At 33.3% G+C, this 1,136,761-nt stretch overlaps 97 protein-coding genes, 9 long non-coding RNA genes, 3 other non-coding genes and 4 pseudogenes across 226 annotated transcripts; 53 read left to right on the top strand and 60 right to left on the bottom strand.

Annotated features, from left to right (window-relative positions):
• Positions 1–342: 342 nt before the first annotated feature.
• Positions 343–6,055, bottom strand: LOC113004402. The gene is made up of 2 exons (XR_005576224.1): positions 4,005–6,055; positions 343–1,553 (listed from the first exon to the last, which is right to left on the bottom strand). It is a non-coding gene; the product is annotated as an uncharacterized LOC113004402 (long non-coding RNA).
• A 1,526-nt stretch (positions 6,056–7,581) lies between these two features.
• On the top strand, positions 7,582–10,726 carry LOC105202208. The gene is made up of 4 exons (XM_026137582.2): positions 7,582–7,810; positions 8,218–8,532; positions 9,268–9,507; positions 10,080–10,726. The coding sequence occupies exons 1-4, from the start codon at positions 7,583–7,585 to the stop codon at positions 10,296–10,298; spliced, it is 1,002 nt and encodes a 333-aa protein (XP_025993367.1). The 5' UTR covers position 7,582; the 3' UTR covers positions 10,299–10,726.
• Positions 10,727–10,952: 226 nt separating this feature from the next.
• LOC105202211 (zinc finger protein 260) lies at positions 10,953–15,741 on the bottom strand. Of its 5 annotated transcripts, XM_011170612.3 has the most exons (8): positions 15,442–15,715; positions 15,230–15,303; positions 14,744–15,008; positions 14,281–14,630; positions 13,609–13,960; positions 12,824–12,991; positions 12,403–12,570; positions 10,953–12,335 (listed from the first exon to the last, which is right to left on the bottom strand). In XM_011170612.3, exons 3-8 carry the CDS (start codon positions 14,964–14,966, stop codon positions 11,347–11,349), a joined length of 2,250 nt encoding a protein of 749 aa, XP_011168914.1. In that variant the 5' UTR covers positions 14,967–15,008; positions 15,230–15,303; positions 15,442–15,715; the 3' UTR covers positions 10,953–11,346. The 5 variants fall into 5 exon arrangements, with proteins under 5 accessions (XP_011168914.1, XP_011168911.1, XP_011168912.1 ...); XM_011170609.3 differs by lacking the exon at positions 15,230–15,303 and having other exon boundaries at positions 15,460–15,741; XM_011170610.3 differs by lacking the exon at positions 15,230–15,303 and having other exon boundaries at positions 15,442–15,728.
• A 206-nt stretch (positions 15,742–15,947) lies between these two features.
• On the top strand, positions 15,948–18,045 carry LOC105202212 (39S ribosomal protein L39, mitochondrial). The gene is made up of 3 exons (XM_011170615.3): positions 15,948–16,191; positions 16,678–17,329; positions 17,638–18,045. The coding sequence occupies exons 1-3, from the start codon at positions 16,181–16,183 to the stop codon at positions 17,977–17,979; spliced, it is 1,005 nt and encodes a 334-aa protein (XP_011168917.1). The 5' UTR covers positions 15,948–16,180; the 3' UTR covers positions 17,980–18,045.
• A 106-nt stretch (positions 18,046–18,151) lies between these two features.
• On the bottom strand, positions 18,152–22,594 carry LOC105202213. 3 transcript variants are annotated; one of them, XM_011170616.3, is made up of 8 exons: positions 22,324–22,594; positions 21,996–22,244; positions 21,312–21,527; positions 20,934–21,128; positions 20,159–20,264; positions 19,555–19,746; positions 19,079–19,275; positions 18,152–18,558 (listed from the first exon to the last, which is right to left on the bottom strand). In XM_011170616.3, the coding sequence occupies exons 2-8, from the start codon at positions 22,157–22,159 to the stop codon at positions 18,351–18,353; spliced, it is 1,278 nt and encodes a 425-aa protein (XP_011168918.1). In that variant the 5' UTR covers positions 22,160–22,244; positions 22,324–22,594; the 3' UTR covers positions 18,152–18,350. The 3 variants fall into 3 exon arrangements, with proteins under 3 accessions (XP_011168918.1, XP_039312831.1, XP_039312832.1); XM_039456897.1 differs by having other exon boundaries at positions 21,996–22,594; XM_039456898.1 differs by lacking the exon at positions 20,934–21,128 and having other exon boundaries at positions 21,996–22,594.
• Positions 22,595–22,729: 135 nt separating this feature from the next.
• LOC105202220 (zinc finger protein 782) lies at positions 22,730–27,316 on the bottom strand. The gene is made up of 4 exons (XM_011170625.3): positions 26,888–27,316; positions 24,793–25,040; positions 24,112–24,409; positions 22,730–23,881 (listed from the first exon to the last, which is right to left on the bottom strand). The coding sequence occupies exons 2-4, from the start codon at positions 25,008–25,010 to the stop codon at positions 23,339–23,341; spliced, it is 1,059 nt and encodes a 352-aa protein (XP_011168927.1). The 5' UTR covers positions 25,011–25,040; positions 26,888–27,316; the 3' UTR covers positions 22,730–23,338.
• Positions 27,317–27,377: 61 nt separating this feature from the next.
• LOC105202219 lies at positions 27,378–36,741 on the top strand. 2 transcript variants are annotated; one of them, XR_005576223.1, is made up of 5 exons: positions 27,378–27,474; positions 32,256–32,426; positions 33,591–33,841; positions 34,110–34,269; positions 36,613–36,741. It is a non-coding gene; the product is annotated as an uncharacterized LOC105202219 (long non-coding RNA). The 2 variants fall into 2 exon arrangements; XR_003269019.2 differs by lacking the exon at positions 36,613–36,741 and having other exon boundaries at positions 34,110–34,598.
• On the bottom strand, positions 32,033–36,796 carry LOC105202218 (chymotrypsin-like elastase family member 2A). Of its 2 annotated transcripts, none has more exons than XM_011170623.3 (5): positions 36,676–36,796; positions 35,215–35,476; positions 34,141–34,286; positions 33,619–33,890; positions 32,033–32,389 (listed from the first exon to the last, which is right to left on the bottom strand). In XM_011170623.3, exons 1-5 carry the CDS (start codon positions 36,770–36,772, stop codon positions 32,216–32,218), a joined length of 951 nt encoding a protein of 316 aa, XP_011168925.1. In that variant the 5' UTR covers positions 36,773–36,796; the 3' UTR covers positions 32,033–32,215. The 2 variants fall into 2 exon arrangements, with proteins under 2 accessions (XP_011168925.1, XP_025993375.1); XM_026137590.2 differs by having other exon boundaries at positions 33,619–33,905.
• A 2,510-nt stretch (positions 36,797–39,306) lies between these two features.
• LOC105202217 (polyribonucleotide nucleotidyltransferase 1, mitochondrial) lies at positions 39,307–44,239 on the top strand. 2 transcript variants are annotated; one of them, XM_039456891.1, is made up of 7 exons: positions 39,307–39,547; positions 40,565–41,482; positions 41,750–41,923; positions 42,109–42,302; positions 42,386–42,546; positions 43,162–43,473; positions 43,610–44,239. In XM_039456891.1, exons 2-7 carry the CDS (start codon positions 40,647–40,649, stop codon positions 44,009–44,011), a joined length of 2,079 nt encoding a protein of 692 aa, XP_039312825.1. In that variant the 5' UTR covers positions 39,307–39,547; positions 40,565–40,646; the 3' UTR covers positions 44,012–44,239. The 2 variants fall into 2 exon arrangements, with proteins under 2 accessions (XP_039312825.1, XP_011168924.1); XM_011170622.3 differs by lacking the exon at positions 39,307–39,547 and adding an exon at positions 39,554–39,980.
• Positions 44,240–46,181: 1,942 nt separating this feature from the next.
• Positions 46,182–48,727, top strand: LOC120356865 (leucine-rich repeat-containing G-protein coupled receptor 4-like). The gene is made up of 2 exons (XM_039456896.1): positions 46,182–46,392; positions 47,093–48,727. The coding sequence occupies exon 2, from the start codon at positions 47,093–47,095 to the stop codon at positions 48,467–48,469; it is 1,377 nt and encodes a 458-aa protein (XP_039312830.1). The 5' UTR covers positions 46,182–46,392; the 3' UTR covers positions 48,470–48,727.
• Positions 48,728–49,948: 1,221 nt separating this feature from the next.
• Positions 49,949–54,279, top strand: LOC105202267 (leucine-rich repeat-containing protein 15). Its single transcript, XM_039456893.1, has 3 exons — positions 49,949–50,081; positions 50,978–51,777; positions 52,498–54,279. The coding sequence occupies exons 2-3, from the start codon at positions 50,978–50,980 to the stop codon at positions 53,339–53,341; spliced, it is 1,644 nt and encodes a 547-aa protein (XP_039312827.1). The 5' UTR covers positions 49,949–50,081; the 3' UTR covers positions 53,342–54,279.
• A 2,510-nt stretch (positions 54,280–56,789) lies between these two features.
• LOC105202216 (sodium/calcium exchanger 1) lies at positions 56,790–142,062 on the top strand. 3 transcript variants are annotated; one of them, XM_039456890.1, is made up of 9 exons: positions 56,790–60,204; positions 63,798–64,070; positions 81,840–81,931; positions 112,245–112,463; positions 115,359–115,520; positions 121,888–122,046; positions 128,719–128,890; positions 132,163–132,465; positions 134,190–142,062. In XM_039456890.1, the coding sequence occupies exons 1-8, from the start codon at positions 58,853–58,855 to the stop codon at positions 132,365–132,367; spliced, it is 2,634 nt and encodes an 877-aa protein (XP_039312824.1). In that variant the 5' UTR covers positions 56,790–58,852; the 3' UTR covers positions 132,368–132,465; positions 134,190–142,062. The 3 variants fall into 3 exon arrangements, with proteins under 3 accessions (XP_039312824.1, XP_011168922.1, XP_011168921.1); XM_011170620.3 differs by having other exon boundaries at positions 56,791–60,204; positions 112,281–112,463; XM_011170619.3 differs by having other exon boundaries at positions 56,792–60,204; positions 112,272–112,463.
• A 1,285-nt stretch (positions 142,063–143,347) lies between these two features.
• LOC113004404 lies at positions 143,348–187,948 on the bottom strand. The gene is made up of 4 exons (XR_003269018.2): positions 187,174–187,948; positions 186,927–186,973; positions 185,851–185,883; positions 143,348–143,908 (listed from the first exon to the last, which is right to left on the bottom strand). It is a non-coding gene; the product is annotated as an uncharacterized LOC113004404 (long non-coding RNA).
• On the top strand, positions 152,314–157,215 carry LOC105202215 (alpha-glucosidase). The gene is made up of 10 exons (XM_039456892.1): positions 152,314–152,544; positions 152,763–152,942; positions 153,174–153,331; positions 153,569–153,727; positions 154,089–154,294; positions 154,412–154,610; positions 154,773–155,227; positions 155,532–155,672; positions 155,912–156,003; positions 156,167–157,215. The coding sequence occupies exons 1-10, from the start codon at positions 152,373–152,375 to the stop codon at positions 156,316–156,318; spliced, it is 1,914 nt and encodes a 637-aa protein (XP_039312826.1). The 5' UTR covers positions 152,314–152,372; the 3' UTR covers positions 156,319–157,215.
• Positions 163,091–179,518, top strand: LOC105202268 (collagen alpha-5(IV) chain). 4 transcript variants are annotated; one of them, XM_039456888.1, is made up of 7 exons: positions 163,091–163,247; positions 173,899–174,022; positions 174,240–174,572; positions 174,680–174,745; positions 174,840–177,170; positions 177,490–178,388; positions 178,822–179,518. In XM_039456888.1, the coding sequence occupies exons 1-7, from the start codon at positions 163,212–163,214 to the stop codon at positions 178,945–178,947; spliced, it is 3,915 nt and encodes a 1,304-aa protein (XP_039312822.1). In that variant the 5' UTR covers positions 163,091–163,211; the 3' UTR covers positions 178,948–179,518. The 4 variants fall into 4 exon arrangements, with proteins under 4 accessions (XP_039312822.1, XP_039312823.1, XP_039312820.1 ...); XM_039456889.1 differs by having other exon boundaries at positions 177,490–177,784; positions 178,822–178,979; XM_039456886.1 differs by having other exon boundaries at positions 177,490–179,518.
• LOC105202214 (keratin-associated protein 19-2) lies at positions 179,830–184,300 on the bottom strand. Its single transcript, XM_011170617.3, has 4 exons — positions 183,656–184,300; positions 182,603–182,762; positions 180,900–181,092; positions 179,830–180,540 (listed from the first exon to the last, which is right to left on the bottom strand). Exons 1-4 carry the CDS (start codon positions 183,671–183,673, stop codon positions 180,147–180,149), a joined length of 765 nt encoding a protein of 254 aa, XP_011168919.1. The 5' UTR covers positions 183,674–184,300; the 3' UTR covers positions 179,830–180,146.
• Positions 187,949–192,125: 4,177 nt separating the features above from the next.
• Positions 192,126–200,681, bottom strand: LOC105202221 (ankyrin repeat domain-containing protein 13C). Of its 3 annotated transcripts, none has more exons than XM_011170627.3 (9): positions 199,727–200,596; positions 198,956–198,997; positions 198,072–198,176; positions 197,621–197,752; positions 197,291–197,502; positions 196,776–196,907; positions 196,411–196,572; positions 195,697–196,097; positions 192,126–194,523 (listed from the first exon to the last, which is right to left on the bottom strand). In XM_011170627.3, the coding sequence occupies exons 1-9, from the start codon at positions 199,851–199,853 to the stop codon at positions 194,508–194,510; spliced, it is 1,329 nt and encodes a 442-aa protein (XP_011168929.1). In that variant the 5' UTR covers positions 199,854–200,596; the 3' UTR covers positions 192,126–194,507. The 3 variants fall into 3 exon arrangements, with proteins under 3 accessions (XP_011168929.1, XP_039312835.1, XP_039312834.1); XM_039456901.1 differs by lacking the exon at positions 192,126–194,523 and adding an exon at positions 194,548–194,989 and having other exon boundaries at positions 197,303–197,502; positions 199,727–200,681; XM_039456900.1 differs by lacking the exon at positions 192,126–194,523 and adding an exon at positions 194,551–194,989 and having other exon boundaries at positions 199,727–200,615.
• Positions 200,682–208,489: 7,808 nt separating this feature from the next.
• On the top strand, positions 208,490–217,287 carry LOC105193074 (lipase 3). The gene is made up of 9 exons (XM_026137599.2): positions 208,490–209,005; positions 211,149–211,446; positions 212,008–212,209; positions 213,302–213,416; positions 213,750–213,993; positions 214,784–214,942; positions 215,108–215,192; positions 215,333–215,475; positions 216,268–217,287. Exons 2-9 carry the CDS (start codon positions 211,252–211,254, stop codon positions 216,466–216,468), a joined length of 1,344 nt encoding a protein of 447 aa, XP_025993384.1. The 5' UTR covers positions 208,490–209,005; positions 211,149–211,251; the 3' UTR covers positions 216,469–217,287.
• Positions 217,288–217,361: 74 nt separating this feature from the next.
• Positions 217,362–241,353, bottom strand: LOC105202222 (ankyrin repeat domain-containing protein 6). Of its 2 annotated transcripts, none has more exons than XM_039456899.1 (11): positions 241,070–241,353; positions 239,437–239,823; positions 232,008–232,113; positions 230,389–230,487; positions 222,547–222,756; positions 221,769–221,867; positions 221,014–221,251; positions 219,830–220,749; positions 218,755–218,998; positions 218,279–218,521; positions 217,362–217,644 (listed from the first exon to the last, which is right to left on the bottom strand). In XM_039456899.1, exons 3-11 carry the CDS (start codon positions 232,098–232,100, stop codon positions 217,481–217,483), a joined length of 2,310 nt encoding a protein of 769 aa, XP_039312833.1. In that variant the 5' UTR covers positions 232,101–232,113; positions 239,437–239,823; positions 241,070–241,353; the 3' UTR covers positions 217,362–217,480. The 2 variants fall into 2 exon arrangements, with proteins under 2 accessions (XP_039312833.1, XP_011168930.2); XM_011170628.3 differs by having other exon boundaries at positions 241,054–241,353.
• Trnal-caa lies at positions 226,660–226,780 on the top strand. The gene is made up of 2 exons: positions 226,660–226,697; positions 226,736–226,780. It is a non-coding gene; the product is annotated as a tRNA-Leu (tRNA).
• Positions 229,140–229,212, top strand: Trnar-ucg. Its single transcript has one exon. It is a non-coding gene; the product is annotated as a tRNA-Arg (tRNA).
• A 644-nt stretch (positions 241,354–241,997) lies between the features above and the next one.
• Positions 241,998–245,649, top strand: LOC105202269. Its single transcript, XM_039456911.1, has 2 exons — positions 241,998–243,774; positions 244,122–245,649. Exons 1-2 carry the CDS (start codon positions 243,499–243,501, stop codon positions 245,277–245,279), a joined length of 1,434 nt encoding a protein of 477 aa, XP_039312845.1. The 5' UTR covers positions 241,998–243,498; the 3' UTR covers positions 245,280–245,649.
• Positions 245,650–246,042: 393 nt separating this feature from the next.
• LOC105202223 (nucleolar pre-ribosomal-associated protein 1) lies at positions 246,043–253,960 on the bottom strand. The gene is made up of 9 exons (XM_011170630.3): positions 253,446–253,960; positions 252,777–253,368; positions 252,300–252,593; positions 248,862–252,219; positions 248,348–248,475; positions 247,960–248,169; positions 247,523–247,743; positions 246,517–246,913; positions 246,043–246,317 (listed from the first exon to the last, which is right to left on the bottom strand). The coding sequence occupies exons 1-9, from the start codon at positions 253,880–253,882 to the stop codon at positions 246,048–246,050; spliced, it is 5,907 nt and encodes a 1,968-aa protein (XP_011168932.2). The 5' UTR covers positions 253,883–253,960; the 3' UTR covers positions 246,043–246,047.
• A 126-nt stretch (positions 253,961–254,086) lies between these two features.
• LOC105202270 (pentatricopeptide repeat-containing protein 1, mitochondrial) lies at positions 254,087–257,140 on the top strand. Its single transcript, XM_026137607.2, has 4 exons — positions 254,087–254,348; positions 254,621–255,849; positions 256,197–256,502; positions 256,897–257,140. The coding sequence occupies exons 1-4, from the start codon at positions 254,258–254,260 to the stop codon at positions 256,990–256,992; spliced, it is 1,722 nt and encodes a 573-aa protein (XP_025993392.1). The 5' UTR covers positions 254,087–254,257; the 3' UTR covers positions 256,993–257,140.
• LOC105197082 (protein virilizer) lies at positions 256,993–263,267 on the bottom strand. Of its 2 annotated transcripts, none has more exons than XM_026137606.2 (5): positions 262,866–263,267; positions 262,163–262,275; positions 261,700–262,066; positions 257,575–261,193; positions 256,993–257,421 (listed from the first exon to the last, which is right to left on the bottom strand). In XM_026137606.2, exons 1-5 carry the CDS (start codon positions 262,917–262,919, stop codon positions 257,129–257,131), a joined length of 4,446 nt encoding a protein of 1,481 aa, XP_025993391.1. In that variant the 5' UTR covers positions 262,920–263,267; the 3' UTR covers positions 256,993–257,128. The 2 variants fall into 2 exon arrangements, with proteins under 2 accessions (XP_025993391.1, XP_025993390.1); XM_026137605.2 differs by having other exon boundaries at positions 257,575–261,196.
• Positions 263,268–264,843: 1,576 nt separating this feature from the next.
• On the top strand, positions 264,844–266,413 carry LOC105202224 (active regulator of SIRT1-like). Its single transcript, XM_011170631.3, has 3 exons — positions 264,844–265,254; positions 265,591–265,739; positions 266,168–266,413. Exons 1-3 carry the CDS (start codon positions 265,089–265,091, stop codon positions 266,285–266,287), a joined length of 435 nt encoding a protein of 144 aa, XP_011168933.1. The 5' UTR covers positions 264,844–265,088; the 3' UTR covers positions 266,288–266,413.
• Positions 266,414–266,609: 196 nt separating this feature from the next.
• Positions 266,610–267,736, top strand: LOC105202225 (nicotinamide riboside kinase 1). Its single transcript, XM_011170632.3, has one exon. It carries the CDS (start codon positions 266,832–266,834, stop codon positions 267,405–267,407), a length of 576 nt encoding a protein of 191 aa, XP_011168934.2. The 5' UTR covers positions 266,610–266,831; the 3' UTR covers positions 267,408–267,736.
• A 1,297-nt stretch (positions 267,737–269,033) lies between these two features.
• On the top strand, positions 269,034–278,721 carry LOC105202226 (histone deacetylase 6). 3 transcript variants are annotated; one of them, XM_011170633.3, is made up of 19 exons: positions 269,034–269,385; positions 270,010–270,177; positions 270,605–271,024; positions 271,145–271,242; positions 271,549–271,722; positions 271,809–272,001; positions 272,092–272,151; positions 272,621–272,710; positions 272,793–272,899; positions 273,020–273,163; positions 273,299–273,405; positions 273,781–273,950; positions 274,157–274,497; positions 274,577–274,772; positions 275,047–275,176; positions 275,644–276,225; positions 276,312–276,475; positions 276,777–277,064; positions 277,217–278,721. In XM_011170633.3, the coding sequence occupies exons 1-19, from the start codon at positions 269,383–269,385 to the stop codon at positions 277,301–277,303; spliced, it is 3,522 nt and encodes a 1,173-aa protein (XP_011168935.2). In that variant the 5' UTR covers positions 269,034–269,382; the 3' UTR covers positions 277,304–278,721. The 3 variants fall into 3 exon arrangements, with proteins under 3 accessions (XP_011168935.2, XP_025993378.2, XP_025993376.2); XM_026137593.2 differs by lacking the exons at positions 269,034–269,385; positions 272,092–272,151 and adding exons at positions 269,447–269,573; positions 272,201–272,260; XM_026137591.2 differs by lacking the exon at positions 269,034–269,385 and adding an exon at positions 269,449–269,573.
• Positions 278,722–279,120: 399 nt separating this feature from the next.
• Positions 279,121–282,293, bottom strand: LOC105202227 (GPI mannosyltransferase 4). The gene is made up of 5 exons (XM_011170635.3): positions 282,282–282,293; positions 281,550–281,721; positions 281,082–281,482; positions 280,428–280,966; positions 279,121–280,372 (listed from the first exon to the last, which is right to left on the bottom strand). Exons 1-5 carry the CDS (start codon positions 282,291–282,293, stop codon positions 279,442–279,444), a joined length of 2,055 nt encoding a protein of 684 aa, XP_011168937.1. The 3' UTR covers positions 279,121–279,441.
• Positions 282,294–283,060: 767 nt separating this feature from the next.
• Positions 283,061–290,175, top strand: LOC105202228 (YTH domain-containing protein 1). 2 transcript variants are annotated; one of them, XM_026137627.2, is made up of 7 exons: positions 283,061–284,186; positions 284,286–284,707; positions 285,234–285,450; positions 285,806–286,010; positions 286,433–286,700; positions 286,913–287,059; positions 287,335–290,175. In XM_026137627.2, exons 2-7 carry the CDS (start codon positions 284,364–284,366, stop codon positions 287,507–287,509), a joined length of 1,356 nt encoding a protein of 451 aa, XP_025993412.1. In that variant the 5' UTR covers positions 283,061–284,186; positions 284,286–284,363; the 3' UTR covers positions 287,510–290,175. The 2 variants fall into 2 exon arrangements, with proteins under 2 accessions (XP_025993412.1, XP_011168938.1); XM_011170636.3 differs by having other exon boundaries at positions 283,062–283,327.
• Positions 290,176–290,691: 516 nt separating this feature from the next.
• LOC105202231 (carbohydrate sulfotransferase 11) lies at positions 290,692–294,230 on the top strand. 2 transcript variants are annotated; one of them, XM_039456906.1, is made up of 6 exons: positions 290,762–290,954; positions 291,035–291,347; positions 292,099–292,295; positions 292,650–292,769; positions 292,908–293,054; positions 293,382–294,230. In XM_039456906.1, exons 2-6 carry the CDS (start codon positions 291,096–291,098, stop codon positions 293,794–293,796), a joined length of 1,131 nt encoding a protein of 376 aa, XP_039312840.1. In that variant the 5' UTR covers positions 290,762–290,954; positions 291,035–291,095; the 3' UTR covers positions 293,797–294,230. The 2 variants fall into 2 exon arrangements, with proteins under 2 accessions (XP_025993413.2, XP_039312840.1); XM_026137628.2 differs by having other exon boundaries at positions 290,692–291,347.
• Trnad-guc lies at positions 291,681–291,752 on the bottom strand. Its single transcript has one exon. It is a non-coding gene; the product is annotated as a tRNA-Asp (tRNA).
• Positions 294,090–298,317, bottom strand: LOC105202229 (SUMO-activating enzyme subunit 2). The gene is made up of 8 exons (XM_011170637.3): positions 298,090–298,317; positions 297,112–297,266; positions 296,745–297,032; positions 296,494–296,561; positions 296,055–296,273; positions 295,728–295,979; positions 294,779–295,374; positions 294,090–294,711 (listed from the first exon to the last, which is right to left on the bottom strand). Exons 1-8 carry the CDS (start codon positions 298,231–298,233, stop codon positions 294,472–294,474), a joined length of 1,962 nt encoding a protein of 653 aa, XP_011168939.1. The 5' UTR covers positions 298,234–298,317; the 3' UTR covers positions 294,090–294,471.
• Positions 298,318–298,632: 315 nt separating this feature from the next.
• LOC105202232 lies at positions 298,633–323,507 on the top strand. Of its 11 annotated transcripts, XR_005576225.1 has the most exons (21): positions 298,633–299,032; positions 303,244–303,347; positions 303,520–303,582; positions 303,759–304,033; positions 304,676–306,519; positions 308,026–309,103; positions 310,154–310,174; positions 310,830–311,054; positions 311,443–311,617; positions 312,198–312,461; positions 312,640–312,998; positions 313,481–313,748; positions 314,597–314,650; positions 315,696–316,001; positions 316,074–316,460; positions 316,644–316,902; positions 317,048–317,257; positions 317,370–317,522; positions 317,936–318,042; positions 318,276–323,099; positions 323,211–323,507. XR_005576225.1 is itself a non-coding variant. In XM_026137619.2 (20 exons), exons 3-20 carry the CDS (start codon positions 303,562–303,564, stop codon positions 318,525–318,527), a joined length of 6,258 nt encoding a protein of 2,085 aa, XP_025993404.1. In that variant the 5' UTR covers positions 298,633–299,032; positions 303,244–303,347; positions 303,520–303,561; the 3' UTR covers positions 318,528–323,485. The 11 variants fall into 11 exon arrangements, 10 of the variants coding, with proteins under 10 accessions (XP_025993404.1, XP_025993405.1, XP_039312837.1 ...); XM_026137619.2 differs by having other exon boundaries at positions 318,276–323,485; XM_026137620.2 differs by having other exon boundaries at positions 313,484–313,748; positions 318,276–323,485.
• Positions 323,171–331,656, top strand: LOC105202234 (dynein assembly factor 4, axonemal). Of its 6 annotated transcripts, none has more exons than XR_005576226.1 (9): positions 323,171–323,465; positions 323,803–324,040; positions 324,246–324,444; positions 324,614–325,337; positions 325,606–325,706; positions 325,780–325,933; positions 326,300–326,624; positions 327,125–330,628; positions 331,078–331,656. XR_005576226.1 is itself a non-coding variant. In XM_039456905.1 (7 exons), the coding sequence occupies exons 1-7, from the start codon at positions 323,223–323,225 to the stop codon at positions 326,504–326,506; spliced, it is 1,866 nt and encodes a 621-aa protein (XP_039312839.1). In that variant the 5' UTR covers positions 323,171–323,222; the 3' UTR covers positions 326,507–326,628. The 6 variants fall into 6 exon arrangements, 1 of the variants encoding a protein (XP_039312839.1); XR_005576227.1 differs by having other exon boundaries at positions 327,125–327,530; positions 328,405–331,656; XR_005576228.1 differs by having other exon boundaries at positions 327,125–327,530; positions 330,478–331,656.
• LOC105202233 (vascular endothelial growth factor A) lies at positions 326,623–327,833 on the bottom strand. The gene is made up of 2 exons (XM_011170640.3): positions 327,717–327,833; positions 326,623–327,505 (listed from the first exon to the last, which is right to left on the bottom strand). The coding sequence occupies exons 1-2, from the start codon at positions 327,782–327,784 to the stop codon at positions 327,160–327,162; spliced, it is 414 nt and encodes a 137-aa protein (XP_011168942.1). The 5' UTR covers positions 327,785–327,833; the 3' UTR covers positions 326,623–327,159.
• Positions 331,657–331,831: 175 nt separating the features above from the next.
• Positions 331,832–348,512, bottom strand: LOC105202235 (nucleoprotein TPR). 3 transcript variants are annotated; one of them, XM_011170645.3, is made up of 13 exons: positions 348,132–348,512; positions 347,662–347,824; positions 347,283–347,504; positions 346,625–347,184; positions 345,814–346,205; positions 343,858–345,618; positions 341,337–343,772; positions 340,829–341,227; positions 340,391–340,744; positions 340,124–340,298; positions 339,527–339,847; positions 338,974–339,118; positions 331,832–333,197 (listed from the first exon to the last, which is right to left on the bottom strand). In XM_011170645.3, the coding sequence occupies exons 1-12, from the start codon at positions 348,319–348,321 to the stop codon at positions 339,003–339,005; spliced, it is 7,089 nt and encodes a 2,362-aa protein (XP_011168947.1). In that variant the 5' UTR covers positions 348,322–348,512; the 3' UTR covers positions 331,832–333,197; positions 338,974–339,002. The 3 variants fall into 3 exon arrangements, with proteins under 3 accessions (XP_011168947.1, XP_011168946.1, XP_011168945.1); XM_011170644.3 differs by lacking the exon at positions 331,832–333,197 and adding an exon at positions 335,085–335,276; XM_011170643.3 differs by lacking the exon at positions 331,832–333,197 and having other exon boundaries at positions 338,643–339,118.
• On the top strand, positions 333,395–335,392 carry LOC105202236 (platelet-derived growth factor subunit A). The gene has a single exon (XM_011170646.3). The coding sequence runs from the start codon at positions 334,677–334,679 to the stop codon at positions 335,172–335,174; it is 498 nt and encodes a 165-aa protein (XP_011168948.1). The 5' UTR covers positions 333,395–334,676; the 3' UTR covers positions 335,175–335,392.
• Positions 348,513–349,051: 539 nt separating the features above from the next.
• Positions 349,052–367,386, top strand: LOC105202237 (DEAD-box ATP-dependent RNA helicase 20). Of its 2 annotated transcripts, none has more exons than XM_011170648.3 (3): positions 349,052–349,389; positions 351,732–352,200; positions 352,437–367,386. In XM_011170648.3, exons 1-3 carry the CDS (start codon positions 349,349–349,351, stop codon positions 354,126–354,128), a joined length of 2,202 nt encoding a protein of 733 aa, XP_011168950.1. In that variant the 5' UTR covers positions 349,052–349,348; the 3' UTR covers positions 354,129–367,386. The 2 variants fall into 2 exon arrangements, with proteins under 2 accessions (XP_011168950.1, XP_011168949.1); XM_011170647.3 differs by having other exon boundaries at positions 349,053–349,389; positions 351,726–352,200.
• A 468-nt stretch (positions 367,387–367,854) lies between these two features.
• On the bottom strand, positions 367,855–371,082 carry LOC105202238 (prohibitin-2). Its single transcript, XM_011170649.3, has 6 exons — positions 370,829–371,082; positions 370,209–370,471; positions 369,530–369,847; positions 369,292–369,369; positions 369,075–369,171; positions 367,855–368,336 (listed from the first exon to the last, which is right to left on the bottom strand). The coding sequence occupies exons 1-6, from the start codon at positions 370,956–370,958 to the stop codon at positions 368,158–368,160; spliced, it is 1,065 nt and encodes a 354-aa protein (XP_011168951.1). The 5' UTR covers positions 370,959–371,082; the 3' UTR covers positions 367,855–368,157.
• A 118-nt stretch (positions 371,083–371,200) lies between these two features.
• Positions 371,201–380,728, top strand: LOC105202240. The gene is made up of 7 exons (XM_039456907.1): positions 371,201–371,651; positions 372,224–374,209; positions 374,751–375,237; positions 375,269–376,460; positions 376,997–377,312; positions 378,109–378,325; positions 378,779–380,728. The coding sequence occupies exons 2-7, from the start codon at positions 372,248–372,250 to the stop codon at positions 378,979–378,981; spliced, it is 4,377 nt and encodes a 1,458-aa protein (XP_039312841.1). The 5' UTR covers positions 371,201–371,651; positions 372,224–372,247; the 3' UTR covers positions 378,982–380,728.
• A 307-nt stretch (positions 380,729–381,035) lies between these two features.
• LOC105202241 (syntaxin-18) lies at positions 381,036–383,217 on the bottom strand. Of its 2 annotated transcripts, none has more exons than XM_011170652.3 (2): positions 382,963–383,217; positions 381,036–382,447 (listed from the first exon to the last, which is right to left on the bottom strand). In XM_011170652.3, exon 2 carries the CDS (start codon positions 382,343–382,345, stop codon positions 381,356–381,358), a length of 990 nt encoding a protein of 329 aa, XP_011168954.1. In that variant the 5' UTR covers positions 382,346–382,447; positions 382,963–383,217; the 3' UTR covers positions 381,036–381,355. The 2 variants fall into 2 exon arrangements, with proteins under 2 accessions (XP_011168954.1, XP_011168953.1); XM_011170651.3 differs by having other exon boundaries at positions 381,037–382,452; positions 382,963–383,216.
• An 829-nt stretch (positions 383,218–384,046) lies between these two features.
• On the bottom strand, positions 384,047–391,072 carry LOC105202243 (mitochondrial assembly of ribosomal large subunit protein 1). Its single transcript, XM_011170655.3, has 3 exons — positions 390,686–391,072; positions 389,944–390,204; positions 384,047–384,303 (listed from the first exon to the last, which is right to left on the bottom strand). Exons 1-3 carry the CDS (start codon positions 391,017–391,019, stop codon positions 384,116–384,118), a joined length of 783 nt encoding a protein of 260 aa, XP_011168957.1. The 5' UTR covers positions 391,020–391,072; the 3' UTR covers positions 384,047–384,115.
• LOC105202242 lies at positions 384,752–389,203 on the top strand. Its single transcript, XM_011170654.3, has 6 exons — positions 384,752–385,150; positions 385,446–385,528; positions 386,311–386,482; positions 387,013–387,201; positions 388,272–388,380; positions 388,845–389,203. Exons 2-6 carry the CDS (start codon positions 385,450–385,452, stop codon positions 389,034–389,036), a joined length of 741 nt encoding a protein of 246 aa, XP_011168956.1. The 5' UTR covers positions 384,752–385,150; positions 385,446–385,449; the 3' UTR covers positions 389,037–389,203.
• Positions 391,073–392,697: 1,625 nt separating the features above from the next.
• On the top strand, positions 392,698–397,120 carry LOC105202244 (cell division control protein 6 homolog). 2 transcript variants are annotated; one of them, XM_026137613.2, is made up of 5 exons: positions 392,698–393,131; positions 393,330–393,714; positions 394,402–395,361; positions 395,909–396,120; positions 396,380–397,120. In XM_026137613.2, the coding sequence occupies exons 2-5, from the start codon at positions 393,435–393,437 to the stop codon at positions 396,611–396,613; spliced, it is 1,686 nt and encodes a 561-aa protein (XP_025993398.1). In that variant the 5' UTR covers positions 392,698–393,131; positions 393,330–393,434; the 3' UTR covers positions 396,614–397,120. The 2 variants fall into 2 exon arrangements, with proteins under 2 accessions (XP_025993398.1, XP_011168958.1); XM_011170656.3 differs by having other exon boundaries at positions 392,706–393,131; positions 394,399–395,361; positions 396,380–397,116.
• A 1,573-nt stretch (positions 397,121–398,693) lies between these two features.
• Positions 398,694–401,381, bottom strand: LOC105202245 (annotated as a pseudogene).
• A 703-nt stretch (positions 401,382–402,084) lies between these two features.
• On the top strand, positions 402,085–405,820 carry LOC105202247 (metallophosphoesterase 1). Of its 5 annotated transcripts, none has more exons than XM_011170659.3 (10): positions 402,085–402,167; positions 402,285–402,402; positions 402,515–402,657; positions 402,988–403,058; positions 403,365–403,505; positions 403,660–403,827; positions 403,901–403,983; positions 404,408–404,530; positions 404,604–404,744; positions 405,122–405,820. In XM_011170659.3, exons 1-10 carry the CDS (start codon positions 402,100–402,102, stop codon positions 405,281–405,283), a joined length of 1,218 nt encoding a protein of 405 aa, XP_011168961.1. In that variant the 5' UTR covers positions 402,085–402,099; the 3' UTR covers positions 405,284–405,820. The 5 variants fall into 5 exon arrangements, with proteins under 5 accessions (XP_011168961.1, XP_039312476.1, XP_025993388.1 ...); XM_039456542.1 differs by having other exon boundaries at positions 402,085–402,158; XM_026137603.2 differs by having other exon boundaries at positions 402,085–402,137.
• LOC105202246 (transmembrane 9 superfamily member 4) lies at positions 404,854–410,717 on the bottom strand. Of its 2 annotated transcripts, none has more exons than XM_011170658.3 (10): positions 410,563–410,717; positions 409,830–410,080; positions 409,279–409,425; positions 409,060–409,215; positions 408,696–408,970; positions 408,061–408,279; positions 407,821–407,978; positions 407,430–407,689; positions 407,175–407,358; positions 404,854–406,930 (listed from the first exon to the last, which is right to left on the bottom strand). In XM_011170658.3, the coding sequence occupies exons 1-10, from the start codon at positions 410,563–410,565 to the stop codon at positions 406,691–406,693; spliced, it is 1,893 nt and encodes a 630-aa protein (XP_011168960.1). In that variant the 5' UTR covers positions 410,566–410,717; the 3' UTR covers positions 404,854–406,690. The 2 variants fall into 2 exon arrangements, with proteins under 2 accessions (XP_011168960.1, XP_025993386.1); XM_026137601.2 differs by lacking the exon at positions 410,563–410,717 and adding an exon at positions 410,238–410,422 and having other exon boundaries at positions 406,691–406,930.
• Positions 410,718–411,755: 1,038 nt separating this feature from the next.
• On the top strand, positions 411,756–417,823 carry LOC105202248 (neuroguidin). 2 transcript variants are annotated; one of them, XM_011170660.3, is made up of 4 exons: positions 411,756–412,100; positions 412,844–413,381; positions 414,224–414,574; positions 414,665–417,823. In XM_011170660.3, exons 1-4 carry the CDS (start codon positions 412,092–412,094, stop codon positions 414,688–414,690), a joined length of 924 nt encoding a protein of 307 aa, XP_011168962.1. In that variant the 5' UTR covers positions 411,756–412,091; the 3' UTR covers positions 414,691–417,823. The 2 variants fall into 2 exon arrangements, with proteins under 2 accessions (XP_011168962.1, XP_011168963.1); XM_011170661.3 differs by lacking the exon at positions 411,756–412,100 and adding an exon at positions 412,268–412,677.
• Positions 417,824–418,861: 1,038 nt separating this feature from the next.
• LOC105202250 lies at positions 418,862–423,975 on the bottom strand. Of its 3 annotated transcripts, none has more exons than XM_011170663.3 (6): positions 423,726–423,975; positions 423,380–423,539; positions 421,872–421,917; positions 421,654–421,737; positions 421,285–421,368; positions 418,862–421,199 (listed from the first exon to the last, which is right to left on the bottom strand). In XM_011170663.3, the coding sequence occupies exons 1-6, from the start codon at positions 423,773–423,775 to the stop codon at positions 420,808–420,810; spliced, it is 816 nt and encodes a 271-aa protein (XP_011168965.1). In that variant the 5' UTR covers positions 423,776–423,975; the 3' UTR covers positions 418,862–420,807. The 3 variants fall into 3 exon arrangements, with proteins under 3 accessions (XP_011168965.1, XP_011168966.1, XP_011168964.1); XM_011170664.3 differs by having other exon boundaries at positions 420,414–421,199; positions 421,285–421,350; positions 423,726–423,974; XM_011170662.3 differs by having other exon boundaries at positions 420,414–421,199; positions 421,285–421,374; positions 423,726–423,974.
• A 191-nt stretch (positions 423,976–424,166) lies between these two features.
• LOC105202251 (transmembrane protein 64) lies at positions 424,167–427,282 on the top strand. The gene is made up of 4 exons (XM_011170668.3): positions 424,167–424,508; positions 424,601–425,206; positions 425,840–426,001; positions 426,312–427,282. The coding sequence occupies exons 2-4, from the start codon at positions 424,670–424,672 to the stop codon at positions 426,474–426,476; spliced, it is 864 nt and encodes a 287-aa protein (XP_011168970.1). The 5' UTR covers positions 424,167–424,508; positions 424,601–424,669; the 3' UTR covers positions 426,477–427,282.
• Positions 427,283–427,599: 317 nt separating this feature from the next.
• LOC105202252 (muskelin) lies at positions 427,600–433,968 on the bottom strand. Its single transcript, XM_011170669.3, has 12 exons — positions 433,786–433,968; positions 433,521–433,587; positions 433,298–433,440; positions 432,966–433,170; positions 432,704–432,896; positions 432,366–432,601; positions 431,014–431,294; positions 430,650–430,812; positions 430,329–430,535; positions 430,025–430,216; positions 429,649–429,891; positions 427,600–429,504 (listed from the first exon to the last, which is right to left on the bottom strand). The coding sequence occupies exons 1-12, from the start codon at positions 433,872–433,874 to the stop codon at positions 429,277–429,279; spliced, it is 2,247 nt and encodes a 748-aa protein (XP_011168971.1). The 5' UTR covers positions 433,875–433,968; the 3' UTR covers positions 427,600–429,276.
• Positions 433,969–435,229: 1,261 nt separating this feature from the next.
• LOC105202253 (RUN domain-containing protein 1) lies at positions 435,230–441,292 on the top strand. The gene is made up of 10 exons (XM_039456685.1): positions 435,230–435,531; positions 435,631–435,887; positions 436,820–436,913; positions 436,993–437,166; positions 437,694–437,865; positions 437,934–438,028; positions 438,284–439,108; positions 439,300–439,397; positions 439,515–439,609; positions 439,683–441,292. The coding sequence occupies exons 1-10, from the start codon at positions 435,529–435,531 to the stop codon at positions 439,787–439,789; spliced, it is 1,920 nt and encodes a 639-aa protein (XP_039312619.1). The 5' UTR covers positions 435,230–435,528; the 3' UTR covers positions 439,790–441,292.
• Positions 441,293–441,826: 534 nt separating this feature from the next.
• On the bottom strand, positions 441,827–451,439 carry LOC105202254 (tyrosine-protein kinase transmembrane receptor Ror2). 3 transcript variants are annotated; one of them, XM_026137597.2, is made up of 8 exons: positions 450,730–451,439; positions 450,421–450,611; positions 449,895–450,156; positions 449,201–449,443; positions 448,621–448,805; positions 447,648–448,296; positions 446,869–447,247; positions 441,827–445,909 (listed from the first exon to the last, which is right to left on the bottom strand). In XM_026137597.2, exons 1-7 carry the CDS (start codon positions 450,791–450,793, stop codon positions 446,883–446,885), a joined length of 1,959 nt encoding a protein of 652 aa, XP_025993382.1. In that variant the 5' UTR covers positions 450,794–451,439; the 3' UTR covers positions 441,827–445,909; positions 446,869–446,882. The 3 variants fall into 3 exon arrangements, with proteins under 3 accessions (XP_025993382.1, XP_011168973.1, XP_025993380.1); XM_011170671.3 differs by having other exon boundaries at positions 441,828–446,495; XM_026137595.2 differs by having other exon boundaries at positions 441,828–447,247.
• A 155-nt stretch (positions 451,440–451,594) lies between these two features.
• On the top strand, positions 451,595–454,798 carry LOC105202256 (tRNA methyltransferase 10 homolog A). The gene is made up of 5 exons (XM_011170673.3): positions 451,595–451,995; positions 452,709–453,018; positions 453,260–453,406; positions 453,471–453,576; positions 453,885–454,798. The coding sequence occupies exons 1-5, from the start codon at positions 451,862–451,864 to the stop codon at positions 454,232–454,234; spliced, it is 1,047 nt and encodes a 348-aa protein (XP_011168975.2). The 5' UTR covers positions 451,595–451,861; the 3' UTR covers positions 454,235–454,798.
• LOC105202255 lies at positions 454,745–465,970 on the bottom strand. The gene is made up of 6 exons (XM_011170672.3): positions 464,777–465,970; positions 457,447–457,554; positions 457,049–457,127; positions 456,790–456,964; positions 456,170–456,307; positions 454,745–455,955 (listed from the first exon to the last, which is right to left on the bottom strand). The coding sequence occupies exons 1-6, from the start codon at positions 465,052–465,054 to the stop codon at positions 455,663–455,665; spliced, it is 1,071 nt and encodes a 356-aa protein (XP_011168974.1). The 5' UTR covers positions 465,055–465,970; the 3' UTR covers positions 454,745–455,662.
• A 4,036-nt stretch (positions 465,971–470,006) lies between these two features.
• LOC105202258 (integrin beta-PS) lies at positions 470,007–479,199 on the bottom strand. 3 transcript variants are annotated; one of them, XM_011170674.3, is made up of 10 exons: positions 478,713–478,873; positions 478,318–478,501; positions 477,863–478,175; positions 476,861–477,089; positions 476,699–476,783; positions 475,619–476,263; positions 475,120–475,428; positions 474,586–474,783; positions 473,724–474,227; positions 470,007–473,500 (listed from the first exon to the last, which is right to left on the bottom strand). In XM_011170674.3, exons 1-10 carry the CDS (start codon positions 478,724–478,726, stop codon positions 473,435–473,437), a joined length of 2,547 nt encoding a protein of 848 aa, XP_011168976.1. In that variant the 5' UTR covers positions 478,727–478,873; the 3' UTR covers positions 470,007–473,434. The 3 variants fall into 3 exon arrangements, with proteins under 3 accessions (XP_011168976.1, XP_011168977.1, XP_011168978.1); XM_011170675.3 differs by lacking the exon at positions 478,713–478,873 and adding an exon at positions 478,997–479,199 and having other exon boundaries at positions 470,905–473,500; XM_011170676.3 differs by having other exon boundaries at positions 470,905–473,500; positions 478,604–478,744.
• Positions 479,200–479,585: 386 nt separating this feature from the next.
• Positions 479,586–576,447, top strand: LOC105202260 (DNA ligase 3). 3 transcript variants are annotated; one of them, XM_011170680.3, is made up of 21 exons: positions 479,586–480,715; positions 481,099–481,197; positions 504,713–504,936; positions 526,806–527,202; positions 527,723–528,007; positions 529,815–530,053; positions 530,505–530,584; positions 530,957–531,034; positions 531,123–531,291; positions 532,081–532,236; positions 532,949–533,080; positions 533,321–533,400; positions 533,509–533,596; positions 533,682–533,759; positions 534,057–534,180; positions 534,785–534,855; positions 534,932–535,078; positions 536,016–536,645; positions 539,315–539,406; positions 541,135–541,234; positions 543,774–545,525. In XM_011170680.3, the coding sequence occupies exons 4-21, from the start codon at positions 526,866–526,868 to the stop codon at positions 543,918–543,920; spliced, it is 3,033 nt and encodes a 1,010-aa protein (XP_011168982.2). In that variant the 5' UTR covers positions 479,586–480,715; positions 481,099–481,197; positions 504,713–504,936; positions 526,806–526,865; the 3' UTR covers positions 543,921–545,525. The 3 variants fall into 3 exon arrangements, with proteins under 3 accessions (XP_011168982.2, XP_039312616.1, XP_011168983.2); XM_039456682.1 differs by lacking the exons at positions 479,586–480,715; positions 481,099–481,197; positions 504,713–504,936 and adding exons at positions 520,749–520,902; positions 576,319–576,447 and having other exon boundaries at positions 543,774–543,928; XM_011170681.3 differs by lacking the exons at positions 479,586–480,715; positions 481,099–481,197; positions 504,713–504,936 and adding an exon at positions 520,749–520,902.
• Positions 485,558–511,888, bottom strand: LOC105202261. Of its 3 annotated transcripts, none has more exons than XM_039456683.1 (4): positions 511,480–511,888; positions 495,562–495,767; positions 494,205–494,463; positions 485,558–485,746 (listed from the first exon to the last, which is right to left on the bottom strand). In XM_039456683.1, the coding sequence occupies exons 2-4, from the start codon at positions 495,745–495,747 to the stop codon at positions 485,736–485,738; spliced, it is 456 nt and encodes a 151-aa protein (XP_039312617.1). In that variant the 5' UTR covers positions 495,748–495,767; positions 511,480–511,888; the 3' UTR covers positions 485,558–485,735. The 3 variants fall into 3 exon arrangements, with proteins under 3 accessions (XP_039312617.1, XP_011168984.1, XP_011168985.1); XM_011170682.3 differs by lacking the exon at positions 485,558–485,746 and adding an exon at positions 486,530–490,804 and having other exon boundaries at positions 511,480–511,883; XM_011170683.3 differs by lacking the exons at positions 485,558–485,746; positions 511,480–511,888 and adding exons at positions 486,530–490,804; positions 498,873–498,956.
• LOC105202259 lies at positions 522,048–525,985 on the bottom strand. Of its 2 annotated transcripts, XM_011170679.3 has the most exons (4): positions 525,890–525,985; positions 524,695–524,877; positions 524,345–524,516; positions 522,048–523,239 (listed from the first exon to the last, which is right to left on the bottom strand). In XM_011170679.3, exons 2-4 carry the CDS (start codon positions 524,857–524,859, stop codon positions 523,208–523,210), a joined length of 369 nt encoding a protein of 122 aa, XP_011168981.1. In that variant the 5' UTR covers positions 524,860–524,877; positions 525,890–525,985; the 3' UTR covers positions 522,048–523,207. The 2 variants fall into 2 exon arrangements, with proteins under 2 accessions (XP_011168981.1, XP_039312618.1); XM_039456684.1 differs by lacking the exon at positions 525,890–525,985 and having other exon boundaries at positions 524,695–525,003.
• On the bottom strand, positions 546,542–568,743 carry LOC105202262 (allatostatin C). Of its 2 annotated transcripts, none has more exons than XM_011170685.3 (3): positions 568,573–568,743; positions 557,471–557,597; positions 546,542–547,963 (listed from the first exon to the last, which is right to left on the bottom strand). In XM_011170685.3, the coding sequence occupies exons 2-3, from the start codon at positions 557,585–557,587 to the stop codon at positions 547,790–547,792; spliced, it is 291 nt and encodes a 96-aa protein (XP_011168987.1). In that variant the 5' UTR covers positions 557,588–557,597; positions 568,573–568,743; the 3' UTR covers positions 546,542–547,789. The 2 variants fall into 2 exon arrangements, with proteins under 2 accessions (XP_011168987.1, XP_011168988.1); XM_011170686.3 differs by having other exon boundaries at positions 546,542–547,960; positions 568,573–568,735.
• On the bottom strand, positions 572,834–579,484 carry LOC105202263 (ubiquitin-protein ligase E3C). Its single transcript, XM_011170688.3, has 6 exons — positions 578,811–579,484; positions 577,341–577,796; positions 576,317–576,852; positions 575,089–575,894; positions 573,710–574,978; positions 572,834–573,569 (listed from the first exon to the last, which is right to left on the bottom strand). Exons 2-6 carry the CDS (start codon positions 577,754–577,756, stop codon positions 573,402–573,404), a joined length of 3,195 nt encoding a protein of 1,064 aa, XP_011168990.1. The 5' UTR covers positions 577,757–577,796; positions 578,811–579,484; the 3' UTR covers positions 572,834–573,401.
• A 119-nt stretch (positions 579,485–579,603) lies between these two features.
• On the top strand, positions 579,604–591,423 carry LOC105202265. Of its 8 annotated transcripts, XM_026137615.2 has the most exons (7): positions 579,612–580,296; positions 581,684–581,867; positions 582,471–582,661; positions 587,275–587,315; positions 587,394–587,484; positions 587,790–588,793; positions 588,924–591,423. In XM_026137615.2, exons 1-7 carry the CDS (start codon positions 580,080–580,082, stop codon positions 590,211–590,213), a joined length of 3,018 nt encoding a protein of 1,005 aa, XP_025993400.1. In that variant the 5' UTR covers positions 579,612–580,079; the 3' UTR covers positions 590,214–591,423. The 8 variants fall into 8 exon arrangements, with proteins under 8 accessions (XP_011168993.3, XP_011168994.3, XP_025993400.1 ...); XM_011170691.3 differs by having other exon boundaries at positions 579,604–580,296; positions 587,275–587,484; positions 588,927–590,213; XM_011170692.3 differs by having other exon boundaries at positions 579,607–580,296; positions 587,275–587,484; positions 587,790–588,769.
• LOC105202264 (carbohydrate sulfotransferase 11) lies at positions 583,155–586,550 on the bottom strand. Its single transcript, XM_011170689.3, has 4 exons — positions 585,555–586,550; positions 585,104–585,432; positions 584,314–584,500; positions 583,155–583,891 (listed from the first exon to the last, which is right to left on the bottom strand). Exons 1-4 carry the CDS (start codon positions 585,681–585,683, stop codon positions 583,382–583,384), a joined length of 1,155 nt encoding a protein of 384 aa, XP_011168991.2. The 5' UTR covers positions 585,684–586,550; the 3' UTR covers positions 583,155–583,381.
• A 1,169-nt stretch (positions 591,424–592,592) lies between the features above and the next one.
• Positions 592,593–603,732, top strand: LOC105202266 (mediator of RNA polymerase II transcription subunit 1). The gene is made up of 8 exons (XM_011170696.3): positions 592,593–592,623; positions 593,723–593,868; positions 593,935–594,068; positions 594,187–594,325; positions 594,408–594,627; positions 594,768–594,993; positions 595,098–595,329; positions 595,402–603,732. The coding sequence occupies exons 1-8, from the start codon at positions 592,593–592,595 to the stop codon at positions 600,280–600,282; spliced, it is 6,009 nt and encodes a 2,002-aa protein (XP_011168998.1). The 3' UTR covers positions 600,283–603,732.
• Positions 603,733–604,072: 340 nt separating this feature from the next.
• Positions 604,073–605,682, bottom strand: LOC113004406. The gene is made up of 3 exons (XM_039456379.1): positions 605,594–605,682; positions 604,990–605,258; positions 604,073–604,826 (listed from the first exon to the last, which is right to left on the bottom strand). The coding sequence occupies exons 2-3, from the start codon at positions 605,237–605,239 to the stop codon at positions 604,762–604,764; spliced, it is 315 nt and encodes a 104-aa protein (XP_039312313.1). The 5' UTR covers positions 605,240–605,258; positions 605,594–605,682; the 3' UTR covers positions 604,073–604,761.
• Positions 605,683–609,669: 3,987 nt separating this feature from the next.
• On the bottom strand, positions 609,670–616,159 carry LOC113005162 (sterol O-acyltransferase 1-like). The gene is made up of 9 exons (XM_039456377.1): positions 616,012–616,159; positions 614,607–614,677; positions 614,408–614,499; positions 613,552–613,722; positions 612,693–612,841; positions 612,227–612,366; positions 611,764–611,927; positions 611,155–611,428; positions 609,670–610,242 (listed from the first exon to the last, which is right to left on the bottom strand). Coding segments are annotated over exons 1-9 (1,563 nt in total). The 5' UTR covers positions 616,013–616,159; the 3' UTR covers positions 609,670–609,741.
• Positions 616,160–622,970: 6,811 nt separating this feature from the next.
• Positions 622,971–630,358, bottom strand: LOC105197445 (sterol O-acyltransferase 1). Its single transcript, XM_011163804.3, has 9 exons — positions 629,811–630,358; positions 628,519–628,589; positions 628,311–628,411; positions 627,290–627,460; positions 626,705–626,853; positions 626,228–626,367; positions 625,787–625,950; positions 625,177–625,450; positions 622,971–624,154 (listed from the first exon to the last, which is right to left on the bottom strand). The coding sequence occupies exons 1-9, from the start codon at positions 629,872–629,874 to the stop codon at positions 623,657–623,659; spliced, it is 1,632 nt and encodes a 543-aa protein (XP_011162106.1). The 5' UTR covers positions 629,875–630,358; the 3' UTR covers positions 622,971–623,656.
• A 51-nt stretch (positions 630,359–630,409) lies between these two features.
• On the bottom strand, positions 630,410–638,014 carry LOC105197466 (sterol O-acyltransferase 1). Its single transcript, XM_039456378.1, has 9 exons — positions 637,998–638,014; positions 636,691–636,782; positions 636,509–636,612; positions 635,764–635,934; positions 634,777–634,925; positions 634,305–634,444; positions 633,855–634,018; positions 633,234–633,507; positions 630,410–632,194 (listed from the first exon to the last, which is right to left on the bottom strand). The coding sequence occupies exons 3-9, from the start codon at positions 636,592–636,594 to the stop codon at positions 631,757–631,759; spliced, it is 1,422 nt and encodes a 473-aa protein (XP_039312312.1). The 5' UTR covers positions 636,595–636,612; positions 636,691–636,782; positions 637,998–638,014; the 3' UTR covers positions 630,410–631,756.
• A 258-nt stretch (positions 638,015–638,272) lies between these two features.
• On the bottom strand, positions 638,273–648,384 carry LOC105197475 (sterol O-acyltransferase 1). Of its 4 annotated transcripts, none has more exons than XM_039456375.1 (12): positions 647,943–648,384; positions 645,847–645,917; positions 645,642–645,739; positions 644,806–644,976; positions 642,695–642,843; positions 642,232–642,371; positions 641,754–641,917; positions 641,155–641,428; positions 640,477–640,677; positions 640,155–640,295; positions 638,631–638,679; positions 638,273–638,485 (listed from the first exon to the last, which is right to left on the bottom strand). In XM_039456375.1, the coding sequence occupies exons 1-10, from the start codon at positions 648,004–648,006 to the stop codon at positions 640,221–640,223; spliced, it is 1,407 nt and encodes a 468-aa protein (XP_039312309.1). In that variant the 5' UTR covers positions 648,007–648,384; the 3' UTR covers positions 638,273–638,485; positions 638,631–638,679; positions 640,155–640,220. The 4 variants fall into 4 exon arrangements, with proteins under 4 accessions (XP_039312309.1, XP_039312308.1, XP_039312307.1 ...); XM_039456374.1 differs by having other exon boundaries at positions 640,062–640,295; positions 647,943–648,383; XM_039456373.1 differs by having other exon boundaries at positions 640,062–640,677; positions 647,943–648,078; positions 648,202–648,380.
• A 5,251-nt stretch (positions 648,385–653,635) lies between these two features.
• On the bottom strand, positions 653,636–662,672 carry LOC105197438 (sterol O-acyltransferase 1). Of its 2 annotated transcripts, XM_011163793.3 has the most exons (9): positions 662,221–662,672; positions 660,800–660,870; positions 659,909–660,045; positions 658,847–659,017; positions 656,860–657,008; positions 656,392–656,531; positions 655,864–656,027; positions 655,261–655,534; positions 653,636–654,809 (listed from the first exon to the last, which is right to left on the bottom strand). In XM_011163793.3, the coding sequence occupies exons 1-9, from the start codon at positions 662,288–662,290 to the stop codon at positions 654,378–654,380; spliced, it is 1,608 nt and encodes a 535-aa protein (XP_011162095.1). In that variant the 5' UTR covers positions 662,291–662,672; the 3' UTR covers positions 653,636–654,377. The 2 variants fall into 2 exon arrangements, with proteins under 2 accessions (XP_011162095.1, XP_039312513.1); XM_039456579.1 differs by lacking the exon at positions 660,800–660,870 and having other exon boundaries at positions 662,221–662,355.
• Positions 662,673–666,502: 3,830 nt separating this feature from the next.
• On the bottom strand, positions 666,503–672,499 carry LOC105197482 (nucleolar transcription factor 1-B). Of its 2 annotated transcripts, none has more exons than XM_039456582.1 (8): positions 671,429–671,545; positions 671,190–671,352; positions 670,990–671,118; positions 670,262–670,478; positions 669,904–670,152; positions 668,886–669,017; positions 667,537–667,626; positions 666,503–667,128 (listed from the first exon to the last, which is right to left on the bottom strand). In XM_039456582.1, exons 3-8 carry the CDS (start codon positions 671,104–671,106, stop codon positions 667,064–667,066), a joined length of 870 nt encoding a protein of 289 aa, XP_039312516.1. In that variant the 5' UTR covers positions 671,107–671,118; positions 671,190–671,352; positions 671,429–671,545; the 3' UTR covers positions 666,503–667,063. The 2 variants fall into 2 exon arrangements, with proteins under 2 accessions (XP_039312516.1, XP_039312514.1); XM_039456580.1 differs by lacking the exon at positions 671,429–671,545 and adding an exon at positions 672,054–672,499 and having other exon boundaries at positions 666,504–667,128; positions 671,027–671,118.
• Positions 672,500–809,915: 137,416 nt separating this feature from the next.
• Positions 809,916–813,341, top strand: LOC120359441 (annotated as a pseudogene).
• Positions 813,342–818,812: 5,471 nt separating this feature from the next.
• Positions 818,813–846,438, top strand: LOC105194172 (chitin synthase chs-2). 4 transcript variants are annotated; one of them, XM_011158942.3, is made up of 14 exons: positions 818,813–819,158; positions 831,591–831,704; positions 832,094–832,344; positions 832,606–832,899; positions 833,643–833,852; positions 834,475–836,391; positions 836,617–836,771; positions 837,289–837,594; positions 838,985–839,232; positions 839,620–839,923; positions 841,117–841,293; positions 844,138–844,299; positions 844,451–844,679; positions 845,007–846,438. In XM_011158942.3, exons 2-14 carry the CDS (start codon positions 831,592–831,594, stop codon positions 845,342–845,344), a joined length of 4,704 nt encoding a protein of 1,567 aa, XP_011157244.1. In that variant the 5' UTR covers positions 818,813–819,158; position 831,591; the 3' UTR covers positions 845,345–846,438. The 4 variants fall into 4 exon arrangements, with proteins under 4 accessions (XP_011157244.1, XP_011157245.1, XP_039312563.1 ...); XM_011158943.3 differs by lacking the exon at positions 841,117–841,293 and adding an exon at positions 841,552–841,728; XM_039456628.1 differs by lacking the exon at positions 818,813–819,158 and adding an exon at positions 829,818–830,141.
• Positions 846,439–848,327: 1,889 nt separating this feature from the next.
• Positions 848,328–850,362, top strand: LOC105194171 (nucleoside diphosphate-linked moiety X motif 8). Of its 2 annotated transcripts, XM_026139277.2 has the most exons (4): positions 848,328–848,493; positions 848,830–848,885; positions 849,114–849,356; positions 849,432–850,362. In XM_026139277.2, the coding sequence occupies exons 3-4, from the start codon at positions 849,150–849,152 to the stop codon at positions 849,918–849,920; spliced, it is 696 nt and encodes a 231-aa protein (XP_025995062.1). In that variant the 5' UTR covers positions 848,328–848,493; positions 848,830–848,885; positions 849,114–849,149; the 3' UTR covers positions 849,921–850,362. The 2 variants fall into 2 exon arrangements, with proteins under 2 accessions (XP_025995062.1, XP_011157243.1); XM_011158941.3 differs by lacking the exon at positions 848,830–848,885 and having other exon boundaries at positions 848,333–848,493.
• Positions 850,363–850,908: 546 nt separating this feature from the next.
• On the top strand, positions 850,909–860,154 carry LOC105194170 (splicing factor 3B subunit 3). 2 transcript variants are annotated; one of them, XM_011158940.3, is made up of 13 exons: positions 850,909–851,288; positions 851,450–851,956; positions 852,557–852,729; positions 852,936–853,432; positions 853,530–853,695; positions 854,128–854,296; positions 855,447–855,598; positions 856,091–856,246; positions 856,678–856,969; positions 857,094–857,760; positions 857,835–857,951; positions 858,095–858,473; positions 858,937–859,425. In XM_011158940.3, exons 2-13 carry the CDS (start codon positions 851,560–851,562, stop codon positions 859,423–859,425), a joined length of 3,654 nt encoding a protein of 1,217 aa, XP_011157242.1. In that variant the 5' UTR covers positions 850,909–851,288; positions 851,450–851,559. The 2 variants fall into 2 exon arrangements, with proteins under 2 accessions (XP_011157242.1, XP_025995061.1); XM_026139276.2 differs by lacking the exon at positions 850,909–851,288 and having other exon boundaries at positions 851,560–851,956; positions 858,937–860,154.
• An 8,029-nt stretch (positions 860,155–868,183) lies between these two features.
• On the top strand, positions 868,184–880,504 carry LOC105194169. The gene is given in 7 exon segments (XM_011158939.3): positions 868,184–868,360; positions 869,289–869,962; positions 872,088–872,952; positions 872,954–873,193; positions 873,432–873,586; positions 874,243–875,400; positions 876,469–880,504. Coding segments are annotated over 7 exon segments (3,201 nt in total). The 5' UTR covers positions 868,184–868,357; the 3' UTR covers positions 876,575–880,504.
• LOC120359397 lies at positions 875,240–883,244 on the bottom strand. The gene is made up of 3 exons (XR_005576162.1): positions 883,150–883,244; positions 875,680–875,785; positions 875,240–875,377 (listed from the first exon to the last, which is right to left on the bottom strand). It is a non-coding gene; the product is annotated as an uncharacterized LOC120359397 (long non-coding RNA).
• Positions 882,999–886,269, top strand: LOC105194165 (NKAP family protein CG6066). Of its 2 annotated transcripts, none has more exons than XM_011158933.3 (5): positions 882,999–883,399; positions 883,478–883,613; positions 884,702–884,801; positions 885,092–885,531; positions 885,945–886,269. In XM_011158933.3, the coding sequence occupies exons 2-5, from the start codon at positions 883,510–883,512 to the stop codon at positions 886,120–886,122; spliced, it is 822 nt and encodes a 273-aa protein (XP_011157235.2). In that variant the 5' UTR covers positions 882,999–883,399; positions 883,478–883,509; the 3' UTR covers positions 886,123–886,269. The 2 variants fall into 2 exon arrangements, with proteins under 2 accessions (XP_011157235.2, XP_011157234.2); XM_011158932.3 differs by having other exon boundaries at positions 882,999–883,394.
• A 37-nt stretch (positions 886,270–886,306) lies between these two features.
• On the bottom strand, positions 886,307–888,217 carry LOC105194167 (rhodanese domain-containing protein CG4456). The gene is made up of 4 exons (XM_011158934.3): positions 887,803–888,217; positions 887,085–887,285; positions 886,811–886,973; positions 886,307–886,535 (listed from the first exon to the last, which is right to left on the bottom strand). The coding sequence occupies exons 1-4, from the start codon at positions 887,936–887,938 to the stop codon at positions 886,475–886,477; spliced, it is 561 nt and encodes a 186-aa protein (XP_011157236.1). The 5' UTR covers positions 887,939–888,217; the 3' UTR covers positions 886,307–886,474.
• Positions 888,218–889,449: 1,232 nt separating this feature from the next.
• On the top strand, positions 889,450–899,745 carry LOC105194168. Its single transcript, XM_026139278.2, is given in 15 exon segments — positions 889,450–889,665; positions 889,783–889,908; positions 890,030–890,211; positions 890,637–890,896; positions 891,578–891,764; positions 891,872–892,155; positions 892,235–892,635; positions 892,712–892,857; positions 893,083–893,405; positions 893,480–893,614; positions 893,966–894,150; positions 894,275–894,429; positions 895,470–896,228; positions 896,231–896,327; positions 896,330–899,745. Coding segments are annotated over 14 exon segments (3,516 nt in total). The 5' UTR covers positions 889,450–889,665; positions 889,783–889,829; the 3' UTR covers positions 896,653–899,745.
• A 310-nt stretch (positions 899,746–900,055) lies between these two features.
• Positions 900,056–904,544, bottom strand: LOC105194164 (peptidyl-prolyl cis-trans isomerase sig-7). Its single transcript, XM_011158930.3, is given in 5 exon segments — positions 900,056–902,358; positions 902,507–902,763; positions 903,279–903,769; positions 904,312–904,342; positions 904,345–904,544. Coding segments are annotated over 5 exon segments (1,524 nt in total). The 5' UTR covers positions 904,402–904,544; the 3' UTR covers positions 900,056–901,670.
• Positions 904,545–905,175: 631 nt separating this feature from the next.
• Positions 905,176–908,153, top strand: LOC105194179 (annotated as a pseudogene).
• A 1,520-nt stretch (positions 908,154–909,673) lies between these two features.
• LOC105194159 (inosine-uridine preferring nucleoside hydrolase) lies at positions 909,674–913,009 on the top strand. The gene is made up of 6 exons (XM_011158921.3): positions 909,674–910,091; positions 910,783–910,966; positions 911,034–911,150; positions 911,610–911,749; positions 912,113–912,447; positions 912,680–913,009. Exons 1-6 carry the CDS (start codon positions 909,858–909,860, stop codon positions 912,684–912,686), a joined length of 1,017 nt encoding a protein of 338 aa, XP_011157223.1. The 5' UTR covers positions 909,674–909,857; the 3' UTR covers positions 912,687–913,009.
• Positions 911,540–912,287, bottom strand: LOC113004828. The gene is made up of 2 exons (XR_003269243.2): positions 912,150–912,287; positions 911,540–911,728 (listed from the first exon to the last, which is right to left on the bottom strand). It is a non-coding gene; the product is annotated as an uncharacterized LOC113004828 (long non-coding RNA).
• Positions 912,792–918,735, top strand: LOC105194160 (potassium/sodium hyperpolarization-activated cyclic nucleotide-gated channel 2). Its single transcript, XM_011158922.3, has 10 exons — positions 912,792–912,842; positions 913,566–913,804; positions 914,458–914,673; positions 915,011–915,170; positions 915,252–915,385; positions 915,517–915,704; positions 916,094–916,299; positions 916,816–917,025; positions 917,180–917,485; positions 918,617–918,735. Exons 1-9 carry the CDS (start codon positions 912,792–912,794, stop codon positions 917,465–917,467), a joined length of 1,692 nt encoding a protein of 563 aa, XP_011157224.2. The 3' UTR covers positions 917,468–917,485; positions 918,617–918,735.
• On the bottom strand, positions 917,520–923,845 carry LOC105194161. 4 transcript variants are annotated; one of them, XM_039456725.1, is made up of 5 exons: positions 923,613–923,750; positions 921,462–921,581; positions 920,960–921,327; positions 919,915–920,403; positions 917,520–919,068 (listed from the first exon to the last, which is right to left on the bottom strand). In XM_039456725.1, exons 3-5 carry the CDS (start codon positions 921,129–921,131, stop codon positions 918,653–918,655), a joined length of 1,077 nt encoding a protein of 358 aa, XP_039312659.1. In that variant the 5' UTR covers positions 921,132–921,327; positions 921,462–921,581; positions 923,613–923,750; the 3' UTR covers positions 917,520–918,652. The 4 variants fall into 4 exon arrangements, with proteins under 4 accessions (XP_039312659.1, XP_011157227.1, XP_025995068.1 ...); XM_011158925.3 differs by having other exon boundaries at positions 920,960–921,581; positions 923,708–923,845; XM_026139283.2 differs by lacking the exon at positions 921,462–921,581 and having other exon boundaries at positions 920,960–921,406; positions 923,708–923,823.
• Positions 923,833–927,410, top strand: LOC105194162 (ninjurin-2). 2 transcript variants are annotated; one of them, XM_011158927.3, is made up of 3 exons: positions 923,874–923,965; positions 924,060–924,169; positions 925,578–927,410. In XM_011158927.3, the coding sequence occupies exon 3, from the start codon at positions 925,612–925,614 to the stop codon at positions 926,272–926,274; it is 663 nt and encodes a 220-aa protein (XP_011157229.1). In that variant the 5' UTR covers positions 923,874–923,965; positions 924,060–924,169; positions 925,578–925,611; the 3' UTR covers positions 926,275–927,410. The 2 variants fall into 2 exon arrangements, with proteins under 2 accessions (XP_011157228.1, XP_011157229.1); XM_011158926.3 differs by lacking the exon at positions 924,060–924,169 and having other exon boundaries at positions 923,833–923,965.
• LOC105194163 lies at positions 926,908–931,779 on the bottom strand. Of its 2 annotated transcripts, none has more exons than XM_011158928.3 (5): positions 931,385–931,779; positions 931,183–931,267; positions 929,906–930,117; positions 929,044–929,409; positions 926,908–927,801 (listed from the first exon to the last, which is right to left on the bottom strand). In XM_011158928.3, the coding sequence occupies exons 1-5, from the start codon at positions 931,748–931,750 to the stop codon at positions 927,454–927,456; spliced, it is 1,377 nt and encodes a 458-aa protein (XP_011157230.3). In that variant the 5' UTR covers positions 931,751–931,779; the 3' UTR covers positions 926,908–927,453. The 2 variants fall into 2 exon arrangements, with proteins under 2 accessions (XP_011157230.3, XP_011157231.3); XM_011158929.3 differs by having other exon boundaries at positions 927,520–927,801; positions 929,007–929,409.
• A 123-nt stretch (positions 931,780–931,902) lies between these two features.
• On the top strand, positions 931,903–940,926 carry LOC105194156 (protein spaetzle). Of its 3 annotated transcripts, none has more exons than XM_011158916.3 (6): positions 931,903–932,105; positions 936,060–936,324; positions 937,289–937,536; positions 937,941–938,003; positions 938,127–938,230; positions 938,906–940,229. In XM_011158916.3, exons 1-6 carry the CDS (start codon positions 932,046–932,048, stop codon positions 939,138–939,140), a joined length of 975 nt encoding a protein of 324 aa, XP_011157218.1. In that variant the 5' UTR covers positions 931,903–932,045; the 3' UTR covers positions 939,141–940,229. The 3 variants fall into 3 exon arrangements, with proteins under 3 accessions (XP_011157218.1, XP_011157217.1, XP_039312660.1); XM_011158915.3 differs by having other exon boundaries at positions 931,958–932,105; positions 936,057–936,324; XM_039456726.1 differs by having other exon boundaries at positions 932,063–932,178; positions 938,906–940,926.
• LOC105194157 (CDC42 small effector protein homolog) lies at positions 939,757–942,358 on the bottom strand. The gene is made up of 2 exons (XM_011158920.3): positions 941,387–942,358; positions 939,757–940,291 (listed from the first exon to the last, which is right to left on the bottom strand). The coding sequence occupies exons 1-2, from the start codon at positions 941,651–941,653 to the stop codon at positions 940,283–940,285; spliced, it is 276 nt and encodes a 91-aa protein (XP_011157222.1). The 5' UTR covers positions 941,654–942,358; the 3' UTR covers positions 939,757–940,282.
• Positions 942,359–948,265: 5,907 nt separating this feature from the next.
• LOC105197354 (cell growth regulator with RING finger domain protein 1) lies at positions 948,266–1,002,206 on the bottom strand. Of its 3 annotated transcripts, none has more exons than XM_026139281.2 (6): positions 1,001,042–1,002,206; positions 989,147–989,304; positions 957,338–957,509; positions 956,780–956,918; positions 954,733–954,840; positions 948,266–953,838 (listed from the first exon to the last, which is right to left on the bottom strand). In XM_026139281.2, the coding sequence occupies exons 1-6, from the start codon at positions 1,001,149–1,001,151 to the stop codon at positions 953,350–953,352; spliced, it is 1,176 nt and encodes a 391-aa protein (XP_025995066.1). In that variant the 5' UTR covers positions 1,001,152–1,002,206; the 3' UTR covers positions 948,266–953,349. The 3 variants fall into 3 exon arrangements, with proteins under 3 accessions (XP_025995066.1, XP_025995065.1, XP_025995067.1); XM_026139280.2 differs by having other exon boundaries at positions 951,585–953,838; positions 956,780–956,921; positions 1,001,042–1,002,187; XM_026139282.2 differs by having other exon boundaries at positions 951,585–953,838; positions 956,780–956,921; positions 1,001,054–1,002,180.
• Positions 1,002,207–1,003,631: 1,425 nt separating this feature from the next.
• On the bottom strand, positions 1,003,632–1,005,111 carry LOC120359399. Its single transcript, XR_005576166.1, has 2 exons — positions 1,004,970–1,005,111; positions 1,003,632–1,004,841 (listed from the first exon to the last, which is right to left on the bottom strand). It is a non-coding gene; the product is annotated as an uncharacterized LOC120359399 (long non-coding RNA).
• On the top strand, positions 1,004,972–1,006,612 carry LOC105194153 (acylphosphatase-1). Its single transcript, XM_011158909.3, has 4 exons — positions 1,004,972–1,005,370; positions 1,005,460–1,005,476; positions 1,006,191–1,006,300; positions 1,006,378–1,006,612. Exons 1-4 carry the CDS (start codon positions 1,005,067–1,005,069, stop codon positions 1,006,490–1,006,492), a joined length of 546 nt encoding a protein of 181 aa, XP_011157211.2. The 5' UTR covers positions 1,004,972–1,005,066; the 3' UTR covers positions 1,006,493–1,006,612.
• On the bottom strand, positions 1,006,587–1,029,063 carry LOC105194155. 4 transcript variants are annotated; one of them, XM_039456722.1, is made up of 15 exons: positions 1,028,469–1,029,061; positions 1,026,742–1,026,981; positions 1,025,007–1,025,067; positions 1,024,243–1,024,514; positions 1,023,964–1,024,165; positions 1,023,489–1,023,651; positions 1,023,337–1,023,414; positions 1,022,833–1,022,990; positions 1,022,591–1,022,719; positions 1,022,377–1,022,509; positions 1,021,597–1,021,899; positions 1,015,735–1,015,830; positions 1,015,026–1,015,255; positions 1,012,495–1,012,627; positions 1,012,225–1,012,365 (listed from the first exon to the last, which is right to left on the bottom strand). In XM_039456722.1, exons 2-15 carry the CDS (start codon positions 1,026,849–1,026,851, stop codon positions 1,012,352–1,012,354), a joined length of 2,082 nt encoding a protein of 693 aa, XP_039312656.1. In that variant the 5' UTR covers positions 1,026,852–1,026,981; positions 1,028,469–1,029,061; the 3' UTR covers positions 1,012,225–1,012,351. The 4 variants fall into 4 exon arrangements, with proteins under 4 accessions (XP_039312657.1, XP_039312654.1, XP_039312655.1 ...); XM_039456723.1 differs by lacking the exons at positions 1,012,225–1,012,365; positions 1,012,495–1,012,627 and adding an exon at positions 1,006,587–1,006,722 and having other exon boundaries at positions 1,028,469–1,029,058; XM_039456720.1 differs by having other exon boundaries at positions 1,010,465–1,012,627; positions 1,028,469–1,029,063.
• On the top strand, positions 1,007,874–1,017,819 carry LOC105194154. 5 transcript variants are annotated; one of them, XM_011158910.3, is made up of 2 exons: positions 1,007,874–1,008,102; positions 1,016,809–1,017,819. In XM_011158910.3, the coding sequence occupies exons 1-2, from the start codon at positions 1,008,043–1,008,045 to the stop codon at positions 1,017,151–1,017,153; spliced, it is 405 nt and encodes a 134-aa protein (XP_011157212.1). In that variant the 5' UTR covers positions 1,007,874–1,008,042; the 3' UTR covers positions 1,017,154–1,017,819. The 5 variants fall into 5 exon arrangements, with proteins under 5 accessions (XP_011157212.1, XP_025995079.1, XP_011157215.1 ...); XM_026139294.2 differs by lacking the exon at positions 1,007,874–1,008,102 and adding an exon at positions 1,009,970–1,010,159; XM_011158913.3 differs by lacking the exon at positions 1,007,874–1,008,102 and adding an exon at positions 1,012,109–1,012,271.
• Positions 1,029,064–1,029,298: 235 nt separating the features above from the next.
• Positions 1,029,299–1,036,876, top strand: LOC105194151 (chromobox protein homolog 5). Of its 9 annotated transcripts, none has more exons than XM_039456727.1 (7): positions 1,029,300–1,029,790; positions 1,030,081–1,030,501; positions 1,030,942–1,031,126; positions 1,031,802–1,031,860; positions 1,031,937–1,032,017; positions 1,036,302–1,036,500; positions 1,036,623–1,036,876. In XM_039456727.1, the coding sequence occupies exons 3-7, from the start codon at positions 1,031,056–1,031,058 to the stop codon at positions 1,036,741–1,036,743; spliced, it is 531 nt and encodes a 176-aa protein (XP_039312661.1). In that variant the 5' UTR covers positions 1,029,300–1,029,790; positions 1,030,081–1,030,501; positions 1,030,942–1,031,055; the 3' UTR covers positions 1,036,744–1,036,876. The 9 variants fall into 9 exon arrangements, with proteins under 9 accessions (XP_011157209.1, XP_039312661.1, XP_039312662.1 ...); XM_039456728.1 differs by having other exon boundaries at positions 1,030,137–1,030,501; XM_039456729.1 differs by having other exon boundaries at positions 1,029,300–1,029,666; positions 1,030,042–1,030,501.
• Positions 1,036,877–1,037,448: 572 nt separating this feature from the next.
• On the bottom strand, positions 1,037,449–1,045,360 carry LOC105194150. 5 transcript variants are annotated; one of them, XM_011158899.3, is made up of 9 exons: positions 1,045,100–1,045,360; positions 1,044,205–1,044,396; positions 1,043,261–1,043,470; positions 1,042,764–1,042,936; positions 1,041,985–1,042,316; positions 1,040,955–1,041,559; positions 1,039,904–1,040,394; positions 1,039,338–1,039,582; positions 1,037,449–1,038,877 (listed from the first exon to the last, which is right to left on the bottom strand). In XM_011158899.3, exons 2-9 carry the CDS (start codon positions 1,044,337–1,044,339, stop codon positions 1,038,675–1,038,677), a joined length of 2,394 nt encoding a protein of 797 aa, XP_011157201.2. In that variant the 5' UTR covers positions 1,044,340–1,044,396; positions 1,045,100–1,045,360; the 3' UTR covers positions 1,037,449–1,038,674. The 5 variants fall into 5 exon arrangements, with proteins under 5 accessions (XP_011157201.2, XP_039312653.1, XP_025995073.2 ...); XM_026139288.2 differs by having other exon boundaries at positions 1,038,675–1,038,877; positions 1,045,104–1,045,360; XM_011158901.3 differs by lacking the exon at positions 1,045,100–1,045,360 and adding an exon at positions 1,044,729–1,045,057 and having other exon boundaries at positions 1,038,675–1,038,877.
• A 135-nt stretch (positions 1,045,361–1,045,495) lies between these two features.
• On the top strand, positions 1,045,496–1,048,554 carry LOC105194149 (LDLR chaperone boca). Of its 2 annotated transcripts, none has more exons than XM_011158896.3 (6): positions 1,045,496–1,045,621; positions 1,045,895–1,046,129; positions 1,046,242–1,046,316; positions 1,046,654–1,046,814; positions 1,046,910–1,047,042; positions 1,047,829–1,048,554. In XM_011158896.3, the coding sequence occupies exons 2-6, from the start codon at positions 1,045,953–1,045,955 to the stop codon at positions 1,047,889–1,047,891; spliced, it is 609 nt and encodes a 202-aa protein (XP_011157198.1). In that variant the 5' UTR covers positions 1,045,496–1,045,621; positions 1,045,895–1,045,952; the 3' UTR covers positions 1,047,892–1,048,554. The 2 variants fall into 2 exon arrangements, with proteins under 2 accessions (XP_011157198.1, XP_039312666.1); XM_039456732.1 differs by having other exon boundaries at positions 1,045,552–1,045,617.
• LOC105194148 (mitotic-spindle organizing protein 1) lies at positions 1,048,020–1,050,678 on the bottom strand. 3 transcript variants are annotated; one of them, XM_039456734.1, is made up of 4 exons: positions 1,050,531–1,050,671; positions 1,049,472–1,049,662; positions 1,049,161–1,049,396; positions 1,048,020–1,048,450 (listed from the first exon to the last, which is right to left on the bottom strand). In XM_039456734.1, the coding sequence occupies exon 4, from the start codon at positions 1,048,426–1,048,428 to the stop codon at positions 1,048,186–1,048,188; it is 243 nt and encodes an 80-aa protein (XP_039312668.1). In that variant the 5' UTR covers positions 1,048,429–1,048,450; positions 1,049,161–1,049,396; positions 1,049,472–1,049,662; positions 1,050,531–1,050,671; the 3' UTR covers positions 1,048,020–1,048,185. The 3 variants fall into 3 exon arrangements, with proteins under 3 accessions (XP_039312668.1, XP_011157196.1, XP_039312667.1); XM_039456733.1 differs by lacking the exon at positions 1,048,020–1,048,450 and having other exon boundaries at positions 1,049,472–1,049,675; positions 1,050,531–1,050,653; XM_011158894.3 differs by lacking the exons at positions 1,049,161–1,049,396; positions 1,049,472–1,049,662 and having other exon boundaries at positions 1,050,531–1,050,678.
• Positions 1,050,679–1,050,738: 60 nt separating this feature from the next.
• Positions 1,050,739–1,053,638, top strand: LOC105194145. 2 transcript variants are annotated; one of them, XM_039456731.1, is made up of 5 exons: positions 1,050,742–1,050,914; positions 1,051,536–1,051,571; positions 1,051,661–1,051,948; positions 1,052,449–1,052,651; positions 1,053,421–1,053,638. In XM_039456731.1, the coding sequence occupies exons 3-5, from the start codon at positions 1,051,677–1,051,679 to the stop codon at positions 1,053,459–1,053,461; spliced, it is 516 nt and encodes a 171-aa protein (XP_039312665.1). In that variant the 5' UTR covers positions 1,050,742–1,050,914; positions 1,051,536–1,051,571; positions 1,051,661–1,051,676; the 3' UTR covers positions 1,053,462–1,053,638. The 2 variants fall into 2 exon arrangements, with proteins under 2 accessions (XP_011157193.1, XP_039312665.1); XM_011158891.3 differs by having other exon boundaries at positions 1,050,739–1,050,914; positions 1,051,536–1,051,948.
• Positions 1,053,594–1,058,084, bottom strand: LOC105194146 (ADP-ribosylation factor GTPase-activating protein 1). Of its 3 annotated transcripts, none has more exons than XM_011158892.3 (9): positions 1,057,890–1,058,084; positions 1,057,450–1,057,537; positions 1,056,387–1,056,668; positions 1,055,470–1,055,675; positions 1,054,930–1,055,044; positions 1,054,764–1,054,853; positions 1,054,488–1,054,547; positions 1,054,170–1,054,351; positions 1,053,594–1,054,046 (listed from the first exon to the last, which is right to left on the bottom strand). In XM_011158892.3, exons 2-9 carry the CDS (start codon positions 1,057,507–1,057,509, stop codon positions 1,053,830–1,053,832), a joined length of 1,212 nt encoding a protein of 403 aa, XP_011157194.1. In that variant the 5' UTR covers positions 1,057,510–1,057,537; positions 1,057,890–1,058,084; the 3' UTR covers positions 1,053,594–1,053,829. The 3 variants fall into 3 exon arrangements, with proteins under 3 accessions (XP_011157194.1, XP_025995075.1, XP_025995074.1); XM_026139290.2 differs by lacking the exon at positions 1,057,890–1,058,084 and adding an exon at positions 1,057,294–1,057,323; XM_026139289.2 differs by lacking the exon at positions 1,054,488–1,054,547.
• Positions 1,057,900–1,066,050, top strand: LOC113004831. Of its 4 annotated transcripts, XR_003269245.2 has the most exons (9): positions 1,057,900–1,058,038; positions 1,058,314–1,058,557; positions 1,058,739–1,059,076; positions 1,059,262–1,059,497; positions 1,059,743–1,059,803; positions 1,060,079–1,060,199; positions 1,060,471–1,060,514; positions 1,065,240–1,065,490; positions 1,065,747–1,066,050. It is a non-coding gene; the product is annotated as an uncharacterized LOC113004831 (long non-coding RNA). The 4 variants fall into 4 exon arrangements; XR_005576164.1 differs by lacking the exon at positions 1,059,262–1,059,497; XR_005576165.1 differs by lacking the exon at positions 1,058,739–1,059,076.
• A 742-nt stretch (positions 1,066,051–1,066,792) lies between these two features.
• Positions 1,066,793–1,082,996, bottom strand: LOC105194144 (multiple inositol polyphosphate phosphatase 1). Of its 2 annotated transcripts, none has more exons than XM_011158890.3 (9): positions 1,082,655–1,082,996; positions 1,073,522–1,073,721; positions 1,072,342–1,072,467; positions 1,071,141–1,071,334; positions 1,070,482–1,070,592; positions 1,069,783–1,069,933; positions 1,069,074–1,069,284; positions 1,068,087–1,068,296; positions 1,066,793–1,067,544 (listed from the first exon to the last, which is right to left on the bottom strand). In XM_011158890.3, exons 2-9 carry the CDS (start codon positions 1,073,697–1,073,699, stop codon positions 1,067,298–1,067,300), a joined length of 1,428 nt encoding a protein of 475 aa, XP_011157192.1. In that variant the 5' UTR covers positions 1,073,700–1,073,721; positions 1,082,655–1,082,996; the 3' UTR covers positions 1,066,793–1,067,297. The 2 variants fall into 2 exon arrangements, with proteins under 2 accessions (XP_011157192.1, XP_011157191.1); XM_011158889.3 differs by having other exon boundaries at positions 1,072,336–1,072,467; positions 1,082,655–1,082,707.
• Positions 1,082,997–1,083,777: 781 nt separating this feature from the next.
• On the bottom strand, positions 1,083,778–1,085,851 carry LOC105194177 (annotated as a pseudogene).
• A 1,413-nt stretch (positions 1,085,852–1,087,264) lies between these two features.
• On the bottom strand, positions 1,087,265–1,090,707 carry LOC105194176 (multiple inositol polyphosphate phosphatase 1). The gene is made up of 8 exons (XM_039456912.1): positions 1,090,593–1,090,707; positions 1,089,979–1,090,151; positions 1,089,806–1,089,910; positions 1,088,897–1,089,004; positions 1,088,578–1,088,710; positions 1,088,267–1,088,477; positions 1,087,959–1,088,180; positions 1,087,265–1,087,518 (listed from the first exon to the last, which is right to left on the bottom strand). Exons 1-8 carry the CDS (start codon positions 1,090,705–1,090,707, stop codon positions 1,087,356–1,087,358), a joined length of 1,230 nt encoding a protein of 409 aa, XP_039312846.1. The 3' UTR covers positions 1,087,265–1,087,355.
• Positions 1,090,708–1,093,642: 2,935 nt separating this feature from the next.
• LOC105194175 (multiple inositol polyphosphate phosphatase 1) lies at positions 1,093,643–1,099,478 on the bottom strand. Its single transcript, XM_039456756.1, has 12 exons — positions 1,099,351–1,099,478; positions 1,099,038–1,099,257; positions 1,098,365–1,098,575; positions 1,098,127–1,098,279; positions 1,097,854–1,098,026; positions 1,097,088–1,097,183; positions 1,096,703–1,096,816; positions 1,096,118–1,096,247; positions 1,095,474–1,095,684; positions 1,095,187–1,095,393; positions 1,094,090–1,094,293; positions 1,093,643–1,093,840 (listed from the first exon to the last, which is right to left on the bottom strand). Exons 3-11 carry the CDS (start codon positions 1,098,552–1,098,554, stop codon positions 1,094,098–1,094,100), a joined length of 1,470 nt encoding a protein of 489 aa, XP_039312690.1. The 5' UTR covers positions 1,098,555–1,098,575; positions 1,099,038–1,099,257; positions 1,099,351–1,099,478; the 3' UTR covers positions 1,093,643–1,093,840; positions 1,094,090–1,094,097.
• Positions 1,099,479–1,099,689: 211 nt separating this feature from the next.
• Positions 1,099,690–1,101,079, bottom strand: LOC105194173 (dynein light chain Tctex-type protein 2). The gene is made up of 3 exons (XM_011158944.3): positions 1,100,783–1,101,079; positions 1,099,975–1,100,168; positions 1,099,690–1,099,864 (listed from the first exon to the last, which is right to left on the bottom strand). Exons 1-3 carry the CDS (start codon positions 1,100,828–1,100,830, stop codon positions 1,099,699–1,099,701), a joined length of 408 nt encoding a protein of 135 aa, XP_011157246.1. The 5' UTR covers positions 1,100,831–1,101,079; the 3' UTR covers positions 1,099,690–1,099,698.
• Positions 1,101,080–1,101,552: 473 nt separating this feature from the next.
• On the bottom strand, positions 1,101,553–1,106,260 carry LOC105194143. Of its 2 annotated transcripts, XM_039456540.1 has the most exons (6): positions 1,106,075–1,106,226; positions 1,105,176–1,105,184; positions 1,104,574–1,104,794; positions 1,104,396–1,104,486; positions 1,103,953–1,104,183; positions 1,101,553–1,103,207 (listed from the first exon to the last, which is right to left on the bottom strand). In XM_039456540.1, the coding sequence occupies exons 2-6, from the start codon at positions 1,105,182–1,105,184 to the stop codon at positions 1,103,094–1,103,096; spliced, it is 666 nt and encodes a 221-aa protein (XP_039312474.1). In that variant the 5' UTR covers positions 1,106,075–1,106,226; the 3' UTR covers positions 1,101,553–1,103,093. The 2 variants fall into 2 exon arrangements, with proteins under 2 accessions (XP_039312474.1, XP_011157190.1); XM_011158888.3 differs by lacking the exon at positions 1,105,176–1,105,184 and having other exon boundaries at positions 1,106,075–1,106,260.
• Positions 1,104,419–1,122,173, top strand: LOC113004094. The gene is made up of 13 exons (XM_039456539.1): positions 1,104,419–1,104,556; positions 1,107,811–1,107,977; positions 1,112,687–1,112,767; positions 1,112,963–1,113,344; positions 1,113,556–1,113,749; positions 1,115,084–1,115,154; positions 1,115,262–1,115,353; positions 1,116,049–1,116,090; positions 1,116,241–1,116,273; positions 1,117,062–1,117,279; positions 1,121,217–1,121,573; positions 1,121,688–1,121,909; positions 1,122,014–1,122,173. Coding segments are annotated over exons 5-11 (753 nt in total). The 5' UTR covers positions 1,104,419–1,104,556; positions 1,107,811–1,107,977; positions 1,112,687–1,112,767; positions 1,112,963–1,113,344; positions 1,113,556–1,113,748; the 3' UTR covers positions 1,121,513–1,121,573; positions 1,121,688–1,121,909; positions 1,122,014–1,122,173.
• On the bottom strand, positions 1,108,975–1,109,234 carry LOC120359368. Its single transcript, XR_005576138.1, has 2 exons — positions 1,109,189–1,109,234; positions 1,108,975–1,109,089 (listed from the first exon to the last, which is right to left on the bottom strand). It is a non-coding gene; the product is annotated as an uncharacterized LOC120359368 (long non-coding RNA).
• On the bottom strand, positions 1,117,956–1,119,289 carry LOC120359367. The gene is made up of 3 exons (XR_005576137.1): positions 1,118,524–1,119,289; positions 1,118,127–1,118,328; positions 1,117,956–1,118,030 (listed from the first exon to the last, which is right to left on the bottom strand). It is a non-coding gene; the product is annotated as an uncharacterized LOC120359367 (long non-coding RNA).
• Positions 1,122,174–1,124,299: 2,126 nt separating the features above from the next.
• Positions 1,124,300–1,132,064, bottom strand: LOC113002721 (sterol O-acyltransferase 1-like). Its single transcript, XM_039456538.1, has 11 exons — positions 1,131,798–1,132,064; positions 1,131,453–1,131,505; positions 1,130,048–1,130,118; positions 1,129,849–1,129,940; positions 1,129,112–1,129,153; positions 1,128,929–1,128,961; positions 1,128,070–1,128,218; positions 1,127,598–1,127,737; positions 1,127,145–1,127,308; positions 1,126,536–1,126,809; positions 1,124,300–1,125,624 (listed from the first exon to the last, which is right to left on the bottom strand). Coding segments are annotated over exons 2-11 (1,467 nt in total). The 5' UTR covers positions 1,131,454–1,131,505; positions 1,131,798–1,132,064; the 3' UTR covers positions 1,124,300–1,125,123.
• Between the last annotated feature and the right edge of the window lie 4,697 nt (positions 1,132,065–1,136,761).

The raw sequence follows: 1,136,761 nt of genomic DNA on the forward strand, positions 1-1,136,761 counted from the left end.
TGTAAAGGTATAAAAATGAACTTGATAGTTTTCATTGCATATATTATTTATACACAGATTCACATTTTAAAATTATTTCTATTTGAAATAATTTTTGTTAGATTTTTTAACAAATAATTTATTAAGATGCAACGTATAAAAACTTTTTATTTTTTATTATCTATATTTACTGAATTTATTATGTACATAATGCTTTTGTAATAACTTTTTATTATACTTAAAGATTAAAATACCTAACTTTTATTACACTTAAAGAATTAAAAAAATATAAAAACTAATAGATGTATATGTAAATATAGATTTTAAAAGATAACAAATTTTGTATAATTACATCATAGTCAATTATTTGGTAGAAATATTTTATTATATTTACATAATTCTATTTAAATAATAATCGATTGTCCTCTTATTATTTCTATTAGAAATGATGATCAAATTCTAGACAAAAATAGTAACTAACTTTTTAATAAAATTACAATAATTAATATTTTTTAAGAAAAACTTGCGATGTATTTGGGACGTCTCTTCTATTTGTATAGTTAATTTTTTATAAGAGTAAAATATCTTATAATGTATTAAATTGTTATTTAATATTGTTGTCTTCATATTCAATTTTTAGAAAAATTTTTTAAAATTTATTAATTTTTTTTATTAATATTTAAATAGAATATAAAGACTACTGGAAAGTTTACATTTTGTTTTCATCATTCTGGAGTAAAATATCAATACTTTTCATCGAATTTTTAATTAATGAAATTTTCTTTTATTTAGAAATTTTTTAAATTTGGAAAACTTTGCATAATAAAATTTAATACTTAATTAATGCCTAAGAATGCGATCGATATGCTCGGGTTAATGACTGCGCTATCGAGATAAATGCGATTTAAATACTCGACTTCCTTATCTCGCAATCAAATGATTTCGCGGTGCGCCTAACCGGTTCTCGTTGGCTGCTCACTAGGCACGTGTCATAATTCCTGTTACACCGTGCGTGACCGAGCTAATTTTATAAAATTCTTGGAGTTGGCGGGTTCTTGAAGTCCTTCAACATATGCCTCGCGACTTGAAACAATGTTGCTATCTTAGAGAAAGTAACTTCTGTAACACGCCATCGCGCATGTTCGAATTCACTCATATTTCCCTCTTTTTTCTTTCGCGCATTTGCACATGCACAGATTAGCTCAACTAAAACATGGAAAACATTTTTTTATATATATAACAGGATTAGATATAAAAATAGAATATGTGTAAATAATATTTAGAATTATATCAGCATGTTAGAATATTACAAGCAAAATATAAATTAAACAAATACAATATTTTATAAGAAATTCTGTTTTGCTTAAAATACCATAAATACCAGGAGCCATGAAGTTAATAACTATGATATCGAATATAGCTATTTAAATTTTGTCTTTCCGTTAATTTTTAGAATTTTAACTTTATTAAATTCCTCTTTCTCTTCACTTGTTTTCTTCTTTTTCTTTCTCTTCCTTTGCGCATTTTCACCCTCAGCATTCGTGGCCCCGTTTGAGCCTCAGTTTGATGAAGAGCTGAAAGATAAAACCAATTTTAAATGTAAATATCAATATATTTAAATTTATATTACATTTGATTAAAAGATCAAATATAATACTGAGATTAATTCAGAGTTATATATTGAACTGTAACATTTTCGAAACTAAACAATGGATCTGTAATAAGATCGAATTTAGATTGGTCGACAAATAAAGCTACCACGTCATTTTTATTAAAAATCGAATGGCGATTATTAGAAATGGTTCAATTATCCAATTTTTAAAGTAAAATTTCAGTAAACCCTGTTAACGTCAGTCTAAAAAGATATTGCGATATGTAATCAATATCGTTACGATAAAAGGGCAAGATTAACGGCGATGAGAAGCGGGTTGATTGGCGTATCGTATTTAGCGAGGAATTATAGAAAAATGTTGCCCGGCGGCCGGCTATTTCAGATTTCCTTAAGCCAACCGGTCGAGTTATGCGCATTACACTATACAGCCGCCTTTGATAGTTACCGGACAACTATCTCTTTCCATTATGCAATATATTGCTTTCTTTGCAGGCGGGAAGTCGGTTGCCGCGAGGAGAACGCCCTTCTGATATACACATGCGAATATGTCATGCAGACTTTGTTAAAAAGATTATTACGCATCACACTGCCGCAGATTATATCAATAGTAATAATCATGCGATCCGCTTGGTGGAGAAAGTTTTCGAGATTTTCCTAATGACGAAATTGGAGAAACCGATCGAACGAGCAAAAACGATTAACTGGAATCAACGCTCGGTCGCTAAAAAAAAAAATAAATAAATAAAATAAACGTGACGATCAGATCTTCTGGAGGAGAACTGAATTTAAATATTTAGTGTGTTTACACTACGTAAATAATAAAGAATATATACGCGGAGAGAACGACTTTGCTAAAGTGTCTAAAAATTTAGTTAGACATAAATTTGAAACGAGTTTTGTTGCACCGTTGAAATAATTATGCAAGTCCCCGGTCAATATTTTTCATACAATTTTTTAAAGCTTTTATATAAATTTCAGAATTTACGTATAATTTTATAACTTTTCAGAAAATTTCTCAGATTTTTTATACAAATTAGAACACTTTTGAAGAAATGTTAAGAAAGTCTATATTTTTTCTAGAATTCTTTATATACGTGTATTTTGAAATATTCTAAGATTTCTGAGATGTCTTATTTTATAATTTCTAATAAAATCTAATAAAGTTTCAAGTAATTTTTAAAAATTGTACTGTATTTTGTTATAAAATTAAAAAAAATTTCAAGTATTTTTTTAAAAAATGTACGACGAGAAATCTTAGAATATTTTAGAAATCACACATGTGAAGAATTAAAAAAAAAGTAGCTGATTTTCTCAATATTTCTAATTGTAAGAAATGTTCCAATTCATTCTGAAAAAAATTTTCACATTTAAACTGTTAGAAAGTTGTAGCCTTTACATCCATTACTCATCTTGAGCATTCTGCAGAATTATTTTGCTATTTAACAAAAATTATTTTTACCTCTGTATCTATCTAAATATTTAGATTTTTTAGACTTAGAATTTTTAGGCTTTAGCAAAACCATTGTTTTTCTGCCTATAGTGTATAAAATTCCGGTATTAAAATAAAAATCGGAAATTCTGATATATATTTTGTATCTCAATAATGTTAGTTTTTTTATTTTATAAACATTTTAATTTAACAGACAAAAATTAAATCTTACGTCTAAAATGGACTTGAATTATTCTTTCAATATCTCGTGTTCTTTATATATCTTTAGTTTTGATGTTTATTAATTTAGAAGAAGTGCCTAGAAAAAGTATAACTATAGTAAAGTAAAAAATAAGCAAATGAAGTGAATTTTAATTGCGTCTATGAATGATGACCATGACCTTGATCAATTGTATAAAGATTTATGTCTGTTTCGTAATCTTCGGCATCATTTCAACCATTGTGTCGTTTATGGAGATGTGAATTGAACTTTGATGTAATATTATGTCTCATGTGCCTCGTCGAACGCGTTACATGCCATTTTTATACACACAACGCCTCTCACTTTCACTTTGCTCGGATTTTAATCTGGCGAGCGAACATGGCTAGAAAAAGACTGGTACAGGATTTTCTTTAAACACACACAGCTAACACACATACACACCCTCCTTCCCTCTCTCTCTCTCTTTCTCTTTCATTGCACTAATGATTATTAATTACCAATGTTAGAACATTTTGCCAATTAAATAATATTATACGGAAAGAACAATTTTGCTAAAATACAGATCTGAAAATAATTATGTTGAACTATTTGAAAAATTGTATCGAATATTTAATTTGGTTGTCAGAATGTCAAAACTATTTGCAGCATCATTACTGTCACGATTGGGTGTCTTACAAAATTATTTTGATGGCCCAATATAAAATTATTTTCCAATCTATTTCTAGCTAAATTTTTAGATATTGTAATAAAATTATTCTTACCGTGTAAAACGTTTTAAACGATATTAACAGATTTCGAGCATTAATAGTGGCATTTCTCTGATGTAATAGAAACGTTGAAACTTCATCAAAGAGTGTCAATGATCCAACTTTTCCTTTAACGTAAGGGCAATACACTTTAAATCTTGCGCACTGGAGATAAATAATAATTATGAAGAAAGGAATGCCTTTCAACTAACGCATTTAGAAATATTTGTGTAATTTATATAAGTGGATTTAATGAATAATAGGAAAAAAGTAGAGCCGTTGCCAATAGAAAATTCAAGTGCACTTTGTCTATTTCGCCGGTTCATTCCGATTATTTAATCATCATTTATGTAACATTCGCATTGCACAATTTACTACCCCTCCATATCATTTACAGAAAATTACTGTGAAATCTAAACTGACATGAATCGCAATGTCACGAGAGAGCACAGTCGCGTCGTTAAAGTTCAATCAAGTTTCTTTAAGCACATCTGTGATTAATATTTTTTTTTAATTTATTTAATAGGCACCTCGCAATTTATTTACAATTCAAATAAATCAAAGTGTTGTTTGTTTAATTCACTGTAAGATCTAATTAGTTTGAATGATTTATCTACGTAATGACGATTTGCAATCCATTCATCATATGATATTAATCTTAAATCTGATGGGGCAAACGACGGGTCCGAGTTCGCAGAAAAAATGGTGTTGCGCAAGGTGTCTTATTACGTGAAAAATGGTGACTTACCTTTGACCTATATTCCTTATGTAACTAATGTTGCCCTTTCGATGCGCTTGTAACTTTGTTCCTCGTCGACTTATTGTTTCTATGACAATTGAAAAAATACATATGGAGAAACGTGATTTTATCTGCCTAAAACGATATATGCAACTTTTTTTTTACTTTTATATTATCTTTATTCTTTTTGAAATATATTTATATCGTGACTTTTGAATGGACAATAAACTTATTTCAAAATTTGTTATTAAAATGCACGAATATGCGCGAATGTGTGTTGATACTTCGTTAAATGTTTGTCAAGTCAAGACTTACATTGCATTAAATATGTTTGCCAAGTCAAGACCTACATTATTGCGTCACGAGCGTGACAAATCTGTCGCTTTAACTTGCCTTCTTTTTTAGATTTCTTATCTAAAATTAAATAGAAATTAAAAATCCTGTTATCTCTTTAACATTTATATTTTTTATCTTGTTTCTGTTCGAGTGTGACTTGTTTTGCAATAATCAAATTAGTTGTAAATTAAATTATTTTTCGAAATAAGAAAACATTAACCGGATTTAATTTACGTTTTAGGAACGTTGACTCGTATGTTTGTAAAAAAAAATATGTATATACTATCTGAAAGCGATTTCAAGGCGAAAGGAAATTCGCTCAGTGGCGAGCACGTGATCGGCGATGAAGTTTGAATAGGAGCAGCGATCTTGCAGGGAGCAAGTGCGAGGAAAGCGTGTTACTTTCTATGTGTGCAAAACTCGGACGGCGGCGGTTTCACGATCGGTTAAAGCCATTTCGGTCATGACGATGACGTGCTCGACGGGCTCGAGTGCTTTCCATAATAATTCTCGAACGCGGCATGTGGCATACATGCGTCTTGAAAGCTAGTTTCTAATTGCTTTGGTGCTCGAGCTAAGTGACAAGAAAACGAGAGAAGATAATAAATGATATCAGGAATTTTTATCCTCGTCATTGAACGTTTGACACCCCCGACAAGTTCATAAATTCTGGGTTTCTGCTGTCAATCAATTCTTCAGATCTTTCATCTTTTAAATTTTTAGAAATCTTGTCCTGTCTCACTTATCTTCACATGTCGCTTACAGCACTACATATTCAAATTTAACTTTTTGAATTTAATACGTTTGCCCTACAGGGTCTTCAACTTTTTTAAAAAAAAGTAAAACATGCCAAGTACATAAAAATCAGGGTTAGATAATAACTAGTTAAAAAGTTAAAGCAACTTCATCTATTTATTATTAAAATTATATGAACTTTAACTTGTTAACTTTTTTCCTAAGTTAAAAAAAGTTACTGGGTAAACGAAAGAAGTTGTAAAAGAAAAAATATAATTCCATATAAAAACATTATTTCTTTGTTATTTTGTATAAACTGAATTCACAAATAAAATATTAATATTTATTTAATGATTCATGTTATAATGTTTTGTTATTTGGAATAATCTAACTTTGAAAAAACACGACATTCTAATTTAATATAAATAAGACTTTTTAAAATTAACTTTTAATTTAATTTAAATTAATTTAAAAGTTAATCCCAATGCAATTTTTAACTGAGTTAGTTTTTCGTTCAGGTAACTTTCAATGGAACTAAAATTAATTTTATACGTCATTAACCTTAACTTAATTTAGTTAAAAAAAGAAAAAATAAAAGTGAAAAAATGAAGCTATTAAATATTACAGCTTTTGCTATTATCTAACATGTTTGATGTATGTGAACGTTGTAAAGGTTCTTGGAGGGATAAAATTGTTTTACACGTTTGCATGCATACACGAGAATAAAATTGCAACTATGAGAGATAAATTATTACATTCCTTCTTCAGAAAAAAGTTGTAATACTTAAATTTCAGATGTCGGAATTGATCGCATCAGTTTTAATCAGATCACAACCGAAAGCTTGTATTACAAACTTTCGATTCTTATACAATACCGATAACAGTTTATAAAAAGTGTTATTAGAATTTATTACAGTTTTAATTTCTTTATATAAGCACTTTATATATAAAGTATTATAGTATATATTTTATTTGTATTATTTTTTTACTTTCACTTATATTTTATTTTATTTTTTTATAGCAAGTTTGTGATATTAATGCTCAGAATAAATTATAAATGTTTTATTTTCTTCTCTCTGTTTTTATACGTGTGATCTCAAAATGTTCTTAGCCGTTAATCTCTTCAGAGTATCGGGGATCGTTTGTAAGAAAAATTCCGTGAAAAGGGGACTCTCTCGGACAATGACCCTGGTAGTTTAAACCGAGATATGGATTGGATTGTAATCGTATACCAGTGCCATTACAGCAGCAAAAGAACATTTATTTGAGAAATCGCAGCCGCTTACTTTCTCGCAAATCGACGTCTATTAAATTCGTACGCACGTACGCACGCACGTGTACACGCGAGAGAAAGTGATCTTGGCCATCGATATCCTCAAAATGCAGCCATTTGTATCAAAAAACCACAAAATCGAAAGTGCAATACTTATAATGCAATTGTCGTTTAATATCTATCATTCTATTGAAATGGCGTGCGAATCATTTGATTGTGGAAATTCAAACGTGTTATAAATCAATATGATCTATAGAATTGAGGGAATTTTTCTGATAAATCACGTTTTTATGGAAACTACAAAATATGATAATTTCAAAGATATAATTATTATAACAAAAAATTTATGAAATAGAAAATAATAATAAAAAAATGTATAAATTAAAAATCATAAATTTCTCATCTGATAATTAGTTTTTCTATTTATTTTGGCTACAAAAAATTTTATCTTTTTCATGAAATATTTTTTTCTCGTTGAATTACAAGCATTATTTTCTGTATTTTTACAGGATGTATTGGGTGTTCCTAGGATTGCTCAGCACCGCTATTGCGGCGCAGAATTCTTACGATTTAGAAACTAGAGCTGTTTCGTTTCCCGGAAAGCCAAGTAGCTTAGGACCACTTTATTCGCCCGGGTTAAGTGCGGCCCAGGGATTCCGTGATAACAGTTACGAGGACAATGCAGTGACACCCACGCCATCGCCGACGCCAATCTATAGGACTTCTAATCAACAACCGGTTAGTTTTTAAACTAGATGGATATTTCTATCTATACACGTGCGTGCTCTATTTTTTTCCGTTTTTGTTTTCTATTTTTTATTAAATTTTATTTATTTCTCTCGCACGCATATGCACGCTCGGCAGGCAGTTTTGTAAATTGCGCAAAGAAAGAAACATTTAAGAAAAATATCTTAAATTTTTTCAGAAATTATATAATGACAGAAATCTTAGAATTGCATATATAAAGAATTTAAAAACAAGATGTGGATATTTTCTCAGCACTTCTGAAAAATGTAACAAATTCTAATCAGAATTCTCTTTTTTCATAGACACGTTAACAATGACAATTTTGAAATTTATATTATTGTCGTAGCATGTAAATGATGTATGTAAAGCATATTACGTTACGTATGGACATGTTACAGTTATATCGCAAGCCAACGTCATCACCGATAGATCGCGATTACACTCAAGCTATTCGCGTTGGTCCTCCACCACGTGGCTCCTCTCGGGGCGGGCAGTCCCAGTTAGGTCCCAACGGACCTACTCAGGAGGAACTCGAAGAGGAGAAGGAAGAGCCCGATCGTCTCAGCCTTCTTCTACCCCAAAGCAGATTCGACTGCGTTAACAAGCAAACCGGTTACTACGCTGATGAGGACCTCAACTGCGAGGTCTTCCATTATTGTCAAGACAACGCCAAGCACTCGTGGATCTGTCCTGAGGGCTTCACTTTCCATCAGGTCAGTGAAGTAACCAGCTACATTCTTTTTTACACATTTAAATTTCTGGTTTGAAAGTATTCTTCGATTTCACACATATTAATTTTTAATTTGTTATTTTTAATTCTGACCAATAGAAATATTTTATTGATGCCATTGATTGCTGTTTTAATGAGTAGTAACTAGTTATAAAATTAAAAGTTAAATAATAATAAAGTTAAAATAATAATAAAGTTAAATAATAATAAAGTTAAAAGTTAATAACTTTTAATTTAATTAATTTTTAACTTCAAATAGTTATTTAAATATTTTTTAAATACATAAACTTGTTAACTTATTTTTCCTTAAGTTAAAAATTTATTTATGTAAAAGGAAAGATACATTTCATATAAGAAAACAGTATTTTCTTGTTATTTCACATAAAATAATTATTTATGATTTATACTGTAATTATTTTGTTATTTGATGCAATTTAAAAAATTACAATATTCTAATTTAACATAAATAATACTTTTTAAAATAAACTTTTAATTCAACTTTCAAACTAATCTTAATGCAACTTCTAATTGGATTAGTTTTTCATTCGAACAATTTTTTTTATGTAACGTAATCAAATTAATTTTATAAACCATTAATTTTAACTTTAGTTAAAAAAATATTACCCAAGCTTCTTATTGTTGAGTCTAATACTAAGAAAAATATCGCACACTAATGTGATTAATTTTAATGAAACTAAAATACATTTTATTACCTCAGGTACATTTAATCTGCATGCCACCCAGCGGTGATATCAGCTGCCAGAAGAGCTCACAATATCATTTCGTCAACGAGTATTTGTATAAGCCGCTGAATCTTCAAGAAGCCGAGACCAAGCCCAATGTAACTTTAAGATACAGCGAGAGGTATTACCCCTCGGACATTTACACAGACGAGAGGGAGGTCGGCGATTATCAGATCACTCCTACGCCCGCTCCGGTGCGTCGTCCTGCTCCACAGGTGTGATCCTTGTTCTTCAATTGTGACGATTATTCCAATCGTAATCGTTTAGAAGCCGTGTCAGCAATCTTCGAATCTGAAATTTTAACTTTTTTTATGCTAAGAAACTTTCAAAATCAATCCTATCTTCGTAATTTAATAATTCAATATAATGTACAATGAAATAATCAAGTTTAAAGTTTCGAAATTTCGAAGCTTTGCAATTTTTATTTTATAATAATTTAATGTTTTACAGCTTTAAAATTTTCAGATTTGGAAAACTTTTGCAATTTTTTTTGTTTGTTTGAAATTCCTACATCTGTCTTTAAATTCTGAGTAATAAAGTTCCAAAGTTTTGAAATTGCAAAATTTAAAAATTTAGAATTCTACAATTTTTGATTATATTTTTGACTACTATTTTTGCGTCATTCACGAAATTAGATCAACTTTCCTTTGAGTCATCGATAGTTAATCGACAGATCTCTTCATTTTGTTCACTGCTTCCGTTTAGTCATGCCGAGTGCGAAATAAATTGTGCGATTCTCTTTCAATCGACCGTGTATTGATATGTTAATGGGTCAGGTTTTGTACAGGTCCTTGTGAGTCCACAGCCAAGTTTGAATAGCATCCCTACGGCGGCTCGTCCTCAGCCCACAGGACTCCCGCAGTTTCGTTTCCCGGTGAATCAGGTATTTCGCAGCCCCGAAGAAGTCAACATCCCCCTTCAGCACAGACGGCCGCAGCAGCAGCACCAAGTTCTCAGACGGTTTCCTCAAGTTCAAGTCCGACCTGATGAAGACGACTACGAATAGATCCTTAGATTCACGAATTCTTCAGTTTACTCAAATCATTTCGTCCCTCTGATTGTCTGTAAATCCCGCAAATCAATGATTTTTTTTTTAAATAGGCATCCTTCGATTTACGCCTTCGGTACTTGCTTTGCGAAATCAACTGAAAATCGCAATATTTAACATACCTGAATATTTTCGTTAAATAATTAGTGAATTTTTGTACTGTTACATTTTTATATATAAGAATTATAAATAAAAAAAGTAAAAAAAAAACTGCAAAGTTTATAACGCATACAAGACGTTATTGAGATTCGCTTGCGTATAGCGAGAAACTTGTTTTCATTATAAGTTTTTTATGTTGTAAATTTTCATTCTGTAAAATTTGTCCAGTAATGTGGGTATCAAGAAGAATTAGTGTTAAGAGACAAGAATAAATCTTGTTAAATTAAGATACGCCAATAATTAGCATGTCCTTTCTTCTAAATAATTAATATTTGTACAAGGCTGACACAAGGATAATTTAATTCGCAGTACAATTATTGTGAAAGTAATTTAATTATTGTAAATAAACCATCAGTAATAATTATATAAACGACATACTAAATTTGCCTCTATTTATAATGTAAAATGACTTTAAGAAATGAGAAAGAGGATAACTAATAAATTGTTATTACGTTATTCTTAACTGCATCCGTATTTTTCATATGGATTTCATAGTTTATTTTTATCCAAATTCCAATAATTGTATACATAATCAATATTTCATAATCAGTCTTAGTTTGCAAGTCCAAATTATATATCATTGCACATTGTATATTGCACATTGTAAACCGTATATTGCAATGATTTAAGTCAATACAATTTATATTTAAAAAAGTAGAAAAAATGGAAACTTGTTTCAGTCGTAATAAATTTCGTATAAAAATTCACAAGAGAGAAAGAGATTTACTGTAAAAATTTCATATGATTTTAATGAAACTATATAGTTATTAAACGAACACGAATACGTTCGCTGTCGAGTTTGCTTTGGTTTTAATCGTAGCGCCTGAAGGAGACAATTTGCGTGCGATCAGCACGGCTTCAGCTTCTCCGCAATTCTACGTCTCCAATGTATATCACTTTGTTTTTTTTCACAACTGTTCTGAGAATTCTTCGGCAGTAACGTGTGATTCGTTGCGTCCAAATTACTATTATTTGTTGAGTTTTTGCTCGGATATCCCTGCGATTGCTGTGTAATATGTTTCTTGATCGTAGAGACGCAGTGAGATTCTCGGAAAGAAACGGTGTTCAGATCCTGAGAGGGATCGTTGAAGTTCCTTCTTTCTTCACGATTGCCTTCATTCTCTTTCGCATTCTCGTCTTCACTCTGATCACTCTTTTCCTTTTCGCATCTTTCAATCCTCTTCTCGTAAACGTCAACCGTGGGATCCTTCTGATCCACTGCTACTCTTGGAACGAGTGCCTCGATTTGTGAAGATGTAGTCGCTGTAAAATCGTGATTTTCTCGAGACACCAAATTATTATTGGGATACGAGTTCACCTTGGAGTTTCCGTCTTTAAGACAGCTGTCTACAAAGTAATTGTGGCTACTGGCACTTTGTGGATACAACTTCTCCTCGATTCGACGGTTAAGTACCACTGCCTCGGCGATCGGGATTGGCTTTATGTACGTAAATATCTCCCTGTCGGTGCTGTCCTCTAGCCTCCTGATGTTGATGGGCCCGTTGATCACCGGCACCGCATTACTCACTTCGTTGGTGGCTCTTATCACAGGCGTGATGTTGCCCATGGAGTCGAGTCGTGAGTTAATCTGTTCGCGAGAGTTGGTGACTGTCACAGTGACTTTACCGGTGCTCTTCGGCTGTGCCCTTTTCGGCTTCTGTTTCTGCCGTGGCTGACTGCTCTTTGCTGCACAAGATTGATTCGCTTCGATAACTGTTGGTGTTTTGCGTACCTCGCAATCGAAGTCTTCATTGTGATGGTGCCTGATGTGTCGCTTCAAGTTGTCCTTACGTCTAAACAACGTCTGGCAGTATTCGCAGGAAAACGGTTTCTCGTCTGTAAGAAATGAGTAAACTTGCAGACTCGATACTTTATTATTATGTAAAAATGGTATATAACGCACCTGAATGCACAGTTAAGTGTCGTCTCAATTCGCTTTTTGACAGAAAAACCTTGTTACAGTGAGCGCAGGAAAAAGGTCTTTCTTTTCCATGGGTCCGTTTGTGTCGTATTAACAAAGATTTGTCTTTGAAGCCCTTGTTGCACTGATCGCAACGATGTGGCCGTTCGTCTGTGGCAAAATTCATCGTTATCACATTTATGGACTTTTAAAAATTGAAAAGATCAGATAAATGATTTTATCATAATAGATAAATAAAATTTCAGTTTGAGCATAAATTTCAGTATTAGTCATATATTAAATCATCGTATTCTTTACAAAATAATTTATAATGATCTACAAGAATAACAAAAAAATGGGTAGTTTTCAAAAAATGACTTAAATGTACAAAATTTAGGAAAAAAAAGATCTTTGTAATGCTTACTTGTATGTGTTTGCATGTGGCGTTTCAGATTAGTTAATATGCAAAAAGATTTGTCGCAGGATTGGCATTTGAGCACAGCCGTCGTGTTGTGTATGTGTAAGTGGATCTTTAAATCATCCTTCTTACTGTAGCGCTTATTGCATTTGGGACAGACAAAGCGCTTCTCCTCTATATATATAAAAGATATAATTACGATTGTATACATATAGGGTAGTTTGTATATAATTAACTAAAATATTATCTTGAATAATTATATTTTTGAAACAGGAATTTTATTTAATAATGAATAAAATTTCTTGATAAAATTCAGTTTTTATTTAAATGGATGAAAATTAATAGTAGACATTTTGAACATATTCAATTATATTAAAAAATCTTTTTATTTTTTTCACACTTAATATCATGTTTCTCAAACATTAATAACAGTTAAAAGAATCTAGAATTTATGACAAAAAATTGATGGTTTTGAAAAAAATGACTTTCATATTTACGTTAAAAATTTATTTAAAGAAAATTCTTTTTTATCTTTGTCCGTTCCATAAACTAAACAAATGTATGAAATTAATTTGTAGCAAATATAATTATTCAAGGTAATATTTTCAGAATAAAACGTGGACCACGCTATATAATATAGATCCTTGTCTTACAATTAAAAAAAATGTGGCCTATAATTTCTACGTTCAAACATTGTATCTTTAATATCAATTATTTATTTATTTTAATTTGAATTAATTTAGTAATATTAATACACTATAATTAATTGGTCAAGTTTAAAACACACTTACTGCTGTGAGAAAACATATGTCTATTGAGCTTATTCTGCTGAGGGAAGGCCTTTTCACACAAGTTGCACTTGTATGGCTTGTATCCCCTGTGAACTCTCTCATGATATTCGAAGTGAGAACGTTTAACAAAGCTCTTGTCACACAGGGTACACTGATAAGGCTTGACACCTGTTACACAGGCATCGTGATAGCATTTGCCCTTCTTGTTGCGGAAGATCTTACAGCACACATTGCATTTGTATTTTTCTGGAACACCTGGCACTGTTATTATGTGATTACGATTATGAAATCTAACAATTTTACTCTTTTCTTTTTCGGGATCTTTACTGATTTTCGCTTTCTCTTGATTATCCTGTAAAAAGACAGTATGATCTATCCAATAATGATTATTCTGTTTTATTAATAATTATTTCTTAATCCAGTTTTGATTTTTCATATACAGCACTGAGAGAATAATTTAGAAAATTTTTGTACCAATATACACATAATAAATATAATAAAGCTTATATAATAATATAATTAAAATACAACATGTATCATTGCATAATATAATTATATTGTTATATAATGGTATTAATATAATTAACATAATAAATCTTTGTATAAAATTGTGTCAATATAAAAATAAAATGTATAATTATAAATATCTTAAAAGATTAGATTGATACTTACATCTTTTACATGCGGATTCTGTGAATCCTTCAAATCACAATCACTATCACTTCTCAAGTGGTTCTGAATGTTCAACGCTACATCATAGGACTCTATTCTTGGAATGTATGTTTGGCTGGATTTATCAGTAGTGATTGCATCATTTGTCACAGATTCGTACGACTCTTCGTTGTTGTCAAAAGTGGTGTTCTCATAGATATCAGATCCACTTTCGGCGGAGTTCAAATTGACTGAAGAATCTTCCTTAGATTTGAAATCTTTATTGATGACCAATTCTAATGGCAGCACAATCTCCTCATCTGGTGACTTTTGTGCTCCATTCAGCTCTCCGTTTGCGATGTGAGATTCTTCTGTGTCAAAAAAATTTTTATTATCAATGCATGGAAGGATCAGATAAGATGACTCAAATAAAAATAAAGTTAGTTTGGGAAAAAATTTTGACAAAAACAACGCTTAAATTTACTTAAATAATCTTCAGCATCTTTTCCTTTTACGCAGGATTCAGTCTGACAGAGTTTACATCCATGCTCCTCGTACAGCAGGCACATTCGGCACTTGGTATGACCACAACTGTCTTTCACGAGTCTCGAAAAAGATGCGTTTGCGGGTTGTTCGCAATTCGGACACTTTTCGCTTGTTGCGGCACATCTTCCAAATTCATTGAAGATTATCATGTTCCCCTTCATCACACCATGTACTCAGGACTTTTAGTCCTCGCTTGTGTAAACCTAAAAGAAAGATATGATTAATATATCACCAAGTGTTCTACACATCATAGAATGGTATAATTTCTAACGACAGTGGACTTTGTTAATGAATGCACAATTTAATCATGTAATTATAATTAGAAGCCACTGAATGAATTTGTCCAACTCCAGTCCAAATTTTCTATTTAATGTGAGAACAAAATTAGAATGATGTATTGTCTGACAATAATGACAGTAATTACATTAATAATTAAAAATCTCAAGTTGCGTTATTTTTTTTCCAATTGCTTTCCGAAGACGATTTGACAACAGCTAGCTGTAAATGTCACAGTTTGTTTACATGTCCTTTACGTGTTCACTTACATTTATATTCACATACGTAATATATATATCGCGAGTCTATTTTTAATTTAACATTGATTAACAATAGATAATTGATTTGTTATTCATATACTTTGTTTTATCTTATCACCTGCTCCTTCACCAGACCTCGTCTGGCCTCTCCATCGTCCCTCATCGGGACGAGTTTGTTCCACCTTCAGTCGAACTCCTTGCACATTTCATCTTTTAAGCTTGTTCAAACATTCCAAACTTGCATAACTGCATAACCATGTGCATAAGGAAAGTGATTGGTGCATTTTATAATGCATTTCTAATGGACCAATCAATTTCCTTATGCAAATGATTATGCAGGCAAGCAAGTTTGTCTGGATAGGCCTTTTCTTTTTTCCTTTCCCGAGTGGACTGCGAGTTCGAAATAGTTCAGAAAGGAACAGAGGCCCGATTCTTGAAAATGTGCTAATAATAACTTTATCTTATCAAAACTAATAGAATAGCCAATAAAATTATTTGATGGTATTCTATCATTGGTTACATTTGTTTACGTGTCATGTGAAAATTATTATTAGAACGTCTTCAAGAATACGGCCCTAGACTTACTATTTACCGCCATCTGCCGCCATCTACCGAGTTGAGGTTGAGATTGTGCACCATTGATTGCCTTTGATACACACGTTTTATTATTGCTAAACGTTATAATTTTTAAAAGATTTACAATACTAATAAAAGAACACAATATAGCTACTGCTGCATGCGTAAAAAATCATTTCGATGTTCTTCAAATAAGTAAATGCGCATGCCGGGCCGTACGAAACTTATGAAAGTCTAGCCTGCAGTGGTCTAACCTCAGCAACATGTTTCATGGGTATATATTCTTTTGCGTAAAATATTGCGAACATTTTAAATAATTCGATCTCAATTCCTTTAACAATAAATGCCAATTGATTCGTATTTATCTGCATTCGTAGAATTGAAATCTGGATTGCATTAAGCCCCTTATTTAAAATAATGTTTCTGCGATATTTTACAGCTTTTTTAGCCGTTTAAATTATTTTAAGTTTACCGAATCAAATGTGTATACTGTACTTTTTTTATTTATGAATTAATATCTAGTTTCAGACAAATATCTGTGTCAAAGGCTTTTATGTAGTTGAGTTTCTGCAATGTAATTCAGTTAAAGCTAATTTGAAGACTTAAAATGCTTTAACTTGAGTAATCGTTAAGTGAAGAACTTGAATAAAATTTATTTCGAAATACAGCTTAAATCATCTTTATGACTCAAAAGTCGAGAAATTTAATGGCCTTGAGAGAAGATGTGTATTATTACAACAGTCTTTGTTTAATTATACAGGTGTACACGGCTCTGCGCAAGTGGCCTGAGGCTACCTGCACAGATCATGTCATCGAGGTACGCTGGCACTCTGTCCAAAGCAGAAGCGAGGAAACGGAGGAATCAGCTTTTCGACGAGGAGAAGCGGAGGCAACGATCGGAATTGGGTAGAATCGAGAAGATAGAGGTCACATATAAATCAGTGGAGGATGAGATTGTAATGGTGATGAATCGGAACATCTCCACGCCGTACGACTGTGCCAGGCACATTTCCGAAAGCGTCGCCAAGATGTCAGCAATTGCCTCAGTGAACGATCAAGTCTGGGACATGCACAGGCCGTTTACAGGCAATTGCGAGTTGCAGCTGATGACCATGCAAAGCCCGCGGTTACGCCAGATCAATAGCGCCTTCTGGCGTACCTGCTCGTTGATCCTGGGCGCTGTGGCGGACAGCGCATTTAAGGATAACGTGAATGTCCACCTACATAGCTTTCCCATCCCAATAATCACCTCTGGCAGCTTCACTTACGACGTATTCATCGATCTGCCGGACTGGCGGCCAACTGAATCTGAATTACGCGCCATGTCCGCACTCTTTGTCAAATTGACGAATCGCGAATTGCTACTGGAACGATTGGAAGTACCCTGCAGCATTGCGCTGAACATGTTTCAGGTAGTTTTCTGTAACATCCATTCTAAATTTACAAAATAACATTAAACAAATCTTATAACTTTCTATGCTTCAAATTACTGTAATTCGAAAATTTGCAAACATTTAGTAAAAATTAAGACATTGTTTTATAAAAGATTTTTGTTTCTTTAACATTTTGTATCATAGGATTACAATGATAAAGATGTTTCATAAAACTGGATTGTTAGATAATATAAATTTTTTTTTACAAAATTAAAATACTATTTTTTGGGCTACTTACAAAGGATTTGATTATTCATATCTCTGGAAATTTTGATCTCTGCTTTCAGGATAATCCCTTCAAGTCCGAGCAGATACCCAATATCGCCAAAGACAGCGACAACGATATGGTAACGTTGTATCGCATGGGAGACCATGTGGATATCAGCAAAGGCCCTATGGTAGGCAACAGCGGCCTGATAGGACGCGTTACTGTTTCTGCGATACATAGACTCACAGACGGGCCCGTGGACGGTCTGTATCGCTTTCAAGGCATCGCCTTGCCGAAAGGTATTCTGCTTAATCACTTCGCCTATGGTATCCTGGAGAAACGCGCTAAGAAATTGAACACTACCACGTGGCAGCCTCAAGTGGAGGACGAAACGGTCAGCATGACGGCATCCGCGAATTAAAGACACTCATCACGTTATTTAAGAACGTATTCGTGTAAATAAATGCATCTTTCAGTTGGTTTTAAACATATTGTTCTTCAACTTTTCTTGCTGCGTTTATAGATTAAGGTTTATAAACCATTTTTTTATTACAGCTATTTCCTTACTATTGAAATATGGCAGAAGCGAGAGCAATATTGTTGTGCAATATACAGCTGTGTTCAAAATTATTAAGCATCCTAACATTTTTTTTTTCTTCATCTTAACATCTACGATAACATCTCTCGTATAAAATGTGCGGACAATTTTATTTCATATCTTTTGCACGGCAATAAAAATCGGTCTAATCGCTAAATATTATTATACATAAAATATAAGAATGTATATATAATTTAACGACATTGCAACGATTTGCGACGGTTTTTTCGACGGCCGTGCACCTCCCAAGTAAAAGTATTTGGCAATCTGTTGATCTTGGATATCGCGCATTTTATATTCAATTTTAGATACAATTCCTGTGGCGAATTGGTATCGCAACCTTCAAAAGTGTCGGTTTTCAGATTCATCTTTGCTGTCAGCGGCGCCAATTCCGGCGAACATCTAGACCAAATAAAATTACGATTAATAATTTCTTTACAGAATTCTTATAGTTTTATCTGCGCTCTTGAAAAGATAATGCAAACTTTGCCGAGAAATCGTTCTCTAAATAATAAAATTACTATTAAATAAAATTAATATAGAAAATTAGTTATATGAATTGTTATATCATATATTAGAGAAACAGAATAATAAATTATATATTATAATTATTATATATTAGAAATAGAAAATCATAGTCATTGAATAATTATCTTATAATATTTTATAATATATTAAGCAATGCAAAGAAATTGAATTGTTTTTTAATATCTCTAATATTTTAAACATTTTATTTTACAATATGGAAATTTATTGAGATTTTACTTTTAAGAAAAAGGTAACATCATCTTGGAATATAGTTGTAGTTTGAGGAAAGACAAAGATTTTTAAACAAACTATACAAGAAGAAATTAAGAAGGTGTAATCATTTTTGAAATTATTGCGATCTTTACAAATAATTGTTTTATTCTCATTGAATTGCCTTAATTGGACTCCGATGATTACGTCGAAGCAAGGCGGTCTATTAGTCGCCTCTTCCAATTCTCTGCCGGTGTTCTCCGCGCTTCTGACTCTTGCGTGCCTAAATCTATTCTCGTAAGCGTACTTGCTCATGTTTCCATAGTAAAAAAACTGTCCTCCGTATTCTCCGTATCCCGAATACGTCCAGGCCGGTGGCGCCTGTGAAAATGCGAGAAACTTTAATCGATGAAGAAATATGCGTTTTCCACTGTATATCGGAAAAAACAAGTTTTTGATAAGTTAATAGACATTGTTAGTGTAAGAATTAATAATGTATTGACAATCTGTAGAACCTTTCGCTTTTATATTATAAGATAATGATCCTTCAATAATGATTATGATCTTCTGTTTCTAATATTACGATATAATAATATAATTTTTTTTTCTATTATTAAGCGACTTGGCTGTCTGAGTAGCAACGAATTAAGTTTTACGAACCGTTCGAAGAATGAGCTTGCGCTCATAATGCAGCTTGTGAAACAGATGCTTGTTGTAACTGCCGACCAGCCGCCGCAATCTCAGATACATATATCGCTGCTTGTCCCGCCAGCAATACTCGTTGCTCGCATTGGGCACCCGTAAGCACGTGAACCAGGCGCGTTTTAGAACATATTTGAGATGCATGCAGATCTAGCAGATTTAGAAGGATTTACGAGTCAAGTTCATATGTGTATAGTATATGATATCTATAGATCTATAGTACAAGTTGTTCTGATTTAAGCTAATATTAGCGGGATGAGAACAATTTGTCAGCAGATTGCCATCAACCGCAATTCTTCATTAAGTTGGTGTTCTGCCAGTAAAGCCTATCAACGTAATTTATAATATACTATTAAATAGTAGATTCTATTCAGTTTCTGCGATCAGTCATCACATTCTGTTAGCAAATTCTATTATATTTCTGTGTTAGCAACTCCGCTGACAAAATTTGCAGCAGACCTTTCACAAAATCTGATTTAGATTCTGCTGTCTGGGTTACCTTCTGTGTACGAAGAATATGTTTATTTTTGACGATAAAGAGTAATATCGAGGTGTTCCTTACCATTGGGTTGCCTGTCCTCGATGAGGTTCTAAACGACAGTACCTGTCGACCCTCCTCCAGACAATCCAGCACGTCGACAAGCTTGCATCCCGAGACTAGCGCAGAACTATTGACGATTTGTCTTTACTGATTATTGATTAAATGAACATGAGCGATAACTATTCGTTAATCTGATTTGTTAATCGCTGGTAAACAGTCACAAAACGGTTATTGCCTCAATAAGATGGTGCATTGAGAAAAAAAGTTCTTAATTTAACTTTTAAAAAATTTTTCAATTTAATTAAATTTCTCCAGTTCAAGTATTTTATATATTTAAGTTAAATATATAAATACTTTCCTGGTGAAAATGTTTCATATTATTTTAGAATTTTTTAGAAGATTTCTCAAATCTTTTATACGAATTGAAACATTTCAAAAATGTTGAAAAAGTTTACATCTTTTCTAGAATTTTTCATAAATATGAATAAAGATTCTGAAATTTCTGAGAATTTTCATTCTATAATTTTTTATGAAATCTTATAAAATCTGAAAAAGTTTAAAATATTTTTTAGAAATGATAGAAATTGTGTAAAATCTTAGAATATTTCAAAAATTTACCTAGATGAAAAATTTACATAGAAAAAAAGTGGATTTTCTATGTTTCTGAAATGTTTTAATTCGTATAAAAATTCTGACAAAAATTTTTACCAGAGTTGAACTAAAAAAATTTAATCGAATTGAAAAATTGAGTCAAGTTAAAAACTTTTTTCTTCTCAATGTGGAAAGAAAATATTACTCATTTAATCTGCGCTCGGTGACCTTCTCGAAATGATCCATGAAATTCTCGCAAGTGCGCGCAAAGATCTGCAAATCAACGTAACTGAAGACGCACGATCCTCGACAAGGGGAATTGAAGATAGAGTGTAATAAATAGTTGAGATTATCGAGGATCCTACCGCCGTAGAAGCACGAGACGGGTGAGTCGCGCGACCTTTTCAACGTGAATAAAATAAACAAGAGAATATTGATCCTTTTCTTGTATATTTAGGTAATATTGAATTTTTTAAATAGTTAACAGTGATCTAATGTTAGAATCAAACATCCAATATTTTTATTTTTATTACCGCCAGTTTTTTTTATTATCAAAGATTTAAAACTGAAGAAGTTTAGAAACCTGGAATGAGTGTATCGCCACGTGACCGCTTTCAACATCCGATATTGGAGCCAAATGAGTTCCAGCGCGTTAAAAATTTTGTTGCACTCTAGTAACTCCATGCCGGTCTTTACACTCTTCTTGAGGTCTTCCGTGCGCTTCATTGCAATCCTTAGCCTGGTGCCAGCTATTAGAAACTCGCTGTTCAATACCGTGGCAGCAATGTCATAGCAACGTCTGTTTAGGAAGCAATTAGTCAAGGAAGAAATTAAGAAAGTGTGGATTCCGTTACATGGGCTCTATACTTTTTTGGGGAATATAAATCTTTAGGGAAAGTTGGATTTTAAGAAAAAGGAGAGATCTTAGAATGATTATAGAATTTATAAGACTTCCAATTTTTCAGATATGAAACCATCAAAAAGAAAAACATTCAAAAATATAAATCAAATTTAGAATCGCCATGTTTTACAGTAATATAGAAATCATTTGTATAAGATCTCTCAATAAACAAATTGACAAAGTTTTTTCTAAATAAACAAAATTTATAAAAATTCTAAAAATTTTTTTCCTAAATATTCAATAATTAAACTCATAATTCTATTTTTTCGTTTGTATATATTTAAACAATTGTAAACACAGATGATTCCGGTAAAATTTTTCCGCAATTTTTAAAGCTGTCTTTATTTTTGTAAGATCGAGATTTACCTGGAAACTAGGCGAACGGTGCAGGCAACATCATGTAACGGCAGCATCTTCAGGATGATGCTGAAGATTTCCGGCGGTAAGGTGTCCAATGTGCATTCGGCAACCTTGCATCTTCGTGCGTTTTGCCTGCATCGCGAGGACACCCTTCGCCGTTTCGCGCTCATTTCGCTCCTTTTGAATTCAATTCTCTTCTGGCTCGCGATCGCGATCAATCATGAAGATCGCGTGCGTTCTCGCATACCGATGACGCTTGATGAGAAATTTTTTTCGGTAATAGTGCAGGAATTCCCGAAATTTTACAAGAATCTTTTGAGGAGTGAGAACTCACCAATTTACGTGAAACAAAGGAATCTTATGTCATAATCTTATCGTTGCGATGACAGCTTCAGCCTGAAGACAAGTGAGAAGCTATGATTAAAACGGAATACATCTTCCCAAGGTAATACAAAAGTTAAAAACATGCAAATTTTTTTCTTTAAAAATTTTTTAGCTTTTTTTACAATATCATAATATTCACGCGATTTTTATTGCTGTATCAATATAATGTTTTTAATTTTTTACAATCATTTTTTCCTCAACTAATCTTTACATTTATTTACGTACAAACGTCTCGATATTATTTTCAAAATTTGCTGCTGAAAAAATTATTATATAATTTTATATTTTCCTTTTAAAGAATCTGTGAGAAAAAATGCAGATGTGGAGAGCAAGGTATAAAACACATACAAGGTAACTTGACTGACTTAAGATTTATTTTTTTCAATATATTTTTTGTAAAGTATAATAATAAATTGAATATAATTATAGGGTTATGGTTTTGATTTATTAATTATTAAAGTCAATTAAGTTCTGGTTCGCCATCTAACTTGAAAAAGTTATCGTTTGAAAATATTACTTTCTGGTCATTGAAAAATATTGGAATTATGAGAATTTTAAAATAATTTTTACTTTGTTAAATCCTTCAGAACTCCGAAGATACGAAAGAAACGACAGTTTGTAGGATCCAAAGCTCTAAATACATAGGTTGTTATCGATCCACAATTTCAAGGATCTAAAAATCACAAGCAATTGGAAATTTTAATTTTCAAGAAATTGAAATTTCCAAAGATTTCTTAAGCAACCAAATTTTCAAGGATCCCAAATAAGGATCCAATTTCCCAAGCATTCAGAGTTTCAAGGATTTAATTTTTTTTTAGACCAAAACTCCAAGGACCCACAATCTTCTAAGCATGCTTCCAAGTTCTGAGAAATCTGGATCCTGTCGTTTCGGAAGTTCGAGGAATCAAAACTCTTACTTTACAATGGATTCGCAGGAATCTCTAGACGTCAAAGGCCTCCAACTTTTATGCGCCATAATTTACATGCGCCGGCATTAACAAAGTGAATGATGATTTGGTTTGGTCATTGTTCGTCTCTTCAGTCGTGCACGATCCGATGCTGTCTAACAAACTCTGTATTGCGTTCTGGTTACTCGGATGCTTCCTCCTGGCATGTTCGCGGCGGTGTTTCAGCTCTTTGAACGTTTTACCGCACTCGCAGGCGTATGGTCTAGCGGCCTCGTGAGAGCGCACATGACCCTCATAGTGGCTTTTTCTGACGAATTTCTTACCGCATTGACCACAGTCGAATTGGAAACGGCCCTCATGAGCGGCCACGTGCGAGCTCAGAGTCCACTTGGTTTTGAAAGTCTTTGAACAATAATCGCACTTAATTTTCCCGTCGTTCTTCGAGTTGTTCTTATTCATATCGTCCTCGTGTGGGAGCCTTAGAGGATCCTTCTTTAGCAACAGCATCTCTTCCAGAAAAAATTCATCTTCACCAGAATTTTTTGTCGAAGATTTCTTGGTATGATCCATATTCTTCAAGTGATTGTTCTTTGACGTTGCCTAGACAAATAATAATACACATAATTATATTTATATGAAAATTATTGAGAAATATGTAACAAATCTCATGTACAGATATGTATTTTCTTGCTGAAAATTGTGGATTGTTTCAAATTTGTCTGCTATTGCTCCAGTTATGCAAAGATCTACAGATATTGTGACGAGTGATGTTGTTTGGAACTAAGAAGCGCAAGACTTCAAAAACTGAAAGAATGTTGAATAATACGTACTTTGTTATGTGAGGCCAGATGAGCCTTGAACTTGTTCTCATCGTTGTACCTTTTCTTACATCGCGGACAAGAATATTGTCCGCCCTTGTCCTCCGTGTCGTGCAGAAGGTTGCCTCGTAAAGTTGCATCGCTCTCTGTGTTCTCGACTTTAATATTAACTTTCGATTGGTTGTTTTGCTGCAGCTTCTCCATACGCATCGTATGCCGAGCTATGTGCCGTTTCAAATCATGCGCTCTGGAGAATGATCGTCCGTATCGCGGACACATGAGAAAGGGACAGCCTTTCGTTCTTTCGTTCCTGGGAAAAAGAAGCATGTGTTAAGTTTACCTTATACATTCATTGAATTTAATTGATAAAAGAGAAATGGAAATTGGAAAACTTTTAATGAAAAAATTGTTGGAATCTTGACGCTAGATATTGAAGAAATTCAATAAAGAATTTAATAACTTAAAATTAAAATTAATTAAAAATTAATTAATTTAAATCAGAGAATCCGAAAATTGTTAAAAAAAATCTAAGAGTTCAAATTAAAACTTTATTCAAAAGTATATTAGGAATCGAGTTGTATCCAAATCAAAATGTGTACAACATATGTATCTTTCACCCAATATAGGTATTGTTCAATTCCTATCAAAAGATCTAGAATTCGCAGGTAGTGAAAAATCTCTTATTTCCTGTACCTTCGAGGAGGAATGGGACCCGTTGCAATTGGTCGCTTTGGGTCCTTCACACTATCCTTATAATTCTTGTCAACCTTCTGACTAGCCATTGTGGTCAGCTGTGCTGATAACGGTATCACGATGGAAATCGTTTCGTTGGACCCTGGTGTGACGATAGGCCCAACGTGGATCGCTGGTGACGTTGCTAACGACATACCACTTTCGTTGTTCCTACTCATACTGATCTTGTACAGCCAGAAAAGCGTTCACTAGAATTTACACAATATGTTACAAGTATTAATGCAAAAATTTATTTTTTAAATTAATAATAGTCTTTAATTATACTTTATTAATATTACTTCTTTTATTATCTTTATATCTACCTATTATTAATCACATTATAAACGTAAAATATTAAATTTTCAAATAACATAAATGAGAGGCCAAGAAAGTTTAATTAATTAGACTATTGCATGAATACTGATAATATTTTCATATTATCAAATTGAGTTATTAAAACTCTGACGCAGGTCATTTAATTAATGGAATGTATGTATTAAGTGGTTGGAGAACTTAATATCTATTTACAACGTAACTTTTTAAGAGTATAATTTAAGCATAATTGTTTCTCATAAATTAATCATAATTATAATTTTGTAATTTGAACAGAAAATGCATGTATATAGATACCTATTTACACATATGTGTTACAGTTAAAGTGTAAAATTGAATTGTATACATCTACTAAAAATGTTTTAGAGTAAAGAATAAAAATAAACGCGTTTACTATTATTAGTAAATGTATAGGCTTATTAGCAACTATAATTACTAAAAAGTTGTAGTGAAGGTGCCCTAATATAAATTCTTTACAAATTGCATACTTTGTTAACAAAATTTTCATTAATTGAATTCGAGATGTGCAATTTGATTTGATTTAACTATTCAAGAATAAAAGAATAAAAATTATAATACTTATGTTTTATATTTTGTTTATTCTGAACTCGAAATAAACATATCAAATTTTATTATAAGTATTAATGTAAAATTCAAATCAACAATTTTATTGATAAAAAATAAATACAAGAAATAAACAATTTTTTAATAAAATGTGTTTTTTTAATTGTTATTTGTATGTACTTTTAATAAATTAGAATGTATTGTAAAAATGCCAATTGAAAAATTCTTAGGTATAAGATAAAAATTATTTTCATAATGTAGTGAAAATTTCTCTTAGAACTCTTTATGTAAATCAAAATGTTTATATAAAGTTCGAAATGTCTGTGTAATTTTTTAACTTCTTGGAAAATTTCTCATATTTTTTATAGGAAGTGAAATATTTTTCAAAAGTACACTCAAGTACTTGCATTCTTCTTTATATACTTGAAATATTAAAAGATTTTTAGAATTCTCTTTTTACCATTTATAAAGAAAAGTAATCCCAGAAGTTTATAGGTATTTTTCCGAAATCTTCATAAATTTAATCTTCATAAAATATGAAAAATTCTTAGAAATATGAAATATAAGAATTGTTTTTATCCAGGTAGTAAAAAATTTTTTTAGAATTCTTCATACACAGAATTATTATAAATTTCAGAATCTCTATGAAAATTTTTTTTTAAATATTAATATGAGGATTCTTTTACACTTTATACTAATTTCACGCGTTTACTGTTAACCCATACTGGAAACATACTATATATACATTCCACGAATTTCGGAAGGGTTAGCGTAAACCGCGATCGATGGGAGGTTGTCTGTCTACGCGTACCATCAATGCATCTCGCCTCTATAACGAATGAATAAAAAACAAATAATAACCAAGGCTCGAAACCAATATTACTCCAAATTTCTACGTTCGTAAATTCGATACAAGACAATTGAAACGCGATGATTCACCTCGATCAAAGTGGACCCGACGCGTCGGGAAATTTGAACCCGTCGGGCGCGTGTATCGTTTTCGATTTCACAATCGCGATGGGGTTACGAAAGCGTCAGGAGAGCGTTCGTCGCCGACGCTTGGATCGTGAGATATCTCTTGATGCACGCGACCTGCGTGATAAAAGGTGGAAAAAAAAGGTAAAGAGAGAGAGAGAGAGAGAGAGTGCCGCGGTATTACCGAGAGGTCACTGAGGCGCCACACGGAAGCGTCGCCAATGGCTCCAGTGTCACAGGACGGGCGAGAGGTATCCCTTCGGCGTCGCGGCGGCTTGAAACCCGTCGATGGCGTCGAGAGACGGCGACGAGGCGTACGTACATACACGTACTCCGGCACGACGACGAGACGACGGCGCGGCGTCAGCGCCGGGCGCCGCGGAGGCGTCACTGATGCCGCGCTCCGAACGACGCCTCGATCGCGAACGCTCTTCCCACCTAGGCGTAGCTTCTGGTCCTGTGTACCTCGAGCTCTCGATCGCTTCCTGCCGTTCGGACGATCGACGAGCTTCCGCAGGGCGAGCTGAGTCCGCGCGGACGCAGCAGCGACGCAGCGCGGGGACGTGGTGGCGTAACGTTGCTTCACGTAGCACGCGCGACACCAGGAGTGGCCATTTTAAAGCCTGCTCCAGCCTGCTCTGCTGGCTCGCCTCCCTCGTCGGCAGTACAGCTCAGAAGCGCCTCGTGCGCATGTCGAAACGTCGCGGTGGCGGTGGCCGCGTCGCGTCCCTGATCGAGAGTCTCGAGAGATCGTGTCTCGCTTTACGGAAGGTGATCTGAAACAAATTTTTTTAATTTATCGCAATGACGAATCGCATTACGCGCAGATGCAACTTTGCTCTGTAAAAGATGCATTTGCGCATAATGCGACTGATTGTAATGATAAATTTAAAAACTAACCTCTGTTCTCTGTAGATCTCGTTTGCGTATTTTTTAAAAATTGTTTGCCATTTTTTCTTCTCTCCTGGCTATACAATTGAGTATGTTACAGCATTAAAAATATTCCTTTGTTATTTCATGAATTTACAAGTAAAATATTAAATTTGTTTAACCATTTATGTTAATTGTTTTGAATAATGTACCTTTAAAAAATTACATTTTCTACATTAATATAAATAATACTTTCCAAAATTGACTTTTCGTTCAATTTAATTTAATCTTGTATTTTTTAACCAAGAAACGCAAGTACTTTACCAGGCGAGAAATGTAAGTGGAATCGATATCGAATCGATATCGATTCGATGTCGAAGTTATCAAACTATATCGATGTCGATTCGATAGATCATTTCTCGCTGTAGTTTTTTGTTATATAACTAAATTAGTTTTGTATATAACTAAATTAATTTTATAAACCATTAACTTTGACTTAATTTAATTAAAAAGGAATATTAACTTATTATTCAACCATACATTATATGTGATATGCATGCGTGTGTGTACAAAATAAACTAAAAATTTTAAATGAATCTTAAATGTGAACGTGACATATTTAAGATCATATGTACACTTCAGATTTTTACATCTTATTTTGTTTATATTTACAATGTATAATGTATAGAGTTAAAATTTAAATTTTGTGTATATTTATTATACATTTGAATTTGAAGTTTATTTTACAAACACACATTCATGTCCGTAACAATCGTGTACGAGCACGCGTGCATGTGTATGCACTTTCCTACGTACTTTTCATGCGGGAATATCGAGATTATTTCTTTTTTCTTTGGCAATTCCTTCGTTGGGAATAGGAAAGCCACGTGCGCGAGACGAGCGGCTCGAGGAGCGCCATCTTTCCAGTCGAGACACTCGCGCTATCCCATTTCCTTTCTTTTCTCCCGTCGACCAGGTTTCTCTCTCACTTTCTTCCGTGCGATGAAAGTGTACTGCACGATCGCACGTGAAGTTCGATCTAAATACGATGGCGCGAGGTCCGGGCGCGGGAAAGAGGAATGGACGGAAACGTACGCGGTCGATGCGCGCGCATTCAATGATTCAATCATCGTAAAGCGCGGTAGCATTCGCAACGGAAATTATGTTATTATGTTTGATTTTGCACAGCCAAATAATACAGATTTACATCCAGCGTCGGCGCAAATGTATTTCCGACTGCCTGATTTCAGAGTTAATCACGCGTATGATTAATTATCCGATCTTCTCTACAGATTCCAAATCATCCGTGTTTCAAAATATTAGCTGCAAGAATTCGAGATATCGACGCGTTGAAAATCTCGAAAATCGAACTCTTGAGAGATAATCTTTCGAGAATTTAAATAAATACATCCTTATTTAAATTTTGTCAATTTCAATTATAATTTCGAGCCATTTTTCGAGAAATTGGTCACTAAACAATTAAAAAAATTTTGTCTCTTGACTCATGATTCCGAAATCTAGAAATAAAATATTTCTCGAATATCTGTACTATTTTGAAATACGAGTTTGAACTTACTGTATGTATTACTTTTTATATTAGTCACGTTACATCAGTTTACATGAGTTTTATGTTTCGTATAATATAGTACGCAGGGCACTCCTTTCTGTCCCATGAGACTCATTTTTTTTCATCAACTAATGGTATCGTTAATAGATAGAAAAAAATTTGGTGAAAAATGTAAAAATGTACTTGGTGAAAAAGACTTTTGAATATCGGAAGAAATTCCAAAATATATGTGCGCGTGTACATTTTCAATACACATTTTATAATATTATTTCATTAATTTTTAATATGGAAGATTTTAATTGAGAGACTTTGCTTTTGTATTGAAAGATTTGGATACATAATTTTCTGAAAAATAAGTATGAAGTAGCAAGAAGTGGCATTTCTGATTTATTTTGGTTTTATTCAACACACCTTCTTTCGCTGTTGCGTTACATCAGAGCAAATAGAAATGTATATAGGGAAATGCGTATTGAAAGTTCGAAAGAAAAGCTATTTGCCATGAGAGAACGGATACGGAAGATATCTACATTTATATAAGGACAATTCAGAGGAACCACTTCTGTTGTTGCGCAACTGTGTCGAATGAGGTGATATCTGTATATCTATCAAAACACTCATGTGTTGCATTCCAAATTGTAATCTGATATAGATATAAGTCTATTTTTATTTTTATTCCACAAAACTTGCTTGCTTAAAGAAAAAATAATTAAAATTGTGCAAAATCCTGAATTTTTCGATTCCACATATGTGCATACATAGAAAAAAAAAAAGAAAAAAAATTTCTTATATATATGAAACAATGATTGTTAAAAGTATATATTATTTTTATTATACAATTATTTTTATATTAACCAAATATTTAAATAGCATATTTCACTCAATATTTGGTAACTATTACTAAATCCCTTTTTCAGTGTACTGTAACAAAGTACAAAAAATTTGCCAAAATAATTTTAAATATCACATGAAATGGGCGGTACTACAATATTAAATATTTATAAATTGCTGTTGAATAAAACCAAAATAAATCAAAAATAAAAATTTCTGTTTACAACTTTTTTCATCATTATTTTTGTAGATGTTAAGATAGAAAAAAATTAAGGTGTCTAATAATTTTGGACATGTCTATATGTAGAATATATATATAACATATGGTTTATACACCCTCTACATTTATATTTAGATCAACTATAGATATTTAAAGATTATCCTTCGCGAAATGTCTCTGGGATATCTGAGAATGCCTTTAAGCAAACTGCTCTTTGTCGTGCGAATTGTTTGCTTTATGAGTTATCTCTGAATATAATGCAATGCCCACGTAACAGAATGCGATACACACGAAGTGCTGCGCAACTGCAATTAATAATTGAGGCTAATTAAACCAGTAATCGAATATGCTCTCGCGGTGTGTCACGTGCGTTCTCCATGAATCAATACCTGTAACTCCATCGTCTGTATCGCCGTGCAATCACGTTATTAAAGCACCATGTTACGCTTAGATAATTTAAAATTATGTAGATAAAGATAATATAAATTACATGCACACAATGTAACACAATATAAATTAATTATACGCGTATATCTTAAATTAGATGAAGATGGTTTAATTTTAAATTTATTTAGATAAAAAATGAAATTATATATCGTTTGATCTAAGCAATTTTGAGAAAATATTCATATATTTTTATACAGAAATCTTTATTTTAATAATATCTTAAAAAATATTCTTGAAATATTATTTGAATATTATTTTACTCTTTAATAATATTCGTATATTATTTTAGCAATATTATAGCGATCGTAGGATTATTATCTAAGATAAAGATAATAAACATTCTAATAATCTAAATAAACGTAAAATAAAGCCACTTTTTCATCTAAATAATTTTATATAGATAACGGCAAACACTGTCGAAGCATTGTATATATTCTAACAGAACAAACAATCGTGTTATACGATTTATCTGTTACTCTCTCGATACAAAGCCGCATAATGATTACGGACGTATCCTACATAGCGGGCAGGGGATTTTAAGGAAATTTCAGCGTAATGTCTATTTCCAGGAATTTTACTACATTCGACAAGTCGCGTGATTTCGAGCGAGATAGAAATTCATGTTTCTCCGACATAATTTAAGCGATTTGAAACGAGATCGTCTCATCTTTTCCGGTTGAATGAATAACCGTGAAAGTTTTAACCGACCACGGCCAATGTTCCGGAAAGAATCTTTACGATCCTCGGGACCTATCATCTTATTTATTTTGATTCCGACGTTCAATCGACTGGATCGTTTACGAATACTTATGATTACAATCTGTAAATAAAATGATTATTATAGGCGGCTGCATAAAAAGCTCTTACACGTCGTTACCTCAGTGTTCTCAGCTTTCTATAGCCCGTTTATTATCTTTATTAGACTCACAACATGACCTAAATATATTATATATAATTGACGTTTTCTTGATTTTTAATTAACGTTTGTTTTTGTTGAATTTTTATTCATGCACTAAAAACTTTCTTTTTTTTCTACATAATATTATAAATATATAATATACAAACAACGCAAATATACAATCGAACAAATGTGATACACTATGTAAAATGCCACGTAAAAATGGAGATCATTTTATGATAACACCTTGTACATAAAAAATGAAATATTTTCTATTATATTATCGCACTATAAAATAATCTCATTGAATAAATTTTTATTATATAATGTAGTGCTCTTAGTTAACTTCTGTATATATAAAAAAATTCTTTTTTTATCCATTTCTCTATCTCTCTATATAAATAACATACATAAATAAATAATAAAATATAACGTATATTTTATATTAATAAATAATAAAATTAAAAATCACGCAATAATATAATAGAAAAAAAAACGGTAAATTACATACACAGTCTTAAAATACAAAATAAATATAAATGATTTCTATGTGTAACACGAATTAGCGCACAATATACAAGAAATGCGAGTGTAATACACTATATACAAATACAAGGAACTGAACTAGCGCTGTACAATAACATATTTACATCGGTATTTACATAAACGAACTTCATCGTTGCTAATCGTCGTTGTCGGTATCGATTGTCTTGTTAATCCAGTGCAAGTAATGCTGTATCTTGGTGTATACGTCTGGGTAGCCCGGTCTGGCGCAACCGGATCCGAAAGATGTGACGCCGACTAGCTGCCAAACGCCATCAGTACGACGACACTGCAGAGGTCCTCCGGAGTCACCCTGAAGATTATGATTGATAAAAAATTCAGATAAAGAGGTATAGAATATTTCTCAAAGTATTTGGAAAATTATGAAAAAAATGACAGATTTTATATTGCATTTGAAAATAGTAGAAAAAATTTGGTGACGGTTTTCTAGCTGGATAAAAAGTTATTTCAATAAGAAGCAGACATATGCTCTATTGAAAAATATAACTAATAATGAAATAAGAAATCATGAAAAAAATCTGAATATTAAATATATTAATTTTTGAAAATTGTCGAAGCTCTTTAATATTTTTAATATCGCAAGAAGCTTTTAAAAAAAAATAACTGTCAAGTAAGTACAAAGTCACATTTGTATTTGACATATAAAATGTTAATGACGTATCTTCAAGATTGTTTATTTTTTATAAATTTTAAATATCGTGGATTTGTATATTTAAAAAATTGTACGTTTTTTTGCACACATTTAGAATTCTGAAAATTTATTTCGAGTCGATAGTAATTCTTGGACATAAGAATCTTCGCGCTTTCGTGCGCCGCCGACCGCGCAATCTATTTTATTATGGGAAAGTGCACGGGCGACGTAATTAACAAACAAATCGACGCTTTCAGATAATAAAACGTGTTTGTGTGCGACTCGTTTTACGCTCGGTAGCCGGTACGCATCTATTAACGCGTTCGCGCGTTTGAATCAATGAATACAGGGTGAATCAAGTTTCCCGTTTCACCGTTCAATGATAAAACGTTCTATCGTACGCGATTATAAGTAAAAAACCGAGACTTTCGACAGCCTTTGAGAAAACTGGTTACCTTCTACATACACAGTCACTAGTTCCAATAAATAACGTCACAGATTAATAATATAAATGATAATGATTATAAATTAATAATAATGAAAAGTGGTTATACGTCCACGCCTGATAATGTTGTATGAATATTACATGAGAAGTAAATAATATTATTTACCTCAATATTTTAAATTATCGGAAATATTATAACTTTTAAATAATTATAAAGTTTATGAATATTTTACGCACTGATTTTGACCAAAATAATACTCGTAAAACATTTTTATAATATTCCACGAATACTGAAATAATATTACCACAAATATTATATAAAAATGGACATTTAACGTTAATATATAATATTAAAATAGTAAAAATATTGAATAATATTCTCGGATTTGATGTTTAATAATATTCGTATAATTCCAGGAACATCGTAACGCTTATAGGGATTTACCACGCAGCTTCCCGAGGAGCCGTCGATCTGACCGGCGCAGAGGTGGCCCTTTCTGATGGGTACCGAGGTGCCGTAGGCCTGCAGGCACTCCTCCAGGTTGAGAAGCGGCACGCTGGCCTCCAGAAGAGCGGTAGAGAGCGAAGGCGAGGGACCGTATCGGCCCCAACCCGAGGTCACGCAGTGCCCACCGCTGAGATCTTGCCCGGGTCCAGGCAGACAGATGGTGCGTACAACCTTGGATAGAGGTGCCGGCCTGGCGAGTTTCATCAAGGCTGCAACGGCGAGATCTTTTACAGGATTCTTGAAACTTTCGATTCGCGAGATTTCTCCAATCTTAGAATTAATTCGTGAAGAATAAATAATGTGAGACATAAATATGAATACATAGTAATATAAATGGAGATTTAACGGAAGGCTCGAATTGATAAAATTGGGTTGGTGAAACTGAGGATCTCGTCGAATTATTATTATTTTTTTTCTTTTCCTTTTAGATCACCGACATTCCAGAGGACAAGGACTCACCTATGTCGTGCACGTAATTATTGAATCTCTCGTGAAGAATCACTTTCTCGACGGGCAAGCGCGCGGATCCGCGTCCTCCTGAGTCCAATTCCCATTCGCCGACCACCGCCGTCCATAGCGCGCCGATGGGTAAATTGAACAGTTCGCTAATAAATAAATATCCACTTGAAAATACGAAGCATAAGGTAAATACTCGAATAAACAAGGTGCAAACTAAGAATATCCTCTTAAACATGAAGAAGATACTGGAATAGTATCCACTTAACGATTTTAAGTTAAGAGCATATTGAATTGATGGAAGTTTGACGAGAGAAAAGGAGATTTTGAAACATTTGCTGAAGAGTTGTAAGAGTTTGAAGTTTTAGACAATTCAAGGAGTTATGGGACCCAGCGAGAAGTAGAGTATTTTCATGTAAAACTTTGTTTAAAGAGATAAAAATATAATATGTTTGTGTTTTGAAAATATATACAGTTGTTGAAAAGAAGATGCAAAATTACATTGAAAAAGTGTTATGTAAAAAGTATTAGAAAAAGTATTAAAATCTGAGCGCATTTTTTTTTCAAAATAAACTATATACATATAAAAGTTGTATAAATACGATTATATTTTAAGTACATTAAGTATTCAAGATGATTTGTACAAAGTTTTATTACGATTGCTCGGTTATTTTGTAATTAAATAAATTTTATTTACAGAAATGATCTCTGTAATGAAACTTTACATAAATCATCTTGAATATTTAAAATACTTCAATAAAAAAATTCAAATTGTTTATATTTTCATTAGAGCACACGCCTACTTCTTATTGAAATAATTTTTTATCCAGATCGAAAATCGCCGACAAATTTTTTCTACTACTTTCAAATGCAATTCATAATTTTCTTAAATATTTTGAAAAATGTCTTATACATCCTCGAATAAAAGTTTCACGTGGTGTCGAAGAGCACTCTATTTTTCAATTCGCTCGAAGATTCTGTAATTTTTCAAAATTGAACTGATTAAAATTCGGCTCGCTTTTCGCTTCTCAAAGTAACTTTTCAGAGAAATCTATCATTCTGAAATATCAGGCTCACTTGTGAATGCAGTGGGCGGCGGTGATCACCCACTTGGGGTCGATCAGCACACCGCCGCACCAATGACCGATAAAGCCCAGTTTCGGGTGCAACAACTGCAGGGACACCTGCCAGGGCCACGCGCCCCTCCTGCTGGGCTTGCCGTTGAAGATGCGACCGGTGGTGGTGGTCGTTGTCGACAACGAGACGCCGTCCATCGGCTGAATCTTCGGTGAGAGAATCGATCGCGGCTGTCTTTGTGACGCTGCTGGACATCCGCACTCTGTTATCCGAAGCCGTTTGTATTTGTTTAGTGCTTCCACACTGGTAGCGACATATAAATTCCACCAAAATACTATACTCGATAAAATTTTAAGAGTGCGATGGAACTCGAGAATACGTGAAGTACTTTTAAATGTTTAGAGGATTGATTTGTGAGTAATCGGTAGATAAACGTAAAATACACATCTGGAATTATTGTAATAGAATATTGCAAAGGACATTTTAGGATATTATTAGGATTCTTGCGAATATATTTAGTATTTTATGAATTGTTCAAAAATTGTATTCTGGTGGAGAAAATTCCACACACATTTAAGAAATGCTACAAAAATGTGCAAACAAATGCTAAAATTAATACACTTATTAATTTTAGTAATTGAATATATATTTCTAAAAAAAAAATAATAAATATTTCTACGAAAAAAAGTAATAATTTCTACAAATTTCTATTGTTAGTAGAAATTTATACTTATTCATAAAACATTTTTTCGCCAGAGTAAGCTACGTAGAAATGTGTAGAATGTTGTAGTTTGACGTGGTTTCACCGACAAATTCATCAAAGTTACAGAAACAACGTAAAACGACTATAAAAATACAAAAATTTACATAAATTTAAAAAAGGTGTTCCAATTCTAGTATTTTCATATAAATTTTTTTTTGGCATTTCTTAAATTTATGTAGAATTTTGTAGGATTTTTTCCACCAGTATTGAAGTGTGCGGATCAAAAATCAAAATATGAACGAAGTATAACATTTTTAAGTATCGGAGAAATTTTAAAATTTAATGATGCTAAAGTTCCTTTAAATTCTATTTGAAATCTAGAATATATAAAGTGATAAAAAATGTATAATTTTAATCCAGAAATTGAGAATAAACTTTATAAATTTCAAAAATTGGAAATATCTCACAAAAAATCTTAGAGAGATAAAAAATGTCAAGTACGTAAGGTACTTTAAAAGTATATGTATCACTGAATCAAAAATTAACTGTTTAAAATATGAAATCGATCTCGTTAGTCTCTAGTATTGCAGAAACAAATTTAAATCTTAAGAAAAGATAACATTCTTAACAACGATACTACATATATTTAATTAACAGAATTTTCTTTTTTTTTCTCTGTGACTTTATTACTGAAGAGAAGAAACGTCCCTGGTAAGACAGTGAGGAAAGTGTTGTCACAGTGTCGAGGAATTACTTACTATAATGATCCTCTCGGATAATTCTTATCATGGCACAGTGGGCCTCTGCTAGAACGAGCACCAGCAGGACGAGCAGATCACAGCGAAGTCGACACATCACCAGCGAAATCAGGAATATCCGCGCTGGATCACCACACCGATCACTATGATCTATGGATCCGCATAGCCTGACTGGCCTCGGCGACGCCAATCGATCCTCGAGTAGGATTAACGCGAAGCGAAGAGCGGATTCTTCGGTACGAAGCGATCTCGAAGAAAGTGATCGTTGAACAGCGCGGTAGAGGGGAAAAGCGAGTGATGCAGTCTAGCAGATGTTGAAGAACACGAGGCGCGTTTAAGATCATAATTTATGGAATGGAATCCCGACACGAATTTTGTTATAAATGAGTGAAGATTCTTCGAAATGCTTAAGAGCGTCCAGTGTAAAATAAATTTGAAGAAGATAGTTCTCGCGTCCGAAGAATTTAGACGATTAAAGAACTGTAACTAATATCTTTGCTAGTGGCCTATAAGCTACAACATTCCTAGAATATTATTAAAAATTAAAATGATATTCCAAGAATATTATGTGATCTATTTAATATTATTTTAATTTCATAAGAATATATTATATTATAATTATATATCCGCTTTATATAATATAAAGATGATATATTATTTTACAATCCGTGGAATATTATGAAAATGTTCTACGAATATTTTTCTTCAAAAATTAATGCGAATTATTATGCATCAAGTATTTATAAACTTTATAATTATTACATTTAAAAGTTATAATATTCCTAATAATTTAAAATATTGAAGTAAATAACATTATTTATTTTTAATGTAATATTCAGGAATATTATTTAATATTAAATAATATTGTAGCGTTTGTAGGATGACTGCGAACTTATTTTCAATTTATGTGGAATTTTAGTCTTTAAATTTATTTAAAAATTGATATTTTCAAAACAGAGGATTCCCAGACTTTGATTTTTCGATTTCAAATGTGCTTTTTCATTATTGATATTCTCGATATTCGGAATCTGGGATTTCATGAGATCTTTGAATCCCCAAAAGTCATTGAAACATGAAAAGTCATTTCAAAGGAATTGGCATTGCGATGAAAATAAATAAATGAGATTTTCCTTTCATTTCGAGAGGCTCAAATGGAAATCGACTGAAAGAAATCCTTATAATCCGTCGAGAGCCGCGGTAAAAAAAATTAGCGAAGCGAATCGATTAAAAAGGAAGAAGGTGAGAAACTTTCTCTTGCTACCAGAAGACAAAGCTTTCGCAGGATTATTCGAATTCGGAGGCCTTTCTTCCTTGGTAAAAAATTTCGTCGCTGATACTTGCAGAGAATTATGCGAATAGTTAAATTGCATATTGTAATTAGCCTTAGATCAGGTTGCAGGAGGAAAGAAACCGAGGGAACCGAGGCGCAATTCAAGTCTCTCCTCTCTCTCTCTTTCTCTCTCTCGTTCACACACTCAAACGAGGCGACAACTTTCGAGAGCGAATCACTGTACTCGTACGAGCTAAGAGAAACGCGGTCGATATAATGATATAATCGCTAAGACGATAATCCACTGTTCTGATTTGCGTTGTTACTCGGTTGCAGGATATCGCGTTTATAGGGATTCTATAAACATATAACTAGAGATTTCTAATAATGTTCGAATTATATTCTAAAAATATATCCAATTTTGTACATTTTGGTATGTGGTCTTAAAGGAGGGACAGACAGATGATTAATCATTACGTTTAAAATAATGAAAGACTATCACGATAAATAATAAATATAATAATAGGTAAAGATATATGGCTTTGAGATTGGTTGATGGTATTTTAAAATAATACTTAAAACAGTTTTGAACATATGAATCGACTATGAATATCAGCCTATATTATTCATACGACGCCTTTTATTTCTCGCCACTTTTATTTAAACAGCAATTTTATTTTGTACTTTGTATTTTGTAATTAAAATGTCTTATTTTTCATTAAACACATTACGTTAAAAGTTACAAAAAAATCAACTTACAATTAGTTAAAAGTTAAATTTAAGTCAAATTAAAAATTTAACATGTAAATAAAAAGCTATCTTTTAAATTTTTTGAGATACCTTGCAAATTTTCGAAAAATTTCGAAAATATATTTTTAGAAATTCCATAAAGTTATCTTTGAAAAAGTCTTCTTAAACATCTTTTAGACAACTTTAAGAAATCTTCTAGAATCATCTTGAAAATATATTTAATAAGATATTTTTGAAGCATCCACAAGATTTTGTTTTCTAGCATTTAATTTTGACAAACATTATTTATATTAATTAGACAATTTTTTAAAGTTAAATTTTACATTCCAAAACAATTATAATTATAGATCATCAAATAAAATTCATATTTTATTTCTGAATTAAGTTTACATGAAATAATAAAGAAATATTTTACAAGTTTTTTATGAGACTGTATTTTTTCCTCTATAATATTCTTCTTTTATATACAGTTTTAAATTGGGGAAAGAAACTTTTAATAAGTTAAAATTTATGTGTTTTAAAAATAACTTATTGAAGCTAAAAATTAACCAAGTAATTAAGTTCAAGAGTTATTAACTTTTCAATTTCATTTAACTTTTTTTTATTTAACACACTTCTTTAACATTTAACTAGTATGTTTACTACCCAATCCTGGATGTCAATGCATGGATCCACAGGCAAGAACCACTCCTGTTCGTGGAACTCCGGTCTGTCCTCTATAGCTGAACAAGCTAGTGCTGGCACTCTTTGTACTTAAAATGAAATAGATGTATATATCTCATGCTTAGTGAAAGTGAGAAGGAAAGGTTTAGTGCAATTGAATGTAGCGATTCGTTGGTCGGCCGCGTATCAGTAAGTGTGTTTGTAATAGAGTGAAAAAGCGAGGTTAGGATTGCTGATGCAATCCTCGAGTTCTTCACCGAGTTTTAACTCGAGTATACTTCTTGGCATTCTTATTTACGTTTTTGTGTTCCTAAATTGTTTTGTTTTGGTCGTATCACTCCCGCCCAACTAATGTACAGGGAGTGGGTACCATTAATCAAGAAGAAGAATCGAATGTAGCGACCCGGAGTCGACCTATGCAGGCCTATGCTCTCACGTGTCCGCGTGCGTGTTCGTAGCCGCCAAAGATGATAGCACTTACGTGTTTTAGGTTACCAAAGTACCGTAGATCGGTGTTTTTGACGTTTAAAAATTTACGTAAAAATGGAAATGTGTGTTACGTCAGGTTTAGCAGTGCAAGTGACAAGAATGTCGGTACAGAAACTGTCACGTTGTCTGATGGGTGAGATTGTTACGTTCATGCATCCTAACCTATATCTCGGACATGATTTTATACCTCAGCGAATATTTTCAACAAATTTCGTTGAAATCGTTAATTGTGTGTATTTCGAATCACAAAATATTCACATGTCTTCGAAAAGTAAATTAAATATAATAGTTTATATGAAAAAAAGTATGAGAGATGATTCCCATCATAGAGATACTTTTATCTTTATTTCTATATTTTGTCTGACTTGCAGCGAATTTCCCTTTTGTCACTCTGTCCTTGCGTTACTCTTTAATAAACATTTTTGATTATCTTTTTTTCTCCTTAAACATTGCAGAGAATAAACAAGTATTCTAAGTTGTAAGTTTTAAATTATTAATATTCTTTCTGTAATTTATATTTTAAATTAATACTTGCTGAAAAACCTATCTGAAATTATACATCTGAGAAATATGATTTTGTTATTCACAGAAAATTTCTCATTAATTCATCATTTAATAAAAAAATTGAATGTTTAAAAATTACATAAAAAGAATTAACTGTACAATTAATTTGCAAATATCCCCAATAGACTAATGCATGTGTTTTTATCTATCTAGCAAGCATCTCCACTTCTCTACAGGCAGGTATGCACGTTTCGCTGATGGTTGCGCAGTTGCATCTTTGGGAGACACTTCTGTCATGGTTACGGCAGTCTGTCAGCGTCAGTCTTCCACCTCCTCGTTCCTGCCACTCGTCGTGGACTACAGGCAGAAGGCGGCGGCGGCTGGTCGCATACCGACCAACTTCCTGCGAAGGGAACTTGGCCCAAGCGAGCACGAGATCCTTACCAGCAGGGTCATTGATCGATCCATAAGACCATTGTTCCCAGAAGGGTTCTACTTCAACACTCAGATAATGTGCAACATGCTGGCCATCGACGGTATGAACGACCCCGACGTGATCGCCATTAACGGCGCCTCCGCGGCTCTCAGCGTTTCTGACATTCCGTGGAATGGCCCTGTGGGCGCCGTCAGACTCGGTATGATTGACAATGAGATAATAGTCAATCCTACCAGACGTCAAATTCAGGACAGTATATTGAATCTTATTATCACCGCGGCCAAACAAAATCTAATTATCATGCTGGAAGGTTCAGCCAATGAGATACTGGAGCAACAGTTGAGAAAGGCGATAAAGCTCGGTGTCAAGGAGTGCCAGAGTATCGTGGCAGCAATAACAAATTTGCAGAAGACGTGCGGCAAAACGAAAAGAGTACTCGAAACTAGCGAGCAACAACAGGACGATAGTTTGAATAGTTCCGTGAGAGAACTCTCTGAAGCAAAGCTGCAGGACATATTTTCGAATCATACGCATGATAAAATATCGAGAGATAACGCAGTTAACGATCTCAGAAATAATGTTATCGAGATATTGCGAAACGATAACGCAGATTTGGATGTTAAACTGGCGGAAAGTATCTTTGGGAAAGTTGTTAAAGACGTATTCAGGACGTTGATTTTAGAGAAGGGAGTCAGGTATATTTTCTTAGATTTTTTTAAGCCCTGCGCACTTAATAGAGGATATATTAAGAACAAAAGATAGTAAAATTATAAATTTCCATATCTTGTGTCCAGATAACTACAGTTTCATGACTATATCTGTAATGTTCATTGAGGAGGATTGATTCTAAAACTCTAATTCCTATTTCTATTATCGATTCCTCCATTGTGCGCAGGATTTATTGTCGAGCTTTGGATGATGACCTAATATTTTAGTCAATACTAAGAATTGACGTTTTGCAGATGCGATGGTCGTCCAATGGATGGCATACGCGACATATCGTGCCAAGTAGACCTTTTCAACCCTCTTCATGGTTCGGCTTTATTTCAAAGGGGTCAGACCCAGGTCATGTGCGCCGTTACTTTGGACTCTTTGCAAAGTGCACTTAAAATGGACACCATTTCAATGTTGATTAGGTATATTAATAGTGAAACATTAAGCTTCAATATTTTTTATGCCAGGGTGTGCATTATTTCACTTTAAGATATTTACAATCTATTACCCTCGATTTCTACTTGGATCCTCTTTAAATTGATCATTCATTGAATTTGTTTTATTTAAACACATAATAAATGTTTGAAATTCAATTTTTTTGTGGTAGCGGCATGAAGGAGAAGAACTTCTTTCTTCACTACGAATTTCCACCTTATGCAACTAACGAAACGGGACACGCGAGTCGAGCGGGTCGCCGAGAATTGGGACATGGCGCTTTGGCGGAGAAAGCCTTGCGGCCGGTACTTCCAAAGGATTATCCGTTCACTATAAGACTGACTAGTGAAGTTCTAGAATCAAATGGTAACCTGATACGATCAAAAACGCTTTTGGCTGCGATATGATGAATTAGAAACTTTACAAATTAAAATTTATTCTATGAAAAGGTTCCTCCTCAATGGCTACCGTCTGCGGTGGAAGTTTGGCACTGCTTGATGCAGGTATACCAATATCTTCGCCTACGGCTGGCGTGGCTATTGGCCTTGTGACTAAATGTAATGAGACCAATACAAATATTGAGAACTACAAGATACTGACCGATATATTGGTACGCATTTACACAGCTGTTACACAATTTAGACAACTAAATAAACTCTCTATTAACTAAATAAACAAACAACTGAACGATCTCATTAATATAAACACGCGAGATTTTTTTTATCAGAATTTACCCACAAAATCATGGCAATTTTTATTATTTTCATAATATTTTAGAAAATATATTACTGTGAAAAGAAAAATACTTTATACAAAAATTATATGATGTAGTGTGATTTATTAATTGAATATGTATTGTTTTGTGATCTTAGATTGTGTAGTTGAAATCACATAAAAATTATCTACATTTTTCAAATTAAAACCTGTAAAATTAATCACTTCTAATTTATGTTAGAAAACGAGCAACCTTTAATATATTTTTTCTTAAGTCGTTTTCTTTCAATAGTTATAAGTGTTTGAAATTCACAGAGATATAATATATATGTTAATCAAGTTTATTTGTCTAAATTATATATTCGTTTAGTTGAAATGAAGATCAAATCAGAATACAGTTATTGATCGCTTTGGCATACATTTATTTTGAATCACGAATTGCTACAGCTGGAATTAGGTATTAGTATTTAAATCAGTAATATCGATAATTGACAATTATTTTTGATTGCAGGGAATTGAGGATTACCTTGGGGACATGGATTTCAAAATAGCAGGTACCAAGCGAGGATTCACTGCGCTGCAGGCCGATATAAAGATATCAGGAGTTCCTTTAAAAATTATAATGGAGTGCATACAGCAAGCAACAAATGCTAAATTGCAAATAATTAAGACTATGAACACGGTAATACGGGAACCGCGACAAACAAGGAAGGACAAGATGCCGGTGGTCGATAACTTAGAAGTTCCTATTCATCAAAGAGGAAAGTTTCTTGGAATTGGTGGAATGAACCTGAAGAAAATACTTTTGGAAACCGGAGTGCACGTAAGATTTTTATTATGATCTAAAAAGTGCATAATGAAAGTTTTTGCGATCACTGATATTGTTAAATTCAAAATGGAAAGACTTATTGATATTATAATTTGAAGTGTATTAATTTGATATTTTAATTTTTGTTCAGATATATCCACACGATGAGAACACCTACTCGATATTTGCGCCCAACGAAGACGCGATGACCGAGGCCAAAGAAATGATAGAGAACGTTTTGCAAAAGGATCGTGAGCCGATTTTGGAGTTTGGCGCCATTTATACTGCGAAAATAGTGGAGATTCGGGAAACCGGGGTCATGGTGACGTTATATAACAACATGATACCGACATTACTACCCAATTCTCAATTAGATCAGCGTAAAATCTTGCATCCTAGCGCTCTATCACTTGAAGTCGGTCAAGACATACAAGTCAAATATTTCGGACGAGATCCAGTGTCCGGACAGATAAGGATATCGCGAAAGGTACTGCAAAAACCGACTTTGACTCCGAAAACTTTGCATCGCGATGACGCGACGGAAAAAACGTGAAATTTACGTTGTATAGAATTAAGCTTTAAACCAATACGTTTATGACACATGCACACATACATATTGTTATCCTTACGTGGAAAAATAGCTCTGTACATTTTCCGTCATTTTGTTGAAAAATGGTAATTGTTTCATATGTAGCAGATTCCGGCTGTATATACTTGTCTTGTATTTTTGTACGATATTGTTATTAAGAATAGAAATATAAAAGCATTGTGATCAAATATTCAACAATGTGATTTATTTGTCCTAATATCGCATATGATATCGTCGGTATTGAATTACTAGAAGATTTAATTAAAAATAGAACAAATCATTCACTATCGCTTTCGCTATCTTTTCCTAGAAATAGATAAAGAGAAAGAGATAAATTGAAATAGTATAACAGGAAGTTAAGTCGTCATCAAACTGACAACATATATAAAGAATTATATAAAAAATCAAATTAAAAGAAAGTAAAAACGATTTATATGTTTATGCAGTTCTAAATATCTAATTTGTTCTTGAAATAAAAGATTAATTATAAAATTTCAGCATGTGTTAAATTTTTTCCGTCTTTGTACTCTTTTCTTTTTATTAATAATATAATTTTAAATAATACTTTTAAAGGGAGATAATTTTGGCAAACTGCGTGAATATGTTTTCTTCGAAAACATAGCAAATAAATGAATGATTTGACGATCTCTATTTCAATTATTCAATCTACATTGCACTTCATGTAATATAATTCATGTTTTCATGTAATGTTTTTCGTAATTTCTGATCATGAATTTGAATACGGTTGGACGTTTCTTTTACCGATATGTATTCAAGCGGAGCTCTACGTTTACACTTGGCGTTGTGATTACTACAATGTTCTTTGAGAGAGCTTATGACCAGGCTTGCAATTGTATATACGAAACTGTAAATAAAGGGGTATGATTCATATTATAAAGTACACAGCTTAGTAAGCGATATAAAATTGTTATATACTTAAAGATATTATATCCTATATTTGTTTAATTACAAAAATTTTTATTATAAAGTCATTAATTTCATTAAAATTAATGAAGTTAATTTATTTAATATTTACTATAGAGACTTTGGAAGGATATAAAGCATCGATATGAAAATCCAGTTACAAAAACTCAACATATACACAGTGATAAACCAAAATCTTCCACTAATAACACAAATCATTAAGAATGCAGGTATATTTTATACGTTTCATATTATTCAATGAATTTCAGAGATTTATTCAATATATTAATATTATTGTTATTACTATCAGCACACTGTATTTCACCATAGAATTGAATAACTTTTAGTAACAGCAAATATGAGAACTCAATAACGTGTGTACAAATCTTTCATATTAAACCACAGATAAAAGAACTTTACTGTAAAATTCCACTTAAAATTTTTACAAATATATTTTCTCAGTTACACTTATTGATTTTATAAGTAATGATGCTATCAATCAAAGTATCTTAAATGGAATAAACAAAGAACATTTCAATCTAGAGAATTAACTTATTAATAATTATAAACTATTTAACTATTTTTCATGTATTAAAATAAAGTAACAACAGATAAACATAGTAATAATAATTAGATTTAATTCCTATAATTAAAATCGTTTTCGTTAATTTAAAGTCATATTTTAGCGGACAAAGCATTTCCTATATCTCAAAATTTTCCTTTACTTTTAATTTTTTATTCTGTATATCTGTATAAAATAAAAAATATGTGACTTTAGTCATCCATTTGCTTTCTCACTACATCCTCATGCGATCATGTAGCAAATATGAGAGCAATGTAACGGGAGAAGAAGTGATAGTGTAAGAGGAGACTCTTGGTTTGCAGAAAAAAATTAAGAGTAGAAAAATATGTACACTAGAGAATTGTAACACAGATGAAACCAATTTTATATATTATTTCTAGAAAATTTTCATCGACTTTGAAGATTATAATATTTAAGATATTTTTGTTAAGTGTTGATAAATATTCTTAAATTAATAATTTTTTAAAGTTACAATATTTTTGTAAGTATCATAGTACGTAATTTCTACGATTTTGTCAAATATAAATTTTTTACAGCTTTCGTATTTGTATTATACATCACATGATTATACACATATAAAAGAAACTTTCTATTTATATTAGATAAATGCGTTTAGATATCTAAATATCGTTATCAAATTTTGCATTTGTGTTGCTTGCAACATCCTGTTGATAGAAACTGAGGAAACTGAGGATTTATAATGATAACGTGATTATATAAAATAGGCAAGTTGCACTTTCAAACTGCAGTTTTTACGAGAAAGGCAGTCAAAGTGCATACATCAGCTAACTCTCTAAATTTCCAACATTTACTGCTTGACATCAACTGTTTAAGAAACGTATGTATATATGATATTCTTTTTCTATTTAACTGTTATTTTGTTTATTTTTCAATTTTTTGAACAAATTAAAAACTGTATAATTATAATACTTATATTATTATATTACAAGATAATTTAGTTTATTTATGATTCTATAATATGTTTGTTAGATAATTATGTTTCAATCATGTTTGTTATTCATTTTATTTAATATACATAATCCTAATAATAAATTTAAAGAATACTGTTGATTATAAATTTAAAGTATATAGATAAATAAAAAGAAACATCTTATATAATACTTTTTTATACTATTTTCTCATGCTGAAGAAAATATATTAGATCATTTAAAAATTTATGAGATACAGAATTTTCATAAATCCAGATTTATATTTTCATTTTAAATTATAAATAAGATCAGTGAAGCTAATTTTCATAGGCAAGAACAAGTTGTTACTTTTCATTTAATTTTAAATAGGGTTTTTTAATTTTTATGTAACACATAATCTTCAAGATATTTAATGTTAAAAATAAAGAAATAACGTATAAAAACATCGAGTTATTTTGTCGCAAAGAAAAAGTCAAATTAATAAAAGTTTTTAATTAATAAGGTTTAGTATAGTTTTCTTAATTATAAAATATAGCATAGTTTTTTTAAACTATTGCACTGTGCACTAACTGCGTATAATGTCATGTTATATTTTTATTATTTTTACAGATGAAGTCCATTTTAATTCTGTTTGTGTTAATGCTATTCTTTGCTGTAAGCAATTCACAGCAAACAAATATTAAAAGTATATCGATTAATTCACAAGAATATGTGAACGAACATCATGTAAAGATAACCAGTAAAGAAAAAAATAATTGTGAAATGTCGGAAGCACTCAATTTGGATGAAATGGCTTTGAACGAAATTAAAAGTAATATAATTAAAAGTGAAGCTATACGCCACGTATCGCTGCATAATAATCGTTTAAAAAAGGTCCCTCACAACATTTTGGATCAAGTGCCACATTTATCGTGCCTGAATTTATCTCGTAACAGCATAAACGTCTATAAAAATAATGTGATTCGACATTTGAATCTTCGAGTATTGGATTTGAGCTATCAGGACAGCGAAGATACTAACAATACATCGGAACCAGAAATTTTCGAAGAAACTGAAGTCATAAATAATGGAGTGACGCTAGACGCTAATATGAACAAATATACTTTTAACAGCACTAATATAAGATTGTCAAATTTAGAATACCTCGATTTAAGCGGAAATGATATATGCTGTTTTTTGTGGGATTTTCACTTGTCGTTCCCAAAATTAATACGGCTAGATTTAATGAACGTTAATGCTCAAACTGTATATCAAAATTTTTTTGAAAAAATTCCGACAAGTTTGCAAATTCTTCACCTGGAGAATAATTATCTTCAAAATGTGACATTGCAAAACTTAGCTGAAATTACTGCTTTGTATTTGGACGGAAATCCCTTAGAAAATTTGATAATAAAATCAACGACGTTGCGAATATTATCTTTGTCTAATTGTACAAAATTAAGCGCTTTTGAAGGACGAGATCTTCCGTATTTGCAGGAACTTGATTTATCGAAAAATAATTTTAATGATGCGTCCCCATTTTATTTGTATTTTTCGTCATTGCGTAGGCTGGTATTAGATTATAATGAGCTAACAAATATTCCTGTTTTACACAATTCGCAATTGAATGAGTTATCTGTTCGTTATAATAGGATCAAACAGATTCAACCGAACAGCTTCAGGAATCTCAGAACCATGACAAAATTATCATTGGAAGGAAATAGGATAGATAATATTGACAAAAATACCTTTTCAGGCTTGGAAAAATTGGAATATTTAGATTTATCTGAAAATCAGCTAAGTCATTTGCCTACTGACTGGGCATGGCCTTTGAAAAAGCTGAAATATTTAAATGTAAATTCGAATAAATTTGCAAGCATCTCTGAAATGGGAGCTTATTCAATATTTTCACTGAAACACTTATTTGTAGTGAATAATACCTTTACAAAAGTATCGACCCTTGAAATAGAACCCTTGCCAGACTTCATAACAATTTACTTACTCTAAGAGATTATTCCGTTTATGACTATCAATTATTACTTTTTAGCTTTATTATTTTGAGTATTAATCGTACATTTAGCTTGTATTTGTTATTCTACGTACATGAAGTATTTGTAAGTCTTATATGTTTATCACGAAGCGCAAAAATAATTTGTCATGCCATGTAATTCTTACACTTTCAATTTTTTCTGTCAAACATATTGTAAACTTATTTCAATAATTGTGTTTTTCTAACGAAAAATAAAAACTATTTAACATATGTAACTCTGATCTTGGTTTATTTGAAATAATAATTTATACTAAAAATGTGTGGTATAATTTATGTAATAAGAAGACTTCTGCGTTAAGCTGTTAGTTGATACTGGGGCTATAACTTTGCTAACTGCTGAGTGTGCAGCTGAATTTCTCATTAAAAGAAAGAATGGACTTTGGCTTGTAGAAAATCCTGACTGCTAATGAAGAAAATGCATAAGAATATTCATGGAATAATTTTATTCGTTAAAAATTAATGTTAGAATATAATTAAATATAATAAATTGTACATTATACATAAATGTAATTTCTTCTATTCTAATATTAATTTTTAACATTATTCCATGAATGTTATTATTTTCTTTTTCAGCAGTTAGGATTTTTTAGTAAGAATTAAATATCTAGATAAAAAAATGTTTAGGACTCAATACGAGGGAAGAATACAAATTAGCTGTTGTAAAATATGTTCAATCCTTCAAAGATTTCAAGCCTTATCTCATTATTACGATGATAAAAGTTTATGAGGGGTCTGCGTTTCACAGAATTTTCCTCTCGACATTCTTGATGGTTCTGATTCATTTCTATCATTGGGTGTTGATGATAACTAGTATGATAATTGTGTAAGACTAGCCGTAAGAAAGAAGTTCACGAGAAGTCACACCCGTGGCATAAGATACGTTTTAATCGCTCGCACTCAGGAAAGTGCGACGGTAGTCTTTGACCCTGCAGAAAAAAATATTACACACATAAAATTTACCACCTTCGACATTTTACGTGTATGCTTTTATGTATTTTTTATACATTTCATGGAAAGAAATATAATTAATGTACATATAAGTATACACATATTTTACTTTTATGTCGAGAATTTTAACTTCTTTTTTATCTTTAGTACATTAGTATATAGTTATTTAATTTTATGTTATATAATTAAACAAAATACATATTTATTTGTTCGAGAGTCGAGTATAACAATATTTTTGTTATAAATTATAAGTAGTATTTTACAGCCAAAATAAATTAATATTTTGGCTTTGAAGAGAAACATATTATACTCGTATCTATTAAATTGTATTTCTAAAAAAGTATGAACATTACTTAGCTGTCTCATCTCGAATTCTACTTGCGATTGATTTAATTAAATGAATTTGAAATGACTGAATTACTTTCGACTGGTGTACGATGCATTATAAAGACGGCACTGTTATTCATGCGAAGACAGACCCCATGAAGCCCATCCACAGTATATAAGAAGATAAGTTTGCCTGCTTGCGACAAAAGGTGTTAGACCGCTTGAGTGAATTAATTCGCGAGTGAGAAGCGTTTAAGAAGTGCTTAACAACTTTGAGAAAAAAATCGCAGTATAGTAAGTAAACCAGAAATTTTATAACCATTCTCAAACTTCTTTTCAAACACATTTTTTATTTTTCTTAATTTAACGAATTATAAATCTAGAACGTTTCTTTTTTGAAATTTCAATTTATTCTTCGATTTACGCGGGTTTTTTTTCTTGTAATAAATAATCTCTAAACAATTTACGCAATACTTTTTATACACGGTCTCTGTTTTATGCAATTTTATTTTACGCGATCAGAAAATATATATTTCTTTACGATTTACTGAAATTATTCTATATCAGTGTGCCAACAATTCTCACTTGATTATACTTATTACATCGATTCACTACTTTGGAGCACAGTACAGACAGCGGTATCAAATAAAATTTAACTTGTTTTTCTTTACTTTTATTATTATTGTTTTTATGTGCAAATGTATAAAACAAGCATTTTTAAAACATAAATTTTTTCTCTTTTTTTTTATTCTATCAAACTTCATTTATAATTCTCAACCTCGTAAAAAATCTATATAAGACACACCGCATAAATTGAGGGACTAATTAATATGTATTAAACAGTAAATGTATGTAAATTTAATATATATGTATATTTATTTATTTTTATATTTATCATTATTATTTTTTTATATAAATTTAATAACTATTACAATAATCTGCTATTTCATTTCTTAATTTTGAAATCAACTTATTACTAATTTATATTTATAATTTTCTTATTAATTTCAATTTTTTTAAAATTTATTAATATGTTAAATTAATAATATTATTATTTTAACATGTTATTTTTCAATTTTATTATTATTTTATAAAAACACATTAAATTAATTTGCATTTTTTACTTTTAAGTACTGTTATGTTAAATTTATTTGTATTATTAAATACATGTTTTTTCTTCTTTTTTTTAGATGGCGCCGGGTCATAAATTTATAATTTTTTTCCTGTTTACCATCATATATTTAGCAAAAACTGAACACAACAGACATAACACACGAGATGATCCCGATTTGTGGACTACTCAAAAAACAGGAGGAAGCGTGTATCGATATCCTTCATATTCTCCTGTTACAATTCCACCACATCTTCCTGAGACAGATCCAACTCCTAGACCCTATCCTCGTGTGACAGATTCAACTCCTAGACCCTATTATCGTGTGACAAATCTAACTGAGTCTCCTTATAACCCACCAATTAACTGTGTTCGGCACGATCACGACTTCAGTTTCATTAACGTTGGTCTTCAAAAAATCGGTCCGGACTTCATCAAGAGCACCGACACTATTCGCCTTAGTCTCAATAGCAATAACATAAGCGATATTTCACCATCCGCCTTTCGCAATATAAAGAACCTGAAGTATCTGGATCTTTCCGGGAATCGAATTCCGAAAGAAAAGTTATTACTGTTGGCCAAAACCGAAAATCTGCAGACATTGATTATTAACAACAATAATGATTCTCATAATCCCGCTACAGACACCATGAAAGAATATAACGTTTTTCCAAACATGAAACATCTGCACCTGTCCAGTAATCAATTACGGAATTTTCAAGTGCATTTTTATCTAGCAATGCCCTACTTGACGCACTTACATCTGAACAATAACAGCATCAGTTCCAGTGATGCAGTATTTGAAAATATTCCGGCAACGTTGATTCAACTTCATCTAAACAAAAATTCTATTGACCGAGTCAAAAAAGATAAACTCAGGTACTAACGTTTATTTAATTCATTTCTCATTTAATTAATATATATAAATATGAATTGATATGTATTATATTTAATCAATTTCCTATAAGCGGATAACATTATTATTTTTATATTAAATAATATTCCTGAAATATTAATAAAAAAATGGTTATATGTCCACTCCTGACAATATTATATGAATATTATATGAGGGAATAAATAATATTTAATATTTCAGTATTTTTTTAATATTTTAAATTATCGAGAATATTATAATTTTTAAATATAATAATTATAAGGTTTGTGAATATTTTTTATGCATAATAATTCACATTAATTTTTGACCACAATAATATTTGTAGAACATTTTCATAAAATTTCAAATATTAAAGTAATATACCACAAATATGATATAAAAACAGATATGTAACATTAATACAATATTCATATAATATTAAAAGTATTGAATAATATTCTCGGAATATTATTTTAATTTTTAATAAAATTTGTATAATATTCTAGAAATATTGTGTGCTTATAGGCTTTATAATTATTTTATCTAATTAACTTATAAAAAAATTGAAGAAATAACTTTTGAATAGATACATGTATAAACTGACATTTTTGTTACTTCTGTTATTGCTATTATTGAAAATATCTTTAATATTATTTTTGCTATTTGTACTTTTGTTATTGTTGATGCTAGTTATTCCATTTTTTAATTTAGATTATTAATTACAGAAGTTTGCAAGAACTCAGTATGGACAATAACGTCATCACCCAAGTATGCTTTGAGAACTGTCAAGACACATCCATATCATTGAAAGGCGCTACCGAAATGCAGAATCTGTTTTTATCCAAGAATCTGATCTCAGAGATAACACTCGATGCCTTCACTGACACGAGAAGCCTGTCGACGTTAGATCTATCGGGCAACAAGATCGCTGACATAGCCAAGGGCACATTTAATAATATTAACTACATAAGTAATCTTTCACTGGCTAACAACATTCTTGCCACCGTACCGGACGTGTGCTCGATATTCTACATCGTGAATCTGGATCTGTCTGGGAATCGCATCAGCGCTATTCATTCCGACGCTTTCTGCGCCCACCTGCGAAATCTGGAATACTTACATTTATCAAACAACGTTATAACCACAATTGAAGCCCGGGCTTTCCGTAGTCTCGAGAAACTGAAGTATCTGGACCTCTCCGGAAATCGCCTTAGGCAACTACCGGCGCATTGGATATACTCGTCGTACGTCCAGGAGCTGCATCTAGAACGAAACAACTTTACCAACCTAGACAGTATATCGCTGATCCACATTAAGACGTTGAGCGATGTTTATCTCGATGAAAACCCCATGCCAATACTGAACACACAATCTTTCCAAGTCCTTCCAGGACATTTGAGAGTGCACTTGAAGAATGTACGTATTCAGGACGAATGCGAGTGCCAATGTGAGAATGATAACGAGGATAACGATGATGATGCTGAATATAAGGATGAAAACGATGCTAGGGATGATAATAAGAATGATGGCGATAAGTCTTCATACGAAAAATCGTCTTGGTCTTTTTAATTGTATCATTTAAGTTTTATTCCTTAATATTTTTTTTACGAAATACGTTAATTAGAGATAGATTATCTGGATTAAAGTACAATCGTGATAAATTTTACTTGAAATATCCTTTAACTGATTTATTAAAACAACGTTGCAAACAAATTTTGTTTGAATATAAATACGAGAGATCACAAGTGTGAGAAAAAAATTTAAGAATCTCAGTTTGTATTCAATTAAAAAATACTGATAAACAAAAAGTAATTTATACTAAAATTCTTCAAACATTTGAAAAATATATTATATAAAAATATATATTAGCAAAATTACAACTATTTTTGAAATTATTTTTATATCACGTTTTTAGGAAGTATATCAATTATGTTCTTCACTATACAGTTTCACTTGACGTTTTAAATGCTTCGAAGCATTTAACTGACCAATTGGAACAAAGAATTTTATTAATTGATCATTCAAAAAATGTTTCGAAGCGTTTGTAGTGCCAAGTGGACCATAGCCACAGATAAATAATTAAGTTTCAGTAGCACATACGATTATTTAGTTGTACAAATGAATCATTAAATAATAATTGCCGGATTATATAATACATACATTAGCCAGTATATCAATTTGCAAGCAATTTTGTTCTTTTACTCTACAGCTAAATAATTAAGGTCCATTATCATGATATGTACTTATTTAGTTTTATAAACGAAGGCCATATAACAATCATTATCGCTTTGTAGTGTTCATATGCTTAATGAATTACCGAAGCGAAGTACATTATTCGAATTTGTTCTATTACGACTGTACTTTACTACTGCTTCGTTAAATGCTTCATCACTTATTATATGTAGTGCTACAACACAATTATATAATATTCGTGCGTAATTACGTATCCTACTTATTTTTTTTTTAATAAATGCTTTTTTTAATAAACTCGTGTTAACATGTAAAGTTATGCCCATTTAAATATTTTTATATACCCTGTATCACAATATGAATATAAAGATTTATTTAGTTAATCTTGCTAAACTCTTATATTTCTTCAGAAATTATTAAATAATTATTGTTTTAAAATCTTATTCATGAAATAATTCAACTGTCTTCGGTTGATGTTTTCAAATTTTTAAATCTAATGCTTTCAAAAGTTTTTGATTATAATTATTTTACAGTGCGAGCTAACGATAGCGACATTGCAAAATTAATGCAAACACGGTGCAAGAAACGAGCGCAGTATTTAAGCTCGTGCATATCAAATTCTAGAGGTCATTGCGATTTCCATGAAAACGGTAAACTCTTCTATTTTGCTTCTTTTTATTTCAAAATCGATCTAAAAAATTAAAACTTATTAAAAATACTTTACATCATGTAAAAGTAATCAAAAACATCTTACTTTTATGTCGCATTTAAATTACATTTACTATAGATTACGTTTATTCATAGTAATATTCATACGTAATAAATATTAAAAATTACAATATGAAATTAAAATAATCAAAACTACAATCGTTATCAATTATAATAAAATTATTAATCATTAATTAAAAAAATAATTGCATTATAATTTTGTATAAATTCCATAAATATAATTTTGACATAAAATAAAATGTTATTAAATCAATCAAAAAGATACTGAAAACCTTTTATGAGATTCACACTTTTGAATTATAAATAAATGTAAAATAAATTGATTGTGCCATGTTGATTAATATTCAATTCATTTTAACACAATGTAGTATTTCATTAATAATTTATACAACTTTATTAAATTCTTCATAACCCTAAATAAGAATTGCTTTTCAAAAGTTAAAATGCGTCATGACTTTTCCGAAAACCTAATAATAATGACAATAAGATAATGTAAATATATTTTTTTATTATAAAATATCAATTAAAATTATGCAATAAATATGCAATATTTAATAAAACAATAATAATCTCTTGTTTCATGATTATTAAGTAAAAATTACAAATGTGTATAAATAATGCTGAGTTTTCAATAATATAATAATATTTAATTAATAGTTACTTCAATTTTTAAAATAATTAAAAAAATAATCAGGTGCCCTCCATGTTCGTATAAATTCGCTATTGCTCTTGATCTAGAATTAACTGCGCTAGCTAGATGCAAGATACCGAGACGAGTTTCTAGTTTCTACCCCTTTAAGGGTGTTGCTTGCGCACTGGGTGATGCACATGCGCAAACGTGCAGCGAAAATCGAGGTATGGGAAGAGGGCGCGGTGCAACGAGACCGGGAAGGGGATGAACACCCTAGCGCGATAAGGATCGACTTCAAAGCAATAGCGCATGTAGGAACTTTGTAAGAAGGAGAGATTCATTCAGTAGAGATGCACCCAAATTTAAATTTTAATTTCTTAATTTTCATGGAGATTCTTACAATGTTTTATGCTGAAATTTATTTTAAACTGATTTAAAAAAAGAGTTCATGTTACTTAAAAAAAATATATTAATGATAACTTTTTAATGATAATTAGTTGTATTTCAAGGATTTGATTTTAGATACGTTAAATTGCCTTTTTTCCCACGTTCCTGGCACGAAGAATGGGAATGAAAGAGAAAGAATTCAAGTAACGTGAGGAGGATGAGCAGACATAGAGCAGTTTGAAAGAAGAATGGGAAAGGATCTAAGAACGAGAAAGATAATGACTTTAGAAGGCAAGTTGAATAGATTCATTTAGAACAATAGTAATTAAAATTAAATTATTTATGAGACTTACTCCATGATAAAAGTAATGTCAGAAAGACCATTTAAATTAAACTTATATGAGAAGAAGGAAGACATAGATTTGAATAATTATTTTCAGAAAAAGGCTGTGAAGATCCGAAATTATCAATTGAGAATGTACATCTTTAAAATAGATAAATTAAAGATATATATTTTTAATTATACAAATTTAAAGAAAACATCCTTCATATTTACTTAAATAATTTTAATTCCCTCTTTTTCTTACTTTCTTCCCCATACACATTTTCTATTTACTGAGAAAAAAAAATTGTTAACTCGATTACACTTTTCAACTTGATTAAATTTATTCAGTTCAAAAAAGAGAGTATTTAAGTTAAATATATAAATGCTTAAACTGAAATTCAAAGATTTTTTATGTATTTAAGTCAAATACATAAATACTTGAGCTGAACAAATTTAACCAAGCTAAAAAATTTAATAAAGTTAACAATTCTTTTTCTCAGTGTATAAATTTTTATAAACTGTTATTGATAAATGTATATTTTATAAAAATTGTTTAGATATTATATAGACATAAAATATGAAAAAGATCGACAAAAGTCTGTATATACTGTCTTTTCAAATAGAAATATATTTATTTTAAATATATGTACAGAAGTTTGTATAACATTTATACAAAATTTGTATATATATTTCAAAAATAGAAAATATAATTATATCTCTAATTTTCTTACTTTATTCATCACTTTCTCCACGCTTTATATTTATATCACTGTCGAATTTTAATCTGTCTTTATCTTTATTATTCCTTAGCCTCTCTTCCTTTTTCGCTTTCCGTATGTATGTATATGTATGATCCATCTCTTCGTGCACAGAAGAAATTAATTTTAATTATTATTTTGTAAATGCAGATTTTATTACAAGAGAGTGTGGCACGATCCGTCTGTGCATTTGTCAAACACAGAATTAAATTGTTTCATTACATGGTGAGAACAGCATGAGAAATTTGCTGCCGCTATAACAGCCACCCCTGATATAGAATGCGAGAAAGAGAGAAGGAGCAAAAGAAGGAGAAAGAGGGTGGAAGAAGAAGGAGGGGAAGAAAAAGGAAACAGAGTGTGTTAGGGTTCGACGAGGACAATGGTATAAATACGGGGCGTAGAAAAAGCGAGGGATGAAAATAGAGAAAGTAGGGGGGGGGGAGGAAAAAGGAGGGTTGCTAGAGAGGTACACATACATTCTCGGCACTGCGAGGGTACGAATGGATACAAGATACCACTGCCGCGCCACGTAACCAGAGAGACGCGTGTAGATACACGAGCAGCGGCTGTGCATCTCTTCGCGAGCGATGCAAGCGGAGATACCCGGCTCCGCAAATTCGGCGGTGCAGCGAGGTCGACGAGGAGGGCTGAAACGTTCGCGCGATGAAGCAGGCGAGGACAGAGATACTCGCGGCGGCGACGGTGGAGGTGGAGGCGGCACTGGCGAGGGCGGTGGTAAAACACACCTAGTGGGGTAGACGAGGACGGTGCGGTGGCGTGGATCCTCAGCGCTTCAGGTGGGGTGGTGAAGAGAAGACGAAGAGGGACCGTCACACTGTGTGTGAAGTTGAACGAGAAGAGGAGCACTGCCGGCACCGTGGAGCAGATAAGGACGGGAGCACCGCCGAGACAAGGTCGGCGATACCGTCGCGGTGGAGAAGACCAAGATAGGAGTATCGCCGGCGCGCTGCCGCCGACGAGGACACGGCTAGAGAGGGAGAAAGAGAGAGAGTGAGCTGCGAAGGGCGGAGGTGGAGGGCGAAGAGATGGGGTGGCCACGTCTGGCTAGCTAGCGAGACACCACTCCCCACTCGGTCTGGCCGCCTCTCTCCACTAGCCTCCTCTCTTTCTCGCTCTCCTCTTTCAGTGTTCGTTCGAGCGCGGCCCGGTGCGGTTCTGCTACCCCGTGATGCCAGAGGGTCCGCTTCGTGATGGGAGCTCACTGCCGCGGTAATATCGGTGGCTTCCATCGGTAGCCGATTCCCAACGCCGGTACACCACCCTCCGTTGGTTGTCATTCGCGCGCGGCTCCAGCTCGTCTCTTTCCAGGAGTGAGAGAGAAAAGGAGAGGAAGAGAGAGAGAGAGAAAGAGATAAAGAAGAAAGAGAGAGCGGGCGTGCTCGGGGAGGAGGGGGTGTCAGCACAAGGGAGTGCGTGAGTGCAGGGGAGGCCAGGGCAGTGACACACAGACGAAAATACTCCAAGGCCAATTTCACGAGGGGAAACGATGTCGGAGATTTGATCGGAGGGAAAAACGGAGGGGAGATTAGTTCGCGACTGGTACAGGATCGGCAGCTGCAGACAACCAGACGATTGTCGCTGTCGTCCCCGGGGGGAAAGTTCCGAAACGTCATCGCCCTTCTCTCGGTGAAAACAAACACGCCCGCGCGCGCGGCAGATCAGCTAGGCCGTTCGTCAGCGTGAAATAGGGAGCGCGAGAGGAAGTCGTGAATGACAGAGAGTAGTCCTCAAGTCCGATTGTTTTTCTCCAGAGAGGAGAGAAATCCGTTTCGCGTCACCTCCCTCCTCGTCCCTCCTTCCTCGGAGGGAGAATAAATTTTTAGAATTCCCATCTCTCTCGCGGAAACAAGTCGGGAAGATCGCCTGCCAATCTGAATGAGAAACGGGACTTTGCTCCGAGCAGAGTTTTATTCCCGGAGAGAGCACAAGTGAGCTACTGAGAGAGAGAGAGAGAGAGAGGGAGAGACACAAAGAAAGAGAGCGAGAGAAAAAGAGACCGCGCCAAGTTCCAGTAATTTTCAACAAACAACTGTGACAATATGCCTGGAAACTACTCGGTGACCTGCGAGCCGGGCCTAGTGATACCGCTCTGGCGGCCGCAGGAAAACCTGCATCTAATCGACATCATCTTCCGTGGCCTGGTGTACTTCTTCCTGTTGTTGTATCTGTTCATCGGCGTGTCGATCATCAGCGACCGCTTTATGGCTGCCATCGAGGTGATCACGTCTAAGGAGAAGGAGTTGGTGGTGCGCCGTCACGGGAGAGAGCCACAGATCATCGTGGTGCGTGTGTGGAACGAGACGGTGGCCAATCTGACCCTGATGGCGCTCGGTAGCAGCGCTCCCGAGATCTTGCTGTCCATCATCGAGATCTGGGCGAAGAACTTTAACGCGGGCGAGCTGGGCCCGGGCACGATCGTCGGTTCCGCCGCCTACAATCTCTTTGTTATCATTTCTCTGTGCGTGTTCGTGATCCCCAATGGCGAGACCCGGAAGATAAAGCATCTGCGCGTTTTCTTCGTCACCGCCACCTGGAGCATCTTCGCCTACGTATGGCTCTATATCATCCTGGCGGTTTCCAGTCCCGGCGTCCTGGAGGTCTGGGAGGGCATCCTCACCTTCTCCTTCTTCCCGGCCACGGTACTGACGGCATACGTCGCCGATCGGCGACTGTTGATCTACAAGTATCTGAACAAAGGCTACCGGATGAACAAGCGGGGTGTGATCGTGCAGGCGGAGGCCGGGGATTCCGACCTAGGGGTGGAGCTGGAGATCAAGCCGCAGCAAGATGGTCTTGGCGGCATGGTGGACCGCCTAGCCGACGCCGACTCCCCCGAGGCGCGAGAGTTCGAGCAGACTCGCAGAGATTACATCAACACCTTGAAGGAATTGCGCAAGAAGTATCCTACTTTGCCTCTCGAGCAATTGGAGGTCATGGCCCACGAGGAGGTGTTGGGCAAAGGCCCTAAGAGCAGGGCCTTCTACAGGGTGCAGGCTACGAGGAAGATGGTAGGCGCGGGCAACCTCAGCAGGAAGATCAGCGAGAGAGCGCAGAGCGACCTCAGCGAGGTCAAGGCCGAGCTGCAGAAAGCAGAGGCGGAGAGCATCGATATCGAACAAGTCAACGCCATGAGAATATTTTTCGAACCTGGTCATTACACCGTGATGGAGAACGTTGGTACCTTCGAGGTGGGCGTTTCCAGGGCTGGAGGTGATCTCACCAGACCCTGCACCGTGGATTATTGCACGGAAGATGGCTCCGCCGAGGCGGGATCTGATTACGTGAGTGCCAAGGGCACTTTAACTTTTGGGCCTGGCGAGACTATGAAGACTATCAAGCTCTCAGTTATCGATGACGAGTTGTTCGAGGAGGATGAACACTTTTATGTCAGGTCAGTCGATTGATAGTCACTTTTTTTCGCAAGAACTTTTGATAGTACAATATACAGGATGTTAAGAAAATGCTGATAATTTTAGCGATATGAGGCGGAGGAAGATACAAAGGCGCGTGTATCGACAGTATTTTAAACGCGCTGGAAATGAGGAAAATGCTAAACATAGAATATCGTTGCGGTTGATTATTCCTTTTTTATCATTAATAGTGAGTTGAATTAAAGTAAAAAATAGTTTAATAGTATTATTAATTCAACGTATTGTTCATACTTAACAAAATGAAAGCGTGTGAAATAACATTTTTATTTCAAAATTTATAACTGTAATTATGACAGGTGGCATGTTTTTACATAAAAATGTCAAACTTTTTATCGTAAATTTAATGCTTATGATTTAAAAATAAAAACATATTCCGGGACTTTTTGTTTCGTTTTTTACCAAAAAAGTTTTAAACAATTATTAAAATTGTATTGTTAAAGTTATCAAAATTATATCAAGATATTCAATATCAAGAATTTTCAGTGAATAGAATAATATTTTTTTGATTAATTTTTTATTCTGACATTATAAAAGTTTAATTATTTCACGTATCATATTTCTTTGTCGTTTTGAAAACTTTAACATTAAATATTTTTATAACTATAATGTGCTTTGCTTGGAACAAAATCATATTCTATTAAAATTATTAATAAAATAATAATTTCATTTGTACAATATATTATAGAATTTTATTTAATTTCATATATATATTTTTATAGTTTTATTAATATTATGGATAAAATCCATCTACAATTAAAGAGTAAGCTTTATTTGATTTTTATGTATCTATATGTCTGATATCTCGAAATTTATTTTGAAACAAATTTTCAGTTTATTTTTTCTCTCTACCTCGTTTTTATAATTTGTAAGGTGCGTGTGCCCATTTAATGTTGAGATTTTTATCTATAATTTATTTCAAGAGTCTGTCATCAACGCGATGAGACATTCAGTGTAATTATCGCGCTAGTTAAGAGTTGAAATTACTTCAATTTCAACAAATTAAATAGGATAGGCGGAGAAGGTCATAGAAAGATCTTCGCGCTGAAATAATATTTTATATATATTTCTATTCATTTCGAACTGCGCGCCGTTACTTTTGGTTTCAAACATTTCAATTTCTTTTTAAAAGAAGTCTGATCTTTAAAGCACATTGTGATCGCAAGTCACATTAGTCAACGGTGAAAAGGCAATCATCCAATTGATTTCAAACAAGCAGCGGTTGCAATTTAATCACTAGATAAGCTGCAATTGATTGATTCAATGAAAGTCATTAAAAGCTGTTAACATGGCTATTCTTGATACAATTAAAGTTGTTAATTTTATACAATTTACGAGTCTCAAGGATATCAGATATCGCAGACACATTTGGAATTTAAAAAATTAGAATCGATTAATCGATAGATATTATTACATTATATTCACGTTGTATGTTCAACCGATTTGTACCCATTCAAGTATTTAATTATTTAATTAACATCTATGTTTAATACTATTAGACATTTGTTATTTTAAATTTAAAATTTCATTAACAAAATAAAGCAATTAAAATATGCAAAAATTAATATTAAATTTTTAAATTTATAAATAACATTATAATACATATGCTACATACTTTATACATAATTTAATGTTGATCTTTTATGTGCTCATCTCTTTTTATAATTATGTTTGATTCTATTTTTGTTTAAATGTTTCAATTTCTAAAACTGAATGACGACATTCTAAGAGAAAATTATATTTCTAAAATTATTATTATATTTTTATATACAAAGACTATAATTTGACTTTCTTAGCTCGAGCCAGATGTTTCTACATACAACTAATAAAAATAGCATACTTTTGGCAAATTTTTATTCCCAGCGGAATGTGGAAATTGCGTAAAATCACTGATTTATGTCTAATGGAGTATACGTTACATTCCATTTGGTTTCTAGAAAATTCGGGAAAATATTTGTGCCGCACAATTCGTAAACAATTCAATGTGTGAACATCGTGTTCTTTAAACTTGTAACTTCCTTTTACCTAACGTTACCAAGCTCATCAATTCTTAAGAGTTCTAAAGGCTTAAAATTTTCACCACATGTCAGATTCACGGGTGTAATCCTCGGATTAAAGTAGCGTGTTGGGAAGGGAATCGCGACAGGACGATATTGTGTGAGTAAAAAAAAAATATATATATTTTTTTTTAAATGGTGAAGAATATGGAATTAGTTTCTCGATACGTGTGTCAATTTTAGATCTGTGTCAGTTTTTTTATATTTTATTGCTTTTTCTTCTCTCCCTTTCTTTCTTCGCGTCTTTCTTATCGGGGAGATGCATACATCTCTTTTTAAATGCAGTAAGTATTGTAACTAAAACGAACGGATTCTTCTTTTATTTCACGATTAAAAATTGCAGCTTCGTGTTGATTTGGTCAGGTGACCCGATTATTTCTGTTACTTGAAACTTCACCTCGCATGACAGATTGTATCGCGAGGTCGCGCGGGAACCACACGTGCATGCGCAATTAAATCCACAAGGAAAACTTGCGCTGATAAACGTACTTGATAATTCGCATTACTTAAGGAAAATCGGAGAAAATAACGTGCGGAGAAGTTGCACTGTGTTTCTGCATCAATTACAATAATAAAAGACTGCAACAGAGACTTGTGCGCACTGATTATCAGCGATATAGGTCGAGGAGAAAACTATTGTTACTCGCAAATCTTTGTACGTGTTATAATTTTTAAAGAAATGCCAAAGTTTTCGCTGTCATTGCCTATTATCTCGCATGCACGTAACTTGTCGTAATAATAAAAAGTAACAGAACGGCATCGTTTACGTTGTTGCATTTCACAATGAATCGTTATATCAGAATTTTAAAGACGTTTTATTTCTGTACATAATATTTCTGTATGTAAAGGAAAAAAACTTGTAAACGTAATACATAATTTATATAAAAATCAATTAACGATACAGAAAAGTCAAATGGATACGACAATAAACGTGATGTTGCAAAGATAATTCTAACAAATTGTTAATAAAAAATTGTACATGCCGTGTGTCGTTGAGAGGATGTAAAGAGTTCAATAATATATTAAAAGTGAGTAACACAAAAAGTGCCTTAGGAAGGGCGTCAAAGGAGACCAATGGATAAAAATAAAATCTTGGATGAATGCTCTTTTCAATGGCAAATATTCAACGTCGAAATTATAGACGAGCTTACCCTGCGAACTTGATTAAAGTATTCTACCGAATGACATTTTTAGATAGAAAATCAAGGATTAGAGAATCAAGACCGTATGCCGTCAAAAGTCGAAATGCGAGAGATGAGAGAAATAGGGTAGCTCGCACATTGAAGTGAAAGTTACTTTACATTAATCATAGCAAAAATGATTAATGAACAACGTTTATATAAATTGAGATATTTGTAATACTTTCGTTCCGAAAGCGTAGATCTGACAATTTGCACCGTCATTTCCTGAAAAATGTTATATGAAATGTATAAAAGCGATTTGTGCTAAAGTTTCTCGTAATTTTGCATGAATTAATGTTATTATTTTCCGATTTCCAGACTCAGTAACGTGTCGCAGCCAGCAATGCTCGTCTCGCCGAGCCTGGCGACGGTAATGATCCTGGATGACGATCACAGCGGCATTTTTGGATTTCCCGAGAGAGATGTAGAGCTAGTGGAGAGCGTAGGTGCGCATCCTCTGCGGGTGGTGCGCTATAGTGGGGCCCGGGGTCGCGTTATTATCCCTTACCGTACTGTGGAGGGCACTGCAAAACCCGGCAGGCAATACGTGCACACCGAGGGCACCCTGACTTTCGAGGATAATCAGACAGAGTGAGTGACAGTATTTTTCTCTTTTTAAATTAGAAAATTAACCGAGCAAAATTGATTATTGCAATGAGACTGAATCCATTTCAATCCATCATGCGATTCTGCTATTTTCTACATTGCCTTTGGACTCACTTAATGGATGGGCTTATCAGCAATCTCATTTCTTTAATGGTCAAAGGAAAAAAAGTCTACGTCTTCGAAGGGAATCAAAATAAAGTATCACGAGATCGTGATATAATTCTAAATTTCAAGAAGAAGTAAAACAGTTTATAAATATTTACGAATCACCATTGCTTTAATGATCAAAGAAAAAATTTACGTCTTTGAAGGCAATAAATGAAGTATCATAAAGTCGTGATATAATTTTAAATTTTAAGAGAAGATGGAACAGTTGATTATTTATGAATAATCCATGAAAATAATTAATTAATGCATATTTTATTTTTTTTAAGGAGAAGAATACATAATGTAAATTATATATAATAATTAATACAATAAATAAGTAAAATAAACTAAATTTAATCAAACACGTGTAGGATGTTCGTTACTTAACGCCATTTAAAATGTCTTTAATTCCATTTCTAACCGATATTTATGTTGAATTAATAAGCTCAATTAAATGGAAATTAAAGAAGATGTATTAGATTTACATTTAAAAAGAAGCTGTTTACTGTTCTAAAGGAATTGGATTATGAAGTGCATTATAAAAGATTATGAAATTTAACAATCTTCACACGAAATAGTGCACTTGTTATTTTCGGTTAATAGAGAAGAAAAAAAAAACTTTTTTAATTTTACAACTTAAAACGCGAGATTATCTTGTATAATTAAAAAAAAAGTTGCTTCTCTTTTAGTAAAAAAGATTTAATAAAATGTAATAAAATAGTAAAGATATAATCAAATGCAAATAAAATATATCTTTCTAGATAAATTTTTATTCCATTGAAATATTATACGAGTGAAATTTGATTTACGTTTCTCTACGAGTAAAAATAAGATGTAATAAGATATAGATATAATAAAATATTTTATCAGCTGTAGAGCTCTTTCGAGTGCAAAATAAAATATCTGATTCTGGAATAAACTAATTAGTACGGATAATGAAATTTCTTTAAAATTCACTGTTAAACTAAAAACAAAAAAACAATACTCTGAATATTTAAATGTAAAGTTCAGTGTGCTTTTAGGAATAAAACTTGAGAAACAATATAATTCGTAGTTGTTATAAATTCAAATTAGTTTTACGGGATATTATTACTCATCATATCGAGGGCACGAGTTATAACCGTAATGGTTAAACTCAATGTAAGGATCGATCGTCATATCGCGATACGATCGGTAATTAGACTCGCCGTATAATTAGATTGTCAGCTTGCAAATTGACAGTATAAATTATATCTGCAAAGAAATTGCACGATGACGTTTTAGAAACTGTAACTGATAAATGTATAATTAAACGCAAAGTATTGAGCATCTGTTTACTATTTAGCGACGTTCGACTCTTTTAAAAATAATAATAAAACCAATTTCATTATTTTATAAGCTTGTAAAGCTAAATAGGCGAAAAAATGGCAAATATAAAGAACAAAATATTTTCAAATAATGAAATTGCGATTTGCTGAATTTTTGGGGTCGCTCGATATGAAAATTATGTCAAAAGTTTAAAATGATGGATTTAATATAAGGAATAGAAGAAATAAGGTATTTTCAAATTGTGATAAATTTCATATATATTCGTAAAAATATTTATGCATCAATTGACGTAGTATTTAATTCATGTATGATTAAATATGTGATTCAAATTAACATCAATTTTGGAGCTTTTACAACTGTTATAGTACAGATATAAATGTACTGAAATTTCCTACACACGAACGTTCGATAGAATGCAGATCGCTTGTCTGCTGCAATTAACTGTACAACATGGGATACTGTGCGATGCTGCAGCTTGCACAATGCACTTCTATCGTAGCTTTATCAGTAATTAGCGACTCGTGCGAGATAATCAGAAGACCTAACGCTCGCGTATCAGAACCTCGTTTCATAAAATACGATACTTGATAACGACATTAAATCTCTATTAAGAAATACTTTATTATATATTCATTTTTACGATAGATTTCGTTTCTTAATACTTTTATATACCAACACTCGAATCTTCCTGACCTATTGTAGATTTCAAGTTATTTAAAAAATTTTTTTAATTGTTAAACTTTATATTAATGATCATTATCGCGTGAATTTTATTTTTTAACATTATCTCTATACTACTGGTATAAAAAATTATTTAAAATTTAATAAATTACTTTGCTCTGAAACATTGCCATATTCATTTATATTAATTATTATACTTATTTATTTTTTTGTACTTTAAAATATGTCTTTCATATTTATAATAATATGTTATAATTATTATATAACATATATGTATTATATAATTTAAAATTTTTATAAATGCATTTATTGTATTTTTCGAATCATATATATTTTTCAAATAAATATTATTTGAATTTTTATTAAATCTTTATTTACAAGTGTAATACATAATACAATTCATCCCCGTAAACTATCTTTATTCTTAATCTGAATAGGGAAAGCGCCGTAATACTCGCTTCCAATGTGTACAACTCTCCAATTTCTCGCAATTGTTCGCAGTCTCGCATTGCTTCGCAAATAATGTTGCACGGGGATTGTTGTGGAGATTTCTGAAAGCGTTCAAATTGGGGATTTGCCTGGCTTTGTGCCATAAAATAGAATTTTGAGGAAATCTCTTTAAAAATTTTAAAAACTACGGAGAAATATACATAAAAAAACCATGACGTAGCAATTTCTCTTAATACATTAATATTAACGTAAGATTTTTTCTTAACCAGATGGCATATTTTAAAGAAAATAACGACAGGAATTGTACTAAGTACAGATAAATTTTTTCTTTTTCTCTGTCATTAAAAGTATAATATCGTTGTTTATTAATTTTAATTTTGTTTGTCATTATTTAACTCGAACAGTTTTTTTAGAGATGATATATTACATTTTTACAATGATTTTAAAATTATCTCTTGAAAAAAAGATAGAGAGAAAGGACAAGAAAGGGAAAGATTGTTATATATACGTATATACTGAAGAGATTTCCTTCCAATAACTTGAAAATAAATCTTTCGTAAACTTTCCACTTCAACGGTCTAGTTAAGGAATGTTCAGAATTTGCGAGATTACATTGTCTTTCGGAGTGACCTACAAGCGAGATAGTAATATTCTGTCATCGTAAAATATTACGGTCTTCATCTATTGTCACGAAGAGTAATTTTAAAACAGGTCATAAAGATTTTGCCATAAAAATAAATAATCTTATATTAGTAAAATTATTCATAAAACAAACTTAGAATTTGAATTGTTGCTGTAAAAAAATTAATATAAACCGCATCGATATATATTATAGAATTAATTATATCCAAATTTGTTCTTACGGCACAATCCACTTTACGGGAATTTCTTCGATCTCAATATTTATATTTTAAATCTTTAACTTTAGGAATGATTCTTTGGCAATATTTATGTCGTTATTTGATTTAAGAATAGAATCATACTAAATCTGAATTCGATAAAGAAAAATACGATTTACGTTCACAGAAAACTCAAGTTTATTGATTTAGAAGGGGATAGAGGGGGCGTGCTCATCTAATATTAAATTGTTAAATATAAAAATGTTCACCGAGGGTGGGATTCTTATTCTCTAAAGGGCACTTGAGAATTTCCAGTGAGACTTCGATGTGAGTATGCTATATCAAATTCTATTTTTTTTTTGTTTTTTTTGACAATACATAAACAAGTATTATTTTGTCTCCTGCCTATTTTTTAATTGCTTAAGAAATAATTTGGTCTATTTTATAATTTGAAGCAGTGTCTACGTAGTATTTCCTTCGTACAACTAAAAATAGTTTAGAATTAAAATAACAGCTAACAAGGAAACACCCGTGCCTGACTGATATTACGTTGCTAGGAACGCGCGAAAAGTGCGTTGTATTGAGGTCACTAGGTAATTCGCGTTTTGCACGAAACGTGCGATTTCACCTTTACGACCTTATTAGACACGTTTTTCCCATGTCTTTACTCCGTTTCTCCTCCGCATGAGCGTTACCGCGATAAAATTATCGTCGGCAGAATTTGCGATGAAATTTACCCGACGTTGGAAAATATGAGCAAACGTGTAAACCAGAACTGCATATATGCGCTAACATTAATCAGAAATTAGTGAAGAGACCAAAAAGTTGTTCATTCATTATCTACAAAAATATATCGAGATTAATTCAATATGGACATTACTTCAATTTATTAAAGTAAATTTTCCTTATTCTTTTTATTATCGTTATATCACTGTTTATCTACTCCTACGTGTTCCTGGACTTTCACTCGAGATTACGTAAAAGTCATATTTTCACAAATCACTAGATTGTTCTCTTGACCTTAAGTATAACAACACGAACAAAAATGATTCCATTTATAAAAATCTCGAAAAAATACTCGTTTGAGCAAAATTAATTTTTTTCTCGGAAAAAAAAAATTTTTTTTTCTCTGACATATTTTATATCGTCAAACCAGAGGTTTAAAAATGTATTACATTTATTTTAACAAATGTATTAATATTTATATATTTATTTAAATATCTATTCTTTAAATAAACTGTATAAAAATTATGTTTATTATACGACATTCTACTTTTATTAAACAATACATTTTTATAATTTATCCATTTCATTGTTATAATACTAAAATTTTTAAAAATAATGAAAAACGTTTATAAAACAATCTCAATTTTTTGTAAATGTTTTTAATATACAAAATTTTTGTGCTATTCTGTATTTAAGTGTTCTATAAATAAATAAATAAATAAATTTGATTTCTTTATAAAACAATTCATCTTTGCATAAAAAATTTACATAAATCCTTGAAACTCATCAGGCAAATTTACACAAATCACTTTAAATAATTAAAATACTTGAAAAAAAAACGTTCAGATTTGTGTCACTATTTTTGAATACATTCCCATCAGAGCAGACATTCATTTTCTTATTAAAATAATTTTTGATCTAGGTCGCCTAATTTTTTTGTATTATTTTCGAGTACAATATAGAACATGCCGTAACTTTTTCATTATTTTGAAAATAGATGTAATACATCTTTAAGATGTTCGGATAAGACGAGATAACCTGATTCGTGTACGGTGCACGTATATCTTTAATTATTTTATTACATTAAGACGATAATATTTACTTGCACGTGAAAATAGAAAGGCATCCATTATTGCGTGGTGGATTTTGACGGGTATGAAAACCTCCTCGAATTGTGATTTTAACTTTACCATTCCATTAGTCACTGTTTTGCTAAGTCTGCCATCATTTCTGCCTTTCTCGTTTTGTTTGATATAAATGATCGATCGTATCGTCTAATACAATATCTTGTATTAATTTTGGCAGTAGATTCTTCATTGCACGTGTCGTTTTTGAAAACGATCTGTCCATCAGACTGTCCATCTGTAATTATGTGTAAATTTACGTCACTTGAATTTACGGTTTAAAGAAATTTAATCTTTATGCAATCTCTAAAAACTAGCTAAGTTTAATTTTTTGAATTTTCGGCTTAAAAATTTTAAATAGAAAAAAAATTTTAGTACTATAAAAATTTTTATATTTTCGATGATCTTAATATTTTTGTGTGCAGAGTAGCGGGAGAAATTTGTTTATGTAAAAAAGATGTATGATTTCGTACAAGAGAACAATGAAATTGTGTAACTAGAACTGAAAATTACTTCTCTCATTAATATAATTTTATTAATCAATGTTGATTAATCAATGCGTTGATCATCAATTGCTTAATTTTCATTTTGTGATGAATGTCATCTATTCTCTAAACATACTGAATCCTTTTGCCAACACCTTACTTAATATTCATGAAGAAGCGTGATAACTCAACCACTTTATTTGTTAAAACAAGTGAACTTATGTCACAGTGAAATTTGATCGCAGGGAAGAGCGCAGGGATGCAATATAGGGCACATTTCAGAGGCTTCCTGCCCCGCCGTCATTGGTTCATTTATGGATTCGTGCGACGTTTCGCGACACGATATCGAATTTTATGCATCGCTGTCTTCATTCCATCAACAAAATAAAGCCCGAGACAAATTATCTTCTCCAATAATTTGTCTCTGTATCAGAAAAAAATGTGCATTTTGCATAACGCACCTTCTTACTTAGAATGGTTTCCGGAAGGTTGCTAACTTGTACGGTAGCGAACTTGTAAGAATGATAGATCTGGTTAATCCGCGAACACTCGCGTGGGAGGTCAAACTGACTCAGACACAAGCTGTAAATTTACTAATTACTAGGGACAAAATTTTTTATATATAATTATATATAGAATAAGTACAATTATATGTATTTTAATTATGTATTTATACCTATTCTATATATAATCATATATAATTGTAAATATATATATATATGAAAATTATATAATTACATATCAAATACATATAAATTTTTTTCCGGTAAACATCTTAAGTAACAAAGTATTTCTTTTTTATATAAATTTCTTGTAATTTTTAATACTTGAAAATTTTTATTTTATCTTTGAAACGTGTCTCGGTTTACGATTACTCGCAAAGAAAAATAAAAACGCGTGAAAGAAGCCACGCACCCATTTACAGGTTGAATTGGACAATTTTTGTCAAGTACAACAGTTTAGTGTTTGGCGACATCTTTTCAAGGCGTCGTTGATTTCCGAACACTGTTGATGGTTGCGCAATCTCTGTCCTTGACACAAGAGCTTGCAATGTAGACTCACAATCAATCATTGTTTACTGAAAGCTGTACAGTATGTGTAACTCCCCTATGTATTTATATCCTGATTCTCTTGCAACTGATATCGTATTTCACGTTCTATCGTTTTTTAAATTAATTTATTAGCCGAATTACGCGTTATGGAGGGCGAAACAATGCAAGATGAGTACGAGTGAAGGGTGGGAATGAATGTTTGCGATACATTATGTGCCGACGGCTGCAGAGCATGAATAAATACAGAGGCATATTCCGCTTTCGAGGATGGCCTTGATTGCCAAAGCAATACGCAACATTCGGGTAAACATAACGCCGCTGTATTGAACATCCTGGAATAATTTAATAATACTTGAAACACACGCAGCTGATGCAGTTTACTCTCGTTGCAATACGCAGCCTCGGAAGAAATTTTCACCGTTAAAAAAGGAATTCGCAGAAAAGTGGAATTTGCATCGAGTTTTCGAGTTTACAGTTTGGAAACAATAATGTGTTAAAGTCGATATTTCAATAAACACAGTTTCATTTCAAAATTGAAGATTCTCCTGAAGCGTTTAAAGAACATTTTGCAAAATAGACATAAAGTGTCAAGTCAATCTTTCTCTTATAATTTGTTTTTAGCTTTATAGAGTTTCTTTGTAAATATTTTATTTTAAAAAAAATAATTTTATAATTTAATATTCTTCATCTTTTATAAACTTCAAGCAACCGTTTGAAAATAAACTATTCAATTTAAAGATTAAAAAATCGAAAATTATATGAGACTGCAAAGATTATTAAAAATTAAAGTTTCACCTTTCCTTCGATTTTAAATATAAAACTTTAAATATCTAGTAAAAATTTGTGTTACAAATTTCTATACATTATTAATAAATTAAACACTGAAACGCAATGGAATTTATGATAAAATTTATAACAAAAATTTGTGATAATAATTTGCAACAAATTTTTGTACTAAAGATATAAAAAAAATCTGTTTTTATCATCAATATTTAGCACAAACTATATAAGTCTCAACTAACTTCTTTGAATTCTTCTCGATCCCGTAAATCACGGGATCCGTTTATTTATCCTTGAAATTTGGGTTTTACGTAATGCATACAAGCTTGCGGATTTACGTTGCGATTTTACACATGGCCCATACACTGTGTATATATTGATAGATGTAGTATAATGAAGACACATTATGCGGTGTGCGTACTGCCGCAAGAGATGGTTACAATGCAGTTAAATACGACCGAAACTAACTTCGACTGTAATTTACAACTTGGTACTTTTGTGACAAATTTACGATAAAATTACGCAAATATTCGCAATTCGGAAGTATTCAAATTTCGCGGTTGATTCGACAAAATATGCATAAATTTTTTTCACAAAAATAACTAAGAATTTAGTCTTATGCAATATATTATATCACTTAACAAACCGTATATTGAACGTTACAATGTTATGTAACGTTATGTAATATGAAAAGTATAGCGCTATGCGATACAAGGTTTTATTCGATAAAATAAAATTTTAAATAATAATTAATAACTTGTATCTTGATTTTTAGTGATTATTTATTTATACGAAGTCTAATAAATATTATAATAAATTATGATTTTTTATAAAAATATAAATAATAACTATAATATCCATAAGTTCAATATATAAATAAATAATACTATATTCTATCGATTGTGCTAATAATTCAAAAGGTATCCTTTATTTCTTATTCAATAAGGGAAATCATTCTGAATTTATCAAAAGGACTGTCTCTCCTTTTCAAATGGGTCCTATATATTGCGACATCGTATATCTTGCATAAACATGGTTATTTACTTTGTTCTCACTGCTCTTTTCTCTTTTTTCAAAAAGGAAATTTTCTGCTTCGCAAAATAGTCACGAATACTCAGGCACTCAGCGACACACAATTTCCTGCAAATCCTCTTACTACCTAGGAATTTACAGAGAAATATAACCGGATATCAACCGTTCGATATCGGCAAGATTCGGTTGGTATACGGATGAGAAATAAGACGAATAGGAGATGAGACGCGGCTGCTCCTCCGCTCCTTCCGAAACTCGAATATTACCTCTGTATTCTAAAATTCCGTGTGAAAAATAAACCGATCAATTTTTTTTCGGTCAAATAAAAGTATCACAACCATAATACGTGTGCCACTGTTGCTCGAATATACGAGAATATCCCCTACAAATATACAGATTAAGAAAATGCATAGGTATTAAAAGGACGATAGATTCAAGACTTAGAGAGCAGATAGTAATAATGGATATCCAATAAGTAAATAAGATTATATTAAATTGCGAATACTTACTGAGACAGTTATTATCTTAAAAGTCATTAAAAGCCAAGATATAAGTTATTAATTACTATTAAAAAATTTCACTTTGTCAAATATAATCTTATACTAGGGAAAACATTTTTTATATTTAATTATATATCAAATATGTCCATATATATTAAAATATATAATACATAATTATTTTACATATAATTATATATAAAAAACTTTCTTTCGGGTAATGCATACTATACCTTTTACATTAAAAATGTTAAATATGATTCATTGCAGATATTTGTTTCAATACGTTTTTACACATAAAATTAAAATATTTCGTTAATTCGCTATTCAATATTTGTACCTTGAGATTTGTATAAGTAAAATGAGCAATCGATTTATGCAAAAAGAAAAACAGAAATGCGAGTCGTCTCCATTGTCGAAGGCGAAAATTACGTTTTGCATCATCGCCTTCGACCATTTTTCAATTTACGTTGATTTTCGTGCAGTTTGCATTACGTGATCTCTTTTTTTAAGCACTCCGTTCATTTGTTTTTAAGACCCATAAATATGACGCGGCAATCGATTTGCGTGAGTACCAAGCAAAACACCTACCCCATTATTTTCTTAAATTGGGGGGTGGGGGGGGGAGGGGGAGGGTAGTATACTGCCGAACTTGATACGTCCATACACCCTTAAATTTTGTGCAGCACGTTCATTACCGTTGGATCCCGGGCGCGATTGAAGAAGCTATAAATAAGTGAATTTCCCTCTTCAAGGAAAGAGATCAGTGTTTATCAAGCAGTAACGTAAGACCTCATTGTAACGGGTAGAGGTCGATCGATTTAACGTGCGTATGGGCTTAAATGGATATTCTAACGCTATTTATAGTTAGACCTTCTCCCGCCGGCGCTCATCCGTTGTCTCAACTATGTGGAAAGTGCTTATCTGCCCTCGATAAAGCGCCGCCGCGTTATCATTCCGTTATCGCGCCTTCGGTGTCATTTTTGAAACTTGAGTTAATTTAATCTGGCCTATCATCACGACGGGGAGGGGAGAGGAGAGCTTCCACGTGGGCACTAATTAATTTAACTTACAACGAAAGTGTCAGTCGGCTGCCAGGAATAGCTGTCGGTTATTTAATCTGGCGATGTTATTTAAATTCATGCAAATCAGCGTTAATGATCTCTCGTACGTTCTGTGACTGTGATAGATTACTCATACGTGATGTGTAAAGGTATCGTTGCGCGCTTTACCGATATTTAATCCTGTACGAAACTAAACGTTTAAAACTTGGCCCACAGAAAGTTTTCTATATAAATACTTTATGAGATTTTAAATCGTTGGCTAATAAGAATTTTTTTTTACAGAAATATAATTCATAGTTCGTTCGTTGTTAAATTAAATTTATAGATAAGTAAAAGAAGCTGTAAAAAGTATATCATGTTTAGGCAGTAAAAGATCCTTAAGTTTCGGATCTGATCCTTCATAATAAACAATGAGTTTTGCCACAGTTTGATTAACCAATCAAAACTTTTCACTAAAAATTTGGGAAATGTTGAATGTCAAATGGAGCAGTAATTAAATCTTTAACAAAATAAAAAGAAAATCAATCATTGGAGATTAAAGAGCGCCCGAGAGCCATTTGTGGGACCCTTCTCTCTCGCATTTCACCGTAAAAAAGGGCGAAACTCCATTTGAGAGGGGATTCTATTGAAGACGAACCACGCCAACCAAAACCGTTGACAGGAAAAGCAAGAATATTGCAAAGAGGGAAGTATTGGAAGATAAATGGAATTAACAACAAGACGTGTTATGAAAAAAATCACTTTACAGATTCCATATAAAAATCTAACATAAATAAGGTCAGCTGAGGACGAGTGCAGAAACTTCTTTCAGCAGTTGAGAGAAACCGCGGGTGAGGTATCGCAGAGAGCTTTTATCTCTTTGAGAATGCCGAGAGCAAAAAGTTATTGACTCTGGAGAAACTATGGCATTTACTATGCTCCTCTGGCAAAGGAGAATTCATGGAGAATTCATAGCTTTATTTTGGTTCATCAAGGCTCGAAGGTAACACAGTTTCACAAAAAGAGATCGTAGCCACAATTTTTGGAGATTAAAGACCGCCTGGAGACAATTTGCGAGACCCTTTTCCGCCTTTGTCTTTCACCGTGAAAAAAAAGGGGGAAATAATTCGGTTTTAGTGGAGAGTCTACTGAAGACGAATCACGCAAAGGCAGGCTTACGCAACAGTTACCAAAAACAAAAGAAAATAAAAGAAAAGTTATTGTGAAGAGAGAAATGCTGAAAGACACATGGCTAGAATTAAGGAATTAAGTGAGTGAGATGTGTTGTGAAAACCCACCGCGTTATAGATCCTACATAATCTAAAATCATAAATAAAAGGTCAGTTGAGGATGAGTGCCGAAACTTCGGTAGTTCTGGAGTAACAGCGAGCGAGATGTAGCGGAGAGTTTTTATCCCTTCGGAGGATGAGGAGAAGAAGTTATTGAATCCGGGGACGAAACTATGGCATTTACCATGATCCTCTGTCAAAAGGCGAATTCATGGAATAGCGTCATGGTTTACCGAAAGGCTCGAGGGAGCAAGGTGACACAGTTTCAAAAGAAGATGATAGCCATGATTTTGGGGATTCTGAAAGAAGATCCTTCTGACCGATTCTATAAAAAAAATGCGCAACGCGAGAGATAGCACGTTTTCTTAACGTATCGGTCGAGGGTTTTGCCATTGAAGAAAAATAACGTGGCAATGATGTTGCACGACACGTGACCGTGCGTTCATCGATTCTAGGCAAGGTTGCTACTTAAGAACATGCTCTTTAAATCTGAATCGGTGAAATCTTACGGATTTGCTGTGTTATACTTATAACTGTGATCATCAGTGACTATTCACTGTCTTTCAGTGAATAATACACTGATTTCGAGAGTGGTTTCGAGCTCTGATTTGGCTTCAAGCGATTACTTGTTCATAAAGAGTAGATTTACAAGAGAAAAATATTCAAGACAAATACAAAGATAGTACCATTTGAATTTTATTTATTAAAGTAATATCATTTTTTTTTAAATTAAAGCTGCAACGATTTGGTTTGGAATAGGAAGATCCTTAAATGGAAATGCAGAGATAGTACCACTCTAATTTTATTTATTAAAGTAATATCATTTTTTTTTTAAATGAAAACTACAACCATTTTGTTTGGAATGGAAAGACCCTTGAATAGAAATGCAAAAATAGTATCACTTGGATTTTATTTTTTAAAAGTAGTACAACAGTCATTTCAAAGAACAGTATGTTCTTTTTATAATTGGTGTAATTTGAATATTTCATATATTTTTTTAGAAAAGTACATAAAATGCTCCCAAATTGGATTACACAATTTTAAGATATTATTTTTTTCCAAATGCATACCACTTGGTTTAAGATTGGAGTAAGATTCTTCAGTGAAAATACAAAGATAGTATTATTTGGAGTTTTAAGAAAAATTAAAGATATTATCACCTGAGTTGGAATAAAAAGATTTTTCTATGAAAAGATAGTAACACTTGGGTTTTGTAGAATAAATAAAGATTTGAGGTACACACACACACATACACACACTGGCGTCTTTTTTACCTCAGATATAAAAAGGAAAAATTCAACAAATAAAGAAGTACATTCCGCATATATTTTGAAGAGGAGAAGCTACAAACTATTTAATACAAGGTGAAATCAGCGTTGAAATACAAGGTGATTTTATTAAAATAAAATAAATAAAAAATTTAATCAAATTAAAAAACTTGTAATTTTTTTCTAACAAACTTCGATAGAAAATTTTTTTTTTTTATCTTACTACGTACGAAAAAGATCCAGAGATAGCACAAGGCGCTGATGTATGGTATTGATGAACAACGTATTGATGAACAACCCAGCTATTCTATCACGACACATCGGATTCGATTAACGTTTTCTGAAATAAAATAGGAAATTGCCAGGCAGTAGTGGGTTTCGTGTATGCGCTTGCGTGTGTGTAAAATTCGTTTTCTTTCTTTTGGACAGCACTGCGCGTTGGCAACGCTTCGAGCGTATGAATTCCGTGATTGCTCTGGCCGTTACGCTTGTTATGTTACTTTGGCTCGCACAGGGTGATCGGATCAATCTCACGGCATGGGCGTCGACGTTGGCATCGTCGAAGGAAAGCATCGCCTCCCGCTTACTTCCCTCGAATGCCGTCGAGGACGTTGCATTCGATTGCACTTGATCTTCAACGCGTACCTATTCTCACATGCGCGCGTTTATATTGCACGCAAATGAAAGTTATTAAAAAAAGAAGCAAGCCGTTTAATTTATGTAAAAATATAGGCGAGGTGAAACGTGATATTCTTCACGGAAGGCGCTGACGTCATATTTAATCTCTTTTCTTCGCCAAGGGTGAAAAACCCTCCCTATTCCCCTTCTGTTCGCATGAGCGACTCAATTCGCATGCGAGAATGGTTCAAACGACATTTTATTTCGTATGCTCGGATGATGGCACCGAAATATTTGCCCTTTCACTGAAGTGTACTCACGTAGGGGATGTTTTTTAGAGATGACAGATGTGAATTATTTCAGACAGAAAAAATTCAAATGGGCATTCTTCACATATATAAAAATTCCATATATAACGACCTAAATTTTGTAAATACATTTATTACGGGGAAAGATGGTGTATTGTGATCCATTTCGAATCTTTCATTCCGCAAGTTTTATTTTGACGTCTAAAAATATAAAAACCATTCTAAAACATTCTTTTAAGTATTGACATTGATATATATTTTTTGGTAGATTTAAATTGTCATATACTTTAAAAAAAATTAAATTTTGGTCAAAGATACAATACCCATAATGTACCTCTCAATTTATTCTTTGGATCTTTTTCATGTACGTAAGGTTTAAAACTTCCTACCGAAGTTTCCAGTTCAGTAAAAAAAAAAAATTATTATTTTATTTTAATATGATTACCTTGTATTACATAGTTTCTAGTTTCTTCCCTTCAAAATATATTCGGATTGCATTTTTTTTATTTATCTTGAATTTTTTCCCTCGTAAATTTAATTTTGTGAACAAATTAAAAGTGTATAAAGAGAAGTTGAGATATTTTTATATATTTATATTTATATTTTAACCTTATTTTGCATTATCTAAAGTTTTGCGCGTATGAAATGTATAAAAATTAATTTGAACGAATTAAAATAACACGATAATTTGGCAGGATAACATGGTCAAAGATACAACGTTCTAAAGGAACCCTATCTTCCTCTAAAATATATTATGAAAAATTAAATTTGGTTTATCATTATTTATTTTTTATATTCAACATATGTACAATGTAACAATTAATTTCTATTTTTTAAATTATAATTTATGAAAATGGAGATTGAAAAAAGTGGAACCTCATTTATCTGTACACAGCATTTTATAATTGTTCAAACAGTGTTACTTCTGCAAAATTCTACTCGAAATTTTTCAGGTTCTCTCTAGGAAAGTTTTCAGCGACTTTGAGATTGTTAAAGAAGTTCGCTGATTAAGAAAAAAGAAAAGAGTAGACTGTTTTTAATTTTTTTTTTCCAGACAGGCTTGTTAAAGCGAAAGAACTCATTTCAGTAAGACGCGACCAAGTTATATGATGTAATACAATTTGCCTCGAGACCCTAAGACCTTCAACATAAAGGGTCGGTTAATCGCGTTAGACGATATCTCGGACTATTAAAAGCATTACGCTGCTTTCCGCAGCCATTTGTAGTCAGTTAACTCGCAATTAGGTGCAAACTCGGCGTTGCCCCGGATTCGTGGATTAATAAATCACACCCGCTATTTCTCTCGCCACAAATAATCGACGTGATTTGTTTACGTCGGGCACAATGATGCGATTCTACATGGCAGTTAGTTCCATCTCGTTAATACGACGTAAAAAATGGAGATCTCCGCAGAAAGTTGCCGTTAAATATTAGTGGGCGATTTTTTTTCCCTTTTAAAGGGACTAAATGAAGAGATTCCGGCGCGCAAATTAAAATTCAAAGGTCAAGAGGAAATTGTGACATTCCTAATCTTATCTTTTCCAAGCTGAGAGCCAAAGATCAGGAGGGGAATTATTCGTAATCCCATCTTCCGTTTCCCTCGTTAAACGCGTTCTCCGAGGCGTATCTATGGATCTTTCGAAAAGAAAAAGAAAAAAAAGGGCATGCAAAGCGCGCAATTTACATCCACTCCGTAGGGACACTACGATTGTCGCGTTGAAGAGCATTACACCGCAACAGATTCGCAATAAAGCAAAAGGGATAGCCGCATGCACAACATGTATAAATGAACGCGGATTAAGTCTCGCGTGCAACGGTGCTTCACTGTCAAGATAACAAGCATTAGTTGGTTTAATTATAACGTTGCTAAATGAAGTTCTCCGCCTTAACGAGCTTTCGTTCCGTTGCACTTGTATAGTTTCACATTACTGCCCGACTGAGCATTATGAAAGCACGACACATGCTATACATAACTGATATGTCTCGGCTAATTTCTTCACGTGTGCATTTCCCAAAGGAATTGTCTAGGAGAGCCTTCAATACTCGAGAAATTCATTTTCGCGGAATTCTTTCCAGGAATTTTTTGATAAAAATTTTTTTCTCACTAGTCCCCCTCCCCCCGTCTCTAATACGATCCATCTTCTCATCGCACGGTACACGAATCGCTCAGATATATCTAACACTTCAAATCCATCAAAGGTAGCACAAATATTGTTTTCTCTTTAAAGAGCACATTTATATTTAATTATATTAATATTGAATTTATATTTATATTTAATATAATTTTTGTATAAGTACATTTTATATTTTTTCGATACATAAATCGCTTTGATATATTGGACCTAATTTGATTTTAAATTTATTTAAAAAACATTGTAAATATTTTTTTCTTTAAACGATATATTTACTGTAACATAATTTTTATAAATGCTCAATTTTATCGCTGGGCGAATTATGTTACCAAGCTTGTCAATTTTTCTCTTATAGTGTCATAGTTAATGGTGCTAGCATTACTTGCGTGTTCGTGAATCTTAACGGTATGCTACCTATTATAGAAGTTTATTAACGGAATTTATAGGCAAGACTGTTTACATATTACATAAAGCGGAATGTGACGTATCGGCCTGTGTGTGCCTACGCATTTGACATTTTCATGTTATTTCACACGTGTTATTCGTGCACAAAATAGCAAATTTACATTCTTCACTATTCTTCTATATATATGTATATTCGTTTTTGCAGAAAAGAATAATTGTAACAAAAAGTGGTAACAAAATAATAATAATTGATACTCGTGCAAGAAATTCATTAATTTAAAGTAGAAGGAATATTAATAATTAATTACAATGAAGGAGATAACACTGATTTGTCGAGCGATTTTGTTTCGCGTTGCAAGATAAGTGATCTTTTAATATTATACATCGTAGAGCGGTGTGGTAAACATAACGGAATAACAACAATTTATTAAGATTCCGCGTTGTTTGTCTTTCGCTTCGGGGTGAATTTTGATTCAATCTATGCAACTGAGAGTATTTTGCATACCGAAAGGTGTTCTGGTTTCCGCTCTCAATGAAAATTGATGACTACCCCGCCGAGACTATACCGGCAAACAATGTAGAAAATAGTACGCTTCCCAGAAGAAGTCTTCAATTATGCCTCCTGACGCTAATGCGCGCCTGCAAGTTGTACAGTTATCCAATACTTAATTATCTAAAGTAATAAATCGATTTCCGCAGCGTTGTCCCGTCGCGTTGTCGTTCGAAACAGTTGGAGACAGTTCGCGTTTAACCGACGTCTTTTAACGTTTCCAATGAATTACGTAATTACGCATAACGAGGATTGAATCTGATATAACGAAGTTTAATTTCCTGTGCTAGAAACTTTGACGGGCGATCTAAAAATAAGTAAGGACGCTCATTTATAAAAAATCTTTGTGTTCAAGGATACTCGGACCAATAATTTATCCATAACATTTAAAAAATTAAGAAAAAATTTTTTTATTTTATATAATATAGCATTTAAATTAGCGAAAAAAAAAGAATAGAAATTATATATGCCAAAGACGGTGTCACAGAATGTACAATCACTTATAAACTTAATTTAAAAAATCCTCAGACTTTTAATTAATTATAAAACTGTTAATAAATTATTTGTATATTTATAAAAAAGCAATCACACGATTTACAACAAACTTATTCATTTCTTCTTCTTTCGTTAATTTAAGTGAAATAGCACAACAATAAAAAAAAATAAATAAATAAATAAATAATATAAAATATATTGTAATTAGCCTGTAGTGTCTGACTTTTGGCACATTTTCTGTATTTATAAACAACATATATGTAACAAATATCAGGAAAAAAATTAAGTGCTTTCAGTAAAAGTTTGAGAATTTTTTAACAGTAACTAAATACTTTTTTATTTACATATATTTTGCAGAAGCAATTTTTTACATGAAATATCTTGTTGCTATCAAAAAATCCTCAGCTCTGGCCAAAGGTTCTAAATTTTTTCTTAGAGCACACACACATATATTTTTTTTCTTTATAAACCATTTTCACATACTATTTTCATAACAATTCTAAACAATTTTAATAATTATTTCAGAAAAATGATCAGCCTGGAAATAATCGAAGAGGATTCCTACGAGAAGGATGCCCTTTTCTATGTCGAATTGGGCGAACCATTGCTGCAAGGAGGTGAGGTTAAATTTTTCGATTCGGGATTTCCCGAATCTATTATACTTTAAAATCGTTACGATAATCTTTTATTTCCTTTTGTGCCGTCTCTTTCTCTATCTCTCTATATACAGGATCAGACATTTAAATCGGTACACGAAACAAAGAAAGTTTCTGAGAAGAGACAAAAAATTTGCAATTAATGATATAAACGTGATAAAAATAATCATTATTGTACTTGCAGATAAGAGTATTTAATGTCACCACAAATGTTTCACTTGTCCTTTTTTTCTAGAAAAAATTTCGTAATAAGAAAAAGATATCAGATAATTTTTTATGAAATTCATTTTTATCCGAGGACCTTCCTCGCGTCCTCGTAAGAAAATCTGGTAATCGGATTTAAGTCTTATTTTACGAATATGTACATGAGCGAAATAAGAAAGAAAATCGCGATTCAAACTTTCGGCGTTTGATTTCGATAGCGCCGTCACTTGCTTACGTTGTTCTTTTCATTTGATCCAATGCAATTTTTGCTGATACGAACTTCGGCGAAAGACCTTTCAGACCTCCTGACGAGTATAAATGTGATGGGAAAACTTTAAATCTAAGGGAAGCGCCACACGAAAACTCGTCTATTTCTCGGTAATCACATTTGATAGCGATAAAAACGCAAGTTATAACATTTCAATGTGCACAGACATCATTAAAAACGTTTTAATAATATTTATAGGAAGACCTATTAGATAATATTTACAGAGAGCAATATAAAAAATTATATCACATAAATGCACAGTAGAAAATATTAAAAACGGTCCTCCTTAAAATTTTTGTGTTGAATTTAAAATATAGCCAGATATTAATTTAACATAATGTCATTAAATTATTTAAATATATTATGTTAAGCTGATATTCAAAAATTTTCTTAGTGTCAAAATAATACAATTTATTTATGGATAAATGAATAAATAGTATAAAAAAATAATGCAGTTTTGAAACCTTAATTTTAAGATAAATGAATAAAAGGTCGATATTTTATAATGTTAATTTTAATGAAGAAATACGCTTCCACAATTGTGCTATATCAAAGTGTTACATTTTTTTTTGTTAATTTCGTACACAATATTTGTGTTCCTTTCTAATAATATTTTTCTATTTTATCTTATGTTAAATTAATACAAAAATTGTAAAGTGAATCGTTTGGAGCACGCAACATAAGTTAAATTTTTCAACTGTTTATCTGTTTAAACGATTCTTATTTGCCTACAAGTAAAGTTTTTATAGTTAAAAAGCTATAAAGAAGTTTTAGTAGCTTGGGAACGTTCACATTTAATATATTTAAAAGAAGAGAAGAGTAACGAGAGGTAAATGTCGAGATCGATAAAAGTACGAGCGTGACAATTGGCGACGCTATTAAGTTTGATCGCTATTAATTATGTGATTAAATCGCTATCCATTTCGCGATAAGAACGCTGACAACTTGTTCTTGATGAAAAATTGATTTCCACGTGTCTCTTCATGCATGTATCACGCGCTGGTTCTCTACCTGGATCCGTCATAATTGAACGTAAGTCTTGAATAAACGGACATTTTTGCGCTTGTCCAAATTTTTTCTTGCGCATCAATTAGTTCCGCGCTGATTGATTAATTAATTAATTGTCATAGCAGTACGTACACATTTTTATATAGACGGATTTTTTCATTCATATCGTGACATTTTCAAAACTTTTACGGGCTTTCAACATCAGAAAGGAATATTATTTTTTATAATTATTAATGTACATAATACATTTGTCAATATTAATGAATTTTTTAAAATATGTTATGAATATTAATGTCACGGTTTTGTCTGTATTATTTTTTTGATAAAAAAAATTCTTATCGTTTTACATATCTTTAAATATAAATATTTTTAATTATATATAAATTAAATATAAGTTTATTAATAAATCTTTTATGTTTAATTATTTCATTGGACACATTTTGTGCACATTTAAAAAGAACGATAATCTTTTTCGTTAATCACACAAGAATAAATTTTCTCCTCAGTTTGGATAAGAAAATTGAGCTTTATTTATTTAGTTCTTTATCTTTCATGAAACTTGTAACACAGGCTTAAGTCAGGTAACATCCGCTGTAGTGCTTCCCCTGTAATTATTAATGGCTTTGCCATATTACACAAAGCTTCGTTTATAATAATTAGTAGAATAGAACGTTCCTGAAATAGATCTTGTTTGGCACAAACTAAAACAAGAATGTGAAGTTCATAGTGACAATTGCCGATTGTCTTATTTTGTTCTGATAATTTGACAGTGAGATAAATTGACGGGTGTTCGCATATTCCTCCAGATTTTTGCGAATACTAACTACTACTGTACTAACAATTTTGCACCCCGTGATTACAATTAATAGAGATATTTTTAAGTCGAATTATACAATTTATTGATTACTACTTATGTCAACTCTATAAAAAGTGTACGTTATATACATGTTTTTCACTCCTAACGTCATCAACAGAAATATCTCTGTTATTTTTAATAAGATCTTTCAGGAAGAAGTTGCAATTTTAAAGGATAAATATAACGTTTCTAAATAATTTTAGTATGATGTTAATGAAAGTACACAATTTTGTTTACAAAAATAGCAGTGACTGATCTTGAAATAATTTCATTATTTATATTTACTCTTTCAAAAAGTACAATTTTTTCTTGGAAAATTTCCCTACAACGTTAGATACAACGGAGGCGTTTAAATAGTCACGTTAGATGTACACATTCAGTATATTGTTATTTATTCAACTGTATGTAATGAGACTCAGAGAAGCACCTTATGGATGATACTAAAGAAAAAGAAATTTTAAAAAATATTTCCATTTTTAACTTTTTGTCAATTGAAATATTTACGTACATTTTTTTAGACATTTAATTCTGGCAATGCCACTAAATACAAACAAGTAACATAAAAAAATAAGTAAAAATATTTAAAACTGCAAATAAAAAATAAGTTAATAGCTGACTGGATGTTTAAACCTTTTGTCAATAAAATATTAAATGTATAATAATAATAATCTCGGAAATGCGTCTGCAAAGCTTATCCAAATGTCTCGAACAACGTCATATAGGACATTTCGCTATATTTATAAACGTTTTTTATATTTCAATTGACTTTTTAATTTTAACTTGATATATTGGCGAAGATTGCGCAAACACAAAGCTTTTGATCTTGTTGTCTTTTTCTCATTGCTGAATAAAAGCTGTCATCTGAATTTGTTTCGCTCTCACATCCACGTGCAAGTTAGGATTTACATAGTACAAGACCGCGGAAACACGTGCAACAAGCGATGCAATAATGCTCATGCATATGCATATATAGAATGCACCGAAACCGTAAAACCAAAGAGATCTCTTAACTTCTTTAGTCAATTGGACAATAACTTATCTGCTGGAGAAACGTTACGAGAAGTTGTAATTTTCATTCCCCACTTTTCAAATTTTCTAAATTGTAATACCTTGCTATTAATAAAGAAAGATCGTCAACTTAGAAATTCAAAAAATTATGAAACTTTGTCAACACATAGAAGATATAATGATATGTAATAAATTATTTATTTTGCTCCTCAAATTAATTAATTCTGAAAAGTTAATGTCAATCCCTAAAAATTGATCCATTTTTGGTTTTTATTTTATTATTAAACAATCACGTTTTGAAAAGTTTCTTAATCAATAAATCCAAATAATATTATTTAAAAGAAATGAATTTTCTTGAAGTATAAAATTGTATTTTATTTTCTTTTATTGATGAATAATAAAACAATTTTTAGGAATTGATTTTGCTTCTTTAGAGTTTTGGGCAGTAAAAAATAACAATTTATGATATATCAAAATGTTCTCTATGCCAAAATTCTCTAATTTTTTGAACTTCCGAGGTAGCCTTGTAAATTACAAATAAAAATTTGGTTAAACTAGAGTCCACATTCAGAAATAAAAGTTATAATTCTACATTCTCTTTTGAAGTTCATTCACGAGTTTCATATCTTCAATCATCAATCACTACACAGCGACATTATACCAGCGACTTTTTTACCTCAGATTTTTTTATTGAGAAAATATCGAGAGACGTGAAGGTATCTCATGTCAAGAGCACGTGAGCAATGCATGTGCGGTGAGACCGACTACGTGTACTTCCCCGATTCATCTCATTGAGACTCCAATCGCGATATCTTGAGTAACGCTAATACCAACGATACTTAAACTTTAAAGACCCATAACTCAGAAAGTTCTTAACAAAATCGATTGTACCCACTGTACCGAAAATGCCTCAACATTAACTATAAGAGCAAAAATAAAGGTAGTCATTAAAAAAGTTTTAAGCTGACCTTTGCAAAGCCACTTCAAGATTATTATTTTCTTCGTCTATTGCAAAAATGAAACTAATATATTCAATTTAATGATTGTTTTGTATGTAATTTACATTCATGTTTGTATAAAACAACGATAATCTTGTTTACATATAATTTATTCTTTTTTAAAAAAGATTTGATAATCTTAAATTTTCAAATCAAAATATTTTTATATTTTTATTTCAATATTATAATAGTGGTCTAAAGAGCTTTCTAATTTTTTTTCTCTCATGAAAATTATTATTGAAAAATAAGAATATATTTTTCTTAAAAAATAAGAATATACTTTTCTTCTAAAACTACACAAAATTTCTGTCTAAGTAAATTATTTTAACGCTATATAATCATTTAATTATTTCTTTCTGTATACTATATCAAAATATAAATCGGAAATACATAATAAATATTTTCATGCTTCGTTTTTTATAGAAATATATTTAATGTCTTTATTTATTAAAAAAATAATAAAATATTTACGAGTTTTTGAGTTTGAAGAGAGTAAAATGTGTTCGTCAACAAAACGATTGCCAATAGCGCCATTTGCCTGCTATCGCGTTGCCTACAATCTCAATTGCATAGTAGACAGCCCCAATTGCATACTAAGAGATAGTCCACAAGCGTTATTGTGCTTAAGTAATAATTTAGAATACGAATGCAGATTTGTGCGCAAGCTGCAGTGTACACATTACTTAACATGCACATACTGAAGTAATAAAGTCACGCCAGTAACCCGTATACGTCTCGTCGATAATTATTTTTACCTCGTCGTAAAAATTATTTTCAGCATTTTGTGCGATAAATTCCGATGCTGTTTCAATTCACTTTGCGTCAAAGTTACAAACCTATACCTGAAATCGTATGTAAATGGTATGCTTAATCAATTACAGGTTTAGATAGATTTGCAATTTTCCATGCAAAGTGAGGGTTCACCCCAGAGAGGGTTTGCACAGCGGTCGCCCGTTGTCTTCAATGCAAAACGAAGTCTATGATTGTACGGCTCCATGGGGATTTTCAACTTTCCGCGCTAGGCGGAATCCGGATGTCAGGTCCATCCGTTTTCCATACATAAGATCTAGAAACTTAATCATTTCTAAAACATGTTTATAAACTTGACTATTTATATTGAAATTAAATACACGAGACATTTTTGTGAATGCAAAACAATTAATTTTCTAATCTTAAGAAACGTTAGCTTTTTATCATCTTTTACAGTGACAGCTTAATTATTTTTTAAACATTTTTTTTACAATAAGACCTCGATCAAGTGTACTCTTATCAAAATTTAAGTAAAATATCTTAACCTTCACTTGGATTTAATAAAAACATCAAAAATAACAAAATCAAAATGATTTTCGCGAGTAATTGCATCCTCGCAAAATGTCTAAAACAATTTTTACTAATATAATTAATAAAAAAATAGTAAATCGTAATCGCAAATTATTACTTTGCATGAGAGATTTAACAAAAAATAGATCAACCTTCAAGTAATTAGTTTTTTATAATCGACAACTTCTCGATTAACGAACATCATTAATAATCAGTTATAATTCGTAATTTCTTTTTAATAACTGTTTAATAATCGACACAAATGTTTAGAGTAAAATTTCTAATTCTATAATTTGTCATTCGTAATTTAATTCTCTTTTCCATGTGTCCACGATTAAGAAATTAATAATTCTACCTATAAAGAAAAATACTGTGGATATATTCTTAACCGTCGATTACGTTAATCGAAGTTAAGTTCGGTCAAGGGCAATCACTCTAAGAGTTCAATGAACGATAATAAAGAACGAGGAATTAAATACAATAAATTAGGAACATGGAAGAGTAATTTCTACAATAAAGACGCGCACTTTTGTCTACAGTAAAGAAATAAATTTATATGTTCGCTATACCTTTAATAAAATCTAAGAACAAAGAACAAAGTATAAAAAAACAGGTTCGTTAGTTTAAAAACAAATATGTTGATCTAAAGAGCATAAAAGCCACAAACGTTCTGCAAACGTTTCATCTTACGCTCGGTGTGTTACGTTTAAAATTAACTCGGCATGTTACAAGTTACAACTGTCAATTAATAAGAAATAAAATATAAAAAGTCATGATTAAATTATTTATCTTAAAGTGAACATTCTTTTTATTGCAAAAAAATGCGTTTTCACATTTAAGTTCTTTTACAAACAAAAAAATTATTTTTAATAATAAAACTTTTTAAAAATTTGTTTTTAATAATAAAACTTTGTTAGAAATTTGCTTGTAACAATAGAACTTAAACTTAACAAAAAGATGAACAAAAAGATTATCGATATAGGAATTAATTGAATTCAAAAAGATCGGGAAACTAATTAGTTTCTTGACAAAGAAGCGTTGGCCGTTGATTAATTCATCGACTTTTGTTCGTCTCTACCTTTGTCCGGTGCTTGTAGGCTACCACGGTGGACAATTGAGACCGCCGACAATTGAGATCGTACGCGATATAAGCAAGTTGTAAAAGCAATCGTTTTGTAGACAAACTGAGTTCCCCGTTTAAAGGATTTTTGCACACCGTTAAATTTGTCTTAACAACGATTATTAATTTATGAATAAGAAAACGCTTTATTTCTCAAAGCAATTTAAGATAATTTCAATTATTGAAGAAATGGAGTGTAAGAGAAGATTTTTTTGCATTATATATCTTTTTGTACAAAGTTCGACAGTTGTTATCAAAATAATAATTTATAATAAGAAAGGTAAAGTTCCATTTGCATTAAACTTTTTTCATTCTTAATCAATTTTGTCACTCTTAATATCATGCAAATATAATTTATCTATTCGAGACGTGGAATATAAAATGAGAAATATTTTTCTCCTTTAATTTTTGGATAACTTCACTTCAATAATTTTATACGTAAAATAATGAGAGAAATTTATAAAAGCAAAAAGACACTTTTATGATAAACAAAAATTGTTTGTATTACCAAAAATCTATTCAACTTTTTTTATTATTACTATTTGCTCTCCAAGTGCTAAATTCTTTGTTTAATTATACCGTTTAATTTTAACAGTTTAAAAACTGCATAAATATAATTAAAAAATAATAATGTCATAAATACGTAATAACTGGCGTGTAAAACAAACGCGTCTTTGAAACTTCAAGCAATATCGCATCCCTTTAAATGCGTGTTGAGTCTGCATGCGCTTCTCTCGCTTGGAGATACTAAATTTTCGCGTATCTATCTATAAATACCAGCGGAGCTTGCCAAAATTGTGTCGGTGTCTCCCGGATCGAAGCATATCTAGAGATGTTCGCGATACTTAAGTAGCAGCAAAGGACCCCACAACTCTTCGGTTCTTGAGCATTCTTGACATTGATATCGACTATTTTCCAGTAGTGGAATAGCCGTTATTACCGAGTGCATCAAAAGCACTTAAAGTATCGAATTTAAATCGTTATAACAATTATTTGCACACACAAGTTGTACAGTACAAAATGGACTGTATTTTCGTAACATTCGTTTCTAAATTCACAATTTTAACTTGTTAAAAATTCGGTATATTAAATATAATACTTTTTTTGCAATATTTGCGTTGGGATTTCATGTTTTCATAACATTTACATTTAAAACCACTCATGTGGCATGTGTCGAAAGGATTAGAAGGAACAAATGCATTTGGCTATATTCTCAAGGGCGTTTAATTTTATACGTTGAAAAATGCTCTTTCTTCGTTCTCCCCTCTTTCTCTCTTCTCCTATTCACGATCGAGCTAATTACTGAACTAATAATTTAAGAGTTCGATAAAGGGAAAATCGATTAATATTTCTGGAAGTGAATGGAGGTGGAGAGTGCTCCAGATAAATCTTGAATAGAACGTTAATAGTTGGAATGACAAATTATAAAATCCTGCTAAATATGATATATGAATAATTAGCGGTTTCTTTTTATAGCGTTCGTAACTCTTTTACTGTTTATTACAAAAAATTATACAAAAAAGTGAAGAAAGTTTATGTTATCAAGATTTTTTTTAAACTTGTCTAAACAAAGGATCATTTTAGCATGAAACTCTTTTTTATTAAACACGTCAAGCAAAGTGTTTAATACAACATACAATAATCTAAAATATATCGAGTTTCAGAGATAAAATTTCTGCAAACTTTCTGACATTTCTAAAACTTCCGGATAATCTTTAAAAATAAATGGAATTATTTACTTACATTTCCGGATTTCGTTTTTATAATTTTTTTCTGTTGTTAAAAAAAACAAACCACAGTAGATTTAATTTATACATTAATATAAAAAAAGTATAAAGCAATCGTAAACTATAATGATAATTACATAATGACATAACAAAAAATAGAATAATTTAAGGGGACATATTTTTTAGTCTTTTGTTTCAAACAAGCGTTTCTCACCACAATGTTTTATTTTATTTACCTACATGCACGAAATTTTGCGTCAAATATTCCTGTTTAGTTTCAACAACATAATTGTTGTCAAAATAAACCATTTGATAAACTGGTAAATATTATGTGAATCAATAAATGAAGCAAAAAAGTCGTAAAAATATAACCGGATCTGCATTACTATCGCGTATTAGCTTGCACTATTATTAGGCACGTGCCTACACGTTTGCACTTATTTCTGCATCGGTTCAAGGATCGTGATCAGACGGCTAGAACACGTGTCTGTCACAATTTTCCATTCTAATTACAAATCATATCTATTTGCTATAAAAACAGTTCACATTTGATAAATAACAACCAATAAAAATTCTGAAATTTAATGTTATAATTGAATTCGTCATTCAATAAATATTTAATTATTTATTTATTAAATACAAACAAATGAAATAGCTTCTCTTGTATAATTTAGTACGTCCTTGTAATAAAAATACGAGTTTGAACATTATTTCGATATAAAATCTAACAAAGAATTTTATAATACAATTTAATACAGTGTACTTATTTCAAAGTTTAAATTAATTATATGTATAATCATACGATTGAATTTAACCTCTTGAATCTTTCCATATTTTTAAATATTTATCTTAAATATTAATATACTATTATTAATACAAACTACATTACATCTATTTATATATCTTTTGTTAACCGAGACAAAAGAGAAATTCAACAGTATTATTAATATTTGTGCAAACATGCTAATATTAATATAGTATCGGGTACAAATGCCTATGTATCTGATGCAAATGCAATATTATATGACAATTTATATTATATTATGCTCTAGTTACAGGCGTTTGAAATTTCCAAGCCGCAAGGCGTAAAATAATGCAAATGCGCTTGGCGCGTGCACCCGTGGCGCTGCATCGGCGCAGTAGCGGGTCGGCGAAAATTTAAAATTATCCCGTAGCGTCGGCGCGTAATGCCTAGTATAAGACGGTAAATACCGTCTGACACCAATTATAAACCAGACTGACGAAGTTCACCAACCACCGACTCCGTCTGCGTCTTCTCCGAGTGCATATGAACGCGCACGAAGCGCTTGCGCCTCCGTCGCGCCGGACCGGGCAATACGCCGCGTATAAAAAGGGCAACTGCAGTGGGAGAAAGGCGGTGTGCAAGGAAACCTTTCATGCAGTTCGAGCTTTAGCAGACGACTGGTGAAAAATATACCGGGCATTACATTACCGATGCCACGTTGGAGTAAATTTTGCCACAATGTTTCTCAAATAAATCTGTTGTCATTTCTCCAAACAAAGAACGATAATTTGTTACCAGTACTTTGGTGAAAATTTCTCTCATAATTTTTATACGAATTGGAACATTTTTCAGAGATGGTCGGAAATATTTAGAAAGTCTGCAGCTCCTCTTAGAATTTTTCATACACGTGAATTCTGAAATATTTTGAAATTTCTGCTCCCATTAATTCTAAAAAATATTTTTGGCTATTTTACATTTCATAATATTTCGTCAGAAATTATAGAATTAAAAATCTTGGGATAATTAATACATATGAAAATTCTGAAAAAAAAATGTAAACTTTCTGAATATTCCTGAAAAGTGTTTCAATTTGGATAAAAAGTCTACAAAAATTTATAAAATTATACAGAAATTCTAAAAATTTTTGAAAAATTCGATGAGAAATTGTGAGAAAAATTTTCATCAGAATCTACTATATTCACTGCCTACGTACGTTGGATAATGATCGAGTAATTTTTTTCCCTGGGACGGAAACGTTGATTGAAAAGTTTTCAATTAACTTCGATGGTAAAAAATTTCACCTTGCACATTTCCGCCCTAGGGAACAAGATACAGACTCGCTATCCTGAATCTGTATAAGCAATGCGTATTATTCAAACTGACTAAACGTGCATAAAGAATAGAACCTTTTCATAATTCATATAATAAGCTTCATCAGATGATAGAGAAAATATTACGGCCCTCCTAATTACACTTTACACTGATAGCAAAAATTCCTAAATTTCAATAAATATATATATTCATTTGAACAGAGTTAATGAAATATTTACTTACAGTAAATATTTATTCTATAAAAAAAAATATTTAAATTAAATTAGTGGTTTTTGTATTAAATAAATATACATTTACATTTGGTGAATATTTCATTCTATTCGTACTATTCAAATAATTATTTATTAAAATTTAATAATTTTTCATCAGTGTATAATAACTTATTAAGAATTAATATTTCTAATTAAAAACGATTACTTCCGTTAGTTTAATCGATTCTAGACACCGTTATGAAATATTTATTACTTGAATTATTATTTATAAAAATATTCAAAATGCGGTGACATAATGGGATCGAAGAGAAACAGGAAGGCGGCAATGTGCCTCCCCTTCCCTACAAAAATAGAAACTTGATTTTGTTTTAGAAACACATTGTTTCGCTATAAAATTATATATTTATTTATAAATAATAAGTTTATAAATAAATTATATATTTACTGATAAATAAAGGGGATATTGCAGAGTATATATGCAAATGTACACATAGTCTCTTCCGCATATAGATTGCAGTACTGAAAATCTATAATACATGTAATGTAAACTGCACATTACAGTGATGGAACTGCAATTAACTTAAAACCGAGTGACTACTTCGACAACTGAGAACTTTGAGAGAGAAGACGTACGTGTTTATAACTTCTGAATAGAAAAGAAATGAGTTGTCAGTTTGAAACTAATATAGAACCCATTGACAAAATTCCAGCCAGATTAATAAAATCCGTGCCATTCAGCTCTTGATGCGGACTCTGTGAGATGATACGGATGGAATTTCTCCGACGGTGAAAGATGCGGAGTACGCCGGCTCCGAGCTAATACCGTATTCACGTGCAATTTAACCCGAGCTGAAATGAGAACGACCACAGTGGCTGGAATATGGGTTTTATTTCTTACGACGTTGGTCGCTCGCTTTCGGCGGTCTCTTTTACGAACAGCTGAACTGCCTGGTTTCTTTTAATTTATGGCGCGCATTTGGAAATGTTTGTAAGATGAAGATATACCGTTCGGTACGTAAAACTTCAGCTCCGTCATTAAATTTTAATTACTTTTCTTTCCGTGGAAAAATTTTTAGATGTAATGTAAGTTTAATAGAAATATTTAGAAAAAAAAAACAGGTGTTTTTACATGGGAAGAACATCGTTAAAGCGAAAGTGCTAAAAATTGCACGAAAACTGAGACTTTGAAATGGCTTAAATAAATTTATGACAATAATAAAAAGTAAAAAAATATTTATAGCAAGTTTTAATATTCAATAAATTGCTGCAAAATGGTACACCTTGCATATTAAATCTTTTATTACCCAATTACGAGACATGCTATAAATTGCACGAACGACAAAACTTTAAATCGATCACATAAACTTATGAGGAAAATAAAAGAACATAACAAGTTACGGGAAATTTGCCAATTTTTTGGTGTTCAATATTTTTTATATTAAAAAAAAATCCGCTACAAAAATGCTACAAACGTCTCTTGCGTATTATACTTTTTATTATCGAGCTATAAGACACATATATAAAAGTTTTGTATCCTTGAGATTTTCATATTCCGCGGGATACTAGTACAATTATTCGTAACGTATCAGCCTATATTAGAAATTCTTATTAGTGCTGAGTAACGATGGAGAATAAACGAAGTTGAACGGCAGAAGAGAAAGGCGTGTTGAAACTTGGACATTGTAATGGGATCCCTTGCGGCCCGTATGAGTCAGGAAAATCCACGATGAATATCGCGTGACTGTGATCTAACTCTATGTCGACTGTATAGAACTTTAAATACAGTCTGACGTCAATCACTGACTAGACGGCGTCCAGAATTGTGTAACAAATTGTGCACCGTATATTCGACACAATGTGTATTCGTGTATGTCAAAAGGCAGAGACAAGGATTAATTAGTTCGGTACTTTCTACTGTTGTTAAGATTTACTTCGATCAACACAAATGTGGTTTGATCAATTTTTGTTAGTTGTAACATTTAAAGTAAGCATTTTACATTCAGTAATACAAAAAATTAATGTGATAATAATATAAATAGCAAATATGAAAAACGAGAAGAGTAATAATGAATAAATGAAAATAATATGTAGAATAATAATGATGTTGATAATAATTCATTTTTATCAAGTACAATATTTTGAAAAGTTCGGAAAAATATAATTTACATGCAGTTATATATCTTTTCGTATCAATTAATTAATTTGATTATTCTGTGCGTAAAAATATTAAATGTTAAAGTTAAATACTAAAATATGCACAATATTTTTTATCGACTTTAGTATATTTAATTTTATATATTATTCGCAATTTTCGTGATCTTTTTATTATTTTAATAGCTTTTTACATACATAGAGTAAACGCGCGATAAGTGTAAGAATAAATTTACGTAAAAAGATTATATACCATAGTTTTATTTAAAAAAATATATATCTTTATTTATTTATTAACAAAGAAATTTTTTCATTATTAATGTTTTCATTACTGTATTCTTTCAATTTATCGCTATACATTACACGATCATTAGCCACAACTGCGATCTTCTTAACAAGACTAGAGAAGCAGCGAACTTACGGACGACCCATTATTACATTTCCAATAATATACGCCCAGAGAGCTACGTCTCGTTCGGTCGGTGTTGCAATTTCATTTATTTTCTGAACTCCGTCCATTGTGTAACGAACTGCGCTTTACGTTCAGGATATCCCGTATTAAACCCAGGTGATATCGTCCTTCTTTCTCCCATATAAATCGTTCGAATTAAAAACTTGTTTATGACAGCAATCTTTTCCGTTTTTAATTACTCGGGATGTAATCCACGTCACGTACGATACGGTACGTACAAAACATGTAACCGCGTATAATGCTTACATTGTATCTTCTTACACGCTACATCGCGTGATTGAAGAATGGGACATTGCATTTTTATCGCGGTTATTTTCAAAACTTCAGGACGTCCGTCTTGAGATGTTCCTGTAAACGCGACAATAATTCAAGGCGACCGCGGCCGTTAAATTATGGATGCAAAAAAGGTATTGCTATAGCGGACTGAAAGTTGTTTTCTGGGTGCAAGTACTTGTCACGTCGCAATATGCAAAAGTTTACGTTCCGCGAAGCGATAACGCCATTACGATTGTACGCACTATTCAGAGAAAAGAAATGATACTGGCAACTATAAATTTGTGAGCGAGTGCCACCTCAATTATGTTTCATAATATTGTCATGAAAATAATAAGTCGTACAAACTAATCCGGGAAAAATTTTTTATACATAATTATACATAATTGTCATGTATGATTCATAAAATAATAAAGATCAATCTCATAATTAAAAAAATTTTGTTTATCTACAAATATTCGTATATCAAAGACGTATTTTATTTCTCTATTATAATTGCAATCGCAATTATAAACAAAAATTCAAATGCAAGTGACGACAAAATTGATTGAAATTTGAATCCAAGATCTTTCGTTATCATAAGAAAACTTGCTGCAATAACCATAAAATAGTTGATCTATGTACATTAATTCTACGTACAAAACTTGTATAGTTATTGCTTTTATAGTTGCCTCCGGCAAGAATTTTTCTCGGAGATTTTTCTCCGTTTTGCGGTAGGCGTGTTCGTAAGTGCCATCAAGACGCAATCAAGAATGCGATATTGCTTATAAAAGCGCGTTTACGCGTTGGACGAACGTTAATGTTTGTTTAATAGCCGCGTCAGATCATCGTATCATATGTACATACGAACGATCATCTCGATATCATTGCCTCGAAATTCTGCGAGCGCGGATTTTACGATTTTACATCCATCATCGAAATGTCGCAATACGAGCTGGCAATCTGGAAAGGCCGAACCTTAAATCGAACCGAAAACATAATAACGTCTGTTATGGCTGTGCGAGAATCTCGCATTTATTTCCGACGCTTTGAATAATCGATAAGGCGGCGTTCATCCGTCATGATTAATCATACGTAGCTCCGATGATAACGCGCGCTGTGAATGAACGTAGAGTAAAAGATAACGTGCCGATTACGGGGCACAGTTTTACGTCTGCACGTGCACGCGATTCTGTTTTGTGGCTATCTTCCACAGCCAAATGAATTACTGGCTACGCTGCGTTTATATTTAGCGATAATGTATGCATTTCCCGGTGATATATATACATTTGAAGCAGAGAAGGAGAGAAAGATAGTCTTCCAATTTATATACACAGTTGCGCGATTTAATCGCTCGAATAAACAAAAAAAAGTCGATAAGTCGCTTATCGTAGACTTTTCGTAGATGTGAACGCATACATGATTAAAGTGGCTGATAAATAATAACGGTATAATAGTAATTAATAATAATAATGATAAATAATGAATCATTAAGTTATTAGATAAGTGAGAAACGTGCGTTTAATTATTTATCTGAATCAAGTGAATGCTCTTACTGAATAACACATTAATTTATCATTATCTATGTAATTACTATGTCATGTATGAATTATGCAATTGACGATCACGTATTACGTGAAATATTCCGAGTATGCAGAGTAATTAAAGCTTTATAATTTTTATTCGTCATAATTTTTGTCATGTTTTATAATTTTTGCTATTGCTCTCACAGTTAATGCTTTATTAATATTTATCCACGATTCTTATTTACTAAACACATTTGTCATTTTCCATTCGTATATTTTACTGTAAACTATTGTTATTTGTATTTATGATTTATTCGATAAAATTTCATAAGCCTTATTTATGATTTTTTCAAAAGAAATATTTTATACATTTTATTTACGATTTTTATTATTTCACAGTTCGCATTTTTATTTATCAATTTCTGATGCATTTATTCATGATTTGCACATTTAATGTATGGCCTGTCAGGAGACAACTGAAATAAAGTCGTAATGCACATAGTTGCTATCATAAAAATCCGTCGAAAGTAATAAGTGTAGGTTGAGGCAAATATCACTCGGATTGGAGCAACGTATTACTCATGAAATAATGAGTCACGAAATAATCAGTACCGGTGAATAATCGTTTGGAACACAAATTCTAGACAGAAAGCTTGGTTTCTCTGTGTTAAAATCATTTATGTATCAAAATAAAAAGAAAATTCTTATAAAAATTTAATATAAAAAATAAATTGAACAATAAAAATTGCCAGACAATAAATGACTATACTAAATATATTTCTTTTGATCCTGCGCAAGATATTTGCAAAATATTAAAATGTATTACGAAAATTGATTGAATAAAACCGATTCAACAACGCAATGCGCAACGAGCGTAGTTAATAATCCACGAAGCTGCGGTGATATTGTAACGCATAAGATTTTAATTAGTTTTCTCGCCGATAGTTCTTTCGGTGCGCTAACTTCTTAAGTGGCTGTCATCGCGGAGATCGCGTATTTTGATTATGTGTATGTATTAAGAGATTAATAAAGTAATATTAAATTTGTTATTTGTATGAAATTATGTAATATTAAAAGCTTGGTAGCGCGCATAGCATAGCGCGCGCATGTTTTGTTTAGTATATATATATATATATATATATATATATATATATATATAATAAATATATTTATGTATCTTTATATTATATTATATAATATATAATATATATAAAAACTTTTATATATAAAATACTGAAAATATATCTATAATTTTTGAAACTATAAAAGATACTTTGTTTTTAAAGCAGTGATAAAATAACAATTCCTCCACTCGTGATCTTTACTCGTAAACTAAATTTGTGACATAATATTGAAACAAATGATGAAGTTGTATAAACATAAGCGCTAAAAACAAGGTAAATTTGTGTCGGAAAGTTAGTTTTTGTTTCGTCTTGCGGCAGACTTGCAGCTGATAAAAGTGACGAAAATAGCCTCTGCCATAATGAAATATTCTCTCATCCGCGACTGGCCATGTTATTCCTGCTAACGAACTTGGATAAGCGCGGGAGACTAATCTCTATGCCTTGAAAATATAATACTTCCATTGAAAATGTAGTCTGCCATCTTTGAGAAAGAACAATAAGCGATAAATTATTTGTCAACAACAAACTGAGAGAAAAAAAAAAATAATTGCAATTACCATAATTAATTTAATTACAATTTAATAAAATTTTGTCATTTTCGGTATCAATTATATATTTATTTATATGGTTATTCAAATTATAGGTATTGATTATTAGTACTACGTAAATAGTAAGCAAATGGTAACAAAATACTTATATTAACTATAATTGAGATTGCATTTACTTTATACAAATGCTTAGTTTATTTTTATTATACAAGTCTTAATATTTTACTATATGTATTAGAAAATTTTTAATTATTAAGATTTGTAATGCATTTGTATTAAAACTTTATTATAATTGATACAACTATATAATATATAGGTTTTTGTTACTAACATTCTAACAATAATAAAAATGCAACTTTTAATCATAATTATTTACCATGCAATTGTAATCATAAATATCGTACACTTTGTTTTCAATGCACATACGTGTGTTTCTAATAGATAATAAGAATAAAATAAACAATAAAAATTATACACACGATGTAAAATCAGATCATCTACATGATTTAGCTTAAAGTTTGTATAAGAAAAAACACATTTTCTTAATAATTTTACATATAATATAATCTCGATTTTAATGTCACAAAAAATTTATTATTTTTAAAATTTAATTAAATTAATCAAGTTATCTTATTTAATTAGTAAATTGAAATCTGTACAAATATGAGAAGAAAACGAACATACGATGTGCAAAACGAGAGTATGCGGAACAGAAAGAAAATAATTCATACTGGTCAAAATTATTTGATCAGTATGAATTGTTTTCTTTCTCATTTTCTCGTTTATTTTCTATTCAATGATAATTTATGAAATTCCACTTTGTTATTTAACTGCACTTTTGCCTATTTGAGAAGAGCAGAAACAAGTATCAAAATTCTAGTGACTTTATGCTTACGTTTTCACGTAGCAATTAATTATCTCGCGTCTGTTTGCTTTTAATTAAGAAATTAATCAATCTCCCCAGGTCATGAAAGTTTCGAATCTTACGTTTACATTCGAGATCTTTTTTTTAACTCGCTTCTGTCAAATGCGGCTGCTACTCTAACAAGCGGGATAGTTTACTTTTACTTGTATAACTTGCAAAATTTTTCCGATAAAAAAATTTCCTTTTATTTTGTTTAAACACTTGAGAAAGTAACTGTATCATTTTCATCACTATTTTCTCACTCGCGGGTCGGAAAAAGTTTTTTTTTTATTCCCGAAGAGTCCTGGCAATAACAGTGATAACAACAAAGACACAGCCAAGTTTACCGTAAACTCTATTCTAGTTTTAATAAGTTGTTCGTTGAATCTCTGTTGACCGACCTCGAAATAACGCGCCTAATTTACTACTTAAAAGTAACCTTACCGTAGCATAAGTTACTTTGGCCGCACAGGGCGCCATACGTTGCTTCTAAAAATGGATTCCCGGGCTAAAGCCGAGCGAACAGGTCGGCAAAGTATTGGCGAATGAGTGACGCATTTATGCAACAATGCGTCTTTACAAAGATTCAATTAAAAGAAATGTGATAACAAAAATGCCGCGGAAGTGAAGTAGTAAAGATAAAAATGAGGGAGACAATCGAGCGAAGTTAAGACAAATAATACGCTATCTCGAAACATTCCAGACTTGCTACAAAATACTTCTTTTAGTAATTAAAAACACTTTACTCCGTATATTTAATTACACAATGTAATTACGGAAAATATTCGAAGTACAAAGTACAATTAAAGGTAACTGAGGAATGAAGGAAGAAGCAGCAAGGAGTAATTAATTAACGATAATAAAATTATACACATAACTTAGGCGATAATAATTCATCCTACGGAAATAGTTTAAACATCGTAACAAGTTGTAAATTAACTTTATGCGCGCCAGAGAAAGTGCGCTCGAAGATATCATAGTTTTAAAATATATCATGAATCTATTTATACGCTCTTTAATAATTGAGAAAGCACTTATAATTTTACTCGGTAATTTTCCAGCGCGGAATCTTTCCCAGATTTTCAATGCTTCAACATTTATGTAGAATATAATGCTAGATAAGAGTATGAAGATTTATACACAAAATATAAATTTATTTCGCCAAAGTAAATATTTAAGCATGGTGAAATAAAAAAATTTTTTTAGCAAAAAACCAATTAAAAAAAATTTTTTTCACAGAAAAGCATATTTTTGATAATCAATGACTATCGAAAAATGTTACAAATAACATTTGCTTCCGAATATTTCGACTCGTTTTCACAGTGTAGCTTTTTTATTAATATTCTATTGATAACTCGTTATTAATAGATTGACACAAATATTGCGTCATCTGTTAACTTTTTTTCACTGAGATTTCTTTTATAACTTCTATCCTGGATGATCCCTTAATTACAGCAGCCGGTTCGGGAGATCCGTGATAAGTCCACTCTGACGCATTAAGCACCCCCTCCCCCTCATTCCTAACTCCATCCATCTCTAGATCGATCTATTTTACTCTTGCAATACCAAGAGTAATTTCAGTTGCTACATCAACCTATATACGTGCTGGACTACTCTGGTAAAAATCGCGGCGTACAATTTCTCCGAGTTTCGCTTCCAAATCTTGATGCAGCGACGTGGCATTTTCAATTTAAAAAAATTTTTCTTCTCTGCAATTATATAATAAAATTGAAAGTTTTGTAAAATTGTAAATATCAGTGCTTTCGTTATTTAAATTATTTTGAAAAATACGCACGTGAAATATATCGAATAAATTAATGAAAAATTTATAAAGAAAATAAAAGTGCGAAAAAATGTACGTACGTGTGTAAAGAATGAAAAAATTAATGGCTTTATTTAAATTGATTTGATTTGCTCAGTGCACGTAGTCTACAAAAGTAATGTCAATGTTAATTTTCTCCTTTTTATTAAATTGGCAGAACTGTAGAAAATGATAGAATCTAGCTTTGATTAAAGTGATATTTATTTCGATATGTCATGACCCTCGTGTACGGTCATGGCCCTGAGCAAGTTCGCGTGTATATGTATAATACTATTAACTTATACCCCTTTCAACTTCACTAAACGATTCTGCAACTGTTTTGCTAGTCAATTAATTATGCAAATTAGTAGACGCAGTACTGGAGATTTAAAAAACAATTAGCAAAGGTTTATTCCGTTTCAAATTATTATGTAGCTTTTGCAATAGCAATTAGAATGACATTTAAACGTTAACATTTGTAAATAATAATTACCGCGATACACAACTGTCGCGTTTAAACTCTCGCATGTTAACCGCCATATTATTCTGACGTTTATTTCCATCGTCTCTTTCTAACACACGTGTGACAGTATGAAGATTGATTCCAATTATTGCTAGGGCAATTCTTCTATTAGAAATTGAAGAGGAAATTCTTTTGTCCGCGATAATTATTAACAAATATGTAACAAATTTGAAATAAAACTTTGTTGCGTGAAATTTGTTGTTGTGTCGGGGTTTCGCACAGTTCAGTACCTGTACTCATGGAATACAGAACAATGTTAAAGGCACGTTCGTTACATAATCGAAACTACAACTATCGATCCTATTAGAAACTCAATTAGCGCTACTGAGATACGCTAATCTAAAGTACTTTCAACTTGACAGCTCTCGTGTATAAATATCGAGTTTCTCACTGTTTACTATCATGTTCCGTTGACATTTCATGTAATCTAGTAAATACTTTTAACAATTTCCTTTTTATCCTGTATTTTATTTGTCGTTTATATTTATAAAATGTTAAATATGACTTTACTATTACTTGTAAATCATTTTTTTATATTTTCTTAAATTAAGAAGCTATAATTAATAAGTTATTATGGTTAAAAATCAATTTGTAATTTTAAAAAAAGTTTAAAAGCGCTTTTATTTTTAAATAAAGTACATTCATTTTTTTGGCGAATATGGATTTCTGAAATTTTTTAAAACGACTTTCCTTACTACGTCCATATACTGAATTTTTAGTTTGCTCTCGCCAACCATTTCTTATGTTTTCCGATAATTCCGACGTTTTGATCGAGAAGCGCTCGTAAAAATTCCACTACCGTTCATAAGTTAAAAAATCTTGTGAAATGAGACGGTTTTCCACCGCCATTTATTTCTGACTCGCCGTCAGCAATCAAGTTTAAAAATATTCCGATGGAAAAGCTTGGACCGTATTTAGTTATCAGTGCTTGTATTCAATCACCGTGTCCTAGTTCTGCTGCGGCTAGAGATTTTTCGATTTAGTTTACCCAATAAAAAATGGAGCAATTTTTTCTTATCATAAATGTCCTGTACTTTTTCTTTCAATCAAGCTCAAATAAGCATTTGGAGATCTTGACAAAATAACAAATAAAAGTAACTTATATTTTACATTTAAAAAATGTATTTGAAAAAGAAACAAAATTTTATTCTCTATTTATTTTGAATTTAAATCGAACGAATTTACAATCTCATTCACGATTGTAACAGAAGAATATCTTAAGAAGATACACCTGCAGATTTTCAGATACACTGTATCTTAGCTTCAAAAGCGACTAAAAAGAGATTTTCGAATTTATTGAAAGTCAATAATAAATAAATACAAAATAAGAAAATTTTTAAATTTTTAAAATGTGTTTAATTAACATTAGTTAATTGCATACATTTTATGCATGTAAATATGGAGAAATCTCTTAGACTTCATGCGAAATTAGTACACAGTTAACATATTTACATTTATCTGCTAGACACACATGTAGAATGTGTCTTTATCGGGTCAATTTGCACCGTGACAGAACACAACTCACTTAAAATGCACCGCAGTGCGCAACATTCAAGCGGAGGAAGCGATACTGGGAAATGCGTCAGGAAGTTTGCGAAACGTAGAACAATTCCTGAAGCGAGTTACATTTCCGTCTTTACTTTAAATTTTACGCACCGACTTTTTCCTCCGAGATGGACGCATTTCGAGGACGCGATAAATCGCACCTCGACTGCATCTGGCGTTCATCGACCGATCGTTCGTTGATCTTATCCGTGTCTGAGACACGAATGACCTATCGTTGCTAATCTCTTACCCTCCCTCCCTTTACGGCTAATAAATTATATTCTCGCTTCTTTTTGTTTGAATACGTCCGTTCAATAAGCCTCGAGTTTGACGACGCATTACGTCGAACACGGTTTTGAAAAGCAAATTTAAATCAACTTGATTAATTCGCTTTCTTTGCATTAAAATTAATCAATTTCTTTCAGAATATGATTAAGAAATACCGTAGAATCACTACACCAGTCGTTAAACAATCACCAGTAATGACTGTTTAAGAAAAATATTTAAACAATGAGACTTCATAGTAATAAATTCCAGATTAATTAAGATATTTTTTAGATTTAATATTCATATATATTTGATTAAAATATTATTCAATTGTCGTTTTTATTTGACCATTTACTAGATTAATTTTCTATTTGTTGACTGGTACAGTGATTACCAAATTGCCACAAAATATCTCACTGTTATTGATTTTGGCCCGGGTTTAACCGGTCACACAGTTTTTGAGATCTAGTTTTAAAAAAGTCTCCTCTCTGGTTTTAGTAAAATACAGTACCGGTCAAAAATTTAGACGCATCTGTATAAAACGGCTGTTAAAAAAAAAATAAAAAAATAAAAAATGAGGTTTAGAAAATTTATCGCACTAAAGACTATATTTGAACACAAACTTTTCCCTAAAAGAAAAATTTGTAACAAAAATAAACATCCTGTGGTAATCTATTTTTTAAGTTTTAGCAGAGTAGGTCAGAGCTTTATTTTCATCGCTGTACCCTCCTCGGACTTTTATCAGAGCAGTACAAATTTTTGGACGCGTCCTTTTCATTAATTTAAATAACGTTTTTGCCGAAATAGCCTCACGGGCAATTTTTAGAATTTTTAAGTGTTATTTCATTCTTCAAACGCGCCTATCTAATTCATCCCACAAAAATTTTATTGAGTTTAGATTTGGCGATTCAGGAAGCCAAATTTATTTATTTTTCGTATTTTAAGTTTTTTTTTATTTTTTTTTATTGGGATATTCCCGGTACAATTTTGATATATGATTTAGGATTGTTGGTCTGTTGAAATAGAAAGCTCTTTGGCCCTTACAAATTTAACAAATTGGCTTTTATTGAACGAATAGAGAAAATCACGTGGTGCATCCAAACTTTTGACCAGTATTGTATATTGAAAGCGGGCACTCCGAACGATGTTAGTTTGGTTTATTTTTTATTTTTTTTCTAGATATTGTGACAGTTCCGTAACTAAACCAAGAAATGATTCAAACCCATGTCATAATTAGTAATAACTTGTGAATAACATAAGCATTCCCTAATGAAATTTTGTCGCAAAACTTTTAGACAAATTGGAACATTTTTCAGAAATATTAAGAAAATCTACATCTTTTCTCAGAATCTTTCATACGCATGAATTCAATCAAAATTTTTCATATATATGCACAATTTTGAAAAATGCTAATTCTATTTTAAAATAAAAAATTAAAAAAAATTTTTTTTTGAAATTATAAAATTGTATAAAAAATTGGAAAAATATTAAAATTTTCACTAGGATTATAAAATTTGACTCAGAATTTCTCAAGTAATTTTACAAAATTTTTACATAAATTTTAGAATTTTTTCAAATTTTTATACAATCTTATAACTTTTTAAAAAATTTCTTAGATTTTTTTATCTTAGAATATTTCAGAATTCACATATATGATAAATTCTAAGATAAAATGTAGATTTTCTCAATATTTCTGGAAAATTTGTATAAAAGTTCTGAGAAAAATTTTCATAAGGGAATGGTTGAGTTATTCACAAGTTATTACTGATGATGACATATGATATATGGGTTTGGTACACTTCTCGGTTTAGTTAAGGGGCTGCCGACATCTAGAAAAGAAAATAAGCCAATCGTTCGGAAAGTACTCAGCGTTCAAAAGATCCTCAAATCTGTATGCAATTCTTTTCTTTGCATAAAAAAAATTATGTAATAAAATGTAATAAAAATCACAAACAACTAAATGGCAAACAGCAAATTTGTTTTGTGTTGAAAATACGATATATTGATGAAACCGTACCCCAATAATGGATTGTTTATTATATTCTGCCTGAATATCAATATGATGCAAGCTAATTACGAATTTAAATATAATACAATACTATTTTAATATTATTATATAATTTTACTATTATTAAAAAAATAATAACAATAAAGTTCCTCATTTTAGTTTATTTTATAAACTCATCTTGTTTTCTCGCAAAAGATTTTACAATTGTTACAAAATATTAAATACTATACTTCGTTTATTGTAATATATAATTCTTATCAGAACATACAAAATTTAATTCTGAAAAATATAAGAATACCAAATGCAAACTCAATAAAATGTTAATAAAAAAATACTTAAAAAAAAGAGAATTAAAAAAAATAAATTAATATATTCAAACATTCACAATCTTTTTCTACATATAGTTTTATTTTCGTGAAAAAATAAATACGTTACACAAAAACATCTTCTTGCAGCAGTCATAAAATATGAGAATCATAATAAAAATTAAATTAAATTTAAAAGCTTTTCATTTATCAAAAAATGTATCAATATATTTACTACAACGTTACAGTTTAATTTCAATTCTCTCTTTTTTTCATTTCTCCTTATTTTTCTAAATAATTAATTGGAATATTTAATTGTAGTGCATTTAATACCATAATTGTCCAGGTAATATTATCAATATATTTTATTCTCATAGTTTTTTTTTACTGTGCTTCCTGAAATTGTCAATGTAAAAGAAAATGCTTCAAGATTAAATATTGACCAGTTGCAGCCCATTCATATTAAGGTAACGGTTTCATACAACTTATCGTAACTTTGTATTATGTTAATTGAAAATATCCCTCAAATACAAAACGTCAAATACATTTGTTACCTTACTGTATAATAGAGAAATTGTTTCACTCACCGATACGATGCGCAGCAGCGGAATTACAAACAGCATCGCAGACCAGTTGATCTGTAAAATACAAAAATATACCTACGTTAAATATTATAAACGTCTTATTAGATATTTAAGTATACACTCACACTTTAATTTATGGAGAGATTTATCCGTTCCACATAATTTTTTATACGGTGGAGAATCGGAGTCTGCCAGTATAAATAAGAATACGTAAGAGAAAATCTCCCAGTGCGTTGTAAAAATATTTATTTTATTTATATTATATTCGCACAAAAAGAATAACGAAAATTAAGAAAAACAAATTTTAATTTTATTCGTTGCCGCGTACTTTTCAGTACTGTACTCGAGTCAACCGAAAAAAGATCGGAATGTTGCAACAAGTGCGATCGAGTAAAAAAACTTTTGATTCACTGATATCGAACAGTTTCAATAAATACCATTGAAATATTTGTATTTTCCGGTCGAATGAAATGGCGTACAAAAAATACCGTGTAAACGGAGGGATTATTTATCGCGTAAAAAAACCGCGTACAAAAAATCGGAGGATGAGTATATTCCGAAATAACGAATGGCGAAAAGGTTAGGTTAGGTTAGGTTACTTACTCCATGGTTGTTCCGCCGTCGCCTGATGCCTCCCAGGCCTCCTCCTCCTCCTCTCAGACACAGTGAGGGGTCTTTCGTTGAACACTCGCACAACACTTCCGAATTCCGTATCAATCCGAAAATAAATCACACGCCCGACGACGCACCGACGTTTTCGATTGCCCCGACGCCGTGTTTTTCCTAACGCTCGTTCGTCTCGCACACACACACATCGCAAATCACACGCAAATCGGCCCAAGGAACGTCAATCCCGCGGATTAATATCAACGCGACGCGATCGTCGTGATTTCCCCGACAGTTACTGCGCCCGAGTAAACACGGGACGACACGCAAGGACACGGCCACATTTTCTTTCGTCCGACACACTCGACTTTCGAGCGTTATGTGTTGTCGCGCGAGGAGTACGAAATGACAGGGCAGCTTTACGCCGGTCGAGAAGTTTCGCGAGCCGACCGATTACGTCGCACATGACGATTAACGCGGGAGACCAACGGGATACCCTGGTCCTTCGTCGAACACTCGCACAACACTTGCGAACTCGTCTTTGAATTAGTCTGAAGATAAACGTAAACCCGGCGATGCATCGCAATTGTCGATTGCCCCGACGCCGTGTGACGAGCGAATGCCGCGTCTTTCCCGGCGCTTGCTAGTCACACTCATATCGCAAATCACACGCGAAACGCCAATAGCGGATTGATCAACGCGACGCGATCTCCGATCCCCGAAACTTATTGTGCCGGAGGTAAATACGGAAGGACACGCAGTGACACGGTTACATTTCCCTTCGTCCGACACACTCGCGACTTTCGGTTACGTCGCACAACGAACACGAGATGAAGGGGCAACTTCACGTCGCACGCCTCATGCTTCGAGAAGTTTCGCTTCGAGAAGTTTCGCGACCCGACCTATTACGTCGCACACGGCGACCAACGCGAGAGGTCAAGAGATAAATCGCCGCCCGATTCGGTCACTTCCGACATCCGAAAGTATGCTTCAAAGCTCAGAGTTGTCGAACCGCGTCGGACGGAGCATCCGGAGCACTCATCCCCTCCTCGCGCACTCGCTGTCCGCGACCGCCGCGCCGCCGGTGGGCCGCCCGTCTCTGACCGGTGACTGCTGATGAATGGCGACGTTCACGCCAGAGGCGAGTGGTGGGGGATGATGCGCGCGCAGCGGCTCGGGCCCGAGCGGACACCGGCGTGCGTACACGTGCGTACACGTGCGTATCCCTTCTGTTCGTCTCTCATGAGGTCCTCGTCGTTAATCTGATTGATAAATACACGACTCATTGACAGTAAGTGATTCACGTCGCCGCTGCCCGCCAAGTAACCACCGTGACTTTACGTAAATGCGTACCGTGCGTCGCATGTCAAAGACCTTTTAGCCCTGCAAAATATTTAACTTACAATAAATACAGTATTCACGTACAGTTTTTTTACGTTTGAAATTAATTATAATGTTAATTCACGATGGATATATGTGGCTGTTCGATATAACATGTCGCCTTCGTTATTTAAATTATACGATCGATCATATCCAAAGTGTACGATTTCAATTTGAAATTACGAATTAAAGTTGAGTTCCAAAACGTCCTTTTCGAGAAAAATTTTCCTCGAAGAGGATGTTTTCGAATGTAGTTTAAGCAAAGAAAATGTGCAAAAGATGTACGACATATTCGAGTACAAGTATCATAAGAAAAACGATTACAATTTCGACGAGTGTGCTAGAAGTATCGTGGATTTTATTTTTCATAGTCTGTAGAGTAGACAACGTTGCTCAAGGCACTGATTAATTACGGTGAAGAAATTCCGCGTTTTGAAAATCTAAGAAATATTGTAATTTAAATTTCAATTCGAACGAGGTGCTTCGATTAATTTATATGTCAATTACTAACAACAGATTTTCATTGCTATTTGTAAATTGCTGCATATTTTTTTAACTAAAAATGTAAAAGAATTTAGAAATAATTGTTAAATCTAATATTAAAAAATAAAATTTATTTTCGTTTCGAGAACGAAACAAGATTCATGTAATATAATATTTATTACTATTATACATTTCGTTCTCTAAACACTTTTGCATTCCATGAGAAATAAAACTGTAAGTTTCGTAAATAAAAAAAGTTATGATTTTAATATAGAAAAAATAAAATTGTATTGTTGCAAAAAAGAGACTTTATCTCGTTTTATATAAAATAAAAAATATTTCTTTTTATAATTTTTAAGCTATTGTATGTTGGCGAGACATAATAGTAGATCTGACAAAATATATCTTACGTGAGATACGAGGTTTAGGAAGGTTACCGAGTATTACGGAGATAACGGAGGATATATCGATCCAGAATCAAGGAAGAGTCAAGTGAAATTGAATTTGTCAATGCGGAAAGCTAACTCACCGAGCTTTAGTCGAGATATGAGCTATAAGAGGCTTTTGCTGAGTAATACTAGAACACCAAGTGAAACTCTAGGAAAACAAACGTATATATACTTATGAAAGGATTTCTGAATAAAGCTTTTTGAAAAAATTTAACAAGAAAATTGAATAGTGACACGTTTTTCTAACAAAGACCCTTTAACTTTCTTGCTTTGTTTGGGGTTCTGTTTATCTATTGATCGCTTTTTCATATTGAAAGCATAAAAGCAAAGACTACAGAATGTTTTTTTTAAGCGGTTTTAGAACAGACATATATCTACAAATATAGAATAAAATAATTTTTTTAAATATAATTTTGCTTTCTTTTTATGAGAAATTATGTATTAATATATTCAAATTTTTTATTTGAATAAAAATTCTTAACTATATATGGTAAAATATTTCTCTCCAATAATACCAATAATACTTTTTTTCTTTTTCGCTCTTTTTTCGTTTTTTCCTTCCATCTCATGGCTGCCTCTTATTTTGACATGTACCTTGGATTTATTCGTATTTCCTTTTATTCTTGTGATGAAATACGATCATACACTATCACGGCTGTGGACAGGAGATACCAACAATAAATGCGTCATTCATCATCGATCGAAACACCCTGTGCAAAGTATCGATCATCTCACGATTGACGGAGATAAATGTGGTCATTGAGTATTATTTATACATTGGTAGTGCAGCAGATATACTATGTGTTAAATCTTACACTACATTGCAACGCGCCGAAATTTTCATTACTAATAACATTTGGGTATTTAATAGATCGCTCTTTACACATTAACATTTTCTCAGATAATCAAATAATCTAGCTTATATATATAAATGTTTTTGTCAAAACTAACTGCTGTACTAACAATATAACAATGATAAAAATTAAGGTAATAAGACTCTGACAAATCGAAAAATAATCTAATATTTCCACACCATGTAAAACTTTTATTTAAAAAAATGAATGTTTTTTTTCTTTGAAAATATTTATATTTATTTAAAAAAGTAAAGTGCAAAATGACATTAAAAATGTTGGATTTTGGAGGCACTTTACTTAAAGCATCATTTTTCAATTTAAAATTTTAAAGTAATATTTTTAATAATATTCGTAATTGGCTCAACTTTTCCCAAAATTTAATTTTAATTTTTTCCAAGTTACAACAAAAAAGAACATTTTTGGTAATATTTAAATTTAGATGTGTGCATGTAATTTACAAAATATAAAAACAAGTCTTAAAAAATAAAAAAAGCTTTTTTAATTTCAGATACTTTATCGAAGCTGAATATAGCTATCATGAGCATGCTTCGATTATTATTTAGAACGCTATTATCATTTATTTACCTTTATGATTTATTTTGATTTTGCATCTTATTTTTGTTAACAAAAATACGTGTATATATTTTCAAAATAGAAACATGTTATTTATCCATCCCTTAAAAAAACTGTTTTACATAGTGTTGAAAAATACATTATTCTCTTCGATTCACTAAGGTTCTGTAACCTTAATATATGTTGTTGTGCATTAATATTTGTGTCTTCATTGAATGCAGCCACATAGAACAGTCTTTCTCGTCTAGGCCGAATTAGTTTCATACTACGCACTAGTAGAAAAGTGTTAATGCAAGTGATGCGAGTCGATGTGTGGTCAGACATGGAATACGAAGTACGGAATTAGCTTAAGAGAGGTGTGCGATACTATAATTCATGAGTCCAATCGATAGTAAAACCGCTACCATGCGAGAAAGCGGCTGTTTGTCGCGTTTGTCGTCTGCATTTAAGGTCTATTTAAATGGATTTCCATGTACGGAGAATATCGATCAATCAGTCTTGTCTAATATTGTTTCCGCACTATCAATCTTTACCGAATGTTACGAGCTCATCTTGACAAAAGACAGCATAAATTTTATTAAGCCTTCACTGCCGCAAATTCTATATATGTGCGTTCATACACACATTAAAAATTAAGGATAATTAATATATATCATAAATAAAAATGATAATAGGGCCGCCTTAAAAATGATACTGTTATTATGAGAAAATAATTTGAGCTGAAGTTACAAAATAAAATATCTGAAAAAAAAAAAATTAATAATAATTTTTAAATACTGTAAATCTACAATTTCGTTGACTTCTTTCATCTCTTATATTTTCTTTTTATATTTCTCAACTGACTTAAAACTGTCAGTATTTATACGTTTCAATGTTGAAACTCTCTTCTTGAAATTACTTGAAAAATTCAGCATTTTATTAATGCAAAAATGGGTCGTTCAATATCTGAAAATATCCAATAAAGAAGTTTCCAACGATACGTCGCGCATATTTATTATGCCAGGCTGGAATTAATTAAAACTGTTAATTAACAGAGACTGTTCCGCCATTCCTGAATCTGACCATGAATCGGCTCTCCACTTATTCCTGTTACGGAACGTGTCGCGACATTATTAAAACAGCAAGACGTTGCGATTTTCTGTTTTCAGCGGAAGCAGGAATGGCTGCAGCGGCGGAGATGAAGCAGCCGGAGGAGAGAACGGAGGAAGAGAAAATGGCACTGCTGGGCAGACCGCGTCTGGGTGAGGTGTCCCGAGCGCAAATCAGGATTAAAGAATCCAAGGAGTTCAAGAACACTGTGGATAAGCTAGTCCAGCGAGCAAACGCCTCCATAATACTCGGTGAGCTCCTAATATGATCTCTTCTTGGAACATCTTGCTGTAAGGTATAAAGATTACACTCACACTCGAGCGTGTACACCTGTTAAGTCCCTTTGAATTCTCTCGTGCTGAAAAGTGAAAAATCAAAGTATATACACCTTGTTTCTAAAAGAATTGTTTTTTAATATCAAAAAGTTAAATATATTATAATATGTGAAAAAATAACTTTTACTCCTTACGTTTGTTTATATGTAAATGAATGTACATAAGTATATCTAAATATATATAAATGTTGCACATATGTAAACATATGTAAATTTTTTTAGACAAACACTTGACCCCCCAAAAAATTGTTTTCGAAAATTAAAAAGTTAAATATATTTAACTTTTTAATTTTCAAAAATATTTTTTTTAGAAACAAGTACGTTGTTTAAAATTTTGGTTCACGTGTTTGACTTTTTCGTGAAAGAACACGCCCTTCTTGATCAAACTGCCAGTTCGAAGACAGCTCACGTATATATATGTATATTATTTACAAATTTCTAAATAAATATACAAAGACAGTAAGGGATGGGTTGTTTCTTCGTATGTAAAGAAAATTTGGGAAGAAATTCTTGTAGCTTAGAGTTTGATTTTCAGGTATAAATATAAAATATATATAAATTAGAATTATGTGATTATAAATGACATTTATGACTGATTTGGAAACAAATACGTGCCTTCGGTGCCTTCTTCAAAAATATAAAACGAAAGGAAGAAGAGTGATAGATAAAAATGTCAATGGACAAAAATTGTGGAAAAACGTGCAACTAAATCTCGTACGATTATTTATAATTCTATAAAATGTAGTAAAATTTCTTACGCGTCGTTTTTCTCACTGCAAGGAATTTTCTTCGTTAACTGCCATACATTTATTATTGAATGGCACATACGTTTAACTCGAACTAACTTGACCTAATCTTTCCCAATGGAGGATAAAATGCGTATCACGGGACGCGCGAGCATCTAGATTGGGTCTCTTCAAAAATGTAACCCGGAGGAATGCGGCGTTATGTAGGCGCTCGTGAAATTCAAGACTCCCTCGGCACCATATGCATGATTCTCACGTTTCTACATTTCTGCATCTACCGTCACCTTAAATTTTCACCGCATTCGCTATGCAACCGTTTCACAGAACCGTACTTTTTACACTTCTCTATATCTCACGTAGCATTTTCTATCGTGCTACTAAATTAGAATAACACGATGAATTAAAAACAAAAATTTTGAATTGCAATAAATTCTCGACATTTAATGTACTAACCGTGAATTCGTTCAAATGTAATTATTATCTTTGTAACACTGACACACAGTGTTTTTATTTTACAAAGAAAAACGAAGATTTTTTTCAAGTGAAAACTGGTAAATTTATAAATATGATTTGCACACCTTTTACGCGAGATAGATGTTTTATTTTATAGAGAAGAACGAAGATTTTTAAAATATAAAAGCTTATGAATGTGTAAATAAGGTACTTATTTACATATTTCGCACAACTTTTATATGAGACAGACACATTGATACGAAACAATAAAATCCCTTGGACGTGATGCCGCTGCGATCTCTCCCTACGAATACCGTAAACTTCCGATAGAAACCTTGAAAATGATCGTACCAAATTGCGATATTGACTTCACAAAGAACAATAGAAAACGCGAAGATGTTAATAACGAGCTGTTTTCCTGTATCATTTTTGCACATTTTCAAAAGAAAAGCCTCTTTGCATTCGAAAGGCTTTCCTTGTCTTCATGGCTTTCCTCTCTTTCCGGAAATTATTCCACGTACTTCGTGTTTCTCAAAAGTATCTCTCAGAAACTTCGCTCTGAGAAATCAAATTCGCAAAGCGTGGAATTTTTTACGTGATAATCCTTTCAATATTTTCCCTATTTAATCCAACAGTTATTATTTATAACAATATACATATAATATGAAAATTTAATAAACAAAATATTTGCACAGTAAAGAATAAAATGTAAAAAAAGGTCCACTCTAAATCTTATGTTAAAATAACTCTTATTTTAAGTTGTTTTAGAATACCTTTTGAAAAGAACTCTTATTTTAAGTTATTTTACCTTCACTTTTGAGTTACTTTAACATGAAATTTAGAATGGACCTTTTTGTTACTGTGTGATGCTTGCATGAGAAATATTATATTGCAAATATTGTAAACATGTAATAAACAAATATGCTAAAAAATATTGATCCAAATGGCTTATCTTGTAGATATTCGTTGCAAAAATTGAATTTTATCCTCTCTTTTATAGTGTCTCCCACGCTCTTTTTTTTCTGTATTACTATCTTTCTCACTTTCTTCCCTCTTCTCTTTTTCTCCCTCTTCACATGTTTGTACATATATGTACATGTGTAGAAATGAAATCGATTACAACTAGAAAAGAGTATCACATGGCTCTATTATAGTGGCGTTCTTCTTTGTTCGGTTTTCCTTTCTGCATTTTCTGCTTTCACCCGACCTGTAAAATGGTATCGCTCAAAGCATTTTTCAACTTTTATCCGTGATAAAGCGCTTCATTCGCTCGCTCGTCACGCTCATAGATTTGAATGAGTACAAAAAAAGTTATTCTATATAACATTTTTTTTCTATTACAGTCAGTATTGTCTTTGTTAAAGAAATAAATTCAATCGTTCGTTTGTTTGTGCGATATATATAAAGTAGATTGAATAGACAGAGATTTAATGTCATAGATAATTTCTGAGACATTAATCATTGTTTTAAGAAATTAATCCAGAAATCATGATAAATTTATTTTTAAAAATTGTTAATAAAAAGATTTTGAAAATTGCAATATTCTTTTTCTTCTAAGCTGCATTTTGTCTCTCTTTCCTTCTGATATACAAGTTCTGAAATATTGCCTTTAGGCACGAGTTCTTGGAAAGAGCAATTCACGGAAGCGCTGACCGTCAGTGGGGGCGATGAGGACGAAGAGGGTGGACGACCTTCCTCACCATCCGCGACGGATTATCTTATGCACTCGCTTACCATTTTCTGGAAGATCCTCTTTGCCTTCGTTCCGCCCACAGGTGAGTAATAATTTTCTTTATATTAATACCACGTGTATATATGGAATGGAATTTAATGTACGCTCTATTTTTATTACTGTTTTTCTAATTTTTTAAAAATGCTTTACTAATAAAAAAATTATGAAAAATCTTTATTGTCTTTTCTTCAATTTTACGTTTTAAATGAAATGTCACACTTTTACAACATGCGTTTTATACGAAATGTTATTGAAATTTTTTAAATAGATATAAGATATTTTTTATCAATATTTTGGCTCTTCTGCCATTTCTGTACATAAAAAAAAGTATTATGGTAAATAATCAATTGTTTAGAAGACATTTTATTTTAGTCTAAATTTTGACATGTAAAGAAATATAACAATAATCTATTTGTTATTTGTTAGATAAAATATCTTTCACACAGATTGATTATATTATTTTATACGTGTGTGCAGGGATTGCACAAGAAAATTGTTATCGATTATTCTCGAAACGAAATTTTGGCAAAAATACGTGCTCGTTCAATTGATTGAATCATCAACTCATTCAGTTTTATTAACACGCGAAAAGATGTTTTCAGCACGTTCTCGAAATAACAATTTGCTCGTGAATGCGAATGGTGGCTCAATCTTACATGAAAACAACGTTGATAGATACGAAATTGCCATCGGCTTTAACGCGATGGGAGGTAAAGTGAATTCTGATCGAAATGTGTTTATGATGGCGCAATCTGCAAAACGGAAAACGGTACACCTGAATTCTCTCACGACGAGATAATATTTTTTTAATATTCCCGTATTTGGAAAGATTAATTACGAAATGTTTTCTATTACGAGAAAGAACTGCGAAATTTTTAAATCAGCACGAGTTTTGCAATAATCGAACTTAACGGTTTAAACGATGTAATATTTTACACATGGATATTTATTATCTTTGAGCAAGAGCAATTAGAGAAACTTTTACAGCTTCTCGTGATGTAATAAATGGAAAAAAAAATCAGTTATTATTTGTGTAATAATATTTGTTGAATGTTTTTATTCTTCTCGCGTTTCTTATTTTTAAGATTTCTTTAATTTTATTTTAACTTTTCTCGCTTTACTTCTTGAGATACGGAAGAGCTCTTTAGTCATGGCTCTACTTCCATCCAGGTGGAAGAAAACGAGGAAAGACGGTAAGGGGAGGATAAAGGGCGAAGGAGAAGACGTGCTTTATTTCAGCAAGCACAATCGCAAAGGCCTGCTGAACTGGCAAAAGCCCTGGAAACTACTGTATCGAGCAACGTAATTTCACCTTGTTTATCTTTCCCTCCTCTTTTTTCCCCTCCGTCGCCCTTATAGATCAACGCTTCCATGCAGAAGCAGAAGATGCAGAATTGTATTTACTCCTTTTCTTCTCGCTTCATCCTCTATAAAGGAGGAAAGCTTAATTTCCGGATAGAAATTACCGAGGTGATCGAGGAATTTCTTTGATACCGTTGAAAACAAATCCCAGGCTAGAATATAATAAGCAGACTTTCCAACTTTGTGCAAAAAATGAATAACTGAATTAACGCAAAAACGCAAAGAATTGAAATGTATATGAAAAAAAAAGAAAATAAAAAAAAAGAAAAGAAAAAAAAATTCTTTAACGTGACAATGAAAAATGTTTTCATTTTTTTTTTTATAATTGCTGATTACACGTGGAATATTTCATTCACGTTTACAATATTTTTCAAATAACCCAAAATTTACAGTTACACAAGTGTAAATTATGCAACTTTAATATGCGGTTGCAATAATACGACCGCAAGATTTATGAACACGTCATTTTTCTTAAATGCAATTTTCCGCAGTGAGACATGTTACCGGAAAAGCTGAGAAAATCCAAAGATGACAGTTGAATACTCAAGAACTTCATTTGCAAGTTATGTGTACAGAGTGTCAAAAGTTGAGAAAAGAAATATGAAAATTTCGAAAATATAGTGATCGCATACAGATATTTTTTAATCAAATTTGGTGTGCTTTCACATGTGGTATTAAAAACTATTTTCTGTATTTACTGTATTAATAAAACATTTTTGATTCAGCAGAAGCGTTCGTATAATCATATCAAGTTTTTTAAATTAAAAACTGCTGTGCCACCACTTTTTTTAAGAGTCTAACAATTTTTAAAAATTTCGAATTAAAACTTTACAAAAACTGCATTTTTTTTTCTTTTTTTCTTAAAAGTCAAACAGTGGCGTATCATTTTCTCAAAAACTTTTATAAATTACCCATGTAAATACTCCCCGGTTGATTTAAAAAGGTTTCATTAGTACACCGAGAGAAAAAAAAATCTTAAAAAAATTTACTCAATGAGTCTTAATAGCTTATTTACTTGCAGTTGATTAAAAATTTCTTAAATGAAATATTTACATAAATAAAATGAAGAAATAATTTTTATTCAACTAATTTTTTTACAGTTCTAGAAAATACTTGATGTTAAACTATTTTTATATTCAAGACAATTCGATTATTTAAGAAAACAATTTAATTAAGTTTAATAACGTTATTGTAAAATCATTATTTAAATATAACGAAATTTTTTAATGCAAAACTATGATAATACATTTATTTATTTAGAAGTAAATATTTTTATTTAAACAGAGCAAACAAATGCATGCGTCGAAATATATGATTTGAAGAAAACGTATTTTTCTTCATTCAAAACAATTTTTCTCTCGGCGTGCTGAAAAATAGTTTTTAATATCACGTGCAAGCATTCTATTTCATTAAAATATCTCTAAGCGTTTTCGAGATTTTCATACTTCTCTCCTCAACTCTGACATCCTGCATCTTGAAAACAAAGCCACTTCAGGATACATGTTTATAGAGGACCTTTTCTTTCTAAAATAAACCAAGGAATATCTCCTTAAACCTTTTACATTTACTTAGGAGTCATTCCGTATAAACGCGAAGAAATGTCCACAATATCGTCAGTTTTATGGCTTTCTAAGGACATTCGAAAATCCTGTGGACATGTATACATGCAGTTGAATACGCGCGCACATGCATATACGGACAGATGGATAAAGAGCGTTACACATACGGCGTTCTCTTTCCTCTCGTGAAATTTCCACGAAATTTCTGCGTGATTTATGGCGACCTGCGCTTCTGCACTCTTTTCCAAAGTAAATTTCGTTTAAAATTTACGGCAATGGCTGCCTGTGCGGAGTAGCGAGGCACTTAACAAATTTTTTACTAATAAAAATTAAGAATTGATCAATTTTTCACAACAAACTTTAGTAAAGTAAATAAATTAGTGAAAGTTTGTCTTCATTAAAAAAAATCGCTTCCTTACGTTAAAGACAATTTTCATTTTGTTTCAAACTCTTAAAACAAAAATAAAATAATATATATTGTAGACTGGATTACTAAAAATTTAATAAAATCCTTTTCTTGTATATAATTTTACTTTGTATTTTAGTTAGAAATTAATAATGTATTGTATATAAGAGTGCCCTTGTAACTTGTTTAAATATTTTCAGACTTTCTATTCGACATCGTTAGCCGAGTTTACTCGAACCCGAGAGAGTTCTCTAGCGTTCTCGATTTTCCGATAATTACATAACATAATCAATAAGAGAGAGTTTTGCTTGAAAAAGACCGCGAAACACTTTAATGAATCAGCCGAGTTTAGCAGGAGAGTTGCAGACAGGCAAGCAGTGTTGCAATAATACACATCGGCCACGTGTTAACAGTAAAACTAACCGCGTGTTTACAGACTCTTTAGCTATATTAACGCCCACGTTTCGTCGTAAACGTATCTTCGTATACAGATTTCTAATAATAATTTTCTTTTGTTGTCACGTACCCACGTACATGTGCGCGCGCGCGCACAGAAAGAGAGAAAAAGAGGCAGTGAGAAAGAGAAAGGGGGAAAAAAAGCGCTTCACTTGTGATAAGGACCGCTCTCAAAGAATTTTAAACGTCTTTGATGACACTTCTATCGAAAGTGTTTCGCGAGTGTTTTCAATTGCAGATATCTCGGTCAACTGGTTAGACGCTGGCTATATGCCTCGTGAAAATATTTATTGTCTGATTGTGAAATGCAATTACAATTCCACGTAGATGATACACGCAATGTGCGAGAAGACGCTTTCTTCTCAAAAACATTACTGTGAATATTACTACATTTATCAAGGGAGAATTGTTTTAATTTTCGCAGCGTTCTTTTGGATTGCAAAATATTTTTCAATCTTTTTCAATTCGGCGCATTGAATAATTATTTTGCCAAAATTGTAAAGTTTCTCTCCTTCTAACTTAATTTCATCATAACGGTTGTCATGTACATCGCCACCGCGACATTTAAAAATAAAGAATAAAGTTCTGAAGTTTTTAGTTTTTATTTTATCGTCGCAAAAGTGATTTTATTGCAGTGATGATGGCAGTGAGAGGAGACACGGTATAATTTAGCTTATTCTTACAGCTGTAAAAATATTTTTTACGTCTTGCGTTACTCGCATTTTTATTTATTTCTCACTCCTTTGCTTCTTTTTAATTTCTCTAAAATTTTCCCGACGCACTGGGAGACTTGCACATCAGTGTTGAAAAATTCTGATACGTGGGATTGAAAAAATTTACGTAGTTTTCCAACATACAGTTACAGTTTTAATGTAATGTGTGCAATGCAAAATCATAAGAAAGAAGAATACGATTGCATAGTGTAACAAATATGAAAGTAATGCCTTCACAAAAATTTGTCAATTCAGTACTGATTAATTACTTATTTTAAGTATTGAAAGCGCTAACGAGCAACGCATTTAATACTCAAAATAAGTAATTAATCACAAACTTCCAGCATTAAATTTCAGTAAAGTATAATATTTTTTTAAAAAAAAGCTGCTATCAAAAAAATTGTCGAGTCATTGAATTATCAGCACAAGATTTGCGATACGAGCACGTAAAGAAAATTTTTTTCTCGCTATTTACTAAAAATGAAGTACGTCGCCTTCTTAAATTTCATATTATTAGAGAAGTTACCATTCACATTTAAAAAAAAAAAAAAAAAAAGTGTACGAAAACAATACGATTCAGATAGAAAGAATACATTCTTAAATTACTTATGCAATATTATTACCACACTTTTTAGGTGCCCTACATTCTGACAGCTGGCTGAACGTAATTTAAGAAGGCACATATAAGAACGAGAATATTTCTTAAACCCACATCGTTGAAGAAGTTGTCAGGAGCAGTGTAAAAGCTGTATTTTTAAAAGAAGTTCTTTCGATTAATAAATCTAATAAGACTGAAGAGCTTTTATAAAATTATATATGAAAACATGTACGAAATATTTTCGTATACTGTACGTATATTGCAAATAAATTTGACATAATTTTTATGAAACTCGTCGTAATTTGTATACTTTAACATAATATTTATTAATTTATATTCATTAAAATAGTATGTACAAAAAAATATAAACATTACATTAAATTGCTGAACAAAATGGTACTGGGATTATATGTTCTCTAGGAATAGTATACGTTTGCAAAATTTGAACAGAAATTACGTCCATTCATGATTTGAAAACTAATTTTTATAAGTGATATTTTATTTATCGAAAACAGTCGATTACGGTAAAATGGGGCTTTTAACATCACGTGCTTCTCGCGATTTATGAAAGCCAAGCGGAACTGAGAGCTGAGCCAGCGTAATTACTCCCGAGAGTGAACGTAAATGAGGAAAAATTGTGGACTTTTAACTGGACTAATTAAGCTTTCAAACGTGTGGTCATGTGGTGGTGCATGTTTACGTAAACGGAAAGCGTCACTTTATAATTTGCATCTAGCTCATCGTACATATCGTGCAAAACGATTAAAATTCTTTACTGCTATTACGCAATGTTTTCCTATTAGGTCCCAGAGGTGTCACCGATTTCATTCCAAATAAATTTTAACTTTCAAGTTATTTTAATTACCTCTTTACAGCCACGCCATGTATGTTTACACATGTTACTTTGTTTCTTCCATTTTATAATATAAAGAAATGCGTATATACGATATTACCTGACAATCCAATTTTGAAAATCATTTTACTGTAATTACTTTCGCAAAAATGAGAAAAATTACTTATTTTGAATATTAAAAACGCTAACAAACAGCGCATTTAATATCGAAAAAAAAAAGTAATTAATCGCAACCATCTAGTATTAAATTTCTGCAAAGTATATTTTAAAAAAAAGCTGTTATCCAAAAGAATTGTCGAATTATTAATACAAAATTTGCGATATGAGCACGTAAAGAAATCTTTTCTCACTCTTTATCCAAAATAAATCCAAAATACATCGCCGTCTTGATTCCATGTTATCAGTGAGACGTTACGATTATCACTTTTATCACGATAAAATAGAAACATTTAAAAAATTTCAGACATCGCCGGTGGCTACTTGTGCTTCGTCGTCAGCATTCTGGGGATCGGGGTTGTTACGGCGGTGATCGGCGATGTGGCCTCGTATTTCGGTTGCACTTTGGGTATCAAGGATTCTGTCACCGCGATCGTTTTCGTCGCCCTCGGTACCAGCATTCCCGGTAAGTAGCCCAAAAACGGGAACGGTGTACTGGAAAAGGAGGGTAATATCGCGAAAGGGGACATTAGTATTAGAAAAGCGGCTAACATGTCCCCCGCATTAGCCTCACCTCCGCATTTCGCATTGATCGCGTACCACTTATGACGCCTGCTATATTACGGCAGACTTTTAGGATTAAGCGAGGCGAGCAATGATAATTTATTGCACTTGGTCTTTGTGTCCGAGAATAATAGCCGTCGGCGGCCTAGGTTCTGCTGTATACCGGGTGGAACGTTTAACACCTACAACCATAAACTGGATGGGTTAAATATACATTGAGGGTATACTGTCTGATATTCATTGTGACTATAATACTTGGTAAATAATCATAGTTAGAAGCTCCATTTTTGTAGTTATTACATTAATGTTGCTAATACACTGAGGGGAAGATTACTAAATTTTAATAAATTCGAATAATATTAATGAATTTATTTACTAATTAAATATATATTTATTTAGTACGAAAACCACTAATTAAAATGTCATTTTTTTGTCAAATAAATATTTATGTAATTGGTAAATATTTCATACTATTCAAATAAATATTTATTAAATTTTTTCTCAGTGTAATATTTTTATAGGTATAAACTAATGTATAATTCATAGTCGTTTTCAGTGCCAATTATATATTTACAGTTGTTTTGCGTGCAAATTATGATTATTAACTATTATTACTATACGAAAAATGTAAACAAATGTTTAAAAGTTAAATAATCATATTCGTTGTAACTGCGATTGCATTTATTATACAAAAATGTTTACCTCGCTGTGAAAAAAATGCTGTAATATGAATCAAAATATTAAGTAGTTTAATTCAATTAAACATCGGAACATCAATATATGTAGTTGATTCAAATTTTATTCTTTCATCATATTTGTTATTGTCTTTACTTTTAATCTGTTGTTTCATTAATACTGTTATTGAATCAACAAGCTATTTCCAATTAGACTGATGCCGTTGAATCAACAACTTTTTCTCTGTATACTTTTTTATCCACATCTTGATATTTTGCTATATTAATATTTGAAATTATCGTAACTTATAGCAGTAATTTTTTTATAATTTGTGGAATTACAAACACAAGGTTATTATTGACATTGGCATTAATAATTATATAAATGGAGCTATCATAATTATTTTACATGCAATTATAGTCACAGATATCAAACGCTTCTCTCTCGGTGTGCTTTCTTCTTCCGTAGCAACAGAAGAAAGTTGCAGGACTGCTACAAAATTTTTATTGTACAATTGCAATATTGTAAATATGTCACACAATATTTCCGCGATACTGTCGTAAAACTGTAGCGGCAATAAAAAAGTTCGCCCTTAGAAGACTTACACTGTAGCAACGTCGCGGCGCAATATGTTTATGTTAAGGGATTACAAACGTTCAAAAAATATATCAATCTTCTTTCTGCCTTCCACTCTGAAATACAGGGAATTAAACTCGATATGTGCGAGGGAAAACGATACGTTACGAGGAATTTCATTCTTTTTTTTTTTTATTCTACACAGGTTCCCAATATTACTATATCCGTGTCAGAATTTTTCATTTCTTTGTTTGTTCGCGTTCGACGTTGCATTTTGATTTATAAAATTGCATCACATTGCTACATTCAAGTTAATACATTTTATGATAGACTTTTTCACATATTTTCAATTTCCGAATATATTTTATACTTTCTGTTTTATATTTAAACTCGGATGAGTAACAGAGAGGAAGAGCAATAACTTGATTAAAGAATGCAATTTTTAATAAACTGATTACGTGAAAATTAATTGTGCTTCACGGTGCATCCATAATTGAATAAAAAATCTGAGTACGCACACATATTTACTGAAATCAATTACATAAAAAAAAAATCTTTAGAGGCAATTACGACCTGACCTTTGTCTTCTGCTATTTTTATACAAAAATCACGACAAGGGCATTTAATAAATCACTTGAGTGGGCGTTATCAAAAGCTATTAAAAGCGTAACGACAGCCGCGTCATTTCGAGTTTCTGGGTCAATAGGTTACGTCCAAAATTTACATCTGAAACAGCGGCTCGAAATTGATTATCTTAAATATGTCCATAAAATCTTAATGCTCGAATGCAGCTACTTCATCAGAATGGTACTCAGAAATACGAAAGGAACGTTTCTAACTACGGTAGTTTTAACTACATTACTTTAATTCACGGAATTCAAAAATATTTCGGAATGTTTTTCGTTATAAATTTACGTTCCATAAATAAAGATACGCCATAGGTTTTAATCAAAGCAGCGGGGGTTTTAAGCGTAACTTTATTTTGCATCGTAATGCGTATGAAATATTAAACACCCCCAACATATTGTACGTTTCGTCGGAACGAGCACACACGAAATTTTGACCAGCATTTATCTTATAGATATTATACTCTAACATGTTTTAGAAGCTTTAATTTATAACATAAAGGGTTATGAGCCAATACACAAGCAAGTTGGATGTTAACTCTAACTACATTTTAATAAAAATTAATTTTTATATTTTCATTCGTTATCAAATTTCTTATAAAAAATTGGTTATTTTCTCTAATTTTTATTATGATTGCTATTTTGTATATCAAGAGGAAAGTCATCAATACCAACATATGTCCTAAAGCGACATCCTCGTATTTCACGGAAATTAAACTTGAAATTTACTAATAATAATAAAAACATGATGCTTCTTAAGTAATTAAAGCAGTAAAAACCATAATTCATATATTCATGGCTTTTTCTATGTAAAATTTACCCTCTTATTTTACGGAAATTAAACTTGAAATTTATTAATAATACAAAAACACGATGCTGCTTAAATAATTAAAGCAGTAAAAACTATAATTCATATATTTATGGTTTTTTTCATATAAAATTTACTAGAAATAAATTATTCAAAAGTAAAAAAATTTAAACAGTTTCTTTTTGTAAATTGCATAGTTTAAACAATAGTGAGAGTTTCATTATTATTGACGATATTAAATTATATTATACGTTTTAAGCATCCTAAAAGTGTTTTACTTATATATTTTTCTTTCTTATTTTCCTTATAATGCGGTTTAAACATAAAATCGGGGGTGCAGCGTAAATCGGCACCCCTATCGGTAAGGAAAGCTCTAAGGCAGTAAAAATCATATAGAATAGAATATAAAAGTTGGCCTTTCTTTCGTTAGCTTTTCTCTACAAAATTTCCGTTACACTTTACAAATCTTTTTCAATTGCACACGCAGAATACGCATTTCGAAATTACATTTATACTAAAAATGCCGGCCAGGTCGCGGCATCGACCGAATATCGACGAGATTTGCGTGACGCGCGGCTTCTTGGCTGGATTACTTAAGCTACTGTATTTCTTCCATCTTAAAATCTTTACAGAAAACTTTCTTCTCCCAGGACCTCATCAATATTTATGCCCGAGGGTACCTCCGATCTCACAAAGTACCGCTCACCGAGATCGGTTTGGCGATCTTCTTCTCCGTATCAACACCAAAAAAGAAAACTAAAGGGGGAGTTGCTTTGAATACTTATGCACGGTATTCCAAGATTGCATAAGGTGTCCTTAGAACATGATAGCAAGAGGCATTCTGTGTCTTGTTAAGTCACGCGGAGCAAATAGCGAAGCAAATCGAATATCCTTATCTCACATTCTTTTTTACATTCAATCAACTCTTATTTTACATCTATATTAGATTTATTATATAGAAGAGAAGAGGTGTGTGATATTGTGGCTTTTGTACGTATAACGGCCATTCGTAATATTTCTGTTATAAAATGACGAATTCTACACGGAGAGAATTTTCTTTTAGAATTTACACAAAGCGATAGTCGTGAAATTATACAGATTCCGAAGAATTTTATTATACATTTGGTATAAAAGAATTTGATAAAATTTTAATAAAATTTAATTTTGAATTAATTTATAATATAAAATAGTTTGGTTAAATTTTACCAAAATTACAGCAAAATTCTTCAAAGTCCGCATTGTCCCACGGCTATCATGATTTCGGGGGTGAATGAAAGTCTAAGAGAAAATTCTCTTCGCGCAGTGATTATGGAATCATTTATTTAGTAGCCAGTTATAATACTAATCTATCAAAATGCCGACATTTGTTACAATCATGCATCTCTACTTTCGAGCACTTCGAAACTTGTTCACGGTATAATTAAACACTTAATTGCACTTATTTTTTTATTCTTTTTAAATCTGCAAGTGTCATCACTCGAGTGTTTCTTCTTTGTTATTTAACATTTCATTTGTACACCTTTGACAAGTTACACAAACAGTGGCATCGGATTTTCCTAATGCAGCTTCTTAAGCATGCTGACGTCTCAGCAGGCCTCCTTTTCCAAGTTTTTTTATCGAGTTAAAAGTAGTTATTCGATAAGTTGTTTGTAGTTCTACTATGAATCTACAGCTTACATTATATGTATCAGAAATTTTCAGTACTGCAGTTTATACGCGGAAGATGCGTCGCGTGTGGGGTCATACATTTGTATATATTCGAGTTAGTTTATAATTATTGGCCAACTATAATCGTTATTACTAATTAATTACTAAAACGGTCATTAAGATAATTAATTACTGTCTCATGCTAATGCGTGGCAAGGTTGACTATCATTCACGGTGGATGAATTACTGAGCGTTACTACTGCAGCCAGTAGTAATGTAATACCAAAGGCATACACTGTCGACGTAAGCTCAGCATAAACAATCGTCCTCGCTAATTCGACTAATTAATTGTACTCTCCGTACATACAATAGCGGATGCAGAACGGCACAGCAACGGCAAAGCAAAGCGGAACGGAAGACGAAAAATTACAAAGCAGCAACGTGTCTAAAATTTTACACGCGCTTCGTTGCATCGCGGATCATTTTTATAATAACGCGCTTTTTTTTTGCGAAAATGTCTGAACTTTTAACAGAATTATTTTCTCGAAACATTTTTCCAACGCGTTTCGCAGACGATTTCCATCTCGCATCTCTTTGCACCAACATATTACATAATTTCGGAAACGCGAAAATTTCGAGCGCGCGTTTCATCACGTTATTGTTAAACTCGCAAATATGTGTTTCACATACGTGTTCTCCAACTACGGGATTTTCCTACCCTTTGCAACAATCCGTGCAACAGGGAGAGGGGGGGGAGAGAGAGAGGTATAGGTTCAACCCCCTCGCGCGTCAACTCCACCAGGCGAACTTACACTGTCATAAACTGCAAACTGGTACAAGCCGCATATTCCAGTGCCGTTACCGCAAATCGCGTCCTGCAGCGAAACGGCTCAAAGTGCAGTTGACGATCTTTGATTCCCGACAGAGTGCGTACTAAAAACCCAGTTTGTTACTTGCGTGGGTCGTACACGTGGTGCCGGCGGCGTGAAACACAGTTTTATCTCACGTAACATTGCGAGTGAGGTATTAAACTTGCAGGGAATAAATAAAAAGCGATATCGGTTAAATTACAAACGCAGACTCGTTAGCCTTGACCATTCGGTAAGAAAATCCATGTATTTTCAAGCATGAATTGAATGAGAAACACGACACCCCGTGAGCGTCGGAAGTTAAATTATTTTTGCAATTTTGTGCCTAAGAAACTACAGAACGGTAAAAATTTCAGTTTCTTCATGTCTACCATACGTCAAATGTTTAGAAGAAACGAACAGGAGGACAAAAATGTCTCTATACACAGCAACGATAAATCTGAGAGAAAGTCTATTAAAAGTTCTAATAAACTAGGACAGAAGTGTGTGATATAAATTTGGAAGTATATGATTTATTTTTCATCACTTCTTCGTGAGGAACCACTCTTTTTCCGATTGGACTACCGGTTACCGGAGACAGTCTATTACAGATAATTCTCACTTTCTACTAAAAAAAAAGTAAAAGTGAATTGTACAAGTAATTTAAGTTACATTTAAGCGTCATAACGTAAGGGAAAGGAAATTTACCTCTAGAACCCACCGAAATATTTTAAACGTTTAAAAAAATTTTCTAATATTTTTAGTCGAGTCTTACATTAAGGCTGGTCTGAATAACATATAATTTTAAAATGCTTTTTTAGTTTATTTACATCTTAACCCCATCTTTCAAACTAATCGATATTTAAATACCAACAACAACAACAACAATATTTCGTTTTCTTTAAAACTATTAATAGGAAAATTGTGAAAAGAAATCAAGTATACTATTTTTATATTATTAGGAATAATAACTAGAGAAAAAGATTTTTTTCAATAGAATTAATTCGGGGTTGAAAGGGTTAGGATTGTACTGATCCTGAGAGAAAAGAATCGCAATTATAATAATTTAAATCTAATTCATAATCATTTTCTATAGTAAATCCAATCACAATTAATATAGTAAAAAATTTGTTATTAACATTTGCTCACTATTTTTACAGCAATAATAATAACTAATTTGCATAATTGAAATAATTATAAATATATAGTTGACATCGACAGTGATTATGGTTTATAGTTAAATTATAGTAATTGTAATTATTTTTTCTCTCGTATAGATCATGAAAATTGTGAAACGTTCAAACGTGACAAAATTCTAACAAGTAGTAAGTTATATTGTTATTCGTGCAAGATTGTATATTCGTCGAGACAACAAAGGCTCCGAATTATTTCAGACACGTTCGCGAGCAAAGTGGCCGCTTGCCAGGACAAGTACGCCGACGCGAGTGTGGGCAATGTGACTGGAAGCAACGCGGTAAACGTCTTCCTGGGAATCGGCGTCGCGTGGAGTATCGCCGCAATTTATCACGCTTTCCACAACGAGCAATTCACCGTCAATCCTGGCAAGTAAGTAGCAGAAGCAATTACGAACACCCGGTCTCGTAAAAATGCACGAGCGTCACCAAGTGCCTATCAACTAAGTTCGAATTCAAAACACAGCGATTTCCGAAGCTGCCGTTTAAATCACGCTTTTCCTAAAGCACCGCCCAATGCAACAGGTAATAAAATATTATTAATAAATTTATTACACTGAGAGAAAAAAAATTTGCGTAAAACTAAAAAAAAAAATTATTTACTCGACGAGTTCCGATAGCTTATTTGCTTGCAGTCGAGTTAAAAATTTCTTTATTGAAATTTATGTAAATAAAATGAAGAAATAATTTTTATTCAAGTAATTTTTTCTTGCAATTTTAGAAAATATTTATTGTACAAGCTATTTTTATATTCATGATAATAAGATTTTTCAATCTAAGAAAACAATTTAATTACGTTTAATTAATATTATTAGTTAATTTTTAAATTTATTATTTACAAATTAAATGTAAAAAATGTAAAAATACAAAATTATACTTAAGGTAATACGTTTATTTACTTAAAGATTTTTATTTAAACGAAACTAGCAAATGCTTGCATTAAAATATATGATTTGAGAAAATGTTTTTTTTTTCATTAAAAAAATATTTCTCTTTACATTAATTAATTTTTTATTTATTATACACAGAAAGAAGATAAATATATAAATGGCAATTGTCATTTACCCTCAAAATCACGATAATAGTAGGATAATATGGACTTGAAGAATTTGGCTATACTTCTCGGTAAATTTAGTGAAATTTGGTTAAATTGTAATAAAATTTAACCAAACTATTTATTTGTGCTATAAAACAATTTTATATTATAAAATTAGATTATATTATAAAATAGTTAAAGTACATTATAGTAAAATTTTTCAAAATCAAGGTTGTCCCACAACTACCATAATTTTGAGTGAATATTTTCTGCAGGTATATTCTTTATTATATACATAGATATTAAATTGATACTGATACATATTGTAGTTTTTTTCGAATACCGAGTTTGAGCAAAACTGACGCTGGTATTTGCGCGTTTCTGAAGAGATACCAGTGAACACATTTACTTCTCGTTACCTTTCTGTATATCTCTAATAAATATGTATTTTGCGTGTACACGCATGTATCAGCTAAGCCAACAAACAGAATTGGTTTTCGATTAAGTGAGTCGTGAGCCGTGAGCGCATTTTCGGACAACGCAGTTTGGAATTTGCGCCGGACAGGATACACGTCGCGATGACAAGGGACGTGACAACGTTACGTCAGATTAAGTAAAGCGTGGCCTCGATAACCAACCATCATTCCCCATTTACGATCCCGTTCGTCAAACTATTTCTAAGATATTTGGTCGAGGCACGGCGACAGCAGCCTGGCTGACGTCGCCCTCGCGACATTTAACGCGGCCGCCTTTGTTCCGCGTTATGAAATTGCCGTCGGTGAAATTTCAAAGAAAATGCTCGACATAAATCGATCTCTCGTACAATTCTACAAGCAATAGATACTTGATGACGTATTAAAGCAAAAATAAAATAATTTATAAACTTGATTTTTTCGCCACTGCCCCGGAATTCGTTTAACTCTATCAGTATGAAGAGATTATCCAGCAAATATAAAGTTATAATTATATTAATGTTATTTGCAATTTCTCACTCAACAATATAACTGTTATACAGCAGATACATTGTTGAGTGAGAAATAACAACCAACATTTATGTAATTCGGTGTTTGAGTATATTCCTCCCGTTTTTCAACATTTTGCGTACATCTGTTCGCAACGGGAAATAATACCGTTAGAGTACAAAAAAAAAAAAAAAAAAAAAACTATTAAACGTCTCTATTTTATGGCGTGCAATTTTTTACGCTGCAACGTTAACGCCGTATCCCATTTCACGAGGATTTCGACGAATTGTCGGCCGCGGAATGGGGCGTTGTACCTGACCTCATATCGGATACCGGGGTATTCTCTAGCAAGGACACGCTACAGTACATTGTGTGTTGCACCGTACGCGATACTTGTGGCAACGATTGTGGAAACTCTGGGCTTGCTTTCCGGGAGTGCGTTATTTAGGGTGCACTGCAGTTCCATATTTTTATTGCTAATCATTTAGGTGTTAGCACGATATTTAATATCGTAGAAATATATTATTTACGATTTGTATTATATTATTTAATATAATGCCAGCGAACACCAACTGACAGTTGTAATTTCCAACTGTCCAACTGTCAGTTGTAATTTTCCACTCAATAATATAACTGTTATATAACATCCTTCCCAGATAGCAATGTTTGCAGCAATGTTTCATGCTATCTGGGTTGCTATATTGTTGAGTGAGAAATTATAACTGACAGTTATACGACTGTCAGTTGGTATTTGCTGGGATTATGATGTTTTTTTACTGTAATAATATAAAAATCACATAATATAATTTTAATATCTAATTATTAAATTATAAAATTCATAGTTAATATATATTATACATTTCTTGAAATATTGAACACTTTACAGTCGAGCAATATAATATCGTGTCACGGTTGAAACACTTGATGTCAAATTCCTGTTAGAAAACAGTCACTTTCATGAAAATCAATATACAGGAAATATCTTTGATCAATTAAATTATTGCGCCCAAACGATTTAGCTAATTAACGTGATTACTGCGAAGTACAGCTAATTTTTTCAAATAGGAGATTTTTTTCTTGTCAGTATCAAAGTTAAAAGATTGGAATAAATCGAGGAACAATAGATTATCAAGATGGCACAGAGAGGTGTCTCTAAGATGTAATCTATTGTAGAGACACAGATGGTACCATAATGGAAGCGCTTGAATTCGCAAGTGCTCGAGTCGTCGATTGACTTTCAATGATAGTTCCGACATCGCCAATCGGAATTGGAAATGGAATCTGTGGTCGCACCAGGAAAGTTCTGTCATCCATTTTCGAAGAGAAATTTCGACGAAAACGCCAGTTGAAAACCTTGAAAAATTCGTCAGGAAAATAAAAAGATATCTTCTCGAAGATTTGATAAATTTGTACGCAAAGGTGAATCAAAACGCTTGAATTTTGAAACATTTCTGCCTTGTGAACAACGTTGTTTCCAGAATGTGCAAGGCAGAGATTGGTCGACGTAAAAGAATTCTACGCTTAATTTCACGCTCGGTTGCTTGCTCTCGCTCGCTCGCGTCTTCGCGCAAACGTTCCAGACGCAACACTTTTGCTTCCTACGCTGCCACATCCCGTATACTACAATGACTTTCTTTCATGACGCAGCCTGGCCTTCTCCGTCACCCTGTTCTGCAGTGAGGCTTGTTTCGTGATCTTGGTGCTGCTGGTGAGACGAGTGAAGTCGATCGGCGGTGAATTGGGCGGACCTTTTATACCGAAAGTCATCACGTCCGTGTTCCTGTTCTCCCTCTGGCTGCTCTACCTCATCATGTCCACCCTTGAGGCCTACGGCGTGATCCAGGGTTTCTAAATCAAGGCCAATGTGACGCCATTACGTCGGCCTATCCACTGCATATATCTTAAGCTCTGGCGTCCGCCAAGGCATGTGCTCAACGAAACTATTAACCGGTGAGTACGAAAAAGTCCTCTAGTTCTTTCAACCTGTTGGGATACAACTGTTTGCCATGCGATATGCGTCAAGATTCTACTGTGCCATCTTTGAGAAATAAAAATCCATATTATGTACCTCAGTAATCTTATTTCCCACTTGAATTTAATTACACAATGTAATAATATAATTAAATATCACAATAATAAAAACAAAATCATTTGAAGAATTTAATATTAATTAATTAATAACATTAATAATTAATTAATATTGAAAATTTATCACGTTAGGATTAGATATAGCGAAGAATTTCGTCACACAATTTTACAATCTAAAATATTTTAAAACTCAACATGTATAAAACGAAAAATAGTATTTTATATTGAAACGTATCGATAATTTCTTGTTCAGTAAAGATAATTTCTTAAGAGATAAAAAGAGATGTCTCAACATTTTGCTGTTGAATAGTTTTACTTGTTTAATTTGTAAATGAGTGCAGAAGACTAATTGTTAGCTCTTTGCAACAGATGCCGTCTGGCAGTTTGCAATTGCAGTATTATGCCTACGTATTACACAAGATTGGGATGATGAGGATGTCAGCTGTTATCATAAACGGATTACGTCTGATTCAGTTATATTTTCATTATGAAAAGAGGATCGCCAATTACATTTCTTCAGCTTTTTACAATTGGCCATCTTTTACGATGAAGTTGCTATTGCCAGAAGATAAAAGATTAATAGAACAGAAAAGTAAAGATGGCAAAACAGAAGCAATTAGATGATTAAATAGAACATTTTATTTATAGAAAAAATAGTTAAGCTTCTGGTAAAAGTGCAAGACTTTTTGCGCTTATCCAATACTTAATCCGATATATAGCTTCTATTTCCATTTAACAATTGAAGGGTTTTCTACAAGCTTTTAATGAAATCTGGGTTATGGCGATAAAACATTTTCTATCAGTTGCGTTATATCATAAATAATTTTCCTACAAGCTTCTAATAAAAACGGGATATATAAATATAAATAGATAGTAAATATAAATATAAAATTTATTTTTACCATCTTTTTATATTTTCTATCATAGGAACCAAACAAGTTCAAAGCTTATTTAATACTTTTTAAAAGTATTAATATTTTTAACATATTAATCAACACTTTTTATGTTCTTATACTTATTATACGGAAAAAAATTACCATATTGATACAAAAGGAAAAATAAAAGATATATTTTTGCTAAGAACAATTTGTAAAAATTTGTAACTAAGTGGAAAAAAAATTATTGCTTTACATTTCACATAATATTTTCTGCTTTATCTTTATCGTTATTAATGTTATAAAAAAAGATAAATGTAAAATATTGTAGGACAAATAGATAGTAAATATAAAATTCTCGCAAGAAGCAAATAAGTCTAGAGATCTTTTATTATTATTTTTTTTTCTTAAATACTGATCACAGCCTAATTTTGTTTTTACATTTATTATACATTTGAAGAAAAATCACCATATTTACAGTGATTAAGGATGAGAATTTTTTCTTTGAACTTTAATCTTTTTAAACTTGTTTGATCCCCCTGTAGGAAATTCTTTCATTCTTTCAATCATATTCTTAACTCATTATCTTCATGATACTTTAATCCGAGTTAATTCCTATTAATCTTATCTTAGCACAATGTAACTTAATTTTCTTCTCCTGTTTATATAAATACGTTACGTCTTTTAAATAATCCTCGATTTTGATTGCAGGACACAGAAGCGGTATCGGGACGATACGATTTCGCGAAGAACGAACTCTAATTGTGCCGGGAAACTCACTTATAAGTTCATCCTCTGAGACGATTAACAACGAACATGTTCGCGTGACGTATTAAATGGATATGTGTATGTATGTGTATGCATGTATAGGGTATATCCGAGAGCGCGGGAGTGCCTGGCGAGTGTGTCCGGTAATGAGAAGAAAAGCGAATCGATTGGAGGAAAGGGCGAACGAAGAAGGGCTGAAGAAAAAAGAAGGAACTGGAGAAGAGAGAAGAGTGCGCGCGCGAGAAAAAGTGTGAGCTTGCCTTAAAATAATTCAAAGGGAGAAAGAAGTAAGTGCGTTCTAGTCATGCCATATTCCCCGCAACACGAAAGAAAGAGATTTGGCCGTTATAAAAAGAAAACCAAAGAAAAAAAGAAATGAAGAAAAGAAGGAGAAGGGAGAAGAAGGGCGAAGAAGGGGCAGATGCGTACGTATGTACTGGTCGGATCGCGGGTACACACACACGAGATACGTGTACATACTGTATTTATTTAAATCTAACAATAAGAGACACACAGGTTTCTATATAATGGTAATTCAGTAGCGGGTTGTGTATTGCGATTCTTTTCATTTTCTGCCAGGGAAAAAAAAAACAAAAACAAAAGACGTCAGTAATTTTTTATACATACGCGTACGTATTACTGAAACGACACGTTACTTTTATCGAGGGGAACCTTCGATGCCGGATCGATTGTCGCGAGGGGATCTCGCGAGGGAAGAGAGAAAAGTGCGCAAGCACCTGAGCAGAAATGAGCGACAACCGTTGGCACGGTTGCATACGATATGCCAAGCTAGTCAGTGACCTTCGTTCATTGCCATTTTATAAAGTTTTAGAAATTTATTTCTGATATTATATACCAGAAATGATGAAATTAGAGTTCACTAGGCATGCGTTCTTTCCTTAATCTCCTCAGCGTAATAATATATTTTAATATGTATTAGATTTATACACGTTACGATCTTTCAACGAAAACCGGGAGTATAAAAACGTGCGACGTACATATTACTACATCCAAAAGTTCGAGGCAAACGACCTGCGATCGATCGGATATTGCATGACTGCGTCGAATTTGTAAACAGCATAGAGTTGAGAAAGAACGTAATATAGTGCATTTTTATCAATTGCAATAATTGCATGGATGCTCTCTAAATCGCGTAGAGCGAAACGTCACTACGGAAGAAGTGTGAAGAGTGTGAGCAATTTTTACCACTCCGAGAAGAATCAAGATTCACTCCTGTAGAATGAAAATTGAGCTCGCGCGATTTTCCGGCTTGACTTTTCGCTCTCTGCGAAATTTAAAGAGTACAAAAATGTGCGCGGTGGCCACACACTCGTGAAACTAGTTGACTTTACCGTTTCGATGCAGCTGATTTTGGTTGCTACTGATGAGGGTTGCCGGAGAGATCTCTCTTTGCGAGGTCTCCGTCTTCTTTAGATCTAGATAGCCTGTGTGTCACTGTCGCGTCGCGAAACGAATAAATTGCATGACGAGCAGCTCGATAACAGGAATGCACGTGCGGTTCGTTCCAAAGTGGCGAAATTGCATTTTTAAAAGCAATTAAGGTAAAAAAAATACACGACAAACGATAAACGAGCAAATTAAAGGCTAAAAAAAGAAAAAACATTTATTTATTCTGAATTCGTTGGAAAACACGAGAATAATTAATATGACATATTTATTAATGAATGACACACATATTTCGAAGAAAATCAATATATCATATTAATTAATTATTCATGTGTTTTCCAACCAATTGAGAATAAACGGTTATTCGTTTTTTTATCCTTTAATTCGTTGACCTATTCTGTTTTTTTTTTTTACCTTAATTGCACATATCGAGCTTATTGTTTCTCGATTATTTTTCAAATAAAATTCTCGTAGCGAAAAGTTTCCTTTTTTTTTATACGAACGCAGTCTAACGGAAGCTAATAAATAATTTAAGTTTCAAGCCGGGGACACACGGCATCGCTAGACGTAGAGGATCTAGATTATCTAGAATCTTTAGGCAATCCTATTGACGATCGATAAACGTCTCTCAGCGCGTTTATTGTGAAATACATTTATACATTTTTCTCGTCAGATTGAACCTTTTATACGGGAGCGTGTGAATTTTTTTCCAGTGCGACCTGGGCATCGAGCGGAGTTTTTGCGACGCCGTGCCATTCAAAATTGACGTAGACGGATAATTTATAGAATGTTTATAGGTGAGCACTAATTACGTCGATTCACAGACCGTTTATCATCACAGCTGTTGATCAAACACTTCATCAATTTCCTCCGGCGCGGATCACTGGCTCTTGAAAATGGCAGTACCAATTAAGGTGTGCATAATTAAGATATCGCACTGTTCATTTAATCTCAAAGTAGATCAATTAGAACAATTGCGCGTTAGAGCCCATAAAAGTGCATAGCGAATGACATTAAATTATAAGCGTTAATTAATTTATTACAGCATTAGAGGAAAGTCGTCAATACGGACGTGGATCTCCTGAAGCGACACTCCCTTGTTTATAACATAAAAACTTGGCCTGCTTAGATAATTAAAGAAGTAAAGATTCGCAGTTCGTGTTGTACATTCGTGGCTTTTTTTTATATACAATCTGCTAATAACGAATTCTTCAAAAGCAAGAGTAATATTTACACAGGTTTCCTTTGCAGATTACTTAGAGAAGGAAAATGTAGCATTGCTGCTTACTGCAACGGCTTTGAAGCTCATTTTTGCTTACCTTAATTATTAAGAAAAACTCAATTATTGCAAAATTTAAAACGATATTACAAAAACTTTTGATAGAGGACTTTTCAGTTTGTATTAAATGTTTTTAAGTTTAATTTTTAGTTTTTACTTAAGATTTACAATTTACAAAAGCACACAAAGTGGTGACCTGTGTCGATATCGACGATTTTCCTCTGTTAATTTATTACCCGTTCAAGATAGGAAACAAAATTGTCGCGAAAGATTTTGGCAACTCGGATAATACGCGATAACACGTAGTAAAAAGTCTAAAGAGACCAAGTGCAACATATTCTAAAATTTTCGACGTTTTTCTTGTAAGTGTGATTGATTTCGCATGAACGCTACTCGAGAGGGATTTCGAGATCGTCGTCAATCAGAGCAGCACAAATCGTTAGCAGAATTTGATAACCGTCTTGTCAGCAGAATCGCGTTATTGAAAAAAATACCAGCAGAAACATATTTAAAAAAAAAACATATTTACTTGTTAAGAGTAGTTATAGAAAGTGCGACGAGTATTAAATTAGACTCACCTTCGCGAGTTGTATCGCGGCCTTCGTTCGAATGAGAATTGCATTCTCCTTTAAAGATTACAACGCGAACATATTCCAACTTCAAAATGTTCAAATTTTTGTCTGTAGACTCCGTTTGACATTAGGTTAACTTTAAACTCGATTTAGCTCATTTCCCTAGACACGTTGCAAACGCTGCAAATGACATCGCAAATCGACGTAAATTTCGCAACAATCGCGCTGTAACGCGGCAGTTTTGTCGGAATTTCTGAATAATATTTGTCAAAAATTAGACAAATTCAAATACTGAAACTATAAATATTTTGACAATTATTTTAATAAAAATCGTTTAAGTCTTTATTTAAAGTTTTGTCATGCTTGTATAACATTTCATGTTGCAATATTTTTACATTTTACTTTAAGAAAAATTATTCGTTTGATAAATGTGTATATGAATTAATTACAATTCTAAAATAGTGTTTTACAGCGAAAATATTTTTCTCAATTATTGAACAATTTCTTTTTTTCAAATTTAATTTGAAAAAGGTTTCATGTAACTTAATAAATGCTATTTTGTCAAGGTTTCCATCTTTTCGGAAGAATTGAAAAAGGAAATAGAAAGCAAGTTGAACCGAGATTAAGGTCAATCAACATTGAAGGAACGAGTCTTGAATTTCGCGTTCGCGAAACTTTTCCAGACAAAAATTCAAACACTTTGACGTCGCACGATAAACGAGGGAGCACGAGATTTTTCGCGTGTTATTTTTGAAGGAGGAATTTGCGTGAAAATCGTTCACGTCGAGTCTGAGATTGACTATATTGGCCCACACTGCCTTTGATCGAGGGTCGCACCCGGCATTGCGAGGCATCAACGGTTATACAAACAAGTTATCCGGATCAGGCGGACTACACACCCCCGACATCCGTTTAAAGACGGAACGACTCCCAATACGATATCGCTTCACGAGATCGTATTCCGAATTCGAGAGAGAGCACGAGTCAGCATCACGGATCTCTCGCGACCGCAGACGCGTTGAATTTTATGTTTACCGTTGTTACGAGAATCTCATATGATTATGGAGATTTTTAGAAGTACGTCTCCGAACGGGCGTCCGTTCTTAGCCGATGTTCCGTGAACATCAGGGATATACCTCATGGTACGACCCTATAAGCGCGTAATATTATTTAAATATTAGATAATATTACTCAAATATTAATAAAAAGTGGTTATGTGTGTCCACTCCTGATGATATTAAAGGAATATTATACAAATATTATATAAGAAGTAGCATTGTTTACTTCAATATTTTTTTAAATTATCGGAAATGTAACTTTTAAACGTAATAATTATAAAGTTTACGAATATTTTATACATAATGATTCATATTAATTTTTTTAATATATTCACAATAATATTCATAATATTACACGGATATTGTGTTAAAACGGACATAACGTTAATGCAATGTTCCCATAATATTAAAAAAATATTAATTTTCGGAATATTATTTTAATAATATTCGTATAATATTCTAGGAATATTGTGTGCTTACAGGGGACACGAATTGAATGTTATCGTTAGCATTTTATAACGTTAACCGAGGCTTTTTGTAACGTTAGAGGAAGAAAAATTGTTTCCATTCCCTCGATCCCCCGACAAATTTCACCAGCGAATTTTACATGTTGTTGTTGTCGTGATCTCGAGGCGAAGATCACAACGAGGATGGAAGCTACGATTGATGTCGCTTTAAAAGGCATATTACACCCCGAACAAACTTTACGGGCTGTTACGCGCAGCACTCGCGTATGTACAAATTCGTTACGCCTGTTTGTTCCCTACGGGTATCAACCTAAACCTTAAAGGAACGATTTTATGACTATTTAATGACTGCTGCTCAGTATTACAAAAGCGCGGAGATGAGCAATTGGAAGACGAACACACCTATCGGGTTAACCGCACTAACGACTGGCGATTAGTGCCACAATCTTCTGATTCTCCTCGGTAGAAAAATTTTAGTGAAATTTTGATAATATTTATTTTCCTGAATTTTATGTTCATCTGTGGAATATTTTGACGATTTCATCAAAAATTCATCGTTCATTAAAATGTTATTATGTGCGTTTGCGACTTTTCGTTGCAATTTCATAAAAAATTCATTACAATTTCAAAAAATTCTCTCACTTTTTCGTTAAATAATATCAATAACTTTCTATAAAATTTCGTTACTTTTTTCATTAAATTCTCATTTCTGTCTCTTTGAATAAACAAGTTTTATATGACGTTTGAAAGTACTGTATCTTTCCATTCACTAGGGTCCTTTAACGCCTCAAAATGTCATCTGCTTTTCATAAAAACTTGGAAAATAATTTTTACACCAAAGTATAATTAAAATTTCGTCGTTGCATATTCATTGGAGTTTCATTAATTTAAATAAAATTTCAATAAACATGCAACGACGCCAAGTTTTTCGAATTTCATCGAAGTTTTATTGAAATCTTTCTATCAGGGATCACTCAACCTAACTCTGCGTTATAAAAAATAATCGAGAAAGAAATAGAGTGGAATTGTTACTTTCGGATTACTTAACGTCTGTAAGCGTACTTCTGCTCATTTGCTCACGGATAGGATTTTCTTGTTCTCTCTTTCTCTCCCTCCTTTCATCTTGCTCTCTTTCTCTTTCTCTCTCGTTCTCATCTCACTTCACTTCCTCTCCTTCCATCCTCCTTCCTCTCTTTCTCTCTCTCTTTCCAGTCATATTGGATTATGACATCAAATAAAAGATTATACGTTAGATTCTCTCGCGGTATAAAAATTATCGCACATAAATTGACATGAGAATGTTTTCGGGTACCACGTAAAACGTTACAAGTGACGCTACACCGTTTCGCAAAATTTCAGCTGTACCTTTCATCGTTGATATCGATACGCTACATGTTCATTGTGCTTATGTTGTGTGTGCTGCATAGATTTTAAACGATGTTGATTATGAAAATGCCATTATTTATGTTTAACCGATGCCAAATATGATAACGATTTATTTCTGTTAGCAAGTAGTTACGTTAATTAGCCTCGCTTGTCAACTTTTTATTTTCCAATTTGTTTCTATTAAACACAGAATGGAAAAGGACCCTTTTACTTCAAGCTATAATTCAGAAGAAAAAAAATTGATATGATCTTTCGATTATGATATCATAATTCAACATGCCTGTGAGATCTAACGTCTAGCCGTTGATCTGTTCAGAAATAATTTAAAGGACGTAATTTAAAGGAAAAGATTTTGTATTAATAAACCTGCATTCGTATATTTCGCCCTTCTCGAATAACACGAGATTTTTCTCATACCCTGGAAAAATTACTTTCGTTCGATCTAACATTTCAATGTAGCTGACATGTGTACATCGATGTCCACTGACATTAATCGAGCTAATTTAGATTTGCGGATATTAAATTGGAAATATTTTCAAAGATGTTATTGACGATGTTATAATATTACGGAACTTCCATTAGAACACGATGGTTTAGTTATTCTTGTTATATTAATCGTATTTTTCGCTCAATACTTTCTGCAACAATTATGTTAAATTAATTTATTTTTTATTATACGATAATTTATACGTACTTACAGTGCAAGAAATTCTCTAACAAAGAAATTTAAATGTACGATGAATTATTTAATGTACGGCATATCAAAGTCTTCGAGGGGCGCGTGAGACAATGTTTTACTACAAAAGTTACGTACTCTAACATTGCACGTACAAAGACACTGGAATCGACATTGTTAAATGTAGTCGTCGAATTAATATGATTTATATTATTTCGATTTAATCATTTAAGCAATCGTATGATTTTTAAATAATTTTTTTTTTATGTTAAGTTTATGCCAATTCAAAAGTTGAGATAATAGATAACAGATGTGGACCGCGAGAACAAAGCGGAAAGCATCTTGAAAGATATTTTTGTCAATCAAATACACTATGGCGGCGTTAAATCTCACAATTTTCTAGATCGCAAATACTGTCAGTTTTTATTTTTTATTTTTTCCTTATTTTTACGAAGATGTTTGTAATGATGAAAATAACCGTTTTACGTAGCTTTTCAAGTTTCACATCAATCCTCATTAAAGAAACATTCGGTGACTTTTTAATGAATCCAGAATTGACGCTGCCATAGTTATTAAGTAAATTTGGCTGCAATTTGCTTTGAAACAGTTTCGTTTGCTACATCAATATTATGTTTGGCGACTTCAGTTTAATAAATCTTTTGAAATTATTATAACGTATTCTTTGTTTTTTATGTTCCCGCAAAATTTCCTTCATTACTTTTATTGTTCCTATGGTTAAACCAATGAGTTTTGCGATGATTGAATTTATGTTAACCAATTAGAAGAGAAAAAGACTTTGCGGCATTATTCAAAATGTTTTACTTCATGTTTTTTTTTTTTTTTTTAATTGATTTTCAACTTGACTACAGATATGAAATCTATACAAAACGAGCCTCGAGTAGTGTACACGTGGAAAGCGTAGTTAAAAAGTATTTCGAAAGAGAGGAAGAAAGACGAATGAAAAAATGAGCTGGAGAAAGAGAATAATACAATTTAATTTAATGTTGAAAAAAAGATAATTTAATTTAATGTAAAAAAAAAAATAATTTACTTTATCATTTCAAAGCAAGTCAAACGCAACAATTGTAAAATTGTTTCGGTACGCTTAACTTATTTTTCGGCATGTGAAAAAACCGATTGTGTTTATTTGAGGAACCTATCAAACTTGGAATTAATCTTAAAAAGAAAAAAAGAAAAAAGATACCTAACATATAATCCCCTAGAGGAAAAAAAAATAAACGCTTATGAAAGAAAATGAGGGTAACAGGCACATAGATATTTTATTAATCCGACGATTTGCGATAGCTGTATTATAAATATTTATACGTACGGTAGGACGTATATACACACAGAGGCACTCAATAGCAAAGCGTTCAAGTGATAAAAAGAAATAATAAAACGGGATTCCGAGCGTGTCTATACGAACCTTCGTCGCGCGACTGCTCGGCCGATCGAACGCTGTCCAATAAAAACGCGAGAAAGTCCCGGCGACGGCAGCCGTATTAATCTTATGAGTAAGCTCGTTGATGCAAATGTGCGATTCCGATGAGAGCATTCTGAATGCATAATGTCCTCTCTCGGTAAAAAACCGTCCGTATATTTTTTCAATCTCTTTGAAGGTAAGTTGAAAGAGAATTCTACCCCTTTCGCGGTGATTGATTCCTGAGATAGAGATAAACCACCACGTCTTGTTTTCCCTTAATTATGCTGGGCGAATTGTGGCTGTGGTTTTCACGTGATGCAGATGATATCAAAAGGCGAAAACCGTCGTCCGCGCGCGCGTGAGCTTGTTTTCTCACGATAAATTTTCCACGTTCAACGCACAGAGGAGAAAGGAGCAAAAAAATATATGGTCAAAAGTCTTACATTTAGTTACTTAATTTTACATTCTTAATTTTATTGTTTGCCATATTTATTTATTGTTTCTTAAGTTTTATCAGCGTTTCCCTACAAGCGCTACAATATTCTTAAAATAATATATAAATATTACTAAAATATTATTCAAAAAAATATATTTTTTTAATATTATAGGGATACTGTATTAACGTTACATGTCCGTATAATATTCGTGATATATTATATTAATATTAATGAAATATTGTAAAAATGTTTTACAAATATTATATTTGTTCGATAATTAATGTGAATTATTATGTGTAATAATTACATTTAAAAGTTAGAATATTTCCAATAATTTAAAATATTAAACTAAATAATATTATTTACTTCTCATGTAATATTCATATAATATTATCAGGAGTGGTCATACCACTTTTTATTAATATTAAATAATATTTCAGAAATATTACACAAATATTATTTAATATTAAATAATATTGTAGCGCTTATACGATCATAATGTGATTTATATTTTACACATAATTTGCATGTATTTTACGATTTGCATGTGTATTTTAATTTATTTTAATGTTAAATATTAATTAGACAAAAATGCACTGCAATATTAGTTTTGACCATATTTTTTTTCCGTGTTCTTCCCGTGCGACGCCTGAACTCGATTTTATTGCGCTCGAGGCGCCAAAGCCGGCGGGCAGATAAATGCAAGCGAGAATAATCAAGTGTGTAATCAAAAGTGCTACACGTACCTCAGCGTTCGTATACGCGTCGGCGAGAGAGCGTCGTAGACGAAGGTTCACCTCGATGTGCGATCTCTCCATTTCCGTCTATTCCTCTGAGCTTTCTGCATATTCTCTTCTTGACTAACCATTTATGCATCTATCTACCTATTTACCCTGGTATCTCCTCTTCTCCATTTCGATTTTCCCGCTCTCTTCCCTCGCTTCTCTTCTCGTCCTTCTGTAAAGATATTTACTCCGCATCACACAAAGATTTCAGAACAACAACGCAATAAATATATATATATAAATTGTTAAATATAAAATCTTACAACTTAAAACAGATCTCTTATATCCACGGACTTCGCTGTTCTGAATTCTTACTTTCTTTCCCCAATTGTCTCTAACCATATAATAAATTGTATAAAATGAAAATTAATATTCCCACGTAATTGTTGAAAAATTATTCTATAAAAAAGTTTCTTCAATTATATAGTTTAGTTTAATGTTTAGACACGGATTCATTCAGATTCGATGTGATCAAAGTGTTTGAACAGTCAGAAACAGAAATATTTAAACAAATCTGAGCGGTTTTGATAGAAAACAGAATCGACAATTGCATAATTTGATTAATTCACTTTAAAATTCAATAATCCAGACGCGAAAGAAAATTCGAATGAAATAATATTTATCAGAAACAGAAATAATCAAATTTTAAATTTCTTCGTTCTCAAAGTTAATTAAATTGAGATTTAAAAATATCTTCAGTCTGGAAAGGACCAAATAATTTCAATTACGACTGCACGATTTATACTGAACAATCTTCTATTATATGTTTCAATTTATTAATAAATCTAGAACAGACCTGTCAATTTTATTAATTTTGCAACGAATAGACAATGAAATACAACTAGACTTACAAAATCTTCCGTCACTGTCAGAAAATAATGAAATAAATATATTAAATATAGAGATGAAATTATTTATCGACGATTTAATTCTTATTTTCATACAGTAAATATATTGCTAAAGAAATTATTTGCATTTCTGTTAACAAAATGTAAGACCACATGTAATAATTTAATTATACTTTAATGGTGACTATAAGTGACAACATTTTATAATATTGCACATGGTCGAATTACTCTTTTTATACAAAATTAATTGGGAGAGATGGCTTATACAAGATAAAAAGTTGTAACATATTCCTGCAATTAAGAAACATATCTATAAAAATAATAAAAATGTGTGAAATAAATACTAACGTACTTATTAAACAATTTTCACATTTTCTAAAATTTCTTAATATTTGATTCTAAAGTTTGTATCTTATACAATTCATTTTCTTAAAAATTCCTTAATACATTTATAACTCTTTTCCCTCAAAATTAAAAAAAAAATTGAATAAATAAAAACAAGTTCTTTAAACTTTAAATACCAAAATAATTTTAATCTCGATACAATCGCTTGAAACGCTCATATCGCTAATATTCGACGTCATTGACCTAAATATCGATACGCATTTGAAATCAGTTAAACATGCGTATCCGCACTCCAACATTCTTTTCCCTTTGTAAACCTCCGATCTGGGCCGACTGATAACAGGCCGAAAGTTTATTGCGCAACGTCACAATACCGTGCGTAGGTCTGGTTAGATGAGCTAAAAAAGCCGTGTTTAAAAAAAATATGTGACACGCGCGAAGCCACTCTGTCCCATAAAAAGAATACTCGAGTTTCTTACGCATTCTCTAAGAATTTCCGGGGAAATTCTGCTGTCGCTCGGCGTTTCGAAATAGTGATTGAAATCGAATAGGTTTCTTCGCGAGAAATAAATAATGAGACATTCGAGAATCCACAAAAACTCGATGTACAAAATGTTAAAGCCATGCCTCACCGAGAGAAAAGGATTTATAAGAAAAACGACTTTTTTATTTTAATTAGAAATCTAAGTATTAAATGTCAAACTAGAAATTTGCTTTGCTGATCACCTCAACTATATTTATATTTGTAGCGTGACACGATTCTGATAATTTCGACGATGCGATGATCGTTTCTAATTTTTTTTTTTTTTCTTCACGCAGAGAAATATATAACAGTGCAAAAATTTATCCCGGTAGTCAATAGCTTCGAATTAAGAATTGTTAAATACAATGAAATGAAGACATATGGAATTTTGATATATACAAAGATATTTCTATTATTTGAATTTGATTATATGCAAACTGAAAGTGAAGTTATACAAATATATAAATTATATAATTACCTAAAGAAAATTTTTCAGATGCATAAACGTTATTAACATTTCGAAGGCGGCGCGGGTCCCGCGAGAAATGAAGTAACTGAACACAAACTATATGGTTTGAGTCATTTTCCCAACCATCAGAATTTTACGGAATTGCAGACGGGCGTTCGCTTTAATTACTTTCGAACTTTCTAATGATTACTACTTCCCCTTTTTGCCGAGACGGAAAAAAATAGAGCGGGAGAAAAAGAAGAAGAGAAATAAGGGATGGAACGCTCCTCCCTCTATTTAATGTTTAATTATCATTCGATATTTAATTATTACTACGAGCACGTTTGCGAATGCAAAGTGGTTCACACGTGGCCGCCCGTGAATGTAAATATTGACGGTGTAGCACGCAAGGAGGAAAGTAATAATTAATAGAGAAAGTAAGTTCGCGCAGAAGGCCCGGCTGTATATCAATTTCCAATGCCTTATTCAAAATAGAAGACAGACTGTCATTACGCATGGCCAGCCCCGTATCGATTATTCGTACAAGCACCCGATTACGACCGTCTATCAAGGAGAACGTTGAATTCCGGCATTTTGAAAACAACGAATATAAAATGAGACCGTGTAGATAGGCCAGTAGACGACTGCGCGTCGCGTCGCTTTGATTAAGAAGCTGTTGATTGTTTCATATTGTATGTTTTTTATACTCTTAGTTTTTAATACTTTAGAGACTAGAATTTAGTTAGGGATAGGTACATGTTGTTTACTTAAAGGTTATACATGCTATAAAAGTTATGTATTAAATATATTATAAACTTATGATAATTACATATTAAGATATATATGAGATATATACATATACATATATATACATATATATATATATATATATATATATATATATACATATGTCCGCCAAATAAAATTGAGACGTTAGAAATAAATAAGTTTTACACACACAAAATTATACATATACATACACTCACACTCGCCCCATAACACGAAATCAGTTCTCTGCAAGGAGTTATCAGACTGGCCAATTTTGCGAGTTACATTACATTCCGTCACACAATAGCGTACGGAAGGTCGTATAACAGCCTTAAAAACAAAATTATTTTATATGGATTGAAGAAATAATACATCGTTATGCCATTGTCTGACATAAAATCGTAACACACGTATGACTATATTGTATTATCGTTGAAAATGTAGTATGAAAAGCATAGAGAAATCCTATCGAATAATAACTGATAACAATGGAAACTGAATTTTATGTTAGACAATAATGTTAGATATATATCTTTCAAAACGTATAAAAATTTTTATTTTGAGGTTCCAACGATGACATACGAAAATATTGTTCGTACCTTCTTGTGTAACGGACTGCGCGTAATAAATGTAGAATTGTAAACAATTCATATTAACTCATATTAGATCCATGTTAAACAATTTTTATCTCTGGCGCGATTAAATCACAAATGATTCAAGAATTATCTTCGAGGGTGATTTAACGAATGATCCAATGATTTTCCATGAATAATTGATATAAATAACCTGATAATAATTTACCTTTTAATACCTACAATTAGTTGTAGATTGATTAACAAGAAATCTACATCGATAATCAGCGTTCGTGGAAATCAAAATTGAATACGACACGCATAACAAGGACCAGTAGAAACAACAAGAGAAACATAACAAAAACAAAAGTCTGAAGTAGAAGTTTAAGTAAATTAATTGTTTGCACTATTTGCTATTATATATTATATATAAGTATGATTTTAGAAAATTGTTATATGAAAAGGAACATCCAGATTACACACATAAATTATAAAGAATATCAGACAAAAATGAAGGAGCGACGTAAAGAGACGAAATGATGAAAAAGAGAAATCGAAAAAGAGAAATAAATAATTATAATTATGTGATAATGAGTGTAGGATAAATTAAAAATTTTAATAACCAAAAGTATTACATTTACAACTACAGTTTCAGTAATAATAATATTTATTGGCCTCGTTTCTTATGTTTATTTATGGAAAAATGTCGTTTATGTAAAATAATTGCAATTTTTGATAAATTTCTTCTAATAAATATTAAATAATAATCTCAATATTTTTTTGTGAATAATTTTACAATAATTTATTATTTTAAGCGCCAAGAGATTATTATGTGCTTTAACTGAATAATAAAATAAATTTATATGTGAAATATAAAGAAAGAAAGAATATAATAAAAAATGTTTGTGCACGTGAAATAAATAACAATATCAGGTAAATAATAATTTTTTTCGATTGAATTTTATTTTATTAACAAGTATATGTTATTATAAGTATGCATTAATAAAAAGTAAAAAATGCAAGAAGTTGAAATATCGATAACTTGAATGAGATATTTCACATGACTGATCGAAACTATCTATATTTAATTATATTTTACACTGTTATAGTTTCCCAATATAAAAGTCATAGTTTTCACCACTTTGGTCCAATTAATTAGTCATTGCTATACACAAAAAAGACCAACAACCGACAAAAAAGTTTCTATTTAAATTTTGGACCAAAGATTAATCGATGATTGTAAATTGTAACTGCACAATGTTAATTGTGAATGTCATTTTTTTCTAAAACCGAGTGCAAAATTTTACTTGCAAATGATAAAATTAAATACTTTAATATATTTAAAATTAAAAAAAAAAAAATTATGAACGATAAAAATCTTTCAAGTTTTTTCAATGTTATTCAATTAAATCTTCTAATTATAATATTAAAAAAGAAATACTTTTAATTAATAATGTAAAATTATTTAAATATTTCTATAAGTTATTGTATTAGTTTAACAAAATTTTTGAAATAATATTTAAAAATTATCCAAGAATGTATAACAGAAATAAGTTTAACGTTACTTAAAAACTGTTTAATAATATTACAAGATTGTTCTTATATATAAATATCGTTATTATATTTCATATTATTTATTTGCGTAATTTATTGTAATTATGTAAAAACATTGTTAACTATCAAAGCAGACGATTCACGATAAGTGCATCTCTTTGTTCAATCCTTTATGTACAAAACGAAAGAAGCAGTAGATTTATCAAAAGTAGGTATCTATTTCAAAAGAAACGTACTAAAAAAAGTTAGAAATTTTTTTATAAGCATAATTTACAAGACTCGGGATAATTTTATCCTTTACTTTCGTATACACTGTTATACTGGGGGCTGGCCGCACTGTTTCTCAAACATCAAATTTTCCCATTTCTACATCTTCAATTTCTACAATATATTTTATTGAAAATGTAGATTTCAGTAGTATTCTTCTCTTCCTCCTTGTTTTCCTTTCACTCTTCCCTTCTCTTGCATACAAACAAATAAACAAACAAACACACATATACACGCACACATCACACGTGACATGTAATGCATGTATGTATTCTATAACTAATCTATATTCCATTCTATCGTGTGAAGGATACCTCATACTCTATGCTACTGTTCAATCTATCATCCTATCTTTACTGTCTTTACATGTCTCTAACGACGTAAACGATATTGTTAGCAAACTTATGACTACAGCTCTCTTGCGAAAGGGAACGAAAGTTGCAGAAATGGAAATATGAAAGATTTAGAGCCGGAATGGACCAATTTCAAACAATTTACTTGAAACATTGCACTAATGCTTTGCTCTCTGGTACGAATATAGTGACATTATTAATACTGCTAGTGGTATTAATTAGTAGAATAACTCTAATGATTGATATTGATAATTGATACTAGTACTTAGTTTAAAAAGTAATTATCAAAATTATCACTTTTATTAATGAAAACGGGTAAACTACAACTATTGATACCCAATTAATTTTTTACATGTTTGATATTGACATTTATACCTTTCTGATTTTTCACTACAATTTTACTAACATTTTTCCATTAGTACTTATTAAAATAAACAATACATATGCGTGGAACATGCATTCTATTCAGGTAAATTCTCAAGCAATATTATTTTTATTCTATATCTGTCCATTATTCCTCTCTCCTCTCTCTCTCTCTCTCTCTCTCTCTCTCTCTCTCTCTCTCGCAAATTCTATTAATATATATACTTGATGCTATTCTCGAATATTCTGTTGGTACTAGTATTTTACTAGTAATCACATTAGAGTACCAGGAGAGTTAAATATCTTGCAATTCATGGACTTGGTCCAACTATGCTTTAAACTTTTCGTATATAATTACGAAGTCCATCGACGATCTCTATCTATCAAAGGATAAGAATAAATTACGTACAAGATAGTCGGTGTGTTCCTTAGAGAAACAGTTCTACGGTTAGGATTAAGTGATTAAAAGGTGGTTCCACCAATGGTGGAACAGTGAAGAGCGCTCGGTGTATTCGCATAAGTGTATACATCGCCTCACTGTAAAACTGCTTTTGAAGTTAAATATAGTGAACTGTTTTATAATATGGAAGTATAAGCGTGGCTATCGTCCTACACCACGAGTATCATGATTTACAATCAGTATTAACGAGTCACCACCGATACGGATCGTTTAATCTAATCTGATCTAATTACCAAACAGTTTCCCGAACGAAATCCACTCGAGCTTCGTCATTTTAGAGAGACAAGAAACTAGACGTCAATCTGCGAAAGGAGGCAATCTAAATTCAGAGGTCATTGGCGCACGTACATACGTACATACATACGTGGTGTAGGACGATTCGGAATTAATTAATTCGGCTGCATCGGGCAGCAGGCGCAGGAAAACGCACGTTGTGAGTTTTATACCGTGTAAGCGCGAACACATACATACTGCTCGCCAGTAGACATACATATACGTGTATATATGTATTGTTATGTTATTGCCTAATAATTACGAAATAGACCGTTATGACAATTATAATTCATATTCCTTCTTTCTCCCCTTCCCCAGAGTCGTTCGTCCGAAAAATTGTCCGTTCTAACGTAAGTTGCATCTCGAATCAATTCAGCGTTCGTTCGGCACAGCTTTTACAGGTGATGGTCGCTGTATACCAGTCGCTGAACAGTCCTCAGTAAATGATTCTTTCAGAAAAGTATTGAAATAATAAGACTTTGAAATAATAAATTGCGAATTAATTGTATTTTTTATGATCTAATTTTCATAAAGATTTTATTACAATATCATTTTTTAATTTAAAAATGTAATTACATTAAATTAATACGACGTAGTGAATTACGTCAGTGTTTGTCAGTGATTATAACTATGCTTTTGAAACGACCGCGATAAATAAAGAAAGCTATCAACGTCAAGTGATATCAAAAGGATTATCGATATTAAGGATGATTACATTAATTATATCATATTATCGGTAGATCGGTTTATAATCATTAAAAAGTTTTTCATGTCACATTTCATTTGACACGCGATTCGATAATAAAGTCGCAACTTTGATGTATTCGTCATCGCAAAGATCTAATTATATATCGCGACATAAAATGGATTTATTTTCTTCTCTCTTTCTCTTTCTATTCTCTTGCGTCTTCTGTCTTTTTTGCCTCTCTTTCTCTACTAGAGATAAATATTCTATATTCATAATTTTAGAAAGATTTTTCTTCGAACTTGTACATTAGAATTTTGATTTTTTTTTTTTTTACTAGAATCAAACATCCCTATCTTAAATTGCATTAGAGTTCAAGCACGATCGGGGCAGCGATATTGATAACATATATAGTTATCAGTGTCACTGTAGAAATTTAACGCGTGATTTTTTCCTCATTCACGAGTAAACCACGCCGGGAACAACATAGTAATGTTGATAATAATAAGCAATATTTAAATTGATCGTGATCATCGCGAAAGGTGCAATTAATAAAAGACTCAAGAATACGGATGATATCGATTCAACAAGAACCTGCTGTCCCAGGTGAGTCTCTTAAGAAAAAGTATTGCGTTATTATACCAATTTTAAACGAATTTTTGTAACATATTGACTATTTTTTTAATTTTTGTATTTAAATATACAAAAATTGAAAAGAAATGAGAGGCGCCAAGTTCATATAAAAAGTATCATCATAAAAAACACAACTACTTCTTTTTAATACCTACATAAAAAAAGATTTACAAAGTGTAGTCGGATAACTTGAAAATATGACTGAAGTGTTCTGCTGTACAAAAATAAATTTAGAAGCATTTAAAAACTTTAAAAATCAAAAATGTGAATTACGTTTGGATTGTATTAAAGTTTCGATGTTCCTTTATGCATTAAAGTGACGTGCTAGATAATTGTGTAGACATCGCTCAAAGAAAAACGAAATGTTTCTGACAAAATTATGTCGAAAAAATATAAAAAATTTAAAACATTGTTACTAATTTTGTTTTAATTTGCGTGATTACAATTGTGAAGTCTTTGTAATAACTTCACATCGATAAAATTAATTTGCTACTTCTGAAAAATTATCGTAGTGAGATTGGAACTTCATCAAACTTAATACGCAATGTTAGCGTTTATTTGTTACGCTACATTGATAAGTATTTTTGTGCTCCGGACAAATGGGATAAATAATGAGGCACTTGCATCTAGAGAATGGTGGGAAACCACATTAATTTATCAGATCTGGCCTAGAGGATTTCAAGACAGTGACGGTGACGGTGAGGGTGATCTAAAGGGTAGGTTTTTCATCTACTATCACAAATGGAAAATTAAAATTATGTTAAGATATTGCCGATTGGATATATAAATATATATACTGAGAGAGACATAAAAAGGCATTTTTTTCTTACTAAAATATTTCGACATTGTTGCATCGTTTATTAAGTAATTTTTTAAGAACGTACAATGTATTATATTCTATATTTAAATTTATTTAACGCATTTTTGTTCATAGGTATTATTAGCCGACTCGATTACATAAAAGATCTTGGAATCGAGACGATTTGGTTGAATCCTATTTATCTTTCACCGTTAATTGATTCTGGATTTGACGTCTCCAATTATACGGACATACATCCTGTTTTCGGAAATTTAAATGATTTTGATAATTTGGTGCAAGAAGCGCACGACCGAGGTACAAAGTAGTAAACAATAGTTTAAATTGATATACAGCTGGAAGTTTATGACGTTTTCAATTTTTCATTATAAAAAAAAGTTCCAACAATTTTTTTCTTTTAATCTTTGTAAATATACATATAACACCTAATTATATATTATATTATAAATAATATTTCCGGTGTTTAGTATATTTTATTATTTTTTTAATTATGATTATTTATTACAATGTTATTGTCAATCGTTTTAGGATTGAGAGTCATTGTGGACATTATTCCTAATCATTCCAGCAATCAGCATGAATGGTTCAAGTTATCGGCAAAAAACATTAAACCGTACACTGATTATTACATCTGGGCAGATGGTAGCATCGATAAGACTGGCAAAAATATTCCACCAAATAATTGGGTATATTTTTCTCCATTTCGATTAGTTTTTTAACTTTAATATATACAATCTATTAATTAGGTTGTTTTTACGAAGATCAATAGTTGAAAATTTTTTTTAACAAAATTGTGTACAAAATTTTAGAAAAAAAAAGACATTGACTCTTTACAATTGATGAATTTTTTAAATATTTAATTTACCAATAACGATAAAAAGATTTTAGTGATACAAATATACCGTTTCATATCTTTTGTATAGACAAGCATTTACGGAGAAGACTATAAATGGTCATTGCACGCTGCAGAAGAATCTGCATGGACATGGCATGATGAAAGAAAACAATGGTACTATCATAAATTTCATAGTTCTCAACCAGATTTAAATTTGAGAAACGAGAAAGTGATCAAAGAATTAATGGTAATATAAAATTTTAACTAAATATTGTAACATTTGCTGAAGTTTTTAGAAATCCAAATTAAAAAAATCTAAATATAGATTAAAAAAGATTGAAAGAATTATAACAGAATATGATTAATTTTCTTGCATTATAATAATTTGCACTTTTCAAATGATTTAATATACAAGTATAAAGCCTGGAAAAACATTTTCTAACAATTTAATTATTTATACATTTTTAATTTAAATTTACAATAATTTTGCTTCAAGCTTAATTAATCAAAATAGTTAACACGTAAATTTTCATTTAAAAAATAAAAGATCCTTGAATAATTCTTATCCTTTGTAAAATAATCTACAAATAATTTTTTTCTACAAACAGGATATATTTGACTTTTGGCTGAAAAGAAATGTCGATGGTTTTCAAATTAATTCAGTGCCTTATTTTTTCGAAGACGAAGCTCTAAGAAATGAACCCTTTGACGAAAGGGGCAAATACACTTTTGGTCTTCCTGAAAGTACTGCTCTTCTCTATACATTTCGTGAACATATTGATAACTGGGTATCGGAAAATAATGCTCAGTCAAAGTATGAGATTTCTAAAGATACCTTTAAAATTTTATTTCTTTTTTTTTCATCTAATATTTTTGTTAATATATTATTATTAATTACCGTTAAGATTAATCCAATTTAATGCATTATTAGATTGTTAATCGCGGAATCGTATGATAATTCTGATGACAATTTAATGGCGTATTACGGCAATGGCACGCACAAAGGGATCGCACCGTTTAATTTTAAATTCATCGCACGTATTCACAACAGCACCGATGCTAATTTGACTAAGCACGTCTTGGAGACATGGCTTAAACGTCTTCCAAAGGACACCAGAACCAATTGGGTGGTACGGATTATAAAAATAAATAATGATAAATTAAAATGAATTTTAAATAAACTGAAAAAAATGTATATTGTTTATCTTATAATTGACTTATACTTATATCGTTTCTACTGTTAAAAACAAATTTACTTTACTTTACTGAAAACCTTATTTTTTATAATATAGCTTTCAAATCATGAAAATTCGAGAGCAACTTCAAGAATTGGGCTTAACCGAATCGACGGTCTTCACATGCTTAGTCTACTCTTGCCTGGGCAAGCGTATACGTACTATGGTGATGAAATAGCCATGTTAGATACGGATGTATCTTGGAGAAGTACCATTGATCCCTTAGGTTGTGCCAAAGGCAAAGATGAATATGAATATTTCTCGAGAGATCCAGCGAGAACTCCCATGCAATGGAATTCCAAAATTTCAGCTGGTTTCTCTACGAATAAAAACACTTATCTCCCTGTTCATCCTAAGTATATTGACAGAAATGTAGAGATACAACAAAGAAATAAAAGAAGTAATTTGAAGACGTACAAGGAACTGGCTATGCTAAGGAAAGATCCAGTTTTTACTGACGGAGATTATGAATTTGCAAGTTTGAATGATGAACAAGTTCTCGTATTAAAAAGGTTAACTGCTATAAATATTTCTATAATATTAGATAAAATATATTAAAAAACAAATATCAACAGAATGCCAATTAAAATAAAGTCTTCTAAAATAGAATAGAATAATTTTCTCAATAGCAATTTAGATATTTTTACAATTATATACTTTCTTTGAAAATTAATAGCTCATATTTTTCTATAGTATTTTTTTTAAGTTACTTAATATTTTTTACCTTAATTTATATTATATTTGTAAATTATTTAATTTTTTACAAAATTTATATAAAAATCAAAAATTTTTAATTATTTTTTTATTGATGACCAGATCTCTGGAAAATCATCCGATATATATTATTGTGATTAATTTGAGTCTATGGCCACAGAAAGTTAATTTGACTTCAATTTATGCTAATTTGAGAGATACTTTGGATGTCGCGGTGGCTTCTAGCATTGCATTTCGCATCACGTAAGTACAAATATCCAGAATATTAACGTAAAATGTAAAAAAGAACAGTTCTCCAAATATTTTATCACTTTTGTATAAATTTATTTTACTAAAGAGGAAAGGACAATTGCATTAAGTCTTAAGATTGATTGTAATTAAATTTAAAGTTTCATTATCTTTGAAGCATAAACATAACAAAGAAAAAACTTCTTTATACGATAAAACCGCAAATTATCCTATAAATCGGTATATATTTTCAGAGATACTGTTTCAAGAGATAATTTTGAATTGACAGCAAATGCTGCGGTTGTATTAAAAAGCGACGAACAAAAACAGACAACAGTTACCACAAGTATTTATATATTTAATATATTAATATGTATAAATATATATCAACATAAATTTATTAATTTATATTAATATATACTGAAGTGAACACACATTAATTTTGATGCATATTAATAACTTTATTCCACCAGAATAATCAACATTGATTATTGGAAATATCATTTTAGCGAGCGAAAGTACGACAAAAGAAGAAGAGAGCTCCACCACAAAGTCCACAACAAAATCAGATCAAAAAGACAAGCCTGACGGTGCAATGTCGAGTTGCACCCCTGCATTATTGTTAATAATAAGCAGCATTGTAATATCGTGCAGATTTTGAAAATAATGTAGAAGATAAGAAGCGAGATACGATAAAAAGTAGAACTAGATATAAAGCTTAATCGGACATAGAGTGTTTTATATCTTTTATCTATTTTAACTAATTTAATTTAATTTTAAATAATTAGATTGATTAGCGATTAAGTTTTCTGGTCAATTACTAGCTATGTTCTGATTTTTCATGCAACAATGGTCACATTCAAATAAGTCGTCTGTCTTCTTATCGCAATATTTCTCAAAACAATGCTTATTTTTTAAGATATTTGTATATTATATGCGTTTATTATTTATCTTTTAAACCACCTTGTTCTCGTTTAAAAGAAATGTTAAAAAAAAACAGACTTCATGAAACAGCAAATCCTTATTAGTCATAGAAATCCATAAATGGATACGCGAAAAAATGCGTAGAAAAAAGGAGAATCCTCGATTCGCGTCGGGAGTTCGTAGAATGTGACCATTGCAGCAACCTACATTGATCTACGAGTATGTATGACCAATCGCGGTGTTGATCAAATGCGGAGCGAATGTGCTTGATCCGTGCAATAGATCGATCAGACGGCCGTTGTCTTATATGTTCTTACCAGAAACAAAGGATAAAGTCCTTTGTTAAAGTCTTTTATCTCTCCATCGATATAATTAACCTTTTACTATTCGCAACCTTTCATCTCTTATCTCATTAATATCGAAAGTAACGACAACTTTATGTGGCGACAAACGTATTAATTTTATCCATCGACTTTGTAGAATCGATTTCTTTCACACAATAAACACTGTTTCTCGATAAAAATTTGAGTTCATAAAAAAACAGGGTAATAACTAGTTAAATGATCAAATAAACTCAAAAAATTAATAACTTTTAGCTTAATTTAGCTAATTTTTAACGAGTTAATTTGTAACTTCAACTAGTTGTTTTTAAAGTGCGTCAACTTTAACTTATTAATTTTTTTTCTCTAAGTAAGTTAAAAATTTACCTGTGTTAGAAAACATTATACAAAAATAAAATGTTTCAATATAAAAAACAATTTGTTTGTATATTTCACATTAATTTATAAAAAGCATTAAATCTATTTGACTTATATAATTGTTTTATTATTTAAAGTAATCTAGTTTTTTTTTAATTATGACATTCTAATTTAAAATATAAGTAATACTTTTCAAAATAAACTTTTAATTTAAGTCAATTAAAATTTTGATTTTGATTTTTAACTGATTGTGAGTTTTCGTTCATGCCGTAAAACTTATAATTTTTAAAATATTTTAAAATTTTAAAACTTCAAAAAATAAAATGTTATGAGCCATTAATTTTAACTTGATTTAGTTAACAAAAATTTGTTAAAGCTTACTCAACCCTAACAAAATATAATAACATAATGGCATGTGACACAGATTTAAATACGTCAGCACAAAAAATAAAGCCAACCATTGTTCCGTTGGCAGGTTGTCAGTTGAAAAGGATCTGCGGGCTTCCTACAGCAATTTCATGTTACGAAGAATATCATGAAACCGGTTTGCTCACCCTAATAGCCTGGGTCCTTAACCTTCTCGCAAAGACAATGATTTAACTGTAGTGCGCCGAGCTCGCGAGATAAGCCCATGCACTTTTCAACATTCTGCACGCGTCGCGAATATAAATTCTCAAGAAGTTAGATTCCAACAGAAATTGCGCCGGCTAATTGCGAGAAATTATGTGTGTAAGATATTAAACGGCTGCCACTCTTTATCGTTAACATCAAAGTTAAAGCTGCACTGAAATTTATTGTACTTTGTCGTGTTTTACTAACAAAATAAATAATTCTTTTTTATTTTTTTTATCTACATAATAAGACGACTTAAACAATGTTGCATTAATGGCATAAAACATATTAAGTCACTCGGTTTATCTCGTACATCGTACATCGTCATATTATATGCCAAAATTCAAATGATTAAATCTGTCAAAATAAAGCTCATTTTCAGAGTATAGAGCGCATACATTTTTTTAAAGTCATTTAAACCTTTTAAACCTCTGTATAAAATATTTTTTAAATAAAATAAAAGTTAGAGAGAATCCAATAGAAATTAAATATTTTTAAAATAAAATAAAAATTAGAGACTCCAATAGAAATCAAAATTTTACAATCTTTTGATTCGCGAAAGAGCTAACTTTTACTCGGTCCGTATAAAGGAGAAAAAAATCTTCGTGTGAATAACCTGGCATTCCAAATGTAGCGGTCAAGGTAAAGAGAATGACACTTGTACATTATAATTGTACAATATTTTCTACGTTTTTCTTCCCTTTTTACTTCAAGTGAAAATTATTACGTTTCATATTATTTTTATTTTATTTATAAACGTTGGAATAAGGAAGAAACGGATCTTATACGCACGATACGCAAGCACTTTCTCCGATAATAAAATTCGTCTCCGATGTTGCGTCTTTGAGGCAAATTCCTATCATATATTAGCACATCAATTTGTCGCGCCAGCTCTCAGATTCCTTCTTATAGGTATCAATAAATTCCGATTATTTATTTCCGGCATCTGGTTACTTAGAATGAATTAATGCAAGCACCACACAAAAATATCTGCATAATTACGAATTGACTTAATGGATCTGCTCATTTTACTTGCACTTTCTATTTTACATATTATATACGCATTACGGTAATTTACTTTATTGCGGAATTTTAGCGAAACGCACGAAATATCGGAGAAATTTAGTATCTTGGACAAAGTCGTGGAAAAGTGATGTTTGTACAAATTTTTGTAAAGAAACAATTTCTAGATTGTTAAAGTAGGATTATTAAATCTGTTAATGTATTTTGAAGGAAGCGAAAGGAAGAGAAGAAAAATTATATCAAAAATAAAATATTAATACTTGTTTTAAAATAAGAATAGTATTTCATATCTACTGATCCAGCTAGCAGGGTTCAATAAACCAAAATTAATTATGTATCGATGTTTTACAAGGTATTTCGCGCGCGCATGTGTATACCGCGTTTTACTTTAAGTCTGCAGTAAAAATTCATCCTAGAAATGTTAATTCGATCAGAGGATGATTGTTTCCACGATATCACCATTATATGCGATATTTCATCTTCTCTACTCGGTGAAACCTTGTTTACGAATGTAAGTGACACGGTAATGATGAACCGATGATCGAAAAATAACGAATCGACTTAACTTCGCTCGTATAAATTTTCAGATTGAGCGTGCCAATTAATTTCCTCAATCTTGCTAGTCTCCTGCCTATACGAGAGATATTCATCAAATATTCTACAGTGAGAAAAAAACGTTAATTTGTCTAAAATTTTCAACGTAAATAAAATTTTTTTAGTTCAACTATTTATGTATTTAATTCAAATACATCAAATACTTGACTTGAATTTAAGCATTTATATATTTAATTAAAATACATTAATACTTCAATTGAAAAAATTTAATTAGGTTGAAAATTTTAGTCAACAACTTTTTTTTCTCATTGTAGAGTTTTCTCATCTCAACAAACACAAAGTTACAATTATTTAAATGTTTCTTTGTGTTTGCTGGGATAATGCAAATTAGCCTAATCTAACAACTCATCCTGGTATATTTTGGACTGTAAATCTAATCTAATCCTAATCTCTCTCTCTCTCTCTCTCTTTGAAGTAATGTAATTATCGAGTTTATGTCTTCATCCGTTGTGAAGATATCTTTACGTTTCGCATATCTGTAACAGTAAAGCGAGCAGGAAACGAGTGCACTCTAAACGGCGCATAAATATTCATATCAATCCGCTGACATCTTGAGGAACTGCCTTACGTCAACGGCATGCGAAGAGCATATAGCTGCTACTGGAATGGCAACAAGCATGCTTGAAAATTTGTGTGGGTTTCAGTGTCTTTCTCAAGCCGGATTTGCTACAACAAGACGTTCCGTGTTCAACAAGGTTTATACACATTTTACCTTTAGAGATTCTCTCATTAATGCAAAATGCAAAAGCGTTGAGGATGTAGTCATTTTGAAATTATTAGCGATTGAATTGAAAAGAGGAACTTGCTGCATGATGATGAAACACAGGTACGCTGAGTGGCGACGATGTTCGTCAAGAAATTAAAGAAAAAACTGAAATTTGAGAAATTTTTACAAGAAAAAAAGAAGCATAGATACATAAGGAAGAGGAGCCCGTTGCGATTAAGCAAAGTCAAGTCCAGGGCTTGAATATTTCGCGATAAGTTTTTAGATCTTTACCATATAATTAAGATAATGTAAAGCAATCGGTATGTCTCAGAGATAGGCGCGATCGTGAAGGTGTCCTCAAGAAATCTCAACTTTAGCCGATAACATGAAACCGTGCTTGAAAAAAGCAAAAAGACAGAAAGTGAAGAGATGAAGAAAAAGAAAAAGTTGAACGTCGAAAAATTTCAGGAAGTAAAATTCAAAAAAGGGGTCGCGAATTAAAACGTAAGCATTCGAGGAAGAATGCTACACAGAATGGTCGATACAGGGTCAAAGGTATTTCGATTCGAGTTATCTCACGATATTCTTTATTCTTGTAGCGTCAGAGGTAGCCTGATTCGCGATATTCAACATTCTCTTCGACGTTCTTTTTGATATTCATGCGCTCTCGTTAGTAGACAGGCAGTCGTATAAATAAAATGCAAATAGATGAATAAGAAATACAGATAATTCTTTATATAGAAAAATGTATAAATTCTTATCTCCTCGGCTGTTCTATGTTCCGCAAAGATTACAGGTTCAACTTATTTAAATACATTTTCATTAAATTTTTAACATAGAATATTTTCTTCTTCATACATTATATTATTAATATAATTATTAGGTATAAAAATGATATAAGGTTATTAATTACATCAAAATATGTATAGTATATGTAATAATAATTATATATAAAATTAGAAATCAAGTAGTAAATAATAAAAAATGAGATGCCTATCAAGAGAGGTGCAATACATTGCTTATTAAATGTACGTAGCATATAAATAAGTAGCGAACGTGTATCAAGTATTCATGAGACATTAAACTGACTTCTATTTCTTTAGATATTCTTAGACGGAAGATTGTTTTATCAAAGATCATTTTACATAGCTCAAAATGTGGAAATAAAATTTTCTTAAATTAAATTAACTTGATTTAGCCATTTTCAAGCGCATCCTCGCGCTTAAGAGAGAAACATTCTACACATTCGTTAGACACTGATATGACCTATAAATATATGCCAAGACCACAACGTGTGTCATTCTGCAACCAAACAATTTACGCAACATAGACACACGGTAAGTAACTTAAGCAGATTATCTCCCAAAAAGACCTCGCACATATCACAATAAGAATAAAATCTTGCTCGGTATAAAAGTGACTCATTCTTAGTCCGCATTAGCCATCACTAAAATTAAACTTCAACTCAGTTTTTGTAATTTTTTTTACAATTTATTCTTATTTTGTAAAAATAAGAATAGATTTCTCACTTTGTAAAATTACAAAATTTTTTAGAATTTTTTATTAAATTATATTTGCATTTGAATCTATGTGTTATACAATTATATATTATATATTGGTATATTTATTATATTTTATGTAATTAATTATTTTTACAATATAAATCTTTTTTTAAAATAAAGAAATTAATAAAATCATAAATTTTAAATATACAATAATTGATCCGTGCGTTATCATTTAAATTTTCTATTCTTCGTCATCGTTCGAGTCTCACGGCGAGAATGGGAGTAAGCTCTGCGGCTGGCACACACCACAGTGTCTAGCGCTTCATTAATAACGACAAAGCGCATTAAATTTCGACGAGGAAGCTATCTCTAGCAAGTAAATCCGTAAGTTTATTAGGAGCAGGATTTCTCACGGGCTGAGAGATTATACTGAATATGCACAAAGCCTTATAAAAGTCAACTGTGCTTAAACAATCGCACGAGAGACATTGAAAGTTTTCTTCGAATCCAATTAAACGCCATGACCCGTAAGCAATTGATTCTTGTTCATCATTCTGACATCTCGCCAAGAATTCGCGTTGCCACCGCCGTACAACCATATATGAAGAACTTACTTGAATTAATCGGGATTAATTCGTCTGGCTGTTCGGTAAGCGTGGGAGCCATAAACCGAAGAAACCCAAGTACACTTACGTAAGAGCGCGCACCTGAACTACATTTCGAGCAGCGCATTTTTAATCGAGGTCTATTCGTCATTTAGCGGAGACCAAAGAGTGCGTAGTAATGGAAACAATTCGTCGCAGGTGGTATCAAACATCGATACTAACTTTAATCCTTTATTTGACGGGAATAGAGCCAAGTGTAAGAAAATTATTCTATGTTTGGACCAAATTAATAATAATAATCCAAGATAATTAACGTATTGAATAATAATAAAATAACAAAACGTTTTTAATTTTGTCATTGTTATATTTGTTTTATTAATATACCGCGTTAATAAAACAATTACAAATGCTTTTTGCGTTTCATGAATGAGAGGACTTTGAGAGTAATGTCCTTTCCAAAGTAAACGATTCAAAATGCCTACAAACACCTGTAAAACGAAATTAAGACGTGACAATAAAGTTGACAATTGAATAATACGTCGAATTAATTATATTAATAATGTTGGAAAAAATATCGTTCCGCACGAACCAAGAACAAAAGAGAAAAAAAAAGAGCAGACGAAAGAAAGTGCAGGAGCTATTCTCGAGAAATCGAAACGAAAAGAATAGAGAAAAGAGAAGATAGAGCGAGGATGAGACGACCTGTTGGGGGGTCGGCGATCCCCACCCTGTATAAAAGTCTTTTTCTGCCAGCGACGTGTTCAGTTCGAACGACGCGCTGCGTGCGATTATCTCTGGGGATCATCCTCGTCGTCACTACAGAGAGGCTGCGGACAATGCCCTGCTGAAAAAGGATTCTCGCCAAAATGCTGCGGCGTACTACTGCAGCCCTCTTTATCTTGGTACGTAATCTTCTATTTTTTTAGATACATGTCTCGCAGAGTGTTTAAGAAATTGATTTAATTTCACATTTGTTTTCTGTTAAACTTAATTAAATCCAACTTTCATGAGAAGTAAAATATTATTATTAAAAATTGTGCCACTTGACTAAATTAATTAAATAAATTTATTATTATTTGGGATAATATATTTTCAACTATTTGCCATGATTGACTTCTTCAATTATATATAAAGTTTCACTAATAAAAAGAATCATGTAATTATAATGTAGAAAATATGAATCAACCATCATTCATAAAAAATTATCATTAAAAAAAATTATTTTTAATAAATTTAATAACAAGTTCATATAATTTAAATATTTAATAAATCTGTGTTGAAATTATTTCATTACTAATTATAAAAATACATTTTTAATTAATTATTTTTAATAATCAGAAAATAAATTTCAAAATATATTTTTGCAAAAAAAATTTACCAAAATAAATTAAAAATATAAAATTAAAATTTTTTTAAATAATTAGCTAATGAACTTTAATAATTATACTTTAGTACTCATTATTTATGTGTGTATAATTCATAATTTTTTATATAAAAATGCTTATATGTTTTCGTAATGCCTGTAATTGAAATCTTCATTACCGATAAAATCTATTGGAACTCGATCCAGGTATTACTGAGATATGTTAATATGTAAAATATTCTCAGTTTAAATGTCTCATAAATACTTGATATACGTTCCGCTACTTATTTATATATTACGTACATTTAATAAGCAATGTATTGCACATCTCTTGATATGCATCTCATTTTTTGTTATTTACTATTTAATTTCTAATTTTTAATATAGAAATAATATTACATATACTATACACATCTTAATGTATCTAACAACCTTACATAATCTTCATACTTAATAATTATATTAATAATATAATGTATAAAGAAAAAAATATACTATATTAAAAATTTAATGAAAATGTACTTAAATAAAAATATATAAGAGACACATATAAATGCTATGACAATTTGTCAGAATTATTTTTAGCGACTATTTTTACGGATTATTAATATTATTATTTATTACAATTAATTTTACTTTTACTATTATTATTGTTACTACATTATTATTATTATTATTATTAGTGTTTTTTTTTATATACGCCCATATACCGTTACTATTAACACATAGTAATTATTACATAGTACTAGCATTACTTATGTAAGTACATAATAGAAAGTAACACTGATTACAACTTAGTAATAGCCGTGTCCGTCGTGACTTGTTATCTAATCGAGACTTCCATTCATATTGACACTCATTCAAGTGAGAATGCCGTTGCACTACATATCATTCATAATGCATTTCAATGTCGTGACATTGCAACAATATGCATTGTACGTAATTTTGATTATCACGAAATTACAATTCCTCCATTAATATTAAACTAACAATTAAATTAACAATATCTTCTTTTTAAATGTAAAACATCTATTTACTTCTATTTAAAATATTTTTCCTAAAGTAAAATTTAATGTAGAGCAAAAACAAGTCACGGTAATTAATACGCAAAAATAACATAAACAACACATTAATTCATTATTTAAATAGAAATGTATTGTACGTTACGACTTTTTTTACGAGTATTTTACGATCTTCAGCATGTGTTGGCAATGATACAATTGTATTGCAACCACTGCCAACACGCTAAAAGGAAGAGTCGAAACGTACAAAAATTTATTAATTTCTATTTAAATTATTAATTAATGTAAATAAATAATTAATTATGTCGTTCCTGCGCACTAATTATCGCGTCTGATTCGCCGCTCTACATGTATCTAGTTTACACCAATTACTTTGATACGCCGTATCATATCGCTTGATATTCTCATTTATACCGAATACATCGAGCAATTTGATGCTGATGTATTATAGTACGCGTATCAAAATGCTCGGTAAATTAGGTAATTTGATCTTTGTCATTTTCACGAATCTTAGTTGACTTTTCCTAAAATAAGAAACAATGGAAATAATGTAGATAATATTAAAGCAGTGCAATCTACGTAACAAAGAATGGCCTTTTGACAATTATTCTGTTTTTTAAATATATTTTTTACCAACACATATTTAAGAAACTTTATTGTATTCTTTTTATGACAAATAATTAAAGCTATATCATTTTTTAAATCATATATTTCTTAATCATATAAATATCAATGTCACTTAATTAAAAATGTTTTTTATTGCGAATAAAATTAATTTGTATGAACATATAACAACAATCCTTATTTATTGTTTAATTAAAATGGAATTTATTTAAACAAAGAGAGAGAGAGAGAAGAGAGAGAAAGACTAAAAATTACATATAATTATTAAAAAATCTAATATTAAAAAGTAAAACAAAAATATTAAAAAACAAATTTAAATAAAGGAATGCATAAATTGATGTATTTTAGCTATTCCGTAGCTTTGTACTCGGGTATTCTAAGTAACAGTTTCTTTGTCTCTTTCAACAGTATTTATTACACGATAGAAACACATTCATGGAAAAGTTCATTGCCAAAAGAAGATTGTTTCGTTCCAAGTAATATCATGATTCAAGTGGATACAGTTGTCGCCACAAGATGTGTGCCATTTACACATGTGTGAAACGAAGTTTTGCCTTAGGCAACGTACGCAAGTGTAATCTGGATAAGTTTAAAATAGAAAACGCGCATTTCTAATCGATCCTCTACGTGTCATTGAATTCCTGCGTTCTATTGCAATTTAATTGAAATCTTAATATAATCAACATCACAAAATTCATCGCCAATAGAATTTATCATGTTTAAATATCAATCTAAAAATATATTAATTACATTTTACAACAAAACATATAATAAAATAATGCCTCAAAAAATTTTGCAGAATATGATCAAAAATATATAGGCAGTTATCTACGTTTGTCCAATAAATTCCAAATTACAATTGTCTTTTTCCTCCAGAATTATTTTATTAATTAATAAAAATCTGGAAAAGAAAACGATTATATAAATTATTTGTAATTCAAATTAAAATAAACTGCTTACCTACTATTATAACAAAAAAAGAAAGAAGTTGGAAATACAAAATTTCATTAATGAGTATTTTACTTAACTTTAACATATTTTTATAGTCATTTAGAGTTTAGAGCGTACGTTGCTTTAACAAATTAGTTTAATAATTAACAGCTTTTTGTCCAGCCGTGATATAAAATAGCGTAGAGATTAAGCAACTGTTCCATTTCGCCCTACATGATTACTTTATCGAAACATTTTTTCATTACAATGCGATTCCACCGAGATCGATGCGATTGACATACAATTATGTATGTACCAGAGGCTTCGCCCCAGGCTAAATCACTCTAGTCCCTTACGCAATTACTTACAGGTGACTTTCACTGGGAGATGATCCGGCCCGTACGCGTGATTCATAAGGTGATACAGCTTTGGCCATTTGACTGGCAGATTTGCCACGAGCAATTAAGATATCCGGCTGCATCAAATGCCATCACGTTTACCTTTACATCTCGAACGCATATTTTGTTTACTTCGATTGAGTCTCGATAATGTTTAGATGTGCAAATACTAGATGGAATTTTAAATATTAGTTACCCGCGAGATATTATCTCCTTTACATTTTATAGAAAAACATTTGCAGAACAAATATAAATAAAAAGATTAGAAAGCAAAAGTATGCAAATTACAATACAAAAGAATTAAAAAGGTATTCAAGTAAATTGATTTAAAAATTTGATCAAATCACGAATTAATTAAAAATGCATTTATAAATTTTCTGTAATATACCGTACGCATTTTAAATATGCAATATGCAATAACAGTTTAATCATAAAATAGAAAAAAGTTTTTGTTTCAGCATTATAATAATGTTATTAAAAAATGCCTCTGTTGAATTTAACTAAATATCTCTAATTAAATTAAATACCTAAATTATTAAAAGTGTTTAATAGATTATAAAATAATATAATAATAAATCTATATTTTAATAATAATAATAATAATAATTTTGTTCCATTGTAATACGGAATAATTGTAACATATAATCTTATTTTATTTCATTATAATGTGACAGGTGATTGCAATAATTCTGTCAACATTATAATAATAATATATAATTAGAAACATTAGTATACATACATGGCATTGCAGTTATACATTATAATGCTGTGGAATTCAAGTAATTATATATATTAACTAAATCAAAATATAAGTTGTGAGCAATTTGATCCATCATTTTGAAGAAAAGGTTGCATAGTGATTCTAACACGATAGCAAAGATCGCCTTGCACTCTTTGCATAATCAAGGAGTTGCAATCCTGTAAGGTTAGTCTTCGATTGAAACGATAGGGCAGTCACTTTTTTGATATTCCTGGCGGATTCTCGGCGTCCCTGAACGAAATCTGTAATTCTCTTATTCTCTCTCTTATTCCTCTCTTTCTCATTCTCTCTTACCGCTTAGATAAAAAATCGCGGTAAATAAATACGAGATTAATGGATTCTAAAATCTCAAAGATGCAATTAAATTAACTTTGCATGTCTTCAATTTATGTACACATTTATTGTGTCGATCATCTTATCATAATCATGATACGAAATAATCGGCAATCAACATCAAAATATTAAGATCAAATAATAAAAAAAATTAGGTAAATAAAAAAAATATATAATGCAGTTCTAAAAATCATATAAATAAATTAATGAAATGTGACAATGTAACATATAACTTAATTAAATAATTATATCAACTCCAAGAAAAAAAAGTTATATAGATTACAAAATAATATTGTAATAATTATTGCCTTCACGATTTTTTCAATAATAATCAGCGATTAATAATTATAAGTTAATCATGCAAGACAAATCATGAATCATTCGATTATTTCATCGAAAAGGTTTATACTCACAAATTTTCGATTAATTTAATTGGTATAGATAAAGGGTGATTCTGGGTTCTAGGACAATCGCGTTTTACATTACGTACATATATTAGCTGCGCACACGAATGGTTTGACTTACAACGACGCATAAATTAACATATTTTATCGTACAACCGATGACATCATATTTTCTTCAAGAAAAAATTGAACTTTGTTTAATTTTAAAAAGATTAATAATTTATAATATTGTTACGTAAACAAAATTTATTTTAATTGTTATTATTGCAAATGCTACTTTTACAAATTTATGAAAGTTTTAATTCAGCTTTTAGTCCATTTAGCATTTAAATAAACGTACTTTAGACACATGCGTTTTACATCACTTTTAAAGACATAAATAAGTATGAACAATTTGTTTAATCGACACCATTTTTTGTCATAATTGTTATGGGCAATATACATCTGTGTTATATTATTGAATTTAATTATTAGAATATTTCTTATAAAAGATCACACAAGAAAATTAGAGATATAAAATTGTCAAGAGGCGCGGTCGCGACTCGGCGCCAAGACAACGCGTTAGCAAACCGCCTCTTTTTACGAGAATCAACAACTTCCAAGCATACAAAATTTTAGAGTTTACGGGAATTATTCATAAAATCGTTAAAACATTAATTTATTATTTATTAACTATCTGCTATTCGATTCGATTTAAACCAAAATATATTTTGTTTTCTTATTTTATTTAAAGCTTTCTTTCGCTATTTTAATGACAGTGTTTGTTAATGTAACATCTGTTTTCTTTAAAACTTTTTTTCTCGAATATTATTTTTTAGTAAAATTGTTTATTAAAAAATGTGTTATATTGATCCAAACAATATATCGTATAGTAAATTCGAACAGAAGAAGAGGGTTGAAGTAGATTACAGGTAATTACAGGGATAACATTCACTTTGAGTCTAAAGGTATATGTTAGAATCGCCTTGAAAAGTAAATAACTGCAGTTGGATGTTATGATCGCTTTGACTGAAACGATCTTGCTATTGTCCACTAAAATATCGCGACATAAATACCGTAGGCATTAATCGTCACGGCAACATTTGACGCTGTAAATACGCGTAGAGAAGGGTTAGGTCGGGAGCTAGCATATATTAACCTTTCGTTATATAGTCTGTCAACCCGGGACAGAAAGAAAAAGACGACGAAGAAGAGTCCCGCTCGCGTAGCCTTCTTGGAATCGCGACTTTCCCTTCTCGTGGGTGGAACAACGGTTGAGATCATCAATCGCGACCATGGATCCTGGCCAAACCTAACTCAGTCGACCAGGATACGTGCCACTTTTGCGACATGTCCATATGGTAGTGGACAACCGAATAAAATCGGTTATTAATGTACTAATGATTTAATAAAGTAGAATATTGAAAGATCAAATTTATTGGAATTTGAATGATGTATTAATAGTTTTATTGTAAAATGGTATGGCATCGCAGGTGAGAGTTTTTCTCAGAACCTTTATACGAATTGGAACATTTTTCAAAAGTATTGAGAAAATCTACATCTTTTTCTACAATTTTTCATATATATCAATTCTGAAATATCCTTAGATCTTTAAGATGTCTCTTTATAATTTCTAATAAATCTTATAAAATTGAAAAGTTTGCAGTATTTTTTAGAGATTACGTAGTAAGAGAAATTTTAAAAATCTTAACACATTTCAGAATTCATATATAAAAAATTCTAAAAAAAGTAGATAAAGACTTTCTGAAAAATGTTTCAATTCAAATAAAAGTTCAGAGAAATTTTCTAAAACAATTACACCATTATGTAAAAATTCTAAAGAATCGAGTGTATGAAAAATTCTGAGAAAAGTTTTCACTCGTGATAAAATCTGAAATTTTTTAAGAGCAAAGTGAAAAATTGAGAGAGATAATCTACATGAATAATACATAAAGACAGTTTGGATAAATATGACGCTCAGCTTGATTTTCATTCAAATCAAAGAAATTGCGAAAGAGATCTTTTTATTCCTTGTATGTATCGCCATTTAGGGAGTTTGCAGATATGGCAAGCTTTCTGCCGGATCATCGTTATTTCTCGCAACAGCAGTCAGCGACATATCCCGTTATTATTAAGCCATAAGGCTTGTCGGTGGTAAAACAGCAAGATGGGATGGGCGAGTATTCGAATTCGACACCGGATATGCCAAATTTTATTTCTGAGCTGGCTCACTCCAATACAACACAATGTAGCAACTACGTAACTGTTATCAGTCCTTATATTTGCAAATTGTAACTCTTATAAATTTATTATTGACAAAATCTTGTAAACGGTGTAATTGAAATAATAATTCAATAAATAACAGTTAAAAGATTACATTTAATATATTTAATTATATTTAATATAAGGAATTGTCGAAATTTTAAACATAAAAATTAACATGCTTATATTTAAAAAAAGTACAGAAATTTGTAAATCTTATTCTTACGAAAAAATACTACTGAACTTGGAAAATAATTAATGATTGAAAATTATTGAAAGGCTATTCGAATTTGATATTGTACACTGTTATCCTGGAGCGCTACTCTTATTTTTTCATATATTAACACTCTGAATAAAAATTTAGCTACAAAATTAGGAATATTTTTTTTCCATTTTTAAGAATTTTTTTCTACTTCGTAATCTGTAATGTAATATAATAACTGAAAGATTTTAATGTAAACAAAATCTTATTAAATGTCACTTTAAGATATAAAAATTTTAATGACAAAAATTGTATTAAATTAGATTTAGCACTTGGATGAAATAAGACTAGTTATGCAAGGCGTCAAGATGATTGATTACTTAAGATTATCAACTAAACGGACATTATATAAATACACTTTGGCTTGAAATATGATCTTGATAAATTTGTAAAACTGACGTCGTTACAAATGTATCTATTTAATTTTTTTCTATTAAATTACTTAAACTTAGAAAAAATGTTCTCATTTACTTTTTTTAATTAATTGCTGTAGACAAAAAACAAAAATTTCAGTTATTTTTGCAATTCATACTTGTCTACAATGAACAAAGACAATAATTAATGTACATATAAGAACACGTGGAATGTATAACACAAATAAAATTAAGAAAAAAAATTAACAACGATCACAGCAGATTTCTTAGTGCTCAAATAATAATACATCATTTTATTAGTGATATTATATTTCCATTTTATATACGATAAATGAAAGGCATTTAAAATTCTAAAGTAGGTTAAATAGATTTTTTTTACTTACAAAATTTAAATAAATTCAAAGTACCGTAACGTTTCCGTTATATATTTCGTATGCAGGAAAGGATAAACATACCATACGAATACAAATTCCCGAAACGTGAATGCAGAAAGCCATCGTTTCGTATTATATTATGCACATGTATATCCCTATATCGTGAACAGAAACTAAATGCACAAATCGAACAGAAAACAGGAAACTTGAGGAAAAGATAAATCTAATACTCAAATCAAATCCTTAATTAAATTGAAATAATCCAAAATGATGCATCCATTATAAAATCACACCACGACGGCCACGTATAAACTGATCACATGCATCAAAAGATTATAAGATAATAGAACCCAACAAATAGAAAAATAGAATATTTTTCAATACTTTCATCTAAAATTTAAAATATATTAAAACTTGTTATATATTTAAAAAAATAGATAAACAATGCGATTCTACTTTAAAACTATTTTTATAAAAAACATGCAAAGTTAAAAGACATATAAATATAAATAAATAATAAACGTTTCTTTTAAATAAATAATAGGCGATTTAGCCTGGATAAATTAAAAAGTAAAAATTTGTTTTCTACATTTATCATTTTCGAATCACGGAATTTAAAGATCCAAATAATTTGTCTATCTATTTTGGATTATTCAGTCAAATCTGCCCCAAATTTGGATATGAGCAAAAAAATAAAAAAAACGTTTCGGGTCATATAATTGTACGATCGCATTTCTAAATATTACAGAAAAAGTATACCAAATTTTTTTACATCATTTTAGAGCCGAAAAACTCTTTCAAAAACTCTTTCTTAATCATTTCTCAGTGACTCAAGTGTCAAGGTCTGAATGATCTTAGAATAGTCTGCGGAGGAAGTTAATATATATTCGCAAGTACGTGTATGCTAAATTTTTCTAAATTATTACCTCATGCAAATTGAAAATTGAATAAGAATTTATACTGTTAATTACTGATCGCTTTCGACTTTCGCTTATATGGAATGGATAATTAATTGAGATCAGAAATGATGGAGAGAGTTATAGTGTATTCACCACATCTGAAGAAGTGAAAGCATATTACTTCATCTAAAAGTAATAGCAACATGTACAAAAATAAAAAAAATCTATTATTAGTAAATTTATTAAAAATATATATATATATGAACAAACATTCTCTCAATTTTGTTTACATTTTTAAAATTTACATTTTTTTTTGTTCAGTCACCTATGAACATATAATAAAATGTTTAATGCATATTTCATGATAAAATTAATAAACTGAAATAAACACTTAAGTTTAAGACTAATAAACTCGTTTATAATAAATTAAAATGTTAATATATAAATTAATAAAACAAAACATAAGCATATCTAAATATCGCAAATATCTATAACATTTTAAAGTTGAATATAATTTTAATAAATAATACAAACATACGATAAAGTAGCAAAAAATTGAAAAAATGTAAATCAGATTACATTTTGGTAAATTATACTCCTTTTCCATTAGTCTTCCCTGTTCCTGCTTTCTTTCTACTTTCCTCTTATTTAGATTATAGTGTAATTTGCAATACTTTAGACAACGTGTTACCAGTTGCACAATGTTTGGAAAATTAATAGCTTAGAATTACAAATCGTTCTAACTGCAGAAACTGGAAAGAGCGACTATGATATTTCACGATGCACGCGCTTACAGATCGCATCAAATACTTAATTCTACTGATATTAAAGGCCAACTGTTTTTAAACACAACTCGATAATTACATCATGCTTCATTGCAAATGTCACGCGCCTTGACAAAGCAAATTATTGCGATTAGCAACTGTTTCTTATTAGTAAAAGAGTCTTCTATATAAGGATAATATAATATTTTATTGTTAGTAAATATAGTTTGCGCAAATTTATATAGAGATGTGTACAATTATAGCTTTACAAGTAAACCTTCAGAAATATCTGTGTATAAGACACGATCATTTTTGCATTACCATCATTCATAATAATTCAAAGATTACTTTTATGATCATTGAAATTATTGACAATTTGATAGCGTCAGTTCCTGTAGATGGAACATTATTTTCTTCTACTTTTACTCTTCTTCTTTCTATGTATTTATCTCACAATCCAATTTTAGTTACTTAGGCTTTTATAAAGTATTTAATGGCGCGTTCCATTTGATGCTCGCAACAATCGCGAGCATTATTTGTCCTTGTTTAATATTTAACAAACAACAAGGATGAAATAATTCCATGAGCGTTGCGAGTATTAAGTAAAACGCGTCCTAAATAAATTATCTTATTGTCACGGTTTGCATGTTGTTATTATCAGTATATTCTTTATTCCTTCTTAAAACGTTAGATGTAATTTATGAAATAAAAAGATTAAATAAAGAACGTTTATAAAACAAATAATTATGTAGCATATTGATTTTATTTATATTTCTATTAAATAATAAAAATAATTATTTTTCAGGTGATTGCTACATCCAGGTCGCAACTCACTCAGGAATTAACAAACTCCAATCAGGATGGCGAAATAATTTTGAATATAAGCGATGAACAAAAAATTCAATACTTAAGCCAAAACTTTGAATCAGGCAAGTTGAGAAATTAAAAAAATAGTAAAAAAAATGCTGATAACAAATTTAATACACAAATAAAAGATAATTAACACGTTCAATTTTAGGTTTAAAATTGAACATGTAAATATAATCTAAAATAAGTAATAAAAATCTTGGATGTCTCTTTTATTATTTAAATAAAAATCTAACTATAAGAAATTGTGATTATGCAAATAATAATTGCACTTTACAGATGCATACAAATATGGTTACGATATCAATCCACATGGGCAATTCCACCATGAAACACGTGGCCCAGATGGCATTACCTATGGATGTTACGGCTACGTCGATCCCTTTGGCCACTTAAAAGCAACTTTTTATATCAGTGATGGATGGGGTTATCGCGTTGTTCAACAAGGGAAAGATGTGGAACTTTTCCTTCACAAGCATGAACATGGCAATCATCATGATCATCATGAACATCATGGTGTAATTACACCATGGAGAGAGTTATATTTTCCCGAAGTGTGTGCAAAATACACAAACGCTAACGTGCCACCTGTCGCAATACCAAGTGGAGGAAGTACGTAAACGACAATATATAAATATATATATTATATAGAAAAATTAATATACATGTAAACATGTAATTGTGTTAATAAAATAAATATGTGTTTGATTTTTAATAAGTAGCACCTATCGGAAGTGGATCAATGATTGAAATAGCACCAACACGAGCGCCTCCATATAGGCCTGGTATAATTTTTAACTATTATATTATGTTTCATTATTATATATTTAAAACCGAACAATATATATAGAGTATCTTGTTTTATTTATGTCAAACCAGAAAAGCCGTCATATCCTGGACACCCAGGAACGCCACCCCATCCCGGACATCCAGAAACGCCGCCTCATTCCGGACATCCGGGAATGCCGCCCCGTCCCGGACATCCGGGAATACCATCACATCCTGGACATCCAGGAACGCCGTCACAACCCGGACATCCAGGAACACCTCCCCATCCGGGACATCCGGGAACGCCGTCACAGTCCGGACATCCGGGAACGCCGTCACAGCCCGGACATCCAGGAACACCTCCCCATCCCGGACATCCGGGAACGCCGCCTCATCCCGGACATCCAGGGACACCTCCCCATCCCGGACATCCGGGAACACCGCCCCATCCCGGACATCCGGGAACACCGCCCCATCCCGGACATCCAGGAACACCGTCACAGCCCGGACATCCGGGAACACCGCCTCATCCCGGACATCCAGGAACACCGTCATATCCCGGACATCCGGGAACGCCGCCTCATCCCGGACATTCGGGAACACCGTCCCATCCCGGACATCCGGGAACACCGTCCCATCCCGGACATCCGGGAACGCCGTCACAGCCCGGACATCCAGGAACACTACCCCGTCCCGGACATCCAGGAACACCTCCCCATCCCGGACATCCGGGAACGCCGCCTCATCCCGGACATCCAGAGACACCTCCCCATCCCGGACATCCGGGAACACCGCCCCATCCCGGACATCCGGGAACACCACCCCATCCCGGACATCCAGGAACACCGTCACAGCCCGGGCATCCGGGAACACCGCCTCATCCCGGACATCCAGGAACACCGTCATATCCCGGACATGCGGGAACGCCGCCTCTTCCCGGACATCCGGGAACACCGTCCCATCCCGGACATCCGGGAACACCGTCCCATCCCGGACATCCGGGAACGCCGTCACAGCCCGGACATCCAGGAACACCTCCCCATCCCGGACATCCAGGAACACCTCCCCATCCCGGACATCCGGGAACACCGTCCCATCCCGGACATCCGGGAACACCGCCCCATCCCGGACATCCGGGAACACCGCCCCATCCCGGACATCCAGGAACACCGTCACAGCCCGGACATCCGGGAACACCGCCTCATCCCGGACACCCAGGAACACCGTCATATCCCGGACATCCGGGAATGCCGCCTCATCCCGGACATCCGGGAACACCGTCCCATCCCGGACATCCGGGAATACCGTCCCATCCCGGACATCCGGGAACGCCGTCACAGCCCGGACATCCAGGAACACCTCCCCATCCCGGACATCCAGGAACACCTCCCCATCCCGGACATCCGGGAACACCGCCCCATCCCGGACATCCGGGAACACCGCCCCATCCCGGACATCCGGGAACACCGCCCCATCCCGGACATCCGGGAACACCGCCCCATCCCGGACATCCGGGAACACCGCCCCATCCCGGTCATCCGGGAACACCGCCCCATCCCGGACATCCAGGAACACCGTCATATCCCGGACATCCGGGAACGCCGCCTCATCCCGGACATCCGGGAACACCGTCCCATCCCGGACATCCGGGAACGCCGTCACAGCCCGGACATCCAGGAACACCTCCCCATCCCGGACATCCAGGAACACCTCCCCATCCCGGACATCCGGGAACACCGCCCCATCCCGGACATCCGGGAATACCGCCCCATCCCGGACATCCGGGAACACCGCCCCATCCCGGACATCCAGGAACACCGTCATATCCCGGACATCCGGGAACGCCGCCTCATCTCGGACATCCTGGAACGCCGCCCCATCCCGGACATCCGGGAACGCCGTCACAGCCCGGACATCTAGGAACACCGTCATATCCCGGACATCCAGGAACACCTCCCCATCCCGGACATCCGGGAATACCGCCCCATCACGGACATCCGGGAACGCCGTCACAGCCCGGACATCCAGGAACGCCGCCCCATCTCGGACATCCGGGAACACCGCCTCATCCCGGACATCCAGGAACACCGTCATATCCCGGACATCCGGGAACGCCACCTCATCCCGGACATCCTGGAACGCCGCCCCATCCCGGACATCCGGGAACGCCGTCACATCCTGGACATCCAGCAATTCCTGGTAGTCCAGGAATAGCCATATTACCATTATATCCAACATATCCTGGCACGCATGGTACTTTGGGAAAACCCGGTATACCATCATATCCGGGACCTATAGGAATTAGTATCGCTAGCACTTCTGGCCCTATCGGTATATCAGAAATATCCGATCTAGAAAAACCAGGAATACCGTTATATCCAGGATATCCTATTTATCCCATCACTGAAACACCTGATGCACCGTCGCATTCTGCGACACCAGGTAAATCGGAAGATTAATTATATCCTCAGATAAATATTGATGAAAACGGACCCAGTTCTGATTAGCTTAACTTTAATAGATATTGTCCAAATCGTTCTGAGTAACAACCAAAAAAGTTTTAGCTGCTTCTTATAATTTATATAAAAAATTATAAACAAAATATAATAAATTATACAATATTAAAGTACTACAAATATATGTTAAAGTCAAGCTGATTAAAGATGAATCTGTTATTATTAATATTTACCGCATAAGATTAAAATTATTTTAGTAATTTTTTATGCATGTTGTTCTGATTACATTCCTATATATTATTCAGGTTATCCTACATACACAGAAGATTCAAAGAGTCCAGAAGGACCTAAAGGGCCAGTGGGAAACGTAGGACCAGTTGGTGGTATTGGTGGCATAGGAAGTACAGGTGGTATAGGAGGTGACGGGGATGTTGGAGATGATGGCCCCAACGGACCATGGCCAACTGGATCCCCGGGTCCCGATGGACCATGGCCTGGAGATCCAAATTACGTATCCGGAATAAAACCAACAAGAAAGCCTTCCCGTAAAGGACCAATAAGATATCACCAGCCTACAATTTATTCATTTGACACAGACAAGTATGACTCCATCTCGCAATATGATTTCAATAACAAAACTGATTCTTCGTATACAGGCCACACTCTAAAGGATATCGAATTATCAAAGTTGTCATATCCAGCAAAAGTTAATACGTTATTATACGTAAATCGTAATCAGTATGTACCTCAATATGAAACGCAATACACATTACCAGACTACAGAAAAAAAGAAACCATCTACAACGCAAATAAAATCAACTCACTGTTGCAAACAGACTCAACACCGTCACCATTAAATTACGAGACCAGAGATCAATATACAGACACGTTAAAATTCAAACCAGAAAATTATAATCATCTAACACATACGGAGTTGCAACAAGTGAAGAAACCACCTAAAAATGACTTCAGGCAATTTTATGTGCACGACAGGAATCAGTATCAAAAGTCAATATTTTATCCATCTTATAATTCACAACGGCAGCCTTCTAAAAGCTCAGACCAATTTGATCAATTAGATCGACAAGAAGGCGTATTTAATGTGGAACATAATGATTCTGCCGATGTAAATGGCAAAATTTCAAACGTATCCTTTCAAACGGATGGATCTTCCGCTCTGGAACCTACTGCTCCGAATAGACAGGTAAATGCACGCCTTGAGCAGACATTCAAGACGAATCCCGCTCTCGAAGCTATCGGGGTTCAGCCGCCCAGCTCCATCAACGTCAAGCCCTTCTCGTTACCTAGAGGGCCAAATTCACAAGCATGTCCCTGTTACTTAGTCGAGCCAAATAACAACACAAACGTAGCAAACAGCTCGACTCTCACTTCTGTCATTGGTCAGTTGGGATTCATTCCTGTTATCTTCGTACCATACTGTCCTGGCAAAGAGATGGACAGGAATAAGATGAAAACTATGTTCCCGTCCGCTACTCCTGTTCCATATGCATGTGACACATGTGATACACAAGACAGCAAACTCATTGTAAAACCGCTCGACATAAATCAACTTGGCAATATCGATTACCTCAAAGAGGCATTAAATCAATCCAATCTTGGTTTTTTGAATGTTCCAGTTAAGAGCAACGTCGAACGAAGAAGAACGAAAAACAGGAGGGCGAAATGAAGAGTGTAGCACTAACTTATTAAGCTTAAGTTGCGATCGTTCTAAAAAGACGAATTTATCTTCTCCCGGGGAATAGAAATAAATATAGGATATTGACATTGCCCGTCCGTCAACTGCTGGTTAGTTGATGGATGGCCAAATTAAAAATATTTGTAATATTTAACGGTATAATCGAAGTCAATTAAATACATAAAAACTTCAAACTAAAAATTGAATTGATTCAAATTTTTTAAAATATTATTTGTCTCCTTTCAGACTATACAACATTCGTTTAACACAATTTTTAAATGCTTTGTCTTTTAAACATTTAAGCATTTAATATTATTTTGAATTAAGACAAATTATACAAAGCTTATATTAGATTTATCGTAGTTATTCATTCAATATTTAGTATGATGTAAAAGTAAAGAGAATATATAAAAAGAGAAATCTTTCAAATGTCATTCCTAGATTCTATGCGTTTCGATACACACCACAATATCCTAATATTTATTATTACAATTTCTAATAGTGATTTAAAATTTTTGAATCATCCATATTCGGTTCTCCGATAAAAGCTAGATTAAGTAGTATATATTAATGAGTATATATTAAGTAGTATATATGAATTAAATGTGTAGAGATTATTTCAATAAAAAACAAAAATTGTATAAATAGTTGTTAATTTTCTATTCTTTAGATAATCTTATAATATTAATAATGTTAATAATATTAATAATTAGTAAATAAACGATATAAGTTTTTATTAAATAGTAATTCAATAGTACAACAGCTAATAAAAATAACTTTAAATCAATAAACACAAACACAACAACAAATAATAGATCCTATATTAAAAGTCGATAAAAAATTATATAATAAATATAAAGCTAAATGTAATAACAAAAATTAAAATAATATTAAATAGAAAAATACAAATATATAAGAAACAAGAAATATCATAAATATTACAATTATAATAATTATCAGTTTTTTTTTATTTTAATGCAGTATATATTTTACAATGCAGTATTTTACATTATGATCTTTCTTTTGTTACATCAAGATATGTTATTGTACAGTTCTTACGTATTTCCAAAAATCCTAAAAATATAATTAATTGTTTATTATTAAAATATATGTTAACATGAACATATTAATTTGTAACATTTTTAATTATAATATTTGTATATCATGTGTAAAAATGTACTGTCTAAATCTCAAAAAGTCAAAAATTGTTCAGGATCTTTTAGAGTAACATTTCACTCTGAGATTTAGAGAATATTTAAATCATGATTACGAATAACCACGATAACCAGATGGATTACTGAGGGAAGTGCCATAACTATCACTACGATAACTGTATGGATTTCTCGCTGCATATGTTGAACCATAACTTGTACCATAATTATCGTACCCATCATAACGATTATAACCACGTCCATATCCTAAATAACTATCGTCGTAACCCGTATAGCCACTCCCGTAGCCTCCATAACCACTTCCATAACCCCCATAGCCCCCATAGCCCCCATTACCTCCGTAACCCCCGTAACCACCGGGATAATATCCCCTTCCATAATCTCCATAACCTCCATATCCTCGGTAACCCCCATATCCACCATATCCACCGTATCCACTATATCCGCCATATCCACCGTATCCAGGATAATTACCCCCATATCCGTATCTGCAATGAAAATTTTTTTTGCCTCACTTTAATTTATTTTGCATTTAATTAGATGCATTGTGTAAATATAAGTTTTTTACCTTTTTTTATACTTTATTTTTTTAAATAAATCTTTATATTTTTCTTATTTATTCATATTGATTTGTTTTTTATATGAACAAAGTAAAAGCCCAAAATTTATGGTAGTATAAAATTATATATTATATTTAATAATTTTTTAAATAAATATATAGTAGATGCAATATCTACTGAATATTGAGTTTAAATAAATAATATACTCATGTTTTAAATATATTCTGCTTTTTTCTTCTAAAATAATCATTTTATATATAAAAAAATGGGATAAAATCAAATATTACCCGCCACCAAGCCCTCCAGGCCCAGAGTATTCATATCCTCTATACCCTGGAATCAGACTGCTACCACGATATGGTACGCCAGGATAAGCGGATCCAATGACTCCCGTTCCATATGGATATCCTCCAGGATATCCTCCAGGATATCCAGGATATCCACCAATTGATCCCGGATAACCTTTATTTATATGAAACGCTAACACAAATATTTTATAAATGAAAAAGTTCTAAGGATATCACTGGAATAAAAGATCAATTTTATAAAAATAACTTTTTAAAGAGGTTTTACGACTTAAAAACTTAATTTGTAATTTTTTTAACAGCCTTTTGAAAATCTTAATCTAGAGAATATGTCAATAAAAAATTAAATAAAAATTCGAGAAAATCACGAAGTTATAAAATCAGAATACACACAGATATTAATTAGAACACTCGAGATGATGCAGGTACTTCACAAAAAAATATTTAACATTCTTTTTAGAAGTAGATTATTTTCTGATCAATTTTCCATCTTTTAGATAAAAGGAGCCGTTACAAAAATGCAGAATTATCTCTTGTTTATTCGACAACCCATATAGAATGCATTTAAAACGTATTTTAGATTTAAGAAGTCAAAAACCTATCGTCAAGGTTTCTCAAAAAGAATTTTGAAAAAGCGATTTTAGCGGAAATAAATTTACCTAAAAAAACATTTTGCTCGCGAGAAAATTATTGAGAGATAAGAAAACGGCTATTATTGAATTAAAATTAAATTAAATTTTTTTCAATATCTACACTCGCTTGAAATCTATTTAATTTAAAAATATGTAAAATTAAAATTTCCGAAATGAGACATAGCTCGAAGCTTAAAATTAAAATTTATTATAGAATATCCACGTGGCAAGCAATGCATCATTCTTCCATTAATTGATAGAGTTTCTAAAATAAATTATATTTTCCATGCGTTCGATAAAAATTAGTTGTAAATGTATGAAAATTAAAACACGCACAGATTGCGGAAGTTACACGCACAGAATGTAGAATAAAACTGTAAACGTAACAAGTATAATAATCGATCATGATGATATGATATAAGGTAGTAGTGCGATGAGTAATCAGCATATTAAGTAAGTGTGTCACTGCCATTCTCACGCTCTGACTTTGAAAGTCTGGCGCTTCCCATTACAAAAACGGAAAAAACATCACTATTAATAAGATGCTAATATAACGAGCCACCCGAAGGACTTCCTCTCTGGAAGAAATAGAAGTGATTCACGGAACTTCAAAGAAAATGCTTCAATATGCGCTTATTGTCGTATACTTCCGTAATGCATTCACCGTGCGACTCTTTAAAAGTTTCGAACGCAATGGACAATATTTCAAAAGTTACAGAATAATTAATGTAATCATGTTTGGAATGATACCCAATGTACAATAAACCCTATTATATTATGCAAGGTGCCATTAAATTGTCATATCAAAAAAACTTGCTTGTAGTCTAGTCATGCGCTAGTGATCTCCTTGACTTGTTCTGCATTTAATCGTTTATCATTACAAGCAGGAACTTTTTATCCATATATAGATAAAAATATGTCCATAGTACACAAGTAATAATAATAAGAGCATAGATAAACAAGGAAAATGTCGTAACCATGTATAAAATTATATGTATAAACGTTTATGAAATATATATAATATGTACGTATAAAATATTACTATTCTCTTACTTCGATCGCTCGCAGAAGCGGTCAAATCTCCTCGATTATCCCGTGTGTTTTCGGAGTATATACGCTGTTCACCGTTTATTGGCGTTAATTTTGTAAGCACTTTTAAATCCGAAGATTCGTCCGCACTACGGCATAGTGCAATTAGACTGAAAGTCGAAATCTAAAAAACATACACAGTATATAGTACGTAAATATATTATAAACATATACCCATACAAATTTAAGAATATTGTAATATATATTAAATTTATCTATGTATTACTATGTTTTTAAATTTGCATAATTATATTATGAAAATGATAAAATAATAAAATGATGAAATGCACAGTATATTATAATTTATATATAAAATTATATATACAGTTAAATATATATAATTTATATATAAGATATATAAAATATAAAATAAAAACACAAAATAATTGTAATATATAATATATGTATATTATCATAACTTACCGCATGTGTAGAATTACTAGTAAGATATCTGGGATGAATAAAAGGCTCTTAACTTATTTTACTTTTTAAAAATTATTTATCAGAATATTAAAGTGTACTCTAATTCCCATTGTTTTTAAAAATAAAATGAATTAAATAAGACTTTCAATCCAGAAATCTTACATTTCATTTCGTGATATTATTTTTGGTTCAACTTAACAACTGCATTTTAAAAGTCCAGCAAATATGGCGCGCAGTTTGAAGAAACTTGCAAATGCATATAAATTCACTATGATATTATTATTGAGCACTAAGATCCGCTTTCGACCGACATAGCCAAGTTCTTAATTTAAATTAAATGTGTTGATACACTTCGCGGTCCAAGTATGTTGATTATGTTTAATATCAAAACTTGAAAGAATTTTAGAATTTATAACATTAAATCAAAAACTATTTGAAATTAAGCTAGTGCTTTAATGTCAAATTTGACATTTTTATTTATGATCACTCGGTATACTACTCGTGGAAAGTACAAGGAAAAACATTGAAAAAGATTTTATTTTAGTAATGCTACACAACCGGATTTTCGAGGAAAAGAAAACTTAATTTACTTACAACAAAGAACAACTTCATTTTGCTGATGTCACTACTTGCATTTTTCGGAGAAACACAGTGTTCGAGACACGGAAAGATAATCTGTTCTCATACCATGCAAAACCTCTATATATCCTCTCCTCTAACGTGTCAATATGCCCCTCTTCATACTTCAAGGTGGTCGCGGTTGTTTGAGCTTAGGTCGCTCTTAGGAGTTGTGCTGACAAGGACATTGGACAAGAATCGACGAGACACGCCCAAAGATATGGAAACTATCTTTCCGCTTTACATTTTTCCGTTCAAATATACACACACAATAGTTTCTTCTGAGACATAGTATCTTGTTATATAAGTATCTCGTAAGTCTTCAATATGTTCTATATATGGAGTCAAAGCATTTTGCAATAGTGATTCTTTTTTCTAAGAAAGTATAGTCGAAAAGAATGGTATTATTCGCTGTTTTTAGTCACCATCATTTTTCTAATTTCGCAATTACCTGTTTGTTGCATTTAAAAAATTATGAATAAGTTATGAATATCTCATACAAAACACAGACTCCAAGAGACCCTAAAAGAATAAAAATGTCCTACGGTTCTAAAAAACGTACCTAGGGCGTCTCTCGGATAAAGTTCTGTATGGAATTATTTGGAACATTATTTAATTCGAACTTTGCTTTAACAAAATACATTTTAAATGTTCATACTTATTTATTTAATATAGAAAATTAAAATACGGATAAAATCATTATCACCAATGCTTTCAGAATTGTTAACTCTAAGATATTTAAAGATACTGATTTTCTTTTGATCTTATATATTATATGTTAAAAGAAATTCTTTCTTCCATTTTTTTAAATAGAATTTATACGACACTATAGAATTACTTTTTTTGTACACGTTAGAAACGTTAACTCATTTTGCATATAATCTACATATAATTTCTACATGATTTATTATATGTATTATTATATTTCTTTTGTGCTTGATAGAAGAATTAAGTTCTCTTTATCACACAACTACTTTCACTTTCATAAGTTTAAAGTTCAATAATATTTCATAAATTGAAACGTTTTATCATTTTCTTCCTTTTTTTAGTTTATTTATTCGTGTGGAATTTCATTTCTGCTAATCAGAAAAATAGAGTTTGCTGTTCTGGCGTGCTACATATTTTGGAGGTGTTAGTCTTACGCAAAGCGCATACAAGTCGTAAATACAAAAGACAGCCGGAACTTTCGCAAATTATTGCGACAACAGATAACAGGTAAAGACAACACTTTCTCTTCCCGGAAACTTTATCAGCACCTATGTGTCCATCCTAACTCCGTATTGTACATATGTGCATTCTTACTACAGAACAAACTATGTTATTTCCCAAAGCAATTATAATTTTTTCATAACGTTAATTTATATTAAATAACTATTCCTTTGTTTTTCACTACAGTATAATTTCTTTAAGAATATGCATCATACTTTTAGAACAAAAAAAAATTGTGAAACAAATGTCGCACACATTTGGCGAAAGTAAAAATAAGACAGTGGACGTAAAATACAAAAGTTTGGCCCAAAAGTTGAAATTAAATTCTAGCTCTATTTTATATTTATCTGTATGGCGCAATATATATTTACATTGTTAATCATTCAAATTGTTATATTTCATAAACATTGTGAATAAAACTGAAATATTCTGAAATAAATATTCAGAAAACGTAGAGAATTCAAAATGAATTCTTTTTTTAATTTCCGGAGTTATGAAATAAATCCCGCCCCACATTTTTGTTGTATTACAAAAACATTCTTAAGAGTTTTAAAAGATTTCATTCTTATGTCACCAATGTCTCTCATTCTGAACGCTCTTTTTCAAATACAAAAAGAATTCCTTGTAAAAAGAATTGGCAATAAGAATGAAATCATTTTTAAATATTATCCCCCAGTAAACACACATATATAACTTTCAACAATATTAAGTATCTAAATTAATTTTTACACAAAACTAAACACAAAACTGTATTTTATCGAAATACTTATTCACTTTTATCTCAAAGCCCAATTTTGGGGCTTCAAAAAGCATCAAATTTAAAATAAAAGATTTGTCCTTCTTCCACACCGCAAGTTTACTTTTTTTTCTCTCCAATATGAAAGAAAAAAGAAAAATAAACTATGAGAAGTTCAATACATTGAGACGTGGAAAAATACAAGCCTAAAAATAATATCACTCACCCACACAGATGCATAACAGCAGACTGCATTAATCTGTAACACATAATAAAAAACACCCTCAAGTTAAAATAATTATTGTACCGCAAATCTCGAACGCATATTACAATCATTCTAATTAATATTTTACGTTTTATGTAATTAATATTACATGTTTATTTTCTTAAGACTTCAGAAAAAGCGAATCTTGCTAAGACCCTAAAGAAGTGAGTAAGCTACGAGCATTACAATTGCAACAAGTTCCTTATTTTATCATTATTTAACAGTTTCAAATTCGTGCCCTCACCTTTCTGCCCTCGCCCATTTGGTATCACATTTTTTATAGTAAGAATGATGTTCGTTTTTACACATCTGTTTTAAAATAATTACATTCTAGGCTCTAGCTTTAATATCACATAATGTCTGTCAGTACAGAAATCTGACATTGTTAACAATTGATAAAATGAAGAGCTTATTGCAATTGTAATGCCTGTAGCTTGCTTAATTCACAATTATGGACCTTAAGAGTCTTAGCGAGATTTGCTTTTCCTGAAATTTTAAGAAAATGACATGTAATATTAATTAAAATGATTAAATTTAAATATACATATATCTTTAAAAAAGGAGAAACGAAAAAGAAAAATGATGCTGAAGCTAGCAGACGAAATTAAAAAATAATTGGTATTGCTTTGAAAATTCAAAATGTCGAAAATAACAAAAAAAAAATAGTGATGGAATTACTATAAATCATTATTTAATTAGGCTTGTTTAAAAAAAAATTTACTTTAAGTTTATTATGTTAAAATTAATTTAAGTAATATTCAGAAAGATTTAACATATTTTTGAGATGTTTAAAAAATGACAGGAATCAAAAAAGAACAAAAATCTTGTAAATGAAATTGTTGGAATATTTTAAGATGATTCTAATAAAATTGAGAAAAATATAAGATTATGTATTCCTTAAAATGAATCAACAGAATTCTACAAAATCCTATTGTACCTCAAATTGGAAACAAACATTTATTTTAAATGGTGTTTTGTTTTTTGAAGAAATATCTTCGTATTTCAGTTAATGATACTTGAATAATTAATTTACTCACCGATTGTTGCTGCTACTGCTGCTGCTATAATCCCTCTTCAATTGATTCTGAAGAGATAATAAATATATATAAAATATACTGTTTATTGAGCTATTATGGTTGTTTTCCGACAAGGTACAACACAAATAACACTGTGTAATACTGTGTCCAACACAAAACATTCCAACTTTGAGACAGTATTATTGCCCTTTATTAAAAATGAAAAACACGCAAAGAAATATCTCAGTTAATAAAATAATATATTTACCGAGTCGTTCCGATGAAGGCTGCCATCTTGCTGCAATTTTCTCGTTCCACAATACTTTAATTTGACCAATTAAAGCAATGTTAACTGGAAAGTTTTCTTTCTTCAGGATCGCGCAATACTTCGCATGGCACTCTTTATACATATGTCACACTCTTCGTATGGCACTCACGAATTTAAAACTCAAAATAGTAATTACGATCGCGTGAAAATAAAATATCAGGCGATTTAATGTACAGTTCGAGAAGAGCAGGGTTCGGAATGAACGTCCGAATACACCCAGATATCATTCTATCCTTGTTTAACATTCGGTAAACGAAGATAAAATATCTGGGTGCGCTCGGACGTTCATTCCGAACGCATTCCCGATCTCCTCGAACTGTACATTAAGCCGCCCGATATTTTATGCAGTTCTGATATTGCGGATATTGCACACGAAAACAAATAAAAAGCAAAACGTAAGGACACCGGCGAAAGCAGCGGCAGCAGCAATGGCGACGCAACAATCGTCAAGTCGTAATCAGACATGAGATTGAGATCGAGATTGTATTGGAATTTAATCAATCGGAAGAAAACTAATTTCAAGTTTAGTTAACATTGCTTTAAATGATCAAATTCTAATTCAATCTCGATCTCTAGTCTGATTTCGGCTTTAGCAAGCGGCAGCAGGCAAGCGAGCAAGCAAGAGACGAGGTGAATAGGTGATCGAACAAAGAACAGCGATAGCGATGGCGGCCGAGCGGCGATGACGGCCGAGCAGCGACGAAGGTGACCGAGCGGCGACGACGGCCGAGCGGCGGCGGAGGCGGCCGAATGGCTCGAGTGACGTAATACGCAATGGCGCAGTAGCTGTGGAATGCCGTGGAACGCTGTAGAACGTACGATCGTGTGCGGTCGACCCCACGACTCACGACCCAATATAACAGCATGCACATGCGTCTCAGCGTCTTCAGTAAGATCCGTTAACGTCGCATTGCAACTTTTCGAACTCGTAACATTTGTTAAACCTGTATAATCTCTGCTGTTCTCACCTAACCTAACTTCAACGCGGCGGTCATTACACGCGTATTGTACAAGTATCACGCGATCGTAATTACTATTTTGAGTTTTAAATTCACGAGTGCCGTACGAAGAATGTGACATATGTATTAAGAGTGCCACGCCAAGTATCGCGCGATCATCATTGCCCGCGTTTTCGTGCGTTTTGTGCCATCGTGAGTGTTGTGAGAATATGCCTACAACGTTGACATCTCGAGCTGCATTCCAAAAGATCCTTTGCGAGAAAAATTTCACTCGATATATTGCAGTATACGTTACATATACTATGTACTTCGAGTAAAGTTTTCCTCGGAAAAGACGTTTTGAAACGTAACCTCGGACAATCTAAAACGAGGAGGTGGCCTTGGATAAAAGCATTGGGCATCGATGGAGCAATATACAGTAAATATAATTCATTTATATATACTATATCTTATGTACGAAAGTATTGTTCATTTTTTAATTGAATATTAAAAAATAAAAACTAGAAAAAAATATTTTTATGAAATCCTCTATACGCTTGTGTTCGTAATAAGATATTTTTCAAAATTACATTATTCTAATGATTAAATTAATAATAATTAAATATTTACTTAATGAATATGTATGGAACTGCATACAGTAATTATTATTTAAAATATTAGTTGTCTTTTCTTACTTTAATTTGTATTTTACATTTGTTATAGAATCATAGTAGTGACATTGCAGAACAGCTCCACTGCTGCCCGTAGGTTGGTGAGTGATAAATAAATTTTTATAATTGAGGTAACAGATCTATGACAATACTTAAAATATAATAAAAGTTGATTATATTGAATTATGATAATAAATTACATATATATTATATTTCATAGCTCTATTGCCTTAAAATGGGTAGACAAACACATTAGGATTTAAAATTTAATCTTGGATAAATTACATAAATTGATTTATGAGTATTTATTATATATTATTTAATTTATAATTGCATTCTTACGAATATATTTTATGCATTTGTGTAACATAAAAAATAAAGAGAGTGTAAGTAAAATAAGCATATAAAGTGAGGTAAAAATGAAAGAAATAAATAAAGAATAAATAGGAACATAAATCAATAAATACAATTGCTGTAATATTGACCACAATAGAATGAAATTTGTAAATTGTTAGTTATTGAATGACAAATACTTTGTTTTGTTTTCCCATTCTTTCCATTTCTTAAATATTGTCCAGGATTAAATATTACATAAATTGATGCAAGAATACAATATCTTAAATACATTTAAAATTTTTAGTATGCATATATTACAAAGCAAAGTTTTAATGTACTATAGTGAATATACATATAATCTATTTAACAAAATTATGTGTTCATCATCAATAAGTAAAATTATTTATTCTTCTAATACGCCAATTTTAATCTTAACGTTCATAGATATCTATTCCTAGATAACTAATTTTTAACTGGTCCAATTAAAGTTATATGACGTGAAAACTAATAAATATTATTCGTGGAACAGAAATATTTTTTTTTACACTTATTTTAAAGTTGATCAATTTTGTGTAAGTTTAAATATTTGATTTTAAAAAATATTAATTATTGGAAATCTATGATTTAAAATTAATAAATTAGATTACAATTAAATTAGATTAAAATAGATTAAAATAATGTTGCAATTATTACGTTCAGTATATAGTGTCGAAATGCAGCTATCAAAATTCAAATTATCTTTGCTTGAGTGTGTAAAATATTCACTCTGGTATGATTGTACGAGAGATTTATTACTTCTTTTTGATTTCACGTTATTAACTCTTTATTTCTGGATTAGTGGCGATATTAGATATTCGAAACGATAATTCGATGAAACTATAGGCTTTAGAGATTTTCTCAATTTGCATTTCAATTTTTATTCCTTTACTATTTATAGTTATTAAAGTTTTGCATGTTCACAACATATTTAAAATAAAATTCACGAAAAATAATTAAATTATTTAAATCATACGCGGTTAATTGAAAGTTTTTCCAAAGTTAAAAGCCTCTCATTAATTTTTATCATGATACTGAAGCTAGCAGGCATAGACGCAGAAACCTTATTGAGAACCGCTGCATCCGTCTACTAAAGCTGTCTGCTAGCTTCAGCGTCATAAATTATTTATATATAAAAAATTACACCTACCATTTTGATTGCTTTATGCAAAATAATAAAAAAGAAGTTAGTGCGAACTATGATGTACTCCAAAGGTTTTAGATTTTTTATCTTTATTATATCTATTTTTCTTTAATATTGAAATTATCGATTAATTTCTATTATTAAGTATTGAATATATTTTTTAAAGGGGGATGAAAGGGGAGGGAAATAAATAAATTTAATATCGTAACAAAAATTAATTGCTATGTAACAAAAGTCACGAAAAATCTCAGAAGATTAAAATGGAGCAATTTTTATAAAATGTTACAAATCAGTTTTTTTTACAAATCAATCATTTTAACTACTTTAATAATTCTATATTAAAATGACAATCGCGCGTACTTATGTTCACGCACAATTCCTTAGTTTCGGCTGCGTCAGCCAAAGAGAAGGCCGTAAAATTGGTCTCAAGTAGCTCAAGATCGCACGACGCGTAACACCGCGACTTTGTTACAGGGGATGACCGTGTTCGGATTACATGGCGATTAATAAACTCGCGTGTTACACGAAGTAATATGCGCGATGATTCCATATTACGCTTTGTTCCCACGTATCGCAATTGTGACCGCAATTGTGATCCATGCCCTTTAAATTAGATACAATTCTGCAATCGAAAAAGTTACCGCGCTTTTTTCAGATTTTTTTTTCTTTTTTTTAAATCATTAAATCAATTAATTTTTTCACATTTTTTTAGTAATAACGAAAAAGGACTAGACGTATTAAAGAATACTGAAAATGAGTCCACTAGGCTATAACAATTTTATTAATAACGATATTGGAATAATTTTAGATTGTCTATCAGCTGTTATCATCAAATACTATTATATTAGAACATATTAATATTAGAGTCTGTATTAGCTGGAATTAAATTTCTAAGAAACTTATTGTTAGAAATTAATCGAGAATAAAAGTTTCAATGGGGAATGATTCCATTTTTCGTATTATAAACATTTAGGTAGAAATTTTTGCTATTATTAAAAAAATGTGAGGTAATTTTATGATTTTTTTAAAATTGCGGTAATGTTATGTGCTTGGAAAAAAATGGTTTGACCAAAGTATCTAAAAATGTAACTAGATACAAATCTGAGAAAACAAACAACTTTGTTGGATCCTCATAATAATTATGTAAGACACTCGAGCTGATTGCGAGAATGTCAAAACTTCTTGCCGCATTATTGCCATGCTTGAGCGTTCTACATAATTATTTTGATGATCTCAACAAAATTATTTTCAGAATTACATCTAGCTAAATTTTCAGACACTTCAATAAGTCCGTTCTTTTCGTGTGTGCAACGCGTGAATATTTAAACTTTATTAAAGCAATAATACATCTTTCGGTAAAATTTATACTACGAACGAAACTAAAATAAATACTGAGCAAAAATATAGATAGTAAAATTATGCGAGCGACAAAATCTTTTTCAAGTCTTGAGTTTTAACTTTACTTTCTAAAACAACGAAATGTTCTTTAAGATCAATAATTAATAGCGGTACTATTAGTCAAAAAGTTTTTTTTCAATAGAGAAAAAATATACAGATAATACAGGATCTCAGATAACACATCTGATCCTTATAAACTTAAAAAAGAATTCATCTTTTTAAATTCTTTATAAGCTGGTGTAACTTGTAAAATGAAGAGAACTCCTTTCCAATAGGTAAAAAGAAATTCTTAAATTTAAGACTTTATCTAATATTTTCATACATTTATAACAGCTGGTGATTAAGGATTATAATCGATGAATACCGACATTAATTATATTACGTTTTTTATTTCATATATACAACCAAAACCTAACTGCAAATCTATATTAAACAAAACATAACGGAGTTTATACAACTAAATAACAGGCAAGGAAAATCCACTCTCGTTTATTTCGAAATTTGTGTCTATTCACTGAAAAATCCATAACATCGTAAAAACATCATCGAGCTAGGTTTCATTATGATTGTTCGAGAGTCATTCGATAGCGAGGCAGATCAATCCGCACTCATACTTTCGCATTCTTCGACAAGTGCCCATTAATCATAATGCAAAATGCATCTGAAATCATCAATGCCTTAAATATATGAATGAATGTGCACTCCTTATGTCTTAAAAGTGGTCGAATGTCCCCCGCCCCCTTTTTTTTATTACTCTCATCAACAACGAGTTACCGATCACGCGTAACTAAGGCTTATTAATATCGCTCTCCGCATTAGGAGAGCGATCATAATGAAGGTCATGATATTATAATTTTTATTATAATTATAACGAAGGTCGTGATTCTATCTATAATTATAATTTTTTATACAAGTTGACTTTTAACTTCAAATGCATTCAGCGGCGACTCGTTATTAAGACATGAGCGGTAAAAGAGAGTACTGAGCGAAAATCAGGTCAAAAATTGCGTCTAAATCTGACTACTGTTTAAGGGCATTAATGATCTTAGATATATAAAATGCTGAAAACCTGCATTTGTAAAGTTCAAAATTATGTTAAGTATGGAATTAAACGTAAACCTTATTCTATTTTAAGACGCAGAAAAACTTTATAAATGCAGATATTGGAAAACTTTTCTCTTTAACTTGATTTATTAAAAAATCAAAATCAAGTCATGTGAATTTTTAGTTCTATGAATACAAATACAAATGTCATATTCTTATTTTTCTTGTAATTTGTAGTAAACTTATTCACTTTTTCAACATTTTAATATAATTAGTATTAAAATATCAAAAATATTAGAAACTTAACATGCGATCAAATTTTCACATAAAAAAATATAACTGATCAAAAATATCTGAAATTTGCAGATATAGTTTATATACTTCTCGCAGTTACAACATCTAGAATTACGTAAACAACAGTTAGTACTGAATGCAGTATGAGTACGAATCGTTATATTTAATAATGACTTTATGCATCGATTCATGCAAGGTTAAAAAGCCAACTCCATTAAAAACGGTGTTTATACTAGAAACAAAAAAACGTTACAATCGTTATAGTATAAACTACATAATTGTAAACTGGTAATACTGAAGAATATATTTTAGACTAATATTGTTTTACATGACCAATTGTTGACCAGATATTATAATGTTTACGAAATTTCAATAGTAAAAATACGTATTGCTCGTGAGAATAGCGAAGAAATTAAATATGAACAATTATCTTCGCCCATTAGAATAGATAGATAATTCGCGAAAAGTGTAGAATACAAATATAGCAATATTCGTTATCTAATCTACTCTGCTTGATTATTAAGCCCTTCGGCCCATCCTTGTAATCATACTGGATTATAACGTAATAACAAATTTGTAACAGAAACATATTTACATACTTTGACTAAAGTTTACATATTTATCAAAGCTATTTCTTTTTTCATCTGTCACTATCAACAAGAATTTATACATACTGCAGAAATAAATAATGCAATAATCTTTTTAATCTGATGTAATGACCCAACATGATTGCAACGATTAAGGCCGAGAATAGTAAAGACCGTGGTCAGACCAAACGCTGAAAATTAAGGATTGTTAATTGGAGATTAAAATTTTTATCAGAAGATAATTTTAATCTTACAATTCATTTTGTTTCAATTGGTTGAATTCTAATCTCCAGTTTATGATTCTTAATCTCCAACGAGTGATCTCACACGGGTTTAAGAAAGACTTTCTGAAAAATTATTAATTTAATTCTCAAACACAGTCAAAAGGTGGGGAATTCCTGAATGTGATATTTTGAAATATCGAATTATATCACTCATCGTACGTAGTATATACTTGTTTGAGTGCAGCACAACAGTACGATTGATTTTTACTTCTATAAACATTAACATGCTTCGCAAATCAAGTAGACAAACGTGATTGAGTTAGGTATTAAATAGTATGCGAGTTTCACTCTCTGATTTTAGTGCAGATTTGTCTCCTGAAGATTTTACTTCATTATCGAACATCCCATTGTAAATATTCGACACTATTCGCTGTTAGATGTGTGATCAAATTATGATGACAAGTTATTCAATGAACAACGTAACGGCTCGCGCAGATGCTTTCCAGACTGGCTGAAATCACGAAAGCCAGATTGTCCCCTAGCATAGAAGAAAACAGACCCCGACTAGGCTGGATCTTGATTAGTATTAGGATGTCGAAGCGTCATAAGTCTGGAAATCTGTAAAGCAATTGTTAATGATTAGTAAAAGAAATGTCATGTACAGTGTGAGCGCTGCAAAATGAAAAATACTTGCATGGACGAGTATATACATACAAATGTTAAATTACATCATACACAACTATATTATTACAATATAAATTATTTAGATTTTTGTGAACATAAAAAAATCAACCCTTTTAAGGGCCGCAGGCAGTCGGAAAAAAATATGCCAAAAGTGCCAAGCAAAGCACAATGAACCCACTGTTGCATCCGATTTTTATCAATTATCAAAAGTTAATGGGCCGAATAGTTCTATACTTATTCTATTAGTACTGATAACACAAAATTTAATTTGTTAATGAGACGACGAAAAGTTTAAAATAATCACGCATTAAGCGCTTTTTATTTTTATCTTGAAGTTTATCCTCAAACACATGATGCGGTATGAAGAACCATCATCATAGTTAGATACGCACCGTAACCTCTGAAATGTATTATTGTGTGTTTCAGACTTGATATATACGAAACGAAACTTTTGATGAATAATTTATTTTGTTCTTATGTTCTAAGAAAGTTTAAAAATCATTGTATATTTTAAAGATTTTTTAAAAATATAATACTAGTTTATGACACCAATCAAAATTTTCTTAGATATTTATAAGAAAATTAGAAAAATCAATTCTAAAATAAATAATATTTAAAAAATTGTAAACTAGGATTGTATTGGACAATTTATGATACAGCAAGGAGGATGCCCAAAGTATGGGTCGCGATCCATTAATGAATTGCAAACTGATTTTTATCGGTCATTTCAAAATAAACATCTAAATAATTATTGCTCTTTGTACATGAAAATGATTTACTTAGATACGATGTCAAAAATATTATCAATGATTCACTTCGATACGATGTCAAAAATATTATTAATAGAAAATAAGTGCATTCTTCAAACCTTCGTACTTTATATTTTAAATAATAGATTTATATAATTATATTCAATAAAGAATTAAAAAGTAGGAGGATTAAAGTGATATACATAATCAATTTATTCTCTTCCCTTTACTTTTTCACAATCTCCAAAGCTAGATGGGTCACGGATGTTTTTCGTTTTTTAAAAAATGGATCGCGACCCATATGAGTGTGGAAAACCCTGTGATATAAAAGTCTATTTTATAGCAAAAGTATATTTACCTCATTGGGTCTTCAAAGTAGTCGGATGGCACTTGAAACAATTCTGGATCTATATCATTTCGGAAGGCAAACTCTTGAAAAGTTATTTTAGCAGTGACTGTAGGCAGAATTGGTATGTCGATTTTAACTGGAAATCCAGGGGGCAACTTCATAAGTACGAATTGGCGCAGCTTGCTCAGGTGCTTAAACGGCGTGATCACTTCCAGAACATTGAGTAGCATATCGACGGTGAGGGGAAAATCTGGACTCATCGCCACAGTGGCTTTAAAAGATTTACTACTTTCTTTGTAGACAAGATTTCTTCCTAGAAGCGGACACTGACCAGGTGGCGCAACGACGTATTCTTCCCACGTTATATTCGATTCTGGAGGTGGATTCAACGATGCTCTTCTCATAGGAGGCTAAATAAATAAATAAATTTATTTTATTAATAAGTTTATTGAAATCTTTTCATTTATATTATAAATGAAAAGATATAGTAATATATATGCAACATAATATATCTCAAAATTTATTTTATATATTTATCTTTTATATGAAAAAGTAATGAGTTATAGTTGTAACATTTTATGACTTTAGTGTATATTTTAAGTTGTAAGAAAAAAACATTGCAAAAAGATATTTATAGAATTTGTTGCTTCATAATTTAATACAGCTGCAAGAAATAGAAGCTGTGACACAATAATAGATTTTACAATACCATGAAAATCTTACCTCGCCATTTTTAAATCCTTGAGAGCTGCCTTTAATAAAAGATTCCATAATGGCTTTATTTTTTTGAAGATCCTCCTCGCTTAAATGCTCACGACGTTTTCTACTTTCTAGTACCATACCATTGATTTGATAAAAATCAGCATGGAAAGCGCCTACCATTTCCTAATTTTAAATATTTCAATATTTTACTTTATTCATATTCATATCATTTTTAATATTTGTTAAGTTTGTAATTATAAAAAAATTTTTATTTCAGAATTGACTAAATTTTCTTAATTGTTAAACAATTCTATAATAGTGTATTTAGCTTAACTGAATTACAGTACATAATTTATTATTGTTTTAATACAGTGGAATATGCTCACCCTTTTGTCCTCTCTAAAAATCCATCCTGTCTGTGCTCTAGAAAACGTGATACTTTTGGTAGACATTTGTGCTGCCATAATATCACTAGACATAAGAATATCAACTTCATCCTCTATCTCAAGCTCTGTTTCCTAAAGTGCATACAAAAAAGATTGTTTTAATTTATGATATCGATATATTTATGATATCAATAACATTAATACATAATTTTAGCAAATATATATATAGGATTAATATAATAAAAATTTATAAATATGAAACTAACAGCTGAATTTCGCTTTATTAATGTTAGGATTGTTTCAACATAAAATAATATTCTGAAATTCGTCATATTTATTCGAATATTACTCTTTATATGCTAAAAACGTCTATCAAAGTTCTGAAGTTGGAGTTTTCAGTATAAAAAATAAAATTTACAAATACAAAATAGAAGTTTTAAAAATATGTGTAAAAGTTTTACTATATATGTAAAAGCATAAACATAAAAAAAAACAGATTTAAATAGATTGTTAACCTCATATCTCACTCTTTGGAAAAGTTTGGCTTTATTGTCGAGGACAGTCAGTGAATGGCTAGGCTTTTGGTCACCATTGAAGATGAAAGATATGTCACCCCTTTCCCACCTCATATCGTTAAAATCTACAAGAGTCGTGTCCATCCTAATCGAAGCTCCACTTTTATGGATCTTACATATATCTGACGGCAACACTCTTGAAACTAGCGGTACTGAAAAGACAAATTTACCATTGACTAACAGTCAGAGAAAATATAAGAAATTAAGAAATCGAAAGTAATCACGCTAATCACCAATTAAAGACTTGAAAAAGTCCAAGGAAAGACTCACCCCAACTCTGAAAATCCCATTTTAATTCCATATAAAAATCTCCCATTTGGTGCAACGCAGCAACTAAATTCGGCCTCCTTTCTTCCATTTGCTCTCTCGCTTGTTCCTTCAATTTACGTACTAAAGATGATACTGTAAAACAATTTTAAATATCAATTGGCCTCACATATCATATAGAATCAGTAGATAATAAAAGTAAAATTCTCTTTGTGCAAATACGAATTACATGTAATAAAATATACAAGGTGTAAATATAATTTAGAAAACTAAAGAAAGTTAAAACTTAAATCTTAAATAATTCTTTTTACAATCTATATATTTCTTACAAAAAAAAGGTAACACTAAATCTATATCAATAATTTTAGTTATACTTTGAATCTATATTATATAACAATCTTAACGTTTCTAAATCTAAATTAAAATAATAGCTATTATTGTATTTTATACGAACTGGTTGTTCTATCTCCGTAACTGACCGCTTCAGCCAATGGACTCCAACCAGCTAAATTCTTCACCTTTACAGGTGCTCCGTGTGCAAGCAATAATTGAACACATGCTGTAACATAACAAAGCAAACTATGTTGAATCAAACATCCGACTAAAAAATTTTAACTCTTAACATGTATAGTTTTTTTATTATAAGGTATATCGTAGAGACTCCAATCTATTTTACGTTAAAGTAAATGTAAACTTTGGATTTTTGTTTAAGTTGTAAGTTCATTGAATTAACAGGCAACTTTAAAATAATTAGAAATAATATTTTGTCTAAAAAAATAAAATAAAATGAAAGCAGCTTGCATCATCTTACAACTGAACAAAATTGGTCCATCCAAACAATGTTGGTATTAGAGAAAAATTAAAATAACAAAAATCACTAATGATTCCAAGATAGCAATTAAAGGTTAACATCTAAATTTTGTTACTAAATAATTAGTTATCAAATTACTATATTATTTAATATCTAACTCATTTAAATGATTTAGTGCAAAGTTTCCTAAAGTGTGGATTGTAAAAAATTTTTCAGTAATGGAATCAAAACTAAATTTTGAAATCAATTACAATCATCAAAGCATGAAAATGATCACATTGATGTCGATATCAAAGCTCATCAGAAGAAAATAATTTCTTTCTTTATATCTCATTACAGGAATAGATTTACAAAATTATATTCAATAAAAAATTAAGGAGTAGGAGTAATGCAGTATAAAGTAGTATAAATAATAAATTTATCATAGATTTGCTATTTTAAAAAATGGTCATTGTCTACACAAATTTGAAAAACCTTGCTTTAGTATAATAATTTAGTGTAATAAAATAATACAAAAGTATCCGTACCTTTTCTTCCTAACATCACAGCTAAATGCAAAGGTGTATTTCCTGCAACACAAAATACCAAAAAGTTAAGCACAAGACTTATATCATTCTTAAATAATTTTGATCGTCTTTATTTATGCACACAAATAATGTCCATTTGCACCAAAGTAGATTAACTTTGATCTCAGTTTAACTCACTTTTCAACTTTTTCTAAATTCTCAGGCTAGAAAAAGAGAAAAAAACAAGCTAAAAAGTAAATTAAACCAAGATCAATCTAATCATGAAAACAAATATAAGAAACACAAAACGTATTTGAAGTGGAATTATCCTAGATAACAAAGTGTAAGCAAACTCGATAACGTATCACTCACAATGCGATTTGTTTTATATATTTGTCTTCAATAATTTCAAATATATCAACACTGAAGCAATACACAGGCAACAGTGTATTGCCAATTATTTAACAGCAGCAAATAACCTTGTGCTGTTAGCAATGTAACACTGGGCAAGCTTATCAGCAACATAATGGCAAGAACACAAATTTTAATGATGATTTCAAAGTTGTCTGCAAGTTGCCATTCAAGCCTGCATTTTAAAACTTCACTCTCAGTAAAGGAGTAAGAGCATGACATTGTCACATCGTAAAGGTATCAATTTGCCAATAAATGCTGACTCAGCTGCCACAATTCTGACAGCAACTCAAATTACGATTGCAAACAACATATACCAACAGCAACACAAACACCATCCATCACTATCTGGAATCCACTTCAACGTTAAAAGCAAATTACCTTGCTTATCCTTCCCTGTAATATCGTGCGTCCTTATCAAGGTGTTCAACGTCTTCACATCCCCCTGAAATATACATCTGTGAAGAGGATACTTCTCACCCTCCTGCGCCATCATCATCATTGGCATCTGCGGCACCTGGTTGTGCGCGCGTTACCAAAGCAGCAGCAGCAGCAGAACCAGAAGAACTGGACACAAGACTCGACGTTCCGTGTTGCAGCAGCACGTCCCGTGACGCGTGGTGACAATCATCACGTGTACGGTGTATCGTGGCGTTACTGCAGGCATCGCGGTGCGCCACGCACCGCGTTTCCATGCCACCCGGGCGCGAGCTCGCGACTCGACATTGCCGATCTGTCTGACTTCTTCGGTCGTTGAACACCTCTACGTAATCGTCATGCTTCTCTCTCCTCTTTATCGTACCCTATCTCTACCTCTATCGGCGCTTCCTCACGTCAAATAACACTTCCGTGAGCTCGTACCTCGTCGTCAGCGAGGAACTCGCAATTAGCATTATGATATACTTCCGTGAGCTTGCGTGCTGACGCAAAATTAAGTGTAGTAGTACGTGTGTATACTTTGAGGCCTAACCGCTCCTCCCCAGGAGGCGGGACGTCAACCTGGCAGCGTGTCGTGGCCGGAACGTGTCGCGCGCTGCGACGGCCGATGACGATAACGAGATTGGGTATCTCCTCGAGCTGCTTCAACCGCTCGCTCGCGCGGCGGACAACGACCTTGATTCCGCTAGTTCCGCTCGAACGAACCGTGTCACGCGCTGAACGTAGAGAAACGTGGTGGATCGTCCATCGTCCATAGGACTCGGTGGCACTCGGTGGAGTCGGAGGTGCTTCGCTCTCGTAATATGGCGTTCGCTCGCCGCTCGCGCGGGGGCGACACGCGCGACCCGGGCAACCGCAGAGTGCAGGCGAAAAACGCGTTGGATCGGCGTTTGATCGGTTGCGCTTTCTCAAAACGCACGCGAAAATCGCTTTACGTTACACACGTTACGTTTGCAGAGTTCGCAGATGTTCGCGTCTATTGGCGTCTATGACGCGCGCCCCGATCACCTCGGCGTTGGCGTTTTTGCGGAACCTCGTCGGCCTCGCTGCGAAGGTCGCCGTTCAATATCGCCGCCTACACTCGTTTTAAAATAGGCGAGCACGCAGCCACGGTCCGTTGGACGTACTTGACCGATACGTTAGCTAGGTGGACGTTTTAAAAATATTTTGTTTAAATTATCGAAGTATTTGTCATATTTTTTTTCAGCACCGACGGTAAATAAAAAGGAAAACAAAAGGACAATTAACCTTAATTATTCAAGCGCGGAGAGTGGCCGAAGGTGCAGGAGGTGTAGCACTCGCATCACGTTAGTTGCTCGTTTCCCCGCAGCGTCGCAGTGGTCGCAGTTCGGTGAGCAGCGTGAAGTTGGCCGCGCGGTTTACGAATGCTGTTCACCATGTTGAATTCGTTCGTTAATTCTTCGTAACTTTGCAAGATCGCGACCACCCTCGCATTATTCGTCGCGCGGAACAGGATCGAGCGCGCGTCGCGCGCGATTGTCGTCGAGGGATGTCGCGTGAAGTGTCGCGCGAAGTGTCGCGTGAAGTGTCGCGCGAAGTGTCGCGTGAAGTGTCGCGCGAAGTGTCGCGCTACGGATTTTAGTGGTTAGCGCACGAGTGATCGTCATTAACGCGTCTTCGCGAGTGAACCTTGTCGAATAGAGAGTGAAGGAATGTCGCGTTACTCCGTCTCGATACGTAAAGTCACGCGTCGTGTGGTGATCGTTGTTGGAGCGTGGCACAAGATATTGTGCGATTTTGTGATTTGGTGGTTAGGGTGCGCGAATAATCAGTGATTCGCGCGCGCGCGCGCGCGCGAGTGAATCTTGATGTGTGAATACGGAGGCGTCCACGACATGGGAACGTGACGACATGAGCGAACTCTGAGAGGAGGCGGGGGCTCGGGGAGCATCAGGTGTCGGCGGAACAACCACGGGTAAATAAATCATATTATTTGATGTTCAGAAAACCGTGGTCGGACATTTTCAAGCTTTTGTTATCTGAATTATTTGAATTTGATGATAATCGCGAGGAAAAAGTGCGTTGTCCTACACAGCACATTATTTATCCAAAGAACATTCCACGTCCTTTTCATACAACACAAAACTTGCAGCAACATTATTGTTACAACGTTGCAGCAATGTTGCAAATCTTTTAAAATGCTGGTTGCTTTGGGCACTTTATTAATTTGTATAACATATTTATATGTTACAGATTAATGCAGTTTCAACTCCGCTGTTGCGCATCGGTGTCGGTAAGTTTGAAATTATTTTTATGTATTTATTTTTATTCGATGTGCAGCATATTTTCTTATGTACATACACATAAACACGTTAGACACATATACGTCGGAATAAACATGAAATAGTTTACAACACGTTATGGTAGATATTTTCAATTATCATTAATTAATTCGTGTCGAACCAATGATAAGATGTATCTCGCAACTGTATTTATCGTCTTTTATCGACGTTGTCGACTATCGATATTATCGACTATCGACAATTTTCAAACGCTGACACATTTTGAATAAAGTGGGAAATTTATACGCGTAAAATATAAATATTTTAAATTCTGCGTATCTAATGTAAGCTGTGTAAACTATATTTTACGTAGTTTCGAGTAAATACATTTTTTTTAATTAAATAAAAGTTGGCTTATAATTAATTTACAGTTACACGTTAAAAAAGTTACATAAACAATTAAGTTAAATTAAAAATCAATTTTAAAATTTAATATGAAATTTATTCATGTTAAATTAGAAATTCTAATTTAAAATTAGATTACTCTCAAAACAATTATAGCGTGGATCATTAAACAAATTTGTAATATTTTGTTTGTAATTTATCTCCTCGTAGACTAATGTTATCTGTATTCATTTTCAAAACGCCGCGAAACTAAGTTTATCGTCTACCTTTTTTTAATCTTATTTTTATTATTAGCTTATAATGCAGTATTGAATGCAGTTATATAACCGTAACTTAATGTTTGCTGAATATTATCATACAGTCCTAAATATTTTTTTTACTTGTGAAGCTATATAATATAAATATATATTATATGGACACTTCAAAAGTGAAAAAAATATTTAGGATTGATAATATTACCGATAAAAATGAATAAGATCAAAGTAAAAATTCAATATGATGACTCCAATATCGTTGATGCAAAAAAAAATATTTTCAATAAAATATTTCTAATAAATTTGTTTATTATAGATTTAAGCAAAACAACAGAGCACATTAATATCAAAATGACGTATTAAAATAAATCGTATTTGATCGAAAAGTGATTTTTAATAATCATTTTGAAACCATTTTAATATTATTTTGTTGTCATAATTATTTTTTCCTCACAGAAAAATATTATTGAACTTGCGAAAAAAATTCGAAAAAAGTTTTTCTCTATCGAGCAAATACTTATGAAACGTGAGAATAAAAGGCCTTTGTCAGTCACAGTGGATTTTGGTGCCGTATAATAATTTTTAATTTATACAATTTTCAATTCAAACTGCGTTCCGCATACTCGTCGGACTTGAAACAGACAGTCATAAAGCCGGAATAATAATGTTAATACTGTAAGAAGCAAGTACGATATCCCCTTCCTCTCCCAAAAAAAATTTTTAAACTTATATCGCTTATCTTTAGAAAACATGGAAGAAATCGTGATTAAAAATAAATCTATCATGCTGTCATAGTTATTAAAAAAAATTATTTATAAAAAATTACAGTAAGTTATTCCAGAAATTAAGAACTGTATTGTTACTTAAACACGTATAATTTGATAAGCATGTTCGTTACTCAAAGCCAAACGATTATTTTGACTCGTTAATCGCTCGAAAGTCTCTGAGTTATACGTGTTTAAGTAAAAAAAATTGTTGCTGTTTAATTTTTGTAATCTTGATGTCTTTCTTTTTATCACGTCACTTTTTTTCACATATGCACGCAACAAGTGATAGCAGATCAGATTTGATATGTATTATCACGATTTCTTTTCGATGTTTCTTCAAGGTCAGTGATACCCCACTTGATTTTGCTTAAGCTATTCTTTAATATAAAATACTAAATAAAAAAATTTCCAAATTTTAATAAATATTTATTCGAATAGTATTAATGAAATATTTACTACTTGCTATTAACGGTGCATAAATATTTATTCTATAAGAAAAAATGCTATTTAAATTTTTGTAACAAATAAATACATATTTACATTTAATGAATATTTTATTAGCCATATGCAAATAAATATTTATTAAAATTTAGTAATTTTTTTCCCCAGTATATTATTGTCTAGGAATTTTTTTTCTTATTAGCCAGAAAACAAAAAATTTAATATTTTTTAATATATTTCAGCAAAACTGTCCTTTCCATTTATATTCGCAAAATAGCATCTTTATATTGAGTTACGAAAAACTCAAGAATTTTAACATTATTACTATAGTATAATAATGAGATTTTCGAATTTAACATTTGTGCTACTGTTATCGTTGGTATAAATATTAAAAATTATTATTATTATTAAAATTGCACATTGAGTAATAATGGCAATAATAATACCGTGCTCCAATTATTTATGATTAATACAAAAAAAATTATCGGATCTCGCTACGCAAATAATTTTTTATATTTCATGTCAATGTATTTATTACAATGCGTTTCTTTATTAAAACTAAGATATCCCTTTTAAAGCTCTACATAATCTTAATATTGATTAAACAAATATGACAGATTTGACAAATATGATTTCTTTAAATATACTGCAACTTATATATGCCATTGGATATAAAATCGTTAATTATTTCCCTCAATTAAATATTAAATTAATCGGTCCCTGCACATGAACTTTCTATTAGTCTCTATACATATAATAGTTATGTCAACAGTGCGAGGCTACGCGTGATTGAGCGCACGGTTACCAAGCCGGTTGCTCATTATGACATACAGGAAATATAACACTACATCTATAAATGTATATTATGAAATTGGATTTACAAGAAGTTATTGTGAACGTTATTGAGAAGGCGTATTATTAAATAACAGGAGACCGGTATACGCGTAGTAAAGTTTTTTATGTCCTTGGGTTAATTGGAAAAAAAAATCAAATATGATTTTCTTAAATAATAATACAACAAACGTGGATAGTGTTACATAAAATGCGTTATAAAACAATATAATCATGGCGTGTATACTAAAATAGCTTTACACTCGATTCAATTTTTTTCTGCTTTGATAATGAATACGAAATACACATGCAATCTCGGAAATGATACTTAATGATATCCACTCAAAGAAGAATTTACACTTACAGTGGAACGTATGCTAGAATCTCTTTATTTTAAATATTGATCAGACGAATCTTTTTTTAAGTTGATATATACACATTTTTAGAGATGTAAAATCGCGTGTTAGCATGGCTAGCTACAAGTATTGTGTTGCAGAAACGGAATGTGCGTAAATTTAAATTATATTTAAATGAAGATGTTTTAATAAAAATACAGATTTTAAAGACATATTTGCTTTTACCAATTTTTCGAGGTATCACATTATCTTTAGAAGGGAATTAATTTCTCGTTGTCACAATTCTGTTTCTACATCGCGGAGGTATAACTCATCTCTATATATATACAGGGATTATTAACTTAAATTATTACTACACATGCAGAATTAAAATATAGACACTCCTCGGCGGAATAACAAACGTAAATCTACAATAATTAACACTGCATAATATAAAATATTCATACGAGAGTTTTTCTTACTCAAAGTGACCTTAGCTCACATCACTGCAAGTGATATATACTTTGAAAGCATTAGTTATAAAATGCATTATCATCTAGTAATTTTAGATTACAACAAAGTGTTTAATTTGTAGTTCGTTGTTCAAATATAAGTGTTATGTATAATTAAAAATGTAGATGATTAAAATAAATATTAATGCGATATTAAAAATCGTAAAATACCTGTGTAAAATCTTTGACACGTGAATGGTTTATAAAATTTAATGAACTTTGAAATGCCGAGTTTTATTCAGAATTACCAAGAATCGATCAAGGTGTATCGTTGCTGCAAGCAAAAAATTCGTTTTTGACATGTCATTTTTTGCTTGCGGCAACAATACGCCTTGATCATTATGTCTGTTATGATAATGTGTATTCTATTAGAATGACCAATGCGTTTATTTATATTGCGAGATGAGCAGGCAAGAAGTTGCCAGTTTGGATTGCGACAACGAATCATTATATCAAGATCTCGTGCGCCACAAATGTCAGATGAAAAAATTATTCTGTTTAGAAAATCAGATTAATAATGATCTATTAATAAATGATAAATAATATTTTTTTTTTAATAATCAAGAGCTGATCGAGAATTCTAATCTTAAGCAAGTCTCATCGACGTTAAGTATAGACGAAAAATTTCCGAAAAATTTTATGTGATTATTCCCACTCAGAGACGCTTAACTCCTTAGCGATTATGTAAATGTACTACTGCATTACATTTACATAAGGAAATAAGCTAAAGAAGATAATTTACATTTCCGCAAAAAGTATGAGGTAAAATGAGGGAATCGAAAGTTATTTTTTAAAACTTTTTAACTCGTTATCGTTACTCGTTACCGAATCAAAAAAGTAATTAGTTACCGTTACTCGTTACTGACTCTCAAAAGTAACTCGTTACCGTTACCGTTACATAAGTAGTAACGATTCGTTACTTTGTCGTTACTTTTTTAATTTTAAAATAAAATTAGATTATGTTTCAAAATTTTCATATAATTCTAAACCTACAGTTCATAAAATAAATAAAACTACAAAAATTATATAGGATTTTCTATATAGGATTCATATAGAATTTGTTAAATATAAACTACATACATTTTTTATCGATATTTTAAATAGAAAGTTAAATAATTACGTCACAAAGATTTGACTTTTGTCTGAAGGTTTTACTTAATTTGTAATGTAATGTAAAAATTAAACCATTAAAATGTTTTACTTTATATAGTATTACATTTTTATCGGTATTAATTTACTATTTACTTTTAACAAAAGTTGACATCTGTAAAGTTCGTTTTATGATAATACAATTCTGTGGTTGGTTTATTTTTGGGAATTATTTTTCAAAACGATCTTAAATATAATATAATACAACAAACTATAAATATTGATTGAATAATAAACATTAAAAATTATATTATAAATTAAAAAGTAACGATAAAAGTAACTATTAAATTCGTTACCGTTACTAAAAGAATGTAATTACGTTACCGTTACAGTTACAAAAAATAAAAATTAACGCCGTTACTAATTCGTTACCAAAAAAAAGTAACTGTAACGGTAACGCCGTTACAAGTAACTCGTTACTTCCAATCCCTGGGTAAAATACATTTATTATACAGTTAAAGAAAGAGATAAACTATTTTTAAACTTGTTCTGGAATAAACAGTGTTTTCGAAAGCGCTTTATTTGTTATATGAATATTGTAATATTACCAAAGGATGTAAACACAAAATAATCTTAATATATACATACTATTTTAATTTTATGAATTTAATGAAATTTTAAAAATATGTGTTTATAATGGTTGAAGATGACTTAGTTAAGTATTTCCTAATTGTTAATTAATATTATTTATATAGTTAGAAATTAATTATAATTATTTTATATTATTGTTGTTAATACGAATCAAACGAAATCTTAATTCATCATTATCCATTGGCTTCATTTTACTATTTCATAATAAAATTCCTCGTATTTCAAGAATGAAGCATTTCTAATCTAAAGTCTTCTATTCACGGTGTTAGAAACAGGTACGAGATCTCAGATGAAGAAAGAATTGACTAATCGCATTTGAACAATTCGGCTAATGCAATTGGGCAATTCTCTTTCCGTCCGAGATCTCGAAACGATTTCTAGCGAAACGATTTCGTGAACACAAGGCTGTTAATTTATGTTAATGATTTTTGTGAATTTTTTCTAATGTTTGTTTATTCCAAAACAAGTTCAAAAAAAGTTTATTTTTCTTTAATTGTGTAAAAAATATATTTGTCTCACACCTTTTTCAGTTTTTTTCGGTGGGCCCCAGGTTATGAATACAAGTTTCCGAGACTGAAAAATAAAATATACAATAATTATTGTAGTTACGGTTGTTAAAAGAATAACGAATTATTTATCTGTTATTTTTCTGTAACGTTTATGCTTTGCTAATGTAAATATAAAAATTTTACATATTTTTAACATTGCTAAATTATTTTACTTATTATACTAAATATTCAATTATATGCTACATTATTTTGATGAATCACAGTAATTTTAAGAACTTAACACAAAAATATATTTAATGTATTAAGTAAATTAATAATTTATAATAAATTAATATTTATATTTAAAATATATGATAAAATCTTATTATCAAAATTATGAGAGCTACAATTTTTAGCTAAAAAATTCTCTAGCCATATTCATTCTACGTGATAAGGTCATCGTAAATCAATGATTCAATAGTTACTTGTTTTAAAGTCTCAACTCTAATATTTATATAATAGCTATTTTCAAAGATGATTTATCACTTCATTTCGCTGAACGCCATACGTTGACGAATAAATTTGAAATATTATAAAGTAACTACAAAAATAATTACTAAAATAATTAATAATTAAAAAATGTAACTAAATTAAATTACATTATAAATAAAAAGAAAAGAATAAAATTAAATTATTAAGAAAATATAACTCTGACTGGAACTCCGTTATAAGTAACGAGTTATTTTCGATTTCTGGTTGTTTGTCGATTAAGCACATTTGCAATACATCCGCATAACAATGAATCAACGCATGCCGACTAAACGGACCAAGTTTGCTTAATCGAAGCATTAATTTAATCGGTATAATAATCGATTCATTATTAGAACTGGCTGGCCTTCCCGTATAAAACTTGATTGGCGTGTCTGTGAAGTGTCTGAAAATTTCACGCGACCCTGAGGATCCACATAGTACTCGATTATCGTTATATGCAACGTTCCGCTCGTATATATTTGTCTGAGCGCAGCAGTTCGTCGTTCACAGTTTCGACTTATCCGCCGTATGTAACAGTTAACGTTTATAAACTTTAGTAAAACTGACATACACATGACAGTGAACAGATAGAGTATATCGAGTAACTTGTTGCTGAAGATGTGTGTCTTTTCAGTTTTTGACTGCTAGTTTAAAGTGCTTTATATAATCATATTGGTGAGTACGTTAGTGTAAAGTGTAAATTATGCGTGAAAAGTAACGGGCAACAAAAGTAGCAGAGATGTAAAAACAAAAAACATACCTTCCCTGTTAAAAAAAAATTTGTGACATAAACAGTTTGAATTATCGACAACGTTTATAATGTCGTTAATAGTTTAAACATAATGAATCGGAAATGTGACATTAAGAGAAGACGTTGAGAGAATTTAATGTTTGGAAAGGGTGTCAAAGACGAAATTTATTATACAAAAAAAATTTTATTTGCGACAAGAAAAAGTAAACAGCAAGACAAAGGATTTATTGCCTTTAGATGAAATGTCAATATTTATTTATTAAAAGAAACTTCTATTACGTATTTTATGAATGTGATAAAATCTTATTTGAATGGGATAAAACGTATTTTATGAACGTGATAAAAAAAAAGAAAAAGAAAAGTACTATGCGCTCTTACGTCCACGAGCGGCTGCGCATATTATTTGTATATGCATACGTACAAACATACATTTTATTATGTTTGAAGAAGTATGTCGCAATAATATAGAAAATGATTTTGTGAATTATTATTTTATTTAGTAATTAATCTTTTTACAACTTTGTTTTAATATTTTTAAGCAAAGTTACTAAAGAGATCAAACTCTATAAAAAATGGTATTTAAGCAAAAATTAGTGACACGTCCTGAAAAAAAGCTATTCAAACATAATTACATATAATATATAATGAGATATATATAATATATACATAGCATATATATTATTGTATATAATAGATAATATATATTTTTTATTTTATATACATTTTATTATATATTATAAATATATTTATATATAGATATGTTTGATATATATTTAGGTATGAAAAATTTTTCTCGTAACTAATTTTATAAGAAGTACCTATCATATTTTTTTCTTAAATTATAAAATTTCTATTTAAAACTCTTAAAAAATAAGCCAATAAAAACTTGTTTTCTTTAGGTACAATACACTGAAAAAAATTAGTATGAAATTGACAATTCATTATTTTAAATCTTCTTGAAGAATTTATTATCTTAAACAAACATCATTTGATTACATAATTTTTTTCTTCATGTAAGCAAACTATGTCTGTTTAAGATTATAAATTCTTTCAAGAAGATTTTATATTCTCACTTATATATGAAATAATAAATTGTTGATTTAACACTAATTTTATTTATGTGTACATATATAAAAACATATAGCGATGATAACTTGAAAAATAATTGCACTCCTAGTGTGTGCACATATATTTTTATTAACCTTCTTAATTCTTTATCCGTCACAATTTTAAAAGTCTTATAGAATTGATCTTATAAATTTCATAAAATAAAAATTATGAAATAATTCAGGATGCTTACAAAAATTAAGATTTATTAAAGCAATTTATGTAGAAAGAATTAATTTCGAAAAATAATTAAACTTGTTACAAAATCTTGTTTTGTATTAATCATAGATTAATGACAAATTTTAGTCGATAATGAACACTACGTTTACTTTTTATTATTTGATTAACTCGAAGAATTCTTGCTTCACATTTACAAATTTTCATGTTAATTTAAATTTTATTTGCACAAACACATAAATTTTAAAAATGACGTGCTTCATAAACCGTACGTATAATTACGTATCAAACTACGATTGATTACTATATAGCTATTGATTGCTGTAACATTAGCAATTTTCGGATAGAATCTGGATGGCCTCTTGTCACCTTTCAGCCCTCTCTACCCAATATTTCAAGAAACTTGCCAACACGTAAATTCCTGTTCTGCATATTAAAACTTCTTAACTGCACACGTAAATTCAAACAACGATTACGAAATATTGATTAGGAGTCTAGTTGACCATAAAAATTACATTTTTCTTAAATTTTAATTTAAAATAGGTCACCGTCTTAATTACAACACGTTTCATAATCGATTAAAACGCAGGTGATCGTTATAAAGTCAAAAAAAAGTTTATCTTTTTAAATTCTTGATAAATTAGCATAAGCTGTCCAAAATCAATTTATGAAGAATTTACCTTTTTAAATTCTTTATAAATTAGCGACTTTAAGAAAAAAATTAACCCAACGTGGCAAATTCATTAAATAATGAATAAACTAATATTTTCATTACATTTGTAGGTTCTTGAAATGTAAACAAAAACGAGTGCCATAAAACTCATATCGAATAATATTGTCAGCACTTGAGTTATTATTTACAATCGCGAGAGAACAGAACATTATAATGGGCGGAAAACTCGTTTTCCTCATACTTGTGCTTTCTGTAGTATCGCTGGAAGCAAAACTACACTTCCAGAGAGACTTCCCATTCTCTCAGAGAACAATACTCAACTATTTGTTTCCTAAGTCTCCCCATATAACAAGAGTGAGGAAACCAGAAGAAGTCAGAACAGGGAAGAATGCAACTGTATTAGATTTTGTAAGTGTAAAATTGTCTTTTAATATTTTGTTTCATTAGAAACAAATAATATCTTGATTAGAAGATTAATTATTTAGACGAAAGAATCGCGTTAATATAAAAAACATCTTGCTGTATTAATGATTGTATAATAATCAGTGGCAGTGGCAATCAAAGTGTTTGTGTTTAAATAACAAAAATAGTGAGTGTTGAATATTTTCTATGAAATAAGAAACGTTTCAACTCTATTCTGAAATATTTTAGAGAATATTTTAAAAAAGGTTTCAAGTTTCTTGTTAGAGGATATAGTCCTCGCCAAACTAACGTGCATCGTAAAATTAATGAATTTAGTTTAATTAATTAATTTAAAAATTAATTAAATAACTGATTAAAAATTTAATTAATTAAAAAATTGTTTTCTTAGATAATAATCTTTGTCTTGATAATGCAGATTAACTGCGTTTTTGCATAGGACATTGTTTCTTCTGCATAAATTACTTTTTTTTTTGTTATTTTACAAGAAATATTACAACAAGATCGTTGAAAGACCTTGAACCCTTTTTTATTTAACATTATACGCAGATCGGTTTGGTAGAGAGACATGGTTATTCCGCCGAGGAGCATTATGTTACAAGCGAAGATGGTTATGACTTGGTGGTACACAGAATATCGAGAAGTCCTTTCTTTAAAGACAGTCCACAAAAGAAACAGGTTGTATTCCTTCAGCATGGCATTTGGTGCACCTCTGATTGCTGGGTGTTGCTCGGTCCTGACAAAGACCTTGGTAAGTGACCTTGGTCAATACATCGGCAACTTCATTATTTAATTAGATTCAGAATCATTTCGTCATCTGGGCAATGATATAACTTCAAGTGAAACTCCTCACTTTTCACTTTCTGCTCGTCCTGCGCACGAAACTTCTCGCGAAACATCAGGTGATTCTGTTCCTGCACGGAAAAAATGTTCTCTTAGAGTCTATCTTCTAAATCGTGGTAATTGTATGAAGTAATACGAGCACTTTGCAGAACTCTAGGCGATATTTCTTTGATTTATTAGTCCATCACAATAAAGTATAAAATAGTTCGGTTAAATTTAGAATCATTTTACTAAATTTTATTAAAATTATAATAACATTTTTTATAATATCGTATTATCTCACGACCATGATTTTTAGGGTAAATTTAAAAAAAAAAAGTTCTCAATATGTCGTTTCGGGGAAATTGTTAAATATACGTACATTGCTTAGATTAATATAGAAATTAAGAGCAGTACTATAAATAGTACTATAAATAGTAAACCATGGACTTTTAATATTTGAAATCACAATTCTCGATATAATATTGGATACTTTCATACGCGCACGTACATACCTATCGAGTTAAAAATAAAATTGAAGATTCGATATGTTTACCTTGATGTCGTTTAATTTCAAGAACATATAAAGAGAACAAGCTTACAATCAGTGAAAGTTTTGACGAACATCTATTGCAAGAAATACAGTTCAAGAGCAACCGGTTTAAACAAACGAAATAAAAGTAGTGAGAATAAAATGCAATAAAATAATAGCAAGTGCAACTAAATCCATTAGAAGTCGTTATACGTGTTAAACACATTTTATATTACTGCAAATAAAAAATTTTTTGACAATAGTAATAATTTTTTTGTTAAAACAAAATCTTTTATTTTCTATTTTTAAACAAACTTAGATTTAAAAAAATTAATAGTATGAATACTCACTAAAATAATTAAAAAATTTTCTAATAGTCCCGATAAAGAGAAAGCAGCTACATTTTTATCGGAAATTTTGATTAATAAGACTTAATTCGATAATATCATTAGAGATATTTTACATATGCATCATTATCTTGTACTGTAGCGTTTTTGTTGGCTGATCAAGGATACGATGTGTGGCTTGGAAATTGGAGAGGAAATTCTTATTGCAGGAGACATAGAAAAATATCTCCACAAGATAAAGAATTTTGGCAATTTAGGTAAAATTTTATTTTTCAGATTCTCTCTCTCTCTCTCTCTCTCTCTCTACTTTAAATAAATATTATATTTTTTGTTAATATAAATATTTTTCCGTTATTTTTTTTGTGTTCATTTTGTTTCAGCGTTTCCTAAAATTTCTAATTAAAATCAATTTTTAGTAATAAAAAGTATGACAATTCGTCTTATGCAATATCGGGCATAAATACAGCTTGATGTAGTCTTGTTAAGAAGAAACCATACTAATTGCGCTAAACATTTTAAATAAAAAGTATACTCGATCGTTTTATAGTACTGAAAGTTATAATGAAACTTATAATACTTTCACTGTCTAGCCAAGACGAGATAGCAACGAATGATCTACCAGTTATGATCGATTATGTACTTCATACGACAAAACAAAAAACTCTGCGTTACATCGGTCACTCCATGGGAACTACCGTATTATTGATTTTACTGTCCACGAAGCCTGAGTACAATGCAAAAATAAAAATAGGTGTCCTTCTTTCTCCAGTCGGTATTCTCAAAGACGTATCTGCTATAATAGAACCTATTCGTCCCAAAATTCCACAAATTAAGGTAAACAGATGTGAAAATTATTTAATATATGAGCACTTTTTTTCTTAAACTTTTCTTTTTATGAATAAAACAATGAGAGAATTAACCCTTTAATTATTATTTTAATTGTTCCTCTTACTTTTTTTTGTATATACGAACAGAAATTATACAAAGAAAAGGAAATTATTAAATTCTAGCTGAGGTGTTGTTTTTTCGCAATAAAATTATTTACGGTTTTCTGGGAGGGAGGAGGGGGGTTTATAAGTATTTTTGAAGCAATAATATTATGTATTCCGGCTTTATAACTATGTTCCAAATTTCTATGAATATGCGGCATGCAGTTCAAATAAACTGGAGATTGTAAAAATTAAAAATTATTATTCAGCATCGCGACTGACACATATAGGCCTGCTAACCTTGTGTTTGACATTTTCGTCAATCCGGATTTAACTTGTTATTATTTATATAATTATATATTTACATGAGCGTCTAATGAGCGTCAACTTTTAACAGAGATTTTGATTTTATTAATCTTGTATTATTAAAAGAAGTTTTTAGATTGAAATGTTCAAAGAAGCGATCACCACTATATTAATCATCTTTTCTATATCCTTGTTGTATAGTTTGTATATTTTATAATATCTGCTCTATATTATTAATTATACGTTGTAGAAGCTGTTATATTATTTATAGATAAGTTAATTTTGATATATTATATTTTATAATTTTAATCACAATTCTTTTGTGTTTACATGTTTTACACTTATATTATAATTGTTAATTAGAAATTACATATATATTTTTTTATTAGGAATTTTTTGATTCCAATGAAATATATGAAGTAGTTCCCTTAACATCGACGAGCGTTAAGATCGCAAGAACACTATGTGCAGAGAGGGCAATTACTCAGCCTGTTTGCACGACAATTATGTTTCTAATAACCGGATTCGATGCACCACAAGTGAACACTGTATGTTGTATATCTTCATTTCAGCACGAATTTTTGATTAATTATATTATAACAGTACCACTATCTTTATTTTTTGTAAGAATTGAAAATTACAAAATAATGTTTTTATATTTTCGTATACAATACATAAATCAAAATTATTTTTAACGAAGTCATTCCTTGCAGACGGCATTACCGGAAATACTATCGTATTTTCCGGCCGGTGGTTCCACGAAAAATTTATATCATTATTATCAAAATATCATGGCACGTAAGTATTTTTTTCTCATTAGATATATAATAACATAAATTATTGTGTTAATTACTTTAATTACTAAAGAAAGACCTTTTTCAAATATCTTTTACTTTTAATTCCACGTTTATGTAGATAATTAATGTTAATTGTTGCAGAAAAATTTCAAGCCTATGATTATGGACCTTTAGGCAATTACAAGCATTATGGGCAAAAAACACCCTTAATATACGATCTTAAAAAAATCGTTGCGCCTTTAGCTTTATTTTACGGCGCTAACGATCAGATTAATTTAAGATCAGTAAGTTCACTTTTGATTCTTACATATAAAAATATTCTTTGATTAAAAAATGTATATTGAAAAGAAAAGAAATGGAATTTTATAAATTATATACTTATATATACGTATATATCTCGTTTTATTTAAATAATTTGAAAATAATATTGCAAAACAATTTAAGATATAAAAATAATATTTTTATATTTTTATTCCTTTTTATTTTGTTGTTTTCACATTAACTTAGATATAATTTGGAAAAGGAAAGATAGAGATAATATACATTTTAATCTAATTAAAAAAAAAATAAAACATTTCTTCATCATTAGATAATTATCAAGTTAATTTTATATACATACTTAACACTGACTATGCTTGTATTAAAAAATCACTTATAACGAAGTTAGCGCACTATTATGTCATTCTATCATTATCGTATATTAGAAGTACTTAAAACAAATTTAGAATGACAAAAATGCGCTAATCATTATAAGTGCGTACTAAATACGGGTCACGGTATATTTATCTGCATTTTATGCAAACTAAAATTTACTTAGATAAAAAAATCAAAAAAAAAAATATATATATATATATTTTTTTTTTTAAATAATTTAACATTGAACTTTTAAATAAAACTATAACTTTTTTTTCACAATATCATTTTTCTCACTTTTCTTTCTTTTTTTATGCCTTTTTTCTATCTCTCCCATTCATTTCTTTAACCTATATATATAAAAATAGCTTTTAAGAAATAATTGCTTATGTTTCTCATGTCATTGTTCTAATTTTGTCATTTTTTGTATTTCTTTTTTCCAGAATGTTCTCGAGACATCTAAATTTCTGCCGAACGTTGTCCTACTGGAAGAAAATCCATATAAAATGTTTAATCATATAGATTTTACATGGGCCAAAGATGGAAAATTTTTATTGTTCGACCGTCTTATAGGGCTACTTCAGGCGTTTGATGTACATACAGAGAAACGAAATAATTATTCTAATATTAATATTATCTTCTAGAAAAAATTTATGTTTAGGTTACGTAAAAGATACTTTTATCTTGAGAAAAAAAAATTGATATGAAATTACTAGCCAAAAATGCTTATCCTTTTTTTGACAAACGAAATATGAAAATGTGACAACGCTATTACTGCCGAAAAAGTTTTTATTAGCTCGTCACAAGTCAAGTAAGAAATAGAACTGAAAGATAGTATATATCAAATATGTACTGTATTATATTTCTTACTTTTTATTCGAAAACTTTAATATAATATATCCATTGAAATGTTACTATTATTATTAAATTTATTTTATTATTTCATTATGTAAATTTTACATTTTTATATAGTTTATATTTCTGTATAAATTTTTCTTTATTTAAATTGTAAATATGTCTTCACAAATGTAATATTATAAATACTTGTAAATACTTTCGTATATTAATATACATATAATGAATATTTGTAATCTCATTATTACTCATTTTGTTATTAAACTTTGTACATCTATTTTATTACAATATTTTTCTATGTTAATTGCTATTTGAGATACTGCTGATTAATTATTACTATTTACATTGATTGAAAATTTTAAAGTAGTAATTGAATTCGTTTTATTATTAGCAAATAGTTGAAATTAAAAATTTATTTTGTCTTAATTTACAGCCTCCGCGTGTATGATTTTAATAATGACCTGTGTAGAAACTTACAGAAATGAGCCAGTTACAACTTCGTTTTTTCTCATTTGTTTTAATAATCACTCATTATACATATCTACTTATACATATACAATTTGTATATATAATATACAAACAATAAATATTATTGCTTTCCTTTGTAACATTTATTTTTACTTTTGTGGAATAATGTCATGGCAACGCGGACGGATATGACACTTACAGTGACAATAATCAAACAGTCATTACTTCAACATTTCTAGAATGACGTTGTTATATATTATGTACATTGTGACATACAAACGTATTTCAAAAATTATACTTTCTTCGATTGAAGCTACAGTCTCTCTAGCTATGCTAAACCAGACTGGCAGTACCGATGTTGATGACGACGTTGTCAGCATTTCTCTCGTAAACCGTTAGGTCGTGCCTTCTGGGCTGCTCCAGTAAGGCAGCGAGCTGTTCTCCACTCGTGAATGATCCTGTCGAAGGTGATAAGATCACGTCGCATTCTAACTGACCTGCACCGAGATGAAACAATATTATTTCACGTGATATCTTTTTTCTATAACATATCAATTGTTTTAAACGTCTAATTAACTTAAAATTTCAGCTAATTTGTTTAATAAGAATACATAGTGTTCAGCAACAGGTGGGAGAAAATTTAAGCAGTGATTTTAAATGATAAAATAAAACAAAAATCAAAAGTATAACAAAATTGTTGTATTTTATGTAATGTAACAAAGTTGATTAAATTTCTGTTTTTTATTATTATTATTATTATAAATGTTTATTTTTACGTAATATTCTATTTCAATATTATAAAAATGTTGGAATATTATAAAAATGTTGTACAAATATTATTGTGGTAAAAAGTTAATGCGATTTATGTATATAATTTCCATAAACTTTATAATTATTATATTTAAAAGTTATAATATTCTCGATAATTTAAAATGTTGAAATATTAAATAATATCATTTATTTCTTCATTTATAATATTTACGTAATATTTTCAGGGATTTATGTATAACCATTTTTTATTAATATTACGGGAATGTTACTTAATATAAAAATAACATTACGCGATTATAGGCTTGCATCTTATTGTTTATATCTAAACTATTAGTGCATAATCTTTTATTATATTTTTACCTGATAATGAAGGCGACGCGCCTTTGCTGGAGCCATACATGCGGGTGCTGTAGCCGGAATCGTTATGAGTGTCGTGCAGAGGTGGTGTTGGACTGTACACGGGATTACGAGATCGATACGGCATCCTCGCAATATTGTCATAAGGCGCGTCTTTGGAGATGTCCTCTCTACAATTCATCTCTTTATATGTTTTGGATTGTTCGACGTCGTCGTCTTCCCCTTCGCTGCTCTCGCTTTCGTTATCTGCGACGTTAACGTCGATTAGGACAGACTATTCGAATCAGAGTGCATCATATAAGAGCGACGGTATAAAAAGTCGACACGTGTTTGAAAACGAAACGTTCTACGGCAGTTTTACAGTTTTTAAATTACAGTAAAATTATTTTTTTCTTACAGCTGTATTGTACTTCACGTTAATTTTTACGATCTTGTGTTAACTTGAAAGTATTGTGGTTATTCACGAAACATTGCGTCACCTTGAGAATGTACCCTCTGATTTTGCGTGCACTTGGTATGCTCGTCCAGACTGGCCTGTTCACTGCCTCCGGAGCGGATTCTTCGCCAACCATTATGCATATCAGGTACTTGCTGAAACCGCTTGATCATCTCGTGGACGCTGCGGCGACCATTCCACTCCGTCATATTTCCATCGCTAATCTTCTGGATCTTATTTTCATCCACTGACATATTCATGACGTGCATGTCGTACGACACGCAATTCTTAAAATTAAAAGGTAAACGTTAGATTAACATTCGCTATGTTTATTTCAAAATAACTAATAAATTGTTTAGATGTAAATATATACACTGAGAGAAAAATTTCTTGTAAATGAAGAAAAAATACATTTTCTTAATACCGTATATTTTTAACTTTGTATTTTTACATTTTTCACATTTAAATAGTGATTTTATAAATAATGTTATTAAACTTGATTAAATTGTTTTCTTATGTTAGATTAAAAAATCTAATTATCTTGAATATAAAAATAGTCTGACAACATTTTCTAGAAAGAAAAAGTAATTTCTTCATTTTATCTTGGCTGTAAATAAATAAAGAAATGATTAAGATTTATCGAATAATTTTAATGTTGTAAGATTTTTTCTCTGTTATAAAAAAAGAAATTTTTTTATACAAGATCTTTTATTACATCGACAGATGCATTTTCAGATAATCAAATTTATTAAAAACGGATTTTGTTCAGCAATATACCATCAAAGAAACAAAAAAATTATAGTATATTTTAATATATTTTATTATTTTAATTACACGGTTTAATTTGCAAAATAAAAACTGAGTAAAATTTTTCTGTCAGATTATGTTATCAATTCTGCTAGAAAATTACGAGTTTGATATGGATGCAGTTGATCCGGAGCAATCTGTTGCAATTTTCTACTCCAAGTAAGCTATCAATAATTTATTTCTTTTATAAACAGTTAAAATAATTTATTAAATCTCAATTTAAAAATCGCGTTAACATCTACTATTTTATTATTAATTTCTTAAAGAAAATAATAATTATTACAGTGAACGATAATATAGTTCAATCTTACTCTTTGCTGACGTCTGCCCTTCACAGGAACTGAGTCTGCTGGCATCATGTCTAAGGGCGAAGTTCCACTCGGCCCAATGACCCCATCGAACGTATCGTTCAATTTCGGAGGAATGTCCAGCACTCTGAGACTTGATTTAATCATTCCAGATCCCGAGGGTAGGTCCCTCATGGACGTGCTAAGTCTAGGTATAGCCGGTATATCGAGATCGTCTAGACTTCCCCGGTGAATCGGCGTTTCTCCAGGAATCTCGAAGCTGCGATCCTGCGGTCGGTCGTCCAACAGGTCCTCCAACGATCTCGTCCTCGTTGGCAATATCACATCCTGACTGTAATTGGTTTTCGCTGGTCTCTCGCTGTATCTGCCTCTGCCGCCTCGTTGCAGATGTTGCTGAAGGTGCGAGTACCTCTCGTCGCACTTGGAGCGCTCCTCCTGAACGCACCTGGTCAGCTCTGAGATTTGGCCCCTGGTCCTCCTCTCCAGATTGGCCACCTTCAGATCCAACTTCTCGTGAGCCTGATCCTCGTGAGCCTGATCGATGTGCGCTTTCAGTTCAGCCTTGTCCCGCTCCAGCTTCGCTTCCATGTGTCGGAAGAATGGTGCGCAATAGCACGTGTATCCCACGCCCACCGGGCCCTTTCTGATATTGCCCGCCAGGTCTAGGTAATACTGCTCACCCCGACCCAAAGGGTCAGAGGGTAGCGAATCTAGACGGGGTTGAGGGAATGCTTCCGGGTCCGGGTAGTAGTGACAGCCGTAGGGCGACCACTGCCGGCCCATGATAGCTTTTTCAAAACGCACTTTGTGCTGCTTGCTGTTGGACTTGTACTTCTTCCGGTCTTTCTTCGAGCTGCTCCCGCCGCCACCGCTTGTACCACTTCCGGTCTTTTCTCGCTTTTTGTCCGACTTCATTGGCTTGCCTGACAAAATGGTCAAAACAATGAAATAGTTTTAACAGTTGGTTGATGAAATTTTATATAAATTATTTGATGCAAAGCAAACTAATTCTTTGTCAATGTTATGTCAATGTTAGATATTTAATTGAAAAATAATGACTCGCAAATAACATTCTTCGTATATACAACAATTATTAACAAATTAATCTTTAATGTCTGTGATTAATTTATATAATTATGAATAATTTTAATATGTATAATTATTTAATATTTAGACTTGGTTCTTACCGTCGTCTATTTTGCCATCTATCGAGTCGCCTTCCCGACTTTTGCTGCGCGTCCGGCTCTTACCACGTGCCTTGGAGATAATTTCCAGGATTTCTGTATGATTCTTACGGCGCGCAATATCCTTCGCTGTTTCGCCTTGCTTATTCCGTAAGCTTCGATCACAACTAGCTTCCAGCAGAATGCGCGTCAATTTCCGGCGACCCATCGCTGCTGCTATGTGCAAAGCAGTGTCGCCGTTCTAGGATGGGAAAACAATTTTTATTATGAAATAAAATTAAATGTACGTGTTATAGAATTGCAAAATAGTTTTTTGACAACAATTCGAACAAGATTATTAATTACTTTTTCTTGTAATTATGTTCACGATGATCTCAAACCATTAAAAGTTTAAAGACTCTGAACGTTACATTGATTTTTAAAATTACATTAAAAAAATTAAAACACACTTGTTTTTTTTTTTTAATGAATAAAACTTGTTTAAAAGCGATGAAAAACAGCAACAGAAAGCAAAACACAAAACAGTCATGAACAGAATTAACAATGAAAGATATAATTAAAAAATTTTAATATTATATTAAATAATTTTCATGATTTATATATTTATAAAAACTTCTCAAAGTTCTTGAATAATTTAAAAAGACAGAAAAAGTATAAAGAGGAACGAAGTTAACGCTAAACAAAATTGAAGAAATACAATTCTGAGTGATACAACAAAATACGTATTATTTAACAGAGATCTATTATTTCATACTTACTTTGTTTTGATCAGACACTTTGCATAGAGCTGAGATTAGTATACGCATTACGCCGGCGTGGCCATAACGTGCCGAAGTATGAAGTGGTGTATCACCATACTAAAACGAGTAAATTAAAGATTAACTTTTTCATGAACAAATACAATTAGTCGCATTCTAAACGGAACAAAGTTTTTTACTTTTAATTATTTATGTGGTAATTGCAGAGAATTTGAAATGTCATTGTCAGCACATCATCATCTATTTACATCATCGAAAAAAATTTTCCATATTTTATATAATTAAAAGTATTGCATCATATTATTTTCTGCACATTTTTTACCACTTTAAATATCATTATCTTTTTATATTTTTCTGAATTGAAAATGAATTTTTAAATATAATTGGCCGCAATCTAAAAAAAATGTATTTTTTTCCAGAGCTTTTTACTTTTAATTATTTACACAGTAATCGCAGAGAATTTGAAATATCTTTGTCAGCACATCATCATCGTCTATTTACTTCATCGAAAAAAGTTTCTCATATTTTATATAATTAAAAATATTGTATCATATTATTTCCTGCATATTACTATTTTACATTTATCTTCCTACATTTCTCTATGCAAACGAATTTTCAGTACTATAATACCATTATCTGCAGTTGTTTCAGTTCTAAAGGTTTAGCTTCATACACTATTAGCGCTAAATCCCTTGTTTTACTCTTATCGTACGATCCACGCGCCGATAAGCACAATAACGGACGGTTGGGAAAAAAAAAAAATTGGCAGATCGCTCACGTTGTTCTGAAGATCGGGATTGCTGCCGGCTAGGAGGAGCTCTCGACAGCTTTGATTATGGCCGTTTTGACAGGCAAGGTGAAGCGGTGCAAATCCGGCGAGATTCCTGGCGTGCAGTGGGGCCCGTTGGGTCCCGAGGGCCTTCGCCAGAACCGCCACGGTCCGACTGTAGCCACGCCATGATGCCTCGTGCAGCGCCGAGTTTCCATGCTGAAAACACGCAGACATATTCATCGACGGCTGCCCGGTGCCCGGCCCAAACTACAAGGTGTCTCGGAAGAGGCACGAATCAATCCCGGGGACATGGGATTTACATAACTGTTCACATAATAATCTTTGAATTTTTTTAAGGAAGAACCTCTCATGTTAGCCCCACGTCTCTCAGTTCTTCCAGCTGTCTTTCAGATTTCGAACGGAGATTATTATACCTATTTCTTGTGTTACAGATCAAGTGTCACCGGTCCATTCGGTTTATAACTTTCCTATTTTCTATTTTGCTCTCTTCATTTTTTCAGAATAAGCAAATGAAAGCTTGGAATATTAAATTTATGGAGATTTATTCTAAATGTCTATTAGGATTTGTTTTATTTTAAACGTTTAAATAAAGAATTGCATTATTTATAATTTAGCCTCGAATAAAACTATCATTTTTCACAGTGGCTCATACTTGAAAAAAAAGTTTTGCGTATAAAACTGAATTAAAACTACATAATATCTATCTCCCTCTCTTCTCTTTGTTCTTTTTTTTCTCTTCTTCTCTCAATTTGGAATTTTTTAATTTACAATCGTAGACGCGTTTACATAGATTTGAAAAATCAATTTTTCCGCGACACCCTGTATACCTTGAATATAGGTATGAATATCTGAGTTGGGTTTTACCTCACGTTCCGCGAATAGTGAGGTGTAATATCAGTTAATGATGGTTGTTACCATTAGTAACTAGTAACACGAACACTAGTCAGCCCGTGCAAAGCAAATGCGGCATTAATTTATCTCTAGCATGTTTTTTAGCCTTCTATTATCTTTCTTCTCGCCCTCTTAACAGTCATCCCTATTTTCAATGCCTCATTTAGCGTTAAATGGCGCGAAGCCATCTTATAATTAGCACTTTATCTATACAATATAAAACAAAGCGATATTTTAATATGTATTTGAAGATGATCTTCAGAAAGTCAATCCACATTTTAAAACTGTATTGAACAATATAGTCCTTGCAAAATAAATAAAATTTGGAAATGTGTTTAATATATTAACGCTTCAAATAAATTATATACATATGAAAGTTATGAATAAGATTATATTTTTATTTAATAACATATTTTTGTAACTTATTTACTCTATTTGTTATTAAAAATTAAATTATTTTTTACAACATTAAAAAAAATTTCAATTTTTTTGTATAAATACTTTAAGTAGGTATTCAAGATGATCTGTACAAAGTTTTATTGTGATTGTCTGTTTACTTATTCTATAAATGAATAAATAAATAAATAGTGTTTATTTTACAGAACTGCATTGCAATAAAATTTTACAAAAATCACCTTGAATATTTAAAGTACTTAAATAAAGAAAATTCAGATCTTTTTTATTATTTTATTATTAATTACATTTTTATTAGAGCACATGTCTTATTGAAATAATTTTTTATCCAGATAAAAAATCGCCGTCAAATTTTTTTTACTACTTTCAAATGTAATATAAAACAATCTGTAATTTATTCATAATTTTCTTAGTGTTTTGAGAAATTTCCAATGCATCCTCAAGTTTAAATATATTTATTAGATTCAAAATTAAAACTAAAACATTTGTTCTCCAGATAATTATATTCATGCAAATCAAATTTTATCAAGCTCAGAAATTAAAAAAAAAAATTTTTAAAGAATATGAAGTATTCCGTGAAATATTTTATATTGACAAAGTAATAAATTACGCGAGAAACATTTTTTATTATATCTTTTACATAAAGTTGCATAACTTTTGTGAAATATAATGCATAACTATTTAAAACAAAAATAAAAAATTTAATATTATTGGGCGAAAAATGATAGCAAATTAAATTCCGCGTTATCGTAGCGATATTTAAATTCGATTTGCGGATTTTAATGGCTGCGCTTTACTTTGAAATCATTTTACGACTTAAAAATTAAGTCAATTTTTAGCATTGTTACAATAATATATAATTAAGCATTTAATTCATAACATCGGCTCTCAGGATGTCTATCACGTCGTGCTAAAATTGAAATCCCCGGTTCGCCATCGTCTTCACAAAAGTCGCCATGACATGCTGTGCGCACAGCGCGCAGCTGGTGCTCACAGAACTGGTGTACGGTACACGGTGTAGCGCAACAAAGGAAAAAGGCGGATGGGCAAAAGAGGATGACCGAGAGACTTACAACCGCTCGACCATACGCGGCGAACAGTCGCTGGTCGATGAACCGTGCCATGCCACTCGCGACAGCATCGCCGCACACATTTAACCCATACGTGCACAATGCTGTCTGATATACAGGGTGTCCCGTTGGAAACATTTGAGACTCATGTAATTTGATAATGCTAATTATTTCTGTCGAAAAAAACGGAGAGTAGCTCTAATAACCAGGATCGGATAGTAACTAGTTAGAAAACTAGTTAAAAGTTAATTAAAAAGGTAAAAAGCCAATCATTTTTAACTTAGCTTGGTTAATTTTAAACGATTTAATTTTTAACTTTAACTGTAATTTTTCAAAAATAATTTTTAATTTATCAAGTAAAGTTGTTAAAAAGTTAAAAATTTATCTACGTAAAAAAAGATTATAAAAAACAATACATTTCCACGTAAAAAACAATTTTTTTGATATTTTATATAATCTTAATTTACAAACAAAATATTAAATTTGTTTGATGATCCATATTATAAATGCTTTGAGTAATTTAACTTTAAATATTACAAATTTCTAATTTAATATAAATGCTAAATAATACTTTCCACAATTAACTTTAAATTTAATTTAAGTTAATTAAATAATTTTTTTGTTCAGGTAACTTTTAACATAACTAATTAATTTTATAAGCCATTAGCTTAATTTAGTTTAAAGAATATATTCACTTATCCAACTCTAGATAAATACAGATTATTAAAACATTAATTAATACGAGTTTTTGTAATTTAAAAAGCTTCTAAACAGGAAAAAATTAAAAAAGAGAGAAAAGTTAAAGTGAACATAAACTACAAAGATAATTTTTTGTTCTAAATGGATCTTATCTTTCTCCATAAGAGAAGTAGCTATCGCTTTACCTTGAACTTTGTTATCTCTGATTGTACAAAACAAAACATGGGATAATCAATTGACGAAAAGCCTATGTATATTTCTAATTCATCGATGAGAATTACAGCAGTTACTAATTCACTTGAAATTTTTAATTAGATTAGATGATATCTTTTATAAGTTTTTTAACTAAATAATAACAAATTTTATAAAACTTTTAAAATTATTAATTTTTAATTAAATAATTTTAATTATAAAAATTATAAAATGATTAATTTTAAAAATTTGTTACATTCTTGAAATAAAGATAATTTATATGCGATCAAGTGAAAAAATGATCAATTAACATGTGTACCCACACACGCACATATAAGTAAAATTTTAAAGCATTTTATACTATAATAAGTTAGATAATAATAATAACTTTATTGATTGATATTAAGATTTGTTATTAAAATTGTTATTAAAATTTTAAATATAATAAACCATTGTTATATTTAAATTAATTTATTTTTTTAATTTTACATATATAATTACAATCTTTAAGCATTAAATTTTTATATATTAAATTATATTGTTGTTAAAATTAATTTAATTTATATTAATTTATATATTTATTATTTTCACACATAACTATAATTTTTAAACATTTTTTAAGTATATTGAATCACATTATTATTAAAATTTAAATTATTTTTATTTTATTTTAAAGCTACTCGGAATATTATAAATTATGCGCGTTAATTTTTACTCATAATGTGCGTTAAAAATTCGTTTTATCATTGATTGTAACTAAATATGACTAAAAACTACGAAAATGGAAGCATCTGTAGGAGGTGATTTTGTTTTAAGCTCTTCCACATCATATGTCAGGATGGCCGAGCGGTCTAAGGCGCCAGACTCAAGGTTTAAACCTTACCCGTCTTCGACGGGTGTCCCGAGGCTTCTGGTCCTCTCTGAGGGCGTGGGTTCGAATCCCACTTCTGACAAACTTTTTTTTTCTATTTGCATCGTTATTTTTACACTGCGTTATCATCTTAATATCGTTATTTTGTTATCCGAATATCTCGCCGTGACGAATTCCGTGCAATTCCGAACGACGCGAGTTCGAATCCCGCTGATTCAAACAATATTTTTTTTTTTTTTTTTTATCTTTAGGATTTTCACGCATTACATGTATTATCTCATAAAACGTGATTACGCTTTCAATTATTTTTTATTGCTACATTTATGTCGTAAAAAAATTATTTTGCTATTTTGCTAATAGGGAGTGTATCTCTCTGCTTCAATTAGGGTTGTCGAGGCGCTGATGTATAATATATTTGTTTTGAAAAAAATTAAAACTAACAAGAATAATTGTTAGAAATGGAGAATGTTAATTATAATTTAATTTAATGGATTTAATTAAAATTTTTAAATTTTTAATTTGATGCTTGTTAATAACGCGCCTGTGTGCATCACTTGCGCACTTGCTTACGACGGTACTGGCTTCAATTGTCGCTGTTTTATTAATTAGTACAAGTTCATGCCTTTGAGAGGAAAAGAAAAAGTATATTAATTTTGTAGATACGGCTGAAGAAAGGAAGGAGATGATTTTAATTTAGAAAAGCCGGTTGATGACGGATCAGGTTCTATCCAGTTTCTCAACAACACCGATCAGATAAACGGGTTAAGCATCTAAACACTTAATCGCAACCGATACCATCGGTCCATTCTATTATTTTCCATTGCTTAGAACCAGCGTGTAACTCATCGACAGATATTTAATAATGCCGATGTATACCCAGGTATATCAGCGGCCAACACCGCTTGTTCGCTCAAGGTCACGTCGTAATAACGGATATCAAGAGTATATCAGGTACGTAACTACGCCCGGCCGTGTTGTGTACATATACCACGCATTTGGTCGCACATTTGCGGGTACACACACGCGTCTCTCCCACGCCGCACTCGCCGCACCGCGGGTATCCGGCGGGATGTACGACGTTCGCCGCCGACCGGAGCGTTTTAATGTATTCACCCCTCCTATGAGGCAGGAGAATCGGACCGGGCATGCTAATTGCCAGCGGAACAATAGTGGGATTCTTCGGAACGGGCATGCGATTCCCCGGCCCGGTTGTATCGTACATCGGGAATAATTTTGTTTTATTTCAACCCACGTATGTATGTGCGCGACACGAGCGCGGTACTCCGGAGCTTTTACGGAGCCTCGAGCTCCGTGCCTATGTATGTTCGATCCAGCGTGACAATCGAACGATGTCAACGTACCCACGAGTCTATAAAAAGTTATTTCCTCTGTTATAAATTTTCATGCTGGATAAACGATTAATTATTCATGTGTACACTGAGGAAAAAATTATTGAATTTTAATAAACACTTATTCGAATAGTACTCATGAAATATTTATTAAATGCAAATATAGATTTATTTAATACGAGAACCACTAATTCAATTTAAGTATCAGTTTTTCTTATTGAGTAAATATTTATGTAAGTAAATGTTTTATTAGAACTATACGAATAAATGTTTATTAAAATTTAGGAATTTTTTTCTTTCAGTGCAGAGAGCACATATTAATACCGTGTGCGTGCAATTATCAATTATTAATTAGGACATCAAAGTATAGAAAAACTTCTCTACAAATTCTAAAATAATTTAAAAAACGAAACAAACTTAATTTTTGCAAATTGCAACTACATGCAAAATATAAATAATATACGTCTGAAATATATAGGTATAATTCTAATAATTTTCTTGTTTATGTTTAATAAAGAGTAATATCGATTTATCTAACTACGTCATCCGATATAATTTGCGTTAAATAATTTTATAATGCGAAGAAGAAACGAAACGTGAAACATATATATTTTATAAAATTGCTAAATAATCTTTATAAACTGCAGTCAATAATCTTACTAAATATTTTTATATTAAATTCAATACTCTTATATTAAATACAATTACTAAATATTTTTTAGTAAAAGTCATTATTCATTAACAAATAGTTTGTCAAAATTTTAGACAGAAAATTGCTTAAAAAATTATGTTTTGGGTTTAAATAAATAATCTCATAATGTTAAGAAGTAAAAAATATATACACGTTTTATAAAACCGTGAAATAATTTTTCTACTAAATATCGTAATAGTAAAAATCAATATTTGTAAATAAATACCTTTTTCCCCCCAAAATTTTAATTATTCTATAACAAATTATTTTAAAAAATTGTTTGTATTAAAATAAGTATGAAACAAAGATATTAATATGAAAAATACGTAAATATGTCATGAATATTGGTTTTCATAAAAGTTGATCATAGGTCTTGATGTATAGGGTAACTACCCCTCATGGACCGTGTGGCCTAACGGATAAGGCGTCGGACTTCGGATCCGAAGATTGCAGGTTCGAATCCTGTCACGGTCGAGTTATTTTTTTTTCCTTCTTTTTTTCAATAAGATATTACCAATCTCACACAGACCGATTTTGCAAAGTAATACGTAAAAAATATATGCGAGAAGATAAAATGTACTGCGTACGAAAATTAAAAACGGAATGAGCACGAGCTATATGTTATCAGGAATGAATCAATATCAACCAACAGTTGATTATATGAACGCACAATAGATCATATAACTCTTAGATCAATCATAGATTTTTTTATAATTATAGAATTTATTTATTTAAAGGTAATATTAGAAATTGTCTTTTTTTAATAATAAAAAATTAATATTAAACCAACAATTATTATCTTCAAAATACAGAGAGAGAAAGAGAAAGAGAGAGCTAGCCAGTAAATTATGAAACGATTGTCATAAAAATTAGAAAAAATATCGAATAATGGAATTTATGCTAAGAGGAAAGAAAATCGGAATTGATTGGAAATTATGTATACGAGAAAAGATGCAAAGAAAATTGTGATGTTTAATCATTTTTAGCTTCTTTCATAGGTCTTGATGTAGTTTAGTTTATTCTTACATTTATACATAAATTAATTCTCTTTTTTATTTTTGACTGCTCTGCTCTTAACCAATTACAGTATGTAATCGACATTATCCATAATCAAAAATTTTGATATTTTTTTACAATACCTATATTTTAGCACAAAGCAATTAACCAAAAAGTCTGGTACATCACTGTTTTTATTTCCAGTATTTTAAACGTGTTGTTCGAAAGCTTAAGCTTTGAGCTAAATCAGCCAGTAATTAATTATTTATTTTGAGTATTAAAAGCATTATTGTTGGTGCTTTTAATACTAAAAATAAATAATGAATTACTTGCGAATTTAATACTGCTTAAAGTCGATATCTTTCTTGACTGCGATTAATTTTAATTATTTAAATGCTAGATCAGTTTCGATATAACACCTAAATTAAATATATAAATTTCCTTGTGCCAGAGATACTTTTTGTAAAGATTACTCGTTATGTAGCTCTTTATCAGTCCACGCTGAGAAATATTCAATATTTAAGCTGTCAGTATTATACTGCATTTTTATAATATTTGCTCATTTTTATTGTCTCATTGCTGAAGCTAATAGTTACTATATATTTTATGATATGCAAAAAATATTTGATAAAACGGAATTTATACCGTACTCACATCGTCAGGGGCGCTAACGTCGACGCCCTGCAGCAACAGGATCTCGCACACTTCCACGTGACCACCTGCCGCGGCCAGCAATAGGGGCCCCCGGCCATTCTGAAACGCGACAAGAATCTTGAATATCTTCGTGCGACCGTGCACGCTCGATAAAACTTACTAATTAAGAGCCGCGCACCGAAAGCATTCGAAAATGACAATCTCCTCTGGTGACGCCTGATGAAATTTCTTAATCAACTGTATTTAATTCTTTTAGCACAAATTAACGTTGCGCAAAAATGCCTTTTGCAGAGTTAAACTTTTTGATACAAATTATAAGTTTTCAGTGATAAATAAACAAATTAAATTCTTCAATTTCGTATCTTTGATACTTAAAAAATATTGGTTTTTTTTTTCTTGTAGAAAGTCGCACAGGATGCCATTTTTTTCATGACTTATTTATTCACAATGTTAATTGATAACCATCTTATCAGTTAAAAATTAAATTAAAAGATTCTGTCTGTTGTTTTAAAGTAAAATGCGTACATACACACAAAGTTACTGAAAAAATAAAATTTTCGTGTTTTATTAGCGACTATAAAATATTATTAAAACAAAAGAAAATTTTTTTATGTTTTAGAAAAATTTATTGTGATCAAAATTATAATTATATGAAATTTCTATCAAAATTACCATTATATTTTAGGGATATAGCAAATAATAAACCAAATTTGATGAAAAAAGTCTTCGGCGCAAATACTTTTAATTATATGCCAATATATTTTAAATTACGAATTATTTAATTCAATAATTCAATTATTGGCAATTAAAAAAAAACACGAAGATCAGTTGAGTAATTCATCCTTTCATATCCAGTAATACATTAAGCAGATGTACTACGTCGTGCAACAAGCCTATTTGCATTCTAAATCTAATTTAACACACGCAGCCATAGGGAATCGTACAAGAGCGAGATAATTAATAGATGAAATTAATATATTGCTGCCAGTCGGCCTCAAAGCCGTTAATAAAGTTTTCCAGTCAACATCGCGAGCAATTACAAGCGGAATTCAATTTAACGCTTTGAGTTTTCTTAATGATATTAATTAATTTACTGAGAATCGTTTTTCTACTTTGTTCTTTCGACCCAAGTTCCTTGCTTCGAGATACATGAATGTATAAACAAAAGTACGAAAAATAAAGAAATAATTGCGATCGTAAATTCGAAGGAAAGCAATTTTGTTTAATCTTTGACAAAGACTATTTGTAGCGTCAATTTAAAATTTTGAAAGTTTACAATTATTTTCTCGAAAAATATAATCGTAAAAAATTATTGAAGTTCTATTAATAAAAATATTAATAAAAATTGCAGATAACAAAATGTGTAAGGATGATCCGTTTAACGTTATTTAGAATCCTTGTGTACAATTTATAAAAAAAAAATCTAGATAAAAAATTACTTAATTTCAAGAAATAATATTTGAAAGAGACAATAACAAATAAAGACTTTCTTCTTCTATTTGCCATATGAATTGGCATGAAACTTTGAATAAAGAAAGCATTCTAACATTTATATGTGTCAAATGAATCATCCCGTTTGTGCGTGTGTGTTGAGACTTCGAGAATTTAAAAAATCATACTTCATCAGGCAACGGTTTAACGTTTTCGTTGAGCAAGCGTGCAACTCGATCAACGTCACCATGGGCAGCTGCCTCGCGCAACTTTTCTGCCATTCCAATCGCACATCTGTAACCAGAACAATAAGTATTATTTTAAATTGTCAAGTAACATACGTTTCGAAATTATTTTGCAATTTTGCTTAATGCACTACGCTTTACATTATCCATTTTATAAACAGCCTTATTATTTGTTTAATTTTAATGATTTGGATCATCCCGAATAAAAAATCGTAATCTTGGTTGCTTTAAATTTATAGATTCAAGAATAACACGCAAGTGCTTTATTTTCCAAATTTGTTATTAATAATTAATTGTACATTCCTTCGCGTTAACGAGTTCTATCCGTGTTTACGGTATGAACAAAACGATACAGAAACATTGATAGAATACAAGCATTAATTAGTTTTACATGACAAAAATAGTAAAAAGAGCTATTTGTCGCACTTTTGTAAAAATTTAAACGAAGATGGGTTTGTACATTGGTCGAATAAATATATTTAAAATAATGATGAGAATTCCAATGGCAAAACTTTGCAGTACTTTTCTGAACGCAAAAAACTAAAAAATAATTGAAATTGTTATGTGTTTGCCATCTCTTACAAAAATTTAATATTGGCAGTATTAAATTGATGCAGTGAGTATTAAAAACTAACAACAGTTTTTAATGCACTTGTAATACTTGTAATAAATTAATTAGTCGTTGTATTAAATTTCTGTAAGAGACAAATACTTTCAATAGCAATAATAACAATTTTATTTGTTGTACATTTAAATACGGTCTAGTTAAATGAATTTTATAAACCTTATATAGTTCACCGAAATAATTTTAAAATTTGAAACATCTTATTTTTAGGTGTCCACCGAGATAATCTAAGCTCCGAACAGCAATTTAAATGTAAATTCTGTATGGAGGTGAGTTAACACGCTGAAGTTCAAGAAGACATAAACCGAGATAGGCTCAACGGGATTCTCGTTAAGTGAAGAAAAAAAAAAGTAATCAATTTCTCTTTCTCTCGAATCCAGCAGAGAATCTGTGGGTGAAGGTTTATATCGTCTGTGGCTTTTTCAGCGCCCGGTATTTATTTTATCTCTTGCATTCGCGTCGTATAATCCGTGTAACGTGCGGACAGTAAATTACCCCGATGCCTGGCGTGGCAGTATATGATCTAGGATCCGAAGTGCGTTCGCTAATGAGATAGACCTGCACTTCCCTGACGGGTGCAAGAGTAGACTCTCGTCGTCCGTTTGTAACATTAATCTCGGTCGTGGTTATTTCTTTATAGCGGCCTCTCTATAACGACTCCAGAAATAACGTTGATGCGAAGCAATGATAGTACAGCGGCGGGAGAGAATTTACGAGCAGCTCGTGAAAGTACCGTGAGGCGCGAAATAAATATGTATTATAAGTGAAAACTCTCTCTGCCGATCATTTCCGTGGTTTTTTCTTAAACAGAAAGCATATGCTGAAAAGGCATGCGCTCTGAGATTTCTGTCGTATTTGTCATGTTTGTAATTATAAAGCAATAAAGCGGGTCGTGAAAACATGCTGACGTGCGAATTAACATAAAACTGAATTTATTATCTTATATTTATCTTCATTTATTGAGATGCTCTGTGAACGTACTTTTGAACGTTAATTTCTGTGTTGCCAGTTTGGCGGATTTTCTCTTAAATTTGTAAGTTTTTTTTTTGCTTTTATTGCACACGGAATAGTATTAATTTTTTTGCTAAGAAAAGCAATTATTTATAGATGTTTTAGTTACACAATCGAAATTTACAAATTGAAAGCTTTTCTAGGTTTATTTTTTTTAACAATAAAAAATTTTGGTTGCGAAAGCTTTTAAACTACATGCAAATAAAAAAAAATTTTGATTTATAATTTTTGCAACGAATATTAGTGCAGTTTTAAGTAAATAGCTTTTAAACGTTTACGGGATTTTTTTTCTTTTTTTTCACCTAAAAAACTTTATATAAAAGCAATAAAATCTCAACTTCAAAGGAAAGTTCGCAAAACTGGCAACACAGGCCAGATTAATTCGTGGACGCGTTAATGGTTTTAGGAAATGACATTACAGGCTGAAGATTATCAGATGTAGCGGACTGAATCAGATGTAGCGGACTGAAAATGTTGCAATTATATTCGCTATATCGCGTGGTCATTGGTCCGATTGCGTCCGTATGCTTCCGCGTCGCGCCCTAAAATAATCGCCCGCGTCCGGTCCAGCTTAATTTCTCAGTGATATAACCGTTATGCGTCGCAACGTCGAGTTCTGATATCAAAACGATATACACACAGCGGAATCACGCTTCATCGACCGCTGCTCGGATGCAGATGGACGCCAATTGCTGTGAATGCATGCGTGCATAATGTTTTCCTTGTTGGCGCAAGTCGTAATTTTTAAATTGCTTTAATTGAACGAACCGTACCTGACTGATGGTACGGGTGTGAATCCGAAAAATCAGTTTTTCCCAAGAAGAAAATAAAGATTCAAAATCATAATCACACCTCTTTAGGATAAATAAATTCAACGAAGTACAGTTAGATCAGATTAGAACTTTTTCTCTCTCATGCATATAAAATATGCGAAGCTTATCAGTTAGCGGTTCTTAAAAGGTTGCTTCAACGATTACCATTTTTATCCACACATATTTTTTATCTGTAAAATTAAGGAGACCATCTTTTTTTCTACAGTGTTATTTTTCCGCATTAAAATTGTTCTCAAATTTGCAGATTTTTGATTTTAAGCCTTAACTACACCGGCAAATTACAAATGTGTATACTCCATCTCACACAATTACGCTAATATATTTTTGGCACATTTATTTATTTATTTATTATTTGGTTGTTTAAAGAAAAATATCCTAAAGTTAACGTTATCGAAAATTTTTAAAAAATCTTTAAATATACTATATTTAAAGTCTACAAACTTTATTTTCTATTATATTTGTAATAAATAATTATCTGTTAGCTTCAGAATGTTTAATTATTACACCGCGTTAAAAAGGGCATCAATTTTTTAAATTTTATTTCAGTTAAAACTCCTCATCAAAATTTGGAATATAAAACTACCCCGTGATTGTGTAAGGCGAGATTTAATCAGTGTAATCGAAGATTAATATTTTGAGACCTTTGTAGGTCTTCTTTTTTTTGTAAGTGTTGTAAATCGTCTTATTAAAAAAATGTTTAAGCACAAGCTTTATTAAAAAAAAGTTAATAATTTTATTCCATTACAACAAAGTTATTAAAGTTTTTTAACTTATTTATTTTGCTAGTTACTACACTAGTTTGATATTAAAATACATGCATAGATGATCTTATTCAGTACGAAGTATAGCATTACATATAATATTTTAAATATAATGATTACATATTATATATGATATTTATATCATCCGCTTTTTCTCCAAAATTATTAACTGGTATGTGCTTCCTCATAAATATATGTATAAGAAACCGGGAAGAATATTTTACAGATAACGACTACTCCCACTCTCTCTTTTTGTTCATATCAAGATTATCTGGTATAAATAGCTCTAGTCCTTTTCCCTCTCTTATAGTACTGAATAAAAAGGAAAAACAAAATACGTCTCTCCAATCATCGTAATTCCTTTCCTGCTTCTTTTTGCACACGACGGAACCTAACTTCGTCAATAATCGGCGTTGCGGCGGTTGAAACCAACAATTTTATGTTGTATTTATTTTATGTGTCGATGATGATGCATCTCACGCATCACGTGTTTCCTGTAGCGATCACGTCGTGATGTTATGACAAGCAGAACTCACTTTTTTGTATTTTATTTGTACCCTTATAAAAGATTGACAGAACTACCCTTAAATAATGTCGACGTACTAGGCGAATATTGTCAAAATTTAATTAGATATTCATAGGACACCGAAAAATTATGTACGTAAACTTTATTTACGAATTCTTTATTTATTTAAAATTAATTTTTTTAGCAAATTTTTTTTATCAAATTTAATCAAGAACTATTTCTAAATAGTGTCAATTTACTAGATGAATGTAATCAAAATTTGATTACATTGAATTAGATATTAACGTTGGACAATTATGCGAGTATAATTTTCACTTACAAATTTTTACTTATTCGAAATTAAATCTTAGCAAAAATTTGATTTAGAAAAATTGTCTTTCTTACGCTACTTTAATTCTCCATTTAAAATGCATTTGTGCACTGAGAAAAAATTTGTTGAAAATTTAAAATATTTAGTCTGATAGGTGCAATTGAGTTGGTTTAATAAATTTTTGATTAACAAATGGTTGATATATAAATGAACTATAACTTTTTTCTGCAACTAAATTTTCGAATTAACTCAGTGTTTAATTGATCATATTCGATTAAATATTTTAGTGAACTAAATAATTTTTTTAATAATTTTTTTCAATGTGATTAAAAGAAAAATCTGTATGATATCTCTTTACTGACAATTACTAAAATTGATTCATGAAAAAATATATTTCGTTTATTACTCAAAACTAACAAACTACCTTCTTTTCCAGTTTAATATTTGTATGAAGACTTTTTTTCTCATTTTTAAATCTCTTCAATTTTAGCTCTCTTCACAAATTATAAATATATTTTTTTATGTAAAACGAAATAACATTCTAAAATATTCTACGAATTATTAATAACAAGGTTGAAAGATATGGAATGTACAACGTTTCTAAAAGAACGCGAACAGTCCTATTTCGGTAGCAAGATCATCATTGGCAGCTTAACGAAATCGTTGTCACGTTTCCGATCAACTTAACGACTTAATACCATGTTAATGGTATCAAGATCATATAATACTGATTATTAGTCTGCGTACACAGAAAGCGCGCTGTTGATTAGTTCAGAAGAAAATTTGCAAAGAAATTTTGAAAGAATCAAATTTTGATAAAAAAATATAGGAATAATAAATATACACAATTGTTTGACATTTCTCTTTGGATTTTTTTTAGAAAATATTAACAAAATATTATAGTATTAGCAGAATATATTGTGTAAGTTTAACAAGTATAAGATCCTTGACAATAGAACTTGGAAAAAGCAGCAAAGTTAATACTGTGAAATTTGCACGATTAAATAATTTAATTAGAAGTTTAAAACAGACAAATAATAAATTTACAATCAAAGTAATTTATAAAATTATTGAATACTAAAAAATAATTGTACAACAGTTGAATTGCCAGTAAAATTTGATGTTTTTATCTCGTAAATTGAATAATATCTTCATTATTTCGTACATTATTAAATATCGTTGCATTATTTTATTTAAATTTTTTTTCATAGAAAATAGAAAACGAGATTGTAATAAAAAGTAAGATTCGATGATTTAGATTAAAAGAAAAATTATTTCGTCTGTTAATTGCTTAATCATTCGCACTGGATTAATGGATGGAAACATTCTTATCCTCGCACTGGATTGAGGCACAATTTTGAGGCCTGCGTGACCGTTCCAGAAAAATGCGACGCACAAAAGCACAGCCCGGGCTCACCGAGTGTTGCGCACGTATCCTAAAACGGAAAAATACTTGGCAATTATCTTTCGTTGCCTTCAACCAAACCGACCGTCCAATCTCGCGCATTCCTGTGCATTTCGTCCATTATCCGGCGTTACAAGAAACGACTTTGTATCATAATGACAGCGGACTCGAGTCCACTTCATCAGAAAATTAAATGCAACAAATTACACTTGACCTCTCATCATAAAACGGTTTCCAGCAAAACCAACAGTTTAATCTAGATAATAGCAATAGCGAGGCATATTCAACTATGTATACGTAAGATATACAAATAGGAGAGCAGTTTTATAATAATAAAAAGTAAATGATTAAGAAAAATATTAAAATAACGGAGTTTTAAAATAATAAATCACAAATTAATTTTTATCACTTTTTATTATTAAGATCTAATTTTCATACAGATTTAATTCAAAATATTATTGTTTACTTAAAAATATATTAAGTTATTTTAAATGTAATCATTTAATTACTGTCTAAATATAAAAAAGTTATCCGCGAATTTTGATATGATAAATTTAACAATGTTTGTTTATCAGAAATATTTTATAGATTGCATATACATATAAGGATAGTAAATCCTAATTTACATTGTGAAACAGAAGTAAGAATATTTACTGCGCCTTTTATATTTAAATTAAAATATATTTTTATTATATAGATTTGGAACAGATTTCAAAAAATATGAATTCTATTTTATGTAATTTAATTAATAAAGCTTACAATTATTTCTGAAGGTAAAATTAAGTATTTGGATGATAAAATTTATTCTTACATTTCCGCATATTAAATTTACTCATATGTATGCTGTTTTGTGAAAAATGAAAGATCATGATGATTCTAAAACGTATTGTATAATATAAAAAAATTGTGTAAAAGTAATTTAATCTTATCTAACATGAGCCTTATTTTTAAACCTTCAGAAATAATTATAAACTTTATTAATTAAATTACACGAAATAGAACTCATATTTTTTTAAATCTGTTCGAAATCTACTACATAGATCTATTTAAAGATAAAATTAATAATAAGTAGTTTCTGTTTCATTAAAAAAAAAAAAAAAAAAAAAAAATTATCTGTGTTCCTGTCAATATCGACTGACGTTTGCAATTGATTTTCCAAGATTAAACATATATATTATATATATTATATACGATTGCGTAATTTGCTTGTAGCGCACAAGCATTGTCGAACGGGTAGTACCGGCGCCGCCACGTGTGAACATACACGTACAACTACGTGCGCGCGCACGAGCAAATACTTGCGTCTAACTCGCGCGAAACCGGTATTTGCGCCTTCTAGTAAAACTTTACGGGGATATACAGGGTGCTTCAACAAACCTTATAAGCATTAAAGACAAAACTCTAAACGCAGACGCTGATAAAGCACATGCACGCACTTTGAGAGTGTGCCGAAGATTCAGAAGTGAATTATAAGCGATTGAAAATAAAGAAACTGTCGCAAATTAATATTTAAAAAACTGCATGAATTTTTGATTCTTTATTTTTTGATTCTTCGGATGGATTTTGATTATTTCAGATGGATTTCGTTTATAAATGGGACCTTAATAAGAGCATTTGGTTATCGAGATATATTTTTTGTTGAAGATTAAGAAGATGTAAGAAGGTAAATTTAGAGAAGAAGATATAAAAATACGAAAAGAAGATGTAAAGAAGATGTGAGACGCGTCCAAATTGAAATTTTGATGAAAAAAAATTAATGTTAATCATCAACAAGAAAGCTATCTCTTCTCGTTGGATGTGTTCTTTCCTTGAAGAACACCAGGTATAATCAAATGGAGCTTCAATACCTTTCTGTGATCATTACACGCCCTTACCGCATAAAGGCTCACAAATACACTTACCGGCCATATACGCTTATCCAGAGGGCGTCGCTTGCGAAAGTAATCCTTAATCCGTATTGAAATCCGTTGGACAGTACGTCTTTTACAAAATCTACCACCAAGCGGAAAGCACAAAGCCACACATCGCTGTTTTCTTACAACACTCCGAATGAACTATCGCACAAAGACTCGATCTTCTCGCCGATATCACGCGGCATAAAAGTCATGGAGCACCGTGTATAAAGGATCATCATCGTCAGGGTAACGATACTCGGGATCCGATGGAATTTAATTTATAACGAGATTATTTATCGCAAAATGGCATCCCGCGTCGCAAACAGCGTCGTTAGGCCCTTTTGAGAAGACGGAATCCCCGCTGAATTCCGCGTAAAATAAACGATACCGTCGCTGTGAAACAAATTGGTTATATATTTTTATTAAATAATTTTGACAAATTAATTTGTTATTTTTTAGTGAATTGTTTGCGTAGAAAGTAGTCCGTATTTAATTGGATAATTGCAGCAATATAGAGCATTGATTAAACTAAGAATTTTCGTATACACAGATATGTTATAAAAATTTCAATTTATTAAAGTATAAATAATTGTTACTATTTATTAATAAATATAAATTTTGTAATATTTTTTATACAAATGCAGCTACGAATATTACTCACAATATACTGTGAGTATATAATGATTTATTATCATATATAAAGTATCAATATTTATTAAAATCGAGAATTATTGTCAGAATTTTTTAAAAATATTATATTTTACTGGAGAGAATCATTAAGACATTTTTTATTTAATAAATTAAACAGATTTACTTCTTTGTATAAAAATAACGGAAAAATCAGTAAAACTGATACAATAACGTTAGATTTTTAAATAAAATAAACCTTTCTTCTCTCACTCTCTCTTCCTCCTTTTTTTCAAGTTTAGTTTTATACAAATTAAGAGCTACATTGAATTAATCAACGAAAATATTTAACGCTGTCGAGATTCCGTCTGCCTGGTGGAGATTTCAATGCCCGCATGATGAAGTCGGTAGCGTTAGTCGCGGCACGCTTCGTACAATTTTCCAAAGAATTTTGATTTTCCAACAAATTTTACATCTCTCTCCGCTCAGTGACTGGCAATTACACTCGAGATAGAAATTTTTATTCGGCAGTAATGAAACACAGGTTATTCTCTCGAATATATTTTTCGTACGGCGCGCGTATAATGTACGGCAGAATTTTCGCGTGATCCGACGGCAGTAATTCCGTGCCGCTCTCGAGCAACAACGATACGTTACGTACACCTTTGCAAGTGGATCGCGTTGTAAATATAATTTTTTTAATTTTACGATCATTGAATAATTATGAAGCACACGAAGAGTTGAAAAAATTTAGAATTTATACTCGTTTTACCCCAAAAATTCTACGATACTTCGCCTCAGAACCGTTTTAGCGGACTTTCCAATCCTCGGAGAAAATTTCCAAAACGGGCAACGTTATTTCTGGTATCGCGGTTCAATCATGCTGCATTCCTCCATGATTGCAACAATTACCCTCGGGATTATACAAACGGATACACTAAGTAATTCACCGGATCTGTGTGAAATTTTGGGAAATTTTCCCATGAGCACACTTACGATCCCTTAATCTCACCCTTTAATCACTTTTTATCAACCGTTTTTGTTTTCTTTCCGACATTTTCAGCACAAAGATCACAGATCATTCGAGGCTATTCGTTGTACGAGTATATACGCGCGGGTCTCACAGCCTCGATTCTTTCACTTTTAACAATATACTTGGAACTCGCGACGCACGTATCTCACGTATCGACGTTTATTGATACAATTAATTTTTCAGTGCGCACTTTCGTGGACGTGTTCTCTCGATCGGAAGAGTCGAAAAGGCGGCCGCGCCGAGACTGGTCGCGTCGGGAGAAAGCTGCGACTCGCGGGCGAGTGGTTCTTCGAGAACCCACTTCAGTGCCGTCGCAAGTTACCGACTCGATCCGAATGAGAAACGAAAGATAATAAAAAATGAAGACGATAAAAAATGTTTCTAGTTAAAGCCTCTGAGAAGAGACATAAAAAAAACGAATTTAAATTTTATCAAAATTGCACTGTGAATTATCAATACATCTTTCTGATGACAGAATCACTTAGTGTATCCGTTTTTAGTTATACTATACTTTAGTTAAATAATGTATTATATTTTTTTTATATTATGTAACGTATGAATCATATCCAATTAATGAATAATTAGATCATAATCTATTTTATCGAGATTTTTATCGGAAGATACATTCCTCAGTGTGCATATAAATTTTATGTACAATATAAATGAAATATTTTGCATTTTAAAGAGACTTAAAAAAAAGGAATTCAAACTTTACGAAAATTGCACTATAAATTATTAATATAAACGTATTTTTGACAACAGAATCATTTATTAGTATCTGTTTTTTTTTTGTTTTTGTTTTTTTATCAACCGTTTTTGTTTTCTTTCCGACTTTTTAGTTAAATGATATATAATCGAATATACATATATTTATATACTTTATTATATAATATACGGATCCTGTCCAATTAACGAATAATTAGATGTTATCATAAATCTAATATTTCATCGGATTTTTATCGGAAGTTATATATGCATATGGATTTTACAAACAATATAAATGAAATATGTTGCATTTTATATATTTTTTTATTTTTTATTTTATCTTTTATGTTGCATTTTTTTAGGTATTATTTGAAATACAAATAATTTAGATAGTAATTTGAATAAAAATTCATGTTGCTTACATTATTTATATTGCATTCTATCATTGAAAGATGTATTTGAAATTCAAATAACTTAGATAATAATTTAGAGGAATGCAGTAAAAATTTTTTGCCACCCGTTATCGATAATTTTTCAGTAAATCAAACTTGAATTAAAATCCATACAAAAATAAATTTACATGATTCAGAAAGACTGATTGTATTTTATTTAGATGTGGGTAACTAAAACTTGGTTAGCCAGCACTGATCCCTACTATCGGAGTCGGAGCAATGTCACTCCTTCTACCGTGCCCTCACCAACCCGCTACAACCACCTATGAATCTGTTATGTCTCAACCAACGACATAACTAATGAAGACACTAGAATCAATCCATTCGCACGTAAAGAAAAATGTATGTGACCTCTTTTTTTGAAAGTAATTCATGACACAATCTATCTTTCGTGCCTAGTGTGGCACATATACTTATACATCTTCCAATCCTTCTGAAATTTATATCTACCACAAAAATAAAGTAAGTTCTTCCTTATTTTAAAGATAAAGGATAGGACTCTTCACAAAAAAATTAACATTTATATATATTTCATTCCTTGAGCTGCATTTCGTCAGATATTATATAATGGCCATTATAAAGATCATACTTTTCTCTATTCGACATTAAAACATTATTACAAAATTTATATACAAAATAATGTCGCTATTAAAGTTTTATGTTTTTAAAAACAACAATCGAATAAACTAAAATGACTTCTCTATCTCTTTTCAATTTTCCAAAAAAAATTTAGAAAGCTAGGCCTTAGTGATTATTGATTAATTTTTTAAAACATTTTATTATAAAATTTTAGCAATAAGAAACAAAATATTCAACTCGGAAAAATTTTATATTAAGTAAAAACGTATTGATTCTTTGTATGAAGAAATCGCTTGGCAACGGAAAATCGGTATGAAATGTAGCAAAACAATTACGTCAATGTCAAAAACAATTACGAAGCAACAAAATTTATTTTGGACATCTCATTATATCATTTATATCACCCGAATCAGCAAAATTTTAAGTGAAAATCCATTTTTACAATAAAAATGGATAACAAAGAAAAATACATTGCTACTAATGTAAATCTTAATAAAAATTATGAGATAACGTAATAGATTTTGTACACGCCAGTGATTGAGTATGTTAATTTTTAAATCTTCTTGACTTTTTATATTTTAATAATTCGTTTAACGATAACATATCATTCCACAAATTTTAATATTAAACAATTAAAAATGACTGAAGCTCAAAAAAAATCTGCGATAGAAGATGTGTAGAATTCGATCAACAACTAGTTATTCTAATTATAAAAATAAAAACAAGATTCACAAAATGAAATACGTAAAGGATATAATACAAGATTTAAAACATTACGGACCAGCGGGTTTAATACACATCACTGCTCTAAGTAACATAATCGAAAGACCCATTAGGATATGGAATGCTAATGGTAGTTTAAATAAAATCATCGGCAGAAGAAAACTGGGGCAACCTATAGATATTGAGTATCATGCGACTGATTCGGAGCAAATTGGTAAGCGTTCTTAATTTTAACCCTTCGAAATACCGAAGTAGGTATGGGAACCAGTTTTCTTAAAACTTAATTACTATCTAAGAATTTTTTAAGTCACTGCAATCTGTTTCAATATCATTCAAATAATTTGCACATTTTAATTTTTAATAAACAATAGACAGTGTTTAAAATGAATTTAAATATTACTCAAGATTTTAACAATTTATGTTCAAGATCATTGAAGTTCTTTTTATCACATTATTTTAATGTGATACACGTAATATGATCAATTATCAAAAGCCGGTGGTTTTTTTAATAAATTGTTTCATCCCATTACCTCCTCTTGTAGATATTATAATACGTGTATAATTAAAATTTTTGTAAGTCGACACTCTTTATACACAAGAACATCTTACGTAAGTTCTATCCCAATTCTTGTGCGAACTTTTCTAATCCTTCTCTAGGTCATTGGACCCTGAGAGGTGGCAAGGATCCTAACAATGTCATCATCGATTTAAATAGCTGTCTTTTTTCGGTGATCGCTTCTCAAATCGGACAGAATCCATTAAGGCTTCGTAGGTGGACGGTGTTAAAACTGAAGAACAACTTTGAAAAGTTGGCCGAATGGTCAGACAAAATTTTTCTTCAGTTGGAAGGGAACAAAGGAATAAGCCTGATGATTGGCGGAGCCCGTTACATTGTTTCAAACGCCGCAAGAATTATGACTATTTCAGAGGGCAAAATGGGCCAAGGGACAAAGGGTGTAGGCCATTCTATAACTCGACACGTTGAAACTCCAGTCTGCAGATACACTAGGGCTTATCCGACCGAAGTTAAGACTGCTTTCCGGTCACGAAAAGATCAAAACTATGTCGCTAATTTGGCATTGAAATCAGATTTAGTTCAGAAGGCCATAAATTCCCTCAATGAAGGAGCTATTGAATGTACAGTATTAATAACGGAAAAAAACATTCTAAATGATGATTTACCCATGGCAAGAAAATGGAAAAATGGAAGGGCAATATCAAATTCAAGAAGTATCAAAATGGTGAGATTAACATTAAGACATCAAAGAAACCAATTTACGAATAAGGATGCAGATGTTCTCGTACATACTTTTTATCCAATAATTACCGAATGGACTGAACTACCTGACTGGGCTGAATGGTGGCCACCAGTCTCTACCATCTATCGACCATCAGCAAGAGAACCAGATACTTTAGTTATAAGTCAAAAGAGTCCACACAGGCACTATGGAAAACATGAAGGGAGGCAAATAGAAGAGGTACTGGGAGAGGAGATAGGACAACAGGTACAGGAAAAGAAAGTAGAACAACAAGTACAGGAAAAGGAAGTAGAACAACAAGTACAGGAAAAGGAAGTAGAACAACAAGTACAGGAAAAGGAAGTAGAACAACAAGTACAGGAAAAGGAAGTAGAACAACAAGTACAGGAAAAGGAAGTAGAACAACAAGTACAGGAAAAGGAAGTAGAACAACAAGTACAGGAAAAGGAAGTAGAACAACAGAACCTATAGGCACAAGTACCTCAAATGTACCTTAAATATATCTGGATACTTTTATTCATTAATATAAATTTTCAAAATAAATAGGCTTTTATGGTTTCATGTTTCTGCTCATAATATTTACGTATTATACATATTTTATGAGAATAAGTTTAGCAATGTTAACAATAAAATGAAATAACACTTATAAGACTATAGAAATTAATTGTTTCAAATAATTTATTTTACATTTATGCAGGATATTTTAGAAACGTAAAACATTACAAATTGTCATCGGATAAATTATTTCGCCGTGGCATTAAAATTTATTGCCCTGTACTAAATGCACGTTTGAATAAATCCAATTATATTAAAAAATTTATATAAAATATAATATACTTTTACCGACTCTACACATGTTGAACGTGCATTTAGTGCAAAAAAGTATTATCTGAAAAGTAATTAATACTTAAATTTTTAACGTTTTACGTTTCTATTACAATTCTAAAACTAATTAATAGCTTTATAAGTGTTATTTCATTTTATTGTTATATATTAAACTTATTCGCATAGAATATTTATGTATGTATAATATATAATATTACTGCACTGGCAATATGTATACAACTGATCATTTCATAGATAAATATTAAGCTTATTAAAAATCCAATTTAACTCTATGCACTTTCTATGATTTACTTATTTCCTATTTGCATCAAAATTTTGGATTTATATTTATTTAGTTTCAACGACAAACATAACTATTGTAAAAAAGTAAAAACAATTAAACGGCGTGTACAACTAAAGTTTGTGTCTATTCTTTGAATACATTTGTAATAACAAAAGAATATTAAGTAACAGGATTTTATAATAGTTAATATTCTGTGTCGAATTATCTAAAGTATTCAGTAGATTTTCAATTATAATAATAATGGTTCTGATTTCGGTTTTACATATATCCAAATGACTGACCATCTCGTGCAACCAAGGAAGTATGCCATATCCTTGTGTGAGAAGCAAAGATGCTTTAGAAATTTTAGTAGTAGAAGCGATAACTTCCAAAATTAGTTTCTAAAAGGAAAAAAATGATTAGTTTATATTTTATGTACTTAAGTGAAAAAATTTGAAAATCTTGTAACATAATCTTGTAATGAAGATTACAATTGATTACTTATTTCGAAGATGCATGAATAATATAAATCTTGAGTTATTAAAAATAGGGATGTTGAGACTTTAGGATGTTCAACTTTATGTCGAAGAATTATCTCACCTTGGTCTTGGCATCCGACAGTACACAAGTATGAAAATCAAAGAGAATTTTGAACAACACACATTTCAGGATCACATTTAAGTCATTTTCATCCCTCATGCCATCCCGAATGTTCTCCAATACCCAGTGCCGGTGTGCGTTATGATCTACATGCGAGCTGTACAACAACTGCAGCAACTCTGGTATAGTATTGAGGTCCAGTGCGGATTTAGCCATTAAGAAGGTATGCAATGGCGAATAAAGTGGATGCAGAGGTTGACTAGCGACCAGCGAGGTCCTGGCCAAGAAGGTTGTCATCAGGCAACTCAGACGGAGATCCTTCAATGGACACTTTGAAGAAACGATTCCGTTTTTCAAAGCGTCAATCAGACGCATCCATAATAACTTTTCTTTAAACCTGACAAATAAGAAAATTTATTAATTGTAAGATTTTTTTTTAATTTGATTTTCCTTAATCCTTTGTTTTTTTTAATGATTGATTTATTTAAGGTCTCGAAAAGTATGCTTGTACTTCTAATCTAGATGATAATCAATGAAAAAAATATTTGTGCTTTTAAATGCTACGTTTAAAATTGCAAATCTGAGAAACAAGCAGAGTTAGCTTGAATCACGTGATCTTCGACGAACCCGAGCTTCGAAATTAATTCCGAGATGTGAATTGCAGAACAAATAGATGTGTTCGAGTTACAAAATCGAATGCAGTCAATATAAAACTCAGAAATTACAATCATTGACTCCAAATTACAATTACAAAATTGCATTAATACACAAAAGAATAGAAACATGAAAAAAAGAATCAATATAATACAAGAAAACTAGATATACACAAATTGAATTTAAAATTTGATATTAAAGTAATTAAATGAATAATTAAATTACTAATAATAAACGAGCTAAATTGTGTATTATGATAAATAATAAAGTTCTACATTGTAAAAGATCTGTTATTTATCATAATATACAATCTTCAGTTTCAATCGCTTAATTATTAAAATTGTTATTGTACTTAGATGCTTCCAAGTGAAAGTAGTATCTAGAGATGATGGTATACGCTGTCATCCGAACGTCACTTGAATTACTGCAGCATGCAGCAAACACTAACGCTAATGCACCACTCTGGCTTATTTTGTAACACGCGATTATATTATTTTCTGCTAATAGAGTGCACAGCAGTGGCAGATAAAATGCCGGATCATACACATTGCTGTCCTCGTGTAATTTATCGCTCTGCAAAAAACAAGACAACAAAATTGTTAACTATTCTTCAAAGAGAGTCAACAAAAATCCAAGTAATATAAAATCCCGCAAGATATCTAATTAATTCTATTATTTTTGCCTTTGCAGTTTGCATAAAAATTCGAGAATTTTATTTATAAAAAATTATATTTTAAATCATAAATTTGTCTAATATTTTGCTATTGTTGCAAAAAAATATTTACTTACCCGCATTGTTCTGTGTATGGGATAATTTTTTATAGTTTTATTGACGATGTCCTTATTGAGCAAATTAAAGACCTCAGAAGTAGTAGGTTGTCTCCACAGAGCAGTATCCGTTTCTCCCCTCACGCTGTAACGTGTCGCTGCGGCGCTGCCCCATAAGTATGGCCAATACTGTTGGAGCTTAACATTATGAGTTTCATAATACTGAAGAATCTGGAAGAGAACAGATATTATAATTTTAATCAATAATCCAGGTGTATCTTTCATTTGTTACAACAGTGATATAACTCAAAAATGATCATTATTGAGTTGTTTTGCAATAAAAAAAAGAGAATTCTAATGAAAATTTAATACACTGAATGAGGAACTACAACGATATTTTGATTCTTACCTGCAAAATGCGCTGATCAACGTGGCAAAGGGTGGCATTGTAAGCCGCAAGATAAAGCGGCACGTGCGAGGTGGTCATCACAGAATGATTCTTCCGAATAAGTATTCTCAATAATTCGACAAGGTCACCTGTAATCAATGAAATATTTAAGAGAACTGATCGCCTCTTGAAATTACTTAGTTGCAATTTGTATCAAAATGGAGAAAATACTTTTATCTTCACACCTTTCTATAGCTTCCTTGTTACTAATAGAATATCTCTATAAGCGCTACAATATTATTTAATAAAAAGTAGTTATATGTCCACTCCTGATAATATTATTTGGATATTATTTGAGAAATAAATAATATTTACTTCAATATTTTAAATTATCAGGAATATTATAACTTTTAAATATAATAATCGTACAGTTGTGAATATTTTACAGATAATGATTCAGATTAATTTTTTAATAAAAATAATATTCTAGCAATATTGTAGCACTTATAAGAATATTACGCGATAATAAACTCACCTTTAACAATGGATGACCCGAGCATGATATTAACAAACTCCGAATGAGACGTCGTCATTTCGAACAACGTTTTCGCGTATTCATCGTTAACGTTATCTCCATAAGCAATATCGCATAAATTATTCAGAGTTTTCAATACACTCGATTGAATCTCCTCGTCCTTGGCATCCTTCATACCTAACTTTAAAGAAAATCTGGTAAATTGCGGCCACGAGTAACTCTTGCTCAATGAGCTGAAGACAAAGTTATCTTCAGTTTTCTTCAAACGAATCACCGCACCGTTCAGCTTTTCGCATAAGACTTTGATCTTCTCTATGTTTTTCGATTCTCTTTTCAATGTTGATGTCATCACGTGCAACAATATCTTTATCAGATCCATTAAGGATTTTTGTTTATCCGTCATTAAAGCTTCATACCTCTTATATACACTCTCCAGCAATTGCACAAAACAAACGGATACCATGTCCAGTTTGTCACCGTTCTGAGAAACGGTGTCGCAAATTTTCTTGCACAGGGCAAGATCGAAAGTACTTTCAACGAGATAGACAATCGCCGCTGTATTTTCTTCGATCCAGGGGACGGGATTTTGCGGCTCGGTCATATATGTAGCAATGTCGCTGCCATAGCATTTGTAAAGACTCTGCAGAAATTTTTCGTTCCATTTGTATTTCAAATTGCTGCCTAATATTGGGAACACAACATCCCCTTGTTTCACATTTTCCACCTTGAACAAGTATTTTACCAACGTTGAGATCAGTTTAGTGTCATTGTTGATCAAGATCGTTATCAGCTGGATCGTAGACGCGGAAATGCCTTTCTTCAGCAACAGCGTGAAAGTATTGGCATTGACACCGGAAACATTGTGCGGAAAGATGGATAAGTACTCTGCCAAGGCTTGCTCCCACCTGTCTGCGTGATTTATTTTACTAGACTTCAGGTGAAGCAGGTGTAAACTGAACTTGTCTACGAACTGCTCGTTCAACATATCGCGCGATCTTGATGTTTTGCTGCAATACATGTCCAGCAACATCGGAACGATATATCCGAATATGGACGGGTTTTGCTTATCGCTCGAAATAAATGCGATCTTCTTCAACTTCATCAAAGCGAGCAACAGGCTCGCGATATCTTTCGCTCCTAGTTGCAATACCTTCAATAGTTCAATGGCAATGCCGTAATTACTACTGAGGACTTCCAGGGGATTCCTCTCAATGATATTCTCCAATTGCGCGAGGAACTTATCTTTAAATGCAAAGAAAATATTGTAACTCCCCGAATTATCATACAAATTTCTTGCATTTTTATACAATTGCGAAACGGACTCACAGACTTTCAAGATAGTTTCAGTGATCATATATTCCACCGAATCTTTCAAGATTTCTCCACAAAATGGCGAAAAGTAATGCAACAGAATAGGATGAGTGAAGATACATCTTGCGTTCTCTTCAAGTATCGCTACGTTTACTTGATTTAATTCGTTAGACTGCGGAATATTTAACAAAAACGTGAGTACAAGCTTGTAATTTTCGTTTTGGGTCTGCTGCAAGATTTTCGATTGCGCCAGCTGTGCTAAATAAAATACTGTCATCTTCAACAGCATCTTGATGTCATACAAAGATAAGGAGTGTTTGATGGTGATTTCTTTGTCGTCATACTTGAAACAATACGTCGAATGACCGTCATCAAACAGTTCAGAAAGTTTAGTTACATCCATTTTGGAATTTGCCAGCAACACATGGCTCAGTTTGCGCAACAATCTTAAAGGCGGCAGCTTGCTCTTCAAAGAAACAGGTTGCTCGCTACTTGACCAACTTTGCAAGTATTTGTAAGTTGGTAAATTGATCAGATCTTTCGCCATATAAACCAGCAGATCCGGAACGACTTGATGGTGCAGAGTGTGGACCGTCACGTAGGATAAATAAGCCAAGATCGTGGCGGTGCAATTTTTCTCATTTACCTTCTGCAGCGCACAGCATAGAAGCGGCGACACCGCCGTGCAGGCTTGCATCCTGCAAGGATTGATATTCTCTTTATCAACATTGTTAAACAGGTTATCAACTGCCTCATCAGTTTCTTTTAGTCCTTCAAAATTATTGAATTTATTTATTAAAGACGATATTGATGTAGACAAAATTTTACGGAGGTCACGTTTACTTGAATTTGTGTTATAAAGTAGCTGATTAATTACGTCCTCTATCTCATTCGCGTCAGAACTAGTCAATTGCTCGTTCCTCTGTGTTATACACTTGATGTATTTGATAGTATCTTTCAGATCTTGTTTCAATTTTAAATTATTATCAATTGCACTATCCTTTTTTTCATCAGAACTAAATTGTCCATTAATTAAAGACGATTTTGTTACAGAACATTCTTCTTGGCAGGGAGATTTGCTTCTGTTAGCTTTATCAAACAGTTCATTGATTATATCATCCGCCTTTTTAATGTTGAGATTAGTCTGATCGTTTGTCACTCCTTCCGCTTGTGTTATGATATTTATATACTTGTCAATGTGTTTAATGGCACTCTTCAGGACGGACATGAACCACTGCGTCAACTGCTCACTATCCTCAGAATCTGTAATTACTGAAAAGCCATTAATCCAAATATCCAGCTGATCTTCACAGGTTTCAAATAGACCAGTTGCGTTTAACAGCGTTTTGGTAACATTGTAGCTGTCCGACGGTGAATCTTTTTGACGGATTAGAGATATTAAGAAGACGAGAGCTTCTTTGAAAGCCTTTTCTCTAGGCGCAAAAATAGAAGAGTTTAAGGCAAGCAGGAACTGTATTGTCTTGACCTTCATGCAATTAATTTTCTCCTTAGTTTCTTCATTGCCTTCGTCATCCTGGAGATTATTTAAACTCGATAGCAGCAAACTCGGTTGCAAATTTGTCGAAGTATCTAACAATTCTGGACATATATCTTGGTACAAATGAAAAACGCTTAAGATTACATCAAGATGATCCACTAACTCTGGACTCTGAATGTTCTCCGCACTTTCCGAAGCTTTTACGTCGTTGGTATCATCTTCGAAAGCACGATTCCACATTCGTAAAATAGTTTCCAAGGTGGGGACGGCTCTTAGAACAAAATCTTTTATCTGCTTTTGGATTGTAGATGTTGTGTAGAACTCTTTTGTAGCTGAAGAAATGGCTTTCAGCTGGTTAATCATTGTTAGAAGAAGAGTCAGAGCCTCGTGTCTAACAGAAAGACTATCGTGATTTAACCCTGGTAAGATAACAACTTTTATAATTGCACTTGGAACCGCCAGAGAAAGTAATGTATTTATCAAATCATTCGCTTTCAGTTCCGCGGCGCAAGTTTTGATGCAATTAACCGGGTTAACTGCTTTCACTATCTATGAAAAGAAAATTTAATAAGATGAAAATATGGTAACATGAAACAATAATTGACGCATTACACCTATAGACATCTTACCTTTCCTACAAATTTGAGAAGACAAACCCATTTGGGTGACACTCGGGGTTCGAGAAATGGCTCGACGGCACTGTATTGCGAACGAATTAAATCCGGGCAAGCACCCATTATCCTAACAATCAGATCCGATGGTTTTTCATGTTCCCAAGGTTTCTCTAGATTCTGAAGAACTGTATGTACCAGCTGATTATGCGTACCTCGCGAACCACTCAGCATTCGATTATGGAAAATAACTCCGTAACGATGTGATGTTAACAAAGTAATTAAGAATTCATGAGCCATGTCACTAACGACCTAAATTAAAACCAGAAAAAAAATGATAATACAAAACTCCCAATCGTTATAAATAATATATATAGTAATATAAAAAATTATTAAAAAATTCAATAGTCTTTCAATAAATTAAAATAAAAAATGTATAATTATATATATTTTTAGAATAAATTCTTTTTTATATTTTTTTATAATTATATTTACCTCTTTGTCTGCTAGAAAGCTTTCACTGTTGTCAGAACCATGAGTTTTGTTTTTATGCCAATTGTAAGGACCTTTCCAGTTGTACAATGATACCAGATTCAATATAGCAGATGTGGAGAATACATGCATCTTTGTTGTTTTATTAATGGTGATATTCTCCAGCACATACGTTTTCACAGTGGTCAGAACTAGACTGACAACGTCTTTCGAATCGTACAGCAGATCCGCGAAGATGCAGCAGAGCAGGTCGCGCTTATCCAAGAGCGCTCTGATCACCAGCGCATTTCCCTCCACAAGGAAGGCGAGAACAAAATGTATGAAACATGTTCTAACGCTTTGAGGATCCATAGGCTTAGTATGCCGCACTAAACTCTGTAAGGTTTGCTGCTGCAGTGACAGGTGGATGAGCAGTTCCCTGGACAGACCATTGTCCAGGGCGACTATGGCTGCCAGCAGCCTCAGCACTGCTTTACGCTGCCTGGGATTGCTCTGAATCGAGAGCATGGAATGCACACTGGACATGTGCGAGTTCAGCAAATGACGACAAGCTTCTATAGCACTATTTCGGTACTGAGGATACTCCGTCAAGATCCTACGAGCAGAGAAACATACTCGAATGAAGCGAAAGATGTGTAGACTTCCATGCATGGTGTCTCATGGTAGACTTACCTCATGAGCAAGATGTGGATCGCGGAGAAGACAGTGACGGTGTTGGTATTATTTTTCTTGTCGGAAGACTCCAGCAGCCTCAGAACCTCGAGAACACTGCCACCGGCGAGCAGGTACTCCACCGCGAAATCCCGTTCTTTGTTCTCGTTGCATATCGTCACGAACTTTCGGAGCGCAGCCAAGTTGGCGGCGGAGGAAGAGTCAGAAGAAGAGGAGAAAAGCTTTCTCAAGGACTGTCCATTCAATACGTCCTGCCTATCATCGGGAACCGCGTCCTTCGTGTCATCTCTGTCAGAATCTTCATTTTCTCGTACGTCATGGTCGAGCACTTCCTTGACAGAGCCGTTGATCTTTGCCTTTTTTACTGACGCTTCACTCTCGTTTGTCGAATTCCGCTTACGCGTTTTCTTCGGTTTTCTAGTAGCCGAAGTATCCATCCTTGCGTATTTACCCGCGTAATCTAACCTATGTTTATCTGCACACGTGCCTTGTGGGCGCCGCCATATTTTCTAACTTTAAAGACGATTCACAAATGTGTCGCAAAAACACCACCACCGCTATTCGTAAAATAATTGTGACAACCAATCAGAATTGTACAAAATCTAAGCTGTGCAGTTGGCTATTCTTAAATTTCAGCCAATCAGAGGTAACACTAATGTGTTGAATGATGCAAATGTGGAGTAGTGCCATGTGTTTATAATTTTATCTCGCTTATCCTGTTGAAATTCAATATAGCTTGTTCCACTGTTATAAAAAGCAAATATACAAAATAAATTCTTTTTTTCACAAATGCAAATATTTTTATTTATAAAATGTTTTGTCAGAAAATTCGCGCGTTAATTAAACTCAAAAGCGTCATAGGTTATGTCAATGAATTAAATCACTTGATCATATCAAAACAATGTACGTAAAACAATTTAACGACTAAATATTTTTATTTTTTGTTATATATATTCGCTCTTTTCTAAATATTTTTAGAAAAATAACTTAATTTTATGCATATAAAATTTTTTTCATATTTCTTTTATTCATTTCTATATCTTTATTTTTATTTATTTTCTTGTACACGTAATATGTTGAAAAGAATTTAATAAAAATAACTACATTATATAACAATTAATAGGCAAACAATTCTTATATAGAAATAATGTTAACACAATGCATTTATTTTGCAGATGGGATTGGGCATTTACAGTTCAGATTGCAACACCCGGTCAGCAATTTTTGTACGCAGAAACTTCCGAAGAAGGCGGATGTTTTTGGAGATATCTCGGGCAGGAAATTCGAGCGCTTTCCATTGGACAAGCAGGAAAAAGAGGAAGAAGAATTTCAAGATAAAGAAGCAATTGTTCCACGTCGACTGAAACCAAGTCCAGGCCAGTACGCCAAGATGATCAAGTCGCATATAAGTAAGAACGATTTGAACTCCGCTTTGAAGGTGCTGAACTTGATAAAGGAGAACCGAGACAAGCCCACGCTGTACCTGTACAACCTCCTGTTGTATTCGTTCGCCAAGCAAGGTGACATAAAGCGATGCTTCAGTTTGTACAACGAGGCGAAGAAGCGTGGGCTGCAGCCGAATGCGGCGACCTACACCAGCCTGATTAACGCGTGTGCTATGGCCAACAACAGCACAATGGCTCTGGACCATTTAAATCGGTTGCGACAGTCGCTCTATTCGGCGCAGTTCCCACTGAACGAGACGCACTACAATGCCATGGTGAAGGCGTACAGTTGGCACGGTCAGATCACGGAGGCCTTTCAATTGGCGGACGAGATGAGGGACAGACGTATTCCCATCGGAGAGATAACATACAACTCCCTGTTTCATGGAGCGATCTCGGACAAAGAGGCTGGCCTGCGACACGCCCTGATCGTCTGGCATTTAATGCGCTTGAAGAATATCAAGACGAGCCTGATTACTTACAATCTTCTCCTGAGAGCGATCAGAGACACCAATCTGGGAAACTTAAAGCCTGACGATGTTCTTCTCTCAGGACTGGACCAAACTAGAATTTCAATTATTGAAGGCGACAGGCCGGATTTGTTGGCCTCTCCGCCTGTTGTGAGCACACTTTTACCATTAGAAAATAAACAGAATGTTATGCAAAGCGATACCGATGCAAATACGCAGAAAACGTTGGTAAATTTGAACGATGTATTTGTCAGCAATCGTCTGATTCTGTTCGGTGGCTTAGAAGGATTTCTGAACCGGATGTTCAACGACGGTGTTAAACCAAACGCCAAAACCATTACGCTGCTCCTAGATTTAATCCCCAATACGACATCCGCTGAAAATCTACTCACCAAAATTGCAGATGAAAAAAACATCGAACTGGATATCGATTATTTTAATATGCTCATTAAGAGACGTAGCATGCGATTCGATTATAAAGCTGCAAAGGTAAAAAATTTCTTATATAATTATGATTCTTAATATAAATTGATTTGTGATAATAATTATAGGATCACTGCACCTGTCACTAATTTATCAATAAATGAGTGTTTAAAAAAAATATATTAAAATTAATGAGATTTCAAAATAATAAATTGCAAATTGATATTTTTAGATCTAATCTGATTCTATTAAAATATTTTTTCACTTGAAAATTATATTAATATAAATTAAATAATTATATTAACTATATTAAATTGTTTTTATTTGTTCATTGACTGATGCAGTGATTTTACATAATTCCCGATATAAATATTAGGCGATTCGAATGTTATTAACGCAACTTGGTAACTTAGGAGGTGATAAGCATAACAGAGAAAAAGCAGCTTTCTCCAAACGTAATGACCTTTGGGGTCTTGGCGCTCAGTTGTCAAGAATGCAGAGATGCCAGAGAGTTCCTGGAAGGACTAGAGGCTTATGGATACAAACCGAATTCTGTAATCGTGGGCACTCTCATCGATACGGCTTGCTATAAAAAAGATTTTGAATACTTGTTATTTGTAATGAAGTATATGACGGAGAACAAAATGAAACCCGATAAGAAGGCCATCAATTGTCTAAAGGAGTTTTCAGAAGAATTATCGAAAATAGAGAAACCTACAGTACGTCAATCAAATTTTTTATAGCTGTTGTTAAAAATTAATATTTTTTTCCTATGCTTAATTCTCTCTCTCTTTTTCTCTCTCTCTCTCTCTCTCTTTCTCTCTCTCTCTCTTTCTTTTTCTCTCTCTCTCTCTCTCTCGAAAAATATATGTACACACTAAAAAAAGTTATTAACTTGACTAAATTTTTTTACTCAATTAGATTTTTTCAGTTCAACTATTTATTTGATTTAAATACATGAAATACTTTAATTTCAGTTTTAGCATTTATGTATTTAACTTAATTACATTTAATTTAAATACTTGAACTGAAGAAATGAATCAAGTTAAAAAAATTTAATGAATAATTTTTTTTTAGTGCACACACTCAAATTTGTATAAATATATTTTCCAGGGAAAATACAAACTCCGAAAACTGAAGCGTTTGGAGGGAAACGTCGAGAAATTCGAACAGGAGTATCCCAAATGGCAAAAGATGATAAAACAATAGTTCATTACAAGATAAAATATTATTTCTGTAAAATACAGCCCTTGAAAAAAAATTTGTATACTGTTGTTGACACAATTGATATGTTTTGTAAATATACACATATGTACGAAAGGAAAGGAAATGGACAGTAAATAAATTAGCGAAGATACGTGGGACGTATTTCCTGTGTCCAAGGTCGACTCCTGGTACCGCTGCTGATAGTGCGCGACGGGCACGTTCCACGAATATTAAGCTTATTGTATCCGGTGGGACCGGTTGGTTGTGCTCCACAAGTTTCCAACGCCACGAATTCGTCCACGTGAAGAGACGGAGGTCTCGAAGTGTTGGGGGGCCTCGATCGAAAGGGATCAGATCCTCTGCCTACCCCTCCGCCTACTGGACCACCTCGTAGGGAATTTGAGAACTGTGTCCGCCCTCGTACTGGTGTCACTAAAAAAAAAAAGAAAAAAAAATTCGTCAAATCTTCAATCAAAAGCATCACGTATCTCAGCAAAAAAAAGATATTTATTAGAAATTGTTTACTTCTTTGGACACTTTTCAATATGAAAAAACAAAGATCGTCTATCAAATACTTAATCTTACCAAACGGCTGTTTCGACTTGGCCATTGGAGAAATCTGCTTTTCCACCCTACTTTCCTGTTCTTCATCCTGGGGTTTTGATTGCAGAGGTTGAATGGCGTCATCAGGAGGTATTTTAGAACATAAGTTTTGCGCCTCCGCTAACAGATTAAAGTCAGCAGGCAATAATTCAGTAGCGAGCGCCAACAAGTCTACCGTAACTTCGGTTTGCGTCTGACTGGCCGCGAACGAGAACTTCTTGGGTCGAGCCGGGCTGTTATTAGTGCAAAGACGTCTTTGTGAGAACTGATTCAATAATGCCTCCGGAGTGGGCAACAGAGGTTCCAACATCTCCGGGATAGGTTCTTTTTCTTCTTTCTCTTCGGCGGCTCTCAAAATTTCTATTAGCTCCTCCGCGCGTTTCAGTTTCTCTAAGGGATGATCGTTCTTCTCCCAAGAGATCAAAGACGTCAATTGCTGCGCACGCAGATGCAAGGTCCTCGTTTCCGAGTCGGAGGCAATCAGATTCTCCAAGAAAGTCACGGTTAATTTCACAATGGGGTTCGTTTCGGAATCTTCTAAACTAGACACGTGGTCCAGTAGCGCGCGCAAAGCGCCAGGATTGTTCTCCAGACAGCTCTTTACATGATACAGACCATAATTGTGGCTGCTGAGGGATAAGAGGATATGCAGCGTATTTTTTATCACATCCGTCTGGAACTTGGTGCTGATCGCTAAGATATCGATTAGAGCCGCGAGAATAGATAAAAGAGGTTCCTTGCTGGGCACCGAGTGCGTCAGTCTCTTCTCTAAAGGTTCGTTATCGTCTTGCACTAGACTGAGATTACAATTGCATAGAGTTTCAAAGATGCTGAGGATCTCGTATTGCACATTGACATCACTGCTACTTTTCAGAGTGGAGCACATCATCTCGATGACCGGTGGGTATTTTTGATCAGACTTTACCTGCGCTCTGGACGCTGGACTGGTCAAAGTCAGCAAAGTAGCCTTCATAGGCGCGTGTCTGGCCAGGTCGCTGATCAGAGCGAGAATAGGAACATTGTTTTCCAGAGGAGTGGCAGCTAGAATACCATCTAAAAGGCACCTACCAACCAAGAGAGCCGTCGGTGCTGCCAGATCGCTTAACTGTTTGCAAACTGTCGATAAGAGAAGTAAGACGTCGCCGTTCCAACTCGTGCAGAGTAGCCGAAGAGTTTCAGTGAGATTCGCGGCCTGAGCTTGAAGATGTGCCGACCAGAGCTTTCTTAGACCTAGAATCCTCGTCGCATCTTCAGTGTTGGTCTCTTTTGGTGTCAGAACAGACGGTAACAGGCGAGTTAACAACTTTAGACCCGGCATAAAGTTGCAAGGACGGAGAGAGATCATTTTTAGAACTTCGCCCAGCATCTGAGTCCACAGTGATTTAGCCACGTTGCCGGAACCGTCGGAATCAACGGCCTGGGTGAATACCAGGAGCGTTCCCACGATTTCTTCGGACAGAGTCTGTACCATTAGATTAGATGGAATGGCTTCAATCAAAGAATATACTCCGAGCAACGGAACGACAGCGGTGAGATCTTTGAAGTCAGTCGCCATGCACTTGACAAGTCGCTCGAGCAGCGCTCTGGTCAGCTTCACGCAAGGAAGCAACAGGGCAATTAACGCCATGCCTCTGCGACCAGTCAGGGCAGCACGATGAAGGAATGGCTGTTCGTAGAACTCGGACACGTTTGCCATTACAGCAACCAGAGCGGTGAGGCCGTCGGCGGCGAATAGTTGGGTCAAAGCATTCCTGTATTTAAGTTCAATGTATGGCTCCAAGGGATCGACGTCGTTATTCGATGGGAAGATGAGATAATGCAGGATTCTACAGGCGGTGATTAGCTGACCGGGAAGTGACGCAGCCTTCTCGGCGCTTTTCCTGATAATCGTCACCAACAGAGAAACGTCGCCGTAATCCCAATGAGAAGCTTGAGCTGCGACCGTTAAGTACGGTGTCACGTCCCGTAGGGTGACGTGCTCGCGAGTTTTGTCCAGTATCAATTCTGCACGGTTCTGGAAGATCTCTATTCTGTCGGAGTAACGAACGACCGCAGAGATCACCTCGGCGGCGAACTCGCAGAGATTCGAATCCGACAAGAAAGGGATCAGAATATCTATGAAATCGCCCAGAGGAATTATTGTGAGAATGGCACGCAAACCATCTGGAAAAATGAGGAAGGAGTGTAGTTTCTTCAGGATTGTCCAGTCGGAAGTCTGTTTCAGGCGAATCAGGCATTGTGCAACCTGAAGACGCCATGCCAGAATACGTCCGGCGCCTGGTTGCTCGTATTTCAGAGCTTTCAATATCAATCGAACTACTTCGACCTCCTTTAACAAGTAGAACAGGCCCTCCTTGGTATTCGAGAGGTGCAACAGGAAACGGCGGATTAACTTGCTCATTTGCAAATCGCAACCGGGAGAAGATAACGCCAGTAGAAGATGATGGGCCAGCTTGTGGTATTCGAAATAAGCGATCAGATGAGCACGAGGGTTGCGGGTACGCTCTCGCTCGAATTCCATCTGGGCGCCAGCCGGCAACTGGCGTTTAGGCTGCGCCATCAACGTCGGTGCGCACACGTAAACATTCATCAACTCCGCTAAACCAAACTCGTCGAAATTCTTAATCTCTTCTAGATATTCGTACACGTGGACCTTGCGGAAGAGCGAGCTCAGGGCGTATTTGAGCCTAGCCAGCTTCGCCGTGTCGAGCATCGTTAGCGCATTTCTGTACAGATTATTTCGCAGAAACTCCTGTACGATAATCGGGCTGATCAGTGCGGCATCGAGAGCTCTTAGAGCAGAGAGTTTCACTGGTAACGCCACGTTCTCGCGCATACAAAGAGATAGTAATTTATACGGAGCTTCGACTTTCAACAGAATCTCCGGACCCCTCGATAATCTGCAGAGAGCTTCCGCCAGGCGAACTCCCACCTTCACGTGACGCACTTTATATGCTGGTTGTGGTTGGGCCCTCGCGAGCTCCATATCCAAGCCAGCATTGACCACGTCGGTCAAGTCATTGATATCGTTTTCGTCGGAGTCAAACGGGCCTAACATGGCGCACAGAGTCTCGCAATTGTGAACGAATGTTTCCTTTTCCTGACCGGACGCATTGTAGAAATGCGAGACCGATTTCGAAAGGGACTGTAGAATCTCTCTGATTTTCACCAGGGTCTCGCGGTTCACGCAAGTGTCCTCCAAGCTTCCCAGCTTCTCTAAACTCAACAAGTCTGGCGGCACTATCGAGTAGATTTCATCGATCTGGGACGCCTCGCACTCGAATTCGGCTGTGGATGGGACATCGTCGGTCATTATGTCCTCATCTGATAATATTGGCTCGAAAGGCTCGCCAGTTTCCAGTGGCTCGCCAGCTTCCTGTTGCTCCGCTTCCTCTTCCTCGGCGGAGATGGACTCGGGGCTCAGAGAGATCAGAGATTCGGTGGGAGGGGACAAAGGTCGCTTCGACGATTTTTCACCCGCGTTAGACGTCTCTTCCTCCCATTGTCGCGAGTCCGTCTTTCCCGCGTCCGAAGTGGATGTCCTGGATGGCTCCACCACCTGGATCGGTTGTGGCGATGGAGTTGCCGTTACACATGTTTCCTGCTGATATAGTTGTGTGTTCAAATTCGAGTGAAAATAGAATTAGTTAAAAAGATAATGAGGAAAAAATAATTACGACATAATTATCTATCTTATAATTATCAAATTAATATGTTATCAAAATTAACCCTAGAATGCTACTCATATTTTTCTTACTGCTCTAGATGAAAATTTATTTCGTTATTTATATATTTATATTTACTTGAATGTAGGTTACAGTTTATTCATAATGTTATAAAATCCATTAATTTATTTTATTTTTTTTAAATTCTATGGGGATACTAAAATACACTGTATATTAAGATCTCTCTGGAATTTTTAAAAATAAAATAAATTGAGACTTATTTAATTCAGGTACCTTATATTAAATTACATACTGTATCAAAATTAAAAGACATCTAAAGCATGATATGTAACATTTTTTGCACACTTTCTGAATATCTTTAAACATTTTTATTGTTTGAAGTTTCGTTCAAATAGACGTTAGCAGTGTTAGATTTTCTTACCGATAAATTCGTTTGATGCTGATTCTCGTAATACCATTCAGACTGCTGTTCGGAAGAAATCTGCACCGTGTTTTCAGGATTTTCTTCTATGGAACTGACGCACGCGGTGGAGCCAGCTGCCGAACTGATGGCTTCCTGGGGATTGTTCAGAGATTTTGTCAAAGTACCATACACAGCCAGTGTTATAGTGGTGTACCATCCTCTTAGCACCAATCCATCTGTCGGTATTTGCTTCCGTTCGCATTCCAGTTGAATATGGATATTTTGTTTGTACTCTAATCCACCTAGAAACTCAAAAGTGGAAGCCCCGGGTTTGCTGAGATCGTTTACAAAGAATTCAATCTCAAATTGCGAAGGATTGGTCGCTCTAGAAGGAAGAATAAACCTCATTTTATTTCACAGGTTTAAATGCTGATATGATTAATAAAAACAAAACTACGTTTTTTATATCAAGCGTAATTACCCAAGTCGTACTCCTCCTGGAAAGTCTGCCTGTACTCTGGCGCCCAATGGAATTATTCTAACTTCACTGATATAAACAGGCTTGGGAAATTGCACCAGGTCCAAATTCAATTCCTGAAAAAATAATTTCTTTAAACATCGCATCATTTAATACTTCATAAAAATTTAAAAAACAGAAATTATTTGTGGAGTAATATATTCTTATACAATTTTGTAAACAGTTTTATTTTTGAAAGCATTGTTTCTAACTTTAGTGTATACATACATTCAAAAGAAAGAAAAATTAATAGATCAACTAACTTTTTTCTACATATAATGCGTATAATACAAAATGTAACTAAATTCGTAACAAACGTACATTTCAAATGTCGACAATAATTCTAACCATAAGAAATCAAACCTTTAAACATAAATAATAATTATCATAGTCTCCTTTCACAGATGTTTTGTTTTATGCATTTTTCAGGCAATAATTACAACATGCATTACAATAAAATTTGTGAAAATTATTCTTTCCGGTAAGTCACAACAATTATAACCTCAAAAGCACAATGTTTAAATATGTTGTGAGATAAACCGTGTTAAAAAGAAAAGTATTTCTTGTTAATAAGCAAGAAATATTGTTTCAATTTCAATATATTATTCGTGTAAATTTTATCAAAATAACTCTTTTCAAATTTAATTAACCTAAAATGTAAACAAACCTCCGAAATGTCGTGGGAAAATGTATCGAAGAACAGCAATTCGATGTTATCCATGTCTCACGAGTAAACACGTTTGGTTAGCATAACATCTTAACAATAAATAAATTTAATCTATTCTATCTTCCATCTATCCTTTTTTTATTCCGCCGTTTTTATTCAATATTCGTATTCGCCTTTATTTGGTTATAATGTCAAACTAACACATTCTGCACGTCAAACGCTTTTCCGTATAATTGATAACTTAATATATCAATATACGTGTTATAATAAATATTACACAATATCTCGTTATATTTTTACTGATATCGAATTGTTATGTACAAATCAAAGTTTGGTATTACTCCATATTACTTCGTATTTATCATCTTTTCGCAGCCATACGGTGGTACATCAACAACTCGAGGTGCAGCACCATTTGCTCTTGCGAGTGTGCAAAACAATTAATTTTTAATAAGTTTTGTTTAGTATATGATAGATTTTTTCATAAATTTACCAAGGCGTGGTTTCAACATTATCATATTTTAAATATAGTTATTTTATATAAAATTTACGAGTTCATCATATACTAAAATAGAAAACATTGTAAAAATTAATATTGTTGTTAAGTAGACATTTGTTGCTTGCTTTAATTTAATATGTTTTATACTTATTAGTTCAGTAAGGCAAAAGATTTTAGCAATAATTTTATGAAATGTATTGTTCTGTTCCACATGGATTTATGACTTAAATTAATTTTAATAAATTTGTTTTATACATGCCATTTAACTTTAATTTAATTTAGATTATAAAAATTTTGACTTTAATTCTGATTTTACACAGTAATTACAAATTTCTTTACACAAATAAAATAACAAAATTAAAGAGGGCAAAGGATAATTTCATATTGTTAATAAAAGAAAATTTTAACTCGTTAAACAATTTTTTTAATGTAGTATTAAATGTCAAATAAAAAGATTTCTCTATTCTACTAGTAATTAGATCACGTTGCATGTGTCTCTCAAAGCTTCGAAAATTCGTCAAAGTTATTAGGAAAGTAAAATATGACAGGAGGAAGTAGGTAACACCGCAGAAATGGCACCGTCCGTCCGATTAAACGGCTCGAAAAATCGTCAGAGTTATTAGGAGTACAGAATTAGCAAGTAGGTTTACTGGAATAGAGGTAGAATTTCCCCCCTCCATAGGGAGAGAAGCTACGCGGTAATTGGCTAAACCTACAATGATGGCTTCCGGCGCCGGCCAATAAGAGCGCTGACTAATCAGCGCGTTGATACTAAGTAATATAGACGCCCTCACCTCGAAGACGCTGACCAATCAGCGCGCCCGTACTGAGTGATAGTCCTTCCCACCAGGACAACGCTGGCCAATCAGCGCGCCAATACAATACACACCTAGCGTACTTTCGGGCAACTTCCTTGCTCATTCTGCTCTCCTGATATTTCCTGATATTTCAGACAATATTTTTCGGTATTGTGAACGCTGCAAGACGCAATTCTCGCTTACCTTAATTTATCAACACACCTTCTAATAACTTTTACCGAGTTTTTAAACGACTTAAGAAACGCATCATTAAATTATTAATTTAATTTAATTATTAACTAATTTTTCTTGTAATATGTATAATAAAAATAATCTTTATTAAAAATTATCTTGTCCAACGTAACATCGAATGGAATCTTTGAGAATTTAAGTTTCATATAAGGCAAAAGATTTGAGCAACTATATTTAATGAAATTATTAATGTAGCAATAGCAAGCGAAAGATTTCAATGATAAATGAATATATTTATTAAATTGTTTATAATTAAATGAGAATAAATTAAAATAATTAAATAATAATCTAATACTCTATTTTAAAAACACAAATTCTTTGCTTTAAAAACACAAATTATAAAAGAAAATGTGTGTTTTTAAAACAAATAATTTAAAGCAGAGAATTTGTGTAATTAGAGAATATAATTTATTATTTACACATATCAAACTCGTGCACTTTTTGCATACGCATATGGTCACAGACGCATGATCAGTTCGTTACTTATGTGCATGTGACAGATTTCCTAACCTAGTCGTCAACTTTAGTGCTTGATATCTCGGTGTCTCGTGCGATAACGTGCCGAATGAGCCTAATTTTGTTAAAATTAGAGGTGGTGGAGTTATTCTGGATAATTACTGCGATTTTTAACAAATAATTTGCATTATTATAAAAGTCAAGTTACTGTATCGTGAAATGTCAAATTCTCTCGTGCATAAAAGCTTAGAATTGTTAGGCTACGAAAGGGAGGTACAGAGGTTACAAGGTGAATCGAAGAAAAAACGGAAGAAACGTAAAGATACCAAATACAAGGGAGTCTTAGATTTGATTCCTATTAAGCACAGGATCGTCTCTAAAAACGGTAAGACAAGTTATCAGTCGTTTAAGCATATATGATCTGATAGATAGAAATGATAATGGGACTATCAGACTCTCTACATCATCTAGATCTAGAGTTCCTCTGTGACTCCCACCAAAGATTACGAATTTAAAAATCCATATGTATGGGTTTGAACTCGTGACCTGTCACATGTTGAGAGTCTGTTGCTCTCACACAAAATTACACGACTTTCTGTAACGTAGTAGATGTATTTTATAGAGATTTACTGTTTCTATCTTTCATATAATGGAAATTATTAATAATAAAATTATAATGAATTATTTTATTACAATCAATTTCATATTGCACTTTTTACAGATCACGATACAATTTTGGACCGATCCAGCAAGACTACAGTTTATGAAACCCAAAAACGTTTAGCTGAACAAAAAGATCCTACCGATGAAAATGTACAGCGACTCCTTTTACTTAGCAGTAATCATCTAAATCCTAAAACAGCAAATAACGTATGAAAAGTCAATCATGTTTTATGAATTTATTAAGCCTGTTTCTTACATATTTTATAACTATAATATCTTGCTTCTATAGAATATATTAATATGTTGAGAATTCTATATAACATATTGAGAGAATATATAGAATATATTGCTTCATTATATTAGCCAATAAATTTTGTATTTGTATTCTATATTGTACTTTACACTATCAAATATATAAAGATGTGATCTATATGATATGACATCTTTAGATATTTGTTTTAAGTTACAAAAGTATATGTATATATATCTGTATTGAAAGAAACTTGAACATCTATTTAAAATTTCAAAGAAATAATTTTTTTAAATGGAAATATACAACAAAAAATGGGCTTATTGCGAATAGTGTACACTTTTGAAATATTCTTGATTAATCCATGAGATAATTTATTTTTTAGCTGCTGCAACGTGCTGTGGGAAATAAATACATTCCAGAACAGAAGAAACCTAAGAAATCAGAACAAACAGCTTTCACGGAGGAAGACTTTAAGAAATTTGAACAGGAATATATGGAATAATATTACAAGGAATAGTACAATGTGAACAAATTTTTAATAGAAACATTAATAATGTTTGATAGCGACCGTCAAAGAGGGAAAGTGATATTAATATTGACATTAATTTTGTTTCTCTACTATAGTGTGTGGGTAATCGGTTTGCCTTTCATCGACGATGATAGATTGAGATCTCTATTTTATTCGCACGATTTGGCCCTAATAATTCCTGCGAGTCTAGGATTAGTTTTTATTGGTGGTTTGATACTTTTTACCATGTATCATGTGAAACCATACTTGTTTCATAAAATAGAGAAAGTAGAATAGCTATTTAGAGTAGCAAGTTATCGTACAGCGACTATGTTATCATTGTAACGCGTCATCATGTACATTGCGTTGTGTAACACTTATACATACACAACACGTATACATGCACAAATATGAATGGCATAACAGTAAATTGATTATATAACGAAACTACATCGTTCCACATTGCTTTGTATTATTCAGTAAGAAAGATTCTTCTCTACACCACGTCAAGCACTATTACAGAAGTGGCAAATTAAAAATGTCGAAGCAGTGGCTTGTCGTTGGTATATCTGGAGCAACTTGTAGTGGAAAAAGTACGTTGGTTAATAAGATTTACGACAATTTTCCAACATCTATTATGGTGCGTCAAGACGATTATTTCTTGCCACCGGACGATCCGCGTCACGTTAAGATACAGGAATTAAATCACATGAATTGGGAATTAATAACGAGCCTGGATATACAGAAAATGTATTCAGATGTTATAAGGATACTTCAATCTCCTGAAAAAAATGCAACGGATCTGAAGACACTACTGATATTGGATGGTTTTTTGCTCTTTAAACATAAACCGATTGCAGATTTATGTGACCGTAAATACTTTTTAACGTTAACAAAGGAGCATTGTTGGCAACGAAGAAAAAATCGTGTATACGACCCCCCTGATGTACCAGGATATTTTGACAAAATAGTGTGGCCCGAATATGTTAAGCACAAAAATGAAATTGTACAAGACAAAGAGTTGTACGAAAGTATAACGTTCATCGATGGAACCAAGGATATGGAAAAAATTTATGAAATGGTTTCCAAGGAAATCAATCAATTATTATCTTAAAATTAAAAAAAAAATGTAATTTAGTTTAATCTTCTTATAATTAAATTTAACTTGTATAAGTATTATCAATCTCAAACAAAAAAGTTTTTTTTATACATTCCGAAAGATATAAAAAATTAAATTGGCATTGTAAAAATGTTTAGTGTTGCAAATTAAAAAATTTCAATAATTTATAATCTTGTAAAGAAACGTCTATTTTAAATAAGAAAGTCTATGTTCCATGTAATATTTACCAATCCACTTTTATATATGCGTGCACATGTGTAAAATTAAATGTGTAAAATTTTGTGCCTTAAGTAATATTAAAAATGCAATCATTTGCAATAATATAATGCTGTATATTAATTTCTATAGTCATAGCATGTATGTATAGTAATTTTAACAAAGAATTTTTTTGAACTAAGCAATTAAGTTTTGCAAATACTACAAGCTGGCTAGCAATTTGAAAAATTTAATTATTTTATAACAATTCAAGTCTGTTTATTGCATGCACTACTGAATTACATAGCGCTTTCGAGTGCAATGCAGTACAGTGAGTTTGAATCCAATCCGAAGTGGGTTTATGACATTAATAATTATTATTATTCAGAGAACGCCCACCATTTTCATTTTTGACGAAATTATAAGGCTCATTTGCTTGCTAGTGTTACATTAATGAATCTATCATATATTAACAAAGAAAACATAATAAAAATTAGCAAAGGCTTCTACACAAAGTTTCATTGTAAAATAACATTTTATAAAATTGTTGCTAAAATCTTTTACTTTACTAAAACTTTGATTCTCAAACGTTCCTTTTAATGTTACGTAGGCCAAGAAATTTTTCAATAAAAATTGCTTTTATTATACATATTGCAAGAAAAATTAGTTAATTAAATTAAATTAAATTAAAAATAATAATTGAATTATGCGTTCATTAACATCGTTTACAAAATCGGTAAAAGTTGTTAGAAGATGTGACGATAAATAAGGTAGGCAAGAATTGGGTCTCGCAGCGTTCAAAATACCGAAAAATATTATGTTTGAAATATCAGGAAGTATTAGAAGAGCAGAATAGGCAAGGAAGTTGCCTAAAGTACGCTAGGTGAGTATTGTATCGGCGCGCTGATTGGTCAGCGTCTTCGTGGCGGGGCCACCTTTATCAATCGTACCGGCGCGCTGATTGGTCAGCGTCTTTGTGGCGGGGGCGACTCTTACTCATGTACCGATGCTCTGATTGATCGACGCTAAGCGCTCTCATTGGCCGGCGCGGAAGCCATCATTGTAGATTTAGCCAATTACCGCGTAGCTTCTCTCCCTATGGAGGGGGAAATGTTCTACCCCTAAATATCTAGTAAACCTACTCGCTAATTCTGTACTCCTAATAATTCCGACAATTTTTCGAGCCGTTTAATCGGACGGACGGCGCCATTTCTCCGATGTTACCTACTTTCTCCTGTAGTAATGACATCATATTTTCTATAATAAGTTTTAATTGGCCGATTCCGGCATATGGCGTCATTAACTGCCGGTTAAGTATCAAATGTGATTGATTATTTCAGGTCAATTCTACTTAGCGACACATGCGATTGATTAATTCCGATAGAAAAATCAGCCGATTAAGTTAATCGGCGTTGGTGCAAGTGGCTCTAATCCAATTCGGATTGGATTAAAAAAACCCACTGCACTCGAAAGCGCTGTGTAGTCCAGCATACAACGAACATACTTAAGTCACAACCATCTTGACGTCAACTACCCACGCCGCTGTATCTCGTCAGAAATAAATACTGGCGTAAACAAGAACAAAATAGGAAAAAGCTAAAACGATCCGAATGTTAAAGTGTTTAACTCCCTTATCATTTTCTTAATTTCCTCATTAACTTGATTTTGGGAAAAAAATCGAATCAAATATGTGACTTGTGTTGTCCGATGAGTCAATGTTTACCTAAAAATGTATTGTTTCGACATCTAGATCCTCCTTTAATAATTAGAACAAATGGTAAGTGCTATTGTCAATATCAGAAATTTCTGCGCGTTCGAAGTTTATCGCTATCTTATCGCCGGCTTTTAATAACAGTGATAACGCATATGTGGGGAGGGGTACACCTATATATCATGTCATATACCCATAGAAGGACAGTCTGTCTGTTCAACGCCTGTATCTTGACCAATAGTCTTTTTTGCAATGTAAAGTCTTATATTTGTTGGGATAGATCTTAGCGTCGTGTACAAAAAGAACGATATTATTAGAAATATAATTTTAGTTGATCAAAATTTCTACAGGTCTATTTTGCTGCTCTCCTTTTATCTGCCAGAATTTTCCTTTATCGACTCGCACAGAGCTAAGAATTGTGTGATTGTTGCACGTTAAAGATTGTAGAAACTATTTTTTTTTTTTAATAAAAAATTTCAACATTGAAACAAATTTATTTTTTTTTTTAGTTAGCAACTCAAGGCTTTAAAATTTTTGTTATAACTGTAAACTATGTAATTTGTATTGTAACTGGCAAGCACTGTGTTTTATATAACTATGTTTTATTTAACTATATTTTAACTATATTTTATAAAACTATAACTATGTTTTATTTATTACATTAAAAATTTACTAAATGAAATTTTACAGACTGAATCTACAGTGAATCTAGATTTGTTTACTGCTGCTAAACAACTAGCAGACAGCGAAATTGAGCTGTTAAAAGTGATTGAGAACTCCAGCAAGTGCCAAAGAACTGCTACAAACATGTTAACTGCGAATACTAAGAAAATGAAGAAACCTGGAAAATCGAAAAATGTAAATATATTTATTGCCTTGTTAAAAATTATGTGCACATCATAAAAGTTTGTAAAAATATCTTTTTGAATATATAATAAAGTGTTTGAGCTTAATTTATTTTTCTAAAAAATTATTAAATAGAATTTTTTAATATTCTATTTTTAAAAATTGTATTACTAGAGTTTTCAAAAAATAAAACCAATTAAGTGAATCTTCAACTCAAATATTTTATTTTTTTTAAACTATTAAATGAAACTTAAGATTCTATTTTTGAAAACTATATTGGAGAGTTTTCAAAAAATCACAGATTAAGTAAATTTTGTTTAACTCAAGTACCTTAGATTGTAATGATTAAAAGCATTTATTTTTTTCTAAACATATTTCAAGATGTTTTAAAATTTTTGTATTACATAGTGTTCTGATAATAATTTTGTTAATACAACAGGCTCATCCATCGGCTGCGCTATTAGCCGCTAAGCAAGAGGCAGTCAGGCGACAGTTATCAGACAAGAAATCCAACAATAATTTTATACCAGACATATATCAACGAGTGATTGATACGTACAAAACGATGCGGAAAGAGACTGGTCTCGTTTTCGATCGGAGCATGGCCGAGCATGAGTGCATCTGGGATCCAAATTATCCTGAGTGCCCAGCCAGATTTACGCGAGTTTTGCAAAGATGTGAGGAGCTGGGTCTCGTGCAGCGATGTAGACTCATTGAACCAAGACTCGCCGCGGAGAGCGAGCTTTTGAGCAAGCACAGTCAGAAACAGATTGATATCTTGAAGGCAACGGACGGTTCTACAGATTTTGAAAATTTGGAGTTGCTCTCGTCTAAGTACGACTGTGTCTACATCCACCCGGTAAATGCAGAAAGTTTTTTTTATAGGATTTTTGATTGATATTATTTCTTAAATATTTACAAAAATATTAGAACAATATTAGATCTTGAAAACATTTATGATTCTGTTTTATTTTTACAGTCTACTTATAGATTGTCTTTATTAGCTGTGGGCTCAACGACCAATTTAGTAGAAAGCGTCTGTAAAGGCGAGATACAAAATGGCATGGCTATTATCAGGTAAAATAATATATGAAACTATAGATAAAAATACAAATTTTTACAAAATATAAATATTGTAAATAACTTTAATACAAATTATGAAAGTGCTATAAGGTATATATATTTTTGTACTTATATATTTTCTATAAATTTTTATATAAATTTATAAAAAATATATACAAATTATAAATATTTAATTTAATTTTTTTGCAATCTATCTTTAATTAAAAAATATATTTGTGTTTGGTTAGTTTAATTTATATTAATATTTATATTAATATAATATTCAGTAATTAATGTTTGTAAATAATAATATTGTTTTAGACCACCTGGTCATCATGCAATGAAATCGGAATATTGCGGTTACTGCTTTTTCAACAATGTAGCTTTGGCAGCAGAGAAAGCTTTAAGTTCAGGTTTGGCGAATAGAATTTTAATTGTAGATTGGGATGTTCATCATGGACAAGCAACGCAACAAATGTTTTACAATGATCCGCGGTACGTTTCTTTTTTTTTAAATAATGAATATTTTTTAAGATATTGTTCCAATAAAATTAACAATTTCTTAAAAATTTTTTTTACAGTGTAGTTTACTTTTCGATACATCGTTACGAGCATGGCGAATTCTGGCCTAACTTGAGGGAATCTGATTTTCATTATGTTGGAGAGGACCTCGGCGAGGGTTACAACTTTAACATTCCTTTAAATAAAACCGGCATGACTAATGCCGATTACATCGCGATTTTCCAGCAAGTTTTATTACCAATGGCTTACGAAGTACGTAGTATGCAGCCTTTACTTTATTAGTGTATAATAAAATGATCAATTAATTAAATTAATCTTTTAATAAAAGTATTAACATTGTAGTTTCAACCGGATTTGATAATAGTATCAGCAGGTTACGATGCGGCTCTGGGTTGTCCAGAGGTAAATTTGCACATATTCACTACTATTCTTTTTTATTTCTCTTCTCTAGTTTTGTCCAGATCTCGTTCTTGTTTCTGCTGGTTATGATTCCGCATTGGGCGATGAAAAGGTTATAATAATATTATTTATTATTATATTGTGTTATAGTGATGTATTGTGCATGCTACTTATGTTGTATTTATTTCTTTTATCAATAACACTTTTATTTGATATAAATTACAGAAATTGTTTAGAATAATCTTTTTTTGTAATTATATATATTTTCTTTATAAATTTTTGTACAAATTTATAAAGATAAAAAGCAGAGAAAGAGGAAAGATATGAGGCAATAAAATTACCTAATATAATAATATAATGAATAAATATTAAGTAGCAATGCTTGATTTATTATATTATTGAAATTATAATTTTTGCTAGAAATTATTTAATAAAATCCACTTGAGATAATTAACTTTGTATCAACGTACAGGGTGAAATGCTGATAACTCCAGCATGTTATTCACATTTACTGTCATCGTTATTAAGTCTGGCAAATGGAAAAGTCGCCGTGATTTTAGAGGTAAGAAAATATATTTTAAAATAAATATTTATATTTTATTTGTGTATTATTTAAATATTAAATACTATGTTCTGATATACAGGGTGGTTATTGCCTGAAATCATTAGCAGAAGGTGCGGCATTGACTTTAAGAACTTTATTAGGCGATCCATGTCCGATTTTACAAACACTTGATTTACCATCGTTAAGGTAAACAGTCTGTTGTATATTGAATGTATTTAATTAATAATTTTTATTGTGTGAGTGCATCGACATTAGGAATAATATCTCCTTTCTCATTATATCCTATGAAGCTTCTTATTGTTCCAGTATACGTGAGACTATCTTGAATGTAATCTACGCGCATAAACCATACTGGAAGTGTTATCAGTACCAAGACACATACAGCATCAATAATATAACACATAACAAAGAGGAAATTGCCAATCGACATGTAGTCATGGTTACATACAAGTAATTACACAAATTACCAATGTTTTTTATTAATATTAGTTAAAAGCATATTATTTTTATTTTATTGTATCTTATAATTATTTAAATTATTAATGTTAACATATTTTATAAATTGCTTGTTTCCTTCTGTTTCAGGGGTAATGAAGTTAAACTGGACAAGTATGACACTCGAAATTGCTATCCTGTACAAAGCAAAGAAACGTTAGAGACTGTGGAGAAAAAATTGAATGAACTGATACAATGTAAGTGTTAAAAAATTGCACTATTTTCTACATAGAAAAAATTAGAAACGCACATTTAAATAGATTCTAATATATGTTTTATTTGCTATTTATTGCATGTGGTAATGTGATTTTTGCACCAATTTTTTGATATTCTAACATTTTGTGTCTTATCATTGAATTTTATTTTATTGCACTATTTAAAAGATTTTTATTTCATTAAAAATAAGAATTGTCTTTAATCTTTATTAAAATTAAATTATGTTAAAGATAAATGTGAATGGATTACTCAAAGATTTTTACTAAAAGAAAAAATATATGATTTGTATTTTAAAGTTATTTAAAATTTGATTATTGTTTAATTATTATTATTAAAATTTTAATTTATTTTTACAGTAACGAACTTGCGTAAAGCACCCCATAGAGTATGTATCGTCTATGATGAAAAAATGCAAAAACATTGCAACGTTTCTGACAATTCTCATCCAGAAAAACCAAGTCGCATCTCCAGCATTTATAAGAATCACGAAGAACATGGCGTATTACAACGATGCCATTTATTACAAGTACGACGATACATATCTGTGTATTTGATTTAACTTTAAATTTAATTTTATCTATTTATAGTGATTTAGATTATTTAATTTGTATAATTCAATTTACTTAAAAAAATTCTTGATTCAATATCAAATTTTTTAATTTAATATGAAAATTATAAAAATCTTATAGAAGAAAACCAGAATGTAATTTACGATTTCTTTGTGCCACAAAGGGAAGGAGTGCAACAATAGAAGAGTTAGCTTTGGTCCATTCAAAAGACTACATCGACGACATTAAACAGACATCAACTTTAAAATTCAAGGAATTAGACAAGCAAGCTTCGGATTACAATTCCGTTTATCTTCACACCGAAACGTGGTCGAGTGCCTGCATGTCCACCGGCTCTCTGCTGCAAGTAGTGGACGCAGTTTTAAATGGAGAGTGCCAATCCGGAGTTGCTATCGTGAGGCCGCCTGGACATCATGCTGAAAAAGACAATGCGTGTGGTTTTTGTATATTTAACAACGTTGCCGTGGCTGCAATGTATGCTGTACAATTTCATCTTGTAAAGAGGTACATAATACTATTTAAAAATTTTAAATAGTAATAAAAATAAATTAGGTTAGAAAAATATGATATAAATTTTTTATAGGGTATTAATAATAGATTGGGATGTGCATCATGGAAATGGGACGCAGTCTATTTTCGAGGAAGATCCAAGAATTCTTTACGTCTCCGTTCATCGTTACGACAACGGAAGCTTCTTTCCAAATTCCAAGATCGCTAATTATACGAACGTTGGCTTAAACGCAGGCGAGGGATTCAATGTGAACATACCGTGGAACAAGGTGAAAAAAATATACATACATTTATTTTGTTTAGAAAAGTATTAATCTTAGTTTCACTATGTCGCTTTACTCTGTGCTCGGTCTGTGCAAAGTTCTATACCTACTGTTGTTTGTATACATTTCTTATATCAGGTTCTATTTATTTGCCATTCGAAAATATTTCTCCCGGTACGTGATCTCCGAAATTCGATGAGTAACTGTCTAGCACTTAGTACTGTCAATATTGTAACTTAATAAAGTGTACATCTCTGAGGTATCGAATTCGATTTTACAGAAAGGAATGGGAGATGCTGAATATATAGCGGCCTTCCAGCAAGTTGTGATGCCTATCGCTTACCAATTTAATCCAGAGTTGGTTCTGGTTTCGGCCGGATTTGATGCTTGTATTGGCGATACACTTGGAGGTAAATATATTTGATATAGCATGATTAAATTACGTATATTTACTTAAATTGTACTTTAAAGAAACAACATAAAAGAGCTTACACATATGTACATAAAACTTATTATAAAAGTTCTTTTATATTAAAAAACCTTTTCTACATGTATTACATATTTTATATATAAATATATATAAATAGAAATATGTACATAAATAATTTAAAATGTATTTGTACTTTTTTTAACATATTTTAAAACATTTTAATGTTTAAAAAAAATTTTATTTTCATGGCGCTCATGGTAAGAGCAACATGTATATGTATGTATATACACACTACGTATGTATATACAGTCGACGCGACTCACACTATTGCCTAACTTCATTAATTTACTATGACAGTGATAGAGCGCCAAATCTAGCGTTTCATTTTTTGCTTTTACAAGATTATTTACTATTTTTGTTTTATTAATTTCTTTTTTTTATTATAAGGTTGTCTTGTAAGCCCAGAACTCTACGGTCATTTAACTCATTGGCTTTCGTCCTTGGCCAATGGTCGTATAATCTTGAGTCTCGAAGGAGGTTACAACATCAACTCCATCTCGCACGCGATGACCATGTGCACCAAGACCTTGCTGGGTGATCCGTTGCCGATGCTAGATCCCAGTCTTATTCCTTGCACCAGCGCGATCAATTCCATCAATAACGTATTGAGGACTCATAAAAAGTTCTGGTCCAACCTGCAGTATGGAATGTCCTTACCGAAAGAGAAGGTACTTCCTAAACTCAAGACGGTTCCTAACAAACACGAGGAGCAAGGAAGAAACGCGGATAAACCAAAACAAATGGAACCAAAGATTGCTTTGGAGGGAATTGAAAGTGAAAAACTCGAGCTGAACTTGGCTATTGACAAGAACTGCTTGAATCTAGTGACGGACGAGGAAATCTCGAAGCTAACGTGCGAAGTGGAAAATATTAAGATAAAAAATTTCGAATTGCACACGATGAAAAGTGAAGCGATCGAGGCGAAAAGGAATCCTGAATTGAAGCAGAACGAGGCGAAAAATCTGGATGGTATATACCAAATTCACTTTAATTAATTTATAATTAGAAGTAATTATATTGTATTCTGATAGAGGTAAACGATATTTGATTGGCAGTTTCACAAAGTATACATAAATGCGTGAACGAGACGAACCAGTCGAGAGACAACCAGCAAGGAGATTCTAACATACGCGAGGACCGTGATGATCAAGCTGCGTCGTCTTCACAGCGTGGGACACAAGCCACTACTCTCTCAGAGTATCTCTCTGAAAATCTTCGGGTAAAACTCTTACGATACAACATACAGCCTTAGCTATTATTTTCTATTGATCATCAAATATTATATATAAGTTGTATATTAAATAATATTAATCATCATCACTTGTGTCAGTCAGTCAGTCATTCATTCAGTTAGTCAGTCAGTCAGTCACAGTCTATCTCGCGGGTCCGTTGTGATTTCATATATTTGACTCCAACTTTTCTGGATACTCTGATATTTATTATTTTGTATATGTGTGGATAACAAATAAAAGACTGAAAATGAATGTAATGAATGTAATATTTTTTTTTGTTTTGCGCAGGCTCTGAATGCGGGCGAAATGTTCGCTGTCTACCCCCTGCAAGACTGTCCGCATTTAGTCACGCTCAACGATGTTCCCCCGGGAGGGATCAACGTAAATGTACCATGTGTTGAATGTGACAGGACCGAGGAAAACTGGATCTGCCTGCAATGTTACACCGTGCACTGCGCCCGCAATATTAATCGGCACGCGATGGAGCACGCGGAGGAACACGAGCATCCTCTTACGCTCAGTTTCAGCGATATTTCAGTCTGGTGTTACGGTTGCGAAGCTTATATTGATAATCCTGTAAGTATCGTTTAAACGTTTAAATGTTTAAAACATTTAAACGTTTGTTTTTTTTTAAATAGAATAATTGAAGTAAAAAGTAACAAATAGTAACATATTTTTAAAGTAGAAAATTTTTGTAACAATTTTTACATTAATTATTACATTTTTAGCGATTATATGCAGCGAGAAACGCGGTTTACCAAAGCAAGTTTAATGAAGAGCTTCCCTGGACTTATAGCGAGAGCCGCACTGAATAAGCACGCCTTAAGCAATTAAAGAAATATATTTAAGATAATTCAATAAAAAATATATATCTTTCGGGATTGTGGTTTTTTAAACATGATGCGCAACAAGATAAAAATTTACAAGAAAATGGTTAATAAATAGTCTAAAAACAATAATAAATATAAAACAATATCGCAATGTAATTAAAGTCTATAAATAGTTGCTATTATTTCTTTTATAATTTTGACAATTAAATCGAAAATTTAAGAAGATAATTAATTTTAATAATTTTCAATTAACTGCAATGTTCAATTTTTAAAGATATGTGTACTGTATGAAAACAAATAGCGATTTCTCATAAATTAAAAGATATCCTTAAAAGAAAAACAAAGATATGAGCCAATGAAAATAACACGACTGCTGAAAATAATCAAACTAAAAATGTTACTAATGTACTGAAATAATTTATTATTAATGATTTAATAGAAATTATTAGATGTACTGAATTAAAAATACCTCGTATTGAGTTAATTGTAAAATTATACATGGTGTTCCGAAAAAGTTTAACGCTCAATAAGAAAAAAGTTCCGAGATGTCTATTTCTTTCACAATTAATTTATAGTATATGCAATATTCCTTTACTGAAATTTTTCGGTACACTGTGTATATTATATTTTTCTATATACATATAAAAAATATATATATATATATTTTATTCCGATGAAAGAATAATCTCTACTAATAGGTTCACTAAATCACTCACATGACATAATAGAACAATAATAAGGTTAAGTATTATACACATCATTATATCAGAAAAAATTTAATTTTTGTAAATATATAATTTTAACTTTCCAATGTCAAAATACTCAATTTTACATGTTAATTTTCAAACGAAAGTAAGGGAGAGAAGGGAAGGCAATGGGAGAAAATATCTTGTTATTTTTTTTTGTTTTATTTATATGCCTTCAATCTTATCATTCACAATGGCAATACCTAATTAGTTTTTATATAAGAGAATCACAGATTTCAGAGATGCTTAAATATATATCTTGTTAAATAATTCTCAAATTGAACAAAAAAGAAATAAAAATTATTTTCAATTAATTAACAGTTTATCTTCATATTACTATTTAATATTCTATTAGTCCTTATAAGATGTCTTATAATCATAAATCGCGCATATAATTTATATTTTTTATGTAGGAATGTGACGTAGCAAAACCTCTGTCTCATTGTCTTCCATGCTTGATCTATTCTCACTCGCAATTTAGATTGTTTGCCTTTACTTAGGAAACGAGTTTTTCTCTCTGTATATAATATTGTATATTTGCACAGTAAAATGCTAACGTCTTGAACTATTTGTTTTAATAAAATATATTTATATACAAATTATTTTTTGTCAAAGAAGCTGTACTAAATAAAATAAAAATGCGGAACTTTGTACTCATGCCATTTGTTAATTGAATTCTGCCTATTATTTTTAATACATGTACTTAAAATACTATGCAACTAAAATAGTTCTACATATATGTAGTTCTACATATATCAGTAGCAGTTTTTATGTTAATAATTGCAGAACTTATTTTCAAATTTTGTTTGATTAAATCAATCGAATTCAATTGTCATAAAAATTTACTAAATTTATCTCGTATAGCTTTTATTAATATATATTATATAATTTTTAAAGATTTGACTTAAAATTTTTTAATCACCAAAGAAATTCATTTTTTAATTAGTTGTCTTCTTAATATATACAAAATATATTTTTTATTTAATATTATCTTTTATATAATTTCAATTAATTGTAATTAAAATTTAATTATTTTGATATACTTTCTCCGTTAATCGTATAAAAAGTTACAAAAATTATACAAATGTCGCTAAATAACATTTTCTTCGAACACAAATATATAATATTTATTTACTATATAATATTGTAAATTTTTTTATATCTTTTAATTTAATACTCTTTGTTTTCTTCGCGTTGATTAGTTTCTTTGACTAGTTAACTTTAATATAATTATACACCATAAATCATCAAATAATTATTACTATTTATAATATTACTATTATGTTGCACATCTTAGAAGTGTAGAAATAATACAAATTTTCGAGTTAATTTAAGAAATGATTATAATATAATTATTAACCATTTTCTTCAATTTATTCATTTATTGCGCCTATTTTGTTTTGATTCAGGCACTAAGTACTCAATCTTTAGCAATATTAATCTAAACTGTTCGATATATTCATTAACATCCTTCGCAACTGCAACGATACTGCTAAAAATGCTGTTACCTTGCAAACTTAACAAATACCTCAGTCTATCGAGTAAATGCAACGATGGCAATTTTTCGACGGAGATATGAGGATAGAAAGTCTTGACTATGTGAAACCTAAATGGATACGAATTATTGCGCGATAACTCCGTGAACTTGTTCGTCGCCGAGGCCGGTAGCGCGTAATACAGTCTGTAGGGAATTCTCTTTACAGTGAACTTCTCCTCGCAATCCCTGATCCTCCAAGCAATGCTGTCAATCACCCACGGCAGAGGTTTGGAACCTTGCTCGTACAAGTGAAAGTCCTGCGTCAGTTTATACTTGTGATTGCTACTGCTGCGGTAGATCCTGCGGGTGTTGCGCAGCTGTAACAACGCCGTGGGCAGCGAGTAACTGTACGAGGTGTACAAATGCACGTGAGTGAGATGTGGTTTGGCTTTTAGCTCCGTCATGACGTGGGACGTGAGTGGCAGAATTCCGCCCTGATGCGCGAAAGCGTAGAAGAAGGCCAGCAGTAAGTTGCTGATGTACCAGAGGATCAGTTTTCTAGACTTGTGCCTCGTCGTCGGTTTGACATTACCGTTGTTTTCGTTATCGTATCTTTGATCTGATATCTGAATATCTACGATATCCAGATTGGGAACTTGACTCAGCTCGGGCGCATAGAGAAACACCAGCGGGAAAAGCACCGGAATTATAAATCGGGGTTCCTGATGGGGGAAGAGAGACAGCAGAGCGACCGGACCGATAAACGTAAATGTCATCAGGCCTACGATGCTCTGCAGGCGTGGTAAATGCAGCCATTGCCCCTTCAATCCGCTGAAATTAAACGTTATTGTCGATCAAACATTTCACATCGATCGATGTGACTCACCTGTGTATCATTTTCGCGAACGTCAGTAATCCGATGATCCCCAGAATGCTAAACAGCAGCGGAACATTCACTAAGAAGTGCAGGAAACGGGGATGCAGTCCATGTAACTCCAAATTTTTTGTGTTCACGTTGTACTTGAGGAAATTGACTGGCGTCACCACAAAATTGTTGATTCCGATCTCAAAGTGGCTTATCTCGGCTACAGTCAAGTATCCAAAGTAGAAACTGTCAACCAGAATAAAAAATAGCACGGCCGGCAATCCACAGAGAATAAAGACGAGCATTCTGATGTGGAAGTCTTTAAAGCCGACGCTCTGCGAGTTCAGTCCTCTGTGCAGCCAGAAGAAGATCGGAACGAGAGCAAACGCGACGAAAGTCGGCCTGTTAAATATCCCTATCACTGTTATCGTGGCTAGTGCAAAACAGTCGTTCAAAGAATGCGAGGGCAACATCGCCTTGAGCTTATAGTACTTGACTCGCTCTATTGGGGTCGTCGCATTGTTGTACTTCATGGAGAGGTAATCATTCTGCAACATCACCTGATAAAAAATGGCAAAATTATTAAAACAATGCAAACAAACAATAATTGAAGTTTTTTTTTATTAACGTTAACGTCTATCATGAAAGATTAATCTTTGAAGAAATTAGACGTACTTTATCCGAGTACACCATGCAGCGGGAAACAAAGTACAACAGCGCGGCGGTTAGCACCAGTTCGATCGAGTTGGACAGCGTACGGGTGGCATAGGTGAGCATTACATAGGAGCTGGCGTACGTGACTAGTCTGACTCTGTAGTTCTGCCCGTACATGTAGCATATCTTGTACAGAAAATAATCCGACAGGAAGGAGAGCGCACACATAAAAAGCCGGGGAAAGAGCACAAAGAAATATGGTGACCTCAATGACAATCCCAGGAAGTGAAATGTATATGGAGACAATCTTTTGAGAATTGCATAAGGAAAACCAACAACAATTTGAGGAATAAATGGAGAACGTATTGGAAAGGTAGCGTTGAATTCCCATGGTTTGTGGATGTCAATATCAAAATGGTCTCCTGTGGGAAAAAAATAAATGTTATTATTAATAAAGGCAAACTGAAATATAACAGAATATTGACATACCAGAGATAACTTCGATAGACTGAAAGAACTCATCAGGATGAATGTACCCGGTTTGTGGAGCAAAAGTAAGGGCTACTCTCAATGTGGCCAGAATCCAGTAGAGACCAATTCTACGCTGTACAGGTGCTGTAGTTTGGTAGTCTTCAATGGACTTGCGATACTCGTTTTTGGGCTGGCCAATAGGAAAATTTTATATGTATAGATATAAATGCATAAAAATAAATTTTAATAAACAGGAATAAATACAAATAAAATGCAGGAACAAGAACACGTAAGTGTTATTGAAAATTTTTGTAAAAATTTAAAAACAAATTTTAAATAAAACAAAATTTAAAAAAAAGTATTGACCATTTTTGGAATTAGTTTCTATTATTTTTTAAATAAATTCATTATTCAGCTTTATATCAGCTTGCATTCAGTTTTATAATATAACTATACACTTAACAAGTCATCTATTGAAAAAAATTTTGTTCAATGTATATGTATCCATATGTTTATGAATAAACATATGGATACATATACATTGAACAATATAAGTTTAAAATACAATATAAGTTTATAAGAATTTAAATGAATATTGTATGCAGCTAAAGACATTCAAATTAAGAATTAATATTAATAAAAGAATATAGATTAAATATAATTAAAATATAAAAATTAAATATATCTAAGCAAGAATTATATACTTTGAGATAAAAAAATTACATGAATATGAAGAACGTACAAAATTACCTTCAATGACATATTTTTTTTTACACGTATTAGTTCACCATAACTTAACCTCAACGACAGATCTTGAACATTTATTTACAAGCAGAAAAAATTATGGACAACTTCTATACTTTATTACGACCGAGATACACAGAGAATCGCATTGTAATTACAATATTCGTAATCTGAAGCATTGTTTGCTAAAGAGTTCTTGAAAAAAGGAGGAAAACCTAATACTTGTCAATCGATAAACAGCATGAAGCTGGCTACAGCTGACTGCAGCTGATTACGAATTCGAGTTCAAAATTCAGAGCGAAGTTGGCCACTAGTCGTCAGGTCTGTTCTATGTCGTTGTGCTACGTTATGTTTTTTGCACTTAAAATAACCAACGCTACAAATAATTACAGTTATAATTATTATTGTACAATTATTTTAATTATTATATTAATAAACAAAGTCTGAAGAAGGAATTGACTGAAAGAAGGAATAACGGGCTGAAATGGATCGACAAATCCGAAGCGCGAATTCGAAAATGTCGAAATAAATTTATTTCAATTCATTTTCGTTTGCTGGGTCATAATACACATTCCAATAATCTAAGTTAAAGCTAAGATAAAGTTATATAATTTTTTATATGGATAAAAGCATGGCCAACTTCACTTTTCTCGTTGGCGTCAGTCGAATTTTCAAATGCCGCGCTGCGCGCCGTCGCAAAAGAGAAAGAGAGCAGCGCGGTGCAGCTAGGTGCAGCTACGCGAGAACGCAAGTATTTATTGATTCGGAAAGGGAGAGAGAGAGAGAGAAAAAGAGGCACGTCACCGATGGACGACAATGGACGCCATGACGCGTGAACGTATCGTCCAGTATCGTCCGTGAGCGAGTGTGAGCGAGTGTTTATCGCTGTCGGAATTCCTCTGAGACACATCGCTCTCGCGCCGCGACTGCCACGAGGCCGGGAACCGTGTTCCGTGCTCGTGCTCCGTGCCCGTGCCGTGCTGTGCGTCGGACAAAATCCCCCGAGCGTGCTTCGGTGTGAAGTGTGTCAGTGAAGGGACAAAGGGTGTCACGTAAGTGTGCGCCGAGCCCTCGGGAGGACTCGTTCAAAAAATAAATAAATAAATAAATAAAAGTAAACCGAAAGATATCGCGAGGACTTCGAAAAGAGAGAAAGAAAGAGAGAGAGAGAGAGAAAGGGAGGGAGAGCACTGTATATCCACGAGAAAATTTCGTATTTAGTGACCTAAATCGCTTTGCGACGAACTCTTTCCTAGATAATTAAAGTTTAAAAAAAAAGAATGAAAAGGGAATTGTAAAATCCACTCAAAACAAAAAGTCTTCCGACGGACTCTTGACGTGTTCGGTGACGCGGCGAATAAAAACGGTCGTAAAGTTGTTGTTCATTGAGTAGACCTCTGTTCGCGGGAAGGAGAGAGTGCGCGTAGAGGATTAAGTAACTAGGACGAGGCGAGATGAGAATCCGGGTGAAAAGAGTATAAGATAACATAAAAAAAAAAGAGTTCTTCCCCGTGCTTTCAGAGAGACTCCTTAGAGAACAGCTGCGAGTTCCTTCTCCGTGCACGGGTTGTGTCGCCGCGACGTTGTTGTTGTTGTTTAAGGACTCTGGTAGTAGAGCCTCCGTCGTAATCCTCTGTCCCATCCGCGGATCTCTCTCGCGGATCATCTTCCCCCTCCTCCCCCGAGCCTGTGGGCGATGGCCATGTGTCGTCCCCCGCTGCTGTCGGTTTGTTGTGTTAGGCTCGATGAGAGTGCCGGGTGCCGCCGCGGCGCTCTCCGGGACAGTGTGGACTCTCCGCTCGATTCGGGAACCCCGAACTATCCTCGCTGTACACTACTACTACTACCGCTACTACTACTACTACTACTACTATATAGTCCCTTGTCGCTACCGCATTACTGTCGTAAGATGTACGAGAAACGTCACGATACGTCGTGCCTCTTGCCAGAGTGCCCCCGCGCGCGTCACGACATAGTAATGAGGCTTCCACCCCCGTCTGTGCGTTGCAGGACGCCCAGCGACGATCGACCGGCGGCAGCAGACGATTACGGTGGGGGGACAGTCTTCCCAGGTGAGTGACAGTCATCATGGGCAGCAGCAACACGGACGACAACCTGAACCTCAACTGCGGTGAGAACGACAACGGCGACGAGCTGAGGATCGCCGCGGACGAGACGTACGACACGCGCAGCGAGGTCTCCTCCAGCAGCTCCAACTCCGACTCGAGTCATCCTACCATCAGCTCAGTCTCCAGCAAGTCCTCGCGCGGTGACAACAAACGCAGTAGGAGGAATAGGAATAAGCGGGGGAGATCCAGAGACTCCAAGTCATCCAGTCCTGAGCCCAAGCGGGCCAGGTCGAAGGAGAGCAAGGGCACTACCAAGAGCTATGACTACACTACCAAGTTGAATTACCTGTTTAGAGACGCAAGGTTCGATGAGGACAATAAGTAGCTGTTGCTTTGAATTGATAACAAGATCCTGTTTGAAATGTTTTTAAAATGTTAATTTAATTTTACATGAATACACTAAATGTGAATTTAGTTTCAGCTATGGCATTGTTTATTAATTTGTGTGTTTCCAAGAATCTGAAATCTACCAGCCCATCTAATCAATTTGACTCATTGACTTTCTTTTATTTTCTTTTCATTTTTAATTTATTAAATTAAGTTTTGAAATTGTTTAAATTAATATGGGCATTGCTTATTAGCTGTTACATATTGATGTAAAATTGATGTCTGTCATTAAAATAATGCTGCATATCATGTATGTAGTTTAAAATTTTATTCAATTTTACATTGAATCAAATAGGATAATCAAAATTATATATTTACCTTAACAGCATGTTTTATACAATATAAAAGGAATTACATTCTTAGAAATTATGTATTTTTAATGATTTTAATGGCTTTTAATTATTTAGAGTTGGAATAAATATTCTGAAGTCTCTTTTGTCAGATTCTTCATCATCAAGTCCAATAATGCGGAGAACGTGACGCTGTCCAAAGCCAAGGGAGTGTGGAGCACTCTACCACAAAACGAAGCAAATCTGAATCAAGCCTATAGAGAATCGCGAAACGTCTTGTTAGTATTTTCCGTGAAGGAATCGGGAAAGTTCGCTGGCTTTGCGAGACTTAGCACGGAATCGAGAAGAGATGCTGGCCCAGTCTCTTGGGTATGCACAAATGCATAACGTTATAATAAACAATCATATAACAACAGTTTCATGATTAAAAACTTTCATACAGTTATCTCTCAAATTTTTTACATTTACAAGATGCTGTTGTCTAAAAATGAACTAGTAGATTATAACGAAGCTACCCAAGTGTTTATTAACAAGTAATTAAGATTAAATATTAATTTTAAAAAAGTAAACATTGATAGTTATATTTAAAAAAAATCGTTTCTTATCATCTATTATTGAAGTTAATTTGTATTGTAAATAGAAGGATATCTTTTGATTAAATTCTTATTAATTATATGTATACATTGTAAAAAAGAGGAATTAATGTTATGGAAATATATTTCAGGTTTTGCCTCCTGGACTGTCAGCAAAGGCTTTAGGTGGTGTATTTAAAGTCGATTGGATCTGTAGAAAAGAATTGCCGTTTACAGCGACGTTACATTTGTACAATCCGTGGAATGACGGTAAGCAAGTCAAGATTGGCCGAGACGGCCAGGAAATCGAGCCCCGAGTTGCTGAAGAATTATGTAGATTATTTCCAGAAGATGAAGGTAACTGCTAATAACAGAACGTTCTTCATCCTTAATCTTTTGAGAGATGATCCCTCAATATGTTTTTGTGCTTTGCATTTTTTACAATTTATATTGATATATCTATAGTTTAAACGCCGGTTCCGAATATCGGTTTTTACTTAAAGATTTTTACGGGATAAAAAATTTTGCAGTAATTTGTGCTCCGAAAGATAGCGATCGGATAAAATCCGACATTGCTGATTGAATTTAAATTTTGCATGGAGAGTAGACACAACTCTCCGCGCCACGATTATATATGCGAATATTACCTCTTAATAAATTGATAAATTATTAAGATACTTTGTAAATCTTATTTTATTCTAAATATGTTGTTATAAATCATACATACAATTTGTATATATTTATCTCATATTGCATATAAATATTGTTTGTGTTTACAGGAATTGAAATGACGCCTATTTTGCGAAAGTCCAAGGAGGCAGGAAAACATGTTGTGAAGTCATCGCGCTACCGTGACAAAAGGCCCATAGGCAGTTCTAGTAGATTTTTACGAAGAGGCGGACGAGGACGCAAACTGTTCTTGACCTCGAGATCGCGTTTAGCATCGCTGGCCAGAGGATCTCAGGATATTACGGGAAATAGGAGCTCTAGGGATCATTCTTATCGGTATACGCCGTGGTTCAATCGAGGCGATTCGCCTTACTCAAAGTACGATTATCTAATATATCGATTATTTACAGCATTTAAAATTGTACAATGGATACATATTAGCTTTGAAAATTTAATATTGTAATTTAGTATTGTAACACTATTAAATGCTGAAATATTTCACGCTGCAAAATTATTAAATTGTCTTTCAGAGACAGATGTATAAATTCTCACAATTTACTAATAATGCTTTTCCTTAATTTCTTTTTTAGGGGCTATGGAAGTGGATTGGGTGTTGCCGCGGTTGCAGAAGCTTATGTGGCAGACTACATGCGTACCATGCAACATCAATTGCCTCCATTACCGCCTTACGGCCCGCACCCGTACGATACTCTGCCACCACCCCCTCCACCTCCAAGGTAATAGTTCAAACTACATTAGAAACTGATTTATCTAATATTACTTTTTAAATCTGTTCCACTTGAATTATTTAATTTTTGCGTGAAGCACAAATTAAATATAAATATTTAGTGACATAAAATTAAATTAGAATTAAATATATTTATTTTATAATTAAGGTACATAAAAGTGGAATTTTAATATTAGATAAAAAATTTTCTTGTGTGCGACATTAAATTTTAAACAAAAATTTTTCTATTACGAACGTAAAATTAAATGGATGTTTTTTTTCCAGATATTATGATGGTCTACCACTGCCTCCAGATTATAGTGCGACAGCATCGGCACTAGAGAAGCGTAGCTACGAAAGAAGCGTCGACGAGTTTCTATGGAGGACGGCTAGTCGTCACAGTCGGCACAGCGATCACCGTTCTTCTCGCGATCATCACAGATATAGGGATCGCAGATAAGGATCTCGACTTTAGTATTCCCTTTGAGAATCCGTTGGTTCCCTAATCCTTCATGGTACTAATAGTTGAAAATAAAATTTTGTTGATAAAAGCAATGAAAAATTGATTGCACATTCTCAATGAGAAATTGAATTAACATATCATTTATATTTATTTGAATTTATAGAATGATCTTGAAAGATGTAAGACACAAAAGATATAATTTATATACAGGATGTTCCGTAATTCGCAACTCAAAATATAACCAGTTCTAGAAAAATTAAGGATAGTTCCGTATAAAAACGATTGATTTGTAATCGGTGAGTTTTTGGTTTAATCCCGGTCCTCTTTTCTGTGTATGTTTCTAATGTTATAAAAATTTGATTAGAAAGTTGAAAGATCTTGATAAGTAAAAGTTATTAGAGTTATTAAAGAGTTGAAGGATCATAATAAGGAGTAAAAGAGTTTAAGATAAACAGTAGCATATTTCGGGGATAAATATTTTATTTACTGACTTCTCGAAAAATTAAGTAAAAAAATAAATTTTTACTTCAAGTAGTTTTTGAAATATAAGATCATAAAACTGATCAATTACATACACACATACACAGATTACGTTTAATGATTATGCGATCACTAATACATTATAGTATCTGAAATTGCGAATTTCAGGAGACATTTTGTATAATTAATGTATGTATTATAATTAATATTATACGTTTATGTCCAAAATGATTAGGCATTCTAATTTTTTTTATATCTTACTCAGATGGCAATTTACTGAGAGATTGTCAACAAATCGATCAGATTTTGACTGTAGAGAATAAGATTCACAAATGTTCGATAAGGTTGAAACCAGAACTCTTGATCTAAGGGTTCATCTTGCTCAAACCACACTTGCTTGCCATGTGACACGAAGTACTATCCTATTGAGAAAATATTTGACTTCATTTTCAAATATTTTCTTTATGGTAAAGTAGGAAGATGGCAAAGTATGCTCTAACATTACTATAAGTAACAGAACTCATTTGTCTAATATATTTCGCCTAATAATTGTATGGACATGGCTGTATATATAATAATGTTTAAGGGAATATTTTAGTATAGAGCATGAAAAAGTGGCTAATTTTTGAGAATTTTTTGGAGAAAACTTCTGCACAACTTCTACACGTTTACTTGTATATATTGAATAAATATCTATAAATTTTGGTTAAATATTTATCACTTTTTATGTTATATGAATTAAATTTTTTTTTAAGTTGATTGACACCATTTTTCAGAAACTGTTGAAATTATCAATTTCAATTTTTGTGTACATTACAATTAATGAAAAATATTGCAAATTATTAAATAATGCGGTTTTAAAAAACAAATATCAATTTTTTAATAAAATTCAACACATGAAAAAATAGTTAATTCATGGATATTGCAATTTTAGTTTGGACGATTAAACAAACGTGTATGTTATATCCAAAAGTTATAGACGTATTTGTTCTTTTACGCTTAATAGCACGATAAAGCAATGTGTACTCGTTTTATGTCTGGAAATTATTAAATCATTAATCGTTGTTTTACGATTGATACTCTTGGTTAATACATTTTACTAATAATAATACAAGTGAATATATAAAAGCGTAAAACAATATGTGCATTAATTGTTTTTAAAGTAATTCTCCAAAATTAGCAACCTCGTTCTCTAAGCTGAAATATCCGTTTAACTCTTTCAGTATGAAACAGCGCAATAAAAAAATATTCTGTGCAGACAGAGTAACAATAATAGTTCTTCTTAGCGCATTTACGCGTCAATAGTACTTAAAGGGTTAATATGTATAATATTAATTATAATATGTACATATTTATTAAAAATGTATAATTTAATATGTACTTAATATAATGTTGTAATTGTAAATTAAATTTGTATATAAATTGCTTCTATAAAAATCTAATTTAATTGAAATGTTAAAATATTTAAATATTATCAAGATTCATGAAGAACTCTGGAAATCGGCGGATTCGACTATTATCGGCGGATTATAACTATTAACATAAAGGCAATTTTAATCGATGATGTTTAATTGTCATTAATTATCACACTGCGTAACTATGACGCGATTCCAAACGCATTCTCGCTGTTGTAAAATAATGTAGATTAATTAAGTTTTGTACCATTGAGTATTGAAACTTGCAATTTCTTTACCGACGTCTTTCGCAATCACACAAATAAAACGCAATAATACTGAAATATTCTACCAATCAAGAAAAGGAAAATGAATTCAAATATACAGAATAAAGATACTTGTTCTCTTATTATCTTTTCTCAAACACATTTTGTACATTTTATATATTGTTTCATATCTGTGCGAAATAACCACATTGGTTTTACATTGTGATCTCCGTTTTATGAATCGGCAAAATGATGTACTTTTCTCTTATTTTATTCTTCCGTTACTCGTGTTTTCCACATGTTCCATTAGAGTGAGAAAACAAAGTGAAACGGAATGCGCGCCACATTTTCGTTCTCTATCATTAGAATAAGACTGGAGACTAGAGTAAGAGGAATTGAAGATAACAGAGACGTCTCGGTGACTTCACAAAACAGAAATGATATTCATGTGTGTATGTGTGTGTGCGTGTCTGCGTTTATATGAAATAGTTTCAAAGTATATATATATAACACATGAAAATCATGAGCATTATCGTATCATCTTATTGCAAATCCTTTTTTCTTTACCAGATTATATATAATTCAAGAGAAACATTTCTAACAAACGAAATCAGGACATCGGCCGGTGATAAGAAATATCACTCACACACACCACCCACACGAAATGAGTATTACCAAGCGGATATCTCGTCCTATGCAGAGACAGACGTGCGGAAAAGTTCTAACGTGCTGCAGCTGTTCTGACACGTCTAAGTTTATTTCTAATATCTTTTGTAAATTTCAATTATATTATAAATATTGAAAATTTTTCAGGCTGCACTTTAAATAATACATTTTAACAAAAATGGAAATATGTCATAATTATTATGAAAGTGCATTTTATGAAAAGAAAAGATACGATAAAGGATATTGAAAGTCAGCGCGATCATTAGTGCACAAATTATTTAAGCAATAACAAATTTAATGAATCTGATTAAATTCATGTAAAATAAATTAATAAAAATACTATTCACATAAATACAAAGTTTGAAAATCAGACACTACTTCGACTTATTGTAAGATAATAATAAAAGTAGCAAATTAAAAGTGTATAAAAATTTATAAAAAATTATGATAAATAATAAAATTAAGATTTAAAAAATATACTAAGGTACAAAGTTAAAACTAAAATGTAAGTCAGAACTTTTGACTATTACAGTGCAAAATGACGAATCATATCAGTGTTATCACCGAAATAAAACTTAAACAGATCATATTGTCATATAATAACAAAAAAAATAGAGCATTATAAGTTGACAACAGGTATAGTCAAGAGAATTGGTATCTATTTGTAAACTGAAACTCATTTTTTGCATTTAATAACTACGACTTTTTTCTTCCAGATTGAGAGTCATCTTATACGTCGCGTGATTGAAAATCACAGTGTGTTTAATTACATTCATTATGTCCGTTAGGGTGCAATTTTTCAAGTATGGTTTGTGCACCGTACTATATTTTATTGTTTGCGTAATTTTTATTAAAACGAGAAGCTGCGACGTAAAAGAAGCGATAAGGGTGACAACGACTGTGATCAAGTATCAGCCGCAAAAGCCTTTCTTGCCAATTTCAAATAAGATAATTAAGAAAAAAAATGTCGAATTGGAGATCCGCTTGTTGCGGAAGGACGAGTTGGAAGGTGGTACTATTGACCTGCAGGTATACTTTCCTAAAAATTCAAATGAATATTTATGTGCGAGAAAATATAGCTGAAAGTTATAAAGAAAATATAGCAGAGAAGAAACTTGGGATAAATATTAAAATCAAAAAATAATAAAAATTAAAAAATTTTTTAAAGTCTTCACTATATTGTTTAATTAAACCAAGACAATACAGCCAAGGCTCAAGATTTTTTCATTCTTGATAATATTCGAGATAAATAGTTAAAAATTTTTATATATGAGTTTATTAAAAATTGTATATATTTGAAGTTTATGACTATATAAAATATATAATTTAATATTAATAGAATAACACAATGAAAAAAAAATTCTCCCCGACGGGGAATCGAACCCCGGTCTCCCGCGTGACAGGCGGGGATACTAACCACTATACTATCGAGGAAGATATTAAATGTCTTCCAAGTTGTGGTACTAGTATTAAATGAAATTTATATTCAATTTTTAATGATTTTATATACAATATAAATTTTAAATTATCTCGAATGTTATCAGAAATAAATTCTAAAAATATTAATTATATTATTTTAATTAATTAAACTTTTTTTTGAAGACGTACACAACTTTACATGTATAACTTTTCTAATTTTATGTGGTATTATTTTGAGATTCATCTATTTTTGATCATCAATAAGAATTTTATTTTTACGAATATTAAACCTTGTTGAAAGTATATCCAATTAACTTATCTAAATTTCTATTTTACATATACATATTTTTTTATTTAACAGAAGAGTGCGACATTGCTCCAACAAGTATCGAACATCTGCGCAAAGTATAAACTGAGGACTCCTCTTGTCAAAAGGCATTTTTTATATAATGTCGAACATAAATCGTTATACTGCTGGATCCGTAAGGCCGCGTCCACCAGTTTCACCAAATTATTTTCTGACATGAGCAACCGTCAAGTTGATCACGATCTTTACAAGTAGTATTAATCATAATTTAAACATGTTTTAATATATATTATTTTGTTATTAATTAATTAATAATATAATTATTATTAAAAATAATTATTAAATTAAGAAATTAATAATAAGTAAATTGATATAATAATTAATAGATAAATTCAGAATTTATTTTGTTTTTAATTAAAAGATCAAAATCATTTTAATTTATTACTTTACATTTTTCTCATCATTTATTAAATTTTTTATTTCAACCATTTATACATATATTTATCTTTTATTTCATTAATTTTATTTTGGTGAAAAAAAAATTAATGATGTTCAATATTTTAAGACGGTGATATAATGTTAATGATTCGATAATACATTTGTAGAGAAGTGGACTTCTTATCGCCAGAGAGTTTAAAAGATCTACAGCGTTTTGCTGATAACAATACTGTTTTCAAATTGCTTGTTGTCAGGCATCCGTTTCAACGGCTGGTTTCGTCATATCGGTAATTAATCTTGTTAAAAAAAATACATTCAATAATTTGAATTGACCATAACCGATATCACTTTGCGAGTTGAAGAGAAAAATGCAGATTCTATTATTTTCCAATTTACATTACAAAATTATACAAAATTATTTACAGGGACCGCATCGAGGACAATAGCAAGTACACTGCGCAATCTTGGCTTTACGCTCGCCAAATTCTTCATTTGTCGAGGCCGGAACTCTTTCGTTTTAATGCAACGTTAAGTGGTAATATTCTACAAAGAATATTTCTACCGGATAAAAGGTAGGACGTATATACAGCAAACGCTATAATTATAATTTATCAAGGTTGAGTAAATTAATATTATATATTATTCTAAATTAAACAGAATGGCTTCTTTTATTAAATTATTGGGTATACAACTTAGTTCGGTCCATTTTCAAAAGATGGCTCTAGGTTATTTTTCATATATATTTTATGCATTAAAGTTTGCATTTTAAAAATAATTATAATAGTTGATTTCAAATTAATTTGTTTGAAATAAACAAACTTTTTAATGTTATTTAACTTTTAATTTTTTAATTAGTTACAAGTTTCAACCCTGTATAGAATACAGATCCTTCTCCACAGATTAAAAGTGATACCCAGCTTTCGAGAATTCTTGGAGTGGTTGCTGAAACAACCATCGAATCACGATGACGTCCACTGGGCTCAATATCACACCCATTGTGCGGTCTGCGACGTGAGGTACAATTTCATTCTAAAACTAGACGAGTACACTTTCGGGGAGGTCAATTACATTCTGACGAAACTGAGATTAAATAAGGACAAGATCTATTTGCCCAAACTGCAGCGTACTCGTACAGGTATCACCGATTTTGACACAACATGCAAATACTTTCACAATTTAACCACCGATGTGGTCCTAAAACTGTATGAAAGGTATAAAGTGGACTTTGAGATGTATAACTATAAACTAGACAAGTATCTGCACTGTGCCAAGAGCAAGAAATTGATCTTGAGACAAAAAGATAAGCATAAGTAATATTTTAAAAAATGATAAAAATCTTTTTAATGAAGATAAACACATTTTTATATGCTCTTTCTGTAAATTGGATTATAGAAAATATATTTTGATTAATAATCTTTTTTTTTACAAGTTTTTGTGGCTTTTATATCGTCTTTATAAACGTGTGAAAGAAACAAATATATAAATTTCTTTTTAAAAAGATCAGATCTAAAAATGATTAAAACCATGCTTGCATATTTTTTTCATCAGACGAAAATTCCAGAGTATAGCGATTAGATGAGAATATTAATCAATAAAACTTCAATATATAAAAAAGCTATCTATTTATCTTTCCTAATGATTACAAGAATGGCGTAGTAATGACAGACTGATGATACGTTACAACGTATATTCATTAATATACAAAATAAAATTAAGGGTACAAAACACAATCATTAACAAAAAAAAAACTTACACTTTTTTGCATATACATCATGCAACTTTCAAAATAAACTAAATCTCACACAAAGTTCCTCTTATTCTTTACGTTTGTATTTCTGTCTCTTCTGTTCAAAATATTTCTTTAGCATTTTTGGATCCCTTTATTACTTTTCTCATTTCGATTTGAATTTCAAATGTTTTTGAATCCCTTTGTTTTCCATCGTAAACCATGTTCGTCTTCATTTCGAAGTTCTTTCCTTACTTTCGCAATTAATCGTTATCGTCATCAGACACTATCAAACAATCACCGTCATCAGAAAGCTTTCGTTTTCTCGACGTTGATTTCTTCAATTCGGCTGAATTATCATGGGATTCATCGTCGTTATTGATAATGCAAATGTCATCACTATCATCGCCATTATCGATATCCAGCTTACGTTTCTTAACTGTCGCCTCAAATTCATCATCATTTTTGCGCTTTCTTGCTGCCTCCAACGTTTCGGTTACATTCTGCAACAATTTTTTTTAGTAAATAAATAAATGATAAAGTAATCGAAAAAAATATTTTCTAGCTTACCTGTCCATTAGAACTGGAAGACTTTTCCGTTTTCTCTTCCTCCTCTTTCTCCTTCGGTTGAAGCGCGTTCTTGTCCGCCAGTATTAAAAATTGCGGGCTATCGTCCTTCGGGCCAGGTTTCTGTCGATAAACTACGAAGACAGTTAGTGAATAATTCTGCTGGAAGTCATCGACCTTGAGAATCGCTCCGTCCTTGATCCCCAGCTCCTCCAACTTCTTGTCATTATTGCTCTCCGTTTCGCCCTCCTCGCTGCTAATGACGACGGCGCCGGTTCCGTCGATCATGACGTCGGGGGCGATCATGTTGAGTCTATTCTTAAGTACTAGCTCCTCCAGTTCTTTAATAGTCATGCTAGAAGTGTCAACCGCTAATACTGCTTGTGGAGTAGGCGCGCAGACGTAGCACTGCGGATTAGGAGGATTCACCGCCTTTTCTGGAACCAGCAGTTGATTACGATGATTCATTTTCAAGCGCAGATAGACGGATCGGCAGGCTTGCAGATTGTTCTCAAGAACCCGGAACGCATGGAGTACCACCATACCCGCGATGATAGCATTGGTGGTGGCAATCGCCGGAATTATGTTGCCAGCCATTGCTAAAAAAAAAAAAATAAAAAAAAAATAAGAATAATATATTAGAAGGAAAGATTTCATTGACAGTAATTGAACAATTTGAATAAACTTTATGTTTCTATTTAAAACAACATGTAGGTGTATTAAAACTTGGAAAGAAGAGAAAAAAAACCAAGATGTTAGGTGATTGCGATTTCCATGTGAAAACCAACTTATAATTCCTCGTTTTAATTATTATGCTATATATATATGTATCTATTTTATAGGGTTGGAAAGTTGATATTATAAAAATATTGTAAAAAAGTATGGAATGAACCCATTCGAAGAGAGAGAATCCGAAAAGCAGAATGAAGAAAAAATAGGACATGTTACAAACATTTAACATCAAATCTGCTCTTCTGAGGAATTCCAAAAATGTGCGCGCGAATGTTGGCGCATGCGGCGACGAAATCCATGGCATGTTGGTCGTCCTTGTCCCAAACCAAATGATTGTCCGGCACTTTCTCTTGAGAAGACTTTAACATCTGACTCAAGTTCTTTATCGATTCCGCAAATATCGAGCCGCATTTGGAGATGCTCCAACGTTGCTGGTCCTTTAACCCGCTGAGCTCTTTGCTGCATCCAGCCACTTTTCAAAACAAAAAATAAAAAATAATATTCTCACCAAGAAAAATAAAAAATATTTGTGTGAAGGACGGTATACCTCCGTCTGGCAGTTCTCGCCAATTCAATGGCGTTGGAGGTCGGCGCTTCTTCCACAAATTGTCCATACTCAGCAAATATTTAATGTCATCATGGAAGAGTTTAGTGAATAGTTTTTCTGGGTCGTATTCGCAGGACTGGGCCCAAGCTCGTGTGGAAACCCTATCAATATTGCCTTTATCATTGGATTCCGCTTGCAAGGCCTCTTCTCCCGCTGTATCTGCAATATCAAAATACTGTATTGTATCTATTTATATTTTGCTATCGACGATAATTATTAATAATTGATAAAATAATAAAAAATCGTAAGTAAGAAATTTAATAATTAAACATTAAGAACATTGTTTGCAATTCTCAAAATAAAAAATTATCATAAATAAATAAAATATTAGTTATTATAATTATATAATTATAGCAATATTATAACAATTTTTATTTACCAGCCGCTTCAGGATCTGCAGTATCCGGAGAAACATCCTGATCAGGATCCTCTTCACCAAATAATTGACTGCAATATTTATCACACATAAAATTAATTAAGAACTATTGTTTAGAAAATTGACTTTTAGAAGCATGAATAAAAAATTGAATTAAATTTATACATAAATTTAATCAGTGAATAACATAAAATATCTTTGTAGGTACATTAGTTATGGAATATCATATTTTAATGCAGGTTTGCCATAATTACTTGAAGAGATGTTTAGCCCACACAATACAGTGAATGGGTTCACTGGGCGTGTTGCGGATGGTACAACCGGGATAAGTCTTTTGCGCGGCTTTCGGTGTACACTCATAGCACTGACTCAGACCTTTCTTGATGAGTTCGACTTGGCCCTCATAGCCCGCAGTGCCAGATTCGATTAGTGGTACATCAGCTGCTAAACACATACGGTTCACATGATTTCTGGCTGCTCTATTATCAAGAGCGTTTAAAACTACTGTGAACCTCTTGAAGAAAGTCAAGCCAAATTCTGATCTGCAAGTACACAAGATTAAAACATCAAATAGATCAGCATTGCTGCAAATAGAAAACAAGTGCGTCGAAATAAACTTACGACGTAATACTATCATGGTAGTATATCACTTTGACATCTGGATTAAATGTCAATGCCGTTTCACACGCTATGCTGGCTTTTGATTTTCCCACATGTTTCTTTTGGAATAGAAACTGTCTGTTTAAGTTGCTCACATCAATAGTGTCCAAATCAATCTGAAAAACAATAAAGTGTTTAACTGAATACAAAATTAATGATAAAAATATTATGAATCAAAGTACAAAAAATAAAATAAATTTCCAAAATTATAATTATAATTGGCAAAATTGAATGCACTAACCCTAATATAAATTGGTAATCAAGATAAAATAGTTTAATAAGATATTATTATTATATATTAAACAATTTAATCTTTAGCAAGTTACATGGGTTTTGCTGAATCCTTAGGTATAATCAATAATGAAATTAAACAATAAGTTGTTATTATTTATAAAATAATATAAAAATAAAGAACATGTATAATAAATATTGCTAACAGGGTGACGCGTTAGCGTACCACGCTGGATAGTGGACTACAATTCTACAGGTTCAAACTCGTCTCTCAATTTCGCATTTTTTTTTTTTTTATCCACTGATAAATCAGTGTGATAAAGATTACAGGTGCTTTCCAGCTACGACACAAGTTGACACTGTGTAACAATGTTCATTAGTGCGAGTAAGACAACTAAAATTTTCGCTTTTACACTAATGGACACTGTGTTACACAGTGTCGACTTGTGTCGTAGTTGGAAAGCACCCTACAAGTTTCCTCGATCAAGAGGTTGTGGTTTAGGAGTGACATATTCTTGATTAAAAGTGAAATATAAAGAACTAGAGACCCTGTGCTATTTATAATCATAACGATAGGTTGAAGACACATAAATTCTGAAGATTTTTCCAAAAACCCTCTGTCTAAATGTTGATAGACATAAGTTAATATAAAAAACATGTAGAAAGTTGAAAAGTGAGGTTACGTCGGCTACTACAGAATATACTTACAATTTCAATGTCGGCAAACCCGGACATAACCAGGCTCTTCAGGATTTCGCAACCAATACCGCCGGCGCCGACGACGAGCACTTTACTATGTAAAACTGCATCGCGCAATTCCTCGCGAAACACACCACTTATACTCGTCGCCATTTTGCCAACTGAGTCGCTTTCGCGGCGAACAAGCGGCAAGCCGGCATCGGGCTTCCGGCAAATCGCGTGTGACACTAAAAGCGGTCGAGGGGGGGGGGAAAGCAAATCAATGGACGCATCCGTATGTGCATTAAGCGACCGCTCATCGCGCTCATAGGGTGCATTCCAAAATTCTACTTATCGGATAGAGTAATTTTGAGTGATCAATTAGAATAAAAAAATTTTGACTCAAACTATATTGAATTCTAATTATCGGAGATTGCAAACTTTAATATTTTTTCTTAATTATAAAAAAAAATATTTCTAAACTGACTGAAAAGAACAGACTCATAACGAGCAGCGCAGCAACGAACAGACCGCGAAAGTCCCTAGAACCCCGACGGCCATCTTGGCTCACCTTATGCACCATTGTCAACGGGCGGTCGGGCAGTGTCCGTCGGCTGGGGCAGTTTCGCGCAGGTTCGCGATATGGAACGGCGTGTCGCGGAACCGTGAGATCGTTAAGGCGTCGCGGATCGGGATCGACGACGCGGCCAGAGCGCCCGCCGCTACGGATATGGCGGACATGGTCGCGCATTAACGTCACGCAGAGGCACCGTACTCACGTACTCCACCTCCTCATTATCATCCTCGTTGTCATCGTCGTCGTCGTCGTTGTCGTCAGTCGTCATCCCGTGTCGTGAGAACGCGACGCGAGAACCGTAAACTGCCGAGGGCGCCGCAGAGCGGAATCGTGCCAAGTCGTGCGGCTCGCCCGTCCAAGAGATGCTTGCGCGCACATGGTGACATCGTCTTCCGGGTCAGTTTTGAAAGTTTTTCCGCGGCAGAGGTTTCTCACGGCGGCGGCTCGCGCACCTTCCCGGCGACGCCGCTGCCGCCGACGCCGGACGTCGGCGGCGTTTCCGTTGGAGGCCCCGGCGAGCTCGGCGTGGCGGCGCGCCTCCATGGGGAAGTCATGGGGTGTAATGGCGATCGGGAGGATGTTTCGTTTCGCGAGCGCATTTGCGGGCTCCGGACGCCACGTAGCGATTAGCCCCTGCCAATTGTCACTCTCGTCAATTGCCAATTATCCGTATCGACGCTGACGTTCGTCTCGGTGCTTATCGTAAAATTGAGTCAGGCGATTTGCAGGTAGCAATGTCCGCTGGCGATTAGGAGTCTCCTCCGCGTTTTTTTCCTCCCCCTTTTACGGAATTGGTGAATTTAAAAATGGGGACTCTTGTTTGAATATCTTTTGTTTATCTTTGCGAATGCTCGCAAATTTTTCGTGGCTCCACTCGTGTTTTATCGTAAGACGACACTGTTGACGTTCTTATCAGAGCTGCATTAAAATTGATAACAGTTTGCAAATTCTTTGCTTCGATATGCTTGATGCTCTATTAGGTAAAGCTACATTGTTTGATAAAGTTGCTGAATTGATTATTTGGGAGATATCTCTAATGTGTTAATGTTTATTTTTTTTATGTTATTATTGATGTTTTAAATCAATTATAAAATTTGTGAGGCAATTTATAAACAGTGCCTGATGGTTAATGTGGAAAATGCTAGGAATTTATGAAATTTTGTAATTTCAAGATTATATTTAATTAATGTATTTCATTAAAGAGCATTTATTTTATTTTTATCTTGCAGATCATAAATTATGATTTTTTTTATTGACAAAATGATTAGTACAGTTCTTTGTACTGTCTAGCACAATATATTTGTAAAAGTATTGCATTTGAAAATCTATGACAATTTTGAAAAAGAATCTGTAGCTAAATTATGTCCCACAAGTTTAAAAAAAATTAAATGACCTTAGTAAATATGAAGGGCTTGTTTGAAGAAAACTCAACTGTGACGTTACTACTTATTTTTACAATTTTAATTAGTTCAAAAAACTTGGGAAAAATTTTTGCGCATATTTAATGGGATTCTCGATTGTGTTTAGCTAATTTTAACAATTTATAACTTTACTATACTTTCAACATAATATTAATTCAATGGACATTGGAAAAGTATAAAACAGTTTACTTGTACTACAAACTACTAATCAAATTTGGTATTCACTAATTGTAGAGACAAGTTTTACGCCAATAATAATAAATCAGATTGTAAATATGAAATTATTAGATTAAGATTGCTTCTGTAATTATCAGTCAAGATTATTAAGTAATTAAATTGATAATAGATTGATATCAAAATTGTTATTGGGTATTTATATTAGATATTTAATATTTGAAGTATATACACATTTAATAATTCAGAGATTAAATTTCATTAATTTGTTAAAGTGTGTTTTATTATTGTTTACTTTTGAAATCAATGATAAAATATATGAGACAATTTATAAACAATGCTTAATGGCAAGAATGGGAAAATGTTATGAATTCATGAGTTTTCTGAATTTATAAAAATTGTATTTAATTAATTTAATTCATTAATGCACGTTTATTTTATTTATAAATCATAATCATAAATCATGATTTATTTATTTATTTGTGATTTATTTTATTGACAATTTGATTAGTATAATTCCCTGTATTCTCTAGCACAATACATATATGAAAGTACTGCATTTGAAAATCTAATGATTTTGAAGAAGAATCTGTAGCAAAGTTAGGTATATGTGTCACAAGTTTTCTAAGATTTTTTAACAATTTAAAAGTGATACAACAACTTATTTTGTTACTTATTTTTACAATTTTAATTTGTCAAAAAAATCTTATGTACTAAGAACATTATATTTAATATTTGGGATGATTTAGCTAATTCTAGCTAATTTTAACAATTCATAATTTTATTACATTTTTATCGAAATATTGATTCAGTGGACACTGGAAAGATATAAAGTTTATCGGTATCGAATTTAGTGTTCAATGATTGACAAGTTTTACATCAATAATGATGAATCAATGAAGATTGTAATTTGTTAAAATATTAAATTAAGATTGATTAGGTAATTATCAAAACAAATTATTAGGTAATTAGATTGATATTAGATTATTAGGTAATAGATTGACATAGATTTAATATTAGATTTGGACACATTTAATAATTTGGATATTAAATTTTATTAATTTGTTAATGTATGTTTTGTTATATTGTTAATATTTTAAATCAATGATAAAATTATGAGATAATTTATAAACATCGCCTAATGACTGCGAGGAAATGTTATGGATTCATAAGGTTCCTGAATTTTAGAGGTTGATTTCATTAATGTGATTTCATTAATTTTATTTCTATTGACCTATTAATTTATCTATTGATTAATCTTTCATGTGCAATATGAAAATATATATTATTTGATATGCAATGATGATTTTGAAAAAAAAAAATTTATCACAATATCATGGAATTTGTGATGTTTAATTAATTTTATATATTTATAATTTTATTAATCTATCAAAATATTAATTTAACGGATGTTGAAATACTTTCATCGAAACAAGTTTTGTATAGTAAAATTCAATCAGATTTTGCGGTTTTATGTGAGATTGTTAGACTAATCTATAAGATTGATATTAAGTATTAGATATGTGATTAGACATACACACAATAAACTATAACATTTAACGTAACTTTTATACACACGTGTGATAAACCTGTAACATTTAACACATATCTTTTTTTTCAATTCCAACACAAGTATAAGCAAATATGAAAATACAAACAATATAGGCAAATAAAGGCAATGCCTGTATGAAAATACAGGCAAGGAAGAAAAACTAAATTTTTAAAGTTAAACAATTCACAGAGAAAACTTTGTATATAAAAATAGATTAATTTATTTTTAGCAAATCTCAAGCAGAGATTTGCATCTGTAGATATCTAGAGTACACACCTTGATAACAAACGTTGTGAATGAACCCCTCCCCCCCATAGCATTCAGTACAATACAAACGTATATAATTGTGTCTATAGTCATGCGTGGAATTATATGATCACGTGAGCGATGCAAAATTGCAGCTCTTTTCTCATCTATCTACCATAGGGACAGCATTCAAGTATTGATTACAGCAACATGGTGTGCTATGGGAGGAGGGTTGAAACCAGGCATGGCAGACCCACCTATTATATCTTACACCTGTCATTCAGCTTTTATTTCCATTAACATTTTTCTGACACATAAATTGGTAACAATTATGCATAAAAGTGTAGGAAAAAGAATGTAATTGTAAAACAAAAATATTTTTACATAATTTGTTGTTAAAAAGATTGAATATTTTAATATTAATTTGCAAATTATAATAGCATAATTTTTATTTGCTTCAATTACTTACATTTATAACAATTAAAAGTGATTTTAAAGTTTGTTTTATTATTGTTATTATTTTGAATGATTTTAATAATTATACGTATATAATAATTACACATATTTTAATTATTTATAATTTGATTAAACAAAACTAATTTTTAATGTTATTACATGAAATACTTTGTACTTTTTTTATTTTTGGAATTTTTATTTTGGTATTTTTCAAGAACATTTTTTCAAACATTTTATATTTTAATATTTTTTATTTTAGAATGTTTTTAAATAAATGTTATAAAAATAGTAAAATTAGGGGAAAATATACGGTATTAATTCTTTAAGAAAGATAAATATTCAAATTCTGTAAAGGTCAGAAAATCCAATTGACTGTGTTAATGTGCGATAGCTATAAGCAACAATGGCAGAAAATGTATGTTCTTTGCTATACTATGAAAGCATGAAGTCTAAACAGATTTAACTTGTAGAACGTTAATCTTAACATTGTTTTAAAATAATTTCTTTTTCTCTTGACAATTCAATATAATTTATTACATTTACTAAATTGAAAGTTTGTTTGGCAATAATACGATAAATAAAGCAAGAAAAGATATTTTATAAATCAATTAAAATTATAATCGTAAATTAAATTTGATTAATTAAATGTATATAAAATATTAAACTGCTGTGCATGTGTACACATATGTATATTTATATATCTTAATCTTTTAACTTTAATTTCTAATTGAATTTAACATAAATATATTTTTTTACAGGTTACTGCAATGAAGTATATCAAATGCGTATGAATGACAATGGGCTGAAACACTTAAACGATTAGCACTTATATATAAATATCACTATTTCTTGTCAGCTGTAGGTAAAGTATCAATCAAGTATTTCATTAAATATTATTAAAAATATTTTGTTAAAACATAAAGTTTTTTTTTTAAGAAATTTTAGATATTTTAAAAATATTTTTTTATATTTAAATATGTATAAAATTTGTTAATGGTATATTAAGAAGATATTTTCTAATAAAATTATTTCAGATTAATAAATAACTGCGATTGGACCGTGAATAACACAATTAAATGGAGGAGAGCCAAGGAACGGTAAGTGAAGAACTATGTGTATATAAATTCGCACAAGATATATCATCAAGCACGAAGTTCCTGCTGTGATTGTTCCCTGGCACTCCTCCATTTAATTGTGTTATTTTAGATTGAAAAGGCAAGATAATAATTCTCTAAATAATTCAAAATATACCAAGTATATTTTCTTTTGCAAGCTTGAGCCAGACATGGCAGCGATAGAAGAGAAAAAGCGAGTGGGTGGCTCCAAGGTGTCAGCCATCGCGAACATCTTCCAATCCAAGCCGCAACTAGACAATCTGAGTCACAGAACGAACAATATTCTCTCGGATGGATTTAAGGAGCCAGCTGTTCCATTGAAGGAGTCCCCGACGCAAGTAACGGTGGTCAGAACTGAGAGCCATGTGGCACGTTTCAACAATGCGCGAGCCCTCTTCGAGAAGCTTGGCGAGGAAAACAAATCGAACAGACCGTAAGTATGCAGTTTGAATGTGTAGAAAATTTTATTATATTTTTTAAAATTATTTTATTCATTTTTATTAATTATCAGCGTTTCAAATTTTTTATTTATATTTTGTATAGATTTATGTTTAATTTTATTTATTAATTTATTATAAATTATTTTCGATTATTTTTTAACTATTGTTACAATTTTTAATAAACTTTGAAATCATACAGATGGATCTGTAAAATACACATTAAATTTTTATAATTTTATATTAAAATGTAACTTTCTGTTATGTGATCTATTAAAACAAAAATTCTATTATTAAAAAAATTAATTTTAAATTAAAATTACAAAAATTTTTTTCGATAAATATGACATAAAAGAATCATCTTAGCGTTTCAAATTTTTTTTCAATTAATAATACTATTTTGTATAAATTTATCTTTGATTTTGTGATTTAGCGAGCATTTTGATTCCGCAGTATATATTTTATATCATCAGATTTCTCTGAAAATATCAAATTTATTGAAAAATATGCAGCTTTATCAGAATTATAAAATACAAAATATCAGACTAAATTACGAGAAATTCAGGAAAGTTTACATGTACAAAAATATAATTGTAGAATTATTTCAGTATTAATTTGCATGCTTATTTAATGGACAGGGTGGAGCGGGTTACGAAACCGAACAATCTGCATGGTCTTCGGTCTCGCTCCAGTTCCGCGAACTCGGGTTCCGGGTGCACCTCGCCCGCGAGATCGCCCCGTCCTCACTCACCCTCTCCCCCGGGTAGCCGTGAACACCTGAGCACGTGGAGCGCCAGCGTACCGGCCCTGAACGCTGAGCGGCATTTTGAGAACGGCCATTGCGCACCAGAGCAGCGACGTCCTGGCGCAGGCGTAGGTAAAGTCGAACGGACGGGCAAGGAGAACGATCGTCCGGAGCGGCCGGAAAAGCCAGAACGTCGGCCAAATTCCAAGGAGCTCATCGAGAAGCAACGGAATTGGACTAGCCACTTCTCCAAAGCTAGACCGAATCGCTACAATTCCGATCCGAATCGTTCGCTAGTCCAAACCTCCCTGAATTCCCAGAATGCTCAGGGTCAAGCGCAGCAATCGTCACCGTTCGCTGATACGTGCCAGAGCGCGGCAGCTGGCGACTCGGCCAGCCCAGCTGCCAGATCGGCGAGCTTCTGCTCGGCACGCTCACCCCCACCACCACCTCCGCCTGTCAGGAACTCGTCCGCAGCTAGTAGAAGGGAACGACCGGCCAGTATCGCCGTCAGCTCGTCCGAGCTGCTGGAGAGTCCGGAGTATGCAACGGTGGAGAGGTTTGACGAGATTTCGCCAACGATTCCGGAGTATGCCGTTGTGCAGAAGAAGAAACCTCTGAGCAATTCGAAAGATGTCAAAAGTGACAGCGTTGATAAGAGTCAGGACTCCTCAATGCCAGAATATGCTGTCGTGCAAAAGAATACTTCGAAAGCGGCTTTGAGGTCAGCGGAGAATTCCAAAGAGGCTTCCAAGGCACAAAATTTAAAAGGCGTAGCAGCTACGGAGGCAGTTACGGGAAACAAAATCTTAAGTTCGAGGTCGATGGAGGCTGCCAAGGACGTTTCTAAGTCTACCGTGCAGAATTTGACAAGCTCTGCGATTGCGGAGCCAATTTTAGCAAACAAAACTATAGTTTCAAAATCAGTGGAAGATGCTAAAGAGACTTCTAAGAGCTCTGCGCAGACTGTAAAAGGCCCACCAGTTGTAGAAGTAGTTCCAGTATGCAAAGACACGGTTTCGAAGCCAATGGAAAATTCAAGAGAGAACTTGAAAAATTCTACATCTACAGAAGAAGCGCCAACGTTTAAAGCTATAGTTTCTAAACCAACAGAATCTTCAAAGGAGGAGACCACGGAGGTTGCAGAGGAATCGAAAGAAGTTACGAAAGGCTCAGCGGTTCCAGAATCCAAAACTGCCATCGCAAACGAGTATAGCGACGAGAACACCGAGCAGACAAAAGCGTCGCCTGTAGCGCACTACGAGGCTTCTAGTCCAACTCGAAGTGCCTCGAAGGACAATGTTTTAACGAGGAGGGAAAGCGACCTGCTAGAGGCTCCGGAATACTTTAACTGTCCCCCAAGCCCGATTCATTCGCCGGCGAAGACATCCGAGTGGAGGAACGAATGGCTGGCGAAAAACGACGAGATTCTGAAGAGGACTGTGGACTTGAAAGATCTGAAGACCTTGTCGAAGGAGGCTCTGGAGACGGAGCAGCGTGGCGAGGTGACCAGGCCGGATCCGAGACCCGATTGGGCGAGACCAAACGCGAATGCGAAGAGAAAAGAAACTGTGGACGATAAGAAAACTGAGCTGATACGATCACCGGAATCTGAACTGGGTTTGCCCTCTGCGGGCACCGACAGTGCCTCGTCCAGCATGAGTTCACCTAGTTCACCGTCCAAGGATAGCAAGGAGGAAAAAGCAGAGAAGGAGATGTCAGAAAAGCATCAGACAGGTAAGATGTCAAAAAGAGCCTTGTGAGACGGAACTTTCGTAGACAGAAAAAAATGCAAAAATTATCTCGATGATGTACAATTTGGTTTCTTTAGCTTCAGTTTAAACATAAGACGAGAAAAAAATTAAGAAAATAATTATTGAAGAATTATTAAGTGATTTTCGAAAGCATATTAAAAAATAATTTTTATCTAAAAAATATATAATTTTGATCATTATATTAATCTTATGTAATGATTTTAATTTATATTTAGATGTATTAAATATTTTTATGACAAATACTTGGCTTCAAAAATAAATCTTTACTTTTTTGAGAGGCGTGCGATGAAGCCAGGTGACTTTCGCTGTCGTGGGCTGGCAGTGTGCCAAAATGCCAAAAAGTAAAAGTACAGACGCGGCCCCCTCCCCTTCTTTCCCCTTTTCTCCTTCCCTTTGCTCTACCACCCCCTCTTTACCAGTGTGCCACGGTATTATTTATAGAAATCATCGTGCGGCTTGTCCAGCGGCCAAACGCTCGTGCCTCGTCGCGTTTACTTTGCAAAAGTGTCTCTGAAGCTCTCTACGGAATTTTTGGGATTTAAAAATTGTCAATGTTGTGCTCCAAACAGTTCTAATCAGTACAGTGACTTCTTCGAAGAATGAATTATAGTGCACGCGTTTTATAAATACGAAAAGAGCAAGTTTGTAGAATGCTTCGCTATATAAATATGATAAATTTAACAAAAAAAATAATAATAAATTTATGAAAATAAAAAATATAAAAATGTTAATTTGATAATAAATATGCACAAGGCAGTCTAAGTATGTTAATAATTTGGTGAAAAAAATGTATATTTTTGCAAGTAGAATTTTTCAAATCTAAACATTCTTTTATATCATAAAATAGTAAATTAATAAGAAATAAAAATTAAATATTGAATGATTAAAATGAAAACTAAATAATTCATCATGAAAAAATGAGTCTTTTGATGAATATAAATCTTTTACAGCTTGAATACGTTGTAGTACAGGAGTTAAATAAAAAAGGAATTAAATAAAAAAGAATTTTACAGAAATTATGTAAACACGGAATGAAGATTTACACATTCTAAATATCTCTTATTACTTAAATTATACATGGTTGATTAACAAAAGCGAGATAACAAATTACTTTGAAATGAAATGCTAAGTAGCATTAAATGGCTTAATGTAAGCTCCCCAATGAGTGCTATAGTTTAATTAATTAATTTGGTTAAAGGCTATATTCTGCGCGAGTGCGTGATCTCATAATAGAATACACAAGACCAGTGTTTATATATGCAACGCTGCGCTATATTTTGTATCAATATTTTTATTGGAGCGCGACGTACTCCAGAAAGACATAAAATTATGTGCCTGCGATTACTTTGCATCGATTGTGGAGGTACTTCGGCATTTGTGTCTTGGTTCGATAAGCTGTTCCAGCACTTTAACGTATACGTTCTCCAGTATCTTTAATGCCATCGTAAATTTTATTTTTCAAATTCAGGTCGCAACAGTTATGACTTGGAAGCGGAGGACCAGGAGAAGCCGGCTACGTATCAGAGCTGCGTCTCTGGCACGGAGAGCCTCGCCGAGAAGGATCAGTTCAAGTTCAGCGAGACGGATACTACCACGGTCATTCGACGTTCTCACGTGCGCCTTGATCTTCAAGCGGCGGGTCTGGGTCCACGGCCACCCTCTGTCATCAGTTCCGACCAGGAGTATCCGCCGCTAGAGCACAAGGAGATTCCCGTGCCCTCTCCGTACGCCAAGAAGTTACAGCAGAGTGAGGAGATTGTGTCGCAGAGTAATACCGAGTGCAAAGTTCAATCGAAACCGAACACGGAGGCGAAGAGCCTCGGCGGCACTATAGAAACAATGAAAATCAATACCACGTCCGCGGAGGATATGTTGGAGGCTAAAGTGAAGTCCGGCGACGGAGTGTGCCAGAAGACGGTCTCGAATGCGAAAAATGATCAAATCAAAATCAGCGTGAGGGAGAAGATCGCAAAGAACCGGGAAGAGGTCTCCGGCAAGCGGTCCAGCTTTGTCGAGACGGAAAGCAAGGATAGCATAGACAAGGCGAGCCTTCGCAGCCAGGAGATGAATAGCTACGGACTGATTACGAAGGAGAGCAAGGACGAGGAGAAGTATGTGACGGAGATAGCGAAATCCGAGGTCAACCGAAAGGAGTGCATCGCGGCGGTAAATAGTGTCCTGAGCAAGAGGCTAGAGAAGGAGGCGGAACAGCAAACGACTTGGGAGCAGGAGAAACAGAAGGCTGAGTTGGCGAAGCTCCGGTTATCGGAGAACAATCAGAGTTCTTCGCTGGCGCCTAGTACGCAGAAACATTCCAGCAAGAAATCCAACGATCAGTCCGTGTCGGAGAGCAGCCAATACGAAGACAGCGACTCCAGTGACACGAAGACTGTTACGAATGTGGAATGTGTAGCGAAGGAGTTACAGAACAATTCTGCTGCAATCGCGGAACAGCAGGTAGCCTCGAAGAACAATGTCAATCACATCACTCCGGTGACGCCAGACACCATGACTCCAGATGAGGCTGAAAACCTGCTGAGCTCTCGGTAAATATATAGCGAGTAAGAGAGAAGAAAAATTTATGGAGTCGATGTTGTGTTCTAAATGATACATAGAAAGAACAAGAATTTTAGAAAAAAAAACAGGGTGTTTACTACTGAAAAAACCCAGAATTTTCAGGAAATTTTATCTTTATTCTCGATACTCGTTAATTTTTCTGAGATTTTAAATTAGGAGTATTCAATTGTTGGAATTTTAAATTTAAATTCTATTTCTCTTTTTATGGAAAAAACTATTTCTTTGATCTTTCTTTCCTCGAGAAATGCCGATAATCGATTAACAATAAATATGGTATATATCTACGTACATTTATATACACAGCTCAGCTACGTACATTTATATACACTTTCGTGTAACTCGCAAATTTTTATAAAAAACTCAGTGACAATAAAAGACACATTGTTTTAAATTAGCGTATGTTCAATTATTTTTCGAATTCTGTATTTCCGGTGAACTAGCCGTGTATTGCAGAGAGATCGTTGTATGTCATTAAGTTTATATTTTTTTTACTTTCTCAAATTTAATATTTAAAATTTAAGTAGCTTTTTTTTGATTATATGATTAAGAATGTGTATAATAAAATAAATTTTATTTTAAAGCTACATTAAAAAAAAATTTGTAATTTTATTTGGAATCTTTATAAAGTCTTTAAATAAAATTTCTAGAAAATCTGGGAATTCTCAGGAAATTTTTATAAAATTTAATTAAACACCTTGAAGAGTGAGAATTGTCATTTAAAAAAATTTTAATTCTATTGATATTGACGATTTTAGTATCAATTTAAAACACTGATATCTTTTGGAATGATGCTGTTTCTAGACGCTGCTTTTAGCGTATAACTTTCGCATCTTTATACAGCAATTTTTCATAGCGTACCTACATTTAATGGCATAATAAATTTCTTTTGCTGCAATTCTTGCATCTTAGTGATCTTTAATTTGAGGCTTAATATTAATAACTTTGTTTTCTTTCATTTTAATTCTAATACGTTCGTGTTTATTTGAATGCAAATCTGCTGATTGCCATGGTCCGTACAGCATCCTAGAAAAGAAGATTAGGTGAGTACATTGACAATTCTGTAACTTGATAACGGAAGCAGATATGTTGTCTTATAACAATTGCAAAATATTACGTTGACATTTTAATAGATTTTATTATTTGCTCAAGTGACCCGATGAGAAAACATATAGTTATATCTTATAAAAACCAGTTTTAAAAAGAAACAGACCTTATTAGAAAATTTATATCAAAATATCTTTGTCCTTAAAATGCCACTTTTTTTGGTTTGATCATGTTTGTAATAAAAAGATCGAAAGACTGAAAAAATATAACTATCTTAATCGTTTTCTTATTTTATGAAGAAAAATAATATAGAGAAAAAAATAATAGAGAAAAAAAATAATAGAGAAAAAAAAATAATAGAGAAAAAAAAATTTGTAGAAGTATCATATAAAATCTATATATTTTTAATCAGTTAACATTTAATTGTATTTTTATGATGAGAAGATTAAGATAACAGAAACTACTTTTTTAATTGTGAGCAAAGACTTTGTTGAATTATACAGATTCACCTTTAGTACGAAAATGTTCTAAAATTTTTTTTTTAACGGATATAACTGCTTTTGTCATTCGACTACAGAATTGATTTGCTATCAGCGATCACGTAATGTCGTGCGTAAGATAAAGTGAATGATTCGTGAACGTACAAATTAGACAAGGTTCGGCGTTGCTATCGGACGAGGAAGCTCAGGAGATAGCGAGGTTGCTGTCTCCCACCTGTGCCAATGACGCAATAATAGGTGATGGGATTTCTAATGACAAGGATAAGGAAGGACAGGACAGGGATAGGGATGACCAGGACAACACGCCCGACTGGCTGTCCGATGTCCTGTCTGCTCCTGATTCCAGTCTTATCAATAGTGCCACTCATGATTATAGGTGAACGAGCTTATTTTTTATGTCCTTTCTGTTGCATCTTTTTGCAATTTTATTTATATCCTCTCTCCATTTTCTTTAACGATTTTGAGCGAATTTTCAATCTTAATGACAATTATTTGGTGGATTGTTGAATTTTTGAATGGTAGCGTTTTTAAAATTTTCTTTTTTCTGCATCTTCAGAGGATTAAAAATTTTTTTATCTCCTTCAATATTTTAAAAGTACTGCATTTCTTGAATTTTTATCTGGGATAATAGATGCTCGAATTCTTGTCAATTCTTGGAAACTGGAGGACTAATGGTCTTTGGACTTTTGGAATTATGCTAAAATCTTTAGATCTACACACTTAGCTTTTCTGTCGATTCTTCTTTAATTCTTTATTTATTTCAGTTTGTCTCATAGATCTCGCAGTGACCTGACGATAGACTCGTTGACGGAAAGCCAAATAGGATCAGTCACGGGAAGTGAGAGCGGACTGTTGGGCTCCGTCAGCAGCTTGAACGAAGCTAATGATGACACCGAAACCGAGCATCAAGACGAGTATATCCCAACGCCAGGAAAAATCGTAATTATACATATATATGATTATCTCAGCGTTATCTTCTTTTTTTTCTCAATTGAATTGAATCAGAAAGTAAATATATTCATGATAAAAAAAGTTAGCAGATACAAAATCAGAAAAAAGAAATGCATGGTTTTTTACAACAACTTTTTAATAGAATGTTTTATTTCTATATTTTTTTATTTTTGTTTGTTTAACAATTTTTTTTAGTTTTTTTTACTATCTCAATTTCAAATAGTTTTGGGGTATTCTCGCTTTTGTGTTTTAAAAGGTTATTTTTTTTTTAGTTTTTTTTTATAGATTTTAGTAATTCGAAGCGTAAGAGAAGTTGCAAATTTAAGGTAAGAGACTTGTGCAAAAGTTTTTATCAATGTGTAAATTGTTTGCAGAATTTTAAACACGTTTTTCTTGTAACTTCTCTTGAAATTATTGTTACGATAACTCACCTAATTTTAATGTGATTAACTTAAAGTTTTTAGAAAATTTTACATTTTTTTCTCTCTTTCTAAAAGTGAGTACAAAAATGATATGATAGAAAGTGAGAATATCCTCATAACTTGGATCCTCATTTCTTATTAATCAGGTACTTGTGGAGAATGGCGTACATTATTTCGAGGACGGTCATTTTTGGATGGAAGTAGCGGGACTTCCGGAGTCGGACGAAGATGATGAAGACTATCCGTCCACCGTACCCGTCAAGAAAACTTCCAAAGTGTCCTTTGACACCGGTCCCATGCGAATTTATTCCACACATTCTGTCAATGAGTACGATCGCCGCAACGAAGATGTCGATCCTGTGGCAGCCAGTGCAGAGTACGAGCTGGAAAAACGCGTCGAAAAAATGGAGGTAATTTTAAATAGTTTCTTTTTTTTTTTTTTTAATATTTTATAGAGCAAAAATAATAGCCCGATTGAAAATTTTATTGGGAAGTGATATTACTAAGTTTTTGATGCAAATTTTTATATTTTAACGCCTTTTTCCTCGGAAAAGAATTCGTTATTACTAATCTTGAAAAAAAACCCAGGTGTTTCCTGTCGAACTGATGAAGGGCCCAGAGGGTCTAGGCCTGAGCATAATCGGGATGGGCGTGGGCGCGGACGCGGGTCTAGAGAAGTTGGGCATCTTCGTGAAAACTATCACGGAGAAAGGTGCGGCCGCGCGCGAAGGCCGAATCCAGGTGAACGACCAGATCGTCGAGGTTGACGGCAAGAGTCTGGTCGGCGTGACGCAGGCTTACGCCGCTAGTGTACTAAGGAATACCTCCGGACTTGTGCGATTTGTCATCGGCAGGGAAAGGGACCCCAAGAACTCGGAAGTGGCGATGCTAATCAGGCAGAGTCTCCAGGCGGATAAAGAGAGAGAACTGGCGAACGCTGCCAATAGGTAAAATAGCACATTTATGTAACTTGAACTTGGAATAATTATCATAATTAAGATTGTGCTTTATATTTATTAGTTCTTATATTGATAAATTTTATTGTAATATATAATATGAAATAGCCTAATAAATTGTGAAAAATCTATTTTCTAAAACTTAGATATTTTATATTTAATATTTATGTAATCAAAATTTTATTGCTTAAGTCTCAAGCAATGTCACGAAAGTATCATTTTTTTTTTTTTGTTACGTTTTTTCTGTTCCGATTTGAAGACTTGCGTTTTCTTTTAATTTAAAGTTGTGTGTGTGTGTGTGTTCCCAATGATGCCTTAATCCTTGCTCGCAAAAATTCTGTGACGAAACTTTATGGCCACTCCAATGAGAGCCTGAGGCATCTTGGAGTGCTGAGGGAACCACGTTTTCTGTAACAAGCGCATCTATTATAGCGTTACAATAAGAACGAATCTTAACCGACATTGAAAAGAAGAAGTTTTTTTTCTGCGAGCAGGAAGCTCAACTTCTCTGACGCTTCTCCTGACGGCCAGCGAGGAAGCGAGGACATCTCGGTCGGCAGCGGGATGAGCGGAATTCCCGGATCGCCGGCGATGTCCTCCTGCTCGGAAGGAGAACCGGCGCACAGTCCAATCGAGAACTACCTGTCGCCTTCTAGTCGCAGCCGATCTCCGATACTCGGGTCGTCACAACACAACACCACGCAGAACGACGTAGACAGTCTGAGATTGCTCTTGCAAGAGGTATTTTGCGCATTTACGTTCTGTGCTTCGCGATTCGAATGTACCCCTCTTCATCTGTTTATTTAAGGTTGTATTGGCTATCGATGAAAATGGCGATGAGTTAATGAAATTTACTTAGTAGATTTTAGACACATATTTACATGAAAATATGTATGTTTACTTTTAAAACTGTTTACAAGCTTTTTTAAAAGTTATTGTAATTATTAGTGATTTTTTATGGAGATTCGCGAAAACCTACGACCTAATAAACTCAATCTCTAAGGAAAAGATTAGAAAATGTTATTGAAAAAAGTTATTATAGAGATATTAAAAATTAAGCTTGTAAAGTCCCAGGAATAGGTAAGCACTGAAATGTCGCAAGTTAACTGTACAGTAAGAATACATATAAACCGCATGTAAAATCTTATTAACGATTATTAAAACATATTATTATTAAACTTTATTTAGCTAAAGCTAAAATGAGTCTCGAATCCAGAGTACATTTCAAAAATCTTGTTGTACTTGTTAATAATATAAGTAACTCTTTGCTGAGCTTGTGTAGCTAATACATCCTTAAGAATCTTATTCATTTAGCAAGATGTTCATGCACCTTTTTATTTATATACGTGTGGTGTCAGTTTGATTTTTTTTTTGTAAATAGTCATTAGGTTGATAATGCATTGTCCAACAATGATATTCCATGATACGTAGCGTATATATTTGTACATACTTTCGTGTGTATATGTGTAAATTAAGAGAGTTGGGAGATGTCACATATGTAAGTTTATTGCAATTGCACAGTGTGTATTTATTGACTTTTTTTGTTTTTGTTTTGCTTATGCGCTATGCGTGCCGTTGGTTGCTTACAGAGTCAATATAAACTCTCATTAGCGGACGAGGAAGTGGAAAGACTCAAGGCGAAGGTAACGTAATATTATAATAGTTACCCAAATAATGTCAATTAATCAGACTTATTTAAGTAATTAGTAATTGTTTAAATTAATAGAAAATTTAATATGCGATGCACAACTTCTTTTAGGCGTAAAAGACTTATTTTACTTACACGTATACTTAAGCATGCTTCACTTATTAATCTTTACTTTCACGCTTTTGTCTCTGCACTGTATTAAAATGCGTGAAATATTAAATGTATATAGCTTGCAGCTTGTGTGTATATTAATGTATATAAATAATCAAATTTAACCAAGGGGCTGTGAACCAAGCAAGGTATTCGTCTTAATAAACTCGAACTATATTTAACATAAAATTAAAAATTATAAAAAATAAATAATTAAAAATTCTTTTTATTATTATAATTTGTAATAATTTACTTTCTACGTATTACTTTTTATGAAAAAATTGAATATTTGATGTATCTTATTTTTTTTTATTTTATACAAGATTTTTCTAAATAAAAATATTATCTCGAAATTTCGTTAAAGGAAACTATAATAAATAAAAATCCTGAATAACACACGTTCTTCACTTATAATGATGATAATTTATTACAAGTTACTTAAACGCTTTTAAGCAGTTTTTTTATAGCTTACAAACATTTCCTGCATTATATTATTATTTTGTTATATATTTACTGAATCAACTGAAGCTGTTTCTTTCATACTGCATGCTTTTATTATCTTCATAGATAATTTTTTTTGTGCTAATTGATATTGAATAAACTTCACCATTTAACTTTTGACATAAATATTTTGATTGCATCTTACGACAAATAGCATAGTTGAATTTAAGAAAATATTACAATATGCTTGTACAAAGTTTTTAACGACAATTTTAAAAGGTAGTATTTACAAGTGTATTTATTGAAATTTTTGTAGTTTTAAAATTTTATTTTCTATCAGATCTCAAGGTAGTTTCATTTGAGAACATTTTGTCTGTGATGTTACATCATGTATTTTATAATTTTATAAAATTAGTTGTATTATAAACTCCATTTTACGTTTTGAACAGTTAGTAGAATTGGAGAACAGCGGAGCTGGTAGCGAAGAGTATGCGGCCAAACTACGGGAATCAGGATTGCGCCTTCACGAGTCGGAGAGAGCATTGGGTACCGCCCGCCAAGATCTGTCGACAGCCAGGGAGATGCTGTCACAGGCGACGGGTCAAAACGCGGCTCTGCAGCAGAAGTACGCCAGAGCCAGGAGGGCTGCCAGGGAGCTACGCGCAGACATCGCAGCCAGAGACGAGTTCTATCAGCAATTGTTACAGGAAAAGGACACAGAGTACAACGCGCTGGTGAAAAGTCTCAAGGACAGAGTACGTATTGAAATGTACGACTGTTATTTGGTCTTTGACAGAAAACAAGTATTTTTTTAAAATTTATTTCAGGTAATCACGTTAGAAGTGGAACTGACTGAAACTCAGAGGCGATTTGGCCAACCGGTACGGTTACCATACGATAACACTACTACTAGGATAGTGACGCCGCAGCTCTCCCGCAGACAACTGCCACCGCCGCCTTCATCGACCAGCTGCCAACTCTCCGATACGGAGACCTCCGACCTCAGTAGCCCGGATGATGGCGACAAGACTGCAACTGTGGAGAGGAAGCTACCTCTGCCGCTACCAGTGAAGGAGGAATTGGATCGTGCCGTACCGGCCCATCGTCTGCTGGATAATTCTGCTGGCAAGAGCAAGGCAGAGCTAGCCAGCAGAGGCGGTTTAGCCAATCGTCAGTTGCCCAGGCGATCCGGGGGCCTTAGCAACAGTAGTTCTGTATGTCATTGATCTTGTATTAATCCGTTAAAAGTCGTAATTGCGACGCACAATGTTTGTTTGAGTGCTAACGCCCAAAAACTAAAATATTTGCTAATTTTAAAAATAAAAATTAACACGTACGCTTTAAGATTTTATTTTTCTTATGATGAAGTTCTTATGATAAAAAAATTCTTATTTTAGGATTACGGTTTGGACGAATCGGGCGACAACACGGACGATGATTCCTCTTCAAAACTGACCTCGCAAGACAGTAGGTCGCCCAATGACTTAACCTCCAAGCAATCCAACCTGAGTTCCTATTCCAGCACTTCATCCATCAGTTCGCTCAAAGGAAAATCGCACATGGATCCTATACATCCCTCTGCGATCCGGCAGCACAGCACCATTAGCTCGCAAGTTAGGGCGATGACCGAGCAGAGTTGGCCCCAATCGCAAAAAAGTACGTTAATGCGTTCGTTTTGATACTGATCGACTGTTATTATTATCATAATTTTATTATACATGCGATATTATATAATTTTTTTTATATGTATCCTCTAAAATTTGTTTTTTTTAATATTAATTAAAAAAAATTTTTTTCTTAGTATCTTTGACTGGACCTCCCGCGTCATTGGCCGAACAGCTGAAGCAGGTTTTGGCCGAGCGAGAAAAGCGACTCGGTGGAAACGACTCCTCGAGGGAGAGCTCCGGAGATTTCAGTGATCTCAACAATCCTCACAATAATGATCCGACTATGGTTACGCATCATCTCGTAGAAGAGATACGACAAGCTGTTAATGAGGCTAATCAAAGAGGTAGAATAAAACTCTTGAAATGTGATGAAAATTAATAGTTAACAATTTAAATTATCACCAATTGCAGTAATAACAATATGATCATGTTGTAAATTTATACTTATATTTTTAGTGAAAAAGGTGGCGATTCCTCCGTCGAATTTGATTGGTAGTGGAGGCGCCCCGTGGCATCATCCGGGAAGTTCTCCTTCAAGTTTGTCCTCCGGCGGTTCTGTGAGTCCTCCTGGCCTTGATCCTAGTCCTTTAAAAGCTGGTGGCCTCCCAGGTACTTGAGAAACTTTACGTGTTAATGTTTATGTGTCAGCACTAACGCTTCGATCACTCGGTCAGGAATTAAAACTGAAATTTTTAGATTCGATTGAAATTAAATATTTTCTAAAATGACTTCCCATTAAATTCTTTTTTAATTATCTCTACGCAATTAATAACACTTTATCTAAGGACAATTTTGTGCTTTATTCACTTAAATTTGCTTTGAACGCATGATTTTCTTCGATATCTTTTTTTATGAAAAATGATATTTAAAGCATTTAACGAAACAATTATTAACAAAATATAAAGTATGCTAACATCTAGAGTGTAGATAACTATTAATTACTGATAGAGTGATTACTAATAGCGTGTTAAAATCTTCACACCTTATACTTACTTTCCGTCATGCATGCATTATCAATATAGATTCGAGCACAGTTTGGTTGCCCGCTCACCTAAGCGACTTTGGTTTAGGTGACAAGAAGTCCCACTTCTGGCAGAATGCGCCAATCGCAGATTGGTCCAAGGAACAAGTGAGTATTCCATCGATTAATTTCATAAAATTTAATTCGCAATTAAGAAACATATTTTCCTTAAATATTTTAAATGTATTTCTTTAAGAAATAAACTTTAGAAAGCTTTTTCAAAAAATCTAAAATTACCTTGTTATTGCTTCTATTTATTTTTCGATAAAAAATTTCAAAAATAAACGGGTTTTTGTTTATAATAGCTCATATTTTTTTAAAACAAGAATGTCTCTTTTCAGGTGTGCCAATGGTTGACAGGAATTGGTTTAGAACATTACTCGCCCCAATTTTTGGACAATGGCATTAACGGAAATAATCTGTTGCGTTTGGAATCGAGAGAGCTGAAGGCCTTGGGGGTTTACGGCGAGGCTAAGGCTCATCTTAAACGTAAATTGAAGGAGTTACGGACGCAGGCCGATCGTGAACGCAAGGAGCGTAAGGAGATGGAGCGAATGCGACGGAAAGCGGAGAAGGCCGCGCGGAAAAAATAGCTCGCGAATAAATTAGACGAGTTTGGTATCAGTTAGACATCCGGTAGGTTAATGCGGATTTTTTGAGCGCGAAGTGCATCAGGGTATCTCGAAAGAGGTAAGGAGAAATTAACAATGGAAATTTATTGGAGCTTATTGCAAAGTCGTCGGGAATATTTATGGTCGTAAATATTAGTAGTTTGAGAGAAAATTGAAAAACAAATTTTCCGTGTAAAATTGGAAAGAGGTTTGCCAAAGAGATGAACTGTGGAACTGGAAATGACGCCGTCCATTTCATACAGGGTGTCACCTAGAAAATTATATAAATTCTTTTTAAATTAAAAGTGTCACATTCATCAAGAATTTTATATAAATATATCTTTTGTCTTTACACTCGCTTTTTCAGGTTTTTTCTTTTACTATCTTGTAATATATCTGAATTCCCAATCTGGAATTCTAAACATAATAATTACGATTATATTAAATAATTGATGCTCATAAATGTTATTATAATTATTTCAAATAATTCTTAACAGTACTTGTGTGAAATGATAGTATTAAACTCTTATAGTATTAATAAAAAAAATTACTTTGTGCATATTTAATTATGATTATGCGAATTATTTGAAATAACTAATAATAATTACAAGTAGATGTTTCTCATAAGGAAACATTTTAATATTACTTATCATTAGGAATTAATCTTATTTAAAAGAATTATTGTTTTAATAATTAATCACAGTAATTTTTGATGAGTTTTTAAATTATTCTTGATGAAACGAGTAGTTATTAGTCTTATGATTAATTTTAATTATTTTTTAATGATAATTAGAAGCACGAAATAATTCGGAATAATTTCTGTGGCTAATCGAAATTATTTTTATTTATTTTTTATGCTAGTGACTTAAATTGCGCCTCTTTGGGGACACCCAGTATATCCTGGCGTTACCTTCGAGATACTCCGCTTCCGTTCGATTACAATCTGTTTCCTTGAACGAGGTCCATGTATTGCGCCTCCGCATTTACTTGTTGTCGCCATACTTATATTGTCGCTATTAAGTATTTTTTTTTCCTCAGTTATTAATATACTATTTAAAAGTGAGTATGTGTGAACAGGCATGCGTGTGTGTGTTTGCGCGTGTGTATGAATGCGTGTAAAGACTCTAGCAATGTAGCTAAACGATCGCGTTCTAAATATCAGTTGGCGGCTGCTCGATTTTCAACGAACACTGTTATTTTATGGAAGAGGTAAAATCGTGAGCCGCTTTTTCAATTCTAAATTGAATCATCTAGAGAACGCGGAAAATGTGTAATAAAACATCGTGTCATACACTCTTTTGTAATTGTATGTACGTATATATAGTATACATACTTATATATATTATATATATATATAGGCACATAAGGATTATTCCGATATTTATTTCTACTACCGCGTTTAACGGCGCTTTTTCCACTATTAAGAATCGATCTTTCAAGTAGACGTTTAAACGTCTTTTTTGTCGTCATCTTCAATTTTATATAAACAATGCGTCGTCAATTATTAATTAATTATTAATTACTTATTAAAGGTATGTCTCTGATCAATTATGATGGACATAAACTGTTGAAGATTTTGTAATTGCCAATGTCATAAACAATTCTATTGTATGTTGAATAATTATGACATTTTGCGTCACAATTTTGCGGAAAATATCATGGACCATTCTGTACAAGTTTAGAGGATGGAAGTATTTGGAGCGCTTACGAGCATTAAGCGGTTTTTATATCGCGCGTACTCTTTATATTAATAATAATATATACACAGTTTATCAATGAGATATATTCATATTTTTTATTAATAAGTATTAAATATTAGCATATATCGTTTAATAGACGTTTTTTTTAATTAAATTGATGTTAAATTATAAATTTGAATATTAATAATGTTTTAATATTGACTAATGTAATAAGGAAATAACGCTTGATATATAATTAATATTTATAATATGAAAAATGTAATTTATAGTAGCAATAGACTTCACAATTTTTTTCTGATATTTAATACCATATCATCGTGTTCTCTACGATTGAGATTTTCCGTAATAAATATTTTGTTGCAATAAACCGTCTGCGCTGTTTGAAGAAATGAAATTGATCAGAGACAGCCCGTACTTTGCAGACTTGTTATACTTACTTTATATAAGAGACTACTTCTTCGTAATTTATATACTTATTCACTCCAAATTTGCTCAAGGCAATCCTTTTATGCACCGAGTCAGATGTCAAGAGAGACTTTGTATTCTCCGCCCCCCTTATTTCTCCGCACAGAATCGTTACAAACGCTCGCGAAAGACTCGAGGATAAGTCCTTCATCGTTGAGCTATAACTCGCGAATCGACTCGAATCGAGTCGCTGTAAATTCTGCGACAGAATCCAATGACATTCCACGTCGGATAAAACGAAACCGAGCTCTAAAGCGGCTCCCACACGAGAGGGATCCTGAGCAAGCAAAGCCGGAGCTATAAACGCGAGGACGAGCGTACTTATTTATAGTAACGTTGAACATTTTTCGCGCTCCACTTTGAACATTTCGAAACGTCTCGTCGCGAGAGTAGTAGTCGGAAATGTTGAAACCTCGGGGTGCGTAGCGTGTGTAAATATACATAATGTACTGAAATATAATTAATAACGATGACTGTAACCGGTGAGATAATATGTACGTGTGTGTGTGTGTGCTGCATGGTTGTGCGTGTGCGTGCGTGCGAGTCGCGGAGCGACGGAAAGCGATTACAGTGTCATAATGTTACTCCACGAGGCATAACTCTGAATTTTTATTGATCGTAAATCCTCATTAGAAGTCCTCCATTAGCTGCATCATTACCCGGCGATTGCTGCGACGCGACACTTGTTGTTTTTGTTGTTACACTCACAACGAATTGCGGGAATGAATCGTCCGTGTTTCTTATAAAAATTGTAATATGATATCAGTTGCTATTGTGGTGAAACGTCAATGGAACGATCCTCCTGCACTTCGATTACCCATAGCGAAACATTGCTTTCCTTCCTTCCTTCGAATACTTCCTGAATTAAGGAGTACAATTGTACACTTGCTAAGGACTTTCTTTTTTAGATCTCGAGGATTTCTCACGCGTTCGGGTGTTCGAGAATCTGAAGGAATCGGAATCTTTTCGTTCTTTGAATTTTCGAACTTCATGATCTTCGTGTCTTTAAATCTTCAGATTTATTCTGAGAATTATTTCTCATATTTATTTCTCAAAACTTTTTAGTTTTTTAAAATGGAAAGTTGGAGAATTTCGTGTTTTTGGAACTAAATTCTTCCTTTCTGGATTTGTTAAATCCTTTTAGACTTAAGAATTTTTGAAATTCGGATTCTTTAATCTAAGAACCAATTAAATGTACATTGTTTTAATTTCATTTAATGTTAAAACCAAATCTTTTATTTTGAATTGACTAAACCCTTGAATTTTAAAACATTTTCAGTTGATCGACTAATTGCTGATCGATTTAATCTCGATTTATTAGACTGCTTAGTTCTTTAATTTAAATTGTTGTAGTCTTTTGCTCCTCGATTTTTTTAAGTCCTCAAATCCTGGATGTGTTTCCGTTCCTTAAGGACCTTTCACAAAACTGACTGAATTATCATAAGTTATATAGCCAATTTTCAACGAATCACTTAGCCACGTAATTACAAGAAGCGCCTCACATACGATCTGATTAATCGCAAAATATCTAGTAGAAGTTTATACAAAAATTTCGCCATTTCTCCTTAATCATATTGCTCGATTGTTTAACACTTTTATATCCGTATTCATAGTTCCTCCTTAAGAAATGAGGATTTTTTTGTTTTTGTCTGTCTTTGTTTGCATAGGGTAAAATGTTATATATGAGACAAAGACAGACAATAATAAGGAATCCTCGTTTCTCAAGGAAGAACTATGAATACGGTCGTTAGCAATTGTACAATCAAGAGGCTAATATGCTTCTCAAGAAAATTAAAAACCACTCGAAATCGGTAAAAACGCAATATAAATATAAATTTGTAACTTTGTAAAAAATAATTAGAGAATTTTATATTTAAAGAAGCATTTTAATGTTTTTAATCTCAATCTTTTGAGGGTTTAAAATGCTTTTTGAATACTGCTCTATGAGACAATTTTTTACATAGATACATTTGTATTTCATTAAATTTGGTTCGATTCGAATGGTTTCTCAATTTTGTTAGAGATGTATTTAAACTTGTGTACTGCTAGAACCGTAAAAATATAATTTAGCGTGATTAGTCGTGAGTGGCAGACATGTTTGATTTTTATGTTATAAATATCTTGAGCTTCAAAGTATGTTGATAACATTTTTTTTATCAAAAAAAAGGAAACGTTGTCACGCGCTTTTTTCATTCGCTTTTGTCAGATCGCGTGTGATTTGAGTCATGTACATGTTTCCATTGATTTTGGAATTGTTGTTCACGCGTAGGAAAAGACGATTGATAAATGTGAGATGAAGACGATATGGAGGTACATGCGGAACGGCAGCTTTTTAATATGTCTACGAAAAGTATTGTCAAACAAATACTCTTGAACGTTTTAATTAAAGGTAATTCGTACAGTACATAAAACTCTAGTTTCTCATTTTTAATTTTTAATGTAATAATACGAATGATTTGACAGTTCATTTATTTAAAAGTATATATTTGTGTTATTAAAGTAATCAATCTGCATGCTCTTGCGGTTGCTTGGATATATTTGTTTGATCGATATTTTACATAAAGCGCTTTGCAAGGTTTTACAACGAACAAGAACGAAAGTTATACCGATTCGAACGAATCTAAATTCGGCTATCATGGCGATAGTTATAAAAGATTATCAGTGGCGACAAACGGATAAAAGAATAATAATTTACGTGCCTCTAAAAGGTCGCCCTAAAAATGTGGATTTATTTGTTATGGACAATTACATAAAGGTATTACGAATTTTTTTTAATATTTACAAATTTTAAACTTAAGTAATTAGGATACTCTCTTCCTTTCTCCTTTTCTTCAAAGTCTGAACCTTCCTCTAGATGTAATTTTTAAATATTTTATTATAATAAGTCAATAAGTAATATATTTAAAATACTTAACCAAATTTTTGAAAGATTTTTATTGAGAATGTGTTTTTCTTGTAATATAAAAGTAATGATAATTTGAATGATTTCTGAAAACAATACATATTTTAATTAAAAAACTTAAAAATATTAAAATATGTATGTGCAAGCATTTAGAAGCAATATTCGAAATGACAACTAATTTTCGTTGAAGATTAGCTTTTCACCTTTTATTTTGGAATTATTTCTGTGGGAAAACGTGCTTGAAGAGGAGAGCGAATGCACTTTGACGGATATTGAGGCTATTTTTTCTTTGCAAAAAGCGGACATAACTATTGATTGGCCAACACTCGAGGTGAAGAACATTACCAAGAGTGAAAAGTGTCACATTAAAAATCGAGTTTTAGAGAAATTGCAAAGCGTTATGGAAAACCGTGCAAAATTAAGGAAAGGTGAGGATTATTAATAATAACAAACAAAAAAATTTCTATTTTTTAATTATGGATAGAGTGATAAAAAGGTATAATTATATATGTAATATTAAATATATATAATTTAATAAGACATTGAACTCTCATGAGAAGAAATAAAAAAAAACAGGACTTTAAAAAAGATAAATGCTTCCATTTTAAAAATAAAATTGATACTCTTTTACAGAAAAACTTCAAAATCTGCAAAAGGAAGCGATAAAAATACAAGTTAATTTGGATACTGAAACATCGAATAAAATAGAGGTTTTGCGAAACAGTCAACGGAAAGCTGCAATGCAAGAGTTCGAAGAATGGCGATCAAATGCGGAAATGCCGATCTTCCAGGACATTTCGGGAAAAGTGCAAAAAAATAGGAAAGCGTATAGGTAATGTTTTAATAAGAGTATACAAAATTTTCAAAGTATTTAAATTATTTTCAAATTTTTTAATAATTAAAAATATAATAAATAAGTAAAATATTAAGCGACAAAACGTAAATTTGAAGATAAATTTAATTGGACTATTTTATATTAAATCAGAGAATTTTTTTAAAAGGCCTCCACTCAAATGGTTCAAGGATGATCTCGACATAATACAATGTCGAGAAATTGATGTAGGAGAAATAAATAAAGAAGGCGGAACAGAAGAAAAACAAAATGAATCTATAACTATAGAAGAATTAAAGGAAGAATCAACTACTGAAGAGAAATTCAAGAAAGGTTCAATCGTTGACGAAGGTATGAAAAAAAAATTAATTGTTGAAGAAAACCTGAAGGAAGACCCGAATGAAATTACTGAAGAAAATCCGAAAAAAGCAACAGTTGAAGAACGTCTGAAGGATGATCATCAATCAATCAATCAAACGGATTTAAAAAAAGACATAAATCTCAACGGAAATGTAGGAAAGAAAAGGGATGTCGGGATAAAGGCAACAACGAATCTGAGCAAAAATGTTAATTTTGAAGAATGTTCCAGTTGTTCCGAGGATTCCTCATCAGATGACGAGATTACATCCTCCAAGTCTCCAACAAATTTTTTAGTTAAGGAAATGGATCAGAAATCCTTGCAGAAGTTCTATACGAACATGGAGAAGCAAAGACCAGATCGGGATTTGATTGATAGAATACTGAAGGGTCAATATCCTAAAATAAATCAAATATTTGATGACCCTACAAAGGCGATTCCACTTCCTAGAAAAAGCGGAACGATCAATGTAACTTTTTCCGAACGGGCCTTCCCCACTCCGGCGAGAGAGAGTTCTCACGTAGAAGAACAGGAAGTATGTATATCTCTAATAGTAAATTTATCATATTGTAAAAATTTTATGAAAATTAGTTTTTCTTTGCGAGAAGCAGAAAGTATTCAATAGATAAATAAAACGTAGAAATATAGAATTTATTTCAGTGAGTATTAGAAATTTATTTCATCATAGAAGAAAATCTTGATAAGAATTAATTTCTTCAGCAACAGTTTAAATTTAGACTTTTAAACTTTATCAAGCATAATTTTTAATGTGGACATATGTTTCAAATGCAGTTTGTTTTCAGTGGCTCTCCAAGCAAGCGGAAGCTAGAAGAAAAACAGGATTCGTTGCTGAAGATCTTTGCCCTGAAGAACAGGATCCGCAATGGCTTAAAGACAAGGGCGAGTACGTTGACAAAAATGCACGTTGTCACATATTTTCTAATTTTTTAATTAATTTTAATTATTCTGTATTACAGTGAGTTCTTCAAGGTGGGAAATTACTTAGCTGCTATCAGTGCATATACACATGGAATTAAAATCAGCGACAAGTTGGCGGCGCTTTATGTGAACAGATCCGCTGCACATTATGCTCTTGGAAATTATTATAGGTGTATCGATGATTGTTCTAAGGTAATGGAAATTACAGTGTTATTTATACAGACAATTTTTTCTAAAAATATTTCCCAGGTTTAAAAAATTAGTTAAATACATTTTTATAAAAATACATTTAAAAATATGTATGTTTTAGATTAAATAATAAAAAATTAAAAGTACAGAAATTAAAATGATAAAAAATAATTAAAATTATAAAAATATAATATAAATATAATATAAATATAATATAAAATTAATTAAACATTACATCAATTAAAAATATAATTTTAAAATAAAGAGAAAATAAATATAACATAGAAGAGAACTTCAATTTCTAATATTTAATTTTTGATTTAAAATACAAAATATACTGCGGTTTAAAAAAAGACACTTTTTTTATAGGTATTAGAACTGATGGAACCAAAGTGTGAAAGCAACAGGGTATCGCGAGCAAGGTGTCACGCTCGTCGAGGTGCTGCGCTTTGCAAATTATCCGCACCACAGCATGGAATCCCCGAACTAGAAGCTGCGTTGAAACTAGATCCGAATAACGAGAGCATTAAACGCGATCTTTATACCGTTAGACAATATTTTAATGTAAAGGAATGAAAAGAAGACGACTGTGGCTTAAATTTTCCCTCTGTAGAAATTTTAGAATTTTTCAACTTATTTATTTGCCAATAAGTTGCTGTATATATGATTCATACAGATAATTAAAATATAAAAAGTAAGTAAAATGCTTCTTTAAAGTCTATATAAAAAAATATTGCTTCTTATGTATTTATCATACAGTATTTTCTATTTTATGTGATAAGCTTTGTTTTAAACTTAAATATTTATTTAAAAAAAATGAAATACAAAACAAAAATATTATTGACGTAAAAAGTTTTCAACTTTCTTCTTTCTGCAACTTGTTAGTTTAGAATAAATCTATGAATTTGTCTATATTGCTTTTATATATTTCTAACGTTTAGATGCAATATTTTCCCTTGCTAATGCAATTTGACATAATCTAGTCTAACTTAATTAATCTTAGATCTACGTATACAATTCCAAGATGGAAAGTTAAATTAACTTTTTAAAATAAACGAATTTTTGATGCATTCCAAAAAACATCTAGAGTGAAGAAAGATCATTTTTTCTTTAGTTTCGAAAAAGAGAAATTCTCTTTTGAGAAAATGAAATTCTAATTAAATAAATTATCATTTTAATTCGTCGTTTGTCTAGAGATCAGTTGCTGTCTTCGAGATAGTTTTCCTTGTTCAAAACCTGGAATTCTTCATAGCCAGAATTTTATCCATGCAGGCGCACTTGGTATGCTCGACAGCATGGATGACTTCATGGTGACGATCTCGTTGTTGATCAATGCGATGTCTGACCATGAAAACGAGGCTGACATTTCTGGTTTCGATCGGGATACAGATCTGTTTGGAGTCGGGACAGCACCCTGATCCAACGCAGCGTGTCAGAACCGTAAATGCAGGATAAAAAGCTTCGTCCGGTCCGAGGCCTACGGTCAGGAGATCCTCCACTGGGATTGCTCGTGGTTGGGGCAATGAACATTGAAACTGGTGCACCAGCTGCACATGGCTCAAAAAATCACTGTCTCTATATCGAACGAGAACGTGTACAGGTAATTAATTAAAACTGAAGCAAGTAAAAGAAAGAAAAGACAATGAAAAAAAAAATCAAGAGAAATAAGAACCAAAAATTCAGAGATGAAAAACGAAACAAAAAAGAAAAGGTTAAAAATTAAAAAATTTGATGAATAATCATGTTGTTAAAGAAATTGAAAAATCTGAGTACATTGTCCTCTTACCTATGATGCTTGCCAACGACAATTAATGCAACCTGAATGCAGATTACCAACAACAAAAGTTTCTTCATCTTTGAAATGAGACTCTCTAAATGAGCTTTCACAAGTTGTTAAATCACTACAGTATCTTATCGATAAGTATAAATCAATGATTACTGTAATATTTGTAAAGACACACTTTCGTAGAGGTAATCAATAACTTTGCTCAAAAATTGAAAATAAATTGGGGTTATTGAATAGCGATCACACTACAATATTTTTCGAACTTTAATTTCTTTCGTTGATAATTATTCTTTCAAAAGAATGGTTTTATGAATGAAACAGTCTTATTTTTAATTAAACGCGAATTAAAACGGAATAATTGAACTTCAGGTGTGCGAAATCCTTTAAAGATCTTTAAATCTTTTTAAGATTTTTAAATTTGTTTCACTCTGGGTCGAAGAATGAAAGAAGTAAATAATCCAGGAAAGTAAGACTTAAAATCTTTTTTCAAGTCAAAAAGAGATTTTTCTTTTAGGAAGAATTCTTCTTTCACTCAATTCCAAACTCTCATAAGTTAATTTTCACACTTCCGTCAATTTTCACTTTAGTCAACTTCAAATTTTATTTTTGAAAGTATCCCTTCTTTCCTTCAGAAGTATTTAATTAACCATTCCGATGAATTTGATACGCAGTCGATTTTCTCTTCCAGAAGCCAACTTTCTTCAATCTTTTCTTCGAACTTCACGGCTTTTTGCACCGAAGAAGACCACTGCAACTACCGCCAAGTTCTGAGATCAGAATTCTTTCATTCTGTGTATATACGTAACTGTTATCCAGCTTTCGCCTCGCCTACCTTCTCGTCTTCCCTTCTCCGATTTCTTCTCTCTCTCTCTTTCTCTCTTTCGTTGCCACTTGCTCCTTGATTTCTCTTCGCGAAGAGGTCTTCCTGCGACTTCCCGGTAAGAGGAGAAGATTTAAGAAGGGATCAATCTAACCGTTCCAAGAAGCTCTTCGAAATAACCGTAATTACTGAAAGTACCTCGCGTGACTTTTCTCTTTCTCGCTTCATTTCCTTCATCTTCTGAGTGCTTTCTTCTTCCTTATTTTCTCTCCTCCTCTTATCTGGCCACCTGGTTTGGGATGCAGGAATCGGGGGAGCGCAGCGAAATAAAGTGAAGAGATCACGTTTTTAAATTTAATAGTTAATTGAAGATACTTAATCGTATGAGCTACTCACAATCTTAAACTTTGCGTGTCATTACAAATTTTATATTAAATCTTTTAATTTTCGATTTTTTTTAAATGATATAATTAAAAATTGATTGGTCTTTAAAACAATTAATTATTAGATTTCTAAGGAAATTTATAAAACATCTCTCAAAATGTGGATCTAATACATTTATACTGCAGTCAAATGTAAAGAAATAAACACAGAAAATAAAAAGTTGTTTTAATATGTGAAAAATAGCTTTTGGCTGCTCATTTTTAATAGTGGAATATTTAACTTCTAATAACTTTTAATAATGGAAACGATAAGGAAAATCACCGCACTGCTGTGTATATGATTCATCTACAATAAAAGAACCAAGAATATCATTCATTTTTGTGAACGGGAATCACCTTTGATGGGGATGGCAATTATTAGCATTGCGACTTATATGGCTGAGATACAATCTATTACAGTAATATGTATATATAAACGTCTACGTCGTGTCTAGTCGAGTATTCTGAGAGTCATTCTAAAGACTCATTTCCTTATTTCCATAAGAATCGTGGATTCCCGGCTGTCGTTTAGATATAATTAAATATACAATAGGTCTATAAATAAGCAAAAGAATTGCAGAGGAAAGTTTAATGCGTGAATAATTACAATGCTTGTAACTATAATTAATTTATTCTTGTAATGTATACAAAATTGCTTTAAAAATTTTTGAATATAGGGAACAAATATATAAATATAAAAATAAATAAATAATGAATATTAATTTAAAAATATTAAATTATGCTATTGTGAGTGTGCGAAATCAGAGAATAAAATAATATTTTTTAATATAATTTGTATTCTGTTTTTTTATAAGTGGACAATGTTACAAGTTGTTTTTGTAGAAAAAAATTGTTACTTCATTAATATATGAATTTCTAAAATCAGCGCACTTGTAATCGCGCAATTTTATTTCTCTCATTATAAATAATTGATTTGTGCGCATAAAGTACGATACCCATGAATTAAACACAAATCCGGATAATTGTTTCACACGATTCAAATGAGGTAGGTTCTTTGTTATCGCGTCATCAATACTCAGATTGAGGAAGCAAATTAAAATTCCTTACACAGATTGGACCAGAGTGGGTCATCGAAAGTCCTGACAAAATTCGCAATGCTTCAACGATCATGTTTCAAAGATTAAGTCATCGTTGAGTGAGTCATAGTATTCATAAATAAGTGGATGACCATCACAAAAAATGGTGGCAATTATATTACTGAATATATAATAAAAAAATGAAGATAAAAGATTTCATGGTTGAATTAGGAAAATAAAAGAGCTAATGCTATCGTGAAAGATTCGATAAATATCTATTTGAAATTTAAAGTCAATGGGGTTCGTAACAAGATCGTTGATGATAGTGTGATAGTCACTGTTAATGGTAGCAATTAAGTCTACGAGTCATCTTCACTACCATAGAAAAATCAGAAACAGCGTTCACAGTCCAGATTCAATTATAGCATAGATTAATCATTTCGTGTAATTATAAACTAGGCCGTATCACATTTTATTTCTAGAACAGGAACCTGGTCAATGAGTTACAAAGAGGAAGTTACGTCTGCGATGAGTATACCCATGGTATTCGAATAATTACGTCAGTTTATACGTCATTCTTACGTACTTTTGATTATAACTTACGTATGAATGACTTGGCAAAATAAATCCTTGGTAAAACATTTTTCTCAGTTCTTCCAGAATTTTTCAAAATTTTTATATAATTTTATAATTTTCTCACATTTTTTATACAAATTGGAACATTTTTCAGAAAGTTTACATCTTTCTCAGAATTTTCATATATATTATTGTAATTATGAAATATCCTAAGATTTCTAAGATTTTTTGTTTTATAAATTTCTGATGAAATGTTACAAAATCTAAAAAAGTTGAAAGTATTTGTTAGAAATTATGAGATGAGAAATTTCAGAATATTTCTTATGTATGAAAAATTCTAAGAGAAGATGTAGACTTTCTGAGTATTTCTAAAAAAATGTTCCAATTTGTATAAAAATATACTTAATTGGAAACTTGAATTTTTTTCCCCTGAATAAATTTAAATTCTACTCTTTAAGTAATATAATTTACAAAGATGTTTGACTTTTGCATATGTTAATGTACAGGATAATAGCACGCTGTGAATGACGTCATTAATAAGGGAACTCCCGACATAGGAAAGAAGACATCTACGGCTACGTGTTCCCATCTGCGTCACAAAACGGGGAACGCCTTCATGATGATTAAGCCTTTCTCAACAGTCGCAATATTCCGATGAAATCCCTTTGCAACTTTGATCTGCACCGTACACTTACTTGTGTAACAAAAAATAGGATTGAAAACGTAAATCATCCTAATCACAATATTAGTAAGATCGAAAGGAATGTTATGAAGATGGTATATATCAGCTAAGATCCTTTGAAAAAAGGAACTGATGAAAGTGTTTTAATAAATTGATTATTATATCAGTAACTAATGATATTTCATCAGTTGCTGAGCACTGCTAGAATTCGAGCCTAAGCCTTTCCGCTTTCTGAGGTAGACACTGTCGTTGAGTTATAATTTATTGATTCTATATTTATCTAAATGTCCTACATAAAATTACCTATTTATATATTATTACTTTTATATATATTTAAATATGTAATAATATATTTTAAAATAAAAGTATATAATACATGCTTGTATACCTTGAGTATACAGAATATATGCATTTTTCCTACTTTTTCATTATCATACTTTTATAAAAACGTCACAAATAAAAATAATAAATTATAATAAATCTTAACGTACAATTTAATACTCAAGAATTTGAGAGAGAGAGAGAGAGAGAGAGAAAGGGGGAAAGACGAAGGCGAGGGGAAAAGAAAGAACAAAAAATATATTTCTTTTTTCTTTAATGATAAATTGATAAAGTAGTTAATTACACGATGCTATGCACATGGACACAGGATTTCTGATAAAGTGGCGCCTGTACGGTAAGAAACTCCGGTTGGGTGCCGCACCGCACGTATAATTAGCCAAGCGCGATAGAAATCCTAGAAAAGCTTAACTAGGTAATCAGACATATTAGATTCACTCGAAGAACATTCGTTACGTCTGAGTCATCTATCACAGTGATAGATTAGTTCTCGAGAAAAAAAGCGGAAAGGGAAGGAATTCCTTATTCTATTTTTAAAATAATTTTAAAACTAGATAAGCATGCAGACAGAAAATAACTTAAATTTAATTTTTTTAATAATGTATATTATATAAAAAGAAATTTATAACGTTTTTCAAATTGTATATATTGCCAAGATCTATAATGCAATTTATCATTAGACTAAATATTAATTATAATAAAATGATCTTACACTTGATGCATTTACTTATGTAATTTAAACGTAAACATATTAAACAGGAAGTATAATAACTTTATTCTTTATTAATGCAATTCAAACTACTTCTCGGATGCAACCTTGACGCAATGTAGTTGACAAAAGCAAGTGTTGCAAAAGACTATTTAATTGCCTGTTTGATAGTCGATGGCTGATTTGCGTAAAAAAAAAACCTTTGAAATGCAAATGTATCGCGGGTATTGCATACTATTTCATCGTTAGTGAGAAAATGAACGTAATTAACATTGATTTCTTCTGCATTTGGTTATTCACCTGTCAAGATGAGAGACACAGATATGGCCGTTATCATATCTTCGAGTTCTGATTTCTCGCGGATTTATTACATTATTCTCGTAGAACGAGTTAACGCGTAGCTAATCTTAAAGGAAGCCAAAGGCAAAAATGCGTCGCGTACAAATAAAACTGAAATTAATAATGAAAAAGAGAGAAAAGAGCATTAAAAAATTAAATTTCAAGTTTTATCAATGTACATGACAAGTAAAATTTGTGTAAAATATTTTTATAAACAAAGAGTATGTAATTATATTATTTATTATTGAAGAATGGAAAAATTGTGCGACATTTTGTTTATTCTTCTAGCATTCTGTATTTATTACCAACAACAAGCCTTCCGCGAAGATAGTCGCGCTTTTTCCGCGTGAAACGAAGAAAAGGTCATTTTACAGTTCGTAGAAGTCGGTAAAGCAACCGAAATACTCGAAGTAATAATCATTCGAGATGATTTCGCCTCCCCGTTGTCGCTAGAAGCACTCGGCCGCGAAAGATGACCGTCCGCGGAAGAACGTAGCAATTGTCCAAACGAGTTAAACGTCTCACGAATATTCCGAATTATTCAAATAATTAATTTCCTGTAAAAGAAGAGAAATCCAATTATTATTCATTGATTATAAAAATTATTCGTTTTTATTTAAATTATTATTACATCATCGTATCACTTGACTGCATTTTGCTGTGACAATTTTATTTTATTCATCATTCCTAAAATAATACATTGTTAAAATAAAAGTTTATTATCTTTTCTTGTTTCAAAAAAATTGTTAATTCATATAAACGTTTTCTTTTATTGCTTATTTATATTTATAATTAAATTTTAATATAATAATATGCAATTAATGCACATATATTTAAATTGGAAGTGCTTTTCGTAAGAGATTTTCAGAGTAGAGTTCTTTCCCAGTGAAAATATTGAAGCATTATTTTTTATTTACATTGAATTAGTTTAAGTAATAATTTTGATTAGTATAAGCGAAGATTTTTTTCGAATTAAATTTTGGAGAGCTAATAAATAACAAAACTATATTCTTGAGTTAATTTCAGATAAAGTTTATTTCAAGAAAGATGTTTAAGACAAGACATAATTAATTAAGATGTATTACATTTAAAAAGTTGGAAAGTTGCAATAAATGATTTCCATTTTCTCTAAAGAATAAAACACTTGACTCTAAAAATCATAATTTAAATTAGCTAAATAATCTGTTAGTAAGAAAAACCTTTTTTTTTTAAAATAAAAACTGTACAAGTAATATCGATACAAAACATGTCAATTTTAGATACCAATACTTGCCGTCGTTATTTTATTGTCTTACATCACATTATTCATCGATATCATTACGGTATCAATATCGATGCCCGACAATCTCATTATCGGCTGTGACAATTATTATTCCAAGTGCAAAGGGTTAAATAGCAATGACTGCACACTCGCCCGCGAAACGGTTGCACAATAAAGCGGAATCATCGTAGAAGGCACGCGCGATCTGGACTTTACGCGTGAGGCATGCGTGCAAGCTCTCCCATATATAAATACTCGTGTGTCAGTGGGAAAATCTCAGTCAACCGATACTTGGTGCTCGTGTAGCTTCTTCTCTCCCGTCCACCGGAATCGTCTCTATTCCAAAACCAGGAGTTTACCACGTGATTGCCTTTCGAAAGGAACGAAGCTTCGAAAGTTGGAAAGAAAAAGGATAAAGATTTCACTTTCGAAGAAAATCCTGTCTGCGCCGGCACACATCCTTCTCCGAAGATAAATTTATAAAGAGAAGAAAATCCAAGAAGATAGATTGGTGGTAATTTCACTTTTAGAAAGAACTTCACGTCGGAAAAGGAACAGGAAGAAATTGTTATCCTTCCTGCGCTCTTGATATCTTCAGTTTCATCGAGCTAGTGATCTAGTGTAAAATAGTTTCTTCAGTGAAGAATTCAATGAGATCGAGTCTTCATAAGTTCAGTAATCAATAACGATCGATTTGTTGCAGCCAGGGATCGCTGATCCGGTAAAACTTGCGAGTGGACGATCCATTTTGACTTCGCTTTTGGGCTAGAAACCGATGATGAAAGGCAGACCGAGGGGATCGCTTGTAAGGTTCTTAATTCTGATCCTGACGGCGGTGAATCAGGGGATGGTGGTTCTGACGGCTCACCACGGCGGTCATCATCAGCAGGTCCCGAGGAGGATACATCTGCCGCGCGCGATGGAGGCTACCAAGAAGTTCCTCTGCAAAGAGCCCCAATCACGAGCCTACAATCTGAGAGACCTGGTGCACACTATGCATTCTAGCGAGATCGTGGAACAGCCGATGTACATTGTAGTGAAGAAGTGCGACAGTCATTCGGGCTGTTGCGTCAGTCCCGATCTCAGCTGCGCGCCGGTGCAGTCGTCGATCTATCACGAGGATATGGAGGTCGAGGTCTGGAGTCTGCTGACGAACAGCACGAGGCGGGTGTGGATCAGGATCGAACAGCATGGCAGGTGTAGCTGCGAGATTAGCAGCGTTAGCGAGAGACTTAGGGAGGACACTCGACTACCTAATATAAAGATTCTTTGATCCTTAAGGTTCCTTGGATCCTATAGATTCAGCATCGAGGCAGAAGACTACAAGTGGATCGATCAGCAACCGACTGATCAGCTTGCATTTCAGTAGACGATTCTGGAAGAAGAGTAATGTCAATTGCAGTTGATTAATCAAGACTAGGACTGATTTTTAAAAAATTTTTATACCTTAATTTTTTAAGATGCGTGTCGAGGTAGGACGAAGACTAGAAACGCAATATTAGCACTTGCTTGCAAAAAATTTTTAATACTACAGTGCAATGGTATGAGAAAATAAAGTGTCGATAAATGTTAGTTGAGTGTAGTTGAGACTGAGGATAAATAGGATTATATAGAGAATGAATTCTCTTGGTGCTAATCGTCCTATTTACTTCGTTTATGGCTATATGACAACAATAGCGAGAAACAAGAAGTAATAAAGTGAAATTACTTAGCAAACATTATACACACTTTGATACTTAATATTAAAAGAATCAGCTTAACAAGACTAATGAAGAAGTTAAGAACTGAGAAAACGTGAGTGAAAACACGGAAAAAGAAGACGCCAGTCTAAGTTGTGATTGTGATGATTATAGATTACGTTATGAAGAATTCTTTAAATTGTTGTTTGGATGATTACTAACAAAAAAGTGAACCTTTCGGTAGTTTAAGTATTCAACGATCTGAAGAGAGAGAGCACCGATTTCGCATTTGGTTCTTCGAAAAAAGGAACTTCAGTCAACGAAAATACACATAAATATCTCACAGATATCTACCTTCAGTAAGGATATTTATCTGGTGATGTGATACTTTTCGATGTCATATATTATAGTCTTCTAATTGTGCCAACTTATTTTTTTACGCAATATTTTTTATGATACAATAAATTTTAGGATTAACATATTTTAAAAAAATGCAAAAACTATGTAAACATCTCTGTAATGTGATATGTGATACACATTACATTTCTTCTTTTATATTCCTTAGAGAATATAAGAGAATGTGAAATTCTAACGAGGTTGAGCGATGATTATTTTATTAGTATTTCAAGGTTAAGAACATTAAAAATAATACGTTATCGTTACTTTTTTGCTAAAAAAAAATTATGTATTAAAAAGTAGTGTTAAAAAAGTAAGATATTAAATTTAAAAATTACATTATTTAATAATCAATATTAAAACTTGCAATTATAAACTAGTCTTTATGCAATACAAGTTAATATGTTTTATAATCAAATTTTTTATAATCATTAATATTTTTATTTTTTTAGTATACTGATCTTTATAGAAATCTAGATTGTAATTCATAAACATAAATTTGATAAAAAATTTTTATTGTTTTTAATTCATTATTATTGTTATTAAGAATGCATTACAGTATTCATTCCAGTACAAAAATTCTGTAGTTACATATGAATTATAGACCCTCAGTACTGGTAGTGACTATCAGAAGATAGCCTAAGATATAAAGTACAAAACATTTCAATATTCAAAATATATGATAAAATATAAAAATAAATAAAATTCATAATTGCTTTTAATTTAATTTAATCTCTGATCTGGCACGCCGATTACTGTATGCACTAAAAAAGTACGCGAATTTATTGAACAAATATAAAGATAATAAAGAACTAAAATAACGATAAGAATAACGACTAAATTTTGTTTCGATTGTTGTAAAAATGTAACAAAGTTTACGCGTATTTCCCAACCTTGTAATTTATATCTGCCTCACAGAATGTGATCGTGAATATTTTAGAGATTCTAGGCATTTAAGAATACTTTTAACTGACATTGTGATAAGATCATATCAATTTGTTAGCGATTAAGTGAGAGGAGATGTATCCAAGAGAGAAATGTATATAAAACGGCACCACTCCGTTCGTACATTCAGATTCGTTGATTTCCAACGTGATTCTCATGGGAAACTTAATAACATCGCAAAACTAACATGTCATGTTAAATATAACTTTGTTATAGATTTGCTAAGTACGATACTGTTCGTGTGCAGAGTTTACATTAGTTAAACAAAGTCCAGACGCGGCGGAAATAACTGCGTTTGTATGTAAAACCACACCACTCCGTTCGTGCGTTTGGATTCGCAGTGATTTCCAACGTGATCTTCATAAGAAACTTAATAACATCGCGAAACTAACATGTCATGTTAAATATAATGTTAGCTATATACAACGCGTGTCACAAAATTATAGGAGAGTACTTTAGGAATCGAAGAATTTTTTGCGTTGTGAGCAATTTTTATAACTTCTATAGGTGTAGATAGGCAATAAATTTTTTGTATTTCGAATTAATTTATGTATTAAATGAGTGAAATGAAGTGATCGCGAATATCGACGGATGTAAGAAGAAACAATTTAGTTTATAACACAGTATTTTGATATCAGTTTTAAATTTAGCGCAATTTAAAAAATCTAATTGTTCATATATATTTGTATTATAATTAATTAGTCGAGACGTATCGAAAGGATTCAACAGTATTCCTGTAGTATCTAATTAGCATCTAATAACTCAAATATTATTTAATTTTTGTATTAATTTATATATCAACTAATTTATGAAAAGAGAAACGAAGAAAATGTTTATATATGAATAAATTGAAGCTTTGGCTATTTTTATACTAACTCCGACAATTTATTTTTATATTTGTTATTTTTTTAAATCTTTTTATTTAAATTTTAGTTATAAATAATAAATAACCTATTTACTTTCGACAGTTTTCGACTGAATCTTTTTCGAATACAATTATTTAATAAGGAATAATGTTAATTCGAATTTACGCTTTCTAGAAAAATAAACAAATTCAAAAATATTCAGTAAAACATTTTATAAAATAAATAATTTAAACAATTAAATTTTATAATTTTTTTTCTTCAAAAATTTTATATTTATTCTTTCTAAAAAAATTGATGAATTCGTAATTTTTTCTTTTCACTGATAAAAGAGATGAATATATGGACCTTCTCTTTGTATGTAATTTCTCCACGTGAATTTTTTTCAATGCAATACCTTCAAACAAATTTTGTAGTCTGTATTTAATTTTGAATAAAATTTCTTGGAAATCTAACATTGATTTTCACGACTATTATTTCACTATTAACTGTATCGTTTATCCGTCTGTTCGTCTACGAAAGACAAAAATAGCGAAACAATACGTATTCTCAATTTAGCGCGTAGACATGTGAAAAGAATTGGACTCACGCCCAAACGAGAGCCGGCGGCGCCGTTATGTCAATCCCGATGCTTACAGACACCTGTGAGTGTCCGCGAAGTCAACCATGCCAAAAAAATATATCAGTTCGCGAACGCCGAATAAAAAAACCAAATCGCGTACAAAATTATATAATATGTTAATCACTAGAAATTTAATATTTTGCATGCCCATTTTCAAAACGGTTTTCAAGAATTTTTCATTAAAATTAATTTCAAGTAAACAGGCCAACTCGGAAATAAAATAAATAGAAATCTAATTTTATTTTCTTATAAGTCTAAAATTTATTAATTTCTTATAGTATTTAAAAACATGTCACAAAACTACAAACTGCAACTCCATTCTTTATCGATTCTTAAACTCATATAAAAAAAACAGATTTTTAAAGACTCTATTGAGAAAAAAATGTGCAAAAAATAGTGTGAAACTTTCTATATAACTTTTCTGTATATTTTTTTAAAAGAAATGGAAGCATTAAAGCATTTATCATATAAATGAATGAACCAGTTACTGAAGTTTATCATTTACTTGTGTTTAACATAAATCGACAGTATAAACTACATAGAATGTCTGATGAGTAAAAGACATACATAAAACGCTGAGAAGACGCTGTGCGACATTATGAATATCGGGCATAAGGATATTTCGAGCGCATTCGTCGCCCGCGCGCTCCTCGTCCTCGTCCCCCCTCATTGGCAGCCCCTCTAGTTGCGTGTCCTCGCATCACGGGTTGTCCTTTGAAAATAGAAATATCATTATAGCATTATAGGGATATTATAATATTTCAGATTCAAATTATTTCAACAAAACATTTTATGAAATTTTATTCGAATAATCGCTATTTTGATATTTTTTCATTATAATATTATTATAAACATCGATGTTAACTTTATTTAAAATATTTGATAAGGCTATCAATTCTTTTCACCGATCGAGAAAGCATTAAAATCTAATATTTTATCTATATTGAAGAAAAATGGTAATTGTATATGCATATGTTATTAGCAGTAAAGCAATCATTTAAATGAAAAATTAAAAGAACTTCTCATTATTTGAACAAAAAATTAATGCAATAGAAGAAATAAGATTTATTTTGTATCGAAATAAATGGATAAGAAGTTATTTAATCGCTACTCTATTTACCTCTACCCGATTGGCTGTCTCCCCATACAATCGGTGTAGGCCTCGCGCCTCTTGCCGCTCTGAAAGGCGACCTCGGCGATCGTCTCACTGTCACTCCTCTGGCATTATTGGAATCACCTGCGGCAGCCAGGCTGGCCGCCATCGTTCTTTGACGAGTATTACTGGAGGGCGACGCCTCCGCTTCACGATTCTCCTCTTCAACCTCCTCCTCAGCGAGTTCGCTTCCCGCTTCTTCCGTCGCGTCTGCCGGGTCTATGACATCATCCTCGCTGGATGCTGCGGCTACCGGTTCTTCAACTCGTTTGTCACCCTCCGAGCTCACTGCGAATATCAAAAAGGAAACGATAGAATTATCATCCATGCAGTTCTTATATTATTAATTTTTATTAGAGTAAAACAGCTCTCCCCGCTTGAAAATCAAAGAGCTAAATATTTAGTAATTATATTAACAGTAACAGAATTATTAAATCTTACTAAATATTTGGTTACATTATTGAACACTTAATTAAAATTATTTAAATTAAAGTTTAGTATTTATCATCTATCATCTTGATTATTATTATCAAATTTTGTTTCAGAGTAGATTTAATGAAATACCTTCGCTTGGTGTTGCGCTAGATTCTGTAGCTTCAGTTGAACCACGTTGCGGGTCGTCAGCACTGACGATGCGAATGCTGGGAATGTTAGGGTCTTCTACACTGTCTCCCGAAGTTGCCGTTGCAGAAACATGCGTCACAGTATTTTCTTGTTCTTCAGATTGACTGCTACTAGTCTATTGCAATGAGAATTGTGAAAAGAGACATTAAATATAAGAGTACTAATGTTTTCATAACAAATTGTAATAAAAAATAAAAATTTTCTTACCGAAGGAGGTAAATCTGCAGCTGGGGAAACTTGAAGAGGAGTCGTGGGAACACTGCGACCAGTTCCACCATCCTCCAACTGTGTCAGATCTATTCTGCTATCGTCCAGGCTCTCTTGGACAACTACAGCGGAGTTAGTCGAACCGAAGATCCTAGTGTTAGAACCTGCAGGCGTCGTCAAAGATGGCGTAGAGGAAGCTGTCGTAGGAGCCGAAGGGTCTCCAAAGGTGAAGCGACCTTGCGGCACTTGCGGAGAACTCACAGCTTCGCCGAAACCGTCGCGACGAGGAACGAAGAGAGTAGGAGTGCTTGGTACAATGCAATCGTCACCGCCATCTTCGTAACCTTGTTGTGGCTTTGAGAAGAAAAAAATGAAACGGTAAGTTGTAGCGATGTAAAGTAAATTTTATAAGCTTTGATAAATAAAAAATAAAAATACCAGAAGAAGATGTTGCTGTTGTTGCTGCCTGGGCATAGGTGCAATTCCTCTAGATCTCGTTGTAAATGACGTGGCGGGCTCTCCGGTCGGCCCAGCGCTACTAATGGCTTCAGATTGCTGCTGATTTGTAGGAATAATAGCTTGACCTTGTCTAGAGATCTCAACACTGGAATCCTCCTCCATTATGATCTCAACCTCGTTATTATCTCGTTCAACCTCAACTTCGACTTCATACGGCATTTCTTCCTCCTCCTCTATCTCTTCATATGTGTCGTTGTCAAACTCTTCTTCTTCCTGTGCTTGATGGTTGCCCCCACCTTCACCCTCATCACAGTCCACCACTACTACGCAACCTTCTTCTACTTCTTCATCTTGATCCCTCTGGCTTGACGTGGGCACCTAAATCATATTAATATTAAAAAGTTAAAATAATTTTCGAAACTAAATTTATAGATAAATATACAATTGTTTATTCTTCTTTTTTATCTCTCTATTACATCATCCTTACCTGATACTCTACTTCCGAAGCGCTGGCGCTTGCAGTCGCACTAATGTCTTGTCTGCTCCTTTTAGTTTTTGGACTCTGCGATTGCTCCTGACGCCCATGATCCAGTCCTTCGACTATCCCAGAACCAGAGGCGGTTGAATCTAAGACTCGAGCTCTCTTGAGTCCCGTGGAAGCTTGAGAAGTACTGACCGACTGCGTAGAGCTGCTCGCCACCGTCTGTTGTTGGTCACTGACAGTGATCTGCTGCTGTTGCTGCTGTTCTACTCTGGGACTCACCAGCGCTACTGTTTGTTGTTGCTGCTGCTGTTGCTGTTGCTGCTGGCATTGTTGCTGTTGCGGTTGCAAGTTAAGAGGCTCTGCACTCTCTGGATCCTCTCTCTGTGTCGATTCCGCCGATTCACTCAATTGCGGTTGCACCACCAATTGACGCAGACTGCTAGTTTGTGCACTCTGTGAAGAAGTACTGGTACTCGCCGGCTGGAAGTCGGTCAGGCTACTAGTTGGCGAGCTCGTCTCCGTAGTATGCACCACCTGCTGCTGCTGCATCTGATGCGGTGCAACCATGACTGGCGCACCAGCTGTAGTCGGCAAGACGGCAGCTGTTCGGGACTGTACAACAACGCTCATCGGCCTAATACTGGCCAATGGTGTCTCCGCTCTAGCCGACATAGGCTTAATATTTGCTGTCGGTGGCTCCGTAGTCGCGCTCACCCCGCTTACTCCCGACAACTGTCTCTGGAGTTGAGAGACTCGCTGCAAGAGCGCTTCCTTCTCTGCTTGTATCTCCGACTTCTCATGCTCCAATCTAGAGATACGACCTTCCATCTGCGATTTCAATGCCAGTAATCGTGTATCATGCTCAGCATCTCCTTGATCTCCGGCACTACCTCCTGCAGATTCTAATCTAGCTTTTAGGTCTAATAATTCTTTCTCGCAGATTTTTTTGGACTCTGTCAGTTGCATGATTTTCGTCCTGGCGCCTTTAAGGACTTGTTTCGCTCTGTCCTCCTTCTCTACGCTGCTACGATTCATAGCCTCAATTTCCTTTCTCAGATTATCAGCCTCGCTTTGAGCTGTTGTCATTTGGCGAGTTACTTCATCTATCTTCGTCGTGAGCTCGATGTTCGCTTGGCGTAGTTCTTGGCGGCCTTCCTCTCGCAGCTGATTCTCACGCTCTTGCGTCACGTTGGAGGCATCCGCGTTTCTGTTTTCCTCGTTGCGACTCTTCTCTTCTTCAACATTTTTTGCGAGTTCTTCAAATTGAGTTTTATACTTCTTGGCTATTTTGCGGATCTGAATTTCTTTGTTTCTAATGTCATTAAGAATGACCTCTTTTTCGCTCAATTCCTTTTTAAGAGAAATCAAGTCCTTCGCTTTCAAAGAGGAATCGGCTAGTGCTTCATTAAGCTCTTGACCCAATTTGCGAACCTCTTCCGATGCTCGCGATATTTGTTCATCTTGGGTTTGTAACTGTTTTTGCAGCTGCATCAATTGCTCCTCAAGTTTCGCCTTCTCTGTTTTCACTTGATTAAATTCCTCACTTCTCTTCGCATGAGTTTCCCGCTCTGATGTTAACAGCTTGCTCAAATTTTCTCTTTCAGTCTGAAGTCGTCGCCAATCCTCAGGACTGGCCTTATTCGCTTTTTCCAATAACATGTTCGCCCTCTGCCTCCATCTGGTTGCCTCGCCTTTCAAGCTGGTATTTTCTTCTGTCAAAGCTTCCGTTTTGGCTGTCAAATCTCGAGATACATCCCGAAGAGGTATTACTTCCTCCGATAAAGCGTTTACTTTGGCTGTAAGCTGGTTCACCTTCGCAATGAGACTATCTCTTTCTTCTCTGAGGATTCGATTAGAATCCGTAATGGCGTTTAAGGTCTCCACTTTACGCAACAATTCCGCATGCTTAGAGGTTGTCTTCACATCGATCTCGGCCTTCTCTCGTTCAGAGTTCAGCAAAGTTTCTGTTTCTTTCAATCGCTTCTCTACTATCTCTGTCTGCGATTTCAATCTGAGATTTTCGGCTCTAAGAACATCAGACTTAGCTATAGCCAGATCCTTTTCTCTTCTCAAATACTTCATAACTTTCAGCAATTGTTCAACTGAATTGGAGTCTTCCTCCATAGAGCTGAAACTCTTATTTAGAGCTTCCATACTAGTATCCGGGCTGTCTCTTCCGCTTATCTTGGTCTGCTGACTTTGCATGATAGATACTCGATCACCCAACTCCTGAATTTGATTATGCAGAAGCGCATTCTGCGTATCAAGATCTGTAATTCTCTTCTGGCATTCTTCAATCTCGTTGATGTATTTCTGCTCTCTTTGTTTCGACGCTGACTTTTCAATTTCCAGAGCTTCCACTGCTGCGTTTCGTTCTTGAGTCAGACTATCAAGTCGATATTGAATTTGTTCAGTTTCCTCTTTCAACTTTGCCAAAATCTACATTTATGTAACAAAAACATTTATGCATAGATAATACATTCACATAAAATAATATTAAATATCTCTTTATTGCTAGACTTACCTGCAAATCAGACGAATGCTGCATCATTTCTCTGGCATATTTATCCTCTGCTTCTTTAGCACTGACGGAGACAGATTTCAGATCGCTCTTGAGTAATTCCAACTCACCCTTCAACTCGTCCAGCTCTTCGACCTTCCTTTCAGCCTCAGCTAGTTTGTTTCTTAATTCCGAGTCAGTTTCATGCCTGCCATTTGATATCTTCGCCAGATCATCACTTAAATCTTTCACTCTCTTCTGCAGCGAAATGATCTCCACACGTGACTCTTTCAGGGCGTTCTCCAGCTCTTCTTTGCATTTGTTATACTCGGTCGTCATTTCTCTCAACTGCGTTTCAGCGCTCTCAGCAATGTCGCAGTACTGCTGACTTTGTTGCCTAGCTGCCTTCAATTGCTCGGAAAATGATTTTGCTTCAACTTGAGAGGTACTCAGTTGCACTTGCAACTCCTTCACGCGCTTTACAAGATCCTCCTCGCCTGTCAAGGGTTTAGCAATAGAATGGGCAGTTGCTTGTCTCAATTTATTGGTCAATTCATCAATTCTTTGACTACATTGAGTCTCAATCTCTCTCGCTTGATCCAACTCTGTCTTCAATCTCTCGCTCAATTCGCGTTCTTCTTTCAATCTTTCTTGAGCGGTCGTAAATTGTCTCTCTAAATGAGCCGTCAATTCCCTGAAGCGATCTTGCTCTTCTTGAAGACGACGCCGAAGAGCAGCGCATTCTCTGTTAGCGTCATCGAGCCTTTGTTCTGCTCTAAGCTGTCCTTCAGCTTGGACTCGCTCCAAACTAGCCTTAATAGACTCCACATCCGCATAAAGCAGTGCTTGAGAGTGTCTTTCCCTTTGGAAAACTTCCCGCTCTTTTAGGAGGCGTGTCTCCGAGTCCTTCAAAAGTTGACGTTCCTGACGAATATTGTCCAATTGAACTTCCGCTCGAGATAAGCGAGATTGAGCGGCGAGCGTCTCGTCTTTTAGCATCATAATACTTTGCTCATGTTTGCTGATAGTGACACTGTAATTGTTGCATTTGTCCTCGAGTGCTTTGATCTGAGTCTTGTAAGTAGCGATATGAGTCTGCAAATTTGTAAATCTGTCGTTCGCAGAGTCCAACTGCGCTTTCAGTGCGCAACATCTTCCTGATTTCGCTTCCGCCTCTTTCCTAAGCTTTTCAACCTCCTCGCTCAACATCTTTTCATGCGCGGTTCGGTCTTTTCGATATGTCTCATACTCATCTGAAATATGTTTAAACTTATCCTCAGCCTCCTTTAGCTTGCTGGACAACTTTTCTTTTTCCTCATCACTTTTCGTCTTCGACTTCTCTTCCGACTTGGACTTGCCTTCTTCGATATCTTTTTCCACTTCCTCTTTCCTCTTCTCGCCGGAATTCTTTATCTGGTGGTACATGTTCTTGTACATGTCTCTCTGCTTCAGAAGACCGTCAAACATCCTCGACTGCCTATCTTGTGCAGCCTGCATGTCTGCCAACTGTTCCATGTAATGGTCCAGCTTCTCCTTCATCTCGCCCGAATTTATTTCGTTGGTGGCCCGCTCGATTTCTTCCTGCCTGGATGACAACGCACGAACAACTGCTAAAAGCTTCTGATTATTCTCCTGCAGTTCCTCGATATTTCTAAAGGTCACCAATTTCTTGCCAATGATCTGCGAAGACAGGATATCATCTGTGTCAACGGAAGAAGACAAATCTCTAGTTTCGACAGGGGTACCGGTGCGGTTTTCTTGAACTTCTTTGAGCAAGAAACATACCTATAATAGAGAAAAAAAATTTCATAATCACATAACATGACGAAAATATTTTAAAGATCAGAATCAGATACAACAGCTCAAAAACTATAAAAATCACACCGCTTTTACTTGCATTTCCGGGAGCTCATTTTACCCACTGTTCTTTATTACTATTAAATACCAGTTCGCTACAATATATAAAAAAATATAACCCACTTGTCTAGCCAGGTCAGCCGATTGAGTTTTTAACACAAGGTTTTCTTTAGTGTGATGCTTTGCAAGACGGTTAGCCTCGTCGGAGTTTTCATGAAGACGCTGATTTTCCGCAAGAAGTTCGTCCACCCTATTTGTCAGCGTCGCGATATTTGTCATAGCCGCTTCATAATCTTCACGTTGTTGCTGCAGTAATGGCGCCTTCTGCTCGAGTTCACGAAGAATCGCGTCCATCTGACACTTTAAGCGTCCATTTTCTTCCTTCGCCAAAACTAATTCATTAGTGGCTTCGACTAGTTGGGTATAAATTTGCGTAAGGCTTGCGCCCTTTCGTAGCACTCGACTGGTTATAGCTGCTGTAGGTGCCAACTGCTCTACCGCTTGATTCAATTGCTCTGTAAAGTTTGTAAAAATTATAATAAATGGAATGCTTCCCTAGTAATAAAAAAAATAATTAAAATATGTGTAGAGATTCAAATGTATGCTTTCAGCATTAATGCATTAAAAGAGTTTTTCTTTGTCGCGCTGATTGTTCGATTTTTAGAAATTTTGTGGGGAGAGAAAAACAGATATTTTAATTACTTTTTATCATTTGTTTTTTTTTTAATTAATTTCCTGCTTCTTTAAATAGAAAATTTAAATAACAATTTATTAACAATGATCAATAAAGCACAAAAATAATTTTGAAAAATATTTACCCATTTCTAAAAAAAAAAAATAAAAAATAAAAGAGAGAGTTCTGCAAATTCTTTAAAAAATCAGCAACAAAATAAAAAATCTTTTTAAACACGACAAAAAATTTAAAGCTGCCCACCTTGTTGGATGTTCTTCAGTAATTCATTAGCATGTTCCAGTTCCTTTGTCAGTTCTTGGATATTCTGCTCCTTTTCATCAATATCTTGCTTGTGCTGAAGTAACAACTGATTGTACTTCGTCTCTAAAATTCCGTACTCTTCCGCGGTGCTATCTACAAGTTTCTGCAGTTCGCTCGCCGCGTTAGAAAGTTCCTCCGACTTGGAGTTAGCATCATCCTTCATCGACTCGTATAAGCTGGATAAATTTTTCTGTGCATTGATTTCTTTCTGATAGGAATCATTTATGGCGATTTCGTGAGCTCGCTGCTGTTCGACTTTTTGCGTCAGTTCATCGCAAAGCTTTTGAAGAGAGGACACCGACTCTCGTAGCTGAGAATTGGCTTCATTGGTTATTCTTAATTCTTCCTCACGCTGGGACAGCTTGGTGTCAATTAAAAGAGCTCTGGCCGAGGCTTCAGATCTTACTGTCTGAAGTTCAGAGGTCCTCTTAGCTAGCTCTTCTTCGAGACCTGCTATTTGTTGCGAGAAAAGCACTCGTTCTTGCTCCAGTCGTTTCTCCCTATACACACATGATTCAAATTAAAAATGTATATTATTAAAATTAATTGAAGAATTTCCTTAAAAAATTGTACTTAAAAAATTTTTTTTTTAACTCACTTGTAATCTAAGGTCATTTCGCGACTGCGAATTTCCTCTGTCTCCGCTAGAGTTTGGCACTTGGCTGCAATAGCAGTTTGAAGCTGAGAGCTATAAGATGATAATTCAGTACGCATTCTTTCGATTTCAGTATCTCGCCTTTCGACTTGTAGTTGTAAGGCATTTGCCTCATCTGTAGCTGTATCTCTCTGTCTACGTAATTCCCCATTTTCCTTCTCCAACCTGCAAGTCACATTAAATAAAATTGCAAGAAATTATTAAATATTAATAATGCTACATTAAAAATAAACCGGTTTTTACTGCTTCACATAATTAAATCTCTTATTATTAAAATATATTATTTTTTTAAATATAAAGATATCACATGTAATGCTGTTACCGTTTAACAGATTCCTGTAATCGATGAACTTCTATTTTCACCCCTTCAAGATTGCTACACGTTTCTGTGTTGCTCTTTTCCGCTAGCTCTAACTTTCCTTTGTACTCCTCGAGATTTGACTTGTGTTCAGCAAGTTCCTTCTGTGCCTTGCTCCAATTTTGCTCTGTATGTAAACATAACAATTAAAATTCTTGTTCGCCGTTTACAACATTTATTTATGCAGGATTCTTTATTGTTTTATATAAATTTGAAATTAAATTTAAAATTTAAATTTTCGCCGAAAATCATACAATTTCAGGCATTCAGGAATACAAAAGCTTGTGTTATGAGCAAATAATGAAAACGTTACAAGGGGGGAGACCAAGGATAAATAAGAAACCGCCAGAGCTTCGAGAACATGTAAATAAAACAAGTATTTCGCGAATATTTGGAGATGTACAAAAAAAAATTGAAACCGGCGTCCAGCTCACCCAGGCATTTTCGGTTGGTCTCGAAAATCGCTTTGGCGGTTATGAACTCCTCGAATTTTGCGTTAAAGTGCGCATTGATCTTCCTCGTTAATTCTCTCGGGATTTGCGCCAGCTCCTCGTCGCTCACTATTTCCCGAAGAACGTTGGGCTCGCTCTCCTCGACCGCTTCCATCCCGATCGAATTATTCATCGACTGGTTGGGTTAACCGAACTTAACAAGCCGGTGTTCTCAAATTCCAAGGTTATGGCATCAAATTTTCGCCGAACAAGCACGACATTTGCGTTATCACGTTTCTACAATGAACACGAACGTTTACCGCTCTCGACCGCCTCGCACCGCCTCGTCCTCGCGTAGTGCAAAAGAGAGAAAATAGAAGAGTAGAACCAGGAAAACCAACACGCGTGAAAACCGCAGGTCTGTTCTTTTTGTCCCGCTCTACAAAATGTCTCAAGCCTCTTTTTCACTAGAGTCCTATATAAAGAGAGAAGCGACATTGATGTCCAAAGCTCTGATTGGTAATCTGATTGATACTTGATTGGCTAAGCGAGCAGCCATATTGTGACCACAGCTATTTGCAGAATGATATGAATGGTGTTTGATGACGTTAGAGCGGTCCCAAATTGGCGGTGGAGGACTCAATTGGATACTGAAGGTTGTGGTGGGGGTTCGATGTCGCTTCTCTCTTTATATAGGACTCTATTTTTCACTAATCTTCGTTGAGCTAACCAACCGGTTAGTCCAATTAGAATTGACCAATCGCATTTGTCATTTCATATAACAAGCAACGGCGGTTGATCGATTCCAATGAGAATTTTTGGGTATCTTTTCAAGCAACGAACCAAAGTACCTAGCGGAGTTCAGAATATCAGCGCATTGGCAACTGTTGGCAACGCTGGATAGTAAGACTGATCGAACCAGAGATAATATTCTTACCTCCATGGATTGAACTGGCCTCATTGCCTGTCAGCCATTAACAGCTCATGTTCGCCGGTTCTGTGGGTTGAAGTTCGTGGAATCGCTGAGCCGAGCCAAGCCATCGTGAGGCACGTTGTTTGCCCGCGAGTTTGTTTCGTCGCTCACGAATACCCGGAAAGACATCACACGAAACACAAGATCCTCAACATCCACGAGATTTCATTCCATCAGCAGTTGACATACTGTGCGCCTCGCAACTACGAGATTCAGCAAACTTCTGCTGATTACGACACATCTTAATATGTACAACGCGTACTCTCAGCATTCTCAGGTTCAGAACAAGTACGTTTCGATATTTTTTCCGAATTTTAGACGGCAGATGTGTCTACATCGAGACACGACTGTGTGCTTCGCTGTAGACACGGGCTCGATTCAGAAAGCGCTTGTGAAGATGTGTAGCGCCCTGTTACGTTGTTCGTAACGTATTTTGTACGCTCATTTTATAGCATTAGACATAAAACAAGAACTGAATGATGCAAACAATGCGCTAACATCGTTGCAAGTGCGTTTTAAAATCGGGCCTCGACTGCGTTGCTCGGGCCGCCATTTTAACACTTCACGCTTTTTCGCTCCATTTTCTATGAAGGAATCCGACGGATTTAAGAGTTCTGAGCCCGGCGGATTTTTCCTAATAACCACTTATTTTAGATAAATAAATTATAAAAATGTACCATTGCTTCAAAAACAATGATGAACACATAGCGTGGAAAGAGTGAAAAGTAATCAACCAAGAGATTATGTCTGCTCATTACCATGTCTAAAAGATGTCAAATAGATACCTTAAATATGTCTTTTAGACGTGTGTGCTACTTGGGATAAATCGTTTGTGCAAAAATTTTTACCTCGAAACAAAGTACAATTAGTATTTCAAACGTTATACATTATTAATTATTTGGATTATTAATGTAAATTCTTGCATAAATATAATTATTCTTTGAATAAATATAAATGTAAAAAGTGATTACATTTATATTCCTTACATAAATATAGAGCGATTATACTTGACTCAAATTTAAAATGATTTTCATAAAACACATTGGACAAATAAATTATTTAACTACAAACATTCATCTTTGTGAGTGTCATCTTTGTGAGTCGACACTGGATGTTTATAGTTAAATAATTTATTTTTTTTTTTATAGAACAGTACAATCATAAGATTTTAAATAGAATTGGTAAATAGAGACATAGCAACATTGCATTTTTAATATAACTAAAAATAAAATTAATACATATATTTATGAACATATGTATTATTTGTAAAAATTAAGGATACTTATGTCTTTACTTTTATAAGTCAATACAATACTTCTATAAGTCAGTATGGCTGTACAACATGGAGAATCTTATATCTGTGCAACAATAGTATAACGATATCAAACTTTTGTCAGGTTTTTTCTAAGGTTTTCTCTCTTAGTCAGAGATGATCCACTTTTTCATTTATGTTTGTTTCTTTTGCATTAAAAGCAAATAAACTACTTTTATTTAACAGAGCTTATTTTTTTTGTGTGTTCTGTTTCACATTTGTTTTAACTCTTTGAATGATATGATTCTTTTTAAAATTCTTTTTTTTGTGTGATTATTTTTAATTAACAAATCATGTTTGAAAAATACAGCCAATTGACTCAATATAATTGGTCTCTTTTTGTTTGAAATTTCGGAGATTTTTGAGGGAGTGAGACTTTAAGGTAACTTGTTTCTCTGAATTAAATTACTTGGATTTTTTTACATAACAATTTAATATAAAAGTATTAAAGTAGAATTATCAAAAAATCAATAGTTTATGAGATATTTTATACTTTATTCTGATATATTTGGACATAAGATATAAAATATCTCGTAAACTATTAATTTTTAAATAATTATTTTAAATAAATATTTTAAACAAAAAAATAAGATGAATCAATTGTAAAGAAAATACATAGTTTTTAAAAAAAATTATGTAGTTTGCAATATGCAATTACATATCTTTTTGAAATTCATTACGCGTTTTTTTTATATTAATTGATTTATCTTATAAATCCTATTTTAACAGCTTAAATATATTTAAGCTGTTAAAGCCTTACGTTACATTTTTTAACGTTATATTATTCTTTTCATAGACATAGACTGAATATCTAGTGTTAGGTAGTGAAGATTAGATAGATAAAAAATTGTTTCTTTTTCACGGAACTGCCTCTTCTTTTATCTCATAATGCGAAAATTTACAGTAGAACGATTGGTTCTGCACTTTAGGACATTGCTTTACTGTTAATTATCTTTTGTCCCTTTCATGATCATCGTGTATCGCGGTTTATGTACCAACTAATCGATCTTGCAAATATACCAATATATTGAACTGTTTCTTATTCCTTGTTGCTGTTTCGTGTAATGTTCATATCACTCTGTCGACAATGCTTGTCAATGTGCCATGTCAGCAGATTAGTAGCAGAAATCGAGCAGAAGCTGCAAATCTTGTTGCTTGATTACTATAGTTGGTTATCATATTTTGAAAACAATTTGTTAATATCTACAGACTTTGTATACAATTTGTTGCTTTTTTATCATCAAAAATTAGTAGCATGCTTTGCTCAAAATCCGTCTATAAGTTTCGTTTTTTAAATAAAGATTTTAATTAGTTACAGATTTAAAGGGAATGCCCATAGAGACGGCCATCGTCGAGAGTTTAATAATACAGCTGTTAGCGGAACATATTGGAATAGTCATCAACAGAGTCAAAGAGGAGAGACTGGCATAAAAAAGCAAAATCACAAGAAAACTCCGGGCGAATTTCTGAAGAAGCCTAACTGGGATATGCAAAATATGCCTCCATTAAAGAAGAATTTTTACGATCCTCACCACAATGTCTTGAACAGAACACCTGATGAGATCAGCAAATATTATGCGGGCAAAGAGATTACTGTTAAGGGTAACAATACACCTTTTCCCGTCCAAGCCTTCGAAGAGAGTAACTTTCCCGATTATGTGATGAACGAGATTAAGAAACAAGGTTTCGCCGAGCCGACTGCAATTCAAGCTCAGGGCTGGCCAATTGCTCTTAGCGGACGAGATTTGGTTGGAATTGCTCAAACGGGTTCCGGAAAAACTTTGGCAGTAAGTATAGCACTTTAGTTCATAAAATTAATTGGATTATAGAAAAATTGATAAGATTAATTTAGAAATTGATCAGTTTTTTTTTTTAACTCAGAGAAGACTAATATAAATAAAAAAGCATCTATTATTCTTGGATTTTTGAAAGATACTTAATTTTCTACATAAGTCAAATTATAAACAAAATACATAGAAAAATTAGCTCTTTATTTACAACAATATTTTCTTTTATTTTTTAGTATATTCTTCCGGCAATAGTGCACATTAACAATCAACCTCGTCTTAGCCGTGGCGACGGACCAATTGTCCTGATTCTCGCTCCCACGCGCGAATTGGCTCAACAAATCCAAACGGTTGCACGTGATTTTGGTTCGTCCTCGTGTATCCGCAACACCTGCATCTTTGGCGGCTCGCCGAAGGGACCTCAAGCACGCGATCTTGAGCGCGGAGTGGAAATCTGTATCGCGACACCCGGTAGACTGATCGATTTCCTCGAGAAAGGTACCACGAATTTGCGTAGGTGCACATATTTGGTTTTGGACGAGGCCGATCGAATGCTTGATATGGGTTTCGAGCCGCAGATACGCAAAATCATCGAACAGATTCGACCTGATCGGCAGGTACTCATGTGGTCTGCCACTTGGCCCAAAGAGGTGCAGGCTCTTGCCGAAGACTTCCTCACTGATTACATCCAGATAAATATTGGGTCATTAACTTTGGCAGCCAATCATAACATTCGACAAATTATCGAGATCTGCCAGGAACACGAAAAGGAAACAAAATTGTCGCAATTGTTGCGCGAAATTGGGGCCGAGCGCAGCAAGATGATCATTTTTGTGGAGACGAAGAAAAAGGTCGATGACATTACGAAGACGATTAAACGCGATGGCTGGCCAGCAATCTCGATTCACGGTGACAAATCGCAGCCGGAGCGCGATTACGTTCTATCAGAATTCCGTAATGGAAAGACTATGATCTTAGTCGCGACAGATGTGGCGGCGCGCGGCTTGGATGTCGAGGATGTCAAGTACGTTATTAATTTTGACTACCCCAATAGTTCCGAGGACTACATCCACAGGATCGGCAGAACCGGTCGCTGCCAGAGCGCAGGCACTGCCTATGCTTACTTTACACCGAACAACGCGAGGCAAGCGAAAGAATTAATCGCAGTGCTGGAGGAGGCCGGTCAAGCTATAAACCCACAATTGGCGGAAATGGCGAATTCCGTCAGGAACCAATACGGCAAGGGACGAACACGGTGGTATAACTTGCGATCAACGATAAACCATTATAATAAGGATAACAATTCTCACGGAAGTCCTAGAAACAACATCAGCCCAACGACGAACAACTGGCAGCATATGTTGCAGACGAACACACAGCATGGGCAGCAGCATGGTCAGCATGGACATCATAATCAAATGATGAATCAAGAGAAGCCCGTAACACGTCATCCACGCAACAATAGCAATAACAGCTATCAAACCAATCGGCAGAATCAACATCAGAATTACCAACCACAGCATTCCTATCAGCAGCAGCATCAGCAGCGACAATCCATCACTGGCTATCCAAACAGCTATCAAACGACTAACAACACTTGTCAACCTACGCATCAGACTACCAGTGCGCCCAGATACCAAGGCAGAACTGGATATCAGGGTAATCGTTTCCAAAATAGGCAGAACGGCTTCAGCAGCAATCAGAATCAACCAAACGTTTATTCGATGCCGCCGCACTTCATGATGCCGTCCGGTGGACCCGCGGACTCTGGTATTCAGAATCTCATGAACAACAAGTTCTTCCAGACCAATCGACCGCCGCCCAACGCTGGTGCCTGTGCCTATCAATCGATGGGCTATGGCCACCCAACGCTTCAAGCAGTGCCGCCGTATGCTTATACGTACCCGCCCACACCGGTACAGCAGTGACGCCTCCCGCGATGCAAAACTATCGCGGTACGGGCTAAGTGAAGTAAGTATGTGTCCCGCTTATCGGGCTTTAGATAGACTGTCGATAATATTAAAATAATTTGCAGAGGTTGCAAAGTTTTATTTTGCAATTTGTCATTCTTGAACTAAAGTTGCACAGTTCAATTAATTACGATCTTAGAACGTATCTTGCTTGCGGAATTTTAATACTTTCTGAGAAAGAAATTACCTTTTTGCTAAAAATGAAATTATTATGATTTTTTTTACGATTTTTCGAAACAGATCAGAAATGCGCTGTTTGAATCATAGTTTCCATTTTTTTATTTTTCATTAACACCTACACTTCAACGTATCGACAGTCTATTGTACTATTTTTAACGTAATACTTGTTCTCATTTTGTTTTTCATTTATTTTTTCCTGGAATTGTGCCAACAACATCTTTATTTCTTATTAGATATTAATCACGACGGAATCACACAATAGGTTCCGAATAGAAAATAAATTTCGATGTTTGCTATCATTTAAAGAAAATGATTTAAACATTTTAACAATTTGAGTTTGATTAACGATACTGAGATATTAAGACGCATGATAGCTCGCGTCACTGCCAAAATTTAAAGGCCAAAACACAAGAGAAAACTCGAAAGATATATTTTGATTCAAATATTGATTTAAGTATAAAATTTTGTAATTACTTCAAGTTGCAAATGACTAGAGCATTAAAAAATTATATAAATGTGCAAGTATAAAAGCTAATGAAAGAATATGTCGAAAATTTGAGCAAAAATGGAAAAGTGAATTAATGGTTTTTTATTTCTCCTTGTCGAGACAATTTCATTGAAGTTAGGTACTCTAAGGTAATAAAAATAATTAAAAGTATAAAAATATATAAAAAAAATAAATGCAAAAAAATAAAAACTGTGACTTGACGTGAGCCACGGGTTGACCTTACGAATAGAGTGCTTGCCTAATTTCTTATGATTTCATGCGATTTTCAAATGATTGTAATGTGATTTCGATTTTTTATAAATTTGAAATGCTTTCGAATGATTTCAAGTGATTTCAATTACGTTATTTCCATTTAATTTCTTAAAGAATTCATGTTGAAGTGATTTCAACCGATTTCTGATTTCAAATTGATTTCAAGGATTGATTTTGTGAATGACCCCTTGATGTAGGCTGCTGAGCGATGTCGGTCACTGTGCCACCGATCACCTTAGAGTATCCAACTTTGTTGGCCATTTTGCCTATTACAACCACCGATTTAAAAATTATTAATTCATTTTTCTATTTTTACTCAATTTTCAATATACTCTTTTAAAATTTCTTAGCTTACAAATATAAAGAATGCCCGAGATTTGTTACTCAGTGAGTATATATAAATATAAAAATATATATTATATATATTATTTATTATATTTAAAATATATTAAATATAAATAAATTATATTTATAATTTATATATTTATATATTTAAATTTAGTAGTAGAATTGCTCACTCACAAACTTTTCCAACAAAGTTCTTTATTATATATATGTATATAATTTTTTTATTTATATGTATATAATATTTTAAATAATATTTTATTATATTAAATTATATAAAAATGAAGAATGCGCGGCTTGTATAAATATTTTTGGTCAATTTGTCTTTATGTATCTTGTCTCTTTGCTTAATTAGAAAATTTGACGAGTTAAACGGACTCAAATTGTTAAATCAAGTAACAGAAGCAACAATTAATTCGAGGCACATTCCAGTTTTCAAATTCTCGATGTAGTATTTAGCGTTATTAGCGGTGTTCGTATATTCCAGCGAGCATAGATATCACTGCTATATAACATACATGTAAATGCAACGGTTTTACATCTATGTTACTTGGCAGTTGTATTTATGATTTGGTGGACGTTATAATATCGATCCTAGATTAACCATCGCACTGATGGTGGATTCACGAATCCCTCTCTACCGATATAATTGAAAATACATAATAATCCTCTTATGCGAGTATTATTGTAGCTATATTATAAATGCTTTTTCCGAAATGCACGAAACATATAGAAGGGGGTGGATTAAGACTATATATCAAATATACTAATTTATAATTTATTTATATATAGTTAGCGTGATTACACATACGCAAAATCCAAGGAAATAAAACGCGCGATATGCTCTATAGGAAGGAAATTTGTAAGGCCTTTTGCATAAAAATTAAGCCGTTTTTTATGTGCCCCGGCATAACGAACAAATTGTCGTGCCCTTTGTTTCGGGAACGGGAAATTTAAAAAAAAAAAGAAAAGAGAAAAATGCAAAGAGAAACGACACAGAGAGAGAAAGATAAATCAAACAGGGATCTATTTATCTACAAAACGGATCTATGAAACAGCTTTCCTGATGGCAACTGAACTGATCTTGAACACACACACACTCTTTCTCTCTCTTTCTCTCTCTTTTTCTTTTTCTCTCTTTTTCACTCTCTCCCCGATACAACTAATCGTAGCGTTAAAAATAAATATCTCGTGCTCCGATGATCTTATAAACTTTAAACGAGCTTCGAGATCTCTGGATTCTTGAAGATGTGAAATCGGCGGCTTCCGGATTTGCATATCTGGAACTTGTACTTACAGGACCTCCAAGTCCGCAGAACTTGAACACTTAGACGCTTCGGGTTACGTTATGTACATTGGACTGTTCAAGCGCACAATCTATTTAAGCTCCAACTGCGGAATCTTTTCAGAACGTTAGTTTCTCATTCTAGAATATCCCTACGTCTTTAGATTCCAATTCGCATACTTTTAAAGATTCTTATCTTTTTTTCTCGGATATTCTTGAACTCTTTTTCTCAGACACACCCTTCACCCTTGCGCCTCTAAGTAGATTCTAATTTTCTAAGCGAGTATTTAACTTCTTGAACTCCCCCTATCGTCGCGAATCCAGAGATAGAGAAAGAGATCCAGGAGAATCCAGAGATCCTTAGCGGGGTTTAACGCTGGATCCTTGAAGATATGCCAGATGGCTTATTAGAGGACAACGTAAATTAAGCACGTAGTCATGATGGCTGTGTATCTTGCAAAGTTTGATACCTTATTTTTATATATATATCGAAAGTGATTTGTTGTTAAACCAACGAATGATTATATGATACATTGTTGTTTGATGTTTATGCAATTGGCCACTGAGTGGTCTTGTCTCTGCGCACCGTGCGCGCAGGCTGGCCGCCATCGAAACAGATTTTCAGTTAACAAAATGTAATCCTTAAAAACTAATCAGACTATTGAAAACTATTCAATTGTACCTGCTATTTTAGTTGACAAGCAACGGTCCAAATTACTGTGCCGTCACCTATCACTCCGGTGAATGATAACGAGTATGCTACTTTTTGCTAATGCTTCACGCTTCAACCAGTAACTTACTTCGTTTCCCGATTACTTGATTTCGCGATCGGACGAATCTTGAGCTTGCGATTCTGTTTCTGGGGAACGTTACATTCTAAGAGCTGAAACGGCTCAGGATCGTTTTTAACATGTGAAAAATTCTTGAGCACCGAGAGAATAAGATCCTTGGAAACGTGAATTTTTGAATTTTTCGCCCTTGGACGGGGCTCAATTTTCGAATTCTGAATTCAATTGACCCGAGAAATCCGTATTTCGTGAGGTCAGAAGATACTGGTTGAAAGTTGAATCATCTTACGCATAATGAATTAAGGATATAACATATTGTTGTATTCTGAAGCAGCCCTTTGTGGTACCGGAGGACGTTTTTTGATCAGCATGCCCGGTTAATTATTACGATTGGCGCACGCTGTTGGGGCATGCGAGCATTTTATTAGCAGCGTGTAGCAATTTTGCGAGCCTCCAGATTACTCTGCACATACCACCGTATATCATGTAATTATCGAGAAGGAAATAGAAAGACAGTAATTTTTAAAAAATGAAAGAAAAAGAGAGGAAGATAATTCTCTGGTCTCAATCAGGAAAGAGAGGCAGACGGTAAAAGACTTTACTCACTTCCTTGACTAGTATTCACTTTATTGATTTTGTTTCCTTATAACACACACACACACACACACACTCTCTCTCTCTCTCTCTCTCTCTCTCTTTCTCTCTAACCAACTATACCGTTTCATGATTACTCCTCTCTTAATTATTTTCGTATATAAATTTTATTAATATATAATTCTAATATAAAATATAAGTTTATTATTTCTAACGAGCGCGATAAGTTAAGGATTTAGTTTGTTTCTTTATTGAAATATCTTGAAAAGGGACCAGAGAATCAAATATCGGATAAATAAGTGTAGAAACACCTCTCGCGCAGGAAAGTTATTAATTAATGATTGTTAATTGTTGCCGCGTGGCGATTATTCACTCGCGACTCGCTTTTATAAAATGATTAACAACTCGTCACGCACACACGGTGCAAATGCTGGGATGCGAAGGTCCCGTTTGCAGAAAAGTCCCATTCGACTCTCGTTTAGATATCCGTGTACTCTAGAAGATACGTACTCGGGTGCGATCCGCGGATTGATTTCGGACATCGTTAATTGTCGCAGAATCTCCGGTGTTTTTTACTAAAGAAAAAGAAGAAAAAACGATAGTCAATAATGTTCAACGAAGTGGGATATATATTCGTGGTTCCTGGATCGGAATGCTCGTGTTCTCGGATCCTTGCGTCTTTGAAGGTTCATCGCTGATGTCTTTGGAGTTTTGTTTCACGTTTTCTTCACGCTCGGTAGGACGGTTGGATCTTCAGAACGAAAATTAAAAACGGGATTGTTCACAAGTCCTGGATTTCTTGGCGCTGCAAATCTCTCCAGCTTCAGATCCCTCAGAGGTTTGGAACTAGAAACGTATTTGACACTTTAATACCCCCAAAAAATTTAGTTCAACAAATACTTTAGTAACTGTTGGAATTTCAGAGCTCCGGCACTCTCGAGTCTCGAAGCGTGGAAGCTTCGAACTTCCGGCAACTGCGACATCTTCGAATTTCGTGACTTGGGAAATTTGATATTTCACCGGTCCGGCATCCTTGTGGAATGAAAATGGAGATTTTAATTTTTAGCGATTAAAGAAATTATTTCAGAATTTCTTGATCTTCTGAATTCTTAAAATCTTACCTCGAGCTGCTAAGAACATAGGTACTTAACGGGAAATCGTGGGAGATTTAATGTTTCAATCTTCATTTTTCAGTCTCCTCAAAGGAAACGTGGCTCTTATTTCTCTCTCTTTCTCTTTCTCTCTCTCTTTCGAAGATTAGATTTGATTGCTCCGATCGCTGAATCTTCGAATTTGAAGGATCCTTGGATTCTAGGATTTTTGATCTACGAATATAAAGCTCGTCGCGCCTACTTTGTCAATCTGACTGCGTACGTCGATGAATAGTGATATAATAATAGGAAACATGTGTTGCGAGCATGAAAAAAAATATTGAATACTCTCGCGCATTGCGTATGCTCGCTATCACATCGCGACAGTTTCTGGTACAGGGCGATCGAAAGAGATAATAATTCAGAATAATTTGTAGAATTAACCAATAATCGATAATTAACTAATTGTAATCCTCTTGTCGAGAAAGACCATCATCATCAACGCTATTGATAGCCTCTACATTTTATTTCGTTCTAAAAAATAGATTACATTAAAAAAAATATCGCCAAATATAAGTATACAATAATATTGAACAGTTGTGTTATTATATAACTGCGTTAAATATAAAAAAAAAATTTTTTTTAGCTTGTCTTAAAAAAAATAGCAATTTTGAATAAAATAAACACAATGTGGATAGCGGGTGTACGCGTAGCTCTGTGATATGTAAGACGTAGCATATTTCTAGCTCTACCTATCGCGCATCATAATTAAAATAAGGGATGTATCTCATCAGTTTTATATGCGGTATCAGTCATCAGATCTTAATGATGCTTAATGCAGGGTCGTCGATATCTATTTAGCTAAACGGGAAAGAAAAGGGAAACGACATCCCATCGAATACACTTTTCTCTCACTTTCCCAGAATAACGACGGGCGATGGATGATGTATCTGATTAGACTGTGTAATAAGTTTCCGATGACAAGACAGGATGATAATATTGTCTCGTAAGATTAATAACACTGTCAACTTCTTTAATAATGTACGCATCGTTTCTTTCCGCAATACAAATCGACATCCGCAAAGTGATATATACGTGATACAGCACTCGCCTATATTTTTCTGGTTTTCTGAGCAAAGAAATGGTCAAATCGTTTTCCTCAGGTCCTGAAAAATCCAGAAATACTTTTACGCGATCTTAATTAACTATTATTGAGTTGTAGCGTGTCTCATATATATATTCTATTGTTAACTGCAGTTATGTTCCAGATAAAAAGTTTTCAAGTAAGAGGTTTATTAAATTTCACGATTAAGAATGTTCACTTAACTGGCTTGAAGTGAGTTGTGAGAGTTAATTTATACGGTTCTTTTTTTTCCAAGTGTTACAGTGAAATACGAAATAAGCAGTGGCTTTTATTAACACAAAAGGAAGGGGCCAAGAAGTTCTTTAGGACAGTTTCTTATCGTATCCTCGCGTGATCGATAGTTCTGTGAATGTTTGGTGCTTGCGACTATAATGTTTATCCTACTTATTATCATAGTAAACACGTTACTTTTAATATTTAGTATTTTAGCGTTCGCACTACGATTTAAATTTAAGTTACATTCAAGCGGTTAGAATATAGGTGGAATTTTAACTTATAGTCTTATTACGTATTAATGAAATATACGAGTTTATATTTTGGCATTGAAGCTATACTTCACTCCGATGTCAGCGTCGGGCAAAGTATTCCAAAATAATACACGCAATCTGAGTAATTTTTGATGTAATCTCATATATTTTGCTGATACGGAATGCAGTTTATGTTTTCTCGTTCGTTTCCGTTCAAACTAGTTCTTTCCCGTAATGAATTAGAGAATTGTAGTAAGTTAGATTCGCTGTTTTATTCGAATTTTTGTTAGAAAATCGCTCACATCTCATTTGAAATTTATTTGATGAATCGGTGTGCGGCATCGACGCGTCCTCTACGATGGAGCCGAGAATCCTTAAATTGATTGTTCTGCGACGGAACAGAATATCGATACGATCGCATATTCCGGGGAATACCCTCTTCTATATATATATATTTTTTTTTTCTCTCTTTTCGTGATGAACGCTGTGATATCACGTGAATAAACATTTTAATTAATCGCAAGCATAAATATCATAAATATCGTAATGTTATAGAAACTATTCTTTCTTTTTTTACACACAAAGACTGAATCTCGCCAGCTTGTATATGAATTTAGTAATCCCTTACCCCTCCCCCTCCTCCCCTCTCCCATCCTCTCATATCTCACCTGGACGTGTGTCGATCAGTGACAAAAGAGTTGCGATGTTTTCTTCTTTCGATGAGTCTCAGGACACACGCGAAGAGAGTCGTGTGTCTACGTAGAAAATTGCGGTCCGGTCAGCGTTAGGCTGAATGAGAAGCTCGCGAGATCGTCCTCGCTTATCTTGAAAGGGAGAAAAATGTCGCGATCTTCTTTCTCATCGCCGACCGCGCGTATGCGCCATGTTGTATAAGCAACGAGGTCCTGTTGATAATTTCGTTTGATCGTTTCGTATATATGATTCGCGCCGTCCCGGACGGTCGAGGTCGTATTGTTATTATTTAGTTTCGATTGTTCGTATTATATCCGCTTTTTGTTAAAGAAACGCTCGCGATCTTCAAGCGCTTTATAGTCACGTATATTAAGGGGACTATAGGCAGTCTCGGGTTCTTCCTTTCTTCCCTCGAACTTATCTTACTCGCTTTAGGAATATGTTTTTCGCGTTGCGGAACCTTCATTTACACCTAGAAACCGCACTACGACGCAGAGTAGTGCGTCACATGTAATTCCACAGACGCCTTGAATGTTTTATTAGGAAAAGAAAAAAAAAACAATTTGCCTCTATTCCCCTACAATTGCGTTAACATTCGTTAGCAAGACAGTATTGAAGTCCCGGAAGTGTTCAGCGATTATCCCGCGTTAAATTAAATTCGCTGTATTAAATGTATCGATAACGAAACTCGTAGGGCGTAACGAAATCCGTGAATGAGAAGAGGAGCTTTCGTTTAAGGCGGGAGAACGAATTCGTATGGATTTCCTCGCGCGTGGACATAGAACGCACCCTATGTCCGTTCGGAAGAAACAGTCTTGAGGTCCTGGAAAAAGACTGCGATGTAACACACTTTTAATTTAAAACGTACTTTTACAATTCAACGAGCAATGCTTTCTTTTTAATCGTAATAATACATAACGCCAATTAAGTTGTTAGGGTATTTTTTTTGTAGCTTGTAACGGCTTGCATCATCCCCGTTGTTGCGCGAAACCTAATGATAATGGACGAAGACGATCGAATTGTTCAGGCCGCTTTCCCCTCCCCCAATCCCTCAGCGTTTCGTTTTTGTAACTCGCAGTATATTGTTCTAGCGATTAGCGCGCGTTATTGAAACATAAAGAGGCCGCTGCGAACTAGGGGAGAAAAATAAAACGAGCCACCATAAGAATAATATCGAATCGAACCGCCGCGAGACACACAAGCGAGGTGGAAAGAAATAAAAAAAAAACTAAATAAATAAAGTATGTGCCGAAGATGTAACCTGTTGCTCTCAAAAGTAAAGTATCGCGATTATTGATATTCCTCTTTACCGGCGCACACCTCGAAACAGGTGTGTCGAGAGAAACCTGACCTGCTTCATTTTCCGTCACATTTTGTTTTGTGGTCCTTCGACGGGTGAATCCTTCAACAACAGTATGGTATAGCGCGTCAATCAGCCCGCACTCCTGGCACACCTCGCCTTGGCCCTTTGGGGGGAGGTCGATGAACCCAAACGCCCCCCGACTCTCTCTCTCTCTCTCTCGAATTACAAGATTCAAATTCGCGAATCGTCGCGAGCGAACGAAAGTACTACTTCTCCCCCTCTGGGAGAGCCTCGGGTGCCAAGCTGCGCATGCCAGGAATGCGGTATTCGTTGTTTCGAATTCGAATGTTTGATGAACGATGAATTCATTACGAAAAAAAAAAAGTGTGATCTGTTACGATTGATTTCTGTAGCGCATAATTTCTTCTTTAATTTAATTTAATTTAATATCTCTTTTTTTCATTGTCTCATTTTCGAATCCGTTGACTCGTACGCGTGTATGCTTGTATGTGTGGGTGCGATTGCTCGTGTCGAGTCGAGATCCTCGACTGCCGGATCGAATTGCTTGTGAATTGCGAATAATATGTATCTACAACGTGTGTGGAAAAAAAAAGAAAGAGATGCGTGCGCGAGAATACGCAAGATGTGTGTACCGAGATGTAAAGGCAACATCGCGCACAATGGCGGCCGCGCGTTGGTCCCTAAAATTTGGGATAGAGAGATTTCCGATTGGACTTCCGGAGAGCGGCCGTCGCTTGGACTTGCTGCGCGTTCAATGTGGGAATGTTACGCCTAGCCGGTTTATTCTTACATCATGGTGTGTGTGTACGACGTCGCTTTTGTTAATGCGATTCAATGTGAGGCTAACGCAGCACCGTTCCGATGTAAGGTGCCATCCGTGTGAACGTCCTGCGAATAACATTGCGAATACCGAAAGTTTGTTACGCGAGGCGTGAATTATCACGCTTTAGCGCGAATACGTCGAGACGTATAGTTTCTCAGATTTCTGATGTGTTCTGATGTAATTGATGTCAAAGATCCGGTATAGTAAGAGTTGCGACGATGTGGGTAAACAAATAGCGGATAGAAAGAGAGATAACAGTGTTTCTTTCTTGCATAAACGCATGAGCGGGAAGAACAATGAGACAACGATGTAAGCTCGTCTCTCTTATAGTTATCTGCGTCCTTTCTTCTCTTTTATTTTCCTAAAATGTACGAAACTATCCGAAATGGATCATAAAAGCCGGACCAAAATGCTGGATTGTCGCAACTCTGATTATAGGGTCTCTATTAATAGCGGCGTCATGTTTACAACGCGGTGACGGACCGCAACAGCGTCGAACAGTGTCTCTCTCGAGGGAGAATTCATGTTAAGAGTGAAAGAGCAAAATGCCGAAAAGCAGAATTTGTTAGAAGCAATCAGAACGGCAGAAAATCAAAAAGCAGCAGATCTGCTTTTCCCACAGATGTCTACGCCATTCCTAGATCGCTTGCGGCTTTAAAATTGTCGCGATCCGATTGATACTCAATGTATTACTGGCGTCATTCTACTTTTGCTAGAATATTTTTATGCCAGTAACGCTTTGAGTGTGAATCAGACTGCGGCCAATGACATGAGAGTGCATTCACGTGAGCAGCAGAAAATCAGAATCCAATCATTGATAGGAGAAACTTGTGAGTTTTTCCTATCAATAAACGCAGCAAAAGATCAGAATTTGTCTAAGCAAATTTGAATAGCTGCCATTAGATCATTTTCTTTATGCATACGATTTCTTTACATAGATTCTTAATGTATGGCCCTGTTAGGCAGCTATTTTATCCTAAAGAAAAAGGCGACAGTATGTAACTGACGCGCAAATGATTCCCATCAGTTCAGTGAGAGGAATCACACCTCGTTACTTATTTACTGTCTTTTTTTTATAAAATGGCTGAAACCGGATATCCAGTCCACTGTTAGCGATCTAGGTTCATAGACATCTGTGACTTTGCCGCGTTCCTAATTTGAATGCATCCTAAGGTTCTACAATAGTCGTATGTCGCTGTTGGATATCGCATGCGTGTTGTACTGTTATTTAAAGTTTACACTTATGTAGAATACGTTCGCTCTTAATGCACGCAACGCTCTTGTCAATTCGAAATCTCGGATCGATTTTTAGCATCGTGGAGATAAACGTGGTCGTGAGCGTTAAGTGGAACGCGTCTATAGCAGGTATAGATTACAATTCAACACCATGCGTCCGATACTCAACAGCGATACACTTGTATTGCAGAATGATGCTCGAGTCGGCGACACAAAATCTTGAGCGGCAAAATGGAGCTGTAGCAACAGCATCATGTTGCTAACTTTTCATCTCAATTATTCATGAAATATGAAGAACAAATTTAATTTTATTACAAAATTGCGCGGTGAACGATTTTGTTATCGACTTATACAAGTTTTTTTTCCGCGCTCTAAATATAACGCTTGATTAGAGTGGACAAGAGAGATCTTAAGTGTTGCCAGTCAGTCACTTTGGTCACTTTTTATCACTTTCTTGACAAGTCACTAAAAAAACTATCCACATTGAAGCTCTGTCAGAGAGCTTGTGACCATTTGATCAAGAAAAATCGAGACTAAAAAACTATCGTCCAAAATGGGTCACTACAGTCACCTTTTTTTCCCGAGCCGATATGAAATTCGTAAAACGCAAGTGTTCTATTCATATTTTTCTTGCTTCATCTGATACACATCTAAACAATTGCTGTTCATTTACTGTAGGTACTGGTCCAGTGTCTCAGCATTTGATTGCTTTGAATCGAATACTTAATCGTTCTATAATACTTTTTTTCATTCTCCTATTATCTTTTCTCTCACTCTATTGTTTCATATTTTTTTTATTTTTATGAAGCAACGTTAACACAACTTCGCCCAATTTTTTCCTAATTTTTTGTGTATAAACGTACAAAAGTTCTTGCCTCTTCTGAAAATTCTCAGAACTTTGATTTAGAATTTTCACAAAAAAAAAGAAGAAAAGAAAGAAATGCTGCCCATACCGCAACGGGGACATCGTAGATGCTTACAATTAAATGTATAATATTAATCTAGTCAGATTGTATTTCACCTATCGATAACGAAAAATTCAAATGTGTCCATCTGTCGTTTTATGGCAGCAGAGTTAGTGGAAAGTTATTTATATTGTTCTCGTGAAAATTAGAGAAACGAAACGTGTACCTGCAAAAATGAGCAATTCATGGAAAAACGTCTAAAATTCATTTTGACTATCTAGTCTTTAAACTGTACACTGTAATTAGAAGGACTCGGATCGAGCTTCTAATATTGAAGGAGCTACTCTTAGATATATTAGAGAACTAAATAAATTTTGTAATGTCATTCTTGCAAAACGATTTATCCTTGCAAAAAAAAGAACGTGGCAGAATTTTGCCAAACACTAAATTCACTCCTGTCTTGGAGCGATCCTATTACTACTTTGCTGTCGATCAAACTCACTATGAGGATGATTTCGTGCGCTTAAAGCTGATTTATATGAGAATAATTTATATGAGATAATATAATAGTTATATATAAACATAGAAGAAAAAAAAGTTATTAATTACACCGTGTGAATCGTAACGATTTCATATATCTGGCATATAGAAATCTTTATATGTTTTGATAACATTTTGCGGTGTACAAAGAGCGTAAGAGTAAAAATAAAGCCTGAGCGGAAGATGAGGAGACGAAATTTCCCAATGGTCGATCGTTTTTTAACTGCAGTATCGTTCGATTGATTTTTTTTCCACGACCAGAGGTAAAGTGGCTTCTTTTTAATTTTCCCACCATGACATATTTGAGAACAGCAAGTATGGTGAATGTTGCGTGACTGTATGCATGTGTAAATGAGAAGCGAGGGATGACGAGTTGGTTGTCGTCGTACGAATCGTTACTTATGTCGATCGAAAAAAAAAAAGAGAAACCGTGGAAATAAAATGTTCAACGGAAATAGCGTTTGCGTTTGTTGAGAAGGAAAAAAAAGCGCACGTTTGTTATGTACGTTACGGACACGTGAACGTTAAACGCAAGACATTAAGTGCCACGAGGCATTCTGTAATTGGCGTGTCCGACTTTATATTCAGATTCTCTTCTGTAGGTTTCATTAAAGGCTGATGGCAGAGAACGAGACGTGAGTCTGTCGTAGTCGTGGACGTAGGGTAAAGCTAGACGCACGATGAAAAGCACAGGTAATAAAAACAGGAAATAAGGAATGATTCAATATGTTGAATAAGGAGTATACTACGTACGTTTTTCTCACTCGACGTATTAAACTGTTTCCTTATTCCTGTTCTTATTGCCTGTGCTCTTCATTGTGCATCCAGTTTTAGACAGACAAAATGTATACGAAAGTGTGGCGCGTGAAAAGCTATGTTGCCCTTATATGTACGTCTTTCTTTGCCTTATCCTACGTCCATGATTACAGCAGATGTAAGCGCTCACGTCTCGTTCTCTGCCATCAACCAACGTGCATTTCTTGTATGTTAATACCAGTATTAAAGTAGAACATAAGAAAATAATTGAATGCAATAGTAAAACGTGTTTTTCATTGCCAATATCCCATGATATATTTAAAAAATATTTAATGTTATATTTAAAAAATACATATTTAAAAAAAAATTATATTTTGTATTTATGGGCTTTCTAAAAAAATATTTTAAGCTTATTCAGATTTTTATAAGTTTTCTCCGGAAATTATGAAATAAAAAGAAATGTTAGAATATTTCTGAATTCACACGTATAATTTTCATTCACTAATATTGCATGTTAATGTCATGTAAATATTAATAATTCATTTATTAACGTATTTTCTTTTCAAGTTTTTTATTATTTCTTTAGAAGATTAAAAAAAACGATAAAATTATGATCATCAATATTAAATATTTAAGAAATACATAACAGAAAGCCATTCACATTTAATTAAATTTAGTGCAATTATGATATCTATGTACAAATGTATAGAAAAATTTATAGTAGAGATTGAAGAAGAAAAAAACAACACAAGCGACAGAGAAAAATCACGCTTCTTAATCAAAATAGTCTCTCTTAACATACCTATCTTAATATATTAATTTTGGATTCTGTATCTCTACCTTATCTTTCTATCTCTTTTGAGTATTTTATTTTCAAGGCAGAGAAATTGTAAAAAATATAGTCAGAACAAACAGTTCTAACGATATCTCTTTCTAATTATATCATTTGTCTTATTATCAGCAGACGTGAAAAACGTACACATAAAAGGATGCTTTACGACAGGAGACAGCGGACATAGAGGATTTATGTTTGGTGGAGACAAACTCGTGTCATGATTATCGTAACGGTACTATTCGTTTAGCACTATCGTCAGCTGATTCCAGGAGGGACGGAACGACAGAGGGTACTGGTGTCTTGATGGCGGACCTTTCGGCACTCGACAGTGCCAAGCTTGTATTTAGGCTCCGGACGGCACAGTCGGCCGCGTCGTCCCAACTCTTCCAGTTCGTGTAATCTGAAAAAATCAGTATTGGGCGTCTATGTGTAGCCTAAACGCGACAAGATCGATGTACCCATATTAAATTATTAGATAATTTTTTACAAATATATTAGTTTGTGATTATATTCCTAATTTATTATCTTGAGTTCACGTTTTTGTACAGCCACATTTTTTTGTGTATTGAAATATTTTTCTTTTTTGCAGGGGAAAATTTCGAAAAATACAGTAAGGAGAAAAACTCTCTAAAAAATCATAAATAAATTTTTTTGCAATTTTTATATAAGTTTTTCATATAGGTTTTGTTCTTGGGGAAAAAAAAACTGATCTTTACAGTAAACTAATATCTTTTTAATTTAATTGTAAGATTTTCAGTAATATCTAATGTCTTATATAATTATTAAATGTTTCAACGATCTCAATGATTATTTTCTCGACTAATGAATAATTGTTTGCTCTATCCTATTTTATACAAAATATTAATTCGTTACATTAATTTAGGACACAATGATGAAACGAGCGGATATCCATGAGTGAACACGATCACGAGGACGATGAAAAGGAGAAACGCAGTTGTGATGGGAAAATGTATATATATATAATCCGTGCGTTTAAAACACATGATGCATCTTATTCACAGTATTTCAACATAATTATACATAAGCCGATTACTCCTCGGACTTAACAAAAACTTAATTCGAGAGAAGAGGTAAAAAAAAGATGAAGACGCGCACTTTGACGATTTTTAGTTCTTACTTTTCAGCTTATCTGATCCCTCATCGAAAGTAGGATCTTGAACATTTAACATCAGACTATTGCCACTGAGGTATACTCTATTCTGGGAATTAGCAATCTGGAATAAAACAAATAAATTACAATAATTACGTATATAGTATTTTACCATACAACTTCGTGAAATATTAATATCAATAATCAACTGCAAATTTATTATATGTTACACAAAGATACTTACGGTACGTGAAATAGCCTGTGCAGCTCGTATTTTACGCAGCTTCAGATATCCAGGGTTCCGACCGACTGCTAAACCAAGGTGCACTGTAGTTAAGGCATTTATATTTGAGAAGTAATGCAACATTTTATTAGCATATTATTAATTGTATAAGGTATAACTAAACCAATCGTTAAACAATTGCCAATAAACGGCTGTTCAAGAAAAATACTAAAATATATTGAAATAAATTAAAGGATATCATTTTGGCTGCTTCCGCTTCTCCTTCAGCTTGTACGATTTTTTGTTGTCGTTCCTGCTTGGCTCTTTCCACAACAAACGCGGCTCGTTGAGCCTCCTGTTGGGCCACCTGTTTAGCTTCAACTGCGGCAGTGTATTCCTTGCCAAAGCTAAGCTCCGTTATCGAGACATCATCTAGAACGATGTTGAAGTCTCGTGCGCGCTCTGTTAATTCCTTGCGCACCATATTGGATACCTGCTGTCTTTGCGTAATCAGTTGTGAGGCGTTGAATTTAGCGACAACAGACTTCAGCACCTCATTGCAAATGCTTGGCAGTACCTGGATATTAATTGAAGATGTTTACTCAAATTTTGTCAAAGAGTTTCTTAAAAATTCTCAAATTTGATTCAAAATTTCACTTATCCAAAATTAAACTTACAGAATTTTTTAATGTAACTTTATATATATTTTATTATACACGCCTTTCAATATTTCTTACTTGTACAATCATCAAAAAAAATCCATTTATAAATTTTAAATATTTAATTTGAGAAAAAAACTAAAATGAAATAATATAAACTAAATAGCATGACCTGTCCACGATACTCGAATCTAGTTCATTGAAAGTACAGAATTCGAAAAATATTTAAATACAACATTGTCAATTTAGAACAAATTGTTATTAAATTTTAATAAAAACCTTTTCATCATAATCAAGACCCAGTTGCCGATACATGATTGGAAGTGTGGTGGCGTCGGGACGCGAGAGAACACGCAGCGAGATATTGACCATTTGCAAGTCTTTGGATCCTGTGGGCGAGGACAGCTTTCTAGGTCTGCTCCTAATATCGTAAATTATTGGATATTGAAACCATGGAATGCGGAAATGCAAACCCTCAGTCAAAATGTCCTTCTGAATGCCTCCCAGTCGAGAAAATATGATTGCTCTGTGGCCAGCTTCCACTGCAATTTATAATTTTGATTTTCTAATCAATCTATTAAAATTAAAAACTAACCAATTTACCCTTCATCATAACATTCTCGACGTACAATTTTTTATTCATATTTCAGGAATATTATTTAATATAAAAATATTACGCGTTTATAGAGAAATTGCATCAGTTACATCGCAAATTACATAATCAAAGCCGCTTGTAATAATGACAGGTGCTAAATAAAAAATATATATATATAAATCCAAACATCAGTCTCGTCCGTTGATTAAACTGAAACTCGAAGTCGTAATTTCTTTGAGAGTGTTCAGGAAGAGCAATCATCATCGCAATTACAAGTAAAAATACACGCGAGATTGAGGTTAACCTGTGTACATGGCCTTGGAGACGCTGTAAGCTGCAACACCCGCGGCGGCGAGAAACTTCAGGCTCATCGGCACGCCGTTCGTGCCCTTGCCGAAGCGCGAGGCCATTTCGTTGAATTTATTTTGTGCCATTTTTCGAAAAATCACCAATCTCGTGAAATAATAAATCGACACGCAGCGAAGCCCCGGCGACGAGAGCTGACGAGAGCCAAGGAGAACGTGAGACAAGACAGACGGCGAAAAAGTGGAAAGATCCGGTTCAAATGTTATGAATCATTATTAGCTCAAATTTGATTGGCTGCTGCGACGCTACTTCGCCGCCATTGGGCGCTACTCCTGTTTTTTACCACGTCATGGTCGCATCTATAGATATGGCGTTATACATGATTGTGTTCCCCTCTCCTTAACGCCTCGCGCCTACGCGCGCCATCGCGTCACGCAGTGCTCCGTGCAATGAAAGTATGGCGGGCGTCGACTCGCTTTCGTGCCGTCCCCTGAGCGAACGATAAAAGAAGAGAAGAGAAGGAAGTGGTGTGATCCGCACGCCGGCTGTTCCACGGATACCCGGCTCCCTCGATGCGTCGCGCGTTCTCGCGCGCGAGAGTGCTCCGTTCTGCGTTTTTACCGCGCGCCGTCAGAAGAAGCGTACCCGGGCCGCCCGACGACGAGCCGTGCCGACTCGACGAGGCGACGACGACGACGACGACGACGACCAGCGGCAACGTTAGTTTGCGGCAACATAAGTGAGGCCAAATGCGATATTTCGTGTCCGCGACGAAGATACTCCCGATCAGTAAGGACACGAAGCGCACGCATTAAATTTCGGTGAGTCTCGTGCCGGCATATTTGCTTCGGCTCGGCAGCTCCGTTCCCGCCGTAACCTTCGTCGCCATTGTAAACACCAACACCACTACACGCACGCGGTGTAGGCCCGCACGAAATCGCCGGGAGTAGGCCCTTGTGTTGCCGCGCTTTTTTTGCAGTCTCGCATTTCAATTGATGAGATAACTCGTGTATGTCGTTACGCAATTCAAATTGTCATTTTTTAAACGTAAATTACGTACTTGCCGATTTAATAATATTTATCTTCTCATTTATAATTTTTGCCATTTTTCTAATTTAAATTTGTATTAATTTACATTAATTAATTTGTATTACATTAGTTTACGTTAGTAAACTGATATTACATTACATTGTCTCCTTAAAAGTTTACAATTGGCTTATTTTTATATATTAATTTATATTTATTTTTTAGATTTGTTTATATTAGTAAATTCAAATAATTACATTAAATTATCTCTTTAAATGTTTATAATTTTACATTTTTCTATTTTTTTATGTATTAATTTCTATTTGCTAACATTGGTTTATGTTAGTTATATTAGTTTTATTTTTAGAGCACCTACCACAATCCATTGACAATGTCTAACCCAGAGGAAGCTGACACTTGTGTGTCAGACACGCAGGAGACCTACTATGAAGGTGCCAATGAAAGCTTCAAAATTATCAGCGAGACTCAAAATGCAAGCTTGAACGAGAGTCAAGATTTTAATCTTGTTGTATCTGAGGGGGATGACAGCATGGTGGAACGGAAGAGGAAACAGGATGAGGAGAAATCGACCCAGCAGACGGATCCGCCGCAAATCTCGGCTGCACCGCGGACGGCTGATAATAATGCAATAACTACGAAAGATAAGGAGGCTGAAACTATTGTAGATGAAAAAGAAAAGGCTATTGAAGAGACTGAGGGGAATGTATCTAGCGAGCTGTGCGAGTCAGAGAAGAAAGACGATCTTTTTGACGAGGACGAAGTCATTCAGGGTACGCCACCTGAGAGTTACTCGCCGTCCAGGAAAATAGGCAGCGTCGATGTTGCTAGCCTGAAGCGCAAAACCAAGTCTATTGACGAGCCACCTACTAAAATCCTTAGAACGACGTCCGCGGATGATGTAAAGAGCATTAAGAGACAGCTTGAGGAGGAAGAGGAGAGTCGTCAGTCTTGCAACTCTGACGATTCGTACCAGGACTTGTTCAAAAATATTGATAAAAATGTTATAATAGAGGAGACCCAGGATCCGACCACCTTGGAGGTCACTCAGAATTCTCTGAAATTTCCTACCGAGCACCCAATGGAAACGACGAACGAAGACAAGACCCAAAAGCGTACCGAGCAGACGAATCAACAGTGGGACGAGGCCTCTTCCGAGAAACGCCTCGACGTGAAGAAGGACGAGAATCTGAAGGTTTCCGTAAAACCGATTGACTCCCACAGCGCAAATGACAACACCGTTGCCCTTAGAGATTATAATGGAGATTCCCCAGTGGAAGACAATCTGTCAGTCGAAACGAAAGGGGACACAATAGTTAACGAGAATTTGAATGCTTCCGCGAAACTGAATGACACCAACGACAGCACTGTTGTCAATGTAAATTTTAATGGAAGCGATTCTCAGCTAGAAAAAAATTTGTCTGTCGAAATGGAAGAAGGTGTTGCCATGAGCACTGTGATAGCCGACGAGAATCTGGACACTTCCACAAAACTGAGTGACAACGACAGCGCAGTCAATGTTAATTCCAATGGAGATCATTCTCAACCGAGAGACGATCAGTCGATCGAAACGGCAAGAGTCTCCACAAGCGTTACAACATCCAATAAAACATCTGGATTTGGAACGTTAGACGAAATGGAGTCTCTAAAAGATACAGAGTCGATTTCCGAGAAAAATAACGAAACAGAACAATTGAATTGTGTCAAGTCCACCGAGAAGATTGTTGACGACAACGACGAGGAGCTTCCGTCCTCGCAGACGAAATCGCGAACCAGCGTGGAATGTATATATGAGAGGTCGAACCGAGCCTCTAGCGACAGCGACAGTAGATCGAAGCCGCAAGTGGTGCAGATTGATGACGATGGCGAAAAAATATTGGATTCGTCAGCCGAAGTGGTATACGATGGTCAAAGTGCGAAAACGAAGGGACGACCTTCGGTCGTTCAGATCGACGATTCGCACGAGGACTTGTTAAAGAAGAGTGCCGAGATCCAGATTATGGAAAAAAGCAGTTACGAAAGCAAGAGCAGCAGCTACGATTTCAGCTACAAGTCCATAGAGAGCACAAAGGAGACATCCCTGTCCTCGAAATTGACGGACAAGCTGGTAAACGGCAGCTCTGAGTCGAAGAAGAGCGACGGCGACGTGACTCTCAGCTTGGACTCGGATACATTCTCAACTGACGAGATAATTGCTGTGCACGATGCGAAGAAGATCGCGATCAAGGACGTGGACAACATCGATCACATTAGTATAAGCGACCACGAAACATCTAACATGGAAGAGAAGAACAAGTCTGAGCTAAACTATAATTCGCTGGTTAAGACCGTGCAGGTGAGTGACAAATAAACGTATAAAATTATGTGATCTCATATAATATATATTTAAAAAAAGAAATAAAATCTTTAAGTTGTGCCAATTAGAAAGAGAACATATATATATATATATTTTTTTTTTTTTCTTCCTTGAAATAATTTAACTGTTGTACAACTACTTTTAAAAAATAAAATCCAAGTGATATATATCTTTATATACACTGAGAAAAAAAATTACTAAATTTTAATAAATATTTTTCGAATAACTGCAATGAAATATTTACTTATGATATGCATAAATATTTACTCAATAAAAAAAATGATAAATTAGTGGTTCTTGTATTAAATAAATATTTATTTACATCTAGTAAATATTCCATTGCAACTATTCAAACAAATATTAATAAAATTTAATAATTTTTTTCCAATATATATATATATATATATATATATAAATATTAATAAAATTTAATAATTTTTTTCCAATATATATATATATATATATATATATAAAATATTGTAAAATTGTGTCTAAAATATATGTGAAAAAAATATTACAGGTAGAGCGAGAGATCGGTGTATACTTGAAACTCAAGTGTCTGTTACACGTGGATGAGAACACCAAGGAGCCCATGAGCAAGGAACTGACCGCAGTGCACTGCGAACCTATAATAATCGAGTCCAGGCCGAAGAATGAAGACAGTGGCTCATTTGCAGATATCTCTGACAAGGAGTCACCTGGTTCCATAAATAGCAATATCCAGCCATACCCGTTGCCATCCCGAATGTCTATCATGTCATCGATCAGCTCGTCCAGCTCGGCGTCCAGCGCTGCTTCCTTGCAATCAAGGCTCGCTCGCAATGCTGGTTTTTTCCCACCATTGGGCATGGCAAAACACGCGAAGAAATCTTCCCAGGACGTTCCGTTGTCAGCGGACAAGTTGAATGAAACCTACGATCGTTTGACACGCGAGTGGAAGAATCACCGCTTGCTTACGACGACGGTTCTGAATTACACAAACGTGGAACTGGGCAATACTACGATAGGTAGGCAATACTACGATAGGTACAGTTGCAGTTGATGTGGAGAACGTGAATAACGAGCGGTTGGACGATCACTTGGTTAAGACCAATATGCGCTCGTCGACGCCGTCAGATCAGCCCATAATAAGTTCAAAGATGGACGTCACGCCAAAGGGCACGAAAAAGGGCAAAACTTTAAAGAGATCAAGGAGCAAATTGACGAGATCAAATGGCGAGAATGGCGCCGACAATATTCCAGACAAGTCGACTCCGCACACGGACTCACGGAAAAAGAATAAGATAGACAGTACGTTAGACATAAGCAAGGGCAGTCTTATCGAACTTTATCCGAATTCGATGCCATTAAGCTCGCTGAGCTCTGACCTGATCGGTAAGAATGTGTTCGCCAAATGGTCAGACAAAAATTACTATCCCGGTACGGTGAGCAGTCAGTCGAAAGACAAGTATAAGGTAGACTTTTATGACGGTGAGACCAAGCTGCTCATACCCGAATTTGTGATACCGATACCAAAGACTCTGAGGGAGGGCTTGTCCGTCTACGCGACCACGAAAACTGACGATTACCGTTCCTGTGGTATTATCGTCGACGTTCAAACTAGCGATGTGCACGATACATACTACATGGTGGAAACCGATGAGGGCGAACAGTTGCGCGTACAATTGTCGGACATATCCTTGTCTGCCGATCAGGCGCAGGTGCTCAAGGAGGAGATGGACTCTGCGGACAAGAACTCCTTGCCGAGCACGCCGAAGGCGCTCGGTCAAGTGACCTTGGACAACGTAGTTGATGGCAAGCGACGTTCCAAGAGACTCGGCACGCCACTCTGTTCGACCCCCAAGTCCAGGAGCGCCGCTACCGCGATAGCTGGGACAAACACTTCGATTATAATAACCAAATCCGAGCCTTCAGTATCCGGTATATCCACTAAGCTAAAGAAGGAGAAGAGCGCGTTGTCGGAGAATGACGGCATTTCGAGCGACTCAAACGTCGAACCGATTCAAGACGAGTATGCTTTAAGAGGTGTGCAGAGGGAGATAATCGGCACGCCGTACGACCAGATAAACGCGAAAGGACCACAGAATAGAATCAAAAGCAAACCACGTAGCAAGAAGAAGCTAGAAGATGATCCACAAATGATTCAGGATCTCGGACCAATTCCGAACTCCAAGATCTTCAAGGGCATGTCATTTATTTTTACTTGCGCAACCGTAAAGACACTGGACAGGTATTTTCTTATGTCACTTATGTATGCATTTGATACATAATCGAACAAGGCTATCATTATTCTAGTAGAAATGCTGGAAATACTGAACAGATATCGATTAGAAAAATATTCAGCAAAATAGTGATTTAAAATGTTAAATATAGAAACAGAATTACATAACACAAATAAAGATTTTAATTTAACAAATATTGAATTATAAAAAGGTATAGATACCCAAGTAAAAGCCTACATAGGATCGAAACGGTCGAAATAAGCTGTTGTCAAAAGTCATGATACAATTGCCAAAATTTCAGGCATATGTCTGGCATTCAACAGACAATTTGTCACATTCTGGTAATAATTTTAATTTTGGAAGATTCAGATATTTTATTTTATCTCCATATAGATTCCATTAAAGCAAATTCACTTTTGATCTATTAATGCATAATACATATGAAATTGTCTAGCTATATTTATATCTTTTATCCGCATTTCTCCCTTTTAAGCGTTTTAAGACTTCTATTCAGCATCCACTAATCTAGTCTGCGTCATTTCAGGTTTTTGAGCGCGAAGAGTGCTGCGTCAAGCGCAGATGAGGCTACAGAAACGGACTGCGAGACCGAGAACGAAGAGGAGTGGGATGGAACACCTTTCGTACGCGACAGGCTGTATAAGCAGATCGAAGAGGGTGGTGGGAAGATCTATCTGCCAAATATAGATGATGTAAAAGAATTTTCACAGATACCGAAAAATGAATACAAGAACATAACGCTTGTCACAAATGTACCAAACACCACGGCAAAGAATATATTATGTCTGTCGGCCGGCATCCCTGTGTGCAATCACAAGTGGATCATCAGATGCTGCACAGAGGTAGCGTAATATCCTTTGTTCTATTAATTTAATCATGCTCAATGTTTTCAATATATGTAAATGACAAGATATGAATTTTTGAAGTAGATCATTGTCTTTTTAACATTCAGCTTTATAAAATATACATGAGAGGGTCGAGAATAAATTTAAATTTTGAACCGGGAATCCATTGACTATGAGACAATCGTTCTCGATTAGAGCCACACATCATTCTATGTACAGAAATGTAAGGCTTTACGCTCAATAGAAGAATATCAGGAATTAGAATTTTAGAATCAGTTTCCTCAAAAAATATTAAACATGACGCACATTGGATACAAATAAGATAGAAAACATAAATGTGTCGTATAAGATATAACTCATTATTTATTTGTAGCATTTATTGAGGACACTGATACTAAAATTTTAATTCCTATTCCTAGGCTACGGTCCACTTAATGCTCTACGAAGCATTCTGATTAATTTATAAAATTATTTATTTAGGTTGATCAATTAAACACTTTAAAGCATTTACAGCATCAAGTGTACCGCAGCTGTAATATTTAATATTCCTCCATTGTGCACAGGACCTAATAACATACTTTAATATTAAATTTAATTAAAAATTTGTTGTTGTATTTACTGTATTTTATATACAACAAATTTATTATACACATCTTTTTATAATCCTCGATTCATTGTATTTTTTTTCACATACATTTATATCATGACCTTGATTATTATTGTACTTGTAACAATTTAAGTCGCCAACTGGCGCATCGTGTGTAGTATCTTATACTTGACCGTACGTTTTTAGGGAAAGATCGTAAACGCGGCGGAACATGCTCTGCCAAACGGCTGGAGTTTACAGAAAAAAGTCTATATAGAAGCGTTTCAGACGCAGAGCAGAAAAAAACCCTTATCAGAAATGGTTGTAATAATTCCTAGTGTGGCGTTTGAGAAAGAATATGTTACATTCTGGCGACAAGTTTGCGAGAACGCGGGCGCGGTTGTTTTAATCGCGGAGGACTCAGGTATCTCTCATTTCATCATCATATAGATTCCGTTAAAGCAAATTTACTTTTGAACTATCAACATACAGGATGTTCGACAACAGGTAGGAAGCAAATTTGAAGAGTGATTCTTAATAATAAAATAAAACGAAAATTAAGAATAATAAAAGTGCGATTAAAGTGCTTCGTTTTTTTTTATTATAAATATTTAACTAGTCACATAAAATGTGTCTAAAGCAGGTGAATACTTAGGTATTAAAAAATAAAGCCTGCACCGAAATTTTCTTATTTAAAAAAATTCAAATTTTCTCTTCTATTGCCAAACACCCTGTATATTGAGATAAAAAATATGTATATATTCTTTATTTAAAATTTGTAGAAACTAAACACAGTTTCATGCATGTACATTATATACATATATCTCAATTATTGTGATTCATAGAAAAGTTTACAAAATTGTGCATTTTTTTTCAGGGGCCATGGAAACGATGGATTTTGACAGTGATAATGCAGTGGTCCTGTCTAATCGGAAATGCCCGTCGTGGGCACTAAAGAGGGCGACTGAGCTACGAATTCCAATACTAGCTACCACGTGGGTGGTTCAGTGTATAATCGAGGGCAAACTCTGCCCGCGGGACCAGCATCCGCGTTATAGATATAATTATACGCCAAACTAGGGGAGCTTTCGTTAATTAGAAAGCCATTGTTTTTACAATCGTGAGTACGTCGCCTACGATCAGTGTTGTTACTGAAATATAGAGTATATATTTTATTTTGTTTTTCAAACTTTCCCATTTTTTGGCCTTTTACGTTGTCTTGCATAAGGCGTAAGAGAGAAGAATAATTTTATAATCGTGAATCTCGAAATTTTTAATTTTATTGTTTTTTTTCTAACATTTTTAATATACTAGCATTATGTAACGTGTCGACACGTTTCTATCATATTTTCCGATAAATCTTCGAGTTATCTTTCTTCCTTTACGTCTGTACATTTGATGTAATGACTGATGTTCGAATTCACGCATTTTGATGAGGCGATTTATCTTCGCGTGGTCGCTACATGTAAGCAATTATCTTTCTCCACGAATTTTCGATTTAAAACAATAAGCTTTTTTTAGGCAGGGTTAGGTCTACAATATGTGGAGTAAGCTTGGCGTAAGAAGTAGGTGTAAAACTACGTATTTCCGGTGTAAAGAGCTGGAGTAAGGTTATCAACGAATAAATTCATTTTATTTTTTACTCCAATTTCAGTCTTCACTCTTACTTCATATATTGTAAACGGCTTACATGTTGCTTCTTGCGTGAAGACACGTATATAGTGATTTATACTTTTGTAAGATTTTATATAAAAATGGACGTGTGCGGGTACCGTCAATATTAAACATGGACGTGAATCGTTATCATATGTAAAGTGGTATCTTCAAGAGATCGTACATTTTTTACGATAATTCGATCATGATCGTATCGCGACGAATCGCGCTTATACCTCGATCAGAAATGCGGTATTAATTTCAGTCAACGCGGCCAAAGAAACGACGAGATTTCATATCAGTAAAATAATTTTTACTCCTTTTCCTTCCTATCGATTTTTTAATAAACGGGCACATCTACTGTAATCGTCTGTCATCATAGATCTATAACCGATTGTAACATTGAGGTACCTGTTTTCTCATCATGTAGAATTACATCAGAAGTCGGAAACAACGTGATTTTTTTTTCCTTACATTCTGGATTAATAAATTCGAGATAAATTAATTTTTTCGCACTTATTCGATATATTTGCTTTTTTTGGAAATATACAAAATATTTTTGCATGCAATAAACAAATTGTACATGAAAATACGAATTTATTTCAATGTAGAATCAGCGTACCAGTCACTGAATGATAAATAACAGTTTTAGAAAGATATTAAAATAACAAGACTCGAAATGATTTACAAATTAGTTGATAGTTGATTTTAGATCTGATTTGTACAATTTTTATATTTGATTAAATTTTTTTTACTTGAAAATGTAATTTATTAAGTTGTTTTAATTTATACATTGACTGATTCAATTTCTTACTCATTGATTGGCGCATTGATTCTATATACAAAGTTCACACAGTTTCCAGCTTTTGATCTGTCATAATTCGTTACGTACAAGGGAGAAAATAAGAGCCTTAAAAGAATATTTTTATGAAAGACAAAGAATAAGTACCTTGATGGACGACAACGCGATTGACGTTAATGTAATACAATTGGCAAAAATTCAAGTTTTGATTAAATTACTGAGTAGATGTATGCTTTTGTACGTGCGTATGTGCGCAAAGACGCAATGTATATAAGTAAATATATATTATACAAATTTTATTATTATATATATTATAGCTATATTATGTACAATAATGACCAGGGATAAAATATAATGACATATTTTGGCAAATGTGCTTTGTTTTTCTTTCGCTTCTTCCAATCTTTCAACATTTTTTTTTTGTTTTTATAAAAGTACATCCCTCTACTTATAACGGAAATACGTTTCGAATTGATTATAAGTCGAACAGCATTTATATTTCATATAAATAAAATATTTATGCAAAATAATAATTTTATTACTAAAAGCAATTATATTTTCATTTAAGAAAAGGCTAATTCTTAATATGATATTATAAAATTAATATTTACCTTAAACACAGATTAACATGTGATTAAATAAAATACTATTTTTTCAAAACAACTCTTAATGTAACATTTAGTATTATAAAATTAATATTTTAATTTTAAAATCACCGATTAATGAGTGTTTAATATAAACATAAACATATAAATTATCATACAACATATTATATATATAAATTATCTACTAGTTAATTTTTAGTCAATTACATGTCAGTTATAAATAAATTTAATCGAAGTAGTCATAAGTAGAGGGATAGTTATAACAATGATCACAAATTGGTACGATCCGTAAAATTCAATAATTTAGTAGTTCGATGTACAGATCGCACCATCTACTGTACATACATTTATTGCCTTGTCTCGCTCAAATTTTAAGAGCGACCGGAGTCCCTCCTTATGGATTATACCAATCGAGGAACAACAACGAGAACGACATCACCAGAAGGAAGAAAAGGATCCACACCCTGAGACCGGCGTTTCTCTGGATCGCCTGTCGGATCTGCTCGTTCGCCTCCTTTACGTTCTCTGTCGATCCGACCACCGTCGTCATCAGCCTGTCCAGATCTTTGTCCTGATCCAAGACCTTCTCCGTGAAGATCTCCTGAAGCTCGGCGATGTGGACCACCTTGCTCTCAATCTGTTTGACTTCCTCTGTCATGGTGTTCAGCTCATTGTAGAGCTGCTCGTTCTCCGACTCGAACATCTGAATGTCCTCCGCCGACGGCTCCTCCTCGTATGTCAGTGTATTGACATCGCCATTGAGCTCTTGAATCTTCAGCGGGCTCGAGTCACTCGAACCGTCTCTAATCTCGTGATCTATCTCTGCAATTCTCTCTACCGCGTTTAACGCTGATTTCCTGACCACTGTCGCAGACGATGAGTGTTCAATGGATCCGGGATCTGACTGCAGCCTGGCGATCTTTCGCAACTCCATGGCCCTCTTCACGCGCATCGCCTTCTGCTCCGAGTATATCTTGCAGACGTTCTTCAGGTAGTCCTCTATCAGCAGCAGCATAATCTCGCGGTGTTCGATGTTCTGCTGGCTGATCTCCGTGGACGTGGCAACCTCCCGCTTCAAGTCCTTGACCAGCTGCGAGCAGGTGCTCATTATTCGCTGCGCGCCCAGGTCGATCTCGTCGCGCTCCGCGTCTGTCATGTGCGGCGCAGTGGACAGATAGTTGGAAAAGTTGAGGTAGGCCTTCCGGTTCTCCAGCAGGAACTCGCGCAGCTTGGAGATCTGCCCGACCACCGCGTGCGCCTTGACGCAGAAGGTGCTCTTGTCTCTGGCCTGCCTGCGGGAAGGCTGGCTGTCCGTCGTGCCGAGATCCTTGTTGCGCAGATTCACCGCCTTCACGCTGGCTTTGAACAACGCACTCACGTCCATCCCGGCAACCTTGGATTTATCGGAGGCAGCTCGTCCAGGCTTCTCCTCCCCAGCGTGAATGTAATGTTGCAACGTTGCGACAATGTTGCTGTAGTTTTTATGCTATACTAGCGGGTAAACAAAGAAAATAAATTTTAATAAATATAATAAAAAGATGTAAAATAAATTTAATAATAATAAATGGTCATTAGTGATGATAGGAACGTATATATTTAAAATATGCATGGTGCAACGATTCTGTAAACAGCCAGATGTGCTCGAAGTATTAACCACAGAGTCATATTGGTTAATCCTGGAGTGCTGCTGTGAATGAACTTTTACTAGAATGTTGATTTCAGTTTGGTACAGTTTTTATAATTAAAATTTTGAATAATAGCTTAAAATAATATTTAACAAGGTTTTCTTTACACTAAAACTTGTGTTAATTCAGTATTCTGATCACCTGTAACCAACTCTGGAGCAGAAGAAAGAGTTAAAAACCATTCTTAATCATACGAGTGAATTTTCACCAAGAGTAGTGTTAATATATGAAAAATAAGAGCAGCATTTCAAGATTAAAAGCCCCAAAAATGAGGTCGAAATGTATTAGAACGGAAATATTCGCTTTTGCGACTTACCTTACTCTCTCTCTGTCAACTCATTTATTGTGTTTATAAATTCGCTGATTATATGAGGTGCGTCAACGCGCATGATATCATTTGTAATTATGCAGTACAGTAATGCCTCTGCATTTCCTTAACGAATGACTTAGTAAAATAGCGAATGGATATAATCGCCAGTCTTGTAAATACTTATCATGCATTGAACTGCTGGAAGCGAATCGAAATGAGGTTATGTATAGGTTATGAGCATGTACCCTTTAAACATGTGAAGAGCGTAAGAACAATGTAATTTCGGTTAAAATAAAAATTAACATATATATCTTTGTCTCATAATTTAAGAAAAAAAATTATTCTTGATTTTATATTTGATATTTTAAAAATAGTTTTTATAAACATATTTTTATAATTATTTTATATAGTTTATAACTATATATTACAAAAGGGATAATTACATACCTTTTGCAATAATTTTAATGTTACATAAGTAGGTAATGCATACATCAATATATATTTTTCTATTATCAGTAGATAGTACACTGCCATTTATTATTGAAAAGCATTTTTTTTCTAATCTTAAAGATATTAACTTATTAATATTTTTTATAAAATTAAAAAATATATCTATATAAAACAATACTTTGTTTTACATAAATTTAATTTACAAATAATATAAAATTTATTTAATGATCTAAGCTCTAATTATTTTGTTACCTATAAGGGAATCTAATTTTTTAAGAATTAATTACTACTCTAAATAACAAAATAATTAGTTTAGATCATCAAATAAATTTAATATCTTATTTTGTAAATTCAGTTTACATGAGATAAAGAATTATTATTTTTATAGATATCTTTTTAATTTTAGAAAAATAGAAAAAAATAATAAGTTAATATTTTTAAGTTTAGAAAAAAGTTAATTTGTTTTAAAAACATCTAGTGGAAGTTAAAACTCGTTTAAAATTAACGAAGTTAAATTAAAAGCTACTAATTTTTTTAACTTTATAACTAGTTACTATACTTAATCCTAGAACTCAATAATATTATGAAATAATCATTATACTTATGAAAAGCACGATTAGTGACAGTGATAATACCTTCATTGTTAATTATAAATTATTTTTTATTAGACTAGTTTAGAATTTATTACATTAAAGTAAACGCGTGCGAATCATCGATTGGTTGCATTAGTGTCATCGGCTGGTTGAAGATCAGCCAAGAAATCATTGTATTGATCCATAATGTTGAGATTCTCGGATTCAGTGGTCTTATCGTCGTATTGCGATCCGACTGTCCATAGAGTCTCCAAATCGTAATGCTCTCTGGCAGACTGCGACATGATGTGCAGAACGATGTTTCCTGTAATATAAACCGAGCATAATTTTGAAGACTGTTATATAAATACAATTACAATTTTGTTGAACGATTTTTATAAATTGTTCTAATAAATTCATAATCTATAGTTATTAACGTATTCACTGTTCATACACACAGCCACTTTAATTCTCTATGATATAATTAAAGGAGTTTATAATATGTACACGGAATGATTATAGAATGATATGCAGATATAATTATTTGTTAACACTCTAACGAATAAATCTAAGATATAGAATAGAATACGAAAAGAATATTAATATCAAATTATTACATTACACTATAAAAATTGTTTTATAATCGTAAAAGCAAAAATTTATATTCCTACTTATATAAAATGTAAACTTCTTTAAAAAATTTTATAATCTTAAATTTGAGCAGAATACTTTTTTTAATATTTTTATTGCAACATAATAAGTTATCTCAGATCTGAAGCCACTCCATCTAGAAAGAAAAGCATTACCACCATTAGACAATCGTTTCTGTATCATGCAATTTCTGCTAAATAAATTTTTGTTATTTATTCTCATAGTTTCCTTGTTACTTATTCTAATAGCTTCAAAGATATTCAAAGTAGTACCCTGCCAGTAGTGTAATTTTTGTACTTACAACTCGTGCAATGAATGTAGATATTATCGCACGACATGTGCAAGAATATTTATAAGACTCAACTTATAAATAATTTGTGTGTAATTATTACCAAAGTATTCCCATCGAACGTATATCTCTATAAATAGTGTTAAACGTATAGACATTCGAGTAATCTACGGTGTCGACTTAAGCTCAACACGTCTGAATCTACCAGGATCTCTTCGCCAAAAATATCCAGGTGTGTTTCCATGCTGTTTAATGCTAGCTTCTCGTCAAATTTATAAGTAAGAATTAGAAAATGCGATTTTACATAAGAGAGAAACAAGAAATTAAATATCTTTTACACTAATAAGAGGATTGTGAAATTTTACACAGATATTCAAACGTAGTAATAGAACAATGCACGAAATTTTTATATATTTGGTAATACTTTAAAATGTGAATGATATAGATACATCCTTAAAAAAATATCCTAACTCCTTCCATTTTTAAAAGCAACAGCCTCAATTGATTGTGTTTTCTAATTTATCCAGAACAATGAACTTCGTAGTGTTCGCGTTTATCCTGATCTGTTGCCATGTCTGGGCAATTGAAAATATTACGAGAAAGAATAACTGTAAGTAATATCCTGCAAATTTTGTATTTCTTCCCGCCTAATATTTTTTCCTGAGATAAAGCATCTCTCCAGAAATATTATTTCTACAATTATATCACACACAACTATTTCTGCCTGTTTTTGAGATAAAACTATTTAAAAAGCTGAAAACTATACGTGTGCAAAATATCATCTACATGTACACAAAATTTTAATTATAATCAGAATTTGATACTTAGCGATGTTCCCTTCTAAGTTAGTTTTAGATACTTCAATAAAACTGTTTTTTTCGTGTGTGATTCTAGAATATTGCGTACTTTATATTTTTTCAACTTTGTAAGTTTTTTAAATGATAGTGTTTCTTCCAGCAATATTGTATTATCTTATAGTACTGAATATTTATTAACATTTTTTTCAAAGTTTTTACATACATTATTTCCATTGGTTTTACATACCGTTGATTAACGGTGGTGTTCATACTTCCAAGGAAAACACAAATATAATTTTGAATTTCAAATATTTCGAACGATAAATATTAAAAAGAAATTAATAGGATGTTTCTAATTTCCATAACAGTAATTAAAAACGGTAGTTTAACGAATTCAAAATATAATTAAAATTCAGATACTAGTAGTTTTAGTTTAAAACTTCATTTAAAAATTAAAATTTATTATAAATTGTAATTTCATAGTAATAAAAACTTTTTATAACTAACTTTTTTTCTGCATTTTTTTTTTACAAAAAATTCAAAACTAGTGTATATTCAGCATTGAATTATATATCAAGCGAATGTTTGATTTTAGTTGGACAAGCCAATAAACCATCTGTTACGCACAGTTCAGTTATTATGACCAATTTCCTTGAACGACTTAGGCCCATTTTACGAACCGGAAACAGTACACTCGGAATTCCGATTATTGATCCGTTTACTGCAAAATATATGTTTTTCAATTTTAACGATACTGGAAATATAGAGTACGTGTCAGTTTGATTTTTGAAGTAACACATTGACTGTTAACGCAAATATATTCTTCTCCCTAGGCGAATATCGTCATGATTACAAATTTTTTCTCAACTTTATTTTATTGTCTTTCAAACTGTTGCGATATATTATCGCTGTGATATATTATATGCACCTAAATAGAAGTATATAGGGACATTGCACTAGTCGCTAAAGACATTGCAGTAAATGACTATTTAAGGAAAATATTAAAATAAGATTTTTAAATGATAAACTGCAAATTAATTGATATTGTTTATATCTAATCTTCATGAAGGTTTTATTAAAATTAAAAAAAATTAATTGCATTGAGTTATTTTTGTTTACTCATTGACTGGTCCAATTTCTTATTTGTTCATTGGCTATATGTCTTAATTTTACGTGTATCACATTACGTATGATTATGACAGTCAACGTATTACAGACGATATTACTTATTAGACATCATAAAGAAAACTGTTTAATGATGACTGGTAATTTCTTGTTTTTTTCGTCATACCCTCAGACTCGAAACGCATTTGTCAAATGTTAAAGTAGATGGATTGTCCTTATACGAAATTATTAACGATGACTGTAACTTATTTGATATGGAAGCCGAAATTGATTTGTGTTGGCAAGTGATTAATGTGAATACAAGTTGTCACATGAATGGCAACGCCTTCGGCTACGATGTTGATGGAAATGGAGATGTAACGTGAGTATTTGTTTCTTTTTAAAACAATGTAATTATTGACGTAATTTCAAGAATAAGTTCGTGATTTTTTTCAATATTTTTAGTACGCAAAACCTTTTTCTTCCTTATCTCGCTGTCGAGTGTTATGTTTTATTTATTCACCAATAAAATACAAGGAATTCAATCTAAACTTTAGTAAAATTATATCAGCATCAATCATTATCAAAATTTCATCAGGATTGAATAGTAATTAATTAAAAAGTTAATAACTTTTGAACTTAATTTAATCAATATTCAAATTTAACTAGTTTTTAAAATGCAAACTTTAACTTATTAACTTTAGTTTATGAGTTATTAAATTTATTTGCTGATTCATGTTACTCTGTTAGTCAGAATCTAATTTTAAAAAATTACGAAATTCTAATTTAATATACATAAAGCTTTTAAAAATTGATGTTTAATTTAATTTGTGTTGATTTAATCTTAATGCAGCTTTTGAGTTATTTTTCTGTTTATGAAACTTTTAACGTAATTAAATTAACTTTATAACTTATTACTTAATTTAGTTTAAAAAAATATTAACTTTAAATGAATTTTAGAAAAATATTAAATTTACACATTATACCATAATTATATTATTTACTGTAAAATAGCACGTTTACAATGTATCTTTTGTCTTGAATTTATTACCTAGATTAGGTATCTCCTTTGAGACATGTTTCCCTTCCACATTTCTCTGAAATATTTTATCGCTTCACGTGACAGTGCGAATGTGATAACATTGTACAATATGCAAGCTGAAAATAACACTATTTAAACACAACTATAAAGAGTACTAATACTATTTCCCAAATTATATTCCCAATTTGAAATATACATGTGAAGAAAGAGCTCGAATGACTGATGATGAATTAACTGGTTTTTTATTCTGGCATTTTTGCGATTTTATTAGATGATTGTCAAATATTACTTGTTTATAATTAAGTTCAAAATTGCTATAGATCATATCTCTTTCATTTTTTTCAAAATAAAAATTTGAAATTACAGAGAATTAAAAATTTTAGATATATATGTATGTATTAAATTTTCAGAATAGCCATAAAAAACTACAGATTTCAAAGTAAAATTTGTATGGAACTGTATCAGGGCCATATCCAAATTATATCAATGTCAACGAATATGACTATGACAGAATTTGATGTAAGTACCTAGATAACGAAATTTTAGACAGAAACGTTTAGAACAGAACATTAGATGTCTTAAAAATGTTTTGAAATGTTTTGATAAAAATATTAAAATAACGGTATAAATAACGAAAAAATATATAGTTTGTATAAAGAGAAAAAAATTAACTGTAATTGAAAAATCAGTTAACTTGATCGTGTTTTCGTAAAAAGTGATTTAATTTTTTCCATGTCTTAAGAAGTTCAAAAAATTATAACAAATATACAGCTGAAATTATTGGAGTTAGATATTTTTAACGACGACTCAATAAAAACTAATTCAAGTTATTCTTATCACATTCATAGCATAGCTTACTCATTCCTCAATCAGCTTGATTGTACAGAATGTAATAATTCTAATTAAATTCGAATTGTTCTCTGTTACTGATTATTTTCTGTTTTCCTTAATATTAACAAATTTTTCTTTTCTATTATTCGCAGTTTCATGTAACAGGCCTCTTTAATAATGATAAACAATCTACAGAGTTCAGCAGGACAATCTCCGAAATGGTGCCTAAAGTGATCAATACTGATCAAACGTTTGTGGATAATATTAATAATTACACCATGCAGATTATAAATGAATATCTGTCCACTACTTCGTTTACGGATCTATTAAACTTCATAGAATAAGTGTGTACTATCTTTTTGTCATGTCCTTGCCACACTATCGTTCGATTAGTCATTTCTATAATCAAGATTCCAATCAATTGAACGATACATATGTATGCACAGAAAAAACGTTAACGGCAAATTAAAACTAATATATTCTGTTCACAATCATTGTTTCATATATAAGCATAAAATTATATTCTTTCTTATACATGAAACAATAATAATTTCGTTTATATAAAACTTAATCTTCTTTAAAGAATTTGATAATTCTTTAAAGAAGATTCAGTTTTATATAAATAAAATTACTGTTGTTTCTTAAATTTATATAAATATTGTCGATCTTAATTTCAGCAGCATATTTAAAATTTTTATTTTAATATTGTAACAGTCATCTAAAGAGCATAGTACAATTGTTTTGATAATAATATTTAAAAATTCTGATTCTTTGAAAAAATATTGTTATTGTCCATTTGATATTTTTCTGGTCAATTTGTAAAAATTATTGTGAATATATTTTTTCTTAATAAAACTATACACAATTTCAAGTAGATAAGCCATGTGTTCTGTTTAACACTATATAATCTTATTCCAATGTTTAACATTTCGCGCAAAAATAAAAATATTATAGAATCAAGAATGTTCTTTTTTTCTGTATGGTAATGTACTTTAAGAGCGTTTGTTGGTAATATCATCAAGAATAAGAAATTCTTAACAAAACTCGTTTTGTGAACTAAATTTATTTCTGTGATGTATCAATAAAACTAGCACCGATATATCCATAAGTAGGAAAAAACTATTTTTACTTTTATACTAAAAGGTTCCCGTTTAAGATTCCTATACTAATATTAAAAATAATCATATCATCTTTCCATAACATAATTAAGATTAGATCTTTAATTCAATTATTTCTAATTTAGAAAATTACCTAGATCCAGAGCCATCCAATCCTTTGAATTCTCTCCCTCGATTTTAGGTATCTGCTCGGTCTGATGCCTTTTCAGTTTGTAAACCTTGCGTACGAAGGTGGCCAAAGCGTTCATGTGCTTTTGTGAACTTCCGTTAACAACAACAATGTAGTCCACATAAGTGTACTCCTTGGGAACTGAAGCGACGAAAATGTTTTTGGCCTTCTCTCTTTCCAGCAATTCGACAAGATCCTCGATATCGTATACTCCAGTGATACCATCTAAACATTACATAATTTTATTATTACTATAGTCATCGTTTAATTCAATAATTAAATAATTTTATATATTTATATTAAATAAAAAACAATTTTTAATTTATTTAAAAATATTTAATTAAAATAAAAGATTACATTTAAAAGTAAATTAAAGAAACTATATATTTACCTTATTAATACAAATTATGAATTTAAATATATAAATTTTTCATATATTTAGTTTTTAAAAGTCAGTTTTAGTTTCTGTAATTAATATATTATATTTGTAATAAAATGGTTTAAATAATTTCATATACATTTATCTTCTTAAAAAATTTACATATGTAAATGTAATTAGATCAACTATATAATAAATATTAAATATAATAAATACAATTGCACTTAAAATAATAAAATTGTGTTGCGTTCAATGTTACATTTCATTAAATATTATTTTTTAATAACACAATAAATTTACATTTTTGGTCCATACTCTAGTACTCACGGTTCAGATTTAGGTTGCTGTAAGGATCGTGGGCCTCCTCCTGCTTATTCAGGTTCTCGAGAAGGATCTGTTGCTCCTCGCTCACGTCCAGGATGACGTCCGCGTCTTCGTCGTGAAACACCTTGTATTTTGTATTCATAGCGGTCGCGAGGTTATAACCGGCGCCCTTCTTTGCGTCATCGTTCTCGTCGCCGCGATCCTTACCCGCATTGCTTGCGAACCTCCTCGTCAGCCTCAGTCGCGAGTACGTTAGCCACCTTGTCGCGTAACCGCCAGGAATCTCGCGAGACGATGGCCTCGCGAGAAACAGACTTCTCAGGATGCATGAACGCATGACGAATTTGAAAAGCTAGGTTAGGTCACAATGCCGCCGAAGTGATCGGGTGGCTAGAGATAAAATTACGCAATATATATAATTATAATCTGTTAATTATATTTATATCAGATATTATGTTAATGTGAATTATGTAGATATCTAACGTAATGAAATATAAAATTATAATAAATATATGTATAAATTACAATGATTGTATTGTACGTGCGTTTGCCTAATTGTTTGGTATTTAACATATAAAACTAGTTTTGTTTGTATATTATTTGATACTTGTGCATAAACACAAAAAGAACTTTCAAATGTAAGAGTGTATCCTTCACAGATAAAACAAAAATATACAATAATTTATTTGTGCCAGACTACAAGTTCCAAGTTTGAAATTGAAGCAAATGATTTTTTCTCATAGCAATGTTTTAACATTCTATTTTAAGGATAATATATTTTAGGTCTTTCATAGAAATCCATCCGCAGGATAGAAACAATCTCTTGATCAATTGGCTCTTATGAATTGTATAAAATTACCATGCAATTTATTCTAAACCCAAATTACAATTTAAGAGGAACATAGGGGTAACAAGATAGAAGTCTCATAGTCTTGAGTAGTCGATGTATTTAACCAAACAAGATTTGCGTGTACAAAAAGCTCTCTATGCGAAAAACGGATCCATTAAAAATTTGTTTCCTCAGGATTCACAATTGGCTAGGAGTGTTCGTCGAATGGTGAAACATCTGTTTTCCTCACTGCTGAAATAGTTTACAACGAATAAGAATAAAGTAACAGTATTAATCGCGCGGTTACAATGATTCAACCAAAATTTACACTTACAGAGATTCACGGTGGGGAGCCGCTTACTTGGACCTCGCACGCATCTTCCTCCTCTTGCGCTTTAGCCTGCGCATCCTCTTCTTACGCCACTAAAAATCAGGTACATCGTTAGTTATTTTAAGTTTAAAGCGCCTACTGTTTAAATGCGGATTATTAACGCGCAATAACGCGCCACGTTATATCCCTCGAGATGGAAATTAAGGTTATGTTCATTGTTCATTTTAAAGTAATCAAAGAAAAAAATTAATGTTGTCAGAAAAACAATAATAAAAATAATGTAATGAATTAATTATCGAACATGTCATTATGCGACGCGGAAATTTCCCTCACATGGTTAGCGTCATATTGACGAAATTGTTCGCCATGCACGATGGTTATCGTGGATCAGAAACTCGTGCATTTTACGTGACGAAATAATTGCACATGTTGGAGGAATGCGACGTAATTATCAACAGTAATCAATGACGGCTTACCTTGGCTCTCATCTCGTCGTTTAGACGATTCTAGATCTCTCCGGAATCGCCGGATTACTTTGGATTTTCGATCAACCTTCTCCAAGAAGTTCTCGAGATAAAATGAACGATCGATATGTGAAAAGGCAGAACGTAAATCGCGCATGCACGGCGGATGCAATCGTGCGATTGTTGGTTAACGCGCGCAACTACGTTCAGTTCGACCAATAAGAAGCTTATATAAAGCAATATGGCGACTTCATGCTGGTTGCTTATTGGTCCAGCGATCTCTTGTTTTTGCATTCCATGTAGAATGGACTTACAGATTTCATAGGCATGGGACCTGCGTTCCGCCGTTCGAAACGCTCGTTCCGGACAGACGGACCGTGCGTTCCGCGTTCCCTGTGTCTGTCTTCCCGCCCGTTTAAAGGCCATCCCGCCAAAAATGCTGTCGCAGCTGTGTTGCGCGGGATATTGCCTGTTGCGCGGTAAATGACGTGTCTCGTGAATTCGGTGGATGATCACTCATCAATGTGTTAATCGTTGACGTGGACGAACCGTTGACGAATTATAAGCAACTATAAGACGATTTGTCGACAAATATTTCGGAAACTTTTGATCATTTTCACACGACAACGTTGTTCGCACGGCCAAGTCGTAGCCGTCGTTCTTGATATCGCGAGAAGATAGCACAGCGAACGGAATAGTCCCGAGGGTGCTTATAAATCTTGCCGAATTCTCTCTTTCCTCGTTTTCCAGGAGCTCGCGTGTGGAGCTGGTTGAGGAAAGGAATTGGAAACGATTGAAACAATATTTGACGACGAGAAAAATCATGTAAGTCTGTAATGAATCTACAAGTTGAAAGTGGATTTTCCATCGATATAAATTAACTTTCTTGGTTTAACTTACTCTACCTTTGTCTAAATTTTAAGAAGCTTTGGAAAAATATAAAGAATAAATCACACCGAGATTAAAGCTGATCTACATTAATGAAAATGGATGTGAATGTAATTGTCCCATGTAATCTTTTAGAATTGGAAGCACTCGCCCTGAGAAGAGGATTCGTCGACCACGTGCTGCTCCAGCTTTTGTATTTGACGATAGTTTTAATTTGTTGGGGAATCATTTGCGAGAACGATGTCAGGCATGCAGACCACCATTTCCTTTCCTGTGCGGAAGAAATGCAATTTTTACAGTCGCAAGGAGGAAGTGAAGGAAGATTTTACGAATGCTACAGCGAAGCAAACCCCGTCGAGGTACGTCCCGACTGTCAAGAAGATTGTCACCTTGACTAGTAGCGAGTCAGAGTCTGATTCTGACATTGAGAATACAATAGAGAGGCGCAAAGCAACCAAGGAAAAGGTGACCGAGAATGCATGCCGTACGCCGAGACGACGAAAGTGCGACGAGTTGGATAGTAAGTCTGTGCAGAATACTTTATTTAAAAATTAAAGAATTGTTTTGAGGATTATTTTATGTAACGCAGCTTTCTTTGTATATTGTGGTAACATACGTTTACTTTGTTTATTGTAATTACCTTGCTAACCATTCTTAGAATTTGTTATACAATTTTTCAGAATTTCTGTAACTATAACATTTTTGAAAAGTTTTCAAATTTTTTATATAAAGTGGAATTGGAACACTCTTTGCAAGTTCTGAGAAAGTTCTTGAATTTTTTATACAGGATGTTTGGCAGCATATTTAAGCATGTCTGTATCACATCTTAAAGCATCAAAAATTAAAATATTTACGTTACATCAAGCACTTTTAATATGAACATTTAGATATTTATAATTAAAAAGAACAATTATAATTAAATTATTTTTTATTTGTATTTTATTTTAACATCTAGAATATAAAAATTTTTTTCCACCTATTACGGAACTTTCTGAATTTGTAAATTCTAAAATATTTTAAAATTTTTAAAGAAAGCTTATAAAACCTGAAGAAGTAATTTTTTTAGAACTTTTCATAAATTTGAAATATGATTTTTTTTTTAATTATGTGAAATTTAAGAATTTTTTGTCGAGGTATACTATAGATATTTTTATTTTATTTATAAATTTGTTGTCGAGATACAATAAATTGCGTTTTATTCCAGAAGAACACACTCCCAGTCCACCCAAGCAGAAAAAGGACAATCTTCAGTCTTCCTTGACGCCGTCCACTCTTCTCAATAAATTAGTTCTATCCCCTAAAAAAGAAGGCAAATTAACTCCAAAACAATTATTTGACTTTTGTCTTTCTGAGGAGGAAGACGAGCTACCTAAGCCAATGTTCAAATCCAATAAATATCGGAATGCGCGTAAGTCGTTGCACAGTTCTATAACGGATGACTTGCCTGGAAGGGAAGAAGAATTAATGAAGCTGCAAAAATATCTTCTCGACCATTTGGACCAAGAAATGTCAGGCTCCTTGTACATCTCCGGTCCACCAGGCACCGGCAAAACCGCGTGTCTGTTCAAAATCATGCAACATTCAGACGTAAAATCAAAATTTAAAGTGGTTTATATTAATTGTACCAGCATGAAATCCGCGGCTGCTATTTACGCAAAGATAGCTCAGGAGCTATCACTTCTTGGTACGACAAAGTCAGGGAAAAACAGTAAAGCCGTTATAGAAAAATATTTGAAGTCCAAACATAAGACACTGCTCCTGGTGCTTGACGAGATAGATCAATTGGACAGCAGGAAGCAGTCCGTGCTGTATTCCATATTCGAGTGGCCTTCCATACCAAATTCCAAGTTGATCCTCGTCGGGATCGCAAACGCTCTGGATCTGACTGATAGGATACTGCCAAGACTGCAGGCCAGATGCGAACTGAAACCCACGTTAATGCACTACGCGCCGTACTCCAAACAACAGATATTCGACATCATATCGGCAAGGCTGAACGAGGCGGACGCGACCAACGTTTTTACTCCGCCTGCAATACAATTCCTTGCGGGTAAGGTAGCTGCGATCTCTGGAGATATCAGGAAAGCCTTGGACATTAGCCGAAGGGTGATAGAACTGGCAGAATCGCATCAAGTGGCGCAAATACTGCGTCCGACAAACGATAATGGTAATTAATTTTTGTACGACACGATATTAGAGCGATATATCAATAAAAAAATATTAATATACATTATTGTATGATATAGAGCTATGTATAGTTAAAAAGTTAAGTTATACTTTTAATAAAATTGAAAAGTTAATAATTTTAATTTAATTAACTCTAAATGAATTAATTTTTCTTTAACTAATTATTTTTAAAACGCGTAAACTTTAACTTTTATTAACTTAGAAGAAAAAATACATTCTCACATAAAGAAACAATATTTGTTATTTCATAAATCTAATTTAGAATATTAAATTTATTCGATGGTCTATATTATAATTGTTTTGAGTTATGTAATTCTAAAAAAATTTTTTTAATTACGTTTTAATCTGAATATAATGTTTTTCAAAATTAACTTTTAATTTAACTTAATTTAAAATACATATATGTATAATCTTATCTAACTTATTATTATGTACATTAAATTAATGTAAATTGTACAAAAAATTGATAATTGTAATTAATATAAATAATGAAGTAAAGATGTGTAATGCAATTTTTTATTTTTAAGATATGAATATAGAACCTTCAAAGAAGGAGACAGAAGCAGTAGACAAACCGGTTGATTTGAAGGAAGTGGTGACGGTTCTAAATGGAGTCTATGGAGGTTCACAAAATCTCAATGAACAACAGGATACATTTCCTCTTCAACAAAAGTTGTTAATTTGCTCTTTATTGCTTATCCTAAATAAAGGGAGAAACAAGGACATCACTGTTGGAAGAGTAAGCTTGTTACGCATATTATAATTATATTTAAATGCATAAAGCAAAATTTTTTACTTTGAATCATTAAAATTTTGTAATACTATTTTTAAATGCGATTTTGGTATAACAATTTGATCTAGTCATTTGAAAGGAATGAAAGTATTATAAATCTTTAGTGCATTGAAGAATTCTTATCAAAATCCTGTTTTTTTTTCTACAAACAAGTAAATAATAACATTTCGTCATTTTTTTTTAAACAATATTTTATTCGTTTCAGTTGTACGAAGTATACGGAAAGGTGTGCAAGAAGCGCAACATATCCGTCGTCGACATTTCCGACTTCGTGAACATGTGCTCGCTAATAGAGACCAGAGGCATCCTACGAGTGGTAGGCAGGAAGGAGGCACGTTTGTGCAAAGTGAACTTGCAGTGGGATCAGGAGGAATTAGACGCGGCCTTGCAAGATAAGCAGATGATGGCTGCTATAATCAACGACACAAGTTGTTTGTAGAATAATTAGAAAAATTTTATGTTATACCATCTTTGTTACACCTAATTTATTTCATAGCTCTTTTTACTTGTTGTATATATTGCAAACGCGACATCTTGGTTGTTACCAATCGACTGTTACATCATCACAATTCATTTTTGTACATATCATTCAGAGCAGTCAAATCTTAATGTTTAGCACGAATGTTAGTTTGGATGCCACTATTATATTGCATGAGACTGATTGTACTTTATGTACTGCGCATTTTATACTATGTTAATATTTATGCGGAATATACCAAGTTTAATACTGCAGATATTTTTCATAATTGCAAGTAAAACATTTTTAACACAAGTATATCCATTTGTGTATTAAATACATCAAAGTAATTTTTCCGCCTGCGATTTTTCATACACGACAATATATGTGAAAAGAAAGAAAAAGATTTATTGACGATTCTATCTTTTGTATGTATTTTTTTTACAACAAAAGTTTAGAGAGGAAATACATGTTAAAACTTTAAAATAATTAGAGTGAATTAAATAAAAAAAAGTAGAAAATCTTTCGGAAATCTGTATTTACAACGTTGTAAATCCTTTGTAATTAATTTTTTAATAAAAAGACAAAATACAAATTTTTAGCTTTTGTGATACTTTATTGTAATAATTCCTTTCATATTTTTTGTTTCTCTAATACTGTCTCGGAATTCCAAACGATTAAAATACACATATATATATTCTTATTTGATTTATTTGGATATATATAGAATTAATAAAAATTGAATTTTATTTTTAGATTAAATAATAAATAAATCAGTTTGTTTTATTTGCCTTATTTCTTAGAATTCTTGCGGTCTTAAGTATATGAAAAATTAAAAAATTGGAAAGGTTTATAGCGTCTCGCCATATTTCTGCGTTTAATATGTATATTTTTAATAACTCTTACGAAAAATACACGCAACTAGTGTCCGAAATGACACTCCATTGAATGTTTGATAATTCTCAAGTTGGAGGTTTATTTGAGAGTTACCACTTATTTGAGTGTCATTTCGTACACAAATTGGGTATATTTTTTGTAAGGAAAGGATGTATATTATTTAATATTAAATTATTATTAAATAATAACAAAAAACATATTCCGCGTTCGTTGAAGTGCTGAAGAGATCATAAAAACAGCCAAGAGATTGATTTTGTATTATAAAATGGGTGAGAAGAGAGTTCAGTTTGCACTCGTTCCGAGAAGAAATCCGGGATTTCGGGCTCGAGAAAACGCTCCTGATACGCGGGGATCATGCAGAGCAAAGAGGTAGCAGGAAGTAAACTAGTACTTACCCCGTTTTATTCACTTTCTACTTTACCGACTCTCGATCACGTAGATAATTATAATTATTTATTGCGCCGCCATCGAGAGTCGGTAAAGTAGGAAATGAATAAAACGGGGTAAGTACTAGAATACTTCCTGATACCTCTTTGCTCTGCATGATCCCCGCGTATCAGGAGCGATTTCTCGAGCCCGAAATCCCGGATTTCTTCTCGGAACGACTACAAACTGAACTCTCTTCCTCACCGATTTTATACGAAATCAATTTCTTGGCTGTTTTTATGATCTCTTCAGCACTTCAATGAACGCGGAATATGTTTCTCGCTCTTATTTAATAATAATTTAATATTAAATAATATACATTCTTATTAAAAAAAAAAATATATATATATATTAAACGCAAAAATATGGCAAGACGCTATGTAAACTTTTCCATCTAATCTTATTATTTTTGATATAAAACCGCAAGAATCCTAGAAAATAAGTAAAAATGGGCAAATAAAACAAACTGATCTACTTATTATTTAATCTAAAAATAAAATTTAATTTTTATTAATTCTACAATAAATCACGTAAAAATACATATGCATTTTTAACATTACTTAAGGCACAAAATTTTACACATGTGCACGCATATATAAAATATTGATTGGTAAATATTACATAAAACGTAAACTTTCTTATTTAAAAGAGAAGTTTCTTTACAAGAAAATATCTAAAAGCTTATCAATTATTGAAATCTTTTAATTTAATTTTATGTTTTTTGAAATGTATAAAAGAAAACTTCTCTTTTTTGTTTGAGATTATACTTATGATTATACTTATACAAGTTAAATTTTATCATAAGAAAATTAAACTAAATTACATTTTTAAGATAATAATTGATTAATTTCCTTGGAAACCATTCTTTCATATTCTTGGTTCTATCGATAAACGTTATATTTCCATATAACTCTCTATGTACAATTTTATTTTTATGCTTAACATATTCGGGCTACATTGTTTTATCAAAATATCTCAGTGCATTAGGAGATTTGTACAGACAATTTTTTCTTCGTTTCCGACAATACTCCTTTGTTAAAGTTAAAAAGTATTTACGGTCAAATAAATCTGCAATGGCCTTATGTTTAAAGAGCAAAAAAACCATTCAATATCAGTAATGTCTTTAGATTTGTTGCATTTCTTCCAGGAGATTGAAGTATCCTTATGACATCTGAATACATTTCTGCATATCTAGACTCGTTATTAATTCCCAATTCATGCGATTCAATTCCTGTATTTTAACGTGATGCGAATCGTCCGATGGCAAGAAATAATCGTCTTGACGCACCATAATAGATATTGAAAAACTATCGTAGATTTAATTAGCCAACTTTTTTCACAAGTTACCCCAGATATATCAACGACAAATCACTACTACGACATTTTTAATTTGCTACTTCTGTAACAATGCTTAACGTGGTAGAGAAGTTTTCTTTACTGAATAATTCAAAATAAACGTGAAACGATGTAGCTTCGTTATATAATCGATTCATTGTTATGGCATTCATATTTGTGCATGTATACGTGTTGTGTACGTATAAGTGTTACACAACGTAATGTACATGATGACGCGTTACAATGATAGCACAGTCACTGCATGTTTTTGATAATTTCTTACTCTAAATTGCTATTCCACTTTCTCTATTTTATAAAACAAGTATGATTTCACATAATACATGATAAAAAGTATCAAACCACCAATAAAAAAAGCTCGAGATTCGCGGAAATTATTAGGGCTAAATTGTGCGAGTAAAATAGAAATCTTGTTCTATCATGGTCGATGAAAAGCAAACTGATTACCCACACATTACAATAGAGAACCAAGATTAATGTCAATATTAATATCGCTTTTCCTCTTTAACGCTAGCTATCGAACATTATTAACGTTCTAATTTAATTTTTTTCACATTGTACTGTTCCTTATATTATTCCACATATTCCTGTTCAAACTTCTTAAAGTCTTCCTCTGTAAAAGCTGTTTGTTCAGATTTCTTAGATTTCTTCTGTTGTTGAATGTATTTATTTTGTACAGGTACAGCACGTTGCAACAACTAAAAAATCAATTATCTCATGGATTAATCAAGAATATTTCAGGAATGTACACTATTCCCAATAAGCCCATTTCTTGTTGCATGTTTCTAATTAAAAAAATTATTTCTTTAAAATTTTAAGTAAATGTTCAAGTTTCTTTTTATACAGATACATATACATATACCCACTTTTCTAAAACAAATATCTAAAGATGTCATATCATATAGATCACATCTTTATGTATATCTGATAACATAAGGTAAGTGCAATATAGAAAACAAACGCAAAATTTATTGAAGCTAATACAATCAAGCAATATATTCTATATATTTTTTCAATATATTTTACAGAATTCTCAACATATTAATATATTCTATAGAAGCAAGATATTATATTTATAAAAAGAATAAAAAATAGGCTTATTAAGTTAATAAAACAAGATTAACTTTACATGCATTATTTGCAGTCTCAGGATTTAGATGATTACTGCTAAGTAAAAAAAGTCATTGTACATTTTCATCAGTAGGATCTTTTTTGTAAGTGTTTTTGGATCTCATGAACTGTAGTTTTGCTGGATCGATCCAAAATTGTAATGTGATCTGTAAAAAGTATAATTTGAAATTAATTGTAATAAAATAATTCATTATAATTTTATCATCAATAATTACCATTATATGAAAGATAGAAATAGTACATTTTATATAAAATATATCTGTTAGATCATGGAATGTTGTGTAATTTCATGTGAGAACAACAGACTCTCAGCACGTTACAGCTGAGTTCGAACCCATATACATATACACTTTTAAATTCGTAATCTTTAGTGGGAGTCACAGAGAAACTCTAAATCTAGATGATGTAGAATGTAGAGTCTGATAGTCCCATTATCATTTTTATCAGTTCGCGGTAATTATCCAAAATACCTCTACCACCGACGATTTTGACAAGTTTAAGTTCAATCGACGCGTTTTCTACACCAAACGAACGAATGTGGCAGAAAAAGTGTTATTTTGCCCCGCGAAACAAGTTGTCAAGCGTTAAAGTGGATAACTATTGAGGTTAGGAAGGTCTTATCTATGCGCGATTCGTCCGATTTGGTCCGACAAAACGGCTCGAAAAATCGTCAGAGTTATTAGGAGTACAGGATTAGCGAGTAGGTTTACTGGATTTATGGGTGGAACAACATCCCCACTCTATATGAAGAGAGGCTACGCAGTAATTGGCTAAACCTACAATGATGGCTTCCCGGCGCCGGCCAATCAGCGCGTCGATACGGGAACGCTAAAGACGCCCCCGCCATCAAAACGCTGACCAATCAGCGTGTCGGTACTGAGTGATGGAGACGCCCCCGCCTTCAAGACGCTGACCAATCAGCGCGCCGATACAATATACACCTCCCGTACTTTAGGCAACCTCCTTGCCTATTCTGCTTTCCTAATACTTCAGATAATATTTTTCAGTTATTTTGAGCGCTGGAAGATCCCGTTCTCGCCTACCTTTATTTATATCAACACATCTTCCAACAACTTTTAACGATTTTTTAAGCAATCTTAAGGAACGTATAATTAAATTCTCATTATTTTTAATTTAATTTAATTATTAATTAATTTTTTTTGCAATTTGTATAATAAAAACAATCGTTATTAAAAAATTATCTTGTCCTACGTAACATTGAAAGGAGTTAGCGTTTAAGAATTTAAGCTTAGTAAGGCAAAAGATTTTTGCAATAATTTAATGAAATGTTTTACAATAAAATTTTGTGTAATAATCTTTGCTAATTTTTATTATGTTTCCATTGTTAGTATATGATAAACTCATCAGTATAGCAATAGCAAGCGAAAGATTTCAATAATGATTCAATGATAAATAAATAATATAACTATTATATATATCGAATCGTTTATAATTAAATAACAATAAATTAAATAATAATCTATAATGTTTTAAAAACACAAATTCTTTGTTATAAGAACACAAAAATTATAAAAGAAATTTTGTGTTTTTAAACCAGTTTATTTGTATAATTAAAGAATATTTATTTACACATTTCAAATTCGTACACTTTTGATTATAGCGCGTGATCAGTTTCGTGAGAATGGACTCCAAGATATGACATGCGTACGAACTACGGTTATGCAAAATTAAATGTGAGGTTAGACCAGAATTCGGTTAGGTTAGGCAGGTTAAGTTTATTGCATTGTTTACATTTTACATATTGCATAGATAATAAAAAAAAATGTTATCAGAGCTTTACGTCTAAGATAAGATTACTTATAAGAATCTCGTATGAATTTTGAAGAATGTCAAAGATGCATCTCAGGGCGCCTCTCCCCAGGACGCTTTTCAACGTGGGTTTAGGTTTAGCATTTGTATTATTTTTCTGCGAGTATCTCATATATTATGTAGTGCTCATACAGGTGAGTCCTCGTGACGCTTTTGCGCATCACGTAGAAATTTACACTTCTCGGGAACATATAATTTCCATCCTTGAGGAGAATTCAGAAGTCGCTGCTTGATTCCTGTTGTTAGTGCGAATGGCCCGCTCTGGACACTCGCAAGGAGGACCCTGCTCTGCATGGGGAAGCAACAGACCGGCCTGTCAGAGCTATGTTTATAGCAGACACCCACTTGTTGGGTTCCAGAGAGGGCCATTGGTTTGACAAATTAAGGAGGTACGTATCGCCAAGCCTGCTATTTTCAGATTACACTGCCCTGGCGAGAACAAAATTTTTTCACATCTTATAGTATAAACAGTAAAATCTTATTAATGATTATCAGAAATATTTTATGAATTTAATTTTATGCAGTGAAAACCAATAATAATGTCATGGAATCTAAATATAAATTTATTAACCAAAGTTTCAGTAATTGCATTTTCAATAAGTTACTTTTTGTTGAGAGCTACCATATCTTCTAAAGATTTTTCTTTGGAAATTATAAAATGAGAAATTAAAGATTTTTTTAGTATGTTTATATATCTAAGAAATGATGTGTTATTTCAGGGAATGGCAAATGTACAGAGCTTTCCAGACTATGATGACATTACATCGGCCAGATATAGTTTTTGTATTGGGTGAGTTTTGTATACATTGTTTGCATCTTCTAATCCCGAAGAAAAAAATTTTTATATATTTTGTAATATTTGTAATATTTTTAAAAGTTTTTTATATTATAAATTCATGAAAATTTCTAAAAAAAAAAATATTTTTAACTTCTTTAAATTTTTTCTTTGGAAATTTATAGAATGAGAAATGAAATATATAAAAAATCTGAGTTGTCTAAAAAGCAAAAATTTTGAAACTAAAAAAAAAATTGCGAAAACAATTATTATATAAAGAATACTAAGAAAATTTTCGTTATTTTATTTCATAATGTTCAGGTGATGTTTTTGACGAGGGGCAATGGTGTGGCTCCGTGGAGTTCGAGTACTACATAAAGAGATTTCATTCCCTATTCTATGTGCCTAAGGACACTCACATCTACGTCGTCGCTGGAAATCATGATATGGGATTTCATTATGGTATGGCAAAGGATATATCTTCAAAGGATCTATCTCGGACAACAACGAGAATTCAGTATAATTCCTGCTCCGTATTTAAATCGAGAATGCAAATACATTTTAACAATGTATTTTTATCACGTTTGATTTAATTCTCGGAACGTTACGTTTTCAGCGATCACGCCTTATCGCAATCAACGCTTCATTAATGGCCTGAAGAGCCCAAGCGTGCGACGATTGAGTATAAGGAACAATCACTTCGTGCTGATCAACAGCATGGCGTTGGAAGGGGATGGCTGTTTCCTGTGTCGGCCGACTGAGATCGCAGTGAATAAAATAGCCAGTGAGCTATCAGTCTATGTACTCTCGTATCAACTTATCTTTCCGCAACTGATTGTTCTATCCCCGTATTGCAGAGGATCTGAAATGTGCGAGAGGAATCGGCGATTGTCGCAACGCAAGCGCGATTTCCAAATACAGCAGACCTATATTGCTGCAAGTCAGTCATCACAATTCGTAAATAAAATAATTTGTTTCTAATAATAGAAACAAGAAATTAAAAAAATTATAAGACTAAAGCAGCCACTAGATGACTATAATATTGTTCAATATTCTTTTAGACAATTTAAAATAAACTGAATATAGTTTCCAGATAATCAATAATTTGAGCATCAGGGGATAGTTTAATAGGAAAAAAATTCTGTTTGAAAGAAAATTTTAAAAAATAATAGCCAATAAATAAACCAATTAAAAGATTTTAAAAATTATTTTTTTGATTGAAAAAAAAAATTTATGAGTTTCATAGTTTTGAAACTATACCTTTTTTAATATAGAATAATAATTAGAAAGGAGAAAGTAAAGATTGAATGATGAAATAATACATAAATTCACTTGAAAGACTAATAGAAGTAGTCCTTTCCCAGCATTATCCGATGTATCGGGAATCGGATGAGATCTGCAACGAATTGGATCAAGCCCCGGATGAATTAAAAGCCATCAAGTTCCGAGAACGGTGGGAGTGCTTGTCGAAAGAAGCGTCGGAGCAGGTACACTTGATAATTTCACTGACGTCGTACAACTACTCGATATTCATGCAAAGCTCAAACTTGTTTCTCGCAGCTTCTGGATATATTAAATCCGCGACTGATCGTCGCCGGTCACACTCATCATGGCTGTAGGAGGATACATCGGGATGACGTTCTGGAATTTACAATCCCATCCTTCAGCTGGCGCAATAAGGTCAACCCATCCCTATTGATGGTAAACTTCTTAACTTTTAAATTTTGATGTTAATGTCTAACTTTCGGGATCATTTTAAAACTATAGAATGAGGAAGTAAAAATAGAGTAAAAGGATGCAACATATGTCGTTGATAATTTAAGGAGTATTATTTATTATTTGCCAAAAATAATATTGGTGATAAATAATATTCCTCAAACTTTTCGTCATTCCACTTTCAGGCATAGATTTTTTTATAATGACTATTTAATAACTCTGATATTATAAACTGGATTCTTTAGAAGACAAAAGCATAATGTTTAACTGGAATTCTTTGTATTATCATATTATGGCTTTTTCAATAGGTTAATTATCTTCCCGTTGGGACATGATATATCTGTGAATTATTTCTATTTCAGGGTACTTTCACTCCCAACAATTACTCCGTCTCCAAGTGCTACATGCCCGTGGAATCTACTGTGATCACTATTTATAAATGTAGTCTCCCATGCATACTGATATATTTGATTATAAAACTCAGGCCGAGGCGGCACGCGTACTCGCGCTTGAAAATGCCTTGACTAACTCTATCATGAGACACATTCGGACACGAACACGCGAGCATATAATAATTCTATATACAATGCAATTCAATGGAGGCTATAATTGTCGAGATTAGGACATATCTGTATACATTTTTTCGTACACGCTAGCCATCATCGTATTATTTACAAGTAATAGTATAAAATACTTTGTGATATATTCTTAATTATAACGATCTCGATGTACATAGAATTCCATTACGGAGAATTCGAGACACACTAAAAGACTTTATATAAGTATTGACGTAATTTTACACGTGTCGTTAAAAAAAAAAATTACAAATATCAAATCTTAGCAAGTCAACTTGGGCGCGCGGAAGTTTGCAATAATATTCAAAGTTGAAAAATGAAAATGTGTGTATGTTCGTACGAACGTAAATTATGTATAAATACACAAACTATATTACTACTCATATACATCGCGTACTGCGCTTACCATTGCCATAACAATGATCGGCCGAGACAGTTGCGAAACTGCATGTTGCATTCTTACAATTAAAGGAAACGATGATAACACACTTTAGACTGGCTCATTTTACCGGCTATATAATACTTTCGTACATTGACTGTTACTAATATCACATCACTTGAATATTTTTTACAAAATTCCTTGTCTTGGGACATGGAACATTATTGATATAGCCAACATCCAACTGTTCCGTGGATTAGATCGATTATTTTCTTCTCTGTGTGTATGTGTGTATATACGTCGTAAATTATAAGTACTCACGGGAGAAACCTTGCATCTAACAATAAGAGTTAATTTATAAATAAAATAGAGATTTATTATACATTGGAGCTCCACATTCGCTCCACAATTTCTTATACACATATTTTGAGTACATTTGCAAGTACAAAAAATTTATTTTTTCTTATGAAAAGTAGCAAACAGAAAATCGCAATGTTTTCTTTCAAAATAAAGATTAGAGAAACTTTTTTCTTCGCAAATATTTATTCTAAATAAATGAAAAATGAAATTTGAAAAAGCAAAAAATACTTTCTTCAAAATGCAACAACCTTTCAATACATCTCTTTTCCTACACTGTCTTTTTTTTTTGTACATTGCGGATTTCACAAATTTCGAATTGTGCGGCAAACGTGGAGCTTACATTGTACTCATGACGGACGCAAGAATAGACACGTAACCATGTCAGTACACCAAATGTTCGTACACGTCAGTCATAAAGTCATGTGCAACGTTCGCAATTTCGAAATTTCGTGGAAGATGAGATGCATCTGCTGCGCTTCACCTATCATTCCTACGATGCGAAAACCTTAACTCTGTCCTTTCTCACTCTTTCTCTCTCGCTCATACTCGCTTTCTCTCGCTCGATTAAATTAAAAGTCTAAATTTATTCGGTCGCATTACTCTAATGATAATTTTGACTAGTCTATTTTGACGGCCGCATATATCTTCCTGATGAAAGCGTATGCGGCGAAGAAACCGATCGTGCCAGTCAGTAGCCAGAACGTGAGGACCATCAGCGCGGTGTAGCCGAAGTACATAAGAGTCGGTACTAGCTCGGTGATTTTTAGTTTAGTGACAAAGTAAAAGATAGAATATGCCAACACATAGACCGCCGATCCGCCGCTTACAATAAAGCTGCGCCACCACCACCTGTAGTCCTAAAATCAGAGCATCAAGGTTTGAGAATATTACAGAGGCATAAAAATGTTTTATGAATAAATTTTAAAAATTATGAAAAAGTTTATAAAATTTTCCAGAAAATATGTATACATTTAAATTATAAATGACAAAAAAATTCAAATTAAGTTATAAAAATATCTCTAAAGTAAAAAAGATTGCATATTGCATTGTATGTTTAATCGAAGAGGCTTTTTTGATCATTTTTTTTTTTGTTATACTTACTTCGCCGCACAACTGGAAGTAGACCATGACTATTGATATTTGCGAGCACGAGATTACAAGGATACAGAAAACGAGGAATAGAAATCCAAAAAGATAGTAAAACTGATTTTCCCAAAGCGCAGTCAGGATGAAGAAGAGTTCAATAAATACCGCGCCGAACGGTAAGATCCCAGCCATTAGAGTACTGCAAGCAATATTTTCTTCATTAATAGTAAAAAATTTATTAATAAGAAATAATTAAAATTTTAAACTTACCATAATATTGGATTCATATACCACAGCTGGTCAGGAACTTGTCTGGGAATTTGATTCGTTCTAACTGGATGTGTAAACGGCTGCTTGCGATAGCCAAAGAAGTAACCGAGATAGACGAGAGGTAGCGAGATGCCGAACCAAAGGCACAGCAGGGCCACCATCGTGGTGAAAGGGACTGCACCAGAGCTGTGCTTCCCCCATATGAAGAAATTTAGGAAGAAGCATGTCGTGAAGACTATACCTGGATAGAACGTCGCCGTCTACAACAATAAATTTTCACGTTAAAAACTAGAATATACACATATTTTATGAGAAATTAAGAAAATTAATTATGCATAAAAATATTTGCGTTGTATGAACAGTTGTGTTATTCTAAAGTCCATGCTTTTACCAGTAAAGCGGCTCTTCTCCACTCTCGACCCCGCATAGTTTTGTACAATCGGGCCGAGAAGTAGCCGGCGATTAATCCGGAGAACACATACAAAAATATCGCGCAAGTGCCCAAGGCTCCTCGACTCGCCGGCGACAACATTCCCAGCATCGCAAAGACTGCGGAAATACAGACGGTTTTAAGCAAACATAATCGTTGTACTTTACGTATTGCGTTGGATAGGATTCCATGTGTTCTTACATATTGTAATCAGTGCCATGAAAAATATCTGGATGCCGCTGCCGATTACGGCGGCGAATAAGCGCGAGTTGGTCGGCGGCCGGAACACGTCCCCGTGGACCAGTTTCCAGCCGGTCTCCTCGATGGTTTCATCCAGGCCCGCCAGACTATCGCTCTCGCCTGCATTGTAGCGAGCTATGTCCCTTCTGAGCGTTCTTACCATGATCATCGTAAGAATTCCTGCGACCAATATATAATCCAGAAATTAACATTTTAAATTGAATTATAAAAAATATAAAAATCATTGACTTTTATCAATTATAGGTACCTAGGTCAAATAAGGCTGACTTTTTTTTATCTATTTTAAGAAATTACTTTCTATAGAACTCAAGAGCTGTTATTTTTATTTAATAAAAATTTTTTTAAAATAAAATAAATTAAGATAGACCTAGTTCAGTCCGGATACCTTACATATTTTGCTTCCTAAAAAATCGAGGAAACAATTTCATATTTTATCGAATAGTTTCATAAAATTTAACGTCGTTGTGTAATACATTGCAAAAGTTTGCAAAAAGGTAACGTTACATTTCGAGCAGTAGAGTTTCTCAAACGTGAAAAACTAGTTTCGTCTAATATCAGAGTTATTGCATTCTCACCAGACAAGAAGAAAACGACAATGAGAGAATTGATGATCGAGAACCAGTGAATTTCGACGTCGCTCATGCCAAGATACACGTCCCATCTGCTCGCCCAACTGACGTCTGACTGCTTCCACTCCACCGAGTACAGGAAGAGAAGGCTCGTGCCCTTCGGGTTGACGAACTGCGGGCTCGCCTCGCTCGGTAGAATGCAAGTATTCCCATCAAACTTCAATTGCGACGTATCGATGGATCGAGCCTCGACTTCGAATCCGACTACCCTAAATTCGTTTCTGCAAATAAAGACAAAGCGATTATTTTTAGCCTAGTTTTTGCCATCTCTGTAAACTATCTTACGAATATGAACAGAATAAATACTAACTCGCCGTGTTTATGGTAGCTTAACTTTAGCTTAAGATAATTATTGATGTACACTTGATCATTCATAGTTCCACCTAGGCGATACCCTTGGTAAACCACTACGTTATTCGTTTCTTTGTGCTTCTTCTTAGTAGCTGCTGGTAGATTGTCTATCAATCTGAAAAAATCCAGGATAGAAACACGACACAAAATGCTAAAGACAACATAATAAGATACTAACAGGTGCACGAAATATTCATGCTGGACCATCTGGATGACGTGTTGGGAATTCGCCTCATCCCAGGTCATCAACTTGGTTGGCTTGTGACACAGTAGCCTGCAGGTGATATCTTCCGCCATTACGACTTCGTATGGAGTATTCACTATCCTGAGAAGTGACAATAAAAATTGTTAGAATATGGCAATTGGAAAAATCAGGAAATGCTGCCTTAATCCTTCTGAGCCAATGTTAAAATCTGTGATGCAGTTACAGGCTTTGGATATGAGAGATCTATTTAATTGGTGGAAATAAACATAAAAGGCACTGATTAATTTCAAGGGACTGAAATAATATATGAACTTATATAAAAAGAAGTTGAATATTAAATCTATTTTAATAACAATAACACAAAATTTATAAACCTATTTTAATAACAATAACTCATAATTTATAATTGTCAGTAAGTTCAATGGATTCATTGTTATCTCAAGATTAAAAGTAAATTTAAAAGTAGAATTAATATAAAATGTTTTCCCTAGTTCCGATATACATCTTCCTTTGGAGAGTCTCACCTGTCGCCACGCAACACCTCACCCAAATTCTCAGACTTGTAAATGAAGGTCCCATTCTTGGGTAAGCAAAACGGGAGGGAATAATACTCGTATGGTAGTTGAGTATGAGTGCTAGTCATCTTGACCGCCTTGACATCAATCTTCTGGCCCTTCTTGAACTCCACTGGAGCAACTCCAGGCACATAGAAGCCATTTGTCTCTATCAGGAGGCATATCACCACTAGCACAGCACCATTTCTCTGTAACCTTCCCTGCATCGAAAGATTCAACCAATTTACTTCAAAGCAAAGCTTAAATCGCCTAGTCAACGACAGTTGCGAAAACGTTTGATAAACGCTTATGCAACCAGCGTGCGACAGTAAAAATCCTTCGCAAGCGGATAAAAACATGAAACAATCAACGTTTTACGTTCGGATCTACAGACGAGCTCTCGTGGAAACCCGACGACACGCAATTGCGCTACCGTAAACACCCACGGCGGAGTGAATCATCGGATTTACGCAGTGGGAAAGAAACGCGCGAGACACGATCGCGCGATAAATCGCGGTTGTCAATCTATGTCAGTCTCGTGAATCCGTTCGTGCGACGAACGCGCGGAAAGCGAAGGAGAAGAAGAGGCTACCGCGAGGAGCCAATGTCATCAAGTCCGGCCACGTAGCAACTCCCGTACGACGAATCTCCCCAGGGAAACGAACTCCGACGAAACAAGAGCGAGATGAACGATCGCACCTACCATTCTACGCGATTACGGTTACTCTTCGACAAGGGCGCGCGCGCCACGCTGTCTCTCGCAATCTCTCGCCCTCGGTCTCTCGCCACCACCTCGCCGCCAAGCTCGCCCACCGACAGCCCCGACGTCCAGAGTGAAGTTGCCGCCGTGTGCGCGCCCGCGCGCTGAAGCTGGCCGCGGAACGGACGCGCCAGCGCGCAGGTTGCCACTTGCCCAATCTTCTTTGGACAAAAGTATTTCCACTTGCAAAATTTTCTATAATTATTTTTTGGTTTTACAATTATTTATGTTACGGTTGGGTTATTAAGAAGGTAAAAGTTGAACAAGAAAGTTAAAAAGTTAATAACTTTTAACTTTACTAAGCCAATTTTTAATCATGACTAATTATTTTTGAAACACAAACTTATTGATTTTTTTCCCTGAGTTTTACTGAATGTATATAAAAGAAAAAAATACAGTCCGATGTGAAAATAATATTTCTTTGTTACTTAATTTAAAATATAAAATTTATTTAATGATTCACAATAATTATATTGTAATTATTGTGAAATTTATTTACAATTTCATTAATTTTAATTTGATTTAATTAAAAAAAATATATATATAAAATTAATGTAGCTAAATAAAATTTATAAAATTAATTCAGTCACATTAAAAGCTGCATAAAAACTAACTCGGTTTTGTGAAATATTTCCACAACAATAATAAAATAATTATAAAATGTTCAAATAGTTATTACGAATATTTTACAAATCTTTTATAAATATCGTGTGCTGTCTGGGATAAAAGTTATTACCTTCTTCAATTAGTTATTACCCCTAAATAATTATAAAATAAAAAGTAAAAATATTTGCATACAAACAAGTAGAAATACTTTTGTCCAACCAATCGAGCAGAAATTGCACACTGTGCAGCGTCGAAAACGTCAGGAAGAAGAAAAATTCCTAGCTCCTCGCGGGCGCCATCTCGACAAGAACGACGACGACGACGCGTCTTTCTCGCGGTACAGGCGGGAGAGGGGATGGAGAAAAAAAACAACCTCGGACAGGAAGTCGCTCGAATCCGAGGACGGGAGAGTCGCGGACACCCGTTGTTTCCCTCGGTCGCTTCGCGTGCGTTGCGAGTCGCGCGAATCCAGGTCGATCGGCGCCGTCGGCCGTCGATCGCGGGTCCGTCGCGCGGACGATCGCGCGCGTTTCGAAGATGGCGCCGCGCCGTCTCCCCGTCGCTCGGCCGGAAGTGCCACCTCGTTGAGCCGCGGTGACGCGACCTTTCCCACGACGAGCCCGGTCGTTCGTCGTGCCGCGAACGCGAAAAAATCTCAGGACGTCGAACACGAGGACGATCCCGGCGGAAGGCGCCGGCTCGCTCGGCCTAGTGACCCTCGCGACGGACGCTCGGCTGACCAGAGTTTTCCCTTCGCGAAAAAATACACCCCCGAAAGGAAAATATCGTCCCACGTGGGGACTCGTTTAATTACAAGTTACGTTGTTTGGATATGCGTCTGTCCGGCTGATTTTTGACGCGGAAGCATGGTGCAGGTGAGTGGCGTATCGTCCGCGCGTTATCGCCGCGTAATCGGGCCGCGCCGCGCGATACCCGCCGCGTTTCGCTCGGCCGTGTCGCCGTCGGGAATTTTTGATTGTTTTTTTTTTCCCTCCGCTGTCATCCATTAGTAAATAGGAAAGATGGCAGCAGATTATTGCGCTTTTTTCCCCGTGCCCGCGGCCCGGGCGGACATTTTTCCGGGCTCACCGCGGCGGCCCGGGACACCGTTCTCGCCGTAATTACCGCCGAAATCGCATGCCGAGCGCGTTTCCGCGCACGGGACCCGCCGCGCCGACCGTTTTTCCTGAATGAAACGTCGCGGCCGCCGAAACGTGTGTGCGTATACGAGACGCGACGCCCGCCGCCCGTACACTCGGCCGCCGCCGCCGCACGGGGCCGCCCGCGTTACCGCCGCGCGGGGCTCGCGTCGTGGGCGTTTTTCGCCAGGAGGAGCCGTCCCGTCGGCGGCACGCTTAACCTATATGCGCGCGGGAAAGCGGGACCGCGTACGTACGTAAATAAACGCGACGACGTGACGCACTTGGAGCAGTAGCCTCGCCGACGATGATCGTAAGACCCGCGAATTATTATTATTATTATTTTTTTTATTTGTCATCCTCGCGTACTTGTCTCCTCCGCGACTTAAAATTTTTTTGTACATATAAATGAATAGATTGTCACTCGAGGACGAGGATGAATGAAAAATCTTGAATTGAATTTGTTTGATTTTTTACAGGCTATCGACGAGATGGAGCAGAGGGACCTCCCGCAGGCGTTCCGCCTGCTGGGGGAGATGAACGCCAACGTCCTCCAGGTGAACCAGCTCGTAGACAACATGCTGGTTCGCGTGAAGAACGGCGAGATCTCGACGGACAAGGGCCTGAGCTTCCTGGAGATGAAGTACCACATGCTGCTCTCGTATCTCATCAACCTGACGTACGTCGTCCTGAGAAAATGCTCGGGCGAGCGCATCGAGGGTGACCCGTCGATCGACCGTCTGATCGAGATCAGGACTGTCCTAGAGAAAATCCGACCAATAGACCACAAGCTTAAGTACCAAATAGATAAGCTCGTCAAGACGGCGGTGACCGGCACCATCAATAGCGACGACCCCAGTAACTTCAGGGCAAATCCTGACGCGCTGGTTGCCAAGCTCGACAGCGAGGAGGAGGACAGCGATCAGGAGGAGGATGAGGACGGCGTCAAGTCAACCACGCAGCAGTCCAGGAAGTCTAACGTTTACGTGCCGCCGAAGCTCGCCGCGGTGCACTACGGTCAGTCCTTGATAAAATTCTTATCTCTCACAAAAACCTAAAAGTCAGTATTATTTACTTGTTACAATTACACAATCAAATATAAGAAAAATGTACTTAGAAAATAATGTATGTTTCAACTAGCAAAGCTTTTTTTTTTATCAACACTAAAGAATAAGTTAAATTGTAACACATAAGCATGATAGTTTGATACAATGGAAATGTTATTGATAGTTAATATAAGATAAAAATTTCAAATTTGAAATTACATGAATTATGTTATCGATAATGTTCCTTGTCGAAATTTAAAAATTTTAAAGGAGCTACTCTACTTCTGATCCTCTTAAAAAAGAGCAATCCCTTGAAATAATTGAACACATTTTTTATGGTTTTTATAATTTTGAACAGTTTTTGGTATATAAAGAGGAAAGATGGAAATATATAACTCACATTATAATAACTGACAGAGTTTGTTGTATAAGTTTTTAAATCATTTCTAGTTTTGGGACAATTTTTACATTGTTCTATTATTTTCTGATCTGTATAATCTGTAATTATCACTTCAAAAAATTAGGTGGTTGAAGCTAAGGACAATACTTCAGACTTGTTCACACACACACATACACATTAACTTAGTTTGAAAAATATAACATTAAAAAAATATAGAGAAAATATACAATCTACTAATTTAAAGATAAAAAGTATCTTTTTTTAACTAGATAATTTTATATAGATAATGGTAAACACAGCCTATATACATCTCAGATTACATAATTTATTGGCAATTTTAATTGTAAGTTAAAATTATTTTTTATCTCCACTCTCGTTTGCTCGTTAATCACGCGGGGTCATAATTTCTCCAGATGGCGATGAGACCACGGCAGAAAAGATTCGCAAAGCTGGCGAGCGAGCCCGTAGACGCGCCGTGTCGAACACGGTGCTGCGAGAACTGAAGGAGGAGTATCTGGACGCGCCCGTGGAGGACAGTCAGGGCCTGGGTGAAAAGCGAGCGATTCTGGTGCGCGAAGACAAACGGAAGACCGAGTACGAGGAGAACTACATGACACGTTTGCCCGTCACCAAGCAGGAGAAGCACAGACGTCGCCAGATGACGACTCTGGGCACTCTCGGCGACGAGATTACCACTTTCGGGGAGTCGTCCACCAAGGCCGCCAAGAAGAGAAAAGCTCAGAGGAAGGGCAAGGCTAAAAAGAGTAAGAGATCTCCTTTAACGATACAAATCGCTTTGATATAAACCGCTTTGGGAAGATAAAATGCTAAAACTGTATGAATTCACGTTGCAGGTTTCAAGAAAAAACGGCATCATTAAGAGCATGATGAAGAAACGACTCCGGGACTTTGGACGAAAACCCCGGAGCTTCATAAGCATTAACGATTAAGGTAAAAGGTAAAAAAAAGAAAGAAAAATAAATTTACTCGACTTCTTCTTCGAAACAAAAGCAGATGCCACTAATACTCGTTATTAAGTTAAGCTAAAGATAACATCGTAACATCTAGTAATAAAAAAAAAGACAACGTGTGTCGATGGTGGAGTAAAAATAGCACGATGGTAATTTATTACTGTATAAGACATACTAATGGTCGTGTAATTGATAATTCTAGTTAATAATGATTTTAATCTTTAACTGTTGTCTGAGAGATCAATTTTGATCTGTGGAGTTGAGAAACGATAGAGAGAGAGATCCATCGAGAATCAGGGGAAAACGGTATTCCACGCGAGTGTGAATGCGATGAGAGGAACAACGTCAAAGTAACGTACGATGGCACATACGAGCTTAATGGAAATTATGTGTCGTAATAGCGTAAATATTGTATCGTAATGTTGGATCGAGTAGCAGACTCCAGGATTGAAAATTGTGAAGTACACGTAAAAGTTGAAAAAAGCAGAACATTCCTCTGCTTTATTTTGAAATATTCTCCGGCTATATAGAGATGGAGTGGAGAGAAGGGAGAGGAGGAAATCAGTAAACATAGCAGGAGAGACGATATTGAATTAATTGTTAACGAAGAGCGTAAAAATCACAAGACATTCAGAGTAAAAAAAAAAAGATGCGCAGAAGTCACAAAACTCGAGCAAAAAAAAAACCGTGAAAGAGGAAAACAAAAAGCCATTCTTTAGGAACTGCACTCGGCGCAACTTCTGAAAGCAAGTTTCGGAAAAGGGGAGGAAAAAAAAGAAGCAAAAAATGAAATTTCGTCGATATCGCATGTCTTAGGATTTTCTCGCTGTCTTAGAGTAGTGAAGTAGTTACTAGTTTTACTATATTATATGTATGTTTCGTTTGTGTTTTTCCCCTGGTGAAACTGTTGAGGCTATTATAAAACATTTTGAATGTGAGTCATGTTTTTACGTTAAGTCTCATTTGTCTTATTATTAACAATGTGCTCTTGTGCATTGTACATCTGTTGTTTTTGCGTTGGTTTTAAGTCGTTAAACTTATATTGATGGTAATATAAGGATAACACGAGCGTGTCAAAATTCAAAATTGTCGTCATGTTCTCAGATTTGATTTCGATTGACCGATTTGTTTGATTTCTCAGAGGGAGAGAGAGGGGGAGCTTGTCACGTCACACTGTAACGGAAATAGAAAGAACGAAGGGACGAGCGAACGAACGAACGAACGAAGACTTCACGGGCGAAAATCACTTCTGCAAGCCTGATACATAGGATACTTGTACAATCAAATCGCGCGCGCTGGGGGGCCTGACATGGTGAGATTCAGATAAGTATTTCGCGGATTCTGGAAAGTTCGATATTGAGATACAGAATTTGACGTCGTAAAAGTAATATGTAACATTCAGGTGCTAATGGGTTGAAGTTACAATGTTTTTTTTTTTTTTTTTTTAATGTTCGAAATTGATCGACAATCTCTTTTTTATCTTCAATATATTTTTCATGTTCTTATTTTATGACTATAAAACAAATTTGTTTTAATTTGCTTATTTAAAAAAGGAAATAATGATTTAAATAGATCAAAATACATTAATTTCTAAACGTGCATTTAATAAAATCTGTGAATTTGAGAGTTAGGACTAGACTGATTTTGTGCAGCTTTAGCCATTTACTGAGATACGTGTCACGCGTGCGGTCATTCAAACTTTACAATCTAATAAATTTTTAGCACTTTGACCCACTGGCACCTGAATGTTACATATTACTTTTACGATATCAAACCCTGTATCTCAGTATCAAGCTTTCCAAAATCCGCGAGATATGTATCCTGGATCTTTCCTTGTGAGAATCACATTGTTGATTGCGATCCCCCCTTAAATAATAGGTTGCATTTTTTTAACGTTGTTAGACGCTCCGGGGCGTCGCGATGGCGTCCCGCGGGTGGATGATGTTCCTTTAAATGTAGCGAGGTTGAGCGACACATATTGTTCTACGCAGAGAGAATACGTACGTTAGATATATACGTTATATAGCCACATTGCTCATTCCGTGCAGAAGTGATCCCACCCTCCCCCGTTTGCCTCCCCCGCGAAGAAGGGAGAGGCAACTCAACTCGGTTCGCTGCGTATACGCTGGCCAAGGGCTCAACCATCCATAGATATTATATTTTTTACAGAAGTGTTCATAGATTGAGCCAACTTGGCGCGGCCGCCGACACGACGTGCCACACGGCCTCCCCCTCTCCTCGGCGCTCTGCGAAGGCGATTAATTAAAGAAGAAAAAAAAAGAAAAAATGTGATAATGATTATTCATGAAATAATAGTTAAAGAGAAACTTAAACAAAATAGCACAATCGCTGGGCATTATTTACAAAGTGCTAGCAAGCCTAATGTCAGCAGCCTTGTCGTATTTGGTATTTAAAAGAAAAAAAAAATGAAGTTGAAAAATGCCGAATTGCGGACGGATTTTTTCGCGCGGAGCCCAACCAACGCCCCGGGAGAGACGCGCGCGCATTATCGATACGGAATTAATTCCCGGGCGCGCGCGTGGAGAAAGAGAGGGACATGGAAGAGAGGAAAAAAAAATAATCAGGATTGAGAGAGACGTGGGAGTCTCGACGGAATTTGTCCGACGTTCGGCTTCCTCATACTCCATTGCATAGACGATAATTTTGTGAAGCACACCTACGGCCGGCGCGAACCGCGAGCCCGAAAAAGAAAAAAGAAAAGAAATATATACATATATATATGTACATGTCGATCAGCATGCTTTCATACTCCGCCTCCCGTCAGGATTTCGATTACTGCCGATAACAATAATTCTGCAATAGGCCTGTAACACACCGAAACTTTTGTATACGTATATTAAATGATACACACATACACACGCGCAGCTTTCTTCCGGGCTCGCGGTCGCAAGTGCGGTAGGCGCGCGAAAAAGGAGTAATTCATACGACACACAACATATCCACACACGCAACATATAGCAGCAAGGTAATAGGATTACATTGAATACACTACCTCAAATCAATAGTAATATGGATTTACAGTAATACGGGAAAAAAAATAAAGAAAAATGAGAACTCCGCGGCGGTCGCGCTCGCTCCTCGTTGTTGTTACACGATTCTTTACACGGTCGCCGACGTTTTTTTTTTACGGGATGTATTTCCACCGAGACTTTGTTGAAGGATGTACGTACAATGGATTAATTCCTGCCTTGAACATACTCTCGCCTATCTATATTAACCCTGAGAGACACAGGTGTGATTTCAGATCCGTAGAGAACGGTGGGCTTCTGTTGTCATCCTAAGGTAGTCGGAAATCCATTAGAGAAGAATTGTAGTTAGAGATTTAGAGCAGATTTTCTGCATTTTGTTGATCCGAACAGTAATATAGGAGTCCCCAGTCAATTTAATCCTGAAACTATCGTGGATGATTTTTTATCCAAATATTAATTCAAGTTTCATTCTAACACAGTTTTTGTTATTACAATTTGGTAGTTTAAAATGTAATAAGATTTGTTTTGTTTATATTAAAATAGTGTTAGAGTTCAGTTATAGAGTTCTAACACTTTGCAACCTACACAGTTGAAAAAGTGTAAGAAAATTCTTAAAAGAAATTTTTAATTTTGTGAGTGAATTTTCATTCAAGTTAATTCAGGTTTAATATTATAGAATTTTATTATTGAACTTTGATAGCTTTTAAATGATATTTAATAAGATTTTATTTATATTGAAACGGTGTTGTTTCAGTTATTCTAACACTTTGCAACCTATAGCACACAGTTGAAAAAGTGTAAGAAAATTCTCAATTTTATAGGTAAATTTTTATCCAGAGTAGTGTTAATATAAGAAAAATATGAGTAGTAATCAAGAGTTAAATTTGTTTATCGAGATTTATTGAGCAGAAAATAATCATTGAATGTAAGATCAGGATTAAATGTTTGATAGTTTCATGCAGGATATAGAGGATCCACAGGATCCTCGCCCGTGTTTCTCAGGGTTATAAGAAAAGGACCTACAAATGTACAAATATATATTAGGGAGATATTGCGAGAGCGTTGCCGCTGCGGACTTTTAAAAGAGTAGTCCTTCAAATCCAACAACGCTGCCGAATGCCGAACTGAAAAAAAAAGAAGAAAAAGAAAGAAAGAAGAGTATCAAGAAGTATCTTTGCAGCAGAGACGGAATGATGATAGGGATGATTTATTGACTACATTCATAGTCTTTGAAGAGTAACGACGTTTGATTTATATATTGGTGAATTTTTCTGTAATTTTATCTATACACTATATAAATAACAATTCTCAACGAGTGTGAGCGAGAGAGATTGCGAAAACGAAGAGCGAGAGAGAGAGAGAGAAAGAGAAATAAAAGGTGAGACAGAGAGAGAGAAAGTTTACCTTGTACATTTACAAATGGTGGTTATTACGAATGAATTATTATGATTATTAATTATTATTATTATTACCACGGATTATACTATGATTATTATTATCATCATGTAGAATGCTTCTTACTGACTGAATAAAATGTTTTCAATGTCTAAAATTGTCAATGATATACAAAACTTACATTTCTTTAATACGTGTAGGGCAACTGTCCCAATTACTGTCGCTTTTTTTTTTTCAATTCTTGTTGTAAGACTTTGTCCTGTTATTTCCATCATTGCAGCTCTTACTAGGACGTTTGCTATTTCTGAGATGTCGATGTCCAGATCTCGTACCACCGTTTTGGTGATCTCCTCTTGGGGTCGTGATATTTCTAGTCTGCTGTATATTAGAATTTACTCTTCGTTTTTAAGATTTCCTTTTCCTCCCTTTTTTTTATTTTCGAGAGGGCACATATTTTCATGTCCCTTCACTTTCATTTTTCTTTTTGATCTTGTCGGGTCGTTAATGTTCCCGATCTTTTCTGAGAACCTTACATTTTTGGTTTTGGGAACGATGGTTTTTCCTGCGGGTAGGCTGGCCCGTATAGCCTCCTTCTTTATCTCAGCTTGGGATCAGTTAAGCATGTTAAGGGTGTAGTCTACGCGAAGTTAGTTTTTTTCAATTGTAGTACTGAAATAAAAAGTATAAGAGCTTCATGTATTAAAAATATTTTAATGTTAATTTAAAACACTCATGTAAACATTAATAAATGCATGGCAGTAAATAAGAGCAAAATACATGTAGTAATTGGGGGAGAGAGAAGGAAGACATAAAACATTGACTGACAGAAGTAAATGGCAGTAATAAAATTAGAGAGTAGATTATATACTTGATGAAAATTACAAAAGTAAGTAAATTTACTAGAATATAAATTTATTGATCAAGTTCTAGTGAATTTGCTCACTTTTGTAATTTTAGATTTGTTCGCGTCGTATGCTCCAACTCCTACTCACTCCAACACGTTCCAATACGTTCGCATCAATAATGAAAGTGATTCAAATGCTCTTAGAGCATGCGATGCAAATAAATCTTTTTATTTAACTTATGTATACACAATCAATCCCGGTACTATTTTTTTTTTAATCTTCTCGACACTCTCTACACACGTTGCGTCACGATACTTTTAAATTAATTTTTATTACTTTTGTAAATATAAAATATTCTTCTCTTATATATATGTATATACTTTAACATGGCTAGGTAATATCTTTCATAATTCTTTATTTAATAAATCGTATATAAATGTTACAACTAATTACATAGTTTTCAGTTTCTCGAAGAAAAAAAAATTCCAAATCGAGAGAGAAATTGTCAAGTGTACAATTGTTAAATGATCAATCAATCTTCGAGCTTGTTTTATTTTATGTATATTAAAGTATTTTTTATTCGAATGACAAAAGAACATAATTATATATAGTGAAGAATCATGTATATATATTAAATATATATTAATATGGTTTCAATATATTTTTAATATATTAAAATTATATTAATATATTAAAAATATCTTAAAACCATATTAATATATATTTAATATGTATAATGTTTTAAAAAAATAAAATAAGCATACAAACTTGGGACAGTTATGTCCTGCATACATTCTTACATCATATTAAAACATTCCTGGATAATACGTTTCATACTATCAATTTTCTCATTTTTTCGCTTAATTTGCAGTTTTAACATTTTGATTTTTTTTTCTGCATTCTTGACTTTTTTAACTGTTTTCACTTTTAAAGAATTCGTATTCAATATTCTTTTGAACGAGTTTCTCGTGGCTTGATCCTCAGTTGATTTCTGTTCTTCTGGTAATGAGCAGAGCGAAGTATTTGTCCCTTTGTCACATTTGGAAGCTGCACTCATTGTGTTGGTACTCACTTCCCGAATGTTTGAAGAATTCTGTGGCCTTTCGAGCGGGACTTTTATTGTCTCGTTTCGAGTTGGCTCCCGCGTTTTCGATGAGGAAGCATTCGTCTCTTCGTTATCTCTCGAACCTGCAATATATATCATTATTTGAATTCCACCCATATAAAGTTATTCTAAATAATATTTAAAAAATGTATAATTTGTGAAGCTTACAAATGACAGAAGATCGCAAACCACTTTCGTCACTTTCAGCATTATTTTCTACGTTTACTCGTACGCCTGAAAATTCGTATGATGCTGACGCTGAAATAAATCGATGTAATACAAAATAAATCAAAACTCAAAAAAAAGTATATTTTAGCCGATTTTCAGCTAATGTTATCAAGAAACTCAGTAGTGTCTCACGCCAAGTTTCCCTTACCCTCCTTTATTTCCTGTGCCAGTTCAAATGTCAATCGACATGTGGACTGGCATGGGAAGTAGTGAGGTAAGGGGAAAGATTTGAAGCTGGAAAATCGGCCCAAAATGTGCATTTTTTACTGAGGCTTGATTAATAAAAAATATGTAATTGCCGAAGCTTACAATCATCAGAATCACTTGGCGGATCGTGTTCATCGACATTTTGTTCTACTTTCACTCGCACATATGAAGGTCCGGGCATTGAGTCTAAAATTAATAGTTTTTTATTACTCAGATCAATCTAGAAAAATTTTAAGTTACAGCAACAGAAAAAAAATCATACAAATTTCAGTTATAAAGAATTAATAAATAGAACAATAAACAATTTTATTTTGTTTTACCTGTTTTGTTTGTGTCCATTCTGTTAGTCTCCATATTTTTAATTAGCTATAATTATATATACATTAAAATGCTTTCTTGTTAATTTCTAGGATTAGATAATATTTTTTTTACCAAATTGAATTAATAGATCAGTGAATAATTGAAGGCCATGAATGAGCTATATCTATCCTGTTATGTCATTATCATAACGGGTAGATTTACATAAATATATGCGCTCAAGGCTGCGTTCAGATTCCCCACCAGGGTGCACCCAGATATCATTCTATCCTTGTTTAACATTTGGTAAACAACAAAGATAAAACGACATCATGGTGCATCCGGGTGAGGAATCTGAACGCAGCCCAAAATCGTGGAAATTTTCGCATTGTACGGCTGAGGAAAGTCAAGTAGACTGAAACATTCGTTCTAAATTGTAAATCATAATAAATTATTTTAAAAAATTCGTATAACCGATACAGCTCGTTCATGGCCTTCAATTATTCATTGATTTGATAATATGAGCGTAAAACCATTGTTGTTATTAAGTTAATAGTTTATAAAATTAAGTTAGTTACAGTTAAAAATTCCGTTAAGATTAAATTAATTTAAAAGTTAATTTTAAAAATATTATTTTTGTCTAATTTTTGTAAATAAGAATTTTATATTTTTAAAAAATTAAATTTATTTCAAATAACAAGACAACAATTGCAATGTGCATCATGAAGTAAGTTAAATATTTTATTTGTGAATTCAGTTTATGTGAAATAACAAAGAAATATTGTTTCTTTATATTAACATGGAAGATGTATATTGAATTGGAATTGTTATGATTCAAAGCGTTTTTATTTATTTACAATCATTTCAGGTGAGTCTCATTGCTAGACAATTTAATTAATATAAAAATCTAGTATCTTATTATCTCTCTTTCTCTCGAGAGACGCGGTCATGTTTTGTATATATTTACAAGGGGAGCATTTCATCTCCTCTGATATCACATTACATTTGAAAAATGCCGTCTTGTGGAGAGTTGCCTGATACCTTGCTAATGACTCATCAGTTATTGAGCTGAGGCTGTTTGTGAGTAATGGTCTACACACAGTTTGGAAATATTGTTACTAAAGGTGACTAAAGTCAGTCATAACTTTTAAGTTCAGTCATTATTTTAATTATTTTTGTTTAGTAAATTTGCAAAGTTAATAATTGAAACTGTTCATTAATAATCACACGTAACTCTCATTAGTTCTCCTTGAGTTTTATATTCTTAATTTAATCTTGAGAGTCCATAATTTTATATCATTAGGAAGAAAGTTAAATTAATAAGTTAAAATTTATACACTTTAAAGATAACTAGTTGAAGTGAAAAGTTAATTCATTTAGAATAAACAAAATTAAATTAAAAGTCAATAACTTTTTAATTTTATTATTTAACTTTAACTTTTTTAATTAGTTATTATCCAACCCTGCTAAAAATTTATAAAAATTCTATTGTCTACTATATATATTTCAAATATTTTTGTAAAATACTGACATATGGAACAGCATTTTCTTTCAGCTTTGGTAATAATCCAGTTTGATCTATGTATTTGTCTTCGAAATGGAGAATGCACACATAACTGTTGCAAGGAATAGTTTTATTAATGTCCAGTATTTTTTTCCATACAACTCTTCTAACAAAATCCGAAGGAAATCTGCAAAAAGTGACATAAACTATATAAAAAATACACATACGCAGTACGCTGTAACATATTTGCGTATATATCTAATTAAAGAACGATAAAAAATGGTTTTTTTTCTAATAAAAGTAGTATGTAATTTATAAAAACTATAAGAACTAAAAAAAAACATTATTTTGAAGTTACATCGGAATAACTCACGGAAAAAGTGCACATTTGTTTTGGCATCCCGCAACGGCGCAATGTTCCATTTCTTAAAAAGAATCTCGTCTCGCGAAAACAACGTGCTGAGTGCTGCTCCAACTGTTTATGCTGCTGGCGGAGTTATTTCTTTCTTTTTCATACGCGTTGGAACCACACAAGTAAGGGTTTGATTTACAGCCACGTGCAAGAAGTGGCTGCGACAACCAATCAGAAGCGTCAAGCTATAGCACGTGACTCGCATAACAGCACACTACATGTGACCAACAGACCAATGAGAATCTTGTGTAAATCAGTATGGCGACTTTATGCTGGATGCTCATTGGCCCATCAGTCTTGTTTTATTACGCATTTCAGGTGCGTCAGCATCATCTACTGGCTCGCTCTGAAACCTTGCTCGCAATGCGGACGTTCCCTTCTTGTCCGATTCTCATTGTTAACGACTGCCTGCCACGCTCCCGAGAAATTGTTTACATCGATAGAGTTAATTAATTAAAAAATTAAAATGGCGCGTTTTTTATTTACGGCGGAATGATCGATGACAGCCTTATGCGCAGTTGGGCCGGCAGTTGAATCGTTATCAGTCGTTACGTTTACGCTCATATTTTCCGCTCGTTCTCCATGTTTTGCATCTTTCAATAGGTTTATTGAGGTTGACATGCTGTCAAATACGTTTAGCAACCGGAGTTTCACGTCTTGCGTTCTTCCCGAGCAGATTTACATGGGCTTCGTATTATAGGCCGAGATGTAAAACTATTCACCTCCATCAACCAATGTTGCAAGGTAAAAATTAACACTTGGCTCCGAGATTATCAAGAATCGTACGTCTCTCTAACTTGATCATTTATTATTCTTTAAATCTATTTACTTTCAAGAGCACGTTACTGTCGAGGGCCGGCTGCTCGTTGATACGCCGCGGAGAACGTTAGAGAGGTCGTTCGAACATGGATCAAATCATTGACATGGACGATGACGAGACTGGGTCGATGCGCTCTTCCGGGAAGAGCTCGGCGATACCCTTCGGCTGCATTAGCTCGAACTCGATATGTTATGTCGCGATCACGATCGCGACTCTCGCCTTCCTCGGCACCATTGTCTTCATCTGCAGGGACTACATAAAGCTGCTTCTCTACTGGATCGAGCATCAGAACGCCTGGGTCATCGCCGTGATCTTCATAGGCCTGTTCACGGTGGTGTCGTTCCCAATCGTGATCGGCTACCTGTTCCTCATCGTCGCCAGCGGTTACCTATTCGGCATGGTGCGCGGCATGGCGATCGTCATACTCTCCGCCAATCTCGGCATCGCGATCGCCCACGTCACTTTGGGTCTGTTGTCCACCAGGCTGCCGATAGGCGCTCTCCTGCAGAGTGACACGGCAAGGGCAATACTCCGGGTGATATCTGGGCCCCAGGCCTTCAAGATCGTACTGTTCGCGCGGCTCACTCCGATCCCCTTTGGTCTTCAGAATACTATTTTTGCAGTATGTTCTTATCGGTGTTGTGTTCGCCATATATGATAAAGCATACCTTGGTGAAAAAAATTTTAATTGAATTTTTTATGAATATGTGATGAAACTAATCAAGTTTTACTAAAGATATTTTCTGCATTTAAAACAGATTTTAATAAGAATTTTATTAAACTTGAATGAAAAATTATTTATACCATTTAATAAAAAAACAAGAAAATTCTATTAAAATTGTATTAAATTTTTTATGAAATTTCAAATTATATTTCTGAATCTTTTTCTGCATTTAATGAAAGAACAATTTTAACGAAAATTCAAGGAAGATGTAATAAAACTTTAATGAAAAATTATTGATACTATGTAATGAAGTAACGAAATTTTATTGAATAAATTGCAACAAAAAATTAAAAACATTTTATTGGAACTGTAATGAATCTTTGATGGAATTTCCACAAAAATTGAAATTAATCCATGACAAATTAATGTCATTGAAATAAATTCTTGAATTTGAATTCACTGATCAAAATATTTTAAAATGAACATAAAATTCAATAAAATGTTATCGATATTTCATTAAAATTTCATTAAGATTTTTCCACCAGGGTCCGCGCGTAACTCATGACAATTTATATAATGATGTGTATGTAGGTCAGTAACATAGGTGGTTTTCATTACCACATAGCCAGCGCAATAGGTCTACTACCCGCCCAACTCGTCAACGTTTATTTGGGTAGTAGTCTGAGGTCGATGCAGGACGTACTAGAGGACAAATCCACAGCGGCGACTGGTTACGTAGTGTTTTGCTTTCAGGTGCGTTGCGTATCCTCTCTTCAACACCTTAATGCACGCCTTGGAGCTTCTGCACATTTCTTTGAAATGTCTTATTGGCTATAATTAGTTATAACATTTTTATACAATTTTTTTTAACACAACCATCACAAATATTTTTTAAAGTACACATGAATGTCATTTAATAATTTTTATATACTTGTAAAAGTGATGAAAATTAACGAGGAACACGAATTGCCTATAATATAGTGAGGGAAACAAAGATGTACTTTAAATCTTAAACCTCACTAAAGTAACAACCAAAGTAAAATAATTGTTCACGTTGTTGTAGATATTAGTAGGAGTCTCGCTGATGGTCTACATTGTACAGAAGGCGCGAAAGGAGCTTCAGTTGACATTGCTCGAGGCGGATCTCGCGTCCCTGGCAAATTCTCCTCATTACATTCTGGACGGTCTACCAGATTCCAAGATCATTTTAACGAATTTAATCGCGTAATTCTTTCTTTTATTTTTTACTGAACTTTACAAGCATTTTGACTGCTCGTGATTTTATTTCGAGCAACAACTCCGACTTCTTATTTCTTCATAAGTTATATCTCTAATATTATTTCTTCCAGAAGTGTATTTCATGTATCTTCCAGAAATGTATTTCACTAAGACTTGTCGATGATGCTTTCGAAAAGTTAGGCTTTCGAATGTGGAGTCATGTACAGGAACCAGTTGTCACAAAAATCGTGCACATATTTATAAGTCTTACCAAAGCTAACGTGATTCTAGTACCAAACAAAGCTCATAGAGCATGTGGTGCGTGCATGTATATTTTGATAAAAAATAATAGATGGAAAAGGAGATGACACGGAAGTGCAGATCCAATGTATAAAGCTTCCTTGCAATAAGAGCATGCTGTAATTTATATATTGCTCACATATATAGTATGTATGTATATATTATATATATATATATATATATATATATATATATTTATACACACATATATATATATATACACACATACACAACTAGGATTAATGATAGAGACTGAAACTTTACATTTATATATCTTTGCACTGTTATCTATTATTGGTCTCTCTTGTTTTTTTAGTTCCTCATAATTCGAAATTTGTTAACGATATTAATGTGCATTTGTCCGTTATCTTAAGCGATATTCCATTTGTACATTGTATTATATTATAAAGAGAGATACTGTTATATCTGTACGATATAATCTGAAAAGAGAATGCGTCCCAATGATGAAAGAAAGAGAAAAAGAAAGTGAATAATAAATTTTGTCATTCTTTAACCGAGCTTTGCGTGTGTAAATAAATTCCCAACTCATAGTCCTTTTCTCTCTGTCGTGTACTTTGTAAACATTTATTAGCTGACTAGAACTTCAGATGTATGTATATCGACGTATTCTCGTCTCGCTCGCGTCCCGAAGCTCGAAGAATTCCGCATGTGTTTCCTGGTATGTCATGTATATGTGTATAAGCGATACCTTGTCCTTCCAGCTTCGAGACGTTCAATATACGTCGTAAATTATGTATTATTTAGAGGAATGGCGGCGGCATCTCGTTTTTATACCTGCGTACATTTTCGTCTCTACTCTTTATATATATATATTTTTTTTTTTCTATATATATTATATATACTCTCCGTTCACACCTTTTTCTCCTTTTTACAGTTCCGTTATCTTAAAACTTAGCGTAACTGGAATCACATTATAAAAATCGTCTCGACGTTCCTTACATCGTATATAATCGTATATGTGTATGTACAAATATAATGCGCGCGCGGCCGGACATTCTCAGCGGCTATACAATTTCGTTTCTATTGTTTCACAATATACATATATAATTGCATCGTTCTCGCATACGCACCTCTCTCTTCGTTTTAAGCTCGCGAGGTGGATTTACGTATGTACAGGGATACACTTCGGCCGACGAACAATAAAGTGCAACGCACCGACACAATGATAGATCATTATCGTGGATATTTACATGCTAACGAAAACAAAGTTCCTGAAATGTACTCCGTGTTGGGTATTCTACCTCGCGGACGATCGTTCGGAAAGGAGCGTTGAAAAGAGCTAATGGAGAGGTCAAAAATGTGAATAGATTATTATTTAGCTCGCGTCGACACTTGCGATAATACACTTTCAGATTTCATGTCTCGTCATTAGAAGGCATTTTCGGTGAATGTGAACTTATTCTTAGATTATAAACAAAAGGATGCGAGGAATACGGAGATATTATTATCTAAGAAAAAGATCATTTTACAAGAGAAAAATGGGTCGAGACACGCGTGACATCCCATTCAACTCGACTATCGGAGATATATCCCTATTGCTCGTGACAATGTGGAAAATATAGCGATTATTCAGTTAGAAGGAACATTATGGTCACAAAATTTCTGTATTTAATTAACCATAATATTTAAATAACTTCCGAAATTTCCCTATTTAATTAATTATAATTCCAAATCGTAATTAATTAAATTAAGTACAATCAATTGAATTAATTATAATTCAAGATTATAATTAATCAAAAAAGGAAATATTACGTGTAATTGACTATAATAGCTGTTTTTCTCCGCCTCCTTGTAAGCTTGTAAGAAAAGATCATTTCTCGTTTCGGTAGACTTCAGATTAAGCTCTATAATTTGTTGAGTTTAGCGAAGCTGCGTCATGATTTCTTGGCTTACGTACTTTCGGTAGAAAGCGGCGTATATCGCGGCGATGTCGAATTGCATGAAACGTTCTAATAAATCGCGACGCTTTAGTAAAAGCTTTCCTCTATGGCGCGCATCTAGTCTTATCTTTCTTCCATTCGCGACGAATACATATATTATTTTAGCAAACATAATAACAACAACAACTTTATGGCCACATTATAAACACATAGCTATAGAATATCAGGAGAGATTACATATAAAACCGAGTTTCTAGTTTATTTACGTATCAGCTAACCAGTCCGTTAGAAAGCTATCGATATCACAAAGTTCCGCGGGGTCGATTTGAGATAAGTCGCAGGTAGATAAGTATAAATAGCACGTGGAATAGTGCCTTGTCTTAAAGAACTGCTTTAGATTTATCAAAAATTAAAAAAAAAACGAAAGAAAAACCAATTAAGGCTTTGTTATAACAGAGTTGAAATAAATAGAAAAAGGCAGTTCTGTTAACGTAGAATTCAAAATGTATACTATAATCAATTCTTTTTTCCCCGTAATTAGCACACAATAAAAATAGAAAAACAAATGACGGGTCTCGCGACCGGCTCTCTTACTCGCCGTCTCTCGCATTACAACGGCAGGAGATCGATTAAATTCGTCCGCGGCTGAGTCAACGATTCCGGGAAGAATTCTGAGAGTTTGTCGTAAAGCTCGGTTCGCAAATTGTGTACATCGCGTGAGTTTACGCGCTGTTGCGCCGTTACGCCTGTCGTTAGTTCGTTTAAAATCGTGTTCGAGTGAGAAGCGTCCTCCGAGTTATTTTGTTTCCGGAATAGAACCGCCGTCAAGAGTTGGAACTGCGAAGAGAAGCGATTAATGAGCGAGACAATGTCACGTTCAGCGATCAATAGACTCGCCATACATATGACGGTGTTGAGCAAAATTTAATTAACTTATCAAATAATAAATATGAATAAATATAATCACACACGTCGATATACCTCTTTCGTCTGCTGTGTGTCATTGTGATCAATAATTTCGAAGATTTTCGTCTGCAGATATTCGAGAGCTTCTATGCTGTTGCTCAAAGCAAGCTCCCTGAACTTGTGTTTCCTAATAATCAATTTGCACCTATTCAAAATCTGTTCGTTCGTGGGTCGACGCAGTTCTAATTGCCAAAAGTCGTCAAGTCTCAAATTTGGAAGGCAAGATCTGCCCGGATTACCTCCGAATAGAAAGTGAACCTGAGGAAGAAATGATTTGTGAAGTATTGCTGAATCTATCGTGTGCGAAGATTTGCAATAGTAATAAGTGGACACATACAATTAAAATTATTTATGTACCAAACAGAGATTTGTATCACGATTTGCAACGTACCCTTCTAGTGTGATCATAAACAAGCTGATGCGCGAATCGTGGGCACGGTTCGTAATCTTGCATCTTGCTCCAATATTTTTCACCAACGTTTTCATTACGATATATGCAAGACCATTCCCTGTTTCGGATATTGTACACCCAAAAAGAATTTTGCACGTTGTCGTCCCTCTTGTCCTTGTCTTTGCTCAATCCCTGGAAATTATTGTTATATAAAATATTATCAAATATATATGTAAATAATACAAAATATATAAATTCAATTCAATGAGTTTTAAATCATTGTGTCGATCGGCTTGATACAAACCGATAGCACGTAGATCTCGCCAAGTTCAGGATCGATGGTCGCCCTCTGCGTGAATCCGGCCGCGGGAACGTGATTAGTATCCTTCGTCGTGCCAAACTCGTTATAGCCTATATATTCGACGTGCTGCGTGTCGACCTCGTAAGTGAAGAAATCACTCAGATACTCCTTACCTCTCTGACCTGCGAATATGTACAACTTTCTGGACAGCTGGAACAAAAATTCCTCTTTTCAAATATCTCGTCACGTGCGTTTATCGATTTGCTCATTCTTATTTCTCTTGCAAAGAAAGAAAAATTTTACAGTTGAGAATATAATACCAACCGGGTGAAACAGCATGGAGTGACCGGCGCGGGATCTGTAGATCGGCATGTCTTTCGAGCATGGCTTATCAGCGATATCACAGGCGAGTCTGATCCAGGTGCCAGTCGGCACGTGATAAGAGTACAGTCCCGAGAAATGGTGCTCCTGACTGTGTTCGTCAGAACTGCGCAAAATGGAAAAAAAAGTGTCGGAGAAAGATTAAAGAAGTACATATCAAGTAACCGTGTTCGTAAATTTTAAGATTACGTCTACATGGATTAGTTACGTATTACTTGTGCGTACGTGAATTTTTGCAATAGTGATATCATTAAAAAATAGAGCGTGCAAAATTGCTACATTTTTTTCTTCTTTTAACATAACTTACCTACTCGAATGAGCCAATATTCGTCCACCAAAAACATAGATAGTTCGCTTGTCGACATCCATCGACATCTGATGATCAAATACAAGCGGTGGCCCACCCATAGTCCCTGTGTCCTCCGAGATCTGCGTCCATTTGTTCGACTCGATGTCGTAAACGTAAAAGTCGCTCTTCAAATTTTCACAAGTACGAACCTGTGTATCTAAGTACCTGCCCAGCGTAAAAAGTTGTCGTCTCTGCGGATCCAGGCACATTTTGTGACATGAACGCGCGCTCGGTCCGCCCTACAAGTAATAAATCGTGACCGATGTGATGATGAAAATAAAATAGGAACATGTACATAATTTGACAATTCGTAGACAAAACGCAGCGAGAGACATAACTGCAAAATATATTTTACAAATGTCTTCACATAGTTTGTAATATAACTGGATGATATAAATACGTGTAAAAAATTTTAAATTTTTTATTGAAAGTTAAAAACAGATATATCTTGGACACAATTATGTATTTCATTTTGTTACTTGAAAACTTAATTTTACGAAAAAAATAGAAGAGATAAAAAAAATTTCTAAAGAAATCAAGCTTTCTAACATTTTTAAGTGATCATATTCCGTTCCATTAAAAATTTTTAATAAAAAATTAAATAGATGCTGCTGCCCTTATAACAATATAGAATTAAAATAATATTAATATCCTTTTTATTAGTAGCAAATGTCCAACAAAGTTCATTTTTTAAACTTGATTTGAAAAAGATTCCAAAATTTAAGAAAAATAATAACATAATTTTTATCCTTTTGAAGAATGTAACTCTTTAAAAAGGCACATAAAAGTATATGAAAGATCTCTTTTAATTTGCAACAAAGAATTATGCCCACAAAATTTTCCCACTTATTTAGAATCATCCAGTATAATTATATTTTATATCTTGTAATTGTGTTTTTAATAATTAAAAAATAAGAAGCTTGATATGTGCGAAATTAAGATAAGAAAATGGTCAACAAACAAGTAAATTAAAGGATGAAAAAGAGTAACTGTATTCTCAATTGATTAAAATGGATATTAATTATTCTGTTTTTCAATTGACAATAAAAATATTTATATCTTTTTATTCTTTAATTTACTTGTCTAATGATCATTTTCTTACCTTAATCGTACTTTAAAAATCCACTTTATTTATGAAAATATTCATTAATTATCTATTCTTTCAAAACATCAACGTTTTACTGAATAAACAATCATCGAACGCATTGTTTACATTACTGTCTGAGCGAGATATGCGTGCAACGTGAAGAGATAAGAGAGTAATTGCATATTATCCCGGTGTCGAGTTAAATTTATCAAACACTACCGACCACTGCTTCGGTATCCTTGCATATGAGCGTCCATTTGCCGGCCTCTATATCGTACGACCATAGGTCAGAGAGATCCTGCGTACCGTCCCATCCGCCGAATAGATACAGCACCTCAGCCGTGGGATCGAGCACCATCTGATGGCCGCCCCGCATCCCGGGCTTGGGCTCGTTGGACGATAATTTTGTCCAAATTGCTCTATAAGTTTGAGCATTGATATAATCGTTTAAGAGCCCCACTAAAAAGCGGATTTAACAATGTATAAGCGTCACGGCTTCATAAAAATGAAGTGTTTGAGGGAATCGGGGAGGTCGACATGGTCGGGCCACGCCACACTTACTCGTGATCGCATTGTCGATAAAATGTTCCGCTTGCAAATGGTCGCCCTTGGTAACCAACAAATCGTACAACGTCGACAGCCGCGAATCCTCTAGCGGCACGCCAGTGACCCTTTGCAGGGTCTCGACAACCTCGGGCTGCTCCATTTGTCGGAAGTGTTTCATACATAGCCTTATTATTTCCTTCTGCCGGTACTGCAATATAAAAAGTCCAAATTAGTCTCATCCTGGGATTTTAAGTCATTCACTCGACAACGCATTTACCGTGTTGTACCACTCGATACAGGGCTTTACAAACTTGGGGTCATTAATACCAGTCAGTCTGATGTGCCATATGGAAAAGTTAAAGTTGGGACCCCACGCCTGCAGTGGAAGCACCTTCAAGTATCTAATGGGAAAGTAATTCCCTTTGTCTCCCAAAACATGCTTGAGATCAAACGTTTCTGGTATGGAATCGTTTCTTAATCCACTGAAACGAATAAAGCATTTGTTAGGTGGCAAACAGAACAAAGAGCAGCAAAGAATTAATGTAGACAGAGAGAGAGAGAGAGAGAGAGAGAGAGAGAGAGAGAAAGAAAGAGCGATCGCCGGCAAACCTTTCGAGAAGCTGCATCATATTTTCAGGCTCGAGTCCACCGAAAATCTTGAACTTCTTTATATTACATACGTGCGTCTTCTCATACTTGCCGAAAGTGATGTGCTTGACAACGGAGGGGCATTGGAGCTTGAGGATGAGGTACTGAAAAACGCACGGTCGGCGAAACGTGAGCGCGGGCGCGACGAGGGGGCGCGATGACGCGTACATGCGACAATACATACCTGCGGGACACTGTCGTCGGAGGACCATCGCGAAGACTGATCCGACGGTACGTCGACGATGATGTTTCTGAAACGAGAAAAAAAAGAGACATCGCTTGAGTGGCGACAAACTCGCGCGCGACGATTTCCGAGACATGGGGGAGCGAAATGTCTCGTGTGTTTTTTAGGTTAGAAAACTTGGTCGTGTCGACGGGGTCGAGAAGGGGGCGTTTCCCGACCGTTTCTCGACAACACGACTTACGGACGATACGTCGGGGACACTCACTCGGGTATGTAACAGGAAGAATAACTGGAGCATTTGTAAATCCGATACTCCAACACCTTTTGAAAATCACCACTCTCACTCGACGCCATATTACACAAATGACATAACCTTCAACGTTCACGGGGATGGTGCGCAGCGCACGCAGCGTGTGGGCGGTGCGGGTCGTAGTGGGTGGTGGGACTAGATTCACTAGATATGGAGTGCGTTCCGAATTAGCTATTGCGCGTTTCGAGATTCTTATCTCTGGATCCAACCAATTACATTCACGCTCGATGAGCAAGCTACATTCCAAAAACTACCGAAGTGTCGCAACCCTAATAACGCAGTCGAATCGACTATCAATCGACGAGCAATCGAACTATTGAATTTCGATTCGATTATTTGAATTCAAAGTAGAAATGGAATTTTGGATGCGGTATTGAGATTCCAAAAATGTTTAAAAAATGAAATTAGTTAGAAAATTCAAATTAGTTATAATTAAAAAAAGATGAAAGTTAGAGTTATCTGATTGATTAAATTCTGATCTTCAAATTGCAATCATAGTGGCCCGCGAACTTTGAAATGTTAATAAATTGAAGGAAAACACTATGATTAGAATAAGAACAACAGGAACATTTTATTAAGAATTTATCAAAACCTGAAGCAAAAATTTTACCATTGAAGAAATTTCAAGTAAGAAGTTTTATAAAATCTCTATTATAGACAAAACAGAAGCGTAATGCAACAGGCTCACGAAGAAAAAAAGGCATAAATCATTATTTTCTGCCTTTTGTTTCTTTTCATGCATTGTTTCTCAGCGCATTGTGCGACAGAGGTACTGTTTTATTCAGGGACGTAACTAAGCAAATTAAACATAGGGGCGCCTTTTTTAAAAAGAGGCGAATACGTTACACACAATTCGATTGAAGTTGTCCTTTTTTTAACGCATTCCTGATAAATACACATTTTTAAAATGTTTGTCTGACGATGTGCGATTCATCAAACTACGGCGTTTTTAAGTAAAATAAAAATGTTGTAAATTTTTAGTTTTATGTAATTAAAAAAAATATATTTAGAAGCAGGCTTCTAAAACTTTAAAATAATTTTTTGGAAAATATTGATGCAAAATTACATTCCTGATATATATATAACATTTCGTAAATCTTTTATAAATATTGCGTGCTATTTTGGCAAATTCTGCATCAATTAATATTTTATAAAAAATCATTTTAAAGTTTCTGGAGCCAACTTCAAAATATTTTTTCTTAATTATATAAAATGTTTTTACTTTACTTTAAAACGCTGTAATTTAATGAATCATCGTCAGACAAACATTAGCGAAAAAATTAGAAAAATATATATTCAGAACTGATTTATCTATTGCAAGGGGGAGCATCGAATAATCTAGCGACCCTGGTCTTATCGCGCATATTTCCGTTCCTCGACGCGTCGTCAGCTGTCGCGTGTGAATGCGCAGTCCGTTCGTCTTTCGAAGGACGAAGGAAGCGAGGGGTGGAGGGCTCGCTTTTGCGCGAGATCTGTGCCGCTGACGTCTGCTGACGTCTCGGTCGTACACGTGCGCAGGTGGTCAATTAATAATGATTTCGACGTAAGAGAGAGAGAGAGAGAGAGAGAGAAAAAGAGAAGTCCGTGATTTCATCGCGCGACGCGTTTCGCTCGGACTCGGTCGCGAGTGGACGGGGTGAATCGCGCACCGGGACGACGACAACGACGACGGCTCCAGAAGCACCGGGACTCGCTGCCATGGTATGTAGGCTATGTGAGACGAGAAGCGCGCGAGACACGACGACGGTCGGCCAGATCGATATATGCCCGTATTGTATTGTCACTTGCTATCGCGAGCAGGAGGTGGGCGAAGCGGCGTGCGACGGCGGCCGCAGTCACCAGGAGACGACGGCCACCATGGACGACGACGAGCGGCGACGGCGGCAGCGGCAGCGGCACTTGCGGGCGACGCTCTGCGTCGAGAGCGACGAGGTCGAGAACTCGGACGAGAGTAGCGAGAGCAGGCCAGCTGGAGAGAGGTGGGCCCCGGTCGGCGCGAACGACGGCGACAACGAGTTCGCGGACGAGTACAAATACGTCAACGCCAACGTGGATAAGTACGTTGACCCGAGTACGAACCCGAACTCCCTTGTCTCGTTCTTTCCCTCGAGAAATTTACGCTATGGGATTCCCCCAATAACATATGCTGCAACCTTTGAGCCTTAGAACGGTCTCCAGGGAGAAATAACAAATAGTAGGCATCCTGTAGATGTCTGATAGACATCTAATTGACTTTGATCCAATTTGTTCTTTCTGGGGTGACTGGCTCCTAGATCCTATGGTATTTCTTAGTTTAGAAGATTACAACATCTTTATGTCACAAAGCGAGATTAAAGTTAATCTACTGTATATTAGTGTAAACGACTCTATTTTTAGCAAATTACTAAGATTAAAATTAATCTTGAGGTAATTATTGATAGAAATGTACATACGTATGTTAATCAGAGTTGGATCACCCTAACTCCATTTCTATCACTGCAGATTAATTTTAATCTTGCTTTAAGAATAGGAAAAAACAGATATGTTAAACCAAGATTAGAATTAATCTGCATTGATAGAAATGAACGTAAGTTGATTGGAGTTAGGTCACCTAACATCCATTTCCATCAAAGTAGATTAATTTTAATCTTATTCTAAAAATTAAAAAAAAGATAGAAAATTATATTAAACCAAGATTAAAGTTAATCTGCATTGACAGTAATGAACAGAAGTCGATTGAAGTTAGGTCATCCAGTGTCCATTTCTATCAATGTAAATTAATTTTATCCCATTCTGAAACTTGAGAAAAGATAGAAAATGAGTTAAACAAAACTTAAATTAAACAAATAACAAACATTATTATTATGTATTACAATAACTTTTCACAACAGATTTATTATATTGTTGCACAAAAATTATATTGCATATTGAGCAAAGGATAGACAAAACTATGTTAAAATTGTATTTGATAATTATGAAATTATAAATGACATAATTTTTTTATTGCTAGCCTCGTATATGATATGGAAAGGGTGAAGATGCTGGAAGAAGAACAGGAGATGCTGAACTCATCTCTAATAGCATTGACTACTCACTTTGCTCAGGTAAGAAGATCGGATGGTGAACTCGCTTTGCAATCTCTGTTTCATAATTATATTAATTAATGGGAATTCATGCTTGCAGGTCCAGTTTCGTCTCCGGCAGATCGTGGACGCGCCAACCAGCGAGAAGGAGAGTCTGCTTAAGGAATTGGAGGAATTTGCGTTTAGGGGAATACCGGATGTACCGAATAGCTTGTTATTAGATAGCAGATCCGTCACACCGATGTCCCCCGTATCGGGTATCTGCGATCGAAGCGTAAGCCACCCTGCAAAGCGAACTTTCCGCAACTTTTCAGCATAAACAAATCTGCTATAGCGCCTTGTTACTTTGTGACTCTTCAGATTTTTTATTGCTTTGTGTGGCGGCACTTTGGTGGCTTGAACGCATTTTTTATTGTTTGTTTTATCTAGTCGTTTTTAAGTCATTTTTTAATATTTTATATTTTTTATATTCTATTTATTTTACAAATTATGTACTCTGTGTTATTTGTTTATATAAGCCATATTTATGTCTTCTGCTTTTTTTATACTATTCGAGTGTGCAATAAAATTTTTGTACGTATTTTTTTCTTTATTTATTCACTTTATTTTCATACCTTGACACACATCCAATTCCTCGCTCCACGCGTTGTGAACAATACGCTTGTGAGTTGCCTGTTGGAGTTTTTTAAACTGTTTTTTCAGCTACAACATAGCAGTGGAATGTTTTTCCACGGAGTTATTCATTTTATTTTAACAATTGCTCGATTACTCGATAACTCTTTAATTGTCATATAACTATAGATGATCACTGACGCGGAGGTCGAATCCAAAATGGCATTGCAACGAACAAAGCAGAGAGAGCTGATAAGCCAGCTGAAGTCTCAGCTGGAGGATCTGGAGAAGTACGCGTACGAGACGGGTGACGCCGATCTACCTCAGAGCGTCATTTTGGAAAGGCAGAATATCATAATTAGTGAGTAGCTACAGCTAATTGAAAATCTGCATTGTGAGGGGAAAATAAAACATGCCGATGAATTTCAGATCACCTAAAGGAAAAGTTGAACTTCGATGTCGACGACCTATGCAAATTACCAGCGGACGATCTCAGGTGGCAAGTCGATTACGCCATAAGTCAAGTACGTTTAAATTGATCTCGAGTCCTACGCTTGATCCCAACACTACTGGACGTTCTTTCGTCGATAATAATAAAAAATAAGAAACAATAACACTTCCTAGAAGAAAATAGATTAAACTTTATACTTCAGTTAATTTTATACGTAAATTTTAATAGAATTTTAATTCAGAATTCACTTATAGAAATATATGATGTTAAAATAATTGTCTTAAATTAACTGTGCATCATTAAATTAACTGTGTTCATTGTATAATAGATTGTCAGCCCGTTGAAGATGAAGGAGCAGCTGGTCTGTCAACTCAAGACACAGATCGCCGACCTGGAGCGTTTCATAAACTACCTTCAGGGTGAGGTCAGCACGGAAACCCTGGCGTGCACGTGCGCGTGTCCGGTACACGCTGGTGGTTCCGGCGCCTCGTCGGCTACCTACGGCTCTAAAAGGCGCTTCGAACGTGGGAAACCCGTTGAAGACGAGGCGGGTGCCGCCAATCGAACCAGGACACTAAATACCGTGCGTAAGGTGGTCGCGCTGTTGCACATGTTCCTGCTGTCGCAGCTGGGCTGCGGCAGCGAACGGGTGCGCCGAAGCTTCGGTGGTAACAGCAAGAATCCGGTGCACAATTGGCGCGATCTACGCACGAGGCTGGACATCGCCGTGGAGCATGTGCTGGAGACGATCGCGGAGACGTCGCAGATTCAGCAACAGCAACGTCATCCCGACCAGGAGTACGTCGACGATATCGACGACGAGAACGATTACACGTCCGACTCGGACTCGGCATCGCACGCGAATGCGAAGCTCACGTCCGCGGTGAGGAAACACCTTACCACCTCGATCAGAGATCTCATGCAGCACGGTCTGACCTCGGACGTGCTGCGCTCCGGGTCCAGCGTAGTGCCGTTCGTCGGCTGCTTCCCGCAGCGCAGCGTTACGTCGGCGAACTTCATGCACGCCTGGGAGTTGATACTGAAGTATTATGAAATCAAGAACGGACGCCGCTACAATTCTAGTCCCGCGCAGAAGCTTTCGCAAAGCTTCAACCTGGACCTCGCGGCTGGAAGAATAGCCTCCTCGAAACAGGTAGGCTACTACTTCTAGACGAGACACACCGGGGAATCCAGGAAACTGTAACGGCGAGAGGAGAGAAGAAGAAAATTATGAAATTCTGAATAGCTTTAGAAGATCCTTTTCTTGCCTGTATTTCTTGGATTTTCTGCGAATTGAAAGCTATCTTTATGTTCTAACGTTCTTCTTATCTTGTTCGTTTAGAGTTTACTGACGACACTATAGGTAATATCATCGCTTCCCACAGTCCGTATAAGCGAAGTTACGATTCACATTTCAAGGCGTTCGTATGCGCAGCTTTAAAGTGAGTAACAACTGCGATTGCGTCGCAGTCAAGCTATCAAATTATAGCTATTCATTATGCAGTTAGATGTTAATTATAAGTAACAATTAATGTATCAAATAATTATCGTATTTTCAGCGCGAATAAACTCGTGATATGGCTGAAGTTGATCCTGCAGTGTCAGTATCTTCTGGAAAATTATTACCTCTCGTGGAGCTACGTTGTAAAGACAGGTACGTCAAAATTGAGATAATTAGAATAGATATCGCAAAGTGGAATTGCGTTTCTGATGAAGAGACCTTCCAGGTTTTCAAGATGCGTTTCACACCTTGGATCGTCTTACCAGCTACAAGTTTGAGCTGCCGGTGGACTTGGCTGTGCGACAGTTTCAGAACATAAAGGACGCGTTTTGATTGTACAATCTTATCGTTATCGTTTCGTGCAAATGACAGCGTAGAATGTAGACTGTATATGTACTTTCAAGTACTTTTTGTAACACAAGCGATAATACTGTACATGTACAAATACATGTACATGTACTTGCAAGTTATCAGCGATAACGGTACGCAAATCGAGTCGTTAGAAAAAGTACACTTGATTAGTCCTCTTGGATTTAGAAACGCACGAAGAAATGTATAGAACGCAAATTAACACTAGAAGTACCGAATGATTATTAATGACCCTATTTCTTGGTTGAAAGACAGGCTTCTCAAATTTTTTGACTTTTCATCAATCATTTTCTTTAGCCTGATGAAATATTTGGTTTTTCATTACTTTATTTATTTCCATAGTAATCCATTCGCTTAATTCTTAGCGAGTAAAAAATATTGATATTTCTAGTGTTTAAATGATGAGGATAAATGCTTGAACTATTTCAAAGTTATTAAGATCGTTAATATTTTTCATAACAAAATTTTATTAAATGTAAATTGAATTTAAAAATTGTTTAGAACTATCCGAGTCGTATCTTGTACGTTTTCTTCGTACTTTCAATCCAAGAGAAACACTTGAGCGTTCCGTTATGGAAATTCATACGGACGCGCGTATAAGGAATCATTCAAAGTATTGATATCATAAAATGCATTTCTTTTTTTTTTTAAATCCTTAAGTGTTCACTATATCAAATGCGTATAGAAAGTTAAATTGCAATAACTAATAGGTGTAATGATTATTTACTTTTTAAGATATCATCAGTATTTGTATAGATCAGTTGTACAAATGTACTTTTGTTTTTGCTTGTTGAACGATAGGTAATATTATACATATATATATATATATATATATATATGATTTGCAAACTATGCATGTATATATCTATAGTTTGTAAATCTCGAGGTTTTAAGCAGCGTATACACTTAGGAGAATCTAATTTGCGAATTTCTTATAGAAAAAGATGGAGAAATTATATTTATTCCACTGTAAAGATCTAGGTGTATATGCTCCCTTCATCGGACTCTACAATGTATCGAAGTACTTTCCACCACGGTACAGACATAAATATAACGCGTTGCCCGACGTGTAAAAATGCAAGAACTGAATCGAGCAAAGCTAGTCACTTCCAAAAAAAAAGAGCCATTCCATATTTTGCACATTTACGCCGAGTATCACTATATTTATGATGCATTTACGAGAAGAGGAGAAGCGTACCAAAGAGACATCATTATGCGCAATATTACAATATCGCGACTAGAGACTTGCACCGAGCACAGAGTTTGTATCGTAAGGAGTTTTACTTATATGTATACACGTAAATTAGCATAAGGGACATAACAACATGTATATACAAGATGTGCAAACCAAATCTGCTTTTTATAAAAAAAAAATTATGAATTATTTTAGATTAGTTCCATAGATAGAAGGACGAATAGAGAAGAAAGCACGTAAGGTTACAAAAAATATACTTATGATGCAAGTAATGATGTGACTGTCTTCAATGATATCCCTAATTAATTTTTGTATTAGAATAATTAACATAAGACATCACATATAGCTTTGCTATTTGCATTTTTACCCATTAGTTTCTGATTTTTATTTTTTAGTGATACTTTCAAATAGGATAAATGATCAATTGCTAATAGTGTTTCAAATACTGAAAATCCAATTTTAAATGTTTTTTTTTTTTAATTAAAGAATTTTACTTTTAGTGGTGTTATGACAATAGACTTCTTAAGAATTTAAGTAAAATTAATTATGCAATAATATAATTTACACATTCAAAAGAACATTTAGAACCCAATCTTCAATATTTAAGATATTGTCAGTAATTGCCATTTATTTTTCTATAGAAAGAAAAGATATTGAGTAAAGAACATATGGGGAAAAATTGGAAATATGCTGTTTTATAAATAAGCATGCTAGAAAAGAAATGAATTTAAGCGATATTTCTTTCCTCAAGTTCTGAAGGTCTAAACATCTTATATCGAAGGCGCAACAGAGTAGAGTAGGTCGGAGTAATACGAAATTGGTTGTTTATTTCTTGCCAAGGTTGCACGCGTCGGGGTAGAGATTTCAACTCTCTCCCCTCGAGGCGTTCATGGTACAGTTAGACCGATTATTGGATTCAGCGTGGACACAATTAGAGTCTACAACGGAAAGAGCGATCCGAACGGTACAGCTGGTACTATGTAAATATAGTAGAAATGTAGGTATACAAACGGTATTGTCAGAGGCGGTACAGAGACACGTGATAGAGACACGTTATCAATTATTTACAAAAATCAATTACACATCGATTATCTGCTGGAAGTATTCGTACGAGTTACGTTACGTCGTCGGGTTGCCATACATTCACACGTGAGATCACCGAATAACGGGGGCTCACGTCGATACATCGGCAACGCTAATGTACGAACTTAATCAACGGGTTTACATGTAATGGCAGTTAAATTTTCTTCTTGGTCGCGGACGCACACGCGCCTATTACACCGATAAGTTGATTCAGAATTTTCACAAAAAAGTTTATTTAAAAAAGTATTTGTTCGGTCTTTTATTGTTATATTAGAAAAAAAGGATAAAAACAAATTCGTTGATCAAGATGATGTCGATTCCTGAAAAGTCATTCGTTAAATAAATAAATTATAACTTATTGATTTTAATTAATTTAATTTTTAGATTAAAGCTTGAAGAAAAAGAAGTTTAAAGAAAGACTATAATAAAAAGAATTGAATAGTACAAGGAGAAGAAGAAGAAAGAGAATAAAGTCCGAGACTAGTGCGGCTGGAATAATTCTATTTATAAGAAATTGATATTGTAATAAATAGCATCCAGGGGTTGAACTTGATTCCTTCCTGTGTTTTCTAGATGATTATGTTGTATACGCAAAACGTTCTTTTTCTCGACATTTTCGATCAACATTGATTATCAATTTAATATAATGTGATACATTTTCAGTTTTGATACAAAACTGTACAAAAAAATTAGTATCAAATTAAAATCAATACATTGTACTTAAAAAAAAACATGTAAGTAACAATATAAAATCTTTAAAAAATTCAATAATCTTATATAAATTTCAGTAATATATTTTATTTCAATACTTTAATAATAGTCATCCAAAGAATAGACAACATGACTATTTGATAATGATAGTAATAAAAAAATTTTAATTCCTCGTTTAAAGATATTGTTATTTCCCATCTGATTTTTGCTCAACTCGTGAAAACGTTGAATAATAAGAATATATTTTTCTCGATAAAGCTATATAAAATTTCTTCTGTAAACAAATTGTTTAACGTTACATAATTATTTCAACATTTATATATATTTCAAAAATGAAGACATTCTTAAAACAAGAATGTTCTCTTCTGCGCAAATAGTAATCGGTGTAAAAGTAAAATGTATAAAAATGTACAAAAATTATTGTCTTGTTTAAGATTGTACTCGATAATCGAAAATGTCAATATATATTTATCTTGTGTTATCGACCATTATTTCCTTATTGAAATCTTTTTTCCCCTTTTTTTGTGAAAATTCTGCACCTTCGCATACGGCACTACTTACACAGAATACAAATATACAATATAAAAAGGCTTGTGTTACGTTTGTGTGTATATATATGTTTGTGTGTGTGTATGGGGAAGATATCGTCGATCGAGAGACTTGTCATCAGAACGACTTTGAGCCGCTTTTGAAGGCAGAAAAAGGGTGCTTATTTAATCTTGAGGACTGTGAAGGACCCTTAGCCCTTCTTATACTTAAGATCATCTTAAGTAGAATCTTAAGATCAGTACAATAATAAATTAGGCCGAAGGTCGGTATTTATAATCGGTTCTTATACTTAAGTAATGTCTTAAGATGTGTTAAACCAATTACAGAATCGTATTAGCATTTTAAGACGTTACTTAAGATATTTTTTATACGTTTGAAAATATGCGCACCATAACAAATATTTTATATTTTTGTCATAACGCATGTGGTGTTCTTATCATCTTAGTCCTTAACATTTGATAAAAAGACACTTATTGATAAAAACTTAATGCTAAATACTACAATTGTCAATTGTAATTAGGTCAGTAGGTAATACTTAAATTTTTGTACAGTTTTTCAGTCTATGCATTTATGACATGTAAAGATAGCAACACTTTTGCTGTATGGCCCTTGCACATATCTTTATCTATGGTCTTGCAAATAACTAGTCTTAAGAACGAATTATGAATATACTGATTCTTAATTATATCCAAAAAAATCCAAGATTGGAGCACAAGAGGAAAAAGAAGAAAGCAAAAAAAAACCAGGGCGAGTTTTGTGATGCGTGGTCCTCTTCGAGGATACGGCTTTGAGACGTTCTGGAAACAAATTTTTCGATTTTGTTCTCGGCGCGACAACACACGTGGCATTGTGAGGAGTCGCGATGGCAGTCTAGCTTCACCCCCGGGTGTTGGGGTGAGAATATTTTACTTCCAAATTGAGAGAAGAGTACCGTATTTTCTCTCGCTTTCGACGGTCAGTCGGACACGCGCGAAACGGCGTTAATATTATACTCGTTAAAATAAAAGCGATAAGAACGAAGAACTACTCTGTTACAGTCTATGCATATTCTTAAATTACACGCTGAATAAAAAACACTTAAAAAAAAAAAAGGAACGTTCGTTGCATACGACACTTACAGCGTGTGGTACAAACAATTCCTCGCTGCACTTAACAATAAACGCGTTTCTTGGAATGCAATATCGGCAGTGGTGAGGTGGGTTATTCAGTCGGTGCGCTTCGCTAAAAATCACAGGCAGGTCAAACGAAACGGCGAATTATCTTCCTAACAAGGCAGTTAGCGAGTTACTAAATAAGAAACAACTAAATGGATTAACGCGATTAACTCTTTCTGCGGGACATTCTCCCGCGTATGCACGACGCGTTGGCGCAAGATATTCCACTATTCTTTGAATCTTCGCAAAGTACGTTTAGGCGTTAAACAATAATAGCGTATTCAAAACAAGATCACGCGCGACGCAAACACTGGATGTATAATTTAAAGTCATGCAAATCCGCGGTAAGTCCGGCTCTCGTGTCGGTAGAATATCGCGACGCGCGCGCCTTTGTTCTTCCTTAATTTACAACAACTTCGTAGTGTACATTCATTCGACGATTCGCTTAACATTCCTCATAGTTCATTTCTCGTTAATATCTCAGCACATTAAATATAGCTATTATTTAGGTCTTTTTTCTGTTATTTTTTTTTGGTACAGCAAACGATCTAACAACCTAACACACGTCTAACAATCAAGGAGCCTCTAAATATAACGTCGTTAAATGCGCTTTTATAGCCACACCGCTTTTATAGTATTTGTACAAACTCGATAGTGTTTCACCCGCAAAGGAAAAGCGAATTCGGACGCGGTGAATTAGGACCGCCACGTTTCTACATTTCGTCTGAAAATTATGGGACGATAATAGAAAATAATGAAAGCAAATAATTCATAAAGCAAACACTTTAAAAGCGTAAGCAAATCATTTTATCATTAGATAAATATAATTATTTTTATGTATTTATCTAATGCGCGATCGTAGTGCAGAGAGTTGTGCATCTATTCTCCATGCTGAAGATCCGAGTTCAAATTCCATCCTAAACATCGGATTTTATTCGACTGCTACTTTTGAGAAGGTAATTAAGAGTATCTTTCTCTTGAGAGTCCATTTAAATAGGCTGTTCAAAACTGGCTTATCCCCAGTCGGACACTATTCCTTCTTGTATTAATTTAGAAATTTTTCTTCTGGAAACTACGGTATAATTGACGTTCAATCAGCCATATTCTCTCTGTACGGGACAATAAATATCAAAAGCATTGCAAAGCCAATAATAAAACAATCTTCGTGATTGCAATCCCTCTGTGCATGGGGAGCGAGTAATATTTTCAATGTTGTCGCACAAGCAATGGGTGTAATTTTAAGTAAGATAAATGCACCATTTGTCACCAGTTCGATGGTGCAGCGAATATCTTATCCTGTTTGCGACAGGGTCTTGCTTCTCTTTCTCCAAAGTCACTTTCATGCGCAAGATAGCTTCTCCTTCTTCTGACAAACCATTCTTCATATCCTTTCTTTTAAGAAAAAAAAAAATAGACAAATATTGTAATAAAATATAAAAAACCGCGTGCTTTAAAATAATATGCTTGAACAAAATTATTTTTTATTACTGTATTTTACATTAAAATTCCGAGGTTTGAATTTTGCATTGTGATATGAAAAGTTATTACGCTACTCTGACAAGAGGCTAGAAGGAGAAAAATATCTAATAATAAAATGATGATTCGTAAACGCTTTTAAAAATGTTACATACCTATATCTTTGGAAATTTGGAAGCAAAAAAACGAGTTTCTGGAAACCATAGCAAAAAGTGGCAGCCCTAATTAGGAAGCTTATTGAATAGTATGTAGAAACAAGCGTGAAAATCTTCTCAAACTAAATCTGGAAAAAGAGATCCAGAAAGGTAAGCAGTATTGTATCCCGATGAGGACATCGATTTCAGCAGCAGAAGAAATAGAAGAAATATATCGCGCCTCTGTTTTATACATTGGTCCTTTTCTCACTTCTCGCGATTGTGATAACAGATTTAGTATCGAGGCGGATTCAACTAAGGCAGGCATTCCACATCACACTCATGATACACAATACAAAGTTACTTAGCTGGAAATGTAATCAAAGAGTAAGTAGTAGGTGCACACCAAGTGGCGTGCCTTACTCTTAATTAATCGTCGCACAGAATGAAATTTGTCCGATCCAAGAGAGTGAAGACATTTTGTCTAATTGCAAATAGATATAAATATAACGTTAAATTTCGCGTATCAATTGCATAATTATTCATGTAAAGCGTCCGCATACAATGAAAAACAGAGTAATTCCTTGTGCGGGAACAAATTAAAGAATACAAAATAATTTAATTTTTATAAACGTTTTCGAGAAAAATAATAAAACAAACATATGTCTTCTTTCTCCTCTCAAACGGCACAAATTTCACGCTGTGCGTCTCTGTATGAAAGAGAGAGATATCGATTCTTACCGTTATTGTTACGTTTACACGCGAATGCGTAGTGGGACGCTGTCCGACTTGCACTCCGCCTCCAGGTCTTGTTTGATACCGTCGAGGGTCTGATAAATCGTGCGGAAAGTCGGCCGATCGGACGGCCGCCTGTTCCAGCAAAGCTTCATCAGGTCGTAGATCGACTGAGGCGTGTTGTCCGGGCAGCGCAGCACGTCGCCCTCCTTGATGTATTTGACCACCTCCTCGTGCGTCATCCCGTAGTAGGGCTGCAGCGCGAAGCTGAAGATCTCCCAGAGACACACCGCGAACGCCCACACGTCCGACTCGACGGTGTACTTGTTGTAGAGTATGCTCTCCAGCGGCATCCATCTGACGGGGATGGCGTCCTGTTCGTCTCCTGCATTACATTATTAGAAACAAAATTCAACATTACGCGAAGAGATACGAGACTTAAAAGGTAGAAATATTTTCTTTAAATTTATTAAGGTGAAATATCATTTACTCCGAAAAATAAAAATTGAATCAATCTTACTGTGTAATCTTCGAGTGATTTGTCTAATAAAAAAATCAAAATTTGTTTTATATTTTAACTAAATAGGATTCTAATAAAAACGAATTTTTACTTTTACTTAATAGCAAATCACTCGAACATTGCACAAGCTTATTTTCACTGGACCCACTTTATGAGATTTAAACAGTAAAAATTAGAGGCAATTGTCGAATAATTTTTGAAGCATTTGATCATCCTTCATAGGTCACAGTATCTGTACACAAAATAAAGTAAGAAAAAAAGTAACCTTTGTAATAATCCTGCAGATATATTTTCTGCGACAGACCAAAGTCAGCGATCTTGACGATCATCTGGTCGTTTATTAGGCAGTTGCGCGTCGCCAGATCGCGGTGAACGAACTTCCGGTCGGATAAGTACACCATACCAGAAGCCACCTGCAGCGCGATGTTGATCAGATCCATGTGCGAGAGCCGTGAAGGCTCGCCCGCCATCGGGCCGCCTTCATCCGTACTGGGCACGCGAATAATGTAGTTGCTGGGCGAGCAAGAGCGCAGAAACTCGTTGAGATCGCCGCGGCCCATGTACTCGAACAGTAGGCACATCGGCCGTCCGAGCGCGCACACGCCCAGCAACTTCACGATGTTCGGATGATCAAACTCGGCGAGCAGGCACGCTTCCCGCTCGAAGTCTCGCAGCAGGTCGTCTGACGCCTCCTCCTTCAGCATCTTCACAGCAACGTTCGTAAATTCCTCGTTCGTGACTAGTCCTGGCGCCTTCGCCTGGAACACGCGGCCAAACGCGCCCTGACCCAGATCCCGCACGTAGATGATATTGTTCCGTGGGAACTCCAGCTTCTCCAATTTGGGATTCAGCTGCGCACTCGTCTTGTGATACGCCTCGTTGTTTGGTAACTTGTCCAGATCAATGTTTACATCCTGCGAAGAAAAATGGAAAATTATTTAATAAAATATCTAATGAAATTAAAATATATTAAATGTTTGAAAATCATAACGCCACCCTAATTAATTATTACAAGATAATTAAAGCGCAAATCATAAATATGAACAAAGAAACAATACACTCGATGATAAATTAGAACAATTAATTTTATATATGAAGAATTAAAAAAGAATTATTTAAATTATATTACATAATTTAATTATTACATAAATATCAATCAAACTTACATACAATTATTTTTAATAAGTTTCTTTTTGATAATTTTATAGATTATTTTTTTATCAATGAATAAAATGTACCGGATTATCAGTTGGATTGTAGCCTCGGTGGCGCTTGTGCAGTCTTTGACTCAGCAGAATAGACAATAGTGCACCAGCCACAATTACAAAACCCAATGCTGCCAGTATGAGTACTAGTGTGTTATTAAACAACGTGTCCATCATTATGTCTTTTGGTTCAATTTCCACTTTAGTTGTAACATTATCTGAAAAAAGATAACAAATTGTTATTTAAGTAAGATCAATTGCTATGTACCATGTGGAAATAAAATACATTTTAATTAAAGATTCATATAAAAAATACATTCCATAAAAATGACAAAAAATATAAATATTTTAATTATATTTTAAAATTTGAATCAAGTATGGGCTGAAGGCCCACTTAATTTATTTTTTATAAAACTTTATTCTATTATTATTTATAATTTTATTTTTAAAAACTCTAATTATAAAGTTATTAAAATTCAAAATAAATTAAGTGGGTCTTATACAGTTTAGGTTATTAGTGCTAACAAAAAAAAAAAAAAAAAAATTATCAAGATAATTAATACAATTTATAGATTAACTACGAATTTTCTTAGTACGTCTCGATTGTACTTACCACATACAGGAATATCGCAATGTTGCCAGCGTATTGAGGTATCAGTCGTAAAGCACCACGGAAACGGTTCGTCGCCACCCGCGTTTCTACAGTAATTTTCACCATGACGAATCTGTGGGAAGACATCGGGCGGTTTATCGTGACTGTGCGGCATCTGCGCGCTCCACGATTGACAGTCTAGGCCATATTTGCTCTTGTTAACTTTCCCCATGTAGAATCTACCATTGCCTCTGATGCAATCGTCTATGAGAGTCAATCAAAGTTGCTTTATTAATATCTTATAATTATATTAAATAGAGAAACGCCCTAAATTCTCAAAACTAGATATTACTGTTTAATATTTCTTGTGTGAATTTATACATGTGTGGGTTTCATATATTTTTTTTCAATATTTAGAAAATACTTATTAGTATTAGTATCATTAAATTATTAATTTAATATTATGATATTATGATAGTACCATTCTGGTCCAGTTTAAAACTGTCTTTGAAGACTGAAAGTATTCAGGAGGCGCATAGTTTAAAAAACTAAAAAACATAAATTCATACAAGAGATATTAAACTAAGATCTAGCTCTGACTGTTTAAAGCACTTCTCTGTTTGTTATTCACATACGATCTCATTTATTACTCTTTATAACAGAATTGAGTATGTATACATATATTTTCTTTAATTATCTGAACCCAGTAACTTACAAGTAACGACTTCCTCGTCCATATCGGTCAAGTGTACGTGAGAACACGTGGGCGTCTCCTTGTTCACTTTGGGCAAACTTTCGCATTCCGGTAGTACAAAATGTCCACGTGAGCGAATGTAAATGTCCCTCTGCTTGTTGTCCTCGATTATTGCCCAATCGTTGAAGCAGAATTGCTGACGTACCGCCATGCAGTCCTCGTAGCAGAGTGGTAGGCCCATTGATTCGTGACACAGTGGAAATGCATACACGCAGAGCATTTTCTTAAAAAAAAAAAAGTCAAAAGAAAGGTAAAAATAACATTTTCTTTTGTCAACTCTGATTCGTTTTTTTACAATAACTGCAAAGCTTTCAAAATTATTTTAAAGTTATTTTAAATGTTTATTGATGTAGAGTAACTTTAATTTTGGTTTAGATCCTACTTTATTTTTTTCCAGTTTTACAAATTACATAGAATGTAAGATTAAAATTACTCTACATTGATGAAAATGGATATAAAATCTATTTTAAAGCTTTGAGCATCACACCTCTGCAGCTGAGCGGCATGGTTCTGAGAGGGTCCCTATCAGCTCCTCCCAGAGATTCGTCGTAATCTTCTCGTTCAACCATCCTCCAGGATTGTCGTTGGAGTCGTTAAACCAGACCTTCCCGATGCCGCTGAGGTACTTCTTGCATATCTTGCCACTGTACGGAGCGCAGTAACCTTGCGACTCTGGCTCTAGTACGAGAAACAGATAAAATGGACATCAGACAGGGATATCAGACAAGCGCTCGAAGAAATGACAATTCCACATTATCACATCGATTATAAGCGACAATTACGCAGGTATACGTACTTGCTTGTAGGAAACTGAAGCGCAGGATTATCACCAGCGAATAAACAACGGTCCAAAACACCATTATTTACAGTATTACATTCATCTATATATACATACATATATATACACATCTATTTATTTATATATATATGTATATGCAGATTTCGCTTTCTCTCTTTTTCTTCGTGTTTCAACGCGTGACGTCGCAATGCGAGTCCAGAGGAAAGCTCACATGTTTGATAAGGAAACGGCGTTGACAGGGCTTCCCTCGCAGGTTTGCTTTGACGGTTAACATCGGGTCATCCTTTGGACCGGCCGACGGGGCTCTCGTGCACGGCGACGGCCGTATTCCTCGGACGACGACGATGTACTATGCCATTCCATAACGAGCGCAAGCACGTAAATGATCGCGCACACACGAAGCTCTCGCGAAATCCTCGAATATTGTTGACGTCTCGGCGGCGCCGATCGCAGCGGGTTAGATCATGGCGGTAAATTCCCGATCCATTCGATATACAGGTTACGACGCACTCCGTCGGACGGAGCTGCCTGCTGCTCCACTCTGAATATTAGGCACAGTTCTGAATATTACGAAGGACGAAGGAAAACATCCACGTTGTTTCTTTGTGATAAAAATAATGTAGTTATTTATTCTTCTTTGACGGTCTCGAATTTGACGTCTAGCGGCTAGGCTAGGCGGCTTTTCAGTTCAGTCACAATCGAGGGACACTCGAGTGATGTTTTCGAACGCGCAGCTCGGATTGGTCGTTCAACTCCTCTACCCGACGAATAGAATTTTTGAACCCGCTGCTGAAGGCATTTGGACAATTTGAGTGATATTTGGATGATATTTGGAACGCAGTCTATAGTATAAAATTAAATGGATGCAATTTTAAATTTTAACCTCAAATTTGGACGATCGTGCACAATGTGGAAACTGCAGGAAGCAAAATTAATTTGATAATAAATCTTAGCTTAAAATCAGTGTTGTTTTAGAAATAACGAATAATTAGCTAAATGTGGATTAAAAATTCGACGCGCTTCCCAGTCAGAGATTCGCGAAAGAGAAGCAAGGGGAAAAAAGGAGAAGATAAACAGACCGAGCGCGATTCACGTGGCTCATACCGGGAAAGAAAATTTATTTGATGATATGGACGACGTAAATTCTACGGAGAACAACGCGATTGCAGTTGAACCATCAAAGCCACCGGCGAATATGAGTAAGCGTCAATTGAAGAGGCTGGAGAGGGAGAAGAAGTGGTTGGAGCGAAGGAGCGAGAAGAGGTTAGGAATTCCCGATGTCATGCGGCAGCGATGTACGGAATTCCATAAATTGCGACTGTGTCGCATTTTTTTATCTTTCGAGGAGCCTGGAATAAATCTCCTTATCTACATAAAGAAAAATTAACGTTATATCTGCGATTTTTTTTATGCACAGTCTTCACGTTAATTTGCAACAATCTGCTTAAGAGATTTAATACATAGTTTTTTTAGTAACTTTCATACACAGTTGAAGGGTTTTTTTGCCAGAAACCAAACAAATTAAATTTTTAAAATCCAAAAAATTAAATTTTTAGAGAACACAATTTTTCATCTGCAAACCGTTCATTGTATAAACATGATAATTTTTCTTTGATTATGTAATAGACATACAAACAAAGCTGTAAGTTTTGATCAATATTATATATGGACATATTTAAAAAGAAAAATGAAAGTAAAAACCTTTGGACTTGATTTGTGTGGTTTTTACTGAAATTTTAATTTACTACTTGTTTATAGTTATATTTTTCCATTTTCTGTTTGAGGTTTGCCAGAACCAAATTGTTTACTCATAGAGAATAATTCAAATAGAAGTTTAAAAAGAATGCTTTTATTTTGCCTTTTTTGTGGAAACCCTTCAATTTTGTTTTATACAGAAGGAAATTTATTTATGCAGTCTTCAACAAATTTTTTTTTATGTTGGGTCATAATTTATATGTATGTTTATATGTACGCAGATTAAAAGAGAGGATTAAAGCAAGGGAGAAGCGGGCGTACGCACGCGCGAATAACTTGAGCTTAGGTCCGTCCAGAAAATTTTTAAAGCAAAGCACCATGGCAGCGAGTGCGTGCACACTCACGGTGACCATCGACTTGTCGTTCGATGAGCTGATGATCGATAAGGACATCGCTAAGCTAACAAAGCAGATTCTAAGGTGCTACACTTTGAATAGGCGAGCCGCAGCGCCTATGCAATTCTCCCTCACCAGCTTCACTGGTAAATCGCGAGCTAGCATGGAGAAGCACAATGGTTATGAGCATTGGGATGTACGTAATCGCAACTAAACATGTGTTTCCTTTTAATTTTTTATGATTAACTTTCCGGAATTGATGGTGGGTTTATCAAATAATAAATCCTGAGCAACATTGGTCGACATGTAAAAATACAATTAATTTGAGATAAATCTTACTTGGTCATAGCTGGACCCTCTGCGGATCAACTTGGATGATATTGATCTAAGCGACTTAAAATTTACGTGACAAATGTATAATTTTTACTGAATTGTAGGTGAGTTTCCATACGGAGCCATATATGGATGTTTATCTCAAAGACAAGATTATATATCTTACGAGCGAATCAGAAAATATAATAGATCATCTAGAACACGATTGCGTGTATGTTATAGGTGGCCTAGTCGATCACAATGCACATAAGGTGAGATCTTTTCGACTGGTCTTTTTTTGTGTGAATCTCTTTTTATTAAAAATTTAAATTGTAGGGTATGTGCTACAAATTGGCGACGGAGGCGAGTATTAGACACGGCCGTTTGCCATTAGACAAGTTCCTACAGATGAAAGCTAGAAAAGTGTTGACTATTGATCACGGTAAGCATTGTATGATTTGAAATTTTTCCAAAGTAATTATAGTATTACTAATTTTTTAAAATCTTTGATTTATTTTTGCAACAAAATAATGAGTAAAATTAAATGTATTTTGATATTTTTCCATGAATCACAAGTTGTGTATTTCTGAATAATAAATATTTGTCGATATTTTTACTAGCAGATGAAATATAATGAAAATTTCAAATCACGCATTTTTTGCTCGCTACTGTTGTTTTTAATTCAGCTTTGACAATAAGTAATTTGTACGTCGAGATTTACGTTTTAAAAAAATAATCGAACTTTTTCAGTCTTTGAGATACTGCTAAGAGTCTCAGAAGGCAATACTTGGCAAGAGGCGTTCTTGAAAGTTTTGCCAGAGAGAAAGAACGCTCGACCGATCGTTTCTGTGCAATCCAAAGAAGATGGATCGCAAGATCCGAAACCTAATGATGTAAATAATGCGATGCCGGTTGATATAAGTAACATTGCATCAGTTGATGTAAACAATACGATGCCATTTGATGTAAATACAGTGTCGATTGATGTAAATAACACGATGATAAAGATTATACAAGACGTTTGCGATAAGGAGAGCGATAGGCTTGAAAACAATGCAGACTCGAAAGAGATTTTACAGGAGAATCCATGTGTAACGTAATTCTGTAAACAGTTAATAACTATAAATAGAAATGTAAGTTTCTGTCTGATCAACTATTTGTTTTTTGGAGAAAAAATATAAAGCGTGAACGATTGGGCCAAGCAATAAATACAATAAGTTTCTAAAAAGTAAAAAAAAAACAGTTAAGAATTTTGCATTATTCGAAAAGAGGATACAATTGGTTAAAAAATATTAAGAAAGCATGTACATAATTTATATATGTACAAAAAATCAAAGTATGAGGCATCTAATCAAATTAATCGTTGTTATATTGTTTATAATTTATTTGGATAAACAATTAATTGTTTATCTAAATAAATGATAAACAATATAAATTATAGCAACATTTCTAAAATTTTCTTTTATTTTGACGTCGATTCTTTTTGCTACTTTGCGAATACCGCAGAAATAAAAGAGAATCTATTTTATCGCGCTCCTTTTTTAAGACTGCCGAAAATTCGCAGTTACATGAGGTAAGGTCTCTTGTATATATGTATAATAACAATAATATATTTTTGTATCGTCTGTCGTGTATTTTCAAATATACGAGATGCGTAGACAAGAGCAAGACGACAAACACCAATTATAAACGGGCTACAAAAACGCGTCAGATTCGACATACGCCTCGTCAATATCTTCTCGCGCATTGTTTTTTTTATACACATCTCACAGACACATGTTACAATATAATACATTCTTACACATCTAAAATGTTTGTTTGCGCTACCTGGAGTGCAGCTCTTATCTGATCGTATTAGGTACCTTTCGCGTTTTCTTACTGTCATAACGGCGCCGTTGCAATCATAGCAATTAGGTTAAAACTGACTCTTCGGGTTGAAACGTTTGTACACAGGTGCATATTTATTACATTGCAAATGTACATACGCCTATTTATCATCCAAGACATTAAATACAATACCAGCGGTATCATATTTTGCACATATATAATATATCTACAGTTGAGTCCCCTTATTCTCAAGTCTCTCCGCCTTCCTCTTCCTCGTTACTTCCTTTACAATGGAAGAGAGTAGCGCAAGATCAGAAACGGTAGAGAACAAAAGAATTACGGGCGTTCGACTGACTTCGTCTAAATAAATAAATCTTGCTTTCTTTTTTCGTCTTCGCGCTTTCCGACCAAGATCGATACTTTGTACGCACGCGCGCGCGAGTACAACGTTACGATCGGGAGACAAGTGTGTGACTTAAAAATTAAATTATTTTAATTATTTCAACCTACACCATCACGTTCGACCGAGACAATTGTATTTCAAGCGAAGCCACTATCGTTTATCGTTGCTCGATTGAATTCTTTTTTCTTTATTTCATTCGTGCCCCCGAGACCAGAGAGATGGTCTTTTTTTCAACTTTACATCATTTCAATTCAATCGCACGCGATAATCCCTCACTTTCTTGCGCCGATCGGGCTCATCACATTTCTATCTTCGCTATCTCCTCCTTGTCGATTATCTCGAAGTCGCTGTCGCCGTTACTCTCATCGCTGCTAACTGCGATTATCTTTTTCCCTTCGAAGACTTCCTCCTCGGAGGATGACGAGGAACTTTTCTCGAAATGGCCGGTCTGAAATTTTATGCCGTCCTCTTCGGCGTCGTTTTCACCGACGCTAAGCTCCAGCTCCGATAGCTCGACACCGTCGGTGCTACCCTCACCGTGATACGCTATCTCCTGGAGTCCCTCTATGAAATCCTCGTCGTAAAAGGAATCTGCAAACAACATGCGACGAAACGTAAGACGGAGAAACTCGAGTGATGGAAAACCGAACGAGTTTATTCTGCTTTAAATCCTCGAGCGGAAAATGAGACGATCAGTATGGAGGAATGTGGAATCAATTGTCTTTTAAAAAGATAAATAGTAAACAATATCTGAACCGCAAATTGAATTTCCTTTTTGAACTGGGACAAGTTTGTCACAGCATACCGTTCTGAGTGTCCGAATGCACGCTCGTCGGAGTTGGCGATTGATCACCCGTCTCTCCCACGCGGTTTAATACCTGCAGATTCGCCTCTGTCACCACAGGTAAAAATTCATCCTCGATTTCGCTGTCCGACGTCCATCCTGAAAAACAAATGAAAAGAAGCATATAAACATGTTCTTTGTGCAAACATTATAACAAGATATCGTAACATTAAACAATTAAATTATACGTAAAAGACTCGAAGAAAGATCGCATATTTTTTTCGTCTTTATTTTAGATAAAAATATTTTCTTTTTCCAATTATCTAAATTAATGTGAACAACGAGTCTGAAATATTGATGTTATTTTAAAATTATCTAGATATATTTTTATCTTTTATTTGGGCAAATTTAAAAGCAAATGATATTTATTTCATCTAAGATACGTAATATCTTAATGTATTTACATGTGATATTTTAATGAATTGCCACTACATTAAGCCGATCATTGTTGAAATTCGAACTGTTCGAAATATTGGATGCTCATTCTTTTCGTCTTCAAACTATTCGAACGGATCGAACACATGTCGAATATATTCGAATCCTTCTTGTTCGAGTCTTCTAGTTCAGACACTTTTGTTTACCTCTGTGTGATACGTAGTCTATTACATATGACATGCCGTCCCTCATTTTATTAGACATTTTTAGGGGTAACGGCAGACTCAGAGCTGCAATTATGATGCTCCAGAGTATCACTGGATCGACGTGGCGCCCGAGGAGCCACAGACCGAAGGCCACAAGGCAAAGGATGGCGCAGTGCTGAAACATTATAAACGGAATGTCCTCAATCTTCTTATAAGATTTCGCTCTTACTACTCCGAAACATAACAAAAGAATGTTTACCAATCCTGGTTTCTTGCTCCGTAACTTCAGCAGATTTTTCCAGAGCCAGTGAGGCCAACTACACACCCTTTGATGCTCCCTGAAATGCGTTTGTAAGGGCTCAAGATTATTATATTATTCCTTATCGTTTTGTCTCTATATTTATCTTCTATTGCCTTTTTAATCGAGAGCAAGATTAAATTATACGCGAATACGGAATTCTCTTATCGAGTTCACCGTCAACAATTTTGCTGTTTGTAAGCAAACGAAACGATGAGACAAAACTACGTCAGAGATAATTTGAGACGATAGAAATATTACGCGCGTTATTTAGCGAATTTTATCTCGGCATATTATTGTTGCACAGAAATATGACGAGCGCAACTGATAACGTTGCAACAACAAAAGCGATAACTTACGCTGCAGGGGCCAGATCGTCCATGAATTTGAAAGCAATCACTCCTTGCGTCATAAAATACATGTTGAATGGTAACAGCGATGGCCGTACATCAAACACGTCGTAGAGCCTGCAATAAGAGTACAACGTTCCATGAGAATTTCGCGGACACAATACTAACGGCGAACGTTCACTCCCATAAATACGTGGGAGGTTTTTTTTTAAGGCTTTTGCATACAATGGAGAAATATTAGGTATTAACAAGATTGTATAAATTGATATATTTAAATTAAATTAAAAAACTTAAAATTAATTTAGTTACGTTAAAAATTACGTGAGCCAAATATTAACTAGCTGGTTAAAAGTGATGTTTAGATTAAATTAACTTAAAAATTAATTTTGAAAAGCATTATTCATATTAAATCAGAAATTCGCAATTTTTTAAAATCAGATTATTCAAGACAATTGTAATATGGATCATACAAATTTAATGTTTTATTTGTAAATTAAGTTTAAATGAAATAGCAAAGAAATATTGTTTTTCATAATTTTTTTCTTTTACAGAGATAAACTTTTAACTTAGAAAAAAGTTAATAAAATTTGTGTCAAAAATAATTAGTTAAAGTTATTTAAAATTAATTAAGTTATTAACTTTTTAATTTTATTATTTAACTTTTCATTTTTTAACTAGTTACTATCCAACCCTGAGTATTAGGAACAAGTATTAAAATTTTAGATTTAGTTTCCTGAATAAATATTAAACACATACGTAATGTGTAATGCACAGTGGATATAAATAAATAATCAAAGACTAATGATCTTACGGAAGTTCGCGTGACTATTAAAACTTAAATGTACATTTAAGAGTGAGATGATAATAAAATACTAATTTTATGACTTATTATTACTCTAATGTTTCATAGATATGTACTTAGAACCCGATAACATTAAATTTTTATTTGAAACTGCAATCGTAATGTTATCATTCACGTTTGATTATTTATAGAGATGATAATTAAACAAAAAGAATTATAATTTTGCAGTAATACATAAGATATAGCATTGTATGCATATTTATTTATAAAGAACTTGTATGATAAAAAATCATGAATTTAATGTACTATTCAAATCTATGTCAACAATCATAAATTTCTATTTAAATTTGCAATCAATGATGTCATCCCTCTTCAATTATCGCCACTCCTTCGAAGCCTCTTTAGTAGTCGCGAAAATTTGTCTAGGATCAATGGTCTTTAATAGTATCTCATCGTTGATAAAATATGGGACATAAATGTGTCGCACAAGACACTCACAATACACGCACACGCATACACACACAATATAACTTACGTGTAGTGGTAATCGAGGAAATTGATTCTAAGAAATATTCGAATCTCTAATCCCTATTTCTATTATCTAATATATTATTCCATTGTGCGGAGATCCTAACTGCTTCATTTAACGTACGTGTAGAGAACTTCCGGAATTTCCATAGCTTGCACAGTCAGACACCTAAAAAACTTGTCTGACAAAAAAAAAACTTAAAGAAATAAAGTCCATTTGCATTTTGTTTACCTAAAATCAAGAAGAATTTCCTTTGTCTCTTATGAAAAGAAATTCTGATAATGTTTCATATTTTAAGAAGATTTTAAATTTATCAAGATCAAAACAATGCTTAAAATTTTTTTCAGATCTTATATAATTTATCTCGAAAATTATAGACTATGATAAATCTTGGAATATTTTAGGATTTATATACAGATAAAGAATTCTAGAAAAGATGCAAACTTTTTCAACATTTCTGAAGTGTTTCAATTGCTATAAAAATTCTGAGAATGTATATCTGAAAAATTATAACAAAGAATTCTAACAAAAAAAGTGTTACTACTCTGGAAGAAAAATTCTTTGATATTTTACAAATATTTTCAAACATTTTTAAAAATTTTATGAAGTTCTAAAAATATTTGACTTCTTTAGATAAATTTTCCTCTAAAATTATACACTAAAAAAAAGATACTTGAAAATTTATTTCGCCAAAATAAATACGGCGCAAAAAATAATCCCTAGAAACAAATCAGTTAATAAGAAAGATAAATTATATTTCACACTAACACAAGACTTCTTTCTGTATTGAGAAAAAATTGAAATATTAGCACGCATATGTTATTTATTTCTGACGTTTTCTTCAATATTTATTGCCTACAAAAAAATTGTAATGGCGAAACGCATATGTCTAATCAATCAACTTTCTTTAATAGGCAATAAATATCGAAGCAAAAATAAATAATATTTGCTTGCTAATATTTCAATTTTGTTTCAGTACAGAAAAAAATTTTTAAATCTTTAAAAATTTGCACATGTAAAAATATTAAAAAAAAAATGCAAATTCTCAGCATTAAAAAAAATGTTGCAATTCACATCAAAAAAATTTTCTAAAAGTTTATAAAATTCGTATAGAAATTTTGAAACATTATGTATGAAGAATTCTAAGAAAATTCTGTTTTCTTCTTGTGTATCTTTTTTGAAGAAACGAGCGCTTTCTTTAACAGAATTTAACAAGAATCTCAGACGTCGAAAGCTTGCAACGTTCCAAAATAAACTTATATGCTAAAATATCTGATAAATTCTGTAAAAAATACGAGATTGATTTAGCAGTCATTTAGCTTTCATTCTCGCGCATTTGTTTCCATATTATTCCGAATAAAAAGACGTCAGATGTTTCTCTGTTTGCCGGACTTTGATTTATTTATATATTGCGCACATATGACACATACTCATAATACAATAAAATCACTCTTTGCTATGACGATCTTATCATCGTGCGAGTCAACAACTCGCGCGATGAAAATCGCGACGCCAAACAACATTCGACTTATTTCAATCAACGACGCATGAAACCGTCTGTCGTTTTTTTTTGTTATTGCGACTGCTGCTGTATTTAAATTCATGAAATGCACGAAGAAGCGCAAGAATAAACAATTCACGACGCACCGCTCTTAATGACAATCGTGGCGTTTTTTAAATAGCGCTTTAAACTAATCGCCGCGCCGGAAATTGGCTCAGTTAAATCTCCGTGTGAATCGTTGTTTTTTCACTGACGCCGTGTGAAATCGTGGACCATTTAGGCAGTACCAATTTTCTCTTGATATATCATCCTGGAAGAAAAAAATTGTACAAAATTCCACACAAATTTAAGGGGGGAAAAAAAAAAAAAAAAATGCTGCAAAAATCTACATGAAAATTCTAGAATCGGAAGACTTTTAAATATTTGTATTTTTGTTATGCGATTTTTCCAAATTTCTCGGTAAAACTTTGTTATACTACAACGAACTATATTCTAGACGATTTTAAGTAGTTTACTCTGGAGAAAAATCTTTCTATGAATAATTATAAAATGCTACTAAAAATACCAATTTATAGAAATTATTAGTTTTTCGTAGAAATATTTATCTTTTCCGAGAAATATTTTTTTTTTCCTAAATATATGTATTTAATTACTAAGATTAACAAAAGTTTTTCAATTCTAACATTTTGGTATAGAATTTTGTAGAATTTTTCCCGCTAAGGCAGTTGTGAAAAATTGAAAAACTTTTTATATTGTATTACATCTCTACTTTGTGTATTCTAAGCGTTTTTAAACTCAGCTGTTATATTGTTCTTCTGTTTCACATATTATTGTTTTTGGAGCAATGCTGCAGTTACTTGAAATTTTGATTTCTGAATTTCTTGCAAGACTCATGATTCACACGGAGAATTGACGATTATTCTAGCGATTAGGAAGAAAGCGAAGTGTTCTCGTTAAAAAAAAGACCGATAGAAAATGATAGAAACTGATTTACGCTTTATTCAAATTTTACCTATAATATGGTTTAGTTATCGTTTCAGACATTTGAGCTGCTACAGAAAATTTATTTCTATCGTTTCTTAACTCATAATTAAACAGTTACATAATTAAATATTATACACGTGTATGTTTTCCTGTCGAGTTATCTAATCAAATTTAAAAATGAGAGATAAAATGTATACATATTATATGCATAAGAAATATTAAAATTATTTATATACAGAGTTGGGCAGTAATTAACTGAGTGATAAAAAGTTATTAACGTTTAATTTAATTAAGTTAATTAATTTTAAATAAATAAACTTCTAGATATTTTTAGAACTTTAACTCATTAACTTTTCTCCTAACAATGAGTGAAAAATAATACATTTTTATATAATAAACAATATTTTGTTCTTTCATATAAATTTAATTTACAAATAAGATATTAAATTTATTTGGTGATTCATTGTTCATTGCATGTCATTTAGAGTAATCTACAATAATTCTATAAAATTACTACATTGAATTGTTAATATAAAGAAAGTTTTTCAAACTTTGCTTTTAATTTAACATAAAGTTAATTTTTAACCTTACGTAACTTTAAACTGAATTAGTTTTTCATTTATATAACTTTTAAAGTAGCTAAATTAATTTTAAAATCATTAGTTAATTAATTTAAATTAACTCAGTAGAAAAAATATGAACATTAATTTATTCAACGCTCCTGGATAGCACACGATATTTATAAGAGGTTTAAAAAATATTTACAATAATTATTTGAATACTTCATAATTATTTATACGAAAATACTTCATAAACACTTTTGTAATCTTAGATTGATCATATCATAAAGATTTATCATAAATTTTGAATTAGATTAATTTTTTACTTACTACAAATACAAAATGTGTAATTTGTATTTCAATAACATTTTGAATAAAAATGGTATAAGTTTTCCTCTCGTGTATATAAAATACGCATAAGATATTTATGTAGTACGTAAAAAAGCAAATAGTTATAAATATTCATAAATATTTATCATAAATATTGTGCTATCTGGACTGTTCATAGATAAAACACGAAATCTAAAATTGAAGTGTTACATAATACATCAAATATAAACTGAAAACATGGCAGGATAACAAGTGACAATAACAATTTCTACAAAATACGGTCGGACGGACGTTGATAAAAGAGGATTACGAAATAACATGAAAAAAAATCCCAAACCTGTTGTTTACGAACTAAAAAACAGATAGGATTATGTAGATTCTTCCTTGTCAATTGCATCGGATTTTTTAAACGAGAAAGGGAAATACGCGCGATAACTGGGCGATCGCGTAAACACCGGAAGTGAGGCGCGCGCGCGCGAAATACGTGTGAACTCCGGAAGCGAGAAGAACCCCTTGAAGATTTGCCGTCATTCGCGAGATAACGCGACGCATTTATTTCGCCACAAGTAATCGCGCGTTCGCGCGCGCGCGTGTGTATATTATGTAGATACGTGCGTATCGGCGTCGCACGAAATCCCCACACGAGCGTCCATTCGGAAAGGGGGCCTTGACCTAGAAGGCGAAGTCACTCTCGTGCACACGAAACGTAAAACAGCTGTAACGCTGCGGCGCGCAGCGCGCCGCCGGCGTGACGTCACGGGCGGCCGGAGGCGCGGCGCGTCACCGTGGGACGTCGGAGGCAAAGCGAGATGCACAAACGTATACACACTGACACACGCGTGCGCGAAGAAAACGATGCGAGTGTCGCGCAATATAGGCCGAGATAAGGACGTCGCCGTCGATCGTTCGTCGACGACGCCAGAGGAAGATAGGAGAGTCGAGACGATGTCGAATCGAGGCTCATGTCCTTTAAACGCACCGGGATCATGGCCAGCTGACTACCTGGAGCCCTTTAAATCCGAGGGAAGGGTAGGGGAGCGTGAACGAGAGAGCTGTCGAATCGTCCCTCGACGTTTCGGGGAAATTTTTTGTCTGCCCGGAGGAAATTTCCTGCCAAAAACCGGTTTTCTGTTTTTTTTTTTCTGTCTATAAAGTGGGAGACCCCCCCAGAATCCTGACCTTTCACAAAAGGACTGAAAAGCCTCAGGTACATGAATGCAATAAGAGAACGGAGGATAGCAATAGTTCAACATACGTTGAACGAAGAATGCTCACTGTTCTTTAGTCCTTGTTGCTGTTGTTTAAGATTTTCTTGTGTCTGAGGCTAAACTGTTGTTGGGACTTTGAAACAAAAAAAAAGGAGGAAAGAGCTTTCCTTTGACTAATTTAGGATTCTTTCGAGAACAAAGTAAAGAGGAGTCTTAAGATTCAGTACACAATAGAGAAATGTTAGATATTAGGAATAGGAGTTGAAATTTTACGATCAGTTTTCTCAATGAAGCAATATAGATAAATGATAAATGCTGTATCTTGCATGACACATTTATGTTTTACGTCTTATTCGTATCCATTGTATTGTATGTTAATTGTGTTTAATATTCATTAAAAAAACTGATTCTAAAATTTCAATTCCTATTAGCAATATCTAATATATTCTTCTATTGTGCGCCGAGTTTAACACTCGATTGATGTCTATTGCCATTAATGCATGATTTATTACGGTTTTACTTACTCTTTATCTTTGTTCAATTCTTAGAAGTAGGAGGTAAAGAAACAGTTAAATCGAGATCAAAGTCAGTCTATTGGTTGGTGGAAATATAGCGGAAAGAAAGAATTATTTGATTATAAAAAAAACACAAGGAAAGAAAAATAAAAGACTCTAATTAATGTCCCTTTCTATCAATGTAGCTTAACTTAAATTTCGGTTTAACTTACTCTTTATCTTTCTTCAATTCTTATAGCTAGAAGAAGGTAAAGAAAAAGTTAAAGTTAATCTACGCTGATGGAAATTGATATAAATATAGTGGAACGAAAGAATTGTTTGATCATCGAAAAAGAACATTAGTGGAAGTGGATATCAGGCAATCAATGCCCTTTGCTTTCTCCTCAGGAAATAAGGGGCATGATTGCCTAATATCCACTTCCAATGTCGATTCACTTTGTCATCTCGACTTATTTTTTTCTTACCTCTTTTCCCTAACAGCACAAGATATCGCATAAATATTCTAGAATATCGGTACAATATTGCAATATTGTGCATATATTCGTATGTGCATACATCAAGTGCTATTAGAGTCTAAATTCTAATTGAAACGTGATAAGAAAGCATAGTGAAACCGAGATCAAGGTCGATCTCCATTGGCGGAAGTGGACGAAACAATTGTCCAAAATGCATCATATGCAGGTCCACGTTGCTCCAACAACTGGGGAGAGGGAGAGAAATAGCGTGATCTTCCTCTTTCTCAATGTCGCAACGGCGGATGATTGATAAGTACTCGAGTGTCGAAAGAACGACCTCTTTTCTCCGCGTTTTCCTCTCGCTCGCAGACGAATTCGCTGGAAGGAAGCGCGAGACTTTGGCACAAACAAAAGAACAACACGCACGCGCGCGCGCGCGCGCACTCCAGACTCACCAGGTCGTCACGTTGAGCGCGATGAACAGGTAGAGGTTGATGAAGAACGTAAAGTCCTCCCAGAGCAACGTCTTCTCCATAGCACGGCAGTACCGGCACACCTCGCTCCGGCACTCCTCGGTCTTCTGCTCGTTATCGTGACCGACCGTGAGATCCATCACTCGACGATACATCCGGCTGCACATCTTCCACAGGAAAAAGTCTTTCTTTTTTATCAGTCGACGCGCCAGGAATCGCTCTCGCAGCCAGAGTCGCTCCCGCGTCCAGAATTGCTCCATGCTCCCCGGACCGCGGGCACGTCGCTCCTCCTCCTCCTCCTCCTCTTCCTCCTCGACGTCGTCGTCGTCGTCGTCGTGTGTGGCGACGGCGCCGACGGCGGTCGTCCAGCGTTTCCTCCTCCTTCTCCTCTTCTTCTTCTTCTTCTTCCTCTTCCTAACCCTACGTCAGGTTTCGCCTCCTTTTTCTCGGTGCTGACTCTCTCTCTCTCTCTCTCTCTTTCTCCTCAGCTGCGCGACTACTCGCCGTGCATGGCAAAACGCACGCTGGTTCGCCCGCGCACGTAAGACGATCGTAGACAACTGCTGCGCTCCACGAAGGGGTATATTAATAGCGCGCGTGACAGCCTCTCTAGGGCGAGTGCGACGCGGCGAATGTGCGATGTGCGCCCCGCGCGGGGTCTTCCTCAGCTGCTGCTGCCGCTGCCGCCACCGCCGCCGTGCGAGGGCGGCGGAGGGGGAACGGGGAAGAATGGAGCGTAGAAGAGAGCGAGACGGAGCGCGCGCGGAACCGGGTTGCCAGACGGAGAGCGACGACGGCTACTAGCTACGTTCTGCGGCTACAGCTGACGCACACCCCCGACGCGCCCTCAAGGGCCACCAATCATGCACGCACTGTCCATCATTCGATGATTCTGTCCTCTTTCTTTCTCTTTCTCCGTCTTTCTTTCCTCGTCTACCTGCACCAGTGGTAGTTCTTTGTCCGCGCAGTTGTCCCGTTCCTCGGGGAGGAGATGCCAGACTCGTCTTGACGAGTAATCGCGACGACGACGGTCGCCCGAGACAGGTCGACGCGGGTTTCCGCGAAGAAGCTGCGGATTATGACGCCGCCTCCTGTTGTGCGTCGTTTCTGCTCTGCACGACCCGACGACGATGACGCGCGCGCGATGGAGGCCGACTGACGTATATACGCTCTAGTATTATTTTGTTCGTATATATATGCGAGTATACGTCGCGCTCTCTCCGACTCCTGGCGCCCGCGCGCGCCCACTCTCGCTCTTTCTCTCTCGCTCTTTCTCTCTCACTCTTTCTCTTTCCTTTCCCAGCCCCTCGTTCCCGCTCGACGAAGGTACGCAACACGTGACAGAGTTGCACGCGAATCGCGCATAGCACGACACGCTGCGCATCTCGCGCACAAAAAAAAAGCGAAATCTGTAAAAAGAGGAAGGATTGAGAAATCTCGCGGAAAAATCGGCGTGAGAATACCTCCTGTCCTCCTCCCGCGCGCACGCGTACATTGCCAGACCTGTTTGCATTAACGTAGATTGATTTTAAACTCGATTCAGTTTACTTACGCTTGACTTTAAGCTCGATTCAACTTACCTTCCGTTCTTTCCTTCTAATTTTACACATTTCGAAGGAGTTGGGAAGTAAATAGAACGAGTTGGAAGTTAATCTACATACGGGGACGATGGACGCCTACCTATCTGAAGTTGGCTGCGTTCCGGATTTTCTATAGCACGTCTAATTGTATGGAAATTGGAACGCTACTAACTTCAAATGAATTATAGGCATTACCGTTCCCATCGGTTCAAATTCAAATGAGCTTTCCCTAAAAACGCTATAATATTCCTAAAATATTATTCAAAATTAAAAGATTATTAAAATAATATTCCAAGAGTATTATTCAATATTTTTAATATTATGGGAATATTGCATTAATGTCCGTTTTTACAAAATGTACATGCAGTTACTTCGATATCTGTAGGATTATTATGAAAACGTTTTACGAATATTATTGTGGTGAAAAATTAATGTGAATTATTATTATGCATAAAATATTCAGAAACTTTATAATTATTACACTTAAAAGTTATGATATTCCCGATAATTTAAAATATTGAAGTAAATAATATTATTTATTTCTTGTATAATATTCGTATATTTCAGGAATGATATTTAATGGATATTAAATAATATTGCAGCGTTCTCTCTCTTACTATATAGATAAGTCTCTAAATGCACACGGTGGACATTAACAGCCTTGAGTGTACGTGCATGTGTCACACTTATTTTTCTCTGTGGTCGTACCCACACGTCGTTGCACCGTTCACAAAAAATCAAAAACAAATCACACGAGAAAAACATTTAATAAAATCGACGGCATAGAACATTTCCTCTCTCTCCCTCTCCCTGCCCATATGCGAACATACCTGCGTAACACATTTATTTTCTTTGGTTGACCACTTCCCGGTAATGTTTATTCATTCTCAATTATTATTAATTATATAAACCAGATTACAAACGTTTCTTCATTAGCGACTTCGACGCACCTGCCGCTGCGTTAAGAGCTAAGCAAACTAGTCAGATAGATAAATATATATAATGATATGTATTTTAAAATAGTGGTAAACCAGTTTACTGTTTTTTTCGTATTAGCGACAAGCCATGTTAGTCAAATTATAATTTAAAATATGCCGAGCCACGACAGGTTCTCCGGCGCGCATTTCCTGAACAAGTTTGCTAAAAGCGTGTTAGTCAGTTTAATGCGAAATGTAAAATGTGAATAAAAAAAATGCGTGTGTGGACGATGAAGCACACATTGAATCTTGTGCGCGTATTGAAATCGAGAGCTCGACTAATCGCGAGTCGAGAAGCAAGCGACATTTTGAATTTTAAAAGGCTACAGTAGTGTAGGTCAGGTTCACCTTCAATTTTTTATAACGACTTGTCTCTCTCGCCTAGCCTCTTTCTGATGCAATCATGCACCTTCGCTCAAGAAGTTCCTAAGTTCAAGTTATCAAAACGTTTCATTTCGGTCTCCGTTTTTAAACGCTTAAAAATGTTTTTATTTTAAAGTATAAGTAGATTCAAAACACTAAAACGTATAAAACTGAAATCTTTAATAGGCTTTAAATATTTTAGTCTTTTAAATCTAAACACCGTTTGAAATTAAAACGTTTTTAAGTATTTATAAAACGGAGACGGAAATAAAATATTTCTGATATCTTAAAATTAAACACTTCTTTTCTGAGTGTTCTTCATTATCATATTGTTTCTTCGTTCTTGATTTTTACAGAGAAACTCATAAAAAAATTTTTTTTTAATCTAAGAATAAATCCTATGTTTTATATCTTTTATGTAAATCTTTTCCTCTTATTTCCCCAAAATTCCATTTCAAAGAGCTCAGATAGAAATTTTGACACTCAAAATTTATCTTTCTTTTTTTTTATTCTGTGGCACATACTGATAAAAAGATCTCTTTTTCTCAATATTTTTATCCGCCAATTTCAAAATTTATTTAATTTACTGTTTTATTAATCATGGGAAAATAAGAAACAACAAAAGAGGAAAAATGCTTTCGTGTCGCGATTGGATAATAAACGCTGACAATGATCATTTTGTTTCTACATTTCAAATAAATGTAGCCTGACAAATGGGAGTGTTCCTTAAGTCATCGAGGAATGTTGAGTTGTCTGTAATTAAGCCTTATTTTTGCGCATGTAAAGTCTTCCGATAAAATATTTCTACAATTCGTCATTCTGCTCGACGTAAATAATGAATTTTCCACAGCTTCAAGGAAAATCGGCGATACTCGCTGGTTCGCATAATTTAACATTTAACGCCGGAGATAAACGCTAGAGATAAATCGACTGTCCCTCTCGGCTCTAGCCATTAATTTACACAATCGCTCGCACCAGCGCTTACGAAATCACCGTTAACTTTAATTGTACAAAAAGAGATGATGTATACGAGTATATACTTTCGCTCGTTATACCGAAACACCTCGTCCGCTTATCGCTCTCTACACTAGCAAAGAACGTAATACAGCTGTCCAAGTAAACACGAGATGAATCATCAAATATGTGGGGCTCTAAACATCTCTTTCTCTCTCATAAACAGATTTAACGAGTAATGTAAAAAATATGCGACGCAGTTCACGTCTTTTTAATATTTCCGATATCTCCAGCGTATCTCTCGGTGACAAATAGCTCTTCTCGGTTTTTGAAACCTCTCGAGATTCGCAATCGATTCGAAATAATGCGATTCGAGATAGCGCGAATCCCCTCGGTGAGATGCTTCTTTTACAATTTTTCACAACTTTTATATACTTAAACATTTCAGAAATTTGTACAAAGTTTTTATATAATTTTATAATTTGACTTTTTACAAAACTTCTCAGATTTTTTGAAACTTTTTAAAACCGCTGAGAAAGAGTTACATCTTTATTAAAATTCTTTTCATATGTAATTTTTTTAAAAATATTCTAAAATTTAATTAAAAGTATCTTTTGATTCAAGATTTTTGTATGATTTTATAATTTAACTTTTTGAAAATTTTCTCAGATTTTTTTATACAAATTGTAACACTTCAGAAATTGCTGAGAAGTCTACATCTTTATTAAAGTTTTTTCTATGAGTAGATTCTAAAATATTCTAAGATTTCTCATTTTAATTTTCGAAGAAAACTTATAAAATCTGAGGAAATTTCAGAAATTTTTTTTTTAATTTTCACAAATTCAAATATAAAAAGTTCTTAAAAATTATGAGATATAAATTTTTTTTTTACCGTTTCGATTAATCGGAACGCGTGTATCTTCTTCCCCAGGGGAAGAAAACGCTAACGATCTCGATAACTCCGGAAAGGCAATAATTTCGAGGGGGAAGAAATCACGTATCATATTACATCCGTGCGCGGAATCGAGACATTCACGGAAATACTCGCGGCGATCGATGTGAAAGAAAAAGGAGAACGCGTATGAGGAGATAATCCAACGTGTTCTCTCCCTTTCCCCTTCTTTCTTCCACGCGTTCACGTTCATGTTGCGACACGCACGAATACGCACACGGTCGTGTGCCGGACATCGGTCAATATATTCCTATCTCGCTGTTAAATCGATCTTCCTTCGCCGTGCCCTCCTGCCATTCTGACCCAGAATGACCCGCGACACCTCTGGTGGTTCCCAAGGCTCTCAGGTAAATCTTCAAGCAATCCTCTGGGTAGCAATCATGTAATTTTTTTTTTCTAAGACAGAAACGTGAAAAATTTCAGGATTGTGTAAATTACATCCACATGGACTATTTGTGAATTGTTGCTTACGTTTACATAAATATTTCTTATCTAATAACTGAATTACTTCATTCTGTATTGAGGTATTCAATTTATAATCATTTACACTGCTTGTGGACGATACAAGCAATGTAAACAATTATAAACTGGCTAATTCAATACAGAAAAAAGTAATTAAATTATAAGATTGTTAATATATCTGATTTTAATATTGGTAAAATAAAAATATACAGGATGTAAAAATCGTACAATGAAAGTAGATTGTTGAGATCGTTTAGGAACGAAAATTCTAACACCAAAGTATTCAGACTAAATAGTTTTTAAATGATAGAAGGGTTTAAAGTTGGCAAATCAAACTCTCTGAAATTTGTGCGCTCAGATGTGGTACATTAAACAGAGAAGGTGTAAGAAATTAATATATGAAAAATAAGTAAATCATATTTAGAAACATCTTCAGTACTGTCTAATATTTCAGATAGTTTAATTTGCCAACTTTAATATTTCTCATTTAAAAATCTATTGTAGCCCCAACATTTTAGTAAATGATTGCAGAAATCTATCTTTAATCGTTGTTACAATTTATACGATTTATATATCCTGTAATAATATTAAAAATTTTTGTTAAAAGAAATTGGTTTAAAACAATAGGAAGCGATAAAATCTATCAAAAATTTTATCGTTTCCTGTTTTAACTATTATTTCACTTTCCATATTTCAAAAGAAATGTTATTGTTTCCTGTGATTATCTAATAAAAATTGGATTCAATCGCTGGATCGCTGAATTCTTATATTATCTAACTTACTGTTCTTTATCGCTTTTTGATGGGATAGAATGTTTACTACTTCTGATAAAATCTAAATCTTTGATTAATTATTGCTTACATGACGCATTGAACATATTGGATTGTTACATTACCAATGTTTCATTGCAAAAAAGTAAAAAAGCCGAACTAACTTGTGTAACAATCCAATAGTTTACACTGTATACATGTAATGTAGATTATTTTACGCGTAAATGTTCAAATCTGTAAAATTTCTCCATTAATTCTAATAATATAAAGTTTTACTTTTCACGTTTTCGCCTTAGGGAAAGTTACATAATCGCTACCCTGCAAATGAGGAAACGGCGACGCTTACTAACACATCGTCTTTATTAGTCCTCGCACAGGGTTTTACATATAGTCTATCGAGTTTGCGAGCTATCGCACGTGGAGTAACATTGACTATAATTAATTTTCTCGTTGGAGTTATATAATATATATATATAAAAGAAAAAAATCGCGTTTAAATGTCGATAGAACGCGGTTAGTTATACCGTAAAATTAGCGGTTAAAAAGTCATAAAAAAGGAAAGAGTAAAACGGTTTAGACAAACAACACGATAAATGTATATGTATATATATAACGATCGCGCGGCGAGCTCGATTTCGCGTCTACCGCGACTATTATTAGTCTCTTTTTCTTCGTGGCACAATGGGGAGAAGGCCACTCTGCGCTTGTAGTCCTTCCGGATCGAGCTTCTTCGTGAGATTCACGAATAGAGAGAAGACTGAAATAAATAATTCAGCTGTCAACGCACGCAACTATGTTTTTGCCTTCGGAATCATTCACTTTACGTATTCCGGAAAAAATCCTCGTGTACTCCTCTTACGTTAGAATTATCGTAACCGATTACGACTGACTACGTAACGTACGAGACAACCCCTTCATTCTATGTCAATTCACTTCGGCGGGAATTTGTAGCCCGCGTAAACGTCTCTGTGAATCGTTCAGGCTTTTATACATTATATTGAAGAAGTGCCCGTGTTTTTCTACAATTGTTTCCTTTTCGAAAACAATTGAGATGAGATGGATAAAAGTTGACTCGTGTCTTTCGACAGCTTTAAAAAATCGGCGGAGTTATTAGAAAAATATAGGTATCTTTTATAGTTTAACTTTTACAGTTAAAGTGATTACTATCCCGTGAATTGACATTTAATTTAAGGATTATCTTACATATGTGTCTATATATATTTTTTTACGAAATAATACGCGAGTCATAATCGTGCAGTTATCGTCGTCGAGCTAACGTTATAACACGGAGTAAACTTACTTCTACACGGTTCGGGCAGTACTTTATACATTTATACAATTTCCTATAAACACTTTCGAGTCCTCCTTAATTGCGCAAAAATACACTCTAACGATTAATACGATTACATTACAGGAAAAATTCGCAAGTAAATGCAAATTCGTCAAATTTCGCTGCGTGAAGTATACGTTAAAGATTGCACTGGTAAATAGTGTAAAAATTTCGACAGTTATCATTTCTGATTAAAATAAAGAGAAATGCTTTCTTTTGGCATTTTCCTTAGTGTAAATAAAATAGAGTAAATAAGATATAGTAAAGGATGTAATTTAATGTGTGCGATATATTTCGAAATGGATTCAGAACTGGAGAATAAATAAAAGATTAATGTACGGCTTATTTCACTTTGTCCCAGAATTACAGCCGCTTCAGCGTTTTAACAATTCTTGAGCTATTATAATTAATTTCCTCGAAAGGTTTATAAATGTTTTCATATCTGGCGTATTATTTTGCTGACTGAGAATTATGTTCGTAACGAGTTATGTCAGTTTGTTCTCCTAAAAAGAAAAAAACATCATGCAGCACTCGACATTTTAATAGTTTGTAGCTTTCTAATATTTGCTGAGCAATTCTTTTTAGCTTGAAAAAAAAAAAAAATAATAATAATAACTTATTCTAATAGCAGAAATAGCAAATAACGCATATAGAAACTAGCTGATGCAACGAAGCGAAATAGATTACATTTTTCCAGATTTTAAATTCATATCTGAAATCTTAGATCTCGCACATTAAGTAACATCCAATTGTATATTGTAAAAAATATAAAAAATATTAAAAGTTAATGCAAGCGCATTAGGATACTGACTTTAAAGGCACTTGATTCTCAATTAGCCTAACTAGCGTGATTCTTAAAACGTGATCGCAATAAAATGTAACATTAAGACTTCGTAAACAAATAGCGCGTTTCCTGCGCGCGTGCACGCACGCATCTGAAATGCAGTCTATGTTATATGGCAGTATTAAGTCGTTTTTTACAAATATCTCAACAAAAAAATAGAGTATATACCGTATACATATTTAAATATTAGTTCCTTTAAATAATTATATACGCTAAAATGTTAGCTTTAGATCTCGTTATGCCGTAAAGGCGTAAATTCAAACTTCTGTTGAGTTCGAGACAACACATCGCGCGCGATCAGCACTCGTGATCGGCTGCGAATTATTTAAAATCGCATCACGTTGCAGCGACGATGCGATTCTTTCTTAAAAACATCACGTTATATTTTTCTCCTCCTTTCGAGACGCGTTATTTTCCAGCGTAGGTCGGATTCTTAAAGGTGGAAGTAGCCTGCTTATAAATTGGATTCTCTCCCTATAAAACGGGTAAAAAGAAAACATTATTAAAATAATTAACATACACCAAAATTCTATTTGAGATTTTTATAATTATCTTTTGTTATATTTCGTTTTGAAAAATTAATTAGTTTGTCCTTGTACCCAAGATTTTTTCTATTTGCAGTGACTAACATCAAAATTTAATTCTTAAGTACTCAATCTGTGACTATGATTCATAAGACGAGAAATATGAGTCATACCGTGTCCCACTTCGCCATCATTCTCTCCTTTTCGAATTTGGCGAATTCTCGTCTATCGTGTATAGTCGTCAGCAGCTTCCATAGCAGAAGTAACGCGAGACCGATCAGAACCACCGCCGCGATCACGCCGAGCACGATGCCGAGCATGTAGACCTGCGGTGGGCATTCGCGCTCATTTTGAGCGCGCACCTGCAGGCAATTGGTCTCGTTGTAGTAGTAGACGAAGTTGTACTTGCAGTCATCCTCGTCGGTGCCGAAGCATGGCTCCTCGTCGTTGTCCACGTCAACGATTACCGTCTCCACGCCCTCGGGCACAAATTCCTTGCAGTTCCTCGCGCACTCTTCCGGCTCGCTGTAATTTCCAGTGCCATACATCTGGCACTGTACGCAGGGTTTCAGCTCCTCGCAGCGGCTCGGGCAGGTTGGACACTTGTTGCAGTGCTTGCCGGAATATCGAATGTTACCCTCCTCGTGACAGATGCACACTCCGCAAATGCAGTCGCCCTTTATGAAGAGAAGAATAAGAGATGCGTCTCTTGCGAAAAATCTCTTAACTTTTGTAATAATCCTTTAAACTTATGACTACATAATTTTTAAAATAGCTGTATGTATATATTAAAATTTAATTATTATAGGTGAAAATTGTTATGGAGTCAAAATTAAGGAGTTCAACTAAATATTTTTAACATAGTCGTTTCTTTCTGTACACAAAATTAAATTTATGCGCCTAAATTATTGCACTTATATTCTGTTTTATACTCATATTATTATTATATTCAATTATACTCTTTATACTAAAATTGTATCAGAAAAGGAAGATAAAAAATTAAGTAAAGGTGATTTTTTGCTCTCGCAAACTTACATGGCCTGAGCAGAGCACTCCGTTCGTAGTTCCTGGTGCGATGCATGCATCAGAAGTCCTACAGCTGCAAGCGTCTCCGGTCCAGCCAGAATTACAAACGCAATGGCCGCACTCGCAAGTGCCATGATCAGAGCAGAGCTTACCCTGATCACGATCACAAGAGAAATTGTCGCACTCGCAAAAAGGTCCCGTTATTTCCTGCAAAAATATAAATTTATGTTGCCACAAACATTCGAATTTGCGCAAATATTGTATTTGTCTGTATGTACCTATTCCATTTCTACTTTTCTTCACTCATTTAGTCATTTATAATTTTGTCTACTTTTCTTCATTTACACGTCTTATGCATTTTTTAATATATTTTCCAAGTGTATTGCTGCTTGTAATATTAATTAATAAGAAATAAATCAATATTGCAATTTGACAATTATAGATGCGCAAGTTAAATAGAAGAAAAATATCGAATGAGAATTTATCGATTTGCTAGAGAATTTAAATAATTTAAAACAATTAGTCAAAGATTAAATAATTTACCTCGCCCGGATTCTGCAATTCTTCGCACTCGCATTGGCCGCAGGTACACGTGCCGCGGCCGGAGCAATCCACAAGGGTGGTATTATCGGGACGGCACGACTGGAAATGCTTGTCTAGTCCGATTGGCTTGTGCGAGTCGCACTCGCAGTGTTTGCCGAAAAATCCGTCGTAGCACTCGCAGACGCCACACTTGAGTGTACCATTGTTGTTGCATTCGGGCGAGCGCTCCTCGTACATGTAGCCTTCATGCTCGCACTCGCAATCACACAATAACTCTAAATTCACTGTGAGAGTCTCGTTGATACCGACCTGGAAAAAAGTATCCCGAATATAACGATAACACAATAACAAATACGAAAATTAAAAAGAAATGTATGTTTTTATAAGAAATGCCAACTTAAAATTTAAAAAAATTTATACATACATGTGTATATAGAAGATAAAAAAAACTAGTATATTTCCAATTGACCGATCACGTTTGCATAATGACTTGATTTACCGGATAAATGTCAAACTTCTGTTTCCATTCCGATCTGTTTGCCGGACAGCTGGTGACCTCAATCTCCGCAATGAATTCCACCTTTGTACCGACTTTTAATCCGTCGCACTTCGATGTCTCGACCGCCGGCCCGCCCAGGCAGCTTGAGAAGTACTTCACCTTGATCGCACTGCTAGCTGTGTCTTTCATCTCTACTGAGCTCGAGATAGCGTCGTACTGCTCGCGAATCAGTTCCACAACGTTGCTGGAATCGTCCGAAAGCTTGCCAGCGAAGGAACCTTCCACATGCTTCATCAGTCTCTTGTAGACGTTGATCTGTTCCTCGGTTACTGCCCATATGATGTTTATCGCGTTTTGCTTCACTTTTAGATTGATCTGCGAGATGCTCGGGTAATCTAGCAGAGACGAGTGGGTGTACGTGCCGCCGGCATCCAAGTGGCAAAGGCCGTCATTTGGTTTGATAATACCGCCCAGCTTGCCGTCGCCCGCGTAATGAAACCCGGCGTCAGTCGAGAATACTAACAATCGACGTGCCTTTTCGCGCCAGCCAATCTGCTTCCGGCAAACTATAGCCTGCATGATTGCATCAAAACCACCCTCTGGAGCGTCTAGGTTACCAGACACCGACGCGTTGCGTACTAATCCCTGTAAATAAGGACGTTTCTTTAGAAAAATTGATAAAACAAGATTTTCGATCAATCCAAAATTAATTAAGGAATCTTTCTCAAGTTAGAAAACTAAATCAATCATGAAATTACTTATTTTTTTTTACATTAACACTACTTTGGAAGAAAAATCATCTATAAAATTAAGAATTTAAACATTTTTTTCTACTTTATAGATTTGCAAGGTATTAGAATATAAAGTAACACTATTTTAATGTAAACAAAAAATCTCATTAAATACTATTTTCAGCTATCAAATTTTTAACGAAACTGCATTAAATTAACACTTAAGTAAAAATATTTTTTATCCTTATAAACATTCCAGGATTCGTCTCAAATTAGATTTATTTTAAATTAATTAAATTTGTACTCAAATTAAATTAGTACTTGTTTATATATCTGGATATTTCCGTACCGCAAAGTTGCCCGTGTCGTCAGAAAGTTTCATGATGTTCCTGTATCCATAAGGTGCTGCACAACCATCACATGGTTCAATAAGACTGGAATTAAAGGTAAAAAAGAATAAATACTTGGCATATTCATAATATACTGTCTTGCGGTTTATCTTAAAACTTACGATTTCGGCACTGTATTGACGTACGGCATTACGACTTTGTCAACGAAGCTACCAAAGCCCAGACGAAAATTGCTCGTAATCTTGCTCATACTCTCGACCAACAACTGGCCTAAGTCGGACAGTTTCTTTTTATCATCCTCCATAGACTTGCTCAGATCCATAAGATAGTAGAGATCGACAGGGTAATCCTCTGCTTGAGAATAAGCAAAGGACATTCTGTAAGCTTCATCTGAAACAAATTTACACATACTGCATTGGTAAAATAAAATATTTGCAATTTTAATTTTATCAACAGATAACACAGGTCTACAAAATTAGGGGGGGTCTTGTGCTTTGAATTTTGAATGGCGTATCTATAGGATTTTGATGCACTGAAAACAACTACGTTGTCAGTTTTTTCCTCATAACCCTCCAGTATTTAAATAATCACAAAAACAAACACCGTAGGTCACGCCGCGCACAGGATCCATTTATCGTTTAAATTCAATAACTTTTTTAATAAATAGTCAAAAGTTAATTTTTCAAAAAAAGATTTAAATTAGAAACATACAGCTATAAGCCTAAATAATTGAATATTTTTTAAGATTTTTTTCTTTCAAATTATTTGGTTTTATATTTCAAAATTTATCATCATTTTTTCACAATTTTTTCAAAGTTTTTTGTTTACGGTTTGCATAAAACATTTTTATAAATTGCGAAAAGATATTTTCTGTATTGTGGGAACATTTCTGCGTAAAATGCTGTAAAGCTGACCTCGCTATCCTTTTTTCTTTAGCCAGAAAAAATTCATACAAAAATCAAGTTCGAAAAAGTTGTTTTTGTAATTATTTAAAAAATGGAAAAAGATAGAAAAAAAAACAAAGAACGTAGTCGTTTTCAATGCATCAAAATCCTATAGAAACATCATTCATAGTTCAAAACACAAGACTCCTTTCCTAATTTTGTAGACTTATGTAATTGAGTTTGATTTCATTGGCAAACAGTAATACAATAATAACTTACTTATTCTAAGCTTCAGATTGACCTCTTGTGGCCATATTTGCACAGCCTCGTGCCTTCTACCTCCGCCAGCACCCCAACTCTCCTTATGCGAATGCGAGGAAGACGAGCTGGAAGACGAAGAGTTGGAGTATGAACCCTCGATGCTACTAAATCCCCCTCCTGTGCCACCACCAGTGGCATAGCCACCCTTTGTTAAGTTCCGGTGTCGCAGCATGCTGAAGACATTGTCTGGATTCCATGTGTATTCGGGAGGACACGTCGCTAATATTTTGGTATTGATATTCGGAAGGAAGCACCTCTTCTCTGGGAATTTCTGTAAAAACAAAGTTGCTTTAGAATCCATGTTGAGTAAACATTATCTAGAATTGTCTAGACACTTACTGATCCATTTATTGATGAAAGAGTTATGTAGAGGAGCAAAATAAGACTTATCAATGAAACTAATAAAGACTTACTGGTGCTGCACACCAAGCGCAATGCGGCGTCTGAATGCATTCGTGGCACGTCTGTTTGCTGATGCAAGGATTCATGCCGGTCAGTCTTTCTGGGGGAGGGGGATAATTTGCCTGCGCGAACGAGGCCGACAGGCTCGCCGCTAGCACCCCTAACACAAGGATCCATCCTGAGCTGCCAAACATTCTGCAAAATCCCAGATAAACCGATAAATATATTAATTCCACAAAGAGCATCGGCGTACATAAATAATTAAAAAATGACAAAAAAGAAGAGAAGTAAAATTACATAAGAACAACGTTAACACGGCGTTAAAGTGGGAAAAGCAGCTGGAGGCGAGATGAGAAGTGTCGGAGAGGGTCGGTTTCAGCGGGTCGACGCGACTCTGATTACGTACGATTTTGCTCCCATTTTCTAGAGACGCGAGATGAGACGAGCGGATCGCGATCAGGACGAACGATCGGTCGGGGACAACTGACCGAGTCGCCGAGCACCCTCCACGCGAAGCACCCACCGTGCTTATTCACGCGACGGCGATGCCGTCATCTTTATATTTGACGAGCCTCATCACTCCACGAATGCCCGCGCGTGCGGGCACCGAGGCGGACGACGAGAGGAGGCGGAGGGAGGTTGTTCGCACCGTGCGAGGCGAGGACGCAAAAAGAACGCGTGCTCACTCACTTTATTTGCGCGAGACGGAGCGTCGTCTATCCTCCTTCGTTTTCTTCCACCCCGGCTGCGTCGTCGGCCTCACAACAGCATCACAAGCGCGATGTTTGGTTGATGTTTCCCTCGTCGTCGCACGGGATCACCATAAATGGCAATCCATCAAACGAACGCACCGACGCGCACGCAGCACTCCGTAGGGAGTGTTCGCTCCTCTCGTTTCTCGCTCGCGCGTCGGCGTTGGCGTCGACGTCGGTCGGCGTCGCATGAACGCGACCGACTCGACACACTCGTTCGCCGACCATTACGCGGATTGGTCCGTCGCTGTTTTCCTACGCCATCAGTCGCGCGACCACTTGTGAACGCGCCCCGCAGTCTAGTTAACTGCGCAACACCCCCACGTAAAATACTCCCTGCACTGGTACGGTTGGCACGCCTGGGTACGCCGGCCGTGCCGCTCGGCTCTCTCCGCCAACGCTCGGCAGCGGTCGGGTGAGCCGCTGCGCACGCAGTGCCGCTCGGTCTTTCCCACCACCACCTCGTTTCCGGAACGGCTGCTGCTGCTACTACAGCTAGTGGCGCCGCTGCTTGCTACCATCTTGCTTTTCGCTTTCCGGCGCGTCGGTTCGGTTGGTTGCCTTTCGCGTACTCCAAAACTGAATTGTGCGTAATACGATGTTCAGAGTGTGCCGATGTAACAACGGACGATTGCCTCGATACGCCGGGTCACCCAAGATCGTGCGTACAATGCGTGATCGCTTGTTTACGAAGCGCGGCGTCATTTGCTTGTCGCGTCATTGCTTCGAGAACTTTCCCGCGCGCGTATTCGCTCGTCGTTCGTGCGATGGAGTACCGTGAGTGTGTCGAGTGAACCGTGCTGCTTGATCGTCGCGCGATTATATCAGAAAATTCTCGAATAGGAGCGAATTGCGTCCTCTGTTCGTTGTGTTTACGCGTATTTCCATAAATTGTTTTCGCCATCTCTTTCGGGGTACCGTGACGTCACGCGCTCTTGGTTGTTTGTCGCTGCCATGTTTATTTTCGTTTCGTCGCCGGTCGGACACACTCCGTGCTCCAAATCTAATGGGTGCGTAAATACGGTGTTCAGAGCAGTTCAGAGTGCCGATGTAATAACAGACGATTGCCTCGATACGTCGAGTCACACAAGGTCGTGCGTATAATGCGTGATTGCTCGTTTACGAAGCGCGGCGTCATTTACCTGTTGCGTTGCCTCGAGAGCTTTCCCGCGCGCGTATTCGCTCGTCGTTCGTGCAATGGAATACCGCGAGTGTGTCGAGTGAAGCGCGCTGCTTGGTCGTCGCGCAATTATATCAGAAAATTTTCGAACAGGAGCGAATTGCGTCCTCTGTTTGTTGTGCTTACGCGTATTTTCATAAACGGCTCTCGCCACTTTTTCCGGGGTACCGTTACGTGACGTCACGCGCCTTCTCGGTTGTCCTTGTCGCTGCCATGTTGATTTTCGCTTCGTCGCCGGTCAGACACGCTCCGTGCTTTACCCGTGCTCCAAATCTGAAGTGTCGAAAGTTCTTTATGCAATATTTAACACCTGTTGCGTCGCGGCAAGCTAAAGTCTCGTCCGCGTTTTGCGTTTTATTCGCGAGTGAAGTTCGCGTAATGAGTCTGCGGAGAATATTGAAATGAAGTACTGGACGGTTGTTATTGCTGTGCGGAATGTTTGAAAATTGTGGGAAACGGCACCTGTTCTGCAATTCTGTGAGTGTAAAATTTTATTAATTATTTTTGTATTTATATGTTCTGTGATAAAGAGAAGCCTGAGAGATTGAAGTCCGAATTCACACACACACTCACACAATTATCGTTTCTCAGATTTCAAAATCAGTCTGTTTTTATCTTGCGTTTTATTATATGCGAGATAAAATTAGACGACTTGAGATATGAGATCTGAGAGTATAGCCATAACTAAATCGCAGCCATGACTACTCTCAAATTTCTTTCTGTTACGAAAAGATGCTTTTGCTCTGTGCTCAGGGAAAAAAGTATTATTTGTTCAAAATTGTCTCGTGAATGACTGTGATATTTTATATATTTTGCCAATTTAAACTGAATTTTTTATGGATTTCTGCCATCTGTTTCAGTTTCTTCGAGTGCAGCTAAAGCAGACCTTTTCATAACATCCTTTGGCTGGTCATCTGTGATCATACTTCATTAGCGACAAAGAGTTAGAGAATTGAAAGGTAGATAACATTGTAATTTGTTTCATAGTGTATTGGAATGGATGAAAATAAACTGCAAATATTTAACTACAATATTATCCTTTGCTACATATAAGCTTATAAGTTATTATTATTATCTTTCTATTTTTTATAGCCCATTCTTCTTTATCAATGATTTGTATTTATGTCATATACAAAAAAAATACATGAATGAAATAGGAGACTAGTAAATATTTGTCTTACTGAATAGAAAAATAATAAAAAATAATTTATTGCTTGTATTGTTTGCAAGAGGATTGTGTAAACGTATTGTAAATAATACTTAAGTAATCTAGATAAATATAATCTTAAGAAAGTCACAATCCTGTTATTGGGTCATGGAAAAGAAATGTTACCTACAAGTTTTATAGACATTGGCTACATAGTACAATTTTATGGATATAGAGGCACTCCGAAGTAAAGTGAGCTAAATCATAGCCATGGCTTCTCTGACTCTCTGGTTTCTCTCTGTTTGTGTATTTTTTTTTTTTTACTAGGGATGAGCAGTACTTTTGTACATACCTACTACTTTATAATAGTTATCAAATTGTAACTTTTATTAATCATATCATTAACTATTTAGTAAAAATGACAGTTATTCTGTTGTTTTGTGTTTTGATATGAGAGAAATTTTTTTTCTGTTGATATAATTGTCACTACTGCCGTGACAAATCTTTTGAAAGCGTTGATTGGCTGCATTGAGGATTTCACCAACGTTATTTTGATTTAAAGCGAGATTTAAATGTTTGTCTTCATTTACTTAGAAAGAAAGATAAAGACAGATGCACTTAAGTTTCGCTTAAAACCAAAATGACTTTTGTGAAATCGAGCCTGAGAGTCTATTTAGATAAATTTGCATAGCTGCATAACCATATGCATAAGGAAATTAATTGGTTCATTTCCTTATGCATATGCTAATAGTTCAATCAATGCCCTTATGCATATGGTTACACAGCTATGCAAATTTGTCTGGATAGATCCTAAAATTTGATTGCTATGTAATCGATTAATGTTTCCAGAAAATTTGCATGAGATATTATTACACATTATTTATACTTTTATACACTTTAATTTAAAACGTGTAAATATAGAATGCGAGAATTAAATGTCTACATTAAAAATTCTACATAATAAATTCTCAGAAAATAAGATTTTTTAAAATTAAAATATTATCTTTATTCTAAATATTATTAAAAATGATATTTTTTGTTATCTTTTATGCAAATTATTTATAAAATAAGCAGCGGCAACGATTTTCATTTTATTAATCTATATAATTATATAAAAACGTCAACATGTTTCTTGTATCACGTACAGGATTAGGTAGCTAAAAAGTTAAAATTAATAACTTTTAACATATAACTTGGTTAATTTTAAATGATTTACTTTTTAACTTTAATTAGTTATTTTTGAAATAAACTTTAATTCATTAATTTTTTTTTGAAATTAAAAATTTATCTATGTATAAAAAAATAATTTCCACATAAGAAATAATATTTCTTCGTTATATCTTGTAGATTTAATTTACAAATAAAATATTAAGTTTGATGTATGATCCATAGTATAATTGTTTTTAAAAATCTAACTTTAAAAACTTGAAAATTTCTAATTTAATATGAACAATGTTTTTTAAAATTAACTTTTAATTTAAGTTAATTTACTCTTAGGGCCAGTTTCATAACCTACGGTTAACTTAACTAACCGGTTAAATGTCAATCGTGATTGGTTATTTTTTGTTAATTTTACTTAACGACAAATGCGATTGGTCAATTCCGATAGAAGAATCAGCCGATTAAGTTAACTGAAGGTTGTGAAACTGGCCCTTAATGTAATTGTTAACATAGTTTTTTATTCAGATAACTTTTAACATGATTAAATTAATTTTATAAGCTATTAACTTTAACTTAATTCAAAAAATTAAAAAATATATTAACTTACACAATTCTGGTTATATATAATATTTAATGAAAATTGTACTCCAAATTTTTGCATCAAAAATTGAATTTGTATTTTGATTGCTATTAAAATGAGATAGCTATTAATTTTATAAGACTTGACATAAGTTATAAAATAACTATTAAAATTAACAGTTACATATAAGTAACGATGTCATAACTGTTATTAAAATATAACTGTTTAGCTCATCTCTACTTTTTACAGAGAGTGAATTACGAAGCAGCCGGAGTAAAATAGTGCTAAAGCACAGTTATCTCTGTCGATATGGCAGTTGCATGTATTATCTACGCGTTTGTCGCATTCTCCATTTTTGCTTTCGATTATTATCATAGATGGCGTAAGAATGTTTTTTAAAAGGATGCATGTACTTTTCGATTTGTTTGCGCGTTTGTTCCATTCTCCAGAGTTCAGACGCTCCTTTTCCAAACTTTTCTTCTTTTTTTTTTTTTAAATAGCAATGTTATTCTTATTGAGAAATTTGCGATCACTGAAATTTTTATATTATTTAAGAAAGAATTGCAATTTTGATCTCCAAGTTAATCGACTTTTTTCACAAAATTTTCTCGTGAATTTACCGATACACGTAATTTCTATTCTTTTCGCTTTTGCATTTCGCAAAAATTGCAAAAATTATTCTAAGCGATATTTTTTTTATGAATATACCTTGGGAGGCAATATTTTGAATAGATCTGAAAAAATTTGGATAAAATCTCGTATTTTATGAAGATTAAAAAAAATATCTTAAATTTCTTTAGATTTTATTTTTTTTTAAATAATTATAGATTGAAAAATTATAGATTAAAATTATAGATTAAAATTATAGATTGAAAAATCTTCGAATATTTTATAATTTATTATAAGTATATAAAGAATTCTACAAAAGCTGTAAACGTTTTTAGCACTTAAAGTATTCCACTTCGTTAAAAAAAATCTGAGAATTTTTTTGAAAAGTTGCAAAGAAAGTCTGAGAAATTATGAAATTTATATAAAAGTTTTGACAAAAAAATAATTGCATGAATTTTAAGAAAAATATTCACCATAGGGTTTCTCCTAGTGGGACGTACAAATAAATAGGACAAATAAATAAACAGAGAGAATTCTGATGATACACTTTATTATAATATTACTAACATTGTATTTGCGCAGGTACATGCGCCGATTCGCGCATCGTAACAACGGGACGCTTCCTTTTCCATCTTTATTTCTTTCTTTCGTTGTTTTTCTTCTCATTCCAGTCCCCTTACAAATCAGATTCGAGCAAAAATCCGCTCAATCGACATGCGAAGGTGCGAGAAAAGGAATCGTCGGCAAGTTACGAATTATAAGCGCAAGAAGATCCATTAGTTCGCAGGTGCGAGAGGGAGGGGAGAGGGAGATAATACCACGAAGCTTTACGAGGTGTTCGTTAGCGTTAGTTAAATAAATAAGAGGCGGTGCGTTTCTCTCGAAGAAACGGCCCGGCTTCAGCGATTCATAAATAACGAAGGAATGCGGGTGCCCTCCTTCCGCCACCTTCTCCTTCATCTCCAAGTGTGCTCGAGATATATATATTGTTAATGGCCAATTGTAATAATAACGGATTACTGGCAAACTGTATTACTCTACAATTGCTACAATATTATTTAACACTAAATAATATTTCCGAAATATTAATTAACATTATTTTAAAAAGTGATTATACATGCCCACTCCTGATAACATTATATGAATATTATGTGATTGTTACAAGAGAGGTAAATAATATTTTGAAATTATCGGGAAGATTATAAACGTAATAATTATAAAGTTTATGAATGTTGTATGCATAATAATTCACATTAATCTTTAACCATAACATTCATAGAAATTTTTATAATATAATTATTATATAAAAACGGGCCTTAATACAATATTTCCATAATATTAAAAATATCGAATAATATTCTCGGATTATTGCTTTAATATTATTTTAATTTGTAATAATATTCGTAACAATTTTCTAGGAATATTGTAGCATTGTTTATAGAGTAATCGCAGGGATGGGAAATCATTACTATGGAGAGAAAGGGATTCGGCACGCACGTTCCTTCGACTTAACTAAACAATGGTAACAATAATGGCGGTAATAATCAAATAATAAAAATAATAATAATAAATATAGACGAAGCTGCGTCGATTCGATAATCGCTAACTTGGATCTCGCGCGATCGAGAACGCGCATCTCGAGATCCAGCATGAAATCGCATGCCGGGATATTTCGTCCCTCTGCTGCTTACACTTTCCTTACGAAATCTTCGTGCGCAGTCCGTTAGTGCTAGATAAAACTTCTACGTACGTCACAAGCGCGCGACGCAAGCGAGGAGGAGAGCTTCTTCTCATAGTTCATAGGCTCATCGTTTTTTCTTTCTTTTTTTCCTTTCTTGCTTTCAATAGTGCGTCGCCTTTTGTTGCTTATTATTCGACCTACTAGGCGCGTTCGAGGAAATAATGTTCGATTGGTGTCGATTAAATAATTGGCGCACAGTTGATCAAGTTCTTCCTCCTCTTTCCCCTCTTTTCTCTCACTGATTGGCGCGTGTAAATGTCTATGCGTACACTGAGGAGAAAATTGCTAAATTTTAATAAATATTTATGCGAACAATGCTAACGAAATATTTACTAAATGTAAATATATATTTATTTAATTCAAGAACCACTAATTTAATTCAAGTATAATTTCTTCTTATTATAGAGTACATATTTATGTACCGCAACTAAATATTGTGTAATTATACTTGTATATTTATATTAAGAGTTAATTATGACAATGATTTTTTTCGGAGTAAAATTTTTTATCCACAGAACATTGCACAAATTATTCCAGCAACGTTTGCAACATTCTGAAATATTGCTGCAATATTTTCTCTGCTGTATGGATAAGATTTAAAAACCCCAGCTAAAAATAATTAGTCGAATAGTTTCTGGATGGGCTTCGAGATATTTTTGTATTAGGGATCTTGGAGCTCGCTATGTTTCTAACAATAAGTCTATTTCTGTTCTTTTTATGATAAATCATTTCCTAATTACTGTTAATTAAAGTTGGAGGCTATGCTAATCGATGTTTTACCAGTGCTAGAGCTCGAGATAGCGAAGAAAGCTGCACCGAGAAAAGAAATTTGTTGAAAAACTAAAATGTTTAGTCCGATACATGCTACTAAATATTCAGTTGGTTTAATTAGGTCTTGTTTAAAAAATTCGAATGGTTGACATGAATGAACTATACCTTTTTTTTTGTGCGACTAAATAACTGTTGAATCAATCAATCCAATGTTTAGTTGATCGTGCGACGATTAACGCTATTAGGGACATTTCAATATTCGGTAAATACACAAACCACTTATTTTCGGCATAAATCGCATTTATTTTACCTCATAAATTTTCTCAAACCTTTTGGTTTACAACAGTATATACTACCTCTCGCCGAAAATGATAATTGCTTACTCTTATTCGCCCAATTATTTAATTGACACCATCTTTCCAAACGGTCGATCTAATTTTGTAGGAAACAAAAGAAATTATTTAATTACTCGTGTTGTGCCATCGACGAGGTACTATCAAGTAGATTTCGATTTTAATTTACAATCGATCGGTCAAGTTTATAAAACCCAAGCGATGCTTTGCTCGTTTGTAATCTTTCTCTTTTCCCATCCGCTTTGTGAAGAAGAAATTAACAGAGGTTGCCTTTTAAAATTTCGTAAAATCTACCGTTAAATTCGTTATCCGTTTTGGATTAGTCTCCGAAATTTAGCCGTGGTTTTGAAGTGATTTGTGCCTCGAAATCAATCGGAGGTTAATAATTCATTTTCAGCCCATAAATGAGGTCTTTCGCCGTGTATTTCTCGCAATCCTATTTAGATTGAAATCAACGCGTTTAGAATTCGTCAAGTGACTTCTCATCCTTATTTTTTCGCATGTTTTCACTGAGAAAAAAAAGTTGTTAACTGGACTAAAATTTTTAACTTGTTTAAATTTCTTTAATCGAAGTATTTATGTATTTAAATGAAATATATAAATGCTTAAATCAAAGTTCGAGTATTTTATGTATTTCAATTAAATACATGAATACTTGAACTGAACAAATTTAATTGTGTTGAAAATTTTAGTCAAGTTAACAACTTTTTTTCTCCCAGTGTAGAAATGCGGGATCATATTCGATACACAAGAGAGAGAGAGAGAGAGAGAGAGAGAGAGAAGATAATAACTCTGGAAATCCTCGTTACATTTTTAATATTTATCAGGCAAATATTAACTGTACTCTTCTTGCAGATTCTCATTTCCGCGCCTTCACGAGATATGTACAATATTACATTACAAGATTACTCAATATTTGTCGCAGGCTCTACAATGTGCTATGTTAATATTCATAACCGATTTCGCATAATAGTTTTTCTTCAAAGTTAATTCATTTAATAATTAATTGATAACGTATTTATATTAATTGTATATTACATATAATTAATTAATAACACATAAATATATACATATAATTGACTAATAGTAACATATTTAGGAATTAAAAATGCTGCAAACAATACCGATTTGGTACAAGTGGTATATATCGGTACAATTTTCTATGATATCGATTATACCGGTTACATATACATATGTTATATTAACTTACAAACTTAACATCGCTGTTATTAGATCAATCGGAAGAATGCAGCGTGTTCTTCGAGTGTACATCTTACAAAAAGAAAACAAAAAGTATTAAACTCGGAATTTTAATTAACTGCAATTAACTCCTGTAGACAACACGCGTGTCACAAGACGTCTTTATGATGTCTTTTTGTTGACCCGCACGTTAACTTGCGCGTACGTTCTTTCTTTTTTTTTTGTGGGACATACATACGTTGAAGTGCACTACTGATCCGATCAATTTAAGATGTCGTTGACCCTCGGTAATATAACAATTAGGGATGTGCGAATCAGGATTATTTGACGCTGAATCGAATTGAATTGACAAAACTTTACGCGAATCGAAGCGGATCGAATTCAATAAAATCGAATTGTTGAAAACTATTAATAATACATTTATTAGTAGATTGAATATTAATATACACTCAGAGAAAACTTGATTTTGTTAACGTGAAAATACTTTTAAGATAAAACAAAAATTTATTTGATTTCAAGAAATGAAAGTTGTTAGCGTTTTTTAAAATAAATAATTATTTGTTTAACTTAAACAAATATTTTTTTAATTCAAAGAAAGCACTGACAGAAATGTGAGAAAATAATTCAGTTGTTCTGATTTTAAAAATATATTTCTTTCATTTGAAAAAAAAAAAAAAAAAAAGATTTGCGTTGCAATCTATTTTTTAATTCTAATAAAATGTTCAATTAAAAAAGTTCCTCCAATTAAAGAAACTTTTCTTTAACCGTGCAGCAATTTCTTTGATCAAATAAATTTGTTTTGTAACTCAGAAGAAACATTTCTCTGGATGCAAACATAACAAATGATTTCTATATTGTAAGAAAAATAATATCGATGCTGTCTAAAGTCATTGCAACGCTATTTATATAATATAGTCATTTTTAATATGATTTTATAAGATTGCCAATATGCGATTCGTATTTGAACCTTTTAGATTCGAAATTTTTTGAATAGTTTGAATTTGAATCATAGAGATTTAAATGAGAATCGAATCGAATCGGATGAAAAAAAAAACTCGCACATCTCTAATAACAATACTATGATGCCGGTGTTCTCGATAAAATCGTGTACGGTATTAATGAAAATTTCAGCCGGGACGTGTCAGATTCTTACTTTTATTCATTCTTTTTTTATTATTTTTATTTTGACCTCGGAGAAATAGAGAAGCTGAGACAATGCCGGTGTACAATCGAAATTACTTCTCTCTGTTTTTAATTTCATACACGGAAAGAAAAGGGTTTGTTAAAACAATTAAAAACTTGACTGATTCAGCAGATTCATAACTGTAGTATACGAACAGCCAGTTTTCTATGTTAAAGTAGCAAAGTTTTGCAGCTGAACAAAATTAGCTATTATAGCTAATCACATTTGTTAAAATAGCACAGCAAACTTGTTAACGTACGGCGAGACAACTTTCTGAAATCCGATAATCAATCGAATATGTTGATTAAAATTTTTAACAAAACTACTAGCTAAGATGGCGCATGTTACACCGAGAGAAATATTTGATGAAATAGTAGATGAAACGTTTAGAGTTAAACGGTGACGAAATAAATTTTATAGTAGTTATAATTATTAGATATGCAGTTGTCTTGGCCAAACAATCTGTAGCCTTAATTAAACAATTATTTTTATACGACTAAATGGTTTGTTAAATGTAACTAAGTTTTTAATACCAGTAACTGCAAAATTTATTCGATCATCATTTAACTAAACATTTGGCTGACACTTCTCTCAGTGCACCTTTGCCGCTGTAACGAAGAAAACTTGTGCTTGTCGCGTTAGCAATTTTCGTTGTAACGAAGGACCAATCGCTCCAACGATTCATTCATTGCTTTCAGACGCAATTTCTTCGTTGAACTATCAAATTTCCCTAGTTATAGGTGTTGAACTCGCGGTAACTACAGCTCTGCTGAATCTTTCCGTGTATTTAAAGCAATATACCTCGTCGTTGATCTTTTCGGTAATCTCTAGCAGATAATTCCAGACAAGCGTAGTCGGGCAGCTCGCGCAGCTCTCGTCCGAACCAGTCGGACGGTTTGTGCCGAGGACGGTTTCGACGTTTCAAACGAATGCTTTTTTTTTTTGTTAGTTTTTTATTTTACTTTCTTTACGTGTATGTTTTTTTTCCATCGAGTACCTATTTGTTTTTTCTACACACGCACGTTGATTCGCCTCGCGGGGTGCCTCGTTGCAACGGGAGGGTGAGGGAGGGACTGATGGGGATCGACGTTCGTTAATGGAAGCGCTTGTCGAGCGGTCACATTGGTGCATCTCGCGATTCGCGTGATTCACTTTTCGCGCTGTAACTTGTCGCACATAGATCCAACGTGGCGGGTCCGTGTGTGTGTGTGTGTGTATGTGTGTGTGTGTGTGTGTGTGTGTGTGTGTGTGTGTGTGTGTGTGTGTGGGTGTGTGTGTGTGTGTGTAATACTGGTGACAATCGTTGTTCCGAAGGGATAGCAAGGAGGAGCGGTAACTTGTTTTTATTTTATCGAAATGGATTCTCTTGCAAATTTGCGCAAAGTCTTCCAGTTTATCCTAGTTATCGATATAAAAGAATTATTCGATAGCTCGATTTATTCTTGAATCGCTGAAAATTTGACTTTATTCTCTGACGCGTTTAAAACAATTAGAAGAGATCTTTTGACTTTTTACTTTGACGAATATTCGATGATATATTTCGGAAGAAGAATGAAAGAATTGAAATGATGGAAGATCGACCGCTCGTCGTTGCCATCTCCTCCTCACTTCAATGTTCAATTGACCGTGTGACAGGCGGTGTTTCTATTGATCTTTTACTTAATGTTTTTTTAAAGCACAATGAGGTCTCCTCTTAACTCTTCAGCTCCTCGCCGCGCCCGCCGTCCGTTTGGAACTTGTCGCGACTGCCTTTTACGGAGATTTATTTCGATTGCCTCTTACGTCCCATGTTGCAGATCTTGAAGTGGCACAGGGACATGTCTGAAACACGAATCGCGTCCGTTACTCGCCGCTGCCGCTGCCGCATCGCGCTGAGTCTCGCGTCGCTCCAATAACGTAGCTTTGATAATTTCTACTTTACTTATCAGACTTAATTATTGTCTATTTAAATTATTTCAAGAAATAATTAACGTACCTATGAAGGAGCATTTTTTAAATTTTATTTAAGCAAAGGAATTTGGTTTTTTTAAGCTCACTAAAAATTGAGCCAGATACTGATCTGGAAATGATGTTATTGGAGCATAAAAATAATTATGGAGGATGTTTAAGGATGGTTCAATACTGCAAAAATTTTGACGTTCGAGTAATCATCTTGAGCGTCCCATACAATTATTTTGGTCCAACGTACAATTATTTTCTGATCTATATCTAGCTAAGTTTTCAGATGCGGTAAAATTCTTCTTTCCGTGTATTAAATTTAAGTGCTAGATATTACGAGTTAATTTCAATCAAACTGTTTTTGGGGAATCTCGCAGAAAATTTCTCTTTCTACATTTTTTTATTCAAGTCCAATTGAAAATGTGCTTCGTCGGGTAATTTGGAATTGTGCAGCAAGCTTATGCGAAGTTTGTGCTCTGATTCCTCCTTCAAATTTCTGAGATTAGTCGGGACGTAATTATTCAAATCAAAATCTTTACGAAATCTTTTCTATCGCTTTTTTTTTCGCAAGAATCGCGTTTTTTTTTTTTAATTGAACAGAATGCAACGTCTAAAATGTCTTTACTCGCGATCGTTGTGTTTTTTTTAGATTATTATTAGATTGCTTGTTCTCTCTTTTGTGTCACGCGTAGACTCAACGAATGACATTTTCAGGGCGTAGTGAGGAAAATATTTGAACTTAAAATGCTTTCAAAGATGAATTAAAAGTAAAAACCGCGAATTAATTGGCGCACTACTCCCTGCAAACGAAGGAGCTATCTGAAATAACACGAACTACTGTCATGCGTATTAAATATATTAATGATTTCGGAGTTGCATTTACGTTATAATAAACACTTAATTTTTATACGTCACGAACTATCTTAACTATGTATAGAAAGAACACTTTTACTGCAGCATCTAAAAATTCAGCTAGATACAGAGCAGAAAATAACTTTACGTAACTTAAAATAACTTTATCAAAATAATTATGCAGCACGCTCCAGCGTGATAAATGTTGCTTCAAACGATTTTTACATTCTAGCAACCAAGTTAAACATCCGTTACAATTTTTTAAATGGTTCAACACAATTATTTATCTGCGTTTCAACAAAATTCTTTCTGGGTATAAATGGAAAGACAAGAAGACGTCGCATTCGTTATTATATTTAATGAACGAAGGTAATTATCAAATCTCGCTTGTTACCTACTTTACAAAAATCGACGAATGTGCACGTTATTCTTTCGAGTTTGAGAATCGAGGAATCAATTTCGTAGAATCAATCAAAGCTAGCACGCGCGGGAAAGAAAGAGAGAGAAAGAGCGAAAGACACGTAATGCGTCACGCGCCAATTGCTCCAATCAATTGTTATCGATGTTCGCCTTCGGTCGATCGAACGCGGCGCAGATTGCTATTTCATACGCGTAGGCAATCTGTACGCATGTTCGTCGTCACGCCGAAAAAGGTTTACTTGTCGGATTATCCGAGAGAAGATCTCTCTCTCGAATTTTTTGGTGAGACCTATCCCTAGCGCTACAATGTTAATATGAAATATATAATATTCCTGAAATATTATTTAATGTTAATAAAAAGTGATTACATATGTCCACTCCTGATTACATATGAATATTATCATGAGAAATAAATGATAATATTTACTTCAATATTTGAAACTATCGCAAATATTATAACATTTGAAATGTAATAATTATAAAGTTTATAGAATATTTTATGCATAATAATTTATATGTATTTTTGCCCACAATAATATTTGGAGAACATTTTCATAATATCCTACGAATATTATGTAAATATGGACGTGTGAGATTAATTACTATATTTCCGTAATATTAAAAATATTGAATAATATTCTCGGAATGTTATTTTAATATTATTTTAGTTTTTAATAATGTTCATATAACGTTCCAGCAATATTGTGCTTGAAGGGATACTCTCTCGGTCTCGCGAAATAAAGAGCATATTTTTGACCGCCTTTTCTAAAAAAAATAAAAAAAAGATTCTCTGCGAATTTTCCCGAAACGTGCGCGGCATAATCTTCCGATCCTTCGGGATCCAGTTGACTAATCCCCGGTAGGGGCGATAACGGCCAGATTTTGTTTAACGGCTGGGAGTAGTCATCCCACGCGACGACTCGAGGAAATCCGCCAAAATAATCTCCGAATCTCCCAAACGTATCTCTTCAGGAGATATCGCTACCGACGGACGCGTTACGAGAAGATTTTTCTCGGGTGCTTCTCACTTTATTCTCTGATTTTTATTTATTTTACTCCTACCCCGACCGTTTCGCGGTATGTTACTCTTGATTTTTCTGCCTCATTATCATAAAGCTCCATGGAAGTTCGTGCAAAATGGCAAGTTAAACTGCCATTCTATTTATCTGCTCGCTCAATTAATCTTAATTTGTCCGTCTTGCGTCCGCGTGATTTATCGTTTCTCTCCTTTCGTGAAACACAGGTTGTTATCACGTACAGATCTCGCGTCACGAAATTCGCTTTTATGCGGGGATGTATCATCTCGGGAACATTCTCAGACAGCATATTTTATCAAATATATGTGTATTCGTAAATGAAATTCTGAAAATTTATTTTCAAAAAATGTAGCAAAAATTTTATAGAAATTTTTTATGAAGATTTTGAAATAATACAAAAATCATTATAATGTATAATATGTATTTTACACTGAGAAAAAATATTTCTTGAGAAACCAAGATATTTAGTCCGATACGTTCAGCTAAATATTGAGTTGGTTTAATTAATTCTTGATTGAAAAATGTTAATGTTTAACATAAATAAATGTTAAGTTAATTTAATTAATTCTTGACTTGAAAAATATTAATGTTTGACATGAATAAATTATATTTATTTTGTCGCACTAAATGGTTGTTGCATCAACTCAATGTTTGCTAAATATTTTAGTTTTCCAACAATTTTTTTCTCAATGTAAAAATATATTGCAAGATATTTCTTTCATTTACATATATATAAATGTAAACTTATCTTTTTGTTATTTACATTTTTCGGATATGAGCATAAATGCATACAAAATATTTATAGACATAATTAAAATATTTCACTCTTTCTCTCTTTCTTATAATAAATACAATATTTTAATGTGCTGTCTGGGATTAAGATTTTGCGGGATTTGATCCAGTCGGGACTCGACTGGAGTCTGCGACATCCTTTTGTAACAACGAGAAATAAATTAGATGCGAGCGATACTCACAGCTGACCGTGTTGCCTTGTCGTTTGCCCGGATGCTGTGGATCGTGGATAACTCGTTCGGGTGTGGGCAATGGTTCCGGTTGGAGTTCTCCGATGGGGTATTCCGGCGGCGGTTGTTCCATCGACATCGCTCGTTCCCGTTCCCGCATTTTTGCCTCGAGGATCGCCTGAATCTCGAGCTGTTCCTCGCTGATCTCGTGCTCCTGCTCGACCACCCGGTGCTTCTGCTCTATCAGTTGCTTCAGGCGGTTTATCAACATCTGCGCACGACCGAGTAGAATATAAAAATTGTGGAGAGATATGATTGAAAAATAATTAAATTAATAATACGATTTAATTTTTAATTAATTTAAATTAATTTTTAGAGACCGTAATATTTTTTCTCTTGAAACTTTTTAGACTCTTGTGTGTTTTGAATGGAAAAAAAACTACAATATGAATCGCCAAAGAAATTTAATATTTTATTTATAAATTAAGTTTAAATAAAATAACAATAAAATTTTTTTATACGGAAATGTATTTTTTCTTTTACATAAGTAAATTTGTAGCTGAGGAAAAGGTTAATAAGCTAAAAATGTGTTGAAAATAATTAGTTGAAGTTAAAAAGTAACTTATTTTAAATTAACTAAGTTAAAAGTTATTAACCTTTCCTAACTAGTAAGAGAGAGTTGTTACCAACTATGCAGGTAAAATTTTTTTCAATCGCATTTAATATCAGGAAATACTGTTCAGTGAGGAATATCTATACATAGACGCAATGTTACGTGATTGGCTATCGAGTGATGAAACTTTCGAGAAAGCTTTTGAAAACTTTTTCCATTCAATAGGCAATTCTCTGATATACAAGTGTCCACGTGGACCATCTTTTTTTGCTAGAAAGCATTCTGAATATGCGAAACTCAGTGGGATGCTACTGTTAGCAATCTTTCCAGTTCAACGATTTCATCGAATTCAACGCGCAGAGAAAAGTTATTTAAATTGATGAAATCATTTTTTTAACTTGGGTTTTTTTTTTAAGTTAAAATGCAAATATCTTTGAGGAAAATAAAAATTTATTTGATTTCAAGAAATGATGTCTTAGTCTTTTTAAAATAAACAAATAGTTTATTTACACAAATCATTTTTTAATTCAAAGAAGAAATACTGACAGAAATGCAAAAAATAATTTTGTTGTTTTGGTTTAAAAAATCTATTTCTTTCATTTAAGAAAAGATTTGCGTCGCACACACAATCAAATTGTTTCTTCAAAAGAATTGTTTCTTCAATGAAACAATTTTTTAAAATCGAAGAAAGTTTTCTTTGGGTGGAATGCCGATTGTTGGTGAGGAAAGATTATGTGCAGATCGTGCTGTACTCACGATATTTTCCGCCTCTTCCACGGGATCGCCATAAAAGAGGCCCGGTGGCACCGGTTCCGGTTCCGGTTGCGGTTGCGGGAGCGCGAGGGCCCTGTCGATGCCACTTGTGGCACAGGACAGCACGAGTGCCGCCAGCAGACCCAAGCTTGTCCTAGCGACGGCTCGTTGACTACCTCTTACCGTCATTCCCTCGTATCTCGTACTTTCTGCGGAGAAGAGGGCAGAAAAGCGCGTTCTTAGACAAAAGTTACTAAAGTTCTCACAACGGGCCAGCTGACATTGCTTTTTTATGCATTTGTAGCGAAAGAAGCAATAAAAAAATTGTCTTTAAATATCTGTTTTATATTATAAATGTAATACAATATTTTGCAGTCATTTTTCAATCGTTTCTTAATATTTATCATAGGAATTACGATTGTATAAACAATGTTTGAAAAATTATACGAGAAAGAAAGATGATTTAGATCAGAATTACGAAAAAATTATGAAGCACTTATTGGGAAGGTAATGAACGCCTTAATTAATTAATTTTATTTGTTTATTATTATGCCTTTTAATTATTCATTGTGTTTTATTTTATTTGCAAATTGAATATTTTCTTCTCGAAATTTGTTTTACGTATTTTTTTTTTTTTAATATGACGAAGATGTTTCGTGTTTGTCAGTAATAGATGATTAAGAAGTTTTCTTCTTTTACGGAAGAAGCTATACTTCCGCATCTCTCTCTCTCTCTCTCTCTCTCTCTGTTATTTCTTCTCCGATATTTGATCTAGTTTTCCGCAGACATTTCGAAGTTTTAATATTTCGGGCACGCTTCATGTCCGAAATATTCTCAGAATTCTCGTGATCGAAAGATCGTAAAATTGCGGAAGAGTCGGTTCGCGTCGACCGCGCAACAGGCACGATACTAGAAGCGAAAGCGAGAGAGTGTCCTGTCGAGGTCGGAGAAGAAATCATTTCTTCTCGGGCAATTGTCGCGACGATAACGACCGCAGAGTCGTTTTTCGTGAAAAATAATCTTCCTGCGGGGCCGCAAGAAGGCTAAAAATATGCAACAAAATTCTGGAACGAGCGCACGCAATCGGAAGGAGTACACGATCGCGCGTTCGCGAACGGCGAGCAGCGAGCGCACGGCGGGGGTCGCGGTGATTGTCATCGCGCGTGTATCGCGACGTTTCTCTCGTCACATCGCGCTATCGAGAGATAAAAGTTCTCTCGCGGGGTTATCCGTGCGAGGGAGGAGGAGGGACTCGAAGCGGAGAGAAGACGCTCGCGTCGAGGCGACACGCGGTTTCGCGCTGGTCTAATTGATTTTTTGCCCCGTCACGAGCGCGGCACGCCGAATCTCTTGGGGGCGAGGCGGGGCGCGATCCGCGAGCGAGAGGATCTCCTCCCCCGGGGTCATCGCGGATTATCCTCTTGACCGATACGTTATCGCGTTATCGCGTGACAAGCTGCGTGTAGCGAATGATAAACGAAGCGAAATCGAGCGCGAGGGAGCGAGAGAGCGCGCGGGCTAAACTATCGCGAGCTCGATATTGCGCGATATCTCCACGTCACGTACTTAGAGTGACGATAGTGCGGGGAAGCAGATAAGTGACAGATGCGCGCTCGCGCGCGCGTCACACGACAACGATAATAACAACATTAATGAAAATAATAAATAAATATCGAAAAATCGGACGGATAGGAGCGACCGGGCCGATCGCTCTCGGCGCGAGAGACGGAGGAAAAGAGAGAGAGAGAAACGCGGCGCATTTAACGATTATTTATAGATTCTAAATCGATTTCTCGCTGTTATATTTGCCGGCCGCGAGAACACTCGCACCGCGAGCTGCCCGTCGCAAACAAAACGATTAGAAATCAATCTTCGCTCGCGCGCAGATTCGCTCGCCTTCGACGCAGAAACCGTCGTCTCACCGTCGGCGGTTCGACGGTTTGTTAAGGAATTGCGGTACGGCGGAATTTTTTCAGCTCCCCTTAGAGAAATTCAGTATTCAACTGGTCATTGATTAATTATTATTTTTTTTTTTAATATTAAAAGCGCTGTGCTTTTAAGATTCAAAATTAGTAATTAATCCCTGATTTTTTACCATTTTAATAAGGTCAAGATAAACCGAGGTAAATCGGATAAAAAAAATAATAAAATTCTTTTGATATAAAGTTTTACTATTAATTCTTAAACTCTACATCTTTGGCTCAAGTTTTATACAATAAAATAATACAAACATGTGTTTCTTATCGCACAGAAAACTAAGAGAAGGAAATTGTCCCATTTTTGGGGTCGAAACGGATCACTAATTAAAAAGAAAAGAAATAAAAAATCTGAAAGGAATAAAAATGAATGAATAAATTCTTTGAGGATTTTATTAATTCGTTTCAAACTCACGAAATTGAGACTCTGTTTTTAAATAAGAGACAACATTTTTTCGCGCACTCACGATCTCTGCGCTTGTATCATCGACTGACACTGAATCACACGCAATACAGAATTGTTGTATATTATTTCCGCTGCAGAGGGATCGCGCGGAAGTTACTAGCATGATAAAACAGATCGTATAAAATAAAAAAACTGTCTCAACTTGTATAATGACCCGATTCGCCTTGTCGTCTAATCATCTGTCAATCCGAGTCTTTTTTGACACAAGTGAAATTTCATGATTCAAATTTCAATTTTTTTTTTTTAAATAAAGATCTGAACGTTTAAAAAATTGTTTGATAATGCGATAGAGATGAAAGTATCATAATTCTGAATTTCTTCAAAGGAGTAAAAAAAATTGCTCTAAAGAAAAAATACTTTAGAATGCAGATGGAGAGTTAAATTTTTGTAAGATCCGGTTGAACAAAGGGGGAATAGGAAACAGAAAAGGAAATATTTCGTTCGTCCTGTTGGAATCTAACCCGGTTCGATTAAACTTCGTGAAGTCGATCGACAAGGGGAAGAAAAAAAATGAAATAACCGGTACAAGCGAACCCACCTGACTCTTCTATTTTTTTGTACATTGAGAAAAAAAGCTGTTGATTAAATTTTTCAACTCAGTTAAATTCTTTCATTTCAAATATTTATGTGTTTAACTTAAATACTCGAACTGAAGAAATTTAATCGAGTTGAAAAAATGTTGGCAAGTTAAAAACTTTTTTCTCTCAGTGTATATGTAATTCAATGTATTTGGTGGAACGAGGGTTAAACTAAATTGAAGCCGTTTGGATTTAAAGAAATCACGGGGGGGAGTCGTTGATGAAATAATCGCGCGAGATTATAGAAAAATCGGTTCGGCAAGACGATCGGAATATCGCGCGAGCGTAACTTACTCTGGTTAAACCTCGTCGAGGACGACTCGCGCTCTATTTCGCCGACGGTACGACACGCGGTGGTAGAATGAGCGGCGAAGGGCTGTTGCACCCTCTATTATACCCGCGCGCAGGTATCCACCCCCGCAACTCGTGTCCGCCCTCCATCGCCCGCGTGTCTCTCCTATAACCGTTCTCTGTAGTCGGCGAGCGACGCGAGCAAAGAAGAGCCGTGTGCTCTCGACGATGCCCACTTTTCGCCCCTGCCAACCTTCGTTCTCGCACCGAAACGCGCGACGCCTACTCCACGCACTTCGCCCATTCGTCTTCGTCGTCGTCGCTCGTCGCTGGGTTCTGCTTGACCGCGCTTGTGGCAGAGCCATCGCCAATCTTGGATTCCCGATTTGGAACCCAAGGAAAACCTGATGTCGCGCGAACGAAATTGTAGGATGACGTTTCTCTTGCTTCTCGAATCGGTTTTCGATTTTCTTTTCCATTTCCCGAATTGGATCGGCTCTTCTTCTTAACATCAAATTGCGCGCGCGATTAAAATATGTCTAATGAATTAAAAAATTAAATGTTTTGACACGATTTTTGATAATAATAATTTGCTTCTAGTTTTTCTTTTTTTTTTGCACGAGAATCGATTCCTTTTATTCTATTATTTTATATATAAAGAAGATTTTTCAGATAAGATTGTCGAAAGGTTAATATTTCGTGAAGACAAGATTTTATATTTATTTTAACAAATTAAAGATGAACTCTATTCTCTATATCTTAGAATTTTTATCCGAGTACATTGAACATAATATAATGTGTTACAGACATACCAGTTATCCATTTTTTGCAGGTGATTTTTCTTTAATAAGTTTTGCATTCAAAATAAGTGCAGAGTAAAATTTATGATTTATGTAAAAATAAATCATATCGATCGATTATTTATAACATGTATTTAGGATAAAATAGTATTTATTGTTTTAAATAACTTCTTATTTTAAACAACATTCTCGGAATTTATTTTATATTTTATATTTTTAATAAGTAGGGGTGAGACATGCGAGAGAGATATATGTAGAATTAATTTTTTTTTATAATTAATCGATTGTTTTCATTTCTCTCTAATGAATACATGCATTAAAGTCTCTAAAAACTTTTTTGCCTGTGCAATTAAAAATCTTTATGCAAAGACGCGTAATATAAAAAAAAATCGACCATTGATTGAAGTCGTCAATATTGATTCGAATTTTCTGTTTGAGAAAGTTAAACAGAACAGTTACACGATGCTTATCGGATTTGCGAAGTGAGAAGAAACTCTTCAATACGCGTGTTTTGATGTCTTTATTGTTCATCGGATTCAACCACTCCAAACATTCTCGCCCGATGTCGCGCATCTCTCGCAAAGTTTCTTTTCTTTTTACTTTCTTTTTACCGTGATTTAACTGCGACGCGCTGATTACTACAACGATGATGATGACGAGCAAAATGACGCGCATTATAAGGCTGCCGATAGTCTTGGCTTGTAATGAAAACAAACAATCAGGCAGTCGGAAAGTTCGTGCCTCGCCTCGCACATTCTCTTCCGAATTCTGTTATTAGGAGATTCAGGCGTCTGACCGTGGGAGGAAGCGAATCGCGATTTACAGCGTTGATCAATCGCGAGAGAACGCGTGCGCATTTCCGGTGTCACAAATAATGTTTTTAAACCGAAAAAATTCCCCGAAATTTTCAGGAAAAAAAATGAATTTCCGTTTTTCCTGGAGAAATAAGGCGAAGAAAAAAAAAATAGGAAAAATTTATTTTTTCTCATTGTCTCATTTTTCCAGATTTTTTCTTTCGAGATGATGAAACCTTTATCATCCTCCGTGTCAACGATTTTAATACTTCTTCCAGAGCTTTAATGTATAATTCGTCAATAAAGCCATTACAGTTGTATTTTTCCATATTTTTTGGAAAAGATTGTGGGACACAAGTCTGGGTTTTTCCCTCGACTTTCTTTCTCCGCGAAATTAAGAACGCCAGTCGCGATGATGAGCGAATGCTTATAATTAGACATTTAGCAACGTTCGGTCCTACGTCGCGAGCGAATGGTGACACCCGAGATCGCTTCTTATCGCGACACAGAGGGGAAAGGGGTGAGGGGCACACCCGCGATACGGAGAGGGAGAGTATTATCGAGATTCGTTATGGAGATTCCTCCCCCGCCTTTCCTTCCTCCTCCCGTTCTCCTCTTCGCATCTGACGAAATTGCCAGTTCTGTGAGTAAATAAATCCGAGTATCCTCGATCTCGATCGACCCCGATGGACGATCGGGACCGCCCGATATCCGTTGGCAGATAAGACGCCAGCCAGCGAAGATTGTCCCACTCGATCTTGCCAACGAAAGCCAGAGAGAGAGAGAGAGAGAGAGAGAGAGAGAGAGGGAGAGAGAGGAATGCTATTTAAAGCGTTCCCATGCTACTCCGAGGATTACCGTGCTCGAGTCTTGTAGAGAGTCTAATGAGAATCTTAATAACAGATTATTGACATTACACGTAAGTACTTTGAGCAGCTTTGTCTACGCGATTTGACATTTCGCTTGTGTCTCGACGCGCTGACGCGTCTCTCGAATTCAGATCGTTTGATCAGAGGGATCGTCGTGGGAATGAGGTCACCCAACCTCTCGCTATGAAAAAAATTGACCAACACTACAAGAGAAAAGTTTTTTCCAGTCAAAAAATGTTTGTTTGAATCAATAAAATTTGTGCATTGCAATATAGTTAAAGAAAAATTTCTTTGATTGGAAGACATTTTTTGATTATTCCTTTTATTAGAATTGAAGCAATAATTGAAGCAATAGGTGGTACAACGCAAATCTTTTTTTTTTTTTTAATGAAAGAAATATAATATATTTTTAAAACCAGAATAACCAAATTATTTCTTACATTTCTTTTCAGTACTTTTTTGAATTAGATAGAAAATCTTTTGTTTAAATTAACTTTAAATTAATCTGAACAAATTATTTATTTTAAAAAAGATTAATAACTCTCGAAGTTAAATAAATTTTTATTTACACTTCAACTTAAGAAAACCAAATTAAAAAAACAATTTCATCAATTGACACGTACATTCAGAGAAAAGTTATGTTTAAATTGATGAAATCGATTTTTTAACTTTGCTTTTTTAAGTTGAAGTGAAATCTCTTTGAGGAAAGTAAAAATTTATCTAATTTTATGAAATGGTATTTTTTTAAAATAAATAATTAATTCAAATTATTTGTTTAATCAAAACACATAATGATTTAATTCAAAGTTAATACTGATAGAATCTAAGAAATAGTTTTGTTGTTCTGGTCTTAAAAATATATCTTTCGTTAAAAAAAAACGGTGTGTTACACAACCAAACAATTTTATTAAAATTCTAACAAAAGGAACAACCAAAGAATTTTTTCAAATCAAAGAAATTTTTCTTTTGGTATAAATGGTATAAATGGTAAAAGGTCCATCTTCCTCCTAAATGGGCGGGAGATGGACCTTATTCCTCATACTATGCTGACCTTTCACGTCTTTTCACCGATAAAAATCACTGAAAAGCAAACTCGATCGTGTCACATATAGCCACGTGTATCGATGGAGAATCCTGCGCAGTGCGCGCCTATTTGGGGGTTAATTACTTAATACCCACGCGCACGTCATTTGCGAGCGTGCAGTGCAGCGGCTTGCGCAACTACGCGCTCCGCTTTGTCCGCTCTACCCTTACGAAGAAGCTGCTTAGTTTGCACGCGAAATTAATGCAAAGCTAGCTGGGGCGTAGTAGATCCGCGATTGATCCCCGGGTTCCCCAGTTATGCGCGTTCGAATGTTGTAACGATCAAAACAGGGTGGCAGAGGCGGGAGGGTGGAGACAGATGCAGAAAGAGAGAGAGAGAGAGAGAGAGAGAGAGAGAGAGAGAGAATTACGCGTGGAAATCTTGTGAGAAATTTGATACGACATATACGGTAATTTACACGCAGAGTGTCCTGTAATTAACGAATTAACAAGGGAAAACAACAAGGAAAATCAGTGAAATCTTTCTGATTTGCAGTGATATATATTGTACTTATAATTATATAAAAAAAAGAATTCCTGGATTTTTCAAGTTAAACAATCTTGTCAATTTAAACATGACTTTTTTTCTGCTGGAAGAAACAAAATTTTTCATGTGAGAAATAAATTTCTTCATGTGAGCAAGTTATGTCTGTTTAATATTATCAAATTCTTTTAAGAAAATTTTGTACTCTTGCTTATTTATGAGACTATGATTATGAATTGATTACATAATGATTTTTTAAAATAAAAATAGTTTTTAAGGAAAATAATTTATTTGATTTAAAAGAATGACGTTATTAGTATTTTTTAAAGTAAATAATTTGTTCAAATTATTTGTTTAGTTTAAACGAAGAAGCTTCGCTCTGGATGTATATTCTCGAGCTTTTTCCAAAAATTTTGGTTGAATAGAAAAATTTCAGAATCATGTTTTTATCCAATTATCTTTTTGCAAATCTTTTGGATTTGAAATGAAATTTTTCGTAACCAAAATATCGAGACTTATCATCATTCATCGCAGTTCTCTAATTTTTAGCATCACATTGTTTTTTATCCCTTTTATGTCTTATTACGTGTGGTCTTGGATTAAAAGATCCTATTATTACAATAGGCAATAAACTGCAGATATAAAGTTAACTGGAGAACATAATCCAGCTGAAGCTTCATTGTTCATTCGATTCCTTAAAGTATGTGTTTGTGAAATATCCTTTGTTGCCAATCGCAACTCGTAAAGTTACCGTTTTGATAAGTAAAAATTAACTCTGAGTTGAAGGAATGTACCATTAATTGACGTGTCTGGTCTCCTTGGGACATTCCACGTGTCTAAGCCTTGACGTACGAGCTTTCATTATCCGATCCGCAGATCCACCGACTGTATTCACCGATTTCTCGAAGCGAATTAACGTTCGCACCTAGTCGATTGTATTCCCCATTGCATTATCTCGGGGTAAAATTGTCCGATGTTACATGGGAGAAAATCAAAGGCTTTCCGGCTTTTCTCCTCGGAACTTCTGCGACTTCTAATAGGTTTTCTCCCTTACAAGCGGAGCTTTGCAAAGCGAAAAGTTTCAAAGAAGCTTGACGATCTCTTATGAGAAAAGAGATTGCCATTCTCGGGGGTGGAAAAGTTCATCGATATTGAGATATAAGATCACAACATGTTATATTGCGCCGTTTCCACTGCGTGAAATTTCAATCTGTAATTAGAAATAGTTTTACAGAGGTGGATACTATTTCCGACGTACGTAGGAAGAGGATTTTATCGAGACTAATCGTTCGTTATTTTGTTCCATTAACGATCATTTTTCATACGAAAATTTTATTAGCATCTTTTTCACTTTATCACAACCAATATGATTTTATTAATAAATAATTTGTCAAATTAAAAAAAATATACTTAAGTTTGAAACATATTATACGTAAAAGGTTTTGTAGAAAGATTATTGTAAAAGATGCATATCGTGTTGGTGAAGAATAATGAGCGAAATAAAGTAGCAAAATAATTAATTAATAAAGCAGTAGTTTGGCGGCGCGAACTTCTTTATGTTAAAATTATTGGAGTAAAAGTTATTAGTCACTTCGTATTATAATAAATTGATAGTCTTTAACTTCCTTCACGAACTTCCAGAGAAAAATTTGTTCAACTGAATACCGAGTTGGTTTAGTTAATGCTTGATTAAAAAATGTTAACGCGAATGAACTACACTTTTTTTTTTATGCAATCAAATAATTGCTGAATTAATCCAATGTTCAATGAACATTTATAGTTTCTTAACAAATTTTCTTTCTCGGTGTTCTAGCCTTCAGGTGAGACCGCAAAGTAGCTTCCTCTTTTCCTTGAGGAAAAACAGCGAGGAAGACTCCAGATCAGAAGAACGTCTCAGCGGACGATAAAGAAAAAAAAAAATAAGGAGAAAGATAAGGAGGGGAGAAGCAAAGTCGCATCGATTCTTTTGCGAATTCATCGACGCCTACGCCGACGAGGCAGCGATTATTAAGAGGATGTTCACGAGATGCTCGCTCGGTAAGTCACCTGTCTTTCTCTACTGACTAGATCGAGAAGATACGCGTGGCGTGTCTCGCGTAAATGTCGGAACGAACGAACCAACGACTGTCGCGAGTCAAGGAAACCTGGTCGAATGTTTTCGACGAGAGAGGAAAGTGCATGTTATCTATGCAGGGTCACTGCACCGGTCGCTGAACAATCGCCAGTAAATGACTGTTTGAGGGAAATATAAAAATAATAAGACTTGAAAATAATAAATTGCAAAATTGATTAATATTTTTTACAGATCTAACTTTCATGCCGTGATTCCATTAAAATATATTTTTCTACTTGAAAATATAATTGCATTGAGCCGTCTCTTTGTTTATTGACTGGTGCGGTGACCCTATCGTGTTATTATATCATTCAATATTGACATTATCTGCTTATACGTAATGAGAAAGTTATTACACTCTCCAATAAGAAAAGGCGCGATCCGCCATTGAAAATTTAGCTGTGGATTTGGATTAAATTCTCGCTGGACGAGCTGCGGCTCTTTGACGAACGGTTTTGCAGATTGAGAAGTTTAGAAGAGATTTTCCAAGTATTTCAGATTATAAATTCTCTGAATTTATAAGATTTCTAAATTTAAATTCAGATTATAGTTTTCATTTTTGCGACTTTTTTTTTTAATATTATTGCCCGCGAGGAAATTTTCGTTCTTTTTTCCCTTTATGCCGCATCATCGCATCACGACACCCCTGTAGGAACGTTTCTTCGAGAATTGCTCGGTGAATAATATATTGCCAATTGACAGTGCGTGGAAAAATTGATCGAGGCTGGATGGCGAGGTACAATTTTATTTGGCACATTCAGTAATGAGATTTGATAACTTTTGAGATCAGAGATGTTTCGGTGACCTCGATAACAAAACTGCAAATTGGCAAATCGTATCGCACGCGTGGCACTTCTCGAAACCTCGGGTCCCGCTTACCACAAAATCGCGATCGATCCGTCTCTCCTTCTCTCGCGACAGGGGATTGCGAGAGGAGATCTTATTGTCGTCCATTGTACTTTTTTTCTTTAGTTTGAAAGGAAAATGGATACACATTCGTGTCTGGAGGATAAGTGCCTTATTTATCAGAATTCTCATGATAGTTTCATGAGAGTGTCGAGCCGCGGAGGTGTTTATTAACGATTCTCTTTGCCGCTCTTGCGTTAAAGATGAAGCTTCCCGCGGAGAGGAAGATTTATGAAAAATTATGCTTTAGAATTTATGGATGTATTGCGGTGTATAAATGTAGCGCATAAACAAAGTTTTCTTTGAATATTTTTAAACGTGCGAATAAAAATTGCTGCAAAATTATTGTTGTCCTAAATTTAAATCCAAAGGATTGGATAAATTTGTTCCTGTAAACTAAATTAAGTAAAAATTAATAATATTAATTATAATATTAATTTAGTTAAATAAATTAACTAAATTATTTTTATTGAATTATAATATCATGATCTTTTGAAATTAATTTAAATAATAATAAAATAATTAAAGTATTGTTAATAAATTTAATATTTTATTTGTAAATTTATAAGTTTATATGAAATAACAGAAATTATTTTATTATATGGGAATGTATTTTTTCCTTTTCTAGATAAAATTTTAATTATAAAGAAAAAAGTTAATAAATTAAAGTTCATATGGTTTAAAAATAACTAATGGAAGTTTAAAATTAACCAAGTTTAGTTACAAGTTATTAATTTTGCAACTTTATTGTTTAACTTTTAAGTCTTTAACTAATTATTAATTAATTAGTTAGACTTAACATTAACTAATTATTAATAATTAGCTATCGATAATAATAATTAGCAAATCAAGAGACTCCCTTTCGTGTCTCGGCATTGAGTATACCGAATACACGTTAATGACGAGCAACAAGAGAATCGGATATTGCACGCAAATAGAGTATATATCGCTGCAAAGTGCGTTTGTGCATCAGTACACGTTTGTTTAATTTGCATTAACGTATATATTATAGTAGTTCAGCTGCATAATGCGTTGCAATTTTCTCCGACACTGTGTTAGGGATAACAAAATTCTCTTATGATCGCTTAAGATTCGTTCGCGTCTTTTCTGGAGTATCGTTCCTTAACCTTTCCAACCCCTCTCTTTTCCCCTCCGTTTCTTCAAACAGAAACATGTTTTTTTTGCATAAGTCGATTCTCCTCGTCATTATATGCATGTAAAAGTATTAATATGAAGTTATCGAAAAGTCATAAAGTCATCAATACTTCATGAGACGTTTGATATCTTATCCTAACATATTTTGATATCAAACGTCTCGTCTACCGTCTTACCTTATATTTTTATACGTAGAATGATAAAAAAAAGAACGGATACGTTCAAAAAAAATTTTCAACGCTTAAATTAAAAAAAATGAGATAACTCGAAAATAACGAGATATTGCTGTATAACTTTTGTTACACGAAATTGGATAACTTTTTAGATTTAAATTAGGCAAATATATGAAGTCATACATTATATAAATTTAGAAAGAAATGAAGTATTATATAAATATTAATATAAATTTATATAAATATTTATATAAATTATGTACACAGAGATGCAAATTTTTTGAGAGTTTGCGTTTCAAGTAAAAATTCGTTCCACGTTCGCAATGCGATGCTAAACGAAAAGGCATTATGTTCGCCAGTCATCCTACTTATCGTGAGACTTATCGTAACTTGCGATACGATTTTGACCGGAAATGCGAGTTTACAGTTGGAGTGTGATCCGATAGCGGTATCGGCTTTATTTTGGGGCAAAAAACGTGAATCTCTCTTTCGACATCGGCCGTACGACACACAAAACGCACGATAGCCCTTCCTTCCATCGAGTTATTAGTTACGAAATAAAAGCTTGCCGTTTGCTCATCTTCTTTCAAAAGTCCGATCGCTTGGGCAACTCATTCAATTATCCATCCTAAAACGTTGAAGATTGTCGCGCCCAAATTATTGATTGTTTTAAGTGAAAACAATTACTAAATATTCTTTAGATAGTATAAAATGTGAATCAATTCTATATTGAGCATGTTAAATTTTAATTCGAACGTGGCAAAAAGAGAACTGAAAGAAATTACGTTGAGAAAATTCAATCGAAACTTTTGTCACACAGTCATCGTTAATGAAACATGACATTTCTCAAAACATTAAGAAAATTGTGAAGAAATTACAGACTTTTACATCGCATTTGTAAGAAGTAGACACGTGCTCTAATGGAAATATAATTAATAACAAAATAATGAAAGAAATCTGAATTTTCAAAATTTAAATACTTTAGCAATGAAGATAGACAATTAGGCCTTTTAACGAGCAGTTATTCAATAACTCATTAAAAGGCCTAATTGACTATTTTTATTGTTAATTACTTACACGAGCTTGACCTTATTGAGCTTATTTTAAATACTTAAAATTGTCGAGATGATTTATATAAAGTATTGTAATGAAGATTTTTTAAACTGAGAAATGTGACCCAACGTGTGTAAAGAAGATATTGAAAGACGACGCAGTTAGAGTGTTAATCGATTTGAACAAAAAAAATCGTAAATGAGATAACTAAATTTGGACTTTGCAGCAAAATATTTTTCGTACGATTACTAATTATCCACGTTTGTATCTTTCCTTTCCGTCGCGCTTACATCTCGATCGGGCGCGAGGGGTTGTCTCCCCCTCTTCCCATCGTCAACGATGGAAGATTAAAAATCGAAGCTTGAAAAGAAATGTCAGGGCTGCGTTCGCGGAGCATGCTGCTACCAGCGCTGTTGCGTCATTCCATTCCATCCTTATTTTGCGTCGAATGATGGATGAAGGGTACGGTCAAGATGAGGCTACAAATGTTTCGAAGCATTTTTTGATTGGTCAATTTGTAAAATTCTTTGTTCCGATTGATTAATCAAATGCTTCGGAGCGTTTGTAGCGTCTGATTGACCGCAGCCAAAGATAGAGTGACGGAATAGCGCGAACCACGCAGTTTAGGACTCGAATCCGATGTGTATCCACCCTCTCTCCGCTTCTAGCGGCTTCAGCCGACAGACAGACAGACAGACAGACAGAAGAGACGTAAATCGCGCGCGACAGAGGAATAAACCAGAATGAATCACCGAGGCCTTGCACGTCGTGGGCCTCGCGTGTCACACGTGTTGCGCGGCGAAAACAAAGAAGAAACGAAAAAAAAAAAAAAACGAGGGCGACGAGTCGAAATCGCAGAACGTTTAACCGATCCCATCAATGAGGGGATGTTCGTTGATGAGCGCGCTACGACAATCGGCGGCGCTTTTCTCTCCTCCAGCGTACACTACGAGATCTATCTCTCTTCTCGTCGCGCCGTCTCCGCCGTCATCCGCGAAACCGCGAAGCTACCCCGCTTTTTGCGTTACTTTGTCCTCCTCTCTCTCTTTTTCTCTCTTTCCATTTCGCGATCTTCATCCCGCGCTATCGCTCTTCCTCTCGCGGAGAACTCGCTTCTTCTTTTCGCGCGGTTTCTCTCTTCTCCCCCTCTCCCTCTCTCCTTCCCATGCACGCTTTCCTCAAAGGCGAAGAGGGGAGACCCGGAGAGAAGCGGTTAGTAAATATGATGATACCGGAATCGGATACAAGGAAACCATTAATCATTAACCGAGCCGGGGGAGGGGGACGTGAATGGGACCCGGGCACCGCGAGGGCCGCAAAGTGGAAGATTTTGACGGGGTTATCTGCGACCGGGGACGAAAAGATTGAAAGAGAGATCGCGAAATTAACCTCCCCTCTGTGTCAACCGAATTGCGATTTGCTCTTGTCACGGGGTGAACTCTCCTCCCTCTTTCCTCTTCCTTTCGGGACGTGTTGCCTTCATCGTTCGCGAAGTTGGCTCGAGTGATCTCCGCGAGAATTGACCGTGATTTGCAAGTTTATTAGTAACGAAGGGTGGGAGAGAAATCGAACTTTAATCCAAGTGGATGAGAGCTATTCTCTATTTCAAATAAATATTTCAAATTAGGACGTTTCTCAAAACGTTAAGAAAATTAGGAAAAAATTACAGATTATTTTATATTGCATTGGAAAGTAGTGGAAAACATTTGGCAACGATTTTCTATCTGGATAAAAAGTTATTTCAATAAGAAGTAGACATGTGCTCTAATGAAAATGTAATTAATGAAATAAGAAATGATGAAGAAAATCTGAATCTTTTTATTTAAGTGCTCTAAATATTCAAGATGATTTATGTAAATGCAGAAATTAGTTCTGCTAAATAAACAAAATTTATTTATTTTTAAAACAACTAAATATGCGCTCATAATAAAACTTTGTATAAATCATCTTGAATACTTTACTACTAACACAGAAAATTGAGATTTTTCTTAATGTTGTAAAAAATAATTTAATTTTTAATAACAGAATAAATGGACTAAAAAATGTTATTAAATAATAATATAATTTTATTTGTAGAATTTTCATATGTATATCGTTTATTTGTTGATATTAAACATATTTCCAAATTTTATTTATTTTGCAAGTACTGTATGTCCGACAAATTCTTAAATATTGAATGCGTAAATATATTGAAAAAGATTTGATACATTTTAATAATTTTTTAAATGAAAAATTTTAAATTGATTTTGAAGGAAAATTCTCATTTGAGTGGATATAAAATGATATCATCGTTTTCGCATGGAGAATGCTATTTATTATTTTTAATTTAAACTGTTAACGTTAGCATTTTACATCAACTGAATATTATTATTACTCATTCTACTTTATTTTCTTAGAATATTGCGTATTCTGAGAAGAAGATGGTTCTTTATTTTTGTGGAACATAAATTTATTTTATTGAAATAAATCTTTATTTAAGAGCAGTAAAATTTTATTTGTAGCAAATAAATAAATAAATAAAAAAAATGTAATGTATTTCACAGTAATGTATAATTTCGTTATCACAAATGTTTTTTATTATTAATGAGTATCGAAGAAAAATCAAACGTCACATGTAATATTTGCTTGCTAATGTTTTGCATTTTTTTTCTCAGTGTAATAATAAATAATTTTGCGCGGGAAACACGATTTATTATTTTAATTATTTTTCCTTAGAATTTATTATATGCTTACACTGAGAAGAGAGTACTTCAAAATTTATCTGTGAGATATAAATTTATTTCAATGAAATTGAATCTCTATTTAAATACGAATGCGAAATAACATTTTATTCCTAGCAAATGAATTAATTAATAAAAAAAAAAGAAAAATGAGACTATGTACTTCACAGAAATATATATTTCGTCATCAGAATCAAATTCTTTTATAACTAATAAATATTGAAAGAAACATCACGTGAGAGCAAACATTTTACTTTTTCTTTCTCAGAATAATAAAGAAATTTTTTTTCACGCACGATATTCCGCAAAATTGAATTGTATCCGGGATCCAAGTCCCTTCACGCTTTGACCGTCTATCGGAACTTATCGCGTTAACAAGCGTGAAAGTCATCGCGGAATTCGAACCGAGTTCTTCTCTCGGCCTTCTCGCCGGAGCGCGATTTTCACGCGAGATACTCACCGTCGCTGTCGCAAGGGTTGATGAGAAGGCTTTTTTTTCTTCGCGTAGCTGTGTGAAAAGCAGAGTATCCCCGTTAAAAATTCCTGCCTCCCTCGAACTTCGTCCTGGTCGACGATTCGCTCGGGCTTACCGCAGCACGCACAGCGCGAAAAGGAAGATCGGCCGCCTTATATAAGCCTGTCCTTATATATACGTTCGATTCGCGGGTGATCGCGATTACTCTAAGTCATCGCCGGGCCCACGTTCTCTCGTTTGGCTATAGTTTCGCGTATCTCTCTTTCTCCGTTCGCGTCCGTCTGTCTCTCCTTCTCTCCGCGCTTCTTTTCGTACTTCTCGAATGATCTCACTCGCCCCGCGGTTTTGCGAACTATCTATCGATTCTCGGTCGCTTGCCGGGACCCTCGTGTCTTATAAGCACTCGGACGTCCCCACCTCTTTAATCGTTTGCGCGGGGAGCCTCTTCCTCTCCGCGGGCAGCGCGCGGTCCTCGGTCTCGTGGCCCGCGGAGACGGCGGCGGCGGCGGCGGCGGCGGCGGCGAGCCGCTTCTCGCGTTAGCGGGAGCCAGCTTGGCTCCAGACTATCGTCTCCTCTCTCACCCTCGTGTCCTTCTTTATCTCTTTTCTCCTCCTCCTCCTCCTCCTCCTCCTATCCGTTTCCTCCGTCTTATTTCGTGCGATGCGTGTCCATGCGCGGGCTCTCTTTATCTCGATTCCGCCCCGACGGAGGAATTCTTTTCATTGTCCGCCGGCGAAGCTGAATGATCGGTTTTCTCGCAATTACGATAACTATTTGCGATAGTTATTACGACGTTACAATATCGTGACGCGATGTTACAACACTTCCGGACACTAATGCCGGCTAGACAAAGCGAGAGAGAAAGAGAGAGAGAGAGAGAGGGAGAGGGAGAGGAACGTAATGCACACCGTGAGAAATCTTTCAGCGAGCGACGAGGACTTTGATTTATTTTATAACTTTAGAATTTTACGCATTCGGATCGTTTCTGTCCTTGCGGTTATTTTTTTTCCTTCGTATACATAAAATTCTCAGAACAGTCGGAACTATATTTTAAGAAGCAAAGAAGTCTCACGCGTGTTCTAAGAAATTAAAAGAGTTTATACAAATATCTATAAATACTGAGATCCGGTCAAATCCAATGCAAATTTATACGGGATGATCCCTCGTATAATAGAGCTGACGAAAAATATAAGGTAACTTTTTTGATGGCGTGCGAGAAAAATTAATTTTAGGTAAATTTGTGCCAAGAATGCTATATAAAATTAATATTTGTGGTATATTGTCCTTGTATATTCGGATATATGCAGCCTTGTTCTTTTTTTTACATTTTTTTATCCAATTTTAACTTTAGTAAAAAGTATAAAATGTTCCAATTTTCTTCTGTCCAATAATCAATAATATAATTTTTTTAGTATGCGAGAAAAATTAATTTAAAGAAAATAAGTGTTTGAGAAAAAAATGCTATATGAAAGCAATATCTATGTAATATTGTCACAATACATTTGAATATCCTTAATCCTGTTTTTTGCACACTGGGAAAAAATTGTTAAATTGACTAAATTTTTCAATTTAATTAAATTGTTTTTATAATTATCACGTAACAATAACAATACAGGGTTGGCGAGATTTAAAATCAACAAACAATAATTCAGAGCAAAAAATTGTTAAAAGAAATTAGAGCAAGAAATTAATTAAAAAGCTAGAGCAAAATATTTCGCGGTTTTTGTTATATATATTTTTTACTCCAATTTATTGATTGTTGATTAAAAATTTTTTTTATTTCAAGTGTCTATGTGTATTTACATCAAATACATGAAATACATATTTAAATTTTATTTTATACATTTATACATTTAATTTAAATACATAAATACTTGAATAAATTTAATCAAGTTGAAAATTTTAGCCAAGTTAATAACTTTTTTCTGTGCATTATTTTTTATTCAAGTTTTAGCTTCAAAATGTTATACAAAATGTTATCAAAATGTTCTAATTTTCTTTTTTCTTACAACATAATATTTTTATAATATACAAAAAAATTTCTATATAAAAGTAATATTTATGTATTCACTACAGATGTAGTCACTATACATTTGGATATTCTTGGTACTATTTTTTTTTCTCTTATTCTTTATTCAAATTTTAGCTTCAGAAAGTCGTAAAATGTTGAAATTCGCTTCTGCCTAATGGTCTACGTGTATAAAATAAATATTTCACAAAATGAAATAATTGCGAAGCAATTTACGCGAAGTACCACACAAACATTATAAGTGCGACAAAACATAATTCTCTAAGGGCCGATTGTTCCACCTTCGGGGAACTGTGTGGTAATTTATCTAATGGACAATTGTCTATGTCCGCACATCCACTATATACCTATGCACAGACACAGTCATTTGTCCATTAAATAATTTACTGCATAGTTAATCCTTGGATGGAACAACCGGCTCTAAAGTAAATTAAAAAAAAAAAATTATGTAAGAAATGATGTGAGGACAAATGAAGTAGCTGTAAGAAATGAAGATATAGAAGAAGCGAGCGCAAGGAGAAACGAGCTACACGACACAGTCGAGGATTTTTCCACGCTGTAACTTCGATGAGCGAAAAAGTGTCGCTTCGCTTCGCCGACAAAGCGCGCCAGGATTAATTTCTCGACGGTCGAAACGACCGGAGAAGAGAGACGCGGACCAATTTATCTTTCGCTCTCTTCGGCATTCGCGCAACGTCATACGCTGACCTGACGCAATCGCGAAGGCAAAAAAAATCATTCTATGAGAAGGAAGGGGGGAGGGAGAGGATAGAGAAAAAAATACGACGGAGAAAAGAGAGCAGCTACTACACACGAGCGATACCCGCTAATTTTATCGATGCTGATTTATCGATGCTGATAATTGCGATGGTAAAATAACGCAAGATTTTCAAGGCCGTAAAGTACCGTTAGATATTGATGGGCGAGCGGATTAATTATGAGAGCAATCGAGATGAATCTCAAATTCTCAAATTTCACTTGGCTCCTTTAATTTTTCCGTCGTTTACAGCGATATCGATCGATCAACACGGTGGATGCTTGGAAAGAACAATTTTGCTAAAATATAGATCTGAAACAAGGTTGTTAGAAGTCAGGGAAAATCGGGAAAAGTCAAGGAATTGACAAAGTATATTAACTTAATATTAAATTCTAATTCTAAATCATCAATTTTTAAAGATTATTAAACAGAATTTTTTAAATTATTTAAGGGAGCGTTGTGAATATTCTTTATGATTTTTAAATTTTGTAATGAATGAGTTGCAGAAAGTCATTAATTTTTGCAAAGTTAAGATGTAGTATTTTATGTTAAACGATTTCGCAAATAACTCGCAGCAAGATTTATAAAAAATTCATAATATTTGATTGTGACGATTTGTTGCGTAAAATTTCATTTTATCTTCGTTTCGTTTATGAATAGAAAAGATAAGTGACGCAAAATGATTTTTGTTTACCCATTTACTCGTAGCCAGTTAAAAATTTCTCAATTGAAGTATTTGTGTAAGTAAAATGAAATAATTTTTTTCTTGCAGTTCTAAAGTAGCAGTAAATATTATATTTACCTACTCTTAAACTATTTTTATTTTTATTCTTGAATGATCAGACTTTTAATCTAATATAACTTAATTAAGTTTAATAATATTATTAGTGTATTTGTAAAATCATTTAAATATAAAAATGTAAAAATACAAAGTTATATACATGCTTATGGTGAGGTGTCTGTATTTACTTACAAGTAAATAATTTTACTTAAACAAAACAAACAAATGCTCGCATTAAAATAAATGGTTTTTTGTTAAAAAATTAGAAAAAAAATTCTTTTTATGTATCATGGCTAAAAAATAAAATATTGAAATTTAAAAAAATGCATTTTATAGGGGATAAACGATACATTTATGACATCTTACCAGAATTTCCAGATAACATTATTCTTCTAAAAAAAAAATCAAATATTGCAAAAAGAGCGATTTTTTACACATTAAATTCGAATTATTTTGGAAACCTGGCATGAAATTTAGTTGGCTGCATCGTTTTCAGCACCTAAAAATCTATGAGAAACATTCAGTCTGATTAAAAATAATTTAGATTTATTTTCTGATCTGTATCCAGCTAAATTTTCAGACGCCGCAGTAAAATCGTTCCTTCCATGTAACGCGATCGTCGCAATTGTCGCGTTTACTGATTGCGACGTGTGTCGCGCCGGCGCGCAGAGATATCTCACGGGAGGATCAAAGGAGCGCGCGTGCGAGGATGAAACACGATTGTACGGCGCGGAGCAGCGACGTCCGCGAGGCGGAATTCAACGGATGCTCCGCTTCTCCCCCGAGTTAGGCCGGGGCCCCTCTCTATTCTTAGGTACCATTATTTACGAATCGCTCGCTGGATTCATTCCGAATTCGGGGGCCGCCCCGGGCGAGTGACGGAATCCGCGAGATCCACGGAGAGGAATTTCGACTCCGCTACCGCGGCGATAATGGATCTCCGCGAGCGTCGCTCGTCGCGTTGCACCGCGTCTAGCAACGTCGACCGCACGTGCGACCGCGGCCGCCCGTGAAAGCCGCCCGTGTGTTTTACTTTGTGCTCACAAATCCCCGGCGGCCCGCTCTATTTTCGCCGATGATGAGGGATTCCGCGGACGGGCGCGAATTCTAAACGCGCGCGTCACGCGGCCGTACCGCTCCGCGTTTCGTTCGATCTCACTCGCGCTCGGTTTGTCCTCATTGAGGGCAAGATTCACCGCGTATTTCGATTCGCGCTGCTGCTGATCGAGAGTGCTGCAATGCCACGATTGTTGCAAGCGCACGCACTCGTTAGACGTTACAATGCTGGCTTGTATAGTAACTAGTTAATAATTATCGTTTATTCTATAGAAACGCTTTTCTCCCTTCAACAATTTTTTCCTTTTTACATTATAAATTAAATTTTGAACTTGGGAAAACAGCAAATTAAAATTTGTGTTAAAAAAAATAGCCAACTCAAGTTAAAAATTAATAATTATTAATCTTATTTAATTTTTACAACTTGGTTAATTTGAATGAAACTTAGCTAATTTAAAATTCTTTATTTTTAATTTATCTCGAGATAATTTAATCTCGACTTTTAAATGACCTGATTTTTTTATTTATACGACCTTTACGTAACTATTGAAATTAAAATTTCATTTTAATTTCAATTTAACCTCAATTTAATTAGGCCAAAAAAAATATATTATCTTATCCAGCATTGTAAATTGCATACATCTTTGCTCTTGTACGCAATTTCGATATCTTTTACTGATGCCCAACGTAAAGCACGAGTACAGCGGAAGAAGTAAAAGATAAACTTTTATTTTATCGTACACACTTTTAATTGAATATTCGAGATAAGGTATGTCGATAGATGGAACTAATCACATTCGTAATTTTTCAAATCACTGTTGCGCAATTTTTATCTTTTTTTTCTCGCGTAGGTTGGTGCGACCGAGTTTTCTTTTCATTAGTCTTATCGGATATCTAACTCCGTCCTTTTTTAATTAACTTTATTCACGTGTCGTGTATCAGTTTTTAAACATCGAACTTTTTATATGCATAGATAAAACTGTCGAGTAACATGAGCGAAAAGAATCTTAATCGTTCGTTTAATCAGTGAAGACTGATTTCAAATTGGACGATCAAAAGTTCAAGGTATCTCAATTTTTTCTTTAAAAGAATATTTTATCTCTGTCAGAGTCCTTTTGGTATCTTTAATTTTTTCATCGAAAAAATTTTATTGGATGCTTTAAGAAGGAGGAGATTATTTCTTAAGTATGTTATTCGGTAATCTAATTTTAAAAAGATTACGACATTATATTGTGATATAAAAATAAAAATTTTAAAAAGATATGTAATACAATGCTTTGAAAAAGTTGAACTTTAATTTATTTTGAGTTAATTCAATCTCCACTTTATTGTATCTTAACGATTGTATTTTTGTCTTACAATTAGTGACATGTTAACTTCTTCTGTGCCATTTTCTTTTATATTTATCGTGAAGTGTTGAAGAAATGTTTTACTTGACAACTCTGAATGCGAGACGTTTTCAAATTTACAAAAAAAAAGACGAAGAGTGACGAAAAGTTATTGAGCAGCCGTGAATTCTAATTTTGAGGGAAAGTGATGCTTATCTAAATAGAGCGTGAATTCTTTCTTAAAAAAAAATTTTTTTTCCCATTTGTTTTTGTGAATGGTTTTAAGAGCGATATCGTGCTCTAGAAAAAAACTGCTGCGTGATGCTGTGAAAAAAATTTACAATCTGCAGAGCAAGCTACTAATAAAGTTGTTCGCGTGATTGCTGCTCCAGGACGAGGACGCGATGCTGGAGCATCTGGAGCAAGGCGACGTGATCGAGATGATCAGCGTGTTTTTTTGAAAATAGCGCTGCCGCGTCGCGAGCGTATTCCGTATTAACGATCCATTTCGCGAATTTTTAGGACAAAGAGAAAATCGTCGGTGAAAAACTAGAGAACTAGATAAATCAGAATAAATAAATTGTCGAGTTTTTTAATTGAATTCTGATTAATTTTAATTAATTTGATTTATTTAAGTTTTTAAATATCATTTTTTGGTTTTTCTTCGTAATTAATTTTGAAGAAGAAAGATAATTTAAAAATTTACTTGTCAGATATAAATTTATCTCGCCGAAATAAATCTTTATTTAAATAGCAAAATAAAATTTTATTTTTATCGAAGAAACCAATTAATAAGAAAAATGAGATATATTGCACAGAAATGTATATTTTCGTCGCAATCAAATTTTTTTACAACTAATAAACATTGAAGAAATCGCCAGTGACATTTGTTCACTTATATTTACTCTTCTTTCTTGGTTCAAATAGAAAAGTTAGTTAGAGTTTTTAAAAATTGGAAAATTGCGAGCGTCAGATTTATAGCATGAAGTGTTGGCACTTTAATTAAATGGACTTTTTAATTATTATCTGTTTGTACTAAAAAATTAATAATTTTAAGGTAGAGAATTTAAAAAATATAATTAAATATGATTAATTAAATCGACTATTTAATTACAATTTGTTTGTACTAAAAAATAAATAGTTAATTTTAAGGTAGAGAATTAAAAAAAATAATTGCTTGACGTTATCGACGTGTAATTTGTCCAAGAAAATAATGCAAATATGCACAGATGAGTTTTATCGGATAGGTCGATCTCTTTTTGGAAAAAAAGAGAACCAAGGAGGGTGAGAAGATCCAGCATTTTCGATCTATCCTCGATACATAAGTTCGTTGATCGGCCGTTCTTCTCGTTAACCTTCCAGCTGCGGCATGCGAGGTCTTCTCAGAATATTTATCAATGAAATAAATATACAAACGCACCGCGATTACGTCGCGCGGCATTGCCGGCTCCGAATTTTCCATTTGCGATATTAACGCGGCATATAGAATGGTGATGCAATTTTATTATCGTCGCGTGTTTTGGTGATTAACGCGTGGAGACTCGGTGTCTGTCAGTTTATCATATTTGTCCGCGTTAATTAATATTACTTATTGTGTTGCCTTCGAAGTTATATTTATTACGTTACACTTGTTTTTACAACACGACGAGAGGCATGTGGACGACGACGTTCGCGGCTGAACGGTTAAACGGCTACTTTTTTTTCTTTATTCCTTTTACTTTTATTATCGCAAGAAACTAGGCTCGAATAAATTGAATCAAATTTAATACAAGCCAGACAGTAGACCTTCGTGCGTGTATCATAAAATCTATAGTATCTTGACATAGACGTTTCTGTCTTAAATTGCGAGCATCTCCAATGCAATATTGATGTGTATATTTAAACACTTTAGCGTTTGCCCCGATTGATTAAAAGTTGCAAAAGTGTATCAAGGTCCACAAGTTAAATTATCCATCCGCACATGCGCATCGAAGTCCATACGTTAATATATTCAAACGATTGTTACTTAATATGCTTAAAGCGCAGTCAACTGCGATTTAAAATGTCAGCTAAGATTGTACAGTGAGTAATGTGAACGCTTTCTTTTTGTCACTTTTAAAATCGACTCAATCGGGGGTAATTAAAATACTATATATATTTGCGTTGCAAATTTAGTTTATTCCAGATCTTCGTCTCTGTGAAGTTAGCACCTCATTTTTCTGCACCGCAAGTTTTTATGCAAGTTCTATTTGCACCCTCAATAGTTCTAAAGTTCCTGACAGTTTATAATTCTATATCCATTTATTTACAAATGTGTTTTTGTTTTATCAATTCGCAATTTCCGACGATAAAGTCGATAATTTTTTAAATCTTCGCGCAGTTCTCACGAAGCTTTTCTTCGTATAGACATAGGCATTTGGCTTTTACTCTATTTCGAAATCTCCGCGTTTCCGGAGTGAATACGAGCCAGGTTAGAGGCATATTGGTTGTAGGTAACAAAGGACTATATCTGTGCAGCTGCGGTACGATGGCTGATAGCGCAGATCTCGTTGTGCTTGATGAATGGTGCAGTACGAGTAATAAAAATCCAGAGGTTGTGCATTTACGCGTAAAATATTATACAGATAGTCTACATTACGCGTGAACAGTGTAAACTACGCAGAAAAAAAATAGTATCAAATTAACAAGTCATTGTTTCATATATAAGCAAGAATATAACATTTTTCTGGTAGAATTTATAATCTTAAACAGACGTAATTTGCTTACACGAAGAAAAGAATTTTCTTTATGTAAGCAAAATTATGTCTGTTTAAGATTATAAATTCTTCCAAGAAGATTTTATATTTTTGCTTATATATGAAACAATGAATTGTTGATTTAATAATAATTTTTTTCTGTGTATGTATAAATTGTCATTTAGGATCACTGCACCAGTTGCTAAACAATAATCAATAAATGACTATTTCAGAAAAGTAATAAAATCATTTTTAAATAATAAGTTGCGAATTAATTGTATTTTTTATGCTCTAATTTTCGTAAAGATTTCATTAAAATATTTTTTATTTAAAAATTTAATCATATTAAACTTTCATTTATATGTTCATTGGCTGGTTTCACATTTTAGAATATTCGTACGAGATCTTGTGCTGTTAGGGATGTGATCTCGGTTGAATTTTTGTTTTACAGATTATTTAGACAAAATTCCGTTATTCGGCGAATCGATGGAACGAAATTACCTTGCGCTTTAATCGTTCCTTCGGATAAGACTTTAAAAGAACCGCGTAGAATTTTCTTTAGAAAACACTTGGGCGCAGTGTGACCACTACAAGACGTCGATAAACAGTCCGCGTGAGCTCAATACCAAATTCATCGTGTAAACACACGTTTTATATCTCGTGTTCGTAACTATCGTCGTGCCGCGTTGTGAGCGAAATTATCGTCTTGCCACAGGAAGCGTGGAAACCTCATTTTATTTCGGTGAGTCCAAGCGAGCGTTTGTCGCTCGTCATCGCGAACAAAAATACGAAAACGCAGATGTGCGTGAGAAGCGGCGCGACGTGCCAACACATTCGAAGAGGTTATCTCTTCTGGTTAGGGAGAAACGTTGCTCTCAGGTTTCCCGCATTTGTATAGTGTTCTAGTTCCTTCATTGACGTTTTCGTAACGCGCTGACTGACGAGAATATTACCGCAATTTGCCCGCAAATTTATATTGTTTTATATCGTTTGAAAATTCGGGTTATATCTGCACCAGATTGCTCTTAATTACCTTTTTTTTATTTTATTTCTGTATTATTTTACATTATATTACTCCGTATAATAGGTGTTTTGCTATTTAACTGAAAATACTGTTCAAAATTAAATTTTTATTAGCGCAAAGATAAAGATTATTGCTACATATATTATTATTATAAAATAAATATATTTTTTATATGATAGATTATATAAGTGATATATAAATAGTTTATATGATGCAGTGATATATTTTTGTATAAATATATTATAAAAATGTTTATATTTTTTTATATAATAATAATATATTTCGTATGTTTTCTTTACGTGGAGTAAAATAATAGATTACGCAGCAGTAATCGAGAGCGTAAAATTATGATTACCTCTGTCGATAAAGTAGCTACATTTACTTTATTCTACAGTTTTGCTTTTATTATCATGGATGGCGCAAGGATGCATTTTTCGATTTACTTGCTTGCGCGCTCGTTGAACTCTTCAGAGTTCGGATCTTTTTTCTAATATAGAAATTTTTAAAAGAAAATTATACGAAGAAGTCTACGAAAAATTTTCATCATACTCCAAGAAAAAAAATAGTAGAAATATTTAGAAGCAAATGTTACTTTCGATATTTTCGTCGGTGTTTATTAGTTGTAAAAAGATTTGATAACAGAATATACATTTCTGTGAAATATATTTCATTTCTGTAAAATATTTTTTTCCTACTAATTGTTTATTTGCCAGAAATAAAATTTTACGTTGCCGCATCTAAATAAAGATTTATTTTAATGGAATAAATTTATATCCCCCAAATCAATTTTTTAATTATAAGCGCAGGATATCCTCTAGTGGGACGTACAAATAAACGGGACGAATAAACAGTCAGAATTCTGATGACACAGTTTATTATAATATTGTTAATATTTTGTTCGCGTAAGATACAGGCGTTGATTCTTGCGTTTTAACGAGACGGTTTTTTTCTCGCTTTATTTTTTTTGTTTTTTTAATTTCCGAATAAATCGGATTCACAAAATGCAAAATGCAAAGGTGGAACGAAAGGAAGCAAGGGAAGCAGATTACGAGTTGATCGCAAGAAGATCAATTATTTGACAGATGCGGGAGGGAGAGAAGAGGGAGGTAGTATCACAAGACGTTTTAAATACGAAGTATTCGCAAGCGTTAGTTAAATATTGTAAACAATAACTTAAATGTTATAAATAAGAGGCGGTGCGCTTCTCTCGGAGAAACGGCCCGGCTCGGCTTCGGTGATTCGTAGGTACCAAAGAAATCAGTTTAATTGTTCATTTGTACACTGAGAAAAAAAAGTTAACTAAACTTAAATGCGTTCAGTTGTTTATAAATTATTTGATTCAAATATTATTTATTGAAGTCAAATACACGGCAATAATTCGAATGAATTATCTGTACTTATCTCAACACGCATTTCTTTGAATCAACAAATGATTGCTTGACAGCCCGTGTCCGCCGCGTTTAGTTGAACATTAGAGTGAACTAATATTTTTTAAGTCAACAACTTTTTCTCTCAGTGTATGAAACAGGAGCGACGCTTTTCTCATTTGTATTCTTTCCTTTTTCCCTTTTGCTTTCTACAGGGAAATGACAGAGGTTTCCCTTAAAATCTCGTAAATGCTTCGTAAATAAAATCTCTACATCATTAAACCGAGATTTCCGTTTCAAGTTTATCGGCCTGCGAAATTTAGCTGTGATTTCTCTCTTTTCGCAAATTTTGTTTTGTTTCGCCAGGAGAAAACGACAATCTTTTCACCTTTCTTTTAACGAAGAGATATACATATTTCGGAAGAAGAATGAAAGAGATAATTGAAATAATTAAAAATCGACGGCTGCTTCGCCATTTCCCTCGATTCAGTTTTTAATTAATTGTGTGGCGGACGGTGTTTTATTGATCCTTACTAATGTCTTCTTAAAGCACAATAATGTTACCTCCTAATTCTTCAGCTCCTCGCCGCGTCCGCCATTTGTTTCGAACTCTTGCGACTACTTTTTATTTGTCTTTTACACGATTATCAGACTGATTAGCAACCGATCTTGGATGTGCACAGCCCCACTGAAATATAAATTGTGTTCATTACTCGCCACTATTCCGTCGCGAAGCCTCGTATCGCTCCAATAACATGTATGTAACTTCGACAAATAATTTCTACTTCTTCACATGTATTAGGTTGGAGCAAAAGTTAGTAGTGACACATATATGGTTCAGTAAATCTACATACGTACAAATATTTAAATGTTGTATTTGAATTTCTTAATTTAAACATTATGAAAACTTTATTTTGTCGTCGATTAATTTTAATTTGACCAAGGCTCGTGTCCGTGTAATTTATCGTTTGTCTCTTTTTGAAAAACATAGATTATAACGTATAAACCTCTCTTTACTCTTTTTGGATATACCCAAAGAGAGTAGTTCCCAGTTCTCAACGTTCATCGTATATATTCATAAATATTTTGAAAATTTAATTGAAAAAAATATGTAGTGAAGATTTTATATATTGTATAAAATATATTTTAGAAGTAGATTGAAAAACATTTCTTGTTAGTATATGTAATTATCTATTAAAATACACATATATTCCAGACAGCACATAATATTTCTAAAAGATTTACAAAATATTTATAATAATTTTTTTACTTATAAATAAATATTGTAAAAAATATGTAGTCTATGTTTTAACAATATTTTTAATAAAGATTTTATGATTTTTTTCTTCGTCTATATAAAATATTTATATAATATTTAAAAACAAATAATAATAAATAATTATTATGTATGCTGTTTGAGAGAAATATATTGAGAAAAAAGTTGTTAACTAAATTTTTTAACTGATTAAATTTTTTTTAGTTCAAATATTTGACTTCAATACATGAATATTTATTAATTGAAGAAATTTAATCCAGTTGAAAAATTTAGTTAAATTAACAACTTTTTTTCTCAGTGTACACACAACATTGTACAAGTGTATATCACAATCTTTTTGAACATTCACATTTTTTGAACATAGAAATATTTATGTGTAAAAACATGTAATAATTAAAATATTTTATGCTGTTTGGGGTTACGACGTTTCGGCGGGATCCCGTGGAATTTTTCTCGGAACTCGAGCCCGCAATATTTGTTCGCAACTACGAAAAACAAAAATGCGGAGAATACTTACATCCGTTTCGTTTGCCCGAGCGCTGTGGCGATTGTTCCATCGCGTGCTCTCGTTCCCGAGCCTTCGCCCCCAGAATCGCTTCGATCTCGATCTCCTCGTTGCTGATCTCGTTCTCCTGTTTGACTATCTGCTGTTTCTGCCTTATTAGTTGCTGTAGACGGTCCACCAAACTCTGTACGCGATCGAATAGAATGTAATAATGGAGATATGATTAAAATATAATTGAATTAATAATATGATTTTTAAATGTAATATTTTTTCCGTATAAACTTTTGTTTATTTTGGACGGTTTGAGCCAATAATTGGCGAGGAAGTACACGTGTAGCTTGTGCAGTTTAGGATGTACTCACGATCTCACTATTTTCCGTGTCTTGTACAAAAGCGCCGTAGAAGTCCAGAGATTCGAGCGGATAAGCATGGGCCCTATTGATGTCACTTGTGGCAGAGAACAACACGAGTGCCGCCAGTAGACACAAGCTTGTCCTGGCGACTCGTCGACTACCTCTTTCCGTCATTTTCTTGTTTCTTCAACTCTTAATGAAAACGAGATGAGAAGCATATACAGAAGAAAAAATAGAATGTAATAAGTATAACGAATTAAGAATAATAAAATATGATGTAAAAAATTAATGTGCGCACACACACACACACACACACACACACACACACACACACACACACACACACACGCACACGCACACATACACGCACGCACACACATTCTCTAAATATTTTCTCGTAGAGTGAAAAATTACATGAAAATTGCACAAGCTCAATTTTTACTTTAATTCATAGGAACAAATTTTGACTCTTGTTAGAGTGACGAATCACTTGAAAATTTGATTAATTTAAAAAAAAAAATGACATTTTACTCTATGCGATTTAGGGAGAACGACTGAATTATCGTCACAAAGATTACGATCGCATAATGTGTAATAAATTATACGAGCAAGAAAGATGACTTGGATGAGAATTACGAAGCATTTATAATGTTAAGAGCGCTTTATTTAATGAAGTTGTTTTATTTATTGTATAGTGCTATTATATAAATATTTATTTATTAGTTGGTATCATGCTGTAAGAATACCGGGTATAATGTTCCGGTGAATGCACAGTGTAAAATAATTGTCCTTCTTGGACCAATTAGAAATTTTTCTTTTCCCTCTAAATTTTAAAACCGTCGTTGTATCCAATGTTACATTTAGTATTTTTATATCATGGAACATTACGAAGATCGAGAAAATTGAGAGCAACTGCAAAACGCACATTAAAAAAAATTTTATGTTTGAGAGTAAATATCTTTATTTTAACATTATTTTCTTGATTTAAAAATTCTTGATTTAATTTGTTTCGAAAAGACAAGGAAAATAAAATAAAAAAATAACTGTACGAGCAGATTCATCCGACTTCTATTTTATATATTCGATAAAATGAGGGTTAAATCCTTTAAATTAAATTTGCTTTAATTTAAACGAGTCAAGGGGAATTTGTCGATGAAGCGTAGAAATCGTTTCGCCAACGCGCGATATTGAGAGCTTAACTTACTCTAGTCGTATCTCGCCGAGAATTCCGCGCTCTTTGTACGACACGCGGTAGCAAAGTGAGCTGCGAAGGGCTGTTTCATCCTCTATTATATCCGCGCGCGGGTATCCTCCACCGCTCGTCTCTCCTAATCGCCCTGTAGCGAGGCGCGACGTGGCTGAAGAAACAAGGTTGCTCGATACTCTAAGTGGGCTTGTCGTTTATTGAATTTTTTTTTTACCGCGTGTGAAATATTAAAGCCATCTTTATTTTTGAATTCCCGATTGGAATCCAAGGAAAACCTGATGTCTCGAGCTAAGCGATTTTCAATTTTCTTTCAACACAGAATCGGATCAGTGATGATCGGTTTTCCTTTCGTCTCGTGAATCGCAAATTCGTAACTTGTATATAATTTTGCGTAAATGACTTTAAAAACACGTGTTGAATTAAAAAGTGTCTAATAAACGCAAATTAAAAAATTATTATGGATTGAACCGATTGAGTTCAACATTAGAATTTTAAGGGGGAAGTATTCTCGTTTGAAAAGTTGAAAAAAGGTATTTTTCAGAACATTTTTTTTTTTTAGGAAGACACAAGAATCAATTAATATCAAACTTTGTATAGTCTTTTATAGTTCATTTAACCGTTAACATTTTTTTCTTAGGAATCAATTAAACCAACTCAATACTTATAGCTGAACGTATCAGACTAAATTATTTTATTTTAGTTGTGCAACAAATTTTTTTTCTTAGTGTGAGAACTCAGGTAGCGAGCCGACGTTATTTTTCATCATTTTGACGTCAAAAAATGACAAACTACGTCAACTTGCTACGTGGGAACAAAAGCAATAAAATTCTAATGTTGAACCTTACCAGTTTCGACAAAAGTTAACTTATATGCTTTTATTTATAACCAGGCTTTACTTTTTTTTTTCATTCAGGAATAGATCCGCCTGTTAGTTCCTAAGTTCGCCTAATCCACAACAGACACGTCGAACGTCATGTCGAGTGACGAGGATCAGCAGCAGCAGCAGGAGGAGGAGGAGAAACCATTCGTCGTGGAGCGCGCGAAAACCGGCCGCGCGAAATGCAAGAGGTGCAAATGTCCGCTCGAAAAGGACGAGATACGGATCGGGAAGTACGTGGCGAGCTTCTTCTCGGACGGCAAGTTGATGCCGGCCTGGCACCACGTCACTTGCATGTTTGAAGCGTTCGCGAAACAACGCGCCAGCACCAAGAGGATCGACGATCCCGCGGAGGACGTGAAGGGTTGGGAGCAATTGTCCGACGACGACAAAAAGATCATTCTGGACAAGCTGGAGGCATTCGAGAAATCTTGTAATTATCTTATATTGAGAGCAAGTGTCTTCTTCGATTTATATTCGCGAAAAAATATTCATTTTCGAATATTTTTTCTTTCCGAATATTTTAGCTGAAAAAAGAAACATTTTTAGAATCGTCTATTATCTAATTATCTTTTTGAAACAAATCTTCTGGATTTGAAATTTAATTTTTTTACAACAAAAAGATCGAGGGAGATTATTATTTATTGCAGTTCCCCAATTCTCAGCATCACGTTGTTTTTTATCTCTTGTGACATTGGATTAGGATTTTATTACGGTAGATAGATAAAATTAGCTAAAGAACGTTATCTGAAGTTTTGTTAATCATTTGACTGCTTAAATTAATTATAATTATAATTCACAGGCTATATTTTATATGGCTTGTGAATTATAATTATAAATGAAAGCAGTTGGCTTGGCCGCGCACTTCTTCATACAAAAATAATTTAAGTAGAGTTATTAACATCACTTCGTAGTACATAATAAATTGAATAGCCTTTAATGTTTTCTTCTAGCGCCGGGCAAAGCTTCGAAGAAGGCTCCAACGTCACGTAAAGCGGCTCCCTCTTCTGGTAATTCCTCGGGGAAAACACCCAAGAAGGCTCCGGAGCAGAAAAAGATTGTGGCGGATGTTAAAGAAAAAAATAAGGGGAAAGATAAAGAGGGGCAAAGCAAAGTCCCATCGAAGGATGATTCCTTTCGCGAATTCCGACGCGTGTGCAGCAACGTCGCCGACGTCGACGCCTACACCGACAAGACTGCGGTTATTAAGAAGATGTTCACGAAGGGATCGCTGGGAGGTAAGTAAAGTTTCTTGTTTCTAATTCATCAAGAACATATATGTATCTCGCGTAAACGAATGAACGAACGACTGTTTAATAAAAGAAATCTTTTCGAATGTTTTTAACGAGAGGGAAACTGTATGCAGGATCATTGCACCAGCCAAACTGTCAGTCAGTAAATGACTGTTTAAGAAAAATATTGAAATAATGAGACTTTAAAATAATAAATTGCAAATAAATTGATATTCTTTAGATCCAATTTTCGCACATATTTAATTAAAATATCATTTTTTATATGAAAATGCAATTAATGTTAAGTTTTTTTATTTGTTTATTGACTGAGTGCAGTGATCCTGTTACTTAATTTATATATTGATATTATCTCATTATACTTACTAAGAAAATTATTACATTGTCCAAAATGGATGATTCACTATTAAAAATTGAACTATGTTTATTTAGACTAAATTCATTTTGGGCGAGTTGCAGTTTTGTCAATGCTTTGAAGATTAAAAATATTAGAAGATTTTTAAAAATATTTTAGATTATAAATGTTCTGAATTTATGGATTTTAGATTATAGATTTTATTTTAGTTCTCAACTTATATAGTTGCCCGCGAGAAACTCCTTGCTCTTTTTTCGATTATGCCACGAATATTCTTGTACAATACGAAAACATTTGTTCAAGAATTGATAGGTAAATAATATATTGTCAATTGATAGTGCGTGGCGAGATTGATCAGAGACGAGGTAACAATTCAATCGTCTTTTACAAAATTGCGGTCGATTTGTCTCTCTCGCGATTGCGAGAGGAGATCCGTTCCCATTGCTACCCATTGTGTTTTTTTCTTAATATACAGAGGAGAGTGGATATATCCTTATCCGAAATATAAGTGTTTTCTCAAGTAGCAGGCTGACATTGTCATCATTTTGACGTTAAAATTTTTGTTAACGTTTTTGACGACATTTTAACGACAAATAACGTCAGCTTGCTACCTGGATTATGAATCAGAGTTCTTATGATATTTTCACGAGGGTGTATCGAAATAGGAAGGTGTTTACTAACGATTTACCTTGTTGTTCTCACGTTTAATATGAATCTTTCTACAGAGGAAGATTTCTGAAGAATTTATGCTTCATCGCTGATGCGATGGACCTGTCGTAATTAAATATAATATATAGCGAATAAACAGAATTTTTGCGCGATTTTTTTTTCTTGAAATAATATTAAATGCGCAAATAAAGAATTTGTCAATATTTTGTATTATATTTCTAGACAAAGAACGACAAGAAGAGAGAACAGATGTGTTCCAAAAAGAATACCAACGATTAAATATGAAAAAAAAGTTATTGAAAAAAAATCGTGATTTTTATCGATCTAAATTACAATTGTAAAGGTAAAAAAAACGCAAGAAAGAGAGAGGAGTCGTAGGGGGAGGGAAAGAGAGAGAAAAAAGTGCGAGGGTGAAAAAAGAGCGGTTCCCGTATCACGTAGAACGATACGATAATGCGTTTCGGAGCCGATAATTGCGATCGGCAAAATAATGATGGGTATCGTCGGTTCGCGGGTGCCGATTGATTGACTCGGTGGCGCCTACGCGGTCGTGATTGTCACGCCTTCTGATTGCAATGTGTCACAGTATCCGACATATTATATTTCATGGTAGGACACTAATTTTGAGAAAAAATGATAACAATGATATTTATGCATTCCCTTTTTTTTTAATTTTTACGACCGATTGCTGCCAGCCGAAGGTTGGCCAAAAACAGAGGAAGTATGCGTTTCACCGAGGCAGATCGGTTATTTTTCTTTTTGTTTCTATAGACGGTTTTAAGAGTGACATCGTGCTCTGGTGTAAACTGTTGCTGCCCGGCGCCGTGAAGAGAATTTACAACTTGCAGAGCAAACAGCTGATAAAGTTGTTCGCGCGATTATTGGTCCAGGATGAGGACGAGATGCTGGAACATCTGGAGCAGGGCGACGTGGCAGAGACGATCAGCGTGTTCTTTGAAAGTAGCGTTGCCGTGTCGCCTTGCGCCGCGAGCGTATTAACGATCCAAGACGTAAGTTATAATAATTTTATGAATTTTGAGAACCAATAGACGGTCACGGTAGACGGTGAAAAATTGGAGAATTAGATAACTGAACAAATTGTCGCAATTTAAAATCTGTAATTAGATTCTGATCAATTTTAATTAGACAATTCATTCAATTCTTTTAATTTAATTTTTCGGTTTTTCTCTTGATGGAAAAATTTAGTCATTAAAAAAAATTGAATTAAGAGCGTTATAGGTTTAATATAATGCATTAAAACTTTTATTTTAAATGTGATTAATTAAATAGGATATTTAATTATAATCAGTGTAATCAAAATTAAATAGCTAATTGTGGGGTTAAAGATATAATAATAAAACTATTTTAAGTCGATACATAATTTATTAGAAAAATAATGCAAACGTGCACTGAATGATTCATCAAAGTCTCGTGATTGTTTTAATGCGCTTTATCCGATAGGTCGATCTCTTTTTGGAAAACTTGTCGCGTCTGACCAAAGAGGAGGAACAGATCCAGCATTTTCGATCAATCCTAAATAAGTAAGTTCGTTGATCGTTAACGTTCTAAAAATATGTCTGCTGCATGCGAAGTGATCTCGAATTATTTATCAGTGAAATAAATATACGAACGTGCTGTGATTAAGTCACGCTGCTCCGAATGTTCCATTTGGGATATTAACGGGATATAAAACAAGCGATAATATTTTATTATTGCCGTAAATTTTAACTAGTGTTTGGTAGTTTATTGCATTCACATTAATATTACTTTTTTATTTTTTTCTTAAAAATTTTATTTATTGCATTACAAATGTTTTTACAAAGTATGTGAACGATGTTTGCAACTGAACGGTAAACGCTGTTTTTTTTTTATATTTATTTGAAACCGTTACGAACGTTCAATAAAAATTTTAGATGCACCGCCAACGATCTGAAGATGATCATACGTCTGATCAAACACGATCTAAGGATTAACTCTGGACCGAAACACATGTGAGTGCGCGTACTCATGGTTTTTTTTTTTATTAGTGAATCAATATACTCAATAATTAAAATAAACATATTTACATTATAAATTCAGTCTCGAGGCGGTCCACCCGGACGCGTACAAGGCCTTCCAGATGTCCCGAGATCTGGAAACGGTGGTGCGACGTTTCCTGCCGGATCAGGAAAAGCCTTGCACCTCGGGCTTACCTTTAAGTCGGAATAAAGTGGCCCTTTCGCTGATGACACCCGTTTTACCAATGCTGGTATATAGAAATAAATTCACGACAATGATCTCTAATCTTTTAATATAATAATTTATTATTTTATCATTTTAACTAAACTTTTTAATTTGATTCAATTATTCTAGTTCGATCATTTGTATATTTAACTTAAGTACATAATTACTAAAACTGAAGAAATTTCATCAAGTTGAAAAATGTAGTCAAGTTAATTTTTTTCTCAGCGTACACTTGATATATAATTAAAATATAATATTAATTATTTTTATACACACAAATTATTTATACGTGAAAACAAAATTACTAAGCTGAAGTACCTAAAAATTTAGTTAGATCTAAAAAGAATTTTATTAGACCATCAAAATAATTATGTACGGCGCTCAAATTGATTATACCAGAATATCCAATTCTTTTTGCGGTATTATTCATCATGCTTGAACATCTTACATAATTATTGATGATTTAATAAAATTATTTTTTGATTTGTATCAGGATAAATTTATAGGAACTTCAGCAAAACCATTCTTTTTTTTTGTGTTATTTAGGAGTTGAGTAAATACACACATTAGATCGTTTATTAACTCATTTGTCATTATCATCACAAGAGAGAGAGAAAGACATTTATTTTAATAATTAAGTCATCTTTAGATACAATATTAACGAAATACTTTATAATTACATTACACATTAATATGCAAATTCTACATTGGAAAAGCTAATTAATCATACACTGTTATTAATTATTTGTTATTAGTTAATTACTAGCCATAATTGACTAATCAGCCGGATAGATAATTAATTAATTTAATAAAGGCAGAAGCATGCACCTCCGTGGAAATGGCGATGCGGAAGTGTCCAAATGGGATGTTGTCGGAAGTCAAGTACGACGGCGAGCGCGTGCAAGTGCACAAAAACGAAAACGAGTTCCGATACTTTAGCAGATCCCTCAAGCCGGTTTTGCCGCACAAGGTAGAGATGATAATATTCGTGGAAATGCGTAAACCATTTTAAAATTAATATTATTTTAATGTAATTTAAAAGCTGCACGCGATGTTATATAAATATAAGAAGAAATGGAAGAAAAAACAGAAAAGAATAATACTAACGATCTTTAGGATTTGATTTTTTTTTCGAAATGATATTGCAAAAATGGCACTTTGCGAAGCGCAAAGATTATTGATGAATCTTGTAAATTACACGTTTTTTTTTAAAGAAATTTGATTAAAAAAGATTTTTGGGTTTTTTTAAATTTCGGCAATTTTAATACATTTGTAAAACATTTGTTTTTCACTAAAAAGTGGTCTGAGCTCACTATTCTTTAAATTGTGGTAGAAAATGTACTTTAAAGAAATAAATGAAAGGGACTTTATATTATTTTCTTATTAAATATTTTTAAGAGAGAAAAAAAAGAAAAATGGATTTTACACCTAATTTATTACGAAACAAATGCAAAGATAAATTGTTCTAAACAATGTGACGTGCAGCAATTATTTTAAACGATTGACTACAATTTACGTTATTATTTTTAAGCTAGTTTTTTTGGAAGAGTGTCAGATAAAACTTATTTGATATTTTTTACGCGATGATCAAAAAAATAATGAAATCTGAAACGTGCGGTGACAAAATACGACGAAAGAATTTTCGGGTTTAAGAGCGGACGATGAGCAATCTACTTTTGCAGGTGAATTTATTTAAGGATTACATAGGGCGAGCGTTTCCCGATGGTGACGATTTAATTCTCGATTCTGAGATTCTCATGGTCGACAATGAGACCGGGCAACCTTTGCCGTTCGGCACTTTAGGAATTCACAAAGTAAGAAGTTTCGCTTCTCTTGTCACAAATATGTACCTTCTCTTTGTTCTATCTTTCTGACGATTTATAAATGCAACAGTTTTGTATTTATATCATTTAATAATTTATTAATGAATCTTTGAATTAAATACGGAATTTACAATAATATTGTGTTGCAATAATTTTTAATGATATTTTAAATAATAATAATAATAGTAATAAGTAAGACATTTTAACATACGTGATCGAGTTTGCTTTTAGAAAGAAGAATTCAAAAACGCCAATGTGTGCCTTTTCGTCTTCGATTGTTTATATTACAACGGCGAGATACTGATAAACAAGTAAATATTGAGTTTCTACAAAAAGTATACAGCAGAACCTTATAAATAATTATAAATTCTTTTGATGACTACGTTCAATTTTTTTTCTCTCTCCCTCTCGTTGTTTAGATCTATGCTGGAGCGCAGGAACATCTTGAAGGATAGGATGACCGAGATACCGAATAGAATAATGTTGTCGGAAGTTCACGAAGTGCATGTGAGGAAATAAAATTTATAAAATATAGAGCGCTAATTGCTATTAATTTACAACGTGGATTATGAATCGCGGATTCTGGTTTCAGGAGCCGCGGGAATTAGCGGAAAGGATTATCCACGTGTTGAAATTGGGTCTCGAGGGTTTGGTTCTGAAAGACATCGATGTACGTATCGATTCTTGTAGATGCGTAGTCTTTTCTGTTTTGTAGAGATTTTGGCATTATATTCTTTCGATAACACTGTCGATGTAATCAATTACATAATTTTAGACACAATTATTTATTATATCAAAATTATTTATACAAGTGTATAGTGTTTCTCTTGTTTTCTGTGTCTACAATTTTCGATGATAAAGTCGGTTTTAAATTTTTGAAGATCTTTGCGCCGTTCTCGCGAAGCTTCTCTTCGTGAATCGTCAGGCATTTGGATTTTAATCTGTCTTGAAATTTTCGCACTTTCAGAGCAAATACGAGCCGGGCAAGAGGCACTGGTTGAAGGTAAAAAAGGACTATCTGTGCGGCGGTGCGATGGCTGATAGCGCAGATCTCGTTGTGCTTGGTGCATGGTACGGCACGGGCAACAAAGGTCCGTATCAATCGCCTTATCGCGAAAAATTTCCAACATAGATTTGTACACCGAAAATTATCGTGGGATAATTTCTATTGGATAATTTTAATTATTTAAAGACATCGAATAATCCTTATTGTCGCGATTAAATAGACTTAATATTGAACCTTGCGATTTAATTTACTTTTTATTCTTTTATAGTTTTTTTTTAATAGGAAAAAGTTAAAGAGTAAGTTAAATTAAAATTACATTTTTAAATCGATACTTATTTCAACCCAGATAACAAAGAAAATTCTTTTCAAAAAGAATTCTTTTCCCCTGAATTATGAAATAAATTTTTTTTTATCTCGTTTCTGTTCTGAAAACACTCTTAAGAATTTAAAGAGAATTCTGAGCTTCTTTTTTTTAAATACGAAAGGAAGAATTTTTTTTATATTATTCAACAGATTATAAAGAATTAAAAAAAAGAATTTTTTCTGAACTTATAATAATCGTCTGTGCTACTTGGGAATTGTTTTTTTTTACTTTGTAGAGAAATAACCGATTATTCACACTGACTCGACGTCGAAACGTTCTCGACACTTAGATGATTTGCTTTTTTTTTCTTAAATTGATTTCACAGGCGGCATGTTGTCAGTCTTCCTAATGGGCTGCTACGACCAGAAGCGCGACAAGTGGTTAACCGTTACCAAAGTAAATAAAATGTTTAATGAATCTTACATGTCAGCTCGAGTCAGAGAGAGATTGGAGATCACGCTTGTCGTCGTAGGTACACACGGGGCATGACGATGCCACTCTGGCGGTGCTTCAGGATCAACTCGACATGGTGAAGATCGGCAAAGACCCGGAGAAGCTACCGAGCTGGTTGCACGCCAAGAAACCCATGGTGCCGGATTTTGTGGCGAGGGATCCCAAGGTAATCCAACGCGTCAATCCGTCGATTAACACTTCAACTTCAATTTCATTTTTTACGTCAACCATAAGCAATCGTACGTTAAACTTTTCGATATCTAATTTCCAAGTTTCTTTTAAAGTATCTTATAATCCAGAGTCGATGTTGCGTGTGAGTTCTCGCCAGATAGACACGATTTAATTGAAATTCTGTGTACTATACTTACATTCCAGTCTTCATGGGGAAAAAAAAACAGTATTGATATTAAATTAAAACTAATATGCTTTATAAAACACACAATTGTTATATATAAAAAAATTCTTGTTTACATATGATAATAAAAATAATAATTTTGTTTACGTATAATTTAATCTTTTTTTAAGAATTTGATACTTTTAAATTTTAGCAGAATATTTATAAAATTTGTATTTTAGTACATATTAAAATAGTCATCTAAAAAGCACAATTTGATTAATTTGATAATAATAGTATTAAAAACTTCTAATTTTTGGTTTTAAAAGATATTTTTTTTATCTAATATTTTTTCCTTTCAATTTATGAAAATTATTATTGAATGATGAAAATATTATTTTTTAAATCAAACTATATAAAATTCTTTATGTAAGCAAATTTAACGCTGATTATAACGCTCATTTCAACATTTAACATTTTGAATTAAAACAACGATATTCTCAAAATAAGAAATGTTCTTTTTTTCAGTGCAAGGATTTAAGACATTTTATTTTTTTCTCTGAACGTTACTTAATTTCTTTCCGATTCTGTGTTTAGTCGATTAATCAATATAATCATTAATATCCCGCTATTCTCATCTCGTTCGGATCATTCAATTCTCATTTTCGAGGACGTGAACTATGGACTCCCCATAACACAAAATTAATATGGCTCCGCCACATTAATGCGCTACAACCGTTAATCGTTATTTCGATGGCGGGACAAACAGAAGCAGCCGGTGTGGGAGATAACGGGCGCCGAGTTCACGAACCAAGGGGTGCACACCGCGGAGGGTATCAGCATCCGGTTTCCGCGCGTCACACGGATCCGCGACGACAAGGACTGGTCGACGGCCACCAACCTGGATGAGCTGCGCACTCTCTTCCGAAGGAAGCCCGAGTCCGTCAATTTTGATCACCTACTCGGCACGTTGGGGGATGCCGAGGACGTCCCGAGGAAGAAGCTGTCCGATTCTGCAAGCACGTCGCCAAGGAAGACCAAAATAGCAAGAATCAACTCGTGGGACGAGCCATCGACGAGTTACAAGGTGAAGGAGGAGCCGATGGACATCAAGAAAGAAGTCAAAGGGTCGCTTCCAACAGAAGGCCGAAAGAAACGAAAGGAGGATGAAAGCGACGAAACCTCGCCCGACAAAATCCGATCGGAGAAAAAGAGATCGAAGGTAAAGCGCGAAATTAAGAGGGAAACGGAGGCTCCTTCGTCGACAAGATTCAAGAAGGAGGGAAGAGCGGATTCGGGAAGCGAACGGCAAGGGGAAGATCGTCTCGCTGGCGGGACGGAGAGATCTTTCGAGTCCTCGTTCGACGCGAATACCTCCGATTCGGATATTGAGGATGCCGTAAGTGATACCACTTCTTTTCTTTTAGCTTTTCTAGAAGAAATTATCTCGATCGAGATAATTTCTGTATGACCGCAAAATCTTTCCAATTTCCTACGTTTCTTTCCTGACGACTTTGCGAATCTCGGTTAGTAAACGTTTATTGCATCTCGATGTTGCACTTGGATAATTTAAAATTCTAAATAAAATTAAGATAAATTATATGTATTTGATTAAATTGTGAATTTTCTGGATAAAAGATAAAATGTACATTATTTTGTCCAGATAATTTTAAGACGATGCAAAACCGTTGAGCAAAACAATTTAGGATATAAAATCATATATTTTTATTTTTATTTTTCAAAAATTCATTTCCTAGAAACGAAAATTTTTTAAATAATTTTTGATTTGACAAAGAAAGTTACTCTTTTAATTTAGTTAAAGTAAATAAAAATTAAAGTTGAAAAATATTGAGGGAATATATAACTCACATTATAATTTCTGACAAAGTTCCTGTAAAAGTTTTTAAACCACTTATAGTTTTGCGCTGCAATTTTCTGATTTTTGCAATTTGTTGTTATTATTTAAAAATAATTTTTTCGTTAACACAAATAGCAATTTAGAGATTGAAGCTAAGGGCAATATTTTTGACTCGTTGTTCACATTAATTTAGATAATTTGAAAGAAATAACGCTTCTTTTATCTGAGATAAAGATGGGCATAATATACATTTTAATAATGTGTATAAAGATAAAATAAAGAGCCATTTTTTTAACCTAGATAATTATGTAGGTCGTTTTATATAGAAAAGAAGACATACACTACCTGTCCTCTTGTTGTTTTTTGATTCGTATTTACTCAATTAATTTGATCCTGCGCCCGAATAACATTAGTCATCATCTATCGCTAACTTGCGCTCTGTTTATTCTATTCTCTGCGTATGTTTGTCCTCGAAAACCGTTTATTTATTTATGCTATACATATAGTTTCCTGTTGCGCGGATGCATTAACGCTGTCCGGTGCGCTCTTTCCCGGCATCCTCGCTGAAATTTTTCCGTGATATTTGAAGAAGGAACACATCTTTCTTGGTAAAACTGCATCTTAGGACCGACCTCATCGATTTCGATGATCTTGACATGTATTAAGGACTGAAAAATTTGCGAAAAATTATTATATGCAGTGTTTTACCTTTCTTTTTGCTATTAATTACACCCAGAGAAAAGTTTCTTCGAGTAAAAAGTATTTGTTTGAAGCAAAGAAATGTGTGCATTGCTGCAAGGCTAAAGAAAAGTTTCTTTGATTTGAAGAAATTTTTTCGTTGTTTCTTTTATTATAATTGAAGAAATTATAGAAATAGTTTGGTTGCATAAGACAAATCTTTTTAAATGAAAGAAGTATATTTTAAAAACCAGAACAACTACATTATTTCTTGTCTACATTTTTGTCAGTACTTTATTTGAATTAAAAAATTATTTGTTCAAATTAAACAAATTCTTTGAACAAATAATCTATTTGCTTAAAAAAAAAGTTAATATTATTTGATTTTAAAGATAATGAAAGCAAAAAATTATTTGATTTATTTTCACTACAACAAAAGAACTGAATTTAAGAAACGATTTCATCAATTTAAACATAACTTTTCTCTAGGTGTAACGTAGAAATCAGATGCTAATAATTAAGGAGAGGGGGAAACAGCTGTTAAATAATATAGTCGAATTTCATTAGCTTGTGAAAAGGCAAAGGAAATCGATGAGAACCGCAGATCGCGAAGTCCCTTTATGAATGCGATATTACATTCGCGACAAAATGTTTCGCTTCGGCCGTTTGAAATGTTCCTCCTGCGAGGAAGAAGTTATCTGTTCAAAGAAGCGAAAAGAGCATGATCGTCTTGATTTTCTTGTTAGATGGTCTTATCTCACACATGACGATTACTTGCATTTTTTTTCTTTTTTTTTTTATTGAAACGGATGACTTTATCGTCAGATTTTTCTTTTTATATATTCTTTTATGCTGTTAGGGGACAATGATAAATACGTCTCTTTTTCCTCCTAATTTGTCATCACCAACGAAAGATAAAAGATTCCTTATCGTCAATCTCTTTCGCGTACAAACCTTGTTCCCGCTGTTCGCAATTCGCTATCTGTATTTCACGATGCTGAAACATCAAGCCACTTCTGTGACTCTTCTGCGTGTCGGTCTCCTCCATTTATCTTCTTGGAAGTTATCTAGCGTAACTGTCACTTACCTAGCCAGGCGCATGTACTGTAATTTCGTCGCACTCGCATTTACTTTTAACCTTGCGTGCAGTACAATATTTCACTTGAATAGTCTATTCATTTGAACTTTATGATTGTTGCACACTCGATTGCACATATTATTTTGCACATTAAATTTATATAATTATTATATACCGTTATATAATTATAAAAATATAACGTAACAATAATTATTACACATACTATTATATATTGCAATATTATAAGGAATTTTATATTTTTTTATATTTTTGCCACATATACACATATTTATATTGATTTTTTATATAAACTGTTTTTATTTTTTTTTATATGAATTTGCTCGCTGCACTTTATCTTCTTTTCTTCTTTCTTTAAACTATTTAATCTTTGTATATTTTTTCTTTTAGTTACACGATATTTTGCTCGCTTTTTCCATCATAAATTTTCTTTCAGAAATTCAACAACGTGCTGCAAGATGTGCGAGCGAGTCTCGCACCTGGTTTCGATTCGAGCAGAAGAAAGAACGTACGACGATTGCTTAAAACGTATCCTTTCTTTCGTCGTTATTTTGATAATGATAATTCGCACGCCATTATGTTCGCTGTAATCACGTTATCTTTACACTTGCATTACATTCGCGATTTCATAAAAGCTCGATGATTTTATGATGGCCACGCTCGCCCCCGATAATTTCATAAACTTTTACCGCCCCCCGTTTTTCCTCCCATCCTCACTCTTTCTCTCTCTCTCTTTCTCTCCCTGGATCCTCTGATCGATTTTCGAAGTAACGCAATGTCAGCCTCGTACTAACGGGAAAGTTGCATTATCGGGACTTGTAACACGCGTTCACTATCTATGCATTCGCAATGAGGGTGTCTCGAGTCGTATTTTTCTTTTAAAAAAAATATATCATCGTACATTATAAAATCGTATAAGGTACTTGAGCCAAATAAGACTTACCTAACTTATTTCATATTTCGTAAACTCTGTTTACAGATATAAATGATTCAAAACGAAGTTTGACTTATGAGAGTCGGCACGAGGTGTTTGTGTGCACATAAAATTTATTAGTAATTAAACATGTTGGTAAAAAGCGTACATTAGACGTTTAATGTACGTCTTTTATCAACATGTATAATTTATTAATAAATTTTATGTGCACACAAACACCTTGTGTCGACTCTTATGGGTCAAACTGTGTTTTGAATCATTTATATTCGTTACACAGAGTCTGTATCTATCAATTTTTGTTTATTTACAGAGATATTGGAATAAACCAAGAGAATAGAATATTTATTTCAATCACTCGCAAAAATAAAATCATCTTTTATACAAAACATTTGTAAATAAACAAAAAAAATTTTTCTAACTTTGACATTAGTTCTCATTAAATATTTGTATTTTTAATAAGGCCCGAATCAAAAATAGAGCATAGTAAAAGAACTAAACATTATTTTTCAAATCTTTATTTTAAAATAATTATTAATTACAAAAATGAAATTTCTTAGCTCATAATTAATTTTAATTTTATCTCTAATTAATTTTCTAATTTTTGGAAATTCTTTGCCATTTGAGTACAATTTTAGCATCTCAAAAGTTAGCAGCATTGAAAATCAACTACATGTATATAAATGTACAAGTGGGAGTTATTTAAGTACATTATTTATAAAAAAAGCGTATACTTATTCCAAAAGTCGATATATATTATATTTATCTTTTTCCTATTAGGAAAGTTAGAAAGTTGAATAGTATTATAATATGCCGTTAATGAACCATAAAATAATGTATACTCACTAAACTTTGCAGCGAATTTTTATAAAAATAAAAGTTTTTTTAAATTCTTTTTTAGAGAATCTCCATATTTTTGTCCAACACATTTTACATTACGTGTTAAATTTAATTATATATCAATTACAATAATCGAGGTGTCTGCAACGTGTTACGTTGTAAGTTACATGAGGGATACAATTTACAAATCATCGAGAGAGACACAGAACACTCGACGGTGCTCGACAGTACTTATTGCAGTGTACATAAATCAGACTCTCGATGGGTTACAATAGCCAGAGACGTCACGCTGGCTCACGTAGAGGATCTTTGTTCCCAGAGCGATGTGTTCACGGCGTATGTCCCAGGTCAATTTTTCTCGTTCGTACGACACATCTTCGTTCTTTCCATCCTCTTTCTCCTTCCTTCTTCGGGGGAGCTAGTTCAGAGCCGAGTGTGACTACACCTGTGAACTATGATCTTCCTTGACAACGCTGAAACGTTAGACTCGGCGCCACGATAGTAACGCCGGTGAACGGACACGACTCGACGGCGACCCACGTCATCCACACGCGCACGGAAATTCCGTCCTCGGCCGTCCTCGGGGTGAGTTTGAACTAGTTAAGCGGCATAATGCACACGTGTCCCCCCCGTGAGATCGTGATACGCGATTGCGCGAGGGAAGGACCGACTTGGGACGAGTAAGAAATTCAATTTGGAGGACGATTTCCCGAGAAAAATCTGTTGGGTAAACTCCAGAAGGTATCTTACTCGAACACTCCTGTGTCTCGTGCGTAAATCTGGAAATATTTGAGTTGAGGCACGAATATACATCATACTTCTCGTTTGGATAAATAGCACGTCTACGCGGCGGATAAATTTTAAAATGTACAGGAAGTGCTTCCTGTAACTCGAGCATTCAGTGAAAGTCAACATTTTTTAATGGGACATTACTTTTTTTTTTATATTTATATAGCGATATAATTCATAAAAAGAAAACCGATTCAACTGTAGAATATGTTGGCTTTAAAATCACCTTAAACGTATGAAAAAGATTCATGTTTAAACGTTTTCTTTGTTTTTTTTATAACTACATTACTACGTTTAAAGAACGTGAGTGTGAAACGTTTAAAAAAATATTAATGATCTCGAAATCTCGTGAAATAATAAGCTTGAAATAAATGCTGTCTCTCATAATATTTGAAACCTTTCGAAACGAACGAGTTTTTGTTTTGATATTTTTTTCATATCATTAAGGATGTACAGAACATATAATCTTTGCAAAGTAATTAAAATTTGGAAATTTGTTTAATACTGAAACTTCAAATGAATTTATATATGTATGAAAGTTGTACGAATAAGTTTTATTTAATTACACATTTTTATAATTTATTTACTTTATTTGTTATTAAAAATTCAATAATTTTTTACGACATTATAATTTTTTGTGTAAGTTCTTTAAATATTCAAGATTATTTATACACAGTTTTATCGCGATTGACTGTTTAATTATCTTGTAAATAAATAAATTTTGTTTACTTTATAGAATGATCTCTGCATCGCAACGAAACTTTTATAAATTGTCTGGAATGTGTAAAGTACTTAAATAAAAAAATTCAGATGTTTTTTATTTCTTATTTTATTATTAATTATATTTTTATTAGATCACATGTCTACTTCTTATTGAAATACTTTTTTATTCAGATAGAAAATCGTTGCCAAATTTTTTCTACCACTTTCAAATACAATATAAACAGTTTGTGATTTTTTTAAAATAATTTTCTTAATGTTTTGAGAAATATTCTGTAAAACAACAGAGATATTCTAAACGATTGAGTTACAGAAGCTATCTTGCAAATAATACACAACAATATATTATTATATTATATATTTATATTACTTTATAAATTAATATCAATATTAATTTATTTATATTATATACCATATATTGCTATATATTACATAATTGCATATAAATTCATTTATAATTTGAGTAAAATCTCTTCCTCTTCGAACGTCGTGAAGTATTTTCACCGAGGGCTCCATTTTTTCCATTCGTCCCTTCGGTCAGCGATAACACCCCCGCAGATCCGCTAACGGCCGCCGGGAGCTGGCCTTTCCGCTTTTATCGTTGAAAAATCGCGGGGTGATCCGTCGACGCGGGCAACGCGGAAATTTAACGACGCGCGATCGTACGACGCGAACGGAATGGGATGGTGAGTGGTAAGGGGCTCATAACCGGATTAATCGCGGTTAATGCCGCGGCCATTACCGCCATCTCCGACGTTCAGCACTTTCCTCTCCTCGGGGTAGCTCGCGAAGCCACCACCCGGGTCCGATTAATCGCGTCAGCGTCGATTACCGTTCATTTTCCGCCGTTAATTACTCCGGCGTAACCGGAGAAGTCAACCAGGGAAACACATATTTACATGTGGCAAGCAGAACGTGATGTTATGAGGATTTTTCGCGTCACGATGACTCGCGTCGTCGATGAATGCCGACGGACTTTTTCTTCTCTCACTTTGTGTCCCCCTTTTTTTATATCGAATCCTAGCACACACCTTGATACAATTCATACGGTGCTTGCGTCATCAGCACTTATCGGATTTATTCGTTCTTTACTCGTTTAATAAATTTACGACGCGAAAGCCGCGAAAATGGACGATTTTCTCGGCTCGCGAAATTTGATAAACAACTTAAAAAGTGTTGTTTTATTAAATTAAGAATATTAAAAATAGTATATCCTATAATTAATAACATACTGCAATGTATTGTGTATATAATTATTAATATTATATATATTAGCTATGTATATAATCATAATAATACTATAAATAATAAATTTATATTGTTATTTATATTACTTATTGTAACATATATCATATTTTATTAAATACTTTTAAAACGTATCTCGCGCAACGCGGATAAATAATTCTCAAAGACATTGGATGTACTCGGAAAAGAATGTGGAACAGAGAGAAAGGAGTATTTCTATAATCGAGGTATTACGCGATTAAATTTGTTCGATAAAGTTCCACTTTTTACTTTGGTTCTTACACCGGTAAAGGGAGAAGGCGAAACGAACTTTCCGATAATATCCGCGTAAGACACGATTGTAAAACGTGAATTTTTTTTCTTTTACAAGGACTATGCGGAATATCCGCGGACCGTCAGGCACGTGAATGTGTCCTGGCTGGAGGAAACGGCGACGCGATCGAGGCGGCAGGACGAAATCTGGCATGCGGTCCAGCTGGCTGGCGATTACTGCAACTGCCCATGCACGCATCGATAACGCAGCAGGTATGCATCCCACGATTTATATAAATAACACAATGCACGTGTTTTTGATAAAATTTGTAAATGTTGGGAAAATATTTAAATTTATAATATTTATATTCGAATATATTTAGTTTGTAACTACTCTATAACAATACAAAACGTAAATGTTTGTTTGGTGAAAACAAAAAGTAGAAGGTAAAGGAGAGAAGAGTCTGATAAATTTTCTTCTTACTCTTCTAATTTTTTCTCCATACTTTAAGTAAATATTTTTACATATCTTTATAAATATTAGGTATGTGCAAAATACGTAATTTATGTACAACTTGCTTCGCAAATGTCTTTGATAAAATTTGTAAATGTCAAGAAAATATAAAAAAAAATATAACAGAGTAATGAAAGTAAAAAATAAAAACATAAGCAAAGAAAAAAGGAATGTTCTTGATCGACTATAAAACTACTTCTTGGTTTATCTGTCTAATATTTCTTTCTTATTTCAAGTAAATGTTTGCATGTATTTATGAAGATAAAGCATATGCAAAATTTATATATAAAACACTATTTACAAAAAAAGCATGCTTGAATCATGAATATTTTTAATAAAGTTTGTAAATGTTAAGAATATATTTAAATATATAACTGAGCATAATAGAAAAATTTTTAAACGAAAAAAAAGATAAAAACCAAGAAGAATGTTTTTAATTGATAATAAAAAATAAAATTACTTTTTTGGTTTATTTTTTTAATATTTCTTTTCTATTTCAAATAAATTTCTGCATACATTTATCGGGCATGTACGAAGCACACTCAATTTATATATGAAAAACGTGTTTGCGTCATAAATATTTTTAATTAAATTTGTAAATGTTGAGAAAATATTTAAAAATGTAATAAAGCACGATATAAGTTTTTTGAGGAGAATAAAAAATAAAAGCATAAGGCAAAAGAAAACAGGATGTCTTTGGACGACAATGAAATTACTTTCTGGTTTATCCTTTTAATTTTTTCCTCCTATTTCAAATAAATTTCTACACACTTTTATGAAGACGAAACGTATATAAAACATACGTGTGTTGTATATACTACGTAAGAATACAGACGAATAATAAATGATCGTCACATACTCATTCGCGCGGCGAACGAGTCGCTTCTGACTTTTTGAGGGATAAAATAATTGGGATAATCTTATCAAGAATTAACACAAAAAATTTGTGAACAATTGACGAAGTATGTTTCCGCTCTGTGTACGATTAAGCGAATTACAAGTGGATCCAATTCGCTAAGTGGCATCTCGACGATTAAACCCGGGGACTGCAAACAAGTAGTGTCGCGGTGAATTAAATTGTAACATCGTCGGCGCTTCGTGTTTCAGACGATCATTGCGAAATCAATCGACGGATAGGGGTGAGAAACATTTTACGCGATCGTGGGGCCAATTACAATAGTTTAATCATAGAACTCTGCGATGTGTACAGGCGAGACACATTGATAACAGACAAATGAGATTACGCATTAATTAAACATAGTATATATTTCTATATTGTATATTAATATATGTATGTGTATGTGTAATGTCGCGTGATATAGCGATACAATTGGTTGGCCGGTAGGTTTACAGCACGAAAGAAGAATCAGACTTGGCACGTGGTCGTCCGCGGTTATCCTCTGATATGTATCCTGCGATTGTACAATCCCTCTGCGTTTCCGTCACGTCCGCTCGTTGTTGTAATTTCATCGTTTGCGATTTGTCGCGTTCGGATTATATCATTCCTCCGTTATTTTTCTCTCGCTTCGCGCACTTAAGATAAACGTTCCAGTGACCGCACGTGTATCTACTTATCCGAACACTTGCGCAAAAACTTATTACTATCAATCTTAAATACCTTTTTTATCATAGCATTAAAATTTAATTGTCATCTTTAAATATTTAAGATTACTATTAAATTTTAATACTACAATAGAAAGAAACATTTGAAATTAATTAGTTTTGGTGTGTCTGGATGTACACTGAAAAAAGAGTTTGGTAATAATAATTAAGCCTAGATGATGGTTACATTATTATAAAAAAAGTTCATTAAATCTAACACATGTAATGGACACAAATTTCAATAGGGTGCATTAAAAATATTTAATGTTTAAAACATTTTTTTCAAACTTTTTTCATCACATATACTTTTCAGTTACAGATTAAATTTAATGTGACCGAAAGTATATTGAATTTTATTTCCGGGAAAAAATTTTTTATACATAGTTATGTATCAGATATGTCTACATATATATGTAATTTATATATATTTATATATGGATAAATTTGATGTAAAAATATATATGAAAAAATTTTTCTAAGTTTTTAACAGTGCACTAAGCTTCGGTGAAACAGTTTTAATTAAATTTGATTAATGTAACCAAATATTTAACAATATTTAGTAATCGGTTGATAACCAATTGGTTACTATTTCTATATGCTTTGTTGTTATTAATATAATTACTAAATATTTGGTTATATTAATAATTAATAACGTTCAATTGAAATTATTTCACCAAAGCTTGATTACTATTACGAAACTTTTTTCCGATGTAGCTTTTCTACACGTTCGGTCACTGGGACGTTTATCTCACCGTCCTCTTTCGCGAGGGGACCGAGGGGGATGGTTCGATGCAGATGGGATTCGAAAAGAACAGAAGTGACTCTCGCGCAGCTACTTTGTGAATCTTGAAAGCTCTAAAGGTCGGACAGCTTGCGAGGGGATGAGAGGGAGAATCTGCTTCTCTTTCTTCGTCTTGCCTCTGCGCGCCGGAAGGTTCGGGATGCACGCCGCCGGATGATGATAAAGGGTTGCGGAAGTCGGGCGAGAACTTGGAATAATCCGGGACCTCGAACTTTTCGCGTCGTTTTGTTTTGACAAAGAGATTTCTTCGCGTCGCACGCTTCTCTCTACGCTTCCTCGCTTATTTTCTCGATCAATTCGCTTCCGCAATATTTACCTGCGCCGTCTCGTTTCAGTAAAGAAATTATTTGCCCGCCCCGACGACGGACGTCGGTGTTTTTTTTTTTTACACCCCCCATCTTCGTGCTCTTTCATTCACATCGCTTATTTTCTCTTGGCCGAGACTCGTCTCCGCAATATTCTTTAAATTTAACAAACGTTATACGTTGTTCGCTACGTCAGGTATATCAGGGAAGCTCAAATGCGAGTGAGAGAGTCGATTTCCGGCGAATTACTCGCGCGCGAATTACGCTAGACTGGGCAGCGCGCGGTTATTGAAATTAATAAATTTTTTATTGCATTATCAGAGGCCGGATCTTTCCATCGCAGCGCCGAGCACGTTTCGGCGTGACCAGCGCGCGTCGGGATGCCCCGCTAGACGAATTATTCGCGCCGAGTACTTTGCAGTCGGTTACTTTGCGTATCGAATTATCATATTTCAGATTATGGGGATGGGGATGCGATTTGGCTAACGAACATTTTAACAGCGCTAATCGTAATTAATTAACGGCAATGAATGGTGCATAACTACACTGAAAAAGGTTTTTGTGCTCAAGTAGATATATTTGTTTTAACATCGTTTCCTTGATTTAAATAAATATTAGCTAGCATAAAATAATTTATTTGCAAACCTAAAAAATATTTTTTCAAATCAAGGAGACGATTGAAATGGATATATTCTCTTGAACATAAAGAAATTCTTTTTCACTGCGTTAATGCGTTGTTGAATCGCGTTGCGTTTTCATATTTCGCGGGTTAAAATTAGCGGAATCCCCCTTGCGCGGGGGATTTCCCGCGTGGTCACGGGGGGTTCCTGAACCTTCCGGCGGGGTGACGCTCGCGTGTCGTCTTCTCTTGCGCCTCTCTCGCCCGGCTTTTCCCCCGTCCCGCCGCGCGCCTATTTACCGAAGCAGGCTATCGCGTTGACGGAGCACAGCTGCCACTTGCGCCGCTTGCGCTCGAAGTCGTCGCTGATGTCCAGCTGATTGTGAAGACGCTTCACAATCTGCTTGGTGAGCAGGTAATTCATCAGGGCCGTCTCGATGCCGCCGTCGTCGGCATCCACCAGCTGCTGGAACAATTCGAGCAGAAACTTCTAACTACTTCTGCGCGTTTCAGCGGTGTAAAAACATTCTTTTCTGAGAAAGGGTAAGCCAGGACGTTAATTTAATTTCCACAATTACGAAAATCCTTTTAAATGTTCTAGTGGAATTTATTCTGTTCTATAAATATACACGCTTCGTCTGGAGTAGAAGAGTAGAAAATGTAGAAGAGGAAATTACAGTTAAAAAGATAAAATTTGAATGTAGAGGACAAACGTGAGATTCTACACGAAGAGAAATTTCTTTTAAAATTTAATGCGCAAAAACGCGAGATTACACATACAGATAAAACTTGTTCTTGTTTATTTTTTTTTTAATTTAGTAATTGTGAGACAACATGGTATTTTGAAGAATTTTGCATGTTATTTTTTCTGATTTATTAATATCAATCGCAATAAAAAATAATTTAGTCAAATTTTATTATACTAAAATTATTGTAATATATTATACTTTGAAATGTCATGTTGGCTCACAACTATTACATTTTTACAGTAAATGGTAAGAAAAGATTCTACGTAATTTCGCGTTTTTCTTTCTTTCGAATATAGATTACACAATACATTGTGCGACAGATAATCTATTAAAAATATTATTTACATTCAATATAATACAATTGAAAAGTTTCCTACAAGAATCGAACAAATCTATTTTTGAAACCGGATCATGATACCGAATCATTCTTTATCAGTTATGTCACATCATGAACTTTTTTTCTGGCAAGAAAAAGAAGTAAGAAATATAAATAGAAAGTAAATCTAAAATCTCTGACAAAAACTGTCCCTCTTCAAGTCAAACAATTTTTTATTTTATTTTTTTTTAAATAAATTGTTTGAAATATTAATTTGGACGAAAAATTATTAAATTTGTACAAAGAGAAAAATAAAAGAGTGCTATATATGAGCAATTTGCAAAATTTTGTAAATAAAAAATAAAAAATTATTGCTTTATGTTTCCTTCATCTTTTATTAATATTAATGTTATAAAAAATGTGATTGCATTATTCAATAACAGTGTACAATAAAATGGATAAACGGGCAACAAAAATAAAATTCCCATAAGAATCAAACAAGTTTAGATGGTTTTTTTTTATTTTTTCTTTGTTTAAATGACTCCTTAAATTGTTTATTAGTTGTAGCGTATAATTTTATTTTCATACTTTTATTATATGCCTGGAAAAAATTATCACGTTTACGTATTGAATGATGTGAAGATGAGAAGTTTTTTTGTTTTTCTAACTGAAAATTTAACGTTTTGGACTTGTTCGGTTTGTTTGTAGGAAAACCCTGAATTCATCTAAGTAAAATTCAATATAATCTTTTTAAAAATTTACGATCTTGCAGCTATGTCTTTCATCGGCGCCGCTTCGAGATATAATTTTATGACAAGTGAGTTTTAGAACCGCCGACGATTCAGACGCGATGAGAATCGGGCCACGTGCCGCAGCCCGCAGTTCGATACGTCACAATTTTAACGTCAATTTCAAGAACGCGCGTACATACGTGGGAAACGCGATTATCCCTCGTTAATGTCCCGATGACAAAAAGCGAGAAGCACACTCGCTCGCGGCGCATTACAAGCGAGAGCGGCGAGTGTACGCTTTTTCGTTAGCGGATCGTAATGGGACGTAAACCGTGTCGTCGGGATGACGGGGGCTGGGGGTAAAGTGTCGTATTTATTGTCCATGGTTCTGCAGTCGTTTGTATGTACACAGTTCGATTGACATTTATTTCAGCTTTCCCCACCTATCGCGATAATAAAAGCGCAAAACGCCGCGCCGCAGCGCTTTGTCGCGCAATCGCGCATAATTTGCGCGAATGCGCGCGGGATAAGGCCGACCCGACCCTGATTGATCGAGCAAAATTGAAAATTAACGCGATAACGCGGTTCTCCGGCGCGAGAATTGGATTCTGTCGAACGGAGAAATTGTGTACGTGGACCGTGACACACGGAAATCATTTTTCGCAGCGGCTGCGGTTTTTTTATACACTGAAAGAAAAAATAACTCAATTTTAATAAACGTTTGTCTGAATACTTGCCATGAAATTTTTATGAAATGTAAATAAATATTTATTCAGTATAAAAAATACTACTCAAAAAAGTAGTGTTTAATTTTAAGATTTTTAAACGTTTTATTTCCGTCTCCGTTTTTGAAATACTTAAAAAATGTTTCAGTTTTAAACGGTGTATACTTTTAAAACACTAAAATATTTAAAGTTTGTTAAAAGTTTCACTTTTATACGTTTTAGTGTTTTAAATCTATACATTGTTTAAAATAGAAAAACATTTTAAAGTGTTTAAAAAACACACACGCAGACAGAAATAAAACATTTTAATATTTTATATTTAATTAAACACTTCTTTTTTAAGTGATATAATTTAGTATAACTATCATTTTTTTATTATAGTAAATATTTACGTATTGTAAGTAAATATTTCATTCAGATAATTCAAACGAGTTATTTAAATACTTTTTTTAAATTTAGTAATTTTTTCTTTTTTTTTTATATTTAAGTTTACTATTTTTTTATTACTTTATCTTTGTTTTATTATTGTAATATTTGAACTGCTATTTACAATCGATTGATACATAAGAACTTTGTTAGTTGTGGATGACGATGTTATTTATCCGGTAAAAAATAATTTTATTAAATTTAAAACATTTAGAAAACGAAACATTAAAATAACTGACTAGATTTATTAACAATAATAATTTATCTTTTACAATTTTATTTCTTTTTGTTTATTTGTAAATTTTTTATTATTAAAATTTTTTTTTCCATTTTGATCACAAAAATATCCGTTATTTTGAAATAATAAATTAATTAGCTCGTTACATTCGAAGAAATATGAAAAGGTTAAGAGCAACCGAGCAAATAAGAATATTATTACAGCAAATTAAAATGTATACGGTTTATTCTCGATTAAATGAGAAGTACACGAGACTGTACTTAAGTTTTCACCGCATTATAAGAAAAAAGTAAACCAACAAGTAAAAACATTTTTACTTTTTCGAGAGAGTAATAATTTAATTTATTTTTGAGACTTTATTTACTCGATTTGCTGGTCGCTGACCTCTTTTTATTATTTTGGTTTGTGAGCCATGGTATTACTTATTCAATTTAAAATTATATTATCAAATGCGTAATAATATAAAAAAATGTGCAATGCATTATTTTTTTTATTTACTATGTACACTAATTAATTTTTTAAATGTAATTTAAAGTCCTTAAAATTCTGTACAGTTTTATTTTTAAATTCTTTACAATTTTTCAAGGAGAGAAGGATGCTTTTGAGCATCGAAACTATAAAACTATAAGATTTAATAATATCATTTTATGTATTCCGGCGTCATGCAGCTGTGTTTCAAGCCCGACGAACATGCGACGCGCAGTTGCATAAACCGGAGATTGTAAAAATTCTGTATTCCACACTAAGATCTGCTGTGTCCGCCTTACATTTTGATAATTTAGTTCGCAATCTGTTTGTATATTTTATAAACAGCCTCCTTGATTTAAAAGGAGGCTCAAGTATAAGATCATTTTATGAATACTACTCTTTTTCGCGACTCTCGATCGCAACCGCCGCAATCTTTGATTATTTAACGAGAAAATCTGCGGCAATTTCGAGGTTCGCGGGAAATAAAGCCGATGTACTGAAGAAGCGTGAGGATTTTCTGGGATATCTAAACGATACGTGGAAGTACCGCGGGACGAGTGTTAGAGGGAAGTCCCAACGGTAAATTGCAAGCTACTGCGGAGGAATGAGATCGTTTCGCGCGATATCGCGTGATTTCGTATGGGAAATCTTCTCGAATTGCTTCCCCCTTCCTCTCTTCCCCACGTCCCCCTCTTTACGCCCTTCACGTAATTACCATACTTTATGCAATCCCGTTTATGAGAAAACTTTTGCCGAGTGAATTGTTTGCGTACGTTCCTCGGGGGTCTTTGGTTCAAATGTCACAATGTCACATGGTTAATATACCGGCGCGCTTCCCAAATGTCAAACGAAAATATCGAAATTGCGTATGTCCAGAATCGAACGTATGACGAATATTTATTTATTTTTTTGTGTCATATGTACATATGTGTAGGGCGTGTTTTGGTGCGTTGTCTAAAAGAAACAAAATTTATAAATGAAAAATACGTACTTGTGCATTTTTAGCTTTTCGATGGGAGAATTAATTGTTCGATTAATATTTAAAGAAATCATCTGCTTCTCTCTTGGATTGTACATCTCCTTTACGTAATCCCCATATTTATGCATTAATAACGCAACTTGAACTCGCTTTTGCAGAGCAATAGGAAACAAATGAGGCTCACATAAACGAATACATAAAAGTGTAATATAACGGTATTTTTCCATTTTACGCTTGACGCTAGGTTTCAAGCGATCACGTAATCGCTCCAATGTCAACAGAAAGAAGTTCGATTTTTCCAGCTTCAAGCTTGATTCCGGTTAGCTATCAACAGAATTGAGTGTGTTAAATATTTTTTCTTTAACTAAATTGAGTTAAATTTGATGGATTATAAAATTTAATTTATTACGTTACATAATTACTTCAAAAGTTGTTTGAACGAAAAATTAACTCGGTTAAAAGTTGTGTTAAGATTAACCTAAATTAAAAGTTAATTTTAAAAAGTATTATTTATGTTAAATTAGAATGTCGTCATTTTTTCAAATTTGATTACTGTCAATAATAAAACAGTTATGAATGATATGAATCGTCAAATAAATTTAAAATTTTATGAATTATATGAAGTTTATAATATAAAAATATTGTTTTTTTTTATACGGAAATGTACTTTTTTTACATAGGAAAATTGTTAACTTATTGTGAATTAAAGTTTATGCATTATATTAAAAAAAAAAAATTTATTTGAAATTAGCTAACAATAAGTTAAATTAAAAAATGTAAACCATTCAACGTTAATATTTAACAACAATTTACAACTAACCTGAATATCAATCACTAATTAGATTAGATATTGAAATGAAAAGATATCTTCATTTATTCACTTACTAAAAATATAAATTCAACTCGGTGCAATTTATACTTTATTTAATCTTCATCAGCCTTGAGCACGAAATTAATTAATGCGTAGAGATTAAGAAGTAATCCGGTATTAACGAAGAAGAGAAATGTTGAATAAATAATAATAATCTGATTAGCTCGTAATACAATTTAACAAATTAATGAGCAATGCCAGTGAGACGAACAAAAACATTTAGGTGTTCGTATAAAGCAAAAATTATATTTATTAATATATATCTTTGACACAGACGTTACGACTCTATGGAGTCTTCTTCAGTGTATACTCTTACATTACTTATGCAACGTTTTCGACGATGCAAATATCTTGCCTGACGGCAATGTTCTCAACGCAAATGAAGGCAGAATTCGAGTATGATCCGGTTTACAGTCATACTCGAATTCTGCCGTCATTTGTGTCGAAAACAATGTTAGAGTGCACACTGAAAAAGATTCCATAGAGTCGAAACGTCTGTGTCAAAGATACTAATAAATATAATTTTTGCTTTATACGGACACCTAAATTTTTTTGCTCGTCTCACTGGCCTTACTCACTAATTTGTTGAACAAATAAAATACAATGTACAGAAGTTTATTTATTTATTCAACATCTCGATTCAACATCTGCGTTAATTAATTCTGTCCTCAAGACTGAAAATAAGTGAAGTTGAAACGTATTAATTTTAATTTGTTAAGAGAATGAATTATGTATTTACGCTTTTATATGTTCACATTTTTGTGTTTATTTAGCAAGTCCTCATTTGTCTTATATTTTCTTTTGTTTTTTTTGTGGTGTTTATTTCCTTTTGTTTTTCTTTCTCTTTCTTTTTTTACCGTGACCTTTTCCTAAATTGAATCCTTCGAAACTTATAGATTGACGTTCCGTGCGAATTAAGTCGCGAAGCTGTAAATAAATCGAAGGGACGTTAAACTCTGCATTCGTGCAGGTTTCACGGGAGCAGGAAGAGCGTCGCGCAAAAAAAATCTGATTGTCGTCGACGGTTTATTGATTATCGGTTCGCGCGACTCGCGGATTTATTGGCCGTCACTTCACTTCCGTGCTTTCTTGATAACTTTTCTTCACACCTTTTCGCGGTCTTGACTTATCTTTACGGCACGATGCAGCCGCAGCGACAAAATTCTTGCGAATGAATAAAAAGCGCGGCTCAGATTGCATCGGCAACTCTTTGATCTCTAATTTTTACACATTTTATCGTTCACATAAAAAAAAGAATATGTTTCGAGAATACCATTATTTTCGAAATGTTGAATGAGATAATATAGTGTTAAACACACGTAGCTTAATTGTTTACGTGAAGAATTTTGCATAGTTTTATTAAAAAAAAATTTGTTCTTATTATTTAATAACGGGGGTTGGATAAATTAACAAATTTTTTTAACCAAATTGAGTTAAAGTTAATGACTTATAATATTAATTTAGTTACGTTAAAAGTTACATGAATAAAATTTCATTTAATTAAACGTTACATTAAAAATATATTAGTTTAAATTAAGTTAATTTTGAAAAGCATTATTCGTATTAAATGAGAAATTTGGAATTTTTTTTCATTAGATTACTCAAAATAATTATAACAGGATAATCAAATGAATTTATTATTTTATTTCTAATCAAGTTTTTGAAATATTAAAATTATATTGTTTTTTATATGGAAATGTATATTTTTTACATAGATAAATTTTTAACTAAAACAAAATTAATAAATTAAAGTTTGTGTTTCAAAAATAAGTATTTAAAGTTAAACTTTATTAACTTTCTATCTTTATTATTTAACTTTTTAATTAGTTATTCAATTCTGTTTAATAATAATTTTCACAAGTTTGAGAGGAAAAATTTATTAAAATTAAAAAAAAATGCGTTTACAGTTATATGCAAACATGTGATTTATTAAAATTATGGGAAATATTTTTAGTATATTTTGCCTTGATGTTAATAATCCACATGTTTGCATACAACTGTGAATACATTTTTTTAATTTTAGTAAATTTTTTCTCAGTGTAATTATTACTTGTTAAATATAATATATTTTAATTTGATGCTAACGTTTGATATCGTTTTCTTTTATCTATCAAGATAATTTTTTAACACTCTTGAATCTACTTTAATATAGCAAAACTTTTCATCAATGTACGCAATCGCGACGTTATGAATATATTCACAAACGAGATACATATTGAAATGTATATCGATGGAATCTTTTCTGTTTCTCTCTCTCTCTCTTTTATTTTTTCTCTTTTTATATGATTTTTTTCATTGCTAGCGGAAAGCGAAATGTGAATCTAAATTACATCGAACGACTTATTACTTTTTATAAGCGTACCGCTCGGAATCGCAACTCCCGCTTGCTGAAACATAGAGACAACGGGGTCGCGTGTTTCTTCTCTTCTTCCTTTCTTCGATTTGACGTTTAAACGAACGTTCCTCATCTCCGTCGGCGTTTCTTCCACGTGTTTCTCTGTCTTTTCCCTCCCTCTCTCCCTACCTCTCCTGTATCTATCTCATTTGCAATTCAGGGACGCGACGCGCAGTTACGCAACGCGCAACGCAATTTCTCCGAACCGTTTATTCCGCGCGTTGCAGATGGGAAAGCTTGGAAAAAAGCATCAGCGTTTTCATAAAGTTTTTTTCTGCCATCCCCTCTCTCCCTCCACCTTTTGTGAATATCGCGTCTTGTAGAGGGACGAGACGCCGCGCCGCGGATGCTGCACGGAAATTCTCCCGGATCCTCGCCGGGAAATCGAACAACAAATTTACCGATTTGCCGAACGAATTCACGACGCTGCGCCCTTTGATCGTCGGTTAAAGAACACTCTTTTGACCCATGCGGTTTTCTATTCTTTGTCTTTCTTCTTCTATTTCTTCTTTTATTTCTTCTTTTATTTCTTTTTTTATTTCTTCTTCTATTTTTTTCTTCTTCATTGCGCTTCCGATTGCCGGCGGACCAAAAATATTTTTATTACGAGCGCGTTGGGAAACTCACACAATGTGGAATTTTAAAATCGAACGTGAAGATCGTGAAAAATTGCGCAATAACGATACGTACTCGCGACTCTTACGGAGAACGGAGAAACACAGTTTTTCTCTTCCATTTTCTTCCGCTCCTTATAGTTTTTCAAAGTCGCGCAAGAAAGTTGAACGCTTTTACGCAGCGCTTGCCCGCATTTTTTAATCCCTCGTTCTTTTAACAAACGGGTCATCACGTTGAATACCTCGTTAATTTTAACTTTAATGTTGGTAACGCGACGTGGCCTTTGTACGGAGAATTTTACGAAGAACTTTTTTGTAAATTCCAAGGGGACAGCGTTCGCGATTTTGCCCGCAGGAGTTCGGAATAGCGATGGGCGTTATTTCGTTATCTGTTACTCCGATAGGACGTTTTATTATATTATATGACGAGATTTTGCATAAAAAGTTATCATCTGTAATTATGCAGGCATATAAAATATTTCTTTAATTCAAGTATTTATATAATTAAATATATAAACGCTTGAACTGTCAGGAAATTTAATTTTACTTAAATATAAATACTTGAATTGAAGAAATTTAATCAAATTTAAAAATCTAGTCGAGTCAACAATTTTTTTTTAGTGCTGAATCAATGATGGTTTATTTAGTTGAACCAATAATTATTTAAGATATTTTCTAATAGTATGGCAAATTGTTAAATTGTTAGTAATTATTTAACTAAGTAGCTATTTAAATAACTGGTTATTTTAAAGTTACTGTTTAATAAAAATAAACGTTTAGCCTATCACGTTCGGACATCGCGGAATCGCGTGGGCGAATCGAGGAAGAGCCGTGCAAACGTCGGCAAACTCTTTCGAGTCGGGATCAGAATCTGCGGCGACGATATCCGTTTTCAATTGTTTTCCGATCTCGCCTCGCCTCGCCTCGCTCCATTACAAAGCGACGGACGGAAGGAAGACATTTCTGACAGCTGTCAAGTGGACCCCGTGCCGCGTCCGTTTCGCACGCTCTCCCCCGTCAATTCCGGTCGCAAGTCCTTCGAATGGGGAGGAAAAACCAACGGACGGACTCGCTTTTCTCCCCTTTTTTTACCCTTCTTCCTTCCCTCGCTTATTTTATTTTTCGCCTGTTATTGAAAAACAGGACTTTGACGGACACGCGAGCGACTTAGATAATTTTTGTTCACCGTTCGAAAAAAAATGATTGCAATTATCATAACATTTTTATAATATTCCACTGATATTGAAATAATATATCAATGTTATATAAAAGCATATAATATTAATACAATATTTTTATAATATTAAAATAATATTAAAAATTTTGAATAATATTCTCAGAATATTATTTTAATATTATTTTAATTTTTAATAATATTTGTATATTTTAGGAATGTTGTAGCGCTTACAGGGATGTCTCATAATTCTTTACGTGAGTTTTTCCTTTATAGTTTACACTTACGTTCATGTTTTTCAAAAATCTGTCTTTATCTTTGTCGATCGTCGGCATCGCCCCCGTGTATTCCGCGAAGACGAAGAGCATCAACGCCACGGTAACCACGCTTCGTATGGACAGCATCGTTCCAAACCTGGAAATAAGAGAGTGAAAGTGATCGTACGGTAAGAATTTTGATTGCCAAAGAAGCATTCCAAAGATGTATACACTGAGAGAGAAAATGATTGCAATTACCATAATGTAATTATAATTCACAAAATCAGTCATTTTCAGTGCCAACTATAATATATATTTACATTTGCTTTAACTATGAAAATACAGCTATTAGTTATTGTTATTATGCAAATGTTTGAAAAACAATTTTATTCACTGTAATTGTGATTGCATTTACGTAGAAATGTTTATTTTATTTTTAGCATTTATAATATATCTTGATATTTTATTATATTATTGTTTGAAAGTAATTATAATTTATTGTAAAATTACACACAAGATTAATATTACTAACAGTACAGCAGTAATACCTATAAAGAATGGAGTACTTAAGCATAATTATTTTAATTACCAAGAAATTATAGTCACAAATACCAAATACTTTTTTTTTCAGTAAAGAGGAGCGTAATTAATTTTCTCCTATTAAGTAATGATAATGATACTAAATTTATTTAGTTTGATAATAATGCACAGAGAAAACGATTTCTTTTTTTTTGGACTTAATAAATTTTATTGTGTCCAAACAAATTTATTTGGAATGGTTTAAACAAACCAATCTTTGAATCGATAACTACGATTAATAATAGTGTTATTTTTGTCAAATAATAGATGTTGCTCGAATAAAACAACTTTTAGTCAAATAGGATTCTAATGAAATCTTTCTTTCTGTGTACTAAATTTATTTAGTTAAGTTGCTATAACTTTTTAGCGAGAAAAACATGTGGTAAATATGACTAGGAGTTTTATCCAACCGGAAAAAATGTTACTAAAGTCTCACAGGTTAATCTGTCAAACGTTCTAGCTATAAAATATCGAGTTCAAGAACTAGAAATTCTGTTTGATCTCACCGAAATGCATTCCATATCTTAAATACATTCCATTCAACACCATGCTGTCTTGTTGGTACACTCAAAACATTTTTTACTCAACTAATAATTATTATTAAATTATTAATAACAATGAAATGTTAATGAAACGTGAATTCGGATCTGAAAAGGATTGAGGATGAGTACAATCGTTTACACTGAGAGAAGAAAAATAAAATTTAATATTTAATAAATGTATTAAACTAAATTTTAATAAATATTTGTTTAAATGGTTGCAATAAAATATTTGCTAAATGTAAATAAACATTTAGTACAAGAACCACTAATGTAAAATTTGACTATTATTTTTTTTTTATTGACTAAATATTTATGTAACGTAAGTAAATATTTTATTATAACTTTAAACGAATGTTTATTAAAATTTATTAATTTTTTCTCTCAATGTAAACATTGTCCGAATTCGCAACAAACTTTTTTCGTTTCACATTTTTACGAATTGGAAAATTTCAAAAAATAATTCCATGCCTCGATAGCCTTGGCAGCCTTGATCTCGATAAAACGTTCAATCGACGGACGATGTTTTACGTTCTATGCCTTGTTCCACCTGTCGCACATACATGTTCTATTTGAAAAGTCACGTCGGGCTAGTGAACGATCTCGATTGCCGATAGCGATAAATAGCGGTAAGGGCCGATAAACGTTTTGAAAATCAAGTTCAAGTTCACATCCCTCTTCTTTTTCCCGAACATTTAACGTCGCGACGAAGTATACGAGTTTATCTCTTATTTCTGCACGTTACTCACCATCCAATTCCGGTAGCGTATAAACGGTATGTCAAATTATCAATAACTGTATGACACTTTTCTTTTCCGTTTCGAAGAACAGAGAATGGATATCCGCGAGTTTCTCGTTAAAAAATTCTCAGAACGGCGAGGAATTCATAAGAATCTTGAAATACACTTGCAAGGAGGAACGATGGGGCGCATGCCGTTCGTTCTTACGCGGTGAAACCTTTCGCCAAGTTGGAGCAAATTTCAAACCGACGCCCCAATCGGTATTTTAATCGAAGGGTTCCGAGAATGAAACGTAGCGGAAATTTCTGAAATAAGTACACAAATGCAATAAGAGCCTGCTTTGAAGGAGATAATATTAATCTTTAATGAGTTAGATAATCACATTCAGTGTTTGCTGTTACCTACATAAAATTATCTAGATGAAGCGAATTATCTTTGCAGATTATTAGAATATATTATCTCCATCTTTATCCTAGGAGGAAAAGGACGGAAGCATCCCCCTCCTATTTTGATAAGTTTTTAGTATGCTGTAGTTTAGATCAAAATAAGGGACACGTATTTTTTTATGTTTCTTGTTCTAACTTTTAGGGGGTAAAACATCCCTTTGATGAAAATCGGTTAAACAATTTTTTTTTAATTAAAAAATATTAAGAACAATTTTTGATTACTGTTATAAAGTACTTTTATTCAGAAGATTTTTTATATTTTTTATAGTTCCGATGATATACGCTTCGAAAGAAAAACTTTTTTAAATTTGTTTTAATTAAAAATAAATAAATAAAATTGATTTTTTTCAAAGAGGTGTTTTACCTCCTAAAAGTGAAAACGGGCACATATAAAAAAATACCTGTCCCTAATTTTGATTTGTACCACAATATATTGAAGGTTCATCAAAATTGAAGAGGGGCATTTCTGCTCTTTTCCTTTAAATGCAACGTTGATTACATGAGATTTCTTAGAGCTTGCATTTTGCTTTCTTATTTTGAAAAAAAAAAATAGGTATTTTATTTATATTAATTTATATTAATTTAAATAACAGTATTGATAGCATTTTTTCTTTTTACTGTTTATATTTTTGAATATATTAAATGATTGAAATATTTAACGGTACGTTAAATTCAGAAATTTCAGAAATTATTCAAAGAAAATTTAAAATAAAACTGATATTTGATGTTTTTTTGCATCCTCGAGAAAATTGAGAATTAATCTTGATGAATGAGACGAGTTTGAACGAGCCACGTTTTCGAATTTAATTCTCGAGTTACATAATTAATTTAAATACGCAGAAGGTATAATTAAAAAAAAAGTTCATTAGTTAAATAAATAATTAAGTACTCGGTTTACTCTTGCCGTATTTAAATGAACTTTGTCTATCAATTTACTGAACTACTGATACCCGAGAGTGTCGACGTTTCCTTCGTCCTGACGAAGGAGCGTAATGAAAGGTCGTCGAGAGAAAGAGGGTAACGGCGCGAGATATAAATACACCGAGGGGGAAAGGGAGGCCGGGGACTAAATGAAAGAAGAAGCCCGCGAAACTCACCACCCGGTGGTCCGTTACACAATCCGCTAATTGGCGGGACAAACGAGTGCGCGCATTATTGGCCGCGCTGCTGCGTATCAGATAATTGCTGCGGCCACCAGCCGCCGCCGCTCGGAAAAGGGATATCCGAGTCACAAAGCTCCGCGGCGTAACGGCGCGGTTTGCGCGAATTTAATTCATTAATTAGAAAAGGTCATCGCGATAATGCGGCCGCGAGATGAAACGCCGCGCCGGATACGCGTTTGTCGGCCGCGCGTTATCTACTAATCCCGTCGATGCCGATAAAAAACACGATTGATACGACACGCGCGTGCGAGGGTTCGAAAAGTGGAAGAGGAGGGGGGGGGGAATGAAAAACGGAATTTAGAGTGACGCGTGTTGAAAGTTAAACTTTTGAGGGTGCAATGACCCTCTTCCTTTTCTCGCTTCCACTTCGGCACGTGGAAAGATCACGGAAGGGTATTGCCCTAAAAATTTTTCGTTCGAAACTTTTATCATCGGAATTATAATAAAAGAAGAATGGAAAAAAGAAAAATTGGATTTTCATACTTGATCTCGAGTTATTTAGTGAATATAAGGAATTACGAAATTCTTGAGATGCCGAAATTTCGAAGTTTTAATCAGGGCGTAGAGAAATTTTGTCTGAGTTATCAGCGATGTTGTCAGAACGCTTCTTTTTTATTTTTATGTTTTGACCTTTTTAAAACAAAAAAAAAAAATATTTGAAGTGTTCTAAATAAATAATAAAGTTTATTAGAAAAATAAATTTGATTATTGATTATTTGACCGAATTATTTTAGCGAATGTAAAAAGATTACAAAATTATTAAGATATCGAAATCGTAAACGGTTTTAATCGGAGTGTAAATAAATTTGTTTGGGTTATCAGCATGATTCGAGAACGTTCCTTTCATCCTAATGCTTTGACATTTGTTTGAGAAATGTTTATTCTAAATAAATAAAATTAATTAATACATTTACTAAATAAATAAATTTTCTTACTAATTGTTTGACCAAATTATTTTAACAAGAAAAAATTACAAAATTGTCGAAATAACGAAATGCCAAAGTTTTAATTGCAGCACAGATAAATTTGTCCGAGTCATCTGCGATTGCAGAACGTTCCTTTTATTCTCATGTTTTGATATTTTTTTGAAAAAATGTTTGAATTGTTATAAATAAATGAATACATTTATTAGATAAAAAAATTTCATTATTATTTGACCGAATGATTTTAGAATCAACTAAAAAGAATTGTTAAAATAACAAAATTCTAAAGTTTTAATTTGAACGCAAATAAATTCAATTATCTGTGATTTTTTTCAGCCTCATGTTTTGACATTTTCTTGAAAAATATTTGAACCATTATAAATAAATCAATAAACAAATTTTATTACCAATTACTTGGCCAAATTATTTGAGCCAACGTAAAGAATTACAAAATTGTTAAAATTGGATCTTTAAAGATAATTATTTATTTATTTTAAGTAATTATAATTAAATAAGTTTCTCAATAAATTCATTTCAGGAATCGAATATAGATAAACAACAAATGTATCGATTTCTAACAGCGTATCACATTACGAAAAGTTATTGCGAGAAAAGTTAATTTAATTCTATCGTTAAGTTCAAATATTTACTTCTTCGCCATTTGAGATTTCATTACAAATTATCGAGAACATCGAGAACTTGATAAGAAAAACCCTTTTATTTTTATTCGGAAATGGAACGTATGTTTGATAACGTTATCACAGTTTGGATATGGTAACGTATGTTCCCAGATATGCTAAACTGTCACGGAACGCAACACTTCCGACGTCGGGTTATACCGTGGACCTTTTCTACTGCCGCCGCGAGCACGAGCGTGCATCCTAATTTACAAATCCATTAATTATTATTTATTACTCGTCGCTGCTTGTTTTATTTACGTTCACCAGTTCAGCGCCTCGAGACAAATCTTCTCAAAGACAAAACAAATGAATACCGATTTTAACGACTGTGCGGGCGAGCGTCATTTACAAACATCGACGGCAAAAAAATTTGCTGAACGCGTTTTACCTCATTTGTACCTGTGCGGTTGTTTTTTTTTTTTCCTTCGCAACGAGAGGAAAACCCTTCCCCTCCCTTTCTCCTCCCGGTGCGCAAGGAAAGCGCCGTTGCAACCGTGTTATTGCGGAAAGTAAGGAGGTAGCGAAAGAAGATCCAATTTGTCCCCGTCCGTCCGCCCGAACGCGGTCGAATTATATCGTGACTTGCAAACGAGGTCGCGAAAAAGTCGTGCGGGAATTCGGAAAGACATCTCGAACGTGGACCCCCTGTCGCACCCTCGTCTCGCCTCCGAATGGCGAAAGAAAAAATAACTATCACCCATTTCATTGGATTTTAACCGACATCCTTCAGGCATCCGACTCGTACCTTAATTGCAGGAGCGACATCCTGCGCTTGTCAGTGGAAAAGTCCTTTCCCGTATCGATACCGCGCGAGCGAACGGGTTAAACTTCGGTTTAAAAGTGAACAGTTTGCTCTCATTCACTCATTTACTCGCTGTTGTCATTCATCTATCGCTGTTATTCATTTGTTCGTCTCAACAGATAGAATTTAATTATCTAATTTTTGGACGATAACGCGCGTTTACTCCGATTTATAAATTATTGTTGATGCGTCGCAATTAAAAAATGAATATTCGCTTCCCTCCTCACGCCGCGAGTGTATACAATTGATTTAATTTACGCCTGCGTAATAATTAGATTTCTTCGCGTTGGAAATCCAAATCGTAGGAAGTAAAAAATGAAAGATTACTATTTGTTCGTTTCTTTTTCGTGTTTTAGGAACGCATACACTTGGTGCCTTTTTTTTACTTTTTTTTTTTTAAACTGTAACTTTGTTTAGATAATCAGGTTCCTTCGCGTTAGGAATCGAGTGCACAGGAAATGTCACGCTGTACAGTCGCAGGGGAATTCGAGAACTCTGTTCGCACAGAGACGAACAGAGTTTTTCACAACCGGTGTGATATTATCGTTATAACAAGATCGTTTTTAAAACGATAAAATAAAAATGGAAAACTTCAGAATTGTACTCTTTATTTCTGAATGTCATGTTGACGGTAAAAGTTTGATAAAAGTTATAATAAGACGGAAGAAAAACTAACGATGTCTTGACAAATTCAGCTTTATTTTTAATACCTGACAAAGATTGAAAAACATGTGAAATAATCTCTTGTTTGTCGCCCTTATTGTATTCTCAAAGAATGAACGAACGAATGAATATTCGATCGAAATAACGTTTTGATCGCAATTTTTGAAGATAATGAATGAATGAGTATAATTGTGGAGGTCTTTTGATCTTACGATTCCTCGGAATCTCACGTTCTACGTCTTTTAGAAGAGACGTCTGATCATAATGGTTCTTTTTTACTGATGCGAGCGAATCTTGGTGTCTCGATTTTTAAATTTCTTTACTATTCCCTTGTTTTCTTTTTTTTATCTAGTTTACATCTACTTATAGAATTTCTTCCCTTTCCGTAGAATATTTATAACCATATAATTAATCTAATTTATGTCTAATTAATTTCTTTTTATTAATAATTATTTAGAGAAAATAATTTTTTACTAATAATTTTTATTTTTTCTAAATCATTAATAATATAATAGTCATTTTTTTTCTAATGAAAACATTCATACAAAAAATGCCGAGCCGGAAATTCGTCCAGAAATCTGCAAACTTTTATTCTTGTGATTATATTCTTGTTATGTACTTAGACTATTTCATGCGAGCTACTTTTATTATATTTTCGCACGGAGAGAAAGGATTTGCTGAAGCATTTAAAATTCAACTGGATGTAAATCTAAAAATAATTGTCTCGAACTATTAAAATAATTTCAAAAAGTATTTAAGTGTGATGTGCAATGCTGTAAAAAATTTTGTAGCAATTATTTTAAGCATCCTAATTACTTTGATAGTGTAACGGTATTATTTTCAAATCTGTACAGCTAAATTTTTGAATACTTTAGCAAAACTGTTCTTTCCGTGAGATTTAATAAATGAAGAAATAGTTTTCTAATAAATAAGGAATTTTTTATAAGAAAGAATTTTTTTAACTTACGTTTTTGGATTTTACTGTACGTCGCGGAAGCGATGTCTGACCAATAAAACCTTTTTCTACTGATACACGCGAGTTTTTATTTCAATTTTTATAAATTTATTTATTATTTGCATTTTCTTATTTTTTTATCTGCTTATAACTGCAAAATTGTTTTTTTTCCGAAAAAGAATTATAATTGTATAATTTATGTAATTTATGTCTCAATAATTATTTTTTCGTCGCGATGAAAACGTACATACAGAAAATGTCGAAAAATTGTTTAGAAAAGTCGTTCGGAATATTTTATTTGTATAAATTCTTTTATGGACAATAGTCTTCTCGAAGAATATATAAATAATTATTAAAAAAAGAATCTTTTTTCAATCACAATATTAATTCAATATTCTTGGATTTTACGTATACTTGTGAAACTAATTGTTCAGTCACAGGATACTGAAATTTTATGCTACAAATGTAATAATAATAATTTTATATTGAAAATATTATAATATAAAATTATTATATTTGTTTTTTAGATAAAACGTAATTGAAGATGAAAGCACCTTGCCAGTGATGCGTTTCCATCAAAACTATGCCTTTGATTTGTAACATGCGATAAATTTCAGATATTCTGTGTCCAGAAAATTAGCTTCGTTACTGATTGATATGATATATAAAATTGTCTTTATTGTTTATTTATATAATATTATTCCGCCACAATATTTTTAATGGAAATGTATTGGGACATGGATTTGCACTTCCAATCGAGTTTTCTCTAAAAAATTGCAATATTTAATGAATTTGTAACATAAAAAATACTCGCAATATTCTGTGTGTTCAGACAGTTTCATTATTGCATGTAAGATTGTCTTGTTTATTTAAATATTATTTCGCCACAGTTTCATCTTTCACGCCCTTTTTCAGATTTAAGTAAAAGGATAAAGATAAGAGGTGAAGTGGAAGTCGGCGCTTTGTTGCAGTTTGATATTAAATACATCTTTCAATTCGATTTTATATTAATAGGAGGCCAGTGAATCAGTTGAATACAAATATGGTTCTGATGGAAATGTACCGTGACAAGGGTTTTCACTTCCAATCGAGTTTTCTCTAAAAGAAATTATAATATTTGATGAATTTTCAGCACAAAATAAACTCCCAATATTCCGTGTCCGGACAATTAGTTTAGTGACTGTACGTAGCAGAAAACATTTTGCATTTATGTTAAAATCGGTTGAAATTGTTAAAATTTCACATGGAATTTTTAACATACCCGAGTATTAATTTAACATAAGGTGATTATGTTATTTGAATATTTTATATTAAATTGATATTCAATATTTCTTAAAATGTCAAAATAATACAATTTATGATTGTATGTACAAATAACATAAAAATAATGTGAAACATTAATTTTAAAACAAATGAATAAAATGTGCTTGCCCGTTACATTTCACGCGCATAAATTTGTTACTTTCTAACATATTCGTCCTGTATTAAATTAACGCAAAAATTTGAATAGATCATTTGCGACGTGCAATATGTGTTAAATTTAATACGAATTTTCCAACTGTGCATGAAAAAAAAAAGAGATTTGTTAAAACAGCTGAGAACGTCACTGTTTCAGCAGATCTATAGTCGACAGACAGTCAGTTTTCTATGTAAAGTAGCAAAGTTTTATAGCTGTGAATACATTTAGCAATTATAACTAATTATATTTATTAAGACAACAAGACAACTTTCAAACTTTTAAGAAAACCTAGCTCTTACCTTTGCAATAATGAAGAAAACTTGTTACATTAACAATTTTTATTGTACCAAAGAGTTAATTGCTCCAACAATTTATTCACCGCTTTGAGACATTATTTCTTTGTTGAACTATCAATTTTCCTAATTACAGATATTGAACTCTCGCGCAAACAAGTTTTAACTTTACTGAATCACCATGCATTATGGAAACAATCTATTGACGCGCTACACACGCTTACGTACATTACAATTTCTAAATTAATTTTCTTTTTCGTATTTCCTATGATTTTTTTCTTTATTTAATTTACGTATATGTACTTCAAGATTTGTATTCATATGATCGATATTCAATTGTTTTTTTCCGCGAAGAGATTTCGGCGTAGAGTAAGAAATGAGCACAGGATTGTGTATTTAACGTATGATACTATAATATTTTAGTTTTACATGTACTCTGGCAGAAAAAATTCTACACAAATTTAAGAATTGCTACAAAAATCTGCAAAAAATGTTAAAATTAGCACATTTTTGTTAATTTTAATAACTAATATTTCTACGAAAAAAAATTAGTAATTTCTATAAATTTCATTTTTTTATAAAACTTTTTATTTATAAACATTTTTTTTAGAATAAGTTACATAAAAAAAATTAGTATCAAATCAACAATTCATTGTTTTATATATAAGCAAGAACATAAAATTTCTTTGAAAGAATTTATTTTAAACAGACATAATTTACTTACATGAAGAAAATTTGTTATTTTATGTAAGCAAATTATGTTTGTTTAAGATTATAAATTCTTTCAAAAAGATTTTACATTCTTGCTTACATTGAAACAATATATGAAACATTGAATTGTTGATTTAATACTAATTTTTTTCTGTGTAGATAAAAATATTAAAAATGTTGTGGTTTGTTTTAGTTTGATGTAGTTTCGCCGAGAAATTCGCAGAAATAGCAAAAAAGATGCTACACTACAAAAATACGAAAGCATTTTACTTTCGTATTTTTGTAGCGTTTCTTAAATTTGTGTAGAGTTTTGTAGAATATTTTTCCACCAGAGTATTATATGTAACTTCGTGTTTTCTAGTTCAACGTTTTTACTTAGACGATTTGAATTAATTTAGATCAGTCAAAAATGATTTGCGTTGATTGGTATTGTCACTCTTTAATGTACAAGGTTGTTACATTAAGTACAAACTATTAACAAAAGTGGAAAATTTGAACATTGCTGTTGTACCGAAGATGCTTTTATTTGAAAAAGAAATTAATTCATACAGTGCAAAATTTATGATCATATTCAAAATTGATTAAAAAATTATGGTATGATTAGACTGGCTCATATATTTTACAAATAAATTCATGCAATAAAACTAAAAATATATTACAACGAATGAATGAAATTGTATACTGAATACACAACACTTGCGTTTTCAACTATAATATTTCTTTTTTTTATTTACAGACTGAATTTTCAACAATTAAATTTATTTATTAAAAAATTAAAGAACGATCATTTGTGATTAGGATTAACATTAGTAGTATCATAAATAATTTGATATTCTATTTATACTATGCGATCGTACATATTTATTATGCGTATAAAACTTAAATTACATGCACTGAGAAAAAAATTTCTAAATTTTAATAAATATTTATTTGAACGTTATTAATGAAATATTTACTTACGATACATAAATTTACTCTACAAGAAAAAATGATTCTTAAATTAATTTAGCGGCTGTTGTGGTAAGTAAATAAATATTTGCATTTTGTAAATATTCCATTAGTACTATTCGAATAAATATTCATAAAAATTTTGTATTTTTTCCCTCAGTGTAGCATCCACCCCTATCTCGGCGCACGGGACGGAAAGTTGCGCGGAAATTCGGAAACGCAAGCTTATACCTCGTCTAGGCGGAAGTGTTTCCTGGTCTCGTGCCCTCGTCCCAGAAGAATGTACCACTCTTGAGTAAAAGTCTCTTCCTCCCTCTCTCTCTTTCTCTTTCTCTCTTGGTATCGTCACCTCGATGTCTCTACGACAGAGTGACCGCGCTTGGAGCACGCGACCACTTTATACCCCGTGCCGCGCCGTCGGCGGACGGTGGTGGCGGTGGTAGCGGAAACCCACCCCTTTCCGCGCGAAGCCCACGCTCTCTCTTCTCTCTCTCTCTCTCTCTCTCTCTTTCTGTCTCTCGACAGCACTGTCTCCACATCTCGCCGTTTGCCGGATGTAGTGAGCTGGTACCGCGCTGCGTAGCTCTCTCCTGGAATCGTCAGCAGGAGGGATTTTTCTGAGGGTGATCCTCCAGAGTTTACGCTTGTAATACTCCTTTCGTTTCGTAGTAGCTGCATTTTTCTGGACGATGATCTCGATCATGACCGCGTCACCTTCCCCTTCCTCCCGGAGGAGGGGGGCAATATCGCGATGACGATGACGGGGAAATCCCGAGGGTGAATTGGGTCGGCGCGAATATGCGAACGAAATTATACGAGGGAAAATGATAGAGGAGAGAGTCCGTGGTGTTTCGAATGAGAGAGGAACGTGAGCGAGCTAATTACGCATACCGGCATAAATGTGGTTATTACCTTCACTTCGTTCTTCTTTTTCTCTTTATGGAAGCGCATTGTTGAAACGTGTTAATCGTTATCATCCTCTTGGGAATGATTACTGAGTTGTTATACAGCTTCATCTTTATTCTCTCTCTCTCTCTCGCTCTTTTCCTTTATTTGAAAAAACTTGATTACTCGTATGACGCGTGTTCCGAGTCACGTAGGTGTCCCGAGAGCTCCGGGTGCCCTTTTTATCGCAGCTTTTTCGATTTATCTCCTCGGCGAATTAGATTGCCGCGAGAATAGCATGATTCTAATTTTTAACATTGTCATTCCATGTATGTACGCTGAACGATTTTCGCTTGAAACTTTCCCCTCTCTCCCCCTGAAGCTCCCTCTCGCATTTACACGACACGTCTTCCTCTGAAGTCTGAAACATAGATGGAGGCGCACACTTGTTCCTTTGCCCTCTATTAAAAACTCTATTAATTCTGTCGCTTGTAACCAACGCTGTTAATCGTACTGTACGATATGCATATGTGATGTTGAGAGCGCAAATTTTCATAAAATTAACATTTTCTTTTTTTAGAGAGAAGAAAAATGGAACATATGTTCTCTTGATCGTTACCGATTGCATTATTGATAGACCGCACTTGAAAATTTATCATTATTTATTGCGGCGTGTATTGTGTACTACACGTATAATTAATTTCGAAAAATCATTACATTACGTATTAAAGGTCGCAATTATGACATCAAAAAAGCGCGACTGTTTTTCTTTTCGGATTCCAATACAATTATATTGAAATATAATATTCGACTATTAATATTGAATCGTCATGTAACAAGCTATACGAGACAAATTAATTAAAGGGTCACTTATTCAAATGCACGCCTGAGAGCAATAGAAAACAAAGTCTAAGATTCTGAGTATTTCTCTATACTGACAATGAGAGAAGAGTGTAACTGTTTGTGACTATAAATGCACGATAAAATAATTATAATTAGAAATTGTATTTTTATAATGTTTTAATTTTTTTCATTAATTATTAATTATTGTTAAATTATTAATTATTATTTCTATTTTTCTAATCAATATAATAATGTTATAATAATATAAATAGTTTTACTACAATTATTACAATTATAATTGACACTTCAAAATGATTGTAAATTATTGATAAAATAATGTTATTTAACCTTCTCTTTAAATAAAAGTTTTACATGATGTTGAAAAATATTACATTTTTATTACGCTCTGAATTCTGTGAAGTAAAATCTTACTCTAAAAGAGTGAAAATCTAGTTAGCTTCAAAGAATTTAGACTATAAGATTCTACAACCCCTTAATTGTTATCTTAACTATTAAAGTTCTAAAGAATTATTAAAAGATATAAACATAAAAAAATTACTTAAATTTTTCTAAATAAATCTCAATCTTCAGTGCCCCATACTGTGTGATTTGGGCTGATTTTCAAAGTTTTATTTTTTACTTATTGCAAAATATCTTTTGTGCTACAACTTTCGCACGGAAAATTTTTTTTATCAGTTTCTAACGATCATTAAAAAAAAAAATTTTGATTGATGTGTAACCCGAGATAATTCTCTGTATTTTTAGTTTACTACTTGGGTTAATTTGCACTTAATATTTTATATATGTCACGATAAAAATTTTATATGATTTTTATTATAAGATATTATTCAGTATCAGATAATTTATCTTCAAACATTTTTTTGTCTGAGTAATATACTTTAACAACAAAAATTAACGATATTAAAAAAATAAAACGAAGAAATACAGGAAATCTCGTTTTGAAAAAGAAAAATAAAAAAATATTGTCTGCGAGTTTTAAACTTCATTTTCTTTACGTTTCTCTATCACTTAAGTGTTTAACTAATGTAAATTTAAATAAAACGCAATTAATAATATACTATTGAGAAATATAACAATAATGATAAAACTATTTTGTGGTGCTATCAGCCTATCTACTTACGTCACTTTTGATCATCTACTTACTTAAAAATTATGAAAAATAAATTTAAATATAAATATTGCATTTATCTAAAAGAAGAACTAGTATTTGCTCTAATCTTGTTTGAATCTTATAAATCGTACTGTCATCATAGCGGTAAAAAAAAAATAAGTAGGAGAACTAAATAGTTCTCGTTTGCATCGTCTTCGATTTGTGCACATCATTTCTATCACAGCGTAGAAAAGTTTTTTTTTTCTGTATCGAAGGCATCAACGCAAAATAATAATTTTATAATATCATTTTTCTCTTTCATTATCTCAGTTAATATCGTCGGAACAGTTGAATCTGTCGGACAAGATTTATATAAAGATCAGAAGACAGTCTAGGTTGGATACTGATAACAATGTCCATGTAAAGTAAGACGTTTTCATTTATATTCTTTTTTTCTCTCTTTATAAAAAGAAATGCATCGTTGTTGGCCGATTGTGATATCAAATTATTTATAGACGCTTCCCAATATGTATAAAATCATCTATACGTTATACAATGATATTCAATAATATATAATTAAAAAATGTATTTAATGTTACATATAACATCATTATGAACAAAGTCACTTTTGACATGAGAACAATATTTTTAAATTTTTTCAACAATGATTCAAAAATCATGTAGCAAATGATCTTTATGAAATATTTATATTATTTCAAACAGTTGAAAAATACACGAAATAAATATTTCAAATGTTACTTCAAATGTTTCTTGCTTACTAGACCGTTATTCTCAAAGAATCGAAGTGAGCAGTAACGTAGAATAAAATTAATTTGTAATTTTGATAAAGACAATAAAAATATTGATGTTTTAAAAAATAATTAGTATACTAAATAATAGTCAATCGCAATCGTCAACATAAATTTATAAATATTATTTTAATCTTTATTTTATTATTTAAATATTATATACTTATATAAATATGTACAGTTTAATTTAATCTGTCCACGTCAGTATTATAAAAATTATAGAAATACAAAAAAAGTTTCAGATGAAAATTTTATAGTCTGAAGGAGGACAAATAAAAGTAAATAAAATCAGTTTTTGGAAAAATCGATTTTTTAAGTTCATCGCCACAAATGTTAAGATAAAATTATCGAAAAATTAATAATTTTTAGAAATATTTTACACTTTTGACATATTTCGACATAAAATATGTCGTAAACTGTTAACTTTTTATATGCAGAATAATTAAAGGAATCGCATTATGTAAAATAGAATTATATAATTATGTTTAAAGAATAACGATCTTAGGGTTTTATAAAACTGATTTTCTTATTATTTGTCTTATTTCAAACTAAACAACTTTTATTTGAAACGGTTTTCTTCGATAATTTCTAAAATATTGAGGTGGACAGATTAAATCATATATCTTGTATACGTTTGTATATAAACATTATATGCATTATTATGCACTTTATACATTTTACATTAACTTTATTATTTGAAATAAAAAATAATGCATAATCGTTAATCGTCGAATTGTAAAGCAAATTTACATATGAGTTAAATAAAATATATTATTAAAATATGGAACAACTGATATTTCGGATAAAATAATATAGATAATTTTTTTTTTATAATATCAACACATTTTTTTAACACTTTAAGATATTTTATTTACACTTAACAATACCTCATAAATACATACATTTATTCTCTCGCATACATTTGAAGTAAAATAGCAGTCGTTGTGACAAAATCACATGGCGAATATATAAAACAATAAAAATATACATGATTTATACAATCGTAGGCCAAAGGTGGTAAGAAAAATTGAAAACCAAAAAAATATCCGTACGCGCTTTGCGACATACGTTATACACACACACACACACACACACCAAACGTCTCGTGTCTTCTTTATTTTTTTTTACAAACGGCGGAACGTCGAAGTGACATCGACGATAATCTCCGTTGGTAGATACTATTTCTTAGTGTCTATATAATTGGCCCCTCCTGTTAATATTAATAATAATCTTCACCGCTTTTCACCATGAGAATCCTTGTATGAGGTTCTAACTCACGTAAAATACAATGTGACCGAAGTCGCCGTGATATTTTCTCCTCATTATACCTTGTACTGTGTACTCACCGAATTATACATTATATTTACACGTTTGGATCAAATGAATATTAGGAAAAGTGAAATAAAAAATCTCTAACTGAGCTCAAAACCCGCGCCGGCTTGTATCGCATATAGGAGTTTCTCGCGTAGAGTTTTCTCATCCGGAAACTCGGGAAGTTTCAGTAAGTTCATACAGGTACTCGAGGTCGGCAAACGATCCACGGTGCCGGCGTGTTGGATACAGAACGGTGGATCAAGTTCCTGTAAACAAAAATGCGTCGAGTGTAAGTGGAATTATAATAAAACATGTGTTGCGAGAACAACATAATGTAATGAAAGGTTGGAATACCAATTGTCTTATAGTAACTAGATTCTGGGTTGAGAATTAGTTTACGATGTACCTTGAATCCTAGGAGAGGAGGGCGACTGCAACTGGTGACGAACTTAAGAAGTTGACCCTTCTGCTGATCATTGAACTCGTTGACGACCTTCCAGAAGGCGGTGATGGTCGGATGATCGAATGCGTATCCGCCAGTGTAATTCGTGTGTAACATCAAGTCCTTCACGTCCACGGGAATCTGCGCGCCCGATATGAGCACCTGCAATTCCTTGTTGTTGAACATCTGTAGCCAGTCGAGCGGCACCACGCTGCCGATTCCCTGTTTGAACGCAAAACACTGCGCACGTATCTGCTTGTTCAGTTTATAATCGGCCATCAGGTGAATGTACTCGATGCGATTATGATTCGTCACCGGAATGTTGGCGCCGCTCGGCTTCAACTCCTCGACTCGCCTTTCGCCAAGCTCGTCACTGAGCACGGTGAAATCCAGCCCGAGGTCTGCCACATCGCCCTTGTAACTTTTCAGGTAGAGGAGATTGCGATACATGATGGGATCGAGGGAGGCCAAGTGGTGCACATCCACATCTGATTGACGTCCGACGATCTTCGACAAGAAGAACTCGGCGAACGGCAATTCTACTAGAAGATTCTCGTATAGCGCCTTCCCCAAAATCCTGCCAATGAAGTAGTAATGTTTCGGGAAGTCGTCAACCAGCAATTGCACCGTGGGATTTGGGTATAGCATATTGTCCTTGGTGAGTTTGAAGAAGCCACGGTTAGGATCAAAACTGGTCTTTAGCAGTTCGGACAAAAACTCCCTGAATAGACCGCCGCCATCGACACCAGCTTCTTCCAATCCCGCGGTATTGACTAACTGCACTCGCATTTTCAACCGCAGTTCCGGCTCGTTTTCCGGTGACAGTTTATCAAAAGCATCTTCGTAGAGGTAGTTTCGTCTCACGGAAATCTGTATCGATGGGCCCTGCATGAAGTGTGCGAGTTCGCCCTGCTGCTCCGCCTTGTCCTTGTAGATCAATGACTGGAACACCACTACGCGATTGTTGAACGGTACGACAAACGGTATCTCGCGCAACAGCGTCAATGTTCGCACTTCTGTCGCCGAGAGTGGTGGTCCCTCCTCGAACTCCTCCCTCGTGAAGGCCCTGAGATTCTGGAAGGGTACGTATCCACGTAGTCGGCGTCTGCGAAATGCAAAGTCTTGTGGTTTGTCAATGGGAATGACGACGTTGGATGCGATCCAGTGACCTTCCGGACAAAATTGCCGCCTTAGATCACGCGTGTGTAATTGTCGTAAAAGACCCACCGTAACCTATAACAAATTTTATAATATACGATGTAGAAAAAAACTGTATAAAAGTTGAGTTATAATTGTTGTTAAGTTTTAAAATTTTCAGAATAGTGTCAGAATCATTGGGTAACCTTAAACAAATGCGTCCAGATCTGCGTGTCGTGTCGGCACTGAACAGCGGACGTAGGACCCAGCACAGCGGTCTTGTAGTCGTCGCGCACCGTAGGCCGAGTATCGGGAAACGCGAGTTCCACCAGACCCAGGCAAACGCCCTTTAAGTGACCGGACAGCACTGCTAGCTCCGCTATGGTGAAGGGCATCGCGTGCTGCTGCCGGTTGTTGGACATGTGCTCCACCGCGGAGGTTTGATCAAGGAAGAACTCGGTGTCGTGTAACGTTGCGATCAGCAGACTAAACAACGAGCAAAACACCGCCAGTAACGGGACTATCCTGTCGGTGTCCTCCGTCGAGAGGGCGATTCCGCGGGATATAATCTGCAGGAGAGACGTGGCGACACCACCACCGAACAACGACGTCTGGCGAATTGATGCTAAACTGGTCCACAGATGTTTAAGGAACACCGGCTTGAATGCGAGCATATAGAGCAGTTTGTACTTTTGAACGGCCAACTTATTGGTGATGAGCAAGTGATGGCATAACCGGCACAGTGGTTGCAGCAGCATAGAGGGATCTGATTGGCTCTGCTCAACCGTCGATAAAATGCTATTTACGCGCTGCTGCTCGTTCAACATCTCGACGCATTGCCGCAGAATGTCGGCCTGCTCCTGATCGGTTACGCTGCCATTGGATTCGTTGTCTGAATCGTTGTCAGCCTGCTGTCGTTCCGAAACACTTTGCTCTGCCATCAACGGCACGATGGTCGAACTCAGGGATGCAAGCACTTGCAGATAGTTCGTCAGCGCATCCTCACACCATGCTACGAAAAAAAACCGTCAAGTGAAACTGCAATGTTAAGTAATTCACTAAAAATACAAATTTAAATTGAAAATTTTTGTTATTATGGGGGAATAAAAAAAGAAATATTATATTATATTATATATATATATATATATATATATATATATATATATATATAGAAATATAAATTTAACTAAGTATAAATATAAATATAATTAATATAAACAATATAAAGGGTAGCATTAAATAATTTAATATTATTAAGAAAGTCAAATAACTTATTTCATCTATTCGTCTACTTTAGAGCTAAATCCCAATCTACAATAGGTGTAGTAATCCTTAGGCCGTAAGAAATTAATTACAAATAGTCGACTATAAGTCGATCAATTTTTAAGGCTTACTGTAGATTGAGGCTTAAGCTAATGGAGCTTTTACACTTACAGAACTGACTGGACGAATCCAACAACAGTACGCAATAGAGCAGGTTTATCGTAGGTTCGAGTTGAAGTCGATTGATACAAGCGATCAACTGGATATACGGAAAGTCTTTGAATTCTGCCAGTGCTGGCACAACAAACATACGAATCGGATCGGACAGTCTAGGTGAGAATACACTGCCACATAATTCCCGTAGCACGAGCGTGGAAAATGTCTCCTTGTGATTCACGTAAGAAATCAAGTCCACGGGTCGTTTAATCATGTCCAACAAGCACTTAGAGATCGGCGTAGGTGCAACCGACGTCACTTCCGCCATCGGCGGCACCTTTTCGTCCAGCAATTTTCGCAGCTGCTCGAAATAGTTGTGCTGGATCAGATAGACAAATATACTCTCGAGATGCCGATAACTGTGTTCATGTAGCACCTTCTCTGTATCCTCTCGCGCTGTGAATACCTCCAGAACCCGTAACGGTATCGCCAAAGAGTACGTTCCGTTCGGCGTCTCTGTGTTGTATCGCATACACATGCGAAGGATCCACCTATAATGTATTATTTAAATTTTAAAACATAACACATACAATGAATGTTACATAATGATTGGAGCACTATTTATTTTTAATTTTACAGAAAAATCAAATCAGTGAAAGGTTTTGCCATTTTTTGGAAAAACAAAGAAAAAATTATTATATAATAATGAAATACTAATGTTTTTTTAATTTTCCAGTAAAATAAAATCAAGAAAAAATCAGAATTTTTTTGTTTTTTTTTCTGAAAAATATGAACAAAATGTGACAATAGTTTCATTAATGAATTACTTACTTATTAGAGCTCTGAAATCTAAGAGAAATCTTAAAATCATTGATGTAGAAAGCAACAGAAGTCGTTCTTCGAAGAAAAAAATTATTAAAAATATAACAAAATTAAAAACTGCGAACATTTTTTCGGATTAAAAACATTAGTCATGTATAATTGTTTTAAAACAGAAATTGCTACTCTTTAAAGTAGTAATGTTTTTATTAAAACTTACCGCAATCTCCATAGCCATTGCGACGAACTTATCGACTTCAATTTAATCTCTTCCTGGTGTTTCAGTAAGTGTTGAAGAACCCATATGAGTCTGTTGGCGTCCAGAGTGTGATCGTAAAAGAATAACAGTTTTCGCAGGTACGGCACTAGCTCTTCCAGGCTCAGGTTTCTACGTCCGACTGCCTGCTGCGCCTCATCAAATTCCCTCCTCTTCAGCGCGCACACCAGCCTCCTGGTGATGAAGCTGCGTATACGCGCCTGTATCTTCAATGCTGCATCATGCTTCTTGCGTTGCTGCTCTCTCTTTAGCCTCTCCAACTGCGCGTGCTGCAGGAGAACGGCTCTCTCGTCCCGCCTGCTAGCACCTGATAGATTCTGCTGAGGCTTGCGCCTGTAGTCTCCCTCAAAACTATACATGCTGATGCATGATCTATTGCCCAACACCTTGAGTTTATCTCTGAAAAGTTTGACAAACATCATTAATAACAAAAATTATATATAGATATATATTAATAGAGAAGACTGGAATTTATTGGCACAGTTTTCATAATATTGATATTTTAAAGAATTATTATAATCAAATTGTACTAATATAATAGAGACCACTTTTCTTTACATTTTCATGTCAAGGACGATTCTGCATGTGATTTAATTTTTTTTTGTAATATTAAATATAAGCCTTTGTCAGAGTTAAGTTATAATTGAATATTCATTGCCATGGCTTGCCTTAAGTATAAGTCAATGTATCCCATTTCTAGTACATTTGTTTTCAATCATTGTATTAATAACTAGTAATTGTATTAATAATTACTGTTATACAATAACAGAACCTTTTCTTCTAATACGTGCCTTAGACGTTTTCTCACAGGCTGAAAAACAGTAATATCAAATTTTGAAACCCTTAGAAATTTACTTGCTTTATCTTGAATCAGATTTTTCCCTCTTTTTATTGCAACACTTGTTTGATTTAAATAAAACTTTGGGAATTATAAGAGTTCTTTTGTATTATAATTCTTCTATTGTTTCTTTTCATGAATACATAAATGGAACTCAATGCCAACTTGCATCCTGTGCCAGTGAACCCTGGTCTCCCCTCTAATTATATATATGAAACAAGTAAAACTGAATATGGCAATATATATGTTCTTTCACACCAGTTACATCAGAGACAAAAATTAACATGCTGAAAAAATGCATATACATTGCATCAGCGTTACATATCACTTTGATTTACTAAATAAAAATTAAGCGTTTTATTCAAATGATAATTTTTCCTCTGATATAACTCTTTTCATGTGAAAGAGCTTCATTAATCACCGTTACATCAAAGATTTGCTTGTTACAATAATACGACGTCCAAAATGTATTTAACATTACACATCATTATTGTTATTACGTTAAATATACACCGAGGCTTAAAGGTGTCGCAATAATTCATGCGTTCTGCCCAATCATGCCTCCTAGAGCTTACCTTGGGTGCAAATAAAGTAGGCAACACTACAGAGGTAATCAAACAATTCCCATCATTCTCTTGGAAGAAACTGATGGAGCATTTTCCGTAATTGACATTCTCTTGTTCCCCTCTCCTCTCCACGCGAAGTTCTCTCAGAGCACATACGAAAGTTTTCGTCAAGACTTTCAAACTTTGGCTGCTCCCCGGTAGGTTAAGCACGATCGAAGATTCTCGACGAGGCAAACTGACGTCGACCACTAACAGACGCCGCGATGACGGATCTGCGATACCTTGAAGCACTCCTCCACGGTCGATCCTCTACGGTCCATCGCCGGACAAAGACAACGACGACGACGTCAGCGATGGAATCGCGCGTACAGCTTACAGCACGTCTCCGTACACGTCTAGTCATCGAGGCTCGCCATGTTTCGGCCTCTCGGCGAGGACCCAATGCCAATGCCGTCTGATTCGTCTGCTCGACCCCGTGGATGCGCCGCGCTTGCGATAGCGTGGTTGCTCGATGCATACGCGTAACTACGAGCGCCCGTGCCTCGTGGAATTCTTTTATTATCCCAGCAAACAAAGATACATTCGAATGAATTGAAAATTGAAAATTATTTTAATTTGCACATACGAGTTTGCGTTGTTTAGAGTCCCGGAGTATTTTTGAAGGTATCGTAGTGAATTCAATGATGAGTCTAATGATAAATGAACACATCTATTAAATCGTTTTTAATTGAATAACGATAAATTAAAATAATTAAATAACAATCTATACTCTACTTTTAAAACACAAATTCTTTGCTTTAAGAACACAAAAATTATAAAAAAAAAATTTATGTTATTAAAGCAGATAATTTGTGGAATTAGGGAATACTTATTCACATACACATACACACATTTCAAATTCGTGCATACGCATGATCAGTTCGTTAGTGCTTGATATCTCGATTCGCGGGGCAGAACGACACTTTTCTGCCAGATTTGTTCATTTCGTGCGAAAACATGTACAATAAGTCCAATTTCATAAAAATCGAAGGTGCTGGGGGTATTCTGAATAATTTATTAACTATTTAATTTATTTAAAAATTCAAAATCACGGATTAGCGGGGGCACCAGGAGCGGAAATAGCGAGGACCGACGCGCCCCGCGCATGCGCGAGAGAGGATGTGAGGGGGGGGAGAAGCCGGTCCTCGCGGAGCGCGCCGCGCCGGGCGCGGACGGATCTCGCGGTCGCCGAGGGGATCGCAATGGCCGGCGCGTTGTGCCGGGCGAGGATGCGGGAAGATGGCGGCGACGACGGCAGCGGCAGTGGCGGTGGAGGAGTCGTGCGAGGTGAAGCGTGCCGACGTTCCGCGCGACGTTGAGAACGCGACGGCGAACGGGACGGGCGAGCCGCGCGCGGCCACGCCGCGCCGGCAGCCCGAGCTTTACCGTTTTCGCGCCACCGACCTGCTGTACTACGCGTCCTCGGCCAGTCTCTTTCTCGCGGACGTAGCAACAGGTGAACAAAGAGTATCACGTACACGCGTACACACGCACGCACACGCGCGTGTGCGTGCGACACGGCGAGTGTCCCGCGATCCCGCGACTCCCGAATCCTGGCGTTGACAGGTCGATCCTGTCGGAAGTGCGCTCGAACGAACGCCTTGAAGTCAAGGTCGAGTGGAGTGCAGCGAATTTCAAGTCGATCGCAAAATTTGAATTCCTCGATTTACTCTCGAGTCTGTTTTGGTAAAATTTTGAAATTAAAGCTTTTTATTTATTTATTTTAATTTAAACTTACTTTTAGCGAAGATTACATGTTGATAGTTAACGAAAAATTGCGACATCTGAGAATTCTTGTTGAGAATTTTGCAAGACCGCGAGTTCGCGAAAATCCGATTGCAAGATTGGGATCGCGGGACGTCCCGTTTGTTTATGTCAGTGACGCCAGCAAAAAGTATTGCGATCGCAACTTCGTAGTTTTTCAACAAAAAATTTTGTATCATAAAGTTTTTTTAAACTTCACGTTTATCGAGATTACAATAGGAACAATATAAAAATTAGGGCTGATAACTAGTTAGAAGTTAAATTTGAACTTTAACTTAAGTAATTTTTAATTTTAACCAATTATTTTTAGAACATAAACTTTAATTTATTAAAGCTTTTTTCCTAAGTTAAAAATTTTCTAAAAATATAATATAATTAGAAAAAATACATTCCTACATAAAAAATACTTTTTTTATAATTAAGTTTATGTGCAGTATTTATAATATTTATGCAGTATATATAATTAGAAAACTGTATAAATTATATTAAAAATAAAGCACATAAAATATAAATAGAAAAAGAAAAATATAATATAATTAGAAAAAATGTTTCTAAGTAAAAACATTTTTTTTTTAAATGTAGGAATGTATTTTTTATAATTATCTTAACGTAATTTTTTAATTGAGTTAATTTTTTATTCATATAATTTTTAACTAAATTAATTTTATAAGTTATTAACTTTAATTTAATTAACAAAGTGTTTTAACTTATCTAATCCTGATAATAATAAATATTAATTATATTTAACTTTTTTATCATTTACTATTCTAGGATATTGTTATATATATATTTTTTTTTTACAACAAAATATGATAAAATAGAAATAAAGAGTAAATAAGTAAATGGCTGTAGTATATTTTATAATTACAATTATATATAATTAACTCTATAAATATTTTATAAAAAAGAATCGTGATACTTTTTGCAAGCGCCGTCAATACGCATTTTACATTGAAACGTTCGATTGTTGCATACTTATGTGGTAAAATTTTGTTTTGTACACTTGCTCAAAGCATGCGCGGGAAAGCTTCTGTTTTTGTAAACCAAACACCCTTGTAAGATATTTTTCGCACACACAGACAGCATTGTATGTGTGGAATACCTTTTGCAAGGCCGCTCAGCGTGGGGATGCTTTGCAATGGGTTTCATCGTCTTACCCGCTTGTGTTACCCAACTATTTAGTTTGAGATGGCATCGCAGCGACGGTTCCCTGCGGACTGTTCACTGGTTGCTGCACTTCCTCCTACTTGGCTTTTTGCACAGGTACTTTGTATATTTTTGCGTCACCTTTGGCGAAGATTGTCGACGACGCACAAGGAAAGGTCCCCAATTTAAATTTAAAAAATTATAAAAGACTTTAGCGGATATTGTGAAATTTAATAAACTGTTTTCTTGCTACCTGAATTTATCCTAAAAGATGAAGGTTGATTTTACAACTCCTGAAAATTGGTCTTTTTTATTTTTATTTTATTATTCATCAAGAAAGGGAGATAGAACCAAATTTTATAGAAAGACTCTATTAATAAGATTTATCGTTTAGAAAATGCAACGCAATTGGTAATAATAAAACAAAAATGAGAAATAGGAAATCAATTTTCAAGGTTTGACTTTACTTCTTTAAAATTCGGGTAGCAAAGAAGAAAATAGTTTGTTTAGAATATTAGAATATTCTCTATGGATTGCCAAAGTCTTATAATTCCTTGAATTTTCAAATTAAGGACCTTCTCTGTCAGTAAATTAATATATGTGTATATGTGTGTGTGTGTATATATATATAATGTGTATGTAACGTGTGTGTGTGTGTGTGTGTATAATTATATTTCTACTGATGATGAATTGCTCACTAACTTGTGTATTTACTTTCAGGTACTTGACTTTGCTTTATACTGCAGTGCACTCTTTGAGAAATAAGAGCTTCAAGGATAAGAATTGGGTATATCGACAAGAAAGCGATATATGTATGTTGCACTTGTTTGAATCGTTTATGGGGGCTGCTCCGCAGTTGATATTGCAGCTGTATATCATTACGATATTAAACCACGCACCGCTTTGGACAAGTAAGTGTTCTCCTCGCCATTCGTAAATGTTATTGTATTTTATACAGGATTTATAAAAGCAATCGTTGAAACGGGAAGGAAATAATTATTAAACAACTAAATTATAAATCAAATAAATTTTTCATAATTTTTTATCATTATTTATTTCTTTTGAAACTTTTCAACTTTTGGTTGTAAAAATATTTTTTTTCTAAAATCCCGGATATTTGATTGTTTAAAACAAATGATATCTTGTACTTATTGCCTGTGTGGGATGGCCATAATTAAGTGCATACATATTCGATTTTTAAAATCGATTTTCTCGAAATCAAAATCTTACGTGAAAAACTTATATTCTACGTTATTAATTTATTTTTTGTCAAAAGAAATCATTCCCTTCCCGTTGAACGACGGTTACTAGCCCTGTATCTTGTATGCTGTACAAAATAATGTGCATGTATGTGTATTTAAATGTAAATATCCAAGTACAGTGCGTTTACAAGGGATTCAAATCTTAAACATAGAAAAATGTATGTATTTTTTAGTCATACATATTTAACACGTGTTTTAACAACAAAATGTTTTCTCTCCGAAAAATGAAAAGAATATAAAAAGTTCTTATGTTACATCACATTTAAAGCAAAGCTATCGTGAAGATTTAACAGTTCTTTGTCTGTCAGTACATCGCATAAAAACAGCTGCCCGTGTAAATATAACCGATACACAGAGACACTGATGATATTAAACAGACGTGTAATTGAACAATTTATAATCGTTTTCGTAAATCTTGTAAATCTCGTCGAGAAGTGATCGTGGTATTTCTCTGATGTACTCGTCGAGTATTTTTCTGGTGGTCGTGCCCAGGGGATTAATATTTTGTAGGTAATTTCTCTCGTACAGGTATCCACTGAGATTGGCATCCTGGATGAAAAAGTTCTGATCTCTGTCCAGGGTTTCGAACTTCAGAATGTAATCATAGTGGAGCGTGCAGGGTTTGCAAGTGCAATGATACGGTACCCAGTGTTCGTCGAAGTACCTTTCGCTGACTATAAATCGCAGAAATTCGGCGAACGTCGGTTCTAATCTCGTCGTTGCATTGCCGGTTTGTCGGTACTTGAGCACGATACGACGGCCGAAGCGTTTGTAATAATATTCACGGTTCTGCATGTGCTCCAGTTTGTCCCTGTACGCGGACAGGAGACGCTCTAACGGATGACGCACAATTAAGAACTTCTTCGTTTTACTCATTTTCTGAAAATTGAATACAAATTCGCAATTTAATTCCTCGCTGCTTTTGCTCACTTAGATTCTATAAAATTTAGAATTAGGGTCACTATACCAGTCAATGAACAAATAAAATTAATTTAATTATATTTTTAAGTAAAAAATATTTTAATTAAATTTGTATGAAAATTAGATCTAAAAATATCAATTTATTATTTTTCTTAAACAGTCTGATAATTGTTCAGCAATTGTTACCTATTTGATCCTTAATGAGAATTAATAAGAAATGTTTTTTATGTCTAATAATTTATTTTATTTTAAAGTTGAGAATGCTTACAAAAATTTATTCTATAAAAATTTCCTTTTGCTGCCTCTTTAATAAATCTTTATATTTATGAGAATGATACATTAATCAAACGCAGAATTAGGGATTAACAAAGCACTCTTACCGCATAGGTTTTATTAAAATCCTCGTCTTGCCGAAACTTTTGTCTAACAATATCGCTGATCTGCGTAGGATTGCGACGTACCAAATCTATAGTAATGTCCGTTAAGGTGCCTTTCAGAATGGCGAAGTAATTCATCCACGTGGAACTCGCCGCCTTGTATATAGGGCACCATGACACGTTGTGCTCCCTTGGAATTATTTTAAATTAGAAAGATTTTTTCTATTTTGTTATGCTGATTTTTTAGGAAGTTTTTAGAAATTTTTTGGGAAGAGAGGAGGGAAGAAATTTAGTGTTGCTTGAAGATTGATTTCCTATATTTTATTAAAAATATAAAATATTTTTAAAAATAGGAAATCAATTTTTGAATAATAATAAAGAATAAAAAGGGTAATTTTGAAAAATATTTATTTAAAAAATTTCTTTTTATTCCTTTTATATTATTGCTTGAAGATTGATTTTCTATTTTTGTTATTAAAAATATTTTACAAAAGTAGCAGTAAATCAAGTAAATCTTTAAACAATAAAGGATAAAATATAATTTAAAAAAATATTTATCTACTTTCTCAAAAGAATCTTTAAAAACTTGCTAAGAAATCAGCGCGACAAAGGAGAAAACATCTTTAAAATTATTTATAAAAAAAAATTAAATTTATTGTTATTCAACTTTTTTATAATCTAATGTAAAAGTCCGTTGAAAACATTTTAATTTCTTTCGACCTGATTTTGTATTTTATACAATATAAGATGTATCATTAAATGTGTGTAATTTTTCAGTATCTCCCTCGCTTACGTATCGATAATCATATTTGTCAGCGTGGTGTCCAGTTGCGATCTCTTCATATTGATTGTTTCACACACGTGTGCCAGCCATCGCCTTCTTTTTTCCAACTCGCGCCTAACGTTTTCCATCTGGTCCCGTGACATCGATGCTCGCGGCATCATTCCAGACACGACGGCGCGTGCAACAGGCGTGTATTTCGGCGATGTATACTTCAGCGATGTGGCCGGCTCTATGTTTGTCTCCGTGTGCGAGGTTTGCGCTAAATTCGCCAGTATTAACAATGAGACAACGCAAATCGTCGCTAATGCCGCGACCGACTCTATCACCGTGATCTGTTTCTACAAATTAATTGAATCACTTTTTTTCTCTGTATTAGGAATTGTGAGGCGAGAAATATAAAACAAATCATTTAAGGGATGCACAATCAATCCGGGATTACAATTTCACCTTGCGTTCCTACCTGCATCAGCAGAAGAAGCTTTTTTAAGAAGAAATAAAAACCGGCTTTCAATCCCGGATAAACCATTGAATTTTTGTCGTCATTCGATGCTAACATGTCGACTGCTAGTATTTTGTACGACGGATGCATTTTGTCTCCTATTTCGTTACATATACGATTCACTTGAGGTAATTTATGTCACTTTCGTGCGAATTGCTGAAGAACACCGCTGGAGATTATGGTTGCGCCGCTATACTGCCGATACTGAGCTCGTGAACGTGAATATCTGAGAATCCGTACAACAAAACTATTGGAGCGGCGATATTATTATTTTTCTGCTTCCTGCTTCGTGTCCCGCCTCCGCAGATAACAGGAAAGAGGAAGGAATATCGCTGTGACAGTTTATCTACTGCTCCCGAACAATGCTTGGACAACGCAACGACACACGACGACCAGTCCTACGAGGCGAGGGACTCTTGTCCTCCTGCACGGTTTTAAATATAAAAGCGACGAAGCGCGAAGCGTAGCGAAGAGAAGTTGAAGCGATTCAAAAATAGCCGAAAAGAAGGCAGAAACCCGTCGCGGACAATAGCCGCGGAAAAATGAAATAGTGCCTCGTGTTGTCTTTTTTTATTTTTATTACCATCTCAACCTAATTACGTCCTGCAGGGTATTTACCACAAAAAAACCAGGAAATCCTGAAATTTTCAGGGAATTTACTTTTTTTAAACTTTTTGAAATTTGGATTTTTATGGGATTTTTTATTGATACTCATAGAGCCGGTTGTTTCGCTTTCGGATGTGTAGTAAATTATCTAACTGATGAGTATCTATAGGTTTGTTTTTTTTCCCTACATCCTCTAAGGCACTTCTTGCGTGGTTTATTTTTCTTTTTCTTTCCAAAGTGAAAAGGAAAAGAGGAAAGATCAACCGTGTGCTAGAATTACAGTTTTTTGGAAAAAAAAACAGGCATTGTTAGCGGTCAGGAAAAATTGAGAAATTAGGGAAAAGTCGGAATATAAAAATTTACTAACAGAGATAAAATTAAATTACTGTAAACCAATTCTGAATTATTAAATTTTTTTAGCACTTAATGTGGCATGTACATTTACGTACATTTATGCACATTCTTGTGTGACTCATAAGTTTCTATAAAAAAAATTAGTAATAACAGAAAACAATATATTATTCTAAATTGACACTGTGTTTAATCATCTTGTAAAATCTATACTCCTGGTGAGTTAGGTCCGTGCATTGTGGACAGATTGCTAAATGCTATATTTAATGCATATTGTCTTTTTATTACTTTTTTAAATTTATTATTCAAAATTTAAATAATTTTTTGTGTGATTATATGATTGTTATTATATTTAAGAAACATTAAAAGGTATAATAAAATAAATTGATTTCAAAGCTGTATTAAAAAATTCTGCACTCTTGAAATTTTTAAAAAAATTTCTGAAACAATTAGGAATTCCAAAGTAATTATTTTATAAAATTTGAGTAAACACATACTAAAAGAAGAATAATAATCAAAGAATTAATTATATATTTTTGATGTTCCTTTGTATTATAAGTTACACATAAACTACAATAATTAAAGTTAAGATATTAGTATGTGTTTACTCTCAATATTAGTAATATTTATATAATTTTTATATTTTTATAATAATTTGTATATTTACAGATTTAATATTGCCATTGCAATATCACCCAAATTAATGTATGTCTTTTTTGTACAGGCGCCTCCGTCATAACTTCCTTTTGCTCCCTGATCTGGGCTGTGAGTACATATGTTAGAGCCATGCATAATATTAATCGCGAGCGCAGCAACGCAACTTGGGTCGCTCTTGCTCTTCAGGCTCTCTGGCGCGGCGGTATGCTACTATCGAGAATCGGAGTTTTGGTACTAGCAGCTGTCTTCTTGAAAGCATGGTTCTTCCTATTTCTAGGTAAAGACTCTAATCTTGTCATTGTATGCTTTAAATACATGAAGAACAGCAATATTTATCAATTCTTGTAGAAAAATCCAATTTAAATAGACTGATCATAAGTTTTATTATATTGAGCTGTTCGTCTAACGTCCACATTGACCAATGTAAATCAACTTTGATCTCAGTTTAATTTTTTATCTTTTTTAGATCTAAAAAAATGAAGACTAAATTGAAATCAAAGTTAATCTACCTTGGTAATGGTTATAAATATTTTAGAATAAAAATATGCTGCAATTCTTAAAGACTTACACGTTATCTTCCAGGTCTGCATTGGCTGTTCATGACGATCTGGGTGATCCTGCAGAAGACCGAGTTTTGCCCCACTGTGTGGGAGGAGCGCATCTATAATTGCATTATCGGGCTAATCTACTGTTTTGATTTCTTCAATCTGCGCGACGGCAGATCGCGCTACCGCGTGCTCGTCTTTTACTCGGTGATCGCGGCGCAGAATCTGATCTTCTTGATTATGTATACGTTGCGCTTCAAGGACACCGTCGCGAACGACGTGATGATCGCGATTGCGACCGTAATCGTCGGCTGTATGCTCGTCGGTCTGGTGAGCATGTCACTGTATTACGGCAAATTTCACCCGTCAAGAACGACAACGAACATCTCGCGAAATATCAGCGAGCATTCTACGGTTATGAAGGCTGACACACCTAGGTCCTTCAAGCTGTTCCATCGCGGCTCCTTAGTGTCGTTGCATCACTCCATCGACATCTCACCGAGGACCGAGGAGATGCCCACCGACAAACAATCTTTGCTTACGAATATTGCGCAGATTTCCGATTGCGCGGAGGAGGGTATTGTTAATCGTAACTACAGCTCGGAGAAGGAATCCAACGCTAGCGCTGTGCGCGTTTCCGCCGAATGCGAGAGACCGCACAGTTGCGTCGGCTCCAAGCACAAGGAGGAGGTTGCGTTGTCCAACGACAATCTGGACAACGCGTTGACCAGCGGTGCGCCGTTGAGTTCCCTGTACCCGGGTCTGCCAGATATCGATTCGTCCCGAAAACGTCGCGGTATTTACGAGCACGACATCACGCCGCAGTTGGATTGGCACGCCCCGGATATACTGAACATCGATCTGGATCAGCTCGGCAACCTCGACTCCGAGCGGAGAAATTCTCTCACGCTGAATTCCTGCAGTAAAGTGATCGGCGCGTTGGACGTTATCAAGAATCGAGGAAAGCTGACAACCCCGACGCCGTTGGAGAGCAGCAGGATATTCGATATAGAGAAGGTGTCGAAGGACCTGCAGCAGCAGGTCTAACAATATATTACTTCTATTTATAACTTCTTGCTTTATTTGTTATTCATCATTATCTTTTGCTCTCATCATTCTATATGCGATATATTGTACTATTTTCCCTTCACGTATGTCATTTCTTTTACAGCAGCGAGATGAGACGATGAGCTGCGTGACATCGATCCACGACTATGAGAACGTGTGTCCGCTGGGCGTCGCTCGGCCGCCTTGGTGCATCCGCAGCTGGAAGGGCTACATGGACATCGAGACGTACATCCATGACGACAGCGTAGTGCGCGATCGGCGGCGAGACACCCTGACGAGCACGACCGGCACGACGTACAGCTCTGAATATTCTGATGGCATGATCTCACGAGGGATATTGAAGCAAGATGATTACGCGGACGCTCTGACTTACGATCTGATAGAATCTAAGGGTAACAAGTCGTCTTACAGCGACAGCACATTCTCCACATCCACTGTGGATGATCAGAACACAAGTCTGTATGTAGCCAAGCCAGTAGTGTTCGACGATCGGGGCGGCATGCTCGCGTTGGATACGATACTGGAGGAGCGCGACGATTCGTCGTCATCAGACGAAAAATTTCAGCACGGAACGGAACCGTCGCGTGACTCCGCAAGTACCTTGGTGAGCACGATAGACCAGATCAGACGGTACACAGCGGAGAACTCGCCGCGACATATTTATCACACCACTGGGACTCAGTGGGAAGATCTGAATCCCAAGAATTTGATGGCACGGGCGCACTTTGCCAAAGTGTTGTTCGATAATGATCTCAGGAACGCCTCGGCGACGACCGGTTCAATCAATCTAACCGCGCGGGACATCGAAAAGCGCGAGATAGATGCGATCAGGGAGTTCGTCCGGTGTTGCGAGTCTATCAAGAAAACGCCTCTGATAGATGCGATTCTGTCAGACTCGCCGATTCTGGGCAGCAGGGCGAGCAAGCTCGTACGGCAAGTCACGTTCGCGGATTGCAAGAACGATTTTGACGCGAACGAAAGCGACCTGTACGTCGAAATGAGTCCCTTGGTGTCCGTCGAGAACGGCGAGAACTCGTGTCAGGCTAGGTCCGCCGACGCGAAGATTGCCGAGGCGGAGAGCGTCGTCAAGGAGAACGAGCTTCCCACGATATCAAAGAAAACGTCAGACAAAGAAAATTTATCACCGATCTTATCAAACAATAACAGGCAGATTAATAATATGTACGATAATGATAGGTACGATAATGATAGGGACAATAATGATAGGTACGCTTGGACCATAGAAAGGGACGAGAAAAATGATAAGTCACTGTGCAACATGCGTTTCAATCTGAAGGAGAAGAGACACTTATTTCTGGAGCAAGTTCTCTCGCCGGTTCCTAAACTCTGGAACAAACGCATTTCCTTTCATCCGAGCACCAAAAATTTATAGTAAATCAACTACTTGTGTTTCATAGCTGAAAATCAAAATTTGAAACTCCTTTATCGAATTACATATTTACAAGGAATTGGATTCGTTTTAACGTGAAACAGCTCATTTTCATCGAACCAAAAATTTATAGCGGACTCCATTTGTTTTTTAATACTCGACAATATTATCTTTCATAGGTGAAATTAAATGGCAGCTCAGTTCTATCTTGTTCAAGTATTTTTCATTTATGTTTTATTTAGGAACTCTTTAGAAGTTTTAGGAATTTTCTCGTATAGGAGATCCAATGCAATAAAAAATTAATCTTAATCTATCAAAAAATTGGATACTCTTTATCTTACATTTTTGCTGTACGTATTCAGTTACAAATATAAATCAGGAGAGTAATTTATACGATGGAAAGGGTTAACTATTTTTTTAATTACATATTTGATGTCATTAAGACAATGCAACGCTTTGTAAATTAGGAAAAACTTTGACATACAGAACATTTTCGCTTCCAAGCTGAACACGAGTGATCCTGTAAGCATGCGATAAAAAACACGTTGGTACCTTCTCAACATATCAAATTCTGTATTATAGATGTTAATTAATTGCAATTCGCATAGCTTATCACAAATATCATTGTATAATTTATTTTTGGAATCTTTATCCTCTTCAAAATTCATAATTGTTATAGGAGTGATTCAATTAATATACTAGTGGTTTGAATCACTTGCTGTCCTCTGTTCATAGCTTTCTCATTGTTTTGATTTTTATTGTTTACGCAAAACGTCGAATCCGTCCTGTTATCCGTTTCTTATCGAATATGATTATAGTTTAGAGGATAGGCCAAGGATGGTTTGACTTTTCCGTACCTTCTGCCGTTTCGCGACTGGCATATTCCGATTTCCTTCTTGTCAGAGAGAAAAACACCATAGTACAAATCCCACAATATATATATCGTCACTCGTTAATTAGGCACACATCTTAATTTTTACTCATGACACTTTAAGCTGCGTCGCGTTTATCTTTATAAATGACGAAGTAAACGCGATGTGAGCGTGTGATACGCACCGTCCCATTGTTACAAGATAAAACGGTAACGACTTAAGTCTAATATTGCGCTTTTGCAATTAATGTATATAAAATGACCTATTTTACATCTCGTACACCTCGAGATTATTTTTGTACACATTTTATTATGTACAATAAAGTGACTTTGTATAATAAATTAGATTCGTATTATTGGCAATAATATCGCGATTATTATGTATTATGAATTGAAGAAATTGTTTTTAAACTCCCTTAAATCCATTTTCTAATTTATAAAAATCAGAGTTGCACAAGTTAATATGTTTTTGAATTAAACTAAATTAAGTTAAAGGTAATAACTTATACAAAATTAGTTACATTAAAATTTGCATGAATAAGAACTAAATTAAAAGTTATTAAGATTAAAATTAATTAAAATTAATTTCAAAAAAGCTTAATACATGTATATTCATATTAAATTAGAATGTTGTAATTTTTTAAAGTCAGATTAAATAAAACAATGACAACATGGATTCATAAATTTAATATTTTATTTTTAAATTACATTTATTGGGATTTTAACTATGGCCGCCTCAGAATCCATTACTAGTGTACCATTTAAATTTATGAAAACCGATACCTTGCCGTTTGGCTGAATCTAAAAAATATTTTCGTACACACCAATAAAATTTGCATCAGATAAAAAATAGATTTCAATCCCGTCCTTCAAATCAGATTTATCAGATCATACAATACCTCCTCTGTAATCTGGATCTTTCTTTGCACAAGCAAAATTTTACTCTCAACTTCATAAAATTATTGCTAAAATCTTTCGCCTTACTAAACTGATAAGTATAAAACACGTTAAATCAAAGCAGACAAGAAATATCTGCTTTACAACAAAATTAATTTTTACAAAGTTTTCTTTTTTAACTAAAATAGCCGTATTCATTATCAATTTTTCTCTTTTAGTATAAAGCAAAAATGTCGCAAAACAAAACGAGTGTCGCCACTTGACGGCCACGCGCCGTGCGCGACGAACGAGAACGCGCGACGCAGGGTGAGGTTAGGTCTAGGTTAGGCTGAGTGAAAGAATTGGCGAGTAGTCGCGAGAGAAGCGGTGACGAAACGTAGGGGCGAGCCTGCCTGGGCGTCCTGGCCTGGCTCCTGGCACGATCCGAAGAGACCGCAATCGTGCGATCGCGTCGCCCAGCGTCGCCCGCCCGTCCCGTCCGCCTTCGCCGCTGTAGCACCTTGCCATGGCCGGCCAGGCTGCCGCGCGTACCTACGTCGCGACGTCGCGATAGCGTGCCGCAATAAGGAGCGCGAACACCGCGAACGACGCATCCGTGCCATCCACCGAAGCACATGGATGCGACCAACGGGCAGAAGCCCCTCGGTGAGAGAAAGAGATTTTTTTCGTTCTGTGGGAGATGTGTGTTGAAGAAGGCGTAACCTCGATTCTGTTACCTGAATATCGAAAATCATTCGCGCCGCGTGAAATTACGAATCGGCGATAGATTAATTAATTGACGGAATTGATTATTGACGTGCCCTATTAATAGTGTATTTTCTGAAGGAGTATAGAGCTTGTGATTATATTGTAGAATTATATTTGTAGAATTTCAATTTCTTTTATTTCTGGACGGATTTTTTTCATTTTTAATCAATATGATAAAATATACTATTTTCTGTCGTGTGCTTGTGAAAGAGAAATTAATCTGTAACAAAATAGTGTGCTTAATGTATCGACAATAGTTTTTATCGATATGGAGAATCTTAGTTCAACTTTGCAGGTCTTAAAACTTTTTAATTATGTTATATAAAATTACAGATCATTGGTGGTTTAATTAATTGATGGAATCGATTATTGATGTGCCCTACTAATAGTGTATTTTCTAAAGGAGTGTAGAACTTGTGATTATATTGTGCAATTATATTTATAGAATTTCAATTTCTTTTATTTCTAGATAGATTTTTTGAAATTTTTAATTTGCATGATTTTGTTGTCTAATGTGTGTTTAATAAGAGGAATACATCTGTATTAAAATAGTGTATTTAACAAATTAACAATAGTTTTTGTACATGGAAAACTTTAGTTTAACTTTTAAAGTCTTAAAAATTATTGTTGTGATACGTAAAAATATGAATCAGAGATACATTAGTTGATGGAATTAATTACTAATAGTATATTTTCTAAAAAAGTTTATAGAGTATTATGCAATTACATTTATAGAATATTTCAATTCCTTTTATTTTTGAATGGATTTTTTTGAAATTTTTAATTAATATTATAAAATACATTATTATTTGCACTTCGTCTAAGAGAAATTAATTTGTAGCAAAGTAATATATCAGGTACTAACAGTACTTTTTGTATATGAAAAACCTTGATTGGTTTCTTATGAAATTGTTTCTTAAAACTTGTTGTTTATAATTTGTGAAATTTTAAATTTGTGGAAAAAGTGTCTTTTGTTTGATGGAAAAAACTTTTATAGTGGGGCAACCTACGACAGGAGGAGGATCTACCTCCGACAAGGGTAAGGAGTGGCAAATGGAGTTACTGATGGAAAAATTGCGCTCCAAGGCTTCCACGTTTAAACCTTTGGTGGAGACTGCCAAAAACATGCGCATGGCCATGTTGGTGAGTGATCATTTACTTTGTTATTTTGAGGATTGTCTAGATACAATATGACTTCTTGATATGCAGGACAAGCGTTTTGCGATTGACAGCATAGAGAAGAATCAATTGCAGAAATGTTTGGATACTCTGCAGCATTCTATCAAGGTCACTTCCTTCCAATCCATGGTAGAGCGTTTAGAAAGCTTAGCAAGGCAGTTAGGGTGAGTGTGTATCCACCATTTAATAACAAATGTTGCATTTATGTATTGCTTCGTAATTTTATATATCGCATATAAAATTAATTGTGGGCTTAAATATAACTATTGTCTTATTATACAGATTAAAGTTCATGATGTCTGGTCCTCCAGGCACGGAAATATTTATATCCTCCGACATGTTCTTCTTAGAAGTCCTATTAGAACCTTCAGGGCTTGTCAGAGATGTAAAAATCCATCATGAGGGAAAAAGTGAACAACAGGTGAGAATTACAGATATCATTATTATGATTATCCTTTCTTGTTACATGTTCTTATCATTATTAATTATGAAAATCATTGTAGAGTTGCGAAGCACTCGCATCGGCGCTGTCGCGCGGTGACTTTGTTGATTTCACCACTCAGCTGGAAGGACTGGCGTCGATATATCAACTGAATGCCGATAAGAAAGTGAAGTGCAAGGCATTCAGCGCCCTGCAATCCCTCGAGGCTGACCTGGGTGTTCTGGCGCAGCTGCAAACATTTATGAAAGAGCCGTTCAATCTGGTTCACAAGAGCCCTGTTGGTTAGTAACTTGACATAAGAAAATATTACTATATCTTTTATATTTATTTATTATTTCCACAAAAAATGAACAGAAATTGACATACACATATACACTGCTGTTATGTATTATATGCGTTTTAAGTATGCATCATCGTCTAGGAATTTTGGAAAGAAGAAAAGGTGGTCACCCGATGAAATTGACGTACTTCGTCTCGCCATACGATTTAATCGACGAAGAGAATCGAACCTATGACACTTTGAATCCTGATACGATCATTAAAAGAAAAATCGGGCACTCAGTGACTGTTTGTATGGAAGGTTCGACGGGCCACAAGCTGCCTACTTCCAGTATTATAACTGTAAACCGAAGTCCTACAGGCAAGAGGTATGTGTGGGATAAAATTTTATTTTTGTGTTATTTGTATTTTGATTTTAGCCACATTGCAACAAGTATTTGTATCTTTTTGCCATCGCCTATCTGTCTTTTAGCACTCCTTCGTACGCTCCACTGACCAGTACAAATTCCTCCATGTTGCCCGCTTGCTTTGTTTTAAAACTTGGCAAGAAGATGCCCATCTGTATGGAGCTGGTGAAGAGGATACAGAAAGTCACGGAGCTTGAGTGTGGCGACATCTCCGCGCCACATCCGATGCTCAGTCTGATAATACAACACGCGAGCGACGGTCAGCTGGATTGCCGAAACAACAGAGGTTTATATGTGGTAAGTCACAGGATTAAAAAAAAGAAATGTTGCTTTACATTCTATGATTTGTCGTGCGATTTTTCCTTGCAGACCTTACCGGATCAACAGCACTGTTACTTCATGACGGAAAACAAGAATATGGAGGGCGTGCTTGTATGCAGTATCCCGTTCACACACCCCGCGCACGTGCCGCAGATCCTGGTATATCTGCGACAGCAGGCGTTATTCAATTGCCTGATCGCGAGCTGCGTGCGGCCGATGGCACGTCAGGATCCGGAACATACTACCATACTTGAGATAAGTGCCCTTTCGTGGCAGCACATTAGCGTGAGTGTGGAACATCCATATGAAGAGACGATGGCCACCGCGGAACTAGATCTAACGGACATATCGACGCTCAAGTGCCGGTTGTACGGCGTGAGTATGACTACGAACGCGGAACAGATATCGGATCTCAGTGGTAGGGTATTGCAACGTTGCCTCAGCATTCCATTGACCATACGAGTATTGCTGAAGGTCTGGGAAGGTCGGCCTTTGCCTGCGGTGATGAACAACTTGACCAGCGGCAGCGGCAGCAGCAACGGTAGCTACAGTCTTAATCTGGGATCCGGTGGTAAGGATCAGACCGGGCAAAACGCGTCTGGTGCCGCACCTGGCATGCCAGACTTCACGAACGGTGAGACAAAGGTGAAGCAAGAACCCGGTTTGAACAACGGCAGTAATGGATGTATGGGAGGCAGACAAACACAGCAACAACAATCTTCGTCGAATCAATTGCAGCAACAACAGCAACAGCAGCCTTTTTTAGATGCCGGAACGGAAAATAGTATCGGTTTTCCGTCGTATTCCGGCCAATCCGATACGACGACAATGACGATGAGCATCTCTGGGACGAACAACGCCTCTGCCTCTATGCTGAACCCATTGCAGCTTGGTGCACTGCTGGGACAAGCAAAAAACTCCATGACGGGTAATTCAAACACGAATGAACGTGGCAAAAAGACGCGGAAAAGGAAGACAGGCACAGACGGTCTTTGGCGTAGTCCAAAACGAAAGAGCGACGGTGGAGATAGCATCACGACAGAGATTCTGTTGGAGAGCTCGAGTTCGGAGAACTCGACACCGCTGGGAACGCCCACAGGCGGTCGAGAAAATCTCACATCGGAGACTAGAACATCTACACCGACTTCAGCTACTAGTTTGACGAGCGGTATGGATTTTTCGAACTTGGATACTACCGACATACTCGATAAGAGTGCCTCGGATTATGATCTCGACAATTCCGAGAGAGACAGTGAGATCATGGAAGTGCAACATAGTGGCGCTGAACAGCAACAGCAACAGCAGCAGCAGCAGCAACAGCAGCAGCCACAGCAAGACGTGGAGGAATTGATAAAACGTGAATCTTCATCGTCACGCAAGTCGAAGAAGAGTCGAAGTGGCGGTGGTAGCGAAGAAAAGAAGTCAAGCCCAACAAGAATATTCGTCGACGAGACTTCGACGACGAACAATGGCAACAAAAGTCTACCGGTGCCACCATCAGTGAGTATCACCCCGATCGGTAATCTGGATCAAGCAAACACCACCAACTATAACTCCGTGCTCACGGGCATGGGTTTGGAAAGGAGACCTGGTATCGAGATTATACCGATCGCCTCATCGCCATCGCAGACTAATTTGCCAAGTTCAATTACCATCACGCCGATTGCTGGTCCGGCACCATCACAGAAGACTAGCGGTCTGACAAGTGCAACGGAAGATCGCCAGCGAAGTGAACGGAAGAGCGGCGGCGGAAAGAGCAGTGGCAGCAGTAGCAAAAGCAGCTCCGAAGATAACAAGAGCGGTGGAAACAAGTTGGAGAAACGGCGCAAACGTAAACGGGAAGACAGCCCAATGGGTCCACCGGACAAGGTTCCGTCGAGTGGCAAGCAGCAGCAAGACCCACTCTCGAAACCGGTATCGGTGAGCATTAAACCCAGCACCGAGCAATCACCGCCGAGCGGTAGTAATGCTGGCGTCGGTCTGAGCTGCTCGTCCACGCGGCCCACTTCACCCGCGGCCGTACGGAAGTTCAGTCCGTCGCCTACGCATTCGAGTTCGCTCGCCACGCTCGTAGGCAAGTCCAGTCCTACCTTGAAGGCTGGTCAGTCAGCAGCGATAACCTGCGGCAAGCCAGTGCAAAGTCCGAAGCACTCGCCCGTCTATAGCAGCAGTCCGAAGCACAACACGCCAAACGTGTCGGTGGTTCCTATGTCAGTCCCGATGTCGCTATCCGTGTCCACGGTGCCCAACACAGTAGGCAATGTGCCTTCCGTAGCAGTGTCCGTACCGGTCCCGGTACCTGCTAGTGCAAGCCCAAAACATGGCAACACTTCGTCTCCAAAACATGGTAGCTCGGCTGCAAGCAGCGGTAAACCCAGTATGTCCGCTCTGAAATCAGCGGCGAACTCGCCGTCTAGTAAGAGCAGCGGCAGTAGCTCTTCCGACACGATAGCGACTCCATCCAAAGTAAAGTCCTCCTCTTCGTCGTCCTCCAGTAAGGAATCCTCCGGTCGCGGAGACAAGGAGAGACGAACCTCATCCATTAGCTCATCCGGCGGTTCGGGCGGCGGCCATCAGAGTCCCAAGACTAAGTCCTCCAGTGGTAAGCTAAAGCAGTTGGAAATGATCCCTTCCGGCGGCGGTGAAGCCCAGGTCTCCTCTCTGCAGGCCTCTGGCGGAAGCACTCCACCATCCGGACAGATTGATGCAGCGAGCAAATCTGCGATTGCCGCCCAGCAGGCTCGAAATCGCAAAAGTTCTCTTAACGCCGTGATCGATAAACTAAAAATAAACGCGCAGCACTGTACTGAAACCGATGCCTGCGGGAACGGTGGCGGTACAGTGAAAGGTAGCGGATCCTCTGGTCTTGGAGGTGGCAGCACTGGTGGAATGAGCAGCGCTCAGAAGGATAAAAGCCTCGGCGGCAGTGGTTCGTCGTCATCGAGTGGAGGGAAAATCGTCGAGGGAGGAAAGTCTTCTTGCGTTACCAAGAATGCATCCGTGGATGCAAAGAATCCCGCTGAATACATGGTGAAGCACAGCTCAGATCAAGGGATCAAGATCACCATCAACAAGACTCGCACCAAGGATTCCAAGCAGTCGGCCGCCAGTCTGAAGCTGTCGTCGGGAGGGATGACAGCCGCGAGTTCATCTTCGAGCTCCTTGTCGTCCGTAGCTTCTTCGTCATCGTCATCGTCCAGCAACGTTACCACCGGCAGCAATGGCTCGCCGAAGACGCATACGGGTCTCAAACCTGGCGTAAACTCCGGACCGGCTTCGAAGAAACCGCAAACGTTACAGTCTGCCCAGAAATTGCTGCCCGCAAAGATGATGCTGGCCGCCGCCGGTATAAAGTCCGCCATATCCTCAGGCACGACGAATACCGGCGGTGGTGCGAGTATCACGGCGAGCGCAACGGGTGGTATCGGGGGAAATCTATCGAAGAGTAGCTCAACTTCCAAATCTTCCGGTTCACCGAAGACGAGCTCCGGAGCAACTGATCTAAGTCGCGGCCGAGACAAACCTCGAATCCCCAAGTCCGGCGACAAGGGAATATTCGCGTCGAAGGGCCTCGGCGATGCCAGGAAGTCGAGCCCGTCTGCTTTGCGGGAAGAAAGCGAGAGCGAGCGCGCGTTTAAGCTGTTGGCCGCGCACGCGTCTATCTCCAGTCTTCCGCCGAGCCTGCCGCCTCAACTGGTGATGGAGGGCCTGATGAAGCAATTAGACACTAAGTTTCAGATACCGAAGCTGTCTGCTCGCGCAAACGTCGCGGATGCTGATAAAAATAAGTCGTCGGATAAGCTCTCCATACTGTCTGATTCTGGTAAGCAGACCCTCGACGGTCTGAAACAGGAACAGAGCAAGATCGCCGGTTTGTCCAACGTCACCGTGTCGGTATCCAAATCGTCGCTATCAGACGATCAATCGAGACGAGACCATTCGCAGAATAAACCAGACAATCTGTCGATCGCTACGTCCGCAACTGGCTCGATGTCTTTGAATCTCGTCGGGGAGAACGCTGGTTTGATGCTTCCTCCGCAATCGGCTGCCGATTCGGATGTACCTACGAACCTGTGCATTCAACCGATGGTGGACAACGAGCCCTCCCGCGATTCCTGCAAGGATTTAGGTTTGAGACAAACGTCGACCGGTCAGCAGTTTCTCGGCAAGATCGACGATACAAGCGCTGGTGGAATTCTCTCCAAGGGCAATGTTCCTGATCAGTTGACGTCGTCAGGCGCCAAGTCCTACGCATCGATGACAAGCTCCAGCACTTCGACCGCGTCGACAGGCGTCTCCGAGAGCCTGAATCTGAGTACCAAGCCTGCCGATCAGGCAGCTCTGCAAACCAAATACAATAAGATCACCGAGGAGAAGAAGCAGCAGCAGCAGACGTCATCATCGTCTTCCTCCACATCATCGTCATCCTCATCATCGTCTTCGATTTTTTCGTCGCTGGGTAATGTCGTGACTACGTCGGATAGTAACCCGAACGTCATGACGTCCGATAGTGTCGGTGGCGGTGGTGGCAATGGCGGTAGTGGTGGAGAACAGGAGGTAGCGGCAGCTGCAGCTGCGGCAGCAGCGGAGATGCTGCTGGATTTTTCCGCGACGAACAAGGACCCGATGACGAAGGGGAGCCACGGCCTGCCAGCATCCTTGACGCAGCATCATTTGACAACGATTCCGGAGCGGGCAATGACCCAGGCGGCGCCGACGGTGCGTCGCAACACACCGCCACCACCGCCGCCCCCGCCGCCGCTTCCGGCCCCGTTTCCGCCCGCTGCCAGTCCGTCCGTCAGTGTACACATCGTCAAGAGCCCGGCACCGAGCCCCCGAGTGATTCCACCTTCTCCCCATTCGTCCGCGTCGCCCTGCATCACCGACGACGAACTCATGGATGAGGCCCTGGTCGGTATGGGTAAATGAAGATTACTCAAACTGTAAGACGAAGAGAGAATACTCGCCTCTTTCGCTCTTCGACGTTCTTAAACTGGGGAAGAGGGGAGAACCCATCAGAAACTGGAACACCCTGAGAGAGAGACTTTTCTCCCAAAAATTGTACAAACTGCATCCAACTTTTTCCTCGAAATTAGAAGTTATTCGAGTGTTCTCTCTACCTCTCATTCTCTCTTTCTCTCTACTCTGGTGGACCACACTATGTATATGTTATTAGTTAGATCTTCGATTGTAGTTTCCGTATTGACCTGTTAAAGCTCATCAATGATCGTATTTCGATAAGTGCATTATATTCGTTGTGATCTACTCGGAAAGACTGACGTGATATGAAAACGTATTTCGTATTTCTGAGGCGATCAAATCGATGTACTTGAAGCTTGAGTGTGAGAAGAATGTGAGTGTATTCGGTTCTACTTTCTTTTCTGAAAGATGAATTGAACTGCGTAAATATATGTGTATGCATGGCAAAATTGAGACAAATGCAATTGGAGCATTATTATCTGCAGCGTAAATGAAGTGTAAGTGCGCCGTAAATCCTGTTTTTTTTTTCTTTTTTTTCTACCGACAATGGTACCCTTCCATCATTCTTCATGTTACATCTTCAGCAGATGTCGTGCTTCCGGGATATTCGAAGTTAAGTGATTCTTCAATGATGACGCGACAGCTCGTGTCCATCCGAATTAAGTATTCCCCAATACTGCCAAGTGTATATCGATCGTTTTTAAATTCTCTCGAGAAAGATTTCCATTGCCCTTCCCTTTCCTGCGTGATTTCTTCACGAGACACATTAAATTCTGTTAGCGCCTTTAGCGCTACAGTCGCTACGTTCCTTTTCTCGGACAGTTCTCCGGGGATTTCGTTTCAATGATGCGAGTGAGAATGCCGGTGCTGCGCGATGTGCGCTTCTGATGTGCGAGCGTTAGTGTTAAAAAGGCTGTGTCTTTTAAATAATGCTGAAGAATGCGGAGGACCGTATTGCGACATCCTTTTCTCCTCCTATTTCCTACGCATTCTCTTTATACCCTAAAGTTCGTGTGCAACAGTAGAGTAAATTGCCAATCAAATCTACAGAGTGACATAAGGAACTTTTAGTATGGAAAATAGTATGGAATATTCTTCACTGCGACAGAAACAAGAAGGAAAAGTAAATTTCAAGGACCCGATAAAATATTACGTGGAAAACAGAAATCTAAATAGTAATAAGAAAAATAAGAAGAATCTAGGGAATCATGTGACGCAGATGATTCGGAAGTTTAATAATATAAAAAGAAAAAGAATGAGAAGAAGAAACGTATTGTATCTTTATGACAAGATAAATATCTACAAGGAAAAAACAAGAAAAAGATTATTAATGCTTGATGTGTCATATTGATTTTTGAAAAGAAAGGTCTTCAGAATAGAAAACGAAATAAATTACCGATTTGAATAAGAGTGAGAAAAGAACAAAGATACGAGTCTAGTATACATGTTTAATAGATGTACTACAACGTGAATTAATTTCGTTATTTTTCCGGAGATTTTCAGAAGTAATATTTTGTTAGCCCAGAATTGACGATTTCAAAGAGAAAAGAGAAGAAGATAAATGAACCCAGATAGCAAATGTTCTTCGCAATCATATCATATGCTGCAATCAGAATTGCAGCGACTGAGTCTGCATTTGTTGGCAAGCTGATGCATTCACGATATGATAATTTTTGGATAGCAACTTGCCAGCGACATGACGGCAACTTTAAAATCGTCTGCATCAAAATTTTTGCTATTATGTTGTGTCATTGTAATAATTTATAGGATCTGACAACGTGAGGTAACTTTGACGCTGCTGTATTGCCATTAAACTATCGGCCATACATATATGCAATGCTTTCTACGTATTACTTCAATGTTGATGCATTCGAAATCGTCGAAAGTAAGGTGGTCAGCAATTTTGCTTGGATACACTTTGTCGTCTGGAAATGAATCGCTACTTGTTAGATGTTCTGAAATAAGTGCTGAAAGAAAAAAAAATGACATGTTTCCCTATTTATTCTGGGTACAAAATTTATTCTTCCAGGCAATCGTTCGCACAATCGCATCGATGAGATATCACGGAATAGCTCGTACGCTGCGAACGATATTATTCAGCAAAGGAATTCTTTCTGTATAGCTTATCTTATCTTAAGGTAAAATTGTCGGAGAACAGGCGCTTATTGTTCCGATTAGTCGTTAATGAATTTTAGATCGTTGCTGTTGATAAACGTTGCGCTTCCGCGTCCGTTTTCGTCGCACATCTTTCTTCCCTAACAACAGTGCGAAAGTCCGACAGCTCAAGTTTGACTTTTTGGATTTTCGCATTGCTCGAAGTTAAAGATAACACTTAACGATCGATCGTACGTACGTACGTGAACCGGCGATTTCCTTTACTTCAACGTCGGCACGAGTATTTTCTTTATTCCAAGATTTTCCTTAGGCCCCGTATCCCTTATTTTAATCTCACATGCAACTTCAAATTTATTGGTATCGGCAGAGTCTCGACCATAACACAAAAGAAATTAATAAGAATACGAAAAGGTCTTTGGAAACAAAATAGATTGTTTGTGCTGGCGACTTTCAAGAAATGCAGAATGAATCTTTTCACTCTTCTTAGTCACGAAATTCAAGTCTAGAGAGAAAGGGTTTAGAAATAGAGAGCTCAGTTAGGGAAATTTGGAATACAGGAAACAAAGGAGCCCTGTATCTTATAAAATCGTTAATTGTATTGCATCACGGCGTATTATGCGACTGCCTGAGCGAACGAGCGCAGATCTAGGTACAAATGTTTATAAATAAGATGTGTACAATCCCGTAAATAAGATATGGTCACCTCTCTATTTTTCGATCTAGTAGAAATCTGAGAGAAAGAGAGAATAATGGAAAAATGAAGCAGAGCGTTGAGAGAAAGAGCCGAATGTCGGCAAGGCGGTTCTCGTATAGATTATTTTTGCGGATGAAAAAGGAAGTAGCTTCGTCGTGGCATCGGGATTGGAAAAAAAAAAACGGGAATCAAAAGTGTAAAGTTAGAGAAATTAATGAACTGTATATTATACATATGTGCGCGTGGACGTGTGCACGTCCCCTATTTTTTCTCGTCGTTGAATTTCGTTCTTTGTACTAAGCGTAAGATAGCGAAGGAGAGGCAGAAAAAGAGGGAGCAGAATCATGTATATATGTGTGTGTGTGCGCGCGCGCGCACATACACATACATACATACATATATATTATGATGTGAAAAAGGAAATAATTATAAAATGAAAATATGAAGAGGATTGTACATGTGTATCGAATATACGACATAAATTAATTTCTATAGGGCAGAAGATATACGTACATCTTCTTCGTTGCCCTGCGGAAATTGAGAGGCATATGTAAAGCTTTAATAATAAAAATTATCCCTTTTTATATAAAGTCACGTGTATTGTACATTTAACAACTGCACATTCTTCTTAATACATACAATTAATTTAATTACAATTTATTATTAAAACTATTAAAGAAATAAAAATCATCAATTATGACTGTAAATTTTACTAAGGAAATGGACAAAAATATTTTTTCTTTAAATTGTAAATTGCATTTAAAAACATTTTCGTCCATTTTCGAATTTTTATCAAGAGTTTGGAAAAAAGTTGCCATTACTTTTATAATTCCAAAATGATTAAAAAAAATTAAGGCTGCAACATATTCCTTGAATTAACATTCATTAACAATACCTAAATTCTTATTATTTAGTTTTTATATCCCTTATTAGTTTCTCTATATCGCAGAGAAAAATTGTTTAAATTGATGAAATTATTTCTTTAAACTTGGTTTTTTTAAGTTGTAGTGAAAATATCTTTGAGAGGAAAATAAAAATTTGGGAATTTTTAAGGAAATGACGTTTTTAGTCTTTTGTAAAGCAAATCAATTATTTGTTCAAATTATTTATTTAATTTAAACAAATAAGCTTTTTTACTCGAAGAAACTTTTTACTGGATGTTGTAATTTTATCGTGTCAAACTGTTCTTCACTCTATTTAGTTTAACGCTAAACTTATGTAAACGCCACGACTTTTAACGAATTTTTCCGCACGTGGAACTCAATTGTGCACAACTGGTTATATTCATACATCTTCAAGGACATGTATGAGATAGTGATGCCGTACAACCGACCGTTGGCAGCTATAGCTGTGTTCTTCATTTCAGCCATCATTCATGAGTACGTACTGGCGTTCGTAATGGGTTTTTTTTATCCAGTGGCATTCATCTTACTCTTCGGAATTGGGATACCCCTTTTCATCATCTCCAAGGGCAAAGTTGTTACTAGCAACAACTTCTTCTGGTGGATACTTATCAACATCAGTCTATGCATTGTGTTCAACTTATATACGATGGAGAACAACTGTCCACCACATCCCAATTATTATCTAGATCTGCTCATATCACGGAGTTGGAGCTGTCAAGGACAGTTTAATCCGTTGTTCACGTCGACTATGGAATCGTATAACGAGACAATGGATTTTTCTGTTACAAATTATTGACTGTTAGATAGGAGTTTACATAAAGCTATCACATATATATTGAAGCTATCATATAATGCAATATATACATCACAAAAGTTGTTTGCATATCCTAACATATACGTATAATTTTAACAAGTATTAAATATTATAAACGATATATTCACCTTGTAAAACAATCGGTCTGCGAACCGCAGCATTTCTGCCCAAGCATTCATCCACGCTTGGAAGAATAAGTATTGGAGGACAAAGCCAAGGGAAAAAATGAAAATACAAGACTCGAGTATTTTGATAAACCACTTCGGTTCTAGGTATTGCGTGCCGAACGTGATAGATCGGTACTACGACACGGTCAAAGATCAAGGCCTCATGGAAAATCGATAGGCCGAATTCAAAGAAATTCCAAAACACCACCATCCACCTGATTTCTGTCGCCCTAAAAAAACCAATCATGTTCAAATACATTTTCTTCTAGTCTTCTGATATCAACTTAATATCACAATATATTAAGTAGCATTTTTAAAATAGTGCGGAATTTAAAACTTCTAGAGCTATATCATCAAATTACATTATCGAAGATTAAAGATATTTTACATTTTGCGAACAATGTTTAAAGTTTTCTTTGAAATGTTTCTTAAGTCGCATTGGCAAATAGCAACATAAACTTGACTGCGTTTAACTGTGTAATTAAAGTTATCTTCTTTATTATACAACTACGTTCAGAGACTGCTGGCTTCTTGAAGAAATGATAAAAGATTAAGATACACATACCTAGGATATTCGTCGCGGCACAGAAGAGTCGGTGCGAATAGAAAATATAAATATTGTGAGAATTTGGGGCCGCTTGGTCGTGTTCGCTGTTGGGTTCATACGATAAATACCTCGGTGCGGCGCTCCTGACGAAAGCCCAACTCTTCATCACCATGCGTATCTAAAGAAGCAAAACATAATTTCGATTAGAAGAAATCCTTTCTTTAGTAGAGAATTGATATTTTCTAAAATAGACTCTTCTTATTTTTATGGAACCGAACGTACAATCTACATGCCACCTACATTTCTAACGAAACTACTTTATAACTCTTATTAATTCGCGAATAGCATGCAAAAAACTGATTTATTCTGACGTATATATTTTACAAAGTAATTCACATTTTTTGTTACTAACGTTATCAATTCAACAAAATAACGAGTGCAGCTCTTTAAAGATGCATACCTGCTTTAAAATAATAATACTACTGCAACCTATGGAAAGATTTGTTTTGTTATTATTGTGACAGGAATAATGAAGAAGAGAACTTGATACAATATGAATGCTAATAGCCAGCCGCAATCCTAAAATTTCTGGACACAGGCTGTAAAAGAAAAAAATACAAGAGATTAGATCATTTGATTAAATCAATTAATATTGTTTAATAAAAAATTCTTTTAATCAATTGTTTCTTATAATTTTTATGATTATATTGTTAAATTATTTTTGCGTTACGCTGTGCTATGTTTCACGTCAATCGAATAATTATTATTACAATTATTTTCTAAAAAAAAAATTCAATTTCTATTTTACATATTAATTTCAATTAAATTATTTAAATTTATGAAATTTATTCCAAATTTTTTTTTATTTTTTTTCAATATAAATTTCTTAATGTTTAGATTGAATATATTCCAAGTCTGAAGAGATCATTACATTCAGGTAAGAATCGGAATCGCTGATTCGCCCAGAGGGTGAAGGCCACGTAGACACAGAGTGTCGATGTTTGCATGGACAACCAAATATAGATGCATGTTGGAAAATTTACAAAACCAACTCATAACGCATTGATGTGATGAATTATCTACTTGAAATTTGAATATACGGGGATGTGGACTCGAAATCGTGACCTGCTATTTATAATGCTCACACGGAGCTGTACGATATCTTGATATTTATTTGTAATTCGGAATAAAAATTGTGTTATTTAATATCACGAATGCAATGTACTTACTATTTTAAATTTTTATGTTTTAGATCACTTATGTGAAACACTTAGGTGGCAAAACTTATCATGAAATGACGGTTATTATTTTGAAACATACCATTAGTAATTTTCTTTCTACCCTATACTGTTGGAATGGAAGAGGTGGAAAAAAGCCAGCATTTAAAGATTTATTATTCGCCAAATGCATTAAACGTAAGTCTGACTGTGGAAAAAATTTTCTTATAAAAAAGAACAATCATTGTAAAAAAATTATGAATTTTTATAATTTCTAATTAAATTGCAGAAATTTAAATGTTTTTGTAGACCATAACTAATGGAGAGAGCTATCGCCTGTGCGTAGGACAGAGAAGAGAACAGTAGATTATGATGCTCTCTCTCTCTCTCTCTCTCTCTCTCTCTCTCTCAATTTGTGATTGGCCTGTCAGGCCTCACTCCTATTCGGCGATAGTTAAGTGTGACACATAGAACATTATGATCAAATATTTTCCTCTGTCTCGTTTCCATCATCGTTCGCTTCCTCCATTAGTATATACTTTAAAGATGTGTTAATATATTGTTAATTCTTAATGGATTTTTATACGTTTTAATATATAATGTAATATATCTATTTGTTCGCAAAAAATTCCACTATTTTTTCAAAAATTTGTTGTGTTACGTAATCAAAGATTTTTATAAATTTTTGGACTTTTTTTCATAAAAATTCAAACTTTATGAAAATTTATAATAATGAAAAAATTATACTTTTGAATTGAGTTTTGTTATAGACATTTTATTTCTTAATAGAAAATTTATAAACAAATAAATTTTAATTAATTTTTAATAATGTAGTTAATTAATTATCCAATTACGTGTTGGTCATACAGATTTCTAATAATTCTAATTTAAACTAACAATTCCTTATTATAGAATGTGTCAATTCAAAATTTGAAACTGCAGATGACCAACAAATTAGGCAAGTTATAGCAAAATGGTTTACACAAGGAAAATTGCGATATGCCAGAGATGAGTAAGTAAATATTGGTGGAAAGTAAAACTTTTTCATAAATTTATTACAAGGACATATTTGAAATTTAGATTTGTATATGTTTTCAGGGAACGATTGCAACGCGCGCGTGCGCGTAATCAACAAAAATTACAAGATTAAATTTTTTATTAAATTTGGACCGCTTTTGTTTAATTTTATATTTACATGCATACATAACTTATAGAAATACAAATTTTGCAAACGGTTTCAATAACCTTTAATTTAAAAAAAAGTTGATTTATTATTTTACATTTCAAGTTTTTTACGTTTTTAGATTTTACGTTTATTATATTATTAGAGAGAGAGAGAGAGAGAGAGAGAGAGAGAGAGAGAGAGAGAGAGAGAGAATTTAAACTTTCTAAATACATAGAAATAATTAAAATTAAAGTTGATTTTTGTTATTAACATTATTTTTAAGAGACAATATTCCTCGAAAATGTTTTTTATTCTTCTATCCACACTTTGCTCATTACGGAAAAGTACAATTTAATCAATTGCTGTATTATTTTCTGATAAACAGCTCTGAAAGGTTTCAAATGAAAGAATCGCGGATGTTATGCTATTGCAGAGTTGTCTCAGAAATGTTACAGAAACATTTTGCAATGTTTCTTCGATATGTTGCAATTTTTACATTAAACACTTCAGAAATATCGCTGAAAGATTTCGGTGCTGTATGGGATATTTTATTCGAATCGCAAGAAAATTCTGAAATGCATACACCAATATTAACTCATTAATGTTCTAATATTGAAATAGTACATGTTTATATACATGTTTATCAGTTTTCTCTTTTATTTTACTATTTTAAGCAATTATAAGTGGTGGGCGTTGTCAATCAATGCAAATGGCACGTGTATCGGCCATTGGCTTATTGTATAGCATTATAAAATTATTAGTGAAAGTTTCTGTTGATAAAATGATCTAGCTTTCCAAGAATAAAAAGAGTTTTAATTATGAACCAAGTTTTATTTATTTAAATCTTACCTATAAATTCCATAACCTTACTTGTTCATTAATTGAGACATTCATCTTAATTATTTCTTTTTTCATGTAATAAAATATGCAAAAAAATAATAATAAATTATGAAGACGATTGTATATGTGTATCGAATATACGAAATAAGTTCATTTTATAGGACGGAAGATATATATATATATATACGTACGTCGTCTTCTTTGTTACTGTGCGTAAATAGGGAAGCGTATGTAAAGCTTCAATTATAAAAATCATCTCTTTTTGTATAAACTCACGTGTATTGTACATTTAACAAGTCCACATTCCTCTTAATACATACAATTAATTTAATTACAATTTATTATTAAAACTATTAAAGAAATAAAAGTCTTTAGTTATGACTGTAAATTTTTAATTAGGAAATAGACAAAAATATTTTTGTCCATTTTTAAATTTGTATCAAAAGTTTGAAAAAAAAGTTGCAATTACTTTTCTAATTCAAAAATGATTAAAAAAAAATTAAGACTGCAATATATTCCTTAAATGAATTAACGTTCACCAACGATACTTAAATTCTTATTAGTTCCCTTATATCCTAGAGAAAAATTTTTTAAATCTCTGTTATCTCTATTTTTTTATTATGTAGTTCTTATATCCCTTATTAGTTCTCTTATATTCCATAGAAAAATTCTTTAAATTGATGAAATTATTTCTTTAAACTTGCTTTTTTTTAAGTTGCAGCGAAAATACCTTTTAGGAAAATAAAAATTTGTTTTTAAGAAATGACGGTTTTAGTTTTCTATAAAGCAAATAAATTATTTGTTCAAATTATTTATTTAATTTAAACAAATAACTTTTTTTTACTCGAAAAAACTTTTCAATGGATGTTATAATTTTATCGCGTCGAAGTGTTCTTTACTCTATTTAGTTTAACGCTAAACTTATGTAAACTCCTATCTAACAGTCAATAATTTGTAAGAGAAAAATCCATCGTCTCGTTACAAGATTTCACAGTCGACTTGAACAACGGATTAAACTGCTCTTGACAGCTCCAGCTTCGCGGTATGAGCAGATCTAGGTAGTAATTAGGATGAGGTGGACAGTTGTTCCACCGGGCGTTGAGCTCCATCGAGTATAAGTTGAACATAATCATGATGTCGATGTTGCAAAATATCCACATGAAGAAGTTGCTGGTAACAACTTTGCTCTTGGAGATGAGGAAAAGCGGTACGACAATTCCGAAGAGTAAGATGAATGTCACTGGATAGAAAAAACCCATTGTGAACGCCAAGACGTACTCATGAACGATGGCTGAAATAAAGAATACGGCTGTAGCAGCCAACGTTCGGTTCTGTGATGCCCCGAACTTGTACACCTCCTTGTAGATATACGTGTATAGCCAGATGTGCACTATTAAGTTCCATTTGCGGAAAAACTCGTTAATAGTCTTGGCGTTCCACCAGTCCTATAATACAAGCAGTACAAATATAATATAATTCATAAAGTTGCAGTTTACAAAAGTCGTAATAATCTACCACAGCTTCTCTCATGAAATTAACGTGCAACAAGTTTCACAGGGATTAATTCTGAAATTTCAATATGTATAGGCTCGAGAGTTATTATTCCTTCAAGCTATCACATATACACATACGATGAAATTATTTTGATCGTCTATATTGAGACTATTGCGTACATTGAAGTTATTATAGTGCGAGATACATATGTCATGAGAGATATTTTTATATGATACACAAGTTTTATGAGACAGATTAAACGCTAATGATGCTGGATACACTGTGTACATCGTTTATATTAAAGTCCCTGCGCTCGTCTACATAAGGATGCAAAGGACATATCTCAAAACATTAATAAAAATATAAAAATGTCATGACTTGTTCTACGTTATTACGTTTGAGAATCTGTGTACAATTTTAGCAGAATTCACATAATCATTTAAAAGCTACATATTAAAAACTGCAGTCAAATATGGTAATTTTTGTTGCAAAAAGCAATATAAAAAAATTTTTATTGTTTTCTTCTTTATAGCTAATTTTAGAATGCGAAAAATGCGGGCATTTGTAACTAAAATACTTAGCTGATTACGAAAAAAAAGAATAAATTTGGAGAAACCTTCAGTTTTTAAATTTTGATGACTTTTAGTTCATACTTATAGCCAAAATATCTTCAAAACTGTCGCGTATGTTAAAGCTATCACACATATATATATATATATATATATATATATATATATATATATATATATATATATATTGAAGCTATCATATAATGCAATATATACATCACAAAAGTTGTTTGCATATCCTAACATATACGTATAATTTTAACAAGTATTAAATATTATAAACGATATATTCACCTTGTAAAACAATCGGTCTGCGAACCGCAGCATTTCTGCCCAAGCATTCATCCACGCTTGGAAGAATAAGTATTGGAGGACAAAGACAAGGGGAAAGGTGAAAATACAAGACTCGAGTGCAATTTTGATAAACCACTTCGGTTCTAGGTATTGCGTGCCGAACACATGATAGATCGGTACTACGACACGGTCAAAGATCAAGGCCTCATGGAAAATCGATAGGCCGAATTCAAAGAAATTCCAAAACACCACCATCCACCTGATTTCTGTCGCCCTAAAAAAACCAATCATGTTCAAATACACTTTCTTCTAGTCTTCTGATATCAACTTAATATCACAATATATTAAGTAGCATTTTTAAAATAGTGCGGAATTTAAAACTTCTAGAGCTATATCATCAAATTACATTATCGAAGGTTAAAGATATTTTACATTTCGCGAACAATCTTTGAAGTTTTCTTCGAAACGTTTCTCAAGTCGCATTGGCAAATAGCAACATAAACTTGACTGCGTTTAACTGTGTAATTAAAGTTATCTTCTTTATTATACAACTACGTTCAGAGACTGCTGGCTTCTTGAAGAAATGATAAAAGATTAAGATACACTTACCTAGGATATTCGTCGCGGTACAGAAGAGTCGGTGCGAATAGAAAATACAAATATTGTGAGAATTTGGGGCCGCTCGGTCGTGAAGTTTCGCTGTGGGATTCATACGATAAATACCTCGGTGCGGCGCTCCTGACAAAAGCCCAACTCTTCATCACCATGCGTATCTAAAGAAGCAAAACATAATTTCGATTAGAAGAAATACTTTCTTTAGTAGAGAATTAATATTTTCTATCATAGACTCTTCTTATAAAAATTTTATGGAACCAAAAGTTCCATACAATCTACATGCCACCTACACTTCTAACGAAACTACTTTATAACTTATAATTCTTATTAATTCGCGAATAGCATGCGAAAAACTGATTTATTCTGATGTATATATTTTACAAAGTAATTCACATTTTTTGTTACTAACGTCATCAATTTAACAAAATAACGAGTGCAGATTTTTAAAGATGCATACCTGCTCTAACATAATAACAAAACTGCAACCTATGGAAAGATTTGTGTTGATTATCATTGTGACAGGAATAATGAAGAATAGAACTTGGTACAATATGAATACTGATAGCCATCCATAATCCCAAAATTTCTGGATACAGGCTGCCAAAGAAAAAAAACAAGTAAATTAGATTAATTAAATAAAATTAATTAATATTGTTTAATAAAAAATTGTTTTAATCAATTATTTCTTATAATTTTTATGATTATGTTGTTGAATTATTTTTACGTTGTGCTATATTTCATGTCAAGCGAATAATTATTATTACAATTATTTTCTAACAAAAATTGTTATTTCTATTTTACATATTTATTTGAATAAAATTATTTAAATTTATGAAATTTATTCCAAATTTTTCTTTATTTATTATCAATATAAATTTTTTATGTTTAGATTGAATATATTCCAGATCTGAAGAGATCATTACATTCTGGTAAGAATCGGAGTCGCTGATTCGCCCAGAGGGTGAAGGCCACGTAGACACAGAGTGTCGATGTTTGCATGGACAACCAAATGTAGATGCATGTTGGAAAATTTACAAAACCAACTCGTAATGCATGGATACCATGGTGAATCCTTTAAAAAATCATGATAAGAAATTAAATGATATTAGAGAAAGCGACAGGAAAAATTTAGGAAAGCATTTTAAATGTTTTAATTCTGAGAAGGGAGGCAAGTATGCTTAACATACGTAACGTACATTTAGAACAAGATCTTATAGCATAACAAAATCTTTTCAGATTAAATAAAAACAATTTAAATATCTACGCAACATTTTACTTCCAAAAGAATCTTTTTTAATGCATCAGCATGAATATGCTTATTTTAATACTAGGTATTATGTTTATACTACGTATTCTTCTACACATTTTTTACTATTACGTATAGGCAAATATATTTCTTACATTTTCTTGATAAACGAGTTACTTGCTCTCGGCGTCAATACTTTAACGTATTAAAATATAATATTACATTAAATTGTATTTTATATCCTTTACAGTTCAAGGTTTTTATACACTACGTATGTTTGCATCTCGTTTCCGCATGTTTTTTAAACTTTTAAGTCTTCTGTCTCTAATTGTGATATAAATCATAGATCATGTAAAATGGATCTTGTTAAAAGTATTCATTACTGACATAAATATTAAAAAAGAATGTATGTATTTCTACATATTTGAAATTGTATCAACGTATGTTTGTAGTATTTTATGAAACATTATTTTCATTGATTCAACCAGAAATGGCTCATTAGAAATAAATCAGAGTTTTCCACATTCCAAACTTACGTTCCATATTCTATAATGTCGCACACGACCGAGCTGGAAAGCAGGAATATGAAGATCGTCAAGTAGATATTGTAAAATGTGTGAAAATGCGGGATCTTGAAGAGATCTGTGAACAAGGAGTTTCTCGCGAGAAACTCCTTATCCGGCAATCCATCTTTTTTGCTGGATTCCCTGCGGAAATATCAGAGGAATAAGTGATCAACGGGATGTGCGGTCTACAATACGATTGATATACATGTTACAAAGAATATTTTTTATTGATGCATTTAAATGCAAATTCGCTAACTTCACGTGCTTACATTCTTGTGACGAGAGACAGCAAAAACAGTGCTCGAAGTAACATGTGCACAATAATTACGAAATACTGTCCAATCACCAAAAATATGAGATTTTTTTTTATTATTAATTGCAGTTAATCGATTTAATAAGAAAAGGTTGACTAGTTAGACAAGGTAGACAAGGGTGATAAGTTTTTTGTAAAATCACTCATATCTTACGTTTGATACTGCGTCTCGAATACAATATGGAAGAGATAAAACATAAAAAAGTATCATAAACATTCTGCTTCTTATTTCTGTTGCAAATATTAGAATTTTTACAAATTGAGAAAAACGGCTAACTAAATATAATATTTTGATGAAATTCAAGATTATAAAATTTTTTAAAGAAGTTTAAATTATGTATAAGCAAGAATATAATTGCTTGCATGCGAAACAATAATTGTTAATTAGAATATATCAGTTTTAATTTGATAGTAATGTTTGATATGTTTTTTCCTGTACATATTTTCGCGCAAGTATTTTGCACCTTTTGCTCTCTACCTCTTCCGATAACTTATTTGAATATAATTCTTCACCTTTTGTTCGTGCTGTGCAAGAATTCGTCGTTCGACAACAAAGGTGCCTCTATCCTCTGCAGAACGTCGGACATCGGATCGTCATTGTTTTTCTTTAATCGAAACAAAATGTCAACTCGATAAATTTAACTCAATTGAAATTAATTTAATTCGCGTTATTATGTCCGTTTACGGATCAAGTCGAGGTATTCCTTCTTACTTGTATTGTTCTTTGCATTGCATCGGTGGTCGGCTCACGTAGAATATCCATGGATACGTCTTCGTTGGCCACTTAACAAAGAAATACAAAAATAAATACAATATTAAAATTAATAAATATGAATTAAATATAAAATTTGTGAAAATATCGGAAAAATTTCTCGATTATTTCTCGATTAAAGAAGACTACGAAAATAGATTTATTGGAAATAAGACTTGATTGTTAATTGTTAGAGACTTTAAGTTAATTGTTATTATTTTGTTCTTACGATTCGTCTGTTATTCGGCTATTGACTTTTAAGTCACAATATAAATCTTCACTTTGTATAAAAAAAAAAATAATAATGCAATCTATGTGTAAGGAATGTATACGTGTAAAAATACATATATCCCATTGTTGTAATTATTTTGTAACCTTATTATTGTTGTTTAAAAATTAAGATTCTTTAGGGAAAAGTTTAAATTTATTATTTACTTTGTTGCTTTGAGTTATTTTGTTATGATGATATCATAGGAATTCGAGTATACTCTCATTGAAAATTAATTTGGATGATAGCAACGATAAGTAAGAGTGAAATATTCAAGTTAAGCATTTTCGGGTAAAATGAATATATCAATTTAAATGTCAATGATGCGACACATATTTGTATTAATGGTTGCATTCAGCAACCACTAAACCATTTTACAACAGTTATATAATTGCTTTTTTCGCTGAATGCAAATAATATACAATTATCAACTTTGGAGTATTATCACAATAGAAAGGTCTCAAACCGAAAGATATAGGCAACATAATAAATAATACGTCTTAGCTCATTAAATGTTTGATCATATCAATGCATTCATAACTAAATTTACATGATACATAATGCATGATACATGAGAAGTAATATTGCAAATTCAATAAAATCCAAACTTTGCAAATTAATGTTAAAAATAAACATGATTTTCTAATAAAAGTAATTATTTAAAAAATAAATGTAAATATTATCGACAAATTTTGTTCAAAGGCATAATTAAGATAATTCTTCGAAAATGAAATATGTAATTTTATATTAATATTGGAAATAAATAAGAATCCATATTTATACGTATAAATAAATGTATAAGTAAATTAGAAGATATAATTAACTTATAATAAATATTTATTAATAAAATTAAAAAAAATTTTTAATTTATATTTGCCTATTTTAAAAATTACAAAAAAGTTCAAAGAATAATTATAGAAGATTAGAAAAGCTTGTACACTGAAGACGTTATGAAAAATTTAGGAAAGGTATTTATTACCATAAAACTTTATGTCCTTTGCAACGTTTAATTATTTTATATATACAATAAATTTTAATTATTTCAGAAATTATAATTGTTTATGTTATTTATTGTTTCACATTGGATTATCTACTTACTAGTGTCGTTACCTATCTCGTTCGTGATCGCGCGACTACGAAAACTTTATTGAATGCGCAGTGGTCTATCTCGGCTTTATATATTGCGTATCTTCCGCCTATGATCGATTTATTGAGCAACTCGTGTTGTGTAACACATTAGCCTCGTGTAGACAGCCTCGAATTTTGAGAGGAACCGCATAAGATAATAATACCGCTTAGTGCCACGCCCTAGAAAGTTGATACATATTTTAAAAGTTTCAAAATCAAATTAACGTTTCACATTGTGAAAGACTTCTGAAATGTGTCATATTAATGTTGCAACAGATTCATATTGTTGCATGTTGTTTTTAAAACCTTTTACGTGAAAATAATTTTTGAAAAGTTTAATTGAATTATATTTGTTTAATTTTGTTACGTCATGTATTTGATTTATTATTTAATTTACTTTTCATTGCTTTGAAAATTTCTGCTATTGCAACCTTGTTTAATGGCCCTTCTGTAGGATAATCAAATTCTTTTAAAATGTATTCTGTGGAAATTAAAAATAATTTTTACTAAAACCAAAAGTGCTTTTTGAGAATAAGAAAATATTAAAATTTGTATTTATAATAATCAATATATAGAAAAATGTTAAATCTAAAAAAGTTTAGATTTTTCTCGAGGAAAATTGCTCGTATTCCAGTCATACTACTCGTATAATTGGCCATTTCCTTATCTGTGAAAACAAGATCCATCACAGATGCTGTGAATAGAGATAGTTTGTTACGATTTAATCTTCTTATTTTTTCGGTCTATACTTGTCCTCCCGCAAAATCTGTGAGTTTTTCCTATAAAATAGAAATAAAGAAAATATATTAAAAAGATATTTTACTAAATGTATATGCATATTTAAAGTAAAATAACATTTTATCTATATCTAATGTCTTTGATATACATACATATATATGTATATATTTAAAAAAGATCTGTCCAAATTTCATGATAAAATTATCATGTGTCGCGAAATAAATATTGCTACTTACTATAGTAATTGTTGGTTTAGTCTGAAACTTCTCTGGTTGCTCTATATGAGCAATACTTAATAATATCTGCTGCTGTGAATTCTGAAAGATAGAGTACAATAATTGGTCAAGCTTTTTATAATCATTTGTCTAAGACAAAATCAAGGAAAATATCTCAATAATCTCAGTTACGTTGATATATTGTTTACTCTTCACGTTCTTGAAAAACTCGTGTGGTATATCAAGCTTTTTGTTCCTGCAGTCAAGTTATTATTATCACAGAGATATATATTAATTTGTATAATAAGACAGTAACAGTTAACATACAAGAAAAATAAAGACTATTTTGGTACATTTTGTGCTTAATAATGTAAAAATATCCAATATGGTGTTAATAATAGAATCTATCAATAATGATAAAAAACTATATTACTATATAGCAAGCATTAGGAAAATTTTTTACTCGATTGTGCTTATCGGTCCAATATTAAAAAATGTAACAAAGAATAAAATTTCACAGTTTATTGCCTTATATTATATTAAATTTATTTAACATCTCATTCTCAGTGGCAAAAACAAAATTCTGGTAACTCATTCCTTACATTATTCTAGCTTTACTGTGAATTTTTTTAAATAAAAATTAGCGTGTTTCTATCATTATTCCTTAAAAAGTTTTAAATACATAAAATTATAAACATTTCATACAGAACTGTATCATATAATACCTATTGAAAACAAGACTGCAAATAGTTAATACGGGATTTAGTTTGCATGTGTAACGTAACATAGCTTTGCATGAGCTTTGCATAAATGAATGATCATGCTAATGTTAGAAACATAATAAATTTAGTTGCTATGTTACATCTTTAACAGTATCATTTATTTGTCACTGTGATTCTTTTTACTTAATTAATCTTTCTCGTTGAGATAACACGTTCTGTAATTCAATAAAGTTTTTGATCTCTGAATAACGATTAATTCTTTTATACGATTAAACTAATACATTATAAAGATTTTGTTGTAGTTACAGGCCAGATTATAATCTTGCTAAAATTTGATCATCTATGTCTGGAATTACATAATAAATTCATATCAAGAGACGCGAAGCAAAGACACCCTGTTCTTGCGGAGATATCGCAATGGAAGTCAGCGTTTCGACACTTATATAATGTTAGGTAAGAAACGTCGTCATTGCCCTCAGGGCTGATTCTTTTTTTGATACTTTTGATACAGTGCCGCTGGCATACATTATTTAGCCATTTCTCACGAAATGCGTGACCATGTGATGATATTCGTGTTACGGCATCTCGCCGATGTAACATGGGCGAAATAATTCTTTATGATACTGAGAAGATTATTTTGACATACACAGACGAGGAAAGGGATGAGTTACGCTCAGACAATAATTATTACATGTTCATTCAAGAGTCGTGGCAAAATTTACTTTCGATTGCATATATGTAAGTACGAATAATTCGATGATAAATTCCTGTCGATCAAAAAATCATTTTACATTAAATATTAATAGAGTAATAAAAAAAATCTAATTCAAGAATATTTGTATGTTTAGATGACTTTTTGCATACGACTGTTAAGGGTGCAACTGTAACAAGTACCATGTTTCAAATTAATAATAAAGCGATAATGTGTACAACTATTAGTTGGTCTTTGCGCCGAATGGGATGCAATACGGAGATATAATGTTGCGTCATTCCTCGAATGATAAAAGATTGGCAATGATAGTAAAAGGCTGATCAAAAATTCATGGCTTACTTACGTGGCAATCTGTCAAGAGAAATTTGATCAACTATAGTAATTAGTGTAATCGTTAATTCCTAAACTCAATAATCGTAACTTCAATCCGTTGTGGGCGAGCAAATATGCAATGCGATAAAAATAGTTGATGCTTTAAGAACTGATGAAGATTTTGCTAATAATAATTACGACAATTTTCAAATCGATGAGACGATTTTAAAGCAAAAAATTCCTAATTTTGGATTAGTTTCTAGCGTAGTAATTGATTACCTTATATGTTTAGGAATAATAAAAAATTGATATTACTTTGGATTGAAGGTTCGCTTACTGTACAATTATCTCAACAGTTATTAAATCAGATTTCATTAAATTTATTTAGAGCTTTATTAAATTTGCAAAGTTGTGTACCAAATGATTTTGTTCGACGCTCACGATCACTAAAAGAGATAAATTTATGGAAAACAACGGAATTTCGCCAATCTCTTCCTTACGCAAAAGATCTCTGTTAAAAATGTTAAAGATATTAAGTTCCAATAAATGCTACGCTACAGTTTTTGTGTTGCAGAATATAATAAGTGAAAAGAAATGAATCGATCTTCCGTCGTCCAATTCGAGGATGGACTGCGTTTAGCAAGTGGTTAAAAGAATCATCAGAATGTTTCTGGCCAACGCATAGAAACGTAAAAAGACTTTATTGTAATTAATTTCTATTGTAAAAATAATTTATTACAAATTTACAAACCAATTGGATATAGATAAACAAATACGCCTTTATATGCTTTTTAGCATTGACTTATAATCCTATTTCTTACTGTATGTAATTCTGCTAATAACTAAATTTCGATTTTGATATTGCTGATATTGCAGAAAAATCACATGCTGATGTTACGGCATTTAGCTAAATGTGTTAATTGCTTTAATTTTTTTATTATTCAGATTCATATGAAAGTGGGATGGCAAAAATAAAGTTAGCTGAAAAGTTTTCGGACATCGACTCTTCTGACGTCGACGATACTCGTAAAAAAGAACGTCGTAAAACGACATCAATTTGCGTTTCTAACGAAAGCGATAATGATAGTCAACATGCGTTACATCCCCCGCCAAAGAAACCAATTTCAGAAACGTCCATAAATTCCAACAATAATAATGTACCAATGGAGGATTCACCTTTAGGAGATGCTGCTAAACAAATACACAGTAATGATAGTACATCTGGGCAGAATGTTTCGTAAAAGTATTTCACTGAAACAAATGTGTCGAAAGACAATAATGCAATTCTTTTGACAGACATCGGTATCTAAAGATATTTATGTATAATCATATGAATCATGTTTTTATACTTTATCGACTTTTTTATACTTATGCGAATTACTTTGAATAATATTATATATACAACTAATATTTTAGATTTAAAACAAGAATTACTACGTAGATGTAATGAAATGGATGCTAAGTTAGATCGCATTGATGGGAGATTGAATAGTCTTGAAGGAAAACTGGAGAATAGTCATAAATATGAGAAGTATTTATGTTAATATAATAGAAAATATATCCTTCCCTTTAAAAATCAAGGAAGATCTGGACAAGTTAGAACTAAACCTTCGAGAAGCCGACTTTTTCAAAGACATGGTCAGTAAAATATATTAAATATCTTTTTGCGATATTTATTTGTAGTAGTAATAGGATCACATCAATCATTTTACGTCACCTACATATAAAGAATTTCTCTTTAGCTCCTATGAAGTTATCAGTACGAATTATCTACTTGAAATTTGAATATACGGGGATGTGGACTCGAAATCGTGACCTGCTATTTATAATGCTCACACGGAGCTGTACGATATCTTGATATTTATTTGTAATTCGGAATAAAAATTGTGTTATTTAATATCACGAATGCAATGTACTTACTATTTTAAATTTTTATGTTTTAGATCACTTATGTGAAACACTTAGGTGGCAAAACTTATCATGAAATGACGGTTATTATTTTGAAACATACCATTAGTAATTTTCTTTCTACCCTATACTGTTGGAATGGAAGAGGTGGAAAAAAGCCAGCATTTAAAGATTTATTATTCGCCAAATGCATTAAACGTAAGTCTGACTGTGGAAAAAATTTTCTTATAAAAAAGAACAATCATTGTAAAAAAATTATGAATTTTTATAATTTCTAATTAAATTGCAGAAATTTAAATGTTTTTGTAGACCATAACTAATGGAGAGAGCTATCGCCTGTGCGTAGGACAGAGAAGAGAACAGTAGATTATGATGCTCTCTCTCTCTCTCTCTCTCTCTCTCTCTCTCTCAATTTGTGATTGGCCTGTCAGGCCTCACTCCTATTCGGCGATAGTTAAGTGTGACACATAGAACATTATGATCAAATATTTTCCTCTGTCTCGTTTCCATCATCGTTCGCTTCCTCCATTAGTATATACTTTAAAGATGTGTTAATATATTGTTAATTCTTAATGGATTTTTATACGTTTTAATATATAATGTAATATATCTATTTGTTCGCAAAAAATTCCACTATTTTTTCAAAAATTTGTTGTGTTACGTAATCAAAGATTTTTATAAATTTTTGGACTTTTTTTCATAAAAATTCAAACTTTATGAAAATTTATAATAATGAAAAAATTATACTTTTGAATTGAGTTTTGTTATAGACATTTTATTTCTTAATAGAAAATTTATAAACAAATAAATTTTAATTAATTTTTAATAATGTAGTTAATTAATTATCCAATTACGTGTTGGTCATACAGATTTCTAATAATTCTAATTTAAACTAACAATTCCTTATTATAGAATGTGTCAATTCAAAATTTGAAACTGCAGATGACCAACAAATTAGGCAAGTTATAGCAAAATGGTTTACACAAGGAAAATTGCGATATGCCAGAGATGAGTAAGTAAATATTGGTGGAAAGTAAAACTTTTTCATAAATTTATTACAAGGACATATTTGAAATTTAGATTTGTATATGTTTTCAGGGAACGATTGCAACGCGCGCGTGCGCGTAATCAACAAAAATTACAAGATTAAATTTTTTATTAAATTTGGACCGCTTTTGTTTAATTTTATATTTACATGCATACATAACTTATAGAAATACAAATTTTGCAAACGGTTTCAATAACCTTTAATTTAAAAAAAAGTTGATTTATTATTTTACATTTCAAGTTTTTTACGTTTTTAGATTTTACGTTTATTATATTATTAGAGAGAGAGAGAGAGAGAGAGAGAGAGAGAGAGAGAGAGAGAGAGAGAATTTAAACTTTCTAAATACATAGAAATAATTAAAATTAAAGTTGATTTTTGTTATTAACATTACTTTTAAGAGACAATATTCCTCGAAAATGTTTTTTATCCTTCTATCCACACTTTGCTCATTACGGAAAAGTACAATTTAATCAATTGCTGTATTATTTTCTGATAAACAGCTCTGAAAGGTTTCAAATGAAAGAATCGCGGATATTTTGCTATTGCAGAGTTGTCTCAGAAATGTTACAGAAACATTTTGCAATGTTTCTTAGATATGTTTCAATTTTTACATTAAACACTTCAGAAATATCTCTGAAAGATTTCGGTGCTGTATGGGATATTTTATTTGAATCGCAAGAAAATTCTGAAATGCATACACCAATATTAACTCATTAATGTTCTAATATTGAAATAGTACATGTTTATATACATGTTTATCAGTTTTCTCTTTTATTTTACTATTTTAAGCAATTATAAGTGGTGGGCGTTGTCAATCAATGCAAATGGCACGTGTATCGGCCATTGGCTTATTGTATAGCATTATAAAATTATTAGTGAAAGTTTCTGTTGATAAAATGATCTAGCTTTCCAAGAATAAAAAGAGTTTTAATTATGAACCAAGTTTTATTTATTTAAATCTTACCTATAAATTCCATAACCTTACTTGTTCATTAATTGAGACATTCATCTTAATTTTTTTTTTTTCATGTAATAAAATATGCAAAAAAATAATAATAAATTATGAAGACGATTGTATATGTGTATCGAATATACGAAATAAGTTCATTTTATAGGACGGAAGATATATATATATATACGTACGTCGTCTTCTTTGTTACTGTGCGTAAATAGGGAAGCGTATGATATATATATATATATACATACACGTCGTCTTCTTTGTTACCGTGCGTAAATAGGGAAGCGTATGTAAAGCTTCAATTATAAAAATCATCTCTTTTTGTATAAACTCACGTGTATTGTACATTTAACAACTCCACATTCCTCTTAATACATACAATTAATTTAATTACAATTTATTATTAAAACTATTAAAGAAATAAAAGTCTTTAGTTATGACTGTAAATTTTTAATTAGGAAATAGACAAAAATATTTTTGTCCATTTTTAAATTTGTATCAAAAGTTTGAAAAAAAAGTTGCAATTACTTTTCTAATTCAAAAATGATTAAAAAAAAATTAAGACTGCAATATATTCCTTAAATGAATTAATGTTCACCAACGATATTTAAATTCTTATTAGTTCCCTTATATCCTAGAGAAAAATTTTTTAAATCTCTGTTATCCCTATTTTTTTATTATTTAGTTCTTATATCCCTTATTAGTTCTCTTATATTCCATAGAAAAATTCTTTAAATTGATGAAATTATTTCTTTAAACTTGCTTTTTTTAAGTTGCAGCGAAAATACCTTTTAGGAAAATAAAAATTTGTTTTTCAGAAATGACGGTTTTAGTTTTCTATAAAGCAAATAAATTATTTGTTCAAATTATTTATTTAATTTTAACAAATAACTTTTTTTTACTCGAAAAAACTTTTCACTGGATGTTATAATTTTATCGCGTCGAAGTGTTCTTTACTCTATTTAGTTTAACGCTAAACTTATGTAAACTCCTATCTAACAGTCAATAATTTGTAACAGAAAAATCCATCGTCTCGTTACAAGATTTCACAGTCGACGTGAACAATGGATTAAACTGCTCTTGACAGCTCCAGCTTCGCGGTATGAGCAGATCTAGGTAGTAATTGGGATGAGGTGGACAGTTGTTCCACCGGGCGTAGAGCTCCATCGTGTACAGGTTGAGTACAATGCTTGTGCCGATGATATTGAGTATCCACACGAAGATTCCACTGGTGACAACTTTGATTTTCACGAAGAAAAGGGGAAAGCCAATTCCGACGAATATGATGAGCATCACCGGATACAAGAAACCGATTCCGAACGCTATTACGTACTCATGAATGACGGCGGAAGTGACGAATACAACGGTAGCTGCCAGCGTTCGGTTGCATGGTACCACGATCTCGTACATATCCTTGTAGATGTACGTGTATAGCCAATCGTGCACTACCAAGTTCCACTTGCGGAAAAGCTCGTGATAAGTCGTGCTGTTCCACCAGTCCTGTAATACAAGCAGTACAAAAATAATATAATTCGTAAAATTGCAGTTCGCAAAATTCGATAATCTACCATAGCTTCTCTCATAAAATTAACATGCAACAAGCTTCACAGGGAATATTTCTGAAACTTCAAAATTTATAAACTTGAAATTTATTATTTCTTCAAGCTGTCACATACAGGGTATATAATTAATAGTTGTCTCCACGTTTTACCATAAGAGATGACTTACTGATTTCACTTCAGATAAATTACATGGAGTGCAGTCGGTAAGTCATGGTTAAGACGCGCTCTTAAAAACGTGAAGACAACCATTAATGCATATATGGTGAAATTATTTTGATCGTCTATATCAAGACTATTGCATATATTGAAATTATCATGTGCCATATATGTCATGAGAGATATTTTTATATGCTGCATAAGTTTCATGAGACAGATTAAGTGCTTAAGATGCTGGATACACTGTGTATGTCGTTTATGTTAAAATTATTGCAATCGTCTACATAAGAATGCAAAAGTTATATCTCAATACATTACCAAAAATATAAAGTTTCATGAATTGAATTATTATTACATTTGAGAATTTGTGTAAAATTTTAGCAAAAAACAAATTTACTTATTGATTTAAAAGCTATTATTTAAAACTACAGCAAAATATGGTAGTTTTTGTTGCAAAAAGCAGTGGTAGTTTTTGTTGCAAATTGTAAAAAAAATTTTTTTTATTGTTTTCTTCTTTGCAGCTAATTTTAAAATGCCCAAAATTTGGGCATTTGTAACTAAAATACTTTGCTGATTACGAAAAAAAAGAATAAATTTGGAGAAACCTTCAGTTTTTAAATTTTGAACTTTTAGTTCATACTTATAGCCAAATTATCTTCAAAACTGTCGTGTATATTAAAGCTATCACATATATATATTGAAGCTATTATATAATGTAATATATACAATACAAAAGATGTTCGCATATAGCACGACATACGTATAATTTTAACAAGTATTAAATATTAAAAACGATGTAGTCACCTTGTAAAACAATCGGTCTGCGAACCGCAGCATTTCTGCCCAGGCGTTCATCCATGCGTGTAGGAAAAAATATTGTCCGGTTATGAAAATGAGAAAAGCGGGAATACATAACTCGATGGTAGTTCTAATAAACCATTTCAGTTCTAGGTACTGCGTGCCGAACGCGTGATAGGTCGATCCTATGACACGTTCATTGATGAAGGCCAGAAGAAAAATCGATAGGCCGACTTCAGAGAAACTCCGAAACACCACCATCCACCTGATTTCTTTCGTCCTAAAAAAACCAATCATGCTCAAGTCCATTTTCTTCTAGTCTTTTGACATCAACTTGTTATCATAATATATTAAGTATTTTTAAAATAGTGGAGAATTTAAAACTTTTAGAGCTATATCCTCAAATTACATTATCGAAGATTAAATATATGTTGTACATTTTGCAAACAATTTTCAAAGTTTTTTTCCGAAATTTTCTCAAGTCGCATTGCCAAATAGCAAGTTAAACTTGGTTAGGTTTAACTGTGTAATTAAAGTTATCTTCTTTATTGTATAATTAAAAGTTCATAAACTGCTGGCTACTTGAGGAAATCATGAAAAATTCAGATACACTTACCTAGGATATTTGTCACGGTACAGAAGAGTCGGTGCGAATAGAAAATACCAATATTGTGAGAATTTGGGGCCGCTTGGACGTGAAGTTTCGCTGTGGGGTTCATAAGATAAATACCTGGGTGCCGCGCTTCTGACGAAAGCCCAACTCTTCATCACCATGCGTATCTAAAGAAGTAACACATAATTTTGATCAGAAGAAATATTTCTTTAGCAGCAAATTAATATTTCCTATCGTAAACTCTTCTTATTTTTATCGAACTGATACACAATCTGTATGCATCTTACATTTCTAACGAAATTACTTTATAACTTATAATTCACGAATGGCATGCGAAAAACTGATTTATACTGAAGTATATATTTCACAAAGAAATTCACATTTTTCGTTTCTAACGTCATCAATTGAACAAAGTAACGAGTGCAGATTTTTGAAGGTGCATACCTGCTCAAGAATAATAATATTACTGCACCCTATTGAAAGATTTTCTTTGATTATCATTGTGATAGGAATAATAAAGAAGAAAACTTGATATAACATGAATGCTGATAGGCAGCCATAATCCCAAAATTTCCGGATACAGGCTGCAAAAGAAAAAAACGCATATGAAATAGATCATTTGAATTAAATCAATTAATATTGTTTAATAAAAAATTCTTTTTATTAATTATTTCTTATAATTTTTATGATTGTTTTTTTTATTGAATTATTTTTGTGTTACGTTGTGATATATTTTATGTCAATCTAACAATCATTATTACAATTATTTTCGAACAAAAATTTCTATTTCTCTTTTACATATTTATTTTAAGCAAATTATTTTAATTTAAGAAATTTATTTCATATTTTTCTTTATTTATTGTAAATATCAATTTCTTAATGTTTAGATTGAATATATTCCAAATCTGAAGAGATCATTACATTTTGGTAAGAATCGAAGTCGCTGATTCGCCCAGAGGGTGAAAGCCACGTAGACACCTAATATCGAGATTTGCATGAGCAACCAAATATAAATACATGTTGGAAACTTTGTAAAACCAACTCGTAACGCATTGATACCATAGTGAATCCTTAAAAAAATAATCATTAAAAAGAAATTAAATGATAAAAACAAAAGCGACAGGAATAATTTAGAAGAAGCGTTTCAATTCTAGCATTTTCATATAGATTTTTTGTAGCATTTGTATAAAATTTTGCGGTATTTTTTTTTCTAAGATTTACACATTAGAAGGGAAGGAAGCTAAGTATGTTTAACATACATAAAGTATATTTAGTTCAAAATCTTATAGTATTACAAAATTTTTTCAGATTAACTAAAAATAAAAATTTAAAAATTTACTCAACATTTTACTTCAGAAAGAATCTTTTTTAATGCATCAGCATAAACATGTTTATTTTAATACTAGGCATTATGTTTAAACTACGTATTTTCCACATATTTTTTACTTATGGGCAAGTGTATTAATGGCTCATTAGAAATAAATCACGAGTTTCCCACAAACTTACGTTCCGTATTCTATAATATCGGTCACGACCGTGCTGGAAAGCAGGAATATGGACATTATCAAAAAGATATTGTAAATTGTGCGAAAGTGTGGAATCTCGAAGAGATCGGTGAATAACGAGTTTCTCGCGAGAAAGTCTTTATCCGGCATCCCATTCTTTTTACTGGATTTCCTGCGTAAATATCAGAGAAATAAGTGATCAATAAAATATGCGATCTATAATACGATCAGTATACATGTAACAAACTGTATTTTTTATTGATACATTTAAATGCAAGTTTGCTAAGTTCACATGCTTACATTGTTGTGACGAGAGACAGAATGCTGGAAATAACACGTGCACAATGATTGATGAAAAAAAATAGAAGCTTTGAGCATAGGATGCATGATACCTGCGAAAATATACACTGAAGAATATCAATCGTTACTCAAATTAAAACTGATAGGACATTCCACGCCAAGAGACACAAAAACTGTGCTCGAAGTGACACTAAGCACAATCATTGCAAAATACTGTTCAATCGCAAAAAATACAAAATAGGACTTTTTTATTATTAATTGCAGTTAATTGATTTGATAAGACAAGATTGACTAGTTAGAAACGGTGGACAAGGTTGACCAGTTTTTGTCGATAGTTTTTTGTAAATGTACTCAGATCTTACGTTTGATATAGCATCTCGAATACAATATGGAAGAGATATAACATAAAAAATGTCATAAACGTCCTGCTTTTTATTTTTGCTGCAAACATTTGAATTTCTATAATATAAATTGAAAAATAGTGGCTAACTAAATATAATATTTTGATTCAAGATTATAAAATTTTTTAAAGAAGTTTAAATTATGTACAAGCAAGAATATAATTTCTTGCATACAAAACAATAATTGTTAATTAAAATATATCAGTTTTAATTTGATAGTAATGTTTGATATGTTTTTTTTGTACATATTTTTGCGCAAGTATTTTGCACCTTTTGTTCTCTACCTCTTCCGATAACTTTCATTTGAATGCAATTCTTCACCTTTTGTCGCGATATTTTGTGTTGTGCAAGAATTCGTCGTTTTTCGGCGGAGGTATCTCTATTCTCTGCAGAACGTCGAAAATCGGATTGTTATTGTCTTCCTTTAATCGAAGCAATGTGTCAGCTCAATAAATTTAACTTAATTAAAATTAATTTAATTCGCGTTATTAAGTCCATTTACGGATCAAGTCGAGTTATTCCTTTATACCTGTATTTTTTTTTGCACTGCATCGGCAGTCGACTCACGTAGAATATCCGCTAATATGTATTCATTGACCACTAAAAAGAGAAATACACAGAGAAATACAATAATAAAATTAAATATGAATTAAATGTAAAATTTGTGAAAATATTTGAAAAATTTTTTGATTATTTTATTTTAAAGAAAACTATGACAATAGATCTATTGAAAATAAGACATGATTATTTAAGTTAATTGTTATTATTTTGATCTCACGTTTTCACCGTTTGGTTATTGACTTTTAAGTTACAATATGAATGTTCACTTTATATTATAAAATAATAATAATAAAATATTTGTATAAGAAATATACGTGTAAAAATAGATATGACCCATTGTTGTATTTATTTTGTAACCTTATTGTTGTTTAAAAATTAAGATTTTTTAGGAGAAAATTTAATTTATTATTTATTTTGTTATTTTAATTTATTTTGTTTTTTATAAATTAAAAGAATTTGATTATATTCTTATTGATAATTAATTTGGATGATAGCAATAATAAGTAAAAGCAAAATATTTAAGTTAAGCATTTTTGGGCAAAGTGAATATATCAATTTAAATGTCGATGACGCGACACATATTTATATTAATGGTTCCATTCAGCAATTACTAAAACATTTTACAACAGTTGTGAAGCTGCTTTTTCCGCTAAATGTAAATAATATACAATTATCAACTTAAAGTATTATTGCAATAGAAAGGTCACAAACCGATAGATATAAGTGACATTATAATTTTATATTGATAGATATAGATAATATTGTAAATTCATTAAAATTCGAAATTTGCAAGTTAATGTTAAAAATAAACACGATTTTTTAATAAAAGTAATTATTACAAAAATAAATGAAAATATCGATAAATTTCAACTAAATTAAGATTATTCTTTGAAAATAAAATATGTAATCTAATATTAATGTTAAATTAATAAGTGTACAAATATACGTGTATAAATAAATGTATAAATAAATTAGAAAATATAATTAACTTATAATAAATATCTATTGATAAAATTTAAATTTTTTTAAAATTTATATTTACCTATTTTAAAGATTAAAAAAAATTCGAAGAAGAATTATGGAAGATTAGAAAGATTTGTACGCCGAAGACGTTAGAAAAATTTAGAAGAAATATTTATACCGTAAAACTTCATGTTCCTTGCAACATTTAATTATTTTATACATACAATGGATTTTAATTATTTCAGAAATTAGGATTGTTTATGTCACTTATTGTTTCACAGTGGATCATCTACTTACTATCTTTACCTATCTCGTGCGTAACGTCGGACACATTAATTGTGGTTTCTTTAACAGAATTCATGGCTGTACGATGATGAGTCCTTAAATCTTATAGAAACTCTTCTCCGAGGATATTACAACTCCGTCTCACGCTCTGAGTAATTTACGATATTTGTTATCTATTTTTAGATTTTTTTGACAAGTTGGTGGCTCCAGTTATAACGATAAATTGGTTACCCAAATTCTCAAATAATCGAAAATTTTCGATTATAACAGTAACCGCGAGCCAACTTGTTGCGAAACGTTACCGTCAACTTTTTAGTAACAGCTATTAATTCTTTTATACATTTCCCAGAGTCCGTCACAGGCCGACGACGCTCGGCAAAGGGTCAACTAGCTCCTCGATCTCGATCGCGACTGTGAAAACTTTGCTCCATGCACGTAGATTAATCTAAACGGCTCAATCACGCATGTATCCCCGCTATGAGTATAATGAGCACTCATGTAGCTCCAAGGGAATGTGTTTCGACTGAAAAATCCCCATGTTTACATAATTATTTCTTTTTATATAATAAAATATGTATAAAGATAATAACAAATTATGAAAACAATTGTATACGTGTATTTTGTATTTTTAACAACTCCATACTTCTCTTATATGTACAGCTGATTTAATTACAATTTAATTAAAAATTAGAGAGTCAAGCATCGTTAACTTTAATTAATAGGAGTACTCGGACTCTTTCATTGAAACGTGTGCTTTGAACACACATGATAAACTTTATTTATCGTTTTTATTTTATATTATACGATTTTATTACAAAAAAATGATACTTTTTACGAACACTATTTTCCTTTCTAATTAGTCTAATTTTTTCTTAATTTATATTATATTCTTTAGAAATTGCAGTTTTTATAATTCAAGCTTACGTATTTTCTATTCTTTCAACCTTACATAGAAAAGAAATTTAATTAAAATTTTGTATGACTAAACAAAACCGTTTATTTTACCTTGTTCCCGTTTGACCATGACTTATAATCATTTCATTTAGATTATTTTATAATATAATTTGTACAATTAGATGATTCCACAAATTTAATTATTTTTTACTTATAACAATCCCCTGTACACGTACGTACCATATATACCAATGATGACGAGATATAATTCGAGAAACTACATTCCAAGGATAACATACTATTAATATGTACAATGGAGTATGAATAGTTATAATTTTATTTATTGTATCTAAAGTATTATTCTTTTTTTCATTTTTTTGAGTTTACTTTTATTCCTCTTTAGGAATAGAATATAAATTGGGCAATTATGACCATCTTTAGGAATCAAACTTTTCAACCTATTTGATATTCTCTCAATGAAATTTTAATTTTCTTGGGCTTAACAGTTACATGATTTTATCATGCTATACTCAATTTAAACTTTAAAGAAAGAAAAAAAAGATTATTTCTAATTATTCTATTAGGAATTTATTTTACCCTACTTCAATTAATCGAATATGTTGAATCCCCCTTTACTATAGCAGATTTAATCTATGGATCAACTTTTTTTATCACAATTTGTTTTCATGGCCTTCATGTAATTATCGGTATCGTATTTTTAATTGCCTGTTTTAACCGTATAAGATCTCTTCATTTTTCTAATTCTCATCATTTCGATTTCGAAGCAGCAGCATGATACAGACACTTTGTTGATGTAAAACCCTTTAATATATTCTTTAGATGAATAAACGTTAACTAACAATAGAACCTAAACTCTTATTGGTTTTCTTACAATTGTAATTTTATCGCGTTAAAACTGTTGTTTGCTCTACTTATTGTTAGTTTAATGCTAAACTTATGCAAACGGTTGTACACAACAGTCCTCATCTAAATAGTCTGTAACAGAGCGTAGGAAAATCCACCGTCTCGTGAAAAGATTTCACCGTAAACACAAACAGCACGATTTACGGATTAAACTGTTTTTGACAACTCCAGCTTCGTGGTATGAACAGATCTAGATAATAATTGGGGTGAGGTGGACAGTTGTTCCACCGGGCGTAGAGCTCCATCGTGTATAAGTTGAACGAAATAATTAGAGTGATGTTAGTTAATATCCACTCGAAGATGTTGTTGGTGACAACTTTGTTCTTAAAAATCAAGAAAAATAATATGACATTTCCGTACACGATGAGTACGACCGGATAGAAGAAACCCATTATAAACGCCATTATGTATTCATGAACGATGCCGCAAATGAAGAATACAGCGAAAGCTGCCAACGTTCGGTTGCGCGGCACCACAATCTCGTACATGTCCTTGTAGATATACGTGTACAGCCAGTTATGCACTATCGAGTTCCACTTGCGGGCAAACTCGTTAATAGTTGTGCTGTTCCACCAGTCCTGCAATACAAACAGTACAAATATAATTCGGAAAGTTGCAGTTTACAAAAGTCGATAATCTACCACAGCTTCTCTCATGAAATTAACATGCAACAAGTTTCACAGGGATAAATTCTAAAACTTCAAAATGTATTGGCTTGAGATTTATTATTCCTTCAGGCTGTCACGTACAAAGTGTACATTAATGGTTGTCTCCACGTTTTACCATAAGAAATGACTTACTGATTTCACCCCGTAAGTCATGGTTACGGCACGCTTTTAAAACGTGAAGACAACCATTAATGAATTCCCTGTATATGATGAAATCATTTTGATCGTCTATATTGAAGCTATTGCGTACATTGAAGTTATCATAGTCATGAGAGATATTTTATGCGATATATGTCATGAGAGATATTTTTATATGATACAGAAGTTTTATGAGATAGATTGAATACTAAAAATGCTAGATACACTGTGTATATCGTTTATATTGAAGCCTGCATTTATATCGATTGCAGTTATACTGTAATTGTCTACATAAGGATACAAAGGTGATATCTCAAAACATTACCAAAAATATAAAACTTACATGAATTGTTCTATTATTACGTTTAAAAATCTGTGCAAAATTTTAGCAGAATTCACATATTGATTTAAAAGCTATTTATTTAAAACTGCAACAAAATATGGTAGTTTTTGTTGCAAAAACCATTATAAAAAATTTTTTTTATTGTTTTCTTTTTTGCAGTTAATTTTAGAATGCCCAAAATTTGGACATTTGCAACTAAAATACTTTGTTGATTACGAAAAGAAAAAATTCTGGCCAAGCCACCTTCAGTTTTTAAATTTTGATGACTTTTAGTTCATACTTATAGCCATAATATCTTCAAAACTGTCGCGTATGTTAAAGCTATCACACACACACGCACATATATATATATATATATACATTGAAGCTATCATATAATGCAATATATATATCACAAAAGTTGTTTGCATATCCTAACATATACGTATAATTTTAACAAGTATTAAATATTAAAACCGATATATTTACCTTGTAAAATAATCGGTCTGCGAACCGCAGCATTTCTGCCCAAGCATTCATCCATGCTTGGAAGAGGATGTATTGAGCGACGATGAAAAGGGGAAAGATGAAAATACAAGACTCGAGTGCATTTTTGATAAACCACTTCGGTTCTAGGTATTGCGTGCCGAATACGTGATAGATCGGTACTACGACACGGTCAAAGATCAAGAACTCATGGAAAATCGATAGGCCGAATTCAAAGAAATTCCAAAACACCACCATCCACCTGATTTCTGTCGTCCTAAAAAAACCAACATGTTCAAATACATTTTCTTCTAGTCTCCTGATATCAACTTCATATCACAATATATTAAGTTTGCAATATATTAAACATTTTTAAAATAGTGCGGAATTTAAAACTTCTAGAGCTATATCATCAAATTACATTATCAAAGATTAAAGATATTTTACATTTCGCGAACAATCTTTGAAGTTTTCTTCGAAACGTTTCTCAAGTGGCATTGCCAAATAGAAACATAAACTTGACTGCGTTTAACTGTGTAATTAAAGTTATCTTCTTCATTATACAACTACGTTCAGAGACTGCTGGCTTCTTGAAGAAATCATAAAAAATCTAGATACACTTACCTAGGATATTCGTCGCGGTACAGAAGAGTCGGTGCGAATAGAAAATACAAATATTGTGAGAATTTGGGGCCGCTCGGTCGTGAAGTTTCGCTCTGGGATTCATACGATAAATACCTCGGTGCGGCGCTCCTGACGAAAGCCCAACTCTTCATCACCATGCGTATCTAAAGAAGCAAAACATAATTTCGATTAGAAGAAATCCTTTCTTTAGTAGAGAATTGATATTTTCTAAAATAGACTCTTCTTATTTTTATGGAACCGAACGTACAATCTACATGCCACCTACACTTCTAATGAAACTACTTTCTAACTCATAATTCTTATTAATTCACGAATAGCATGCGAAAAACTGATTTATTCTGACGTATATGTTTTACAAAGTAATTCACATTTTTTACTAATCGTTATCAATTTAACAAATAACGAGTGCAGATTTTTAAAGATGCATACCTGCTCTAATATAATAATACAACTGCAACCTATGGAAAGATTTGTGTTGATTATCATTGTGACAGGAATAATGAAGAATAGAACTTGGTACAATATGAATACTGATAGCCATCCATAATCCCAAAATTTCTGGATACAGGCTGTCAAAGAAAAAAAACAAGTAAATTAGATTATTTAAATAAAATTAATTAATATTGTTTAATAAAAAATTGTTTTAATCAATTATTTCTTATAATTTTTATGATTATGTTGTTGAATTATTTTTGCGTTACGTTGTGCTATATTTCACGTCAAGCGAATAATTATTATTACAATTATTTTCTAACACAAATTTTTATTTCTATTTTACATATTTATTTGAATCAAATTATTTAAATTTATGAAATTTATTCCAAATTTTTCTTTATTTATTATCAATATAAATTTGTTTATGTTTAGATTGAATATATTCCAGATCTGAAGAGATCATTACATTTTGGTAAGAATCGGAGTCGCTGATTCGCCCAGAGGGTGAAGGCCACGTAGACACAGAGCATCGAAGTTTGCATGGATAACCAAATATAGATGCATGTTGGAAACTTTGCAAAACTAACTCGTAACGCATTGAAACCATGGTGAATCCTTTAAAAAATCATAAAAAGTTATTAAATAAAAAAAACAAAAGCGACAGGAAAAGTTTAGAAAAGCGTTTCAATTCTAGTATTTTCATGTAGATTTTTTTGTAACATTTGTATAAAATGTTGCAGTATATTTTCTTCGAAGGTCGACATATAAGAAGAGAAAAGACCCAAGTATACTTAACATACATAACGTACATTTAGTACAAGATCTTATAGCATAACGAAGTTTGTTCAGATTAAATAAAAACAATTTAAAAATTTACTCAATATTTTACTTCAGAAAGAATCTTTTTTAATGCATCAGCATGAATATGCTTATTTTAATACTAGATATTATGTTTATACTACGTATTCTTCTACGTATTCTTCTACATCTATTTTTTAATATTACGAATAGCAAATATATTTTTCATTCTCTTGATAAATAAGTTACTTGCTCTCGACGGCAAGATATTAACATATGCAAATACAATATTAGAATACATTGCATTTTATATTATTTACAATTCAAGGTTTCTATAAAAAACGCATATTTGCGTCTTGTTTGCGCATGTGTTTTTTTAAATTTACATATCTTCTGTCTCTAACGGTGTCATAAATTATATATCGTGTAAAATAGATTTTGTTAAAGTATTCATTATTAATATAAATATCTAAAAAAATGTGTATACACATATATATATATATATATATATATATATATATATATATATAGGTATATATGTTTTTCTACATATTTCAAATTGTATCAGTAATATATTATGAACATTATTTTTTATGATTGAACCAGAAATGGCTCATTAGAAATAAATCACGAGTTTTCCACATTCCGAACTTACGTTCCGTATTCTATAATGTCGCACACGACTGAGCTGGAGAGCAGGAATATGAAGATCATCAAGTAGATATTGTAAATTGTGCGAAAATGCGGGATCTTGAAGAGATCGGTGAACAACGAGTTCCTTGCGAGAAACTCCTTATCCGGCATCCCATTCTTTTTGCTGGATTCCCTACAGAAATATCAGAGAAATAAGTGATCAACAGGATATGCGGTCTATAATACGATCGATATACATGTTACAAAAAATATTTTTTATTGATACATTTAAATGCAAGTTTGTTAAGTTTACGTGCTTACATTCATGTGATAGTTAAATGATATGATAAAAAAAGATTGATTAAGCAAGGTAGATAAGATTGATTAGTTTTTTATAAAATCACTCGTATCTTACGTTTATACTATGTTTCAAATACAATATGGAAGAGATATAACATAAAAAGAAAATCTCATAAACATTCTTTTTTTTATTTTTTTTTTGCAAATATTAGATTCTCTACAAATTAAGAAAAATGACTAACTAAATATGATATTTTGATAAAATTCAGGATTATAAAGTTTTTTAAAGAAGTTAAAATTATATATACGCAAGAATATAATTCTTCGTATATGAAACAATAATTATTAATTTAAATATATCAGTTTTAATTTTCTAATGTTTGCTATCTTTTTCTATGCATACTTTTCCCGAAGTATTTTGCGCCTTTTACTCTTCCGATAACTCTGATTTGAACGTAATTCTTTACCTTTTGTCACGATATTTGTCCGTGCTGTGCAAGAATTCGTCATTCTCCGGCGGAGGTACCTCTATCCTCTGCAGAACGACGGACATTGGATCGCCATTGTTTTCCTTTAATCGAAACGATGTGTCAGTTCAATAAATTTAATTCAATTAAAGTTAATTTAATTTGTTATTAAGCCAATTTACGGATCAAGCCGAGGTATTCCTTCGTACTTTTTTTTGCACTGCATCGGCGGTTGACTCACGTAGAACATCCGAGAATATGTACTTGTTGACCACTAAAAAAAAAAAGAAATACACAGATAAATATAATAATAAAATTAAATATGAATTAAATATAAAATTTGTTAAAATATCTGAAAAATCTTTCGATTATTTTATTAAAGAAAACTATGACAATAGATCTATTGAAAGTAAGACATGATTGTTTAAGTTAATTGTTATTATTTTAGTCTGCTGGTTATTGACTTTTAAGTTACAATATGAATATTTACTTTGTATAATAAAATAACAATAATGAAATTTGTGTATAAGAAATATGTACGTGTAAAAATAGATATGTCCCATTGTTGTACTTATTTTGTAATCTTATTGTTATTAAAAAATTAAGATTTTTTAGGGGAAAATTTTAATTGATTATTTATTTTATTATTTTAAGTTATTTTCTCATAAAGATATCCGAGAAATTCGAGTATGTTCCCATTGAAAATTAATTTGGATGAAAGCAATAATAAGTAAAAGCGAAATATTTAAGTTAAGCATTTTCGAGCAAAGTGAATCGATTTAAATTTTGACGACGCGACACATATTTGTATCAATGTACATACAATTATCAACTTTAAAGTATTATTGCAAAGAGAAGTTTCAAACCGATAGATGTAGGCGACATAATAAATAATACGTCTTAGCTCGTTAAACGTTTAATATGCATATCAATGCATTCATAATTAAATTTACACTATACGTGATACATAAGAAGTAATATTGCAAATTCATTAAAATTCGAACTTTGCAAGTTAGAAATAAACATGATTTTCTAATAAAAGTAATTATTTAAAAAATGAATGAAAATATTGACAAATTTTAGTCAAAGAGATAATTAAAATTATTCTTTAAAAATGAAATACGTAATCTAATATTATATAATGTTAGAAATTAATAAGTATACAAATATACGTGTATAAATAAATGTATAAATAAATTTGAAAATGTAATTAACTTATAATAAATATATATTAATAAAATGTAAAAAAATTTTAAATTTATATTTGCCTATTTTAAAGATTATATAAAATTTGAAGAAGAATTATGAAAGATGAGAAAAACTAGTACGCCGGAGAGACGTTAGGAAAAATTTAGGAAAAGTATTTATGTCATAAAACTTCACGTTCCTTGCAGCATCTAATTATTTTATTTATACAATGAATTTTAATTATTTCAGAAATTGGGATTGTTTATGTCACTTATTGTTTCACATTGGATCATCTACTTACTATCTTTATCTATCTCGTGCGTAACGTCGGACACATTAATTGTGGTTTCATTAACAGAATTCATGACGATGATGAGTTCTTAAATTTTACAGAAACTCTTCTTCGGTATTACAACTTCCTCTCACGCTCAATTTACGATATTTCTTTTTGTCTTTTAGATTTTTCTGAAAAGTTGGCGGCTTCAGTTTATAATGATAAATTGGAGTCTCCCAAATTCACAAACAATTAAAAATTTTTGATTATAAGATTAACCATGAGCCGTTGCGACACGTTACCGTCAATTTTTTAATAACAGCTATTACTTGTTTATATATTTTCCAGAGTATGTCACAGTCCGACGCTTGGCAAAAGATCAACTGGCTCCTCGATCGATGGCCACTGTAAAAACTCCACTCGATGCACGTGGATTAATCTAAACGGCTCTATCACGCATGTATCTCCTCTAGGAGTGTAGTGAGCACGTGTAGCCCTGAGGGGATGTACACTGACTGGAAAATTCCAATACATAATTATTTCTTTTATTATATCATAAACCAATATGCAAAAGAATATTAATAAATTATGAAGCCGATTGTATACGTGTATCAAATATACGACATAAATTAATTTATATAGGATGGAAGATATACGTACGCTTTCTTCGTAGTCGTGCGGAAATTAGAAGATGTATGTAAACTTCCAACTATAAAAATCATTTCTTTTCATAACTATAAACTCTTGCGTATTGTATTTTTAACAACTCTGCATTTCTCTTTATATATACAGCTGATAATTATAATAATTTAAAGATTAAAGATATCCAGCATCGTTAACCATAATTAATAGGTTCTCGGGTCTTGTCATTGAATCGCGCGCTTTGAACAAACACGATAAGCTTTATTTATCATTTTGATTTTATATTATACAATTTTATAACAAAAAATTATATTTTTCTTACGAACAACACTTTTTTTTTTTAATTGATCTAAGAATGTCACGAATACTATATTATAACTCAATGATATAATAAATCTAAAATCAAAGAAGTAAGTAGAATGAAAACTCGAAAGTTTTCTTAAATTGGTAAAGCAGGAAAAAATCTAAAATAATAAATAAATACACCGATCGCAGTTTCATCTTTGGAAAAATAAATTAAGCTGTATTGACAACGGATCAAGTGTTTCCTTCGATTTTAATGAGCTCCAAACATGTTGAAATATAAACAAAAATAAGAGATAATTTTTATAATAGTTGAGTTGTACATTAAGAGATAAAACATCTCTTTAAAAATAATTGTTTTTTTTAAGCAAATAATATTGTTAAAATTATAAGAGATAGAAAAAATATTCTAAATGAATGTTGCCTTATATCAAGTGTACTTTATAACAGTAATTAAAAATTTTTAAAATTTAAAAATAGTAAAAATTTAAAAAATTTAAAGAAATGTTTATTCTTGTTTTTATAAAGTGTTTATAAAGTGTTTTTTTAAGAATTATATAATACTCTACTTAAAGAAATTTGTTACTCAAAAATATTTTTATTTAAAAATTGTATTAATATAAATTAAAAGAAAATTTATTACTGATATAGAGTATTCTTGATATCATTCAACTTTCTTCTGGAATCTTTTTTTCTACGTCTTATAGTTTTAACGATATTAGTTTCAAAAGAAAATAAATTAATTTGTTTTATCCCTTAACATTCAATTTGGCACTTATAAAAAAATAAGCTTTTTATTTTTTTCCACATTTTAACATATCCAAACCAACATTAAAATTGGAGGACAACACTTGGTTGTATTTTCTAATGAAGAACTGTGAAAAAGAGCAAGTTCAAAGAGTCATCGGGTATGATAACCCTAGATTTCAGTAAAGAAGCATAAAAATATTTTTGCGTCTATTTTTGAAATTTTATCGAGAATTCGAAAATATTTGCAATTATAATTGCAATTTTTTAAATTTCTTTTTGAATCATGTTCAAATTATGAAAGTGTGTTTCAATGACTCGAAAATGATTCAAAAAGAAATTGAAATACTTTAATATATTTCTTAGATGAATAAACGTTAACTAATAATAGAACTTAACTCTTAATGGTTCTCTTATAATTGTAATTTTATCGTGTTAAACTGTTTTTTACTCCACTTAGTTTAAACACCAAACTTATGTAAAATGTCGTACACAACAGTTCTCAATCAATTAGTCTGTAACAGGGCATAGAAAAATCCACTGTCCCGTGAAAAAGTTTCACCGTAAACACAAACAGCTCGATCTACGGATTAAACTGTTCTTGACAGCTCCAGCTTCGTGGTATGAGCAGATCTAGATAATAATTGAGATGAGGTGGACAATTGTTCCACCGAGCGTAAATCTCCATCGAGTATAGACTAAACGTAATGCCACTGCCGATAGCCCAGCTCAGCCACATGAAGACGTTGCTGGTAATGTACTTGCGGACGAAGAATATGGGAAAGCCTATGCCGGCGAATAAAATAAACATTACTGGATAGAAGAAGCCGAATGGAAACGCAATTATGTACTCGTGGATGATGGCGGAAGTGAGAAATACAACTGTAGCTGCCAGCGTTCGGTTACGCGCCATTATATCATACACGTCCTTATAGATATACGTGTATAGCCAATCGTGTACGACTATGTTCCACGTGCGGTAATACTGTGCGTAAGTCGTGCTGTTCCACCAGTCCTGTAATACAAGCAGTACAAATATAATTCGGGAAGTTGCAGTTTACAAAAGTCGATAATCTACCATAGCTTCTCTCATGAAATTAACATGCAACAAGTTTCCTAGAAATCAATGAAACTTCAAAATGTATCTATTTGAAATTCTTTTATTTCTTGAAACTGTCATATATATTATAACTATATACGATAAAATCATTGCGATCGTCTATGTTGACGTTATCGCGTACTCTCTAAATTCTTTCAAGTGGAATTTTATTCTAAAAAGTTAAAACTCACTCTAGGAGAATTTAGAGAATGCATTGAAGTAATATCATAACTTTGGCGCAACCGCGCTTCTTGATAGAGCGATACATATCATAAGAGCTGTCGCATACATTGAAACTATCACACAGTGCGATATACATATCGTAAGAGATATTTGTAAATCCTACGTATAACTTTAGCAAGATCGATTAAGTATAAAAATTGATACATTCACCTTGTAAAACAATCGATCTGCGAACCGCAACATTTCCGCCCAAGCGTTCATCCACGCGTGCAGCAGGAGGTAATGTCCGATGACGAAATTAAGAATGCCGGGAATACAAGCCTCGATGATATTTTTGACAAACCATTTCTGATCTAAGTACTGGGTTCCGAAAACGTGATAGATGGGTGCTATTAAACATTCCAAGATGAAGGCGAGATAGAAAATTGTTAGACCGACTTCAGCAAAATTCCAAAACACCACTGTCCACCTGATTCTGTCAGTTCTAAAAAAAACCAACCGTACTCAGATACACCTTTTTCTTAGTCTTTTAAATTTGGTATAACAATATATTGATTCGTATTATGATAAATTTGAAACTTTTCTAGCTATATCATTAAATTATATTATCGAAGATTAAAGATATTTTGTATATTTTGCGAACAATTTTCAAAGTTTTCTTCAAAATGTTTTTTAGGTTGCATTGCCAAATAGCAACATAAACTTGACTGCGTTTAACTGTGTAATTAAAGTTATTTTCTTTATTATACAACTACGTTCAGAGACTGCTGGCTTCTTGAAGAAATGATAAAAGATTAAGATACACTTACCTAGGATATTCGTCGCGGTACAGAAGAGTCGGTGCGAATAGAAAATACAAATATTGTGAGAATTTGGGGCCGCTTGGTCGTGAAGTTTCGCTGTTGGGTTCATACGATAAATACCTGGGTGCTGCGCTTCTGACGAAAGCCCAACTCTTCATCACCATGCGTATCTAAAGAAGCAACACATAATTTCAAGTAGAAGAAATCCTTTCTTCAGTATCAACTATAGTCAATGTTGGAATGATTGATGCTAATAACGAATTAATATTTCCTAAGTAAATTTTTCTTATTTTTATTAAGCCATAGTACAATATAATCTGCGTGCATTCTGCACTTCTAATAAATTACTTTATAACGTATAATTCTTACTAATTCGAATAAGCAAGTTTGTTCCGATGTATATTTTACAAAGAAATTCATATTTTTTCTTTTTAACATCATTAATTCAACAAAAAAACGAGTGCAGGTTTTTAAAGATGCATACTTGCTCAGCAATAATAATTAAACTGCAACCTATGGAAAGATTTTCTTTGATTATTATCGTGACAGGAATAATGAAGAAGACAACTTGATATAATATAAATGCCGATAACCAGCCGTAATCACAAAATTTCCGGATGAAGGCTGCAAAAGAGATAAACATAAGTAAATTAGATCATTTGAATTAAATCAATTGATATTGTTTAATAAAAAATTGTTTTAATCAATTAATTCTTATAATTTTTTAATTATTTTATTTAATTATTTTTGCATTACGTTGTACTATATTCCATGTTAATCGAGTAGTCATTATTACAATTATTTTATAATAAAAATTTTTATTTTACATATTTATTTCAATCAAATTATTTTAATCCAAGAAATTTATTTCAAATTTTTTTTTTATCATCAATTTAAGTTTTATAATGTTTGAATTGAACATGTTCCAAATCTGAAGAGATCATTACATTTTGGTAAGAATCGGAGTCGCTGATTCGCCCAGAGGGTGAAGGCCACGTAGACACCGAGTGTCGATGTTTGCATTAGCACCCAAATATAAATGCATGTTGGAAACTTTGCAAAACCAATTTGTAAGGTATTGGTACCAGCGCGAACCCTTGCAAAAATCATTGAAAAAAATTAAATGGTAAGAGTTAAAACGCAGTTGACAAGAAATAAATATATCTACAGAATCAACACAGAGTTATCAGATATATTAATTCTTTAATTTATATGTGTGTGTGTGTGTGTGTGTGTGTGTGTGTGTGTGTGTGTGTGTGTGTGTGCGTGTGTATGTGCAAAATTGTATAATTTATTAAAATTTTTTATTAATATATCAATTTATATATATTAATAAGTTAATTTCTTTACAAAAGTTTTTTGCACTTTCGAATAAATGAGAAGACAATTTTCATTACTTTTGTCGTAAGCAGTTTTCCAGATGTATTAACGAAATGATTATCCCATTTACTTCAATCTCGATAACTCGTTATAGAGATAACTTTAGGTAAGAAGTGTTTGGACAGTTTTATTTGATTTGATAGTACAAAATAGCAACCCGTTTCATTAGACATTACAAAATAATCTAAGAGAAGAATTAAACTAAAAATTGTTTAAAAATTTAGGAAATTAAATTTTGCAATTTTTACTAAAGCTTATTTTACATGATCGGTAATTTGTGACAGAATTCAAGACAGAATCGTGTTTATAAATATATGTATATCAAATCATGTATAGAATTTGATTGTTTGTTTCTTTGATTTAGTTGAATTATTACAAAATATGACACAATTATTAAGAAATACATGTAAATATAATAAAAAATCATATAGTATTTTGTAATAAAATTAGCTTCAACAACGTCCATAATTATATTCACTCGTAGAAATAAACTTCGTAAATGTAAAATAAATATTTGGTGTAAGTTTCTTGATAGAAAAAATTCTACACAAATTTAAGACAATCTACAAAAATTTATAAAAAATTTTAGACACTTTTGTTAATTTTAGTATTTAAATACATATTTCTAAGAAAAAGTAAATATTTCTATAAAAAAAACTAATTTGTAATAATTTTTACAAATTTCTATTGATAATAGAACGTTGTACATATTCATGGAAATTATTTATGCTAGAGTATACCTGCACTTAGAAATGCGTACAATGTTATAGTTTGTTGCAGTATGACATAATTTTATAAAAAAATTCATAGAAATTATAGAAACAATGCACTACAAAAATATAAAAGTTTGCAAAAATTTAGAAAAATATTTCAATTTTAGCGGTGTCATATGAATTTTTGCAGCATTTCTTAAATTTGTGTAAAATTTTGTAGAATTTTTCTGTAAGGATTACAGCATATTAGAAAAGAAGAGAGCAAAGTATATTTAACATGTTAACAAACTTTTAGTCAAAGATTTTAGCATAATAAAATCATTTAAAATTAAATAAAAAAATTAAAAAATTTACATAACATTTTACTTCAGAAAGAATTTTTTTAATGTTTTGGCATATTTAATGTCTTGGTATATTTTTGAAATTGATAAATTTTATTTCTTACGTTCATTTATTAAATAAGTAATTTACTCCCAGGCTTAAAACATTGACAACTAGGTAATTAGGTAATAAGAGGATGATTTATTATACTATGATTTATTATTTACAACCTAAGGGTATTTATATGCTGCATATCTTTTTTGCGTTTTGTTTTTTGAATGAAATTATAAATAGAACACTGTTTCTAATTCTGTCGTAAATTACAGAGCATGTAAAGTAGATCATGATAACAGTACTTATAACTAACCCATAACTCATGTGGATATGTATATATACAGGGTGTTCATTAATGGTTGTTCCCACGTTTTACCGTAAGAGCACGCATTTGTTATTTCTAATATAATAGTATGTTAAAAATACATATCCCTTGGTAAATCATGCTCCTATGGTAAAAAGTGAGTACAGCCATTAATGGACACCCTGTGCGTGTGTGTGTGTGTGTGTATTTACATATTTCAAACATATATTTTTTGAAACATTATTTTCATTTCTCTGCAAGCGAGTTTCCCACATTGCAAACTTACATTCCGTATTCCATAATGTCGGATGCGATGGTGCTAAAAAACAAGATTATGAGGGTCACCATGAACAGATTGTAAATCGAGCGAATATGTGGGATCTCGAAGAGATCGGTGAGCAACGAGTTTCTCGCAAGAAATTTCTTATCCGGCAATCCATCTTTTTTGCTGGATTCCCTGCGGAAATATCAGAGGAATAAGTGATCAACAGAATATGCGGTCTATAATACGAACGGTATACATGTTACAAACTATATTTTTTATCGATACATTTAAATGCAAGTTCGCTAAGTTCACGCTTTACATTCTTGTTACGAGAGCAGTAAAAACAACGCTCGAAATAACACGTGCATATTGATTGCAAAATACTGTTTAATCGCAAAAAATACGAAGTTTTCTTTTTATTTGCTGTTGATTGATTTGGATCAAACTAAACAAGGTTGACTAGTTTTTTTCGGTATAAAGTCACTCAAATCTCACGTTTGATATTCCATCTCGAATACAATATGGGAGAGTTATAACATAAAAAAGTTTCATAAACATCCTGCTTCTTACATTTTGTTTGCAAATAATAGAATCTCTACAAATTGAGAAAAACCGCTAACTAAATATAATATTTTGATAAAATTCAAGATTATAAAATTCTTTAAAGAAGTTTAAATTATGTATAAGCAAGAATATATTTTTTTGCATGCAAAGCAATAAATGTTAATTAGAATATATAAGTTTTAATTTGATAGTAATATTTAATATCTTTTTTCTATGCATATTTTTGCTTAAGTATTTTGCACCTTTTGTTCTCTACCTCTTTCGATAACTCTGATTTGAACGTAGTTCTTTACCTTTTGTCGGAGTTTTTATTAGTGCTGTGCAAGAATTCGTCATTCTTTGGCGGAGGTACCTCTATCCTCTGCAAAACGTCGGACATCGGGTTGTTTTCCTTTAATCGAAACAATGTGTTAGCTCGATAAATTTAACTTAATTAAAATTAATTTAATTTGAGTTATTAAATCAATTTACGGATCAAGTCTAGGTATTCCTACCCACCTGTATGTCTTTTTGTACTGCATCGGCAGTTGATTCACGTAAAATATCCGTGGATACGTATTCGTTGACCGCTAAAAAAAGAAATTTACAGATAAATCCAATAATAAAATTAAATATAAATTAAATATAAAATTTGTGAAAATATTTGAAAAATTTTTTCATTATTTTAGTAAAGAACAATGACAATAGATATATTGAAAATGAGACTTGACTGTTCAAGTTAATTATTATTATTTTGTTCTCACTGTTGGTTATTGTCTTTTAAGTTACAATATAAATATTCACTTGGTATAATAAAATAAAATAATAATAATGAAATATATGTATAAGAAATATATACGTGTAAAAATAAATATGTCCTATTGTTGTAATTATTTTGTAATTTTATTGTTTAAAGATTAAGATTTTTTAAGGAAAAGTTTAAAGACACTATCTGAATAAGAAGGATTAAAATCCCCCTCAATAAATTTGTCTGAAATTTGATCTATGTTTTTGTCATTAAAAAAAAATCTAAGTTTCTCAAATTTTTAAGTTTCGGACTTTTTCTTATTATCCATATCCTCTCAAAAAATGCTTTTTTGTAAATAATTTTTTTTCTGCGAATTTCTAATGAATCGATTTGAAATTTTAACTGATGATAGATATTATTCAAACACATAACTACAAATTTTTGTTTTTTATTTTGACAGGAAATTCTAATTTTATAAGCCAAGAAACTTTTAAATTTGTAATATTTCGTCTCTCATAAAACTTGCTATCTCTATATTAACTATATTTTAATCATAGTTGCATTTTTATGCACACAAATTATCTCCTTGATTTGTTTCTAAATTTTTTTTCTATGAGAACACTCTTAAATACCCCAAAAAATGCTTTTTCACCTTTTTCGGCTATTTTTTGTGGTTACTTTCGCTTGTAGAGACTAATTCATGGCTCTTTTCAATAATTTTTCTATTGTCCATGGAAATATTAACCATTATTAAGCATTATTAGCCAATAATTTAAAAAATATCACTTTCAGATTTTAAAAATATCACATTTTTACTTGTGTTTGTCATTTTCGTGTATTTTAAGCGTGATTTTTTAATCTATGACTAAATCAATTTGCTATTTCTTATGCAATTAGATAATTTTTGCTATTACTCATCATAATCAAAAATGTCATAAAAACTTTTTTAATCTCAAGAACAACATATTTCGATAGGTTTCCACGACGCCATTCTAGCAAACATAAAGTTATCGTCGTATTAATGTTAGTTATACTATAGTAATTTTCCACTCAGCAATGTTACATAACACACTCTATTACATTTACATTATTGAGTGAGAAATTACATTTACAAATATTTACATAATGATATTTATATTTGCTGGAACTGCTTTTAATGCATAATATCCTTTTTTCTTAATGTATAATATCCGGTTTGAGAAATACAAAATATCTACAGTTCAAATAAAATTCAGGGATAAAATAATATTTGTAATAAAATTTCTAATGGTATTTCTAAAGTTTCTTAATGCAGAAAAATTCTAAATGAGGAAAATTTTAAACAATGAAAAATTAAAAATATATAATTTTTTAACGAGGGTACTGTGTTTCTTTTACACTAAACTAATTTTTTAAAATTATTTTTATGGATAATCATATTGCAACCATTTTTTTTTCCACCGATTATGTAGTGCATTAGATTTTTATAAATCACGTTCTAAATAATAAATATTTTATTTCTTTGAGTCTAGAATCTGTCAAACAACACTTTAACGAATACAATCGTTCAAGTTTCAGTAGAAAATATTAATTATAAACACAGTTATTCAGTAAAATAGAAATGGGTGCCAGATTACCGTCTTCTCTTCTATCATTTCTCTAAAGAAACTTATATGCCTTTCTAGTTGCTCGACCATTTCATAAAAACAGTAGCATGAAAACGACATGCAAATAAACATGCATTTCTTGCGCATTTATAGTTGTAAGAAATTTAGAAAAAGCAAGGGTGCCTAATAATGTTGTCAATAGTTATATAATAGATTTTAATTATTTCAAAAATTAGAATTGTTTATGTCACTTACTCTTTCACATTGGATCATCTACTTACTATCTTTATCTATCTCGTGCGTAACGTCGGACACATTAATTGTGGTTTCTTTAACAGAATTCATGATTGTACGATGATGAGTCCGTAAATCTTATAGAAATTCTTCTCCGAGGATATTACAACTTTGTCTTACGCTCTGAGTAATTTACGATATTTATTTTCTTTTTATAGATTCTTTTGAAAAGTTGGCGACTCCAATTTATATCGATAAATTGGAGTTTCCCAAATTCTCAAACGATCAAAAATTTTTGATTCTCACAGTAACTTTGAAATAATTTGTTGCAACACGTTACCGCCATTTTTTTAGTAACAGCTATTAATTTTTTTATATTTCCCAGAGTACGTCACAGTCCGACGACGCTTGGCAAAGGATCAACTAGCTCCTCAATTTCGATCTTGACTGTGAAAACTCCACTTCACACACGTGGATTAATCTAAATAGCTCTACCACGCGCGTATCCCCTCTATGAATATAATGAGCAGTCATGTAGCCCCGAGGGGATGTGTTTTGACTGGAAAATCTCCATTATTTCGTTTTGCATACGATAAAATAATATGCAAAAAACTAATAATAAATTATGAAGACGATTGTACACATGTATCGAATGTACGACATAAATTAATTTGTATAAGATGGAAGATATACGTATGCCTTCTTTATAGTCGTGCGGAAATTAAAAAATCTATGTAAAGTTTCAATTATAAAAATCATTTTTTTTTATAATTATAAACTCTCGTGTATTGTATTTTTAACAACTCCCTTTCTCTTTATATATACAACTGATTTAATTACAAATAATTAGAGATATCGAGCATTGTTAACTTTATTTAACAGGACTTCTCGGGTACTCTCATTGAAACGCGTGCTTTGAACATACACGATAAGCGTTATTTATCGTTTTTATTTTATATTATACAATTTTCTTACAAAAAGTTATATTTTTCTTACAAACAACACTATTTTCCTGTCTAATTGGTCTAAGAATATCACGAATACTATAATATAATTTAATGATATAATAAATCTAAAATCGAAAATGTAAGTAGAAAAAAAGCTCGAAAGTTTTCTTAAATTGGTGAAACAAAAAAAGATCTAAAGTAATAAATAAACGAACCGATCACACAGTTCAATCTTTGGAAAAATAAAACTGTATTGACAAAGCCTCAAGTGTTTTCTTCGATTTTAATAAGCTTTGAACATGTTAAAATATAAACAAAAATAAAAGACATTTATTTTTTTATAATAGCTGAGTTGCATATTAAGAGATAAAACATCTCTTTGAAAATAATTGTTTTTTTCTTTCAAAGCGAATAATGTCGTTGAAACTATAAGAGATAGAAAAAATATTCGAAATGAATGTTGAATTGTATCAAGTGTACTTTATAACAATAACTAAAAATATTTTTAATTTAAAAGTAGTAATAGTTAAAAAAATTTTTTTAAATATGTTTTTATTGTTTTCATAAAGTATTTTTTTTTTGAAGAATTATATAATTATATAAAAACGATACGGCGGATGCTCGTATGCATGATACTCATAATTCCAAAGCAAGGTCAGATACGTAATTTAAACGTATATATATATATATATATATATATATATATTACCTTTTCAAAAAAAGGTAAAAAAAAGCGCCTATGTGTGTTGCTCGCAACTTATATTGAAATTGTGTAATCTAATAAAAATGATATACGTTTATTAAAAAAAAATGTGTGAAATCTTTTAAAGTGCGTTTATTATAAAGAGAATATACTTTTTCTACAAAATTAAAGTAGTAGTATTTGTATTTTCTTTGAAAAATTTCTATTCTAACCCAACTGGTAGTATCTTCAACTTTTATATAAATCCCACGTGGTACTATCTCTGTATTGTCATTGAAAAATCTTTGTATTTTAAAAATTCAAGTGATAGCATTTTTAATTCTTATTGATAAATTTTATTCTAACCCAAGTAGTATTTCCTTAAATATTATGTAATTTAATTCAACCTAAACGCATTTTTCCAAAAAAATCTTTTAAACAATCAAAGTGTACTATTTTTGTATTTCCATTGAAAAATCTTTCAATTTTAACCCAAGTGGTTGTATTTAATTTTAATAAGTTTCAATGGAATATATAATATTTAATTTAAAAGATTAAAAAGAAAACGGTACAAAATAAGAAAATTTTATTGAAATAAAAAATTTTTGATGTACAAAAACATGGCGCTGCTAGATAGAAAAAGCAGAAAAGACATAAGAAAAAATGCAATAAATGTATGCTTTTTATGACAATAAAATGTACATAAATATATATATAATAAACTTAATTTTAACAAGTAAAGAAAGTAAAATTTTTAAAATCAAAAATTTTTCAGATGGTAATTCTACGTCTAAAGCTTTTATTGTAAGTTATTAGAAAAAAAAAGAAACATAATTATACCCTATGAAGTATTCACTGACTGATTGACGGATTTATGACAAATGCTTCATGAAGAATCGTCTTGCTGATATAACACAGAACATAAATAAAATATCGCGCGCGGTGCTACAAAAATAAAAAAGATCTTAAACACTTCTACCTACAAATATGACTATTTTGTATGCTACATGTCCATAAATTGTTATATAGAAAGCTCCATAGGTATTCTAAAAAATTTTTAAAAGTGATTTCTCACGTTAATTTAAAACTTATATTTTTCATTCTAATCAAATATTTGAAACAACTTGGTTTCAAAAATACAAGTGTCAAAGTTAAAAGAATTTTGTTTCTACAAAAAATTTCGAAAATGAATTGTATATGTGCATACTTTGTGTATTCAACATGACATTCTGTACCTTTAAAACTAAGCCATTTCGGACACATAAATTTGTGTATAACAGAAAACATAAAGAATAATTAAAACTTATGAGTGTATTTCAGAATGGACAGAATGGATAACCGTTAAAAAGATAAAATTAAATAAAAAGTTAAAATTAACGAAGATCCTTATTCCTGACAAGTATCGGTATAGTCGTTATAATGTCATCGATATTGTTATGAAGAGTTAAAAATAAACCTTTTTAAATTAAATTTGAGATTACCTTATTTTTTAAATAAATTAAACTTTGAGTTCAACTAAAATTAACAGATCTTTCTTCAAATTATTAATTTGTTTTTAGCATGTACGAGCCGTTATCTATATCTTATGTAACGGCTCGTTACGCAACCAAAGTAAGATAGAATGGATGTATTAAATCTTATGTAAACAATGTTTTATATATGTATAGTAGATGAAACGTGTTGGCTTTATTCATCTTTTTTCAATCGTGTCAAATTATATTAATTTTAATTTCTTGTTATTGAAATGTTAAATGTGACGGAAAGATATGGAGCTTGGGCTGCCGTGTATGCAGCTGTCATTTGTTATCGCGGATAATATTGAATTTTTATCTGTAGTTAGGTAACCCGCGTATAAAAAATCGTAATATTTCGACGTAACAATCCTTTAATAATACTTTTATATTTTCACCTTATTTTTATCTGCATTCTGGCCAATTTGAAGAGTGCAAATAAATTTATAGAAGCACCATAAAATTTCACCTTAATTTAGAAATACATTTATGGATACAAATAAAAAAAAAAAATATAATAAAATAATTAATAAAATAAAATATAAATGGTAAATAAATAAATATATAAAATATGTGAAAAGAACAAACTATAAAATAATATAAATAAATAGTAAATAAAATAAAACAAATAGTAACCGGGAATTAGGCTAATAAGAGTCAGCGCAGGTAAAAGTACGCAATCGTATTAATATTATACAAATTATTTATTCATCTTTGAATTACGAAAATGAACAAACGTTTTGACTCGCTTTGAAGTCATCTTCGCCGTATTAAAAATCTTTTAAAGTGCGCCTATTATGAAGAGAATATACTTTTTCTACAAAATCCATGGTAGTATTTGTATTTTTTTGAAAAATATTCCTATTCTAACCCAACTGGTAGTATCTTTAATTTTTATACAAAACCCACGTGGTACTATCTCTTCTCTGTATTGTCATTGAAAAATCTTCCTATTGTAAAAATTCAAGTGATAGCATCTTTAATTCTCATTGAAAAATTTTATTTCAACTCAAATGGTATTTCAACATTTAATTTCAAAGAATTAAAGAGGAAACAATACAAAATGAGAAAATTTTATTGAAATAAAAAATTTTTAATGTACAAAAACATGGCGTTGCTAGATAGAAAAAACAATGAGAAAATTTTCTCATTTTGTATTGTTTCCTTTTTAATTCTTTGAAATTAAATGTTGAAATACCATTTGAGTTGAAATAAAATTTTTCAATGAGAATTAAAGATGCTATCACTTGAATTTTTGCAATAGAAAGATTTTTCAATGACAATACAGAGAAGATATAGTACCACGTGGGTTTTGTATAAAAATTAAAGATACTACCAGTTGGGTTAGAATAGGAATATTTTTCAAAAAAATACAAATACTACCATGGATTTTGTAGAAAAAGTATATTCTCTTCATAATAGGCGCACTTTAAAAGATTTCATGCATTTTTTTGAATAAACGTATATCATGTTTATTAGACGTATATCATGTTTATTAGATTGCACAATTTCAAGATATTTATTTTAAGTAAATACCACTTAGGTTGGAATAAGAGATTTTGTAAAAAATATTAATTAATACATATTATTTGGATTGAAAAAATAAAGATTTTTAGGTGCGTGCACACACACAGGCGTCTTTTTTTACCTTTTCTTTCAAAAGGTAAATATCACTTAGTTTATAATATATATATATATATATATATATATATATATATATATATATATATATATACGATTAAATTATGTACCTGATCTTGCTTTAGAATTATGAGTATTATGCATACGAGCATCCACCGTATCGTTTTTATATAATTCACATGACATGTACTCTTCCATAGTTTTCATGAAAAACGGATTGTTCAAAGTTGACAATTGTTGTATTATATTTTTTTCAATATCGGCATCGTGTTCTTGTAATGATATTTTATTATCTATTTGCAGCGCAATGTCTATCTCCTCCACTGACGGACTATTTAAATATTTCTGATCATAATTTATTTTGTAGCTCAATGTTCAATGCAATCTTTATGTCTGCAATAAATTATAATAAAATATATAAATTCACAATAAAAAAGAATAAAACAAAGCTAGTCAGAGACTTTTACCAAGATTATTGTTAATAATGACTGACGAATAAAGATCAGCCTGTCACGACGGATATGATGATGATGACAAGATGACAAGAAATACTACACTACATACATCACAAGTACACCACAAGTCGCATACGGCTGATTGATGTAGCCAGCGCTACTCGTGTCGAAAATATGAAAGGGAGAATTCCTGGGGGCGACGACGACGTTTCTTAAATGAAATGTAGAATATTTAGACTTTGCGTCGCGATATCTCTGTTCGTAGGGCACGGAAAGAAAAAATAGAAACACTTTTATTATACAAGTTGGGGCTAAGCTATCGTTTGAGACTACTCAGAACTTGATCGGTTCAGCCATTACTGAAATCTGATAATCTTGCGTGCTTGAAACTCGCTGACTCGCGTAAAAGAGGGTCGGTCTGCGACTCGCTTCTCCTACATAGGCGCGAGTCGCGACCGCGCCTCTAGATACTCTAATTAAAAAAAAATTTGTTACTTAAAAATATTTTTATTAAAAAATTTTATTAATATAAATTGAAAGAAAATTTATTACTGGTATAAAGTACTTTTGATATTATTCAACTTTTTTCAAAATATTTTTTTTTCTACGTCTTATAAGTAATTTTGACGATACTGGTTTTGAAAGAAGAAAAATCAATTTGTTTACAAGGAACGTTTCAACCTCTTAACATTCAACTTGGCACTTATAAAAAAATAAGTTTCTTATTTCTTTCTACATTTTAACATATCCAAATCAATATTAAAATTGGAAGACGACACTCGGTTGTGTTTTTTTATGAGGAACTGTATAAAGGAGCGAGTTCGAAATGTCATCAGTTATGATGACCGTAGCTTTCAGTGAAGAAACAAAAAATATTTTTATGTCCATTTTCGAAATTTTATCAAAAGTTTGAAAATATTTACAATTTTTTAAATTTCTTTTTGAATCATGTTCAAATTATGAAAGTGTACTTTCATAACTCGAAAATGATTCAAAAAGAAATTAATACCCTTTAATACATTCCTTAGATGAATTAACGTTATCTAACAATAGAATTAAACTCTTATTGGCTCTCTTATAATTGTAATTTTATCGTGTTAAACTGTTCTTCGCTCTACTTAGCTTAAACGCTAAACTTATGTAAAATGTCGTTCACAACAGTCCTCAACCAAATAGTCTGTAACAGAGCATAGCAAAAATTTACTTGTTCGTGAAAAGATTTCATCCTTAACACAAACAGCACGATCTACGGATTAAACTGTTTTTGACAGTTCCAGCTTCGTGGTATGAACAGATCTAGATAATAATTGGGGTGAGGTGGACAGTTGTTGTATCGAGCATACAATTCCATCGAGTATAGACTAAACGTAATGCCATTGCCGAGACTCCAGGACAGCCACATGAAGACGTTGTTGGTGACGTATTTGCGGACGAAGAACATGGGGAAGCCTATGCCGGCGAATAAAATAAACATTACTGGATAGAAGAAGCCGAATGGAAACGCAATTATGTACTCGTGGATGATGGCGGAAGTGAGAAATACAGCTGTAGCTGCCAGCGTTCGGTTACGCGCCATTATATCATACACGTCCTTATAGATATACGTGTATAGCCAATCGTGCACGACTATGTTCCACGTGCGGTAATACTGTGCGTAAGTCGTGCTGTTCCACCAGTCCTGTAATACAAGTAGTACAAATATAATATAATTCAAAAAGTTGCAATTTACAAAAATCGATCATTTACCAGCTTCTCTCACGAAATTAACATACAACAAGTTTCGCAGAAAACAATTATGAAACTTCAAAGTGTATAGGTTTGTGATTCTTTTATTTTTTGAAATCGTCCTATATGTTAAAACTATATATGATAAAGTTATTGCGATCGTCTATGAGGCGATCGCGTATTCTTTAAATTCTTTCGAGTAGAATTTTATTATAAAAAGTGATAACTCACTCTAAAGGAATTTAGAGAATTGAAGTAATATCATATAATGTGATGTGTATCATAAGAGACGTCGCATGTATTGAAATTATCATACAGTGCGATATACATATCGTAAGAGATATTCGTATATCCCACGTATAATTTTAATAAGATTGATTAAATATTAAAAGCGATATATTCACCTTGTAAAACAATCGATCTGCGAACCGCAACATTTCCGCCCAAGCGTTCATCCACGCGTGCAGCAGGAGGTATTGTCCGGTGACGAAATAGAGAATTCCGGGAACACTAGACTCGATGATATTTTTGACGAACCATTTCCGATCTAGGTACTGCGTGCCGAATACGTGATAGGCGGGTACTACTAAACGTTCCAAGATCAAGGCGAGATAGAAAATCGTTAGGCCGACTTCAGCGAAATTCCAAAACACCACTGTCCACCTGATTTTGTTAGTCCTAAAAAAACCAGCCTGTGCTCAAATACACCTTCTTCTAGTCTATTGAAATTGATATCACAATATATTAAATCGTATTATAGCGAATTTGAAACTTTTCGAGCTATATCATCAAATTATATTATTGAAGATTAAAGATATTTTGTACATTTTGCGAACAATCTTCAAAGTTTTCTGCAAAAGTTTTCTTAAGCTGCATTGCTAAACAGCAATTAATTAAACTTGACTGTGTTTAATGGTGTAATTAAAGCTATCTTCTTCGTTGTACAATAAAAGGTTGAAAGAATGCTAGCTTCTGTAAAAAATTATAGAATATCAAGATATCTCTACCTAGGATATTCGTCGCGGTATACAAAAGTCGGTGCGAATAGGTAGTACAAATACTGTGAGAAACTAGGGCCGCTCGGTCGTGGAGTTTCGCTGTGGGGTTTGTAGGACAAGTACTTGGGTGCCGCGCTTCTGACGAAAGCCCAACTCTTCATCACCATGCGTAGCTAGAGAAGCAAAACATTATTTCAAGTAGAAGAAATCCTTTCTTTAGCATAAACTATAGTCAATGTTGGAACGATATACATACAACATATTAAATTATTTTATGTAGTATTATGCGTAACTTATATATTGTAAATACTACTTCGTTCAAATGCTAATAGCAAATTAATATTTTCTAAGTAAATTTTTTCTATTTTTATCAAGCCGAAGTACAATATAATCTGCGTGCATTCTGCACTTCTAATAAAATTACTTTATAACATAGATTTGTTCTGACGTATATATTTTACAAAGAAATTTACATCTTTCGTTTTTAACGTCATCAATTCAAGAAAATAACGAGAACAGATTTTTAAAGATACATACTTGCTCAGTAATAATAATTAAACTGCAACCTATGGAGAGATTTTCTTTGATTAACATCCTGACAGGAATAATGAAGAAGACGACTTGATATAATATAAATGCCGATAACCAGGTGTAATCACAAAATTTCCGGATGGAGGCTACAAAAGAGACAAACATAAGTGAATTAGATCATTTGAATTAAATCAATTATTATTGTTTAATAAAAAATTTTTTAAATCAATTATTTCTTATAATTTTTTTGATTATCTTATTAAATTATTTTTGCATTACGTTGTATTATATTTTATGTTAACCAAGTAGTCATTATTAAAATTATTTTTTAATAAAAATGTCAGTTTCTCTTTTACATATTTATTTGAATCAAATTACTTTAATCCAATTTATTCCAAATTTTTCTGCATTTATCATTAATTTAACTTCTTAATGTTTGAATTGAACATATTTCAAGTCTGAAGAGATGATTACATTTTGGTAAGAATCGGAGACGTTGATTCGCCCAGAGGGTGAAGGCCACGTAGACACCGAATGTCGATGTTTGCATTAGCAACCAAATATAGATGCATGTTGGAAACTTTGCAAAACCAATTTGTAAGGTTTTGGTACCAGCGCGAACCCTTGAAAAAAATCATTGCAAAAAATTAAATAGTAAGAGTTAAAACGCAGTTAACAATAAATAAATATATTTATGTAATCAACACAGAGTTATCTAATATAATTAATTCCTTAATTTATGTGTGTGTGTGTGTGTGTGTGTGTGTGTGTGTGTGTGTGTATGTGTGTGTGCAAAATTGTATAATTTATTATTAATTTTTTATTAATATTTTAATCTATACATATTAATAAGTTGTTAATTTGTTTACGGAAGTTTTTTACACTTTCAAATAAGTGAGAAGATTATCTTCATTATTTTTGTCGTAAGCAGTTTTCCTCATGTATTAACGGAATGGTGAATGGTTATGTCATTTACTTCAACCTCGATAACTCGTTATAGAGATAACTTCAAATAAGAAGTGTTTGAACATTTTTATTTGATGGGATAGTACGAAACAATAATGTGTTGCATTAGATACTACAAAATAATCTTTTTCAAAAAATTGAACTAAAAATATGTTTGAAAATTTAAGAAACTAAATTTTACAATTTTTACTAAAGCCTATTTTACATGTAATTTGTGTTCAGTAATTTGTGACAGAATTTAAGACGGAAACGTGTTTGTAATTTTATATCCAGTTATGTATAGAATTTGATTATTTTTTTCTATGGTTTAGTTAGATTATTACGAAATGTCACACGATTGTTAAGAAATACATGTAAATATAATAAAAGATTATAAAGAGTTTTTTAATAAAATCAGGTTCAACAACATACATAATTATAGCAATCTATTTACTTGTAGAAGTAAATTTCGTAAATGTAAAAGAAATATTTGGTGTAAGTTTCCTGATAGAAAAAATTCTACACAAATTTAAGAAATTCAACAAAACAAAAATTTACAAAAGAATTTTAAACATTTTTATTAATTTTAGTATTTAAATACATATTTCTGAGGAAAAGTAAATATTTCTATAAAAAAACTAATAATTTTTACAAATTTCTATTGATAATAGAACTTTGTACTTATTTATAGAAACTTTTTTCGCTAAAGTATACCTGCACTTAGAAATGCGTGCAATGTTACAGTTTGTTGTAGTGTGACATAATTTTATCGAGAAATTCATAGAAATTACAGAAACAATGCACTACAAAAATATAAAAATTTGCAAAAATTTAAAAAAACATTTTAATTCTAGCGAAGTCATGTAAATTTTTGCAGCATTTCTTAAATTTATATAAAATTTTGTAGGATTTCTCTGTCAGAATTACAGCATATTAGAAAAGAAGAGAGCAAAATATATTTAACATGCTATATAACGAATTTTTAGTCGGAGATCTTATAACTTATCAAAATCTTTTAAGATTAAATAAAAACGATTGGAAAATTTGCATAACATTTAACTTTAGAAAAAATTTTCTTAAAGCCTTGACACCTTTGAAATTGATAGATTTTATTACGTACGGTCAGGGATATTTCTTGCGTTCAATTATTAAATAAGTAACTTGCTCTCGGGCTTAAAACATTATCAACTAGATGATTAGATAATAATAGAAGGATAAATTATAGTTTATTATTTATAACTCAAGGATATTTATACACTGCTAATAGTACTTATAACTAACTTATAACTGATGTATATGTATATATGTATACACACACACACACACACACACACACACACACACACACACACACACACACACACACACACACACACACACACACACACACACACACACACACATATATATATATATATATACATACAAATATATATATATATATATATTTCAACATATATTTTATGAAACATTATTTTCATTTCTTGTAAGCGAGTTTCCCACATTGCAAACTTACGTTCCGTATTCCATAATGTCGGATGCGATGGTGCTGAAAAGCAGGAGTATGAGGGTCACCATGAACAGATTGTAAACTGTGCGAATGTGCGGGATCTCGAAGAGATCAGTGAGCAACGAGTTTCTCGCGAGAAACTCCTTATCCGGCAGCCCATCCTTTTTGCTGGATTTTCTGCGGAAATATCAGAGAAACAAGTGATCAATTATATATACGGTCTATAATACGATCGATATACATGTTACAAACTATATTTTTTTATTAATGCATTAAATCCAAGTTCGCTGAGTTCATGCGCTTACATTGTGACGAGAGACAGTAAAAAAAAATGCTGGAAATAACACATACATAATGATTGCGCAATATTGTTTAATCGCAAAAAATACGAGTTTCTTTTTTATTTCTAATTACAGTTAATTGATTTGGATCAAAATAGACAAGGTTAACAAGTTTTTTTTTTATATAAACTCATTCAAATCTTACGTTTGATACTTGTTTCGAATACAATATGGAAGAGATAACATAAAAAATATTCTATTAATCCTGCCTTTTATTTATTAATTGATATTAGAATTTACATTCTAATAACTACATATTATAATATTATTATTGTATAATTTTATATTATATTATTATTGTTATATAGAGAATTATATTAATTATAATATTATAATATTAGTACATTTAAATTGGTAAAATAGAAGCTTTGAGCACAAGATGCATGATACTTGCAAAAATATACACAGAAGAATATCAACCGTTACTCAAACTGATATAGCATTCTACGCCAAATAAATTATCCATTTTTTGAAGTGTCATAGATTTTGTTCATATTGCGTGAGCTTGAATAGTTTAATAGCCAAACACTCTATGCCAAATATTAGCAAAAAATGTATATTCTTGTTTGCACGTGAAACAATAATTATTAATTAGAATATATTTAGTTTTAATTTGATATCTGTAATGTTTGATATCTTTTTTCTGTACAGATATTTTTGCGCAAGTATTTTGCATCTTTGACTCTCTATTTCTTCAGATAATTTTGATTTGAAAGTAATTCTTCACCTTTTGTCGGAATTTTTATTAATGCTGTGCAAAAATTTGTCATTGTTCGACGAAGGTACCTCTATGTTCCCTAGAACATCGGACATCAGATCGTTAATGCGTTTGTTAACGTGTCCCACAACATCTTCTCTTATTTCCTGAAAAAAAAAAAAAAAAAAACAATACGCATTAAAACAAATAAACATTCAAGCGGTACGTTATCTTTTATGAAATCGTATCTTATCGGTTGAAACTTTTGAACGATAACTCTTGGATGTTATTGTTTTTCCTTAATCGGATCGGTATGTTAGTTTGGGCTGTAAACTTAAGGCTGTATGGGTTATATCTCAAAACATTACTGAAAATACAAAAATGTAAAATATTTTAATCTTACGTTTGAGTATCTGTGTAAAATTTGAACACAATTTACTTATTGATTTCAAAGTTATTTGATTTGTTGTTTCTCTTGCGATTCTTATATTCTATTCAAAATCGCGTTTGGCAGTACTTATTTGCAAATTTGATAGGGAAATAGCATTACCTATTGAATCAAAATATTTACATATAAATTTATTTAGATTCACTTGTTTGTTACCCTCTTTATAGTTATTTATTTAAAACTGCAATATACATATAGTAATTTTCATTGTAAAAGCTATTAAAAAACAAATTTTTTATCGTTTTCTCTTTGCAACTAGTTTCAAAACCAAAATTTGGGCCTTTGCAATCAAAACTTTTTGTTGTCAATTTGAAAAAAAGAGAATAAACCTAGAGAAACTTTCAATTTCTAAATTGTGATAACTTTTAGCTCGTATTGTATAGCCAAAACATCCTTAATACAATTGAAATTAATTTAATTCGTGTTACGTTATTAATGTTCAATTACGGATCAAATCGAGTATTTCTTCGTACCTGTATTCTTTTTCGCACTGCTTCGGCAGTTGATTCGCGTAATACATCCTTAAACGCGTTTCCATTCATCACTAAAAAAAGAAATACACAGAAATTATAATAAAATTAAATATGAATTAAATATAAAATTTATAAAAATATTATCTGCTTAAATATATGTATGGAAAACAGATAATATTGGAATGGCACGAGAATACGTTTATATTTATCGAAGATTTAGTGCTATAAAGTAATTTTTATCACTCAATGTGCTCGATTTCTTGCACTGCAAAATAATATCTTTCGTTTCTTTAAATAAAGAAAACTACACAATAAATCTACTGATAATAAATCTGGATCGTTGAACATTACTTTCACGTTATAATATGAAGATTCATTTTGTGTTATAAAATAGTAATAATAAAATATATATTAAAAATATACATATATGTGTAAGAATATTTATTTGCCATTGTTACAATTATTTTGTAATTTTAATGTTGTTTAAACAAATTAAAATTTTTAGAAAAACTCAAATTCATTATTTTTGTTATTTTATTTCACTTATTTCTTTAAAGAGAGAGATTCGAGAATACTCTCATTGCAAGTTAATTTGGATGATAACAATAATAGTGAAAGCGAAAGCGATGAAATATTAACTTACTAAGCATTTTCGAGCAAAGTGAATATACGCTTTAAATCTTAACGACGCGACACATATTTGTATCAATGTACAATTATCAACTTTGAAATGTTATCGCAGTAGAAAGGTCTCAAGCCGATAGATACAGACGACATAAAGTAAATACACAAAACCTTAACTTGTTGAACATTTGATCATATTGATACATTCATAAATAAGTTTACGTTACACATGATACGTAAGAAATAATATTGCAAATTTATTAAAATCTGAACTTCACAAATTAATGTTAAGAATAAACGTTATTTCTTAATAAAAATATTATATTAGATAACAAGAATAAATAACAATAATAAAACATTGTCAATAAATTTTAATCAAAAATGATAATTAAAATTTTTTAAAAAATAAAATATATATTAATTTAATATTAATATTAATATTGATCTAATATTAATATTAATTTTAAATTAATATAGATATTAATAAATGTATAAATATTTTAATAAATATAATTAACATATGATAAATATCTATTAATAAAATTAAAAATTTTTTAATTTTACATTTGCCCTTTTAAGGATTAGAAACAATCAGAAGAAAAATTGTAAAAGATTAAAAAAACTTAAGGCCAAAGAGGCTAGAAAAAATAAAAAAAGAAAGTATTTATATCGTAAAACTTTATGTCTCTTGCAGCATTTAATTATCTTATATTTACAACAGATTTTAATTATTCCAGAAATTGGGATTGTTTACGTCATGTCATTTGTTTCACATTGTTGATTGATCATCTACTTACCACCTTCACCTATCTCGTGGTCGCGCATGACATCGAGTCTATTAACTGTGGTTTCTGTAACAGAACTCATGACTGAACGTTGATGGATCCGTGGATTTTACAGAAACTTTTCTCCGAGGATGTTACAACTCCGTCTCACGTTCTGAGTAATTTGCGATATTTGTTTTTGTCTTTTTTTTTTAGATTTCTTAGGGAAGTCGGCGGCTCCAGTTTACAACGATAAACCGGAGTCTCCCAAATTCTCAAATGATCGAAGATTTTCAATCATAACAGCAACAATGATTTAACCCGTTACCACACGTTAATTACCGTTAATTTTTTAATAACAGCTATTAATTTATATATTTCCCAACACCCATTCGACGACGCTCGGCAGCGAGACACTAGCTACTCGATCTCGATCTCGATCCCGACTGTGAACGCTCGGCTCCATGCACGCGGACTAATCTAAACGACTCGATCATGTTTATCTCCCTGTTACGAGTACAGTGCGCACTTACAGCCCTGAGGGGACATGTGTACTTGAACTGATAAATCCTCGAATGCACGTGCGACGTCGCAAATTGTTTTTCGTCCATCGTAGCTATTAATCTCTTTAACTTCTTTTCCTCTTCCTTCTCGCTAAGTACCTAAAAGATCAAGAAAAAGCAAAGTATTTATGTTATAAATCAATATTGAATATTATCGTAAAATTAAAAAACCGTTAGTTACACTCGGCCACTTTTAGAAATTTCATTCAGCGAATCTCCTTCATTCATGCGCCTCACACATGACTGACTTGTTTATTATTGGCGTCCTTCGATGTTTCAAGGAAAGTCAGGATTGTGGTGACTAGTAGTTGAAAAAGATATAAGATAATAATCTATGCCGGCCGAAAGCAAATTTTAGCGCTCAATGATAATTTCCTAAATTTGTAATACATTTACAAGAGTTGATATAAACTGCGCATCGCCTATTTTGCTGAATTTAAAATGCAACTGTAAAGAATCAGAAATGTAATATATTACAAAATTTAATTAATTTAAGAATTTTAATGCTAATTGGCATCTCTGTAATCCCCTCTATCCCTGTGAAGAATAATGAGTTAATTAAAATTTGAACTTTGCAAATTAATGCTAAAAGTAAATATAATTTTTTAATGAAAGTAATTATTTAAAAAAATAACAAGAATTTGTTGCGAAAAACATTACCTTGGCCAAGATTTGAACCTAGATCTTTCTGTACAAAAAAAAGAACAATCTTGCAAGTACTTTTTATAGCCACAGTTGTTTGGCTGCAAAAAATTAATTGAGATAGAAAAATAATTAGCAAATATTGTGATATCGCATATGTTTAGTACTTAATCAATTTAAATAATAGAGACAAAATTTATCTCTAAACTACTTGTGAAATTTAAACAAAAACTTTTTTTTAACGCCTATTCATGTTAAGGCCAATCATACTTATTATAAAAGTCAATTGTATAATTGATAATGAGGCCAAAATTTTCTAGAAATTGTTAAAATATTGTTGCCATAAATTTTACAAACGGTATTTTAAAAAATACAAAAAATAGCGATACATTTTTGCCGTGATACCTAGAAATCTATCAGACTGAATTTAACGCATTCAATACTTGAGTAGTAAAGATCAAGTAAAAAAAAACAAAAAAAAACAGCTGCCATATTTCTTTCTCTCTTCGATTCACGTTTACATAAACGAAACTTTTCGGTCTTAGTTAGCCTTCTTCAATCGTAGCAATTCATATTAATTTTAATCTTGCCTATTATGACTTAATTAATGATAACGGAAGCTTACATTTTCAGTTAGAAATATACAATTTACAATTTCCGTCAGATGCGTAACAGCACAAACTATTATGTACCTGACGGAAATTGTAAATTGTATATTTCTGACCGAAAATGTAAGTATTAAGCTTCCGTTATCATCAATTAAGTCATAATAGGCAGGATTAAAATTAATACGAATTGTCACGATTGAAAAAGGCTCAATAAACCCGAAAACTTTTGTTTACGTAAGATTCCAAGCAATACATTCATATTTGATAATATTCTATCTTAATTTGTTCGGTTAATTGACTTTTATTCTAGTTATAAGTTTGCTTTAGCATATACGAGCCGTCATATCTTATTGTTCTGATTCACTGCCAACACTACAATGCATGTAAACTATTGTATAGATTTTTAGCGTCGGCAATGAATTTTAAAACACAGTTTTTAGTACATCGTTCTTCCGCGTGCATATTAAAATATTATTATACAATAATTGTAAATATTAAAAAGTTTTATTTTATTTCTGAATTACATACTTTTAATTATATATACGATATTGCGTTTTTCATTTTTCTTTAAACGATTTGGAATTCAACCTTTCTCTTTACATAAATACACACAAGCTAAGCAACATTGTTGAATAGTAAATTTATTGAAAGTACAGGCTTCTATATTTATGGATCAAACAAGATTGCAAAATCATAGTCTTCAATTAATTTCAACTGGACTTTACCTCAATGGAATTAATTTGTTGTTTAATTATACGGAGATATATGATAATAAAAGCGTGAAAGTTGCGATAAACGGCTGGTTCTGTCTGTGACGTCTGTTTGATAAGAAAAACGCCGAAGTCAAAGACTTTTTTATTTCAAATTGTTTACCGCAGAAACGATATTAATTACATTTTATTATATCATTAGACCTCTTGACATTTTAAACGACTAGGTTTTCTTACTGTTACACTTAACTCTTAAAACAGTACAAAAATCTGGGAAATCTTTATAATCTTTTGAAGTACTATAACTTTGGTTCTAATCAATATTTTTCGACATTTTTTTTTTTTTAATCTAATTGTAAGTCTTAGAAATGACAGTTCAAACGGTGTTATTAAAAAATGATCTTTTCAAACTGAACTAAAATGAAATCTTTTTAGACGAAGAAAAAAGACAAGAGGAACTTAAAATGATAAATAAATGAATCGATCATTCTAGCAACAGTCTTCATCAACAGTCTTTAACATCATCCAAAAGAAAAAATATTTCAATAAATATTGATTATTATATCAGCAACTAATGATATTACAAAAAAAAAATTAACAAAATGTTTCAATAAACTGATCACTGTACCAGTAACTGATAATATTTTATCAAGTTAAAATATTTTATTAGTTCTTTTTTTTAAGGGCATAGGAAAATGTATCGTCTCTCATTCTAAGAAAATCAGTTCAAATGCATCTTCTTCTAAAATCTTTTAATGTTAATTTGATATCATCAACATAATATAATTTTTTTTAAGTATTAAGATAAATTTGAATTATGAAAAATATAATTTCCACATATTTCGCGATATATTACTTTTGGTTTTCGTTCAAAATAACGAAATAGTCGAAAACAAGTTTCTTGTATTTGCAAACTTACGTTCCTGACTTCATGATGTCAAATACTACAATGTTAATAAATAAAAACATGAAGATAACCATGAACAGATTATAAATTGTGCGATTGTGTAGAATTTCGAAGAGATCGATGAGCAACAAGTTTCTCACGAGGAACTCCTTTTATGGTAGCTTATCCTTTTTGCTAGATTTCTTGTCAGAGGTACAAATATAGTGAACATATTATAAATGCGTAATCCATTGGTGCAATTAATTGTAAGTTCGTTGAATTCGCGGATGAACGTTCTTGTATTATTAATAGATGGCAGAAAAAAAACATACGCTTTCAACACTAATATAGAATGATTATGAAATAATCACGATAACCGCGAAAAAAACGTTCTCGGATATTTCTTAATTCTGACAGTTTTGTAATATATGCGGTAATCGATTTACATTACGTGATAATAAATAAAATCGATTAGACAAGAATTAGTTTAATAGATATAGACTCGAGTAAACTTAAATACATTTTTTTAAATCTTAGTATAATGTAAAAGAATGTAAAAGAACTCCAATTGATATCTTTTTTTATTTATTTGTTAGTTATTTGTGTTATGATTTTGCAGGCACTTTGCAAAATATATCTTATATCATATACCTTTCTTCAAATATTTAACTTTACAATCATGTTTCTGAATCATATATATATATATATATATATATATATATATATATTTTTTTTTTGTTATAATTATCTAAGTTAATCACTCTTTCTATCATGCTTTAATATCAAAAATATTTATACTGAATAAAGTAATAAATATAATTCAGAAACATGATTGTAAAGATAAGTATGTAAAAGATTATATATATATATATATATATATATATAAAATTATATAAGTACAAATTTTATTTTAATTATCGTCACTTGATAATATTGTGATGTATATATTATTGGGTTGGATTGCATTTACATGACGTAACATCTGTTACCTCACATGTTACTCCCCAGATAGCAAAACGTGGTAACTCGATCTAAAGCAAATCATTGCACAGATTAAATTGCTCGTTAATTGGTACTTATGTTGTCTTTTATTTAATGCGACGAAAATGTTCTACTTAATTCAGTATTAATATGCTGAGTTTTATTGTCGAGCAAACGTAGAAAAATTATTGAAGTCAATCTGTGATAACTATATTGCCGTAAGTTGTTTAGAACTTGCCATTACTATATTTTGAAAATTGTATATAGCAATCTGTGAGCAACATAACAGCAACATGTGAGCAACAATTCCCATTTATAATTTGTGATAAGTATAATGCTGATAAGTTGTTGAGAACTTGTCGGTATTATATTTTCAAAACTATTGCTGGCAAGAACGTAATGATAAGAGGATACCCTCTTCTGTTGCTTTGCTAACAACTAATGAGAATATTTGTAACAAGTTGTCGATAACTTGCAATTATTTAGCTATTTTGTGCAAGCTTTATTCTTTGTTTGCTTCGATGACTCATTGACCTCATCTTCAGAAGATGCTAAAACATAAATGATGAAAAATTTATTTACATGTACCCACTAAATGCTTAATATTATATAATATTACATAATATTCTAAATATATTTTTAGAATATTAAATATAAAAAAAATATTCTAATTATTATAATATAATATTAAATAATAATAAATAATATTCTTAAAATATTAATTAAAATTTTTTTTATTAAAATGAAATAAAGTTCACTCAAAAAAAAAAATAATATATAAAATATTTCAATAATATTTTAAAATATTAAATAATATTCTTGGAATATTTACAACAATATTATTTTAATTTTTTAATAATAATTGTATAATATTCTACGAATATTGTTATGCTTATAGGTACTTATATTTTATTTAAGTCACCATTTATACAATACTCATATAAAATAATAAGCAATACCTTCTGTGTTTTTATCAGAGTCAGTTGCGCTGGACGTTGAACTCTCGTCGTCTGTTGAATCACTATCCGTTTGTTCGTCATCTGTCTCATCTGCAATTTGAATTCATTATTTATTTCTTGAAAACAAATAAAACTATTATAAAATTATTAAAAAAAGGACAAGACTACAGAGACAAGACTATTTTTTCTTTACTTAATATTTGTATGAAAAATGTTTTTTGTTTATAGTTTTTTAATTTGCATTGACGAAGGTACTTTATATTTTTATTCAAAAATTATAGTTAAAATTGTTATACCCGGAAATTTTTTACAGTTTAAAAAAAACAACAGTTAATTTAATTAATTTTGTTCAACCATGTCTGCAAATTTTTCTTTGTTTTTATAAAAAACAAACTTTATATGAACATATGTTTGAAACGGCTTAGTTAATAACGGCTCAATAGCTCAGTTAATTTGCAGTTTACAAATTTGAATTTATTTTGTTCTCGAAAATGGCTTAGTCTATCGAAAACGTTAAAAAAATCTTTTTTTTTTAATTTATCTCATTTATTACAAAAAAATGTTTAATTTAAAAAGCTCAGTGACATACCAATTCTTTCTTTAAAAAATTTTACCCGCTTATTCTTAGGTTTGCCCTTGATTGAATAAAAAAATGAAGTATAGCTCCAAAAGCCATTATGTTCTTCAAACATACACAAAGATTTATTAAAATAATTTGACTCGGTTTTTGAAATTTTTGGAAAAAACGGAATTCTTTTTACAATTTTGACACTATATCTTTGAAACTAATTGTAAGTTATTCGGACATATGGTCATATAAAGTTTTCGTCTTCAATTTGTATAAGGAATTATCCCTTAAAATCTTTTAGAATATTTAGTATACACCATGTATAAAATTTGTTTCCAGGACTGAATTGTCGAAAACATTTTCGTTAACGTATTAAATTAACGGCAACGTAATAGCAATTGACAAGCAACTTAATCTCTGTAATTATTTGGTTTAGGTTGAGTTTTCATTTCTGGATAGTGTAAAAATTGTGTGTATATACAATCTTAAATGTTTGCATATTCATGTATGATTTTTTATCGAAGTTTTAAATTTGATAATGTGAAGTTGAATTTTAAGTTTTAGCGGAATAAAAAATGTGTGACATATCTCATCGAAAAAATATCAATGTTACATTTAACTCTAAAAACTACGTAAAAAGGTAGTCAAATTTTGTTTACGCATAAAATAACTTTATGCTTTAGTGTCAATCAGATAATTAGCATTACATATTTGATTATTTCAGTTTTTGAAACTTATTTCATTTTCTGAAAGAAATATTACATAAAATAAATTGTAATACCTTCTGTATCTTCTGTATCTTCATCAGCACTGTTATTTATATTATATGAAGCACCAACCTTCAATAAAGCATTGAGTTTTACATTACTGCTACTTTGTTCGTCGACATTTGTTTCCTCGTCTGTTTCCTTATCTATAATTTTAATATAATGTTAACTTAATATTTGTATACGATACATCATATTTTCAACCACAAGTTTATCAATTTTTTATAAATATGGCATATTATAAAAAACATAATATATACGCAATCATTTGGAAAAATACATTACAATAATAACTTCAATGGCATTCAATTTTACATATTCAAACACATGATTAAAAGCAATGTTTAAAATAACACAATGTAAACGATAACTAACAAGACCGGGATGTGTCAAAATGTATAAACAACGAGAAGGCTATACTGGTCGAAAGCAGGTCTTTGTGCTCAATAATTTTTTAATTAAATTTACAAATATTTACAATAAAATACGCTAAATCACATGCCGCATTCTTGCCGGACATAAAAGCTTCTTATTGTTTATATATATTTTATTTTTATTTATTTATTTATTTTTTATATATTATATTATTATTCTATTTACTTGTATATTTTATTTTTACTTATTTATTTATTTATTTTTGATTTATTGTTTGTAGTTTTATTTATTTATATTTATATTGTATTTTACTTTTTAATTTTATTTTTTTTTCTTACTACAACATTAAAGTATCACATGATATTCGCCCATTATGCTTTTATTTAAAAATCTTTATCTTCTCCGTCTTCTTAAATTCTTTTCTCCTTTGTATATTAGTCCCAATAAACTTCGAGAGATGCGCGACTATTGATTTAACATGGATTTTTTCAGATAGAATTTTTGATTACTTTTTCTAAACGTTTTTCTCGTGGCTTAGTAATTTTATCGTGATCTATTTTTTTACTCATTGGTTTTAAACAAAAATTGTTTTTTTAAAAATCATATCGATATGTACGAGATAAACGAAGTAAATTTAGTTACAATTAAAAATTATACCTTTCTTTGAGAATTTCAATGCTCTTTTAAGCAAGTTTTTCCTTTCCTTGCGTACAACTTTTTTCACGGCTTTTTCCATCTCTTTATTCATTACTTTTTCTCTTTTCCCTTTTTTCCCTTTTGTCGCCTTTGACGGTTTGTTCTTGTCTGATATTTTAGAAACTATGTATGACGTTGCATGCACTAATTCAAGATCAGCTGCTTCTTCTGAATAGTGCAAATTCGTCATTAAATAATGATGATACATATCTGTAAGAAACATATGTACATGTTGCTTTGCATTTTTTTGAGTTTACATACATTATTTACATCAGTATTAGATAAGCTATTACTTATACTGTATAAATTATTAGAATACCTTTAATTGCCAAGAGTTTAGTCGAGTCTAGCGAAGGCTTCGGCGTAGCATTTTGTTCCGAGTTACATTTTTCGTCCGTGACACTGGTTTCTTTTAGTGTGTCGTGTCCAAAAACAGCAAATGACAAGTTTTTTAAGAACTTTTTTGGCGTTTTTGAGCTGCTTACAATACTGTTGTACGACTCTAGCGAAAGCCACTGATCTCTTCCTAAATGTATCTACAATACAAGAAAGATATGTTTATAAAAATCATTTACACTTAAATAGAAGCTTCAGGATGGCTGGTGTGACACTGTATGTACATGAACTGGTGCGTATCTTTATACATATCCACGAGAACATCTCAATTTGCCATGGCGAAGTCCATGTATGATAATCGTTGTAATAAATAACATTTTTATGAATATGTATGAAAATTCACATCAGAGAACGAAGAACACATTCCTCACTAATTGATGTTGTCTGTGTTATGGCTCAAGAAAACTTTACTTTTCATAGCTTTAAAAAAAAATTTGTTTTTTCAACAATGACTACGTTTACACGTCATCATTGATCGGATTTAATAACATGCGTAATAATGAAACTGATCACTGTTATTTCATTCTTTAAAGAAATATTGATGGCAAGTTTTATTATTTGTTTATTAAAAGTAAATCTTTTCCGGCCATGACACGCCATACAGCGTCAGTTAACCAGGAGTGTGCTGTATATTTTTTTGTTTTGTCTTACGTCACAATGATTCCTGTATAACTTGTTATGAACCAACCATTTGATCGGATTCTTTGACAGTCCCAACAGGCACTTTTTCCTCTCTTTCTTTCTTCTTCTCTTTATTATCGCTCTCATGATTTTCAATCTCTGAAAGCATTTCATTAATTTTGGTCATTAAAGGTAGAATATAGCGAAGTAACACTGCACAGTTTTCTTACGCGTAGAAATTTTTATTTTGTCAATAATCTCCCTCTGTATGTCTCTGTTTAATGCTCTCAGCGTTCGTATTTCGTCCTCTTGATTTTGAATAATTACTTTGTTTTTTTTACACTTTGTACAGGCTTTGCTAGGGCGGTCCACGACTGTTGATTTGTTTGTTTTCTGAAACAATGAATATAATAAGACATTTGCACATAAAGTGTTTAAAAAGAAATCCATTCTAAGTTCATAATTTTACCTATTTATATACAGATGTTCCCATATACGTGTGACTGCCTCTTTTTATCTCTCAAATTAATAGAGACAGACACAATAAAAATAATATCATATTATACGGTTTGAACTAAACTCTATTGTAAGCACAGTGGTTACTTAAAGAAATTATTTATGTTAATGAACGGAGAGACATAGATAATATTTGCATTTTCATTTTATCACTAGTTAACAGTTTCAGATTCGTATACTGACAGACAATATGTAATAAAATAAAACTGCAAAAATTATCCGTATCTCTCCGTTCTTTAATGTAGATAATTTTTTAAGTGACTACTGTACTCATAATAGAGTTTATTTTAAACCGTATATTTTGATATTTTTATTAGATTTATCTTTGTTAGTTTACAAGGTAAAAGAGGATGGCCATTTATATGAGGACACCCTGATATGTTTTTGAATTTGTTTTTGCACGAATTACATAAATTTTTGTAAAAATGTTTATCGAGAAACTTCAATTTTTCTTTCTAAATTTAATTATTTATTTACAAAATTTATTTACTCTAAAAATTAGAAAATTCATAGTCGTACGTCGTACGATTAGTATCGTACGCTTAATAGAGCGTACAATAGTTGAGTTATTTTCTTACCGACTTTGTCTTTCTCGAGAAGATCCCCGAAATATTTATCTTTGTATTTCCTGTATCACACATAACTAAATGAAAAGCTTCGAGCAACTTCCTCTTACACTTTAAGCGATTAGTGATACCAAGAAAATTAATGGCTCTGTACCGACTTATAAGGAAAAATCAGAGTCTCTCAAATTCTGAGATTTGATTTCCACGTGTTTATAACACATCCACAATCCAATGTATAACAAATTAAAAATTTTTCCTTAAAGTTTTCTTTAATAATTGTTTAGTATCTTTAAAATTTCCAGTGTACAACACGATCTGACGATGCTTGGTAGCTGGAAAGAGTTCCTCGATTCTGGTCACAACTGTGTCGACGCTTCGCTTCAGGTGAACTAATTGACTCGATCGCATTTCATATCATCTTGATATAGAATACAGTGCGTACTGATCTAATCCGAGGGGACATGTGCATTCTTACTGATAGATCTTCGGAAGAAAATTATTCATTAAATGTTTTTGTGCTTCATTACTGTATCTCCGACTTATCTTTTGAATATTAATAAAAACATGTTTTTATTTCATTGATAAAACAAATTATCTCTTGATAAATGTTTATCTTTATCAAAATATAAAAAGAGTGTTCTTAAAATATATTTTTAATATCTTACATCCGTTTTGAGCAATGTGAAAAAAGACACATTTAAATATCTAATCTAATAAAAATTTGAAAATAATCTTGTCTTTAAAATAACGATATTAATAAAATAAATACATTGTGCTCTTGTTTTATAAAATCAAATTTCATTTCTTTAACACTTTTAATATATAAAGTTAACATATCCTTTTTGGGTGCATACTCAATTAAAATACTTTTAAACGTAATCGTCATTTAAAAATTAAACGTTTTAAACGTAATCATCATTTAAAAAATTTTCTATTTTATATCTTTTTATTTTATATCTTTTAATTTTTTATGTGGGATATTTTAATTTTCTATTGCATTATTTTTTATCGGTCAATTTTAATCATTTCTTTTTACGAAAATATAGCATCAATCACAACATGTCGATTAGTAACTTTATACAGAAAATCGTAAAAAGTTTTGAATTTTAATGAAGCAAGCAAGATTACAAAATCATACTCTTAAATTAACTTCAAGTGAACTTTTCTCTCAACAAAGTCTTAATTTATTTTTCAATTACGGCGATTTGATAATAAAAGCGTAAAAGCTGCGATAGTCGGACGTCTGTTTGATGACAAAAATTTTCTACAAAAATTTATTATAAATTGATTACCGCGAAAACAAAACAATCCATAATTATTTATAACGTAGTTCTTATATTCCTAAATTACTTTTAAATTAATTCACAATTTTGAATCTTTTCCGTTCTCGCATCCTCGCTCGAATATCTAGCGTCTTCTCTGTAGAACAGTTTAAAAGATATGTAGATCGCGGATGTACATGTGTACGATTCGCGTTTGACAACATCGCTCGTTACTGCTTTGACAATCCGCTTGCTAATTCTTATGATTTGATTGACCTTTAAACCTCCTCCATGACGGTGCGTTGTGATAAGCGATAAGGAGAACATATTTGATACAGGTCTCTCAAATTTTTTCTCTTGCGATTTCATCTTCTCATGATTCTACAAGTTATCTACATTCAACGGAATAAAAACAATTTGCGCTTTAAAAACTTTATTTATTATACATTTATCTATGATATTTATATACATTTATATACAAAATATTTTATACTTTTATTAATGTAATTGAAATTAAAATAGACAAATGTTTTGGAAATTAGACATTTGAAAAAAAATGTTACAAAAAGTTGTATACTCTGGAAGGGGACAAATAATGTCGAAAAAAATTAATTTTTTAAGGTCGTATGATTATTGTCATTTTTTAAGTGGAATTATTATTTTTTTTATAATATTACTTTTCTAATTACTTTACATATAAAATTTTTGCATGTTAAATTAAAAGAAAGGTAAAAAATTGAGTCACACGCAGTTGTTATTACGAAAAACCTAATAATAACTAGTTTATTGCAACAAATAAAAAAAAGTCATAATTTCAATATCTTTTGTTGTCGAGATATTTCACTCATACTTTTTGCTCATCCTATAGAGTTTCTAGAATTATAAATATGTTAGAAAAATATATAAAATAATTAACTTTTAAAAAAATATATAAAATACTTAACATTTTGATTAGAAAGACATATTTATTATATAATAAATTAGAAATAATTTTATATCAAGGAATAACAGCGTCTAAAAATAATTTTAATAAGATTGATGCAATGTTTCATATCAGATATACACATACACTTGAACTTCTTCAACAAAATTAAAGTTTTAAATTTTAATTAAATCTAAATTTAAATTTAATTTAAATTTAAAAGTTATCTTACATAATTAAATCTAAAAGATTGAAAAAAATAACCAGAGAATTGACGTGAAAAAATTAATATTATTGCTGAGTTTGTACTGAGCTTCAATAATTTTCCTCTTTTAATGATAATTTCATTGTAAACGATTGAACTCAAGTGCAATTTTTGCAGATTAAGAATCGTAAGAGTTCGAACGACTGACGCACGAGGAATTATCTTCTCTCATTTGTTTCCTTTATATACGTTAGTGTTATCGGCGCCAACGCAAGCATTTTATACGATCGGGTCAAGTGGCAAAAGAATTTGCCAATTTTTTATTTAATTTTCCAGAGCCTGTCTGATAACAATATTGTCGGATCACGCGATCCCATATAATCTCTATGGTGAGATAATTGAAGCAATTAAAACAATCACAAAACGCCGCCGCCCGCGTTTGACTTTTGCATCGTCTAGTGTACACTGTTATTATTAGTTAATCATTCTTTGTGCCACTCTGTGCCGTGTAATATCTTGATAGTGCGAAGAATGACCTGTAATTCGGATGCACTGAGATGTCCCACATTCGAGAGCAATTCAATTTTTGTATGCGCGTTTGTACATGAATACGTGGCACCATGTGTATGTATTTATATGGACGCTCTGTATTATGCATAATAAATAAAGATATATATATATATATATATATATATATATGCACACAAAGTATTTACTATTAAGAAAAAAATTGTTAATTTATTGTTAATTCTACATGCTGGAAAATAAATTTTATGTGTTCTTGAAATATAAAAGAAAACGGCGTGAGAGGTGCGTGGCGCGCGCGACTATGTTAAATTCGTTTTTAGACTTTAATTTCCCTTTATAATTCATCTCAATTCTATTCAAGATTATTTTAATGGATAGTGCGAAAAAAAAAGAAATTTTTTGGGCGCCAGTCGTAACAACTAATATATATCTCTTATTTATACTATTCAAATTAACTCAAGAATTTTCAGGTTATTGAATACTAATAACGATAATTATTAACTTAATTTAAAAATTATTTAGAAAATCCTTAATGATTCATGAGTCACAACTTTAATGCAATAGATTCTATATTAATCAAATATTTTTTACTCATTATCGACAACAATAAATTTTATTTAAAAGCTGAAAGTTTTAACATCTTAATTTTTATTACAACAAAACGTTTCCAACGCATAACACAGTTAAAATACAGTAGCTGTTTTATGTAACTTTAATTGTATATTTCTAAAAATTGTGACATGATAGAGCATTTGATAAATGGAGTCGTGTATTTGCACTATTTGTATTTGTGTGTGTTTGCGTGCTTAAATTACTACATTTTTCATACGCTCCTTCTATTCGAGCGATGTCCTTACGGATAAGATACGTACGAAATTTTAATATTTTAATTTTAGGCAATTTCAATCTGTCTACAAAGGATCAGCAATATCATCAACATCCACTGCATGTAATGTTAAAGAATTCTGGTCTATTTTAGAATTACTGGCATATAATTTGTCCAGCGACCTAAGAGATAAAATTTTTTTCTTTATCATGTTTATGCAAGTTTCTTGCTTTTAATGCTAACTTAATAACGCAAATGGCGCTTGCCGACAAAGGTTTGTTACGTTTATTCGTTTTCAAATCAGTTAAAAGAGAAAACATTCTCTCCGCATCGGTATTTGAATTCGGAAGACATCGAATAGCATTCAGAACAATTTTAAAGTTGGGTTATTTAGCTCTATATTATTGGAGTCCTGACATTGCAAAAATTTTTTCCACATTTTGTCAAATGTTTTTTTTAAAAAGAATTTGTTTTTCTTCATTCGTTATAGTTTAATGGCAATGTACTCCATTTTTTGCTTAAACCATCTTCATCAAAACCACCGATAGTTTTAGCTATGAAAGAAACATCTTTAAATGATGCTTCTTTATCTGTATTAAATAAAGTTTCATATAGTTGGAAAACATTTAACTTTGATAAAAATATATTGTCTACTGGTAACTTTTTCTGAATTCTTCTACGGCAGTCACATAAAAGAACAAATAGTTCTCTTGAACTTTTAGAACATTGCCTTTGTGACCTTGCATTATTATTTTGTTAAGGTATTTATCGCAATCGGGTTTAAAAGTGATTTCATGAAGAATTTTATGATTTTTTTTTCAAAGAATACTATGTTTATAATGGTTTCTGTGAAAGATTTTATAAGCTCATCTTTCAAAAAATATTTTGCAAATTTTGAAAAGAAATTGGTCTAATTTTAAATGCAATACATGTATCCGCGTTTCTACTACTTAAAAAAATAAATTAAATGCATTAAAAATATTTAAAATATATTTTAAAAATAGAAAATACGCTTTTACATTAATTTTGCGCATTATGATTAATCATTCTTTTTTAGACTTACTGGCAACTTGTTCGATTAGGAAAAGTTTAATTGTATGCCAAGATTTCAGAAGTCAATCTACGCATTGATAATGGGTACACCAGCGTGTTTCATATAATTTTTTAAATTTTAGGTATCTATTTTCAAAACTAAATCAAAATTTACGGAAAATAGCCGAATATTTTTTGGACTGTTGTTAACAATTTAGCAATTCTTTTCAGAAAATTATCGCAAAAATCGGATATCTCATTACATGCAGCACAAGCTGCTAATGCGGCGGAATGGCAAGGACACAAAGATGTTAATAAATTTAGACATAATTTTTCCATTTTTTTTTTAATGATTTCTGTTTCTCAGTCATGACAAACGCATTGTCGTATGACAGGGCAACAATATTTAGAAATAGTATCTTTAAACGCCACATTTCACATTTGAATGCGTTAATCAACTTTTCCGCGCTAGAATCTTTGGCATACATATCGATCAATTTCACTAATTACATGCGAATATCTAATATCTTTAAATCCACATATCTTACAAGAACAGTTAAACATTTATTATCTGTAATGTCAGACGTTTAATCTACTTACATGGAAAATTCTATCATTCTGAATGTTGTTCATGATACGTTCTCTCATCACTGGGTATATTGCATTTGTAATCATATTTTTACACTTTGTACGACCCATTGTCATTTTTTTCAACACATTTGGATCATTTGATAAATTTTGAAAAAATTTTAGAATGTGTGTTTTGCATTAGGAAAGGGAATATTTAGAGAGGCAATTAATGTCATATATCTCATTTTTGCTTTTTCTACGTCCTTTAAATGACAATTCATTACTTGGCATATATGATTCTTTATTAGACTCGTATTTTTTGAAATTATGTCTGTTTAATATTATAAATTCTTCTAACAAAATTTTACATTTTTACTTATATATGACACGATGAATTATTGGTTTGGAAACAATTCACTAATTTTTTTCTGTGATTATATTTGTGTTTTTATATTTTTTCAATCTACGTTTTTCAAAGTCTCAGGAGTTATAAAATAAAATGCTATTTGTCGAATAAGTTGGCTATTTTTATGTAATGTATGAATTAAAATATCGTGATTGAAAAAATTGTTAAATTTATTAAAATACTTTAAAGAATATTTTTAAAAGAGCAAATACGATTTAATAACATTATTATTTAATTGTGTTAAAATTACTTTTACAGATTTTGATTTATCTTCAATTGTGGCTAAAATAAAATAATTTTTTTAAAACTTCACATTGATCGAGAATTCTAATCACGTATTTTTGTAAAACAAGTCATCATGCTTTACTCATAATCCTAGAATTTTTTGTTTTTTTTTATCTAAAAAATTCTTGAAATTTTGTTAAAAATGCGTACCTTTTTGCACTACTCGATATATAAGTTGCAACTTCTTTCATTAAAATCACAAAAATCCGGTAATTTTTTGCTTGTTTTATTGGCTATTATCGCAAAAAAATGGCAAATACAATTTAATAAAATTACAGACGGTACCTCTAACTGCAAATGTGAAAAAACGAATTATTGCATCTTATCATCACTGATGCATTATCGCTTGCTATTTCAATATTTCTTATAGAGATATATTTATTATTTAAAATTTACTTAAATTTTTCAAAAAGTTAACTTGCTGAACAGTTTGTAGCATCTAATGAAGGTAATTCTAACAATTGAATTTTAACAATTTTCTCTTTTTGCGACCAAAATTGTACAAGAATACATATAAACTTTGTATTACCAATATCTGTACTTTCATTTACTAAAATTGAGAAGCTATAATTTTTTTAAATATTTTACGGTCTTTCGTATTTGGTTTCACGTATTGCTATTACATTTTTAACAATGGAAATGCACTTACAAGGGGCCGCGAGATGAGAATCACCGACTTTAATAAAATTTTATGAAAGTGTAGTATTTATTCACACATTTACTGCAGTAAAGCAGTTTGTTGTGGATATTGAGCATTTTCGTGAAAACATTTCTTTTTTAATTAAATTTTATATTTTTAAATTGTTATATACAAGATTTAGACCGTTTTTAATTATTTAACATAAAATATGTTATTAAAAGAAATTAATAATTTTATATATGCACAATAACTAAAAGAATTGTATTATATGTAATTATATTGGAGTTTTAGGTGTATATTTTTAGCTGAATTTAAAATATTAAGAAATATATTATTTTTAAATTATAATAAAAAAATACTTTATAATAAAGAATATAATAAAAAAATACTTTATAATAAAAAATATTGCAAAATAAAAATTTATATATTTATTCAGCACATTTATACAAATTTTAAATAAAAAATTAGCAACTTTTGAGATGCACATAATCAGAACTTTTAGAAGTGTTCGTCGAACATTTATATATAATCAGGTATCGTATCCTGACATTTTACTCTTTTAAGTAACATACAATGTTTATGTTAAATATTTATAATTATTTATTGTTATTTATATTTTAAATATTAAATAAATATTTTATATTATATTTATAATAAGTAAAACAGTAATACATATAATATTTTATAAATATCTTATAAATATTTTTATGACATTAATAATAAATCTTTATTTTTTACTTTACTCAACTTTACTTTTTAATTTAAAATAACAAAAATATTATATATTTATGAATTATTTTTGTAAGTATTTATAGAAGTTACAAATAATTATTATAAATATTTTGTAAATTTTTTATGAATATTTTGTGTTATCTGAGCTATTTGTATAATGCTAAATTGGAGAAATAAAAAAATTTTATATACCTTGTAATATGCTCTACTAACATTATATTTCATAAACTTAATATTTATTTATTATAGATTTTGCGCGTGGCACATGACATTTGTTCAAATTTGTTACATATTGTATACGCGAATTTAACGGCATCATAATCATGTGCATGAGCGCATCTTGATTAATATCGCGTGTTTTTAAATTCATTGGAAAAAAAATATCGCAATCTTTCGATTGTATGTTTGTATGTATATTTTATACAACATACACCAAGCGTCTGTAGAACGGTAGTCCGGCAAGCGCAAGAGCAAAAGAGAGAGAGCGAGCGTCGATCGCCGGGCGCCGACCCGCGTCGCTTAGTACCGCGCACGCCGGTAGATGGCCGCGCTTGTGAGAAGTTTCTTCTGTTTAAGATTCCGCAATTAGGATATAAGAGTCGCGATGTTACAGATATTGTCGCCCGTTGGGGCCCATCTTTAATAATGTGTGAAACTCTTCTTCGTGGTTTTGAGCTCTGTTGAGCTGATTTCTCTTTCTGTGTTCTGTGGTGGTGGTGTACACATATTGTGTATTAATAATATACTATGAAATTGGTTAATCCAGTGCTTGTGTAGCATATTTGATTTTATAAGTTCAATTTTAGAGGCGGTTTTTATCGTCTCTGGTTATACAAATTTTCAACGAATATATTCAGTGAACGAAGTCTATGCAAAAAGTTTACAGCTTTAACTAAAATATAAATGTTTCTAGTAGAATACATGTTATATTTTTATATTTATTTTTCTGTTATGTATATAACTATTAAAATAGTTTTTTATTTAAAGTACAAGTGATATGAATAAGAATGTACAGTGTATTATTATTCAAAATATTCATATTTAAAATGGATACATCTCGTTTGTTTCAATAAAATTCAATGTTTTGGCATCAAGATTATAATTATGACGATTTATCATGCCTTCGTAAACCATAAACGTACTGAGGTGTCAAAATGGAATTAAATCGTTCCACCGGCGGATTCATAATGATATCGCGTATTTCGGTGGCATAACGCGGATTGATCGCCATTAACGCGTACCCAAATTTCGTTGTATCGACTGTAATCCCGGCTGTCTGAAAACTGCGGTCCACGATACTGAACCACAGCTCAGGGTCATCGGGCGTGAACTGCGGCATACGCATCCCGACACGGCTCACTTCGGGACCGGACATGAGGTAACCCGCCGGTTTCACAATAGCAGCTCGTCTTGTCGGCTGCATGATCGGTTGCACCATCGGCTGCATGATTGGTTGCATGATTGGTTGCACCATCGGCTGCATGATTGGTTGTACCATCGGCTGCATCGTCGGCTGTATAAGTGGCTGCACTGTCGGCTCTCTTATTGCCGCTGCATCGTGTCTTTATCATCTTTCATGATAGGCATGCTGCACGTTTTGTCCTATTCGTACACTCACAACTCACGCACGGTTTTGCTCAAGTTTGCATTAAATGTAAAAAAAAAAAATTATTACGTTTTACTGTTCCAATGACAGAAAAAAAAGAAATTGTTTAACCGATCACGTCGGGTCGTTACCACTATAGAGTTCTGTAGTGGGATGTGTGAGTTGATGAGAAAATAATTTGAGAAATCGAACGGTTTAAATCGGTATTTAAGGCTCCTGAGTACTCGCCGCGGCCATATTGAAGTCGTGACGTTAGAAGCGAGAAATTGCGTGAAATGACACGTAATTTTGTCCGACATGCCATTTGTAAATAAAGCCAATTTGGATAAAACAGACTAAGCAGATGACTTTAAAACACTTCTAAATATCGGTCACGACTATCCTTTTTCCGCCTAACAATCAGTAAGTCAGTTGTAAAAAGCATGTAAAGTGAAGCAATTAAAACAGGAAAACACATGGGCACGTAATTTTGTCCGACGTGCCATTTCTAAATAATGCCAATTTGGATATAATCAGATGGCTTTAAAACATTTCTAAATATTGGTCACGACTATCCTTTTTTCGCCTAGCAGTTAGTAAATAGTCGTAAAAAGCACGTAAAGTGACGTCTATTCAGACAGGAAAACACACGGATAGCTATTAAAAGGAGTGAAAAATGTACTTTCATGTATAAAATTCAAAGAAACTTTACTCGCGGTCCATTTTTACGAATTTGGTAAATACGAGACAAGTCATATTTTCACAATGAAACACATAATAACAAAATGACATGCACGATAACATTTCATCGTCAATCTGTCATGTTTCACGTGTATTAGTTCTAATTTTGTCCGCGACGAAATGTCGCTACCGTCAACGCGGAGTTCTCGGCTGAGGAATCAGGAGTCTTAATAAGTATTTTCAAATAAGCGCCCGAGTTACAAGTTATGCGTCTTTATCGTTAGACTGATCGATCTAGACTTGTCGAGAGAAAGAATTCTCTTTCTCGTGCCTTATACAGGATTTGTCCCAAAAGTAATGAGTCTTTTTTCAAAAAAATAGATTTATTGATCAAACATGTAATACAACTTAATACTCTTCAAAATAGTCTCCTCCTGCGTCTATACACCTTTGCCAACGTGTTTTCCATGCATCGTAGGCCCTTTGGAACTCGCTTTTTGGAATGATGTTAAGGCACCTCATCGTGGTTTTTTGAATGTTGTCCAGGGTCTCCATATGCTTTCCTTTCAGCTCTCTTTTCACCCTTGGGAACAAGAAGTCTCCCGGGGCTACATTGGGGCTATAGGGGGGCTGTGGCACGGTTGAAACACCGATCTGGGTCAGATAGGAATTGACAACGAAGGCAGTGTGACTCGGCGCGTTGTCATGGTGGAGTCTCCATGACGACCGGATCTTTGGCCGGACGCGGGTGACTCTGTGATTGAGTCTTTTGAGAACTTCTTTGTAGAAGTCCTTGTTGACGGTCTGCCCAGGTGGTGCAAACTCGTGGTGCACGATTCTCTTAGCGTCGAAGAACGGGCCTTATTGGCCACTTTTTCCCGGCCTTCCTTGAACGACTTGTGCCACTTTTTGACCTGCGAGTACAAGCAATCATCCTTGAAGGCCTGAGTGAGCAAATCAAACGTTTTCTTCGCCGTCTTTTGGAGTTTGGCGCAAAATTTTATTGCATAGTGTTGCTCCAAAGTTCTCTTCATTCTAACCACGACGAGGCTCTGCGCGGAGGCTCACTAAAAATGACAATCCGCCGATGACCGCTCCGAGAGCTCGTAAACAACTGAACCAGGCGTCACTGGCAAGCTTAGAGTCCCCCCCTTCCCACCACTTCCAACCGATCGCGCAGGTGTGCTCTGTACAGTTGCGTGGCAAAAAAATGAGGCTCATTACTTTTGAAACAAACCCTGTATATATGTTCGGTCTGACCGCTGGACCAACGTAAAGTTTGAAACGTGTTTAATATTTTGAGTTCCTATTTCTCGTGTATATATTTGCTGTAGAACGTATATCCGAGGGCGGTCCGATAAGTACTTAGCTTCATCGATGGTGTCAGTATCGCAAGAGAGATTTACTATCGTGTAGTACATTCTCGTAGACGGCTACTGTCAAAATTTCAGCCGAATCGGACTCGTAGTTTTGTTTTGACTGCGTGTGGAAGCGGGCGTGTCCGCGAATTTTAGAAAAATGAAAAAAGAGCAATATCGGTCGGTGATTCGATTCTTGTTTTTGGAAGGAAAATTGCGCAGCGAAATCAAAGAGCGCTTGATGGGTGTACGCTGACTCTTCTCCTTTGATGGCGACCGTCAAAAATTGGTTTAACGAGTTTCAACGTGGTCACACGTCGGTTTTTGATGAGCCACGCCCAGGTGCTCCGAAAATGGCTACCACGGAGGATAACGTAACAAAAATCCACGATCTCGTATTGGCAGACTGCCGATTGAAGGTGCGCGAGATAGCTGAAGTAGGCATCTCAAAAGATCACGTGGGTCATATCCTGCATGAAATTTTGGGCATGAGAAAGCTGTCGGCGCGATGGGTGCCGCGTTTGCTCACTCTGGACAACAAGCGCAACCGTGGGACCACTTCAGAGCAGTGTTTGACGCTGTTTAAGCGCAATCCGAAGGAGTTTCTGCGTCGTTTCGTGACCGTCGACAAAACATGGATCCACTGGTACACACCAGAGACCAAGTCGAAACATTGGACTTCACCCGGCGAACGTGCTCCAAAGAAGGCGAAGACTGTCCTATCGGCCGGAAAGGTGATGGCCACCGTTTTCTGGGATTCACAAGGTGTGATCTACATCGACTACCTGGAGAAGGGCAAAACGGTCACAGGGCTTTACTATGCCGAATTATTGGGCCGATTCGACGCCGAATTGCAGTAAAAACGGTCCCATTTGGCGAAGAAAAAAGTGCTCTTCCACCATGACAATGCACCGGCTCACACCTCCGCCGTCGCCACAGCCAAATTGGTCGAATTGCACTACGAACTGTTGTCCCATCCATCGTATTCTCCAGATTTGGCCCCCTGCGACTTTTTTTTGTTTTCAAACTTGAAAAAGTCACTCGCCGGGGAGAAATTTGAGTCGAATGAGGAGGTCATCGCCGCCACGGAGGCCTACTTTGCAGACTTCGAGAAAACGTATTTTTCAGATGGGTTAAAGAAGTTGGAGCATCGCTGGGTCAAGTGTATCGAGCTAAAAGGAGATGTTGAGAAATAAATCGCCACTTTTCCAAAATTTTTGTTTTTCTTTTGTAGGCTAAGTACTTATCGGCTTTCGTATATTTTTATCTCCGATCCACGACTCTAAATAATGTTTCTTTGTTTTCTGGCAATAACGCGTCGAAAAGTGGGGTAAACACGTGGTTCCGATTGCGTGGGCGGCCGGAGGGTATAAATACAGAGCCACACCAGGAAGGAGCGACCAGTCGGTTTCAAATTATCGGTACCGACACTCCGGGAGTACTCGGAGCTCCTTGGCTGGGTGTTCTCGGCTTCCTTATACCGGGTGTACTCTGTTTCCTGAAAACCCCTGACACCGGGTGTTCTCGATTATCCGCATTCCTGTGCCGGGCGTTCTCGGCTTCCTGACATAGGTCGTTCACGGCCCCCTGATACCGGGCGTACTCGGTTATTCCGTATCGCATTCCTGCGCCGGGTGTTCTCGACTTCCTGAAACTAGTCGTTTTCGGCTTCCTGTGCCGGGCGTACTCGGTTACACCCGTTTCTTTACCTGTTACCTATCCTGTAATTTGGCTCTTAATTTTCGTTTTATTTTCAGAGCAAATTTAAAATAATTCCACTCGATCGGCGACGACGCGTTTACCCAGAGTTCCAACTTTCTCGCCGGATTTTCCTCGGATATCCTCCGTCCCGAGCGTTTCGTCCGAACAAGCGCCCTCCTAGCAAAGCTCATCTTGACCCCTTCCTCAGGCGAGCGATAGAAACTAAGTTGCGTTAGCATCAAGTCCGCGTTTTCTTGTAATATTTTCCATGCGTTAGTTTGTAAGATCTGCGTTTTGTATTTAGACTTAAGATTTCAATTGACACCGCGAGCGTTATAATTTAGTTTTAAGTTTTCTCCGCGTATAATTAATGTTCCGAAGAACATGAGTTCCGAAGGTGTCAACTTTTTATAATAAAATTTTTATTTTGTATCACAGAGTGTGGGGAGACACTTGTTTAAAATAAATATTTTTGTTAATTTCTTTTCAAATCGGAGTTCCTTCTTTCCCTGGCATCGACGAGCTAATCCGCGACCGCGAGAAAAGTCATATCGTTACAACTTTTTTGATATAGTAGAATTTAAATGGTATGGCAACAAAGTTTTGTTAAAGTCTGTGAGACTAATTGTGTGTGAGTGACTTTTTTGTGAGTAATCTTATATAATAAAAAGAAACTGGACAATACACGTTTGAATCGATCCGTTCGCGTATGTTACTCGCGTATATTCTGTCTAAAGTTTGAATATTATATAGTGCTGTGGATAAGGAGGTTTCTACGAAGGATCTGAAATATATCATGAAACACATCAATTTTCAATTTTAGACATCTTGAATTAATGAAAAATACTTCATAAACTCCTTGTTATATAATTATTTTGTTGCGAAGATATGATTTTTTAAAGAAAAAGTAATTTTTTGAACAATTCTTTATTTTTGCCTAACGGTTTTTTCTTTATAACTTTACAATAAATCATTTTTCGGCAATGCCGAAAATGTTTGTGCAGTCATATTTCTGAAATTCTGAACTTTTATTTAAGAAAAAAAGTTGTTGAAAAATATTGTTTGGTACTAAAGTTATAAAACGTCTCCCAAACCCGAAAATGTGTTTACGTATTTTACGGGATGGGTGTGCTTAAGGGTTAAATCAATCTATCTTTATTTCACGATTCAATGATTTAATTAGTTTATTTTTACTCTGATTATAAGTGATTAAATAAAGTTATTACGATTGGTTCATTCTTTTTTTAAAAACATTAAAAATCAATATTTTCTAGAAAAATAAAAAAGATAAGACAAGTTGAAGAAAATAAACAGAGCAATAATTGGACGCACGTCGATATAACAATAAATTTAATAATTATAATTTAAGTAATATGGATAAAGCGATAAAATTTGTTATGGAGTTGATTCATATACAATTAGAATGGCTTGGAAAATTGTAGTGTAACTTATTATGACACAACAGGTACTAAGATTGCGTAAAGGAGCATCTTACGAACGCGATTATTTCTACGCATCACACTATGACTCGCATGTTAAGATGCATGTTTTCAAAGATTTTACGATGTTTGTTGGCTGTGTGTTCTGTGCTTTTCTTATCTCGAAACGATTCAAGACGCTTATCATTACGCTTTCAAATAGCTGTACATGGCTCGTTTTGCCCCTGAATTCGCGTGTTTTTTAAATTTAGTAGAGATTACAAACTTTTCAGTTTGTTTCTGGTATTTACAAGGAAACATCGCAAAGTGTCACTCCGATTTTAAAACTTTATTATGTTACCTAAATGTATGTAAAGTTTCATTAAAATCAAGGTTTGACACTTTGTTGGTAATAAACACTTTTACAACTTTTTAAAAAAATAATTATTAAGAAAATGATAAAGTGCTATCATTTCCACATCGCCTGTTGTGAGGTAGATTAACATGGCACGCTTTTTTTTATAGTGGTTTCCCCTGTAGGCCTAATTTTGGGCAATACTCAAATTTCCTTGTGCAATTTGAGTGAACGTGTGAAGACACGCTTTAATCCCTTTTCGGAAGTCGTGTCGATACCTCGTGTCTATTTGTAGTTATTATTTTTGTGATGGAATGTGATCTCGATGATCTACAATACAAATATGAATTATTATATAATATATTATTATTTGTATACACGGTTGCCGCACCGTGTATTCTAAATTAAATTATAAGTTGATCTCAATTATATCCCAATAAAGATTGTATTATTTTTCAATAACTGTATTATTTAAATTTAATTAAAAAAGTAAACTTACTAAAGTATAAATAAACTTACCGTTCATTTAAACGTGTAACCGCCCTGGCTCGGTTGCGATGCTGTTCAAAAGTGTTCATATAGTTCTTCTGGCCTATGTGTTTTGTTGGACATTAGTAACGTACAAATCTTGATTCCATTTGTATTTTTTGTGTACAAGATGTTGTTCATGTATCCAGGAGATTAATAATTTTTTTGTTTTAGGGATCTATCAATTTTCATTTTAAGGAAATTTACAATTTTGATTTTTTATATCTTTTATTTGCTTAGGATTTGTTTTCTATATTTATTAAGGTTAGTCACTCTTCCTGTTCGTGACAAAACGTCATTTAGGCAGACAAAGCCAGGTCCATAAATTTTAATTTATAGTTTTGCTAATTCCTGTTAGACATCTTGACTCAGTTTTATCTCCCGTCGTCGACGGACTTAAATAAAACTCAAGTATTTTTTTTCAAATCCTGACTTTGTCTTACGGATTATTTTGTATCGGGATCACTTCTAACGATTGCTCGAGTAATTCCAACATTTACGCATAGCTTACGTCATCCGTTAAAATCTTTATCTTATTGACAACTTCATCAGTTAATGTCAATTTCAAATAATGCAATTTATCTATGTCCGACAATTCTGCCTGCGATCAGATTATATTACGAAATGTATTTTTGAACGATAGCCAGTTCTTGTATTTGCCATCGAATATCGAAAGCGATGCTTTGGGTAATCTGAGCAAATATTGCTCTTGATTTTGTCAACGCACAATTTCTTTTTTTTGTTTCTGTCTTAACAATCTTATCGCTCCGGTAACATTCGAGAGTTATATTTCTTAGAAACAATTTCTATGCTATGTCGCATTTTTTCTCATAATAAAATAAGGAATATTCGTTATTTGCGAAAAAGGAAATCGTGAATCCTCTGATCGTCCCTAATTTATAATAGTTCGTTAAACAGCTATTATTATAAATATATTTACTTATTCGTGGACGAACTCAGCAAAAAACTCTCATATTTCCTTTTAAATCTTGTATTATGTTATGGAGTATTTTATTTTTATTGTATAATTTTACATTTTAATTCTTTTGATTTTTTTAATTTTAATTTTAATACCTCTAGTTCTTTATTTTGTTTTGTTTGCGTTTCCAATTCTCGAGTGAGTTGCTGATGTTTTTGCGTTAATGTATTTGCAGGTGGCTCTTCACTCTGTTTTTGAGCCAAACGAGATTCCATCTGTTAAATAAGTAGAAGTAACTTATAAATATTACATAAATTAATAAAGACTTTATATATATTCTTGTGGTAATTTACCGTGGCTGAGCCCTTATTTTTGCCCTCAAAAGTGCATTTGCACCTTTGAGTGCAAAATTCTTGCTTCGTATAACACGAACACCTGTGGTTACTGCAGATGCTAACGCTGCACCTGCAGTAATCCCTCAAGGGGGACTTTTTATTTAAATTTTGCTCTACGTTGAAACATAAAAACGTATAATAATAAATAACAAATAAATATTTAATATACCATTTCTACTTACCCATTTGATTGAGCTATGGATGAACTCGGCAAAAAACTCATATTTTCTTTCAGATCTTGTATTATATTACGCAGTATTTGATTTTTGTTGTGTAACTTTAAATTCAATTCTTCTAACTTTTTATTTCTTTTTTTCTGTATTTCTAATTCCAATTGAATGATTTTACATTGATCTTGCTTTAATGTTTTTATAGGTGACTATTCTGTTTGTGAGCCAAACGAGATTTTATCTGTTAAACACAATAAGTAGAAGTAACTTATAAGTATTACATAAATTAAGAAAGACTTTATATACGTTCTTGTGGTAAGTTACCGTGGCTGATCCTTTATTTTTGCACTCAAAAGTGCGTTTGCACCTTTGAGTGCAAAATTCATGTTTTGTAAAACAAGAACGTCTGTGATTACTGCAGATACTAATGCCGCATCTCGGGTAATCCCTCAACGGGGATATTTTTTTGCTCGAACTTTGACCTTTTGCGTCGTGCTTTCTGAAACATAAAAACGTTCGTATAATAATAAATAAATATTAAATTAATGTTTAATAAATGTTTTTAATTATACAAGTATTAATAAAGTGGTAATAAATTTGATATAATATCTTTCCGAGTTCTTGGACAAACTCGGCAAAAAACGCGGATATTTCTTTTTATATCTTGAATAGCATTTTGTAATACTTGAATTTTGTGGTATTGCTTAACAGTAAGTTCCTCTAAGTCTTTGTTTTTTTTTTTACGTAAATTCTTAATCACTTCTTCTTGCGTTTTTAACATAATTTGAAAGCTTTTACATCTACATTCTTTGGAGCTTTTTGAATCAAACGTCTGCGTCAACATAAGTATTACATAAATTAAAATCGACAGTTTAAAATATACTCCATGTAAAAGAAATAAAAAATGTTCTGTGGTAATTTACCGTGACTGAGACCTTATTGCTGCATTCTTTTGACTCAAATGTCTGCGCCAAAATAAGTATTAGATAAATTAAAAGACAGTTTAAAATATACTCAGTGCTAACGCTGCATCTGCAGTAAACAATCAACGGAGACATCTTTTTGTTCGAACTACTTAGATCTTTTACGTCGAGCCTTCCATTATCTGATTCAGCCATGTTTCTTTTAATCTCGTATACTGCAATCTATAACAAAAAACAAAATTTTTCAAACATTAGCGGAAAAATAGGAATGCTAACAATGCTAAAAAAGTACAAAGTATACTTCCAGAAAATATTGATTTTGATGGAAAAAATGTACACACAAAACAGTTGTCTGTAGCTGTACCGTCAAATATTTTGTTTAAATATAAACAAGTCAAGATTGTAATTATTAATAATTTTTTAAACATAATTAAATTAAAAATAATGACTTATAAAATTAATTTGTCACATTAAAACATGTATGACTTCTGGTAATAAGAAAGTGAAAGCGTTATTGGCTACACCGCGAGACTTCCAAGTGTCCTCCACGTGGGTTTCAAACCTTCAAACAGATTAAATCTTGAATTTTATCTTGTTGCATCCGCCGGTACAACAATTCCAAGAAAAAGTATTTTACTCAATTGTTTTTTCTTATCTCTGTGTTCTGATAGTCCCGAGAAGAGTTATAACATTTATCATAATGGATCGAATCGCTAAAGTGAAAGACGAAAGAGTTATATCAGTCAAAGTTCGAAATGTTTTAGTAAAATTGGTTTTTTTGCGAATTTCTCCAATATCTCTGTGTTCTGATAGCCTACAGAAGAGATATAACTTTTATCATGATGTATCGAATCGCTGAACTGAAAACGGAAAGACTTATATCAGGCAAATTTCGAAATTTGTGAGTAAAATTTTTTTTGCTAATTTCGCCAATATCTGTGTGTTCTGATAGCCCCGAGAAGAGTTCTAACTTTTATCATAATGGATAGAATCGCTAATGTGAAAGACGAAAGAGTTATATCAGTCAAAGTCCGAAATTTTTTAGTAAAATTGGTTTTTTTGCGAATTTCTCCAATATCTCTGTGTTCTGATAGCCCACAGAAGAGATTTAACTTTTATCATGATATATCGAATCGCTGAACTGAAAAAGGGAAGACTTATATCAGGCAAATTTCGAAATATTTGAGTAAAATTTTTTTTTTTAATTTCTCCAATATCTCTGTGTTCTGATAGCCCCGAGATGAGTTCTAACTTTTATCATAATGGATAGGATCGTTAAGTGAAAGACGAAAGTGTTATATCAGTCAAAGTTCGAAAATTTTGAGTAAAATTTTTTTTGCGAATTTTTCCAATATCTCTGTGTTCTGATAGTCCCGAGAAGATTTATAACATTTATCATAATGGATCGAATCGCTAAAGTGAAAGACGAAAGAGTTGTATCAGTCAAAGTTCGAAATGTTTAGTAAAATTGGTTTTTTTGCGAATTTCTCCAATATCTCTGTGTTCTGATAGCCCACAGAAGAGATATAACTTTTATCATGATGTATCGAATCGCTGAATTGAAAACGGAAAGACTTATACCAGGCAAATTTCGAAATTTTTGAGTAAAATTTTTTTTTGCTAATTTCTCCAATATCTGTGTGTTCTGATAGCCCCGAGAAGAGTTATAACTTTTATCATAATGGAACGAATCGCTAAAGTGAAAGACGAAAGAGTTATATCAGTCAAAGTCAGAAATTTTTTAGTAAAATTGGTTTTTTTGCGAATTTCTCCAATATCTCTGTGTTCTGATAGCCCACAGAAGAGATTTAACTTTTATCATGATGTATCGAATCGCTGAACTGAAAAAGGAAAGACATATCAGGAAAATTTCGAAATATTTGAGTAAAATTTTTTTTTTTATTTTCTCCAATATCTCTGTGTTCTGATAGACCCGAGATGAGTTCTAACTTTTATCATAATGGATAGGATCGCTAAAGTGAAAGACGAAAGTGTTATATCAGTCAAAGTTCGAAAATTTTGAGTAAAATTTTTTTTGCGAATTTTTCCAATATCTCTGTGTTCTGATAGTCCCGAGAAGATTTATAACATTTATCATAATGGATCGAATCGCTAAAGTGAAAGACGAAAGAGTTGTATCAGTCAAAGTTCGAAATGTTTAGTAAAATTGGTTTTTTTGCGAATTTCTCCAATATCTCTGTGTTCTGATAGCCCACAGAAGAGATATAACTTTTATCATGATGTATCGAATTGCTGAACTGAAAAGGGAAAGACTTATATCAGGCAAATTTCGAAATTTTTGAGTAAAATTTTTTTTGCGAATTTTTCCAATATCTCTGTGTTCTGATAGTCCCGAGAAGAGTTATAACATTTATCATAATGGATCGAATCGCTAAAGTGAAAGACGAAAGTGTTATATCAGTCAAAGTCCGAAATTTTTTAGTAAAATTGGTTTTTTTGCGAATTTCTCCAATATCTCTGTGTTCTGATAGCCCACAGAAGAGATTTAACTTTTATCATGATGTATCGAATTGCTGAACTGAAAAAGGGAAGACTTATATCAGGCAAATTTCGAAATATTTGAGTAAAATTTTTTTTTTTAATTTCTCCAATATCTCTGTGTTCTGATAGCCCCGAGATGAGTTCTAACTTTTATCATAATGGATAGGATCGTTAAGTGAAAGACGAAAGTGTTATATCAGTCAAAGTTCGAAAATTTTGAGTAAAATTTTTTTTGCGAATTTTTCCAATATCTCTGTGTTCTGATAGTCCCGAGAAGAGTTCTAACTTTTATCATAATGGATAGAATCGCTAAAGTGAAAGACGAAAGAGTTATATCAGTCAAAGTACGAAATATTTAGTAAAATTAGTTTTTTTGCGAATTTCTCCAATATCTCTGTGTTCTGATAGCCCACAGAAGAGATATAACTTTTATCATGATGTATCGAATCGCTGAACTGAAAACGGAAAGACTTATACCAGGCAAATTTCGAAATTTTTGAGTAAAATTTTTTTTTGCTAATTTCTCCAATATCTGTGTGTTCTGATAGCCCCGAGAAGAGTTATAACTTTTATCATAATGGAACGAATCGCTAAAGTGAAAGACGAAAGAGTTATATCAGTCAAAGTCAGAAATTTTTTAGTAAAATTGGTTTTTTTGCGAATTTCTCCAATATCTCTGTGTTCTGATAGCCCACAGAAGAGATTTAACTTTTATCATGATGTATCGAATCGCTGAACTGAAAAAGGAAAGACATATCAGGAAAATTTCGAAATATTTGAGCAAAATTTTTTTTTTTAATTTCTTCAATATCTCTGTGTTCTGATAGACCCGAGATGAGTTCTAACTTTTATCATAATGGATAGAATCGCTAAAGTGAAAGACGAAAGTGTTATATCAGTCAAAGTTCGAAAATTTTGAGTAAAATTTTTTTTGCGAATTTTTCCAATATCTCTGTGTTCTGATAGTCCCGAGAAGATTTATAACATTTATCATAATGGATCGAATCGCTAAAGTGAAAGACGAAAGAGTTGTATCAGTCAAAGTTCGAAATGTTTAGTAAAATTGGTTTTTTTGCGAATTTCTCCAATATCTCTGTGTTCTGATAGCCCACAGAAGAGATATAACTTTTATCATGATGTATCGAATCGCTGAATTGAAAACGGAAAGACTTATACCAGGCAAATTTCGAAATTTTTGAGTAAAATTTTTTTTTGCTAATTTCTCCAATATCTGTGTGTTCTGATAGCCCCGAGAAGAGTTATAACTTTTATCATAATGGAACGAATCGCTAAAGTGAAAGACGAAAGAGTTATATCAGTCAAAGTCAGAAATTTTTTAGTAAAATTGGTTTTTTTGCGAATTTCTCCAATATCTCTGTGTTCTGATAGCCCACAGAAGAGATTTAACTTTTATCATGATGTATCGAATCGCTGAACTGAAAAAGGAAAGACATATCAGGAAAATTTCGAAATATTTGAGCAAAATTTTTTTTTTTAATTTCTTCAATATCTCTGTGTTCTGATAGACCCGAGATGAGTTCTAACTTTTATCATAATGGATAGGATCCCTAAAGTGAAAGACGAAAGTGTTATATCAGTCAAAGTTCGAAAATTTTGAGTAAAATTTTTTTTGCGAATTTTTCCAATATCTCTGTGTTCTGATAGTCCCGAGAAGATTTATAACATTTATCATAATGGATCGAATCGCTAAAGTGAAAGACGAAAGAGTTGTATCAGTCAAAGTTCGAAATGTTTAGTAAAATTGGTTTTTTTGCGAATTTCTCCAATATCTCTGTGTTCTGATAGCCCACAGAAGAGATTTAACTTTTATCATGATGTATCGAATTGCTGAACTGAAAAGGGAAAGACTTATATCAGGCAAATTTCGAAATTATTGAGTAAAATTTTTTTTGCGAATTTTTCCAATATCTCTGTGTTCTGATAGTCCCGAGAAGAGTTATAACATTTATCATAATGGATCGAATCGCTAAAGTGAAAGACGAAAGTGTTATATCAGTCAAAGTCCGAAATTTTTTAGTAAAATTGGTTTTTTTGCGAATTTCTCCAATATCTCTGTGTTCTGATAGCCCACAGAAGAGATTTAACTTTTATCATGATGTATCGAATTGCTGAACTGAAAAAGGAAAGACTTTTATCAGGCAAATTTCGAAATTTTTGAGTAAAATTTTTTTTGCGAATTTCTCTAATATCTCTGTGTTCTGATAGCCCCGAGATGAGTTCTAACTTTTATCATAATGGATAGGATCGCTAAAGTGAAAGACGAAAGAGTTATATCAGTCAAAGTTCGAAATGTTTTAGTAAAATTGGTTTTTTTGCGAATTTCTCCAATATCTCTGTGTTCTGATAGCCCACAGAAGAGATATAACTTTTATCATGATGTATCGAATCGCTGAACTGAAAACGGAAAGACTTATATCAGGCAAATTTCGAAATTTTTGAGTAAAATTTTTTTTGCTAATTTCGTCAATATCTGTGTGTTCTGATAGCCCCGAGAAGAGTTCTAACTTTTATCATAATGGATCGAATCGCTAAAGTGAAAGACGAAAGAGTTATATCAGTCATAGTTCGAAAATTTTGAGTAAAATTTTTTTTGCGAATTTTTCCAATATCTCTGTGTTCTGATAGTCCCGAGAAGAGTTATAACATTTATCATAATGGATCGAATCGCTAAAGTGAAAGACGAAAGAGTTATATCAGTCAAAGTTCGAAATGTTTTAGTAAAATTGGTTTTTTTGCGAATTTCTCCAATATCTCTGTGTTCTGATAGCCCACAGAAGAGTTTTAACTATTATCATGATGTATCGAATCGCTGAACTGAAAAAGGAAAGACTAATATCAGGCAAATTTCGAAATTTTTGAGTAAAATTTTTTTTGCGAATTTCTCCAATATCTCTGTGTTCTGATAGCCCCGAGAAGAGTTCTAACTTTTATCATAAAGGATCGAATCGCTAAAGTGAAAGACGAAAGAGTTATATCAGTCAAAGTCCGAAATTTTTTTAGTAAAATTGGATTTTTGCGAATTTCTGAAATATCTCTGTGTTCTGATAGCCCACAGAAGAGATTTAACTTTTATCATGATGTATCGAATTGCTGAACTGAAAAAGGAAAGACTTATATCAGGCAAATTTCGAAATTTTTGAGTAAAATTTTTTTTGCGAATTTCTCTAATATCTCTGTGTTCTGATAGCCCCGAGATGAGTTCTAACTTTTATCATAATGGATAGGATCGCTAAAGTGAAAGACGAAAGAGTTATATCAGTCAAAGTTCGAAAATTTTGAGTAAAATTTTTTTTGCGAATTTTTCCAATATCTCTGTGTTCTGATAGTCCCGAGAAGAGTTATAACATTTATCATAATGGATCGAATCGCTAAAGTGAAAGATGAAAGAGTTATATCAGTCAAAGTCCGAAATTTTTTAGTAAAATTGGTTTTTTTGCGAATTTCTCCAATATCTCTGTGTTCTGATAGCCCACAGAAGAGAATTAACTTTTATCATGATGTATCGAATTGCTGAACTGAAAAAGGAAAGACTTATATCAGGCAAATTTCGAAATTTTTGAGTAAAATTTTTTTTGCGAATTTCTCTAATATCTCTGTATTCTGATAGCCCCGAGATGAGTTCTAACTTTTATCATAATGGATAGGATCGCTAAAGTGAAAGACGAAAGTGTTATATCAGTCAAAGTTCGAAATGTTTTAGTAAAATTGGTTTCTTTGCGAATTTCTCCAATATCTCTGTGTTCTGATAGCCCACAGAAGAGATATAACTTTTATCATGATGTATCGAATCGCTGAACTGAAAAAGGAAAGACTTATATCAGGCAAATTTCGAAATTTTTGAGTAAAACTTTTTTTGCGAATTTCTCCAATATCTCTGTGTTCTGATAGCCCCGAGATGAGTTCTAACTTTTATCATAATGGATAGAATCGCTAAAGTGAAAGACGAAAGAGTTATATCAGTCAAAGTTCGAAAATTTTGAGTAAAATTTTTTTTGCGAATTTTTCCAATATCTCTGTGTTCTGATAGTCCCGAGAAGAGTTATAACATTTATCATAATGGACCGAATCGCTAAAGTGAAAGACGAAAGTGTTATATCAGTCAAAGTTCGAAATTTTTTAGTAAAATTGGTTTTTTTGCGAACTTCTCCAATATCTCTGTGTTCTGATAGCCCACAGAAGAGATATAACTTTTATCATGATGTATCGAATCGCTGAACTGAAAACGGAAAGACTTATATCAGGCAAATTTCGAAATTTTTGAGTAAAATTTTTTTCGCGAATTTCTCCAATATCTCTGTGTTCTGATAGCCCCGAGAAGAGTTATAACTTTTATCATAATGGATCGAATCGCTAAAGTGAAAGACGAAAGAGTTATATCAGTCAAAGTCCGAAATTTTTTAGTAAAATTGGTTTTTTTGCGAATTTCTCCAATATCTCTGTGTTCTGATAGCCCACAGAAGAGTTTTAACTATTATCATGATGTATCGAATCGCTGAACTGAAAAAGGAAAGACTAATATCAGGCAAATTTCGAAATTTTTGAGTAAAATTTTTTTTGCGAATTTCTCCAATATCTCTGTGTTCTGATAGCCCCGAGAAGAGTTATAACTTTTATCATAAAGGATCGAATCGCTAAAGTGAAAGACGAAAGAGTTATATCAGTCAAAGTCCGAAATTTTTTAGTAAAATTGGATTTTTGCGAATTTCTGAAATATCTCTGTGTTCTGATAGCCCACAGAAGAGATTTAACTTTTATCATGATGTATCGAATTGCTGAACTGAAAAAGGAAAGACTTTTATCAGGCAAATTTCGAAATTTTTGAGTAAAATTTTTTTTGCGAATTTCTCTAATATCTCTGTGTTCTGATAGCCCCGAGATGAGTTCTAACTTTTATCATAATGGATAGGATCGCTAAAGTGAAAGACGAAAGAGTTATATCAGTCAAAGTTCGAAAATTTTGAGTAAAATTTTTTTTGCGAATTTTTCCAATATCTCTGTGTTCTGATAGTCCCGAGAAGAGTTATAACATTTATCATAATGGATCGAATCGCTAAAGTGAAAGACGAAAGAGTTATATCAGTCAAAGTCCGAAATTTTTTAGTAAAATTGGTTTTTTTGCGAATTTCTCCAATATCTCTGTGTTCTGATAGCCCACAGAAGAGATTTAACTTTTATCATGATGTATCGAATTGCTGAACTGAAAAAGGAAAGACTTATATCAGGCAAATTTCGAAATTTTTGAGTAAAATTTTTTTGCGAATTTCTCCAATATCTCTGTGTTCTGATAGCCCCGAGAAGAGTTATAACTTTTATCATAATGGATCGAATCGCTAAAGTGAAAGACGAAAGAGTTATATCAGTCAAAGTCCGAAATTTTTTAGTAAAATTGGTTTTTTTGCGAATTTCTCCAATATCTCTGTGTTCTGATAGCCCACAGAAGAGTTTTAACTATTATCATGATGTATCGAATCGCTGAACTGAAAAAGGAAAGACTAATATCAGGCAAATTTCGAAATTTTTGAGTAAAATTTTTTTTGCGAATTTCTCCAATATCTCTGTGTTCTGATAGCCCCGAGAAGAGTTATAACTTTTATCATAAAGGATCGAATCGCTAAAGTGAAAGACGAAAGAGTTATATCAGTCAAAGTCCGAAATTTTTTTAGTAAAATTGGATTTTTGCGAATTTCTGAAATATCTCTGTGTTCTGATAGCCCACAGAAGAGATTTAACTTTTATCATGATGTATCGAATTGCTGAACTGAAAAAGGAAAGACTTTTATCAGGCAAATTTCGAAATTTTTGAGTAAAATTTTTTTTGCGAATTTCTCTAATATCTCTGTGTTCTGATAGCCCCGAGATGAGTTCTAACTTTTATCATAATGGATAGGATCGCTAAAGTGAAAGACAAAAGAGTTATATCAGTCAAAGTTCGAAAATTTTGAGTAAAATTTTTTTTGCGAATTTTTCCAATATCTCTGTGTTCTGATAGTCCCGAGAAGAGTTATAACATTTATCATAATGGATCGAATCGCTAAAGTGAAAGACGAAAGAGTTATATCAGTCAAAGTCCGAAATTTTTTAGTAAAATTGGTTTTTTTGCGAATTTCTCCAATATCTCTGTGTTCTGATAGCCCACAGAAGAGATTTAACTTTTATCATGATGTATCGAATTGCTGAACTGAAAAAGGAAAGACTTATATCAGGCAAATTTCGAAATTTTTGAGTAAAATTTTTTTTGCGAATTTCTCTAATATCTCTGTATTCTGATAGCCCCGAGATGAGTTCGAACTTTTATCATAATGGATAGGATCGCTAAAGTGAAAGACGAAAGTGTTATATCAGTCAAAGTTCGAAATGTTTTAGTAAAATTGGTTTCTTTGCGAATTTCTCCAATATCTCTGTGTTCTGATAGCCCACAGAAGAGATATAACTTTTATCATGATGTATCGAATCGCTGAACTGAAAAAGGAAAGACTTATATCAGGCAAATTTCGAAATTTTTGAGTAAAACTTTTTTTGCGAATTTCTCCAATATCTCTGTGTTCTGATAGCCCCGAGATGAGTTCTAACTTTTATCATAATGGATAGAATCGCTAAAGTGAAAGACGAAAGAGTTATATCAGTCAAAGTTCGAAAATTTTGAGTAAAATTTTTTTTGCGAATTTTTCCAATATCTCTGTGTTCTGATAGTCCCGAGAAGAGTTATAACATTTATCATAATGGACCGAATCGCTAAAGTGAAAGACGAAAGTGTTATATCAGTCAAAGTTCGAAATTTTTTAGTAAAATTGGTTTTTTTGCGAACTTCTCCAATATCTCTGTGTTCTGATAGCCCACAGAAGAGATATAACTTTTATCATGATGTATCGAATCGCTGAACTGAAAACGGAAAGACTTATATCAGGCAAATTTCGAAATTTTTGAGTAAAATTTTTTTCGCGAATTTCTCCAATATCTCTGTGTTCTGATAGCCCCGAGAAGAGTTATAACTTTTATCATAATGGATCGAATCGCTAAAGTGAAAGACGAAAGAGTTATATCAGTCAAAGTCCGAAATTTTTTAGTAAAATTGGTTTTTTTGCGAATTTCTCCAATATCTCTGTGTTCTGATAGCCCACAGAAGAGATTTAACTTTTATCATGATGTATCGAATTGCTGAACTGAAAAAGGAAAGACTTTTATCAGGCAAATTTCGAAATTTTTGAGTAAAATTTTTTTTGCGAATTTCTCTAATATCTCTGTGCTCTGATAGCCCCGAGATGAGTTCTAACTTTTATCATAATGGATAGGATCGCTAAAGTGAAAGACGAAAGAGTTATATCAGTCAAAGTTCGAAATGTTTTAGTAAAATTGGTTTTTTTGCGAATTTCTCCAATATCTCTGTGTTCTGATAGCCCACAGAAGAGATATAACTTTTATCATGATGTATCGAATCGCTGAACTGAAAACGGAAAGACTTTTATCAGGCAAATTTCGAAATTTTTGAGTAAAATTTTTTTTGCGAATTTCTCTAATATCTCTGTGTTCTGATAGCCCCGAGATGAGTTCTAACTTTTATCATAATGGATAGGATCGCTAAAGTGAAAGACGAAAGAGTTATATCAGTCAAAGTTCGAAAATTTTGAGTAAAATTTTTTTTGCGAATTTTTCCAATATCTCTGTGTTCTGATAGTCCCGAGAAGAGTTATAACATTTATCATAATGGATCGAATCGCTAAAGTGAAAGACGAAAGAGTTATATCAGTCAAAGTCCGAAATTTTTTAGTAAAATTAGTTTTTTTGCGAATTTCTCCAATATCTCTATGTTCTGATAGCCCACAGAAGAGATTTAACTTTTATCATGATGTATCGAATTGCTGAACTGAAAAAGGAAAGACTTATATCAGGCAAATTTCGAAATTTTTGAGTAAAATTTTTTTTGCGAATTTCTCTAATATCTCTGTATTCTGATAGCCCCGAGATGAGTTCGAACTTTTATCATAATGGATAGGATCGCTAAAGTGAAAGACGAAAGTGTTATATCAGTCAAAGTTCGAAATGTTTTAGTAAAATTGGTTTCTTTGCGAATTTCTCCAATATCTCTGTGTTCTGATAGCCCACAGAAGAGATATAACTTTTATCATGATGTATCGAATCGCTGAACTGAAAAAGGGAAGACTTATATCAGGCAAATTTCGAAATTTTTGAGTAAAACTTTTTTTGCGAATTTCTCCAATATCTCTGTGTTCTGATAGCCCCGAGATGAGTTCTAACTTTTATCATAATGGATAGAATCGCTAAAGTGAAAGACGAAAGTGTTATATCAGTCAAAGTTCGAAAATTTTGAGTAAAATTTTTTTTGCGAATTTTTCCAATATCTCTCTGTTCTGATAGTCCCGAGAAGAGTTATAACATTTATCATAATGGATCGAATCGCTAAAGTGAAAGACGAAAGTGTTATATCAGTCAAAGTTCGAAATTTTTTAGTAAAATTGGTTTTTTTGCGAACTTCTCCAATATCTCTGTGTTCTGATAGCCCACAGAAGAGATATAACTTTTATCATGATGTATCGAATCGCTGAACTGAAAACGGAAAGACTTTTATCAGGCAAATTTCGAAATTTTGGGGTAAAATTTTTTTTGCGAATTTCTCTAATATCTCTGTGTTCTGATAGCCCCGAGATGAGTTCTAACTTTTATCATAATGGATAGGATCGCTAAAGTGAAAGACAAAAGAGTTATATCAGTCAAAGTTCGAAAATTTTGAGTAAAATTTTTTTTGCGAATTTTTCCAATATCTCTGTGTTCTGATAGTCCCGAGAAGAGTTATAACATTTATCATAATGGATCGAATCGCTAAAGTGAAAGACGAATTGTTATATCAGTCAAAGTCCGAAATTTTTTAGTAAAATTGGTTTTTTTGCGAATTTCTCCAATATCTCTGTGTTCTGATAGCCCACAGAAGAGATTTAACTTTTATCATGATGTATCGAATTGCTGAACTGAAAAAGGAAAGACTTATATCAGGCAAATTTCGAAATTTTTGAGTAAAATTTTTTTTGCGAATTTCTCTAATATCTCTGTATTCTGATAGCCCCGAGATGAGTTCGAACTTTTATCATAATGGATAGGATCGCTAAAGTGAAAGACGAAAGTGTTATATCAGTCAAAGTTCGAAATGTTTTAGTAAAATTGGTTTCTTTGCGAATTTCTCCAATATCTCTGTGTTCTGATAGCCCACAGAAGAGATATAACTTTTATCATGATGTATCGAATCGCTGAACTGAAAAAGGAAAGACTTATATCAGGCAAATTTCGAAATTTTTGAGTAAAACTTTTTTTGCGAATTTCTCCAATATCTCTGTGTTCTGATAGCCCCGAGATGAGTTCTAACTTTTATCATAATGGATAGAATCGCTAAAGTGAAAGACGAAAGCGTTATATCAGTCAAAGTTCGAAAATTTTGAGTAAAATTTTTTTTGCGAATTTTTCCAATATCTCTGTGTTCTGATAGTCCCGAGAAGAGTTATAACATTTATCATAATGGATCGAATCGCTAAAGTGAAAGACGAAAGTGTTATATCAGTCAAAGTTCGAAATTTTTTAGTAAAATTGGTTTTTTTGCGAACTTCTCCAATATCTCTGTGTTCTGATAGCCCACAGAAGAGATATAACTTTTATCATGATGTATCGAATCGCTGAACTGAAAACGGAAAGACTTATATCAGGCAAATTTCGAAATTTTTGAGTAAAATTTTTTTCGCTAATTTCTCCAATATCTCTGTGTTCTGATAGCCCCGAGAAGAGTTATAACTTTTATCATAATGGATCGAATCGCTAAAGTGAAAGACGAAAGTGTTATATCAGTCAAAGTCCGAAATTTTTTAGTAAAATTAGTTTTTTGCGAATTTCTCCAATATCTCTGTGTTCTGATAGCCCACAGAAGAGAATTAACTTTTATCATGATGTATCGAATCGCTGAACTGAAAAAGGAAAGACTTATATCAGGCAAATTTCGAAATTTTTGAGTAAAACTTTTTTTGCTAATTTCTCCAATATCTCTGTGTTCTGATAGCCACGAGATGAGTTCTAACTTTTATCATAATGGATAGAATCGCTAAAGTGAAAGACGAAAGAGTTATATCAGTCAAAGTTCGAAAATTTTGAGTAAAATTTTTTTTGCGAATTTTTCCAATATCTCTGTGTTCTGATAGTCCCGAGAAAAGTTATAACATTTATCATAATGGATCGAATCGCTAAAGTGAAAGACGAAAGAGTTATATCAGTCAAAGTCCGAAATTTTTTAGTAAAATTGGTTTTTTTGCGAATTTCTCCAATATCTCTGTGTTCTGATAGCCCACAGAAGAGATTTAACTTTTATCATGATGTATCGAATTGCTGAACTGAAAAAGGAAAGACTTATATCAGGCAAATTTCGAAATTTTTGAGTAAAATTTTTTTTGCGAATTTCTCTAATATCTCTGTATTCTGATAGCCCCGAGATGAGTTCTAACTTTTATCATAATGGATAGGATCGCTAAAGTGAAAGACGAAAGTGTTATATCAGTCAAAGTTCGAAATGTTTTAGTTAAATTGGTTTCTTTGCGAATTTCGCCAATATCTCTGTGTTCTGATAGCCCACAGAAGAGATATAACTTTTATCATGATGTATCGAATCGCTGAACTGAAAAAGGAAAGACTTATATCAGGCAAATTTCGAAATTTTTGAGTAAAACTTTTTTTGCGAATTTCTCCAATATCTCTGTGTTCTGATAGCCCCGAGATGAGTTCTAACTTTTATCATAATGGATAGAATCGCTAAAGTGAAAGACGAAAGAGTTATATCAGTCAAAGTTCGAAAATTTTGAGTAAAATTTTTTTTGCGAATTTTTCCAATATCTCTGTGTTCTGATAGTCCCGAGAAGAGTTATAACATTTATCATAATGGATCGAATCGCTAAACGTGAAAGACGAAAGTGTTATATCAGTCAAAGTTCGAAATTTTTTAGTAAAATTGGTTTTTTTGCGAATTTCTCCAATATCTCTGTGTTCTGATAGCCCAGAGAAGAGATTTAACTTTTATCATGATGTATCGAATTGCTGAACTGAAAAAGGAAAGACTTATATCAGGCAAATTTCGAAATATTTGAGTAAAATTTTTTTTGCGAATTTCTCTAATATCTCTATGTTCTGATAGCCCCGAGATGAGTTCTAATTTTTATCATAATGGATAGGATCGATAAGTGAAAGACGAAAGTGTTATATAAGTCGAAGTTCGAAAATTTTGAGTAAAATTTTTTTGCGAATTTTTCCAATATCTCTGTGTTCTGATAGTCCCGAGAAGAGTTATAACATTTATCATAATGGATCGAATCGCTAAAGTGAAAGACGAAAGAGTTATATCAGTCAAAGTCCGAAATTTTTTAGTAAAATTGGTTTTTTTGCGAATTTCTCCAATATCTCTGTGTTCTGATATCCCACAGAAGAAATTTAACTTTTATCATGATGTATCGAATTGCTGAACTGAAAAGGGAAAGACTTATATCCTGCAAATTTCGAAATTTTTGAGTAAAATTTTTTTTGCGAATTTCTCCAATATCTCTGTGTTCTGATAGCCCACAGAAGAGAATTAACTTTTATCATGATGTATCGAATCGCTGAACTGAAAAAGGAAAGACTTATATCAGGCAAATTTCGAAATTTTTGAGTAAAACTTTTTTTGCTAATTTCTCCAATATCTCTGTGTTCTGATAGCCCCGAGATGAGTTCTAACTTTTATCATAATGGATAGAATCGCTAAAGTGAAAGACGAAAGTGTTATATCAGTCAAAGTTCGAAAATTTTGAGTAAAATTTTTTTTGCGAATTTTTCCAATATCTCTGTGTTCTGATAGTCCCGAGAAGAGTTATAACATTTATCATAATGGATCGAATCGCTAAAGTGAAAGACGAAAGAGTTATATCAGTCAAAGTCCGAAATTTTTTAGTAAAATTGGTTTTTTTGCGAAATTCTCCAATATCTCTGTGTTCTGATAGCCCACAGAAGAGATTTAACTTTTATCATGATGTATCGAATTGCTGAACTGAAAAGGGAAAGACTTATATCCGGCAAATTTCGAAATTTTTGAGTAAAATTTTTTTTCCGAATTTCTCCAATATCTCTGTGTTCTGATAGCCCCGAGAAGAGTTATAACTTCTATCATAATGGATAGAATCGCTAAAGTGAAAGACGAAAGTGTTATATCAGTCAAAGTGCGAAAATTTTGAGTAAAATTTTTTTTGCGAATTTTTCCAATATCTCTGTGTTCTGATAGTCCCGAGAAGAGTTATAACATTTATCATAATGGATCGAATCGCTAAAGTGAAAGACGAAAGAGTTATATCAGTCAAAGTCCGAAATTTTTTAGTAAAATTGGTTTTTTTGCGAATTTCTCCAATATCTCTGTGTTCTGATAGCCCACAGAAGAGATTTAACTTTTATCATGATGTATCGAATTGCTGAACTGAAAAAGGAAAGACTTATATCAGGCAAATTTCGAAATTTTCTAGTAAAATTTTTTTTGCGAATTTCTCTAATATCTCTGTATTCTGATAGCCCCGAGATGAGTTCTAACTTTTATCATAATGGATAGGATCGCTAAAGTGAAAGACGAAAGTGTTATATCAGTCAAAGTTCGAAATGTTTTAGTAAAATTGGTTTCTTTGCGAATTTCTCCAATATCTCTGTGTTCTGATAGCCCACAGAAGAGATATAACTTTTATCATGATGTATCGAATCGCTGAACTGAAAAAGGAAAGACTTATATCAGGCAAATTTCGAAATTTTTGAGTAAAACTTTTTTTGCGAATTTCTCCAATATCTCTGTGTTCTGATAGCCCCGAGATGAGTTCTAACTTTTATCATAATGGATAGAATCGCTAAAGTGAAAGACGAAAGAGTTATATCAGTCAAAGTTCGAAAATTTTGAGTAAAATTTTTTTTGCGAATTTTTCCAATATCTCTGTGTTCTGATAGTCCCGAGAAGAGTTATAACATTTATCATAATGGATCGAATCGCTAAAGTGAAAGACGAAAGTGTTATATCAGTCAAAGTTCGAAATTTTTTAGTAAAATTGGTTTTTTTGCGAATTTCTCCAATATCTCTGTGTTCTGATAGCCCAGAGAAGAGATTTAACTTTTATCATGATGTATCGAATTGCTGAACTGAAAAAGGAAAGACTTATATCAGGCAAATTTCGAAATATTTGAGTAAAATTTTTTTTGCGAATTTCTCTAATATCTCTATGTTCTGATAGCCCCGATATGAGTTCTAATTTTTATCATAATGGATAGGATCGATAAGTGAAAGACGAAAGTGTTATATAAGTCGAAGTTCGAAAATTTTGAGTAAAATTTTTTTGCGAATTTTTCCAATATCTCTGTGTTCTGATAGTCCCGAGAAGAGTTATAACATTTATCATAATGGATCGAATCGCTAAAGTGAAAGACGAAAGAGTTATATCAGTCAAAGTCCGAAATTTTTTAGTAAAATTGGTTTTTTTGCGAATTTCTCCAATATCTCTGTGTTCTGATATCCCACAGAAGAAATTTAACTTTTATCATGATGTATCGAATTGCTGAACTGAAAAGGGAAAGACTTATATCCTGCAAATTTCGAAATTTTTGAGTAAAATTTTTTTTGCGAATTTCTCCAATATCTCTGTGTTCTGATAGCCCACAGAAGAGAATTAACTTTTATCATGATGTATCGAATCGCTGAACTGAAAAAGGAAAGACTTATATCAGGCAAATTTCGAAATTTTTGAGTAAAACTTTTTTTGCTAATTTCTCCAATATCTCTGTGTTCTGATAGCCCCGAGATGAGTTCTAACTTTTATCATAATGGATAGAATCGCTAAAGTGAAAGACGAAAGTGTTATATCAGTCAAAGTTCGAAAATTTTGAGTAAAATTTTTTTTGCGAATTTCTCCAATATCTCTGTGTTCTGATAGCCCCGAGAAGAGTTATAACTTCTATCATAATGGGTCGAATCGCTAAAGTGAAAGACGAAAGAGTTATATCAGTCAAAGTTCGAAATTTTTTAGTAAAATTGGTTTTTTTGTGAATTTCTCCAATATCTCTGTGTTCTGATAGCCCACAGAAGAGAATTAACTTTTATCATGATGTATCGAATTTCTGAACTGAAAAGGGAAAGACTTATATCCGGCAAATTTCGAAATTTTTGAGTAAAATTTTTTTTGCGAATTTCTCCAATATCTCTGTGTTCTGATAGCCCCGAGAAGAGTTATAACTTCTATCATAATGGATCGAATCGCTAAAGTGAAAGACGAAAGAGTTATATCAGTCAAAGTTCGAAATGTTTAGTAAAATTGGTTTTTTTGCGAATTTCTCCAATATCTCTGTGTTCTGATAGCCCACAGAAGAGATTTAACTTTTATCATGATGTATCGAATCGCTGAACTGAAAAAGGGAAGACTTATATCAGGCAAATTTCGAAATATTTGAGTAAAATTTTTTTTTTTAATTTCTCCAATATCTCTGTGTTCTGATAGCCCCGAGATGAGTTCTAACTTTTATCATAATGGATAGGATCGTTAAGTGAAAGACGAAAGTGTTATATCAGTCAAAGTTCGAAAATTTTGAGTAAAATTTTTTTTGCGAATTTTTCCAATATCTCTGTGTTCTGATAGTCCCGAGAAGATTTATAACATTTATCATAATGGATCGAATCGCTAAAGTGAAAGACGAAAGAGTTATATCAGTCAAAGTTCGAAATGTTTAGTAAAATTGGTTTTTTTGCGAATTTCTCCAATATCTTTGTGTTCTGATAGCCCACAGAAGAGATATAACTTTTATCATGATGTATCGAATCGCTGAACTGAAAACGGAAAGACTTATACCAGGCAAATTTCGAAATTTTTGAGTAAAATTTTTTTTTGCTAATTTCTCCAATATCTGTGTGTTCTGATAGCCCCGAGAAGAGTTATAACTTTTATCATAATGGAACGAATCGCTAAAGTGAAAGACGAAAGAGTTATATCAGTCAAAGTCAGAAATTTTTTAGTAAAATTGGTTTTTTTGCGAATTTCTCCAATATCTCTGTGTTCTGATAGCCCACAGAAGAGATTTAACTTTTATCATGATGTATCGAATCGCTGAACTGAAAAAGGAAAGACATATCAGGAAAATTTCGAAATATTTGAGTAAAATTTTTTTTTTTAATTTCTCCAATATCTCTGTGTTCTGATAGACCCGAGATGAGTTCTAACTTTTATCATAATGGATAGGATCGCTAAAGTGAAAGACGAAAGTGTTATATCAGTCAAAGTTCGAAAATTTTGAGTAAAATTTTTTTTGCGAATTTTTCCAATATCTCTGTGTTCTGATAGTCCCGAGAAGATTTATAACATTTATCATAATGGATCGAATCGCTAAAGTGAAAGACGAAAGAGTTGTATCAGTCAAAGTTCGAAATGTTTAGTAAAATTGGTTTTTTTGCGAATTTCTCCAATATCTCTGTGTTCTGATAGCCCACAGAAGAGATATAACTTTTATCATGATGTATCGAATCGCTGAATTGAAAACGGAAAGACTTATACCAGGCAAATTTCGAAATTTTTGAGTAAAATTTTTTTTTGCTAATTTCTCCAATATCTGTGTGTTCTGATAGCCCCGAGAAGAGTTATAACTTTTATCATAATGGAACGAATCGCTAAAGTGAAAGACGAAAGAGTTATATCAGTCAAAGTCAGAAATTTTTTAGTAAAATTGGTTTTTTTGCGAATTTCTCCAATATCTCTGTGTTCTGATAGCCCACAGAAGAGATTTAACTTTTATCATGATGTATCGAATCTCTGAACTGAAAAAGGAAAGACATATCAGGAAAATTTCGAAATATTTGAGTAAAATTTTTTTTTTTAATTTCTCCAATATCTCTGTGTTCTGATAGACCCGAGATGAGTTCTAACTTTTATCATAATGGATAGGATCGCTAAAGTGAAAGACGAAAGTGTTATATCAGTCAAAGTTCGAAAATTTTGAGTAAAATTTTTTTTGCGAATTTTTCCAATATCTCTGTGTTCTGATAGTCCCGAGAAGATTTATAACATTTATCATAATGGATCGAATCGCTAAAGTGAAAGACGAAAGAGTTGTATCAGTCAAAGTTCGAAATGTTTAGTAAAATTGGTTTTTTTGCGAATTTCTCCAATATCTCTGTGTTCTGATAGCCCACAGAAGAGATATAACTTTTATCATGATGTATCGAATTGCTGAACTGAAAAGGGAAAGACTTATATCAGGCAAATTTCGAAATTTTTGAGTAAAATTTTTTTTGCGAATTTTTCCAATATCTCTGTGTTCTGATAGTCCCGAGAAGAGTTATAACATTTATCATAATGGATCGAATCGCTAAAGTGAAAGACGAAAGTGTTATATCAGTCAAAGTCCGAAATTTTTTAGTAAAATTGGTTTTTTTGCGAATTTCTCCAATATCTCTGTGTTCTGATAGCCCACAGAAGAGATTTAACTTTTATCATGATGTATCGAATTGCTGAACTGAAAAAGGAAAGACTTTTATCAGGCAAATTTCGAAATTTTTGAGTAAAATTTTTTTTGCGAATTTCTCTAATATCTCTGTGCTCTGATAGCCCCGCGATGAGTTCTAACTTTTATCATAATGGATAGGATCGCTAAAGTGAAAGACGAAAGAGTTATATCAGTCAAAGTTCGAAATGTTTTAGTAAAATTGGTTTTTTTGCGAATTTCTCCAATATCTCTGTGTTCTGATAGCCCACAGAAGAGATATAACTTTTATCATGATGTATCGAATCGCTGAACTGAAAACGGAAAGACTTATATCAGGCAAATTTCGAAATTTTTGAGTAAAATTTTTTTTGCTAATTTCGTCAATATCTGTGTGTTCTGATAGCCCCGAGAAGAGTTCTAACTTTTATCATAATGGATCGAATCGCTAAAGTGAAAGACGAAAGAGTTATATCAGTCAAAGTTCGAAAATTTTGAGTAAAATTTTTTTTGCGAATTTTTCCAATATCTCTGTGTTCTGATAGTCCCGAGAAGAGTTATAACATTTATCATAATGGATCGAATCGCTAAAGTGAAAGACGAAAGAGTTATATCAGTCAAAGTCCGAAATTTTTTAGTAAAATTGGTTTTTTTGCGAATTTCTCCAATATCTCTGTGTTCTGATAGCCCACAGAAGAGTTTTAACTATTATCATGATGTATCGAATCGCTGAACTGAAAAAGGAAAGACTAATATCAGGCAAATTTCGAAATTTTTGAGTAAAATTTTTTTTGCGAATTTCTCCAATATCTCTGTGTTCTGATAGCCCCGAGAAGAGTTATAACTTTTATCATAAAGGATCGAATCGCTAAAGTGAAAGACGAAAGAGTTATATCAGTCAAAGTCCGAAATTTTTTTAGTAAAATTGGATTTTTGCGAATTTCTGAAATATCTCTGTGTTCTGATAGCCCACAGAAGAGATTTAACTTTTATCATGATGTATCGAATTGCTGAACTGAAAAAGGAAAGACTTTTATCAGGCAAATTTCGAAATTTTTGAGTAAAATTTTTTTTGCGAATTTCTCTAATATCTCTGTGTTCTGATAGCCCCGAGATGAGTTCTAACTTTTATCATAATGGATAGGATCGCTAAAGTGAAAGACGAAAGAGTTATATCAGTCAAAGTTCGAAAATTTTGAGTAAAATTTTTTTTGCGGATTTTTCCAATATCTCTGTGTTCTGATAGTCCCGAGAAGAGTTATAACATTTATCATAATGGATCGAATCGCTAAAGTGAAAGACGAAAGAGTTATATCAGTCAAAGTTCGAAATGTTTTAGTAAAATTGGTTTTTTTGCGAATTTCTCCAATATCTCTGTGTTCTGATAGCCCACAGAAGAGATATAACTTTTATCATGATGTATCGAATCGCTGAACTGAAAAAGGAAAGACTTATATCAGGCAAATTTCGAAATTTTTGAGTAAAACTTTTTTTGCGAATTTCTCCAATATCTCTGTGTTCTGATAGCCCCGAGATGTGTTCTAACTTTTATCATAATGGATAGAATCGCTAAAGTGAAAGACGAAAGAGTTATATCAGTCAAAGTTCGAAAATTTTGAGTAAAATTTTTTTTGCGAATTTTTCCAATATCTCTGTGTTCTGATAGTCCCGAGAAGAGTTATAACATTTATCATAATGGACCGAATCGCTAAAGTGAAAGACGAAAGTGTTATATCAGTCAAAGTTCGAAATTTTTTAGTAAAATTGGTTTTTTTGCGAACTTCTCCAATATCTCTGTGTTCTGATAGCCCACAGAAGAGATATAACTTTTATCATGATGTATCGAATCGCTGAACTGAAAACGGAAAGACTTATATCAGGCAAATTTCGAAATTTTTGAGTAAAATTTTTTTCGCGAATTTCTCCAATATCTCTGTGTTCTGATAGCCCCGAGAAGAGTTATAACTTTTATCATAATGGATCGAATCGCTAAAGTGAAAGACGAAAGAGTTATATCAGTCAAAGTCCGAAATTTTTTAGTAAAATTGGTTTTTTTGCGAATTTCTCCAATATCTCTGTGTTCTGATAGCCCACAGAAGAGTTTTAACTATTATCATGATGTATCGAATCGCTGAACTGAAAAAGGAAAGACTAATATCAGGCAAATTTCGAAATTTTTGAGTAAAATTTTTTTTGCGAATTTCTCCAATATCTCTGTGTTCTGATAGCCCCGAGAAGAGTTATAACTTTTATCATAAAGGATCGAATCGCTAAAGTGAAAGACGAAAGAGTTATATCAGTCAAAGTCCGAAATTTTTTTAGTAAAATTGGATTTTTGCGAATTTCTGAAATATCTCTGTGTTCTGATAGCCCACAGAAGAGATTTAACTTTTATCATGATGTATCGAATTGCTGAACTGAAAAAGGAAAGACTTTTATCAGGCAAATTTCGAAATTTTTGAGTAAAATTTTTTTTGCGAATTTCTCTAATATCTCTGTGTTCTGATAGCCCCGAGATGAGTTCTAACTTTTATCATAATGGATAGGATCGCTAAAGTGAAAGACGAAAGAGTTATATCAGTCAAAGTTCGAAAATTTTGAGTAAAATTTTTTTTGCGAATTTTTCCAATATCTCTGTGTTCTGATAGTCCCGAGAAGAGTTATAACATTTATCATAATGGATCGAATCGCTAAAGTGAAAGACGAAAGAGTTATATCAGTCAAAGTCCGAAATTTTTTAGTAAAATTGGTTTTTTTGCGAATTTCTCCAATATCTCTGTGTTCTGATAGCCCACAGAAGAGATTTAACTTTTATCATGATGTATCGAATTGCTGAACTGAAAAAGGAAAGACTTATATCAGGCAAATTTCGAAATTTTTGAGTAAAATTTTTTTTGCGAATTTCTCTAATATCTCTGTATTCTGATAGCCCCGAGATGAGTTCGAACTTTTATCATAATGGATAGGATCGCTAAAGTGAAAGACGAAAGTGTTATATCAGTCAAAGTTCGAAATGTTTTAGTAAAATTGGTTTCTTTGCGAATTTCTCCAATATCTCTGTGTTCTGATAGCCCACAGAAGAGATATAACTTTTATCATGATGTATCGAATCGCTGAACTGAAAAAGGAAAGACTTATATCAGGCAAATTTCGAAATTTTTGAGTAAAACTTTTTTTGCGAATTTCTCCAATATCTCTGTGTTCTGATAGCCCCGAGATGAGTTCTAACTTTTATCATAATGGATAGAATCGCTAAAGTGAAAGACGAAAGAGTTATATCAGTCAAAGTTCGAAAATTTTGAGTAAAATTTTTTTTGCGAATTTTTCCAATATCTCTGTGTTCTGATAGTCCCGAGAAGAGTTATAACATTTATCATAATGGACCGAATCGCTAAAGTGAAAGACGAAAGTGTTATATCAGTCAAAGTTCGAAATTTTTTAGTAAAATTGGTTTTTTTGCGAACTTCTCCAATATCTCTGTGTTCTGATAGCCCACAGAAGAGATATAACTTTTATCATGATGTATCGAATCGCTGAACTGAAAACGGAAAGACTTATATCAGGCAAATTTCGAAATTTTTGAGTAAAATTTTTTTCGCGAATTTCTCCAATATCTCTGTGTTCTGATAGCCCCGAGAAGAGTTATAACTTTTATCATAATGGATCGAATCGCTAAAGTGAAAGACGAAAGAGTTATATCAGTCAAAGTCCGAAATTTTTTAGTAAAATTGGTTTTTTTGCGAATTTCTCCAATATCTCTGTGTTCTGATAGCCCACAGAAGAGATTTAACTTTTATCATGATGTATCGAATTGCTGAACTGAAAAAGGAAAGACTTTTATCAGGCAAATTTCGAAATTTTTGAGTAAAATTTTTTTTGCGAATTTCTCTAATATCTCTGTGCTCTGATAGCCCCGAGATGAGTTCTAACTTTTATCATAATGGATAGGATCGCTAAAGTGAAAGACGAAAGAGTTATATCAGTCAAAGTTCGAAATGTTTTAGTAAAATTGGTTTTTTTGCGAATTTCTCCAATATCTCTGTGTTCTGATAGCCCACAGAAGAGATATAACTTTTATCATGATGTATCGAATCGCTGAACTGAAAACGGAAAGACTTTTATCAGGCAAATTTCGAAATTTTTGAGTAAAATTTTTTTTGCGAATTTCTCTAATATCTCTGTGTTCTGATAGCCCCGAGATGAGTTCTAACTTTTATCATAATGGATAGGATCGCTAAAGTGAAAGACGAAAGAGTTATATCAGTCAAAGTTCGAAAATTTTGAGTAAAATTTTTTTTGCGAATTTTTCCAATATCTCTGTGTTCTGATAGTCCCGAGAAGAGTTATAACATTTATCATAATGGATCGAATCGCTAAAGTGAAAGACGAAAGGGTTATATCAGTCAAAGTCCGAAATTTTTTAGTAAAATTGGTTTTTTTGCGAATTTCTCCAATATCTCTGTGTTCTGATAGCCCACAGAAGAGATTTAACTTTTATCATGATGTATCGAATTGCTGAACTGAAAAAGGAAAGACTTATATCAGGCAAATTTCGAAATTTTTGAGTAAAATTTTTTTTGCGAATTTCTCTAATATCTCTGTATTCTGATAGCCCCGAGATGAGTTCGAACTTTTATCATAATGGATAGGATCGCTAAAGTGAAAGACGAAAGTGTTATATCAGTCAAAGTTCGAAATGTTTTAGTAAAATTGGTTTCTTTGCGAATTTCTCCAATATCTCTGTGTTCTGATAGCCCACAGAAGAGATATAACTTTTATCATGATGTATCGAATCGCTGAACTGAAAAAGGAAAGACTTATATCAGGAAAATTTCGAAATTTTTGAGTAAAACTTTTTTTGCGAATTTCTCCAATATCTCTGTGTTCTGATAGCCCCGAGATGAGTTCTAACTTTTATCATAATGGATAGAATCGCTAAAGTGAAAGACGAAAGAGTTATATCAGTCAAAGTTCGAAAATTTTGAGTAAAATTGTTTTTGCGAATTTTTCCAATATCTCTGTGTTCTGATAGTCCCGAGAAGAGTTATAACATTTATCATAATGGATCGAATCGCTAAAGTGAAAGACGAAAGTGTTATATCAGTCAAAGTTCGAAATTTTTTAGTAAAATTGGTTTTTTTGCGAACTTCTCCAATATCTCTGTGTTCTGATAGCCCACAGAAGAGATATAACTTTTATCATGATGTATCGAATCGCTGAACTGAAAACGGAAAGACTTATATCAGGCAAATTTCGAAATTTTTGAGTAAAATTTTTTTCGCTAATTTCTCCAATATCTCTGTGTTCTGATAGCCCCGAGAAGAGTTATAACTTTTATCATAATGGATCGAATCGCTAAAGTGAAAGACGAAAGTGTTATATCAGTCAAAGTCCGAAATTTTTTAGTAAAATTAGTTTTTTGCGAATTTCTCCAATATCTCTGTGTTCTGATAGCCCACAGAAGAGAATTAACTTTTATCATGATGTATCGAATCGCTGAACTGAAAAAGGAAAGACTTATATCAGGCAAATTTCGAAATTTTTGAGTAAAACTTTTTTTGCTAATTTCTCCAATATCTCTGTGTTCTGATAGCCACGAGATGAGTTCTAACTTTTATCATAATGGATAGAATCGCTAAAGTGAAAGACGAAAGAGTTATATCAGTCAAAGTTCGAAAATTTTGAGTAAAATTTTTTTTGCGAATTTTTCCAATATCTCTGTGTTCTGATAGTCCCGAGAAAAGTTATAACATTTATCATAATGGATCGAATCGCTAAAGTGAAAGACGAAAGAGTTATATCAGTCAAAGTCCGAAATTTTTTAGTAAAATTGGTTTTTTTGCGAATTTCTCCAATATCTCTGTGTTCTGATAGCCCACAGAAGAGATTTAACTTTTATCATGATGTATCGAATTGCTGAACTGAAAAAGGAAAGACTTATATCAGGCAAATTTCGAAATTTTTGAGTAAAATTTTTTTTGCGAATTTCTCTAATATCTCTGTATTCTGATAGCCCCGAGATGAGTTCTAACTTTTATCATAATGGATAGGATCGCTAAAGTGAAAGACGAAAGTGTTATATCAGTCAAAGTTCGAAATGTTTTAGTTAAATTGGTTTCTTTGCGAATTTCGCCAATATCTCTGTGTTCTGATAGCCCACAGAAGAGATATAACTTTTATCATGATGTATCGAATCGCGGAACTGAAAAAGGAAAGACTTATATCAGGCAAATTTCGAAATTTTTGAGTAAAACTTTTTTTGCGAATTTCTCCAATATCTCTGTGTTCTGATAGCCCCGAGATGAGTTCTAACTTTTATCATAATGGATAGAATCGCTAAAGTGAAAGACGAAAGAGTTATATCAGTCAAAGTTCGAAAATTTTGAGTAAAATTTTTTTTGCGAATTTTTCCAATATCTCTGTGTTCTGATAGTCCCGAGAAGAGTTATAACATTTATCATAATGGACCGAATCGCTAAAGTGAAAGACGAAAGTGTTATATCAGTCAAAGTTCGAAATTTTTTAGTAAAATTGGTTTTTTTGCGAACTTCTCCAATATCTCTGTGTTCTGATAGCCCACAGAAGAGATATAACTTTTATCATGATGTATCGAATCGCTGAACTGAAAACGGAAAGACTTATATCAGGCAAATTTCGAAATTTTTGAGTAAAATTTTTTTCGCGAATTTCTCCAATATCTCTGTGTTCTGATAGCCCCGAGAAGAGTTATAACTTTTATCATAATGGATCGAATCGCTAAAGTGAAAGACGAAAGAGTTATATCAGTCAAAGTCCGAAATTTTTTAGTAAAATTGGTTTTTTTGCGAATTTCTCCAATATCTCTGTGTTCTGATAGCCCACAGAAGAGTTTTAACTATTATCATGATGTATCGAATCGCTGAACTGAAAAAGGAAAGACTAATATCAGGCAAATTTCGAAATTTTTGAGTAAAATTTTTTTTGCGAATTTCTCCAATATCTCTGTGTTCTGATAGCCCCGAGAAGAGTTATAACTTTTATCATAAAGGATCGAATCGCTAAAGTGAAAGACGAAAGAGTTATATCAGTCAAAGTCCGAAATTTTTTTAGTAAAATTGGATTTTTGCGAATTTCTGAAATATCTCTGTGTTCTGATAACCCACAGAAGAGATTTAACTTTTATCATGATGTATCGAATTGCTGAACTGAAAAAGGAAAGACTTATATCAGGCAAATTTCGAAATTTTTGAGTAAAATTTTTTTTGCGAATTTCTCTAATATCTCTGTGTTCTGATAGCCCCGAGATGAGTTCTAACTTTTATCATAATGGATAGGATCGCTAAAGTGAAAGACGAAAGAGTTATATCAGTCAAAGTTCGAAAATTTTGAGTAAAATTTTTTTTGCGAATTTTTCCAATATCTCTGCGTTCTGATAGTCCCGAGAAGAGTTATAACATTTATCATAATGGATCGAATCGCTAAAGTGAAAGACGAAAGTGTTATATCAGTCAAAGTCCGAAATTTTTTAGTAAAATTGGTTTTTTTGCGAATTTCTCCAATATCTCTGTGTTCTGATAGCCCACAGAAGAGATTTAACTTTTATCATGATGTATCGAATTGCTGAACTGAAAAAGGAAAGACTTATATCAGGCAAATTTCGAAATTTTTGAGTAAAATTTTTTTTGCGAATTTCTCTAATATCTCTGTATTCTGATAGCCTCGAGATGAGTTCGAACTTTTATCATAATGGATAGGATCGCTAAAGTGAAAGACGAAAGTGTTATATCAGTCAAAGTTCGAAATGTTTTAGTAAAATTGGTTTCTTTGCGAATTTCTCCAATATTTCTGTGTTCTGATAGCCCACAGAAGAGATATAACTTTTATCATGATGTATCGAATCGCTGAACTGAAAAAGGAAAGACTTATATCAGGCAAATTTCGAAATTTTTGAGTAAAACTTTTTTTGCGAATTTCTCCAATATCTCTGTGTTCTGATAGCCCCGAGATGAGTTCTAACTTTTATCATAATGGATAGAATCGCTAAAGTGAAAGACGAAAGAGTTATATCAGTCAAAGTTCGAAAATTTTGAGTAAAATTTTTTTTGCGAATTTTTCCAATATCTCTGTGTTCTGATAGTCCCGAGAAGAGTTATAACATTTATCATAATGGACCGAATCGCTAAAGTGAAAGACGAAAGTGTTATATCAGTCAAAGTTCGAAATTTTTTAGTAAAATTGGTTTTTTTGCGAACTTCTCCAATATCTCTGTGTTCTGATAGCCCACAGAAGAGATATAACTTTTATCATGATGTATCGAATCGCTGAACTGAAAACGGAAAGACTTATATCAGGCAAATTTCGAAATTTTTGAGTAAAATTTTTTTCGCGAATTTCTCCAATATCTCTGTGTTCTGATAGCCCCGAGAAGAGTTATAACTTTTATCATAATGGATCGAATCGCTAAAGTGAAAGACGAAAGAGTTATATCAGTCAAAGTCCGAAATTTTTTAGTAAAATTGGTTTTTTTGCGAATTTCTCCAATATCTCTGTGTTCTGATAGCCCACAGAAGAGATTTAACTTTTATCATGATGTATCGAATTGCTGAACTGAAAAAGGAAAGACTTTTATCAGGCAAATTTCGAAATTTTTGAGTAAAATTTTTTTTGCGAATTTCTCTAATATCTCTGTGCTCTGATAGCCCCGAGATGAGTTCTAACTTTTATCATAATGGATAGGATCGCTAAAGTGAAAGACGAAAGAGTTATATCAGTCAAAGTTCGAAATGTTTTAGTAAAATTGGTTTTTTTGCGAATTTCTCCAATATCTCTGTGTTCTGATAGCCCACAGAAGAGATATAACTTTTATCATGATGTATCGAATCGCTGAACTGAAAACGGAAAGACTTTTATCAGGCAAATTTCGAAATTTTTGAGTAAAATTTTTTTTGCGAATTTCTCTAATATCTCTGTGTTCTGATAGCCCCGAGATGATTTCTAACTTTTATCATAATGGATAGGATCGCTAAAGTGAAAGACGAAAGAGTTATATCAGTCAAAGTTCGAAAATTTTGAGTAAAATTTTTTTTGCGAATTTTTCCAATATCTCTGTGTTCTGATAGTCCCGAGAAGAGTTATAACATTTATCATAATGGATCGAATCGCTAAAGTGAAAGACGAAAGAGTTATATCAGTCAAAGTCCGAAATTTTTTAGTAAAATTGGTTTTTTTGCGAATTTCTCCAATATCTCTGTGTTCTGATAGCCCACAGAAGAGATTTAACTTTTATCATGATGTATCGAATTGCTGAACTGAAAAAGGAAAGACTTATATCAGGCAAATTTCGAAATTTTTGAGTAAAATTTTTTTTGCGAATTTCTCTAATATCTCTGTATTCTGATAGCCCCGAGATGAGTTCGAACTTTTATCATAATGGATAGGATCGCTAAAGTGAAAGACGAAAGTGTTATATCAGTCAAAGTTCGAAATGTTTTAGTAAAATTGGTTTCTTTGCGAATTTCTCCAATATCTCTGTGTTCTGATAGCCCACAGAAGAGATATAACTTTTATCATGATGTATCGAATCGCTGAACTGAAAAAGGAAAGACTTATATCAGGCAAATTTCGAAATTTTTGAGTAAAACTTTTTTTGCGAATTTCTCCAATATCTCTGTGTTCTGATAGCCCCGAGATGAGTTCTAACTTTTATCATAATGGATAGAATCGCTAAAGTGAAAGACGAAAGAGTTATATCAGTCAAAGTTCGAAAATTTTGAGTAAAATTTTTTTTGCGAATTTTTCCAATATCTCTGTGTTCTGATAGTCCCGAGAAGAGTTATAACATTTATCATAATGGATCGAATCGCTAAAGTGAAAGACGAAAGTGTTATATCAGTCAAAGTTCGAAATTTTTTAGTAAAATTGGTTTTTTTGCGAACTTCTCCAATATCTCTGTGTTCTGATAGCCCACAGAAGAGATATAACTTTTATCATGATGTATCGCATCGCTGAACTGAAAACGGAAAGACTTATATCAGGCAAATTTCGAAATTTTTGAGTAAAATTTTTTTCGCTAATTTCTCCAATATCTCTGTGTTCTGATAGCCCCGAGAAGAGTTATAACTTTTATCATAATGAATCGAATCGCTAAAGTGAAAGACGAAAGTGTTATATCAGTCAAAGTCCGAAATTTTTTAGTAAAATTAGTTTTTTGCGAATTTCTCCAATATCTCTGTGTTCTGATAGCCCACAGAAGAGAATTAACTTTTATCATGATGTATCGAATCGCTGAACTGAAAAAGGAAAGACTTATATCAGGCAAATTTCGAAATTTTTGAGTAAAACTTTTTTTGCGAATTTCTCCAATATCTCTGTGTTCTGATAGCCCCGAGATGAGTTCTAACTTTTATCATAATGGATCGAATCGCTAAAGTGAAAGACGAAAGAGTTATATCAGTCAAAGTTCGAAAATTTTGAGTAAAATTTTTTTTGCGAATTTTTCCAATATCTCTGTGTTCTGATAGTCCCGAGAAGAGTTATAACATTTATCATAATGGATCGAATCGCTAAAGTGAAAGACGAAAGTGTTATATCAGTCAAAGTTCGAAATTTTTTAGTAAAATTGGTTTTTTTGCGAATTTCTCCAATATCTCTGTGTTCTGATAGCCCACAGAAGAGATATAACTTTTATCATGATGTATCGAATCGCTGAACTGAAAACGGAAAGACTTATATCAGGCAAATTTCGAAATTTTTGAGTAAAATTTTTTTTGCTAATTTCTCCAATATCTGTGTGTTCTGATAGCCCCGAGAAGAGTTCTAACTTTTATCATAATGGATCGAATCGCTAAAGTAAAAGACGAAAGTGTTATATCAGTCAAAGTCCGAAATTTTTTAGTAAAATTAGTTTTTTTGCGAATTTCTCCAATATCTCTGTGTTCTGATAGCCCACAGAAGAGAATTAACTTTTATCATGATGTATCGAATAGCTGAACTGAAAAAGGAAAGACTTATATCAGGCAAATTTCGAAATTTTTGAGTAAAACTTTTTTTGCTAATTTCTCCAATATCTCTGTGTTCTGATAGCCACGAGATGAGTTCTAACTTTTATCATAATGGATAGAATCGCTAAAGTGAAAGACGAAAGAGTTATATCAGTCAAAGTTCGAAAATTTTGAGTAAAATTTTTTTTGCGAATTTTTCCAATATCTCTGTGTTCTGATAGTCCCGAGAAAAGTTATAACATTTATCATAATGGATCGAATCGCTAAAGTGAAAGACGAAAGAGTTATATCAGTCAAAGTCCGAAATTTTTTAGTAAAATTGGTTTTTTTGCGAATTTCTCCAATATCTCTGTGTTCTGATAGCCCACAGAAGAGATTTAACTTTTATCATGATGTATCGAATTGCTGAACTGAAAAAGGAAAGACTTATATCAGGCAAATTTCGAAATTTTTGAGTAAAATTTTTTTTGCGAATTTCTCTAATATCTCTGTATTCTGATAGCCCCGAGATGAGTTCTAACTTTTATCATAATGGATAGGATCGCTAAAGTGAAAGACGAAAGTGTTATATCAGTCAAAGTTCGAAATGTTTTAGTTAAATTGGTTTCTTTGCGAATTTCGCCAATATCTCTGTGTTCTGATAGCCCACAGAAGAGATATAACTTTTATCATGATGTATCGAATCGCTGAACTGAAAAAGGAAAGACTTATATCAGGCAAATTTCGAAATTTTTGAGTAAAACTTTTTTTGCGAATTTCTCCAATATCTCTGTGTTCTGATAGCCCCGAGATGAGTTCTAACTTTTATCATAATGGATAGAATCGCTAAAGTGAAAGACGAAAGAGTTATATCAGTCAAAGTTCGAAAATTTTGAGTAAAATTTTTTTTGCGAATTTTTCCAATATCTCTGTGTTCTGATAGTCCCGAGAAGAGTTATAACATTTATCATAATGGATCGAATCGCTAAACGTGAAAGACGAAAGTGTTATATCAGTCAAAGTTCGAAATTTTTTAGTAAAATTGGTTTTTTTGCGAATTTCTCCAATATCTCTGTGTTCTGATAGCCCACAGAAGAGATTTAACTTTTATCATGATGTATCGAATTGCTGAACTGAAAAAGGAAAGACTTATATCAGGCAAATTTCGAAATATTTGAGTAAAATTTTTTTTGCGAATTTCTCTAATATCTCTATGTTCTGATAGCCCCGAGATGAGTTCTAATTTTTATCATAATGGATAGGATCGATAAGTGAAAGACGAAAGTGTTATATAAGTCGAAGTTCGAAAATTTTGAGTAAAATTTTTTTGCGAATTTTTCCAATATCTCTGTGTTCTGATAGTCCCGAGAAGAGTTATAACATTTATCATAATGGATCGAATCGCTAAAGTGAAAGACGAAAGAGTTATATCAGTCAAAGTCCGAAATTTTTTAGTAAAATTGGTTTTTTTGCGAATTTCTCCAATATCTCTGTGTTCTGATATCCCACAGAAGAAATTTAACTTTTATCATGATGTATCGAATTGCTGAACTGAAAAGGGAAAGACTTATATCCTGCAAATTTCGAAATTTTTGAGTAAAATTTTTTTTGCGAATTTCTCCAATATCTCTGTGTTCTGATAGCCCACAGAAGAGAATTAACTTTTATCATGATGTATCGAATCGCTGAACTGAAAAAGGAAAGACTTATATCAGGCAAATTTCGAAATTTTTGAGTAAAACTTTTTTTGCTAATTTCTCCAATATCTCTGTGTTCTGATAGCCCCGAGATGAGTTCTAACTTTTATCATAATGGATAGAATCGCTAAAGTGAAAGACGAAAGTGTTATATCAGTCAAAGTTCGAAAATTTTGAGTAAAATTTTTTTTGCGAATTTTTCCAATATCTCTGTGTTCTGATAGTCCCGAGAAGAGTTATAACATTTATCATAATGGATCGAATCGCTAAAGTGAAAGACGAAAGAGTTATATCAGTCAAAGTCCGAAATTTTTTAGTAAAATTGGTTTTTTTGCGAAATTCTCCAATATCTCTGTGTTCTGATAGCCCACAGAAGAGATTTAACTTTTATCATGATGTATCGAATTGCTGAACTGAAAAGGGAAAGACTTATATCCGGCAAATTTCGAAATTTTTGAGTAAAATTTTTTTGCGAATTTCTCCAATATCTCTGTGTTCTGATAGCCCCGAGAAGAGTTATAACTTCTATCATAATGGATAGAATCGCTAAAGTGAAAGACGAAAGTGTTATATCAGTCAAAGTGCGAAAATTTTGAGTAAAATTTTTTTTGCGAATTTTTCCAATATCTCTGTGTTCTGATAGTCCCGAGAAGAGTTATAACATTTATCATAATGGATCGAATCGCTAAAGTGAAAGACGAAAGAGTTATATCAGTCAAAGTCCGAAATTTTTTAGTAAAATTGGTTTTTTTGCGAATTTCTCCAATATCTCTGTGTTCTGATAGCCCACAGAAGAGATTTAACTTTTATCATGATGTATCGAATTGCTGAACTGAAAAAGGAAAGACTTATATCAGGCAAATTTCGAAATTTTCTGAGTAAAATTTTTTTTGCGAATTTCTCTAATATCTCTGTATTCTGATAGCCCCGAGATGAGTTCTAACTTTTATCATAATGGATAGGATCGCTAAAGTGAAAGACGAAAGTGTTATATCAGTCAAAGTTCGAAATGTTTTAGTAAAATTGGTTTCTTTGCGAATTTCTCCAATATCTCTGTGTTCTGATAGCCCACAGAAGAGATATAACTTTTATCATGATGTATCGAATCGCTGAACTGAAAAAGGAAAGACTTATATCAGGCAAATTTCGAAATTTTTGAGTAAAACTTTTTTTGCGAATTTCTCCAATATCTCTGTGTTCTGATAGCCCCGAGATGAGTTCTAACTTTTATCATAATGGATAGAATCGCTAAAGTGAAAGACGAAAGAGTTATATCAGTCAAAGTTCGAAAATTTTGAGTAAAATTTTTTTTGCGAATTTTTCCAATATCTCTGTGTTCTGATAGTCCCGAGAAGAGTTATAACATTTATCATAATGGATCGAATCGCTAAAGTGAAAGACGAAAGTGTTATATCAGTCAAAGTTCGAAATTTTTTAGTAAAATTGGTTTTTTTGCGAATTTCTCCAATATCTCTGTGTTCTGATAGCCCAGAGAAGAGATTTAACTTTTATCATGATGTATCGAATTGCTGAACTGAAAAAGGAAAGACTTATATCAGGCAAATTTCGAAATATTTGAGTAAAATTTTTTTTGCGAATTTCTCTAATATCTCTATGTTCTGATAGCCCCGAGATGAGTTCTAATTTTTATCATAATGGATAGGATCGATAAGTGAAAGACGAAAGTGTTATATAAGTCGAAGTTCGAAAATTTTGAGTAAAATTTTTTTGCGAATTTTTCCAATATCTCTGTGTTCTGATAGTCCCGAGAAGAGTTATAACATTTATCATAATGGATCGAATCGCTAAAGTGAAAGACGAAAGAGTTATATCAGTCAAAGTCCGAAATTTTTTAGTAAAATTGGTTTTTTTGCGAATTTCTCCAATATCTCTGTGTTCTGATATCCCACAGAAGAAATTTAACTTTTATCATGATGTATCGAATTGCTGAACTGAAAAGGGAAAGACTTATATCCTGCAAATTTCGAAATTTTTGAGTAAAATTTTTTTTGCGAATTTCTCCAATATCTCTGTGTTCTGATAGCCCACAGAAGAGAATTAACTTTTATCATGATGTATCGAATCGCTGAACTGAAAAAGGAAAGACTTATATCAGGCAAATTTCGAAATTTTTGAGTAAAACTTTTTTTGCTAATTTCTCCAATATCTCTGTGTTCTGATAGCCCCGAGATGAGTTCTAACTTTTATCATAATGGATAGAATCGCTAAAGTGAAAGACGAAAGTGTTATATCAGTCAAAGTTCGAAAATTTTGAGTAAAATTTTTTTTGCGAATTTCTCCAATATCTCTGTGTTCTGATAGCCCCGAGAAGAGTTATAACTTCTATCATAATGGGTCGAATCGCTAAAGTGAAAGACGAAAGAGTTATATCAGTCAAAGTTCGAAATTTTTTAGTAAAATTGGTTTTTTTGCGAATTTCTCCAATATCTCTGTGTTCTGATAGCCCACAGAAGAGAATTAACTTTTATCATGATGTATCGAATTTCTGAACTGAAAAGGGAAAGACTTATATCCGGCAAATTTCGAAATTTTTGAGTAAAATTTTTTTGCGAATTTCTCCAATATCTCTGTGTTCTGATAGCCCCGAGAAGAGTTATAACTTCTATCATAATGGATCGAATCGCTAAAGTGAAAGACGAAAGAGTTATATCAGTCAAAGTTCGAAATTTTTTAGTAAAATTGGTTTTTTTGCGAATTTCTCCAATATCTCTGTGTTCTGATAGCCCACAGAAGAGAATTAACTTTTGTCATGATGTATCGAATCGCTGAACTGAAAAAGGAAAGACTTATATCAGGCAAATTTCGAAATTTTTGAGTAAAACTTTTTTTGCTAATTTCTCCAATATCTCTGTGTTCTGATAGCCCCGAGATGAGTTCTAACTTTTATCATAATGGATAGAATCGCTAAAGTGAAAGACGAAAGTTTTATATCAGTCAAAGTGCGAAAATTTTGAGTAAAATTTTTTTTGCGAATTTCTCCAATATCTCTGTGTTCTGATAGCCCCGAGAAGAGTTATAACTTCTATCATAATGGGTCGAATCGCTAAAGTGAAGGACGAAAGTGTTATATCAGTCAAAGTTCGAAATTTTTTAGTAAAATTGGTTTTTTTGCGAATTTCTCCAATATCTCTGTGTTCTGATAGCCCAGAGAAGAGATTTATCTTTTATCATGATGTATCGAATTGCTGAACTGAAAAAGGAAAGACTTATATCAGGCAAATTTCGAAATATTTGAGTAAAATTTTTTTTGCGAATTTCTCTAATATCTCTATGTTCTGATAGCCCCGAGATGAGTTCTAATTTTTATCATAATGGATAGGATCGATAAGTGATAGACGAAAGTGTTATATAAGTCGAAGTTCGAAAATTTTGAGTAAAATTTTTTTGCGAATTTTTCCAATATCTCTGTGTTCTGATAGTCCCGAGAAGAGTTATAACATTTATCATAATGGATCGAATCGCTAAAGTGAAAGACGAAAGAGTTATATCAGTCAAAGTCCGAAATTTTTTAGTAAAATTGGTTTTTTTGCGAATTTCTCCAATATCTCTGTGTTCTGATAGCCCACAGAAGAGATTTAACTTTTATCATGATGTATCGAATTGCTGAACTGAAAAGGGAAAGACTTATATCCGGCAAATTTCGAAATTTTTGAGTAAAATTTTTTTTGCGAATTTCTCCAATATCTCTGTGTTCTGATAGCCCACAGAAGAGAATTAACTTTTATCATGATGTATCGAATCGCTGAACTGAAAAAGGAAAGACTTATATCAGGCAAATTTCGAAATTTTTGAGTAAAACTTTTTTTGCTAATTTCTCCAATATCTCTGTGTTCTGATAGCCCCGAGATGAGTTCTAACTTTTATCATAATGGATAGAATCGCTAAAGTGAAAGACGAAAGAGTTATATCAGTCAAAGTTCGAAAATTTTGAGTAAAATTTTTTTTGCGAATTTTTCCAATATCTCTGTGTTCTGATAGTCCCGAGAAGAGTTATAACATTTATCATAATGGATCGAATCGCTAAAGTGAAAGACGAAAGTGTTATATCAGTCAAAGTTCGAAATTTTTTAGTAAAATTGGTTTTTTTGCGAATTTCTCCAATATCTCTGTGTTCTGATAGCCCAGAGAAGAGATTTAACTTTTATCATGATGTATCGAATTGCTGAACTGAAAAAGGAAAGACTTATATCAGGCAAATTTCGAAATATTTGAGTAAAATTTTTTTTGCGAATTTCTCTAATATCTCTATGTTCTGATAGCCCCGAGATGAGTTCTAATTTTTATCATAATGGATAGGATCGATAAGTGAAAGACGAAAGTGTTATATAAGTCGAAGTTCGAAAATTTTGAGTAAAATTTTTTTGCGAATTTTTCCAATATCTCTGTGTTCTGATAGTCCCGAGAAGAGTTATAACATTTATCATAATGGATCGAATCGCTAAAGTGAAAGACGAAAGAGTTATATCAGTCAAAGTCCGAAATTTTTTAGTAAAATTGGTTTTTTTGCGAATTTCTCCAATATCTCTGTGTTCTGATATCCCACAGAAGAAATTTAACTTTTATCATGATGTATCGAATTGCTGAACTGAAAAGGGAAAGACTTATATCCTGCAAATTTCGAAATTTTTGAGTAAAATTTTTTTTGCGAATTTCTCCAATATCTCTGTGTTCTGATAGCCCACAGAAGAGAATTAACTTTTATCATGATGTATCGAATCGCTGAACTGAAAAAGGAAAGACTTATATCAGGCAAATTTCGAAATTTTTGAGTAAAACTTTTTTTGCTAATTTCTCCAATATCTCTGTGTTCTGATAGCCCCGAGATGAGTTCTAACTTTTATCATAATGGATAGAATCGCTAAAGTGAAAGACGAAAGTGTTATATCAGTCAAAGTTCGAAAATTTTGAGTAAAATTTTTTTTGCGAATTTCTCCAATATCTCTGTGTTCTGATAGCCCCGAGAAGAGTTATAACTTCTATCATAATGGGTCGAATCGCTAAAGTGAAAGACGAAAGAGTTATATCAGTCAAAGTTCGAAATTTTTTAGTAAAATTGGTTTTTTTGTGAATTTCTCCAATATCTCTGTGTTCTGATAGCCCACAGAAGAGAATTAACTTTTATCATGATGTATCGAATTTCTGAACTGAAAAGGGAAAGACTTATATCCGGCAAATTTCGAAATTTTTGAGTAAAATTTTTTTTGCGAATTTCTCCAATATCTCTGTGTTCTGATAGCCCCGAGAAGAGTTATAACTTCTATCATAATGGATCGAATCGCTAAAGTGAAAGACGAAAGAGTTATATCAGTCAAAGTTCGAAATTTTTTAGTAAAATTGGTTTTTTTGCGAATTTCTCCAATATCTCTGTGTTCTGATAGCCCACAGAAGAGAATTAACTTTTGTCATGATGTATCGAATCGCTGAACTGAAAAAGGAAAGACTTATATCAGGCAAATTTCGAAATTTTTGAGTAAAACTTTTTTTGCTAATTTCTCCAATATCTCTGTGTTCTGATAGCCCCGAGATGAGTTCTAACTTTTATCATAATGGATAGAATCGCTAAAGTGAAAGACGAAAGTTTTATATCAGTCAAAGTGCGAAAATTTTGAGTAAAATTTTTTTTGCGAATTTCTCCAATATCTCTGTGTTCTGATAGCCCCGAGAAGAGTTATAACTTCTATCATAATGGGTCGAATCGCTAAAGTGAAGGACGAAAGTGTTATATCAGTCAAAGTTCGAAATTTTTTAGTAAAATTGGTTTTTTTGCGAATTTCTCCAATATCTCTGTGTTCTGATAGCCCAGAGAAGAGATTTATCTTTTATCATGATGTATCGAATTGCTGAACTGAAAAAGGAAAGACTTATATCAGGCAAATTTCGAAATATTTGAGTAAAATTTTTTTTGCGAATTTCTCTAATATCTCTATGTTCTGATAGCCCCGAGATGAGTTCTAATTTTTATCATAATGGATAGGATCGATAAGTGATAGACGAAAGTGTTATATAAGTCGAAGTTCGAAAATTTTGAGTAAAATTTTTTTGCGAATTTTTCCAATATCTCTGTGTTCTGATAGTCCCGAGAAGAGTTATAACATTTATCATAATGGATCGAATCGCTAAAGTGAAAGACGAAAGAGTTATATCAGTCAAAGTCCGAAATTTTTTAGTAAAATTGGTTTTTTTGCGAATTTCTCCAATATCTCTGTGTTCTGATATCCCACAGAAGAAATTTAACTTTTATCATGATGTATCGAATTGCTGAACTGAAAAGGGAAAGACTTATATCCTGCAAATTTCGAAATTTTTGAGTAAAATTTTTTTTGCGAATTTCTCCAATATCTCTGTGTTCTGATAGCCCACAGAAGAGAATTAACTTTTATCATGATGTATCGAATCGCTGAACTGAAAAAGGAAAGACTTATATCAGGCAAATTTCGAAATTTTTGAGTAAAACTTTTTTTGCTAATTTCTCCAATATCTCTGTGTTCTGATAGCCCCGAGATGAGTTCTAACTTTTATCATAATGGATAGAATCGCTAAAGTGAAAGACGAAAGTGTTATATCAGTCAAAGTTCGAAAATTTTGAGTAAAATTTTTTTTGCGAATTTCTCCAATATCTCTGTGTTCTGATAGCCCCGAGAAGAGTTATAACATTTATCATAATGGATCGAATCGCTAAAGTGAAAGACGAAAGAGTTATATCAGTCAAAGTTCGAAATTTTTTAGTAAAATTGGTTTTTTTGCGAATTTCTCCAATATCTCTGTGTTCTGATAGCCCACAGAAGAGAATTAACTTTTATCATGATGTATCGAATTTCTGAACTGAAAAGGGAAAGACTTATATCCGGCAAATTTCGAAATTTTTGAGTAAAATTTTTTTGCGAATTTCTCCAATATCTCTGTGTTCTGATAGCCCCGAGAAGAGTTATAACTTCTATCATAATGGATCGAATCGCTAAAGTGAAAGACGAAAGAGTTATATCAGTCAAAGTTCGAAATGTTTAGTAAAATTGGTTTTTTTGCGAATTTCTCCAATATCTCTGTGTTCTGATAGCCCACAGAAGAGAATTAACTTTTATCATGATGTATCGAATCGCTGAACTGAAAAAGGAAAGACTTATATCAGGCAAATTTCGAAATTTTTGAGTAAAACTTTTTTTGCTAATTTCTCCAATATCTCTGTGTTCTGATAGCCCCGAGATGAGTTCTAACTTTTATCATAATGGATAGAATCGCTAAAGTGAAAGACGAAAGTGTTATATCAGTCAAAGTTCGAAAATTTTGAGTAAAATTTTTTTTGCGAATTTTTCCAATATCTCTCTGTTCTGATAGTCCCGAGAAGAGTTATAACATTTATCATAATGGATCGAATCGCTAAAGTGAAAGACGAAAGAGTTATATCAGTCAAAGTCCGAAATTTTTTAGTAAAATTGGTTTTTTTGCGAATTTCTCCAATATCTCTGTGTTCTGATAGCCCACAGAAGAGATTTAACTTTTATCATGATGTATCGAATTGCTGAACTGAAAAGAGGAAAGACTTATATCAGGCAAATTTCGAAATTTTTGAGTAAAATTTTTTTTGCGAATTTCTCCAATATCTCTGTGTTCTGATAGCCCCGAGAAGAGTTATAACTTCTATCATAATGGGTCGAATCGCTAAAGTGAAAGACGAAAGAGTTATATCAGTCAAAGTTCGAAATTTTTTAGTAAAATTGGTTTTTTTGTGAATTTCTCCAATATCTCTGTGTTCTGATAGCCCACAGAAGAGAATTAACTTTTATCATGATGTATCGAATTTCTGAACTGAAAAGGGAAAGACTTATATCCGGCAAATTTCGAAATTTTTGAGTAAAAAGTTTTTTTGCGAATTTCTCCAATATCTCTGTGTTCTGATAGCCCCGAGAAGAGTTATAACTTCTATCATAATGGATCGAATCGCTAAAGTGAAGGACGAAAGAGTTATATCAGTCAAAGTTCGAAATTTTTTAGTAAAATTGGTTTTTTTGCGAATTTCTCCAATATCTCTGTGTTCTGATAGCCCAGAGAAGAGATTTAACTTTTATCATGATGTATCGAATTGCTGAACTGAAAAAGGAAAGACTTATATCAGGCAAATTTCGAAATATTTGAGTAAAATTTTTTTTGCGAATTTCTCTAATATCTCTATGTTCTGATAGCCCCGAGATGAGTTCTAATTTTTATCATAATGGATAGGATCGATAAGTGAAAGACGAAAGTGTTATATAAGTCGAAGTTCGAAAATTTTGAGTAAAATTTTTTTGCGAATTTTTCCAATATCTCTGTGTTCTGATAGTCCCGAGAAGAGTTATAACATTTATCATAATGGATCGAATCGCTAAAGTGAAAGACGAAAGAGTTATATCAGTCAAAGTCCGAAATTTTTTAGTAAAATTGGTTTTTTTGCGAATTTCTCCAATATCTCTGTGTTCTGATATCCCACAGAAGAAATTTAACTTTTATCATGATGTATCGAATTGCTGAACTGAAAAGGGAAAGACTTATATCCTGCAAATTTCGAAATTTTTGAGTAAAATTTTTTTTGCGAATTTCTCCAATATCTCTGTGTTCTGATAGCCCACAGAAGAGAATTAACTTTTATCATGATGTATCGAATCGCTGAACTGAAAAAGGAAAGACTTATATCAGGCAAATTTCGAAATTTTTGAGTAAAACTTTTTTTGCTAATTTCTCCAATATCTCTGTGTTCTGATAGCCCCGAGATGAGTTCTAACTTTTATCATAATGGATAGAATCGCTAAAGTGAAAGACGAAAGTGTTATATCAGTCAAAGTTCGAAAATTTTGAGTAAAATTTTTTTTGCGAATTTTTCCAATATCTCTGTGTTCTGATAGTCCCGAGAAGAGTTATAACATTTATCATAATGGATCGAATCGCTAAAGTGAAAGACGAAAGAGTTATATCAGTCAAAGTTCGAAATTTTTTAGTAAAATTGGTTTTTTTGCGAATTTCTCCAATATCTCTGTGTTCTGATAGCCCACAGAAGAGAATTAACTTTTATCATGATGTATCGAATTTCTGAACTGAAAAGGGAAAGACTTATATCCGGCAAATTTCGAAATTTTTGAGTAAAATTTTTTTTGCGAATTTCTCCAATATCTCTGTGTTCTGATAGCCCCGAGAAGAGTTATAACTTCTATCATAATGGGTCGAATCGCTAAAGTGAAAGACGAAAGAGTTATATCAGTCAAAGTTCGAAATTTTTTAGTAAAATTGGTTTTTTTGCGAATTTCTCCAATATCTCTGTGTTCTGATAGCCCCGAGAAGAGATTTAACTTTTATCATGATGTATCGAATTGCTGAACTGAAAAAGGAAAGACTTATATCAGGCAAATTTCGAAATATTTGAGTAAAATTTTTTTTGCGAATTTCTCTAATATCTCTATGTTCTGATAGCCCCGAGATGAGTTCTAATTTTTATCATAATGGATAGGATCGATAAGTGAAAGACGAAAGTGTTATATAAGTCGAAGTTCGAAAATTTTGAGTAAAATTTTTTTGCGAATTTTTCCAATATCTCTGTGTTCTGATAGTCCCGAGAAGAGTTATAACATTTATCATAATGGATCGAATCGCTAAAGTGAAAGACGAAAGAGTTATATCAGTCAAAGTCCGAAATTTTTTAGTAAAATTGGTTTTTTTGCGAATTTCTCCAATATCTCTGTGTTCTGATAGCCCACAGAAGAGATTTAACTTTTATCATGATGTATCGAATCGCTGAACTGAAAAAGGAAAGACTTATATCAGGCAAATTTCGAAATTTTTGAGTAAAATTTTTTTTGCGAATTTCTCCAATATCTCTGTGTTCTGATAGCCCCGAGAAGAGTTCTAACTTTTATCATAATGGATCGAATCGCTAAAGTGAAAGACGAAAGAGTTATATCAGTCAAAGTTCGAAATTTTTGAGTAAAATTTTTTTGCGAATTTCTCCAATATCTCTGTGTTCTGATAGCCCCGAGAAGAGTTCTATCTTTTATCATAATGGATAGAATCGCTAAAGTGAAAGACGAAAGAGTTATATCAGTCAAAGTTCGAAAATTTTGAGTAAAATTTTTTTTGCGAATTTCTCCAATATCTCTGTGTTCTGATAGCCCCGAGAAGAGTTATAACATTTATCATAATGGATCGAATCGCTAAAGTGAAAGACGAAAGAGTTATATCAGTCAAAGTCCGAAATTTTTTAGTAAAATTGGTTTTTTTGCGAATTTCTCCAATATCTCTGTGTTCTGATAGCCCACAGAAGAGATTTAACTTTTATCATGATGTATCGAATTGCTGAACTGAAAAAGGAAAGACTTATATCAGGCAAATTTCGAAATTTTTGAGTAAAACTTTTTTTGCGAATTTCTCCAATATCTCTGTGTTCTGATAGCCCCGAGAAGAGTTCTAACTTTTATCATAATGGATCGAATCGCTAAAGTGAAAGACGAAAGAGTTATATCAGTCAAAGTTCGAAAATTTTGAGTAAAATTTTTTTTGCGAATTTCTCCAATATCTCTGTGTTCTGATAGCCCACAGAAGAGAATTAACTTTTGTCATGATGTATCGAATCGCTGAACTGGAAAAGGGAAGACTTATATCAGGCAAATTTCGAAATTTTTGAGTAAAACTTTTTTTGCTAATTTCTCCAATATCTCTGTGTTCTGATAGCCCCGAGATGAGTTCTAACTTTTATCATAATGGATAGAATCGCTAAAGTGAAAGACGAAAGTGTTATATCAGTCAAAGTGCGAAAATTTTGAGTAAAATTTTTTTTGCGAATTTCTCCAATATCTCTGTGTTCTGATAGCCCCGAGAAGAGTTATAACTTCTATCATAATGGGTCGAATCGCTAAAGTGAAGGACGAAAGAGTTATATCAGTCAAAGTTCGAAATTTTTTAGTAAAATTGGTTTTTTTGCGAATTTCTCCAATATCTCTGTGTTCTGATAGCCCAGAGAAGAGATTTATCTTTTATCATGATGTATCGAATTGCTGAACTGAAAAAGGAAAGACTTATATCAGGCAAATTTCGAAATATTTGAGTAAAATTTTTTTTGCGAATTTCTCTAATATCTCTATGTTCTGATAGCCCCGAGATGAGTTCTAATTTTTATCATAATGGATAGGATCGATAAGTGAAAGACGAAAGTGTTATATAAGTCGAAGTTCGAAAATTTTGAGTAAAATTTTTTTGCGAATTTTTCCAATATCTCTGTGTTCTGATAGTCCCGAGAAGAGTTATAACATTTATCATAATGGATCGAATCGCTAAAGTGAAAGACGAAAGAGTTATATCAGTCAAAGTCCGAAATTTTTTAGTAAAATTGGTTTTTTTGCGAATTTCTCCAATATCTCTGTGTTCTGATATCCCACAGAAGAAATTTAACTTTTATCATGATGTATCGAATTGCTGAACTGAAAAGGGAAAGACTTATATCCTGCAAATTTCGAAATTTTTGAGTAAAATTTTTTTTGCGAATTTCTCCAATATCTCTGTGTTCTGATAGCCCACAGAAGAGAATTAACTTTTATCATGATGTATCGAATTGCTGAACTGAAAAAGGAAAGACTTATATCAGGCAAATTTCGAAATTTTTGAGTAAAACTTTTTTTGCGAATTTCTCCAATATCTCTGTGTTCTGATAGCCCCGAGATGAGTTCTAACTTTTATCATAATGGATAGAATCGCTAAAGTGAAAGACGAAAGTGTTATATCAGTCAAAGTTCGAAAATTTTGAGTAAAATTTTTTTTGCGAATTTCTCCAATATCTCTGTGTTCTGATAGCCCCGAGAAGAGTTATAACTTCTATCATAATGGGTCGAATCGCTAAAGTGAAAGACGAAAGAGTTATATCAGTCAAAGTTCGAAATTTTTTAGTAAAATTGGTTTTTTTGTGAATTTCTCCAATATCTCTGTGTTCTGATAGCCCACAGAAGAGAATTAACTTTTATCATGATGTATCGAATTGCTGAACTGAAAAGGGAAAGACTTATATCCGGCAAATTTCGAAATTTTTGAGTAAAATTTTTTTTGCGAATTTCTCCAATATCTCTGTGTTCTGATAGCCCCGAGAAGTGTTATAACTTCTATCATAATGGATCGAATCGCTAAAGTGAAAGACGAAAGAGTTATATCAGTCAAAGTTCGAAATTTTTTAGTAAAATTGGTTTTTTTGCGAATTTCTCCAATATCTCTGTGTTCTGATAGCCCACAGAAGAGAATTAACTTTTGTCATGATGTATCGAATCGCTGAACTGAAAAAGGAAAGACTTATATCAGGCAAATTTCGAAATTTTTGAGTAAAACTTTTTTTGCTAATTTCTCCAATATCTCTGTGTTCTGATAGCCCCGAGATGAGTTCTAACTTTTATCATAATGGATAGAATCGCTAAAGTGAAAGACGAAAGTGTTATATCAGTCAAAGTGCGAAAATTTTGAGTAAAATTTTTTTTGCGAATTTCTCCAATATCTCTGTGTTCTGATAGCCCCGAGAAGAGTTATAACTTCTATCATAATGGGTCGAATCGCTAAAGTGAAGGACGAAAGAGTTATATCAGTCAAAGTTCGAAATTTTTTAGTAAAATTGGTTTTTTTGCGAATTTCTCCAATATCTCTGTGTTCTGATAGCCCAGAGAAGAGATTTATCTTTTATCATGATGTATCGAATTGCTGAACTGAAAAAGGAAAGACTTATATCAGGCAAATTTCGAAATATTTGAGTAAAATTTTTTTTGCGAATTTCTCTAATATCTCTATGTTCTGATAGCCCCGAGATGAGTTCTAATTTTTATCATAATGGATAGGATCGATAAGTGAAAGACGAAAGTGTTATATAAGTCGAAGTTCGAAAATTTTGAGTAAAATTTTTTTGCGAATTTTTCCAATATCTCTGTGTTCTGATAGTCCCGAGAAGAGTTATAACATTTATCATAATGGATCGAATCGCTAAAGTGAAAGACGAAAGAGTTATATCAGTCAAAGTCCGAAATTTTTTAGTAAAATTGGTTTTTTTGCGAATTTCTCCAATATCTCTGTGTTCTGATAGCCCACAGAAGAGATTTAACTTTTATCATGATGTATCGAATTGCTGAACTGAAAAGGGAAAGACTTATATCCGGCAAATTTCGAAATTTTTGAGTAAAATTTTTTTTGCGAATTTCTCCAATATCTCTGTGTTCTGATAGCCCACAGAAGAGAATTAACTTTTATCATGATGTATCGAATCGCTGAACTGAAAAAGGAAAGACTTATATCAGGCAAATTTCGAAATTTTTGAGTAAAACTTTTTTTGCTAATTTCTCCAATATCTCTGTGTTCTGATAGCCCCGAGATGAGTTCTAACTTTTATCATAATGGATAGAATCGCTAAAGTGAAAGACGAAAGTGTTATATCAGTCAAAGTTCGAAAATTTTGAGTAAAATTTTTTTTGCGAATTTCTCCAGTATCTCTGTGTTCTGATAGTCCCGAGAAGAGTTATAACATTTATCATAATGGATCCAATCGCTAAAGTGAAAGACGAAAGAGTTATATCAGTCAAAGTCCGAAATTTTTTAGTAAAATTGGTTTTTTTGCGAATTTCTCCAATATCTCTGTGTTCTGATAGCCCACAGAAGAGATTTAACTTTTATCATGATGTATCGAATTGCTGAACTGAAAAGGGAAAGACTTATATCCGGCAAATTTCGAAATTTTTGAGTAAAATTTTTTTTGCGAATTTCTCCAATATCTCTGTGTTCTGATAGCCCCGAGAAGAGTTATAACTTCTATCATAATGGATCGAATCGCTAAAGTGAAAGACGAAAGAGTTATATCAGTCAAAGTTCGAAATTTTTTAGTAAAATTGGTTTTTTGCGAATTTCTCCAATATCTCTGTGTTCTGATAGCCCACAGAAGAGAATTAACTTTTGTCATGATGTATCGAATCGCTGAACTGAAAAAGGAAAGACTTATATCAGGCAAATTTCGAAATTTTTGAGTAAAACTTTTTTTGCTAATTTCTCCAATATCTCTGTGTTCTGATAGCCCCGAGATGAGTTCTAACTTTTATCATAATGGATAGAATCGCTAAAGTGAAAGACGAAAGTGTTATATCAGTCAAAGTGCGAAAATTTTGAGTAAAATTTTTTTTGCGAATTTCTCCAATATCTCTGTGTTCTGATAGCCCCGAGAAGAGTTATAACTTCTATCATAATGGGTCGAATCGCTAAAGTGAAGGACGAAAGAGTTATATCAGTCAAAGTTCGAAATTTTTTAGTAAAATTGGTTTTTTTGCGAATTTCTCCAATATCTCTGTGTTCTGATAGCCCAGAGAAGAGATTTATCTTTTATCATGATGTATCGAATTGCTGAACTGAAAAAGGAAAGACTTATATCAGGCAAATTTCGAAATATTTGAGTAAAATTTTTTTTGCGAATTTCTCTAATATCTCTATGTTCTGATAGCCCCGAGATGAGTTCTAATTTTTATCATAATGGATAGGATCGATAAGTGAAAGACGAAAGTGTTATATAAGTCGAAGTTCGAAAATTTTGAGTAAAATTTTTTTGCGAATTTTTCCAATATCTCTGTGTTCTGATAGTCCCGAGAAGAGTTATAACATTTATCATAATGGATCGAATCGCTAAAGTGAAAGACGAAAGAGTTATATCAGTCAAAGTCCGAAATTTTTTAGTAAAATTGGTTTTTTTGCGAATTTCTCCAATATCTCTGTGTTCTGATATCCCACAGAAGAAATTTAACTTTTATCATGATGTATCGAATTGCTGAACTGAAAAGGGAAAGACTTATATCCTGCAAATTTCGAAATTTTTGAGTAAAATTTTTTTTGCGAATTTCTCCAATATCTCTGTGTTCTGATAGCCCACAGAAGAGAATTAACTTTTATCATGATGTATCGAATCGCTGAACTGAAAAAGGAAAGACTTATATCAGGCAAATTTCGAAATTTTTGAGTAAAACTTTTTTTGCTAATTTCTCCAATATCTCTGTGTTCTGATAGCCCCGAGATGAGTTCTAACTTTTATCATAATGGATAGAATCGCTAAAGTGAAAGACGAAAGTGTTATATCAGTCAAAGTTCGAAAATTTTGAGTAAAATTTTTTTTGCGAATTTCTCCAATATCTCTGTGTTCTGATAGCCCCGAGAAGAGTTATAACTTCTATCATAATGGGTCGAATCGCTAAAGTGAAAGACGAAAGAGTTATATCAGTCAAAGTTCGAAATTTTTTAGTAAAATTGGTTTTTTTGCGAATTTCTCCAATATCTCTGTGTTCTGATAGCCCACAGAAGAGAATTAACTTTTATCATGATGTATCGAATTTCTGAACTGAAAAGGGAAAGACTTATATCCGGCAAATTTCGAAATTTTTGAGTAAAATTTTTTTTGCGAATTTCTCCAATATCTCTGTGTTCTGATAGCCCCGAGAAGAGTTATAACTTCTATCATAATGGATCGAATCGCTAAAGTGAAAGACGAAAGAGTTATATCAGTCAAAGTTCGAAATTTTTTAGTAAAATTGGTTTTTTTGCGAATTTCTCCAATATCTCTGTGTTCTGATAGCCCACAGAAGAGAATTAACTTTTGTCATGATGTATCGAATCGCTGAACTGAAAAAGGAAAGACTTATATCAGGCAAATTTCGAAATTTTTGAGTAAAACTTTTTTTGCTAATTTCTCCAATATCTCTGTGTTCTGATAGCCCCGAGATGAGTTCTAACTTTTATCATAATGGATAGAATCGCTAAAGTGAAAGACGAAAGTGTTATATCAGTCAAAGTGCGAAAATTTTGAGTAAAATTTTTTTTGCGAATTTCTCCAATATCTCTGTGTTCTGATAGCCCCGAGAAGAGTTATAACTTCTATCATAATGGGTCGAATCGCTAAAGTGAAGGACGAAAGAGTTATATCAGTCAAAGTTCGAAATTTTTTAGTAAAATTGGTTTTTTTGCGAATTTCTCCAATATCTCTGTGTTCTGATAGCCCAGAGAAGAGATTTATCTTTTATCATGATGTATCGAATTGCTGAACTGAAAAAGGAAAGACTTATATCAGGCAAATTTCGAAATATTTGAGTAAAATTTTTTTTGCGAATTTCTCTAATATCTCTATGTTCTGATAGCCCCGAGATGAGTTCTAATTTTTATCATAATGGATAGGATCGATAAGTGAAAGACGAAAGTGTTATATAAGTCGAAGTTCGAAAATTTTGAGTAAAATTTTTTTGCGAATTTTTCCAATATCTCTGTGTTCTGATAGTCCCGAGAAGAGTTATAACATTTATCATAATGGATCGAATCGCTAAAGTGAAAGACGAAAGAGTTATATCAGTCAAAGTCCGAAATTTTTTAGTAAAATTGGTTTTTTTGCGAATTTCTCCAATATCTCTGTGTTCTGATATCCCACAGAAGAAATTTAACTTTTATCATGATGTATCGAATTGCTGAACTGAAAAGGGAAAGACTTATATCCTGCAAATTTCGAAATTTTTGAGTAAAATTTTTTTTGCGAATTTCTCCAATATCTCTGTGTTCTGATAGCCCACAGAAGAGAATTAACTTTTATCATGATGTATCGAATCGCTGAACTGAAAAAGGAAAGACTTATATCAGGCAAATTTCGAAATTTTTGAGTAAAACTTTTTTTGCTAATTTCTCCAATATCTCTGTGTTCTGATAGCCCCGAGATGAGTTCTAACTTTTATCATAATGGATAGAATCGCTAAAGTGAAAGACGAAAGTGTTATATCAGTCAAAGTGCGAAAATTTTGAGTAAAATTTTTTTTGCGAATTTTTCCAATATCTCTGTGTTCTGATAGTCCCGAGAAGAGTTATAACATTTATCATAATGGATCGAATCGCTAAAGTGAAAGACGAAAGAGTTATATCAGTCAAAGTCCGAAATTTTTTAGTAAAATTGGTTTTTTTGCGAATTTCTCCAATATCTCTGTGTTCTGATAGCCCACAGAAGAGATTTAACTTTTATCATGATGTATCGAATTGCTGAACTGAAAAGGGAAAGACTTATATCCGGCAAATTTCGAAATTTTTGAGTAAAATTTTTTTTGCGAATTTCTCCAATATCTCTGTGTTCTGATAGCCCCGAGAAGAGTTATAACTTCTATCATAATGGATCGAATCGCTAAAGTGAAAGACGAAAGAGTTATATCAGTCAAAGTTCGAAATTTTTTAGTAAAATTGGTTTTTTTGCGAATTTCTCCAATATCTCTGTGTTCTGATAGCCCACAGAAGAGAATTAACTTTTATCATGATGTATCGAATTTCTGAACTGAAAAGGGAAAGACTTATATCAGGCAAATTTCGAAATTTTTGAGTAAAACTTTTTTTGCGAATTTCTCCAATATCTCTGTGTTCTGATAACCCACAGAAGAGATTTAACTTTTATCATGATGTATCGAATCGCTGAAGTGAAAAAGGAAAGACTTATATCAGGCAAATTTCGAAATTTTTGAGTAAAACTTTTTTTGCGAATTTCTCCAATATCTCTGTGTTCTGATAGCCCCGAGATGAGTTCTAACTTTTATCATAATGGATAGAATCGCTAAAGTGAAAGACGAAAGTGTTATATCAGTCAAAGTTCGAAAATTTTGAGTAAAATTTTTTTTGCGAATTTCTCCAATATCTCTGTGTTCTGATAGCCCCGAGAAGAGTTATAACTTCTATCATAATGGGTCGAATCGCTAAAGTGAAGGACGAAAGAGTTATATCAGTCAAAGTTCGAAATTTTTTAGTAAAATTGGTTTTTTTGCGAATTTCTCCAATATCTCTGTGTTCTGATAGCCCAGAGAAGAGATTTATCTTTTATCATGATGTATCGAATTGCTGAACTGAAAAAGGAAAGACTTATATCAGGCAAATTTCGAAATATTTGAGTAAAATTTTTTTTGCGAATTTCTCTAATATCTCTATGTTCTGATAGCCCCGAGATGAGTTCTAATTTTTATCATAATGGATAGGATCGATAAGTGAAAGACGAAAGTGTTATATAAGTCGAAGTTCGAAAATTTTGAGTAAAATTTTTTTGCGAATTTTTCCAATATCTCTGTGTTCTGATAGTCCCGAGAAGAGTTATAACATTTATCATAATGGATCGAATCGCTAAAGTGAAAGACGAAAGAGTTATATCAGTCAAAGTCCGAAATTTTTTAGTAAAATTGGTTTTTTTGCGAATTTCTCCAATATCTCTGTGTTCTGATATCCCACAGAAGAAATTTAACTTTTATCATGATGTATCGAATTGCTGAACTGAAAAGGGAAAGACTTATATCCTGCAAATTTCGAAATTTTTGAGTAAAATTTTTTTTGCGAATTTCTCCAATATCTCTGTGTTCTGATAGCCCACAGAAGAGAATTAACTTTTATCATGATGTATCGAATCGCTGAACTGAAAAAGGAAAGACTTATATCAGGCAAATTTCGAAATTTTTGAGTAAAACTTTTTTTGCTAATTTCTCCAATATCTCTGTGTTCTGATAGCCCCGAGATGAGTTCTAACTTTTATCATAATGGATAGAATCGCTAAAGTGAAAGACGAAAGTGTTATATCAGTCAAAGTTCGAAAATTTTGAGTAAAATTTTTTTTGCGAATTTCTCCAATATCTCTGTGTTCTGATAGCCCCGAGAAGAGTTATAACTTCTATCATAATGGATCGAATCGCTAAAGTGAAAGACGAAAGAGTTATATCAGTCAAAGTTCGAAATTTTTTAGTAAAATTGGTTTTTTTGTGAATTTCTCCAATATCTCTGTGTTCTGATAGCCCACAGAAGAGAATTAACTTTTATCATGATGTATCGAATTTCTGAACTGAAAAGGGAAAGACTTATATCCGGCAAATTTCGAAATTTTTGAGTAAAATTTTTTTTGCGAATTTCTCCAATATCTCTGTGTTCTGATAGCCCCGAGAAGAGTTATAACTTCTATCATAATGGATCGAATCGCTAAAGTGAAAGACGAAAGAGTTATATCAGTCAAAGTTCGAAATTTTTTAGTAAAATTGGTTTTTTTGCGAATTTCTCCAATATCTCTGTGTTCTGATAGCCCACAGAAGAGAATTAACTTTTGTCATGATGTATCGAATCGCTGAACTGAAAAAGGAAAGACTTATATCAGGCAAATTTCGAAATTTTTGAGTAAAACTTTTTTTGCTAATTTCTCCAATATCTCTGTGTTCTGATAGCCCCGAGATGAGTTCTAACTTTTATCATAATGGATAGAATCGCTAAAGTGAAAGACGAAAGTGTTATATCAGTCAAAGTTCGAAAATTTTGAGTAAAATTTTTTTTGCGAATTTCTCCAATATCTCTGTGTTCTGATAGCCCCGAGAAGAGTTATAACTTCTATCATAATGGGTCGAATCGCTAAAGTGAAGGACGAAAGAGTTATATCAGTCAAAGTTCGAAATTTTTTAGTAAAATTGGTTTTTTTGCGAATTTCTCCAATATCTCTGTGTTCTGATAGCCCAGAGAAGAGATTTATCTTTTATCATGATGTATCGAATTGCTGAACTGAAAAAGGAAAGACTTATATCAGGCAAATTTCGAAATATTTGAGTAAAATTTTTTTTGCGAATTTCTCTAATATCTCTATGTTCTGATAGCCCCGAGATGAGTTCTAATTTTTATCATAATGGATAGGATCGATAAGTGAAAGACGAAAGTGTTATATAAGTCGAAGTTCGAAAATTTTGAGTAAAATTTTTTTGCGAATTTTTCCAATATCTCTGTGTTCTGATAGTCCCGAGAAGAGTTATAACATTTATCATAATGGATCGAATCGCTAAAGTGAAAGACGAAAGAGTTATATCAGTCAAAGTCCGAAATTTTTTAGTAAAATTGGTTTTTTTGCGAATTTCTCCAATATCTCTGTGTTCTGATATCCCACAGAAGAAATTTAACTTTTATCATGATGTATCGAATTGCTGAACTGAAAAGGGAAAGACTTATATCCTGCAAATTTCGAAATTTTTGAGTAAAATTTTTTTTGCGAATTTCTCCAATATCTCTGTGTTCTGATAGCCCACAGAAGAGAATTAACTTTTATCATGATGTATCGAATCGCTGAACTGAAAAAGGAAAGACTTATATCAGGCAAATTTCGAAATTTTTGAGTAAAACTTTTTTTGCTAATTTCTCCAATATCTCTGTGTTCTGATAGCCCCGAGATGAGTTCTAACTTTTATCATAATGGATAGAATCGCTAAAGTGAAAGACGAAAGTGTTATATCAGTCAAAGTGCGAAAATTTTGAGTAAAATTTTTTTTGCGAATTTTTCCAATATCTCTGTGTTCTGATAGTCCCGAGAAGAGTTATAACATTTATCATAATGGATCGAATCGCTAAAGTGAAAGACGAAAGAGTTATATCAGTCAAAGTCCGAAATTTTTTAGTAAAATTGGTTTTTTTGCGAATTTCTCCAATATCTCTGTGTTCTGATAGCCCACAGAAGAAATTTAACTTTTATCATGATGTATCGAATTGCTGAACTGAAAAGGGAAAGACTTATATCCGGCAAATTTCGAAATTTTTGAGTAAAATTTTTTTTGCGAATTTCTCCAATATCTCTGTGTTCTGATAGCCCCGAGAAGAGTTATAACTTCTATCATAATGGGTCGAATCGCTAAAGTGAAAGACGAAAGAGTTATATCAGTCAAAGTTCGAAATTTTTTAGTAAAATTGGTTTTTTTGTGAATTTCTCCAATATCTCTGTGTTCTGATAGCCCACAGAAGAGAATTAACTTTTATCATGATGTATCGAATTTCTGAACTGAAAAGGGAAAGACTTATATCCGGCAAATTTCGAAATTTTTGAGTAAAAAGTTTTTTTGCGAATTTCTCCAATATCTCTGTGTTCTGATAGCCCCGAGAAAAGTTATAACTTCTATCATAATGGGTCGAATCGCTAAAGTGAAGGACGAAAGAGTTATATCAGTCAAAGTTCGAAATTTTTTAGTAAAATTGGTTTTTTTGCGAATTTCTCCAATATCTCTGTGTTCTGATAGCCCAGAGAAGAGATTTATCTTTTATCATGATGTATCGAATTGCTGAACTGAAAAAGGAAAGACTTATATCAGGCAAATTTCGAAATATTTGAGTAAAATTTTTTTTGCGAATTTCTCTAATATCTCTATGTTCTGATAGCCCCGAGATGAGTTCTAATTTTTATCATAATGGATAGGATCGATAAGTGAAAGACGAAAGTGTTATATAAGTCGAAGTTCGAAAATTTTGAGTAAAATTTTTTTGCGAATTTTTCCAATATCTCTGTGTTCTGATAGTCCCGAGAAGAGTTATAACATTTATCATAATGGATCGAATCGCTAAAGTGAAAGACGAAAGAGTTATATCAGTCAAAGTCCGAAATTTTTTAGTAAAATTGGTTTTTTTGCGAATTTCTCCAATATCTCTGTGTTCTGATATCCCACAGAAGAAATTTAACTTTTATCATGATGTATCGAATTGCTGAACTGAAAAGGGAAAGACTTATATCCTGCAAATTTCGAAATTTTTGAGTAAAATTTTTTTTGCGAATTTCTCCAATATCTCTGTGTTCTGATAGCCCACAGAAGAGAATTAACTTTTATCATGATGTATCGAATCGCTGAACTGAAAAAGGAAAGACTTATATCAGGCAAATTTCGAAATTTTTGAGTAAAACTTTTTTTGCTAATTTCTCCAATATCTCTGTGTTCTGATAGCCCCGAGATGAGTTCTAACTTTTATCATAATGGATAGAATCGCTAAAGTGAAAGACGAAAGTGTTATATCAGTCAAAGTGCGAAAATTTTGAGTAAAATTTTTTTTGCGAATTTTTCCAATATCTCTGTGTTCTGATAGTCCCGAGAAGAGTTATAACATTTATCATAATGGATCGAATCGCTAAAGTGAAAGACGAAAGAGTTATATCAGTCAAAGTCCGAAATTTTTTAGTAAAATTGGTTTTTTTGCGAATTTCTCCAATATCTCTGTGTTCTGATAGCCCACAGAAGAAATTTAACTTTTATCATGATGTATCGAATTGCTGAACTGAAAAGGGAAAGACTTATATCCGGCAAATTTCGAAATTTTTGAGTAAAATTTTTTTTGCGAATTTCTCCAATATCTCTGTGTTCTGATAGCCCCGAGAAGAGTTATAACTTCTATCATAATGGGTCGAATCGCTAAAGTGAAAGACGAAAGAGTTATATCAGTCAAAGTTCGAAATTTTTTAGTAAAATTGGTTTTTTTGTGAATTTCTCCAATATCTCTGTGTTCTGATAGCCCACAGAAGAGAATTAACTTTTATCATGATGTATCGAATTTCTGAACTGAAAAGGGAAAGACTTATATCCGGCAAATTTCGAAATTTTTGAGTAAAAAGTTTTTTTGCGAATTTCTCCAATATCTCTGTGTTCTGATAGCCCCGAGAAGAGTTCTAACTTTTATCATAATGGATAGAATCGCTAAAGTGAAAGACGAAAGAGTTATATCAGTCAAAGTTCGAAAATTTTGAGTAAAATTTTTTTTGCGAATTTTTCCAATATCTCTGTGTTCTGATAGTCCCGAGAAGAGTTATAACATTTATCGTAATGGATCGAATCGCTAAAGTGAAAGACGAAAGTGTTATATCAGTCAAAGTCCGAAATTTTTTAGTAAAATAGGTTTTTTTGCGAATTTCTCCAATATCTCTGTGTTCTGATAACCCACAGAAGAGATTTAACTTTTATCATGATGTATCGAATAGCTGAACTGAAAAAGGAAAGAATTATATAAGGCAAATTTCTAAAATTTGAGGAAAATTTTTTTTGCGAATTTCTCTAATATCTCTGTGTTCTGATAGCCCCGAAATGAGTTCTAACTTTTATCATAATGGATAGGATCGCTAAAGTGAAAGACGAAAGAGTTATATCAGTCAAAGTTCGAAATGTTTTAGTAAAATTGGTTTTTTTGCGAATTTCTCCAATATCTCTGTGTTCTGATAGCCCACAGAAGAGATATAACTTTTATCATGATGTATCGAATCGCTGAACTGAAAACGGAAAGACTTATATCAGGCAAATTTCGAAATTTTTGAGTAAAACTTTTTTTGCGAATTTCTCCAATATCTCTGTGTTCTGATAGCCCCGAGATGAGTTCTAACTTTTATCATAATGGATAGAATCGCTAAAGTGAAAGACGAAAGAGTTATATCAGTCAAAGTTCGAAAATTTTGAGTAAAATTTTCTTTGCGAATTTCTCTAATATCTCTGTGTTCTGATAGCCCCGAGAAGAGTTCTATCTTTTATCATAATGGATAGAATCGCTAAAGTGAAAGACGAAAGAGTTATATCAGTCAAAGTTCGAAAATTTTGAGTAAAATTTTTTTTGCGAATTTTTCCAATATCTCTGTGTTCTGATAGTCCCGAGAAGAGTTATAACATTTATCATAATGGATCGAATCGCTAAAGTGAAAGACGAAAGTGTTATATCAGTCAAAGTCCGAAATTTTTTAGTAAAATAGGTTTTTTTGCGAATTTCTCCAATATCTCTGTGTTCTGATAACCCACAGAAGAGATTTAACTTTTATCATGATGTATCGAATAGCTGAACTGAAAAAGGAAAGAATTATATAAGGCAAATTTCTAAAATTTGAGGAAAATTTTTTTTGCGAATTTCTCCAATATCTCTCTCTTCTGATAGCTCCGAGAAGAGTTCTAACTTTTATCATAATGGATCGAATCGCTAAAGTGAAAGACGAAAGAGTTATATCAGTCAAAGTCCGAAATTTTTTAGTAAAATTGGTTTTTTTGCGAATTTCTCCAATATCTCTGTGTTCTGATAGCCCACAGAAGAGATTTAACTTTTATCATGATGTATCGAATTGCTGAACTGAAAAAGGAAAGACTTATATCAGGCAAATTTCGAAATTTTTGAGTAAAATTTTTTTTGCGAATTTCTCTAATATCTCTGTGTTCTGATAGCCCCGAGATGAGTTCTAACTTTTATCATAATGGATAGGATCGCTAAAGTGAAAGACGAAAGAGTTATATCAGTCAAAGTTCGAAATGTTTTAGTAAAATTGGTTTTTTTGCGAATTTCTCCAATATCTCTGTGTTCTGATAGCCCACAGAAGAGATATAACTTTTATCATGATGTATCGAATCGCTGAACTAAAACGGAAAGACTTTTATCAGGCAAATTTCGAAATTTTTGAGTAAAACTTTTTTTGCGAATTTCTCCAATATCTCTGTGTTCTGATAGCCCCGAGATGAGTTCTAACTTTTATCATAATGGATAGAATCGCTAAAGTGAAAGACGAAAGAGTTATATCAGTCAAAGTTCGAAATTTTTGAGTAAAATTTTTTGTGGGAATCTCTCCAATATCTCTGTGTTCTGATAGCCCCGAGAAGAGTTATAACTTTTATCATAATGGATCGAATCGCTAAAGTGAAAGACGAAAGAGTTATATCAGTCAAAGTCCGAAATTTTTTAGTAAAATTGGTTTTTTTGCGAATTTCTCCAATATCTCTGTGTTCTGATAGCCCACAGAAGAGAATTAACTTTTATCATGATGTATCGAATCGCTGAACTGAAAAAGGAAAGACTTATATCAGGCAAATTTCGAAATTTTTGAGTAAAATTTTTTTTGCGAATTTCTCTAATATCTCTGTGTTCTGATAGCCCCGAGATGAGTTCTAACTTTTATCATAATGGATAGGATCGCTAAAGTGAAAGACGAAAGAGTTATATCAGTCAAAGTTCGAAATGTTTTAGTAAAATTGGTTTTTTTGCTAATTTCTCCAATATCTCTGTGTTCTGATAGCCCACAGAAGAGATATAACTTTTATCATGATGTATCGAATCGCTGAACTGAAAACGGAAAGACTTATATCAGGCAAATTTCGAAATTTTTGAGTAAAATTTTTTTTGCTAATTTCGTCAATATCTGTGTGTTCTGATAGCCCCGAGAAGAGTTCTAACTTTTATCATAATGGATAGAATCGCTAATGTGAAAGACGAAAGTGTTATATCAGTCAAAGTCCGAAATTTTTTAGTAAAATTGGTTTTTTTGCGAATTTCTCCAATATCTCTGTGTTCTGATAGCCCACAGAAGAGATTTAACTTTTATCATGATGTATCGAATTGCTGAACTGAAAAGGGAAAGACTTATATCAGGCAAACTTCGAAATTTTTGAGTAAAACTTTTTTTGCTAATTTCTCCAATATCTCTGTGTTCTGATAGCCCCGAGATGAGTTCTAACTTTTATCATAATGGATAGGATCGCTAAAGTGAAAGACGAAAGTGTTATATCAGTCAAAGTTCGAAATGTTTTAGTAAAATTGGTTTCTTTGCGAATTTCTCCAATATCTCTGTGTTCTGATAGCCCACAGAAGAGATATAACTTTTATCATGATGTATCGAATCGCTGAACTGAAAACGGAAAGACTTATATCAGGCAAATTTCGAAATTTTTGAGTAAAACTTTTTTTGCTAATTTCTCCAATATCTCTGTGTTCTGATAGCCCCGAGATGAGTTCTAACTTTTATCATAATGGATAGAATCGCTAAAGTGAAAGACGAAAGAGTTATATCAGTCAAAGTTCGAAAATTTTGAGTAAAATTTTTTTTGCGAATTTCTCCAATATCTCTGTGTTCTGATAGCCCACAGAAGAGATTTAACTTTTATCATGATGTATCGAATTGCTGAACTGAAAAGGGAAAGACTTATATCCGGCAAATTTCGAAATTTTTGAGTAAAATTTTTTTTGCGAATTTCTCCAATATCTCTGTGTTCTGATAGCCCCGAGAAGAGTTATAACTTCTATCATAATGGATCGAATCGCTAAAGTGAAAGACGAAAGAGTTATATCAGTCAAAGTCCGAAATTTTTTAGTAAAATTGGTTTTTTTGCTAATTTCTCCAATATCTCTGTGTTCTGATAGCCCACAGAAGAGAGTTAACTTTTATCATGATGTATCGAATCGCTGAACTGAAAAAGGAAAGACTTATATCAGGCAAATTTCGAAATTTTTGAGTAAAATTTTTTTTGCGAATTTCTCTAATATCTCTGTGTTCTAATAGCCCCGAGAAGAGTTCTAACTTTTATCATAATGGATCGAATCGCTAAAGTGAAAGACGAAAGAGTTATATCAGTTAAAGTTCGAAATTTTTGAGTAAAATTTTTTGTGGGAATCTCTCCAATATCTCTGTGTTCTGATAGCCCCGAGAAGAGTTCTATCTTTTATCATAATGGATCGAATCGCTAAAGTGAAAGACGAAAGTGTTATATCAGTCAAAGTCCGATATTTTTTAGTAAAATAGGTTTTTTTGCGAATTTCTCCAATATCTCTGTGTTCTGATAACCCACAAAAGAGATTTAACTTTTATCATGATGTATCGAATTGCTGAACTGAAAAAGGAAAGACTTATATCAGGCAAATTTCGAAATTTTTGAGTAAAATTTTTTTTGCGAATTTCTCTAATATCTCTGTGTTCTGATAGCCCCGAGATGAGTTCTAACTTTTATCATAATGGATAGAATCGCTAAAGTGAAAGACGAAAGAGTTATATCAGTCAAAGTTCGAAATGTTTTAGTAAAATTGGTTTTTTTGCGAATTTCTCCAATATCTCTGTGTTCTGATAGCCCACAGAAGAGATATAACTTTTATCATGATGTATCGAATCGCTGAACTGAAAACGGGAAGACTTATATCAGGCAAATTTCGAAATTTTTGAGTAAAATTTTTTTTGCTAATTTCGTCAATATCTGTGTGTTCTGATAGCCCCGAGAAGATTTCTAACTTTTATCATAATGGATAGAATCGCTAATGTGAAAGACGAAAGAGTTATATCAGTCAAAGTCCGAAATTTTTTAGTAAAATTGGTTTTTTTGCGAATTTCTCCAATATCTCTGTGTTCTGATAGCCCACAGAAGAGATTTAACTTTTATCATGATGTATCGAATTGCTGAACTGAAAAAGGAAAGACTTATATCAGGCAAATTTCGAAATTTTTGAGTAAAATTTTTTTTGCGAATTTCTCTAATATCTCTGTGTTCTGATAGCCCCGAGATGAGTTCTAACTTTTATCATAATGGATAGGATCGCTAAAGTGAAAGACGAAAGAGTTATATCAGTCAAAGTTCGAAATGTTTTAGTAAAATTGGTTTTTTTGCTAATTTCTCCAATATCTCTGTGTTCTGATAGCCCACAGAAGAGATATAACTTTTATCATGATGTATCGAATCGCTGAACTGAAAACGGGAAGACTTATATCAGGCAAATTTCGAAATTTTTGAGTAAAATTTTTTTTGCTAATTTCGTCAATATCTGTGTGTTCTGATAGCCCCGAGAAGATTTCTAACTTTTATCATAATGGATAGAATCGCTAATGTGAAAGACGAAAGTGTTATATCAGTCAAAGTCCGAAATTTTTTAGTAAAATTGGTTTTTTTGCGAATTTCTCCAATATCTCTGTGTTCTGATAGCCCACAGAAGAGATTTAACTTTTATCATGATGTATCGAATTGCTGAACTGAAAAGGGAAAGACTTATATCAGGCAAATTTCGAAATTTTTGAGTAAAATTTTTTTTGCTAATTTCTCCAATATCTCTGTGTTCTGATAGCCCCGAGATGAGTTCTAACTTTTATCATAATGGATAGGATCGCTAAAGTGAAAGACGAAAGTGTTATATCAGTCAAAGTTCGAAATGTTTTAGTAAAATTGGTTTCTTTGCGAATTTCTCCAATATCTCTGTGTTCTGATAGCCCACAGAAGAGATATAACTTTTATCATGATGTATCGAATCGCTGAACTGAAAACGGAAAGACTTATATCAGGCAAATTTCGAAATTTTTGAGTAAAACTTTTTTTGCTAATTTCTCCAATATCTCTGTGTTCTGATAGCCCCGAGATGAGTTCTAACTTTTATCATAATGGATAGAATCGCTAAAGTGAAAGACGAAAGAGTTATATCAGTCAAAGTTCGAAAATTTTGAGTAAAATTTTTTTTGCGAATTTTTCCAATATCTCTGTGTTCTGATAGCCCCGAGATGAGTTCTAACTTTTATCATAATGGATAGAATCGCTAAAGTGAAAGACGAAAGAGTTATATCAGTCAAAGTTCGAAATTTTTGAGTAAAATTTTTTGTGGGAATCTCTCCAATATCTCTGTGTTCTGATAGCCCCGAGAAGAGTTATAACTTTTATCATAATGGATCGAATCGCTAAAGTGAAAGACGAAAGAGTTATATCAGTCAAAGTCCGAAATTTTTTAGTAAAATTGGTTTTTTTGCGAATTTCTCCAATATCTCTGTGTTCTGATAGCCCACAGAAGAGAGTTAACTTTTATCATGATGTATCGAATCGCTGAACTGAAAAAGGAAAGACTTATATCAGGCAAATTTCGAAATTTTTGAGTAAAATTTTTTTTGCGAATTTCTCCAATATCTCTGTGTTCTGATAGCCCCGAGAAGAGTTCTAACTTTTATCATAATGGATCGAATCGCTAAAGTGAAAGACGAAAGAGTTATATCAGTCAAAGTTCGAAATTTTTGAGTAAAATTTTTTGTGGGAATCTCTCCAATATCTCTGTGTTCTGATAGCCCCGAGAAGAGTTCTATCTTTTATCATAATGGATCGAATCGCTAAAGTGAAAGACGAAAGTGTTATATCAGTCAAAGTCCGAAATTTTTTAGTAAAATAGGTTTTTTTGCGAATTTCTCAAATATCTCTGTGTTCTGATAACCCACAGAAGAGAGTTAACTTTTATCATGATGTATCGAATCGCTGAACTGAAAAAGGAAAGACTTATATCAGGCAAATTTCGAAATTTTTGAGTAAAATTTTTTTTGCGAATTTCTCTAATATCTCTGTGTTCTGATAGCCCCGAGATGAGTTCTAACTTTTATCATAATGGATAGGATCGCTAAAGTGAAAGACGAAAGAGTTATATCAGTCAAAGTTCGAAATGTTTTAGTAAAATTGGTTTTTTTGCTAATTTCTCCAATATCTCTGTGTTCTGATAGCCCACAGAAGAGATATAACTTTTATCATGATGTATCGAATCGCTGAACTGAAAACGGAAAGACTTATATCAGGCAAATTTCGAAATTTTTGAGTAAAATTTTTTTGCTAATTTCGTCAATATCTGTGTGTTCTGATAGCCCCGAGAAGATTTCTAACTTTTATCATAATGGATAGAATCGCTAATGTGAAAGACGAAAGTGTTATATCAGTCAAAGTCCGAAATTTTTTAGTAAAATTGGTTTTTTTGCGAATTTCTCCAATATCTCTGTGTTCTGATAGCCCACAGAAGAGATTTAACTTTTATCATGATGTATCGAATTGCTGAACTGAAAAGGGAAAGACTTATATCAGGCAAACTTCGAAATTTTTGAGTAAAACTTTTTTTGCTAATTTCTCCAATATCTCTGTGTTCTGATAGCCCCGAGATGAGTTCTAACTTTTATCATAATGGATAGGATCGCTAAAGTGAAAGACGAAAGTGTTATATCAGTCAAAGTTCGAAATGTTTTAGTAAAATTGGTTTCTTTGCGAATTTCTCCAATATCTCTGTGTTCTGATAGCCCACAGAAGAGATATAACTTTTATCATGATGTATCGAATCGCTGAACTGAAAACGGAAAGACTTATATCAGGCAAATTTCGAAATTTTTGAGTAAAACTTTTTTTGCTAATTTCTCCAATATCTCTGTGTTCTGATAGCCCCGAGATGAGTTCTAACTTTTATCATAATGGATAGAATCGCTAAAGTGAAAGACGAAAGAGTTATATCAGTCAAAGTTCGAAAATTTTGAGTAAAATTTTTTTTGCGAATTTCTCCAATATCTCTGTGTTCTGATAGCCCACAGAAGAGATTTAACTTTTATCATGATGTATCGAATTGCTGAACTGAAAAGGGAAAGACTTATATCCGGCAAATTTCGAAATTTTTGAGTAAAATTTTTTTTGCGAATTTCTCCAATATCTCTGTGTTCTGATAGCCCCGAGAAGAGTTATAACTTCTATCATAATGGATCGAATCGCTAAAGTGAAAGACGAAAGAGTTATATCAGTCAAAGTCCGAAATTTTTTAGTAAAATTGGTTTTTTTGCTAATTTCTCCAATATCTCTGTGTTCTGATAGCCCACAGAAGAGAGTTAACTTTTATCATGATGTATCGAATCGCTGAACTGAAAAAGGAAAGACTTATATCAGGCAAATTTCGAAATTTTTGAGTAAAATTTTTTTTGCGAATTTCTCTAATATCTCTGTGTTCTAATAGCCCCGAGAAGAGTTCTAACTTTTATCATAATGGATCGAATCGCTAAAGTGAAAGACGAAAGAGTTATATCAGTTAAAGTTCGAAATTTTTGAGTAAAATTTTTTGTGGGAATCTCTCCAATATCTCTGTGTTCTGATAGCCCCGAGAAGAGTTCTATCTTTTATCATAATGGATCGAATCGCTAAAGTGAAAGACGAAAGTGTTATATCAGTCAAAGTCCGAAATTTTTTAGTAAAATAGGTTTTTTTGCGAATTTCTCCAATATCTCTGTGTTCTGATAACCCACAAAAGAGATTTAACTTTTATCATGATGTATCGAATTGCTGAACTGAAAAAGGAAAGACTTATATCAGGCAAATTTCGAAATTTTTGAGTAAAATTTTTTTTGCGAATTTCTCTAATATCTCTGTGTTCTGATAGCCCCGAGATGAGTTCTAACTTTTATCATAATGGATAGGATCGCTAAAGTGAAAGACGAAAGAGTTATATCAGTCAAAGTTCGAAATGTTTTAGTAAAATTGGTTTTTTTGCTAATTTCTCCAATATCTCTGTGTTCTGATAGCCCACAGAAGAGATATAACTTTTATCATGATGTATCGAATCGCTGAACTGAAAACGGAAAGACTTATATCAGGCAAATTTCGAAATTTTTGAGTAAAATTTTTTTTGCTAATTTCGTCAATATCTGTGTGTTCTGATAGCCCCGAGAAGATTTCTAACTTTTATCATAATGGATAGAATCGCTAATGTGAAAGACGAAAGTGTTATATCAGTCAAAGTCCGAAATTTTTTAGTAAAATTGGTTTTTTTGCGAATTTCTCCAATATCTCTGTGTTCTGATAGCCCACAGAAGAGATTTAACTTTTATCATGATGTATCGAATTGCTGAACTGAAAAAGGAAAGACTTATATCAGGCAAATTTCGAAATTTTTGAGTAAAATTTTTTTTGCGAATTTCTCTAATATCTCTGTGTTCTGATAGCCCCGAGATGAGTTCTAACTTTTATCATAATGGATAGGATCGCTAAAGTGAAAGACGAAAGAGTTATATCAGTCAAAGTTCGAAATGTTTTAGTAAAATTGGTTTTTTTGCTAATTTCTCCAATATCTCTGTGTTCTGATAGCCCACAGAAGAGATATAACTTTTATCATGATGTATCGAATCGCTGAACTGAAAACGGGAAGACTTATATCAGGCAAATTTCGAAATTTTTGAGTAAAATTTTTTTTGCTAATTTCGTCAATATCTGTGTGTTCTGATAGCCCCGAGAAGATTTCTAACTTTTATCATAATGGATAGAATCGCTAATGTGAAAGACGAAAGTGTTATATCAGTCAAAGTCCGAAATTTTTTAGTAAAATTGGTTTTTTTGCGAATTTCTCCAATATCTCTGTGTTCTGATAGCCCACAGAAGAGATTTAACTTTTATCATGATGTATCGAATTGCTGAACTGAAAAGGGAAAGACTTATATCAGGCAAATTTCGAAATTTTTGAGTAAAACTTTTTTTGCTAATTTCTCCAATATCTCTGTGTTCTGATAGCCCCGAGATGAGTTCTAACTTTTATCATAATGGATAGGATCGCTAAAGTGAAAGACGAAAGTGTTATATCAGTCAAAGTTCGAAATGTTTTAGTAAAATTGGTTTCTTTGCGAATTTCTCCAATATCTCTGTGTTCTGATAGCCCACAGAAGAGATATAACTTTTATCATGATGTATCGAATCGCTGAACTGAAAACGGAAAGACTTATATCAGGCAAATTTCGAAATTTTTGAGTAAAACTTTTTTTGCTAATTTCTCCAATATCTCTGTGTTCTGATAGCCCCGAGATGAGTTCTAACTTTTATCATAATGGATAGAATCGCTAAAGTGAAAGACGAAAGAGTTATATCAGTCAAAGTTCGAAAATTTTGAGTAAAATTTTTTTTGCGAATTTTTCCAATATCTCTGTGTTCTGATAGCCCCGAGATGAGTTCTAACTTTTATCATAATGGATAGAATCGCTAAAGTGAAAGACGAAAGAGTTATATCAGTCAAAGTTCGAAATTTTTGAGTAAAATTTTTTGTGGGAATCTCTCCAATATCTCTGTGTTCTGATAGCCCCGAGAAGAGTTATAACTTTTATCATAATGGATCGAATCGCTAAAGTGAAAGACGAAAGAGTTATATCAGTCAAAGTCCGAAATTTTTTAGTAAAATTGGTTTTTTTGCGAATTTCTCCAATATCTCTGTGTTCTGATAGCCCACAGAAGAGAGTTAACTTTTATCATGATGTATCGAATCGCTGAACTGAAAAAGGAAAGACTTATATCAGGCAAATTTCGAAATTTTTGAGTAAAATTTTTTTTGCGAATTTCTCCAATATCTCTGTGTTCTGATAGCCCCGAGAAGAGTTCTAACTTTTATCATAATGGATCGAATCGCTAAAGTGAAAGACGAAAGAGTTATATCAGTCAAAGTTCGAAATTTTTGAGTAAAATTTTTTGTGGGAATCTCTCCAATATCTCTGTGTTCTGATAGCCCCGAGAAGAGTTCTATCTTTTATCATAATGGATCGAATCGCTAAAGTGAAAGACGAAAGTGTTATATCAGTCAAAGTCCGAAATTTTTTAGTAAAATAGGTTTTTTTGCGAATTTCTCAAATATCTCTGTGTTCTGATAACCCACAGAAGAGAGTTAACTTTTATCATGATGTATCGAATCGCTGAACTGAAAAAGGAAAGACTTATATCAGGCAAATTTCGAAATTTTTGAGTAAAATTTTTTTTGCGAATTTCTCTAATATCTCTGTGTTCTGATAGCCCCGAGATGAGTTCTAACTTTTATCATAATGGATAGGATCGCTAAAGTGAAAGACGAAAGAGTTATATCAGTCAAAGTTCGAAATGTTTTAGTAAAATTGGTTTTTTTGCTAATTTCTCCAATATCTCTGTGTTCTGATAGCCCACAGAAGAGATATAACTTTTATCATGATGTATCGAATCGCTGAACTGAAAACGGAAAGACTTATATCAGGCAAATTTCGAAATTTTTGAGTAAAATTTTTTTTGCTAATTTCGTCAATATCTGTGTGTTCTGATAGCCCCGAGAAGATTTCTAACTTTTATCATAATGGATAGAATCGCTAATGTGAAAGACGAAAGTGTTATATCAGTCAAAGTCCGAAATTTTTTAGTAAAATTGGTTTTTTTGCGAATTTCTCCAATATCTCTGTGTTCTGATAGCCCACAGAAGAGATTTAACTTTTATCATGATGTATCGAATTGCTGAACTGAAAAGGGAAAGACTTATATCAGGCAAACTTCGAAATTTTTGAGTAAAACTTTTTTTGCTAATTTCTCCAATATCTCTGTGTTCTGATAGCCCCGAGATGAGTTCTAACTTTTATCATAATGGATAGGATCGCTAAAGTGAAAGACGAAAGTGTTATATCAGTCAAAGTTCGAAATGTTTTAGTAAAATTGGTTTCTTTGCGAATTTCTCCAATATCTCTGTGTTCTGATAGCCCACAGAAGAGATATAACTTTTATCATGATGTATCGAATCGCTGAACTGAAAACGGAAAGACTTATATCAGGCAAATTTCGAAATTTTTGAGTAAAACTTTTTTTGCTAATTTCTCCAATATCTCTGTGTTCTGATAGCCCCGAGATGAGTTCTAACTTTTATCATAATGGATAGAATCGCTAAAGTGAAAGACGAAAGAGTTATATCAGTCAAAGTTCGAAAATTTTGAGTAAAATTTTTTTTGCGAATTTTTCCAATATCTCTGTGTTCTGATAGTCCCGAGAAGAGTTATAACATTTATCATAATGGATCGAATCGCTAAAGTGAAAGACGAAAGAGTTATATCAGTCAAAGTCCGAAATTTTTTAGTAAAATCGGTTTTTTTGCGAATTTCTCCAACATCTCTGTGTTCTGATAGCCCACAGAAGAGATTTAACTTTTATCATGATGTATCGAATTGCTGAACTGAAAAGGGAAAGACTTATATCCGGCAAATTTCGAAATTTTTGAGTAAAATTTTTTTTGCGAATTTCTCCAATATCTCTGTGTTCTGATAGCCCCGAGAAGAGTTATAACTTCTATCATAATGGATCGAATCGCTAAAGTGAAAGACGAAAGAGTTATATCAGTCAAAGTCCGAAATTTTTTAGTAAAATTGGTTTTTTTGCTAATTTCTCCAATATCTCTGTGTTCTGATAGCCCACAGAAGAGAGTTAACTTTTATCATGATGTATCGAATCGCTGAACTGAAAAAGGAAAGACTTATATCAGGCAAATTTCGAAATTTTTGAGTAAAATTTTTTTTGCGAATTTCTCTAATATCTCTGTGTTCTGATAGCCCCGAGAAGAGTTCTAACTTTTATCATAATGGATCGAATCGCTAAAGTGAAAGACGAAAGAGTTATATCAGTTAAAGTTCGAAATTTTTGAGTAAAATTTTTTGTGGGAATCTCTCCAATATCTCTGTGTTCTGATAGCCCCGAGAAGAGTTCTATCTTTTATCATAATGGATCGAATCGCTAAAGTGAAAGACGAAAGTGTTATATCAGTCAAAGTCCGAAATTTTTTAGTAAAATAGGTTTTTTTGCGAATTTCTCCAATATCTCTGTGTTCTGATAACCCACAAAAGAGATTTAACTTTTATCATGATGTATCGAATTGCTGAACTGAAAAAGGAAAGACTTATATCAGGCAAATTTCGAAATTTTTGAGTAAAATTTTTTTTGCGAATTTCTCTAATATCTCTGTGTTCTGATAGCCCCGAGATGAGTTCTAACTTTTATCATAATGGATAGGATCGCTAAAGTGAAAGACGAAAGAGTTATATCAGTCAAAGTTCGAAATGTTTTAGTAAAATTGGTTTTTTTGCTAATTTCTCCAATATCTCTGTGTTCTGATAGCCCACAGAAGAGATATAACTTTTATCATGATGTATCGAATCGCTGAACTGAAAACGGGAAGACTTATATCAGGCAAATTTCGAAATTTTTGAGTAAAATTTTTTTTGCTAATTTCGTCAATATCTGTGTGTTCTGATAGCCCCGAGAAGATTTCTAACTTTTATCATAATGGATAGAATCGCTAATGTGAAAGACGAAAGTGTTATATCAGTCAAAGTCCGAAATTTTTTAGTAAAATTGGTTTTTTTGCGAATTTCTCCAATATCTCTGTGTTCTGATAGCCCACAGAAGAGATTTAACTTTTATCATGATGTATCGAATTGCTGAACTGAAAAGGGAAAGACTTATATCAGGCAAATTTCGAAATTTTTGAGTAAAACTTTTTTTGCTAATTTCTCCAATATCTCTGTGTTCTGATAGCCCCGAGATGAGTTCTAACTTTTATCATAATGGATAGGATCGCTAAAGTGAAAGACGAAAGTGTTATATCAGTCAAAGTTCGAAATGTTTTAGTAAAATTGGTTTCTTTGCGAATTTCTCCAATATCTCTGTGTTCTGATAGCCCACAGAAGAGATATAACTTTTATCATGATGTATCGAATCGCTGAACTGAAAACGGAAAGACTTATATCAGGCAAATTTCGAAATTTTTGAGTAAAACTTTTTTTGCTAATTTCTCCAATATCTCTGTGTTCTGATAGCCCCGAGATGAGTTCTAACTTTTATCATAATGGATAGAATCGCTAAAGTGAAAGACGAAAGAGTTATATCAGTCAAAGTTCGAAAATTTTGAGTAAAATTTTTTTTGCGAATTTTTCCAATATCTCTGTGTTCTGATAGCCCCGAGAAGAGTTCTAACTTTTATCATAATGGATAGAATCGCTAAAGTGAAAGACGAAAGAGTTATATCAGTCAAAGTTCGAAATTTTTGAGTAAAATTTTTTGTGGGAATCTCTCCAATATCTCTGTGTTCTGATAGCCCCGAGAAGAGTTATAACTTTTATCATAATGGATCGAATCGCTAAAGTGAAAGACGAAAGAGTTATATCAGTCAAAGTCCGAAATTTTTTAGTAAAATTGGTTTTTTTGCGAATTTCTCCAATATCTCTGTGTTCTGATAGCCCACAGAAGAGAATTAACTTTTATCATGATGTATCGAATCGCTGAACTGAAAAAGGAAAGACTTATATCAGGCAAATTTCGAAATTTTTGAGTAAAATTTTTTTTGCGAATTTCTCCAATATCTCTGTGTTCTGATAGCCCCGAGAAGAGTTCTAACTTTTATCATAATGGATCGAATCGCTAAAGTGAAAGACGAAAGAGTTATATCAGTCAAAGTTCGAAATTTTTGAGTAAAATTTTTTTTGCGAATTTCTCCAATATCTCTGTGTTCTGATAGCCCCGAGAAGAGTTCTATCTTTTATCATAATGGATCGAATCGCTAAAGTGAAAGACGAAAGTGTTATATCAGTCAAAGTCCGAAATTTTTTAGTAAAATAGGTTTTTTTGCGAATTTCTCAAATATCTCTGTGTTCTGATAACCCACAGAAGAGAGTTAACTTTTATCATGATGTATCGAATCGCTGAACTGAAAAAGGAAAGACTTATATCAGGCAAATTTCGAAATTTTTGAGTAAAATTTTTTTTGCGAATTTCTCTAATATCTCTGTGTTCTGATAGCCCCGAGATGAGTTCTAACTTTTATCATAATGGATAGGATCGCTAAAGTGAAAGACGAAAGAGTTATATCAGTCAAAGTTCGAAATGTTTTAGTAAAATTGGTTTTTTTGCTAATTTCTCCAATATCTCTGTGTTCTGATAGCCCACAGAAGAGATATAACTTTTATCATGATGTATCGAATCGCTGAACTGAAAACGGAAAGACTTATATCAGGCAAATTTCGAAATTTTTGAGTAAAATTTTTTTTGCTAATTTCGTCAATATCTGTGTGTTCTGATAGCCCCGAGAAGATTTCTAACTTTTATCATAATGGATAGAATCGCTAATGTGAAAGACGAAAGTGTTATATCAGTCAAAGTCCGAAATTTTTTAGTAAAATTGGTTTTTTTGCGAATTTCTCCAATATCTCTGTGTTCTGATAGCCCACAGAAGAGATTTAACTTTCGTCATGATGTATCGAATTGCTGAACTGAAAAGGGAAAGACTTATATCAGGCAAATTTCGAAATTTTTGAGTAAAACTTTTTTTGCTAATTTCTCCAATATCTCTGTGTTCTGATAGCCCCGAGAAGAGTTCTAACTTTTATCATAATGGATCGAATCGCTAAAGTGAAAGACGAAAGAGTTATATCAGTCAAAGTTCGAAATTTTTGAGTAAAATTTTTTGTGGGAATCTCTCCAATATCTCTGTGTTCTGATAGCCCCGAGAAGAGTTCTATCTTTTATCATAATGGATCGAATCGCTAAAGTGAAAGACGAAAGTGTTATATCAGTCAAAGTCCGAAATTTTTTAGTAAAATTGGTTTTTTTGCGAATTTCTCCAATATCTCTGTGTTCTGATAGCCCACAGAAGAGATTTAACTTTTATCATGATGTATCGAATTGCTGAACTGAAAAGGGAAAGACTTATATCAGGCAAATTTCGAAATTTTTGAGTAAAACATTTTTTGCTAATTTCTCCAATATCTCTGTGTTCTGATAGCCCCGAGATGAGTTCTAACTTTTATCATAATGGATAGGATCGCTAAAGTGAAAGACGAAAGTGTTATATCAGTCAAAGTTCGAAATGTTTTAGTAAAATTGGTTTCTTTGCGAATTTCTCCAATATCTCTGTGTTCTGATAGCCCACAGAAGAGATATAACTTTTATCATGATGTATCGAATCGCTGAACTGAAAACGGAAAGACTTAAATCAGGCAAATTTCGAAATTTTTGAGTAAAACTTTTTTTGCTAATTTCTCCAATATCTCTGTGTTCTGATAGCCCCGAGATGAGTTCTAACTTTTATCATAATGGATAGAATCGCTAAAGTGAAAGACGAAAGAGTTATATCAGTCAAAGTTCGAAAATTTTGAGTAAAATTTTTTTTGCGAATTTTTCCAATATCTCTGTGTTCTGATAGTCCCGAGAAGAGTTATAACATTTATCATAATGGATCGAATCGCTAAAGTGAAAGACGAAAGAGTTATATCAGTCTAAGTCCGAAATTTTTTAGTAAAATCGGTTTTTTTGCGAATTTCTCCAATATCTCAGTGTTCTGATAGCTCACAGAAGAGATTTAACTTTTATCATGATGTATCGAATTGCTGAACTGAAAAGGGAAAGACTTATATCCGGCAAATTTCGAAATTTTTGAGTAAAATTTTTTTTGCGAATTTCTCCAATATCTCTGTGTTCTGATAGCCCCGAGAAGAGTTATAACTTCTATCATAATGGATCGAATCGCTAAAGTGAAAGACGAAAGTGTTATATCAGTCAAAGTTCGAAATTTTTTAGTAAAATTGGTTTTTTTGCGAATTTCTCCAATATCTCTGTGTTCTGATAGCCCACAGAAGAGAATTAACTTTTATCATGATGTATCGAATTGCTGAACTGAAAAAGGAAAGACTTATATCAGGCAAATTTCGAAATTTTTGAGTAAAACTTTTTTTGCGAATTTCTCCAATATCTCTGTGTTCTGATAGCCCCGAGATGAGTTCTAACTTTTATCATAATGGATAGAATCGCTAAAGTGAAAGACGAAAGAGTTATATCAGTCAAAGTTCGAAATTTTTGAGTAAAATTTTTTGTGGGAATCTCTCCAATATCTCTGTGTTCTGATAGCCCCGAGAAGAGTTATAACTTTTATCATAATGGATCGAATCGCTAAAGTGAAAGACGAAAGAGTTATATCAGTCAAAGTCCGAAATTTTTTAGTAAAATTGGTTTTTTTGCGAATTTCTCCAATATCTCTGTGTTCTGATAGCCCACAGAAGAGAGTTAACTTTTATCATGATGTATCGAATCGCTGAACTGAAAAAGGAAAGACTTATATCAGGCAAATTTTGAAATTTTTGAGTAAAATTTTTTTTGCGAATTTCTCCAATATCTCTGTGTTCTGATAGCCCCCAGAAGAGTTCTAACTTTTATCATAATGGATCGAATCGCTAAAGTGAAAGACGAAAGAGTTATTTCAGTCAAAGTTCGAAATCTTTGAGTAAAATTTTTTGTGGGAATCTCTCCAATATCTCTGTGTTCTGATAGCCCCGAGAAGAGTTTTATCTTTTATCATAATGGATCGAATCGCTAAAGTGAAAGACGAAAGTGTTATATCAGTCAAAGTCCGAAATTTTTTAGTAAAATAGGTTTTTTTGCGAATTTCTCCAATATCTCTGTGTTCTGATAACCCACAGAAGAGATTTAACTTTTATCATGATGTATCGAATTGCTGAACTGAAAAAGGAAAGACTTATATCAGGCAAATTTCGAAATTTTTGAGTAAAATTTTTTTTGCGAATTTCTCTAATATCTCTGTGTTCTGATAGCCCCGAGATGAGTTCTAACTTTTATCATAATGGATAGGATCGCTAAAGTGAAAGACGAAAGAGTTATATCAGTCAAAGTTCGAAATGTTTTAGTAAAATTGGTTTTTTTGCTAATTTCTCCAATATCTCTGTGTTCTGATAGCCCACAGAAGAGATATAACTTTTATCATGATGTATCGAATCGCTGAACTGAAAACGGAAAGACTTATATCAGGCAAATTTCGAAATTTTTGAGTAAAATTTTTTTTGCTAATTTCGTCAATATCTGTGTGTTCTGATAGCCCCGAGAAGATTTCTAACTTTTATCATAATGGATAGAATCGCTAATGTGAAAGACGAAAGTGTTATATCAGTCAAAGTCCGAAATTTTTTAGTAAAATTGGTTTTTTTGCGAATTTCTCCAATATCTCTGTGTTCTGATAGCCCACAGAAGAGATTTAACTTTTATCATGATGTATCGAATTGCTGAACTGAAAAGGGAAAGACTTATATCAGGCAAATTTCGAAATTTTTGAGTAAAACTTTTTTTGCTAATTTCTCCAATATCTCTGTGTTCTGATAGCCCCGAGATGAGTTCTAACTTTTATCATAATGGATAGGATCGCTAAAGTGAAAGACGAAAGTGTTATATCAGTCAAAGTTCGAAATGTTTTAGTAAAATTGGTTTCTTTGCGAATTTCTCCAATATCTCTGTGTTCTGATAGCCCACAGAAGAGATATAACTTTTATCATGATGTATCGAATCGCTGAACTGAAAACGGAAAGACTTATATCAGGCAAATTTCGAAATTTTTGAGTAAAACTTTTTTTGCTAATTTCTCCAATATCTCTGTGTTCTGATAGCCCCGAGATGAGTTCTAACTTTTATCATAATGGATAGAATCGCTAAAGTGAAAGACGAAAGAGTTATATCAGTCAAAGTTCGAAAATTTTGAGTAAAATTTTTTTTGCGAATTTTTCCAATATCTCTGTGTTCTGATAGTCCCGAGAAGAGTTATAACATTTATCATAATGGATCGAATCGCTAAAGTGAAAGACGAAAGAGTTATATCAGTCAAAGTCCGAAATTTTTTAGTAAAATCGGTTTTTTTGCGAATTTCTCCAATATCTCTGTGTTCTGATAGTCCACAGAAGAGATTTAACTTTTATCATGATGTATCGAATTGCTGAACTGAAAAGGGAAAGACTTATATCCGGCAAATTTCGAAATTTTTGAGTAAAATTTTTTTGCGAATTTCTCCAATATCTCTGTGTTCTGATAGCCCCGAGAAGAGTTATAACTTCTATCATAATGGATCGAATCGCTAAAGTGAAAGACGAAAGTGTTATATCAGTCAAAGTTCGAAATTTTTTAGTAAAATTGGTTTTTTTGCGAATTTCTCCAATATCTCTGTGTTCTGATAGCCCACAGAAGAGAATTAACTTTTATCATGATGTATCGAATTGCTGAACTGAAAACGGAAAGACTTATATCCGGCAAATTTCGAAATTTTTGAGTAAAACTTTTTTTGCTAATTTCTCCAATATCTCTGTGTTCTGATAGCCCCGAGATGAGTTCTAACTTTTATCATAATGGATAGAATCGCTAAAGTGAAAGACGAAAGAGTTATATCAGTCAAAGTTCGAAAATTTTGAGTAAAATTTTTTTTGCGAATTTTTCCAATATCTCTGTGTTCTGATAGTCCCGAGAAGAGTTATAACATTTATCATAATGGATCGAATCGCTAAAGTGAAAGACGAAAGAGTTATATCAGTCAAAGTCCGAAATTTTTTAGTAAAATCGGTTTTTTTGCGAATTTCTCCAATATCTCTGTGTTCTGATAGTCCACAGAAGAGATTTAACTTTTATCATGATGTATCGAATTGCTGAACTGAAAAGGGAAAGACTTATATCCGGCAAATTTCGAAATTTTTGAGTAAAATTTTTTTTGCGAATTTCTCCAATATCTCTGTGTTCTGATAGCCCCGAGAAGAGTTATAACTTCTATCATAATGGATAGAATCGCTAATGTGAAAGACGAAAGTGTTATATCAGTCAAAGTCCGAAATTTTTTAGTAAAATTGGTTTTTTTGCGAATTTCTCCAATATCTCTGTGTTCTGATAGCCCACAGAAGAGAATTAACTTTTATCATGATGTATCGAATTGCTGAACTGAAAACGGAAAGACTTATATCAGGCAAATTTCGAAATTTTTGAGTAAAACTTTTTTTGCTAATTTCTCCAATATCTCTGTGTTCTGATAGCCCCGAGATGAGTTCTAACTTTTATCATAATGGATAGAATCGCTAAAGTGAAAGACGAAAGAGTTATATCAGTCAAAGTTCGAAAATTTTGAGTAAAATTTTTTTTGCGAATTTTTCCAATATCTCTGTGTTCTGATAGTCCCGAGAAGAGTTATAACATTTATCATAATGGATCCAATCGCTAAAGTGAAAGACGAAAGAGTTATATCAGTCAAAGTCCGAAATTTTTTAGTAAAATCGGTTTTTTTGCGAATTTCTCCAATATCTCTGTGTTCTGATAGCCCACAGAAGAGATTTAACTTTTATCATGATGTATCGAATTGCTGAACTGAAAAGGGAAAGACTTATATCCGGCAAATTTCGAAATTTTTGAGTAAAATTTTTTTTGCGAATTTCTCCAATATCTCTGTGTTCTGATAGCCCCGAGAAGAGTTATAACTTCTATCATAATGGATCGAATCGCTAAAGTGAAAGACGAAAGTGTTATATCAGTCAAAGTTCGAAATTTTTTAGTAAAATTGGTTTTTTTGCGAATTTCTCCAATATCTCTGTGTTCTGATAGCCCACAGAAGAGAATTAACTTTTATCATGATGTATCGAATTGCTGAACTGAAAAAGGAAAGACTTATATGAGGCAAATTTCGAAATTTTTGAGTAAAACTTTTTTTGCGAATTTCTCCAATATCTCTGTGTTCTGATAGCCCCGAGATGAGTTCTAACTTTTATCATAATGGATAGAATCGCTAAAGTGAAAGACGAAAGAGTTATATCAGTCAAAGTTCGAAATTTTTGAATAAAATTTTTTGTGGGAATCTCTCCAATATCTCTGTGTTCTGATAGCCCCGAGAAGAGTTATAACTTTTATCATAATGGATCGAATCGCTAAATTGAAAGACGAAAGAGTTATGTCAGTCAAAGTCCGAAATTTTTTAGTAAAATTGGTTTTTTTGCGAATTTCTCCAATATCTCTGTGTTCTGATAGCCCACAGAAGAGAGTTAACTTTTATCATGATGTATCGAATCGCTGAACTGAAAAAGGAAAGACTTATATCAGGCAAATTTCAAAATTTTTGAGTAAAATTTTTTTTGCGAATTTCTCCAATATCTCTGTGTTCTGATAGCCCCGAGAAGAGTTCTAACTTTTATCATAATGGATCGAATCGCTAAAGTGAAAGACGAAAGAGTTATATCAGTCAACGTTCGAAATTTTTGAGTAAAATTTTTTGTGGGAATCTCTCCAATATCTCTGTGTTCTGATAGCCCCGAGAAGAGTTCTATCTTTTATCATAATGGATCGAATCGCTAAAGTGAAAGACGAAAGAGTTATATCAGTCAAAGTCCGAAATTTTTTAGTAAAATATGTTTTTTTGCGAATTTCTCCAATATCTCTGTGTTCTGATAACCCACAGAAGAGATTTAACTTTTATCATGATGTATCGAATTGCTGAACTGAAAAAGGAAAGACTTATATCAGGCAAATTTCGAAATTATTGAGTAAAATTTTTTTTGCGAATTTCTCTAATATCTCTGTGTTCTGATAGCCCCGAGATGAGTTCTAACTTTTATCATAATGGATAGGATCGTTAAAGTGAAAGACGAAAGAGTTATATCAGTCAAAGTACGAAATGTTTTAGTAAAATTGGTTTTTTTGCTAATTTCTCCAATATCTCTGTGTTCTGATAGCCCACAGAAGAGATATAACTTTTATCATGATGTATCGAATCGCTGAACTGAAAAGGGAAAGACTTATATCCGGCAAATTTCGAAATTTTTGAGTAAAACTTTTTTTGCGAATTTTTCCAATATCTCTGTGTTCTGATAGTCCCGAGAAGAGTTATAACATTTATCATAATGGATCGAATCGGTAAAGTGAAAGACGAAAGGGTTATATCAGTCAAAGTCCGAAATTTTTTAGTAAAATCGGTTTTTTTGCGAATTTCTCCAATATCTCTGTGTTCTGATAGCCCACAGAAGAGATTTAACTTTTATCATGATGTATCGAATTGCTGAACTGAAAAGGGAAAGACTTATATCCGGCAAATTTCGAAATCTTTGAGTAAAATTTTTTTTGCGAATTTCTCCATTATCTCTGTGTTCTGATAGCCCCGAGAAGAGTTATAACTTCTATCATAATGGATCGAATCGCTAAAGTGAAAGACGAAAGTGTTATATCAGTCAAAGTTCGAAATTTTTTAGTAAAATTGGTTTTTTTGCGAATTTCTCCAATATCTCTGTGTTCTGATAGCCCACAGAAGAGAATTAACTTTTATCATGATGTATCGAATTGCTGAACTGAAAAAGGAAAGACTTATATCAGGCAAATTTCGAAATTTTTGAGTAAAACTTTTTTTGCGAATTTCTCCAATATCTCTGTGTTCTGATAGCCCCGAGATGAGTTCTAACTTTTATCATAATGGATAGAATCGCTAAAGTGAAAGACGAAAGAGTTATATCAGTCAAAGTTCGAAATTTTTGAGTAAAATTTTTTGTGTGAATCTCTCCAATATCTCTGTGTTCTGATAGCCCCGAGAAGAGTTATAACTTTTATCATAATGGATCGAATCGCTAAAGTGAAAGACGAAAGAGTTATATCAGTCAAAGTCCGAAATTTTTTAGTAAAATTGGTTTTTTTGCGAATTTCTCCAATATCTCTGTGTTCTGATAGCCCACAGAAAAGAATTAACTTTTATCATGGTGTATCGAATCGCTGAACTGAAAAAGGAAAGACTTATATCAGGCAAATTTCGAAATTTTTGAGTAAAATTTTTTTTGCGAATTTCTCCAATATCTCTGTGTTCTGATAGCCCCGAGAAGAGTTCTAACTTTTATCATAATGGATCGAATCGCTAAAGTGAAAGACGAAAGAGTTATATCAGTCAAAGTTCGAAATCTTTGAGTAAAATTTTTTGTGGGAATCTCTCCAATATCTCTGTGTTCTGATAGCCCCGAGAAGAGTTCTATCTTTTATCATAATGGATCGAATCGCTAAAGTGAAAGACGAAAGTGTTATATCAGTCAAAGTCCGAAATTTTTTAGTAAAATAGGTTTTTTTGCGAATTTCTCCAATATCTCTGTGTTCTGATAACCCACAGAAGAGATTTAACTTTTATCATGATGTATCGAATTGCTGAACTGAAAAAGGAAAGACTTATATCAGGCAAATTTCGAAATTTTTGAGTAAAATTTTTTTTGCGAATTTCTCTAATATCTCTGTGTTCTGATAGCCCCGAGATGAGTTCTAACTTTTATCATAATGGATAGGATCGCTAAAGTGAAAGACGAAAGAGTTATATCAGTCAAAGTTCGAAATGTTTTAGTAAAATTGGTTTTTTTGCTAATTTCTCCAATATCTCTGTGTTCTGATAGCCCACAGAAGAGATATAACTTTTATCATGATGTATCGAATCGCTGAACTGAAAACGGAAAGACTTATATCAGGCAAATTTCGAAATTTTTGAGTAAAATTTTTTTTGCTAATTTCGTCAATATCTGTGTGTTCTGATAGCCCCGAGAAGATTTCTAACTTTTATCATAATGGATAGAATCGCTAATGTGAAAGACGAAAGTGTTATATCAGTCAAAGTCCGAAATTTTTTAGTAAAATTGGTTTTTTTGCGAATTTCTCCAATATCTCTGTGTTCTGATAGCCCACAGAAGAGATTTAACTTTTATCATGATGTATCGAATTGCTGAACTGAAAAGGGAAAGACTTATATCAGGCAAATTTCGAAATTTTTGAGTAAAACTTTTTTTGCTAATTTCTCCAATATCTCTGTGTTCTGATAGCCCCGAGATGAGTTCTAACTTTTATCATAATGGATAGGATCGCTAAAGTGAAAGACGAAAGAGTTATATCAGTCAAAGTTCGAAATGTTTTAGTAAAATTGGTTTCTTTGCGAATTTCTCCAATATCTCTGTGTTCTGATAGCCCACAGAAGAGATATAACTTTTATCATGATGTATCGAATCGCTGAACTGAAAACGGAAAGACTTATATCAGGCAAATTTCGAAATTTTTGAGTAAAACTTTTTTTGCTAATTTCTCCAATATCTCTGTGTTCTGATAGCCCCGAGATGAGTTCTAACTTTTATCATAATGGATAGAATCGCTAAAGTGAAAGACGAAAGAGTTATATCAGTCAAAGTTCGAAATTTTTGAGTAAAATTTTTTTTGCGAATTTCTCCAATATCTCTGTGTTCTGATAGCCCCGAGAAGAGTTATAACTTTTATCATAATGGATCGAATCGCTAAAGTGAAAGACGAAAGAGTTATATCAGTCAAAGTCTGAAATTTTTTAGTAAAATTGGTTTTTTTGCGTATTTCTCCAATATCTCTGTGTTCTGATAGCCCACAGAAGAGATATAACTTTTATCATGATGTATCGAATCGCTGAACTGAAAACGGAAAGACTTATATCAGGCAAATTTCGAAATTTTTGAGTAAAATTTTTTTTGCTAATTTCGTCAATATCTGTGTGTTCTGATAGCCCCGAGAAGATTTCTAACTTTTATCATAATGGATAGAATCGCTAATGTGAAAGACGAAAGTGTTATATCAGTCAAAGTCCGAAATTTTTTAGTAAAATTGGTTTTTTTGCGAATTTCTCCAATATCTCTTTGTTCTGATAGCCCCGAGATGAGTTCTAACTTTTATCATAATGGATAGAATCGCTAAAGTGAAAGACGAAAGAGTTATATCAGTCAAAGTTCGAAACTTTTGAGTAAAATTTTTTGTGGGAATTTCTTCAATATCTCTGTGTTCTGATAGCCCACAGAAGAGATTTAACTTTTATCATGATGTATCGAATCGATGAACTGAAAACGGAAAGACTTATATCAGGCAAATTTCGAAATTTTTGACTAAAACTTTTTTTCCTAATTTCTCCAATATCTCTGTGTTCTGATAGCCCCGAGATGAGTTCTAACTTTTATCATAATGGATCGAATCGCTAAAGTGAAAGACGAAAGTGTTATATCAGTCAAAGTCCGAAATTTTTTAGTAAAATAGGTTTTTTTGCGTATTTCTCCAATATCTCTGTGTTCTGATAGCCCACAGAAGAGATTTAACTTTTATCATGATGTATCGAATTGCTGAACTGAAAAGGGAAAGACTTATATCAGGCAAATTTCGAAATTTTTGAGTAAAATTTTTTTTGCGAATTTCTCTAATATCTCTGTGTTCTGATAGCCCCGAGATGAGTTCTGACTTTTATCATAATGGATAGGATCGCTAAAGTGAAAGACGAAAGAGTTATATCAGTCAAAGTTCGAAATGTTTTAGTAAAATTGGTTTTTTTGCTAATTTCTCCAATATCTCTGTGTTCTGATAGCCCACAGAAGAGATATAACTTTTATCATGATGTATCGAATCGCTGAACTGAAAACGGAAAGACTTATATCAGGCAAATTTCGAAATTTTTGAGTAAAATTTTTTTTGCTAATTTCGTCAATATCTGTGTGTTCTGATAGCCCCGAGAAGATTTCTAACTTTTATCATAATGGATAGAATCGCTAATGTGAAAGACGAAAGTGTTATATCAGTCAAAGTCCGAAATTTTTTAGTAAAATTGGTTTTTTTGCGAATTTCTCCAATATCTCTGTGTTCTGATAGCCCACAGAAGAGAATTAACTTTTATCATGATGTATCGAATTGCTGAACTGAAAAGGGAAAGACTTAAATCCGGCAAATTTCGAAGTTTTTGAGTAAAATTTTTTTTGCGAATTTCTCCAATATCTCTGTGTTCTGATAGCCCCGAGAAGAGTTATAACTTCTATCATAATGGATCGAATCGCTAAAGTGAAAGACGAAAGAGTTATATCAGTCAAAGTTCGAAATTTTTGAGTAAAATTTTTTGTGGGAATCTCTCCAATATCTCTGTGTTCTGATAGCCCACAGAAGAGATATAACTTTTATCATGATGTATCGAATCGCTGAACTGAAAACGGAAAGACTTATATCAGGCAAATTTCGAAATTTTTGACTAAAACTTTTTTTCCTAATTTCTCCAATATCTCTGTGTTCTGATAGCCCCGAGATGAGTTCTAACTTTTATCATAATGGATAGAATCGCTAAAGTGAAAGACGAAAGAGTTATATCAGTCAAAGTTCGAAAATTTTGAGTAAAATTTTTTTTGCGAATTTTTCCAATATCTCTGTGTTCTGATAGTCCCGAGAAGAGTTATAACATTTATCATAATGGATCGAATCGCTAAAGTGAAAGACGAAAGAGTTATATCAGTCAAAGTCCGAAATTTTTTAGTAAAATTGGTTTTTTTGCGAATTTCTCCAATATCTCTGTGTTCTGATAGCCCACAGAAGAGATTTAACTTTTATCATGATGTATCGAATTGCTGAACTGAAAAGGGAAAGACTTATATCCGGCAAATTTCGAAATTTTTGAGTAAAATTTTTTTTGCGAATTTCTCCAATATCTCTGTGTTCTGATAGCCCCGAGAAGAGTTATAACTTCTATCATATTGGATCGAATCGCTAAAGTGAAAGACGAAAGAGTTATATCAGTCAAAGTTCAAAATTTTTTAGTAAAATTGGTTTTTTTGCGAATTTCTCCAATATCTCTGTGTTCTGATAGCCCACAGAAGAGAATTAACTTTTATCATGATGTATCGAATTGCTGAACTGAAAAGGGAAAGACTTATATCCGGCAAATTTCGAAATTTTTGAGTAAAATTTTTTTTGCGAATTTCTCCAATATCTCTGTGTTCTGATAGCCCCGAGAAGAGTTATAACTTCTATCATAATGGATCGAATCGCTAAAGTGAAAGACGAAAGAGTTATATCAGTCAAAGTTCGAAATTTTTTAGTAAAATTGGTTTTTTTGCGAATTTCTCCAATATCTCTGTGTTCTGATAGCCCACAGAAGAGAATTAACTTTTATCATGATGTATCGAATTGCTGAACTGAAAAAGGAAAGACTTATATCAGGCAAATTTCGAAATTTTTGAGTAAAACTTTTTTTGCGAATTTCTCCAATATCTCTGTGTTCTGATAGCCCCGAGATGAGTTCTAACTTTTATCATAATGGATAGAATCGCTAAAGTGAAAGACGAAAGAGTTATATCAGTCAAAGATCGAAATTTTTAGTAAAATTTTTTGTGGGAATCTCTCCAATATCTCTGTGTTCTGATAGCCCCGAGAAGAGTTATAACTTTTATCATAATGGATCGAATCGCTAAAGTGAAAGACGAAAGAGTTATATCAGTCAAAGTTCGAAATTTTTTAGTAAAATTGGTTTTTTGCGAATTTCTCCAATATCTCTGTGTTCTGATAGCCCACAGAAGAGAATTAACTTTTATCATGATGTATCGAATCGCTGAACTGAAAAAGGAAAGACTTATATCAGGCAAATTTCGAAATTTTTGAGTAAAATTTTTTTTGCGAATTTCTCCAATATCTCTGTGTTCTGATAGCCCCGAGAGAAGTTCTAACTTTTATCATAATGGATCGAATCGCTAAAGTGAAAGACGAAAGAGTTATATAAGTCAAAGTTCGAAAATTTTGAGTAAAATTTTTTTTGCGAATTTTTCCAATATCTCTGTGTTCTGATAGTCCCGAGAAGAGTTATAACATTTATCATAATGGATCGAATCGCTAAAGTGAAAGACGAAAGTGTTATATCAGTCAAAGTCCGACATTTTTTAGTAAAATTGGTTTTTTTGCGAATTTCTCCAATATCTCTGTGTTCTGATAGCCCACAGAAGAGATTTAACTTTTATCATGATGTATCGAATTGCTGAACTGAAAAGGGAAAGACTTATATCCGGCAAATTTCGAAATTTTTGAGTAAAATTTTTTTTGCGAATTTCTCCAATATCTCTGTGTTCTGATAGCCCCGAGAAGAGTTATAACTTCTATCATAATGGATCGAATCGCTAAAGTGAAAGACGAAAGAGTTATATCAGTCAAAGTTCGAAATTTTTTAGTAAAATTGGTTTTTTTGCGAATTTCTCCAATATCTCTGTGTTCTGATAGCCCACAGAAGAGAATTAACTTTTATCATGATGTATCAAATTGCTGAACTGAAAAAGGAAAGACTTATATCAGGCAAATTTCGAAATTTTTGAGTAAAACTTTTTTTGCGAATTTCTCCAATATCTCTGTGTTCTGATAGCCCCGAGATGAGTTCTAACTTTTATCATAATGGATAGAATCGCTAAAGTGAAAGACGAAAGAGTTATATCAGTTAAAGTTCGAAATTTTTGAGTAAAATTTTTTGTGGGAATCTCTCCAATATCTCTGTGTTCTGATAGCCCCGAGAAGAGTTATAACTTTTATCATAATGGATCGAATCGCTAAAGTGAAAGACGAAAGAGTTATATCAGTCAAAGTCCGAAATTTTTTAGTAAAATTGGTTTTTTTGCGAATTTCTCCAATATCTCTGTGTTCTGATAGCCCACAGAAGAGAGTTAACTTTTATCATGATGTATCGAATCGCTGAACTGAAAAAGGAAAGACTTATATCAGGCAAATTTCGAAATTTTTGAGTAAAATTTTTTTTGCGAATTTCTCCAATATCTCTGTGTTCTGATAGCCCCGAGAAGAGTTCTAACTTTTATCATAATGGATAGAATCGCTAAAGTGAAAGACGAAAGAGTTATATCAGTCAAAGTTCGAAATTTTTGAGTAAAATTTTTTGTGGGAATCTCTCCAATATCTCTGTGTTCTGATAGCCCCGAGAAGAGTTCTATCTTTTATCATAATGGATCGAATCGCTAAAGTGAAAGACGAAAGTGTTATATCAGTCAAAGTCCGAAATTTTTTAGTAAAATAGGTTTTTTTGCGTATTTCTCCAATATCTCTGTGTTCTGATAGCCCACAGAAGAGAATTAACTTTTATCATGATGTATCGAATTGCTGAACTGAAAAAGGAAAGACTTATATCAGGCAAATTTCGAAATTTTTGAGTAAAATTTTTTTTGCGAATTTCTCTAATATCTCTGTGTTCTGATAGCCCCGAGATGAGTTCTAACTTTTATCATAATGGATAGGATCGCTAAAGTGAAAGACGAAAGAGTTATATCAGTCAAAGTTCGAAATTTTTTAGTAAAATTGGTTTTTTTGCTAATTTCTCCAATATCTCTGTGTTCTGATAGCCCACAGAAGAGATATAACTTTTATCATGATGTATCGAATTGCTGAACTGAAAAGGGAAAGACTTATATCCGGCAAATTTCGAAATTTTTGAGTAAAATTTTTTTTGCGAATTTCTCCAATATCTCTGTGTTCTGATAGCCCCGAGAAGAGTTATAACTTCTATCATAATGGATCGAATCGCTAAAGTGAAAGACGAAAGAGTTATATCAGTCAAAGTTCGAAATTTTTTAGTAAAATTGGTTTTTTTGCGAATTTCTCCAATATCTCTGTGTTCTGATAGCCCACAGAAGAGAATTAACTTTTATCATGATGTATCAAATTGCTGAACTGAAAAAGGAAAGACTTATATCAGGCAAATTTCGAAATTTTTGAGTAAAACTTTTTTTGCGAATTTCTCCAATATCTCTGTGTTCTGATAGCCCCGAGATGAGTTCTAACTTTTATCATAATGGATAGAATCGCTAAAGTGAAAGACGAAAGAGTTATATCAGTTAAAGTTCGAAATTTTTGAGTAAAATTTTTTGTGGGAATCTCTCCAATATCTCTGTGTTCTGATAGCCCCGAGAAGAGTTATAACTTTTATCATAATGGATCGAATCGCTAAAGTGAAAGACGAAAGAGTTATATCAGTCAAAGTCCGAAATTTTTTAGTAAAATTGGTTTTTTTGCGAATTTCTCCAATATCTCTGTGTTCTGATAGCCCACAGAAGAGAGTTAACTTTTATCATGATGTATCGAATCGCTGAACTGAAAAAGGAAAGACTTATATCAGGCAAATTTCGAAATTTTTGAGTAAAATTTTTTTTGCGAATTTCTCCAATATCTCTGTGTTCTGATAGCCCCGAGAAGAGTTCTAACTTTTATCATAATGGATAGAATCGCTAAAGTGAAAGACGAAAGAGTTATATCAGTCAAAGTTCGAAATTTTTGAGTAAAATTTTTTGTGGGAATCTCTCCAATATCTCTGTGTTCTGATAGCCCCGAGAAGAGTTCTATCTTTTATCATAATGGATCGAATCGCTAAAGTGAAAGACGAAAGTGTTATATCAGTCAAAGTCCGAAATTTTTTAGTAAAATAGGTTTTTTTGCGTATTTCTCCAATATCTCTGTGTTCTGATAACCCACAGAAGAGATTTAACTTTTATCATGATGTATCGAATTGCTGAACTGAAAAAGGAAAGACTTATATCAGGCAAATTTCGAAATTTTTGAGTAAAATTTTTTTTGCGAATTTCTCTAATATCTCTGTGTTCTGATAGCCCCGAGATGAGTTCTAACTTTTATCATAATGGATAGGATCGCTAAAGTGAAAGACGAAAGAGTTATATCAGTCAAAGTTCGAAATGTTTTAGTAAAATTGGTTTTTTTGCTAATTTCTCCAATATCTCTGTGTTCTGATAGCCCACAGAAGAGATATAACTTTTATCATGATGTATCGAATCGCTGAACTGAAAACGGAAAGACTTATATCAGGCAAATTTCGAAATTTTTGAGTAAAATTTTTTTTGCTAATTTCGTCAATATCTGTGTGTTCTGATAGCCCCGAGAAGATTTCTAACTTTTATCATAATGGATAGAATCGCTAATGTGAAAGACGAAAGTCTTATATCAGTCAAAGTCCGAAATTTTTTAGTAAAATTGGTTTTTTTGCGAATTTCTCCAATATCTCTGTGTTCTGATAGCCCACAGAAGAGATTTAACTTTTATCATGATGTATCGAATTGCTGAACTGAAAAGGGAAAGACTTATATCAGGCAAATTTCGAAATTTTTGAGTAAAATTTTTTTGCGAATTTCTCCAATATCTCTGTGTTCTGATAGCCCCGAGAAGAGTTATAACTTTTATCATAATGGATCGAATCGCTAAAGTGAAAGACGAAAGAGTTATATCAGTCAAAGTCCGAAATGTTTTAGTAAAATTGGTTTCTTTGCGAATTTCTCCAATATCTCTGTGTTCTGATAGCCCACAGAAGAGATATAACTTTTATCATGATGTATCGAATCGCTGAACTGAAAACGGAAAGACTTATATCAGGCAAATTTCGAAATTTTTGAGTAAAACTTTTTTTGCGAATTTCTCTAATATCTCTATGTTCTGATAGCCCCGAGATGAGTTCTAACTTTTATCATAATGGATAGGATCGCTAAAGTGAAAGACGAAAGTGTTATATAAGTCAAAGTTCGAAAATTTTGAGTAAAATTTTTTTTGCGAATTTTTCCAATATCTCTGTGTTCTGATAGTCCCAAGAAGAGTTATAACATTTATCATAATGGATCGAATCGCTAAAGTGAAAGACGAAAGATTTATATCAGTCAAAGTCCGAAATTTTTTAGTAAAATTGGTTTTTTTGCGAATTTCTCCAATATCTCTGTGTTCTGATAGCCCACAGAAGCGATTTAACTTTTATCATGATGTATCGAATTGCTGAACTGAAAAGGGAAAGACTTATATCCGGCAAATTTCGAAATTTTTGAGTAAAATTTTTTTGCGAATTTCTCCAATATCTCTGTGTTCTGATAGCCCCGAGAAGAGTTATAACTTCTATCATAATGGATCGAATCGCTAAAGTGAAAGACGAAAGAGTTATATCAGTCAAAGTTCGAAATTTTTTAGTAAAATTGGTTTTTTTGTGAATTTCTCCAATATCTCTGTGTTCTGATAGCCCACAGAAGAGAATTAACTTTTATCATGATGTATCGAATTGCTGAACTGAAAAGGGAAAGACTTATATCCGGCAAATTTCGAAATTTTTGAGTAAAATTTTTTTGCGAATTTCTCCAATATCTCTGTGTTCTGATAGCCCCGAGAAGAGTTATAACTTCTATCATAATGGATCGAATCGCTAAAGTGAAAGACGAAAGTGTTATATCAGTCAAAGTTCGAAATTTTTTAGTAAAATTGGTTTTTTTGCGAATTTCTCCAATATCTCTGTGTTCTGATAGCCCACAGAAGAGAATTAACTTTTATCATGATGTATCGAATTGCTGAACTGAAAAAGGAAAGACTTATATCGGGCAAATTTCGAAATTTTTGAGTAAAACTTTTTTTGCGAATTTCTCCAATATCTCTGTGTTCTGATAGCCCCGAGATGAGTTCTAACTTTTATCATAATGGATAGAATCGCTAAAGTGAAAGACGAAAGAGTTATATCAGTCAAAGTTCGAAATTTTTGAGTAAAATTTTTTGTGGGAATCTCTCCAATATCTCTGTGTTCTGATAGCCCACAGAAGAGATATAACTTTTAACATGATGTATCGAATCGCTGAACTGAAAACGGAAAGACTTATATCAGGCAAATTTCGAAATTTTTGACTAAAACTTTTTTTCCTAATTTCTCCAATATCTCTGTGTTCTGATAGCCCCGAGATGAGTTCTAACTTTTATCATAATGGATCGAATCGCTAAAGTGAAAGACGAAAGTGTTATATCAGTCAAAGTCCGAAATTTTTTAGTAAAATAGGTTTTTTTGCGTATTTCTCCAATATCTCTGTGTTCTGATAACCCACAGAAGAGATTTAACTTTTATCATGACGTATCGAATTGCTGAACTGAAAAAGGAAAGACTTATATCAGGCAAATTTCGAAATTTTTGAGTAAAATTTTTTTTGCGAATTTCTCTAATATTTCTGTGTTCTGATAGCCCCGAGATGAGTTCTAACTTTTATCATAATGGATAGGATCGCTAAAGTGAAAGACGAAAGAGTTATATCAGTTAAAGTTCGAAATGTTTTAGTAAAATTGGTTTTTTTGCTAATTTCTCCAATATCTCTGTGTTCTGATAGCCCACAGAAGAGATATAACTTTTATCATGATGTATCGAATCGCTGAACTGAAAACGGAAAGACTTATATCAGGCAAATTTCGAAATTTTTGAGTAAAATTTTTTTTGCTAATTTCGTCAATATCTGTGTGTTCTGATAGCCCCGAGAAGATTTCTAACTTTTATCATAATGGATAGAATCGCTAATGTGAAAGACGAAAGTGTTATATCAGTCAAAGTCCGAAATTTTTTAGTAAAATTGGTTTTTTTGCGAATTTCTCCAATATCTCTGTGTTCTGATAGCCCACAGAAGAGATTTAACTTTTATCATGATGTATCGAATTGCTGAACTGAAAAGGGAAAGACTTATATCAGGCAAATTTCGAAATTTTTGAGTAAAATTTTTTTTGCGAATTTCTCCAATATCTCTGTGTTCTGATAGCCCCGAGAAGAGTTATAACTTTTATCATAATGGATCGAATCGCTAAAGTGAAAGACGAAAGGGTTATATCAGTCAAAGTCCGAAATGTTTTAGTAAAATTGGTTTCTTTGCGAATTTCTCCAATATCTCTGTGTTCTGATAGCCCACAGAAGAGAATTAACTTTTATCATGATGTATCGAATTGCTGAACTGAAAAGGGAAAGACTTATATCCGGCAAATTTCGAAATTTTTGAGTAAAATTTTTTTTGCGAATTTCTCCAATATCTCTGTGTTCTGATAGCCCCGAGAAGAGTTATAACTTCTATCATAATGGATCGAATCGCTAAAGTGAAAGACGAAAGAGTTATATCAGTCAAAGTTCGAAATTTTTGAGTAAAATTTTTTGTGGGAATCTCTCCAATATCTCTGTGTTCTGATAGCCCCGAGAAGAGTTCTACCTTTTATCATAATGGATAGAATCGCTAAAGTGAAAGACGAAAGAGTTATATAAGTCAAAGTTCGAAAATTTTGAGTAAAATTTTTTTTGCGAATTTTTCCAATATCTCTGTGTTCTGATAGTCCCGAGAAGAGTTATAACATTTATCATAATGGATCGAATCGCTAAAGTGAAAGACGAAAGTGTTATATCAGTCAAAGTCCGACATTTTTTAGTAAAATAGGTTTTTTTGCGTATTTCTCCAATATCTCTGTGTTCTGATAACCCACAGAAGAGATTTAACTTTTATCATGATGTATCGAATTGCTGAACTGAAAAAGGAAAGACTTATATCAGGCAAATTTCGAAATTTTTGAGTAAAATTTTTTTTGCGAATTTCTCTAATATCTCTGTGTTCTGATAGCCCCGAGATGAGTTCTAACTTTTATCATAATGGATAGGATCGCTAAAGTGAAAGACAAAAGAGTTATATCAGTCAAAGTTCGAAATGTTTTAGTAAAATTGGTTTTTTTGCGAATTTCTCCAATATCTCTGTGTTCTGATAGCCCACAGAAGAGATATAACTTTTATCATGATGTATCGAATCGCTGAACTGAAAACGGAAAGACTTATATCAGGCAAATTTCGAAATTTTTGAGTAAAATTTTTTTTGCTAATTTCGTCAATATCTGTGTGTTCTGATAGCCCCGAGAAGAGTTCTAACTTTTATCATAATGGATAGAGTCGCTAATGTGAAAGACGAAAGTGTTATATCAGTCAAAGTCCGAAATTTTTTAGTAAAATTGGTTTTTTTGCGAATTTCTCCAATATCTCTGTGTTCTGATAGCCCACAGAAGAGATTTAACTTTTATCATGATGTATCGAATTGCTGAACTGAAAAGGGAAAGACTTATATCAGGCAAATTTCGAAATTTTTGAGTAAAATTTTTTTTGCGAATTTCTCCAATATCTCTGTGTTCTGATAGCCCCGAGAAGAGTTATAACTTTTATCATAATGGATCGAATCGCTAAAGTGAAAGACGAAAGGGTTATATCAGTCAAAGTCCGAAATGTTTTAGTAAAATTGGTTTCTTTGCGAATTTCTCCAATATCTCTGTGTTCTGATAGCCCACAGAAGAGATATAACTTTTACCATGATGTATCGAATCGCTGAACTGAAAACGGAAAGACTTATATCAGGCAAATTTCGAAATTTTTGAGTAAAACTTTTTTTCCTAATTTCTCCAATATCTCTATGTTCTGATAGCCCCGAGATGAGTTCTAACTTTTATCATAATGGATAGAATCGCTAAAGTGAAAGACGAAAGTGTTATATCAGTCAAAGTTCGAAAATTTTGAGTAAAATTTTTTTTGCGAATTTTTCCAATATCTCTGTGTTCTGATAGTCCCAAGAAGAGTTATAACATTTATCATAATGGATCGAATCGCTAAAGTGAAAGACGAAAGATTTATATCAGTCAAAGTCCGAAATTTTTTAGTAAAATTGGTTTTTTTGCGAATTTCTCCAATATCTCTGTGTTCTGATAGCCCACAGAAGCGATTTAACTTTTATCATGATGTATCGAATTGCTGAACTGAAAAGGGAAAGACTTATATCCGGCAAATTTCGAAATTTTTGAGTAAAATTTTTTTTGCGAATTTCTCCAATATCTCTGTGTTCTGATAGCCCCGAGAAGAGTTATAACTTCTATCATAATGGATCGAATCGCTAAAGTGAAAGACGAAAGAGTTATATCAGTCAAAGTTCGAAAATTTTAAGTAAAATTGGTTTTTTTGTGAATTTCTCCAATATCTCTGTGTTCTGATAGCCCACAGAAGAGAATTAACTTTTATCATGATGTATCGAATTGCTGAACTGAAAAGGGAAAGACTTATATCCGGCAAATTTCGAAATTTTTGAGTAAAATTTTTTTTGCGAATTTCTCCAATATCTCTGTGTTCTGATAGCCCCGAGAAGAGTTATAACTTCTATCATAATGGATCGAATCGCTAAAGTGAAAGACGAAAGAGTTATATCAGTCAAAGTTCGAAATTTTTTAGTAAAATTGGTTTTTTTGCGAATTTCTCCAATATCTCTGTGTTCTGATAGCCCACAGAAGAGAATTAACTTTTATCATGATGTATCGAATTGCTGAACTGAAAAAGGAAAGACTTATATCGGGCAAATTTCGAAATTTTTGAGTAAAACTTTTTTTGCGAATTTCTCCAATATCTCTGTGTTCTGATAGCCCCGAGATGAGTTCTAACTTTTATCATAATGGATAGAATCGCTAAAGTGAAAGACGAAAGAGTTATATCAGTCAAAGTTCGAAATTTTTGAGTAAAATTTTTTGTGGGAATTTCTCCAATATCTCTGTGTTCTGATAGCCCACAGAAGAGATATAACTTTTATCATGATGTATCGAATCGCTGAACTGAAAACGGAAAGACTTATATCAGGCAAATTTCGAAATTTTTGACTAAAACTTTTTTTCCTAATTTCTCCAATATCTCTGTGTTCTGATAGCCCCGAGATGAGTTCTAACTTTTATCATAATGGATCGAATCGCTAAAGTGAAAGACGAAAGTGTTATATCAGTCAAAGTCCGAAATTTTTTAGTAAAATAGGTTTTTTTGCGTATTTCTCCAATATCTCTGTGTTCTGATAACCCACAGAAGAGATTTAACTTTTATCATGACGTATCGAATTGCTGAACTGAAAAAGGAAAGACTTATATCAGGCAAATTTCGAAATTTTTGAGTAAAATTTTTTTTGCGAATTTCTCTAATATTTCTGTGTTCTGATAGCCCCGAGATGAGTTCTAACTTTTATCATAATGGATAGGATCGCTAAAGTGAAAGACGAAAGAGTTATATCAGTTAAAGTTCGAAATGTTTTAGTAAAATTGGTTTTTTTGCTAATTTCTCCAATATCTCTGTGTTCTGATAGCCCACAGAAGAGATATAACTTTTATCATGATGTATCGAATCGCTGAACTGAAAACGGAAAGACTTATATCAGGCAAATTTCGAAATTTTTGAGTAAAATTTTTTTTGCTAATTTCGTCAATATCTGTGTGTTCTGATAGCCCCGAGAAGATTTCTAACTTTTATCATAATGGATAGAATCGCTAATGTGAAAGACGAAAGTGTTATATCAGTCAAAGTCCGAAATTTTTTAGTAAAATTGGTTTTTTTGCGAATTTCTCCAATATCTCTGTGTTCTGATAGCCCACAGAAGAGATTTAACTTTTATCATGATGTATCGAATTGCTGAACTGAAAAGGGAAAGACTTATATCAGGCAAATTTCGAAATTTTTGAGTAAAATTTTTTTGCGAATTTCTCCAATATCTCTGTGTTCTGATAGCCCCGAGAAGAGTTATAACTTTTATCATAATGGATCGAATCGCTAAAGTGAAAGACGAAAGGGTTATATCAGTCAAAGTCCGAAATGTTTTAGTAAAATTGGTTTCTTTGCGAATTTCTCCAATATCTCTGTGTTCTGATAGCCCACAGAAGAGAATTAACTTTTATCATGATGTATCGAATTGCTGAACTGAAAAGGGAAAGACTTATATCCGGCAAATTTCGAAATTTTTGAGTAAAATTTTTTTTGCGAATTTCTCCAATATCTCTGTGTTCTGATAGCCCCGAGAAGAGTTATAACTTCTATCATAATGGATCGAATCGCTAAAGTGAAAGACGAAAGAGTTATATCAGTCAAAGTTCGAAATTTTTGAGTAAAATATTTTGTGGGAATCTCTCCAATATCTCTGTGTTCTGATAGCCCCGAGAAGAGTTCTATCTTTTATCATAATGGATAGAATCGCTAAAGTGAAAGACGAAAGAGTTATATCAGTCAAAGTTCGAAAATTTTGAGTAAAATTTTTTTTGCGAATTTTTCCAATATTTCTGTGTTCTGATAGTCCCGAGAAGAGTTATAACATTTATCATAATGGATCGAATCGCTAAAGTGAAAGACGAAAGTGTTATATCAGTCAAAGTCCGAAATTTTTTAGTAAAATTGGTTTTTTTGCGAATTTCTCCAATATCTCTGTGTTCTGATAGCCCACAGAAGAGATTTAACTTTTATCATGATGTATCGAATTGCTGAACTGAAAAGGGAAAGACTTATATCCGGCAAATTTCGAAATTTTTGAGTAAAATTTTTTTTGCGAATTTCTCCAATATCTCTGTGTTCTGATAGCCCCGAGAAGAGTTATAACTTCTATCATAATGGATCGAATCGCTAAAGTGAAAGACGAAAGAGTTATATCAGTCAAAGTTCGAAATTTTTTAGTAAAATTTGTTTTTTTGCGAATTTCTCCAATATCTCTGTGTTCTGATAGCCCACAGAAGAGAATTAACTTTTATCATGATGTATCGAATTGCTGAACTGAAAAAGGAAAGACTTATATCAGGCAAATTTCGAAATTTTTGAGTAAAACTTTTTTTGCGAATTTCTCCAATATCTCTGTGTTCTGATAGCCCCGAGATGAGTTCTAACTTTTATCATAATGGATAGAATCGCTAAAGTGAAAGACGAAAGAGTTATATCAGTCAAAGTTCGAAATTTTTGAGTAAAATTTTTTGTGGGAATCTCTCCAATATCTCTGTGTTCTGATAGCCCCGAGAAGAGTTATAACTTTTATCATAATGGATCGAATCGCTAAAGTGAAAGACGAAAGAGTTATATCAGTCAAAGTCCGAAATTTTTTAGTAAAATTGGTTTTTTTGCGAATTTCTCCAATATCTCTGTGTTCTGATAGCCCACAGAAGAGAGTTAACTTTTATCATGATGTATCGAATCGCTGAACTGAAAAAGGAAAGACTTATATCAGGCAAATTTCGAAATTTTTGAGTAAAATTTTTTTTGCGAATTTCTCCAATATCTCTGTGTTCTGATAGCCCCGAGATGAGTTCTAACTTTTATCATAATGGATAGAATCGCTAAAGTGAAAGACGAAAGAGTTATATCAGTCAAAGTTCGAAATTTTTGAGTAAAATTTTTTGTGGGAATCTCTCCAATATCTCTGTGTTCTGATAGCCCCGAGAAGAGTTCTATCTTTTATCATAATGGATCGAATCGCTAAAGTGAAAGACGAAAGTGTTATATCAGTCAAAGTCCGAAATTTTTTAGTAAAATAGGTTTTTTTGCGTATTTCTCCAATATCTCTGTGTTCTGATAACCCACAGAAGAGATTTAACTTTTATCATGATGTATCGAATTGCTGAACTGAAAAAGGAAAGACTTATATCAGGCAAATTTCGAAATTTTTGAGTAAAATTTTTTTGCGAATTTCTCCAATATCTCTGTGTTCTGATAGCCCCGAGATGAGTTCTAACTTTTATCATAATGGATAGGATCGCTAAAGTGAAAGACGAAAGAGTTATATCTGTCAAAGTTCGAAATGTTTTAGTAAAATTGGTTTTTTTGCTAATTTCTCCAATATCTCTGTGTTCTGATAGCCCACAGAAGAGATATAACTTTTATCATGATGTATCGAATCGCTGAACTGAAAACGGAAAGACTTATATCAGGCAAATTTCGAAATTTTTGAGTAAAATTTTTTTTGCTAATTTCGTCAATATCTGTGTGTTCTGATAGCCCCGAGAAGATTTCTAACTTTTATCATAATGGATAGAATCGCTAATGTGAAAGACGAAAGGGTTATATCAGTCAAAGTCCGAAATGTTTTAGTAAAATTGGTTTCTTTGCGAATTTCTCCAATATCTCTGTGTTCTGATAGCCCACAGAAGAGATATAACTTTTATCATGATGTATCGAATCGCTGAACTGAAAACGGAAAGACTTATATCAGGCAAATTTCGAAATTTTTGAGTAAAACTTTTTTTCCTAATTTCTCCAATATCTCTATGTTCTGATAGCCCCGAGATGAGTTCTAACTTTTATCATAATGGATAGAATCGCTAAAGTGAAAGACGAAAGTGTTATATCAGTCAAAGTTCGAAAATTTTGAGTAAAATTTTTTTTGCGAATTTTTCCAATATCTCTGTGTTCTGATAGTCCCGAGAAGAGTTATAACATTTATCATAATGGATCGAATCGCTAAAGTGAAAGACGAAAGAGTTATATCAGTCAAAGTCCGAAATTTTTTAGTAAAATTGGTTTTTTTGCGAATTTCTCCAATATCTCTGTGTTCTGATAGCCCACAGAAGCGATTTAACTTTTATCATGATGTATCGAATTGCTGAACTGAAAAGGGAAAGACTTATATCCGGCAAATTTCGAAATTTTTGAGTAAAATTTTTTTGCGAATTTCTCCAATATCTCTGTGTTCTGATAGCCCCGAGAAGAGTTATAACTTCTATCATAATGGATCGAATCGCTAAAGTGAAAGACGAAAGAGTTATATCAGTCAAAGTTCGAAATTTTTTAGTAAAATTGGTTTTTTTGTGAATTTCTCCAATATCTCTGTGTTCTGATAGCCCACAGAAGAGAATTAACTTTTATCATGATGTATCGAATTGCTGAACTGAAAAGGGAAAGACTTATATCCGGCAAATTTCGAAATTTTTGAGTAAAATTTTGTTTGCGAATTTCTCCAATATCTCTGTGTTCTGATAGCCCCGAGAAGAGTTATAACTTCTATCATAATGGATCGAATCGCTAAAGTGAAAGACGAAAGTGTTATATCAGTCAAAGTTCGAAATTTTTTAGTAAAATTGGTTTTTTTGCGAATTTCTCCAATATCTCTGTGTTCTGATAGCCCACAGAAGAGAATTAACTTTTATCATGATGTATCGAATTGCTGAACTGAAAAAGGAAAGACTTATATCAGGCAAATTTCGAAATTTTTGAGTAAAACTTTTTTTGCGAATTTCTCCAATATCTCTGTGTTCTGATAGCCCCGAGATGAGTTCTAACTTTTATCATAATGGATAGAATCGCTAAAGTGAAAGACGAAAGAGTTATATCAGTCAAAGTTCGAAATTTTTGAGTAAAATTTTTTGTGGGAATCTCTCCAATATCTCTGTGTTCTGATAGCCCACAGAAGAGATATAACTTTTAACATGATGTATCGAATCGCTGAACTGAAAACGGAAAGACTTATATCAGGCAAATTTCGAAATTTTTGACTAAAACTTTTTTTCCTAATTTCTCCAATATCTCTGTGTTCTGATAGCCCCGAGATGAGTTCTAACTTTTATCATAATGGATCGAATCGCTAAAGTGAAAGACGAAAGTGTTATATCAGTCAAAGTCCGAAATTTTTTAGTAAAATAGGTTTTTTTGCGTATTTCTCCAATATCTCTGTGTTCTGATAACCCACAGAAGAGATTTAACTTTTATCATGATGTATCGAATTGCTGAACTGAAAAAGGAAAGACTTATATCAGGCAAATTTCGAAATTTTTGAGTAAAATTTTTTTTGCGAATTTCTCTAATATTTCTGTGTTCTGATAGCCCCGAGATGAGTTCTAACTTTTATCATAATGGATAGGATCACTAAAGTGAAAGACGAAAGAGTTATATCAGTTAAAGTTCGAAATGTTTTAGTAAAATTGGTTTTTTTGCTAATTTCTCCAATATCTCTGTGTTCTGATAGCCCACAGAAGAGATATAACTTTTATCATGATGTATCGAATCGCTGAACTGAAAACGGAAAGACTTATATCAGGCAAATTTCGAAATTTTTGAGTAAAATTTTTTTTGCTAATTTCGTCAATATCTGTGTGTTCTGATAGCCCCGAGAAGAGTTCTAACTTTTATCATAATGGATAGAATCGCTAATGTGAAAGACGAAAGTGTTATATCAGTCAAAGTCCGAAATTTTTTAGTAAAATTGGTTTTTTTGCGAATTTCTCCAATATCTCTGTGTTCTGATAGCCCACAGAAGAGATTTAACTTTTATCAAGATGTATCGAATTGCTGAACTGAAAAGGGAAAGACTTATATCAGGCAAATTTCGAAATTTTTGAGTAAAATTTTTTTGCGAATTTCTCCAATATCTCTGTGTTCTGATAGCCCCGAGATGAGTTCTAACTTTTATCATAATGGATAGAATCGCTAAAGTGAAAGACGAAAGAGTTATATCAGTCAAAGTTCGAAATTTTTGAGTAAAATTTTTTGTGGGAATCTCTCCAATATCTCTGTGTTCTGATAGCCCACAGAAGAGATATAACTTTTAACATGATGTATCGAATCGCTGAACTGAAAACGGAAAGACTTATATCAGGCAAATTTCGAAATTTTTGACTAAAACCTTTTTTCCTAATTTCTCCAATATCTCTGTGTTCTGATAGCCCCGAGATGAGTTCTAACTTTTATCATAATGGATCGAATCGCTAAAGTGAAAGACGAAAGTGTTATATCAGTCAAAGTCCGAAATTTTTTAGTAAAATAGGTTTTTTTGCGAATTTCTCCAATATCTCTGTGTTCTGATAACCCACAGAAGAGATTTAACTTTTATCATGATGTATCGAATTGCTGAACTGAAAAAGGAAAGACTTATATCAGGCAAATTTCGAAATTTTTGAGTAAAATTTTTTTTGCGAATTTCTCTAATATTTCTGTGTTCTGATAGCCCCGAGATGAGTTCTAACTTTTATCATAATGGATAGGATCGCTAAAGTGAAAGACGAAAGAGTTATATCAGTTAAAGTTCGAAATGTTTTAGTAAAATTGGTTTTTTTGCTAATTTCTCCAATATCTCTGTGTTCTGATAGCCCACAGAAGAGATATAACTTTTATCATGATGTATCGAATCGCTGAACTGAAAACGGAAAGACTTATATCAGGCAAATTTCGAAATTTTTGAGTAAAATTTTTTTTGCTAATTTCGTCAATATCTGTGTGTTCTGATAGCCCCGAGAAGATTTCTAACTTTTATCATAATGGATAGAATCGCTAATGTGAAAGACGAAAGTGTTATATCAGTCAAAGTCCGAAATTTTTTAGTAAAATTGGTTTTTTTGCGAATTTCTCCAATATCTCTGTGTTCTGATAGCCCACAGAAGAGATTTAACTTTTATCAAGATGTATCGAATTGCTGAACTGAAAAGGGAAAGACTTATATCAGGCAAATTTCGAAATTTTTGAGTAAAATTTTTTTTGCGAATTTCTCCAATATCTCTGTGTTCTGATAGCCCCGAGAAGAGTTATAACTTTTATCATAATGGATCGAATCGCTAAAGTGAAAGACGAAAGGGTTATATCAGTCAAAGTCCGAAATGTTTTAGTAAAATTGGTTTCTTTGCGAATTTCTCCAATATCTCTGTGTTCTGATAGCCCACAGAAGAGAATTAACTTTTATCATGATGTATCGAATTGCTGAACTGAAAAGGGAAAGACTTATATCCGGCAAATTTCGAAATTTTTGAGTAAAATTTTTTTGCGAATTTCTCCAATATCTCTGTGTTCTGATAGCCCCGAGATGAGTTCTAACTTTTATCATAATGGATAGAATCGCTAAAGTGAAAGACGAAAGAGTTATATCAGTCAAAGTTCGAAATTTTTGAGTAAAATTTTTTGTGGGAATCTCTCCAATATCTCTGTGTTCTGATAGCCCCGAGAAGAGTTATAACTTTTATCATAATGGATCGAATCGCTAAAGTGAAAGACGAAAGAGTTATATCAGTCAAAGTCCGAAATTTTTTAGTAAAATTGGTTTTTTTGCGAATTTCTCCAATATCTCTGTGTTCTGATAGCCCACAGAAGAGATTTAACTTTTATCATGATGTATCGAATTGCTGAACTGAAAAGTGAAAGACTTATATCCGGCAAATTTCGAAATTTTTGAGTAAAATTTTTTTTGCGAATTTCTCCAATATCTCTGTGTTCTGATTGCCCCGAGAAGAGTTATAACTTCTATCATAATGGATCGAATCGCTAAAGTGAAAGACGAAAGAGTTATATCAGTCAAAGTTCGAAATTTTTTAGTAAAATTGGTTTTTTTGCGAATTTCTCCAATATCTCTGTGTTCTGATAGCCCACAGAAGAGATTTAACTTTTATCATGATGTATCGAATTGCTGAACTGAAAAGGGAAAGACTTATATCCGGCAAATTTCGAAATTTTTGAGTAAAATTTTTTTTGCGAATTTCTCCGTTATCTCTGTGTTCTGATAGCCCCGAGAAGAGTTATAACTTCTATCATAATGGATCGAATCGCTAAAGTGAAAGACGAAAGAGTTATATCAGTCAAAGTTCGAAATTTTTGAGTAAAATTTTTTGTGGGAATCTCTCCAATATCTCTGTGTTCTGATAGCCCCGAGAAGAGTTCTATCTTTTATCATAATGGATCGAATCGCTAAAGTGAAAGACGAATGTGTTATATCAGTCAAAGTCCGAAATTTTTTAGTAAAATAGGTTTTTTTGCGTATTTCTCCAATATCTCTGTGTTCTGATAACCCACAGAAGAGATTTAACTTTTATCATGATGTATCGAATTGCTGAACTGAAAAAGGAAAGACTTATATCAGGCAAATTTCGAAATTTTTGAGTAAAATTTTTTTTGCGAATTTCTCTAATATCTCTGTGTTCTGATAGCCCCGAGATGAGTTCTAACTTTTATCATAATGGATAGGATCGCTAAAGTGAAAGACGAAAGAGTTATATCAGTCAAAGTTCGAAATGTTTTAGTAAAATTGGTTTTTTTGCTAATTTCTCCAATATCTCTGTGTTCTGATAGCCCACAGAAGAGATATAACTTTTATCATAATGTATCGAATCGCTGAACTGAAAACGGAAAGACTTATATCAGGCAAATTTCGAAATTTTTGAGTAAAATTTTTTTTGCTAATTTCGTCAATATCTGTGTGTTCTGATAGCCCCGAGAAGATTTCTAACTTTTATCATAATGGATAGAATCGCTAATGTGAAAGACGAAAGTGTTATATCAGTCAAAGTCCGAAATTTTTTAGTAAAATTGGTTTTTTTGCGAATTTCTCCAATATCTCTGTGTTCTGATAGCCCACAGAAGAGATTTAACTTTTATCATGATGTATCGAATTGCTGAACTGAAAAGGGAAAGACTTATATCAGGCAAATTTCGAAATTTTTGAGTAAAATTTTTTTTGCGAATTTCTCCAATATCTCTGTGTTCTGATAGCCCCGAGAAGAGTTATAACTTTTATCATAATGGATCGAATCGCTAAAGTGAAAGACGAAAGGGTTATATCAGTCAAAGTCCGAAATTTTTTAGTAAAATTGGTTTTTTTGCCAATTTCTCCAATATCTCTGTGTTCTGATAGTCCACAGAAAAGAATTAACTTTTATCATGATGTATCGAATCGCTGAACTGAAAAAGGAAAGACTTATATCAGGCAAATTTCGAAATTTTTGAGTAAAATTTTTTTTGCGAATTTTTCCAATATCTCTGTGTTCTGATAGCCCCGAGAAGAGTTCTAACTTTTATCATAATGGATCGAATCGCTAAAGTGAAAGACGAAAGAGTTATATCAGTCAAAGTTCGAAATTTTTGAGTAAAATTTTTTGTGGGAATCTCTCCAATATCTCTGTGTTCTGATAGCCCCGAGAAGAGTTCTATTTTTATCATAATGGATCGAATCGCTAAAGTGAAAGACGAAAGAGTTATATCAGTCAAAGTCCGAAATTTTTTAGTAAAATTGGTTTTTTTGCGAATTTCTCCAATATCTCTGTGTTCTGATAGCCCACAGAAGAGATTTAACTTTTATCATGATGTATCGAATTGCTGAACTGAAAAGGGAAAGACTTATATCCGGCAAATTTCGAAATTTTTGAGTAAAATTTTTTTTGCGAATTTCTCCAATATCTCTGTGTTCTGATAGCCCCGAGAAGAGTTATAACTTCTATCATAATGGATCGAATCGCTAAAGTGAAAGACGAAAGAGTTATATCAGTCAAAGTTCGAAATTTTTTAGTAAAATTGGTTTTTTTGCGAATTTCTCCAATATCTCTGTGTTCTGATAGCCCACAGAAGAGAATTAACTTTCATCATGATGTATCGAATTGCTGAACTGAAAAGGGAAAGACTTATATCCGGCAAATTTCGAAATTTTTGAGTAAAACTTTTTTTGCGAATTTCTCCGATATCTCTGTGTTCTGATAGCCCCGAGAAGAGTTATAACTTCTATCATAATGGATCGAATCGCTAAAGTGAAAGACGAAAGAGTTATATCAGTCAAAGTTCGAAATTTTTGAGTAAAATTTTTTGTGGGAATCTCTCCAATATCTCTGTGTTCTGATAGCCCCGAGAAGAGTAATATTTTTATCATAATGGATCGAATCGCTAAAGTGAAAGACGAAAGTGTTATATGAGTCAAAGTCCGAAATTTTTTAGTAAAATAGGTTTTTTTGCGTATTTCTCCAATATCTCTGTGTTCTGATAACCCACAGAAGAGATTTAACTTTTATCATGATGTATCGAATTGCTGAACTGAAAAAGGAAAGACTTATATCAGGCAAATTTCGAAATCTTTGAGTAAAATTTTTTTTGCGAATTTCTCTAATATCTCTGTGTTCTGATAGCCCCGAGATGAGTTCTAACTTTTATCATAGTGGATAGGATCGCTAAAGTGAAAGACGAAAGAGTTATATCAGTCAAAGTTCGAAATGTTTTAGTAAAATTGGTTTTTTTGCGAATTTCTCCAATATCTCTGTGTTCTGATAGCCCACAGAAGAGATATAACTTTTATCATGATGTATCGAATCGCTGAACTGAAAACGGAAAGACTTATGTCAGGCAAATTTCGAAATTGTTGAGTAAAATTTTTTTTGCTAATTTCGTCAATATCTGTGTGTTCTGATAGCGCCGAGAAGATTTCTAACTTTTATCATAATGGATAGAATCGCTAATGTGAAAGACGAAAGTGTTATATCAGTCAAAGTCCGAAATTTTTTAGTAAAATTGGTTTTTTTGCGAATTTCTCCAATATCTCTGTGTTCTGATAGCCCACAGAAGAGATTTAACTTTTATCATGATGTATCGAATTGCTGAACTGAAAAGGGAAAGACTTATATCAGGCAAATTTCGAAATTTTTGAGTAAAATTTTTTTTGCGAATTTCTCCAATATCTCTGTGTTCTGATAGCCCCGAGAAGAGTTATAACTTTTATCATAATGGATCGAATCGCTAAAGTGAAAGACGAAAGGGTTATATCAGTCAAAGTCCGAAATTTTTTAGTAAAATTGGTTTTTTTGCGAATTTCTCCAATATCTCTGTGTTCTGATAGCCCACAGAAAAGAATTAACTTTTATCATGGTGTATCGAATCGCTGAACTGAAAAAGGAAAGACTTATATCAGGCAAATTTCGAAATTTTTGAGTAAAATTTTTTTTGCGAATTTCTCCAATATCTCTGTGTTCTGATAGCCCCGAGAAGAGTTCTAACTTTTATCATAATGGATCGAATCGCTAAAGTGAAAGACGAAAGAGTTATATCAGTCAAAGTTCGAAATTTTTGAGTAAAATTTTTTGTGGGAATCTCTCCAATATCTCGGTGTTCTGATAGCCCCGAGAAGAGTTCTATTTTTATCATAATGGATCGAATCGCTAAAGTGAAAGACGAAAGTGTTATATCAGTCAAAGTCCGAAATTTTTTAGTAAAATTGGTTTTTTTGCGAATTTCTCCAATATCTCTGTGTTCTGATAGCCCACAGAAGAGATTTAACTTTTATCATGATGTATCGAATTGCTGAACTGAAAAGGGAAAGACTTACATCCGGCAAATTTCGAAATTTTTGAGTAAAATTTTTTTGCGAATTTCTCCAATATCTCTGTGTTCTGATAGCCCCGAGAAGAGTTATAACTTCTATCATAATGGATCGAATCGCTAAAGTGAAAGACGAAAGAGTTATATCAGTCAAAGTTCGAAATTTTTTAGTAAAATTGGTTTTTTTGCGAATTTCTCCAATATCTCTGTGTTCTGATAGCCCACAGAAGAGAATTAACTTTCATCATGATGTATCGAATTGCTGAACTGAAAAGGGAAAGACTTATATCCGGCAAATTTCGAAATTTTTGAGTAAAACTTTTTTTGCGAATTTCTCCGATATCTCTGTGTTCTGATAGCCCCGAGAAGAGTTATAACTTCTATCATAATGGATCGAATCGCTAAAGTGAAAGACGAAAGAGTTATATCAGTCAAAGTTCGAAATTTTTGAGTAAAATTTTTTGTGGGAATCTCTCCAATATCTCTGTGTTCTGATAGCCCCGAGAAGAGTTCTATCTTTTATCATAATGGATCGAATCGCTAAAGTGAAAGACGAAAGTGTTATATCAGTCAAAGTCCGAAATTTTTTAGTAAAATAGGTTTTTTTGCGTATTTCTCCAATATCTCTGTGTTCTGATAACCCACAGAAGAGATTTAACTTTTATCATGATGTATCGAATTGCTGAACTGAAAAAAGAAAGACTTATATCAGGCAAATTTCGAAATTTTTGAGTAAAATTTTTTTTGCGAATTTCTCTAATATCTCTGTGTTCTGATAGCCCCGAGATGAGTTCTAACTTTTATCATAATGGATAGGATCGCTAAAGTGAAAGACGAAAGAGTTATATCAGTCAAAGTTCGAAATGTTTTAGTAAAATTGGTTTTTTTGCTAATTTCTCCAATATCTCTGTGTTCTGATAGCCCACAGAAGAGATATAACTTTTATCATGATGTATCGAATCGCTGAACTGAAAACGGAAAGACTTATGTCAGGCAAATTTCGAAATTTTTGAGTAAAATTTTTTTTGCTAATTTCGTCAATATCTGTGTGTTCTGATAGCCCCGAGAAGATTTCTAACTTTTATCATAATGGATAGAATCGCTAATGTGAAAGACGAAAGTGTTATATCAGTCAAAGTCCGAAATTTTTTAGTAAAATTGGTTTTTTTGCGAATTTCTCCAATATCTCTGTGTTCTGATAGCCCACAGAAGAGAATTAACTTTTATCATGATGTATCGAATTGCTGAACTGAAAAGGGAAAGACTTATATCAGGCAAATTTCGAAATTTTTGAGTAAAATTTTTTTGCGAATTTCTCCAATATCTCTGTGTTCTGATAGCCCCGAGAAGAGTTATAACTTTTATCATAATGGATCGAATCGCTAAAGTGAAAGACGAAAGTGTTATATCAGTCAAAGTCCGAAATTTTTTAGTAAAATTGGTTTTTTTGCGAATTTCTCCAATATCTCTGTGTTCTGATAGTCCACAGAAAAGAATTAACTTTTATCATGATGTATCGAATCGCTGAACTGAAAAAGGAAAGACTTATATCAGGCAAATTTAGAAATTTTTGAGTAAAATTTTTTTTGCGAATTTCTCCAATATCTCTGTGTTCTGATAGCCCCGAGAAGAGTTCTAACTTTTATCATAATGGATCGAATCGCTAAAGTGAAAGACGAAAGAGTTATATCAGTCAAAGTTCGAAATCTTTGAGTAAAATTTTTTGTGGGAATCTCTCCAATATCTCTGTGTTCTGATAGCCCCGAGAAGAGTTCTATTTTTATCATAATGGATCGAATCGCTAAAGTGAAAGACGAAAGAGTTATATCAGTCAAAGTCCGAAATTTTTTAGTAAAATTGGTTTTTTTGCGAATTTCTCCAATATCTCTGTGTTCTGATAGCCCACAGAAGAGAATTAACTTTTATCATGATGTATCGAATCGCTGAACTGAAAAAGGAAAGACTTATATCAGGCAAATTTCGAAATTTTTGAGTAAAACTTTTTTTGCGATTTTCTCCAATATCTCTGTGTTCTGATAGCCCCGAGATGAGTTCTAACTTTTATCATAATGGATAGAATCGCTAAAGTGAAAGACGAAAGTGTTATATCAGTCAAAGTTCGAAATTTTTGAGTAAAATTTTTTGTGGGAATCTCTCCAATATCTCTGTGTTCTGATAGCCCCGAGAAGAGTTCTATCTTTTATCATAATGGATCGAATCGCTAAAGTGAAAGACGAAAGTGTTATATCAGTCAAAGTCCGAAATTTTTTAGTAAAATAGGTTTTTTTGCGTATTTCTCCAATATCTCTGTGTTCTGATAACCCACAGAAGAGATTTAACTTTTATCATAATGTATCGAATTGCTGAACTGAAAAAGGAAAGACTTATATCAGGCAAATTTCGAAATTTTTGAGTAAAATTTTTTTTGCGAATTTCTCTAATATCTCTGTGTTCTGATAGCCCCGAGATGAGTTCTAACTTTTATCATAATGGATAGGATCGCTAAAGTGAAAGACGAAAGAGTTATATCAGTCAAAGTTCGAAATGTTTTAGTAAAATTGGTTTTTTTGCGAATTTCTCCAATATCTCTGTGTTCTGATAGCCCACAGAAGAGATATAACTTTTATCATGATGTATCGAATCGCTGAACTGAAAACGGAAAGACTTATATCAGGCAAATTTCGAAATTTTTGAGTAAAATTTTTTTTGCTAATTTCTCCAATATCTGTGTGTTCTGATAGCCCCGAGAAGAGTTCTAACTTTTATCATAATGGATAGAGTCGCTAATGTGAAAGACGAAAGTGTTATATCAGTCAAAGTCCGAAATTTTTTAGTAAAATTGGTTTTTTTGCGAATTTCTCCAATATCTCTGTGTTCTGATAGCCCACAGAAGAGATATAACTTTTATCATGATGTATCGAATCGCTGAACTGAAAACGGAAAGACTTATATCAGGCAAATTTCGAAATTTTTGAGTAAAATTTTTTTTGCTAATTTCGTCAATATCTGTGTGTTCTGATAGCCCCGAGAAGAGTTCTAACTTTTATCATAATGGATAGAATCGCTAATGTGAAAGACGAAAGTGTTATATCAGTCAAAGTCCGAAATTTTTTAGTAAAATTGGTTTTTTTGCGAATTTCTCCAATATCTCTGTGTTCTGATAGCCCACAGAAGAGATTTAACTTTTATCATGATGTATCGAATTGCTGAACTGAAAAGGGAAAGACTTATATCAGGCAAATTTCGAAATTTTTGAGTAAAATTTTTTTGCGAATTTCTCCAATATCTCTGTGTTCTGATAGCCCCGAGAAGAGTTATAACTTTTATCATAATGGATCGAATCGCTAAAGTGAAAGACGAAAGGGTTATATCAGTCAAAGTCCGAAATTTTTTAGTAAAATTGGTTTTTTTGCGAATTTCTCCAATATCTCTGTGTTCTGATAGTCCACAGAAAAGAATTAACTTTTATCATGATGTATCGAATCGCTGAACTGAAAAAGGAAAGACTTATATCAGGCAAATTTCGAAATTTTTGAGTAAAATTTTTTTTGCGAATTTCTCCAATATCTCTGTGTTCTGATAGCCCCGAGAAGAGTTCTAACTTTTATCATAATGGATAGAATCGCTAAAGTGAAAGACGAAAGAGTTATATCAGTCAAAGTTCGAAATTTTTGAGTAAAATTTTTTGTGGGAATCTCTCCAATATCTCTGTGTTCTGATAGCCCCGAGAAGAGTTCTATTTTTATCATAATGGATCGAATCGCTAAAGTGAAAGACGAAAGAGTTATATCAGTCAAAGTCCGAAATTTTTTAGTAAAATTGGTTTTTTTGCGAATTTCTCCAATATCTCTGTGTTCTGATAGCCCACAGAAGAGAATTAACTTTTATCATGATGTATCGAATCGCTGAACTGAAAAAGGAAAGACTTATATCAGGCAAATTTCGAAATTTTTGAGTAAAACTTTTTTTGCGATTTTCTCCAATATCTCTGTGTTCTGATAGCCCCGAGATGAGTTCTAACTTTTATCATAATGGATAGAATCGCTAAAGTGAAAGACGAAAGTGTTATATCAGTCAAAGTTCGAAATTTTTGAGTAAAATTTTTTGTGGGAATCTCTCCAATATCTCTGTGTTCTGATAGCCCCGAGAAGAGTTCTATCTTTTATCATAATGGATCGAATCGCTAAAGTGAAAGACGAAAGTGTTATATCAGTCAAAGTCCGAAATTTTTTAGTAAAATAGGTTTTTTTGCGTATTTCTCCAATATCTCTGTGTTCTGATAACCCACAGAAGAGATTTAACTTTTATCATGATGTATCGAATTGCTGAACTGAAAAAGGAAAGACTTATATCAGGCAAATTTCGAAATTTTTGAGTAAAATTTTTTTTGCGAATTTCTCTAATATCTCTGTGTTCTGATAGCCCCGAGATGAGTTCTAACTTTTATCATAATGGATAGGATCGCTAAAGTGAAAGACGAAAGAATTATATCAGTCAAAGTTCGAAATGTTTTAGTAAAATTGGTTTTTTTGCGAATTTCTCCAATATCTCTTTGTTCTGATAGCCCACAGAAGAGATATAACTTTTATCATGATGTATCGAATCGCTGAACTGAAAACGGAAAGACTTATATCAGCCAAATTTCGAAATTTTTGAGTAAAATTTTTTTGCTAATTTCGTCAATATCTGTGTGTTCTGATAGCCCCGAGAAGATTTCTAACTTTTATCATAATGGATAGAATCGCTAATGTGAAACACGAAAGTGTTATATCAGTCAAAGTCTGAAATTTTTTAGTAAAATTGGTTTTTTTGCGTATTTCTCCAATATCTCTGTGTTCTGATAGCCCACAGAAGAGATTTAACTTTTATCATGATGTATCGAATTGCTGAACTGAAAAGGGAAAGACTTATATCAGGCAAATTTCGAAATTTTTGAGTAAAATTTTTTTTGCGAATTTCTCCAATATCTCTGTGTTCTGATAGCCCCGAGAAGAGTTATAACTTTTATCATAATGGATCGAATCGCTAAAGTGAAAGACGAAAGTGTTATATCAGTCAAAGTCCGAAATTTTTTAGTAAAATTGGTTTTTTTGCGAATTTCTCCAATATCTCTGTGTTCTGATAGCCCACAGAAAAGAATTAACTTTTATCATGATGTATCGAATCGCTGAACTGAAAAAGGAAAGACTTATATCAGGCAAATTTCGAAATTTTTGAGTAAAATTTTTTTGCGAATTTCTCCAATATCTCTGTGTTCTGATAGCCCCGAGAAGAGTTCTAACTTTTATCATAATGGATCGAATCGCTAAAGTGAAAGACGAAAGAGTTATATCAGTCAAAGTTCGAAATTTTTGAGTAAAATTTTTTGTGGGAATCTCTCCAATATCTCTGTGTTCTGATAGCCCCGAGAAGAGTTCTATTTTTATCATAATGGATCGAATCGCTAAAGTGAAAGACGAAAGTGTTATATCAGTCAAAGTCCGAAATTTTTTAGTAAAATAGGTTTTTTTGCGAATTTCTCCAATATCTCTGTGTTCTGATAGTCCACAGAAAAGAATTAACTTTTATCATGATGTATCGAATCGCTGAACTGAAAAAGGAAAGACTTATATCAGGCAAATTTCGAAATTTTTGAGTAAAATTTTTTTTGCGAATTTCTCCAATATCTCTGTGTTCTGATAGCCCCGAGAAGAGTTCTAACTTTTATCATAATGGATCGAATCGCTAAAGTGAAAGACGAAAGATTTATATCAGTCAAAGTTCGAAATTTTTGAGTAAAATTTTTTGTGGGAATCTCTCCAATATCTCTGTGTTCTGATAGCCCCGAGAAGAGTTCTATTTTTATCATAATGGATCGAATCGCTAAAGTGAAAGACGAAAGAGTTATATCAGTCAAAGTCCGAAATTTTTTAGTAAAATTGGTTTTTTTCGAATTTCTCCAATATCTCTGTGTTCTGATAGCCCACAGAAGAGATTTACCTTTTATCATGATGTATCGAATTGCTGAACTGAAAAGGGAAAGACTTATATCAGGCAAATTTCGAAATCTTTGAGTAAAATTTTTTTGCGAATTTCTCCAATATCTCTGTGTTCTGATAGCCCCGAGAAGAGTTATAACTTTTATCATAATGGATCGAATCGCTAAAGTGAAAGACGAAAGAGTTATATCAGTCAAAGTCCGAAATGTTTTAGTAAAATTGGTTTTTTGCGAATTTCTCCAATATCTCTGTGTTCTGATAGCCCCGAGAAGAGTTATAACTTTTATCATAATGGATCGAATCGCTAAAGTGAAAGACGAAAGAGTTATATCAGTCAAAGTCCGAAATTTTTTAGTAAAATTAGTTTTTTTGCGAATTTCTCCAATATCTCTGTGTTCTGATAGCCCACAGAAGAGATTTAACTTTTATCATGATGTATCGAATCGCTGAACTGAAAAAGGGAAGACTTATATCAGGCAAATTTCGAAATTTTTGAGTAAAACTTTTTTTGCGAATTTCTCCAATATCTCTGTGTTCTGATAGCCCCGAGATGAGTTCTAACTTTTATCATAATGGATAGAATAGCTAAAGTGAAAGACGAAAGAGTTATATCAGTCAAAGTTCGAAAATTTTGAGTAAAATTTTTTTTGCGAATTTTTCCAATATCTCTGTGTTCTGATAGTCCCGAGAAGAGTTATAACATTTATCATAATGGATCGAATCGCTAAAGTGAAAGACGAAAGAGTTATATCAGTCAAAGTCCGAAATTTTTTAGTAAAATTGGTTTTTTTGCGAATTTCTCCAATATCTCTGTGTTCTGATAGCCCACAGAAGAGATTTAACTTTTATCATGATGTATCGAAATGCTGAACTGAAAAAGGAAAGACTTATATCAGGCAAATTTCGAAATTTTTGAGTAAAATTTTTTTTGCGAATTTCTCTAATATCTCTGTATTCTGATAGCCCCGAGATGAGTTCTAACTTTTATCATAATGGATAGGATCGCTAAAGTGAAAGACGAAAGTGTTATATCAGTCAAAGTTCGAAATGTTTTAGTAAAATTGGTTTTTTTGCGAATTTCTCCAATATCTGTGTGTTCTGATAGCCCACAGAAGAGATATAACTTTTATCATGATGTATCGAATCGCTGAACTGAAAAAGGAAAGACTTATATCAGGCAAATTTCGAAAATTTGAGGAAAATTTTTTTTGCGAGTTTCTCCAATATCTCTGTGTTCTGATAGCCCCGAGATGAGTTCTAACTTTTATAATAATGGATAGGATCGCTAAAGTGAAAGACGTAAGCGTTATATCAGTCAAAGTTCGAAATGTTTTAGTAAAATTGGTTTTTTTGCGAATTTCTCCAATATCTCTGTGTTCTGATAGCCCACAAAAGAGATATAACTTTTATCATGATGTATCGAATCGCTGAACTGAAAACGGAAAGACTTATATCAGGCAAATTTCGAAATTTTTGAGTAAAATATTTTTTGCTAATTTCGTCAATATCTGTGTGTTCTGATAGCCCCGAGAAGATTTCTAACTTTTATCATAATGGATAGAATCGCTAATGTGAAAGACGAAAGTGTTATATCAGTCAAAGTCCGAAATTTTTTAGTAAAATTGGTTTTTTTGCGAATTTCTCCAATATCTCTGTGTTCTGATAGCCCACAGAAGAGAATTAACCTTTATCATGATGTATCGAATTGCTGAACTGAAAAAGGAAAGACTTATATCAGGCAAATTTCGAAATTTTTGAGTAAAATTTTTTTTGCGAATTTCTCCAATATCTCTGTGTTCTGATAGCCCCGAGAAGAGTTCTAACTTTTATCATAATGGATCGAATCGCTAAAGTGAAAGACGAAAGAGTTATATCAGTCAAAGTTCGAAATTTTTGAGTAAAATTTTTTGTGGGAATCTCTCCAATATCTCTGTGTTCTGATAGCCCCGAGAAGAGTTCTATCTTTTATCATAATGGATCGAATCGCTAAAGTGAAAGACGAAAGTGTTATATCAGTCAAAGTCCGAAATTTTTTAGTAAAATAGGTTTTTTTGCGAATTTCTCCAATATCTCTGTGTTCTGATAGCCCACAGAAGAGATTTAACTTTTATCATGATGTATCGAATTGCTGAACTGAAAAAGGAAAGACTTATATCAGGCAAATTTCGAAATTATTGAGTAAAATTTTTTTTGCGAATTTCTCTAATATCTCTGTGTTCTGATAGTCCCGAGATGAGTTCTAACTTTTATCATAATGGATAGGATCGCTAAACTGAAAGACGAAAGAGTTATATCAGTATAAGTTCGAAATTTTTTAGTAAAATTGGGTTTTTTGCGAATTTCTCCAATATCTCTGTGTTCTGATAGCCCACAGAAGAGATTTAACTTTTATCATGATGTATCGAATTGCTGAACTGAAAAGGGAAAGACTTATATCAGGCAAATTTCGAAATTTTTGAGTAAAATTTTTTTTGCGAATTTCTCCAATATCTCTGTGTTCTGATAGCCCCGAGAAGAGTTATAACTTTTATCATAATGGATCGAATCGCTAAAGTGAAAGACGAAAGTGTTATATCTGTCAAAGTCCGAAATTTTTTAGTAAAATTGGTTTTTTTGCGAATTTCTCCAATATCTCTGTGTTCTGATAGTCCACAGAAAAGAATTAACTTTTATTATGATGTATCGAATCGCTGAACTGAAAAAGGAAAGACTTATATCAGGCAAATTTCGAAATTTTTGAGTAAAATTTTTTTTGCGAATTTCTCCAATATCTCTGTGTTCTGATAGCCCCGAGAAGAGTTCTAACTTTTATCATAATGGATCGAATCGCTAAAGTGAAAGACGAAAGAGTTATATCAGTCAAAGTTCGAAATTTTTGAGTAAAATTTTTTGTGGGAATCTCTCCAATATCTCTGTGTTCTGATAGCCCCGAGAAGAGTTCTATTTTTATCATAATGGATCGAATCGCTAAAGTGAAAGACGAAAGTGTTATATCAGTCACAGTCCGAAATTTTTTAGTAAAATAGGTTTTTTTGCGAATTTCTCCAATATCTCTGTGTTCTGATAGTCCACAGAAAAGAATTAACTTTTATCATGATGTATCGAATCGCTGAACTGAAAAAGGAAAGACTTATATCAGGCAAATTTCGAAATTTTTGAGTAAAATTTTTTTTGCGAATTTCTCCAATATCTCTGTGTTCTGATAGCCCCGAGAAGAGTTATAACTTTTATCATAATGGATCGAATCGCTAAAGTGAAAGACGAAAGAGTTATATCAGTCAAAGTGCGAAATTTTTTATTAAAATTAGTTTTTTTGCGAATTTCTCCAATATCTCTGTGTTCTGATAGCCCACAGAAGAGATTTAACTTTTATCATGATGTATCGAATCGCTGAACTGAAAAAGGGAAGACATATATCAGTCAAATTTCGAAATTTTTGAGTAAAACTTTTTTTGCGAATTTCTCCAATATCTCTGTGTTCTGATAGCCCCGAGATGAGTTCTAACTTTTATCATAATGGATAGAATAGCTAAAGTGAAAGACGAAAGAGTTATATCAGTCAAAGTTCGAAAATTTTGAGTAAAATTTTTTTTGCGAATTTTTCCAATATCTCTGTGTTCTGATAGTCCCGAGAAGAGTTATAACATTTATCATAATGGATCGAATCGCTAAAGTGAAAGACGAAAGAGTTATATCAGTCAAAGTCCGAAATTTTTTAGTAAAATTGGTTTTTTTGCGAATTTCTCCAATATCTCTGTGTTCTGATAGCCCACAGAAGAGATTTAACTTTTATCATGATGTATCGAATTGCTGAACTGAAAAAGGAAAGACTTATATCAGGCAAATTTCGAAATTTTTGAGTAAAATTTTTTTTGCGAATTTCTCTAATATCTCTGTATTCTGATAGCCCCGAGATGAGTTCTAACTTTTATCATAATGGATAGGATCGCTAAAGTGAAAGACGAAAGTGTTATATCAGTCAAAGTTCGAAATGTTTTAGTAAAATTGGTTTTTTTGCGAATTTCTCCAATATCTCTGTGTTCTGATAGCCCACAGAAGAGATATAACTTTTATCATGATGTATCGAATCGCTGAACTGAAAAAGGAAAGACTTATATCAGGCAAATTTCGAAAATTTGAGGAAAATTTTTTTTGCGAGTTTCTCCAATATCTCTGTGTTCTGATAGCCCCGAGATGAGTTCTAACTTTTATAATAATGGATAGGATCGCTAAAGTGAAAGACGTAAGCGTTATATCAGTCAAAGTTCGAAATGTTTTAGTAAAATTGGTTTTTTTGCGAATTTCTCCAATATCTCTGTGTTCTGATAGCCCACAAAAGAGATATAACTTTTATCATGATGTATCGAATCGCTGAACTGAAAACGGAAAGACTTATATCAGGCAAATTTCGAAATTTTTGAGTAAAATATTTTTTGCTAATTTCGTCAATATCTGTGTGTTCTGATAGCCCCGAGAAGATTTCTAACTTTTATCATAATGGATAGAATCGCTAATGTGAAAGACGAAAGTGTTATATCAGTCAAAGTCCGAAATTTTTTAGTAAAATTGGTTTTTTTGCGAATTTCTCCAATATCTCTGTGTTCTGATAGCCCACAGAAGAGAATTAACCTTTATCATGATGTATCGAATTGCTGAACTGAAAAAGGAAAGACTTATATCAGGCAAATTTCGAAATTTTTGAGTAAAATTTTTTTTGCGAATTTCTCCAATATCTCTGTGTTCTGATAGCCCCGAGAAGAGTTCTAACTTTTATCATAATGGATCGAATCGCTAAAGTGAAAGACGAAAGAGTTATATCAGTCAAAGTTCGAAATTTTTGAGTAAAATTTTTTGTGGGAATCTCTCCAATATCTCTGTGTTCTGATAGCCCCGAGAAGAGTTCTATCTTTTATCATAATGGATCGAATCGCTAAAGTGAAAGACGAAAGTGTTATATCAGTCAAAGTCCGAAATTTTTTAGTAAAATAGGTTTTTTTGCGAATTTCTCCAATATCTCTGTGTTCTGATAGCCCACAGAAGAGATTTAACTTTTATCATGATGTATCGAATTGCTGAACTGAAAAGGGAAAGACTTATATCAGGCAAATTTCGAAATTATTGAGTAAAATTTTTTTTGCGAATTTTTCCAATATCTCTGTGTTCTGATAGTCCCGAGATGAGTTCTAACTTTTATCATAATGGATAGGATCGCTAAACTGAAAGACGAAAGAGTTATATCAGTATAAGTTCGAAATTTTTTAGTAAAATTGGGTTTTTTGCGAATTTCTCCAATATCTCTGTGTTCTGATAGCCCACAGAAGAGATATAACTTTTATCATGATGTATCGAATCGCTGAACTGAAAACGGAAAGACTTATATCAGGCAAATTTCGAAATTTTTGAGTAAAACTTTTTTTGCGAATTTCTCCAATATCTCTGTGTTCTGATAGCCCCGAGATGAGTTCTAACTTTTATCATAATGGATAGAATCGCTAAAGTGAAAGACGAAAGGGTTATATCAGTCAAAGTTCGAAAATTTTGAGTAAAATTTTTTTTGCGAATTTTTCCAATATCTCTGTGTTCTGATAGTCCCGAGAAGAGTTATAACATTTATCATAATGGATCGAATCGCTAAAGTGAAAGACGAAAGAGTTATATCAGTCAAAGTCCGAAATTTTTTAGTAAAATTGGTTTTTTTGCGAATTTCTCCAATATCTCTGTGTTCTGATAGCCCACAGAAGAGGTTTAACTTTTATCATGATGTATGGAATTGCTGAACTGAAAAAGGAAAGACTTATATCAGGCAAATTTCGAAATTTTTGAGTAAAATTTTTTTTGCGAATTTCTCTAATATCTCTATGTTCTGATAGCCCCGAGATGAGTTCTAACTTTTATCATAATGGATAGGATCGCTAAAGTGAAAGACGAAAGTGTTATATAAGTCAAAGTTCGAAAATTTTGAGTAAAATTTTTTTTGCGAATTTTTCCAATATCTCTGTGTTCTGATAGCCCCGAGAAGAGTTATAACTTTTATCATAATGGATCGAATCGCTAAAGTGAAAGACGAAAGAGTTATATCAGTCAAAGTCCGAAATTTTTTAGTAAAATTGGTTTTTTTGCGAATTTCTCCAATATCTCTGTGTTCTGATAACCCACAGAAGAGATTTAACTTTTATCATGATGTATCGAATAGCTGAACTGAAAAAGGAAAGACTTATATCAGGCAAATTTCGAAAATTTGAGGAAAATTTTTTTTGCGAATTTCTCCAATATCTCTGTCTTCTGATAGCTCCGAGAAGAGTTCTAACTTTTATCATAATGGATCGAATCGCTAAAGTGAAAGACGAAAGGATTATATCAGTCAAAGTCCGAAATTTTTGAGTAAAATAGGTTTTTTTGCGAATTTCTCCAATATCTCTGTGTTCTGATAGCCCACAGAAGAGATATAACTTTTATCATGATGTATCGAATCGCTGAACTGAAAAAGGAAAGACTTATATCAGGCAAATCTCGAAATTTTCGAGTTAAATTTTTTTTGCTAATTTCGTCAATATCTGTGTGTTCTGATAGCCCCGAGAAGATTTCTAACTTTTATCATAATGGATAGAATCGCTAATGTGAAAGACGAAAGTGTTATATCAGTCAAAGTCCGAAATTTTTTAGTAAAATTGGTTTTTTTGCGAATTTCTCCAATATCTCTGTGTTCTGATAGCCCACAGAAGAGGTTTAACTTTTATCATGATGTATCGAATTGCTGAACTGAAAAGGGAAAGACTTATATCAGGCAAATTTCGAAATTTTTGAGTAAAATTTTTTTTGCGAATTTCTCCAATATCTCTGTGTTCTGATAGCCCCGAGAAGAGTTATAACTTTTATCATAATGGATCGAATCGCTAAAGTGAAAGACGAAAGAGTTATATCAGTCAAAGTTCGAAATTTTTTAGTAAAATTAGTTTTTTTGCGATTTTCTCCAATATCTCTGTGTTCTGATAGCCTCGAGATGAGTTCTAACTTTTATCATAATGGATAGAATCGCTAAAGTGAAAGACGAAAGAGTTATATCAGTCAAAGTTCGAAATTTTTGAGTAAAATTTTTTGTGGGAATCTCTCCAATATCTCTGTGTTCTGATAGCCCCGAGAAGAGTTATAACTTTTATCATAATTGATCGAATCGCTAAAGTGAAAGGCGAAAGAGTTATATCAGTCAAAGTTCGAAATTTTTTAGTAAAATTGGTTCTTTTGCGAATTTCTCCAATATCTCTGTGTTCTGATAGCCCACAGAAGAGATAAAACTTTTATCATGATGTATCGAATCGCTGAACTGAAAACGGAAAGACTTATATCAGGCAAATTTCGAAATTTTTGAGTATAATTTTTTTTCCTAATTTCGTCAATATCTGTGTGTTCTGATAGCCCCGAGAAGAGTTCTAACTTTTATCATAATGGATAGAATCGCTAATGTGAAAGACGAAAGGGTTATATCAGTCAAAGTCCGAAATTTTTTAGTAAAATTGGTTTTTTTGCGAATTTCTCCAATATCTCTGTGTTCTGATAGCCCACAGAAGAGATTTAACTTTTATCATGATGTATCGAATTGCTGAACTGAAAAGGGAAAGACTTATATCAGGCAAATTTCGAAATCTTTGAGTAAAATTTTTTTGCGAATTTCTCCAATATCTCTGTGTTCTGATAGCCCCGAGGAGAGTTATAACTTTTATCATAATGGATCGAATCGCTAAAGTGAAAGACGAAAGAGTTATATCAGTCAAAGTCCGAAATGTTTTAGTAAAATTGGTTTTTTTGCGAATTTCTCCAATATCTCTGTGTTCTGATAGCCCCGAGAAGAGTTATAACTTTTATCATAATGGATCGAATCGCTAAAGTGAAAGACGAAAGAGTTATATCAGTCAAAGTCCGAAATTTTTTAGTAAAATTAGTTTTTTTGCGAATTTCTCCAATATCTCTGTGTTCTTATAGCCCCGAGAAGAGTTCTAACTTTTTCATAATGGATCGAATCGCTAAAGTGAAAGACGAAAGAGTTATATCAGTCAAAGTTCGAAATTTTTGAGTAAAATTTTTTGTGGGAATCTCTCCAATATCTCTGTGTTCTGATAGCCCCGAGAAGAGTTCTATCTTTTATCATAATGGATCGAATCGCTAAAGTGAAAGACGAAAGTGTTATATCAGTCAAAGTCCGAAATTTTTGAGTAAAATAGGTTTCTTTGCGAATTTCTCCAATATCTCTGTGTTCTGATTGCCCACAGAAGAGATGTAACTTTTATCATGATGTATCGAATCGCTGAACTGAAAAGGGAAAGACTTATATCAGGCAAATTTCGAAATTTTTGAGTAAAACTTTTTTTGCGAATTTCTCCAATATCTCTGTGTTCTGATAGCCCCGAGATGAGTTCTAACTTTTATCATAATGGATAGAATCGCTAAAGTGAAAGACGAAAGAGTTATATCAGTCAAAGTTCGAAAATTTTGAGTAAAATTTTTTTTGCGAATTTTTCCAATATCTCTGTGTTCTGATAGTCCCGAGAAGAGTTATAACATTTATCATAATGGATCGAATCGCTAAAGTGAAAGACGAAAGAGTTATATCAGTCAAAGTCCGAAATTTTTTAGTAAAATTGGTTTTTTTGCGAATTTCTCCAATATCTCTGTGTTCTGATAGCCCACAGAAGAGATATAACTTTTATCATAATGGATCGAATCGCTAAAGTGAAAGACGAAAGAGTTATATCAGTCAAAGTCCGAAATTTTTTAGTAAAATTGGTTTTTTTGCGAATTTCTCCAATATCTCTGTGTTCTGATAACCCACAGAAGGGATTTAACTTTTATCATGATGTATCGAATTGCTGAACTGAAAAAGGAAAGACTTATATCAGGCAAATTTCGAAATTTTTTAGTAAAATTTTTTTTGCGAATTTCTCTAATATCTCTGTGTTCTGATAGCCCCGAGATGAGTTCTAACTTTTATCATAATGGGTAGGATCACTAAAGTGAAAGACGATAGAGTTATATCAGTCAAAGTTCGAAATGTTTTAGTAAAATTGGTTTTTTTGCGAATTTCTCCAATATCTCTGTGTTCTGATAGCCCACAGAAGAGATATAACTTTTATCATGATGTATCGAATCGCTGAAGTGAAAACGGAAAGACTTATATCAGGCAAATTTCGAAATTTTTGAGTAAAATTTTTTTTGCTAATTTCTCCAATATCTGTGTGTTCTGATAGCCCCGAGAAGAGTTCTAACTTTTATCATAATGGATAGAATCGCTAATGTGAAAGACGAAAGAGTTATATCAGTCAAAGTCCGAAATTTTTTAGTAAAATTGGTTTTTTTGCGAATTTCTCCAATATCTCTGTGTTCTGATAGCCCACAGAAGAGATTTAACTTTTATCATGATGTATCGATTCGCTGAACTGAAAAAGGAAAGACTTATATCAGGCAAATTTCGAAATTTTTGAGTAAAATTTTTTTTGCGAATTTCTCTAATATCTCTGTGTTCTGATAGCCCCGAGAAGAGTTATAACTTTTATCATAATGGATAGAATCGCTAAAGTGAAAGACGAAAGTGTTATATCAGTCAAAGTTCGAAAATTTTGAGTAAAATTTTTTTTGCTAATTTTTCCAATATCTCTGTGTTCTGATAGTCCCGAGAAGAGTTATAACATTTATCATAATGGATCGAATCGCTAAAGTGAAAGACGAAAGAGATATATCAGTCAAAGTTCGAAATTTTTGAGTAAAATTGGTTTTTTTCCGAATTTCTCCAATATCTCTGTGTTCTGATAGCCCACAGAAGAGTTATAACTTTTATTTTGACGTATCGAATCGCTGAAGTGAAAAAGGAAAGACTTATATCAGTTAAATTTCGAAATTTTTTAGTATAATTTTTATTGCGTTTTTCCCCAATATCTCTGTGTTTTGATAGCCCCGAGAAGATTTATAACATTTATCATAATGGATCGAATCGCTAAAGTAAAAGACGAAAGAGTTATATCAGTCAAAGTTCGAAAAGTTTTAGTAAAATTGGTTTTTTTGGGAATTTCTCCAATATCTCTGTGTTCTGATAGCCCACAGAAGAGATATAACTTTTATCATGATGTATCGAATCGCTGAACTGAAAACGGAAAGACTTATATCAGGCAAATTTCGAAATTTTTGAGTAAAATTTTTTTTGCGAATTTCTCCAATATCTCTGTGTTCTGATAGCCCCGAGAAGAGTTATAACTTTTATCATAATGGATCGAATCGCTAAAGTGAAAGACGAAAGAGTTATATCAGTCAAAGTCCAAAATTTTTTAGTAAAATTAGTTTTTTTGCGAATTTCTCCAATATCTCTGTGTTCTGATAGCCCACAGAAGAGAATTAACTTTTATCTTGATGTATCGAATCGCTGAACTGAAAACGGAAAGACTTATATCAGGCAAATATCGAAATTTTTGAGTAAAATTTTTTTTGCGAATTTCTCCAATATCTCTGTGTTCTTATAGCCCCGAGAAGAGTTCTAACTTTTTCATAATGGATCGAATCGCTAAAGTGAAAGACGAAAGAGTTATATCAGTCAAAGTTCGAAATTTTTGAGTAAAATTTATTGTGGGAATCTCTCCAATATCTCTGTGTTCTGATAGCCCCGAGAAGAGTTCTATCTTTTATCATAATGGATCGAATCGCTAAAGTGAAAGACGAAAGTGTTATATCAGTCAAAGTCCGAAATTTTTGAGTAAAATTGGTTTTTTTGCGAATTTCTCCAATATCTCTGTGTTCTGATAGCCCCGAGATGAGTTCTAACTTTTATCATAATGGATAGAATCGCTAAAGTGAAAGACGAAAGAGTTATATCAGTCAAAGTTCGAAAATTTTGAGTAAAATTTTTTTTGCGAATTTTTCCAATATCTCTGTGTTCTGATAGTCCCGAGAAGAGTTATAACATTTATCATAATGGATCGAATCGCTAAAGTGAAAGACGAAAGAGTTATATCAGTCAAAGTCCGAAATTTTTTAGTAAAATTGGTTTTTTTGCGAATTTCTCCAATATCTCTGTGTTCTGATAGCCCACAGAAGAGATATAACTTTTATCATAATGGATCGAATCGCTAAAGTGAAAGACGAAAGAGTTATATCAGTCAAAGTCCGAAATTTTTTAGTAAAATTGGTTTTTTGCGAATTTCTCCAATATCTCTGTGTTCTGATAACCCACAGAAGGGATTTAACTTTTATCATGATATATCGAATTGCTGAACTGAAAAAGGAAAGACTTATATCAGGCAAATTTCGAAATTTTTTAGTAAAATTATTTTTGCGAATTTCTCTAATATCTCTGTGTTCTGATAGCCCCGAGATGAGTTCTAACTTTTATCATAATGGGTAGGATCGCTAAAGTGAAAGACGATAGAGTTATATCAGTCAAAGTTCGAAATGTTTTAGTAAAATTGGTTTTTTTGCGAATTTCTCCAATATCTCTGTGTTCTGATAGCCCACAGAAGAGATATAACTTTTATCATGATGTATCGAATCGCTGAAGTGAAAACGGAAAGACTTATATCAGGCAAATTTCGAAATTTTTGAGTAAAATTTTTTTTGCTAATTTCTCCAATATCTGTGTGTTCTGATAGCCCCGAGAAGAGTTCTAACTTTTATCATAATGGATAGAATCGCTAATGTGAAAGACGAAAGAGTTATATCAGTCAAAGTCCGAAATTTTTTAGTAAAATTGGTTTTTTTGCGAATTTCTCCAATATCTCTGTGTTCTGATAGCCCACAGAAGAGATTTAACTTTTATCATGATGTATCGATTCGCTGAACTGAAAAAGGAAAGACTTATATCAGGCAAATTTCGAAATTTTTGAGTAAAATTTTTTTTGCGAATTTCTCCAATATCTCTGTGTTCTGATAGCCCCGAGAAGAGTTATAACTTTTATCATAATGGATAGAATCGCTAAAGTGAAAGACGAAAGTGTTATATCAGTCAAAGTTCGAAAATTTTAAGTAAAATTTTTTTTACTAATTTTTCCAATATCTCTGTGTTCTGATAGTCCCGAGAAGAGTTATAACATTTATCATAATGGATCGAATCGCTAAAGTGAAAGACGAAAGAGATATATCAGTCAAAGTTCGAAATTTTTGAGTAAAATTGGTTTTTTTCCGAATTTCTCCAATATCTCTTTGTTCTGATAGCCCACAGAAGAGTTATAACTTTTATTTTGATGTATCGAATCGCTGAAGTGAAAAAGGAAAGACTTATATCAGTTAAATTTCGAAATTTTTTAGTATAATTTTTATTGCGTTTTTCCCCAATATCTCTGTGTTCTGATAGCCCCGAGAAGAGTTATAACATTTATCATAATGGATCGAATCGCTAAAGTAAAAGACGAAAGAGTTATATCAGTCAAAGTTCGAAAAGTTTTAGTAAAATTGGTTTTTTTGCGAATTTCTCCAATATCTCTGTGTTCTGATAGCCCACAGAAGAGATATAACTTTTATCATGATGTTGCGAATCGCTGAACTGAAAATGGAAAGACTTATATCAGGAAAATTTCGAAATTTTTGAGTAAAATTTTTTTGCCAATTTCTCCAATATTTCTGAGTTCTGATACCCCCCAGAAAATTTCTAATTTTTATCATGATGGATCGAATCGCTAAAGTGAAAAACGCGAGACTTATATCAGTCAAAGTTCGAAATCTTTGAGTAAAATTTTTTTTGCGAATTTCTCCAATATCTCTGTGTTCTGATAGCCCCCGGAAGCTTTCTAACTTTTATCATAATGTATCGAACCGCTAAAGTGAAAAACGTAAGACATATATCAGTCAAAAATCGAAATTTTTGAGTAAAATTTTTTTGCGAATTTCTCCAATATCTCTGTGCTCTGATAGTCCCCGGAAGCGTTCTAACTTTTATCATAATGGATCGTACCGCTAAAGTGAAAAACGCAAGTCTTATATCAGTCAATAATCGAAATTTTTGAGTAAAATTTTTTTTGCGTATTTCTCCAATATTTCTGAGTTCATTTAGCCCCCAGAAGAGTTCTAACTTTTATCATGTTGGATCGAATCGCTAAAGTGAAAAACGGAATACTCATATCAGTGAAAGTTCGAAATTTTTGACTAAAATTTTTTTTGCGAATTTCTCCAATATTTCTGAGTTCTTATAGCCCCCAGAAGAGTTCTAACTTTTATCATGATGGATCGAATCGCTAAAGTGAAAAACGAAAGACTTATATCAGTTAAAGTTCGAAATTTTTGAGAAAAATTTTTTTTGTGAATTTCTCCAATATCTCTGCGTTCTGATAGCCACCCGAAGAGTTCTATCTCTTATCATAATAAATCAATTGTTGCTCTAGAAGACGGTGTTCAGAAACGTTAGAGATACAGAGATACATCTCTTCTTTCTACTAATGTTTGTAAAATTTTGTTTTTTTTTATAGATTGCAGTAACATGGCTGAGTGTACATCAAATGGGCAAGTGAAAATAGTATATTAAATATTTGTTATTTATTTACTATTATACGTTTTTAGACGGCTCAATATAGAGGATAATTTAAATAAAAAGTCTTCCTTGAGGGATTACCCGAGATGCGGCATTAGCACCTGCAGTAATCACAGGTTTTCATGTTATACAAAGCATGAATTTTGTACTGAAAGGTGCAAATGCACTTTTAAGTGCAAAAACAAGGGCTCAACCACGGTACGTTACCACAAGAACATATATAAGGTCTTTATTAATTTATATAATATTAATAACTTACTTCTACTTATTTAACAGATGGAATCTTGTTTGGCTCATAAACAGAGTAATGAGCCACCTGTAAAAGCATTAAAGCATGAATATAAGCAAAAGTGTAAAGTTATTCGAATAGAATTGGGAACGCAGAAAAGAAAAAATGAAGAACTAGAAAAATTGAATTGTAAATTAGAAGAATCAAATTTAAAATTAGAAGAATCAAATTTAAAATTAGATTATTTGAATTTAAAATTAGAAGAATCTAATATAAATTAGAAGAATCGAATTTAAAATTAATAATATTAGAAGTAATGAAAATCAAGTACTGTGTATTATAATTCAAGATTTAAAAATCTACACAAAATATATGATAAAAAAATTAGTTATGTTCTAGTGAAGTTTTAGTTTTAAAATTAAGTTTGGAAATTAGTAATAACTTTTTTTTTTAATTTGTTTTGAATGGTATCTTCATATCATTTTATTGCTCTTCTTTTGCCAGCAATTTTTATAAATAAAAATATTTTTTTTGTTATTGATTTGTATATTTAAATAAAACTATCTTTTGTTACCTGTGTACTATAAGTTTTATAGATAACTACAATATTCAAGTGAGTAAATCGGATAGATCAGATGCAATTATCTGCAGTGTTAAGCCGCGAGGAATAAAGCAAGAATTTTTATTTGATAAAATGTTTACACCCAACGCATCACAGCTGATGTATTTGAAGAATTATCCCTTTTAATGCAATTAACATTTAAAGGATATAACGTTTGCGTGTTTACTTATGGCCAAACTGGTTCTGGAAAAACGTACACTATGGAAGGAGAATGTGGATGTGAGACCGAAGGTATGATACCTAGAACGATACGTCATATATTTCAAGTAAAAAAAAATTTGGAAGTTATGAATTACAAGTGTGAAATAGAAGTAAACTTTATAGAAATTTATAACGAGAAAATTATTGATCTCCTAGATAGGCAAACAACACCTTGTACACAAAAAGTCCATGAAATACGAATGGCGGATTAAGATTTGTACGTTACTAATGTACAAACAAAAAAAGTACATAGGCCAGAAGGACTACATAAACACCCCTTTTTTTTTTTTTTTTTAACATGGGGAAATCCTCATGGATACCCCTCCCTTCCGGGGGGAAGGGAGGCGGTTATGCCGGACTCTTACCGGCTAAAACCCCATGGTGGTCCACCTTCACATGGGTCATGGGGGGGCGCCCCGGGATAGCTGAGGCATACTCCAACGGGCGCCCCCCCCCCCGAGCCCCTTCCCTCTCCCACTAGGGAGAGGATCGTCCTAACTGGAGACCGTTGCCGGACCACCACGCAACGGTCTCCCCTACCGAGGAGCTGCGTGCAATGGGATAGGGTGCCCCCGCACCCCATCCCTTCAGCTCCCAGCAGCCACGGGCTGGAGGGCCAGGCTGATTCGCCCGTGCCTCCCTCCAGCCCGTGACTGTTAGTGGGGGAGAAGGTTATAAAACCCGGCAAAGGCCCGAGCCCTTCTCCTCGGTCTTTTCCTTCTGCAGGGGTCGGCGTTTGGGACCGACTCCCTCCGTCGTTCTTCGGTCTCCTTCTGCGAGATTACGGACTCGCAGAAGGAGAGCGCGGCTGCCCAGGTCTCCTCCCCTTCGAGCATGGCACTCACCATGCTCTCCAGGGAGAAGTCAGCCTGGTTGATGTTTAGGGCCCGTAGTAAAACCCGGCGGTCACCGTCCCATGCCGGACATTCCAGCAGGGTGTGATCCGCCGAGTCCACCCGAGCCCCGCAGTGGTGGCACACACTGGTGGGTTCACGGCCTATGCGGTGCAGGAACTCACCGAAGCAACCATGCCCAGTGAGCACCTGCCCCAGCCTGTAAGTAAGGGATCCGAAGCGTCGCCGGCCCATCCATTCCATCAGAACGGGTCCAATGGCGCCGACGACGCGAGCAAGGACCGTGGATTGGCGTTGGAGGGGAAGGAAGGTCGTTGCATCCACTTCAACGATGTGGAACGAAAATGGCGGCGGCCATACTTTTACTGCACACTCGCTCACTCACACAACTAATAGCTGTAGTACCTTACTATCTACGTACATACACTAACACTGACTCGCTGTCTCGAAAATGGCGGCTATGCAACGACCTTCCTTCCCCTCCAACGCCAATCCACGGACCTTGGACGCGAGAGCCCGGCCCATCTAAGGTCAGGCTCTCGCCCCAGTCTTTGACAGCGCGCCTCCTCGCTTGGAGGCGCCACACTTCCTGCTCTTGCGGTATCCGGGGAGCCCCGGGGCCCCGAAGACGCGCACGCTTTTCCTCGTAGGCAAAAGCGTATATGCGCGCCTCGAGCGCCCACGGGAGCTCTCCGGCCACCAGCATCGCCGCCCTGGTGGCGATGGTCCGGTAACCCCGTGCGGCACGGACGACCAATCCACGCTGGGATCTCTGTAGGAGATCCCTCGGCGATGGTTGGCCACCAGACTACATGAACACCTTCGAACAGCGCATCGCAACCGAGCGAGGATAGCTACCGTTTAAAAAAAACGGTAAGTTTATTTTTACTTTGGTAAGTTTACTTTTTTAATTAAATTTAAATAATATAGTTATTGAAACATAATACAATCTTTATTGGGATATAATTGAGATTAACTTATAATTTAATATAGAATACACGGTTCAGCAACCGTATACAAATAATAATATATTATATAATAATTCATATTTGTATTGTAGATCATCGAGATCACATTCCATCACAAAAATAAGGCTAACTACAAATAGAGACAAAATATTAACACGAGGAGATTTACATTTAATCGACCTAGCCTGTTCAAAAAGATTAAGTTCAAAAGAAGATGCTGCCACACCAAAGACAAAATACATCAATAAATTATTAGCAAATCTCGGCAATGTCATTTCAGCTCTTTCGAAAAAATAGGAACACGTTCCTTACCGAAATTCTAAATTGACTCATTTTGTCATACCTTCTTTAGGAGGAAATTCTAAAATTTTAATGATATTAAATATATCTCCACTAGAAGAATATTATAACGAAACATTAAATTCGCTGAGATTTGCTAGTTAAGTCAACAACTGTAAGACTGGCAATATTAAACAAAACCGAATCGATATTAACATCTAAAGTAGATTTTTTTAATGCATGACTTTCTCAAATTTTTAATAAGTATATCTTCGAATTATCAAGAATATTTTATGAATAAATTGTTTTTTTGTTGAATAAATTTTTATTTGATTGTAATATCAATAACAATACAGCTATAGTTTCTTAATCTTTCTACAGAACACTTTGCTTTTTTGCTTTCTTCATCAGATTACAAAACAGTATAAAAATATAAGAAGCATATAAAAGAACAAGAGAATATCCTTACGATCGTGAACTGAAAACTTGTCGACTGTATACTTTATTTTTATAAACACACATGGTGTGTTTTTTAGACAAGATGATTTTTCTAAATTAATGATACTTTTAATACATTAAGAGAGAGAGAGAGAGAGAGAGAATAAGAGAACAGTGGTTTAATTGAAATACCTTGCAGAGAAACAGAGATTACTTTATTGTACCAATCTTATATTGTATTATACCAATAATTGTGCTTTTTTTGTTATTACAAACAGAATAACTGCGTAAAAGTGTGAACGCTGAATTTGATTACGCAACGATCGTTATTTATTACAAGTTGGAACATGCAGGCAGTGATTATTGAGAACAAGTATCATTGAGAACATCGTAATAGAATGAAACAAAAAAAAATTTAATATATTGTACGTATCAAAATAATTACGCTTATTGTATCTCAAGAATTTTCTTGGACATTCTTGGTTTATCTACATATAAAACGCCTGCTCTCGAAGAAACTCTCGCGGTAGCGAGCTTACAGCTAAATCTTGCTATCAACCATCTGTATTTCGTAGACTTTTTATTGCGAGTCGAGAAGATCTATCAATAACAATTGATCTGTTATTGCAAAAGCAAGTTTTCTAGAAATTTATAACAAAAAGCCTTGCTTTTATTTGTTACTTCCAACCAAGAAGTTCAAACTGCTTTATCTCTATTTTTTGTTTTATTTTATTACGATTTCGAGAAGTTTGTTGCAAAGAACGATCGTTGCGAGTAAAATAATGTTGCGAATGATTACAAATCGTAGAAGTCGTTCTACGATTATCGTTGTTTATTTGCATATATTGTACATATAAAAATAATTACGCTTACTGTATCTCTTACTTTTAGGTAATTAACTGAATAACTGTAATTAAAAAAAAAAAGAAACTGTTGTTGTAGTAGACGCACAGCGAAATGTGTATGAAAATTTATGAATTTTAAAACGATTTTAGAAAGGAGGAATAATAAAAAAGTTTTATCCTGGATAGGACTTATTATTTTTTTTTTTTTGTTAATATCTTCACACACTTTTGCCTGTATATTGTCGGGACGTATTCTTTTTTTTATGAGAGATCCGTCTTCTGACATTTGTTTATACATACAATTCTTTAGATATTTGGTCGTTTCTCTCGTTTTTCTCAGATTCACTGCTGCGCGCGAAAACCGAAATTCTTCTGCTCTCTCTCTCTACCTTGTTTGCTCTCGTGTACTTATAGCATCTAGTCTTTATAAACATTATCTGCTTACCGTGAAAAACACACACACACACACACACACACGTTTGCGTCGCATGCTCCAAAAGCACTTGGATCACTTGGATCACTTTTATTAGAGGAGAAGAGGGTAATATGGCACCCATTTTCATTTTATTGAATCATTTTGTTTATAATTAAAATTTTCTATTGAAACTTGAACGATTACATTTGTCAAAATGTTGTTTGACAGATTCTAGGCTCAAAATAATGAGATATTTATTATTTAGGACATGATTTATAAAAATCTAATGCTTTGCATAATCGGTGGCAGAAAAAAAGTGGTTGTAATATGGCTATCTATAAGAATAATTTAAAAAAGTTAGTTTAGTTTAGAAGAAACACAGTATCTTGTTACAAAATTATGTATTTTTAATTTTCCATTGTTTAGAATTTTTCTAATATAGAATTTTCTTGCGTTCAGTAACTTTAAAAATACCATTAGAAATTTAGTTAGAAATGTCATTTTATCCCTGTTTAACATTAAACAACAAGCATAAAATAATGTTTTTAATGTTTCTAAACACCGCTCTCTAGAATGACGATCGATTTATTGAAGAAATATTTCAATATAAAAATTTTGTTTAAAAAGCCATATTAATAAAATTTCATGTTATTGTTTTAACTTTGTATAACTCAAAATGTGTATAGCTGAATAAAAAGGTAAATAATAAAAAAAACACTCAAGTGTATGTATATTCGTGTGATAATACACTCAAGTTTAAGAATAATGAGAAAGTATGAGTAATTAAAGGTTAAAGGTGAACCTTGAAAAAGTTTAGAAGTGCTCAAAAGTAAAAATGCCTTATAACAATTGTCACTTATTATGTATTGTCATATTAATATCACTAAAAAACGGCAGGCTACTAAATGAATAACTCCATAAGCAATTGTTAGAATACGTCATCTAATAACGGAGATAATAGGGGTAACCATATTGTCGACAGTAGCCATAATACCCTCTTCTTCTCTACCAATCGCATTGGAACTAACTTCATGGCTTTCATTTTCACCCCTTGACTGCCGCCTGACTACCGTTTCGGATTTGAAAGTTCTCACAGTCTTGGAAACCCTAGAGACTGCTCCAATTATTTATTTAAGTTTTTGATCAATTTTTGACTAAGACCAATGAAGATACAAACGAACGAGTTAGGAACATCAAGTGAGAATTGTGATGTGTTTATAACTTGCAGTAAACTGTATAATCTGATACAAAAGAGTATCTGATCATTGATATCAGACAGAAAGTTCATCATGAGAAATCAAAAATATTATCCAACAGGATAATTAACATTCCAGAGTCTGAAATTAAAGTAAGGAAAGCAAGATATTTTTATGATATTTGTGCTGTACTTTTTTCTATTATAATTCTTTTTGAATTTATATTAATTTTTTATGATGGATTTTTGCTTTTAGATTAGTTTCTGACTTCGAAAAATGTTTTGAAAATCGGAATTGCTTAACTTTTTTCGCGAGCGATCTATACGTTATATAAATGACCTAATTTTGCTGGACTGGAAGTTACACAAGAGACTCTGTCTTCATTTCTGTGTTTGTATCATATAAATTTTTTAAAATACATCTTAGAAGAATGGTCTCTAAGGAGTGAAATCTCCAAAAATAAATTTTCTCAGTGGAGGATATTAGCAATGGCTCGAGCAATATCCATTGCTTATAACAAATTCGAATATTTTATTACCCGAGTTCAATAATGTAAAAAACAAAATACTATTAAAGATGTTTGGTTTTCCAAACATCAGTGATTTTGATGAGGAGGAAGAAATTTTGAAGACAAAGCGAAGAAGAAAAACTAATTTAAATGAAATGAAAGGCTGTGATACCAACTTAAATACATATACATATACAAAATCCGACCGAAATGACGTTGGTTTTTAAAAACATTTAATTTTGTTTATGCAATGTCAATTGATGACAAACGGCCATCTCGAGGTGATACCTAGTGTGAATAAATCACGTTTACAATTAGATGCGGTACTTGTTTATTTATTTTTTACAATTTGCTTTAATTTATTAATTGCTACATAGAGTACAAAAACTTGAAATCATAAATAATAATAAATTCAATAATAAATATTTATCATTTATATTACAAACAATAAACGAGTACAACAAAATATAAAAATATTAAAAGAAAGAGATTGTAAAATTGATAAAAAAAATAGAAAAATGTTACTATCGATAAATATATCGAATAGGGGAGGTTGCCTTGATGACCTTGACCTTGACATATGTTGTCAAGATCATGACCTTGAGTAACGTCTAACAAGTTTTAGCCGTCGCTTGCCCTCCATTAAAAAGTTATAATCATAAAAAGTTTATGAAAATTAAAAGCGATAACTCACATATACTCACATACATTCACATATACTCACATATACACATAAAAATGTGGTACAGAGAACGCTTGGGCGGAGGAGGGGCTTTGCCCCTCCCCCTGCACTCCCTCCCGGTATTTTTTTCTAACCTGACCTACCCCTATTTTTGTCGAAATTTGTAATATTAGATTTGAAATTATGGGTTAAGTTAGAAAAAAATTTTTACGTGTAGTACAGAGAACCTTTCCTTGCACCCCGTTCCCGTATTTTTCCTAACCCAACCTAATTCCTAATTCTATTTTAGTTTAATTTTAAATCTAATATTGCAACGTGGTCAATTTGATATCCTTAGCCAAATTACAACTAAAATAGAGTTAGGTTAGATTTCCCTCCTTCCCTCTTCTTCGAAGAAGGGAGAAGGAGAAATAGCCGTGAAGGAACAGTGGGGAAGGGGAATCCTCGTAGCGCCGACTAGATCGGACAGAGGGCCCTCCACTGTTGAGGAGGTACGCCTCGGGCAGAATCAGCGGCGGGGTAGTTGCCCGGCTGACCCGTCTGGGGCTTGGGATGCGGGAGTGCGAACCTAAGGCCCTCTTCCACGGGGGCCCGTCGCACCCTTGGCATCCCGGTTCGAGCGGCTGGGGCTCGACCTCGGTCGAGTCTTGGCCGCTAACTCCGGAGAAGGGTTTCTGCTCTCGAGCGGGGACTCGTTTGGGCTAGGACGGATCGCGGTGCATGCTTAGTTCGATCCCGTGATCCGTCCCCGGACGCCGAAAAAAGTTGGGTTTTAGTGAGTATGCCGGCCACGTCTAGGTCGAAGAGTCTCACATACCCTGCGTCCTGTCCCCATAAGCGCGGGGACCCATAAAGATGTTTCCCAACTATAAAAAAAAAAATGTTATAAATCTTTATTGATAGTTATATAAAGTCCAAATATTTTAATACGTTAACTTTCACTGTACTTACAGTGAATATAATAAGTATTTATACAGAAGATATTTTTTGAAACGTTATTTTTGGAAAATAAATATTAATTTGTAATTTACATTAACCTATTATAAATTTTAAAATATTCCTTCGAACATTCAATAGTTTTGCGTGTCGTTGTCGTTTTGACCGCAAACAATTTTACATATTTTTTACCCGCGTCAATAATTAATAGTATGTATTTCTTCGTCGTATCAAGAGGGTTCACCAGGGATACCTAGCGTTTACCCTGTAGATCGGCAAAACGTCTTGCGCGCACGCAAGATGCATTGTCGGTCTGCAGGCGACATTCCACTTGAACATTCCGAGCGAGAGAAGAAACGGGGACATTCGACCCCGTCGACCTGTCTCCGGGAAAACCCCTAGCGAGTCAAAGGGCGAGGGTCAGCTGTCAATTTTTCCCTCAAGTTGTTCAATCCACGCTCCGCGAGGGACAACGGACAATGGTGCAAGGCCCGCGAGAGAACCCGCGCGTCCCTCGCGTTCAAATCTCTTATTTTTGCCTTACCTCGGCTCGACTCTCGCCTCTCGCTCTCTGCCTACTCTCTCGTGAAAGTATTCTCCGCCGACATCGGCCAGGCGGGGGGCGAGCGGCCCTCCTCGAGAACTGCCTCCTCCGATACCTTGGTAGACGTTGCCACGGCAGTCGTCGTTCGGCCGACGTTCACCTCGACTCCGCTTTCACCTGGGACCGTTCCCGTCGTCACTGATTCCGTCGTCGTCGCGACGGTTTTCTCGCGCGTCCGTAGTGCCAGATGACACTCGGGGCTCCACGTTGCTCGCGGTCCACGTAAACGGATATTGCACAAGTGGGAAAGAGAAGAGAAAGAGAAAGAGAGAAAGAAGGTAGACTCGAGCATCCTGGAAAGGTGAATCCAGGAAGCGGATGCGGCCCTCCGGTTTCATCCGTCGACTATGATCGCCCGCATCGCGAGGACACCGAGGACAAGGATTCAGTAGAGAGCGAAAGGTCCAATTAGCAAGTACGAGATCTTCACTTATTATCTTTTCAACAATTACCTCGATACCGAGCGCTAGCTTCGTGTTTACTAACACTCAGGCATCATCGATATTCAATTAGCAGCTGCTGCTTATTAATCATTAGTAGCTGACATTCCCTTAAATTACTAAAAAAATTACTGTTTGTTTATTTATTGTTAGTATTATCATTAGATCGTTTCAAAATTGTATTTCTCTTATTTATTTTATCGAGCATAGATTTATTTAACGACAAATCAAATTTTGATAAACTTAAGAGTAGATTGTTAATTATTAACATTATTTTAATATAATAATTTTATAATAATTTTGTTTTTATAAAATAATTTTAATAATGAACAATTGACTCGTTCGATCAAATTAATGAAATAGTCTGATAATAAAATAAAATCACTGTTTTCTTTTCTCAAAGGGATACGATTGTTAAAAGCATTTTTTATGTTTGTAGTTTTAAAATTCTTAATAAATTTATTTTCATATTCTTTTTTTCTAATGGCATAAGATATCGTACGAATATTCTAGAATATTCACAATATCGTACAATATTCGTACGATATCATGTGCTATTACGGTAATGACTTAATAGCTTTTTAAAGACTGCAATTTTGAATGTTCAAGGTTTAAATCATCAAACTCGTTTCAATATTAATCCGAGAATTCTTTTAGAAAGTAGAAACAGTTGCGATTTAATTAAAATCGCTCATATTGTAATTACGGCTCTCTAATCTGGTGGATCGAAAGCCTCTCAAGGATTTTCCACGCCCCTTCAAATTTCTATACGAGATTACGAAAGATTTAATAAGCTGCGGGATTAAAAACCGTGAACTTTAGAAAATTATAGAATTGTGATTTAACGCTACGGTTCCTTCGCGCCGTAATCGCGGCTTTACTGGGTTAACTTCCTACTTATTAATCGCCGCGAGCAGAAATGAAAGTAGTTTTGTTGCGTGCCCCGTTTATACGCCGTTACGCGAAAACTATGCGCCACGCGAAGTTTCCATACGGGAAGCCTGGAATTCCGTGATTTCGAGTGATCGCCCGCAGACTCGCGAGGCGCAGAATCCGGCAACATCGATGACGCTACTCGAATTTTTATAACATGCTGAAAAAAAGTAACGTGATATTTGTATATATATGCCAGGATCTATGCTAAAATCTTAGAAACTCACTCATACTTTGCACGCTTGAGTGTGCCAAGAGACAAAGACCTAATGATATCGCGAGGGATTTCGCAATGGAAACGCGAGATGAAAGTTATCACTGCAATCGTTAATATTAGAATAATGCAAGATTTATGTTCATTACAATTTATATTTCGAAATTTTTAGGATTTTATATTGAGATTAGAATCGTTATTAGAATTATTAATATTAGAACAATATGAAATAGAAAATAGAATTATGTTTGTTATTATTAAAAGTTCAAAAATTTTAAGATATTGCGATGAGACGACAAAATGAGAAAAAGAATAAAAATTTAACAAATAATGTGAAAAATAGTAAACTAAAAGGTATGGAGAATAATGAAACATAATAGAAAGTAGAATAAAATTTATAATTATTAATACTAGAGCACGCAATTTATGTTTACCATAATTAAATTTCAATTTTTAAGATAATGTGACGACAGAATGGAAAAAAAAAGAATTTAACAAACGACATAGAAAATAAAAACTAAAAGGAATCGATAATGAAACGTATTAACGAAACGTAAAATAATCACTTTTCACACAAAGGCTTATAATTCAAAAGAATATTATTATAAAGAATATTTTTAAGTTCTTTATATTATAAATACAATATTTTCTCTTTCATACTTTTAAAAAATTAGTAAATCACAAAATTAAAATGTAATTCAATTCAAGTGACAAGCATTTTTTGTATGAAATTTTTAAATTGCGCTAATTAGAAAGAGAATAAATGTATTTTTTCAAAATATAACTATTGTATAATACAACTACTTTTTAATCGAATTAGGAAAACAATTTATAAGTAACAATGAATTTCATCTCTATATGTAATCGTTACTACTTTATTCTTATAGGATTATTACTTTATTCTAGCACCAAGTTTTTTAAATTTCACCAATTTTTTTTATTTCAAGTAAATCTATTTTATACAGTTGCCACTTTAATTCTTATCTTAATGATTAAATTTTACATTTTATTAAAACATAACATTTCAATTAATATCGAAAGACTTTTAAATGGGAATACAAAGATACGCCACTTGCGTTTTATTTTTTAAAAGTAGTTGTACATACAACAGTTATGTTTGAAAGAAATATATATTTTTTTTTTTCTAATTAGCGTAATTTTATACATTTTTTTTTTAAATACATATGGAGTTGATTTAGATTAAACAATTTTACGTTGCCATTAGTTTTTTAAGAATTATGAATATTATTACTTGACTTTTTGGTATAACAGTTTTTTCATTGAACACATTCACTAGACGTCTTTTTTATTTACTTTATTTGCTATTATTATTATTATAAAATTTAAAAAATAATGACAAAAGTCTAAATTTTTTTATATAAATGCTTTAAGTACTTAAGATATTTTTACCATTTCTTAATATACTTTCAAAGCATTTTTACTTTTTACTAAAATAATTTTTGAATAGAAAATCAAATTTTTTGTATTGTTTTTAAATGGGATGAAGAACAATCTATAATTTCTTCATTATTTAAAAATAAGTGTAAAGTGTATCCTTACATGACCCCCAGGCACTCAATATCGTTGCACAATATTCGAATATTGCACAATGTCATTGATCATCTGGAAATTACATTGGGTTTATTTCGAATCGTCTGGAAGGATGTTGTACAATATTATTGCACAATGTTATTGATCCGGAGGTTACTTTGTGCTCATTTTGAATTGCTCAGCGAAATATCGCGCGACATTATTGCGCAATATCATCAATCTTCTGGGGGTGGGCTGTTCAAGAATCTAACGAGCAGAGCGGTCCGGAAAATGACAATGACGAAAGGAGCCGGGGACGATACCGTAACGGGAACATCCAACGCAAACGCGGCCGTGTCGAAACGATCTCGCATTTACTCTCGAGAACTTCATTGATCGTCTTGGGAGATGAGTAAGGGGGCGGCGTGTGCGAATCCCCGTGACGAGACACGGCGCATTGCGAGAGAGGGCACCGAGGCGGCCCCCGAAGGGGGAAAGAGAGGCGATAATTGCATATTTATGGAACGACGTGACCTTGCGCCCGTTACTTTCACTATCGCCGATCCACGTGTAATTGCGCTCGGTGATCCCTCGATCCCGCGTTGCGTCGCCATCGATCCGCCCGCGATCTCGTCGATCCTATCTCGCGATAGGATGGGACGGCGACAAAGACGAAGACGCGCGATAGCGCGCAACCAGGAAGCGATTGCGTGAAAATATTTCCCCACGGTTGTCATCGTGCTCTTTATCGGATATGGGCGAGTTCGGTGAAATCATCCGCTGAGATCCCTTTAATTATCGCAGATTAAGGGGAAAGAGGTTATCGGTATTGAACGACAGGCAAATTTCCGGAAAGATAAGCTTCTCGCAATTTTTTCGATTTCGTATCGAGAGATACACTATCGCGATAGCGAGAGCAGGTAATTGGGCGTGTGTGCCACATGTGATGAATATACGGTGATCATATGTCCTTTATTTCCATTTCAAAAGAGTTTGATAATAGCTACTGAATGTACAGTGAAATAATATCAATTAAATATTTGCTCAATATAACCAAAAATAAATTTGTAATGTTTCTAAATATTTGGTAAACTTATACCAGATTTGGTAATGCTTATTAAACATTTTGAAAAATTAAATTATTTTTGATTATATTGACAAAATATTTAATTGATACTATTTTACTATACATTTGGTTATAAATAATATTGTATTACGCGCTTACAGACTTAGTTTCACTTATTTTTCCCAAAATTCATTTTTGTCTTTTATTTTGACAATATTACGGAAATTTTTTTTTTTCTAATTAGTTTTCAATGTTTAATATGTTTTATGGAGACAACTGATAAATTTAGTTCTGTGCTAAATATAATTCGCTTTGTCGTTTGATTATATGTTTTAACTTCTTTATTAAAATTATTCAGATTAGAATAATCTTTATTTTTTATTATTTCGAACCTATCTCAGATTTAAATCGTGAATTTATTTCAGAACAGTCCAACTAGTCGAACCAGTTTCAAACTATCGAAAAATTGCACGGTATCTTATTTTGGTATACTGTGTAAGCAAGTATCGTAATGTGCAGACTCCTGACACTCACAAACTGGTTTGGTAACGTGTAGGAACAAAGCCCTAAAATTTTCAGGTTTATCGTTTATTTTCTCTGACAGTAAAAAAATATGGTCACTGTAGTGTTGGAAAAAGGAGAAGAGGTTTAAAGTCATCAGTATCATTACTTAATGCTTTTAATATTCTAAAAAGAAAAAGAAACAAGGTTTTTCAAAAAGATATGAAAAAAAAACTGTTTTAATGCTGAGGCCGCATTAGATATTTTTAATTTTTTGAAAAAATAAAATTGAAGACTGAAGCTTGTTTTTTTTATAATATATGAAAAGATACAACTAACTCTATCGATGAATTTTTTATTGAGCTCTCAAACGAGAGAAATATTAAAATGATTAAAGTAGATTGTCTTAAAAGAAAAAGAAATCCGGAAAAATATCACTAGTAAGAATTTTTTTCAAAATTTTTTATAATTTATTAGAAATTAAACGAAATAAGATAAAGTTTTGAAAAGAAAAATCAATGAGAGCCAACACCAGCCAGGACTTTTGTGTGCAAATAATACAATTTTATTTTTTAAAACTTTGAACGTTTCAACCTATAAGATTCGAGCCATCTTCGATGAACAGAACAAGGAAGTTGCAACAAAAATTTGGATTTATTAAATTAAACCCGTCTTAATCGTTTGCGGTAAAAGTTTGCAATCATAAAATTATTAAACGATTAAATCAAATTGATAGTCAATAGCGATAAAAAATGATTTTGCGTTGTTTACACGAAATCGTCGTCCGCCAAAACTGATACATTATATATCTGGCCGCTTCTGATAATTTTTTTATCACGATTTATCATTAATTTGACTTAATCGTTTAACAACTTTGTGGTTGACAATAGCTTTTACCGCGAATGATTAAGACGGGCTTGATCCAATGATTAATCCAAGCTTTTGCTGCAACTTTTTTATTTCGTGAGGACGTGCCGAACCTTGTGTCGAAACATTTGAAGTTTTAAGAAATAAAATTGCGTGATTTACGCACTAAATGTTATCTCCTGTGTTATCTCTTATTGGCTTCTTTTTATTTCATTGACTTTTAGAAAATTTCTCATTTTTTACGAATTAAAACATTTTTTTATAAATGCTGAGAAAGTCTATATCTTTTTTAAAATTCTTCATATAAGAATTCTGAAATATCCCAAGATTTCTAACATATGTTATTCTATAATTTTTTAAATAGAATCTTTTATATAATTTTTCAATGTCTATATTTTTTTTAACTTTTTAGAACATTGAAAAAAATTCAGAGAACTTACGAGATTTAACAAATCAAGGAAGAAGACTAATGCGAGTCAAACGTTGTTGTTAGTGCGTGCAAAAACACAAATTTCTTTATACACACTAACAATAGCGTTTGATTCACATAAGCCCTCTCTCTTGATTTTTTAGAACATTTTTTGTATTTTTTTACGAATTGGAACATTTTTTTAAAATGTTTAAGATAATCTCTTTTTTTTTAAATTATTCATATAATAAAAACTCTGAAATATTCTACCTATTTCTAATACTTCCTATTTTATAATTCCTAATAAATTTTTATAAAATCTGAATAAATTTTTTTTAAAACAAATCTTTTAAAAATTATGAGATTAATTTTTAGAAAAAGTATTTTTTAGAACTCTCGAACTACGAAAGCTAAAGATTTTATAGACTACGAAAGCTAAAAGAACGCTGTTCATTGTCACAATTGTCGGACAATCGATCGCACAAGAGCAGATAATAAAGGCTGATAGGACTCTGATCGCGAGGAGCGAGAGCGTTGCGGGAAAATCCCATCCCTCTGTTTTCACTTCCTGCGCTCTCGCGGATCTCCGAAGACGGATGATCGCATCACGGGAGCCGATGTGCGTGCGTGCTGTGTGTCTCCGGTGTGTCGTAGAAATAGATTTCGTTACCGTTACCGCGACGTGCGACACGTATACTTACGCAGGAAAGAAGAGAAAGTAAGCTCGCGTTATGAGACTGCGGGATATTGCTACGCCATGCACCGCGCCGTCACGTAGCGTCGGTCGAGAGTTTCGCGCACGGAGTTGCGAACGAGCCGCGGAGATTGCGTAGCGAGGAGAATTTAGAAAATAGCGCGCAACGGTTTTGCGTTTTGGCGCGAAAAATTCACTCTCGAGAAAGAGAGAAAGAGAGAGACAGAGAGAGAGAGGCTCGATCGCCGAACCTTTCATGGAATTGCGAGGTAAGCCTCCCTCTTCCCACGACGCTCGAATCCAATTGTATAATGCTGATAATTGAAACGCGTGTACGAACTTAATTTGGATAAGTAGATCAATAGAGTGTATGAAGTTATTTATACCACTTATAGAATTGTCCTTTTGAAACAATGTTTGGAACAACTAGAACAATCTATAGCGATAAAAAAACGTGTAATTTTTTAAAGGGGGGAGGGGGGGCAGCTAGAAAAATAGTCTTTTTTTCGTTTTATTGAAGTACCATTAGAAATAAAAGTAATATCGTTTTGGAACGATGTGGAACAAAGTTAGAACAACCTGGAACAACTTTCAGAATAGTAATTTTCAAAAAAGGGGAAGCTAACTTCGTACACTTGAATCAATACGTAGATCAGATTTCTACAAGTGCTACAATGTTATTTAATATTAAATAGTATTTCTGAAATATATTGTATGAGAAGTAAATGATATTATTTATTATCAGTTTTCTTTCAATAGATAAAATACCGTTTAACAAAGGATGAACGAAGAGAGGTGCATTACGCGATTGAGAATTTCAACCACGAGAAAGACAAATACAAATCGCTCGGTCGACATTCGATACCGATACCGATCTGCGCTCTGCGTTGCATCCTGTGTACATAGACGTAATTGACGAGAAATCGTGAGTACGTATACTCGCCTACGATAGGATCCTCCTTCCTCGGAGCGAGGAAACGGAGCCAGCGGTCGTGTGACGAGCGTGTACGGGAACGCGGCCGGAAAAAAAGAAGAAAAAAAAGAAGAAGAGCGTTGCTTCACGATCGAGGGAGAGCGATCGAGGACGATGAACTGGATCCGGCTGCCGATCGTCGTGTCGTCGCGTTAAAATCCATTCTCGAAATATATTCCGCCGTGTGGCAAGGTCGTTCCTTTCCACGTGACCTCGCGTTCCTCCGAGAACTCTCTGGCTCCCTTCTGCACATGTGACTCACGCTCACATTCGAACCGAAGCGAAATTCTTCGACGATCCCGTGCCGGAGTCCACTGCATATCCTGTCTCGTCGAAAGTCTTCGATGGAAGATCAAAGAGAGAGATAGATGGGCCTTTTGTTGGATAATTCTTCGCTCTCGGTGTCCTCGATAAACGGACTTTTCCAATCTCGTTTCTTCCAATCTTGTTACGTTCTCGCGATGAACAAATCTTTGTTGGATAAACTTCGTTAGACAAAACATCTTTGCTTATTTTCTTTACATTTTACAAGATTCGCAGTTGCGTTCAATAAACTGAACACTGGTTTGAGTCTTTCGCTATCTGTGATAAATGGATTTTTCGCTAAAGAGACGTTTCATTAGCCTTAACAAAGGAATGCTCACGACTGGTCGTTCTTGGTAGCCCGTCTTTTATCGGATGAATCTTTTATAACTTTTATTATATCCCTCGGCGCGAGTGAAACACAAGAATACTCTTAACAGGCGTTTAATGGAGGAGAAGGTGGTATCATGATCCTCCCTTTGCATCTTATACAATAACTTTGTTAATAATCAATATTTTAAATTAAAAACTTAATGGTTATTCGTTCATGCGTTGTTCGATCGATTCTAGACAAAGTTATAAAATTAGTTAAAAAGTTAAGTTGGTATTGTGGCCTTTCCACAAAAATAAATTTAAAAATTGGTTTTGTTTAAAAAAAAACAGTATTTTTTTTATCAAACCTTGAAAAAGTTTAAAAATGTTCAAAAGTAAAAATGGATTATAATAATTAAATGTCGGCTATTGTACATTGATACAATTAAGCCACTGCATAACAGCGAGTTACTAAAGAAATGATTCCATAAGTAATCACCAGAATTCGTAGTAATAACGGAGATATTACGAGTGGCCATTAGACCTACAAGGGTCACAATACCACTTTCTCCTCTATTGCTCCAGTGAAAGTTTTTCTCAGAAATTTTCAAAATGTTTTATACAATTTTTTAAAATTTCTTTATGACTTTATAACTTTTTGGAAGATTTTTTCGATTTTTTTATACAAAGTGGAATGCTTTTCTGAAATGTTGCTAGTTTCTATCTTTTCTAGAATTTTTCGTATACATATATAAAAAAAAAAATTCTAAAATATATCCTAAGATTTCAAACATTTCTCATAATTCTATAATTTCTGATTAAATTTTATGAAATTTGAAAAGATTAAAGTATTTTTTGGGGGGAGGGGATTATAGGATAAACATATATAATAGGGATAAGAAAATATATTTACAAATATATTTCAGAATTCACAAATAAAAATTTCTAAAGACTCTCAGTCGTTGTGAAAGCCGTTCAAACTCGTATAAACGTTTATAAATTTTCACCAGGAAGTGCTAAATTTTCGTAAGCGACGCTTGAATCACGACGTATCGTAATCCGCAGGGCTAACCGATTATTATTATAGAAACTTAGCACTTAACTATCAGCTGTCTCCGATCAACCGCATTCCCTTTCGCAAGCAATGACAGTTCGTCGCACCCGATCGCGTGCATCGTCCCAGAAACTTATTATTCCGAATTGGTAGCTAACGGTACGCGACTTCCTCGCAGTTTCGACGCGACTCGCGGTGGGAATTCTAACAGAAAAATATAAAAGAAATCGGTCGATCGATCGAAAATTTAAACAGTGTTCTCTTAATATTTTTTTAAACGCTTTGAAAACATGTAATTTGTTCCAATTATAAAAATCTTGTTGCATTGATGTCTGATATTATTTTCTATATCCTCGGAAAAAAGTTATCGTTAAATTGATGAAATCATTTTTTTAACTTGGTTCTTTAAGTTGAACTGAAAATAACAATTTATTTAATTTAAAAAAATGACGTTATTAGACTTTGTTAAAGTTGGTAAATTGTGTGTTTAATTTAATGTAAACAAATAATTTTTTAATTCAAAGAGATTACAGGCAGAAATGTCAGAAATAATTCAATTGCTTTAATTTTAAAAATATATTTCTTTCATTTACGAAAAGAGATTTGCGTTGCACAACCGAACTATTTCTCTAATTCTAATAAAAGATTTCTTCAAATCAAAGAAACTTTTCTTTAACCGTGTAACAATGGCACAAATTTCTTTGGTGCAAATACTTTTTGAATCAAAGAAATTTTTCTCTGAGTGTAAATTAAATAGCAACTATGTGTACGAAGAAAATTTCCCAACCATTCTGCGAATGCAAGTTGAAAGAACGAATATTATGTGCTTTCCATAATTTTGTAATGTGTGTAATTTTCATTTCATACATCAAATGCAATTAATAAAAATACGGTTTTGAGAGTGTGCGTCTTGAAATAAATGCTCTTCAAACGCGTTTTTCCCACGATTGCGAAGCAGAAGCGTAACAGAGAAGTTTTCTACAGAAAGTTCACACATTTATTAAATTAGACCCGTTAAATTTGAGAGAACACCTTAATTAAAATTTTGAAATCCATGTTAATTAGTGATATAATAATATAAAAAATATTTTTCATCGATAAATACAATAATTATTGAACGTTTGATCAATTTAATTAATTTTCAGCCGAATTGAGGAGGGAGCCGAGTGTCTCTTCTCCTCTTCCTCGCGAAGTGCATTCCGCGGGAACATCGCGACGACATCCCGTCGTGTCCTTATCGAGAGACGTAGACGAAAAAACGCGAGGACGGAGATGCGAAGGGGGTAGCGAGGGGGCGGATGAAGGAGCGCGGAAAAGAAAAGGACAAGAGGGTGTATATACGTAGGGAACTAGCCGACGAGCGGCGCGGCGCCGACGGATTTTAGAAACGACCGGGGGGTCCGGGGGGAGTCTTCTCCAAGGGATATACCGCGGTTCTCGGCCTCGAGGGCGGCAACGGCCGCGGCGGAACGGCGGCGGCGAGCCGGAGCCACCGCCGAGTTGCAGTGGACGTCCTTGCTACGTTATCTGCCACGTCTTCGTTTCGTTTCAAGCCTTTCACTTTCAGCCGCAAGTCCAGGAACCAGAAACCCCGGATCTCGCTCTCTCTCTCTCTCTCTCTCTCTCTCTCTCTCTCTCTCTCTCTCTCTCTCTCTCTCTCTCTCTCTCTCTTTCCCGCGACTCTTTCGCGGGCCCGCCGCTGAACAAAGGTGCACGCGCCCCCGCCGCGGGGCCTGGTCTCCCCCGCGGAAGAGGGGGAGCAGAGCGTTGTGCCAGATGTTGAGGAGAGATAAATGCGCGAATGCGCGATGACGTCGCGATAAACGCCAAGTTCGTTAAGTCACCGTATGTTGAAAATTATATGAGGTCGCGTGCGCAGATCGGTCGGCGACTTTGAATTGATTAATGATGACGGATTAGCGAGTAATTAGCGCTCGCTTGTATTATAGTCGCGGCTAATGACGCGCAAACGGGAAATAATGTTTGTTGATGAAAAAAGTGAAATAATAGAATTGTTAAGCAGTGAAGTTTACGCTCGCGGATTGTGAACTCAAGGATGCAAGAAGTTGAAGGCTGACACGAATCAGGGGCCGCGATAAAAAGTAAAAAAGTTTGTGACCAAGAAGTGGGAAGACACGTTTTCTCATTATCACGTCTGCATTTCGTTGTTAATTTAATTCTGCATCCCCCTGCCGGATCATTATTTCTCTACTTATTATTATTATTAGTTTACACTCAAAGAAAAGTTTCTTCGAGTTAAAAAATATTTGTTTGAGTTAAAGAAATGTGTGCATTGTTATACAGCTGAAGAAAAGTTTCTTTGATTCAAAGAAACTTTTTTTATTCCCAGCAAACAAAAATAAATTCAATTGAGTTGAAAGTTGCAATTTATTTTAATTTATCCGAATTTGCACTTTAGAGTCCCGGAGTATTATTGAATTTAAATGGACGACTCAAATGAATCGAAACACATTATTCATCATTTTGAACTATAAAATTAATTCACATCCTATTATATTATTTTTTGATTCAAACGAATTAAAGTACAAAATAAATTATTCATCATGAATTCGGATTGTATTTGTTCTTCCTGCTTTTTTCTAATTGTATTCTTTTTATTCAAACGAGTAAAAAAGTTATTTTAGATGCATGTATGAAATAGTTATTTTAGATGCATGTATTATGCATGTATGAAAATCAGTAAAAATCGCGTATTTCATTTATTTATGAAAAAAATCTATTTTAATTACACAGGTTCCATGTTTTTACATATACTGAATTGATTGCAAGTTTATATCCGTTAATATAAAGTGTTCATGGATCATCACAAAGTGTCAGTTCCTGTATAATCACAGAAATCAAGTAACATTGATAGCGGATAACCTGGGTGGTTAACTGCTCTTATAATTACAGAAATTAAGTAACGTAGTATTTATGACTTAGATTGGGTGGTTGGGTAATTGCATAATTTCGTATAATCATAGATAATCACTTATATATAATTATATATATGTATGAACATTTGTTACCAGGTTATTAAAACCTTCTCTGAAAGATCATTGAAAAATAAAAATAGTCACAAAGTCTCGTGTTTTTAACGTCTTGAAATTTTGTCATCGGTTCGTTCCATTAGCCTATCATTTTTTTTGTTAATTTAACGTCATTATTTTTGGTCATTGTTGACTAAATTTTAATATCATTTTGTCATGCGCCTATTAACTAGTAAATAATTTTTCACGAGAAGAGAAGAAACAATATCAATTTTATGTTTTAAAACTCGATATTTCAATACATTTCTCCGAACTATATTTCATATAAATTTAGATGTATAATTTCAAGCCTATGATTTTTATTAAAACATTTAAATATTAATAATTTGATTCTCGGTTTATACACGCGTACACACAGTTCCCAAAGAAGGTAAAATTTTTTATTATTTATGCATACTTTTGTGCATTATTAATACACTTAATTATCACAATTGCGTTATTCGTTTAAAGATTAGAAACATTGAAAATATAAAATTGAGATAAAAATTTATCAATTTGTAGAATGGCGAAGAATCAACATCAGAATGGCGTAATACCAGGAGGTGGCATGGTGACCGGCCCGGATGATTTTTCAGATGGTGAAAGCACTCCTCTGACTCAGGACTACGCCGGCAGGTATGACGATCTCATCATTTTATTAATAGTTTCTTCTCCCTAGGATTCATAGTTTCAAGGACGAAAGAGAAATTAAATATAAAGTATGATACCGAAATGGAAAGTTAAAATTGAGAGAAAGTCATAAACTTGAGAGATATTGAATATTATTTAATACAGTCATATTAGATTTTAATTGAAGATGAAAATTATTAATATAAATTAAATGAAGATTAAATAAAAATTATTTTAATTAAATCTAAGAAGAAATAACTTACATAGATTACTTAAATTAAAAAGGAATAATCTCTTTCTTTCTCTTTGAATGAAAAGCTCATCAAATGCTGATTAAATGTTCATTTGCGTTTGTCAATGTAGCGAATAATGAACAATTAATTGTTTCAATACAGTCAACGCACGATTGTCGAGACAAAAGGATGGGACGTGTTCCGGAATCCGCCATTGAAGACCGACTCGAACTCGGGCTCCATGGCAAACCAGAAATGCCTAGAGAGGATGGTGCAGGTGATCAAGGTCCTCATCTACTTGTTTGTTTTCGTCATAGTGTTGGGAAGTGGCGTGGTCGCCAAGGGCACGATTCTCTTTATGACGTCGCAGCTACGACAGGACAGAAAAATGCTCTACTGCAACAGACAATTAGGTAGAATTTAAATATAAGTTTCACCCTGGCGAAAAATTTAATTTGATATCTAATTCAATAAAATAAACTTAATTCTGATAATTCGACCAATTGATGATGATCAACTTGCATGACTAAAGATTGTATATTTACAAATAGAATATTTTTACTTTTAATTAAATCATTACAAAGAAGAAGAAGAAGAAAAAAAAAGAGATATATTTATAGTAGTTAACAATTGTTTCCAAGTTTCAGTCTTTGATCATTATTATCCTTTTGCAGATCGAGAGAACCAGTACATAGTGACATTGCCAGAGGAAGAGAGGATCGCGTGGATATGGTGCATAATAATCGCGTTCGCGGTACCGGAGTTCGGCACGCTGGTGCGCAGCATCCGCATGTGCATCTTCAAGTCATGGAAGAAACCGCAGTTGGGGCACTTTCTTGTGGTTTTCATAATGGAGACGTTTCACGTGGTGGGCTTGGCCTTGATGTTCCTGGCGGTGCTTCCGGAACTCGACGTCGTCAAAGGGGCGATGTTGACCAACTGCGTGTGCTTCGTTCCTGGAATGCTCGGTAACTTAACTTCAGTTCAATTTTCCATTTAATTCGATTTTACCTTATTTGAGCTTCGAGTATGTCAAGAATCATAATATAGTGAGGGAAATGGGAAAAGTACAAAATAAAAAGTTTATTCTCTATAAGCGCTACAATATTCCTAGAATATTATACAAATTATTTTTGTTGAAACATTAATGTAAATTATTATACACAATTATTCATAAACTTTATAATTATTATATTTAAAAATTGTAATATTCCCAATAATTTAAAAAATTGAAGTAAATATTATTTACTTCTTATATAACATTCATATAATATTATCAGGAGATAAAAGTGGACATATAACCACTTTTTTATTAATATTAAATAATATTTTAAAAATATTATTTTATATTAAATAATATAGCACTTATAGGGTTCGAGAAAACAAAGAAAAATAAATTTAAAATATTAAATAAAACAAAGATTAATAATTTAAATAACTCAATTATCCATTTTAATAAATCTAATCTACTATTTTTGCAATATTAATGTACGTTAACATAATTGCATTTGCCGAATAATGTAATGCTATACGATCTACGATCAATATACTGTGTGTAAATAAAAGAAATGCGGACGGATCCGCTTGCTTTCGATCGCCCGACTTTCGCGTTCGATTTTTCCACGGTTCCGTATTGCCGAGCGAATAATCATGAAAGTAGCGATCACGCGAGGATAGGCGAAGTGAAACACGCTGCTGCGCACATTTGCAGGCCTACTTTCCCGTAACAAAAGTAAAGACGAGTCCAAACGATTCGTCCTGGTTCTCGTCGATATCGCCGCCCTGGCCGCCCAGACGACCAGCTTCGTCCTCTGGCCCTTTCTGGACAGCTCGAGACGAACCCTATGGCTGATCCCCGTTGCGCTTCTTCTCGTCTCGTGCGGATGGTGGGAAAACTACGTTTCCACGCAGAGTCGGATCAGTGAGTTACCTAATTCTTCACGGCCTACATCTTCTATTTCAAATTTAAATCGAATTCTAGAAGCTTGAGTATCTTTCGTGTCCTAGCGGAAAAAGTTCTACAAAGTTTTACACAAATTTGAGAATACTACAGGAAACATGAAAATGATCGAATTGAACGTTTTTAAATTTTTGTATTTTTGTAGAGTGCCGTTTCTGCGATTTTTGCGAATTTCTCGGTGAAACTATGTTAAATTACAATGAATTACAACATTCTACACAATTCTAAGTAGCTTATTCTTGCGGAAAAAATTTCTATGAATAAGTACAAGTACTACAAATTTATAGAAATTTATAGAAATCATTAATTTTTTTCATAGAAATATGTATTTAATTATTAAAATTGACAAGTATTCCAATTTTAGCAGTTTTCTAACATTTATTAAATTTATGTAGAATTTCTTCCGCCAAGGTAGAATAGCTTATTTAATAAATTAAGTATTTAATTGTATATATATACCTAAATCTATTATAATTTTATTCGTGTTTGGCTTAATTACAACCTTGATTTAATCAATTAATTAAATTGTTATAGTTGACTCACAAATGTCTTCTTCTTCATTTCTTCCGATTTCTTCTCGTAGGTCTAATCAGATCGCTCGGCAGAGTGAAAAAGGAGCTGCGACTGACGCGTTACTTTACGTACCTGCTGGTGTCTGTCTGGAAGATCGTGGCGTTCTTCATCAGCTCGATACTGATCCTATATCTCAAAGGAGAGACTGTCGGGCATCTGTTCATGTTGAGCAGCGCCTTTGGGGATCACAAGATCACCGTCACATCCATCAAGTCGATAAATGGCGCCAGTCTGCCCGACCTCTCGGAAATTTTGACGGGCGACATCACCGAGGTTGTCAACGCCGACATCAGCACGCCTATCTACGTTCTCCTGCTGCAGATCTCTGGCGCTTATTTCGCCTACGTGTTTGGCAAGTTTGCCTGCAAGATTCTGATCCAAGGCTTCAGTTACGCGTTTCCAGTAAATCTCACGATACCGGTGTCGATATCGTTGCTGATCGCCGCGTGCGGCCTCCGCAACAACGATCCGTGCTTCTTCCACGGCACTATACCGGATTATCTGTTTTACGAGTCACCGCTGCCGAATTTCCTCAATGACTTCGTGTCGAGGCAGTACGCCTGGGTGTGGCTGCTTTGGCTGTTGTCGCAAACCTGGATTACCCTGCACATCTGGACGCCGAAATGCGAGCGTCTCGCGGCCACGGAGAAGCTCTTCGTCGTGCCGATGTACGACTCTCTGCTGATCGACCAGTCGATGGGTCTCAACCGAAGAAGGGATGATCAACCGGAAGTCAAGGTTGAGGATCTGGCGGAGATAGAGAAGGAGAAAGGCGACGGTGACTACGAGACGATCTACGAGCAGACGGACGGCTCGACCACACCTCCGTCCGCAGTGAAGAGCAGCGATCACGTAACTAGGATCTACGCTTGCGCCACCATGTGGCATGAGAACAAGGAGGAGATGATGGAGTTCTTGAAGAGTATCCTGCGCCTGGACGAGGACCAGTGCGCGCGGCGCGTTGCCCAGAAATATCTCAAGGTCGTCGATCCCGATTACTACGAATTCGAAACTCATATATTCTTTGACGACGCATTTGAACTCTCTGACCACGACGAGAACGAGTCACAAGTGAACAGATTCGTAAAATTACTAGTCGGCACGCTGGACGAGGCCGCGTCGGATGTGCACAAAACGAGAATGCACGTGAGAGCACCTAAAAAATATCCGACTCCATACGGTGGACGATTGGTCTGGACTCTTCCCGGAAAGACGAAGATGATCGCCCATCTGAAGGATAAGAGCAAGATTCGACACAGGAAGCGATGGAGTCAGGTAATGTACATGTATTACCTGCTGGGTCATCGGCTAATGGAGTTGCCGATCAGCGTCGATCGCAAGGAGGTCATTGCCGAGAATACATTTCTGTTAACGCTCGACGGCGATATCGATTTTCAACCGGCGGCGGTGAAGCTTCTCGTGGATCTGATGAAGAAGAATAAGAACCTGGGCGCCGCTTGCGGTCGTATTCATCCAGTTGGCTCCGGACCTATGGTGTGGTACCAAATGTTCGAGTACGCGATCGGTCACTGGCTGCAGAAAGCTACCGAACACATGATCGGATGCGTGCTCTGTAGTCCCGGATGCTTCTCGCTGTTCCGCGGCAAGGCACTGATGGACGACAATGTGATGAAGAAATACACGACCAAGTCCGAAGAGGCGAGACACTACGTGCAGTACGATCAGGGAGAGGACCGTTGGCTGTGCACGTTGCTGTTGCAACGAGGATACAGGGTGGAATATTCCGCAGCGAGTGACGCTTATACCCACGCACCGGAAGGATTTAACGAGTTCTACAACCAACGGCGCCGTTGGGTGCCCTCCACCATTGCGAACATTATGGATCTGCTGATGGATGCAAAACGCACGATCAAAATCAACGACAATATCTCGCTGCCCTACATCTCGTATCAAATCCTACTGATGGGCAAGTCACTTTTTCCAATCCAATCAGAGAATCATTTAAATTATAGCATATTAGATTTAGTTTGATAAATTATGATAATTAAATCAAATTACAATTAAATTAATATAAAATAAAAGTGTTTCAGTTTAATATTATAATTTTATAAATATTGAGATACATACGTATAAATACTATTATAATTGAAAAGTATTAATTAAAGATTATTTTTGGTTTTGATTAAAACAGGTGGAACAATCCTCGGACCCGGCACGATCTTTCTCATGTTGGTGGGTGCCTTCGTGGCGGCTTTCAAAATCGACAACTGGACCAGCTTCTACTACAACATTATTCCCATCTTGCTTTTTATGATCATCTGTTTCACTTGTAAATCAAACGTACAGGTAAAAAAGCCTCTTTCAATTTGTTGCGTCTGTGTCCGCATTTTCGCTTCTTGTGACGCATTGTGATCGTCTTACGCTCGCGGAATTCACTTTCATTGGAACCAGAATTTTTAATTATACATAATAACAGTAATATATTACTTCATGCGATATTGGTTTATTTTTTCCTAGACGAAGAGAACTTTTTTTTTTAATTTATCGTGAAAATCATGAATAATCAATGGAATATGGTCTTTGAAGAATTTTGCTATTCTTTTACTAAAATTTTAATAAAATCTAATTAAGTTAATTGAGCCAATTTAATTTTAATTAATTTAATTAAATTTAGTTAAACTATTCTATAATATGAAATTGCTTGATTAAATATTGCTAAATAGTAATATAATAGTATTATGATTTTGATTGTAAATTCTTCCCGTGTACAACATTTGCGATTTTTGATATGATACTCAAATCCGTCCCCAAGTGCCTTCAAGTATGGGACAGGAAGAAAATTAAGAGTGAGGGTGGTTTTCAGCTTTTATGCGCTCAGATCCTGTCGACGGCGTACGCGATGATCATGATGGCGGTGATCGTAGGTACTGCCCTACAGCTCGGCGAGGACGGCATAGGTTCGCCCTCGGCGATCTTCTTAATATCATTGTCGAGCTCATTCTTCATAGCAGCCTGCCTACATCCACAAGAATTCTGGTGCATCGTGCCCGGCATCATATACTTGTTGTCCATTCCGTCTATGTACTTGCTCCTCATACTGTACTCCATCATCAATCTTAATGTTGTGTCCTGGGGCACCAGAGAGGTCCAAACGAAAAAGACCAAGAAGGTTCGTCAGTGCCGATCTTTTTTTTTCTTTTTTTATTCATTTTTTAACATTAACATTAAGTAAATGAAGATATCTCTGGTGTTTGGAACGGTGAAGGTTTTTAATTCTTTTCGATCATCGCTTTGTCATCATTTCAATATTTTTTCTTGGGGTGTAACAACAATACTTTTATGACAAATATTTAATATCTTTAATATTTCGAACACTTTTATCACAATAAAATGAGTTGTTGAAGTATCTCTCCAAATTTAGCTGGACACTCCTATGAGAGTGAATTTTGATTTTTATTTGGAGTGGCAAATTAACAAGCTCAATTTTCACTCTTTAAAGTGACATTTCATTCTACAAATTTTAGATAGCAGATCTGAAAATAATTTTGCTAGATCGTTAATCTAATTTGAAGGAAGTTCAAGCACGGTGAGCAATGCTAAAAAGCTTGAGCATTCTAGAAATCAGTTTGAGCGTCCTACATAATTAATTTGATGTCTACGTAATTAATTAATTTGATGTAGATGCTTTAAAAAAATTATTTTTTTTTGTAAGATAAAGATAACTGTTATAATATTCTTTATTTGTTCGCCAAATAAAATGTATTTTTATTATTTCACGTATTTAATCGCAAGTTGAAGCAATTCGAACAAGCATCTTCTTCAACGTACTATCCAGATGAGACTGCGCTTTGGAATAGGGGGACAATGAAGTTCTCTCATCAAATAATCCTCCAGCAATTCGCTTCTTCTTAAGAACTCATCACGCTTTAAGCTTCGCTTAGAACAACAGCCGACTAACACACACATACACACACACACGTACACACAAAAGTTTGGCGATCCTTGATGACAGGTGATTATAGCCGCTGTGATCAGCACCATATACGCGATAATGATGGTTGCGGTGATCGTCGCGTTCGCGATAAACATCGTGTATGAATCCGTGATGTCCCCGAGCGCGTGGTTCCTCTTCCTCATGATTGGCGAGTTCGTGGCCGCGGGTCTCTTGCACCCGTACGAGTTCTATTGCCTGCTGTACGGGCTAATCTATTATTTGGCGGTACCTTCAATGTACGTGCTACTAATCATATACTCTCTCTGCAATCTCAACGATATCTCCTGGGGCACGCGGGAAGTTGAGACGAAGAAGAGCTGCGCGGTAATTAATCTCCACTCACTTTACTAATTCAGACTAATCTGCACTAATCGAGGTTCCTTTAAACGTTACAATATTCCGAAAATATTATTTAATATTTTTAATATTATGCTGTTGCTTTGGTATCTTCCACAGTATCATACAATCTATTTAACTTAATTAGCACAACCTAATGAGAAATATATGGTGAGTAAGAATCGAGTTTTTTGTGTGTTTATCATAATCACATGTTTATGCGATTCAGGAACTCGAGCAGGAGAAGCGAGAAGCTGAGGAGGCGAAGCGCAAGGCCAAGCAAAAGTCCTTGCTGGGCTTCTTGCAGAACGGCGCGGGTACCAACGACGATGACCAGGGTTCCATCGAGATATCGCTCGCTGGCTTGTTCAAATGCTTGCTTTGCACCCACGGCAAGCCATCCTCCGAGAAACAGCAGCTCGTAGCGATCGCTGAGTCGCTCGAGCAGCTTGGCAAGAGGCTCGAGACTATCGAGAGGTAGGAAAGAAACGGCAACGGATGAAAATTTTTGCTCAGAATCTTTCATAAAAAATTTTTCAGAATTTCTATATAAATTTTATAACTTAAAAAAAAAATTTCTCAAATTTTTTGGCGAATTAAAACACTTCTCTGAAGAGATTTCAAAAAATTTTAAAACTTCTCAGATTTTTTTTTTATTATTAATTATATTTTTAGTAGTGCACATGTATGCTTCTTAATAAAATAATTTTTTATCTAGATAAAAAATTGCTATCAAATTTTGTCTGCTACTTTCAAATGCAATATAAAACATTTATAATTTTTTTCATAATTTGCTTAATGTTTTGAGAAATGTCTTATACATCCTTAATCAGATCAATTCTCTAAGACTGATTTTTTTTGCAGAGCGGTGGATCCTCACAGTCACGGACGAAAGAGAGCTTCTTCCGTGGGTTCGCGCACCGCCGACCACCTGGGTGCCATCGGCGAGGACCCCGAGGACGAGGAAGGCAGCGAGACAGAGACGGTGACCAGTCAGAATACCGAAGGTAACCGCGACGGCAGCAACTTCCTCTCACGACCATATTGGCTGAACGACGACGGTCTGAAGAAGGGCGAGGTGGATGTGCTGTCGCTTCAGGAAGAGCAGTTCTGGAAGGATTTATTGGAGAAGTATCTCTATCCAATCGACGAGGACAAGGCGGAGAAGGTAACAGGACGAAACTAGGACTTTATACAATCTTTTCTTAACCCTGCGGAGATCATGATCCTAAAAATTACTTGTGGGGTATATCTAAAAAATGCACTAGTGTAAAAGTTAGAGAGCGATAACAATTTTTGCAAGAAACCTGTATAAATGTAAGAAAAAAGCATGTTTGTTTTTATAAATATGATAAAATATGAATCTTTATATGCCCAAATATTTTTTCTTATAAAATAAGATAACAGAGATTATACATAATAATATTTCTGATAGCAGAACGTTAAAAAAATTCTAGAATGGAATAAACGGATTATTACAAAAATATTTGAAAATATTTTTGTATGTATTTGTAAGATCAATCACGATCTCCGCAGGATTAAACTTACATAAAAAAAATTAATTACAATTTTTATTTAGCAAGGTTGAACTTCGTAATTTTGAAAATTCAGTCAATTTTTATCAGTCATATTTTTTTCGCAGAGTATACGTAAAAAAGACATTCATTTTGTACTTAAAGTTCCATAAACTTTCATAAAAAATATCTAACTAATGTAAATTAATTTTTTATGATACAATAGAATAAAATTTCGGGATCAGAACAGTTTTCTCACGATAGGTCTTTGTCATTGTAAGCTGTCGATCAAGGATGAAGAAACAAATTTATTCGTGAAGTATTTATATTTCTCCTAATTCTCCTAACCAGCTTGTTTTACATTACTTTTTCTGCTAGATGAAAGAAACGATAGTGTGTTATTAAAAATCTCTAATGCCTATTTCCACTAACGCAGATTAAGTTTGATCTTAGTTTAACTTACTCTTTATCTTACTTCAGTTCTAAGAATTGGAAAAAGATAAAGAGTAAGTTGAACTGAGATTAAAGTCAATCTACATTGGTGGAAATGGCCATAAGAGTTATAAATTCTTTGCTTTTCAATGATCGCACAGTCAAATAATAAACAACTGAACAAAATTAATAATTTAGAAGAAAATTGTTCTCTAGTTAAAAATAATTAAATTAAGTTTAAGAAAGAGGGAATTTTTGTCTAAAAACAATTTAAATAAAAATTGGAAAAGATTATATCGAGGGGGAAATTTGAAATTAAATTGAAGTAAAGTAATTTTATGTTTCGCAGAGGGTATTTGTTAATTACGCGTTTTTCATATACTTGAATTAATGTACGCCATGCTGCTCCGATCAGGCACGAGTCGCCAAAGATCTAAAGGACCTACGCGACCAGAGCGTCTTTGCATTCTTTATGATGAACGCCCTCTTCGTCTTGATCGTCTTTCTGCTGCAATTGAACAAAGACTTGTTACACATCAAGTGGCCATTCGGCATCAAGACGAACGTCACATATGATCATACCACCATGGAGGTAAAACTAAACTCCGTCGACGCCTCGCATCCTCGATCGTGGATTTATCTCGAGCGAATCGTTAACGATAAATCAGTTAGCGTTAAATCTAAACGATATAAGCGATCACTCGCGTGATCTAACGAACGAATCGTTAACTGAGATAACGAAGGATCGATGGATCGACGAACCGATCGACGGAGTTCCCTTATACTTGCTATTCTAATCTCGTGCCGTCTCTTTTTTTTCTGTTTCTCTCGCATTTCTACCACGCAACAGGCCCGTGTCGCCGCCGACCTGATCGAGCTACGCAACAAGAGCGTGTTCGCATTTTTAATGTTCAATGCGTTGTTCGTTCTGATCGTATTCTTGCTACAGCTGAACAAGGATCAACTGCACGTTATCTGGCCGCTCGGCGTCAAGACCAACATCACCTACATTGAGGAGACCTCGGAGGTATCCGATGATCAAGCATCAGGGGGAACGGACTAAGTCGGTGCCATGGTGGTGTCCTGTTAAAGTCTCACGGTGTCTTGTTAAAGTCTCCCTCGACGTATTCGGATGATCACTGTGGAAAGATTTTATTTTATTAATATTATTATTATTATGGATTCGTAGGAGAGAAAGTTTTACAAAATGATACTCACTCAAAATGATCAAATACTGTCAAATCAATAAAATTTAATTTAAAAAACTATTCAAATTTAAATTAATTAGAAAGCAATTAATATTGAAAATTAAACGATTGGAAATTTGTAAAAAAATTGCAACGCTATAAAGTTACTTCAAAATTTTATCGATTCTTTATTTTCAATTCTTAGAGAATTGAATCTTTAGACTCAATTTTTTATAATATTTCGAGAGATCAGTTTTCATCGGATCATCCCAACGCGTCGGGAGACGAGCACTGTACCTCGGTGATGACATTGCACCTGATTCAACATGTACATAAGTTTTTTATGTTATTAACCCAACTGGTTCGTTTGATAGCACGTGGAAGGTCTCTGATTAATATTCTCGTGCACAGGTACCTCACCCTCACCTGGGTCGAATGGAATGGAATGGCGTGGGAGATGTTTTCTTGTGACCCTGACTAGGAATAACCAGAGATTAATGTCACAATAACATACTCCCCTTCTCACCAAGATTAGATCAATTTATGAAATCAAATTGTAGGATAGACCGAAGTGAATCGAATCACAAGGCGAATCGGATCACTATAAGTTGAGACAGTTAGTTTTTATTTCATACGATCAGTTTTATCATGCTAATTATTGTTTCTCGTTAATGTTTTTATCTATTGTTTCCGCTCTCTCTACAGCGGAAACACTAGACATATTATAAAAATATATTTATATAAAATTGTGATCCTAATTTGAGTTGAGTTTGAGTTTGTAATGAAAAGACTTAATAAGCTCTTTCAAAGAGTTAGTTCATTTATTTTCTTTTGATTTTTTTTTTTTTTTTTTTTTTTTTTTAAATTGGTAATCCGCTTTGCTCCCAATATTGAAGCGAATCGGACAAATTCCTTTCTGAATTTTTTTTATTGTGCAATGGAAAGTACCATGTTTATGTATTATTTTATTATATAAAGTTCAAGCAAAAAATGTAAAAATTAAAAATTTATAGTGAAACTTTATAACACAAAATTAGTTTCTTATTATTTTTTTATTTATGAAAAAAAAATTGATTTGATTTGCTTCGGTCTACCTTACTTCATCAATTTGACTGCACAATTGATGTAAAAAAGGAGACGGACATCGAGAGACCTGTTCTTCAAAAAACTTGAAGTTAATAATTTTTTGGCAATTCTGCAATTTTGAATTTTATAAATATTAATAGTTTTATGCTTTTATTCTATGTGATATCTAAACATTATTATAAAAATGTTTATGTATGTAAAATGTTACTATTATTAAAAAATTGGTATTTTTTTAATTTTATTATTATTATCAAAACTGATGTTCTTTTATAAATAATAAATATTATTAAAAAAGTGAACCGAGTAATACTGAAGAGAAATATAGATGCGTCTCTCCATGTAAGAGTCTTGGGATTGCAGACTGTTAGATCCGAGGCTCTACAGACTCCTGAGATCTATAGATCATCGGATCTACGTCTCTTCTTTTTTGTTGTGTCTAACTTTGATCATGCACCATATTGCCAGTGGTGGCAGCGGACGAGCACCACTAACGTACATAACGCAATAATTGCTTTCAGTGTCTTCTCGTCGGGGGTTCAACCGAGCCCGTCTTACTTCGTTCATAAGTGTGTGTACATTTTGTATAATTTATGTACATAGGTGTGTTAATCTTAACACGCACGAAAGCCACCGATGATTACAGAATCTTAACTGCTAACTATCCTTATAATTAATTGTTCTTAATCGATGCACGTACTCACGAAGGGAGTCGAATTTTCGATGGCGATCAATCAATCACGTTTTCTGTCGAATGAAACTTGAAGTGGAGTTTCTACGAAGAAAATAATCTGAAGCGGAAAATGTTCAAAAACAATTTAAAAAATTTAACACTCAGAGAAAAGTTATGATTAAATTAATGAAATCGTTCTTAATTTCAAATCAAAGAAACTTTTCTTTAAGTATAGCAATGCACAAATTTCTTTGATTCAAACAAATATTTTTTGACTCGAAGAAACTTTTCTCTGGGTTATTAATATTAATTTAACGATTCGATAATAATTTAAATCAAATGATACAGTTCTGATAATTTAAATTATTTAAAAATTAAATAAAATGAGTAAGTGTCTACCGGCTTGAAATTTCGATCGCTATCGGACCTTGCTTCCCAAAAATAACGCTTTATCGCGTATCGCAATGCGTTCTATACACGTGCGATTTTGCAGGTGCACATCTCGAAGGAATACCTGCAACTCGAGCCGATCGGTCTCGTGTTCGTCTTCTTCTTCGCGCTGATACTGGTGATACAATTCACTGCGATGTTGTTCCACCGATTCGGCACGCTAGCTCACATTCTGGCCAGCACCAGCTTAGACTGTTGCAAGAAGGTGCATATACATTTCTTACAAAATTACACGCCTGTCGAATTATTGTAACTGGTTCGTCATTTTAAACCGTTTAAATTTGACGGATTTCTTATTGCAACAATTCGACGCGTCTGAGCTGTTTCATGATCTAAACGCTCAATGATCTTCGTAGACGAAGGATCTCTCCGAGGAAGCTCTGTTGTCGAAACATGCGGTCGACATAGTGAGAGATCTTCAGAGACTGGACGGGATAGAAGGCGACTACGAGGAGGGCAGCGGTAGCGGGCCCGGTAGACGAAAAACGATTCGAAACCTGGAGAAGAGTCGCAGGAAAACGCAAGCGATCAACACGCTCGACGTGGCCTTCAGGCAGCGTTTCTTCAGCATGAACGAGGCCGCAGGTAAGCAAGAATTGAAGTAGAGAATTCTTCTTAGAATTTATCCTCTCTTTCCTCAAAATAATAGTAAACGTGAGACAACGCAATTTAATAAAATTCTTCAAAGTCTGTATTGTCCCATGATTTCTACGATTTTGAGAAATTCTAAAAGAAAATTCTCTTCCATACAGAACCGGCAAAACAAACAAAAAAATAAAGCGTAGAGCAAGGTTGAGTTAAGTTCTGAATGTAATATTCTGAATGTAAATTCTAAAAATTCTGAATGTAATATTTAATAGTTTGAAAATTAAATAATTGTTTTTCATAATATAAAAAAAAAAAATTGTCCAGGCCTCTCGAGGAATTTGTCGACGCGTCGCGAGGCGTTCAAGGCGTTCGAGGGCAGGCGCAACAGCATAATGGCGATGCGCCGGAAGTCGCAGATGCAGACCCTGGGCGCAAACAATATCTACGGCATGGCGGGCAATCCGCTCGGGATCCAGGGTCGGCCGTCGCGCAGCAGTCAGATATCTGTGAAGGACGTTTTCGAGGGTCACACGGCCGCGACGTCCGGAGCGGGCCACGTGAATGCCGGCTACGAGGGCGAGGATAGCCCCGGCAACAGTCTACGGCTGCAGAATCTCAGCAGCAGTCAGGTCACGTGGCGAGAGGCGAATTCCAACGTGTGACGTTCACGTCCGTCCCAACTCCTCGTCGCAATAAATTAGAAAACGAAGAATTTATTTATCCGGTAAATTTATTTATCGGCGAACTCATTTTTGAGTCAAATTTCTTCTCGAGTTGAATCTCTAAAAAGAAAGAAAAAAGGAAAAAGAAAATTGCACAACAGTTTCGTCGCTCTTCTCGCAAGCTGCTTTTAGCGTTCTTCTTTCCTTCAATGCTTTCCTGACCACCTCAAAATGGAAAGCTGTTTCGAGATTATGTGACGCAAGTGTGATGAAAATCAGTGCAAATTTTTTTTTAATATTGGGCGTAAAAGACTGTTTGAAAATGAGTTCGTTACGTTATGAGCCGATCAAGACAATTCGTGCGGTTTTTAAGAGAAGCTGTAATGTTTTAATATCTAGGACGCTCCGTTAACTATAATATTTGCCACAAAATAATTGTTTTAATACAAGGAAGAAAGAGCCGCACAAATTTAGCTAATGAAGCACGATCCTATATTCTTTTCATGTTTCCAGAATACATTTTACATACTTTTCTTCTATTTTTAATATTCCGTCATTGCTCTTCATTGCTCTTTCTCGTCATTAATATAGCATTTTTTGTTTGAAATGCATAAAGAAATATATCCTGTATTTCTTTAATATTGTATTAAAATAGGTATGTTACCTTTTCTTCTTTTAACTGCATTTCCTGTATATTTTTCTGCATTTTTTCTTCTCTTCCATATCTCGAGATAAATTCAATAGATATATATATTTGTTTTCATTCTAAAAATGCAGAAAATATAATGTAACGCAGTTAAAAGAAGCGGACCTAATTCTCGTATTGTCATCGTTAGATAAATCAACGGTGACCGCGATGATTACGCTTATTCGCTCCGTTATTTTTTTTGCATTTTTTTGTGATAAGATCGATATTTAAAGTAAAAACTTACGTATGAATGCATGAACGCGGATGTATGTAAATTGCACGTGCATATTTGAGAATTGTATGCGTATAATATAAGAATAATAATAGCAAAGGAAATAATAATAATAATAGGAATAATATGCCAGAAGTGCGTTGTGGATAATTTTAATAAACTACATTCAAACAATCATATTGTATTTTTATATCCTTCCTCCCGCTTCATGGCTGAATAAGATTTAGTTGATTTATTTTATTTTTTTAAATTATTAAATAGAATTTAAAAAAAATTAAGGGAACGTTATTCTATTCAGTAGATTTTTTTAAATTAAAATTAAATAAAATGAGTCTTATTTAATCCAGGTATTTATAAATATATATATGGTCATATATATCTATTAATATCTTCATGATTATTATAAAATTATATTGTATATAGATACACATATATATATGTATAATTGTATATTTTTAATATATAATTATAATTATACGTATTTTTTTAATTACAAGAAATATGAAAAAATGATGAATATGAAGATTAGCTGCAAGGCTGTTCAATTCTACTTATATAATATCATAAAAATTACATATAAATTTTTATATAATAAATTAAGAAATATTTTCTAAATAACTAATTTTTAGAAAGATATTCTTTAATTAGTATTCAATGTTTTGTAAATGTTTTTTAAATATATATATAAAAAAACAATGAAGAATAAATATTTGAAAAACAGTTAAAAATACATTGTTAATTGAGGCCCAAGGAGAAATTTCCGATCGATATTGATTCGACGTCGATGGCGTCGATAACCCTTTCACATCGAAAAATATCAATCAGATCGACATCGATCAGACGTCGATAGCATTTACAATTTTTGATAGGTGAGATAAATAAACCGCAATACAAAATTTAAAAGTTGTACAAAAAGCTAAATTAATTAAAAATTGCAGAGATGCTGAGAGATTAAATTAAGTTAAATTAAAAGTTTACTATTGAAAGTATTATTTGTATTAATTGTTTTATACTAGAATAAAATTTTTTAAAATTAGGTTTTAAAATTATTCTAAATGCTAACACAATAAAAAAACATTTTATATACAGTTTAATAATATATATTTTTTTACATGAAATGGCGCTAAGGATTTGTCGATTATCGTGAACATACCAGGTAATCCGTGTTATCGAAATGTATAATATCGTACTGTGTGCTAACGGCACCCACTCATTATTGTTCTTGTAAAATATTCATTATACATATTTATTTTGTAAAATTATAAAAAATATTGTTACTAACAAATTCATACGCATATTCAGAACTGTATAATTTTTTATAATTTATAAATTATGTGCAATTTGCGAAGTACTATATTATTGGTTTAATTTCAGGAATATGTTAAAGTATTATAGGCAGGTTTAAGTATTATAGAATGTATATTATATTTTTAAAAGGAGGTATATTATATTTTTAAATAAAATGTATTTCTAATCAAATATTTTAACTTCTAGCTGGTATGATTTTTCTGTTTTTTCAGTCCATATTAAACGACTCCTGAAATAATGGAATTGATGTTGAGTCGATATCAATTCGATGTCGATATTAACATTCAAATAGCATCGAAATTCGAACATTTTTACATCGATATATATCGATCTCGATATCGATTTGATGTCGATTCGACTTATCATTTCTCCCTGCGGAAGGAGGAGGGGGGGGTCAGCATTCTATTTTTCAAGATAATTTTATGATCTTAATTCATCTGCCTCCATGAAAAATGGCACATTCATGTGTTATTTAATCCTATTTCAAATTTGGCGTTAATTTTTTTAATCGCTGTTATATATTCTACTAGTCATAAAATAAAAATTAGAACATAAATAAAACAAATAGATTAATATGATAAATTATCAATGATTTCACTATATAGTATTGATTGATGATACGAATAGGATTCATGACAATCCATTTTTCTAGGATACTTAATATCAATTATTTTGTTTAAAGGTATAAAATGCGAAGTACAAAGTACAAGTATCACCAGTTCTTTTTATATTCGGTGTAAAAAAATATTATAAGAGACATCTGTAGAATACTTTGTGAACTTTAGTCGAGTATAGCTGTCTGTCGAAGCTTTCGCTTGCTCTGCGTCTCGTCGTGGTCGCTTTTTAACGGTTTATGTCACGGTAAACCGCCGATTGATGAGATTAACCGCGGTGTTAATGCGTCCTTTTCTACGTGCCTTCGTAAGTATCTCATAAACTGTTATTAATTTACGCAAGAGAGAATCTCGGCTTGCGCACTATGTAACGTGTTTACGTCAGACTCAGGCATATGTGCGATACGCGCGTTGCTAAACTTGTCATAAATAGGCTGCGTTCCAAAACCCACTGACATTTTTGAAAATTTCTAGTGCGGTAATTAGATGCAAATCTTGGGATCGCGGATTGAATTCAAAATCTTATAATTAAAAAATAATAATTTTTTCTATTACGTGCACAACACGTGATAAAATTAAATTGTTTTTTAAGGGAAAAAAACTCATAAACTCACGTAAAATATATTCTAAATATTTTTTGCAGAAAAATGGTTTTTATAAAACCAATGTCTAAACTAAATAAAAATCTCACAAAGACAAGTATGTATAATTTATATCCCAGCGCAAATGTTAGTTAAAATTTTCCACTTAATAATGTACTCTTCACATTATATAATATTGCTGAGTGGGAAATTAATTGCAACAGTTTTACAACTGTAACTTGATGTTTATTAGGATTAATGTTAATTTATTAGAAATCCAATATCTATGTATATTAATTCTGTACAAAAATTATGCTAAAAATATATTAATTATTTTTATTTGAAGTCAATAGCATCCATTGCATCCAAACATCGTGTTGACATGATTGATTCTGGTCTGCAACCCGAGGTGGTGCTCTCGGAGAGCAATCGTAAGGCTTGCATCGAGAAATTCAAGACCATTCAAGTGCCGAAGGTGCGCAGGAAAGTGCCAGAAGCGGCCGTTTTAGTTCCATTATGTTTATGTAACGGAGAATTAGGTTTTCTATACACACTGCGATCCATGAAGCTCTCCTCTAATCGAGGACAAGTTAGTTATCTTTATATTTTTAACATCTGTCACAAGCAAAAGACTTGATTTTCTTAATGATAGCTGTTATTGTAGGTATCCTTCCCAGGTGGTATGCGCGACGAGGACGACGCCGATCTGGTGGAAACGGCGTTGCGAGAAACCTGGGAAGAGCTAAAGATTCCCAAAGAGAAAATCGATGTGTGGACCACAGGGAATCTTATTGGCAAGTCCAACGTCAATGTGATGCCGGTTCTAGCCTATATCGGTGAGATAGAACCGGAGAAGCTGGAGATGAATCAGGACGAGGTGGAGGACGCGTTCGTGGTCAGTCTACAGCAATTGTGCGACCCTGAGCTAATTCGTTTTACGACTTTTCGCCATCCAGTTGTGACCTTGCCATCTTACCTGGGTGGGAAGTATCGTGTCTGGGGATTTACCGGCGCCATCACTCACATGGCACTTGAATGCTTGGTGCCACAAGTCTACAATTACAAGTATTTTTCAATACAACCGATACGAAAGGATGTTTATGATACGGAAACGAGTAGTTCTGATTCTAACTCTACGCGTTCAAAAATGTAAAAAGCGTAGTAGAGTAAAAGAATTAGAATAAAGTATTAACAGCAACAGAATTTTAATGAATTCAAATTTTAACGCTAATAGATTTCCATGTTCCAACGCAATAGTCAAGATGTTGGGCGATGCAATGGAAATGTTATTTTTACAAATTATATTTTTTTATTAAATTAAAAATTGAATTTATTAAAATTTTGCAGATTTTAAATCTCATGTATAAAGTTTGGAATGGTGAATTTATCAAAGCTTTGACGTTGATTATTCAACGTTAAACCTGTAACTCCTGTTTTGAACAGGATAAAATTTAAATATTCTATTATAACATACGTTAGAAAATTGTTGCGGGTTTTGTATAAATCTTTTAATATTTAGAGTTATCAAAAATAGATTAAATATTAATAGTTCTTTTTACAATTGATAAAAAATAAATTGACAAAAATGAAATATGTATTTATTCCTCTTTCCGTTTTTTTTATGTGTATTAAAAAAAACAATATAAGTAGTATTCAAAACACTTTACAGACTTTATAGTATTCGCTAAATCAAACAGAAAATACTAATTAATACAAATTGATTTTATAAATAGCAATATTTTATTTTGTAGTAATGCAAATCTTTTTGCACTTATTTATTATTCGGGATGAAAAAGAATTATTAATCAATTTAATTGCGTAAAATTATTTTGCCATTTCATTATTTTAATCTTCCCAAAAAATTGTTATATAATTCTATATTTTTTTATTGTAGATTAGAATCACTATGCTAAGATTTTTCTTCAAATTTATTACAAGAAATTTTTTGAGAGGATAAAAAATTTATAATTTTTTTGCAGAAGATAAAGGTCTATTTTTTTAGTATTGTTTTACAAATTTGATTTATAATATATTAATTATTACATTAGTATAATTAATTAATGTAATAATTACTATATTACATTTATATTTAATAAATATAATAGAATATGTAATAATATACTAATTACGATTTATAAATACAAATATTTGTAACTTGACAATATACCGTTTTGAATTTCGCGCTCCGGATATGATTTGTCACGAACGCAATGGACGCGTTATAAGGTCTACAGCTGATTGGTTGGATCCAATGGTAATAACCAATCACATTCAAATTCCCTTTTGATTGGACGGTTGTTGCATCCGCAGCCAATGGCTAGAGACAGATGCGCATCACTTCCGGATTGCCCGTAAAATGCGCGAACGCCATCGTCGCCATCCGAGCATCCGAGCCGAGGTCTGTCGCCTCGGATTCTCCCTCTCTCATAAAACGGTGGTGACGGTGCACTCCGCTTTTTCGATCGCGACAAAAAAATCCGGTGGCATCGTCGAGCGTCGTCGTTTCGAAGACCCGATCGAGGTAAAATAATACTGCTGGCGGTCGTCCACTCTCGTAGCTACTTTTATTTTTTCGCTTGGTGATTCATTTCGAGTTAATTTCGGTTTGTGTGAACGACACGGTCCGCGTTGTGTTGATTTACCGCTATATCAAGGTTGACCAAGGTATTCGTCTTGTTGCAGAACATGGACCCTTGGAGTCTTCTATCCGGTGCATAAGCCCTTTGTTGACTCGTCAAACGATCGGGAAGTCGTCGAACGAGTAGAGAAAGGCGACAATCTAGCCGGCCAAGATGTATCTATATAATCTGACCCTCCAGCGCGCCACGGGCATCACCCATGCGGTGCACGGTAATTTCTCCGGCAGCAAGATGCAGGAGATTCTCGTCTCCCGCGGCAAGTCGTTGGAGCTGCTGCGACCAGATCCGAACACGGGCAAGGTTCATACCCTGCTGACCGTCGAGGTGTTCGGCATCATCCGATCCCTTATGGCGTTCAGACTGACCGGCGGGACAAAAGATTACATCGTCGTCGGGTCAGATTCCGGCCGTATAGTAATTCTAGAGTATATCGCTGCCAAAAACACCTTCGAGAAGGTGCATCAGGAAACTTTTGGCAAGAGCGGGTGCAGACGCATCGTTCCTGGACAATATCTTGCCATTGATCCAAAAGGAAGAGCAGTTATGATAGGTAATACTTATTTTTTTAGTTCATTTGCTTTTAACAAATTTATACAGAGTTGAATAAATTTATTTTTTAAGTAAATTGAAATGCTTTATAAAATTAATTTAACCATCTTAACTATTAATGATCACTGAAGGTCTATGTGAAGGTCTATCCCAAAAAAAATTTTGGTTACATTTTCTCTATGTTATTATTTTAATGTTGAACTTCTATTGCTATATATTGATTGTTCAAAGTTCTCTTTGCAAAGGTATTGCCCAGTATGCATTAATCCATTTTTTTTACATAATTTTTGACTCTGGTAAAAAGTTAACAAGTTAAAGTTTCTATATTTAAAGAAATAACTCGTTAAAGTTAAAACTTAATTAAAATAAATTAAAAGTTATTAACATTTTAACTAGTTACTACCCAATTCTGGATTTATAAAATTTATATTGCTATTCATGTTTAAGTACCATATGATTTTACACATATGATTAAGGTCTGTGTTTCAACTGATTAACATTGATTACATCGTCATTATTATGATGGTACTTAATTGATAACAATTGTAATTGCACTGTGATGTGAATCTGGTGTTACATTATGCTGCATTTACTGTCGCAGGTGCTATTGAGAAGCAGAAACTTGTATACATTCTTAACAGAGATGCTGAGGCACGTCTGACCATCTCTTCCCCACTGGAAGCTCATAAGAGCAACACCCTAGTGTATCATACGGTTGGCGTCGACGTTGGTTTCGAGAATCCCATGTTTGCCTGTTTAGAGATTGATTATGAGGTAAACTTGCATAATTTTTGCATCACATTTTAAGTAACAGATATTAATGTTAAGAATATGATTAATCTATCTAATGTTCGTGTTTCAACTGATTAACATTGATTACATCTCTTCGTTATGATGATGCTTGCATACTTACATTTGCAGTATTACATTTGTATAAAGTACACATATTTATGAAGTATCTTGCAAAAATGTTAATCCAGGAAGCCGATAGCGATCCCACTGGTGACGCGGCAGTGAAAACGCAGCAGACGCTTACTCTGTACGAACTCGATCTCGGCCTGAATCACGTGGTGCGGAAGTACAGCGAACCTTTGGAGGAACATGCTAATTTCCTTGTTTCCGTGCCAGGCGGCAATGATGGGCCGAGCGGCGTACTCATTTGCTCCGAAAATTATCTTACATACAAGAATCTCGGGGATCAGCACGACATACGTTGCCCGATTCCGCGACGCCGTAACGACTTAGACGATCCCGAGCGGGGGATGATATTCGTGTGCTCGGCCACGCACAAAACGAAGAGCATGTTTTTCTTTTTGGCACAGACGGAGCAGGGTGACATCTTCAAGATCACCCTCGAGACGGACGAGGACATGGTCACCGAGATTAAACTCAAGTATTTTGACACTGTGCCCGTAGCGGCGAGTATGTGCGTCCTGAAAACGGGATTCCTGTTTGTCGCCTCGGAATTCGGCAATCAGTTAGTACCACAAACTAAGTACTAATCCCCTAATGCGTGTGCGTTATGCACGCGTTCAAATTACTGCGAACAGCGCAATTACATTGTCGTTTTTTAGCTACCTGTATCAAATAGCGCATCTCGGGGACGATGACGATGAGCCCGAATTCAGTTCCGCGATGCCGTTGGAGGAAGGCGATACCTTCTTCTTTGCCCCGAGACCTCTTCGAAATCTAGTGCTGGTCGACGAAATGGACAGTCTATCGCCTATAATGGCTTGCCAGGTATAATATATTTATTTTATAAGCCACAAGAGTTTTATTCAACTATGCACATCAAGTAGGTTGGAGACGTTACTCGTGCGTCTCTTTCTTGTTGGAATTGTGCAATAGCAGAATTCTCCTCGTCGCCTTTGGTTTGTTATTGCAAATTGAAGTGAATACTTGGAGAGACAAGCGTACATTTATAAGTTCACTGTATCAGTCACTAAACAATCATCAGTAAATAACTATTTTAAAAAATATTAAAATAATATATGTCCTCACTGTCACTTATAGTTTTCCAGTTAATTCCATTGGTTAAAATCTGAAACAAAAATTACAATTTATCATGGTTTTCATTTTTTCTACCTATTGGACTTTTTTGACTAATCTTGCTTTAAAATAATAAATTGCAAATTTATATTTTTTATTCAATCTAATGTTTAATTGTCATAGGTAGCAGATCTGGCTAATGAAGACACGCCACAATTGTACATCGCGTGTGGTCGAGGACCGCGTTCTACATTACGAGTGCTACGCCACGGTCTCGAAGTGTCTGAGATGGCCGTGAGTGAGCTGCCGGGTAATCCAAACGCCGTATGGACCGTGAAGAGAAGAATCGATGGTTAGTCGAGAAAGATATTTCTACATACCAATTTTCTGCATGTTTTTCACTTAAATTGCTCATTTGATGGTCGATAAGTTTGAACTGTCTTTCCTTTTTCGTGAGAATTTACTTTCTACATCTCGTCTATGCCTTTATCCTTCTTTACAACTTTTTACACATGTGCAAAGCGACGAGATATGAAGTATTTCTGTAGAGGTATCGCAAATTTCTATTATTTTGTTTTTTTATATTTTTTTAGGAAAGTGAATCATTCAATAGCATACACGCAGAAAAATATCAATTCTACTGCTGAGAAGAGCAATTTCTGAATTTTCTTTTTTAAAGTAATGATTATTTTAATAGAAAGTATTTTCTTGGTAATAGTCTTAAAGTATACTTATTACAAATTTTTGAAAAATTCATTATGTGTTTAAAAAATGACTATGCTCTTTAAAAAAATATAAAATTTTATCAAGGGAAAGTATAAATCAGAAAAACAAGCCAACCATATGTATATATATATATATATATATTATTTTTTTTGCTTTAATCTAATATTTTTGAATTATTAAATTTTACTATAGAAGTCCGAATATATTTTAATATTTCCGAACTTAAGACAAATTTGTAGATATACAAATTTAAGCGAAGAACTTAAAACAAATAATTTACTTAATTTGAGTTACTTAATTTATAGTATGTATTTTTCTGTGTGTAATTTAAACAAATTTGCTTAAAGCTTTGGGGTAAGGACAGTTCTTAGTGTAACTTGAAAATTGTAGTTTTGCTTTACAAAGACTAACGACGTCGGTTTTGTAAAACGATATTAATGAACCTGGTGGCTTGATACACTCTTATCAAACACCAGTTCTCTCTTTCAGGATGCCAGCGCGCTATTGGTTGACCTACAGAACTCTGAATGACCGAAAGGTAAGGACCTCGGAGCGCGAAATTGGCACGAGTAAGAATCGATTTGTTCGACAAAAATAAAAAAGAAAGAAAAAACCGAAAGTTCGTCGACTCTTTCCGTGCCCCACGAGAGCGTGCGCAGTTTCGAATGATCGAGGAATGCCTAATAAACACATATTTTTATGCAAATTCAAATATTCGACTCGACGACTTATTTCCCCATGTACTCTGAGAATGAGTTTTGTAATTTTGTTTGCAGAGGAATATGATGCGTACATCATAGTGTCTTTCGTGAATGCCACACTCGTACTCAGTATCGGCGAGACTGTCGAGGAAGTGACGGACTCGGGTTTTCTCGGTACAACACCGACTTTGAGTTGCTCCGCTTTGGGCGAGGACGCATTGGTGCAGGTACATTGCACATAGAAATTAATATCATATTGTATTCTACTGTAAGGCTCCATGCGTAAACCATGCATCCTAAATTACGTTAGATTTGAGAGTAATGTAGAATTGAAGTAAGTAATGTTTGATTTGTATATAATTCTATATTTGTATAAATATATAAATTGTAACTATACCTTTGATGTTAATTGACAAAAATAATCACATTTTTGAAAAATTCATGTTTGGGATGGAATGGTATATGCATGGGATTGTAGAACTTTTCTCTATTGCACTTGGTATCTCCGGCACCTGGTTTACCACGTGCCGGTCGTCAAAGAGTGCGAAAGTATTTGGGCTCACGCATCGTTGGAACGTTCTGGATCTAGTCCAAACTTTCCTGGTATTACAGGCCCAACAACTACATTATAGAAATCTTAATTTTTACACTGATATAATTTATTATTATTACATATGAAGTTTATAATTTAATTATCTAGAATCTCAAACGTCTTTCAGGTATATCCTGACGGTATACGTCACATTCGAGCGGATAAGCGTGTCAACGAATGGAAGGCACCAGGCAAAAAGACCATTGTGAAATGCGCTGTCAACCAACGTCAAGTTGTGATCGCTCTCACTGGAGGAGAACTGGTCTACTTTGAGATGGATCCTGTATGTATTTACCATATTTCTTTTCTAAATGCGTTACACAATGGAGGAATATTAGATAAATTACAATTTTCTCAATGAACAATGCACAGTGGATATAAATAAAATGTGAGATATAAATGTGTCATACAAGACTTAACATTATTTATAGTGTTTATTGAGAAAACTGATATTAAAATTCTAATTCTTATTTCTAATCTTCTGTTGTACGTATGACGCGATTACTCTAACAATCGCATTATTTGTTCTCTCTGAGATATCTAATCCTTGTTCTCAGAGAAGTAGAAGATGCGAAGAGCATACCACTCATTTTATCTTGCGTGGCCAACTTAGCTAAGCCTATTGCTTAGTGGTTGGAACTGATGGAGAGTGAACAAGACACCGTGAAATTTTATAACAATGACGGTTTTTTCTCAATCTTTGCATCTTTTCAGACTGGACAATTGAACGAGTATACGGAAAGGAAAAAGATGCCCTCAGAAGTAATGTGCATGGCCCTCGGAAACGTGGCAGTGGGTGAGCAACGCTCGTGGTTCCTTGCCGTCGGTCTGCAGGACAATACGGTGAGGATAATATCTCTGGATCCCTCGGACTGTTTAGCACCGAGAAGTATGCAGGCGTTACCAGCAGCTGCGGAGAGTTTGTGTATTGTAGAGATGGGCGCCAAGGAAGCCGACAATTCCGAGGATGCGGCGCCGCAGCAATCTAGTTTATACCTGAATATAGGTAAATTATATTTCCAAATCTCTGCATCTATATATTTTGCATATGGCAAATTTTTTATATTTCTAAAAAAAATCAAGTCAAGTTTTCAATACATATTTTATGTTGTTATCGTCATTAATTCCAGGTTTGCAAAACGGTGTGCTCCTTAGAACTGTGTTAGATCCGATTTCTGGCGATCTCGCGGACACGAGGACACGATATCTGGGCTCTCGTCCCGTAAAGCTTTTCAGAATACGAATGCAGGGTAATCAGGCCGTGCTGGCGATGAGCAGCCGGTCCTGGCTGAGTTATTACCATCAAAATCGTTTTCACCTAACACCCCTGTCATACGAAAGTCTCGAATTTGCATCGGGCTTCAGCTCCGAGCAGTGTCCGGAAGGCATCGTCGCTATTTCAACGAACACGTTGAGAATCTTGGCGCTTGAGAAACTCGGCGCTGTGTTCAATCAAGTGAGCTTTCCGTTGGAGTACACGCCGAGGAAATTCGCGATTCACGCGGATTCTGCACACTTAGTGGTTATCGAGACGGAACACAATGCCTACACGGAGGAAACGAAGCAACAGAGAAGATTACAGATGGCGGAGGAGATGCAAGAGGCGGCCGGCGCCGAGGAGGCTGCTGTTGCCCGGGAATTGGCGGAAGCATTTTTGTCGGAGGAGCCAAACGAAGCGGTTTTTGGTGCCCCGCGAGCAGGCCCGGGATTGTGGGCCTCCATGCTGAGAATAATGGCACCGACTACCGGACAAACGTTTGAAGTGCATCGGTTCGAACAGAATTTAGCTGCATTATGGTAAATAATGAAAGAACAATCAATTTTTATTAATATCGTAGTTGTCCGATACTAAATCTTTTTCTTCTTTACAGTCTTTGCCTTGTAAAGTTTGCCAATCAAGGTGATCAGCTGTTTCTCATCGTTGGAGTCGCGAAGGAATTTCAATTGAATCCTAGAGTTAGCAATGGCGGCTTTCTTTATACATATAAGTAAGATATTTTGCTCTCTTTGATAAATAAATAAATAATCGACGACATGATGATGTCTATAGTATTTATGTTTATAGCGTCTTTCGCATAAACGTGATATTTTTTGTGGCGAAATAATAAAAAATAATTGCTTCGTGTTACAGAGTAAATGCGGAGTGTACCAGTATCGAACTGCTACACAAATCCCCGTTAGACGAAGTACCGTTGGCTATTTGTCCATATCAGGGTCGAGTACTGGTCGGCGTGGGTAGAATGTTACGGTTATACGACATGGGTAAAAAGAAATTATTGCGTAAATGCGAAAACAAACATATACCCAATGCTGTCGTATCAATCAACGCAATTGGTCAACGAATCTACGTCAGCGACGTGCAGGAATCGGTGTACGCTGTAAGATATAAGCGTCAGGAGAATCAGTTAATCGTTTTCGCGGATGACACGCATCCCAGGTGGATTACGACAACGTGCGTACTGGATTACGATACTGTCGCCACCGCTGATAAATTCGGAAACATAGCTGTGGTAAGAATTTTTACGTCATCTTATCTTTATTAGTCAGAGTATTTACTACTGGGATGTAAAATCGATTAACAATAAATATACACATCCTCGTACATTTTCGTGACTTGCAAGTTTTTATAAAAGAATTAGTAATACTACATCGTTCTAAATTGATGCTGTGTATTTAATGATCTTTCGAAGTTTATTCCGATGAACACGATCTCTGTATTACTAACAAATCATATGCTATATTTAGTTCATATTATTTCTTTTCAGAATTTTCTCAAATTTAATATTAAAAATTAAGTGACTTAATGTGATTATATGATTAAGTAACATTAAAAGATACAATAAAATAAATTTATTTCAAAATTATATTTAAAAAATTCTTTTACAAAATTTGAGTAAACGTCTTGTTAGCAACGTGCAATACGTAATGTATAATAATTACGGTTTGTCATATTCTCGTCTCTCCCATTTTTAGATACGATTGGCAACTGGTATCAATGACGACGTGGATGAAGATCCTACGGGAAATAAAGCACTATGGGACCGCGGATTGCTGAATGGCGCGAGTCAAAAAGCGGACACAGTGGCATGTTTCCATGTAGGCGAAACGGTGATGTCGCTACAGAAGGCGACTCTCATTCCCGGCGGTTCCGAGAGCTTGGTCTACACGACCTTGAGCGGGACGGTGGGCGTACTCGTGCCGTTCACAAGTCACGAGGATCATGATTTCTTTCAACATCTAGAAATGCACATGCGATCCGAGCATCCACCTCTATGCGGCAGAGATCATCTGTCTTTCCGGTCGTATTATTATCCTGTAAAAAATGTCATCGACGGTGATCTTTGTGAACAATTCAACTCGATCGAACCCACTAAGCAGAAGAGCATCTCCGGCGATCTCGAGAGAACGCCGTCCGAGGTGTCGAAGAAGCTGGAGGACATACGTACACGTTACGCTTTCTAAACTTTCCGGTTCGTGTTCTTCAACATACTGTTTTTTTTCATAGGTACGACTCTTATTTCTAATATATAGACGATCGTGAAAGATTATGGATTCTATTTTATTCATTCTTTTTACATAATATTGAATTAGTGATGTATCTTTTTCTAATTTGATCGCACAAATATAATTCTGTTATATAAAATTGAGTATAAAAATTTAACGCCATGTAAAAATTCAAGATTTTCTACATGTGTGATAGCTTTATTATGTAAACATAACTTTTTAGAATATATATGTTGACATAGAGATGTAATGTATATTTAATTTCTTTTAAGCAAACATTTTCAGTAATGGAAACAAAGTAACAGTATTTTAATATCTTTAGTATACTCGTATAAACGCTTTGTATTTCTGTAACAACTAGCAGACTGCTATAAAGCTCGAAACGTTAATTTGTAAGTGTGAAAGTCTCACGGATTTGGCTTTCCGTCGTAAATAGATTTTAATCATTTGTACCACAAGTGTAGATATATAAACATAATGGCGTCATTTCATCACTATATATACGGTATACAAACTAACGCATTGCCACATTGAAATTGCATCAATGATTAAGCAATTAATTTCCGTTTATTGTGGTTTTGCAAATTGCACATTAAATCATCTACCGATTCTAACATTGATTCATCACCTAAATGATTTATATATCCACCCATGAATATTCATCATGAATATATTTATTAAACAATTGCTCTGTGTTCTGTCTTTTTCTTTTTATATATTAAGAGGTGGTACTACCGTGCGCAGTACTACTATTGCGTCTCGATTAATGAAAAGGTGTATTTTCATAAAATACATCCTTTCATAATCGAGACGCTATAGTATATCCTTTACACAAAGAATGCTTCTAGAAATAAATCATTGTTTTTACGTGAATCAATATTATTAAAAGATAACTCAATTGCAGCAGTAGAGTGTATAGCATCAGTACACCAGTTAATGGAAAAAAAACTAAAAATAAATTGATATAATTATATTTTCAAGTAAAAAATATTTTTATCAAATCCATATAAAAATTAAATTTAAAAAATATCAATTTGCAATTTATATTACTTTGTAGTGTTATTATGTTTGTATTTTAATATTTTTCTATTTACTGGTAATTACTCAACGACTGGTGCAGTGATTCTATTTTTGTAAGCTTTTAGATTATATTTTTTTTAAGTTTATATTATTTCTTCAGATTACAATCACACCAGGATTACAATCATCTTCTCAATCAAATCTTTAACATTTTAATCAGTCTCTAAACCGAAGCATTATACGAAGAAATTGAATCCAAGAACCTTCAACTACTAGTCAACTACAGTCTTAGTGAAGCCACGTATCATCCGAAATTTTTTAAATAAATGTTTGTATCCAAGAATATTTTTTTATGCCGGATTTCTGACAACCAAGAATTACAATACCACTACTTTTTTAGTGTTACAGCTTCTGAAGAGCATTGGCTCTCTTTGATAAATCCTCTTTATTCCATTCAATTGAAACTAGTTCTCTGTGATGTAAACCGCATATTTGATCTCTAGGATCGAAGGAAACAGACTTGTTAGGATACCTTTTCGTCATGCCTAGAGAGACTCCTTTCCCCAGTTTTTTAATCACTGAAGAAAAAACTTTTGAATCTTTCAAGAGGTATTTTGAACAAAATTCAAAATTTTGCCAATTTTGTACATATAATAATAATAATAAAACTATTTTTTCAGTAAATGCATTTAAATGTAGAATGTAAAGCAAGTGAAGAGAGGATCAAGCGACAACGGATTTCGAGCTATTTTGATGAATGCTTTCTGCATATAAACTGACGGCGATGAAATCACGTTATGTTAATGTCATATCGAATTATTACTCGATCGAATGAAACCGCATTTCGCAAAGGAACAAGACTTCGATTCGCAGTGTCCGCAAATAGATATCGTTATTTAAGGATATCCATCCAGCACTTGAATTAGCACAGTGGAACGATGAATCTATCTACGTTATGCGCCGATGGCATAACTAGGTGAGCATGCATCCCGGCGATGCATTCATCACTCAATTGCATCTCCCTCCTCTCTTCTTCCCGATACTCGCATGCACACAATTACGCACATGTACACAAACACACACAGCCTCTCCTCAAAGCATTCTATAACTTGCCGCGTGAATACACCGCGCACCGGCGTTAATTTTGGGAAAAGCCAATAAGGTTTCGTTACAGAAGCGAAATTTCAGGACTTGATCTGAAATGTAAAATAAGCTTTATTATTTTAACGCTATTTTTAACATTTCTAACTACTTAAATAACACGCACTTTATTTATAACATATTTATAGTATAGGTATTTATAATGAGATTATCACAGAGAGATTTTAAAGAATCGTTTACACTGAGAAAAAATTGTTGACTAATTTTTTCAACTTGATTAAAGTTCTTCAGTTCAAGTAGTTAAATTAATATTTAATATGTGTGTGTGTGTGTGTGTATATATATATATATATATATATATATATATATATATATATATAATGTTAATTTAAATACTTGAACTGAAAAACTTTAATCAAGTTGAGAAATTTAGTTAATAATTTTTTTCTTAATGTAAACGATTCTTTAAAAATCTATGATAATCTCATTATAAATACTTATACTATAAATATGTTATAAATAAAGCGCGTGTTATTTAAGTAGTTAGAAATGTTAAAATAATAAAGCTTATTTTACATTTTAGATCAAGCCCTGAAATTTCGCTTCTGTAACGAAACCTTATTGGTTTTTCTGAAAATTAACGCCAGTGCATGGTATATTTATTTATTTATTTGATATTTATAATGAGATTATTATGAAATTTTAAATATTATTTACATTGAGAAAAAATAGTTAACTTCAATAAATTTTTTGATTTAAATTTCTTCAAGTTTCTACAGAGTGTTTTAAAAGTAGAGGTCAATTATTTGGGAGATGATTAGGGATTCAAATACGAGAAAAAAAATTAGTACATTCGGAAATGCGTTGTTTTTGGGTTATTGCCATTTTTATGTTGAAAATTTAAAACTGCTTTTGTTTTTTTGTCAAAGTTGAAAGAAAATACAATTTTTATGAATTTTTTATAACATAATTAAAGTGAAGTTAAAGTTGCGGGTAGCTTTAACACTATCCAGAATGCATCACGTAGAGATACAGCTCGATATTTTTCACGTAGTATATTCTAAGTAATGCTAAAACAGCCAGAGCTGAGCAAAAAAAAATTTTCAAATAAAAATACAAAATATTGGCAATTTTTTTATTTGAAATATTAAACACAATTTATATTTTGTATTTTAAATTAAAATTGTCTCTATTTTATATTTTGCATTCGAAATACTTTTTGCTCAGCCCTGAAAACAGTCCGCAACTTTTATTTTCCTTTATAATGTAAAATTCATAAAAACAATTTTTGCTTTTAATGTTAATAAAAAAAATTTTGAAAGCAAAGCAATTTCAAATTTTCGATATAAAAATGATGATAACTCCCGTAAACAACGCCCGAGAATAGGGTTCTGCATTGACGCATAAAATGTAAATAAACTACATTACGTCTATAAAACATAATCTATTGTATGTAATCTGTTTTACGTGTCATCTATATAAATAATAAATCAATACATTATAAAAGATTCGGATTTCATTTTTTTAAAAATAGTAAATATCATGTTTCTTTTTTTTTTCTATTTTTAGCGTTACATGTTTTTATTTTATTAAATTTATATTAATTTTATAATTTACGTTTTCTGTATTTTTTTATATTGAGTTATTGAATTTATAATAATTACATTGCTTGTATTATCTGCATGAAAAAAAAATTTTTGAAGCACTCTGTATTGTAGTTTTAAAAACTCGGAAAAAACCGGAGCTTTTCAATTTTTTCAGAATTTTCTTGATTTCTTTTTTAATGGAAACAAAATTTATTGGAAAAATTCAACTTGTAGGTGAATTTTTCCAATAAATTTTGGAAATAAGTCACAACCTAGAAAATCGCAAAAAAATTGAAAAATGTTTTTTTCCCTGCTCTTTTAAAACTTTGTATATTTTTAACTTAAATACGCAAGAACTTTCATCAACTTTTAACAAATTTTTTCTCGAATGTAGAATAAATACATCACGTACATATGCATGAGACTCGAAGAAGACTTCCTTTCCCCGTCGGGAATTTGTAATTGGCCGCAATTTTGCGGATACCCTGCCGGCTTCCTTTCGTGCAACAAAAGTGGATTACCGCGCGCGCCTCTCGGCACGGCGAGAGAGATGCATCGTCCAATTATAGATGCGCGGCTGTTTACCGCACGCTCACGCGTTCATACCTCCCCCCGCGCGCGTGCTATCGGATTTACCCCGTGACCGCGTTTTGCGGGATTAGATATTCTTAATTGGCACGTGCGCGGCGCAGCGCAGCGCAGAGCCGTGCGTTGCCCGACGCGCGCGGACGATGAACCGTTTGTAATAAGCGGAGATAATGAGCGCGCACGCCGATAGCGCGCGAGATCGATAACCGCTCGAAGGAAGAAAGGGGAACGGCAGCGGAGACGGCGGCTGTGCCGGAGTGCATGCCGCTGATGCTGGTAATGCGATAAGAGAGTTATCACCGATCCCTTTGTATGCGCTCTCCAGAAAGCGAGATGAAGATGGAAAGAGGAAGGGAGATGGAAAAGGGTGTGCACCCGCGCGTTCGATCGTCGTCGTCGTCGTCGTCGCCGTCGCCGTCGCCGTCGCCGCTGCCGCCACCGCCACCGCCGTCGTCGAGACGAGGAGGCTGCTATGCGATGCACGCGCCGGTGGCTGCACATCTGTATATATGTATTAGGAGCAGCGAAACGTTGTCGAGCGGCGAGGACGACGACGTCCTCGACACGCTTCGACTCGGGCCGCACGCGTCAGGTCTTCTCTCCGAACAGAGGAGCTCGAGAACATCGGAGAAACCTGATGCGTATCAGAGAGGGAAGTGGACACGGTGGATGCAGCCCCGTAACGCGCCTGTACAGGGTGTTTCACCTAACTCGATCGCATATCTGAATAAGCTGTCTTGTCTCCTCTATCCGCATATTCCATCGCGGGGAAATGCGTGGAGTAGAAATTGCGTCGTAGGGGGAAGGTCAAGATTGTAACGCACAACTTCTGCGTGCGCAATTTTTCTTTCCGCTATTGCTCTCAATTGATTAATCTTCCTAATATTATATCGAACGACTATTGTTACATGTATATGAATATACGTACGATATGTTATGACATTGTACGAATATTGATATGATATCTAGATTTTCATACGATATCTTGTGTTGTTAGGGCTATGAATAAGGGAAAACCCACAAAACACTTTGGCGGAAAATTTTCTGCAAAATTCTACGCCAAAATGCTAGAATTGGAACACTTAATTTTGGTTAAATTCATTATTCTAAGAAAAAATAAATATTTCTATGAAAAAAAAACTAATAATTTCTAAATACAAATTTCATTTTTAGTAGAATTTTGTAATTGTTCATAGAAATGTTTTCCACCAGAGTAAGCTGAGTAAGCTACTTAGAAATGTGTAGAAAGCTGTAATTTGTTGTTTAACCGAGAAATTTAGTAGAAATCGTACAAAAATTCAAAAATTTAGAAAAGTGTTCCAATTCTAACATTTTCATACAGATTTTTGTAGCATTTTTTAAAATTTGTATAGAATTTTGTGAAATTTTTTTTCCCCCAGAGCACCGAATGCAACGCAGATGTAATGCTATGTAACATAGATATAATACATATATATGTTATACATTACATCTGTGTTATATCCTGTGTTTGTTGGAAAGGAGGATCAAAAGCGAATCATTGCTGTCACATACAGAAATTTAATACTTGCGGTATGAGACCACCTCCGCTTACTACTCTGTTTTTCATCGCTTGGACTATCTAGGTCACTGATAGACGGTTGTTTTTTTTTCCTTCAAAGGGTTTTTAGGTTCCAAAAAATCTTAAAAAGAATCTAGTGTAGTTTTTTTAACATTTAGGAATATGATTGTACAATTATATAGCTCGAAACGTTGCTTACTTTTTTTGTACTCGTCCAAATTTAAAGACTCGGCAAAATGGGAAAAATCATTTGGGTCGATATAATTGACCCAGGTTAAATTGGTTAGTGATTAATTACTTATTTTGAGTATTAAAAGCACTATTAATGCTTTTAATATTAAAATTGGGCCAGTATTTCTTCTATAAAAGATGATTATTTGATCTTTTCCTTTTCACAGAGAAATTTGGATTTTTAATGTAACACAGTTTAATTTGATAGAGAAACCTCCCCGCCCTCCCTTTGCGCCAATCGATATAACGCGGCATTTGATATTCTCTGTTTGAAAACAAACATAGATTATCTCAGACTTGGGTTGATTTTGACAATCGTGATAACCATCTCTTCAAACTGTTCGAAATGATTTCAGGGCAGGTACCCGAGGGAGCCCGAGCTAAGTGGAACGTCCTATATATCGAACGTCAAGAGTCTCGACAGTTGACGAGCTCGCGGACAGCAGGGTGAAAAGAGGGACGCGGCGGAGAAGCCCACCTACTCTTGAGTATATATATATACAATATATACAAATAAATACAAACGCGTTAATACCTTCGAAACCGTTAAAACCTCCGCATACATCAGTTATCGTGGTATTAATACACTCAGAAAACTTAATATAACTCTTTGTTACATCTATCTTTTCACATATTTATAAATAAGTTTTAACTAAAAAAATATAGATACTTGTTAAATATCATAAAGTAAAAAAATTGCACAAGCTCAATTTTCACTCTATCCTGATGAAAATTTTTCTCAGAATTTTTTATATAATTTTTTTTTTTTTTTCAGAATTTCTGTATAATTTTATCTTTTTTTTTTATACGAATTAGAACACTTCACATATACTAAGAAAGTTTACATTTTTTCTCACAATTTTTCATATATGTTAAATATGAAATATCCTCAGATTTCCAAAATTTTTTATTCTATAATTCTTAATAAAATGTTATAAAATCTAAATAAGTTTAAAGTTAAAGTATTTTTTTAAATTATGGAATAAGAAATTTCAAAATATTTCAGAATTCATATGTATGAAAAATTCTAAAAGATGTAGACTTTCTGAGTATTTGTGAAAAATGTTCCAATTCGTATAAAAATTATGAGAAAAATTTTCGCAAAGGTAGGAGTGAATTTTTGCTCTTATTACAGTGACAAATCACACTGGCTCAACTTTCACTATTTTAGACTGGAGTTTTATTCTACGAGATTTAAAGAGTAATTAAATATAAAAATTACAATCAAAAAAGTTTATCATTTTAGTAAAATGTTACAGCGCAGTTGCTTCCGCAGAATTGCTACATTTTTATACTCTCTAAATCTCGTATGATGAAAAAGTATGAAAAATTTCCAGAAAATTACATAAGCTTAATTTTCACTCTACGGGAGTGAATTTCTCGCTTTTATCAGAGTGGTAAATTATTCAAAAAATTGCACAAGTTTAATTTTCACTCTTTTAGAGTGGCATTTTATTCTACACAATTTAGAGAATGTTCTTGACATTGTATCACACCTTTTTGACACTATGCCCAGGTATATAAACTCTACAATTTATATATATATATATATATATAAATTGTAAAATTTATACACATGGGCATAGTGTCAAAACGGTGTGATACAATGTCAAAAACATTCCCTAAATTATGTAGAATAAATATATATATATATTTAATATAAGATTTTCTTTGTATATATAGCAGATCATATCTATAACATCTTTGATGTGCTGAAAACAAGCACTAGATTGTCGACTTCTGTTCAGAAATCGGTTAACCACCCCAAGCAATCGAAACGCCGTCCTGATAAAAGACATTATGTAAATTCAGCGCTCGTTATATTTATCATTATGGATTCGATCCCGGGGGGCGAATAGCATATTTCCTTCAGATACGCTTAACCCGGAGGGCGTTTACTAGGGCGCAAAAATTCCAATAAGTGAAAACCTCGCAGTGCGAGATTACAATCTGTGGACAGCGAACGTCTCATCGTAACTCCCGTAACACGTTCGCCCACAAATCTACATTTCCGAAACGCATCTGGGTGGTTCTCTGCCGTTTCATTATGTTCCGGCGCGAAAAGCAGCTTGCTCCTCGTGTCGGGTCGCATCAGCGTTACGACCACGCGATCCCAATTGATAGATCCGCGGGGACCCGCGTAGATCCCGCAGCTTCTTCTTCCTTCCTCGCGTCACAACCCCTCGGCGCGACGACTTCGGGCTTCAGGGTGTTATGGATAGAGACGGAGAGAGGGAGAGAAAGAGAGAGAGGCCGATCGATGCATTGAGGCGCCTAGTGGCCAGGCAGACAAGGCATACCAGCTCTCACCGCGAGCGAAGCAGAGAGCTCAGCCCCCGTTCTGTTCACCCCTGCCCCGGCGTACATGGCCTGCAGCGGCGGCGCGCGACGACGCGGCTGGCTTCCCTTCTGGGGAAGGTGCCATGGTAGCGTGCAGTTGCGCATCGACCTCCGGGGCGTGCACAGCAGCGTGTAGCGAGGCTGACCGCGCTCCTCGTGGGTGCAGCGACGACGACGGCGGCGGCGGCGGCGGTGGTGGCGGTGGTGGTGGCGCGTAGGCGGGGTTCCCGCACTCGTCACGCTTTCTTCTCCGGAAGGCTGAACCGTCGTCGTACACGAACGTGCCGTTGTCGGGGATGTCGTTGTCGGTGCCGACGATCACTGCCAATCGCGATTCATAGCTCCAGTTCACCTCATCTTTTCTCTTCCGTTGCTCATCTCGTCGTCTCGAGCCAACGGTCATGCGGTCATCCAAAGCCAACATCCGAATCGCAACTCAGTCGGAATTGTCACTGTGATATGCTCGTTCCGCTGGCGAACTATTATGGTAAATCTACGAACGGAACCTGGCCCCCCGCACCCTTATAGTTGATCCGATTTATTTTTGCACATAATTGTATTCATGATGAACGTGGAATTCAATTAACGCGAATGTCTAGAACAGGTGTTTACAACGCGGCGTCTTGATACATCTTATTTCTCCGGCCGATCGATTTAAATCTCCGACCCGCTTGCGACGCGGGCCGATACTAATGCGATTGGCATCCACGGAATAGGACACTCTCGCAGCTCCTGCACATGCAAACATTTGTCGCATTACATCGTTGAGAATTGTTTTAGAGAAAGTTATTAAAGTTACGATTAAACATTGAGAAGAAAAAGTTGTTAATTTAATTAAATTTTTTAACTTGATGGAATTTCTTCAGTTCAAGTATACCTACATATTTAACTTAAATACTTGAACTGAAGAAATATAATCAAGTTAAACAATTTAATATTTATGTATTTAAGTTAAGCATATAAATACTTGAACTGAAGAAATTTTTAAATTTCTTCAGTTCAAGTATTGATATATTTTATTAGTGGTGATCGTGGCATAAAAGTTACACGTCTGTTTTCTATGCCAAAGATCCGGATGTGTTATATTCATAAATTATTTCTGCTGAAGAAAGATATAAATTTCTTTAATTCAAGTATCTATATATTTAATTTAAGTACATAAATACTAAATTTTTTAGCTCGATTACATTTCTTCAGTTCAAATATTTATATATTTAATTTAAATACATAAATACTTTAATTGAAGAAATTTTTAATCAAGTAAAAAATTGAGCAAATTAATAACTTTTTTCTCATGATTTTGTAAATTTTTAAAATTCTTCGATAATTTCATTATAAATACTAATACGTACATCAAATATTAACTGCATCCCTTCAGAAACATATGTGTCACAAATTGATTTTTTATTGAACAGGAGATAGCTGATGCCGGAGGAGGATCCAACAACAGACAGCAGTACTTTCGATCACCGCATCGTATCGGTATCGCCTCGCTGTTGCTGCTACTGCTGCTGCTGTTGATTGCTGACGCGTCGGACGGCGGCGGCGTTGGGGGTGGCACAGGCGGCGGGGGCACGAGCGGTGGCGGTAGCGGTAGCACTGGCACTAGTGGTAGCAGTGGCGGCAGCGGTGGCGGTGGCAGTGGTGTCAGCATTATTGGCAGCGGCGTCGGTGGTGGCACTTGCGGGTTGGCCGAGTTGACGTGCCGGGACGGCCGCTGCGTGCCGATCGACGCTTATTGCAACGGCGAGGATGATTGCGGTGATGGTAGCGACGAGCCGGCGATGTGCACGCCGTGCAATCGCACGTACCACGGTCGCGAGGGTCACACATACAAGTTGGACCTACCGAGACCCGCCGAGGAACGGCTGCCATTCCTCTGCCACCTAACGTTCACCGCGGCCGGCCAGGGCTACGGCGAGCTAGTCCAGCTACTGTGGGATGCGTTCAGCGTCGGTCGCGTCGACGCGAACGCCGACAACTACTTCACCAGCTGCCCAGAAGGCTCGCTCCAGCTCGCCGAACTCGGCAGGCACTTCACCGGCGGCTCGTGGTGCGGTGTCAGCGAAGGTCGCGCGTCTTATTACAGGTACTCGAGCTCGCTATCAAGCGCACACACAATTATGTGAATCTTCAGCTTTTCCCTGGTTAAAAGAAGAATATCTTGACAATTCTTTATAAAACAAAAATCTTTAATGGACGTCTTTAATAAACTTCTATTAGATGTCTGTCAAACATTTGGAACTCCATTAAATGCTTAATATTAGATTTCCAATTTATCATTCATTAGAAATCTATAATTCTGTAATGGATGTCCATTGGACCTTCACTAAATGATTTCATAGATGTCTGTTACATGTTCTATTAAAGTAATGATAAAATGATTCCTTTTGAGGCTGAGTCCCTAAAATTAGGCTCCAAATAAATGGATGAGCTCTAACTATAAGTATTAAAATAATATTTTATTTATTTTCATCTTAATTTGAAAACAAAACTCGAAAGAAATCTCATAATGTTACACCTTTTATTCTATTCCGTGTTGCTTTTTAATTACGAGTAACAGAAAGCTGCCACGTGCATCTGTCGACGGCAGTGTGTATTGCTCGTTAGATCCCATTTATTATATATCCATAATAGATGTCTAATAGACGTCCAAGATAGATTTGTAGAGGACACCGTGAATATGATATGGATCTCTATGATCTCTGAATAGCTATCATTCACCATGAAGACAGATCTCATAGAGCCATAGAAATCTAATGGATGTCTAATGACTGTCAATGTTCTATATGGGATAGATCCCTCGATTTCTGCAAAATAAAGTTTTTTTTATTATTATAATAATAATTAACAAAAATATTCAATTTTTACGATTTCTAATATTTGCATATTTTAGCAATATTTTGTAGCATTTTTAATGGAACACGCGCGTTAGGAAAAATTTTAATCTAATTTGTCAAAAGTTTCACAAAATTTTTAGCAAACATTCAACGATTGAAATAGAAACCATTTTTAACGAAGATATCAAAGACATTTCATTAAACTTTCAAAAAAGTTTCAGCTAATTTTCAGAGAAATTTTCGTATAAATTTACGGAAAGCGTCAATTTAATTTTAGTAACTTTGTTAAATAAAAAGTTTATTTTAGTAAAATTGCAGCAAAATTTCAACAAATTTTCAGCAATGTTCTGAAATGTTATTTTTAATAAAATTTTAGTGAAATTTCAGTAAAATCTTTTTATTGAAGATGTATTCATTGAGAAAAAGTTTTCTTTGAGTATTTAGTATCCAAGTATACAAGTCAGATATATAATGCTTGAATTGAAGAAATTTAAACAAGTCGAAAAATGTAGTCAAGTTAATTTTTTTTCAATATAATAAATCATCTTTTTTAATTTTACTTAAAGTGAACATGAAAAAGCATGTCGGTACTTGAAGTTTGTTTGGCGAAGAAAACAATTAAACTTAATTATTGAATTGACTTTGCCTTTCTATCTCAACAGCTTCCGATACGGGAATGATGTATAAATACAGTGACATACGTCCTAAAGGACAGTCCTTTATTTCGGGCAGCTGCTTTTTAAATTTATTTACTTTCCAATCCAATTTAAAAATCCAATTTTCGTTTATAAAAACAATTGATAAATTTAGTTATTTAAACTGATTTCTACTTTGATGAAAATTTTTCCAGAACTTTTTTTATCATTTTTAAGAATTTTTGTGTAATTTCATAACTTTCTCATATTTTTTTATACGAATGGAATATTTTTTTCAGAAAGTTTACATTTTTCCTCAGAATTTTTTACATCTATTCATTATAAAATATCCCATGATTTCTAAGATTTTTTGTTGTATAAATTTCTAACGAAAGTTATAAAATCTAAAAAGTTTAAAAATATCTTTTAGAAATTATGGGAAGAATATTTGAGAATTGACATGCATGAAATAATCTAAGAGAAGATACAGACTTTCTGAATATTTCTGAAAAATGTTTCAATTTGTATAAAAATTATAAGAAAGATGTTCACTAAGGGAACCATATAGGAAGAAAACCCTAAAATTTTTAGATTTGTCCTTTATTTTGTCGAAAACGAAGGACAAATCTGGTCACCATAAATATAATAGGAAACCTCTAATATTTCTTTGTTTTACTTGCGTTCTGTATCTTTTATATAGACATTGTCACTATTTATTGTTATTGTGTTATTTTTGTAGCGAAACCAGTACGGTCACTGCCTCTATACGACTGTTCCACGCACCATCCGCAGTGCCATTTGAGTTTCGTCTCCGTTACCGCTTCGTCTCGCGCAATGAGGCGGTTGCTCGGCTGGGCAAGCCGGACCTGCCGATCGAGCGAGGCTCGCCGGTGCCGGGCACCTACTGCTCCCGCAACTTCTACGAATGCCACCTGAAGCAGTGCCGGTTGCAAAGCCCGAACTACCCGGGTGAATATCCGCGCAACGCTAGCTGCTTGATCACCGTGCGCCAGAAAGAGGTGCCCACGTGCAAGCACGCGATGATATCCGTCAAGAGCGCCTTTGCCGGCCCGGTCGGTCTCAGCGCCACCGTCAACACCAGCCTTAGCGTCTGGCAGGACTGCTCCCCGGAGCGGGATCGACTGATCTTCCGCGACGGTGCACGCACCGAGGACCCGGTCCTTCTAGTTTACTGCGGCGGCCCGCTGCCGCAGGTAACTGCGCGCGGGCCCGCCATGCAGGTGGAGTTCCGCAGCTCGCCGGTCGCGATACCGCTGGGCGCGTCGTCCCTGCGACTTGAGCTCGAGCTGCGCGTGATCTACGTTGATTCGGACGGCCTGGACTACGCCAAGGGTCCGCAAGGCTGCCACTTCTTCGTCAACGGCACCGGCGTCGGCGCCAAGCGAAGTGGAACGATACGCGCTCCCTTGCACGCTTTACCGCCCGGCTCCAGCTGCACGTGGAACATTAAGGGCGCGATCGGCGACCGGGTGTGGATATACTTCTCGTCGTACTCGCAGCGCGATCTCACTAACGGCAATGGCGAGAACGGCAACACGAGCACCAATGGCCAGGCGACGCCGGACATCTCCGCAGCGTCGGTGTGCGCGGTTAAACTTGTGCGCGGTTAAACTTGTTTTCTGGGATGGTGCACCGAACACGGGCCAGCCGATGGCCACGTTGTGCGACGACACGCCTAAGCTATGCGCCCACGCTGCACTTCGCAACATCACCAGGGCAACGAGGCCGTGCACCGAGGAAGAGAGCTACCTGACGACCGCGCCGAGCCTGACGCTGCGCATGGAGACTGTTCTGGGCACCTCGCTTCATCCGATTAATTTTCACGTGAGTATTGCGTCTCAGCCCCTGAAATCACCCCCATTGTCATAATTAAACAGTTCGATTCAATCATATATATATATAGAGAGAGAGAGAGAGAGAGAGAGAGAAAATACATCTTTTTCTGTGAAAAGAGAGAATACATCTTTTCTTAACCTAAATTTAAATAAAATTATCTATTTATCAAAGTTTGTTAAGGGTGGACCTAATACGCTCGTACAATTGATTTCCATTTACATTCCAGGCGCGATATGAATTCGTTTCCACCGTTCAAACCGGTGAACCCTGGGGCGATGGTATCTGCAGCCGAGTATGGCGCAAGGTGCATGTCGGCGAGGTGATGTCGCCGCGCGACGTACGTCTGTACGGCCGGGGTGGTACCAGCAAGTTAGATTGCAGGTATGGAGACGAAATTTCTTGCAAATAGCGATCGGCTAAAAAAAACAGAGATAGAACTTTTAAGCGAAAATCTAAAATTATATTATTGTAGTATCTTTCTGCTCCACTTCTCAATAAACATTAATTAACAGCAACATAGCATCAACATTACAATTTCACATTCAACAATATACATATAATTTGAAAATAATGCGTAATAAATATTTTGTGGAATTACATCACAATTATTTGTATTTATTACTTCATTGTACGTAATATAAACATACAAGTGTTACATATTGTTTACACAACAAGTATGTAATGCTTCAGTATATAGAATTTAATTATAAGTTGGAGCTGCATATACGTTATATAAAGAAGAAACTAGCTACATAAATGTACGAACGTTATTTTTGGAAAAGCCTGAAATTAAATTATAACTACAATTTGCAGCAACTTTTACGTTATATAAGATGTGATGAAACTTATAACTATTATATAGTGAACACATAACTGTGTCGACATGTTATATGTAACAATTACACTGTTGAGTGTGAAATTATAACATTGATGTTATGTTAGTGTTAGTTAGTGTTTCTTGAATTATAGATAGAAGGTTTATTTAATTGGGAATCATGAATATATATTGAGCTTGATGCCCTGCCTGGTCTGTGCAGATATCGCGTGGAAGCTGGCAGCGGGGAGCGAGTGCGCTTGACATTACACAACGTCAGTCTGGGCGAGTCCACCATGTGCACAAGTGATTCGGATCCGCACACCGGTAAGCCTCGCTGCGTTCAAGAAGTAGGATCCAGAGAAGCGCGTCTGGTCATTTACGAGGCGCCGTGGCGGGACGTGAGGCTACCCCGAGCATGTCTGTGCGACAATACGTCGCATTTGCCGCTCACATACATTACTTCCGGTCGTGCGCTGGAGATAACTTTCTTGGTGGACCAGCAGGCGCCCCACGAAGACTTTGAGACGCTCTTTTTCTACGCCAGCTTCGAGCTCATTCGTGTGCCAGAGTGTCCACGAAAGCAGAGGATCCGTGGTGAGGGTGGCGAACTGAGATTCGTCAATCCCCCATTGTCGAGGCCGGACATCTATTGCGAAGGTCTCCCGTGGCTAGTGGAGGCGCACGAGAACCGATCGCTCTTTCTCCTGACCTGGGGCTGGTTTCTGCCATTAGAGCCGCCGCCAATCACTGGTCCCGAAACGTCTAGTGGCGTCAGCGGTATTAGCAGCAGCAGCGGCGGCGGCGGCGGCAGTGGCAGCGGCGATCAAACGAAATGCCCTACCACCAATCGCATTCTCCTCTATACCGGCTGGCCGCCGAAGTTGCTGAAGGTGGTATGCCCGGCGGAACCGGGCGCCCGCGAGTTCACTGTGCACGTGTTCTCGCAGGAATGGCTGGGCCCGACGGAGGAGGGCAAGTGGCCCGGACCACCGAGGCCGCCCGCGTTACTGCTAGACTTCGTGGCACGGGAAACCGGCCAAGCGGCCGCCTCCTGGCTGGAGATCTCAAAGAGTCGCGCGGCGCTGCGTCGGCAGCTGCGTCTTCCGGAGAGAATGGCGGGAATAATCGAGAACGACACGAACGGCATGCCGTCGTACATCGGTGACTGCCCGCACAAGTGCCCCGAACTGGGTGCGTGCATCGCCGCCAGTCTTTGGTGTGACGGCCACGCGCACTGCCCATCCGGTCACGACGAGGCCAACTGCGGGAACGGCGCGCGGCTGCTCGGACTGCTCCCGCCCACCATATGGCTCGTCGTCGCCGGCGTCGCTGGAATTGTCACTGCCTTCGCGTGCCTATTCACTATTCTTATTAGCAGGTAACTCAAAATTTGAAAAATAAGGAAATCAATGTTAATCCTCAGTAAACACCGAATATAACACAAATGTTATGTTATACATGTGTTAAATCTGTTTCATAGCATTGTATTTATGTTACATCCGGTGTTTGCTAGGTCACAGCCTTTATTTGCATTAAGCATTCATATTGTCAATGTAAAACGATAAAGTTATTACATAGTAAATTGCAAAGTAGATTTTAAACGAGTGAATCTTCAGTATCTAATGACGTAAAGATTATTACTGTTTTTTTCCGTTACCTTTTCCGTTATCTCATTGACTAAAGGACTTGGTTCATTTTTATATGGCTATTAAGCTATTAAACTTCCCATTATTGCGTTTTTCCAGTTGCTTGGGTTCTAGAAACTAACAGAATTATTTGACTTGTTTCAACTTGGATAATTTTCTTTTACTTCTTTATATAACATTAGAAATATATACAAAAATCAAGGTTGAATAATAACAAGTTAAATAATAAAGTTAAAAAGTTAATAACTTTTAATTGATTCTAAATAATTTAATTTTTAATTTTAACTAATTATTTTTGAAACACATAAGCTTTAAATTTTTTTCCTAAGTTAAAAATTTATGTAGAAAACAGTTATAAAAGAAAAGATACATTCCTATATACATAAAAAAGAATTTTTTTATTATTTCATATAAACGTAATAAATGAAATATTAAATTTCTTTGATGGTCCAAATTATAAAGTTATAAGTAGTTATATTGTTTTGAGTCCTACTTCAAAAACTTACGATCTAATTTAATATGAATAATGCTTTTCAAAACTAACTTTTCATTTAACTTAAAGTAATTTAATTTTAACGTCACTTTTAACTAATTAGTTTTTTGTTCATGTGATTTTTAACGTAACTAAATTAATTTTATAACCAATTAATTTTAACTTGATTTAGTTAAAAAATTATACTAATTTAAGCTTGACAGAAATATTCAGATTTTAATCTAGCATGAATACAATTAAGGAAAAAGTCAAATGTGTTTATACAGTAAAACACTCTCCCTTTCATCTTACATCTCATCTCTTCTAGATCCAAAGCTCGCACAAAGAGACTTCATTACAACGGGCCGAGCAAGAAAAGCAAGAAACCGCGACGTGCGCCGACCGAGGAGACGCTCCTCGGAGTGGCTTCCTGACAACAGCCACCCGGTTTCGTGGAGTATATTCACGTGGACCGGGAAACGACTGTCTAGCGACGCTAATTCTGTGCTTCACCGTCCAATGACTTCTCTACTCAACAAAATCTTCCCCATGATGCCATATATAATTGTGCAGCGGGTGATGAGATTTTTCCGCTTCTTCCTTCCTACGTACATGAAGGGAGAAGTGTTTTTACGTTTCCTTGTCCTGACTTCTATCTCATCTTCTTTTTTTCTTGTTTATTTGGTCTCCTCTTATGTCTCTAATCTCTAATTAGTTCCTCAAGTAAGAGTTAGGACATCGGATGATTTTTAATTGCTTCCGCTATATTCAGAGAACAAAAGTTTCCTGAATGGTTAAATACAAAACAAAATATAGTGATAACGGTGTTTGGTGACGTATGTGACAAACCACGAATCAATAACCACGCGTTCATGCCGTAATTAATTTAATAGCGACCTGTCGCGTATAAGCGAGAGCGGTGTCTTAACTCTTACTTGAAGAATTCTATCCCTAATCATCATCTTTTCTTTTCTCGAATGCTTGTACGCTGCGAATTTCAGGCTGCTTCTCTTGCTCTTTCGATATTTTTGCCACCCATTCGATATACACGTTGGCCAGTGTTTTGTTGAGATATTAATGCAATGTTGTAATAACATCAAATTTGATCAGTTATCTCAATAAGATTTTGCCCAGCATTAACTCTTAAGGTATCATGTAAAAAGAGGGTACCTTCTTGGTATCATCATGGGTATCTCGCTTTCAATCACTTTTTATCTATTTAAAAAGTAGTGGTAAAGAAATAGTGATTAAAAAATAAAAGATAGTGTAATTTAATTACCTTTGAAATTTCGAGAAATTGAAATCTTCCATAGATAGAAATGGGCCACGGAATATTCACGATGGTGTCCCGTGTCCGTACCTTAAGGATTAAAGTTTGTTTATCAAATGGGTGTCAAGAACCGAAAAGAGATGACACACACACACACACACACACACACACACACACACACACACACACATATATATATATATATATATATATATATATATATATATATATGGATCATGAAGTGCGTATTACGTGTGCCTGTAACGTGTTGTTTAACTCTCCGATAATACATAGATCTAAGACGTTTCTCTCAAAAAAAAGTCATAGAAGGAACATGTTAGATCCACATGTTATTTTTTTTCTGTAAGTAACAATTTTACATATGAAAAATGTTTTTAATCAAAACAAAAACATTGTCTCCTTGAAAGATTTTTGATATATCGTCACTTCTTTATTTTAGTTATTGCCAAAAAGTGTGATAGACGAAATTCGTTACTCAAAGTTCATTAAAAATAAAATATTTAGTAAACAATTTTCAAAATAATTATGAAATGTTCCACTACAATTGTGATAAAAGTTTTCTGAATCTTTTTCATTTTTTTTTTTTTTTTTTTTTTTTTTAATTCTTTAAAGAAGGGAAATTAGCATCTGACATGACAAATTCATATATACACTAGGAAGGTATTGAAAAAACGTCGGAGGGTTAAATATCCGCAGTGTAGAGTTCAAGTCTGGTTTCGTTGATTCCAAAGGATTGTCGCGTTCACGTTCACCCTCGTGTCTACGTTGACTCGCATCGAAAATCTATCCATCGAATGTCTTCTGTTCGCAAGGTATATTAGTGACGTACTTATTTGTGATAATCCTCTGACTCCTCCATATGCATTTAAATACAATTACGCGCTGTGTTACTTCCATATAGACTCATATCCCAGTGAGAAATGGTTCCTAAAAAATGACGTCGTTTTGATGTCGAAAATAAAAGTCGAAAATTTTCGAACTATTTTTGACTGGGACAGATATACACAAATACATATGCACACGTGTGCGAATCTCTCGATTTAGGTGTAGATTTAAGTGTCTCGACGGTCGGAAAGTAAATCCCGTGAAGCTACGCGGCACTCGGGCGAAATCTACCTTTCAAACACAATTATTACCTGACGATACACTAACTCGCGCGTTCTCACACATATAGTGATAATTATTTTAGAGACTAGAAGAGAAAGAAAGAGAACGAGTCGTATCTTTCGTGGGTTATTCTAACAAAAGATAAATTATATATATATAATAGATTAGAGTCGAAAACAAAAGAGCATTTTACGAGAATAAGAATCATATATTTCAGAATTCTATGGATAATGAGATTAATTGAATGATGTTGAAGCATAAAGTGTGTAGCTACCAATGTGTTGAAGATAAAAACAGGTCAGGGTTCGTAGAATAGTATACATGTATAGAATGAGGACGCTCCGCCGCGGTTCTCGCGACGGGACTTAACAAATATACTGCCTTTTTCGCACGTGGGATTGTTCTGATGTCGAAATGGAAATTGCTTTAAGGACTTTGCGTCTCTCAATCTCCAGAAGTTAAAACGAAGTTCATCAAGTTCATTTCACCTCTGTATCTTCCGAAACATATGTATATCATTTTTACATATTCCTATCAAAAAGAAAATAAATACGTTATTTTTATATATTATTATTACGAAACATATTAATGTTATCGGATTGTTATTCAGCGTTTAAATTGATTCATGGTGATCTGCGTTCGTCCGGTGAAGTGCGTCATCCGGCGTTTAGACGAATATATTTATTTATTTGTTTATTTGTCACATACGCGAACGACGTTTGTATAATATAGACTGTAAGAAGGGAGGATGGCAACACAGGGGGGAAAAGTCTGAAGTCGCATTCGCACCGCGCAATGCCGTATTCAGAAGCAATATTCTAAAGCGGTGGGAGAACAACCGACCCTCACGCGATCTCAGATTTAATACTCTTTGCTCTGCCAGTATTCTAACAAAATAAGTACTATTGCGATACAGATACTATAGAGATATATTATATTACGGTATATCGGAAGAAAATGGTGATCTCTGGCTCGATCCGTTCGACCATTTCTGACCTTTGCTCCTTTTTCCCTTCCCAGGTAGTTTCACTGAACCTTGTACATATAATCTTCGATATGCGTACACATGTATATACATTACATAGGGCGTTTCAAAGCTTTATTGACAAGCTTCCAGAGCAGCTTCCCGTCGAATGGGGACGGTTCTCTGCCGTCACACTTACTCTTTACACAATAGCACCGTTCTTTTTAACTGAGCTTCTTGCACGGTTCAGCTTTTCTCTTTTTCTCTTTAACGTGAAAAGAAAAAGAGAGATAAACCGTGAGCGAACCGTTCAGGTAAAAGGAGCAGGCCTATTATCTACTTTCCCTTGCTCGTTTATCGCAGAGCCGGGACTGCAGGGGTGTGGCGAACGAGGCACTTGTCTCGCATAAAAAATTTAAAGGGGCGTAAAAATGTGGCAATACAAATTTCTATGTATAGTAATTGGATTCATCAAAAAGTTGGCTGAGATTATATAATTAAGTAAAGAAAAATTAAATCAAACTTGGGATTGCTCTCAGTTGCAGATATTAACGCGCTTTTTCGTTGTTCTATTTTTATCGTTCATAAAATAAGGATAGAATGACACTCGCGTGAAACGCGCTAACATATTATCGGTATTTAATATATTAATTTAATACATATCATGAAACAATTATTTTATTTTATTTTTTTTTTTTTTACTAAGAGACGCTGTTTTTCTTTCGCCTCGGGCGCCACTTTGACCCGGCTCTGGTTCGCAGGAATTGCAATCGGTTTTCGGTACTCCGACGTTGTGGAAGCTTGCCAAGGGATTCTGAATATCTCCTATAATGTTAATTTTATACTATGTATACATAGCGACATATATAATGGAGCGCGTAACATGTTACATATGCATACATACGGGGCGGTCCCGCCTGGTTTTAAGGGCGGCTTCAATCGAAGAGACCCGATTAATTTGATCGATTATTAATACAACCAGCAGAACTGCTTAAAGCAAAATTTCTGACTGAATAATTCAATGTCCTTCATCTTTCCTCCCACATACGTTGAAGAAGAAAATATTAATGATTGTATTTGTGAAATTACATTAATCATTCTATTTATGAAATTACATTAATTATTCTATTAATTTAAAAAATATTTAAGAATTAGTAATTCTATTTACGTTGCAAAATGGTACAAATAACTATCAATTTCTATCAATGTACAATAATTTTTAGAACTAGAAATAAAGATAAAAAAATAAACCAAGATTGAAGTTAATTTATTATTAATTAACTTCAATATCGGTTTAACTTATGTGTGCATTGCTACGATTAAAGAAAAGATTCTTTGATTTGAAGAAATTTTTTTTTTCCATTAAAATTAAAGAATAAATAGTTTGAATAGCAATGCAAATCTTTTTTTGAATGAAAGAAATATATTTTTAAAATCAGAACAGAATTATTTTTTTTTTACACTTTTATCAGTACTTTTTTTTAATTAAAAAACTGTGTAAATTAAACAAATAATTTATTTTAAAAAGATTAATAATAACGTTTCTTGAAATGATAAATTTTTATTCTCCTCAAAGGTATTTTTACTTCAACTTAAAAAGACCTAATTAAAGAAACGATTTCATCAATTTAATCATCATTTTTCTCTGGGTGCATTATCTTTTTTTAAGAATTATAAAAAAATGAAAAGTTGGTTAAGCCGAGATTAAGGTTAATCTACATTGATAGAAATGAACATTAATCGCCGATTAAGTTAATCAGAGTTTATCCGAAGTCGTTCTAAATTGCTCTGTTGGGCGCATGAATGGAATGGACGCTTCGTTAGAACCGCGCACTTTCAACATTAAGAGGACTGGAAATTGTAGCTCAATCAGTTAGGACGAAGCGGACTAAGGTCAAAGAGACTACTGATTGATAAGATTTTAATCTCCAATTTGCATTCCGCAATGCGTGGCTGACTGCGAATTCGATCGCTTGTACCACTTGGCACTGGTACACGCTGGAGACCACTGTACACGTAGTTGTTTAACGGTAAAGACGTCGATGACGCAAACATGCTGGCCGACGAAATAAAAGTAACATTGTTGCATTTTCAGCGGAATATATATTGGATATTTTACCGGTCAAAGTGCGTTCACATTGCTCTTTCGCCCATGAATCTCTTCAATGTACAGTGGTTTTTACAGCATTAGAACAGAGGGCTCGTTCTTTGTAGTTGAGCTTTTGATACTTCTCATCTTCCCTTCTTTTTCCCCTCAACGCGTCCAATACGCGTGTCTATTTCATTTTTAAAATATAAAGGGTATAGTGCAGCTACAAAGGGCAGATTTCACGTTTGTTCTCCGTAGCTGAAGCTTTTGTATCTTCTATCTTTGCTCCTTTTTTTAATATTCCTAACATTGAATTATGTATCTATTTCATTTTAAGTGCAGAAAACGTAACACAGCACAACTACAAAGAGCAGACTACACGGAGAGAATTTTCTCTTAAAATTTACCTTTAAAATCATAAATTGTGAGGCAATGAGGATATCGAAGAATTTTACTATGATTTTAGTAAATTTTACTAAGACTGTAATGAAATTCCTCAACGTTCGTGTTCCACGATTATCGTGTTCTTAAGAATAAATTCAAAGAGAAAATTCTCTCTGTGTACTATCGCTACATGTTTACCGAATTCGCCGTAATGCGGGCTTTATGTACGCAAATGTATATATGCATATACGTAGTTAAGGTAGACGATAGAGAAAAAGAGAGAGAAAGAGAGAGAGAGAGAGAGATCTATGCACCGGACCAGTAGCGAGATCATTAGCGAAAGCGTCTCGAAGCGTAAAGGCTCAAACTCGAAGACCGCAGTGTGCTACAGTATTATGCGAAAACCACGTAAAAGCACTGTGCCATTCGTGTATACACACACAAATTTCAATAAAAGCGGCAGCTCTTGTCTTGTAGGAAACACCACTGTACGAGTACCATTCACGAGCAGTATTTTATCCTCTACTTCGTTTCATTTTAATTTAAAGTCCCGATGTAAAATTTTCGATAAAACTTCAATGAAATTTTGTTAAAATTTTAATGATATTTTGTTGAATTTTATGTTTATTTTAAAACATTTAACACAATACGTTAAAAATTACATAAACAAAAAACTAACTCAACTTAAAAGTTACATTAAAATTAAATTAACTGAAGTTAATTAAAAGTTAATTTTAAAAGGTTACAATTTTATTAGAAATTCATTACAATTTTAATAAAATTTTCTTACTATATCATTAAAGAGTATTAATAATTTTTCATTAAAATTGTTTTTATTGAAATGTCTGTTTCCTATTAAACATAAAAAATAATCTCTGTAGTAAAATATTAAAGATTTGTTATATATTAAAATTTCACCAAATTTAATGAAACATAAAGTTCATCAAAATTAAAGTTTTTCTATCAAGAATCTAATTTGATTTAAATCTTTCGATATAATCGTGTGTGATACAATCGATTTTTGTTTAAATCGAATTTCTTTTAAGGTTATCGTGTGAAATCCTTGAATATTTATCGAATGAATATTGGATATTTATCTTATGTGAAGAAGAAAGGAAAACTTATAAAATATAAAAAACAGAATAGAATCGATAAAAATACTTTTCTATGATACCTTAAAGGAACATCCATTGAAAATAAGGAGAAAGAGAAACTGAGCGATTCTCTGCAACTTCGTGTTATTATGCACTCGGGAGCAAACCTAACCTCACATTGTCACTCGTTTCGTTGACGCGTCGCTTGTGAAAAGGACGAAAAGGAAGGTGAAGGAGTGTCATCGGCTATCAATATTTGTCTCGATCCGCTAAATCGGATATCTGTAAAGAAGAAAGAAAAAGAAGAATAAATAATAGAATATACGTAATGTACTGTTTTATCAATTCTGTGCTGTTCTGCACAGCAAGCTGAATGAAAATAGTGACGCTACGTCTTTACGACGGCAGGTATTCGTAGAAGAGGAAGAAACGAAGAAGAAATGATGAACGAGAAGATGATGGACGCGCGAAGGCGCGAGAGGGAACTCATAGGATTGCGCGGAGTACCCGATGCTTGGAGCAAATCCCCGATACAAATCGAATAGTACGTAGACATTTTAATTAGATAAATAATAGATTAGTGATAGTGATAATTGAGCGACCTGCTAATTTCAACGTTCACACGGGTCATTGACTTGGCACAAATACTCGTCGAGAAAGAATTAAATCTGTGAAAAATTACCTCCAGTTGTTGGTGACCTGTGAGGTTAGGATTGATTCTTTGGAGGCTAATAGTAGGTCTGTTGGACCTAAATCTTGAATTATTATTATTAAAATAATAGACTGCTAGATGCCACTTAATTCATATTATTTCTTAATACTTTCTCGAATTTAATGTTCAAAACTCAAGTGGTTTTACTTTGTGATTTGTAAGAATGTTAAAAAGTACGTACAGTAAAATTTTAAAACTGCATTTTGTTAAATTCTGTAATCTTCCCTGAAAAAATTCTATACAAATTGAAATGTTACAAAAATCGATATGAAAATGCTAAAAGTGGAATACTTTTCTAAATTTTTGTAGTTTTGTAACATGTTTCTATGATTTTTACAAAATTCTTTATGAAACTATGTTAAACTACAAAAAATGACAACATTCTAAGTAGCTTACCCTGATGGAAAAAATTTCTATGAATAAGCACAGTTTTACTAAAAATAGAAATTTGTAGAAATTTTCTTTTTCATGGAAATATTTAATTATTAAAATCAATAAAGTATTTCTAGTATTTTTTGTAGGTTTTTACATTCCTTAAATTTATATAGAATTTTATAAAACTTTTTTTACTAGGGTTACTGGAAATTTTGAATAAAATTCCTGCAAAATCTGAGATTTTTTTTTACAAAATTTAAATAAATACTTTGAATGATCAACAGTACTTATAGTTAAACACAAACATTTTGACCTTGTCATCATCATAAGTGTACCATTAACAATTTAAACATCATGTCTCTTAATCGCAATAAACTATAAATTATTGTATTACAAATCAAATTAAATAAAAATTATATGAACCTTGAAACACATTACAAATTTGCAATCCGTCCAAAATTTATATGATTTCCACCAAACGTATTTGTATCAGTCTTCCAAATAGTATGTGACATTGAAGTTTCACTTTGTTCTTTCATTTGCAGTAGCTCAGACGAGGAGGACGAGGATCTCTTGAGCAAACACAAGGATAACGTTTTAGGACCAAAGGACCGCAAGAGGAAGAGGCACGATGCTAAAAAGAAGGTATTACAGATTAATGACAACCAACAACAATGACTTAAATATTGGATAGGAAACTGAAAATTCTATCTTAAATTTTTTAGAATATATAAATTATACTACATAATTAATTACTTAATTTTATTTGAATTTTTAAGAACTGTTAACATTCCATTAAAAGTCAAACTTTAATCCTCTAATTAAAAAAAAAAAAAATATTTAAGATCAAATTTCCAGTATTTGAAACATTATCAGTAATTCGGTCATTTATTTATACATATGGAGAAAAACTAATACTATGTATAAACATTTAGAAGAGTAAGAAATTGAAGAAAGAGAAGAAGGCGAAGAAGGAAAGAAGAAAGGAAAAGAAAGCAAAAAGAGAGGCAAAGAGGGAGAAAAAGAGGAAGAAGAAAGCGAAGAAAGAAACCGACAGCGACAGCTCCGACGACAGCAGTAACAGCAGCGATGAGGAGGTCTGGGTAGAGAAAACCACGATCACCGACAAGCCGAAACTGAAGAGAGCCTCGAGTTCAGATGACAGCGGGGACGACGGTACGGTTGGGCCTGCGCCGAAACCGCACGTGACTCTCTCGGCTAAAGATTTCGGCAAGGCGCTTCTGCCGGGCGAGGGTGCGGCAATGGCGGCTTATGTCGCCGAGGGAAAGCGTATACCCAGAAGAGGCGAGATCGGCCTCACATCAGAGGAGATCGCATCGTACGAGTCGGTTGGCTACGTCATGAGCGGCAGCAGGTAACAAATTTTTATTTCTATATTTTGTAAGGTTACTGCACTAGTCAACGAACAAATTAAGAAATTGAACATCAGTGAACAAATAAAAACAGCTTAATATAGTTAAATTTTCAAATAAAATATATTTTAATTAAATTTGTATGAAAGTTAAATCTAAAAAAATATCAATTAATTATTTAATTTTAAAGTCTTATATTTTTCTTAAAAAAATTTACTGGCAATTGCTGTTCAACGATTGGTGGAGTGATTCTATTACAGAATGACAATAACATTATATTAAAGAAAGAGCAACTTTCAATTATCCAAAATATGTAAAATTAAACCGATTCAATTTCAATTACTAATGGAAGTTTTCAATAATCTCAAATATCGACAAACGTCAAGAATTTTAAACGTTTTATTTTCTTCTAAAGACATCGTCGCATGGAAGCGGTTCGTATCCGAAAGGAAAATCAGATCTATTCTGCCGACGAGAAGCGTGCCTTGGCGATGTTCAGCAAAGAAGAACGGCAGAAGAGGGAAAATCTTATATTGGGGCAATTTAGAGAGATGATTAACCACAAGAAAATGGCGCAAGAAAAGAAGAATTAAAAACCTCACTATGTGTCTATATTCTTGTATACAAGGTCCGAAAACACTTTGTATATATATTGTATAAATTTTAAGTCTTTGTAAATTACGTGACTTGTATATAGAGAATATCAATGTATATACTTGAATAAACATTCATTTTCTTAATTTTCGCAGTTTTGGCAAGAGCAATCAAAAAATAATATCCATTGCAACAAAATAAAACTTTACCTTTTATTAATTGCGTAAAAATATAACGTCTCAAAATCATTATATGTATTAAAAGTCGGTGCAATAATGGAAATATTCTATTAACAACGTTGTCACGATAATCTCCCTTTTACACTTGACTACTTTTTCTTTCTTTCCTTTTTTATTTTTTTTCACTTTCTTTTTGCTCCCATTCCAACCAGCCTCCAGTGAAATTATATGCTCTGCAAAATGAATAAATATTGAACTCTATTATAAAATCCTACTAGAGAAATGCGAATCAAATATTTGTAAAGTCAAATTGAATCAAATTTTCCTGGATTTATATGCTGATTTAAACAAAATATTTTCAATGACTGCAGATCTCTTTTAATAGATGAAAAAATTATAATAAAGTATAGTAGCAAGAATTTTAGAAAATAATTATTTAAAAAATGAATCAAATTCGAACAATTCGCACATCTCTAATCTGTACTAATAATTTCAAAAGATATCATACTGTGTGTATCCTAATTTCTGTACACTCTCTTGCACACTCGCAGATCTTCTGCCAGAGCGGCAGCTAAATATGATTTTTGTGTCTTTAGTTGGTTTAGGTCTGCCATACTTTTCCAGAAACTCATCCTCAGAAAGATTTGAGAATTCATTACAGACATCATTCACTGAAACAATATATTATAACTGTGTACTGCTGTATATTATAATTATACAATATACAATACTATAATGAATGGTGTAACTTTCTAAAATTTATATACAGCAAAAATTCTTACTTGGAATATGAATACTTCCTGGTAATGCGCCAGTCTCGTTTATCTCAGAGGGCTCTCTAACATCAACAATCAAAACATTAGCATCCTTTTGTGCTTGCAGCAATTCTTCATACTTGACATTAAGCGCCATTCCGTTTTCAGACAAGGTTATAGGATCAGTTTCCCGGTAAGGTATGTTTGAAGAGTACAACGTCCGTGTCACTGAAAAGAAATTTGTATTTTGTTATTACAGACATCAATGGTATATCTCCAATACAATATTATTAACAATAATATACAGAAATCCCTCTACCTATATAACTACATCCACTTACAAATTTTCATACTTATTAAATATGAGCAAGTAGAATATAACAAAGCTGATTAAGCACTCGTTAACATAAAATAACTTTTAGTACAATTTTTCTTACATTAAAATAGTATCAATCCACTTATTTTAATCTTGCAATCTAGACACAAAAAATAGATGAAAACATGAAAAAATGTAAAAAAATTCTTGATTATGTGGATAAATTCTCATTCAGAGTAGTATTAATGTAAGAAAAATGTGAGCAGGGTTAATGAATTTATGAGTAATCACTGCATGTAAACAAAGCAACAAGTAAATACAGCAAACTACGGACGAAATGAAAAAAATTCGGAGAAAACATGTAGGAACCGGTACTATTGTAACTTTTATAAATCTTCAATTTTTACTGTGGAAATAAAAAGTACGCACGGTTGCTCGCACACGGACGATTAAACGTAATTTCTAAAAGTTGTCGACAACTCGTCGGCGCGTATCGTTTTCTGCGATAACAACTCGATGACACGAAGCCCTGGCACAGTCGACGAGAAAGAAATCTGGTGTACATAATAAATGTCAATTTTTTGTCGCTAAGAGGTGATAACACAATCGCGACACCGTGATGCACAATTGTTCATGACGCGACTTACGACGTATTTTTTTTTTTTTGCACGAACCTATACCTACATCGTTAATAACGGCCAAATAAAGCAACAAAAAGATAAAGTTGACAGGTGTCTCGCGTTAGAAACAATCCGCGTTTTTTTTTATTCGCCAAGGCCAAGGTCGAAAGATGCCGATTGCCCTTTCGAGTGCTTCCGAGCATCATGGGCCATAAAGCTCCATTCAAACGGATTTGGACAGAACGCCTATGGTACCCAAGCACACGAATATTGCCTGACATTTGTCCAGAGCAGTGTTTTATAAAGAAATTCAAGCAATGCGCATAGTTAAGTAATATATAAAAGAAAGATCCATGTATTTTTCAAGACTAAATTTGTAAAAAATTGCTAAAGTTACCAGAGTTTTGGATAACAATCGAGTAGCAATAGTTGAAATGCGCGTCTTTCGAAATCCTTGTCGATGCACACGTTCTTTTATAATGCGAAGAATGGAGACGAATGAGCCACTCTTGCCGTGTGCTGACCAATGACAGCACTGCTGCTACACGCTCATTCGTCGGTGGGCGTAATGACTACGACCAGCAAAGCGTTATTTATTAATTTCTCATTAATTATTGCGAAAATTGCAAGACAGTAGAGAACTTTTCCATTCAGTTTTACCCGCTTTACCTGTTCATGAAAGGCGTTACATATATACTACCGTTCAATAAAAAAATATACACAAAAAAATGAAGACAATACCGCAGTTTTTAAACATTGAATACGATTTTTTTTGACAAATTGTTCTAGAGCGATCTCGCCATTTTGATTAGCTTAATAATCTGCAATTAAATTTACAAATCTTAACTATCAATGTAATTATAAAATTTCAAATTAATCTGCATATTATTTTTTTGTTCGTTTTCTGCAATAATTTATAATTTATGTAAATGTAATAATTTAAATTGATAATTTATATATATAATATTATAAAGAAATGTATACTTTTTTTCTTTATTATAATAATATATTAATAATTAATAGTATATATAATATTCATAATATAATATTCTTTATACTCAAGCAACAGTACGCGATATCACCGACGAAATACTATTATATAATTTACACAACATTTTTAGACAATAAACAGTAATAAATATTTATTAATATTTATCGTAAACATCGTATGCTGTCTGGATAATTATAAATGAGATAAATTCAACTTTTTTGTTAGAAAACTGCGTAGAATGGTTCAAACATTCGAAAAATGCATAATTAATTTAAAAATGGCGGACAGTGTATCGAAATTCTCGCTCGATGAACTCTAGACAGCGCCGATGGCGCGATCTGACGAGGAATGCGGCAACCACGGTTCTTTTTATTTCTGCACGGGGACAAGTGGAGTGTACTAATTTATCGAAAATAATCAGGGATACGACTCGGCACCGCTCCCGCAGTTTCGCACCGAGTGAGTAGATCGAGGACGGGGCCGAGGGCCTCGAGGACCCGGGTTTTCCGTCGCGCGACGCGTCGCGTTCGCGTCGACGTTTTTCGATTTTAATACGTGGGGCCCCGCGCGCGAGAGAGAGCCCCCACTGGCTTGGCAGATACACCCCGATAGATGACGATACGACGACGACGATGACGACGGTGTGCGCCCCATTGTTTACTCGCACGTTTCCCGGAGCGCGTAAGGATCTCTGCGCGCGACGGCGCGGATTCTCCCCGCGCGCTTTTCTCCCACGTCTCTGTCCCCTTGCCCTCCATGCGATCACCCGGAGTATCCACCGTCTCCTTTTGTTTTCAGACGAGACGACACGATAATCCAACGTAAATGAGCTGAACCCCGTGAAAATGAGCTCGTTACAGCAAGGGAACAGATTTATGCCCTTCTCGAACAGTAATTTACAAAGGAAGCAGCTGTCCATGCAAGGTATGGCTTCGTAAGTGTGTCTAAAACGGATTGTGTTAGCGTCTACTGTGCACGTGGTGTAGTGGCCCGTGTCTGCCTCGGCGAAAGAGTGTCTACATGCTGTTGGTACGTTCTTTCGCAGGTGGTCTTCCTCAGAGCTTGAGTGGTAGCGAGACCGATGTTTCCACATCCAACGAGAATCTGAGCAACGAGGAGAGATACGTCATAAGGCACACGGCGAGGCAAGAACCGCAGGGTCAGGAGAATCAGCAGCAGAGTCCCTCTAGGTCTTCCAGTCACAAGGAGAACATACCAAATATTCAGGTGCGTCCTGGGTGCATGAGCAAAAGTGATGGAAGAAGTGTGTTGAGCAGTGGAATCGTTTACTAGCGGTGGGATTAAGTATCTTATAAATAATTGATTCCACAGCTCCACGAACTCTCGGTGATCACTGCAAAAAGTATGAAGACATTATTTTCAATGAGACTTGAATCCTTGGATGAATTAGAGTATTAGTGCGCATCAATTCTGATATCAAGTTTTATTTCTAATGTCAAATTGAAAATCAAATTTCATTGTTTAAATTTAAATCAAATTTCATTTCTTTGGAGTTTAAATCAAATCATTGATACATAATTAATTTTTTGAATTACACATTGAACTTGATCCCATCTCTACCATTTTTATGTGAATGTATTTTTTCACATTTTACATTATCTAAGGGTCTAACATGATTTGTTATGATACAGGGCAACTTACACAACAGAAACAGTTTGAAAGACAGCTTGAACGGATCTAACAGGAATAGTCTAAAGGAAAGTTTGAACGGTTCCAATCGGAACAGTCTGAAAGACAGCATCAATGGATCCAATCGGAACAGTTTGAAGGACAACCTGAGTAATCGCACCAGCGGTTCGAACAGGAGCAGTCTAGACGTCTCGACGAGTTCTTACAACACATTAATTATACATAATGCCAACGACGACAGCTCGTGGATACCATCTGGAAGGTAAATATGCATTTCGATTAAGAATGTATATTTGAATTCTCAAAGCATTATCAAAACTAAATTTTATAAACTGTTCTATTATTACATTTAAGCATCTGTAAACTTTTTTAACACAATGCTCTTGTTGATTTGTAAAGTTATTTGATTTTTTGTTTGTTCTGAATCACATTTTGTAGTAAAGCAAGTTTTTTAATTCATCAATTGATCAATTGCATCAGGCGCGATGCAACTTTGGTCTGTGATCGATTGATCGATAAATTAAAAAAAAACTTGCCAGTACTTATCTGTAAATTTGATGAAGAAATAGTATCACAAATTAAATTTTTTACGTATAATTTTTTACATATACGTTTTTTACTAATAAAATTTCAATAAAAATTTGTGCAAGAATTCATTTGGATTCATTCATTTAAAAATTATTGCAGCTTAAAATTGCAGTCAATTATGACCGTTTGCGTTGCATAAACCATTATAACCAAATTATTCATTTTGTTCTACGCGGCTGATTTCAGGATGTGTTTATGACGAAAATTTTTGTCGTTGATTAGGAAAAAGAAAAAAAAAGAAAAATGTAAGAAACTCACAATTCTCAAATTTCAATAGCTTTTGATTGGTATTATATCGCCAAAATGTCCTTAATAACTTTGGAGATTACTTTGCATCTCTGATCTGCCGGAATAGGCTGTCTGGTATAGTGAGAGAACATGGAGACATGGGATACTTGTACTGTGACGGGAAGGGTCATTCCAACAGTCCCACCATACAATCTTTGTCGAATCTGCCGCACGAGGACTACGTCCACGAGCAGTCTGGTGGTGGTTGCCAAGAAATTACGGATATCCCAGACGATTATCTCAATCAATCTCAGGTATGGTGTTCTAAAACAATTAATACAACAATTAATTAAACTATTAATTAATCGGTAAATTGAAAAAACTCTTACGTGAAATTAGCAGTTAAACATACGCTTTGCAGGTCTTGAAACATCTAGCAAAGGAGGTAAAAGTGCCGCCGTACTCTAACAACAGTGGTAGTCTGGACATGAGATTAGGAGAGATGAGAATAAGGGATGGCGACAGGGGGAAACAGAATGATAGCGAGTATGAAGGTGGATCAACGTGCTACATACCCACTCTGTTTAAAACCAAACACAGATTCTTCGGACCGACAGAGAAGCTGACGGTGTCGCGATCACAACCGGATCTATCCAGAATCAAGGCGGACATCGACAGTTACAATCTTCGAACAACGTCGCCTCGGTAACATATTTTCTATTTATACCGCGCGTGCAAACGCCACGATGTCTAACTAATAGCTGGACTATTCACTGTTCTGCAGACCTCAGACCAAGGGAAGGGAGGAGTTGGAAAGGGAGATGGGCGAGGTATGGCCGTCGTCGGAGATGATTCAGATAGTGATCCAGGAGAACAGCGCGTTGAAGCTCGAGCTAAAGCACTGCTACAACAAGGTCGCCAAAACGCAGAAACTGGAACAGGAGATAGCGAAAGTGCATCGCGTTCACGAAGAGCTCGCGGCGTCCTGCGAGCGACGGGAAAAGTTAGAACGTGCCGCTCGAATGAGGCTGCAAAACGAGTGCCGTCGATTGACCGAACTGAATCGTGCGTATAGAGACCAGATCGACCTACTGTCCGCGCGTACGGACAGCCCGCCGATCGTCGAAACGATGCGAAAGGAACTGACGCAACGTGAACTGCTCATTGGACAGCTCATCACTCAGAGTACGACCCAATCATACCCTTTAAGGTAAAGATACAATTTCGCTTTCTATAACATTATCTTTTTGTGTATTTTTAGATAAAGAATTGACCGCTGCGAAGGAGAGACAGGAGATCGAGTTAGCAGCCCAGCGGGCCACTTTGCAGGAACAACGTACGCACATCGACATTCTGGATAACGCGCTGACGAATGCACAAAGCAATGTCGTGCGACTAGAAGAAGAGGTAAATTGATTTATTAATAATGCCGAATTAAAAATTACTCAAGTTAAAAGTTATTAACTTTGTAACTTTATGTTTATTTAATTTTTTAACTAATCGCTACTCAACCTTGAAATAATTTATATATAAATAATAAAGTTAAATAAATCTGATTTAACTAAAAAAAAGAAATTTTGTATATAACTAATACATTAGAACATATTAGATGAATTATTTTTGTTTACACAGTGTCGAAAGAAACAAGTGTACGTGGAGAGAGTGGGTCAGCTTCAGCGGGCCTTGTCTTCACTTCAAGCGTCTAGCGATAGACGAGAAGAGACCGAGAGACAACTGAGAGGTCAGCTGGAGAGGGAATTGCGCGAGGGCGGTGGTGGAGGTAATGGCAACGAACAGATGCCGAACGGCGAGACGATCGCGGATCTGAAGCGACGATTGCGCGAGCGGGACGAGAAGATCATGTCGCTCGAGGGCGACATCGCAAAGTGGGAACAACGCTACCTCGAGGAGAGCGCGCTGAGGCAAGCGGCCATCGATGCTGCCAGTTTACCAAAGTGAGTAGAAGTTTTGTGTTCATTTTTTTCCTTTATGCCCGTCCTTCTTCCTTACTTACCATTTCTGTGATCAGAGACGCGAAGATCGCCGCTCTGGAAAAGACTAGTCAGGACGCGGAGAAATTAATCGCTGAGGCACGCTCGGAGAAAATGAGGCATATGGACGAAGTACACGCTGCGCAGAAGAAATTGGCCGATCTCGAATCTAGGTGAGAAGAAGTATAATTCACGCAAATTATCGTTAAGCTAAGATTTGATATGGAATCTTCTTTTGTTTGAGAGAAAATATGATTGAAAAATCAAAGTCCTTCAATCTGTTGAAAAATGATATAGGATGTTATTTAATGCAAAACTAATATTAAAATTTCAGACTGATTGACCGTGTAGTTTCTAAGAAATAATAAGAATTTGAGAAATTGCTCCAAGATGTTAAATGGAGAAAGTATTGACTGCTCGTATTTAAATAATTTAGTCGATTGACAAATCGCGGCGGTCGCTATACTTACACACACGAATCGGTCCTTTGTGCGACGTGATCAATGTTCCTGAACTCTTTACAGAATGAAGGATTTGGAGTCCAAGCTAGCTGAGAGAGATGCTATGATCAGGGTGCTACAGAAACACACGTACGACAAAGCGGACAGCAGTAGCAGCAGCGGCGTGGGCAGCTACCCCGCCGCGCACTCGTCTCACTCGAGCACGTCGGCAGATCACCATACCACGCTGACGAGCACGCCAGAACTCGGTAAAAAGAACCCTCGATGGATGAGATACAGCTTTAGAAATTCGTTCACGCTAAATCGTCGATGATCCTCCTTCACGGCACTTGTAGTAATACTTTGCTCTCCTCCTTTTTGTTACACGAAAAGTGAGCAGCGTACTTGGCGGCGGCAGCGGTTACGGCAGCACCGGCTCGTACGGCGTTACCGACAGTTATAAGTATAGAAAGCAGGGCAGCTTTGAGCAGACTAATAAGAGTCTCGATGATCAACTGAAAGAGCTAGACTCTCAGCTGCTTAGCAAGGTAGGCAGAATAAGGTGTAACGTACGGCGTATGATCGTTCCATCGGATGATCAACTCTCAAAAGCTTTCGAGTCTTGAGTCTCATCATCACGTCATCACTTCGTTACGTCGGATTTCGTTCCACATTGTCTCCACGTATTATTTGTAATCAACGTGCGCTCTGTCTGATACCGTTTACATTTTTTTGCCGACATTAATGTTTTACTTGCTTTTTTTTTTCATCAATAGAGATACGTTAATTTACGGACGATCGTATTTTGAGTTTCTTTAACAACCTTTTTAATAGTCGCCGCTGATCATGCAAATATTACAGGTCACACGTTCGAAGGTATCCTTGCGTTGCTGTGTATGGTTCTCTGGAGTTTCCTTCGTTAGCTCGATCGTTTTTCTTTTTTCTTTTTTTTCTTGATTAAGAACGTATCGCGAGAACAGCCAGCGTGTGCACGTTAGTGAAACGTGGACGAGAAATCGCAAATCCGACAAAATTTCAAACGTCAACACGTCACACCCTGGCTATTCTCCGGTTGGAGTTATTTGAAGTTAATTGCATTGTGTGACTTAACAAAAGGCTTAAAAATTTTATCGTTTAGGGCTCTCTATTTAATTGTGTAAAGAAAACTTTATTTTAATTTTTTTTTTTTTTATTATTTTTTAATTTATTGAGAATTTACCTGTGTTACTTTTAATACCCTGATATCCGAATGACTTTCGCTGCTTTTTATACACATTGTGCGTGCCATCTTGTTTTATTTTTATTTATTTTGTCGAATATATGTATATTAACCGTTTGTCAAAATTGTGCTCGAGTAGATAGCCAAAATAGATCTCACGTTTTTACACAGATTAATCTCTCTTTTTTTTTTTCGAATTTGTTCCACTAATTCCTCCTGACTGTCCCCCTGGCCTACTCTCTCCCGTCCGTCCTTCCGTACCTCCCGAATGTGCATGTGCGAGCGTTTTATACGGCGAGCACTAACCCCTTTTCCAGGTCCCGGCCTCCTATCTGCAACCGGTGGCGTTCGTTCTGTTTCTTGTTTCAGCGGGCACTTTGCTGTTTTCCAGGATTCTCTAATCCAGGCACTGCGTCGCGAAAAGGAAAAATACCAAAGCCACTACTGGCGGGTGTAGATAGCACAGGTACCTCGAGCACCGCCTCGAGTAAGAGTCGGCTGCTGGACGACTCGTCCGGCAGCGCTGGCGACGTGGTGTCGTCGAGCATACTCGAGTTCGCGAATGCGGCGGCCAGGCTGAAGGGTACTATCTCACGGCTCTCGGACGGCGCCGGCGGCGGTGGTGGTGGTAAACCGACCGAGGACATGATGCTGCTCGAGAAGCAGGGCAGAAGCTCGCAGCGGCAGCGGATGGCGGTGGAGGTGGGCGGCGAGCCTCGACGCGCCGGTAGTCTACCACCCAGCTCGTTGCCGCGACCACCAAGGGCACTCAAGGCGACCAGCGCTAACTCCCGCTATTGCCGTCTGAGCGACACGGAGACCCGCAAGAAGTCGGACCCAGGACCGGGGATACTGGACGCGTCGTCGACGAGCGGCGCGAGCGGCGGGGGCGGTGGCGTGAAGATGACCCGCGACTCCTCCGGCAACTGTAGCATCGAATATGGGAGATTCGACACCGGCACCGCCGTCGCCGCGAAGGCGTCGCGCAGCAAGAAGAAAACCTCAGTGGAGAACTTCCTGGTAAACAGCTCGTTGAAAAAGTCGGTCGGCTCGGGTGGCGGAGGCAGCGGAGGCAGCGGAGGCAGCGGCGGCGGCGGCCACGAGTACGAGAGGCTGCAGTCTGACACGATATGATCAGCAATCGCAAGAAGTCGTTGGCCGGTGGAAACAGTTGCGCCGCGGCACTGGAATCGACGGTGAGGCACCGGGAGATGCAGAGCCGCTCGTTCATCCGCCGCCGCCATCGTCGTCGTCCCGCACCCGCATCATCGGCGAGTACGGCCGCCTGAGCGACGGCGCGACCACCTCGGTAGCGGCAGCTGCGACGGCAGCCGCCGTCGCCGTTCTCAAGGGCGGCGGTAATACACTGAGGAAGCAGACAGGTGGAACAGGCGGCTCCTCCCGCGGACAGAGCACCGGCAGCACCGTGAGCAGCAAGAGCGGCCGCGACTCCGGCGGGACCACCGCCAGCAGCGAGGCGTCGACGGCCTCCTTGCCGCCGGTCAAGGCGAGGTCCATACCGCGCCCCAGCAACTACCGCATCCAGTTCTGAACGGCCCGTATTTGTGCGCGACACCTCGGCCGAGAGACGTCCGGTATCTCAGCATCAATCTCGCTGGAACACATGGTCTCGAAACGCACGACAAAGTATCGTCGGTCGAATACTAGTGTATCGTACCTGAATTGATAATTTTGAAAGGGATAAATGACTTTGGCAGATTCGTTCTTCCGGTTTCAAATCTAAATTATTAAAATTTCAGTTTATAGTCTAGACGAATTCTCTCTCTCTCTGTCTCTCTCTCTCTCTGAATTTTACATGTGTAATCGCAATTCTCGAGAGAGAGAATCTCATTATTCCGCGATTTTAATTTCAATTTTAATGTAACTGTTTATAATTGTTAAATCCTAATCCGGGAATAGTCAGTTTTTTTTTATGTAAATGATCTAAGATAATTTTTACACCCCAATTAAAAATTAGTACTAATTATATAATGTATATAACACAAATAGGAAAAGATAAGTCTTTATCAAAGTGGATTTTGATACCTAATATTTTCTGCGTGATTTTATATACATTTTCTATGAACTACAGTTCTATGAACTACACGTCAAAAATTGTATCGGTTCTGAAATGCCTTAACCGAAACTGGAATAGTGATATCACTAATTAAATTCATAAATAATTTAATAATAATAATAATACTAATAGTAATAAGGATCCTAAAACACTGCAAAGAATTTATTAAGAAATATTAAATATCAGTAAAAAATATTACATAATATACATATTGTAAATTATGGATTGTGCCTTACAATTTATACTAGAAAGCATTTGAGACCATTATATATATATATAGATTTATTCAATATTTTAAAAAATGAGACAAAATAATAGGATAGATTAGTAAAGAAAACTATTGTGATTTTATTTTTTCGCTGATGGGGTGTAAAAATCACTTCACATGACTATTCTCGGGTTAGTTACACAGTTTACAAAAAAAAATAATTTTAGAACAGAATTGATGTAGATTTTTGAATGTTAAAAATGAATCAAGCCTTCACATTTATATATTATATCAGGATTTCAAGATTAATAAATTAAAACTAATTAATAAATTAAACTAACTTTTCGTTCCATTTAAGATTAGAAAAAAATTTTTTGTAGACTTGTGCTATTTAACTATGTGAATATTAAAATTGAAACACGACCATTGAACCGTCTCGCGTTTCGAGACTACCACGTTTCGTCGACTAGAAATTTCTCTCGAGTCTAAGCGGAAGCTGTTTCACGTTTTCGAGACCAGATTCGTGCGTAACGGCGCATAAATACGGGAGTCGTTAAGTGCGAGTTCGGCGCCGAGCGTAAAGTACAAGCCTTCACGAGACAATCGTCGAGTCTCGATTATGTAATAATCGTAAACACGAGCTTACGACGCAACGTAGGCAACGCGATGCGAAGGATGGCCATAACGGGGGGAAGCGCCCTAAGCTGGCGCGTCGCGCCATTACGATTACTATTCATTATTTTAGTAAGCCAATCGCCAGGCCATAACGGACGCACGAACACCACGACCTATGACTAACGTAGCGACGTAGTATATATGACCTAGTCATTACCAAAGTAACTCTATCTCTCTGTAGAATTAGGAAAGAAGAATTGTCTTCCTTGAAATGCTTCAAGCGCGTACAACGGCGGCCTTTTAGGGGGAGACACGCTCCCCCGAATGCGAAGTGCCTTTCTCGCGGATTGCCTCCTGGCGATCCACCTATCGTTGAAAACGTCCTCAGTTGTGCGTCTCCGTTTTCTTTTTCCGCGAACGAAAAGAGAGACCGCATGTCGAAGGTAATTATTTCCTCTTTCGATGGAAGCATTGTTACGATTCCTCAACTCAGAAAGTTTTGATTGATAACACAGTTCAACAAAGAGATGACACCAGAGACTGGTCATTTTGTGTAGTCTTTTGGACGCTGAATACGAATCCGGTTACCATGTTTCTCCGTCACGTAACAAATTTGAGAAATTTGCAGTTAAAGTTATGAAAAAGGGTTACTTCCACATATCATACTATCACTACAATGTATAATGAAAATTTTTATTCCAAAGAAAATTAATTAGAACTTCCAATTCTCAAAAGGAATTTTTGTATGGGGTATAATTAATTAGTTTTACCCTATGTTTCTTTAAACTTGAGTTTTTTTTTTAATCATTGAAATTGTGAAGTGATTGAGCAATTTGGGAACCGAATTTGTACTCGACATCCAAAAAATCACAGGAAATGATTAGGTACATTTTGGAAAAAGTCATTTTTTGTTGAACTGTGCAATTAAATCTGAGCACCGAGAATGGAAGCGGGAGAGACCGAGTCGCGAATGGGATGACACCGCGACGACGCGACTGCTTCTCGTCCTAGCGACATGTTCCCACCCTCGCGCGTTTCTCCTTTCTCTCCTCTCGTCATACCGGAGATACGCACAAAGCGTAACGCACACGCGCTCTGTTCTGATATAGAGACGATACTTCTTTTCGCGTAGCTTTATATCGTAATGTGTAGCAATCCTCTTCCTGGAAATCACGTAGGTATAGAAAGTCGGATTATCTCATTTACCTAGCTGTTATTTTAACGTTACTATTTTTTCAGGGCGCACGACGATTAAGATAGTCCTCCTCCCCCGCGCTTAGAAGTTAAAAACGAAGCGAAATGAAGAACGCCAAAGTGTAAAATTTTACTAGATTTTTACTAGATGTATCATCTTCTGCGATATATTTAGATATTGTTACGTCTGTGTTTTGTCCCACGAGAAAAAGATCTTTTCTAGGAATATATAGATGATAAGCAAGATTTTTCTCAAAGTCTAAGCGAGTCTAACATGACTTTCGGATATGTGAGTGATTTTTTTGATTTACCGATTAATTTGTTAATCTCTTGAATCGGTTTCCTTTATTGATGCGACTATGGTAATGCCAGCAAATTAAAAAAAAAAAAATATATATATATATATATCGCAGCAGATTATATATATTTGCGTACATAAATATTATACAAGATGATTCTTAATTATGTTAATACTCTTCAGAGGTGAAAATGTCATGTTTTGATGTTTCGATTAATTTTCATCAATTTTATTCAAATTTTTTTTTAATATTTTTATCTTTTTTTTTAATATTTAATGCTATTATGTCCTAGCGTCTCCATTTTTTTTATTTTTTATTTTTTATTTATTTATTTATTTTTTTTTTTCTTAAAAATGTTTTAACTCTTGCTTAATTTTTTATATAATGTCCCTGAAAGGAGAAAAAAAGTAAATATAAATATTTTAAAGTGTCATTGACAAAATACAATAAATGGACACAGACGCAAAAAAACACGATATATATAGTTTAGAAGCTTTACAAAAAAATTCCATATTACAATAAGAAATAAGAAAAACGCTCGGAAAATCAAATTTAGACGAGCTGACGTTCGTATGACACTTGTTTATTGTTCTAATTTCCAAATTCACTCTTTGAAGTACAAAATATTTAATTCAGCATCATCCTGTATCATAAATGTCTCCTAATATAATTCACCGTATTTATTTGTGTTACATATTGGAATTAGTTATCTAATATATGCACGCGTACGCGCTTAATGTATAGTTCTGTTTTCCCTTTCCCGGTATATATTATATATTATAAATCGAGCGTTTTATATGTAATACGGCGCAGTTAAGTTGAATTTTCTTTCGAACTTTTTGTAACATAATGCGGATGCGGACCGATTGTGATGCAGCGAAGCTACGATACGCATGATTAGGATAGGGCTCTCTATAAAAAGAAAAAAGAAATGGGCGCTAGAAATTATTGCGATACGTATCTCTCGCAAAGGCTTGGAATTGTCAAAGAAAGCCCTAAAATAAATGCGTGATACGTAAGATAATTCAATTCATGCATATAATATCGCGAGAGTGATGATGCTGATAGATAATCTTGCATTCAACGAATACTGGCGCACGCTTCCGATTTTTCTTTCTTTCTCTCTCTCTCTATCAAATTCGCGCAAAAATTATAAATCGCTTCCGATCGGCTTCGTTTCTTCACTGACTTCACCGTTTTCCATTTCCCGCCCTTACAGAAATGTAATACTAACAATATTAAATTGGTTAGTAATTTAAGTAATATATTTCGAATATTAAAAGTACTAATAACAGTACTTTTAAATTACTTAAATTACTCGCCTATTTATTACTCTCAGTATTTCATTTCTGTAAAAGCGAGACGAAGGTGTCGCGAGAATCCGGTGTGCCTTTTCCTACACGTGCTGCAAGAATACCAAATTGCAACGTCACCAAAGAAACAAAAGAGCGTTCCGCGAGAGCCCTGCGGGCTGCGTAGCTCATTATTACCTGCGTAGTCCACGTAGATGATTTATTATTCTTCGTTCCTATAATAATTCTCGCGCGCGCTTCCGCTTCCCTCGTGCGTGCGCGAGCTAAAGCGGGACTCGGACTCGAAAGTGTGCGCGGGGCACATTTTCGTGAGAAACGATTTATGCCTTCTCTTCTCGAATCGGACGGCGCGGCTGTGCGGACCGAGCGCACACCGTCCAGATCGTTTTCGCTCTCTATTTTTGATACGGCCGTTTCTCGCACCACGACAATTCGCGTTCCGACCACTCGCCGATCGATCGAACGTCGTTCTTCTCTTCGTCGAGACTGTTGAATGAGGAGTCCCGAGTGGTTTCGATAGCTTTACCGTACGCGCTCTCCTATCAGTTGTAGAATCTGTAGAGCTTCCCGTGGCCTTGCGAAAATCGCCTCCATCGATCTGCGAAAGAAAGTGTGCGCGTCGATTGACGCTCCGTCTCTTGCGGGCCGATTGATAACGAATACCTTTTTTTTTTGCCTTCTCAATGTTTTGTACTCGAAAGAATACCGGCAGTTTTACTCGATGTAAAAAAAAAGAAACGTTTGAATTACAGCCCTTCTCTTGTAAACCGTTTATTCATTTGTTACAATTGAAAGGAAACCAACGCGACGAACCTTCTTTACCTATTTAAATATATCCTATCGAGTTCCATCACCTCCTCTCTTTCACCGTTTTCTTTTATGCTTGTGCGACCTGTCCCTGTGTCTCGTATCGTCCTCGTCCTCCGTGGGTCGTTTCCTATCGTCGCGATGCCGCCTATCGTCGCGATGCCGGCGTTCCCGATCACCGTGCTCGTCCCTCCTGCTTCTTATTTCCGACCTGTCTTCGCTGTGACCCCTCCTCTGATCGCTATGCCTGTCCCTATCCCTGTCCCGTCGTTCCTCCTTTCTTCTTTTGTCCTTTCGCTCGCTGTCGTACTTATTTCTCTCGTAATGGTCATCGTGCGTCCTATCTTCCTTTCTTCTATCCCTGGTGTCTCTATCTTCTCTTCGGCGCTCGTGTTTTCTGTGTTCTGAACTGCGATCTTTATCGCTTTCTTTTCTTCTTCCCTCGTCTCTGCCTTTACCATTGTCGCGATCCCTGTCGCGCGATGCCTCACGTTTCCTCGAGGAAGAATAATTCTCCTCGCGTTTCTTCGCCCTGTCGTCCTCGTCCAAGTACTTGATACCCTTTCCCTTCCCGCGCCAACGCATCTTCGCAACCGATTGCGAGAAGTCCACGTGTATCCTTCGATCATCGATTAGAACGTTGTCCATCTTAAAGTACGCGTCCTCGCAGCTCTTGCGATCGGCGAATTCAATAAATGCATACTGCAAGGAATCACCCGTTTGATGATCTCTTATAACTTCGCAGCTGCAAGTCAATGAATCACAAGATTTAATAAACATATATAATGCAATTGTACATCAAATAAAATGAGAGAAGATTACTTGATAGCACAGTAATTATAAACGTAATTATAAACATAACGAATATTATGAAAATAAATGTGTCTGCGTACCCAACAATTTTCCCAAAACGACTGAAGATAATCTCGAGGTCGTCATCGTTGAGGTCGTCATCGTTCGTGACTGGATTTAGTTTGCAGACGAATAGGACGTTTTCTGGCGGTGCAATATCCGCATCCGGTATATCACCCACGATCTCCAATATCGTGGCCCTTGCTTTCGCTTCCTTGTTCTTCTGCAATTCTATAATCTCTTCCGCGGTCATGCCGCCGGTATCATCGATTGCTTCGTCCGCTCCAATTCTATCGCTCTAAACATGAATAAATGTAGATAAAGAAAAAACACGCAAAGATAAAAAAAATCTTAAATACGTTAAAACTTATTAATATAAAAAGGCACAAAAGAAAATATCAATGTAACAAGTATGAAAATATATATAAAGCGTTAGTAACAAATCAAAAAGAATACAATAAGATTGTAAACTCGTCATTTTATAAAATCTTTAAAAAATTTTGAAAAAAATTTATGCAAATTGCAGACATAACATTTTTTCTCTTCTTCCTTTTTTCTATAAATTCTTTAATTTCGAAAATTTAATTTGTAAGAAGTTTGATTTTATTCCATCTCCCTTTGTTGATGAATAATAAAACAAAAACGAAGAATAAGCCAAATTTTTAAGAGTTGATTTTATCCCATCATAATTTCAGGTAACAAAAAAAATAATTTATTACATATTGGAATATTTTTTTATATATTGTCAGTTTTATAATTTTTTGAATTTTTAAATTGCGAGAGCCTTTTCTTGTAGGTATGGCATACACATACCATCAAAGCTTCCTTCGTAGGTTCCGGGCTTCTGTCGGGAATCACAAAGCCCACAGGATCATCAAACGGATCCTCCAGGATGACAGTGTGGGATATCCTTATGTCCTGATACGGTCTCTGATCCACATCACAGATGGTCTCATTAAATTTGAGGATCACCTCCAGACCTTCAGTTATCTCCCCAAACACACAATGCTCATTGTCCAAGGATTGTAGCTCCGATCCCAGAGTAATGAAGAACTGAGAACCCAGCATGTTGTTGCCACAATTTACCATGGACAGCAAACCTACGCGGCTATGCTTGATCTTTGGCATCTGCTCAGCCTCATAGTAACGCGCCTTCTCTCCCAGCACAATCCCATATACACTCTCTCCACCCTTTCCAGTGCCAGTGGGATCGCCGGTCTGCGCAATGAAGTTGGTCTGCACCGAGTGGAAGAGGTTCCAGTTGTAGTACTTAAGCTTACATAACTTCAGGAAGTTCCGTGTGGCTGCAAAGACAAAAATAATCAATATAATGCAGACAATCTAGACAGAAGATCTATTCTTCATGATTAAATTGTTACACTTTCTACATTAAAAGTAATAGTAACAGTTATACATACAATATTAGATCTTATTAGAGAAAGACAATGAAAAACACTAATAACTTAATATTCCTTTGTTTTTTAGATTCTTACAACACATGGGTCCTTTATGTCCATCGTTAATTTTCATTACTTTTACTAATGTATAAGAATTATAGTATTTTTACTTTAATATCTTTAGGAAGTATTTGTAGGTGATAAAAATCATGTTTTAAATATATAACCTATTATGATTCTTACCATGTCAAAGTATATAACTGTATTTTAAAAAAATTGTATACAAACAATTAATGCTCACAGCTGCTTTCATAAAAAAACGTGGGACACAGATATCTATCAAATAAGCAATTTTATAAACATCATGATTGATTCAACAATTTTTAATAGTACAACTGTGCAGAGAATTTCCTCTGGGTCGTGGAGGAATACTCGTGTCGTATACTCACTTTGAGGACGTTCCTCGGTGAAGAGGTCCACCCCTCGGTGAAGAGGTCCACCGTGAAGTCTCCTATGGTAGTTTCTACCACCACGGCCATCCTGCTTCTTTTCGGATTTTCACCACTATCTTAAGGATTCACAGAAATCTCAATTTGTCCTTAGAGAAGTAGATTTTTATTTCAAAACAGAGTTGTGTCTTGTAATTCCTATTCCGGCTTAAATGGATGTGCGTCGCTAGTGTACGTAAGTTTCGAACCACATGGTCTGTTCTTTTCTACTGAATTTTCCGAACGGTGAAAATTTAGCTCGTTTAGCTGAAAAGAACGAATTTGAAATGTGCGAATAAATTTTCTCTAATTATACAATTTCTCTGTTTTAAAACACAAATTATCTATTTTAAAAACATAAATTTTCTTTTTATGTTCTTAAAGCAAAGAATTTATGTTTTAAAGCAGAATATAAATTATTCTTTAATTATTTTAACATATTCTTATTTAATTATAAACGATTTAATAGATGTATTTATTTATCATTGGACTCATCATTGAAATCTTTCGCTTATTATTGCTTTATTGGTGAACTCTATTTATCGTACTACTAACAATGAAAACAGTAAAAATTAGCAAAGGCTTCTACAAACTTCCACTGTAAAATAACATTTCATTAAATTAATTGTTGCACAAATCTTTTGCCTTAATAAACTTAAATTTCCAAACGTTTCTTTCATTGTTACACAGGACAAAATAAATTAAAGATTTTTTTTATTATAGATATTGCAATAAAAATTAATTAATAATTAAACTAAAATAATTAAATTAATAATTAAATTAAAAATATTAGAGAAATATTATAAGAAGATATGTCGATAAATAAGGTAGGCGAGAACGGGATCTTACAGCGCTCAAAATAACTGAAAAATATTGTCTGAAATATTAGGAAAGCAGAATAGGCAAGGAAGTTGTCTAAAGTACGGGAGGTGTGTATTGTATCGGCGCGCTGATTGGTCAGCGTCTTTGTAGCGGGGGTGTCTCTACAACTCAGTACCGACACGCTGATTGGTCAGCGTTTTCATGGCGGGGGCGTCTCTAGCGTTCACGTACCGACGCGCTGATTGGCCGGCGCCGGGAAGCCATCATTGTAGATTTAACCAATTATCACGTAGTCTCTCTCCCTATGGAGTGGGGATGCTGTTCCACCCATAAATCCAGTAAACCTACTCGCTAATCCTGTACTCCTAATAATTCTGACGAATTTCTGAGCCGTTTTATCGGACCGAATCGGACGAATTGCGCGTATATAAGACTTTCCTAACCTCAATGGTTGTCCACTTTAATGCTTGACAACTCGTTTCGCGGGGCAAAATGACACTTTTTTCTGTCAGATTTGTTTGTTTAGTGCAGAAAACGCGTCGATTGAACTTAAATTTGTCAAAATCGTCGGTGGTGGAGATATTTTGGATAATTACTGCGATCTGATAAAAATGATAATGGGACTATCAGACCCTGTTTGAGGGTCAGATTTACATCATCTAGATTTAGAGTTCCTCTGTGACTTCCACTAGAGATTACAAATTTAAAAATTCATATATATGGGTTCAAACTTATGACCTGTCACATGCTTTAAGAGTCTGCCACTCTCACACAAAAGTACACCACATTCCGTGATCTAATAGACACATTTTATATGAAATTTACTATTTCTGTCTTTCATATAATGGTAATTATTGATGATAAAATTATAATGAATTATGTTATTACAATTAATTTCGAATTATACTTTTTACAGATCACAATACAATTTTGGTCTGATTCAGCACAGTTTATGAGAACCAAAAACGCTTAGCTGAACAAAAAGATTCTACTGTACAAAATGTATTGAAAATGTACAATGACTTCTTTTACTTAGCAGTAATCATCTAAATCCTGAGACAGCAAATAACGTATGAAAAGTTAATTACATCTTATTAACTTATTAAGCCTGTGTTTTTTGCACTTTTTATAAATATATCTTGCTTCTATAAAATATATTAATATGTTAAGAATTCTGTAGAGCATATTGAAAAAATATATAGAATATATTACTTCATTATATTTTAGTCTCAATAAATTTTGCATGTGTATTCTATAATTACTATAATTGTACTTACTTTATGTTATCAAATATACATAAAGATGTGATCTATATGATATGACAACTTTAGATATTTGTTTTATGTATCTGTATGAAGAGAAACTTGAACATTTATTTGAAATTTTAAAGAAATAATTTTTTAAATTGGAAACATGCAACAAAAAATAGGCTTATTGCGAATAGCGTACATACATTTCTAAAATATTTTCTTGATTAATCCATAAGATAATTTATTTTTTAGCTGTTGCAACGTGAGGTATGAAATACATTCAACAACAAAAGAAATCTAAGAAATTGGAACAGCTTTCACGGAGGAAAACTTGAAGAAGTTAAAGAGGAATATGTGAATCAATATTGCAATGTGAAAAAATTAAAAATAGAAGCGTTAATAATGTTCGATAGCGATTGTTAAAGAAGAAAAGCGATATTAATTTTGTTTCTCTATCATAGTGTGTGGATTATCAGTTTGCCTTTCATCGACCATGATAGATTGAGATCTCTATTTTACTTGCACGATTTAGCCCTAATAATTTTCGCGAATTTTGGACTATTTTTAGTTGGTGCTTTGACACTTTTTACCATGTATTATGTGAAACCATACTTGTTCTAAAACAGAGAAAGTGGAATTGCAATTTAGAATAGGAAGTTATCAAAAACATGCAGTGACTATGCTATCATTGTAACGCGTCGTCATATACATTGCGTTGTGTAACACTTACACGTACACAACACATATACATGCACAAATATGAATGCCATAACAACAAATCAATTATATATCGAAGCTACATTGTTCCATGTTTATTTTGAATTATTTAGTAAGAAAAACTTTTCTCTACACCATGTCAAGCATTGTTACAGAAGTGGCAAATTAAAAATGTCAAAGCAGTAGTGATTTGTCGTTGATATATCTGGAGCAATTTGTAGTGAAAAAAGTACGTTGGCTAATTAGATTTACGATAGTTTTTCAACATCTATTATGGTGCGTCAAGACGATTATTTCTTGCCCTCGGACGATTCGCGTCACGTTAAGATACGGGAATTTAATCACATGAATTAGGAATTAATAACGAGTTTAGATATGCAGAAAATGTATTCAGATGTCATAAGGATATTTCAGTCTCCTAGAAGAAATGCAACGGATCTAAAGATACTAATGATATTGGATAGTTTTCTGCTCTTTAAATGTAAGGCCATTAAAAATTTATGTGACTGTAAATATTTGTTAACAAAGGAGCATTGTTGGGATTAAAGAAAAAATCGTGTATACAAACCCTCTGATGCACCGAGATATTTTGATAAAACAGTGTAGCCCGAATATGTTAAGCATAAAAATAAAATTGTACAAAGACGGACTTGTATGAAAGATAGAACCAAGGATATGAAAGAAAGTAGAATTGTTTTCAAGAAAATTAATTAATTATCTTAAAAATGTAATTTAATTTAATCTTCTTATGGTAAAATTTAACTTTTATAAATATCATCAGTCTCAAACAAAAAGGAAAGTTTTCTTTTATACATTCCGAAAAACATAAAATTAAATTGACATTGTAAAAATGTTTAGTATAGCAAATTAAAAGATTTCAGTAATTTATAAGCTCTTGGATATTTTCTTGTAAAGAATCTTCTATTTAAAATAAGAAAGTCTATGTTTCATATAATATTTACTAATCAACTTTTATACATGCGTGCACATGTGTAAAATTAAATGTATAAAATTTTGTGCCTTAAGTAATATCCATATGTATTCTTATGTGATTTATTATAGAATTAATAAAAATTTAATTTTATTTTTAGATTGAATAATAAGTAAATCAGTTTGTTTTATTTGCTCATTTTGTACTTATTTTCTAGGATTCTTACGGTCTTATATCAAAAATTAAAAGATTAGATGGAAAGGTTATATGTATAGCATCTTGCTATATTTTTGCGTTTAATATATTTTTTTTAATAAGGATGTATGTTATTTAATATTAAATTATTATTAAATAATAATGAGAAACATATTCCACATTCGTTGAGATGCTGGAGAGATCATAAAAAGAGCCAAAAGATTAATTCCGTATTATAAGATGGATTAGAAGAGAGTTCAGTTTGGAGTCGTTCCGAGAAGAAATCCGGGATTTCGGGCTCGAGAAATCGCTCCTGATACGCGGGGATCATGCAGAGCAAAGAGGTATGAGGAAGTATACTAGTACTTACCCCGTTTTATTCACTTCCTACTTTACCGACTCTCGATGACGGCACAGTAAATAATCAAGTGTGTTATGATTATCTATGGCGCCGTCATCGATAGTCGGTAAAGTAGAAAGTGAATAAAACGGGGTAAGTACTAGTTTACTTCCTGCTACCTCTTTGCTCTACATGATCCCCGCGTATCAGGAGCGAGTTTCTCGAGCACGAAATCCTGGATTTCTTCCCGGAATGACTGCTATTGCAAACTGAAGTCTCTCCTCATCCATCTTATATTAATACAGAATTAATCTTTTGGCTGTTTTTATGATCTCTTTAGCACCTCAACGAATGCAGAATATGTTCCTCGCTATTATTTAATAATAATTTAATATTAAATAATATATATCCTTATTAAAAATATACATATTAAATGCATCTCACAAAAATATGGCGAGATGCTATCTATAAACCTTTCCACGTAATCTCTTAATTTTTGATATAAGACCGAAAGAATTGTAGAAAATAAGAACAAAATGGGCAAATAAAACAAACCGATTTACTTATTATTTAATCTAAAAATAAAATTCAATTTTTATTAATTCTATATATCCAAATAAATCACATAAATATAATATGTATCTTAATCGTTTGGAATTTGGTGACGGTATTATAACAGAGAAACAAAAATTTAATATGGAAGGAACTGTTACAATAATAAACTATCACTAAAAATGTGTATAAGCTTGTATTTGCATGGTCTTTTTATTAAAGAATTAATAGTAAAAGATTAACAACGTTGTAAATGCGGATTTGCACTTTATAAGAACAGCAGTTGCAACAAATAAATATAATACTATAGTTACATGTACAGTTAGTGTAATTATCCTGGATAAGTTAATTTTATAAACCATTAACTTTAACTTGATTTAGTTGAAAAAATGCAATAACTTACTAAACCTCGATAGAAGTTTATAAATCAGAGTTAGAAATAATTATTCAAGACAATACCCGTGGCTTCATAATTACTGATGCTAGCGGCGCGGCGGGTCGAAAAAACGTCATAATTAAATCGAGAAAGCATAATTCCGATAAGACTCGATGACTTTTATCATCGTGACAAACAAGATGTTTTATCAGTGGTATTCGTATAGTAACTCGCGCTTATAAATACGAGCGCGAGTCTCATCTAATTACATTGGAATGTGATAACGTTGCCTAGTGTACCTCACGTGCGTTCTTGGTGGTAAGAATGCTGTCAGCGACGAAATCTGAGATAGATATGCGCAAGGTGGAAGCCCCAAGGAACATCATCGTGGACTGCGACGCCGGTATCGATGACGCCCTGGCCCTGATCATTCTCTTGGCCGGTCACACAGACAAGAGGGTCAACATTAAAGCCATCACCTGTGTCAATGGAAATACCAAAGTGGACAATGTCGTGAGAAACGTGTTCAGAACTCTGCACACATGCAACTGCATGGATGTAAGTTATATATTTTTGCAAGTTTTTTTTTGTTCGAAAGAGTGAGATTAAAAGAGAGAAGTCTTAATATTTTAACATTTTTTAAATACATTATTGCATTATTAACGGTGGTTAATTATGCACACAGAGCGAATTATCTCTCAGAAACCCTCTCCAAATTGTGGTATTTGCAAGACAACACGGATTTCGAAGAATTTTATTGTACTTTTAGTGAGATTTAAAATTTTGATAAATTTTTTTTAACTTAAAATTTATATTAATAAATATTATATTATAATTACATAATTATAATAAAAAATAGATAAAATTTTATTAAAATTTTATTAAAACCTTATTAAAAATATAATAAAAGTCTCAAATTTATTACTTGTAGCTACAGGAAGAGAATTTACTCTTAAAATCATAGTTGTTATGGGATTACAAAGACTTATTATTTTTAATAAAATTTGGATAAAACTTTTCTTATATTTGAAATTAAAATGTATTATAGGTTTATAACATAAAATTATAATTATTACTGAAATTATTATATAAGCCTATATCGTCCCACGAGCATTGTAATTTTGAGGGTATAAAATTCTAAAAGAAAATTTTCTCCATGTAACTATATGTATAAAATTACATAAGAATGTTTATATTAATTTACATCAGCCACATTCCTAAAGCGCTATAAATAAAGCTATTTCCGTAGATACCTGTTTATCGAGGAGCGTATTCACCTCTGTTGATCATGCCAAATGCTAAGGAAACAGCAGAGGAGGAATATCATGGAACTGATGGATTCGGAGACGCGTTCGTCGACGATCCGGATACGAGTAAGCTGCAGAAAGAGCACGCCGCGTTCGCTTTGCACAGAATCACGTCGGAGGATCCAGGTAACCGTCTTTATGCTTTACAATTATTACATAATAAACTTAATAATAATTGTCTTATAATTATAAGATAACATCTCCGTGATCTGCTTGGGACCCCTGACAAACATAGCGATGGCTATGAAACTGTATCCAGAGTTTGCGAACAACGTGAAAGAATTCTTCGTGATGGGTGGAAATTCAACTGGTAATATATGAAATTATTTATATCAATTAGCTCGCAGTCTCATCATAAATTCTATCGATAAACTTCTTAAGCAGCACAAAATTTAAAATTCGACATGTTTGCATGCATTATTAATCAACCATGATTATGCAGCAGACAGCATTTATATGATTACGCAAAATTAGTATTCACGCCACAATGGAATAAGACGTTCAGGAAAATTACGTTATCATAATCGCATTATTTGAACTAGGAAAGAACGCATATAATATTTTTAAAAAACTGAAGACATTAGATGTAACTGAGTGCTTTGTGTGTTTCGAGATTGAAAGGTACAGAGACAAATCGTACGATAGATAAGTCTCGAGAGAGCGCACGTTTGCGTGTAATCAGTATTTAAGAACAGAAAATTCCATTGTGTAAACTAACGATAGGTGTTGGTTATTTTATTTATCTAAATTTTTGTTAATTCATTCAAAGCACAGGGCAACATAACTTCACAGGCGGAGTTTAATTTCTACGCAGACCCGGAAAGCGTGCACATCGTGTTTAACAGCAACAGCAGCAAGCCTCTGTGGTTGTTACCGTGGGAATCGTGCCTAGAAACCAAAGTTACACATGTATTATTTTATTAATAATTATTATCATTCGCCGTGAAATAATTCATTATACACTCTTTGACAAAAAAAAAATTTTAAAGCACAGATTCGGATCTTGAATTTCCAGCTTCGCGTCCTAGTGTAAAATCATTTTTAAAGAATCGACTTAAAGAGGTGAAGATAGAGTTAAACTTTGCTCTTTAAAATAACCCCCAAAATTATTGGTATAATTTTTTTACAAAGTTATAACAATTCGACAATTCTAGATCTGTGTAATTTTTTTTTTTTTTTTTTGTCAAAGAGAGGATTACAACATCAGTTAATCATTCAACTCGAGATCTATTTTTAGAAAAAAACGATGGTGACTTGTAAACGTTTTTTCAGGAGTGGCGAAGTGATGTACTAGGCACGATAGACAAACCTTGCGTGCACATGATGAATGCAATTGAGGAAGGCAGACGCTCGCAAGCGAAGAAGCATTTTCCTTATTATACCATGTGCGATGCTTTCCTAACCGCAATCGTGATGGTACCACACGTGGCCAAGAATGTAGTCGCGTGGCACGCGGACATCGAGCTGAGCGGCAACAGAACGCGGGGCCAAGTTGTCCTCGATCATCTGTTGTCAAACAAACCAAACGTGAATTTGATAAACAGTTTCGATTCCGAGCTTTTTAAGAAGATATTATTGGACGCGGTGAACACGATTCACGATTATCGGTGATTACTGTTTTATAATCGTAAAATGTATCCGTCACCATGACGAATAATAAAAGGATATAAAAGCGAATATTACACTGTTTAATTTAATTCTGATTTATTATTTGAATCAGTTATCATTTGAATCATTATTGACTTTAGTATTAGAAATAGAATAAATGTTCCTTATAATTTTCATGTACTTAATATATTTTAAATATATTAATTTTTTTCTTTTTTTTTAAATTAATAGAAAATAACGAATATAATTGCACAAAAGGACGGAATATTCTAAGAAAATGACAAGAGACATATAGGGAAGAGACTACAAAATTTATATTTGAGGTCACATTAAGGAAAGCAGAATGGATTTAATGGTTTTTGTGCCTGATTTTACAAATATACCAATTATTCAGGTATGCGATCACCAATCCAAAAGAGATGCCAATAGAAGATGAACTTTTTTATTCTAATTTCATACTCATCAATGATATTTGATCATATATAGTTTAAGATATCACAACAAATTTATCCAAGTATTATTATAAAATTTGTTTTAGAAAAATATATGTATTTTATAATATATTACAGTTTTGTAATTATTACAATTTATTTTATTTTTAATTGCACTTTAGATATTCGCATTTTTGTAAGTTTATCTGTTTTTTTTTGTTTTCTAAAAAAGTATAGGCGAGAATTAAAACATATTGTTCTTAATATAAAAAAATTATATTAAGAATTACAGGAGGCATCTATTCCAACTATACTAATTAATTTTCTATCTGATTATCTTTGAAAAAAGAGATAAACTTATAAAAGCATAAATATTTTGAAGTGTTATTCACAGATATGTATATAATTTTTCTGATATAATACTTATGCACCATATCTTTGAAGACTTATTACATAATTAAAAAATATAATAATTGTAAAGAAATTGCTTAAATTTATAGTTTTATATATAAAAAAAGAATGTTTGAAAATCATATTTTATAATAATTCGTGAATATACAAGATGAATTTGAAGAAACAGTGATATATCTTATTTTTAATTAATTCCCATGTTAAAGTACATCGTTCTGTTTATAATAATCAATAAAAATTGTAATAATTATATAAATAATAAAGCGAATGTATAGCATGAGCCGCGCGTGGTGCACATTTGTGAGACGCCACCGAAAGTGGATTTACTAATGAAAACAATTCCCGGAAGTTCTCTTTGGTCGAGATTACGACGTTGGTTCCTCGGTACACGGATAGCGTCGCGAAAGCACCTGTTCACGCAGTATTGTCTAAAGAGCAGCCATGCGATTGATTACGAAATCAGTCGACACCTCAAGTCCCATCCCTATATGATCCATCCCTTCAGTACCTTCAGGTCAGTCGCGAGTCTCGTCCCATGAGAAATTAAATGTTAAATTAAATAACAAATTGGCCACAGCCTCGGACAAAAGTCTTAGAACCTGTGTTTTTTTTTAAAGCATTTTTAACTAACGAGAATTGAAAAAAATTTTTAATGTGAATTATTTATTTTTTGTTTCAAGAATCCTTTAAACCATTGGACATTTACACGTAAAATATAAATAATCGTTACATATATGTAAAAGATTCAGATTTCATAATAGTGAAAATTATATACCGTTCTGTCTATTTTAATATTATTTATTTTTATTTTATCAATATAAAAGTGAGATATATTATTAATCTTATAACTTAGTTACTTTTTTTCTGTATCGTGTTATCCAATTTATAATAATTTGCTTGTATTGTTTATATAAAAAAAGTCACGTAAACATAACGTAAATAATCTATGCAGACGTAAACTTGAAATTTACAGCACAATCTTGCTTTAAATGCTTATAATACTGGTAAACAACGAGAAACGATATATCTATTCTTTTATCTAAAAGAATTTCAGATAAATGAAAATAAAATACAGGTGCCTAATATTTTTGGCCAAAAGCTGTAATTAAGTCTGTACTTATCTCAAAGCAAAATTGAAAATTAAACCAACAAAATTTTCCTATGTAGAATATTTTGGGAGTCTGTGATGACGTTGCTTATCATAGCGGTTCTGCTGATTATTCCAGTCTTCCTCGCATTTTATTTTGACGAGTACGAGAAATGGTATATTTTCGATTTTGCGATCGACGCCGTATTGATATGCGACATTGTGATCCGATTCTTCACTGGTTATTACGATTCTCAAACGCAACTGGTAAATCTGGACTGGAAGGTCGTAGCAAGGTAGAAATACAGTAGCTTTGATCTACAATAGAAAATTATATATTTTTTCCAAATTATTTTGAATAAATGTTTAAATAAAAGAATAAAATTATGTCGCAAAGCTTTATAAGTTAATTGAAAACTTTAATTTAGAGATTAGATGGAAAATTGTCTCTATAAAGGAAAGTTATAATTTTATTCTACAAATTTAAATCCATATTTGAAAAAAAGTTTATTATGCGTAACGAAATTTCTTACAGTTCTATATGATTCCTTTGATTTCCATTTTTTTTAAAATATGGATTTAAGAATTTGTTTGGAAAAATATGAGTTTTACAATGATTTACGACCATTGTAGCAAATATCTACAAGGTTTTTTTGTCGTGGACATTTTGTCGGTACTGCCGTTGGAGTTTCTCATCGTGCTCTTCAAATCGTGGTGGTACTTGACGTCGTTGAACCTCCTCAAGATATTATGGATACGAATAGTCATCGTTTACGCACGCAGACTTTATTACGTCAGAATTCGTATCATTATTCGTTTTTTTCACTGCATGACGGAATCGCGTCTCCCACTCACTTAAACATGAAAATTCCAGGTATACCGAGTTAATTTCCATCTGTACAAGGTAACGGAGATCAGCGTCATCATCGTCATATGCGTGCATTGGGCCGCTTGTCTAGAGTATTATTTGCCGCTTGCAGTTGCCAAGATAGTCGGGCAGAATGATGCGTTAGTAATCGACAGAATCCATGCATTGTTCTTCAAATGAAAATTTTAAACCCATTTCAAAATATATCAAAACTTTAAACCCATTTCAATATATCAAAAATATAACGAAGAAAACAACAACAAATTTGTAGATCATGGATTCGATCGCCTTATATGGAGAAAAGGACAACAAAATTCGCGATCTACTTAACGTGTATTAACAGAGCTATTATCGCCCTGATCGGATCCACGCATTATTTAAATGTCAGCACCCCAGAGGATATTATATATAATTTAATTATCTCTATCCTCGGAGTGCTCGGATTTATTTATCTGCTCGGTACGTTTTTCACGCTTAATTAAAAAGTTTTTATTAAATTATTGATTTAAATAATTTAATTATTAATAATAAATTAATAATTAATTATAATTTAAAAAATTGTATTAATTTAGTACCACATTAACATTTGAATATCTAAGCAGGATCTGAATGTTTATTTAATTTTATTTTTATAATTTCAATTAAATTTCTAATCTCTTTCAGGTGATCTTCAGCGTGACTCACATTATCTTTTTCATAATGTGCTCGAATTAATTTTCTGAAATCATTTCTTTGCAGTTTTAATTTTCGCAATCTTTACCTCATTACGAGCGTTATCTTATTCTATGATTAAATGCTGCGGTTTCACTAAATTGATAATAAGTCTTTCTTCCTCTCGAAACGCACAGCGCGATTCTCGCAGCTAATGGTAACGTTCCACTCCACCCGCAAGAGGCATTTGCAATTAATTCAGCAGCTGCAACAGTATATGAGCTACAAGGAATTGCCGTATTCCTTGAAGCGACGATTGCTATCCTACTACAATTACCGTAACAAGAAGGGATTTGAGAGGGACAAGATTATTATCAATCACGTATCGCCCTATTTGCGAGAAGTACGTGACATCTTCAAGTTTCCTAAAAAAAAATCTGTTCTCAATGAATATAACAGTAGTCCTCCTGTGTATAACTATATAAAACTATTACAAAACTATCACCAGAAACAATTTTGCGTTAGCTTTTCTACTGCAGTATTCGAAATGACGCTCATCTCTTCTTCATTGCTGTAAAAGATAAAATAAAATTAATGATCTTACATGTGGATTTGAATCTACCTGTGTACATTAAGAAAAAAAGTGACTAAATTTTCCCACTTGATTAAATTTCTTCATTTCAAGCATTTATATATTTAAACGTATAAAGCATTTATATATAAAAACGTATAAGTTAAACGTATAAATGCTTGAACTTTCTCAAGTACAATATATTAAATATTATTTCTTATAAATATTACTTGGATCCTAGAAACTGAAACTTGATTATTGAATTATTTGAGTACATATTGAACTTCCATTGTTAAATGATAAGATTTTGCTCCAAAGCTATACATTATTAATTCTTTACCGTTCCAGAAGCTTCTTCTGCACAATTATCAGCGACTATTGAAAAACGTGGAGGTGTTCCGATATTTGCCACAAGCGGTGGTAACACAATTGGTCGATGCTGTGTATTCTGAGATTTTCATGCCAAACGACGCGCTAGTTAAGGCCGGTACACGCGGCGAAGCTTTGTACTTCATCGCCTCTGGCACCGTGGCCGTCTACAATAATACAGAGAAAGAGGTAAAAGAATTAGAAAAATCTCGGTTTCAAAAACTGTCGATTGGCACGTAGAATCTGTGACTTTCGAAACTCGATGATCATTTGCGCCATTATTAAAACGTCGCAAGCACGAATTTCCATCGACGAGGCTCGAATCGATCGCGCGTGTCCGCAGATCTGCCACTTGGAAGACGGCACGTACTTTGGCGAGTTGGCCCTGCTGATGAAGGATGAGCGCTGGATCGCGAGCGTCGTCGCCGCGGAGAAATGCGTGGTCTATATATTGTCGCGTGCCGATTTTCAATATGCTCTGATACCGTATCCCGAACTCCTGGTACATCTGCAGAACGTCGTACTGTCGCGTCCGGAGCAGACGCCACTGCTCGAGGCTCACAAGGCGAACTCGTCAACGATGTCCGGACACATCAACATAAGCAGCATAAAAGTCAAAAAGAAGGACTAGCTGGCGAATGTTGTGGGAGTATGAAGGACTTTATATTTTTCACTTTACTCTCTTCTTATTTAGCTTAGGTTTCTTTATTTTTATCTTAACTGCGTTATTTTTATAATTTCTTAGTAACATCCCAGTCGACACAGTTGTGTATTCATTATGTAATAGCTATAAGTTTCAATATCACATTTTATATAACGTGAAACTTGCTGCAACCTTGTAGTTATGTTATAATTTCGTTCTTTTTTTAAAAAAAATAATGGTATATTTATATAACTAACTTTTTTGTAGTTCCAACAATTAAATTCTATGTATTGAAGCATCATACACATACTTGTAAATTACATAATATGTAGCATTTACATATTTGTATTATATAAAAGGAAGGAGTAGACACAAGTAACTGTGATATAAATATCGAAACATTTGTTATATAAAATATTATTCCCAAATTACATAGCAGTTGCAAATTGTGTCGACTGGGTTCATTTGCATTTTATATTACTATTCATAATGGCAACGTTTTATTACGCTACGGAAAACAGCTTACTGAGAAAGTTAATCATTTATTTAACGCTCTAAACTTTAACGAAATATATTATCAAATTCTTCTTGCTATCGCAACAGATCAACAATCAACAACAATCGCTCAGCACAGAATCTCATTTGTTCTTTAAAGCGGCTCCTAAATCATCAATAATATCGTATAACATTTCTCTAGACGTTTCTAAACAAATTCAATATAGCTTTCAGATGATTAATAATGTAATGCAATATATAAATTTATTATGTAACAATATTGAGCGTCTGCGGTCGTTTAGAGAACTCTAAAACAAATTACTGACATTTTTTCACTTTAATATCCTTGAATTGGCTTTACAAAATTTCAAAATAATTAAAGTACTAATTATTTTTATAAATATTATAAATAAATATTAATGTGTTAAACCATTCTTTCGTTTATTAGCATGCAATCGCTCTGTGTTCTCTTCATTTTTGTGTATATTTCAATTATATAAAAGAATTTTGTAATTTTATAGACATTTTTAAATTAAAAAAATGTCAGTAATTTATTTTAAGATTTTCTTCACAGACAGCAGACTTCGATGAAAGTTTATTGGGCAAAAACTATACTTCATTTAGCTAATTCCATAAAAACAGGTCTCGTGTCCACCGCCGGTGTCATCGACGGCCCGATCAAAAGCGGCGAGATCTTCGTTTCTGTGGATTTCTATACGACTGCTGGTACACGGACATAAGTCGCCAGTGCTCGGGGTAGTCGGCGTCCCGGCAGCCGCTCACCACACTGAACGGCGGCGCTAGGGTGTCGATGCAGAAGGCGCGTCTGGCGAAGGGAGTCCTTGGCCGCGGCACCGTCATCCTCATCGGCGGCAATCCGTTCTTGCGCGCCACGTCGTCGCCCGTCATGGGCCAGCGTTTTTCTTCGAGACCGAGCGCGACACCCACCGCGGACCGAATCAGTCTCGGGTCTTTGCTTCGCTCGAGTTCCACTTCCATTTCGCCGCCTCGGCAGGCCGTGCACTTGCGCTCGGTGATGCGCGGCATGGAATTCGATCTCGATGGCTTCTCGCTTCGCCGTTTGCCATAGAGTTCTATAATAGAATCAGTTGTTATTACTTAATTCCTTGTTGAATATAAAATGCTTCCCTACGGGCTTTACCATGTTTGTCGCATTCAGTAAAAATAATATAATAAAATAATATTATATTATAAATTGCAAAATATTAATAAAATAATATATTCATAATTATTAAAATAATGTATTGTGTAAATCACATATTATAAACTACAGTAAAATCAACATTTTAGTAACAATGCTGTGTATTAAAAGTAGAGATGTGCAAACTATTTGAATACGAATCGAATCTAATCAAGTATGATTCAGATTGAAATCTCTCTATGATACAAATCCGAAAATATTCTATTCAAAAATTTTGAATTAAAAAATTTCAAATACAAGTCACATATATTGACAACTTTATAAAATCATATTGAAAGTAATTTTGTATCTTATGGGTAAAATTTTGTTAATTCTATTCAAATCAGCGTAAAAAAAGCTTGATTCGCACATCTCTAATTAAAAGAAAAAAATTTATTTATTTCATAGATAAGATAATTTAATACATTTATTTAATAGAGATAATCAGAGATTATGTAATATAATAATAGTTACATAATTTAGGATTAATACATGATACTATTAATAATTAATAATTTAATTTCATACAAAAAGTTATTAAATTGTAAGTAAAAGACAGAAGAGTGAAGTATACAAATAACGTCAATTTCTAAATAGCTACTTATAAGTATTAAACGAATCGATCAACCGCAGCTGAACATTCTCCACGTCCTAAATTGTTTGAGAATGCGTGGTTTACATTCGATTGATTCGTTCGCTATAAGTTCTCCTCTTTTTCATGCTATTCATTATTCCTTACCGCTGCAGGGACGATCACAGTAACATCGATTCCTCCTCGAGTCTTTCTCTGCCTCGTCCTGACTCGTACAAACGCACCTATCCTTTTTCTCGCTGCGAGACAATAGTTCGCGATTCTTCGGCACCGGCGTGTGCTCGATCATGGCAAAGATCGCCGGGGCCAAACCGCCTTCGGAGCCATCGATGTGCGTCGCCTTACGCGGCTCGTATACTGGATCTATCGGCGTCTCCCAGCAAATCGCTAGATCCATCCGGGTCTCCGGCTTCTTGCAACCAAGCGCGGGTCTGGATATGCGATCCTCTATCTTCGTAGCCGCAAGATTTCCTCGATCCAGGTTCCATTTCGTGTCTCGTTTGTAACTGGCTGAACAGATGCGACACCCCGTCTTGAAAACTGAGTCGTCCACCCGATCCGGAAGTGGCTGATGCTGCAAGTTCTCCGCGTGCAACCTCTTTGCTAGGGCGAATTTATCGTTGCAGGCGGCAATCTCTGAAGCAAAAGGTTTTTTTATGTTAGAATCATGTTAAAAGAATCATGAATAAAAGTATTTATATAGCATGGTTAAGTTAATAATTATTTTTAAACTAAATTAAGTTAATAGCTTATAAAATTAATTTAGTTGAATGAATAAATAAAAAACTAAGTTAAAAGCTATTAAGATTAAATTAAGTAAAGTATTAATAAAGATCACTGAGTGAAAAAATTCATACACAAAATTTAGAATTTTTTTACACTTCAGAGAATTTTTTATTTTCTTACTTTATAGATTGCAAAGTTTTAGAATAGTAAACTAATTTTAATTGAACAAAATCTTATTAAATGTTACTTTAAGCTACCAAAAATAGTAAATAAACTGTATTAAAATTAGTGAGTGTGTGAAAATTTACTCAAGTAGTCAAAAGGGATAACCAGGGTTAAATAATTATTAATGAAATATATTTAATTGTAATAACTTCAAGAATTGCTTTAGGTGCAAAGAAACTCCATTTCTACTTCCATTGCTCTTCGATGGATTTCAAGAGAAAAGAAGAAAAATTTATTATACCACTTCTTTGTTCATCCTCCTCGATGGTTCTGCGGAACTTGAGACATTCAGGTGTGTGTCTTCCCAGAGAGAAGGCTGTCCGCTTTTCGGATCGGCAACGTTCGCAGAGGTCGTCGCTCTTACGGACGATCGATTTAGCGCGACAGCGAGCGCAATGATCGCGCGATTCCATATTCACTTGCCGATCGGCTACTTCGCGTCCAATCGTCACTTTACATAACAGTCACGCGATTAATTGTTAATGAGCAGTTGGAAGGACGAAGGCACATTTCGGAGGCACATCTTCCAGCGGGAGTAGCTTGGAGGAAACCGCAGCTGCCGCTGCTTACCGCCGTTCTCCATTTTTGGGCACTGTCTGGAGAACAAATCTGAGCACCACCATAGGAATGCCTTCAATCACAGGATTCCCCACTCCCACTCTCTCTTTCTTTCAACGCCGAGGTTTCCCTGACGACGTAATAATTCGATAGCGAACTTGCTATAGTTATTACTGAATACTTACACTTGCATATCTATTCTTATTATTGTCATTATTATTGTTCTCATTAGATACTCATATCATTCTATTATCTCATAACTGGCGGTTACGGACAAATAGCGACAAACGTGGTTAAATCAGAAACTGAAATAGAATACAAAATTATAATAAAATTAAAATGCAGAGTTGTATAGTAACTAGTTAAAAAATAATAAATTTTAACTTAACTCAATCAATTAAAAATGAGTCAACTATTTATTTTTAAAACACGTAAACTTTAACTTACAAACTTTTTTCTAAAATTAAAAATGTACTTGAAAAGAAAAAATTGTAAATGTGAAAAAAAAACATTCTAATAGAAAAACAATAATTCTTTGTTATTCCATATAAATTCAATTTACAAATATAAAATATTGCATTTCTAATCCGTTTAATCACCTAAATTTTAGTTGCTTTGTTATTTAATGGATATTTTTTTTTTAATTACGACATTCTAGTTTAATATAATAAATAATACTTGTAAAAATTAACTTCTAATTTTACTTAAATTTTAATTCAATTAAAATTTAATTAATTCAACCTTATCAATGTCTTACTACGTTTATACAATATTTTATCTTATTTGCTTGGTTAATTGATCTTCATCCTATTTGCTTACTTTAATCTTTTGATTTATAACTTTTAATGTAACTAAAAAACAATTGTATAAGCCATTAACTTTAACTTAATTTAATTAAAAAAAAATTAATTTACCCAAACTTGTCAGATAACATTAAATAGAAGTCATTGTAGAAAAAAATCATCGTGATTTTTTCCATCAATACACCTTTGATGTTGATTTTGTGATTTTTTGATATGGCAATGATTTTAAAGTGATTTTTAAATATTACTTTAAAATTAAGTTTATACAAATGATTTTTTAATTAACAAGTTACTTTAAAATTATTGCCATACTAAGAATTCATCACAAAATGATTGCCAAGCGTATCGGGTGAGATCATAATAATTTTTAGTGAAATGACTTCTACTTGATGTCATCTTCTTGCTCTTATTATGAAATTGTGTTTCATCTAGGGAAACTTCAGATTCATGTACTTCGGGATAAACGGAGTTACGTGAGCAACAGGAAAAAGGTCGCAATGACGGTCGGAAATTTTGTTAGCATCGCTCATACGCGTGTTTGAAGTCGTTAACTCCTCTCGGTGACATTAGAGTTTACGTGTGCTAATTCATCACGTAAACGTAACGCGGAAAGTCGAGGAGCCCACTGGGAAACACTGATGACGCCTTCTCGAAATTTCTAGATCGGCGAGAGAGATGCGAAATGTAGATCGTCCTTAGCGTACCGGTAAATCAAGAATGCAAAAATGCAAAGTGTCTCATGAATATCATGAATAGCAATATCACGCAACGCGTATTTTCCAAAAGGGAGCGCCGTTCGTTTTTATAGTACAGTATAGAGCAATTAATACGAGGAGGCAATAAAGGACGGATACGGACGACGTGTATTTGTATTTATAGCGACGAATCCGCGAATGCCTTCCTGGATCATTGCCAGTCTCCCTTCCACTCTAGATTTCGCCGGAAGAGACCTTGAAGCGCGATTCTAAATCGCGGTCAAACCACATGGACAGTACACGCGATAGTCGTAAACTAATGCTCGTCCGATTCTCTTCCGTTCGTTTATATTATTAATAAAATATTCGCAATGTCACGAACTAAGATAAACAGCTAGGTGCCGCGATAAACTGTGTGTATCTTGTTAAAAATTTATCTGGTTTTATGAAATTCCCTCTTTATGAAAGAGGAAGAACTCAGTATTGGATAAGTTAATATCTTTTTTAAACTAAACAGAGTTAAAATTAATAGCTTATAGAATTAATTTAATTACGTTAAAAAAGTTGCATAAACAAAAAACTAACTCAGTTGAAAGTTACATTAAGAGTAAGCAAATTATGTTTATTAAACATTAATTTTAAAAAGCATTCTTTATGATAAATTGGAAAGTTGTAATTTTTTAAATTAAATAATTCTAAATAACAAATCAATTACAATATAAGTCATCAAATAAATTTAACATCTTGTTTGTATTGTATTTATAGTTTCAAAAAATATTGTAAAATTTTATTGAAGAAAAAAGATCAAGATTATACATTAATATGAGAAACAACTTACTCAATCATTCCATTAATTTATCTTGACGGATTGCAGTTTACAGAAAGATTTGAGAGAAGATAGGAAGAATTCGCCGACAGCACTTAATAACTTACTGGGCCAAACGTGCGTAGCTTTAATTACGATTATGATTGTACGTTTTTCCACAACACGACGCAGCCTGGGGAAACCACGCGGACGTGATACGTTCTCAGTATAACGTCGTAACGGCGATCGTGACGTGAGGACGGATGAATCAGTTGCAGCGCGCGGCAGCGAGACCAACTAGTGAATCGGAGAACGCCGTGCCGGACAGTTCAAATCCTTTGCTCGTTTCGTGAAGTCAGGGAGCACCTACGGTATTTTAAATCACGGTGAGTGAGTGGTATTGAAGACAAAAAAATAACCAATTTTCAAAAAATGTATCAAAGGATAATTTAGTGATAATATTCGATTATGTTCTTTAAGGCAAGACACTCCAGCGAGTAATAATAGCAAAAACAAAAGAATACAGGCGGCAATTACGCGAATTAGCTACGAAGTATAATTACACTGAATGTAGTGTGTTGAGATAAATTGTAAGTAAGGTGCAAAGAACATAAGTTTAAAGAAGTAAAAAGAAAAAAGTTACAAAGTGCAAAAAATGATATATTAGGGAGACCAAAAAGTGTGTATCGTTTTTACAAATGTAAACATATAATTTATTATTCATTCATAACATAATCGTCATTATTTTTTACGATGGTCGTCTACTTATTTAATTTCTTACTTCTTTTCACGAAGACACTATCCAAGTATAAAACCATTATACATCATTTTCTCACAAACTTAGCAGTTAACAATTAACACTTCTCACGTACATGTTTTGCGCGTAAATATCTAGTAAATCATGTAAAAAGTATTCATATTGCGCAAGCAAAACCATGTCCTACAGGTAGGCGTCGTCATATAAGTAAAAAGTGACCAGCAAAATGTTTTCTGAATTATCGCAAAGATATTCAATAACATGTAACGTTTCTATGTCGTATTTAACATTGCATATAACATCAATATAAAAATTATTTTATTTTTATTTTAATATAAAAAACTTTGATCATGACTTAAATGTTATTAAAACATTTCAATAATATTTCAAAAAAATATTATTTATCAAATAATCTTAATAAAATGTTTGTATAATATTATTTCAAAACATTTCAAGATACATATAAAATCAACATTTTTAAATGTTATTTCAATGTTGTTTCTTGTTTACTGGATAGCCTCTGATTCAAAAAAATGTGAATAAAGCATTTCGGATATTACTAATTTTTACAAACCTTTTTCCTTGTAAGAAATGCTGCGATAATCGAACATTTTATTATGTTGCAAAATCATAGTCGATTAGCTTATTCAAGAAAGCAATTAAAAAATTATTAAATAAGTGGATGACCATCATAAATAATGATGACGATTATATTATTAAATAAATGAATTCTAACAAAACTACTAATAACATATTTACATTATTTATAAAAACAACAATATTTTTCAATTCCCTAATATTTTGATTGGAGGGCTGGTTAAATTAATATCTTCTTTAAAAGATTAAAAGTTAATTTTGTAAAGCATTATTTATATTAAATTAAAATGTTTAAATGTTATAATTTTTAAAAATTAGATTATTCAAAATAACAAAGCAATTATAGTATGAAACACCAAATTTAATATCTTATTTATAAATTAAGTTTATATGAAATAACAAAGAAATATTGTTTTTGCATGGAAATGTATTTTTTCTTTTATATAGGTAAATTTTTAACTTAGAAAAAAAGTTAATAAGTTAAAGTTTATTTATTTTAAAAAGAATTAATAAGTGAAAAGTTAACTTTTTAACTTTATTTAACTTTTTATCTACTCAACTCTGTTTGATTGTAAAAAAGATAATATTTATACATTTTGAGCTTTTAAAAGACGAAGGAGTTTTATACAGCAATTGTTCCACAGGTGATCTCTTCGGTGTCCCTTACGGTTCATTAATATGAACGGGACAAAGAAGTCTGACAACGATGAGGTTCTGTACCTGAACGAGATTAATGACGAGGTGTCGAAGCCTTTGACGTCCGGTGACGCGGAGGCAGTTCCATCCGTACATCTGCGTGCCGGCTTCGTCGCGGATGGAGATCTTGTAAACAATTCAAGGAGGCCGTCATTGGGCGGAACGGAGACTGACGAGCACGATAAGAAGCCATCAGCGCAGTCAATCGGCTTCGACAGTGGAGACGGACCGGAATTTTCTGGGCACCCGCCCGGATGGTCCGGCTTCCCGGATCCTGCGTTAAATACCATTATCACCCCCGATGTGAACGTCTACCAGCACAAGAAGACCTTGGCTCAGGGTATGATGGACCTGGCATTGCTGTCCGCGAACGCGAATCAGATGCGCTACGTTCTCCAAACGGATGAGAGGCACCCATACTTCTATCCAGCACTCGTCATGATCAGCATGAGCTTGTTCTTGCAGATCGCCGTGGGCATCGGTCTCATATGGAATAGCATCTACAATGTCAAGGAACACGAGGAAATGTGCAAAGCTAACCAAGCCAACAATTGGACGGTTATTGGTATTTTCCTTGTCACAGTACTCAATGTTTTCATTTCATCATTCGGCGTTGTTGATCAGCCCGTCGCTGTCACAGCATAATAATTTCTTTTTTTCTTTGCCTTTGATGCTCTCTTTCTCTTTCTCTGAGAGAAATCTCAACGGTACGTAATCGTTGCGCGCAAAGTGAACGACCAGATAAAATATCTCCGTTGTTTTTATGTGATACCACTAAGTTTAATTCTGATTACGTACAAAAACTTTGTAATGCGTTTGCACTATGTGTTTCTGCCTTGAAAATATGTATATTTTATTATTTGAAAAATAAGATGCAAAAATTGGAACAAATATAAAAAATAAATTTAGCATTCTAAATGCGTGTACCTGAACGGTAGCCACGATTAAGCCTCGATAAGTTATTTGAAGTTAAAAAGTAAGCAATTTGTTTATATTAGTTATTTTAGAATCAGAGGGAATTTTTTAAAATTTTATTTTTCACAAAACTGCACACATTTATATTTAAATATTAAATTTTTCAAAACTTTTTCTTCTTTTTGTTATAACTTAAGAAAAAAAATTACAAATCAGAAAAAAAACTTCCACGATTTAATATTGAATGTTATTAAAAATATTGCTTTAAACAAATTAATCGAATAAATAATGATATTTGAGTTATTGTGGCCATTACTTTAAACAGAAAATGTGTTTAAAGTGTTTAATAACATTTTTTCAAGGTAATTTTGATTTTTATTTTTTTTTAACAAATATGCATATTTTCAAAATATAATTTACATATCTATCTCTTTAAACAAAAGTTTTGTATAATGTTGAAAAATATCCTATTTTTCGATTCGTCCTATAATTCCTGTGTGCATACTAATCATCAGATGCATTTGACATGAAAAATAGAGTTTAAGATTTTTTTCTATTTTACTTTCGAAGTTTCTTATTGCATACTGATTTTTATGTCAGAAGCGAAAAGCTACGTGTAAATCTTTTCGTCAAACATTTTCTCATTAGCATAAAAACTATTTTTAGATTTTGAGATTAAGACTCATTCTGCACGCTCACATTGTTGTAAATTACACTCATGTAAATTCATTCATGTATGAAACTCGTTGCAATACGTAATTAATTTAAAGTAATATATAATTTAATATGCAATTTTTTTATCTCAAAATAGTAATAAGTTATGTAATGTTTATCACATAAGAATAAATAAATCTTTTTTTATGTGACGTATGCCTGTAAAATTGATACGTAGCATAAATTAAATTTAAATCAAACGTGAACGACGGATGGTATCAACTTCAGCATTCCCTTCAACTCGTCGGCCAGTTGTTTTCTGTTTCGTTGGAAATTTTTCTCCTCGCAGTCCTGGCGCTCATTCAAATCATTCAACCAGCTCTGCGCTTCTGCACTGTTACACTGACTTCTGTGCGCGCGAGACGGGCAATTCAAGGCCAGGTTTGTGACACTACCGCCGCTCGCCGTCTCCTCGGGTGCAAAACCTCGGAGTTTGTCCCTAATTACATTACGTAACAGCGAGTTGAACGCTGCGAGTTCTTGGGAATGGATCACTCTCGGAGTCGATTCCATGGATCTTCTGTGCTCCCGAATCACCGTAGCCTGCAATGCGCATCGCGTAGTCATGTTAATTAATGTAGCGTTGCTAGAAACTTTGTGGCTCACTGTTCGATTTCATTCCTCAGTTACTCACGTCGAGTTAATTTCCGGAAAATTAATTAATTATAATTATATATAATTATATCTCTGTTCATTACAATTCAAATTTTATTAATTGTGTTATTATATTTTTCTAGATTAATTTTCAGATGATTTTCAAAGTAATAATAACAATCCAAGCGATTTCTTTTGTAACTGATACTTTCGACAAGAACCGATCTTTTTCTGTAAACCAATTCAAAGCGAGAGAAAAATCTACAAACATGAAAAAAGATTAAATATTTTCGAATTACCTTTTTCTTTGCGCTAAATAAGTGAGAAGTAACGTAATGTTTCATCGCTCTCTTGTACTTCATTAAAGACAGAGCAGAACAGAAGATAGAATAATAAAATAGTTTGCATTACGAAAAATTCGAGGAAACTAATTTTTTCTGCCTCTTAATTTAAGTAAAAATTTCTTCATCTCTTCTGTTTCTTTTTTTTTCTTCCTCATGAAATACTAGCAAGAAATCCTTACTACCTAAAGCTTGTCAAGTGTTTGCAACCGCGATATCTGTCTATAACGGAATAAATAGTTGCCACATCCGTTTCGTAAACAAAGAAATCTTACCCGAATAGAACGGATAAGATATAAATAACAAAATAGGTTCTTCGTCTTCATTACAATATAAACTTCCACTACTACTTTTTCCACATTATATAATGCAAAAAAAAGAAAAAAACTCGACGCAAGTTTCCGGACATCACACGATATTTATAAAAGATTTACAAAATATTTGTAATAATTATTCGAATATTTTATAAATATTTAATAAAATATGATAAAATTCTTTTTTTTGTTCAGATTAAAAAATCTGATTATCTTAAATATAAATAGACTAGCAGTAAATATTTTCTAGAACTACAAAAAAAATTATTGATAACAAATTATTTCATTTTATTTACATAAATATTTCAATTAAAAAATTTTTAACTTGATTGCAAGTAAATAAGCTATTAGGACTCACCGTGTAAATATTCTTTTTGTGTTAAATAGAATTTTTGGTTTTAGATATTTTTTCTCTCAGTGTATATAATATTTTAAATAAAAAATAATAATAAATATACGTAAACATTTATCATAAGTATCGTGTGCCATCTGAGCTAACCTTCCGCCACGTCTGACGTCTTTCTTCGAGATTTTACCATCCAGTCGAAGAATACGTGCCGCTTCCGCAGCCACTTGGTGCACGCGTCCAGCAGGGCCCCGGCCTCGCGGAATTCTCGCAATCGCCGTCGATCCTTCTCAGAGCTGCCGTCTCCACCATTGTCGAGGACGAGTGTTCCCGCGAGGCGTTTCGTCAACGCTAATTCGGACACACTCAGATGCGGTAGACCACTCGCGTCGAGGCTCGCCGCGTGTACCTTAGATATCAATTTGGCCCGCTCGCGTACTAGCTCGTCGATCTCCCGCAGGTTTAGATTTACCGTGGCGTTCAGGTGCAGGATACTGTCGAGCTGAGCGGTCGGTGATAACGGCTGATCGTTCGATAGGATAGTTAACGACGGAGGCTGGATAGAACAACCGGAAACAAAAATAGAACATAACATTTTTTATTTTTATTTTATATTCAGGATGTTTACTCGAATTTTTTAAAAAATTTCCTTGAGAATTCTCGAATTTTTTAGAAATTTTATATAAAACTTCGAGTAAGATTATGGAATTTTTTAACGCAGCTTTAAATTTATTTTATTACATGCGTTTTTTAGTATTCCTTAATCATACAATCACAAAGAAATGGCATATAATTTGACAACAACACACAGATTTAACTTGCCAAGGAAATACAGAATTTAAAAGATAATTAAACACAAAACGCAAATTTAGAACGAATGTAGCAAGAAAGGTAGCAAGTTATATGATATGATTTTCTTTAGCTGTATCACAAAGACTGTAAAAATGTCTAGATTTCATTTCATTTTACTTTTGATTCGCCTTTCCACCTATCCAACTAAAAAATATTGGATTTTTCCTAACTATATTTGCGCCAAAAGTTTCAATACTGACTTCTGGTGGATCTAAATGCGAGCACTCAGCACCCAGGACACCATCAATCAGTTTTGCTCGAAGGATGGTAGTCAGGACATCCTGCGTTCCCAACAGCCAAGCAAGGGCTATTAACACATCTTTGTTATACTTGCCGTCTTGCGACAAGCTGTAAAATTCGATCGCCGGGTATTGCAGGAATGCAAGATGCAATTTTACCGCCGTCGATGCATCTAAAACAATAACACGCAATCTTTTTAAAAACAATGCGTTGAACTAAAATGTTACTTACATGGGACAGGAGAATCTTATAGATGCTTGTTAGCATCAGTAGCATTAAACTGATTTCAATTTAATGTTCTACATAATATTACTTTTTTGGTTCAATTTAAAAGTTACATTTTAAGACCAAAGAATATGTGGCACATACCTAATTAAAAAAAAATGTACACAAAATTATCTATAAAATTATTATTTGACCTATGCTAATCTTTCTTTAATTTTAAACGTGTTATACACTTCACAATTTTATAAACTGAGAAAAAAGTTATTAACTAAATTGTTCAACTTGATTAAATTTGTTAAGTTCAAATCCCTGCTTAAAATTTCCTTTTAAAATTATTTACCTCTATTAAAATCGATAGAAATTCAATAGAAATGAATGGGATATATGTATTAGAATCGAAATTACTACCTATTGAAAACAAATTGGAAACAATAAACAATTTTAATAGGATTTCGATTTAATATTTTCTATAAGAATTTATAAACGCAGCATCGATTCAAGAAATAAGAAACCAATCGGATTTTATTGATTGATAGCAACTAATCGGCGATTGAGTCTCGAAAAATTTTTATTGGAGAACTCATCGATTCTCGATCCAATCGAAATCAATCGGAATATTAAAATAAATATTAATAATTTAACATACTTTTAATTCTTTTAATAATTTTAATTCAATAGTTCTTACATATTTAATATCTTTTGCGCGATATTTCTCCACAGACGCCCTACGTGCAATTAAATTGACACTTTTTTCTGAAGAAGAAAATACATTTATGGAATCAATTACTACGCCGAGATTGCATATCTCTTTTTCTTTCTTAAATGCCGACAATAAGAGCAATTTTACTCCTTAATAGTAGCAATTACGTATACGCACACAATTGCGAAAGACTCTTGCAATCGGAGTGGAATCGAAGAAGCGTGAGCGTTTTCTTGTAAAAACGAGCAAACACGGTATCTAAATTACCATCTACTGTGCAAATCAGGATGCAAATCATTTGAATAAACTTACCGTAATTTCGGAAATCTATGTCACTCCGTTTCTCCCTCGCGGCATGGTAGCTCAGAATGCACAGCGTACTCCAGAGCGTCTCGGCCTGCACGCAAATAAACACATGTGAGATCGCGCCTCTGACAGTTGCGCTCGTCAGACGGATTAGGTTAGGTTAGGTTAACAGAGGGGAAACTCGCGCGAACGAAACTCCCGTACTCACGGTATTTTCGTCTGGGCTGTTGCACTTGGCCAGCCTCAGGTGCTCGGGCGTTAAACCTACGTTTATTAACGAATTAATGTATTCGCATAACACCGACAGCGCGTCTTTTATATTGGACATGATGCCACGAGGAACCGCGCTACGTCGAGAGCGCGCGCGCACGTACGAGATCGCTGTAAGGTAAAAACGTGCGCGTGGAGCTCTATCCTGCTTCATCCTAATTGAAAAGAACGCCACGCAATGACGACCAAGCCGGTTAGACGAAGATCGCATGTGGATCGGAGGAACGTCGTGCTTGTTTCCCTTCTCTTTCTCCGGGCGCGATGGCGGGGGAACAACGAAAAAAAAAATGTTTAGGCCCGACATGTGCGTCTCGTTTTTCCGCGCGTCGCGGTCAGTTCTTCCCAGTTCTTCCTCGTTCCCCTCCCGAGAGTCATGACTCCGGAAGCGAGTCAGCTTTTTTCTCCGTCTCTCTTTCACCTTCGGCTGTCGCCTCTGTCCGCTCCGCGCTCAAAGCCGGCGCGCGGAGGCGTTCTTCGGAAACATACGGACCGCCGATCAGTGGAGTGCGAGCGGCCGCGCGTTGATCGTCGTCGAGTGACGTGTATAGTCTCGATCGCGGGAAAAATCTTCGTCTGCTGCTCAAGTCCGCGTTTTCGAGATGACACCGTGCGCTCCTTGCCGCCCGCGGTGGATCGTCGTCTACCTGGCGCTCGTTCTGGTGAGGGACCGTGCTGGCCAAATTCGAGATTCTCTCTCCTTCCTGCGCCACCCTACGAATATTATATGACACTGTATGAATATCATGTGTCGTACGAATATATGTACGATATTATAATATTGTATGAATATTCGTATTATGAATATTCTAGAACATTTATACGATATCTTGTGCTGTTAGGGCCCGTGTTTTTGCCTTCGCTTCCCAGCAAACATCATGTCACATGTAACGTAAATGTTAGTTGTACTTTCCCACTCAACAATGTAACTTATATAACACACTCGTTATATAACAGTTACATTGCTGAGTGGGAAATTACAACTAACATTTACGTTACATGTAACGTTGTGTTTGGTGGGTTGTAATTGATCCGCGCATCCTTCCGGGCATTTAAATCCATTGATCGCAGAGTATTTCACGATGCCGCTGAAAATTCAGCACAGATTCATTTGTAGTCATTATTCTTTGTCTTCTCTCTTCGAACTTTTAGATCATTAATCGCCAGACAGAATTGCGGACGATTTATGAGATTTATGCGCGCGTGGAGGCCGCGTCGTCGGCTGAGAGACGCAGAAACGCGTCTGCAGAGACGTCACGAATACGAGTGTTTGCATATGCGGTAATAAGCGAGTGAAGGATTTTACTGCGGAGATTAATGTGCGATGTATCCTTATATTATCTCCTCTCTCTTTCTCTTTCTATCTCTAATATCATCGTGGAACGATGGGCGAGTCTCTCTTTTGACACTTTCCGCAGAAAACCGAGAACATCGAGCGTTGCTTCGGTTTTTGTTGCGCCAGCTGAAATTAAAATCGAAATTAATAAAACTGCAGGCATCTCGTACCCATTTAGACCAACGTAGATTAACTTCAATGGTGGTTTAACTTGTTTTTCATCTTTTTTTATGATAATTCTTAGAACTAAAAAAAAGATTCTTAGAAGATTCTTAGAACTTTGTATAAAAGATGATTAAATTAGACGATCCGAGTTAATTGGTGTTGATGGAAATTACAGATATATTTATTTTTCTGATCAAAAGAATTGTATCAGAATAATCAGATGAATACATTCGGAAACAAGTAAAACAATAATTAATTTGTAATGGCTCGTACAGCGAATGAAATGACTATATTTTGCTGCAATTTTAGATAAATGAATGAATAAATGATTCTAAACGAATTTTTGCACGAATACTCGGCGAAAAAATATCACAAAATTCTATATGAATTTAAGAAATGCTATAAAAAAATCTACATATATGAAAATGCTAGAATTGGAACACTTCTAAATTTTTCTAGTGCGTTTCTATGATTTCTATGAATTTCTTGATGAGTACAATAAATCACAACATTCTACACATTTCTAAGTTTCTTACTCTGCTGAAAAAATTTCTATGAATAAATTTAAAGTTTTACTAACAATAGAAATTTGTAGACATTATTCTTTTTCGGAGAAATATTTATTTAATTAGCAAAATTGTTCTAAATTATTTTAATTAACAGAGATGTTTCAATTCTAGCATTTTTTGTATATAGATTTTTGTAGCATTTCTTTGTGTGGAATTTTTTTACCAAAATATTTATTAGAGTTTTATTATTAATTTAATTCGCCATGCTACTTTCTCATCAAATTTGCAAATATGTGCTACAAAACGCAATTTTACAAATGGCGAAGAAAAAATCAACTTTTTAACTGCTACGAATTGCGCTTAAACTTTATAGATACCTAGTTATAATAATGAAACAATCTGTGAAATTTTTATATATTTCTGATAATGCTTTGAAATGTGCTCAACTGAAAGAATGTTATCTTTTGATTTTATCAGTGAATAGTTTGATTTTAAAAAGTTATAATTATATCAATCAGTGCAGTGATGAGATATACCCTGTTTTTCAGTGATAACACACTTATTTCGATCGATAGAAATTCCTCTCTTAAAGCCACTTTAACTACGATCCACAATTAACTCGATCGTGTCAATTGAGTCAATGTTCAAATTAATTAATGTCGTGTTGATTAAAGTTAATCAAAGTTGGTCAAAGCGACTCTTAATCGGAATCGCTGAAAAACAATAATAATTGTAGTAAATATGCAAATCAACAACATTTCACTGATTCCGATTTGAAGAGCAACAAATATATTCTTAAGGTGTTAATTAATGAAAACAATCGTGTTTTAAAGCGCGCGTTGTCACCTGTACCCTTCGAAAATTTTTCTTCCGCCCTTATTTGTTCCTAAATTCTTTTGTGTTCTAATTTCTTCTCTTTTTCATGAATTTTGATTCACATTCCATTTTTATCTCTTTTACACGCTTCTTTCTTTCTGGAACATAAATAGCTTTGCGTATTTTTCCACTTACTAGTCCGATAAGGTTTCCCTATGTACAAATTTAAATAACACGTTTTGGAAGTTGTCGAGCTATCGTGACACATGTATCCAGGTGCGAGAATATGCACGAGATGCAATCATATAAATCGATGACAGGTAGAAATACCTGAAAATCGCGATGATACGCCTTGCTACCGGGAGGAAGCGCGGATCAAAAAGAAGCAGATGACAATGGGAGACACGTACATTAGCATAAAATTACACTCTGAAAAAAAATCATGAATAAAAAAAATTTTAACTTGATTAAATTATTTCAATTTAAGTATCTTGTGTTTCCCAGTTAAATACATAAATATTAAACTTGATTAAATTCCTTCAAATTCTATGCATTTAAGTTAAATACATAAAACTTGAATTGAAGAAATTTGTTTTATGTGACTTATGTACTCAAGTTAAATACATAAATACTGAGCTGAAGAAATTTATAAATCTCTCAAATATTTATATATTTGACTTAAAAATAGTTGAATATTTGAACCGAAGAAATGTAATAGTTGAAAAAGTATCTATGTAATTAAGTTAATAAATTCATAAACATTTGTGCTGAAGATAAATTCAGATATTTAACTTTAATAAAATAAACAATTGAACTGAAGAAATGTAATCAAGTTGAAAAAGTATTTATGTATTTAAGTTAAATATAAGAATATTTGAACTGAAGAAATTTATAAATACTTGAGCTGAAAACATTCACAAGAATTTTCAGATCAAGTGTTTAGTACTTATATAGTATTTAACTTATATGTACGTAAATACTAAGTTTTCAAACTTGATTAAATTTCTTTAAAAGTTTATCTTATTTAAATTAGTATTTAAATTAAATATAAAAATATTTGAACTGAAGTTCAAATATTTTAGTATAAATATAATATTTTGTATTAATTTGACACGTATTTAGTGCAAACATTTATACACATATATTTAACATATATAAAATACTTGAACTGAAGAAATTCAATCAAGTTGCAAACTTTATTCAAGCTAACATTTTTTCAGTGTACGTACGTTACATTAAGTTCGCTACAATTAGAAGCAAAGGGGATTCCCTCAGTGCGTGCACAAGTTTTAAAATTTGCACGGGGAATTCCCTCGGATTCATGACTCGGTCAGCCACGAAGAAAATCACTTGCGCCTCCGAAAGACTGTCAAAGCATTTTCGGATCTCAGCAGCTTGTGCGGAAATTCGCATCGCACTATATTATGGAATCTTATTCGCGCCTACATTCGCTTGTAACAGAATCTCATATCGCCTCTCAACCTCGGCACAGAAATAAAATGATTTATCTTTTTCTTATCGTGCTCTGTCCGCCCCCGCACGCAATGATTCCGCTCGCTCTAGAACAAGACGTTTCTTTTTCTGCGCGTGCGCGCTTTTTATGGAAAAACGGTTTATTTTTAGAGAAGAAAAAATGCCGTGCTAAAAGAAATTTTTTTTTTTAATTGAAACATCTAGTCCAATACGTTCAAATAAATATTGAATTAGCTTAATTAATTCTTGATTAAAAAATTTCAAGGATGTATAGGCATTTTCCTAATTCAACGATTTTTACTCCTTCTTTCTAGCAGGTGTGCCAGATCGAAGGACATCCTCACGCTTTCCCGGAACTATCGCCAGACACCGAAAGTTCCTCGGCGCGGGATGCACCGTCCTCGATCTCAGAACTGATCGACGCGGCGTACGAGAAGCGCGAATTGATGCGACCGCAAGAATGGCGAGTCGCTAACGGGGATGATCAAGTGATTGAGCAAACGCAGTGGGACGCCTCGAAGCAGCAGGAGTCTTCGAGCGACGACGAAGCGATGCAATACAGAAAAAGGAAACTGCTCCAAGGCATGTTTACCTTGCAATAAGTATCGACTCCAAAGTGATCAGCGATTCTTGGGAAACATATTCATAAACATTTGCAATACAGTTCGAGGCCAGTGGTTTCAGAACGCAATCGCACATTGATTTAAATCTATTTAAAATTGCGTTTTTCTCCAAGAAACGGGGAATGCTTACGAAACAAGGATAACGCGTGCACTCTGAATCTCGTGCACTGAAAAGACTACCTGGTGAAAAAAAAATTCATAATAACATCTCGTAATAATTTTTAAGAATTTTATACGATATTTGTGAAAATATCTAAAATAATTACCTTGAGTTTTTTCAGGTGAGTTTTTTTCAGACATTGTAAAATGAGAAATCCTATAAATGTTTCACACGTACAAAGAATTCAAGAAAAGATATAGACCTTTTCAGCATTTCTGACATATTCCAATCCGTAAAAAGAGATTTAAATTTTCAAAGTTATCTAGAAAAAGGCATTATATTCTGAATTTTTGAAGAGAAGCAAGTGTTAAGTAGAGACAGGCTCTTGTGAGAAGAAATTTCTCATATCTCATATAATAATTTTAAGAATTTTTAATATATTGAATTTATAAAAATTTAAAAAAAAATACCGCAAACTTTTTCAAATTTTATAAATTTTCTTTGAAAATTATAAAGTAATATACAATAATAATAACATAATGTAATATATATGTATAATAATAATATAAATAAAAAATTCTAAAGATTTTAGTATATTTCAGAATTTACATATATATATGTATAATAAATTAAAAAGAAAATGTACTTTTTCTCAACATGTTCGAAAATTGTTCTGTTTCGTATAAAAAATGTGAAAAATATTCTAAAAAGTTGTAAATTTATAAAAACTTTTAAAAATTCTTTGAAAAATTCTAAGAAAACAAATTCGGCCAGAGTTTATTATTTTTATTTATAATAAAAGTTTTACGTTTCTCTGTTGCAGTTTCAAGCACAGGCTCACCGATGCATAGGAGCGCAATTACGATGCGCAGAAACACGGGGATGCACAGGAACTCGGACGAGATCATTTTCCCGGATGGTAGAATTACATCAACTACGTCGCAAACGTTGCTGCCGTCGACCTGCCGCAGGAAAACGTACTGCGAGAACGTCGCCGAGTACCCCAGGCAGCTGGTGAACGCAGCGATAGCGCGGAATGCCAGTTTAAGGTTCCTGGAGAGCGTTGATCCGGTTAGAGATATTTTACAGTCTATCACACGCAAATGCGCAAGTGAGCGAGCGATTATGCTCGTATCGTTGCGTTGAAATCAAGATTTATTTTTTTATATTCGACTCTGTAATTTTCCAACTGCGCATGTACGTACGTTTAAGGAACAAAGAAACGCGAAACCTACATAAACTCCCGCGAGTTACATAAACTTCCGTGGTTTCTCATTTTTATTTATAGTATTATAATATCTTCAGTCAAAGTGAGAAGAATCGAGAATCTAAATTAAAGTCATTATCATCACAACTGTAAATTATAGATAGTGAAATTGTGTCGGTTTTACCTTCTGATATATCAGCATAGTATTTGTTTGTCCGTTCACTAAATTCCGCGAAGTATATCAATCGACATACGTGTATCTTTTCAGATGCCCGACATTGAACAAAGGATAGGCGAGAGGATGGATGAATCATCGCTCTGTCCATCTCACGTGAGTCGGTTTGATTTATATATTACTGCATACTCCTTTAAAGAATTTTTTCATTTCTGTTAAATTATCTCTAGTGCTACATAATAAATACTAAAATTAAATACGATGTTGTCAAATTTACAGGAGCAAGTGGTATACCCGCAAAGCGCGCAGAACAAGGACAAGCAATGGTTGTTCATTGTGAATCAGGATAACTTGAAGCAAGGGATACGCATTGAAGTTTGCTTGTAAGATTGCATCTGAAGAACAATAATATATGAGAATGAAATCTCGTCCTTCATATTTTTAAACAAAAATGATTAACTAAATTTTTTAAACTTCTTCAATTCAAATATTTCTATAATATTTAAACTTTTAAAAATTTGAACTGAAGATGGTTTAGTACTTAAATATATAAAATATTTAAATTTCTTAGTTCAAGTATTTATAAAGTATTTTTTCAGTTCAAGTATTTAAATACTTGAACTGAAAAAATGTAATCAAATTAAAAAATACATGAAATATTTGTTCAATCTTCAGTGCTTTTATCCGTTTAATTTAAATACATAAATATTTGAACTGAAAAATTTAATCAAACTGACTGATTTAGTAATTAAATACATACAATACTTGAACTTCAATTCGAATATTTATATACTTAATTTAAATACTTGAACTAAAGAAATTTAATCAAATTGAAAAATATACGAAATACTTTTTTGAACTTTAGTGTTCAAGTATTTATATACTTAATTTAAATATATATAACTTGAGCTAAAGGAACTTAAAAGTTGAAAAATTTGAACTGAAATTATAGTACATGTACATTTAACTTAAATACATAAACATTGAAAAAATATAGCCAATTAAGGCAAAAAATGAGCTAACAATTTTTCTTAGCGTGGCGGATTTTTATTTCACAGAAACGACGGTCAAAGATGCAACCTAATTGACGGTTTCGCCGAGGGCTACAAGACTACCTGCAAACAAAAATACATCTATCGAGAATTGGCTGCGGTGGGAAGCGACGGTAAAATCTTCAAGGATCAATTCCGCTTTCCGTCGAGCTGCTGTTGTCACGCGACGTTCATTGGCAATTCTAATGTCAGATTCGGATTAGGACTAGACCTGGCAGCCAATCAGTCACAACAGGAGTAGACCGAGCGTCTTCTCCACCCCAACGGTGCTTCGAAAGCAAAGGAAAGACGAACGAGAAGAGAATAGTTCTTTCTGTCTTATTCGTGTTCATGTAGACGTTTGATATGTCGCATGTTCGCATGATGAGATGCCGAGGATGATCAAACTCCGATTAATTTATCAATACCTATGCATATCAACTATCATTAATCCTTAATAGTAAAATTATTAATTTCACACATAAAAAAAATAGAGATTAAGGGTAACAAATCATATAATCAGGAATTTTGCTGTAAACAATTTGTCGATTAAATTAATTGTCGAGCTTGGTCGAATTCATTGCCAGCGGTTTTAGTTACCAATTTTTCGTTCTCTTTCTACGTTCAGACCTCATGTGCTCGATCTATTCATATATTACTACGAATCGGAGGACCACCGCCGTGTCCAGAATACGAAAAGAGAAGTAAAAGAAATTAAGCACGCAAAGGAATTCGCGAGCAGAAAACACAATCGACGATGTTTAATGGAAACGGAAGTGTCCATAAAGGAACTATGCAGTTTTCATATAAATATCACCAATGCTCTCTTGTATTATTAACACGCGAACAATATTAAACAATAGGATAAGAAAATTATGTATAGAATTATATTATCATGTGATATTATGTGATACAATTACTTATACGCTAATTACGTGTACGTTTGTATTTTCTAAATCTTACAAGTAATTTTACAAATAAAGCGATCCATTCTTCGCTCGTGTACACACGCTTTTCTCATCACCAGATCGCCGACAAAAAGGTACATAATTTATAAAAATATATTTATAGAATATTTCAAGCTTCGAGACGCGATGCGTCTTCAGTTATACATATAGAGGCAAACTCGTAAATGATTATTTGTACGTTATAACATGATTACTTCTGGCAGTTTTCCGTTCAATGGAAGTCAGAGATTTGTCCAGTATACATGCAAGTTTGTCTTAATTTTCTAATGGATTTTCATACAAAATGCATCGTGCCCATATGGAAAAAATGCACTCGTCCCTTGGACAAGTAAGGAACATAGATATAAAAATAAAAAGCGTCAGTTGTCCTTCTGCATTGTAAAGCTCTCGTTCTGCTCTGTTAAATATCCTGTTGACATCGTTTGTGAAGCTATCCTCAGCGTGTCTGTGACAAAAAGAGTGAAATCAATTCAACTGATCTAGCAATAGAATAATAACAGAAAGACTGATATGTAAATATACAACACATGTAAAAATGATCTTATTCCATCAGAGCTTATTAGTGCTTAGCTCTTAAGAGTGCAATGTAATTGAATTTTCACTTAAGTCCTAATTCAAAATTAGGACAGTTTACAGTATCTCCTACTAAAATTTTGATAGTTTAAAATATATTCGATTCAAAAAGACTAAGTTACCAATTGAATAAGATTTTATTTACATTAAAATAGTGTTGGTTCAGTTATTCCAATTCCTTGCAAAATATCTGTAAAATGTAAAAAATTTAATTTTGTAAATAAATTTTTGCCTTCAGAGTAGTATTAATATAATATGAAAAAATGTGAGTATATACTCTTGCGCTCTAAAGTAATAATAATTTATATACATCTAGTACAGTAAAGTATGCGACAAATATCTTTTCAGTCTGGAAACATAGTCATAAATTGAAGACGGAATAGTAATATCACAAATTAAATAAATAATCAATTTAGTAGTGGTAATGCATCGTTGAACACTGCAAAAAGGTTGTAAAAAAATATATAATATAAATATTGTATTATAATATTAAAAATATTACATCAATAGCTGAGTCAAGATTTAAATCACATCTTCCTACTATTTAATCAGAAGTGGACCTTAGCACTCAATAATATCTCCGTGAGAGATATTCATATACATTTTCCAGTACAGCAAACTGCTTGACGAATATTTTCTAATCTTGAAACATAGTCATAAATTAAAGTTGGAATAATATCACAAATAAAATTGATAATTTAGTAATCCTAATATAAATAAGCATCTTTGAAACGCTGCAACAAAACTTGTAAAAAAAATATTATATTACAAATATCACATCAATAGCTTAATCAGAATTTGAACCAGACCTTCTTATTATTCAATCAAAAATGGATTTTAATGCTCGACAATATCTGTGAGAATTCATATACATTTTCCAGTGCGATAATTTGTACACAAAGACCTCCAAGAAGAAGAAAACAAAAGAAGGGCCTATGGAACCCAAAGGAAAGACGTCTCGGCATACCTTGGCAGTGAAATCGCTGTTGAAACCACTGTCGAAACTCTTCCTCTGCATCTGCGCCTGGAGGTCGGCCAGCTGGGCGATCGACATGTCGATGTCGCCGCTGCTGATGTGCGCCGTGTGCCTGAAGTTCGTGGGCACGCCGATCATGCTCCGATCTATCCTGAGCCTCTGATGCGGTCTGCCGCTGCTCCGTCTGTTGCTCCTAGCCGCCTGTGGTGTCAGGCAGCACGTGAAACACTGCACCCAGAGCTCGTTGTCGCCGGCCATCCCCAATTGCGAAACTTCCTCCTTCCCCCGTGTAATCCGGGATCACCCGTTGATCACGTGCACGATTTCCCTCCGATTAAACCGGAAGAAAATTGATCGGATTGATCTTTTCCGGATCGTCCCGATAGATCTGACGTGATTTCCCCGACAACGTTCACGACAGAGCTCCGCTTCGCGACAGGCAGATTCAGAAGATGACAGGAATTTCAGATTAAACCTTACGGCTGGTACAGGTTAGGTTCGCGGATGGGTCGCCTTCGTCGCGCCGCCGGTCTCAACGGCCGACGAGCCGAGCAAAACAAACGGCATCGCTTTCGTGGAACACGCGGCTCGCGCCTGCGAGGGACATCGTTTTCCCCTTGCGGAACGTAAACAGCGGAGGATACGGAGGACAAGCCGAGGACCCGAGGATATCCTGTAGCGGCAACGGCAGTGACGGCAGCGGGCAGCGGCAGTGGAAACAAAGGAGAACTCTTGGCTCCCTCCTCCCCGCGTTCGCGATGTTGACACGAGCTCTGTCAGATACGCGCGGCCCGTTTCACACGATCGCCTCGAGATTTGCAATTTGGGTCCGTTCTTTGTACCTGTATCTGTAGTTATACTTTCTGTATTTAGAATGGAATAGGTGTATTCCTATGTATATGAAAATTTTTTTAATTTTTCAAAATTTAAAATTTCAGAATTTTTCTATACAAATAAATTTTAGAATTTTTTCAAACTTTAATACTCAGAAATACTCAGAAATTACAGAGCAAAAAATCTTTAGAAATTATAATTTCTAGAAATTGCTTTTAACTTTTTTTTAGATTTTATATTTCATCAAAAATTACAGAACAAAAAATCTTAGGATATTTTGTAATTAACATATACGAAATATTTTGAGAGAAAAGGTGTAGACTTGCTAAGTATTTCTCAAAAATGTTCCAATAAAAAAGGTAAAAAAGATATAAAATTATACAGAAATTTTGAGAAAAATTTTCACTAAAGTTCTATATAAAAGTTTCAAAAATTTTCAGAATTTCTATATATTTTGGGAATTTTTACAGAATTTCAATATAAATTCTCAAAATTTCTATATAAATTTCAGAATTTTTTAGAATTTTCTATATAAATTTTAAAATTTCATACAGAATTTCTGTATAAATTTTATAACTTTAAAAAACTTGTATTTTAATACAAATTAGAATACTTTTCAGAAGTGTTGAGAAAAAGTCTACATCTTTTCTGGAAATCTTTATTTTGAAATAATCTAAGATTTCTCATTTTATAATTCTTGACAGATATTTATCTAAAGAAGTTTAAGATCTTTCTCAGATATTTTTATAAATTGAAAATTGAATTTTTAATAAAAAATTTTTATAAATATTAGATATGAGAATTTTCTTCACCATGAGATAACTGGGACAAAAAGAAGGAAGCTATGTCTGCATGAACAATAAAGTTCATCTACATCTACACAACAGAGTTCAGTCGCGAGGAACAAACTATTTCTCACGTACCGCAACTGATAATCTCAGAATTTTAGAATCTCTACTATTCTTGAAACCTTTTAAGAACCTTTCTTATTCTTTCAAACGGTTTTCTTAACAAACAATGCCTGACATATCTCATTTAATCTTTTGTCTTGCAATTTGTGCTGGAACCTTTTATGTGTATAAAAAGAAATAAGATTTTCGAACCTTTGTTCGAAACACTTCTGTTATCTGTAAAAAGACTTAATCCTACATAAATACGTCGTCCTTATATGAAGGGACTGACATTTTCATTCTATTTTTATCTTTCTTATCCTGGGTCGCGCGTAATTGCTCGATTGCAAGAATTGTAGATCCACATGTAGATCGTGTAAAGTGGGCTCCATCCGTCCTTCTTACGCTCTTCGCCGCTTTATCTTCGTCTTCCTTATCCCATACGGAGCGTGAACGTGTTTCTCGAGTGCTGGAAGTGCAAGAGGAATACAGTTAGAACGAACCGATCTGTACACAATGTGTCCCAGATCAATGTAACGTATTCCTTGAGAATCACAAGTTTTAGGAGAAAGAAAGGAAACTGATTAGTGTCAAGCAAACTTTGCCTTACTTATATGACCGTTTTTATCAATGCAGATTATAACTTCAACAGTTTAACTTACTCTTCTAAATTTAATTGCAAGAATTTAAAAAAGATGAAAAATAAATTTTAAATCAAGATTAAAATTAAGACTTTGACACAAATGGTAATTAGTAGTCAATAAAAAAAATTAATCTGTAATTTAATATAAATTATATGTAAAATATATTCACATATTAAAGATTCAATATGCAAATCAGTTTTTTGGCACTGAATCAAATTGAATATTGAATCAAGTCAAATCAAGAATCCTTGATATATAATTTTTAATTAACATAATTATTAGATTGAAAATTAGAGATGTATAGACTGTAGATAATAACAAAAGATTATAAAAAAGATAATATTGATTATGTATTTGATTCGTATTTGAATTATTTGCACCATATACGCTCCTTTAACATTTTTATCCATGTTATGTATAAGAAAAATAATGAGAATTGAAATGTAATTAGAAAAATAATTTTTGCATTTTTTTGCAAAAAGTAAAATTGCAATTACAATATGGTAGTGTATATATATTTATTAATAATTACACATAATAAAGTATGTAATTAATTCTATGTACAATTTTACGTATTATTATATATGAATAATTTTTCTCATTTCCTCAATCACTTTTTATAGAAAGAAAAAAATAATGTAAAAATAATTCTACTAATTATTTTTCAATCCTTATCACTTTTCCAATATATAATATATTAATCCTATTAATAGAAATACAAAATGAAGGAAACAGATATGAACACATTTTATACAGTGTTCAGTAACAGATAAAAAATAATTTAATTGAGTGTGATTCTAGATGATAAAATAAAATAAAAATCACGAATAACAAATAAAATATGTTTTTAAATATAGATTTGTATTGAGTAAGCAAAATATGTCAGTAGTAGGCTGACAAATTTGAGCAGAATGTTATGAGATAGATTAGTATCGGTATACATTAAGCTGCGTTATTAGGCTTGTATTTTTCCAGCTAAAAAACCTGCCTGAAAAAGATAAAGGATAATTCGACAGCAAATCACCAGCGGAAACCGAGCAAAATCGGATCATTCCATAAACATTTATAAAATATATTATTCCAGTGATTACGAAAGAAGGTTCTGCTCGGTTTTTGCGGTCAATTCTCCTGTCCATACTTCGTCAGTAGTTTTTGTTATAACTTTGCCAGCAAGATTTGTGGTAGACATTTTGTAATAAAATATGTTCTCGACAGATTCCGTTATCCGAAACTTTTTCGAGGAACAAAAATATGTTTCAACGCATTTAGAAAATCGTAACACAGTAAATAAACAAGCCAATAAGAGGACCTTAAGCACCGATGTATTACAGAATAAATTAATTTTCGAATTGCTTCGACAAATCACAAAATCCTTGTAGAATAAATGTACGCACGAAAAAGACTTGGATAGTAGATTTTACGAGAAAATCGAAAGAAAGAAGAAAAATAAACCTGAGAATGGCCATGCTCACGGATTTAGCCATTACAATTTTGCGCGACGCCATCTCTACAACTGGACATACACTACGATGCCAATGTACAGGTTAGACCTCTGAAAGCACGTCGTACGATTGTTGGCACACCTGGCGAAATGCGCGTACGCGAAATATGTTAACTTCAAATCGTCCCCTAACCGCTTTCGTGCGACCGATTCATTTGTTTCGTCGCACTAGGGTGCGAATTTACGCAAACGCAATGGGGACGATGTGCGAATACCGAATTGAAGGGATGAATGCGAATTAACTCAGCGTTCGCCGCTGGTCGTTCCGTCCAGCTCCGTCTCGGTCGCAGCTCTCCGCAGCTCTCGAACATTCGAGATCCAAGATCCTCCTCACGACGATTCGTCTTAATTCATACTTGTCACGAACGCGCGGTCCTTCGTTTTCGGTACTCTCGAAACGCTCCCGGTACTCGCACACGACTAAAATTCGGAATACGAGGCAGCGGAGAAGATACGAATCACGAATGAACGCGAAACGACTTCGCACCATGCATCGTATTCGACTGACGACGGACGTTGGCACGAACGCCCGACATTTCACTTCACTTCCGACACTCCACGGCATTCTCGAAACACTCACTCGCGTCATAAACTCGTACGGGACGCGGGACGACGAGGATGCAAGTTGAAATGCGCCGCGACGCGCCACGACCTTCCGCCGTGCTTCCTAACCAACCGACTACGTCACGATTGCTGCCACTGCGTAGCAGCGGCGGTAGCGGCGCGCAGGCGCCAGTCACGTGAGTCATACGTCACGCCGCTACGCAGTAACAGCAGTCGGTCGGTTAGGGAGGATGGCGAAAGGTTGCTGCGCATTGCGGCGTATTTCAACTTGCATCCTCGTCGTCCCGTACGAGTTTTTGACTCGGGCGAGTGTTTCGAGAGTGCCGTGGAGTGTCGAAAGTAAAGTGAGATGTCGGGCGTCGTGTCAACTGCGTGTCGCTTCGGTTCGCGTGGCCGTCGTGTCGCTCCAACCATCGCGTCGGATGCGATGATAGGGAGTCGTGTCGTGTTCAATCGTGTTTCGCATCATCTCCATCGCCTCGTATCTTGAGCTTTCGACGCGCGTGAGTATCGGGGATGATTCAAGACGAATCATCTCGTGACTCGTAGGAGGATCTTGGACCTCGAATATTCGAGAGCTGCGGCCGCAGACGGAGCTGAACGGTGCGACCAGTGGCGAACGGTGAGTCAATTTGTATTTGTACTCATCTCTACAATTCCGGTATTCGTGTCTCGTCCTGCACGCAATTGCATTTGTGTAAATCGTATCGTCGGTGCAGTACGACGAGACGATTCGAATTAGTCAGTCGCGCGAAAACCGTTGGATGGGAACGATTTAAAATTTGTGTACGCGAGTTTGGCGCTCCTTTCGTCAGGTGTGCCAACAGTCGGGCGATGTGTTTATTTTTGATTACCTAACCTCGATTCTCCGCCAAGCGGGTTGTAAACCACGTCGCGCGTATCATGGTGCACCGGTTTTTCAGAGTAATATTACACTCCGTTATATTTAATGATATATTTGACCAAGCGAAATTAATCGTTATTTGTTAAATGTACGATTGTAACAGCGATACACTTTCTTGCGTGATTCGGTAGGAGGTTTGGGAAAGTTGGTTAGGTTAAGTTAAAGTGCGAGGAAGCGTTTGACATGGTATTTGTTTTTTCGTGTATTTTATTGAAGTTCAATGAGCCCCGCGAATATTTGTAATCTGTTTATAAAGTTATGAGCCTTCTATCACGTGAAAGAAACGTAAGTTTTTATGAGAAGTTTTTATAATTAACTTGTCCGTTTAAACTTTTGTATTCTATCGGTACACGAATGAGGCCCAGTTTTTCATTATCTAGTTAACTTAATTATGATTAAACTTAACTTGAAGTTTTAGCCAATAAGCTTCACCTATAGCATCATCATGGATGAAGTTCAGTGAATAAAACTGTAGGTAAAAAAATTTAACCATTAGTTAATTGGATAATGAAGAACCAAGCCTGAAACTTGCTGGTGAAGTTTATTTTATTTACCAAGAAGTAAAACATTATAGCATTTATTTTGCAACGTAAATTTGTTAAATATTATTCTAAAGACTAGAATAAGATGTAATCAAAATTGAAAAATTGTATCAGCTAAATCTGCTAAATCATGGACATGATCACTCTCATGCTTCTACTCCTTTCTTTGGATTTTCTTGTAAAATCTATCCTATCCAATTTTTTTGGTACGTATTTTTGTCCTACAAAAGGATTTTGTGATCTGTCAAACTAATTTCAAAAATTAATTTATTCTAAAATGCATAGATATTTATGATTCTCTTGAGATCAAACGTAATTCTAATATTATATCAAATATTTAATATTAGATCAAATATTGAGTCATTAGAAAACTAATTTTAAAGAAGACAGTTCGAACTTTCTCTAACTGAAAGATTACGATAAATACTGCAAGGTACAAAAAAATTATTTATGCAGCAAGATCTGAAGATTCTCAGATCAGCCATGAAATATTCACGAGATAATATTGGGCAAAATTTAAACAATTTATCGATTAATTACGACTAAAGCTTTAATGTCTGATTATAATACAATGATTATAATGATTAGTAAAACAATTAAAGTTATTTGATTGTTTTGAAATAAATTATTCAATTAAATTTTTAATAAAATTGAATTGATGAAAATAATTGTATTTGGTTGTAATTAATTTAATCGATTGATTGAAAACATTTAACTGCTGATTCAAATTAATCGTTATTACAATTGTTAATTACCGTTTTATAGTTTTAATTGATATAAAAAATGAAATAATTTATCGAATTAACTAATATCGACTAATAATTATATTTTTTGATTTTTCTTCTATTCTTTTAGTTAACAAATAAATTAATCGATTAATGCCCAACATTGATATATGAAAATTATTGACGTTTCTGATAATATAAACTTTTAATGACATTTATACATTATATTTATAGTGAAGAGCAACGATGAGCGAGCAAGAGATGTGTAAAATGCCAGCTAATACACTTTATTTAAATAAATTATGTACAGGTATGGTGCTTCGAGCGCGGATCGAGACGTTCGGCCCACGCTTTCTCATCGCTTAGAATATAAATTAAAGTGTTAAATTCCTTTACGATAAATTGACTGCAAAGGCCTTCGCTCTCTCGTGTCCTTCGATCACAACCATCTTTCCCTTCACCTCCTCCAGGATAATCCTCCTTAGAGGCCTCTTTCTCTCTTTTTCTCTCTCTCCTGAACGTGTCCCTCCTCACGTCACCCCCGTTCACGAGATGTGTTCACGCAGACGTTGTTAGAAATTATCACAGTCTGTCTATTTACAGCGTTAAAGATTAACGTGATGGTCCTAATCTAGAGAATTAACACCGCCTTCCACTCACGTGTCTTCGAATACTCTCTGTGCCGTGCGTCCACTAGCGTTTTAACGGTACAAAATTTCGACAAAAAACGCTGCACGCGTCTTCACACACGCACACACGCACGCACGCATACACACGCATGTAAACGGTAAATGTGGAATTTGCGAAGAAACGGATAATACTTTAACTGTACGTGCGAATCCGACGAAAACGCTTCTCGCGACGACGAGAGCCCTATTAAGGAAGTAAACTTACATGTTAATCGTAAGGAATCGTGGGGCTGAACGTGTAGGCCCATTTTATTTATTTTATTTAGAAAAAGAATTTTATTAGTTTTTAAAAAATAAAATAAATGAGCCTCGGTTCAGTAGAGAAGTGCGAACCACTTGAATACGAATCGAATCAGATGAGATAATTATATTAATAATTGAAAGTTGTTTTAACGATTTTTTATTTGATTCGAGTAAAATTTTGCCAATTTAGTTCGAACATGTGGATTTGAACACAGAAACAAAATTCGATTCGATTCGCACGTCTTCACCCCAGGTGCCTTACACAACACACATACATACAGACACGCACGCATGCATACATGTATATATCTACCAAGTATCGGACAACTTAATGACGAATTAGTACAATTAAAAACACCAATGTTCAGATGTAGAATTCCACGAATAGACGACATTTCTAGTTCGATTTTCATTTAAGAACGTCGTAAACAATTTCGAAAAACTATACAATCATTACATTGCTTGGGTCATTGTAATTTTAATGATACTTAAGATGATCTTAATCCTTTCGTACCTCCGGCTTTTTGCAAAAGAGAGGCGTTTTGTAAGAATGGCTTTATAGGTTTTTGAGAGTGTTGATTCCAAATTTACTATCAAAATTTAAATTCAAAATGGTGGTCATGAAATGTTATTTAAAATAAGCTTGGATTTTAGTTTTTTAAATATGTATTATATTGTTACGGAGTGCGTTGTCCTCGGACGTATTTAGAACGGTAAAAAAAGTTCTCTGACTGTAACAAATTGTGGGGTTGTCCACACATTACATATATAAACTATTATAATATTCATCACAATAAAGTTGTAATCACATTTAAATGAGACTTTCAGTGTATAATTAGCATTAGTTCTATAATATGTTGACATCTAAATCTTCATTATCTAAAAGTTTGATTTTTTTGCAAAAAATTTAGTTAATTATATTTTATTGAAAACATTACTTTTCAAAGTATGTGATTTTTTTACGTGTAGCCTGAACCTCCTTCATCAAATCGAGCCAAGATAAATCAATAGCATTACTTGTTTAAAAGTTATAATTTTTTTCGCACGTGTGACATACATGTCCCGAAGATACGAAAGGATTAAATATAATATCAAATTATACCGCTCCTAAAGTTGTTTCCTTACAAAGAAATGTGATACTAACGAATTATGAGATTGCGACGAATGAAGTAATATGAAAAAATATACTATCGCCGGTCTACACACAATCGCATATTGCACATTTTTGTTGTAATTGGATAACATCTTTGCTTTCAATTGCACCATAGATCTCGCTTATAATATATTTACATCTAACGTACTTACATACAAAATGTCGCATAGTAAAAATTCCCGGTGTGATCTCTCATATATATATGTACACGATCATTTATTTAGGGGAACGCAGTCGCAGTCCTCAAAATATTTAATACAATTTTGCAAAGTCTTTTTTTAGAAAATACAATCCTAAACGAAAATGTGCGCTACAAAAAAAGGGATTTGGATATAAATTAAATATCAGTTGAGTACAAATCAATTAAATAAATTAAATCATTTTTATCTAAAAAATATATAGTCCTTTTATTTTAATTTCTCTTGATTATGCAGTTAGGATGGGATCACGGTGGGAAGGGGACAGAAGAATAGTACTACTTGCTTACCGAAAACTTGTAATTATGTCGTATCTTCGGATTTAGGCAACTCTACAGATTCCCTTTGAAATAGGTCACCTGATTATTGGACGAGTACACTTGGCATCATTATGTCCTCACGTCTAAATTAAGCACTTTCGGATCGAATGTATCGTGCATAAATATTTTCGTATCGTGACAATAAAAAATACATAAAATTATTTTTTATTAATTAAATATAGTGTAGTTGACTGTTTAATGTTTTATTTAATTTCTTATACGAATATTTACGGAATTACGAATGCTTAGACGTGTTTGACTTGCGTTTAAATTTCCATGATTCCGAATAAAATGTCTCATCTCATATGCAAAGACATTAACGAAGCCGAGTGTATGACGATCCAGTTGGATCGTCCAGTTCGATCCGAAAGTGCTTAATTTACACGTGAGGACATAATGATGCCAAGTGTACTCGTCCAATAATCAGGTGACCTATTTCAAAGGGAATCTGTAGAGTTGCCTAAATCCGAAGATACGACATAATTACAAGTTTTCGGTAAGCAAGTAGTACTATTCTTCTGTCCCCTTCCCACCGTGATCCCATCCTAACTGCATAATTAAGAGAAATTAAAATAAAAGGACTATATATTTTTTAGATAAAAATGATGTAATTTATTTAATTGATTTGTACTCAAGTGATATTTAATTTATATCCAAATCCCTTTTTTTGTAGCGCAGTTATCGCTTGATATCTGCATCCTGCACAGGCAAAATGCGCAAATTTGTTACCGTGGTCAATCACTTCCTAATTAGGTGAACTGAGATTGTTCAGATGAGTCAAAATCCATAAAATTATTTTTTTATTAATTAAATATAGCGTAGTTAACTGTTTAATGTTTTATTTAATCTCTTATACGAATATTTATGGAATTCTGAATGCCTCGGCATAATCGACTTGCATTTAAATTTCCGTAATTCCGAATAAAATGTCTCATGTCATATGCAAAGACTTTAACGAAGCCGAGTGTACAACGATCCAACTGGATCGCTTGGTATCTGCCTCCTGTACAGGCAGAATGCGGAAGTTTGTTACCATGGTCAACCTCTCCCTAATTGGATGAACTGAGATTTGTTCAGGTGAGCCAGTCGACTGGCGATGATGCGAACAGTAAAACGGGAGAATATACTCGGTGTCTCTATATTACAGATTCGAAATTAATCTTCTCTCGATCAAAATTAAGAGCTTATTTTTGAAGCACGCCTTAAATTCATATTAAAAAAATATCGATATTGCGTAAGTAGAGAATAAAAAAAAATATGGAGAAATCTTAAATCAAATGTAATTTGTGGGTGTATGTCGAAAATTGTTGAATAGTCATAATTGAGTCAATGATGAATGATAGTTCGATTTTTCAGAAGAGAAAGTCTCTATGACAAAATCGCGTATAATTCTTGATTCCATAAGTGGGCATTTGAATAGAATTTCAACTTAAACTTCTTTTTTTCTAAAATACATGATATAAAACATTGAAAAGATTTGTTTTAAGATTATTTTAAATTTCTGACATTCTAAAAGAAATTATTAAAATTTTACACTTCCATTCAATAGAAGTAGTAGTTAAAAGCGAGTGCGGTGATTCTTTACGACACAGGAAAATTATTTGCACGTATTCCGTTGAATGGAGAACTGGGCTGTTACAGCGTTTTTCTCGCGAGTCCTCACAAACACTTTCCTTAGAATTAAACGATAAATCAAGATATCAGTATAACTTTGATACTTTTTGTTTTGTTCGATAAGCTCTACGAAAATTGATTCCAACGTAAATCAGAGATGGGAGCAATAGTTAATAGTTTATTGAACTAAATGTAACTTTTCCAACTCATCCTTATAAGCGCTATAATATTACTTAATATCAAATGATATTCCTGAAATATAAATAAAAAATGTTATGTCCACTGCTGATAATATTATATAAATATTATATGAAGAGATAAATAATATTATTTACTTCAATATTTTAAATCATCGGGAATATTACAACTTTTAAATGTAATAATTATAAAATTAATAAATTTATACAAAATAATTCACATTAATTTTTAATAATATTCGTAATATTATTAAAAACCATAATAATATTTGTAAAATTTCACCATAATTTCACGGATATTGAATATATTACAAATATTATGTAAAAAATGGACATATAACATTAACAGAACATCCCCATAATACTAAAATAATAAAAAGATTGAGTAATATTCTTGAAATATTATTTTAATTTTTAATATTTTTATAATATTTTGTCTAGAAATATTATGTGCTTATAGGCGTGTAGGAAAAATTAGGACGGAATAAAACTTGATCGTTTGTAAGCGGATGTAAGAATTAAAATATGGAGTTGCAAGTTGAAAGCATGAGAAACTGTTTCGCATATAAACGTGATGGTGAAACAAATTTGTCAATTACTGTGTCATTGAAAATATTACACGAAAATCAATCTGCGTTGCTATTTATCAATTGCCGAGAAAAAAAAGTAGGATACGGATGGTTTAGTTCACTGTGCATGTAACATTTTTATAAAACTTGAGCAATGAAAGAATGAAGTACAATTACTTCTGTTTTTTCGAGAAAAACACGCAATCATTTTAAGACATTGATATTCTACCACAAAGTTATCACCTCGGATTTATATAGAAATAACTGTGCAGAAATCGTCCGTACTAAACAAAAAGTCACCGCCGACCATCCTGACGCTCGCGTGTGCAGGACGTGCGCAATCTCCGAGTAGATAGAGCGCAACACTCCTATCGGGCGAAGCCGAGGAAGTCGGTGAGTCGGTCGTTCCAATCATGGAGCCAATGGGTCGGCCCGTGACTCGGTTGCCGTTGCTTGCACAGGTTGATCTCTTTCTCCGGCGGCATGTATTCCTCGCTGCGTATGCAGAAGTAGCTCTTGATCGGGCTGCGGCACATCGGGCACCGGTCAAGCTTGCCGAAGCATGAGGCGCAGATGCAGGTGTGCCGGCAGGGCAGCAGGGCACGCGACAGCGGAAAGTACTGGCAGACGACGCAGAGCTGTTCGCCCGTGGTGTTCCAGAGTGAGCCGCCCTCCTGGTCGCCGCTTTGGCCGGAGGCCACCAGAGTGCCGCGGCCACCGGCGCCGCCGGTGCCGCCAGCGGTGTCGTTGTTATTGCACGGCTCGGCGAGCGCCAGGGTCGGCGAGCCCAGACCCGCCGACGACATCGCGTCGCTCTCGTCGTAGTTGCTCGAGTTTCCCGTGGCCAGGTACAGTTGCTGCGGGAAAATCGCGAGCGCGAGTTGTCACGGTGTCGTTTGTCAGAGAGCGAGTTTCGAGAGACGGCGTCTCGAGAGACGCGTTCTTACGTTCAGAGAAAACAAAAATATTGATGGCAAGTATAAAAAAGTGACAATTATTATATGTTACATCAAAAGCAAAATTTCTCCGAGTTAAAAAAATTTGTTTGAATCAAAGAAATTTGTGCATTGCTATACGGTTAAAGAAGAGTTTCTTTGATTCAAAGACATTTTTTTAATTATTCCTTTTATTAGAATTAAAGAAATAGTTTGGGTAAAACGCAATCTTTTTTTTTCAAGTGAATGAAATATATTTTTTAAATCAAAACAAAGTAATTTCTTACATTTCTGTCAGTACTTTTTTTGAATTAAAAAATCATTTGTTTAAATTAAACAAATAATATATTTTTAAAAAGTGATTTCTTGAAATCAGATAAATTGTTATTTTCATCTCAACTTGAAGAAGCCAAATTAAAGAAAGAATTCATCAATTTAAGCATAACTTTTCTCTGAGTGTATTTATATACAAATGTATATATAAATTTTGATGTGCAGGATTAATTACATAATTGTACATAATTGAATAAACTATTTTTTAATAATTATCGTAATTGAATAACTATGAAATAGTTAATTCGATTACGTAAATTAATTTTGCATATAAAACTTGTATAGTTGTCACTTTTATAGTTGCCACCAATGTTTTCTTTTTCTTTTTTCAAGTGAATCTCTATCATTTTTGGAATATAATTATAACTACGAATGGTCTGAGAATAAACCTCTCGCGTTCAACTTCAAAAAACCTAATACCACAATATAATTAATGGTAGATACTGGGATTCACCTTTAAAAGCTAATTCAATTTGCACTCACCTTTAAGCAAGACAGTTGGCCGTTTGCCTGCTTCAGGTATTGCGCTAGAATCGAAGTTGGCAACGTGCACACGCTGTCTTTAATATGAACGACGTTCACCAGGGCCACCTTAAACAGAGATCAATGTCACGAGAGATGACGAATGATAATGAAAGTGAGACAATCCTGATGAAAATTTTCCTTAGAATTTTTCAGAATTTTTCACGTTTTAAATTCATGTAGATTTTTGAAAAAAAATTTTTAATTTTTTTCAGATTTTTAATGTTATTTTTTTCAAAAATTATAGAGTAAAAATTCTTAAATTACATCAGAATTTACATATGTGAAGACTTCTACAAGAGACGTAGACTTTTTAATATCTTTCCGTTATTTTTAGATTTTACGAGATTTCTTTAGAAATTATAAAATGAGAAATTCTAGAGAATATATAATAAGAATTCATATATAATGATTTTTAGAAAAGATATTGACTGTTTCAAAAAAGTGCTTCTTCTGTTATAATAGTATCGAATGAGTAATACGCCGATTATTTTTCATAATTCATAAACTACTGAATAGAATGAAAGACGCATTATGATACTTCCCTACTGCACACGTGTTAATGAAATGATAATAATGTTTTGAAGGTGAGCTCCTAAAAGGAAATAAATCTTAACATAATAAAGGAAGGATGGCGGTCGTGAAATATATTTACGGTTGTAGAACATCATGATATCTCGTATAATTCTCGTTGAATTTTAAAAACAACCATAACAATTACTTCGTTAAAGTTTATTTAGACGTTATAAAATGGTTGCTGGTCATTAGTATTCACTGTGTTTTTCTTTCAGTTTTTTGCAGCCAGCAGAAATAGTTACATGTGTATATTCTTTAAATAATTTTAGAAGTACATACATATTATTTCACATTAACCCTCGAATTATGCAAAACGTAATTCAAATTAAAACAACTGACACATAAGCGAACTAAACTCGAGGCTGAAAAGTTTTTCTAAATATTTATTCTCTCTCTTCCTTTATTATCATATCAAATGACAATAACAAAGCGTTGCGTGTCTTACTTCGGTATAATCCAATAAATGCATTCTTAACCATGGTATAAAAATTATCATTTCGCATCAACACTCGAACTAGACGTGCAAAATGCAATTCAAATTAAAACAACAGACTATTGCTATTTTAATTTGAATTACGTTACATATTAATAATTTAACTTTGGTCTAACTTAAAGGTCTTGAATGTAAATTTCAATTAATATTATTGAATTTAATGTGTGTCGTAATGTGTATGAGTAAAGTCTTGTTATATGTGGGCTGTGATTATAGAATATGTCATGTGCATCACTCTTGCAACTTTACAATCTCATTGTAGACGTCGTGTGTTTATTAGAAGCAAGGAAATTATTTTAAATAGTTTTAAGTTTTATTTAAAAAATTTTTCAAGTAAAAAAGTTATTAAAAAAGTTTTAATTAACTTTATAATTAATTTTTTTTTTTTTTAAGAAAAAGTAATGCCTTTTACGATATTAATTGCTAATATTCCATCCTTTTTTCCTTCTTCAATAAAATGTAAATCACGTTTGTTCTATATACTCAATAAATTTCTATCTATAGAATGATTGGTAAAACTCTTTGCGACTAATAAACTGGCATTAATTAGAATTATGTCGTATTAGTATTTAGTGACAATAAGTTATTGTAAAAAAAACGAAATGGTATTCCACAATCCCTCCTTTTCTCTACAATATTAAATACAAATTAAGCACAAATATACAGATGTCTGATTTAAATTAAAATATTATATATCCTTATTTGAGTATTTTAGATAATCTGAAAAATATTCGGATTTTTTTCAAATTAACACAACATGTAAAATAATTAAATTTGAAAAATTTTGAAAAAAATATTCACATTTTTTTCAAATTATTTTTGAAAACATTTCAATTCGGTCCAAAAGTCAAAAATTTTCAAACAAACGTTACGTAAATTTATCTAGAAATTCTGAAAAATTTTCACCAAAGATTTTACAAAAATAAAGAAATTGCTCACAGTTTCGTCGGGATGGGGATCCCGATTGTCTCTTCGAGTTAGGAAGATCACCAGAGGGTAGCAGAGCCGTGGCGGGGTACCGAGCTCAAGTTCCGGAGCCGGTAGCGACAATCTCAATGTTTCCTCACCGTGCGGCTGTCTACTGGAGTTTCGGTCAAGGAGAATACGGTGATTGAATAAAAATACGAGTAAAAAAACATGAAAAAGAAAAAACGAAAAACGTTCGAGTCGACCAATCGCTGCAAGCGCGTTATTGAAAATATAGATTGATTAGTCTAAAATTAGATCGAGGGAAAAATACTCGACTGAGAATGTGACCGTGATCGATCGATTATTGCGACTTCTCTCGCGTGTCCTCGGCTTAACTGGTTCAACGCGAACACCGCGCGATTACGTAATTCCCTTATTTAAATAAAAAAACCGTTAAATCTTTGTAATGCGGAAGACAAATTGGAACTATAATTGGACATGATCCAACCGGTCTCCGCTGGATTACTCGAAATTACACCCAGTGACTAGAGTCGACTCGCGGAGCGGCTAGCGAATAGCGAAGGATACGTTTGCGGTGGCGTGAGGTATTGCGCGTGTCCCTGTAAAAGGGTCCCGTTCAGTGACGCATCCCGTAACGTGCTCCACGGCTTCCAGAGCGCCAGGTGTAGCTCTCTTATGCTGACGCCCCAGATTGCCTGCAGCGAGTACTCCACTTGGCTAGACACCTCGCACTCCACCTCTGAAACAGAATGTTTATAAGCTTCAGTGAGTTGAGTTCAACGCGTGACTGTACTAATGAAAAGGGAGACATCTCATTTGGCAGTCCACCCAAATTTTTCAACAAGAAAATTAAATTTGAAGAAATATTCAAAATAAAGCTCTTGACACCCCGTTTTTAAACGTGCACATGGGTGTCAAAGTAAAGTCAGGATCCAGAAATTTGGGTCAAAATGATACTAAAGTATAACAGCTGACCTTAGCGTTGTCTTGCCGACTTTGATCATTTTCTTCATCAGCTTTAAGAAAAAGCGAAAAATTCTGCAGAATATGTAACTCGCTCTAATTATTATGAAAAATAATTAATAAATAATTCACTCGATTAGAGTAAATGTATTATAGTAAAATTTCAAGTGATACTTGTATGTTATATGAGGAGTAGAAAATATTTTTTTCTTAATGTAAAATTATTGATATAAGTACATGAAACATATAGCAAAAGTATGGTCAGTTTTTAAACATACTCGTCATTGTGATAACGAGACTTTCTCTTGTTCGGTTGACATAGATTTTATCGCAAATTGTGCAGAATACTTTCAGTCAGGAGTCAGGATAAAAAAGAACAAAAAAAAAATAGCAAAATGGCGCATATTATTAATAAAAGAATCAATTTTAAAAATGTTTTTCGGTATAAAACAATTAGTATCTCAGAATAGAAAGTTTTTATAGGCTTGCCTCTAGCACATGCGATAACGGTTGAAAACAATTTCTTTTTATCTTCCAGTCGCATTAGATCCAGTTTGCATGATCTGTAATTTGCAATTAGAACTCCAGATAAAATTCTATTTATCATTTTATACAAAAAATGATACAAGACGCATGAAATGTGCAGTATAAAACAAATGCATATATATATATATATATATATATATATATATATATATATATATATATATTAAATACTCATGAATTGTAAATGACATGAGTTACAACATTAGATTACTGACATCTTGTCGTCTACATGATATCTTGGGCCAGGCAGCAAGTTACTCGTTTATTAACTGAACATAAGAAATATCCTTTCCAATACGTAGTGAAATCTATCAATTACAAAGATAAACATGCTCGTTTCGATTACCGATGGATTAGAAAGGATTCCGAACTAAAATGCTAAGTAAATCTTTAAATTGTTGTCTACTTTAACTTAAAAAATTGTGATATGCTATAAATTTTACGTTTAAAAGTTCGTCATGTAGCATGTTAAGTTAAGTATATACCTGGCTCTTTTCTGGTATGCCGCAACTTACGCCAAATATTTCTTTTACGTTTACGAAATTTATTTCTACGAACGGATATTGTTGTAACTGCAGATACTGTTGAAACTTATTACTATTGAAATTAATATTATTATGAAAGAATATTTTATAGTATACTTTTATTATATTTACATATATTTCTTAATAACCATGTTATATTTTTATAATAACGCAACTATGTCAAAGAAAAATCAATCAGATATTTTATACGTAATTTGTATAAAATTATAAATAGAATTTTGTCTTGAATTCTGTCGCAAATTATGAATCGTGTAAAATAAGCTTTGAAAAATTATGCTTCTGGAAAATTTCAATTCATTCCGAGTGGTAGTATTTTCATTATATCGATTGAAGTAAATTTCCATTCGTTTTAAGTGAAATTTCACTTGAAAAAATTTAGAGAGTACGGCTGTTTTTCGGTTCTTTACACGAGTCGAGTATTTTTTTCTCTAACGACTCTCGGGAACTTTAAACGGCGATAATCTCCCGGGTTTTTCGCTCTTCAAACATTAAGACTGCCATTTTCGCCGCAATTATTACACCGTCCGAAGTTATGCTGCCGCGAATGACGAAAAAAGAAGAAAGAGAAAAGAAGAAAGGGGAAAATTCATTCGTCGACTTGATGGACTTTCGTTCGTCGACGTCAGGATAAATATCCAGTAAACGAAAATGAATCGAAATGGATAGAAATGAATTCTTTTCGATGTTTCCAAATTCACGCCTCAGATTTTTTTAATTAATTTGAATCTAAAAATAATATAATATAGATATAAGTGCATCCGAATTCAACATCCTTGTAAACGCGTAATCCTATTTTTATATTAAATAATATTTCTGAAATATTAAAAAAAATGGTTATATGACCACTCCTGATAATATCATATGAATATTATTTATATAAATACGTGACAAGAGTAAATAATATTATTTACTTCAATATTTTAAATTATCGAGAATATTGTAACTTTTAAATGTATTCGTTATAAAGTTTATAAATATTTCATTCATGATAATTTACATTAATTTTTGATCACAATAATATTCATAGAACACTTTTATAATATTCTACGGATATTGAAGTAATACACCACGAATATTATTATATGTAAAAATGGACATATAACATTAATTATAACATATAACATTAACAATATTCCCATAATATTAAAATAGTATTAAAAACATTGAATAATATTTTCAGAATATTATTCAATATTCTGGGTGAACATTGATGAATAGCTCATTTTATATTTCAGTTTATTTGAATTAAAAAATAACATAATGGTAATCCATTCGAATTGAAAATGAGGAATAGCGCATTTCGTATTTTAATCTATTTCAATCCATTTGAATTCAAAAATAGACTGCAACGGATTAAAATACGAAATGCGTAAAATATTCCGGGATATTAAAACGCGAACGCGGATAAATTAAAATAAATTACACTTTTCACTTCATTTGTGTTTCTTTCGTTTGCTGGGTATAGAAAACGCTCAGGATATTACAAATTACAAGCTCGCGGAGGTTTAATGTCAAGATCAACATAACGATCTACGTAATGTTCTCGAGCTATCGCTGCAATTACGGATACTACCGATTGGGGAGGGGGGGGGGGAGGAACGGGGTCGTTTTCCAATTGCATCTTCATTTATTATTGTCACTTCATTCATCCGTTCGCCTAATCGGCGATTATCGTCTTTACGAGGAAAAGATTTACGGGAGAGGAAAAAAAAAAAAAAGCGCGCGCGGGCTCGATTAGACGAGCGTTGGCACGTAATGCTCGGATTATTAGTTTTACGATCGCTTTACGCGTCGTTTACGCTCGCGCAATAATTCGGCTTGCGGATTGTAACGGCACGTGACGCAATATGTAGATAAAATAAGGCGCGCGGACCTTAACGAGAGAAAGAGAGAGAGAGGGAGAGACCGGTATATTGCCTACACTACGAAATTTTTAGTCCGGCGTTTTCTTTTCTCCGCGTGCCCTCAACGTTCGGTGCCGAGACGCTCGCCGCTTAATTGCGCAAAGGAGGAGATTTTGCAACGCTCCGTAATTCACCATCCTTGCAAGAGCCGCGCCGCGTACACTTTTTTTTCCCGCCGACGCTGAAGAACGCATCGCCGATCGCATCCGCGATACGATCTTACGAGCTCCCTCCTCGTACGTATGTACCCCTTTTCCAGCAGTTGCCTAATGATAAATCGCAGGCGACTGTGCCGCGCGACGAATTGTGTACATTGGGCGTTTTAGGAGTGCCTCTCTTGAGAGACGTTCATGCATCGTTCATGCGATTCGGAATATAAAATATGGAATGCACTAGAGTTCCTCGAGTAAGAGTTGGGACACCGCGAGTGCGATGATCGTTCGCCGTACAGATGTAATAATAGGGAAGCAGCGGTGAACGAAACAGAATGTCGTCACCACATCGGTGAATGAGCAAATAAGAAATTGAGCCAGCCAACAAATAAAACTAAATATAAAATGTTATTTATTTACGTTTAAAAAAAAATTCAAATACATTTGCAAGTAAAAAAATATTTTAATCAAATTTTAACTTCTGCATCATTTTAATTTCTAAATTTAATTTAAAAAAATATTTTTTCTTAAAAAAAAAAAGAAAATAGATGGGAAAACAGGTGAACGAGACAGAATGCCGTCATCGGTGAATAAGCAAATAAGAAATTGACAATAAATAAAATTCTATTTACATTAAAAAAAATTCAAGTAAAAAAAATTTGATCAAATTTTAATTTCTATATAATTTCAATTTCTAAATTAAATTTAAAAACAATACTATTCTTAAAAAAATAAAATAAATGCGATAGGAAAACAGATGAACAAAATAGAATTAGTGTCACTGCGCCAGTAAACGAGCAAATGAAAAATTGAACCAGCTAAGAAATAAAATTATAAATAAAATTTAATAACATTTTAATCAAATTTTAACTTCTACATAATTTTAATTTCTAATAACAATAGTTTGAACTAACTTTCTTTTATCTTTAATGAATAATTTGAACCACTTAAGTCTTCTTTAAAAAAATAAAAGAAAATAGATGTAATAGGAATGCAGCAACGAACGAAACAAGTGTCATTGCCCCGGTGAATGAGCAAATAGGATAGTGAATCAGCCAACACATAAAACTAAAAATAAATACAACATAATTACATTTTTAAATAAAAAAAAGTAATATTTTAATCAAATTTTAATTTCTAAATTTAATTTCAAAAAATTCCCTCTTTAAAAATAAAAAAAAATTGCATTGGATTTACTGCAATCAGTAATCTGATAGTAGCTATTCGGTAGCATAATGCAGATAGATTTTTTTATTCCCGTCTGTAATCTTGTCATCCTCTAAACGACCTATTTGAGTGTTTGCCATCAATAACGATAAAACAAATTTAAAACAGTGGCGAAAGGTCATGCTACTGAATTCTTGAAAGACGCTTCTCTCACGACTGCGCAATCCCGAGCGGCGCGAACGAGCGGCAACGCTTTAATTAATAATGGTGCATACGAAATCGGACGCGTTGTACGCGTGACATTTTCGTCGGATTTACGACCGCGGCCGTTGGTACGCGCATATGTCCCCGTCCCCTCGGTGTTGGTCGCGACGAGCATCTTCTCGGCGAGAGTTTGAGGTAGGACAGCGACGGTGACGGCGTTACGGCGGTTATTTCACGGCTGGTTACTAAAAATTATTGCGTAAGAAACGCGCTTTCGACTTTTCTCTCTCTCTCTCTTTCTCCCCCTCTCTCTTATCGACACGGTCTCGTTCCGAGAGATGTCTACTGCGTAAGGAAACCAAGGGGGTTTCCAGGTCGCGTCACACTTCTCCCCGGCTGCCGCGCTCTCCTCTAATCACTCGATGATCTCGTGCGAGACAGAAAAAATAAGAGAAGAGAAGGAGAGGAGGAGAGATAAATGGATACATAGCCGATCGCCGTTTGTTGTGCGCTTTGCGATGGCATCGTACAAAAATCAATGATCCGCATGCTCAACTCACTTTTATCAATATAGGTATGCGCTTTTAAACGTATGGTTTGCGTTACGTAAAATTTCAGAAATAAATGTACGCGTTTTATCGATAAGAATGAGCTTGGAATATGGTCCAATATGCTTAAAAGCGCTTTTATCGATAAAGGTGAGCTGAGAACATGGGCCAGTCAGCGTTAATGCAGAATTGTGTGTACAGATACAAAGATAATACAAGATATCAGATACAACATGCAAATACAAAATATACATGTACGAACAGTACATTTTAGGAAAGCAAAAGAATTTATTTTCAATGATAAGAATCAGTATTATTTTTTAAACATATATTTTAATAAATAATTAAAAAAATAATTTTACATATTTATTTTTCTTTTTTGAAAATACAAAATGTATATAATATATAGAAATGTATATTGTTTATAAATTAAATCAATGTTGAATTACAACATCTGTAAGACATAGATTCAATCGACATTCGATGTTTCCGTAATGTATTTTCAACGTCGAATCTACATTTCGTGATGTTGCCGCAATATTCGCAATCTGCAATTCAATGTTGCTGAGATGTCAATTCATTAATGTTTGCTACATGGGGATAAAATACAAAGACACAAGAATAATAAAGCAAAACGCAGGTGTAATAACAATTAAAACAATAATCAAATATAAGTATAATAATAAAACAAAAATACAAAGATGGTAAAGATAAAAGGCAAAGTAGGAGACGTAAGGGGGGAGGCGATGACAACGAGCCGCCGAAACACCGGAAACGATTGCACCGTCGTTCTCGAACGAGAGAGATTACTCCCCTCCCTTCTGAATTCGATTGAGGCAAGATGAATTGGAGTCTAGGTTGCGGTAGCCTCCCGCGCGAGTTGTCGCGACTCGGGACCCGAACGTCGCGTCGCGTCTCGCTGTTTAGCTTTCACTTTCGTTCGCCTCTCGCGAAATACCGCGCGATCTCGAACGCGCGCGAGCCCGATCCACCCGCGTCCTCTGCGTTCGTCTCGCCGATTCTTATAAGAACACCGAAAAGCCGAATATCGCGATCGTAAAATTCGCGGCTCGCGAAACACTCGGAAACGTTTCTTCATCAAATCGTCTTCTCGTTTATTCTTAGCCGATGTGCGTTTCCATGTATTTTTGTTTTCTTCGATTGGTAAACGCGCGTTTGCGTTACGTAAAATCTCAGAAGTGAATGCACGCGTTTATCACTAACAATGAAGAGCTGAGATGAGTCAATAATGATTTTATTGTTGAGCTGAAAATGGATGAGAGCATCGACGCGGAACTTATATGTTAGTGCAGAGCTATAAAGATATATATGCACACAGTGTTGTAAGAAGACACGTTTTAAAATAACGAGCTATAGTTACGATTACTCGAAGAAAAATATGATAGAAGAAAAATAGATACAGATTTTCTATAATATGAATAACTAAGATAAAAATTCATTTATTAAAAAAAAAATTCGAGATTACAGATACTTTGTATAAGGCAAGTCATGGAAAGATACCACTTCGAGTATACTTTGCTTACAATTCAAGATTAACTAGTTTGATTTGCTAATTTGCATTATACTGTTGCGAAACTGGAAGGAATATTTCGATACTAATAAGAATCAGTAAAGATTTATAAGAATACAGGAAGATAAATCGTCGAGTATAACATTTAATAACGTAATAACTAGGCTTGGTGGTTCAATAGTTACTTTAAAACCAAATAACTGTTACATAGTGTCGAGCCATGTTTTTTGACGGTTACAGTTAGCATAGATAATTAATAGAATATTATACGAATATTATTAACAATTAAAATAATATTATTATCAATATTCCGAGAATATTATTTAATACTTTTTAATATTATGGGAATACTGTGTTAATGCTACATATCCGTTTTTATATTTGTGGCATATTACTAAAAAGGTTCTACGAATATTATTGTGATCAAAAATAAATGTAAATTATTATTCATAAAATATTCCTAAACTTTATAATTGTTATATTTAAAAGTTATAATTCCCGATCATTTACAATATTGAAGTAAATAATATTATTTATTTCTTCATATAATATTCATATAATTATCCGGAGTGGACATATAACCATTTTTATTAATGTCTTAAAAATATTATTTAATATTAAAGTATATTATGCGCTAGGGATGAATGTTTGAGTTTTTTTAAGGGTATTTAGCATGATCTTTTTCTATTTTTGCAAGAGAAATTTCAAAAAGTGACACTGTATATACTGAGAAAAAAAAGTTGAAATATCAGCCTGCAAACGTTACTTGCGACGTTCAATATTTATTTAAATTGATTGTCTCTAAAAAAAAAAAAAAAATTAATTGTGGTGAAATATGTATTTCCGTGAAATATCGTGTATTTCAGCTTTTTTATTAATCTTTATTTGCTAAGACTAAAACTGCTTTTTTTTCGCATTTAAATTTATTTGGGGAATACAAATTGATATATTTGCCTATTTATATCGTATAACTTTTTTCTCTTTATGTATCTCCTTTCAATGTCAATGAGAGGGAAAGGATTACTTGATCCAAATAAGTATCTTACTGGGATTATACAAATAACTATTTTACATCAAATAATACATGTAATATTTACTTCAAAAAATATTTACTTGTTTTATGTAAATCAGTTATTTGGCTACTATTAACAACGTATTTTACTTGAATCAAATAAGCTTGTCCATCAGTGATGTATCTAAAAAGTGATTATCTGAAAAAGTTACATATAATTTGTTCTTCTTTCACCTTTTAAACAATGCGCTTAACGAGCGCAATTTCAATCTGTGCTTTTTATATACATTAAATTATACATTTTATAATTAATGTGTGGTATTACTTTGTATAACAGATTATGTTAAGCACGTTTTTGTTTATAATGTATTCATGCGGGAATCGCACCACTCTCTTTTCCCCTCCCGACTCAAGTCGCGTGATTGAATAATCAACGTAACCGTCTTAGATTACCACATAATCATTATCTATTTATCCTAATCGATTCCTCATGCCTTTTCGGAGAACTTTCCGTTGATCACGTGTACCTTTCTGCTGACCAAGTTAATTAACCTTACACTGAAAAAAAGTTTGGTAACAGATATCAAATGTTAATTGAAATGCTAATATTGCCAATCAAACATTTGATTAATGTAATAAAAAATAATTTGACTTTTCTAAATATTTTGTTAATATTACTAAATATGCTTAGTTTATTAAATGTTTAGAAAAGTAATTGGCATCGAAACCTAATTAGTATCTCTTAAAAAAAATTTTTTTGTTAATCTTTCTGTGTGTATGCATGTGCACGGTGTGTCCCGCAATTCAAGAATCAAAATGCTACAGCAAGAGAATTGTCGACACATTAGGTAAAAAAGTTAATTGTAAATTTTTATTTCCAACTTTAATTTGAGTGATCAAAGATTTAAGATCCAATTACAGACTTATTGTTAATGGTCAGCTGTTCATGAGTCATGTAATATTAGTCACTGCATGATAGGTGATAAAATTAAACCTATGATTATGGCAAAAGAATTCTAAAAAAATTAAGTAAGTTATTTGTAAATTTTTATTTTATAGTTATTTTTTTTAGATGTAATGACTTAATTAAGCTGATCAATCGATTAATTAGCTTTAAGAGTCTTTATATCTAAAAAAAATAATATTTGCGTGTGAAATAAAAATTTACAAATAACTCTTTTACTTACTGCATTTTTACAGAATTCTCTTGCCACACAAAAAAAAATTTAGTATCAAATCAACAATCTTTGTTTCATATATAAGCAAGAATATAAAATCTTGGAAGAATTTATAATCTTAAACAGACATGATTTGCTTACATGAAGAAAATTTTTCTCTTCATGTAAGCAAATTATGTCATTTTAAGGCTATAAATTCTTCCAAGATTTTATATTCTTGCTTATATATGAAACAAAGATTATTGATTTGATAGTAATTTTTTTGTGTGCATAATACTTTGATCGCAAACTTCGGGACACCCTGTATATATTCAAATAGCAAAATGCCAACAGTGTGCAGCAAATTCGATCACAATTGCAGAGAAATTTCCTGTCCACCGTGTCCTAATTTAAGCTTGGTCTCTGTCATTACGATTCGCTAGCCATAGTGTAACAACAGAAATGCATAGCGGGAACAGTGCGCACCTTGTCATTATATTGTCATAATGCAGAGCCCTGTGGGGCTCTACTGCTCGTTTTCCGATACATTTCTAACGTTGTTAGAAAAACGGTGGATTGTGCTCGGCCGTTACTGGAATTCTACCGATATATTATGCAACACGCATAACATTTGCAATACATGCTCTCTTGGCAGGTATATGGCTCGGTTTGCTATGGCTATAATCTCGGTATAATTTAAATTCTCGTTGTTACCAATAAAAGCTTCGTACGGTGTGTTATCGTTAATGTTAAAACGGCGATAAATGTCAGCACGAAAGATCTTTCAACGCCGAGAAAAGAGGAAGAAAAAAGGAATTCCTCTCCTGTGGGCTACGTGACTGAGAGGTATCGAGAGCCGATCGCCGCCATCGTGTCGATCAAGGTCCTCACGATGATCAACAGCCGGCCGAGAGTTGTCCATGCCAATCGTTTACGTGACCCTTTCATGTGCGTAAAGGTGAATTGAGACCGAACAATGAGCGCAAACGAACGCGAACAAACGCAAACGAGTGCCTCATTTCAATGACCGCCGCATTGACTGGCGACGTCGTCCGCACTCATTGAAGCCAGTTAGGGTTGTTCCCTCGAATTTTATAAAACAATTCCTCCGAAAATTCCCCGCTTTTCTCCAGGAATTTCATTCAAAGTTTTATGTACACTCGGAGAAAAGTTTCCTCCAGCAAATAAAAATTTGCTTGAATCAAAGAAATTTGTGCATTGCTGTACGATTATTAAAGAAGAGTTTCTTTGATTTGAAGAGTTTTTTTTTTGTTGTTCCTTTTATTGAAATGAAAGAATTTATTAGTTTGATTGTGTAACTCAAATCTTTCTTTAAATGAAAAAAATATAATTTTTGAAACTAGAACAACTAAATTAGTTGTTACATACAAATAATTTATTTATTTTTAAAAATGACTAATAACGTCATTTCTTGAAATCAAATAAATTTTTATTTTTACTTCAACTTAAAATCAAGTTAAAGAAACGATTTCATTCATTCAAACGTGACTTTTCTCTGGGCATAAGATTGAAGAATTATTTTTATGTGGCATTGAAATAAATCACACGAATCACACGAGATTGCACACATGAATACATGTGGTTATAAAAGATATTTATTGCTAATCAATTGTCAACATTTTGTATTGTCAAAAATTGGAAAAAAATTATATAAAAAAAACAATTTTGTCAGAGATAGATGAAATTTAAATTTAAAAATAAAATTTCCAAAAGTTTCCTCGAGTACAAATAAAATCCCATGAAAATTTATAATTTTCAAGAATGAAAAAGAAATTACAAGTTTTTCCAATAGTAAACGTCCTGCTGTCCATTCGTATTCGTGCTCGTTCGTCTGATTTGAACTCGATTGCACTCATTCGATTTCTTGCCGAGAGAAAAAAAAATCGCTTTCTCGTCCATAAATATTCGTAAATAATTCGCCCTGCCAGCTCGGTCTAAATCCACTTTAAGGGTCGTCGCTCAAGCTCATTGAAGCAAATTTATTCGTTCGTGTTCGTTCGTTCGCTTCGTCTGGACCGGTTGTGAAGGCGTACGTGCGGGTTTGCACGTTTTCACCGCGATCCGGTGATCCGTTAAGTTGTTTATGGCCTGAAATTACCTATTACTGTTTTTCACACACTAGAACGAGAAATATTCCTTCGATGACACCACGATTGTATCCTTATTTAGCCAACTGGCCGTAGGTGTAGAAAAGCCACACGGGGAACGAGCAACGCGCGGTACTGGTTGTCCTAAGGTTAACATCGCCGTTTTTCTGGGGGACAGCGGCTGAAATGAGCTTTGTGCGAAGTCTAGTCTGTCCCTGCGCGCGAGCGGCGTGTCTCCGAATTTGTGTGTCATGTCTGTTTGAGTTTTCTTGGTCGTACCCGAATTACTGGGACAGGAAAGAAATTGTCATTTTAACTTGTCACTGAAACTTCTTCAATAAACACAACGGTGTGGACTGATCTCATATAGATTAAGATTGCAAACAGAAAACGTTCCAACTGTGTTGACCGTTCTAACAAACTTTCTGCTTTCCCATGAGCCACAACCAATTGGCAAACAATTTGTAGTCCAGGCAAGATAAACGAAAATATTCACACTCCTCAGAAATATATAATTAAATCTCTAACAATAAGTGAAATATAAGTGTTGCGATTTTCATGTGATATTGATATAATTTATGATAAATATTTCTAAATGCCAGTTTACTTGTAATATAATGTAGTTTTTATTAAGTGTGGAATAACACTATATATAAAAAAAAAAAATTAAATGACTAGTTTTTACATATGGATTAGCATTTTCCATGTGCCAACATATATTTCGCAAAAAGATTGAAACTTGTCCCTGGATTTGGTATAAAAAATATCTAATAACCATAAATTATGCTTCTCTTTGTGTCGAGAAAAGTTGAGATTCTTAAAATTTGAGAAATTAGCAATAAAAGATCCTTTATTTTATTATTTATTACCGGTATCGTATGCGAATAAAAATTAAAAGAAAAATAAGGAAAGTCTCGAAGTCCGAAAAGGAGATAAAATAGAAGAACATTTACATATGTAAAACATCGAACAGACACATTCTTTCTAATCCCTGATTAAATCGATTCGATCCAATCAATTTGATCATTATGCAATGGATATCTGACACCTTCAAGATCCCCGCCGCGTAAAAAAGTTGATGGAGAAATAAAAGACGGAAAAATTGAGAAAAAAATAATAGGAAACATTATTATTATTATTATTATATTAAATATATATATTGAAAATATTAAATACTTATTATTATAATATTATATGTAAAATATTAAATATTTATTATTATTATAATTCGAATAAAAAATCGAGTTAAAATAAAAATTCATGAAAACTTAGAACACTACACTGATAAAAATTGTTTAGATTCGAGAAAATGTGCTATTCTAAAATCATTTCCTTGATTAAAAAAAAAAAAATACTTAATAAGTTTAAAAATAAATAATTTTACATTAATATTTAAATCAAATAATGTTAAAATAAATATGTTTACTTGAACATAGGAAATTTTTCTTCAGTGTATAAAAGCCGAATCGAACACAAATTGAACTTCTATTTCAAATCTCAATTAATCTCGATTGATAAAAAAATCGGCTTGGCAAGTACCTAACGATGTTTCTTTGTGTTCGACACTCTCGGCGTCCTCGCTTGTAAAAAAAAAGAAAAGAAAAGAACTGACGGAGAAATTAGTACATAAATTCTGCCCCTCGCGATTTCGTGACCTAAGAGTCGAGGCAGGCGCGGCGGACTGGTTCGCGATTCTAATGACCGGCAACCGGCTACCGGCAACCGGCAACACGCGGGCCGGCCGCGCGCCGCCGGCTGTTGCTGGCGCAACCGTACGCGATTACGTAATGGAATCCGATAATTGAGCGAGCCCGACCTACCCGTGTCTACACGAGTGTCTATCCGCCAACGCCCGGTCGTCTCACGGTCTCTTGTGCTTACGCGTCGCGACTACAGCAGCCGCGACGGGCTTCCTCCCAAGGACTCCCTGCGGCTTCTCCGAAGAGGAGACGCTACGCGCGGAATCGCGAGATCCGCGAGTTTCCTCGACGAAAAAGGGTCGACAATTTCTCCCTCGGCAAATCGACATTCCTTACACTTTGTTCCAGGCAGCCTGGAATCGCGCGCGAATGTGCGCGAATTATTCGAACTGGCCTTTCACCACTCGGTCTCGCGTACACCGCGTAATCGACGCATCGAAATCTCCATAGCGAATAGTCTCCGAGAACTGGGTTAGATCCTTATCGTTAATGTGTTTTCGTAAGCCTTCAAAGACCGTATTAAGTCGGATTCCATCTGATAATCAGGCCTTTCCTTCGAGCCACATTTGAATTCATTGAAACTTGGTCGCGAGAGAAACCTTGTTTTTATTCTCGATTAACTTTTATACCGAAAAAAAAATTTGGCAATGGCTACCAAATGTTGAAATAATGCTAATTAAATATTTGCTTAATGTAACCAGAGCTAAATTTGCTCCTCTGAATATTTAGCAAATATTACCATATTTAGTAACATTTACAAAATATTTAGAAAAGTAAAATTGTTTTTTGTTAAGCAAATATTTAATTGGCATTGTTTCATTCAACATTTAATAGCTGTTATCGAACTCTTCTTTCAGTGGTAATAAAAATAATAAAGATAGTAGGTACCAAGTTTAGGCAACCGTTTAGTAACATAGATTAATTACTATTATTATTACGTCTAATTATATTAATCCAACATTTAATTATAATTATTTCGCCAAAGCTTGATTATCATTTCTAAACTCTTTTTCAGTGTGAAAAAAGGATATCTTCTTGATATCGTCATGTTCATCTGATTCCGACCACTTTTTTATCTATTTAAAGTGATTTTTAAAAAATCTCTTAAAATTAAAAAAAAACGAATGTCCGTATTTCATTGAAATAATAAAATGTATATACATTGAAAAAAGTTTAGTAGCACTATTCAAGCTTGTAAGAAATAATTTTAATTAAATGTTTGATTAATATTTAGCAATATTTAGTAATTATATCAATAATAACTAAACATAATAATAATAATAATAGCCAATCGGTTACTATTATTATCATTATTATTATTAATTAATTAAGTGATTATCAAACGATTACTGAATATTACTAAATATTTGGTTATATTAACCGAATATTTAATTGAAATTATTTCATCGAAGCGCTTAATAACTGTCATCTAGTCTTGATTATTATTACCAAACTCTTTTTTCAACGGTATAATTATCTTTGAAATTTCGAAAAACTTCCATGAACAGAAATCGGTCAAGATTGTACCCATGATTGTACCTTGAAAATTAAAAAGAGAGACTTGACACAAAGAGATCAGCTGTCGTCAAAAGATGATGCACATAATACATACTTCGCGTGCAACAATTATATAATTTACGATCGAAGTGGTTTGACCGAGAGACCCAGAAAAAAAAATGCCTCGGACAATTTTGCAGCCGCGACCATATGGAAGTAACTCAAAAGCTTAGCGTTCTCCTCATTATCACGTCACCTCGGTTTTCTTACGAGCGCGGCTTACAGATTACAGACATGTGTGTGTTGTGTGCGTTTGTGTGTGCTTGGTCTCGAAGATGGCATGTGCACGTATATGTATACCGCGTGTATGTATATACCGGGTGGGCGGCCGGCGCCGGCGATTAAATGAAAGAGAGAACAGGGAGCCGGAGCGGGGTCTCCGGGTCGATCGGCCGACCGGATGGCCATGGAACATGAAAGTGCGTCCCACATTTGATCCGTAATCCGCGATCTGATCTTTCGGTCGTGCGACATTTTTATCGAGCTCGTTTTTACAAGCGGTGCGTTGCTGCAACTCGCACGCGTCGACCCTCCCTCCCTTTGTATCCCCGTCGTATCATCCGGTTCCACGGAGACACGGTTCGCGCGAGAAACGCTGCGAGAGCACGAGATGCGAGGTAGGAGAGCGAGACGAGATTCGAGTTCGATGCAAAACCAAATGCAAATCGCGATTCAATTTTGGAGATCGAGCGAGTTCAGGTATCGTCCGTATAATTATTATTAGCCGTGATCACGATTTCGAGTCTCGCCCTTCTTCATCTTCAGGATGTTTAGGACATTTTTCTAAATATTGTCTAAGAAAATTATGAAAAAAAAATTATAGGTTGTTTTGTATTACATTTGAAAGTAGTAAAAAAAAATTGGCGGCAACTTTCTATCTGGGTAAAAAATTATTTTAATATAAAGTAGATATGTGATCTAATGAAAATGTAATTAAAAATGGAATAATGAAAAAAAATCTGAATTTTTTTTTTATTTAATTACTTTGAATATTCAAGGTGATTTATGTAAAGTTTCATTGCGATGCAGACATCAATTCTGTAAAATAAACTAAATTTATTTATTTAAAATAACTAAGCAGACAATCGCAATAAAACTTTGTATAAATCGTCTTGAATATTTAAAGTACTAACACAAAAAATTTAGATTTTTCTTAATGTCGTAATAAATAATTTTAATAACAAATAGAATAATTAAATAAAAATATAATCGTATTCACACACTTTCATATGTATATAATTCATTTATTTTATTTACCTTGCAGTGACTGTATATTTGATACATCCTTAACTCTTTGAGGATGTATATGTCTCATCTAGTACTCCGAGATACCGCATGTGTCATACTTACAGGTTGTCTATTAATAAAAATTGTCCAAAATAATTATCAAAACAAAAAAAAAATCGGGTTCCAAAAAGTTAAAAAGGATTTATTCAAATAGCTGATTTTAAAACTACTTTTAAGAATTTTTTTCTGTAAAATGAAAACGCTTGTAGTATTGATGTTTTACGTACGTGTCTGCCCATCTTTTATTTTGAAAAAGATTTAACTTTATCGCGTTTTATTGTTTATTGCAATGAAATATAATTGCAAATGCATTAATGCATTGAAATATAATTCTGTTCGCGGTTTCCCAAGATTTGCGCTCATTCTACCAGTTTGAAACGAAACGATCCAAAGTTTATTTTCAGCTTCATAAATATGACTGTGTGTCCTTTACCATGACAAACAATGAAACCCAACTGTGAACGAAATCGCGACCGGTTTAAAAAAAGGCACACATAAAGTTTAACTCATTTCATCAAATTCGCAAGTTGTAGAAAAAACGTTTAAATATATTGACACAGATCTGGTAAGGAACACGTTGTGAATATATATATATATTTTTTCAAAGTAGAATTTAAAATGGGAAGGGACCGGTTTTGAACAGAGTAAGAGAGAATCGTGCGCGCTAAAATCTTTTGATGTACACCGTGCCTAATTGACCGTTAAAACACTAAATAAATTATTTGAATTTCATAAAATCACTTTGAGAGTTAAGGTCATAAAACATTTCGGATCATAAAAATGTGTGAAAAAAGAAGTTAATTTATTTTTACGTTGAACTCCTTAAAAATCCCTCTTAAGCCTTTAACTGCCACGTTACCTATGTTTGGATGACACGTAACTTTCCGCAAAGAGACCCAGTCGCCCATTTGTTGATAATAATTTGTTCTATTTATCTGACTGAGAATGAATTTGCAAAGCATTTTTTAAAACATTAAAAAACAATATATTAAATTATACTAATTATATTAAGACATTAATTCTTCGTAGGGACTTTGGATCTTGTTTAACCCACACGGAATTTCACTCTCAAATTTCTCCGAATAAATTTCATTTTTTTATTAAATAATGGTTTCAACATCGGAATTAAACAACTATTTAGTAATGTAGAATACATAAATATTGAAAAGTAATCTTGAATTTTTTTAGATTTTTTTTGAAAGCCTAGAGCAGCAAAAAAAAATTGGACTGGATAAAAAAAACCGAGTGTGCTTATGCAGGGGCGAAATATTGAAATAATAGATTTATTAATGTTTTCAACATCCCATTTTGCTGTAGTTTTATGGTGTAAATGACTTTTATTCGAATTAAATCTTGCGTGAATATTTGTTAGAATTTTATATAAAGAAATATATTATTAAAATTTTATTTTTAATATATAAAAATGAATGACAAATTTTAATTTATGTAGAAAAATTCGATCCAATTCGCAATGTTACTTTCTCATTGGATTTGCAAATAAGTACTGTAAACGGCGATATCACGTAAGAATCAAGAACAAACAAAAAAAAAGTTAATTAAATCATTTTTAAACCGATACGAGAATAATTTTCAAATTTTACACAAACATTTAAACATAATAACAATTTGTGAAATTAAAAAATTTTCGCTTTGAGATGTGGCAGATACATCTTTTATAGGTTTAATGCCGAAATTAGCTGGCAATCAAAATTCAGAGGGGACCATATCAAATCCAGAAAACCACACGCACACACACGCAGACACACACACACACAAACACGCACACGTGCCTGCCTATAAATTAACACGTATTCAATAATATCGACTGCGCAATTAAATTAAGTAGACAGGGTGATACCACGTATTTCTAAATGTCACGTTCTGCAATTTTCTCGCTGCTCTTTCTTTTCTTCTTCATATTCAAGCACTGACCAAAGATATCTTGGTGCTGGCGTCATACTTTGCCAGATCACTTGGTATGAAATGAGATAACTTAATGTTACTTGTTTTTTTTCGAACGAGCCGTATAATCGTGTTTCAATTTCAAGGAAGTTTTAAGACGGGAAAAAGTTACGAATCGGCAACACGCTCATATATCAAATCCTCATTACTAAACCTTGTTGCCTCTTCTCGTGTCAATACGAGATCTTTCGCAAGCATGGATTTTAATGCACGCTGTGAATCGTTCCTGTGTATCACGCCGCGTCTTTAAAGTCATGATATTCCTATAAACGTTCCTTGAATATTATACGAGTATTATTAAAAATTAAAATAATATTCCGAGACTATAATATTTTTTAAATATTATAGGAATATTATATTAACGTTGTACGTCCGCTTTATATAATATTCGTGGCATATAATCAGGCGTATGTACATTTATAATTTCGATATACGTGGAATGTTATGAAAATGTTCCGCGAATATTATTGTGAACAAAAATTAATGTGAATTTATTATCATGAATAAAATATTGATAACGTTTATATAATTATTATATTTAAAAGTTAAAATATTCCCGATAATATAAAATATTGAAGTAACTTTTAATTAACATTAAATAATATTTCAGGAATATTATTTAATATTAAATAATATTGTAGCGCTTATATTATAGTGATATCGCGCGTATTTGGTGGCGGTGAAACGAACCTGTCGTCGCGTTTTCACAAACCACTTATTGTGAAAATTGATTTAAAAACTCGCAGACATTTCCCAATCGCCAAAGCCGCGCTTCGGTCAAATAACATTATGTAACGCGCGGCAACATTTATTAGCGGAAGCCGCATTTGCCTTGTAAAATATTTCGGAATCCGAAACGGTTCCGCGCGCAAATACGACGCGAGTAAATACCGAAATTGCTGATTTTCGATCGCGCCACCCCGATCCAATTGCGAAATTGCCTTCCCCCGCCCCCCGCGCAACGAATCACAGTTAATCACGCGCATCTGTCTATCTCTTTCTTCTATTGTTGCGCAAAGCCTGTCGTCTTATGCGAGAAGAGCGGAATCGTGATCACGTGAATTTCAATGTCGCGTTCTTCTCACTTCGTGAGTGACTCACTCGTCGCATAGTGAAGGAATTTCAAGAAAAAACCTGGGCAAAAATTAAGGATGTCATGTCTCAAAGCATTAACAAAAATTTCATAGATTGTTCTATTGTTGCGTTTGAGTATCTATGTAACATTTGAGCACAATTCTCTTGTTGATTCAAAAGTTATTTAATTTTCCGTTTACTCTTGATTATTATGGAAAATCGCGTTTTGCAGCAAATATTTATTTGCAAATTTGATGGGAAAGTAGCATTACGAAAATTAAACTAAAAAAAATTTTTACATATACTAATAAAAAAATTGTAATAAATATTCTTGTGAAATTTAATTTTAATCTACCTACTCGTTGAAAAATTATTTATTCAAAACTGTAGCAAAATATGATCATTTTCGTTACAAAAACCGTTATAAAGGAAATTTTTGTTTTCTTCTTTGCAATTGGTTTCAGGGTCGGACATTCGCGATCAAAATTTTTTATCGTCGATTAAGAAAAAAGAAAAGAATAAACATAAGAAGCCTTCAGTTTTTAAATTTCGATAACTTTTAGCTCGTATTGTACAGCAAAACATCCTTCAATTTTAAATGTACATACGTATTACTTAGCTATTCGCTTAGCTATCCAAAAATTATTCAATGTAGTAATCATTATCAGTATAATTTAGTTGCCACGTAACCGGCGAGAATCATGAAACATTAATATTTTTCGCAGTATGACGCTATGTCGACATTACATATGTACATATACATTAGTACACTTCACTTTGAATATTGTTACAAACAGTATTTAGCTTCTTAACGGCATACAGCTATAAAGGGACAACCATACAAAATTAACAGAATTATAACATATAGTTGAGTGAACTATATTATAGTTATTGCAACTAAATTAATGGTTAAAAGAACCAACAAAAAATAGTTGTAATTATTACATAGTATGTTACAATTATTTTTTATTAGTTATCTTAACCATTAATTTAGTTGCAATAAATAGTTCACTTAACTATATATTACAGATCTATTAACAAAATTTGTATGGTTGTTCCCTTACCGTTGCCACCACTATACATTTTTTTTCTCAGTGAGTTTTTGGTACAAGTAACTACAAAATTCATTTGATCGCTATTTAACTAAACGCTCGGTCTATCTCACAAAATATCTCTCTGATTGTCAATGAGAAGAATCAACTAAATCAACTCAATATTTGGTTGAACTAAATAATTTAGTTCAATAAATGTTTTACTCGGCGTGTGTCGTTCCAACCAGCTACATACCTTAGGTGTGAGCTCGGTTTTCTGCATTATACATAAAGTTCTTTCGCTGACGATAACACGATACACCGGCATGATCCGATCGAGTGAAAGAAAAAAAAAACAAAAGAAAAACTTACTATAAAATCGCGCGCGATTACGTGCTTGTCGTACTTTATTATATCCCGCGGGGACAGACCGCGCGACAAATCGCGAAAGAACTTCATGATCCATTAAGCATACCTCGTTAATCAATCCGAGGCCACTTATCATCAACGTCATCGATAGACGTTGTAGCGTTTCTTTTTTTTTTTTTTTCTTTCCTCGATCACGCTATCGCAAAGCGATGTATCGTGGGAGCTAGAAAGGGAAAACGACGGTCGCCACCGGTTACCGTCACAATTGCGATTGTTCCCAATTTCACCCCGCTCCTCGTCCTTTCTCCTCCTCGTCCTCCTTTCGGCGTCGGCGATGCAAATAGACCGGCGTTACGCCACACTATGAATCTAGCTTTCTGCGATCTAGCGCGTCAGTTGATTAGCAGTTGATTAGTCTGCAAAATATGCAATTTAAACGCGAACGGCGGCGGAGGGGCGGATGGGGAGAAACTCAATTGGCGGGCGGGTTCGTCGATCACGCGTAAATTCGATCCGCGAGCACCTGGCGATTTGCGCAAGAGACTGGAAGAGGCTTTAATGTCAATGTTAACGGCGACACGCCGGTCGGCCGCGCCGCTCGTCGTCGTTTCGCAAATCACGAAGCGACGAAATCGCGAGTGGAAACCGCTGGAGACCGCCGATCTTCTCGCCGGAGATACATCGAGACGGACTCACCCACTGAGGAGATACCCGGCTCGGCTCGTTCGCGAATTGCGAAAGGCGGCAATCGCGATTGGATCACGCGCTCGCGCGCGCGCGCGAGAGAGAACATCTCGGGGGCCCGCAGTTGCGACACGCGCACGCAATTACGCAACTTGCGTAACTTGCGCCGCGAGCGAGCAGCCAGCGTCTCTCGCGACTCGTTCGAGGTATACGCGCGTATGGTATATTCGCCATATCGGGGGAAAACTGACCGGTTTACCGAACGTCGGGCAGGTGAAATAGCCGAGATTAAGAGGCGGCACGGCAAAATGTTAATAGCTAAAGTAGCGAATTTCTCGTCGGTTATCTTCAAGTGTTTATTTCAATAAAACTAAATGTCTGGAGTAAGTGTACGGGAGAGAAGAAAATTGCGTTCTCCTTGGAGAAGATAATGCTAGGGTTATTGCGCCAGTCGATCGACGAACAAAAACAGCTCGATGTAATTGCATTTTCGTGTAAACGGTGATACTTCAATCAAGTCTGTATGGAAATTAGATGTAAAAAATATCAATTAATTTGTAATTATTTGCGAGACTTCGAAAAAAATTTTGACGTCGAAATCGAAAATTATCGAAATCGAAAATTAGATGTAAAAAAATATGAATTAATTTGCTATTTATCGTTTGTAGATCTTGAAAAAATAAAATTAGATCTAAAAAATATCGATTAATTTGTAATTTATTTTTTGTAAGTCTTGTTATCTTAATATTTTTCTTAGACAGTCATTTACAAGTGATTGTTCGGTGGCTGGTGCCTCGACTTGTGCCATGCCTTGACAAAAATATGTTATGTATAACATTAATAAGTATTGTATTCAGATAATATTAATGATATTGTATTCAGATAAGTTTAGTTTGCACCGAGAATTTATGCGAAGACGATATTTTTGACAAATGCTTATACAGAGTCCCGACTTTCATGATCAAAATAAAATAACATAGTGGAAAACATTTTTTATTTTCAAATAAATATTTCTTTAACATCATTTCCTTGATTAGAACAAATATTTCCCAAAAATAAATTATTTTATTCATCTAATATTACTATAAATGTAAATTATTTTATAATACTTATCATATATTACTATAAATATAAATTATTTTAACTAACATTTATTTAAATCAAGGATTTGACAGAAAGTAACTTTTTTTCAGTGCAAGAAAATTTTCGAAAAAGTAGTACAATAAAGCAGTCATTTAAATTTTATATTTTAGGTGGTAGGTAGTTTTTTTTTTTTTTTTTTTGAGATCTAGGCGAAGCTGCGTTTAGACGATCACTAATCCTACTGCACGTTTGATTGGCCAGCTTTAAACTCTTCCGTCAAAAACTATTGTTTGAAATAAAAATTTACAAATAACCATTTAACATTTTACTTTTTCGACAACTTTCTATTTTACTATTTTACATTATGTTATTTCGATTTGCGAATTTCGAGACACCCTGTATATAGTTATGTATTATAGTATACCGGTAAAGCGTTTATGCATCATGATAAAATTCGATAATAATATGTAATAATCTTATGATAATACGTAATTATATGTATATATGTCTATCTTATGTTTATATAATGTAATCGAACTACAAGTCGATTAAAACAAAGCGTGTCAAATGGACATTGGAAACGTACAATGTATTTGTACGTTCCAGCGTACGTTTGACAGAAGAAATGACGCGAAGGAAAGTTACCTCTTGCAATTCCCTTCGTGAAACATCCAGCACACATACGCTCAACGAAACTGTTTTATTTTGTAATATCGGTATTCAATGATATAATAGCAGTAATGCCGAGATAATCGATAAAACCTACATTTTTGTAATCAAAGATTTCATAATCGAAAGGCTTTAAAATAGAAACGGAGATAGACACGGTGCACAATTGCGAGCGAAATAACTTCTCAGGGAGTTTTCGACTCGCCACGGAATCGATGGCTTCATTTATCTACATATCTATCGATGTACTTCGAGCATCGAACGTCGATGCTCCACGGGATCAAGATTCGTGCTACAAATCAAGGGCGATCGGCGTTTTCGAATTCCGCTCTCGTAGGTGACCGTGATATTTATTACACGTGTTTTTTCCTCGACAAAGTCTCGCTTTTTTCTTTTTTTTTTTTTAGGACGCTGCATAATCCTGTTCGGTGAGCATTGCATAATCCAATCCTGCGAATGATTCTGCTCTTTTTTTTCTACAAATCAACTAGGTTTGATAAATATCACGTTTAAAACTAAACACACATGTTTCTAATGTTTTAAACATGTATTACGTGTTAACGTGTTATGTGTTTAAAACATCATTTTTCCAACCTTGAAATCAGCGCAATTTGATCCAAATCGTTTTCTTCTCATTTCTCAATATACTAAAAAGAATTTGGTATAATAATAATAATAATAATTGAGCTTTTGATGAGTTGCGTTTCAATTAAATGTTTGATTATTAAAATTAAATATTTAGTAATTACATTAACAATAATAAAACGATATTAAATATCACTGCACAGAAAAAAATTAATATCAAATCAACAATTTATTGTTTCATATATAAGCAAGGATATAAAATCTTCTTGCAAGAATTTTTGCATACATGAAGAAAATTTTTCTCTTCATGTAAGCAAATTATGTATGTTTAAGATTATAAATTCTTCCAAGATTTTATATTCTAGTTTATATAAGAAACAATGAATTGTTGATTTAATACCGAATTTTTTCTACGTGTACGCAAAAAATGTTTTGCGCTAAGAAAAACTAGAGACGACTCAATTTTAGTTATCTTCTTTTAAGTTTAACGGTTTTCTTTATACAAAGAATATTTTGTTGATAATATTCTTAAAATACATTCATCATTTACTTGAATAATAATTATTTAAAATAAGTATCACTTATTTGCAAATCTGAGTTCATTGTAAGCATCAAATTAATTCAAAATATATTCAGAGTCATGTACAATAATTTAACAATTCGATCAAGATTAGTGAGTTAAAACAAAAATTCGCTTGTCGTTCTAATGTTTCTTCCATATAATTTTTTTTTATATTCCTCGAGAGAGTATAAATTCTTTTTTTTTTTCAATGTATGATAATGAGTTTATTTAATTTGCATGAGTATATTTTAAAATAATTATCAAAAAAATATTTTTTGTTAAAAATAACTGTTACTATGTATTACACTGAAAAAAAAAGAATATAATAATAGCGACCAAGTATTGAATGAAATAATACTAATTAAACATTTCGCTAATAAAATTAAAACTAATTTTACTTTTCTAAATATTTAAGTATTACCAAATTTGATTACACTTACTAAATATTGAGTAAAATTATTTTTGGTTATATTAACCAAATATTCAATTGGCATTACTTCACTCAATATTTGATAGCTATTACCGAATTCTTTTTTCAATGTAGAAGCAAAAAAAAAAGTAAATTGAGTAATCGCTTTTCTTACAGAATTAATATTTTTCTGCGTGTGTAAATATCAGATTGTATTAACCGGTTGAGGTGAAGTTCATTATTTCATCAACGCTTAGCATCATCTTAGGCTCGATTATTATTTAGCCAAACTTTTTTCCGTGTATGTAGAAGGACGAAAGAGAAAGAGAGGAATAAAAAAAGTTGCGCTCTCGCAACTCGCGCGAAGGAGAGGACCGCGCTAACGATGGGAAACCGAGAAAGACGTTTCGAAACACACTTTTATACATTAAAAAAAAAGAGAAGAAGAATTTGGCAACAGCTGCCGAATGTCGAGTGAAATAATGCCAGTTCAATATTTGATAACCAAAAAATAACTTAACATTTCTGAATATCCTTTCTGAAAAAATCCGTGTTAAATCGATAGTCGCAGTCTCTCGAAGTTTATTGTTGCCGCTTTTCCAAAATGCTCATTGGTTCTCGCGTTGTGCTTACTTCGTGAGTTGCTGTCATCGTGGAGATTGCGTTTTGACAGTTATAGTTTTAACTAACTACGTTATAGCTGCGCGCGCGCGCGCGTGTGTGTGTGTGTGTGTGTGCGTGTGCGCGCGCGCGTGCGTGTGTAACACTAAATATACTAAATTAAAAATGGGAAAAAATGTCCATGTAATCATGTAGATTTATTATAAAAAATATATATTTAGTTAAAAGTATGAATATTTTAATAAATTGGTAAATAGATATGGTAATTGGTGCACACAAATAAAAAAAAATTTTTTAATTTTATAAAAAGTGTATAAATTTTTTCACATTTTTTATATTATATAAATTTGTACTCATTTCTTTTATACTTTACCTATTTATATCATTACTATTATTTTTATTTTATCTCCCTTTTTTAAATTTTAGTCATCATAATCTTCTGTATCGAAGTTTGATACGTGAACTTTCAATTTGTATCTTCCGTCAGTTATTGAACCGCAACCTATCTTTTTATTTAATTTATTATTATATAATGTTACAAAATTTGTTTTGATATAAACCTTCTATCACTATAATAATTATTTATTGTTAAAGAAGAATTTTATTTTATATTAAAATGTTAATGTGATGCATTAAAAAATGTGATGTATTGTATAATTAATTTTTGTTAGTATTGTCGACTTTCTTTATTTATATAATAAATTGATAAACCTGAGAAACTTACTGACTCTTGTTGTTGTATTCAAAATTTCCGAAAAATTAACTTCTTCCGGTTCTGGCAGATTTAATGTGTTTTCAAATTTATATTTTCCTAAACATGAAATTCGGGTACTTGATAAGATTTGTAATTCATAATTAACATTTCCATTATTAAATTGAGTTGCTTTTGGTGGACGAGAATGTGCACCGTCTAAATAAATAATTTGTTAAAAAATGATCAAAATAATTTATTAATTATGCGACATTTATAATATACGTATGTCGTATGTATACATACATGTATATATAAAGAGAATAAAGTGCATGATGAAAACACCTACATAATTTGATTTTATGTGGTGAGATTCCACCCGGTCAATTTCGTCATTCCAAGATATAACTTAGATACGGAAGTGTTGCAATCTTTTAGCTCCTAACTGTACATACTTATATGTAGTTTTATTAGGCCAGTATTACATTTATCTTACAAATCTTTCTAATGTATTGAATGTTTACAAAAAGAGGAAAGTCTCAAATTTATAAAAATCTATTATTCTGCAATCAAGCAACAACTTAGAAAATCTGTTCTATATAAATGTAACAAAACTATAAAGGATAAATAAAACATATTTAATTATTTTATTATAATTGTTAATATTTTAAACATATGATTGATTCTGAAAAAAGAAAGGATAACAATTGTTATTTTAATCCTATGAGTTAAAATGGATTATGTAACCTATAAAAACTTCTTTTGAATTGAAAGAATAAGAACCACTTTATTTCAATCCAGATATTTTAATTAAAAATTAAAAATGTTCGTATTATTTTCATTAATTTAATCAAACATTTTTTCAGATTTACAAATATATTTTAAATATATTATTTTAATATATTAAAATATATTTTAAATATATTTTAATATATTTAAATGTGCTAAATTAATATGTTTCAAATACGCTCTGATTTTAAATAGTAAGAAATATGTAGAAAATATTTTCAATTAATTTACAAGTATATATGTAAAAAAGTACATTTGGATTTAAAGTAAAATTTATATTGAGTAAAAAGTCTTATCATATAACCAATCAAAATTAAAATTTTATCTAATATTTCCACAAGCATGCGATGGGTTTCTGCAGCAGTTTTTTTAAGCTTGAAACAAAACTTGATGCAGGTTCTTTGCTCAGAAATTCCCTTCCCTACAGGGAAAACCATGTAAAAAAAAACGCGCCTTATATTCTACCTCGAAGGTGGTGTGGAAACAAATGTATTGCTATTAGTGTTCTGCGAACACTTTGTTGGCCGTATAACGTGAAAACGGTTGTTCGTACATGAAAAATGTACAGAACATTTGTTGTAGAGAACAATTCAATCTACAATTTTTATAATAACCATAATTGACGTACGACTAATAGAAAGCGATATATTCACAAAAAATCAATTTTTGTGACCTTTGACCTCGAATAACTTTTGAAGCTAACACGATATCGATGGGGACTTTTTGCACCTTGTTTATAATGTCTAAATAAAGGTGTGTGCAAAAATTTAGCTAGGTGGCATTTTTTCCGAAGTAAAATCCTAAAATTCCTGGGCTAATAGCCTGATGCTGAAGTTCATCTATATACGCTGGTAAGCTCTGCGCATTTGTATACATAATTATTTCTTCTTTCCTCTGTAGTTGCTGTTTTGTATCCTCCCAACCTGCTCTCCTTTTCTCTTTTTGTAACGCCCTTTTAAAAATAGGACATTCTTGACTGATGGCTTTATGGTCGTCATTTAGATTGTATGTTCTATTTTTGAACATACAATTCACACATTTGCTCTCCGTCGCTGTGCAAACACGCGAGTTATGATTCCTTGCGCATTTGCAGCATGTTTCTTCTCTCGTACAATTTTTAGCAATTTGGAAGTACCCCCAGCATTTAAAACATCTTTAGACACTGATGTGATTAAATACAGGACATTTCTTCCATTCTATATTTAGTTTTGATTTCTTCAATATCAGCTCGTGCGTCTCTTCATCTACTTCCATTATTATTGATCCTTCGTCATTTCCTCTTCTTTGATTGTTACTCTTTTCTTTAATCATTCTCTTCTTTTCTTTAACCATTCACAATTCGCATATTGTATCTATTTTATTCTGCTTCTTAATTGTATTTATAAGTTCATTATCATCTAAGTTCATCTCTTCTAAATTTATGTTAACAATTTTTACTTTTGGTTTCGATCGAGACGACTCGAGCACTTTATAATGCTCTCCCAGTTTAGCTTGTACTGTCTTTTTCAATTTTTTCACCTTTTCTCCAGTTTCACAACCCATAATTACTACTCCTTTGCTACCTTTCTTTAATTTCGTTACTCCCATTGCCATATTTTTTATATCTACCTTCTCTTTTATTACTTTCTCTTTTTTTTCGAGAGAGAGAGAGAGAGAGAGAGAGAGAGAGAGAGAGAGAGAGAGAGAGAGGAATTGGATGCACAGCATACATATATTTAAATCTTTCCGCATTCTTTGAGTGGGCGACATTGAATTGATTGTATCCTTGAGACAGTATCCTTGACACAATTTTTTTAAGAAAACTGATTCCTGTCGATGACACAATCTAAACATGAGAGCGGCAGCTATGCGGTAATAATAAATATAAAAATTTGCATAATTTCAGCGATGGTATTTTAATGTATCGTCAACAAATTTTTTTTAAGATCTTTTTTAAGTATATGTCAATGTTAAAAAAGATTTCCCGCTGTTTACCGCCGAATTTTTTTTATGGTAACGGATTAAGAACATTCTTTCCACTACTATGCCCCTTAATTATTCAGAAGCACACACAGACACACACACAGACACACACACAGACACACACACAGCCACACACACAGACACACACACATCTTTAGTTATACTTAATTATAACTGTATTACATAAATCAATAATAATAAAAAAATAAAAAAAATTGTTTTTATTAATTTATGTAAAATTTTTTTGAACTTGATTAATTTTTTAATTTTTTTATATTTATTTAAATATAATATACATTCACTATTAAAAGCTTTATAGCGCTCGCGTAGCGCGCGCTTGTTTTGTTCTAGTTTAGTAAATATTGCTAAATTTTATTGCACAAACTAAATATTTAGAAGGAATAAAATTATCTGTGATTACATTAAGCAAATATTCAATTATTTCACCATTTGGTAGCTATTTATTATTTCGGTGTATCCGTCCACTTTTCATCGCGTCGAACGCGGCTAATTGTAAGTCGCATGTGCCAAGGCACTTGCCGATTGCGCAACACTAGCCCTGCGGCCGAGCGCATCGGAAGGATAAGGAAAAACACCGAGCACTGACAAGCGAAGAGGGAACGCGGAGGCGGAGGACTCTCGGCAAAGGACGCGATTAATGACGGCCGATAAAAGTCAAGCGACTCGCAGTGACCCGGACTGGGACAACGGTGCGGTCAAGGTGGCGCGTTTCGTAATTCAGCCGGTGCGCCTTCGCCGTCGCTGTCATCTGGCATGCCAATTACACCTGACGCTCTCGTCTTTTTCTTCTCGTTACGAGCGCGCGCGCGCTATCAAGATGACCCACTTTCCGCTACGCGATCGGCCCGAACTGACCGGCTATTCCGCCATGGTCTTTTTCCGATATGTTACAAAGAAAAAAAAAAAAGAATTTGGTAATGTAATAGACTATCAAATAATGAGTGAAATATTTCGATTAAGGTAACCGAAAGTAATTTGACTTTTCCAAATATTTAGTATTAGTCTAGCTTGGTAATTTACTAAATTTTTTGGGAAAGTAAATTTATTTTTAATTATATCAACCGAATTTTTCAACTCAACGTCTGATAGCTGCACTGAAGTGTTTGCACTGAAAACAGCTACCAAATGTTGAGTAAAATAATGCCAATTTTGTAACTCTTTATATATTAATATAATTAATTATAATAGAAGCGAATAATAATAATAAATTTATATAATTATAATAAATTATAATTTTCATTGATTTTTTTATGATTTACAATTAAATAAAGATTCATACTATTCTATACAACCTTTAGACAGAGATTAATGCAAAATTCTAAGGCGAACTATAACGAATTTGTAAAGCTGGGATGACTTCACTGTTATACACAGAAAAAAATTTAGTATTAAATCAACAATTCTTGTTTCATATATAACCAAGAATATAAAACCTTCTTGGAAAAATTTATAGCCTTAAACAGACATAATTTGCTTACATAAAGAAAAAAATTTTCTTCATATAAGCAAATTTATGTCTGCTTAAGATTATAAATTCTTCCAAGAAGATTTTATATTCTTGCTTATATATGAAACAAAGATTGTTGGTTTCATATTAATTTTGTTTCTGTGTAGGGGAAAAAAGATCTAGTGCCTTCAGCAAAGGCTGTTTAGTCGAGACGCTTTTTAACTGCGAATAAAATATTCTGTCAGAACAAAAATTTTGATTGCTTCTACAAAATACATTTAATTACGACCTATAAGGCTTTCCGTTTATTATTGTGTTTTCACATACGGATCGATGTTCTCTATTTAATTTGATTTACTTTTCTAAATATTTTGTAAATGTTACTAAAAGTGATAAATATTATTATACTTACGGAATATTTATAAAAGTAAAATTAGTTGTGGTTACATTAACCACATATTTAATTGGCATTTCTTCATTCAAGATTTGATAGCTATTACTAAATTCTTTTCTTCGCTGCACGCCTACACTTTTTTTTTTCTTCGGTGTGTGCAGCAAGATCGATTATCCCTTCGATCTACAGCCGCGATCTACTCGCCCGCGCGAAAGAATTTTTACCTTTACGCAAACCGAACATTTTTTCTATAATAGATTCTTATTGCCTAATTATAGAGAGTTGCGATTTTTTTTCTATTTTGATTCCGACAAACTCGGGATTGCAACAATGTAACGAAATCGTGTGATGAAATCATTGTAGCTAATATTATTTGGAAACGCCGGTACTTCGCCAGGGCAATTTTCCCTTCTATCTATTGTGGAATGTGGAACGTGGATTTCTTAGGAGTTTATTGCTCTACATTTTCAGATTTTTACCATCAAATTTTCTTTGAGGACGATTTGGTTGTACAATACTAGCTACGAGTTATCGAAATTTAGAAAATGTTGGCTTTCTCGGTTCATTCTTTTCTGTCTTCTCCTAATTGACGATAAAAAATTTGTGTCGTAAAGACTCAAATTTTTTCCCCTAAAACCAGATGCAAAGAAGAAAAGAACGAAAAATTCGGTTTATGCAATGAAACTGATTCTGTTTTGTTGCCGTTTTGTAAGCGAATCTAAACGAATTTTTACACGATTATTTATGAGAATTTCATTAGTAACTACAAATAGAAAGTCTGATTTAATTCATAACGCCACTTTCTCATCAAGTTTGCAAATAATTACTACAAAACGCGGTTTTACGTAAACATCAAAAGTAAAAAAATTAAAAAAAAACCAATAAGAGAATTAGGCTCAAAATTTGGATGGAACAATAATTTATAAAATTAAAAAATTTTTGGCAATATTTTGAGATACGGCACATTCGTCCTTAACGTTTTTTATACGTCCTTGAATGAAATTTTACTTTAAAATAAAATAGGCACGCAAAAAACGTGGTAAAAAGGAGACATTGAAAAAGTTGCATTCTCGAAGTAAGAGGACCATAAATTTTGAATTAGAATGTCCTAAATCAAACTGAGAATACATTAACTCCTGCAAAATCATATCTTATTTCTATATCCTTATAAAAATTGATAATATTTGCTGCTAATCTCTCCTTCGACGAGAGGAGTTTCCTCTAAAGTTAAGAAAATCTTGCTGCCTATTTTCGAAGAAACTATAGGAAAAGAAAACGATTCTCGAGTTGAGAATACAATTTTGTCGTCGGAGGGAAATCGAAGTCTCTCGTTTCCTCGTCACGTATTTTTTTTTTTTTCACCGTGCGTCAATCTTCCTTCTACGTGTCTTCCTCGTGCACTCGCGCCTTCCACTCGGTTCTCTCGGTTTTCGCAGAACGCGGAGACTCGCGCAACATAAAGAAATCTGTTACAAGTGGCAAGGAGTCTTGCGACACTCCGCGCGCTAAAGCAAACAATTATAAATCACCCGCGAGTCTCGGCCGCGGTTGGCCCAGCCCAGCTGGGAGGATGTGGAGGATCAGAGACGCGAGCGCGACATGCGAACGAAGAAGAGACGTGAAGAGACGGATGAGGACTTACCGGCGTACGTGCTCTTGAAGCTCTCGTGGAGCTTGAAGGTGAAGGGAATGTGGACCTTCATCATCTCCATCTGCGGTATGCGCGGCGAATGCGTTATCACGCCGCCGCCGCCGCCGCCGAACATCAGGTCGTCGTGGATGCGCAGCACCATCGTGTTCCTGCGATCAGACAAGCGCACCATTTAGAACGATGATCGATAATCGGCGCGTAATTATTACGGTCCGATCTTCGTAATTACGATAGATAAATGTCATTTATCGACCAATTTAAGCTTTTCGTAGCTTTTCAAACCAGAAAATCAAGAAAGATATTCGATGGCTGGTATTTATAATTCAGGAATAACGGAATGTCTCAAGATCATTAGACATTTTTCACGTTATTTATAGAATCTTTGACGAAACTGTCGGCTTGCGAAGCACACGATTTATCGAGCGATTTAACCTTTTCGTCGTTTCAATTTGAGAAATTGTTAAGGATGTATCGGACATACAGTCTCTGAGAAATAAATAATATTTGGAATAAAATTTAATATTAACATTTCAAATGAACTATATACATATGAAAACATATTATATTTTTATTTAATAACATTTTTATAATTTATTTACTCTATTAAAAAATAAATTATTTTTGCAACATCAAGAAAGGTCTCAATTTTTTTATGTAAGATAATTTACACAAAGTATTATTATGATTGTCTGTTTAATTATTTTATAAATAAATAAATAAACAAATTTTGTTTACTATACAAAAACTATTCTCTGCACCGCAATGAAACTTTACATAAATCATCTTGAATATTTAAAATGTTTGAATTAAAAAATTGAGATTTTTTTTATTATTTCTTATTTCATGTCCACTTGTTACTGAAATAATTTGTTATATATAAAAATAAAGAAAGTGTCGCCAATTCTTTTTTATTTTCAAATACAATATAAAACGATCTGTAATCTTTTCATAATTTTCTTAATGTTTCGAAAAATATCCTATTGAACATTTTTAAAGACACTCGACTCTTGATATTTGCAAGTCTATAAGAATGACGGAATGCTTCAAGGGAATTATTATATATTACATATTTCTAGAATCTTTAATTAAACCGGTATATACGTGATTTATCAATCGGATTAACTCTTTTTAAATCTTATTAAAGAAATCGTATTAAAAATACTTGATTTCAGATATTTATAGATCCAAGAATAACGGAATAACAGAATAAGATTATTAAATGTTTCTTTCACTATTTCTAGAACCTTGAACGAAATCGCGTCAAGGTATGCGCGGGCATTTATCGGGCAATTTAATGTCTTCATCATTTAATCGTTTAAATCTGAGAAATTGTTAAAGACACCTGGTGGTATTTATAAATCCAAGAGTAACGGGAGGGAATGTCTTAGATTATCAAATGTTCCTTTCATTATTTCTACAATCTTTGACGAAATTGTCGAGGCACATGCGATAATTTATCGAACAATTTAATCCTTTCGTCATTTCGATCCGAGAAATCGTTAAAAGCACTTAACACCTAATATTTTTCCATCCAAGAACGAACGTCTCAATATTATTAGAGGTTTCTTTCTTTTTATTCCTAGAATCTTTGACAAAATTATCAATGCATGAGCAATTTAAGCTTTTTCATCGCTCCTATCTGAGAAATCGTTAAAGACACTTGGCACCTCGTATTAATACACCCAAGAATGACTCAAGACCGTTAGACGTTTCTTGTATTCCTTCTAGAACCTTTGACAAAAGTGTCAAGGCATACGCGACGCAATTTATTGATCAATTTAAGCTGTTCGTCGTTTCAAACGGAGAAATCGTTAGAGACACTTGACGCCTGGTATTTATAAATTCAAGGATGACGGAATGTCTCAGGATCATTAAACGTTTTCATCCATTGTTTCTAAAGTCTTTAGTAATGCCATACGTGATTTATCGATCAGTTTACGCTTTTTGTCGTCCCAATACAAGAAATCGTATTAAAGACACCTGTAGGCGTATTCTGTAACGATCTTAACAGCTCGGTATCATTACAGTGTCGTTGCGTAGCTTCTTTTTTACCATGTATAATATCTGCGCAACGATGTTGTAACGAATACCGAATTGTTGCTAAGAGTTACAGAATAGGCCTACTGGTATTTATTAATTCAAGAGTGACGGAACGTCTCAACGTCATTAAATCTTTCTTTCATTATTTCAACATAGGCTCTTGGGCAAAATTATCGAGACATGCGATTTATCGATCAATTTGAGCTCTTTCTATCGTTTTAATCTAAAAAATCATAAGAAAATATTTGGCGATATTTGTAAATCCAAGAATGACGGAGTGTGTCAAGATCATTGGACATTTCTTTCATTATTACTAGAATGTTTGATAAAGCGAGATAATACGCGACGCGATTTATTGATCATCGAAGCATACGTGACGCAATTTATTGATCAATTTAAGTTGCTCATTTCAATCCGAGAAATCGTCAGATGCACTTGACGTCTGGTATTTATAAATCCAAGATTGACGGAGTGTCACACGATCATTAATCGTTTTCTTTCATTATTTCTGGAATCTTTAGAAAAACTACTGCTACGCACGCGATCAATTTATGCTTTTCGTCGTTTCAATCCGAGAAATCGTATTAAAGACAACTAGACAGAAGTCTCAAGGTCCGAAGATGTTTCTTTCATTACTTCTTTGATAAAATTGTGGAAACATACGCGACACAATTTGTCGATCAATTTAAGCTCTTTCCTCGTTTTAAGTGAGAAATCATTGAAGATGTTTGACGGCTATTTATAAATCCAAGAATAACGCAACGTCACAAGACCATTAAACATCTTTCTTTCTTAAATTGTTTCCAGAATCTTTGATAGAATTACCGGTAAATGTTATACGTAACTTATCGATCAATTTATGTTTTCTTTTTTATCGTTTTAATCCAACAAATCTTTAAGAGATATTTCATGGCTGCTGTTTATAAATCCAATGTGACGGAATGTGTCTCAAGATCACAAGATGTCTCTTTCATTATTTCTTTGACAAAATTATTGCCTACGCGACACCATTTGTCGATCAATTTAAGCCTTTGATTCGATCTTTTTAATTCGATTTGTAAATCCAAGAGTGATGGAATGTCTCGAGAACACGAGACAATTTATCGTTATTTCTTTAATGAATTTGTCAGGAAATCGCGTAACGTAATTTACCGATCATTCTAAATGTTCATTATTTCAGCGATGAGTTATAGATAAAAATAAATTTACATAGTATTATGAATTCAAGAAGGATGTACAGAACGTAGAAGCTCGAGATCACGACATTTTTCTTTAGCTCCTCCTCGTGGACTCTTCGGCGAGAACAAAAATATAATGACGCTAATCGGTTTTCCCAGATTTTCCGCGAAAACCGTTTATTTTAGCTGTAGAGATTGCACGGCGACAAAGAAAGCAAAACTTTGTTATCGTTTCTCGCTTTGATAATCACAAAGAAAAATAATTCTTGTCAATAGATCTTGTCAATTGCAGCGCGAAAGCGGTCCCATCGAAGGGACGAACGTTCTACCGTTAATTTCGTCGAGGCGATAAGCAGAATCGGATAAGGCGGTCAACGATTTAATTTCGCACTGCAGAATTATGATGACGAGGAAACAGACACGAGAGAAATACATATATTAACTGTGAACGGGCGTTCACAGTTAATCCATGCGATTAACATGCAGGCGACCGACTTTTACCACTGAGCCGAGCCGGGCCGGGCCGGGCCTGTCAGTGACCTTGCGGCCTTGGAACGCGAAGAAACACGTGCTCTGTCGTAACAAGTAATTCGGCAAAGTGTGGCAATTGGGACCATGCGAGCGGAGGTCCCGGCTCCGCGATCCGGTATATCCGGACTTGCGAGAGGCACCGCGCGAATTTCACGATGACGCCTCGTTTCGCGAAACGTATGAGGCCACAACTGTCGAGGATAAGATCAAAACACTCTCCGTACCGAGCTGCAAAGGATTTATTAAAAATTGAAGAAAAGAAAAAAAAACAGGTTTTCGGCTTCGCGCATCACTCCTAGAGGAGAAGTGTTTAATTTTAACACTCTGCACACACATTGAGTCACGACACTTCACTCGGGAAAAAATATTTGGTATTTGCAGGGTTGGCTAAGTTAATATATATTTTTAACTGAATTAAGTTAAAGTTAATGGCTTTTGTGACATTAGTTACGTTGAAAGTTACATGAATAAAAGATTAACTGGTTAAAAGTTACGTTAAGATTAAATTAGCTTGAGTTAAATTAAAAGTTAATTTTCACGAGCATTGTTTACACTGTCCAAATCCAGGTGTATAATTTTTACACACACAGATAAAACGTGTAGTTACTTTTTGTATATTTTCTGTGTAATTTTTGTACTTTTTACACGTTTAGACGCGTAATTTAACACTGATAGACGTTTAAGCACGCAAAATTACACGTCTAAACGTAAAAAGTACAAAAATTATACGCAGAGAAATGCGTAAAAAGTGACTACACATTTTACTTAAGTGCATAAAAATTACACACTTGGATTTAGAGTGTATATTAAATTTGGAATTCATAAATTTTTTAAGTTGTATTACTCACAACAATTATAATATAAACCGTCAAACAAATTTAATATTTGTAAAATAAATTTATAATATAAAATACAATAACATAGAATCTTTCATTTTTTCTTTACAAAGATAAATTTTTAATTGAGCAAGGGCTAATAAATTAATGTTTATGTTTTAAAAATAACTAGATAGAGTTAAAAATTAAATTATTAAAAATTAACAAAGTTAAGTTAAAAATTACTAACTTTTAACTTTATTATTTCACTTTTAACTTTTTAAATAGTTACCACTCAACTCTGGATACTTGTGATTATAATTGCACGATAAAATAGTTACACTGTTACAAATGTCATGAAGTTCAATGTATTTTTAAGTTAAACATTAAATTTCAAGTACATTAAATTTAATATATCTATAACTAAAAAGTGCGTGCATAAAATTTAACACTTTTAATAAAATTAATAATTAAAATTGTTTTTAATGTACCCGCTTGAAATTTGCTTTTGTTACATTACATTAAATTCTGCTGCCTATTTTTAACAGGAGCTCCACTTTTATATATAAAGTAATAATGTTTATAGTTTTACAACAAAACTTTGCTACGAATTATGATAATTTTAAATGATATAGTACAATACCAAGATATAAATGTTAAAAATTAATTTTTCTGTAGGACATGCATAATTATAACAAATATAATTTTTTTAATCTTCGCTTACTATTTACGTAGTAATAATAATTAATAGCTATCATTTGCATCGTTCAAAGAGCTACAAATATGTATACATTTGGCATCGACTATAAATTATAGCCATTTTTTTCTCTCAATGTTCTAAATTAATCTTGATTGCGTACATATAAAAAAATTTTTCAATGACTCTTGCACTTTTACACCTGTACAAAGTATTAAAAAAAAAGTTAAAATTATCTTAACTTGTAACTATAATTTATAGTCGGTACTAACAATATTTATAGCTTTAATCATGTAAATTATAGCTATTAATTATTATTACTATGTAGTAGGGGAATGTTAAGAAAAGTTATATTTACTATAATTGCATTTACTACGAAAAAGTTTCTTCTATTGTTATCATCCATATCTTGGTAATTTATTGCTAACATTTGTATTAGGAAAGGCTCTGAAGAAATAAATCACGTTAGGAACCTATTCTTATCGCGATTTATTATTAATGTTTGAAATGATTATAAATTATAGTAAAGCTATAGTAAAAATGTTTATATTTTAAACTCCAGATTATTATCATTAACTATATTATTAATTATATTATTACAGCTACAATTATAAAAAAATGAAACTTTTAACCATAATTATTTTATCATACCATTGTAAACCAAGTAAATAATTTTTTCTCAGTATAGTTGTTTTTATCTAAATAAACAATTGTATATAAACGTTATAACAAATTGCAGTGCTCTTAGTTTTTCTAAGAAAAAAATTTACAGAACAAAATTGTCGAATCACATGTACAGAGTATTAATCCTATAAGCACACAATATTCCTAAAATATTATTAAAAATTAAAATAATATTAAAATAATATTCCGAGAATATTAGTCAATACTTTTAATATTATATTAATATTATGGGAATATTGTATTATTAAGTTATATGCCTGTTTATGAACATTATAATAATGTTCTACAAATATTATTGTGATTAAAAATTCATGTGAATTATTATGCATAAAATATTTGCAAACCTTATAATTATTACATTTAAAAATTATTATATTTCCGATTATTTAAAATATTGAAAAACTGAAATATTAAATAATATTATTTACTTCTTCATATAATTTAATATTCATATATTATCCAGAAGTGGACATATAATTATTTTTAATATTTCAGGATTATTATTTAATATTAAATAATATTACGCACTTGTGCTTAAGCTATTAAAATGTTAAATTTCTTGTCTTCGTTTTTCAAAAAACTAAAAGTGCTTTTAAAAGGTGTTTAGATTTCAAACACTAAAACGTTTAAACCTGAAACGTCTTTTATTATCGGACGTTCGTTTTGAAAAAGGTGTAAACATCTCAGGTATAAACATGTTTTTTTCTACACTTTTTACAGTTGAAAATGACGTTAAATCTCGTGCATTAATAATCCTTCGCGCGTTCATAATGCCTCTCTCGGTCCTTGAAAGCACGTATGAAATTTACACCGTTGTTCTCGCAATATCATACTCAATGTGTTAAAATTGTAATTTTGCACCGATTCTCTCCAATTTTCTCACAAACCTACCGTGACGCGAACAGATCGCGAATACTTCGCGGAGGCCGCTTTCGTAAAATAATTATGTTAATTTAACACGATATGTTAAGTATCCCGCGCTTGCCTCACGACACGCAATTTCCCCTTCTTATGAACAAAAAATTACTGACGGCCTCGCGATATTAATGGCCACCGTACTGATGAGGCAATCGACGGGGTCTCGCGTTGCGAAAAACGCGGCGAGATTCGAGTCAATAAAATTCGACTCGACGACGGACGCAGCGAAATGTGAGAACGAACGTCAAGCGCGTCTCTTCCGTCTCGTCGTTAGTAGTAGCGTGCAGCTTCATCATCATCATCAACATGCATCGTCGATGATTTGAGAGAGTCGGGAAAGAGGAAGGAGAGCAACGAGAGACAACGAGAATCTGCTGCTCGCGATCGCGAGGAGTTTCACGATTTACAAATAGTGCGACTTAACTTTCGAGACTCCTTCGTGCCTACTTTCGAGACCCCGGGCACGAAAGTGGCTGCGTCACTCGAGAAAATCAGAGACACTTATCGCTCATTGTCCCGTTGTCGTCTCCCGTCGCCGCCACCGCCGTCGTCGTCGTCGTCGTCGTCGTCGTCGCGTCGTCGTCGCCGTTGTCGTCGTCATCGTTAAAGTCTCAAAGAGCGGAACTCGACGCGACTGTCGACTCTGTCTAAATCACCAGCTCTCGAAACCTTTAAACTGCACCATGAAGAAGAAAAAGAGGAAGAGAGAGAGAGAAGAGAAATAAAATATATGTTCAATCTTTAGAATCGTGCAATTCCTCTGTAAGCGCTATAATATTCCTAGAATATTATACGAATATTAAAACTTAAAATAATATTAAAATAATTCTGAGAATATATTTTTTTAATATTATAAGAATATTGTATTAATGTTAAGAATCCGCTTATATAATGGTGATATATTATTTCAATATCCGTAGAATATTATAAAAATGTTCCGCAAATATTATTTCGTTCAAAAATTAATGTGAATTATTATGCATAAATTTTATAATTATTACATTGAAAAGTTATAATATTCCCGATAATTTAAAATATTAAAGTAAAGAATAATGTTCACTTCTCAAATAATATTCATATATTATCAGGAGTAGACATGTAACTACTTTTTATTAATATTAAATAATATTTCAGGAATATTATTTAATATTAAATAATATTATAGTGCTTATAAGGTCGCATCTCGCGGTGCAACGAAAAATTACATTTTGATCTCTCAATCGTTGATTATTCTCTCTTTTCCATGCGTCTTTCGAGAATTTGAGGTCTACAAATGCAGTCCATTTTGCACGGGGCAAGATGTTCATTTATGAGTAATTTCGTTACAACATTGGACACACTCATTTCCGGAAAATGTCACGTCCGAGATGAGAGAGGCCTTTATGTTCGTATCTACCAATCTTCGCGGGGAACGCATCAATGTTTTATGAGGGACAAATCGCCTGCATTAATAATGTACATTTTTACCAATGTAAATTAACTTCAATCTCAGATTAAAGATGTTTTGCACCCAGAAAAAAGTTTCTTTGAATCAAAAAATATTTTTTTTTTAATCAAAGAAATTTGTACATTGCTATACAGTTAAAAAAAAATTTTTTTTTTATTTGAAGATATTTTTTAGTTGTTCCTTTTATTAAAATTAACGAAATAGTTTGACTGTGTAACGCAAATCTTTTTTTTAAATAAAAGAAATATATTTTTAAAACTGGAAACAACTAAATTGTTTGTTTCATTTTAGTATTTGCTTTGAATTAAAAAATTATTTGTTTAAACAATTTAATTAAACAAATAATTTATTTACACAGGTACTTTAAAGTAATAATAAGAAGTGTCTATAATTTAAAAATTTTTTTATAATACTTTGAGATGTGACACATACAATTTATAAAAACTTTTCCTCTTTTTATAAAGTTTTAATAATTGAGCAAAAAACAGTAAGTTAAGCCGAGATAAAAAAATACATTGGTAAAAATGGACAAATGGTCTCATTCTTTCGTCTCACTCAACTTTAGATTATCTAATCTGTAGACCGGCTTTAATCTTAGTTCAATTTACTTTTTATGTTTTTTCAATTATTAGAATTCTAGAAAAAGATAAAGAGTAAGTTAAGAGTAAAAGTCGAAATTAGAGTTAACCTATACTGATAAAAAAAAATGAACATTAGCGTTTCAATATTTAACATTTCAAAAATAAAAACAGTTTCAAAACAAGAATATTTATTTTTTTGCAATAGAAAAAGAGCTTGGTAATAACTATCAAATATTGAGTGAAATAACGCCAATTAAATATTTGGTTAATATTTGGTTAACAAAAATAATTTTAATATATTGAAAGGAATAAAATAATTTGACTTTTCTAAATATTTAGTATTATTGAATTTAGTTATAATTACTAAATATTTAGAAAAATTAAGTTAAATCTGGTTAATATAAATAAAAATAATTTTAATAAATTGAAAGGAATATAAAATAAAATTCTACTTTTCTAAATATTTAATATTATTAATAAATATTTAAAAAACAAAATTATTTTTTTGGATTATATTAAAATTATTAGTCAATTATTTAATCAATATTATTTCACTCATTTGCTGGCTGTTACAAAACTCGTTTTTTTCAGGGTGTGTGGCTCTCCCGATTGCAGATTCTCGATCGCTTCGTAAACGATCAATGACGGTCACTGCCTTGGATTTTAACTCGTATCCGTACATCTTCATCAATCACCGCTGGTAATCCGAGGCGTAGCTATATGACGTCATTTATCGCTTCCGGCGCTACACCGAGTTTGCTGTCAAGCGGTCGTTACAGAAGGTCCCCGTCGAATGTTACAAAATAGTAACAGTATACGTATACAACATGCAACAAAAAAACTGCTTTAAAAACGCGATGTTTTTAACGGTTTTTTTTTATTACTTTAATCAAGATTTATAAATCTTGATTAATACGATGTTTTTTTCCTATGTCTTTCTTCTTATGCATGAATTATAAAAAAAAATCAGTCAAAAATAATTTTATCATTTTTCAAGCCATTATCACATTTCTTCTTGAATTATTGCATCTGAATGATCTCGATGTTTTACTCTGAAGTGTACAAAAGCGTGTCAGTATCTATGTTTAGATTACGCATTGAAAGTTAGAATTTAATTAATTAGTGCAACACTGGAAAAAAAATAATCAAAAAACTAAAATATTTAATCCGATCTTACATTCAATTAAATAAGATTTGGTTCAATAAATTTTTTTTACTAAAAAAATGTTAATAACTGAATAAACTATACCTTTCTTGTGCAACTAAACAATGGAATAATTGAATCAACTCAATGTTTACCTGAACGTATGTAAAATTATGCAAGAAATATCAGTACTAAAATCTAGCTATGATCATGAAGGCTTTACAGTTGTTGATATCATCTGCATATACATTGTAATTTTTCTACCAATTTTTTTTCTCAGTGATTCTTAATAAAAAATGTTTTAATCACCTTGTTTATTTCAGTTCTAGAAAATATTTACTGCTAGATTTTTTTATATTGAAAATAATCAGTTTTTTAATTCAAGAAAACAAGTTGATTGGGTTTAATAATATTATTATCTTATTTGTAAATTATTTATAAAATGTAAAAATATAAAATATTTATTTTTAAATAAATATACATATATATTTAAAAGTCAATATTTTTCTTGCAATGTTTGCATCAAAATATATGGTTTTAAGAAAATATTTTTTTTATTAAAAAATTCTTCTCAGTTTAAAATTGTTGATGTACGTGTGAATCGTATTCCAAAATTCGTAAATCAAAAATATTTGAGTTCAGATTTTAAATCTTAAACGTATTTACATATTAAAAAGTTTTAAAATTAACAAAAATTTGTTAAACTTAAAAAACAACAGTAACGTACCATTCTTTAAATAATTTCAATAACTTAATATGATTGCGAACGAGACGATTGATGAAAGCTAAAAATGATTTCATCTGTTCTAGAAAATCGTTTTAATACTACCTGTAAGTACACCTTTTGATTAAAAGCTTTACAGGTGCAAAAGCTTAAAATACGAAAATTATTAAAAGCTTGCATTATCTCACGTTCATAACAACACGTGTCATATTATTTTATGGGTTAATTTTAAATTTAAACAATAAGAAAAAATAATAAATAATAAAAAAATAAACCATAAATAAAAGAAATGCGCATAAATAATAAATATATATACACATTTTTTGCCAAAATCCTTTGTTTACATTAAAAATTAATACGTAAAATGAAATAGCAATACACGTGATGTGAACACGAGGTAAAACGAGGCTTCAATCATTTCATATTTTAAACTTTTGTAACATGTAAAAGTAGGAATTAATGCGAAATAATAAAGTAGATTTCAAAACCCAGAATGCTCGAGATTTGTTTATAAATATTATATAAAATACGAATAATGTAATTGTAAAATTTTCTTTAGAGTAAGAGTATCCTTCTCTTTACAAAGTCCATTAAATTTGCATTAGAAAGTAGTACATGTAATATAAATAATCATAAAGCTAATAATGCGGAATATTTGCATACTAAATAAAAGTACTTTCAGCTAGACCGAACAAATGACACACACTGTGCGACATGCGGGACGTGACGTCCCGATTGATGTAACCTCGCTGAACCAACGCGTGCAACGTGACTCCGCGTAACGTCACTTGAAAAATATAATAGACCGAGACGCGGCTATACCTTCCTCGCGGAATCGTCCGGAATTTTGGGAGATTCTGCCTCCCAAATTTAAGTTCTGTTAATCGTTGTTGTCATACGAAGGATCTCCCGTGGTAATAGAAACACACCACAGATCTTTAAATTTTCCTCTCTCCCCCTCTCCCACGAAAATTTCCCTAAATGTTCATCCTTATCAAAAATTCTCCGTGACAATAAGAAAAACTAACGTACCACTGCCATCTATGGCGATCTATGCTGTTGTTCGCGAATGGCGCGTGTGCGCGCAGAAAAGATAGACATGAAGTAAAACGTGGAGTGAACTATACCCGGTAGCGCACCTCATGATGAACAGCAGGACCCCGCAGAAGCATATCAGCACGGCGAGCACCGAGAATATGTTGGACAGCTCCGCCACGGACATCAGGATCGCCGTCATCGTGTCGCGTGATACCCGCCGCCTCCTCCGCCGCCACCGTCGTCGCCGTCCTGCGTCGTCGTCGCCGTCGCGTCCTCCTCAGCACCGGGTGGTGATTCGCCGCCCGTACCCGCGCACATGCACGCACACACGCACACGCGGCACCACGACGACGGCAATGACGATGATGATAACGATGACGATCACGAGTCGCTCCTCTCTTCACGCCGCTTCGACCGTGTCAGCTGTCAATCGAAACGTCGTCCGTCACGGCCGTGAATCGCGTTGTTCCTCCCCCCGCGGCTCGACGCGACGCTTACGAGCTCCGAGCAACGCGCCGCCGTCGACACCTACCCTTCATCGACGTCCCCGCGGCGGGCGCGCGACGACGCCGTGTAAAGCGACTACTGCACGACGGATGGACGAGCTTACGCAATTATAGCGTGGCAGACGAGACGCTACCGGCCGACGACGAGGGGTGACGCGTCGCGTTCTCTGTCATAGCCGCCGCGACGACCGTATCCGGAGCGGAGTAGAGCGGAGCGCGAGGAGCAGCGTCTGACTCTTGTCGCGCGCGCGCGCGCGCGAAAGAGATAGAGAGAGAGAGAGAGAGAGAGAAAGACGTGGGTGGATAAATGGATTCGCGGGCGCGAGAACCGAGACGAGTGACGCGTGTGGCGCAACGATAAATTTACACACACAAACCGCCTGGCCGACCAGACGAAACTGACTGCGCGGCCGGCGGCGACGCGCGCCACTTATACGCGCCCGTGCGCGCCTGCGTCTGCGCCGGGCGGCCGCCAGGCGGCGACGGCGTCGCTCGCGCGGCGCGGAGCGGCGTGTCGTTTGTTTTTTCTAACTGGACAAAAGCATTTTTATTTAAAGGCGCGTACTGTTATTCACTCAAAGTACTGACAGCATTGCGCTTGGACAGTTTAGAATTTTATCTAGATAAAAGTATATACAATATGTCCGGCAAACAAAAATCAATTCATATTAATTGAAAATTGCAATTTATTTTAATTTATCTGAGGTCGCGCTTTAAAATTCCGATTATTTTTGGATTTAAATGACCTCAGATGAATTATGATATGGACTATTCATCATTTAAAATTCGAATGGTTTTATGTCCTTATTACATATATATTGTTTCTGAATTTAAATGAATTGAAATACGAAATGAATTATTTATCATATCAAAGTCGAATGTATTTATATTACTTTGGATTCATTTTTTAAATAATTCCTATATGTACACGATATTCCTAAAATATTATACGAACATGATTAAAAATTAAAATAATTATCAGTATTCCGAGAATATTATTCAATATTTTTAATATTATGGGAATATTGTATTAATGTTACATATAATACTCGAAATACAATACATTACTTCAGTCTGTGAAATATTATAAAAATATTCCACGAATATTAATGTGGTCAAAAATTGATGTGAATCATGCATAAAATATTCAAAAACTTAATAATTATTGCATTTAAATATATATGTATATATGAAATGGAAATTATAGATTTTCAGTGCTTAAACTAACAATACAAACACTTCGAAGTAATTGACCAACAGATACAAAGTTTTACGAAATGACTAATTGAAGAGTGTTTCGAAGCGCTCGTAGCGTCGAATTAAAATGTAAATCAAATACAATTACACATTTACAATTTAAAATCAAGTTGAAAATTAAATGTAATAAATCATTTTGATCAATAATTCGTCTGATTTCATTCAGTTAAAAAATTAAACAAATTCAAATCAGGTAACAAACAGCTATTATTTATCATTAAATTGCCATAACAGACGGCAAATAATGTTTTCTGGGAACTATTACATTTATCTATACAAAAATATTCTCACGTCATGATTTTATTATAAAGCGGATCGATTATTTATTATAATAGCATAAAAGTAAAAGTTAAGAAATAAAAAAATTCTGCTAAACTCAGCAGTAAATAAATCAATAATTCATTCGACAATGATTTAAATGCCGAAAATGCTAGCAAAAATGCTAAAATGACAGCAAAATTTACAACTTCATAAATTATAGAATGAGCAATTTTAGAATACTTCAAAAGCATTACATATAAAGATTTTTAGAAGAATTATTGAGTCTTTCCATATCTTTTTATAGTTTTTAAGTTTTTATAAGATTTCTTAAAAAATTATAGAAAATCTGAACAATTTTTTTTAATTATCAAATTTATATAGAAATTCTGAAAAATTACGTAAAGAATTCAGAAAAAAATATTTCACCATGCAAATTTTATAACAATATCTGAAAAAAACTTAAAATCTGAAAAAATTCAAGATATTCATAAATTTTCCTAAATTTAAAATATGAAAACTTCTTAAAAATATAAAATATAAGAAAAATTTTTGTCAGGGATAAAATCCGTTATATATGTATTTCTAATCTTTCATGCGTCAAATAATAAAAAATTAATAATTCTATTCTTATTTATGGTTACAGATATTTTTTTCGCGAACTGGTTTTTTATTAATCTACTTCTTTGAAATTGATTTCATTATATAGATCACTTAGCTTTGACAACACTTATAATTTACAGAAAAATCCTTTTAATTATTTTGAATTGGATAAGGTTTCTTACAAATTTTTGGATGTTGAAAACAATGCCCTAAAAATTTATAGTACGTAAGATTTTCGACATAATTGAAGTTTATTGTAAAAACAGGTTTTACAATATTTAAAATTTTTTATAAAAAAGGTTAACATTATGTTGAAATTTTGATCAAAAGTTAGCTATAGACTGGTTTCATCATTCTGATTAACCTGATCGATCAATTAAATTTAACAATAACTGATTGTAAAATTGAAAATTCCTGTTATTTTGTTTGAAAATTCCTATTATTTTGTTTTCCCTGTTCTATTTATTGCAAATTAGAATTTATTTCTATAATGTATAATTCTTATATTTAATAATTATTTTGTAAATTAAAATTAAAAAATTGGATTAAGGTTGATCAGTTTTTAAGTTTTGCAGTTGGCAACTCATAAATTTACTCGGCCGATTAGATTAATCATAGTTGATAACTGGCTTATCTTAGTAAAACTCTATATTTGAATTCTTCGCAGCACGGCTAAAAAATATCGAAATAAAATATGCATTTTATAAGGATTTTATAAGGAACAATGTACATTCACTTCTGATCAGAATTTCAAGATAGCATTAACTTTTCTTTACAAAAAAGTTTTAAACGTAGCAAAAAAGCCTTTATTTGAACCACAGTTATTTTTAAATTTCAATTATTTCGAAAACTTGACGTGCTAGTGAAATTTGATTTGTAGTATCGTTTACAGCAACCATAAATCAACAAGAGACACCTTGATTTGATTTAAAATAACTTTTGTCTGCAAAACTACCGTAATTCTTCAACTTTCGGACTTGCCAAGAAACGGATGTGTCCTTGCGAACACAAGATTAGATATCTTCCTTTTCTTCTTCTTGATTTTATGGCCTAGATTCGACTCTGAAGTCAACTTGGTCAGTTTTAGAGAAGTTCAGGTGCGGTCAAGTTTGCCGCTTATCAGGGTTGTGCTGTATATTTCAAAATTACGTTTACGTGGGTTTTTTTTTACGTAAACACTACGTGATGTTTACACAAACCTTGTTCATCTAAACTAGACAAACGTGTAAACCTTTGTAAATTAGATAATACAGAGCGCAGTTAAGCTGAAAAAACAATCAAGTTTCAAAATTGTTAATATTTCTAATGTGTTAATGTATTAAAAAAATATATATAATATTAAAAATTAAGAAGCTAAAATAATGATATATCAAATCTTCATTACATTACATACCAGGTTCAAATCTTCAATGATCCATAAGTTTACATAAATTCCATTTCATACATAGTTTACACGGTCTACATAATTGACTTTACGTTGTTAACGCGTAATGAAGACTATATTTTACGCGCAAACACACGACCCTGCCGCTTATTTTCGGAGCGTAGGGTATATATGCATACGTTCACGCCGCAAACTAGCGACACCTGGGTCAAACAGTCTCGATCGAGTCACCTCGACTTCGTTGAATGCGTCTTACGCGTCGAATGCGCGAATGATTAGATTCACTCTACTCGCTTGCCTGCTATTATTTTCATCGTCGTTTCCCGTGAAATTGCCACGATCGGCAGGGGAAGGGACGGAAATGTCAAGAATGCTCGCGGTAGACTTCGAGGTCTTCGGCGTCGTGCAAGGTAACGAGATTACTCCGCCGTTTCGTCTTGAATTATTATCGACCATTCGTCGATCGTGTCATTGATTGTCGTGCTTGTCTTTTTTGAAGGTGTCTTCTTCAGGAAGGTGAGTAGACCGGCGCGCGTTTTGGAGGAAGTTCGGTGATCACTTGAGGTTGCCGGAAATTCAATTCAACTAGATTGATTCAAGTGACGGCCTTGAGACTCCTCGCGACATCTGTCGGGTGTCCGGTGTTCTATAGATCAAAATGTTCTGCTTTATCTGTCGTAAACATGAATGCACACCCTTCTTATCGATATCCAGATTCTGATCTTTACTGTTGACAATTCGATGTATGGAGAAATTAAGTTGAAAAGTTTTTAGTCTGTTTTTATACAGAACCGATGTCACTATCCTCTGATTAGCTTTCTTTAAAATCATATATTTTGATTTATTTAAACAAGCATTTATTTGATCTGTTTAAATAAAACCATTCACTTGTAAGTAAATATTTATATTATTTATATTAAATATATAATTTTGTATTTTTACATTTTTTACATTTAAATCATGATTTTACAAAGAAGCTAATAATATTATTAAACTTAATAAAATTAGTTTTTTTTTCAAGCCAAAAAATCTGGCTATCTTGAATATAAAAATAACATAATAAAAAACATTTTCTAGAACTGAAAAGGAAGAAAAATACTTGGTTAAAAATTATTTCTTCATTTATTTACGTAAATATTTCAATTAAAAAATTTTTAACTTAACAACAAGTAAATAAGCTATCAGGTCCCACTGAGTTACTTAGGCAACTTGTCTGCTTGCCAATAACAGTACACGCAGAAACGTGGTAAGGAGCTGGGTCTGAAGGGATGGTGCATGAACACCCCAAACGGTACCGTGATCGGCCACTTGGAGGGAGAAAGGGCGCAGGTCGAGGAGATGTAAGCCGCGAACGCTTCGTCGATACGAACGAGCGATCGAAGAAGCCAAATCACGCTTGCCCTTTTTTTCTTTTCAGGAAACAGTGGCTTCGCCACACCGGAAGTCCTCAGTCGCGAATCGACAAGGCGGAATTCCGCAACGAGAAGGAAATCTCGCAGCCGACGTTCTCCAACTTCGAAATCCGGAAGTAGCTTGGTGTTCTCTGAAAACAAGCAATATAATCACATAAATTAACATTCAAGTTTTTATGTAAGTCGCGTCAGCTTGTAACAAAGCTGTATTATTTAAATAAATATAATAGCACAATTTTATTACATGTATACTTATCTTTTCAATTTCCGAAATTTATATCAAAAAATCTTTACGCTCCTCCAAATGTATTGTCATGTATTCGAATCAATGTATTGAAGATATAAATTGTCTGAAATGTCGTGAATATATCTGTATCGCATTTCGGTAAAGAGATAAGTAACTGCATTGAAAAAAGATTTGGTAACAACTCAGTGTACGACATTTAATTGAAAATGGCAATTTATTTCAATTCATAAAGATGTAAAAGACGTTTCTCAAAACATTAAGAAAATTGTAAAACAATTACAGATTATTCTATGTTGCATCTGAAGGTAGTAAAAAAAAATTAGGCGGCAATTTTCTATCTGAGTAAAAAATTATTTCAATAAGAAGTTGACATGTGTTTTAATAAAAATTTAAATTTTGTTAATATAAATACCCATTTCATTTCTATCCATTTCAATTCTTTTTCGTTTGCTGGATATTACCAAATATCAAAATTTTTTTCACTGAAAAAGTGATCGCTGATTATGAATCTATTAAAATTTCAAAATTAAAAATGACGGATTAAAATAATACTGAAGAAAATATTTGGTAACTATTACCAAATTTGATTATTTTGAATCCGCTATTTTAAATTTAAAATTTTTACTACAAATTCATAACTAGTGACTTCAAAAAACTTTATTAAATTTAATGAATTAAATGCTGATTATAAGTCAAGTATGAAAGAATTAAAAAAAAAAAAAAATGTAACGTCTCACTCAAATTTCTTTCCAGATAACAAGGCTATGTCCAATTTCTTTAAATAACATTGGCTTTTCTTTATCGCGGGAAGATTAAATTGTTATCAGTTGCGCGACAATTACAAGAGTGCCCTTCATGTAAAACAATTTAACATAATTCCTTTTAAATTGCCTCACATTTTTAAACGCAACATTCTCGAGCTGTCTTTTACATTAAAGGTAACGACGAGAGGAGGATCGCTTCGAACCCGGCCGCACCTTCCGCGAGGTAGCCGCGCCGAGAGAGTGGGCACGATCACACGCGGAAGCGGCGTGGAGGAGCGGACTCGCGCCAGCATCTCTCCGCGAGCTCCTCTCGTTAGTCGGGGAACGCGCGGCGAACGGCGCGGTTCTCGATCCGAATCTCGTGAGTAATTTCCTCCTCCTCCTCCTCCTTCTCCCTCCCGCGGTTCGAGAACGCGAACACGCGAGCTCCACGATACGCGCCAGCCGAGGATGCGCTTGGACTGCTGCTCGTCCCGGTACCGAGCGCGTCATCCTCGTCGTCGTAATCCGACCTCGGCTTCGTGATCGATCTCGATCCAGTTACGGGGACACGCGGCGATCGATCGGATTCGCGCCGCGAATAGCCGTGTCGCGTGCGAAATAATGCCTGTAATCGGCGGGGGAGAGGCGACGCGTACGGCGTAGGAGGAACGATCAGCATGAGGTGTTTCGAGAGCTTCTTCAAGCACACCTGGCGACCGCAGCAGGTGCAGCATCAGGTGAGCGAAGAATAAATACCGGCGCTTACGCCCCGGTTCTCATTGTTTTCCCGCCACCTGCGTGACATCGCGATGACCCGTATTCGAGTTCATCGCTCAGAAATGTGTCGATCGACACAATGAGCTTATTATTTCGATATTCCGTTCGCGACTGCTCTCGCCGAATTATTGCATTGTTTCGATACGCGCTGCTACGCGCGACGCACGTTCACTGCATACATCAAAATTCTCAATACTTTTCTTTGATAACAAATTTAAAACAGAATTGAATCGTTCATCTTTCAATTTACACATTTTTATTTTTATTTTATAATTTTATATCATAAAATTTACTAATATTTTAGTATTTAATAATTATTTATTATCATTCTTCGATTTATGATTCTGGACGATAATGTTTGAAGACATGTCAAGAACTGATCTCAGAATCTATCTTTTTAGATTCGATTTTTAACTTGAAATTGGTTTAGAAAAGAAAGGAGGATTTATTTTTTTAATTTTTGCACACTTTTATAATAGCATTACAAAATTTAATATTTTATAATAATTTAATACCATTCTTCCATCTGTGATTCTAGACGGGTATCTAGGCAATATTTTTAAATTAATTAAATTTTTGAAGTCTGTTTTTTTAACATTTAATCTTGTAAATTGAAATTGCTTCGAAAATAAATGATTAATAGTGACCGAGAAAAGACGATTCTGTATGTTGATTATTTCTGTGCAAACGAGACCATCAGTCTATTATACGTCGCTATCAGCTCTTTCATGAAAATTTTATTAGTAGATATCTTTGCATCGCATCGCTGGCATACAACTGATATAAGCGTAGTAACAAAAAACGTCCAAGAATAGATGACAAGGACATGCATTAAATGTTATCATACGTAAATTTGTTAAATGTTATAAAATCGCCTTGTCCACCGGGGCATTCAGCATAATTTGTTGAACACGTCACATAATGACTATAACAATTTCCGCATCCACACAAGGCCTTTTCGCATTTTGTGCCTTTACTAGTCGCTTTTTGCGTTCTCATTAATATCTAAAAGTCGCATAAAATATATTTCTTAATAAAACAAACAAAAAAGAAAAGAAAAAATTTTATAACAATGATTAAATATTATTTCTGAATAATTTTCTGCAATTTTCGAAAAGCTCTCCATATCTTCCGAAATAATTAGCGATTCGTGCGTTCACTTGGAACACGTTTAGCCATCTGCAATTTATTGTTTTCGCACTCAATTTAAAAAAAAAAATTATCATTAAAAAAAAATAATGCGCTAAATAAGACATTCGACAGATTACGTCGAATATCGAGAAAAAAATCATAAATGTAAGAGTAAAAAAAAATGATGAGCGATTAAAATATATATGTACAAAATATTATAAGTATGTAAAGATATGCGTAATAAAAATCGAGACTGTCGTTCGAGTTCCCGAACAGCACGTAACATTGCAACAATATTGCGACAATATTACAATATCGCAGTAATATTACAGCAATACTGTTGTTAGATTGCAATGTTAAGTGCTGTACGGATTGCGTCGCTTCACGCGCGTTACAACTTAGCGCGTTCGTCTACCGCGATTCGTGCGCCCGTAGTATGCAAAAGTTCTGTCCGGCTACGCCCGGCGAGGAACTCTCGCTGTAAAATAAAATTCATCGCGCCTATTTTAAAGGTGCTTCTCCGACCGACTCGTTACTCGCCTGAACGCGTCCGCGTGTTATTACTTGTCCGCGATAAAAATCGATAAAAATTCATCAAAATGGCCGAGCGCGAGACAAAGCGCGGCGCGGCGCGGTGACGGGCGATCGTAGTCGCGCGGTTTCTTATCAGTCGACGACCAACTTCCCTTTAACGTTTTAACGCGATTACAAAGCGGTCGCGTTATCATGCGGGCCGATCGCTGAGATGACATCGTGTGCTCTTCGTGATGAGGATCTAGCGAAAGACGATCCTCTTCGGAACGCCATGCGGTTTGCGTAACCGTACCTGTCCTCACGGAAAATAACGAACGAGAGAGGGAGAGAGAAAGAGAGAGCGTTACGCAAGGTACGATTATAAGCGCGCGTGTGTCGCAATGATTCCTCGGAGATGCACGAAGGCTTCGCGTCCCGGACTTTCCTCCATCATCATTCATGTAGCGCATATATATTGAATGTAAATTCAATACCTGATGAAGATTCTTCTTGAATTCTTTTTTAGAATTTTTTAGAATCATTTAGACATCATTTTTTAGAATTTCTACATTTGAATATTTTTTGTACATGGCAAGAACGGTTTTGCTAAAGTATCTGAAAATTTAGGTATATCTAAAAATAATTTTGTTGGAATTATATTGGCAAAAATAGTTGCAATTATCATAATTTAACTATAATTCATATTTTCGATGCTATAATATATTTTTTATGCAAATTATAGCGATTATAGTTATTATTATCATGTAAACAGTAAAACTATAAACATAAGATAATTATTATTGACACTATAGCAGAAACTATAAAAATGGAATTCCTAACCATAATCGTTTTACCACGCAATATATTATAAAGTCATATTAGTCACAAATATCAAACATTTTTCTCTATGTGTAGGATGCATAAGCATGATGAACAATATTATAAAGTTTTGACATTTCAACAATCGACTACATCATTCCTACAATGCCTACATTACTTTACAAATAAAAATTAAAATGGAGAGATAAAGGTCATAATAATAGTGATGAAATGTATTCAGAAATCCATTGTAACAGTAAGCCGCTTATTCAATATTATTCAAATTGACACCCACGCTGTTTGCTCATTATTGTGGCCTTTATCTGCTCTTTATTTTCATTTTTATTATTTTTATACGAGCTAAATACTAATGTTGTTACTATTTTGATAGTTTAACAAAGTTTTTTTTCAGAGTTATATCTTCTAAATTTTTAGATATCTAACAAAGCCGTATAGGAAACTGTAATGAAAAAAAAAAAAAATAAAAGTATACGGTATTTAATTAAATCTGTTACCGGTCAATGTCCTGAATACCTAATATAGCCTTTCTATTTACCGTTCGTGTATTCAATACTGCCACGCATTTATATTAAAAGAAAAAAATTAAAATTATTAACGTATAAAAAGCATGAAATATAAAATAAAAATATTACATAATACAACATGCTTAAATTAAGAACGTGATAGTATCAATATATCGCAAATCATAATTTTCAGATTGGATTAGATAACTCGATAAATTGTTTAAAAAAAATATACACGCTCAAATTAGTATTTAATTTTAAGCAAGATACTGTTGAGAAACGATCGAAATAAATAACTTCTCTATAATAGCTTAAATGTAGGTCCATTTGAAACGATAACTTTATTATAAAATTTCAATAAAGTTCATATCTGTTTATATCGATTTTTTGAAACAGGAATTCTAAAAGAGATTTCTCATTCTATGACTTTCCAAGAAAACTTATAAAATCCGAAGATTATTTTCAAAAAATCTTCATATAAATTTGAAAAGTTCTCAAAAATATTTTTTCGCCAGAAATAACTCTCGTCAATTTTCAAGTATTTAATTGAAATACTTGAGTAATAATGCTGACAATTTAATGATAATTTCCTCATACTACGCAACTTAATTAGCTACCATATATAAATAATTTACTAATTAGTCATAAGAACTAGTTTATATAGCTATTAGATTCAACAACTGGTTGCATCCTACAACAGTTAAGTTGGATATAACGGTAACCAGACGGTTTCGCTATTGCAAATGCAATAAACCGGAGGGAGAACATCATCGTGTTTATTACACGATCGAGATGAGACTTCCGAAGATTTTCGACGATAGCCTTCCCGTGGAAGGGGGAGTAGCCGGTTTATTGGCCGGCTGGTCAGGGGTCGCGGTTGATAAGCGCTGATAATGTCTCCCGCTCAGTCTAAATTAGTCAGTTCCTACGGCGATTCGCTCGTGCGAGCTACTGCGCCGCGTCGTCGCCGCGCGGCTCACCGCGATCGCATAACATATCGTATTGCTCCGAACAGCACGAGCCGAACAGCTCCGGGTCCCGAGTGCGAATTACCTAACTCTCGAATTAATTCGGTTCGGTGAAGAGACGGGATTTCCCCTTTCGGAACTCGGAGGTGGTCATCTCCGAGTTGCGACAGCAAGGTATGAGCAAGGACGACCACTGTGTCAGGAAGTATGAATTCGGCAACGTGAGTACCGTTGATCGACGATCGGGCGTCAGGTCAAGGATTAACGTCTGTAAAATTAAGATAAAAGATGAAGTTGTTCATTTTCGTTTTAGGGTAAGAACGTTAAAACTTTAATTAAGGAAGCAAGTGATACAACAAAATATGCAAAAAAAAATATAAGAAAAAATAACACATACGACAAGGAGAGAGAAAGAGAGGAAAAAGTATTGGCACGAATAGAGTAGAATTAATATTTCCTTCTTCGAAGCGTGAGTCACAAAAAATGTCTTCCTTTTTTTTTAACGAAACCGAACGAGAGACATTGAAGTTCTGGAAATAAACACGAGCCTCCGTAATTATGATTATTAATTATTATTGTAAGTAATATATTTAATATTAATCACTTTTAATTAATATTTCAATTAGAAATACAATAAAAAAAAATTAATTGCAAAACATAAAAATGTTTCATTTTTGTTTCTCTTTTACTTAAAAAATGTTTAGTTTTAAGTAGTGTTTACATTTAAAACTAATAATTTCTATCAATCTAAATTAAATCTCTATCTTCTTTGAATTTTTAGAATTAGGAAAAGATAAGTTGAATCGAGATTAAACTTAATCTATATCAGTGGAAACAAACATAAAACGTTTAAAGCTATTAGAAATTTTAGTTTTAAACGTTTTAGTGTTTTAAATCTAAACAACGTTTAAAACTAAAACATTTTAAGTTTAAAATTAGAAACAAAACAGTGACAGAGATGAAGTATTTTAATATCTTCAAATTAAATACTTCTTTTTTAAGTATAATTAAAATAATTACCTAAATACGTAATTTTTTTTTATTTTTCTCTGTATTAATTATCGAGCTGAGATAATACTTTATGAACGAATATGCGGACGACATTGCAAATTTATGTAGGAATACACTGAGAGAAAAAGTGGTTCCAATTATCATTTAATTATAATTCATAAAATCAATCATTTTCGTCTACTGTAGCTGATTTTTTTAATTATACAAATTATCGCTATTATTCATTATTACTACACTGAAAATAGTTTTTTATATTCAAATGATTTTTTTGATTTAGCCAGTAAAAATAATTTATTTTTAAACTTAAGATATAGTTTCGTAATCAAAAAATAATGTTAAAATAAATTTACTTAAACGTAATTTTTTTCAGAATACATAAATAATGGTAAACGAATGCTTAAAAAGTAATATTATTAATAAAGTATAATTAATAAAGTATAATTGCAATTTAGATAGAAATGTTTATTTTATTTTTACTATTTTTATTTTGATATTTTATTACTTTAACGTTTAAAATTATCATAATTTATAGTAAATTTTTTTTCATAGTTGGTGAAACCATAAGATTATTATTAGTGTACTATTATAACAGCAATAACTGTAAAAATGGAACTCCTAGCAATAATTATTTTACCATGCAATTATGGTCACAAATACTGAATACTTTTCTCTCGGTGCATATCACGGTCTGAATAATCGCGTCGTCAGGAGCTACCGTTTGCCAATCGTTGTCCCGATTTATTCCATCACTCGCTCCTGTTCTCGGCGATTTAACAACGCCGCCGTCGGCGTCACCGATCGCGTCCGTGGCAGTTGTATTCGAGAAAGTGATTAAATCCCTCGTAAGGGACCCCATTAAAATCGACGTTGGCGAGCGCGAGCGACACGGTTGATCGCCGCTAATCGGGTCGTTGACTGTCGCTATCGAACGAACGCTACGTTACGCGGTGAAAGTCGCGTAACGAGTAACGTTAACGAGCCCCTCCCCCTTTTTTTTTGACGAAAAAAGAGACGATAAAAATCGCAGATCGATCTTGAAGTGTACGTTGACTCGCGAAATCGATCAAGCACGCCGATCAAAAATTGCAGAATATTATTTAAGAATGTATCGGACATAAGTATGGTCCCTGCAAAGCAAAAAAACATTTGGAAATGTGTTTAACATTAACACTTCAAATAAACTATATGCATATGAAAGTTGTGTGATATTTATATAATATATTTTTGTAGTTTATTTAGTCTGTTATTTTTTTACAATATTAAAGTCTCAATTTTTTTTGTATAAGTACTTTAAGTATTCAAGATGATTTATACAAAGTTTTATTGTGATTGTGCATTTAGTTATTCTGCAAATAAATTTTTATTTTACAGAACTGAACTCTGCATCGCAATTAACTTTACATGAATCATCTTGAATATTTAAGGCACTTAAATGAAAAATTCAGAATTTTTTTTTACTTTGTATTTCGTTATTTCATTATTAAGTATATTTTCATTAGAGCACATATGTCTACTTCTTATTGAAATAATTTTGTATCTAGATAGAAAATCACTGTCAAATTTTTTTCTACTTTCAAATGCGATATAAAACAGTCTATAATTTTTTTTTTCATAATTTTCTTAGTGTTTTGAAAAATAATCTGTATGTCCTTATAGATACGATCTACTGTCGTTACAAATATTTTTTTTCTTCCTTTCATTATACGAAAATAGACATTTTAAAATATATTTTGTTGGAACCCTCGATTGCAATTTCGCGACCAACTGTCGGGCTTTCACCAAAATACACATTTTGCGAACTATGCCTTTTCGCGAAAGTTACTCATTAATATGCATCAACGTGCGACAGATGACGATGTCCGGATCCATATGGGATTGCCCGTTACCCATGGATCAACGGCATGGTCTCTCTCCTACCTCTCGAAACGTCGGATTCCTGAGGCACGCGTAATCGCCGGCTTGTTTTGCTCCTTTCACTTTCCGATTCTCATCCTTGTGCACACACATCGTAGAATTCATTTTGATTGCCGTTGCGGTCGTAAAAGATGAGAAAAAAAGAATACCTTTCAAAACTCCCGTTTCAAATAAAATCCGCTCTGATTCGTAACAGGTGCGGGAGAAAGGATAAAAGAAAAGTGTTAACTGACCTAAACACAGAGAAAGAGGTACATAATATACAATGAAGTTAATAAATAATTGTAGCCTAATTTTTTTTTAATTATATAAATATTGTTATATATTCTTTTTTATAAAATATATAATTTATATTTATTTACACAGAAAAAATCATTAGTATCAAATCAAAATTAATATATTCTAGTTGATAATCATTATTTTATATATAAGCAAGAAATTTTATTATAAAAAGATAATCCTTTTAATAATAATCTCATTTCAATATTTGACATTTCCAAAATAAAGATATTCTCAAAACAAAAATGTTTTTTTTCTGTGTATATTAATTCAAAACTATTATTTTTTAATAATTATTTTAAGAATAGTTTTCAAATGTAAAGACAATGAGGTCCGCACAAAATCTTTAACAGCGTTTGAACTTTCATCGGAATTTAATTAAATCAAACTGGAGTTCAATTTTTATCACGTAATATCGTTCTGATTTTATTACATGTAGATAAGTCGGCCTTTGAAAGTAAATCATGGCACCGTGTCAACCGGGTGACTTTGCAGGATGCTTGAAACCGCTCTGATTGATAATTTTTATCTGAAAATAATAAATACCGCAGTGTTTTTCTTTTGCCGCGTTTTTTGTCTGTTTCGAATAACAATATCGTCACATATCTAGCGATAACATAATTAATCACATGAATGTTTCAATATCAAAATAATACGATGAATAATACGACTTTTTATATCTTTCGATTGCTCTCGAGATAAGTTGAATAAATATTTGATACCTGAGACAAGAAGTTTTTTTTTTTTAAGACAACTTCGTTACAATTCAATTTTATAAAAGACTTAACAGAGGAGGCAACAGAAAACTACTCTCATTACACTGGTTTACAAGATTTTGTGCAAGAGCATATGAAGACCGATCTACAATAAAATCTATTTTTTATTTTAATTAAATCATATCAGTTATCTTACCGATCCTTGACTATCAATTAAATGGTGATGGCTATCAAAATTTAAGGTGCTATAAAAAATTTGACCCGATGAAATTTTTTAATAGTAGATTCGGACTCAGCACTCCGAAATACGTTAGAATTGTTTCCTTCTTTTACACTAAAAATGACATAAAATTTTGAAATTAGTGTTATTACTTCCCAGGATTATTATTACAGAAAAAAACTAGAAAAATATGTATAAAGGCCATAGGTAAACAAGTCTTGTAGCAATTCTTTCTAAAGTAATTGTCAGAGTGACCTGATATAATATACTAAAGAAATTACAAACGGTATACAGGCATGCTTCAATTTAACGAAAATTTTTCTGGGAGCAATATATCCAAATTAAAATTACAATTTTTTACTTCAAATTTTGAATTTAAGAGTGCTATCATTCTCCATAATTTTTTTTTATACCAAATGTAATTTTGACTCTAAAAATGGACCGTCGCACTGTTTGGAAGTTTTTCAAAATCATGAGATAAAACATTTTTTTTTAATCTGTTAAATATAAAAAAAAACTATAATAAAAATTATCGTGTATTTCTTTTTATTAAAGGGTTTACTTCTTCCAGATGGATACTCCGTCGAAATTCGAGCCGAATTCAAAGAAGCCGACGGAGGTGCATCGTCACGGTGCCGCCGGCGAGACCACGGAGCTGGACGAGGTGAAGGTTAACACGCCGAGCAGTCACGTCGCGACGTCGATGCCGTCGACGGCGTACACCAGCGGCAGCGATGCGGCACCCTGCAAGAACGGCGGCTGCAAAGTCTGGCGAAGCAGCTACATCGGCGGCGGTGGGCCGCGCACCGAGAGCCCCTGGCACTCGCTCAAGACCGTCTTCCTGGTCTCCGTGATCGTAGCTTTCTTCCTTTGGATCATCGTCTACACGCTGTTGGACCAGTATCGGATCTTGTGACCACAACCATCCTCGAGTCTTACTTGAAATCGTATGCAGCGATGGATTCTGCGGCCTCTACGTGATCCATCTTCACTCATAGTGTTGGGATCGGAGTTGCCAGGAATTTGGGGGATTTTCTTTCAAATTTTGGTTTCGTTAATTGTTATTGTCACGACGGATTTGTTGGAAGAGCAACAGTACTACAAATCCTTACATTCCCCTAAACTTTTCTTCCTACCAACAAATCTCGTGATAATAGCAAAACCCAAATTTGAAGGAAATCCTCCAACCTGAAATCGAGATCGAGTTCTGCGACGTGACTTTGTGATCGCAATTTATGTGGCATTCTGTGTCTTTTATGTGATCTTACAATCGCGATCTGCGATCGATACCGGGATTTGCGGTCCACGAGCTTAGCGAGACTTTTCGTGGTTTACTTGGTTCTATCTTGTATTTTTTATATTTGCGTCACGGCGAATTGCCTTTTATATTTGAGTCACGGCGTGACAAATTGACAAATCTGTCGAGAGACTCGATAGGGACGGCCGAATGCAATTGGAGAGGACTCCTACCGGCAACTTGAGGCTCTCGCAAATCGGATTGTAACATTGTATATTTCGTACCGTTTTATAAATGTTGTATACTCCTGTAAATATTCGAATAAAATACCAACGTTGTACACAGCGCATCGTTAGGTTATTCAATCCCTTTATTATCATACTCGAGCAGATTGCGCACTGAGTCTGGTGTTAAAAAATTAAAAAGTACGGCAAATCTTTACACAGAGAGTTGTAAATAATACTGAGAGATACGCGATTCTTAAGACTCTTTAAAAATTGCGCGGACCTTAGTAAATCTACAAAATCGTTAGAATCGGTAGAATCGATCAAAAGATTCGTTCGCCTTCCGTTTCAAATATGACACTTACGCTAATCAGACAAATAAATTAACGAACGTTTTGATCAAGGTAGCTTAACGGTGCTCCGCGTTCTTCTTTTGGCCGGGATAATAGGCGAGGATCTCAAAACGACCGCGATGTAGGGGAGAAGGGGAATAAATTAGACCAATTTAGATGTCATGGACCACGAGAGAACTACGCAGACGCCTTGCGTTTTAGAGAGTTACACAATTCTCTTCGTTACCCTTTCCCTCCCTTGCTCTTAAATCGAACATCGATCCCCTTCTCCCCTTACGCGGCATCGCGATGAAATTGTCGTTGGTAAAAAAAATATGACTGCGCACGCATGATCGAGCATGTATCTCGCGAGACAACTACACGGCAACGGGCTCAGCGAATCGCGATCCGCGGTGGACAACGACGTTGTCGTCGTCGAGAACAAGCAGCGGCTCGTAAGCCAGCAATCTCAGTCTCAACCGCAACCACAGCCACAGCCGCAGCTACAACCGCAGTCGCAGCAGCAACCGCAACCGACGACTTCGTTAACGAACACGCGAGATCAGAAGACGGATCCGATGCGACAGCATCCGAGCGCATGGAAATTGCGGGGCGACGATGATAACGATGACGATGACGATGGCGATGATGATGATGAGAACGAGGAGGAGCAACCGGGCGACAACGTGTGATCTATTTTTGTCCACTTCTTTTTCACGCGTACGCGGTTCTTCTTTTCTTCCTCTGTCAAATGAGCGAGTAAACGATTGTGCGTGTTTCAGTTCTCCGCGGCGACGGAGAGACGCGTGCCACCGAGGGTGATCTTGGTCGGCTGGGACAGTTTCCGCACGAGGCTGCTGCTATTCTTGATCGCGTGCCTTCTCGTCTGGGCCTGCGTCTTCTTCCCTCTGCTCGGCACCTGACTCCTTTCCTCCGGCTCTTCCTTCTCGTTCTCTTCGTCTTTTCCCCTGTCATCCCTCAGTCGCGAAATGACACATCGAGTACACTTAATCAACACGATTCGATGCGGCGACATTCAACACGATCACACATACATACTTTCACGCGTTTTACATTTGCATATATATTATTATATATATATATATATATATAATATGTGTGTATATATTACGTCCAATATATATAATAACTTTACATTTTTGGTATTCAATATTTACACGTACGTTTACTCAAATATATTAATTTGCGTAGTGGCCTTCGCGGAGAAGTGATTAAACAGCACATCTCCGAACCATCTTAAATTCATTCATCTCCCTCCCTTTCTCCCTTTTCTTATAATAGAAATCGTACGCTCATTGCAAAATCTCCATATGGCTTTACACGTGCCATCATAATACACAATTTTAATACATATTTAATAATTATCGACGAACGTTGGGTTTAAGACGGCTTGAAAATGGCTCTACGGTTGCGAGAGGCAGAGAAGACTTGAACGAATCCGCCTCCGTCACAACCGCTCACGAATTCCCGCAATATTTATTTCTCCGTAATATTATATCGATCACTAAACATCCTCGGGATCGGTCGCGCGATCGGTTTAATCGCAATCCCTCGGAAAGTCCGCCGCGCACGATTTCCATTGATTACGCTACATATACTTTTATTTGGAACACTTTCGTTGTGTAACACGTCGTTATATGTATGCCGTTGTTCTCTTCTTTTTTATTCTTACGTATTTACGGTGGTAAATATTTCTCGTTTTTTCCTCGTAGTTGTTTGCTCTAGATGAATGTAATATCAAGTAGCGTCTTATACGGTAATTCGTATGTACAGGGCGAACCGACAGATGCGGAGTCTTTAAGAATCTCCCTTGTATTCAGCGACAGAAAATAAAAAAATATGTAGAACGCGACTTTTAGGTGGTTCCAGATATCTCCTAATACTACATAAAATTCGTTCTGCAGTCAACTCGAATATTTACAGGCGATAGAAATAGAATTAATCGACTAAAAACATTAAAATACAAAGATATATGTACATTAAAAATACAATTAGACAGAATCAATGTGGCTCGCCTCTTGCGACAATTGATTGTATATACTCTACATATTTTTCTTGCCTTCAATGTCTTCGAATCCAAAGCAAAACGCTTCAAAAGTTCCGCCTCTGTCGATTCGTCCTGTTTAGTTATTATTAACGATGTTCGTAACGTACACGCGATGATACGACCATAACATTTCTATAATCGATGTCTTACAAGTACAGCTTACATATACTACTAATTTGGCATGTAACAACCGTGACGGTGCGTCTATATGCTAGCAAATGACGCGTCGTAATGAGGGGGGATTCGCGTAAACACAAGGTCTACCGAATCTTCCTCTTTACACACAGTATCCCGCACGACGTGTCTAACAAACTTCATTTATGAATTCTTATGAAATTCCATTGAGTGCTACCTTCTTTCACACTCCATGACTTTTATCTTAATATCTCAAACAATTTTTTTTATTAAAGATCCATCTGAATTTAAGCGAAGAGAATAAGATCTCATTGTTCAATCGCATTCTTAAAACTCAGCTCGCGTGGCTCTTTCGCATTTAATTCCTGAAGAACGTCACACGTGTTTTAATCAAGAGAAAAATGACTCGAGGGTTGAGAAAGAATTCAGAAGAATTCGAAGGCACGTCGTGGAACATCCTGTGTACGTATTACGCAGTTAGTCACGCGATGGTAATCGATGGGATAAGTTCTCGAGTGTCTAAGTCGTATTTCTAAAAATAGCTTGGAATAAATACAAGTGGCGGTGGATACAATCGTGTGTAGAACGCGCGATCGATTTCGATCGATCGAACGAAAGTTATCGAGTAATACGCGTACGCGAAGAAAAGTTCATTAAAATCGTCGCGAGGGCATGAGTAAATGCGTCTGGAATGCCACGATACAGTGTCTATTAAACGAAGTTAAACCGGTACGTTTAACGGAATAAAATCAAGAGCCCGTGTTCTCATGCAACTCCTCCCTCCGCCGGTATAACTCAATCGATCGTTCCCGTTACAAGCGGAAAAAAAAAATCGATAAAATTTCTGGACTATTTTTTAAAAGGACGAGTAAACGAATACTTTAACTAAAATATGGCGCAAATAAATAAACCTACGTATGTGCGTGTATGGGTGTGTTACTACATGCGCAATTTTACGCGAGGAAGATATTCCGATTCAATACTCCTGAGCGTCGGTATTAAAATAAAAAAAAAAATAAAAAAAAAAGGAAAAAGATCATATATATTCGCGAACGAGATAAATTTGATCCTAAGCGTCGACGTTAGGACAAAATCGTCGTTCAAGTTCGTATGGCTATACGTATGTTATTTAGGGTAACAACAATGCGAAACGTATTTCACGCGAGAAAGATAATACCGTTCCGACATTTCTAAAAGCGTCGAGAGAGAAACTATAATAAAATTAAAAAAAATAAAATAATTGTTTATATCCGCGGCTTGTACGTGAGAGTGACGTGAAACGTTTTCACGTCCATCTCCGTACAATCCTGCGGCCCGATGATACCGTCGCCACTGGCGCGCGAGGGCACGCGCGCCTCCTTACTTGCGTGCTCCTCGAAGATCTCGTTATGGCTGCTGTCCAACATCTTCTCGGTCGTCGGCTGCTGCTGATCCGCCGCCATCACACGCACTATCTTCACGGTCTTAATCGCCTCCAGAGAACGCGACTTAGACGCTTCCGTCACCGCCGCCGCCGCTGCTGCTGTCGCCGAGCGGCCGGCTCCCTTAGTGCCGTTCTCCTTGTTGCGACGGGACGAATTGCGATGCCAGCGTTGCTTCTCCCTGGAGGAGGTTCTCCGAAGACTCGGCCGCTTTACCGACTCCGCGCTGGCACTCAAACCCGTAGCTATGTTCAAAAGAATTTCAATGAGAATCAGACAAAGAATAAAAAATGCGAATAAATTTGTAAGTTTAAGAAACTAGGAAAGAAGACTGATACAATCATAAATGATACAATCAAAAAATTATAAACATATAGCTTTAATTTCTATAGATAAATATATATAATAATCTGATTAACCAATAAATGGATAGGTCTACCAGCAGTTTTGTTAAGTTAAATTTGCTCTATAAGATAGAGCAATGTAAAAATGATCTTTTAAGATTTCAAGAATGGAAAGATAATAAATCGATGGGCTCTCTGTTGTCAGTCTACAAGTATAAAATATTTAAAAAAATTATGCCCGAACTACTGTGACTAACTCCATCTACTTAAAGATTAATACACAAGGACAGAAATATCAGGTTCATATCGATGTTATCCTTGGCTGTTAAATAAAGCTGTTAAATAAAAAAATCTCTCAAATGACATATAGTTGTTTACCGATATTGCCAGAGGAAGACCGATTGGAACCACGTAGAATGTGTATCGCCGTGGGATCACTGTCCGTAGCCACTATGGGCGTGAGAAACCATTCAGATCTAGTTCGCATCCGTGCGGCTTGCCTCTCGTGAACCTGCGATCGCAACGATGACGTTTATCAGTTCAATATCAATTGCCTGTTTGCCGTTATCGTTACGAGGTACGATAGTTTTACCTGTGGCAAATAGCTGAGACTCTTTGTACTCTCGGCATAGCGATTCACCGCGCGAAGCTCTTCCAGCGTCATACCCGCCGTCCCGCGCTTAGAATGTTGGCTGCCGTTACTCGACGAACGACTGGGCGCCTGTAAAAAAAATATAATCTATACTGTGTTGCTTTAGATATTTTTTGCGTTACAATGCAATCGTATAATCGCGCTCTCTTATCGCTTACGATATAAATGAGTTTTTTGTTTACCTGGAACAGGCCGTTTTCTTCTAAGCTAACCGAGAGACGCGTGTAACTCTCGAGTAAGGTATTCTCTGGAATCATGCCTAATGATGACGTGAGATTCACGGTCTCCGGCACGTGAATCAACGCCGGAGTTGACTGCGATTCCTCTTGGTGGGACATACCTATTACATAAATTAGCAATTATTACAATGTCATATGTAGAATAAGATTTAAAGTCACCTTGCTGTTATGTAATATTGGATTATATCATCAAAAATAAAAATACATAAATCCTTTTTTTACGCTATATAATCTTTATAAATTAATTTGTTCCTAAAGAGATCAAAAATCTTTTTTTTTTAACGAATATAAAATGCGACGTGCGTAAAATGATAGCGCAAGAAAAAAAATATAATTTTTTGTTTCTAATATCTTGACTATCGCTGTAATCATATTGGAATCCAATATGATTACAGCGATAGCCAAGAATCTTAACGTTCTAGTCGATGAGATATCAGATGTACTTACATTCTAAATTAAACTTTAGTCCCCATTTTTCGCATTCGTATTGCAACCATGACTTTTCGGCTTCCAGCGACAGTTGTCCTAAAATTCATACACGCGGATCGTAGTTGCGTAATTAAATCGTAGTAATTAAAAGTATATGCGTAAATACTTACTCGATACAAGAGTGTCCGGCGGATATCGGAAACTAAAGATCCAATCTTCCTCCACTTTTAATATCCGACCAGTTATGCGCGCGTAATACTCGTAATTGTCCCTTCCGAACAAATTGGAAACACCAAAATTGTCTATCATGAACTTGGTGATACGTGTGGCAATCTGGAAATACATAATGTTGAAATCTTGGACCAGGGACTTTCAATTTCTTTACAATAAAATAAATTTCAGTAATATTTTAATTATTATTAAATTGTGGTTTCTTTTACTGCAATTCGCAGACTGACTTAAGTAGAAAAATTTGTTTATAAAAAGTTTATACATACAAATTTAAAAAAAAATTAAAAAATGACAAAATAACCTTTTATCATTTTTTAAATGATGCTGTTCAGATAAAAGACACTGATAATTGACAAACGACAAAGAAAAAAAAAATATCTAAGAAAAATTGTAAAAAAATCTCACGTCAAGTACCTTAAATTTGAAAACATCCTCCATCTTGGCCGTCTTGCCGTCGCTGACGCAACTATGGAAGAACGAGGGTGCCACGGATACCCCCAGAGCCTCGCTGGTCATCCCCGTGTGCGCTCGTTCGCAATTTACCGCTACTACTCTGAATGTTCCAAATAGCAGTACCAGTAACCGTTGCGTGTATATCGGCATGGAGGTAATTAATCTGCGCAAAATAATTTCTTTTGTGACAAGCCGAAACGCGATAGGATCTCGAGGATGCGTAACACGAGAAATCGTCACCTGTGTATCTGGTCCCGCTGTTGTTCTACGCTATCTAGCTGGATTATGGCAAACAGTTGTTGCTCCGTCTCTTTACCGAATATGCCACTGGGTATTTTGCGTAAAAACTTTTTCAGAACGCTGGCTATCGTGTAAACGCTAAAATTGTCCATGTTGACCAAGTGTCCAGTTTGCAGGAAGTGCACCAGCTTTTTCATATTACCCTGGTGACCAGGTGCCCGAAAGATATCTTTTCTAAGTGGAGCTTCCTTGTTCAATTTCAATATAAGGACCTGGAATAAGTGGATACGTGTTGTGATTTATACAATTATTACAAGTTTTTAATTCTTTGTACACACGCAGTTTTTTGGCACCTTATCAATTTGCATTACTTTTAAAAGTATAAAAAAATTTCTACATGGACAGTAATATTTTAACAGTTCTAGAAAGTATTTCTATGATTATTCATTAAAAAAAATTACATATAAATGTTATAACTATAATCGAAAAGATCAGAGAAATGCACATTTATATATAAAAATTTATAATTTTAAAACAAAAATGACTTAAGAAAAAATACTTTAAAGTTAACATTCCAAATTACAAAAAAATAAACTTAAAATGTCAGCTGTTCAAATTTACTAACACTAATATTACAAACCAATTAATGTTCTTACAATTAGATTTTTTGGAGGAAAAAAATTTGCAAAACAAAATTATCCAATAGAAAATTAAGATATATGCATGTGACAATGAAAAGACATTGCGTAATGTTTATTATTTACCAGTAATGGGCCAGGAATATCATTCTTGCACACTTCGTTCAGGGGTACACCAAACTTGACTCTACAAAAGAAAAACAAAAATTTGTAAACCAAATTTTTTTCTTAGGCAATCTACAAATATATCTTTTCGAATTCGATTCCGACGAGATAATAGCGGAATAATTCAGCATGAACTCTGGACTTGGTATACCAAAGCGAGTTTCTCTAAGACGGGAACACGGGAGAATATGCAATGTTGAATTAGAGGCGTCACGACGATGCGTTTCGCTGTTTGTTACACAAAACTGCGCTACTCTGGAATCGCTAAACAGCTCCAACAGCCTTCAACGGGTCAGCACTATTAACGCGAATGGATCTCTCTGAGTTGCCAACGCATATTAGTAACATATGATACACGTAATCTTCTCATCAAACTCTGCGATTACTTACAAATTCTACCGCGCGTCTCCTCAGAGCATCAAACATACAACGTAGAGTGCTGGCAACATTTGCCCGACACATTTCGTTAAATATCAATTATCAACATCTGTGAAAAAATTTTAAGAACCTTTATTACCCCAGTTAATTTTCTTAGCGACACGCCGTGCTTTATCTATACTATATTAATGATTTTTATAAAAAAATTATTCGCTCAACTCGTGTAAACAATAATGGTTTAAATTTACAATTCAATGTAAATATATTTAATGTATATATATATATATATATATATTTAATGTATATATATATATATATATATATAATCAGGTTGTGTTTTCTACTCTTTGTTAAAGATATATCAGTACGATGAAATTTAACTTACTAAAAATTCGCAAAGATATTTCACAAAAATCAAATAAGTCTGTTTTTACAAATATCTGGCGTTAAATCGTGAACAATTTTGTTCCAGCAAGAATTAAACAAGAAACATAAATATAAGCTATTATAGCAGAGTAGTAGTGGTAAATTGCGAGCAAAACTAGTCCATCGAAAAAATTGTTTTACATAATATTTCCTTCTACATTTTTATTATTCCTTTTATTATGTCATGAAAAAAGTTGAATATAAACGATTATAAGAAAAATAAATACTAAATATATAAAATTCTCACAATAATCAAACAGGTCTAGTTTTTTACTTTTTTTTCTTTTAAATAGATTTCAAAAAATTAATCAAAAAGCCTATAGTTCTATTCAAAGAAAAATTACATGTTCATATAACGATTCGATGATAATAAGGTTTTTATTTTCTAAAAATTAAAACTTTCTAGATACGTTTAGTTTTTGTGAAATACCCTTCGTTTGTGTTTTAATTTAATACATGCTTGATTAAATGTATACATCATAAAAAATTGGAATAAGTTATCCTTCTTTTAAATTCTTTTTAATAAGATACACAAATTACATATTATACTTTCAAAGCATGCCAATGTTTAGCTCTCCCTGTTTCTCCCCAAAACAATCATACAGTGTTTTTGATAAATGCATTGAGAAAAAAATAAACTTGACTGAATTGTACAACTTGATTAAATTTCTTCAATTCAAATATTTATGTTTGAAGTTAAATATATGTATAAATGCTTGAGAGCAGTGAAGAAATTTAATTCTAATCAAGTTGAAAAATTTAGTCAAGTTAACAATATTTTTTTTCTCATTGTGTGTGTAAAAAAGAAAGATTATGCAATTAATTTTAAAATGTGTATTAAAAAATAATATATTAATTAAAATGTGACTGAGGAACGATGTTCTATACTAACTTTTCTAGGCGTCTTGGGTGTGGAGGCTCTGAGGCGGGATGTCCACAGCTGGTTACAACATTTCCTAACGTAGCAGCGCGTCGATGCATCCTCTCTGTCCAGCTGCTCATTGTACAAAATCTAATGGTAATGGCATGCGAGCACTAAGATGATCGCTCTGGGCTGTACTGGCCTTCCGGCAAGAGAAAACGTCACACTCGGCCGCCAAACTCGGATCCTCCGTGCTTCCTAATTCAGTCGCTGAAAGCACATTGAGTGACTTTTATACAATTTGCTCAGTCTCTAGATTTCCAATATGAATTTCGAAATTTGTGCCACGTTTCAATTCAAGAATTTATTTTCTTCTATTGTACCAATCACAAAGATAACTCAGTGGACTCGAAAATCTATGCCACGTTTTAACTTAGGAATTTATTTTCCTATACCATCCACACCAATCACAAAGATAACTCTGTGGACTCAACCTTCTCTCTCCCAGATTTATTATCGTCGACGTTCTCGAAACTTCGATTCTTAACTTGAGGACACTCCCATGATATCACCAATTACTAATATAAGAGTTTATTTAAATAAAACGAGTTTGTATGATTGACTCTAGAAAAGTATACCCTTAGGACTGAATATCATTCTTGGTCCACATTCTATTAGATGGCAATCAAAAAGTTACTCTACATATTGCTCCAACGTAACAAATAAAAATAAACCAATAATAACAATGATAAACTGATTTTTAAGATGCAAAAAGAAAAGTGAGTTAATACTTTTATTCCTCAGCAATCAGCGAGTCAAATCGTTGCATCAAAATTACATTTAAAAATAATACAAAATTTTAATAACTCAAAATTTAAAAATTAGAAAATTATTTTTTCAAAATAAACTGGAAATAATATAAAGGTTGAAAACAAGCAAAAATATGAATGTTGAATAGTTGTACAAATATGTATAAATCACATATTTTGATGTACAATTATGTTATTAAACAATACTAGTTTTGACTTGATTGGTCTTTTTCAACAGCATAAATTGATTAAACAGTTAAATTAATATTTGTTTAAAACCAATCAGTAAAACAGAAGTAATAATACAAAAATACAAGCAATTTAACTGTTTAATTAATATATAGATATTTAACTACTACATCCACATTTTTGCTCGTTTTCAACATTACGTTACTTTCACTTTTGTTTCTACAATAAACACTTTAGATATTGCATTTCATTTTTTCCCAATTATATCACTTGTGCAACTTTGGTACATAACAGGAGCAAGCAACGATTTATCTTGGAGGGGAATTAACCCTTTCAGTGTCGAATACATTTAATACATAAATCTTGCGCTGAATAGTTTGTCTTCAATATTAAATTTTCGCTGATCAATTCTGAAAAGGTTAAAGAAATGAAGCGATCGCATCATTCTATTGCTGTCTTCTGCCGCGGAAAACGCGAGTCGGCGTAAAATCATTTAACTCTGTACAAATCTAAAGAAACAAAATAGAATCCGAAGAATCGACCTAACACTAGTCGAACGATTTCGACGATTTGATTTTATCAAACGTGATCATAGAGAACGCGCGGAAAATCCGCAGGAAAGAAGGGTGCGGAGCAGAGAACGCGAGAACGTCGACGACTCGCTGGAAGGAGAGAGATTGGAACTTCGATAATCCGTGTCGACGGCACGACGCGGGCGTGCGAACTCGTTGACGGGCAGCAGGAAGGGAGAAGTCTCACCGAGCGACGACGGTCGGGTCCCCTCGTCGTCGAACGTCGAACTGGCGCGAGCGTCGTCCCGCGTCAGGTTAACCTAACCGCACGCGAGTCGCGAGCGAGCGACATTGCGCGGCGCAACGACAACGACGACGACGACGACAGGGAACGGGAAGTGGACGTGGTGGCGACGGCGGAGGTGCTGCTGCTGCTGCTCGCTCCCGCACGCACCAGGCCGCGTCTACGTTTCCATGGAAATGTCGCGGCCGCGGTGCCGAAGCCGAAGCACCGACAACGGCATCGTCTCGGCCGTGCCACGGCCACGGCCACGCCACGCCACGTTACGCCTACGTTACGGCACACCACAACGGCACCGGCACCACGACGCGCGTCGTCCCTCGTCGACACCACCCCCTCACGTCACACAGCGTCGACACGAGCGTGCGAACGGCGGCCGCCAGCAGGACCAGGAGGAAGGCATCAGGCATCACCTCTCACGTAACTGCCACGGCCCGCGCACCACCGCCCGTAGCAGCAGCGATCATCGCAAAAAATCAATATGGTTTACCTCCGCCGGACATAGGCTGACGAACGGACGGACGAACGGATAATCGATTAATGGCGGATTCGCATGGCGTCTCGCGACGGTGCCTCGGCGGCCAATGGGAAAACAGATGCCTCTTTAGGGAGTCCAATTGACGTTTTCTCTAAATAAATCTAATTTATTGAATAGTTTCTGTTCATCCTCTTCTTTTTTTTTCATTTGTTTTTATTCTTAGCCTTTTCTTTTTCTTAAAAATTCAAAACAAATGTTTTATCGCTTGAAGTTGGCTTCGTAGATGCGCATTGTAAGCAATTTATAACGATTTATCATATCGAATTCAATATGGCCACCTGCACTAACCGCGAGGGACATATGATCAAAATGTGAATTACAAATTCGGAAATTGTGTAATTACGTGTGTCTCTGTGTGTGATGTCCGCAGTGTGAAGAACTCGCAGGCCTAAAGGCATAGTTGTACGGATCAATTTTTTGCAGCGAAACTCCGATCAGCTACGATTATTCACGTTCAATTGGACTCAACGTGTTGTACATGCAACGCTAGTTATAAATGCCTTTGCGTTTAAAGTTAACTGCCTTCCGTTTGAGAATTTCTCTACCTCATCGCGAGAGAGTGTGAAAAACTCTTGTGAAGCGTTACACGTAATAATTTTGTGACATGTAAGAATATTATGTTAAACCCTGTGTTATGTATTATAATTCGTACTGAGACATGAACAATGGGACGTAAAGGACTGCATTTAACTCGTCGTAGAAAATCTTTGAAAAGAGGATGGGTTTTAAGGTAAATTTTTCTAATTTTATAGCAAAATTTATTGAGTGCCTTAATTGCATATGTATTGATAATAGTCATCATATTTAAATCGATTTTTTTTTTTTTTATTACTCCCGCGTAGGAGAAAAAGTGCCAACCTTTCAGACGATATAGCACATTAACTGTCTTACTTTTTTCTTTTTCTTTCGGAGTTTACGTCGTAAATCCTCAAAGAGATTAGGTTATATGACGTGACGAACTATTTTCCGTTTGCCATATAGGTTATGTTACATGCATTATATATAAAATCTGGAAAGCAGCTAACTTTGAGCGAAAAGGCACTATCAACAGCGGGGTGTAACAATCGTTCCCTCAGTTAAATAGCAACTGGATGTAATTGGGTTTCTCTTTTACTATTACAACAAACATTCATCCAGCCTATATGGAAAATCCAATTAATTGACTATTTATTGCGGGCCTAATACAAATGCAAGTACACGTACGCCTGTGTACATACATGCAAAAACGAAATAGTGTAGTAATGTGATTATTTTGCTTTCACACTTTTACGAGAGAGTGCAAAAAACTGTTCTGAAGCGTTACATAATGATTTTGTAACTCGTAAGAACGTTTATAATGTTAAATCCTGTATTATGTATTGTGATACATATGAACAATGGGAAGTAAAAAGAGGCAATTAAGTCGATATAGATTTTCTAGAAGAAAAGGAGCTGTTTTGAGGTAAATTTTTTTAGTTTTATAGCAAATGTGATTAAGTGTGTTAATGATCATTAATATGCATTGATAAGTCATCATATTTAAATCGATGTAAAGACATGTGTCTAATATACTGGATATTAAGAAAGAAATCATTCAGCATTCATATGGTAGATAGTACACATCTTACTAAGTAAAAAGACCTTAGTATATTAAAATTTGAATGAACTTATTTAATTCAATGAATTTTTGAAATAAGAATTGACTATAAATACTGATTCTACTCAATATGATCTGTATTATCATCAGGAGGTTGATTATGGATCACACAACTTGGTGAAAAATACAAAACCACTTGAATTTACTAAAATATTAAAAATTTTATTGGTTAATACCTAATGAATGATTTGCTCACTTTTGTAATTTTCATCAAGTTGTATAATCCATAATATATACTTTTCCAGAGTTGGACTTTAATGAATTATTTGTAATGCTACAATGTTATAATGTCATTTGTAAATGATATACAAATTAATTAACTACAATGGAATAAACAATGAAAAATAGAGAAGAACATTATGTATAAATATGTTAATTTAGATAAAAAAGGATCATTTTGTATGAAAAAATACCTTTTATTTACATACAGGTAAAACAACATGACTTTTTTTACCAATCTAATGTATACTTTTTAGTTATTATTATAATATGACTTTGAAATAATTCTCTTATGAGTTTTTACAATATATCATAACATAATTAAATCAAAAAGTGATATTAAAGAAAATAATTGCTATACAGTATTTATATACATTTATAAATATGTTATAGCTGAAAAGTATATGAAATAAATATTTCTTGTACACTGCGGTGCAATAATTCGAAAGGTCATAGTAGATGGTTAACTTACCGACGCCACAGTCTAACATATAGACTGTATGCTAGATTGTGGTGTTGGTAAGTCAGCCATCTACTATGACCCTTTGAATCGTTGCACCGCACTGTACATGTAATATTTGCAAATAAGACTATCATTAGAAGAATAACTTTTATGACATACTTGTCTTTTTAAAAACATTTGGTTTGATTAAACATTTTTTTTTTTAATTAAACTCCAAAGAGGTCAGTTGTGTATTGGCTGATATTATTTGTATGTATGGAACATATTTAGTACATTTTTAACATAGAAATATAATAACACTTATTTCAAATATTTTAAAGAACATTTTTTCAAGATTATTTAAAATTTGTATGAGAAATTTAATAAAATACAGTTTCATGTATAACAATATTTGCTCAGCTATATACTTATTTTTCTTTTCAGGAGGAGATTAATGAAACTTTTGAATCAATCAAATCAAACAGACACAACGATTTCAAATGGTATTGATTATTGTACGACGATATGATGTCCAATAAAAGAATTTACTTTTTTAACTAGTATCATTTTTGTTTCTAGGAAACAAATTCTGTTGGATGCCAGATCATCAGGACGTTGGGAGAAGTGTAAATTCTGCATTAGTTCATCCTAATCCAATTGGTTCGATTTTAATATTTAATTAGCAATTCTTGATTTTTGACGTGTATTTTAACAAGGCACCTGCGGTCCACTTAACGCTACAAACGCTTCAAAGCATTCTTTGATTTGTTAATTTGTAAAATTCTTTAAAACGCTTTGAAGCATATATAGTGTTGAGTAGACAGCAGTCGCAATGTTGTTATGTAAGCTGGTTTTTTTTTGCGTCATATATAGCTTCAATGAAGTGGCCATTAGTAATGAAATGGAATTTATTAATTTTGTTAATCGTTTATACAAAATTTAAAAATTTTTTAATTTTTTATATTGTATGAAGTAAAAGATGAGAAGACTGAACTCCATGAAATGAAAGTGGTTTCGATTCGTGACCGCTGTTTGAGAGGGAATCCGCTTCGAATGAAATAGCATCTTATCGATGAGCGCCATTTACAATTAATCCACAGTGTTCGTAGATTGAAGGACATTAAGCATGTGCAGAGCTTTTATGAACAGGGTTTAACTCGTACATAAAGAGTGTTGCCAAGATCGTACTTAAATACATTGCAATGCACTATTTGGGAGCCATACATTTAATTATCTATGATATTTTATACATAGTCTACATATTCTACAGTTCACATTGTTTAATGTAAACTATATTTTATGCGTAAATGCTCAACTCAAAGCTACAGAGGTGATAAATGAATAAAAAAATGATTATTCTGCATCAATATATATGATATTACAGCATAAATATGCATACTTATAAAGCATTTATACAAAAGAATTTAATAATGTATTTAAATATTTGTTTTAGCAATCACAAATTTCTATCCATAGTCGATAATGTCATTGCTCTTCAATTATCCCTGCGACCCCTTTGATGGTCGCGAAAATTTGCCCGAGGTTGGCGGTCTTTAATAGTATGTCGTCGATGCCCTCGATCTATAAACATTGTCAAACACGTTTAAAAACGTTTTGCGTTTTTCTTCTGTGACGAACACTGCGTGTATTATACGGACAATCCGGCTTTACTTCGGTTTGCTTACTTTGTGACTTGGTATTTATATTATGCAATGGATACGTGGAATATTGAAGGACAAATAGGGAAAATAGGGAACAAATGTTACATACGTGGATGCACCACCAGAGGAGGATCACATTCCACAGGAAGGAAACTTTTTGCAGCTTCTACAGAAAAAATGTTCAATGCTTGGCGTGACAGTAAAATAGCTCGACGATGCGTCGGGAAGAAATTTAGTCAAAAAAGTCGTATCTGTGATTTACATTTTCGGAAAAATGACATTGAACGATATGAGACTTTTCGCACGACAGATGGTAGTATGGTAACAGTACTACGTAGGAAACCAATATTAAAAGAAGATGCCGTTCCATCTATTTTTCCATTGAAGATTGAACGGTTTCGACGGAGACCTAAATATCCTAGAAAAAAACAGCAGTATAAAGAAACAAGTACTACGACTCTGTTAAAACATATGGTTAATTGTTTTGACTCTGTGCCAGGTAATTATGAATCAGCCAGATACATGCAGCCACTAGATGTTACATGCATATACAGAATGCATATCTTATACAGTCAATCACAGTTCTAGTCAAAAGTCTATAGTGAATGTAACATGAACTACAGGCTAATATTCATAATCGATTCTTATTTCAAGATCATTTTAGGTAACAGGTTGTTCTTTTTCCATACCTCAGACATGAACTCTTGCACTTCACCTTTTTTCTTTTTGCAGAGAAAATAAAAAGTTAAAATGTGTGAGAAGTTCAGACCAAGGGTGTGGAGAAAAAACAAACCTAATGTCTTAAGATGCTAATATCACTCTAATGACATCTAAGACAGTACTTAAGATAATCTTAAATATAAGAACTATGAACTCCTGCCAGAGATTGTCAGTATACGCAGTGAATTTCAGAATGTAGCCACAGCTAATCTTATGACACTATGCTTAGAAATGTTGGCTGTTGATAAGAATCAATTTGGTTCAGCGGACTGTCTCTCAATTGAGGATCAAAAATTGAAATAACTTTTTCTGTTCACCCACCATCAAGTTTAGAGGGTCGATTGTGTATTATACAACTTGATAAAAATTATAAAAGTGAATACATTTATTAGAATATTTGTAATTTCATCGGTCATGATCATGAATTTGCTCACTGTTATAATTTTCACTCAACTTATGTGATATACAATTGATCCTCAAGTCCGAATTCACAGCCATTTTTTTAGCTCTCAAGATCAGTCTGTCTGTCTACGTTTTACTGTGAATTTGGACCTCAGTCTCCTCCTCTTTTACTTCATGGTTTTATGATTCTTAACTTCTAATACTGTTTATGCAGCAGAAGGGCCGATGTCAGCATCAAAGCGCAGACGATATCGGATTTCTCATTTTAAATGTAGTTTCGCATGCGCATACGCGCTCTAGAGAAAAAACTGAGAACAGCCAATGCCATTTGTTGACATGAGGCCTGTTCGTGTTGCTGCCCTTTTTGAATTAATTTCTTTGTCGTCTCTCTCTTTCTTACGATCGAATATATATTTATCTCATCTCGAGTGCAAAAATTTTTGGGGATTTCAAGCAACTCGAACAAACCTATGCACATCTTTGTTTTGACTCACCGCTGTTGATCGCGCAAAATACTGAAGACCATAACCTCAACGATTGTTTACATTTAGCGGAACGTTATTCACGTTTGATAGTACATTCGTTATTATACTGGTTAAAAATGCTGGACTTTCGTTAAAGTTTACGCTATGTGTGTGACAACAATAACTCTATTCCACATTATGAAACATTAAATGTTTTATTAATTTAATACACAAAGGAATTACGTACACACATAGCACTATTTATACACGTGCGTTTGTTTGTGTAAACCGCACAGGAACTGGCGGTCTAAAGATCGATTTTTAAAAATTCGACGCGTCAAGTAAGCAAATTTTTATAATTATTTCGGCAGTCTGGAACCTGTCCTCGAACATTTCATTATGAACGCTTGCATATAGGATCAACATCTGCCCTTCTGTATAGATTGGAGTTGTAATCAATTATTACTTTTGAAGTAAATGATAACGTGTTATTTTCTTAAAGTAATGTTGTCTAGTTATTAATTAAATATAATCAAGCATATGGATTTCTTGCTAATTTCCGTTATACCTAATTAATGACAAATAAACACTACCATCTTCATTAGCTTGTTTGGCCCTTTATGTGAATTATTATCAATCTCATTAATTTTTTCACTGATCAAGTTTTTTTTTCCCAATAAATTAATGAGATGCAGTTAAGGCTTGTACGAATATAATTGAAAAATGTATAATAATCGAGCTTATGGGTATTTTATGGGAATTTATTATTTTCAACATTATTATTACAGCAGAGTCCTTAATATACCAAAATTATAAAATATCAGATGATAATACAGTAAAACCTCCTTAATTTTCGCCCTCTATAATCTTTGCATTCTTTTACACATACTACCACCAACACTAATATTGTACCCCGTCTTTTATAGAATACCCTCACCATAGCACAAGTCAACCAAACTTTGCACGAGTAAAGTACACGATGATTGGTAGACTCGTGCTATGGTGAAGGTATTCTGTAAAAGGAAGAGGTACGATATTAGTGTATGTGAAAGTACGTGTGAAAAAATACAAAAATTATAAAGGGCCAAAATTAATGAGGTTTTACTATATTATCATCTCGACTTTATCAATGACTTCATCTGGACATTTTTTTGGACATCCTTTTAAGCTACAATTTATAAATCGCCGGTAATACACACATAATGCAACAATTTCGATTTCTATTTATTAGATTTAAACTATTGTACACTGAAGAAGACCGTTTATTAAAGGGCAAACTGTTTGTTTCGATTAGCTCATGAGTTTGATTATTGCATCATTTTTCAAATTTATCACTTTATTTTAGAAAATGTTAAGTAAACATACGTACATAATTATTTCAAATAATAAATTGCAGAACGATTAAAATAATGTACAATATGTAGTTAACTATAGTGAGTTTTTGGGGTGTAAAAATAATCTTGATAGTGCGATTCTGTAACTCGATAAAATATATTACACATTGTATGATTGTGTTCCATTGCTGAAAAGCAATGTGTCGTTTTACAGTCTTTTTACTGTATAAAATACGCACGACGCTAACGAGTTACAGAATCATAGCGTTGATTTATACAAAAGAAAAGAAAAAGAACTAGATGACTATCTTTGGATTAATTCACTTATCTTTATGACATTAATGTTTTTATATTGTGTGCCAGTCAAGACAGAGACAGATTTGTGCGAGGATACTGAAGTTAAGGAAAATTCATGCACTGACCCGCTCGACGAGATGAGCAACAGGAAACAGACGATGCAGGCTGACGACTGTAGAAGACAAGGATTCAGAAGAGGATTGGAAGCAGACAAGATTCTCGGATCAGCGGATGACAATGGAGAATTGATGTATTTGATACAGTGGTGAGTAATACGTCCATCTGTAATTTGTAATACACATTAGTCAAATATGCGAGAAAAGAATGCAAGTAATTTGAAAATAACTAAGGTTTTCCAATGAAGAACACATGATTTTGTTTGCGTAGGAAAGGAACAGACGCGGTTGACATGGTATCTGCTAAAGAAGCTAATGCCAAATGTCCTCAGATCGTTATTCGATTTTATGAGGACAGAATAACCTGGAATAAGGCCAAGATAAGCGCGTGAAATAGACTTCCTGAAGGAGCCAGATCTTTTTAAGGTTCTGATTTTTATCGTGTGATCTCACTGTAATATATATTTAACGCTAATTTTTTTTTGTATTTGACATAGTACAATGAATGAATTCTTTTTTAAATAATGTTTATTTTCTTTAACTTTGATATATCGATTCTATACTTTATTTTTTCTTCAGTTGCATGTTTGTACCCACAATACACCTTACAATATCCTTTTTTTTTTTTGTTATTCACAATCTATGAGCAGGAAAAATTCAATTTCATTAAATACTGTTCGATTATTCTATTCACGTGTGCAGTTACTGAAATGCTTTAAAGACAAACATTCCTTCGTCTAGAAATAAATAATACATAAAATAATTTAGATTATTTAGAACATGAAAACGTTATCATCAGTTTTGCACATTTATTTCAAATGCAAAAAAAATGTACAGCTTTAGCCAAAAGTATTGGGTAGGTACCTATATCTTTTTCATTGGAATTCTTTTATTTATATTATTTCCTATTGATTACTGGCATTACATATAAGTTTAAAGGCTTTCTCGAAACAAAGCATAATAAATTTACATTTTAATTTCTGTTTATAAATTCCTCCAGTTGAACTATTTGAAAATATAAGGTACTTTACTTTTACATTTGGCTAAGGCGGCATATGTATAAAATATGAAAAAAACAGACTCATAAGATCCATGAATCCACAGCCTTGTTTTATCATTTTATTGCATTAAACAAAGTAAGGGCAAATACAATATATATTTATATATATATTTATATATATATATATCGCAACGTTTATACACGACCTTACATTGTTATTTACCAACGCGTATTTCTCCTATCAGGTATGTATATATACACAAACTGTATCGTTGAACTTCTAACGAATCTACCGTCGTGTCGCTTTATTTACAAAGATCCGTTGGCACTTAGTTGCATGTGATGCGTGTTAATCGGAGATCAATAAGATCCTGGAGTGTCTATAAGTCTCTCGGAGCAACGGATCATGGCTAGAAACTTTTTAGAAAATCGCGATTCAAGCATTTCTACTTTATCAGAATATTGTTAAAAAGAAATCTTCACTTGATGTACATCCTTTGACATACATCAGTGTAACATGGTTTTTTTTTGTTTTCTAATAGAACTATTAAAATAAAAATCTCGATTTTTTCTCACTGATGATCGTCATTAAAGAATTAAGGTTATTTTTAAGATCGTTTTCCGATTTCCATTACATAATTTTTTCGATTATCAATTCTTTTTTATTTTTTTAAAGATTCTTTTGTATTTTGTATTAAAAATAAAACAAAAGACTCGATTTTTTTATAACAATCGATTATAAACATTTTTTCAATCAGTAGTTCATAGCAATTCATTACAAGCAAATCTACCATGCTCTTTGCTTCCTATTGCTTGCTTTTTCTCCATGCAAAGTTTTATCGAAATTAGCAAGAAAAAAGTTGACAAACTCGGAGAGAAAAAAAAACAATAAAGAATCGTTTAATGGAAATCGGTTCAAAAAACGGCCTTATTAACCCTTGCTTTTAAAAAAAATAATTTTGAAATCTTGAAGTTTTTAACATAGAAGTTGAATTTACTCATTGCAAGTTTACTTATTGAAGTTTACTCATTGTAAAATACAACTGCGAGAAATTCCTGACCTAATATCACTTATAAAAAAAACTCAATCTTGAATTTCAAGTTTCCCGATTTCCTAAATGATTTTCGAACATAAATGGACGAGAGAGATATATGAACAGTGTGAACATTACGTGCTATTTACATACAAGCTAATCGTAAAAGTGATGTCATTTTGAATTATTATTTCTGAAAAAAAAAAAAAAAAAAAATGGATTAACGAAATTCGAGCGTTGGCGGCGATATGAATATAGTATTGTACACGTTGCTCGCGAGCGAGAAAGATCAAAACTTCCTCGGTCGACCCCGTTTTCGAGGCGATGTGATTTTACGCGTGCTCGGCCGGGCGCGCAGCTTCTGCCGCAGCATTCTGGACGAGGAAGAGCTGCTAGAGTTGTGTTGTGTATCGTTGTGCATTCGTAAGTGTCGTAGAAATAGCAACCTGGACTTGATGAGCTTCTTGCAGATACGGCACTTGCGTAGTTGCTCTACAAGTAAAATAATAACGAAATTAGAAAGACGAGATCTGCAATTTTGAACCTCACTTATTGTTTGTCATCTTCAGAGACAACGGTATTTCGATTCAATATTGAATGTTATTAAAAGAAAGGCCAATTAGAACTTATATGTATTAACATTTGAATTTATTAAATATATGCTATATTATACATAAATAAAATTGATTATGAAAGTAAGAAGGCTCAACTAGAACCTTCAAAATTAAATATTATATATAATTATATATAATTTTCGAATTTTCTTTCAAATCTTTCACACGTTATATTCATATTTAATTCAAAGATAGATTCTAATTGAGCCTTCTTTCTAATAATAAAATAATAACGATATAAAAGTTTTTCCACATTCAGTTAACATTAAAATTTGGTATTCAAACTTCTCATTTTTTTTGTTTTACTTGTTCAATTTGAACACGTATATAAACGGCACCTGATCTTTTAGTGCCATGCTGCAAGCAATGCGCATCCAACAGAGCGGAACTTGGGAACCATCGGCCGCAGTCCGCGCAATTAAGCTTTTTCGTATTTAACGAATAATTAATTTGTTTCCGTTTTCTCTTTACTCTGGCGAGCATACTGAGTTCTCTCTTTGTCGTACTATCTTCATCTATTGAATCCTCCTCTTCCGTCGAAACCATTTCCTTTTGAATTGATCTTAGGGATTTGCTTTGAGCTCTGTCGAATAAATTTAAGAGACGAGAAATTGAGAAAAAATTGAATGTTTCATTAATGTGAAATAATAAATAAAATGTACAAGTTTATTAATATATCTAATATATGTTCTAAAGTGCTTTGTTTCCAAAGTAGCGTCAAAGTTGAAATAAAATATATGAAAATTTCAAAAATCTAAAAAGACACTCAGAGATATTTTAATTAAATTTGGTAAGTCAAAAATTAAAAAGAACACATCACAGAGATACGCGCGAATGTGCCATCATGCTTCTAATCAAAGACTATAAGAATTGAGAATATGTAGAAAAATATTGATTCGCATACTTTACTGGGGAGAGGCTCAGCTTGTTCTTCTTTTTCTGCGAATGCACGAAGCGAGTGTGACGCGCCAAGGCAACAACCATGTCGAACTTCTCTTGACAGATCTTGCAAGTATATTCTTTTTTTACATTCTCTGATTTTGTTTTGAGATCGAGAACCCTCTCCTGATATTTTTTTTTACAAAATCGAAAATGCATCTTGAAGACACGCGGCCGTCGGAAATTCCTAGAACAAAACTCGCAGCGTTGAGTTTTCTTTTTCGCAGCAGTACTTGCGCCGTTGAGTTTTGTCAAATGAGAATGATGCCGTTCGTCCTTGTCATCTTCCTCTTCTTCCTCGTCGCTGTCATCGGAGTCAGAGTCCCTTACCATGATGATTTCGTTCTCTTTGTCGCTGGAATACTTGTCTTTGTTATCATCCAGCGTGATCTCCACTATGTTGCGTGTCGTTTGTTGCTCTTCCTCGTCGACATCCAAATCGATTACTTCCACGACCTGCAAGTTTCGACACGTTAGAAAGCTAATCTAATAAAGAAAGATGCTCAACTTGGAAATAAAAAAAAAAAAACATGAAACTTTACAATGCACAGAAAATATTCAATAAACTATTTTTTTTGCTGCTTGAATTCATTCTGAAGGGATAAGATCAACCTCTGAAAATTTGTTTTTTTTTCATTTTTGTTTTATTATTAAGTATGTTTCGATAAATTTTCTAATCAACAAATCTAATAAAAAAAAAAATAAATAAATAAATTTTCTCTATTTGTTCTATTTCCTTTTAGCGAATAACAAAACAAAAATAAGCCTATTTTCAAAGATTTTTACCTCTTCAAAGTAATCAGGCAAGAAAAAAATAGTTTATTACATATCAGGATATCCTCTAACGTAATTGTAATCGTTAAATGACAATAGCTAAACAAAAACAATTCACAAGTATTAAAAAAAATTATAAATATTGGACGAGATAAATTAACAGAAACAAGACTTGCAAATTTGAAATTTTCGAGAACAAAACATGACAATCCTAATTTATTGATCGCTTCTGAGGCAATCACCTTTCGCCGCTTCGACTTCTTATCTCGCTTTGTCCGCTTCGAGTTGGCCATAGCGACGCGTATTTGCGATGCTAACTGGCGTCGACGAACTGTGCGTTTTCTGCCAGTTATTTCCTCATTCATCATCGATGCAGGCTGAATGATGATTTCTCCGTCGTCGCGATCTACCGAGACCAATTGCTGCTTTCGCGACCGCTTGACCCTCAATGGCGTCTGCGGAGTGATCATCGTTGTCGGCGAATCGGTCAACGCGTCGATTAATTTCTGCCGATCGCTCTCCAAAACGGAAGTTCGGTTAATCGGCGATGACACACGAGACTCATGTTCACCTGCGTCTTCATTCAACGATGTCTCGATCATAGTTAAAGATTCAGGCAAATTTTGCTGGATACTTGAATCATGCGACTCATCGAATTTCTTATAATCCGTTTCCAAAGATTTTTTGTGAGAAACCTTCGTATTCTGCAACGTCGTCAGGATCTCGTCGAACGTCAATTCCGAGTCCGACTGACGGTCGGCCTCTAAGAGAATGTATTGCACTGTTGAATGTTCCATCAACTCGTCTTGGAATTCGAGATTGTCTCGACATTCATCCGGTGGCTCATCTAAAAAAAAATAATACACATTCTTCAAGGCTTATATGTACATTTACACATTTGTTGTTTGTGCGAATTATTTAATAGTTAGTCTTGTACAACAAAATTTAATTGTATTTCGCAAAATAATTTTTATAAAATTAAATACATTAAATTGATAAAAATAAATTTATATATATATATATATATATATATATAAAACATCAAACTTTATCTCTGTGAATATTAATTGCACATATTTATCTTTATTCGTATATTTATAAGATAAAATTTGAATTATTGGTCTCAGATTGATCTTCAAATCACACACGGACAATATTTTTTTCTATCAGACTGAAATTCTACAGAATAAATTACGTACGATGTCCAAATTTCCAAATAACTGATTCCATAACTTTTATTCCCCATGGATTTATCCAATTTTATATACATACCAATATTGGCAAAATTGTCATCCATCATGAGATATGTAATATCCGATTGTTCGACACCTGTGTCAACACTATCACTAGAGTTCAAATTATTTTTAAAATCACTATAGTTTTGATAAGTTTCATAATTGCGTTCTATACTGTTCTCTTCTTGTGTAACATTCTTCTTATTATCGACCGATATATCGCAGTCGAAAATTTTGTCGTTTATTTCCTCGGATTCCTCTTTGCAATAAAACGTCGGTGGTTGGGCAGTAAACACTCGTTTCTTCATCTGCGACGGCTTTTTCACCGTTCGCACAGCACCCTCGCCTATTAGACGTTCCACATCTGCTCTGTAATTACATTCATGGCTGTAATTCTGACAACAAACATATAAAAGTAAATTAAAAAAGTTGACTAATTTTCCGCAGACTACTCTATTTTTCACTGTTCAGTCAGACTACTTGGATTATAAATTATTTTTTTTTAAAACTTTTTGGATTAAAAAATCTAAAAAAATATTTAATAATCTTGTAACATTTACGAATATAAATATATGACCCGAAAAGTTTTCTGTTTGAATTTGAGGTAGAATCAAAAAAGTGGAAAAATTGGTTAATTATTTATGATACATTTGCCTGCGGAGAGTTAACTTCAATCTCTGTTTAACGTACTTTCTATTCTTATAACTCTTAGAACTAGAAAAAAAGATGAAATGTCAAACCGAGATTAAAGTTAATTTATATGTATTAGTGCAAATCGGTTTAAACTAAATGGGTTTACTTCCCTTGTGAACTTACTTCATAAGAAACTGAAAGTTACTCGGAGGTTCGTCGGACTCATTGTTGTAGACCGCCACGGCGAATATCTCGTCCGAGTGTTCCACGGCATAGAGAGCCAACTGTTGTCCCGCCGCGGTAACGAAAGTGGCGATTGTCTCTTCGTCGTCCTCTTGTTCTTCAGACTCATTTTCCTGTATAATAGATGCATGCATAATTCTTACAAAGATACTTTAATTATGTAAAAATCAAGTTGAAAATAATTTTCCATGAGAACTAAACAAGTCCCCCCATTGAAATCTGTAAAATTTAAATTTAAAAATAAGGTTTCAAAGATAAAGCCCACAAAAATCCATAATTTTCAAGGATAAAAAATAAAATCTCTGAAAAATTAAAAGTTTCTCAGTAATAAACACTCTTTGATTCTTGTAGAAGAAAGCTCTTCAATTAACTGTTAACAAGAACTGACACTTATCAGTTCAAAAGCAAATCATGTATCTGATTTTGTAAATGCATACTTTCAAAGCAGATGTCTCAACGTCTTCATAATCCCAAGTCTCGATGACTGATGAATTGTCGGTCAATGAAACGGTATTTATAGTCTCTTCGAGTTTGGACACATCACAGTTTTCTAGATTCTCTTCAAAATACATCGTTGATTTTATCTGGCTGTCGACTCTGTCCTGTGAATATCCATTGGTATTCACAATTATCTCTTCATGGACAACCTACAAAATGAAAAGATATTGTCAACACAACAATTTCTGATTTATTTTAATTATCTCTAAATATGCAGCAAATAGAGTATAAAAGTGTGTGAATAGTTTTTGAATCTGAAAGATTCAAATTTGAATAATTTGAAAATTTTGAATTGACTATTTCCTTTCATTTATATATTCATTATATTACATTTATATGTTCACCCGTAAGACTAATTTTGTATCAGAGTTTAATTCTCAATTCTCATGCATGTTTTTTGTTAGTTTCCAAAATTTTTCAACTGTTTCTAAATCTCATAAACTATCCAAAAATTTGTGAACACATAAACAACATCATTTTCGCCAATTTGTTTCAACATTTGTATTATTTTATGGAACTTGGAATACAAAATTGAAAACTATTCCATTATTTTTTTCTAATAAAGTGCTCTAAAATACTGCCACTTGGATAATAATATTGGAATTTGTATCATTGTATTCAGTTTTCATTTTACTTGGCACATCATTCATTTTGTAATCAGCTTTTTAAAATTCATGCAATTATCTAGTAAAAAGGATCTGCAACGTTATTGAAAATATCTCATCATGTTTAAATTAACATGTAATGTAAATCCAAGAAAATTTAATTAGAATTCAAATCAAATTCGATTTTATACATGTTATCAAAAATTCAATTTGATTCAATTTCACAAATGTTTGATCCGCACACCTCTAATTTCAACACATGTTATTCAATTCTTTACCGGACTTTCCCCAATACCATCTTGTTTTAGCAGAGACATGCATTGTTGTCGTTCAACCTCCATAAAGACAGGCTTTGCGACTATCTCTTGGGGTGCCACTTCTCCACAGACATCTAGCTCACCAGTAAACGACATATCCAAGGACAATTCAATCTAATATCATCGACACTGTTCAACGATCATGATTGCCATCTATTAAAAATACAGAAGGACACCATTTTAATTGATTTCACGTAATACTTCAAACGTGTAATTAATTGGAAGCAGTATGTTCATGAGTTTTTTTTTTTTCATCCATCGATCAATTGCACTGTGCACAATTTTCCCATTACATCACATTACGATCCGGCTATTTTACAGTTGCACTTGCGCATAATGCGAGTGATCAATCGATGAGTTAAGAAACTCTCCTTACATTCTGAACAATTAAATAATAACATATGCACGGGAGACATGCATGTATGCGTACATACATATACAGATGTATACCTCAAATACCAATACAATCATCTGTTACGACATACGTTAATATGGCTCATTTGATATCCGCGATATGACGAGCAAATCAACAATTCCTATGAGCGGCATTCGATAGTGCGCAAATTAGTATCCTTAAGATTCTAATTGCTGACAGACTAGAATCACCAAGAAGCAGACGGATCTCGTCGCGTGAACATCGGTCCAACTTTTACGTTCCCAACTATAAGACGATAATTAAAAAAAAGACAAATCCCGAGAGTTCGCTCGCGATCGGATCGGACGTGCGGGTTCTTGCGGCTTTAAGTGCGTTGCGTAAACCGTTTGGAGGTTATGTCCGCTTCGCGATCGCGACTCCGAGCGCGGGGGGCGAGGGTGACAGGCGGGACAACCGGGATGCAATGCATAGTATGCATACTTGCTCGTGTACGTAAATACGCGCACGGCCAGGCGCCCTCGTTCCCGTTCTGCGAGACGTTAATTGCGGCGGCCTGTCGTCGCGACCGGAATGCAACATTCACCAGGTTCGCGACGGCAAACGACATAACATCGGGCGGGACGGCGGGAAGTCGGAGCCCCAAAAGAGCGCGCACAGACTCTTGACCGTCCTCGTCGCTGTCGCCGTTGTTTCTGCTTATTTTCACGATGCCACCGCGTTTACTAATCGCCAATCGCTAGTCGTCCGGTACTGAGAAACGCGCTGGCGCGGCGTCCGCTCCACGATTGGTCGAATCCATTGCGCGTCACATGGTTGGTCGAGCTCCCAATGCGTGGCGCGATTGGTTGAATCATCTTATCATAATATTAATCCATAGACTATATAAATGGACTATGATGTTCGATTCATATACACGGATGATGCATTTGATGCAGTCCACGCGGTCCACGCTCTTGTTACTGTTTCTGGCAATATGGTGAATTGTAAGAGATCCGATCGTAGGTAATAGATCTGTGATATTTCTACATTTATTATATTTTTAATTGCCGTTGAACTTGAAAATTTTCTAAATTTTGATGTGTCGCTGAGCTCTTTCATCTATTGTCATCCAAAGATAGTCGGAGTAAACGTAACCTCAAAATATTCACTAGTGTGTTTGTGTTGGTGAAACGATTCTGTGACGATTCAAATGCTCAGTTGATTTCCGATTGTTAAATTGAGCTAAATAGAAATTTGACTGTTAATTCGAATTAGAGATTTTTCTTGAATTTCTAGACATACGCCTATAACGGTTGTGTAAGACGTCACGATAAATCGTTCCCAGTAGAGAGAGATGATTTTCTCTTGGAGTCGCAAAATGGAATCGAGGATCATTGTTCTGGGCTTATTTGTATTTCTCATCGCGATGGCGATAACGGTCGCTAAAGAACAGAAAAAGAAATCTTGGCGCGATAAGGACATACGAGATATGACGGACGCTGACCTGGAACATTTGCTGGAACAGTGGGAAGTATGGCCGTTTCGCTGAATAATCAGATTAAAAAAAAATTTGTTCTTGTCCTTGTTGTGCCATTAAGACAAAAGCAATGCGAACGAGCTTTTTGATTAATGTAATATCTTAGGAAAACGAGGAACCCCTGGAGCCAGATGAGTTGCCAGAACACTTGCGACCTGCTCCAAAGATAGATGTATCCAAGGTAACATATCATTTTATCACATTTATATGAGAATCCGTAGCTATCAATTGTAGGATCAAATAAGGCATAGACTGGATAAAGCCCATTTAATTTTGTTTTAAAACTATTAAAAAGTTTTTAAAACTTTATTAAACAATTTTTAATTCTATTTTTAACAACTATTAAAGAGAGTTTAAAATTCTATTTTTATTTCATTTATTTTTTTTAATTATTCCCTAAGCTGAATAAAGTTCCTTAATTTTATTTTTTATAAACTTTATTAAATAAAGTTTTTAAAACTTGTCTTACTCTACATGCAAGTTCACTTGTCTTCACACGAAACTGATCCATTCCACAGCTAGATCTAAAAAATCCAGAAAATGTGTTGAAAATAACAAAGAAGGGAAAAAGTGTTATGATGTTTGTAAATATTCAGTCAAAAGTCTCAGAGGATCAAGCTGATCTCGCGTCACGTATCTGGCAAACTGGCCTACAAAACAATCATATCACTGTAGAAAGGTAGGGCATTGTTGCACCCAACATATTGCATAGACATCTTAAAAGTATTCCAGGGTACACAAGATAAGTAAAATATTTAACATGTTATTGTGCAGATATCCAATCGAAAACAAGCGTTACATATTCATGTTTCACGACGGAGCTCAGGCTGTTGAAGGTAAAAACTTTTTGCTGCAGCAATCTGAAATAGAATCCATCACCATTGATGGACAGACGTATCACCCAAAGGTAACAATAACATCCTAAAATCAATAAAATCTCTTGTATCTTTTTACTTACGACTATCTTGAATACGAATTTTTAGACTTTTAATCGATAATGTTAACTTTTATAATACTAACAAATATAATAAGAATTATATTGAAAAAAAATAGTAATGAATTTTTTAATCATTTATTAAAATTAAGTTGTTTAAACTAAATATTACTTTTATAATAGCAGATATTTTTTCTCAAGATTGGGTAGTAATTATTTAAAAAGTTAAATTAAAGTTGAAAAGTTAATGATTTTTAATTTGACTTAGTTAATTATAAATAAGCTAATTTTTAATTTTAATTATTTTTAAAACAGTTTAACTTTAATTTACATTATTTATATAAAAATTTCAACATTCTAATTTATGCTGTTCCAAATTAACTTTTAATTTAATTTAATGCAACTTTTATTTGAGCTATAGTTCATGGAACTTTCATGTAAATTAATTTCATTTCATAAACCATTAATTTTAACTTAATTTTGTTGAAATATATTATGGTTTATACTCATATTTAAAAACAATTATTTTTTATTTTTATAATAAAGGTTTATAATATTGGTCTTATTGTTTTTAATAATGAAACAATTATTTTGTTTAATGTTGTATTTATATAAAATAACATATCAGTTTTAATTGATATTTGACTCGTGAATTCGATAATCAAGGTCTCAAACTATAATCCCGTCATAAGTAGAGGGATACGTGTACGTTTGTAAATTTTTTTGTAAGAGATAAAGCAAACATTAATCTCTTTCCAGGGACAGAACTTTGTAGTCGACGAGTCGTTGAAAAAACCAAGTGCCAAGAAAAACGAGTTGTGAATCTTGACGTGTTATTGCATTTCCAAAATACTTTCCATTTATCTGCCTACTTTGGTACAAAAAGTAGTTTTTTGAGAAATATTTTTTTGAGTTATTTTTTCAGCACATAAAGTTATTTCTAACAAGTGTTAAATTTATACAGTGCGTTTATTAGTATAATAAATATAAATCGTATAATAAATAATCTTATATACGCTAGCTACATTCGAGAGCATTTATTGAACAACGCAAGATGGAAATTCTGTGGAGAGTGCGGAATGGGCAGCAGAGAGCAGTGTCATATTTATTTCGCGTTTACTTGGTCGCACTAGTCTTGGCAGATGGTTCCAACTGCGCATCGTTCATCGCCCTGACCTCTCGCTGGAGTTCCTTTACCACGGTTGCGAGGGCGTGCGGATTCACCCCGTTCTCGCATAGCCTGATGCAGATGCTCAGGGTGGTTGGGTCGAGATTCGTGTTCAGCAGCTTGGAGATCTGATAGAGAGTCTGGAACGTCTTACGAGCGGCGTTCACCTGGTGATTCACAGGCTCCGGCATGCTGGCTCGCTTCCGGTCCTTTCTAGAAACGAACAAAGCATATACTCGCGTCGTAATAAATATCCAACTTGTCATTTCAGAAATAAGTTTTGTAAATAATGAAATTAATAAATTTATAAAAAGTAATGACAATTGCGCTCAGAAATCTTCCTGAATAACTTGAGTACCTTTAAGTTATTAAATATATATTTTATGTAACATTAATATACACCAAACATTATATAAATTTTGTTAAACTGTTTAGTATTAAAAATACGTTCTTAAAAAACTATATAGAGGAGAGTGGGGTAAATTGGATATTTGCAGTTTTTGCTCTCTATAAGACGTAAATAATGACTCGTGATATTTTACTGATTTTAACATTTCTAAAATTACAAAAGTGTTTTGGCGCGTAACTTTTTGACAATGTTTCAAAAAAATAAAAAAAATATCAGCATTTATCCACCACATCCTGTGTAGCCACCATTTAAAAAGTGTTGTTGGAACCGCGTTCGAGAAAATACATGGATGATTCTGATATCTCCTGTTGAAACAGCAAGTGCCAATTGTTCTCTTTTGGCAGAAGTCACACAGTCTTGTTGATGCCACGACGACTAACACTCTATAGAGCGTGACTGGTAATGCCAATTTTGGTCAACATTCCATACTGAGCGTGCTTCGACTAATATTTCACTTGAGACCTTGTAAAAGATTGAAAAATGTGTTCACATTTTGGCGGTTGAAAGCACTCACTCGACCTAAGCTTCTGGCGTTCGTAATGAAAAGTTCGGATGTCGTCCCATAAAGCCACGAAACCACTCAAGCCCTGCAAGTTGATCCTTTTTCCAATTTTCCGGCATTTCAATATGCACTTTGCTTGCAAATTGGTACGCCAGCAAACGAGCTTCTTTAGAAGTCATACTCAAAAATATGTTCGAACAATGCAGCAAATATTCTTCCAAAAATTTTTCTTGTTCTTTATCAAACACCTGAAAAAATGTAGGAAAAAGAAAAATATGAAAATAGCGAAAAAAGAGAGAAACAAAAAATTATTAAAAACTTACTGTTAAACGGCCTTTCCCTCGAATTTGTATATCACTTGTTGTCAAGGGTGGTGCTGCTTCTGTTGATGTTGAAACTGATGGTGTTTCTGTGCCAGCTATATTATCATTTGCGCGTTTATGACGCAGCAGCGTTGTGCGCGGAATGTTGAATTTACGCGCTGTTTCTCTCAATGATTTGCCATTTTTTATATCTAGAACAGCAAGCTGTAGCATTTGTGTGTCTATTTTGTCTGTTTTTCGTTTATAACTGCGACCCATTTTTAGTTACAAAAATCGTGAAAAGATTTTCTCCTGTGGCACACTCAATATTTTTCACAACACAAATATGTTTACTTACAGTATTTAACTTTATCTGTAAGTCACTCGCACACAATACAGCATCAAATTTTACTATAAACGCTTGATATTTTTGAATTCTACATCCCTTAATTATCTTAAATCAATTACCTTTCAAAATTATAACACCTTTTAAATAATAATTTACAAAGATTGTTTATTTTTAAAAAATATTCACACAATGGCTAAAAATACACATTCATGTCTATTCTATGAAATGATAGAGAACTGTCAAACTGCTGTCGCATATTCGATGTCTTATAAGGATTTGTCATTATAAATTGATATTAGTACGCAATCTGCTTAACCTTGTTTATTTAAATTAAAATTCTATTTGGAACAAAGTCAGATTTATCCCACTCTCCACGATGTTTCTATAATTCTGCCATTTTTGTTGGCTTTAAATAACTAAAATAGCGTGTTCGATTTGTTAACTCGACTCCGAGTCGATGGTTTGTTCTTTTTAGCTACAAAAGAAGAGATAAATTGTGCAAAAAATGCAGCTCAAGAACAAAGTGGGCAAATACTTTTGCCTACGGCAGCAGAACATTTTATAATTCCAAAAAATTGGGAAATATTTATTTACCGCTCAACAAACTTCCTTATAAATATAAATACGCAAATTCGCTTTCAATGCGAATATGAGGTTAGTTTCTCTCAAGTTCTTCCTAAAGCCTGAAAACCGTTTATCTATTTAAGAAACCTTGCGATTCAAATACTCACTCGTCGAGGTTGGACAGCTTTATAATAGAAAGTCACAAACATCCGTTGGAAAAAAAGGATCTCGTTTCGAGAAATCTGCAAACACCAAAACACCAACGTTGACGTTTCGATCGCAATCAACCGCAATGTAAACAGAATTGACTTTACAAAAACTACTAGATCTATTGGCGACACTGATTTTCTTGAGTTCAAATGTCACTAGTTTCAAAACAACTCCACGGATGTGGTGAATTGTGGTGAATGTGAAGCGGGTGAAGTGAGGTACATACATCGATACATGTAATTAAAAAAAATGATATGTCCTAATTATGACAACACATCGTTTACGTGATAATTAACGAGGAAGCTTCAACTACATATTTTGACGGGACTGTTACCCAAAAGGTACGTTGTGATCTTAAAAAAAAAAACACTTGAGACATTCCTAACCTAATCTGATCGGAATAAAGTTTTAATAAAATTTCAATGAAATCGAATATTTTTGTTAAATTTTATGTTTATTTTGAAACATTTTGATTAGTGCTTTCATCAAAATTTAAAGCTAAATTCATAACTTTTTATTAATTTCAATGAAAAGTTATGTATTTATTGTTTTGAAAAATCTGTGATTTTGACGATTTTACAAGATCATTACAACTTTAATAAAATTTCCTTACTTTTCTATTAATGAGCTTTTCTTGAAATTTTATTAAATTTTTATTGAACTTTTATTAAAATATCATTTTTTTTTGTTAAACGCAGAAGATAACCTTTCCAGCAAAATTAATTTAAAATTTTGTTGCTTATTTATTGAAATTTCATTAAATTTAGAACAAAAAATATCATCATAATTTCATCACAATTTTATTTCAATTATCTATCAGAGTGAGCCATCAGTTTTGCTAATGAAACATAAATTGTTGATTATTACATTGGTTAACTCATTATTTATTGCTTACATGTTTGATAAAACTTTTTGTAATCTTGGAGCATCTTAGAGCTCTTATACTTCCTATGGTATTTCAGAAATCATTTATTAACCGAACAATCAGTAAGATGGAGGTAAACAGTAGTAGTAATAATGCCAACGAGAAAGAGTTTAAAAAGCTTCGTGGTGGTAAAAAGAATAAGAAAGAATTTCCCTTTGACAGCAAGGACAACACAATTATGATATTAAACTCTCTCCTTAGATATGGAGATGAGAAAGCTCCTTTTAACATCATCCCAAATATGTCTCTGCAAAAATACCAATCTGAAATGGACTGGGCACTCGAAATGACAAAGGCTATTGTCAAGGATAAACCTTCAATAGCTCACTGGCTATATAGTGGTATATTTGAGGAAAATAATGAGTTGATTATTCCGCTGGCATTGTTGTGCATCGCGCGGTACGAGCAACATCCGTCACCCGATCGGAAAGATGTAGAATGCAATTTCAAGTATGATATAGAAAACATCATTGAAATTTCTTCATAAATTTTCTATTTATGTATATTTAATTCTTAAATATACATAAACATGTATTTTAATCTGTAAACACTCGCGCGGAGCTTAAACTGATGCAAGTTATAAATTTACTAATTAAATATATCAAGTAACAAAATTTATCTTGGATTTAATTTTTTAATTTTAGATTTTTTTTTCAAGAGCGTCCTAATTTCAAGGATTATTTTAGATTAATTTTAGATCAATAATTTTTCATATTTCTTTAATATTTGAAAATGCTTTTATTTAAAATATATTTGTCTATAATTAGTTATAAATAAAATATAAAAATATTTATGTTAATACATAAATATTTATGTTTTAAAAATCCCGCGAATATTTAAGAATTACATACAACGTATATTATTCAAATTTCTTCACTTTATATTAAATACTCTTTGAATCCATAAAATTGTTAGATGCTAATTGACGATAATTGATGCATAATTTACAGAGAAATATACCAGTTTCTTTACCACATGACACTGAATCAGCCAATGTCACATCTTTCGGAAAATTCTGCAAAAGTCTTGCACGAAGTATTATCAGAAGTAATAGAAGAAGTGTGGCCGAATACGCAATTGGATCTTCTGAATTATCTAGGTGACATACATATGTACAGCAGGTCGGCGGCCAGGAGAATGTATCCAGGAAAAAGTTAGTTCCTTTATTTTAAATGCCTTGTTTACGGTTTCTTCAAACATTTTAAAATTAAAAATTTTCTTCATATACAGGGTGATCCATAATGATTGGAACAACCCTTTACCATAAGAGATGACTTACCAATTGCACTCCATGTAATTTATATGGAGTGAAGTCAATAAGTCATCTCTTATGGTAAATTGTTCCAAGCATTATGGATCATCCTGTATATTATTTTATTCATATAAGTCATATTAGATGATATATATATCGCGTTTGTTTTTAACAATTATATTACCGTTTGAATTGAATGCTTTTTTTATTATAGAAAGAATAGTTTTGCATTTTTTTAAATAACATTTTATTAACCCTTTTGCAATTCTTTTATAATATACAGTGTGTACATTTCCAATGATCGATAATATACAAATCTTTAAAATCCTTTGCATTTACATTTTTAATTCTATTGTTATTGAAATATTTATGATTTAATTATATTAATTTTTTTAATTTATTCATAATTTAGTGATATTTAGTAATCTATTTATAAAATGCTTATGTAATGTAAACCTTTAAAAACTTGATCTATGGAAAACAATCTATAAAACAAGAAAGAGAAAATTAAGCGCACATCATTCAATTCAAATTGCTTTATACATCAAATTTACGTATACAATAATACTCAAAGGTTAAATGCTTGGATTAATTAACTTTTGGCTTAATATAAACTATTTAATTTTTATGTTTATGCAATTGGCCAAATAATTATTGCTAATTATTTCAGGACTGAACACGAAGAAAGCAGTGGAGAACCATTCGTCCTAGTCCCAAGGATTATATTAAGTTTCAAATTTAATCTTGGCAATTCAAGTTCCTTGATTTCGAGTCTTTTGAAGTTTAAATATTTCTTTTAGAAACTCCGAAATATATGTAAGATTCGAAAATAGATAATTACGATTTTATATTATAAAGTCAATACTTTAATAAAAATTATACAATTTATCATTTACCGCATTACAAATTACTGAACAAAACTGTAGCCTATTTTACAAAAAATGTGGGTTACTTTAGAAGAGAAACACATCTCGTGTAAGGGTGTGCATCCGTTCTCTCTTTAATTCTCTTTAGTACTTTTTAAAATTAACATATACCGAGATATCCTCATTCCTTAATTCGCGCTAATGATAACAGGGTTAATTATTTAGTATTTCCCAAGCATCGTCTTCCGCTTTCGAATTCCAATTCTGTTGCGTTTTATTGTCCGTTTCGAAATTAATCAATGATTCTTCCTTTTTTTCCGCCTTTGGTTGCCTTTTTGAAGTTACCGTCTTGCTAGTGTGTTTTGCGTCGTTGCCCCAGTCCCAATCGCAATTTGATGTGTTGGAGGAATCTCCAGCAGAAATGTTACTTCTGAAATAAACAAAGAATAAATTTTGCAAAATCAATTATATTTAACTATCGCAAATTGATCAATAAAAATGATAATAAAAATTATTTTTTATAGACGTTATTAGAAATTTAGAAGGAACGTACTTTGAACTGGAGCTTCTTACGAGAGACGATTTTTCATTAGAGCGATTCGATTGTATTGAGTCGCTATTCTGATACATAGAGGAACACTGATATCGATCCATGGAATCATACTGTCTTTGTTGTTCCGCTGAATTGGTCCCAGCAATGTCACCCCATCCTCCCCGTCTCGTTATATCCCCAACCTGTGTATTACTTTTTTCTCTTAATTTTACTCTTAATAAGATTATTTTTAACTTATGAGAATTTCTGACAATCTGATCTTAATGAAAACGAAATAGTGCTAGAAATAGAACAGAAGGCAAATGAAAAAATTTATACCTTTGTAACCAAATGATTGACTTGAATTCCTACGTCCTCTAATAATGTGCCGTCACGAACCTAATAGCGTAATACAAAAAGAAGAGAAAAACGAAATAAAAATATGTTTAAAAAAGAATTTTAAAATTAATGAAAGAAATTAAATTAAATTAATTTATAAGAATAATAAAAATAAATAATTAATATAGCTTACGTTTATATTTAAGAAAAAAATAAATTCTTAATCTTTAATTAGATTATATTTGAGATATTCTTTCTCAAAATTTATATATTTGCCTTTTGCGTTGCGAGTCCTCCGATCTTGATTGCATTCTCGGTAGCTTTGCTCGCTATTTTCGATGCCGAGGAAGAGAACATTGACCAACCCTAAAATATAAAAAATTATTGATTAAGTCGTTAATTATAAATTACAGAAGTTTAAATTTAACATTAAAAGTCATACAGTTGCTAATGATGATACTGCGGTGTCAAACAGTTCCTGGGACGAACTTTTAGGTGGAGGATCCATTTGATAACCAAAGCCACCGTATTTACCGCCTTGATTAGGTGGGACATTACTAAAGAAATTATATATAATTACTTCTGTCATCTTTATTAACGCAAGTTTTCATTGTTACACTGTTATCAAATTTTTTGCTTCATAAACTCTTCCAATATTTAATCCTGCTGTTTTATTTGATCCAAAACGTATTTTATTTATTTGTATATTTTTTTTCTTACTGAAATTTTATTTAAACACTTTTCTTTCATTTTAATGATTTCGTTTAATGTAAGATTTCTTTTCTGTAACAATTTTTATTTTTTAAAACTTTTTGATCATATTAATACAAACAACTTGATAGTAGAAGAAATTCGAATAGAATTGCAGAATTAAACTTATTCACTCTCTCATTTGTTCACATCTTTGTATTTTCCATTTATTCGCACACTTTATTATTCTATAATATATTAAATATCAACAGTAGTTAGAATGTAGACTTACTCTGGACGATTGGCATTTTCATTCTGTTTCTTCGCGAAGAAGAATTCCGTTTGTGCCTTCAAATTGTTTGAATCCATATTTTGATAAGAGGATGAATCGCTCTGGTATGAGTACTCTGACTTATTTCTAATAAACGACGATGGTTGAAAATCCTTAGCCGTTGAACTGTTGGGACTCCACAGCTCTCCTCTCGCCAATGTAGCAATCTAAGTAAAAAAAATGAATATTAAACAATCGTGATTTTATTGTTCATTTTCATCAATGCAGATTAATTTTGATTTTGTTTAACTTACTTTATTTTTTTCTAATTTTTAAAATTAGAAAAAAATAAAGAGTAAGTAAAGATGTATTAGATCCATTTTTACAATATGTGTTAATATTTATATTCTAAACAAGTTGTATATGAGTTGTGTTTATAACATTTTATTTTTATAATGTAGTATATTTTTATATTTGACTTATTTATTATTTTTTGTATAAGTATTTTAAGTATAAAGATGATTTAAATTACAGAATTTTATTGCAATTTTAAGTTCAATTATTCTGTAAATATATAAATTTTGTTTATTTAATCTCTGAGAACTAATCTCTACATCATAATATAACTCTATATAAATCATTTTGAATACTTAAAGTACTTATATAAAAAAAAATTTGATTTTTATCATTATTTCTTAATACATTTAGAGTATCTTTCTACTTCTTATTAAAATGATATTCAATTCAGATAGAACATTGCTACCCAATTTTTTTTATATTACTATCAATATAGAAAATAATCTAATTTTTTCATTATTTTGAAAAAAAGGTTTTTTAAACAGAAAAACCAAAGTTAATTTACATTGATAGAAATGGATATTAATGGATCCAACAATAAATTTTTCTCTCTCTCTCTCCCTCTTTCTTCCTCTGTCTACCTTGTCCTTATACAGTGCTGCTGCTTTTGTATTGTAGCGCTGTGAAATGGACATGGATTCATCCCAGTCTGGTTGACTCTCAAAGAACTCTCGGGCATTCCTGTTGCCACCAACCTTCATCTTCTCTAATTCTACATCCTTCCACTTATCCATAGAGATAGAACGGACAAATGACAAGTGTACACCTAAACCACGATGCTTGCCAGAGCACTCCAGGCATATCCAAATGCCATATGTCACAGATACCCATTGTGGATTGTGACTGCCACATTCAAAGCATTTCTACAAATATACAAGAATATTAGTGAAAGAAGTCAATCGTGCAAAAACTATTCATTAACTTACTTTTTCAATACATATTAATGAAAGATAAATATAATACATATGTGAATATTATACAAAGTGCTGAGATAAATGATACAAATTACATTGACTCAAAACAGAAGTTGAAATTGAAATTGATAGATCTGTTACAATTAATACTTGACTGGAACTTTCTTAAAGCATCAAAGATCTAATTTTTATTTTTGTTAAATGAAAGATAAAAACATTTATATCTTGTTCTTGAGTATGCAAAGTATTGAGGTAAATGATATAAATTATATTGGTTTAAAAAAGAAGTTAAAATTTAAATTAATAAATTTGTGACAGTTAACAATTAATTAGAATTTATTCATAGTATTAAATGTCTAATGTTTATCTTTGTAATAAGAGAAAGAAAAGCACTTTATCTTGTTATTGATTATGCAAAGTCTTAAGATAGACGATACAAATTTTATTTACTGGAAACAAGAGTTGAAATTTAAATTGACAGATCTGCTATAATTAACACTTGACTCAAATTTATTTAAAGCATTAACTATCTAATGTTTATCTTCATAAAAAGGGAGAAAAGTACTTTACATACTTGTTATCTTGTTCTTGATTACGCAAAGTGCTGCGATAAATGATACAAATTACACTTGTTAGAAAGCAGGAATTTAAATTTAAATGAGAACATTTTTATCTTTGTTCAAAGAGAGAAAAGCGCTTTGTACACATTTTATCCTCTCCTCGAGCTTACATTGTTCTCGTCCCTGGGCTTCAATTCGTTCAGCACTCGCCGCGTCCGTGGACTAGCCATGGTCACATCGGTCAGTTCGTCAGAGAATCTGAAAAACAACAGGCTAGAGATACGTCAATCTAAAAGAATCCTGGAAGATAAATTGAACGTTTCCCAGACGGTGGCAATACACTCGCGCCACGACAGTCACTCGATCTCGACACGCGGGACGAGGAAAATTGAAGGATCGCTCGCGGGCTCCGGCGACTTGAGTTTGACTTCGACCTGTAGAACATTATACTCTTGTGGCTGTTAGCTTCGAACGCGCGGGGAAATGCTTGAGCAAAAAGTGATCGAAACGTGGAAAGAATCATCATTGCGACAGTTTCGAGTACGGAAGTTGTCGCGATTTTTTTATCGTTTCACGCAAGTCGCGCGCAGTAATTCGTAAAGACGTTCACCTCCTGAAACTACGAAGCCATTATGTCGAACGGTTCTCGTCTTCCGGGACGGTGGAGGATCGGCTACTACGTGGACATATTGCAGATTGCAGAAGTCGGACACAATTTTTGCGCCTGGAGACTGGCGTTGCCGTCATTGACGTCACGAGGTGAGATTAGGTTAGGTTGTCCCCATCCTCCGGGAAATTTCAAACTGTGCAATCTTCGTTTTTGATTCAAAATTCTTTCTTCTGTACTAATTAGGATAGGGTGACAATTTAACTCATATTTTAATTCATTTACATTTTTTAATTGTTATTTAGAAATGATTATAATCTAAGACTGTCTAAATAATAATAATTTGTATCATCCGTTTGTTTTCTGTTCATGAACTCCCTGAATTAGTGTGCACTTAAAATGAAATAGATATATATTTGAAAATTAGTGAAAGCAAGAAGGAACGTTCCAGTGCAGTCTAGTGCAGAAATAGAAAACAAGCCTATAATGTGAAAAATAAATGCAGAGGTAAGATCGAAATATCGATAGTATCGATCTTGGCGAAGTCGACCGCGCGGAGACGAAGTCGCTTCCCGCCGTCTTCAGCTGCATTCACGTTTCTTTCTCAGAACGCAAAGAATGCGGGACGGACGGGCTCCGGAACGGAGGCGTCATCGCGGCTCATTTAACAGGTGAGCGAAACCTCGTATCAATAGTTATTGTCAATTTAATTATCGCGTAACATGTTGATTCGATGCTCGTATGTTACGCGGTCGCGGCGCGAGCGCGGCGTCGAGCTTGACGCGTGTAAAGTTGACCGCGCGAAAACGAAGCCGGCTCGCCATTTTAACTCGCATTCACGTCTGATTACAGAAGACGGCGGTCGCGATGCAGATCGAAGCGCGAGCGAGTGGCGTCGCAAAGTCGTTAATAAGTAAATCTATATTAATCTCGCGATAATTTAAGTCCGCAGCTCGATAATATGTTACGGAAAATACTAAATGGAATGCGGGACATGGTAGCGTTATCGCGATGGCGCGAACGCGGCATCGTCGCGTCGGTCTTGTCGCGTGAAGTTGACCGCGCGTGCATACATGACGCCGCGCCGCTTCTCGCCACCTTCAGTTGCATTCCCGTTTCTTTTACAAAACGCAATGGACGCGGGATGGACGGGCTCCGGAACGGAGGCGTGATCGCGGCTCGTTTAACAGGTGAGCGAAACCTCGCATTAATAGTTATTGCCAAAAGTTAATCATCGCGTAACGTAGATTCAATGTTCGTACGATGCGCGTCGGCGGCGCGAGCGCGGCGTCGATTTTGACGCGTAAAGTTGACCGCGCGCGAGGGAACGAAGCCGGCTCGCCATCTTGATTCACATTTACGTGTCTGATTGCAGAATGCGGCGGGTGCAAGATGGATCGGAGCTGGAGCGAGCGGCGTCGCGACTCTCGTTTAACAAGTGAAATCAATCTAAATCTCGATCGCGTCAATACTATCAATTTAACCGTCGCGTAATACAATGATTCTGTACTCATATCAGTGATTCATACAAACGCGTATTTCGTGATAATTACTTGGTCGAAAGTATATTGCGCTACCTGTTGACAACGACGATATATATATTATTGGATTGTAAGTAACGCGCGCGGTTGTCAAGCTTATAATATTAATATGCTTCTAACGTATATTACGAAATAATAATCGTCATAAAAGACAACGTATGTATGTACATTTGTTGCTTGAGACGCGGACCAGAGCATGAATGTGAAGTTGAGAGCGGAATGTGCTACGTCACAAGTGCGGCGTCGCTATGAAGTTGTCCGCGCGGGAAATCAAACCGTTTTGTCTTTTTAATTGAATTTACTTTTTATTTGCAGAACGAGACGTACGCAAAAAGGATCAATTTTAGAACGAATGGCCTTAGGATTTATTTAATTAGTAAGCAACATTACATTTACATTAACCATGCATTTATTTTTAAACAACATCTAATTATAGCATAAAACAGATTCAATATTCGTTTGCGACGTAGCGCGCAATTGTTGTATTTTAGTAATTTATTTACATTAATACTTGATACTTTCATTATATATTTATTAAAATTATAAAAAAAAACAATACTTGCATGCAAAACTAATTTTCTCATACATTTATTTTCAATATTATTTCTATTTAAACATTTTTTTGTATTTGAATACCTTTTTGTGTTACAGATCGTGTAGTAGATACTACAATTTTATTATTGCACATCTTTGGAATATAATCTAAAGAGAAGATCTGACAACTCGGAAACAAATTAGTCTTAAGGGAGGTATTTGGTGGAAAAACTTTGCGGTAAGCACTATTGCTTACATACGTAAAACTAATTAGCATTTCTGTTTCTTTAGTCATTTTTTTTCAATTTTTAAAAAATACTGATTAGAAAAAAAATATTTTAATATAAAATTTTATAAATTTATTTTTCTGAAGTTATTCTTTTAGAAAATGTTTAATTATATTTTAATTAAAAAAAAATTAAAATATTTAATGCGTATAAAATTATTTTTTGAATAATTGATTATTTTGAAAGCTACTTTAATAAGAATCTTATATTTATACATTGCAGATTCATCGTAGCAACGATAATTCTACTGTTGCACATCGAACAAGGTAACAAAACTACGAAACATAGCAAATCATTTTATTTTTTAATAATATAAAAAAAATGTTCTTGAGTAAAAATATTTTTAAAAAATTGTCTCAAAAACTTATGAGTTTAAATAAAATTATGTCCGAACATAATTCCACTAATTGAAATTATAGACGCGACATAATAAACATACGGAATTATTTTTATGATATGATATTATAATTTTAATTCATGGATTTATTATTACGTTGCGACATAATTTTAATTCAATGAATTATTATTATACCTTGATATAATTTTAATTCACTTTTATTCTGCCGCAACATAATAATAATTTGCCGAATTAAAATTATGTTGCAACGTAAAAATAATTCCCTAAATTAAAATCAACATAATAATAATTCTGTATTTCTATTATGTCGTGTTCATTATTTTAATTCGTGGAATTATTATTATCTCTAGATGTAATAAGAATTCGTAATTTTTATTATGGCTATAAAAATAATTCTGTCACGACATAACTTTAATTAGATGAATTAAAATTATGTTATGACAAAATAATGATTCCATTTATTAAAATCATGTTGTGACATAATAATAAGTCCATGAATTAAAATTATGGAAACATAATAATTTTGAATTATTAATATGTAGTGACAAAATTTTAATTAGATCAATTAAATTTAAGCAGCAACATAAAATAATTCTATAAATTAAATTCATGTTGTGACATAATAATAATTCTGTGAATAATAATTACTTCAGGACATAATACTAAATCCAAATTTTGATTGTGTTTCATACATAATATTAATTTAATGAGTAAAATTATATGTATACCAAAATTATTAATAATGACGAATTGAATAATATTGAATTAAAAAAAATATAAGGCTTCAGTATATACAGTATAAATACATATTTTAAAAAAACATAGATAAAATAATTAATGCAAAAATACATTTTGTTACATTTATTTGAAATAATATTAATATTAAAAATTTGTTTGTCCGTTTCATCGAGAACTCATGTTACTGAATACATGAATTATCTACAAAAGATTTATGCTATCCAAATTTTAGCCAGACAGATTATTCATATTTCTTATTAGAACGCGTTAGAATCAAAATAGAAATGTACAACCAGTATTAAATTTTTGTAAAAGACTATAATAAACTTAAATATAGATAATAAGTAATTTGTTTACATTTTAATAAATAAATCGATAAATTGTATTAATTTGATACAGGCAGTAAATAAAATTTTAATAAGTCTAATATTTAGAAAGAATTACACAATCAAAATAAATAAAATAAAACCAAAAATTCTGCTTCTGGGTTTACCGGAAACTTTCAAACATACAAGATTTGTTAATATAACTAGATCAATTTTTTCTATGTAAGCAAAAATATAAAATTTTCTTGGAAGATTTTATAATCTTAAACAGATATAATTTGCATAAATAAAAAATATTTTATCTTTTTGTAGGCAAATTATGTAAATTTATAAATTATTACAAAAAAATTTTATATTCTCGCATATACATATAAAAAATAATGAATTGTTGATATAATATTAATTTTTTATGTGTGAGTGCATTTTGCCAAAACTAACAGAATTTCTCATTATTATAATAGAATTCAATGTCTTATAACCAGAACATTTGATAGACTTTATTGTAATAATTGTAATAATCCATGTAATTCCTACAATATTTCTAATTTGTCAATTTCTGAACAAACGTCTTGATTAAGTCATTCAGATTTTCAAACAACGAAACAAGATTTTATTTTTTTTAGTGCATTTATATTTTTATTTTATCTTTTACGTGGTAAGCGTACAAGACATTGCCACTCATCAAAAATAATTTTTGCGTTTGCACGGGCACATGTGCAATTACGGTATACGATTCGATATTAGAGACAGTTGCAATATGCGCTTTGTCTTCTCGTTACGTTATCGGTTCAGTGAGATCATGTCTCATTGGACTTAGCGTCTAACCGGCCGATCAGCTAGATTAACCACGATTTGTGAGCATTTTGCGGGTTGACAAAGCACCCCAGAAAGTGCGTCTCCTTTAAGTGACTTGCTGCCTGCGACTATGGCTTGTAAGATACAAGTGTCGTATGAATCGTGGTTGAGAAAGCTTAGTCGACGTTAGACGTGCGTTAAACGTGACGCAAAAGGCAGAACTCATTCGCAACGAGCTCACTATCGATCCCGTATCCATCGCGTCCGAATTGCTGATTCGTTATTTCGTTAATCGTGTTATAAGCAATGTCTCTTGCAGGTTCCACGAGAAGATGCTTGCAACGCTATAGAATAATTTTCTTAATACAAAAATTTTTTTATCTTTATGTACAATTTTTATTTCTACTTCAAGTTTATGTAATAAATGCACTAGACATTGTGATTCGTTCAGGAAATTATTTTCGCGTTAGATTGAACAAATCTGAAATTATGGGGTACGATTCGGTATCGGAGATCGATGCAATGTGCACTCTGACTTCTCGTCACGTTATCGGTTCAGTGAGACCATGTCTCATTGGACTTAGCGTCTAACCGGCCGATCAGCTGGATTAACCACGATTGGTGAGCATTTTGCGGGTTGACAAAGCACCCCAGAAAGTGCGTCTCCTTTAAGTGACTTGCTGCCTGCGACTATGGCTTGTAAGATACAAGTGTCGTATGAATCGTGGTTGAGAAAGCTTAGTCGACGTTAGACGTGCGTTAAACGTGACGCAAAAGGCAGAACTCATTCGCAACGAGCTCACTATCGATCCCGTATCCATCGCGTCTGAATTGCTGATTCGTTATTTCGTTAATCGTGTTATAAGCAATGTCTCTTGCAGGTTCCACGAGAAGATGCTTGCAACGCTATAGAATAATTTTCTTAATACAGAAATTTTTTTATCTTTATGAACAATTTTTATTTCTACTTCAAGTTCATGTAATAAATGCACTAGACATTGTGATTCGTTCAGGAAATTATTTTCACGTTAGATTGAACAAATCTGAAATTATGGGGTACGATTCGGTATCGGAGATCGATGCAATGTGCATTCTGACTTCTCGTCACGTTATCGGTTCAGTGAGACCATGTCTCAATGGACTTAGCGTCTAACCGGCCGATCAGCTGGATTAACCATGATTTGTGAGCATTTTGCGGGTTGACAAAGCACCCCAGAAAGTGCGTCTCCTTTAAGTGACTTGCTGCCTGCGACTATGGCTTGTAAGATACAAGTGTCGTATGAATCGTGGTTGAGAAAGCTTAGTCGACGTTAGACGTGCGTTAAACGTGACGCAAAAGGTAGAACTCATTCGCAACGAGCTCACTACCGATCCCGTATCCATCGCGTCCGAATTGCTGATTCGTTATTTCGTTAATCGTGTTATAAGCAATGTCTCTTGCAGGTTCCACGAGAAGATGCTTGCAACGCTATAGAATAATTTTCTTAATACAGAAATTTTTTTATCTTTATGAACAATTTTTATTTCTACTTCAAGTTCATGTAATAAATGCACTAGACATTGTGATTCGTTCAGGAAATTATTTTCACGTTAGATTGAACAAATCTGAAATTATGGGGTACGATTCGGTATCGGAGATCGATGCAATGTGCATTCTGACTTCTCGTCACGTTATCGGTTCAGTGAGACCATGTCTCATTGGACTTAGCGTCTAACCGGCCGATCAGCTGGATTAACCACGATTGGTGAGCATTTTGCGGGTTGACAAAGCACCCCAGAAAGTGCGTCTCCTTTAAGTGACTTGCTGCCTGCGACTATGGCTTGTAACAAATACAGGTGTCGTATGAATCGTGGTTAAAAAAGCTCGGTCGACGTTAGACGTGCGTTAAACGTGACGCAAAAGGCAGAACTCATTCGCAACGAGCTCACTATCGATCCCGTATCCATCGCGTCCGAATTGCTGATTCGTTATTTCGTTAATCGTGTTATAAGCAATGTCTCTTGCAGGTTCCACCATGAAGATGCTTGCAAAGATATAAAATAATTTTTTTAAATTTATATTTTTTTGCTGGAAAAGTCTGTATTGCATCATTAAAAATTTGGTAGATTTACCTAATACGTCTATTTAAAAACGGACAAATCAGAAATTTTGTAGGAATTACTAAGTTATAGTTAAATCTCTTAAATGATCCAATTATTTTAACCAAAATTCTGATATAATTATCAGAAATTCTGCTTCTGGTTTTACCAGAAACACTCAATCATTCAAATTTTTTTAATATAATCAGATTTTTTTTTATTGTAAGCAAGAATATAAAATTTTGTAAATACTTTTTATTGATTCATAAATATAAATAAAAAAAATCAATGTATCACATTTTTATGAGCTATAAATATGAATAAGCTGTCCTAGTTACATTTCCAGATATTAGACAAACTATGTACAATTCCAGATATTAGACAAGTATGTACATAGTACTAGGAGAGCAGATTCCTATATTAACGTGAAATTCTGACAAAGCATATAATTGTCTTTAAAAATTATGTTTAAGGTTCTAATTATATTATTAGACATGATTTTTTGTAAATTTCTTTAGAATACACACATTTCTATAAAAAGACATATTAAAAATTTTTTATTTTTTTAATTCAATAGTAATCAATTCGTCATCACTCAAATTATTTGGCTTTAGCATACAGTCAGATGAATTGATTTGGTCGGGTTTAAATCTATTTTCAAATTCATGCCTCAATTAATTTTATATTTGCTTCAGCAAACTTATGTATAAAGCTAACGTATACTCCTTGATGATTTAAATAAACGAACTGCAACCGGTTCGTCGCGACACGCGTTTGTTTCGGGAGTGCCGTTTAAAGTAATAAGACTTAATTAGTCCACGGGCGCAATTTTAGAGTATTTAACGCGAGTGTTACGCGAGTTTAACGGGACGAGGAGACTTGACAACTCGGATCTGAAAGGAGGAGGTCTGGGAGAGGCATCGAGCCTCAGCGGAGCGATTTTGAGGTAAGTATAATTTTTTATTTAAAATTAATAGTCTTTTTTTCCTTTCATCCGATTTTATCTCAATAAAAAAAAGAAATTTTAATAAAATTTTAATAAAATTTTATAAAGGTATTTTTTGGATATGATTGCATTATTAAATAACTAATTGAAGGTCGAGTTTTGAAAATTTGACGTGCGTGTAAAAATAAACTTTTCAAACATTGATTATTTTAATTTTTAATTTTTAATTTTTAATTTTTTAATTTGTATGTTACAGTATCATCGCAGTTACGTTGCTGAATAACTCCGCTCGTTGCATGAGATCTGTGAGTATATAAGGATTGTGTTCCAAATTTATTGCTAGCACTAAAAATTTATACGTAACGTAAATTATTTTTAATAGTACATATTGAAACGCAGCCCAGATTGCAAAATTTACTAATAATACAACATAAGAATTGCTTCAAAATTATAAATTTAAAAAGAATTTTGTCAATTATTATATAATGTGAATTATATATTCCTTTTATTTTTTTACTTTGATTTTTATTTGCGGATTTAAAGAGTATTATTTTATTCAGATTAAATTAATCAAAGAACTTTTGTTTTTAAGAAATAAAGATTTAGAAATAAAAATATAAACATATTTTTTTCATATTTGAAATTATTTTGCTCAATATAAATAGTGATATAAATATTGTTCAAAAATTATTTAAATAAAAATATAATATAATTTTATTTTTTATCTGGATAAATTAAAACATGTTTATTTTATCTTTATATGAATAATTTTAGATAAGTTAAGCGCAATACTGGGCATCAGATATACTTGTATTATACAATATTTTATTTAAAATATTGCGGTGAACGCGTGACAGATTCGTCAAATGAACTGCGTATGATCGTAGTCGTGTTTGCACGCAGGATTTTTATAGATTGATTACGTTGAAACGAGTTGATGTGCGGTGTAAACATTTGTAACTGACAGCCCTAAGCATTTTTTGCATTCGCTGCAATCATTGCAGTATGATTATTCTATATTATACATTAAATTAAAACCGAGAGATTGCTGTAGCTGATGGCTACACTCAAAACGGTTATCTCGAATTATAATATTGGGTTATGGTGAATAATTATAAAATGATAAAAGTATACAGCTTTCTAGGCGTCCAGCTTGTTTTTGAGGATTTAGGCGCGCTTTGCTATATATATATATATATATATATATATATATATATATATATAGAGAGAGAGAGAGAGAGAGATACATAGAGAGAGAGAGAGAGAGAGAGAGAGAGAGAGAGAGAGAGATTATACACTCAGTTTTAAAGAGAAAATCTTGATTTTTGAGTGGCTATATTTTTGTTACTAATGTTTTATGCATTATGGATAACGAATTAAAATAGTAACAGGCGCATATAAATAAAACATAAATATATTTTAAAATACATATTAGGATATTATTGTAAATTAGAGCAAATATATTATAACAATTAACTCTATTAATTCTTATATGTAAATTATGTAATAAAATTTAGACATAAAATTTATTTAAAGTCACATTAAACGTCATTACTAACTGTACGTCACACTACTCGCACATATATATCGTAATGTATTTAATACATTTTTGAAGTCGCAGAAATTAACATCTAAAAGCGATAAAATAGTCTACAATTTAACGCCTTAATTTGCTCTGTGCGCTTTTTTGCTCTCTGTTGAAAAGAGAGAAGAATTCTATAAGTATTAACTTGAGAATCCCAAAAATCTCACTCGTACTTAACATTTTACAATGTAACGCTCGATAATGAATAAGCTAAGCTTATATTTACAATTGTTGGTAGCCAAAGCGGACTAGAATAAAAGACGTTAATAAGATGGCTATAAAATCAGGAAAACTGGATGTTGCTCCGCTCGCCTTCCAGCAGACGTCCAGCTTGCAGTTGGACGCCAGCTGACCGAACTTGCTTTTCAAGAACTCCCAGTCGCACAGACCCACCTGACAGCCACTGTATCGTACTGGTTTCTCCGCCAGATAAAACATCACCTTATTGCGGTTATTATCGTAGTTGCATCTGCAATGAATTTTTTATAAAGATTAGAGTTTATTATTACGTTAGAATAATTTATTAATAATTTATTAATAATACAGAATTTAAAGCGGAATTTGAAGCTGACTGACTTTGATTTTTCAGTCTGATTTATTTTTTAAAGCTAATATGGTTAACTTTACCTGTGTGAAACTAATTTTAGTTGAATGTTTTGTTTAAACTTGTCTATTTAGAAAGTTTTAATCAAGAAAGATATCTTAATTTTTTAAATTAAAACATTTATAAAAAACAAAAAAATCAAACACAATCTATAAGTAAAATTATAATGAAGATAATAAAGTTAAGAATCTAGTATAAAAACAAAAAAAGATTTCAAAACTTGGATATGTAGTTATAAAAGTGTTAAATTCTACTAGAATATTTCAATTTAAATTGAAATTAAATGACTGTTAAATCAAGTGAATCAAAGTCAATCAAAATACACATTAAAAATTAAGATATATAATAATTAAGAATAAAAGATAACAAAGGCATCAGAGTCCGAGGATAAGAAACGTGTTATTCACTTGTAAAATACTGCGATGAGATTCGCGGCAAAGGGTGATATCATCGATGTGCGCCATTGACGTCTGGCCATCTCTTTGTAATTGTAAGCGGTCAATCGCATCTGATCTTCGTTTATGCCCATCGTGGCCAGAAGATTTTGCAGGCTGACTATATCGCTGAAGTAGAAGATGCCCGCGGGCTCGTTCGACATCTCGTCACTTGCTACATTCCTAATTAAAGCATAAATATCTTTAAACTCTTCCGTGGTTTTCTTTAGATCATAAAACGTAATACCAATATCAAATTCCAAGTACGATAAATGACTCAATTACTCACACTATTGCAATAATTTTCTAAATGTTGGAAATCTGAACTTTTTTTTAGTTACAAGACTGAAGTTTTACATTTAATAAAATATTATAACAGTAAACAGACTCTTCAAGAATTCAAGTAAAATTAAATACGCACAATCGTATAATAATGTCATTTATATGCATATTTAAGAAAAACATTAAGGAAACTTATTGGAAAAAAAGTAAATAAGGAATCTGGTATTATTAAAATATTTTAAAATTAAATTAAATATTAACTTTGATGTAAATTAATATTTATAAAATAAAAATAAAATATATAGAAATTTAATTTTTATAAAAAAAATTTATTTTATGATTAAAATATAAATAAAATTTATTAAAAAATTTGAATAATTTAAATAAAAAAAATTAATATTTATATTAATTAATAATTTAGAGGATCAAATTTTCAGTGTTTAGAGCATTGTCAGTAATTGTGTCATTCACTCGCTATCCCTTTTATTTCTTCTTCGATTTTTTCTTCTAATGATGAAAGGCGTTCGAAAAGAACTCAATAGGTTGTCTAGCATTTAATAATTTGATAAATAGGAAATTTGATAGGAAGATAAGTAGGAAATTTGAACAACTTTAAATACTTTAACTTTAATTCTTGTAATTCGTGAAGTGCAAGAAACGAGACTAAAGTTACAATACCAGAAGTGGCTCATCATGTCGTGCAGCAAGGGGCATCCCAAACGAGTGTTGATATCGCGCCCATAGCCCGCTTTGTAATAGTAATCGAGATCCTCCCTGTACTCCAGAATGCGAAGTTCGTCTTTGCTGAAGACGGCGCACCAAGGTGAAAGTTCGGTGACAGACCAGGCCTTCTGGTATCGACACGCGTCGTACATAGCGTCGATTTTATCTAGAAATATTGGGGAATATTTGACGATTGGTTCCATGCATTCAGCAAATATTCAAATTTGTCATTCGCGAAGGAATTTTCGATAATTCGTAGATATACGTGTAGAATCGTTATTAGCGCAAGAATTGAATTATATTTAATCAAATTTAATCTGATCTTTCTTAAAGATTTTAATTTTTTATTTAAGAGATACAAGAAACTGAAAAAGATTTTTTATATTAACGAAATATATTTATTTTTTAGTCAAACAAGAACTGAATTAGAACAAAAATATTTATTTTTTAGCATCGTTTTTTATATTTAAATAAATATATTAGCAAGTGTAAAATAATTTTTATATAAACTTACTAAATATTTCTTTAAATCAAAGAAATGATATAGTACTAAATAAAATAAATATAATTTACTTAATAAAAACAAATTTTTCTTCAGTACATGATTTATCGAACGTAGGTTAATGATAAATAATTGATGCGTGCATAATATTTTTGTATATACCAGCAGAAATATTGTACAGAAAACCGAGTCGTCTGCTGATGTTCCTCAAGAGATTTTGGAACTCTGGTCCGTTATCGAATCTGATGCGTTCTATGTTTTCGAACGATCCCTCTTTTTCTTCGTTATTCCACATACCGCATGTTTTGTACGCCTGCAAAATTAATGAAATCAGATACACTGAAATAAACTTGATCGACTCTTCGATCTGTTTTAAATAAATACAAATTTCTTTATAGAAGGAACGAAATAAATTCTTATTTGACAAATTATTCGATTTCTAGAAGAAGTACTTGAAATTCGAAAACTACTCTAATTTAGGTTTGAGTTCTAAATTTATCTTTCGAAATTTCATCATATTTTTTTTAATTGTGCCAGTTTATTTTTTAAAATTCTCTTGCCTCTTTTCTTTCTTTATTTAAAAAAGTTATGAGACTTATACACATTTAAAGAAATCTATTTGTGTTAAAAAATTATTTGTACAATACATAGAATATTTTAATCGACTTATTCTTTTGTCTCAAATTATTTTTATGCAAGTATAAAGAGCTGTGTTAAACACCTCGATTTGTGATACATTAGGATATATGTAATTTCTTGTAATATTTATTAAGATTTTTTACGAGATTGGTCTATTCAAGTTATAATGCTTTATTTGTAAATTTTCAATCTCTTATAGCGTATAATTAAAAACGTACTTACAGTAAGTAAAGTGTCGTTAAGAGAAGCTTCTTCTGGAAGTACGGCGGATCTGCTACCGAACAGCCCTTCCATAAAAGATGTCATGCTGTCGCGAGCTTCGGTAGCACGAAACTGAAAATCAATCACGTCCTACATATCGCTTCTATCGTTTCGTGATTTAGTCAATATTTATCGACATTTGCTTAATGGAATCCAGTTAATTAACGTCCATGTTAGATGATCTATGTATATCGAATTACCCGTAGAATTTAATTGAAAGGTAAAATTATGTTTATAATGAAAAAACGCCAAACGAAACGAGTTTGAAGGTTCAGAAAAATATCACGGACATTATTCGACATGTTTACACTATAAAAAAAAAGAAATATTAAATTTTAAGATAGAAAATGTTTTATCTCTATCACTCTCCATTTTCTAAATACTTAAAAATATTTTAATTTTGAACGTTTTAGATTAAAAATATTAAAACGTTTAGAGGTGTTAATGATTTCAGTTTTAAACGTTTTAGTGTTTTAAATCTAAACATCGTTTGAGATTAAAAAATTTTTAAGAATTTAAAAAAACGAAGAAAGACAGAAAACATTTTAATATCTTAAAATTAAACACTTCTATTTTAATGTATGTAGCGATTGATATACTAAACAGTTGCGAAGAGGTACCTTGTAATTGGAGGATGTAATGTTGTAAATGTTGGGGAGCAGCAGCTCCGGGAAATTGCTTTGCAATCTTCTGGCCAGTAGCTTCATGTCTTCCACCCCTTGTGGTGTCAGGACTTCCGCCCGTTGCGGCAGCAAATAATCGTCCAGCTTCCATTTTTTTAGATTATCCAGATCTCGACCGCACAGGTGACCCTCTGCGCGACAAACGAGACGTTTCAAAAATCGAACGAAGAAAGTCGTATTGCAAATTGGCAATTTGAACGTTAGTGACGTGAAAACACCGTCGGCATGTACCGTAATTTTTGCAAGTTTCTACGAAAACAAACACCGAATTGTTACATGCGACGCGTGCAGAATGCAGAAAGTTTCGACTTAATCGTTCAAATCAGTAAACAAGTTTTGTGTTGAGAATTAGATGTCGCGTTAAAGAGAGACGACTTTTTCTATCGGGATATGTTTTGGACTTTGCAAAATGTCTGAGTTTCTTAATTGAAATGATTTTTGAAAATGTAGAGAAAATTGGAAAATTATTATAATCCGTAATTTAAGACTTTGCAAAAAATAAATGTTAAGCTTATTAACAGGAAGAGTATATATGAATAAAAATAAAAATGTTGACATATGAAATATCAATATACTCAAAAATATATGTATGTTGAGAAAAAACGGTTTTATTTAAACCTAAAGATTTAGTTAGATATAGATCTAGAAAGACTCTTGTTAAATCACTAAAGTAATTGTGTATCTTAAGTTGGTAGAATGTCAAAACCTGTTTCGAGTATTATTCATCATGCTCGAACGTTTATTTTGATGGTCCAACAAAATTATCGTCAGATCCATATACAGTTAAATTTTTAGATATTTTGATAAAGCGTTCTTTCTGTGTACATATAAATTTAATATGCAAAATGACAATGTAGTTTTAATTTTTAATTTTCTCTCACATCGTTTTTAAATTTTCTCAATTGAAGTATCGCAAAGTAACAAAATGTGGAAAATGTTACTGAATTTGGTAATAGTTTTATAAAAAATAAAAATTTTTTATACATAATTTAATAAACTTTTGACGCGTAAACAATGAAACGTGGGGAAAAGGATCTGAAATAATTTATATATGATACAAAAAAAAGAGAAAGTTAACTTTATATAAGAAGTAAAAGTAAATTAAGATATGAGAAAGATAAGATTGATTTACCCTTACGCCCTTCATGATTCTGAACTATCTGTTCTTTGAGATCAGTTAGAGAGCGAATGCTGTGGATTTCTTGCATAGTCGGGCAACGGGTGCCGTGTGCCGCGAGCATCCAAATTTGCACCGGCCGGCAATCTGTCAAACGAATATGTTATAGATACAATCTGATCTTGATTACATCAGTAATAAAAACAGACTCGTATTTCATATGCAAAACTACGAGCCAAAGTGCAGCAATGAATTCTTTAGCGATGACTACTCTTATGTATTAATAAAGTCTTACGTATTAAAAAAAAAAGAGAACAAAAACATCATTACCGAGTGCATCTGATAAGATGTGATTCTCAAGCGTAACAAAAATACACATGTATCCACTTTTCTTTTTATCTATCCTTGGATTTTTTGTATGTTTATTTCCATCGATGTACGTTAACTTTAATTTTATTTACCTTTTATCTACACAGATTAAAAATTGTTATAAAATCAACAATCACGTTTTCATATATGATTAAATCATTTTGAATAATTTTTATAAATTTAACCAGATGTAACTTGCTTGCATGAAGAAATTTATTTCTTACACGAAGAATTTTATTTTTTCATGTAATTTAAGTTATGTCTGTTTAAGATTTAAGATTAAATTCAAGATTTTATACTCTTGCTACACACTCAAAAAAGAAATGTTTAATTTTAACATATTGAAACGTTTTGTTGCCGTGTGTTTTTTAAATACTTAAAAAAATATTTATTTTTAAACGACGTGCAGATTTTAAATACTAAGACGTTTAAAACTTAATTTTTTTGCAGCTGTAAACGTTGTAGTGTCTCAAATCCCAATACAGTTCTCAAATTAAAACATTTTTAAATGTTTAAAAAACGAAGACAAATATCATTTTAATATCTTAAAATTAAACATTTCTTTTTTTAAGTATATACGAGAATATGATTATTAAGTTTGTTCGACTAATTTTTTTTCTGCGTAGTTGTAAAAGTTAGGAAAAGATACGGAGTAAATTAAAACGAAATTAAAGTTAATCTATATTAATGGAAATGGAACATGAAAAGATCAATAAGTCTAATAGGTAAAAAGAAAAGTGCCTCGACGAGGCATTAAGCAGGCAAACATCGATCGGTATCGATTGATGTTGCCATCAAGGGATTCAAGTTTGATTCGACTTTCGGTACTTACCCGGTACTGTCTGGAATCGGGTCTTGCCACCGTGAACGAAGTGATATGCGGTTTTCGTGGCCATGTACAGGTACGGGTCATCCTCGTCCGCGAAGCAGAAATCGACATCGCGTGCGGGCACGTGGACTCTCGGGGGGGCCAGAAGCGCCGCGACCAACAACAGCAACAATGCGGACATTATGCAGTGAAAGTCGCAGCTCCTGTGCGATAAGAATAATAATTAGGATGATAGTTCTGTCAACTGGACGAGTGGGGTTAATCACGTCCGATGTGAAGAAATCAGACGAGTGTAGATCTCTAAGAGCTGCCTAACAGGGGCGGTGTAAGATAAAAGAGACTAAAACTAACTGGAGAGGAAGTGTGTAAAGATTTTTTTTTTAAAGCTTCGATTTACATTGAATGTATAAAGGCTTTGTGAAGCATTGAATGGCTGGATGGCGTAAGAATACGTTTTTGTGAAGAATGATGTTAAGGGCGTATTACACATATGTTTTTCAAAATAATGAAAAAGTTATGAAAAAAGTACTGATTATTTTATACTGCGTTTGGAAGTAATACAAAAAATTTAACGGCAATTTTCTATCTGGATCAAAATTATTTCAATAAGAAATAAAAATGTGCTCTAATTAATGTAATTAAGTAATAATAATAAAATATAATTAAGAAGGAAATATTATTAAAAAGTAATAATAAAAATCGGAATTTCTAATTTCGTCATTTTATTTGTTACTACAAATTAAATTATTTAAAAACTTGTGGCGAAAATTGCAATTTTTTTTTAACATGAATATTTATTAAATAGTCAAAACAATAAGATAAGACGACTTGTGTATGCTAAAGCAAATTCATAACTAGAAAGAATTGGTCAATTAACCGAGCAAATTAAGATAAAATGTTATAAATGTATTGCATATGTTGCTAATTTTAATTCTACATATCGTGATATAATTAATGACAACGAGAGCTTACACTTTCAGTCAAAAATATACAAATTTACAATTTGCGTCAGGTACATTACAGTTTGTGTGTGAAGAACTACGATTACTATTTCTCAACAGATTGCTCGTTTGGAGGCGAAAATGCGTTTTGTCCGCGCGACATCGCATGTCAGCAGTTCGAACCGAATGCTTTTGAAAGATCTGGAAACCTCCAGATCTGTCCAATTAACAACAATCTTCAAATTCTAATGGTCCACAAGTTAAAATTTGGTTAATAAAATTTAGCTCGATGAAGTCATGTGTGAATGCGTCAAATTTCCCGTCTAGTTATCTAATAATAATAATGAAACTGAGGGGGGAGGCGGTCGTCACAGCCGAAGATCCGCCTGTGGCACGCAGACTGCAGTCCGTTGTGCCTCGTCTAGTTATCTAACGTGTCTGTACTTCTTAAGTGAAAGAGATCTGATATGTTCGACCAATGTAAGATTTGACGCTGAGGTCGATGATATTATATTAAAAGTGTTTATTAAACAGATTTTGATGCGTCATTTTTTCATTCGATTTTTAACACTCGTTCTCAAGGGAGATGGCAGAGATGATAATTCATGTATCTCAACTCTCACAATAATAATTAATCGACTCAGCGAGTTTCGCAAGGTGCATTTAGATAATACTGCGAATTTCGCGGAATATTTAGATAACGCTGCAAGCTTCGCGGTTTCCTTGGAAATTACGCGTGAAATATTCTCACGGGCGTTAAATTTCTCGCTGATCCTAGCGAAACCACCCGCGCGCGGTGCCGAGGCGAGGCGAGGGCCTCTTCGCGGAAAAGCGATTTTCCTTTCGCGTTCCGCGGACCGTCGTAAACCTACATTTCGCCGGTGGCTGACGACATCGCGGAATGTAACTTATTACGAACTCGAGGAGAGCTAGCGTAACGTTGTAGGCGATTACATAACCGGAAGCGTTAGCGTATTCGCGCTCGTTCGCACCGAGACTGCCGGCGAGTATTAACGCGATAAATTAGCGGCAAGACGATAACGGGTGAAACGAGCCCTGCGAGACCGATCGTAAACGCGATGCCGGTGTCTTAAAGCTTGAATTCTTTTATCTCCTTCATCTCTTCGATCTGAACCAGAGATTCTCAAAATGGGTCACGACCTCTACGCTCAAGATAAAAGGATTCAATTTTTTAATATTTTAATAATGTGTTATTTTTGTTAAATATATGGTTAAAAATATACTTGAGCTTTGAACGGTGCTCGGATTTAAAACATTGTCTTTAATGCCTGTTTTCACCGACGCAGATTAACTTTGATCTCAGTTTAATTTACTCTTATCTTTCTTTAATTCTAAGAATTAGTAAAAGATAAAAAGTAAGGTAAACTGAGATTAAAGTTAATCTATATTGATGGAAACGGGCATAAAACTTTTAAAGCTGTTAAAATAGATTTCAGTTTCAAACGTTTGGTGCCTAACCGTTTCAAACATTTTTAAATATTTAGAAAACAGACAGAAATAAATCTTCTTATTATCTTAAAATTAAATTTTTTTTGAACGTATTAGTGAGTCGCGAATCGATTTTTCATGGATCGTGAGAAACTTTTTTTAGTGATGATCAAAACCAAGTAACGAAATAAATGAAACACTTTACGCATGAAAAATGATTTTGCTCGAGGTCACCAAAGCTGTCATCAACAGAAATAGGAAACGAGCGGGATCCTTCGTATCTCATTACGTAGAGAAATAAATTGACGAAATTATCTTTAATAAAAAATTAAAATTAGGAAGGGTGAAGTATAACCTAGACAGCACACAATAAATATTTATTACAATTTACTTTTTTATTTTATATTATGTTAATATTTTAGATATTTTATATACACACGCGAAGGAAAGAAATCATAAAATCTTTATTCCAAATGTTATTAAAATATAAACTACATATTTTATAAATATTTTTATGTGATATTTATATTAAATTTCTATGATTTATTTAATCTGAGATTACAAAAATGTTTATGAAATCTTTTCGTAAATATTTATAAATATGAAAATAATTATAAATATTTTATAAACTTTTTATAAATGCTGTGAGCTGTCGGGGAAATAAATCATCAGTTTACATCTTCTTCCTATTCCGCGTTTCTTTTTTTACATTCATTGAAACTGACAAGTCGCGGATGTTTGTCGTTTCAAAAAATGGGTCACGGTCCACATTGCACAAGTTTGGGAAATCCTGATATAGGCATTTTAAATTGTCAGACTGCTGCGAGAAGGTCGGGATCTGACGTCTCGAGGGATGCGATTTTAAAGAAGCCTCGAAAATGAGAAACGATGATTCAAAAGGTTCGTGAAGTCTCTAAGGATCCAGCTTCCGGGTGAGGGTGATATATGCGCGAGAGATAAACGCGCAAGGCCAAGGCCGTCGCGGAAGAGAGAAAGAGAGAGAGAGACGCGCGATAGTAAAATTACGACGTGCGCGTGACACAATGGTGTATACGCGCGAGAGAAACACGCGCGAGAGAAACCGGTTTCAGGGCCCCGAGAGAGGAAGGAAAACTTCCTCTCGCGTGGGCCTACACATACGATCTTTTCGGAGCATCTTCGGGATCTTGTGAGCGATCGACGACGAACGCCACTCCGGTCCAGAAATAGCCTGGACGCAATAGTTGACGATAGCGTAATTGACGACCGGCGCGATTAGCGCAGAGACCTCTTCTCTCTTTCGCTTCTTGCGACCGCCGGCCGTGCCGCATACTTGGCCTACTTATGCTTAATTTCTTCGTCGTACGAAGTACCACGCAAGTGCCGACGCCGCCTCTAACGTTGACTGCAATCTCGTTTCAATGCGAAATCCATTACACGCCCGCTGCGGCGCTGCCCCGAGCGTTACTTCGAAGACAGCTCGTGTAACGCGCCCACGAGAAAAGATATTTGTAATTCATTACACGAAGACGCTATTTATGGAGAATATAAGTGAGACTGTTATTGCAAAAGTGGCCAACAGGTAATTATTATGTTATGAAAGGAATTATAGACGTACAGTCATAGCACTTTGTAGTGCTCTTTGAATTTTCCAATAATCCTGTGAGTCGAACAATTCTAGCTTTGACTTGAAATCTTATGAGAAAAGAGGAAAGATAAAATGCGCGTTACATTAATCCATATCAATTTTTCTCTTGTTACTCATCTTATCAATTTTATTTTTCTTATAAATATCAAGAGAAAAATTGATATAAATCAAACTAATGCATGAGCAATCGAGGACAAATTAAATTAATTAAGGATTAATTAAAATAATTGAAGATTTCCAGACAGCACGATATTCACAATAAATATTCCTAAATATTTATTATTATTTAGTTTTTTTAAATATTAAATAAATATTTTATACAATACGGACGGCAAGTAAAAGAAATATTTATAATAAATTTTTTATATTAATTTAATCAAATTAAGAAAAAAATATTTATCAAAATATTTTATTAATATTTTTGTCTTAGTTTCATTAAATTATAAACATTTATCATAAATATAAAAATATTTATAAAATATGTACAAAATGTATTAAATATTCTTTTACTTTCTGTACATACTGTATAAAATATTTAATATTTAAAAAAATAAATAATAATATTTATGAATATTTATTATATAACTATCGTGTAGTGTCTGGGAATCTAGTTTAATCTTTAATTACATTTATAAAATATTCAAAGAATTATAAGTATTTTTTTTTTTAATTTTTAAATTTTTTACAAATATTGTGTACTACTTGGATTATGATCAGAGTCTAACGATTCGTCGATAGAAATTATTTCAGAACTAGGATTATGTAAGATAAAAAAGTTCTTTTAATCGAAGGTGAGATTAAAACAATTATTATCGAAAAAAAGAGGTAGAAAAATTAATGAAAATCAGGAACAGTCAGAAAGCAAAAAAAGAAAATCTTTTAATGCTAAATCTAAATATGACTTGAAATCCCGCGATGCGCACGTTTTGTTGGCTTTACGTATTAGAATATTATGGTCGACATTGTACTTCAGAAAGGCGTGCAATCCAGACCGAAGTCACATGAATATTCATATCGAAGAAAATGCAGCCGCAACTGGCAGATGACGGCACAGGAATGTGCAACGCTGATACAGCTGACGTATGCTTTTGCGCGCGCGAGAGGACATTTGCCGCAATGACAGGAAAGAATTGTCAATATTACAGAACAATAAGAATCGTTGCGAAACAATCGAAGCGTCGCGTCTATAAAACCGCAATACAAAGAAATTCATATTCATTTAAAGACCTGTATTCCGTGACTCTTAGCTCTCTGTACTTGAAAAAAATCGCGAAGCATCGTCGAACAGTCGTTCATTGGGAAAAAGTGTTATGTTTGGTATTTCCGACTATAATTGAACGGTAAAATAATTATTAAGTTAATAATTATTTAATGATTAAATTTTTAAATTATTACATTAAAAGTATTGCATGAATAAAAAATTATGATTCAGTTAAATGTTGCTGGCTTAAAAAGTTAAATTAATTTTAAAAAGTGTTATTATTAATTATTAAATTAGAATGTAATGTTTTAAAATTACTTTAAATAACAAAACATTTACAACATGGATTATTCACGACTATGAATTATGATAATTACAAGTATTTTTTCTCTCGGTATTTGTACTGTAATTTTAGTAAAATTTAATTAAATTTTCCTAAAATTTTACTGAAATTACAGTAAAATTATGCGAAGTCTACGTTGTTCTACTATGACTTTGAGGTAAATTATAAGAGAAAATTCTCTGTATGTAGGTCTACTTTGTAACTCTCTTAATGATAGTGTCATCGTCGTCGCGCAAGTGTGTATATGGTGAAAAAGATGCGCAACGACGATATAACGATAACGACCCGATGTCGTTGACAGTTACAGAGTAGGCCTACAATTTTACAAACGTTCTTTAACGACCCTACATGAATTTTTTATTGATTGACCCTATCGTTCAATATATCGCGCGAAAAATCGCAAAGTTCTCCTTAGCTGCTTCCTGAATGTACTATCTGTGTTACGGTTTCTATAATCTTGAATTTGTTTTTAAATTTCGCGAAATTTTTATTATTTTATTGCTATTATATTTCTCCCTATAAGCGTTATATTATTTAATATTAAATAATATTCCTGAGATATTATTTAATTGTATGAACATTATATGAGAAGGAAATAATATTATTTACTTCAATATTTCAAAGTATCGGGAATATTATAACTTTGAAATGTAATAAATAATTATAAAGTTTATGAATATTTTATGCATAATAATTTACATTAATTTCTGGCTACAATAATATTCGTAGAACATTATCATAATATTCCACGAATATTGAAATAATATACCACGAACATTATGTAGAAATGGACAAATGACATTAATACAATATTCCCATAATATTAAAATAATATTAAAAATATTGAATAATATTCTTGAAATATTATTTTAATTTTTAATAACGATCGTATAAAATTCTAAGAATATCTAATAGAATTCCCTTATATTTCCTCTTGATTTCTAACATTCTTCTCGCGAAGTTTTATTCTCTGGTTTTCGAGAGTTTCTTTCTTTTTTTCTTCCTTTTTTTTTTATTAAATCGAGTGTTTTTTTAACAGTAATTTCCTCCCGATTGCGGGATATCACGTAGGGCAACAAATGTCGGAGCGATAGACGGCGCGCGCTCGCGACAATTGTTCACGAAAGTAGGACGACGACGTTGGTCACGCTCGGTGGTTCTCAGAGCAGGAGAGCAGCGGTAATTATTCGCATTTTGCGCGCGTGTTTATTCGCTTCCAGTGAAGTCCGCTCGATATCGAAGCGGCGCGTCACTCGATATTGAAGCAGCGGCGATCGGCGATCCTTGAATCAGCCGACGTTCGAAAGCGAACTCGCGGCGCACTTTCGCGCGTCAGATTGCAAGGATCCGCGGAATCCCGCGGATCACGTGCGCGAGCGAGAGAGAAGGGAAACAAGAAGAGAGAGAGAGAGAGAGAGAAACGCGGTTTGCCGCGCAATATTTAATCCAGAGTGCGAATTAAATCATCATCGCGTGATTTGAAGCGTGGTATGGTAATTTTACACGTTAACTCTAAGGTCGCGAATCAGGCGTTTCCGGATTAATTCATCGCGCCTCTGTCTGTGCAGATCTAAGAATTGTGTGGCGTTCTGAGAATTCTGTATAGATTCTGCGAACTTTGAGATTGAGATCTCGCGACTTCAGAGTTAGCTTATTAGCTTGGAATACGGAGACTCCGCGAGAAATTTATTAATTGGGAATGTTTGTTATCGAAAAAGTAAAAAGAACAGGTGAGAGACTCGGTGATCTCGAAGATTTGAAGCTTTGAGATTCAGCTGCTCAAATATTTGCCTCCCGCCCCCCACGTTTGATCGTTCGGTAATTTATCTTCGGGACTCGTGGAAATTTTAAAACGCAAACAAGTTCTTATAAATACTCTTTAATCACACAATATTCCTAAAATGTTATACAAATATTATCAAAATAATATTCCAAGAATATTATTCAATATTGTTAATATTATGGAAATATTGTATTAATGTTACGCGTCTCCGTTTTTATATATTTGTGGTATATTATTTTATTACCAGTGGAATATTTATATAAAAATATTATACAAATATATATTATTGTGGTCAAAAATTAATGTGAATTATTATGCATAAAGTATTCATAAACTTTATAATTATTACATTTAAAAGTTATAATATCTTCAATAATTTAAAATATTGAACTAAATAATATTATTTATTTCTGCATGTAATATTTATACATATAATATTATCAGGAGTAAAAAATCTCTAAAAATTGAAATTAATAATTTTGTAATCAAGTATTTAACATCTAAAATCGGATTCACACAACGGAACACCAGTTTCAAATTTAAAATAAAAATGTACTGAAGAAAAGTTTCCTTCCGATCAAATCATTTCCCTGATCTAAATAAATACTAGTAATAACTAATTTATTTTTAAACTTGGGAAGTATTTTTTAAATAAAGGAAATAATTTTAAAAATAAATCTATTTAAAAATAAAAAAATTTTTTTAATGTATAAATAAATTTTCTCTTCTAATTCTACTAATAAAAAAAAATATTTTACGTGTCCGTTTTCATTTTATTGATACTTGTAGACCTTTGTGGCATAGATTTATGAGAAACACGGAAGCATGACTCGGGGTAAATATCAAATCGTCTTCATTTCACCTCATTTCCATCCAGATCGATTTCATTGAGATTGATGCGGACCCACCTTAACCGGACATATCTTGTTTATCTACGTTAATGCATTCCTTTATACGCCTTTAAATTCTTTGACCTATTTGTGGGAATGGCTTTTATCTTGAAATGGTAAATACTGCCCTGTCTAACTTATATCACCTCAGTAGCACTCTACTAAATATCTACCCCAATGAGCAAGAAACATCGAAGTAACATTGTTTTGGCACAGCGTGTACTTTTAAATAATATTGTGCAAACACTTAAAAAAGACTTGAAATTAGTTCATACATTGAGAAATAAATTACTAAATTTTAATAAAAGTTTATTTGAATATTTTTAATTAAACATTTACTTACATAAATAATTTTTCAATAAACAAATGACAATTAAATTAATGGTTTGTCTACTAAATAAATATTTATTTTTTTCATTGCAAGTATTTAAACAAATATTAAAATTTACTAATTTTTTCTCTCAGTGTACATTGAGAAAAAAAAACAATGGTTAAATAGATTAAATTTCTTCAGTTCATGCATTTTGCTTAAATACATAAAACACTCGAAATTTAATTTAAGCATTTATGCATTTAACTTGAGTGCATAATTGCTTAAATTGAAGAGATTTAATCAAGTTGAAAAATTTAGTCAATTTAACAACTTTTTTTCTCGGTGCACTGACTCGGTGCCGTTTATATACGACCTATTCAAAAACGTTACATGTCACTGAATATCGTAATAACAGGGTAGCGAGAACTTTATCTTATTGAACTTTAGCTTATTGAATTTACAGTGTTAAGAACATTTCAAGTTTAGTAGCTGTATAATAACTGTCATTATATGAAGCACAATTGAAACGTTTAGTCAGAAGACTAGCAAGCGCTGCAGCAATTGAGAATTTAGATTGACGTGTACGTACGAGATTCAGGAATGCTCGTGCACGTAGAGAGAGATATCCAAGAAGAGTATCCGGGACGCTGAAGGAACAAAGGAGCTGACTGGAACGATCGACACCCGGGAACTCGTCGGTTCAACGCGGGGACGACGACGCGCGGTCGATCAGGAGGCTTCGACGAAGCCTGCCTCCTCGGTTAAAGACCGGGAACGAATTGCGAACAGCGCGGATGTGGATATCGATAGGCGGGAGTACAAACAACGTAACGCAAAACGTGCGCGCACCTTCGTTATCGCGAGAGGTACCGTGTTCAGGCCGCCGTTCGCCGCGGCGGTTCGTGTGGCACTGCCGCGCGAGAGAGGTCGTCGAGCCTCGTTGCCTCCTAGGTAACCAACTGCACCTAGACCGATGCCTGGTGTCTCGCGTTTGAACACGCGTCACGCGATCTCTTCGACCCGTCAGTTAACGCGACCCGGTTAAGGACCCGGTTAGGGCGTCGCCGTGCTCTCTCGTCCCAATTTAATTACAATCTAAGTAGGTGGTCTTTTCAAAATTAAATAATTACGGAATATTAGGGGAGATGTATGAAAATCTTAAAAGTAGAGGAACACGTAATAATTACGCGAAAGCACACGATGCGACCGCTACGCACGAAGGGTTTAGCTGCGAAGACTGATTAACTGGAGCAAATCTTTCTCTCTCTCTCTCTCTTTCTCTTTTTATCGATCAAACAAGTGTTTATTGTACCGCAATACGAATTATTTTAACCTTCTTTTTTAAATTTAGGACAGTGGGGAAGGAGGAGGGCGCTTTTGTTGCTCTTTGTTCTGCTGACTCAAATAGAGTTGAGAGTTTGCAATTGTACTGTCGCAACTGTACTGTCGGAATTTTTATGGCGTTTATCACTACTTTTCAGCTGTCTCTCAATCTTGCTGCATAGTAAGCAACACGTTTAATATCGCGCATAGAAAAAGGTGGAAGGACCAATAACTTTAATTCATGATTTTTTGCTGACAAACATTTTGTTATTGCAATACAAATTAACATGTACAAAATGTTATCCTAATCTTCTCTTTAAGATATATAACATTAAAGCCGATAATTTGTAATTACATCACAATTATGTAATTATTATTTTTATGAGGTATCACAATAACTTTTCAATTACGTTAAAATTTTGCTGCAAAGCAGCGATTGTCTTGTGTAACTTGATGAAAAAGGTTTATATAAGACTGTCACGTTAATTCATGATATTTTTTTAATTTTTGACCAATTTCCGCGCTGCAATTAGTCGCGGTAGCACTCAACTTCTCCTTCAGCTGCGCCCAATCGCAGACTCCGTCCTCGCAGCCTTCGGGGAGAGTCAAGGGATTCTCGTTTAGGTAGACGACGACTTTGAAGGGAGCATCACTCGAGTTGCATCTAAAATCAAAATATTATGAATATATATAGCGTGTAATATAGGTCGAGTAAAGTTTTGGGGAAGGTGATGCACTTTGACTGGTTATACTTCAATGACTATATTAAATGTGAAACTGTCTATTGAATATTTCTAAAATAAAAATTTATAATCTATAATTTTAATAATAAAATTTTTTAGAAGAATATAAGGAAGTTTTGTATTTGTTAAGATTAAGTTCGTAATACGAAATTGTTCTATTGTCTTTACATTATTTTAGTTTGCTCAATTAAATTTTTATATTAAACCTTATGTAATATAGAAAGATGTTGAAAATATAAATATAAAAATATCTTAATTTCTCTTTTACATAAACATTTTATACATATTGGTCAGAGATACATCATAAATGTTGTACCTTTGACTGAAATTTAATATATTCTTATCTTTAATAAAGAAAAAAATATTTTAAAGTAATAATTTAAAAAATCTACATAAAAATTATATATCAATTTTAATACTTGAAAGAATAATTTAGAATTGTTTTTTGACATCAAAATGAAACTTGCATAATAAAATCCGTTAAAAATATAACACCTTTCGCTATGAAATAAAGTAGAAGAAGAATTATTCAAAGAGAGAGAGAGAGAGAGAGAGAAAGAGAGTAATAAAAGAACTGTCAAAACGAAATTGTTATATCAAAAACGTATCTCTTAATTCCCTCTGGATTTCAATGCGACGGACATTGCGTGTGACAGCTTGACGATTGTTACATACCTGTGGAAGACCGCCGCAAAATTCGCGGCAAACGACACCAACCGGGAAATTCTCCACAGTCTCTATGATCCCTACATATCCCGAAAGTTCCTTGCCGTAAATGGCACGGAGTCCTTACCAATTCCCATCGCGGCGAGGAACAGCGTTATCATATGTGAATACGTGAAGTAGAACACGTCCCTCGGCTCATCGCCATTCATCTCCAATTTCCTGCGGGATTTTAATTAGGAGAAATAAGAAGATACCAAAAATAAAATACTCCAGTCTCTCAGAAATTACGGAAACAAAGGATTCGCTTACGTAAAACGTTCGAACATGTCCCGATAAGGTGACATCCCACCTGCTCGATTGTGTTCCCCGGACCGGCGTCATAGTAAAAAGAGAGATCACACGAATACTCGAGGACTCGCATCTCGTCATCGGTGAAGAGGCACGTTGCACAGGGGCGATCGTTTGTCCGGGCACGCGCTTCTTTCGAAGCGACACGAGTCATATAACAGAGACACTGAAATAGACATATTATAATACAATAAAAAATTTGCCATTGGAAATTGGCAGTTGATGATTGATTGCCGATAACTGATGATTTTACGTTTGAAAACTGAAGTTGTGCAGTGAGCGATTACTCATCTGTCTTGTAATTACTTTACGGGCTCTCACACGCCGAGTGATATCGTTCAACACTTTTGACATTTTCGAGCCGTTAATAAACGCCCTCATTTTTCTGTTAATTATATTGGTCCGAGCCTCGCAAGTGTGATATAGCTATTTTGAATGATTAATATGAGAAGTGTTCGTGGCACGCTTCCTTTTAGGACTTATAATATTCGCGATGCGTGTTAATTATTGTGTAAGGAAAAAAATTTTAATTATCGAGAGTGTCTTCCTCTAAATTAGATGTTTTCCTAGTTATACATAAGATTATTTTAAAATGATCAATTAACTTTCCTCGTGCGTCATCAATCAATATTCCAATAGTAAATTACCTGCACTAAACATATGTTCTACATGTGCTGAGAATGGTACTGATGTATTATACTGTCATTTATACAGATAAAAAAATAACGTAGAAAAAAAGTTAATAAATTAATATTTAAAAGTAACTAGTTAAAATTAAAAATTAACGCATTTAAAATTAACTAAATTAAGATAAAAGTTATTAATTTTTTAACTTTTTGTTTAACTTTTAACTTTTTAACTACTTAAGCCTGATTATAATATTATAATATAATATTTCCCCTTTGGGACGTCATGGAGAAGAGCGTGACTATTCTCGCACGAACAAGAACACAAACTATACATATAATGTTACATAGGCAAAGTTTCTTCTCAAATTACTATTATTTGCGAACTGTTTTCTTGAAAATTTGCATAAGTGCCAGCCGATTAAATTATTGTATGAATAATAAACGATTAATCTGCGCAAGCGCAGGGCGAAAAATTTTATAGAAACGACACTTCATTGTTACATTCGTACAATGAATTTTTTTTCGATAATTGCGTACTCGTTAAGGAATTACGAAACAGGCTTGCGGCACAATACTCGTAGTTAACCGAACACGCTGCTCTGAGCAAGAAGAATACGACCGTCGTTGAAAGAAAAGACTAAGCATTTATTTCTTGCTGCCCCACAGAAAACCAAGAGTCTTTTCCGGATTGACTGGTCCGCTCGATTATCGTGACTGATGATCTTGTGCCAGGCAGCGAAGGAAATTTTTTGCGACTGAAGAATTTTTGTTGGCTACCGTGGTACATTAAACATTTATCGACCCTTTGTCAAATATTTGCTTTTATTTGTATTTTAACGTTTAGAAATTTAAACCAAAATATATCATGTAATTAAGAAAGCCGCTGAAAATCAATACAAGTTAGGAGTGTGCATATACTTCGAGAAGCGAGAATATCTCACAAAATTAAAATATAAAATAAGAAGCTTAAAATTTACTTAAACCCTAATTTGTTATTTTAGGAAAACTATATTCTTTTAAGAATATAGTTTTCCTAAAAAAAAAAACATATGAAAATTGTATAATATGTCCGCTTTTCCTCTCTTTTCTTTCCTTAAATACATTAAACAATTTTAGAATTTTTAAATTTTTAAAACGTTTTATTACGTAAGATTTCGTGAACTTGAGATCTTCACGCTCAGACTACAAGAAGTACAGAAATATGACATATAATTTTATAATACCATTTCTATATCAAAACTCTTCAACTACATCCCAATATTTTATCATGCATAAAAAAGATGGAAAGGACACGTTAATTTATGATACTTTTTAATAAACAAGTGTTTATTTACCGCGATACAAATTAAAACGTATGAAGTTTTTATCTTAACTCTCTCTGTTTAAATACAGGACATAAAGAGAAATGCCTCTCTGTTATCTTGTTCAAATGATTAAAATAAAATCCATTTGTAATTATAATTGTATCACAATTATACAATCGTCACTTTTGTAGGCCCATAACATGTCGATTATGTCCCAATCTTGCTGCAAAGCAGTAAAAGATGTCTTGCACAAAGTGATGAAAAAGATAATATCACGTTAATTTTTTCGACAAATGTTTGGGGTGCAATTAGCCGCAATAGTATCGAACTTCTTCTTCAGCTGCGCCCAGTCGCAGACTCCGTTTTTGCAGCCTTCAAGAGTCAAGGGATATTCGTTTAAGTAGAAGGTGACGCGGAAGGGAGCCTCGCTCGTGTTGCACCTAAAAATATTTCGAATATGTAATAGTGTGTAGGTTCACTGCGCCAGTCAATGAACAAATAAAAAATTGAACTTGTCACTGAACATATAAATAAAATTTTAATATAATTACATTTTGAAATAAAAAATAATATTTTCATAAAATATTTATGAAAATTAAATCATAAAAAATACAATTGATTCGCAATTTATTATTTCAAAGTCTTATTATTCTAATAATTTTCTAAACATAGTCATTCACTGGTGCGGTGCCTCTAACATGAATTAAAATTATGTAAAATAAAACTAATGGAAGAAAAATTATTCTTAGTGTTAATAACCGAAGAATTGCAATGTTAGACTCGCTGGGATTGGAATTCTTAATATGAAGGTTGTATTTTTTTATTTCCTTTGCATTTCTCGAAAATGACGGATATTGTGCGACATCTTGACGATTGTTACCTGTGGAAAACTGCCGCGATATTCGCGTTAAACGGCACCAATCTAGAAATCCTCCAACTTCTATTACTCATGTCTCGGAAATTCGTGGCCGTAAGCGGCACGGAGTCCTTGCCGATTCCCAACGCGCTGAGGAACATCGTTATCATATGCGAATGAGCGAAGTAGAACACGCCGTTTTGCTTGGCGATATGTCGAGATTGGGTTTGATTCATCTCCAGTTTCCTAAAGGATTTTACTTTATGTGAAAAGAAAAAATACCAAAAATACTCTAATCTTTCAGTGATTACGAAAACCAAAGATTCGCTTACGTGAAACGTTCGAACATGTCCCGGATAAGGTGACATCCAAGTTGGCTGTTGAGTGTGTCCCCCGGGCCGGCGTCATAGTAAAACTGGAGATCTTCCTCGTACTCCAAGGCCTTCATCTCGTCCTCGGTGAACATGTCGCACCAGGGCGACGGTTTGATTGGGCACACGGTTCTTTCGAAGCGGCATATGTCGTATAATAGAGACACTTTCTCTGAAATCATTACGCAATAATAATTGCAGTCAGTGATTGCTGATAATCGATGACGATTTAACGTTTGAAAACTGAAATCGCGCGGTGAACGGTTGCCTACCTGTCTTATAGATTCTCGGGATTTTCATACGGCGAGCAACGTCGTCGAAAACTTTCGTCATTTCCGGACCGTTAACAAACGCCTCCATTTCCCTGTTAGTTTCTTCCTTCCAAGGCGCGCAAGTGTCGTAAGGCTATTTTGATGAATTAACAAGGGTTCAAGTGTCGTGAAAAAAAAAAAAAAACAAATCTTACCAACCATTTAAAAGTGCCTTTCTAATCATCCAGTTAAAATGTTTCCCGTGTTGCACGGTACATAATGTAGGATTTTTAAACAAACTGTCGAGAGAGCATCAGAAGCGTAACTCTCAACTTATTACCTTCAACAAAGTGTCATTGATACCCGGCCCTATTTCCATGTGCACCCACGTATTTTCATAGGAAATTAGTGAACGAGTGTTGTGTTCTGTCATGTTCAGCGCGCTAAACTAAAAGATAAAGATACATAGTGTCAGATGTAAAAATTTGTTTACTTTCGACGCAATATTCTTACGTCTGGAAATGACTAAGCGATCGTACTATTTTTTTCTAGTATTACGCGGGAAGAATGATTTTCTTAAAGTAAAATCTAAAAATTTGGCTGGATACAGGTCTGCAAATAATTTGTTAGATTATCAAAATTATGCAGGTCATACTGTTTGCTAGAATATCATAATATTTTTCAGTATTCATTATATTTGAATGCTGTCCTTTATAATTGTTTTGACGGCCCGACAAAATTATTTTCAGATCTGTCCAGCTAATTTTTTAGATATTTCAACAAAATATTTATTTTTTGCGCATTTGTAATTTTTTCTAGAATTTAAAAATTGGAAAAAGATAAAAAGTGAGTTAAACCGAGATCAAAGTTAATTTGTGTTGATGGAAACGGATATTTGTGTTTTAAATTTAGACTGTATGAATATTGTAACATTTTTAAATTAAAAAAACGAAAGATAGAAATAAAATACAACATGTGTTAAAATTAAGCACTTTTTTAAATAAACTTATTAAAGACATGTTGGTTTTTAATTAATATGTTTTTAATTAACAGAATATGCATTATTGGTAGCAAATTAAACTGATTGTTGCATTGTTTTTTTACATATTAATATGTAAAAGAAATTTGTCTTTATCTAAGACGACATTATCAATCATTGGCGAGCAATGATTCCCTGAATCTTTACTCGCTGTGTATTTCTTAAAAAAAAAAAAAAAAAAAAAAATAGCTTTGGATTTATTAATATTACCAGCATAGCTTCGTTAGGCAACCATTCTGAGAGGCTAACGTTAAAAACTCCCTTTACAAAGGCTATCATGCTGCCGACACCTCGTTTCGATGCCGTTGATCTAAACTGAAACATAAACATCGTATTGATAAAAAGATCTATCTAAAGAAATCAAACTTCCCATAGATTGCTACCTCGAAATTGTTCACCCCATTCCTATCGAAAAGCCTCGTCAATTTCGCTCTGATTCTTTCGCCAAGCGTCGCCATGTCTATTTCACCCCCTCTTGACAAATGCAATCCATTTCCGCGGACAAACTCGGGACAGGTCTGCCAAGTGTCTGAATGATTTGCGTACGCAGGTATGCCTACGAGAAGTAATTGTTACGGATCTCAAAGATGACCCAGATAACACAGAACATTCTATGGATGTCTATGAATGTTCTATGGATATTCGAATGTTCATAGAACGTTCATAGACATCCACAGAACGTTCTGTGCTATCTGGGGAGTCTCGAACAGTCATTATGCATCTCTTTACTGACAAAATTTAGAAAACTGAGAATTTTCTCACTTACAAGTGCTGTTTTTGTATATTCTCTCTTTAATCTCTTGGCTTCTGTGACGTATCTTGTTCATTAGGTTTATCATTCGCCTCATTGAATGTTCACGCGGAAAACGCGTCCCGTGTCTACTCAGCATCCATACGTGCGTCGGCTCGCAGTCTGAAAATCGATTAGTTTTGCCTGACTAGGAAAATTCTTGCGAACATTTAGAGTTTCTTACTCGCAACAACGAATACTACTTACTCGTTAGAGTTATAGGTTCTTCGCTAGAGGTATAAACGTTATAATACGGTGTTATGGTGCCAGTGTAGGGATAATATTTGTTGTAGGAACGACAAACACTAGAAGTCCTGGACATCGCGGTTTCCGCTAAATACATTACAAAAATGAGGAAGCACAGTTTCGCCCACATCGCGCAAGTCCTTGCTTTTTACTGTTTTAAATGAAGGCAGTTGCACTTTTTACTGGAAATAATGAAGCGATATACGGCCAGTTATTCAAACAAATAATTCTAGTACGCTCAAAAACAAAGTGTTTAATTTTATGATTTTTAAATGTTTTATATTTTTGTCTCTGTTATTTTTATATTTAACAATATTTTAAATACATTGTTTAGATTTAAAACACTAAATTGTTTAAAGTTATTCAAGAATTTTGTTTTAAGTGCTTTAGTGTTTTAAATTTAAACACTGTTTAAAACTAAATTTTTTAATATTTAAAAAACGGAGACAGAATTAAAACATTGTAATATCTTAAAATATAAAACATAAAAATTCTTTTTTAAATGCATGAGAAATGAAATAAAATGTTACAAGGAAATCGAGATAATTAAAGTAAAAGAGAAAATAGAGAAGTGAAATGTAATTTTAAATAAGAACGTGTGCACTTGTACTCTTTTAAATGAGAAAAGGAGAGTTAAACGACGGCAATCGCACTTTTCGCTGGAGATAATGAAGCAATGTAGGGCCAATTTTTCAAACAAGTTAATTCTAATACGCTCAAAAAAGAAGTGTTTAATTTTATGATTTTGAAAAGTTTTATATTTTTGTCTCCTCTTTTTTTTAATATTTAAAAATTGTTTTATTGTAGTTTTAAACATTGTTTAATTAGATTTAAAACATTAATATATTTAAAGTTATTAAAGATTTTAGTTTTAAGTGTTTTTAAATTTAAACACTGTTTAAAACTAAAACATCTAAGTATTTAATAATAATTGGGATAACAACTGCTAACAAGAATTTAAATGTGAGAACTCTTTTCCTCTCTTCAAAAACTGTAAAAAATTTGGTTTGAGGAAGGGAAAAGGTTCTCACACATTTTTAGATGCTTGTTAGCGTCAGTTATTATTAAATTGATTTTTAATTTAATATCTTGATATTACTGTTTCACGTTCTTAAACTTACAATTAGAACTGTATTTTAAGAAAAGTGATCCGGCGCGCAGTCTCGTGAATTTGAAAATGTATATATTAAAATTACACTAAGATCTATATAGCTAATACCTGTAAGGTTTTTTATTTAAACAATTAGTTAGTTTGGCAAAATTACCTTTTAAGTTGCTATTAATAGCTTTGAACCGTCTTCGTGAGAATTTGCATAAATGCCAACCGATTAAATTGTTGTATGTATAATAAACGATTAGAGCCCGCGTAATCGCGAAGCGAAAAGTTTTATCACGACACTTCACTATATACTTATCTGATAAATTTTTCTATCATAATTGAGTACTCGTTGAGGAATTATGAATTATACTTGGCACGATACTCGTAGCTAACACCGAACACGTTGCTCCGAGCTTGAAGAATGCGATCCTCGAAGGAAAAGACGAGACATTTATCTCTTTCGTTGTTCTCCACAGAGCCAACAATCTTTTCTGGGTTGACTGGTCTGCCACGATTATCACGACCTGAGGATAATTTAGTGCGTGGAAGAAATTTATCAGTGGCGAGGAAGGTAGTTCTATGACATCTGAGACGTACACACAGAAAAGTACACACTCTAACTTAGTTCCTTGTCCATTTTCAGATATTTTCTAGGAGAAATAAAGAAGGATTTGACGTATTATCTTTTTGTCACTACTTGCTTTATACTGCGTACACATGATGCTTCTTTCCAAAGATTATCAGTATATAAGAATGTCTCTTTTTTTCTAAATGATTATAGAAAGCACTTTAGATCCAAATTTATCATCGTTCCTCAGATCTCAAGATCAGTCTGTTTTTGTCTCACGTATTACGTTTTACCATACACAATATAAAGACGGACTAGTCTTGAGATCTGAAAAACGATTAGGATCACTGCACCAGTCAACGAATAAATAAAAAATTGAACTAGTCAATCAACATGTAAATAAAATTTTAATGTAAGTGCATTTTCAAATAAAAATTAATATTTTAATAAAATCTTTATGAAAATGACATCATAAAAGATACAAATAATTCGTAATTTATTATTTTAAAGTCTTATTATTTCAATACTTTTCTGAAATAGTCATTTACTGATGATTGTTCAGCGACTGGTCTCTTATCAGCAGTAATCTCGAAATATTTTTTGTATCTTTTGGTTTCATATGAGATTAAATTTATGGAGATCGACTTTCCACCGTTTATTGCTACTTCAAGGATAACTCATCTTCAATCGTGGCGTCGTACGGAGTTCGCTATTCTTCGCATATTTGATTCCTATATTCGACGTAATTTTTCTGGGCAAGAAGGGGGGGGGGGAGCAAGTCCTGTCACATTTAGGAAGTAACGAATGTCCTAGGTGATGTAAGTCGTCACTACTTTGAACAGAACACGAGTCTTTTCTTTGAAATCCGCGTTATTATATTAAGTCAACTATTCAATTAAAATTGTTTTATGACAGCTTGATTATTGTTATTATTACGAAACTTTTTTTCAATACAGAGTGATTTAAATAAAGTTAAGAATTTATATTACAATTATTCATCAATTTTGTAGCGCGTATCATAACTTTTATTGCAACTCTCTTTTAATCAGCATCATGCATGATTCTCTAACTCTAACGGATATTAAAACGAGCGCGAGTCTGACATATAAACTACAAGATTAGCTAGAATTTTATGTAGGTGTCAAATTAATAATTTTTAAACATACACGTTGAAATGATTATTTGAAAAAGATAAATTTAAGAGAGGTTAAACAATTGTAAATAATTAATTCTTAGATTTAATATTAGATTTCTCTTTATTTGATTCAATATATCGATATGCTTTCTCAAAACATTATTATATTAACAGATTACTAGATCCTAGTTCTAATAATTTCTGTGGTCAGCAGGTCTAAAGAAAAAACTTGACCGGCATATTTAATCTCCAGAAAGCAATAGAAAGGTCGCATCGATGCGTTCTTTTTCCTGTTGATTACTTCTTTTATTGCCACTATGTTAGAATAAATTTTCCTCTCACGTTTCTTGAAACCAGAATGTATCATTTGTAAGCCTCACATAGTTGGGCACTATCACGAAGTCTTCCTAAAAAAATGTAAATTAGAGATCCCAATCAGAACAAAGACGACGTTAAAATGATGTCAAAGTAATCATTAAAAATCACTTTTTGATTAATCACGGTTTACTTTGATGGCATTTTGACATTATTGTGACTTGTTGTTCTGCTTGAGACATGTCAACAGAATATAAATAATTCTGATGATAAAATAATATCAAAATGACTCTTAATTAATCGAAAACGAGAATAGTAAAATATAAAACAAGAATTGATACCGTTAGTTCTAATGGATGCCAAACAGTTCGAAATTTGGAAAGAATTTTTCTTGACATACTCTCGTGCTGCACTTGTTCGCAATTTCACCCAACTTCTTCTTCAGCTGCGTCCAATTGCAGACTCCGTTCTCGCAGCCTTCGAGAGGTAAAGGATTCTCGTTTAGGTAGAAGGTGACTTTGAAGGGATTATCGTTCGAGTAGCATCTAATATAAAAATATTTTGAATATATAATATATAACAGTGTATAACATTGTAAAATTACGTGAAGTAACACGGATAGAAGAATTATTCTAATGGAAAATAATAGAGAAAAATTGTCGAACACGCAGAGACTATAAAGTTCTATATATCTTAGTTACTCAAAAAATGAATCGTCACGTTTTAGTTATTTTTTAATTTTTTGTAACATTTATGCTATTTTATATACAAAAATCGTATATTTCTAACATTATTAAATTATTTTACTACTTAAAAAAAGTTATATTAAACGTTTGATTGATGCATTATTTTATATACACATATAGTGTATCAATCGAATGTTTAACATAATTATTGTATAATTATAATTGTTTTAAAAACTTAAAACCAAAATATATTTTTATTTATTGAATAAACAATTTATAATAAATTAATAATATAATAAACATAATAATAAAATTAATATAATATAAATTACTCAAAATTATGATGAATATTTCACTTAAAAAATTCTCATCAAATTCGAACTTTGTGATAAAATTATAAATAACAAAACACTATTGGTTCGTGGCTTATTTTAAAGTGTGATGTCTTAACTTTAATGATAGCCGTTCTCGGAGAGACAATTTATCATTTTATTTTGCAGAACGCAGATCATATGTTGACGAATAAATTTGAAATATATATAAAGTAACTGTATTAAATTAATTATTAGTTAACAAAAAAATATTACCAACTCACAATTGAAGATAGAAAGAGAGGAACATAATTAAGTTACTGGATGGAAACTTACTTTAACTTCGTTACAAGTAATGAGTTACTTTCCGAATCGACTTTTTCATTTTCTTTCATTCCTCAATGTGACAGATATCGTGTGGTATCTTGATCCGATTGTTACCTGTGAAAGACCGCCGCAAAATTCGCGGAAGACGGTACCAACCGGGAGATTCTCCAACTTCTGTTACCCGAGTATCGATAATTCGCGGCCGTAAGCGGCACGGAGTCCTCGCCAACTCCCAACGCGGTGAGAAACAGCGATAGCATTTGCGACTCGGCGAAGTAAAACACGCCTCTTGGCTCATCGCTATTTGCTCTCTCCAATTTCCTGCGGGATTTTAATTAGAAGAAAAAGAGGTGTCAGAAAGAAAGCATTAGGACTTACTGAAAAACGAAGGATTCTCTTACGTAAAGTGCTGAAGCATGTCCCGGATGGGATGACATCCGAGCTGGCGGTTGATCTGCCTGCCTGGACCGACGAAATAGTAAGACGAGAGATCATATTGGTACTCGAGGGCCTTCATCTCGTCGATGGTGAACACGTCGCACCAGGGCGACGGTTTGTCCGGGCACACAGCTCGCTCGTAGCGACAAGTGTTGTATATCGTAGCCATCACATCTAAAATTATATTACAATGAGAAATTTGTTCTTGATAATTGTCGCTTGATGAGTAATTGATGAGTAATTGTGCAACAGCAGTTTTTATACACGAAAAACTGAAATTGTTTGTGAAAATATAATAGAAACGAAATGAACCAATGAAAATGCGTTTTCTGCACATTTGAAGTTTAGAGGTCATGGAGTAAAAATGAAATTTTACGATTGTCTGAAACTCGTGTATTTCCATATAAAATTGGTCGTTGAATCAGAAAATAATAAAATTAGAACCATTGAAGCAGTGCAAATGATAAAAAAAAATGTATTTAGTTTTAGTCAAAAATCGTTCAAATTTCAAATTTTTTCTAAATAAATTGATGCACAAAGTAGTTATTACGACGTTAAGTTTGCTTTTTATTACTGTACTAGTATCGATCGCCGAGCGGTTACTCACTTTTGTTATATTCACTTGGGAGCTGTAAGTCTCGAAAGACATCGTCGAAAATTTTCGCCATTTCCGTGGTAGCAAACGCCTGTACCTCTTTGTTATCGAAATTGTTCCAAGTCCCGCAATTAGCGTACAGCTATTTCAAACGGTCACTATTAGAGATACTCATGTAGCGTGCTTTCACAGTTTATAATATTCGTGATTTTAAGCAAAAATAAAGAAAAAAAAATTAACAATTTATTGAGAATGTACTCCTCTCTAAATCTTCCAAATTTTTCTCGTGTTATACATATAACATGTGCATATACATAAATTGTAATACATTGCTGCGTCACTCATGACATTAACAAATTGATTCAATTCACAACAATTTCGTTAATATTAATTAATATAAATATAAAAAATTAAAACTACAACACAATAAGATAACATAAAGGCATACAACAGAATAGTTGCAAGCAAGTTATCTTCAGTCCTTTTATTTTTTTCTGACTTTTGCGGCGTAAATGCCGACGTTACCATAAGATTGCAGATGTAGAATTTTGAAACAAACTGTATATCTATTATTAAAAGCTGATTATAATTCGTTACCTTCAACAAAGTGTCATGGATAGCCGGCACTATTTCAAATTTGAGCACCGTATCACTCGAAGCTCCATCAAAGGATTTCATGGTTAAATATTGTGTTACGTTCCACGATTCGAACTGGAAAGTGAAAGAATATAGTGGCAAATCGATAAAAAGATCTGCTTACTTTTCCACACAATATTCATATATTAGCAAATGAATGATTTCATTCAACGTTTGTAAAATCATGGGAAGGAAACAATTGAGTACGAACTTGTTAAAAACAGATTGGATTATGAAATAGTTCCTCAATAACACATTGTTCGCGCATTATAGCGGCATGCGCATTATGTTATTTCACTTGTGCATTCTTTGAGAAAATATAATTTCCAATTTATTTTAATATTACCTTCTTAGGTTTATGTAATTTATACCCTTGATTGAAGGCTCCGTTTATGAAAGACAACATGCTGGTGGCAGTGTGTTCTGTAGCCGTTGATCTAAACTATATAATCAGGTTGATAAAGAGATTTATTAATTAATAGTATTACAATTAATAATGCAAATAGAACATATAAGTAATTTATGAAAAATAATAATTTAATAATAGTGGGAAAAATTTTCTTTTGTTTTATTAATCTTCTTTAAGCTCAGCCAATTGTAACCTTTGTGTTAAAATTGTATTGAAAAACTCTATTTAGTGTTCTAATTGTATTTAGTAGTTCATAGAACTAGAATTGGGTTAGTAACTAATTAAAAGGTTAAATAATAAAAGATTGTGAGAATGGATCAGAAAAATAATCGAGCACTAAGAGAATGAACAAATGTTTATTAGTTTAAACTGATAAATAAAATAACAAATGAATGTTTTGACCATTATTTGGGGTGTAATTTTCAAAATTACTAGTTTAATTTAATTTAAATATATATAGTGCTTTTCAAAAATAACTTTTTATTTAACATAATTTAATTTTAATGCAACTTTTAACGCAACTAAATTCTATATGTTACAGTAGTTGGAAAAAAAAAATATTAACTTGTCCAACTTTGTATGAAACTGATTAAATTCAACCTAATCATTATTTTAAATTAGTACATTTATCAAGTTTCATAATATTTTTGCATTAATACGAAGAAAATAAAAAACAAAAGTCCATTTTTCCTTAAATCGTTACCTTGAAACTTTTTCTCACGTCCTCGTTGAAAAGCGTTGCCAATTTCGCTCTGATTCTTTCGCCGAGCGACACCATGTCCTTTTTACCCCGCGATGATAAATTTCTTGCTCTGCCATTGACAAACTCAGGGCAAGTCTGCCAATTCTTTTGAATCCTTGCGTACAAAGGTATGGCTAAAAAAAGTGATAATTAAAGATTTCAAAAATAAATCCCAAACTGTTACCGTCTATCGAACGTCAAAACTTGGATGTATCTCAGAATTCTCTCGCTTACACTCCATCGGCTGTCCTGAGTATATTTTTTTCATCAAATAGAGGAAGTTGTGGCGCATTTTGCTCGTGAAGTTTACGATTTGTCTCAGCATGTACTCGTTCGGATACTGCGCCCCGTGTTTATTTAACATCCATATCTGCATCGGTTTGCAGTCTGAAAATTGATCAGTTTCGCCTGATGGAAAAAATCTGCCAAAGTATCCAGTTTTTCTAAGTACGCAATAACGACGAACGCTTACTCGGTATAGTCATGGTTGTTTCGGTATTTATATGAACGAGATTATACGGTGTCTCGGTGCCTGTGTAAGGATAAGTGTTCTCGTTGTTTGTTAAAGGATAAATGTAATTGGCGCAGGATCCGGGAATACCAAACACCACGTTTTGCGTCAGCCATATCAGGGAAATGAAGAACCACAATCTCGCCCACATGTTGCCAATCCTTGCTTTCTACTGTCGCAGGTGGGAAAAAGAAACTTAAATAACAAAAATTATTTTTTGCCGGAAATATTGAAGCCATATTGTTTAAACAAATTCTTCCAAGGAAAAAAATGTCACATTAAAATATCAATAATTATAAATAAAAGATAATCAAAGGAAAGAAGAAGTAGTTTTAAGTAGGAATCCCTAGTGTAGTAATTTGTAACTTTTTAACATATTTATTTTGTGTTAAATTAAAATTTGATTGGACCGTTTGAGACACTTGATACATTAAAAACGAAGGAAAACACTGATGGGCAAAGATATCTTTAGTGTTGGTATTAGAATGGATTTCCTGAGACGTTGCTTAAATAGCAGCTAATTATTTTATGTATAATAAATGATTATCTCGTAATCGGAGGGCGATTCTAAATTCTAAATTTTTAATTCTGAAGATGACACTTCTTTACCTCTATTCGTGTGTAACTAATTTACCTGTTCTACTAGAAAACTCGTTGAGATATTCTGAAGTAGGCTTCAGCGGACGTTACTCGACGTTAACTCTGAACACCCAACACTGAGCGTGAAAATAAGCGTTCCTCGAAATAAAAGGTTAAAATGTCTATCTCTCTCGCTGACTTATAGGAAGCTTAAGATTGCTCCCATAAATTGACTGCTTTTTTCGATTATCGTGACTGCGATGATAAACTTGAGCCTAGATGAGTAGAAACATTTTTTTTTAACAACCAAGGAATTTTTATGAGCCACTGTGACGTAATTAACACTTGATGCTTAGTCAAATACTTACAAATGCTTCGTAATGTCCAGAAACTTGAATAAAATCTATATATCATTCTTGTGCCATCTTGATATTTAAATAAAAACCATCAATCTTTAGGATGACTGTAAAATTATTCAGAGCCATGCAAAGAGAGGGGTGCATAGCATACATTGCACCAAGACGCTCAGTGCTAAGTGATCCCAAAGCCTCACTTATATACATATAAATTTTTTATTGCTTCTAAATTAATCTCCATCATATTCGCGGAGCGAAAATTATTACAAAGGTGACACTTTATTATCTATTCGTACAATGAACTTTTCTCGCCTAATCGAGAACTCGTTGAAGAATTCCGAAACGGGCTCGCGCGTCTCGTTACTCGTAATAAACGCCGAATACGCTGCACTGAGCGTGAAAAGTGCGACCCTCGAATGAAAACGCGGAGTATTTGTCTCTTTCGCTATCCCATATGTAGCCGACGGTGCTTTCCACTGATTGACTGGCTTTCTCGATTATCGTGACCGTGACGATAATCTTGTGCCTGGGTAAGAAGTAATTTCTTTGTAATAAGCATTCGGACGTTTTTGGGGAAGAATTCTTCCTCTTCTCCAAAAAGCACCAGTTTTAAAGCTTCTCAGATCTATCGCGAACCTGTCGAACTCAAGTTTCTTCACGCGTCGCCGTATTTCCGCTGCGATATCACTGCATAATTTCGTGGCCTCTGCATCGTCGTATGTAACCTCATCCAAACGGTAGTTCATTACCGATTTCACGATCTTATCCACCTGATCGGTTTTGAACGGATTCCGTGGCTCCATGCGATAAGTGTTTTGATATTTCGGCGTCTGCGACAAATTAGATTTGCAACAATTTGAGAGCCATCTGCTTGTAATTTGTTGTTTAATTAATATATTTTTTTAATTTGACTTTAATAATCTTTATTTTTTTATTACACGATACAATAAATAGATTATATAATAAATAGAAATTAAAGTAGGTCTTATAATGTGCACTGAGAAAAGTGTTTAGTATTTGCTAGATATAATTGTAAAATGCAATTATGGTTAGCAGCCAGTTTTATTATATTTTTCTAGTAACTACTGCTATAATGTTAATAATATTCTTTACGGTGTTTTAAGTTGTCTGTTATTATCAAAATATTAAATTTCTTTAATTTAAAAGAAATGGCGCTTTTCTTCATTTAAATATTGTATTCCAAATATATTGCATACTATTCAATGGATTTTGTTATATACTCTGTCCATCATTTTGTATCATTTTTTATTTTTATTGTATTACATTTTTTTTATCACACAATTCTCAAGACTCTTTAAGAAATAATTGATTTCAAATCTATTATTGTTTTTAAATTAATATCTTGGCATACATTCTGGTACATCGATGTGAATTCCAATGATGCAATATGATTTGAAACAGCATTTAGTATTGATGTTTTTACCTCATTGTCGTCGCAAGTTTTTTCACTCGCTTCATTCTGGTGCGGCATAATATCGATTTTTGTTCGATAGCGATAAATTGATCAGAATGATCTTCCAGTAATTTACAAAAATTTTCACACTCGACTGCAAGAAATTGCTGGTTGATTGATCCTTGCAAGGACTCGCGTATCTAAGGTAAACGACGATTAGTTACTTGGAAACGTTGCGAGAATCAATCGATGGGAGCAAGAACACATAATTGTAGAAATAAATACTACAAATGAAAATATATGTTATATTAAATTGTTTCCCTTAATTTAAATAAATATTAAAATAATTTATTTTTAAACTTGGGAAATAATTTTTTTAATCAAGGAAATGATGTTAAAAAATTTATTTATTTAAAAATAATTTTTTTCGATATATATCATATGTAATTATAATATATTATAAATATATAAGATATTTAAGAATAGATCTTAAACGTAAATTGAGAAGATAGAAAAAAAATACAGGAAACATGAAAATATAACTTAATAGAAATTAAGTTATATTTTGCAAGCATTATACGATTTAAAATTTATCCAAAAACTTATTTAAAAATTTATTATGAAAAATATATTCTCTGGAAAATGAAGAATCTATTATAGAAATTGTTCTTTCTTCTCTCTCTTTCTTATTACGTTAAATAATTTTATAGAATTTTAAAAGCATTTTATTACACACGATTTCGTGAATAACTTTGAATGTTTTATTGTAGAAATACAGTGTTATATATTATAGACAGACGTACTTAATAATCATCTTTATTTCATTGTACATCGTATTTAATATTTGTAATATTTTCACATTTTTGCAATTTTCTCGATCGCGAGCATCGGAAAACGCCGCGTCACAACTATCGTTTAACAATTCTCTCTTTCTACCAACATCTCGAACACGTACCATAAAACATGCTCTCTTTGCAGCAGTAAACAATTTTTTTTTAACTTGCTTAAAATGCATGTCAGCATTGCGTTGCCGCAGACGAGGGAATACAAGCTTGCTTCGAAAGGGATTTCGTGGACACGATGTGGAAAGCTTCTCTTTGGATTCTTTTAAAATCTTTGGAGATTTACAGAAACTTTTCTGTAGAACTCTTACAACGATTAATTCTTGTAACTGTGTTTCGAAGAAAATGATCGAGGACATGAAAATGCGGACATGAAAATGCGTCTTGAAGCGCGCTTTCTTCTGATTTTGAGATACGTGCCACTTTTTTTGATCACGTTTACAGTATAGTGTGCGGTGAAAATACGCTCTCTAAAATATACTGGTATTACATTTATCGATACGTCAATTCCATTCACAAATCCTAAGAGGTGACACGATGAGAACCGGTCGTCATTTTTCCAAATTTCAACGTGCAAGATCACAAGAGTAAGACAGTTTCGACAATCGAACAATTATTGAACTAAAAAGTATCACTATACAGCTTTAGAAATAATACACATATGTACATATATTCATTATTTATAATTATAATCTGTAAGCACCTTAGAGCACCTTCTTCTCCGGAAAAAATAATTTTTTCATATATAATTATATATAATAATTAAATATAATTATATATCAAATATGTTTATATATATTAAAAAAATATATAATAATTATATATAATTATGCATGATTTCGATATATAATTGGATGCAATTACATATAATCGTACATAATTATGTATAATGACTATATGAAAGTATGTGCAATAATTATATATAATTATATATATATTTCAATATATATGGACATATTTGATATATAATTATGTATAACTATATATAATTATATATGACTATATTTAATTATACATGAAAAATTTTTTGCCAGGTCTCGTCTACATTACACGAACACTTATAATTACCTGTAATTATAAGCATTCTTTAATTAAAACAACGTTGCTCGAATTAAAGTACTTCAAGTAAGTTGTTTACTACGTTGGAGTAATTAAAATTTGCAATAAATCAACTGATTACGAATTGCGTTTACGCAGAACGAACAGCGGTTAACGATTGTGCGTAAACAATTACGTAAACTCTTATATTTATAAAAGAACTGTGAAGCGAATGCGATTTGAATACCCTCTGCCCTCGGTCCCAAGAGATTCGCATTCAATAATTGTTTTTTTTTGTCTTTTTTTGCGTTTCTGCAGAAACAGATGCGACGGATGCGCGTCTCTGTGAGGTAGGCGTCTAAAAACTCTTTGCATCATTGGCTCCCGAACCGGCGGATCGTCCTCGAAGGCGTCGTGCGCGTGAAACGCGAACCCTCGAACGAAAGCAAAGCGACGAAATTCTAAGATAGCATCTCCACCTCCGCCTGGATGTTCTGGCGCGCCTGCTCCTCCAGCTTGTCGCGAAACTCCACGGTCGCGAAAATGTTCGGGATCTGCAGGAAGTTCTGCAACACCTGAGACGTACGCACAGAAAAGTTGCTTATTGTAAATTAGCTTCCTACTTATTTTTGGATAATTTTTAGGAGAAAAGATAGATTTAACGTATTATCACTCTCTCAGTTTACTTAATATTCGTTTTTCTCCACACCCACAGAAAAGATTTCTAAATTCAATGCTGTTTTTCTCCTACGTATCATAAAATAAGATTGATACGGAGGAAATCATAATTATCATGGTGAAGAGAATAGTACATTCTTAAATAAAAAAAATTTTAATCTAGATAAAATGATTTTGCTGCCCCGGCAAAACATTTTTTATATATTATTACATATAGTTATATATCATTATATGTAGTTATACATAATAATGTATCAAATATGTTCATATACTCGTGTATTAAAGTATATGTAATTTTATTGAAGCAATGCTGCAAAAAATTTTGACATTCTAGCAATTCAGTTTGAGAGTCCAACATAATTATTTTGATAGCCTAACAGAATTATTTTCAGATCTGTATCCAAACTAAATTTTTAGATAATTTAGCAAAACCGTTCTTTCCTTGTGCTATTAGAAATCTTTTCTGAGACATTATCAGAATGTGTGTGAGAATGTCTTTTTTTTATCTAAATACTCTTGAAAGCACTTTAATCTCTTTGTATGGAATTCAACGGTAATCTCAAAACATTTTTGTATCTTTTAGGTTCATATGTGGTTCAAGTATGTCGAGACCATCTTTCTGCCGATTCAGGGATGGCTTACCTTCAACCGTAGCGCCGTGTACATGGGCTCGCTGAGGAAAGAGTACTCCCCGCGTATTCGCTCCCTGTACTCGGCGTAATTTTCCGGAGGAGAGCCGAGTACTGCCATATCTAGGTCCAGAAAATAGTGAGCGTCCTCGCTGCCGAAGGCACCACCCACCTTGTGCGCATCGGTGCTGTGAGTCGCCGCTACTTTCAGCAGAGCACAGGTCTCCTCTCTGAGCTCCGCATCCTGGAAGGTATTATATAACTCGCATCACTTTCATAAATATCAAAACTTTATTGTTTATCTCTGTTACTATATTTGACTCTAAACATGATTAAAATTATTTTTCTTTTTCCAGTGTTCCATTTCTCAGTATTTTATTTTTTTTATTTTATTTTTTTTTATTTTTTTAATAAAATTTGTGTTAAAATCTCATGAGATTTTGGCTGTTTGCTCACCGACGGAATTTCGGCCTCGTCAGCGAATGCATTGAAGTGCTCGAGATTTTTGTCTTCGCTGAAGACCAAGGCTTTAGGATCGTACTCGAAGCTGCAACAGGATATTTTCAAATCATTGCTGAACAGGCGATGAATGAGCAATAAAATAACACTGCGCTGCTGTAAGATCATAGCTCACTTTTGGAAGAATATGGCAAGCAGGACGGCTCGCGGGTTTTTAAGATTGCTTTTGATTTCGTAATAGTGATTCAGCTTGTCCCTGACCGAGTCCAGATTGTGGTACGTGCGTTTCTCTTCTGAGTAGACTTCCTGCAGGCGCGTGAACCAGGAGTCGCAGATCGCGGCGTCCAGGTCCTCCGTAGCTTCCTTCCAACTGTCCTCCAGCGATGCCATTGCCAGCTGAAATTGTTGGTTCCACTTAATTTGCGAATGCTTTGTAATCATAAAAAAAAGAAGTATAATTGTCGTTTGAACTCTTTAAATCAGCGAAATTTCAGTGCTACGCTTATAACTATATCAATCGGTGATGTATGCACTGTTTTTCAGTGGTAGTATAGTCAATTCCGATCAATAAAGACACTCCCTTCTTAATTTGAATTATTGTAAGACAGTGAATACTGATTGATGATCGCAGTTGTATTATAAATACAGTTACTGAAAATCAGTGAATGATACCTTGATTTAGAGAAAATAATTTATTAATAACAGCTGTTTCATTGTCTATGGCATTCGTCTGACTAGAGATTATAGTATAATTACAATATGAAGAATTTCAATTACTTTTTCCATCTGCAATTTCCAGTATTAAATATTGACAGCAATTTAATATCCAAACATAGGATTCGAAGAGAAAGTTTAAAGGAAAGAAAAATTAAAAATGTTGTTAAAGCATCTAAAAGCATAGCTGGATACAGATTTGAAAAGAATTTTGAATTTTGATTCTCAAAATAATTGTGTGTACGGTGACCATATTTTCTTTAAGAAAATTGAGGATAAATCTAAAAATTTTAGAATTTTCTTTCTACGTTTCCAAATCACTTTAAACAGCTAAATTTATCAACTGTTACTACTAGTCAGAACAACATTAAACATTGAAACGCTATAATTAGAAAAGAATTTCTCATAAAGTAAAGGACAAAGTAAAATGAACAACAAAATTGACTCTTATAAAATAAATAACTTAAAAAACAAATATCCAAAATAAAGGACCGTGCTTTAGAATAAAAGACGTCCGATCGTGACAGTGCGGGACGCTCAAGCTAGTTGCTAGAATGTCATAAAGCCTAACGCACAATTAAAAGCACAAGTAACAGCAATAAATAATAAGGAACAGTTCAATATGTCAAATAAGAAAAACACATAAGCTTTCTTCGTTCAACATATTGAACCGTTTTCTATTCCCTGTTCCCTATTCCGTTCATTGTATCCGGGGCTTAACTGTTTGCAATATTGCTCGTCGAACATAATTATTTTGATGGTCCAACAAAATTTTTTTCTAAAATCTGTATCTAGCTAAATTTTCGGAAAGCTTCAGCGAAACCGTTCCTTATGAGTATCTAACGAGACAAAGTTCGCGGATCCAAGGTGTAAACGGGAACCCCGTTGACGTGTCGAGAGGCCCGTAAGAGGAAGATCGCAAACACGAATTACAAACATGATTGTCGAATTGTAACACTCACTTGATTTCCGACAGACGAACGTCGCGGGCACGAATTTGAGGAAATTACCGAGGCATGATCCGTTCGTCTCGCGAATGAGCTCCGCTCGAGCGCGCGGAGCGTTACGTGGAGCGTTGCGCCGCGTTGTCTGACAAAACAGCCCTCTACTTATTGATCGGTGGCGACTTGCACGAGCTTTCCCGTACACAGGGTGGCCGCGAAAAGGAAGGTTGTCGCCGCGCCGCGGAAATCACGCCTCTTTCGCGCGATTTTTATATACGCGGCAAAATTCTGGCTGCGTCCGGGGAGCGTGCTATCAGCGCAATTTCGTAAATTTATCTTTGTTTTAGGTCTAATAACCGATAAAGACAGAATGACGGAATAGCGTTGATAGCGCGTTTTCCAATTGCAGCTCTAGTTTTTATCAAGACAATAAAGAAATTTGTACAAGAAATTAAAATTCTTTATATTACAATTATATTCCTATAAGCGTTGTATTATTTAATATTAAACAATATTTTTGAAATATTAATTAATATTAATAAAAAGTGATTATATATATGTTCATTTTTGATAATATTATATGAATATTATATGAGAAGTAAATATTTAATTCAATATTTTAAATTAGCGGGAATATTATAACTTAAATGTAATAATTAGAAAGATTATGAATATTCTATGTATAGAGTAATTCACATTAATTTTTTATCAAAATAATATTCATCAAACATTGTCATAATATTCCGGATATTGAAATAATACACCATGAATATTATATAAAAACGGACATATAACAATACAATATTTCCATAATATTAAAATAATATTAAAAATATTGAATAATATTCTTAGAATATTATTTTAATATTATTTTAATTTTTAATAATATTTATATAATACTTTAGGAATGTTGTAACGCTTATAGAGATTGTAATCAGACAAATGTCATTCTATAGGCGATTGGTGTGTATCAATTGCTGTTAATACATTATTCTCTCAGGATATTATTCACTGATTTGCAGTAGCTATACTTACAATTGCGATTATCATTGAGTATTCACTGTCTTTCAGTGAGTCCAATTAAGATGGGAGTATTCTTATTGATCGGAATTCAGTCTATTATCACTGAAGAATAATATCACTGATTGATCCCATTAGAGTCTTTCCAGGTACTTTGTTTTAACGACGCGAGAAGCACAGCTTTAATTGTAATATTGTTGTATAATTATTGAATTTTCACAGATGCACTTAACTGTTTTATTTATACGTTGCATTTATTTAAATATTTATTGCATTTTATTTGTCACAAATTTTTAATTTTATTATAATTTTATTATAATTTAATTTTATGATAGTTTTAATGTTATTACAATTTTGGTAAAATTTAGTATAATTTAATAAAACTTTAGTGAAAATTATATTGAATTTTATTAAAATTTAATAAAATTCTTCAAAGTCCATGTTGTTTCATAATTAATATTATATGATTTTGAAAAGAAAATATAAATTTGAAGAAAAAATTTTCTCTATGTTGAAAATATTGTTAGAATTGTAACGATATAATGTTTTTAATATTAGCGATTTTTTAATTATTAAATTTAAAAAAACTTTGTCAGACAATTGATACGTAAAATATTTTTTAGTATACACAAATTATTCATTATTTAAATTTAAAGAGATTGAAGAACAAAATTGAAAAATTTAACTTTGAAATCTCTCGCGAGGGAATTATTTTTGTACTGCTTGTATTACAGGACTGGTGGAACAGCACGATTTATCACTAGTTTTTCCGCAAGTGGAACTTGGTAGTGCACGACTGGCTGTACACATGCACTTACAAGGATATGTACGAGATCGTGGTACCATACAACCGAACGCTGGCAGCTACCGTTGTATTCGTCACTTCCGCCGTCATTCATAAGTACGTAATAGCGTTCGGAATCGGTTTCTTGTATCCGGTGATGCTCATCATATCGTCGGAATTGGCTTTCCCCTTTTTTTCGTGAAAATCAAAGTTGTCACCAGTGGAATCTTCGTGTGGATACTCAATATCATCGGCACAAACATTGTGCTCAACCTGTACACGATGGAGCTCTACGCCCGATGGAACAACTGTCCACCTCAACTGTCCCAATTACTACTTAGATCTGCTCATATCGCGAAGCTGGAGCTGTCAAGAGCAGTTTAGTCCGTTGTTCACGTCGTCTGTGAAATCTTGTAACCATCAACACATAATTGGTTAATTAATTAACTACATTATTAAAAATTAGTTAAAATTTATTTGTTTATAAATTTTCTATTAGGAAATAGAATGTCTATAACAAAACTCAATTCAAAAGTATAATTTTTTCATTATTATAAATTTTCATAAAGTTTGAATTTTTATGAAAAAAAGTCCAAAAATTTATAAAAATCTTTGATTACGTAACACAACAAATTTTTGAAAAAATAGTGGAATTTTTTGCAAACAAATAGATATATTACATTATACATTAAAACATATAAAAATCCATTAAGAATTAACAATATATTAACACATCTTTAAAGTATATACTAATGGAGGAAGCGAACGATGATGGAAACGAGACAGAGAGGAAAATATTTGATCATAATGTTCTATGTGTCACACTTAACTATCGCCGAATAGGAGTGAGGTCTGACGGGCCAATCACAAATTGAGAGAAAGAGAGAGAGCATCATAATCTACTGTTCTCTTCTCTGTCCTACGCACAGGCGATAGCTCTCTCCATTAGTTATGGTCTACGAAAACATTTAAATTTCTGCAATTTAATTAGAAATTATAGAAATTCATAATTTTTCTACAATGATTTTTCTTTTTTATAAGAAAATTTTTTCCACAGTCAGACTTACGTTTAATGCATTTGGCGAATAATAAATCTTTAAATGCTGGCTTTTTACACCTCTTCCATTCCAACAGTATAGGGTAGAAAGAAAATTACTAATGGTATGTTTCAAAATAATAACCGTCATTTCATGATAAGTTTTGCCACCTAAGTGTTTCACATAAGTGATCTAAAACATAAAAATTTAAAATAGTAAGTACATTGCATTCGTGATATTAAATAACACAATTTTTATTCCGAATTACAAATAAATATCAAGATATCGTACAGCTCCGTGTGAGCATTATAAATAGCAGGTCACGATTTCGAGTCCATATCCCCGTATATTCAAATTTCCAATAGATAATTCGTACTGATAACTTCATAGGAGCTAAAGAGAAATTCTTTATATGTAGGTGACGTAAAAAGATTGATGTGATCCTATTACTACTACAAATAAATATCGCAAAAAGATATTTAATATACTTTACTGACCATGTCTTTGAAAAAGTCGTCTTCTCGAAGGTCTAGTTCTAACTTGTGCAGATCTTCCTTGATTTTTAAAGGAAAGGATATATTTTCTGTTATGTTAACATACTTCTCATATTTATGACTATTCTCCAGTTTTCCTTCAAGACTATTCAATCTCCCATCACTGCGATCTAACTTAGCATCCATTTCATTACATCTACGTAGTAATTCATGTTTTAAATCTAAAATATTAGTTGTATATATAATATTATTCAAAGTAATTCGCATAAGTATAAAACAGTCGATAAAGCATAAAAACATGATTCATATGATTATACATAAATATCTTTAGATACCGATGTCTGTCAAAAGAATTGCGTTATTGTCTTTCGGAACATTTTGTTTCAGTGAAATACTGTTATGAAACATTCTGCCCAGATGTACTATCATTACTGTGTATTTGTTTAGCAGCATCTCCTAAAGGTGAATCCTCCATTGGTACATTACTGTTGTTGGAATTTATGGACGTTTCTGAAATTGGTTTCTTTGGCGGGGGATGTAACGCATGTTGACTATCATTATCGCTTTCGTTAGAAACGCAAATTGATGTCGTTTTACGACGTTCTTTTTTATGAGTATCGTCGACGTTAGAAGAGTCGATGTCCGAAAACTTCTCAGCTAACTTTATTTTTGCCATCACACTTTCATATGAATCTGAATAATAAAAAAATTAAAGCAATTAACACATTTAGCTAAATGCCGTAACATCAGCATGTAATTTTTCTGCAATATCAGCAATATCAAAATCGAAATTTAGTTATTAGCAGAATTACATACAGTAAGAAATAGGATTATAAGTCAATGCTAAAAAGCATATAAAGGCGTATTTGTTTATCTATATACAATTGGTTTGTAAATTTGTAATAAATTATTTTTACAGTAGAAATTAATTACAATAGATTAATTACAATAAAGTCTTTTTACGTTTCTATGCGTTGGCCAGAAATATTCTGATGATTCTTTTAACCACTTGCTAAACGCAGTCCATCCTCGAATTGGACGACGAAAGATCGATTCATTTTTTTTCACTTATTATATTCTGCAACACAAAAACTGTAGCGTAGCATTTATTGGAACTTAATATCTTTAACATCTTTAACAGAGATCTTTTGCGTAAGGAAGAAATTGGCGAAATTCCGTGTTTTCCACAATTTTATCTCTTTTAGTGATCGTGAGCGTCGAACAAAATCATTTGGTACACAACTTTGCAAATTTAATAAAGCTCTAAATAAATTTAATGAAATCTGATTGAATAACTGTTGAGATAATTGTACAGTAAGCGAACCTTCAATCCAAAGTAATATCAATTTTTTATTATTCCTAAACATATAAAGTACATGTAATCAATTACTACGCTAGAAACTAATCCAAAATTAGGAATTTGCTTTAAAATCGTCTCATCGATTTGAAAATCGTCGTAATTATTATTAGCAAAATCTTCATCAGTTCTTAAAGCATCAACTATTTTTATCGCATTGCACATTTGCTCGCCCACAACGGATTAAAGTTACGATTATTGACTTTAGGAATTAACGATCATACTAATTACTATAGTCAAATTTCTCTTGACAGTGACAGATTGCCACATAAGTAAGCCATGAATTTTCGATCAGCCTTTTACTATCATTGCCAATCTTTCATTATTCGAGGAATGACACAACATTATATCTCCGTATTGCATCGCATTCGGCGCAAGACCAATAGTTGTACACTTTATCGCTTTATTATTAATTTGAAACATGGTACTTGTTACAGTTGCACCCTTAACAGTCGTATGCAAAAAGTCATCTAAACATACAAATATTCTTGAATTAGATTTTTTTTATTATTCTATTAATATTTAATGTAAAATGATTTTTTGATCGACAGGAATTTATCATCGAATTATTCGTACTTACATATATGCAATCGAAAGTAAATTTTGCCACGACTCTTGAATGAACATGTAATAATTATTGTCTGAGCGTAACTCATCCCTTTCCTCGTCTGTGTATGTCAAAATAATCTTCTCAGTATCATAAAGAATTATTTCGCCCATGTTACATCGGCGAGATGCCGTAACACGAATATCATCACATGGTCACGCATTTCGTGAGAAATGGCTAAATAAAGTATGCCAGCGGCACTGTATCAAAAGTATCAAAAAAAGAATCAGCCCTGAGGGCAATGACGACGTTTCTTACCTAACATTATATAAGTGTCGAAACGCTGACTTCCATTGCGATATCTCCGCAAGAACAGGGTGTCTTTGCTTCGCGTCTCTTGATATGAATTTATTATGTAATTCCAGACATAGATGATCAAATTTTAGCAAGATTATAATCTGGCCTGTAACTACAACAAAATCTTTATAATGTATTAGTTTAATCGTATAAAAGAATTAATCGTTATTCAGAGATCAAAAACTTTATTGAATTACAGAACGTGTTATCTCAACGAGAAAGATTAATTAAGTAAAAAGAATCACAGTGACAAATAAATGATACTGTTAAAGATGTAACATAGCAACTAAATTTATTATGTTTCTAACATTAGCATGATCATTCATTTATGCAAAGCTCATGCAAAGCTATGTTACGTTACACATGCAAACTAAATCCCGTATTAACTATTTGCAGTCTTGTTTTCAATAGGTATTATATGATACAGTTCTGTATGAAATGTTTATAATTTTATGTATTTAAAACTTTTTAAGGAATAATGATAGAAACACGCTAATTTTTATTTAAAAAAATTCACAGTAAAGCTAGAATAATGTAAGGAATGAGTTACCAGAATTTTGTTTTTGCCACTGAGAATGAGATGTTAAATAAATTTAATATAATATAAGGCAATAAACTGTGAAATTTTATTCTTTGTTACATTTTTTAATATTGGACCGATAAGCACAATCGAGTAAAAAATTTTCCTAATGCTTGCTATATAGTAATATAGTTTTTTATCATTATTGATAGATTCTATTATTAACACCATATTGGATATTTTTACTTTATTAAGCACAAAATGTACCAAAATAGTCTTTATTTTTCTTGTATGTTAACTGTTACTGTCTTATTATACATATTAATATATATCTCTGTGATAATAATAACTTGACTGCAGGAACAAAAAGCTTGATATACCACACGAGTTTTTCAAGAACGTGAAGAGTAAACAATATATCAACGTAACTGAGATTATTGAGATATTTTCCTTGATTTTGTCTTAGACAAATGATTATAAAAAGCTTGACCAATTATTGTACTCTATCTTTCAGAATTCACAGCAGCAGATATTATTAAGTATTGCTCATATAGAGCAACCAGAGAAGTTTCAGACTAAACCAACAATTACTATAGTAAGTAGCAATATTCATTTCGCGACACATGATAATTTTATCATGAAATTTGGACAGATCTTTTTTAAATATATACATATATATGTATGTATATCAAAGACATTAGATATAGATAAAATGTTATTTTACTTTACATATGCATATACATTTAGTAAAATATCTTTTTAATATATTTTCTTTATTTCTGTTTTATAGGAAGAACTCACAGATTTTGCGGGAGGACAAGTATAGACCGAAAAAATAAGAAGATTAAATCGTAACAAACTATCTCTATTCACAGCATCTGTGATGGATCTTGTTTTCACAGATAAGGAAATGGGAAATTATACGAGTAGTATGACTGGAATACGAGCAATTTTCCTCGAGAAAAATTGAAACTTTTTTAACTTTAACATTTGTCTGTATATTGATTATTATAAATACAAATTTTAATATTTTCTTATTCTCAAAAAGCATTTTTGGTTTTAGTAAAAATTATTTTTAATTTCCACAGAATACATTTTAAAAGAATTTGATTATCCTACAGAAGGGCCATTAAACAAGGTTGCAATAGCAGAAATTTTCAAAGCAATGAAAAGTAAATTAAATAATAAATCAAATATATGGCGTAACAAAATTAAACAAATATAATTCAATTAAAATTATTTTCACATAAAAGGTTTTAGAAACAACAAGCAATAACATGCATCTGTTGCAACATTAATATGACACATTTCAGAAGTCTTTCACAATGTGAAAGACTACGTTAATGTGATTTTGAAACTTTTAAGATGTTATCAACTTTCTAGGACTTTCTAACCGGGACTATCATCTTATGGGGATTCCAGTCAAAACACGAGGCTAATGTGTTGCGCAACACGAGTTGCTCAATAAATCGATCATAGGCGGGAGATACGCAATATATAAAGCCGAGATAGACCACTGCGCATTCAATAAAGTTTTCGTAGTCGCGCGATCACGAACGAGATAGGTAACGACACTAGTAAGTAGATAATCCAATGTAAAACAATAAATAACATAAACAATTATAATTTCTGAAATAATTAAAATTTATTGTATATATAAAATAATTAAACGTTGCAAAGGACATAAAGTTTTATGGTAATAAATACCTTTCCTAAATTTTTCATAACGTCTTCAGTGTACAAGCTTTTCTAATCTTCTATAATTATTCTTTGAACTTTTTTGTAATTTTTAAAATAGGCAAATATAAATTAAAAATTTTTTTTAATTTTATTAATAAATATTTATTATAAGTTAATTATATCTTCTAATTTACTTATACATTTATTTATACGTATAAATATGGATTCTTATTTATTTCCAATATTAATATAAAATTACATATTTCATTTTCGAAGAATTATCTTAATTATGCCTTTGAACGAAATTTGTCGATGATATTTACATTTATTTTTTAAATAATTACTTTTATTAGAAAATCCTGTTTATTTTTAACATTAATTTGCAAAGTTTGGATTTTAATGAATTTGCAATATTACTTCTCATGTATCATGCATTATGTATCATGTAAATTTAGTTATGAATGCATTGATATGATCAAACATTTAATGAGCTAAGACGTATTATTTATTATGTTGCTTATATCTTTCGGTTTGAGACCTTTCTATTGCGATAATACTCCAAAGTTGATAATTGTATATTATTTGCATTCAGCGAAAAAAGCAATTATATAACTGTTATAAAATGGTTTAGTGGTTTCTGAATGCAACCATTAATACAAATATGTGTCGCATCATTGACATTTAAATTGATATATTCATTTTACCCGAAAATGCTTAACTTGAATATTTCACTCTTACTTATCGTTGCTATCATCCAAATTAATTTTCAATGAGAGTATACTCGAATTCCTATGATATCATCATAACAAAATAACTCAAAGCAACAAAGTAAATAATAAATTTAAACTTTTCCCTAAAGAATCTTAATTTTTAAACAACAATAATAAGGTTACAAAATAATTACAACAATGGGATATATGTATTTTTACACGTATACATTCCTTACACATAGATTGCATTATTATTTTTTTTTTTATACAAAGTGAAGATTTATATTGTGACTTAAAAGTCAATAGCCGAATAACAGACGAATCGTAAGAACAAAATAATAACAATTAACTTAAAGTCTCTAACAATTAACAATCAAGTCTTATTTCCAATAAATCTATTTTCGTAGTCTTCTTTAATCGAGAAATAATCGAGAAATTTTTCCGATATTTTCACAAATTTTATATTTAATTCATATTTATTAATTTTAATATTGTATTTATTTTTGTATTTCTTTGTTAAGTGGCCAACGAAGACGTATCCATGGATATTCTACGTGAGCCGACCACCGATGCAATGCAAAGAACAATACAAGTAAGAAGGAATACCTCGACTTGATCCGTAAACGGACATAATAACGCGAATTAAATTAATTTCAATTGAGTTAAATTTATCGAGTTGACATTTTGTTTCGATTAAAGAAAAACAATGACGATCCGATGTCCGACGTTCTGCAGAGGATAGAGGCACCTTCGTTGTCGAACGACGAATTCTTGCACAGCACGAACAAAAGGTGAAGAATTATATTCAAATAAGTTATCGGAAGAGGTAGAGAGCAAAAGGTGCAAAATACTTGCGCGAAAATATGTACAGAAAAAAACATATCAAACATTACGATCAAATTAAAACTGATATATTCTAAGTAACAATTATTGTTCCACATGCAAGCAATTATATTCTTGCTTATACATAATTTAAACTTCTTTAAAAAATTTTATAATCTTGAATTTCATCAAAATATTATATTTAGTTAGCCGTTTTTCTCAATTTGTAAAAATTCTAATATTTGCAACAGAAATGAGAAGCAGAATGTTTATGACATTTTTTTATGTTTTATCTCTTCCATATTGTATTCGAGACGCAGTATCAAACGTAAGATATAAGTAAGATATAAGTGATTTTACAAAAAACTTATCACCCTTGTCTACCTTGTCTAACTAGTCAATCTTTTCTTATCAAATTGATTAACTGCAATTAATAGCAAAAAAAATCTCATATTTTTGGTGATTGGACAGTATTTCGTAATTATTGTGCACATGTTACTTCGAGCACTGTTTTTGCTGTCTCTCGTCACAAGAATGTAAGCACGTGAACTTAGCGAATTTGCATTTAAATGTATCAATAAAAAATATTCTTTGTAACATGTATATCAATCGTATTGTAGACCGCATATCCCGTTGATCACTTATTCCTCTGATATTTCCGCAGGGAATCCAGCAAAAAAGATGGATTGTCGGATAAGGAAATATTGTAAATTGTGCGAAAATGTGGGATCTTGAAGAGATCGGTGAACAACGAGTTTCTTGGAAGAAACTCGTTTTTCACCGATCTCTTCGAGATTCCACACTTTCGTACAATTTACAATATCTACTTGACGATCTTCATATTCCTGCTTTCCAGCTCGGTCGTGTGCGACATTATAGAATATGGAACGTAAGTTTGAAATGTGGAAAATTTTGATTTATTTCTAATGAGCCATTTCTGGTTGAATCAATGAAAATAATGTTTTATAAAATACTACAAACATACGTAAATACAATTTCAAATATGTAGAAATACATACATTCTTTTTTAATATTTATGTCAGTAATGAATACTTTTAACAAGATCCATTTTACATGATCTATGATTTATATCACAATTAGAGACAGAAGACTTAAAAGTTTAAAAAACATGCGGAAACGAGATGCAAACATACGTAGTGTATAAAAACCTTGAACTGTAAAGGATATAAAATACAATTTAATGTTATATTATATTTTAATACGTTAAAGTATTGACGTCGAGAGCAAGTAACTAGTTTATCAAGAGAATGTAAGAAATATATTTGCCTATACGTAATAGTAAAAAATGTGTAGAAGAATACGTAGTATAAACATAATACCTAGTATTAAAATAAGCATATTCATGCTGATGCATTAAAAAAGATTCTTTTGGAAGTAAAATGTTGCGTAAATATTTAAATTGTTTTTATTTAATCTGAAAAGATTTTGTTATGCTATAAGATCTTGGTCTAAATGTACGTTACGTATGTTAAGTATACTTGCCTCCCTTCTCTACTAATATGTCAAACTTGGAAGAAAAAATACTGCAAAATTTTATATGAATTCTATAAAAAATCTACATAAAAATGCTAGAATTAAAACATTTAAAATGCTTTCCTAAATTTTTCCTGTCTTTTTTGCTCTTATCATTTAATTTCTTGTCATTTCTTTTTAAAGGATTCACCACGGTATCAATGCGTTACGAGTTGGTTTTGCAAAGTTTCCAACATGCATCTATATTTGGTTATCCATGCAAACTTCGACGCTCTGTGTCTACGTGGCCTTCACCCTCTCGTGCGTGACACCAATTGTGGCTTCTTCAATTGAATTTATGACTGTAGTACGATCCGTAAATGTTGGATCCGTAAATCTTTTCCGAAGAACTCACGTTCTAAGTAATTTACGATATTTGTTTTCTATTTATATATTTTTTTGGAAAAGTTGGCGGCTTCAATCCATAACGATAAATCGGAGTCTCCCAAATTTTCAAACAGATTCATCGAAAATTTTTGATTATAATTAAAATCAGTGTGAGACAACGTACGTTGCGACACGTAACCGTCAACTTTTTAGTAACAAACTATTAAGTTTTTTTGTATATTTCCAAGTGTACGTTGCAGTTTGATACTTGGCAAATGGTCAACTAACTCTTCGACTTCGTGATCGCGCGACTACGAAAACTTTATTGAATGCGCAGTGGTCTATCTCGGCTTTATATATTGCGTATCTTCCGCCTATGATCGATTTATTGAGCAACTCGTGTTGTGCAACACATTAGCCTCGTGTAGACAGCTTCGAATTTTGATAGGAACCTCATAAGATGAGAATACCGCTTAGTGCCACGCCCTTGAAAATTGATACATATCTTAAAAGTTTCAAAATCAAATTAACGTTTCACATTGTGAAAGACTTCTGAAATGTGTCATATTAATGTTGCAACAGATTCATGTGTTGCATGTTGTTTTTAAAACCTTTTACGTGAAAATAATTTTTGAAAAGTTTTTTTGAATTATATTTGTTTAATTTTGTTACGCCATGTATTTGATTTATTATTTAATTTACTTTTCATTACTTTGAAAATTTCTGCTATTGCAACCTTGTTTAATGGCCCTTCTGTAGGATAATCAAATTCTTTTAAAATGTATTCTGTGGAAATTAAAAATAATTTTTACTAAAACCAAAAATGCTTTTTGAGAATAAGAAAATATTAAAATTTGTATTTATAATAATCAATATACAGACAAATGTTAAAGTTAAAAAAGTTTCAATTTTTCTCGAGGAAAATTGCTCGTATTCCAGTCATACTACTCGTATAATTTCCCATTTCCTTATCTGTGAAAACAAGATCCATCACAGATGCTGTGAATAGAGATAGTTTGTTACGATTTAATCTTCTTATTTTTTCGGTCTATACTTGTCCTCCCGCAAAATCTGTGAGTTCTTCCTATAAAACAGAAATAAAGAAAATATATTAAAAAGATATTTTACTAAATGTATATGCATATGTAAAGTAAAATAACATTTTATCTATATCTAATGTCTTTGATATACATACATATATATGTATATATTTAAAAAAGATCTGTCCAAATTTCATGATAAAATTATCATGTGTCGCGAAATGAATATTGCTACTTACTATAGTAATTGTTGGTTTAGTCTGAAACTTCTCTGGTTGCTCTATATGAGCAATACTTAATAATATCTGCTGCTGTGAATTCTGAAAGATAGAGTACAATAATTGGTCAAGCTTTTTATAATCATTTGTCTAAGACAAAATCAAGGAAAATATCTCAATAATCTCAGTTACGTTGATATATTGTTTACTCTTCACGTTCTTGAAAAACTCGTGTGGTATATCAAGCTTTTTGTTCCTGCAGTCAAGTTATTATTATCACAGAGATATATATTAATATGTATAATAAGACAGTAACAGTTAACATACAAGAAAAATAAAGACTATTTTGGTACATTTTGTGCTTAATAAAGTAAAAATATCCAATATGGTGTTAATAATAGAATCTATCAATAATGATAAAAAACTATATTACTATATAGCAAGCATTAGGAAAATTTTTTACTCGATTGTGCTTATCGGTCCAATATTAAAAAATGTAACAAAGAATAAAATTTCACAGTTTATTGCCTTATATTATATTAAATTTATTTAACATCTCATTCTCAGTGGCAAAAACAAAATTCTGGTAACTCATTCCTTACATTATTCTAGCTTTACTGTGAATTTTTTTAAATAAAAATTAGCGTGTTTCTATCATTATTCCTTAAAAAGTTTTAAATACATAAAATTATAAACATTTCATACAGAACTGTATCATATAATACCTATTGAAAACAAGACTGCAAATAGTTAATACGGGATTTAGTTTGCATGTGTAACGTAACATAGCTTTGCATGAGCTTTGCATGAATGAATGATTATGCTAACGTTAAAAGCAAAATAAATTTAGTTGCTATGTTACATCTTGAACAGTATCATTTATTTGTCACTGTGATTCTTTTCACTTAATTAATCTTTCTCGTTGAGATATCACGTTCTGTAATTCAATAAAGTTTGTGATCTCTGAATAACGGTTAATTCTTTTATACGATTAAACTAACACATTATAAAGATTTTGTTGTAGTTACAGGCCAGATTATAATCTTGCTAAAATTTGATCATCTATGTCAGGAATTATATAATAAATTCATATCAAGGGACGTGAAGCAAAGACAGCCTGTTCTTAGTTTTCTCCGTGCCTTACGTGCGGAGATATCGCAATACAAGTCCACGTTTCGACACTTATATAATGCTAGGTAAGAAACCCGTCATTACCCTCAGGGCTGATTCTCTTTTTGACACTTTTGATACAGTGCCGCTGGCATACATTATTTAGCCGTTCTCACGAGACGCGTGACCATGTGATGATATTCGTGTCACGGCATCTCGCCGATGTAACATGGGCGAAATAATTCTTTATGATATTGATAAGATTATTTTGACATACACAGACGAGGGAAGGGATGAGTTACGCTCAGACAATAATTATTACATGTTCATTCAAGAGTCGTGGCAAAATTTACTTTCGATTGCATATATGTAAGTACGAATAATTCGATGATAAATTTCTGTCGATCAAAAAATCATTTTACATTAAATATTAATAGAGTAATAAAGAAAATCTAATTCAAGAATATTTGTGTGTTTAGATGACTTTTTGCATACGACTGTTAAGGGTGCAACTGTAACAAGTACCATGTTTCAAATTAATAATAAAGCGATAATGTGTACAACTATTAGTTAGTCTTTGCGCCGAATGCGATGCAATACGGAGATATAATGTCATTCCTCGAATGATGAAAGATTGACAATGATAGTAAAAGGCTGATCGAAAATTCATAGCTTACTTATGTGGCAATCTGTCACTGTCAAGAGAAATTTGATTAACTATAGTAATTAGTATGATCGTTAATTCCTAAAGTCAATAATCGTAACTTTAATCCGTTGTGGGCGAGCAAATGTGCAATGCGATAAAAATAGTTGGTACTTTAAGAACTGATGAAGATTTTGCTAATAATAATTACGACGATTTTCAAATCGATGAGACGATTTTAAAGCAAATTCCTAATTTTGGATTAGTTTCTAGCGTAGTAATTGATTACATGTACTTTATATGTTTAGGAATAATAAAAAATTGATATTACTTTGGATTGAAGGTTTGCTTACTGTACAATTATCTCAACAGTTATTGAATCAGATTTCATTAAATTTATTTAGAGCTTTATTAAATTTGCAAAGTTGTGTACCAAATGATTTTGTTCGACGCTCACGATCACTAAAAGAGATAAAATTATGGAAAACAACGGAATTTCGCCAATTTCTTCCTTACGCAGAAGATCTCTGTTAAAGATGTTAAAGATATTAAGTTCCAATAAATGCTACGCTACAGTTTTTGTGTTGCAGAATATAATAAGTGAAAGAAAATGAATCGATCTTCCGTCGTCTAATTCGAGGATGAACTGCGTTTAGCAAGTGGTTAAAAGAATCATCAGAAAGTTTCTAGCCAACGCATAGAAACGTAAAAAGACTTTATTGTAATTAATTTCTATTGTAAAAATAATTTATTACAAATTTACAAACCAATTGGATATAGATAAACAAATACGCCTTTATATGCTTTTTAGCATTGACTTATAATCCTATTTCTTACTGTATGTAATTCTGCTAATAACTAAATTTCGATTTTGATATTGCTGATATTGCTGAAAAATCACATGCTGATGTTACGGCATTTAGCTAAATGTGTTAATTGCTTTAATTTTTTTATTATTCAGATTCATATGAAAGTGGGATGGCAAAAATAAAGTTAGCTGAAAAGTTTTCGGACATCGACTCTTCTGACGTCGACGATACTCGTAAAAAAGAACGTCGTAAAACGACATCAATTTGCGTTTCTAACGAAAGCGATAATGATAGTCAACATGCGTTACATCCCCCGCCAAAGAAACCAATTTCAGAAACGTCCATAAATTCCAACAATAATAATGTACCAATGGAGGATTCACCTTTAGGTGATGCTGCTAAACAAATACACAGTAATGATAGTACATCTGGGCAGAATGTTTCGTAAAAGTATTTCACTGAAACAAATGTGTCGAAAGACAATAATGCAATTCTTTTGACAGACATCGGTATCTAAAGATATTTATGTATAATCATATGAATCATGTTTTTATACTTTATCGACTTTTTTATACTTATGCGAATTACTTTGAATAATATTATATATACAACTAATATTTTAGATTTAAAACAAGAATTACTACGTAGATGTAATGAAATGGATGCTAAGTTAGATCGCATTGATGGGAGATTGAATAGTCTTGAAGGAAAACTGGAGAATAGTCATAAATATGAGAAGTATTTATGTTAATATAATAGAAAATATATCCTTTCCTTTAAAAATCAAGGAAGATCTGGACAAGTTAGAACTAAACCTTCGAGAAGCCGACTTTTTCAAAGACATGGTCAGTAAAATATATTAAATATCTTTTTGCGATATTTATTTGTAGTAGTAATAGGATCACATCAATCATTTTACGTCACCTACATATAAAAAATTTCTCTTTAGCTCCTATGAAGTTATCAGTACGAATTATCTACTTGAAATTTGAATATACGGGGATGTGGACTCGAAATCGTGACCTGCTATTTATAATGCTCACACGGAGCTGTACGATATCTTGATATTTATTTGTAATTCGGAATAAAAATTGTGTTATTTAATATCACGAATGCAATGTACTTACTATTTAAAATTTTTATGTTTGAGATCACTTATGTGAAACACTTAGGTGGCAAAACTCATGAAATGACGGTTATTATTTTGAAACATACCATTAGTAATTTTCTTTCTACCCTATACTGTTGGAATGGAAGAGGTGGAAAAAAGCCAGCATTTAAAGATTTCTTATTCGCCAAATGCATTAAACGTAAGTCTGACTGTGGAAAAAATTTTCTTGTAAAAAAGAAAAATCATTGTAAAAAAATTATGAATTTCTATAATTTCTAATTAAAATGCAGAAATTTAAATGTTTTCGTAGACCATAACTAATGGAGAGAGCTATCGCCTGTGCGTAGGACAGAGAAGAGAACAGTAGATTATGATTCTCTCTCTCTCACTCTCTCTCTTTCTCTCTCTCTCTCTCAATTTGTGATTGGCCTGTCAGGCCTCACTCCTATTCGGCGATAGTTAAGTGTGACACATAGAACATTATGATCAAATATTTTCCTCTCTGTCTCGTTTCCATCATCGTTCGCTTCCTCCATTAGTATATACTTTAAAGATGTGTTAATATATTGTTAATTCTTAATGGATTTTTATATGTTTTAATATATAATGTAATATATCTATTTGTTCGCAAAAAACTCCACTATTTTTTCAAAAATTTGTTGTGTTACGTAATCAAAAATTTTTATAAATTTTTGGACTTTTTTTCATATAAATTCAAACTATATAAAAATTTATAATAATGAAAAAATTATACTTTTGAATTGACTTTTGTTATAGACATTTTATTTCTTAATAGAAAATTAATAAACAAATAAATTTTAATTAATTTTTAATAATGTAGTTAATTAATTATCCAATTATGTGTTGGTCATACAGATTTCTAATAATTCTAATTTAAACTAACAATTCCTTATTATGGAATGTGTCAATTCAAAATTTGAAACTGCAGATGACCAACAAATTAGGCAAGTTATAGCAAAATGGTTTATACAAGGAAAAATTGCGATATGCCAGAGATGAGTAAGTAAATATTGGTGGAAAGTAAAACTTTTTCATAAATTTATTACAAGGACATATTTGAAATTTAGATTTGTATATGTTTTCAGGGAACGATTGCAACGCGCGCGCGGGCGTAATGAACAAAAATTACAAGATTAAATTTTTTATTAAATTTGGACCGCTTTTGTTTAATTTTATATTTACATGCATACATAACTTATAAAAATACAAATTTTGCAAACGGTTTCAATAACTTTTAATTTAAAAAAAAGTTGATTTATTATTTTACATTTCAAGTTTTTTACGTTTTTAGATTTTACGTTTATTATATTATTAGAGAAAGAGAGAGAGAGAGAGAGAGAGAGAGAGAGAGAGAGAGAATTTAAACTTTCTAAATACATAGAAATAATTAAAATTAAAGTTGATTTTTGTTATTAACATTATTTTTAAGAGACAATATTCCTCGAAAATGTTTTTTATTCTTCTATCCACACTTTGCTCATTACGGAAAAGTACAATTTAATCAATTGCTGTATTATTTTCTGATAAACAGCTCTGAAAGGTTTCAAATGAAAGAATCGCGGATGTTTTACTATTGCAGAGTTGTCTCAGAAATGTTACAGTTTGCAATACATTTTGCAATGTTTCTTCGATATGTTGCAATTTTTACATTAAACACTTCAGAAATATCTCTGAAAGATTTCGCTGCTGTATGGGATATTTTATTCGAATCGCAAGAAAATTCTGAAATGCATACACCAATATTAACTCATTAATGTTCTAATGAAATAGTACATGTTTATATACATGTTTATCAGTTTTCTCTTTTATTTTACTATTTTAAGCAATTATAAGTGGTGGGCGTTGTCAATCAGTGCAAATGGCACGTGTATCGGCCATTGGCTTATTGTATAGCATTATAAAATTATTAGTGAAAGTTTCTGTTAATAAAATGATCTAGCTTTCCAAGAATAAAAAGAGTTTTAATTAAGAATCAAGTTTTATTTATTTAAATCTTACCTATAAATTCCATAACCTTACTTGTTCATTAATTGAGACATTCATCTTAATTATTTCTTTTTTCATGTAATAAAATATGCAAAAAAATAATAATAAATTATGAAGACGATTGTATATGTGTATCGAATATACGAAATAAGTTCATTTTATAGGACGGAAGATATATATATATACGTACGTCGTCTTCTTTGTTACTGTGCGTAAATAGGGAAGCGTATGTAAAGCTTCAATTATAAAAATCATCTCTTTTTGTATAAACTCACGTGTATTGTACATTTAACAAGTCCACATTCCTCTTAATACATACAATTAATTTAATTACAATTTATTATTAAAACTATTAAAGAAATAAAAGTCTTTAGTTATGACTGTAAATTTTTAATTAGGAAATAGACAAAAATATTTTTGTCCATTTTTAAATTTGTATCAAAAGTTTGAAAAAAAAGTTGCAATTACTTTTCTAATTCAAAAATGATTAAAAAAAAATTAAGACTGCAATATATTCCTTAAATGAATTAACGTTCACCAACGATACTTAAATTCTTATTAGTTCCCTTATATCCTAGAGAAAAATTTTTTAAATTTCTGTTATTCCTATTTTTTTATTATTTAGTTCTTATATCCCTTATTAGTTCTCTTATATTCCATAGAAAAATTCTTTAAATTGATGAAATTATTTCTTTAAACTTGCTTTTTTTAAGTTGCAGCGAAAATACCTTTTAGGAAAATAAAAATTTGTTTTTAAGAAATGACGGTTTTAGTTTTCTATAAAGCAAATAAATTATTTGTTCAAATTATTTATTTAATTTTAACAAATAACTTTTTTTACTCGAAAAAACTTTTCACTGGATGTTATAATTTTATCGCGTCGAAGTGTTCTTTACTCTATTTAGTTTAACGCTAAACTTATGTAAACTCCTATCTAACAGTCAATAATTTGTAACAGAAAAATCCATCGTCTCGTTACAAGATTTCACAGTCGACGTGAACAACGGATTAAACTGCTGTTGACAGCTCCAGCTTCGCGGTATGAGCAGATCTAGGTAGTAATTGGGATGAGGTGGACAGTTGTTCCACCGGGCGTTGAGCTCCATCGAGTATGAGTTGAACATAATCATGGCGTCGATGTTGAACAATATCCACAGGAAGAAGTTGCTGGTAACAACTTTGCTCTTGGAGACGATGAAAAGCGGTACGCCAATTCCGAAGAATAAGATGAATGTCACTGGATAGAAAAAACCCATTGTGAACGCCAAGGCGTACTCATGAACGATGGCTGAAATAAAGAATACGGCTGTAGCAGCCAACGTTCGGTTCTGTGATGCCCCGAACTTGTACACCTCCTTGTAGATATACGTGTATAGCCAGATGTGCACTATTAAGTTCCATTTGCGGAAATACTCGTTAATAGTCTTGGCGTTCCACCAGTCCTATAATACAAGCAGTACAAATATAATATAATTCATAAAGTTGTAGTTTACAAAAGTCGTAATAATCTACCACAGCTTCTCTCATGAAATTAACGTGCAACAAGTTTCACAGGGATTAATTCTGAAATTTCAATATGTATAGGCTCGAGAGTTATTATTCCTTCAAGCTATCACATATACACATACGATGAAATTATTTTGATCGTCTATATTGAGACTATTGCGTACATTGAAGTTATTATAGTGCGAGATACATATGTCATGAGAGATATTTTTATATGATACACAAGTTTTATGAGACAGATTAAATGCTAATGATGCTGGATACACTGTGTACATCGTTTATATTAAAGTCCCTGCGCTCGTCTACATAAGGATGCAAAGGTCATATCTCAAAACATTAACAAAAATATAAAAATGTCATGACTTGTTCTACGTTATTACGTTTGAGAATCTGTGTACAACTTTAGCAGAATTCACATAATCATTTAAAAGCTACATATTAAAAACTGCAATCAAATATGGTAATTTTTGTTGCAAAAAGCAATATAAAAAAATTTTTATTGTTTTCTTCTTTATAGCTAATTTTAGAATGCGAAAAATGCGGGCATTTGTAACTAAAATACTTTGCTGATTACGAAAAAAAAGAATAAATTTGGAGAAACCTTCAGTTTTTAAATTTTAATGACTTTTAGTTCATACTTATAGCCAAAATATCTTCAAAACTGTCGCGTATGTTAAAGCTATCACACACATATATATATATATATATATATATATATATATATATATATATATATATATTGAAGCTATCATATAATGCAATATATACATCACAAAAGTTGTTTTTCATATCCTAACATATACGTATAATTTTAACAAGTATTAAATATTATAAACGATATATTCACCTTGTAAAACAATCGGTCTGCGAACCGCAGCATTTCTGCCCAAGCATTCATCCACGCTTGGAAGATTAAGTATTGGACGACAAAGAAAAGGGAAAGGATGAAAATACAAGACTCGAGTACAATTTTGATAAACCACTTCGGTTCTAGGTATTGCGTGCCGAACACGTGATAGATCGGTACTACGACACGGTCAAAGATCAAGGCCTCATAGAAAATCGATAGGCCGAATTCAAAGAAATTCCAAAACACCATCATCCACCTAATTTCTGTCGCCCTAAAAAAACCAATCATGTTCAAATACACTTTCTTCTAGTCTTCTGATATCAACTTAATATCACAATATATTAAGTAGCATTTTTAAAATAGTGCGGAATTTAAAACTTCTAGAGCTATATCATCAAATTACATTATCGAAGGTTAAAGATATTTTACATTTCGCGAACAATCTTTGAAGTTTTCTTCGAAACGTTTCTCAAGTCGCATTGCCAAATAGCAACATAAACTTGACTGCGTTTAACTGTGTAATTAAAGTTATCTTCTTTATTATACAACTACGTTCAGAGACTGCTGGCTTCTTGAAGAAATGATAAAAGATTAAGATACACTTACCTAGGATATTCGTCGCGGTACAGAAGAGTCGGTGCGAATAGAAAATACAAATATTGTGAGAATTTGGGGCCGCTCGGTCGTGAAGTTTCGCTGTGGGATTCATACGATAAATACCTCGGTGCGGCGCTCCTGACAAAAGCCCAACTCTTCATCACCATGCGTATCTAAAGAAGCAAAACATAATTTCGATTAGAAGAAATCCTTTCTTTAGTAGAGAATTGATATTTTCTAAAATAGACTCTTCTTATTTTTATGGAACCGAACGTACAATCTACATGCCACCTACATTTCTAACGAAACTACTTTATAACTTATAATTCTTATTAATTCGCGAATAGCATGCGAAAAATTGATTTATTCTGATGTATATATTTTACAAAGTAATTCACATTTTTTGTTACTAACGTCATCAATTTAACAAAATAACGAGTGCAGATTTTTAAAGATGCATACCTGCTCTAACATAATAATACAACTGCAACCTATGGAAAGATTTGTGTTGATTATCATTGTGACAGGAATAATGAAGAATAGAACTTGGTACAATATGAATACTGATAGCCATCCATAATCCCAAAATTTCTGGGTACAGGCTGCCAAAGAAAAAAAACAAGTAAATTAGATTAATTAAATAAAATTAATTAATATTGTTTAATAAAAAATTGTTTTAATCAATTATTTCTTATAATTTTTATGATTATGTTGTTGAATTATTTTTGCGTTACGTTGTGCTATATTTCATGTCAAGCGAATAATTATTATTACAATTATTTTCTAACAAAAATTGTTATTTCTATTTTACATATTTATTTGAACAAAATTATTTAAATTTATGAAATTTATTCCAAATTTTTCTTTATTTATTATCAATATAAATTTTTTTATGGTTAGATTGAATATATTCCAGATCTGAAGAGATCATTACCTTCTGGTAAGAATCGGAGTCGCTGATTCGCCCAGAGGGTGAAGGCCACGTAGACACAGAGTGTCGATGTTTGCATGGACAACCAAATGTAGATGCATGTTGGAAAATTTACAAAACTAACTCGTAATGCATTGATACCATGGTGAATCCTTTAAAAAATCATGATAAGAAATTAAATGATATGAGAGAAAGCGACAGGAAAAATTTAGGAAAGCATTTTAAATGTTTTAATTCTGAGAAGGGAGGCAAGTATGCTTAACATACGTAACGTACATTTAGAACAAGATCTTATAGCATAACAAAATCTTTTCAGATTAAATAAAAACAATTTAAATATCTACGCAACATTTTACTTCCAAAAGAATCTTTTTTAATGCATCAGCATGAATATGCTTATTTTAATACTAGGTATTATGTTTATACTACGTATTCTTCTACACATTTTTTACTATTACGTATAGGCAAATATATTTCTTACATTTTCTTGATAAACGAGTTACTTGCTCTCGGCGTCAATACTTTAACGTATTAAAATATAATATTACATTAAATTGTATTTTATATCCTTTACAATTCAAGGTTTTTATACACTACGTATGTTTGCATCTCGTTTCCGCATGTTTTTTAAACTTTTAAGTCTTCTGTCTCTAATTGTGATATAAATCATAGATCATGTAAAATGGATCTTGTTAAAAGTATTCATTACTGACATAAATATTAAAAAAGAATGTATGTATTTCTACATATTTGAAATTGTATTTACGTATGTTTGTAGTATTTTATAAAACATTATTTTCATTGATTCAACCAGAAATGGCTCATTAGAAATAAATCAAAATTTTCCACATTTCAAACTTACGTTCCATATTCTATAATGTCGCACACGACCGAGCTGGAAAGCAGGAATATGAAGATCGTCAAGTAGATATTGTAAATTGTACGAAAGTGTGGAATCTCGAAGAGATCGGTGAAAAACGAGTTTCTTCCAAGAAACTCGTTGTTCACCGATCTCTTCAAGATCCCACATTTTCGCACAATTTACAATATTTCCTTATCCGACAATCCATCTTTTTTGCTGGATTCCCTGCGGAAATATCAGAGGAATAAGTGATCAACGGGATATGCGGTCTACAATACGATTGATATACATGTTACAAAGAATATTTTTTATTGATACATTTAAATGCAAATTCGCTAAGTTCACGTGCTTACATTCTTGTGACGAGAGACAGCAAAAACAGTGCTCGAAGTAACATGTGCACAATAATTACGAAATACTGTCCAATCACCAAAAATATGAGATTTTTTTTGCTATTAATTGCAGTTAATCAATTTGATAAGAAAAGATTGACTAGTTAGACAAGGTAGACAAGGGTGATAAGTTTTTTGTAAAATCACTTATATCTTACTTATATCTTACGTTTGATACTGCGTCTCGAATACAATATGGAAGAGATAAAACATAAAAAAATGTCATAAACATTCTGCTTCTCATTTCTGTTGCAAATATTAGAATTTTTACAAATTGAGAAAAACGGCTAACTAAATATAATATTTTGATGAAATTCAAGATTATAAAATTTTTTAAAGAAGTTTAAATTATGTATAAGCAAGAATATAATTGCTTGCATGTGGAACAATAATTGTTACTTAGAATATATCAGTTTTAATTTGATCGTAATGTTTGATATGTTTTTTTCTGTACATATTTTCGCGCAAGTATTTTGCACCTTTTGCTCTCTACCTCTTCCGATAACTTATTTGAATATAATTCTTCACCTTTTGTTCGTGCTGTGCAAGAATTCGTCGTTCGACAACGAAGGTGCCTCTATCCTCTGCAGAACGTCGGACATCGGATCGTCATTGTTTTTCTTTAATCGAAACAAAATGTCAACTCGATAAATTTAACTCAATTGAAATTAATTTAATTCGCGTTATTATGTCCGTTTACGGATCAAGTCGAGGTATTCCTTCTTACTTGTATTGTTCTTTGCATTGCATCGGTGGTCGGCTCACGTAGAATATCCATGGATACGTCTTCGTTGGCCACTTAACAAAGAAATACAAAAATAAATACAATATTAAAATTAATAAATATGAATTAAATATAAAATTTGTGAAAATATCGGAAAAATTTCTCGATTATTTCTCGATTAAAGAAGACTACGAAAATAGATTTATTGGAAATAAGACTTGATTGTTAATTGTTAGAGACTTTAAGTTAATTGTTATTATTTTGTTCTTACGATTCGTCTGTTATTCGGCTATTGACTTTTAAGTCACAATATAAATCTTCACTTTGTATAAAAAAAAAAATAATAATGCAATCTATGTGTAAGGAATGTATACGTGTAAAAATACATATATCCCATTGTTGTAATTATTTTGTAACCTTATTATTGTTGTTTAAAAATTAAGATTCTTTAGGGAAAAGTTTAAATTTATTATTTACTTTGTTGCTTTGAGTTATTTTGTTATGATGATATCATAGGAATTCGAGTATACTCTCATTGAAAATTAATTTGGATGATAGCAACGATAAGTAAGAGTGAAATATTCAAGTTAAGCATTTTCGGGTAAAATGAATATATCAATTTAAATGTCAATGATGCGACACATATTTGTATTAATGGTTGCATTCAGAAACCACTAAACCATTTTATAACAGTTATATAATTGCTTTTTTCGCTGAATGCAAATAATATACAATTATCAACTTTGGAGTATTATCGCAATAGAAAGGTCTCAAACCGAAAGATATAAGCAACATAATAAATAATACGTCTTAGCTCATTAAATGTTTGATCATATCAATGCATTCATAACTAAATTTACATGATACATAATGCATGATACATGAGAAGTAATATTGCAAATTCATTAAAATCCAAACTTTGCAAATTAATGTTAAAAATAAACAGGATTTTCTAATAAAAGTAATTATTTAAAAAATAAATGTAAATATCATCGACAAATTTCGTTCAAAGGCATAATTAAGATAATTCTTCGAAAATGAAATATGTAATTTTATATTAATATTGGAAATAAATAAGAATCCATATTTATACGTATAAATAAATGTATAAGTAAATTAGAAGATATAATTAACTTATAATAAATATTTATTAATAAAATTAAAAAAAATTTTTAATTTATATTTGCCTATTTTAAAAATTACAAAAAAGTTCAAAGAATAATTATAGAAGATTAGAAAAGCTTGTACACTGAAGACGTTATGAAAAATTTAGGAAAGGTATTTATTACCATAAAACTTTATGTCCTTTGCAACGTTTAATTATTTTATATATACAATAAATTTTAATTATTTCAGAAATTATAATTGTTTATGTTATTTATTGTTTTACATTGGATTATCTACTTACTAGGGCGAATCAGCGACTCCGATTCTTACTGGAATGTAATGATCTCTTCAGACCTGGAATATATTCAATCTAAACATTAAGAAATTTATATTGAGAAAAAATAAAGAAAAATTTGGAATAAATTTCATAAATTAAAATAATTTAATTGAAATTAATATGTAAAATAGAAATTGAATTTTTTTTAGAAAATAATTGTAATAATAATTATTCGATTGACGTTAAATATAGCACAACGTAACGCAAAAATTATTCAACAATATAATCATAAAAATTATAAGAAACAATTGATTAAAAGAATTTTTTATTAAACAATATTAATTGATTTAATTCAAATGATCTAATCACTTGTATTTTTTTCTTTTCCAGCCTGTGTCCAAAAATTTTGGGATTGCGGCTGGCTATTAGCATTCATATTGTATCAAGTTCTCTTCTTCATTATTCCTGTCATAATGATAATCAAAACAAATCTTTCCATACCTTGCAGTAGTATTATTATTTTACAGCAGGTATGCATCTTTAAAGAGCTGCACTCGTTATTTTGTTGAATTGATGACGTTAGTCATCAATTCAACAAAAATGTGAATTACTTTGTAAAATATATACGTCAGAATAAATCAGTTTTTTGCATGCTATTCGCGAATTAATAAGAGTTATAAAGTAGTTTCGTTAGAAATGTAGGTGGCATGTAGATTGTACGTTCGGTTCCATAAAAATAAGAAGAGTCTATTTTAAAAAATATCAATTCTCTACTAAAGAAAGGATTTCTTCTAATAGAAATTATGTTTTGCTTCTTTAGATACGCAGGGTGATGAAGAGTTGTGCTTTCGTCAGGAGCGCCGCACCGAGATATTTATCGTATGAACCCAACAGCGAAACTTCACGACCAAGCGGCCACAAATTCTCATAATATTTGTATTTTCTATTCGCACCGACTCTTCTGTGCCGCGACGAATATCCTAGGTAAGTGTATCTTAATCTTTTATCATTTCTTCAAGAAGCCAGCAGTCTCTGAACGTAGTTGTATAATAAAGAAGATAACTTTAATTACACAGTTAAACGCAGTCAAGTTTATGTTGCTATTTGCCAATGCGACTTAAGAAACATTTCAAAGAAAACTTTAAACATTGTTCGCAAAATGTAAAATATCTTTAATCTTCGATAATGTAATTTGATGATATAGCTCTAGAAGTTTTAAATTCCGCACTATTTTAAAAATGCTTAATATATTGCAAACTTAATATATTATGATATGAAGTTGATATCAGGAGACTAGAAGAAAATGTATTTGAACATGATTGGTTTTTTTAGGACGACAGAAATCAGGTGGATGGTGGTGTTTTGGAATTTCTTTGAATTCGGCCTATCGATTTTCCATGAAGCCTTGATCTTTGACCGTGTCGTAGTACCGATCTATCACGTGTTCGGCACGCAATACCTAGAACCGAAGTGGTTTATCAAAATTGTACTCGAGTCTTCTATTTTCATCTTTTTCATTTACATCGTCGCCCAATACTTCTTCTTCCATGCGTGGATGAATGCTTGGGCAGAAATACTGCGGTTCGCAGACCGATTGTTTTACAAGGTGAATATATCATTTTTAATCACAGATATCTATACTAAAGATAGATATCTGTGTTTTTAATATTTAATACTTGTTAAAATTATACGTATATGTTAGGATATACAAACATCTTTTGTGATGTATATATTGCATTATATGATAGTTTCAATATATATGTGATAGCTTTAACATACGCGACAGTTTTGAAGATGTTTTGGCTATACAATACGAACTATAAGTCATCGAAATTTAAAAGCTGAAGGCTTCGGCAAAATTTTTTTTTTTTTCGTAATCAACAAAATATTTTGGTTGCAAATGTCCGAATTTTGGGCATTCTGAAATTAGCTGCAAAGAAAAAAACAAAATAAAAAAATTGTTTTATAATGGTTTTTGCAACAAAAACTATCATATTTTGCTGCAATTTTAATTAAATAGCTTTTAAATCAATATGTCAATTTTTTCTGCTAAAATTCTACACAGATTCTCAAATATAATAATAGATCAATTCATGAAACTTTATATTTTTCGGTAATGTTTTGAGATATGACCTTTGCATCCTTATGTAGACGGTTGCAGTGACTTCAATATAAACGATGTACACAGTGTATCCATGCAGCATTATTAGCACTTAATCTATCTCATAAAACTTGTGTATCATATAAAAATGTCTCTCATGACATATGTATATCGCACTATAATAACTTCAATGTACGCAATAGCCTCAATATAGACGATTAAAATAATTTCATCATATATATGTATATGATAGCTTAAAGGAATAATAAATCTCGAGCCTATACATATTGAAATTTCAGAATTAATCCATGTGAAACTTGTTGCATGTTAATTTCATGAGAGAAGCTATGGTAGATTATCAATTTTTGTAAACTGCAACTTTACGAATTATATTATAATTGTATTAGAGGACTGCTTGTATTAGAGGACTGGTGGAACGCCACGACTTTTAACAAATTTTTCCGCACGTGGAACTTAATTGTGCACAACTGGTTATATTCATACATTTACAAAAACATGTATGAGATCGTGGTGCCGTACAACCAAACGTTGGCAGTTTCCGCTGTATTTTTCATTTCCGGCATTGTTCATGATTACGTATTAGAGTTCACAATGAGTTTCTTTTGTCCAGCGACATTCATCTTACTCTTTGGAATTGGCACACCCATATTCTTCATCTCCAAAAGCAAAGTTGTTACCAATAACATCTTCTGGTTGATATTCTTTAATCAACTTAATAATTACGTTCAACTTATACATGATGGAGCTCAACGACCGCTGGAACAACTGTCCACTACACCCTAATTATTATTTAAATCTGCTCATACCACGGAGTTGGAGCTGTAACACGGCATAGAAAAATTCACTATTTCGTCGTAAACACAAAGATTTCATTGTAAACACAAACAGCACGATCTACGGATTAAACTGTCCCGTTGTTTGTATTTACAATGAAATCTTTGTGTTTACGACGAAATAGTGAATTTTTCTATGCTGTATTACAGTTTAGATGAGAACTGTGTACATTTTACATAAGTTTAATGCTAAACTTATGTAAAATGTACATAGTTCTCATCTAAACAGTCTGTAATACAGCATAGGAAAATTCACTATTTTGTCGTAAACACAAAAATTTCATTGTAAATACAAACAGCGGGACAGTTTAATCCGTAGATTGTGCTGTTTGTGTTTACAATGAAATCTTTGTGTTTACGACGAAATAGTGAATTTTTCTATGCCGTGTTACAGCTCCAGCTTCGCGGTATGAGCAGATCTAGGTAGTAATTGGGATGAGGTGAACAGTTGTTCCAGCGGGCGTTGAGCTCCATCATATATAAGTTGAACGTAATTATTAAGTTGATGTTAAAGAATATCAACCAGAAGATGTTATTGGTAACAACTTTGCTTTTGGAGATGAAGAATATGGGTGTGCCAATTCCAAAGAGTAAGATGAATGTCGCTGGACAAAAGAAACCCATTGTGAACGCCAATACGTAATCATGAACGATGCCGGAAATGAAAAATACAGCGGTAACTGCCAACGTTTGGTTGTACGGCATCACGATCTCATACATGTTCTTGTAGATGTATGAATATAACCAGTTGTGCACAATTAAGTTCCACGTACGGAAGCATTAAACTTATGTAAAATGTACACAGTTCTCATCTAAACAGTCTGTAACACAGCATAAGAAAATTCACTATTTCGTCGTAAACACAAAGATTTCATTGTAAATACAAACGTAAGTAAGAGCGAAGAACAGTTTAACATAATAAAATTACAATTCCAAAAAATCAATAAGAGTTTACGTTTTATTGTTAGTTAACGTTAATTCATCTACCCAGTAAAAAATGATAAGTTAAAAAGACGTCTATTCGACGTCTATGTCACTAAAGGTTGATATTAATAAGTTGAAAAGACGTCTATTCAACGTCAATGGTTGATATTAATAATTAAGGTACTTGAGCCGAATAAGGCCCAGACTAAATAAGGCCCACTTTTAAATTTACCATTTAAAAACTCGCTTTATGTTTAAAATATATGCTTTGAAGATATGTCATAGGAAGTAGATAAAAACTAAATAGAAAATTAATACCAGTGGCAACACGTTTATTCAGTGCTACGAAAGCTTGTAACAAAGTGGGTAAATCAGTCGTTTTTATAAAAATGTGTTGTAAATTTAATAAGTATACATTATTTTATGGTTTATTACTACATATTATAATATTATTTAACTTTCTAACTATAAGAAAAATATGTATATCAATTTTATGTAATAAATATACTTTTTTATAAATAATGTATTAATAAATAAGGCCCACTTGTACATTTATTGTTATAGCCATTGTCATTTGTTTATTATATATGTGGCTTGAAACAGAGAATAACAATTTTCGATGATACTAACTTTCCATAAGCTAAATTTGCACTAAAATAGCCAGAATTTTTTAAAGTTAAAGTATTAATTATAGACAAAATTAAAAATAAAATTGTGATGTTTTACTAGTAAAATAGATCTTAAAGACTTTCGTATTTGTAATTAATAATATCATTTTAACAGTGAGTTGGAAAATAATATTTAATTCTTTTGTTATTTTCAATTTATTTTTAATTTGGGCCTTATTAAAAGCACAAGAATTTAATAAGGCCCAATGTCAGAGTTTAAAAATATTTCTTTTTCGTTTACTTAAAAATGTTTTATATAAAAGATAATTTTATTTTGGCGAGTGGTTGAAATAAAGATTTTATTCTCATTTAGTTTATTTTAATATTTTTGTAAATAAAATTTATAAAAAATAAAATAAGTTAGGTGGCCTTATTCGGCTTGGATACCTTATTTCAACTACTTTTCAACCACTCGAAAAATTCTTTTTTATTAGATGTAGTTTTGCAAATATATAATTAACAAAAATAATTAACGTCACTATTTTCTTCTCTTATCCAGATAACATAAAGTTGAAAATTGGGTCATGCTAAATGTCTTTTAGACGTTTTTTATAAACCTGACTTCCCAAAATTTTTTTATATTTAATTTATTATAATTATTATAATTATATTGACACATAATTTCTAGTTGCATTCTTATTTAAACGAATAACAGAAAAGTTATTCCAGATTCTATTCCGCAATTCTATTAATAAAAATAGTAAAAAAACAATAATTTTATATATTTTTTTTATAAATAATATTCTTTAATTATACATGTTTCATCTTTTCGATAACATATATTGA

The sequence above is a fragment of the Solenopsis invicta genome, chromosome 13 (assembly GCF_016802725.1).
Source record: "Solenopsis invicta isolate M01_SB chromosome 13, UNIL_Sinv_3.0, whole genome shotgun sequence".
Taxonomy (NCBI): domain Eukaryota; kingdom Metazoa; phylum Arthropoda; class Insecta; order Hymenoptera; family Formicidae; genus Solenopsis; species Solenopsis invicta.

Bases quoted from the DNA above. Each gene is read 5' to 3' on its own strand.
- LOC105202208 (XM_026137582.2), top strand. From the start codon at position 7,583: ATGTATTGGGTGTTCCTAGGATTGCTCAGCACCGCTATTGCGGCGCAG. The intron at 8,533-9,267 runs GTCAGTGAAGTA...TTATTACCTCAG, and splicing joins AGGGCTTCACTTTCCATCAG to GTACATTTAATCTGCATGCC. The intron at 9,508-10,079 runs GTGTGATCCTTG...GGTTTTGTACAG, and splicing joins TGCGTCGTCCTGCTCCACAG to GTCCTTGTGAGTCCACAGCC.
- LOC105202211 (XM_011170609.3), bottom strand. From the start codon at position 14,966: ATGAAGGGGAACATGATAATCTTCAATGAATTTGGAAGATGTGCCGCA. The intron at 14,631-14,743 runs GTAAATTTAAGC...TTTTTGACACAG, and splicing joins AGATGCTGAAGATTATTTAA to AAGAATCTCACATCGCAAAC. The intron at 13,961-14,280 runs GTAAGTATCAAT...GTCTTTTTACAG, and splicing joins AGAATCCGCATGTAAAAGAT to GATAATCAAGAGAAAGCGAA.
- LOC105202212 (XM_011170615.3), top strand. The intron at 17,330-17,637 runs GTAGTTTTCTGT...CTCTGCTTTCAG, and splicing joins TTGCGCTGAACATGTTTCAG to GATAATCCCTTCAAGTCCGA.
- LOC105202213 (XM_011170616.3), bottom strand. From the start codon at position 22,159: ATGAGCGCGAAACGGCGAAGGGTGTCCTCGCGATGCAGGCAAAACGCA. The intron at 21,528-21,995 runs GTAAATCTCGAT...CTTCCTAAACAG, and splicing joins ACCGTTCGCCTAGTTTCCAG to ACGTTGCTATGACATTGCTG. The intron at 20,265-20,933 runs GTAATATTTTCT...AATCGTCAATAG, and splicing joins ACCGAGCGCAGATTAAATGA to TTCTGCGCTAGTCTCGGGAT.
- LOC105202220 (XM_011170625.3), bottom strand. From the start codon at position 25,010: ATGAGTAGGAACAACGAAAGTGGTATGTCGTTAGCAACGTCACCAGCG. The intron at 24,410-24,792 runs GTACAGGAAATA...TCTTTTTCCCAG, and splicing joins GGTCCCATTCCTCCTCGAAG to GAACGAAAGAACGAAAGGCT. The intron at 23,882-24,111 runs GTACGTATTATT...TTATTTGTCTAG, and splicing joins ATCTGGCCTCACATAACAAA to GCAACGTCAAAGAACAATCA.
- LOC105202218 (XM_026137590.2), bottom strand. From the start codon at position 36,772: ATGTGTCGACTTCGCTGTGATCTGCTCGTCCTGCTGGTGCTCGTTCTA. The intron at 35,477-36,675 runs GTAAGTAATTCC...TTCGGATAACAG, and splicing joins TATCCGAGAGGATCATTATA to AGTGCGGATGTCCAGCAGCG. The intron at 32,390-33,618 runs GTAAATCCCTAT...CATAATCTTCAG, and splicing joins GCTCCTCGGGAAGCTGCGTG to GGTGACTCCGGAGGACCTCT.
- LOC105202217 (XM_011170622.3), top strand. From the start codon at position 39,826: ATGATAGCACTTACGTGTTTTAGGTTACCAAAGTACCGTAGATCGGTG. The intron at 39,981-40,564 runs GTGAGATTGTTA...TTATCTATCTAG, and splicing joins ACTGTCACGTTGTCTGATGG to CAAGCATCTCCACTTCTCTA. The intron at 41,483-41,749 runs GTATATTTTCTT...GACGTTTTGCAG, and splicing joins ATTTTAGAGAAGGGAGTCAG to ATGCGATGGTCGTCCAATGG.
- LOC120356865 (XM_039456896.1), top strand. From the start codon at position 47,093: ATGAAGTCCATTTTAATTCTGTTTGTGTTAATGCTATTCTTTGCTGTA.
- LOC105202267 (XM_039456893.1), top strand. From the start codon at position 50,978: ATGGCGCCGGGTCATAAATTTATAATTTTTTTCCTGTTTACCATCATA. The intron at 51,778-52,497 runs GTACTAACGTTT...TATTAATTACAG, and splicing joins GTCAAAAAAGATAAACTCAG to AAGTTTGCAAGAACTCAGTA.
- LOC105202216 (XM_039456890.1), top strand. From the start codon at position 58,853: ATGCCTGGAAACTACTCGGTGACCTGCGAGCCGGGCCTAGTGATACCG. The intron at 115,521-121,887 runs GTGAGTAATAAT...AAAAAATTTCAG, and splicing joins TGCCTTCGTTCCGCCCACAG to ACATCGCCGGTGGCTACTTG. The intron at 122,047-128,718 runs GTAAGTAGCCCA...GAATTATTTCAG, and splicing joins CCTCGGTACCAGCATTCCCG to ACACGTTCGCGAGCAAAGTG.
- LOC105202215 (XM_039456892.1), top strand. From the start codon at position 152,373: ATGTTAGCGTTTATTTGTTACGCTACATTGATAAGTATTTTTGTGCTC. The intron at 154,295-154,411 runs GTATGAGATTTC...ATGCATTATTAG, and splicing joins GAAAATAATGCTCAGTCAAA to ATTGTTAATCGCGGAATCGT. The intron at 154,611-154,772 runs GTACGGATTATA...TTTATAATATAG, and splicing joins ACACCAGAACCAATTGGGTG to CTTTCAAATCATGAAAATTC.
- LOC105202268 (XM_039456886.1), top strand. From the start codon at position 163,212: ATGCTGCGGCGTACTACTGCAGCCCTCTTTATCTTG. The intron at 163,248-173,898 runs GTACGTAATCTT...ATTATTTTTCAG, and splicing joins CTGCAGCCCTCTTTATCTTG to GTGATTGCTACATCCAGGTC. The intron at 177,171-177,489 runs GTAAATCGGAAG...TATATTATTCAG, and splicing joins GTCGCATTCTGCGACACCAG to GTTATCCTACATACACAGAA.
- LOC105202214 (XM_011170617.3), bottom strand. The intron at 181,093-182,602 runs GTAAGAGAATAG...TATTTGTGTTAG, and splicing joins CGCTTCTGCGAGCGATCGAA to CGTTTCATATAAATAAAGGT. The intron at 180,541-180,899 runs GTAATATTTGAT...TTTTCATTGCAG, and splicing joins CCTGGAGGGCTTGGTGGCGG to ATACGGATATGGGGGTAATT.
- LOC105202221 (XM_039456900.1), bottom strand. From the start codon at position 199,853: ATGCCAATGATGATGATGGCGCAGGAGGGTGAGAAGTATCCTCTTCAC. The intron at 197,753-198,071 runs GTTCGTATAAAA...ATTGTTTTACAG, and splicing joins TTACGGAGATAGAACAACCA to TATCATCTTTAGTACGTAAA. The intron at 197,503-197,620 runs GTGAGTCTTTCC...TTGTCTTTTCAG, and splicing joins ATGGGATTTTCAGAGTTGGG to TACCGCTAGTTTCAAGAGTG.
- LOC105193074 (XM_026137599.2), top strand. From the start codon at position 211,252: ATGGGCGGAAAACTCGTTTTCCTCATACTTGTGCTTTCTGTAGTATCG. The intron at 212,210-213,301 runs GTAAGTGACCTT...CTTGTACTGTAG, and splicing joins CGGTCCTGACAAAGACCTTG to CGTTTTTGTTGGCTGATCAA. The intron at 213,994-214,783 runs GTAAACAGATGT...TTTTTTTATTAG, and splicing joins CCAAAATTCCACAAATTAAG to GAATTTTTTGATTCCAATGA.
- LOC105202222 (XM_039456899.1), bottom strand. From the start codon at position 232,100: ATGGCAGAAAAGTTGCGCGAGGCAGCTGCCCATGGTGACGTTGATCGA. The intron at 222,757-230,388 runs GTGAGTACGGTA...GCGTGTTTTCAG, and splicing joins ACGTTAGCGCCCCTGACGAT to CATGGAAACTCGGCGCTGCA. The intron at 218,999-219,829 runs GTAAGATTGAAC...TTTAATTTTAAG, and splicing joins AGGGCAGACGTCAGCAAAGA to AATTGCGTGTCGTACGACAT.
- LOC105202269 (XM_039456911.1), top strand. From the start codon at position 243,499: ATGTGTAGAATTCGATCAACAACTAGTTATTCTAATTATAAAAATAAA. The intron at 243,775-244,121 runs TAATTTTAACCC...AATTAAAATTTT, and splicing joins AGCAAATTGGTAAGCGTTCT to TGTAAGTCGACACTCTTTAT.
- LOC105202223 (XM_011170630.3), bottom strand. From the start codon at position 253,882: ATGGATACTTCGGCTACTAGAAAACCGAAGAAAACGCGTAAGCGGAAT. The intron at 248,476-248,861 runs GTGAGTTTATTA...CATTGATTACAG, and splicing joins CGGGTCATCCATTGTTAAAG to GTGACCTTGTCGAATTATTG. The intron at 248,170-248,347 runs GTAAGAATCAAA...GTTCTCTTCCAG, and splicing joins TTGATCAGCGCATTTTGCAG to ATTCTTCAGTATTATGAAAC.
- LOC105202270 (XM_026137607.2), top strand. From the start codon at position 254,258: ATGTTTTGTCAGAAAATTCGCGCGTTAATTAAACTCAAAAGCGTCATA. The intron at 254,349-254,620 runs GTACGTAAAACA...TTTATTTTGCAG, and splicing joins CTTGATCATATCAAAACAAT to ATGGGATTGGGCATTTACAG. The intron at 256,503-256,896 runs GTACGTCAATCA...TATATTTTCCAG, and splicing joins CGAAAATAGAGAAACCTACA to GGAAAATACAAACTCCGAAA.
- LOC105197082 (XM_026137605.2), bottom strand. From the start codon at position 262,919: ATGGATAACATCGAATTGCTGTTCTTCGATACATTTTCCCACGACATT. The intron at 262,276-262,865 runs GTTTGTTTACAT...TTATTTTTTCAG, and splicing joins TTTCCCACGACATTTCGGAG to GAATTGAATTTGGACCTGGT. The intron at 257,422-257,574 runs GTAAGATTAAGT...TTTTTTTTTTAG, and splicing joins CAAGTCGAAACAGCCGTTTG to TGACACCAGTACGAGGGCGG.
- LOC105202224 (XM_011170631.3), top strand. From the start codon at position 265,089: ATGTCAAATTCTCTCGTGCATAAAAGCTTAGAATTGTTAGGCTACGAA. The intron at 265,255-265,590 runs GTAAGACAAGTT...CACTTTTTACAG, and splicing joins CAGGATCGTCTCTAAAAACG to ATCACGATACAATTTTGGAC. The intron at 265,740-266,167 runs GTATGAAAAGTC...TTTATTTTTTAG, and splicing joins ATCCTAAAACAGCAAATAAC to CTGCTGCAACGTGCTGTGGG.
- LOC105202225 (XM_011170632.3), top strand. From the start codon at position 266,832: ATGTCGAAGCAGTGGCTTGTCGTTGGTATATCTGGAGCAACTTGTAGT.
- LOC105202226 (XM_026137593.2), top strand. From the start codon at position 269,475: ATGTGGGGAGGGGTACACCTATATATCATGTCATATACCCATAGAAGG. The intron at 269,574-270,009 runs GTAAAGTCTTAT...GAAATTTTACAG, and splicing joins CCAATAGTCTTTTTTGCAAT to ACTGAATCTACAGTGAATCT. The intron at 271,723-271,808 runs GTACGTTTCTTT...TTTTTTTTACAG, and splicing joins ATGTTTTACAATGATCCGCG to TGTAGTTTACTTTTCGATAC.
- LOC105202227 (XM_011170635.3), bottom strand. The intron at 281,483-281,549 runs GTATGTCAATAT...TTTTTCCCACAG, and splicing joins GTCTATCGAAGTTATCTCTG to GAGACCATTTTGATATTGAC. The intron at 280,967-281,081 runs GTACGTCTAATT...ATTTTTTATCAG, and splicing joins GCATGGTGTACTCGGATAAA to GTGATGTTGCAGAATGATTA.
- LOC105202228 (XM_026137627.2), top strand. From the start codon at position 284,364: ATGGGCAGCAGCAACACGGACGACAACCTGAACCTCAACTGCGGTGAG. The intron at 286,011-286,432 runs GTAACTGCTAAT...TTGTGTTTACAG, and splicing joins ATTATTTCCAGAAGATGAAG to GAATTGAAATGACGCCTATT. The intron at 286,701-286,912 runs GTACGATTATCT...TTTCTTTTTTAG, and splicing joins GGCGATTCGCCTTACTCAAA to GGGCTATGGAAGTGGATTGG.
- LOC105202231 (XM_026137628.2), top strand. From the start codon at position 291,096: ATGTCCGTTAGGGTGCAATTTTTCAAGTATGGTTTGTGCACCGTACTA. The intron at 291,348-292,098 runs GTATACTTTCCT...TTTATTTAACAG, and splicing joins GTGGTACTATTGACCTGCAG to AAGAGTGCGACATTGCTCCA. The intron at 292,296-292,649 runs GTAGTATTAATC...ATACATTTGTAG, and splicing joins GTTGATCACGATCTTTACAA to AGAAGTGGACTTCTTATCGC.
- LOC105202229 (XM_011170637.3), bottom strand. From the start codon at position 298,233: ATGGCGACGAGTATAAGTGGTGTGTTTCGCGAGGAATTGCGCGATGCA. The intron at 296,274-296,493 runs GTAAATAAAAAT...TTGATATTGCAG, and splicing joins TGCAGATCCTGAAGCGGCTG to ATACAGCGGGAGAAGAGGCC. The intron at 295,980-296,054 runs GTATACCGTCCT...TGTTTTGAAAAG, and splicing joins GCGAGAACTGCCAGACGGAG to TGGCTGGATGCAGCAAAGAG.
- LOC105202232 (XM_026137619.2), top strand. From the start codon at position 303,562: ATGGAGGAGAGCCAAGGAACG. The intron at 312,462-312,639 runs GTAATTTTAAAT...AAAAAAACCCAG, and splicing joins AACGCGTCGAAAAAATGGAG to GTGTTTCCTGTCGAACTGAT. The intron at 317,258-317,369 runs GTAGAATAAAAC...TTATATTTTTAG, and splicing joins TAATGAGGCTAATCAAAGAG to TGAAAAAGGTGGCGATTCCT.
- LOC105202234 (XM_039456905.1), top strand. From the start codon at position 323,223: ATGCTCTTGCGGTTGCTTGGATATATTTGTTTGATCGATATTTTACAT. The intron at 323,466-323,802 runs GTATTACGAATT...TTTTCGTTGAAG, and splicing joins TTATGGACAATTACATAAAG to ATTAGCTTTTCACCTTTTAT. The intron at 324,041-324,245 runs GTGAGGATTATT...ACTCTTTTACAG, and splicing joins CCGTGCAAAATTAAGGAAAG to AAAAACTTCAAAATCTGCAA.
- LOC105202233 (XM_011170640.3), bottom strand. From the start codon at position 327,784: ATGAAGAAACTTTTGTTGTTGGTAATCTGCATTCAGGTTGCATTAATT. The intron at 327,506-327,716 runs GTAAGAGGACAA...CGTTCGATATAG, and splicing joins GTCGTTGGCAAGCATCATAG to AGACAGTGATTTTTTGAGCC.
- LOC105202236 (XM_011170646.3), top strand. From the start codon at position 334,677: ATGATGAAAGGCAGACCGAGGGGATCGCTTGTAAGGTTCTTAATTCTG.
- LOC105202235 (XM_011170645.3), bottom strand. From the start codon at position 348,321: ATGAATAATTCGATCGGGATGGAAGCGGTCGAGGAGAGCGAGCCCAAC. The intron at 347,185-347,282 runs GTGAGTTAAAAA...ATGTGTGTATAG, and splicing joins GAAATGACCTTAGATTACAA to GGAGAAACGACTGGAGCAAG. The intron at 339,848-340,123 runs GTATTTCATTAA...TGATATTCGCAG, and splicing joins TAGCGCAACACCAAGCGAAG to TGAGCTCGGAGGGTGACAAA.
- LOC105202237 (XM_011170647.3), top strand. From the start codon at position 349,349: ATGTACAACGCGTACTCTCAGCATTCTCAGGTTCAGAACAA. The intron at 349,390-351,725 runs GTACGTTTCGAT...GATTTTAATTAG, and splicing joins CATTCTCAGGTTCAGAACAA to TTACAGATTTAAAGGGAATG. The intron at 352,201-352,436 runs GTAAGTATAGCA...TTTATTTTTTAG, and splicing joins GTTCCGGAAAAACTTTGGCA to TATATTCTTCCGGCAATAGT.
- LOC105202238 (XM_011170649.3), bottom strand. From the start codon at position 370,958: ATGGCACAAAATAAATTCAACGAAATGGCCTCGCGCTTCGGCAAGGGC. The intron at 369,848-370,208 runs GTTTTTATTAAA...ATTAATATCCAG, and splicing joins GTCTTGATTATGATGAAAAG to GTACTGCCAAGCATTTGCAA. The intron at 369,172-369,291 runs GTAAGTATCTTT...GTTTTATTCCAG, and splicing joins CACAGGCTATTTCACGTACC to ATTGCTAATTCCCAGAATAG.
- LOC105202240 (XM_039456907.1), top strand. From the start codon at position 372,248: ATGTCTAACCCAGAGGAAGCTGACACTTGTGTGTCAGACACGCAGGAG. The intron at 376,461-376,996 runs GTATTTTCTTAT...GCGTCATTTCAG, and splicing joins ACCGTAAAGACACTGGACAG to GTTTTTGAGCGCGAAGAGTG. The intron at 377,313-378,108 runs GTAGCGTAATAT...GTACGTTTTTAG, and splicing joins TCATCAGATGCTGCACAGAG to GGAAAGATCGTAAACGCGGC.
- LOC105202241 (XM_011170652.3), bottom strand. From the start codon at position 382,345: ATGGACGTGAGTGCGTTGTTCAAAGCCAGCGTGAAGGCGGTGAATCTG.
- LOC105202242 (XM_011170654.3), top strand. From the start codon at position 385,450: ATGAACTTCGTAGTGTTCGCGTTTATCCTGATCTGTTGCCATGTCTGG. The intron at 385,529-386,310 runs GTAAGTAATATC...GTTTGATTTTAG, and splicing joins TATTACGAGAAAGAATAACT to TTGGACAAGCCAATAAACCA. The intron at 388,381-388,844 runs GTAAGTACCTAG...TATTATTCGCAG, and splicing joins TGACTATGACAGAATTTGAT to TTTCATGTAACAGGCCTCTT.
- LOC105202243 (XM_011170655.3), bottom strand. From the start codon at position 391,019: ATGCGTTCATGCATCCTGAGAAGTCTGTTTCTCGCGAGGCCATCGTCT. The intron at 390,205-390,685 runs GTGAGTACTAGA...TGTAATGTTTAG, and splicing joins CAGCAACCTAAATCTGAACC to ATGGTATCACTGGAGTATAC. The intron at 384,304-389,943 runs GTAATTTTCTAA...TTTATATTACAG, and splicing joins TTGGATGGCTCTGGATCTAG to GAAACATCGTTCTGCACATC.
- LOC105202244 (XM_011170656.3), top strand. From the start codon at position 393,435: ATGTCAGGCATGCAGACCACCATTTCCTTTCCTGTGCGGAAGAAATGC. The intron at 393,715-394,398 runs GTAAGTCTGTGC...GTTTTATTCCAG, and splicing joins AAAGTGCGACGAGTTGGATA to AAGAACACACTCCCAGTCCA. The intron at 396,121-396,379 runs GTAAGCTTGTTA...TATTCGTTTCAG, and splicing joins AGGACATCACTGTTGGAAGA to TTGTACGAAGTATACGGAAA.
- LOC105202247 (XM_011170659.3), top strand. From the start codon at position 402,100: ATGCGTACGAACTACGGTTATGCAAAATTAAATGTGAGGTTAGACCAG. The intron at 402,658-402,987 runs GTACGTATCGCC...GTGTTATTTCAG, and splicing joins TGGTTTGACAAATTAAGGAG to GGAATGGCAAATGTACAGAG. The intron at 403,984-404,407 runs GTCAGTCATCAC...GTCCTTTCCCAG, and splicing joins GCAGACCTATATTGCTGCAA to CATTATCCGATGTATCGGGA.
- LOC105202246 (XM_011170658.3), bottom strand. The intron at 408,971-409,059 runs GTTAGTATTTAT...CTTTATTTGCAG, and splicing joins AGCTACCATAAACACGGCGA to AAACGAATTTAGGGTAGTCG. The intron at 406,931-407,174 runs GTAAGTATAACA...CTCTGATTTTAG, and splicing joins ACTTCCAGTTGTGCGGCGAA to GACTACAGGTGGTGGTGGCG.
- LOC105202248 (XM_011170660.3), top strand. The intron at 413,382-414,223 runs GTCAGTCCTTGA...TAATTTCTCCAG, and splicing joins GCTCGCCGCGGTGCACTACG to ATGGCGATGAGACCACGGCA. The intron at 414,575-414,664 runs GTAAGAGATCTC...TTCACGTTGCAG, and splicing joins GAAGGGCAAGGCTAAAAAGA to GTTTCAAGAAAAAACGGCAT.
- LOC105202250 (XM_011170662.3), bottom strand. From the start codon at position 423,775: ATGGAACATTGCGCCGTTGCGGGATGCCAAAACAAATGTGCACTTTTT. The intron at 423,540-423,725 runs GTGAGTTATTCC...CACTTTTTGCAG, and splicing joins AACAAATGTGCACTTTTTCC to ATTTCCTTCGGATTTTGTTA. The intron at 421,918-423,379 runs GTCAGTATTTTA...ATATAATTATAG, and splicing joins AAGAAAATGCTGTTCCATAT to CTAATTAAAAATATGGAGAC.
- LOC105202251 (XM_011170668.3), top strand. From the start codon at position 424,670: ATGGATCAAATCATTGACATGGACGATGACGAGACTGGGTCGATGCGC. The intron at 425,207-425,839 runs GTATGTTCTTAT...ATGTGTATGTAG, and splicing joins TTCAGAATACTATTTTTGCA to GTCAGTAACATAGGTGGTTT. The intron at 426,002-426,311 runs GTGCGTTGCGTA...ACGTTGTTGTAG, and splicing joins ACGTAGTGTTTTGCTTTCAG to ATATTAGTAGGAGTCTCGCT.
- LOC105202252 (XM_011170669.3), bottom strand. From the start codon at position 433,874: ATGGCGTCGAGTGAGAGTGGTGATTTTCAAAAGGTGTTGGAGTATCGG. The intron at 433,441-433,520 runs GTATGTATTGTC...TGCGTTTTTCAG, and splicing joins CCGACGACAGTGTCCCGCAG to TACCTCATCCTCAAGCTCCA. The intron at 432,897-432,965 runs GTAAATGCGTTG...TTTATATTGCAG, and splicing joins GTATCGAGTGGTACAACACG to TACCGGCAGAAGGAAATAAT.
- LOC105202253 (XM_039456685.1), top strand. The intron at 435,888-436,819 runs GTACGTTGACCC...TTTTATTGCTAG, and splicing joins GTCAACGCCAACGTGGATAA to CCTCGTATATGATATGGAAA. The intron at 439,109-439,299 runs GTAGGCTACTAC...GTTCGTTTAGAG, and splicing joins GAATAGCCTCCTCGAAACAG to TTTACTGACGACACTATAGG.
- LOC105202254 (XM_026137597.2), bottom strand. From the start codon at position 450,793: ATGGTGTTTTGGACCGTTGTTTATTCGCTGGTGATAATCCTGCGCTTC. The intron at 450,612-450,729 runs GTACGTATACCT...TTCTCGTACTAG, and splicing joins CTTCAGTTTCCTACAAGCAA to AGCCAGAGTCGCAAGGTTAC. The intron at 449,444-449,894 runs GTAAGTTACTGG...TGACTCTCATAG, and splicing joins GGACGAGGAAGTCGTTACTT to ACGATTGCATCAGAGGCAAT.
- LOC105202256 (XM_011170673.3), top strand. From the start codon at position 451,862: ATGGACGACGTAAATTCTACGGAGAACAACGCGATTGCAGTTGAACCA. The intron at 453,407-453,470 runs GTGAGATCTTTT...TTTAAATTGTAG, and splicing joins TCGATCACAATGCACATAAG to GGTATGTGCTACAAATTGGC. The intron at 453,577-453,884 runs GTAAGCATTGTA...GAACTTTTTCAG, and splicing joins AGTGTTGACTATTGATCACG to TCTTTGAGATACTGCTAAGA.
- LOC105202255 (XM_011170672.3), bottom strand. From the start codon at position 465,054: ATGGAGCAATTCTGGACGCGGGAGCGACTCTGGCTGCGAGAGCGATTC. The intron at 457,128-457,446 runs GTAAGTTATCGC...AACGCATTTCAG, and splicing joins GACGATCTGGCCCCTGCAGC to GGAGCATCAAAGGGTGTGTA. The intron at 456,308-456,789 runs GTAAACAAAAGT...TTTGTTTTTCAG, and splicing joins AGACTACGTATCACACAGAG to GATGGACGTCGGACAGCGAA.
- LOC105202258 (XM_011170674.3), bottom strand. The intron at 475,429-475,618 runs GTAAATCAAGTC...ACTTTTTTCCAG, and splicing joins AGAAGTTTGACATTTATCCG to GTCGGTATCAACGAGACTCT. The intron at 473,501-473,723 runs GTATGACTCATA...CCCGTTTTATAG, and splicing joins TGATGGCGAAGTGGGACACG to GGAGAGAATCCAATTTATAA.
- LOC105202261 (XM_011170682.3), bottom strand. From the start codon at position 495,747: ATGACGGTAAGAGGTAGTCAACGAGCCGTCGCTAGGACAAGCTTGGGT. The intron at 494,464-495,561 runs GTGAGTACAGCA...GGTCGTGCGCAG, and splicing joins TGGAAGAGGCGGAAAATATC to ATGTTGATAAACCGCCTGAA. The intron at 490,805-494,204 runs GTGAGTATCGCT...TTCGTGTTTCAG, and splicing joins ACAAGGCAACACGGTCAGCT to ACATGTCCCTGTGCCACTTC.
- LOC105202259 (XM_011170679.3), bottom strand. From the start codon at position 524,859: ATGACGGAAAGAGGTAGTCGACGAGTCGCCAGGACAAGCTTGTGTCTA. The intron at 524,517-524,694 runs GTGAGTACATCC...GATCGCGTACAG, and splicing joins ACACGGAAAATAGTGAGATC to AGTTTGGTGGACCGTCTACA. The intron at 523,240-524,344 runs GTAAGTATTCTC...TTTATATTTCAG, and splicing joins CTCGGGCAAACGAAACGGAT to TGGGGCTGTGCACATCCAAG.
- LOC105202260 (XM_011170680.3), top strand. From the start codon at position 526,866: ATGTCGAGTGACGAGGATCAGCAGCAGCAGCAGGAGGAGGAGGAGAAA. The intron at 533,081-533,320 runs GTAAGAAGTTTC...GTTTGCTTTTAG, and splicing joins GCACTTTAGGAATTCACAAA to AAAGAAGAATTCAAAAACGC. The intron at 535,079-536,015 runs GTAATCCAACGC...CGGGACAAACAG, and splicing joins TTGTGGCGAGGGATCCCAAG to AAGCAGCCGGTGTGGGAGAT.
- LOC105202262 (XM_011170685.3), bottom strand. From the start codon at position 557,587: ATGCTGTCCATACGAAGCGTGGTTACCGTGGCGTTGATGCTCTTCGTC. The intron at 547,964-557,470 runs GTAAGTGTAAAC...GAATTGTTCCAG, and splicing joins GATTTTTGAAAAACATGAAC to CAGCTGGTGGATGCCGACGA.
- LOC105202263 (XM_011170688.3), bottom strand. From the start codon at position 577,756: ATGTATAGTTTTGAGGGAGACTACAGGCGCAAGCCTCAGCAGAATCTA. The intron at 575,895-576,316 runs GTAAGTGTAAAA...TTTTTTTCGTAG, and splicing joins GGATTCGTCCAGTCAGTTCT to CATGGTGTGAGGATGCGCTG. The intron at 574,979-575,088 runs GTTACCCAATGA...AATTTGTTATAG, and splicing joins TCTGGACGCATTTGTTTAAG to GTTACGGTGGGTCTTTTACG.
- LOC105202265 (XM_011170690.3), top strand. From the start codon at position 580,080: ATGGCGGCGACGACGGCAGCGGCAGTGGCGGTGGAGGAGTCGTGCGAG. The intron at 581,868-582,470 runs GTACTTTGTATA...ATTTACTTTCAG, and splicing joins CTACTTGGCTTTTTGCACAG to GTACTTGACTTTGCTTTATA. The intron at 587,485-587,789 runs GTAAAGACTCTA...GTTATCTTCCAG, and splicing joins ATGGTTCTTCCTATTTCTAG to GTCTGCATTGGCTGTTCATG.
- LOC105202264 (XM_011170689.3), bottom strand. From the start codon at position 585,683: ATGCATCCGTCGTACAAAATACTAGCAGTCGACATGTTAGCATCGAAT. The intron at 585,433-585,554 runs GTAGGAACGCAA...ATTAATTTGTAG, and splicing joins AGCTTCTTCTGCTGATGCAG to AAACAGATCACGGTGATAGA. The intron at 583,892-584,313 runs GTAAGAGTGCTT...TTCAATTTTCAG, and splicing joins ATTTTAATAAAACCTATGCG to AAAATGAGTAAAACGAAGAA.
- LOC105202266 (XM_011170696.3), top strand. From the start codon at position 592,593: ATGGATGCGACCAACGGGCAGAAGCCCCTCG. The intron at 592,624-593,722 runs GTGAGAGAAAGA...AAACTTTTATAG, and splicing joins CAACGGGCAGAAGCCCCTCG to TGGGGCAACCTACGACAGGA. The intron at 593,869-593,934 runs GTGAGTGATCAT...CTTGATATGCAG, and splicing joins ACATGCGCATGGCCATGTTG to GACAAGCGTTTTGCGATTGA.
- LOC113004406 (XM_039456379.1), bottom strand. From the start codon at position 605,239: ATGGTGGTGTTTTGGAATTTCTTTGAATTCGGCCTATCGATTTTCCAT. The intron at 604,827-604,989 runs GTGAATATATCG...AATTTGTAACAG, and splicing joins CAGACCGATTGTTTTACAAG to AAAAATCCATTGTCTCGTTA.
- LOC113005162 (XM_039456377.1), bottom strand. The intron at 613,723-614,407 runs GTGAAGAATTAT...ATATTTCCGCAG, and splicing joins TTGCACAGCACGAACAAAAG to GGAATCCAGCAAAAAAGATG. The intron at 610,243-611,154 runs GTGAATATATCG...CTTGTATTATAG, and splicing joins CAGACCGATTGTTTTACAAG to GACTGGTGGAACGCCAAGAC.
- LOC105197445 (XM_011163804.3), bottom strand. From the start codon at position 629,874: ATGAATTCTGTTAAAGAAACCACAATTAATGTGTCCGACGTTACGCAC. The intron at 628,590-629,810 runs GTAAGTAGATGA...TTCTCTTTTTAG, and splicing joins GCACGAGATAGGTAAAGATA to TGGTCAATGAATACATATTA. The intron at 627,461-628,310 runs GTGAAGAATTGC...ATATTTACGCAG, and splicing joins ACAAAATATCGCGACAAAAG to GAAATCCAGTAAAAAGAATG.
- LOC105197466 (XM_039456378.1), bottom strand. From the start codon at position 636,594: ATGTCCGTCGTTCTGCAGAGGATAGAGGTACCTCCGCCGGAGAATGAC. The intron at 634,445-634,776 runs GTAATGATCTCT...TTTCTTTGACAG, and splicing joins ACTCCGATTCTTACCAAAAT to CCTGTATCCAGAAATTTTGG. The intron at 634,019-634,304 runs GTATGCATCTTT...TTGCTTCTTTAG, and splicing joins GTATTATTATATTAGAGCAG to ATACGCATGGTGATGAAGAG.
- LOC105197475 (XM_039456373.1), bottom strand. From the start codon at position 648,006: ATGAATTCTGTTAAAGAAACCACAATTAATGTGTCCGACGTTACGCAC. The intron at 645,918-647,942 runs GTAAGTAGATGA...TTCTTTTTTTAG, and splicing joins GCACGAGATAGATAAAGATA to CGGTCAACGAATACGTATCC. The intron at 645,740-645,846 runs GTGGGTAGGAAT...TTTCGATTAAAG, and splicing joins CAGTACAAAAAGACATACAG to GAAAACAACCCGATGTCCGA.
- LOC105197438 (XM_011163793.3), bottom strand. From the start codon at position 662,290: ATGAGTTCTGTTACAGAAACCACAGTTAATAGACTCGATGTCATGCGC. The intron at 660,046-660,799 runs GTACGAAGAAAT...TTTTTTTTTCAG, and splicing joins CAGTGCGAAAAAGAATACAG to GAAATAAGAGAAGATGTTGT. The intron at 656,532-656,859 runs GTAATCATCTCT...TCTCTTTTGTAG, and splicing joins TCTCCGATTCTTACCAAAAT to CCTCCATCCGGAAATTTTGT.
- LOC105197482 (XM_039456580.1), bottom strand. From the start codon at position 672,116: ATGTGTGATACAGGAAATACAAAGATAAATATTTCGGGGATCTTCTCG. The intron at 671,119-671,189 runs GTAAGAAAACTG...AAATGCTTTCAG, and splicing joins CAAAATAAAAATTTCTACGC to AGATTGAAAATCATGAGAGC. The intron at 670,153-670,261 runs GTATTCTAATAA...TGTTTCTTACAG, and splicing joins TAAACTCTTGGCAATTAAAG to ATATGTATCATCATTATTTA.
- LOC105194172 (XM_011158942.3), top strand. From the start codon at position 831,592: ATGGCGAAGAATCAACATCAGAATGGCGTAATACCAGGAGGTGGCATG. The intron at 832,345-832,605 runs GTAGAATTTAAA...ATCCTTTTGCAG, and splicing joins CTACTGCAACAGACAATTAG to ATCGAGAGAACCAGTACATA. The intron at 844,680-845,006 runs GTAAGCAAGAAT...AAAATTGTCCAG, and splicing joins CAGCATGAACGAGGCCGCAG to GCCTCTCGAGGAATTTGTCG.
- LOC105194171 (XM_011158941.3), top strand. From the start codon at position 848,449: ATGAGATTAACCGCGGTGTTAATGCGTCCTTTTCTACGTGCCTTC. The intron at 848,494-849,113 runs GTAAGTATCTCA...TTTTATTTGAAG, and splicing joins GTCCTTTTCTACGTGCCTTC to TCAATAGCATCCATTGCATC. The intron at 849,357-849,431 runs GTTAGTTATCTT...CTGTTATTGTAG, and splicing joins TCTCCTCTAATCGAGGACAA to GTATCCTTCCCAGGTGGTAT.
- LOC105194170 (XM_011158940.3), top strand. From the start codon at position 851,560: ATGTATCTATATAATCTGACCCTCCAGCGCGCCACGGGCATCACCCAT. The intron at 854,297-855,446 runs GTTAGTCGAGAA...TTTTGTTTGCAG, and splicing joins CGTGAAGAGAAGAATCGATG to AGGAATATGATGCGTACATC. The intron at 856,970-857,093 runs GTAAATTATATT...CATTAATTCCAG, and splicing joins TAGTTTATACCTGAATATAG to GTTTGCAAAACGGTGTGCTC.
- LOC105194165 (XM_011158933.3), top strand. From the start codon at position 883,510: ATGATGAACGAGAAGATGATGGACGCGCGAAGGCGCGAGAGGGAACTC. The intron at 884,802-885,091 runs GTATTACAGATT...ATAAACATTTAG, and splicing joins GGCACGATGCTAAAAAGAAG to AAGAGTAAGAAATTGAAGAA. The intron at 885,532-885,944 runs GTAACAAATTTT...TTTCTTCTAAAG, and splicing joins TACGTCATGAGCGGCAGCAG to ACATCGTCGCATGGAAGCGG.
- LOC105194167 (XM_011158934.3), bottom strand. From the start codon at position 887,938: ATGTACACCAGATTTCTTTCTCGTCGACTGTGCCAGGGCTTCGTGTCA. The intron at 887,286-887,802 runs GTGCGTACTTTT...ATTTCTTTTCAG, and splicing joins TCGTCCGTGTGCGAGCAACC to TGACACGGACGTTGTACTCT. The intron at 886,974-887,084 runs GTAAGAATTTTT...ATATTGTTTCAG, and splicing joins AGGAAGTATTCATATTCCAA to TGAATGATGTCTGTAATGAA.
- LOC105194159 (XM_011158921.3), top strand. From the start codon at position 909,858: ATGCTGTCAGCGACGAAATCTGAGATAGATATGCGCAAGGTGGAAGCC. The intron at 911,151-911,609 runs GTAATATATGAA...ATTCATTCAAAG, and splicing joins GATGGGTGGAAATTCAACTG to CACAGGGCAACATAACTTCA. The intron at 911,750-912,112 runs GTATTATTTTAT...ACGTTTTTTCAG, and splicing joins TAGAAACCAAAGTTACACAT to GAGTGGCGAAGTGATGTACT.
- LOC105194160 (XM_011158922.3), top strand. From the start codon at position 912,792: ATGGATTTAATGGTTTTTGTGCCTGATTTTACAAATATACCAATTATT. The intron at 913,805-914,457 runs GTCAGTCGCGAG...TTTCCTATGTAG, and splicing joins CATCCCTTCAGTACCTTCAG to AATATTTTGGGAGTCTGTGA. The intron at 915,386-915,516 runs GTTAGTAATCGA...ACAAATTTGTAG, and splicing joins ATAGTCGGGCAGAATGATGC to ATCATGGATTCGATCGCCTT.
- LOC105194161 (XM_011158925.3), bottom strand. From the start codon at position 921,131: ATGGAATCGCGCGATCATTGCGCTCGCTGTCGCGCTAAATCGATCGTC. The intron at 920,404-920,959 runs GTATAATAAATT...CTTTTGCTTCAG, and splicing joins GGAGGATGAACAAAGAAGTG to AGATTGCCGCCTGCAACGAT. The intron at 919,069-919,914 runs GTAAGGAATAAT...ATTCTATTATAG, and splicing joins CTGTGATCGTCCCTGCAGCG to AACTCTATGGCAAACGGCGA.
- LOC105194162 (XM_011158926.3), top strand. From the start codon at position 925,612: ATGAACGGGACAAAGAAGTCTGACAACGATGAGGTTCTGTACCTGAAC.
- LOC105194163 (XM_011158928.3), bottom strand. From the start codon at position 931,750: ATGTCGGGCCTAAACATTTTTTTTTTCGTTGTTCCCCCGCCATCGCGC. The intron at 931,268-931,384 runs GTGAGTACGGGA...ATTTGCGTGCAG, and splicing joins ACAGCCCAGACGAAAATACC to GCCGAGACGCTCTGGAGTAC. The intron at 929,410-929,905 runs GTCAGTATTGAA...TGTTCTATCCAG, and splicing joins CGCATTTAGATCCACCAGAA to CCTCCGTCGTTAACTATCCT.
- LOC105194156 (XM_011158915.3), top strand. From the start codon at position 932,046: ATGACACCGTGCGCTCCTTGCCGCCCGCGGTGGATCGTCGTCTACCTG. The intron at 932,106-936,056 runs GTGAGGGACCGT...CCTTCTTTCTAG, and splicing joins TCTACCTGGCGCTCGTTCTG to CAGGTGTGCCAGATCGAAGG. The intron at 937,537-937,940 runs GTTAGAGATATT...GTATCTTTTCAG, and splicing joins TCCTGGAGAGCGTTGATCCG to ATGCCCGACATTGAACAAAG.
- LOC105194157 (XM_011158920.3), bottom strand. From the start codon at position 941,653: ATGGCCGGCGACAACGAGCTCTGGGTGCAGTGTTTCACGTGCTGCCTG.
- LOC105197354 (XM_026139280.2), bottom strand. From the start codon at position 1,001,151: ATGACGGCGATCCTGATGTCCGTGGCGGAGCTGTCCAACATATTCTCG. The intron at 989,305-1,001,041 runs GTATAGTTCACT...GTCTGATCGCAG, and splicing joins ATCATGAGGTGCGCTACCGG to GAACACGATGGTGCTGCGCA. The intron at 957,510-989,146 runs GTAAGTCCTCAT...ATTCTGTTTCAG, and splicing joins CTTCAAGAGCACGTACGCCG to AGGTGGAGTGCGAGGTGTCT.
- LOC105194153 (XM_011158909.3), top strand. From the start codon at position 1,005,067: ATGAAGACTATATTTTACGCGCAAACACACGACCCTGCCGCTTATTTT. The intron at 1,006,301-1,006,377 runs GTAAGCCGCGAA...TTTTCTTTTCAG, and splicing joins AGGGCGCAGGTCGAGGAGAT to GAAACAGTGGCTTCGCCACA.
- LOC105194154 (XM_011158910.3), top strand. From the start codon at position 1,008,043: ATGAGGTGTTTCGAGAGCTTCTTCAAGCACACCTGGCGACCGCAGCAG. The intron at 1,008,103-1,016,808 runs GTGAGCGAAGAA...TACTTCTTCCAG, and splicing joins CGCAGCAGGTGCAGCATCAG to ATGGATACTCCGTCGAAATT.
- LOC105194155 (XM_039456720.1), bottom strand. From the start codon at position 1,026,851: ATGAGCAGCTGGACAGAGAGGATGCATCGACGCGCTGCTACGTTAGGA. The intron at 1,022,991-1,023,336 runs GTAAGTACATCT...TTTATGTAATAG, and splicing joins ACTAAAGTTTAATTTAGAAT to GTATGTCCCACCAAGAGGAA. The intron at 1,021,900-1,022,376 runs GTAAACAACTAT...TTTTGAACATAG, and splicing joins GTCTTCCTCTGGCAATATCG to CTACGGGTTTGAGTGCCAGC.
- LOC105194151 (XM_011158904.3), top strand. From the start codon at position 1,033,070: ATGGATACGTGGAATATTGAAGGACAAATAGGGAAAATAGGGAACAAA. The intron at 1,033,518-1,036,301 runs GTAATTATGAAT...ATTGTGTGCCAG, and splicing joins TTGTTTTGACTCTGTGCCAG to TCAAGACAGAGACAGATTTG. The intron at 1,036,501-1,036,622 runs GTGAGTAATACG...TTGTTTGCGTAG, and splicing joins TTGATGTATTTGATACAGTG to GAAAGGAACAGACGCGGTTG.
- LOC105194150 (XM_011158899.3), bottom strand. From the start codon at position 1,044,339: ATGTCGTTTACTGGTGAGCTAGATGTCTGTGGAGAAGTGGCACCCCAA. The intron at 1,042,317-1,042,763 runs GTAAGTTCACAA...ATGTAATTACAG, and splicing joins AACTTTCAGTTTCTTATGAA to AGCAGATGTGGAACGTCTAA. The intron at 1,040,395-1,040,954 runs GTGATTGCCTCA...CGAAACTTGCAG, and splicing joins AGAAGTCGAAGCGGCGAAAG to GTCGTGGAAGTAATCGATTT.
- LOC105194149 (XM_011158896.3), top strand. From the start codon at position 1,045,953: ATGATTTTCTCTTGGAGTCGCAAAATGGAATCGAGGATCATTGTTCTG. The intron at 1,046,130-1,046,241 runs GTATGGCCGTTT...GTAATATCTTAG, and splicing joins ATTTGCTGGAACAGTGGGAA to GAAAACGAGGAACCCCTGGA. The intron at 1,047,043-1,047,828 runs GTAACAATAACA...ATCTCTTTCCAG, and splicing joins GACAGACGTATCACCCAAAG to GGACAGAACTTTGTAGTCGA.
- LOC105194148 (XM_039456733.1), bottom strand. From the start codon at position 1,050,572: ATGTTTGTGACTTTCTATTATAAAGCTGTCCAACCTCGACGA. The intron at 1,049,676-1,050,530 runs GTGAGTATTTGA...CAAATGCTACAG, and splicing joins AAGCTGTCCAACCTCGACGA to CTTGCTGTTCTAGATATAAA. The intron at 1,049,397-1,049,471 runs GTAAGTTTTTAA...ACATTTTTTCAG, and splicing joins GAGGGAAAGGCCGTTTAACA to GTGTTTGATAAAGAACAAGA.
- LOC105194145 (XM_011158891.3), top strand. From the start codon at position 1,051,566: ATGGAGGTAAACAGTAGTAGTAATAATGCCAACGAGAAAGAGTTTAAA. The intron at 1,051,949-1,052,448 runs GTATGATATAGA...CATAATTTACAG, and splicing joins GATGTAGAATGCAATTTCAA to AGAAATATACCAGTTTCTTT. The intron at 1,052,652-1,053,420 runs GTTAGTTCCTTT...TAATTATTTCAG, and splicing joins GAGAATGTATCCAGGAAAAA to GACTGAACACGAAGAAAGCA.
- LOC105194146 (XM_011158892.3), bottom strand. From the start codon at position 1,057,509: ATGGCTAGTCCACGGACGCGGCGAGTGCTGAACGAATTGAAGCCCAGG. The intron at 1,056,669-1,057,449 runs GTAAGCTCGAGG...GTATATTTGTAG, and splicing joins AGCCCAGGGACGAGAACAAT to AAATGCTTTGAATGTGGCAG. The intron at 1,054,047-1,054,169 runs GTACGTTCCTTC...TGTTTATTTCAG, and splicing joins GTAAGAAGCTCCAGTTCAAA to AAGTAACATTTCTGCTGGAG.
- LOC105194144 (XM_011158889.3), bottom strand. From the start codon at position 1,073,699: ATGTCCGCATTGTTGCTGTTGTTGGTCGCGGCGCTTCTGGCCCCCCCG. The intron at 1,069,285-1,069,782 runs GTATATACAAAA...CAATATTTCTAG, and splicing joins TCTGTACAATATTTCTGCTG to ATAAAATCGACGCTATGTAC. The intron at 1,067,545-1,068,086 runs GTGAATAACACG...AATTCATTGCAG, and splicing joins CTCATCGCAGTATTTTACAA to ATGCAACTACGATAATAACC.
- LOC105194176 (XM_039456912.1), bottom strand. From the start codon at position 1,090,707: ATGTCCAGGACTTCTAGTGTTTGTCGTTCCTACAACAAATATTATCCC. The intron at 1,089,911-1,089,978 runs GTAGCAATCTAT...TTTATGTTTCAG, and splicing joins ATGGGGTGAACAATTTCGAG to TTTAGATCAACGGCATCGAA. The intron at 1,087,519-1,087,958 runs GTAACAATCGTC...AAATATTTTTAG, and splicing joins ATCGCGGCAGTTTTCCACAG to GTGCAACACGAGCGAGGCTC.
- LOC105194175 (XM_039456756.1), bottom strand. From the start codon at position 1,098,554: ATGTGGGCGAGATTGTGGTTCTTCATTTCCCTGATATGGCTGACGCAA. The intron at 1,095,394-1,095,473 runs GTAAGAGAATCC...AAAATCCCGCAG, and splicing joins GACATGCTTCAGCACTTTAC to GAAATTGGAGAGAGCAAATA. The intron at 1,094,294-1,095,186 runs GTAACAATCGGA...TTTTTATATTAG, and splicing joins TTTGCGGCGGTCTTTCACAG to ATGCTACTCGAACGATAATC.
- LOC105194173 (XM_011158944.3), bottom strand. From the start codon at position 1,100,830: ATGCCGCACCAGAATGAAGCGAGTGAAAAAACTTGCGACGACAATGAG. The intron at 1,100,169-1,100,782 runs GTAAAAACATCA...AATTTGTCGCAG, and splicing joins AAACTTGCGACGACAATGAG to ACGCCGAAATATCAAAACAC. The intron at 1,099,865-1,099,974 runs GTTCGCGATAGA...CTTCTTACCCAG, and splicing joins AAGAAACTTGAGTTCGACAG to GCACAAGATTATCGTCACGG.
- LOC105194143 (XM_039456540.1), bottom strand. The intron at 1,104,184-1,104,395 runs GTGAGCAAACAG...AATACCTTCCAG, and splicing joins ACGAGGCCGAAATTCCGTCG to GATGCGGAGCTCAGAGAGGA. The intron at 1,103,208-1,103,952 runs GTAAGCCATCCC...CGTACGTCTCAG, and splicing joins ACACGGCGCTACGGTTGAAG to GTGTTGCAGAACTTCCTGCA.
- LOC113004094 (XM_039456539.1), top strand. The intron at 1,115,354-1,116,048 runs GTGAAGAATTAT...ATATTTCCGCAG, and splicing joins TTGCACAGCACGAACAAAAG to GGAATCCAGCAAAAAAGATG. The intron at 1,117,280-1,121,216 runs GTAATTTACGAT...TTTATTATTCAG, and splicing joins CCGAAGAACTCACGTTCTAA to ATTCATATGAAAGTGGGATG.
- LOC113002721 (XM_039456538.1), bottom strand. The intron at 1,129,154-1,129,848 runs GTGAAGAATTAT...ATATTTCCGCAG, and splicing joins TTGCACAGCACGAACAAAAG to GGAATCCAGCAAAAAAGATG. The intron at 1,127,309-1,127,597 runs GTATGCATCTTT...TTGCTTCTTTAG, and splicing joins GTATTATTATGTTAGAGCAG to ATACGCATGGTGATGAAGAG.